The 1,044,471-nt window shown below is 43.1% G+C and overlaps 4 protein-coding genes and 1 long non-coding RNA gene across 29 annotated transcripts; 3 read left to right on the forward strand and 2 right to left on the reverse strand.

Moving 5' to 3' along the window:
• The first annotated feature begins 19,486 nt into the window (after positions 1 to 19,486).
• On the forward strand, positions 19,487 to 805,624 carry KALRN (kalirin RhoGEF kinase). Of its 6 annotated transcripts, XM_075933149.2 has the most exons (60): positions 19,487 to 20,037; positions 265,686 to 265,760; positions 279,096 to 279,210; positions 336,800 to 336,992; positions 344,321 to 344,833; positions 378,286 to 378,408; positions 393,018 to 393,209; positions 410,573 to 410,704; positions 418,586 to 418,816; positions 446,723 to 446,845; positions 485,132 to 485,323; positions 516,382 to 516,551; positions 519,484 to 519,658; positions 525,778 to 525,973; positions 532,505 to 532,671; positions 544,643 to 544,762; positions 548,367 to 548,585; positions 552,166 to 552,315; positions 553,523 to 553,637; positions 556,321 to 556,436; positions 558,877 to 558,999; positions 561,396 to 561,578; positions 562,673 to 562,791; positions 564,193 to 564,259; positions 565,955 to 566,064; positions 569,820 to 569,889; positions 570,914 to 571,003; positions 575,251 to 575,343; positions 577,731 to 577,842; positions 578,948 to 579,138; positions 579,517 to 579,618; positions 580,627 to 580,769; positions 582,947 to 583,049; positions 648,613 to 648,859; positions 708,199 to 708,482; positions 711,426 to 711,530; positions 722,025 to 722,117; positions 724,490 to 724,620; positions 736,103 to 736,169; positions 738,316 to 738,419; positions 740,994 to 741,063; positions 742,307 to 742,393; positions 743,305 to 743,397; positions 745,362 to 745,412; positions 746,944 to 747,021; positions 748,059 to 748,244; positions 751,107 to 751,278; positions 755,188 to 755,426; positions 756,098 to 756,345; positions 759,430 to 759,553; positions 760,758 to 760,817; positions 781,454 to 781,481; positions 782,259 to 782,430; positions 785,048 to 785,169; positions 789,023 to 789,154; positions 793,045 to 793,209; positions 794,833 to 794,911; positions 796,153 to 796,353; positions 797,710 to 797,848; positions 800,179 to 805,624. In XM_075933149.2, exons 1-60 carry the CDS (start codon positions 19,965 to 19,967, stop codon positions 800,722 to 800,724), a joined length of 8,919 nt encoding a protein of 2,972 aa, XP_075789264.2. In that variant the 5' UTR covers positions 19,487 to 19,964; the 3' UTR covers positions 800,725 to 805,624. The 6 variants fall into 6 exon arrangements, with proteins under 6 accessions (XP_075789264.2, XP_075789257.1, XP_075789258.1 ...); XM_075933142.2 differs by lacking the exons at positions 759,430 to 759,553; positions 760,758 to 760,817; positions 781,454 to 781,481; ... (6 more) ...; positions 797,710 to 797,848; positions 800,179 to 805,624 and having other exon boundaries at positions 19,490 to 20,037; positions 755,299 to 755,426; positions 756,098 to 757,223; XM_075933143.2 differs by lacking the exons at positions 759,430 to 759,553; positions 760,758 to 760,817; positions 781,454 to 781,481; ... (6 more) ...; positions 797,710 to 797,848; positions 800,179 to 805,624 and having other exon boundaries at positions 19,490 to 20,037; positions 755,302 to 755,426; positions 756,098 to 757,223.
• Positions 352,702 to 354,397, forward strand: LOC112543797 (uncharacterized). The gene is made up of 2 exons (XR_003087037.3): positions 352,702 to 353,274; positions 354,148 to 354,397. It is a non-coding gene; the product is annotated as an uncharacterized LOC112543797 (long non-coding RNA).
• Positions 805,625 to 806,693: 1,069 nt separating the features above from the next.
• UMPS (uridine monophosphate synthetase) lies at positions 806,694 to 813,882 on the forward strand. Of its 3 annotated transcripts, none has more exons than XM_075933154.2 (7): positions 806,822 to 806,961; positions 808,185 to 808,275; positions 809,907 to 810,060; positions 811,073 to 811,744; positions 812,224 to 812,399; positions 812,946 to 813,060; positions 813,236 to 813,882. In XM_075933154.2, exons 2-7 carry the CDS (start codon positions 808,261 to 808,263, stop codon positions 813,415 to 813,417), a joined length of 1,314 nt encoding a protein of 437 aa, XP_075789269.1. In that variant the 5' UTR covers positions 806,822 to 806,961; positions 808,185 to 808,260; the 3' UTR covers positions 813,418 to 813,882. The 3 variants fall into 3 exon arrangements, with proteins under 3 accessions (XP_075789268.1, XP_075789269.1, XP_089635792.1); XM_089779666.1 differs by having other exon boundaries at positions 806,823 to 806,961; positions 808,074 to 808,275; XM_075933153.2 differs by lacking the exon at positions 808,185 to 808,275 and having other exon boundaries at positions 806,694 to 806,961.
• An 11,385-nt stretch (positions 813,883 to 825,267) lies between these two features.
• ITGB5 (integrin subunit beta 5) lies at positions 825,268 to 949,552 on the reverse strand. 2 transcript variants are annotated; one of them, XM_075933150.2, is made up of 15 exons: positions 949,015 to 949,544; positions 942,178 to 942,263; positions 918,067 to 918,271; positions 905,471 to 905,720; positions 897,331 to 897,499; positions 887,025 to 887,186; positions 884,928 to 885,023; positions 883,247 to 883,336; positions 872,784 to 872,918; positions 862,855 to 863,284; positions 836,514 to 836,736; positions 835,398 to 835,501; positions 830,049 to 830,165; positions 827,966 to 828,132; positions 825,268 to 825,898 (listed from the first exon to the last, which is right to left on the reverse strand). In XM_075933150.2, exons 1-15 carry the CDS (start codon positions 949,091 to 949,093, stop codon positions 825,803 to 825,805), a joined length of 2,409 nt encoding a protein of 802 aa, XP_075789265.2. In that variant the 5' UTR covers positions 949,094 to 949,544; the 3' UTR covers positions 825,268 to 825,802. The 2 variants fall into 2 exon arrangements, with proteins under 2 accessions (XP_075789265.2, XP_075789266.2); XM_075933151.2 differs by lacking the exons at positions 825,268 to 825,898; positions 827,966 to 828,132; positions 830,049 to 830,165 and adding an exon at positions 834,156 to 834,525 and having other exon boundaries at positions 949,015 to 949,552.
• Positions 949,553 to 970,026: 20,474 nt separating this feature from the next.
• Positions 970,027 to 1,025,528, reverse strand: MUC13 (mucin 13, cell surface associated). Of its 17 annotated transcripts, none has more exons than XM_089779668.1 (25): positions 1,025,375 to 1,025,528; positions 1,016,966 to 1,016,983; positions 1,015,132 to 1,015,170; positions 1,014,346 to 1,014,363; positions 1,009,630 to 1,009,671; positions 1,009,094 to 1,009,135; positions 1,008,643 to 1,008,684; positions 1,008,190 to 1,008,231; positions 1,007,738 to 1,007,779; positions 1,007,297 to 1,007,338; positions 1,005,636 to 1,005,653; positions 1,003,097 to 1,003,144; positions 1,002,307 to 1,002,321; positions 1,000,128 to 1,000,184; positions 996,635 to 996,670; positions 995,804 to 995,929; positions 993,296 to 993,402; positions 990,824 to 990,882; positions 985,555 to 985,724; positions 981,521 to 981,649; positions 980,063 to 980,174; positions 978,220 to 978,257; positions 975,849 to 975,936; positions 973,973 to 974,366; positions 970,027 to 971,209 (listed from the first exon to the last, which is right to left on the reverse strand). In XM_089779668.1, exons 1-25 carry the CDS (start codon positions 1,025,430 to 1,025,432, stop codon positions 971,162 to 971,164), a joined length of 1,830 nt encoding a protein of 609 aa, XP_089635794.1. In that variant the 5' UTR covers positions 1,025,433 to 1,025,528; the 3' UTR covers positions 970,027 to 971,161. The 17 variants fall into 17 exon arrangements, with proteins under 17 accessions (XP_089635794.1, XP_089635793.1, XP_089635796.1 ...); XM_089779667.1 differs by having other exon boundaries at positions 1,000,128 to 1,000,187; XM_089779670.1 differs by lacking the exon at positions 1,008,190 to 1,008,231 and having other exon boundaries at positions 1,000,128 to 1,000,187; positions 1,025,375 to 1,025,527.
• Positions 1,025,529 to 1,044,471: the final 18,943 nt, after the last annotated feature.

Consider the following 1,044,471-nt stretch of genomic DNA (forward strand, 5'->3'; position numbering starts at 1 on the left):
CTCTGAAGGATGTTAAACAGAAATTACTAAAGTCAGACACTTTTAAATCAGCATGTCCAGATATTTTACATCTAATAAGAGCTTTAAAAGCATGGTCTGAGGAGTTTGCTGAACCATTAATGTTGATTTTTTTCAATAAGTCTTTGAGCACTGGGAAAGTTCTAAAACACTGGAAGAATGCTAATTTGCTGATTTAAAAAAAATACTAAACAGAATGGTAATTATAGGCCTGTCAGCCTGACATCAATCCTATGCAAAATAATGGAGAGGATGACATGGGGTTGACTAAAAGAACTAGGGTAATGCAAATCAATATGGTTTTTATGATCCCGTCTAACTTAATATTTTAACTAGTTTATGAGTTTGTCAGATAAAGGTAATTATGTTTCTGTATTATACTTAGACTTCTGACTTGACTTGGTACTGCACAATATTTTGATAAAAAACTAGAATGATGTAAAATTAATGTGATATCCTGATCTTCCTGTATGATATTTTAGTACTCCTCCCAAGTTTGTGTCACCTGCAAATTTTTTTAGCGCGCACACTTATTTTCATGAAAATGTTTAAATCAGATTCCAAGTTGATTCCTGAAAAATACTACTAGTAACCATCCTCCATCCTGAAAATTTACTCTCAGTATTACCCACTGTGGTCTCCTCTTCAACTAGTTCCTTATTCACCTTTTACTTCGCCTATTAATCTCCACCTTCTCCAATTTAATAGTTTCCTATGTGGAACTATATCAGATGCCTTAATGAAATGCAGGTAGATTAGATCTACTGTATTTCCTTTGTTTAAACAAAATCAGTAATCTTCACAAAGAAAGAGATTGGGTTTATCTGGCATGATCCATCTTTTGTAAAATCATTTTGTATTTTATCACAATTACCGGCAACCTCCATGTCTTTGAATATTTTCTCTTTCAAAATTTGTTGTAAGACCTTACATAAAATTGAGGTCAAACTAATGGGCCTTTAGTTTCTCAGATCACCTTTTCTTCCCTCTTCTTAAAAAAGTAGATATTATATAATCAATTCTCTAGTTATAAGGTATGACTCCCAAATTTATAAATTACCATGAATTAGCGAATATAACCCATGGGTTATACACATTTTTACACCCCCCCCCCCATCGGCTATACATGACCGCATCTTATACAAGTTGATTTTTACTCAGATTAAATGAAGACAAGACCAACATGATAAAATCAGCATCTTCGATTTAATAACAATTTAATTTAATAAGAGCAGTGTTGTTGTGAGTACTTAAAAATATTAAAATACATTAAAAGTTAAAATGTTACTTAATGGGAAGCTACTAAAATAATGAATAAATTCTAATACAGTTTTAAAAAATTGCAGTTTTAAAAAAATTCATCTACGCATTGCTGAATAAGTTTCTTCTGCATCACTTCAGTCAAAACTGGCATCCACCCCCTCAGCGTCTGAATTTTCAAAACCGTTAAAACTTTCATCATACTTGCTGTCTTGAAAAACAGCCATAACCTCAGCTAGGCGTGCTTCAGTGACAGTTGCGGTCTGTGGTGTTGCATCAGAACACTATAATAGTCGCATTAAGTGCTAGATGAGTCAACTTCTGGAAGAATTTAACATTTACAGAATCCATTGCAAATAGTAGCCAGTGTTATTCTTTCCCAAGCTGCCAATACCCATTTGCAAACTTCCACATAAGTTACACGGCGCTGTTAACCGTCCAGAGTGAAAGTGTGCTCCCCGTTTGTCATCCAATTGTCCCATTCCTCATGGATGAAGCACTTGAATGGGTGGTTGACAGCCACATCAAGTGGTTGTAACTTGCAAGTCAGTCCACCTGGAATTATAGCGATATGTGCTCCCACGGCGTTGATATGTTTCTGAATTATTGGCGGACCAGGCATCTAAAATTAGGAGAGATTTTGGAGTAAAAAAACTGCCTTTTTGTGCACGAAAGCAGCTGTCTGTCCACGTCTTCATCATCTCTGTATTCATCCAGCCCTTTTTGTTACAGACCATAGAAACTCCGGCTGGTAGTTTTTCTCGAGTCACCCTCTTAAAAATGACCATTGGTATTAATTTCTCACCACCTGCCATGCATGCCACGACAACCGTAAAACAGGTGCGTTCATGACCTGTGGTTGCTACACCGACTGTCTTCACTTCAGTTGCTGCAACAGACCGAGTTGTGGGTATATCGAAGGACATGGGCACCTCATCCATGTTAATGATATTATTTGGTTTCAAGTTCAGTTGGTTAATTTCTTTATGAATAAAATATTTAAAATCATCCAGCATCTTCTCCCATTCGTCAGGAAGCCATTGCCCAACAGATGTCTGTGTATGGACTAAAAGGTTATTTCTTTTCATAAGTTTGTAAACCCAGGTACCTCAGCCCCCTTTAAAATCATCGATTTTCATCTCCGCAGCAATAAGTCGGGCCTTGAGCTTTATGGCTACCATTGACAAGAACCCACTTCACCAGGTTTTATTCTAGTTTTGGCCACTTAGCTTTCTTTACTTGGCGCGCTCTTTTCCGAGGATGTAATTTATCTATCTCCGCTTCTTCTTTTCTCTACTCCCGAACAGACTTTTCTTTGACTGAAAATTTTCTCCCTGCTGCTCTATTGCCATTTTCTTTTGCATAGGTCAGAATAGATAATTTAAAATCTGATGTATCTGATTTGCACTTAGGCTTCCTTACAAATATTTTGTAATAAACTGAAGAGGTTTTAAAATGGTGTGGTTTGTAGGGCTTATATACCGGTAATAGGTTAACACTTATTGCTTAGTGGCCTCAGGTGTGGTTCATTACCTGTTCATTACCCGAGGTTCATTACCTGCGGGTTATACACGTCCATGGGTAATCTAATATCTTTTTAACACATGAAAGAAAAACCCCTGGTAATACACGGGTGCGGGTTATACATGGATACGGGTATATATGCTAATTTATGATAATTAAAAAATCTGTGTTTGCATTTTCATATGTCATTTCCTTTAATATTCCTAGATTCAAATGGGATGTGACTGGGTAACCAGTTATCTGGTTCCCTGGGAGCAGCCCTGTGCCCATGGCCTGCTTTGAGTGGAGGGCTACTCCAGGCCTGCCAGGCCCTCATGTGGGGCTGCCACTAGATAGCAATGGGGATGGGAACAGTTCCCGGCCCAGGATTCCGCTTAGTTGGTTAACCAGTTAATCATTAGGTTAACCTAAAGCAGGGCTACTCAACACACGGCCCGTGGACCACATGCAGCCCACAGTGCGGTTTGGGTTTACACGGTGCTCACCACGCAGCCTGTGGGTGCGATCCTTTGAACATGGCCTCCACTGGGAACACACTCCATAATCGCGAGTCAATATAATGGTCTTCTGTTGATATGCATTTTAGTAGTTTAATTTATGGACTGTCATTGCTAATTAAAAGTGCTGTCATGTGGGTTGAAAGCTGGTAAATATTGCATTTTATTAATATGAGCAGAATTGACTTAAATGGGGCCTGCGTGTTGTGTAATTTTGCCTTAATCTTTGTATTCATGCCCATCAATGTGAAATAATCTATTTGCATATATTTGCGTGCATATGCACTCACACTTAAGTTGTGGCCCTCGGCATGTGCTGTGAGTATTATTGTGGCCACTGGGGCTTTCAAAGTTGAGTAGCCCTGACCTAAAGTATAACCAGTTAACTGATTAACTAGGATTTTACATCCCTAAATTGGAAATTATCTGGACATCTTGGTTAGGTCTCATTAAGATATTTGGATTTGACTTCCACCTCAGATATGGCAATTTCTATTTCCATATCCTCATCTCCATTAGCCATGCTGCCACGAACCCTAAGCTCCTGATTAAAAATTGAAGCAAAGTATTTATTTAGGTATTAGGCCATCACTAGATTATTTTTAATCTCCATGCCATTCTCAGTGTTTAGGGGCCTCATTTCTTTTTTTTCCTTGTTTTTTTTTTTACTTATATGGCTATAAAACCTTTTACTATTGGTTTTAATTTCCTTTGCAAATTCTAACTCTGCTTGGTTTATTGGCAGTTCTATACTTTTCCCATGTACTTTCTGACCTTCGAGAGGTATCTTTCTTACTGATCTTTCCCAACTTCCATTCCTTGCAGGCTTTATGCTTTCTCTGTTTGAGATGTTTGGGCCACAACACTTCCCTATGAATGTTTCACTTGCTAAGGATGCAGGCTTCAAATAGCTTCTGCAACTTTTGATTTACAGTAATTCCAGGCCACTTCCACATTCAGGCTACATCTATACTGCAGGCTTTTTGTGCAAGAACTATTTTGCTCAAGAGTTCTTGTGCAAAAGGGTTTGCACAAGAGCGTGTCCACACTGCCATGTGCTTTTGCACAAGAGATGTACTTTTGTGCAAGAGCGTCCATTGCAGTGTGGATGCTCCCTTGGGCAAGAAAGCTCTGATAGCCATTTTAGCCATAGCGGTTTCTTGTGCAAAAAACCCCTGTTGCCCGTCCACTCTGCCTTCTTGTGCAAGAGCTCTTGCGCAAGAGGGCTTATTCCTCATGGGGAAAGGAATAACTCTTGTGCAAGAAGCCCACTGTTCTGACGCCATACTGTAAATTTACTTGCGCAAGAACGCATGTGCAGCGTAGACGCTCTGCAAGTTTTTGCATAAGAACAGCTGTTCTTGTGCAAAAAGCCTGCAGTGTAGACGTAGCCTCAGATTCTGGTTCATCAGTCCAGTCCACTTCTCTAATTTACTTAATTTTTTTAGAGTTTAACCTTTTGAAATCAAGAACCCTAAATGCAGATCTCCTTGGCTACGTCTACACTGGCCCTTTTTACGAAAGGGGCATGCTAATTTTAAACTTCGTAATAGGGAAATCCGCGGGGGATTTAAATATCCCCCGCGGGATTTAAATAAAGATCGGAATAAGAGTAGGAATAAGAGATCCTCCGGAAAAGGGCTTTATTCCGGAGGATCGGGCCAGTCTAGACGCTTTTTTCCGGCTTTTCTACAAGCCGGAAAAAAGCGGCGGACATCTTTATTTAAATCCCGCGGGGGATATTTAAATCCCCCGTGGATTTCCCTATTACAAAGTTTAAAATTAGCATGCCCCTTTCGTAAAAGGGGCCAGTGTAGACGTAGCCTTTTTGTATATCCTTCTATTTAGTTTAAACTGATTTAGCTCATGATCACCAAAACGAAGGTTGTCTTCTACAACCTGTTCTTCTCTGTGGTCTTTGTTACTTACTAAAACTAATTCTAAAGTAGAATCACCTTTTGTTGGTTTGATGACTCTTTTTTGAAGAAAACTGATCATCATATTCAGGAATATCTAGACAATACCATTTTTAGTAGCATCTGTCTTTCAAGCTATATCTACGAAATTAGAGTCTTCCATAATCACACAATTCCCAATGGTATTAATTTAATTTAATTTAATTTAATTTAATTTAATTTAATTTAATATATTTTAAAAAATCTCTAGCGATATTCAAATTGAATCTTGGGGAGTTCTTTCTTTCTTCCCCAAAGTGATTTTGACCAAATCAGACTCTGTTGTGTCCATTCCATTATTTCTAATTTGTTTACAATCTACCCCATCAATAACATACAATGCTACTCCACTACCTTTACTTCTGTCTTTTCTGTACAGTACATATCCTTCAATATCTATATTCCAGGGATTACTGATATTTCACTATGTTTGTCTTATCACCATGATATCTGGTTTCATTTCTTGCATCAGCAGTTGTAGTTCCTCCATTTTGTTGTCCAAGTTTTGATGTAAAACATCTTTATTGGTTTCTGCTTGGCTATACCCAGTTTTCTACCCAATTAGGTACAGCCATTTTACTGCCAGGGCCAATATCAATCACACTATCTTTCCTCTTGATGTCCAAAATCCTATTCTCTATTGTTACTTTCTCTCTTACTGTATCCTCTTTTACTTGATTTTTTTTCCTGCTCAGTATTAGACTCAGGAGTGGAGATTACACTATCATCTCCCAACTGTTTCTCCTTAATTAATGGTTTAAAACTCTTATAATCAGCTGTGCCAACTCCCATTGCAGAAAACTCTTTCCCTCATTACTCTGGGAGGAGTCTAACACATGAGAACAATTCTGTGTGTGATTGCCTCCCAATGGCTGAACATCCTAAATCTATCATTAGGTCTGAGCCATCATCATCATCTTGTCTCATATTTGCCTTCCTTCTCAAGTGACAGGTAGAATCCCACTGAAGATCACCCTATCCTACATTTTTAAGTATCTTCCCCAACCTGGCATAATTTCTTAATGTGTTCTAGTGAGAATTCAGTAGTATCATTTGTTTCTATGTGAAGGATAATCAGTAGATTCTTTTCTGCTCCCAGTAGGATCCTCTTTGGTTTTAGGCCCACATCCCACAACTTAGTTTCCAGACGGTGGATCAATTCTGGGGTGACTAGCATGTCCTTCAGAGTTGAGTTATGAAAGACCTATCTCATTCTGGTATTGCTGTTGTTTTCCGGTTTTCTTCCTTCTGATGGCAAGTCCTCTTGTTTTTTGTTCTCGCTTGCAACCATTTGCAAGCTTGCAACTTCTAGCCTCCTGGTGCTCTCAGCTCTGCCTATCTCCACTGATTCTTTTCCTCATCTTGTGGGACTAGTTATTCCTCTCCTTCCTTGCCCTCCCCCTTCTGTTGGTACCTGCTATACCTGTTCTTCCTTTTCCAACTCAGTAATCCTGTTCCTCGGCTCTTTTTTTCCCCCTCACTAGCCAGTTTTTTCCTTTCCCAACTTCTTGTAGTCACACGTGTTCACTGGTCACTTTCCTCATCCAGAGGTCCTTCCTCACAGTTCCCTAGTTCAGCTTGCATCTCTAAGTCTTGAGTTTTCCCTTCAGCCTCCTGTACTCTTCCCTCCATAATCTTCTTGACTCCCCTTCAAAACTCAGCCATAGTTTCTACTAGCATCTCCAAACCTCTGGTCTTCTCTTCCATCAGCTCTATCAGGCAGAAGCATTGCTAAGGTATCTGCTCCAGGATAATGTACATCTCTTAGCTTTCACATCTAGTCTTCTTAATTGTCTCTTCCATTTCTTGGATCACTATTACTGCTGACTTCATAACTTGCATACCCTTCTCTCCTAAGCTCCTATCAAGAAATAAAAGAGGAGAAACTACATACCTTTCCTCAAACTGTCTCTCAAAATTCAATTTTCATCTCTGTTTTCTGGCTCCTATGCTTCTGTCTGGCTGCTTGGCTGTCTTGACCCTGTCTTTAAGCCCTGCCTCCTAATCAGAACTCTTCTGTGATCAAAGGCTCTGCTTGTCTCTCACAGTACCCTGCCCTCTACTAGCCCTTGCAGACTAGAAAGCAAGCAAAAAGTAATCAAGCAAACAAACAAACATGCCTGAAAACTCAATTATCTCTTCTTCTGGACTTATATCACAAGACAACAGGAACATCTTGCATGTGAATCCATCCTCCCTCAACCTCAAAGACTGACTTGCTAGATTGAAGTCAAACATAGAAAGCTCATATTCCTCTGGTGACCAAAACAGTTTGAGAAGTAGAAAAGATTTCATCAAACAAACCTATTTTGCTAAGTGGGAGAGATATAGGATTTGGTGTGAAATGCATCAACTAGAACTGTTGACCCTGATTTCTACTACTGAAAAGCTCTGGGTCATTAATTAGCTCTGTTAGTGTGCACCTGCCATTTCTGCATACCAACCTCCTATTAAAAGCTACACAGTTATTTTTACCGCACCCCACTATCGTTAAAATGTTAAGAGTCTGATTCATGTTTTTTCTATCAATAAGGAAACCATCCTCCCCATGGGATCTCATTGTGGTTTTGGCAGACTAATTGAACCCTTCATTTGAAACCTTGGCAACCTACTTTTTATTGCATATATTTATGAAAACTTCCTTTTTGGTAGCAATTACTAAAAGGACTGGAGAAATAGCTTTATGGCAAAACCTCCTTATACTGTATTACATAGTTGTTGTCAGTCAGATCCCATCCCAAATGCTTACCAAAATAATTACAGACTTCTGTTTAAACCAAATCATCCATCTATCAATATTCTTCCCTAAATCACACTTCAATCAAAGGGAGTCTAGGCTGCACACTTTAGATGTTCACAGGCCCTGAACTTTTATTTGGAGAAGACCAAATCCTTTAGATCTTCTCCTAAATTATTTGCAGCATTTTCTGACAGAATGAGGTCTCTAGGCTGATATGATCAGATCATATCCATATGGATTTGGGGTTGTATTAAGAGTGTATCCAGGCTTCTCAGGGTAGGAAGCCTGAGACAGGGCTTGGACCGTCAGGAAGACAAGTAGGAGTACCGAGTGCAGCACATGCACCTGTTCGGGAAGCTCTGAGCTAGGGTCTACATGGAACAGAACAAGTCCTAGGGCTAAAGAAAGCTGCCATAATCCTTGGGGAAGGGAGACAATGAGGAGGAAGCCTGCTAAGCTGAAAAGGGAGCAGGAGCAGGCTCCTACGGGGAAGGCCTTGAGAAAAGGTCAGTAAAACTTGTGTGAAGCCCAAGAAGGGTGGAAGAGTTTTTAGTTGAGTACAGAAGGGACATACCAGAGGTTTGCTTGAGAACCAGAGGAAGATTTTGTTAAGCACAAGCTGTAGGAAAGTAGCACAAAGCAGCTTAGAGACAGGAATTGCCCAGAAAAACCGGAGCATGTATGAAGAAGCAGCCATAGTTGCTTAATACAGGGTCCCTGCGCTAAAAGTTTCCAGAATCCCAGAGTAGAGGGTTCCCCTACCAGCCCCTGAGAAAGGGGCATGGAAGACCAACTGTGGAAGGAGATTAGGCATCTGGGAAACAAAGTCTAAGGAGGTTGGGTAGTAATGATACTTCAGCAAGCAATGGAGGAAGAACTCTGTAGAAGAAGACAGGCCTTCTATGGAGGAAGTGCTAAGGGAGGAAAAATCAGAACACTTCAGTGGAACCTGAAAAGTGCTGGCAGTATTATTATTTGGATGTTTAGCCTGGACTTTCAGTTGAATCTTTTGTTCCCCTGAAAGGGGGATGAAATGTATGTGACTTATCTGGATGGCTAAGCCATGGAAGACCTAGGTAGACACAGACAGACAGACAGCAGGAGGAGCTGGAAATGTAGACTCTCTGCAACATCACTTCCTGATGCACGAGGTTGCTATGGGTGGTGAGTGCACTTCCTCACATAATGTAAAGGGATGTCTACACTACACAGCTTTTGGTGACACGGTGTGACAGAGTGTACCAGCCCTGCACTGGGAAAACTGGGCTTAACCAGGCTCACCTTGCTGAGGAAGCCCTGCCCCTGCAGCACTGCCAGGCATGCTCAGACTGCAGCCTAGGTATTAAAACCTGGAGAGAGGCTCAGTCTGGGCTGACTGCTGAGGAGGACGGAGGCATTGTCCGAGCTCTTACAGCAGAACTGCCAGAGGGACCAGTCTTGCAACCAGACAGCAAGACACCAATGCCACAACAGAAGGTATGGAGGAAGGACCCTGGAAGGATGCCAGTGGAGACTGGTAGGAAATAGCCCAGGGCGGGATATTGTTGCCCATGGCTCTCATCATGGTGCGGTTGGATTCCCTGCTGAGACAGCAGTGGACTGTGCCACTGCTAATAGGGCCCTGGGCTGAGACCCAGTAGAGTAAGGAGAGCCTGGGTCCCCCTACCACCTCCTCAATCCCTGAGCTGGGGGGAGGGAGGTAGCACCCTTTTATTACTGACTCTGGTTTCTAGGCCACACTGCCCTAGTGAAAGGGGCATTTTCTAGAGGCTCTGGCTATTAGGCCATGCTCCCCCAGTGAGAGGGAGGTTTACTAAAAACACCAGCTGTTAGGCAACCCTGCCCTAGTGACAGGGGCATTTACTAGAAACTCCGGCCATGGGGCTGCACTGCCCTGGGAAATGGACAAGTGTATCACCCCGTAACAGTTGGTGGAGAATGTGGGTAGTTTAACATGGTCCTACTCCTGACATATGGGGAAGAGGAGTCACAGAGAGAGATCACGAGAAGTAACCAAAAAAAAAAAAAATGGATCCCAGCAAGCTTTTTGAGCGGTTACAAGAGAATCAGCAGAAACAGGCTGCCCAACAGCAGCAGCAATGAACTCAGACACTCCAACAGCTGGTAGCCCAACAATAGCTACAGGCAACCCAACAGCAGGAACAATGGCAGTTTCTGCTATGGGAGTTAGACACCGAACAGCAGGCCCAGCAGGAACAACTGGTTCAGCAGATGGCTGCTCTGTGGCAGTCCGCACCATCCCTGTCCCCAACCCAGCAGAGGATGGAGCTGGGGGAGGTTTGTTGAGGGTGCCTATTGCCTGACTAACTTAGGCCCCAAGGATGATCCGGAGGCATACCTGGTTATCTTTGGGTATGTCTACACTACAGCACTAATTCGAACTAAGCTAATTCGAATTAGCGCATCTAGACTTAAAAACTAGTTCAAATTAGCGTTTTGCTAATTCAAACTAGCATGTCCACACTGAGTGGACCCTGAACCGGGGTTAAGGATGGCCGGAAGCATTGCCGGCAGGGCATCAGATTAGGACTTAGAGTGTGGAGCTGCTGTCTCAGGCTAGCCGAGGGCTGTGCTTAAAGGGTCCTGACCCCCACCCCAGACAGACAGTTCTCAGGGGTTCCCCGCTTGCAAAGCAGTCCTGGCTTGGAGTGCCCGGAGTGCCCACACTTGGCACATCACAGCACTCGGCCATCAGCCCGGCTGCACTTGCCGCAGGCTGCCATCCGGAGGGGGGGGGGAGGTCAATCAAGGGGTTTCAGGAAAGCTTCCACCCCGAGGAGCCCGCAGAGCCAGCCCAGTCCTCCCCATCGGGGGCTCGTACCCCATTCCTCCCTCACCTCCTTCCTCTTACCCCTCCCTAGCCCCCCTTCCTGATGTACAAAATAAAGGACAATTGTGTTCAAAAATAGAAACTCTCTTTATTGAACAAAACTCAGGGAGAGGGGAAGAGAGAGGGTGGGAGAGGGGAGGGCAACTAAAATGATCAGGGGTTTGGAACAGGTCCCATGTGAAGAGAGGCTAAAGAGACTGGGACTTTTCAGCTTAGAAAAGAGGAGACGGAGGGGGGATATGATAGAGGTCTATAAAAACATGAGTGTTGGGAAGAGGGTGCATAAAGAAAAGTTCTTCATTAGTTACCATAATAGAAGGACTAGAGGACACCAAATGAAATGAATGGGTGGCAGGCTTCAAACTAGTAACAGAAAGTTGTTCTTCACAAAGCAAAGAGTCAACCTGTGGAACTCCTTGCTGTAGGAGGCTGTGAAGGCTAGAACTAGAACAGAGTTTAAAGGGAAGTGAGATCAAGTCATGGAGGTTGGGTCCATGGAGTGGTATTGGCCAGGGGGTAGGAGTGGTGTCCCTGCCCAAGGTTTGTGGAAGGCTGGAGAGGGATGGCACGAGACAAATGGCTTGGTCACTGTCTTCGGTCCATCCCCTCCAGGGTCCCTAGGGTTGGCCACTGTCGGCAGACAGGCTACTGGGCTAGATGGACCTTTGGTCTGACCCAGGATGGCCATTGTAAGCTCAGGGTCAGGGGGGTCTCAGTGGACCACCTTGATTTTCATGCACACCTGCTCCTGGGTGGCCAGGCTGGCAGCTCTCCTGCCCTAGCCAGCCACTTTTCTGTGCCTAGTGCGGAGGTCGTAGACGAGGTCCCGGGAAGAGGGGGAGGGCTGGGAGGCATCGGGTGGGTGGCTTGATCCGTGCCAGGTGCAGGGTCTGCTGTCTGGGTGCTGGCAGGCTTGCACCTGCCATGGGCACCGTAGCCAGCCAGTGCCCCTTTAAGGGGTCCAGGGCCGAGAGGGGGGCAGAAGAGTTTCTCTGGTGGTGCCCATAGTGGCCACCAGGGAAATCTGGGGAGGGCTAGCCTCCCACTAGTTCGAATTAAGTGGCTACACAGCCCTTAATTCGAACTAGTTAATTCGAACTAGGCGTTAGTCCTCGTGGAATGAGGTTTACCTAGTTCGAATTAAGCGCTCTGCTAGTTCGAATTAAGTTCGAATTAGCGGATCGCTAGTGTAGCGCCTATCAAAGTTAATTCAAACTAACATCTGTTAGTTCGAATTAACTTTGTAGTGTAGACATACCCTTCAAGAGGGTCACCACAGCTACCCAGGAGCCAGCAGAGGGCCACCATCCTTGCCCTCTCTTTGACAGGAATTGCCCAGATGGCCTTCCAGAATTTAGAACCCAAGGAAGTGCTGGAATACCTGAAACTGAAGGCAGCCATACTAGACCAAGCTGGGGTCTGCCTGAAGACGTTCAGGAAAAGACCAGGAAAAGTTCTCACCAGGGGACAGGCCATGGGCCATAGCACGGTGGATCCAAGAATTGTGCTGATGTTGGTTGGATCCCAAGCAGTTGACCAGGGCTCTAGTGGCAGAGGTGTGGCCTTAGAGCAGTTCATGCAGGTCTTGCCGAAAGGTGGCAAAGAATGGGTGCAACGACACTGCCTGAAGATGCTTCCCACAGGTGTCTCCTTAATGGAAGACTATATGGTAGCAGAAGAGCTGGAAAACTTGGACCCGCAACCTAGTAAGCAGCAGGTCAGGGAACTCTCAGAGGTAAACAGAGGTGCATGGCTCTCCCATGCTGGGCTACCTCGATGACCCAGGGTAACCCGGATAAAATAACCCATTAGAGAGACCTGTCCGAGGACTAGATCCACTAATGGATTGGGAAGCTTCCCCAGAGGAGATGCCTCCTAGGAGACAAAGCACGGGTGGCTGTGACCAGTGCAGCCAAGAGGGACATTTCAGGAGGGAGTGTCCCCTCATGGATAGCACTTATGGGCAGGTGCTGGTAGTGGGACAGAGGGCCCACAAGGGGGACACAGCTAAGATAGTGGTGCCTGTCCAAGTGAATAGAACACCCATCACTGCCCTGGTAGATGCTGGTTGCAGCCAAACCATTGTACTGTTCCCTGATCAGTAGTGTGCTTCAGTACAGCTTCAGTGCATCCATGGTGATATGAGGTCCTACACAACGACCTGAGTGACACTAGAAGCCAGACAGTGGGAAGGATGGTGTTGAGTCGTGGTAGCTCCAAAATTGCCATGCCTAGTGGGCATAGGGTGAGATTGTCCAGGTTTCATGGAGCTCTTGCAAGAGGGAAGCACATGATCTGCGAGCCACCCAGGGCTCACACAGAGCATTGGTAGGGGGACTGCAGGCTGATAACCCTGGCAAAGAACCCTTGAGGGGCCCAGCATCTCCTAGATGTGCACCCAGCCCAACTATGGCCTCTGAAGAACCCAGACCAGTAGAGCTGGAGCAGGATGGGGATTTCCTCAAAGAGCAGCGTAATGATCCAACCCTCAGCTGAGCCTGGTAACAAGTGACACTCCCTTCCCCCCGAAGGGGATCAGCAGCTGCGTCAGCAACAAGGACCCCACTTCAAGATATGGCAGGATCTTCTTTACCAACTGGCCCCAGATCCTCAAACCCAAGCTGACATTTGCCAGCTGCTGGTCCCGTGAGGATTCTGACAGGAATTGCTACATTTGGCCCGTTCAGTACCCTGTGTGGGAAGAGAAAAGATACTACAAAGGGTAGCACAGCGATTCTTTTGGCCCGGAATCCACCAAGAAGTGCCAGAGGACCAGCACCCATGCCAGTAGTGGGGACCCCATTTGAATGGATAGGACTGGACCGGGTGAATCCAATAGAAAAGAGTGATACAGGATATACGTATTTCTTAGTAGTGGTGGACTATGCCATGTGGTATACCAAAGCACTCTCCCTGCAAACTGCCACGGCCCACAACATTGCTGAGGAGCTCCTAAAAATATTCTCAAGGGTGGGACTACCTAGAGAAATACTTACAGACTAAGGGATGAATGTGACCTCAAAACTCATGGCAAAGGTGTGCCATTTATTGAACATCAGCACTCTCAGAACCTTGGTCTACCACCCTCAAATGGATGGGTCAGTGGAGCGATTCAGTAAAACGCTGAAGTCCAAGCAACACAAGTTCATGCAAGACAACCCCTGGCATTGGAATAAGATGCTGCTTGCCCCGATGTTTGTGGTGAGGGAAGTCCCCCAGACTTCCACGGGGTTCTCACCTTTAAAACTCCTCTATGGACGACAGCCCTGGGAGATTCTGGACCGTGTGCAGGAGACCTGGGAGGAAAAAGAGACCAGCACTTAAGGGTCAGTGCAGTACACCCTTAGTCCACCACTACTAAGAAATACATGTGTCCTGTACCACTCCTTTCTAGTGGATCCACCAGGTCCAGTCCTATCCACTCAAATGGGGTCCCCACTGCTGGCAAGGGTAGTACATTTTACAACTTAGGGAATGGCTGCATGAATTATGCTGTTTAGCCTGGAAGAATCTGGAGCAAGCACAGAATGCCCAAGCCACCCAGTTCAACTACAGGGCAAAAACTTGGATCTTCCAGACGGGTGATCAAGTTTTGCTATTACTGCCCTCATTAGAGTTGAAACTGCTAGCAAAGTGGCAAGGACCATTTGAGGTAACTCGACAGGTGGGGCGCATTGACTGTGAGGTGCGGCTGCCAGGATGGAGGAGGGGACATGAATCTACCATGTGAACATCCTCGGGCCTGAAAAGAATGAGAGGCACTGATGATCATGCCATATTCCACCAAACCAGAATAGGGACTGTTAGGAGAGGGAAGCCCTACACCCAACCTATTGATGTCGGATGAGAATTCTACCCTGAACAGCAAGAACAGCTGAGTCAGATAATGAATGACTTTATGTGTCCTGTCAATGAAGCCAGGGAAGATGAGCCTGATGAGCCACCATATCACCACCCACTGCAGGCCAGCAGGTGAGAGACAACTACTGTCCACTCCCCAGAAAGATGTGGGGCACAATATGGGAGGAACTGAACCAGATGCTAGCCCTGGGTGTAGCAGAGGAGCCCAGGAGTAAATGGAGGACTGCAATGGTACTGGTGCCTAAACCAGGTGGAGTGGTCAGGTTCTGTGTGGACTTCAAGAAGGTGAATGCCGTCTCACAACTTGATGAACACCGCGTGCCTCATCTAGATGAGCTGCTGGAGTGGTTGGGCCACACAAAGTTCATGTCTACCTTTGATCTAGCCAAAGGCTACAGGCAGATCCCTTTAACGCCAGCATCAAAGGAGAAAATGGTGTTTCCAACATCCTTTGAGCTGTTTCAGTTTACCACAATGTCCTTTGGCTTGCATGGGGCAACAGCCACTTTCCAGCAGCTTATGAACAAAGTACTGGGTCCCCACAATACATGTGCAGCTGCCTACATTGATGTCATTGTGGTCTACAGTAACAGTTGGGCAGAACACATGCAACACCTAAGCCAAGTTCTGAAGCCTTGGCAGAGGCAGGCCTTACTGCAAATCTGGCCAAATACCACTGGGGCCAACACGAGGTAAAGTATCTGGGTGACACTGTCAGCAGAGGACAACTCCAGCCAGTGATAGATAATGTGCAAGTGCTGCGAGTCTACCCCACTCCAACCACAAAGAGGCAAGTGCGGCAGTTCTTAGGGATAATAGGATATTACCAGCGCTTTATACCAAATTTTGCCACCCTAGCTACCCTTCTTACGGACCTCAAGAAGAAGCCCCAGTCTCATCACATTGAGTGGTCAGAGGACTGTGAAGTCGTCTTCAAGACCTTGTCTGAGCAGATGATCTGGGAACTGGTGCTCATCCAGCCAGACTTCAACAGCCTGTTTAATCTACAGACAGACACCTCAGAGACAGGTCTAGGAACAGTATTATCACAAGAGGCAGGAGGGGAAGAACACCCCATTTTGTATCTGAGCCATAAACTGTTCCCATGAGAGGCACATTACTCCACAATAGAAAAGGAGGCTTTTGTGGTGAAATGGGCAGCAGAGGTCCTGAGGTATTATCTTTTAGGGAGCTGATTCATGTTGGTTATAGATGACACACTGTTAAAATGGTTCCACACCATGAAAGACACCAATGTCCGAATCTTGCGCTGGTACCTGTCACTCCTTTAGGCATTTCAGGTTGCTCACCAGACTGGAAAAGTCCATGCTAATGCCGACTTCTTTTCATGGGCCGGGGAGTTTGGGGAAGAGGTGCCCCCCCAAGAACACCACTTACGGGAGAGAGTATGTGATGGGGTGTACCAGCCCTGCACTGGGAAAGCTGGTCTTAACCAGTCTCACCTGGCTGAGGAAGCCCTGACCCTGTAGCCCTGCTGGGGATGCTTAGATTGCCACCTAGGTATTAAAAACCTGGAGAGATGCTCAGTCTGGGCTGGCTGCTGAGGAGGAAGGAGGCATTGTCTGAGCTCCTGCAGGAGAACTACCAGAGGGACCAGCTCTGGAAACCAGCCAGCAAAACACCAAAACCACAAACGAGGGTATGAAGGAAGGCCAGCAGAGACTGGTAGGAAGTAGCTCAGGGCGGGATATTGTTGCCTGTGGCTCTCTGTGTGTTGCGGTGGGATTCCCCACTGCGAGAACAGTGGACCATGCCACTGCTAACAGGGCCTTGGGCTGAGACCCAGTGGAGTAGGGGGGTCCTGGGTCCCCCTACCACTTCCTGAATCCCCGAGCTGGAGGGATCCAGCACCTATTTATTACTGACTCTGGATGCTAGGCTGCACTGTCTTAATGAGAGGGGAATTTACTAGAAACTCAGGCCATTAGGCCGTGCTGCCCTGGTGAAAGGGGTGTTTACTAGAGACTCCAACTGCCAGGCAGCACTGTCCTGGTTGGAGGATTGTTTACTGTAGACTCCAGCTGCTAAACCACACTCTCTGGGTGAGAGGGGGATTTACTACTGACTCTGACCACTAGGCTGCACTGCCCTAGTGAGAGGGATGTTTACTAGAGACTCCAGCCATTAAGTCGTGCTGCCCCAGTGAGAGGGGTATTTCCTAGAGACTCCAGCCATGGAGCCACACTGCTCTGGGAAAGGGTCGAGTGTATTACTGATATTTTTTGAAGAGCTGCATTGCAAATGTTATTTAAGCAGACTCTGAGTACCCACTGTCTTCACATCAAGTCACTGCTTGTGAGTCACCAAGAGATATGAATAAGCACTAGAGGATGAAAGAAAAAAAATATTTACCTTAAAACAATCAGAGTTCTTTGTGATGTGATGTCCATATGTATTCTACAGCCTGCTCTCCATCCTTGTTGCCATAGAATTCTTTCATATCTGGATTATGCAGTAGCACAGGAGGTGAATAGTGATTAAGCTTGCTCTAGTCTGTGTACACTTGGCATGGGAGCACAACCACCAAGTGGACACTGCTGGCCAAAAGATTCCAATCTCAAGTTCATGGGATACATGTGCACCAAGAATAGACTACATATGGACAACACTTGTTGAAGAATTTCAGGTACTAGAACAGGGGTGAGCAATAATATTTGCCTGGGGGCCACTTCAAAAATTTCTGAAGTAGTCCCAGGCCACCCAGGAAGGGGTAGGGCCTAAACAGAAAGGGGCAGGGCCTAAATGGGAAGGTGCAGAGCTACCCTACTCCCAGACCATGATTGATCTGCGGGTGGGGAGAGCCCCTTTGCCACCCTTCCCACTAGGCACCCATGCTCTGGAAGAGGCTTGGCATGCTCTCCCACCCCCAGGCCAATCAGGACCTGGGGGCAGGATAGCGCAGGAAGTCTCCTCCTGCCCTGCGAGGTGCCACAGGCTCCTCGCAGGGCCAGGGCAGAGTGAAGGAAGCTTCACGCAGCTCCCCTGCTCCCAGGCCCAGATTGGCTGGGGAGCGCACAAAGCCTCCTCCGCTCTTCCCGCCACTTGGCGGGCCAGATCCAGCCTGTGGAGGCCCTTTTGCCCACCCCTGTACTAGAAGGTACATTTTCTTAATCATGATGAAAGGTGCTGAAGGCATGAATAAGAGTTTCAGAAAGGTTTGTGGGCAATGTCTTAGGGATTAGAAGCAGAATTATAGCATTGAGCAATAAAGGAGGCACAAGAAAGTTAAGTCAATTTTGGGATAAAGTAAAAACATAAGGTTTGAATTGAACAAGAAGATAGACATGGTGAAGTTTCACTTAAAATTTATTTTTTTTAGGGCTAGGTCCCCCCTAAACAATAATAAAGAATAGTACCTTGTACCACAGATAAGCTCACTGATTTCAACTGTCACTGTGAGACAAAATGGCTAAATCTGGCCTTAATGAGTAAATTAACAGTTTTGGATATATTGTGTGGCTAAGGTGGAATGAGTAGCTGATGAGGTTGAGAATGACAGAGCGAGGAAAGCTTTTCAACAAGTGGCCCTATGTTTCACATTATTATCTGATTACCTGGACATATGCTTTTCATCTTCAAGGCATTTTACAAATAGTACATAGTTATTCCTCAGAATACCCCTTTCAGAGAATTGTGTAAATGTTATCTTCATATCACAGATAGTGAAACTGTGGTAGAGAAATCACCTGACAACTGAACCAATGTCAGACTGGGAACTAGAAATGAATATATCCCGGCTTCCTGTCCCATTCCCAAACTACAACTCCATGCATTCCATCAAGCCCAAAGGCTCCTCACAGCTGCAAAAAGCAGAATGTGAAAGCACCTGCAAGAACATACAGAGTTTCAAATATTTGTTTCAGAAACCTGACATTTCAACATCATGTTATATAGCAGTATACAGAAAACCCCAGTTTTGTTACTTGACTTTACACTTTTTATAGATACCTACCACTGCAATGTGCCTCATTGCTTTTAAATTTGATATGAGAACAATGCAGATTGATGACACAAATAGAGAGGATAGCAAAGCAAAGCACCCAGGGACAATCAGTGAAATCCACTTGGAGGCTTAAGTGCCCATATTCAGACATGCACACACATGCCTATTCAGGACCATGGTACACTCAGAAATGGAACTTGAAACAGCATTCTGTATACTCTTAAGCACTGTCAAATTGTAAGCAAAAATATTGTTTAAAAACCAATAGGTACTACAGTCACTGCATTAATTGTCAACCTTACATATTTCTTTGAACTGAAATTCAACAGGAGCCAACCATTCTGTGGTGGACTTCATTTGCCTGACTGTATGTTCATACACAACCAGTGGGTTTTTGTCTTGGTTTGAATCTGCCTGGAAGGAAAAAATGTTCATTGTGATCTGAATCTAGGAAGGAAAGCTGTGGTGAATGATCCATATAGTAAGGACAAGTACAAGCATTAGAGGTGTCTGTGTGTGTCTGTGTGTAAAAGCCAGTCACGTGAGATGCTAAGAACTCGGTAGGAGAATATACTATAGGGCACAATCCTGTATTGGCTGGGAGGAGTGGATTAGATGATTTAAGAGAGATGGAAAGAATGGGGAAGAAGAAAGTCCCCTGATCATGTAAAGATAAAGCTCCCACGAAATGCACAACACACACCCACACAGCAGCCTCCCTCCCCTTTCCTTTTCCCATTTAATATCCACATCCCAGTTTTCCTGCCTCCCTCAGGAAGTCCTGACTGCCAGAATAACCCAGTCTGGTTGGAAGGATCATTAGGAAAACAACAATAGCTGGTGTGATACTAGCTCGAGCGGCTGCCGCTGCTGTAAGGAATTGAACTGTCATCTATGTAAATACAGCTCTGTTGGAGTCACATGTGCAGCAAGGGGCATTGTTGGCAAAGAAGAGAGGAGGAGGAGGGGAGGGGGAAGAGAGCAGAGCAGGTCTGAACAATAGAGAGAGGAGGGGGGTTGGCAGAAAGCCTGCTTTTGCTGGAGGTGTTGGGGGGAGGACTCCAAACCCCACACGACTGGCAGGCAGTGGGAGCAGCTGCTGCTAAGCCCAGGGAACAGCAGCCGCAGCAGAGCTCATCAGACACCATGGAAGGGATGATCCCGGTGGTGCACGGCTGGGCTAGCTGCTGAAAGCGCCTCCAACCCTCCTCCCTCTCTCTCCCCCTTTGCTTCTCCTCCTCCCTAACTCACTGGATATTAGCAGCAGCTGGGCTCGCCTCTTCTTCCCCCAGCCATGAATCCCGCAGAAGGGGCAGCGGAGGAAGGTGCTGTTCCCGATTCCGAGGTGGATGCTTTTTTCCGAACAGGTAAGGCAGGAATGGGGAAGGGGAGATGGAGGAGGGAAGGGGCTGCCACCGCCTGTCTGGCCGAGAATGGGATGCGAGAAAGGGATTGTTTTGCGTTGGCACCATCCTGGAGTGGATGGCCGCAGGGAACTCGCTGTCTTGCTTTGTTTGGGGGCATGGACAGGGTTGGGGTCCGCTGGGTGAAGGATTCTGATTCTCCCCTCTTCTTGTTTATATTTTGTTCATTGTCTATTTCCCCTCTGCTCCCCCTCCCCCTTCTAAGCCTTGGTGCCAGAGTGACATACACTAAAAGGAGAAGCCCCTTCTCTGGGCAAAGGCGCTTTGTGTTAGGGTTGTTTTCAAAAGCACTTAGCGAATTGACTGGGGATTGGAAAGTGGTGGCTGTCAGTTTCAGAAGAGAACCAGATTTATTTCCCCCCTCTTCTTGTTTCGTTTCCATTTGTTCCCTGGCTTGCTAGAAAATGATGCTGCTCTTCGCTTGTTACACAGGAATGGGGCGATCTTAGATCACTTTTTAAATGCAAGAGGGAAGGGATTACACATCCTCCCAGTTCTTGCATGTTACAAGATCTTAACATTGCAGGAAATGTAACCTTACTCTCTCCCTTCCTCTTCGGAGATTGGAAACACACAAAAGCCTCTCTAAGACGTTTGTTGGTAGCTTGTGAGAACTCCTCACACAAAAAGACATGGCATTTGGTCTTAAACATGCTTTCAAATTGAGTTATAGGTAGGGATCTGTTGATGGAGCTAGAGCTCCAATTTTAACCATCCTTAGGCATAGTGCCATAGTGTATAACTGCTTCCTGGATCCTGCCACTGTCAGGTTGGAGAATAAGGGGGGAAAGGTCAGTAAATAATAATCACAATTAATTATTTTGAAGAGGAGTTACTTTCATCCCTCCCTCAGTCTAGTAAATTTGTACTTTCACTTGAAAACTATAAATATATTATATGTGCAAGTTCTGTCATACCCTTCCATCTCAAACCACCTTTGCAATCCTTTAAAAAGGCTTTGTTAATCCAGTGCCATCAGTCATAGATAATGTGGCAGGGTACTGGAGATTAGGGATGCTAGAAGTCAACACAGGTCATTACTGATGGGAAAACTGGTGAGCATATTTGCCTGGGTATCTCATTCCTACTGAAGTAGACTTTCGTTAGAAGGATTCAAGAACACATCCAATTGTGTATCAGTGAGTAGTGTGAGAAATAAATGTCCTCCAGTTTTAGGGGACAATACTATTACATAGTATAAGATGAAATGTGACTCTGCTTCAGGCCATATTCTTTAAGAAATGTGTCTACACTACAAACCCACATAGGGTATTATGAGTTCGGTGTGCCTTATCTTTGAAACATAATTTTATGTAGGATCAAAGCCCCAGGTGAAATAATTTATGGAATTCATTTTAATTCCCTAGGTGGAACTTTAAGAAAGTATTACATACTACTTGTTGGATTTTTAATTAAAATTGCAAAGGATTAAATGCTCACTCATAAGGGTATTGACCCTGGTAGTCTGGATTTGACACTTACTGCCACAGCTGTTTGTCAGGGCTTTGCTTTTCAGCTGCCTTCTTCCTTCTACCTGATCATTGGTTATACAGATGGTTTCAGGCTCCAGTTACAACAAAACAATCTTATAATCACCAAAACTTTAAAGGAGTTCATTCCTGCAGATCTGCTACAACTGTGTGGACTGAACCATGTTTATGTGAAAATGCTTTGATCTGGAGGATAACTATAATAAGGTCTGACTTTGCATATCTTGTGATCCATTAAGCCAATGAATATTTGCCTCCTGATACTCTGCACGGATACAAGTAAAGCATTATAGATTTCCCATACCCCAGTGGTGTAAATGTTCCTGGGCTATTGAAGTTTTGGAGAATGCACTTTAAAAATTAGCAATTTTTCTTTTTAAAAATGTATGTTGCTTCAGGACTCTCCCCCTTAAAAGCTTAAATCATTGCATAATGACACTCAATTTCCAGCATAAGAAAAGATGATAAAATTGAATTCAGAGGGACTGTTCACATTTGTGCACAGATTATAAAAGAAATCAGGCTAAATAAGAAAAGAACAAACACTCAGAGTCCCATGATCAAACATTTTCCTGTTCTGTGTCCTCCTCCTGAAATTTCATGCCTAAGGAATAATGAATATAACTTTGTTAGGTATCCTGTGCATTTAATTTAAAGGGTTTCTGGAGGTTTTTTGGCATTACATTTTATTCAAGGAAGTGAATAGTTTGCATCTGAATGATTCTATACCATCATGTGTCCTCTCATAACTATGATACTGGTTCATGTCTGTGAATTAGTAAACAATTTTTCTTTTAAACAGTATCAGTATTTTGTGCATATCAGGTATGTTTTAAAATGAATATAAATAACACAGATAAACTGAAATCCAGGCATCTGATGGTAGGCCTGACCTTAATGAAACTGACTATTTTTTATTGGAATAACTTATATTTCTATGAATGCTTGTCCTATTTGGTTCTCTACTTTCTGTGCTGATGTTGTGACTGCCTAGAGTTGCTGTTGGTGTCAGTCCTAATAGGTGGTAGAGAAAACAGCTCATGAGGTGTATTCAGGGAGAGAGTCTAGATAGAACACTTATGAACAAACTGAGAACCTGACCCTTCCAGTCCCTTCTCAGGCAGAATTCCTACAGAAGTCAATGGCAGTATTGCCCGAGACAAGACTGTGAGATCAGATCCTGTATTACCCTTTGTCTACTTTTTTTGTGGTTTGTTTTTTTGTTAAGTGTTAATGAGGTGTTTGTATATACAAAAATATATATGAATTACTAGTGTTTATGTAGATTATATAAAAGACAATTTCTTAGTCACTTGGTGCATTTGTGACAACTAAAACAATATTTTGTTAACATTAGGTATGTCAGTAATGCAGATCCTTGCCTTCCATGTACAGGATAACCATTTGAAGGAGCTGCCAAACAGTTGGCTATAAGAAGGGCACTCAACAAATTGCAGGAAAAGCAAAAACTCAGAAGGCAGCATCCTCAGTGAAAAATCAATGTCCTGATGCCTTCTTCCATCATTGTATCTCAGTCAAAAGCTTTAGTAAACAGATAAGTTTTATACTGAACATCAAAGATCAACAGATTCAGCTCTCTTGGACCAATAGAGTAAGCAGATGCCAGAGGTAAAGGCCCTTCACAGATGGTTAGCAAGATCACCCAGTAATTCAGATGTAGGCTGTTATCCAATGAAGATAACAGATACATTGATAATAAACAAATTGATAAATTAATCAATCCAAAGTAACAAATGATGGGCCTGATTTTGATCTCACACTGGTGTGAAACAGGGATAACTTCTATGAAGTCAATGGACATACAGTATTATAACCGAGATCAGTATCTTGTCAAATGTCTCTAAAGAAATATGTGGCAGAGACTTTTCTGATTTTAGTTACCATAATGTATAAAAAGAGTAATTTCATTTACTTGAGTGGGATTGTATTTCTGTAACTGAAATCAGAATTCATAATAATTCATGCACTCTCACTTCATGCAAGTCATAGAACTAAAAGCAGTAATTTCCACATCAAGTCCAGAACTACTGTTTGAGCTATAGCAATTCTTTGTGAAAGAATCTGATCCTTTACATACTTTATTAAGCTTTGATTTCTATTTGAAAAAGAATGAAATTGTGCATAAGTTCTTCAGAAAAAGTGGCTTATTTTGTATCAGCAATTTAAATGTGTATTGAGTTTTCTGCTTTTATGTTGTTGTGTGGGATGGAATCCAAATGACTTTGTTGCTTGGAGAATGAATGTAGTAAAGGAAGTCATGTTGTAAAGCCATGGATGGAGTGTCAGAATTTTCCCGGGATGTTTGAGGACCTATAAGAAAAGCTTTGTCTTTGTGCCTGTGTTCTAAGAGTTTCTGTTACACTTTGGAAGCTGCGGTGAAACAGACAAAATGTTGTCAAGCCTTAACTATCCATAGAGGTAAATGGAAGAATCCAGCGAACCAGGAGTTTTTGGAAAGAGCAATCATTAATCCATACAATACACAGTGGATAGATATCGAGATAACTATGTTAGTCTGTATCTGCTAAAACAACGAGGAGTCCTGTGGCACCTTTAGGATTAATAGATTTATTGGGCATAAGCATTCGTAGGCAAATAAATATGTTAGTCTTTAAGGTGCCACAGGACTCCTCATTGTTTTTACAGTGGATTGGGTTTTCTTCTCTAATTTTTTGTGGCATTTAATTTTAATATTGTTTCTGATGTGAAGACGAAGAATCTGTTATTGATTCCTGTGTGTGAATTGAAAATTGATCTTTTTTTGAATGTGATGAATTATTCTCTTTGCCTTTTGCCTTCTACCAGCATGTTAGGCTTTCACTATGGTTCATTTGTGTACAAGTGATTGGCAGTTCTGCTACTAAATAATTTTAAAATGATTGGCAGTGGACAGGCTGTTTGATCAATAGATGTTCTTGAAAAAAAGCCTGCAGAAGAGTGCTCCTTGAGACTGATGGAATCAAGTGTCTCCTACTAGGACAGATAAATTGAATCGATCTGCTTGTCTCTGGTGGTAAGGTGTACTCATTGTGTCTGACTTCCTCACCTTGAGACTTTATAATTTATAAGAGCTGTTCTGGTAATGTACACTAATAAAGGAGGCTGTGATGTGGAAAAAAAACCTGTCATGTTTTATGTTCCATTTGGAAAGGACCCCTGTTGTTTAAAGGGGCAGTGACAACATAGAGATTACCCTTCTCTTCAGAAATTTTACCCTATGGCAGGGATGGGGAATATTTTTTTAGGTCTGGGGTCACTGACCCGCAGAGAAATCAGCTGGGGACCACACAAATGAGAAACAAAAAGGAAAAAAAACCAACAACCCCTCAGTGACATAGCTTCTGACTGAGGAGAAAGACACTCCCCGCATTCCCCTTACACACCAGAGGCTACTGGGGCCCAGGCTAGTAGATTTTGTGTGCTCTAGTCCTCCAGTGGGTTGTAGGGTTGCCAGGTGTCCAGTTTTGAACCAGACAGTCCAGTATTTGAGCTCTCTCTTCGGGAAACTAATTGAGAAAATATAAATGTCCAGCATTTTCTAAATAAGATGTAATGTAGATTGTGATGTAATGTCAAGTGTGTCTGGTATTTTTGTTCAAACTATCTGGCAAGCCCCAGGTGACAGGAGGGCTGGAACACCAGCGTGGGTTTCCTAATGCTGATAGGGAGCCCTGGCCCTTGAGGGCTGGATTCAGGCAAGCCAGGGGCTGCACACAGCCCCTGGGTCTGAGGTTCCCAACCCCTGCCCTATGGTATTACCAGGAATGTGGATTTTCATTTTACACTTTGCTTAATCTATAATGTGAATTATTTTTTTTCCAATATAGTTCAGTGTGTTTAGTCACCACTCACCTAAGATCAGATCATCATGTGCTCCCCAACATATGAGGATGGAGCGGGGCTTCCATAAGCAGTTCCCTCCACATGGAAGGAAACTTTCTGTGGCACTGTCTCTTGTCTTCCTCCTGATCCTGTAGACAATGTGCTATCAGTCTGGGGTCTGAAGACAAAGAAGCTGGGTATATGCCAGTGGCTATTAGTGTAAAGGAAATATCAATACAATATGAACATTAGCTACATTAGAAGGCATTGCAATAGGGTGTAATCCAGAAATCCGTGGGAAACTGCCATTCCCTTCACTGAATTTTAAATTAAGCCCACAGAAGAACAGTATTATTGTGAAAGAAAAAAACAAGAGAAGAATACAATGGCTGTGGTGCTCATGAGAAACACTGCAAATAAGTTTCTAACAGAGGTGGCCAGATTTGTGTCTTGGTTGTCTGTCATCCATGGAAAGGATGAACAGGTGTACCTAACAGTCAGTTTTGGCCAGGAAAGTGTAAGTATCCCTGTTTTTTCATGGTTGTATTAAGGCCTTGACAGAGTGTTGGAAAGTGAAGACTTATAATTTTACTTTGGAGATGTAAAAGAACATGCATATCCTATGCTAAGGACCCTGTGGGGATTTCTCTTATTGTACAGGTGTGTTGGGCCTCTTTCAGACAGGCAGGACTGGTATGATGTATTTTGTTGTTTCAGCTGCTGTGGCCTTATGGTCCCAAGGAAATTTGATTATGGATGTATAGAAGCAGCTTTATTACTCCATCGTGACATGTACAACATGGTGCCTACAGGTATTTATAAATACCTCAAAGCTATATCAAAGAAAATACTTATGGAGCATTAGACCCTATAAACAAATAACAGTGCACTTTATGCCTTGAACTTAGTTAGTCATGAACAACCCCTTTTTATAGGCCTATATGGTGCCCATATTCTGTCTTAAAGCACAAGGATTCTACCACTTAGGAAATTTTGCCCAAAGAGTCTTGAAAGCACAGCTGGGAGATTTGTAAAATATGTTTCAAAAGAAACCTGAATACAGGAAAGAAAGAGGAAGCAAATGTAGAAGTAAAGTGATCATCTTACGGGAGAGCTCTGGAACACAGGTGGCTATAGAAGAAAAGATATGGAATGTTTGAATTAAAAAAAATAGGTAGGAATTCTAAAAAAAATTATGATCTCAGTTATCATGGTGTAAATCTGGAATAACTCAATTTACTTCATTGAACTTGTACTGGATTTTTCAATAACATAACTGAAATTAGATCTTGCCGCAGACATCATGATGAATGCATTCCTAGTCAAGTCACCTGTGGAATATATAGTTTACAGCATGAGGTTATGATCAGTTTTGCACAAAAAAGTCATTTGATGGAATTATTTGTAGTTAGCATGTCAATTCAGATATGGCTCGGACTGAAGTTGGTATTTGAACACAATGTACACCTCTCTTCCCCCATACAACATTACAAAGGATAGAATCTTATTTACATGACCTCCTCATGTGACTGCATACAATATTAGTCTCTTTTACAATATCATTTTGCTCCTTATTATAGTTAAATGTTACAGCAGATTAGTAGAGACCATAATAATTTAAAAGTGATATATATCCAGTGCTGGAGTGTGAATGAGCACTGAAAAAAATTGTTGCTGTTTAAATAATTCCTGTTTCCTGATCCAGCAGGCTGAAAAGAAGATCAGATATAGACATGAATGAACTTAAGATAGGGATCATGTTTATAGTTGCTGCTAAATTTCTTCTTCTTAAACTGTTGTACTCTGAATGGAGCATAGGTCATCTATAAGGGTACATCTAGACTACATGCCTCTGGCGACAGAGGCATGTAGATTAGGGTACCTGACATAGTAAAATGAAGCGGCGATTTAAATAATTGCCGCTTCATTTAAATTTACATGGCTGCCGCGCTGAGCTGACAAACAGCTGATCAGCTGTTTGTCGGCTCAGCGCGATAGTCTGGACGCTCCCCTGCCGACATCAAAGGTATTTGCCTCATCCCAGCTGATCAGCTGTTTGTCGGCTCAGCGCGGCAGCCATGTAAATTTAAATGAAGCGGCGATTATTTAAATCGCCGCTTCATTTTACTATGTCCGGTACCCTAATCTACATGCCTCTGTCGCCAGAGGCATGTAGTCTAGACGTACCCATAGTCTCCTCCACGTCACTCTGTCTTGAGACAAAACTTCTAGATGACTCCAGGAGTACCCCAGTTCTCCTACAGTCTCAGTAGATCTTCTCCACATTGTCTGAGGTCTTTCTCTTTTGCGTTTTCCTTGCGGGTTCCATGTGAGAGCTTGGTGGACTATGCTGGATAAGGGTTTTCTGAGAGTGTAGCCTAGCTATCCCCACTTTCTTCTCTTGATTTGAACACATTGCTAAATTTAGCATCATATAATTTAGGTTTCAAAGCATGAGCTGTGCCATTGTAATGAATAGGACTACTCTTATGCTTAAAATTAAGCAAGTACTCCAAAACCTTGTAGAATGAGGGCCCAAGAATGTAATTCCATTTTTACATTTTAAAACAATGTAGTTGCTCAGCTAATATGGTGAAAGAGGCCAAGTAGATACACAGTCTATTAGGCAATCCTCTCTTAAAGGCAACAAATTGCCTTTAAAGCTAAAAATGAAATTCCTTTCCTGCAGCCTTATTTATCTAAGGGTATGTCTACACGACAGCGCTAATTCTAACTAACTTAGTTCGAATTAGTTAATTCGAACTAAGCTAATTCGAATTAGCGCATCCAGACTTAAAAACTAGTTTGAATTAGCGTTTTGCTAATTCGAACTAGCATGTCCACATTGAGTGGACCCTGAACCGAGGTTAAGGATGGCCGGAAGCAGTGCTGGTAGGGCATCAGAGTAGGACTTAGAGCGTGGAGCCGCTGTCTCAGGCTAGCCAAGGGCTGTGCTTAAAGGGACCCGACCCCCACCCCGGACAGACAGTTCTCAGGGGTTCCCCGCTTGCAAAGCAGTTCTGTCTTGGAGTGCCCTGAGTGCCCGCACATCACAGCACTCGGCACATCACTGCACTTGCCGCAGGCTGCCATCCGGGAGGGGGGGGGGGGGGCTGCAGGAGAGCTTCCACCCCGAGGAGCCCGCAGAGCCACCCCAGTCCTCCCCATTGGGGGCTTGTACCCCATTCCTCCCTCACCTCCTTCCACTTGCCCCTCTCTAGCCCCCCTTCCTGATGTACAAAATAAAGGACACGTGTGTTCAAAAATAGAAACTCTCTTTATTGAACAAAACTCGGGGAGACTGGGAAAAGAAGGTGGGAGAGGGGAAGAGAGAGGTTGGGAGATGGGAGGGCAACTAAAATGATCAGGGGTTTGGAACAGGTCCCATATGAAGAGAGGCTAAAGAGACTGGCACTTTTCAGCTTAGAAAAGAGGAGATGGAGGGGGGATATGATAGAGGTCTATAAAAACATGAGTGGTGTGGAGAGGGTGCATAAAGAAAAGTTCTTCATTAGTTCCCATAATAGAAGGACTAGGGGACACCAAATGAAATGAATGGGTAGCAGGCTTCAAACTAATAACAGAAAGTTCTTCTTCACAAAGCAAATAGTCAACCTGTGGAACTCCTTGCTGCAGGAGGCTGTGAAGGCTACAACTAGAACAGAGTTCAAAGAGAAGTTAGATAAAGTCATGGAGGTTGGGTCCATGGAGTGCTATTAGTCAGGAGGTAGAAATGGTGTCCCTGGCCTCTGTTTGTGGAAGGCTGGAGATGGATGGCACAAGACAAATGGCTTGGCTATTGTCTTCGGTCCATCCCCTCTAGGGTACCTAGGGTTGGACGCTGTCGGCAGACAGGCTACTGGGATAGATGGACCTTTGGTCTGACCCAGGACGGCCATTTTAAGCTCAGGGCTCAGAGTTGGGGGTCTCGGTGGACCACCTTGATTTTCATGCAAACCTGCTCCTGGGTGGCCAGGCTGGCAGCTATCCTGCCCTAGACAGCCACTTTCCTGTGTCTAGTGCAGAGGTCGTGGATGAGGTCCACAATGTCTGCACTAGAACAGGCAGGCGCCTGCCTCTTGCGGATCTGGGCAGGGTCCCGGGAGCAGCCGGCCTGGTCCCGGGAAGAGGCGGAGGGCTGGGTGGCAGCGGGTGGCTGGCTCAAGCCATGCCAGGTGCAGGGTCTGCTGGCTGGGTGCTGGCAGGCTTGCACCTGGCACGGGCACCGTAGCCAGCCCATGCCCCTTTAAGGGCTCCGGGGCTGAGAGGGGGGCAGAAGAGTTTCCCTGGTGGTGCCCAGAGTGGCCACCAGGGTAAGCTGGGGAGGGCTAGCCTCCCACTGGTTCAAATTAAGTGGCTACACAGCCCTTAATTCAAACTAGTTAATTCGAACTAGGCGTTAGTCCTCGTAGAATGAGGTTTACCTAGTTCGAATGAAGTTTGAACTAGCGGATCGCTAGTGTAGCGCCTATCAAAGTTAATTCGAACTAACGTTTGTTAGTTCGAATTAACTTTGTAGTGTAGACATACCCTAAGGCACCATTTTTATTTCACCAATGGAACAAAGAACTGTAAGTAGGCTAACTATACTTTTTAGTATAAGGTCACATCATGCTTTTATGAGAATAATAAAAGGAAATTAGTTTAACATCAGTGACTGGTCATTTGTGTTATTAAAGTGGCCTTGGAGGAAAAAGTGAGTGGCATTTGCAGCAGAAATGCAATCAACTCATGTAATCTGTAATAGTAGCGCTATATGTTAACTCTGCTGTGTTTTTTCAGGATTTTGATCACTTCCTTGTAGTTATACACAAATGGCATTAGATGGCCTTCCATATTCTTTTAAGAAATCATCAAGGAGAATGTTTTTGAATCAAAGAACTTTGTCTCGCCTGAGATTTCAGGAGTTTCTTGTCAAAGTATACTCTGTGAATCCTTAGTAAAACAGTGAAAGCAATCGGCTAGACTTTCACGTCTATGTAAGCTCCATTATCTAACAGCAAAATTTGACCCAATGTGTTTATTCATTGAAATTAGTATATGCCCAGTAAAAGGAACTTAATAAAGGTTCTTTACTAATATTGTAGTTCCTGGCATAGTTCCTGATTCCTGGAGTGTTCTCTGGCACCCCTACTGTTTTAATCACAACTGGCAGCCTATATTCTGAGCAGCAGCATCAGTTGGAAACAATGGTGTCTGATTCTTGTTTGTCAGCTGGGACAATGGGCCTGTTGATGGGTTGTGGTAGATCGGAGTGTGTTCCTTTTGAATGGCAGTACAGGCATGGCAGATGGCTAATTGGACATGATAAACCACTGGGGCAATGGGGGGAAGCAAAAGGAGGTCTCAGGGATTATCAACTCATGATCATCTATGTCAAATATTAAAGAAAAGGAAGAAGCTCTCTCTATCAAAGCAGCTGAATTTTAGTTTTTTGCTGCCTAACCATATGTCAGCCAGAAAAGGAGTAGAGGGACATCCTAACGAAACTCCACACTCCAGCTAATGTAAAGCATATTTCATTAACTAGGAGTAAATCATATTACTGTATGGAAAGATAGGGAAACATAAGGCCCTAGAGATTCTGGCATGGCACTTAGTAAAATTAGCACAGTATTTTTCACTAGTCTTATAAGTGAACATCAAACTGTTGTATCAAACAGGATCCAGGCTGGAAACAAGAGCATTATTGCAGTGCTGTTTCAATAGGAAACAACCTGTGCCAAAGTTTGGCTTTATAACTCTAAGGACATCAGTGGTGCAGTCACTGAAAAGTTATAGAGTTGATTTGTAAGTACTGACTTCATTTCTTTAAAATGTGTTTTTGTTGGGTTTTAAGAGTCTGAAGAATAAATATTGTGGGACCAACTCCTGAGGCCACTGGTCTGTATTCAGGCACTGAATTAAAACAAAAAGTGGAATGACGTGCTCAATAACTGAATCATTGAATCATTTATTTGTTTTTATTTTCTATTTATTTTTAATAATAAGCATGCCTTAATTACTAGGAATTCTTGGCTCTGGGCAAGATGATCGTATGTTCAAGTCCTATGCCAGGAGATACATCTGATATTTATTGACATTATATGGTGGCAGTAGTCAGAAATGCCACCCTTGGGTAAAATATTAAACTGTTCCTTTATGCTCATTCATAGCAGCCATTCAGGTGAAAGAGAGAAATAGTTGATAGCATTTTTTTAAAAAGTAGGAGATAGCTGTAGTGTTCTGGCTCACCTTTCCTCTTTCCATAAAACATGTTTTAATACCTAATGCTGTTAGTGAGCAATTGCTGAGTATACAATGACTGATGTTACATTCATTTACATAGCTGTTAACCGGTCTCTGTTTTTTAAAATGGTATGTGGTACCTTGAGTGCTTGAATTATAAAAAAGAACTAAAATAACAGGTTTATGATACTTAATAAATGTATTTAGTAATAAATACATGATAGTAAAATGTGTCCATAATAAATGAAAAATAAGAAATATGTAATCCTCTACCAAACAATGGACATGATTTGCTTTCTGTGGAATTATCTAGTCTGCTTGAGAGTAGGATCCTCCTTCCACTGTTCACTGTTGAATTTCCCCACACCACTTTAATGAAAATTCTTGCTCGAAAATTTCAACTAGCTTCTGTTAGGTTTGGGGACTATTAGTCTATTGTTTTCTGGGACTACGGGTGCAGATGAAACCATCAGAGATCAGCAGAAAGATTTTATTGAAATTAGTGGAATTTTATGAGGGTACCCTTACTGCATTGTCATTGTAGCTCTATGATCTAACATGGATTGTGAACTGTCTCTTAATTTGCCTTTAAAGCATGCCTCCAAAAGAGATTTGAAGAACTTGGTGACCTTATGAACTAGTTTGGAGAAATTGTTCTAAGTGGAAGAAAGTACGAAGACAGCTAGGAGATAAATGGATGGTGGAGACTAACATTATTAGCCAACTGGAGGGAATGGGGGAGGGCAAATAAAATATGAGGTGCACAGACTTGCCTAGGACTGTGAAACATGAGAAGCAGGTCCTAAAGCATTCCTCCCCCCTCCAGACTCATAGTTTTTAAAGAAAAACCTCTCCACAGTCACATTTCTGAGCAGTGTGCAGGTGGGGTGAAGCAAGCAAAGAACCTGCCTGGGGCTCCCTGCAGCGACTGCAGGACGGATTCAGTAGCTTGGTGGGCCAAATCCAGCCTGCAGGTTGTATTTTGCCCAGGCCTTCTCTAAAATAAAGAAAACCCCTTAACTGCCATAGAAAGTAACTGGAGAGCCAGAGTTAAGTCTAAGGAATTTCAGCAAGGATTGCACCATGTTAGCCTCCCTACATTCAAGTAACAAAAGAAACTAAGAAATGAATTTAATTAAATAACTTTATAAAATCTTATGATGGAGAAACAAATAATCTAATTTTTACTATATAATATAACCATTTTATAACACAGAGATGAAAATCCTTCCCTCAAAATAACCCTTACTGTGGCTGCTGGCCCACCCTTGGGGACTATAGATTAGTCGACTACTGATAAAATTTCATGAGATTACTCGACTATTCAATTAACCGATATTTAACATCCCTTGTCTGAACCAAGCAACATATACAGAACCTTCTGAAGCAAACCCTAACTACCATATCCAATTCCAGAATCTTCTGGGTACGGAGTGCTAAATCAGCCTAGCAACAGTGACCAAGACACAACTCACTTCTATCTCACCCCAGATGTCTCTTAAAGAGAGAGCTCTCTATTAGGTGCATGGGTTACACTGTTGCTGTAGGGATCAGTCACTTGATGATCCACAGGCACTAGAAAAAGCCAAATCCTTGTTCATCCTCATTCACATTTACTAATTTCTGTTCACAAAAATATGTTATAAAAATCTAGTCTCTTTGGAACTGATTGTCATGATTATGAGGGTTAGCCAGCAGCCTGGGGATTAAGGAGTTAACTACTCCTAGCCAGGTGGAGTGACCAATAGGAATGTAGGTGGGACTTTTCAAACTGGGACAAAGGAATTTGGTTTTTTTTTTCTCCCTTTTGTCTCTGGGAGAGAGTTCTCTGCAGCTACAGAGAGGGACAAGCATGTCTCTCTGGGTATGTCTACACTACCCCCCTAGTTCGAACTAGGGGGGTAATGTATGCATACCGAACTTGCTAATGAAGCCCGGGATTTGAATTTCCTGGGCTTCATTAGCATAAAGCCGGCTCCGCCATTTTTAAAAGCCGGCTTGTTCGAACCCCGTGCCGCGCGGCTACACGCGGCACGGGCTAGATAGTTCGGACTATGTAGTTATTCCGAACTATCTGTACGCCTCGTGGAACGTGCCTTTTTAAAAATCCTGGGTTCTCAAAATAATCCCACCGCTATGCCACCATGTTATGGCTCCTTCCCCACTCTGGCATGATAAATGCAGAAGTGGGGGCCAGCAAGTGTACCCCAAAGCCTTATCTACCAGGCTTTGGTATCAAACTCCCCCCAAAATCTTAAAAACCTAGATATTGGGAATAAAACTTCCGCTGCCACCACCCAAATGTTGATAAAGAAATCAGGGGAAAGATCATTTGGGAAATCTTACCCCTAAAATAAAAATCAAGGCACACAATTAACCACTGCCAGGTTAATAAAAAGAAAAGAAAGAACTTTTATTATTACAACAATATTCCTGTTGCAAACATGATGACTAGATAGGGAGGTAACAAAATATACTCATGGAGAAACTCCATGGGCCTAGAACTTAGTTACAAAGAAAAGCCAAAACATCTTTTAAACAGTGCCAGATCTCAGATCCCATACCCAATACCCAATCCATAAAACAATAAAACCTAACGAAACTACCTAAACTTTACCCTACTTACAGAAAATGAAGAATGGTGTCTTGGAGAGAGAGAGACAGATGCTTGTCCCTCTCTGTAGCTGCAGAGAACTCTCTCCCAGAGACAAAAGGGAGAAAAAAAAAACCAAATTCCTTTGTCCCAGTTTGAAAAGTCCCACCTACATTCCTATTGGTCACTCCACTTGGCTAGGTGTAGTTAACTCCTTAATCCCCAGGCTGCTGGCTAATCCTCATAATCATGACACTGATGGCCACTGTCTTCACAGCAATTTAAATTGTCTACTTCAGCACAGAAGAGCAGACCAGAGCATTCAGGGGATGATGCTAATAGAATCAGTCTGAAGCATTCAGATAAATTCAGCCCGAAGGAGCAAGTCAAGCCTAACGGGTAAAAAGTAATGATCTTGTGTGCTTCAAGGACCTGGATCTATTGTGTGCAAATCTCCAGCTAACAGCTTGCTCCAGTTCAACTGAGTCCTATTCAAAAGTTAGCCAGGGCATTAAACAGCTCAGCCATCTATTTTAGGATCCTGTTGGTCTGTAATCTGTACACTTCTCCAGACGATTTATGAATTTTACACTGAAACAGTCCATTTAAGTGACGTGTATTTTTTTCTTTTGGTATGTGCTTTGGTTTGTGGGATGCTGATAAAAAGACTGACACAAAAACCAGATGAATCATTTTACATTAATTTAAAACCAATTTTTGCCTTTATAATGTTTTGTAAAAACAGTCCTTCTAACATCTAAACATTACTACAGAGAAGGGTCAAAACCCCATTTGTTATACAAGCGAATTATTCAGCAGGGCATAATCAGAAGCTCTGAACTCATTGCTGTGATTGGAATTGATTTCAAATTTTGGTACAGCTGCAGTTTCACCATAATGCTTTGCCTGGGAGACATTCAGTGGTGTTGGTCATGTGCAGTGATCCAAAGACAATAGATAAGTAGATCCTTACTCTGAGTAGCAGTCAAATGATAACTTTCTATAGTACCTTGAGATTTAGTGAAGTAGAAAGTGGATATGTGCAGAATAAGCAATAATTGTTTTGTCTTATTCAGCTCTCCTAGATATTGAGTGATAATAAAGATGATGATAATTAGTTGATAATGCTTTGTGTTTATATTGCATCCAAGGATCACAAAGCATTGGTGTCCCTAGATGTAAATAGGGATGATGATTCTGATATCATCCCTTTGTAAAGCATATTGAGATCTATGGATGAAAAGACTATATTAAAGTGAATTTATTATTATCTTATTTTTTAGAAATATTAAATAGAGAAGTATATATACCTATATAAGATGGGGATAAGTGAGGCACAGTTATGATCTGCTATGTGCCTAAGTTTACACATGTACATTACTAAAAAAAAACAACAACAACCCTGGTTAGCTAAATGTTTTTACAAATACTAACACAGTTTTAACATCCTTTGCCTGGGCAGCATGGACCAAGGAGAAACATGTCAATTCTGTTTTGCGAAACTATTGAGGCTCTGAAGTTTGAAAAATGCAGCATTAAATTCACATTCAGGCATCTAAAATAAAAGGAGCTGAGAGCACTTTTATGTAGGTGACCTACTTCCAGCACACAGGTTTGCAAATTTTGGCCTTAATCCTGGAAATGGGATTAACACACCTTTCCATTGTCCATACTAACAAGTCAAAGTATCTTAAAACTGTGTTAGGCCAATGAATCTGTTTTTAAAAACATATGGGTCAGGGGCACAATTGGTGTAAAAAGTGGTGTAATGCTAATGGAACTATGCCAATTTATACTTACTGGTGATCTGGTCCATGTTCAGCTAACATTTTTTGTGTGATATAGATGGGATCTAAATGAATCAATGGTAGAGCAGAAATATCGCTAATTTATATATCTAGACATTTATACTGTACTTATAATAGAAGCTCTGGGCCTCAGCTGAGTGCCTAAATCCCTTTTAAAATTATATTTAGGCTCCTCCTTCAGTTGGGTATTACAATGCGGAGGGCTGCAGTACAAAAATACTTAAAAAAAAATAATCTATCCCTGAGTGCTTAGAACAGGGGCTGACAAGAGACTTCACTAGGTTGTAGGGGGAGCTGTCACCCTCCCTCTCCCCCGAAGGACAGGGTCTCAGGTGGAAGGGACTGGGCTGAGGGCTAGCTTCCGTCAGCCATCCCATCAGTACCACTGGAGGCTTCACCAGCGATGTAAAGGGCCTGGGTCTCCAGTCACTGCTGCTGTGGTAGAGGCAGCAGTGACTGGGAGCCTCCGGCCTTTTAAAATTACTGGGCCCTGATGCAGCTGCCCCATTCACTCCTCTTCCCCTATTGGTTGCCTTGCCTTAAAACCTAGAAGTTTAGCTTCCAGATTTCTGCACTCATTACTAGATATAGTCCTATGTTACCTTTTTGGAGTGAGTATGCTGTAAAAGTTACACCTATTCTGAAGTACTAAATGTAGGAGAGATTTAATTACATGCTGTGAAAAAGTTCCACCTCCAGAAAAACGCTTTGCTTTCTAGTTAAGGTTTCGTAATTTATTCCATATTTTACATAGATCTCTTCCTGAAAGGAATGTTGTCAGAATCCATTTACAGCCCTGTTTTTGCTTTATGCCTTTTACATTTGCCAGATACCTTTTTGCCTAAGTTCCCTGCAATCATGCTTTACTATGGATGTCTCCTACAAATGTTGAGTCTGTTAGTAAGTAACAAGAGTGTTTCATTTCTGGTCAATTTCTTGCAATCAGCTTTAGCAGAACTTTAAATATAGTATACTGATTCCTTTCCTTACTCTAACCTTCTCTTGTCACTTATTCTCCTGGTATAATCTAATAAATATAATTGTAAAAGTGGGGCATCTCTGTTACTGATGGAATCACTTGGTTACTGTATTTCTTTCCTTTATTTACCAGCATCACTTCACAGGTAAAGTACAAATAAGAGATTTATTTATACCTCTATTTAAACACTATATCAGAAGAACAGAAAACCGTCATATAAGATTATATATATATATATATATATATATATATATATATAGGAAGGGACAGAGGTCAGAGGCGTAGCGCAGGGGGGGCAGGAGGGGCATTTTCCCCCAGGTGCCACGCCAGGGGGGCACCGGGCTGGGCTGGAAGCGAAGCGCACGCTGCTCTGGCCCACGTGATGCTTTTGAACAGAAACCGGGAGTTGTCTAAGTGCTCCCCGCTCTCTACACGCTGCGAGTTGAGGCAGCAGGGCTGGGTGGCAGCAGGGGCCACTTTAAAGGTTAGAATCCCTCACCTGGCTGTTCCGTTCCTCCCGTGCCTGGCTCTCGGGGGAGGGGAAGGATTTGATGGGGGGTGCTTCCGGGCCTGGGGTCGGGGGGGGGCTCGTTCAGGGGGAGGTGTGAGTGCATTCAGATGGGAGCTCTGGGGGGATCTGGCTCGGGGGAGGAGTGAGCACATTGGGATGGGGGGCTGGCTCTGTGGGAGGCATGAATGCATTGGGATGGGGGGATACTGGTGAGGGGCTGGCTCTGGGGGGAGAGACGGGTGCATTGGGGTTACTTATAATTTTTTTAAAATAAAAGATACTTTAGAACAAAAGGAAAAACTTTAAAATGTAACCAGATTATTATTTTTTTTAAGACTAATAAACATATAGATCAGGCATGTCAAACTTGAAGCCCACTGAAGGCCACAAAGGAAAACTGATAGCTTTCAGGGACACCAAAGAAAATGTACTTCCATTGGAAAGTTGTAATTATTTATTATTATAGATTATGTTTTAGGTATATTTTATAATATTTTTCAGGTCTTGTTTTAATATAATACAATAATTTAATGTGTAAAATTGTTATTTACTCATAAAATATTTTTAATTTAAATATAAATGTAAGGTACTTTTAAATTTTGTATAGGCTTCTGTGAAAATTTCAGATACTTATTTGAACATATACTTATTTGTACAATTGCAAAAAATGGACATATATTTTATATAAAATTAATATACGTTCTGTGATTTTATTTGGAAATAAATAAATAAAAACCAAAACATTAACAAAATATCCCCTTCCATTGCCCCAGAGCCAGGCACTCCCATATCCCCGTTCTAACCCAATTCCCCTCCGTTCCCCCAGAGAACCCTCCTCTAACACAATGCCTCCTCCATCCCCCAGACCCAGGCACTCAGCAGACCAGGGACACCGGGAGCAAAGCCGGGGAGACAGAGGGGCGCTGGGGCGCTGCCGGTTGGCCTCTTAAGGGGGGGTAGTCTTATAAGGCGAGTATAAGACGAAAACCTATCTTTTAACTAGAAAATTAGGGGGTCGTCTTATACGCCCAGTCGCCTTATACGCCGGAAAATACGGTACCTCCTCCCCGCCTTTCTGCCCCCAACCCGACTCCCTCCACCTCTGCCAAAGGGTTAGTGCATGCGGGACCCATCCGCAAACTGGAGGGGGTTGGGTAAGACGCGGTACAAGCTCCCCCCACTCCTCCCAGGATTGAGCTCAGCTATGTGCCAGGTTTGGGGCCCCACCATTTGGCGGGGGGGGGGAGGGGAAGGGAGCGGGGAAGGAGCACCAATTTTGCCTTCATCCCGGGCGTATAACACCCTCGCTACGCCTCTGACAGAGGTCCAAGCAAACTCACGTGGATTCACTCAGCAGAACTTCCACCTCATTCTTTTCTGTTAGAGGTAGGATGACCATATTTCCCTAAGCTGAATACGGGACACCTGGTAAAATTACTCATATTCAAGTGAGTTCATTAACAATCAGTCATACAAATGTTCAAATTAACATCAAGATGACTGAGCTTCTGTTAAAAAGAAATATTTTGTAGGTGGATTCTTTTTATTTACCTACTTATCTTTAAGGCTTTGGGGTTCACACAGGGAGGGGTGACACAGCCATACCCACCCTCCCACAGATACATCAGTAGAGGTCACACATACCCACAACCCATTTCACCTCTATCACACAGAGGCAATGACTGACCAATACAACCCTCCTTGCCTGGCTGGCCCCCTAGGATCGACCCGCCTCTCCCGGTATCTGATACTGCAACGGGGTGGGCAAAAGGGCCTCTGCGGGCCGGATCTGGACCACCAAGTGGGTGGATCCAGCCTGCGGAGGCCCTTTAGGTTCCCCGCCCCCAAGCCAATTAGGGCCTGGGGGAGGGGGAGTGCTGGAGTCTTCTCCACTCTGCCCCTACCCTGCGAGCAGTGTGCAGTGCTGTGCACTGCTCGCAGGGTGTGGGCAAAGTGGAGAAGGCTTCGGGCACTTCCCCACCCCCAGGCCTTAATTGGCTGTGGGGAGAAGCATGTGAAGCCTCCTCCCACCCTGCGAGCAGCATGCAGCGCTTGGAAGCTCCTGCGCTGCTCACGGAGTGGGGGAGGCTTTGTGCGCTCCCCCCGCCCGCAGGCCAATAAGGGCCTGGGGGCGGGGGGAGCTGCATGAAGCTTCTGTTGCCCTGCCCCGGCCCTGTGAGTAGCCCGCGGCACTTCAGAATGTCACGAGCTTCTCGCAGGGCAGGAGGCAGCTTTGGGCGCTCCCCTGCCTCCAAGTCCTGATTGGCCTGAGAGTAGAGGTCCTGTTAAAGCCTCTTCCAGGGCATGGGTGCCTATTCAGAAGGGGGGGGAAAGGAGCTCTCCCACCCCCAGACCAATCATGGTCTTGGTTGTGGTAGCCCCGCCCCTTCCTGTTTCGGCCCTGCGCCTTCCAGGGCATAAAAATGGCGGCTCCCCGCTTATGCAAATGAAGCCCGGGAAATTCAAATCCCGGGCTTCATTTGCAAGTGCGGTATGCCTACATTACCCCGCCAGTTCGAACTAGCGGGGTAGTGTAGACATACCCAGAGAGATTGGCAAGGATCATTTGGCCCTGCCCAATACTACTCATCTATGTGGGCACTAATGATACTGCAAGTTGAGACCTTGAGCAGATCAAAAGTTACTACAGGGCTCTGAGAGTATGGGTGAGGGAGTTCTTGTCTACAGTGTCCCTGTCCACAGTGCTTCCTGCACCTCCCATTGTCCGGGAATGGCAATCCGTGGCCAGTAGAAGCTGCGATCACCCATATCTGCCAAGGAACATGTAAACAAAGTGTCTTGTGGCCAGCTGGTGGCTTGCCCTTACAAGCCACAATCCAGGATTTGAAAACCTCTGATCTAGATGGTGGTTGATCTTGCAGTGAGTGCAGGGGAGTGGATTTGATGACCTCTTGAGGTCCCTTCCAGTTCTAGTATTCTACGATTCTATGACTCTCTAAAGCCTCCCAAGTAATTATTTTTCCTTTTAGTCAGAGAAATGTGTATGGGTGTATTCTGAATGTTGAACAGCATGAATCAGTTAAGTTTCAGAGGAGGCCAATTGTAGCAATTTATTTTTAAAAAATTATTTTCAGGAATTAAGGTTTTACGACCTGATTTGAACTGGAATTGGGCACATGCTGAACTTTGTGCTGCAGACTGAGTCCACAGGAATGTCATTTTTCATCATTGCAATTCCAGATGTTTTCTGGAAACATACAACTTCAAGATACAGTCTTCACCTGGAACTGCATGAAAAACATTCCAGCCACATATCAGACAGTGCCAAATTATTTTCCCCAGTGCCATCAAAGATCTTGCTCATCCTGTGCATTAGTTATTGTTAGCTACAGAAGTTTGGCTGAAGAAGTGAAAATGTGTTTGTAAGATCCCAAAAGGGCTTTTTGGCTGCCCCACTTTCCCCTAGGAAACAAAAATCTGGAATCTCTGTTAGTTTGTTTTTAAGAATTGTTCTTCAGTGCTTTATGCTGGTATTTTAACTCTTTTATTTTGGCTTTCTATAAAAATGGCTAAAAACACTACAAGAAAAAAGGAGCCCATCTTTCTCTAGGTTGAAAGAGCCACTCTCTTGGAAAATTCTAGTTCTGCAAGGTGCTGAGTTCACAGTGTCAGTACTGTAAGTCCATGGGAGATAAGAACATTAAAGTTTCTGATCCAGCTCCCATTGTAGTGACTTGGGAATCTTTCAGTTGACTTTGGTGTGCTTTGGATTAGGCTCTGAGCACCTTGCATGAGGTGTTCGGTATGTTCAGAGACTGGACCTTAAAACTTTATATTTACTTTCTCAAAATTGTCTCAGAAATGTTCCTATTCACTCAGTTACTCAAACTTAGGTTCAGCCAAAAGATGATTGGAAAATTGTAACAAAATTGGGTATGATACTTTGAGTTATGCAGCCATGAAATATTTGCCTGTACCAATGAAATTAATACACATTTTTTGCAGTTAGATAAGTAAAAGAACATGTTAATGCTGACGGTTAAGTCTTGACATGAACATAGTCATCAGTGCTGTGATCCTATCAGAACACTGAACCTAAACACGCTTGGTCTTGGTCTTTGTATGGGAGATCACCAAAGACACCTCCATTCTTTTGGAAATGATGCTGGTGATTCCATAGGTGTCAGTGTTTCCTTTGAGTCGGTAATGAACCAAACTGCCAGTTTAAGGTATACTACTGTAAGTGCAGTCTCTTAAAGAACAGCTAAAAGTGATAGCTTAACTCCTGGGTGTAACTAGGTCCCTTAGAATTTTTGGAGCCTCAGTGCCCTGGATAGAATCCAATTTAGGTAACTATATTTTGCAGCCTAAATTTCCTTTGTGGATATAATTCATTGTTTCTATCTTAGAATACTGTGTGATGTTGTTGTGCATGGTTAGGCAGCTGCTTAAATTCCCCTCTCCCCCAGAGGGGCTGACATTTTGATGGTGAATGAATTGATTCCTAGTCTATAGCTAACTGCTCCAGTGTCAAAAGCCCAGTCTTTCACTAGAAATATCCTGGAAATACATTGTCCCAACTTCTGGAGCTCAAGAAGGAGTGCAAGATGAGCACAGCTGCTATACCAATCTTTTATCGGATACAGGATCTGTTCCACTCTGTACCCACTACCCCAGGACCAAATTAGAGCAAAGTAAAATTTATTTTGTCTGAAACTTTTTTGGTGAAAAAGGCAGTCAGTGAGACGGAAACATTTATCAAATTTATGTTGATTCACTGAATTGTTTGTGAAGAAAACCCTCCAAAAAATCCAAACCAACTAACCTAAATGTTTCCTTTTGACATTTTCAGAATTTAGATGTTTTTAATTTGAAACTCTATTCCATTTTCTTTAACTGGATTAAAAACAATGACAAACATTTTAAAATGCTTGAAATTGATATGAAATATTGCAGTTCTGTTGGAAAAAAAACCTACCAGTCAATCCAAAAAGATTTTTTTTAAATGTCTTGGCTTGCTGAAAATTTAAATAAAAATATTATGGGAATGGACCTGACATAATCCCCTCCCCCCATATTTTGGAATTGCCAGAAAATAAAAAAATCTGTCATTGGCACAGTAGATCTGATCCCTTCCCAGCCACTCAGGAGAGGCTGGTGCCAATACTGCTGCTAGTTATTGAAGTCCTTGCAATCCCAGCATACAAGGACTCCCTTTGTGTTAGGCCCCTTATATCCTCTCTTCCTTTTGTGCAGCAGAGCAGAGGCCAGCATGCCATAGTCCATTGTTTAAAATAGCAAAGTGCTTGATGATTCAGCAGGATGAAAGATGCCTTATAAACCAGAGGTGGGCAATAATTTTTAATGGGGGTCCATGCCAAGATTTTGGTAAGGGGTCAAGGGCTGCACTTCTATGGAGGGGGCACAGGGTCTGGGACAGCAGGTAGGATATAGAAGGGAGCTTTGATAGAGGACTGAGGTGCATGAGGGGGTGCAGGCTCTGAGAGGAGCTTGAGTGAAGGAGAGGGTTATGATCTGGAGCAAGGCCTTGGGGCGCAGGGTCCAGGAGGGGTTTTGGGTGCAGGAGAGGATTCTAACCTGGGAGAGGAGAGTAGAAGGGGGTGCAGAGTCTGGAAGGGAGTTGTGACCTGAAAGAGGTGGGGAGAAGGGATACAGAGGGTTTGGGTGGTGACCTGGGACAGGAGGGGCTGGTGAACTGGGGCAGATAGTTGGGGGGAAGAGATGAGGTGGGGTGCCACAGGCAGGCTGTGGCTGGGAGATGCTTACCTTGGGTGGCTCTCAACTAGCATCTCTGCAGGAACCTGAGGAAGGCTCCATTACTGTCTGCTGGATGGGCTGCTCCATGTGGCTTTGCTCCAGCACTGGGAGGAAGTGGAGGAAGAGGCTTTGCTTTGCCCCTACCTCTAGCAAAATTTCTCATCTCCTATTGGCTGGAAACTGGCCAATGGGAGCTGAGGGATTTTCCTGATGGCAGGGTCAGTGTGGGAATTCTCCCATCCATCCCCAGCTTGCAGAACAATTAGCAGCCAGTTGTTTAAAACACCATGAGCGGCTCTATAGCAAGGGTGCCAGCAAGGTCGCTGCAGGCTGGATCCAGTGGCTTGGTGAGCTGGATGTGGCCCACTAGCCATCTCTTGCCTACCCCTGTTATAAACATAAGATAATGTTACTGTTATTAAAAAAGTTGTGTGTTGGCCTGGAAGAGTTTTCACTTTCTGATAATAGCTTTATACATAAATAACTGTTCTGTGCAGCAGAGCATGCTCAGTTATAGAAGTGAAAACAGACAAGGGCTCATGCCTATTGTAAATATCCCAGGGTTTTCAAAACAATGGATTCCTGAGTGGGACTTCAAAGCTAGTCTTCCTGCTGTGTCCTTTCTCTTCTATATTTTTGAGGATCTTACTGGGGAGTCAGTGTGAGATAGTGAATTAAGTATAAGACTAGACAGCAGGAACCAATACATTCAGGTTCCATTTTTGCCACTGGCCTAGTTTCTGACTTTGAGCAAGGAAGTCACTTAATGTCTCTGCCTCAGTCAGCTATAACACTGTTTGGTGTAACACTGTAATTCTGACCTACTTACAGAAGAATGATTAAATTGCCAATGCTTACTGTTGCTGCAACAAATGTACCCCTGTTTCTGCATGCTTTTCTATAGTCAACATTTTTAATTCCTAAAATACACTCACAAGAGCTTGTGTAACCGCCACCAGGCAGATTTGAACCTCGGACTTCTGGAGCGGAGTATAGGCACCTCTACCCTCTGAGCTAAAAGCCATCTGGCTTCTACCCCCTGCTGTAGAGGTTTCTTGGTCTTAACTGTTGCTGTGGTCTAGGTACCACTTGCATTGCTCAGTAACCACACTAGGGCTATGTCTACACTGGCGGGTTCTTACGCAACAATGGCCGTTCTTGTGCAAGAATCCGCGGAGCGTCCACACTGCCTGCCTGCTCTTGCGCAAGAAGATTTACAGTATGGCGTGGTAAAAGAGGGCTTCTTGTGCAAGAGCTACGCTGTTTTTTAACAGCTGTAAGTCCTCTTGCGCAGGAGCTCTCGCACAAGAGGGAGGTGTGAACGCTTGGCAGGGATTTCTTGCGCAAGAAAGCCCAATGGCTAAAATGGCCATCAGAGTGTTCTTGCGCAAGAGAGCGTCTACACTGCCATGGATGCTCTTGCGCAAAAGCGCAGCTTGCACATGGCAGTGTGGACGTACTCTTGCGCAAGACTTCCTGCACAAGAACCCTTGCGCAAGATGTTCTTGTGCAAGAAGCTGCCAGTGTAGACGTAGCCTAGGTGTGTGGTTTACACTTGCATCAGTAGCAATGTTGCTACAAAGGGGCTACCTCAGCAGCAACTGCAAAAGATCAAGAGATCTGTAAGAGAGGTTCCTATATTGCACACAACTGAGCAGAAACAAACACATCTTTTAGTATTGTAGAGGATAGGGAGACCACCTGGGCAACAGAAGCCCCTGCAAGAGAATAGCAGTCTGAGGGCGAATGATTGGTGGCTTACGTAGCTTTTGCCTTAAGCTTGCCCCAGTTTGCCTCTTAAGTACAGCATCAGTCTACACTGAGGCTACGTCTACACTGGCCCCTTTTCCGGAAGGGGCATGTAAATTTCACTAGTCGTCGTAGGGAAATCCGCGGGGGATTTAAATATCCCCCGCAGCATTTAAATAAAAATGTCTGCCACTTTTTTCCGGCTTTTAAAAAAGTAGGAATAAGACCCTCCGGAAAAGGGCACTTTTTCCGGAGGATCGGGGCCAGTGTAGACGCTCTTTTCCGGCTTTTTTAAAAGCCGGAAAAAAGCGGCGGACATTTTTATTTAAATGCCGCGGGGGATATTTAAATCCCCCGCGGATTTCCCTACGACGACTAGTGAAATTTACATGCCCCTCCGGAAAAGGGGCCAGTGTAGACGTAGCCTTAAAGTTTCCCAGGTTGTAATAAATGAACCATTGGGATGAGGGAGGATTTCTTCACTAAGAAATCTAAGAAAGGAAATCACTTAACTGAAAAGCAAAGCCCCAGCTGATGTTCTTTGTTTCCTTGTCATTGAACAGAGAGAGCCATGTTACACAAAGGCTACGTTTACACTGGCATGATTTTCCGAAAATGCTTTTAACGGAAAACTTTTCCGTTAAAAGCATTTTCGGAAAAGCACGTCTACATTGGCAGGATGCTTTTCCGCAAAAGCATTTTTGCGATCGGGGCTTTTTTGCGGAAAACACTACTGTGCTGTTTACACTGGCCCTTTTGCGCAAAAGTCTTTCGGAAAAAGACACTTGCCCAAACGGGAGCAGCATAGTATTTCCGGAAAATCACTGACAATCTTACATGAGATCGTCAGTGCTTTTCCGGAAATTCAAGCGGTCAGTGTAGACAGCTGGCAAGTTTTTCCGCAAAATCAGATGATTTTGCAGAAAACTTGCCAGTCTAGACACAGCCTAAGAGTACATCTACACTGCACCCTTAGCTTGAAATAAGCTATGTAATTTGAGCTACACAATTTGCGTAGCTTATTTCAAGTTAATTTTGAAATAGCTTATTTGTAATTTGGTGCTCTCTACACAGCTCCAAATTTCGAAATAAACCTCTATTCTGAAATGTCCCTTAATCCTCATGGAGTGAGGTTTACAGGTACATCAGAATAGCAAGCCCGTTATTTCAAAGTTATTTCAAAATAATGGGCATGCTGTCAAGACATGGAATAGCTATTTTGGGATACTGGAAGTACCCTGAAATAGCACTGCAATGTACATGTACCCTAAGAGTGCTATTCATCGTTACCCACCTTCTCCTGCTGTTGGTTCTTACAGTGTATCCATAATTCTGCATTTGCTAGCAGTTGCTTTTCCTAGAATAGATTGGTAAAATCACAATCTCACAATCTCTGCTGGAAAAAATAAGAAGATGGGCTCTGAATAATGATATTGTTGAGTACTTTGCTGCTTCAAAATGCTTTACAAGCACCAAACTAATCTGCAAACTGTAAAAGAGGCAGTGTGCTCCAGTGGGTAAGAATCCAGTAGTCTGGGTTCTATTTCCTGCTGGAGGACTTTGTAAGTAACTTCTTTTTCATGCTTCATTTCCAAGAATTTTAAGATGGCTAAGGAATTGACTAAAAGGTAGAAGGCAATAGCTTGTGCTGAAAGGTGAATTAACGGCCTGTACAGTTTCTTTAGGATCAGTCTTAGGATGAGTCATATTGAAAATTTTTCTTAATGACCTTGGCACAAAAACTAGAAGTGGACTAATGAAATTTGCTGATCATACAAAGGTCGGATGCAACATCAATAAAGAGGGGGATTGGAATATTATACAGGAAGATTTGGATGCCCTTGAGGACTGGAGTGAAAAAAATGGAATGAAATTTAGTAACGCAAAGTGCAAGGTCATGCACTTAGGGTCTAATAATAAATTCTTCTACATTCTGAGCACTTATTAGTTGGAAGGAACAGAGGAGGACAGAGACCTGCGTGTGTGGGTTGATCACATGACTATGTGCCACCAGTGATGTGGCTGTGAAAAAGGCAAATGCAATCCTAGGTGAGACATTTCCAATAGAGACAGAGAAGCATTAAAGCCATTGTGAAAGGCACATAAGACCACATTTGTAATTCTGTGTGTAATTCTGGACACATGCTTTCAAGTCAGATGAATTTTTAAACTGGAAGATGTGCAGAGAAGAGCATGATGATTGAGGTACAGGAGAGATCTTATGAGGGGAGCTTGCCTGTTTAGTCCAACAAAAAAGAATTGTAGAGAGAAGATATGATTGCTGTTGATCAGTACATTAGTGGGAATACCAGGGAGGGCGAAGAGCCATTGATGCTAAAGGACAGTATTAGCACATGAGCAAATGGATATAAATTGGTCATGAACAAATTCAGGCTGGCAACTAGAAGAGGGTTTCTAACCATTGGAGCGGTTACATTCTGGAACCACTTTCCACTTGGAGCTGTGGGAGAAAGTGACTTAATTAGCTTTGAGAGAGCTGGACAAATATGTGAATACACTTGTATGATGGGATACTTTGTGATGGTATGGGCAAGGCTCAAAAGCCTTGAGGCTAACTTCTGCCTTTTCTTTTTCTTAGCAAACAGGTCAATTGGCAACCTGCAGGGGACAAGAAGGGTATTCTGGGAGCGTTTTTAAATCTCTATTGTCTGAAGCACAGATGTCCACAGCTGCAGATGGGATTCTAGATATGGTGGGCCATGGCTATAAGGCAGCACCAAATATTCTCTCTAGAGCACTTGGCTGGTTGGTTCTTGCTCACATGCCTCTGTCTAAATGATCATCATCATGTGGAAGCATGAAAGAATTTTTCTGTAGGTCAGATTCACAGTGACCTTTGGGGTTTTTTTTTTGCCTTCCTCTGTGGACTATGGGCATGGTTGCTTGCCAGGATTGTCAAGATACACTTAATTATTTCCTTGCTATTGTAGCGGCCTTTGTACTGGTGCACCTGAACACTTCTGTTCACTGCATGTGATACATAATAGTCTGGCCTCCTGTGGATTGAAATACTTTGGTCTAATTTCAGTCATGTTTAGTGTGTAGGTGCAGGGTGATATTGATAATCTGTGATATACAGAAGGTAAGATTCATGGCCGCTGTTGGGGAGAAAAGGGGGCAATTGCCCCAGGACCCGGCAATTCCAAGGAAATTGGGGCACTCGGCCGCTTTTGAATTACTGCTGGAATGCCCTCTGTGTAGCTCTGAGGGCTGGGAGGAAGTACATCCCAGCCTGGGCAGTGCTGAGGGATGGCTGTCCCCAGCCCTGCTCATTCTGCCCAAGGCATAGCCCCTGCTGGGGGTGCACCTTGCTCCAGGGCCTGCAGTGGCTGTCACGCCTGCCGATTAGATTACGTGATCTAACTCTGATTCTATTTCCACATCTATGAAAGGAAGATACTACTTAGATCCTTTGTGAAGCACTTTGAGATCTGTGTATGAAAAGTCCTGTATTATAATATTACCTGGTAAGGTCTGTGCAAATAATTATTAATATTGAAGCGATTGTCTCCATTTTACAAAAGGAGGAAACTGAGGCAGATAATTTTAAGTGATTTGCCAAAGACTACAGAGGGAGTCAGAGAATCCTTGTTAGAACTCTGGAAATGCTGGCTGCTATTACAATATGCAGACTACTAACGGATTCCTGTGTTTACACTGCACTCTTTGAGCGACCAAAATTTTGTTTAAATGCAGCTAACTTTGGTGTTTAGTAAACACAATAGGCACAATCATGAAAAACCTCTGTACGATAAGTGACATTATCAGGTCAAATATGACGGGGTTTTTTTAAACAAACTTTTTAAAAATTCAACATAGTTTCTGTGGCTTTTTTTTTTTAAACACATATACATGCAATACAGCCTAATACCAGCATCTTGCTGGTTCAAGTCAGCCTGAAAATTAAATTGATCAGAGGCTAACCATACTCAAAAATGAAATTGGCTGGCATCTGAGCTCGTCTAGAGTGGTATAAGTCAGGAGCAATTCTACTCAAGTCAATGGAATTATGTGGCACATGGTAACAGAATTTGGTCCTTTTTTTCCACTTTTCAGGATGAAATAAGTATAAAAAGTACACAAACACATAACTAATGAAAAGATGTCAGTCTCCATTTTAAATAAATTAAGATATTGCAAATAGTATAGAAATATATAGGATTTTTGGAAGTGTTCAGTATTGGCCTAATTATATTTCCATTGAAGTTAATGGTAAGACTCCCACTGAGTTCAGTGGTGCCAGATTTAGGCAATCACCGAGATCCTGAAAATCCTTTCATGTCACTTTTTGCCCTTGAGTTTTAACTGAACCTTCACCTGCAGGGAAGCCTCTTTTCAAGCACAACTTCACTCTTGATTCTGATTTTTCCTTTTTTTGTGGGCTTAAGCCAGATTCCTAATGTAACGTGAATCCATTTTATTGTAGGATGTATATTTAGTATTCAGTTGACTTTTATTTCCTCTAGAGTTCTTGGATAGCAAGTCCATTAAGAAAACTTAGTGTTGCCAAACCAGTCTTAAGACATTTGGAACTTCAATTACCTGGTGAGCTCTTAAAGAGTAATTTAGTAATGAAAGCATTGAATGTATTGTGCAATGTGTAAGGATTGCTTACAGAGATAAAATGGTTTTGGCCGAGAGTCAGAGAAATATTTTTATGGTGAGGTATCTGTGCAGTTACTTTCCTCTGCTCAGACTTTTGAATGAAGCTGCATAGATTAGTACTGCAAAATGTCCCAGAACAAATTCTGTGCTGCTGAATCTAGTGCACTAACAGTAAAACAATTAGGGTACATCTACACTACAGGCTTATTTCAAAATAAGCAATTCCAGAATAGTTATTCCGAAATAGCTTATTTCAAAATAGAGCATCTACACTGCATGGATGCCTCGAAAGTAGTCCGAGGAAGGCTTCCCTAATGAAGACATGCTATTTCAATGTAGAGCCCCAGGAAGCACTGGGGAGGAATAACTTAAAATGACCCTGGTGCGGGGCTATTTCAAAATAGCTGCAGTGGAGCATCTATATACACCCTATTTCAAAATGGCTATTTTGAAATAGCTGTTATTCCTTGTGGAATGAGGTTTATAGAAGTTGGAATAAGCTATCCATTATTTCAAATTTATTTTGAAATAACTGAATGGCTGTGTAGCCGCTCACTTTGTTATTTCAGAATAATACTAGTTATTCCGAAATAACGGTGTAGTGTAGATATACCCTTAGTTGTCTTTTATCTGTGTTTTATAAAGATGAATTAATCCTAATCACATATCCTTGAGGAATAGGTAAATTGGCAGAAGCACATGCCCAAGATCACCGATCAAGATGGTAGTAAAAATATAGCCTTTGTTATACAGTAGATCACACTAGAGGATACCAATACTTTCTTTTGGCCTTGAAATCTATGTATGTTACCCAGCCTGATGAGGTATGTTAAAGGAGACTGGGAGTTGAAACACTGGGGTTCTTTTACCATCTCTACCACTGACTTCCAATGTGACCTTGGGCAAAATCATGATTGATTCTTGAAGGTAAACAAGAGGGCTGGGGTGCAAACAGATTTCCCTCCAGCCTTGTGAATTTAAGTACCAACAGGGTCTTAGCTATGCTTTCAAATGGAAATAAGGCTGCACCCAGTCTGAGAGGGTGAGCATAATTATTCTATAAACTTGGTCATTAGACACACTGCCTCCCAAGTTCCTGGGTTGGAGCGATTCTGAGGTTTTCCCTGATATGTGAAGCTTGTCTTTCTTTACCAAAACAATGTATGTCTTGATTTTTATTTATTTTACTTTACTCAGCTGTAAACTATGTTAATTGTGTTAAGAGCATGAATGAATGCTTGGATGTATTTGGATAAAATATTCACTTATTGTTCTATCACTAACATTGATCTAAATCATGAGTAATTCCATTAAAGTCGAGGGTATGGCTACACTACCCCGCTAGTTCGAACTAGCGGGGTAATGTATGCATACCGAACTTGCTAATGAAGCCCGGGATTTGAATTTCCCGGGCTTCATTAGCATAAAGCCGGCACCGCCATTTTTGAAAGCCGGCTAGTGCGAACCCCGTGCCGCGTGTAGCCGCGCGGCACGGGGTTCGCACTAGCCGGCTTTTAAAAATGGCGGCGCCAGCTTTATGCTAATGAAGCCCGGGAAATTCAAATCCCGGGCTTCATTAGCAAGTTCGGTATGCATACATTACCCCGCTAGTTCGAACTAGCGGGGTAGTGTAGACATACCCCAACAGTCTGGTGTGAAACCAACATAAGACAATTGGGTCCTATAAGTACTAAGTAATATCACCTCTTGCCTGCTCATTCCCATCCAGTTGGGTTAAAATGCATTTTGTAATGAGGTAGAGTATATTTCTTGATTAAATTTTAGGCTGTCAGTGTGTCCATGCTATTTGTATATCTGTTGTCATAGGTGACTTGCTGATAGCTTTCCTGAGGCACACCAACTAAAAAGTACTTAGCTCCCAGACACCATGAGCATGCATGAAATGTAAATGTTAGGTATATCAAGCTTTAGTCCCATGGCAATAGACCTAGAAAGAAAAGGTGCAAACAATTTAAAGAGACAGCAGCATAGAACACTTCAACTTCGGGAGTGAAAATGTAGAGGGAAATATAAAGGGCCAAATTGCTGTTTCTGCAGCACAAAGCAGCTGGAAAGCCAGGAGATTGGGCTGGCTTCAACCTGACGTCACCCACTCTAATTTGTCATCCTTCTGGCTATTGGAAGAAAGCTTGGGAGGGATGTGAGGGGTGCACTGCTGCACTTCCAAATGGAAGGCTTCCTGAGGGCTGTTGCAGCTGAACATAGTTTGGAAAAATTCTAAGACTGTAAGTTTCTCCAGGGCTGGAATGAGCTTCCATTGGACCTCATGATCTAGGGGCAGGGTGGTCAACAGAATTGCCAGGCAAGTTGGCACGGTGGAGGAAGGAATAGCTCCAAGATTCCAAAAGGGGTGAGGCCTTGGGTGGAAGGGAGAGGCCTGAGGAAAGCTGGCCCTCAGCATTGCCCAAACATTGCCAGGCCTCTCCCCTAGCCAGCCCTTAGAGCTACCGTCTCAGGGCTGTGGCAATTATTTAAAGGACTCATGGCCTTTGCTGCCACTACTGCCATAGTAGCAGCAGTGGTGGCCAGGAGCTCCAGGTCCTATTGAATCTCTAGGCCCCAGGGCAGTTGCCCCATTGCCTCTCCTGTTGGCTGGCCTTTCTAGGGCTGTTGGCAAAAAGGTATTATTAAATCTTTACCTCCTTTTCACCACCTAGGTTGTGTTGAGCATTGCCCTAGTGCAACTGATTAACTAATAACAAACATTACTATTTTTAAAAGTCTCAGAGGTATAGTCAACTCAATCTGTAACTTTAAAAACAATGAGCAGTCCTGTGGCATCTTAGAAACTAACAAATATGTTAGATCATGAGTAAAACCAACTTCATCAGAAGAGCTAGGATGGAAATTACAGAATCCAGGTTGTATAATAACATCAAAAGCATGCATCTGACGAAGTGGGTCTTTGCCCACGAAAGCTTATGCTCCTACACTTCAGTTAGTCTATAAGGTGCCACAGGACTCCTCGTCGCTTCAACATCAAAAGCAGTTATCTGTCAATTGTAGGATCAGTGTTAATGAAACTCTAGATGTGTCCTATTCATAACATTTGATGTGGAAAAGTGAATATCAAAGGTGGAGGAAATTGCCTTTGTAGTGCATTAACCAGCTAATATCTTTACTCAAGGCCAAGTTGATAGTGTAAAACTTGTAAATGAATTCCAGTTCAGCTGTCTCTCTCTGTAATTGGGTAATATTCCTTTGTACTTTAAATCCATTATAAAATGTCCAGGGAGGTTAAAATGTTCCCTTCAGGTTTATGTGTGTTAACATTCCTGATGTCTGATTTGTGTCCATTTATCTTTTGTCACAGAGACTGTCCGCTTTGACCAATATACATGACAGTGGCTGGCACTTGCTGGCTACTTTAAAAAGGCATTTTTTTATCTAGCTATCTTCATGACTATTTCAGTATGTTACCATTTTAAAATGTATTTGTCTGGCACTAAATTAATTGAAACAAACACACATTGCTTTTAGCTCAGGTCCCAAAGATAATCAAATCGGAGTGCCAGCCCCCTGGGCTATCTGCATTAATATATGTGACTCTGTATACATGAGAGAGTGGTACTAAAAGGGCTTTTTCATCTACCCCAAGCTGGAGAGTTTGATTTGAAAACAAAACATGTTAGTACAATCAGGAGACACTGTCATGAAAGGTTTATAAAGACTGAAGCTTGGTAGCATGGTGTTCTTTTTAAAAGATGCTCTGATATTTGATAAAACTATCAGTTTACAACATCTATGAATATGAATGTGAGTTGACACATTTTTAGCCTGTAATCTGTAACACACCTCTGTCTTGTTCAAGTGTAAAATGCTTGTGTTACTAACGATTCTTAAAAATCATTCATCATGGATGAGTTCAGAGAACCTACCTGACTGTTGGTTTAGACCAGGGGTCTCCAAACTTTTCAGCCCGAGGGCCGCATTAACTATCAAACAGCAGTTCGGGGGCCGACTACACACTTGAGGTCCAAATAAAAAACAATCAAAACATGGATGTTGTTTTTAATTATTTATTTAATATTATTTTATTCAGTTATTATTTAATAACACATTGATACACTACACATGAACACCTGTATTAGTGTGAATGGTGAAATTGTTTCCTGGATGCCAAAATAGCAGACACTTCTGGCTTTAGATTTGTTGTCCCTAACATCAACAGTAAAAAAGTAAGCAGCGAATAAGGTTTTGCAATGTAATGATCGGTTGGAAAACATAACGCACTACTGCGTGCCTCTATTTTAATTCGGTAAAAACATAACGTCCACGTAAGCGGCGGCTGATCTTGGCAGGATACACGTAAATTTCCGTAATTTTTTTTCCGTAGACAAAAAGGTCTCCACAGGCCAGATGAGAGGGCCTCGTGGGCCGCATCCGGCCCGCGGGCCGTAGTTTGGAGACCCCTGGTTTAGACATTCAGGTGTAGTTTTTGACCATCCAAGTTTAGATGATGCAATGTATGGGATGTTTTCTCACAGCCTGATCACTCCAATGTATTTGAATGTGCATTCCTGATGATGGATGGAGGCTGGTTTTGTTCCTACGACAATATAGAGGGCCTCACGGTTTCTCCAAACTGAACCCAGCTGCAGTGGTTATCAACAAGCAATTCCACAGTCAGGATTGCTGCGTTGCACTCCCAACGCACTCCCCATTGGATTAAGAAGAGGTTGTTTTAGGGCCAGATACACCAGCTCAAACCATCCAAAGATTCTTTCACAGTGGAAGACTTTCATTTGACCTGATTCAGTGCCTTTCCAGTTGCTTTACACTGCTGGAGCAGGGCACCACAACATGGCATTTCGCATTATTAAAGGACAAAACCTTGGAGACTTTTCCACATTCCAGGGCAGATCTTGCCTGCACTGGTATAAAGCTAGGGTTAGTAAACCTGCTTCACATATGTACGCTCCTGTGCGTGAATGTAGAATGTATTCTTCCTTGCTTAGACAAATCATTGAGTCTCATTTAATAGGACTTTGTTTAAGGAAGTTCTGGGTGAAACTTAAGTGCCAGTCACAAATAGCAATGGCCTGAGCAGGGGGCATTGTGGGCATTAATGCTTCACGGGGAGCTTGGAGAAGGACTACACGTAAGAGAACCTATGGGAGGGCAGCCCTTCCAAAGTTCACTAGTGCATATGGACAGTAATCAAGGTGCATCATATGTCAGGATGGTGTAGCTAGCTGTCCTGATTTTCCCAGCTCAGCCTGTGGCAAGGACCTGCCCACCTATTAATGTACTTGGGTTACACTGTGCCAAAGAAGGACACACAATCAGCAATCCCCGTGCTTCTCCAAACACAGGAATTGTATTTATGGCCATTTCTTAAAGGGCTATGGAAGGAGGGAAGGCTCCTCATCCTTTTTATCCTCGCAGGACAAATTCTGGCCTTAAGTATAAATTGAGTAAAGACTTTCAGAATTTATCTCAACAATAGAGTAAAACTCCCATAATCTTATTTTAGCAGTGTTTGCAGGTTACTGTGTTTGCCTAAACATCCACTATAAGCACACATCCTGCTACTAATCTCATGTTGATTTTACACTGCTCTAAATCTGCCTACTTCAGACATTTTCATTTACAGTGGATTAACAGCTGTGTGTGTGAGAGCAGAATCAGGCTCATTGCAAAGGACTATTAAAATTCATTTTCTCCTAAGGCAAAGGTTATGAAGGTGATTGTCTAGTTTGTCACAGCTAACATAGCACTGACTTAAAATGGGACCCATATGGCACCCACCATTAGGACAGTTCCAAATTCTTTCCTGTAGTTGCAGTGTCTTTCACCCTGTTTCCTTTCCAAGGGCAAAGGGTATCCTTGTTTCCGCTCCATCATCTGCATAGGACACCTCCATGATTTAACTCCACCCCAGAGCCTTTGTTATGGCTAACAAGACACTTCCTTTAAGTTACTGCTGGAGTTGGCATTAAGTGTTGCACATATGGGAGCAGAGGCTCTCACTGCAAATAACTGAGTATTAACAAAGATACCTGCTTTGAGGAAGAAATGGCTCCGAGAATTAGGTGGAATGCTAAACTGGGCGTAGCGGTAAAACGAAGAGGGAGCAGGAAACAACTGAATAGGGTGTAACAAGAAAGCTTGGGCCAATTTTTTTCACTCCAAGCAACCTGATCTGATGCCAGATGCAGGTATATTTATAACACTGTTTGACAGCTTCATGCTGCCTACCCCCACGTTGATGATATCAGACTAAGAATGACTTTTCTTTTTCAGTGTTTATTTCCAAATGCATTCAGAAGATGACTTTGTGCTTTCCTACTCTAGCTGAAGCAAAAGCTCAACCTCTCACTTTTTGTTTCAGTTCTCTTGACATATACTTGTAATAAACAGACTTGGGAGCTGCAGTATATTTTTCTGGGTCACCAAATACATTATACACTTGTCCTTCACACAGAAAAGGCAATATCTTTCATTTTTCAAACCATTGGCCTATTTTTTGTCCTTTAAAAATCATTTAAGCAGAATGATTTTGTCAATAAGCATTATTCATACAATGGGGAAATCAATCAACTAATACTTAAAATATACACATGAAATTCTATAATCATGTGGTGACAGCCTGCCTGATTCTCCATTACCTTGCAACTTGTGTGGTCATTTACATCTGTGTAATAAGGATGTGCAATGCTACCATTCTACTCAGATGTAATTGATGACTCAAGGGGCAGGGTAATGGAGAATCAGTCTTCACTATCAATCAGATCTGACAATAACATGGAAACAGGTTGAAATTAAAGGAAATAATAACAGGAAATACAATAACAGTAAATAATAACAGGAAACTTGGAAATGGCAGAGGTGCTTAATGGCTTATTTGTTTCAGTTTTCACCAAGAAGATTGATGGTTATTGGATGCCTAATATACTGAATGCTAATGGAAATGGGGTAAAGTTAGAAGTTAAAATAAAAGAGAACAAGTTAAAATTACTTAGAAAAGTTAGATGTCTTCAGGTCATAGGACCTGATGAAATACATCCTAGAATACTCAAGGCGCTGATAGAGGAGGTATCTGAGCCTTTAGCTATCTTATTTGAAAAGTCATGGAAATCAGGAGAGATTCCAGAAGACTGGAAAAGGGCAAATATAATGCCCATCTATAAAAAGGGAAATAAGAACAACCCGGGAAACTACAGACCAGTCATCTTAACTTCTTGCCTGAGCCACCGGAACGTGTGGCTCCTCAATGGTTTTCTGCACAAGAACTAGAGTGTTCCCAGCAGGTTCTTTGTGTCCTGCTCCACAGCAGAGCACAGAGCTCCTGTAAAACATATCTTCAAAAACAGAAACAATTCTCCATATAGTGTTCACAATGATTCGCTAACCCATCAACCTATTCACTGCCTTTAATCTTGGACTATTTGTTGCAGCTTAAACAGTTTGGTCTTACACTGAGCTCCATCCAGGTACACCTTTCACCTCAAAATAGATGATACCTCAATATTCGCATATCTTCTTACTAACAGATTTATCAAAGGCCTGCAAGCACTTTACTCAGATGTAACTCCCAACAGCACAACCAGGGCACCCTGGGAAGGGCTGGAGGCCTCCTATTTTGAAATAAGCGTCTACACAGTGCTTATTTTGAAATTGAAATTGGCGCCATTCCTTGTGGAATGAGGTTTTCCAATTTCAAAACAATCCCTCCACTATTTTGAATTAATTTCTAAATAGCGGTTTGGCTGTGTAGATGCTAGGAAAGTTATTTCGAAATAACGGCTGTTATTTCTAAATAACTTTGCTGCGTAGACATGCCAGTCTAGACACAGCCTGTGGGTAAGTTTTTCCGCAAAATCATCTGCTTTTGCGGAAAAACTTGCCAGCTGTCTACACTGGCCGCTTGAATTTCTGGAAAAGCACTGACGATCTCATGTAAGATCATCAGTGCTTTTCCAGAAATACTATGCTGCTCCTGTTCGGGCAAAAGTCTTTTTCCGAAAGACTTTTGCGCAAAAGGGCCAGTGTAGACAGCACAGTACTGTTTTCCGCAAAAAAGCCCCGATCGCGAAAATGGCGATTGGGGCTTTTTTTTTGCGGAAAACCGCGTCTAGATTGGCCACGGACGCTTTTCTGCAAAAAGTGCTTTTGCGGAAAAGCATCCTGCCAATCTAGACGTGCTTTTCCAAAAATGCTTTTAACGGAAAACTTTTCCGTTAAAAGCATTTTCGGAAAATCATGCCGGTGTAGACATAGCCTTAGAGTTTAGCACTATAAAGCAGAGATAGGGAAACTTTTTTTTTGACTGGGGGCCACCAACCCATAGAAAAATTCAATGAGGGCCACACACAAGTGGGTAGTAAAACCCCCAAAAACCAAACTAACCAAATAAAAAGACCTTACTGACCTGGCCCCAAAATGAGTAGCAAAAAAACTAAAACAAAAAGAAAAAAAAACCAAACCAAACCAAACCAAAATTTTTTTTTAAAATCCCTGAGCCTCACCATGGGCTAGATCAGGGCTACTCAACACGCGGCCCATGGTGCAGTTTGAGTTTACACAAGGCTCAACACGCAGTCCATGGGTGGGATCCTTTGACCCATGGTCTCCATTGGGAACACGCTCTATAATGGTGAGTCAATGTAATGGTCTTCTGTTGACATGCATTTTAGTAATTACATTCCTAGACTGTCATTGCTCATTAAAAGTGCTGTCATATGAGTAGAAATTGGGTAAATATTGTGTGTTATTAATATGAGCAGAACTGACTTAAATGGGGCCTGTGTGTTGTGTAGTCTTGCCTTAATCTTTTTACTCATGCCTGTCAGTGTGAAAGTGATTTGCATATTTTTGCATATACATGCAACCACACTTAAGTTGTGGCCCTCGGCATGTACTGTGAGTATCATTATGGCCTCTGGCGCTCCCAAAGTAAATCGGGGGCCAGATCTGACCTGGAGGCGGTAGGTTTCCCACTATGCGATAAGGCATGTTTTCTAATTCTTAAATCCAGGTGATCAACATCCTTCTTGAATTGCGTGCAGCTGAACTGTGCACAGTATTCCAAGATCACAGAGGTTATATAATCTATCTGCTCATGATTTTCCCTGTTTTTGAAGTTCAGGATTGCACTAGGGATGTTAAATATTGGCTAACTGAATAGTCGATTAACCTCATGAATTCTTATTATGTACTCGACTATTGTATCGTCCCCAGGGGTGGGGCCGGCAGCCAGTGCACTTGGCCCCACTCCCAAGGTGCTCCCTGCCATTCCGCGCTGCTGCCTCTCTATCAGAGGCAGCAGTATGGGGTGCCAGGCGAGAGCTGCTCCGTGAGGGAAACCAGTTTAAAAACCAGCTCCCCTCGCGGACCGGCGGCCTGTAGCCCCATGGTGCTGCCTCTGATACAGAGGCAGCAGCACGGGGTGGCAGCAGTCCCTATCTGAGGGGGTGGGGCTGAGCTCTCGGACCCGGCATGATCTTGAACTGAGCCAGGTTGCCTGCCTGCCTTTCTCCGAACACACTTTAAATGCAGAGCCACAGTGGGGGTAGGTCCCAGACCTGGCACGAGCCAAGACTGAGACAGGCTGCTGACCAGCCTGCTAAAACATTTACTGGCAAGGGAGCGGAGGGTTGTGGGGGGGAGGCATGGAATGCATGTAGTCTATAGCATTAAACTATAAGCTTTTGCTTATAAATCAGTTAATTGACTACATTATTACATCCCTAGATTGCATTAGCTCTTTTGGCCACACTATCACACTGGGAGCACATGTTTAGCTGAATCTCTACTATGACCACCAAATCTTTTTCACAGCACTTCTTCCCAGGGTAGAATTCCCCATCTTGTAATTATGACCTATATTCTTTGGTCTTAGCTTATATATTTGCCATATTAAAATACAAATTGTTTGCTTGCACCGAGTATACCCAATGATCCAGAATCAGTGACTAGTCCTCTTCATTATTTATCAGTCCCTCAATGTTCTATACACATTTTCAGTGATGATTTTGTGTTTTCTTCCAAGTCATTGATAAGACATTTAAATAGTGTAGGGCCAAGAACCAGTCCCTATGGGCCTCTATTGGAAACACTCTCAATGACAATTCCCAATTTACTATTACATTTTGAGGCCAGAAGTTAGTTTTTAATCCATTCAATGTGCACCATCTTAATTATCTCCATTTGTTACATGAAGTATTTGTTACAATATATTTGTCTGACTTTAGATTGCAAGCCTTTGCAGGCAAGGATCATGTCTTCCTTTGTTACCATGTAGCATCTGGCATGCTTTTGGGTACTGAAAATATTTAATAATGAAAATCAGGAAGAATTAAAAACCTCTGAAAACCCACACACCAATGGCAGAAGAGGAAATCAATGGACTTCTATTGTTTTACAGGTGTAGTGGGGATGCACTATTTCGATTTTGTTATTTCAGGAGTTATTATTTCAAAGGGTAGGTCTACATGGCGTGGCTATTTCACATATCCCAAAATAGCTACCTCTTAACAAGCCCCCCATTATTTCAAAATATTTTTTTAAATAATGGACAAGGTATTTCAGCATCCCTGTAAACCTCATTCCATGAGGGCTAAGGGATGTCTCTAAATAGGGTGTTATTTCAAAATTTGGCACTGTGTAGACATGCCAAATTTCAAAATAAGCTATTTTGAAATAAAATTGAAACAAGATACGCAATTTGTTTAGCGCAAATTGTGTATCTTATTTTGAGTTTAGGGTGCTGTGTAGGCACACCCACATTTAGTTATTTCAAAATAATTTCCTAGTGTAGCCATTAAGGATGTTAAATATCAATTAATTTACTGGTCGAGTAGTTGATGGAATTTACATTGACTACTCAACTAATCGATAGGCACGTCTGCATTCTGCTTTTGAAATATACAAGAGCCTCAGTAGGGGCACCTGTGCATTTCAAAGGTGTAACTGCATGCCGCCTGGGGCTAGTGGGAAGTCCATATGGGCACTTCCCCTTTGACTAGTGCCTATAGACTAGTGTGCAGAAGTGCCATGGTGTTTCAAAGCAGGAGTGCTGCACAGAGCCTGTACCCTGGGCTCCATGCGGTGCTGCCATTATGAAGTACACCCCTTCCTCCCCCTACTTTTGCTGCCTCTATCTGGAGTGAGAGGGGGAAGTGACTTGTCGACTCGACTATCCGATAAGCATTTGCTTATCGGATAGTCGACTAGTCCTTAACATACCCGACATAGTCAATGAAGCGAGGATTTAAATAATCCCCGCTTCATTAAAATAAAAATGGCCGCCATGCTGTGCTGACAATCAGCTGATGAGGCACAGCGTGGCAGTCTAGACGCGGATTGGTCGACAAGGGAAGCCTTTGTTGACCGCTCCCTTATGCCTCATGAAACGAGGTTTATAGGAGCAGTCGACAAAGGCTTCCCTTGTTGACCGCTCTGCGTCTAGACTGCCGTGCTGTGCCGGATCAGCTGATTGTCAGCACAGAGCAGCGGCCATTTTTATTTTAATGAAGCGGGGATTATTTAAATCCCCGCTTCATTGACTATGTTGGGTAAACTACTTTACATGGCTCCATCGACGGAGCCATGTAGTCTAGACATACACTAAATGTCCTCTAACAGCACATTAAACAGTGAAAATGTTGGTAATGCTGCTAGACAATACTGACCTCCCACTGTCGGGAACCAGTCAGACCCCGAGGGTGCTGGACTAGAGAAGTTCAGTCTGTACTGACTTTATTTTTTCTTTTTAGTCTTCTCTCATTCCCCAAAAATGTCTGGATATTGTTCAGTGTGAGTTTATATTCTGAAAACTGTATTGGGTACAACAAGTATATACTAGAAAAAGAGAAGCAAATTACCACAAAGCCAATCCTGTGGTCAACCTGTTAGATAGCCGTAAATCATAAAGTAGCAAAATACCAGAGGAGAAATGGATGATCAAATCTGCAAAGTATGTTCCTTTTTTATTTGTGTTTATCTTTACTCTTGTTGAACGTCAGTTCATTATTGAGAAAAGGCTTGTTTAGGATTTGCATCTAGTGGTTGCTCTTTTTTTATTTTTAACTTATGCCCTCTCTCCCCCCTCTGAGCACTTGGCCTAGCTCTTGTCTTCTAATCAAACCACTCTGGAGAGTTTTCAGTGTTGTGTATATGCCAGTGCATGGTACAGCTGTCATATTCCTGCTGCTTGAGCAGAAATTTATGGTGAAGAAAGACAGATACATGTGGTGTTGTGTTATGAGGCTGACAGATTTGCTGTCATGTTTCATAGCAGTTTGTGTAAGATAAAGTAGGTTTTTATTTTTCATTCAGTCATAGAGTGCGAAGGTCAAAGTTGAAACATATGCAGAATTAAATTACATCAACATATAGAGGGAGCCTGATTCTGCTCCTGATTAGGGTAACCAGATGTCCTGTTTTTAAAAGGACAGTCCTTCATTTAAGGACTCCCATAGGTGTCCTGTTTTTTCTTAAACATTAGCAAAATGTCCTATATTTTCTATTTCCCTCCCTCCCCTCCCCCCATAAGTACTGGCAGATCCTGCTTCTGACCGGATCCCTGCTCACCAGCTGTCTGCCCACCAGTGGTGAATGGGGAGAGGTCCAGTAGCCAATGATGGGAGTCTGTGTGCAAGAGTAGAGTAGAGAGTGTGGGTACAGAAAAGGATTCTGACCTGGGGGAGGGGCTCTAGGAGGAAGTGAAAAGTCTGGGTGGGAATTGTGACCTGGGAAAAGGGGGTGCAGACTGCAGAGGGTGTGGGTTGTAACATGGGGCAGAAGAGGATTCTGGCCTGGGGGAGGAGAGTAGGAAGGGGTACAGAGTCTGGGAGGGAGTTGTGACCTAGGGCAGAGGGGGTGCAGAGGAATGTGGGAGAGGCAGGGTGCCAAAGGCAGGCTTTGACTGGGAGGCGCTTACCTAAACCAGCAGCCCTGCAGCACCCCCAAGGCTGGCTGGTGCCTGCCTGCTGCAGCCCCAGATCACTTTAAACTGCTGCAGGCTTGTTCCTTCCATGTGGCTCTCAGTTCCGGGAAGGGGAAAAGGCTTGTGCTGCTCCCATCTCCTAGGCCAATCTCTCAGCTCCTATTTTCTGATTGTTTCCAGCCAATAGGAGCTGAGAGATTGGCTGGGGTCAATTCCTATTGGCTGGTTGTTTCCTGCCTGTAGGAGCTGAGGATTGGGCAAGCGGCTGGGAGATCCCAAGAAGCTCCCCCCTCCCTGCAGAGCACAGAGCAGCACTGACTGTGCATTAAACCGCGGCAGCTGCATGCCTGAGGGTCCCAGCGGGGTGGGTCAGATCCAGTGGTTTGGAGGGCTGGATCCGGCCCCTGGGTCCTATTTTGCCTAGCCCTGCTATAAACAGATCTTTTTGTATGAGCATATTGTAGAGTCTACATGTTGGGTCCAGGAGAGAGTCAAATGCCATCTAGCTAATTAGCAGAGCACCTACAGCTGGCAACATATGTTTTTACTGGTGGTGCACATAAGCACATACTCAGTGCACATAACAAAATGTATTCTGCACACATGGAAAAAGTGAAAAGGAACACTGGTGTGTGTGTGTGTGTGTGTGTGAGTGAGTGTGAGTACATAGGTAGCAGCTTACTTCTTTTCCCTTCTCATATGTATGTCTGTAGATCCACAATGGCTGATATGACAAACTGTTCTATCTGCATAGAAGACGGTATGGTATGATACTTCTTTCTGACATATGATCTGCACTTGATTAAAATCAAGTCCTTATATTGATGTCTCTACTGAGACATCAACTGAGGCATTGAAAACTACTAGACATTTTTCAAAATCTTGACCTCTATCTCCTTTTATTTTTGAAGGGAGACTCCGGAACAGAAACCCATATCTGTAACAGAGACAGGCACTCGCTGTTTACAGTTTAAACTTTTTATAATTGAGGAAAATTGTTAATGAACAATTCTGTTTTTGGGGGGAAACCCTAAGATCTGAAGGTGGGAGATTTTAATCCTAAAATCTGTAGGGAGGAGATTTTCTCTGTTTCTCTCTGAAGCTGTACTGCTTCATATATGGAGAATTTAAGAACTGATCCTTCAAGGTGTTGTATACCTTCTGTTACCATTGATTGTTCTGTATCTCAATGGATCAGCCCCTTGTACTGCCTAAGGTGTAAAGCATTTTGTTCTGATCTCTTTGGACGTTAATTTCCTCTTTACTTGGAGTATCCCCAGAGCTATCCCAAGTTTACTGCTATTTTCATTCTTTTTCCTTTAGACCAACAAGAATTGTTGACAGATTAATGTGTTTTATTAAAATATCAAAGCTTGTTTCCCTGAGTGTCTGTGCTGCTTAAATGTACACATACTGGAAACTTGTTTGTATGTTTAATATTTCCTACTGACATGAGTCCTTCAGTAGCTAACATATTAGTTTTCATCTGTTCATAAAACAACTGTTAGGTATTTACAGCAATACAGCTTTGAGAGCTATCCATAGTGATCTCTCAGCAAAACCAAGTACAAGGCAGTTGTTCTACTGCATGATGGTGAAATTAAGTTTGGATATCAATGGCTTTTGGATTTCTAATGTTAAACATGTAACATTAGACATTTAGACACCTGTATAAAAGCAGGTAGATATTGAGAGACACTGAACACTTACTTCCAGCTCTGATTGGTTTCTGAAAACCAAGCCACTCTTGGTAAGGTGTTTAAATTTTGGATTTAGGTGATTTAGGCACCCATGTTTGAACACTTTGGCCTTAACCTAGGGTGTACTGTGTACATGATAATCAATTCTAGTGAATAGGTGACGAGACTGAAACCACCTATTACAGCCATTTGAATTTCACTTGCACAAGGGAGCTGGAATAAAATAGCAGAATGTTGTATTTTGCAGAGTGTTCATGCAGAATAAGTGGTACACTAGTTTATCCCTTATTTTGAGACAGAAATGCTCATGGTCTGATTCAGTATAGATTGTATATTTGAGCTTTATACCAGACAAGGTTGTGGCACTCCAAAAGATCAATTTTTTTATGGCTTTTGCAATCTATGGTTCCTATTATTGCTTAATATGGTGTTCAGGTGCTGTTAGTGCAGGTCAGTTAATCATTCAGATGTCCAGCAAAATGGCATCATAATCTTTTTAGAAGTGGGAAAAAATAATTTTTAAAAAATCAGATCATTGGGAGCCTAGAAAGACAATGCAAGATGGGTAAATATAAAATGCTGTTGAGGCTCTTTTCTTTTCTGGGTTTACCTTAAGGGGTGAATTCATAACTGGCTTAGACTTCAAAAAATAGAGCAGGTTAGTACAGAAGGTGTCCTGTGGTTTTAAAGACACAAATCCTTTGTAGATTATAGAAATATTAATTAGGATTTAGAGGGGTTTTGACATCTCTAGTATGCAGGAAGTGCTGTTTTAAGTAAGGGCATGATCCTGCTCCAATTGAAGTCAGTAGAAGATTTGCCAGTGAGTACAGTGGGAGCATAATTAGGTCACTGTATAGCAGATAGAAACATATGAAAACAAGAACAATGATTGGAGGAATAAGAGACTGACAAGTCTGTCCCAGCTACGTACCAAGTTTTCTTTCCTGTAATTTGCTCTCTCTGGGGGAGGGGGTGTGTGTGTGTGTGTGTGTGTGTGTGTTTGCTTTTTTGAGTATTCCTATAGCAAAGCATGGCAGAGGAAGTATTGGAGGCTTGTTTACATGCACATTTGTTTGACTAAGCTTTTTTATGCTCCATAACCCGCATATCTGAAAGCCTATCAAGATTATAAAGTGTACCAGTACAGACCGATTACTCTTTTCTCCCCAATCCAGTCTGGATTTTGTTTGTTGTGGACAGTTTTATGTGGTGTTTGTTCTTGTGGGCAGGCTGGCGAAAGATGCATGTTTTGCGTGTTGGTCTGAAGGTACTGAGGTTCATGATCATCCTCATCTCTTGCAGGAGAGAGTTGCTATTTCATCTGAGGGAGCTGTGCCTTCCACACAAACAAGGCCCAGAAAAGCACAGTGTTTTATTTAAGGTCACACCATGAGTCAGTAGAAAAGTCTGAGATAAAAACCAGAACCTCTAGACTCCCTACCCTTTGCTACTAACACTACACATCTCTAACACATATGAACTCAGCTGACAAACATTTAAAACAAGGTAGGGTGAAGTGAGTTCCAAACATTAAACACTGTGGTCTGACCAAGGATCATAACAGGAATCAAATACAGCCTACATTATTCACCTTTGGCTATGCCAATTATGATCAGCATCAGCAATAGGGGAGTTATTTTGTAATAACAAGCGGAGCATCCACACTACCTCACCTGTTATTTTGAATTAACAGTCTCATTATTTCAAAATAATAACTCTGCTTTCCATGAGAAATAATGCTTATTTCAAAATAGCATGAGTGTGGATGGTTAGCTGTTGCTATTTCAAAATAATTACTCCCCAGAGTAATTCAAAGTAATTACGCCCTGGTGCTTCCTGGAGCTCTAAGTCGAGCTAGCACATCCACATTAAGGGAGCCTGCCTCAGACTAATTTCGAGGCTTTTCTGTAGTGTGGACATGCTATTTAAAATAGTTATTTTGGGAGTTACCGTAAAATCTCGAGTATAATGCGCATCTATGTATAGTGCGCACCCTGACTTTAGACTCTTAAATTAATGAAAAAATTGAACTCCTATGTATAATGCACACCCATTATACAGGAGAATGGGAGGGAAGGAACGGGAAGGAAACCTGCTCCCCGCCCAGCTGCCCGCACACCGAGCTCATGCCTGCTGAGGGTGAGTTTAAAACTTAAAAAAAAAACCTCCTATGGATAATGTGCACCCCAACTTTGATGCTAAAAAAACCGGGAAAAAAGTGCGCATTATACTTGCGATTTTACGGTATTTCAAAATAACTAGAATAGATTGGGCAGTGGTTTAGGATTGAGGACACTTCAGGCATGTCTACACTAGAAAATTATTTCACTTATTTTGAAATAATTTTCTAGTGTAGACATGCCCTAAGTGTCCTCAACTCTAAACCACTGCCCAATCTATTCTAGTTTATTTCCAAAATTCCCTTAAACATATGAATTGTCATAGCTCCATTAACATCAACAATGAAGCTATGATAATTCACATTGTCTGAGGAGTGCTCCTAACTATACATTTGTACACTGATGAAAACTCATATTTTATTTTTGAAAACAAAAAGCAAGAGACAGGACTGAATTTTAAGAGAGAAATCCTGTTCTTGGTGCACACATGAAAAATCTATCTATCCATCTGCCTTCCTGTGTATTGGCACATATCCAATGCACCTATCACCATAGTAATTAAGCTCTAGCTCCAAACAGTGAAGAAGTCTAAAACTATGCAGTGATGGACTCACTTTGATTCTTGCTCTTGTTCCCAGTATTTTTTTAGAATTCTTTTTGTTGAATCACATGAATTAATGTAGGAAATGTTTACTGCACATTGAAAAATCAGTTTCTACTGCAATATTTCTGGGTTGGGAGCTCTCAATATAAAGATTAGATTGAATTGGACTTTAAATACTATTATTGATAAGAAGTGACAAGGAAAGAATTCACTGCCCCAAATTAGATTACTTAAGTTGTTTTGATAAAAGTTGCATGGAAGCTTTTATTACCTGACGTTGTTATGAGCTTGGTTTGATGTGCCAACTAGAAATATGGCATTTCTGACAGAACTGTGCTCCATGACCTATGCCAAACTCTTGAGTTAGTTATTCTGATCAGAAAAAAAATCAGAATTTGCTAATTCTGCAAGATTGGAACATTTCATGGGGATGATTTTGCCAAAATTTTGCTGGTTAGTTGTTACCTGCCATGGCTTCTGCGGCTGGAGAATTCAACTCTGGAATTGCCTGTCAGGTGGAAAACACTGGGCTAGGACCTGAGAGCTTCTAGGGTCCATAGGTCTAAGTCAACCTGTGAGACTGTTTCAGGAAGAATATTTTGTTATTGTTTCTAATTTAAAGGAAGGCAAATTTTGAAATATCAAAATCCGCTGTGAAATGGATTTGCTTGTCTCTGCATAGTCATAATTAGTATGGGTTCAAAGAATAGGAAGACTACTCTTCTTCAAACACTAAGGTTTTCTTTGGAGGTCTCCCAGTCAAGTATGTATTTTGTATGTGTTCTTTAAATAACAATTTAGGGCAGTATGACTAGGGAAGAATATAAATATATTGTTTGAGTATGCAGGGGTATAATCACGAAGGCCAAAGTGCATTTGAAATTGGAGCTATCAAGGGATGTGAAGGGTAATAAGAAAGGTTTCTACAAGCATATTAGCAATAAGAGGGTGGTCAGCGAACGTGTGGGGCCCTTACTGGATGAAGGAGATAATTTAGTGACAAATGATATGGGAAAAGCTAAAGTACTCAATGTTGTTGGTTTTTTTGCCTCTGTCTTCACAGACAAGGTCAGCTCCCAGACTACTGCACCAGGCAACACAGTATGGGAAGAAGGTGAGCAGCCCTTGGTGGAGAAAGTACAGGTTAAGAACTATTTAGAAAAGTTGGACATACATAAATCCATGGGGCTGGATCTAATGCATCTGAGGGTGCTGAGGGAGTTGGCTGATATGATTGCAAAGCCATTGGCAATTATATTTGAAAGCTCGTGGTGATTAAGGGAGATCCTGGATGATTGGGAAAAGGCAAATGTAGTGCCCATCTTTTTAAAAAAGGGAAGAAGGTCAATCCAGGGAACTAGGGTATGTCTACACTACCACCCTAGTTTGAACTAGGGTGGTTAATGTAGTCATTCGAAGTTGCAAATGAAGCCCGGTATTTAAATATCCCGGGCTTCATTTGCATCTTGCCGGGCGCCGTCATTTTAAAATCCCTGTTAGTGCGGACTCCGTGCCGCGTGTAGCCGCAGGCACAGAGTAGGTAGTTCAAATTAGGCTTTCTAATTCGAACTACAATTCAAACTACCTACTCTGTGCCGCGTGTAGCCGCGGGCACGGAGTCCGCACTAACGGGGATTTAAAAATGGCGGCGCCCGGCAAGATGCAAATGAAGCCTGGGATATTTAAATCTCAGGCTTCATTTGCAACTTCAAATGACTACATTAACCACCCTAGTTCGAACTAGGGTGGTAGTATAGACATACCCCTACAGACTGATCACCCTTACCTTAGTCCCTAGAAAAAATCATGGAAGGGATCCTCAAGGAATCCATATTGAAGCACTTGGAAGAGAGAAAAGTGATGAGGAATAGTCAACATGGATTTACCAAGGGCAAGTCATGACTGACCAACCTGATCGTTTTCTGTGGCAAAGTAACTGGTTCTGTGAATATGGGGAAGGTGATGGATGTGATATATGTTGACTTTAGCAAGGCTTTTGTTACGGTCTTCCACAGTATTCTTGCCAACAAGTTGAGGAAGTATGAATTGGATAAATGGACTGTAAGGTGGATAGAAAGCTGGTTAGATTGTGAGGCTCACTGGGTAGTGATCGATGGCTTGATGTCTGGCTGGCAGTCGGTATCAAGTGGAGTGCCCCAAGGGTTGGCACTGGAGCTGGTTTTGTTTAACATCTTTGTTAATAACTTGGATGAAGGAATAGATTGCACCCTCAGCAAGTTCACAAATGATGCTAAACTAGGGGGAGAGGTAGCTATGTTAGAGGGTAGGGATAGGGTCTACAGTGACCTAGACAAATTGGAGGATTGGGCCAAAAGAAATCTGATGAGGTTCAACAAGGACAAGTGCAGAGTCCTGAACTTGGGCTGGAAGAATTCCAAGCATTGTTTCAGGCTGGGGACTGACTGGCTAAGCAGCAGTTTGTCAGAAAAAGACCTGGGGATTACAGTGATGAGAAGATAGATATGAGTCAACAGTGTGCCCTTGTAGCCAAGAAGGCTGATGGCATATTCAAGTGCATTAGGAGGAATATTGCCAGCAGATTTAGAAAGCTGATTATTCCCCTTTATTTGGCACTGGTGAGGCCACATCTGGAGTATTGTGTCCAGTTCTGGGTCCCCATTACAGAAAGTTTGTGGACTCATTGGAGAAAGTCCAGCTGAAGGCAACCAAAATGATTAGGGGGCTGGAGCACATAACTTTTGAGGAGAGGCTGAGAGATTTGGGCTTAGTCTGCAAAAGAGAATAGTGGGGGGGATTTGATAGTAGCCTTCAACTTCTTAAAAGGAGGTTCCAAAGAAGATGGAGAGAAGCTGTTCTCAGTAGTAAGGGATGTCAGAACAAGGAACAATGGTAGTTACAGGAGGACTTGGTTGGATATTAGGAAAAACTATTTCACTAGGAGGATGGTGAAGCACTGGAATGGGTTACCTAGGGAGATGGTAGGGTCTCCATCCCTAGAGGTTTTTAAATCTCGGCTTGACAAAGCCCTGGCTGGGATGATTTAGTTACATGTGGTCCTGCTTTGGGCAGGAAGTTGGACTCATTGACACTTGAGGTGTCTTCCAACCCTATGATTCTACAGAAAATGTGTAAGAGAATAATTTTATCAAAAAGATTTTGTATGAAAATTCATTTGTTGGTCCATTAAAAGTACCACAACACCCACTTTGGCTTCAAATATTTCTACTGTCCTGTTTAGATTAGGGATTTAAAGAGGCACCATAAATATGATGCTGTGCACATGCCTGGATGGTTAATAGAATTGAATGGTGAAACATCTGAGCTGCTGGCAGCCTTTACCAGTATGTTGTTTACTATCAATCTAATATGAGACATAAGCACACTACCAAGGGAAGATAGCATAGTTCAGCCTTAGTTAATACTATGTTCAATGCCCTTTTTAGCGTATATTTCTAATGTTGATTGGATTTTAAAATTTCATTTAATAATTTTGTGTATATCAGTCTCCATATAACAGGGAGAGACTATCCCCATACTGTTAGGTTACATCTATACTGTGCTTGCACAAGAAAATATGCAAATGTGGCAAAGCAGTGAATATCGCCGTACCTCATTTGCATACTTAATGAGCTGCCATTTTGTGCCAGGGGCTTTTGTGCAAAAAGGAGCGGTCTACATGGCTTCTTTTTATGCAAACGCCTCCTCTTGCACAAAAGCCGTTTTCCCTGAAAAAAAAGCGGAAGAACGGCTCTTGTGAAAGAGGGGGAGTTTTGCGCAAAAGCTCCTTGCATGAAATGGTGGCTCATTACGTATGCAAATGAGGTACGGCGATATTCACTGCTTTGCCTCATTTGCATATTTTCTTGTGCAAGAGAGTGCAGTATAGACGTAGCCTTAGGGGGATCTAAAGAAGTAGGCTTTTGGGATTCTCCCTTCTCTTTCTTGCCTTGTAAGAGAATTTTAACATTCTGGATGCATATGTCCTTTTCACTACTGAAGGCTTTAGAGGGTGAATTTTAAGAACATGTAGTGTCTAAAGAGTTGCTGGATGAAAGAATTTTGAAAATCTTTTACCAGGACTGGGATTCTTTGTATCACATTTCTCTCTCAGCTTGTTCTGAATAATATGAACTTGTTTCATGAGCTCAGCAGCCATGGATGTGATTTTCTTTCTCACCCATTCTCCAGTGCACAATTTCAAGAGCATGTCTAGAGAGGTGTGTGCCTCTCTTGCTCTTTTCAAATTCCCTCTTCTCTAGAATTTTCAAGACACACCCACCCTTCCATTTAGAAAACTAGTTTTGGTCAAAATACAGGTGTTCACCAGTGTTTCCTGTAAGCCGAGCGTTTGTGTAGCCACTCTGGAGAGATTTAAATGCTGGGCTGATTGATTAACAGAGCACCCATAGCTAGGTTTTATTTCTACTGCTTTGTTTCTACATGCCTCAGTACACATACAAATGTTATTGCGTGGACGAATGGAAAAGATTAGAAGGAACATTGGTGTTCAGCAATCCATTTGTATATTCATATGCATGTCTTAGGCTCAAAACAGAGTTTTTTATAACAAAGTGACCTCTGAAGCCTCTAAAGAATATTCATCAACAGTTTTGTGTCAATGGAAATCCCTAAATTGTATCCTCAATTCAGCAGAAGCCCAAGGCTGCTGGTTTCATAATAAAAATAAACTGCTATTTCTTTGGACACTTTTTGTCGCACTTCAAAAAGAATGAAATTGATTCCACAGCATATTTCTTACCTGCTCATTTACAAAATGTATGTGTAAAATGGACTGTAAATATAAAGTTTTATTCTAAAAATAAAAAAGCCTCGCTATACCAGCTTATGCATGTGATAGATAACAATACCATATGGTGCATAAGATTAAATGGTGGTGGTATCATACTTTTAAAATGGCATAGAAACAAAACTACTCCTCCTATTATAATTTTACAGCATGCAGGTTGCTGAGCTGCCTTGGGTGTTTCTTTTTATGGTGTTTCTTTAAACAGTTGCTTTTGTTTGTGATATACATTTGGGAGCGGGCCTCAGCTAGAAGTATAATTGAAACAAAGAATAAAAAGGCAAACTTAAACACCAACTTCTGGTCTAATTTTAGATGAAGGGACACATTTTATTGAAATGTAAAAGATGGAGTCTCTGCTGTGTATGCTTTGATTTCATAAATGGTGCTAATTTTTACTCTTTTTCAGTGTAAATCTAAATTGATTCCATTTTGTCATCAGTGAAGTTAAATAATATTTATTTTGGTCTAACACAGCAGATAGGCATAGTATAAATAGTTCTATCCTTTCATATCAGTCAGGGCATTATGCCATATTTTTTTTATATTGTATGGCATTACTATTTTTACCTGCACCTTCCAGGAACTGTCACAATAAGAAGTTCCTTCACACCTAAAGACTTTAATCTCCAGCCTTTGGATAAATGAATCTACCTTCAATCAGCATAATGCCCTGACTGATATGAAAGGATAGAACTATTTATAATATGCCTGCATCCTCCTCCTTTTCTTCAGAATTGGGATGAGGATATCTCTATACCAGCTGATAAATCTCAAGATGGAGGCATTAATGGAATAATTATTTAAAACAAGATAGTGTTATTGTGAGAGGATACTCTGGAATAGAATTTTTTTTCTGTGTGGATACTGTGAGCTTTTATCAAGTTATTGATGGCACTTAAGGCATAGCAACCAAAGTGATGTCTGCCCTGGGAAAAGAGCAATAAGAGGATCAGCAGACAAAATACATCATAAAGAAAACAGAAGAGCATCCACAGTACAATGCTTGAAGATGTCTTGGGTATACCATATGTTTGACATGTCCCTACAGGCATCTTCTGGAAATCAGTACTTTCAGTAGTTATTTTATATAAAGCTATAAAAAAAGCATGCATGATGGAGGATTTTACATATGTTTGTCATAAAAAATCCTTGTCCATGTATCAAAGGAATGGTTTACAACGTAACAATATAGGAGAATGGAAAATATTATTTTTGATGTAACCATTATTGGCCAGATTACTTGAGTTACTAATGCAACATGCAAAGTGTTTGAGGTGCCTTGTGTCCCTAAAGAGCAATTGCTCTATGAAATTGATGTAAATCATAGCATGAGATTGATTACATTACACATTTAATGAGAATTTGAAATTTCCATGGGAAATCAAATGCTGTGTATCATCCGAACTAGAAATTTTTGCCTTTAAAAAATGTCTAGAGTGCATAGGTCAGGTCCAGTCTGCTCCCATTGAGACTAATGGGAACTTTGCCATTGACTTTAATGGGAGCAGGAAAGAATCAGTAAAAAGCAATGCATGTCCAAGATCTGTAATATTGTAAATCATGATCTTCCTATTCGTTGCTATTTTTCTTCTTATTATATGTATTATAAAATAGTGCCTAGAGGCCTCAACCAAGATCTGAACCTCACTTTGGTAGGCAACGTACAGACATAAAGTAGGTGATAGTCTCTGCCTCATATCACTTACCAACCAAATAAAAAAATGGACCAAGGATGGACAAGGGAACAGAGACATGGCAAGGTGATATGACTGGATCTTCCCTCCAAGTTCAGTGCTCTGGATCACACTGTTCTTTTTCTGCACTTACTAATGGAAGGTCTGTTCCAGCTAAGTGAATGGGATTTTTGCAGTAGATGTCAATAGGAGCAAGATCTGCCCCTAACTTTCCCAGGGTGATGGCAGAAGGGCGATATTCCTGAATAATGAGAAAAAATGTCATGTTATTGCAGTGAATAGATATTGATTTAGGCCATCTGTCTTTGACTTATTTTTTTCCTGTTAGGAATGAGATGTTTTCTCAAAAGGGCTATTTTGACGCATACCAGGTCTGTATTGCATGGGGCACTGCCACTATGGTAAAGACAAATAACTGGAATTCTTTGTCTTGTCTTTGCAGAAAGGGCCTGACTATTCTTGTTCAGCTAAGAGTAAAGCAAAGGTCTTGAAAGCAAAATGTATCATTATGATTACATTCTTTGACCGTGTTCAAGGATGCTATCATTCGGCTTCCTTTATATATTATCTTGGATTGGGGAGGAGAATATATACATTTTGATGTGATTCATGGTTAATGAAAGTTCTCTAGTTGTAATAAGCTACTATTAAATGCAAAGTCTGTTACATGAGTTCCTATACTTACTTCTCTATCTGTCTACATTCTTGGAGTCTTAAATATCCCCCATTAGCCAATATCTTTTGTTGTTGTTTCACAGGAACTCACTGATCTCATCTGGAGCAGGAAATCACCTGCAGTAGAAGTGAACTTGCAGAACTCTGTCAGCGTTAGCTAATTTAATCTATTTTTGTGTAAATACCGCTATACTTATTCCAGTTCTGGGGTGAAACATGGAACTGTTTAACATAACAGAACAATACTGTGCAACAATTTAGAACAGAAAGCAAAGAATACATTGGAGACCCAAATATATTTTATTTATAGCAGATGCTGGTCTCACATATTGTAATTAAGGGTGAAAAACCATTTTCTGTTACAACCTCCTGTTTCCAAATGCTTATAACTTTCCTGGAAACTCATCTTTTGGGTTGAAGGTGATTTTTTTTTTTTGGTAATTTTTGAGCAAAACTCCATAAGCTATTTTTGACATATAAAAGATTAAAATCCCAAATACTTTTTCCATTGCAAAAATAAGTCTTTAGTAAATACAGCATGGTGAGCTAGTATGGCTCTTGGAAACTTATTTTTGTATATGATGTTATTTGAGAAATATTATGTGATCATGTAATTTGAAACTCTATTGTAGTGTATACACACAAAGAGCCATTTCTGGCCTCTGAATGCTTAATTGTGCAACCTTTCCATTGCTTCTCTGTAGTTTTTTGTACATTGCTTCACTATAGTTTTTTGTGTGTGTATATATGAGAGACTAAAATAGATGTTCTATAATAAATGTAGTGTAGATTTCAACTTATGATTTATCTTTATTTTCATGCTGGTGATCCCAGTATGCTCCGTGTATGTATGTGTTGTATATAGTATACACATTGTCAGGCAGATATTGCCTGACATACATGTTTGTGTCAACCCTGGGTGCTCGAGTGCTTTTTTTTTTTTTTTTTTACTTCCCTCAGTGTGTCTCCTCCAGTTTTGAAATAGTACTGAATATAGATTTTTTTTTCAATACTAAATTGTATATATTTCTACTACAGTTTCACTCTACTAGAGTGATCAGGGAGGAAAACATAACATGAAATCCAAGTGATGTAATTGCCAGGGGAAAAGTTGCTACAGCTTGCTTTAAGTAGAAATTATGTTTCTTTTTTAGTGAGTGTCTTGGATCAAGCTGTTTAGAGCTTCCAACGAAAGTGTGAGTGCATCCAAATAGATATTCTCCAGAGTAAAATGGTCTTTGGGGGGAGGGGCCTTGCTTTTTATAGCAAAAATTATGTTAACACTCAGCAATTTCTCGTAAGTTCAGAACAGCAAAGTCCATTGGATCATCTGAAAAAAAAAATCTAATAGGCTGTAGTAGAAAATCAATGTCAAGAAATGAGGAATATTGTGTGATCCATGACATATGAGGTGCTCAAAAAAAAGTATAAAATTAATTTTAGCAGAAAGGGGAAATGGAGAATGTGTGTACCCATTTAGTTCTAAATCAGACAATGGTGAATGCTTTTCAGAAATTTACAGTCTTATTTCAGTTCTTCTTCTGATGTGGGGCTAAATGATGGGACAAAACCATGCTTTGTGGAATCCTAGTGAAGTCAGACTTAGGCTACAATTGAGAGCTAAAGTTGGTTTATTAATTAATCCTTCTCAACTCCAAATAGAGATATGTTATTAGCCTCATTTTACTCATGGAGAACCAGAGACAGAGAGGGTAAGTGATTTTCCTAATGCCACATAGGCTACGTCTACACTGCAATGCTATTACAGGATTCAGGAATATCCCAAAATAGCTACCCCACATCTTAACAGGAAGCCTGTTATTTCAGGCTTGCTACTCCAACATCCCTGTAAACCTCAATCTATGAGGAATAAGGGACGTTTCAGAATAGTGGTTAATTTTCAAATTTGGTGCTATGTACACAGCGCCAAATTACGAAATAAACTGCACAATTTGCGTAGCTCAAATTGTGTATCTTATTTCGACGTATGGTGCAGTGTAGACTCAATAGTGAGGCAAGAGCAACATTAGAATGCATGAGTTCCTCAATCTCTGCTCTGTGTTCATACCACGAGACCACATCTCATTCTCAAAATATTTTTTTATAAAGTTTGTCTATATTATAATTCTCATCTATTCTTTTCGAGCAATACTTAGTGAGATTAAGGGTGCTAAAGCTACTCCCAAAATCAGTTGGTTTCGCCTCTGTATAATTAAGGATAAATTGAAAATTCTTCAGGCCTGTTTTCTAGATTGGAGCGTCTAATTTCTTTCTATTTTTCCATCCTTCTCACTAAATACTCTGGTCCAAATTCTCTGCATGTGTAAATGGCAAAACTCCACCAAAGCTTTATATTTGGAGACAAAAACCTGCATTAAAAAGGTGCTAAGGTTCATTGTATGTATCAGGAATAAAAGGGTAAAAAACGTTGTAGGGATATTGTAAATATCCCAAAAGCAAGCATCATAAACCCAGGAAATTCAGAGTTAAGGTTACATTTTAAAGAAAACCTAAATGTTAGAGTAAGAAATGCACAATTAAGAATACCAAACAGCCTGAATTAAAGTTGTAGCAATGTCCTGCAATTACCATGTCATTATGATTAAGGCATTTTAATCTTTGTGGTCCAAGATTAGATTACATTGATTCTAAAGACACATTAGAGTTTCCATATTTTTTCACCTGTAGCATTCTATAAGGCAGAGTTTATTTCCTGCAAATCTGCTTTAATTGTAAAACGATATTCAGCCTTTACTATTCACTTATGTCCAGTGCCTCCATAATCACATCAGGCAATACTACATCTTACTTAGTGCTTGATCCTGCTTTGACTGAAATAAGAGAGAGCAGTTTTAGGCCCTTAATCTGTACTGCTGGCACTATTACTTCTTTCATGCAGAGCCTGACAAGTGGAGCTGTTCCCAGAGGCGCCAGTTCATTGCTGAGTCAGACTCGTGGGACCATACCAGTATTTCTTAGAGGACTATTTTAAATATTTGTCATCACTGAGTTGCTATAAATTTAATATTTAGATTAGCTCTATAAAATGACCATGTAGAAGAGGATGACTGTAAAATAATGGATCCCGTTGTGTGATTTGTCCTTTGCCAGGTTTAAACCATGGCATAGTTATGTTGGTCAGGGACATAATGAAGTGTGATCTCTGACTCCCGTAGCTATCCTGGCTAAAGCTCTAAGTTGAAGATGCAGTTATGCTGCCAAAACTGTACTTTTGCCAGTATTACTCATTCCAGACTTCCCTCCCCCAAGGAAAATAAGTGAAATTTCTCCAGTATAATTTTGACTATCCTAAGTGGTTTTGTTGGCACAGGTGTGTCTATCAGAGATTATACCTCATAACACCTCTGACCAGCATAGCTAGTTTGGCAAAAATGCGTAGCGTACAACTAGACTTAGCCATATCCCTTGTGCTGCTTTTATCATTTAATCCCGCACTTCCTTTTCTACAATTGCAAACAAATGGATGCTTAATTTTAAATAGATCATGAAATTCACACTGAATATTGTGTACTTCTGCTGGAAAAAAAAACCTATGTAAAAATGTCATCTTCTTACTTAGCATATCTACTCCCTGAATGATAATGAAAGTCAGATCTTTTTACTTGGATGACAAACATAAGTATTTATTACTGTCAGCCCGGCAGAACCAATACAGATCTGACAATTATTTGGATTCTTTTCTAGCTTATGCATCATCAAGAGTATTGTGAACTAAATTCCATTTGTAGGGCCACCTGTCTTCAAATTATGCCATCAGTAACACCTACTCAACCCCAGAGAAGACAATAGAGTTCCTCAGCTAGAACTGGGAGCATGATGTGAAGGCAGAGGCTTTGTACTACACTTGGCATGCAGAATTTGCTTTCATGGTGAGAGCTAGAGAAAATCCAGCTTGACTTTCAGATCCTAGGCGAAGTTTGCAGCAGTTATACTACTGTTAAAAATATAGTTTTGCTTGTAACCTGAGCTTGTTCCCAGATGATGTTAGGGTTGCCATGTGTCCAGTTTTGAACTGGACAGTCCAGTATTTGAGCTTTCTGTTCGGGAAACAAATTGAAAAAATATAAATGTCCAGTATTTTCTAAATAAAATGTAATGCAGATTGTGATGTAATGTCAAGTGTGTCCGGTATTTTTGTTGAAACCATTTGGCAACCCTAGGTGATGCTCAAACCCACATTGCCTTTTATGCTGAGTCACATGTCAGGATAGAATCACATAAGTAGAAGCTACTAAATATTAAGAACTAAAATTCTCCAGCAGACATAACAGTAGTCTGAGGAAAGAAAACAATACTTTCTTCTTCGAGCAGTGTCCCGTGGGTGCTCCACTATAGGTGTCGGGCTTGTCCCGGCGCCGCAGATCGGAGAACTTTTGTAGCCGTAGTCTGCCAGACCGCGCATGTGCGAAGCGCGGCTCGTGCTCTTTCGCGCCGTTTGTATTCGCGCGGTCCAGCTCCCGCCAGTTCCTCCTGACCGTCCTCGGCCGCGGACGGAATATACGTTTCTCCTCAGCCCTGTCAGACTGAGAGAGAGGAAGAACTCGTTACATTTGGTTTATTTAATAGTTAGTTCTCCCCAGTTAATTAGTTAGTTATTAGTCGTAGTCATTCTAGTTTAAAAAAAAAATTTTCCTCAAGTTATCTGTAAATAGTTTCTCCCCCTGACTCAGTCAGAGGAAGACAGGGGCCATCATGCCGAGTTCGCCTGGATTTAAGAAGTGCGGTTCATGCCGGGAAGCAATGCCTGCCTCCAATGGTCACGCTCTCTGCATCAGGTGTCTGGGTGAGGGACACATACCCCAGAAGTGTCCTCACTGCTCTAAACTCACTGTAAGAGCGAGGAAGGACAGGGACATGAGGCTTAAAATGCTCCTGTTCGACAGGGAATTACAGCCACAAGATGGAGCAACTCCCGGATCCCTCCCTGCTCCTTCACCCAAGCCGTTCCCACAGAGAGCCAAGAAAAGACCTTCGCCTTCTTGCTCTCCTCCTCTGACGCGGGTTAGCGTGGGGGACAAACTGGGCACCTCGGGCGTGCATGCCCCTTCTAAGGCGAAGCATGGCCGCAGCACTTCGGCTCCACAGCCCGCAACTATTCCTGCGCCTAAGTTGCCGTCGGCACCGAAGCCTTCCCCGGTGCCGTCGGTACATGCGGCACCGAAAACACTGACCGCTCCGGCACCAGAAGTGACCTCAGCATGGGCTACTCTAACGGCACCGGCTCCCACCTCGATGCTGAGCGAGCCCGCGGCGCAGAGCGCGCTACCGGCACGGAGCGCGCCGCCGGCACCATGCCCTTCAGCAGCACCGAGCAACTCGCTGGCACCGAGTGACTCTTCGGTGCGGGAACTCACTCCAGCTCGGGAGTCTCCTCTCCCACAAGGCTCTCCGCTTCCCAGCGCGGCACCGCCGGCACCAACCCAATCTCATGCACAGCCCTCGCGACCCTCTGCAGGGCAAACTGCCACAACCAACCATCGAAGGTCCAGGAGAATCATTACACCGTCTCCCACACCTGAAAACATCCAGTTTTCACCAGAACCGCCTTCTCCTTTATCAGGGCTCTCAGCCCAATCCATTAGACACGCGCAGAGGGTCTACCGCTCTTCTCGTATTTCACCAAGACGCCATTATCGCAGGTCACCTTCACCAGCTCCGAGATCCAGGGAACGGTCCCGTCCCCTAGGTCTCCATCAGTCTCCGGTCGCTACGGGTACTATACCTCCCACAGGACCTGCTACTATAGCAGACTCATCGCTCACGATATTACCGTAGGTCTCTGGAACATCACCGGTATTACAGGCATTATTCTCACTCCTCCACACGTCGTTCCTCAATATCGTGCTCTCCACACCGGTCACACACACCACCCAGCAGGGAGTGCCAGCCTTTACCATCAACCAGACCACCAACTCCATTGGGTATTCTGCCTCCCCAGCCACCCGAGCCACAGGTCCCACAACAACATACCGTTCAGGACCAACCTCAGGATGAATCTCCCACAGATCAATCCTCTTCCTCGCCGGATGATGCAGTGTTCCAGGAAGATACATCACCATCGGATGATCTCCGGCAATTTCAGGATCTTTTCAGGAGAGTGGCGGCGTCACAGAATGTGCAAATTGCAGAAGTCCAACAGAAGTCCCATCACCTCCTCAGGAACCTTCACCCTTCACATTAGGCTAGGTGGCTCTTCCACTCTAACGCCATTCTTGAGATTGTCGACGACATATGGCAGTTACCGGCTTCTACACCGGCCACTAACAAAAAAGCAGACAAAAAATATTATGTCCCGGCTAAAGGGATGGAGTTTCTTTTCTCTCATCCCCAACCAAATTCTCTAGTTGCCGATGCAGCCCAGCAAAGAACGAAGGGCCCGCAACAAAGATCAAATATGCTGGACAGGGATATGAAACAGCTAGACCTCTTTGGTCGAAAGGTCTACTCGTCTGCTACCCTTATGCTCCGTATGGCAAATTATTCCGACTATTAGCTGATCATAACTTCGATAATTACGCTAAATTAGTGCCCCTTCTGGAACATCTACCCGAGAGCAAGAGGGAGGTCCTCAAATCAGTAGTCCAAGAAGGCTATGCGGCTTCCAGAACAGCTCTCCACATAACTTTGGACACGGCAGACACTGCAGCCCGTACCACAGCCACATCCATGGTCATGCGCAGGGCTTCTCTGCTGCACCAGGCAGCAGTCCCTAAAGACCTTCTCACCAAGGTCCAGGACTTACCCTTTGATAGACAGAATCTCTTCTCTGACAAAACCGACCAGGTTCTTCATTCAGGTAAAGATTCAAGAACCACACTCAAGACCCTAGGCATGTATACTCCTCCCTTTCGTCGGAAGAGGTACACTCCCTATCAGAGACAGAGACCGTTCACCTTCCAACCATCTCAATATAGACAGCAGGACCAGCAACGCAGCCGGCAGTGCCAGCAGAAAAGAAGACCTCGGCCAAAAACATCTGGCCGTCTAAATGCCAAGCAACAAATTTGACATCCCAGTCCAGGGACTGTGCACCATTCCGCTAAACACCTATCCCAACCCTCCACAGTCATTATTCCACCATCGCTTGAGACCCTTCGAATTCCGATGGTCTCACATCACCACCGACAGATAGGTATTGCAGACAATCACGCTAGGGCATACCATTCCATTCACCGCTCTACCCCCACCCAACCCCCCCACCCCGTACCTTTTCAGGGATCCATCTCACGAACCTCTCTTACAACAAGAGGTCGATCGCCTCCTCACCATCGGAGCAATAGAAATAGTACCAAAAGAGTTCCGGGGACGGGGGTTCTAGTCCTGATATTTCCTAACAGAGAAAAAATCAGGGGGATGGAGACTGATTCTCGACCTCCGGATTAAATCGGTACCTGCGGAGGCAGCGCTTCAGGATGGTTACCCTAGCCACTATCATTCCAGCCCTTCACAGCGGAGATTGGTTCACGTCCCTCGATTTACAGGACGCTTATTTCCATGTAACAATACACCCAGCTCACAGATGCTTTCTACGCTTTCAATTAGACGCAGGCCATTTCCAATACAGGGTCCTGCCCTTCGGTCTCTCGTCGGCTCCCAGGGTTTTCTCGAAAACGCTGGCAGTAGTAACGGCGTACCTACGACGTCTCGGCATAATAATATTCCCCTACCTAGACGACTGCCTAATCAGGGTGCCTTCAGTGGCAGAGGCTTTACGTGTGATACACCACACAAAAACAGTTTTCGAAACCTTGGGCCTGATCATCAACATCACAAAGTCGGCCATGACGCCGCACTAATCGATACAATTCATAGGAGCACAACTCGACTCAACCACTGCTCGTGTTCTCTTACCAATAACCAGATTTCACAGGCCATCATCACCAGTCCCAAGCTATCGGTCCTACAATGTCTCAGGCTTATGGGGCACATGGCAGCCACGACATACGTCGTCGAGCACGCAAGACTGCACTTCCGTTGTCTCCAGCACTGGATAGCTACTGTTTACACTCCAAATGTTCGAGACGTCCACAAATGAGTACCATTTCCCGCACACGTCAGAAATTCTTTAGCATGGTGGACAAGTTCCCAAAAATCTGATGTCGGGTGTTCCATTTCATCGCCAACAGCCGACAACACAACTGACCACTGATGCATCGTTACTAGGCTGGGGCGCACATCTGGAACACAATCAGGTACAAGGGCTTTGTTCCCCTATGGAGTCGATGATGCATATCAATCTCCTAGAGCTCCGAGCGGTGCGCAATACCTGTCATCACTTTCTCCCAAAGATTCGTACTCAGACTGTCCGAATCCTTTCCGACAACATGACCACAGTATATTATATAGACAGGCAGGGCGGGACCCGATCCCGGTCACTTTGCGCCGAGGCAATTGCCTTACGGGATTGGTGCATCCTCCACAAAATCTCCCTGATTGCAGAATACTTACCCGGTCAGCAGAATTCTGTGGCTGATGCACTGAGCAGACACTTTTCCCTGAAGCACGAATGGGAGCTCCAACCAGAAGTCCTCTCAACCATATTACGTTCCTGGGGATTTCCAACAGTGGACCTATTTGCGACCCGAATGAACGCCAAATGCCCCCAATACTGTTCAAGGGCAGGAATGGGTCGGAACTCCAAGGGGGACGCGTTCCTATACGATTGGAGCCATCAACTGCTGTATGCATTCCCGCCCACACCTCTAATCCCCAGAGTACTAGAGAAGGTACTAATGGACAAAGCCACGGTAATCCTGATAGCTCCCTTTTGGCCAAGACAAATGTGGTTTCCTTACCTCCATCAAATGTCAGCGCGTCCTCCATTCCCTCTGCCCAAGAGGCGCGACCTTCTTGTCCAGAACAATCAACGTCTGTTCCATCCCCAGATCGACCTACTGGCACTGACAGCGTGGTTCCTAGTTGGTTCCAACAAACAGAAATGATCTGTTCGCAGGAGGTCAAGCACATTCTCTTACATAGCAGAAAATTATCTACGAGAGCCACTTACTTTCACAAATGGGCACGGTTTTCAGCATGGTGCTCGTCGGCATCCCTGGACCCCTACTCCGTGCCCATTTACCGTATCCTAGACTACCTCGTGCAGCTCAAGAATTCTTCTCTCAGCTGCGCCTCTATTAAAGTGCACGTTGCCACAATCACTGCGTTACACCACGCTGTAGATGGTTATTCAGTTTTCTCCCACCCGATGATGCGGCGCTTCATGAAAGGCTTGACTAATCTCTTCCCACACTGAACACGGCCAGCACAGCCATGGGATCTAGAGCTAGTTCTTAACATGTTAACTCAAAAACGCTTTGAGCCCTTAGCCACATGCGACTTGCGCACTCTCACAATGAAAGTTACCTTTCTCATTGCAATAACTTCTGCAAGACGGGTTGGTGAGATAGCTGCCTTATCCGCTGTACCCCCATACGCAGTGTTTACCGATCAAGGAGTCATTTTACGTCCTCAACCCACTTTCCTTCCGAAAGTGAATTCACAATTTCACATCAGTGAACCAATAGTACTTCCCACTTTCTATCCAAAGCCCCATGTCTCGGCAGAGCAAACTCGGTTACACACTCTGGATGCCAGACGTGCCCTGGCTTTCTACATAGACAGGACTAGGTCCATCAGAAAGATAAACACGCTATTCGTGTCTACAGCCAACCGCTCTAAGGGTCACCCGTTGTCAGCTCAACACATTTCGTCAATCATTGTGAACTGCATAAAGGAATGCTATGCTCTAAATAGTAGACCGCTGTTGCAGAATCCGACAGCTCATTCAACACGTGCAGTTGCTACATCAACTGAGTTCTTAAAGGGTGTCCCTTTAAAAGACATTTGCAGGGCTGCCACATGGTCGTCAAACTTCACCTTTGCCAAGCACTATGCCATTCCCAACCTTCACCTTCCAGAGGGAGCAGTGGCAACAGCGGTGCTGTCCACAGCTGCAGCACGATAGCTCCGAACCCCCTTCCTTTCAGGGGCTACTGCTGCATATTCACCTATAGTGGAGCACCCACGGGACACTGCTCGAAGAAGAAAAAGAAGTTACTCACCCTGTGCAGTAATGATGATTCTTCGAGATGCGTGTCCCGTGGGTGCTCCACGACCCGCCCTCCTCCCCTCTTCGGAAGTATCATTTTGTCTTTCAGACCAAGAGGATCAGGAGGAACTGGCGGGAGCCGGACCACACGAATACAAACAGCGCGAAAGAGCACGAGCCGCGCTTCGCGCATGCGCGGTCCGGCAGACTACAGCTACAAAAGTTCTCCAATCTGCGGCACCGGGACAAGCCTGACACCTATAGTGAAGCACCCACGGGACACACATCTCGAAGAATCATCGTTACTGCACAGGGTGAGTAACTTCTTTTTTTTTTTTTGACCATCAAAAATACAATGAAAGCTATTTTGTATCAAAAATAGCTGATGTGAATTTGAAAGTCAGGAATTTTTTCCATCTAATTTTTTACCACTTTCAGATTTACATCAGGGATAAGTCAGTGTTTTGAAACATTAATGGGTTCAAGCTGCATTTCAGCACAGCCACAGGTTTCTCTTTATAGCCCCAAAGAAAAAGTGGTCAGTTCAGTTACTGTTGTAGTCATGTCCTCGGGTTTGTTTACTTCAGTGTTGTTTAGTTACCAAATGCAATTTGAGACTTGATTTTCCATTATGTTACACTTGTTTTATGCCAGTGCAATTCCATTGAAGTCAATGGCATTACATTGTCATAAAAGCAATATAAAGGAGTGCAGAATCAGATCCTTAATTCTAAAGGGTTATTCAATGTTAGTAATCCTAAGAAAGAAAGGTCCATCTTTCCGCTTTGGGAGCCTAAAAGTTAGACACTTAAATCTATTTTTAGGCATTCAATTAAAAGTCGCCTCTCAGAAATACTCAGTGTCAAGAGCTTCCATTGACTTCAGTGGGAATTGGAGGAACACATCACCTTATCCCCAAGTAGTGCTTTACATCCACTTCACACAAGTATAAATGACTATACATAGGTTAAAACAATGACAAGTCTATTGAATGGCTAACTTAATAACTAGAAAAATAATTTTCTTACTTTTCCTTTCTGTATTCTCACCTTCTTATCAACTCTTGGAAGTGGGCCAAAACCATCTTGATTGAATTACCCTCATTAGCAGTGATGTTACACTCCCATCTTTGTATAAATCCCTGCCAAACTGAAGATTCACCTTCATGAATATGATGAAATGAGCTGCAGTCCATGAAATCTAATGACTTAATTAATTTGTTAGTCTTTAGGTTGCCCAGGAATCCTCCTTGGTTTGCTGAAACAGACTAATATGGCTGCCTCTAAAAATAGGAGGTTAAGGAATGGACAGTCAGTCCTATGATTCAGATGTTCAACTGGAATAATCAAAGCCTACTGAAGACAATTGGGGCTGTGTTGATTTACTTCACCCGTGAAAGTTGATTTACTTCATCTCATTGTATGTAGATGCACATCTATTCTGTTTTTGTTACAAAATAGCTTTGCAGATATTTCCAGTGGGAAAATATAAATTTTTTCTTCCAGCAAAATAAGGCCAAATTGGGCCTTGCAAGCAGTGTTGGGGGGTGGGATGGTGTTGTGTGTTGTGTGAAGTCCTTCTGCCAATGAGGTGCACCAGAGGAGGGATTGAGATTTGCCTTTGAGGGTTCTGAACTCTCCTGTGTGCACAGAACTGTAGAGATTGTGCCATCCATTATATTGTAAGTAACCTCTCATCTGTGTTACAAGGTAATTGCTTGATTGTATTATGGAGCCTACCACATCTGAACCCAAAGAACACTGCACTCTCCTAGGGTTTTTTCTGGGGCTTTCAACTGATGTGTGTTAATGCTTGCGATTAACACAGAGCAGGATTAACGCTTCAAAGGGGCAGCGCATTAGGAGCCTCGGATCACCTGGAGTACCCAGCTGATACCCGGCTTTGCTTTGCACTGCCCCTTTGAAGTGCCGCTCCAGCACTTCAAAGGGGCAGTGCTGTATGGAGCCCGGGATCAACTGGAAACTCCAGCTGATCCCAAGCTCCTAATGCACTGGCCCATTGAGGTGCCAGGTCAGTGCTTCAAAGGGGCAGCGTAATGTGGAGCCCAGGATCAGCTGGTGTGCTGCTGTGGTGCTTCAAAGGAGCAGCACTAGCAGAGCCTAGGGTCATCTGGGAACTCCAGCTGATCCTGGGCTCCTGCGGTGCTGCCCCTTTGGAATGCCGCCTCTGCGTTTCAAAGGGGGCAGCGCACGTGATTAATCGCGATTAAATTTTTTAATCTCTTGACAGCCCTTGTTTTTTCCTTTTGATGTTCTTGCTATATTTGTTTTCAAAGACTGGCAGCACAATCCTTGAAAGCTAGGAAGAGCAAATGATACTTCCTTCAGAATCTCTCAAAGTCTCCCCCAATCTTGGGCCTGATCCAAAGCCTATTGGATTAAGCCTTTGATATTGAACAACATGAGACACTCCCTCCTTTGAAAGAAATCACTTGCATTGCCTTTTTTATAGTACTTCCAGCCTCCAGAGTTGGAGACAGGGACCATTATTCGAGCTTGGCTTGGCAGCTCAGAGCTCATTCACAAGGCTTCCAGTCTGGCTACAGCAAAGCTCAGCTGAACAGCTTTATACAAGGCCAGAATAATGATTTTTCTCCATTGTGTTAAGGGGAAGGAGAAGCTGTTTGCTTGATTGGAAAGAAAATGATCCTTTACTACTGGGTTTCCCAAACTGCCATGTAATCTGAATAAGTCTGGATTTTACTGAATTCCCATAAGAGGCTTAGTGATATTTGAGCCTTTAAAAAAAAAAACCCAGCATAATCAAGTGCATAACATTACATCTTAAATGCTTTTATCCAAATCATGGATAAAAAATATGAGGGATTAATACAAAGTTTTTATTTCTATTGGTGGTTCACAGGATTTTCTAGAGCTGCACTTCTTCTTCATTTACCCCTATCACAGGGAATTTCACATCTTAATTCCTGTTTTCACTATTGCAAAGTTATGATAAAGCTGTTGGGCTTTGCAAGTACTTTCTTCCCTAGCATAAGCCGTCAGAGCTGGTACTAGGGCCACAGTGAGGCTGCCCCAGTAGAGACAGCCTCACTGTGGTCCCAGCTCCAGTTGCAGCACACCTGGCTACCAGATGTCCCACGTACCCTGCTGCTGCGTAGAGAAGTGAGCGGGAAGGTAATTTCCTGGGAACCTCAGTGGGCAGAGCTAAATAAAAGTGGAGGGCATAGCCTGGCAATGTTCCGTGGCCCAGCAGACGGGGGTTTGCAGCCCACTGCCAGTCCGTGGACCAGCGGTGGGGAACAACTGCTATACGATGTCATTTTTATGGGTACATGCTAACAGCATTTTTCTTCTCCCATTGGAACCAATGCCAAACCTCAGTACAGAGGTATAGGATCAGCCCACATAAGCAAATCATAGGACCAAATGTTGCTCTGGTTTGTGTCAGTTTTCATCACAGATACAAATGAAGTTATTGCTGATTTATAAGTGTCCCTTAGAGCAGAATTTACCCTCATGTTATTGTGGTTTGATCAACAAATATGAAGGAGGTCAGATTGTGATCCAGCCTTGGTCTCATTAGGTTTTCTAGAAGCATGTAGATAATTTGAAGAAGAAGTTCTGAATGGTGATAAGTGATGGGCGTTCACTGTCACTTCAGTCGGTACTAGAGTGAAGGTTTCATTGCTATTTGACTTAGATAGGAGAGGGTTAAAAATCTGGCCAAGGTTTCTGATAAATGAGAATGAAAACCTACAAAGTACTATAAGAAAGAAGCTAATTTGATCCCACTTTTAGATATCCCTGTCTGATATTTTGGTGACATTTACAGTGATTAAATAGATAGAGAGGATCTGTAAACTGTTTTTTTTTAAAGGAAGAAGCAGCTACCATTGCCTCTGGAGATTTGTTAAAAAAAAAAAGTTTTTATGGTTTCTTTAGTTATAAGTAAGAGAAGCCTCCATAATGTGGCCAGAGCATCAGAGACTAGCCTGATGTATAAACTGTTCCTTTAAAATAACACTGTTAATTATCTTAGCTGTAGCTGAATCTGATCAAAATGTATTACACACGGGGGAACTGTTCATTCCAGCCCACCTCATTTGTCATGTGCATGATGAATGCAAAGTCTTCAACAAAAATGTGACATGTTAACAAAATTAACTTCCCATGTTTTTGCTGTATGTAGAAGGAATTAAATGTTTTTTTCCCCCTGTAGCTGGATCTGTTATTGATTCCTAGCATTTCAGATAAAACATACATGAGTAGGTGATAGAGAAGTTATGATTACTATTGTTTTATTTATTTGTAGTGTGATAACACAGAGAGGCCCCAATCAGAGATTATGGTCCCATTATTCTAGACACTGCATCCAAACATAAGAATTTAGTTTGGAAACCTAAGCCTAAACATGTTAAAAGTCAGTGAAAAGATTACCATTGACTTAAATCAGCTTTCTTCAAGATTTAAGGTTTACAGTATCAAGAGGAGAATATGAAGTCTGCTACTGCCTTCAAGCTAAGAACTTCATACTTCAGTTTAAGCAGTAGAGTGTCACAAATCTCTGTACATGGCATAGCCACTAAAGGGGGACAAAGCACAACACTGTTATTAGCATGGATTCCATGGACATGTAACCAGTGAAAGGTTTTTCCTTGCCAGATTTACAGCCATTACACCTGAACAGTGGTTCAGCTAATCCCAGTAACAGAAACATATGGAGCAGGTTTTATTGTTGGCAGCAACTGCTTATTTTTATTTGATGGCATTTAAACCCTGTGTAGGGAATATATTATTGTTAATGACTCTTACTGAAAATATTTTGTAGTGAATTTATCACTAATGCAAAATACACATTTTATTTTCTGAATGGCTTCTTTGATTGCATGTTGTAAATTTGTTAGCACAAAGACAGTAGAAGGAAAACCTTGGATTCACTCAGACAATTTCATTCCCAGTGCAACTCAATGTATTTTGATAGAATTACATTAGGGATTCATTTTGATTATTGTTATTATTTTAATGTGAATTGTAGCTTCAATTATTCCCTCAATATATTTAAGTGTTGTAATGAATGGCTAAATTTTGGCAGGCAAGGAAGGCCCACCAGAAAACAAATATCTACCACTGAGATAAAGGTTATTATTTATAGTACCTCATAACCTAGAAGTTGCAGGCAAAAGCAGATCCTATTCTGCTAGTTGCGTTACCAAGCTACCCTGTCCTGGGCAACTCTTACAACAATCTGCAGCCTACTGACTAGAAGGAGGGCCACTCATGCAGCCTAAGTGGCTCATCACTGATCTTGGTGTTTCTGATTCTGATTTTCTCTGACCAAAAATTCTAGAGAACACAAGATTTCATACTGTAACTAATGATGAAATACTGTGCTAACCTACTGACCCATGGCAGATCCTTTCAATAAAGGCACCATAATGTATATAATAGGAGACTCATAGAATCATAGAATACTAGAACTGGAACCTCAAGAGGTCATCGAGTCCAGTCCCCTGCCCCCACGGCAAGACCAAGCATTGTCTAGATTATTCTTGATGTATATGTATCCAACATGCTCTTAAATATCTCCAGTAATGGAGATTCCACAACCTCCCTAGGCAATTTATTCCAATGTTTAACCACCCTGACAGGAAGATTTTCCGAATGTCCAACCTAAACCTCCCTTGCTGCAATTTAAACCCATTGCTTCTTATCCTATCATCAGAGGACAAGGAGAACAATTTTTCTCTCTTCTCCTTGTAACACCCTTTTAGATACTTGAAAACCACTATCATGTCCCCTCTCAGTCTTTTCTTTTCTAAACTAAACAAGGCCTGTTCTTTCAGTCTTCCTTCATTGGTCATGTTTTCTAGACCTTCCATGATTTTTCAAAGATGATAGATAAAGGCTCACATACCTCCTCTATCAGCTCCTTGAATATTCTAGGATGCATTTCATCAGGTCCTGGTGACTTTAAGACATCTAACTTTTCTAAGAAATTTTTAACTTGTTCTTTTTTTATCTGAACCTCTAAACCTACCCCATTCCCACTAGCATTCACTATGTTAGGCATCCCGTCACAATCAAACTTCTTGGTGAAAACCAAAACAAAAGAAGTCATTAAACACCTCTGCCATTTCCAAGTTTCCTGTTATTGTTTCTCTCTCTTCACTTTCACCCAAGCTGCCTTCCACTTTCAAATCTATTGTCTCTATTTTGCTGTTCTCCCTTCTACAATTCCTTAGAATCATGAACTCTATGATTTCATGGTCACTTTCACCCAAACTGCCTTTCGCTTTCAAATTTTCAACCAGTTTGTTAAAATCAAATCAAGAACAGCTTTCCCCTTAGTAGCTTTCTCAATTTTCTGAAATAAAAAAAAGTCTCTAATGCAGTCCAAGAACTTATTGGATAATCTGTGCCCTGCTGTGTTAGTTTCCCAACATATGTCTGGACAGTTGAAATCTCCCATCATCACCAAATCCTGCACCTTGGATGATTTTGATAGTTTTCCCTTTTAGTTCTGTCTTGTCCCTCCTTTATCTCTTCTATTGTAGCCCATGTTCCCACCCATTTTTGAGCCATCTACCCAGGTCTCCATATTTTTCACTTACCTGTGGGCTTTGGTCACCTGCCTTTGTTGAATCTAGTTTAAAGCCCTTCTCATTAGGTTGGACAATCTGAGTGTTATCACTGTCTTCCCTAGCCTTACCTGAAAACCTGAGTACCCTTAATACGTCCAAGAATGGATGAACTATATTTACTCTCTGTCGTCTTCTTCGTGGAACTGATGTTTAGTATCAGAATGTGGGCTCGTGTCCAAACCAAGGCAATGAACCTCAGTGAGTTTCCTATTCTCTGTTAACATTTTCTCATATACCTGGTACTGATGAAAAAGTGCTCATCAATCTTGATAAGGAGTCAGTTTGGCCCAAAGCAATAGATCCTCCATAAAATACTCAATGGAAAGATGATTTTTCTAATGCTGTTAAGGCTTATAATCTAAAAAATATTTATCTTGATTTTATAGATGGAAAAGTTTGGGTTAAAAGAGAAACAGCAACATTCTTAGACATGAATATCAGTAGTAGTATTAAATAAGCAATTTTTTATCTTCAGATGAAATGATGCAAAGATAAAAGTATTGTGTCGAGAGGGGGTTACTTCATTGTAAACTTTCTCTTCACAACTGTTGGCTGAATGGTTTTATTACAAATATAAGATGGTTTAAGGTCCCTCTGTCAAAAAGTCAGCTGTTGCCTGGAGTTTGCATGCAAACATCAGTAACCTCTCTGGAACAAGCAGCCCAGAGTAATCTTTTTGCCTCTTCCTTTTAACTTTTAGTCTTCTCTTTACTGAACTACACTACTCAATTTAAAAGACAAAGCCACTTAAAATGGAAATAACCTCATGTGGGTTGTTACTTCAGTGGTGTTGCTGAATACATCATAGCATATGTGGCTTGTTTCCTAATAGTTTAAATTAATAGCAGGTACCAACATTTTTGTGGTGCCAGATCTTAGAAACCGCTTGACTGAAAATCATGAGAGTGCTAGTATAAATTCCAATTTTATATATGAGATTTTGCCTGGAAAAAATACAGAAGCTCCGGAAAAAGGTATTTATGTTGGCCAGATTGATGTTTCTTTTGTTTTGCACCATGTGTAATATAATGATGATCTGTGGTGCTGTGAACCTGGAAGTGTGCAGGGTTATTGCAGAACAAAAATACTTGGCTTAGTGTTACTCTTTACTGTAATAGAGCTTTTACTTGAAAGGGATGTGTGGTCTACTCTTGTTTCCTTAGGAGTGGTGCACATACACTGAGAAGAGACATCATTTTCTCCTGACTAGACTGAGGTGTAAAACAGAACAAAATGCAACCTTTATGATTGTATAAGGAATCACATGGCAAAATAACAGAACCTACCTAAAGCAAACATATGGGCAAGATGAACATTGCCCTGAAGCTTGCACAGTGGTTCGTGGCTTGAATCAAAGCCCATTAAACTCAATGGAAAGACTTTCATTAACCTCAGTGTACTTTGGATCAGGCCTTTAGCCCCAGGATGAGAAAAATTCTTAAGTATATGCCTAACTTTCAGTATGTGAGTAGTTCTACTGCAGTTCTGTTGTCTATCATTAGATATATACTTAAGTATCTTGCTGAATTAGGATCTTCCATCAGTGCATAATAGGTGTCAATGCTCCCATTCATATCTCTCATTGACTCCTTCAAATGAACAGAGATCTCCTTAGAGCAGCTTGCCATATTGGGAAGAGAGGGTAATTGCATATTTGATAAGAGTTTGATGTTTAGAAATATATTACCTTTGGTGCAATCTTTTCTGATTTGAAGTCAGGAAGCTTGACCTTTGTCTTAAAACACTGGCTTGGGTTTCAAGATGTCTGTACACAAATCCCAGCCTCACACACGATTTTCTTTGTGAACTCAGTCTGGTTCACAAAGAGCCAGACGAATACCCAGAAACCATCTACTTTAAAATAGCCCCAAGAAAACCAAAAATAGAACCCCACTTGTCATCACCTATAGCCCCCAACTTAAACCCCTCCAACGCATTATCAATAACGTACAACCTATACAGGAACAGAATACTACAACTCCGAGAGGCTCTGGGGGACAGACCCATAGTCTCCGATAGACAACCACCTAACCTCAGGAAGATTCTTACCAACAACCATGGGACATACCACATTAATACCAACCCTGGAACTTTCCCTTGCAACAAACCCTGTTGCCAACTTTGTCCACATATTTACTCTGGTGACACCATCACTGGACCTAACCATGTAGTTATATGATCAAGAACACATATTTCTGTTCATCCAGGAATATAATTTATGCCATCATGTGCCAACAGTGTCCTTCTGCTATGTATATTGGACAGACTTCTCAGACACTTCTCCAAAGAATTAATGCCCACAAATCAGACAACTTCACAAGGAAAAACCAGTTGCTTTTCATTTCAGCCTACCTGGACATAGTCTTAATGACCTTACTATATGCATCATACTTCAAAGAGACTTTAACACCAGATTACAGAGGGAGACTTCAGAACTTTCTTTCATCCTTAAATTTGACACTTTGCGAATGGGCCTTAACAAAGATGCTAATTACCTTAACCATTACAAAGATAGCTTCCCACTTATCACCCCTGATTAGCCATTCATTGACTCAAATAGCTATTCCCTCCCTCCCTTTCCCTAACCCCACCTTCTGTACTAAATCTGATTTGTCAGTTTAACGTGTTCACTTTTTTCATTGTATTCCTTTGGTATATATGGTCATGCCAATTCTCTTCCAGAATACGATCTGAGGAAGTGGGTCTGGCCCACAAAAGCTCATCACCTATTAAACCATCTTGTTAGTCTTTAAAGTGCTATGTAGTTTTCCTTTTGTTTTAGCAAGATCAGACTAACACGGCTACCTCTCTATTACTATTCAGTCTGATTGCTTTATTTCTCTGTGCTTGAGCCTACATCTGGGAATATAATGATTTATTTCTCCCACTCTTTGCCTGTTTTGTCTATTTAAGATTGTAGGCTCATTGGTATATGGTATAAGATTGTAAGCTCATGTATATGGGGATAGCATTTATCTCCATCTTGTTTGTGGACATTGGCTGCTATTGTGATACAAAGAAAAAAAGCAAGTGCTTGAAAGACCATGACTTCTGCAACTTAAAACATGTTTTGGCTGAAGTGTTTTTCCAGCAGCCAGAGAAGTGGTTGATCTCCTCTTCCATTAGTGAGTTAGTGGCGGTCCCTAACTATATATTATGTGGAGGAAGGCTCAGATTCTGAAAGTTATTTAGGATCCTAACTTCCACTTAAATCAATGAAAGTTAGGAGCCTAAATACCTTTCAGGATCTGGGCCAAAATGCTTTCATTACAGGGGAGAAGAGGATTCTTTTGGCGTCTGGAGGTCAGCTTTAAATAGTGAAGTTTACCCTATTATAGAAATCCCTTTGAGGTCCATGCTCTGTGTTTAGCACTTCCAGTTTGCATTGCCGAAAAACCAAAAAGGACACAATTGGAATATTCTCCTCCTGTCTAGTTTGGTAGTGGAGTGTACAGTCTAGAATCTGTGCAACTGAATAGACACAATACACACGTGCCTCTGAATGAATGATGAAAGCCCCTTCTTGGCTTTTTTTATTTGCCTTTGAATGACTCAGATAAAATGTAATATAATTTATTAATATATTTATTTTATTTCAATCCTGAGAGGCAGCTCCCAGAAGGAAGGCCTGAGCAATGGATGGGGAGGTGGGGATGATTGATCCTTGTATTACAGAGCTCTCTGCTCAGAGTTTTGGATTCCAGCTGCATTGCACTTCCTTCTTGCAAGAAGAGACCACCAGCCTGGTTTGCTCCGCACCTTTATTCTTTGCTTATATTTTCTTCAGAAATGAAGAGGTCTAGAAAAAAATAGTAGTAACTCTGGTGGTGAAGAAAGAGTGGGGGAGGGAAAAGCAAGAGAAGGAGGCAAAGGAGCTGACAAGGTTGTAGGAGGAGTTGGGCAGAAGCAGTGACCCAAATAGGTGCCTAGCACACAGAGGGAAAGAGGCTGCCTGCTGCCTTTCCAATAAGGTATTGAAGGAGCTGGTTGCTAGGCTGGAAACAGAAATAGGTGACTGGGTTGAATTCAAAGGTCAATGCAGTTAAAATTTTTTGAATTTTAATTTTGTAACAAAAATTTCAATAACAAAATAGGTGAAAAATGTATCTTTCCCCCTCTTTTGCCCAGCTGCAGGCAGTAATGAGGTCCAAATGCCTTCTCTTTGCCATAGATAAACCAGAGGAGAAGGAGCTGCTAAGGACTCCTGAGACATTTTCCAGGAATCCAGTCTGAAGGCTTCACATTCCCTGAAAGTAATAACTGTCTTTCTGCACTGTTATCAGTGCCCTGTATGGCTCTTAACACATTTTACAAGAATGATAGAGATTTGCTTGGGTTTGAAACGAGGGTAGCGGAATGAGCTTTAGGGGCTGTATATGCTGTCTCATTGCTTAGAGATTTGCTTGCTCTTCTGGATGAAGTAGAATGACCAAAGGAACATGAATAATGAGATAAGCATGTTTGCACATGTAATGCCAACAGGTGGAACCGAACTCGGGATCTCTGCAGCTTAGTGCATGAGCCTCTGCTTCAGATGTTAGAGTTTAAGTGACTACCCATTAAGCTGATGCTTATCCATTAAACTCAAACTCTGCTGGCTCCCGGGAAGGTAGCTTTGATGCCACAGAGCAGTGAAGCCTCCTCCCCATGAGCCCTGTGGGCAAGGGCTGCCCACTCCACTCAAAGGAGGAGGTTTCATTATGGCAACAAAACCACCTCCCAGGGAGTGAAGCCAGCAAGGGCTAGCAGCCCCTCTCATAGGGTACATCTAAACTACATCCCTCTTTCGAAAGAGGGATGTAAATTAGACATATCGAAATTGCAGATGAAGCTGGGATTTGAATTTCCTGCCTTTCATTTGCATAATCATGTCACAGCGTTTTTTTTGAAAAACGCTATTTCGAAAGTGAAACTGTGGTCTAGAAACGGTTCTTTTGAAAAGAAAAGCCTTTTTCAAATGATCCTATAAAGCTCACAGGATCTTTTGAAAAAGGCTTTTCTTTTCGAAAGAACCGTGTCTAGACCGCGGTTTCACTTTCAAAATAACATTTTTCAAAAAAAAAAAAAAAAAACCCACCGTGATGCGATTATGCAAATGAAAGGCATGAAATTCAAATCCCAGTTTCATCTGCAATTTTGATGTGTCTAATTTACATCCCTCTTTCGAAAGAGGGATGTAGTCTAGACATAGCCTCAGGGAGGATTCGTGTATACAGCTTCCTAGAGTTACTGGTAAGCCCTAGTCTACGCTAGGGAGTTATTTCAAAATAACTCCCGTATTCCGAACTAGCAAGTGGCGCGCCCACACTATCAAGTCTGTTATTTTGAAATAATGGGCTGGTTATTTTGAAACAACTCCTGCTTTCCAGGATTAATGCTTATTTTGAAATAGGTATTTCAAAATAGTGGTACTGTGGATGCTCCACTGTTGCTGTTTCAAAATAACTACTCCCCAGAGTCATTCGAAGTAATTACTCCCCAGTTCTTCTGGGGCTCTAAGTCGAGGTAGTGCATCCACATTAAGGGAGCCTGCCTTGGATTAATGTTGACACTTCCCTGTAGTGTAGACATGCTATTTTGAAATTATTATTTCGGGAGTTATTATTTTGAAATAAGTTATTTTGAAATTACTTCCTAGTGTAGACATGCCCTAAGATTTTAGCAGCTACATGATTACTGTGTGAAATGATTTTTAACATCCAAAGCCTCTACAGCTTGAGCTAAAAGCCAGCTGGCTTTCAGCTAAGGCTAGAGAGGAAAATCATTCTCTCTCTCTCTCTCTGTAAGTGGTCTATGTGCTACTACATGAGACAGTGAACCATGCCCAGTAGGTGCGTGAGTTATGCACATGAGTGATGCCTGTGCATCTATACACAGGGACACACATATACCCATTTTCTCTGGCATAGAGAAAATAGTAATGAGAGAAGGAGTATCTTGGAAAATTAAAGCAATTTTTGTAAGCACAATCTACACATGTTTTATGCTGTGCTGGATCTAGATGTTGTAGTACTTTTTGTGGAGCTCTAGGCACGTATTATAATAATAGTACTTTGAAATCCCTCCACTAAAGTTAGTGTTCACAATGAGCACTCAAAAACAATGTGCTGACCAAAAATCATTCCGTGATAGTATTCGGCAATTAACAGTGAGTAATAAAAAAGTTTAAGAAAACCCACAAGCTTTTTAGGGGAAATGCATGACAAAAAATGTCTAAATTTGTGGTTAGAATGAGCTGCTTAAATCATTTACTCATAGGGGTCTTTTTAATTAACATAGCTGATACAGCTTTTCTTATGCAAATATTTAAATGTAATCATGACTTATTAAGCTTCTAAATGTTTTACATGCAATAATTAGTACTGAGTTGTTATTGTTTTTCTCAAACATGGGAAATTGTTCATATATAAACATCTTGTAATCTTGATTTCCTTTCTGACAGCAAGACTCTAACTTCAAACACTTCCTGCTACTATTTAAAGGTTAATTTAAGTTAAGGTAATTCAAATGCTGGCATAGAGCTTTGCATCAGGCCTTTAAAATAAATCTCTGCAGAATGAAGGGATTCATATTTTGCTAATAAAAACAAACAGCTGTGTCTCCCATATGGTATTCTCTTGTAAAATATTTACATTTGAAAGGCGCCCAGACTCCTTGCAGTAGAACACAATTTAAACAATGACAGTAAGTGAACAAAACATCTATTGTTGTCAGCTTTGATCACAAAGGTTCTTAGTGTACACCTTTTCTCTCCCACTCTACATTAAGATATCATACCATTATTGGAGAAAATGCCTTTTCTAGTGACTTGCTACTTAAAAGATTTAATAAATCCCACAAAGGCAGAGTGTAATGCAAGGGGTTGTAACATTTCAGTGGAGTCTAAGGGTGTGTGTAGGAAGAGACATATTTTAGAAGAACCAGGAAAATAATGAAAGGAGAGAATGAGTTTTAAAAGGACATCAAGTTTTAAAATGGTTTGCTATTCTAAACTGCAGAAAAGTTGGCACTACATAGTTCTCCCTGGAAGCCCCACCACTCCTTAGTTAGTGGCAGCAGTTTCCTTTGCTGTGTGTCTGCCAGAGTCTGTCTTTTTTAGCCTACTGGAAGGATAAATGTTAACTTTCCAGCTGGAATTGCTCTGTTTGCTTTCACAGTAAAAGCAGAACTAACAATTCTGGTAATGTTATTAAAAAATATTTGTCATGTCAAAAAGTCTTGCTGCCTGTAATTACATTTAAACATCACAAACTGAATAGCAACATTCAAACTCAGCTAGAGTATTTCATTAAGCTCAGTTAATAGATACTAATGGGTTTACAGCTTTTTTGTATGGCTTGAGGGAAAGAATGGGAACATTAATGGCAGTCTTATTTGGAAAACTGAGTGACTGAAGAGGTCAGAGGTCTTGAATGTTATACTATCCTGTATAAATTTGTGCGTAGTGAGACTTGTGTCAGCATTGTTCTATAAAAAAGGGGGCTCTTACTTTTCAATTAAGACAAAATATTAAGAAAAAATGAATTGTATTGTCTATTGAGAAAGAGGGTGGTTTTGTTTTTTGTTTTTTAAAAGCCTCTGTTTTGACTCAAACAATCAAAAATTTCTGTGTAGCCCATGTTTACTGTTGATATTATGCTCTGTAGTGCAACATGGAGCTCCATCTATCAAATTCAAACTGAGCTACCTTTAAAACCTCAGCTTCGTGTAGCTGGGCACATGGTCTTCTGAGTTTACCAGATACCTATCCTAATTTACTAATGGTATGTCTACACAGCACAGTTATTTTGGAATAATGGCAGTTATTCCAAAATAACTATGTGAGCGTCTACACAGCAATTTTGTTATTTTGAAATAATTTCAGAATAATGGACAGCTTATTCTGACTTCTGTAAACCCCTTTCTATGAAGAATAACTCCTATTCCAAAATAGCTATTTCGAAATAAGGTGTGTGTAGACATTCCACTGCTGCTATTTCAAAATAGCCCCTCACCAGGGCCATTTTAAGTTATTCCTTCTGGGGCTCTAAATCGAGAGAGCACGATTAGCGAAACCTGCCTCGGACTAATTTTGAGGCTTCACTGAAGTATAGATGTGCTATTTTGAAATTAGCTATTTTGGAATAACTATTCTGGAATAGCTTATTCCGGAATGACTGTACAGTGTAGTCGCATCACAAGAAGTTGTCTACGTTAGAACATTGCACTGATTTAACTATATATCACCTATACAGTTATGAAAGTGAATTATTAGCCTTCCCAGTATACCCTGGTGGCCACTCCAGCCTCAACCAAGAACACTCCTCTCTCTGCCCCCCGTCCCAGAACCCTTAAAAGGGTTGACTCTGGCTACAATGCCTGTGCCATCTCCAAGCCTGCCAGCTCAGAGCCAACAGTCACTTCCCCTAACCCAGTGGCCCCAAAACATGAGCCAGCAAGCCACTGGCAGCCAGCCCTCCACCGCTCCCCTGGAGCAGTCTACCAGCTCCCAGGAGCCTGCCAGGGCCCGGAGAAGGCGGGCGCCTTCCTGGTCCAGGGTGGAGATCATGGACCTTATCAGGTTTCAGGGGGATGTCCTCAACATCCATGATCTCTGCACTAGACAGAGGAATGCGGCCGTTTATGGTAGGATAGCTGCCAACCTGGCCACCAAAGGCCACATGCGAACCCAGGAGCAGGTTTGCATGACAATCAAGTTGGTCCGGCGAGACCGCCAACCCTGAGCTTCCCCTCCCCCTTCTTCACCTTGCCTCCCCCTTCCAGCTCCCTCCTTCCAGGTTTCACCCTCCTCCCTCCCACCCTCTTTCCTCTCTTATCCCACCTCCTTTCCCCAGTCTCACCAGAGTTTCATTCCCCCTCCCCAGTTTTGTTAAATAAAGAGAGTTTGTGTTCATGAAAATACATGTATTTTATTTGACACCATGAAGGGAGTTAGGGAGGGGTAAGTGGAAGGACATAAGGGAGGAATGAGGCACAAGCCTCCAGTGGGGCAGACCAGAGAGGCTCTTAGTGCTCCTCAGGGTGGAAGCACGGATACTGACAGCCTCCCGGATGGACCTCCTGGATGGCAGCCTGCAGAAAGTGCAGCCAGGCTCACAGGAATGCATCCACGAGAAGCACCAGAGTGCCCAGTGGCAGCTCTGGCTCCATGTTGCAGAGTGCTGTGGTGTCCCAAGTGAGGGCAACCAGAGCACGCAGAGACAAAATGCATTGCTGTCCCTCATCAAGGTAGGCAAGGAAGCATGGAAAGCTGGGAACCAGCTGTCCAGGGGAAGGGGGGAGTCCCTTTAAGCACATGCCTCCGATAGCCTCAGGCAGCAGCCACACAAAGTAACTCCTGAACTGATGCCCTGCTAGACCTGGTTCCGGCTGGCCTTAAATGTGATTCAGCGTCCACTCAGTGTGGACATGGTATTTAAAAATAGCAAAACGCTATTTCAAAATGCATTTTGTGTGTAGACGTGTTATTTTGAAATTACTTATTTTGAATTAACTATTTTGAAATAAGATATTTCGAAATAACGCTATATTGTAGACATACCCTTAGAAAAAATGATTTTTTTATGCGAAAATGACTGGCTTTGATGTTTTTTCAAACTGAAGTATGTCTATACAGCAGGGCAAAGGGAAATTAATCTACGCAACTTCAGCTACATCAATTGCATAGCTTAAGTCAAAATAGTTTAATTCAGCTTTTGGTGCTGTCTACATAGCAGGAAGTTGAAAGAAGAACACGCTTCCTTCGACTTCCCTTACTCCTTGTGAAATGAGGGTTACCATTAGTCAGATTAAGAAGTCCTCCAGTTTGACATTATTTCGAAATAAAGGTTTATAGTGTAGACGTTCAGTTATTCCGAAACATTAGTTATTCCGAAATAATGCTGCTGTGTGGACATACCCCTAGATTTTTAATTTTTTTAATGAACAGTAATTTTGAAATGTACTTTATATATGAAATTTAAAAGGGTCGGAATAAAAAGAATGTTTTTGATTTATCAAAACAAAACATTTTTGATTGACTCAAAACAAGATTTTTTCATAATTTTGTTTTACAAAAAGCCTAAAAATGTTGGCTTTGTGCCCGATTCAGGATGGAAAATCTATTTTCCAATGAGCACCAACACAGAAATAAACATTTTGTGTAGACTTGGCTTTTAGTGGCTTGAGAAAGCTCGAGGTACACTATTACTACCAGTTTCATGGCCTTGATTCAGCAAAATGTGAGTCTTCCCATTCTTGTTCAGCAAGGCATATACATGCATTCCTAACATTTAGTTTATACATAAATTCATTTAATCCAATTATACCTAAGACATAAAGTAAATGTGATTAAATCCTTTCTGAATAGGGCTGGTATTATTCACATGCTTAAAGTTCAGCATGTGCTTAATTAAATGTCTGTAGAACCACCCACAGTGAATCAGATATCCAGTAAGAAGTGAACAACAAGATAGAGTAAGCCATTTTAGCCCACACAATGTCAACATTGGATACTTAAGAATTTATTTTCAACAACATATTTCCCTTTTGCTTTGTCTGTATGTTCTTGACGTTATTAAGTGGTTGGGCACTTTCCCATTCATACTAAAAGCTATTTCCTTTTCATTTATTTATCAACTCCATCTTGAAGCACATGTTCCTCTTTAAGTAGGAATAATTATGTATTCTTGGTGGGAGGCTATAACATTTTTATGTGCTTTTTGGCAATAAGCCAAAAAGAGGTCCAAAAAAGCTGCATCTTTTACTATATGGAATGTTTGGACTTCAGGAAACAATCTATATTTGGAAATAATAAATTACCAATACTTTGGAAAAGCCATAAGACCTACGAATTTTAATTTTATTGGTTAAAAAGAGCATGAAAATAATATTTATGATACTGATACCTCAGATGAACTTATTATCAGGCCAATAAATAACTTGGGAGAGTTCTTGTTTTTCAAACAAGAGGAGATTCAAAGCTCTGTGTTTTTAAAATGCATTTTAATTAATAAATAAAATCTTAACAGATCAGAAGAATCTGCAGGTGAAAGTCATATATATATCTGCTAGGTGGATGGTGGACCTACAATCCCAAGGGTGTGTCTAGACTACAGGGTTTTGTCGACAAAAGTCCACTTTTGTCGACAAAACTATACCTGCGTCTACACTACCGCTGAGTTCTGTCGACATAACGTCGACAGAACTCAGCAGTTTTGTCGACGCTGGTAAACCTCATTTTACGAGGCATAACGCCTTCTGTCGACAGAGTTCTGTCGACAGAAGGTGTTATTGCATGTAAACTGTCCTTTGCGTCTACACTACCATGTCGACAAAGCAGCTTGCTTTGTCGACAGAACTGAATGTAGTGTAGACGCTCTTTGTCGACAGTATGTGTCGACAAAACTTCTGTCGACAAAAGCCTGTAGTCTAGACGTACCCCAAGAGAAGTGGATGCTCTCTTTCCCGCAGATCATGCAGAAACCATTCAAAAAACAAACAAACAAACAAACAACCACACACACACAAAATAGTGTAATAATTTATATTGAACTAGAATCTATGTAAACAAATTTGCTTTGTTTTTACTGCTCTGCAGCTCTCCTTTGCTTTTTCAGAGGTTCAGAGGTGATAGCAGGAGGACAATAACACCTTCAGGAAGCAGTGCTTTTGTATAAAAAATTAGAATAATCTGTACCCCTTAACGTCCACGACTTTCACTTGTAATCCATGTGCTGCCTTGGAACAGCTGTTAGTAACTGTGAGACTGCCAGGCTGTAAGCGCACAAAAGATCAGCCATGTCAGAGTAGTAACCCAGTGTTAATAGTGGTGCCATTTATTGTTTGGTTACCATGTGACTTCCTTTCTTTATCTTTAATATGGGCTGGTGCAATATTCTCATCAAAATGCTTCCTTGCAAAAACAAGGATTGTGGAAATTTAACTTTCTCTTTTATTGAAACAGACTGTTTTGCTTTTAGTGTCCAAGTGCTTGGTTTAAAAATGGTCAATGATATGAAAAGAGTAAGTTTCTTTGTATACTAATGCCATGCAAAGTGAATTACAAGGAGTGGACATTTGTAAGATGTGCTTACCATATGATTTTCAGACAGACAGTGAAGGTTCTTTTTAAATTGATGAGGGCCATCTTTTCTGACATTGTTTTTTGTCTGGCTTGTCCAGCAACATCACAGAATCTTATCCCTTGCAGAATGAAACTACCTGCAAGTTAAGTGGTACATATGTTTAAATTTTTATTGCTTTAAACCTGAATGTGCCTTTTCTTCATCCCAGTGCAAACACTTACAACATAATTGGAAATTCTAGCTATTGTAATATATTTATTGTAATAAAAAATACGACTTCATCCTTGTAGCTAGACTGCATGCCATGCTCACCATGATGGCAGCAGGGATGAACAAGTATACTCTAGCTCCAAAAGTACAGACCCTATCCTGCCAAAACATACAGGAGCCTTCCCAATTGTGTTAGGAATGTAGGATTTATATCATACAATAATCTGTATTGTAAAAATTCAGTAAAATACTGCTTCATTCATTTACAGTGCCTCCTCTCTTTCCCTTACCAACTAGTTCCTCATTAGCTACCTCCTCTTTTCTGGCACCAGCTACCTCTAAGTATTATGAAGCATTCAGAGTCTGGTCTGAATGAAGTGCATCTAGTTTTTTCTCTCTCAAATGCTTGATCACACAGAGAGCATTGCCACCAAAATACATTTCCTGGCATGTTCTGCGGAAAACGCACATTAGAAGGGAAAGGTTAAAAACACAGGGCAGTTAGGTTCCCAGTTTCTACTGAGAATGATAGCCAGACCAAGATTTTCAGTTGACAAGTGATTTCTGATGCCCAACCTCAGACTCTTTTAAAAGGGCCTGATTTCTAAAATTGCAAAACATCCACCTCTGAAAATCAGGTCCACTTTAAAGGATACTCAAGATGGGCATCCAGAAGCCAAGATACCTAAAATCACTAGTCACTTTGAAAAGTCTGTGTCTTTAAGTTCCGACAGAACCCCAGAAGATAGTGAGGATATGGACAGAAACATATTATAAGCATGAAAATACTGTGTGATACTGAGAACATAAAATATCAACTCTCTCACCAAATAGCCTGGGCTGAAGCAGATGAATGAGACCACACCCACATATTTGTGACATCAGCACCTAGCCCTATGTTGAAATTCTAGCCAGCCAGCTCTGTTTCATTACTTAGTGAGTATGTTTTAAGTTATAAAAAAGAAACTATTAAAAATGGCTCATTACTAAATTCAAAGAATATCTGTAATGGATGTTTCTAAGTCATCCAGATAATGGAAGTTACTCTTTGGAGAAGTGACGAAGAGTCCTGTGGCACCTTATAGACTAACTGAAGTGTAGGAGCATAAGCTTTCGTGGGCAAAGACCCACTTCGTCAGATGCATCTGACGAAGTGGGTCTTTGCCCACGAAAGCTTATGCTCCTACACTTCAGTTAGTCTATAAGGTGCCACAGGACTCTTCGTCGCTTTTGCAGATTCAGACTAACACGGCTACCCCTCTGATACTTGACTCTTTGGAGAGTTTCCTAAAATGATTTCCCTTGATTCTAAATCATCTGTTAGTACCACTGCAAAAAGAATAAGGATGTGTTTAAACAAATGTATGCATTGATTAAACCTTTGGGATGGTTAAAATATGATTCAGACACCTTTACAACACTATTGGTGCCCTAAAAAGTCTGTCAGGTATTAGAATTACATGAATGTTCCATAATGTAGCACAAAGTGCTAGTCCTATCCTATGTCAGAGGTAAAAGGCACAAGATTTCAAATTAAATTTGGAAAAGAAATCTAATTCTAATCATGGAATACTAAAGTACCATGTTACCCACTGTACTGTCCAGCCAATTCAGTTGGAATATTAGTTACTTGTGACAAACAGCTTGTGAAGAAGCTACTTACCATAGAAGTTATTTGGCAGATTGTTCAGCTAATGAATACACTTGGGAAAATGATGATCATGATCAAAGAGGATAAAATATGTTGAATGAATTATTCGTTATTCAATCAGCTGGAAGGAAGTTTCAACCTTCTCTCCTTTATAATTGATTATAGGACTTTTGCGTCTACTCTAGTGTCTGTAATTCAGAGGACCAGATCCTCAGTTGGCGTAAATTTCATGTAGCCCCACTCATTTTGATGGTGCAGTGCTGATTTTTATCATGTGAGCATGGGCCAATATAATGAAGTTTATGTGATAAAAGCTTTGGGGATGATTTTATTTTCCTTGCATTGAACTGAGTGTTTTGCCTGAGGGCTCTGATTTCTCAGTATCTTCCTAGTGCTCTTTTCTTCTATTTATTCTTTTCTTCTCTAATCTGCAAGGCTCACATGTTGCTTGTTTTTCAAGTGGCATTGTTGAGTAGCCAAGAATGGAACAAAGAGAAATTATTCAGTTGTCAGAGGCTGGAAATTAAGTATTGGATGCTCTATTTTATGTAGCTAATGTAGACAGTGGCCTATCACCACTGTCTGCTACAATCTGCCATCATATTTAGTGTTGTACTTGTGTTGCTGTACATGGATGTTCATGCACAGATCTATTGAGTCAGAAATTTCCATCTGTTTCCTTCTTTCATTATCAGTCTGATACGTCTGCCCTGAAAGAACTGGAGAGAAGGCATAACTTAACTTTCAATAGGAAGATCAGATTACAAATCATGGGAAGGGCAAAGGCTGTACATCATGAAAGGAAATGTTTCCGTTTCCACCAGCTTCATGGCGAGCTGTTTCCTCAACTTATTCTGCATTTCTGACTCCATCAGATTTGCTAGTGATGCAGTAAACTGGGACAAAAAGTAACAGCCCTTGTGCTGCCGCAATATCTCGAGCTCCTGTGGGTACTTGATGGATCTGGCTCTGTGCCTAAGAGTAAAAGTTTCACCCACAGAAATGAGAGGGACTTCAGGGGCCAGATTCTGTTCTCACTTTCAATGGTATACAGATCAAGAGTATGTATATCCTGGAGATAGTGGTTACACTGAGAGCAGAATCTGGTCCTAACAATTTAAAAAACAATTTGAGGTTTTAGTGATATCTTTTCATTGTTGATTTGAACAATACTTCTTAAATTATGATTTTTAAAATATTACATTTAAAGCATCTGGTGAAATATATTTGCCCTCAGTAGTTTGCCAATGTTAGTCCAAATTTAACAGGCTTTATATTTGGGTTCATGAGCATTAATGCAATTTTCTACTAGTTGATCATTGTCTTTGCTGATTTGTGATTGAGATGTGGTTATGTGTAATAATACTTTCTTGGTCTTTTTTCCTACTAAATGAATGGGACAAATTTAGAAGCAGAGTTGCAGAAAGTCTGTAAATTAGGCCTTTATGTATTAATTAGTGAGTTCAAGAAAGACATGGCTCCTATTTGAGTTTCTTTTTGAAAGAAAATACAAAATAATGCTCTGATTCTGCCCCATTGAAATCCATGGGAGGAGGATCAAGCTATAAACTGGTTAGAAATCTAAGGTACAGTGACGGAGTGAGGGTAAAGTAATCTGAAAGGATGGTTGTTGCCCTGCTAGCCATACAGAGATCATTAAAAAAGCAGCTCACTGACAGCATTTTGTGATTGGTAGGCAGCCAAACCATGAAGAATCAAAGAAGAAAGCCTTGCCGTTACATAGGCAACTGTATACAGCAACTTCATTGAGGGTGACACAGCTAGTCTAGCAATAGGAATAGCATTATTAATAGTTTTTGCAAAATCTTATATCTATGAATCTTTTATCATAAATTGGATAATGTGTATGTGTGCACCACTGTCCATCATTGGATAGAATCAGAACTGCACATCTGTGAATTATAAACCCTATACTACTTATAGCTGATGACATTTCTTCTTTGGCTCAAGTTCCAAGTGGCCATGATGTGCAATGTAGTGATCATAGCAATGTCCTGGATGATCATGGGTTTCCTAAAGTAAGATCCTCCTATATTTTCCATATTTACTATTCCATGCATGTAATATAAAAAGGGGCCAATTCCAAAATAAAATATATAGTTCTGCCTTTTTTATGTTTGGTTTGATGCCAACTTTCTCACAGTATTGGGTGACACCTGTTTGTGGTTGCAGGAATGTTTGAGGTGTCTACACTGGTGAAGATGTAATTAAATTGGTGCTAGGAATATGGAGGATTGCTTTATCCTATCCTATTTCACATCCCTTTGTTCCAGAAATGCACCTACTTGCACCTCTTGTGAATTGCCGTAGTAAAACTTGCCACTTGACGTAGCTGAAAACCCTGTTTTTCACACACCCTTTTCCCAGTTACTCCCACCCTCTTCTAATCCATGAATGATTAATGCTATTGGAGTCTACTGAGCAGACTTTTCAGAAGTGCGCACAGCATCAACTGAAATCAGTGTGAGTTGCAGGCTATTTTCACTTCTCAGTGTCTGGGGCACTTGTGAATGCTGATGAATTTAAAACTAGTAGTCTAGTGCGCTTTAGCACTTATATCCCATTTTCTGACTGCCCAATTTGTCAATTACTGAACATCTCAATTTCTCTCATCAGTGATTATAACCCAGTGTGCTATTCTGAGATGAATACACTGTTGAAACTTAATCTTTCGTCAGATTTTCTTTTCTAGAGTTAATGCATTTATATCTGGGTTAATCTGTACCATTTTTCATTATGTTATAATCTGAAAACATCTCAAAAGAGGACTGTGTTTTATCTGCCAGGGAGCTAGAGGAAGAGAATGTACAGAGTTTCTTCCCATTGTATCCATTCCATTACCAGCCCTCTCAGAGGCCAACCAAAGCTGCGATCCATGTGCTTCCTCAGACACGGATTTGTCCTTCCAAGCATCCTCACGGGTACTACCAAATTTTAAAGGAGTGGGAAGGATATTGTATCTTGTCTCTACTCCTTTGTCTACAATGACCAATGGAGTCAGCTAGTCCAAACAGAAGTGCATGCTGTACCACCATAAGGAATGGTTCCTTGATGTGCTTTCTGTGTTTCTATGAGGTCTGGAGGGGTTGTGCTTTTTGAGACACAATTCCTCTGAAGGAGGCAGCTTTGCATCACCCTATATGTGAAACAGTGAAAAAAGTCACAGCTGAGCCATAATGTGCCAAAGAAAAACCTCCCAAACAGACCTTCCTTTGTCAAGGAACTGAGAATTTTGTATTTTCTCATTATCATCTAAATATACTGTATGTTCCTCCCCATCCACTAATGTGCTGTGTCCTTGTCAGAATAACGATTGATGCCTGATAGCAGCCATTCTTGGGAATATAACTCCCCATGCAGCCATGTTATGCATTCACTAGGTAATTACTAAAATGGTGGTGCCATCGATGATCATATAATTTTGATGCTGGGTAATCCCACTAAAATATGTGCCATTAGTATTGGATTAAAATGGAGCTTTTGCATACACAAATATCTTTATACAGAATACAACAAGCAAATCCAACACAGAAACAAAAATAGAAGGTATCAAAATAGCTAGATATCAGGTACTTTTAGGATAAACATGTGATCACTTATAGGAACCTTGTGTCAACTATGGCAATGGGCTGTAATGATTTTTCAGTAAACTATTTCCTGTACACTCTCATTCAAAGGCTGGACATATCAGCCTAATTGCCTCAACTCTTCTTCCTGAAATCTGTTTTTAAATTGCTTAACAATATATCTGATGCCATAAATTGACTACTGCATAAAAATTCCATCAGACATACCAGATGGTCTCTCTCCCTTTTCAGTTTAGACTTTGATATGGTTCTACCTCAGTTGCTTTCCACATGATTCTAACATTCAGAGAACTTTGACTCTAGTTTCTTTCCTTCCCTACCCTGCTCTCCACTTTCCCTTTGCTTTATTGATGTTTGCTGTGTCATCTTGTCTTCTGGGATACCTGCCTCAAGGGACCAGAGCTACAGCCCATACACATTTAATTCACTAGCTAAAAATACAGAGATGTCATTTCAGTCATTTCTACCCTGAGGGCAGGAAGGCCTGTGGGAATTTTACCATTTAATGAAATGATCCAGTGACATATTATAAATGAGGTATTAATATCTTCTGGAAATAAACCCAAAACCTAAAAAGGAGGACAAACTATGTTGAACTAAAGTGTAGAAAAGTTTATTTTAAAATTTCTGAAAAGATACTGTATTAAGTCCTGATCCTTTGCAGTGCTGTACACCCTCAGAGCAAGCTGTTTGTCTAAGAAATATTTGCTGCATCTCTTCTCTGGAAGTTGGGGTCTCTCAAAACCAGGCCGGTAATTCAGGGTGAGATCCTGGTGTCCTTACTGCGGAAAAATTCTCATTGAAGCCAAAGTAGTTTTGCCCAAGTAAAACTGAGGGCTCAGATATGGAGCTACCATTAGTCCTGAATAATGGATAGCATGTATTTGCACTGCTGTAGAAGCAGAGCATGTGTCACTGTATCCATGTTGCTCTAGAGCGAAATAAGATATATCTGGTGCAGATTATTTCCCCCTTCAAGCAGGTTCAGCTATGTGGAAGTAGGAGTAGTTGCTGTATGTCAACAACTTCCCCCTCTCTGTCATGCTGTAATCTGTGGTGTATGTAGCCTGCTCTGGGGAGTAAAGAGGATGAACCATACTCCCTTTCCCTCTGCTATATAGGACGAGCCACAACTTTAACCTTCATGAAAGTTTCAGGTTTTGTTTCCTTGAGTTTAGTTGCTTTATGATGCTGAAAATGGCATTATATTAGAAGGCAGGCTTCTTTGTGAATCAGGCTTGTTCATGAAACTTACAATAAGATTTGAAGTATCAGAGAGGGAGCCATGTTAATCTGGATCTGCAAAAGCGACAAGGAGTCCTGTGGCACCTTATAGACTAACAGATGTATTGGAGAATAAGCTTTCGTGGGCAAAGACCCACTTCGTCAGATGCATGTAGTGGAAATTTCCAGAGGCAGGTATAAATATGCAGGCCAGAATAAGGCTAGAGATAACGAGGTTAATTCAGTCAGGGAGAGTGAGGCCCACTTCTAGCAGCTGATGTGCAGGTGTGAACACCAAGAGAGGAGAAACTGTTTTTGTAGTTGGCTAGCCATTTACAGTCTTTGTTTAATCCTAAACTGATGGTGTCAAATTTGCAGATGAACTGTAGCTCAGCTCAGAGAAATTGCTGAGCTACAGTTCATCTGCAAATTTTTAAGGAAGAGTGAGTTTTTTTTTCAAAAAAGGTGTTTTTTCCAGAAAAAAATGCATCCAGACTACTTTAACTTTTGAAAGCTCTGCTTTCGAAAGTGAAATCAGAAGAAGATATGAAAATTCCATGGGATTTTTCCTCTTTAGAAAATAGAAAATAGTCTAGACATACCCAAAAAGTACTTTGGCAATGACAGTGAAATCAGTGGAAGAAAAATTGAGGCTGTTTGAAGAATTTCTCATTAAGGTGGTGGAGGTGGCAGAACGAGTGGAAAGATGTGAGTGCTTTCAGAGAACAAGCTGGTGATGGAAATCTAACGTACAAGAAAAGTTACAAAGAGAGACTTACTCAAAGAGTTTGAGGAAACAAGTCATGATAATGAGAGAGGAAAAAATGTATCAAAACAGACAAAAAGGAGGCTATAAACAGTTGTAAAAGGCAAGGATGGAGGCTGAGGAGAAATTATACAGGAAGCTGGAGGAAGATGATAGCAGGAAATTGGTTTATGAGTTGGGAAAAAAAAGCAATGACGCACAAGGCATGAAAAAACTGTTAGGTCTGAAGGATGAAATCTGTGTGTGACTAGCCATAAGAAGGTGATGGAGGAATGCAAGAAATGTGTTCCAATGCTGGTAAATGAGAAAAGAGAATTGTTAGTGCAAACACCACTGACAATTAAGGAGAAGCTTCAGAAATATATAGATCTCTGTAGAGGAGCAGAAGAAGCCCTGAATAAGATGAAAGAATGGTAAAGCAACTATTGAAGATGAGACAGCAATTTGCGGCTATAGATGCTCTGTATTTGCTGAGATTAAGCAAGGATATCAGATGACTGGTCAATGGGATTGAATGTGCCTCTTTAGAAGGGTAAGGATGATGTAAATGATCCTAACACCTAGTAGTGCACCACCTTGTTAAGTCAGCCTCTCAAAGTCCTTGAGGGAGTTTTGCAGGCAAGGTTGACATGCAAGATAAAGGAAAATATAGGAGAGGACCAGTGTGGCTTTAGGAAAGGAAGGTGTAATCTAGATGCAATATTGTCAATGAGAGAAGTTTGGAAGAACGATAAATAAAGGCTACGTCTACACTGGCATGATTTTACGCAAATACTTTTAACGCAAGAGTTTTTGCGTTAAAAGTATTTGTGCAAGAGAGCATCTATACTGGCATGTACCTTTGTGCAAAAGATTTGCTTTTCTGCAAAAGCATCCGTGCCAGTGTAGACGCTGTCTTGTGCAAGAAAGCTCCAATGGCCATTTTAGCCATTGGGCTTTCTGGCACAAGAAATTGATGTTACCTGTCTACACTGGCCCTCTTGCGCAAGAACACTTGTGCAAGAAGACTTATCCCTGAGTGGGAGCGTCAGAATATTTGTGCAAGAAGCACTGATTTCATACAGTAGAACATCAGTGTTCTTGCGCAAATACTTGCGGCCAGTGTAGACACAGCCAAAAGGTGTAACTGGTATGGATAAGAATGGGAGAATGACAACAAGTAAAGGGAGGATGAAGACAGCAAGAAAGATCAAGGATCTGATGGAAAGACCCTGTTAAGAGTAGTGTAAAGAGAAAAGGAATGGAACTCTAAGAAGTGTGAATCCATGGACCAGAAGGAGTGATGAATAATCATGGGCACTTCCAAACCTGTGATGGGAAGGTTCATCTAATACTTGACTTAAGGGACCTGAACATATACATTTGGCATTTATGATTCCTTATGTTGATGGCCTCCGTAATCTCTTCACTGTCAATCATGTATTGACTCACAACTCTCAATGTAAAGAACACCATCACTCCAGTGGGGGCCAACAGAGTTATGGGGGCTCTGGACAGAGTGGGAGGGGGGAGGCCTAGCTCTGTGCCACAGGAAGGGGTGGGGTGTCAAGCAGAAGAGGTAGGGCAGGTGCTAGCCTCCCCCAGGCAACCCTCAACAGTGCCTGGAGCACACTGTGCCTCCCCTAGGTAGCCCTCTGTGCTGCCCAAAGCATGCCGATTTAAAGGGCCTGGGGCTCTGGCCGTTGCTGCAATGGCAGGGGCCAGGAGCTCTTGGTCCTTTTGAATCATCGGATCCAAAGCAGATGCCCACTTTGTCTCTCATCCCCCTCCTTCCCCTGCGTAAGTGGGCCTGCATCGCTCATCGAAAGTACCTCTATTTCATGGTGGTCAGATGCCATTTCCATTTTAAGTTTCTTCACTTTAGTATCTCCATACTGCTCAGAGTTCTTACAAAGTGCTTCTGCGTAGCAACTCATTTGAAGAATTACTGTATTTTTATTTACACTTATTTGGATGATTGGCTACTAACGATACTGTGCAGGTGCCAGTTGCTAAAATTTGCAGAGGTGCAAATCAGTGCACACTTTCACTAGTGCTGTGGACTTGGCTTCCAAAGAAGATGCTGGATTTGGTGAAGCAATACTTCAGTTTTTATACAGTTAGGACTCTGTTCCTACCTCCAGGCTAGCATTGTTTATCAGTCTAACCTGTAAGTGGGAATATTCAGAGTCAATTGAAGAAGAAATGAAAATTACCTATTCATGACTAGAATTGTTTGATATGTAGGGTTGTCAGATGGTTTAACCAAAAATACCGACTCCCCCTCCCCCCCCCCCAAAAAAACACACCGGGGAAAAAATTCTGTTGAGGAAAAAAAAGGGGGGAGACCAAAGTTGTTGAGGAAATAAAAGGACCCCAAGAGTTATTAAGCAAAATAAATAAATAAAACCCAGAATGGCCCCTTTAAGAAATGCTTTTGAGGCTTTTTGGCCCTAACAAGCTGCTGGCAGCCATCCACCATCTTGTCTTCCTGCTCCAGGCCAGACAGCTCCCCTGCGGAACCAGGTGAGCACCCAGGATTTTCGCCTCCCGGCCGGGAAAAAATCAAAAGATATCAGACATTTTAGGTGTCCGGTATTTTCTGAAATTTTTTACCGGCCAGGAGGCGAAAATACCGGACCGTCCAGGTCAGTACCGGACACCTAGCAACCCTATTGATATGGCTCTTCACTTTCACAATTCCCACTAGTTTTTCTCTCTCTGTCAAAGTCATTGTTTTTTTCTTTGTCTCTGGCTTTGTGGTTGAAGCAACTCTCGTGGTGAGGTCACTCCACCCACTATATAGCCCCCCCCCTCAGGACATCAGTGTTTCTGACAAGAACAGTGGGAGAAGAAAAGGAAAATGTAGCATGGTAGGCAAATTGCATTGGGAGGAAGATGAGCTAGACTTCAGCAAGATGCCTACGTGTGTGATTCATGTCCAATACAGTTTTCAAGAGAGAGTATCCTAGAGCCAGTGGGTGTAGTTGGCTTAAAATAACTAACATAAATGTTGGATCTGGAAAGCTAGGCTAATCTAAATTGCATGTTAACTGAAAATACTGTTTGGATAAGCACTACTAAACAGGGTTAAAGAATTTAAACCAACCCTTGTGTACACTCTCAAAGATGACAGGGGTCAGGAGGAAGAGAGAATAAACAAGCAGAGCATTGACATTCATGTCAGACTGGTGACACACATACCTTGCAGTATCTTAGCTGGGGACTGACTGAATCAGTATGCATCAGTTTATGTTTTTTAAATGTGTCAGAACTTCTTGACAAATTTTAGTTCATTTGTGCTTTTCAATTAAGGTGAGAAGTTCCTCTTGTTATGAATTCACAAAAACTGGAAATGAAATTCCTGACAGCAACATGAAAGACCTCTGATAACGTCTATTCTTAAAAAGAGGAGGTTCTGAAGGAAGGATGACTTAAGAGGTTTGTCTGACACAGATTTACAGTTTGCCATGGAAAAAGAAACTTACTCTCTGTTTGCCTCAGTTCCCTGTTTTCTGCTTGTCTGCTGCATCCCTTTCTTCTACTCTTTGTCTGTCTTACTTATGTAACCCCTCCTGTTGGCTAGCCCAGTCTGAGGTTATTCAGCATAGGTGAAGCTTGTGACTTCTTACACCACTGTGGGGGGAGGCTAGGCCTGAGGCTGCTTGGTGTGCTCTGCGTTGTGTATGTGTGAGTGCACCTCAGACCAGACCCACTCCGACAAATCACCAGGATCAGGCTTTATTCTGCAAAAACATAGAACAGGAAAACAGTTCAGCAGCCCCTTCTCTCAGCATGCAGCCTGTGTGCTGCTTCTAGCACAGTCCTTGCTGAGACCCTGCTGGGGGCAGAGGGCACATCCTGGCAGGAACCAGGAAGTTCTCCCAACATGCCGCATGTTTGTAGTCCACAACTGGTAGTTCCCAGGGCTGCTGCTGAAACACACTGGACCTTGGGCTACACTTATTTAGACTCAAAGCTTTTCAGAGCAAGGGTGTCTCTTTTACCATGTATGTATCTAGTGCCTAATACAGAATGTGTCTGATCTTCATTGGTGCCTTAAAGTTAGCTCTGAAATACATATAATTTGCAATTCAAAATAATCAACTCATTAAATGGGATAAACCACAATCCTCTTGTTCTCTCTCAGCTGGTTCCTTCCCTTTGAGATTGACAAGGCCACTCTCCTCATGCCTGTGAGACTACCTCTCTTTTCTGTAAGTTCTAGTGTCTTTTTTAGTTCTATAAAGCTTCATCTCTACTTCTAAGAAAGTCCCACATATTCTATCAATCCTGGCATGCTATCACTAAGTTCACCCCCACAGACTCTGCTAATCTCCATGCAAAATTCTAAAATTAGGTTTAGGAGCTTCAGAAAACTGTGTGCTTGAATTTGAATCTAACCCATTAAAGTTTGTTTTGATGTATTGTATGTGGTATGATCAATATGCCTTTTTTGTTTTCTTTTGGATACTGGATGGAGATTTTCACAAAACATTAACTGCTGCTATTTTAATTATGTGTTTCAAGTTAAAAGAATACCAACCACATGAGAAAGTTGCTTTGAGGCTGTTTATTACGATGTGTGGAGTTGTGAACCTGAGATGCTTTGGACTTTTTATATACTACACTTTTAAATTTCTAAGACCTCTCCTTGTATAAATAATTGAGAAGCTATTTTGTTATCAGAATCACTGCAACCTGTAGCAGAGTGGACTCCAACAGTGTGCTCTTTCCCTCATGGAGGTTTAACATTGTCCCGTTCCTTTCCCTCCCCCACCATTTATTCTAAAATAAACTATTTTGGATGCTGTGTGCATTATTTAGGTCTTGGAGTATAGGAACACCTAGTTACAAGGAGTGAAATGATACTTAGTTAAACATATGTGACTACATTTGTCTTCCTGCGGTAAAGATTCAGGAGAGTTTTATATTGCTCATTAAAAAGTAGTTCAAGGTACACTGGATACCCATCTTTCCTACCAATCAATTTTGAAATAATTTGAATCATCTCTGTTTGTGACTGTCTTGATTGCAAAAGCTCTTCAATACAGGAAAAAGTAATGTCCACTTAAAATGATTTTTGGCTATCATACTGTCTACAAACTAAGATGACAGTTGTTTTATTGATAGAAGTTGCTTTTCTCTTCAGACATTAAATGAATCCATTACATTTAATCCCTTCAGATCCTCTTTACTAAACTCTGGTCATGTAATATGGCTGTGTCAAAATGCAAACAACTTTGACAGATCCTAAACCAGCGGACTAGGGACACCCGGAGCAAAGCCTTGGAGGCGCGGGACCCCTCCACGGCTTTGCTCCGGGTCTCCCTGGTCTTGCGGGGGGGGGGGGGGGGGGGAGGCGGGCAGAGCGCAGCTAGTGCGCCCCCCCCCCCCCAGCAGACCAGGCTTTTGTTGTGGACGCCTGGGGTAGAGCAGCTGGGGTGCTGCTGGGTTGGTCCTGGGGGGACCTACCCGGCAGCGCCCCAGCTGTTCTGTCCCAGGCTCCAGATTCAGCTGCTGTTGAAACTGATCAGTGGCTGATTCCAGGAAGCTGGGGGCAGAGGAACTCTGCCTCAGGCTTCCTGTAGTCAGCCCCTGGTCAGTTTCAGCAGCAGCGGCTGAATCTGGAGCCAGTTCCGACTTACGTACAAATTCAACTTAAGAACAAACCTATAGTCCCTATCTTGTATGTAACCCGGGGACTGCCTGTATTCCTTAAAAGTGGGGGAGGAAATCAATTTCCTACTTTCACAGAGGCTCTCTGAATAGCTCCAAGCAATTGATTTGATGGAAAAAACTTAGATGGGTTATTTGAAATATAATATACAAATCATGGAGGGCCAAGTTTTCCTTCCCAGTCCAGGACAGGACCAAATTAGAGCAGAATTCCGAGATTGTGAGGGAATATGTGGAATACTTTCTGAAGTGCTCAGTGTCGGCCTAACTCTGCTCCTATTCAAGTGAATAAGAGTTTTACCATTAACTTCATTAGGTTAGTTAAGCCAACACTGAGCATTAAAAATCTCCCATTGCACCTTGCATAATGTAACTAAAATCCACTGAGCTCAATAAAAAGATTTATACAGGATTTGGATTAGGTAAAAGTGTGCATCAGTACTTGGGAAAGCATATAAGGTAGAAAATATACAAGTGATAATAAGGAAACACAGCAAAATGATCCAGGATGTTGATGAACCAGTTAATTGGTAGAAAGAACGTATTTCTCTTCTCACATTTTATTAACAACAACATTGTACTGAGTGTTCAGAGTTGTGAGGAGATGTTTGAGTATTTCAGATGAATATACAGAAGTTTGAAGTCTGTATATTAGGAATCAGAATATCAGTCACTTCATCTGGATTTAATTATGTGCCCTGCTCTGAGTAGGTTTGAGGGATACATAATTTGAAAACTTAGGAGTTTAACAAGGCAATATCAATTCAAAGTATATACTATTTGATGTGATGATCGGGAGTAAGTCTATTCTCCGGTTTGTAATAAATTCATAGTATGTTCTGCCCATGATGCTTTTTTTTCTTTTTTTTTTAATCTACAAAATTTCATAGAGAGAACAAGAGCAAAATATACAGTGTTGTTCCAACATGTTCTTAGTGGGTTTTTGTAGAATAGATTTTTGTTTGTATTGACAGAGTGAAGTTATTAGTGGGAATAAATCTGCTCTCAATTCAACCTGTGCAAACTCACTGATGTTGCTGAGGTTAAGAAAAAGTAACAAAGGGCAGAATTTGGCAAAAATTGAATGAGTATGTGGAGTGTAATACACTTTGTGGTTAGGAATAACTGACTCTCTTCATGAGCATTAGTCAGTAATTTGCCACTCATCATGTCTTTTTTCCCTTCTATAGTTTATGATTTTTCTTTAAGGATGAGTATCCTAGTCTGTTACAATCTTTTTAAAGTTTTGAAAAAGTGTAAAATATGTAAAAGGTTCATTTCATAGAGGTGAGACTATTATCATAAAAATGCTCCATACAACACCGGTTGTTTGCCTGCTGCCGTGGCTGCTATATATGAAAGTAATTATGGAATTATATCTTACCAGGCACTGAAATCTAGAAGAATTTTTTTCGAAAGGCTACAGTTATCTGAGTATATGAATAAATGCACTTCTCAAACTTACTTTATCATGAATACTTTTCTCTACTGTATTTTATGAAATCACAGGATATCAAGAGACCAAGGGCCAAAATCTGTTCTCAGCTTGAGCGAGCTGACAGACTTGCCAGGCCCCTGAGCAAAATGAGGAGAAAACGCCATGCTTCTGGAAGGCGGAGCTCAGGCTGAAGGGGAGGAGGAGCCAGAGCCATCAGTCCTCAGTGCCACCCAAACTGCACTGCCCCTCAGTGTCATCTGGAGCGTGTCACCTGGGACTCTGCAGTGCACTGCAAGGGGTGCCAGTGACAATGTAAAGGGCCTAGAGCTCCAGGTGCCATTGCTGCCACAGTAGCAGTGGCAGCCATGAGCCCTGGACCCCTTTGAATTGCCAGGCCCTGGAGCAGTTGTCCCTTCCTACCTCTCATTGGCAGGCCTGTTTCAGTTATACCCATTGAGCTGAATGAGGTTGGATGGAAGTAATTGAGAGCAGAATTTAGCCCCTTGCATGTGATTTCTTTGGTTCACATGTCAGATAAGTTGATATTCAAAGTATTGAAAATATTTCTCAGTAGTAAGGGGCAAAAGGCACTTCCGATTGGTGTGGTATGAGACACACAGAGCTGTTCAGTGTGAATCTATGATGGCATGAGGGGCAGCTTGCAATATGATATATGTTGAGTGAACAAAGTAAAGTCACAAAATAAACAGTAATTTTTCTGGTTTCCCACAGTGTTGGTGCATTATTGACTTTGTTACTGCAACATAGTTTGTAACAGACATCTATTATTATACCCTGGGAGTCCTCCTTCAGCATCTTCATTAAGTATCAGTACCAGAAGTCAGTCTTATTGTGTTATATCTGTAGTTGTCACTGTACCAATACAATGGGATTTTTCTTCAGTTGCACTGATCATTGAGTGATATTAAAAACTGTAGCCTACAACAAATGAAGCAGCTTGCTTTCTTCTAGCATGTGTGTGAATGTTCCTCAAGTACAACAGGGCAGGTATCAAGTTTTGAAAGGCTCTGTGTTATCTAAGATGTTTGATTCAGGCAGATTGAACATTCAGTCAGAATGTTGGTTAACCATCTGACCATGGAGTAGGCCACTACACAGAGTAATGATGCATAGGGGAATGAAAGAGACCTTTAACAACTGGATGAGTTAAAAAGTTGTAATCAGTTAGAAATGTGGATAGAGTTGGCATCACCACTTATAACTGGGCCCTAAAAAACCTAATCCTACAGCTCTGATTCAGACAACATTTCCAGTGAATGCAACCAATTATGCTTAAATGGACCCCAAATGCCCAACCATTGGAAGGACTCAAATTCAACAGGTGCCTTTGCAAAGCTACTTTTAATTATAACTATACAAATACTTTTGGAATAAATGGCTGAAATGACTAGGTTCTAAGTTCTAAGCCACTTTCCCAGTTGCCAGCCGAACATTGTTATTAACTGATGGCTGGAAGGTTATACCTTGTGCTGTATGGTCATAGTACGTATTTAATGTATTTACATTTCAGCATATGGGTGGATGAAATAGGGATAAATATTGTACTAAAGTATGCATAGAGCTAGTGGTTCACATGCTATAAAGAACTGCATTAAGAAGCTGTTTCATGACATGGCCCACACAGTTATTTTTGATGAACTTGTAAGTATTCTATAACAGACTGTTTAACACTTTGTCTGAACTTCACACCATAATGGTAATGGTGCTATGGATTTGCTATTGTTAGCTGAAATACAGTAATGATAGTTAATAAGAAACCAATTCTCCTGAGAACTTTAAGAAAATAATGAGTATAATATATTTTAAACTATCTAGATGAGCATCTGATGTGATTTGGAGGAAGGCCTGTTTTAAAAAAATTAGATGTTAGGTGACTTTTCGTCTTTCTTTAATAATGGAACTTAATGGTTTACATGCTCAAAGCACTATATAGATATTAGCTAAATAATCTAAAGTTGCCTCTGTTAAGAAAGTCAATAAGTATTACTGTACTGTCCCTATTTTACAGAAGGTAAAACTGAGGCAAAGAGGTCATTTGATTTCCTCACTAACGCACAGTAAATCAACATTGGTGCTGAGATTAGAATTTAGGCCTTCCAGTTCTGCACTCAGTGCTCCAGATGCGCTGCCTCTTAACCACAAGAAGAGAGGAACAGTATTTCTGGATGGGTGCAGGAGTCAGCTGCTTGTGCATGAACACCCATGCTTTCCTGACTAACAAAAAGGGTGTACTGTTGTGTTTCAAGGGTTTAGGGTTCGTGAAAGCCCTGAAGTCTCAATTTACACAGCAAGTATTTCCAATATTACTACCAAGCCTAGCCCTTGAGGAATATCCACTAGGACAGATCAAGGAGAGTGCTTGTGTCGCTACATTCATTCAGCCATTGTTGCTATAGTCCATCGGGCCATTGAGTGTTAATTGTGTTGATAAATTTATGATATGGAAACCTGCCCTTTAGAAACTGGATGAGGCCTTGGATTGAGGCCCTAACATAGATCACCAATTCTCAAACTATGCTCTGTGGAACACTTGATAGTGGTCCCCAGAAAGCCAGCTGGTCATGCAGTGTCGGCTCATTGCTTTGTTTCCAGCTGCTAAATTACATTATAGTATAGCTAAAGATACTTAACTACTTTGTTTCCATATAAGAAATTGTACAGTTGCCACACAGATACAAGTGTGACTGGGAAAGGAGGCAGCTCTCCCAGTTGTGCATGAGAAGGAAGTTGGTTCACAAGAAAATCTCAAAGTCTGAGAAGCCCTGACAGACTACTGAATAACCTTTAAATAGTAAAGGACTTTTGCATCACAACAGACTTGAGTTGTATTTGAGCTGGTGATCTAGAAATGAAAGACTATGTACTGGTCCTAATCCTTTGAATAGTCCGCTCCTTTGGAGGCACTGTTTTGGGTAGACTTATATTTGCTATAATTACAGCTCTGCAATGCAGCTGACTAGAACAAGAATGGGTTGGGTGAATACAAATGAAAAGTTAGGTAATTTTCTTTTGTCATCTATTCTGTGCTCCATTTCTCATTTTCAGTGCTCATGACACCACAGAACCATTCAAAATAGAATTGTTTATGTTTGAGCGGGATTGTTAAATTACAGCTGACATTAACAGCATTGATGATTTAACATTTATTTATAACCAGCCTGCTATCTAATGCAGGACAATGGTTCTGCTGGCAATCCAGGCCCATTGTTATGTAGACGAGCCAGGCACAATTGCACGCAATCATGGCTTGTTGTTGTTGTCTCGGAAAGCAATTAAAAGTTTAATTAAAATCAGTGCTTTCTCTATTGGTTACAATTGTAAATATCCTAAAATGATCAGGCTTGTGTTTTCAGCCTTTGGAATAAAATGCTTGCAATGAACAGTGAACACTTGCCAGATACTGAAATGAAGGAAAGTGTTGGCATGTATTTAAAAACCATATAAATGCTAAATTAAATATTTTAGATCATATAATAATCTCCATATTTTAAAGCTATTTTAAGTAGATCGGTCTCAGAATATAACAAGAAGGAGAAAATAAAAGACACATACTTTAGACAGAAAAGCATTACTCATCAGACTTTTAACTTTAATGATCACAAGCTTTTAAAAAAAAAACCCACTGTAATGTAAACCATACTTCCTGCTGGATGTTTAGGACAAATAGTGCCAGTTGCTGCAAGATATAATTAAGCTTAAAAGTACAGTATAAACCAATAGGATATACTGAGATTTTAGACAATAGCTGTGCTGGAAAAGATATGTAGAAGCTGAGCACTGCACATGACACTGTCCTGCTCTCCATTATAGTTGGTTCAGCACTTAAAGCTCTGTCCAGTAAAGAATTAAATGGTAGTTGGCTTGTCCTTTTTTACTCTTCCAAGACATTTTGGATGTATGGCATGTGTAAAGATTTGAGTTCAAGGGAAACATTGGTTTGAACAGGGAACATACCAATGTGGGCCAGGTTTAAGTGAGTGCAGATGTATGGACTGAAATCTATGGGCGTGTGGGAGGAAATGCTCCCCCATTTTGCCCATACAAGGTTTGATCACATACTTAGCAGTTAAACTCTCCCCAGATCCATAACTTTATCACATCCACTATGTTGCTGGAGTGGGAGCAAAACGGAGCAAGGAATAAAGGAAATGTAACTGTTTCACATTTCTTCTAGTGTTAAACACCTAGGCTACGTCTAGACTGGCCCCAAATTCCGGAAAAGGGATGCAAATCAGGTAAGTCAGCATAGGGAAATCCGTGGGGGATTTAAATATCCCCCGCGGGATTTAAATAAACATGGCTGCCGCTTTTTTTCCGGCTTGGGGAAAAGCCGGAAAAAAGCATCTAGACAGGTAGGAATAAGAGATCCTCCGGAAAAGGGCTTTATTCCGGAGGATCGCGCCAGTCTAGACGCTTTTTTTCCGGCTTTTCCCCAAGCCAGAAAAAAGCGGCAGCCATGTTTATTTAAATCCCGCGGGGGATATTTAAATCCCCCGCAGATTTCCCTAGTCTGAAGTTTGAAATTAACATGCCTCTTCCGGAGAAGGGGCCAATGTAGATGTAGCCCTAGAGCCTTGGAGGCCCACCTAAGCTGCAGAAAAGGAATGTCTTTTTATTTTAAAGAATGATCTCAGTGATATCCAGTGACCTTCACCCTTGTAGGGCACAAAAATCTTAGCAGACAAGATGATGGGGTAAACCTGTAGGATTCTGTGGTTTTTTTCCAGGTGAGGAAACTATGGCAATGTTTGTAATATGAATATTAACAGACTGTGTATAGTTAATGACATCACAAGATGTTGGTGTAATTACAGCCTGAGGGCCATGTTCTATCCAGCTGTAGCCATACACCCAACCCCTCAGAAAGATCCCTTTTGCTACATGTTAGAATTATCTGTAGGGAATATGGGGGCTTTTGCCTGATCAGAGGCAAACTTGCAATATATGAGAACCATGCCTCCTGCCTCCCTGGTCCCACCCTTGAATTCTTCTTTTTGGCACCTGTTGTTGAGGTTTCATTTTGGGGGAAGCCAGAACCACAATGAGAAAATTCCCCCCCACCCTCTCTACATTTTTCTATTTGTTCATGGTTGTTCTGACTGATGCATACAGATATATGCATCGTTTGATAAGTATTCTATTTTCTCTGTATTAGTAGTACTTGGTTTATAGAACATAGGTCCCAATGTTATTGATTTCTTACAGTAATATAGAGATATAGAGACAGATGTTCTTAATCCTGAAGATCCCTCTTCTATTGTAGTTTTGCAACTCAGTCCGATTAAAATTTTATATTACATATCATACCTAAAAATGTCATTTCTCTACAGCAAGAGAAAGGAGTAAAATTTCTCTTGGTCCATTCTGAGGAAAGTAGAAGTGACCTGAACCAAAACCCTGGATCCAAACTTTGACACTTAACAGTGTTCAGATGTCAAAGCAAAATACTATTCTGCATTTTATTATTAGTAACTTGAAACAATATTCAAAACTTTCTCTGAAGCCTTGGGCAGGAATCTTCCATTTAGGTTGGGTAGCTGCAAAGCAGATCGTGTCAAGTATCAGAGGGGTAGCCGTGTTAGTCTGAATCTGCAAAAGCGGTGAGGAGTCCTGTGGCACCTTATAGACTAACTGAAGTGTTGGAGCATATGCATCTGACGAAGTGGGTCTTTGCCCACGAAAGCTTATGCTCCAACACTTCAGTTAGTCTATAAGGTGCCACAGGACTCCTCGCCGCTTTTGCCAACCTCAAATTTTGAAAACAATGTGCGAGGGTCTGAAAAATTAAAACTAAGAGATTGTTTTAAACATGAGATTTTATTTTTCTTATAATTTGCTGGGTTCTTCTTATATTCTACCTTGTTTTTGAATTTTGAAAGTTCAAGTTTTCAAGCACATCTGCAATGATGAGGATTAGAAAAAAACTAAAAAGTTGAGATTCTCATATAATCTCATGACTCCAAGAAGGTGAGGATTTAAGAAAGAAAACTCTTAATACGATGAGACTTGCAATAACACTGAGAGAGTTTGCATCACTGTATTTGAACTATAAGCTGCAAAATCAGGAGTTTGCAAATTCAGTCTTAAACTGAATTCCCTTCACACCCCGGAATTTCCTTCCCAGATAAGAAGCAGAAGAGCAACGTTCCTCAGTTTATCAGCAATATGATTGATACATAAGAATTTAATTACATTCAACAACATTTCTCACATTTCGAAGTGTTACAGTTTTGAAAATTGGAAATAAATAATCTGAAGCAAAAATGTGACATTTTGCTCAAGTTTAAGTAATGTATTTGAATACATTTAAATACTGTAGTACAATAACCTATGGGACCTTAAATGTTTTCCATGTCTTGCAAAATTTCCTATACCAATTCAGTCAGAGCAATGTCCATAATTACAAGACAACACAGCGGCCAAAATTGTATCTTTCCAACCCAAAGTCACAAAATTTCCCACCAGTTTGCCCCACTGAACATCAATGAAGGCACTTGGGTGTTTACTTGCATCATAAACTGTGCTCTAGATTAATAATTTGGTTTTTCAAACACCCTGCCCTCCCCCACTTACACTTTTGCTTTGTTTTTTTTTTCTGGAATGCTGATTTTGTGATATTCATCTAAATGTTGTAAAAACAGGGGAAATGAAAATTCAAAATTAAAGAGAAAACTCCTTGGCAGAAAAAGCCATTTGTGGCCACTGGAGAGTTTCTGCTGTCACTTGAAATGAGTGCTGTGTGGGAGGATAATTGAAAGGCCTGGGTTTTGAAATGTGATTAGGATAAACAAATGCTGGTTCTTATCCGTTAGTTAGTCACAATCTAATCCAAGCAGCTCAGTGTAAAAGTGCATTTTTGGCATTAATTGATATTTTACTAATCTTAGCGCACATGCTGGAATGATCACATTTTGTTTGACAGAATAAACTGTTGTGTAAAATTTAATCTGTACCATCAAAATATAAACATTCTCTTGGTCAGTCCCTAAGTTGTCATGATGGTTTATATGGAGCTGTTTTCATTGCTGAAAGCAGAATTGTCCATGGTGGCAGGAGTGGAAGGGCTGCTTTCCTGGTTACTGGAATCACATTTATTATGGATCTGATCTTGTAAGCCCTCTGTGCCCTGAGTGCCTGGGCAATCGGACGAATTTTATGCAGAAAGGCCTTGAAGGATTAGACCCAAAAGAAGTTTCAAGTAGGTGGCTGGATGCCAATACAATTAATGCATTAATTGAGAAGAATTAAAGTCTTTAAGCATTGATGAAGTGAAAGCTCCTGAGGAATATCTACTGAAATTTATCTTATTGATTATTTTCCTCTGGAGTGTTGAGTCCATCTCTGCTCTATTTGAGACTGGAGCTGCAAAATCTCACTTAGCCTATGGTGCTAGAGTTGTCTCTTAGTGCCCCTACATGTGGATTGCAATCTCAAACACAAGAGCTACGTCTACACTGCAGGCTTCTTGCGTAAGAAGCCTTTTGTGCAAGAGTTTTATGTGCAAAAACTTCTTGCGCAAGAGCATGTCCATACGTCAAAGCACATCGCAAAAACGATGTGCTTTTGCGCAAGAGAGCGTCCACACTGCATGGACGTTCTTGCGCAAGAAGATTGCCATTCACAGAATGGCCATCAGAACACCTGTGCTTTTTCACATAGGGGTTTCTTGTGCAAGAAACCCCTCTGGAGTGTCCACACCTGCCTTTTTGCACAATAGCTGTAGCGCTAAAAGGAGTTATGCCTCATAAAAGGAGGTTTACCTACACCAGCAAAAGCCCTCTCTTCTACCATTTTACTGTTGATTTACTTGTGCAAAAGCGCGTTTGATGTGTGGACGCTCCACGGGGTTTTGCGCAAAAACATTTTTGCACAAAAACCTTGCAGTGTAGACATAGCCAAGGGTTATTCCTCTTGTGTCCACACTGCATCCACCATTAGCACAGTTGCTGCTATGACTTTGCTTGTTGATCCTTCATGCAGCATTATACCATGACTGTACTCAAGAGAGACATGGAACGGGAGGGATAGCAAAGGTCCTGAAGTAAGAGCCTCAGTTTCCCATGGCTTCCTACACATGTGGGAAGCAGACACCAGCCAGAATGTAACAGGGACCCACTCCAAGCAACTCAAGCTTCTGATACAGATGGAACAATGGGGGATGGTAGGGGACTACTCAGGAGTGGTGCCAGGAATGCACTGGCTGCCAGCCCTTCCTCTTGGGCTATCAAATAGCTGTGTAACCAATAACATGACTATTCAATTGCACTACATCTAACATTCCTACTGCATACCAAATTTAGTGCTCCTAGCTCTTACCATTTAGGGGGAGTTCTGGGACAAATGGATGCACATTTCTAAAATATAGACACAGATAGTAATGTAGTATGCCTTTTAATGGGGCTCAATCAACTTAATTGCCCTGGCAATTTAAAAGCACCTGGGCCCTTTTAAATCAGCCGAGTGGGCTGCAGGGCTCCTAGGTGCGCATTGTCTGTGGTGAAGGCCTGGTCATGCCAGAAGATAGGGTTGCCAGGTGTCTGGTATTTTTGCCTCCTGTCTGGTTAAAAAAAAAAACCCACAGAAAATACCGGACACCTGGCAACCCTACTACACTCAGCAACCGGGCCCAGTCCCTGGCTTCCTCCCTAGCTCCAGCCCCCAAGCACCTCCCAGACTCCCCTACCCACCCTCCTTTCTCCTCCGCTTACCTGGTTCTGCAGGGAAGACATCTTCTGGCATGAAGGAAGAAAACAAGATGGCTGCCTGCAAAAAAAAGCCCCAAAGGTCTTAAAGAGGATATGTTGGTTTTTTTTTTTTTTTTTTTTTTTTTGTATTTTTTATTTTTTTTGCTTAATAATTGTCAGGGTCCTTTTCTTTTTTCTTTTGCTCAATAACTTTGGTCCCCCCCCCTTTGTTTCCTCAACAGTGTTTTTTTTGGGGGGGGGGGGAGGGATTTTTTTGGTATTTTGGGTTAAGCCATCTGGCAACCCTACCAGAAAAATGTGCTCAGGCTGCCAGCAGCACAGCCAGAAACATGGTGGGTACCAACAACACAGCCAGTAGCTTCTAGGCACCACTCAGTGTAGGTGCAGCACCACCCAAATGTCAGGCAGACTGCATCCACATGGGTGTGGCTTGTGTGTACATGGGAGCCCCCTACTATTCTGCTCTGGGGCCCAGAATTGCTGTTGGTGGGGCATTCTAAGCCTATTGAAACCAACGGGAGCATTTCCATTCACTCCACTGAACTTGGCTCAGGTCGTTGACCCCTACAGGGACTTCGCCATTGCTGATAAACTCAAACTGCCATGTGATTTAAAAAAAAAATTAAATCTATTCACAGACTGCATGTCTGCCTTTGTTTCTTTTAAAATAAACACCTCAAGGTTTTCTGTGTGTTTTAAGTGTGACATCACTCTTTGATACCCAACAATACTTAGACATTTAAAAAGAAATCAGTCTTTGAGGTGGTTGGATAAAGAAGCAATAAAATGCTACCCTCCCCCCCCCCCCATCCTTGCCGTGCCCTATCCTTTTGCCAAAGTCCCCTCTCCAGAGCAAAGTAAGATGGGAGATTACCAGGGAACATGGTGTGGAGCAGCAGCAGGGGTCAGCCCACCCTCTCACACTCACTGTGGCGGGAATTGGAGAGGCCCAGCCACCTGTACCATTCTGCCCTGCTGCCCTGTGCTCTGCTTCTCTGTAGCACCAGGAAATGGAATGCCCTGGGCCCAGGGTGCTCTGCTTCCTGCTATTGCTGTGAAGATGAGTGTAGCAGGCTTGGAGGGGGCAGTGGGGAAAGGCGGGGCAGACCAGGCTACCAGGTCACTCTGGCTCCGACTGCCACTGTGAGTGCAGAGGGGAATGCCTGTTGCCCTGGGACCCATGCATATGATTAAGGTGGCTCCTTTGGGGTCTCCAAAAGTGCAAGGCCTGAGGCAGCCTCCCCAAACCATCCTCTGGATGTGATGGCTCTGATCATTAGTAGGAGTGATTGGGATTAAGAAATAAAGGACCAGCTCCCCAGCTAATATAAATCAGTGAGGGTATAGTAAAAAATGCTGTGCTCATTTACACCACTCGAGGATCTGGCCTCAAATTTTGTTTTAATTTGCTGAGAAATATTGCCAGCCCTAATTAGAACCCATGTATTATAGTCTCAGCAGAAGTCTGCAGTGTCTCAAGCTGAAGGTGACTAGAAGCAGCCAGAAGGGACAACAAAGCAAGATGGAGTAGCTTGTCAGAGGAGCAAGATCTCTCAGGCCAGCTCTACACTAGACCCAGTCTACCCTAGAATATGTAGCTGGAGTCTGTTTACCTTAAGCTGAATTTGGCGGCATCCCCACAGTGGGAAGCTGATGGATGCAAATGTTCCTGTCGGCTTTCCTTACTCCTCACGAGAGCAGGAGTACCAGATACCAGCGGGGGGAGGGGACTCTGAATTTGATTTAGCGAGTCTTAACTAGACTTGTTAAATTGAACTCCAGATGATCTTACATGGAGTGAAGACATGGCCTCACTAAATTTGAGCTACAATACGTAATAAATGAAGAGCACAGCTGAGTCTATTGTTAGTCATCTCAATGAACCAGGATTTTATCATTTACAGTACATTTCAAAATTGGGTAGTATGGGTCTATAAACATCTTTAGAAAAATTGCCTTTTTAATGGAGTGCTAAGAGCTGTATTTATCATGGTAAATAATGTGAATAGCCCATTGGTCCAAACTTAAGTGACAGAAGCCAACAAGGAAAGTTGATTAGGAAATAAAAGGCCATATAGTTAAGGAAATCACTGAGCCAATATGGAGTCTTTGTTCATTGCCAGACAAATGGTATAATAATAACTTTTCCTGGTGTTTGAACAAGAAATAGGGTCCTTTAAATTGTGTAATCAGGGATTAGATAGCACTGTGTCAGTAGTTTTGAGCTAATAGATGTGAATGCATACCGTCATAACAAGTTATTTCTGATGGCTGTAAGTCTACAAGCTAGCAATAAAATACATTTGCCTTCCCAGCGATAACAGAAGAGGAGAGCATCTGCAGCAGTCATTTTTTAGATATTACAGTTACTTTGTCACCCAACCCCTTAAAATTCATTCAGTCAGTACTTGATAAGAGCATGTGTCTGCTTGTTCTCTTTAGTTTATTGGAGTACTTTAAACCATTCCAGTTATCCATAAGGAGTAGAGGGGGACTTACAATGAGCAGATATCACTGTCTCTCTCACCAGTGGAATATTTTGTTTTTGCTAAGGCTTGGGGGAGAAATGGATTCTGACAGTGACAGAAGGGGCCATTGATAGCCACCAGTTGCATTAGTGGCAGTTTGCTAAGGCGCTATCTGCAGATTCATCATAAATCTTCACAGGTTTTTTTTACTCTGGTATCAAGGAAGTGTCATTTCTCTAACTACAATCAACTTTAGAAGGGATAGAACATTAAAGGGGAGTTTCGAATGTAAAATGTACTTTCTGGTTGTTTCTCAAGTGTTATGGCTTAGATAATGTTGGGGGATATAGAAACCTAGGAACTCCTATACCATATGAAACCATTAACCATCTAGTTCAACATCCTGTCTTTGGAATGACTGATACTACATGCTTCAAAAGCAGCAGGAGACCCCTTTTCCAATAATGAAAACAACAGAACATCACTGGTCATCACCAACATTCCACAACTTAAACCACTCCAATGCATCATTAACAATCTACAACCTATCCTGGAAAATGATCCGCCACTCACAGGCCTTGGACCATGGGCCAATCCTCGCCTGCAGGCAACCCCCTACCCTACAACAAACTCTTTTCAGCAACCATACAGCACACTTCTGTTTTACTCACCCAGGAACCCACCGCTGCAATAAACTCTGGTGCCAACTCTGTCCACACATCTATACAAGCGATATCATCACAGGACCTAAACCCATAAGCCGCCACATCAGAGGCTCATGTAACAGCATGTCCTCTAATGTGATCAATGCCATCAAGTGCCAGCAATGTCCCTCTGCCATGTATATTGGCCAAATTGGACAGTCTCTGTGACAAAGGATTAATGGACACAGATCGAAGTGGTAACACACAGAAACCTGTTTGGGGAACATTTTAACTTGCCCGGGCACTCCTTAATGGATCTAAAGTGACTATACTATTACAAAGCAATTTAAAAAAAAGCAACTGGAGAGAGAAGCTGCAGAACTTGGTTTCATTTACAAGTTTGACAGCTGTAATCAAGGTCTGAACAAAGACCTGACCTGGATGGGCTGCTACATTCCACACCCTAACGACGTAAGTAGCTAAGCACCAGGTTCTTACAACCCACCCTATTAGCCTCATTTAGCATACAGTCCAGTGGTCCCCAACCTTTTGGAGCTGCCGGGCGCCTGGGGGCAAGGCCGCTCATGCGCCTCGTGTCTGGGGGCGGGGCTGCTCACGTGCCGCGTGCCCGGGGCTGGGGCTGCCCATGCGCCATGTGCCCGGGGGCACGGCTGCTCACGCGCCCCGGGGTGGGGCTGCCCATGCGCTCAGGGCCGGCACCACGCAAATGCTGCACGCCGGGGGCAGGGCTGGCCCAGATCATTCAGCGGATGCATATAAATGCCCCAGCGGGCGCAATGGTGCCCGCGGGCACCACGTTGGGAACCACTGGCATAGACACTCTAGTTGACTATTTTTTCCCTATTTTTCCTTCTTTCCCTCCTCACCTTCTCTCTTTCTCTGCTATTCATATAAATGTTTAATATTTTTTAAAATCCTATTAGTTTTTGCCTGCATAACATCCTGGGGCAGTGAGTTCCACAGATTAAATATGCATTGTATTAATTTTTTTTTCAGTTTTAATTTCAGTGAAGTTCCTTGTTTCTATATTATAAGAAAAAGAGCAATTTTAAATTTGTATACCTGTATCATATACACTCTTTTGTCTTTTCTCTAGGCTATCTTTTTCAGTTTTTTTAAATCTCTCCTTGTGGAAATTATCCCATGCTTCTGCTTTTCTATTGCCTTTCTCTGGATTTTGTTTGTTTGTTTTTTTGTATACTTTTTTGGATGTATTTGACCAAGAAATATTCATGTAAGGCAGAACTATCTACACTATTTATATAAATTAATTACATTTGCAGTATTCTCAATCTTTTTCTTAATAAAGCCTAACATCTTGTTTCTTTGAATCATATTCAATAAACAGACATTTTCATTAACTTGTTCACTAAGTACCTGTTTTCTTAGTTATTCTACCTTTATGGGTGGAATCCTAGCATCCTTTGAAGTCATATCTATTGGAGTACTTGAAAATAGGAAGTGAATGGAATCAAAGGAGAGGGAAGCACTCCCCAGGTAAAGGAGAACCTGTTGTAAGCTTTTAAGATGAAGAAATCCATGAACTGAAGAGAGACAGAAGAACTAAGGGTTAATTCCTAGGGCTTTATCTCCTTGATGAAGTAGTGGAGCATTCCTTATTCTCACAGCAATTAGCCAAAGGTGTTCATTGCTATGCTATTGGTGGCTGACAGTGTGCCCAATGCAGTTAGCATAGTCAACAGTTTGTGGTGTAGCATTGCACTGATAAATTCTACAAAGCATGGCAGAAATATTTTTATACCTACTTGAGAGAGGGAGATGTTTTTCCTTACGTAATAACTACAAAAAAAGCAGAGAGAAATCTTTATTTTCCCTTTTTCACAAATACCTTGTCTCTTTTGTGCAGAAAAAAAAATCTCAGATTGATACCACCTGAGAAAATGGAGCAGTAATTATTTAAGAATGATACTGTGAAGAAAGTATTGCTTTTGAGATTGTGGAAAATGTTTATGTTTGGATATTCAAAGGAGTCTAAGCGCATTAGACATTCATAGAATCATAGAATCATAGAATAATAGGACTGGAAGGGACCTCGAGAGGTCATCGAGTCCAGCCCCCCGCCCTCAAGGCAGGACCAAGCTCCACCTACACCATCCCTGACAGATGTCTATCTAACCTGTTCTTAAATATCTCCAGAGAGGGAGATTCCACCACCTCCCTTGGCAATTTATTCCAATATTTGACCACCCTGACAGTTAGGAATTTTTTCCTAATGTCCAATCTAAACCTCCCCTGCTGCACTTTAAGCCCATTACTCCTTGTCCTGTCCTCAGAAACCAAGAGGAACAAATTTTCGCCTTCCTCCTTGTGACACCCTTTTAGATATTTGAAAACCGCTATCATGTCCCCCCTTAATCTTCTTTTTTCCAAACTGTTCTGGGAACTAGGCACCTAACTCCCTGTGGCTTTGCTGACAATCCAGACTTCAGATTTCACTTGAAGTTAAATCAGACTTCATTACAACACAATGAAATATAGACCTGGATGAAGAATTTGGCTCCTGCTAATTGAAAGTATATTTGAATTCATTAATCAGGATTTTGTGGCAACCTCAAATTAAGGAAATTCAAACAAAAATTGCACCTATGACGTAAGTCAAACAGCATTAAGAGGCCCTTTTTTCCTCCTCTTATAGGGGATGCTGCAGTGAAGGCTTCTCTTTGGATTATGAAATTGCTATGCCTAGAGATCCAGTCATTTTGGTTAAATGTCATATTGTTAAAACCACAGCTTATTGATATTGAATTGGGTGGATGACGGTTCTTACTGGGGCTAGCACTAGAATGGAATTATTTCTCTAAGTATTGTTTTCAGGTTCAGACCCACCAGTGCGGTGCAGCAAATCTATTCTGAATGTGTTTAAGGAAACCTCTTGGATGTGTTGCTTCAACTAGAGTACTGTGATGCAGTTGGGGAGACCTCACCTAATGCAGGGCGAATGCACCCATCTCATTTGTGAGGCACATGTACAAATCCATCAGGGAGTTCAGGAAGGGGGAGAGGCGATTGTTTTTTATGGGTCAGTCTGGAGCCAGCCAGGGCAAGGGCAGGACTGGCTGTGTGGGAAGCTGGTAAGCCCCAGGCCTGCATGCAGGGTCCCCCCTGAGAACTGGCCTCTAGGGACCTGAAAGCAAGATCCCTCAGCTGGGTTTTCCTTCTCCACTGATGATTCCCAGTTCGTAGAGTTTGCTGGGAAACTTCCCCAGCCAGGCTGAGTTAGCCCTTCAGCTCCCTAGGTGAGACCAGTCACCACATGGTCAGCTCTGCTCTGTCTGCTAGTTCAGGGATGCTGCCTGCTGTGTGTGTGGCTGGATGCTGGGCTAGGAGACTACAGTTTGGATTTTAGTACAGTTGTGTAATCTGCACCTTGAGCCCTGCACCCCTTTGTGGTGAGGGGAAATCCTGGGACGGAAGCAACCTGATTCCTGCCTGATTAGGATCCCTGCTAGCAGAGATCAGCCCTTTGCAGTGACTGAAGAGTCCAGAGTCATCTCTGAGCTAGAGGATCATTCATTAAGTTTGTGAGTGCACCATCTTTTAGATAGTCACTCAGGGAATTTGTTTTGGGGACCCCCTACTCCCTGAACTGTGTCCTCAAGCCAAGGAGTAAGCCTGCTGCGTATTAAACCTGTGGAGGGATTTACCACCTTCTCCTGCTTGTGAGTTCTTTAGGCTGTACTGAACCCAGTTAGCCACACTGCTAAGCCACTGCAAAGAAGAATTTTGTGGTCATAGGTCATCAAGGGTCCCAACGAAGAGCGCGTACCAACGGTACACTTACATTTGCTACATCAAGTCACGTGACTGGGGAAAGTCACAGGTATTAGCAGCATGGGCACCTGGGAACCTAAAAATAGTGTTTTACCCTGTTATGTTATAATTGTTTCCTGTTTAATATAATTATTGTATTGAATATATTGTATGTGTTTGTGTTATTTTTTGAAGTCTCCAACTATCTGGCAAGTAAGTGGGAATTACCCTGTAGTTAGAATTTTCCTCCCAAACTGCCTTGGTGACCCTGCCAGGAAGGAGTGAGGGAGGTGGAGGCACCGCCAAATAAATTTAAAGGAAAAAATAAAGAAGATACACCCTGCTGAGTGGGTGGCAGGATCCAGAAGAACCCAGACCTGTCCACCAAAACCTGTAGGCAGATTGGCATTAAAGAAGGTAATCGGGTGGAGAGGTGTGCTACATTCACATAACAGTTAACTTGCTGCTCCTTATAGTGTTACTTCTAGTTTCCATCTTATGCTCGAGTCTTTGCTGGTTTGTAGTTCTAAAGAAAACATAATGATGGATAAGTGGAAACTTGATAGTAACAATAAATATGACTACCAAGCCTACCTTAATTGACCATGCAAGAAACTGATGATAAAAATCAATTGCATAATGCAGATGATCTTCTAGTAAGAGTAGAGCCAAAAATGACTCAGTAAATGTAGAGAGGTTTTGGATTGATGTCCTAAGATGGGAGATTGTCCAGTTACAAAGGGTTTATTTTATGGATTTCACTGTGCTTTAGATAATGTTATACTTTTCTTTATGATGTGACACTTGAGTAATTTGTTCCTTTTATTAATCTATAAAAATGCAATTGCCAGAAGTCTATCAAAATCAGTAAGCCCACACTGTCACAATTACAATCAGTTTCCAGTTTTAACTTATGAAAATAGCCATGGTAGAATTATGTGAAAGCCACTAAGCTTTTGTAATTAATTTTCTGTCTTCTCCCTAACAGTCTTTTTGCTTTGGTCATTTGCATTATAAATCTTTTCTACAATGCCATGGATTTAAGTTTTTAAAATTGAATTTTATTAAAGTAAAAGCAAATCCCTTTACAAAATTAACAGTCTTCAGAGTCCTGATTGAATATCTAAAAAGATTATTTAATTATTGTGTTGTTCCTAGATTACAAAATACTGTCAAGAATTTTAGTGTCATTGTTTATACTGGTGGATGTATATAAATAGCAAGGTAGATGACTACCTGAAGTGTAAATTTTCAGTAGCCTCTATACTTTGTCATTTGAACACAGATTCAGTTCATATAAATTATTAAAAGGCCTTAAAAGGGTTTGGGAGATGCACCGTGGGATATTTCTATAATCTATGGAACAGAGGACGTTTTGGGAGAACCTGCACAAATTATGTTGATTAGTAACTACAGGGAGCTAGTATGCTCGTATGATTACAGCACAGGACTGCGAGTCAGTTTCTTTATCAGTAAGAAAGGGGATAAAGTGTTGTTATCATATCTACTCACAGGCATGATGTGAGGCATAATCGAAAGGAATGGGCCTCAACCTTCCATACCAGAATCCCCTTCCTCTCTTTTAACTAGCAACAAACACCCTTCCACTTAGAAATATGATAGAAGGACATGGTGATTGGTAACCGCCTACACTTTGCCCAGGATAAACTCAATTAATCCTAGTCATTCTGCTTTTCCTTTGTGATTTCTGGCATATCTGAAGAAGTGGGTTTTGCCCACTACAGCTTCTGGTACCATACATGTTTTGTTAGTCTTTAAGATGCTACTAGATTGTTTGTTGTTTTTAAGTTTTTCCTGTTACAGACTAACTCGTCTACCTCTCTGAAGCTTTTGGCATATGATTAACATTTTTCCAGTCTCCTGGAATTTTCCTGGCATTCCAAGATTTATTAAAAGTTAACTTTGGGCCAGAAATTTTATCAGCCAACACATTTAGAACTCCTGGGTACAGGTTATACAGGCTTACTGATTTAAAAACACTTATGCCCCATAGATACTGTCTAACATCCTCCTAGGTTGTTAATGGAATGCAAAGTTCGTTGTCATCATTATCATCCTGTCATGAGCATGTCATTGTACTTTTCAAATAGAGAGCAGAAATATTTATTGAACATGTCTGCCTTTTTTGAGTCATTATTAGCAATGTTACCGTGTCCATCTAGTAATGAGCTTATACCATTGATCAGGTTTCTTTTATTCCTAACTGAAAGCTGCTTCTTGTTGTCTTCTGCCTTGTCACATGTAGATTTTCCCATAATTAATTTTCTGCACTTTATAACTCCTAATTTATATTAATTTTTATCTATTCCCCCTTTTCCCTATTGTTATATTTTGCTTTTTAAATTTCTAATTTTTGCTTTCCCTCTGTTATTGAACTAGGAGGGCTTTTTAGTCAAAGTTATCCCAATTGTAGAATCACATCATTTTGGCCCTCTAATAAATATTTCTTAAAAAAGTCCCAATTTCCATTCACATATTGGGTCAACATTTTTCTTCCCAATTAATTTCACTCAGACTTTTCCTTGGCTTCAGGATATCCCTTTTGAAGCACCTGGTATAAATATTATTAGTTTAGACTATTATTCCAAAATGCCATCATTTTGCTCTTTGATTGTATGTGGTGACCCATACTGCTGATAATGGGGGGAAGTGGAGTGAGAGCAGTCAGCTTGAGCAGTGTTAACTGAGCATGCTCAGTCCATGTGAGCATACTAAGTATAAGCCAAGCAACAAATATAAGGGGACCTGAGAGGAGGTTGACCCTGTTCTGCCTGCCCCTGCCTCCACATGTATCTACCCTTAGAGAAAGAAATGTGACTAGATTTTCAGTGATGCTAATCGGTGGAGCTTTACTGACTCCAGTTGAACTATACCTATTAAAACCAGGTCAGAATTTGGGCCTATGTTTTCAAGCCGTTAGCAAGCTACATTGAATCCAGATGTACAATAACGGTAGGTGAATTCCCTTCAACAAAGAATTAAGTTACTATAAAAGGTAAATGAACATTCTGCTCTTAAAAAGGTTTTTTTTAAAGAGAAAATTCAACTTGATTTCCTCTCCAAGCAGGTTGCTGGGTAACTATCCCTTTTGAAGTCCATTTCTTCCGTTATCAAGGAAATCTTTTCAGGAAGCACTTTGCTCCATCATGAAAGTCTTGTGCTGTTTAAGTTCTGTAAGCTACCCTCAGAGCAAGCAAGGAGGTGGATGTCAAGAGAGTGTGCTAGTCTTAGGATTGATGGGGCAAGACAGAAGTAAGAAGGGAGAAAGAAAAGCTGAACCTCTCCTGATAGAACAGTGGGTCACTACTCTGGGTTCTGACCCAGGGTAGCCAGCTGCCAACTACTTGCCCCTCCTATTTACTGGGCCATTTCATTTTTCAAGCACATTCTTTGCCCCTATAACAAGGCTTGAGTCTGGCAGTTAGTCGGGATGGAACTCCCTCTTCCTCCCCTAATGCTGCCCAACACTGCCCTATCTTGCAGCTCCTCCTGGCAGCCAGTTCTTCTCCCTTGCACTTAAGGAAGAGACTGCCTTGTGCTCTGTCGTATAGCCATTCTTATATAGAAAAGAGACAGCAGGCTGCTCCTTGGGGCCCACCCACAATCTGGTCCTTGATGTTTATAGAGGCTGTAAGGGGTAAATACAGCCTGGAAATCTACACAGGCAAAACTCATACTGATTGCAGGATTAGGCCCGCAACTTTTTTTAAGTCAGTTATTAATTTTATCATCTGCTCTGTTATAATTCACAGTGTGCCTCAGAATTACTTCTGGATTTTCCCAGGACCATCAATTCTATCATCTGCTTGGTACATTTGGGCTTCTTGTTTCCAAAGAGAGAGAATTTATTCCCCTCCTGCTGAATTCACTTGTCTTGTAACTTAGTTTTTATTCCCCATCTTGCTACTTAACTGACAAATACATTTATTTTAAAAATTGCTTCTTAAAATGGGATATCCCAATAAATCAGAAGAAAACCATTGAACCTCAGTATTTATTCTCGCATTACAAAAGTCAGATCCTATGAAAGTGGTCCTTGACCATCATTTTGGTTCAGATTATATTTGAGTTTCCTGGTAACATAATGAGTAAATATTTGGCCCCTGAAAAGGAAAACTATCTGAACCTGATCCAAAGACAGTATCAGCACATGTGTTGAGTGCCTGCCTCTCCTGGACACATGAGAAAGGATGATGCTGGGGTCGAGGGGGAGATTTCAAGCATCATCCAGCATTCCAAGGTTGGACATCAGATATCTAAATACTGAAGGCAAATATTGGATGACTTAATATTCATGCTATTTTGGAAATGCATCTTTCTTCTTGCCTATCTCTACTCCTATCTTTTCTTGAGCTTTGGTAGTGAGGTGGGGAGAAATTTGTCAAACGTACTAAATCAGCAGTAATTCTATCATTTGCAATAGCCATAAGTGGTTCTAAGAGAATAAGCCCCCTTTCACCTTATTACCTGAAAAAATTGGGTTAGTTTTTGTAATGCTCCCTTTGCTCAGGTATTTGGCTGGCATCTGTGGATACTGTTATTGTGCATGGGTGGACTAAATATTTCAGTGTTTGCAGGGTATTATGGTAAAATCAGGAAACTTCCACACTATGTGGACACATTTGCATAAGACACTGAAACATATGAAAGCCGGGCAATCAATGTGATACAATACAGTGATATAGTCCTGCATGTTATTACATTTTCTGTTGCAGGCTGTTGCCTCTACATATCTTGTTAAAAATAATGTACTGAGTACATGGGCCAGCATCAGGCGTGCATTTTTCCCAGGGCATCTGGTATGATGTTCTAGGCAGCATTTAACTAGTTAATCAAGCTGGAGAGAAAGGGAGATGACGTGATTGTAATTCTGAGATCCCACTACAGATCCCTCTACACAGTTTAAAGTTTTAGTATTGTAATGAGCTTCACTATGCAGTGAACTTGTGAATCTACACAGAGTTCATTCTGGGATCAGGCCCTAAGCCTAGAGACACTGGAAGACTCAGAAGAGGAATTAGAATAGAGCACTTATGTACAGTCAGTGCTAGACTATGTCTACCAACAGAATGTAGGCATTCCCCAAGTTACAAACATCTGACTTATGAACTTCCACACATACAAACAAAAGCTCACCTGCAGCCTTGGGAAGGGAGGTTTGAAGATTTATGGGTCTTATATGGTACTATTAAACTGGTGCCCCTATGCCCAATGGCAGCCTGGGGGGAGGGGGGAGGAAGGACAGGGAGGCAGAATGATGATTTTTTTAGAGATGTGGTTTTATAATCTTCAGCAACATGCTAATGAAATATTTTTAAAGCAAATTTTAAACTAAAGTACTACAGCTAACTTCAGTGAATTCAGAAACTGATCTGTCCAGTTAAATAGCTTCATTACCACTTGAATGGCTCTTTAACAGGTTGAATGTTTTGTTAATAGGTTTAGCTGGTTTTTTCACTTTTAAGTTAAATAGATCCTCTCATGAGAAAGCAGAGCCACAGAACAGGGATAGGAAGAGCTGGGTGGAGATTAAGACCCAGTGGTGCCACAAAGTTTTGGATGCCATACACAGCTGTATATTCTATGTATGGTTAGAATGGCCATGGCCTCAGGGACACAAGCAAGAGGTATAGGTTGTGGTAAGCAGCTCAAGTCCTGACTGGAGGGCTTTTGAGGAGCAGGGGGCTATTACAGAGCCAGTGGCTGGAGAGAAGTGGTGCTCTGAAGGGGAAACCACCACTTTTCGCACAGCTGCTCCCTGCTCCTCCGGAGTACTCCAGCTTGTGCTCACACTTTTTGCCCCCTCCTTGTGTTCAGGGGCTGGATGTAGCATATGGAGGGAGAGGCAGGCTGGGGTTGGGGCTGGCCTCATGAGCCTCCACAGAGCCTGTGTGGGGAGGGTGATAGCCAGGGAATGCCCAGAAGTCCCTTTTTGACTCTCCACCTCATCCGCCTGTAATTAAACCTGCCTTTCCTCAAGCACCAGCATTCAAGGTTAAATAAAACACTATTTCTACTATTTTTCATTGCACATGTACAATATTTCTGCTATACTGTGGGTTAAATAGGCTTTTGTGGGCTAGTCTGGGAATTTAACTACCATTCATAACATTGTTTCGATGGGAGAATATGTTTCAAGTTCCAAACAACTGACTTACAAATGCATCGTGTTCCAAAAGTTCATTTGTAAGTTGGGGGACTTCCTGAACAGGCCACGTTTACAGAATGGGAGACTGTATCATGTAAGTCAGTGACTATGAAAAGAGCTATAGTCTTTGATAATAACCAACTGAACATGAGCAAGGAGTGTGATGCTGTCCTAAAAAGAGCTAATAGAATCCTCTTATGTACAAACAAGAGTATAACAATTGGGAGCTGGCCGATGACCCCTCTTTGTATGGAGATGACTGTTCTGGGGCCCTTTTCAGAGAATGTTGAAAAATTGGAGAGGATTCAGAGAAGACCCACAAGGGTCATTAGAGCCACAAGGATGACTGGAAAACATGACTGGCAGTAAGAGACTTAAGGAGTACAATCTATTACATTTATCTAAGAGCAGACTGAAGGATCTCTTGATCAGATTCTTCAAGAAGTTATACAAGGAGAAGATATCTCATACTAAAAACTCTTTAATTTAACAGACACAAGGGATATATCTAGACTACATCCCTCTGTCACCAGAGGGATGTTAATTAGACATCGACATTGCAAATGAAGCAGGGATTTAAATCTCCCACGCTTCATTTGAATAAAAATGGCCACTGCGTTTTGCCGAGTCAGCAGTTTGTCGGCAAAAAGCGGCTGTCAAGATGGGGATCAGGCAACAAAGAAAGCCTTTGTTGGCCGATCTCTTATGCCTCGTAAAACGAGGATTACAGGACTGGCCAGGAAGATGCAAATCAAGCGTGGGATATTTAAATCCCGGGCTTGATTTGCAACTTCGAATGCCTACATTAGCCTACATTAGCCTCCCTAGTTCGAACTAGGGGGCTATTGTAGACATACCCATAGGAAATCTGTGGAATAACGAGGCATGGAACCTAGGAATCCCAGTGGAGAAAATATATGCAGTGTGTGTGTGAACATTTTGTCAGTTTTAAAGTCAGCTTGAAGTTGTCAACACAGTGCTATCTGATCTGGAGTATTGAGATGTACTGCTCATCTCCAAGAAATGACATAAAAATGTAAGAAAAGACTAGCTCAATTTGGTAGGCTTGAAAATAGCAGTCCTAATGTCCATCTTAATTTACAGTATACTGGAGAATAGCTATGAGATCCTAGCAAGATACTTATTCAGTCATAACTTAGGCCTGCATTTTCAGAATGTGACTAATGATTATGGAGTGCCCAACTTAATACCCATTGAAGGCTATGTCTAGACTGCAAGCCTCTTTCGAAAGAGAGCGTCTAGCCTGCACGCGGAACTTTCAAAAGAGCAAGCCGCTTTTTCGAAAGAAAGCACCCAGTGAGTCTGGATGCTCTCTTTCGAAGAAGCCCTATTTACATTCAAGAACGCCTTCTTTCGAAAGAAGCACTTTCAAAAGAAGGCGTTCTTCCTCGTGAAATGAGGTTTACCGCCGTCAAAAGAAAAGCCACGTTCTTTCGATTTAATTTCGAAAGAACGCGGCTGCAGTCTAGACACAGGTGAAGTTTTTTCGAAAAAAGGCTACTTTTTTCGAAAAAACCCCTGAGTCTGGACACAGCCGAAGGGGGCTGATTTTCAGAGGGTGGACAATCAGCACTTTTTAAAGAATGAGCCTTTTTAAGGTGTCTCTTGCTTTAGACACCCAAAATAATTAGTTATTTAGCAATATTCAGGTCTGTTTTTTTTAGATGATTTTGGATCTCCCCCTATTCCCTTTGAAGTTAATGTGAAGTGCTGTTATTGAAAGATGATTGTTAGAACTTTAAGGAATTCCTTGTAAGCATTAGTCTTCCTATTTTTATTACAGAGCATTTGATTGAGAGAGCATTTTGATTACTTATAACTGTTTGAAAATTGTCCTTTAGCATTACTTCTAGTGAAATTTAGCTTTTGAAGGTATATCAAGAGTTTAAGAAAACCATCAAAATCTCTGCTTATGGAAGTCTCTTCTGGTTCAGCTTATGAGCAATGCCTGCTAAAATCAATATCCCATTGATGATGCAGAATTAACAGTACTGGCAACTCTTAGCTGGAAAGTAGAATCTACAACTTTTAAATATGGCTAGAGGGTCAATAATTCATTTTTAGCATATTAATAAGTTTTTCCATGAAGCAATACATAGACATTGTTTGATGAACTGGTATAATTTTAACCCAATTATATATTAAAATAAATATTTAATCAGACACTTATGCTATGAATAAGAGACAAACATAAATCTTATGAATAAACTTTCTCTTGTTCAGAATATAAAGGCAATATTTATTGAGGAAAATGAAGTGAAATAATTTTGGTGTGCATGGCTAAATTTCTAAGCTAATTTGCAAAGTAATGTGCACTCTATTTCATTTATGCTGCAGTCTAAAGATAAGAATGCCTCCAAGTTAGCTGCCCTTTTACAATTTGTACTTTTGAAACAAAATGCAAACAAATGTCAGCCAATATGCTTGACTCCTGGGAGATAATATCAGAAGTCTTAAAGTGAGTTGGAGAGGCAGTTCTATTTCTAAATTTAAAAAGCAGAGAAAACCAGATCAATTAACATTCCATAAACTGCATAATGAAAATTGCTCTCTATTCTGAAAGCTGACAGTCTTTGTGTCATTTAAATGAATGGACTCAAATCAAAGTAGCCAGTTTCATTGTCAGTAGCCTTAGCTGTAAAATTGTCACATAAAAATATGGTTAATTAGATCAGGAAGATTTCCAAAATGAAAACGTCAGGAGATTGATCATTAGAAGACAATTTTTGAAATTAAAACGATTTCAACATCTGATGATATTACCCAGTGTAAATGTAAATGGTAAATGCTACAATTAAAGTACAAGGAATACATTCTGTTGTTACCCATCTCTGCGGATCAAAGTATCTTCTCTGACTTCATGTATTTAAGGGCATATAGCTCTTTCCCCTCACATATCTCTGACAATTCTAGATACGTTAACTGGCTGGTCCCTCAATCTTGTCTTCAGGCAGATGAACTTTATAAGAATGTACTAGCTTTATAGTGGAGTTTAGCGCAGCATACATCTTAATGGCCTATAACATCTCTGGTCTTCAGGCTGAAACTATTAATTCTAATCATTCTTAGGTACAGCAGTGGTGCTGAATGGTCAATGAGTGAGGTAGTCTTAGAAGTTTTGCACATGTAACTGGTTCTTATTTTGTAACAATATATAAGCCCTAAGTAATAGGGAAATTCTAATGTCGTACTACTGACAAAGAAACAGTAACTGTTGCTCCTGGTCTGACTTTTGGTGCACCATCATTCTACCTTTTCTGCCCTTCCCCCACACTGTCATAGGCAAAAGGATAAAACCTGCTTTTTGGTGTGAGAAACTGAACTGGTGTGGGGGTCTCCAAATGTTATGGTTCTCTATGCATGTTTGAATTCTGCAGTTAAGCTGTTTGGCTTCTTGTGACTTGTATCTAACCATGTTTAATATCTGAATCCAGGTATTCAGATATTAAACATGGAAAATTCACTGGAGCTGGGAGAAACATATTGAACATTATTGGGATTTGTTTTTCATCTGGGTTCCTCATCTGTAACCAAATTAGCTTAGACATCAATATTATTGAAGTGACAACATTTATAATACAGATGCTATTGACATTAAAGGGTCATAGGTGATGGTACTCGCTGCATTTTAGATTTGGCTGAAATGTTTTTTGTTTGATAGTGACTGTGTGACTTATTGAGCATTTTACTCTAGATACTATCCATAATGAGCAAAATACATTGCTGGTTCACAGAAATAATTCACAGTCTAATAAAATACGGGGATCCAATTAGCCAGTAATTGGGTTAATGATGGGGGCACACAAATCATTTTCAGCTTTTCTTGTTAGAGATGTAGTTGATAACACCTTTTCCTCTTGCTGACCAAACTGGACCAGATTCTGTCACCCTGAGTACACTGATTAGTACCTTTCTTCACAAGTAATCTCATTCAGTTCACTGAAACTACTTGTAGTAAGGCACAACTCAGTGTTAGGAAAGGTAGCATAATGTGGCCAATTCTCTTTTATAAATTAATGCACATGAAACCTACTAATGTTTGAAGCTGTACTTTTTGAAAATCAAGTATTTATTTAATTTTTTTGTAATGGTCTTATAAAGCAGACAAAAACTCCCTTAGATTTTGTAATGAGATAGCAGGCAGTTCTCCCCTGCAACTTAGTTATGGTTCTGTAGGGACTAATAAAAAATAAAATATTGTATCTTGTTTAAATCATTAAGTAACCTTATCCGGTATTATGGAAGAAAACATAGTCAGATTAGCTGCCTGCTTTGATGTAGAAATTTTTCCTTAGGTAAAACTTTTTCCGTTGAAAGCTCATTCATGTCACTTTTATTATCTTTATTGTTTTTACACGTGGAGCATATTATCAGCTTAGGGACAAAATGCTGCTTCCCTCTTCCTTTAAATAGAGAGCTTAATGAAAATATTATTAATCTTTCTGGGGTGTTTATCCAGCATTACTAGTAGCAGATCCATGGCATCAATGTTAATGCTTTTATGTAGGAAGGAATGAAATCTCTACACTGACCCTGAAGCACTGTGGGCTTTCCAAGTATTATTTTGCAGTGCAGACATTTACTGCTGATTACTTTGGTCCTATGAAAGGGTATATTAGCTGTAACATTGATTTTTCTTGTCCTATTACATGAACAGAATAAAATGTATCTACTACATTTTGGTTGAGAGGAAATAAAATAATGTTTTTTCCTTCAGACCTTAATTAAAAAGAGTTTGGGGGCTGAAACAGTTAAAAAAAACCTAAGGTACTTACACTTGTGATGAGGTAATGGATGAGTTTTTAAACAGTAGTAGTATAATCTTTGAACTAAATTCATCCCAGGCTCCAGGCTGATTTAAGATGATGGAAACTGTAGTGGGAAGTCCATCTTCCAGGGGAGGAAGCTGTGCTGGCAGAAATTCACCACTGAAAATGGAAGAGAACACCGCTTTGTTTAGCGGGTAATTGTGGGTGGAAGAAGTTATAAGCAAGTAAGTCAGCCTCTGCAAACTGTGCAAGCAAGGCTCCTATGTTATTTCTGTCATAATCTAAGACTGTGTATTGTTGAGGAGTTTAAGGGAAGATTTGCTAAAATAATACCTGCCCTCAGGGAATGAATTCCCTCACCCGCCTGTGGTGAAGGGGGCTTAGCTGGCACAAGAAGGTGCAATTTAACCCCTACCTGGCCAGAAAGCATGTTTTAATTGTGTAAGATTCACATCTGACTACTAGGGAAATATACAGACCTTTCCTTTCCAATTAGGTGTGGGCTCTTTTGTTTATCCCTTTAGCTGTGGGGCATTCTTGTTTAGCTGTGTCTAATCTAATCTACCATTCTAGGCATTTCTATATTGTGCTCCTCACTGTGGTATGTAGCCACCTCATGCAGTGGGGAGAGGAATGTGGTAAAAACCCCAAGGATTCACCATGTTGCAGTAATTTCTTGCTTGTATGGAAGATTGTGCTGAGTTTGCCTTCTGCTTTATTTATCTTGAATGGGAATGAAGCTAGCATGATTATGATTTATTAGTATTATTGTATGTGATTTTTCAAGTGCTCAAAATGTGTTTAGTGGATTTCCAATCACAGACCTTTTAAGCCAGAATCTCAGCAGTCATAGTTCCTATAACTTCAACAGTGCTAGTTTAGACAAGATGAATATCTAACATTTCAGTTGCAGAACAAGGTTATGTCTAACTAGTGGCGGTAAAATTTCCTCTCTTACAACTACCTTAGAAGGCAAGTATGTTTTTAGAATCTCCTTTATTTTACACACTTTTTACCTGCCAGTTAGTACTTCACACTAACAAGTGGATAGTGAAACCAAATTAGTCTGTTTCACTTTCCAATTCTCATGCACTAATGCAAGGGTGGCCAACCCATTTAACAAAGAGAGCCAAAACAGCAGCGGAAAAAATGCGAAGAGCAGCAAGAAAAGAAAAAGGAAAGCCCCCCAGAATTGTTAATCTCCGCCCCCCAAAAAAGGAAAGTCTCCCTCTCCCCCCCCGAATTGTCAAGCCAAGGAGGCTGCCCCTTTAAGGAGCAAGCAAGCTTAGGCTTTTTGGCCATATCAGGCTCATATTGATGGCCACCATCTTGGGCGCCATTTTGAATCGCCAACCTGGTAAGCACAAGAGAGCCTGGGGCCAGGAGAGAAGCCGGGCAGGGGCCATTGGGGGGGAGGCACAGGAGCGGCATTGCAAGGAAGAGCTGCATGCGGCTCACGAGCCACAGGTTGGCCACGGGTGCACTAATGTAACCTACACACCCACTGGGCGTGATTCACTGCCCCATGTAGTGGCACATAGACCACTTACACAGAGAAAGAGTCAGTTTTCTCTACAGCCTTAGCTGCGAGCCAGCTGGCTTTTAGCTCATGCAGGAGAGGCTCATGCACTAAGCTCCAGAGGTCTCAGATTCGATTCTGCCTGTCAGTGTTAAAAGTGGGAGTTTGTCTGAGATTTGAACTGGGTCTCTGAAGCTCAGGATGTGCTTCCTCAGCTAGAAAATGTATGTAACCCACACAGCTACTGAGTGTGGTTCACTGTCCGATGTAATGGCACTTAGACCTCTGAGCCCTGGTCTACACTAGGAAGTTGTTATGAAATAACTCCCCTGATTTCAAAATAACAAGCGGAGCATCCACACTACCAAGCCTGTTATTTCAAAATAATGGGCTGGTGGTTTCAAAATAATAACTCCTGCTTTCAACAAGGATTTACACTTATTTTGAAACTGTTATTTCGAAACAGTGTGTGTGTGGACATTCAGCTGCTGCTATTTTGAAATAATTGGCCTCCACAGGCCTCCCACACCTAAACTTGCAGCCTCTCTGGCCACATCTTACATCTCTACTGCTCCCCTTCTCCTCCGGAGCCTTTAAAGCAACAGGCTGCAGGAAAAGGGCTTGTGGCAGATGCAGAGCTCTGCCAGTCCCATGCCACACCACAGCAGCAGAAGAGCCTTCGCCAACCCCAGTGCTCCTGAGCCCCTCAGGCCTGCCAACACTCCTGAAGTGCCCTCAGCTGCCACTGGCCAGGGATGCAGAAGAGCACTGGCCTGGACTGGTATGGAGATCCTGAATCTCATCGAAGTCTGGGGCAAGGAGACCAACCTCCAGGATCTCTGCACCAGAAGGTGCAATGCTGAGTCTATGGCTAGATGGCCAACAGCCTAGCTGAGAAGGGACACACATGGACCCTTGGCCAGGTCCACGTGAAAATTAAAGAGCTCAGGCAGGCCGTAGCAAGGATTCTCTGGGGTTGCACCTCACACATGCTGCTACTATGAACAGCTCAACAAGAATAATTAAAGGTCTAGAGAACATGACCTATGAAGGAAGACTGAAAGAACTGGGCTTGTTTAGTTTGAAAAGAAGAAGACTGAGAGGGCACATGATAGCGTTATTCAGGTATCTAAAAAGGTTTCATAAGGAGGAGGGAGACAAATTGTTCTCCTTAGCCTCTGAGGATAGGACAAGAAGCAATGGGCTTAAACTGCAGCAAAGGAGGTTCAGATTGGACATTAGGAAAAACTTCCTAACTGGCAGGGGGGGTTAAACACAGGAATAAGTTGCCTGGGGAGGTTGTGGATTCTCCATCTCTGGAGATATTTAAGAGCAGGTTAGATAGACATCTACCATGGATGGTGTAGAGGGTACTGGGTCCTGCCGTGAGGGCAGGGGACTGGACTCGATGACCTTTTGAGGTCCCTTCCAGTTCTAGTGTTCTATGATTCTATGAATGCCATCCTGTGAGGGGGGCCAGTCACCTTCTCCCCCACCATCATTGTCAAGTCCTGCCAGGACACGCCTTGTGTCAGCCTCCATGAGGGTGGGGTTGTGGAGGATGAGGAGGAGGAGCAGCATAGCCAGTCAACCATGTCTGCAACCCAAGAGCTGCTCCTCAACCAGGAGCCAGTCCCACCCCCTCCCAGGATGTCTTCCAGGCATTGGATGAACCCACAGAAAGCTCTTCAGGTGAGTTCCATAACTTACCCTATACAAATTGAGGGGCAGGCAGTGGGATATGAGGGGCTGGGTGCCCCTTGCTCGGTCTACTCGGCCTGGGGATCGCACAACAGCCTGTGCATGTTGGTGCACATGAAGCAGCAGGCTGGAGCACTCAGCCCCATGACACTGTCACCCAGGAACCCCTTGGTCCTTCTCACAAGGTTCCTGGAGAGTCCTGCCTTCCTCTGAACTCCATGGTGGGACACCTTCCCATGACAAGCCACTGCTAAGGAGGCTGGGGTCATGGAACCACACAGCAGAGACGCACATGGCATAGGCTCATGCCTGTACTTATGCAGGCAGAAAAGAACCCGCAAGGACCCAATGTGGGACCACATGGCTTGCATCCATTCTCTCATCCGGAGCTTCAATGAGGAGCACCAGGAGTGGGCCGGTGACTGCAAGGAGCACTAGGCTGACTGGGAAAAGAAGAAGGCTGACTGGAACCAGCTGGCACACCAGCATGATACCATGTGCTCCTCCTTCACCTTGATGATGGAGCACATGGCCTCGTGCATGGAGCAAGCCACCAGCCACACATCCCTGCCCCCACCATGGCTTTCCCTCTTAGCTGCCCCTCCCAGGAACCATTGGGCCCCAGAACATGGGATGGTGGGACCTCTTGGGCAGCCAAAGCCTCTTGAGCTGACCAAGACAGGTGCCAGTACCAGCCCTATCCCTAAGACCCTCAACCTCCCCCACCCCATTCCAGGTTTTTTACCTAGTTCCTTCCGTTTAATATCTCCCAAATAAACAGACTTGTTTTTCCAAACAAAAAAGGCTTTTTTAATTTGCTGTGCAGGGAAGAGGGGAAGATGGTAGCACAGGCAGGGGAAGGGAGAGGTGGGGAAGGAAAGACACATGGGGGGAATGCAGGAACCCCTTGTAGAGGGCGCAGGGGAGAATCTCACAGGTGGCCCCAGCTAAAACTCTCCTTCAAGGCCTCCCGAATGAGTACAACCCCTCTCCTAGTGTCCAGCTGCTCATAAGCCCTGGCCAGTTGTTCAGCCTCTGACCCCCACCCTGGTAGGAAAGTCTTCCCATTGCTCTCTCAAAGATTGTGGAGCACACAGCAGGCTTCCACCATGTAAGGGATGTTTCACTTGCTGGGGTCCAGGCTGGTGAGGAGACGCCTGAATCTCCCTTTCAAGTGCCCGAATGCACACTCCATAACCATGTAGCACCTGCTCAGCCTGGCATTGAAGTTCTTCTTGGTGGGATCCACACTGCCCGTGGAGACTGCCTTCATCAGCCAGGAGAGCAAAGGGTAGGCTGCGTTGCTCAGGAGGTACACGGGCATGTCCACATCCCTGCAGTTGGGGAAAAAAGTGCCAGTGTGCATCTTCTGGAACAGGCTTGAGTTGCAGAATATGCAGGCATTGTGTGCCTTCCCTGACCACCTGATGTTGATATCTGTGAACCAGTCCTTGTGGTTCACCAGGGCCTGCAGCACCATCGAAAAGTACCCTTTCCTGATTATATAGTCCGAGGCATGTTGGTCGGGAGCTAGGATGGGGATGAGTGCTGTCTATGGCCACCTTGCAGTTGGGGAAGCCCGGGGTGGCAAAGCCATCAAAGTTGGTGTCGACATTGCCCAAAGTGATGACCCTGCACAACAGCACATTTTTAATGATCTTGGCTACCTGCAGGAGCACGGCGCTGATTGTGGATTTCCCCGTGCCAAATTGGTTCCCAATGAAGCGGTATCTGTCCAGTGTGGCATGCTTTCACAAGGTGATAGTGGCACACTTCTGGAGGGGGATGGTGGGTCACAGTTGGGTGTCCTATTGCCTGAGGGCAGGAGCAATCTACTTGCAGAGCTCTAGGAAGGTGGCCTTTCACATGCGGAAGTTCTGGAGCCACTGCTGGTGGGCCCATCACTGTAGGATGATGCAATCCCACCAGTCAGAACTGGTCTTTCTCCACCAGAAGTGGTGTTTGATGGGTTTAGGGGCCTTTGCAGCAGCAGTAGCACTAGGACTTGGGTGAAGAAGTCCTCTCGCTGGGGCTGGTTGTCATCATGCTCTAGCAGCATGTGGTCAGTATGAATGAACTGCGCCATGAGGTGCAGCACAAGGCCTGTGAGCATGGCACTGCTTTGCAGCACCTCTGGCTCTATATTGACAGTGCTATGGCATCTGGAAGGACGACCAGAGTGTACTGCATCGGTGTGGTGTCCCACAAGGGGTAGTCAGGGTGGGAGCGGTGTGTGAAATGCAGCTGTGGAGAGGAGTCCCTGAAAGCATGTGCCTCAGTTTACCTGACCAAGCAGGCATAGGAAGTGTCCATCATCCTGGTACCTTCCCCAGAGTGCTTCTGAGAGCTCTAAGTGCGAGGCAGGCTCCAATCAGTGTGCACATACTATTTTGAAATAATTCCGAGCTATTTGATGCTGCCTTGTAGTGTGGACGCACTATTTCGATTTTGTTATTTTGGGAGTCATTATTTCCGATTGTACTTATTTTGAAATTATTTCCTAGTTCAGATATGCCCTTACAGAGAGAGAGAATGAGTTTGCTGTACAACAGGGTGGGTAATAAAAAGGCTTAGTAGGCCTCTGCTGCTATATTTAGCTGCACCTCCACAGGTATTGGTTGATCGCAGCTCTCATTGGCCATGGATCACCATTCATGGCCAATAGGAGTGGTGGGAAGCAGCATGGACCAGGATAGCAGGAGACTGAAAGTTTATCATATACATCTATTTTGCTACACAGACAACATCTGTCTCTAGTAAGCCCATCTTCAAGATGACTGAACTCCAGCCATATTTCTTCAAAGAGGTTCCACTGCTTTAGTTAGCCTTTTACATTGTCCTCCAAAACCAGTTTGTATTAGCAGTAGGCAGCAAACCTGGAATTTTTATTTCTGTTTAATTATCCATGATGTTTGCTCTAGTGGGCTGATGTATCATTTTTAATCCTTGAAGAAACATGCACAAACAGGTTTCCTTCATAAGTGGCATGTGTACTCAGGAACAGGTGAGAAAATGAGAGTAAAAACATTAAAGCTGGTCAGAATATTTCCAACAAATGTATGTTTGTTAAAATACGTTGTTTCATCAAAGCCAAAATAATAGGAATGGTGGATTCTCTGGGTATGTCTACACAGCAGGTAGTTATTTCAAAATAATGTCAAAATACTGTCAAGCTGGAAGACATCTTACTCCAACTCCTGTAACCCTCATTGTACGAGGAGTAAGGGAAGTTGGTGGAAGAGTGCTCTATTTCAAAATAAGTGCTGTGTAGATGCTCACAATTTCGAAATAAGCCCTGCTGTGTAGATGCACTCTAAGGAGCGAGAGCAAGAGAGAAATCTGACTCAAAAACCTGACCTTTTTGATCCAAATTGGAAATTGCAACACAATTCCTTCTTTGAAAACCTTTGAAAGCTTTGGTTTTAGATCCAAAATGAAATAAAAACACATTTCCAAACCTTTAAAGTTGCATGAAATGGAATTATTGTTCTCTGGCCTGTCTTAAAATATACCCATAGCTATGAGCCTCATAGGCCTAGGAGTGTTTTGTGAATGGGAGCTGAATATTCTAGCTCTGTTTTCTTCAGTCCAAGGTGAATGCATGGTGACATACAGACTGAACAGGCTTCTGAAAGACCCATGATGATTTGCATCAAAGCAATTTTTCCTGTTTGATTATCAGTTGCTGTTTTCTTCTGAAGTGAGGAAAGCTGGGCCCTCAAAGCAATAATCCCAAGCTTGTGCCTGACAGCCAGAGATATGAGATTTACCAGCTAGTGCTGGAATGGTGTTCACACTCATATCATTAACATGGCTGTCATCTCAGGCTGGATATATATGAGGTAGATGACTTGCTAAGTACATTTGCCTAAAGGTACTGGGGACTGCAGCAGGACTGTTGCTCATAGTAGCAGCAGGTCTGAGAGAAGGATATTTGTATCTTCATGCAGTCCATGGGGGTAAGCATGATTTAGGTGGGGCCTAATAGGAAAACTAGACAACAGAATAAAGCCAATGTGCAAATATCATTCTCCATATTTCTGTGTTAAAAACCTAATTTGCATGTGTCAGAATGTAAAGGAAGTACCAAGGCAGGGTTATCCAGTCGATTAACCTGGGGTGGGCTGAGTTCCAACTTTGACTCTGCCACTGACTTAAGATCTAGCTTTGGTAAAGTGCCCATTTATTTTGAATATCCCAATTTGAGAATGCTTGAGCCTGACTTTCACAATGGCTGAGCCTCAAGGAAGCCTGGAGGAGTCTCTGGGAGCTGCTGGGCTCAGCATTGCTAAGAATTGAGTTTCAGGTTTCTTCACGTTAATAATGCCTGTCATATAATGCCTTTCTTTAGTACATCTCTAAGTACTTTACTGAAGAGGTCTGTATCATTATCTCCATTTTACAGATGGGGAAAATGAGACACAGAGAGCTAAAATGACATGCCCAAGGTCACCCAGCAGCAGAGCAGGGAATAGATCTCAAATCTCTACACAGCAGTGTTATTTTGGAACAGCTGACATTATTCCAAAATAACATAGCGCACATCTACACTACAAACCTTTATTTCAAAATAATGTTGAACTGGAGGACTTCTTACTCTGTCTCATGGTAACCCTCATTTCACAAGGAGTAAGGGACGTGGAAGGAAGAGTGTTCTTCCTTTGAATTCCTGTTTCATAGATAGTGTCAAAAGCCAAATTAAGCTATTTTAACTTAAGCCACACAATTGACGTAGCTGAAGTTGCCTATCTTAATTCAACTTTAACTCTGCTGTGTAGACGTACCCTGAATTATTCTTCAGTGTCTGCTGGCTTGTTATGTAAGTGCTAATTATTATGATGTAGAAGATGAATTATCTGTAGAGTATGGTATGTACAAAAGGAATTTAATGAAACTGGAAGTAAAGCTAAGATCCTGACCTGAGTGCCTTTACAGATCGATGGGAGATGCAGTTCCACATGAAATTTAGAATTTGGGCCCTTACTCAGGCAAATAGGATACAGAGGGCATTGCTTCCATCAGAAGGAGACATCGGGGGTGAGATCATTAATGCAGGAAGCCTTGTTGCAATAAATGTTATTTAAGGAAGAACTTTAAAATAGAGAAGGGGACAGCTTAGCGGATATTCAGGGGAAGGATTGGGCATAAGCAGGGCATGGCACAAGATGACACAACTCTGCCCCTTTCCTTGAATTTGATATTAATAACTGGAGAAATACATTAGCTGATGTTTCATATTACTAAGGATAGCAAAGGATGCCATAATTAAGAGAGGGCTGATGCATTATTTAAGGGCAATTTGCAATTAGTAGTTCTAAGTGCCACTCTATATTATTATTTTCTCTTTTCTGTCTCAGTTGAATGCAGTTTAATAATTTGCAAATTTACAATGAGGGAAAAATCACTTTGAACACAGCTATGCCTTTCCAAACTGAACGGAGGTGGAAGAGAAATGGGAGGTTTGCTACTATGGTTACAGGGAGAGAGAAAAGGGGGGGGGGGGAACCTTACCACAGTGGAACTCTGGTAGAGCATGAGTGTAATGGACTTATAAATATATCAGTTTGTAGGCACTGATCACCCAGAGAAAGGGTGCCAGGAAGGAGGAAATTTGCATGTTGATCCCCTTGAGAAAGTTTTCCCCAAATCCTTCTTGTAGAGGGCAAGATTTACCTCACGTAGAAGAGGCAGAGAAGATCCAAAATATCCACTGAAGGGCAAAGCTTGTTTTTTTGACTCTGGAACCATTTCTTAACAATCACCTCCAGTACTCTGGTAATGTATCAACAATCAAGCTTTGCTTCAAGGGAACTCACAGATCTTGAACTCCCCTGTAATACAGTGTAAACCTGGCAGACCCCGATCACCTGTGGGCAGAATCAAACGTGTAAACTCTGGAGCTTAGTGCATGAGCTTCTACCACATGAGCTAAAAACCAGCTGTCTCTCAGCTAAGGCTGTAGAGCATATTCATTATTCTTTCTGTAAGTGGTCTCAACGCCACTAGGTGGGACAGTATAGCATACCCAGAAGGTGCATGCATTACAAAAGCACCTGGTTGAATTAACTTTTCTTAGAGGTTGGTGTGGGAAAAATGCATGTTTCCTATTCCCAATTTCACAAGTGCCCCATGTGTGTGTTCTTGAGGGTCACAGAAAACCCCCACTCTGTACTCCAGGAGGAGGAAGTAAATAAAGGCAACTGTTCCTCCCTTCCCTAATAGCTGCACAATGTCACACAGCCCATTGTTCATTAACAAATACATTAGGGTCCCTGTTACTTTTTTGCATTGTTGGTTTATTTCTTTAACAGCATCACCCTTTCATTCAGTTCATTGTCAAGAATGATCAGAAAGTATTTGTTCCTTTCTTTCCATCCCCTGTTGCTTATGGTTTCATTTCTGCTGTCATGGCAGAAGTGTAAAAGTACTCAATTGCTATTCTTATTGCATAATATTAAATATTTATTATATATGTGATATTCCAGGCAGTGATTCAGAAGTGATTAAATCATAATAAACATCATGAAAGCTCACAAGCAATTTATTTTTCAAAATATTTTGGCTTTTTAATATGTGTGCAAATAACGATGCAGATATATTTGTTTAAATCCATTGTAGAATAATCTGCATGACATGCTCATATAATTCTATCAACTTCATAGCAGTCATTATTATACATACTGTAGGCACTTCATGGCAGTGGTAGGACTAGCACTGATTTTGCTTAGTTGTAAAGCCATGGGCACCTATCATTGTAAAGTAAAGAAGAAGCTCCTCTTCTTGGTAGCACAATAAAGTTGTGATTTGAAATACTGCTCTTGGTTTCAGTTTTTTTTAAGACCTTGAATTTGAGCCATAGGCCACATGTGATTTGATCATGATCTCCTTTGGGATTTCCCCCCCCCCCCCAAAAAAAAAATACTACAGAAGAATCATACCTTGTAGATGTTTCACTATAAGGGCCCATGACTTGGCTTCTCCCTGCATTCTACTCACTTTGAATTATCCACCAAAGAAACCATGATCTAGAATTACTCTTTGTCTACACTTGCAGATTTTTTGTGCTGTCAGTTTCACCAGTGATAGTGAACTGGTAAAAGAAAAGTTTCAGAGGGGTAGCTGAGTTAGTCTGTAACAGGAAGAACTTAAAAAACAACAAATAGTCTGGTAGCACTTTAAAGACTAACAAAACATGTAGATGGTATCATGAGCTTTCGTGGGCACAGCCCACTTCTTCAGATGATCTGAAGAAGTGGGCTGTTCCCATGAAAGCTCATGATACCATCTACATGTTTAGCTGGTAAAATAAAAGCACTGGTTTGTGTATTCACTTAGGGCACGTCTACACTACAGAGAAGATTGAAGCAGTCACTGTCGATCTTTCAGGGTTTGAATTAGTGGATCTACTTAAGACAAATCAAACTGAGAGGGGCACTCCAGTCGATGCCCGTAGTCCTGCTTCCACAAGGAGTAAGGGAAGTCGAAGGAAGAGTGTTCTCACCTTTCTTCAGTGTGGACAGCAGATGTGCTGGCTACTGTGGTCCCCTGTGCACTGTGGGATGTCCCGCAGAGGCTTAAAGCTCTAAAAAGCAAGACCATGTTTTCACTTGCACATCACCTCAAAAACATCACTGGTACCAGCTGTATGTCTCTCATAGGAGCAGTTTTCTTTTTGTGGTGAAACTTCCTAGTTTCACCGTAAAAAAATCATTGACAAGTATAGATGCTTCCGCAGTTTCTGCACAAAAAGGGGATTTTTCCCACTTTAAATGGCAAGTGTAGACATGCCATAAGTATCACAATACTGTAGGATTCAGAGGAATGTACTGAAAGTTTGTTGTCCTAATGTTTTGAAAAGAGGATGAAGATGGCGTGGTATGTAGGATGCAAAGAGATTATTGAGAAGGGATGCCAAACCTGTTTGATTTAAAGGGAAAATTCACCACTGAAGAGAAATGAATTGAGACCTGGATGTAAAGAAAAGCAGACTAGAGATTCATAATAGCTATGGATTTCAGGTGAATTGTTTTCTGTCTGATTCCCAGAGGTCTGTAAGAGCTTGGCAACGTTTTGGTTATTGCTGGTACTCCTTCCTTGAATTCCCAATTGTGGGACCATGGCTCTTTGAATTAAATCTTCTACATTTAAACTGTGAGTTCTGAGTCTGTATGTGAAATCTTAAATCTAATCTGAATTACTATGGTAGCAAAAATGTCAGTGGACCCCTGATGAGTCTTGATTTTTGGCTTAGCCAATGCCAGCTATTATTTTGAAGCTATTATTTTATGCTTTATTCTTATTGTGCCTCATCCTATGTAGCCACATTTGTACAACCATTATAGGAGTAGGACACATTTCTTCCAGTTCAAAGACAGGAATTTGTCGCCCCAAATGGAAAAAGCCATTGACTCTGCTTGATAAAGGAGGATTTTAAAGGGAAGTTCTCCCTTCCACTTCCATGCTTGGACTGGCTATGAAGGTGACACATATTCCAGAATCTGGAATAGGGACCAGGTGTCCCACAGGCAGTAGGTATTAATGCATTTCACACTGGTCTAGGCAGTCGGAACTGTGCTAAACCCAGCTATTTAACTGTAAATCTCTCTTGCATATGTCATGTGACATAGTCCAGTATGCAGGTATTGCAGATGGAAAGTGTTGCTATATGTTGTGACTTTTATTTCACCCTTCCTCCACAGAAAAGCACAGAGGGCTCACTCTGATAATTGGAACCCATTCACTCCCCGCAGCATTTAAGCAAATTATACATCAAAATTGGGCTAATCCATTGATGCTGTAATCTGCATCTGCCTACCTCTCATTGGTCTGTACCCACTTCTTAACTGTACTGAGGCCTCATGATATTAAAATGTCTTTATTTATGCAGAATATATACTGCAGTTCACTAGCATGTGATGACGTTTTAGCACAAAAAATTAGACTGAAGTTGAGAGGAATGAAAACGTTCCTATTGGGTTGCATTTCCCTTAACATTTTTTTTTTGTAATATTTGCACACTAATTATTAACTTCCAGTCATTTGCAGTGGGCCCCACAATCATTCATCCAAGTTAGTGAATTGCTACTGCAGTTGCCTTTCATAATTATAATAGTAATAATAAAAATACTCAGTATGTATATAACACTTTACATGTTTAGAGCACTTTACAAATATTAAATAATTAAATCTATAGATGGGTCTGTTTGGAAAAAACCCTCCTATTTCAGTTTTTTAGTTTCATGAATCACTTTTTGGTCTCTTGAGGGTGACAAGATACTCTAAGACAGGGGTGGGCAATAATTTTTGCGGGAGCCCACTTAATGAATTTTTGGTACATGGTCATGGGCTGGCTCCACCCCCAGAAGGGGTGGGGCCTGGGTTGGAAGGGGCAGGACTGGGGACTAGCTTCCCCCCAGGGTTGTGTGGGGCTGGAGGCTTTGAATTAAAAACACACCAAAAGGCTCATGGGCTCCTGACCCAGCTGCTCCTGCGTTGCCTGGCAGCTGCCCATGGATGCTGAAGCAATTTAAAGGGCTCATGGCTCTAGCCCCTGGCAGGGTAATGCCATGACTCGGAACAGGATCTTGCTGCCTGAGCCACTGCATGGATATTTGGTGGCATAAGCAGCAGAATATAAATAGAAAGCAGCCAGATGTAGTCTGCGGACCGGATGAAAGTGTTAGGTGGGCTGGATCCAGATCTTGGCCCACATGTTGCCGAGCCCTGCTCTAAGATGTCCTTTATATTACTTTGTTTCATGTCATGTGAACTATATTTCTTTTCAATACAAACTTTCTTTTAATAGGATTTGTCAAAATGTGCAGGATCTGTTAAGGTTGATCCAAAAGTATGTTTTCCTGCTTTCATCATATATCAGATATTAAGAGTGCTGTGGTATTATAGCAATGGGCAGATTGGAAATGCACATAATAATAATAGGTCAGATGGGAATTAAGATACCACTATGAGGATCGGAACAAAATCTGGATACTGAAGGAGTCAGCAAAGCCCATTAAAACAAATTTTGGTTTTTCCATGTTGTTCAAGATAACAAAGAACAAACCTGAAGGATATTTATTGTTTGCATCTATAGAACTGAGCATGGTGGGATAGCATGTTGAGTCAGCTGGTTTCAGCAAAAAGGAGCCAATTCCACAGTGTATAAGATATTATAATAAAAAAAGAAAAAGGAATACGCTAAAATATGAACTCGGAGTTGAAATATTTTATGAAACACATTCTAAATCTCCCAGCTTTAGGACAGACAGTCTACAAGCCAAAAAGAGTAAATCTTACTTTAAATGAGTGACACTTTGTAGATCTACAATCTTGCACACAGCATGAATTTAGCGAAGGAAGGAAATGGAGTGATTATGAGGCCAGGAGAAAACTGTTTTGAACTTAGGTTGAACAGCAAGAGGTGGAATATGCCCGGAGTACAATGCAGTAGAAAAAGAGAGGGAAAAAATCAATGTGATGTGAACTAAATTATCATTAACACACTTTAAAATTTTTTATAACACTGTATCTTCTCAAAGGGGTAGCCGTGTTAATCTGTAACTTTAAAAACAATGAGTGGTCCCATGGCACCTTAGGGTATGTCTACACAACAGCATTATTTCAAAATATTTTATTTTGAAATAGTTATTTCGAAATATCTTATTTCAAAATTACGCATCTACACGCAAAATGCATTTTGAAATCGCGTTTTGCTATTTCAAAATAGCGCGTCCACACTGATTGGATGGTGAATCGCACTTAAAGACATCTGGAACTGGTTCTGGTAGTTGAAATAGCAGTTCGGCTGTGTAGACGAGAGTAAAGCTATTTCGAAATAATGACTGTTATTTCAAAATAACTTTGCTGTGTAGACATACCCTTAGAGACTAACAAAAATATATAGTATCATGAGCTTTTGTGGGCAAAACCCATTTCTTTTCTGTCTCAATCTGCTTTATTATATCACTAGAAGATTTACCTAGTGTTGCTCATGTCCTTCAAGGCAGGCAGTGTGGGGAATGCAGGTGTAGGGGAGGAGACTGGAGATGTAGGGGTGAAAGAGTCAGGGTTAGTGAGTAAGGAGGGACTCAAGGCAGGGGGCTGGAGGTGTGTGGGATGCAGGAGTCAGCACTGGGGTTGAGGAGGGGCTCAGGGTTGGGGTTTGGGGTGCAGGAGTCAGGGCAAGGGAGGGTGGTTCAAGGTAAGAGGTGGGGGTGCAGGAGTCAGGGCATGGAGTTGGGAGGGGATGGAGGCTCAGTGGTAGGGGTTGTGGTGGCCACTGGCTGCTTCTCAAGGCTTGCCCAGGGTGTCAGGGACCATGCATTTTGCCCACCAGTTGCTCCCTGGAGCCAGCCCAGGGCAGTGGGTACCATGCTGTCTGGCCAGTGGCTGCTCCGTAGGGCCAGACTAGGATGGCTGGTCCCTGGGCTTGGGGCACTTGCAACCCCCCTGTGGATATTTTGGAGTATATCTGTCCCTGCGATCACAGCTCTGCCTTTCTGTCTGATGAAAAACAATCACATTGCATGCACATCCCATTGTCCGGGCACAATCAAACCCTTAGCTTGCTTTAAATTATGATAAGCTGTATATCAAATTTGGTATTTGGATGAATGATTGTGAGACCCATTACAATTTGATATACAGCTTATCATAATGAGGCTAATAGAGTATGCTGTAAGTACCTGATACTTAGCTTTTGGTGTTGTTTGGGTGTTGAATATAGTGGTCCATCCAGTTCATGTCTTTGTTCAAGCCATGTGAGGTAGTATCAAATTTGCATATGAAGGCTAGTTCCACAGAATCTCTCTTTAGTTGATTCCTGAAATTGTTTTGTAGGAGACTAGCCAACTTTAATCCATTAGTGAGTGCCTGGGCAAGTTAAAATGTTTTCCAACAGGTTTCTCTGTGTTACCATTTCAAATATGTGATTTGTGTCCATTAATTCTTTATTGCAGAGATTGTCCAGTTTAGCCAATATACATGGAAGAGGGGCATTGCTGGCTCTTGATGGCATATAAGCACATTAGTGGATCGCATACAGACAACTCTCTAACCTGAAACAAATTCTTTCCAGCAACCATGCATCACACCTCAAACATACTCACCCAGGAACCCACTCCTGCAATAAGTCCCGGTACCAACTCTGTCTGCATATCTACACAAGCAACATCATTACAAGACCTAACCACGTAAGCCACCACATCAGAAGCTCATACAACTGCACATCCACTAATGTGATATATGCTACATCTTCTTAGGAAACTTCACTTACACAAGCTATTATGGTTATAGTTCTTGGTCAAATGTTGCTTCACGTAACTGCAGGACAAACCTATAGTAACTCTGGGCCTGATTTTACACCATAGCAATTTCATTGATTTCAGTGGATGATTTACACCAATTTTTACTTTATATAAAATAATCACATCCTCTATTAGCAATATTTAGCATTTCTAGTCTGGGCTTTTATGCATGGATTTCAAAATGCTCTGCCAAGGTAGTTAATAGCACTTTCACCATATTGCAGGTGGTAAGACCAAAGCATAGATTGATTAAGTGAATTGACTATGATCCCATGAGTAACTACAAAGGTGGAAACAGAATCAGATCTCTAAGGCAATCACCTTCTCAGTTTATTTAGCAGCCTATGGCATTTCTCACTAGGCCTTTTCCTCCTAAACTGGCAGGTCCCCAGTATTATCTGGATTGCTTTATTCCCTCTACTGTGAAGTTTTGAAACTCAGATGTCATCACTGAGCAGCACATATTTCCTTTTCTCTTCCCCTCTCAGTACCTAATTCTCATTGGAAAATGTTTTCAATATTGTGAAACAGATAGTGTTTCTACACTACACGCTCCAAAGGAAATTCACTAATAAAAAAAATGACAGAGCTTTCACTTGGAAGTGAAGTCCAGAACATTGAAGCGGCCACTCTTGCATTCCCCTGTAGTGATATGAGGATGTATGAAGTAGATAGGGATGGCCATCCAGAAGAGTTTCAAGTGTATGGAAAATATGCTATAATAGGAAAAGATAAAAGCAATGTCAAGAGTGTGATGCAGGAAGGATGGCTGTTTGGTCCTCTTGTGTTAGCCAAGTTCACGTTTTGTCCCCTGGAAGAAAGATCTTAAACTGTCAAAACTTTTGAGGTATATTATTATTTTGTGGAGAAACAGAAGCACTGAGAAGAAAGGTCAAAGAACAGCTGAGAGGCAGAGCCAGGATTAGAAACAAAATCTCCTGACTTCCATTCCAGTGTGCTAGCCACCACACCACACTCCCTCTTATAATCCTTGTGCTGTGAAAAAGAAAATAACATCATAGGAAGATGTTTTTTGTTTCTAAATTGCTTTACCCATAAATAACAGACAATTCTCTGCCTCATGATACTGACCATGTAAGTCCCCAGTCCTGCAAATATTTAAAAAGATGTGTAGCTTTACTCACAGGAGTAGTCCCCTTAATAAAATCCATTAGACTAATCATATGAATAAAGACAAGAGCTGTAGTTTTCACAGGAGTGGAGCCCAATTGCCTTATCTCACTTCCAATGAAATCAATAAACAAACTGTCTAACATCAGTGGGAGCAGGTTTGGACCCTAAATTAAGATTCAATGCTAACAAATGTTACAAAACTAGAGAAGATGGTGTGTACACTAAGATGAATAGGCTGCATAGCTAGGGGAGGGATGCAATTATTTTCAATGGCCATGTCAGGGGGTACGCCCCCGTCAAGGGGCTCGGCCCCCCCCACCGGGCCTGTATAGCACCCCAAAGTCCCAACGCAAAAGTCCCGGCCCTTCTATCAGGGCATATACGGTAGGAGAGGCCTAGCCGCTCTGAGAAGCCTCTCCTGGCCCGGGGTTTGGTTGTCCAGTGAAGGGAAAAATGGGTGGTAGGGGGACCCGGGCCCTCCCTCTCCACCGGGTCCCAGCCCAGGGCCCTTTAGGCAGGGTCTATGGCTCCTGCCGGCTCGGCGGGGGATCCGGCCGATACAGGCCGAGCCAAACCTTGTTTCCCTTGCCCTGGGCTGCTTCCTACCACGCCCTGGTCCCCCCGGGCCCCTTCGCCTCTTAGGCAGGACCTGTCGGGGTTGTGGGCGCGCTCCTGCCGCCCTGGGTCGGCGGCTGCGTCCTCCATGTCAGGGCCCGGCGCAGCCGGCGACTCTGGTCCCAGCGGCTGCAAGAACACTGGCCCGGCCCGGCCTGGTCTCCTCCTTCGCCCTGGGGCCTCCCTGATTGCCGGGCTCCTCCTGCCTTTATACCCGGCCGCTGTTGGGAGCCTGCCCAGCAGGGTCGGCGGGGCGGGGCCTTCTCTGCCAGCTGGGCCTGGGCTATCCCCTGCTCATCAGTGCGGGGCCTATCCGCCCCGTCACAGGCCATTAAGTGGGTTACTCTGCTTTCAGAAGTTTGAGAAATACGGTTGTAGTTTATCTTTGGGGATGAGACTTTTTGACAGATGTTTAAAAATGTAACCATTGAGGCTCTTCAGATGTAAAAAATAACTTCTGCATCCTGTGAGCAATTCCCTGTCTTCATTTCTCCATGGGTGTGAGATAAGGCTATCTCTTCAGATGGTTATTCTTGAATTCTAGATATCAAACTACAGTAGTATCAATCTGTGTTTCTGCAGTTGGCTTATGGAACTTGCTAATGATCCACCATGAAGGTTATTTAGTTCTTAATCACATTGGATGTATTTTCCTGGTGGTGTGGAATTTTGATAAATTATTGTAAAACATCTTAATAAGAATGGAAGGTAACTTTGAAGTTGACTTGACATACTCACCCTGCTGTTCTCTCTGCATCTTCACTTTGTGTTTGTACAAAGTAGAAATACTGGGTTACTATGGCAACTCCTTTTTCACAAGTTCATTGTTTGCAATCCCCTATAAATCTTTCCTCTATGATAGACTGACAAACAGAGAAGATAAGAAGATAAAAAGGTGGACTTGGAGATCACTGTGTGTATGTAAAGAGAAATAAGCCTAAAAGATGGATATGTCATAATTCAAGCAAATGCAGAGCTCACAAACTATTCAGATTCTTTCTCTCTCCATATATTATGTGGTCAATATTTTCCTTTTGAGAATACCTGCCTCATTTTTTATGTAAGCTGTCCAGTGGAACTGAAATTGGAATGGTAGGGTTCTATAACATGTTTTATGCATCTGTCACTAAACATTGCAGCAGCCTATTTATTAATGGTATTCATTCATTGATAGATAGTGTATGTGATGACCTTTGTGGGAAGTCCTTACTGGTTTGCAAGGCAGATAGTGCCTAATAAATCAGTAAAAATATAACTCTCGTTCCCATTACATATAGTGTTTGTCTCTGACAGTATTCCTGCTGTGCACGTGTATTTGTGTTGGCAAGGAGCTAATCTGTTATTGCGCAAGAAGTTTTCCTGCCTATATCACAGATCTGATTTAAAAATAATTTGTAGCCTGTGTTATACTCTTGCAAGAAAGAAAGCTAAAAACTATGGCAGTATGTATAATAGCTGATAAATGTTTCTCCATCATTATTACATTATTTGTATTATTGTAGTGCTCAGTGACCCCATTTGAGATTGTGGATCCACTATACCAGGTGTTGAATGAATGCATGTTGAGAGAGACAGCCTTCATCTCCTTTTTAAGTAATACCCAAAGGGAATTCTGTTAGAACTCTTGCCACTAAATCTTAATTCAACCTTATGGCTGTGAATAAAGTTGCCAAAGAAATACAGATGTCAGCCCCTGTGCCAGTCATCTATCTGGCGGTCTACAACACCAAGACATCATACTTGTCATCACTAGAAAGATTTTGTGGCAGTAAATATACTGGGATTAACCAATTATCCTTATTTCATGAGCATGCGAGAAAGATTGTGTTGTGTAAGAAATATCCATGTTGCTCATTAGTTACACTGGATGTAGGGATCTTTCCACACACAAGTGAAAGATTCATTTCCCACTTAGTAAAGGAAAGAAGTTTGTATTGATTGGTTTACTCATCAGACTCTTGATTTAGGAAAGCTTTTGGACACCAGGGCTATGTCTACACAGCAGCGTTATTTATCATAATCCACGTCTACACCCAAATATTTATTTCGCCATAATGTTGAAATAATGTAACCCTCATTGTATGAGAAGTAAGGGAAGTTGGGGGAAAGTGCTCTATTTCAAAATAACTGCTATGTAGACAGTGCCAAAAGTCAAAATAAACTACTTTGATTTAAGCTACACAATTAGCATAGCTCAAGTTGTGTAGCTTATTTTGAGGTTAGTCCTGTGTAGATGTGTCCTAGGTATAGTCAGCAGAATTCTTTCATCTAACCAGTTTCCCCATGAATTTGAATATCAATATGGTTGCCAGATGGTTTCAACAAAAATATCGGACATACTTGACATTACATCACAATCTACATTACGTCTTATTTAGAAAATACCAGACATTTATATTTTATAAGGAGTAACAGTTATGTCGAGAGAAGGGTTTCCTCTCGAAATAACGCTGCTACATGGGGCATTTTATTTCGCAATAACGCGATTTCAAAATGGCGTCCAGACGCGATTATTCTAATTATGCGTGGGATATTTAAATCCCGCGCTTCATTAGCAATTTTGGTACACTACATTTGCATGCCTATCTCGAGATAGGGAGCAAGTGTAGACGTACCCAAAGTGTCAGACTTTGTTTATTTCCATGTCTCTCTTCTTGACTAAGGAAAAGGATAATGGGCAATGAAGCATTTCACGACTAGGCCAATGCTGACTCGTATTTCACTCTGATAGTGAAATATTTCTGACTGAAATGTTTTAGTTGTGAGCAACATCTATGCAAGGAGTTGTGAGTCTCTAGATCCACCACTGCACTTGATCTTAGTGGGCAATCTCAGCAGAGAGGTCAGAACTATGTTTCTAGGAATCAGAACTTTCTTCTGAAACCTAGAGAGCTAGTGTGTGGCTCACTTCCACATGCATACACTGCTCCATTGTTCCATAGACAATAGGCACTTCATACTTTAGTCATGTCAGTTCCACAGCTTCCTGGGAACTGAATTCACTTTAAAAATAAATCTGGTTCTTAATTCATTATTTGCATTAATGCAAATCTTATTTCCATTAGTAGTTTGGGAAATAAATAATGTGCACCCTACAACATAGGGCTTCACGCTGTTTTAAAGTTAAACAAAATCTCACTGAACAGTTTGAAACCAATAGCACAGATGTAGATGGATCACTTCTGCCATTCAGAGGGATTTTAGGAAAAACTTTGGTGTCTTCTGAGGATTTTTTGAAGCCCTTTTTAGTTTGATCAAGAACTGAGCCATTTTACTTGAAACAAGATGAATTGTTATATAGCCAGTTCCACATGAATGCAGTTTGAAGTTTTCTGGTCTATTTTTACCATGTTACTTGGGTAAAGATTCTACCTGAAATCAAAAGGTGTTAAGTGTCTAAAATCAAATGCTAAATATCTAAAATCAGACATTCAGAATGGGAAGACACTTTAAAAGATTGGGCCTTCTCTGTCTCAGTTTCCATATCTGGAATAAGGGAGTAACAATGTGTAACTGCTCCACCAGGGTGTTATGAATATTGATTTGTTAATGCATGGGAAATAGGAAGCTGTTGCAGGGATGTTTTTTGTACAGCACCTAATGCTATGGGGTCCTGCTCCAAGACTAGGGTTCCTAGCGGCTACTCCAGTACAAAAAAATAAGAGTAGTATGTATTATTGCTGAAACGTGTGTGTTTATTTTTGAATTAATTTTGGATAGAAGGCGTAATAGGGACTTAAGAGTATCCATAATTTAGGTGGTCGAAGAGCTATAAAATATATTAAACAAACAAAAAGCTTTTTTTTCCACACTGTTATGCCAAGCATTTAATGAATGCTCTGGCTTTAGTTCAGCCAGCAAAGTTGTTGATGGCTGCAGAGTGATCCTTTTTCAGCTCCATAGCAATGTAGAATAATAATGGTTTTACTAACTGAAAATATGCACTAATTTTCAGAGGAATGGAATGCATTTTATTTAATGCCTCATTAATGTTTGTGGAAGTCCCTTAAATTATTGAAATGGACAGAACTGTTTCACATTTGTGAGGTTTGTTCACAATATTTTTCACTGGGAAACATAAGCTGTTTGTGAACATGATCTAATTAACATAAAAAAGGATAAAACAGCACTAAAAATGTAATGAAGCAAAAAAAGAAAAACCATAATAATCTGAAAATTACAAAATTTCTACTTTGTTACTATTTTCGTGCTCCTTTATCATTTTCCTTTTCAAATTCTAATTTGTGAAGTTTCCAAGAATTTTAAAATATTTTTTCACTTTGAGCATATGTGATTTAAGGAAAATATACATATCCAAAAGGTAATACATTGGCCATTTAAAGTTGTATCATATTTTATTGAAAGAACACTGCAAAAGACATCCCAAAAATCTATGAATCTATGAAAAGTATGGATAAAAAAGTCTATTCTCTGCGTAAGACTCATATTTTCTGATATACAATGTACAAAACATATTCTTCCAATAAACTTTTGCAAGTATTACTTAAGCTTTATGTATGTTTTACAAAAAGTTAATAATTCATTGAAATTGAAGGAAGATGATAGCAATTTCTGCATGAAAACTCAATTTGTTCTGAGCTAATTCGATCTCTTCCAGGTGAGAAAAGTGGGTCAGAAATCTCAAATTAACCAGCCACAGAGAAAAATGTTTCTGGATTTTCTTAATGAAAAATCACTGTTTTATTTTTCATTATTTTGATTTAGAATTAAAGACACCTGTGAAGTGAGCTAGAGGTGGGAGAAAGTGAAGTGGTATTTTCATTCATATGAGTTCCATTCTTATCCTTGCCATTTTTTGTTATGCCGAAATTTGTTGTAATGCCACCCATTTGAAAGTGCAGTATCCCATTTGAATGTGATCCAGCTAGAAATAATAGCAAAAAAGTGATTGACTTATATTCAGTACAGCTCAGGAGTGACTTAATGTTGCAGTCATTCAAAAGCTGTCCAGTGCCGCATGCAAAATGAGTTGGTTGTTGCTAATAGGCAGGGATTCACAAATGAGAACTGCTGCCAAAATCAGCACTAGTCATTCTGATTTAGATAGTCCATTCTTGACTTTGTTGCTGAGACTGCCACAGGTAACAGCTTCCTCCTTTCCCCAGGGATGCTCAATCCCTGCTCAGTTCCAGACCCTACCCCCACTCCAGCAGGGACTGTGTCTTACTATATGCTCATGCAGCCTACCACTGATTTCACTAGGGACATCTATGTGCTACAACAATACAAATAATAATAGTGCTATATTCTTCTAATTGCTTCCACCAACTTCAAAGTGTTCAAGCTATATCATAATCTTTCTGAAAATAGAGTGGATTGAACACCTATCAATAAAAGGAAGGACCACAATCAGAAGATTCACCTGAAATTATCTGCGGAATGCTAATGTTCTGATTTTAAATTGAAAATTGATAGCTCTGCAGAAGTCACCCAAAAACAGGATGGACAAACAGCCTTCTTCAGGGCATCATGAGCTAAGGTTGCCAGGTGTCTGGTATAGACAGTGCGGTATTTTTGCCTCCTGTCCAGTAAAAAGATTCAGAAAATACCTAAAATTTCCGATATTTTCTGATTTTTTTTTCCTGCCAGGAGGCGAAAATACCAGATACCTGGCAACCCTACATACACTCAGCAACTGCCCCCCCCCCCCTCCTGGACTCTTCCCGACCCTCCTGCTTTCCTGGTTCTGCAGGGAAGCTGCCTTCTGGCTCTGATCAAGAGAACAAGATGGCTGCTGGCAAAAAGCCTAAAGACTTTTCTTAAAGGGGCCATGCTGTTTGTTTTTGTATGGTCTTTTTTTTTCTTAACAACTTTGGTCTTCCCCCTTTTTTTTCCTGAACAGAAATTTTTCCCCAGGGTTGGGTTTTTTTGGGGGGGGAGAGGAGGGAGGTTTGGTATTTTTGGTTAAACTATCTGGCAACCCTAGCATCATCAGCCAGAAAGGGTTTTTTTTTGCTTACGCTGGTTATTCTTTTTAAAAATAAGGGATAATGGCAGGGCTCTTCATTTCTTTGTGATGCTAATAGCTCTAAGAGAAAGATATTTAAGTTAAAATGGTTAACCCCCCCTCATTACTTAATCCCTCCCCCTAGCATTACTTAGAGACTGATCTAGTTTTTAATAGTTGTTTGTATGCAATCATGGATTTCCACACAGACAATATTGGAAATAAAAAAAAATCTTTATGGTTCTCTACATTCATGAAATTCCAGCAGCTGCCTTTTTCCGTCTCCTGTATTTCTCAGTGTAAGTTGGCCTACAGGCAAGCAATTTAATTAACTACATTGGGTCAGTATTAGTGCAGGAACACAACAAGACAACTCTTTTCAAATGCTGTGCCTCCTAGATGCCCAAGTTTAATCTATCTAGTCATTTACCGTTTTAACCTGGATGTCAAAAACATGTTAACCTGTCTGCAAGCATGACTAAGAAGGGGGGGATTTATGTTTACAGGCAGTCCCCGGGTTACATGGATCCGACTTACCTCGGATCCCTATTTACAAACGGGTGAGGCAACCCAGCACTAGCTGCTTCCCCCCAGCAGACCAGGGAGACGCGAAGCTAGCGCCCCTCCCCCCCAACAGACCAGCGAGACACGGAGCGGCTTTTCTCAGCAGACACCTCAACTTGAGAATAAAGGACTGAGGGAAGTGAGGTGTGGGAGAATAAAACTGAGCTCTGGAGAAATGTTTGGCTAGAGTTTCCCCTACAATATGTACCAGTTCCGACTTACATACAAATTCAGCTTAAGAACAAACTCACAGTCCCTATCTTGTACGTAACCCGGGGACTGCCTGTATTAGTTAAAGTGATTTAAAAGGGGTAATACATATTTTGAGACAGGGAAAATGGCTGATGTGTTCCTAACACAGAGAGGGAGATATCCACATGGCAGTGGTAGATCTTACTTAGCAAGGATGGCATAAGTATGATGATGTATTCATTGATCAACAAACAAGTATTAAGAGATCAATCATAAAAGGTGCAGAATAGTGCTGGGGATGTAGAGTACTCTTAACTCTTTTTGTTCTCCGTGGAAAGTGGGGGTGTTCAGCATATTCAGGAGTTGTTCAGTACCATGCAAATTCAGACCCTAAGGTCCCAGTTCATTATTCAGCCCTTATTCAGCAAAGCACTTAAGCACATGATTAATTTTAATCACGTGCTTAAGTCCTGTATGACTAATTAAAGTGAAGTATGTACTTAATTGCTTTCCTGAATAGGACTGTAAAAGCATATCATATAAATATAGGAATATAAAATGCTATGTGTTTGGGGAAACAATTGATGTCAGTTTAACATTTTATTTATTATGTGCCAGATGGGAAAGAACAATGTCTTTTTAAAAATTTTGCTATAACTTCCTGTACAGATAGAGTTGAAAGGATAACTATATCATCATTTAGAAGCCACACTACCTATTATATTTAATTACTTCTCCCTGTGGTTTTTAAATCAATGGTGACTTCAGAATGAGGTGGCTTAGAGTGAATCAGGTTGTTTATCCTCTCCTGCTTACATAGTAAATATATGGCTACTAAGGTAAGGATGTTAATGATGTTGTATCTTCATTTACAAGTGTGCTTCAAAGGCTCAATCATCCCAGTTGAAGCCCAGTGTCTGTTTCACAAAAAAGTGTCAGTTATGTCCAATCACCACAAAAAGAGAGTATGTTCTTCCAGAAAAGATGCTATGTTCTGATCACAGTTGAGCAAGGTGTGTGTGATGGCCATTAGGGGCATAATGCGGTGCACTGAATTTACTCATGTTTTACATGAGCTGCAGTATGTATACATGAGTGTGGCTCAACAGAAAAAAAAAGAAGTGAGGTCAAAGACAGATTGGTTGCTTATTCTGGACCAGTTCAGCAAAGCCATTAACCATCTGTTTAACTGTAATTTTGAAGTCAGTGGGAGCACTTTAGTGCATATATGTGGTCACAATCTTGGCTAACCTTCAGAGAGCTTCAAATGCATGTCAGCAAGTCCAGATCAAGGGGAGTAACAAGTAGAGTCCTTAAGAGTTCATTGCTTTGGTCAGTTCTACTTAATATCTATATTAGTAAAGAAGAGTCGGTGTAATTGTCAGATGAGAGGTAGGACTTGGCAGTATGTATATCATTTGGAGAGGACAAGCTAACGACATTTCTTTCTGTTCCTGGGATGACATTAATTGGAATCACATACTGTCACTCTAGCTGTCATGAAGATGGAAGGAAACTAATATGAAAACCCTTCATGCTATCTAACAAATATTAGAAATCCACACATGGAGATATGGGTAGACAGGGCCTGATTTTCTATTGCCATGCACCAGTGTAAATCAGAAGTAATTTCATGCCAAGTCGTTGGTTACACTGATATGAAGGATGTGTATGTGAGTAAGATCAGGCTCATAGCCTTGACTCTCAAAAGCCACTAAAAGTGGTGTTCAGGCCTTTGCTTACACCTATTGTATTGAGATATTGCAGGTCACAAGGCACAAAGGAGCACTCACTGTTTTGAGTTTCCTGTAAGGAGACTATCAGGTTTAATATCTATTTGAATTGCCTGGGGTTTGTGGGTCTAAGCCAGAGCTCAACTATTGTTTTACCATCAATTGTTGCATAATCATTTCTTCCTTTTTTTCCTTTTAAAATATAAAGACAAATGTGCCAAATTCTCTGTAGGTGCAACACCATTAAAATTAATAGAAGTGGACCAATTGGTCCATCATCTCCATGGAGACAACTAGAAGTGTTTAGATAGTTGTTAAAATGCATACTTGCTTAAACGAGGAGACCTTTACCTGTTTTGAATTACATCATCCAGGTCTGGAAATGGTAACATGCATCCAGAAATGTTTAAAGGGAATGAGCAAGGGATTTGATGAATCTTTGCAACTTTTCTAAAGCTCTTTCAGAAGAGATTTCTGAGGACTGTAAAGTGACAGACAAAACACCTTTTATTTTAAAAGGGTCAAGAGACAAATCAGGGAACATTAGGCTAATGTGTTTAACATCTATTGTTTGGGATGAGAAACACTTGCAAGTTATTTTAAAGGGTGTGGTGGGAGTACACCTGGAAAAATGCAGTTTCTCTAAGGACAGCTAATATGGATTCAGGAAGGGGAGGTCATGCTTAGCTAATCTGACGGGCTACATCTAGACAGCAGAGCTATTTTGGGATACTGGAAGTATCCCAAAATAGTAATTCTTGTCTTTAAACATGCCCATTATTTTGAAATATATTTCAAAATAACGGGCATGCTATTCCGGAGTCCCTGTAACCCTCATTCCACAAGGGTTAAGGGATTTGTTGGAACAGTGCTTTATTTTGAAATTAATAAGTACCTGGCATGGTTCACCATGCTCCCCAACATTTGCCCCTTCGGGGAATGAGAGACCCTGTTGCACATCTACCTCAAGTGCACCAGGTTGCAGGGCTTCCTCTAGCCCCTCTAGAACCTTCTCCTCAGTTTTGGCTTAACTTTCTCCCACCTCCTGATATTTGCACTCCCTATCTGTAGCCCCATGAAGCCATGAATCCTCCTCCACCTCCTTCTTATATGAACCAAGGTGGCCATCCATCATAACAGTATAGAGAGTGAAAGTAATTGGCAAAAGAAATTTCGGGTACTTTAGGGGACTGTGTTATCTTTGTACCATGATAGCTACAAAGCAGGTGGGAGGGAAATATGCGACTTACTCATTCCTCTCCTGGTTTTCCCCCTTTCCTACTCCCTCCTCCTGCTCAGAAACCAAAGCCGAGGAAAAGGGGGAGATATTGCCATTAACATAAGACAGTAACTCCCCTTTTTCATTCTGAATGGATGCAATCCAGCACGTAAAGTTTGAAACATAGAGAACCGTGGTCACCAACCAGTAGATCGCGATCTACTGGTAGCTCTCAGAGGTTCTAAGAGTAGCTCTTGAGCCCTCTCTGAACTGCGCACCTGCGCAGTACATTTACATTAGATTTCCTCATTTGAGGAGCAGCTACTCACCGAGCAACAGCACAGGTGAGTAGCTGCGAGGAATGGTGGGAATTTTTTTTTAAAGTAGCAGTATAAGGATTGGGGATAGCAAGTGATGGAGAGGAGGAGAATAGAGAGGGCGGGGCTTCAAGGAAGGGGCGGGGCAGTAGCTCTTGGCTTGGTCTGTCATTTAAAAAGTGATCTTGGGTATAAAAAGGTTGGAGACCACTGATATAGAACATGCGGACAGAGTCAGATCACAGTTTTGTCTGTTGGAAGTGAGTTGTATTTATGTGTATTTGGGGAGAGAGTAGATTTAATGGATTACTCCAGCCAGAAATTCCATTACAGGTCATGAAAGCTGTTGGTGTCTTGGAGAGGGTACTTCATGAGGCAATAAGACTGTGATCACCTGTTAGTTGAGAGGAAAGGTTAAAGGAATTGGACATACTCTCTTTCGGGGGAAAGCAACAAATGAGGGCAAGAGAGGCACTATGCAAAAGAATTTAGGATTGCACAAAGTCAATGAGAGATTAAAGAACACGGAGATGTGATCTAATAATTAAGAATTTAGAACTAAACCAGGAAAAATTCAGTCCAACTAGTACCACACAAAGATAATAAATTCATGGGATTAGTTAGTGCTGAAGATGAATGGAGAAAACATGGTGTGAATAAAAGAGAAAACTCATTTTTTTTCTTTGGATTTAGTGAAAAAGCAGGATATAGTGGGGTAGGGTTTAGATCTACCAAAAGTAGGCAAGTAAAATTTCTTGTTCCAAAAATATATTGGAGCCATGCCCTGCTTCCCCATCCCCCCGCCGCCCCAAGGAGCTGCTATAGACACTGGGCACCACAGTCTTGACCCTCCACACCCTGGGAGGAGTTGACCTCTGGGGATCTGGCCGCCTCCCCGCCGCAAGTAGCCAGTGACCCAGGGAGCCAGGCTGGCCACCACTGGGAGGAGCTGCCATAGGAGCAGTGCCACCCTTACCACAACAGGTGGCCCCAGGTTCCCCCCAACCTCTCAACCACCAGTAGGGTTGTGATATCAAGGCCCTAAGTGCTACTGTGAAAAAAGTATATATAGTCATTATTAACGAGCATCAATATTTACTCATCTGTGTTAGAGGGGAATTCCTCTTAGTATTTTAACTTTGGAACACAAGGTCAGCCCTTAATGTAAAATAGAACAGAATAACTAGGATAGCCAGTATATTCTCCTTCTGTATCTATAGTTCATTTCAAGCCCCTTTTGAAGCTCTTTGTATCCTTGAGGGTCTATGCCACAGTTTCAGCTGAATGTAGGAGATATATCTATACTGTCTCTTTATGGTAATAATTGTTTCATGTGTTGCAAATAAATGAGATCATCAAAATGCGCAAACAGCATCTGACATTAAGTGTGTGAAATAAAATTCTGTAGAGAATTACACATAAGAGAATCTCTCTGCTGGAAGCTCCTAATCTTTAAGATTGATGTTTGTGCAGCACAACAGTCTTGAAGTTCATTACACATTGGATCGTTATTCTGAGTAGCCTGCATGTCAGCCCAGGTGATCTTCAATGAAGTGCAGTTTTAACACGGGATTTCCAGTTTCCCATGTGGGTTTCAGGATTTACACTGGAACATGGTAGAAAATGTTAAATTTGTCGGGCTTTGTTAATGCTCTCTGTTTCCCCAGCAAATCACTACTGTTCCCTAAACCTGCCTGTTTTGTGGAGACAGGTGGTTACTAGATAGGGGGAAAAAAGGACAGCATTTCCATTCCTTCTTTGGAAGCAAAAGCCCTGTTTATTAGAGCTTAATTAACATAATATATTGTTATTACACTCAGAACGATTCAAGACAATGTCCTTGGAGGGGGTAAATTGAATCCTGATAATTGACATTTAAGCAAAACTGAAAAGCAACACTTAATAATGGGTGGTATAAATGCAGAACTCCATCACTTTGCCTACCCTCCTATGGATTCAGTTTGGTCTGGTATTTAAGTAACCTAACTCCCATTTTCATCCTATTCTTTTCCTCCCTACAATATTTTTAAAAATAAACCTTTAAGCTGAAATAATCATTAAATGTCTAGCATGGCTAGCTATCAGTATGCAGCTTAAAGAGAAGGAAGATTTTATAGTACTCGGCTTACAGCTGTGATGGACATTTATGGACTTTATCAGGTATTTCTTTCCAAGCCCCGTGCACATATTTTCTTTAAAGACATTCAGTCCACTACAGTATCCCAGACCTTTGAAAATGGTCTTCTGGTACTAAAAATCGAGAAGAACATGTATTCCAGTTACAGCTTTATGTAAAGTCCCCTTTGCCCTCTAGAGCATTCTACAGGGAAAAAACATTCCATCATTACTTTAATGCCTCATAAAAAGAATGAGTTCCAGAATATTTGTCAATAAATAAAAATCAATGTTGTTTTTAGGTTTCTAAAAAGCTTAGGCGATATAGGTCTTAGAATCATAAAAGATTAGGGTTGGAAGAGACCTTAGGAGGTTATCTAATCCTACCCCTTCTCAAAGAAGGATTAACTCCAACTAAATCATTTCAGCCAGAGCTTTGTCAAGCCTAGCCTGAAAAGCCTCTAAGGATAAAAATTCTACAACCTCTCTAGGCAACCCATTCTAGTGCTTCACCACCCTCCTTATGAAATGGCTTTTAACTTAGAAAGCAGTGTCCCCAACTGTAATTTAAGACCATTGCTCCTTGCTATATCATCTGCTACCACTAAGAATAGACTGGCTTGATCCTCTTTGGAACTCTCCTTCATGTAGTTGAAGGCTACTATCAAATCCCCACTCATTCTGCTCTTCTGCACACTAAATAAGCTGAGTCATCTCAGTCTCTCCTCATAAATCATGTTCTCCCCCCACCTCTTCATCATTTTCATTGCCCTCCACTGGACTCTCTCCAATATGTGCATATCCTTTCTGTAGTGGGGAGACCAAAACTGGATGGAGTACTCCAGTTGTGGCCTCACCAGTGCCGAATACAGGGAAATAATAATTTCCTTTGATCTGCTGGTAGTGCTCCTACTGATGCAGCCCAATATGCCATTACTCTTCTTGGTAACAATGGCATACTGTTGATTCATATCCAGCTTCTTGTCCACTGTAATCCCTGGGTCCTTTTCTGCACAAATGCCACTTAACCAGTCGATTGCTAGCCTGTCGCAGTGTTTGGAATTCTTCTGTCTCAAGTGCTGGACTTTGCACTTGTCCTTGTTGAAACTTTTTGGCCCAATCCTCCAATTTATCTAGGTCATTCTGGAACTTATCCCTACCCTCCACTGTATCTACCTCCCACCCTAGCTTAGTGTAATCCGCAAATTTGCTGAGAGTATAATCCAACCTGTTATCCAGGTCATTCATGAAGATATTGAACAAAACACACCCCAGAACTGAATCCTGGGGTATTCTGCTTGATACCAGCTGCCAACTAGACATCACTACTTATTGATCCTTACAATCTAGACAGCTTTCTATTCACCTTATAGTCCATTCATCCAGGCCATACTTCTTTAACTTACTGGCAAGAATGTGGTGCAAGATTGTATCAAAAGGTTTGCTAAAGTCAAGGTATATTACATTCGCCTCTTTCTCCATATCCACAGAGCCAATTATCTCATCAGAGGAGGCAATCAGATTGGTCAGGCATGCCTTACCCTTGGTGAATTCATGTTGACTGTTCCTCATTACCAGGGCTCGCCGAGCGGCAGTGAGCCCCATTCGCCAGCCGCGTGGTTCTGCACTCCGCGCATGCTCAGATCGTTCTGTGCATGCACAGATCGCTCCGCGCCGGATCTTCCGGGGTGTAATCTACTCGCCATGGGCGAGTAGATTACACTATTTGTCGAGCCCTGCTCATTACCTTCTTCTTCTCCAAGTGTTTCAAAATTTATTCCTGTTCCATTATTTTTCCAGGGACTGAGGTGAGGCTGACTGGTCTATAGTTCCCTGGATTTTCCTTCTTCCCTTTTTATGAAGATAGGTACCACATTTGCCTTTTTCCAGTTGTCCGGGACTTCCCCGATTGCCAAGAATCTTAGAAATCAATGGCCAGTGGCTCTGAAATCACTTCAGAAAACACTCTCAGCACCCTGAAATGCATTAGATCTGGCTCCATGGACTTTTGCATGTCCATTTTTTCTAAATAGTCAACTTGTTTTTTCACTAGTGAGGGCTGCTCACCTTCTTCTTATAATTTGGTGCTCTGTGCTGTAGTGTGAGAGTTGACTTTGTGAAGACCAAGGGGAAAAAAGCATTGAGTACATCAGCTTTTGACATGTCATCTATCTCTAGATTGTTTTCCTCATTCAGTAAGGGTCCCACACTTTCCCTGACTTTCTTGTTGCTTATATACCTGTAGAAACCTGTCTTGTTATCCTTCACATTCCTTACTAGCTGCAATTCCAGTTATGTTTTGGCCTTCCTAATTACTCCCTTGCATGCTTGAGCAGTGTTTTTGTAGTCATTTGTTCAAACTTCCACTTCTTGTAAGCTTCCTTTTTGTGTTTAAGCTCACCAACAATTTCTCTGGTTGCCTGCCATATTTATTTTACTTTCTGCACATTTGGAATGGTTTATACCTCACTCAATAAAGCTTTTTTTATAATAAAACCAACTCTCCTGGACTCCTTTCCCCCTTGTTTTATCCTCCCCAGGGAATCCTGCCATCAGTTTCCTGAGGGAGTCAAAGAATGCTTTTCTGAAGTCTCTAGGGGTCATATTCTATGCTCTTTTTTCTTCCTTTTGTCAGAATCCTGAACCTCATGATCACTGCTGCCCAGGTTGCCACCTACTTCTACTTTCCCTAGCAATTTTTTCCAGTTTGTGAGCAGCAGGTAAAGAGGAACATGACTTCTAGTTGCTTCCTCCAGCACTTGCATCAGGAAGTTGTCCTCAACACTCTCCTAAAACATCCCTGATTGTCTATGCCCAGCTGTAGTGCTCTTCCATCAGATGTCAGGATGACTGAAGTCCCATATGAGAACCAGGGCCTTTGATCTGGAACTTCTGTTAGTTGTCTGAAAAAAGCCCTGTCTACCTCATCCTCCTGGTCTGGTAGTCTATAGTAGACACCCACCATGACATCACACTTGCTGCTCTTGTCTCTCAAAGTCTCTCAACAAGCTTTTCTCCAGTTTCATACTGTAGCTTGGAGAAATTACACTGCTAACTGCTCAGAGCAACTTCTCCACCTTTTTACCTACCACCTTTCTTTCCTGAACAGTTTATACCCATCCATGACAATGCTCAAGTTATGCAAGTTACCCCACCAAGTCTCTGTTAGTCCCATCACATCTTAGTTCCTTGACTGTGCTAGGACTTCCAAAACTTCCTCTTTGTTTTCAATGCTTCTGTTTGTACACAGGCACCTAAGATAACTAGTTTGATTATCCTGCTTTCTCAGTATGAATCAGGAGACTTTCCCTGTTGCAACCTTCTCCTTGTGTTTCATCCCCATATCCCAGTTCCCCACTTACCTTAGTGTAACCTCCACCATGTGGATTTGAACCTGGGCCCTCTAAAATGGAGTACAGGCACCGCTACCTTTTGAGCTAAAAGCCAGCTGGCTCCCAGCCCACTCTGTAGATGTCTCTTGAGCTTAACTGTTGCTGTGGTCTAGGTACCACTTGCATTGCTCAGTAATCACACTAGGTGTGTTGATTATATTAGCACTTAAGTCACAATCCCCTGGAGAACCTCGTTTAAAGCTTTCCTCGCTAGGTTAGCAAATCTGCCGGCAAAGATGTTCTTCCCTTTCTGTGTTAGGTGGATCCCATCTCTTGCTAAAAATCCTTGTTCCTGGAACAGCAGCTCATGTTTTTTTTATAAGTTGTTCATTGTGTGTGTGTGTGTGTGTGTGTGTATGCGTGTGCGCGCGCGCGCGCATGTATGTGTCTGTGTGTTCTTGCATGATCACACAAAGCCGTGGTCTACACTAGGACTTTATTTCAAAATTAACCCGTCCCCCTGTGTTGTATTTATAAGTAGAGTATCCATATACCAAGCCTGTTGTTTTGAAATAATTGAAATAATGGGCCATGAAATTAGAAAGCTGTACTCCTGCTTTTCATAAGGAGTAATGCTAATTCCGAAATAGTTATTTTGAAATAACAGTAGTGTGGGCATTCTGGTGCCACCATTTCAAAATAATTACTCCCCAGAGTAACTCAAACTAACTACTTCCTAGTGCTTCCTGGGACTCTAAGTCCAAGGTAGCACGTCCACATTAACGGAACGTACCTCGGACTACTTTTGAGGCTTTCCCGTAGTATGGATGTACTAGTTTGAATTTGTTAAATCGGGAGTTATTAAATTGAATTTACTAATTTCAAAATCATTTCGTAGTGTAGTCATGGTCTGACATGTTTGTTTAAAACTCAGTTATTGTAATGCATGGGGGATATTTTTATACACTAAAAGTGCAGTGCCTTTAATAACTTTACTCTGGTTCCTAGCAAAGAGCAGCCCAGGTTCTAAACATGTGTCACTTAATCTCTGTACAGTATTTAGAATCTGGTTTAGCTCATTGTGGTAAAAACATGTTACGCTTATTAAAGAGTGTTACAGCTGGAGTAGGAGATTATTACGCTGTCTGTGCACTGAACAGCAGCTTTTTATATAGTATGCTAGTCAGTAGAGAGTGGTAAAATACAGTTTTTTTAAGATTCCTCTGCTTTAGAATATATTATAGACTGGAAGAGTGTAGCTGGGAAAATTGGAATTGGAGAAAATTTGCAGATTTTGAAGGCTTACTTGTAAAACATGAGATTTTGCAAGGATTGAGGAAATAGAATTATGGTTAAAGGATTAATAGTACTTGAGAATCTTAGTTATTTTTCATATTAATCATAATATAATATCCTTTCAAAGTTATTTATTAGATTATCTCAGATCTAATACGATAAGAAGGTTAAAGAGGTGATTAGAAGTTTTTATCTTTGCTGGAAAAAAACATACCCACATATACAGGCATTGTATGCCTTCACCAGTTGTGCAGTATATGCAGCTGTGGTGCAATTTCTGTTCATTCACAATTCAGTCAAATTATGCTAGTATAAAACATCTGCTTTCAAGTCACACATGTTGAAAAATATTTTTTCTTTCCAGGAGTTATACTTTATTTCATATGGTGGCTTCATTTAAGGTCAGAGACATTGTATATTAAATACATTACAGCAGAGAATGATGTGAAATTACTGAGATGCTGTGAACTTTCCCCCATTTTCTGGAAATAATGTATAGGAACTATATAGTATGGCTTGAACAGAAGTGTCTACATTTGACTAGTGTTTGAAGTGGGATGTGCATATGAGTATAGATAAGGAATGAAGAATGATCTTTTAGTGAAGCTACAAAACAGAGAGGCCACTTGCGTTCTCTTTCTGGCTCTGTCACACATAGGTCGAATCTGAGTCTCCACTGCCATGCATGAAGTTAGTTTTCATTTAGGTCTTAGTCTACTTAAATAATTTTCAATTCACCAGAATACTTAAGCACATACTTAAGTCCCATTAAAGTCAACTTAAGCACTTTGCTTAATTGATTTGCTGAACAGGGAAGATCTACTGAATCTGAGCCATCTGTACATAAGAACGACCATACTGGGTCAGATTCAAGGTCTTCCTACCCAGTATCCTGTCTTCTGACAGTGGCCAATGCCAGATGCCCCAGAGGGAGTGAATAGAAACAGGTAATCATCAGGTGATCCCTCTTCTGTTATCCTATTCCAGCACCTGACAAACATAGGCTAGGGATACCACTCCTACTCATTCTAGCTAATAAGTATTGATAAGTAACCTTCATGAATTTATATAGTTCTTTTTTGAAGTCCTGGTCTTCACAACATCCTCTGGGAAGGATTTCCACAGATTGACTATGTGCTGCATGAAGAAAAATGTCCTTTTGTTTGTTTTAAATCTGCTACCTATTAATTTCGTTTGGCGAATCCTGGTTGTTATGTTATGGGAACTTTTCCATATTCACTTTATTCATACCTGTCATGATTTTATAGACCTCTATCACACCCCCCTTAGTAATTTGCCATTTTGTTGCTCTTCACAGTCTGCTTTGTTCATAACTATCTTGAGCAGTTTAGTATCATCTGCAAATTTTGGCTCCTCGCTGTTTACCCCTTTCTCCAGATCATTTATAAATAGGTTAAATAGGATCGGTCCCAGTACAGACCCTTGCGGGAACACAATAGTGACTGCTCTCCATTCTGAAAACTGATGATTTATTCCTACCCTTTGTTTCCTGTGTTTTAACCAGTTATGAATCAATTAGAGGACCTTTCCTCTTATCCCATGACAACTAACTTTACATAAGAGCCTTTGGTGAGGAACCTCGTCAAAGGCTTTCTGGAAATCTAAGTACACTGGATCCCCCATGTCCACATGCTTGTTGATCTCCTCAAAGAACTCTAGTAAATTAGTAAGGCATGATTTTCCTTTACAGAAATCATGTTGACTTTTCCCTAACAAATTATGTTGTTCTGTGTGTCTGACAATTCTATTCTTAACTATAGTTTCAACTAACTTGCCTGGTACTGACGTTAGATTTATTGGACTGTAATTGCCAGGATCACCTCTGGAGCCCTTTTACAATATTGGCATCACATTAGCTATCTTCCAGTCATTAGGTACAGAAGCTGATTTAAAGGATGGGTTACGAACCACAGTTAATAGTTCCGCAGTTTCATATTTGAGTTCTTTCAGAACCCTTGGGTGAATGCCATTTGATCCCAGTGACTTGTTACTGTTAAGTTTATCAATTTGTTTTAAAACCACCTCTAATGACACCTCAATCTGGGACAATTTCTCAGATTTGTCACCAAAAAGAATGACTCAGGTTTTGGAATCTCATAATATCCTAAGCCATGAAGACCGAAGCAAAGAATTCATTTAATTTCTCTGCAGTGACCTTATTATCTTTGAGTGCTCCTTTAGCATCTCGATTGTTCATGGGCCCCACTGGTTTTTTAGCAGGCTTCCTGCTTCTGATGTACTTAAAAAACATTTTGCTATTACTTTTTGAGTTTGGGGCTAGCTGTTTTTCAAACTCCTTTTTGGCTTTCCTTATTATGTTTCTACCCTTAATTTGATAGAGTTTATACTCTTTTCTATTTTCCTCGCTAGGATTTAACTTCCACTTTTTAAATGATGCCTTTTTATCTCTTACTGCTTCTTTTACTTGCTTGTTAAGCTACGGTGACATTTTTTTTGGTACTCTTACTGTGTTTTTTTAATTTGGGGTATACATTTAAATTAGGCCTCTTTTATGGTGTCTTTGAAAAGTTTCCATGCAGCTTGCAGGGATTTTACTTTTTGGCATTGTACCTTTTAATTTCTGTTTAACTAACCTCCTCATTTTTGTGTAGTTCCCCTCTGAAATTAAATGCCACAGTGTTAGGCTGCTGAGGTTTTTTTTCTTACCATAGGGATGTTAAATTTTATTACATTATGGTCACTATTTCCAAGCAGTCCAGTTATATTTACCTCTTGGACCAGATCCTGCACCCCACTTAAGACTAAATCAAGAATTGCCTCTCCCCTTGTGGGTTCCAAAACCAGTTGCTCCAAGAAGCAGTCATTTAAGGTGTCAAGAATCTTTCTCTCTGCATCCGTCCTGAGGTGATATGTACCCAGTCAATATAAGGATAATTGAAATCCTCCACTACTATTGAGTTTTTTTAATTTTGATAGCCTCTCTAATCTCCTTTAACATTTCATAGTCACTATCACTGTCCTGGTCAGGTGGTCGGTAATATAACCCTACTGCTTTATTCTTATTATTGGAGCATGGAATTACTATTCATAGAGATTCTATGGAATGTTTTGGTTCGTTTAAGATTTTTACTTAATTTGATTCGATGTTTTCTTTCACATATAGTGCCCTACTCCCCCCACCAGCACAACCTGTTCTGTCCTTCTGATATATTTTGTACCTTGGTATAACAGTGTCCCTTTGATTGTCCTCATTCCACCAAGTTTCTGTGATGCCTATTATATCACTAGCCTCCTTAAATATGTGGTACTCTAGTTCACTCATCTTATTTTTTAGGCATCTAGCATTTGTGTACAAGCACTTTAAAAATTCCTCACTATTTAGCTGTCTGCCATTTCCTGATGTGTTTAAATGACACTCTTTTTCAATTGACTGTTTCTCATCTGATCTTACTCATATTTTATCATCTTCCAACCTCTCCTCCTTACTAGAACATAGAGAATTTCTATTAATAGACTCTCCCCTAAGAGAGTCCTCCCCAGCTCTACACATAAGTCTATCTAGATGTCTTGCAAGAGGCTCAACCTTTGCACCAGGCAGGCAAGTCACCACATGGTTCTCCTGGTCATTGTAAACCCAGCTGCCTATGTTTCTAATAATCAAATCCCCCATTACTAATACCTGTCTTTCCTAAAGACTGGAGTTCCTTCACCAGGAGAGATATTCTCAGGGTAAGAGGATACCACATCATCTGGAAGGAGGGTACCAACTAAGGGATCATTTCCCTTTGCTCCAGTTGAATATTCTCCTTCCCTGAGCCTTTCACCCTCCTCAACAGCACAGGGGCTGTCTGACTGGAGGGGGGACAGTTCTATGGTGTCCTGGAAAGCCTCATCTACATACCTCTCTGCCTCCTTTAGCTCCTTCAATTCAGTCACCATGGCCTCCAAAGTCCATATGCAGTCTCTGAGGGCCAGGAGTTCCTTGCACCAAATGCACACATACACCACCTGTCCATAGGAAAGGTATTTGTACATGCTACATTGAGTGCAATAAACACAATAACCCCTACTCTGCTGCTGGGCTTCTGCCTGCATTCTCTCCTACAGATAATTACATTCTTGAATAGGGTTTTAATTTAAATAAGGTCATTTGGATTTAGTTTCATTTAAAAGAAGTTTTAAAGAGTGCTAAGTGTATTTAGCCCCTTTTCAAGTCCCGCTCTAAACTCCCTCACAAAACTCCCTGTTAGCTGCTCCTGTTTGCTAAGCTCCCTGGTCATTTACTAGCTGGATTTATATATCCCTGGCCTTCCTGATATCTCTGTCCCTGGTTAAGACTTGACCAATGGACAGAGGGTTATACATTTCAAATCCTCGTTAAGATGCCCACAGCTTCCAATTGCCGGGTTCAGAACAGAGTCCTTCAAACAAACAGCTCAGCACATGGACCTCCAAACAAACAGACAAACACAAGATCAATACACAGTATCTTTCAGGCAACCAGCAAGTACCCCCAAACACAAACACCCACACTACAGACAAGCACTTATCCCAGCTGTCCTTAATCGCACCTCCTGCACTTGGAGAACATGCTCAGGAAACTCGTTAGCTGCTCCTGTTCACCAAACCCATACCTATAAGCAACGTTAATAATGTGCAAAGTGATTAGAGAATTCTTATTTGATAGCATTTTACTCTCTGTGTCAGATCCCTGTGTAACCTTGGCTAATTAATTTTACTTCTTTGTGCCTCTGTTTCATCATCTGTAAAATGGGAATATTAATGCTTAGAGTATCTCAAAAGAAATGTTGTGAAACATAATGTTCATTAAGTGGTTTGAAGTCCTCTAAAAGAGGAGATGTAGAAAAGCAAACTATATCCATTGATCTATAATTATTAATGGACTTTGGGATCCATTAAGATGAAAAATGTTATATAAATGTAAGATTTCTAATTACATTGTATAGCATTATTCATGCAAAAGTATCACAGAATTCTTTCCATTTGATTAGAGACTGTGCTGTTTAATTTCAAATATATTTAAACACCTTTACTGAATTAATTTAAATAACAGACAAAATATAATTCATATTTTATATCTATGGCAAAACTTCATTATTATTTTTGTGTAACTTAATAAAGATAATGTGCAAGAATTCATTAGAAATAAACCTGCAGAATTTGTATAATGAAATAGGCCTTGGAAGATCAGTGATTAAAATAACAAAGAAATATAGAAAGAAACAGAAATAAATTGGATCCCACTTTCAGTGATCAATCTTTCCTGAAACATGCCACATAGACCTGAATGCTTGCCATCCTTTTCAGTTTAAAACTCTGGAGGGTTTCCTCTGTATTAACCCAATTTACATAATATTTGCTTATAAAGAGATAGTTGTGTGTTTTACAGCTACTGTGCATGTAGCTAAAACAGTGGAAGCAGGATTGGTGTTGTGGACAAGGTACAAGGCATAGATTCAGGCATCTAGGACTTTATTCTTAATTCTGCCATGAGCTTTTTGTGTAATCTTGTGGACCATCCTTTAAGAGCCTCTAGCCTTTGGGATTTTTTTAATATTATAATTTCAACAAGTGTGACAGCAAGTAACTGCAATTTTTTAGGCATATTGAATAAGTAAGATATAGAATAAACTTCTTGGATGAGATTATCACCCCTGCTTCCAGCCCTTTTTAAGACAGGTAAAGAGATGGAGATGTGTCGAGGAGCTCCATTTCCAGGTTAGGGAGGAATTCTCCTCTTCAGGAAGTAAGAAAGCCTTCCCATTCTGCCTTGAAATACCCTGTAATTCAGGGGTGGGGAATTTTTGGGGGGCTGCACACAAGTGAGAAGCAAAAAAAGACCACCAACAACAAAAACTGCAAAAAACAAAACCCTTTCTGATGTGGCACCTGGCTGAGAAGCACACCAGAGCTTGGGGGGCCCCAGGCTTGTAGATTTTGTGTTCTCCAGCCCCATGGTGGGGCAATGAGGGGGAGAGGGGCTAGAATGCCAGTGTGGGCTCCCCAATACCTTGGGGGTTGCATCCAGGTAAAGGGCCACATCTGGCCCTCTGGCCTTAGGTTCCCCACCCTCTGCTGTAATTTATAGAGCTTTGAATTATGCTGATGGATTCCCCAGCCTGTGAATTTCACTTTTATTGTGCCAGCTGTTTTGTAACAATAATAGTGTTGAGAGTGAGACTTTGTTTGTTTTGAACATGGAGTTAAATATATGTCCATGTGACAGAGAATTCAGTGTCGGCTTTGTAAAATGATGTCCTCTCTGTGCATATCAGGTTGAACATAAATAGCGTCACTTTAATCTTGAACACTGCCCTGCCCTTGCACTTTCCCCTAAGCTGCAGAGATCTTTCTGGGTGCGTGAAGGCAAGAGGTGGAAAGATCAGTCTCAATACTTACTCCATCATCGGCATTTCTGCTGAGACAAGGCCAGAGGTGCTGAATAAGGGGTGCTGCTATGCCCCCTGGCATACAGTGGTTTCCAACGTATACATTACAGTTTGATTCAGTGGCTCTTAGTACCCCCACTAAACAAATTGTTCCAGCACTTCTGGACAATACTAGCAATTAGTGCCAATACTGTTGTGATCTGTGATAGGGAGCTATAGCTACTAGACTATTTGTTCTTTTTTTATGTTTTTCCTTTAAACTTTATCTGAAAAATAATTTTTAACTGAAAAATTGAGGACTGCATGGCAGGATCTCTGTAAAATATTTAGTGTGGAGACCAAATTCTAGTGCCATTTGAATCCTTCAGAGAGGCCTGCCCTGGGTGGTTTATGTTCTTTCTGTGAGATGCAGAGCGCCTGTAACTCTCATTCAGGTTTGTGGGTGTTTAGGATGCTGAGAACTTTGCAGAATAAGGCCCAGCTTTTGGTAGGATTCACATTAGCTCATTTTGCCGTTAGCAACCAGCTTTCCTTTGACGAGCAGCAAAATAAAAAATGAGTGATATGCTTTTTTTGGTTCAAGGAAGAGCTTTAAAATGTGATGGATGGCTGCCAGCACTGGAGCAGTACATTTTATTTACTTAACTTTTGATGTGCAAGGAAGATGAAGGCATTGCCCTGTAAACATTTTGTGCACTGGGAAGGTAGGGGCAGATGAAAACCAGAAAATAGTTTGGCTTTAAAACGTGGCAAAGCCACTGCACAAAACTGCCTGTGCTCTGTAAAAATGTGTCACCATAGGAAATCAATTGTGAATTTTACCATGTGATGCAGAAAACATTTTCCATCCTTCATTATAATGAGTAAACAGCCTTACATGATGATGACACTTTAAAAGAACGCCCTTGGCTTATTTTACTCCCTGGCACAAGTATTCTATGGTATTTTACTCTTATGCACATACGTGAAATATGTATGCTGGCTGTAAAGTTGGGTAGAGACTTATGGAAAACCATGCCAATAAAGTCCCATCATTCTTCCAATCATTGATCTCCTACAATTAGTGAAAAAGGACTCTAATCAAGGCCATTGATTCTATTCCACTTCCTTTTCACTGTAAAGCATCAGCAGAGATGGGCTTTATCATAAAAGGAAGAAGCCTTTTTGCTCTGCATTGGCAGCTTCAGGTGAAGTGGAACAAAGTGTGTCTATACATGTGGAAGAACGAGAGAAGCCAGCATTGGCAAACAGAAGAAAATATGAAAATGAATGGTGAATGATTCTTTCTAAAGAGACTTGAAAGAGAAGCATGCATTTATGGAAGTTTGGGTGAATTCAGTGAATGTCGGTAAAACAGGTTGACTTGACAGATCTGGAGATTTAAGTTCTTTTTGTAGCCAGAGGACAGACAGAGCAAAGGCAAGTTTCCTCACATCACTGCTCCTTTGTTCCTCAACTCTGGCCTAGAAAGAGCACCGTATTGTGCACTCCTGTCTGCTATGGACTACATTGATACATTGGCAATACAACTTTCAGAAGGTGCTGACGTGGCTGCATTGGAAACACCAACCAAAGTCTGAAGTGCTCTGTCTTTCACTGTCTATGTAATGGTCTAGTAAATAAATAATTACTACAACTGAAATCTCTTCCCGTTGGTCATTATTGTGGCTATTTGAAACATCATGTAGAAGGTGAACAACCTCTAAAAGTGCCACCTAATAGATGAGGGATGGCAGATCATCTCCCTGTTGAAAACAAATTCCTGACCTTCAGCGCACCCTCCAACCCACATCCCCAAGTATTCTCAGTCTTCCTCTTTAGCATGGAGACTTTGAGGTCTGGGACATTGAATGGTCAAGCTCATTTCCAGCTAGGCCCTCATCTGAGATGAATGTTCTTCTTGTAATTACCTCTTGCAGTGGATAGGGTACCCCAGGCCCAATCGCTCCACTGGGCTCCAATCTATAGAAACCAATATGGGGCATCTCACTTTGGTTCTATGCAACTGTCCCTGGACCACGTCATACCCAAGTCTCCTTTAGTTTCACAGAGTAAACCAAAGAAAATTCAATTTAGTCTCTCACCTGCACACTGAGGGTATGTCTAGACTACATGCCTCTGTAGCCAGAGGCATGTAAATTAGACTACCCGACATAGTCAATGAAGCCGGGATTTAAATATCCACGGCTTCATTAAAATAAAAATGGCCACCACTCTGTGCCGGCTCAGCTGTTCGTCGCCACAGCGCAGCAGTCAAGACGCCGATCGGTCTACAGGGAACGCCTTTGTTGATTGCTCCCTTATGCCTCATGAAACGAGGTTTACAGGAGCAGTTGACAAAGGTGTTCCCTGTTGACTGATCCACGTCTTGACTGCTGCGCTGTGCCGACGATTAGCTGAGCTGACACAGCGCGGCGACCATTTTTATTTTAATGAAGCTGGGGATATTTAAATCCCGGCTTCATTGACTGTCGGGTAGTCTAATTTACATGCCTCTGACAACAGAGGCATGTAGTCTAGACATCTCCTGAGTCGCCTACCTCTCCTTGGCAGATTTGTACAGGTCAGCATGGCTGGGTCTCATGCAATAAGCTCCTGGGCAGTGCTTTCCACTCAGCCATTTATTCTCTTCCACTGTCTTCCTGTGTCTGAGTTGCTCTGCTTTCCTTTTTAGACCCTGTATCAAAATGTGCAGGCTTTGCAGGTGTGACTGGCCAGGGATGCCTGGGACCAGAGCTTTTCCTCAACCCTTTCTTTGTTAGCCAGCATGGAGTTTGCACATTCCATCGCAATTCACAATTGAACTGACATGAGGTTTTCACAATTTGTTTTGACAAGTCCCAGTTTTGCAAAAATAAATAAAATATTAAATTAGGTTTCACAAGTTTTGTGCTCAGAAATTGTACCATTTTTAAATGTAAATGAACTCCCTTTCGGGTTGACAGTAACATTTTCCACAGCACTTAACTACTAAGTTGAATGTCAATGGGATTTGTGATTCTAAGCTTTTGAAATTTTCACCTGACATACTCACATTTTGAAATTTCAGTATGACAAAGGGCCCTTTTCTTACTGAAACATGTTACATTGCAAAATCACACCTTTTTGACACAAAACCATCATTTCACAAAAAAAGGGAAAATGTGTAGACTACAGAGTGTACTGAAATGAAAAATTTCTGAAACACATTACTGCTTATTGCTTCCAGGTTAGCTACTGTGAATTTAGTGACCCAAATTCAACAGAATCTCTGGCACCAGGTCTTCTACCCAGAAAGAAAGTGAACCTCTTCCTGAATGGGATACAGTAACCCTTTAACATAGACAGGCAGTCCCCGGGTTTCAACAGCGGTTTCAGTTTCAACAGCGGCTGAATCTGGATGCCAGTTCTGACTGACATACAGATTCAACTTAAGAACCCCAGGTGTCCCCAAGTCAGCTGCTGCTGAAACTGATCAGCGGCTGATTCCAGGAAGCCGGGGGCAGAGCAACTCTGCCTCGGGGTTACTGTAGTCAGCCGCTGGTCAGTTTCAGCAGCGGCTGACTTGGGGACGCCTGGGGCAGAGCAGCTGGGGTGCTGCTGGGTTGCTCTAGTAGCGCCGCTCCTCGGCGCTACTGGAGCAAACCGGCAGCACCCCAGCTGCTCTGCCCCAGGCGTCCTGATTCAGCCGCTGCTGGTCAGTTTCAGCAGTGGCTGAATCAGGATGCCTGAGGCAGAGCAGCTGGGGTGCTGCCGGGTTGGTCCAGTAGCACCGAGGAGCGGCACTGTGGGACCAACCCAGCAGCACCCCAGCTGCTCTACCCCAGGCGTCGTGGGCAGAAAAGCCTGGTCTGCTGGGGGGGAAGGGGCACTAGCTGCGTCCCCCCCCCCCCCCAGCAGACCAGGGAGACGCGGAGCAAAGCCGCGGAGGACGCCCGCAGCGGCACAGCCTGAAACTGACCAGCAGCGGCTGAATCAGGACGCCTGGGGCAGAGCAGCTGGGGTGCTGCCGGGTTGGTCCAGTAGCGCCGAAGAGCGGTGCTGTGGGACCAACCCAGCAGCACCTCAGCTGCTCTACCCCAGGCGTCGTGGGCAGAAAAGCCTGGTTTGCTGGGGGGGAGGAGGCACTAGCTGGCACCGCGGCTCATCTGGGCGTCCCGCCGCTCCCGTCCTCCGGGGCGAGAAAAGCCCTGTTTGTAACTGTGGATCCGACGTAAGTCGGATCCGCGTAACTCGGGGACTGCCTGTACATCCATGTCAGCCCCAGATATTGCACAAAATACCAGGAGGAAATCGGACATGTCCTCTAGATATTTGAGACCAAATTTTCCTTTCAAATGAAAGCCATAAAGTTTTAAATTAATATGAGTAAAAATCTAAACCTTTAGACAGTTAAGGATTCTAATTAAATCCTCTAGGTCAAACAGTCCTTGCTCACAGGGTTTGATATATTTGCTGCTTAAACTGGTGAGTTTTGAGGCGCTGTTCTGTTTGTTTTGGTTCCCAAAGCACAACTGTTATGAATCCCAAAGTAACAATAGCAGACTTAGAAGTGCTTTGCTGTAACGGATTGTTCATTTGTGCTTGACTATATACTATCCTCAGTCTGAGTCACTGTTTGCGTAGCACTTACTTACATATACACACATCACCACTTGAAAATGCAGATCGATGGAGTCCCCTGTGAGCAGAAACCTGAGAACATATAAATTCTGATTAGTTTTTGCCTTTAACCTCTTCTATTCTCACTCTCCCCCACTTGAGCCTCCACAAAAAATACACTGAGGGTGGCATTTTGTAGGTGTGACCACTATGATGTATATTTGGGTGAAGAGGCATGAGAGCTCTAGCTCTCACTCACATACCAGAAGGGAAGTCAATTGACTTTCGCAACTTAGCTCCAGCTCCTGATTTCCACAGATCAGGGGAGCATTTGGCTTGGTCAATCTCTAAACCTAATGTTATGGAGCAAGAAGGGAAAGTGAACGCCAGATGTACTACTAGTCAACTGTGCAATCATATGTGGGTTGAAAAGAGAGGGGGAGAAATTAATTCCTATTCCAAGGATTCCTCCCCTAAAATTAATGATGGTCTTGTGGTAAAGGTCACTGAACTGAGTTTCAGTAGATCTCAATTTAAACCAATCCCAGCTCCGCAACAGACCTATTACATGATCTATAGACAAATCACATTGCTTTTCTGTGCCTCTGTTTCCCCTCTTTTAAAATGGGATTTTAAAATACAAACAAACAGTGACAGGACTCTGTATGTCTACCAAGTTTACTGTACAGGGCTCTCCAGAGGTTTAAGGCCTGATTTTACTATGTTCCAAGCACATTCAGCTCTCACTGAGTCAATGTGAACTAGACTTGAAAGCTTACAGAATCTGGACAAAGTGAGGACTAATCACTTAAGAGAAGTAAACATTTAGTTTGAGTTTATACAGTGTTTTAAGGAACATTTTTAACCAACCTCATGTACAGCATAGCATTTCCCTTAGGCACTAACCATTAATTTATTTAAAATATGTATTTGATGCCTTTCTTTTGCACGTTGGTATGCAGTAGTTTGCTTTAACATGACTTCTGTCCCTAGCCCATTTATGGTAGGTCTACACTGCAATTAAACACCCAAGGCTGGTCATGGTCAGCTGACTTGGGTTCACAAGGGGGGAGGGATAGCTCAGTGGTTTGAGCATTGGCCTGCTAAACCCAGGGTTGTGAGTTCAATTCTTGCAGAGGCTATTTGGGGCAAAAATTCATCAAGGATGGTACTTGGTTCTGCTGTGAAGGCAGGGGATTAGACTTGATGAACTTTCAGGTCCCTTCCAGTTCTAGGAAATAGGCAATCTCCATTATTAAGTGTCTATCAAATTATTGTACAGCTATTTAAGGGAAGGGTCACAGAGCCTAAGCTCCAGTTTGAGCCTAAATATCAACATAACAATTTTTAGCTCTGCAATTTATAAGCCTGAATCAGCTGACATGGGCATTCTGTGGCTGTGCCACACATCTTTTAATCCAGTGTAGACATATTCTTAAGTACTTTTGAAAATCATCCCCAATGTGTACTCGCAGCATGTATACTCCCTGCACATTCAAAGAAAATAGTCTGCAGATTGACAGCCTTTGCCTTGTCCGGAGAGGATGTTGCCAGCTGGTATAACATGGTCTTGCATGCTCTTAGACTGCTGAAAGGTCAGTCATTCTGTTTCTGCCTTGGTGGAAGCATACAAAATGTCTTTGACACATGGTTTGATAAAAATCCAGTTTTGCATGCTCTAGGGATGCTCTGTCTTCACTTTAGAGAACAACAAAGATATTTATTGACAGTAGCAGCAAGAAAATGCATTACCACGCTACAGCTTATGGGAGAAAGCCGTTCAATCAGGATGTGGCTAAAAAATAAATATCAGAAATGGCATATAGTACACCAAGGGCCAGACTGTCTCCAGGCTTGTCTGAAAAATGATGGCCTCGAGTAGATAAGACATCAGTGGCGCTCAGAAAAACAACTGCTGAGTAGCCAGTGTGCATACATTCCAAAGAAACCTGGATCTGGGATTTGTGGTGCTGATGCTGTAAGCATCCCTGTGGGAGATCAGAGCATGGATGGTTGTTGGACTTTCCTGAGATTCAGCCTCATACATCCACATAATCCATCCTCCTAAGGGAACTCCAAGTATATTCTTCTCCATAACTTGTTGAGCGTCTGAAAGGATCTCCTTCCTGATCAGTGAAAGTATTAGCATCTTATTTATCTGTCTAATTATAACTGAGAAAGTTTTGACCCAGTAATCCTTTTCTTGTCTCATTACAGTTGTTATCATGGGAGTCTATTTAAAGCCCTGAACCTTTGACATAATCATTGCCTTAACCCTGCAAACACAGGAAAATTCTTCTGAGCTCATCTGTAAAAACGGGACTGCTGACATGTATACATGTTTGCAGGAAAGTTCAGCTCCATGCTATAAATGGATCTTCATGAAAATGAGAATTGGGCATGAGTACATAGTAGATAGAAAATTATAACAGTTTCATTTTTCAGTGTAACCATGACCTGAGATTGAACTGTATTAATCTTGGGAAAGTGTCATCCATTCACTACAGTGTAGTATGTATTTTACCATCTCTGTGTGCAGCACCTTGCATAATCTTTGCTTGGATCTTTAGACACTACTGAAATATGAGGAATTATGAACAAAGCCATACATTTTTCACCCAGCCATTTGTATGATGTATCATACTTATACACACATTGTAAGTTTTAACACTCACAAGCTGACCCGTGTGTCTTTGAAAATCTTCCCCCGCATTGTCAGTAAGCTCTTACATAGGAGTGCTCTGCTCTTTGGGGTTCTTTTCAGCAATCTCCACTCCCATGACACCAGTAAGTTTTCTGGGGTGTTCATAACCTCTGAGGATCAAGCCACTTTTATTTAGGTGTCTAACAATTTTTTTTTAACTTTTGGGACCTTGCTTAATATGGTTGCCCTAAGAACCCAATACTGCACTCATTAAAATCAATGGTAAAACTTGCATTGACTTCAATGGAAGAAGGAGAAAGCTCACAGGGTGTGTTAATTAATATTACCTGGCTCCGGTCAGATAACTCAGGCTTACAGGTCTCAGACTAAGGGGCTGTTTAATTGTTGTGTAGACATTTGGGCTTGGGCTGGAGCCCAAGATCTGGGACCCTACCACCTTTCAGCGTCCTAGTACCTGGGCTCTAGCCCAAACAGCTAGACTGTAATTAAACAGCCTGTTAGCTCTATCCCTCCCAGCCTGACTAGCTGGCATGGGCCAGCCACAGAAATCACTGCAGTGGCCCCTAACCTAGTTAATCTTTATGCCAGGTATTAGTATCTTCTGATTACCCCGTTTGCTTCCAGCAAAGGATATGCATTGATTGTATGCATTTATGGTTATTCTCTGTATCTCCTGACCATTCATTGCTGACATGAATAGGCTTGTGCTAGCCACTGACCTGTGCAAGGAAGAAGATTATGGTAAAGACAACTTTGAAGTTTTAGGGGTAATTAGAAATAATAGCAATTAAAAATACTATTGAACCAATTCTAACAGCCATAGAAAGATCTCTGGGGCTTTAATGCTTTCTGTACAATGTGTGTTATAAATCTAGTAGATTCTTTCTCATTTTGCCCCATTTATTTTTTTCTGGGGATGTATTTGATATGACAAGTCCCACATTTGGAAGGAAATATATTATAGAAAACAATGATACATATTCAGACACTGTATATTTTTAACATAGATTCTGTTTGTAATAGAAAAATACTATTTGTGGTAGAAACATATTCTTACAACATATATTCCACCACAATACTCAACCACATATTGCAATCAGTGAAACAGCTACTGCAACTTGGCAGCTGATTTATTTTATGCCAGGCACTTGTGAGGCAACTGTGGATTAAAGTAGAAGCACAAAGAGGCTGATGCCATTAGATCGCCTTAATAAATATTAATGAGAATGTGCTTTCCTGCAAGTAAAAAGTGAATGGCAAGAAAGCAGTATGCACTGACAGCTGTACAGAAATTGAACTTTTCCTGTTGTGATCTTCTGTATCCTTTGAATAGTGTTGTAAAAGTGGTGCCACCAAATGAAGGGATCTTATTTTATTTCCAGTAAGGACTGAACAAAGAAAAAAGTTTTGGGTAAAAAATTAATCCCTACTATAAGTCCATTGCAATCATGGATTTATACTAGAAATGCATTTGGCCCATTTTGATAGCTTTTGTGGGTTAGTTATTCATTTTCACCCCTGGTCTGTGAAGCCAGCTCATTTGGTTTTTGAAAGCATATGCATAATACACTTTGTAAAAGCCTTGAATGACAAAGGTCTATTGTGCCATCAGTTTTGCTACTGAAATGGGATCCTCATTTCTCATGAATTTCTTTATGCTTCCCTCCCCCCCCCCCCACTAAAAAAAGCAATGGGTGGATGCTGTAAATCTGAATCTAGTTGCAAACCCTCCCAAAATTGCAGTATGTCGCAACCTTGCTGTGTTCCAGGCCTAACTCCTCTTTAAAACTGAGTTTGTTTTCAACTTATTATCATTATTTAATTAGCATTTGTATTGTAGCACCTAGAAGTCTCATGCATGGACCAGGATACCTCATTGAAACTTAGTCCTCTCCAGTTCTGAGTACATAATAAACCCTCAAAAAGCTGATCTTAGTGTATGTCTCCTTTTCCCTAAATGTGTAACTGAGGCAAACCCCTGTATGGACACACACAGATCAGTTTCAAACTGGTTCTATAGGTTTAGTATGCATATGTTACTCTCACAAGCAAATTGACTACAAGCCAGATTTAAATTTCTTTGAAAGTATCCAGATGTGAGCTTGCCTTGGTTTCAACAAAACAATTTAAAAATCATACCTTGCGTTGAGCCAGTGTACCTTTGTTTAGATCCAGCATTAGAGAAGTCTTCAGGCCTTCTCTAGGACACACAGCCTTGTAACATCCCTCTGAAGTCTGTTATACTAGCAGTCTTCAAGGTAGAGGCAGGCGAGATAAAAGGGATCACACCCTTCCTCCAACTGGTTGCAGTCATGGAGGGAACGAGCAGGAGAGGTTGAAAGATTCCTACTTACCCTTTCATGAAATTAACTATAAACGCACAATAATCTGACAAAATGTCCCTAGAGGATTGAGAGACCTTGTCCTTTCAGCACTCTTGGGGTATGTCTAGACTGCAAAGCTATTTCGGGATACTGGAGGTATCCCAAAATAGCTACCCATGTCCAAGGAATGCATCTGCTATTTAAAAATAATTTTCAAAATAATGGACGCGCTATTTCAGCATCCCTGTAAACCTCATTCCATGAGGAATAAGGGATGTCTTGAAATAGTTCTTTATTTCTAAGTTTGGTGCCATATAGATGCACCAAATATCAATATAGCCTATTTTGAAATAAAATCGAATTGCGTATCTTATTATAATTTTAGAGTGCAGTGTAAACATACCCATGGTGACACAGAGAGTGTATCTACACAGCACCCTAAACTTGAAATAAAATACGCAATTTGCGCTACACAAATTGTGTACAGGCAGTCCCCGGGTTACATACAAGATAGGGACTGTAGGTTTTTTCTTAAGTTGAATCTGTATGTAAGTCGGAACTGGCGTCAGGGGCTGCTGAAACTGATCAGTTTCAACCGCGGCTGTATCTGGATGCCATTTCTGACTTACATACAGATTCAACTTAAGAAACCCAGGCGTCCCCAAGTCAGCCGCTGCTGAAACTGATCAGCGGCTGATTCCAGGAAGCCTAGGGCAGAGCAACTCTGCCTCGGGCTTCCTGTAGTCAGCGCTGGTCAGTTTCAGCAGCGGCTGACTTGGGGACGCCTGGGGCAGAGCAGCTGGGGTACTGCTGGGTTGCTCCAGTAGCGCGGCTCCTCGGCGCTACTGGAGCAACCCAGCAGCACCCCAGCTGCTCTGCCCCAGGCGTCCTGATTCAGCCACTGCTGAAACTGACCAGAAGCGGCTGAATCAGGATGCCTGGGGCAGAGCAGCTGGGGTGCTGCCGGGTTGGTCCGGAGCGGCGCTGCGGGACCAACCCAGCAGTCCCCAGCTGCTCTACCCCAGGGGTAGGCAAGCAAAGCCTGGTCTGCTGGGGGGGGGGGCACTAGCTACTCCCCCCCCAGCAGACCAGGGAGATGGGGGTGGTGGGACCGCCCAAGTCCTCCACGGCTTTGCTCCGTCTCCCTGGTCTGCTGACCTGGGAGACGCGGAGCAAAGCCGCAGAGCACGCGGGCAGCGGGACAGTCCAGGCGCGCCGCGGCTGTCCCACTGCTGGCATGCTCCGAGGCTTTGCTCCCCATCTCCCTGCGGACCAGGGAGCAGGTCGTTTGCCCAGGAGCAAAGCCGCCCAGGCGGCGGCTTTGCTCGAGTGTCCTTGGTCTGCTGGGGGGTCCAGCGGCTTTGCTGGACCCCCCCAGCAGACCAGGGAGACCGGGAGAAGCTTTTCTTGCCCCGGAGGACACGGGTGGCGACCCGCCGCCCGTGAGCTCCGAGGCGAGAAAAGCCCCGTTCGTAAGTGCTGATCCGACGTAAGTCGGATCCGCGTAAGTCGGGGACTGCCTGTATTTTATATTGAGTCTATTTTGAAATAGACTATTTCAAAACTAGCCAATTAGCCCGTCATAAGACGGGATTTTCGGGTCTCTTCTCCAAGTCCTATTCCCTTTCTATCTTGGTCTTCCCTCCTGAGCCTCCGGTCTCTCGCTCTGTCTGTCTCTCTCCTCCTCCTCCTACTGCCTTCCTTTCTCTCTCTCAGCTCTCCTCCACCTCCTGCCTCTCTTTCCGTCTCTCTCTTTCTCTTCTCCTCCTCCCACTCTCTGTTTCTCTTCTCCTCCTCCTCCTGCATCTCTTTCTCTCTCTCTCTCCGCTCTCCTCCGCCTCCTCTCTGTCTCTTCCACTTTCCTTTGCATCCTCTCTGTCTCTTCCGCTTTCTTCTTTTTGAATCCGGCGCCCTTTCCTGACGTCAGAGATGCACGCTCTTCCAGGCCCTGTCCCCTGGCTGTGTACGTCACTACCCTGCCCCCCTTCACCTCCCGTCGTGGCACTCTGCTGACTTCTGCGCTGCTCAGCTGGGCCGCCGTGGTGCTTGGGGACTCTGGAGCCCAAATGCCTTTTTGCGCCACTTGCTCCCGTAACAATATTCTTTCCATTGACTTCACTGACATTAGACTGGGTCGTAAATACAATGTATTATTCACAGTTTACTTCCCAATGGCTGATAGTGTAGCCCATCTAATGGGTGTGGTGTACTGTCTCATGTAGTGGTACTTACAGAGAGAAAACATTGAGTTTGTTCTACAGCTGTAGCTGAGAGACAGCTGGCTTTAAGTTAAAGCAATAGAGACTTGTGCACTAAGCTCCAGAAATCCCTGGTTTGGTTCCACCTGTTAGTGGAACAAGTGAGGGCACATCCTGGGTTTCAGCTGGGATGTCTCTGAAGCTCAGGATATGCTCCCTCAGCTGGGGGAAGTCTGTAATCCACACACCTACGGGGATGTGATGTACTCTCCCATGTAGTGGCACTTAGACCACTTACAGAACCTGTTGGCCTTTAGCTCATGTGGTAGTGCTCAAGCACTAAGCTCCAGAGGATCTAGGTTCAGCTCTGCCTCTCAGTGTTACAATAGCACTTTATTATTAGCAGTATCAATGAGCAATGGATTAATTAAAGATTAATGCTATATTGTGCCACTCATACTGAAGTTTAGCGGTACCTTATTGTTTGAGTTGGTCAATTCAGGCAAATGATATTCAGGCTATGAGTAAAGATAGCAGAATCAAATTATGTGCATGGCAATGTCAAACAAAGCCAACATAAATATATTTTATATAATAGGGACTCATATGCAATGTTTATTTGCTGAAAATTGCATGGGAGATATTTTCCGTACAGTTATATTTAAATGAGAATTTAAATTGTTCAAGCATCACTTGTCTCTTACCAATTGACCTGTGTACGAGACCCTATAATATAAATATAAATATAGTTAGGTTGGCTTGCTTGGCATTGCTATGTACATACTTTCATTCCTATTATGAAATTGACAAGAATTAGTTTTAAATGGATATGAAGCATTCTTTTGAGAAACAGAAGTTTATTTTTTTAAAAGACTTACTTGGCATCTCTAAATATTCACTAGATGAATCCAGTCCATAACCTTAGTAGGTCATAAGTGTTACATATACGTTTTTACATTTAAGTTATAGTTACCAAGGATAACAACAACTCCTAAATACAGTTTTAATTGTGTACCTTGCAGGGGTACAGGAATTGTTTATATAGTGAAGTTAAAGAGAAAATACAGATTTTTATATTCAACAGAAAAAAAAATCCAACATAATATTGCTTGGATTTAGCTGTGAGAAGTTACAAATTATTTAATTTGTGTGTTATTTAGATAAAATCTTATTTTCCAATAGGCAGCAGCTCTCATTAAGGCACAAAAGGTCTTATATTAAATAATGTTTAAACCATCCGCTAATTCTAAGCAAATCCCTAAAAATGTTGAGAAGAGAGAATTTTTAAATTGTTGAATTTATATCCTAATAAAATCTCTTTGACAGCTCTATACATTATAAACAGCAGTAGCTCCATACAGCATATAGTACTGGGGTTTACGAAAAGCTTTTCACAGCTTACTTTTTCACAAGATGAGGTCCAAATTCCCTTTTATGTATTATACAGGATGAAGTCCAATTTTCAGGTGATTGAAGCATTTTCACTTCCATAGAAAGTGTGCATATTATTTTTCTCTTCTTGAAGGGAAAAAAATGTCTGAAGGGTGAACACTGCCAGCATTGTAATCAAGTAGGAGGAGCTGGAGTCATTTCTGAAGTTGTGTTGAGAATAAAATATCGGATTTGACTGATAGATTTTTAACTATAAATGGATTAATTAGAGTGTGACTGAGGTCATGTATAAAAAAGGAGCAAGCTAATTAAGTCTAATCTGTACTGTGAATGTCTTTTGTACTAATGATTGGAGATCAAAAGCTAGAGTAAGTTTTTAAGATTATATTTTTTTAAAACAAATTAATGAGGGCAATTGGGGGCATTCTTTCCAGAAGAGAATTCAAAATCCTGGTTTTCCATGGGATTTTATGCAAAGAAGTGTCTGTTCTGCCATAGCTGTGCGGGTGTTAACACACATAGCTCTTCCTTGCATTTATAACCCCCAGACCCTGTACAATTCTGTATATGATTTAAATGTTGGGATTTTTCACTGCTACCTTACACACTGACATAGGCAGTTCCAGAAGTACACTCGCTGTGGAACAGGAAATGTGTGCACTGACTCAGGAGTAGCACAAAGACTGTATCATGCCTCAGGGAGGCACTGTTCCTTCTGTGCTTTCCCCTTACATCAGGAGCACTGTAGTTTATTACCCTGCTTCCTGTCCTTACCCCTGCACAGTGCATTGCTCTCCCCCTCTCTGCAAAGCCAATTGTGCAAAGTTAATGGGCACAAAACACTCACTTACCAATAGGGCTGGCGCACAGACTTTGTTGGATCCTGGGCAATGTAGGGGGAGCTCAGCTCCAGGACCCCCAGAAGGGCTGGAGTCTCAGGCAGAAGGACTGGGGCTCAGTGAAGCCAGCCTTCAGCTTTGTCCAGACAACAGCACACCTCCTTCAGCCAGCCCTCCATGTGCCCAGACCATGCTGTGTGGGCTCCAGTGACAGTTTAAAGAGTCTGGAGCCTTGAGCCTTTTTTAATTGCTGGGCCTGGGGGCAACTGTCCCCTTTGCCCCCCCACCACCCAACATCAGCCTGCTTACCAATATTCACCCAGAGTTATGGTCCAAGGAGGCAACCCATGAGCATGGTGATCTCTTCCTCCCTATGTCACTGTATAGCCATGTAGGATAAGCCATGATTTGGCCCTCTGGTTTTGCATTGGTCTTTTGGAGTTTTGGAGAAAGGACCAATCCTGCAAGATACATAGCATTACCTGTGAGATGCTGAGCATCCTCAGTGAAGCCAAGGGGAACAAAGAGCACTTAGCACTTCACAAGAGGCCCAGAGGCTTGCTTTGAAAATGTTCTTTACAATTTCTTGATTATAATTAGAAAGGAAACCATGATTTCTCTAAGCGGAACAAATCAATCTGAAACAGTGGCATCCTAAGATTTTTCTCTTAATGGAAAATCATAATGAACTGGTTTGATGTATTTTATATTGTTTTTGAAGGTGTGGCATCATAGTTACTTATCATGTGGCCAGACAATGTGTGGTAGTTACATGTGATATTGAGGGTCTACAGTAGACAAATGGAAAATAAAGGTTATGGTGTATATTCTGCTGGCATCTTAATGAGTAAATATTGATCTCCTGTGGAAACTCTTGTGAGGTGGAACTGTGCAGGATTTAGCATTCTACCACTCAACCCTGAGATGCGGTGTGGGACATGCTTGCAGCTGTTCTGCAGCTCTGTTATAGCCTGTAAGCAGTATGAAACATCCCTATCATGTCTCTTGTCATGCATGCATCACAGCACACAAAATTTCATTCTGTAAAACTCTCAGAGGAATACAACAATTCAGTGATAGTAAACATCACTTGATGGATGTGCCAGCAGAATTTTTACATGACATTTACCTTTTTTTTCTGGTTTGAAACTTTTTGGAGCCTCTTGTCTGGGACAATCTGTCATAGTTTCAGGTATGTGGCTAAACTACTGATGGAACGATGTCAGTTTGGGTGGGGAGTGTGTATTTGGAAACTCCTCCCACAGCTGAGTCTAGACAGCAAGAACTGTGTCGTAAGGAAGTGAGAATATAGAATATCCAGTTATTTGACATTTTTCCCATGTGCAGAGAAGTGTAATCAGTCCGTAGATCTATTCATAGATCCACAGAATTTCCAATAGTAAAATGAATCCCTTAATGTCTTGTGTGTTGCTATGAATTGTATTACTGTAGCATCTAAAAGCCTCAACAGACATCAGGATCCCATTGTGCTTGATGTTTATGGTAACACATTGTCACCTTATGGGAGCCCCCTAATCTCTGGCTGTAGCACAGGTTTTAGTAGGGCTGCAGAACAGCTCATCCCTGGTGCCTCTACTGGGCTCTCCCTCAGCCCTTTCCAGCCTTCATCTTCTCTCATCTCCCCCACCTGGTTATTCTCTGTCTTGACTCTGCAGGCAAGTAACATGATACTTTAACCTTTTCCGGGGAACATGAACAAGTCCCAGTGTAAGTTTAAACAAATTGACCTTTGACCTCTCTTAGACTGCACTATAGTTCCCTGGTTGCCCTTCTTCAGCTCTTCCCCATCTCATGTAAAGTTCTTCCTTCTTGCCTTCATTATTTTCTGTTTGTTAAACCCTATTCTGTGGATTCTCTCCACTATAGAGAGGTGTCTTCTCAAAAATATTCTCTTCAAGAGAACTCCCTTAGTCTACTCATAAGACCTAGCTCTGCCTCCTCTGGCCAGCAGGCAATTAGGTTGTCACCCTTCAGGTGTGGAGCATAACTAGTTGGAGTTCTTTGCCTTGCCTTGTGGTGATGAGGCTAAGCCCCATCACATTGATGTATAGAGAGTAACAAATTATGTCTTCTGTGATGAGTTTGTGTTCTAAATAGGTAAGGCAAGAAAAAGGCAGGGGAAGGGGATAGAATATACAAGCAGAATATAGAGAACTGAGGCAGAAAGATTAAATGAGTTACCCAAAGTCACTCAGGAGCCCTTGAGCAGAGTCACCAACTGAAACAGATCTCCTGAATTCCAGACCATTATCTTAACCACATGACCAAACTTCCTCCTTTATCCCATGGCTACCCCACTGATCCTTCTTCCCAGTTTATCAGTGGCATCTTTTAACTAAAAATATTTATTCTGATGTTGTTTAATGTTCAATTGAGTTTATTTTTTGTTGTTAACTGGGGACTTGTAGGGTTGTTGTAGTTTTTTTTAATGGCAATGCATGTATTTCATTTGATATTAGAAGCCGTTTGGAATAAGGCCAAAACATTTTAATATAAGGGCAGAGAGCATAAGCAACTTAAAACACCACCTAAAATTAGGGACTCATGATAACGTTGTGAGAAAGCGAAATCTCATGTGGGGAGAGCTATATACAAAAATTCACAGGAAACCTGATTGAGACTAGTCTGGTGTGAGGTTTTGCTCCAATTTCCACAGTTAGACCAGGACTGCAAGCCTCCTGGGTAAATTTCTGAGTATGTCCTTTGAAATTTCTCTGTCTTTTAAAAAATATTTATTTTATAGGGCACCAAGTTAGAGCACTTTAAAAAAAGCTTATTATTACTTGATATCTTTCACTCCTAAGATTGGCTTGATAGGAAGGATGGAACTTAATTTTGATTTGAGTAAAGATATGTGAATAACAGATGTTTCAAGTACCCAGAAATTCTGAAAAATTAAAAAGAAATTTTTTGGGTCAACATGAAAACAAAATTATTTAAATTATTATGTTTTGTTCAGCCTGAAGCAACCTGAAGCAAAATATTTTGGTTCAATGTTGAGCATTTTTAACTTTTGCATTTTTATAAATGAAATTGAAGACAATTGCAAAACAATCATAGTTTCAAAATGAAAATTTGAAACTTTTTGACTTTTCCATGATTTTATTTTTTCTACATGAAAAATTTGATGAAGCTGACACAAGTTTGCTAAATATTTAAGTGTTGCCAAATCTGCATTTTGGTCAGAAAAATATTTCAGTATAAACATTTTACCCACCTCTAGATTTCAGTGAATGGGCATTCAGATCAAAATGGAGCATTGCAGGTGCGGTATTATAAACTTTGGATACACTTAACACAGCATATCTAAGTGTGCATATTTTATCTGTGTGCATGGCATGCTCTTATGGTTCTTCCAGTGTGTGTCTGTGCATTTAAGATGATTATGTGTAATTCATTTCCTATAAAAAATGTTTTTGGGTGCACCTTTGGGGTGTTTGAACTGTCATCTCCTAAGTGGTGAGGAAGAATAGTAGGTAGCACAGTTGAGTTGCCCCACAATACTTGGTTCGTTATAGGTCTCTAAGCAAGCACTGTTCAATGAGTGAACCGTGCCAGACAAATAATGAGTTTCTGCCTCAAAGAACATAAAGTCTGTGGTCCCAGTCCACAAAGATTTATATATGTGCTGAGATGTAACAACATGAATAGTCCAGTTGACATCAATGAGGAGTACTCATATGCATGAAGCTAAGCAGAAATATAAATTATTTTAGGATCAGTGAATTTCAGCCCATATGGGACTGAATTGTTTCATAGACCTTGTGCCTCTAAACAGGGGAGACGTTAACTCTACAGATACAAGTGGGAATGATATAGTTCAAAATATTACTGAGTAATCATAGAGTGAGGTATGGACATTTTAACTCTTCTGTTTTATGGAAATGGTGGGTTTTGAAAATGGAGAGTGCTGAAATCTCATGTAAATTATTTGTTAGAGTATTCCGATCATGTATGTGGGGAGAGCATGAAAGGTGCTAGGAAGTCAGAGAATGATAATGAGAAGAAAAAGGGAGATCACAAGATAACAAATCAATGAACTCATGTGATCCCTCTCCAAATAGTCCTTTGTTTTTTCTTTATAGAATTTTGTTTTTTAAAGACCAACTGAAATTCAGAGAAAAACACTTGAGATTCCAAATCAATAGCAGAACACACATGCAGACTTCACAAAATCATCAGTACATTCCAAAACCAAATTGCATACAAAGAGGCATAAACATTGGCTTGTATGCCTCAGCAAAGCTGCTCAAATGTAATATATTTTCAAGCATTTTTATCTGGAAGACAGATCACTATCAGCCAGTGTTTCAGACATATCTGTTTTCCTTGTATGATTATGATTGAAATACACTTTTATTTTAAAATAAAAATTCCTAGAAAATATATTAAGGATATGTGAACAGTTCTGTGGATGTGGGCATTGGGAGTTTTTATGCCTGTTCATGGATGGGCCTGCCAAAGTTTATAAGCACATAAGAACAGCCATAATGGGTCACACCAAAGGTCTGTCTAGCCCAGTATCATGTCTTGTGACAGTGGCCAATGCCAGGTGCTTCCGAGGGAATGAACAGAACAGGCAATCATCAAGGCCGTGTCCAGACTCAGGGGTTTTTTCGGGAAAAGTAGCCTTTTCCCGAAAAAACTTCCCCTGCATCCAGACTCAAGCCGCGTTCTTTCGAAATTATTTCGAAAGAATGCGGCTTTTCTTTCGATGGCGGTAAACCTCATTTCACGAGGAAGAACGCCTTCTTTCGAAAGCTCCTCTTTCGAAAGAAGGCGTTCTTCAATGTAAAGAGGCCGTCTTCGAAAGAGAGCATCCAGACTCGCTGGGTGTTCTCTTTCGAAAAAGCGGATTTCTCTTTCGAAAGATCCGCCTGCAGTCTAGACGCGATCTTTTGAAAGAGGCTCTTTCGAAAGATGCTTTCGAAAGAGCCTCTTTCGAAAGAAGCCTGCAGTCTAGACATAGCCCAAGTGATCCATCCCCTGTTGCCCTTCCTGGCTTCTGGCAAGAACAAGGTTAGGAACGCCATCCCTGCTCATCTTGGCTGACAGCCAATCATCGGGCCCACTGATGGGACGACAGAGAAGGGAGCTCAGTGATTCAAAAGGGGCTGGCTGAGGTCTGCCTGGAGGCTGCCTGGGGGAGGCTAGCCCCTGCCCTATCCCTTCTGCCCCATGCTCCAGAAATCCTTAAATTTTAGGATCTGGCTCCGGCCACTAGTAGAGACAGGATATTGGGCTAGGTGGACCATTGGTCTGATCCAGAATGGCTGTTCTTATGTTCTTATGAATCTCACACACTGGGTATAGCTACGCTTTGAACTGGAGGTGTGGTTCCCAGCTCATACCAGCTCTCTTTTAGCTAGCACAGGGTGGATCTAGAAGCCATGAGTATATGCAAGGCTGGCCTTAGACTAAGCGGTCTGGGCCCTGGCCCAGACCACTGCAGCCTGGGGGGTGCCACAAAGGGCTTGGTTCCCACCCCTCCCCTTCAGCTTCCTTTTTTCTGCCATCCGGCAGGCTTTTTTTTTTCCTCCTCCCCTCTGACCAGATGAGGGCTCCAGTTCCACCCAGTCCCTCCCTCCTGGGGCTCCTAGAGCTGCCAGGAGCAAAAATTTGCAGCATATGAGTGAGCAGGTGGGGGCTGGGTAAAGCTGGGGAGATGGGGAGCTGAGTTCAGGGAGCAGAGCCAAGCACAACATTTCAGGGAAGAGTGTGTGTATGTGTGTGGTGAGGGGGAGGGACAGGGGAAAACCAGGCTGTGGATGGTTGCGACAGAAGTGGGGCTAGGAAGGGAAAGAAGGGGGGCGTTGTCTGGCTCAGTGAGGTAAAAGTGAATGTGCTAGGGCCGCCTGGGGAGCAGTCTGGTGCCCCTGGGGGACAGCAGCTGTTCCGACCTGCTTCATGCACTCCACCTACCCCTCTCCCCTCTTCTGCCTGCATGCCTTGTCCCTGCCCCGCCTGCAACTCCCTGCAGTCTCTCTAATCTCCATTTCACTCTGGCTACCTCTGCCATGAAATTTAAGCCCAGATGCCAAGGATCCACTCTCCTCCCTTCCCCAGCAGGAATCACCAGCAGATATGGGCTGAGGGAGGGAGATACACACTCAGACTGGCTATGGGGAAGGAAAGTTAAAAGATAGTAAAAGGTTACTGTTCCTGCCCATGATGAACAATATGCCTGTGTCAACAAGAAATTGGCACTAAAACAAAAGAGGGGTGGTGTACCTAGAGCAGAAAAGCAACAGTCTGGGCCGCAGAATGCAAGGGAGGTAGCAACTTGTTATTAGTTTGGCAAGAAGATGGACTTGCTTTTGAAAACCTTTATTTAGGGAAGAGAGACATTTCTTTTTCTTGTGAATGGTGCCTGACTATATTTCCTTTTCTTATTAAACTACACGTTCCAAGCACCTCTTTGCATTTCAGGCTCAGAGGGAAATGAAAAAGCCATTTGGGAGGTGATAGCCCTCAGACATGGCAAGCAAGAGCTTGGATGAGGGCTGAACTAAGGCATTAGTATCAGCTATTTCTTTTTTGTCATTTAGATGGATTTTATGTCATGGCCAATACCTCATCCACCATGTAAAATGCACATAAAGTAGACTCAGAACTGATTTTACTCTGATTGTATTTTCTCATTGTCTGAGCAGAGCAAAGGTCCTGAAGTTTCCCAGTATTGATGTCCACTCCTTCTTTTCCTTGGATGGGTCAGTATTCGTGGAGTTGGGGGTGGCTAGAGGCCTGAACTCAGGTCCTGACAAGCAATGCTTTATGAGATTAGTGAATGGAAGACACACTCACATTGCTGAGCATGATAGTTACATCTGAAATAAGAAAGCACAGCTGCCCTTGTACTTTTGCACTTCAAAATGAATTTGGCAGGAATTTAGACTTGCGGGTTCTAGCTCCCTCATATTCACCCACTATGAGGCAGTTTGGAGTCTCTGCTAAATTACTGTTGCAAGAATGTAAATGCCAGTTAGATTTGGGGAAATGCATCTGCAAAAGGGACGGCACCCTTAGTAAATTTAGACTTACACACTATGCAGGATACCAAAAGACACCTGGTTTCTAAAGGCCTTTTGATTAGCTGGGTAGATAAGGAACAATTCTTAAATCAAAGCAATTGTTCTTAGTTGCTGCTATTGTTTCCTTACAGTGCTAAAGTTTAATATAAATGTGTTTATTAGCTCATAAAGCCACCTAATTTTGCAGGGTAGAGTGAGTGCACATCTTTGATAGATTATTTCCCCCCTTAGGAATGAAAACAATAACATATTTAAGGAATTTTGTGAGAGAGAGAAGAGGAAGTGACTAGGATACCTTTTAGTGTTTCTTGTTGATCTGTAAATAAGGTCATATCTTTCTGCTGGCTGTTAGTGTACCCACCCATCTGTGAAGTATTCTTAGGAAACCTAGCTACCTATATTTATATTGTTGTTCTTGGATCTAAAATAAACATTTCACTTAAGACCTGTTTCTGAAACTGATGAATACAAATTAGAGTGTCCCTATCCATATTTAGAATTATGTAGGTGTGACAGTGCTAAGTACTCAGAGTTCACAGTGCTGACTGAATATAGCAAAGGACTATAGTCCTATCAAATAGGAGGAAGGATGTATCGATAAGGCAGAGGATCAGAAGGTGTGAAATCTGGATTGTATTCCTAACTCTACTGTAGACTTTCTGTGTGAGTTTGGACAAGTAGCAGGGATATATTTTAAGCCATATGGAGGTCTAGTCTCTCTTCAAGGGCACACAGAATTTGAAGCCATAAAATGAATTGCAGATACAAATTTGGGTGCTATCCATCTGCTTAATCTGCACCTACCATCAGTTGTGCATAAATTCCAAAGCCAGAAGGGTTCATTCTGATCATTTAGTCTTACCCCTGGTATAACACAGATCAGATAAAATTCCCCAAATAATTTCGTTGGAACTGAAACATCTTTTTTTTAAAAAAATCCAGTTTAGATTTTAAAGTTGCCAGAGGTGGATAATCCACCATGACCTTTGATAAATTGTTTCAATGGTTATTTACGCTTAATATTAAAAATATACATCTTATTTTCAGTCTGAATTTGGCAAATGTCAACTCCAGCCACTGGATTGTGTTATACCTTTGTTAGATCGAAGACCTAATTATCAAATATTTGTTCCCCATGTAGGTATAGGTACTGATAGACTGTGATCAAGATATGCCTTAGTTTTTGCTTTATTAAGATAAAGAAATTAAGCTCCGAGGTACTATGAGTCTGGCTGCGAACAAAGATTTTGCAGATGCAAATTGCACACAAAAAAGAAGAGGACCCCAATTTGAAAATTGATCGGTACTGTTTTTATGCCTTAACTTTCCCCACTAATAAAGAAAATGAGCGGGGAGGACCACAGAGCAGGGGCTGAAGCACCAGTGCACGTTCCTCACTGCTGGAGGAGGGGGAGCTCTGAGCCTTGAGGGCCATTTCCACGCAACTAGAGGCCACATCTGTCCTCCACTAGGTTCCCCACCCCTGTTCTATAGGGATCTGTCATGTTTTATTTATCTGTAAAGCACTGACCCCAATGGTAATGTGTAAATAATAAGAGAACAGCCCCTCACAGGAAGGGTAAGTGACCTTATTCTTTTACCTATCTCTCATCCTTGATACTTTGTGACTAGATGTACAAAGTCTGACTTCTCAGCTGTGCTGCACAGCAAAGTGCTTACAGCAGTAGTGAGATCTAGGCCACCCATCCCAGCAAACTCACCTTCAGCAGCACGTAGCAAAGAGGCACAGGCCCTGGGCGGTTTCTGTGCTCTGGGATTGGGCAGTTCTATCATTTTTCATTAAAAGTTTGAGTATAAACTAGTTTACCTAAAAGGTGACTTGCAAACAGTGCAGAGGAAAGAGTAGTAGTTTGATGTGTCAAATGCCCCAAATAGTAAGGGGATGAGAGAGATTCAGGACCTTAAGTGATTTCAAAATCTATTTTTGCTTTCTCCCTGGCCAAGTCTGTAGGCTCCCAAATGCATCCTGCTCCATGAGTTGCTCTACATGCTGGAGATGTAGTGCAAGAGTTTAACCCTGCAGTCAGTGAAGTCCATGGTGACTTTGCCATTAACTTCAATGGAAGCAGAACTATCCACACTTTTGTATTTTAAGGAATGCATGTCCAGCTTTTCTGTCCCCTACGTATGCTAATTCCAGTCTCCAGTGAAGTCTCATGTCACTGCTGGCAGCTTGAGCAATTCCCTGCTTGCCACAGGCAGGGTGCTGCTCTGGCACCCTGGGACCCACCACAGGCCGGGGGCATTCCAGCCCAGACACAGCAATCCCTCTTGGTGGCGTGCCCAGGCCAGGCATGCCGCAAGCAAGGGCACTCCAGCCTGGCTGGGTCAGTACTCATTGGCGGTGGCTTTGCCCTGATGCACTGAAGGCAAGGGCGCTCCAGCCCTGCCAGAGCAGCTCCTGTCAGCAGCAGGCCTGGCCTGGGTGCATTCTGGGCACAGGTGCTCCAGCCCAGCAAGAGCAGCTTCTGTCTGTGGTGTGGAAAGGGGTCTGCTACAGTCCAACCATAGTGGATGGAGCTGTACTGGAGCAGCCCCCCACCCAGCCTGCCTTTAATCAGTTAACTGTTTAAACATATTTAACTGGTTAAGCAATTAAACAGGATTTTACATCCCTACTTAGAGCCATGTGCTCATGACTGGGGACTAAGTGAACCATTCATCTATTCCACTATGGTTGTTCTGTGCTCTTATGTATGCTGAAGGGATGATGCCACCAGGAGGGAGACAGAAAGTCTTGCTGTCTAAACCTGGAATAGAGGAAATAAAGATAAAATCTGAAGTCTGTAGGGTTGCCAGGTGTCCGGTTTTGAACCAGACAGTCCAGTATTTGAGCTTTCTGTTCGGGAAACAAATTGAGAAAATATAAATGTCCGGTATTTTCCAAATAAGATGTAATGTAGACTGTGATGCAATGTCAAGTGTGTCCGGTATTTTTGTTGAAACCATGTGGCAACCTGGCTCTTGGTGATTCACTAAGCCATCTAGGACATGCTACTAATATGCTTTTCTTATTGTTATTCTATTTTATACTAATGATGTTCATAGGCATAATGCAGGAAACAAAATCCTGTAAAAATGGACATGTCTCAGCTCTCACTTTCTATTCAGTACTTATTTAATCCTTAGTGCAGGGGAAGGATTTTAATCTAAAATTCCCTGCACTTTAAGACAACAATATATTTTTGATTAAATACATAGTGTTAATAGAAATACAAATACATAATTTGTAATGGTTCTAAAACATCTTTAAATCAGCTTCTTTAAGCACACACAAATGCGCACCTGCTTGAGTGCGTGCACACAGACCAGCACAGAGACCCAGATCGTTGACTACAGCCAAGGAAGTATAAGACTTCAGGCAAGAGTTGCACTGAAAAAGGGGCCTCTGCAATTTTGTACTGGCTTGGTTCCCTGGTGTAGCTTGACAATCAGGCCTCATAGAGATGTTGAAAGCTAATTCAGCAGCTGTGGTCTGCAGGGAAGCCCCTTCTTTCCTAGCTATATCTCCTATATCAGCAATGAAGGGATGGTATAGGAACCTGTACACTAGGACAACACCACCAAAGGATCCTTCTACACTGCAGTGACCTTCCTGTGATTAGCTGCTGAGATCTACTGCTACTGAGATCACAGCAGATGCACCAGACTGGAAGATCCAGGCCATTCACTCCGAGGCTCTCAAATTCTCTCTTCCTCATGTGATGTGAACATAGGTGACTCACAGTAGCATTTGGGAGGTGCAGCCCCTCTCTGTGCCCCCACCAAAATTTACCTTGCATGTCCCCTCCCTGTTCCTATAGGTGGCTCTTTCTGAACTCCTTTTCTGTAGGCAGCAGTCACTCCAGGAATTGAACATCTGTGAACCTAATATACTTAGAAAGTCAAAATAGACATCAAGCCAAAGGTGGTGAAAGTGTGGCCACAAATAGAATGTAGAATTCTTCAGGGTAGCCAATACTACTCAAATCTTTGGATTGGGAATGTGACTATGCAAAGCAGTGGTTCTAGCAAGTGATGATCCTAGCAAATGGTCAGTACAGGCAGAATGTTATGTTCTGAGGGCCAGAGTATGACCTGATGTACTTTCAAATCCTGTGGGATTTTTCCCCCTACATATGTATAATATGCATTTGGGATGATTGTTTTAAGAAGGATTGTATCTCCCCCTACCCCAGTCACCATCACAGAATCCATGAAATGCAGATAAATGTCAAAATATCTTTACAATCTCCACTCCAAAAAACCCCTTTAAATGAGGTTCATTGTGAAGAGTGGGACATTGTTGAAGTTCACGTCAGGCTCTTTTTCAATCTGAGCTACATGCTGCTGAACGTGAGTTTGCTGGGATTGGTGGCCCAAATCTCACTACGGCTGTAAACACTTTGCTGTGCAGCACAGCTGAGGGTTCAGACTTTGTACATCTAGACACAAAGTATCAAAGGTGAGAGATGGGGAAAAGAAGTAGGTTACCTAACCCAGCCTATGAAGAGTTGTTCTCGACAGTATGTTATTATTTACACAGTACTATGGAGTCATTTTTGCTTTACAGATAAATAAAATATGACAGATCCCTCCTCTGGGGAGCCTTATAATTTACAAGCCAAATCCTACAGAAGCTAAGTGCATCCCTGAGGTGCTAAGTGCTCTCAACTCCCATTGACTTGACAAGATAAAAGGAACGCTTAGCACCTTGCATGCTATGGCCCAAATTTATCTCATCAGCAGTGAGATGTCTATTCATCTAGTTTTAACACCGTAAACTAGCTGAAAATAGATATACAGTGGGCACAGTCCTGCACAGGTTGGAGGATGGAATGGATTATGTAGGTTCTCATGTCTGGTCTCATGTTCTTAGTAGTGCGAATAAGAAAGATTGCCTTCGCATTGATGACACATCCTAGAATAGCATATTTGTACAATACCTAATATCAGAGTTATTGCATGATGTGAAGTCTTCTGCTTGGTCTGCAGAAAATTGGGCAGTTCATAGATCAGAAGGGTACATTGTGATCAAGATATAAAAAGGAGCATCTGCCCCCAAAATTAGCTGTAATAGTGTCCAACCAGTTAGCAGCATGATGCATTTTTCTCCTCCTCATCTTCTCCTAAGTTGTCAATCACTGGCTGCCTGGATAGATGATAAATGGATGACTTTATATACTGATATTCTGGTGAAACAATTTGCATTATGATGTGATCTCTCACAAACAATGGGCCAGATTGTCAGCTATATTACCATTGCTCCATTGATTTCCATGGAGCTGTGTTACTTCAGCTGGGAAAGTGACCTAATCATGCAAACAGGCCAATTTAAACCTTTGCTTGTGCAAATGACTACTGAAACATTCACTTAAGCTGCTGCAAATCCAAGGACAAATTTGCTGTTATTTTATTACCATTCATCGTACCACCACTTCTTTAAATATGATTTTGCTGTAGATGCAATAAATGTCCTAACTGTGCTTTCAGTGATATGCACTCTCTTATGAGTTGCTGGAGGTGTAATGGAAGCCAGAATTCGGTCCAAGCATTTTACTTTGCTCTTCTGTTACCTGCAGATCATCTAACGTTAAAGTGATTTGAACAGCTTTTACATCTGGCAATTCAACTACAACCAGGATATGTTGTAGAAGAAGAACCTATAGAAGAAGATTGAGGAGAACTGAAATATCTCTAGGGCTGCTCCTCAACTCCTGTGACTACAGGATATGGATCACATAGGATATACTTTCCTGAACTCTGCTCAGCATTCTGTATGTAGGCAAGAAGCTGACCAAAGTCTCTGTCAAAAATAACCAGGGGAAAGTAAATCTAGATATGGGCCTGGATTCCACCTGGCCTTTACGTGGGTGCACAAAGGTAGTGGAAAGATCAAGGGGCCTCCCCATTTCCTTGGCTATTATGTATAAAGACCAGGGGTATTTCAAGACTCAGAGCTTAAGGAGCATAACTCCCATACCCAGGGGCAAACGGCAACAGCACCCCAAAAGGAGTAGAAAAGAAGGGGAAATGTGCCCGAGTGTTTGACCTCATTGTTACAGACTACATGCAGTTTCTTCAATCTAGACCTTGATTAGCACTTCAGCCATGTTCCATAGACGGATGACCGGGTACAACACACTTATTTCGGTCTGATTTGTTAAATATCCAACCAGACATGTTATTGTTTCCTGTGCTGTGAGGTTTTTAGTAGCTGATTCCTTTTAGTGCTTGAATCTTCTGGGAGGTGCTTCATAGTGCAGTATATTTTAGTGCTAAGAAAATGCCTATTGAGTCAGAGAACAATTACTTCAATTGATTTAAGCCTGGCCGTACTCCCAAGGCATTCAGTATTTTTGGCAACAAGATTCTTTCAGGACTCTAGTTTTTTTTAATAAAAGATCTTACTAGGCTGTCTGTTTTTCTTTTTCAGAAAGAAGGAGATGCACAAAAAGGAAATGTAATGGCTGTGTTTAGGAAAGTTTACTTTCTTTGGCTTTGAAAGTTGAGATCATGCTAGCCTCAGGAACTTTCTGCTTCCCAATGGGAGTCTCAGGTTTTGTCTAGGTATCATGTCATCTGTCTAAATTTATTTTGGATCGAAGAAAAATGATTGAAAGTGACTGAAAATTAGAGTTTGAAACAACTGGAGACCTGATGGTGTACAAGTGTAAGGCCTGTCTGTCACCTTTCAGCTAGAACATTTTGGCTTCTCTTGTTCCTATCTGTCAATTCCCCATGTCCCCAGCTTCTTAAAGTGAAAATGCCAGTTTTTCTGATACGAGAATGCTACTTATTGGTGTTATAGACACATTGTACTAAGAACTCAAAACTAAAGTATTGATAAACTGTCTAGACAACACCATTATCTAAAAATTGAAGCTGGAAATGCCTTTTAAAAGGAAGATTGAAAGAGCCTGATGTGATCTCCATACTCTGGAGGATTATACTAGCCTCATTTATGTGCTCCATACATTGTATGTTTTCTAATTACTATAAAACCAGTTTCTATTATCTACAGACTTGTCGTTGGATCCTTTCTTTGTGAGTGCCATATAATAACTTGTTGCCATTTTGGGAGTAATTCTTTAGTAACTGTTTGGCCAGTCTCCCCATTTTTCCAGGTCTCTTTGGATCCAGTCTCCCCCTTTCTTACCTTCTGTAAATCCCTGATTTAGGAAAGCATCCTTATTCAGGAACTGTGACTAAGTGCTTTCTTGAATCTCAGCCTAAATTTGTAGATTTTGCTGGATCTTTCCCCAGAAGCTCATTGGTGCAGAGTACTGTTTCCAGTATATCTATCTTCCCATGCTAGGACCTGAGGCATAACCACCAACCTATTATTCAGCTAATTTCTCAAACAACTTCCTGTGCCACTTCCTAGCTGAGGCTATGTCTAGACTACAGTTTTTCCCTGATAGTATCCCGGAAAAACTACGCCGCATCCAGGGAACGTGTCTGCTCTTCCGACATTTTTTGTGGAAGAGCAGATGTGCTCTTTCAGAAGCTCTGTCTTCCTCGTTTCACGAGGAAGAAAGGCTCTTCCAAAAGAGGAGGCTTTTCTGAAATATAGCCCAGAAAAAAAAAGGGTACGCAAATTGGGCAGCACAATTTGTGTACCTTTTTCCAAGGAAAAGCGGCAGTTTAGACATAGCCTGAAATAGTAAGTCTGAGCAAATCAGACAGACTGGACATGTCCTCAAATCAGGAGCTTTGTAGCTAGTGCCTTTGGCAAGCTAGGGCCCATCAGTCCCCAATCCCTGCTGGTACCAGCAATCTTCCAAGTGATGGCTTGGGTCTGAAGGCTGCTTGAACCAATAGACCTGGGTTCAAGACATCTGATACTTCACACAATGGTGGTTTGGTTGCCCTGAGCCCCAGCAGTGTGATGAAGTTAGAGAGACTGGGATGTGGACTGTCTAAACTCAGTTGATGAACAGCACTTTGACAACTGAGTGGTTGGTTGGCAAGGGATGACACATGAAATATTTGCTAGAGCCTGTTGTATTCTGTAAAGAAAACTAGGTCTCACACTGATCTCTTGTCATTACCTGAATTGGTAACCACTTATTCCTGCTCTCTTTTGTGACTGATTCAGTATTCCACCATTGGTACATACTTGCCATTTCATCCATTAGTCTTTTAGTGGCACTGCTTGTAAAAGCCACCTTGAAGCTCAAGTAAATTCTTCACCTTTCCAACCTCTACTGTCACTCTCTAAAGGGAAATACTAAAGTCTATCCACCATAGCCTCAGTTTTGTAAAACTGTGTTCTCTAGCTCATCTCTACCTATTCAAGTTATTTCCCATTTGGCCCTGTTCCAACTCAAAAACCTTTCCCAGTACAAAAGTCAAACTTAGAATGTCTAAAGTTTCCTGTCCCCATTCAGTCCATCATCCCTGAAGTATTCTCCTACTGGTTTATGTATAAGCGGCGAGGAGTCCTGTGGCACCTTATAGACTAACCGAAGTGTTGGAGCATAAGCTTTCATGGGCAAAGGCCCATTTCGTCAGATGCATGGTTTATGTATGTTACCTTTCTTGATGTCTGCTTTGTGTCCATTTATTCTTTGGCACACAGACTGGCCAATATACATGGCAGAAGAGCATTGGCTTTAATATCCCTGGACACTCAGTAATTGATTTAAAATTAGCCATCCTTCTACAAAACAACTTCAATACCCGATTATGAAGAGAAATAGCAGAACTGCAATTGATTTGCAAATTTAATACACTCAAATTAGGACTGAATAAGGATTTAGATTTATCTCACTACACAGGCAGTTTCCCCTCTCTTGGTATTCACACTTCCCCATCAGCTGCTGCCAGTAAGACACATCCACTCTGTCTGAATTAGCCTCATTAACACTCGTCCAACACTTGCTAAGTAACTCCCTTCTTTTGTTATACTAGTATCTATATCTATATCTAATTCTATGTCTATATGTATATCTATCTATCCCTTCCTCTGTAATTTCCACTCTAATTCATCTGATGAAGAAGGTTTTACTCACGTAAGCTTATACCCTAGTAAACCTGTTAGGCTATGTCTATACTCCAGTGTTATTTCAGAATAACTGAGGTTCTTCTTCGAGCAGTGTCCCGTGGGTGCTCCACTGTAGGAGTTGGGCTTGTAATTAGTCGTAATCTTCATTTCCATAGTTGTAGTTACAGTATATTTAATATATATCTATATTTTTTTCCTGTAAATAGTTACCGTAGTTAGTATAGTCGCCACAGATGACAAGTACTACCATGCCCGGGTCACCCGGCTTCAAAAAGTGCAGCACTTGCCAAAAGGCAATGCCCACCTCCGATGGACACTCTCTCTGCATAATGTGCCTCGGAGAAGGACATATCCCGTAAAAATGTCCCCACTGCTCCAAACTTACAGCGCGAGCCAGGAGGGACAGGGAAATGTATCTAAAAATGCTCCTCTTTGATAGAGCATTGTAACCAAAAGGTACTGACTCTTCCCACTCTGTGGAGTCCTTGGGGCCCACAACTGAGCACCCAACGTCTCTTAAGAAGACAAAGAAAAGACCGTCCCCTTCCTGGTCTTTACCCACTTTGTGAGTCAGCATCAGGGACAAGCCAGCCACTTTGGGCACATCCGCTATAGGCGGCTCCGACAAACCTAAACAGGGACGAAGAACATAGGTACTAAACCTGTCAGTGTCGGGCTCCACCGTGCCGACTGCACCGCTGGTGCCGCGTTCAGCACCGACAGCATCACTGGCCCCGAGATGCTCACCAGCACCGAGATGTTCACCGGCATCACTGGCTGCATTGGCACCAACCACCGTCTCCACACCCACTGTACCACCGGCACCGCCTATCATTGTGGCACCGACACACCATCCCTCATTGGTACCGGCTACGTACACGATGCCCCAGGGCATGCTGGCAATGGAACTGACTGCACATGACAGATGGCAACCTGCCACTACGGGAATCTCCACTCCGGCCTCATCCTCACCGGAACAATTCCCGACTCTCACCATCAGCCATCCGAAGGCATGTAAACCTCTAACCTCTTCCCCCAGCCTGGACCACATGTGCTTCTCCCCGGAGCCGCGCTCACCTTTTCCACCCTATTCAAAGCATTCACTGAGGCACTCACGATGACCTTATCATTCCCCACAACTTTCACCTCACTACCACTACCAGTACCGACGCGCACCAGCTTCTTCTATACATTCCAGGGGAAGGTCAAGATCTCCCAGATCACCAACCCTCTCTACCCATTCGGGATATTATGCGATGATTGTGGTCTCCCACATCAATTTCCTATGGGCGGTACACAACACCTGCCAGTACAGGAATCTCCACTCCAGCCTCATCCTCACCGGAACAATTTCCGACTCACACCATCAGCCATCTGAAGGCACGTAAACCTCTAACCTCTTCCCCCAGCCCGGACCACATGTGCTTCTCCCTGGAGCCGCACTACACACTGGCTACATTGGCACCAACCACTTCCTTTCTGTTATCCAGGGCCAAGTCTACACTACACACTGTTATTTCGAGATAATGTTGAAATAATGTCGATCTGGAGGACTTCTTACTCCAACTTCTGTAACCCTCATTTTACGTGGAGTAAGGGAAGTTGAAGAAAGTGTGCCCTAACTCGAACTTCCTGCTGTGTAGATAGCGCCAAAGGCCAAATTAAGCTATTTTCACTTAAGCTACGTAATTGATGTAACTTAATTTGCATAGCTAATTTCGGCTTTAGCACTGCTGTGTAGATGTGCCCTTAGTCTCTAAGGGCATATCTAGACTACTTGGAATGGTCGAAAGACGATCGCACTTTTGAAAGTGGAGCTTTTAAAAGTAAAAGTAATTAAAATGCGGCTTTTTCAGTGAACCGCCCCCTTCGTCGAAAAGCCACTTTTCTTCAAAAAAGGAGGTTTATGTGGCTTTTCAACAAGGAGGGGGAATCTCTGAAAAAGCCGTGTCTTAATTACTTTCACTTTCAAAAGTTCCACTTTTGAAAGTGCAAATGGAAGAAGATATGCAAATTCCCGGGGAATTTGCATATCTTCTTTTGACCATTCCCTGTAGTCTAGATGAGCCCTAAAGTGCCACAGGACTCATTGTTTTTGCAGATACAGACTAACATGAATACTCCTCTGAGACTTTGGATACAGGTTCTGTGATGCTGAACTTTATTTTTAAGTGATGTTCATGAAATTGTTGATCTTAAATTGAACAGATCTTATAGAGTCAGATGATACCAGGCAGAAGATTATTTAAAAAAAAAAATCATTTCACATGAGCAGTGCATTACTTTTAAGAAATAAAAAAAACCATTTTTCTGTTGAATAAACACCTTCTTAATTGAATCTCAACTGAAGATCTTTCATCATTGAAAATTAACTTACAGTTGTTTGGCAGGTGTATAATATCTGTAATAGGTCAATAGACCTAAGTTATTCCAAATTCATATCAAGAGATTTAATTAAATAGAATGAAAATATCCTGCTCATAGAATCATAGAATACTAGGACTGGGAGGGACCTCGAGAGGTCATCGAGTCCAGTCCCCTGCCCCCATGGCAGGACCCCGTACTGTCTAGACCATCCCTGATAGACATTTATCTAACCCACTCTTAAATATCTCCAGAGATGGAGATTCCACAACCTCCCTGGGCAATTTATTCCAGTGTTTAACCACCCTGACAGCTAGGAACTTTTTCCTAATGTCCAACCTAAATCCCCCTTGCTCATCTCAAATAGCTGTTGGATTGAATCTTGATGAATGGTATTGTGGAAAATGCTGATGACTGTGCTGCCCCAGTGATGTTTAAAATTCTTTCTTGTTATAGTTATCGAAGTAAATACTCCCAGGGGCATGCAACTAGCATTAAAAAAAAGTTTGGCCTTTGCAAGGTGTCTGCTGCAGTTCTAAATTCAGAGGAGTACATTATACAAGACAATGGATAGTTTTTGCAGGGCATTTAGTGTATGTTGGATATGATGAGAAAAAGTAATTTCAACAAAACATTGGCTTGGAAATTATTTTGCTTCCTCTGTGATGGTTTTGAAAGTTCAGTCTTGGGCTTCTGGTAGCTTTTCCTTGCCCTCATCCCCATTTCAAGGAGGATTCAAAAAGTGTGTAATTGTTGCATGGTGTTTAATATATTTGAATGGTTTTTAGATAGGGCACAGGGTAAGAATTCAGGAGACCTGTGTTCTGATGCTGGCTTTGCCAATGATTTACTGCATGTTTTTCTGAATCTGTTTCCCCATCAGTAAAGTGGGGATAAAGGCTATGTCTACACTATGGGGTTTTTCCGGGATAGCAGAGGTATCCCGGAAAACTCTGACGCATCCAGGGAACGCGTCTGCTCATCTACTTTTTTTTTGCGGAAGAGCAGACACACTTTTGGGAGCTCTGTCTTCCTCCTCCTATGAGGAAGAAGGGCTCTTCTGAAAGAGGAAACTTTTCTGAAATTTGGCCCTGTGTAGACGGGCCAAATTTCAGAAAAACCTGTTCCGAAAAAACTATTGGAAAAAGGTACGCAAATTGTGGAGTGCAATTTGAATTCCTTTTTCCAATAGATCACTGTAGTATAGACGTAGTCAATGGCACTCATATTTATAATTTTAACTAAATTCCTCAGACAGTAGGAACAGAGAAAGGGTGACAATCCCTGCCCATCCTGGCTAATAGACATTGATAAACCTATCCTCCATGAACTTCTCCAGTTCTTTTTTGAAGCCTGTTTCAGTCTTGGTTTTCAAAACCTCCTCTGACAGCATTTCACAGGTTGTCTGTGTATTGCATGAACAAACATTTCCTTTTATGTGTTGCCTGTTGCTTGTTAATTTCATTTGGTGATTCCTAGTTCTTATGTTATGAGGCATAAATAGCACTTCCTTATTTACTTTCCCTACTTCAGTCATGATTTTATAGACTTTTATCATTGGCCCGCTTAGTCATCTCTTTTCCAATCTGAAAAGTGCTAGCCTTACACAGATACTATTCTAATACTCTAATAATTTTTGTTGCCCTTTTTGCTACTATTTCCAATTCCAATATATCTTTTTGGAGACAGGACAATCATAACTATATGCAATAGTCAAGATATGAGCATACCATGGATTTATATAGTGGCAATATGCTATTTTCTGTCTTATTATATATCCCTTTCCTAATGATTCTCCACATTCTGTTTGCTTTTATTACTACTGCTGCACATTGAATGGATGTTTTCATTCTTCAGTATTAAGCTATACAGGGTGAGGGGATGAATAGCAAAGGCAGGTGAAGAGAAGGAACTATCTCTTCTTCCCATCTATCAACATTGCCTTCCCTGCCACCCACATCTCCATACATTTAATAGAGTTGGAATCAGTCCCTGCTTTTGCTGCTGCCCTCTAAGAAATTCAAAGAAACTTGTGAGCACAGTTTGGTATTTGATCATTTTTTCTGCTGCTCCAGAGGTATCAGTGAAGATGAGCAGACACTGTACTTGTCAATTTTGTTCTGCTGCTGCTGGCACTTGCCAGACAAAGCATTCAATTCACTCCTAGAAAGCGGGTGAGTATATATTTCAGGCTTTGACAACAAATTCCTTTGTGCTCCCAGTTGTTTGAACTATGGCTCAGTGTATCGTACTTTTCCAAGTTACTCTTTTCCAAACTCCTCAGGGCTGAGAATATGTCGTCTTATGTAGGTTTTAAGTATGTACTTAAGTTCTGTTGGCTTCAGTGAGATTTAATTACATGCAGGATGTAAAGCACATACTTAAGCACCCTTGCTGAATAAACATACTTTTCCGAATAGCGGCCATGGTTTATAAAGAACTGCTCCTGTTGTCTATAAATAAGTAAATAGCAGTATTTGCAAGGTTTGTGACATGAAGTTAGGGGAAAGGCTATAACCAGTCACTGCAGTATAAGATGAAATGTTCTCCTAGGCTTTATATCTTGTTGGCATATATATTTGTGATTGTGCCAGAAAAATGACCCTATTTACAAAATAAAAACTTTTACATTGTATATAAACCTTCTGCTGTGAAAACAGTATAATATCAAGACCTATCTCTATTCCATAACTTTGTTATTAAAATATAATAAGTTGTCCTGTTTTATATGGGCTTGCTCGTAGCAGGATACGAAACAGAATGGCTTATCCTAGTTTGATTGCCGTGTGTATTTTAATTCTGCATCTAGAGAAAATTATTGCACTGCTTTAATCTTTCTTAATCAAATGCCTATTAAAGCATCAGGAGGACACTGTTTCAGTTGAAAAGTAAAGATTATATTTAGTAAGTGAAAATGAAGGCCAGTTATACTGACTTTCTAAGAATATAATAAAAATCAAGCTGCATTTACTTGATCCACTAGATATTTAACAAAATAGATACTATTACTATGCTTCAGCGGTGGATTTAGGGCAGGGCGAGCGGGGCGGCTGCTCCGGGCCCCGCGCTTCCCGAGGCCCCGCGCATGCGCCTTGGCACCACGGCGCATGCGCTGTGTCAAAGGGGGGTCCCCGCGAAATTTTGCTGCCCGGGGCCCCGCGGCGCTGCCCGGGGCCCCGCAGCACTCTCATCCGCCCCTGCTATGCTTCATATATCTAATAGTATAGTAACCTACAAACATGTGTCATAAGTAGGCAGGGAACTTGTTCTAGCCAATAACTGTGTGGTACATAACCACAGTCTCTTTTATTTGTGTTGACATGCTATAAAAAATCCATATGCTGCATATACAAATTGTATCCAGAACTAAAGAATGCCAGACCCACAGGCTTGGTCTTTTATTTGCTGAATCATAGGCAACTACCATTTGATTTAAAGGAGCGCCTCCTCTTTAAATTATGTATATGATTGCATTGGGTCAGTTCTCAAGTGGGAGATTTCCCCAGGATTAATGACGATGTTGCAGAAAATGATATTGACATTTAGCAGGCACCTCTGATCTCTCCATAGTTACTAAGGTGAGAATGGTATTAGGGAATGCTGTCTGTACTGATATTTCTAAGTAAACCTGAGCTTTTAGTCTCTCTTGGTCCTAAAGCTCTAAGGGTGATTTATTGCAAGAGTAGGGTGTCCTGGAGTGAAAAAAAGCTGTATATTGTAATTTGGGGGATACTTTTAGGTGCCTATGGTACATTTGTTTAAGGATTACCTGCAACATGCACCTGTTTTCAGGGACAGCATTTTTCTTGTAGTGGAAAGTTCTCGGCACATTTGGAACATTGTACTTCTGAAGAAGTACGATGTATATTCCAACAGCTTTATTCATGTTTAGGGGCACACAATTAAATTTGCTAGGCTCTTTTTTTTCCTGCTTCTCTGTGCAGTCAAGATTGCAGCTGCAGAGAGGTAACATTGAATAGCCATTAAAATGCAAAATCAGTTGGGTTCCCTAAGACTAGATTGGGCTGAAAGCTAGAAAATGTACATTCAAGAATGATGCTGCATTCGCCTACGGCATGGGCGAATTCATCAAGGTAAATAGGTCTTTTTCACTTTGCCTTCCTGCATTATTGGCAACTTGTAAGGTGAGGTGAGAGGAAATTTTATAATTCTGAGCATGTTATTATATGAAAGAAGCCCCATTCCATCCACCATATTTGAAAAGTGTCATGGTACTGAAATGGTCCCACATGTATCAATGGTTCACCTCCCATTATCTTCTAAGGGACAAAGATTTTAACCTACCCCAGAGGATTTGGGGACTGCATAGAAGAGAATAATTTAATTTACATAGGCCTCTTTGGTCTGTGACCATGTTTCATTATCATTTTGTCACATTCAGCTACAGTCCAGCAAGACCCACTCTCTTGTCCTGCAGTGTTGATTTCAGAAGAACCATTTCTTTTTAGAGATGTGGCAGATGGGGACAGTACAGAAATTTCAAAACAGCGTGAGTCCAAGTAGAGTACCAATTAACCAGCCGCTAAAAGCACCTTTATGGAGGACCTGTCCAGATAACAGAAGCCCCAAAGGAACAAGTCTTTCTCTCTCTGTCTCTCCTTTGTTGTTCTCAGTTTTTAGTTAATGCAAAAATTGTAGTATAACATTGCATCATTAGCTCATTGTCATACAATATATCATAACTTTCACAATTATTAGTATTAAGAAAATAAATTGGGATCCCAAGGATGCCCTTATAGTTTTGTGATGTGCTGATTTTAAGAACTCTACACATTTTGTGTGTGTGTGCGTGTGTGTATTTTATTTTTCATAAAAAGTCTTTACATCATGCAGAAAGTGCCACCTGGCCTCAGACTGTAAAATCCATTTAGTGCCTAGTATGTTAAAAGCACACATTTTTTTCAGTGGTTTGTCACGAATTGTTAAGTAAGTGCACAGGCGTTTACCTACAAAAGCTGAAGTAATTTCACATTTTTAGTGATTTGCTAACACCACTGGTCATTTGATGTTCTTTTCTGTGCAGTATGTACCTATGTACGTGTGTGCGCAAGCATGTGTAACCTTTGTTAATGGCATATAGATTATTAATTAAAACATGCAGAGATACTAAAACCTTCAATAACTGGCACTACAACATACAACAGTCATTGCTGGCTAGTTCTTGTGAGAAGATAGCTAGTTGATCAATTAGTTAAGATGCTATACTGTTACTATGCTCAGAAAACAACAAGATTTACAAGCACCTAGCTGAGTGTGTGAGCTCTTGTTTATCCTAAAATTACTTAGGATATTGCTTCTGAGACTCTGGAATCATGCACACGCACACGGGAAGTGGAGAGGTGTCAGCCGACGGTCAGGGCAGTGTGTGCGTGTGTGTTACACCCAAGTCTTCAACTGCTGAGACACAAAGTCTCGTTGCAGCGGGCAGCCTAGGAGGCTGGAGGGCGCCCCGAAAAATAGTTTAACGTCCGTGACTTTACTGCTAGGACCGAGGTCCCATCGCAGAGGGTAGCCAGCAGGCCAACAGACGCCCCGTTATATAGGAAGAGCTTATTACACCTTAGATTTTAGCTGCTAGAACACAGGGGTTCCTTCGCAGAGGGCAGCCTAGGAAAGGCTGAAAAGGTGCCCCAACGGATCTTGTCACCTGGGAGTGACACAGATCCAAACGCCCAAGCTCTCCCTATGTCTGTCCCTTTACGACCGGCTGAAGTTCTTTTAAATTGTGCTTGGTTCTATTACAGCAACTGAAGGAGTCAGGTTAAAACTTAAACAGTTACAGGTTTATTTGAGGAAGCTTATAAATCATATGGTTGCAATGGCTATTGTTCTGTTTCTTAACTACTAGCAAAATATAGATCTTAAAAATGGTTACAAAGAAGATAAAGATAGAAAAATAGAAATAATGGTACCAAGTAACAGCTTACTCTTTCTATGTGTACACTTAAGACAGAGGACCACATCCAGGTACAATTTTTACCCCCTTCTGTGCCTCTCGACTCCAGCATGTCAGGCCAGGGCCAGACCCTCAATTCCTAGGAAAGACGAAAATACGAGGTGGGCGTCCCCATAGAACCTCGGGAGGTCAAACACCTAACCCGACCAGCAGGTAGAGGGTAGAATGACACTCAAAGTGAGTGTGTGCTGGACCCATCTTTTATACTCATGGGGTCACGTATTTCTCTTTCTTGTCTGTCATGCCAAATGGGGCTGGTCTGTCTTTTGTGAGACCAGTTCTTACAAGGGAGTTGTGAACTTAATTTACACTTGTAAGAGAGATAACTAAATTGGAATTACTGGGGATTCTTTTCTCAGTGGGAAATTCCTCTCCCAGGGACTGTGTGTGTGTTCGAATCAACATAGGTGCCAGCCGGTGGCAGTTCTCGCAGCCTCAAGGCCAGCTTATTGCCTTAATCGCTCTCTCCTCATATCTATGTTTTCAGCTCCTCAGGATCAGATGAGCCAGTATAGACTATGCTGATTTTACTGCTCCTTCTCTGCCCTGTATGCTTCAGAGAGGCAAATAAGATGGATGAGATGGGGTGTTGGTCTGTCTGGCTACAAGAGGGAAAGATGAACCCACATTTCAACCCAAAAGTTGAAGAAGATAACTTTTTTTTGTCAGTTATTGATTAAGGAGATTTCATATATGGCTATCGAACTGTGCTGGAGCCTGGGTGCCATCCACAGAATCGTCCTTCTAAATTTGTTCTCTACACAGGGTATGTCTACACTTCAACATAAGCCCAGACTTATTGGGACTTAAGTCAGCTGCCCCATGCCTACATTGTATTTTAACCCTATGTTAAGACTTTTCTAACATATGCTTGAATGTCAGGAACTGGCATCCATACTGTAGTGTGCAGATCCAGGTCAAAATAACCAAATCCCGCTGTACCTGGCACTCACTCCCAAATGTGGCTTCTGTAGCCCTTGGACTGTGATGCACTGTGGGAAACTTTACTGCATGCCCTGGGGTACGTCTAGATTACAGGCTTTTGTCGACAGAAGTTTTGTCAACAGATACTGTCGACAAAGCTTCTGTTGACAAAGAGCATCTAGACTACATCCAGATCTGTCAACAAAGCAAGATGCGTTGTTGACATGGCAGTGTAGACACAAAGGACAGTGTAGATGCAATAATGCCTTCTGTCGACAGAACTCTGTCAACAAAAGGCGTTATTCCTCATAGAATGAGGTTTACAACCGTCGACAAAACTGCTGAGTTCTGTTGACGTTATGTCAACAGAACTCAGCGGCAGTATAGACGCAGGTATAGTTTTGTCGACAAAAGGCTTCAGCAGGTCTCTCGCCACTGCAAACCCAGGAGGCTCTTTGACAGTGTGCTTGCAGATCAGTGTTCAGAAGAAACTGGATTAATATTGGCCTCAGCTGTAATTGTTTGCAAAAGGGAAGCAAATGACTTCCATTTTCAATAGCATGGATTGCAGATTGTTGGGATAGAAAGAACTAAGGAAGTTGTCTCATGAAACTGTGGGATACTTCTGGCTGACTCACAAGTCAAATGGGGCTGTGTCTACATTGCAAAGCATAAGTGTTTGGACTCTGGGGTCTGGCTTTAACTTGACTCAAACCCTCCAGGCCTGCAGGCTCCTGAGAGCTGAGTCAGCATAATTGCTGTGTAGCCACAAGGGGATTAGTTTTGAACCTGAGCTCAAGCATGAGTTTACATTGCCGTGTAGATATATCCTTAGTGTTCCATAACTGGCAGTAACTCTACAAAGATAGAAAGGGAGTAAAGGGACACGTCACTAATTTCAATATTATCTGATCTCCCTGGTCTTTGGTCTCTCAATGACATCTAAATACACCATATCACTTAGTAATGCATTATTGTACTCAGCCACACTCTCTTTTGGTGACTTAATTAATATGCTGTAGTGTTTATGAGCTACTGTAAACACTTTGTTCTTACTTCAGCTATCTACAGGATTCAGACTATCACCATTAATCCTGAGACATGTTTGGCATAAGTAACCCCGTTCCAGTCATTTATCATCTTGGGACCTGTGTGTAATGTGCCGAGATTCTGTGCAGGATACTCACTGTTATCAAACAGTGCCTACTGGCTGTTGGTAATTCAACATGCTTTCTATGTTCACATTGCATCTTCTGACATGCTCTTGCAGATTTCATATAACATCTGAAGACTGATGGAAGGGCATATAAGGAACAGTGGATAAGAGCTGGCTTTTCTCTGGCGTGTACAGAGAACTCATGGAAAAGATGCATGAAGATGGAGCCAATAAATATGTGTCCTATTGAAGGTTTTGACCTGCACTCTCATTTTTTGGGTATCTTTGCTATGGAACATTATGTGACATAGCCTAAAATGCCTTGAAATTAGCCAGAACAGTCAACATATGGTCCCATGCAAGGATGTCTTTTCAGAAAAAATTCTGGGATGGGCAAAGTTGTGTCAGCATCCTTCTTCCATCACTCTCCTGAGACAACTGCTGCTTAGGGTGGACAGCAGGCTGGATCCATCCTGGAAGGGAATAAGGAAGTAGCATGCCAGTCCTATTCCAGGAAATAGGGGGAAGGAATCAGGCTAGGTCGGTATCTCACTGATGGCCAGCTCAGGTCAAGGACTGGGATATAGCTTCCCCCATACTCAGCTCCAGGCCTGGCTATTACTCCTGTTTCCTGACTGGCTGGCAGACCAAGCAGTACTATGTTGAAAACACAGTAATCAGCCCTGGACTGTTCCCACCCACTCCACAGTGGCCCCACAGGCCTAGGGGAGACAGTGCAGTACCCACTAGAGAGAAGATATGGAAAGTTGGCAGGGGTGGGCAAAACAAGATCTGAGGGAGGGAGAACTACCCCAACAATCCCATAGCAAATGATGCCCCTGCTCACAAACCAAGTGCTATTATACCGTACTGGCCAAAGGAAGTTTGGCTTAAAAGAATAGGGACAACATTTTATTGGATACTGAAATTTCCCTTACTAGGTTAGTGGGGCTTCTTCATTTTTTTTTACAAAGTTGTGCTTTATCTACAATGCTGAAAACAACCCAGCTGTTTGTACCCATCTTCTAAATGGTCATTTCTGTAAATAGATGGAGACTATGTTTCAGATACATGGGAAACTTGTTCAGCCTGAACATGGAGCCAGTGAACTGCAGAAGTCTATTCTGCAAAGCTGAGAAGGATGCAAATGCAATGTTTTCTGTTTTGCAGATTGTATCAGACATAATAGAGGAGCCATTATCCAGTGGCTACAAAAAAATCAACTCAGACTGTAAGATTCTACAGCCTGATAAATGTAGATTCTATAAGGGTATGTCTACACTAGCAGTAATAATGGAGATTGCCTATTTCCTAGAACTGGAAGGGACCTTAAAAGGTCAATCAAATCTAGTCCCCTGCCTTCACAGCAGGACCAAGTACCATCCCTGACAAATTTTTGCCCCAAATCCCCTCCACAAGAATTGAACTCACAACCATGGGTTTAGTAGGCCAATGCTCAAGCCACTGAGCTATCCCAGCTCCCTAGTTTAAACTAGGGAGGCTAATGTAGGCATTCAAAGTTGCAAATCAAGCCCAGGATTTAAATATCCTGCACTTGATTTGCATCTTCCCAGCCAGTCGCCATTTTTTGAAATTTACAAGTCCGGACTAACTGCCTGCATCTACACGTGGCAGGGACCCGGTATTTCGAATTAAAGCCCCTAAATCAAATTACCTCCTTGCAGCTGGTCCTGCTGTGGCTTCTCCTTCCTTCCAAAAGGTACCCCATGCAGGGAAGGGGCTCAGGGGCTTCCCTTCCCTTCCCTTCCACTCAGGGAATGGATTCCCTCCCTTCCTCTCCTCTCTTCCCACACACCTGCTTATGGCAAAAGGAGTTTTGCTGGCAGCCTCTGCAACCACCTTAGCCTGGGAAGGAGCTGCAGCCTCTTTTTCACTGCCGCCTCACTGAAATGCTGCAGAGCTCCAGCACAAGGAGCTTCTCCCTCCCGCCAGACCTCCTATGCATGCCTCTCCTACATGCAGAAAGGAACCAAAACTATCTGGCCATGCTGCAGGGGAGGCTGGGGGAAGTTTATGTGGCCCCAGGAATACCCCCTCCCCGCCACCAGATGCGGCAGAGGAAAAATGTCCCTGCCATCCTTCCCTCCAAGAAAAACAGAAAATACCGAATATTTTGCATGTCCAGTATTTTCTGGGGGTTTTTACCGAACAGAAGACACAATTACTGGACTGTCCGGGTGAAAACCGGACACTTGGCAATCCTATAATAAGTACTTGGGAATGTCTTGCAGTGAAACAATGAAGTGTGATATACCATATTTTAGAAGTTGATGTTCCATTTTAATAAAAATGAATATTACATTTAAGCATCACTTTCAGGATTGACACAAGGTCAGTAAAACATCTGTTTAGAAGAACTGCTAGGGTTCTTCTAAATGGAACTCCCATTTACTTCCATAGGAGTTCCTGGTACCATTGGGGTTGGGAATTTTTTTGACAAGAGCTTTTCACAGAAATGGGTTAGTTTAAATTAACTGTTGTCAGGAAGGTTCAGGATGGAGTTTCTGGAGAAAGAGATCCATGCCAGAAGACACTCAACTGAGATATAGAAGGTACAGGGTTAAATGACTTGAGTCAGCAATGTGATGCTGTGGCCAAAAAAAAAAAAAAAAGCAGCAAGTGCATTAAGTTCTATTAACAGAGCCATGGGAAGTGATAGTATACTCTAGGGCAGGGGTGGGAAACCTTTTCTGGGTCAAGAGCCGCTGAACCACACAAAAAGAGCCGGGGGCCACACACAAATGAGAAGCAAAAAACCAAAACAGATCCTCACTGACCAGGTCTCCAAATGAGGAGGCAAAAGACACTCCCCACATTCCCCCTGAACACCAAAGTGGGGCCTAGGCTAGTAGATTTTGTGTGTTCCAGCCTCATGGGGAAGTGACAGGAAGCTGGAGTGAAAGCATGGGTTCCCCAATGCTGGAGGGGCACCCTGAGCCTCGGGTGCCAGATCCAAGGAAGCTGGGGGGTCGCATCTGGCCTCTGAGCCTTAGATTCCCTACTCCTGCTCTAAGGGCACATCTACACAGCAGGGCTAAATCCGAAATAAGCTACGCAACTTGAGCTACATCAATTGCATAGCTTAAGTCGAAATAACTTATTTTGGCTTTTGGTGCTGTCTACATAGCAGGAAGTCCGAGTGAGAGCACTCTTCCTCCTACTTCCCTTACTCCTTGTACAATGAGGGTTACAGGAGTTGGAGTAAGAAGTCCTCCAGCTCGACATTATTTCAACATTATGTTGAAATAACTGCTTGCTGTGTAGATGACACAATGCAAGCCATATGAAAAAAGACTAAAGGAATTGGGTGTATTTAGTTTGGAAAGGAGGAGATTAAGGGAGGATATGATACCTGTCTTGAGCTACTTGAAAGGCTTCCATTACAAAGATGGAGAGCAGGACAAACTACAATATAAAGATTTTCCTTAGATATCATCTAATCCTCATTGTTAAAACAGCTGATAATTGAATGGACTGTCTAAGGACTAATGGGGGACCACTGCAAGATTTTGGCAAGTGGTCAAGGGCCACACTTCTATGGAGGGGGCCTGGGGTCTGGGACAGAGTTTGGGTCTAAGGAGGTTGTGGAAGCTTCTTTACTGTAGGTTTTCAAAAGGATGGAGGATAATCATCCATCATGAATAGTTTAGGCACAACAAATACTGCATCTTGGCTGGGGGTTAAACTCAGTGGCCCTTGTGGCCCCTTTTAGCACTATGATTCTATGATAAATGCTTGTTCAGCCAGATGCAAATCAGAAATGTTAACCTAGGCCTTCCACATCCTACATGAGTTTTCAAAGAACTAGAATCACGCTGTCTCATTTTTGGTGAAAAATTTTCAAAAGGTTTTAGTCTCATTCCAATGTGGGACAGAAACATTTTTGAAATGTTGAAAGTGTTTGGGATAGGAAAACTGGTTCTGTGTACAGAGTGCTTACAGACTTAATCCCTGTAATGATGTTTACTTGCAGTACATTATTTAGCCTTTAAATGTTTCTGTGTTCTATATAGCATTGCAGATGGGGTGTTCTTCTCTGGTATATAAGGGAGACAAAGCTAGAATTATAACCTGTTTGTTTATGTCTGTAGCTTGTTAATAAATGCGTCTTTATAGTGATTCCCTGTATTTTGTCTGGCTCTAATTTGGGGCAAAATGTGGGACTCAGAGTTTCAACTTTAGTTGCAAATGTATATTCCTTTTATTCCAGACCACAGTCTTAAGTATAATCTTGCCTGGGAAGGTTTGACAAGGCTGTTGACTACTTTGCCATAGTAATGTGTCTTCTCATCACCATGCGAGAATTACTCAATCGGAACAGTTTCATGTCAAAAAAGCAGCATGTCATCTTGTACAGATGAGTCTGGAAATAGAGAATTGTGGTTTGGAGTATGGCTTCCTGATCTGCATAATTTAACAATGTCCATCCTGGCACTGATTTATAGTCTTTAAAATAATATGGGGCATTTCATTGGGGAAAAAATGACAATATGCAGGAGATAATTGCTAGTTAATATACAACTATTGCTAGAGATTTATTTTAATTGTTTTTGAGACTTAGTAAAATTTTATCCTTTGTGTACATAAAATGAACAGCAATTATTGCTCTTGTTTGCTGTTCTAGGTTTCCAGGAATCCAGAGGCATTTTCATTATAGGTAAAATTCACCCCTGTGCAGAGAGTCAACACACCATTTACATCTCACCCAAGCCATTTACATCTCATCCAAGCCTCTGAGACTTAGATAATGAATAGGTCTTGCTTTCTTCTTTTTATTTGTGACAAATTCTTTCTATTAAGAAAACTAACATCCTTCTCTTAAAGGAATGCCCATTGGAAATCTCCAAAACAAATAACAATCTAGGTCCTTTTGAAGTAGCTAGAGAAAGGCTAACTACAGTGCTCTGAGCCTTGAACTATATCAGCTGAAATCATGTGCTATGAAGTTCCTGCTCCTCCTGACTTTGAGAGCATTTTGTAGCTATAAAGGCAGGACTGAGCAATAATTTTTAATGTGGGGCGACTCCAAGATTTTGGCAAGTGGTCAAGGGCCACACTTTTATGGAGGAGGTGTGGGGTATGGGATGGAGGTTGGGTGTAGAGGGGAGCTTGGGGTAGGAGACTGGGGTGCAGGCGGGGGTGTAGGGTCTCAGAGGATATGTCTACACTACAGTGTTATTTTGAAATAACGTGTCTACAAACAAAATGCGTTTCGAAATAGCGTTTTGCTATTTCAAAATAGCACGTCCACACTGAGTGGATGCTGATAGTCATATAAGAACAGCCGGAACCAGGTCCAGCATGGCATCAGGTCAGGAGTTCCTTTGTGTGGCTGCTGCCTGAGGCTATCTGAGGCCTGTGCTTAAAGGGACCCCGCCCGGACAGCCGGTTCTCAGGTTTCCCTGCTTGCTTGCCTACCTCAATGAGGGACAGCAAAGCATTTTGTCTCTGCGTGCTCTGGTTGCCCTCATTCGGGACACCATAGCACTCTGCAACATGGAGCCAGAGCTGCCCTTGGGCACTCTGGTGCTTCTCTTAGAGGTCCATCAGGGGCCTGTCAGTACCCAAGAGGCCCTGCAGGAGAGCTTCCATCCTGAGGAGCACTAAGAGCCTCCCTGGTCTTCCCCACTGGGGGCTTGTGCCTTTTTCCTCCCTCATGTACTTCCATTTACCCCTTCCTAACCCCTCTTCCTGAGGTCAAATAAAATACATGTATTTTCATGAACATAAACTCTCTTTATTTAACAAAACTGGGGGGGGGGGGAATGAAACTCTGGTGAGACTGGGGAAAGGAGGCAGGAGAGGGGAAGAGAGAGGTTGGGAGAGGGGAGGGGGAAACCTGGGAGGAGGGAGCTGGAAGGGGGAAGCAAGGGGAAGAAGGGGGAGGGGAAGGTCAGAGCTTAGGGTTGTGGGTCTCGTCAGACCAACTTGATTTTCATGCAAACCTGCTCCTGGGTTCGCATGTGGCCTTTGGTGGCCAGGCTGGCAGCTATCCTGCCATAAACAGCCATGTTCCTCTGTCTAGGGCATCCCCCCGAAACCTGAATAAGGTCCGTGATCTCCACCCTGGACCAGGAAGGAGCCCACCTTCTCCGGGCCCTGGCTGGCTCCTGGGAGCTGGCAGACAGTGGAGGGCTGGCTGGCAGTGGCTTGCTGTCTCATGTTTTGGGGCCACTGGGTTGGGGCAGTGACTGCTGGCTCTGGGCTGGCAGGCTTGGAGCTGGCACAGGCACTGTGGCCAGAGTCAGCCCCTTTAAGGGCTCTGGGGACGGGGGTGGGAGCGGAGTGTTCTTAGTTGAGGCTGGAGTGGCCATCAGGGCACCCTGGAAAGGCTGGAAGCCCCCTATTTCGATATAAGTGTCTACACAGCACTTATTTTGAAATAGCTATTTTGAATTTGGCATTATTACTCGTGGAATGAGGTTTACCAAATTTGAAATAAGTACTCCACTATTTCGAATTAATTTCAAAGTAGCGTTACTGTGTAGACGCTAGTAAAGTTATTTCAAAATAACAGATGTTCTTTCGAAGTAACTTTGCTGTGTAGACATACTCAGAGGGAGTTTGCGTGAAGGAAGGGTCTGTGATCTGGGGCAGGAGCTTGGGGTGCATGGCCCAGGAGGGGCTTAACCATGCAGGAAGGATTCTGACCTGGGAGAAGGGCTTGGGGGGGGGGGGAGGGAGGTGCAAAGACTAAGAGGGAGTTGTGACCTGGTGAAGGGGGTGCCAAGGGTTTGGGTGGTAACCTCAGGCAGGGGAATGGGGTGCAGCGTCAGGGAGAGGGTATGGATGCAGGAGAGGATTCTGACCTAGGGGAGGAGTATAGGAGACGTTGCAGAGTCTGGGAGGGAGTTGTGCCCTGGAAGAAGGAGAAAAAGGGGTACAGAGGATTCGGGTGGTGGCCTGGGGCAAGTAGTCGGGCAGAGAGGAGGGGTCAGTTGCCAGAGGCAGGCCCTGGATGGGAGGCACTTACTTAGGCAGCTAACAGTCAGCAGCCCTGCAGAAACCTGAGGCGGACTGTCTGTCACTGTCCAAGGCTGCTGGCTGTTCCATGTGACTCCTCTCTGGACATAAGAGGCAGGGAAGGAGGCTTCCCATGCTGCCCTGGCTCCCCAGCAAAATTTCTCAGCTCCAATTGGCTAGAAACTGGCCAATGGGAGCTGAGAGATTTTGCTGAAGGAGTGGGGGAAGTGTGTGAAGACTCCTTTCTCACTCCCCAGCCCTCCAGAATGGAGAGCAGCTGGCTGTTTAAAAGCATGAGCTGTTCTCTTCCTAAGAGTTCTGGTGAGGCTGCCATGGGCTGGATCCAGTGGCTTGGCGGGCTGGATCCAGTGGCTTGGCGGGCTGGATCCGGTCCCACTGGCAGCCTCTTGCCCACCCCTGCATAAGGGGATGACCAGATAAAATAAATAATTGATAGCTGGCAATCTGTTCATAAACAAGGGAAGGGGACAAGAAAGAAAGGTCACTAGGAGTTCATAGAAGACTTTGCAGCATTTTCATTGTGAGATTCCCCATATTTCTTTGTATAGGTAATTATCTAGGAAAAGGATCACAAACTGTATTGTAATTTGCCCCCGTTAATGTTGAATGGTCACTGCTGTAGTAGTTTCAGGGGACAAATTATTCACTCTAGCAGTGTGATTTTAGTGAAGATAGCTTTTTTTTGTCCGTTTTTATTTTATTCTATTGACTTCCTGTATCTCATCTGATCGGATACTATGAGGAGCCACATTTTCATTTGTTTGGAAGCTAGTATGTATTTTAGCCTTCCAAGAAAATCATGTGGATTTTTTCATTAACCAATGTTACCAGAGAACCTAGCAAAATCCAAACTCAGGAAGTGGATGGATTTCTTAGTCAAGTGTTAGCTTTAGTGTAAGAACTATTCAGAATAGAAGCGTTAGAGATCAGCATATTCAGCATGTGCTTCCCTAAGATCATGATCTTGTATATCAGTTTTCAGGGCTACTAGTTTCCCAAGTGTTTGGCTGAGATCTGCAAAAGCCATTGATAAGAGTTTATTTCCTGTCATGGGACCAGACCCTGTTTTCAATTACCATTCTGGAGTTTTATGGGCAACAGATTATTGAATTTTTAGAGGATGGGATGAATAAATACAGTATGAAAATATAGTTCTCTTGAACTGGGACCAAGTTTAAAATTGCTTCTTGTGACTTTCAGTCTTTTGATTTACTAGGGTAACATTTTTATTAAAAAGCATACATATGTTTCTTTTCTCATTTACACTTTCTTGAGTCATTGTCCTCATTTACATTGATGGTTCATTGGTCAAACCTTTGACTACACTCATTAAGTTTTGGAAGACTAAGTTAATGTGCAATTTTTTCTTCTGTCTGGAAACTCTAATATGTTCCAGTAAAAATAGATGCTTGATTAATGGAGGAACTTAGAATGATTAGATTGCTCTGTTTTTAAACAATCTTGTGTGTCTTCTGCTTGGGATACAAAATGTATGGGGTCTGAATGAATGACAGGCGCTAGCTTACCAATGACTCGAATATCTGTAAGAAGAGCCTCTTTCAAATTGAAACTTCTCCAGATTGGACAGTTCACAGAAAAGAATGTCTCTTTATGACTTAATGAGCAGCTTTCAGCATAAGCCCTCTCACAGTAAAATCTAGGTCTTGGCTTAAAACAGGGTTTGGAACATAATCATCTGTGCCAGAAGTGCATGTAGCCAAGACCCATTGTGGTGGAGATACTCTTGAAATCTTGGCTGATAGTTGTGTCTGGAGGAATATATTTGGCTGGCTGATAAAACAAGTCTTCTGTGAGGCCTGATTTCCCCTACAGCAAAAAGAAATGGAAGATGGAGATCATCTGACTGTTGGTATCTCAAGATGCAGTTTCTCTGGCTGTTATCTATTGTCATTTTACATTGAAAGGGGGAACTTCTCTTGGATTACCAAGGATTTAGAATTGTTACCCATGCTGACTTGCAAACATGGAAGCCCATCAAAGAAAGTATTTCCAGAATGGGAAATGATAATGAAAAAAATGTCTCCTCTCAGTAGAAATATGTTTTTCTTTTAGGTTGTAACCCTTTGATCCTGAAGGACTGGCAGTAGAGGGGAATGAAGTGCTCTTTGTTTTCTAGCTATAATCATATATATAGTAGCCCAATGTCTGTGACTCTGTAATGCTGAAACGCTGGCTGTTCCCTCTGGGCGGCGCTGTTGCCTCCTGCCGTGGCGCTTAGCTGACTTCTGCGCCACTCAGCCAGGCCACTGCGCAGGAGCAAGCAGCGCAAGTGGCTGAGCGTCATAGAAGTCAGCCGAGCACCACGGCGGGAGGCAACAGCGCTGCCCAAAGGGAACAGCCAGGGGCAGGGCCTGGATGAGCGTGTGTCTCTGACGTCAGGAAAGGGCACCGGATTCAAAAGGAGGAAAGTGGACCAGAGGACACGGAGGAAACAGAGAGGAGAATGGAGGAGGCAGAGGACAGCAAGAGAGAGAGAGAAGCGCAGCAGGAGGAGGAGAAGAGAAACACAGAGTGAGAGGCAGGAGGAGTAGAAGAGAAAGAGAGAGAGACAGAGAGAGAGGCAGGAGGCGGACGAGAGCTGAGAGAAAGAGAGAGAAAGAGAGAGTGAGGCAGTAGGCAGAGGAGAAGAGAGAGAGAGGCCATCTGTGCTGCTTGCTCCCGCACGGCGGCCTGGCTGAGCAGTGCAGAAGTCAGCCGAGTGCTACGGCGGGAAGTGAAGGGGGGCGGGGCAGTGACGTACATGCCCAGAGGGCAGGACCTGGATGAGTGTGCGTCTGCAACGGAGACAGAGGAGAGCAGAGAGAGAGAGGCAGGAGGGGGAGAAAAGAAAGAGAGAGACGGAGAGAGAGGCAGAAGGCGGAGGAGAGCTGAGAGAGAGAGGGCAAGGCAGTAGGAGGAGAAGAGAGAGAGAGAGCGACCAGAGGCTCAGGAGAGAAGACCGATGTGGAGGAGACACCTGAAAATCCCGTCTCATGACGGGCTAATTGGCTAGTTCAAATATAGTTGGCTGCCATCCTCCTCTCTTTGCTGTACTTATCATCTCAACCATGGCCTTGTGGGATCAGCATTTTAAAAGTGAGGGTAATTCAATTTTGGTACAGGTTGAACCTCTTAACTCTGGGACTATCTGATCTAGCAATATTTGTTGTCTGTCAGGATCCCAAATGTTGTTGGACTAGAGAACCCTGGTGCCTGGGAATCTGAGCCAGTTAAGGAGTCCAACGGAGTGGAGCCCCACCATCAGACGGGTGAGCCCCATCTCCAGAGAGCCACAGCCAGGCAGGGCAGCAGGAGGACTAGCAAGCCCTGTCCCTGTGGAGCCCTGTCTTAGCATGGCAGCAGCAGGGCAGCCGCGCAGCCCCATCCCCGGGGAGCTCTGGCCAGATGGGGCAGCAGTGGGACTGGCGAGCTCCATCTCTGTGGAGCCCCATCCCAGAGAAGCCCTGGTTGGGTGCAGCAAGAGAGGAGCACCCACAGAGCCTAGTCCCTGGGAAGCCCTGGGTGGGACAGAAGCGGGACAGCCACGCAGCCCTGTCCCCAAGAAGCCTTGCCTGGGCAGGGCAGAAGTGGGGCTTTGGTGGCTGGGGAGCTCTGTCCCCAGTGAGCCAAACCCTGTAGCAGCAGGGCTGGAGTCCAGTGGCAGTGGGGCTGGAGCAAAGTCAGCCAGAGGGAGGGGCAGTATCCTGGGAGGCCCCCTGATTTGGCAAATTCCCTCATTCAGGACCAGTCAGGTCCCAGACCAGGGAGGTCCAACCTGTACTCACTCAGGTCTGAGCCTCATCTGAGCAGAGATTGACAGCTGTGCAGTTGTACTAGCTTTTCTACGAAGGACAGTGCCACCAAACTCATTTCATTTATGATGTACAGTAGATTTGGGCTGATGCCATAGAAGTGAAAGGTGAGGGATTTTGTCAACCAAGCCACCTAGCTCCTCCTAAAGGAAGAAACCACATTTTACAAAAGACTGGTGCTTGCTCCTCCTACTTTAGATTTGTGCAACAACAGCTTTAGCAGCTCGTACAGCTTATAGCTGGAGAAATTACACCTTCCAATAACTGGATGATTTATTATATTGTATCACATTGTATTTTCAAATCTTCTAATTTTTAGAGCCATCTTCACTTTGAAATTTGGTGAAATTGCTGCCAAGAGTAAGCAGCTGGTTAGGGAGAAAGAAATCAGAATCATTGTAAAAACCCATTCTGCTTGCAATGCCACTGCTATTGTTCTTTACCAATGAAGGAGCATGATATTCTTTCTCACTTTCAGAAGGCCAGTGATCAGTATAGTGCAGTTTTGGAGCTTGTGTAATGTCTGCTTTGAACTATTTGACAATGTGTACATCGCTCTTGAGACAGAGGTATTTTTAAAGTGTTCAGTAAAAATGCAAGTAAATAGCATGAATGTGAAGGGTGAGGAAATATATGGTTAGGTTCTCCATTTGGTGAGGAGGCAGTGTGGTTTCCTGGATAGGGCACTGACCACAGGATCAACAGACCTGGTTTTAGGCCTGGATCTAACACAAACCCTTTGCGTGACATTGGAGAAGTTGCTTCACTTCTCTGCTTTCTTTATCCTATGAAGAGTGTATACCCTATGGGACAGAAACTGTCTTTCATTGCATATTTGTACAGTACCAACCATCAGGCCCATCAACGGGGGGAGGAGGAAGACGAGCACAAAGGGGGCAGTTGCCCTGAAGCCCAGCCATTCAAAAGTGCCCGAGACCTGGCCTGGACGCACCATCTGAGTGAGGCATGGGGACAAATAGACACGACCTTGATGCACTGCTCTAATACAAATAATATTCTGCCCTCAAAAGAGGATCATAAGAACATAAGAATGGCCGTACTGGGTCAGACCAAAGGTCCTTCTAGCCTAGTATCCTGTCTACCGACAGTGGCCAGCACCAGGTGCCCCAGAGAGGGTGGACCGAAGACAATGATCAAGCGATTTGTCTCCTGCCATCTCTCTCCAGCCTCTGACAAACAGAGGCCAAGGACACCATTTTATCCCCTGGCTAATAGCCTTTTATGGACCTAACCTCCATGAAATTATCTAGCTTCTCTTTAAACTCTATTAGGGTATGTCTACACTACCCCACTAGTTCGAACTAGGAAGCCTAGTTCGAACTACCTAGTTCGTGCCCCATGTAGCCACGCTGCACGGGGTTCGAACGAGTGGGATTTTAAAAATGGCGGCGCCCCGCTTATGCAAATGAAGCCCGGGAAATTCAAATCCCGGGCTTCATTTGCAAGTGCGGTATGCCTACATTACCCTCCTAGTTCGAACTAGGAGGGTAGTGTAGACATACCCTTATAGTCCTAGCCTTCACAGCCTCCTCTGGCAAGGAGTTCCACAGATTGACTACATGCTGTGTGAAGAAGCTCTTCTCTTTATTTGAAGGGAACTATTTTCTGACTCCACGGAGCAGCTTTTGTGTCAGGTCAGGAGAAGGCAAAGCAAGCTGTTTCCTATGGAACAAAGGAAGGAATGTTTTCAGAGCAATTAGCAAAAGATGTTCCTGCTGAAAGCTCAATGATGATTCAGACAAGCCAGTTTTCTGAAATAGGGATTCATTAACTCTGATATGTCAAATCAAACAAAACAGTTGGCTGAAGTGTGGTGGTGTGAAAGTGAAGGGAACCACAGAGTCAAAAAAAGGATAGACAATACATAAAAAGGACAGAGGATCTGCTCAGAAAAGCATTCTCTAAAAAAAAATATAGTAAATGTTCTGATACTTTGCATGCAGTGTGTAGATTACTGGAGGAAGTTCAAGCAATGAACATGCTGATGGCTCAAGAGTTTACGGATCTTGGCAGCACTGCTAGATGAAAAGATCTTGAATAACTCCTCTAGTTGCTAGGAATAGACATGTTTTCCTTTAAAAGTAATTTTAAATGTCCTCTCTTTCTATCTGTTTTTATTTTCTTTTGAACAAATATATTTATTGAGGTCAGCTTCAGGAAAAAAAAGACATTTATGATTGATTTTCATGAGTCGTCTTATCCAGATGTTAAACAAAGTATGCTGCTTCCATACATCTATTACATTTGATTTTTCCCCTACAAGGCCTTATTGTGACTGCATAAAAACTGCCTGTTTGAAAACAGAAATTGATTTAATTCATTTTAGTATGTAAAGATACAGAATACTATTTGCATTTCATGAGCCATGTCTTCTGGATACTACCTTAGGGTATGTCTACACTACCCTCCTAATTTGAAATAGGAGGGTAATGTAGTCATACCGCAATTGCAAATGAAGCCCAGGATTTGAATTTCCCGGGCTTCATTTGCATAAAGCCGGCCGGCGCCATTTTTAAATGCCGGCAGTTCGAACCCCGTGCCGCGCGGCTACACGCGGCATGGATTAGCTAGTTCGGATTAGGCTTCCTAATCCGAACTAGCTGTACTCCTCGTGGAATGAGGAGTACAGCTAGTTCGGATTAGGAAGCCTAATCCGAACTAGCTACTCCATGCCACGTGTAGCCGCGCGGCACGGGGTTCGAACTGCCGGCATTTAAAAATGGCGCCGGCCGGCTTTATGCAAATGAAGCCCGGGAAATTCAAATCCCGGGCTTCATTTGCAATTGCGGTATGACTACATCACCCTCCTTTTTCGAATTAGGAGGGTAGTGTAGACATACCCTTAGTTACTTATATGGTCCCCACTGCCATAATATCTGAGAACTTCATAGGTCAGGTCTACATTAGGCCTGGGAGGTTGGCTTAAAGTATGCAACTCCAGTTATGTAAAATATGTATCTGGAGTTGGCTTGCCTTAAGCTGAGCTTGGTGCCATTCCTCACAATGCTCCTGTCAGATTCCCTTACTCCTCACAATTGCGAGTACAGATGCCACCTGGAGCTGCCCTCAGTGTTCAATTTATGGGTCTATACAAGACCCGCTAAATCGAATGCCAGAACGTTGATCTCTGGCGCAGTGAGTGAATACGTGCCCATAGTTTTTAATGTATTTATCCTCACAATCACCCTGTGAAGTAGGGATGCACTATTATTCTCATTTTACGGATGGGGAACGGTGAAACAAAGCTATGAAATGACATGATCAGGGTCACACAGGAAGTCTCTAGCAGAATAGGGAATTGAATTTGGGTCTCCTTAGTTCCATGCTAGCACCATAACCATTAACCTACCTCTTGTTGGTACCCACTACAGTAAGGCATTCTATATTCTTTATGGGAATATGCTTATGAATGTGACATACCTGGACTATGTTACATGCAAGATACTTCATGTGAGATATCATCAGAAAGGTTAAAAAATGAGTGATCCTGAAGCACCTTAGGGTACGTCTAAACTACACGGCTCCGTCAATGGAGCCATGTAGATTTGTTGTTTTGGCAAAGTCAAATGAAGCCGCGATTTAAATGATCACGGCTTCATTTAAATTTACATGGCTGCCGCGCTGAGCCGACAAACAGCTGATCAGCTGTTTGTCCGCTCAGCGCGCTAGTCTGGACGCTCCCCTACCGACAACAAAGCCCTTTGTCGGCAGCCCCGGTAAACCTCATCCCACGAGGAATAACAGGGCTGCCAACAAAGGGCTTTGATGTTGGCAGGGGAGCGTCCAGACTAGCACGCTGAGCGGACAAACAGCTGATCAGCTGTTTGTCGGCTCAGCGCGGCAGCCATGTAAATTTAAATGAAGCCGCGATCATTTAAATTGTGGCTTCATTTGACTTTGCCTATGTGTCTAATCTACATGCCTCTGACGACAGAGGCATGTAGTCTAGACACAGCCTTAGAGTCTAAGAAAAATATAGATAGTCTCTACCACATAAGATGATTTATCTAGTGGTTAGCTCCCTGAGGGACTGAATGTCTAAGGGCAGGAGACGGGTATCTCACTGTGCTGTTTTCAGTTAAGGTCTGGAACTCTGGACCCTGTGGCTGTGTTGCAGCAGGCTAGAGTGTCTGATTCAACAAGACAGGATACTGGGGGCCCAAGCTGGAAGGAAAAATAGGCTGACAGGGGTCTCAACACATCATGTGACAGCACCAAAGAGGGTCCTGACCTGTCATACTCACAGAATATGTCAAAGCATTAGCTTCCTAGGCCTCAGAAATGGCTACATTAGTACCACTCAGCACAGTTGGGATACTTTAAAGGAGTCCTTAAATTATGGGCCATCAGCAACTGCTGTTGACTTTGATGCGATTTTAAGGCATCTGATACTTTATAGAAGGTGCTCAGCAACAAACAAGATTGGGCCAGAGAGAGGTTGATTCTTTGCTGATGAATAGAATGTAAAATGTGAAATCTGTATTAATGTAAATACTGAGTTAATGGTTGGGAGCCATTTGCATGACCCATTCTCACATTAGGACTATGCAAATAGCACAGAATAGGATTATTCTGGACCTGGAGGAAACAACTAAGAGTCATACTCCTCTTGACCTGCTGCCGCTGCTCATAAACAGGGAAGAATTGTTAGGAGAAGTAGATAACAACCTGGGCATCAGTGACTATGTGATGGCCGAGTTCAGGATCTTGACAAAAGGAAGAAAGGACAGCAGCAGAATATAGATCCTGGACTTCAGAAAAACAGACTTTGACTCCCTCAGGAAACTGATGGAGAGATCCCCAGGGAGACTAATATGAGAGGGAAAGGAGTCCAGGAGAGCTGGCTGTTTTTTAAAGAAGCCTTATTGAAGACACAGGAACAAATCATCCCAAAGTTCAGAAAGGGTACCAATTTGGCAGGCAACCAGCTTGGCTTAATAGAGAAATCTTCAGTGAGCTTAATCACAGAAAGGAAACTTACAAGAAGTAGAAACTTGGACAGATAACTAAGGAGAAATATAAAAAAATTGCTTGAGCATGCAAGGGTGTAATCAAGAAGACCAAAGTGCAACTAGAGTTGAAGCTAGCAAAGGATGTGAATAATAAAAGAAGGATTTTTACGAGTATATTAACAAGAATGTTGGGGGAAATGTGGAATCCTTTTTGAATGAAGAAGGCAACCTAGTGACAGCTGATGTGGAAAAAACTGAAACACTCAATGCTTTTTTTGCCTTGATCTTTACAGACAAGGTCAACTCGCAGACTGCTGCACTGGCCAGCACAATATAGGGAGAAGGTGAACATCTCTCAGCAGTGAAACAGGTTAAAGACTATTTAGAAAAGCTGGACATGCACCAGTCTGTGGGGCTGGATTAATGCAACTGAGGGTGCTGAGGGAGTTGGCTGGTATGATGGCAGAGCCATTGGCCATTATCTCTGAAAACTTGTAGTGATTGTGAGAGGTTCTGGATGACTGGAAAAAGACAAATGTAGTGCCCATCTTTAAAAAAGGGAAGAAGGAAGATCTGGGGAACTACAGACTAGTCAGCCCTTTAGTCCCTGGAAAAATTATGGAACAGGGCCTCAAGGAATCAATTTTTAAACACTTGGAGGAGAGGAAGGTGATCAGGAACAGTCAATATGGATTCACCAAGGGCAAGTCATGCCTGACAACCTAATTGCCCTTTATGATGAAATAACTGGCTCTCTGGATATGAGGAAAGCAGTGGATGTGCTACACTATGACTTTTGATACATCAAAACTTTTGATATGGTCTCCCACAGTATTCTTGCTAGGAAGTTCAAGCAATCTGGCCTGACTGAATGGGTTATAAGGTGGATAGAAACTAGCCGGTATCAAGCAGAGTGCCAAGGGGTTGGTCCTGGGATTGTTTTTTTTTTTTTTTTAACATTTTCATTAATGATCTAGATAATGGGATGGATTGCACCCTCAGCAATTTCACAGATGACACTAAGCTGGGGGAGAGGAAGGTACATTAGAGGGCAGGGATAAGGAACAGAGTGACCCGGACAAATTGGAGGTTTGGGCCAAAATAAAGCTGATGAGGTTCAACGAGGACAAGTGGGCTGCATCAGTAGGCTCATTGCCAGCAGGTCAAGGAAAGTGATTATTCTCCTGTATTAGGCACTGGTAAGGCCACATTTGGAAAATTAGGTTCAGTTTTGGTCCTCCCACTAGAAGAAAGGATGTGGACAAATTGGAGAGAGTCCACCATAGGGCAACAAAAACTATTAAAAGGCTGGGGACCCTGATTCATTAGGAGAGGCTCACTAGGAGGGTGGTGAAGCACTGGAAGGGGTTGCCTCGGGAGGTGGTGGAATCTCCATCCTTAGAAGTTTTTAAAACCAGGCTTGACAAAGCCCTGGCTGGAATGTTCAGTTGGGGGTGGTCCTGTCTGGAGCAGGGGGTTGGGTTAAATGACCTCTTATGATCTCTTCCAACCCTACTCTCTAATCTTCTATGATTTTATGATTCTATGAGCATATAAAATATCAGATGTAATACAGGCAGTCCCTGACTTACGCGGATCCAACTTATGTCGGATCTGCACTTATGAATGGGGCTTTTCTTGCCCCGGAGCTCACAGGCGGCGGGTTGCCACCCGTGTCCTCCGGGGTGAGAAAAGCTTCTCCTGGTCTCCCTAGTCTGCTGGGGGGAGGGGTCCAGCAAAGCCGCTGACCAGGAGAACAGGGAGATGGGGAGCAAAGCCTCAGAGCACGCCAGCAGTGGGACAGCTGCGGCGCGCCTGGACTGTCCCGCTGCCCGCGTGCTCTGCGGCTTTGCTCCGCGTCTCCCAGGTCAGCAGACCAGGGAGACGGAGCAAAGCCATGGAGGACTTGGGCGGTCCCGCCACCCCCGTCTCCCTGGTCTGCTGGGGGGGTGCAGCTAGTGCCCCCCCCAGCAGACCAGGCTTTTCTTGCCTACCCCTGGGGTAGAGCAGCTGGGGGCTGCCGGGTTGGTCCCGCAGCGCCACTCCGGACCAACCCGGCAGCACCCCAGCTGCTCTGCCCCAGGCGTCCTGATTCAGCTGCTGCTGGTTAGTTTCAGCAGCGGCTGAATCAGGACGCCTGGGGCAGAGCAGCTGGGGTGCTGCTGGGTTGCTCCAGTAGCACCAAGGAGCCGCACTACTGGAGCAACCCAGCAGCACCCCAGCTGCTCTGCCCCAGGCATCCCCAAGTCAGCCGCTGCTGAAACTGACCAGTGGCTGACTACAGGAAGCCCGAGGCAGAGTTGCTCTGCCCCAGGCTTCCTGGAATCAGCCGCTGATCAGTTTCAGCAGCAGCTGACTTGGGGACGCCTGGGTTTCTGAAGTTGAATCTGTATGTAAGTCAGAACTGGCATCTAGATTCAGCCGCGGTTGAAACTGATCAGTTTCAGCAGTGGCTGACGCCAGTTCCGACTTACATACAGATTCAACTTAAGAACAAACTTACAGTCCCTATCTTGTACGTAACCCGGGGACTGCCTGTACAACATAATCCACAAATCTTTACATCCTCCTTGCTGTTCAGTGCTATAGTGTTTCTAGGAAATGTACATGAAGACAAACCAGCAGCACTGCTTGATTTGATTGAGTGGTGATATTGTTTTTTCCATTTTCAAACTCATGAAATGTCTGTTGAGATCTCATCATCATTGGGATGATCTTGACTTGGGGTGGAGTTTAGAAGATTATAGACAGTTGTTTCACACTAAAGAACTCTGAGATTGTGGGTGATTTGAAAGATGTTGCTAGTCAGTGAATGTATCCATTGTTAGCTGTGTTGTTGGGGCACTTTCTTCTGCTTTACACCTCAACACATGAGCAGCCCTGGAGCACAACTACATTTTTCATCACCATAACTGCTGTAATTTGCCTGATGTTAAATTGTTCACAACTTTACTTAATGATGGAAACCAGAGGTGGGCTTTCCAAACCAACAACATCACACTCAACTAGATATTATGACATTTTCACTTAATTATACATCCTTATTTCCTCTTATGATTTGATGCTCTCTGTTCTCACTTGGCAGGGCTGCATGACCCTGTAGCATTCAGGCAGGAGTTTTTGCTTATAAAACCAGAATGGAAGAGAAAGTGCTGGGCATACAAAATCTTTTAAAGGATAACTCCAGATTTGTTGACTTGTTGCATCCTGAAATACCTTCAAAATTCCCAGCCTTCAACCTCTAATAGTCCACTCTTCCATTGTCTCCTATTTGCCTTTATACATGGCACAAACTCACTTTAAAAAATCTAAAAATCCCCAGTACATAATGCTCCTTCAAATTCTTCTATAAGACCATTGTCCCTATGATGGCATTGCCCACAACAGTGTTTCTTAATGACTGATCTATGGACCAGTGCTGGTCCCTGAGATTCCTCATACAGTTTAGGAAAGCAGCAAGCCAGGCATGGTATCTTTAAGAGTGAGAAACACTGGCATACAGAGCACTTAGCTTACACCTTAGACTTTAGTCCATCCTGTACTTTTCTGCACACTGCACTACCAGCATTCTCTATGCTTGCTTATCAGCTACCATGTGCCATTTCAAATTACATTTTTCTATGTCACTGATAATCGTATTCTTCCCAGTCATCCTAGGTCTACCCCTCTTTCTTGCTGGATTTTCTGGCTTCCAACTGAGAACCATAATTGGTAGTCGGTTATGATCCATTCATAACACATGCCCTAGCCACTGTTGTCTTCTCTTACAAACTACTAAGGGCTGTGCCCCCTGCTCGCTACCTGTAAGTGAGGGAATGGTCCCACTATTGTGGAGAACTTTCCTGGCTTCTATACTACCCCGATGAAATGGACCAGCAAAAGGATCTGAGTCCCCGCTCCCACTTCTTTTACCCAAAGGTCTCCCTGATCCTGGGGGCTCCCCATTCTCCTGAGTAGCAGAGTCCTCGAAATCCCAACAAGGCTGGGCCCAGGTTTTCTGGGACTTAATCCCCGACCTAGTCACTTAGGGCAGGGGCTAGGGTGTCCCCACTCCGGGGTGCTCTCTTCACACTGCATGCTTTCTTGACCCAGTGATCATTACATACAGTTCAAAGCAAATACAATTTATTAAACAGCAACTGATTAAAAAGAAAAGAATAAGGAAAAATGAAAAAGGTTAAAAGAGAACACATAGCCCCGCTCTTTAGCATGGGGACATCACAAACAGCAGTTTGCAGTCTGGCCTGCAGGGCCTCTTGGCTGGTGGCATCTCCCTGCCCAGAGCCTCTTTCCCTCCCTTTGCTGGTCCCAGCTGCTCACCACACCCAGGTGCAGACTATGTTGCTTTGCCAGGCTCCAGCTCCTAGCACTGCTCCTTTGACGCCTTTGGCTCTGGTCACTGTAGGTCTGCCTCTCAGCGCAGCTTGCACTCCTTGGGCTGTATGTGTCTGGCTCTGTTGCCACAGGTCTGTCTCTTAGTACAGCTTACACTCCTTGGGCTGTGCGTGTCTGACTCTGGTCACTGTAGGTCTGCTTCTTAGCACAGGGTCTGCGCTCTGTGGGCTGTATGGGCCTCTGGCTCTGTCATTTCAAGTCTGCTCCTCAGTACAGCCTGGACCCCTTGCTACTCTTTTTAGCTCTCTTCCCATTTGACTCAGACTCAAAAATACCAGCACACACAGAGGACAGGACCTGGCCTCCTAATTCCCCCATTGGTCTGTCCAACCTGTCAATCAGGCTGACCTGGAGTGTTGTTTCCTTTCCATTGTCCCTGGGGTCTGTCAGTCTCAGGGCCCTGATTTCTCATGGACACTTCCCCTTTTGGTACTGGGAGCTGGCGAACCAAAAACTCCCACTGAGTTTTAGTAAGGGGCTAACAGTCCTCTTACATTAGCCTTGCCAACTCCCCAGACTCTACAGGTAGGCAGGCCCAGCTCTCCCCTCGGCTGCCAGGGAGCGGAGGGCCGGGGCCGAAGCCAGCCCTGGCCTCTCGCACTCCCTGGCTGCAGCCAGTCCTGGCCTCTTGCCCTTCCCAGTCATAGCAGGCTCCATCCTCTTACCTCCCCCACCTAGGCCACAGCCAGCCTTCCTCTCCAGCCACAGTCAGCTTGGGCTTCTTGGCCCCTTCACCCCTCTTCCGCCACAGGCTACAGTCTCTCAACTCACCACCCCCCCCCCCAACCGTCTGGCTGCTGGAGGAGGGCTGGGGCTATGCAGGCCGCGTAGGCCATGGTCTCTTGGCTGCCAGAGGAGGACAAGGGTGAAGCCAGCTGCGGCAGCTAGGGCTCTCCCCCGGCTGCTGGGGAAGGAAGTGGAGAGCCAGCCAGGCTGGGACTGTAGCACCCAGGCTGGGAGTGGGTGAGGCTTATTCCTGTGGATACAGAGTGACGTGATGATGTCACTCTGTCATCCCGCAGGAAAAGGTTTTTGAGAAGGAGAGAGAGATTTGTGATAGAGCCTTCCTTTAGCCATTTTTCTGACCTCATCGTTCATTTTTCTTTCCTATTGCTTACTCCTAATGTTCCCTGCAAGCACTTATGATGCTACTACAGAACACTACAAGTAGATAATGAGTTGTGATTTACATTTTATGCACCGATTGTCTGCATGATAATTTGCTCATACTATTATTACATCCTCCCTTTCTTTCTTCCCAAACTATGTGTGTGTTTGTTTGTGTGTCTTGTCATTAACTTTTGGGCAATTTTCTCAGTGGCTATACATCAACATAGCTCCATTAACGTCAATGGAGCTGCATCAAGTTACACCAGCATTTGGCCCCGAGAGATTATCTTTTTGCTACATAATTATATAGTGCCTATTGCAATGGGGCTCTGATACCTTATATGGCTCTGTAGGCATCACTATAATATAAAAAATAATAATGTATATGATCTAACCCTTAGAAAATAGGAGTTTTCCAAACTGAGGCAAATGAACACGTCAGTTGTATGTGTGTATTTATCTATGCATATGCCTGTCTAATCAATGTGACCATAGGTCTAATGGAAAAACTTGTAGCTGCCGTATGGGGGTACCTAAAATTAGACCCTCTAAGTCTACATTTAAGCACCGAAATAAGCAGTCAGATTTTCAGAATTACTGAGGCCATGCCATTTCAACGCATGTTAATGGGAGCAGCTTCTGAAAATCAGGTCATCTATCTAGGTGTCCAAATATAAATGTAGCTAAGTTTTGAAAATATGAGCCTTAATTTTTATTCCTTTTGGGTCCATATACATAGCACCCTTAGCTCAAAATAGCTATCCAATTTGAGCTGTGCAAATTGCATTGCTTATTTTAAGTTAATTTAGCAATTAATCACTATTCTGAAAAATCCTTTAATACTCGTGGAATGAGGTTTACAGGGACATCGGAATAGCGAACCTGTTATTTCGAACGCTGTTTCAAAATAAAAGGCACACTGTCAAGATGTGGAATATGCTATTTTGGGACACCGGAAGGATCCCAAAATAGCGGCACAGTGTAGACATACCCTTCATTCCTGTTAGACTTGGAGAACCAGTGCAGCTCTGGGATACAGAGAGTAATTCTGTTCAGCCTCATGCCGGCCTTGTATAAGCCAGAAAGATGACAACTTAACTCTCAGATCCCAGTGTGGGTTTATAGGCCTGGCAGTTAGAAAAACAAACCAAACATCTTTTTACTTGTAAACTGAGTACATTTGATCTGGAAGTCATTGAGAGGCAATAAACATGGAACTCCACAATCCTGTTTTTATGGAGTCACTTTTCAGAGCCACACTTAACAAAACAATCATGATAATTGAATAGCAGGGTTTGTGAAAAGTGCTGGATTGAAAACATTGATGACAGAAGCCTTCTGTTTAATCAGGGAACACAAGTGACAGTGGTAGCATAAACTTACAACAGGCTGTTCCTCAAACAACCTACATACACCAAAGGCAATGCTTAATATGTAACAAAAGAGGTGCTGAGGCTCAAGCAATTAGGTGCCATGACTCAAGCAATTTTTTTTACTTTCATAAATGGAGCAGCAAGCGCAAACATGTCAGGGGCAATGAACTGCCAAGCCTAGAGATGATAGGGCTCAGCCCTGGCACAAATTAATCACTGACCAAAGATTGATTGCCATTAGGACCTTGTCTACATTAGTACATTTGGTACTTGTTTTCCATGAATGGTACAGGGTGCACTGGAGTCAGCAATGGTAGAAGATGCAGCATGGACACACTTTGGAGCATATTTCTGCAGCACAGTTCACCCTGTCTTAATAGCATGTTCGCAGCTGCATGGTTTCTAGAAAATAAAAAACCAGAGTTTTAGAAACACAGTGGTGAAAAGGTAGTTCAATTGTTATTGCCTACTTGGTCTCTGTGCAAATACTCAGCAGTTAATTCTGAGTATACTAGTGCTTTTTTATTAAGCGGTCACTTGACTATTGAGAACTGGACCTCAGATTTTCAAACTTCTATGGTTTATAGAAAGGTTAATTGAAAAAGTATTTTAAAAATCTCTTTATGCTAAATTCAGGAGAATGGATGCTTTAACAGTCCCAAAATACAGCCTTCTGACTATTTTGATAAAACCAGGACTTATTTAAATGTATTATATTTCAATGCAGGGCTTAGGTTCTTTACTTAGAAAGTTATTCTTAAGAGACAGTTTTAAACCGTATGTGAAAAGAAAATGATTTCCTTCCTGCGGTATTATTTGGGCTATTTATTGAATCATTTAGTTCACTAATTTGCCTCTTATCAATATTTATTCCTACAGTCTAGGCACTTTATGCATAGTTCTGTTGTGGTGACTGGGGACCACATTTGTAAATGTCAGTAGTTTTATAGGATTCTGCTCTGTACTATAGCTCTTTAATAGGATGAAGAAGAGACTGTTTCTTGGTCTCTCTCTTTACATATCAATTTGAAGCATTTTCTGGATATGGAATCGTTCCTTGTCCACTTCAGTATACGCTACTTAGAACACTGGATACTGTTATCTGGCCTCTTCCCCCATATAGTATAACAAAGGAAATTTCCTTCTATAATATTTTTAATATGTATTATTTCTTAAAATTCATATAATAATTACTCTACGTGTAGCTTTCATTAGTAGCAAGCTTTACATCTCTCTGACACTGTGCAGATAATTGGTGACTTAATGTAAATGAATATTACAGCATTTGATATGGCGGAGAGATCAGATAGTGTAGATATGTTTTCATTGCCTGAGATCTTACCAGATCACACAAACTAAGCAACCTTTGTCAGGGACTTTGCCAAGGAAAATATAGGTGATATAGGGAGTATAATTAGTGACACAGTAGCAGGTACTTTTCGAGTCAAATCAGTTCCAAACCAACACCACAGCATGGTGCTAGTGGGGATTAACAGGGGAGCTGACAGCCTCTGGAGGCCCAGGGCAGGCCCAGCTCCATGTGTAAGGGGACTGTTAGCCCCTTACTAAAACTCTGTGGGAGTTTTTTGATTTGCCAGCTCCCAGTATCAAAAGGGGAAGGGTCCATGAGACTGACAGACCCCAGAGACAATGGAAAGCAGCCAACACTCCAGCTCAGCCTGACTGAGAAGTTGGACAGGCCAGTGAGAAACACAAGAGGCCAGGACCCGTCCTCCGTGTGAGCTGGGATTGTTCTGGGTCTCTCTGAGCAAGGAGAGAGCTGAGAGACAGCTAAGAGCAGTGCAAGCTGTGCTGAGGGGCAGTTTTTGCAGCAGCAGAGCCAGACACACACAGCTCAAGGAACGCAGACCCTGTGTTGAGCAGCAGACTGGCAGTGCTCAGAGAGCCAAAAGGAACAGAGAAGCAACGCAAGGAGCTAGAGACTGGCTAAGCAGCACAGCCTGCAGCTGGATGTGGTGAGCAGCTGGGAACTGCAAAGTGTGGGGAGAGGCTCTGGACTGGGAGAGGGGTCTGGCCACTTAGAGCTTGAGGCTGTGTGGTCACTGCCAGTTCAAGTGTGTCCAGCCTGCAGCCCCCTGCAGCACATCCAGGGCCTCTAAGGAAGAGACTGTGAACTGTCCTTACACTCTGCAGACTGCTGTTTTGATGTCCCTGTGCTACAGAGCAGGGCTGTGTGTTCTCATTTAACCATTCTCATTTTTTTCTTATTCTTTTCTCTTTAATCTGTTGATGTTTAATAAATTGTATTTGCTTTGAACCTGATGAAATGATCACTGGGCCAAGAAAGCCTGCAGTGTAAAGAGAGCACCTCGGAGTGGGAACACCCTAACTCCTGCCCCTAGTGACTACAAGGTCGGGGATTAAGCCCCAGGAAACCTGGGCCCAGCCTTGTTGGGATTTCGAGGACTCTGCTACTCAGGAGAGTGGAGGGGGAGCCCTCAGGATCAGGGAAGCCGTGGGGTAAAGGAAGTGGGAGCGGGGACTCAGATCCTTTCGCTGGTCCATTTCACTGGGGTGTATAGAAGCCAGGAAAGTTCCCCACAATAGCGGGACCATTCCCCCACTTACACATGCTCCAGGAAGGGGCAGGGTCCTGGATGGAAGGGATCGGGACAGAGCAGCCAGTCCTTTGTACCACCCAGAGCATGGCATGGCTCAGAGCCATATGGAGTGTGAGGTGCAGCCTCTGAAGGTGATTTAAGCAGCCTGGGGGGGTCTAGTTGCTGCAGTAGCAGCAGCAGTGCTCACAAGCCCAGGAGCCCTTTGAATTGCTAGGCCCTGGAACAGCTGCCCTCTTTGGCCTCTCGCCTCACCCCAGCAGCAGAATTATGCAGATGCTGGAGGTGATGTCTTTTGGATGAGATGTTAACTTGATATGCCAGACTTTTCTGGTCATTACACATTCCATGGCCCTCTTTTCTAAGATTAAAAGTTTTGGTGTGAAGTCCTGGCTAACATGATACAGTAATTACAATCTTTCTGCCTAAAAATCCCCTTTGCAGTTGAATAAGTTAGTTTTATCTTGTTGGTGTGTGCTGTTAAATACCTGATGCCTTCTGCCCCAGAAGTAGCTGCATTACTTGCATAAGTGGGAATGATTCCTAAATACAGTACTACATGTAGATGATTTGGGGGTTCTTGGATGTAACTTGCTATGTAAACATAACATGATTACTATTCTAATCAATGTTTGATTCTTGCAACCTAAATGCTCTCTGCTGCCTGGGCTTAAACACCAAAAGGAAGCTTTCAAGAAGTGGAAACTTAGATAGATGACTACAGAGGAGTATAAATATATGGCTTGAGCATGCACAGGTGTAATCAGGAAGGCCAAAGCGCAATTGGAATTGCAGCTAGAAAGGAATGTCAGGGAGGGTGTGGGGCCCTTACTGGAAGAGGGAGTTAACCTAGTGACAGATGATGTGGGAAAAAATGAAGTACTCAATGCTTTTTTGCCTTTGTCTTCACAGACAAGGTTGGCTCCCAGATTCTTGTACTAGGCAACACAGTATAGGAAGGAGGTGGGTAGCCTTCGGTGGAGAAAGAACAGGTTAAGAACTCGTTAGAAAAGTTGGACATAGACAAATCCATGGGGCCAGATCTAATGCATCTGAAGATGCTGAGGGAGTTGGCAGATGTAATAGCCAATGGCTCTGCAATTACCTTTCAAAACTTGTGGATATCAGGGGAGGTCCAGGATGATTGGAAAAAGTCAAATGTAGTGCCCATCTTTAAAAAAGGGAAGAAGGACAATCCAGAGAACTACAGACTGGTCAGCCTCACTCAGTCCCTGGAAAAATCATGGAAGGAATTCTCAAGGGATCCATTCTGAAGCACTTGGAAAGTAATCAGGAATAGTCAACATGGATTCACCAAGGGCAAGTCATTCCTGACCAACCTGATTGCCTTCTGTGATGAGATAACTGGTTCTGTGGACATGGGGAAGTCAGTGACCTTGACTTTAGCAAAGCTTTTGTTATGGTCTCCCACAGTATTCTTGCCTGCAAGTGAAGGAAGTATGGATTGGATAAATGGACTGTAAGGTGGATATAAAGCTGGCTAGATAGTTGGGATCAATGCGTAGTGATCAACAGCTTGATGTCTGGTAGGCAGTCAGTATCAAGAGGAATGCCCCAAGGACCGGTTCTACGGTTGGTTTTATTCAACATCTTTATTAATGACCTGGATGAGGGGATGGATTGCACCCTCAGCAAGTTTGCAGAAGACACTAAGCTAGAGGGAGAGGTAGATTCATTGGAGAGTAGGGATAGGGTCCAGAGTGACCTAGACAAATTGGAGGATTGGGTCAAAAGAAATCTGATGAGGTTCAATAAGGACAAATGCAGAGCCCTGCACTTGGGACGGAAGAATCCCAAGCATTGTTACATGGTGGGGACCAAGTGGCTAGGCAGCAGTTCTGCAGAAAAGAATCTGGGGATTACAGTGGATGAGAAGCTGGATTTGAGTCAACAGAGTGCCCTTGTAGCCAAGAAGGCTAATGGCATCTTAGGGTGCATTAGGAGGAACATTGCCAGCAGATCTAGAGAAGTGATTATTCCCCTTTATTCAGCACTGATGAGGCCACATCTGGAATATTATGTCCAATTCTGGGGGCCCCGTTATAGAAAGGGTGTGGACTTTTTGGAGAGCGTCCAGAGGAGGGCAATAAAAATTATTCGGGGGCTGGAGCACATGACCTGTGAGGAGATGCTGTGGGATCTGGGCTTCTTTAGTCTGCAGAAGAGAAGAGTGAGGGGGATTTGATAGCAGCCTTTAACTACATGAAGGAAGGTTCCAAAGAGGATGAAGAGAGACTGTTCTCAGTAGTGATGTGGCAGAATGAGTAGCAATGGTCTCAAGCTGCAATGGGGATGGTCTAAGTTGGATATTAGGAAAAACTATTTCACTAGGAGAGTGGTGAAGCACTGGAATGGGTTCCCTAGGGAGGTGGTGGAATCTCCATCCCTCGAGGTTTTTAAGTCCCGGCTTGACAAAGCCCTGGCTGGGATGATTTAGTAGTTTTGGTCCTGCTCTGGGCAGGGAGGATGGACCTAATAACCTCCTGAGGTCTCTTCCAGCCCTATGATTCTATGACTGTGGGTATTGTGGACCCAGAATGGCTTTGGTGGAGCTGGAGAGAGGGGAAAGGTGTCACTGAAACTTACTTCACTTAACCTTATGCATTCAACATTGGTAGGATTTGGATTCCTCTTTGGCTAGGTTGGGCAGGGAATAGTGTGTAAAAGGGGGCATTGTTCTGATCTGGGAGCTGACAACCATATTGGAAGGAGCAGTAAAGCTCTGAATAAAGTGTGGGGCAGAGATGTACTGGGAGAGCTTTGGAGCGGGCTTGGGGGTGGAGAAGAGGGAGAGATCCTTCCCAGAGTTTGTCAGCATTCAGAGGAAATGATCAGGCTGCATGGTTTCCTTGGGTGGTTGAGCCAGTTGTCCTCTCTGTTACTAGCCAGCTCTGTCTGCTCTTGTAGGAGGGGAAGGGTCATGCTTTCACTACTTCCTTGCTATCCTTGGGATGGCTCTGTGAGAGCACTCTGGGGGCACCCTGGGAGACTGGAAGGACTGCAATTATGGCTGACCTTTTTGTGGGTGGCCAAGAATGAGAAAGAGAAAGTCTCCTTACACCATCAGAACCTTTGTCAATGAAAGTTAGTCCTTCTTTGTCATTGAGTTAGCCCACTGCCAATCAGAGTTAGCCCTTAATAATTTAAATCTAGAGAGGCAAGCATGGCCTAGTGAATAGGGCACTAGTCCGGGGTCAGAAGACCCCACCTAGCTGTGTGACTTGGATTAAATCGCTTTACCCTCTGCCTGCGTCTAGACTGGCATGATTTTGCGGAAATACTTTTAACGGAAAAGTTTTTCTGTTAAAAGTATTTCCACAAAAGAGCATCTAGATTGGCACGGATGCTTTTGTGCAAAAAGTGCTTTTGCGCAAAAGCATCCGTGCCCAGTATAGACACACTTTTGCGCAAGAAATCTCCGATGGCCATTTTAGCCATCGGGCTTTCTTGCGCAAAAAATTAAGGTGCCTGTCTACACTGGCCCTCTTGCGCAAGTATTCTTGTGCAAGAGAGCTTATCCCTGAGCGGGAGCATCAAAGTATTTGCTCAAGAAGCACTGAATTCTTACATTAGAACGTCAGTGCTCTTGCGCAAATTCAAGTGGCCAGTGTAGACAGCTGGCAAGTTTTTGCGCAAAAGCAAGTGCTTTTGCGCAAAATTTTGCCAGTCTAGACACATCCTCTCTGTCTTCCCTCCCCCTAGTTGAATATTGTAAGTGCTTTAGGGCAGTCTCCTCTTCTGTATTTGGACAGTGCCTTGCACAATGGATGGAGCTGGCAGCAGGATGACAGTTGTTTTTTGTAGCAATTTTTGAAGTTTTTCAATCTGGTCTTTATTTCAGAATGTTTCATGCTTTGTAAAATCAGAATTGTGCCAACGTGCCAATTTTCACAACAAAAACTAAGCTTGTCCATTCAGGCTGAGAGGTGTGAATGGCACCAGGGTTTCTGTGGGGGAAGTCACATTTAAACCCTGGCTCTGCCTCAGAAAAATCTGAAAATAATCATCCCAATCACTCTGAATCAGGGAGTGCAAGGATTTGAATGTCAGTCTTCCAAATCCTAGCTAGTGTCCAACCAGCAGGCTATAGAGAGTGAGCTGTTAGTACTATCTCTGCACTGTAGCCAAGGTGTAAATTCCAGCTTGGATAGTTGTATATGTACTAGCTCTGATGGAGTTAAGACCTCTAAAAACAGAAGTGTAACTATGGTGAAAGTACTAGGGAGCCTAGTTTGTGTTGCTGTTGCATATGCTTCAGTAGCCAATGCTATTATTTTTAGTGTGCTAGTTTCACATCAGAGCTAAAGCATATGGCTACGTCTACACTGCAGGCTTCTTGCACAAGAAGGCTGTGTCTAGACTGGCCACTTTTTCCGGAAAAGCAGGTGCTTTTCCGGAAAAACTTGCAAGCTGTCTACACTGGCCGCTTGAATTTCCGCAAAAGCACTGACAATCTCATGTAAGATTGTCAGTGCTTTTGCGGAAATACTATGCTGCTCCCATTCGGGAAAAAGTTTTTTTCCGAAACCTTTTGTGCAAAAGGGCCAGTGTAGACAGCAGAGATTTGTTTTCCGCAAAAAAGCCCCGATTGCAAAAATGGCGATTGGGGCTTTTTTGCGGAAAAGCGCGTCTAGATTTGCCGCAGACACTTTTCCGCAAAAGTGCTTTTGCGGAAAAGTGTCCTGCCAATCTAGACACGCTTTTCCAAAAATGCTTTTAACAAAAAACTTATCCGTTAAAAGCATTTCCGGAAAATCATGCCAGTGTAGATGTAGCCGAACTGTTTTGTGCAAGAGTTCTTGTGCAAAAGGTCTTCCACAAGAGTGCGTCCACACTGACGTGCTTTTGTGTAAGAGATGTGCTTTCGCGCAAGAGCATCCATGGCAGTGTGGACGCTCTCTTGCACAAGAAAACTCTGATAGCCATTTTAGCCATAGGGCTTTCTTGCACAAGAAACCCTGTTGCCTGTCTACACTGCCTTCTTGTGAAAGAGCTCTTGCACAAGAGGGCTTATTCCTTGTGGGGAAAGGAATAACTCTTGCGCAAGAAGCCCTGTTTTCCGACGCTTTACTGTAAATTTACTTGCGGAAGACCACTTGTGCAGTGTAGGTGCTCTGCAAGTTTTTGCACAAGAACAGTTGTTCTTGCGCAAAAAGCCTGCAGTGTAGACGTAGCCTATCTGTCTACCCATGCTGGAAATTACACCACTGATTACAGTGTAGATGTATCTTCTGTATGAACCTCTCAGAGTTCCAGAAAAAAGTATCCTCAAAATCAAATGCCTTAGTGAATTTCTGTTTAGATTAAATTTCATTTCATTGCAAATATTCTGACCATCTCCAGCAATGGGACACGACTCTCTGCTGAAGCCACTGTTAATATTAATTAAGCCAGAATACACACCATCAATTATCTGTATTTTGTCCTTAGTCTTTCCTTCACTTTAGAAGCAAGTAAAAAATATTAGTTTCTCTTTTACTACTTTGATTTAATTTGTTATTGTTTCTAATTAAACCTAACATTTTATTGACTCCTGACTGTAATTTAAGTCTTTACTTCAAGGTATATTAGCATGGCAACTCCTAAGTGTTATTGACCAACTGACATAACGGGCAAATCATTTCTACAGCAACACTAGAGTTTGCTGGAAAAGGACATGCAAACCTTCATATTGAGCCATAAAATAATAACATCCACAGACCCAACCAAATATCATTCCTTTATTAGCAGAAGAGTAGGCACAGTGATACCAAAAAAAAAAAAAAAAAGAAGAAGAAGAAGTATGTTCCATAGGGCGGGAGGGAAAGAACAAGGTAACACAGGACAGTGTATATTGTTTCAATTAAAAATTTCTAATGGAAAAAAATCAAAAGGGGCATTGAAAATAATTACCAGTGGAGAAATGAAATCTCACCTCTAATAGCAAAACTGGTAGAGGGGGATTTTGTCTGCCCTTTTCGCCAGTGGCCTGAAATCCATTGAAGTCAATAAAAGTCTTTCTATTTAATTCAGCTGGATTTGTATCAGGTCCCTAGTGTTTAGGATTCTGACAGGATTGCAGCAGCTGCCAAATCTTGTACAGGAAACCATGGACTAAAATAGGTCTGAGTTATCAGGACAACCTTAATTTCTTTTTCTTAATGGGAGATTTTTAACCCCACCTTGTGGATTAATAACAAGTCTGTTTTTAAGAAATATTGATGTTTCTTCTTGTCTGCCTTTGCTAATTTTTGCAGACTGTAGTGTTCAGTAAAACCTGAATCAAAAGAAAGAGCAAGCAGTAAAATCCCTTTAAAAGAGGGGAGGACGTGCATGGAAAAGGCTATTATAAAAGAGCCTGGGAAAAAAAGATAAAAAATTAAATTATACCAAACATGAAGCATTTTTCTCAGCCCTACTGCAGAAAACAGTGATGGTTTCTGTCTTTGCAACCTGACAATACTGATTAGAATACCAGGCTAAAAGGAGGAGGTCCAAATTAGTAGCCTGTGCTTTATAGACAAGTTAGATGGTCATTTGACTCCAGCTGTCAGGGATCTATGTGGTAACAGCTTGCACCCTCCAGAGATCAGTCAGATTTCATTAACCTGTAGCCAGTTCTTTGTGCAGCTCTGAGCTCCCGTTAGCAAAGGGAAGCTAATTTGCTGAGTTTAGACAGTAGCTGGATTAATCTTGTTAGATATATTTTTCTTCCTTCTCTAAAGTAAAGCATGTTTAAGTTAAAAGCAAGTTTCTGGTAACTGTGCCATTGGTTTACAGTGTAATAAGATATGGGAGATGGGATTAAATGTGTATCCTTCAGTCTCAGACATCAAGAAGGCTGCCTGATAGTTTATATAACTATACTTCAAGTTAAGTGGTGACTTGTCCAGGAAGGGATGCGAACAGTTAGTTGTTAGTTTTTATCAGTCTTTTTTTCATTCTGTTTTCCCCAAAAGACATATGGGAAGGTGCAATTTCAATTCACTGACAACCCATGTCTTTTCAACTTTACGATAATGCTTAATGTCCTTGACACAAGAACCTCAGGATTCCTAGAGCTATACATCCTAGGGCTATCAACATCAACAGTGGTCCATTTGAAATATTTGAATAGTAGGGGCTCTATTGGCTTTGGTCAGTAATTGAAATGAGGAGTGGGCTAGCTTTACATTAAACGCAGACAGGCAGTAATTAATTGCTTAGACATATATGCTGTGGAAGAAAAAAAATCCAAGCTTGATAAAAAGTGTGCTTAGGAAGTCTTTAGAAAACAAGGAGGTAATTTGCTTTCCAAAATGATTCACAGCATCTCAGCTTAACTAATTAAAAAAACAGCAGGTTTGTGAATTTAACAGCGGTGAGGTTAGGACTCAGTGGGTACAACTACAAATACCATCTAAGAATGCAATTCTGATCCTGTATTCAAATACCTTGAGACTTTGCTCCTTCACATACATGAACACCCAGCACCTTTCAGGATTAGATCTGTGGAACAGTCAGGGTTCCAAGTGGCTACTCTTAGTAACAGGAGCTAGATGAAGGTGAAAGAGGCAGGTGGAGAGGCAGATGATTATGCACTGACAGGCATGACTCAGTCGTCCATAAAATGATTTTTATTAATGTTTAATGCACGTCAAAAATGTTAGAATAAGTAGGAGACACATAAATTATTTAGTTTTGTGATTTTTTTTACCCTTTCCCCCCTGCTGATATATGGAAAGTGTTAGTTCCTGATTTGTTTAGATATCTGATGCTATCTGAGAAATTAAACTGATCATCTTTACATTTAGAATGGAACTGCAGCTCTCTTGAGAAGAAAGAATGCTACTTTGTAGTCCAGTTTTTCACTAGCGGGATCTGGAGGGAGTGGCAACCAAGTTATATATAATTCAATAAAATGGGTTGTGAGTATTTGGGGTTGATTTCTGCAGGAGGGGGCCACTGAATAACTGAAACACTGGTAATGAAATCTAGTACAACTCTGGGGTCCAATCTACTTGTACTTAACATAAGCAATTCTTAATGGCCCTTGAATAAGAGACCAGATTTGTGATCTGAGTAACAGTTTGGTTCCTAATTCTCCCTTGTTGCAGAATGGGAGTAAGCTGTGTCAGCTCTTTTACCTGGCACAGTTTTAGAGTTCTGTTCAGTCAGAGGCATGGATCGTGGTTCTGTGAATTACCCCACCCTGTCCTACACCTTCTTACTCATCAGTGCAGGAGAGTAGCAGCCCCTTGGAGGCTGTTCCTTCAGTACTGCTGATTCAGTGGCCTGCAGAGAGGATACCTGCCTTATGTGTCCTCTTGCTTTTGTTTGCTCTTATGCATAGTTTGGCCCTAACTGGCAAATCCTAACTCACTCAAGAAGTCACACTGAAGTTAGCCAGCCTTCTCACCAAATAGGGAACAGGCACTTCAGCAAGGATTAATGCAGGTCAGTTACAGAATCTAGCCCTCATTTCATTAGAGACTTTTGAACTAGCTAGATCTTAAAACACACTGCAGAATTCAAATATCATTATGGAGTTAACTCCTAAGCAATGGTAGAATGAGAATAGGACCAAAAGGCATAAGCAAGGTAGGAAAAGTTTCTCTTCAGATGAGGAGAACTGGTGAGACAGACCTAGGAATAAAAAGATTAAGTAGAACTAATTAACAATTAGATCTGCATTTCTGAGCATAACATGAACCAAAACCAAACATAGGCTATTACTTTTTGATAGAAAAACCATAGTGCCATTCACAGAAGACCCAATTCTATTCTTATACAGATTGTTTTTAATTTTGGGAAAAATGCAGTTGCTCTGTTTGTTTGGGATTTTGTTAAGTTTCTTAGGAAAGTCACAGGCCCTGACCAGGATCTGAATTGGCTTTTAATTAAAGTTGCTTTCTTACTGTCTGGCATTAAATCCCCTTGGGAAGCAGATGTTTGGAAAGCCCAGTTTAGGCACTGGCATATGCTTCTTTTGTAAGGCCAGGGCTTTAGTAAAACACCTCCTGAATGTTGTACATAAATAGATGTTTTATTTTTTCATCCTGGAGAGGTGACTGGGGACCTCTAGAATCAGAGAACTGGGTTTTCTAGTACACAGGTGGGTACCCTAATGATGTCACTTGAGTTACAGGTGCGCACTGATGTCCTGAGAGAGCACTTAGGGAAAAAGCCAATAGAATATACAAAGAAGGAAATCAGAATTGTTTATAGAAATTATTTTAAACTATAGAAATTAATACATAGTGAGATGCTTCTGTGCCAACCTGTAGAGTTTAATAGTGAATAATATCCTTCTTTTAGAAATCCATAGACAGATTTAAACTAGTTTATAGTGTTATTAAATTCTATAGAATGTTTCCATAATGGATTCAGTTGGAACTGAAAGGAGAGTGAAAGGAAAAAGGAAATATTCAAACACATTAGATTTGGTCAGAAAAAATGCCCTTGCTTATAACATCTGAAAAAGGAAAATTATGTGATCTACCTCAGAGGGGCTTTGTGAGACTTAATTAATTAATATTTGTAAAGTACTTTGAGATCAGTTGCATTTCCATAATGCCAAATGAGTCTGTGGAGGACCTTGGAGCTTAGACCATCAGAGTTATTTGCATTTGTAGTGCTGTAACTGAGAACAGGTTCTGATTCCTGGTCTATGATATATAACCAGTACAGTCTATGCAAACTACAGCATCATGGAAAATACCTGTAATGTTGGTGGGTTATGGGTTTTTATTATTATTATTATTTTAATTCTCCCAGATGAATGTTGCTCATTTGTAAAACTTTATATTTATAGTTCCCAAAATATTTCACAAAGGTGGGTAACCAATATTTCCCTTATATTAATGGGAAACTAAAACACAAAGAGGTTATAACAGCTTGTATAAGGTCATGGAACAATATAGCAGCAGAGCCAGGAATAGAATATATCTTCTGATTGTGAGACAGGTGTGCTAGCCACAGGGCTATGGTGGCTAAAGGCATTATAGCTGTGTGAAGAATTTTTACTTTTATGAAGGCAAGAAATGAAACTTCTTTGATCTCCAGACCAGATAAAAATAAAAAGGGAATGTCATTAAAGTGTGATTTGGATTAGTTATAGCCTCATCGTATTGTGTTTGTTTGAAATGAAATGAAATAAAAATAATTCCCTGCTGATGGAGATAAAATACAGCATTCACCACAGATTGTACATTAATTCAATGTTCTTCTAGTGCTTTCAATAGTCTTGTGCCCTTGTATGAAAAGACAAAGTCTGGCTGTTGGCTGAGGTGTGATATACAAACTGTCATGGTTTTGACTTCAGATTCTGAATACAGTTTTTAAGAGGCCACATGTGCCCTGAAGCTGATGAATTTGCATGCTTGATACAAGTGGGTGCATCTTTATCAAAGCCTTGCCTATTTCTTGATTTGCTCTCAAGCTGTGGGGCCACAATTTAGATGTTTGTATATTCAGAGGCTGTATTGGGAGGTTGGGTGCTGCCAAGTACCCCGTGGAGGGAATAACAGTCTTAGCAATTAGTAACCCTCCCCCTTCCCCCCCCAAAAAAAACACCATTGAAAAAACCTGCCAGATCTTGATGTCCCGGACAAGGCAATGGGGGAGGATTTTCGTTCCCAGTGTTTGCCCCTGTATGAGACTCTTAAGTGACAGGAAATTTGAGAGACAGACTTTCCACTACAGAATGGGCAAGAGCTGCTGGATCTCTGACAAGTATTGGCAGAGTTTTGAAGGGCTGAGTATTGTTATCAAACAGTTCCAAGTGAGGGGATGTTGCAGCAAGCAATCATGTTTTATAATTAACAGACGGAAGGACAGAATGGGGAAACAAGAAAAAATATTAGTTTTGGGTTGGGTCTAAGCAATACATGTAAAAGGACATTAAACTTTTAATTTTAGAATAAATTCAAGTGTAAAATGAATATAACCTTTGTGTTGGCTTGGATAAATTGTTTGGCATATGGACCAGTGGTATTAGTCTATTGTGCATACTGTCTGTTTGGTTTCCATGGTTCTTGTGTATTGAGTGTGTATGTGCACACTATACCAGATATCACACAAAGATTTACACAGTACAGTACTAGGGGAAACTGTTACAATTCAAATTAATAACACATTGAGAGCTAGAGTCCAGTCTCAGGTCCCAGTTCTATACAGCACTGAGACATATGTCTAACTCCAAATATGTACTAAACTTTTTATTCAGCAAAGCGCTTAAATACTTTGCAGAACTGGGTACTCAGTTGCACTTCTGTAATGCCAATGTAAGTTGAGGACCTTAGACCTTAGTTTATTGGAGTTATTTGCATTTGCACTGGTGTAACTGAGAACAGAGTCTAGTTCCTGGTCTATGAAGTATAAGTAGTACAGTCTATGCAATCTATAATTTCATGGATAATACCTGCAACGTCAGTTGGTTGGGGTTTTTTTTTTTTTTTTCGTTTTGTTTTGGAGCTTTTTTGTGCTCCCAGAAGAACATTGCTCACTTTGGTCACATCTCCTGTTCTGTGTGTATTGAATTAAAGCAGCCCATTCACTGAACACAAATGCATTTAGGAAAAATGCAACATATGGCAGGAACACTAAATTAGATCCTATTGATTGAGAAGGCAAACAATGGAAGGTAGAAGATGGCTACTTCTCTCTTCTTGTTGCTTTGGCATAATTCAATTTGCCTTTTGCCCTGACCCCACTGCCCTCTAACCTGAAAATCTGTGATAGTAGCTGATTTATTCTGAACTCCACAAATATTATTTCACTTTACATTGATTACTTAGTAGAATAATCATTTCTGCTGTTGCTGAAGTTTGTAAATCCTTGTGTTAAGCTTCAGTAATACTTAAAACTCAGTTGTGATTCTTTCTTTCTTTCTTTCTTTCTTTCTTTCTTTCTTTCTTTCTTTCTTTCTTTCTTTCTTTCTTTCTTTCTTTCTTTCTTTCTTTCTTTCTTTCTTTCTTTCTTTCTTTCTTTCTGTACGTCTAGACTACCGCGTTTTGTCGACAGAAGTTTTGTCGACAGATACTGTCGACAAAACTTCCGTCGACAAAGAGCGTCCAGACACATTGAGTTCTGTCGACAAAGCAAGCTGCTTTGTCGACAGAACTCCGTAGTCTGGACGCAGTGTTACAGGCAATAACACCTTCTGTCGACAGAGTTCTGTCGACAGAAGGTGTTATGCCTCGTAAAATGAGGTATACCAGCGTCGACAAAACTGCTGAGTTCTGTCGACGTTATGTCGACAGAACTCAGCGGTAGTGTAGACGCTGGTATAGTTTTGTCGACAAAAGTCCACTTTTGTCGACAAAACTAGGTAGTCTAGACACACCGTTTCTTTCTTTCTTTCTTTCTTTCTTTCTTTCTTTCTTTCTTTCTTTCTTTCTTTCTTTCTTTCTTGCATGCATGCATGCATGCATGCATGCATGCATGCATGCATGAGATCCTACCTAGGCCAGGAATAACCTTGGTTTGTGCAAAATCTTACCATTTGGGAGAAAGTGATGGGGAGACCCTTTTGCTTCTGAGTAAGTGGCAAGGGAGTAATGCACTCCTCCTTTGCAATATGTTCACAAAAGATGTGGTCAATAGAAGGGGTGTATTCACATACTCTTGTCTCAGCCAGATGGTGCCTGCAAACACTGGTCGAGGAAACATGTTGCATCTTTTCAGCAATATGTACTCTACCACACGGTCCCCTGTCTAATTCTGAACAAATCTGTCTAAACCCAGTATATTCCTCCTGGTAAAAACACCATCCAGAACTGTCTTGGCTCTGCCTTGCTGCTCCTGCTAGGGCAGGATTTGCTTTTACTCTGCAGGGTTTGAACAATAAATATAATTAATAATATGTGATATTGTTCTCTTCCCTTGCATCCAAGGATCTCAAAGTCCTGTCCAAACTTTAATATCTTAATTGCCACAGAAGGTTAAGAGAGGAGGGGATGTGTTTATATGAACTAAAGAAGGTAATGGGGTGCATTATGCAAAACGAGGACCTGGCCATTAAAAGTCAGGCTGCCAGTGCAATAGGGCTGGCAGATTCCCTGCCAGGTCTGCGCAGCTCCGGAGAAGAGAACACCCCCACCTGACTGCGTGTTGGCTCCTCAACTCCCATTAACTAGGAACCACATCCAATGGGAGTTGTGAGGGCAGTGCCTGCAGGTAGGGGCAGTGCATGGAGCCTCCAGCCACCTCTCCACCTAGGACCAACCAAGAAGTAGAATTAAAAAAAAAGGATGAAATAAAATAGACTTTCAAAAATTCAGAAGAAAACCATTATTTAAAACAGAAAAAGATCCAGGGGGAAGGAAGTTTAGTAAAGAGAAAAAGGAACAAAATCAGTACGATCTAGATTCATCCCAGCATAATTCATGGACCTCAGTGGTCTTACACAAGTGATGGGTTTGGCCCACTGAGTTCAGATTATTTTTTAAAGAAAATTGAATGTCAATTTTTCTTAAACGGTAAGATCTGTTCTGAGAACTGTTAAAAATGCAGGAAGGATTACTTTCCTAAAGAATTGCAAAAAGTTTTAGATAAGTGACTCCAAGCAAAGTCAGATCCCCTGCAGGGCTTTGACAATATGCCCTCTTTTTACAGACACATACTCAGTCTATATTTAGACTATTTCCATGGATTTTAGAATAGCTGATCTTTATTTGAAATTGAGAGAATACTGCATTTTCCAGATTAGAGTTAAATCATTTCTGGGACCAGCCAAAGTGGATCAGACCACTGGCCCATCAGTTTAGTAGCCTGTCTCCTAAGAGTGGCCAAAGCTGTGTGCTTCAGAGAAAGAAATCCTGAAGTAGGCAATTACAGGGTAACCTGTCTCCAGGGATAGCTTTCTGTACTAACTCTAGCTATTAGTTTGGCTTATACCCCAAACTTGAGGATTTATGTTCCTTCCAAGGCTCCTGACCATATTATTAATGTTTTCTACTATAACCCTAGATATCCATAGAAATGTCCTATTTTTTTAAATCCAGCTGAGCTTCTGACTTCACTATCATGTGGGAATGAGTTCCACAGGCTAATTTATGAATTGTGAGCAAAAATATTTAATGTAAGTTGTTTGAATTTGCTATGTTTCAGTGACTGTTCTTTGATGGGAATATTCCTCAAGCTCCCCTCTACAATCATGGAATTTCTGGGTTACAGTTTCTACCTAAAACTAGATCTCCCATTCAGAGAACTTGAGGTGGATAAATGACTATGTTTTGAAATGTGGTTCTGATGTGAGAAATGTTGGGTAAAAATAGCATTATGGGGTTAGTTCTGTGTTTGACATCTTTCAGTAATTCTGTATCAAATGGGCCTGGTTTACAACAAGAAATTTTCTAACTACAAACCCAGTTATCTAGTTATCTTGAAATAACGGTGCAGTGTAGATGCACCCAGAGTGTTGAACAACACAAGGCATTCGGCTATTATAACTAGAGTAAAATGCCTCATTTCAGGCCAGTCCACAGAGCTACTTCTAAGCAAGAGGTTATTCCATGCTCTGCCTTTCTGTCAGACAAATGGTGGATGTTGTCTGTCTGAGAGAGGTTAAAGGTAAAAATAGAGTGTTTTCATACACTCTGTAATTTTTTGTGTCCATGTAAGTGTGGTGGAGTTAAAGTTGTATTTCAGCTATCTTTTTTGGATGGGTGTTCACTGTCAGTGACAGTTGCTTTATAGTCCATGGCAAATACAAAGCTGACCTTCAAATGCTCGTTTTTCAACAGCAGCTAAAGGAGTAGCAGCATTTGGCCTGCAGTTGGATGGTCAGTTAATATTGGCCCATGAGATAGGAATGAGTTCTTGTCTTTTGAAAGAGGCGGAAACCCATATCTTCTTGTGCTTCTAAGGGACTGAAAAAAATCAATGATTTATTGGTGAAATTCCTTGAAGGGATGAAGCCACTGAAACTGCACATCATAGTGTATATAGCAAAAATTCATGCAAAGTCATACAAGACCCCCTAACCTTGGAAATGGTGCAACAGGCTCTTCCCTTGGATCAGTCTCACTAAACTGGCTAGAACTGAAGGAGGAAAGTCCTGCATAAACCCAACCCCTTTGGTGACTCTATCACCAGGGATGATGCTAGACTAGTGCAGGCATTGCAGTGCCCATTCCAGTCATACCTGGGCTTTGCTAAGGTGCATACTCTCTTCCATTCCTGTGCACCTGTAAAGGGCTAGCTACAATCTGATATATATAGGAATGATGGGGAGGGAGGATTTTTGTTCCCTGCCTGGAAAGCTTTTGATCCTTTGGAGCACTGAGGAATGAAATAGTATGGTTGGATTCTTTTTGACTTTCTCCCTATAAATCATTTACTGGTCAAGTTAATGCTATTTGTGTCTCAACTATTCTAATCTGTCCTATAATCTATACATTACAGAAAAATACTTTATATTATTTGATTTGAGCAAAGTGGTAGAGTGGTTAGGTAGCTGCATTCAGGACTCAATCTCTTCTGATTTGGTATTTTTATTTCCTCTGTTTTGCAGGGTCTTTTCGAAATGATGGCTTAAAAGCTGCTGATGTCCTTCCAATACTAAAGGAGAAAGTGGCCTTTGTGTCAGGTGGGTTCATCCTTCATTTGTTTTCTCTTCAGGCGATGCAGAGCATCATGCCACTGAAAAGATGCGGAGCTCAGTATTAATAATGACTGCAACTTTATACATCTTCAGAGCACTACACAGACATTTAAGGGCCGGATTCTGATACCCGTAGTAGGACTGAGTAATGATTTGATCCATGTGTAGTACCACTGATTTCAATAAGACTACTTGTGGAACAAGATCCTACTCAATATGTGTAAAGGGTATTGGAATCTGGCCCTCTCTGACTATTCCTCACATTCTGAGAGTTAGATAAGTAAGCAGTATAAATGGATTCCTGGCCTGAAGTCAGGATTGCCATTAAGATATGAACACAAAAGTTCCCAGATTTCAGGGACCTTTGAATTAGTGTTTCTCTAAAGATAATCTGGGCAAAGTTCCAGATTAAGTCTACATTGCCACAATGTTCTGGGAGGTTCAGATCTGGCATTCTGCTGTAGGTCTCTTGTTTTAAAACAGCATTATATCCATTTTGCAGAAAGCACCATAGTATATCCCATGCCATATATTCAGTTTCTAACTCTAGTCTGCAGCTTTTAGCAAACCCAGTGAAGCATGATGATATATTAATATAGCAGCTTTCATCCTTAAGGGTCCCAGAGTACTCTACACGCTGAAAGTATGTCTACACTACAGAGTTTTGTCAAAAAAATGGATGTTTCTCCAACAAAACTTGAGGAACGTCCACACTGCAACTGCATACTTTTGCAAGCAAATCGAAAGAACAGAGAGGTTTTTGCGGTATTGATAATACCCATTCTACAAGGAAGAAGCCTTTTTGAGAAAAAGCTCTTTCACAAATGGCATGTGTGGACGGGGAAGGGGGAGTTTTTTCAGAAGAAGAGGGAAGAGGAAAAAGCACAAGTGCCCTGGTGGCCATTCTGTCCATAGCAATCACTGCTTACATGTGAGAAAGTGTCCAGGTAGTCTGGACGCTATCTTTCGAAAAAAGCACATTGCTTTTTCAATGCACTTTTGCAGTGTGGACGCTCTCTTTCACAAGAAGTTTTTTTGGAAGATCTCTTCCGAAGAAAGCTTCTTGCGCAAGAAGCCTGCAGTCTAGACATAGCCTGTTTTTCTAAACTACATTCTGTGGAACAGCTGCAGCACACCAGTTGCGGCTAGAGGAGATTGGGCTAGGGTGCTTTCAGGGTGGATTGGGTTGAGGTTCTGTCAGAATATGTTAGGACTTGTTGGAGTAAGAAGGATGAGTGGAAATGTAGAATGATCATTATCTTACTCTAAGATTATCATATTTCCAAAATAACAGAGGGACATTTTAGGGGCAACAGTTTTACAGTTGTGAAGTAGTCTAGTGCTTTTCATTCTGTCTGCTTTTTTTTTTTTTTTACATTCTCTTCCTGGATGAGAAAAGCTCCACGTGCAACAACTGAATAGCTCTGTCTTTTCCCTTTGTACCCTTCTACTTCTTGCTTCCACCCTCTCTGTGGTTCAGTTGACAGAGGAATTGTCAGTTACATCTCTTTCAGCAGCCTTGGGTATCAATTGACTTATTAGAATCATAGTGCAGTGGTGTTGCTAGACAAGTCATGAGAAGCTTTGACCTTGAATAATAGTTAGTGTGAAACATACTCACTGTGTGATGACTGACATAGGTGTAAAAGTATTTGCTACTATGACTTGAATGAATATTTTGTCATTATGAGAACCTCAGTCAAACTGTGACATGTCATGTGTCTTGACAGAAGTTCTTAAGACACTAAATGAAAAACCAAGATGATCGTAGTAGAACTGGGACACACAGGCCCTTTATCTTCCACTGCTATCTCATTCTGAAAATCTCAAGGGGTATGTCTACACTACCCCCCTAGTTCGAACTAGGGGGGGTAATGTAGTCATACAGAGTTGCAAATGAAGCCCGGGATTTGAATTTCCCGAGCTTCATTTGCATAAAGCCGGCCAGCGCCATTTTTAAATGCCGGCTAGATCGGACCCCATGCCGCGCGGCTACACGCGGCACGGACTAGCTAGTTCGGGTTAGGCTTCCTAATCCGAACTAGCTGTATGCCTCGTTCCACGGGGTCTGACCTAGCCGGCATTTAAAAATGGCACCGGCCGGCTTTATGCAAATGAAGCCCGGGAAATTCAAATCCCGGGCTTCATTTGCAACTCTGTATGACTACATTACCCCCCTTAGTTCGAACTAGGCGGGTAGTGTAGACATACCCAAAGTGTTTTATTTACAGGTTGAACCTTTAGTCCGGACAGGAGTGTGGGCTCAGAAACCTAGGGATATAGTGTGCTGCAGAACCTGAGTTCCAGACTGAGCTGTAACATCTACACTGTTGCTTTTAGTGCCGTAGCATGAGATTCAGTCTGTAGATCTAGGTTTTGATACTCACTGCTACAAGATTTTAAAATGCAATGTAGACATGTACTCTGTCTTTTTTCAAGACTATACATATCCAGGTTTTAAAATTTCTTCATAGCTTATGTTTTCTAAACCTTATATCATTTTTGTTGCTCTCTTTTGGACTTTCTCCACTTTGCCAACATCACATAAAAAGTGGTGCCCAAAACTGTACACAATACTTCAGCTAGGGCTTTTCCAGTGCCAACTAGAGTAGAACAATTGTATTCATGTCTTACGTACAATATTGCTGTTAATACACCTCAGAATGATATTCACCATTATGAATTTCATCTTGTTGGTTTCAGATGTCTGAAGGATTACTCCATCACAATATCATTCATTCTTATTTAATGCCATTCCTAAGACATTTTTGCAGAATGCTTCACAGCAAATACCAATCTCTACAAGCAAATAATGTCCAAATAAATTTCAACATCTAGATTTTAACATTTCATACAGGATCTGTTTATGTTTTAAGGTGGGGGTTTTAGGCTTGACAAGGTTCTGTGAGAATAGCTGAGCATGGGCAAACCAATAGACATAGGAAGAAAGGTTGAATAGTTTTGAGAACACATATTTATAGCATGTATTATACAGAGTTCAAATTGAGCCTTTAGCAAAGTTTGTTTTTGTTTTGACTACTTGCACTCCACAAAGGACACTGACAGGAAGCAACTGGACAGTGAAACAGATCTGTCATCCCTCAGTAACTCATGAAACTTTGCTACCCCAAAAGCATAGAGTCATCTTAAGTCTTACACAGTAATTGAAGGAACAATGACTTCTAAGCCTGTGAGGCTGAAGACAGAGATCTTTATTGGAGGGTTTTTGAGGGGAAGTCATTCAATGTAAAAAGATAAGATGAAAAGCTACCCTTGCAATTAAATGTTACTAAATTTAGCCCTGACAGGATGGATCAAAGTTGTTGTCTTCAGTTGTTTAGTTTTTAAAAGCATGTTGGATCTGGGAAAATCAAGCTCAAAGGTAAAGCAGTATTATAGTGGAAGACATTGGTTTCCCTAAAAACTCCTTTGATAATGACACATTAATGCCTGGTCCCATCTCAGGGTATGTGGGCCCCATATCTGCAATGGTGGTTGCCTTTAGATGTATCCTATATAATATATTTATTGCATAGCTAATTCCCAAAGCTCAATTGGAGCCGACTGAGATACCCTTTTCAAAAATATTCTGGAGTATGTTGGATTGTGAACAGCTGGCTGAACTAAATTTTTAAGTAAAAAATATCTTTTAGAACAATACAAAATATTTGTATCAAAGATTTTTTTCATCAGAATTAATGTTTTGATTCAGATAAAATGTTTTTTCTCTTTTCCTTCTCAGGGTATGTCTACACTACTAGCGGGGTAGTGTAGACATACCCTGAGAAGGAAAAGAGAAAAAACATTTTATCTGAATCAAAACATTAATTCTGATGAAAAAAATCTTTGATACAAATATTTTGTATTGTTCTAAAAGATATTTTTTACTTAAAAATTTAGTTCAGCCAGCTGTTCACAATCCAACATACTCCAGAATATTTTTGAAAAGGGTATGTCTACACTACCCCGCTAGTTTGAACTAGCGGGGTAATGTAGGCATACCGCACTTGCAAATGAAGCCCGGGATTTGAATTTCCCGGGCTTCATTTGCATAAGCCGGGCGCCGCCATTTTTAAATCCCGGCTGGTTCGAACCCCGTGTGGAGGTTCGAACCCCGGCTGGTTCGAACCCCGTGAGGAGTAACGGTAGTTCGAACTAGGAAGCCTAGTCCGAACTACCTAGTTGGTGCCGCGTGTAGCCGCGTGGCACGTGGTTCGAACCAGCCGGGATTTAAAAATGGCGGTGCCCGGCTTATGCAAATGAAGCCTGGGAAATTCAAATCCCGGGCTTCTTTTGCAAGTGCAGTATGCCTACATTACCCCGCTCGTTCGAACTAGCGGGGCAGTGTAGACATACCCTCACTGGCAGATACTAACAAATCTCTGCTAAAATGCTGCAAAGCTGAACTTTTTTCTTTCAGTTTGATGTTTTTCATTTTTTAAAAAACTGAATAATTTCAAAGGCACCTTTTTCATTTCTTTCACATTTTGAGCAATCCTAAGTGTGATTCTAAGCCAATCATAATGATATAAAGGGAAACCAATTTGTTAGAATTAAAATAACATTGTTTGGGATGTTATTTTGATCCTTTAGAATTTGTTGATGCAGTGATGCAGGATGTAGGGAAAAGGAACATTTCTGATTATGAAACTGCCAAGACTTTTGGTTAGACCTAAGCCTGCCTATAAAGTGAGAAGTAAATTAACCTGTAGGGAGAGATGTAGAGGGGCTGTAGGTTTGCATAGCTGCATAGATGCTTTCACCAGGGCTGTGTCTAGACTGGCAAGTTTTTCTGGAAAATCAGCCGCTTTTCCGGAAAAACTTGCCAGCTGTCTACACTGGCCGCTTGAATTTCCGCAAGAACGCTGACTTCCTGCTGTCTGAAATCAGTGCTTTTTGCAGAAATACTATGCTGCTCCCGTTCAGGCAAAAGTCCCTTTTGCGCAAAGCTTTTGCGCAAAAGGGCCAATGTGGACAGCTCAGATTTGTTTTGAGCAAAAAAGCCCCAATCGCGAAAATGGCGATCAGGGCTTTTTTGCGCAGAAGCGCGTCTAGATTGGTACGTACGCTTTTCTGCAAAAAGTGCTTTTGCGGAAAAGCGTCCATGCCAGTCTAGACGCTCTTTTCCACAAATGCTTTTAACGGAAAACTTTTCCGTTAAAAGCATTTGCGGAAAATCATGCCAGTCTAGACGTAGCCCAGGAGTTTAAGTAAAAGAGGAATAAAAATCTGTCTCAGTTTCTGGCTTTGTTCACACCGTTGCTGTGACTCATAGGTAAAACATTAGCAGGATGCAGATTCAGTGGCCATATTTCTCTCCATATGTTTTAACAATAGCTGTGGTCTAAATCAAAGCATTTTAGCAGAGATTAGTTAGTATCTGCCAATGCTCACTGTCCTGGCTCCTAGACATTAATAGCCTGCCAAAAGCAGTCCACCTGTCTCCCTTCTGAGTAGGAAGAGACCTTAATTGGCTTGTTTAAGGTTAATGAGGCCACCTGTGCTGAATAGCTGAGTCACCACTGAGGCTCAAGTGCTTTCAGCCCTAGACAAACTAGAAAGGGTAAAAGTCTCACCCTACTAAATTTTGTTCCCAAGGGCTCATAAGACTATTTTAGATGCCAAATTAGAATCAGGACTTAATAAAAATCCACTGCTCTCAGCACTGGTTTCTAGGACAACCTACATAGGCTTTTAAGTGTAGTGTGTCCCCAAAATCCAGTCAGCCAAATAAGCCTTTTTAATTGACCACAGTGACTTTAATTGGATCAGAGTAACAACAAGAAGAAGACTAAAATTACAGGAAAAAAAACCCTAATTGTTTGCATACGTAGAGTACTTGTGTACAAGCTACATCTGGTGCCTCCAACCCTGCTTTTGTTGCAAAGTCACTACTGTACCAACTGTCTTTTTACTTTTGTCATATGTTTTTCTAGATCTTAAAGATACAGAAGCCCCAAAGACACTATGCAGAAAGCTCTATAGCTCACTAGACAGCCCTACTTTTTATTAAGACAATGGAGTTTGTCCTGGCGGAGGAATCAAGACAGGTTGTTTCTGACCCAAGAGGATTTCTTCATGAAGCTCTGCACAGTCACAGAGACATTTTGACAGGTTTTCCAGTTATGTGATCCAGTGTCTAGTGATGGCAGTGTCATCATAAATCCACTTGTTTCTGAAACATCTAGTAGATTTCAAGTCTCATACATCCACCCTAAGGGGAATGCACTTAGACACATCACTGGAGCAACTTTTCATTCATATTTAAACCAAGTCTTACTCATTATCAGAGCTGGGGAGTGGGTAGTCCCAAAGTGTGAGGCCCCAAAGAGAACTTGTTTGTAAACTGAAACCATCCTTTGAATTGCAGTTGTAGGTTAATTTTTCCAGGTGATTTTTATTTTCTTTGCTATTTCTTTGTGGGATTTGTGATCTCTGAAAAGGTTTCCTCCATGACATCCATGCAGGCAGAGCTATGGCATTTTCCCAAGGCTGGCTAACAAGTGCCAAAGTGCACAACTGAACATGTTGTCAGTACCACAGCTCTAGACTGGTGGGCTTCTGCAGTGTAAGACATGTTCCTCACACAGGGGGTTATGAAACTGGCCATGATTGCCGACTGGGAAGCAAAGCTTTGAGACTCCATCTTTTAAAAACATGTATCCTGAAATCTGTAAATTGTAATTAGACTCATTTTCATAACATTTGTAGAGTTGCTCCAGCCAAGGCCAGTTCAGTGCCAGTCTGTTTCCCCTCAGTACTGTGGTATGCAAGAAAGTAAAAAGTGTAGCAGTGAACATTCAGGTGTGCTAGCAGTGAAAGCATCTGAAACTAATACATAAGTCCAACATGTGCTTACTGGGCATTTTATTTATTTGCAAAATCCCCTACTTGGTTGTAATTGGGTGTATAAATCCATTCAGCCAGTCAGATTAAAATCAACTAAATACATTGTTAATCTTCACTGATTAGTATCAGTATCAAGGGTCCCATAATGATTATTTGTATTGATATCAAGGCAGAGAGGCAGCTTAAGCCAGAGCAGATAAAAAACTTGGAGTTGGTTACTATAGAGCTGTGACTTCCTGCCTTTTTTCACCTTTCCTGAGATGATGTGGGGGAGATTCTTCTGCAATAAATTAATTGACAGGAGTTTTAAAAACTGAGTTAGATTTAAATAAGCGCACACAAAAATCCAGTTATCTCAGGCACAGCCACCCACTACAATTACATTAAAACAATTTTAAAGGAAGAGCATATTGCCCCCACAATTCCTCTCTGCCCAAACACAGTCAACAAAAGCACATTACAAGGCAAATCAAAATCTCCCCATCTGTCAATTTCCCATTGGAAACCCTGTCCCCAACCACCATCCCAAATGTCTACTTAAACAGTTGGGTTTTGTAGCATGCCTGGACAGTCAACTCACACTGTTTCAAGTGATGAATGGAAGTTGAGGAGCTGTCATACACAATGTCCTGCTAGCAGCTGCCGTATTGATGTACTGTATCAGACAGTCGTGGATTCTAATGGCAGAAGTGACCATTGTGGTCACAGAGTGTGACCTCCTACACAGGCCATAAGACTTCCCCTAAATAATTCCTACAGCAGATTTTTTAGAAAAACATATACTCTTGACCTAATGATGGAGAATGTACCCTTGGTAATGTGTTCTAACTGGCATAGTTAAATATGTAAGCCTTATTTGCCATCTGAATTTGACTAGTTTCAAATTCCAGTCATTGGATAGTATCTTACCTTTGTCTGCTAGATTGAAGAGCCCATTATTAAATGTGTGTTCCTAATGTAGGTACTTACAGACTGCAATCAAGTTACCTCTTAGCAGGGGGCCAACAGACTTGCCAGGCCCCTGGACAAGTTGGGGGGGGAGAGGGAGGCTGGCTCTGTATTCTCAGAATGGGTGGGGTCTCGCATGCTAGGTAGCCCTTCAGCACTGCCTCAAGACCTAAGAGCTCCCCGGAGTAGACTACTTGGCACTCTGTGGGCAATTTAAAGGACCCAAGGCTCCAGATGCTCCCACTGCTGCAGTAGCAGTGGTGGCTGAGAGCCCCAGGTTCTTATGAATCATTGGGCCATGGGGCAGTTGCCCCCTTTGCCACCCCTTGTCAGTGGGCCTGCCCCTTAACCTGGTCTGTATTAAACTAAATAGATGGAGCTCCTTGAGTCTATCAGTATAGTACTTGTTTTCTATTTCTGTAATCACTCTTGCAGCTCTTCTCTGAACCCTTTCCAATTTATCAACATCTTTCTTGAATTCTGGACAGTATTCCAGCAATGGTTGTACCAGTGCCAAATACAGAAATAAAATAACTCCTCTATTCCTATTCAAGAGACTTCTGTTTATGCATCCCAAGATCACATTAGCTTTTTTGAGCTCCCCAAGTGTGAACCTCGGAATTCAGTCTTCACTGCCTCATACTTCTGAGGGTACATCTATACTGTGATTTAAAAAAACCAAACAAACCTGCAGAGTGCAGTCTCCATTCCTAGTTCAGCTGACATGGACTTGTGGGTCTCAAAATTGCAATGGAGACACTCAGGCTCAGCCAGGGAAAGGATTGGAATGGAACAGTACTTTCTTTGAAGTACTGGTCACTTAGTGCTGCTATGCAACCCTTACTTACACTGACAAGTGCATATTCATTCATGTACTCCCACTGGCAAAATTCAAAAGTACTAGAACATGAAAGCCCTGTCTCAAGCAGTTGCTTCACTGACCAAGAGGAGTGGCTGCATTAAAAAGCCTTTCTTGTGGGTGGGTGAACAACTGCAGGAAGAGCCTGCTGTGGAAGTCCTTGGGAATGGTACCAAGACTGCAGAGAAGAGTAACCAGGGTCTGCAGCCAGGAAGGCGCAGCTAATAAGGAAAAAAGGGAAGGGAAGAAGACAGGTCAGGAGCAACACCACCCTCAGAACTGACAAGCTGAGAAGAGTCCTCATGGACATAGGGAACCCAAGACCTGACACATTTCCCAGCAGGGAATGAGACTCCTAGCACATGAGACCTAAGAAAATTCACACATCCAGTAAGAAACCAGAAAGTTCCACTGCACTGAGTGACTTAATTGAAGACCCCTAACATGGGAGCTGAGACCCCAGAGGATGCATTTACTATTTGATGGAAGGCAGGCTGTATTCTACCATTGCCATCTACTGAAAGCCAGATGAAATATGGGGAAAGGCGAGAGAGAGGAGGTTGCTGTTACTGAGGCAGGTGATGACTAAATGATGAACAAAGGATTTTGCAGTAGGAATGAAGATGAAAGGACCAGTATATGATTACATGGCTAAATTTTTGTTTTAATTCATTTTGTGCCCACACACTTTCCTTTTTACACAGTACTAATAATCATGGAACGTATGTTTGCTTCTGTAAATCAGTACAAACCCTGTAAAAATTACCTTGGAAAATCATGTGAAAATATTAACCTTTTGTTTTAGTATTTAGTATTTAATAAATGTAGTTAACAAATGTAGTGACATATTTTTTACTGCAGCTCATACCTCTGGGCCCAGTGGGGGTATGTCTACACTACCCCGCTAGTTCGAACTAGCGGGGTAATGTATGCATACCGAACTTGCTAATGAAGCCCGGGATTTGAATTTCCCGGGCTTCATTAGCATAAAGCCGGCGCCGCCATTTTTAAAAGCTGGCTAGTGCGAACCCCGTGCCGCGCGGCTACACGCGGCACGGGCTAGATAGTTCGAACTACGTAGCCATTCCGAACTATCTGTACTCCTCGTTCCACGGAATGGCTACGTAGTTCGAACTATCTAGCCCGTGCCGCGTGTAGCCGCGCGGCACGGGGTTCGCACTAGCCGGCTTTTAAAAATGGCGTCGCCGGCTTTATGCTAATGAAGCCCGGGAAATTCAAATCCCGGGCTTCATTAGCAAGTTTGGTATGCATACATTACCCCGCTAGTTAGAACTAGCGGGGTAGTGTAGACATACCCTGGGAGACAAGAGATGGGGGCATTTCAACAAAAGCAATGAAGACACTCTACTCACCCATTGCATTTTTTACTTCAAACAGCATCCAATGTGGATCTGGGAAAAGCCACTGTGCACAGTCAACAGCACACTGTTCTGCTGTGCTGACGTGGGACAGGATTATTTCTATATGTGGATGATTTCTGTGCAGGGGCAGAGTTTCAGTAATATTCTCAACTGAGGCCAAGAAAGACTTTTAGCCACCCATAGAACCAATAATGAGCACATTCTATAGCACTGAATTGGTACTTGGGAATCTGTTTTCTCCTCCTGGCTATTCCATGAGGACCTTTGGCAACCCACTTAACATCCCTGTGCTGCATTTTCCTCGGTAGAATGGAGCTAACGATACTTAGCTTCTTTGTGAAGCACTCTGAAATCCATGGATTGAAAATGCTATAGAAGAGTATATTATTAGTAGTAGTAGATTCTCCAAATCCTAAAACAGAATAGGAATATTTAGAGATTAGTTTTGGAAGAAAATTAGTTCACCTAAACACTTTGCCAATTATCCATAAACAGGTTGTGATTTTTATGAATTTGTGCAGGGGTTCTCAAACTTTGTTATACCGTGACCCCCCTCTAAGTTGCTCGCAACCCTCCAGGGCATCAGGACCCACAGTTTGAGAAACGCAGAATTTTTTTATTGTTTACAGTTATTTGACAAACAGGCAGAATGGTTATATTTGTGAGGTGCATTTGTAATGAATTTTGTACCCTGTAACACAAATTGAGGTGTTATGCATAAGAAATATAAGAAACATTTGAGAAACAACAGTTGGGGGGAGGGCTGGCACAGCTTTATTAAGATTTGCTACCTATCTCCTTGCTCTTGCATGCTGGGCACTGCTGAAGTGAAAAGAATTGGTTCAGAGACATTTTATATATCCTTCCATCATCTGAAAAAACTTCAACTAGGTCACCAGAGAATTTTCACTTCTCCGAAGAGACTTAGCTCATTTTCTCCAACCTGTCCTTGTGACTTCAGATTGTGTGATCTAGTATTATCTGCTCAGTTCCCAGAAGGACAATTAGATGAACTGTTAAAAGAGGGCTTTTAAACTGACTCAGAGATAGGACAGAAATGTACTTAGTCTATTTCCATTGCTATAGCTGAAGATCCTTATGTTATTATGTTGACTTTCTTTCCTGCCAGCGTTTCTTCCTGCCTGACACTTCAGTGATGACGTAATTGTTTTGGTATTGTTATGGTATATGATTTAATCACAGTGAAGAGTGAATATACTCAAAATCTAGAGGTTTTAAAAAAAATGTATACAAAAACTGAATTGGGCCTATATCACTCTATAGTTCAGCCTGGGAAATACTCATTATGGCACATCTCTATGTTTGTGCTGAATGGTGCATAGCCAGCTCATCTCTAGGGTGGAGGGAGGAGCAGAATTCTGCCAAGAACATCCTATTTGTTCTTGGGAAGCATGCCCATTGCTTCTCCCTTTCAGAGGCTGCAGCATAATCCCTTTGACATGGCCAGACTGCTTAGGACCTACACTTGTTGTCCCCTGGTTGCTCCTGGGTGTCAAGAGAAGGGAGTTTCCCCTCTTACATGCCTTTAGGAAAGCCAGACACATTCTTCTTTGAGTGATGGCAAGTGTGCGTTCCACTATTGGTGTCAGTATACTCTGTGCATAATAGTTGGATCCCATGAGTTAAAAGGGACTTAGGCTCATTTTTATACATGTCTGAGATTCACGCAAATCTGAAAGCTCAACATGAATCTTGTTTTATTTTCACATATCCAGTTCTTCCCTCATTCTATCCCTCTCCCCACAACCAAATCCTCTAGAAATCTCTATCTCCTGCTCAGAGGACCTCAGGGCAGTGGTGGGCAACCTGCGAGCTACACATGGCTCATCAGAACAAGCTGCTGGTGGGTCACCAGACAGGTTATTTACCTTAAGTCACAGGTAAAGCCACCCATGATTCCCATTGGCCACGGTTCACTGTTCCCAGCCCAGGGGGAGCTCTGGGAAGCCGAAACTACAAGGTGAACAACCTGTCTGGTGGCCTGTCAGCAGCATACCCTGATGAGCCATGTGCAGCCTGCAAATTGCCCATCACTGCCTTAGGATGCTCCTTTTCAACCCATTTCCTCCTGTTGAAACATTGTGTATGTGACCTTTGAAGAACAAGCAACAAATGGGTATAATGAATCTATTGTGGTTTTCATTGAAATCCCCGTTCACGTTAGTGGAAACAAGGCCCAGCGTTTACAATACTAAGGCCTGATACTAACAAGGTTTGGAATGCTTTCAACACCTGTGGAAGCTGAAGGTACTCAGCCCTTTGCATGATCATGCCCTTAGAGAACAAGACTGTATTTATTCAGACAGGCTCGTGAACTGTTCTTGAATGTCTCTTTCTCTCACTCAAATGGTGCAATGATCTAGTTCATAGAAACACATGGACTCCCTTCTCAGAAGTGTTTTTTTCTGTTAAAGGAACACTGTTTCCTTTGGGAGAACTCAGCATTTAAGTGATACATATAATTTCCTGAGTAACCCTACAATAACAAATGAAGAGGGAGCAAAATATTGTATGAGAAAACACATTTCAGTTTCAAGATTTCCAGACTTTATTAACAGAGAATAAAAGAAGATGTTCCAACAGTTTGTATTCATCACTAATGTGCATGATTCTGTAATTCAGGCTAAAGGCATTCAGTAGCATTTTAATGGCTATGTATTTTAAGAATTTCTGTAAGATATTCAGTACCAGACATTGGCAATTCTCCAGGATTTTTTTCCAAGGGACAATGAAACTACATAGCCCCCCCCCCCCTCAAAATGTTCATGTCAATTGTTAAATGCATCCTACAAATAAGAAGCCTGAAGAACTAGACACTAGATTTTTAATTAAACATTGAGTTTGCAAGCAATTGCTGGATATGTAAAAAAGGTCCTACTGCATACATAAGGACCAAAGAAGCAATATAGATTGAATAACACTAAAAAAGATTTCAGCTCTTCTGGTTTGTCGCATATAAAACTCTCACTGATGATAGGATTTTGTTACCATCGGCTGGTTGTATTGACTGTTATATTAGAAGCTTTGATGGGATTAAGTTAAAGTAAAAAGAAATGCCAGTAACAAATTCTCTTGCATTTTTTCTTTTCGTTGGCGGTCCAGCGAATGTGAGACTGTCTTGCTGAATAAAGCGAGTCTGAAATCTATAAATGAACAAGGGGTCTTGAACATGCAGTAATTTAAGGTTATCAATTCACTGCACATACTTTTTTTGACATGTGCTTCCTGCCTGATTTTCTAACAATTCTTTATTTTCTGCAGGTGGCCGTGATAAACGAGGTGGTCCTATCCTGACCTTTCCAGCACGCAGCAATCATGATAGAATAAGGCAGGAAGACCTTCGGAAACTTGTGACTTATTTGGCCAGTGTGCCAAGGTAAAGCTAAAAAGAAAACACTTCAAAGCTGGGGGTGGATGAGTGGGTGGGGGAATTTGTTCTTGGCGGTTGATGATTTCCACATATTAACCTTTTAGTTCCATTTTAGTACTTGGAATGGGGAAAAATTTGTGCTCTAGTTGTTTTCCTCCAGTGAGATATGATGCAAAAGAATGAGAGATTAAAGATGGCCCTAATAAAGCTGGGCTTTTGCAGTATTGCTTGCACTGTTTCCAGAATTTCTTTTAGGCTGTTATAGAGGGATTAAAGGGGGGTGAAGCCTTGATTCAGTTTCTTGGAAGTTTATGTGTGGAGTTCTTTATTAGTCTTGAGGGAGCCTTTGTCTGGCATTGCCTTTTAATACTTTCATTGCCAGCTTCAGAGAAACTGGTGCAGGGAGGAATAATTCTGTGTGTAGGAGAGAAGGGGCTCACTCAGTTCAGGGTAGGCAGTATTTCTGCTGCAACACCATCTTGCCGCTTCTGCTGGGAAGCTTGCATGCCCAAGCCCCACCTAATTTCTCCCTGCTATTGAGGGAAGGTACTGAACCTCTGTGAGTTCTTGAATATTGACTATACCCCTCTTTAGCAAACTCCCCCATTCTTCTGGATTTGGTGACTAGATTCCCTCTACTCCACCCAGACTAGAGGAGGCTGATGCTGCTTCATGTCTTTGCAGCCTTGTCCCTGATGAAGTTTCCAGCATAGGCAGGCATAAACTCTGCATTCAATCCAGTCTTGTTTTGGTTTCTTGGCAGGTTAGAAATCCTGACATGCATATCTGCAGGAGGATTTAGTTTACTTTCTCAGGTTGTTGATTGAACTAAGAGCCCCAAGTTCTTCTCATCTCCAAAGATATAAGTACTTCTTAGGATGGAGGCACATCTACTTGGAGTGATAGGGCTTTTATCCTCTCCCTATTCTGAAATCAATACAGTCCCTCCTCAAGGGTCCTGATCCTCTGTCCTTTCTTAAAACATGACTTCTTGTAGCCTAAACACTCTGCTTCACTATCTTTTTTTTTTCTAAAGTAAAAAATCCAGAATATGGATTATCTTGCCTTCCTTCTAGGAGAGACGACCAAAGTTTCTTTCTCATCTAGGAGAAAGAAGCTACTTCTCTCCCACTGTGATGTATCCCAGTTCCAATCTCCCACTTACTAGTCTTAGAGGAGTAGACATATTAGTTAATATCTGCAAAAAAACCCAAGGATTCCTGTGGCACCTAAGAGACTTAACAGATTTAATAGGGCATAAGCTTTTGTGGGTAAAGCCTACTTCATCAGTTCGCAAAGGTCTCACAAAGATTTTTCCCTCACAGGCAATTTCCCCTCTCTTGGTATTCATGCCTCCTTATCAGGTGCTACATCTATCCTGACTTAACTGGCCTCGTTAACACTGGTTCTGTACTTCATAAGTAACTTCCCCATATATCAGTGGTGTGCAAAAGGGCCTCCACGGGATGGATCCGGCCTGCCAAGTGGGTTGATCTGGCCCGCAGAGGTCCTGCCGCTCCTGCACCCTCAGACCAATTAGGATCTGGGGGTGGGGGAGAGTGTGAAGCTTTCTCCTGACCTGCCAGGAGCACACGGCACTTTGAAGTGCCATGTGCTGCTCACGGGGCGGGAGGAGACGTCACACGCTCCCTTGCTCCCAAGCCCTGATTGGTCTGGGGGCTGGGAAGCTGCACAAAGTTTCCTCCACCCTCCCCCCGCCTTGCAAGGAGCACGCAGCACTTCAAAGTGCCACATGCTCATGCAGGGCAAAGGACACTTCGCACAGCTCCCCTAGCCCCAGGCCCTGATTGGCCTGAGGGCGGGGGAAGCGTGTGACACCTCCTCCCACCCTGCAAGGAGCGCATGGCACTTTGAAGTGCAGCGTGCTCCTGGCAGGAGGGGAGGGTAGGTTTGGAGGAGGCTTCACGCACTTCCCACCCCAAAGCCGTGATTGGCCTGGGGGTGGGGGAGCATGCGAAGCCTCTTCCCGCCCTGCCAGGGAATGGGTACCTAATGGGAAGGGGGGCAAAAGGACATTCTGTCCCCTCCCCTTCCAGTTTAAGTGTTTAGGCCCCGCCCCTTCCAGGGCAGCCCGGGACTACTTCAAAAAATTTTGAAGTGGCCCCCAGCTAAAAATTATTGCCCACCCCTGACATATATATATATATATATATATTACACACCTGCCTCTGTAACTTCTACTCCAATTCATCTGATAAAGTGGGTTTTACCCATAAAGCTTATACCCTAAGTGCCACATTCTTCATTATTTTTCTCCCACTGACTGTGAGGGAGCTATATTTAACAGTAATCTATCTCCCTCTGGTGGTGTTCCAGCCCACCTTGCTCTTGGAGCTCTGCCTTGGGGTTATAAACAGAGTTAGCATTTTAGGTTTCTCTCACAGGCCCCAAATTGCCTCCCCTAGTACACATCAATGACTGTGTCATCTGTCCCACAGATTATGCCTATAAAGGAACAGTTTGGAACAAGTAACTGCTGGCCTTCGATGCTTCCCTGAGCAACCTTAAAGAGATGGTACCATCCATTTATAGGACTCCTTAGGAGTGCTAAAGGCATGTCCGCATCCATGAGAATGGGTGCAAAACTTTGCCATCTCCTGCTCTCTTCACCCCATTCATCACAGCTCCTCTAAAGTATGCCATCTGATAACAGCCTCATATGAGTCATTACATCAGCCAGAAATTACTGGAGTGCAAAGTGCCCTTTCCACTGACCTTGCCCTGCAACATCTTGACAAACCTCTGGTCCAAGGAAGGTTTGACCTAGACAGCCATCATACCCACTCTCTGCTGGCTAGGAATGCCCCCTTTCCCAAAGCCAGGTTTTTGCTAATGGAATATAATTTGTATTACAGGCAGTCCCCGAGTTACGCGGATCCGACTTATGTCGGATCCACAGTTACGAACGGGGCCCTCTCCCTGGTCTCCAGCAGACCAGGGAGAGGAAGCAAAGCGGCGGAGCACGCGGACAGCGGACAGCCCAGACGCGTCTGGGCTGTCCGCTGCCCGCGTGCTCCGCCGCTTTGCTCTGCTTTGCTCCCCGTCCCCCTGGTCTGCAGACCAGAAGGACGGGGAGCAAAGCGGCGGAACACGCGGGCAGCAGACAGCCCAGATGCGCATCTGGGCTGTCCGTTGCCCGCGTGTTCAGCCGTTTTGCTCTGCTTTGCTCCCTGTCCCCCTGGTCCCCCCAGGGGGACGGGGAGCAAAGCAGAGCAAAGCGGCTGAACACGCGGGCAGCGGACAGCCCAGACGCACGGGCTGTCTGCTGCCCGCGTGTTCCGCCGCTTTGCTCCCTGTCCCCCTGGCCTGCAGACCAGGGGGATGGGGAGCAAAGCAGGGCAAAGCCGCGGAGCCCGAGGGCAGCAGGACAGCTACGGCGCGTCTGGGCTGTCCCGCTGCCCCAGTGCTCCGCGGCTTTGCTCCAGACGCCTGTGGTACAGCAGCTGGGGCGCTGCCGGTTGGTCCTGTAGCGCCGCTCTGGGCGCTACTGGACCAACCCGGCAGCACCCTAGCTGCTCTGCCCCAGGCGTCCTGATTCAGCCACTGCTGGTCAGTTTCAGCAGCGGCTGAATCAGGACGCCTGGGGCAGAGCAGCTTGGGTGCTGCTGGGTTGGTCCAGTAGCACCGAGGAGCGGCAGCGCTACTGGACCAACCCAGCAGCACCCCAGCTGCTCTGCCCCAGGCATCCCCAAGTCAGCCTCTGCTGAAACTGACCAGTGGGTGACTACAGGAAGCCCCCGCCCCGGGCTTCCTGGAATCAGCCGCTGATCAGTTTCAGCAGCGGCTGAATCTGGACGCCAGTTCCGACTTACATACAGATTCAACTTAAGAACAAACCTACAGTCCCTATCTTGTACGTAACCCGGGGACTGCCTGTACTACAAACCCTGCAAAATAATACAAGGAGGGAAAAAATATAATTTCCATGACCATCAAGAGTTTTTGAAAAATGCATAAAGATTTATACATTGTTCCAATGATTATGAGTCCTCATCTTTGCTCCTAGTACTTGAGTGTTTAGGTATCTTTCTGAGACCACCCCAATTAGGGGGCAGATATGCCTCCAGAGCAGCATGCAACTTTAATTTCCTGCCTGGGGACATAATTTCATATGGCATCTGCCTGGGTTTCTTTTGTTGTTGGTGGTGGTTTTTTCTTTTTTTTCTTTTACTCATCAAGCCTTTTATTTACACTCTGCTTGATCCCTCTCTAGCCAGCTTAATTTGTGACCATTTTGTATGGAAGATTATGGATATGCTAGGGGTTGAGAGGGCAGTAGGTCATCCAGTGTGAATGAGTGTCTAATTGCTTTGCAGTTGCCCTCCCAATACTGTCATAATAAAGCTGCTGCCTTATATGTTATCATTTCTTGCATGAGTCATAGCTATCAAGATATGGCATTGCCTCCTTTCCTTGAGATCAATGCTGCCAATAATTGCACTGTTAAAATTGCGTTTTAGCTCACCTGGTCTTTATCTGTAGTTTTTCCCTTGTACTTGTAGCACAAGCACCCAGGATATATGCTCTGGGTTTGCCCTCTTATACAAGTAAGTCAATAAAGCAGTATCTGGCTGCTCGTTTAGGTTGCCTCTCTCTTGGATGTTTCAGCTACGTGCAGTTTTTGAGGTTTGGTATTGCCTAGCATGTTAACTAGGAATGAAGAAGCTGAAAAAGCTCTAGCTACCACAAAACACAGCAGTCTGGCTGCTAAGCAACATGAATTATTGTGAACACATTACCTACTCCAGCTCTCCTCTGTACTGGCTCCCTATTAAACAGAGTCCAATTCAAGGTTTCTATCCTGATCTTTAAAGCCTTTCCTGGGGTTGGTCACAGTTATAGAAGAGAGCCTCTGCAAGTGCAATATGAAACTGGTAACCAGCAGGAGTAGGTCTCTGAAAGGAGTATACAGAAGGAGCTGTGCCTAGATTATGAAACTGATTCCTGCAAGAGTTAGAAATGACCTTGGGCATTGTCAGATTCAAAGCTAAGGATGTTAACTATCCGGGTAATTGAATAGTCGAGTAACCTCATGAATTCTTATCAGTTAGTTGACTACTCTAAAGTCCCTGAGGGCAGGGCCAGCAGCCACACTCCCAAGGAGCCCTCTGCCATTCTGTGCAGCTACCTCTGTATCAGAGGCAGCAGCACAGGGTGCAGATGGGAGCTAGTCTGCAAAGGTAGCCAATTTAAAAACTAGCTCCCCTTGAGGACCGACTGCCAGTCATCCTGTGTTGCTGCCTTTGATAAAGAGACAGCAGCGCAGGGTGGCAGCAGCCCCTGTCCAGAAGGGTCTGACTCCCAGACCCTGAGTGAGCTGGAACTGAGCTGGGCTGTCCAGCTCCTAATACACTTTAAATGCAGAGTCACAGCGGGGGTAGGTCCCTGGACTGACGACTGAGTCAGGCTACTGGCCAGCCTGCTAAAAAATTTACTGGCAGGGGTGGGGGAAATGTGTGTAGTCTATAGCATTAACCTATAAGCTTAGGTATGTCTACACTACGAACTAGCGGGGTAATGTAGGCATACCGCACTTGCAAATGAAGCCCGGGATTTGAATTCCCCGGGCTTCATTTGCATAAACTGGGCGCCGCCATTTTTAAATCCCTGCTCGTTCGAACCCCGTGCCGCGCGGCTACACGCAGCACGAACTAGGTAGTTCGGACTAGGCTTCCTCATTCCACGAGGAGTAACGGTAGTTCGGACTAGGAAGCCTAGTCCGAACTACCTAGTTTGTGCCGCGTGTAGCCGCGCGGCACGGGGTTCGAACGAGCAGGGATTTAAAAATGGCGGCGCCCAGTTTATGCAAATTAAGCCCGGGAAATTCAAATCCCGGGCTTCATTTGCAAGTGCGGTATGCCTACATTACCCTCCTAGTTTGAACTAGGAGGGTAGTGTAGACATACCCCTTTTGATTATCAGTTAATCGACTATACTATTACATCCCTATTCGAAGCTAAATGCAGATCTCATCTCTTCCTTTATCTTTTCCCCAATAAAGCATGTAAATAGACATACACGTGTTTCACTTCCCCCCTTCCTATGTTATTTTTCTTATAGATTGCGAAGGGGGAAGGGAGAAGGAAGCAATCATTATTGTTTGTTTTTAAAATGCTTGAGCAGGTGCTTATGTAATGTGGTGATGGGAGCTATGTGCAGTCATGTCCATCTGGATGCTTTTAATCTATTGTAGTTTCAAATTGTATTACAGTCAAATTCTTTCCTCATCTTTTATTAATAATAATTTTCACTAGTGATAGTCAGGAACCACTCAAAGGTGTTTGTTTTCTTGATAACTGTGTCAAAGTAAGGTTGATTCCATGCCATCATTTCTCAGTCCAGACTATTATTTAACTTAACCCTGCTATAATTGACCAATGTATCAATGACCTACCAAAACAAATCAAATTACATTAGTATGGATTTTGGATAGCACGTAAGTAAAAGGAATTCAAATATTTCTATTGCTGAGGAGTTAGGGCATGTCAACTTCAGTGGAAGAGCTAGAAATTCTTCCTCAGCAAAAGGGACTATAATTTATCACATTGACATCAATATAAGCATGCCTACTCCTTTATCTGTAGCTTTTCCATTGTAGTTGTAGCAGGGAATTGACATCTTTAGTCCCTGCTTCCTACAGCTCTTGAAAGTGATTACCATTCATACTGATGCTATCTGTCACTTAACCCTGGTTTCATATCTTAATGATAAGGGCTGCCATGGTATGTCACCACGAGCTGTGTGCAGGGGTAAAATCAGGGATGAAATATAAATTGGGGCAAAGGAGGTCTCTGCCCTAAGATGGCATTCCAAGTTTTTGATTCAAGTCTCTGTTATTCCAATTCTTTTTACTAGAATGACAGCTCATTAGCTGTTTAACTGATGGCAGTATCTCTTGGTGATGTAGCAGAAAAGGAAATACTATTAAACAGCTATGGACTAGTAGTGATTCCCTACGTCATTGGCCACGAATCGCAGTTCACAGCCAATGTGAGCGGCTGTAAGTGGTGTCCTAGTCTTCACTGCTTCCTGCTGCTTGCATTGGCCACAAAAGGCAATTTGCAGCCAATCAGAGCTGCAATCATCTGATACCTGTGGAGGTGCAGGTAAACATAGTAGTGCTAGCCCACCAGGGACTAACTCTGGTGAACTGCCACCATTTTATTGCCTGCCCCTGGTCTGATGTCTTTTGGTGATCTCTCTGAAGTTAACTGTTTGGCTCATTTCAGTTCCTAAGGCTCATCTGCTAGGACACTAACATGTCATTTTGTATTAAGTGGCACCTTTGCTAGTGGTCTCAATTTAGAGGCCATTGACTCAAATGACTGTGGAGATTGAGCTTTCCACTTTCCCTCTTACTAGATGTGAGCCCTCCTTCCAACTATGAAGATGACCTTTTCAGAACATGATTGTGGCCTGTTGGTGAGATTATATAGGGGACAACTTATGTTGCCTCAATCCATACTGATACTGTGCCTAAAGAGCATACAGTAAATTTCTGTGGCTGGGAATTTGGCACTTTTCATCAGCACTAAGAGATGCTACATTTTAAGAATTATAAAAATCTTCATCAGGATTTTGAGTCATTTTCTGTACACAGACGCTTTTGAGAATCAGTTGAAACCTAATTGTGATGCAGGACACTTTACATAAATTTCAAGGTTGCATCCAATTTTGACTTTTGTTGATACCCTGAACTATTTTAGTGGCTCAAGGCCTTCAGCAGAGTCCTGAATATCCTTTTCTTCCATTGACTTCTGTGGGATTTGAGGGTGCAAAAAGCTTTGTAGGATTGGGTCCTGGATCTGTTTGTTTCTGAAGGGTCGGTTCTGTTTCAGCTTCCAGGTGGATTACAATGCAAGTGTTTTCAGATTGGTTTTGTAGTGAATAACACAAATAGAATAATACAGTGCTTCACGGGTAATGTACTGTGAATTGCACAGTTTAGCTAGCTTTTTCCTTCTAAGAACTGATAAATGGCATGATAACTTGGGCCTTTGTGCAGCAGCACTCTTCCATAAGTGGTTAGAAAATGCATTATGCTTGGTCTAGCAGGAATTTCCATATCCATTTGGTGGATGCGTTGTGTGGAAGATGCAAATAAGGCTGAAATAATATTAATATCAGACAAAGAGATGGAAATTTTCTGTTTTATTTCATAATCTGTTAATCATCAGAGTACATTTTTGTAAATGTCAGCAATGTGTGATCAAGGAGTCAGGAAAAAAACCTTTTGTTTATTTCATGAATTCATACTTGATTAAAATCAGCTTCCTAAGAGTAGTAAGAAAATATTTTACCCATTCAGCCACTGTAAAAGGTTTCTATTTATGTCCAAAAATATTGTTTACAACATTTTAAGTTCTGCTGTTAATTTAACATATCTGATTTTTCCAGCATTTCCATTTTGCTAACATAATTCATTTTTATGCCGTTTGAGAATTGAAATGTTTGGGTCTTTCACCATACTACTTCATACTATCCATATATGACTCCATGTTTCCTGCATGCTTTTCAACATCCTATGCATAAGTCTACATCTGGACATATCTGTATCTGTATGAAGCCCCATTTATTTCAAATCCACATCTTAAGTGTGGTTGTAGTATCAAAAAACAACTTTGTCAAAAATGTCATGGAGTCCCATGTCCATAGCAGTTTTTCTCATTTTATAAAGTGGCCATTTTTCTGGCTGCCATGCAGATGTGCATTTCAAAGTCACACTGGGTTCTTTCTTGCTTGTAGAACATCTCCAGCGATAAAGATTCTGAAGACTAAATTTTCCCCTCCGTGAAACCTATCAAACCCCTTACCTTCCAAATGGTTGTTCACCTTGGGGGGCTAATTTGAAGGCTGCTGTTACCACTGCAAGTGGAATTTCCTTAACAATAAGGATTCACAAGCCAGAAGGGAATTCAATTCACCTTCTTAGAGTTGTGGCTCTTTTTCTAGGGCTGTAAAGGAGTTGAATCTTGCTTTATCCACTCTCTGGATGTGACTATATACATCCAGGGAAAAATTCTGCTCAATAAGACTATAGCCTTTTTATGTAGTCACTTTTTGGAGCAGAAAAGTGGGCACCTTAATCTGGTCCTGATATCTTTTGGTTTGATTGTTTTACTTTCTTTTTAGTCTCACTTCTACCCTGTAGTGGCTGGATCATTACTCTTTACATTCTTAAAACTTAAATACCCACCTGGGGAAGTGAGGAAACAGACTGACAAACTCAGACGAGTATCCAGAAGCCACTAGACAGGTCCAACAAAGAAAATGATAGAACACAACTGGTCATCACCTTTATCCCCAGCTTAAACCCCTCCAGCACATCACTGATAATGTACAACCTACCCTGGAAAATGATCCCTCACTCTTCACAGACCTTGGGAAATAGTCCAGTCCTTGCCTACAGACAGTCTTCCAACCTGAAGCAAATACTTACCAGCAGCCACACACCACACTACAGAAACACTCAACCAGGAACCTATCCCTGCAACAAACCCCATTGCCTACTCTGTTCACGTATCTATACAAACGACACCATCACAGGACCTAGCCACATAAGTCATAACATCAGGGGCTCATATATCTGCATGTCCTCTAATGTGAGAGATTCTGTCAAGTGCCAGCAATGCCCCTGCGCTAATGGATAAATGGACACAAATCAGGCATCCGGAATGGTAACACAAATAAACTTACAGTGTAGGGGAACATTTTAACCTCCTTGCACATTCAATAATGGATTTAAAAGTAGCCATCCTTCATCAAAAGAATTTTATCACCCGATTACAGAGGGAGATAGCTGAACTGAAGTTCATTTACAAGTTCAATACTATCAACTTGAATAAAGATCTTAACCGATTAATGCTCTACAAAGGCAATTTCCCAGCCTTTGATATTTTCAACTCCACACCAAGTACTGTGAATGAGACACATCTAGCCTGACTTAATTAGCTTCATTAACACTGATCCTACAATTGACAGATAACTTCTTTTGCTGTTATATATATACCCTGAATTCTGTAATTCCACTTCAATTCATCTGATGAAGTGAGGATTAACCATGAAAGTTCATGACCTAATAAATTTGGGTATGTCTACACAGCAAAGTTATTTAGAAAGAAGAGCCATTATTTTGAAATAACTTTACTAGCGCCTACACAGCCAAACCGCTATTTCGAAATTAATTCGAAATAGCAGAGCACTTATTTCGAATTTGGTAAACCTCGTTCCAGGAGGAATAACACCAAATTCAAAATAGCTATTTTGAAATAAGTGCTCTGTAGATACTTATATCCAAATAGGGGGTTTCCAGACTTCCCAGGTGCCCTAGTGGCCACTCCAGCCTCAACCAAGAACACTCCTCTCCCTCCCCCTTCCCTGGAGCCCTTAAAGGGGTTCACTCTGGCCACAGTGCCTGTGCCAGCTCCAAGCCTGCCAGCCCAGAGCCAACAGTCACTGCCCCTGACCTAGTGGCCCCAAAACATGAGCCAGCGAGCCACTGGCAGCCAACCCTCCACCGCTCCCCAGGAACAGTCTGCCAGCTCCCAGGAGCCTGCCTAGGCCCAGAGAAGGCGGCGCCTTCCTGGTCCAGAGTGGAGATTATGGACCTTATTCAGGTTTGGGGGGGATGCCCGCAACATCCATGATCTCCGCACTAGACATAGGAACACGGCTGTCTATGGCAGGATAGCTTCCAGCCTTGCCACCAAAGGCCACATGCGAACCCAGGAGCAGGTTTGCAGGAAAATCAAGTTGGTCTGAGAAGATGTATTTACCATGATTGGATTCCACTCTAGAGACTCTCATCTAATATGTCCCTGTGTATAGTATTTTGCTTTATAGCCACTTTCTTAAAATTAGAGTGCATGAATTGTGAGTTCACTTGGCAGTGAACCATCTTGTGGGGTTTTTTTGAAAAAATGGGTATTTTCTGATTGTTCAATAGTCTGTTGCTTTCTTAGTTTCTATGAAAGTTCATTACATGGTTTTCTATAAGGATCCTCGCCAATTCTTATTTTATTTTCACATTTTATGCCAGATCCTCCACTCATACAGTTCCTTTTGAAATAAATGGGGCTAATCTAATTGCTTCCTTCTGTGTAGGGTTGCCAGATGGTTTCAACAAAAATACCGGACACACTTGACATTACATCACAATCTACATTGCATCTTATTTAGAATATACCAGACATTTATATTTTCTCATATTTTTTCTCAATTTGTTTCCCAAACAGAAAGCTCAAATTCTGGACTCTCCGGTTCAAAACCGGACACCTGGCAACCCTACTTCTGTGAGTCTGTCCCTTTGTGTATATGTAGTCTTGATCAGTGATGATGGACTGAGAGTCTGGCATCTGTTCATCCCATGGGGGCGGAACAGCCTGGGCACTGTCAGTACAAGCTTCTTTACCACTTCCAAGAAAAGAGAAACAAAGAAAAGTAGCCTGCCACAGAAAGGGAAGAGCAAAGGCCATTAAAAAAACCCAAACGTTCTTATTCTCAGACCCTTCATACTGCTGTGACTGGTGAAATATCAATGTACACTGTAGCTAGACATACACGTTTTGGCATGAGAGGGTAACTTCTAATCCTTGGAGTCTATCTTAAACCGAACAAAAGATGCCAGTTAGCATTAATTGTACCAAAGAAGAATGGCCTTGTTGTTAAGGCACTGAACAGGCATTCAAGAAATCTGGGTTTACTTATGGTTCTAAAACTTCTAATTCCTTTATGATTGTGGGCAAGTCACTTAATCTCTTTGTACCACAGTTCCCCATCTATAAAAGAGAGATAACTTCTTCTTGTCCTCTATATTTTATCTATCATATCTGTGTAGGTCAATAAATTCTTCAGAACAGGAATTCTCTCTCCCCCTTTGTTTGCACAGTCCCTTGCAGGATTGAATCTCTAGGCAAAACCGTCATACATACAAACGATACCAGTAGTGATCTGGGAATGAGACCACCAATTAATTTCATTTAGCGCTATATAATCTCTTTTGGAGGGTGATAATGAATAGCCACTACTGGTCTTATCTAACTAGTGACATAGAGTCACCATGGATGTTTAAAAATATGAAGGAATCAATAAAATAACAATGTGAACTGTATTTTCAACCACAGAGATGAGTGAATTGAAAAGTTGTTGAAAGTAGCAAATTTGTAGGTTTTATTTTAATTTTCTGAATGCAAAACATTTACTGAGTTTTTCACATACCTTACCTTTAGTGGGTATTGTCTTCTCTTTGTAGGAGGCATTGAGACTTTCAGCTGTTATAAGCACTTGTAAGACCATTTATGTAGCTTCGATGATTGAAAAAGACAGACACTGACAGTAAGTAACTGTCAGGTACTGGAAGAGGAAAGGATCAGTTATAGCTTGACACATCTGGGAGGTCCAGTGAAGGAAGCCAAATATGATCATGACTTCTGAGCTGTTTAACTGAGGGCTGCATAGCCTTGTTCTTAAGAATATAAGAATGGCCATACTGGGTCAGACCAAAGGTCCATCTAGCCTCGTATCCTGTCTGCTAACAGTGGCCAGTCCCAGATGCCCCAGAGGGAGGGAACACAACAGGTAATTATCATGTGATCCCTCTCTTGACATCCATTTTCAGGCAAACAAAGGCTAGGGACACCATTCCTACCCATCCTGGCTAATAGCCATTGATGTACCTAACCTCCATGAATTTATCCAACTCTTTTTTGAACCCTGTTAAAGTCTTCACAACATCCTCTGTTAAGGAGTTCCACAGGTTGATTGTGTGCTGCATGAAAAAAACTTGTTTTGTTTGTTTTAAACTTGCTACCTATTAATTTTATTTGGTAACACCTAGTTCTTATATTATGGGAACAAGTAAATACTTTTTCCTTATTCACTTTTTCCACACCAGTCATGATTTTATAGACCTGTATCATATCTTCTCTCTTTAATAAGATGAAAAGTCCAAGTCTTTTTAATCTCTCTTCATATGGGACCTGTTTCAAATTCTTAATAATTTTTGTTGTCTTTTTCTGAATCTTTTCCAATGCCAATATTTCTTTTTTTCTAGAAAAACTGCGTTTATGTCCACACTGCAATTGCGTTCTTTTGACAGAAAGTTGAAAGAACGCAGGGGTTTTTCCAACAGTGGTAAACCTCTTTCTACGAGGAAGAAGCCTTTTTCAGAGAAAACATTTTTGGAAAAAGGTGTGTGTGGATGGGGAAGAGGGTTTTCTTTTTCGAAAGAAGAGGCTTCCAGGAAAAAGCACAGGTGTCCTGGTGGCCACTCTGTCCACAGCCTTCAGAACTTAAATGCAAGATAGTGTCCAATGAATGTGGTCGCTATCTTTGGAAAAAGCACATCACTTTTTTGTTGTGCTTTTGCTGTGTAGATGCTCTCTTTCAAAAGAAGTTTTTCCAGAAGATCTGTTCCAGAAAATCTTCTTCCGAAAGAAGCCTGCAGTCTAGACATAGCCTGAGTGGATGTTTTCAGAGAACTATCCACAATGACTACAATATCTCTCTCTTGAGTAGTTGTAGTTAAATTGGTCCCCATAATATTGTATGTATAGCTGTGATTATTTTTTCCGATGTGCATTACTTTACATTAATCAACATTAAATTTCATTTGCCATTTTGTTGCCCAATCGCTTAGTTTGGTGAGATCTTTTTGAAGGTTTTCACAGTCTGCTTTGGTCTTAACTATCTTGAGCAGGTTAGTATAATCTCCAAATTTTACCACCTCACTGTTTACTCCTTTCTCCAAAACATTTACAATTAAGTTTCTTTTTTCTTTTCTCTTTTTTCTTCCCTCTCTTTCTCCATCCATTCAAGTACGTGATACTTTGATTGGATCAGCATTTTCTCCTTTATGCTAAATGCTTCTTCTTGTCAGTTGCACCCACAGTAGCTTTTTGGAAGAAGGAAGTGTAGTGGGAGAGTGAGAAAACAATAAATCAGATGCTAGCAACATAGAAAAGAATCATTTTATATTTCCTGCTATTTTTGACCAATTTTAGCAGCAGCCTGATCAGTTGTCAATACAATACCATACCAGTACAAGTTGCAAAAATTATACAAAATGTTAATTTCCCTCTTCTTAGTGGATCTTGAACAAGTGGTGTGTGCCTGCAATTTAATTTTCAGCATGGTCCTCTATGTGCTTTTCCCTAACCGTTTTAATTTAAGGATGTTTCTTGTATGCTTTGTGTATTTTTTACATTCAAATGTGTGGCTCCATAATATACGAGACACCAGCAATATGCAGGTTTCAGTAAAGGAGGCAGGTTAATTGCCTGACACAGCGTGAACCGCATTTTAAATGAGCTAAAATTAGCAGGCATTAGCCTTTGTGAGAATGGCACACTGGCAACAGACAGTGTAAATGTGCAGTTCACTTTTTAAGATGTGTCAATAGCCATCAGTTGAATTTACAGACAGATCAGGAAGTCTAATGTTATTCTAGCTAAAATGTAGAAGTGATTTTACTCTGAGAATTTTACAGCAGCAGCAAAATGGTCTTGTAAATTTTGATACCAATGCTGGTTTTACATCCTCTAATCCACTGTACGCAATGTTATCATCATTAATCCAAATTATCATCATTTGATGTAAATTTGGCCTCCCTTTGCATGAACATGGATGACATCAAGGCAAGTGGAACCAGTGCGGTGTCATTGAAGTTAGTCCAAACTTTAGTTTCCTTCTGCACCAGCACACAGACTGACCACTGAAGCTGTACTATAAGGGAGTGTATTTTTCCTTCACTGTATTGTAATCAGATCATATTAGAATATAAAAGCAATCCATTTCACATTAATATAGCACAATAAGCACAATTATAATTGTATTATTAAAAATATAGGGCAGGATTTTCAAAAGTACCTAGGGTTTTGGATGCCAGTTCCCATCAATTTCCAATGGAATTGGTGTTCAGATGTTTTGCAAATCCTACCTATGTTGTTTCCCCCCAATTTCCAGATGGTGCTCTCAGTGAAAACAATGTGCAACATTTTCCTTTTTGATGCTGTCATGAACATGGAACTCCTGGTGACCTCTAACTTTATACTCTTTAATAGCAAATGTAGCTGCATGGTATGTGGTGAAATGGCTAAGTGGATGAAATTACCTCCACTAACATAAAAAGTTAATGACCAAAATAACTGCAGAACTCTTTGTTTTTATGAAAGAGTGAAAACAGGAGCAACTTTAAAGTGTTCTTTGCTCACCAGGGGTACGTCTACACTACAGCACTAATTCGAACTAAGCTAATTCGAACTAACGGATCCAGACTAAAAAACTAGTTCGAATTAGCGTTTTGCTAATTCGAACTAGCATGTCCACATTAAGTGGACCCTGAACCGAGGTTAAGGATGGCCGGAAGCAGTGCTGGTAGGGCATCAGATGAGGACTTAGAGCGTGGAGCTGCTGCCTTAGGCTAGCCGAGGGCTGTGCTTAAAGGGACCAGACCCCAGGACAGACAGTTCTCAGGGGTGCCCCTCTTGCAAAGCAGTCCTAGCTTGGAGTGCCCTGAGTGCCCACACTGGGCACATCACAGCACTCGGCCATCAGCCTGGCTGCACTTGCCGCAGGCTGCCATCTGAGGAGAGGGGGCAATTGGGGGGCTGCAGGAGAGCTTCCACCCCCAGAAGCCCACAGAGCCAGCCCAGTCCTCCCCATCAGGGGCTTGTACCCAATTCCTCCCTCACCACCTTCCACTTAACCTTCCCTAGCCCCCCTTCCTGATGTACAAAATAAAGAAAACGTGTGGTCAAAAATAGAATCTCTCTTTATTGAACAAAACTCGGGGAGGTGGAAGGGGGGAAGAGAGAGGGTGGGAGAGGGGAGGGCAACTACAATGATCAGAGGTTTGGAAGAGGTCCCATATGAAGAGAGGCTAAAGAGACTGGGACTTTTCAGTTTAGAAAAGAGGAGACTGAGGGGGGATAGGATAGAGGTATATAAAAGCATGAGTGGGGTGGAGAGGGTGCATGAAGAAAAGTTCTTCATTAGTTCCCATAATAGAAGGACTAGAGGACACCAAAGAAAAGGAATGGGTAGCAGGCTTCAAACTAGTAACAGAAAGTTGTTTTTCACAAAGCAAATAGTCAACCTGTGGAACTCCTTCCTGCAGGAGGCTGTGAAGGCTACAACTAGAACAGAGTTTAAAGAGAAGTGAGATAAAGTGATGGAGGTTGGGTCCATGGAGTGGTATTAGCCAGGGGGTAGGAGTGGTATCTCTGCCCAAAGTTTGTGGAAGGCTGGAGAGGGATGGCACGAGACAAATGGCTTGGTCACTGTCTTCGGTCCATCCCCTCCAGGGTCCCTAGGGTTGGCCACTGTCGGCAGACAAGCTACTGGGCTAGATGGACCTTTGGTCTGACCCAGTATGTCCATTGTAAGCTCAGGGCTTAGGGTCGGGGGTCTCAGTGGTCCACCTTGATTTTCATGCACACCTGCTCCTGGCCAGGCTGGCAGCTCTCCCGCCCTAGACGGCCACTTTCCAGTGCCTAGTGCAGAGGGCGTGGACGAGGTCCACGATGTCCACACTAGACCAGGCGGGTGCCCGCCTCTTGCGGTCCCGGGCAAGCTCCCGGGAGCCGCCAGCCTGGTCCCTGGAAGAGGGGGAGGGCTGGGGGGCATCGGGTGGCTGGCTCGAGCCGTGCCAGGTGCAGTGTCTGCTAGCTGGGTGCTGGCAGGCTTGCACTTGGCACGGGCATCGTAGCCACCCTGTGCCCCTTTAAGGGGTCCAGGGCCGGGAGGGGGGGCATATGAGTTTCCCTGGTGTTGGCCAGAGTGGCCACCAGGGAAAGCTGGGGAGGGCTAGCCTCCAACTAGTTCGAATTAAGGGGCTACACACCCCTTAATTTGAACTAGTAAGTTCAAACTAGGCTTAGTCCTCGTAAAATGAGGTTTACCTAGTTCGAACTAAGCGCTCCGCTAGTTCGAATTAAGTTCGAACTAGCGGAGCGCTAGTGTAGCGCCTATGAAAGTTAATTCGAACTAACATCTGTTAGTTCGAATTAACTTTGTAGTGTAGACATACCCCTAGTATGGTCTGGCTTTCAAATATTTCCTACAGTATGGTTTTAAACTGTAAGGCTTTATCTCCTGTATAATAGTGAGAAAATCTTGTAATATTTTAGATTCTGGTGTGATACTTAATTGGAAAACCAAAGCTCCAGCAGGTCAGACAAAGAAGTTTCTTTTCCTTGGTGGAATTGCTCTCATCCTAATACCTACAATGTTTTTTTTTTTAAATCTTTCTTTTTTATTTTAATCTGTTTTGCAGGGTCAGTGCAAAGGCTACTTTAGCTTCACTGTTCTGTCTAGTTAACATTTCTGAGTTAACAACACCTTCATCTGTGTTGGGTCTATCAGGTGTCCACTGGACACAGAACTGTGGGCTTCTCCGAGTCATTCTGGCAGTACTGGTTGGCTACTCCTGACCAATCTCAGGATGCTTCTTTGTTTCTTTTCTACACAAAAGTGAAGTGACGTATTTGTGTTGCTCATCTGCAGTGGAAGTTTTTTTCTATCACCCACTCCTTGGGAATACAGAAGAGGAAGCTGACACTCTCAAACATTTATATGATGGCATTGGCACTTAGTCTTTTAATAGAAGAAAGAGTTAGGTTTGATTTTTTAAATGTATTTATGTGAGCATCAGGTCTGCCTGATGCTTCTGCAGTTGATGTTGTCATTGAAGAGCAAATGTATGTTACATTTTGAAATCTAATTTAAAAAATCATGTGTTTGCAAAACCCTGTACCTGGTGAAATTTAACCTGCCTTCATTCCCCTTCTTCTAAGCCAATGTTAACTCTGAAAGCAGTCAAAGAATGTGTCCATGTAAGTAATACAAAATAATACCAAATCTGCAGCTTTTTTACCTTTACAGACATATTCATTGTTCATTCATGTTGATCCTGAATAGAAAATCAACACTAATATTAATGTGGCACAAGCATCTGAGGATGGTCCTTCACAGCATATTAAAATATATTTGGCCAAATTACCCACAGAGCAATTCAGTAGACTTAAACCAGGGTTGCATTCAGCCCATAGTTCCATATCCAACAGAGATGTATACCAACTCATAGCCAAATGTTCAGTAGATATTGTGTCAAGGTCGATAATTGAAATGTCTATTATTGGGACAGAATGCAGCACTTCTTTTTGCAGTGCTTTGGGACTTTCTGTTGTAAATTTAAGTATCCCACCAGGAATTGAAACTCTTCAAAGCAAGGCTGTGACTTTTGTTGCCTGGAAGGATGTTCAACACATTAGTTTGAGCTGCTCTCGGGTAGATATTTTATTGAATTTGTATTTCACGATAAGATGAAGCTCTACATGCAGCTTTCACATCCTACTGTACAATACTCAGATACAATTCTCATACTATAAATATGAAATATAGATGACACAGGCAAAATGCATCCAGTTGCACATCAGCAATAGCTGATTGAATACTCTACATTGTATATGCTGAAATACTCTTTAAATTATATATGTATAAAATATCTATTCAAATTAATTCCGTACTATCAAATCAGGAAATTCCCTTTTACTTGTGTGTGAATTTAATGCTTGTGAATGTATAGGGCTCTAGAATAGCTGGAAGATTCATTGGATGATGACTTGACTGGTATTCCTTGTTGGTAAGTACTAACAACATACTAGGCTAGGTTGAACTTAATATGTCTTTTCCAACTCAGCCTTTTAAGATTCAGCACTTGACAAGCAGAGAAAGTGAAATCCTCTGTTAATGCACAAAACACAGACAATAGCAATCCAAGTTCCCACCCATTGTTTTGCTTCCTTGCTTCAGTCTTGAACAAGTGTTGAAATAATAGGTCAGTGTCAATGGCCTGTTTAGCCCTTGGCCTCTCTGCTCATACGACAGCAAGAATTCCATTTACTGTCAGCTCTGATGGTGACTTACGTTTTAATGATGTGAATATATCTTCTTCTTCGAGGATGTCCCCCCGGGTGCTCCACTGTTGGTGCTGGGCTTGCCCTGGTGCCACAGATGGAGAATTTTCCAGAAGTAGTAGTCGGCCGGACTGTGCATGCGTCGCTACTCGCAGCATTCGCGCTCTTTCCCTGTGCGCGATCCGGCCCCCACCAGTTCCTCATGACCGCCTCAGGCTGCAGACGTGAGGAACTGCGCTCTCCCTTCTCCAACTGCTCTGTGTTGTGAGACGTTCTTAATCCCTTCTCCTTCTTATCGTTCTCTTCCTTGTTATCGTTTTGCCCTGTTGATCTTTATTAAAAAAAACAACAAAAAACCCCAAGTTTACCTTAGCGGCCTTCTTTCCCGTTCTAAGTTTCTGTTTCTCCCCCCCACCCCTGGTTGAATTTCTGTATATAGTTAACTATCCTCCTGTTAGCTCAGTTTAAAAACAAACAAACAAACAAACAAACAAGAATAATAACAATAAAAGGAGGAAATAAGGATGACGAAAACTGTCCTCTTCACCAGGCTTCAAAAAATGCCAGGAGTGCTGTGAGGCGATGCCGGCCTCCGACAGCTATGCCCTCTATGTGAAATGTTTAGGGGAGTCTCATGTGCCCCAAAAGTGTGCTCACTGTGCTAAGCTGACTTCTCGGGCATGAAAGGACAGGGAACGGCGGCTAAAGATGCTCCTTTTCGATCAGGCACTCCAGCCGCAAACTCCCTCTTTTGCCCCACAATGCCAGCCGGCAAAGCGTAGACCCTCCTTCCCAACAACCTCTTCGGCAAAAAAGACAAGGCTCTCCCCAACGCAGTCTCTACCAGCGGTTTCTCACGGCCGAGTTAGCCATGGAGATAAACAAGGCACGTCCGGCACTTCAGTGCCACGACCAAAGTCTAATGTGCCTCAGAATTTGAAAGCGGGCCGTGATCCAACCTCAGCATCGCGATCTATGCCAGCTGCGCAGATTTTGAAACATCCGGTGCCGAAACCACATACGGCACCAAGAGCACCCTCGGCACCGCCTACTCTGGGGACCGAGAATGGGACACCGACGACTATGGCACTGGAGCCCGCGCCGTTATGTCCGGCACCGATAACACTCCTGGCGTGGACATCATCTTGAAGAACAATAGTTATCTCACCAAGGTGAGTAATTTCGCTTTCAATAGTAACTGAGATGAGACCCCCCCCCTCAAAATTTAACTTCAGCCACTTTTGTAGGTCACATGCTCATAGATCCATGCAATGTATCTGATCCACACAGATATGAAATGGGCATGGGAGGAGGGTTAAGATCCTTTTGCATTTTAATTCTGGCTTTAATACTGTAATCAAGTCACTTAACTATTGTGCACTTCATTTTCTCCAAGTATAAAATAGAAATAACAACACTGTACTATTATGTTGTGAAGACACACTAGTGTTATCAATTGCTGGTTATTTGTGTGTTCTCTCTGCTGCACCAGCTCTGCACCAATAGCTGACAGGACAGATCTCCATCAAACTGCCCCAGAAGATCACAGACTCAGCTCAGCAGCAAAGGCGCTCCACCAGGTTTATTGCCAACAAGGCACCTGACAAAGTCAATAATACAAATATGTCTGTGACAATGGACTCAGTTCAGAGAGTGCAGGACTCTCTGCTCCCCTCTTGGCTGGACAGAGACATCCCCTCTGTGACTCTTCTTTTATACAAACAAGTTATGTATTGCCCTTCTGATGTGGCTAGTTATCGCCCTTTATCTTGTATGTGTTGGTTTAATCAAAACATCTCTATCCATTACCCTGTCCTCCTGACTGTATTCTTAGAAGTTGTCATTCTGTCCCTGTAATCTCTCTAGGGAACGTGTTTACACAATAGCCTTATGTTGGAGTGTTCTGGCATGATCCTTCTGGGATGTATTTATGTAACTTCTGAGCACCCAGAACTGTAAATGTTTTTGCAATGCCAGCTTTGTTTTTACTAAGTTCATGTATTGGCCAGTAAACCTATAAGTGGGTATCTGCTTTGTAACGGGATCTGACTTTTGCTCATAGCCTTACTCTTGCTAATATTGTTTTATATCAGCAGGACCTGACTGAAGTTTGGGCCTTAGGCCTTACATTAGGCTCCTCATACCAGGCCTCGTGTCTCAGGCTCCTTCTTTCTACTGCAGTTTGTAAAACACTCTGAAGATGGAAAGAACTATGTATATTTGTTGTAGACCTGTTCTGAGAGTTAGGATATGGGACAAATAATTTGCATGCCCTAATTGGGCTTCTCATTGCTGGGAAACAAGCATCTTTATTGTGGCAATTTCCATTATGTTTAGGAATGTTGCTTCAGAGACTGGCTATGTAAGTAGTCCCTATACTGCATCATCCTCTGACACTAGGAAATGAATTAGATATAAGAGCTGCATTAGCGAGTTCTCATTACAGACATGTTGATTTGGTTTTGTCGTGTTGATGAGTAGGGAGATGGGATGCCAATCTCTAATCCAATTTTTAAAAATGCATATGGGAAACTAGTTAGCACTCTTACTTATATGAAAGTAGAGGCACTTAAGTTGCTGTTTTGTGCTGAACTATTATTCTAGAAATTAAATGCATACACAATATGGGCTTTTTATATAGCATTTCTTATTACTTCATCTAGAACCTAGAATTTAACTTGTTGAACACCATAGAGATCAAAAATTAATTTAGATTTTGCTTCTAACCAAAGATCTATATCAGTTATTTCTATTCCATTCCTTACAGACTTAGTGGAAAGCTCGCTTTCACGATATATGTTCTACAACTGATTCTCTGATGATTTATTGGTGCATTTATAGTATTATATGATTCAAAAGCAGGATCAGCTTAAAGGGATATCCTTGGAATTTCATTGAGAAATGGATTCTGTTGGACAGTTGAATAATGTAGTTTTATAAGCTTCTAAATTTCAGGTGTAGAGTATTAACCCTTTCACTGCTCATTTGGTCATTAATTGGATACTATCAAGCATATGCATCTGACTAACATTTTCATTTAATTTAATAGGAATTCAACACCATTGACAATCAGGTCATTTTTAAGGTGCCTGACTAGAGATTTAGGCACTTAACTGTAATGAACCAAAGTTTGAAAATGCTGGCCTTAATGAATAGTTCCAAGTTGCAATTAGACTCCAAATAAAAATAAGGTGGCATTTTACACATCTCTGTTTAGTCAGGCTCCGATATTGGCACCCAGCTGGTAGTACGTGAGCTTTGTGTAGCCACGTCCCATTTGAATTCCAAAAGGACTTTTAAGGGGCAAATCCTGCCCATTCTTCCACAGCAGCAAAGAGCCGCGAATATGGCTGAGGTGGGGCAAGATTCCTGAACCCCGCAAGGGCATGCATATCCTTGCTGCTGTAGATGTAGCTCAGCAGGGATTTGTTCCATAAATGGGTCTTTGGAAAGTAGCAAGGGAAGTTTAATGGCACTGAAGCAGGTATGGGAGGTTCCTCCCAGCCATGCCTTTTTACAGTAATTAGGGTTAGTGCAAGGGATAGGAGCTGTTCTTAAAGAGACATCTATACTATGAAATTACCAGTGCCAAACCACACTTGCTTCTGCATGTCAGGTATAACATAGTTTGATGTCACGCACCATGGCTAGAACAAATTAAGTGTAACATCTTATTTTTTGTCCATATTAAACAACCTTGTTTAAAAACAACCAGTTTCAACCAGTACAGATGGGGCCTAAGTGAACAGTGGTTTTGGGAAATAGTGCTGTTTTTTAAAACGTGGTACTCAGTATTATCATGAAGGACATGTGCCATGGTGATCTTAGGTAAACCAAATTGTTTTATTTACTGATTCATTATCTGACATTGTTTCAGTTGGAAGCCCTCGTGCCCTCCATACTTCATGTGGCTGAACTTAAAAAATCAGTGACAAATCAATGTTTCCAAAACCCAGAGTCCTTCTTGCTCACTTGCTCAATCTGCCATAGAATGAACAATTTTTGTAAGAAAAGTAGGTTTTCCCTCCTGTTAGGAAAGATGCAAATGCACAAAACATACTTTCACTATGTTCATGGTGTTTTGAAAATACGCCAAAAATCAGACTTATAATTAGGGATGTTCTTAAATATATAATCTTTACACCTGCAAAATTTTCCTTGTTGAAAACATCTAAACTCTTCAGCATGTGCATTTCTTTGAGTTTTCCTCATTGTCTTGGCAAAGATTTTGGTTTCCTTTAAGTTCTGAACGTCAAATCATCTGTTTCTTGTCTAAAACTAAAGAAGTAGGTCCCCTTCTCTTTGTTTCCAACTTCATGTTGCATAGGTTGATGTTTGGTCCTCCTTAATTTGACATCTATATTGTAGGTAGTAAAGCCCTTAGAGATGCTTCAAGATAAGAGGCTGTAAGATATTATTGCTATTAGATATTATTGTTATTAGATATTAGTAATGTTGTTAAATCTGGAGTTGCTCTGTTTCAATTCTAGCACAAAGAGGAGTGTGACATTTTCTGTTTGGATTGATAGTGGCATTTGTCAGCTAGATATAGGATGATCATATTTTCCTATGCTGAATATAGTACACCTGGTAAAATTACAGGCAGTCCCCGGGTTACGTGGATCCATCCCTACTTAAGAACGTGGTGAGGGAACCCCGAACTAGCTGCGCTCCCCCCCCCAGCAGACCGCCGAGATGCGCCGCGGCGGTTCCGCCGCCCGTGTCCTCCACGGTGAGAAAAGCTGCTCCGTGTCTCCCTGGTCTGCTGGGGGGAGCCCCCCAGCAGACCAGGGAGACGCGGAGCAAAGCCGTGGAGGACGCGTCCTCCATGGCGAGAAAAGCCGCTCTGTGTCTCCCTGGTCTGCTGGGGGGGTCTGCAGCTAGTGCGCCCCCCCCCCCCCCCAGCAGACCAGGCTTTTCTCGCCGCTGGTCAGTTTCAGCAGCGGTTGAATCAGGACGCCTGGGGTAGAGCAGCTGGGGGACTGTCAGGTTGGTCCCACAGCACCGAGATGCGGCGCTGCCGGGACCTACCGGGCAGCACCCCAGCTGCTCTGTCCCAGGCGTCCAGATGCAGTCGCTGTTGAAACTGACCAGCGGCTGATTCCAGGAAGCCCGGGGCAGAGCAGCTCTGCCTCGGGCTTCCTGTAGTCAGACACTGGTCAGTTTCAGCAGCGGCTGACTTGGGGACACCTGGGGCAGAGCAGCTGGGGTGATTCCGGGTTGGTCCAGTAGTGCCGAGGAGTGGCGCTGCGGGACCAACCCAGCAGCACCCCAGCTGCTCTGCCCCAGGCGTCCCCAAGAGCAGCTGGGGTGCTGCCGGGTTGGTCCCGCCACGCCAAGGGTCTGCGCTACCAGACCAACCCAGCAGCACTCCAGCTGGTCTGCCCCAGGCGTGTCCGATTCAGCCGCTGCTGGTCAGTTTCAACAGCGGCTGAATCTGGACGCCTGGGACAGAGTAGCTGGGGTGCTGCCGGGTTGGTCCCCACAGCGCCGCACCTCGGCACTGCGGGGACCAACCTGGCAGCACCCCAGCTGCTCACTAGCCCCTGCAGCAAGTAGGTCAGTGCTAGCTGGAAATGGGGCCAGCAGGGGGAGTGGGCAGCCTTGCACATTTCAGCTTTGCCAGCTTCTAGCAAAGGGGTGTGCACCACCCCTATCATCAGCCTCTGGACAGCCAACCAACATTCACTGCTGGTGGGAGGGAAGCTGGTGGGCAAGGATAATGCTAGCATTAGAATCCACCAGTAGTGATGGGAGTAGAGCGAAAAAAATATGGGACAATTTGCCATTTTATAAATAGCATGAAGGTTTAAATACAGGACCATCTCTTTGAAAAATGGACGTCTTGTCACTCGAACTAGACACAGGCAGAGAAAAATGGAGACAGAATCATCTGATGATCAAAGGACTTTCAACTGGACTTCAAATTTGTGTGCCATATTGTAAACAAACCAATGTTTTCTGTTGGTAGATCAGTATTCCTTAGTCAGTGAGCAGATTCAATCCACCGCAGCTTAAAATACAGTCACAAAATTGCAGGTACCGATTGGAATCTACTTTTTGTACTAACTTTGAGAATTGTCTTTTGAGACGAGAAGTACTCTTAGGGTGTGTCTACACTGCACTGTTATTTCAAAATAACTATGCGAGTGTCTACACAGCCGTTCCATTATTTTGAAATAAATTCAAAATAACGGACAGCTTATTCCAACTTCTTCAAATCTCATTTTACCAGGAATAATGCCTATTCTGAAATAGCTATTTCAAAATAAGGTATGTGTAGACGCTCCTTTGCTGCTATTTCGAAATGGCCCCTCATCGGGGCCATTCTAAGTTATTCCTCCCCAGAGTCTCTTGGGGCTTTAAATCAAGATAACACATCTACATTAGGGAAGCCTGCCCCGGACTAATTTTGAGGCTGCCCTGCAGCGTAGACAAGCTATTTCGATATAAGTTATTTCGGAATTAACTATTCCGGAATAGCATATTTCAAAATAAGCATGCAGTGTAGACGTACCTTTAGCTGATTGTATGGATGTACTCCAGATCATGTCTGACCTCTCAGTTAGGCCCTATGTCTTTACAACTAAGCATGGAGAGCCATTTTGGATAACTCAAGGCTGAAGAATGACCTGAATCTTTGTCCCAGACTTGAACTAAATCCAAACACAAAATCAATTAACTAAAATTTCTAAGTTGCTTGTTCTGGTAGGAACTTGATATGGAAGTTACAAAAACCTTAGTAAGAGCTTTTCTGGTAGTAATTATTACCTATCAAAATGGGATGTACCAGAAAAATTATTATTCTAGAGTTTTATAGTGCTTCCTATAACTAATTTTGGAACCTGTGCTTGTTTGACTTGCACTGCAATTCTTTGGGTTCTAAAAGAATTAGATAAGCATTTGAACACGGTGGGACCTATTCCAGGTAAAACCTAAGCACTGGAATTTTTGGATTTGCTGGCCATTTAAATATTGCTTGAAACATTTAATTGGGCAAATTTCAGTGACTTTGCCATGTAGAAAGACTCAGTCCAGAAATCTGTGATTAGTTATAAAAATCACCCAAAATTTAGCTACCTCTGTCTGACAAAACAAACCTGCTACTGGCTTTAAAATTCAATGGCAATGAAATTGTCTCTCTCTATATATAAAAAAGTTTTTTCCTGCCAGATGACAGAATGTTTGTGCTGGGCATCAGAATAACGTCATCACGTCATCAGTGTCTACAGGCTCTCCCAGCGACACAAAAGCGGACAGAGAGAGGGGGTAGACAAGTGTAGCAAGCAGAGGGTGCAGCCCCCTAATACCATGTTTCAGATATGAACATTCACTAGAAATTTTAGGACAACTGTAGTTTCCCAACAGCACAAAAATGGGCCACCATGTGAGGATAAAAAGTAGGAGTGTTCCTGGAGTATTCTGGATGAAATGTAAGGATTTTATGATTACATTTGAGCTACAGTTGAGCTCACTGCTGGCTTGATAAAGCATCACTGAGCAGTTTAAAAATGCTATTAATTTCATCATTAGAGGAACATTTTCCTGGAACAAGTGTGCTAGCTAATAACATGTTACTTACAGACTTTGGATGCAAGAATGATTAATTAGGCAGAATAATCCAGCAAATGCTTAATTTTCAGCTGTAGTTATTTATTATTATTTATTTCTATTACCATATTACCTAAGAGATCCACTCTTGGACCAAATCTCCATTATTAAAGAGGCTATAAAAACACAGAACAAAAAGACAGTCCCTATCCTCAAAAACTAGCAATCTAAGTTTAAGACAAGAAACAACAGATGGTTACAGATGAATAGGCTATAGACACAACAGCAGGCCACAGTGGTCCCAGCCTTGGAGAGCACATTCTTCATTATTCCAAACATCATAGAAATGCTTTAGCATTTAGCATATTATGATACGGTTTATTAGTGTGACTGAAATCAGGGGCTTCATTTTTTCCCAGATCAGAACATTCAGGCCTAGTTTTGAACAGGCACCAAAGTGGTGTTTCTTGCCTGAGAACTAAATGCTACCTTAATCTGTGAAAATTTACACATGCTAGAAAATTATTATGTAGGCTAGCTCCATCTGAGAAAAATGATCCAAGGCGTGTGTACTCAACCATTGACCACCTCTGGCACTTTCCCATGACACTAAACTTCAAAGAGTGTTTCATTATAGAACAAAGGCTTGTAAAGTAACATGTAAAGCGCTGGGATCATGAGAAGGAAATCACCATGCTGGAAACGTGTGTTTTCCTCATATGCTGTTAATTACAAAAAGGCAAGTGGAAACATTTATATCTTGTTAGACTAACCTATTAATTATTTGAAATGAACCTGAAAAATGATATAAGAGATCGTTGGGGCACAGCAAAGGAACTAACTATTTTACTGGGAGTTTTCTATTATGGTTTATGTGGCATATTACTTCCAATAATCTTTCCTAGGTTTTGTGTCCCCGATTCAACATAGAAATTAAGTACAAGCTTACATTCATCCTTCTTCAGCAAGGCACATAAGCATTTGTTTTAAACACCTGCTTAACTGCTCTGCTGAATGGGGGCCTATATATTTTAAGTAGATCCAAGTGGAGGATTTTGAGATTTTTACATATGGTTTGTTCTGGAATCAGATCAAAACCTGCACATTTTGAAATTCTCCACAAAGGAAAATTCTGGGAAAAAAGCTTTTAATTTTAATTTTTTTATTTTGTATTGTATTGTAATATAGAGGCAAAGTCCCCTCCTCTCCACACAAGTGTCATTGGGGGTACACTGGACCTTTTACAATCATGTTCTCCTGGTATTCTAGTCTATGTCAGCTGCTTTTTAATACCATGTTGTAATATTCTGTTCTCCAAACTAATGGTCTGGAACAGTAGAAACCCACTGAACTGTTTCTAAAAATTTCATTGCTCCCTGATAAGCTACCGAGTCTCTGCCTTTAGTGGCTCCTTGCCCACTTCTGCTGATAAGCTGTTAGTCCCCAGCTTCTCTGACATCTGCTACCTTCTGCCGGAGCTACAGCCTTTTATCCCAGCTGTTGCTAGTCAGGTACTTAGTCACAAGATTAGGATAGACCTGCCTTGTCCATTCAGTACGCTCTATCACAATAATATAAAATAAAATTAAAACAAAAGCCATTTCAAAATGATAATTTGTTCAAAAAATGTTGAAACAAATACATTTAAATTGCCTGAATTTTTCCACCTTTCCTCCAAAACTAAATTCCAGCAAAATTAACATGAATTCACAAAGCATTTTGATTTCATTGGAACCATATATTCTGATGGAATACGGTTCCACTGAAATGTCTCCAACCAGCTCCAATTTTAAGGCTATGCAAACAGGAACCAGATGGAGAAGCTGTTTTTTATCAGACAGCCAGTTGGATGGAAAATGCAGTACTGTGGAATGCTGCTATCCTTTATTTATAGATTTGTGTGTGAGTACATATCTGGTACTAAAGAATCTATCCAGGAGGAATTGCACGATGCTAGAGGTATCAGTCAGTATTAGGTCCTCAGCCTGAGAACTGCCTAAGGTATCTCTGAATATCCAGCTGTGTGAATGGAACGGAGATGTGTATGGGATGCTCCTGTGGAAGATGACTTGGCCTAACCTGTCAGGGTATGTCTACACTACCCCGCTAGTTCGAACTAGCTGGGTAATGTATGCATACCGCACTTGCTAATGAAGCCCGGGATTTGAATTTCCCGGGCTTCATTAGCATAAGCGGGGAGCCGCCATTTTTAAATCCCCGCTGCTTCGAACCCCGTGTAGCGCGGCTACACGGGGCTCGAACTAGGTAGTTCGGACTAGGGTGCCTATTCCGAACTACCGGTACACCTCGTTTCACGAGGAGTAACGGTAGTTCGGAATAGGACCCTAGTCCGAACTACCTAGTTCGAGCCCCGTGTAGCCGCGCTACACGGGGTTCGAAGCAGCGGGGATTTAAAAATGGCGGCTCCCCGCTTATGCTAATGAAGCCCGGGAAATTCAAATCCCGGGCTTCATTAGCAAGTGCGGTATGCATACATTACCCTCCTAGTTCGAACTAGGAGGGTAGTGTAGACATACCCTCAGGAAACTAAGCTTGGCCAGAAGGAGATCTTCAGCCATCCAAAGATGATTGGTGATTCTTCCTGATGATTCTGTACTAAGAAGAATGGAAAGATGGGGCAAGTGGACAAAAGGATGTTGTGCTGTACGTAAGGCAGGACAGGCTTCTCAAGTTGATGGGCAAGGAGCCACTGGTGATCCTTCAAGTGCTATTTCTCTGTACCACTGATCGTAGACTTTTGGTAGCAGTGCCTGGTTGGGACATGTGCACAGTAGCCACAATGTGGCAGTGCTAGCACTTGCACACCCTGCTCTCCCTTAGTTCCTTCTCAACTATCCTCGACTGCAGATGAAGCTCCATGAGCAGTGTCTGAAATAGAGAAAAATGAAATACATTAGATAACAGAAGGTAGAGAGGTAGCCATGTTAGTCTGTAACTGTAAAAGCAATTAGCAGTCCTTTGGCACCTTAGAGACCAACAAATACAGTTTGTATCATGAGCTTTCATGGATAAAACCCACTTCATCAGATGAGTTGGAGTAGAAATTACGGAATCCAGAATATATATAACAGCAAAATCAGTTATTTGTTAATTGTAGGTTCAGTGTTAATGATGCTAATTGACTCAGGCTGGATGTGTCCAATTCATAGTTTTTGCTGGGTAAATGTGAAGATAGTAGAGTTAGTTAATAGGCAGCTAGAGACAGTAGATAACATTGATTTAGTCTGAAGTTAGTTTGAAGCGACTTAGACATACAGTTTAGTAAAATAACACCGAGCTTGCCACGCTTGAAAAGATGCACTTTGCACAAGGAAGCTATGCTCGTCTCTGGTGGACACTTGGGGTGATTCCATTGCATAGGAGAGATGCACATCCCTCAGAAATGTACACATTGCAGCAATCTCAAAGCCAGAGTGAGAAGAGACAGGGATCTGGGACTAAAAATGATTTTGATGGAAAAACCCGTTACTCCTCAATTGGACAGCAAAGAGAGAGACTCTCCAAGAACTTCCTCCCTGGACAGAGAAAACACCCTAATATCCAGAACATCAAGGAAAAGAGATGCCTCACCTTTGCAGAAAGAGTTGTTAAAGAGAAATCAGTTATTTATTAATTGTAGGTTCAGTGTTAATGATGCTAATTGACTCAGGCTGGATGTGTCCAATTCATAGTTTTTGCTGGGTAAATGTGAAGATAGTATCTGGTGCGATTATTACCTTTGGTGCCAATGGCCAGCAGGCTTAGCATATTCGACGTTCCAGGCACATCCAGCACCAGCCGCACCACGAGCATGAACGGTATAGAGGAGTTGAGTGAAAGGCATAAGACTGCCTTCTCCTCCACTTCACCGTCAACCCCAAAGTAGGACCCAGTGCTCATGATAACTAAATTGGTGATGCTACCCCGGTACAGACTCCATTGGACCAGTTACCAATAAAAATGAAACCAGACACTTTAGCACTGACTAAAGTGACAAGCAAGAGGTTGGGAACGAATGAAGCATCCAATCAGACCAATAACATGAATGCCCTGTCTCCTACACTTGGCAGTGTCCACTCCCCAGTACCAACGATACCAGGAAACTAAGACCTGACATCTCTGCCACATTTCTCTAACAAGGAGGAAGATGATATGGAGGAAAGTGTATTCTGCTTTGGTGGCTTCTCCTCTGGTGCTGAATTTCAACTACTACCAGAGGTGAAAGTAAGCCTGTGCGCCCTGGTGCGCCACTCCAGCAAGAAGGAGCTGGTGGGTTGGGGCACAGTGCTGCAGGAAGAGGTGGGGTATGCTTCCCGCTGGGCTCTCCTGCAGGATGCTGTGCTAAGCAGCAGGCAGCCAGGCAGGTGAAAGGCACTGGTTGGAGATGCACCCTCTCCCCACCAGTAAGGGACTGCCCAGGCCCCAGACCCTCTAAGTGCCACTTAGGGAGGGTAAGAGAGCTGAAACGCTCTGCTCTGTGATTTATACCAGGAGCCTTGTCTTTCCCTTCCCATCACTGTCTGGGAGCATGGGGAATTTGCAGTTTACTGCATTTCTCTCACTCTAGCTGGGTAGGTCTGTGCACTTTCCTCTTGCTCCCTGATGGGGACAGGAAGTGGGAAGAGCAAGCAGCCTTCTGGTACAAATCTCGGGTAGGGGGAGCTTCAGCCTGCTCTGCCCTCCCTCCATGTGCATGTGTGTGTGTGTACACACACACACACCCCTCCCTGTGCCCTGAGCCCCTCCTCACCCTTAACCCTGACTCCTGCTCCCCCACATACATCACACTTCTCTTCCCTGAGCTCCTCCTCACGCCCCATCCTCCCACATGCAACCCAACCCTTTGCCGTGAGCCCCTCCCCACATATCCAACTTACTCCTGTACCCCCCGCACCTGAACCCTGACTCCCAGTCCCCTGTCCTGAGCCCCCTGTGTTCACAGGCCTCTTCCCTGACTCCTGCACCCCCACATTTACACCCCCTGCCCTGATTCTTACCACAGGCTGACACTCCACGATCACCTGCCTTGAGCCCCTTGCACTCTACCCCACACTTAAATTTCTTACAAGTACTGTTGTATCACTGCCCCCCACTTCCTTCCCAGAGGGCCCCCACGGGGGGGCATTGCAATACAACAGCTCCTGTAAGAAATTTAAGTTACTTTCACCCGATACCATTTGCAAATACTAAAACATGCCCACATAGACTCATACCGCCATGGTTGGCATGGTTGCAATGGGTTCACTGGGACCCATGAACAACATACAGAGTCCTAATAGGAAGCAGCTATGACCAATTACAGAAACAGTCACAAAACCATCAGAGACACCTGAGAAACTATAGAGGAGCTAGTCGAAATACAAGAACTGCCACTGAAATAATTCTTATTTATCACCAGATGAGGCAGTCATATCTCCTTCAAACATTGTGATGGATGATCCAAAACAATTCCAAGAATTGTTTAAAGGTACGTCTACACAGCACCCTAAACTCGAAACAAGATACACACTTTGCTGTCTGCAAATTGCATATTTTATTTCAAAACTTTTTCAAAATAGCTTATTTTGAAATTTGGCATGTCTGCACAGCACCAAATTTCAAAATAACGTGCTATTTTGAGGCATCCCTTATCCCTCGTGCAACAATGATTCCTATACCCCCTGCACCTGAACCCTGACTCCCAGTCTCCTGTCCTGAGCCCCCTGTGCCCACAGGCCCCTTCCCTGTTTACCAGAATGGCAAAATAGTACACTCGTTATTTTGAAAAATATTTTGAAATAATGGGCAGCTTGTGTAGATGCAGGGTAGCTATTTCGGGATACCGGATGTATCTTGAAATAGCTGTGCAGCGTAGACATACCCTAAGAGAGTGTCCCAAAGCCAAAACATCACACTGGAACAGGTGATTGAGAAACCACATCAGCTACTAAACATACTCTACCCAAAATCCTGAACTAAAATAGCACTCTTCATGAGTGATACATGGCTGGAACCCACAGACCCAGTCTGGCCAATTCCAGCCACCATACTACCAACCAGTAAGAGGGCTGAGAGAAAATACTATGTCCCTAATTAAGCCATGGCTTTCTTATTCTCCCACTCTCAACCAAATTCTTTGGTGTTGGATGCAATAAGCCAGAGGGGTAAATAACTCCAATTTAAGAATACATCCTATGACAAAGATGCCAAGAGATTAAATCTCTTTGGCTGAAAGATGTATTCATCTGTGACACACTAATTCCAATTTGGAATGGTTAATTATACTGCCCTGCTGGCAATGTACAATCATGCCTCTCAATCCTGGCTGGTGAAGGGAAGGGGCAGAGGAATAATTCACAGAAGCCAAGTACTTTCCCTTTGCTCCTTTATTGTCAGGGAAGAAAAGCAAGCCGTGTCCCAGTACGCATGGCTGCTGCCCCCTCCCCCACTCTCTCAAAATGTCACACTTGGTGCTAATCTGCGCTCACTAAAGGCCTCATGGACAACTCTATGCATATTAGGAACATTCACATCCCCAAACAGATGCAAAAGATTCCAATCATATAACCAGAACCGGGACAACACAAAGCAATGACAGTAATGTTTGTTTGACAGCCACTGAGCACAAATCACCTCAAAATCAGACCTCATCAGCACAAAAACTGTCAAACCAGCTGCAATTTTGAGAACTTGGTTGGGACACGACCTACCTCCCATAACTTTCAGTGCAAAATATATCTCTATACCCAAATCTCTGGCCAACATTCTACTTAGTATGGGCATCCATTAGATCAGACAGTTGGGTACTGGAAATAATAATAAGATCTGGATATACCACCCCCTTTACCTCCATCCCCCCATTCACTCCTGCCCATGTCCCTCTTCAGGGACTCTTCTTATGACCACCTCCGGATATAAGAAGTAAAACAACTTGTCTAAATAGATGCTGTAGAACAAGTTCCAACAGAACACAGACAGAAGGGGTTCTAGTCCCGTCCCACTACTTGCTAAAACAAAAGAAAAACAGGGGATGGAGACCCATGTAAGATCTCAGGAAACTCAACAAATTCATTCATATTCTCAAATTCAAAATGGTCACACTGACATCAATAATCAACGCACTGGAGTAGGGAGACTGGCTTTTAATCCTCGAGCTACAACATGTGTATTTTCACATAACTATACATCCAGCCCACAGATCATTCCTATGCTTTTCAAGGTAGGCAAAAAACAGACTGCTAATACTAAGGATCTTGGTAACTCCAATACAGAGTCTACCATTTGAACTATCTACAGCCCTGAGAGTTCATCAATATGCTTTTAGTAGTGATGGTAAACCAATGCAGACAGGAAATCTTGATATTCTCATGCTTTGACGACCGTGTACTGAAAAGCTGCACTCGATGAGAAGTGGCAAACTTTGCACAAAGAACCATAATATTCTTCCAGGTCCTGGGCCTAAAGATAAACAATAAGAAATCCACATTAGCTCCAACACAACAGCTAGAATTCATAGGAGCTCACATGGGGTGTGTCTAGACTACATGGGTATGTCTACACTACAGCACTAATTCGAACTAAATTCGAATTAGTTAATTCGAACTAAGCTAATTCAAACTAGTGCATCTAGAACTAAAAACTAGTTCGAATTAGCGTTTTGCTAATTCGAACTAGCATGTCCACATTGAGTGGACCCTGAACGGAGGTTAAGGATGGCCGGAAGCAGTGCCGGCAGGGCATCAGATTAGGACTTAGAGTGTGGAGCTGCTGTCTCAGGCTAGCCGAGGGCTGTGCTTAAAGGGACCCGACCCCCACCCCGGACAGACAGTTCTCAGGGGTGCCCCGCTTGCAAAGCAGTCCTGGCTTGGAGTGCCCTGAGTGCCCAAACTGGGCACATCACAGCACTCGTCCATCAGCCCGGCTGCACTTGCCGCAGGCTGCCATCCGGGGGGGGGGTCAATCGGGGGGCTGCAGAAGAGCTTCCACCCCGAGGAGCCCGCAGACCCACCCCAGTCCTCCCCATTGGGGGCTTGTACCCCATTCCTCCCTCATCTCCTTCCACTTACCCCTCCCTAGCCCCCCTTCCTGATGTACAAAATAAAGGACACGTGTGTTCAAAAATAGAAACTCTCTTTATTGAACAAAACTCGGGGAGACTGGGAAAAGGAGGTGGGAGAGGGGAAGAGAGAGGATGGGAGAGGGGAGGACAACTAAAATGATCAGGGGTTTGGAACAGGTCCCATATGAAGAGAGGCTAAGGAGACTGGGACTTTTCAGTTTAGAAAAGAGGAGACTGAGGGGGGGTATGATAGTGGTCTATAAAAGCATGAGTGGTATGGAGAGGGTGCATAAAGAAAAGTTCTTCATTAGTTCCCATAATAGAAGGACTAGAGGACACCAAATGAAATGAATGGGTAGCAGGCTTCAAACTAATAACAGAAAATTCTTCTTCACAAAGCAAATAGTCAACCTGTGGAACTCCTTGCTGCAGGGGGCTGTGAAGGCTAGAACTAGAACAGAGTTTAAAGAGAAGTTAGATAAAGTCATGGAGGTTGGGTCCGTGGAGTGCTATAAGCCAGGGGGTAGAAATGGTGTCCCTGGCCTCTGTTTGTGGAAGGCTGGAGATGGATGGCACCAGACAAATGGCTTGGTCATTGTCTTCAGTTCATCCCCTCCAGGGTACCTAGTGTTGGCAGCTGTCTGCAGACAGGCTACTGGGCTAGATGGACCTTTGGTCTGACCCAGTACGGCCATTCTTATGTTCTTATGTTCTAAGCTCAGGGCTCAGGGTCAGGGGTCTCACTGGACCACCCTGATTTTTATGCAAACCTGCTCCTGGGTGGCCAGGCTGGCAGCTATCCTGCCCTAGATGGCCACTTTCCTGTGCCTAGTGCGGACGTCATGGATGAGGTCCACGATCTCCGCACTAGACCAGGCGGGTGCCCGACTCTTGCGGCCCCGGGCAGGCTCCTGGGATCTGCCAGCCTGGTCCTGGGAAGAGGCGGAAGGCTGGGTGGCAGCGGGTGGCTGGTTCGTGCCATGCCAGGTGCAGGGTCTGCTGGCTGGGTGCTGGCAGGCTTGCACCTGGCACGGGCACCGTAGCCAGACTGTGCCCCTTTAAGAACTCCGGGACCGGGAGGAGGGCAGAAGAGTTTCCCTGGTGGTGCCCATAGTGGCCACCAGGGAAAGCTGGGGAGTGCTAGCCTCCCACTAGTTCGAATTAAGTGGCTAGACACCCCTTAATTCGAACTACTTAATTCAAACTAGGCGTTAGTCCTCGTAGAAGGAGGTTTACCTAGTTCGAATTAAGTGCTCCGCTAGTTCGAATTAAGTTCGAACTAGCGGTTTGCCTGTGTAGCACCTATCAAAGTTAATTCGAACTAACGTCTGTTAGTTCGAATTAACTTTGTAGTGTAGACATACGTCATGGCTCCGTCGACGGAGCCATGTAGATGAGTGTATTTGGCAAAGGGAAATGAAGCAGCGATTTAAATAATCGCCGCTTCATTTACATCAAAATGGCCGCCGTGCTGTGCCAATCAGCTGATTGTCAGCACAGCGCGGTAGTCTAGATGGGGATCAGCCGATCCCTTTGTCGTCAGATGATTTCTGCCTTGTGAAATGAGGCTTACCCGAGGATAGATTAAACTGGGGAAACTGAAATAGTAGGAGTAGTGAGGTTATAATAACTCTGTTTGCCAATGGCGTGACCACTACTGGGATATTGTGTCCAGTTCCAGGGTCTGCTATTCAAAAAGTATCTTGATGAATTGGAAAGCGTTGAGAGCAAAACCATGAATCTACGGAGTTAACAGAGACATAACGCAGGCAGTGGCTAGGCACCTAATTTCCATTGAAAACAGACACACAAAAGTAACAGCAGTAAATGTACCAGACTGTACCAAATGCACCAGCTGCACCAAACTGCTGTGTGTCAGATTATAAAAATGAGCTATCAATCTATTTGTATTAGTGGCAGATTTTAGTCCTCAGATTTAGTTACTTGTTGTAAATTGGTACTAAGTGTCATTTTCACCTCCCCGCTTTCTGTTGCTAGCAGACTCCACTGATTGGTTTGATGATCAGAAATGCAGTCAGAATGGAGTTCATGTCATAAAGGTGCAGTAGTTATTTAATTTTATATTATGGTAGGTTTGGGAAAGTGAACACAATCCATGTGATTACATTTTTCCTTAGGCCAGTTGTTTTTCAGGCACTGGCTTTTTTTTTTAAATAAAGGAATATATTGAAAGATGACAAACTGCCAGGTATCAAACTGTATACAGTGTAGCTGGAGCCAAGTCGGTTCCAGGGGACGGTGTAGGTGAGATAATATATTTTATTAGACCAATTTTTGTGGACCAGAGCCCTGTATGGCTTGAAAGCTTGTTTTGTTAGACCAGCTTCTGTTGATAAGAAAAAAGTATTACTTCTATTACTTCTCCGACCTAGTCTCAACAATATGAGTCTTTTACCTGATCAGTATAGTACACTTATTATTTTTAATTGTTAGAGATAAACTTGTATATTAGGTTTGTACTTTGATTTGTATGCTGTTAATAAAATATGCCATCCCTGGAGCAACAGAGGCCCTAGCCTGATGGGCTGTATGTATTCTTCTATTTGAACACCAGACATCAGTGTATGAATGGCAGTTCAATTATTATTTATTAGGGCCCAGATCTTCAGAGATATTTAAGTGCCAGCCTCCCATTGTTTGCTACACTCAAATGTTTTTGTTCAACTCTGTTGCCAGGTTTTATAGCAAATCCCAATTAATCATTGTGTTACATCTACTACTGCAATAGTTGATTCCGATACTTTTAGCTGATTGTGCTGAGATCATTACTTTTACACTGCATTTGAAGGGAAGCAGGACGCAGCTTGCTTATCAAAGGAACATTCGGTTTATCTACATGCTTAGCCCAAGTCTTCAGCCTCAATTGTACAAAATGGCCATCCACATGGATCCAGTGCTATGGTGTGTTGGGGGTGCTGCTGTGCTCAGAACAAAAGGAGCATCTGTGAAAGGGTTAAGAATGTTACCATTTAGGCATCATCATTGGGCTTTCAAGTTAACACCTCACTAAAATGAGGGGTGTAAGTTCCTCCTCCTTTCATTGTTTCTCTCCCCTAGCTGCAGACTCAGCAAGACAATAGTGATTAGTTTACATAGTCAAGGCTATCTTTGCAAGCAGATGGGCTGGGCATCTAATTAAAACACTCCCAAGCTTTGATTCTGGCAAAAAAAAAAAAAAAAAGCAAAATCTGTGGGATGACCCCAAATCCTTATAATTAAATGGATGTTCTGTCTATGCAGCTCTATTGTCTCAGTTTATAAATAAAATATGAACTGTTCAATTTTTCACATAGGTCCATAAAGGTGCTCATTTATGAGTTCAATAAACCGTGTGTATTCAGCACAATTAGATATGCATTTGTATATAGCAATAAATGTTCTTGGTATAAAATCAACACATATGATGGATGCACTGTATTACCAAAATATGGATAAATTGGCACGTCTTTAGATTTTAAAATTGTCTTTCTTATATTTCAGTGAAATGAGGGTTGTATGCAAATAATAATTCTGTTTGTCAGAAAATGTGATAACATAATACCTAGCTCTTAAGTAGCAATCTTTATTTGTAGGTCTCAGAGTGCTTTTCCAAAAGATAAGTAGCATGATCTTCATTTTATACATGGGGAAACTGAGGCACTGACATGAAATAACTCCATTAGCCTACTCACATAATAGGGCAGCAGCAGAGTCAAAAATTAACCACTAAGGCTATGTCTACACTACACCCTCTGTCGGCAGAGGGATGTAAATAAAACACATCGAAAGTACAAATGAAGCAGAGATTGAAATATCCCGCACATCATTTGCATAATCACGTTCTGGTGCTGTTTCGAACAAACGCCATTTCGTTCAAAAAATGGGGAGTACGGATCTGTCGAAAAATCACCCCGCTGTTGGCAAAACTGCGTTTAAACCGCGGTTTCAGTTTCGAAATGGCGCTTGTTCGAAACAGTGCCAGAACGCAAGCGCCATTTCGAAACTGAAACTGTGGTTTAAACGCAGTTTTGCCGACAGCGGGGTGATTTTTCGATAGATCCGTACTCCCCATTTTTTGAACAAAATGGCACTTGTTCGAAACAGCACCAGAACGTGATTATGCAAATGAAGCGCGGGATATTTATATCCCTTCGCTTCATTTGCACTTTCAATGAGCTTTATTTACATCCCTCTGCCTATGGAGGGGTGTAGTGTAGACACAGCCTAAGTCTCCTGATTACTAGTCCAGTCAGGGCTGGCCTTACCATGAGGCGAACTGAGGCAACAGTCTCAGGTGCCAGACTGGGGGGGGGGGGGGGGGGGGGGGCGCCACTAGGACCCAGAGTGTAGAAAATTGTGTCTGCTGCTGGTGCATATGTATTCTCTCTGCTCTAGATGCACAAAGATGGTGGTAGAGTAGAACAGGAAGAAGGAAGAATTGAGACCTTTCAAAGTTTTGGCCCAAGCGAGAGGGTATGGGGGCGTCGTTTGAGCTCTCCGCCTCAGGGCCGACCCACAACATTTTGGCACCTAAGTCCTCATTCACTGGACCACACTGTCTAAGTAAATGACTACTGAAATCTGGAAGGAGAAACAAAATATACTGGACCCTATCTAACCTGCACTAAATTGAAGCACACACCAGTTTAGTACCCGGTGGTAAATAATCCTAACATATTATAGTTCACATTAAGAGCGGAGTTCTTTATTCTGCTAACTACTGTCATTTCACTGGGATTTGGGCACCTAACCCATTTCAGCAAGTTTGAAAAACCCAGAAAATACCTGCAGGTGCTATAGGAATAAGGCTAAAATTTTGTCAGTTATTTTTAGTAAAAGTCACAGGCAATAAACATTTACAGAGCCTGTGACCTCTCTGTCACTGCTAAAAATAACCAGGGATAGGTCTAAGTAATGGAATCCCATGAGTGTGTGGGAAAGCAATGACTGACAGGCTGTGACCCCTGCCACTACTGGGGCACAGGAATGGGAGTGCCCAGCCTCTGGTCTGGAGCTGGCCACAGCTGCGGGACGGGGCACATAGCCTGCCTGCAGCTGCCGTCCCACCCCCATAAGCCCCGGAGCAGGGGCTGCAGGTGCCTGGTTCCAGTCTTCCAGCCCTAGTTTCAGTCGGGCAGGGGTGCACAGTCCTGCCTCCAGCCTCAGCTTCAGCTATTGAAGCTGAAGTGGAAAAAGGCATGGAGTTCCAATAAAGTCATGACATTTGTAACTACCATGACCTCCATGACTAAACTGTAACCTTAATCTATGCAAACAATGTCTTTTGCTTTGGAGCCCTCTGCTGGATTGATGCAAACAAGCACTATCCAGTTTGGGGTATTGGATCATCAGTTGTTCTTATAGGGGTCTTTCATGAAAGGTAGACCTGATCCATTAAAGTAACAGCTGCTCATGGTGCATCGCAGGAGTTGGAAGGTATATTTATTTTACTTCGGTTTATTTTCTCATTTCTTTCTCTGTGTGTCTCCGGGCCTTAGGTAACTTCTGACAGTTTCAATATAATATTTTCTATTGGCATAGGTGACATATTTTGAGTGGGTGTGGAATTTTTTTGTCTGATTTAAACAGTAGCTTCTTATTGCCAGGAAGAGAGTGAACTTTTTCTGCTTAACCGGTATAGCCAAATATATCTACAAAATATCTGCTATCTTTAGTGCTAGACTGAACCTCCAGCATTCTTCCCATCATCCACTTCCTTCCTACACTAGTAAACTGTCAATCAAACAGATAGAAGCAATGTGTCTCCAGGTAGCTTGAAGGGACTTTAATTGATGGCTCACTTGATCTGTATAATCTTTTCTCCTTGACTACTGCTGCTGGCTCCTAACTGCCCTCATCCTTGAGTTCATTCTTAAGCTGCCAGAGAAAATGGAGTCATTATAGAAATAATTTTTATGCCAAAAGCAGCAACTATAGTAGAGTTTTAAAAATATTTTTTTATTTCAGCCATAACATCTTCCGCCTCCTAAATGTTGAACTGTTTCATGTAGTAAAAACAACGAGGAGTGTTGTAGCACCTTAGAGCAGGGCTGGCCAAGATGTGGCCCAGAGGCCATATCCAGCTCACCTAACACTTTGATGAGGCCTGTGGACTGCATCTGACCACTTTCTATTTATATCATGCTGCCCATGCCACAAATTTCCAGGTGGTGGCTCAGGCAGTAGGATCCTATTTAAATGGCTCCTGGTTGCAGTGCTAGTCTGGCAAGGGCCAGAACCGCAAGCTCTTTAAATAGGCTCAGCAACCCAGGGTGGCTGCCAGGCAGCACAGTTAAGGCAGGGCAGGGAGCCCTTTGTTTTGTTTTTAATTCAAAGCCTCTAGCCCAGACAACTCGAGCGGGGCGGGGGTGGGGGATGGACTAGTCCCCAGCCCCGCCCCTTCAACCCCAAACCCTGCCCTTTCTGGGGGGAGAGGTGGAGCTGGCCCATGACCACGTACCAAATTTCATTGTGCTCCCCTGCAAAAATTATTGCCCACCCCTGCCTTAGGGTATGTCTACACTACAGCGTTATTTCAAAATATCTTATTTCAAAATAGTTATTTCGAAATAGCTTATTTCGAATTAATGCGTCTACACACAAAATGCATTTCAAAATAGCTTTTTGCTATTTCGAAATAGCATGTCCACACTGAGTGGACGCTGAATCACATTTAAGGCCGGCTGGAACCAGGTCCGGCAGGGCATCAGGTCAGGAGTTACTTTGCGTGGCTGCTGCCTGAGGCAATCAGAGGCCTGTGCTTAAAGGGATCCCCCCTGGACAGCCAGTTCTCAGCTTTCCCTGCTTGCCTGACTACCTCATGAGGGACAGCAAAGCATTTTGTCTCTGCTTTCTGTGGTTGCCCTCACTCAGGACACCTCAGCACTCTGCAACATGGAGCCAGAGCTGCCGCTGGGCACTCTGGTGTTCTTATGGATACGTTGCTGCAAGCCTGGCTGAACTTTCTGCAGGCTGCCATCTGGGAGGCCCACCGTGGGGCTGTCAGTATCCAGGAGGCCCTGCAGGAGAGCTTCCACCCTAAGGAGCACTAAGAGCCTCCCTTCTCTGCCCCACTGGGAGCTTGTGCCTCATTCCTCCCTCACATCCTTCCACTAAACCCTCCCTAACCCCCCTTCCTGATGTCAAATAAAATACATGTATTTTCATGAACACAAACTCTCTTTATTTAACAAAACTGGGGGAGGGGGAATGAAACTCTGGTGAGACTGGGGAAGAAGGCAGGAGAGGGGAAGAGAGAGGTTGGGAGAGGGAAACCTGGGAGGAGGGAGCTGGAAGGGGGAAGCATGGGGAAGAAGCGGGAGGGGAAACTCAGGGCTCAGGGTTGGGGGTCTCACTGGACCAACTTGATTTTCATGCAATCCTGCTCCTGGGTTCTCATGTGGCCTTTGGTGGCCAGGCTGGCAGCTATCCTGCCATAGACAGCCTCATTCCTACGTCTAGTGCAGAGATCATGGATCTTGGGGGCATCCCCCCCAAACCTGAATAAGGTCTATAATCTCCACTCTGGACCAGGAAGGCGCTACCTTCTCCAGGCCTTGGCAGGCTCCTGGGAGCTGGCAGACTGCTCCTGAGGAGCGGTGGAGGGTTGGCTGCCAGTGGCTCGCTGGCTCATATTTTGGGGCCACTAGGTCAGGGGCAGTGACTGCTGGCTCTGGGCTGGCAGGCTTGGAGCTGGCACAGGCACTGTGGCCAGAGTCTACCCCTTTAAGGGCTCCAGGGAAGGGGAAGGGAGAGGAGTGTTCTTGGTTGAGGCTGGAGTGGCCAGTAGGGCACCCTGGGAAGTCTGGAGGCCCCCTATTTCGATATGTGTCTACACAGCACTTATTTCAAAATAGCAATTTCAAAATTGGCGCTATTCCTCGTGGAATGAGGTTTACCAAATTCAAAATAAGCGCTCCGCTATTTTGAATTAATTTCAAAGTAGCGATTTGGCTATGTAGACACTAGTAAAGTTATTTCGAAATAACTTTGCTGTGTAGACATACCCTTAGAAACTAACAGATTTATTAGGACATTAGCTTTTGTGAGTAACACCCACTTCATCAAATGAAGTGGGTGTTACTCACAAAAGCTAATGTGCTTATAAATCTGTTGGACTCTAAGGTGCCCCACAACTCCTTGTTGTTTTTGCAGATACAGACTTAACACTGCTACCCCTCTGAGATGTTTCATGTAGTGAAAAGATTGTTTCATCCATTACATCTCCACCCATACACATAATCAAGTTTTTTTTGTTTGGAAGATCTTTTGTATTAGTAAGTTTGCCTGGATACAGATTGAGCTCTCTACCTCAATGGTAGCCTAACAGACTGGAGAGGACGAACGTCATGTCTTTTGTGCTGTTATGAAATGACCTACAGTTCTGTTTTGCAGCCCTTCTTTGGCATGCATGTGTGAGCTGTTTGGAAGCTCTGGGCAGAGATATGGACTTTGGTTCTTTCAGTCTACAGTCTCTATTTCAAGTGACCTAGCTAGTGACAGGCCTGGGACCTCTGGCACTTAGTGCATAAGCCTTTACTGCAGAGGTGGGCAGTAAAAAAACAGAGGCCCACCAGGGTTAGACCTTGGCAGGCTGTCACTGCTATGTTTACCTGTACCTCTGCAGGTATTAGGCAGTTGCAGCTCTTGTTGGCCGCAGATTGTGTTTCTGGCCAGTGGGAGTGATGGGAAGTGGCACAGATCAGGACACTGCTTCCTGTTACTCCCACTGGCCATGAATGGCAATCCACATGGGGGCCCGCCAGGGACTAACTCTAGTGGATTGGGTCCAGCCCATGGGTCGGTATTTGCCCACCGCTGCTCTACCAAAAACCAGGGAGGATTTAGATCTTCTTACTAAGAAGAGTAACACATCCTCATCTTTTCTGGAGAAAAGTATCACCTCATTGTGAGAAGACTATTTTGAACTGCACTGTGAAATGTACATCAGCATCGAATGTCTCTTAAGTTTAGGAAAACACAATAAATAAACACAACATTTGCCCTCTCAGTGCCTTCCTGATGGTTGTGTTTGTACATTTGCTATTTTAAACATGTGTTAGATTCCACCTGAAATGTATGTTTTAACAAATAGATTGATTTTGCAGCCAAAGAGGAAGTGCTTCTGGATGTAACACTGTAGACAGACTGCCCAAGGATCTCCTCTTTAGTTGGGTATAAGCAGGAAATGTACATCTGATAAGCAAGCTATTTTAGGTAAATGAGTGTGACTGCAAAGACTTACCTTGTTCATACTGAGGTGGGCTCAGAAGAATGAGAAATGTTGGTTAAATTGATACTGGTCATTTATACTGAGGGGGTAGAGAAAATGGAAGATTTGGCTTTACAATTATGAGCCTCCATCTGGGTTGCCAGATGGTTGAAACAAAAATACTGAACACCCCCCCCCCCCCAAAAAAAAACCACTTGGAAAAAATTCTGTTGAAGAGAAAAAAAAGGGGGGCGGGACCAAAGTTGTTGAGCAAAAAGCATTGCTTCTCCTAGGTCTTTTGGCTGACAGCCATTTTGTGCTGGCAGCCTTGGGGAACCAGGTAAGCATGGGGGCTGGGATTGGGGGGCTGGGGATGTTGGGAGCCAGGGGAAAGCTCAGGGGGGTAGAGGGAGGTCGGGCGCTGAATGTTTGTAGGGTTGCCAGGTGCCCGGCATTTTCGCCTCCTGGCCAGGGAAAAATTCAGAAAATATTGGACATCTCTGATTTTTTTTACTGAACAGGAGGCGAAAATACCAGACTGTCCGGGTGAATACCGGACACCTGGCAACCCTATTTATTACGAGTAGCAACAATGTGTGGATTTTCATTCAACTTTTTATTTGTTCATTTGTTTCTGCCAAATGACCCAAAATCTAGGACAGTCCACTGTATGGAGATAGATTTTGCTCAAATATATTCTGTTGTACTAACAAATCTCTCAAACAGCCTTGGATAAATAAAACAAACAATCCTGTGATTAATTTCTTATTTATCCCAGCAGCTGTTTCAAGAGAACCTGCCAGACATTGATATGAATATAGTGAATCTAAGATAACATCAGCAGAGTAGGGCAAATGGAGTTACAGCAAGACCTCTTCTGGCAGCATAGTTTTATCGAGAACCTGGAAAATTATAGTACTCACCCTGTGGTTTTGGCTTTAACAGCTGTCATCATCTATTCTTGGAACCAGCTGTGTTTTATATTTTTGTCATTTGAATAAAGATATTAAGCTTCTCAAATATTGTTTATGGGCCCAATCCAATAAAGTGTTGAGTGACTTCAGAGATGTGGGCCTGATTCTCTTTTCCAGTACAGTGATGTAAATTGGAATAATAGTGTCAACTTGGATTTATTCAGGGGAAATCAAGAGCAGAATATGGCTCTTATGTTGAGTCCTCTCAAATTCTGTTGACTTCATCTGGATCAGAGAGCACTTTGCTCCTTTCAGGAAGCACTCAGTATTTTGCAGGATCAGAGTCTATGTTGGCGGATGATTTTCTTGTAAGCATGATTGATTGGAGCACTGGGCCTCATTCTAGTCTGACTTAGAGCAGATTTTGTTAAAACTCCATTGACTTCTGGCTCATTATTTGAAAAGAAAAAAAAGTATAGCTAAGTGACTTACTCAGTGCCTTGCTTGGAAACAGCAGGGATACGCACTCCACTATCCCACTTCAGCTTCCAAAGGTTTTTTTTAATGTCTTTGTATTCTGATCTGTTGATATTTGCCCACAATCTCTGGGTGAATGTGGGTATTGTGTAGTCACACATCTGCAGTCTTGTGCCATTCACAGTCATACTTTGTGTCCCCCTAAATGCAGTGGCTCTGCTTACCCTGGTAACCAGAGACTGAGAGCTTTGCTCTGACTGCATTCCTCAAGCTGCAACTCTTTTTACAGCATGTCAGTGGAAATTAAGAATATAAGAACATAACAATGCCTATGGTAGGTCAGACTAAAGGTCCATCTAGCTCAGTATCCTGCCTTCTGACAGTGGTCAATACCAGATGCCCCAGAGGGAAGAAACAGAACAGATAATTCTCATGTGATCCCTCTCCTGTCACCCATTTCCAGACAAACAGAGGCTGGGGACACCATTCCTATCCTTCCTGGCTAATAGCCATTGATGGACCTAACCTCCATGAATCTATCTAGCTCTTTTTTGAACACTGTTAAAGTCCTAGCCTTCACCACATCCTCTGGCAAGGAGTTCCTCAGGTTGACTGTGTGCTGAGTGAAGAAAAACTTCCTTTTGTTTGTTTTAAACCTCAGACCTATTAATTTCATTTGCTGACCCCCTAGTTCTTATATTGTGGGAATAAGTTCTCTGCAATTCTGCTTTATGTGTGATCCTAAACAATGTGAAACTGGTTTTGGTTTCTTTTCTAAAAGAACAATTGGTTATCAGAGAAAAATAAATTATTTTAGCTCACTATGAGGATATAGGAGTAATTGGAAATGCAAGAGATTCTATAACTGTTTCCCTAAATTTCCTCTCTAGTCACAAAAATGTTTTGTGCAACAGAAAAAGTACAAGAGGGGGGAAATAAGATGAAATTTATCAGTGCAAAGGTTTTCATATAGTGTGGAGACTTGAGCGTGCCTGTGGACTCTCCCACACATTGGGTGTGCATCAGTAAATGTTCTTTGGTACTGCTGGTGCCTTTTCTGGCATGAACACATCCATGTTTGAGATGGACACTGTGGCGGCGTGTTGGGGTTTCCCCATCTCCTGCACCCCCATAGTGGCACGAGCAGACTCCACCAGCCAGTAGAATAGAGGGAGTTTATTGCTTCTCCGGGATACAGCACAGCACAGATGTAATCTGGTTACAGGGCAGGCCTACGATGCCTCAGCCCCCCTTGAGATGGGGGAGACTGGGCCCCTAAATCCCAGCCCGTTGCTTAGGCTGCTTCCTCCATGATACCAGACAGAAACTAAAAGCTCTCTTCCAGCCCTGCCCCCCAGCCAGGGGGGGTCACCCACAGCCCCAGCATAGCAACCAGCAAGGTACCAACACTACGTCACAGACACTGACACCATTAGTGTTGTCTCTATAAAGTTTAGAAAACTATAAATTTTAGATTGATAGTTTAATTAACTGCAATTAATTTTATATTAACAAAACAGTACTATTGTAGTGTTAGTTTAAAAAAATTCTTTATTTTTGTCCCCAAATCCCAAAGAAGATGCTTTAAGAATGCCTAGATCCCCATATTTTAAAAGATGTGTGTCTTGTAATAACATCATATGCGCGTCGGATGCACACTCACTTTCTGTCCACTGCCTCAGGGAATTGCACATTTTCTCACTTCAATAGCCTAAAGGCAAGCACTAGGAGAGATAGGGATCTCCACACTAATCTTGATGGAGAAAACCCTGTCCTCTGAAGCAGAGATAATAAATGGCTCCTCTAGCACTCCCTCCATTGACTGAGTGAGTGCCTCCTCTTCAAATAAATCAAGAAATAGAGCTTCAGCTTCACCAAACCATGGACCATTAAAGAATAAATCATCTCAGCAAGATCCTGGCCATTAGTGCTGAGCTCACCAAGAGAGAGCACCTTCAATACACAGGCACCTCCAGCACCATTCACCCAGTGACCTCTGCCAGTAAGGGAAAGGAGTCAAGTGGGAGGCACCATACCACCTCCTCCTCCACAATATCAACCACCCATGCAAAGGATTCATTATGGCCACCTACACTGCAGGTCATGACTCCCCCACTGGCACCAAGTGCAATGGCACTGAGCGTGCAACAGTGAAAACCAATGATGGTACAAACAAAAGCCATTCATAAATGATTGGCACTGAAGAAAGAGCACTCTCATGTAATAACACTGATGTCTTCACTTAGCTCTCTGAGAAACTAACTACATCAGCACCTGACTCTCCACTACTGAGCACTGTGGACTCACCAGTGTCATATAGTTGATGTCTGGGGCACTGCTGAGAGGGTCAAATCAGGGTGAATTGCTTAGACAAGGCTACTTAAAGCCCAAGACTGGGGGTCCTCCACTATCAGGCACACCAAACCCGTCACAAAGAACACTTCTGTTCTCCACACCAGCTAGCAAGAAGTCACACAAGCAGTCCCCTTAGACACTCCAGCTTCTCCTGTGCCACAACCAGTACCATTCCTTGCACAGATAAAAGGTTATGAAAACCAATCTCACCAAATCTGAACAGGTCTGTCCAATCCCAAAGGACCAGCCCCGGGTCAATTTATCCCTCAGATCTTACCCGAAAGAGCACGCTATGTCAATCCTTTCGAATCTAAAATCTGAAGATTTATTAATAAAAGGAAAGGAATATATGGTTGAGAGTAAAATTGCTGAAGGAATCAAATTACATACACTAATTGCAAGTCCTTGGTGCAGGCTTGTAGCATAGGTGGGTTAATTTGCTGTCCTATAGGTCTCATGAATACATCCTCTATTAGGATGGGTTATCGGTCCTTTCAGGCTCAATTTATAGCAAAGATGCTTGAGAAGTGATGAGCTGGAATGAAGACAAAGATGGAAGAACCCTCAGGGCCCTCTTCATACCCTTGCCCATGTGGAGGATATTCCATTGTTCTTGCTGTGTGAACGTAAGCCCCAGATGGAGTTTGTCACATGAGCAAGTTAGCTGCCCATACATGACTCCACAGCAGCCATTGCGTACATGCTGGTCTGCACATTCAGGAAAGTTTCTCAGATATGGATTGGCACCTAAAAAGGCCCATTGTCAGTCAAGTACTGCTATTCACTTGACTAGCAACCCTTTCGCAATAAGTTGGCCAAGCCTTCTGTTGAGGTTTTCCAGAAGCAAACTTTTGAACTATAAGTACATAGCCATTTCTCATAACTTCAAATTAAAAAATGATACATGCATATGAATCCCTGAAGATCCATACTTGATCTAAGGAGACGCAACAAATTTACTCATGCTCAGACATTCAGAATGGTCACTTTCAGCTCAGTCATCCCTATGCTAGAAGAAAGGGACTGGTTCACAGCCCTCAACCTTCAAGACAATTATCTGCCCTATATCAGTGGATTCACACAGTCCGTTTGTACATGTGCAAAGATGCCTACAGCTACTGGGACATATGGCTGCTACCATTGTAAAACATGCCAGGCTATATGTACAGTGCCTTCAAGTATAGCTGAATGCATTATACAGCACATGAAGACACAGTCTAAACAAGAGAATCAAGCCCACCACATAAGTGATACAATCACTATCCAAGTGGACAAATCCAATATACATGTACTCTGGTGTTTTGTTCCAAGAAGAACCTCCATGTATCCAGATGCCTCCCTGATCAAATGGCAGGGGGAGGGTCTCATCTGAACCAACATACCACCCAAGGCAAATGGTGCCCTTAAGAAACATATTTATACATAAACCTGCTAGAACTATGCTAGGACTGCAATGCATGCTACCACTTCCTCTCATAAGAGATAGAACAATACGGATCCTAACAAACAGCATCATATATATGTTCTATATCCATGACCAACCCTCCTCCACTCTACTTCAAAGTAAGAACTTAATGCTCTAGGATAGAGAAGAAACCAAGGGGGTTGAGGCATGCACATGACAAAAGAGGCACCAGTGGTACCAGGAGGCAACTATTGTACACATGCGCAACAGAAACTGTTACAAAAATCTTCAACTGACAGCACCAGGATGCATTAACACCTGAAGTGGAGCACCCACAGGGACACACCTCTTGAAGAATCTCAGGTACTGCACAGGGTGAGGAATCTCCCCTTTTAAAACTTTCATGTGTAAAAATATTAAATGTAATTAGTAACTCTGGTATAGAAAACAGATATGATTTTTATACTGACTCTGTCTCTTTTAAGATAGGGCTAGCTTTAACCATAGCAGGTTATTTTTTGAAACATTTGATAAGCATCAGCTTAATCTTTTACTTTTTGTGCACCAGGGAGCAGACAAACAGAAAGTACTTCAAACAGTGCTTCTTTGTCATAATTCAAGATTGTGAGATGGGAATGAAACATTCTGTTATTTCAGCTAATCAGTACTAAAAATGCTAAATAACAGAAGCTTTGGCCAACCCATAATGGAGAAAAGCACATGTAATCATTGTCAGGTATCTGAAAAGTTAATCAAAATGCATAGAATATTGAAACTCATTTGATAGCAAGAAAGCCAGTTCCTGTCAGAGAAAATAAATGTATAACATACCCAAATTAAAGTGGATATTTCAGAAAATAGTGCTGTAAAAGGGCTTCAGAAAATAGCATTTGTTTTTTAAAAAATGATCACATTAGCATTTGGGTTTCACTTTAACCTTGCGTTGATCAGGCCTGAAACATTATTTTCTTAAAGATGTTTACATTTTTTTAAAGTAAGATATGTCCTCTATATATGTTTGAAAGACATTATAGAGACTGGATGATTCAAGTGATTGCTAACACAGATTATTGGGAGCTTTTAGTTCCCTGGTGCAAATCTAGCCCTTGTCAGTAGTGGCTTATCAATGTGGTGGTTGTTTGGTGTCCCATGTGACATAAACTGATTATTTGTTTCCAGTTCCTAGTAGCCAGATATCAATAACAGAAAAATCACCACCGACAATTGACATTATTTGCCAGTTTAAAGTGGGCACAAGGACTGAAATGGGCATATGGACTAAACACCCTCCAGATAGTTTTCTAGACAGGTTGTTGGGACATTGTGAAGGAATCTTTGATTGCTGCTGCCATGATTTTCCTTGTCTATGGATAAATTGAGAACATAAGAATGTAATAAGTAGGGTCAAATATCAAAAACTTGATGGCCTAAAGTTGGCATCTTCAATCCATATTTAGGCACCTAAAGAACATTTTTCAAATATGGTGAATATTTACAGCTCCCATTGACTTCAGTGGAAGTTGTAGATGCAAATTGTGTCTGCAAATCTCAGCAAGTTTCCTTTAGTGTCTAAATATGGATTTAGGGGCTTATCTTTTAGGCATCGAAAACTGCATTTTTTACTTATATCTTTAAAATCGAAGTAAATGTAAAATCTTCAAACACACAGATCTCATTGAGATGCTGTCTAAGCCTATCTTACTTTCTCAAATTTGCTATCTAATTTTGTTTTTGAGAATCCTTTTAATTCATTAACAGTTATTCCGATTTGCATGTGTAGTTGAATGAAGAGTCATTTTCAGTATGAATTTGCTGGCAGTTGAAGACAGAATTCCTCTGATTAGTACCTGTATGTCTGCACATGCTGTGAGCATGTGTGCCATTCTTAACAACACACTGTCATCTAAAAGTAGAAGTAATTAACTGAAGACTATGTGGTGAGTAGTAGTTTAAATACTTTTAACTAATAGCTTCTGACAAGTAGGTTTAGAAGTCAGGTGCTAAATTTGTCCATAAATCACAAAAGGGTGGTGGGGAATTCACTGTGGCAGAAAGTTCAAATTCCATGATGAGACAAAGGGCCAGAGGCATTATTGGGTAAACGCCATTAATCTAATTAAAGTAATAATTGTAAGGCTAGCCAGATCTCAGAAACTGCAAACAAGATTTTTGAAACTCTTTGTCTTTATTCAAAGTGAGCAACTCCATCCTTCAGTACATCAGCCTTTAAATGTGAAAGGCATGTTCATCTCCTCAGCATCAATACACTTCTCTTTCAGGTGGTGTCAGTCCACTTCTTTGTAACTAGAAAACTCTTATTTAACACGGATATTGAGATGCTGCTACTTGTTAAGATGAAATATTCTGGTCCAAAAATACCTCTCTAAAAATACAACCACCATAGTTTTCCCACTTGAACATGTTGGAACTGTGGACTAATTCAGGCATGACAGGGCAGAAATCAAAAAAGGCCCTTGTCCAAAAGCGGACAGAGAGACTGATATCCCATAAAATGCATTTATTTTCTTACCAACGGTCTGTCTGTTCTACCTATTGATCTATCAATCGATCATCTTTGGAGATTTTTCAATGGCACAAATGGCAGGGAGGTACCTTTGTATTAATGACTGCAAGACTGGGAGTGGAGGAAACGCTGCCATTTGGCAATGTCTTAGGGTCCCTGGTCTGGAAACTGGAGTATGGATGGGCCTGGATTCCCTCCAACCTTCCCCACGCCACTACAGAGTCTGCCCCAGAAGTGGGGAGGCCAGAACTATGGAGGGGTTTCGCTCCAGTCTTTGGATTTGCATATGATGAGGGTGGCTCAGTAAGCTGTGAACCTGGCACCTGGTAAAGGACAAGATGCTGTGTGAATGGTCACAGCGAGCATCAGAGGCATCCATCTAGAAGCACAGGACCTTCGTGGCATGGTCAGTGCTTTGCCAACACTGTCTTTGTATCTTTGAAAACTACCGTTCTGTCTATCTGGTGTTTTTGGGCCTGACCCAAAGACTGCTGAAGTCAATGGAGAGATTCTTGTTGGCTTCAGTAGGCTTACGACCCAGCCCATAGTTGTCTATGTTATTTGTCTGTCTCATTTCTAAACTTTCCTGTCTTGATCTGTAAGTGTATCTATCATTGTGATATCTAACAGCCTGAGCTTCAAAGTTTAGAGCAGAATCTGAACGTCTCCATAGTCCATAGGAGTTTGGATTTAATGCTTTACTCCAGGCTTATAAACACCAGATGACAACAAGTTTTTTGTTATTCAGCAGTTGGCAGGGGAGTTGACAGTCTGTGTGGACCCTGAGAAAGGGCAGAGGGTGGCTCCATGCTTCTGGAATGGGCAGGGCCTCAAGTGGAAGGAGCTAAGGTTGCTAGGTGTCTGGTATTCATCTGGACAGTCCTGTATTTGCGGGCTCCGTCCGCTAAAAAAACCAGGAAATACCAGATATGTGAAATGTCCGGTATTTCCTGTTTCCATTGGATGGAAGCCCGGCGGGGACAATTTTCCCCTTCCGCGTCTGGCGGGGGCATGGGTGTGAGGAGCGTGGCAGAGTCGCAGTGAAGAGGGGCAGGAGGGGCACTTGCCGGGCACCACGCTAGGGGGGTGCTGGCCTGGGGTGAGAGCAGAGTGCACGCTGCTCAGGCCCACGTGACCAACAGAGACCTGGGAGCTGACCACGTGATGCCTTCCTCGGCACCAGCCGTGGCCAACCCCATGGCTCGCATGCCTCATGTGGCTCTTGCCCCCCAAAAGTGTGGCTCACGAAGCTGCTCCTGCATCCCCCCCCAAATGTCCCCTGCCACCTCCCCCCCCCCAGCTTCCCTGTGCTTACCAACCCGGAGCTGCGGGGTTTTAAAAATGGCGCCCAAGATGGTGGCCGTCTTAAAGGGGCAGCCTCCTTTTTAAAAACATTTTTTTTTTTTGTTTTTGTTTTTTGCTGGACAATTTTGTTCTTTTTTTTTTTTTTTTGATTGACAACTTTGGTCTCCTCCCCCTTTTTTTCTTTGACACAATTTTTTCCCGGTGTTTCTTTGGGGGTGTGTGTGTTCGATATTTTTGGTTAAACCATCTGGCAACCCTAGAAGGAGCAGGGCATCTAGCCCTCCACGCTTCCTGGAGCATGCCATGCCAGCCCTCTCCTAGCCCTTAAAGCTGCATGCAGTAGGAGTGGGGCCGGAAGTTCTGGGCCCCCTTAAATCGCTGGGCCTTGGGGCAAGTGCCTTTTTTGTCCCCCCTATCAGCGGGCCTGGCAGTTGGCATTACATTAATATGTGATATGTTCACTAGTGCAGGTCAGCAGCACATATAGAGATTTGGCATGTATTAGAGATTGGCTGTTTGCTTCAGTATTATTATACTGGTTAATCTTTCAAGAAAAGACATGTTAAATGTAGTTTTTACTACATCAGTTAGAGGGGCACTCAGTGTACCAATACAGACAAGGCATTTCCTGAATCTCTTTGTTAATTGGTTGAAGAAAAAACTGCTCCTGGAAAGTCAACTCATGAGAAAGTGACCTCACAGAAGCTGTTGAAGACTCCATGAAAATGTTTCTGGGGAGGGGAAAGTGAAACTCCACCACACCTTAATTCAGTTCAATCCAGTTTGATTCAACTCTGTTTCTCAGCTCTGATACCAAAAGGAAAGAGGCAGTAGTACCAGTGATAGCTGTTTTGGCACACAAGTTATGGAAGAATTCAAACATCTGACCTCCCAGCAGTAGATAAAAGAAGAATAAAAAGTTCTGCACTCCTGGAGATATTTGGAACCTGATCTCTGTGGTTTTTCTTTTGAACTGACTGTTTTATGAAGTGTGTTCTCAATGCATCAGAAGTGTTCAGGCATTTCATGTGCTGGTTGGCTTTGAATGAACTAAATCCTCGGTGGCATAAGATTTTGTCTTTGTTCATCTTTGGGAACTACAGATTGCAGACTCGGTTATTTTTCTTTCTCTTCTTTATTTCCCATTGTAACTGTAGGTTTAAGATCTGTTTAATGAGCATTATTGAGAAATATATGAATACATCTCTCTTGTGGCCAGACCCCTTTAGACCTGGTTGTGGTCACCAATGACTTTTATTCTTAATGGCAGGCTTAAACAAACTGAAATACTTTAGCTTCTCAGTGCTTCCCCTTTCTTACATTTTATCCTGAGTAGCATCGTAATACCTGTATGAACAATAAGTAGAACAACTAGAAAAGCTGGAAACTTAATCATAGAATCGTAGAACATTAGAACTGGAAGGGAACTCGAGATGTCATCGAGTCCAGTCCCCTGCCCTCACGGCAGAACAAAGCACCATTACATGGGTATGTTGTCTTAACCCATTTTAGTTCAAATTCAAACAAAAAATGTTTCTGTTTTGGTTCCAGCCACAAAACCTGAATATCATCTATCATCACTGAGATACATAAGGCCTAATTCTCATTTATGTTAACTGTAGCTTTTATTTTATTTAAAAGAAATATTTCTAAAGTGGAGTGACTCCACCATTGATTTGACTCTGGAGGCTACAGTTTTGAATTTAAAAGACTGAAAGTCAGCTCAGTTACTTGCTTCAAATCTAGAGTCACTAGGAACACACAAAGACCAAAGGTAGTGACCATACATACATTCACCAGCACAAGGTCTAGTCTCTTTTATACATTGTATTAAAGTTACAATTAAAGTTATGGTTACCCAAGTGCATAGACATTCTATACAGACTTATGCGCAACTTACAAATACAGTTATGCTCACATCTTTGACAATAATGTCGTAATCTGATGGGTCTCTCATGGCTTGTTCATCAGTAGAGGGATGGTTCTTGCTGGAGTCTCCCATAGGAAACTCAGTTTTCCCATTTTGGGCAACCCTTTTTTATACTGTGATTCTGTCGACAGTACTACATTCTGCCCTTGTACATAAGAGTGTCCACCCTCTTATTGGTTTTTGTCTCCTGGAAACTTGAGGTACCCCAGTTTTGTATAGGCTGGGTAAATTCCCTTTAATCTCATTAGCATTGATGCACAACCTGTGTTTCATGATTGACACATGTCTGAGACGGATGTGCCTTTACCATATTTTAATGATCTAATATTAATTTCTGGGTAATTTTGCACAATACCGTCATTTGGTACCTTTTCCCCCCATAATCTTAGGGCAGTGGATTATTTTCCAGACACTTATTTAATCATTTCTTGTCTCCAATGCCTAAAATATCTAATCTATAGTCTTACAGGCTTTAACTTACAGGCTATTGCATTTCACCATGTCTTACTCATGTCTAATGCATAGGTCAGTATTTAGAACAGGGGAGGGCAGTAAAATGGTGATGTTTCACGAGGGTTAGCCCCTGGTGGACTATATTTACTCTATATTTACTCACACCTCTCAAGTAAAGGTGATCACAGATCTCATTGGCAAAAGAATAATGATCCGTGCCCAGTGGGAGCTGTGATTCCCCCGTACCTGCCGAGACTTAGGTAAATATGGTGATGCGGAGGCCCACCAAGGGCTAACTCTGGCAGATTTAATCCAGCAGGCTGGTATTTGCCTACCTCTGATTTAGAAGAATTATCCTACATTTCTATAATCCTACAAATTAACTCCAATTTACATACAATGAATGTATATGCTATAATATATCATAACATCACACAATAAGAGAATAATAACTAAAATCATTGGCTACATAGAGTCCCTTTGAACTGTTCTTGAAGGCCCTTTTAAACTGTCAGAGTGGTGAGAAGAGCTCCAGTATCAATGAGAATCAGGTTTTTAGTGTTCAGTGCTTGGGGGTGGGGTCTGAGCATTAGATGTGATGACACTGATTTGTTCTAATTCTACATTGTAACTAAGACATGCACAAATGCTATATAAAATAACTGTTTTCTGACTAATCTGGGATGGCAAACTCATTCTGTGGAGAAGGATAAATTCTATTTTAACTTATGGTCTGTGGGTTGGAGTATTCATTTAAGACTTCTGTTCTCATTGAGTCTACATTTTTCTTACATAGGTCAATTGTAGGTTTACCCCAAAATCAAAGGTGATTATATAGTAACTGAGCTCTTTGTTACTCTTATTACTTGCTCAGAACCTCCTTGCATTCATCATCATTCAATGGTAAAAATATGTTCTACTTTAATACCAGCAAAATTTCTGACATTTATTTCTCTTCTATCTAAATCCTCCTTTCTGTTTCTTTCCCCCTTCCTGTCTGTCTTTTTCTTCTCCTTTCTTCATTTCCTTCCCTGTAGAAACCACCATAGTCTCATGAGCTTGATTTCCATCATTTTCCCCATTCCATCAACAAAAATGAACAACAAGGAATATGTAAAATTGACATTTTAAAGTGTTATCAACAAGCATTTTGAAATTAACATCCAATGAGATTGCTCAGGGATGGGGGAGTTAATGTCTCAGAGGTTTTGTTTCAAGCTTTCTGCAGACTCAGATAAACAATGCTATGCAAGTTTGAATATGATTCACATCTGGACTGTTATATTCATAGCCAGGACAGATAGAAACTTCTTTTTTAAAACACAGGATGCCATGTGTGGTCCATAAATACTTTGTGTTCCTCTCCCTAAGCAGCTACACAAGGTGAAGGCAAAAGCAGAGCTGAGTTTATACTCTTCTTCACCCAAGAGCAGATCATGCCCCAATACACTTTCTCAACTATCCACCTGGAGAACAGGGAAAAGAAAATTTGGAAGCTAATATCATGCCACTTTTGAACTCTGTTTATTGCTCATCATCTGTTCCCATTGCTGCCCTAGTTTTACAGCACTTCCAGAATGACTAAGGAGGCACAAGGCCTAGAAGTTGTGTGAATACAGTTTAAAAAGGACTCAGAGATATTTGGGACAAGGTTTTCAATAATGACTATAAATTGCAGGAGCTTCCATTTTGGGAGACCAAACCAAGGCCAGATCTACACTAGACCTGGCAGCTTGGCTTAAAGTATGCAACTCCAGATACATAGAATACATAGACTACATACATACCTTAAGTCGAGCTTGGTGGCATTCCCACAGCGGGAGATCAATGGGAGCAAATGCTCCCGTCAGCTTTTCTTATTCCTTGCAAAAAGAAGAGTACCAGATGCCGATGGGGGTGCCCTCTGAGTTCAATTTAGCGAATCTTAACTAGACTCACTAAATCAAACTCCAGAAGATGGATCATGGCAGTGGCGATCTTCCTCTTAGTGTAGACAAGGCCTGAGAAACAATATATGGACCTGGTTTTCAGTGGGCAGTTGCTCATTACTGTCTGAAAGTCAGGCCTCTTTAAGGGCTCTCAAGTTGGGACAACACAAATGGAGGTATGCAAGATCAGTCATCACTTTTGAAAACCTTGGTCCTGCTTTTTTTTAGTATCCAATATAGGTGCTGAAGACAATCTATAATATATATTCCACTTTGTAGAATCCAGAAACCTAAGTCTATATTTTTCCAGTGCAAAATTGAACTCTATTTATTTAGGAAACAGGAGATAAAGATAATGTGTATGTTAACTGAAATAAATTAGAATTAGATCATAATAAAACTGTTAAGATACTGTATAGCAATTATACAATATTACCTCTGCTTCATATTTCCAAGTGTATTCCATGCTTTGCATTAAAAATTTGAAAGATAATAAAAGGAGCTGAGGCTGAATATTTCCTGTATCTGTAGATGATATTAATAATCCTGCCATACTTTTATCCCTACAGTGAAGATGTCTGTAAACGAGGATTCACTGTTATTATTGATATGCGGGGATCGAAGTGGGACTTGATCAAGCCTCTTCTGAAGACCCTTCAGGAAGCATTCCCTGCTGAGATCCACGTTGCCCTGATTATCAAACCTGACAATTTCTGGCAGAAGCAGAAAACTAATTTTGGCAGTTCCAAATTCATCTTTGAGGTGAGAGCCTGACTCAGAAGTTTAACGCCATTTTCAGTACTTTAAGTTGTGCTTTGGCTCTTTTTTGCCCCTCTCCACAGGACTGAATTTCACCAGCATATTTATGTGTGTGTGGGGGGGGGGGGCAGGTTGTGTTACTTTCATTCTTTCTTTTAACTAATGGACAGTTGGTTAGTAGATTTTTGTTTGCATGTTTTTGTTGTTTTTGTGGTTATGATATATTCTAAAATACAAAAAAACCCTAACAACCCAAATTTCTGTAGACACTTCCTTTAACCAGACCTTTTCTAGAGAATGTCATGAATAGCCCTATTAAAAAGCATTTAGATCCAGATTGTGAAAGGTATTTAGGCATTGCTGTGCTCAAGTCTGCATTGTGTAACTGATTTTGGAAATAAAATATCATTTTCACAAGGGATTTAGGCTCCTAAGTGCCTAACTCATTTTTGAAAATGAGATTTTGTGTCCTAAATAAGGTAGACATTTCAATGCTAAGATCAGCAATGTCTAAATACTTTTAACAATCTGGGCCTTAGACTTGATGTGTATCTATATATTTTCATTACGTTAGGTTACTTGTAATTTACAACTGAGTCTTTTGCCTGGCATGTTAACTTTAACAAGCTCTTTTTTCAGGTTTTCCAAGTGGAAGCAATCAAGGGTGTGCTATGTAATTATTGAGGATTTTATTAAGTTTCCTTTTGCTGAAAGTAAATCTGCTATATTCAGTTAAGGATTTTTGGTCTTTCTAGAAACTTGAGCTTCTTACTTAAATTGAAGCAAAATTCTGGTATGCAAATGGTTGATAGATCAATTGCTCTACACTATGCAATTAGTTGTTCTTTTCTGCTCCATTTCTAAAATAAGTGCCCACATGCTTGGTTGATTTACTCCAATGTAAATCCATTAATTTCAGGGAGTTTCTGTAAATTTACAGAACTGTAACTCAGAGCAGAATTTGGCTCATAGTCTATAATACTGGATGTTGAATTGCCTTTTCAACTAACTATTACTCTAGTTTAACTTTTTTTAAATCCTGTTGAAGTTAGTGGGACATCAGCATGTGCTCAGAATTGAGATTATGCTTAAACTGAATACAAATGGACTACTGCATTGTTCTAATAGTCAGTCATGACTCCAGATAGTAGGGGCACTCCTATATGTTCTCTTATGGCATCTGCTGTCTGTCACAAATTAAGAGCACTTTTGTTTTGAAAGTGCCCCTCGGGCCTTTACTCTGACTGCCATGCTGTTCACTGACATGTGGATGCCCTGTCTGAATTCCTGATGCTGCTATTGGAAAATATTATATAGGCTTAGGAATTGGAGCAGCTACCTCTTCACATAGATCCCTCACTCAAAATAATTGTACTATTAAAGCTAAAGCAGAGCATGTAGTATACAGCAGGTGCTAAGATATATTTACTGAACTTTGATTTTATTGTTTTTCTCCCCACCTTTGTTTTTGGTGTAGGTGTGGGGCAGGGCTTGTATGCCTTAAGGACAGAACTGCCAATGCTGATTTTACACAGCCATGGCAAAACACAATGGGATAGCTCCTCAGCTGAAGTAAATTGGCATAGTGCTTACCAGTGGAGGTAAATGATTGATCTGAGCAGAGGATATGGCCTGATAAGTACTGATATCAATTTTAAGGCCAAATTCTGCCTTTGAGGCTTGGTAAAGTAATGCATGCAATCCAAGGCAGAATCTGTCCCTTTTTGAGGGCTGATTGCTAATGTTGTCACCCTTCCGGTTTCACCAGGAGTCTCCTGGAATTGGGCTTTATCTCCTGGAGGCTGCTGAAGTAAAACTGGGAGATTTTAAAGTGCCAAAAGTCCAGTGGTATAGTGGGACTAAAGCAGGTTCCCTACCTGCCCTGGCTCCACACGGCTCCCAGAAGCAGCTGGCATATCCCTGTGGCTCCTGTTGGGAAGTATGAGGGTTCATTCACTGCCCACACCCTGAGCACTCTCGTTGGCTAGGACCAAAGGCCAATGGGAGCTGTGGAGTTGGTTGACATATGCAGGCAGATGCAGCATGTAGAGCTACCTGGCCCCTGCTCTTTGGGACTACAGGGACATGCCAGCCACTTCTGGGAACAGCATGGGATGAGGACAAGCAAAGAGCCTGCCTTAGCTACTGTGCCACCCAACTGGGAACTGCCCGAGGTAAGTGCCACCTCGCTGGAGCCCACCTCCTGACTCCCTCCTGCACCCTAAACCACTTGCCCGAGCTCCTCCTGCACCCACACTCTCCCCCACAGCCTGTACCCCGCATCCATTTCTGCACCCTAGTCCTTTGCCTCTGACCCAGCCCAGGCCCCCTCCCATGCTTTGAACCCCATGGGCCCAGTATGAATCCTGCACCCTCACCCCTCCCCTAGCCTGGTGAAAAGGGAGTGAGAGTGTGGGAGAGCAAATGAAGGAGGGGGGTTGGAGTGAGAGTGGACGAGGCCTTGGAGAAGAGAATAGTTAGAGGGCGGTAGCAAGGGTGTTTGGGTTTGTTTGATTAGACTGTTGGCAACCCTACTGATTGCTTTCATTTGAAGTCGTAGAAATCTCTGCTATAGCCAATTCTGCTTCACAGATGTCATTTTCCCATAAAGGTAAGATAAGCAATAAACTGTTGCCAAGGCAGAAAGAGCAGGACAGAACTTGATTAACTAATGCAGACTCCAGGAACTTCCTGTCACTGTGAGGAATGGCCGAAGAAGCCTCATTATCATTAATACAGAAGGGTTTTCAATTATTATTTTCTTTTCCTCCTGAAAAAGTAGCATAAGTGGGCAATGATTTTTATTGATTGCATTTTACACGAAAGAGAAATGACAGTAGATAGGTTCCCTTGGCTTAACCCATCCATACCTGCTGAACTTAGGTAATGTATTCCTCTCAAACAATTCTCAAAGGAAACAAATCTGAATAACAAATTTGCCTGCAGAACTCTTTAAATAAAAAGTCCTCCTGCCATATCATCATGTCAAAATGCTGATAAGAGAGAGAATGTATTGAAGCGTCTTGGCAAACAGTGTTTTAGCAGTAAGAAGAGCGCTTTTTTTGACAAGTAATCATACTCCAAATTGAATTATCATATTACTCCTGTAAAGGGTCATTGTACAGGTTGACAGGTCCTGTCATTCTAATTGCCTTTTAAAAATTGCATATTTACCTTTACACAGTCATCCTGAACGCACTGAAATGATCCTGTCCGCGAAGGAACCCTTACAACAGAATTTTAAAATAGACCCTCGAGTGACCGGTTTGCTTGTATAATAATCTGACCATATCATCAGTAAAAAGGCTATTTTAGTATATAACAGAGTTCTCTGAAATACTTTTTATCTGCAAAGGAAACTGGAATAACAATCTGGATTTACCCTCACACAACCTGTGTTGTTGGACAAATTCAGACGAATAGCTTTCAATGGAAGTTTTTCCACTGACTTCAGTAGGAACTGGACCAGGCTAGAGATTTAAAGAAGTGACTTGATATGATTTTGGGTGCCTCAGTTTTTTGGGTGTACAAATCAAGACATCACTCGGCCTGGTTTTCAGGGGTAGGGTATTCAGCACTTTCTGAAAACCAGGCCCCATTAAGGACTCCCAAGTTGAGCACCTAAAAATGGAGGCACCCAAAATCACTAGAGCACTTTTGATAAAATTTTCCTGTATTTTGATAAAAAGAATATACATAAAATGAATGTGAACAGCTATCCCCCAGTAGGCCATTACTAAATCCAAATTCTGAGTTGCCTTCTGCACATCAAAGTCCACTGGAATAATTTGAAAGAAAATGTAAGTGGCTGTACAGTCTCTGAGCTGCATATAATGCAGATAAGATGAGTCAGTGCAGGGTGGATTGATTTAAACCAAGATTTAAATCACCAAGAAAAACTCATTGATTTAAATCGAATTTCCAACTGATACTTTTTCACATATTTCTTAAACAGTGGTGCAGTTCTGATCACTAAAACATGTTAATTTAGAACTCAGTACAGCATTTTACAATATCTGTGAAGGCTATACTTTGTGTCATTTTTTTAGATAACTGGATTTTTATTAATTTGGGGCAGTACATAATACTCATTACCTGTGTCAAGCAGCAGATGCAGCAGAAGTACACTAGGAATGGTAAGAACCGAATCACATACACAAACACAACAGTGCTTACATTTTATTAAACTAAATTTTAAATGTAGCATAACTCTTTCACATTTGCAATTGCAGCAGTCTTCTGAGTTGCCGGCTGACAGCGGTCCTCAAACTTTTTTTTAATGTTCGTATTTTATTAACTCTAACAGACAAGTACTGAGAGCAGTACATTTACATTACCCTTAAAACTTCTACAACTAGTTACCACTGTCATTTTGATTAATAGACTGAAACAAAAACAGGAGTTTTCCAGGTTTTTCAATTCCTTTTTCAATCAATTTCTTAGATTTGTGTGAATGATACTCAATTATGAAAATATTCTCTATTCGAGGTGCCTGGCTAATGATTCCCACCAATTCAGGGGAGTGATGTTGTTCAAAACATCATCAGTAAACATGTACTGATTATATGGTTTAGCCCTGAACTTTATTATAACTGGAATAACTGAGAAGTGATCTTGAGATGCCCATGCCATGGCAGGATCCTCATCTTCAGAAGTTAGGCCTCTCCCTTTCTATGTGGAGTTAGGAATGTTTGCAAGAAAACGAGGTGGAGTTAGTGTTTGATCCATTCTCTTCTTTATTGCCTGTAGTTTAACTTTCTGGTGAGGTACTTTTGTCAATGTCTCTCGAAGTTCCTTCCCAAATTTCAACAGCATCAACAATGCAGCAGCAGTTTCTCTGAAGTTTGTTTATAGCTATGGCTAATGTGTCTTAGTATACTGAGGATATCCTCTATATTTCTCTTTAGTCCAGTTTTAGATACTTTGGACAAGATACTTCCATCTATTTAATCAGGATTTTCTTCTTCTGTTATGAGAATGGGCCAATTCTTAATACATTGTTCAAAACAATCACCCTCAGAATTCCACTGAACATTCTGAGGGAGAATTAATTTGGATCCTCCCACCCTCTTCATTGAAGCTGAAGCAAAATGGTTGTTATGGAAGTATTTTGTGACTTCAGCAAACTTTTCTTTTATTCCTGAAGAAGGCATATTTGAGTCTTTGGCTAACAAATTCATTAAATGGGCACCGTGGCCATATGCTATTAAGGGAGCATACTTTCTATTCTTATCGTCTCATCTTTGCCCTGTTTGAAGCCACTGTCTATGACAAAACTGTACATGTGACAGCTGAATTTTTATTCACCGTTTATTACAACTTTTACTGTCACTCATTTTAACTATTCTGTTGTGTGCACATTTCCGGATATACCTGTTGTTTCGGAAAGATATGCAAGTCCATCTTCTGTTGTCACACATGCACATATTAGTGGATTACTGTGTACATTGCTCCATGCATCAAAGCTTAAACTGGAAAATTTCCCCCTCAATATTTCTTGCATACTGTTCAAATTACACTGTATGTAGGAAACTTCCACCAATGCCTGCTCTACTAGGTGAAGTGTAGACTCATTGTAAGGACTCAACCATTACAATGAAGGTGGAATAAGCACCTTTGAACTAACTGGCACTTCTGTTTTGTGAGAAAACAAGTAAAGGATAGGGTTCCCTTAGGAAAGCTGAGGTATTCTGAAATAAAATAGGTAATAGACTTATGGCATACCATTATGGTCTGTGGCCACAATGTTCCAATAGAAGGGGCATGCATTATCTAATATAAAATAAGAAAACACTCGCTGGCAACTGGCAACTCTACATTTCTCTTACTGCAATTTTCTGTATTGTACACTTGGGTGATGGATTCTAAAGCTAGTTAACTAATTAAACAAGCAATAAGGATTAGCTAAGTTAATTTTTTTTTCTAGAAACATCCAATATAGCAAAAAGCTTGGGAATTTATTTGTGAAATCACATTTATACCAAAAGGCATAGAGAGAACCATGAAGAATGATGTATTGCAAAGAGAATTTAAATTACTAACCAGTTGATTCATATTGTTCTGCAGACTTATTCAAATCTTCATCCACATCATTTTCTCCCAGTAAGCAGTTTTCCTTATGATGTTTCATTCTTGCAACTAGATCCTGCATCGTCTTTCACTGCTTACATTTGACATGTTTTCCTTTTTACCCAGGGAATGAATTTCTTCAAAATATTCCCCAGCAGAGTCTCTATTATGCCCAAAAGCCATGACAGTTTTTCTGTGGCAAATGTGTGGGGGAATATTGTAACCTGTGTCTGTGCTGAATGTCTTCCCTTTTTCTTTCCAGTACTCTCGACTGTCCTTTTTATGTTGCCTCCCTCTTTTCCCATATATTGTCTCTGTCTTAAGACAATGTCTACCATGACATAAGCACAAAACAAAAACAGTCTTACCCAGTCTGTGTCTTTTTTTGCATATTACATTAGTCTGCTGAGAAACAGAAATTGAAAGACCAGAACTTTCAAGATCCAAAATCTGGTAGTTAGGCTGGGCAGACTAGAGCCATCAATTCATTTTTCTGAGACTGTTAATATAGGTGTAGCATGTTTGTGATGAAATTTAATTTTAACTTATTTTTAAATTAGAATTTTAGTATTTTACTGATGATTTAAAAAAAAGAAAATCAGAATTTGTTCATCTAAATCTGTTTTTTGTAAATCATTGATTTCTATCCACCCTGAATCTATGTAATATCATGTATGCACTTAGGAAGTTAGCATAGCCAGTCTTCAGAAAGCATACTTTGATGTTCAGTTAGAAGATGAACTTTAGGTTAAAGTAATCTCTGCAGAAGCATTTTCAGATGGTGAGTGTAGCTAAAAATAAAATGAAACAAAATTTGATTTTAGTAACGCTCTCCAATAAGACAGCATCTCCACTTACTGGAGGATTGACAGTCTGGCGATCAATTTTCTGGGGTTCAATTTAGCGGGTCTAGTAAAGACCCACTAAATTGATCTCTGATACCGATACTCCTCACTGTCGCAAAGAGTAAGGGAAGTTAATGAGAGCATTTCTCCTGTTGAACTCATGCTGTGGGTTCACCCCAGAAAATCAATGCAAAGTGCATCAATTTTTGCTGCCAGTGTAGACCTGGTCTAAATAAAAATAAGCGGTTTAAACCTGGTTGAGTTAATTGGAATTAGATATAGTCTCTTGTCTTCTCTAAAAATTTTCGGTGATGTATTCATGAGGGAAATAATCCATTCATGCCATTTACAGATTCCAGGATTATTTGTGGTTGGTCAATGAAAGCTGATTCAGATTGTATAATTTCCCCCCCTTAGACAAGTATGGTCTCCGTTGAAGGCCTAGCAAAACTTGTGGATCCTTCCCAGCTGACTGATGAGTTTGAAGGCTCCTTGGATTATAACCATGATGAATGGATAGAGCTGCGGGTTTCCTTGGAAGAGTTTTTCAACAGTGCCATCCATTTATTATCAAGGCTAGAGGACCTCCAGGAAATGTTGGCTAGGAAAGAATTTCCGGTTGATGTAGAAGGGTCAAGAAGGCTGATTGATGAGCACACACAGCTTAAGAAGAAAGTGATCAAAGCTCCTGTGGAGGAACTGGACCGTGAGGGCCAAAGGTTGTTACAGTGTATAAGGTGCAGCGATGGTTTTTCTGGTAGGAATTGCATTCCCGGGAGTGCAGACTTCCAAAGTCTTGTGCCAAAGATCACCAGTCTCTTGGACAAGCTGCATTCAACCCGACAGCATTTGCATCAGATGTGGCATGTTCGCAAACTGAAATTGGACCAGTGCTTTCAACTCCGACTCTTTGAGCAAGACGCTGAGAAGGTAAGAAAATAACTTCAATAGTTTTATTGAGCTAGAAACATACAGGAATATGACCATGTTTTTCTATATTTAGCCATATGAGGAATTACTGAGGGAATAAACCTCAAGTTACCAGCAGATATGCTTTACGTGACTCGTCAGACAAAATCATTGAACTAATTGTTGGAAGTTGCAGGCATAATGAGATCCAAGAATAGCCTGCCAGTGTCAGTTAATCTGCTTTTTCTACTCACTGTAGGTATAGTTGTTAGGCATTAGCATAAAAAATTGGGCTTATATTCAGTTACTTTTAATTTTTATGGATTAATCTGTGTAACCCTGTGTCTAAAGAAGAACAACAGAGTTTGATTCACTCTGATTGTTGTTTTATTTCTAGCCACATGAGGAAACATATGTAACTACAGATAAGTTTTTCTTGATTGTTATTCTGATCCATCTTTTCAGTCTCCCTGTCCTAGAGAAGAGTGGTAGGATGTATAACTGGTAGGCTTTTTTAATTAATGGAACTGAGTACCTGAGATGGAAATTGAGTTTCACTATGGGGATTGTGGGTTAGACTTAACTAAACACATGATTAGACCAAAAAAGTGGTCCAAACTACCATAACGTATTTGGTTTCATTAAATAGCACATAAGGATGGTATTTGAATTTGTACCTGATGAGCCAATGCCCAAGACGCATCCTATTCTTCAGCATGAGATCATGTTTGAAGTTTTATATAAACAGTACGTTGTACAGTGCAGTCTTTTTGGAAACTTAAAATTTCATTTGACATCTTAATATTGCACAACAATCCAAAGTACACACACAGGTCTTATACAGTATATAAAGAAATCTACATATGTAAGTAATGTGGCTATACCAAGAGAGTTGCATAACATATCAAAATTGATACAATTCAACTAGAGTTATATCCCCATTTCTTCCTTGTACAATAAAATAATAATTTAAAAAGCTGAGGGAAGGGACAGAGAGAATACAGTGAGGCAGGGTAATTCATCCATGGTAGCTGAAAATATAATGGCTAAAGCATCACTGTGCAACAGACATAAAATACTCTGATGGGAAACTGTCTTCCTAGAAAAATCTCTTATTGGTCAGAGCCCTGGTTAGCTATATTGTCGACTTCTTAAGTCTGGTGTTCATGGTAATGTGTAGTAGTTAAAGTCAGGTTGGCGGTAGGGGAACTAGGCCCTCCTATTTTTCTGGGTTCCAATCCAGGGCCCTCAGACAGGCAGGTCAAGTAGAGTTGCCAGGTGTCCGGTATTCCACTGGACAGTCCGGTTTTTGGGCCCTCCATCCGGTAAAAAAAATCCAGAAAATACCGGACATGTGCAATGTCTGGTATTTCCTGGATTTCTGGCTGGGCGCCAGACGGAAGTCTGACGGGGGCTGGGGGAATGGCTGGGAAGTGGGGCACAATCAGTGCTGGGAGCCCTGGCTGTGTCTGACGCCTTGTGGAGGAGGAGAAGCCTTGTCCCTGCTCCTCCCCCAGCCGGACTTACTCGCGCTTCTCTGGACCGTGCATGGGACTGACAGTGCCCCGGGATCTACATGTGCCCGGGTCAGTCCTGTCTTCCCCCGCTTCCCCTGACCCTTCCCGACCAGGTCTACTGCCCCCGAACCTCTCCCGGCCACCCCTGCTTCCTGACGGCCGGTTCTTCTCCTCCCGACCTCCCCTGGCCAGCCGTGCTGTCCCCGACCCCTCCCCCATCTCCTCCGGCCTGCTGTGCTGCTCCCAACCCCCCCGCCTCCCGCCAGCCCCACCCCCTGACCTCCTCCCCATCTCCTGTGGCCGGCCACACTTCCCCCGCCCCCGCTAGCCCCCCCCCCCCATCAAGTGTGTCCGGTATTTTTTCTAAACCTACCTGGTAACCCTGCTGGTCGAGTATATGACCAGGACTATGATATCACCCAGCCTAATCACTAGGTTCCTTCCTACTGTGTTCCTAACTCTCCAAATACATGATGAAGGATTGGCTGCAGTGCATCTTATCAGAAAAGGATCAGGATGCTCATGGGCAGATGCTCCTCTCTTCTGGTGTGGCTTGGGGTCTGAATTGAGATCTGCTTTGGATGGTGTAGGGTTTCTCTAGATTCTTGCAGGAGTTACCAGGTCAGGTCTGCTTCCTCACACTGACCATCTTGACTAAAATGTGCTGTGACATTTGAAGCTCTTCTTGCACTCAGAGCATTCTCAGCAGCCATGGCTGGATAGAGCCTCCCATGCAGTGGTGAAAAGAACTTTTAAAATTTCTTACTGGTACTGTCCTATTGTAACCCAGGCCCCTTACAGGCACTGTCCTATTGTAACTCAGGCCTCTTACAGGCACTGTCCTATTTTAACCTGATCCCTGCCACCTCTTTAAATTGTTCCCTGCTGGCTTTTGCTGTATCTCAGCCAGCTCTTGCCAGAACTGCACACCAGGGCACACTCACTTTTAACTCTGCTCCTGTGACCAGAGCTACTCCTTAACCTGCTGTTTCCCAGAGTGAGATTTGTACTCTTCATCACACATTCATATTAAATTACAGTATCATCTGATTTAACAGGCTTCTTATTGCACATTGTACTGACGTGAACCTGTATCTGTGTGGAGTGCACTATACTGATTCTGATCTATAATGGTGTGTCAGGTATGGCTTTTGGCAAATAAAGAGCAGTTGAAACTGGCTTTGCCCTTTCATGAATAGTCGCTGCCGTAGATTTAAAAGTCTGGGCAACAGAGGCAAGATATTTTCAGTGAAGAAACTTTAACTCTGAAATTCTGTTGTTCAGTGTTTGTCCATCAGAGCCCAAATCTGTGGAGGACTGAGCACAGTGTATGACTCATGTTTCATTTGCATTTGCTAGGAGCTGAGGTTTATACTGGAAAGGCTTCTAAGCTAGTCTGGACAGAAAGTTCACTTACTATGATATTTTTAATAAATGGCAAATTAATACCTGCACTTAGAGCTTTTCGAAGAAACACTGTAAAGACTAATGAAATAAAATCTCAAGTCATGCAAAGCCAGACACAGGGCGGAATCCTGTTCTTACCCCACATACAAAATGCATCTTACAAGAACACCTACAAAAGAGGGAGGCCTTTCTGATATAAGAATCAAATAGGGAAGACCATGGCTTACTGAGCTACAGGTTCAACTTCTGACAAATTGTGTACCATACAGTTTACTAAAATTAAACTGCAGCAAGGGAGGTTTAGGTTGGACATTAGGAAAAAGTTCCAAACTGTCAGGGTAGTCAAACACTGGAATAAATTGCCCAGGGAGGTTGTGGAATCTCCATCTCTGGAGATATTTAAGAGTAGGTTAGATAAATGTCTATCAGGGATGGTCTAGACAGTATTTGGTCCTGCCACGAGGGCAGGGGACTGGACTCGATGACCTCTCGATGTCCCTTCCAGTCCTAGTATTCTATGATTCTATGTAGTATTTTACATGAGGCTCTAAAAAAGGGATCCTGTCTAGTCTGCATAGCCATTTAAGAACCCATGACTTTGCTTCAGAACCATTAGCCAAAATTTTGCCTCTCCCCCCTTCACTTTTAGGTGGCATGCTGTATGCTGGTTGGTTGCTCTTGTTCACTGCTCAGATGGCTGCATTTCAAGACAGCTGTATGGATATGGATTTTGAAGCACTTGTGGATCATTCAGATGAAAGGTGCTGTCAGGGTTGTTCCCCACTCTGACACTTGGAGTGCAGAAGGTGGGGGCCTGTAAGAGACCTTAAAACACCATGGGTATGTCTACACTGCCACCCTAGTTCGAACTTGCAGGAGGAATAACGGTAGTTCAAATTAGGAGCTTTAATTCGAACTACCTAGTCCGTGCTGCGTGTAGCCGCAGGCAGGTAGTTCAAACTACGGGCATTTAAAAATGGCGCCCACCCGGGAACATGCAAATGGAGCCTGGGATATATAAATCCCAGGCTTCATTTGCAAGTTCGAATGCCTACATTAACCACCCTACTTTGAACTAGGGTGGCAGTGTAGACATACCCCATGACACTAAAGGCTTCTGCTTAGAAAACTCTCCAAAGTCACAGATTCCCTGACCTTGGGTGGTACACTGCTACTACACAAATGCAAAATCCCTTAACAGACCAGGAGGATGCACTGGGAATTTCTTCTAACCCCAAGGTCTTTAACCTTCATCAGGAGAGAGCTTGAAAACAAACTGTAATTTCTTAATAGCTGGCCTTCAGTCTTAGGCATAGGAATTGGATCATAATCTTAAAAAAATGTGATTTTATTAACAAAACAAAGAAGATATATTTGCTAAGCATACTTTTTGCTGGATGTTACAGACTACTCAAAAAAGCAGATTAAAAGCATAGAAAATTGCTTCCCTGGGATTCAGTTTAAAAATTACAATATATGAGGAGGGAGTTTCCTGGGTTCAGCACAGAGGAGTATACAAACCAGAAAATAAAGAAAATAACCTGATTGCATCTAACTAAACATTCCCTGTTCAATTACATATCAGTTGTTCCAAAGTTCAATCCTTTCTAAGAATGGATATTGGTGAAAATTCTATGCTTTATTTCTGACTCAGTCCATCTCTGCCCCAGTTTGTGCTCTGAACTCACAAAAAGCCCTGGAGCAGGCAGAACCTGCTTTTCAATTCAAATCTCACACTTTCTTCCCATTGGCTCTCCTGCCAACACTTCCTGGATACCCTCTGTCCCTGGGTTTAACCCTTTACAGTCAATTAACTGAATGGCTGGGATGTCTAGAAAAGGGCACCTATCTATCACAGGCGCTTTGTAATGTAAATGATTATTTTAATCATTATTAATATCAGTAATATAATAATAGTGGATAACAGCTAACGTATTATATAATTGAATTAATGACAGTAAAAATGTGGTAGGATCAGAGGCTAAAACAAGGAAAGAACAAGTTAACAATTATTTAGACAAGATAGATGTCTTCAGGTCACCAGATCCTGATGAAATACACCCTAGAATACTCAAGGAACTGACTGAGGAGCTATCTGAGTCATTAGCAATTATCTTCAAAAAGTCATAGAAGTTGGAAGAGATTCCAGAGGACGGGAAAAAAATGAATATAGTGCCCATTTATAAAAAGAGGTAAAAGGATACATAGGGAATTTCAGACCAGTCAGCTTAACTTCAGTTCCTGGAAAGATGATGGAGCAAATAATTAAGCAATCAGTTTGGAGGCATATGGAAGATGATGTGATAGGTAACAGCATGGATTTCCCAAGAATAAATTGTGTCAAACAACCTGTAAGGGAGTGGAAAATAGTGTGCTTGGCACCCCAGAGTTCAAAGAAAGTCTCTGGACCCAGCTAGCTCTGCCCACTGTACCTGCAACCAATGCCAGGCCTGGAGAGGGGAGTAAAGGAAGAAGCCTGGTTCAGTTTGGGGCTGACTAACAAGGAGGCAAGAGCTTGGTTTGGTGATCTGAGGAAACAAAGTAGAGCTTGCAACCCAGCAGCCACAAGAGCAAGTAAGCACCTCCCCCCAGCCATTAAGAAGCAATGAGCTTAAATTGCTGCAAGGACAGTTTAGATTGGCCATTAGGAAAAAAAAAGCCTTCCTAACTGTCTGGGCAGTTAAGTACAGGAATAAATTGCCTACGGAGGTTGTGGAATCTCCATCACTGAGATTTTTAAGAGCAAGTTAGACAAATGTCTGTCAGGGATGGTCTAAATAATGCTTGAGTGCAGGGGACTGGATTAGAAAGTCTCTTCTGATTGCCTCCAGTCCTACAATTTTTTTATTCTATTACTTTCAAATAGAGCTTCCTCCTATAGCTTCTTATTGCCCAGTGCCATTTTTAAGCAAGAACAGAAAATTTGTAGGAATCCAAAATTTCCATTTCTTCCCAGTTCATGAAGAGGGAACAGTTTGGAAGAGTGGAGAGACAACACAATACAATAGGGTAGTCAGCAATGTCCCCTGTAATTGTTTCCATCCGTGTGCAGAAAAATTTTTTGATGTGCATTGAGACATGTATGACTGAGCACCACCAGTGGAAACAAAAAACCTAACTGCAGACACTCTATTAATCAGATGAGCAGCATTGGAATTTCTCCTGAGTGGCTGCACAAACGCACAGCTTACAGGGAACAATGATGTCCAGACATCAGGTTTTTGACTGGAATGCCTAGTTGAAAAGGGACTGTGCTGCTAAAAGTGTGATTGGCAGTGCAGTGGGGTAAGGTAGGCTCCCTTCCTGCCCTGGCTTCATGTGGCTCACAGAAGCAGCTGGCACGTCTAGCTCCTAAGCACAGGGGTCAGGGATCTCCATGCACTGTCCCTGCATTAAGTGCCAGCTCCACAGCTCCCATTGTGCAACTGCCAGGCTGTCTGCTTCTGGGAGTCACCTGACGGTAAGTGCTGCCTACCTGCAGCCCCCTCCTTTACCTCAAGCCCCTGAGACCCCTTCCACCCTTTGAACCCTTTGAGCCCAGCTTGGAGCCCATTATTGCACCCAAACTCCCTCCCAGATCCCACACCCCACCCTGAGTGCCAGCTTTGAGGCCCCTTCTGCACCCCAAACTCCTCATCCCAGAGCCCACATCCCCAGCTGGAGCCTGCTCCTTCTCCCATATCCCCAACCCTCTTCTCCAACCCTAAGGCCCTTCCTGCACTCCAGTCTCCTCAGCCCCAGCGCAGCCACTCTTCCTGCATCACAAGCTGCTTATCCCTGGCTCCACCCCTGAGCCCACAACCCCAGCCAGAACCCACAACACAACCCACTCCCTCAACATAGAGTCCTTCCCACACTCTGAACTACTTATTTCTGGCCCCACCCCAGAACCCACAATCCTCTGCCCCAGTCTGGTGAAAGTGAGGGAGAGTGTTGAAGAGCAAGCGAGGGAGGGAGGATGTGGGTATGAGCAGGGGCAGAGCCTTGGGGCAAGGTGAGGGTTTTCATTTTGTGTGAATAGAAAATTGGCAGCCTTACAATACATACCTATTTGCCTGTGACAAATTAGGTTCTTTCCATGTATTACTGGCAGATGCCCATCTGAGAGCCTGCACTGGTTATCTGGGGCCCTCTCAACTAGTCAACCAACTCAATGCTACCCATCCCGAATATGCACATCATGGTTATTGTGTTTTGAATATTGGCATTATGATGCTTTAACATGTCACAAACATCCTCATGTTAGAATACGGGCTTAGAAGAGTCCTGTGAGCAGATACTAGAGTACACTTCAGGTTTGTGTTTGTCAGATATTCTCTGAGCTTACCGAGGCGCGATTATTGCTAATTGATCTTTGGGCATGGTGGTGGGAGGCCCTCACAGAGATTCTGAGAGGGAGCAGGCAAGAACCTCTCCTTAAACAGCCACTGGTGACTTGTATTTTAACATGGGTGGACATCTGCAAACGTTTATAGTGATGTTAAGTCTTGCTGGCAGCTGATTCCTTTAGAGAGTCTGTATTAGTGTACATTAAATAGGCACTCAAGAGACTGACTCAGATTTTCTAGGCCCTGTACTAGGCTGTGCTGTTCTAGCACCCCCTTCAGAAGAGGTTGGACACTGTTTCTGGCTCAGAGTGCAGAGCACAGCTTTCTGACTGTTCTACTCAGGACAGCTGCCTGCTTCTAAGGGGAATTAAGGTAGTCCAAAAAAAAAAGTCAGTGTGTTTCCATAACCCACAAAAAGCAGAGGTCTAGGCCTTTGGGAAGACCAAAAGAAAAGAGAGAAAGAGAAAAATACCAGCCTTACTCCTTATTGAGAGGGCTTTCACTCAAGGCGCAGTCCACTTCCCCAGGCAGCAACCCCTGCTTCCAGGGGCCAAGGAGCTCTGATTTATAGTCCTGCTTCTTCCAAATGCTGTGCTGCATTAGGGATCCTCCTTTCTACAGGGATCCTCCTTTCTACAGACCTGCCCCCATTCAGGGTTAGTAGGCCACACAAATTGCATTGGTTTGAAGCTTTATACCCAGAGGAACTTTTTAACTCCTTTCTGATGGGGGAGCAGTGGAGAGGAGGGACAAAGCAGGAAGAGAACAGCAAGAGGGGGGAGCATATAAAAGACCAGTCGGTAGGCAGCATAGGGAGATATGGTCATCCTAGTCATTTTAGTAACTAAGCACCAAACCTTGATTCAAGTACTGTGTGACCTGGCTGAAAAGCTACCCTTGCCTTCTTATTGGATTGCAACAGAGGAAAGCCTTGTACTTTCTTAAAGCGGGAGGGTCAGTTTGCTGTGACTTGTTTTCTAATATTAACCATATACCATACTTCACAGATTCTTAAACTCCATCATAGATGTGCAGAGTCCATCATATAAACAGCCACTGCTCCTAATGTACTGTGTGAGTGTGTGTTTAAGGTTAAAGGGTCCTGATCTCTCAATTAGCCTATTAAACACTGCCCTCTCCTGATAGGTGCAGAAGCAGTAGGCAAGAAAGTTCTGCAGAAGGGACTGGGTTTTCCATACCCCTGGGGGAGGTATGTTACTGTTTTTTTGTAACCTGGATCTGTCCTTCATTTGGTCACCACTGAATAATGACTCTGATAACACTGCAAGTTCAGCGTGCTGTGTGAGAAGTTGAATATAAACTAAGACCTTAATATCTCTCTTTGGTACTTGAGTGGCATTTTAGAAACCCAGTTATAAGAACAAAGGGATGGAGAACAACTTTCCATTCTTCACATACACCTCTGTCTAAGTGGGCTAAGAAAGTGCCTTCATTTGCCTGACAAGCATTTCTATTAAGATTGGATGGAGAGAGTGAAACAAGGGAACAGGTCAGGGAGGAGGACAGGTACTTCGTTTTCAGGGTAGATTATTTTTTGAGTCTCTCCGTATTTTTATACCATTAGTATTGCCCTCAAAGCAAGGAGATTCCCTCTTGTCACCACGTGTGAGGATATGTTTAAGTTACTGGGTAGTCACTTAAATTATTCAAAGCAAAGGGCTTCTGAGCATCTCTACCTCCCATGACAGTCCACCTTTCAGTATTAGTATTTTTTATGAAGAAAATCAACTGCATTTTCTCAGGATAGGGTTAGTAATCCTATGATGTCTGGGTCAGCCCAGTTGAACCTCTTTCAGTGTCCACAAAAGTTTTAGATACCACCAAGAATGTAACAGTGTTTTTTCTACTGAGTGATTAGCAGCTTCAGGCTGGAACCAGACGGTCTGTAAAGTCGTCATCTGCTATGTAGCTCACACATTTACTGGAAGAAAGGGAGGGGGTGGCAGTCCCACTCAGTGCTTCTGTCACTGGAATAGCTTGGAAAAGGAGCGCAGCTGTCTGTGGAGAAACTTATTTCTCAAGTCAATTATTGTTTGTTTTTTTTTCCCCCATGGTGGGGCAGAAGGAGGACAACAAATATATCACATGGAGCAAAAGCACTGCACCAAGATTGAATCTACAGATGGCGACTAAAATCTTCTTGCGGCTCAAGTCACCAGACAGTGATTCAGTCAGGTCAACCATGTGGGGAACATTGGCAGAGTAATTCACATACTATGCAATCCTGACTGAAACGAGCTGCTGATAAATAACATACTGCAGCCTCCAGTCTCTGACGCTCATTGACCAATAAATTAATTCTTTTCCAAGTATATATATTCACATCTTTGAACCAAAACTAGCTAACTGTATTTGTACTGGATACATGTTTTTAATCATCAGTAACATATGAAAAATGCAGTTTGGGTCTAAGCGGAATATTGTTTAAAAGAAAACCACAGTCAACATAGATGCTAGAAATATCTAAGAAATGTTAATTGGCTGGTTGATTTTTGGAAAAGGAGGATAAAAAAATCAGGAAGCATACACATGCCTTATACTTGAATAAATACCAGACAAGACAAAAAAAAACCTGTGTCTTTATCAGGTTGTGTACTTGCCAATCCTTCTGGAAATATTTTAGGATTGGCTTCCACCCCGAATTTTTTAGGCATTTCCTGATTATTATGGGGTGGTCCAAATCCTCTTTAATATCTCTATATATCTGAATGGGAAATCATCATTATGGTGCAATAAATATTGACCACAAATATACAGACAACATGGTTATCTGCTGGGATTGAACCCAGTAACACAAGCCTGTATTATTTGAGGTAAGAAAGAATTCCCTTTGCTGTAACCGGCATGCTGTGATAACCATAGGGGCCAGTCATCAGTGGGAGACAAGACATGACATATGTCTGAGCACATATCTGTCCAGACACCTCAGTGTATTTCAAAGTCCATTGGAAAAGATAAATTCCAAAAAAAATGGCAACCCTAGGAACATGAGATTGTGATGGGGTGTATAAAATCCATAACGGAAATGAAGGGGTTAGGAGCAACTTTGGACTGAAATACCTGTACCCACCTGTAGAGCATGCTCCAGCTAGAGATGGAGCTTAAAAGGAGCCAAACAGCTCAGAAGGGGCCTAACATGACAGGGAGTGAGACCTAGCTTGACAGCTCATGAAGAATACTACGTAAACCTTTCTGTGAGAGAAAGACCCTGCATGCTGAGCCCAAAGAGGATTACAATTCACTTGCTTTCCTTTTCTTTCCTATTGTGTTAAAATGTCTGACCTTAGTGAGATGGTGTGTGTAGGAAGCAGCCAAGAGGTGCTGCACATTGCTTCCTTGGGCCAGAACATGGTGGAGTGGGAAGCCAGGTCTCCCCTACCAACTGTCTTGTTACTTAAGACACAAAACTCGGTTCTGTTCAATATCTTCATCAACGATTTAGATGATGGCATAGAGAGTACATTTATTAACTGTTCAAATAATACCAAGCTGGGAGGGGTTGCAAGTGATTTGGAGGATTGGGTCATAGTTCAAAATGATCTGGACAAACTGGAGAAATGGCGTGATGTAAATAGGATGAAACTTAATAAGGACAAATACAAAGTACTCCACTTAGGAAGGAACAATCTGTTTAACATGTACAGAATAGGAAGTAATTGTCTAGGAAGGAATACTGCTGAAAGAGATTTGGGGGTCATAGTGGATGACAAGTTAAACATGAGTCAGCAGTTTGACACTGTTGCAAAAAAAAGCAAACATGATTCTGGGATGCATTAACAGGAGTGTTGTGACAAAGACACAAGAAGTCATTCTTCTACTCTACTCTGTGCTGATTAGGCCTCAAAAACATGTGGAAAAATTGGAGAAGGTCCAGAGAAGAGCAACAAAAATGATTAAAGTTCTAGAAAACATGAGCTATTAGGGAAGACTGAAAGAACTGGGTGCTGTTTAGTTTAGAAAAGAGAAGAGTGAGGGGACATGATAGTGGTTTTCAAGTATCTAAAAGGGTGTTTTAAGGAGGAGGGAGAAAAATTGTTCTCTTAGGCCTCTAAGGATAGGACAAGAAGCAAAGGGTTTAAATTGTAGCAGGGAAGGTTTAGGTTGGACATGAGGAAAAACTTCCTGCCTGGCAGGGTGGTTAAACTGCCTACGGGGGTTGTGGAATCATCATCTGGAGATATTTAAGAGCAGGTTAGACAGACACCTATCAGGGATGATCTGGATAGTACGTGGTCCTGCTGTGAGGGCAGGGGACTGGACTTGATGGTCTCTTGAGGTCTCCTCCAGTTCTAGTGTTCTATGATTCTATGAAAAAAAAACCCTCTTAAAGCTTTCTCTTTTGGAAACTCAGAGAGAATAAAGACTTGGCCAACTCAACGACTGAGGCTGTACACCTGAAATGGTTGGTAAGCAGACTGAAGGTGTTGCCCTCCTTTTTGAAGATGAGGAGCTTGATGCCCTCCTTCAGATTCTGTTTCCCCAGAGATGGATATGGCTAATGTGAGATTGGACCAGAGGGTTGGGCTAACACCCACCGAAGGCAGATCACTGCAGACCAGTGAAAGACATTGGAGGTGGGGGAAGTAGAGACAATATTCTAATCGCTGGGTGACACTACCAATGAACACTGCCCATAGAAAGACCTACTGGGTAAATTTCATTTGTGGTTGGGTTGTAAGCATCAGCTTTCTGTTTGTAGAATTATAGTGGGTGGGATATGTTAAAGACTATATACAGGGCTGGCCCAACCATATAGGAGAACTAGACAGTTGCCTAGGGCTTTAGGCATTAATGGGTACCAAATTAGACAGAAGTGAATTTGTTTCCTATTTAAAAATATATTCATATGTTATCTCTTAAAAAAGGAAGTAGACAATACAGTACTTGTAAAACAGTGCTGCATTGCTATGTCAAAAGTTGAGTTACATTATTTATTTCACATTGTGGAGCATGGCTGTATATGTAAATATAGTTAAAATGTGTCACAGCATAGCTTCAAAAGAGTGCCGTCTGGGTTTTCTGCCTGAAGGCGGGGTGTGGCAATTCAGTCATTCTCAATATCACAGTTTTGGCTAGTCATACAGTTCAGACAGTGTTACTCACTGCTTAGTGAAGGCCGGTTAGCAACCCACAACATCTGTTCTATCATGTGACAAGCCATAATCCCAAAGATACTGTGCTCACAAAGAACAACTTATTGTCTTATTCATGAAAGCAAAAGCAGGAAAAGCAAAGTTCTAAATGTTTTAACAAATAGTTTGCCCAGTGCAAAAGGGTTATAACTCAAAAACAGACTTCATTCTATATCAAGGAATACAGATTTTCATAGCTTTCCAAAAATCGGTTCCTTTGGGAGGAAGAGAGTTGCAACTTGAAATGCACCTGTTTATAGCAATGACCACAAACACTGTGTACAACTCAAAACCATCAGAACTGTAAAATGTCAGCTACTGGGTGGTTTACCTTCCTTATATGATGTAGTTGTGTTAGGGTCAATGAAAAGTAGAAAAAATCAATAAAAATATTTTTTTATTTTTACATTATTCATTTCAAATGTCAAGTAAATAATGGTAAAACTTCATTCTAGACTTCTAATTTTTCTCTGTATTGAATGTGGGGGAGGGCACTAAAATCATAGTTTGCTTAGGGCACCAAAAAAACAGTCGGGTCAGACCTGGCTATATATTAAAATGGTATTTAGTGTGGCTTGAACTGGCATTTCTCCACTCAAAGGCTGGCAGGCAGAAAAATGCTGCTCACTAGTATTGTTATGCCTAGTTGCCCCCAAGATCTAATATCTAGGATGCCAGTAAGATAGAGACATGTAGGATAGTTCTTTAAATCAGTGCAAGACCGGATTATTGGGATTATACTTTCAAAAGAACTCGGTCTCCATTTAGTCACCCAAATAAAGAACAGATTGTGAAAAGAGCAAGATGAACTCATTTGAAAAGCTGGCTACTTATTTGGTGCTTAATATTCATCCAATAAAGAAGGAAATTTGGGGTTAAAGATCAATCATGGATGGCCCTGCACCTGCTCCCATTGAAGCCAGTGGAAAAAACTATTGATTTTCCGAAGAATAGAAAAAGCCCTATTTGTGTAATATTCTGAAGTTGCAAGGGAAGCTCCATATTTCCCGTTATATGGTCTGACCTACTGAGTTGCTGAGTGATTCTTCAAAGATTCTAAGAATCTTCAATTCCCATGGAAGTCAATGGCTGTTGTGGTTGTTTAGTAGCTATCAAAGTACAGCAGCAGCATGTGAAAGGATTATTCCCCTCTGGAGAGAAGAACATTTATGGGCTCCACTCTGTCTCTCCAATTTTGAACATTTGGTGAATAGCAGTAAGCATGCCTGCAATGTACCCTGTATGTTAAGAAAAAGGACACTAACTCTATTGCAGTGCAAAAGTAAGTAGTACAACTGTGCTGCCTTTTCTTTGGAGAGAGGGGATCCTAATTGTGCATTCTTAACCAGGAGTATCAAACATTTCTACATTAACTGTTTCAACTATTACTTCTTTTTTGCTACACTCAAAAATTCTGATGCAGTATGTGCTGTAATAAAGTGACATTACAGAGCTGATGACATGATCCTTCTTGCAATTAGGAAGCAGTTTATTTTATTACAGTCCATTAAGAAGAGCAATAGTAAATGTCTCCTTAAAAACTGCTGTCAGTGCTTTTGTGCAGAGAGGCATTTCCTGGAAATGGATCCTCAATGGCTTTCTGGAATAACAGCATGAAAAAGATTAAAAAGATCAGCAAGAGGCAGTGGTGCTGGCACAATTTTTATAGTGGGGGTGCTGAAAGCCATTGAACCAAACTGTAAACCTTGTATATAATGTAATCCTCTTCAAGCCAGGGGGTGCAGGAGCACCCGTATAATCCCTAGTTCCAGCACTTATGGCAAAAGTAAGATCACTTGTGGCATCTTCCTTTTCCAAACTCATACTTATTTTTCCTTCTCTCAGCAGCATATTTTGAAATGAAATAGCAGAGTACAGGCAGTCCCCGAGTTACGCGGATCCGACTTATGTCGGATCCGCAGTTACGAACGGGGTTCCTCTCCCTGGTCTCCAGCAGACCAGGGAGAGGAAGCAAAGCGGCGGAACACGTGGGCAGCGGACAGGGCTGTCCGCTGCCCACGCGCTCCGAGGCTTGGCTCTGCTTTGCCCCCCCCCCCCCCATTCCCCTGGTCTGCAGACCAGGAGGACAGGGGAGGGGGGCAAAGCAGAGCAAAGCCGCGGAGCACGCGGGCAGCGGACAGCCACGGCGCGTCTGGGCTGTCCCGCTGCCCCTGTGCTCCGTGGCTTTGCTCCAGACACCTGTGGTACAGCAGCTGGGGCGCTGCCAGTTGGTCCCGTAGCGCCGCTCTGGGCGCTACTGGACCAACCGGGCAGCACCCCAGCTGTTCTGCCCCAGGCGTCCTGATTCAGCCACTGCTGGTCAGATTCAGCAGCGGCTGAATCAGGACGCCTGGGGCAGAGCAGCTTGGGTGCTGCTGGGTTGGTCCAGTAGCGCCGAGAAGCGGCGGCGCTACTGGACCAACCCAGCAGCACCCCAGCTGCTCTGCCCCAGGCGTCCCCAAGTCAGCCGCTGCTGAAACTGACCAGTGGCTGACTACAGGAAGCCCCTGCCCCGGGCTTCCTGGAATCAGCCGCTGATCAGTTTCAGCAGCAGCTGACTTGGGGATGCCTGGGATTCTTAAGTTGAATCTGTATGTAAGTCAGAACTGGCGTCCAGATTCAGCCGCTGTTGAAACTGATCAGTTTCAGCAGCGGCTGAATCTGGACGCCAGTTCCGACTTACATACAGATTCAACTTAAGAACAAACCTACAGTCCCTATCTTGTACGTAACCCGGGGACTGCCTGTACTTTGATTTCTAGGTATTTTGACTCTACTGAGATTGCTGACAAGATTGGAATTGGTATTAATTTTTATTGTATGGACAATTGCCCACTAAGAAGGCCAAACACCCATGAAGGTTTGACCACTGTTGATCCAGATTTGATTTGGACCAGCAACACAGCAGCAGAATGCACAAGAGATGGAACATAGGAGCAGAACATATGAGGACTGCAACAGACAAGTAGAAGATTGTGAATTGAGGCTGTTTAGGAATTGAATTCCTGAGGAATTGAATTCTCCTAAGTCCTAGTTTGTTACCTTTAACAGAAGACTGTCCTTGTTTCAGTGCCTTGTAGCATTCTGAGTCAGTGAACCAGGCCAGTGAGAGGGGGATGCCAAGCATGCTTTCTAAGATAGGGCTGAGAATGTGATTTCTACGGCATTTAAAAGTGAATCAGATCTTGTGTGTGGGAATACAAAGTACTTATCATAGGCGTTGCTGGTTCTTTTATTAGCGTTAGAGATGAGACTTGTTTGCTCTAGATTTCTTTCCTGGATTAATATAACAAGTCCTAAAATGGTAAAATTTGGCTCCTTCCTATTATATTTGAAAGGGAGCATTCAGCATACTTATTATCTTTCAGTGCATGAGGGCAGGTCATTAGCCAAATGACTGTGTACGTCTTGCTGTGTAAAAACTATTCCCCAAATCAGCAGTTATCGCTTCAAAGTCTGTTCACTTCTAACTGTGAGGAAACAGTTCCACAGTCCGCTTCTGCTGAAATATGAACACATTGTACTGTCCTATTTCCAGTTTCCTGCTGCCAGGATTGGATACTTAGTTACCAATTCTTACACTTCCTCCATGAATATCAGAACTGAACAGATCTGAAAATAATTGCGGTCAGAATGTTCTGGTGAAGATTTTTGCATTTGCACAAGTTTGCTTTTTATTTTTATTGCCAATTTTGACACAGAACATTTCAAGAATGCTTCAACTTCCTTGTCTTGGCACCACATGAGAATGCTCCCTGACCACTATTACAAGAGCAACTGTTTTGGCTATCTAAAATAAGGAGTATTTCAACCATTATTTAACAGAGATTATAGCAGGGAATAACCAACGTGTTCAGTTGTAAGTACTGAGGATGGCAAGGGTTAAATTATCTAAAATAGCAGGAATCCACCAGAGAGAGATGATGATGAGGTTTAAAATTTTTATTTACTTATGTATTGCTTCAACCCTTAAGTCTTGAATGACAAAAACCTGGTTGTCAGAAATTCATACAATGCACAAAGTCTAATAGTCAAATTAATTGTGCAGCAAATTTCAGCCGTTACTGTGTGAATGCCAACTATTCCCCTGGGTTGAAACCTTCTGAGGTGGTGTTTGCACAGCCTTTGGGACATGTACCCAGCTTGGGTAGACATACCTGCAGTGACTCAGCTCAAGCTAGCACTTAAAAATAGCAATTTGGCTGTGGCAGCACAGGTACCAGCTCAGACTAGTCAACCAAGTACAATCACCCTGCATATATGCTCTACTTGAGCCTTAGTGGCCACAGTACTATTTTAGGGGCTAACTCAAGAAGAGCTTATGTGTGTATTTCTATCTGAACTGGGAATCTCATTTCCTAGCTATGTGTAGATGTACGATAAGAGGCTCATACCTGGCAGGAGTTGGGTCCTTATGAGCATATTATAAAATGAACAATCTCAACTATCTATAGGAATATACTATGGTATGGAATGGTCTAAATCTAAAGGTTTCATCAGCATGGGCTTGGGTTGGCTTTGGTAATCAAGAGGCAAAGCCAGGAGAGAGTTATGCAAGTCATCCCAAATAAACACCATTAACTCACACCACAATGTCTTTTGTCTTAGAGACACCACACGTTCTAGCAAAAAATACTCTAGCACTGTTTTAAATAATTTTTAGCTCTCTATCACTCTTCCTATCAAACCAGGTTTGTCTTACCCTGCAAGATAGAGAGTATAATGGTAATAGAGAAAAAATTGTAACTTTTTGAAACCACTAAAAGTGGCCTGACATAGCTTCTTCATACATTATACTATCATTATGTTAAAATGCCATTACCTCTGAAGAACTGGAATGACTGATAAAACATTTTATGTCTTCATTGACAGAACTGTTTACTGAGGTGTAATCAGTTATACCTGTGCAAGCCCACTGACCTCATGGGGATTACACAGGTGTGTATAAGGGCTTAATTTGCCCTGCAGAATATTTATCATTGGTAATGATGCATGACTGGGAAAATTTGTTCTTGACATTCAGAGCTCAGGCTGCATTTGCTAGCCTGGCAGCTAGAGAACATATTTTTACTTACAGACTGAGCTCATTTGGTGTGAAAATCATCAAGGCATAATGAACTTGGGAACACACATTCTGATCTTTAAGGAATCATTTTTCAAAGTAGACCTTCAACTGAAGATTTGTCCACTGTCCATGAGAGCTAGAAATAAATTCAGCAGAAAGTTAGTATTTCTGATTTAAAGTTATTCAGTATAAAGTGTCATGAGATGTCAGAGTTTAAACCTGTGACTATTCTACCACTCTGGTTCTCTGATCAGCATAATATGGGTGAGGAAATTCCACATTTTAGATATAAAAGAGCAAACATTTGTCTGGCTGTTTTATTTTTATTGGCAGCTGTTTAAAATGACTTGACTCTCACACATTGAGCTGAAAGCTGAAACAGTGACTATCATAACCAAAATCGTAAAAGTTCTTAAACTTAATTTTTGTCTTTTTCAATTTATGAAAGTTGAGGGGGGAAATCCCTTATATGGAGGTTGCAATTGCAGTTTGACCCCTGAATTATTTATGCTTTTATTTATAACAGAAATGTTCTATTGAGACATTTGCTCATCTTTTTGAATATTATACTCCCTGCCTAGCCAATAAATTAGTTTTCACTTCAGTAGCAAGTAGTTTCTCTTCAGTTGATCATATGTGCACAGGTGAGGCCAGTTTCTGCAGGAAGGGATTGAAAATCCTTTCCAAGTATGCAGGAGTAGTTGATGTCAGGAACCATATAAACATAGTAGGATGCATAATGCTTCATCAAAGTTAAACTAAAAGGCAGAGGCACACAATATATTTGAATATCATTAAGGCAAATTTAAATGTTCACTACCAATATTGTGAAAAGATATTTAGTCCCACCTTCAATAATGAAATTATTGCTGCTTTACTTTGTATTACTGGTATCAGAGGGGTAGCCGTGTTAGTCTGAATCTGCAAAAGCGACGAGGAGTCCTGTGGCACCTTATAGACTAACTGAAGTGTAGGAGCATAAGCTTTCGTGGGCAAAGACCCACTTCGTCAGATGCATGTGGTGGAAATTTCCAGAGGCAGGTATAAATATGCAGGCCAGGATCAGGCTGGAGATGACGAGGTGGATCCAATCAAGGAGGATGAGGCCCACTTCTAGCAGCTGATCTGGAGGTGTGAATTCCAAGAGAGCAGAAGCTGCTTTTGTAGTTAGCAAGCCATTCACAGTCTTTGTTTAATCCAGAGTTGATTGTGTCAAACTTAAAGATGAACTGTAGCTCAGCAGTTTCTCTTTGAAGTCTGGTCCTGAAGTTTTTTTGCTGCAGGATGGCTACTTTTAGATCTGCAATTGTGTGTCCAGGAAGATTGAAGTGTTCCCCTACACAGGTTTTTGTATGTTGCCATTCCTAATATCAGATTTGTGTCCATTGATTCTTTTACATAGGGACTGTCCAGTCTGGCCGATGTATATAGCAGTGGGGCATTGTTGGCACATGATGGCATATATTACGTTGGTAGATGTGCAGGAGAATGTACCAGTGACAGTATGGCTGATCTGGTTAGGTCCTGTGATGGTGCTGCTGGTGTATATATGTGGGCTGTATGAATCATATACATAGACGTATGTAATGGAAAAATTGTGGTAATACAATACTGAGATGATATAAATAGAGTCAAATGACCAAATCCTGAGTTGATATGAACTAGCTTCAGTGGAGCCACTCTGTAACAGGATGGTCTGCTCCTTTAAGGGCCAAGAGCCTTGTTTCTTTAGTCCTGCACTTCAACAACTGTGTTGGGTATGGGGCGTAAAGCAGGAAGCCAGCAGGTTGGGGGCTGGCTGTGGCAGAGAGTGGTTGAGCTGAGTTGGATTGGGGAGCTAAACCACAGAAGTGGAGCTATCTCCAGTGATAGGCTTCTAAAATAATGGGCCAGGTTTCACACAGGCAGTCCTAGGGATCATGTTTCACAAGAGGAATGGGGAATAGTAATAAAGAGGTAGCTGTGTAGTCTGATCTTGCTAAAACAAAAGGAAAAACTATGTAGCACTTTAAAGACTAACAGGGTTTAGTAGGTGATGAGCTTTTGTGGGCCAGACCCACTTCCTCAGAACATATTCTGGAAGAAAATTGGTATGACCATATATACCAAAGAAATACAATGAAAAAAGTGAACACATTATTAAACTAACTAATCAGATTTAGTACAGAAGGTGGGGTGAGGGAGAGGGAGGGAGGGAATAGTCAATGAATTATGAGTCAATGAATGAATGGCTCCCGCTCCCTCACCCCACCTTCTGTACTAATTCTGATTTGTCAGTTTAATAATGTATTCACTTTTTTCATTGTAGACGGGGCTTAAACATTTGTAATGACTTGACTGGAGGGCTGTGCTAAGGGTGGTCAGGATGGAGATGACCAAGGAAAAGGTGGTGACCAAGGAGAAAGCCCAGCAACTCTGCAGCAAGCCACGAAGGGCTGCAGATCAGTGAGTTGCTTTGGTGCATGTGAAAAAGACCCTGTACCATGCAACACAACTTATACCAGCTGAGGACTTGGCCCAAAAACATAAAAGTGAAAGGTTCTGCAGAAATCTTGACTTGTGCATAATGCACATCTTGTATGCTTTATGAATACATTTTTAAAGCCTTAAAAATGAAGCTACTTATTTAGGTCCTGATTCAGCAAAGCACTTGAGCATGTGGTGAAGTTCTCATGACTTAAAAGTAAAGTTAAGCATTTGTTTGAGAGTTGTGTTTAATAGGGAACAAATTAGAATATGTCTACACAGCAACAAGACCCTGCTATTAGCCTGTGCCAGTCAAATTGGGCTCAGGGGGCTTGGGCTGTAGGCAATGTTCACTCTAATCGTTTCCATCCACATGTGTGTTTTTTCCATCCATGTGTGGAATAAACTTGCATGTGCACTGAGACACGTGCAAATGTGCACCACTAGTAGAAACAAAACCTCGTGGGTGCTCTACTAGGTGATATCTGGGCAACATTCAAATCTCTCCTGAGTGGCTGCACAAGCTCCCAGTTTACAGGGAACACTAGATGTGGGACTGTTTCATTGCTGTGTAGATGGGCTCTGGCTGGAACTGGAGCTCTGTGACCCTCACATTTTGAAGGGAACTAGAGCCCAGGCTCCAGAATTCTACATAGCAATGAAACAGCACCACAGCCCAAGCTTTGTGATCCCAAGTGGGCTGGCACAGGCCAGCCACGGGTTTCTAGTTGCTAGGTAGGCATACCCTTAAGCACATGCATAAAGCATCTTAACCAGGGTCTTAATCTGTAAAACAATGATCAAAAGAACAGCTAAATCTGGCTGTGGGGTCAAGATTTTAGTTCATAATCTTGTAAACATTTACATACGTATCCAAATTAATAGATATTTAGAAGTCCAGGTGATAAAGTTATGCCTGGATGTAAGTCTCTGCAGGATCAAGCCCTTTAAATTCATTTAGAACTTATGCAGTAACTTTTCGTGGAAATACTGGGAAATTCATATTAGATGCATGGCAAAGACCGTGGGTCTGATCAAACTGTCATTAAATTCAGTGGGCATCTTTCCACTGACTTTAATGGGTGATGATCAAGATCTTATACTTGAAAGCTTTATTATTCTTAAGGAAGTGACTTTGACTGTTTCTCCAATACAAACATTATTATTTTGGGAAAAGGAAATTTCAAAAGTTTGCTTAGCTTCAAATGTCCTTCATGTGGAACTTCTCACACTTTACTGTATTTGAGTCCATTTAAAACTGGACAGGTGGCACTGGCACCCCAACATGTATGTCACATTTCATGTAAGTGATGGATTGCTTTGCTTTAATAAGTAGGTAACTTCTGTGGGCCTCATACCCATACAATTAGCCTTGTCATTCCTTTAGATGCCTGGATTTCTTTGCATTTTGTTACACACATAATTGGTTACCTTCCCTTCATTCAAATAAAGACCCAAAAGATTCTGTTAGAAAAATATTTCTTAAGTGTGTATCAGCTCATAGGGAGACTATTTGTAAAGAGAATTGCGTACTATGTTGAGCAAAGCTCATTATGAAACCTTATCTCATATTTTTATTGGGCCTTTTCCAATCACTCTTGAGGTTGATTTTAGTATATCTCTAGTTGTAATCTTGTCGATTCTGCTAAGCAGAATCAGACATGATCAATGCTTGGAGGCGAGAGTGTCAAGGAAAAATAAGGAGATGGAGGAAGCAGAGATGTTGATTCAATAGGTGGTTCCTTTCTGTCTGAGTCCAGAAGACCAAGACACATGTATATAATTAGTGTCTCTTTCAAGCTAATTATTTTCTTTGTTTTCATTATGGTACAGGTTGTATCTCCCTTAACTGGGACTCTCTGGTCCAGCAGCATCTATGGTCCATTGCTGGACCACAAAGCTGAGGAAGAGGGACATCTGGCAGTGGGAGAGGGGACCGGTGACTCAGCTGTAAGCCCGGTGTCGAGGAGTTTTAGGCGCAGTGGTGGGGAGCTCCAGCCACGGTCAGGGAGCTGTAACCCGAGCAGAGGCCATGGAGGTCTGGCCCCAGCCGAGGCTGGGGCTGCTGAGTACCGACTGCAGAGCCAAGTAGATGCAGAGTTCCAGCCCTGGCTACGGAGCCAAGTGGCTGCAAAGCTCCAGCCCTGGCAACAGCAGGGCCAGTGGCTGCTAGAAAGTCCCAAGGGGCTGAGGCAGCAGTGGGGCCATGCTGGGGCCCTAGTCCAGTGGCAGCAGGGCAGCATGGGCCATGAGGAAAGAGACCTCCCCTGGTCTAGCAAATCCCCTTGCTTGGGACCAGTCAGGTCCCAAGGGTGCCAGACAAGGGAGGTCCAACCTGTAATATTTGCCAGGATAATATTCTGCACTACTTACCAGCCCTATCCTATTTCTTATGGCTTGGTCTAAGGATTCCTGAAAAAAGGAATTGTTCAGATATACCTTTTGGGAGGTGGAGGGTTTTTTTGTTTATTTGTTTCTGTAATTGCTAATGAACCATTTTATTAGCAAACATGTTCTGTTTTTTTGAAGCAGAATTGCTACCACTCTTATTTGCATGCCATGGGGAAGGTTTGTTGATCTGATGTTCAGGCTGAAAAAATAATGTGGATCTGAACCCAAACATCCACAGAATTTGAGAGTGTGTTTGTAACATAGTGGCTAAGTGCCTGTGATGGTGACATTGTAACAATCCACCACTAATCCATGAGCATGGAAGTCGAGACCTTCAGCATGATAATACAAGCCACTATCACTGAAGATAAAGCTAGCAGTAGGTTCTGATAGTAGTAGTACTAGCTGGTGTTTGTACAGATCGGACCTCGTACCCTCAGGACCTGATCAGTCCCAAACCAGGGCATTTTCCAGACCATGGAAGGTTCCCTGCCACCGTCCCCAGCTGCCAACTCTTAGTGCTGTCAGTTTGGGGGAGGCATTACTTCCTGGGCTGTCTGCTGGGTTGTTGGTCCCACTGCTGCGGCCCTAGCCAGACTGCCTAGTAGGCTGTCTGCAGGCTACAGTAGTTCACACTGTTGCAGGCTGCCTCAGGCTCTGACTCTGGCCCTACGCTGTCACGGGTCTGATCCTGGCCCCATTGCCGTGTGCTGCCAGGGGCTGTTTTTGGTTCTATATGGGCTACCAGGGGCTGCGAGGGCTTGGGCTCGGGTCCCACTTCTGCAGGCTGCCCAGGGCCCTAACGCCACACTACCATGAACTACTGGGAGCTTCTTCCAGCCCTGGCCCCAGTCCCTCTGCCATGGGCTGCCAAGGGCACAGGCTCTTGCCCTGCACCAGCCTATAGGCTCTGGCACTGCTTATGCACTGCCATGAGCTATTGCTGTCCTGGTCCTGTACTGCTGGGGGCTGCCCTGGACCCAGTCTTAGTACCGCAGGCTGCCAGCGGCTGCTGCCAGCTCCAGCCCCACTTCTGCAGGCTGCTGGGGGCTGCCGCCAGCTCCGATCTCTGCCCTGTTCTGCTGCTTCAGCCTGGCCCCACTCCTGGAGTGCCCTCCTACTGCTAGGCTACCGGGCTCTCTCATCCAGGAACATCACGGATGTTGCCAGACCAGAGAGTTCTGGTTTTAGGAAGTGGAACCGGTAGCAGACTTATCACTGTGTTGACCATGCACTGAAAGAGAGGGCTCATCACAGGCAATTAGCTAGTCTTCTTACTATATATTTTACAAATATAGAGTAATTTTGAGACCAACTTCCCCATTTTCAAAATACATGGGAACTGATTTCTCCAAGAATAATTTGTCTTCCTGTTCAGCATCCATGAGACTGTTTGTTCAAGAATTCCTCCTAAACAATAAGACCTAGGATCACCAAATTTGGTAGGCAGCTTCCTCTTATCATGATTTAAAGCAATGTCAGGATTTGGTTGTGCCAGGACAATGGATGTGCCTGGAATGCAATTGTTTCTCATCAAATGGAAAGGGAGGGGACTGGCATAAAGGACAGTTATTCTGCAAAATTACCACTGGGGGGGCAGCATGGTGCCAGAGATAGGGACCGGGACAGCTTAAACCCCATTGGGCCTGCAGGAGGCAAGGGTGGAGAAAGGGACTGCTATCTACTATATATTGCAGCCAGGAGACATGCACCCCTTCCCTGGCAGTGCCTGCTGCAGCAGCCATGGACAGAGCACTTTGTACCTGCCCCCACCCTGCTACAGTGAAAGAGGCCTGGGGTAGTCCTCTCTTACAGCGGCAGCCTGCATACGGAGCCCCTCAGGCTCCACCCACCCCAGATCAAAGATTTAAATGAAGAAAAATAAAACTTATTTGAGTTTAAGGGCCAGAGTGATAACAGGGCAATCTTCTAGTCTATTAAATTTAGATCCCTTTTTGCTATATAGAGAGGGGACAACGGAAATGTTTGGATCGCAGTTTCCCCAGAGTTTGAGGGTACTGGGAACCAGAATTCGGTTTCAAGCCCATCTCTCATATTAGTGGGTGTTAAAAGAAATTTTTTTAAAAAGGGAGTTTTGTTAAGGTCAGACTTATGAGTCAAAGTAGTGAGCACTACATAAAAGCAAATGTTAGATAATGTACATTCTTCTTTGAGTGGCGTCTCTATGGATGTTCCACTTCTGGTGCACATGTGCCTCACATGTCTTCAATCAGAGATTTTAATGAATAGTGTGCAGGTAGGGTCTGGGCCAGGGAAGAAGGTGTCAAGCGCCCCATGCCTAGAGGAGGAACTATGGCAACAGTTCACCTACCAGGTGTCCGGTATTGAACTGGACAGTCTGGTGTTTTCACCTCTTGTCCGGTTTTTACAGGAGCCACGGTGGGTTGTTGGGTTTTTTTTTTTTCCTCAACAAACTTTTTCCTGGCATGCTTTTTTTTGTTGTTGTTGGTGTTCGGTATTTTTTCTGAAAGCATCTGGCAGCCCTATTCCCTGTGCAACACAAAGGAATGGTTTTGAAATCCTGAAAGGAAAGAGATACTTTCTCATATCAAACAAAACCAGAGCGTGGAGACTAATTTGAGATTTAGGGCTACTAATATACAGGCTTTCCATTGGAGGGGGAGGGGAAGCAAGGGGATGATTGCCTCTGGGCCCAGCAATTCACAAGAGCCTAGAACTTCAGCCACTGCTATTGCAGTGAACTCTAGGTAGTACTCGGTGAACTCTAGGCAGCACTGAGGGTTGAGGAGGGGATGTGCTGTGCTCCAGGCTGCACTGAGGGATGACTGCCCTCAGCTCTGCCCATTCCACCCAAGGCTTCAATCTTTCCAGGAACACAGATCTGCCCCCAGCCTTGCCCAGAGGCCCAACAAGATTGTCGATTCCCCTGAATGCATGTGCACCAGAAGTGGAGCAACCATAAGGAACACATCTCAAAGAACCACGATTACTGCGCAGGGTTCATAACCTTCTCTTATCATTTGGAATGAAGCTGTAAATCCTATTGATCTGAATTATGTTTGGATTATGTAAAATCCTTTTATGTCTTCTCCATTCTTAAGCAAACAGTCATTATTGTAAAATGCTCATTGACATGGCAGATTTTATTATTAGAGCTGGTCAAACGTTAGAATTTCCTGAGGAGCAGAAATGATGAAATTCTTAAACAAAACAAACAAACAAACAAACAAAGCAGCACCACTTCAGAGTGCAAAGCTGAATTCCAAAATTTCCTGCAAAAGAGAAATCTACAAAAAATGTTTTGAAATAATGGAAACATTTTGCTTCACAAATTTCTAAATGACTTTGACCCTGGGAGAGCAAGCTCATGGGTCTCACAGCATCTAGGCTCCTGGTTCCTCATAAGCCCTAGCCAACTATCGAGAGTCAGGAGGAACCTAGATGTTCTGGGAGACATGGTTGAGCAAGTAGCGCCAGAGGTTGAGAGCCACAGTTCCCAGTCTGTGACAGGAAGGTCTCAGAGCTCTGTGGCTCCCTGCTGGCTCTAGCTGGGACTCAGCTCCTGGCTCAGCAGCTGGGAGACTTCAAATCTTGAGGCAGTCCACATAGAGGGCCCTACCAGAGATGCAGACCATTGAAGCCCTCGGGTCTTCAGGACAGTCCATATGTGAGGCTTCTTTAGAGCTATTAGTCATCAGAACCAGAATGTTTCTACAAATCATTTGTTTGTTGGAGAATTCCCAATGAGTTGTAGTGAGAGGGTCAGACAGTAGGATCTGAAGCCAGGAGACAGGACCCTCCCTTGCTCTCAGTAATGGTCTGCTGCTTAACTTGGGCTATGTCTGCCCTACAATGATCTATCAGTAAAAGGTACACAAATTCCTTGAGGGAGGAGAAAGGCAGGGCTTCCGAAAGAGTGCATCTGCTCGTCTGCAAAAAAAAGCAGAAGAGTAGATGAGTTCTCTGGACACAGCAGTGTTTTTCCAGGCGGTATCCCGGAAAAAACCCATAGGCTGTGTCTAGACTGGCCAGTTTTTCCGGAAAATCAGCCGCTTTTCCAGAAAAACTTGCCAGCTGTCTACACTGGCCGCTTGAATTTCCGCAAAAGCACTGACTTCCTACTGTAAGAAATCAGTGCTTTTTGCGGAAATACTATGCTGCTCCCATTCGGGCAAAAGTCCCATTTGCGCAAAAGGGCCAGTGTAGACAGTTGAGATTTGTTTTGCGCAAAAAAGCCCTGATCGTGAAAATGGCGAATGGGGCTTTTTTGTGCAAAAGTGCGTCTAGATTGGCCACGGATGCTTTTCTGCAAAAAGTGCTTTTGCAGAAAAGCGTCCGTGCCAATCTAGATGCTCTTTTCCGAAAATGCTTTTAACGGAAAACTTTTCCGTTAAAAGCATTTCCGGACAATCATGCCAGTCTAGACATAGCCATAGTGTAGACATAGCCTTGGATCTCCCAGTCAACAGTGGACTTTCCTGGCAAAATACCACTGCTTTTGGAGCTTGCTTAGAATGCTATGTACATCTTGAACTGAGGTAATTGGAACTAATTATTGCCAAGGTATGGATAGGGCAGTGTAAATGCAGTTTTATGTCCTTACTCACAAATGGAAATTAACTTAGTGGCTTCATTTTGGATCTTAGTGGGGTGCTGAACTTAGAATAAATGCTTTAACAAAGTTTTGTGAGAATGCTCTTTGCACTATGCTTGGCACTCTTGAGTCTTTCATGATGAAGAACTAATTTCCTCCTTTAAAAGCAATTTTTGTAGCACTTAGCACTGTCCAGTGTGTATTTTCATTTTCCATTCATGTAGCACAAGAGGCACAGACTACAAAGAAAATCACCTTGGAATTTATCTGCAAGTTAATTGTGTTTAAAAAAAATAAGAAAATAATCAGTCACTTAGAAATTCTTAATGCTTAATTGGTCTCCAGATTGTACGGAGCTGTGTGGGGAATTATCAATGTGGGAGACATTGAGAATTGTGGGTTCATGTAGTTTAACCCGCTAGAGTTATTTCAAAGTTTCATTAAATTATGGTGAGTTCCATGACTATTAACCTGATTATCATATTAAAAGTCATTGGTAGTCAGAGACACTCCAATTAAAGAAAATAAGATGGAATGCTAACTTTAGCGATAATTAAAGAGCCATTAATATAATGGCGATCACTGGACTATCAGGGTGATATTTTTCACAAATGGGTAGAAAATCATTGATTCAGTGTTAAGTAACACCATTTTAATTATAGGAAAACTGTCAGCTAGCTAGCCGAATCCTAATATCTGGTCTAATTTAAAATTATTTGTGATAGCAAAATTAACTAAACCAAACAATACTTAACATTTCCACAGGACTCACAAGACAGCCCTTTGTGTGAGCTCCCCCTGCAGGTTCTATGAAATAACAATCTCTCTCTCATTGCCTGGCTGATATCTTCAGTGGGGCCTATGAAGCAAACCAAGAAACATGCTCATTTCATCTTCATTAGCAACACTGGAAACCCCAGTATTTTCAAGTGGGAGAGAAATTTGACTTGAAAACTTCTCAGGAAATCTTACACCAATAACCAGCCCCAGGACAGACAATGCTGTGACACCAACAAATTCACTCACCTCCCTTTTCCAGTGTTGCCAACTCTCATGATTTTATCATGAGTCTTGCAACATTTTGTATTTTTTCTTAAAGCCCTAACTCCTGGGGTCATGTTATTACATGATAAGCTCATCTTCCATTTTTTAAAAATAGTAAATTTCTAGCCTTTATGTTTGCAGAGAAAAGCTTGGAAACATGAACCAATAAGAGCTAAAATCCAGAAGGCAAAAACCAATTTGTTATTTTTAAAATCTAATGTGAGCTATCTTGTGTTTTTTGGGGGGGGTATGGCTCATAAATTTTGAAAACTTGCCTTCATATCACCACATCATTAGGGTTTCACCTGTACTTCTGCGTTGTTTACTACTCATGTTTCAGTGCTACATGCTGAGGAATGTGAATGCATAAGCTCAGGAATGAAAGGGTGCAGAGGTTGCCACAGTACCCCAGGGCTCCCGGCGGCTGTCCTGCGCACCAGGGACTACGCTGCCAGCCCCAATCACTGGGGTCCAGACTGCTTTGTTTGCATCTGCACCTGGGTTCACCCTCTTTGTGAACTACTCAATATTGGAAGAGTTCTATGGTGATAACAACATGAATCCCCCACCCACGCACCCCTCAGGAAATCCACATCCACCTATAACACCGCTCTAGCTCAGTCTAAATGTAGGTTCCCAGTTTTCCTGAGTCATAGGAACCTTCTTGCCAGTATCTGCTAAAGCTCTGGTTCTTCCTTTGCCATCTTCTGGCTTAAGTAGCATGGCTGGACCAGTCAGGGGCACCCAGTGATCCCCCATTGAGAGGTCCCAAGGATGGTGCCTTGGCTGTGGCTGTAGTCCTGCTAGCTTCTTAGCCAACCAAATTTCAGAAGACATCAGATGGTGGGTGTTTGGGAACTCACAGGCCTGGATTGGAGAGCCAAAACATCACATACCTTTTCCCTCCCTGACTTTGCATGTTATGGGAATTTATAATAGGTGGCAGGAGAAGGTCACACAGTGAATTTTGGATCTTATCACTATGAGGTAATTTGCCAGCACCCCAGCTTAGCTTGAACTGGCCCCAGAAGTAATTTGGAGCAGCATCGATAAATATATTCAAAATCTGAAACATAGTTGAGAATGCTTTCCTAAATTCTGCCACTGTCCATGAATATGAATGAAGAGCAATTTTTGGAAGGCAATACAGAAAATGATTCTGTGTAATTCAAAGTTCCTGAGGTACCTTTTTCAATTACTATAGTTTGTTATGATTTATTAAATGAGAGAAAATAATACATCTTTTATTCATTTGAAATTGTAATTTTTATCCTTCTAGTCAGTTATGAATTCTACCTCAAAGTTCATAACTTAATTTAACCCAGATCTTTGTTTTATAATACAGTTGTGGCTACGATGAAGAAAGTATTCTTTCACCCTCAGAAATCATCTGTTACTTCTTGTTTTGTTTTATTAATCATTTAAATTCAAATTGATTCCATTTAGTATTGCTGTGCAAAAAATACTAGATTGACTATTTATTTTCAGTGGCTTTCAGCCACATTTTTTTTTTCTTAAATGGTTTTAGCTTGGTTAAAAAATGTTCACATTTAACATGTATCTACTTGAGATAAATCTGTTTTGGTTTCTAAACACAGAGATAAAAACTCTGTTGTTTGGACATGAACTTTACTCTTGAAATATATATATTGTCTTATGGCATTACTTTTCTTGAGTCCACAGCTGCATTAAATTCTTTCCCACTCAAATTGTATTAACTCTTGATGAGGTACTGAGATAGCTTTAGGTTGAATTACACTAGGTTTCTTTCTTCAGTTTAATCACAAAAAGTGTTTTGAAAACAGTGGCTTTATCCCAAAATGAACCTGGTCAATTTCACAGTCAGAAATAATGAGTGAGGGGCCAGATTCTGATCTGTTGCAATGGTGTATATCTGGTATGATCATACCGAGGTCAACAATGTTATTCTGGATTTACGCTGCTGTGACTGAGATCTGAATCTGTTCCTAAATAACTTCCACTGGCAAATGTAAAATACAAGATAAAGTATAAAATCTCTTAATTAAAATGAATTAATATTAAATTACACATTAACAGGTTGGTTCAAACAAGCTGATAACTTTAATCTAAAAGGGTACATCTACACTTGCACCCTAGTTTGAACTAGGGATGCAAATGTAGGCGACCAAAATTGCTAATGAAGCGGAGATTTAAATATCCCATGCTTCATTAGCATGATCTCGCTGGCGTGTTACCCCACATAACAGCTGTTTCAAAAGTGAAAGTGTGCGCCAGGATGCATTAGTTCGAACCAAACCCTTTGGTTCAAACTAATGTTACTCCTCAAAATGACATTAGTTCAAAATGAGGAGTAATGTTAGTTCGAACCAAAGAGTTTGGTTTGAACTAACGTGTCCCGGCGCACACTTTCACTTTCGAAACAGCTGTTGAGCGGAGTAACGCGCCAGCGAGATCATGCTAATGAAGCACGGGATATTTAAATCCCTACTTCATTAGCAATTTCGGTCACCTACATTTGCGTCCCTAGTTCGAACTAGGGAGCAAGTGTAGACGTACCCTAAGGGACTCATCTTTGGAGCAGGGTATAGTATAACAAACTCTAAAGTTAATGTTACTGGAGCTTTCATAAGATTCATCCTTCTCTCTGATGTAAAGGGTATTAAATATTACTTGTGTAAATATTCTACACAGTGGTGTAAATATTCTACACAGTGAGACTAGAACAGATTCTAATGTTGCAATGAGCACTCAGAGCAAAATCTAACTTCACTGGAGAGTATTTTGAGGTATATGTATAGAAACTATTTTCAACCAAAATGCTCGTGTAACTCTTCATGTCAGTAGGACTCATATGTTCACAGGCAAAGGAGAACTGACCTTGGGAAATAATAGTAAAGTATAATGCACAGATGCTAGAATCTGTTCTTAAGGTGTCACCAGTGAAACTTCTTGTTATTCCATTAGTTTGATGCTTGTATTTATCTGAGGTCACATCAATGTCATAACAAATGTTTATATCAATTGAAACCTAGTGTGGTTCACTGTCCCATGTAGTGACACTTACACCACTTACACCAAGAGATAAGAACAAGGGAGCTCTACAGCTTAAGCTGATAGCAGTTGGATTTATAATTCAAGGGCTCCGTATACACTGCAGGCTTCTTGCGCAAGAACTGTTTTGCGCAAGAGTTCTTGTGCAAAAGGTCTTCCACAAGAGCATGTCCACACTGCCATGTGTTTTGGCACAAGAGATATGCTTTTGCGCAATAGTGTCCATGGCAGTGTGGACGCTCCCTTGTGCAAGAAAGCTCTGAATGCCATTTTAGCCATAGGGGTTTCTTGCGCAAGAAAATCATGTTGCCTGTCTACACTGCCTTCTTGTGGAAGAGCTTTTGCGCAAGAGGGCTTATTCCTCGTGGGGAGAGGAATAACTCTTCCGGAAGAAGCCCTGTTTTCTGACGCTATACTGTAAATTTACTTGTGCAAGAATGCGCGTGCAATGTAGACACCTGACAAGTTTTTGTGCAAGAACAGCTGTTCTTGCACAAGAAGCCTGCAGTGTAGATGTTGTAGAGGTGCCTGTAGATGTTGTAGAGGTGCCTGTACTAAGTTGTAGAGGTGCCTGTACTAAGCTCCAGAAGTCCCTGGTTCAAATCCACCTGGTGGCAGTTACACACTCGTTTGAGCATATGGTTGTTGTAGTTAAGTTGTTCATTTGCCTCTGTCCCAAAATCTCATGTCTCGTCAGCATCACTAAACATCTGAACAGACACTGTACTACAGCAAAGCAGATCATATGATATTATTCATTTTTTATTATTTGTATTATGGTAGAACCTGGGAAGCCTGATCAGGGATTAGGAACCCATTGTGCTAGACACTGTACAAACATTTAATAAATAAGACAATCCTTGACCTAAAGAATTCACACTCCGCAGAATGGACTTAAAAAGGGGGATAAAAGAAACCATGGCTGTGTCTACACTGCACCCCTTTTCCGGTAGGAATAAGAAATCCTCCGGAAAAGGGCTTATTTTCCGGAGAATCGCATCTAGACTGGCGCTTTTCTCCGGCTTATCCCCAAGCCGGAAAAAAGCGGCAGCCATGTAAATGCAAATGCCGCGGGGGATATTTAAATCCCCCGCGGATTTGCAATTCTGAAGTGTCTCATTAGCATCCCTTTTCCAGAAAGGGATGCCAATGTAGACACAGCCAAAGTGTTCTGGAATGGGTTTGGAGGAGAATGTAACACTAAAATAGGGTTAGTGGAAAAAACAGTTTAAGAATTTCAATTTGTTTATAATTTATTCTACTGGGAAACAACAACAAAAAAATCAGGGTGCTGTTTTTCAGATTGTAAAATTAAAGTCAGAACCATTGAGTTTGCTAGGACTTGTTTGGCATGATAAGAATTGTTCTCTAATGGTCAGGGCTCACAACAAGGAACTGTAATCTAGCACAGGATGTCCTCGGGGTTCTTATTTTTACTAAATTATAAATCACAACCAACGCTTTTCCACTAACATGATTACACCTTAACCAAATAACCTAACCTTTACATACTCAGTTCCTCTGTGTGTAAAAACTGAGATAATATATATAGTGAAATGCTGTAGTGTAAATATGTACGTGTGCATGAAGGCTTAGGACATTGGGTTGGGACACTTAGATTTGGTTCAGTCACGTCCACAAAAATATTGTGTAATATTGGTCAAGTCAGATAAACTTCTCTATTCCTAAATTTACTCATTTGAATAATGGATATTATAGTCCTAACCTACCTAATATCTATCTTGTAATATTTAATTCATAAATGAGCTCCTTAGATGTCAGGTGTCATAGAATAATAAACCTGATGCATAGAATTTTGTTAGTCTGATTCAACATACCAAACTACTTAGACATCCATTTTGCTTTGAAATGGGGCTAAGAGCTGTGGGAATCTGACAGGAGCATGAACCACAGAATTAAATAAAATGTGTGCATGAGTTTTACTGAAAACTAATGTTTTGAAGCAGAATTGCTTTTTGCCTTTGAAGGGAGCAAGTATTAATAACAATCAGTGGAAAACCTGAATTTGATTTTTAGCTGAAATATTTGGGGAGCTTACCCATAAACTACAAAGAAAAAAAAGGAAACCAAATCAGTATATTGTGAAAAATAGTGGTCTATTCATGGCTTGGTAACATTACGAACCAGAAAACTAAAGCTTTGGCCAATCGAATAACTTCTACTATAGTCCCCGTCACTGTAGTCTTACTACTTCTGGAAGTCCTAACAAAGTAGAGGAAAGGACTATGGGATCAGCTTGCAGAGAGACAGGCTTATCATGTGTGTTTCCGTTGATATAGAAGGCGGTAATAATTTAAACTTTGTCCTTGTTTGACTACACTCTATTCAGATAAGAGACTTTTTTGTGGCAGTTCTAAATCATTTCTGGTCATTAGTGTAAATCTATCAGAAATGTTGATCTTTGCATTTTTTTGACTTGATCTTTCCCTTTTCTCCCCGACTCTTTCTTTGTCTTGTGTGAACTTTCTATAGATGTTCGACTGGATCAGCCACAACAAAGAGTTGTTCCTGCAGAGTCATACAGAGATTGGAGTGAGCTACCAACATGCCCTCGACTTACAGACACAGCATAATCACTTTGCCATGAATTCCATGGTGAGTTCAGCAATGCACTGTAAATATAGATTCTGTGTGAGTGTGTGTGGGAGGGGAAAGGACAACAGTGCACTTCCACTTAAAAGAGAACTGTAAACCCATGAGGGCAGGCTGGGTGTCGGGCAGCTGCACTTTGTTCTGAGAACTTACTTTGTCCACTGTTGATGCTGATATGTGATTATTTCCTTGATTTAAGACCAGTCCAGTCCAGTGGAGCTGTTTACATTTTGGAAAAAAATAGAGTATTTTTAAAGGTTTGGCATTTTCTTGACACACAATTAATGAGACTCAATAGAACTCTAGCTAAGTGCTGTAATAATTTACATTTTACTTCCCTCACATAGCTGTTCCTCAGATATCCAAATGGGGGAAGCTAAATCAAACTGTCACTTGTGTCCAAAATCAGATTATTATTTTTTTTTAGCTGATTGGTCAATCCCCTTGGCTGCAACTCATGATTAACTGACATAAAAAAGTTAACCATCATCCATTTGGAAGTGCCTTGCTTTTTTACTTGGTCTTTGCTGTTATACAGCGTTTGTGTATGGAAGCTGCCCAATGCTTTCAGTGCAGAAATTTCAGCAGAATGTACTGTCATTTTGATCATTGTGCTCAATTAGAGTAATGCATACACACATCCCATAGCAAAAGCATAAGAAAGAAATCCTCCTGTTCTCTCTCTGAATGTTAACTGTCAGCTACAGAAAAATGCCCTGAGTCAACCAACCACTTCATGCTGGGTTTCTGTCAGCTCTCTGTAAAGGGGAAACAGAATCAAGCGAGGTTGGTGCTGGGATGGGAGACTCCCAGCAATTTGTACTTTTTCAGCTTGTGTCATAAGTCACTAGTGAGTCATGGCCCTCACACTGCTAGAAGGCTCTGTGCTGCTGCAGGGGCTGTCTTTCTGATGAAATGTAAAACAGAGATCCTGACCACTTATGGTCATTAAAGACCACATGGTACTTTTTATACGATTAGGAGTGTAACTCTGGTGTCCTGGCCAAATTCCAGTTCAGGTAATTATATTCTACTGACCTAAATTATTCCCCCTGCCTTATTCAAAGTTCTTTCTTTCTTTCTTTCTTTCTTTCTTTCTTTCTTTCTTTCTTTCTTTCTTTCTTTCTTTCTTTCTTTCTTTCTTTCTTTCTTTCTTTCTTTCTTTCTTTCTTTCTTTCTTTCTTTTGCAATGAAGTTTACAGAGATGTTGGAATAGCAAGTGCGTTATATTTCAGTGTAATAGGCTTGCTCTTAAGTCGTGGAATAGCTATTTCGGGATCCCAGAGGTATACCAAAATAGTTCTGCAGAATAGATGTAGCCTAGGAGTTCTGACTGTTGCTAAATTTATGATACCAAAATATTACCTAGAAGAATACAATTGAAAAATTAACCTGTTTCCCCTTTGCTGCACTGGGACCTGTCCTCAAGGAGAGTTTCCAGAGCATGGAAGAGTGTCTGATGAAAATTAATACAGCTTCATGTATGATAATAATTCTCAAGTTGTGCTCCCTTTACTGTTACAAAACTAAAACACAATTAAAGGGGGTAATACAGTGTGTAATACTCCAAAATCTTTTATACTATACTACCTACTCAGGTCCTTAATTCAAATAGGTTTTATTTTTCTTCACTTACATCACTGTTCTGGGGAGGAGCTAGAGATGAAGGGTTCAGTAGGCAGGCTGCCCCAGGGAGAGAGGACTACTCTAGGTCTCTCTAACCACAGCAGCTTGGGAGCAGGTGACAAGTGTCTGTTCGTGGCTGCTTCAGCTGCAGTAGGCACTGCTGGGGAAGGGGTGCATGTCCCCCAACTGGGAGACAGACAGACACACAGACAAGCAGATATACAAACAGAGAAACTCCCTGAAATATATAGTAGATAGCTGTCCCTTTTTCCACCCCTGCCTTATGCTGGCTCAATGGGCTTATAGCTGTCATGGTCCCCATGCCTACCCCCTTGCCCTTTGTGGTCATTTTGCAGTATAACTATCTGTCCTGACAAATCCCTCCCTTTCCATTTAATGTAAAACAATTGAATTCCAGGCACATCCCACTGTCCTCATTTAAGTTATGATAAGAAGAAGCTGCATACCAAATTTGGGGGTCCTAGCTCTTACCATTTAGGAGACGTCTTTACAGATGAACAGACAGACAGATGCACATTTCTAAAATACATTGTAAGATTCTATATACTCCTGTTCCATCAGCCTCGTCATATGCTAAATAAACAAGATTCCAGTTGTTGGACGTGTTTTAATTTTATATACTATAATGCACCCAAATTGATTTGGGTTTTTTTTCTTTAATTCCCTTAGAAATGATCTCCCAGTTGCTTTTCATTTAATCTTTTTTACAGTGCTTTAAGCATATTGACATTCAAACAGATGAACTATAAACTGTGATAGTTGAAGATAGGTATATCACAACATCAGTGTATCACGTGGTAATAAAAACATCATGATGGGAGAATAAAGAGAGGTTGTGCCCAAATCACAAAGAAACTGTAGAATGGTTTCAGGTGATAATATATGTCAGGGCTGCCCACACTGAAAGTCTCATGGGCACTTCCAAGAAGCATTAGAGTTTCATCCACTGATTGAAACTCACAAGGGAATAGATAATACATATTTGTGACTCCAAATAATTGTGGTAAGTGTTTCAAAAAACGGATCCAAAACAGATTCTTTTAACTGAACTTGCCAAAATGTAGGGAAATTAGGTTCAGAATGTTAGGGCAGAACATTATTCTACAATGGAACAGACAAAAATCCCAGGTTCAGAAATGTAAGGAGAGGCTCTGAAACTGAACTTTGCATTATCAGCCTAGCTCTAATTTTAAATCAGATTTACATCTCTACTAATTTTATGTTTTTAACAAAGAAAACATGAATAATGATATTTTGTCAGTGATGGGGACTTGGTGAAAAATTGCGCATAGTAGAACTAATTAGCTTATTATGACAAGATTTGTCTGCTTGTGTACATGTTTCCAAAGGGACCCTGATTTACAGTCTAATTAAATTAATTTTACCTGTTTATAGACAGCCTTTTTTAAAAAGTGTCTGGCAATGAAACTGGCAAACACAGAGCCACACCAGAATGATATTGTAAAACTTATAGACTCATAGACTTTAAAACCAGAAAGGACCATTCTGATCATATGATCTGACTTCCTATACATAGCAGGCCATAGAACTACGCTCACCCACTCTCTACAAGAACTGTAACCTCTGAGGGTATGTCTACACTACCACCCTAGTTCGAACTAGGGTGGTAATGTAGGCATACCGCACTTGCAAATGAAGCCCGGGATTTGAATTTCCCGGGCTTCATTTGCATAAGCTGGCCGGCGCCATTTTAAAATGCCGGCTTGTTCGAACCCTGTGCCGCGCGGCTACACGCGGCACGGGCTAGATAGTTCGAACTAGCAAGCCATTCCGCACTATCTGTACGCCTCGTGGAACAAGGTGTACAGATAGTGTGGAATGGCTTGCTAGTTCGAACTATCTAGCCCGTGCCGCGTGTAGCCGCGCGGCACAGGGTTCGAACAAGCCGGCATTTAAAAATGGCGCCGGCCAGCTTATGCAAATGAAGCCCGGGAAATTCAAATCCCGGGCTTCATTTGCAAGTGCGGTATGCCTACATTACCCCGCTAGTTCGAACTAGCGGGGTAGTGTAGACATACCCTGACTGAGTTTCTGAAATCTTCATATCATGTCTTCTTTTTGTTTATGGTAATGTCTCACTTCAGTTGCAGGTGATACTGTTTGATTTCTGGCGGATACAGCCTGAAAATAATTGTTGCATTTATATGTGGATTTTTAATTAATTTTTTCATCTAATCTAATATTTATATTGCACTAATGCCCAGAGTCTGCAATTAGAATTAAAGCTCTGTTTTGCTAGGTGCTGTGTAAACACACAGGAAGACATGGTCCTTGCCTTGCAGAGTTTACAGTGTAAGCCCTGATTCTGACAAAACTTGTGTTTGTGAATGACATTTTACATGTCAGTAGTCCCTCTGAGCTCCAGTGCATAAAGTTACTCATATATGTTGTTAGGGATGTTAGATATCGTGTAATTGAATACTCGTGTAACCATATGAAATCTTAGCGATTACATGACTATTCAATAGCCCCAGGGGGCGGGGCTGGCAGCCAGTGTGCTCCCCGCCCCATTGCTGGGGATCCTACTGATGGGGAGCCCCCATGCTGTATCAGAGGCAGCAGCACAGGGTGGCAGGCAGAGCTGGTCTGCAAGGGGAGCCAGTTTAAAAACCAGCTCCCTGCGCAGATGGGGGATACAGAGGCAGCAGCCTCTGTCTGCAGGGAGTCAGAGCTCCCCATGTGTATTGGCTCCAGCCTGCCATCTACACTGCTGCTTCTCTTCTACAGTATGCTGCAGTATTTTATCTTTAAAAATCAACTGTAAACGTAGATATTTTTACAGTGAATCATGCTACATTTGTTTCTTTTTCCTCAGTTCTGAAATATGAATTATGTTAGTTTTTATTACAGTTGCATAATATTTATACCAATGTAATAACATGGTTCACTAAAACAAAACATTGAGCTCTGCCATATATTTAGTAATCCCATTAACCTAGTTAATTTACTAGCCTAAGCCACAATGTCCTAGTCAAATGGGTACAAATCTGATTGATTATAATTTTGCACGTGCATTACCTAATATGTATGCTTTTGATTCTGATTGACATTATTCATATCTGCTCTACCAAGATTGCTTTATGCCTATATTCATTACCTCATGAAGTGGTGAGTCATCGCTTTCTGATAAACACATGCTAACAGTGCTCTGTTCAGTAGTGGAATCATAAGCCCTTCTGTTGCCAAGGAGTTAATTATCTGAAACTAGACTGAGATGCATGTTGTCTTTAGAGAGTCACAATACATCTTAAATGCATTACAATTATCTGGTAAAGGCTAATGGCGTCTTTTGGAAATTCCTACCATTTGTCATTTACATGAATATAGCCTTCTGTATCAGGCTGCAATAAAATGCCATCCAATATAAATCTTCATCAAGCCACTGGTTTTGTTACAGAGGCTACACAGGGAATCAAGATCTTAAAGATGTCCTATGAGAAACATTCTTTACTGGAATTTATACAGCTGGTTTCTGAAATCTCTGAGGAACATAGTATGAGTTGAGTTTTTTAAAAAAGTTCTTAACTGTCAGTTTCATTCATGTTTAGATCTGTTGAATAAAATCTTTTTACCTGTCTGTCGCATGTATCTCCATAGTGTCTAAACTGCTTTCCAAGTAAATTAAACTGGCATGATCAGGTTTCTAGTCAATTGAATACCAGGGTGAAGAGTTTTAAATCAGGCAGCCAGGCAGGTTAGAGGAGCTGGCTGGGGGCACCCCTCGCATCTCAGAGTGCCCCAGCTCCAAGCCCCCGAGACGCTCAATGCTATTTTGGGGGATGGAGGAGCTGCAGGCCCTGTATGTTGCTTTTCTTTTACTTTCTGCTTCCCCTGAATTTCAGCTAGCGAAGGGAACATGCTCTAATCATCTGCCCTGAGCCCCACCCCCCTCCACTTCAACCCATACTTAAATTTCGTACAGGTCCTGTTGTATCCTCCCAACCATCCTCTGCCCTGAGTGCGATGACAGTACCTGTAAGAAACGTAATTTAGTTTCACCCCCCTGGAAATAGTACATATACTCATTACTTATGCCAAGCTACAGATGCAGCAGCAGTACATTAGAAATGGTAAGAATTAAATCACATACACAAACACACTAGCACTTACATTTTATTAAAGTAAATGTTAACTGATACATAACTGTTTCACATTTGCAATTGTAGCAGTCTTCTGAGTTGCTGGCTGACAGCTGTCAAACTCTTTTTTTCCAAATGTTATTAACTCCGACAAGTCCTCAGAACAATAAATGTATGGTGTCCTTAAAACTTCTACCAAACTGGCAATTCTAGCTTTCTCTTCCTGCAGCTTTCTATACACTATACTTTGGTAATAGATTCTAAACCTAATTAACTAATTAAATAAGCCATAAGGATTAGCTGAGCTAAACATTTTTTCTAGTAACACCAGCATAGCAAACAGCTTGGGAATTTACTTGTCAAATCACACTTGTACTAAAAGGAATAGAGAGAGTCTTGAAGAATGATGCATTGCTAAATTCTTCACACATACCTACCTCTTCATCCACATAATTTTCTCCTACTAAGCAGTTTTCCCTATGATGTTTCATTCTTGCAGCTAGGCCCTGCATCATCATCTTGCACTGCTTATACTTGATACATTTTCCTTTTTTTACCTAGGGAATGAATTTCTTCAAAATATTCCCAGATAGGAACTGTTTTACACCTAGAAGCTATGACAGTTTTTCTGAGGCAAAAATGTAGGGGAATATAGGGAGGGATGTGTGTGCTGAATAATGTCTTGTCTTTTTCCAGTCCACTCCACTGTTCCTTTCTATAATGCAGTGGTCATTAACCAGTAGATCGGGGTCTACTGGTAGATCTTGGAGCTCTGACAGGTGATCCTGACTGGTTTGGCCAGGAGGCTATCAAGTGCCAGCACTTAAGCTGCCCCTCCCCCCACTGCTGCTCATCTCTTGCCCTCTGCCTTGGAGCTGCCCTTTCCCCTGGGGAACCTCCTGCTTTCTGTGCAGGGCAGGGAAGGGAAAGGAGGGTGCTAATGTCAAGGTGCCCCCTCCCACTCTGTATCCTTTCTCCACAGAGCAGAGAGGGGAAACAATGGGATTTGGGATGAAGTTTGGAGGCTGCTTTAGGGAGTGGGCCTGGACCAGGGCAGGGGTGAGCCTGCCTTAGCTTCACTGCACCACCACCCACGAGCCACCTGAGGTAAGCAGGGCCCAGCTGGAGCCAGAATCCTGAACCCCTGCCCTAGTCATAAACCCCGTATTGCACCCCACGCTCCTGCCCTTGCCCTGAGCACCCCTGCATCCAAACACTGTCCCAGAGCCTGCACCTAGAACCCCTCCTACATCCCAACTGCCTGTCCCAGAGCCGCTCTCACACTCCAGATCCCTTAATCCAAGACCAGAGCCTGCACCCCAACTCTCTGCCCCAGCCTGATGAAAGTGAATGAGGATGGGCAAGAAAGAGAGGATGGAGTGAGCAGAGGTTACGCCTCGGAAAAGGAGTTTGAGGAGGTAGGCCAAGGGTATTTATATTTGATTTAGATCTTGTATTGCACTTAAATTCAAAAAATGATCTTGTGCTTAAAAAGGTTGGAGACCACTGCACTAGTGGCTCTGTCCTTTCCTTTATATTGTGTCTCTGTTTTTAGACAATGCTATCTTCTGCTTGTCTGATTTTCCTGGTTGTAGACAACTGTATTTATTAACCGCATGAACTCCCTTATGTGAGTATTTTTGTTAAATAGTATCTTTCCATTTTTGGTGGGAAAGGTCTATCAAAGAGGAAGATTTTTCATCACATTCTAAAGATGATCAAACTGGATTAGTTATTATACCCCATGGAAACTCATTCCACATCTGAGTCCACTTTCTATTTAGAAAAAAACTAAACACCATTGCCCCACCTCCTATCCTGTCCCTTCCCTGAGGCTCTGCTCCCACTTATCCCGTCCCCATTCCCTCCTTTACGTGCTCTCCCTTACCCTCGCTCACTTGTTCATTGTTACCAGGATGGGACACATCTTTGGGGTGTGAGAGGTGGTCAGGGTTCCAGCTGAGAATGTTGGGGGAAAGTGCGGGGGGGGGGGCCGGGGAGTGGTGCAGGAGAGGGCTTTGGGTTAGAGTTTAGAAGTTCTTAGGGTGGGACAGGCTTCAGGATAAGGCATGAGGTTGGGATGAGGGAGGGGTATGGTCTCTGAACTAGGGTTGTGGACTCTGGCATGGGGCTGGGAAGTAGAGGTTTGAGGTGTGGAAGGGACCTCTGGGCTGGGATTGAGGAATTCGGAGTCTGGGAGAGGGCTTGGGGATGAGGCAGAAGGTTGAGGTGTTGGAGTATGTCTGGTGCAGGCTCCAGGTGGTGCTTAACTTGATTGGCTCCCAGAAGCAGTAACATGTCCCTCTGGTTTGTAAGTGGGGGAGCAGACAGGTGGCTCAGATGACACAGTGCCTAGTAACCATGTTTCCCAGCCAATAGGAGCTGTGGAGCTGATGCTCAGAGCAGGGACCACCCGTGGCCACCCCTACACCTAGAAGCCAAAGGGACATGCTGGCAGCTTCCATGGAGCCATGTAGAGCCAGGCAGTGGTTAGCGCCTTAGTCAGTGGTATTGATTGGAACTGCCAGGATCCCTTTTTGACTGGGCATTTTGGTCAAAAACCAGATGCCTGGCAACCCTACAGTTTCCTCAAGTGAGACTACATTATTGCAGGCTCGTCTTAGTTTGTGTTGGAAATCACAGATATGATCATGTATATAGATAGAACTTGGTCTATTGCTGGCATTGAAGATCAAGGCCAAATATTTGTGCAAGTAGCAGAAACAGAAGAAACTAAAACTGGGAGCCAGCAGGGTATACACAGGAATCTTTGGCATTGAGGTGGTATATTCTGCTCTTCAAGTCACACGTTCTTGGCTGCCAGCAAAATATAACCCCGAGTTCTCAAGGAGAACTCTTGCATGTCATTATACAGATGGTGACCTCATTAGGTCAGTTCCTTTACAATTATGGGGAACTTTTTGCCACTGGTGTGAGCTCTTAAAAAAAACACCTGGTTTGCCTGGAAGTTTCCAAAGTTTAGGGAAAAACCTACTATAGAGAAGTCATTTCCTTTCATTCTTATAAAGGCTTCAGGAAAGTCTGCAGATATCCATAAACTGTAAGGTTTCAAGTGATGCAGGAAATACTTTAACCAAAGCTTGGTTATAGCCTAATGTCTCCCCAAAAAAACTGTCAATTGTGACATTTCCCCCTCACTTCTAGACAATAATATATTGTTTTCACATTGTGTGACCTACGTATTACCATGTATGGCCATAAATCAAGGGCATCGTGTAATTCCATGTGGGGAAACCTCTGCTGGGTGAGAGGAATGGGGGCCTGAAGTATTTTTAAAATGAGGGCCTCCATGAGCTTGTTTGTAGCAGTGAATTTGCAAACTCAAAGGAAAAGTAGTCTCAGACATTGTATTTGTCAATCTATTTACTTCCTGCTAGGATCAAAAGGTTCCTATAAGAATAGTATTGAACATCTCAATTTATACTTTTTTGAACAGGAATAATTCCAAAAGGGATAGCTCTGTAATATTTTGGCAGTTGGGTTCTGGTAGTTGAAATCTGTGTCTCATTTTATTCCAGTACTGAAAATGCCCAGCCAGGATTGTTGACAGGGATGTGCTGGGGGGTCAGAATATTCTATAGTTACTTTAAACACAGAGAAGTAACATCCTGCAACTACAGAATTCCCCCTCCCAACACCACCCGATCATGGGTCCTGGTTGAGCAGTATTCAGTACTGCACCAGTGACAGGCTTATCATCTGACATGGTGAAGAATGGGCCAGTGCTTAGGGTGTGAGCCTGGGACTCAGATGACAGGTATTTAATTTCCTGCTCTGCCAAAGACTTCCTGTGCTGCCTTGGCCATGGTGCTTACTCTCTGTGCTTCTGGCCATATAAATATCATTCATGGACGTGTCCCTGCTGTGCTAGAAATTGAAGCTTTATAACATTGAAAAAGGACACACATACAAATGTGATATTCAGCGCTTGATATATAGGACTTTAACAATATGACATTGCTATATAGAGAAATGCCATTGAAGTCCTTTTAAAAAGTATTTTGAACATCTTAGTTTCAATTTCTCTCTCTAACTTTCTCCCTCTCTCTGCCTGTTCAGTTGGGCTTATGGGGCCTGCCTAAGAAACTCTTACAGAATATCCTGGATCTCTGCCAACCTTGTTTACTATGTAGAGCAGGCCTGCATGACATATGGCTCACGGCCTGCATGCGGCCTGCAGGGGCTCACTGTGCAGCCCATGACAACTACGGGTGGCGTGGCCCCATCCGATCCGCCGGCTGGAGAGGGGGAAGCATGACGATTTTCACCGCCAGGCTGCCTGCGTGCAGCTCTGGCGCAAGGAGGCGGGGCAGGAGGCGGAGCATGAGCCAGAGGGCAGGACGCAGGCAGATGCCAGGATGACATCGTGACATCACAGCCAGCGACCACCAGATTCAAAAAGGCAGAAGCCAGGTGGGGGAGGGGAGCAGGTCAGGAGAAAGTGGAAGACAGCAAAGGGCAGGGTGGTGGATTTTTGGGGTTTTTTTTGTTTTGTTTTGTTTTCTCAACAAAAATTTTTAGCCGTGTAAAATAACTGGTATTTTTTGGGAGAGCATCCCTGCTTGAGGCCCGCAGCTGTTTTCTTTGGAGTAATATGACCCTTGATGCAGTCCTGATGTAGAGAATGACAGGGCAAGCTACTGAGACCCACTGTCGCTTGGCAGCACTTTGGGTACATCTACACAGCAACATTATTTCGAAATAACTAGCGTTATTTCAAAATAACTTAATCCGTGTCTACACGGCTGTCAGTTATTTCAAAATATTGTCAAGCTGGAGGACTTCTTACTCTGACTTCTGTAACCCTCATTGTAGGAGAAGTAAGGAAAGTTGGAGGAAGGGTGCTCTATTTTGAAATTAGTGCTGTGTAGATGCTCCATATTTCTAAAGAAACTATTTTGAAATAACCTATGCAATTGATGTAGCTCAGTTTGCATAGTTTATTTCGAGTTAAGCCCTGCTGTGTAGATGCACCCTTAGAATCCACTGGGCAGTAAAGGACTGATAAGTCCAAGAGTCAATCTCTTCTCCCTGGTGGAGCGAGGCGAGTTGTGGAAGATATCTGGCGAGTTGTGGAACATGTTGGTACTCTTCCAGTTTTGTTAATAAAAATCCTCATCTAAAGAGATAGACAGATATAAAAATACATAAATCTCCCCTAACTGGAAAACCAGATATTAGGAACATCTGCTTTGTCTCAATCAATCTTACCTTTTCCCCTCTCTGCTATTTAATATATTTATATACTGTAGTTAGCGGAAACCAAAGAATTCACAGTTGTTTTCCTTCCATTGAGTCATGATCATTACGTTACAAGAACTGATATAATTCTACAGGGAAATAAAACCAACTTTGGTAGGAAAGGTTTATTCTTTCACATGAAATCCAACCTGCTGCACTGCCTTTCCAGTCTTTAAAAAAAAAAATCAAAGTTTCAGATCTTTAGCTGTTGCAAATGGCATAGACCTATTCATTACAATGGTCCTGTGCTGATTTACATCTGCTGAAAGTATGATTTAACTAATCTGAAAGCTGATCTTGACTGGCGCATAGCCATGACGATTTTCCAGAAGAAAATCTTGCATATTTAGAAGTCCTTTTGCCATAAGCCTCACTGTTCTGGCAAATTACGCCATGTGAGGTAAAGGGACCCAAATACATATTCCACAGGGGACGAAAGTCAGAATTCCCAATCATGGCAATTTTACCAATTTTCTTCCAATTGCACCACTAAATGATTCAATCTCCTTAGCCTTTAGAATTAACCTGATATTTTCTAGCCAAACAAAATGTACAATCCAAAACTAAAAGAGCAGCAAAAAGAGAGAGAAAAAATAAGGCTTATAATGGAAACTGTATGCCATTCTGGTTCCATATTACTATATGCTGCACAGCTTGGCTGTATATAACTGGCCACAAATGATATTATTAGCTGATTTGGATTGTCAAATGCCTATGCATGCTGTGTATTCATATTAAAGTTATATGTATGTACCACACCAAGGCCCTGATCCTGTAAACACTTACGTGTGTGCTTAATTTTAGGCATGCGAATAGTTCCATTGAGGTCAATGGGGCTGCTCAGATAGGCTACATCTACGCTGCAGGCTTTTTGCGCAAGAAGCTTTTTATGGAAGAGATCTTCCGCTAAAACTTGTTGCACAAAATCATGTCCACACTACAAAAGCACATCGCAAAAGTGATGCACTTTTCCGCGAGAGAGTGTCCATACTGCATGGATGCTCTTGCGCAAGAAAGCTCTGATTGCTATTAACAGAATGGACAGCAGAGCACCTGTGCTCCTGTGCAAAAAGGAATTATTCCTCGTAAAAAGAGGTATATCTGTACCACAAAAAGCCCTCTGTTCTGCCGTTCTACTGTAAATTTTCTTGCGCAAAAACGCGCTTGAGGTGTGGACACTCCACGGGTTTTTGCGCAAAAACAGCTGGTTTTGCGCAAAAACCCTGTAGTGTAGACGTAGCCATACATAGAGTCATGCATGACCTCAAGTGATTGCAGGGTCAGGATCTAAAGCTATTTTGTTAATATTAAGCCCTTGTATCAGTCAGTCATGATTTTGTGACCCAGAAATTAAATTTACATTCCTGCCAGATGGTCATCCTGGGGCTTTCATAGATTTTTCAGATCTGACTGGAGTTCCCAAAACAACTTCCAGTCTGCGGGCTAAATTAGTCACATATGCCCACCTCTGTTAAGAAAGCTGGAGAATACTGAGTACTGGTAGAGTTGTAAGTTGCTGGGACTCCCAGGAGGAATAGAAGGAACCAGAGGTGATTGCATGGGGTGAAGTTCCAGAAAGCCATAATGCTATTGCTATCCAGTATCCTGACACTTGTATTTTGATGGTGAGTCAGTATATTACTGTGATTCCCAAAGTTAGGGTCATGGCCCAGGACTGGGTTACAGGACATGGGGCACTGGGTTGGCAGCACCGATATATTATATTGTTGCTGTGATTCTGTTATGAGGCCTGTTTTGCAATGAAACATTGGGGTACCATGCTGCAGTGCAACATCTTTTTGCAATTCCATTTGTTAACAAAGTGTATCTCCAGAGCTTGAAGTCTGAGTACAGCCCCGATGGAAAATTCCCATCAAACAAAAAGAAAATGCAAAGCTTTTAATAAATCTTTTGAACTCTTCTACATTTAGAATGGAATTAAAAATGTTATTCCTGCTATGGGATGGTTTAAAAATCTATAGAAAATATAGTTTTCTGTAAACTATGTCATTTTTATTGCAATTTCCACATATTTTCTTAAATTTCTGTAAAATATTTTATAATCCATACAGAATTATATAGGACTGCTCCATAAATAATTGTACAGGCAGTCCCCGAGTTACGCGGATCCGACTTATGTCGGATCTGCAGTTACGAACGGGGATTTTCTCACCCCGGAGGACTGGAGCGGCGGGACGCCTGGTCCCGCCACCCGCCTCCTCCGGGGCGAGAAAAACTGCTCCCCGTCTCCCTGGTCTGCTGGGGGAGCCAGCAGACCAGGGAGACGGGGAGCAAAGCGGCGGAGGACCCGGGCCGGACCCGCGGCGCTGATCTGGAAGTGCCGCGGGTCCGGCCCGTGTCTTCCGCCGCTTTGCTCAGCGTCGCCCTGGTCTGCAGACGACGGAGACGCTGAGCAAAGCGGCGGAGGACCCGGGGCCGGACCCGCGGCGCTTCCAGCTGATCTGGAAGCACCACGGGTCCGGCCCGGATCCTCCGCGGCTTTGCTCAGCGTCTCCCTGGTCTGCTGGGGGGGGGGGGAGACGCAGCTAGTGCCCCCCCCAGCAGACCAGGGAGACGTGGAGCAAAGCCCGGGGCCTGTGGTAGAGCAGGTGGGGGGCTGCCGGTTGGTCCCGCAGCACCGCTCCTTGGCGCTACTGGACCAACCTGGCAGCACCCCAGCTGCTCTGCCCCAGGCGTCCTGATTCAGCCGCTGCTGACCAGTTTCAGCAGCGGCTGAATCAGGACGCCTGGGGCAGAGCAGTTGGGGTGCTGCTGGGTTGGTCCAGTAGCGCCGAGGAGTGGTCGCGCTACTGGACCAACCCAGCAGCACCCGAGCTGCTCTGCCCCAGGCATCCCCAAGTTAGCCGCTGCTGAAACTGACCAGCGGCTGACTACAGGAAGCCCCAGGCAGAGTTGCTCTGCCCGGGGCTTCCTGGAATCAGCTGCTGATCAGTTTCAGCAGCAGCTGACTTGGGGACGCCTGGGGTTCTTAAGTTGAATCTGTATGTAAGTCGGAACTGGTGTCCAGATTCAGCCGCTGTTGAAACTGATCAGTTTCAGCAGCGGCTGAATCTGGATGCCAGTTCCGACTTACATACAGATTCAACTTAAGAACAAACCTACAGTCCCTATCTTGTACGTAACCCGGGGACTGCCTGTATTAGGCCATCCCTTAACAATGCACCCCTCTTTTAAGGTGCCCTCTTTTAAAGTAATCATTTCTGCAATTATAATTGACACCAAGAATTGTGAATGAATATATCTGAAATACCAAGAACAAGGGAAATAAGAAGAAGCTAATTGGGTAACAGTTCTCAGGCATGGCAGAGGATTTTCCCTAAATAAATAAAATGTGTGTGAAAGAGGGAATGGATGTGGAGTTTTTGGAGTAGATGTGCTAAAATATTCCTGGAGGATTTATTTTTAGAATGAAACGTAGTATGTCTACAAACTACAACTCATGCATATTAAAAGGCTGCTTGATTGTTCTCACCCCAGCTCCTCTGCATCCTTCCAGCTGATGATGTTTTGAATTTGTAATGAAGGAGCAGGATGGCTGTTTCTCCCTTCTGTTTATTCATGGATGTTTTCTCTAATTTTCAGAATGCCTATGTCAACATCAATCGGATCATGTCAGTTGCATCCAGGCTTTCCGAGGCAGGCCATTATGCTTCCCAGCAAATTAAACAAATCTCTACCCAGCTGGATCAAGAATGGAAGAGCTTTGCTGCAGCTCTGGATGAGCGTAGTACCATCCTAGCCATGTCAGCTGTATTTCACCAGAAGGCTGAGCAGGTGAGTTACATTGACATAGCAAATGGTCTACAACCAGGTGGTAACTACTAAAATAAAGTGTTGTCTGATGGCTGCTCAGTCTCTTTTCTAGTGTACAAGTATCTAAATGACTAGTACCACCACTAGTACTGTAATTGTCACAAATCAATTTCTTTGTTGTATTGTATGAAGAAAAGCTTAGGACCTAATGAAGACTCTTTTTTCTCCTGCATATGATCCTTTCCAGTCATAGGTAAGGTGCATTGGTACAGAAATGCACTGCCTTACTGCCTTGTTATCTGCACTGAAGTGCAGCTGCTAGGACTATTTCTGTTCTATGGATACATTTAGCATTATTGTGGGAAGGAGACTAGTGATGATAATGAAATATTTATGTATGTATGCAGCCCTAAGTCACTCAGAGCAGGTGGCTGCTTCATGTGCCTTCCTGCACCATATACCGACAAATGGGGAGATTTTGCAAGGTGTCCCCACCCCTGCCCAATCATCTCAACTTCCATTGGCTGGAGCCTTCCTGAGAGTCCTGCTGGGCCTAAGTAAGCACCTCCCAGCCAGGGCCTGCATCTGGCACCTTACCCCCTCTCCTACCCCTTAACTCCCTGCCCCAGGTCATCACCCAAACCCTCTGCACACATTCCTCAGGTCACAACTCCCTTCCAGATCTTGCACTTCCTCCTACACTCCTTCCCCAGGCCAGAATCCTCTCCTGCACCCATATTCCTTCCTGGACCCTGCACCCCAATCCCGTACCCAAGGTCACAACACCTTCCTTCACCCACACTTCCTCTCAGATCCCACCCCCTCTCTTGCACCCCAATACTCCACCTCGAGTTCCCTTCTGCACCTAAACTCCATCCCCACGCCATACCTTCTCCACAGAAAAGCACAACAATGACCACTTACCAAAATCTTGGAGTGGCCCCCCCATCAAAAATTATTACCTACTAGGAATGTAAAATCCCATTTCATTAGTTAACTGGCTAAATATTAAGTTTAACTGTTTAACATCAAAACATTAAGATCTGCTCCAGCTCAGCCCCCCACCCACCTACCACAGCCAGGGTGGTGTGGCCCCCCACTTCCGGCACCCACACAGGACTGCTGGCTGGCTTCTGAGGTACTGGTTAACCATTACCCATTAAGAATCACCCATTAACTGATTATCTGTTAACATCCCTATTGCCCACCCTGATATACAGGCAGTCCCCCGGGTTACGTACAAGATAGGGACTGTAGGTTTGCTGTTAAGTTGAATCTGTATGTAAGTTGGAACTGGCGTCCAGATTCAGCCGCTGCTGAAACTGACCAGCGGCTGACTACAGGAAGCCTGAGGCAAAGTTGCTCTGCCCTGGTCTTCCTGGAATCAGCCTCTGATCAGTTTCAACAGGCTGAATCTGGACGCCAGTTCCAACTTACATACAGATTCAACTTAAGAACCCCAGGCGTCCCCAAGTCAGCTGCTGCTGAAACTGATCAGCGGCTGATTCCAGGAAGCCCGGGGCAGAGCAACTCTGCCCCGGGCTTCCTGAGGTCAGCGCTGGTCAGTTTCAGCAGCGGCTGAATCAGGACGTCTGGGGCAGAGCAGCAGGGGTAATGCCGGGTTGGTCCAGTGGCGCCCAGAGCGGCGCTGCGGGACCAACCGGCAGCGCCCCAGCTGCTCTACCACAGGCGTCCGGAGAAAAGCCTGGTCTGCTGGGGGGGGGCAGTGTACTAGCTGCGCCTCCCCCCCAGCAGACCAGGGAGACGTGGGTGGCGGACTGAGACGCACCGCGGTCCCGCCGCCCGGGTCCTCCGCGGCTTTGCTCCATGTCTCCCTGGTCTGCTGGAGACCAGCAGACCAGTAAGACGGGGAGCAAAGCCTCTGAGGACGCCGGCAGCGAAGCAAACCCCATTCGTAACTGCGGATCCAACATAAGTCGGATCCACGTAACTCGGGGACTGCCTGTACATAATATAGCTCTATGCCAGACTATAATATGTAAGAACAAAGGACTCTTTTCAGCTTAGAAAAGAGACTAAGGGGGGTTATGATAGAGGTCTATAAAATCATGACTGGTATGGAAAAAGTGAATAAGGAAAAGTTATTTACTTGTTCCCACAATATAAGAACTAGGGGTCACCAAATGAAATTAATAGGCAGCAGATTTAAAACAAACAAAAGGAAGTTTTTCTTCACTCAACACACAGTCAACTTGTGGAACTCCTTGCCAGAGTATGCAGTGAAGGCTAGAACTTTAACAAGGTTCAAAAAAGAGCTAGATAGATTCTTGGAGGTTAGGTCCATCAAAGGCTATTAGCCAGGATGGGTAGGAATGGTGTCCCTAGCCTCTGTTTCTCTGGAAGTGGGTGACAGGGGAGGGATCACGTGAGGATTTCCTGTTGAGATCCCTCCGTCTGGGACATCTGGTATTGGCCACTGTCAGCAGACAAGATAGTGGGCTAAATGGATCTTTGGTCTGACCCAGTATGGCCGTTCTTATGACTAATCAAACTCAATAAAATAATTATTTTCCTTACTATTATTTAATACTGTGGTAAAATCATAGAAGGTTAGAGTTGGAAGAGACCTCAGAATATCCTCTAGTCCAACCTCCTGCTCAAAGCAGGAACAACCTCAACTAAATCATTGCAGCCAGAGCTTTGTCAAGCCTGGCCTTAAAAACTTCTAGAGATGGAGATTCCACGACCTCCTAAGGCAACCCATTGCAGTGTTTTACCACCCTCCTAGTGAAATAATTGTTCCTGTTATCTTTAGACATTCCCCACTGAAACTTGAGGCCATTGCTTCTTGTTCTGTCATCTGCCACTACTGAGAATAACCTAGTTTCATTCTCTTTGGAACCCCACTTCAGATAATTGAAGGCTGCTATCAAATCTCTCATCTTCTCTTCTGCAGACTAACACATTTATTTGGGCATAAGCTTTCGTAGGCAAAGACCACTTCATCAAATGCTTTTGCATCTTTGTTTTTGCAGATACAGACTATAACACAGCTACCCCTCTGATACTAATAATTTTCATTGGCCTGCACTGTACTCTCTCCACTTTCTCCACTCCCGTGTGTGTGTGTGTGTGTGTGTGTGTGTGTGTGTGTGTGTTAGTTAAAACTGGATGCAATGCTCCATATGTGACCTCAGACGTACCAAACAGAGGTGAATAATAATGCTCTTACTATGCAGCTTACTAATATGCTGTTAGCCTTGCTGGCAACAAGGATACACTGTTGACTCATATCCAGCTTCTCATCCACTATCATCCTTAAATCCTTTTCTGCAGTACTGCTTCTTACCCAGTTGGTCCCCACCCTGTGGCAATTCATGGGATTCTTCCATCCTAAGTGCAGGAGTCTACTCTATAGTAATAACCATAGATTTTAATTCCATTCTGTCTTGCTATCAGAATTCATAAAGGTAGGGCATCTCCAAAAGATTTCTTTTTTCCTTTAAGCTGAGTTCTGGAGTATATCTTCTGAGAAATAACACATTTTGATAATTTCTTAACAAGGAAACACTTGAAGTCTGCCTTTAGCTGATGCCTCCTTTCCTTTTTAGGCTCAAATCTACTCTGCTTACAAGTGATGGTCTGCCTTTAGTTGCTGGTTGTGACTTTCTTCCTTCAGCTGACAAATACTGCTTTGAGGTTCTCTTCTCTGTCTTTTTGTGCTCCTTCCTTTCACGTGGTAGTTAATATCAAGCCCAATGAGTGAATGTGCTTGACATTTACATAATAACCCATGTTTTAAATGGCTGGAGATTTTCTTGTTAGATGTCATATGCAAGCCTGGAGCATGAACAGCTATGTTACATGATTTTCTGTTATACTCCAGGCCATGGGATTCATTTACACAATAAAATAGATAGTTTTTAGACAGAAGTTTCTGCAGATGGATTTACTAGTCTCATTTTCAGATGTTCATATTTATCTGAATGTGCAAAGAATTTTCTTTCTGCAGAAGTAATGTGTACTAGCTGTTTTTGCTAGTCTTTTGGGGTTCCGGAAGTTTTTTTGCTGTGAAAGTTTTCATGTTTGCAGCTAATCTGAGTTTGTTTGGTTTTGGTTTTGGTTTTGGTTTTTTTGTTTTTGTTTTTCTCAACCAGGATTCTGTTGTGGAGATAGCTCAGACATGGTAATCATTGTTGGTACAATATTTTATAATCTCCTCAAAAATTCCAGATAGAGTCTCAGTTGAAGTTTTCATAATAGAAACACCTTCACAGATTAATAAATTCCAGATAAACCTCATATTATAGTGTTAAATTTTCTAACTTTCAGAAATTAACAAAATGAAGGAAGACATATGGGCTGTGTCTACATTGGCACCCTTTTCCAGAAAAGGGTTGCTAATGAGACAAGTTGGAATTGCAAATGCCACGGGGGATTTAAATATCCCCCGCGGCATTTGCATGAACATGGCTGCCGCTTTTTTCCGGCTCGGGGCTTTGCCGGAGAAAAGCGCCAGTCTAGACGGGATCTTTCGGAAAATAAAGCCTTTTCCGGAAGATCCCTTATTCCTCTTAAAATCAGGAATAAGGGATCTTCCGGAAAAGGCTTTATTTTCCGAAGATCCCGTCTAGACTGGCGCTTTTCTCCTGCAAAGCCCCGAGCCAGAAAAAGGTGGCAGCCATGTTCATGCAAATGCCGCGGGGGATATTTAAATCCCCACGGCATTTGCAATTCCGACTTGTCTCATTAGCATCCCTGTTCCGGAAAAGGGTGCCAATATAGACACATCCATGCAGAACCCAGAAAGCAGTATAGCATGTGTGATACATATTATGACAGAGGTTGGTGGTTCCAAACCATTCCTAAGATATTTCTGCCTTTGGGGCAATGGGGCCGGATAGGAGAGAAGAGGAGGGAGAGAGTGCACTGCAGGTCTCAGAGGGGCAGCCATGTTAGTTAGTAACTGAAAAAAATTAAAAAAAACTAATGGTCCTGCAGCACCGCCATTGCACACCTGGTTACTGAGCTCTGTGACTTTGTCATCACCCACAACTATTTCCAGTTTGGGGACAATTTATATCTTCAAGTCAGTGGCATAGCTATGGGTACCCACATGGCCCCACAATATGCCATCATCTTTATGGCTTACGTCAAACAACATTTCCTCAGCACTCATCACCTAGCATCCTTACTCTACTTACACTACATTGACGACATTTTCATCATATGGACCTATAGCAAGGAGACCTTTGAAAAATTCCACAGGGATTTCTACAACTTTCACCCCACCATCAACCTTAGCCTGGACCAGTCCACACAAGAGATCTACTTCCTTAACGCTACAATATAATTAAACAACGGCTAAATTTCCATCACCTAATATCAGAAACCTACCAACCGTTACACTTACCTACATGCCTCTAGCTTCCATCCAAGACAAATTTCCCAATCATGTGTTTACAGCCAGGCCCTAAGATACAACCAGATTTACTCCAATCCCACAGAGACAAACATCTACAGGATCTCTATCAGGCATTCTTAAAACTTAAATACCCAAGCAGGTGAAGTGATTGACAGAGCCAGATGAGTACCCAGGTATCAGCTTCTTCAAGATAGGTCCAACAAACAAAACAACAGAACACCACTGGTCATCACCTACAGCCCACAACTTAAACCTCTCCAGCACATCATTAACAATCTACAACCTATCCTGGAAAATAATCCTTTACTCACAGGTCTTGAGGGACAGGCCAGTCCTCGCCTGTAGACAACCCCCTAACCTGAAACAAATTCTTTCCAGGAACCACGCAGCACACCTTCATCATACTCACCCAAGAATCCACCCCTGCAATCAACTCCTGTGCCAACTCTGTCTTCACATCTACACAAGTGACATCATTTCAGGACCTAACCACATAAGCCACCACATCAGAGGCTCATACAACTGCACATCAACTAATGTGATCTATGCCATTAAGTGCTAGCAATGCCCCTCTGCCATGTATATTGGTTAAACTGGACAATCTCTATGACAAAGGATTAATGGATAGAGATATTCGAAGTGGTAACACACAGAAACCTGTTGGAGAACATTTTAACTTGCCCGGGTACTCCGGATCTAAAAGTGACTTTACTATTACAAAGCAATTTCAAAAACCAGCTGGAGACACAAGCCGTGGAACTTGGCTTCGTTTACAAGTTTGACACCTGTAGTCAGTGTTTGAACATAGACCTGACCTGGATGGGCTGCTACATTCCACACCCTCATGACATAAAAAGCTAAGTACCACATACTTACAGCCCACTCTATTAGCCTCATTTAAGCACAGACATTCTAATTGACAAGATTTTTTTCCTATTTTTTTCCTTCTCCCCCTCCTCTCTCTTTTTCTGCTATTTATTTATACCCTGGACTCCTTATTCCATTCATCCAAAGAAGCGAGTTCTGCCTATGAAAGCTCATGATCCCATCTACATTTTTATTAGTCTCTAAGTTGATGCAGAACCATTTATTTTCTTTTAAGTTTTTCTAATGTAGAGGAATCTTGCTTCTCATTGTTTCAGTAGATTCTGTAATGAGCTACATGAAAGAGATGCTTCTGTTGGTGTGTTGGCAAAGGCTACAACTGAATCCTGTTTTCCTTAGGCACTATGTTTTAGCCTGGAAGGGGAACATATCCAGCAGATAGATCCATATCAATGGACCCTTGTATGCATATGCCTCCCCAATCAATCGGGTATGCAATAATCTATCCATACCAGGGGTGGGCAATAATTTTTGATGGGAGGGCCATTCCAAGATTTTGGAAAGTGGTCGCAGGCAGCACTCTTCCATAATATTAATGGAGATGTGGGGTCTGAGATGGAGGTTGGGTGCAGAAGGGAGCTTGGGGTAAGGGACTGGGATGCAAGAGGGAGACTGGAGTCTGGGAGGGAGTTGGGATGAAGCAGACAGTTGTGACATAGAGCAGGGGACTGGAGTGCAGGGGTTTGAGATGTGACCTAGGGTAGGAAGGGATTGTGATCTGGGGCAGGAGATTGGGTGCTAGACCAGGGAGAAGGTATGGGTGTAAGAGGGGGACAGAGGGTTTGGGTATGTTGAGTGGGGGGTGCAAAGAGTTGGGGCAGAAAAGGGCTGGGGTGCCAGAAGCAGGCTGTGACCAAGAGACTTACTTGCCAGCTGCCAAACTAGCCTGCCTGCCTGCAGAGCTTAAAATGTTTCCCAGCCTGCCTGTCTGGCCATGTGCTTCATGATAACTGAGCCCAGGAGAGGGTATGTGATTCTTCTTAGCTGCCTGTTATTCCAGCAAGCAGCTCCCATTGGCCGGTTTCTGGCAAAACTGAACAATGGGAATGTGCTGGGGACAGGGCAGCTCCTAAAACTTCCCCCCTCCCCTCCAGTTTTAAAACAGAAACAGAGCCCTGCAACCACGTTTCTGCATGGCGCGCGGGGCTGTGGAGCAAGCTGGGGAGTGTGTCTGGGGCTCCCGCTGCTTCCGCAGGCTGGATCTAGTGGCTTGGTGGGCTGGATCTGGCCCGCGGGCTGTATTTTGCCCGGGCCTGATACATACATATCCATTTGCAACATCAGAGCCATGGTTTGGTCTTTTGAGATAAGTATAATTAGCTTTGTTTACAGATACGTTTATTTAAATTACAGGATTTCTTCCAGATAAAGATGCTTACTTGAGATTTTATTTGCTAATAATGTCAGTGTCAGAGAAGAAAAGAACTAGAAACTAGTATTTGCCTCAGAAGGCAGCTAGTGGTGTCAAGAGAAAGTCCAGCACAAATATAAAATGAGGTATTTATTACTTCTGCCATAGAATTGATAGATTTCTCTTGATTTTGTATTTTCCTTTTATACTGGGCCAGAATGTAGAGACATTACTCATCCTACTGGGCACTTACTCATGTGAAAATAAATCCTTGGCTTCAATCAGGCTATTATTCTGAGGAAGCGCTCATCTGTGTGAGTAAGGGTTGCACACACTAACCCCCTTCCATCGTGCTGTCATGTTTCAGAAACACCAAGTAGCACCAGAGTGTTTAGACATCAGTCTCTCTGCAGGGCTGTTAATCTTCTACTAGGTATACTTCCACATGGAAAAATAGAAAAGGGATGCATTTACAGTTTAAGAATTATTTAAAGATATAATTAAAAACAATTCCGTGGTTTTCTTATGAGTAATCTCCAATTTTTCTGAACTTTTAGGCTTGTTTCCAGTGGATGTAGTGTTGCTAAGAAATTTTATAAAATGAAAATTAATGTTACAGAAAGCTGGATTGAACTGCTTCTTAGCTGGGAGTGAATTTGTTGTCTTTTTGCTCTCTGAACATCTCCAGAATAGATACTTTGCCCTAGTCTTAGCTTAAAAACAGCTGCATAATAACATTGCTTTCAACAACTCTTCTTTTTTCTTTAAAACTAAAAGAAAAGGTCTAAAAATACAGTCTTCTCTTGGCAGCTCTTTAAAGGAACAAAAAGTTTGTGCTGCCTGACAGTGACCAGTCTCTCCCAGCCTTGAAAAAACAAGAAATTTTGTTAACACTGCGTGGCAGTTGCTCCTTAGTTGGAATAAGAAACAGTTCAGTGGGAGGGGATCATTGATGCGAAGCCAATAAACTCAGAATGCTGGAAGAAAATGATGTGGGAATCAGCATGTCCTACTCACAGCTCCATCAGCTGGAACTGAAATATTTGGCTTGCTTCATCAGGTCTAGTAGGATAAACTATGACTTATACACTAAAGGATTTAGTAATTCAACCTCTCTGGTACCATACGAAATATTAGATACCAGGAATTTTGTCTGAGACTGCACTTAATGCTCATCAGACATTTCTATTGAAATGGATTATTTTTAACAACCTGTATATAATAAAGAAGGTTTAGATTTCTGTTCCACACCATCATGGACCTAAATAATTCTGCCCTGGCTTGCATCTCATATCATGTTTCTTATTCCACCCTTCCCTCTTCAAATGATGTCACCCTTGATGCCATGTCTACCCATTTAACAGTGTTACTCTGTCTTCTTCATGCCACCCCAATGCATGGATTGTCTATTGGTAATGGGGTATACAAACCCTTCACTGGTCAGGAAAAGGCAAATGAGCTGCTATGGGCTCTTTCATCCCTGCCCACTATACTTGCAATTGGAGTCAGCCTTGGAGGGAACTATTAGAGTGGGAAAGCACAGCTCAGCTGGGGAGAACAAGAAGAACAGACATTCTGCTGTGTCTGTGAGGGCTGAGGTCAGGAACTGTTTGAGAGAGTGCCCACCTTGAAGCACACGAAGTTGATGTGCCACTTGTGATGTTCCTGACAGACTTCTGCCTATTAGCACCTCCTTGAGAGAAGGTGCCCTGCCTGAAGCTGGAGAAAGCTAAACAAACCCCTTTTGTTTTAGCAATGAGGAATTCTTTGGCACCTTAAAAACTAAGGGTATGTCTATAGTACAGCACTATTTCGAATTAACTTAATTCAAAATAGTTATTTCAGGTTAAGCTAATTCAAAATAATGCATCTATACACAAAAACTATTTCAAAATAGTGTTTTGCTATTTCGAATTAGCACGTCCACAGTGAGTGGACCCTGAACCAAAGTTAAGGCTGGCTGGAACCAGTGCCAGCAGGGCATCAGGTTAGGACTTAGTGTGTGGGGCTGCTTCCTGAGGCTAATTGAACTCCATGCTTAAAGGGACCCTACTTCCACCCCAGACAGACAGTTCTCAGGGTTCCCCGCTTGCTTTTCTACCTCGATGAGGGACAGCAAAGCATTCCTGTCTTGGAGTGTCCTGAGTGCCCACACTTGGGACACCACAGCACTCGGCTACATGGAGCCAGAGCTGTCCCTGGGCACGCCAGTGCATCTCGTGGGGTTGTTGCCATCAGCCCGGCTGCATTTGCTGCAGGCTGCCATCTGGAGGGTCCATTGAGGGGCTGTTAGGATCCAGGAGGCCCCACGGGAGAGAGTCTACCCCAAGGAGCCCTCAGAGCTTCCCCAGTCCTCCCCATTGGGGGCTCGTGCCCCATTCCTCCCTCACGTCCTTCCACTTACCTCTCCCTATCCCCCCTTCCTGATGTCAAATAAAAGACACGTATGTTCAAAAATAGAAACTGGGTTTATTGAACAAAACTGGGGGGGGGGGAGAACCTCTGGGAAGACTGGGAAAAGGAGGTGGGAGAGGGGAAGAGAGAGGGTGGGAGAGGGGAGGAGGAAACCTGGGAGGAGGGAGCTGGAAGGGGGAAGCAAGCAGAAGAAGGGGGAGGGGAAGCTCAGGGCTCAGGGTTGGGGGTCTTGCCGGACCAACTTGACTTTCATGCAAACCTGCTCTTGGGATCGCATATGGCCTTTTGTGGCCAGGCTGGCAGCTATCCTGCCATAGATGGCTGCGTTCGTCCGTCTAGTGTGGAGATCATGGACATTGGCGGCATCTCCCCCAAACCTGCATAAGGTCCATGATCTCCACCCTGGACCAGGAAGGCGCCCGCCTTCTCCAGCCCCTGTCAGGCTCCTGGGAGCTGGCAGACTGCTTCTGGGGAGTGGTGGAGGGCTGGCTGCCAGTGGCTTGCTGGCTCATGATTTGGGGCCACTGGATCAGGGGCCCTGGTGGCCATTACTGGCTCTGGGCTGGCAGGCTTGGAGCTGGCACAGACACTGTGGTCAGGGTCTATCCCTTTAATGGCTCCGGGACTGGGGGAGATCCCAGTAAGTTTTCCTGGTTGTGCCCAGAGTGGCCACCAGGGCTCCCTTGGAAGGGCTGGAGGCCCCCTATTTCGAATTAAGTATCTACACAGCACTTAATTCGAAGTAGCTATTTCGAATTTGGCGTTACTCCTCGTAGAATGAGGTTTAGCAAATTTGAATTAAGGGCTCCACTATTTCGAATTAAATTCGAAATAGTAGTTTGCATGTATAGACTCTATTAAAGTTAATTCAAAATAACTGCTGTTATTTCGAATTAACTTTGCAGTTTAGACATACCCTAACAGATTTATTTGGGCATAAGCTTTCGTAACTAAAAACCACTTCATCAGATGCAGAATTTTTTTTAACTATGAAAGCTTATTCTCAAATAAATCTGTTCATTTTTAAGGTGCCACAGGACTCTACATTGATTTTGCAGATACAGACTAACATGGCTACCCCTCTCAATACTTGTTTTGTTACATTCAGTCTCAATAGTGGCTTGCCCCAAGCGCCAGAGTAACGCTGATCAAACTACCCTAATCCAATCTGACAGACCATTGCCTTCTTTTTTGTTCACCTCTCCTATGATACCAACCAGAAGTGAGTCTAAAAGAATCTTAACCATCAAACTTCCGGCATGCAGTATGCTGCTCCTCAGTCATAGCAAACAGAGGCAAACACTTCAATAGCATCTGTGAGCAGAACTTGGATGTTTATGTTGATCCTCTGAAAAGTGAATGGACCATTCATTTTGCATCACCATGCTCCAATCCAGACAGACTTTGTGCTCTCAGGAGCTCTTGGCCAGGATTTACACTACTCAGGGCTACTTTACGCTACCATTGCAGGGGCCTTAGGCCCTAGTGCATTTTGTTCCTCCTTATTCTCAGACTGTGGAAAAGAATGGTCTAGTCTGCTGTGGGATGTAATACTTCCATCTAATTTTGGTTGCTGGGTTTAGTAGGTAGATGTGTGGAGTGGTGTGTCCTTTCCCATGTAAATAATCTTCAATTAACTCTACTTCTACATTAAAACATGAGATGGGGTGCACAGGCAGGGAAAACAAGTAGTGTTTGGAATGTGAAAGGAAAGAAGGGATCAAAAGACAGATACATTCATGACATTTTAGCCGAATCCCCGGAACAGGAGAATAAGCCAGCAAGTAAAGGAGCTAGAGAAAAGAAGAACCTGTCCTCAAGTGACTTCTTGTTTGGGAACTCAATAAGGAATTTCAACTAATAGGGAACTCCACAATGCCTGAGCTTGGCCTAAGAGACAACCAGGGCTCACAAATCTTGAAGCACAATAGTCACGAGGCTCAGCCTGCTCACTCACATATTGGCTACGTCTACACGACAGGCTTCTTGCGCAAGAACTGTTTTGCGCAAGAGTTCTTGCACAAAGGGTCTTGAACAAGAGCATGTCCACACTGCCACGTGCTTTTGCGCAAGAGCGCCCATGGCAGTGTGGATGCTCTCTTGCACAAGAAAGCTCTGATGGCCATTTTAGCCATAGGGGTTTCTTGCGCAAGAAACCCCTGTTGCTCATCCACACTGTCTTCTTGCACAAGAGGGTTTATTTTTCATGGGGAGAGGAATAACTCTTGCGAAGAAGCCCTCTCTTCTGATGCTTTACTGTAAATTGACTTGCGCAAGAAATCGCATGCAGTGTAGATGCTCCGCAAGTTTTTGCGCAAGAACATGTCGTTCTTGCGCAAAAAGACTGCAGTGTAGACGTAGGCATTGTGTTCTGGAGAACGGGTGATTGGGAGTGTGTGATGTAATGTTGCCTTCTTGTGGGAGTCCTTCTCCATATGGCTATTGCAGGGTATGCGGCTTGTGTGAGAGTGCCCTGGAGTCAATGATGGAACTAGCTTATTATAACTGTGAAGGGGCTATTTGGGTCAAGTCAGAAACACACAGACTTTTTGAATCAAGGCTTTGTGTTTGTTTTCTTAAATGTCTTGGGGAAGAGTTTGGGTTTTGTTTCGTTTCCCGTCTTTTATGGAAGCTTGTAAAATATGTACAATTATCTAAGAGAGCCATTTTGGCCTATCATTTCAAATCACATTTAAGCAGCTTTTTATGTTCCCGATAGAAGCTGTAGGTATTTAAGCAATTAATTTAAATGGTACTGCACACCCCGTAGACAGTAACCACCTACAGAACTGCCATTCCAACTTAACAGTTAATTAGTTATTTACATTTTAGCACAACAGACCACAATCTTATTGTGTAAAAATATATTTAGCATGAAAATACATATTCATGTAATAAAGACACTTGCATCCTCATAGTTTATCACACTGTGGTAAACTTTACTATCTGCTTTTTTCCACAGTACCTAAGTTAATTGCTCTATATTATGACAAATACTTTGCCAAAGTTCATTTTTAAAAACATTGAGCCTTTTCACTCCTTCCTGTTCATGCTGTTAAAGTGTGAATCACACTCCGCCTACTAGTTGGTCCTCTAGAGTAGGGGTGGGTAATAAAAAATGGTAGCCCACAAGCTTAGTCCCTGGTGGCCCACCACCACGATGTTTACCTGCTCCTCCACAGGTATCAGAGGATCACAAGGTTGGCCACAAATCACCATTCACGGCCAATGCGAGCGATGGGAAGCGTCATGGACTGGGACGCCGCTTCCCAACACTTGTATTGGCTGCAAATGGTGATTCACTGCTGACCAGAGCTGCAATGCTCTGATACCTGCGGAAGCGTAGGTAAACATGGAGGTGGGGGCCTGCCAGGGACTAACCCTGTGGACAGGATACTACCCATGGGCTAGCATTCCCCATCCCTGCTCTAGAAGATAACAGCACACATAAAGTTACTCCTTTAGCTCAAGTGGAAGAGTTCTGTTCCTTGGTGCCACCGTGCAATTCCTCTATGCATGGGTGGGAATTCTAACAGGCATTCTGAATCTGAGAGCTGCTGTGTTTTTTGGCATAGTGGTTGTGATTATATAATAACTAGCCAATTAGCCTGTCATAGTATGGAATTTTCAGGTCTCTCCTCCATGTCGGTCTTCTCTCCTGAGCCTCCGGTCTCTCGCTCCATGTCTCTTTCTTACTTTCCTCCTCCTCTTGCCTCCCACCCTCTCTCAGCTCTCCTCCTCCTTCTGCCTCTCTCTTTCTCTTCTCCCCCTCCTACCTCTTACTCTCTCTCCATTCTCCTCTGTCTCCATCGGGGATGCACGCTTGTCCAGGCCCTGCCCCCTAGGCATGTATGTCACTTCCCTGCCCCCCTTCACCTCCCGCTGTGGCGCTCAGCTGACTTCTGCACCGCTCAGCCAGGCTGCCGCGTGGGAGCAAGTGGCACAAACGGCCTCTCTCTCTCTTCTCCTCCTACTGCCTTGCCCTCTCTCTCTCTCAGCTCTCATCCGCTTCCTGCCTCGCTCTCCATCTCTCTCTCTTTCTCTTCTCCCCCTCCCGCCTCACACTCTGTGTTTCTCTTCTCCTCTTCCTGCTGCGTCTCTCTCTCTCTCTCTCTCTCTCTCTCTCTCTCTCTCGCTGTCCTCCGCCTCCTCCGTTCTCCTTTCTGTCTCCTCTGCATCCTCTGTGTCTGTTCCACTTTCCACCTTTTGAATCCGGTGCCCTTTTCTGACATCACAGACGCATGCTCATCCAGGTCCCGCCCCCTGGCTGTTCCCTCTGGGTGATGCTGTTGCCTCCCGCCGTGGCACTCTCCTGACTTCTGCGCCGCTCAGCTGGGCCACCGCATGGGAGCGAGCGGTGCAAGTGGCTGTTTGGGCCCTGAGCTCCCCATGCAGCACCCACATGCTTGCTCCTGCGCGGCGGCCCAGCTGAGTGGTGCAGAAGTCAGCCGAGCGCCACGGCGGGAGGCAAGAGCGCCACCCAGAGGGAACAGCCAGCATTACAGAGTCACAGACGTTGGGCTACTATATATATGACTTGGCACTTCTATAGCATCTTTTATCAAAGAGTTAGGATCCATGGTATCAGACATACTAATGGTCTGTAGTTGACATCATACTCAGGACTTTTCAACAACATAAAACTCAGGCCTCCATCACAAGAGTTAAAGGGCATGTTGTTGTAATCACTGGGACCAACACTATACATGTGATTTGATGCACTAAGCCAATTTATTACACAGAGACTTCAAAGCCATTAACAGATATTAGGAATCCTCACCATGTCCCTTCAAGACAAGTAAGGATTATTATTTCCTGTTTAAAAGGGGATAAACTGAGACACACACCTGGTAGACATTTACCCAGGTACCTAAGTCCCTTCTCATTATGTAGCCCCACTGTGGGAACTGAGTAGAATAGTTTGTATCAGGGGATTTCTGCACAGGTCTGAGAGGGAAAATGTGACTAGAAGTCAGGAGAGAAGCCATTGGATCCATGATTATGTAGTTCCAGTGGCAGAAATCCCAGCCTATGCTAGTTTCTCTTAGAGGGAGTTCAGTTCAGCCCCATGAGATGGGAATTGAAGGATTTCATCCCTGCAAAATGCCTGATTATTTAGGTCCTAAAAAACCTTGGAGAGTCAAACCATGTTTCCTATAGTGCATGTTTTTTATCAAAGGCCCATGTACTGGGCATTAGTCCCTCTGGTTACATAGGCTTTGTGCAGCAGTGTGCGTGGCTGTCCCCTGGATAAGTGCTGCAGATCTGCAGCCAAGGTCTGCACAGCAGCAACCGCAAATCCTGACCCTCAATCCCTTCATCTAAAAAACATTCCTGTTGGTTCATAAAGTGTGGGTGTAGATCAGTAATGGGCAGCCAGGGCTAGTGAGTGGGCTCTATGAGTGACCATTCTTCATCTCAGTGAGCAGCAAGATTGAAATTGGGCATGCGCATTACCCATGACACCAAGAATAAGATTAAATACATTGCACTTGATTCTCCTTCTTTATCGTGCCTTTTCCGCACAAAGTGATCCGCTATTAGGGCAAATTAAATGGCTGGCAAAAGTAACATAAAGAAGTGGCAGGAATGCATGGCTCCCCCAACAGTGCTTGCAATCAACATGAACCTCTCTTGTGCCCTTTCTTTAAATCTGTGTGTCTTCTCATTTTGCCAGAGGCTGCTCAACCCTCCCCTCTTTTCCAGCCCACCCCCACTCGACCCCTTCCCTCAAACCCCCATCTGGCCTTTTCCCCAAGTGCGCCCTCTCCCTCCCTCTCAGCACTTCCAAAGTGCTGTGAATCAGCTGATTCATGCACAGTCTCTGCTCCTCCCCCTCAGCTGATTCACAGTATTCAAGCTCTGGGGAAAAGGGGGAAGAGTGGGGATGGGGCACGGAGCAGCTGATGGAGGGAGGAGTAGGACCCCCTATCTGAGAGAGGTGTGGGGAGAAGGAGACAGAGTGGGGTTGCGCAGACAGCACATAGAAACCTGATGGGTCGCATGCAGCCCACAGGCAGCAGGTTGCCCACCTCTGGTGTAGATCAAGGTTTTAGCCCAGAATTAATTTTGTCACTGAATCATCATGTCTTGAAAATAGGGATTTATAACGCAGGCATTTTCAGACCTTGACTATAAGCAGAACTGTGAATATAATTATCCTGATAATAAAAATAACATACTGATTCCAGTCAAAATTGGGATAGAAACTCTTTGCTTTGAAGTCCCATATTCTATGTTTTAAGTGAGTGCTTTGCTAACAAGCCACAGGTGAGCACTTCATGAACAGCTACAGCTGTGACCATATGCTTTGTTCTGTGGCCATTGTACAGTCAGCCTCTGGTGCACTGCACCTGTTAGATTATTAGCTGTTTTTTATTGATGGGTTTAAAGATCCTTAAATGTAGGAGATAGTTAAACCAGAAGCTGGATGAAGAGGAAATATTACCAACGAGTAATGATTCCTTACTGGTGTCATTAGATGCTTTGATGTATGCCACAGGTGAACATATTAGATGATATGTCAGTAGATCAGGTTCCATTTTAAAAAGTGATGTGAGGGTTTTTGCTTCAAATATCTGCCCACTAGCAACTGGAATGACACTAGCAGTTCATTTCTAACCGAGCACCATCCGGTACTACTGATGAAACACTAGTGACCTGGGCAAGATTCAAATTAGTGACCCAGAAGTGAAAGTCTTGGTATCCTATTACCAATTCCCCTGATCCAGCCTTGGATTGAGAACTGCTTTAATCCTCAGAGAATCTGCCTTTCACTGAAAGGAATGTCAACAGTGATTTTAATGGGAATTTTCTGTTATTCAAGTGTGTGCTGTTAGGGCCAGGTGAATAGCTGAGTTGAGCTGTTGGTGAGAAAATCGCCCCTGTGTGGACCTCACGCATAAATATTTGGGGAGTTCTGACCTTGCAATTAGAGCTGACTGTTTCCTCTCACTCTATATTTTTGAGTTAATTTTAGAAGCAGGATTGGATTTCTCATGTTTTTACTCAGCAGCTCTTCATATACGTGTTCCTGAAGTTGTTTTGAAAGTGCCCATGCACTTTACTTGTAAAGCAGAAGAAACAAAATCCTTCTAAAGCCTCCCTTAGGCCCAGCTGGTCTACAAAGTGATGTGTATAAGGATCTCAATCACCTGTGTGGTCTGTGCCATTTTGTTCCCTCTTGTAAACACTTGACATTGTGGTGTTTGTTTGGCACAGTTCACATGCTGCTCAGCGCTGCATGCATGTATGGCACTCTGTAAATGGTTCGTTGCAATAGTATAAGAAGTTATCTCTAGCCAGTGAGTTTGAAACACCCTGTTGATTCCTTTGGAATTGCTTCAGTTTCTTTCAGGTGTGGATGCCTGGTGTAAAATGTGCAGTGAAGGGGGCCTCCCATCAGAAATGCAGGACTTGGAGCTGGCCATCCATCATCATCAGTCTTTGTATGAACAGGTGACCCAGGCCTACACAGAGGTAAGTGTTTCCAGGAGGAGAATTTTAACAGCTGCTAACAGATTGCTTTGCAGTAATATATATATATATGATTATGCATTTTGGGGCTATTTTCATTAAATAAATCACAGTTTTCCTTTCCATTGCCTCCTTGATATGACTGCTTAGTAGGGGTAAAGCTAATAAAGCTTTAAAATGGTTCTGGAGAGAGATGTGATCTCTTTACTCATGACTTCAGACAGGAGGTCATATTTACTCCCAAGCACTGGGCCCCATAGTGCAGTAACTCAAAATGGAGCAACAGCACAAATTGCAGCCAACCCCCAAACCTCTGGGATACCTACAGCCATCTAGCAGGGCAAATCACATGCTGGCCAGGAAATAGGCTGTCTTGTGTTGCTTTTCCTAGGCATCCTACAGTAGTAGAGTTGCTGACCAAATCGGCTCCCCTTGGGAGTAAGTCCTGTCTCCAGTGCAGTTATTTTAATGGAGCTAGAGGCTGTGATTTGATTTACTTTGCACCTCATCATCTCTTTTCAGTAACATCAAAGTTCCAAGACAGGAAGCCAGAGATGCTAGGTCCTTATCACAGCAGAGGATGCAAAAGACTGTGCCTTAAAGTTATATCCATTTGCATAAGCTGGTTTCTGTAGGGAAAAAGTCTGTCTCAGATCTAAAGAGCTTTTGTAAAAAGGATGATGTCAAGGTTGCTAAAACTAAAAACTGCCTTATGGCACTTTGGCAAAAATCCTGTAAAGATTTTCATTATGCTTTTCCCTCTGAATTGATCCAGGCTGCACTGGGAAATAACCCTCCACAAACAGCTGACATTCAGTGCAATTCACTACAAATAGACCAGTATCTATATTCTGTCTGCTTAGCATTGAAGCTGAGCTACAGGCTGTTCCCAAGCTCTGTGAGCTCTTGCCTAGGAATGAGTCTGTGAGATCTGACTTAGGCCTAGGAATACTGTCCCCTGGTCTAGATGGTATAGTGTGAGGCCAGTCTGCTTCTGTCATTCCCTTTCTTGAGGCAGCTGCCTGTTTATCATGTAGTCAGGTATCAAGCATGTTGAGCAATAATCTACAGATGTCACAATCTGTTTAATGCTTCCTTTTTCTTATGAGAGGTTCTTTATTTCCCCACACTCAGATACTATAGATTTGGTATTGCCCTTGACTATTCTTTTGAGCAAAAAGGGATGGACCTTGTTCCTTTCAAGTTTGCAAAAGCCTCTCCCAAACTGACTATTGAAATATTACAGTAACGGTAATAATATTTATTGGACCATCAAGAAAATCTGTTTGGAGGTCAAATACTTCTCCATTGAACAATGTAGGTTAAAATGTGACCTGTGAAGACCAGAAAGGTGGTGTAGCCAAGACAGCTGAATGATGCACTGATTCAACTCCCCCCTAGCCTCTGCCAGCTCTACAATCCCCAGAGCTTCCAGGAGGGGATGATAGTGGATAGTGGCCCTGCAGCCTGAGTGCCCTTTACTGGAACAGGCAGGTGGAATCTGCCTGTACATCAGCAGGGAGTGGATCTAGCTCACCCTCCTTACTTTTTCCATCATGTACATTATGAAGGACTAAGCGCTTCTGGATATTTAGAAAGAGTTTCTTTCCTTTTATGTACCAGTCAAAAAACATTCAATTAAATATCAACAAAATAAGAAAGTGTGTATATTAGTCTCTTTGTATAATGTATACTTAAAAGGTTCCTTTAAAAAAAAAACCCTCCTGCTACATCTTACATGATATGCCCCTGTTATTTTCTTCTTTGATATTCAGCCCCACAAATCTGTGTTAACATAAATAACTTTCAAGTAAAGACTTCAGAATAAAGGCTAAAGCTCACTTCCAAATTCATCCTGCTGTGCCTTGGTATTTACAATGTAGTACCAGGGAACAGGATTTGATACTACAGATTTGTTGTTAATCACTTGCCTCCCATGATTCGCAGCATATCGCCTCCACTTCCTTCCCAAAGACTACAGAATCAAGTCAAAAGTCTCAGTGCTTATCTTTAAAGTGCTGCATGATCTAGAGTCAGGATATCTTAAAGACCACCTAAAACTCTGGAATGAAGATGTCATTGACATCTTCACTTCTCTGGCAAAGTGAAACTCTCAGCAATAAGAATAATGCTTTTTTGAGCAGAAGACAGAAAATTCTCTGGGGGCTGTCCAAGACTGTGGCATGAATGTCCCTAGGAAATGAGGACTGTCGCAACACAAACCCCACTGCTTCCCCCTTCAAGTGCAAGGCATATTTCTTTGACCTCCCTTTTCTAATGCTCTCCACAGATCAATAAGAGTGTGCATGCGTGTGTGCATGCCTTCTTGCAACTATTATGATTATTGTGGGCTTTGTCTATTCAGTGGTACCTTAATATTGTTTTTAAACTAAATTTTGAGTAGGTTTCCTTTTTAAAAATAAAATCTTAAGTCAAATGAATTTTAAAAACATTTTCCCCATCAGCCTGCAGACCTTAACCCTTCCAATATGTATGCTTATTAAATACAGCTTTTCAAAATGAGTATCATTTTTGCTGTAGCTTCTTCCAGGGTCGTTGTGACTTTTTAAACATACAAGATGATTTACCCTGTATTGCTCAGGTCTTGAACTCAAATAAGGGTATTTGTTGTTCATTTAAATCATTGTGCTGGGGTGAGGCTAAGAATGAGGGGTCAGCCTGCAGGCTGCCTCAGGAAGAGAGGACTGCCCCAGGCTTTACTCACTGGAGCTGCTTGGAACTAGTTGAGAAGTGCCTGTCCATGGCCACTGCAGCTACAGCTGGCACAGCCAGGGGAGGGGTGCATGTCCCACAGCTGGGGAACAGACAGACACACAAACTTTCTGAAACATAGAAGGTAGCTGTCCCTTTCTCCACCCATGCCTCCTGCTGGGCCAATGAGGTTATAGCTGTCCCAGTCCCCATCTCTGGCCCCTTGGGGCACATCTCCACAGCAGGGCTAAAGTGGAATTAAGCTCTGCAACTTGAGCTACGTTAATTGTGTAGCTTAAGTCAAAATAGCTTATTTCGTCTTTTGGCGCTGTCTACACAGCAGGAAGTGTTAAATAAAACTTAAAATAAAAGAACAAGTTAAAAATTACTTAGAAAAGTTAGAAGTCTGCAAGTCACCAGGGCCTGATGAAATGCATCCTAGACTACTCAGGGAGCTGATAGCTAAAGACTTAGATACCTCCTTTATCATCTTTGAAAAAACATGGAAGTCAGGAGAGATTCGGGAAGATTGGAAAAGGGGAAATATAGTGCCCATCTATAAAAAGGGAAATAAGAACAACCCAGGAAACTACAGACCAATCAGTTTAACCTCTGTGCCAGGGAAGATAATGGAGCAAGTAATTAAGGAATTCATCTGCAAACATCTGGAAGAAAATAAGGTGATAGGTAACAGCATGGATGTGTAAAGAACAAATCATGTCAATCCAATCTGATAGCTTTCTTTAATGGGATATCAACTCTTGTGGAAAAAGGAGAAGCCGTTGTTGTGTTATACTAAGACTTTCACATGTTCTTCTTATCCATAAACTAGGGAAATACAACCTAGTTGGGGCTACTATAAGGTGGGTGCATAACTGGCTGGATAACCGTTCTCAGAGAGTAGTTATTAACAGTTCACAGTCGTGCTGGAAGGGCATAACAAGTGGGGTTCTGCAGGGGTCTGTTTTGGGGCTGGCTCTGTTCAATATCTTCATCAATGATTTAGATGATGGCATAGAGAGTACGATTATTAAGTTTGCAGATGATACCAAGCTGGGAAGTGTTACAAGTGCTTTGGAGGATAGGGTCAAAATTCAAAATGATCTGGACAAACTAGAGAAATGGTCTGAGGTACATAAGATGAAGTTTAATAAGGACAAATGCAAAGTACTCCACTTAGGAAAAAACAATCAGTTTCATACATACAGAATGGGAAGTGATTGTCTAGGAAGGAGTACTGCTGAAAGGGATATGGGGTCATAATGGATGACAAGTTAAACATGAGTCAACAGTGTGACATTGTTGCAAAAAAAGAAAACATGATTCTGGGATGCATTAACAGGAATGTTGAGAGCAACACATGAGAAGTCATTCTTCCGCTCTCTGTGTTGATTAGGCCTCAGTTGGAGTATTGTGTCCAGTTCTGGACACCACATTTCAAGAAAGATGTGGAGAAATTGGAGAAGGTCCAGAGAAAAGCAACACAAATGATTAAAAGTCTAGAAAACAGGAGCTATGAGAGAAGACTGAAAGAACTGAGCTTGTTTAGTTTAGAAAAGAGAAGACTGAGAGGGGACATGATAGTGGGTTTTTCTGTCTTCACAGCAGGACCAAATACCATCCCTGAAAATTTTTTGCCCCAAATCCCCTCTGCAAGGATTGAACTCACAACCCTGGGTTTAGCAAGCCAATGCACAAATCACTGAGCTATCCCTCCTGACTTTGACTTCCCTTACTCCTCATAAAATGAGGGTTACAGGAGTTAGAGTAAGAAGTTCTCCAGCTCACCTTTATTTCGAAATAATGGCTTGCAGCGTAGACACACTCTTTGTTATGTTAGAATAATTTCACTTATTCCGAAGTAATGCTGCTATGTAGCTGTACCCTTGCTGCCCTCTGTGGTTATTCTGTGATATAACTGTCCCTTCTACCAGATTATTACCTTTTCATTTTATGAGAAACAATCGATTTCCAGGCATAACCAAACCATAACCTTGCTTTAAATTATAAAGAGGAAGCTGCATACCAAATTTGGTGGTCCTAGCTCTTACCATTGAGGAGGAGTTCTTGAACAAACACATTCACAGATGGACAGACAGACACGCACATTTCTAAAATATATAGTAAGATAGTTCTTTAGATCATTTAAATTTTACATTCCCAATAGATTTATTAGAATGATTTAAAGAGAGAATTGAAGTTGAGTATGTTACCTCTGAATATGTTCATCAATTTCTCAAGGCCTACTGGCAAGTTGAAAAGCTTGTTTTATAGTTCAGGTGTCCAGCCTTCCATCCATGGGCTTATTCCTCTAGGTCTAGGTAGTCAAGATATTATAGTGTTGTCCCTTCTTCCTCCTTGACTGGAAAGTCAGAGTGCTGAACTGTCAGCAGTGGTATGAGAATTGTGGCATGAGTTATCCTTTCCCTTTCTTCAGAATGGGTGCAAATCTCTACTCATGTAAACTGCAATTAGAGAGACGTATCATGCAATGGAGAGTGCTTGGGAGTCAGAACTCCTTTGACTTCTGCTTTGACTCCTTCCTTCATCAATGCAGATTATATTATGTTGCTGAAAGTTACTGCTAAAAATTTGATGAAGCTTTTTGGAGATGCTCACCAAAAGCATCATACAGTGCTCATTAGAGATAATGGGAAGCCTCACTTTGACTTCACTTTACACCCAGCTAGTAGGGTATTTGGAAATTAAAATTCATTTCTAGCCGTATAAAAAGTTCACTGTAACATCTAGCTGGAGAGTCTTGCTGCCAGGCTGTAATTTTCAATGCAAACAAGAAGGAAGCATGAATCAAACTAACTTCTTCATATATTCATATATATAGTTCTCATATATAAGTCACAGGGGATGAGATTCTTCCCTGGCATAGGCACATCATGAGGCCTGTGCATTTAATTCTTCAAAATAGGGTATAAGTGGAATGCAAATAGTGCATAGGCACCTTGTTGTTTTTCTGCACTAGGTGAGTTGCTCAACTTTATTTCTCATAGATTGGCTTTTTAAAATTGTGATGTGACCTGCTAAGCAGGAATATTAATGCTTCCGTCCTTGAACAATCTGTGAAAAATGCAAAGCATTCACATGAAAGGAAATTCAATGACTTATTTTTCAATTCTGAGGAGAACACTGAAAGTGATTGAAAAAGCAGTGTAACTAGCTCCCCAGTCTGGTGAAACTATTCATTTATCTTTTCAAATCCATTCATTAGCAAACTTTTCAGTACACAGATCTTTCATGTCCATTGGTTGGGGGATGGTATAACATTCATAAAAGAAACACTTTTGGAAAGGAACTTTTGAACCGAATAAAGGTCATGGAGTCATAGAAAGTGTGAAGGACTTGGAAGGACTCCAGATAACATTTTATGAATATTATGTGTACCTCTGTTTGACTATTATTGTTTATTTATAAGTACCAAGTTAACTCCGGTAGCAGTAGACAGGTAGGTAGGCAGGAAAGCAGGAAAAAGCTGATAATGGGAAAATGCAGGCATCATTCCCTTTGAAGTTTAGCTCTGGCCTTACGGGAATGAAATATCTGTCTGGTCCAACTGGGCAAAGGGCCAGATTGTAACCTCAAGGGATCTTCAGGTGGGTAGCTGAAACAAAGGCCTTTGAAGTGGATACAAATCTGAAGATCTGGGGGAGACTACAGCAGAGCAGACTCTTTTCAGACTCAGAGGGTTGAATACTGGGGTAAGCTAGATTAACCTAAACTTTAGATAACACCGATGCAATAGACAGTTGTGTACGTTGTGTTCCTACTGTCATAGGTGCTAGAACTAGAGGTGCAGGAAGTGCTGCAGCATTCACTGGCTTGAAGTGATTTCCATCATATACAGGGTTTACAATTTGGTTTCATGGCTCTTAGCATTCCACACGACAGAGATTGTTCCAGTACCCCTGCCAGCAGTTGAGATTAATCTTATTTGACTTACTGAATGTCCACATTGATCATAGCTCCTGGAGAGAACTCTTGTAGGGCAGTTGAATCAAGCAGGGCCTTCTTCAGCACTCATGGCTAGTACATAGGGCACTGTCCCCTGAGATCTAGTTTGAAGAGAGTGAGAATCATTGGCAAAGTGAAGCTAAGTGGCCTGGCATCTTAGGGGACTGCATGTGCAAAGACAGAGTTTTGAAATAGCCAGGCTTTGTTCCTTTGGGAATGAAAGTGCATTTCAAAATCACAAAATCCTTTATAAAACTGAATTTGTATTCGTGCACATCTTTATTTAGTACTTGTATAGTTTTTTATTATTATTAACTGATACCATATTATTATTAACTGATACATAGACAATCCATGTACTTCTCAAATCCCTTTACTCTCATTTGTTAAAGGAAGATAGTAATAGTTCATTTACATTTTGCATTTTATTGTTGAAAATTTCACCGAGTCCCATGAAATGCACAAGAAATATAATTTGGATGCATTCTTTGCCTGTGTAAATGCAGGGTTTCATATGTACATTATTTCATTTGCAACATTGATAGGCATGTTTCTCAGGCCCATTGAAAAAGTAGGTCTGTATTTTTCTCTGAAATATTGCTGAGGAATAAGACACCTTGGAGAAGATTTGTACTATCATTTACTAATTTATTTTCTCTTACTGAATGAAGCAGAGCATGAATTTCACCTTTTGGAATTTGCATTCATACATCATAAGCTTACAAAGAAATGACTCTTATCATACCAACTGAATGTTTTAGTCATCTGTGTATTTCTGAAAATGCCACCTCCTCACCAAAATGAGTCTATATGTCTTCTGCCTCCAAACATCACTCATAACACACCATTATTTGTCAATTAATTTTCAGTGTTCAAATATCAGTAAAACATGCAGAGTTCAATATCTATGGCTAGGTATCTGTGGAATTATATGGCCCTTTCACCTCAGTATTTGCAGTCCCACTGAGAAGCAAAGTAGGTCCAAGTGAAACTGAAGCAGGTGATAAATATGCAAGTAAAAAGCAAAAGCAAATTGCTCAAGATTTCCTGTTTTTCCCTTTAACAGAAACACGAGCCCTTTATTGGGGTGGCGCGGGGAAGAACTGCGAGGATGAGTCTATTCTTATTGCCGGCTGTCAGATGTTAAAGAAAATATTATCAGCACAATGAAGTTGTCCCCCTCAAGATTCAATCTTTTTCTTTCAGGTGAGCCAGGATGGGAAGGCTTTGCTGGATGTTCTGCAGCGGCCCTTGAGCCCTGGAAACTCTGAATCCCTCACTGCTACTGCTAATTATTCCAAGGCTGTCCACCAGGTCTTGGATGTTGTACATGAAGTCTTGCATCATCAGCGGCGCCTAGAGAGCATCTGGCAACACAGAAAAGTCCGATTACATCAAAGGCTGCAACTCTGTGTTTTCCAGCAGGATGTTCAGCAGGTAATGTCATCTGTTAGAGCTGTGAAAAGAAAGTCAGAAGGACTACTACATGTTATGGCTTGATCTTTTTGTAACTATTACATTTGTATGGTGGCTTATCTGGAGGCTATTCATAGCAAAAGGTAGATAACAAGGTGAAAAAAAAAAGTCTTGAATGGACCCATTTTCTAGGTTCCCCAATGGAAACAGCACTGTAATGTTTGACAGATTTTGGGTTCTTTACACTGGAGAACAGTCTTCTTTGAGTGATCTGTGTATTTCCACTGGTGGGATCCAGGTGCCTGCAAAGACAGCCAGTTGATCCAAACTGCACCAGCAGCACATGCCATAAGTGTAAGGTGCAGAACTCATGTAGAACTTCAATTACAGGTCAGTAACCTTCATATATGCCGAGGTTCATTTTGATGAACTCTGGTTACAGTAAGTAACTTGCATTTTCTTAAAGAAGTAACTATAAGAATATAGCTAACAGTGATCACAAGATAATAATAATAGCTGCCCTCCTGTACACAAGCATAAAGAACAAACACTGCAGGAGTTTGGTTGCTTCCAGCAAAGTGGCATCTTATGGGGAAGACTACTGGGCAGCATTGTTGTGTGCTGCTAATATGGTGCCTGCTGTGAGTGAAGAGGCTGAGGGTTCTAAGCCTGGTAAGACATATATTAAAGTCAATTTATGTTTTGAAGTTACCCTTTTATTACAGTGAAACACTATGAGGTGGTTGAGGGAAGCAGTTCTTAAAAGCATGTGAGAGAACTATAGGGACATGCTGGCAGTCGCTGTGCTGTTCTCTTGTACGCACAGTTCTACACTAACAGCAGAGAGAATTGCTAGCATAGCACTCCCTTGAAAATAAATGCATCCATTTCTTACTGGGTTTGAGCATTTTGTGGGCAGCATTTTTACCTACTAAGGAGAAAAAAATACATTTGTTTAGCTTTTATTTAAAACCAAAATTATTCACACAAGTGTTAGGGCCATAATTAGATATAACAGATGTTTAATTTAAGGAATTTCTCTTGCATTATATGTCATAATACGTATGCTGCATGATAATGAATCTGTAAATTGCTTATTAAAACATCCTTATGTGATCAAGTGTGTACTGACTTTCAGTTCTAGCATATGCTGGAAAATATCAGAAATCTAAAAATGTAGTCTGATGTGACATCAAAGTTAAACATGCAAAAATCAAGTAAAGAATATAGTTTGTATAGTAACCTTCATTCACACGTATTTCAGATTAGTAATGGAGATGTAGCCACATTCCACAGTGGATTTGTGAGTAGCCTAAGACTATTCTGAATTAGTGTAAGCGACTCCTTCTTTCACTATTTTGGGTCAATCCTGACTGTCTTTCTCTGGTGAGCAATGCTTTCGAATTCCATAGCATGATTGTGGGGTAAAGCAAGCAGGCTTACTAAGCTTATTAATGAAGCTATTCAGTCCTCTAATCTCCTTCTCCTCCAGGCAATGGGGAATTTTGTCATTGTTTTCATTGAGAGCAGGTCTAGGTCTTTGGTGTGCATTAAAACGGCTACATTAGTGAAAAATAAATTTCACATGAGCAGAATCATTTTAGAAGGCATCACTGCAAAGCTTTGTAGTGTTCCATTGGCAGCAATCTTTCCAAATTTTCATTATAATGAGTAGTTATTATCTAGGAAGCAGCAACTTAATGACAGATGAGTTTCTGTCTTGGCACACATTTACTCCAAGAGTCATCTTTTTACTCTGATTATAAAACGGGGAGGAAGAAATGAATCATTTTGTGCTTTAAACATCTGTAGTGTTCAAGATAAATGCATCATAACTCAGTAAATGAAATTACCATCTAAACAGACTCAGAGATGTGAGATAAAAATGTACACAGGGGAAAAAGATTTTGGTATATGTTTTGCAAAATAGATCAGTATTTTTCGGGATCCTTCTTACAAATCTTGGTTGGCCCAGGCATACCCTGCTATGATTATTATTTTAAATTCACAACTGTAGGCCTATAAAGCTGTCCCGGTCCACTTTTCTTGTATTGGCATGAATAGTTTAGACCTGAATTTTGTCAATAACAGAATTCATCTACAGATTAATTAAAATACAGGCAGTCCCCGGGTTACATACAAGATAGGGACTGTAGGTTTGTTCTTAAGTTGAATTTATATGTATGTCGGAACTGGTGTCCAGATTCAGCCGCTGCTGAAACTGACCAGTGGCTGACTACAGGAAGCCCGAGGCAGAGTTGCTCTGCCTCGGGCTTCCTGGAATCAGCCGCTGATCAGTTTCAACAGTGGCTGAATCTGGACGCCTGGGACAGAGCAGCTGGGGCGCTGCCAGGTAGGTCCCCGCAGCGCTGCACCTCGGTGCTGCGGGGACCAACCCGGCAGCACCCCAGCTGCTCTACCCCAGGTGTCCCCAAGTCAGCTGCTGCTGAAACTGATCAGCGGCTGATTCCAGGAAGCCCGGGGCAGAGCAACTCTGCCTCCGGCTTCCTGTAGTCAGCCGCTGGTCAGTTTCAGAAGCGGCTGACTTGGGGACGCCTGGGGCAGAGCAGCTGGGGTGCTGCCGGGTTGGTCCAGTAGCACCGAGGAGCGGCGCTGCGGGACCAACCCGGCAGTGCCCCAGCTGCTCTACCTCAGGCGTCGGCGGCGAGAAAAGCCTGGTCTGCTGGGGGGGGTGGGGAGCACACTAGCTGCGCCCGCCCCCCCCCCCCCCAGCAGACGAGGGAGATGCGGGCTGCAGGACTGCCGAGACGCGCCGCGGTCCCGCCCGCATCCTCCGTGGCTTTGCTCCGCGTGATAGTTTCAATGAGAGAGTTTCCTTTCATGTTCCAGAAGTCCTGAGTCAGCTGGGGCAGCTACAGCCAAGAGGGAACCATGCCCTCTGTGGCTGCTGAACAGAAACAACTTTAGTTTCCATGGTTGACTCTGCTTCTGGACAAAGGCCAGGTTCCCATGTTGATTTCATTACTTTTATTAGCTACTACTGGTATGGAATGCTCAAGGTATAGCTGACATGACATATCTATAAGATCGCTCCTCAGTGGGTTGTTGGGGGTAGCTATCCATCCCCTCTGATGTTGTTCCATTCTCTTGCATCTCTTGTTCGGAGAAATTGTTATACATTTGGGGACACAGTATCATCAGTTTGCCGATAAACTTCCTGCTCATAAAGTAGATACTGGGCTTTCACCAATTACTTGGATGTGACTGAACCAACTGATGTTCTGTCCAGAAAAAAATGTATGGTGATGCTGATTAGCAGAGGGAACAACTTGAGTAATTGGGAGTGTATGTGTGTGGAGTGGCCGGGGGGGGGGGGGGGGGGGGGGGAGACCAGTGGCTGCTGATCCATTGGTGGACAGTGTTTACCCATTTTCTAACTGGCTTTCACTATTGCAGTATTTTTTGATCCCTGATTGTTATTGGATCTGAGGTGGCTCATGCAGAATGTACTTACCGACCTACCGGCCTTTTTGGTGGGGGTTGAGGCAGAGGACCTCATTGAGACATCAGATCCCAAGATGGATCAGTTCCCAGCTTCACAGGTGATTGTTCAGCCCCACCCAGTCAGAGCTTCAGGGCTCCATGCATGGAGCTCACTGACGGGGCAGGCCTGATTAATCACCTGTGAAGTCTGTTGCAGCTTAGAGGGAACACTGGTGGATAACCTCACCCACTCTAGTCCTTCCTATATTGCTCTGCCAGTTTTCTAGACTATTAACGATACCATCAAAACACCTGCAACCCCACCTCCTTACCACCACCAACAAAGAGGAATGAATGAAAGTACTGCATTCCCTCTAACAGGTTCCCCAGTAGTAGTCATGGCAATGAGCAGGAGTGCCAAAGCTTATCTGGGCCTCTTCCCTCCTCCCCCTGCCAAAAATGGAAAGCTAAAAGCTGAACATTTTTCAAGAAAAATCAACTCCACTGGAGGGCTCCAGCTCCAAATATCTAACCATCAGGCCATCCTCATCAGGTACATTTACAGCCCCTGCAGAGCAATGGCAACATTTACAGAGTTGTTGCCAGCAGACTCCAGGGCAGAGTTTTCCTACTTAAAAGAGGGTGTCAATCTCATTTCCCAAGCTTCACTGCAGGCAGCTCTTAAAGTGGCAGATGTGGCCACCTGCATCATGGCCTTGGAGATAGCCATGAGAAGGAGCTCCTGATTATAGGTTTCAGGGCTCTCACAGGAGATCCAACAAACCATTGAAGCCCCCTCCTTTGATGGCTCAGCCTGTTTTCAGAAAAAAACTGATTCATGGCTTCATAGGCTTAAGGACTTGAGAGCCACCTTCAAGTCCCTTGGTCCCCTGTCCAGCTACACAGAAGATAATTTAAGCCACAACTACTGCCTCATTTTTACCATCCACAAGACAGACGGAGGAATAGAAATAATAGAACCAGGCCTCCCCTACGACTCTGGGGAAGTCAAACAGTCTGCTGGCCAGAAGCAAAACTTTTGAAGGTATGCCCAAGGTTGATGCACCAGTCCAAAGTCTGGATACATCCCACCTCACCTTCTTGTACCAACTATCGACTTTCTACCCTGCATGGGCCCAAATTACATCCAATACTCCACACCACAGAAAGCAGTAGAAAAGGGATACTCTCTCCAGATCTCCCTTCCTCCCACTCCCTTTCTCCATCCCCCTTCAGGAACTCTTCTCACGAGCCTCTTCTCACACAGGCGGTGCACTCACTGCTAATGTTGGTGATAGTGGAAGTGGTTCCTCATGAGCTGAAAGCAAGGGGTTGTATTCACAGAATTTCCTAATACCAAAAGCAAAGGCAGCCCCAGGTCCTTTTTAGGTAAGATCTCAATAAGTTCATGAAGAAAGTCAAAGCCTCTAATTATCCTTTCCTTGGTTCCAGGGAGCTGATATCCACCTTAGATTTGAAGGACAGGTGAAATAGGCTTGCTTTCATATTTCAGTAATGCCGTCCCACAGATGGTACCTCAGGTTCATGGTGAACCACAGTCATTATCAGTTCATAGTCCTTCTTTTAGACCAATCAGTGGTTCCTTGAGTGTTTGCTAAATGCATGGCACTTCCAGCTGTGTTCCTATGCAAATGTCAGGTGCAGGTCTTTCTGTACATTGATGACTGGTTAATCAAGGGCTGCTCCAAGGCAAAAATATAGGTTCAAGTGAGCTTCATAAGGGCTGCTTTTGATGACCTGGGCCTTCTACTGAATATACTGAAGTCAACCCTATCTGCCATTTAGCTGGCAGAGATTATAGGAAAAACTTAAAAAACAACAAATAGTCTAGTAGCACCTTCAAGACTAACAAAACATACAGATGGTATCATGAGCTTTCGTGGGCACAACTTACTTCTTTAATGACAGGAATGTTAGAAGTACAAATCCAAGGGAAGGAGAGGTGGATGGAGGAGGAAAAAAGGAGGAGAGGAAGAAAAAAAGAGAGACAGTGAGTAGATAAGTTTCAGAGAAGTAGACGTCAGTAACAGGAAAAACTTAAAAAACAACAAATAGTCTAGTAGCACCTTAAAGACTAAATAGTTACAAGAGGCTGATAAGAGCCATTAGCACCTCCACTGTTTGGTTGGTTGGTTGGTTAAGTCGTTAAGATGTGGAAGATAATGTGCAAGCCAGCTGATATCCCTGTTCATACTATTTATAGGGGCAGTATTGGACTCTGTACAGTAGAGGGTGTACCTCCCAGAGTTGCATTTCCAATCCCTATGTGACAGCATATGAAGTTTCAGGTAGTTTCCTTCTACACAATAAGGAATTGCCTAAAGCTTCTGGGACACATGGCTGCTTGCACCTTTGTGGTACAGCATGCTAGACTGAGACTCCAGCCTCTTCAAGTATGGCTAGCTTCAGCTTATTGGCCAATTTGGGATGGTCTAGACAAGATCATTGATATTCCTTGTTGGTCCTCAACTCCCTCCTATGACGGTTCAACCCAGAGGAGGTGTGTACGGTGTAATGGGTTTAGACCCAGAGATCCCCTTGAGACTGACATCTGTTGGACTGATCACATACCACTGAGCCCACCCACCTGCCCTCTGAGGTTCCCCAGTACCTTGTCCACTGAGCTAGCTGGGACAAAAAACAAAAAAAAGACCGGCTTTGTTGCCTCAAAAAGGTCCATCTGCCCCAAGACAATCTCCGAGTTGATTAATGCTGTCTGTTTGACCATACCACATCTCAGCACTTATGACACTTCAGGCATCATCTCTGGCATCACCAGTGTGCACTGCTCTGTTACTAAGGCAAATAGCTTAAAGTTGCCAGCATCTCTTACCACAGTGACGCCTGGCTCCAACAATGCTGCAGCCTCTGCTCTGTTGCCCACTTTTTTGCCAACTGCCACCTCGGCTGGCACTGCCTAGTGACCCTTAACAGTGCGCCCATTATTTCGAAATGTAACGGGCTCGCTATTCCAACGCCCCTGTAAACCATCCACAAGGAGTAAGGGATGATTTGGAATAGCAGTTTATTTCGAAATTGAATTACGAAATAATCTATTTCAAGACTGATTTGAAATAAGCTACACAATTTGCATAGTTCATATTGTATAGCTTATTTCGAGCTAGGGGTGCAGTGTAGATGATCCTATACTGTGCTCAGTGCTGAAGAGACCACAGCAGAGCTGTGTCACTGACTCTAGAAACACAATTTAAGGAAGAAAAATATGTATTTTATGGTATATATGATTGAAAGTTGAAAAATTATGAGCTGCCTTGATAGACTGCAGTGCCCTTATCCAACTGAAAAAATTAAATTTTTGGCATGCTGGTATTTGATCACACTGATGAAAGGCTGTTTTGATATGACTGGCTTTAAATTTCCACACTAATGCTTAGACTCACCCTGTAAGCTTCTGATGAACATATGGTATAAAAATACCTTAGAGGTGTGTAGAGCTGTCAGCCTGAGCAATTAATTGCTTAAAATACTTTACAATCCAAAGAAAAACAAAAGGGCCTGTTCTGAATTTCTAACAATTCTCCTTAAATACAGCTCAAAGTTACCTGGCATTTTCTGTGCCAAAAGTATTCACAAAAACTGTTTTTAAATGATGATATTTTCATTTAATGATATTTGCTCAGGAGATTTTTTATGGCACATTGATTAACAATGCTCTATCCTGTGTACAATTTAATTTAAAATCTAATTTGAAATTAGTTAGGCCCAACCATTCTTTCTTCCACTCTATAGTTATTCATCAAAGAAAACCGTTCTTTGTGCTGTAAAAAGCTTTGCTTAAAAATAATAATGATGATAACTTTCTGATTTCCATCTGGAGCAATAGTGTTAAGGAATATCATGCTTCAGGGCTAGGCTTTGGTTTCAAACTAAAGTTTACTTAGCCTTGATGTAAGACTAGAGCATCACTTTGATGGTCTCCACACCTGTCTCAGTGAATAGGATCTAAAGAAATCTGAACCAGCTAGCTTGATCTCTGAAACTAATGAAGCCAGGAGAGGAACTAAAAAGTAATTCCTTTGAGGCCAGTAAAATGTCTTGCTTGTTTTGGACCCTCTCTGTCCTTAGAGATTTAGCTGTGTCAGTCCAGTGACCTGTTTGCAGAACAAAGTGCATTTGGATCGTATTTCAAGGTTTTTCTTAGAGGACCTGGTCCAAAGCCCACAGAAAGTAGAAATCCAAATGACATAATTGGATCAGGCCCATAATGGAGCTTGGAAAGTCTTTTGTTTATGAAGGATCCGAAGAGGTAATTTAAATAAACAATTTCTCTGTATGGTAAGCATGAGCTATATTCTGATCCTGCAAAGTGCTGAAAACTCTCCACCCTCGGATGGAAGTTGTGATCACTTGGGACCTGATGGGCTCAGTACCTCAGGATTTGTAGATGCTTTGTGGGAAACTCTGAAAGACATTTTGAGGCACACTGAGCAAGTGTTACTATTATTATGTTTAAGCAGAACTGTCCTTACAGAGCATATGCTATACTTCTCTTCAGTGTTGCTGTACTGATTTCCCTGAAATATGATATATCAAAATAATGGTTTCTTTGTAGTCAAGGCACCATTGGACCTATAACTGAGATGGCAAAAAGTGAAGGGAAAAAACTGGGTCATTCATAAGTGATAAGGCCTTCAAAAATAGTGAAGCAAGAGAAATTAAGGGAAAGAGTTTTCTTCAAACACATTTTTTTCAAAGCAGTTACTGGAGCAGTTTCCCTAAAAAGTAGAGCATTCTGTATAGAATTTGTTTTCTACTACATTGTTTTCTTGATTTTTCCTCTCCTTTCCTCCTGTTTTGTCTTTGCTGCCATCTTCATGGTCTTCCCTGTAACTCAAGCACATAAACTAAGGATCATCTTTGACTCCTCCCTGTCTCATGTTCAGAACATTCAGATGATCTTTTTCCAAAATCTGCCATTCTGTTTCGATCCACACAGCTAAAACTCTTGTTTAGGGCTTGACTATCTCCAATTTTACCTGCTTCCTCCTCTTCCTCTTGCTCTGTTTCATCCTTGACAGCAACATTGCCCCCTCTGGTTGATTTAAAATGCAGCTGCTAACATTATCTTCATGCTTGTCACTAGAGTTGGCCAAAAATAGAATTTCCCCTCTGGAACAAATTTCAAATCTTGGGAAAAAATTCTTCACAGATTAAAAATAATGATGTTTTCTGCAGGAGATGTCTCAAAGAATTCCATTTTGGAAGAACTGAAATGGATATATTTCTCTTGATTGCTTCCTTGGCTACCCAGCTGCCCTTGGAAGCCAGCTTCTTAGAGTATCAGGCAGCCTGGGGAGCTGGCCACCTGGGGACTTGGTAAGGCAGCCTGAGAAACTGGCAGCACATGAAGTCGTTAATCAGGCCACTCAGTAAAGTGTGCTACCTAGATAGTCTGGTGCTGGCTGCCCAGAGAATCTTGGTAGCCCACCATGTGAGTTGAAGTAGAGTCATTTTTTCTTCTAGCAAAATCTGACATTTTCCTACAGAAAAAATTGCAGAGACTGCACTTTCTTTTGGAAAATCTTTCTTATGGAAAGTTCTCAACTGTCTGCACTCATTACCCTGACAACATCACACCCTCTTGAACCCTCTAGTGGCTCTTCCATTCCTGTCTCACCATTTTTGTCTCACTGAGAGCAAGGTCTTTGTCTTCACTACAGGCAGTCCCCGGGTTACGTACAAGATAGGGACTGTAGGTTTGTTCTTAAGTTGAATTTGTATGTAAGTCGGAACTGGTACATATTGTAGGGGAATTCTAGCCAAATATTTCTCCAGAGCTCAGTTTCATTCTCCCACACCTCACTTCCCTCAGTCCTTTATTCTCAAGCTGAGGTGTCTGCTGAGAAAAGCCGCTCTGCGTCTCCCTGGTCTGCTAGGGGGAGGGGGACGCTAGCTTCGCGTCTCCCTGGTCTACTGGGGGAAGCAGCTAGTGCGGGGTTGCCTCACCCCGTTTGTAAGTAGGGATCCGATGTAAGTCGGATCCATGTAACCCGGGGACTGCCTGTACTCTTTCGCTCCCTACACTTATGGGATCTTGTCTACTATGGTGTCATCTCCCTCCATCTCTGGTCTGATGCCAGTCTTGAATGCCCATTTATCTGCTTCTCCCATAAAACTCTCTAGGTTTTCTGTGCTGCCTCTTATGCATGTAACACCATTCTTAAAGCAATCTGTAAGGCCACTAGCTACTCCTTTTTCACATCCCTCCTGAAAACTCGTTTCTGCTCTGATGCCTACAAGGAATCAAGCAGTCATGACTGGTTTGTAAGAGAGCTGTAGTGATTGATTGATTGATTGATTGATTGATTTAGAAATAAAACTTCTTTTAGATTATTTGAACCTGGAAGCTGCACAATATCTCTCTGTAACTCTGAACTTATGACTGTGTATTGCTGTCCTGGTCCTCTCTTTTTGCCTTGTTGCATCTTGTTCCAGATAGGGTTGTAAATCCTTGGGGAAGGGATTGTATCTGTCTGTGTGTTTGCACAACAGCTAGTAGAATGGAGTCCTGACCCTGATTGGGATCTTTGGGTGCTCCTCCAATACAAATAATTTTCTAAGACTTATCCATAACTCTCATGAGATGGCTGTGGAAGCTCATTGCTCTGAGTCAGGATTCATTCCATAAATCACTAACCCATTTTAGCAACTGTGTTGTCACTTTGAGTCTTAATTGTTGCACTTGTCTTACAAAATTCTCTAATCCCAAAACATCATTAATAAACAGACATATTTTGTTTAAGGTTATATGTAGTCAACCAGTCTTCCCCCATGTAAATCCGGACAACTCCAGACAATAGGAAGAGGGATACAGTTTGTCAGGGTTAGCTACTGGCGGGCTGCCACATGGTTTGTTCAAATGAGCATCTACAGGCACAATGCTTTTCCTACAGCTCTCACTGGCTGGGAATGGTGAGCTGAGGCCGCTGGGATCTGCAAGTGGCCATGCCCGCAGATGCTCAAGTTAGGGATGTGAACGAGTTGACGATTAACCAACAAGCCTAGGCTTATCTGTTAATCTTCTCGATTGATGGCTTTCCCCTTGCTGCCTCTGATACAGAGGCAGTGGGTGGGTCCTCTGTGTCAGAGGCAGTAAGGGGAGAGGGGAACCAGGAGCTGGTGCCACCTGCTCCCCACCTCTGCACTGCTGCTTTATCAGAGGCAGCAGCACGGGCGGCAGGGGGTCCAGGGAAGACTGCTTCAAAACAGCCTCTGCCCATGGCAGGCCCTGGCTTGCCACAGACAGAGGGCACTTTGCGGCTGTAGCCCCTATGTGCAGGGGGTCCAAGCTCACTGTGGACAGGGGCTGCTGCCAGAGCGACCTCTGTCCACAGCCAGCCCGGGACAGAGGCTGCTTTGCGGTCACCTCCTCCCCCCAACTGTATCAGAGGAAGCAGTGTGTAGTGGCAGGAGGCTCCCCAGGAGTAGGGTCAATTTGCACTGGCCATGAGGGACTATCGAATAGTCAACTAACAGTGAAGAATTCATGCAGTTAGTTGACTATTACCTGCTAGCTAACATCCCTAGTTCAAGTAAACAAAGCATTTGGTGGTCTACCAGCGGCTAACCCCGATGAACCATATTCAGCTCGTGGGATAAAGGTTCCCCACCCCGATTAAATCTTACAGTGCAATAACACCAAGAGGTAAATGAGTTCGTGGACTCTCTGTACTAGGTGCTGTGCAAATATACCGTAAATAGGTTTTAATATTTTGGTTGACAGTTTAAATAATAATATGTAGCATTTATATAGAGAGATCTCAAAGCACTTTACAAAGGAAGTCAGCCTCATTCTATAGATGGGGACTTTGATGCACAGGAAGTTGAGTGACTTGCCCCAAGACCACCAAGTAGACCAGTGCCAGGAATAGTACTTGGGTATCTTGAGTCCCAGTACAGTGCTCTATACATTAGGCTACAGATGCCCTCCTAAATCCAGGGTACATCCTTCACTGAGAGTTGTTGAAACTACTTCAGAGCTATATTTTTAAATGCACTTTTCAATGTGTTTATTTGAATAGCAGATATTTAAAAATCTGCTTTGTTCCCTCCCTTGCAATTGCTGCATTTCTCCGGCCTCAGGTGTGCTTTTGAGGTGCCAGCTAGGAAGGACTTAGCCTACCAAAAACAAGATGTGAAGAACCTTCTTTGCAAGCTAGAAAGGGCCAAATGTTCAAACAATGTACACAGATTTCTCTAGGGCAACAGATGCCATCCCTCACTGAAGAGATAAACAGCTCTGCACAATTATTGGCAATGATAAATGATGCTGTAAAGCCTTTCAAACATCTTCTGGCTTTAAATTAGGATTTTCAATGAATTCCAATCAGCCTAGTACTACCAGTGTCTGCATTTAGTATCAAAGCTGCAATTCTATATTCCTGTTGGACTGGTGTCGGATCAGTGGGATATGAGGTTACTAATGCTGAAATTGAATGTATGGCACCAGCTAATTAATAATGGTATCTAAAAGGCGTCATTACAAGTAGATCACAGCACCCTCTGTGTGACATTAGCTGTAATGATCAATAGGCTTCTAATGCTGATTAGTTATTCACCAAAAGCCTTACCAAAAGCCTGAGTGAGTGATAATGTATAAAGCTCCATTCAACATCAGTGAGAACTGGAGAGAACTTTAGGCAGTCAGACTACATGACTTAATGGGGATCCTGGCCCCATTTCAAAAAACAGTCCTGCCCTTCTAATTGTGAGCCATCCCCAATGAGCGACAGGCAAATATAATTGGCTATAGTATCTGGCCTGCAGGAATGCAGAGAGGCGCCAGATAGTGGTAAATCTCCAGAGCAAAGAGTTCTGAAAGTTGGTTGGAAGCCTTTGATTCCCAACATCAGCACTATAAATCCATTACAAAAATTCAACAGCAGATGATTTGAAGCCCCATGCAATGTGCAACAGTATCATTATATGCTGTACAGAACACATTTTCTCTGCCTTGCACAGAAGGAACACGTACAAATTCAGCTATTTATAGCTTCTCCACCCACACACAGCTTTGAAAATGTTACCCTACAAGATGTATGTTCAGTTTAAAAAGCTAGGATGGTGTTGGAGTCTGAGAATCATTTTTTTGTTTCTTTACAAAGCGATTCTGGGAATATTGGTACTGATTGGAGGCAGTAAGGAAGAAACATTCATCTTTCATTCACCTGCCTGCTTATTCTCTTGGAATGTTTTAATGGGGCAGTTGCTAATTTATCAGATAAATGGGATGCATTTGATAAATGGGGATTTAACCAAGGTGACAAGTAGTAGGCAGCATTAAGGAAAGGAGTATGCATAATCCAGTCTCTTTATCAACCAGATTGTAGCAGTGAGCAGTGGGAGAACAGTTGAGCGTTGCAGGAGTTGAGCCAATCTATGCAGACAGGAAGTTGTAGGATGCCGCAATCTGCATCCTGCCTTCCAACTGAACCAGGGACCTATTTGCTTTGGTTGATTGTGCCCCTGAAAGGTTCACATGGAATGCACAGCTCTGCAGTACCGTAAGCTCTGGGACTCATACAGGTAACAGTAATAGTAGTACACATTTGTGGAGAGTTGTTGGAAGGCTTCCTTCGACATATTGGCCTGACAAGAGTCTTAGGAGTTACAAAGGAAGCATCTGTAAATGGAATCCTCTGCAGCTACTGCATATCATGGACTGGGAAGCCATGCTGTCTTGAGGAGGATGGAACATAGAAGAGCTTTGGGAGCAGGAAAGGGATCTCTGACTATTTTGTATGGATACAGTAGCTGGAAACCAATATGAGATTGATCAGATATCAAGATTAGTGAAAGATTAGTAGCAGCAACCTGGTTTGGCCTGGTGTTCAGAAATGCGGAGGCCAATGCATAGGTCTGGAGTCAGGAGCCTGGTATTAGAGCCGACAGTAAGAGCCAAATCAGACAGGACACAAAGCTGAGAGTCAGTGTTGAGTCAGAAGCCATTAAGATGTAACCTAGGATTGGTGCTGGGATGAGACAAGAAACAGGAACCAAATACAGGAGTCAGTCAAGAAACCAGGGCGTAGGGTTTAGGAACTGGAATGAGGCTGAGGGCAGGAGCTGGAATTAATACAGGCTCAAAGTCAGGAACTGGGGACAAATTTGGGAGTCAGATAGGAGACAGCAGGATCTGCAGAAGCAGCAGGCCAGATCTATTTTGTTACACAGACAACTTCCTCTGTCTCTTTCTGATTTGATTATTTACCTGGCCCAATAAAGGATTCTGGAGCTTCTTCAGTTGGGTTCCTGTGGACTATACCTTTCCTGGCATGGCCCTTAGAGCCATTGGGTGGTGTGGATGCAACCTGAGAACATGCGGGCCTGTGTTCAGGATTTGCAAGCCCTCACAACAGAAGTACTACTATTTCATCCTAAGGCTTTAAGTAACGGCAGTCACAGAGCTCTTAGGCTCCAGGGGCAAAGCAGAGAACAACCTTGTGCGTTCCAGGTCATTGTTACAAAAGGTTATCCCCAGGGGCAGATGACCGTTTTGCGGGGCCCCGGGCAGCATAATTCCACGGGGCCCCCCCTTTGCCACAGCGCATGCGAGGGGCTTTCTGAAGCGCGGGGCCCGGGGCGGCCGCCCCATTCGCCTTGCCCTATATCCGCCCCTGGTTATCCCTTCAGGATGGTTGTCTTGGAACTTTTTCTTTCAGTATCACAATTCCCTTTTCATCTATCTTGCAAACAACTAAGTCCCTGCACCTGCATGCTACCATGGAGCTATAAGCTGTTGAGAGGGAGTTACAGCTGGTATAAGCTGCAGTCAGTTCTGAGAGGATTTCCACTTGGGAAACTGTTGATTACCTGGGGAGCATGCTATAAAGAGCATGTGTATCTCCTCATGACCTCCGAGTGTCCTCAGTGGGACATCTGTGGTCTCCGTATGCAAGGGGGAGAATGTAGAAGAGTTTGCGACAGTGCAGATGGTGGATTTTCCTGCCTCCTTTTCCTTTCCTCTGCAATGGGCCACACATCTCATAAACCCACACAGTCAAATCAGCAGTGCTATAGAATAATGTCAGCCATTTCTTGAACTGAATGTAGTCATTGTACTCGTCACAAACTAGTGTTTTTGTTAATAACAGGGATCGTGTTTTATTGTGAAAAGGGAATTTATACAAAGGTGAAACCTTTACATACTGTCCAGAAAGCTCATAAAATACACCTAGAACCTGATTTTAAGTGGGCTTTGGGGCTTACTGTAGGCAAGAGAATAAAGGAAGTTTTAAGAGTCGTAATTGGCTCTGTATTTAATTCTTCCCGTTAATTTAGTTGTACTGAGTAAAATAATACTAGTACAGCTATGAGGTTGCTTTTCATTTTGAGGGCAGAATATATTGTGTGTCTTTTTTCTTTTTCAAAGGCCTCTATGATTATATATGGTGCTAGATGGACTAAACACAGTTTAAGGGGAGAAAATGGGGAGTGACTAGCAGATCATACATAATAGCATCTGGATTAACTCCCAGGATTTTAAGATATGCATATGTGTGGTTTAATGCATGAATACCTCATGAAGAATATACTGTGAAAGGGTAAAAGTAACATGAAGATGCAGAGTCCATAAAGAGCTTTCAAGTGCATCTGTAAGGTGATGAGCCATCCCTGAATGCCTGATTAAGCTACATGTGTTGATGAGTCATCCCTGTGCTAGGCTCCAGACAGTCCATAAACAAAGAGCTGGCTTGGTGATTCTCAAGGCAGATATATAAGCCTCATAGGAGAAACAGCAGCTCAGTCTGCTCAGTGTCACTTAATGGCTTGGAACACTCCTGTGCTTGATAGAGATCCTGCTGCAACCTTTCTTTTGCTCCAGCTCTATGCCTTGCTATTGTTCTGCTTGTTCTAATTCCATTCTGAACTCCTAACTCCAGTTCAAGACCCTTTGTTTCATGCACTAGGCTTGACTGCCATAGCTCCAACCACTAGGTATGACCATCCCCTCCTTATAGTTTGAGCAGCCTGAGTCTGGTCAGCCTCAGTGGCCTAGATCAGGGGTCCATGTAAAGCAGTCACCTCTGGGTTTCTCCTGCTCCAGTCAGCCACTGCTGTTCTGAACACAAAGACTTCCATTCATGTGGAGAGTCACCATCTCAAGAGAAAGAGGTTGGTCCCTCACAGGTCTGCTTTCCCATCTTCAGTCTCACTAGCCACTTCATTATGTCTGGTATTTTCTTTCCTTTCCTCCGTAATGTACCTCTCAACAAAGGAGATGCTCATAGTCCCTGTAAAACATGTATGAGTATTACATCACAGGAACTTATCTCTGTGTCCTAGGGATGACAGATGAGGGCAGCCCACAGTTTTATTTTTAGGAGAGATAATGGTGGTATAATTTATTTTGAATGAATAAGCAGAAGAAGTTAAAATGTAGAAGAGGCTGGGAAAATATCAAAGATCATAATCATGGGCCTAATCTTTAGCTGGTTAGTATAGAACCACTGACTAAGTTCCACTTCCAAAAACTGTCAGTTGTCCTACTTTGTTATACTGAAGTACATGAGACCAGCTCTCCAGATGGTGGTATAAATCAAGTACTTCCACTGACTTCAGTGATTTGGCCCTGTGAATTTAAATATAGAAAAGGGTGGTTGGCTGACATTTTCTTTGACATTGAACTAAGAACTGAAGTTTAACAATACTGGATCCAGTATTGGCAAGCTATTATTTTCTAATTAAATAGGAAGGAGTCATGTGGTATCCTTGGTAATTGTTTGTTACTGCCTCCAAGTGGCTATATATTGTACTTTTTAATACAGAGATTGAGTGTTTACTTTTTCTAGGTTTCAGTATTTATTTTTAAGCAGAATATGGATCTTTTTAAGGGAAGAAATTGATATTTTACCAGCATTTCAATAAAATTGTTTTCTTTGAATTATAGCACCTCCTTCCAAAAATCCAAACTGCTAAAGTCACAAATGGGTGGACAGAGCAGAGTGCTGATTAAAGAACAGTCATAGTGCATAGATGGCTAATATAAATGTAGGTGGCTAATTAAAATTATGTATAGAATATTAAGGAATATGTCAGTTAATTTTGTGACGTGTTCCAATACTTTATTAAGGTGAGTACCATGGAAGTGCCCACACATAAATAGGGCAGGAGTAGGGAAGATGTCCGTATAGAACATTAACCTTTTTCTTGTGGCTCAAGGATAGTATTTAGGAACCTAAATACTGTTGATTTCTGGTCACTAGAGAAACTGGGATAAAATCCCTACTGAAACCCAATAGTCTGTGCATTAACAATCCACTTGTACACAGCTTGTGCTGTGTGTAACTCACTTTCATGAGCACTAAATTTGTTCGCAGGTTGGCAACTGAAAAAAATAGTGTGTTAGAGCCTGTATTGTCCCTGGTGTGTTAGACAAGGGTCTTCAGTCTCTAAGGCTGCCATTTGGATACTTTTGATGAACACAAGGGGCTCGGTCCTGCCTCATTTGAGTTTTGCTATTGATTTTAATGGGAAATGGTTCAGGATCTGTATTCAGTGGGCCAGGTTTTCAGTGAATCCATTTTTCCTGGTGTAAACCTGAAATAAGTAAGTGCAGTTTCTTCTGGTTCACACCATTGTACATTAGATCAGAATTTAGTTTATGTCTCTTTAAAATAAAACAAAAGGTTTGAAACCAAATAAAAATGCTTTTAGTTATTATCCTTTCATAAAGACTGTCAGTGAGATTTGCTTAGTTTTGTTTTTGATTCTATTCTAAGTTGTTAATAATGGCAGGAAAAGCCGGAGGATTAATTCCTTTGTATTTAGATGTATTTTCTCAGCTAGCCCTTTATTTGACGTTACCCTGCTGTGACAAAGCCAAGGATAGGTGGGAAAAGAAATCTATTTCCAGAAAAGGTTTTTTAATACAACAAAAGGAACTTTATTTTAATTAAATTGGGCTTTGGTTGCATTATTAGTCATTAAGCAGGATTGGAATTTATTAAACTTCCTTGATTTTTTTCCTGTATTTTTTCTTAATATTTGTTTTGTCTTCATTGGTACCATCAATGACTTTATATGCTCCTCAGGGCCTAATGTTTGGCCATAGACCTAGCTGCCAGTGCCAACTTACACAGGCTCAGGCTGCCAGTTAAAGACCCTCCTCTTTTTCTTTCTCCCTCCCCAGGAAGACAGTAGATTCTATGAGTATCTCCCACCATACACACCAACTTTAGATCTTATGCTACATACAAACACATATTTTTTTGGACTTCTCTATCCCTTGTACTTTAAAATGAGGATGTATTTATCTTCTGGCAAAGTATTTCTCAGGGTGTGTATTGCATCTATTAAGTTCAACCCAAAGGTAAGTATTGTTATCCTGGATTGTGCACATTTTGAAAGGCTTTAACAGAACAGTAAAGTTTTGCCACTGTTATGCAGAATAAAACATTTATAATAAACACTGAATGCATAATACCCAGGAAAATATATTCTGGAACAAGAACCATGAAACTAGTATATTAAGCGTCAAAGTTTCAAAAAGTGCAGTTAGCAAAGGATGGATTTTTGAAGTAAGTATTTAAATAGACAAAACCTTGGAATTACTCAAATATTAGGAAAAAACATTTACAGACAGGGATTTTGTTTAGAATTTAATTCCTGTTAACGAGGACGGTGAAGAGCTTAAAAAAATGGAAAATGAAAGATCCAAATTGAGCCCTGAAACTTTTGGAGCTATACTGGAGCTGTAGTTGGCTTAAAATATTTGTAGAGTAAGCAGTCAAGTCCACATTATGGGCCAAATTATGCTTTCTGAACTGAAATCAGGGGGTATTTAATCACATACTTAACTTAAGCATTGGGTTGTCTCTTTGAAGTTAATGAGCCTAGTGATAAACTTACAGCAATGGTCTTCAGCCTTTTTAAACACAAGATCACTTCTTCAATTTAAGTAAAATGTAAGAGCTACCTCAGACCCAAATACCCTTTGTCCTGGTACCTTCCTGCTCCTTCTCTGAGGCCCTGCCCCTGCTCCACCCCTTCTCTGAGGCCAAACCCTGCTCACTAACTCCCCCTTCCTCCCCCATCCTCACTTGCTTTTACCAAACTGGGGTAGCGGGTTGGGGTGTAGGCCAAGGTGTTTGGGTGCAAGGAATTTGGCATGTGGGAAGACCTCTGGGCTTAGCCTAGGGTGGAGGATTGGGGTCCAGGAGGGGTTTCAGGGTGTAAACTCTGGGAAGGAGTTTGGGTGCAGGGGGACTCATATCTGGGGCAGGAGGTTGGGGTAGGAGAAGGTTCAGGATGGGGACAGTCAAAAACCAAAAACAACCCACTTTGCAAGCATTAAAAGAAGTAACAACAACCCCCCATGTGTGTGTTGGGTCGGGAGATGAGAGGGAAGGACTGTGTGTGTGTGTGTGTGTGTGTGTGTGTGTGTGTGTGTGTGTGTGTGTGTGTGTGTGTGTGTGTGTGTGTGTGTGTGTGTGTGACATAGATTTGCATTGTCAAACTCCCTCCATCCCCTTCTCTCTGTGTGGAGATGGGGTACAGAGGTGGGGGAGGAGGGACACCTTGACATCAGCACCCCACTCTTCTCCCTCCCCCACCCTGCCCAGCAAGCAGGAGACTCTCAGAGGGGCAGCTCCAAGACAGAGAGCAGGAGCAGCATGACAGTGGGGGGAGGGATAACTGAAGTGTCAGCGCTTGAAAGCTTCCCAGCCAAACCAGTCAGGATCCTCTGTCAGAGACTCCAAGATCTATTGGTAGATCCTGATCTACTGGTTGGTGATACAGTAAAGCATATGTTTAAATACCTTGTTGAATTGGGACCTCACTCAAAACATTTAGAATTTTATCTACACCACTGAAGTTGTTCTGGGATGATCGCACCCCCAGTGAAGTTACTATTGAATCAATTCAGCCACAATGGAATTACTCCAGATTTGCACCATTGTAACTGAGGTCCAAGATCTGGATTTTTTTAATGTAAAATGGTGTCATTTATTTTCATTGTGAAGGTAGCTTGATTTGTAAATCACTGTGGCAACAGTAGTATCTCTCATAGCTGACAAAGATTACTGGTTAAGTCCCAAACCAGATGATTGCCACAGTCAAGTCATTTCCTCAGTGGGTCATTCCATTTAGGAGCAACTAAACAGTCTTAAACACAGGTCATTGTCAAATGCAGAAGCCAGATTGCCCCATCTTTATTGACAAAACACTGTGCATCTAATTCCTGCTTTTAAAAATCAACAGATTACCTATCTTTTCTGCTTTCTCTAAGGTGATAGAGGAGCTTGGTGATGCTGATTCTGTAGAAATGGCTTCGTTGCCCTTCTCTGCTCTGTTTCCTTTTCACTTCTTATATTTGTGTCTGAAATGCAGAGGGTGATTCAGAGATGTGCTCGCTTACTACAGGACTCAGTTTGGCCCAAATATCAAGGATAAATGCAATAGGTCTCTTTCTCCTTCCTTTGTTTTACTGGGTAAAAGGAATGATTAGTTGCTTGACTACATTTGTGGTTTGTTCCTAAAAATGCTCAAGAGACAAAATAATAGAAAAAAGGCAAATGTATTGGCTAAAGACAAAGCAGTACACTAAAAAAAGGAGATGCACATGCCTTCATTCCAGGAAATGAATTGTCACAGCATATTCACCTGACATAGAAGGTGTGCATTTCAACCAGTAGTATGTTTATATAGAATGATTTTACAAGTTACTAAACTCTTTACATGTCACTAATATCCAGCCCACCCATTCATAACTGTTCTTTAAACTGTTGTTTTGTTCTTTATTTTTCTTATCTCTGTTTTGGATGCAACACTCCAAACCAGCTGGGCGTAGCGGTAAATCCTATCCTTTACAAGGACTCCTCATTCCTGTATCTTATCTTTGATAGAATTCCTATTTTCTAATGCCAAAGCTCATTTAAGCTTTGTAAAATATTATGGAATATTTGACATGAGAGAACAGAATTGTGGGAAAAGCATAATGTATTCCATTAACATAACTTCCCAAAACCATGGATATAATTTAAATTATATTGAAACCATGTACCAATACATTTATGTTAGTCATAGTATATACAGTACCACATTAATAGATATTTAATGTGGAGAATACTATGGCTAACATAAATATGTTGGCTAACATAATGTGCTGTGGTGTAAATAAAGAAACGGTCCACTAATCACAGTATATTTGCACTGTGGTCTGTGAGAGGAGAATCAGGCCCAAATAATGTTTTCATTCATTCACTGAGTGCTGTTTAATTTTCTTTCATTGGTGACCTGGGTTGCTAAAGCATTTTTATTCTATTTGGTGCATAATCAGGGCTTGCAAGGAGAAGAAAAGAATGTGATTATTGTAGAAAACAAATGAAAATTCGACACCTTTTTTTCTCCTTTAAAATAAGGGAAATGTAAAAAAAAAAATCTTTTGAGAGTAGTGTCTTCTAGTGTGTCTGTGGATGTGTGTGTTGGCCCCTGCAGCATTTCTGCCAAAGGGTATAGCTGTCCTCTGAGGTGATGCTTTTATATGGTTCATCGTCTCCTGCTGTTAACATCCTAACACTGATTCCTAACAAACAGTGCTTCTGTGCCCTTTTTAATATGAATATTAAATATATACAGATTAGATTGTGACTCAGAGGATGCACCCATATAAAAATGCTAAGCACCTGTCGCAACTCTTGCATGCCCTTTTGCAGGCCACCTGGACTCTGATTTGGGGCATGTAGGAGTAAACAAGGAGAGCCTTTTATTCCCTCCAATTTTGTAGGTGCTTAGGAAAGAAGAGGGAGGAAGGAACTTTGGCTCTACCACTCTACTTGCTAACCAGAGTATCCATACCACAATGGGAAAAGTGAGGGAAGTATTGCTATTTGCTGCTGGAAAAGGTTACGGGGAAATTAGTACCCTAATGTATTACCCAGCGAGCAAGGAGGAAACCAGAGAAGCAGCTTTCTGATTCTTAGAATCATAGAGCCATAGAACACTAGAACTGGAAGGGACCTCGAGAGGTTATCGAGTCCAGTCCCCTGCCCTCATGGCAGGACCCAGTACTGTCTAGACCAATGTTTCTCAACCAGTGGTACGAGTACTATTAGGGGTACTCAAGAGAAGTCTGGGGGGGGGGGTACATGAACACAACTGACATTTGGAGAAAACTGAATTTTTGTGTTAAGTTTTATAGCACTTTATTATTAATGTACTTTTTATGCTGAAAAATTTAATCGCCCTCCTGCCTACAATTAATTTGTTTAAACACATGTGTTGGAATGGTAGAAAAAAATTTTGTGTGTCTGAAAACTGTAGGTACTGGGGGTACTTATAATTTTTTTTAAAGTGGGTACTTTATTAAAAAAAAGTTTGAGACACACTGCTCTAGGCCATCCCTGATAGATGTCTATCTAACGTGCTTTTAATTATCTCCAGAGATGGAGATTCCATAACCTCCTTAGGCAATTTATTCCGGTATTTAGGTATGTGTATGAGTCACAATGCTTCCTAGGCTACTCCAAGGCAAGTATTCTTACATTTTACCCCAGTGGAGGGCTACTTGCGGCCCATTGGAGTTCCATTGGCCCCTGGGAGATTTTGTTTACTGGTGCCACGCACATTGTTTCCAGATTTTGCTGGTTTCCATTGACATAATTTTTTTCCTTCTTGGTATTACTAAAGTTACACACACACACAAAGAAAGAGCACGTGACGTGAGGTGCATGCTGACTGCACACAACATTAACTGTAAGAACTGTGTGCTCCTGCACGCAATCAAACACTGTTATGATTCAATCAACATACGCTGCAAATTCTAGGTATACAAGTGCACTTAGCAAAACTACCCTATCCCAGGAGACAATTTTTGATCTGACAATCTTGTGGCCCGCTGAGATGGAGGGCCACTCATAAGGCCCACTCACTAACCTAGGTTGCCCATTGCTTCTCTACCCTCTGCTCGGGCCTGTGAATAAAGTGAGAATCCAACTAGATTTTCACTAATGCAGTATAGGTTGACCCTCTAAAACTCAGGACCCTCTGGTCCGACAAATTCCCATGTTCTTGGGCTAGAGAGTCCCAGTGGCTGGGAGTCAGGCAGCAGAAGGACCTGTGACCAGGAATCCTGCTGGGGCCAGTGACGCTGGGACCTGGAGCCCAGCCCACGATTGCATCCACAACGGGTTGTGATTACAGTCATGGGTTGGCAACTTGGGGGGGTGTAGGAGGGAACCGAGGGGGGGGAGTAGAACTGACTTCCTCTGGTCCAACAAATTCCTTCATTCAGGGCCATTCAGGTCCCTAGGGTGCCGGTTCAAAGAGGTCCAACCTGTACAATATTTTCTACCTGGTATTATGAAGTCTGAGTTGAGCCTGCAGGATAACTCAGCAGTCTGTATTGGAGTTTTCTGTGACTTCATAAAATGTATATCAGCACTGTGATTCTTTAGTATTAGTCTTGCAGGAGTATCCACATCTGGATCAGGCTCCATTGTGCTAGGTACTGCACAAACACCTAGTCAGTGACAGCTCCTGTCCTGAGGAGCTTGCATTTTAGATCGAATATATCATAGTGTTCCTTGCTGGAAAGATATAATTAAAGAAACATTTTGGCTGCGTCTAGACTGGCATGATTTTGCGGAAATACTTTTAACAGAAATGTTTTTCCGTTAAAATTATTTCTGCAAAAGAGCGTCTAGATTTGCATGGATGCCTTTGCGCAAAAAGTGCTTTTGCGCAAAAGCATCTGTGCCCAGAATAGATGCGCTTTTGCGCAAGAAAGCTCCGCTGGCCATTTTAGCCATCTGGCTTTCTTGCACAAAAAATTAAGGTGCCTGTCTACACTGGCCCTTTTGCGGAAGTATTCTTGCGCAAGAGGGCTTATCCCTGAGCGGGACCGTCAAAGTATTTGCACAAGAAGCACTGAATTCTTACATTAGAACGTCAGTGCTCTTGCGCAAATTCAAGCGCCCAGTGTAGAGAGCTGGCAAGTTTTTGCGCAAAAGCACTCACTTTTGCGCAAAATCTTGCCAGTCTAGACACACCCTTTGAGATTAAATAATTACTTCATGTTTCAAATAGTAACCCTGACAATCTCAGTGAGATGGTCCAGTACTTAGGATGGTAGCCTAGAACTCAGCAGACCTACCTCAATTTCCTTCTCTGCCATAGTTTTCTTTTGTAACTTTGAGGCCCAGACATTCAAACATATTTCGGTGCCCAATTCCCATCCCTTCATATTGCTATTTACAAATAATACTTTGCCCTTATATAAACTTTGATTGTGATTCAGACTCCACACCCTGCAAGGAAGTGAGACATGCCCTCCTTTTGTCTCCTCTCTCATGTTCTTATGTAGGCCTAACTGATTTCAGATAGAAATGTAGCCGTGTTAGTCTGGTGTAGCTAAAACAAAATACAGGACTATGTAGCACTTTAAAGACTAAAAAGATGGTTTATTAAATAAACCATCTTGTTAGTCTTTAAAGTGCTACATAGTCCTGTATTTTTTTTAACTGATTTCACTGAGAGTTAGGGGCCTAAATACTTTAGGGGCCTTAGCCTCTCTGTACATCTGTTCTTCCTCTGCAAAATGGGGAATAATAGCATTTATCTACTTCGCAGAGTGATTGTGAGGATAAATCTATTAAAGACTGTGAGGCATTTAATTAAGATGGTAATGGGCCCCAATAACTTCCTTAAATAGATGGATTTCAGTTGGATTACAAAAATGTTTGCATAGCATGACTGAGTAAATGACTATGTTTTAAATAGAAATTATTTGAATTAGTTCCTGTGGACATTATGGTAGAAATAGATCTAAAGGAAGAAATTGTATCTGATAATTTATTAAAGGAGAGTGGACCAGTGAATCTGTTTAGGAAGGGCATTCAAGGCACAGAGGCAGCATAGAAAAAAGTGAGTAAACAATTGTAAAGGAAGCAGACAAATAGGGCACTTAGACGTATATTGTTAGTGTATGATTAATAGATTTTAGCTGCACTGTTCACCTTGTTTTGATTTATGAAGCAGATGTACAACCTCATTATCCGTAGGTGTGATTTTATCTGATCAGATGAGCTAAGCAGTGTTTGGGCTAAGTCAACATTTAAAGAGGGAACCTCAAAGGAAACCTTCCAATGCTTCAGGAAGTGGTGTGGTGATTCAACAAATGGCACCCTCTTCTGTATGTCAGTATTGAACCAGTACCACAGCCTGGCATTAGGGAACTCTGTGCTGTGTGGATGAGATGCAAAACCAAAGCTTTACTGCTTATGGATTAAACCTCCTATGTTCCTTTTTGCAGCAATATCATAATTTGTATCAGTGCACTGGGCAGATTAGTTAAACATATATTGACTACAGGCAGTCCCTGACTTACGTCGGATCCGCACTTACGAACGGAGCTTTTCTCGCCCCGGAGCTCACGGGCGGCGGGTCGTCACCCATGTCCTCCGGGGCAAGAAAAGCTTCTCCCGGTCTCCCTGGTCTGCTGGGGGGGTCCAGCAAAGCCACTGGACCCCCCCAGCAGACCAGGGAGACAGGAGCAAAGCCACACGGGCGGCGGGGTCCCTCCACCTGTGCGGCTTTGCTCGGGGCTCCCTGGTGTGCCGGGGGGGACTCCCCCCAGCACCCCAGGGAGACAGGAGCAAATCCACACAGGCAGCGGGGTCCCTCCGCCTGTGCGGCTTTGCTCGGGTCTCCCTGGTCTGCTGGGGGGGAGGGGGAGCAGCTAGTGCGCCCCCCCTTCCCCAGCAGACCAGGCTTTTGTTGCGGGACGCCTTGGGTAGAGCAGGTGGGGTGCTGCCGGGTTGGTCCTGTGGGAACCTACCAGGCAGCGCCCCAGCTGTTCTGTCCCAGGCTCCAGATTCAGCAGCTGTTGAAACTGATCAGGCTGATTTCAGGAAGCTGGGGGCAGAGCAACTCTGCCTCTGGCTTCCTGTAGTCAGCCCCTGGTCAGTTTCAGTGGCAGCAGCTGAATCTGGAGCCAGTTCCGACTTACATACAAATTCAACTTAAGAACAAACCTATAGTCCCTATCTTGTACGTAACCCGGGGACTGCCTGTACTTGTATTCCCCCATACTTTGAAGTGGGTATGGTGGTTTTCATTTCCTCTTTTAAATTGATATAAACTGTTGATGTTAGCTGAATTAAAAAAAAGTGTCCCATACTAGAAATGGAATCATTTCAATAGTGATTAATTCAGAGGGTCTATTTTAAACATGTAAATTCTTCAGGGTGAAAAATGCTTTATTTATTATTTTGAATATTACTTTTAATGCTGTAAATATGAAAAATTACCAGAAGAAAATAAAGCCATTTATGAGTTTATTGGAATCACATTTTTACAGTTTACAATTTTCTATTTAAAAAAAAAAGGACAATGTGGCTTCATGGGTTGAAATTTTTTAAGGCATGTGTTAGCTGGAATCCAATTTTAATAATAAGATGCAAACCCCTGACAAAAGGGAAGACAATGTTTATGGAAATATTAATAGAGTCATAATGACAGCCTTGCTAGCAGGCTACCCTCCAATAATTACTGTTATTACAAATTATTACAAGTTTTACACAAACAAGGCATATCATACAAAAGCTCTTAGCAAGTCAAGTGTTATGTTGCTGTCATATCATTAAAAGAATGTGTTAGGTTCTATAATATAGGCACATGGGAACAGAGCAGATCACAGAAGAGAAACCAGGGATATGAATTTTGTTTCCAGAATGCCATGCCCTACTAGCTAATCCACAAAATGGAATTTGTGACAACTACACATTGTCTCAGCAGGAGATAGGGTGCTTCCATGCCCACTGTTTTGAAGTGCTTTGAACTCTAGATGGAAAACTATTATGTGAATGCTAAATATTATTATTATAAAGTTCTTGCCATCAGTGGAAGAAGAGAGGAAAGATGACAATGCATATTAAACTTCATCTGTCTCATTATAAAGAGGCATTTAGAATATATAATAGAAGGAAAAACTGAAAGTCCAAGAGATTTAGATTCTGTACAACTACATTGTGAAATGGATCTATTTGCTTGAATAAAAGTCACACTACCTTCCATTTTTTCATTCTTTCACTTTTCTCCATTTAATCAATAACATCTGCTTTCACCAGAGTCGTACTTACCAAATGGCTCCTCCACTAAGCCAGCATCTTCTGTCTCGGGTTCGAGGTATCCCCACTAATGTGTGGAGTGGTCTTACAAAGCCAGAGTGGTCTAGACAATGCCGATAAGCCTTCAGTTACAAGCCTTCAGCCTTAAGCTCCTCGCTCCCTGCCACACCTACGTGACCGGATCATGAGTTCTCTGCTTATGCTACAATGTCACATTATGTGAAGTATCATAATGCAGGCTCCAATCTTTCTTGTGTAGCAGGAAACCTCTGACTACTATTCAGTTCTCCATTGATGTCAATGGGAGCTGAAAGAAAACTCCACCTCAAACCAGCACTAATCGCTTTGCAGGATGAGATCCTAAGGACACAGTGACTACATTTCTTATTTATTCCCTCCATTTCTTACCTTCCAGTGGATCTGAACAACCCCTACCTCACATGGCTTGCATTGACATAGGAGCTTGAGGGTGACTTGAAGTGAGAACACCACACAATATATCTCAGACATATGCTACAATCAGCATGAGCCAGCTCTATGGGGTCCCAAATTAGCATGAACTGACCCTATGCATGGGACATTTACACAAGGCATCCAAAATCTTGGGTGTAGGAATGACGGTGGCTTAATAGATTGAGAAATAAAACTGACACTATTGCGAGAGATAGACAGCTCTAGACTGACATCAGTGATCCAGCTGAACTGTTTTGGAAAGAAAAAGCCCCTGAACCCTCAGACTCTCAGGCTTATAACTTTGCTTTCAAGAGGCTTCAGTTACAGTGGGTAGCTTGGAATCTGAAGTTACTTGAAAAGTTGATACTCATCAGTGTTTTCCAGCTTTTGCCTAAGGACCCCTAGCCTTTCCTTTTTAGATGCACTGATAACCCTCTCTCCCCTCCTCAGCAATTTCAATTGATCCCTCCATGTGTTTGGACATGTTTTAGATTTTGCATGTCGAAGTCTGCTGTCTGTATGAAGTCAATCATTGCACTACTAGCACTAGGTTTCAGTTTACACTGGGAGAGTATAACTAGTGGAAAGCAACAGATTTAAGAGATTTCCCATTTCCCTTTACCCTTGTAATATAGACAGTATCAAATTAAACTAAAAGCAAACATTTATGCTCTCTCAGATGATCATGTTATATGTAAACCATATAAACAGGTAATGGCATTCCAATAATGGTAATTTATTAATAACATTTAAAAACACTTTATCTTCCGTGTAGTTGGCTTAGGCTCTGCCATATGCCAGTGTTATTTTGTTACAGCAAACACACAAATAATTTTTTCAGCTATTTTATTCATTTGCTGATCAATTCGTATAATAAAGAGACACAGTGAATAACTGGATGCTCTTCTTTTGTGCCCAGGTATTGGATTGGATTGAAAACCATGGGGAAGCCTTTCTTAGTAAACACACTGGAGTGGGAAAGTCTCTGCACAGAGCACGAGCTCTTCAGAAAAGACATGATGATTTTGAAGAAGTAGCACAGGTAAGAGGCTAAAAATCTGCAAGTTGTATGTATAGTTTGTTACTTCATGCTGCTTTTGTTTTCCTTTCATAGACTCCTAAGAACAAATGTTTTTATTTATAGAGCTCTGTAACTCTTCTCAAACACATGAAATGGACTAGGATCCAAAGTTAAAAATATATTACCCAGAGATTAGCCCTTCGGAGTGAAAAGTTGTCTCGAGAGCAAAACTGGAAGATTTCTTCACAGCAATAGATTTGATGGAGGATTCCTGACACACATGAAATAGGAGGCAGCGTAAAAGGATACATGAAAATGGCGCAATTCTGAGTGAGAAATAAGGTGAAATCAGGAGAGTAGAACGGGGAAACAGGAGAGGTGCAAGAGATGAGAACTGTAGATGGGGAAAAGAGTAATGCAGGCTTTGAAGTTAATTATAAGGCGCTTGAACGTGAAGTATAGTTGGAGAGGTAGCCAATGAAGGAACAGAGGAGAAGCTGATGTGGTTGCAATGATAAGAAATATCCACTTATAATGGGCAGATTAATAGACTTTAAGGCCAGAAGGGACCAGTGTGTTCATCTAGTCTGGCCTTTTGAATAACACGGACCATAAAACCTCACCAGTCATTTCTGCATCAAGCCTATAGCTTCTGTTTGAAGCATGTGTTTTGAAAAGGTATCAAGTCTTTTTTCAAAGATTTCAAGTGATAGAGAATTTACCATATTTCTAGGCAAATTCTTCCAATGGTTTAATGCCATCACTTTAAATCATTTTACTCTGTGCCCCATTCTGTATTTATGTAGCTTTACCATCTAACAATTATGTGTGGTATGTCTTTTTTCTGCTAGGCAAAAGCAGAGGTGGGGAACTTTTTTGGGGATGGGGCAATACACAAGCGAGAAGCAAAAAAAACCCTCAAAACCCAAAATTCCTCACTGAGGTGGCCACAACAGGAAAGGAGACATTCTCCAGATTCCTCTCACACACCAGAGCTTGGGGAGCCCATGCTAGTAGATTTTGTGTGCTCCAGCCCCGTCAGGGGATGGCAGAGAGGCTGAGCACCAGTGCGGGTTCCCCAGTGCTGGGAGGGGTGCCCTAAGCCTCAGGGGCCAGATCCAAGCAAGCCCCATTTGGCCCCAGAGCCTTAGGTTCCCCACCCCAGGCATAAAGAGCTGTCTTTCAGAAATCTCTTCTGCACGGGGTGGCCCGTGAGCCTAGGCGAGCTAGGCAGCTGCCTAGGGCGCTGCTGGCCCGGGTGCCCGATGATGATGTCACGGCCATTGATGGCCTTGCAGGGAGGGCTGTTGATTGAGCCACGCCGCCTAGGGCGCCAGCTGCTGCAACCGGCCTTGGGCCGCTCCTGCTTCTGCGTATAGGTATTTGTAGATTATGATCCAGTCAGTTCTTAGCCTTTTCTTAGATACATTTCCCAGATCTATTGGGATGATGTTGTATGGCTTCCCTTTATTAAAACTTTTTAAATGGTTTGCATTCTGGTATATATGTTATCACTAATCACATTTTGCTCTAAGTTCCTTATAAAAAGAGTAATGCAGACTTTTGTAAATAAAACTTATCTCAGCCTTTGTTGCTGGTGGTCTCTGAGTCTCCAGTCTCAGGACATTATAAATGGAAAGGTGCTGAATAACTTAGCTTTTATATAAATCAGATACTTTACTTACACGATGGCCTCATGGCTTATTGACCCTCAGATGATCCCTGATCTACCATAGAAGTATGAGATGGGAATGACTTATTAGATGAGCTCATGCATGCCCTGCCAGCTTTGTCAGGTGTTTTCCTGGTTCCGTTTTAGCTATCCCAAGCATTAAGGCTAAAAACACGTATCCATATGGAGACTGTCAGCCTGGTGGAGGTCATGCTCTGGAAGTTCTGCTTGACATTCAGTTTATAATTTCCCTGTCTTAAGGTCTTTCCATTACTTTTGTTTATGCCCCTTTTACAGTCATAATTAATTCACCTCCCTCCTTGGTATTTATTGACTACATATATTTGTAGACTGTTATCATATCCTCTCTTACTTGTATCTTAGCCATGTTATACACATTTAACTCTGCTAGGCTTTCCTTAGTACTCAGTCCCTTCAGCTCCCTAATCTTTTATTATCGTCTTTCTTTGAACATTCTCCAGTTTGTCAACATCTTTCTGGTAATCAGATGCTCAGATATGAATGCAGTATTCCAGAAGAGGTCACACCAGAACTATACAGTGAAGAATTACAATGGCACCTCCTTTTCTCATGAAATGAAGCCTTTGCTATTGTAGCCTACAGTTACATTGCCTTAGGAGGCATGATCAAAATTCTACTTAGTTGGTAGCTCATATCAGTGGCTGCAGGTTGCTCAGCTTGGTGAACTCTGAATACTAATGACTTTCAGGCTTATGGTTTAGATACTAAGCTGTGTCGCCTCCCAGTTAGAAATGTTTGGCCTGGCAAAATTCCCATTAACTTCAATGGGAATAGGATCTGGGTCCTCCCTACGGTAGATTTACATGAGAATATTGTTACTAATTTATGAGATCTGTCTGAACTATGACATTGGAATGCAGTGTTGGCAAATGGGGCATGGGATGTATGTTGAGGTGGGGGAGGAAATTAAAGGAATCCCATGCTTTATCCAAGGTCAAAGACTTGCAAACATAATACTCTCTGCTTTGGAAAGAGTAATAGCAGGAATAAAGGGGAAAAGCCATAAATTTACCACACCTGGGATTTTTCTGAAGAAATGCTCTTGAGGTAGATTATGCAGTTTAGGAATAACTCTTCCTTCTTTTCACTGTATTCATGATTTATTCCCCACACCTCTTTCCTTCTGGATTTTGGCTTCACTCTTTAGAGCTTGTCTTCATTAGAGGGATTTCTTTTTATTTCAAGTTAATTAATTACCAGTTAACTCAAGGTAGTTAGTTAACGTCTTTGTAAAGATTGATGGATGATCTCCTATGATTTTTTCTAGGCTGAGCTGTAAGATAAAGCAAAAATGTTTGTATCCTGCATTGAAGACTTGAGAAATGTCCATACTGGCCCTTTTGTAAAGATTGGGTTAATTGTCAATTGAGTAACTCACGGTAAAAAAAAATTCAGTGTATGCATACCCTGAAAGACTGAAGACGTGCAGTGAGTGGTATTTGGTGTTAGTGATTCCCAGGCATTCATTCTGCCTTATGGATAAACATTTACTCTCCAAAATCTGCTTTTTGTTGGTGCTGATGTACTTACCTCTGGCTCATACTGATATTAATCATTTGATTGTAACAATCAGACTGGAGTTTCTCTGAATTTCTTTGGTGTTTTCAGTAGCAGTTAATTAATTCACAGTTTGAATGCTGCTAAACTGTGTGTGAAGAATATTAGTGTTTATGGGATTGCAATGTAGATTATATCTATACTCCACAGTTTACCAGTGTGACTGACATCAGAGTCTGATCATTCTGGGTAGTCTACCTCAGGTGTGAGCATCCCTTTTGCTAAATTCTACCGGAGTTCCTGTGTCCTAACTCACATTCTGTATCTGAGAGCATTTCACAGAAGAGACCTCAGGAGGTCAGTCCAACTCCCAAAATAGCACTCCTCATGTTGCAGTGGTTGGGAATCAAACCCAGATCAACTGCTTAGAAGGTAGCTGTGCTCACCACCAGACCATGAATACACGAGTATAAGCTCTTGTTATTTGTCTTGTGATACTCTAGGAATCCTTCTCTATCAGTTGTCAATTATAGGAGAACTTGTCTGCTTTTTTGGGGGAGGAGGAGGAGAGGAATTGTGAAAGCATTGGAGAACTATCAGAATTTGAATGATTTAGCCTTCATCTTCACTGCAAAGTAGGCAGGTTCTGGTGTAAGTTAAAGAGCAGCCTGGGTTCTAACCCCAAGCTAGTTAAACTAGCCAAGTCTTTAAATGCTTCCAAACCTAGGTAAAAGATTTTTCTGTGTGGACAGTGAAGCTACGTCTAGACTGCAAGCCTCTTTCGAAAGAGGCTTTTTCGAAAGATACTTTCAAAAAAGCTTCTTTAGAAAAAGAGCATCTAGACTGCAAGTGGTACTTTCGAAAAAGCAAGCCGCTTTTTCGAAAGAGAGTACCCAGGCAGTCTGGATGCTCTCTTTCGAAAAAGCCCTGTTTGCATTCAAGAACGCCTTTTTTTGAAAGAACACTTTCGAAAAAAGGCATTCTTCCTCGTGAAATGAGGTTTTCCACCTTCGAAAGAAAAGCCATGTTTTTTTCGATTTAATTTCGAAAGAACGCAGCTGTAGTCTAGACGCAGGTGAAGTTTTTTCGAAAAAAGGCTATTTTTTTCGAAAAAACCCTGCAGTCTAGACACAGCCTAAGGGGGGTATTATGGTTAAAACCTGCGTAAAAACAATGGGTGAATTGTGCAGTCTAAACATACTTTTAGAGCATGACTCTATAACCCAATTGATCTTCCAGAGCATTACAATAAAACATGAGACATACTCTCCTGTCAATGTGGAGATTCTTCTTATGTGCAGACATCTGATTAAGAAGTTTGCTGTTTATAGGTATACTTGGAAAACATCAGTGATTTAAAGAATAATCCATTATGGGTGTGGCTGAGCTCATTGTGGACCCCTTCTCATGTATATACTGTTTGGACAATGTTTTTCATAGACACCTAAGAACATAAGAACAGCCATAATGGGTCACATCAATGGCCCATTTAACCCTATATCCTATCTTAACACAATGGCTAGTTCCACATGTTTCAGGGAAAATGAACAGAACAAGGATATTTCAAGTGACCCATTCGCTGTTATCCAGTCCCAGCTTCTGACAGTTGAAAGGTTAGGGACACTCAGAGCACAGAGTTGTGTCTCTGACCATCTTGGTTAATAGCCTTTGTTGGATCTATCCTTCATTCATTATCTAATTCTTTTTTAACTCAGTTACAGTTTTGGCCTTTATGACATCCCATAACAATGAGTTCCACAGGGTGACTGTGTGTTGTGTGATGATACCTGTTTCTTGTAATATTTAGAGAATTTCATTATTATAATTATTCTGCATGAAATGTAAGGATAGCCTATAAAATGAAGTTGAACAAAATAACTAGAGTACTGAGTGGGCTCTCCGAACAATCCAGAAATAAGGCTTTTCTTGTGCGTTTAAAAGGCTTTTTTGTTTTGGTTTGGTTTTTTGGTTTTTTTAAACCTCACACAAATCCAAGATCTTTGACTATTTCTCAGCCAGCTAACCTGTGGCTTGTCACTCATGGAAAAACTGCTCTTAGAGCACCAGCCAACAAGAAAATGAAAGGATAAGACACTCATGAATAGTTGATATCAAGCTATCATCTGAGGAAATACAGGGGATTCAGTACTTCCTGGAATGACAAATTAAGCACAGCCTCTTTGCAGTCCTAGAGAGTCTTTTTTGTGGGTTCATGTGCTAACCATAGTTCAGTCAATTCCTCAAATATATGTAAATACAAATAAGCTTTGGTTTTAGAATCTAAAAGCCTATCTTTCCCTAACAGGCACTTCAATATAGAAAAATAGCATAGAATATTTTTGTTCCAGAACTGAAGAAGAAAATACTAGGGACTGGATCATGCTCCCTAGCTCTGTATATGTCTGTGTGGAAAGACAAGGTCAGTCACTACTGCAACTCTGAAAGAGCAGCGAGGAGTCCTGTGGCACCTTGTAGACTAACTGAAGTGTTGGAGCGTAAGCTATCGTGGGCAAAGACCCACTTCGTCAGATGCATCTCTGCATCTGACAATGGATACGTCTAGACTACATGCCTCTGTTGCCAGAGGCATGTAGATTAGGCTACCCGACACAGTAAAATGAAGTGGCGATTTAAATAATCGCCGCTTCATTTAAACTTACATGGCTGCCGCGCTGAGCCGACAAACAGCTGATCAGCTGTTTGTCGGCTCAGCGCGATAGTCTGGACGCTCCCCTGCCGACATCAAAGGTATTTGTCGACCACCCAGGTAAACCTCAGCGCGGCAGCCATGTAAATTTAAATGAAGCGGCGATTATTTAAATCGCCGCTTCATTTTACTGTATCGGGTAGCCTAATCTACATGCCTCTGGCAACAGTTCTGTCTGCATTTAACTGTCCTCTACAAAAAGCACTCTACACTCCAAAGGTGAGAAGGAAGAGGGTATTGCACTGCCCCTCCAGCTAACACTTCAAGAAATCTGCTTAGATATTAATAACAGCTTGACACTTATTAATTTCTGTGCAGAGTCCTCTTCATGCTATGAAATCCTCCTTCTCATAGGGTACTATGGGCAGCGCCTAGCAAGAGAAGCCCTGTTCAAAAATCTTGCTTGGTTTCATGCTGATTGTTAATTAGGGGAACGGGCTGGCAGACTGTAAGGAGGCAAATGACTTCTGTTTAAGATCTGACCCTCCCAAAAATCTGCAGTCTCAGGGGATTTACAGTTTTGTGATCCCAGAATGATCTGAAGCTAATTTTTCAAGAGAAACTTTTCTAAGTAGGCTTTTGCATGTGTGGGCAATCTGATCCCATATTGTTTAGATTTACCCATCACTTTGCTGGAATAAGAGAATTTGTCTCTCTGTGTTTTGCCCTCTAGATGGCACTCTTTGTACGTTTTTACAAGACCTTCAAGGCTAGAAAGGGATGAGCCAATGTTTTGGGTTTGACTGTTGACAGAAAAACCTTTTACCCAGGTTTGGGAGTACTTGAAGATCTGGAAAACTTACCTTGCTGGGAGGTTAGAACCCAGGCTGCTCTTTAGTTTACACTGGAACCTGCACAGTTTGCAGTGAAGATACAAGTGAAATCATTCAAGTTCTGATAACTCTCCAAGTTAACAGGAAGTTTTGAACTGAATTGCCAGGTGGATCCTGGATCATTGCAGTATCCCTTCTCCCTCCTCCATTTCACCTCCGGAGGGTGTTTTGGCTTTTCTCTGTAGTGTGTCATGCTGTTCACTTATTAGGATTACTGGGTGTATCTCAAACAGTCCCCTGCCATTCCAGGAGCCTTGGGTATTGGTACATCTCAGTCCCTTCTGTTCTCTTCCAGTGGCACACAGTAGTTTAGTCTCCTGAAAGGCTGTAATATGTGGGTCCAAGTGCAGTTGTTGAGCTTAGGATGTGGGTGGCTAGGAGCGGGTGGCTAGCCAATACAGGAGATTAGACTATATGATCTGGAGGCCCCCACTGGCTTTATGCCCTATGATTTTGTGACATCTGGTGATTGTAAATGCATAGTTGGGCATTCAGTACCTAAATATAATACTGTGCTCACTTATCCTTTTGTTGAGAAATTGTTCAAACTTTCTTGAGCTGCTTTATTGCCCTTTGACTCACATTGGTTTCTCAGCTATTATTGACTTTTATGCTCTAAGATTACAGTGCAAAATACCTAAAGCACAATGTATAACAAGTGCATGCATTGTGAAAGCCATTGCTTCAGAACTTGCAGAATCATTATTTCATCCTCATCAAATGTACCCTATGAATTAGAGGTGGGCCAGAGATGTTTGGCCCCGTGAGTTTGTGGAGCTTGCATCTGCATCAAAATGTGGCAAGTCATGTTCTTATTTGGGACTAAAACATTTTCTATATGGATACATAGATGGCCCATATTATTGTAGACTCTGAACATTTTGGGATTCTTTAAAACCTATAACTGGACCCTATTTTAACTGCAACTATTATGGAGGAACACATCCCAGGTACCACACAGGGAAAGTTGCTGTGCTTCACAAGAAGTGACTATAAATGGAGGGTAAAAAGTTACTCAGTTTCTCTCACATACAGGTATCAATTGTTCTATTTACTTCTTTGAGATCATTTGGGAAGGGATGAGAGAACCTCTGTCTAAACATCAGTTTTCAAATGTCTAGGCCCGAGGTTCTCAAACTTTATTGCACTGTAACCTTCTGATAACAAAATTATTACATGACCCCTGCTAGGAGGGAACCAAAACCCAAGCCTGCCCAAACCCTGCTGTCCCAGGCAGGGGACCAAAGCTCAAGGGCTTCAGGCCCAGGAAGGGGACCCCACCATCCAAGGCTAAAGCACTGGTCCTTCTGCTTTGGTTCTAGGAAATGGGGCTTAGGCTTTGGCCCTGGGCCAACAAAAATACCGGAAACACTTGACATTACATCACAATCTACATTACATATTTTTTAGAAAATACTGGACATTTATATTTTCTCAATTTGTTTCCTGAGCAGAAAGCTCAAATACTGGACTGTCTGGTTCAAAACTGGACACCTGACAACCCTACCCATTACAATGGGGTCATGATCCACTGTGGGCCGCTGACCCACAGTTTGAGAACCCCTGGTGTATGCTTTCTTGTGAATACAAATTAAAATCCCACAGATTCAACTCTGTCCTTCATTCGTCTTGGGCAGATCATTTTAATTCCATAGCTTGCTGTTGCTGTTGGGGGAATTCAAATGAGACCTTGAAAACCCAGGGTGCATATGTTCTGTTTTGAATCAAAGATCATGTGGTGTTCTTCATGTGAGTAGAAGTTCACTTTGGATTTCCTAACTAAAAATTTCTCTCCCTCCATTGTAGTCTGCAGTACATTAATTATCCGCCCGCCTCTCTTCCTGGTCTGGAGCAGACTGGAGTGATTATGTATACATTTTCCAAAATATTTGGGATTTTAAAAGGTCTGTAAGTGTTAATATATTTTAAAATATGGCTCAATTCTTTTTGTCATTGGAACTACCAAATGTGATGAGCACTAGAACAACTGCAGGTAAAAGTGCACCCTGTGATCTTAGTGTTGAAATATTTTTGAACTAGTTCAACCAAATTAAATGAGGTAATAGGATAGTCAAGCTAAAGCTGAATTGCAAACAGCTACTTGTTTGGCCTTGGAAATAAAAATCCAGTGTTTTGTCTTACAAATTCCATCTCTGTTGGATGTCAGAATTGTTAAGTTTGGCATGCAATCCAGTGCTGATTTAAAACAGGCATAATTTAGGAATCCATGCTGATAATTAGTCTTTAGTGACTGTTGTCCCAGGATAATTTTTGAAAGCTTTTAATTTGGCTTTCGACCTACCTGCATGTCTAGACTTGATAGGAATAACTTACCAGACCTGGTGGATATATCCTCTTTTAGTTGGACTATGACCGCATATTGTGGGGTGAAAGACTGAACTTGGACATGGAAAGTACAGAATTAAAGCAACAGCAGGTAAAAATTTAGTTTGGAGTTAGTAGAAAACTAACTGAACTTTTAGTACTGCCAACCCCAGAAATTCAAAAATCAGGAATTAGTCCCCAAAATAGGAAATTATTCCAGGATTCTTATACAAAGTTGCATATATCTGTATATTTTATTTAGTTAGTCTGTCACCCTGTGTGGTTAATCAGCAAGGTCTTGATATACAAGCTTCATATCCATGGCACAGACTTGTTTCACTTCAGATATACTGTATAGACAACTGGTAAAGGGAAGAAGCCTGCTATTATTTTTTATCTGGAAAAACCCTTATAGGAAAAACAAAAACCACATTACCTGAGGGCTACATAAATGTTTGTGAGACAGCACTGGAATTCTAGCATCAGGATTCTTGGGTTTTTTTTCCCTGCATAGGAGTAACTTATGGTCTGTTACTTACAGCAGCATAAACAAATGAATTGTCTGGGCCTCTGGACCTGGGATTCCTGGATGTGAACACGTGACTGTACCACTTTATCTAGAGAACCAGCTCTTGTAGCATGAAAGTTGTTGCAGAGCAGAAATCTCTATATAAGGTCCAGCTACTAAAAGGGGTGACACATTGCTGCACTATGCTAAGGCTTTTCTACACTTGAAATGCAGTTGTGCCACTGCTGCTGTGTTCCTGCACCATTTCAGGGTAGACACTACCTGTGCTGATGGAAGGGGTTCTCCTGTTAGCACAGTTAATCTACCTCCCTGCGAGGTGGTGGCTAGGCCAAAAGAAGAATTCTTTTGTTGGCCTTGCAATGTTATCTTGCAGTTTTGGGTTGGCTAAATTACGTCACTCAGGGTGTCAATTTTTTCACCCTTCAGTGATATAGGTAAGTAGACATCTTACAAGTGACATCACAGGACCTAACCACATAATCCACCACATCAGAGACTCATACAAACTGCAGATCCTCTAAAGTGATATATGCTATCACGTGTCTGCAATACTTACCATATTTACTTTTTGAAGGTTTCACTGAAACCTTTTCACAGTCGACTGTTGGAATATATACAAAATAGGAAATAATCATTAAAAAGTTAACAACAACATAACTTTTGGCAGCTAAATTGGCACACCACCCCCAAGTGTCCGCTTCTCCCCTCCCCCGACCTCCTTTGCTAAGCCGCTGCACGGGGCCAACCAAACAAGTTTACTTACAAACAACAACAAACGGTCTGGTAGCACTTTATAGACTAACAAAACATGTAGATGATCTATAAAGTGCTACCAGACCATTTGTTTTTGTTTTTCTGTAACAGACTAACTCGGCTACCTCCCTGACATTTAAAATAAGTCTTTCTGTGATAGATTGGTATGAACCTATAGCTATACAAGAGATACATGTTCTTAGTCAATTCTAGAGCTGGTCAGAAAAATAAATTGTAGTTCCACAGGAAACTGCCAGTTTGAAGTCTATTTCATTCTGAATCAGAATGAAAAGCCAAAATTTCCTTGAGCGAAAATAAGGACACTGAAAAGTGCTGCTTTGGAATCATTGAAACATTTCAATTTGATAATGTTGAAACATTATAATTTAAACACATCACATAAATATTTAAATTAATATTTGAATTTAGTCACCTAACCCAAATGAATTAAAATGATAAAGTTAAAACTATATTTATTTTATGGAAACAAATCATTTTGACAATATAGAAATGAGAGAGGCTAAATGATTGCTTTAGATTTTTCCTGTTGAAAATTGTGTCAAAAACTGCGCATTCCCCTGAGAGATTTCTGTTTCAACAAAACTACAATTTACAGCTAAAAATGGATGTGTCCAAAAACATTGCAGCTGGCTGTAATCAATTCTCCTTTTGCCATCCTTGCAGGCAGAACAGCTGATTATCAAACTGTAACTATTGAATCAAGATTAGTCCCCTGGATTCCAGAGTTTAATTTGTTATGGTGATGGATTGGTACTGTCTGGTTGATCTTGTTTCTTGTGGCCATAGACAGTGAAGATGTTTAGTATGGGAAAAGAAACAAAACAAAGAACATCAGACAGACTGAACTTGATTTGTAGTGTTGTAGCTGTGTTGGTCCCAGGATATTAGAGAGACAAGGTGCATAGGTTACAGATATCATAGGCAGAGCAAGGCTCTGCCTCCTCAAACAATCTACTGTGGCCCCACCCCCAGGACAGCAGGCCTCCCCATAAGGATTTGGGGACACCAGGGGGCTGGCATTGGGACATGCTGCCTGCCCAATGCTCTGGGGCTGGCCATATGACCACTGGAACTGTGGACCACCTGGAGCTCCAGATGTGAGGGTGTGGTAACAATGCTGACCAGCTGCCCAGGCACCGAGGTTGGGGGTGTGAAAACCACTCTGCCCAGTCACCCACAGCACCATAGCTGGGAGGCATTGTGGCCATGCCACCTTAGGGGTAATGGGCTAAGTTCCATGTAAGCCGTGTGGCTGCCTAGTTAGCACTATGCACATGCTCAAGGCACCCATGCAAGACAGGGAGAAGGGGCCACCCCAGGCCCAACCTAGCCTCCAGGCTTGTGGCTGGAGGAAGGATGGACTGAACAAGGCCCTTCTTCTGCAGTCTGAAGGCAACCATGGCCATCCTAGCCTCTTCCAGACCTTCACCCTGCTGTGGCCTGAGTGACCCATCCCCAGATCCTCCTGTCATGGCTAGAGTAGTTCCACCCCACTCCAGAATGGCCCAAAGCCCCCATGCCCTGGCCCAGCCCCAGTGCACCCCTCACACTCCAGCACTTCACTCTCTACCGAGCCCCACTCCAGAGACTACACCCCCCAGTGAGATTCCTCACACTCCTTCACTGCAACCCTCTGCCCCAGGTCTGAGCCTCCTCCCACAATCAGAACTCCTTGGCACCACTCCCGCCACATGAATTTTGTTATGTGTACCTACCTGAAGGTGATGTATTGCTCAGGAGTGAAAAAGATTAGAGAGAACACTGGCGTTGGATGCTGACTCTGTGGCACACCAAGGCTGCAGCCTTGTCCCCAACAATCCAGTGCTGGGGCCAGAAGTTGCATGGGGATGCTTTGGGTTCCTGTGGGAAGGAGGGGTAGAAAGGGAGAGAGAGAGGTCTTAGACACTAGGGAAGGAGCAGGGGCTAGTCTTTCTGGGTGCTTGGGTCACTGGCCACCCAAGACCAGGTGAGTGAAGCAATATTTTTATTGTTAAAAAAGATACACTTTTGAGCTACTCAGAGCTCTTCTGGAAAGGTACCCTAACCTGAAGAAGAGCTCTCTCTAACTCAACAGCTCATCTTTCTTTAGCAGAAGTTGATTCAATAAAAGATATTACCTCACCTACCTTGAACTTGATTTGAGTTTTCATCTTTTGCTTTTGTCATGCTGATGACAAATACAGTCAATACCCCAAGATTTTATTCCTTTTTGGAGAACTGATGGTGTTTCTGTCAGAACAACTAAAATAGTTTGCCAGGAATAGTTCATAAAGCAGTATTATGAATAGTCTAAATGTTAAATGTATTATCCCATTGGTGTTTTACACCAGTATCAAAGAGCTTATGTCCAATATAGTTGTCAAATATCTGGAATATATATTTTAAAAGACAATTTATTATTATTGAATGTTTGGTACATGTTGGGGAAAGACCACGGGCCTAATTTTCTGTTACACTAGTTTTACAGCATCACTGATCCCAAAGGAGTTACAAGACTACAAACCGGTTGACTTAAGAATCCTTTATTCTGAGTCCTTAAGAGACATAGTAGTGAAGTGCCAGCATTAAGGCCCGGCCCAGCAACTGCAGCTGCTGAGTCCTAACATGTCAGGAGGCCAGTTCTTAAGCCCAGAAAAAGCAGTAGCTCAGTAAGGCTACGTCTACACTGCAGAGCTATTTTGGCATACCAGAGGTATTCCAAAATAGCTATCCCACATCTTAACAGCACGCCCATTATTTCAAAATATAATGGACTCGCTGTTCCAACATTCCTGCAAACCTCATTCCACGAGGAGTAAGGAACATTTCGGAATAGCGGATTACTTCAAAATTTGGTGCTGTGTAGACAGCACCAAATTACAAAATAAGATATTTCACAATTTACTCAAAATAAGCTACGCAATTTGCATAGCTCAAATTACATAGCTTATTTTGAGCTTCAGGTGCAGTGTAGATGGATCCTAACAGAGCCAGGAATCAAAGCCAAGAGTCAGAACCAGATTATCTGGAGTCTGGGAAGGCAAGAGCAGGGATGGTTCCAATAAAAGACCAAAGTTAGGACTTGACTGAAAAATGGTTGGGTAAAGGGCAGGGTCTGGAGAGAGGCAAACATATGCCCACAGAATCTTTCCCTCCTTGTGTTTTCCTCTCTCCAAATCCTGCTTCTGCTTTGCTCCTCCACTGCTCCAGCCTAGTCCCTTCCCTGTACCCAGTTGTTTTTCAGTCCAGTCTCAGTCTCACTCTTACATTGAAACCAACCCAGCTCCTTCCTTCCCAGACTTCAGGTAATTTGATTTTGACCCTTGGCTCTGATTCCTGGCTCTGTTAGTCTGAACTCTTTGCTTTAGCATCTGGACTCTGGCTCTGATGGTCTTGGGCTTTGCCATTCAGTCTTTGACCAGTAGGCCTGGATACTTATAACCAGTTCCCCTGATATGCAGTTTTCTGGTTCAAGTGTCATTTTCATTGTACATTTCATGAAAACTTCCATTTGAATGACCTAATGTGCATGCCTTTTGCATGACTATTACATACTTTTCACTTCAATATTTGTAATAAATTCTAGGAACAGATTTTAAAAGTATTTGTCATGGGTCAGATTCAGATCTTAGGGTATGTCTACACTACAAAGTTAATTCGAACTAACGGATGTTAGTTCGAATTAACTTTGATAGGCGCTACACTAGCGCTCCGCTAGTTCAAATATCTATGACAATAATTCCCATTCTTTGCTGAGGCAATGTGATTTAATGCATATGAACCTATTGGCTGCATTCATGTGCCACTTCTGCTATTATAGGTTCATGATTCAATGGGACAGAAAGTGTTATCACAATACAGGGAGCTCTGCAAAGCGGTGATCCAGTAGCTGAAATGCAGCATAGTCACTAAAACATGTGCTTTGCAGAGATTGGTAATTAGGGCACTAGGTCATTTTAACAAGAGTAAATTGAAAGTCCTTGCTGTGATGCATACATATGGGGCAAAATGAAACTTTGAGGACATTGGATGTGTTGTGCATATATACAATACAAGGGCAGAGTCTGTTCTATAAACTGGAATAAAGACTCAGTATAAAGAGTTTATCTGTTTTGAGGAGATGTTTACATCTAAACATACAGCACGCAGCTCTGAGTAAAACAGTGCAGAAGAACTGAACAGCTATTATAGGGGGGACATCTTCCAACACATGGACAGGATCTGGGCCCTCAGAAGAGGCAGGGTGTCAGGCAGAAGGGATGGGGTAGGGGGCTAACCTCCCCCATTTAGCCCTTCAGTGCTCCGATGAAGATTGAAAAGGACTGGGCTCCAGCCCATGCCATTGCTGCTGCCATAGCAGTAGTGGCTGGGAGCCCCCAGCCTTTTTAAATCTCCGGGCCCTGAGGCAGCTGCCCTCTTTTCCCACCTCTATCAACAGGCCTGCCAAAAATCAATACATTTTTAACTTCAGGGCTTCTGGTGGGAATACAGTTCAGTACTAAATTTCTGAGCATAATTCGTTGCTAACGTATATTTAGCTCAAGTCATAGGTGGCCTTCTAATGTGAGCCAAAAATCAATAAATGTTATATTCCTAAATCTTTGGTTGCAGTTATGTATAATCTCAACTGAATTTCACTCTATGGATTATTTTAAAAATGGATTCCATCTAAATCCTATCTGACCAGCATAAAAGATGTTAATCGCAAAGAGTCTGAGTGAAAACAAGAACTGAATGTGAAATATGGTTTGTGTTTATGGAGGAGTAAAGATACAAATGTATTTCTTTGTTTCTTCCTTATGAATATGTCTTATTAACTTCTGTGGAAGATTTTAATTTTGCTGTATTCAAGTTAAAAACAGAATGCTTTATCCTTTTTTTTAAAGGGCACCTACGTTGAAACTGATTTGATGAATGAGCCATCAGGACAATTCACATGTAATGAAAATAACAATAGTGAAAAATTGGTTTATAAAGCTAATAAGATTCAGAGAATGGTTCCTACTAATTTGAAACAAATTCCAATATGTAAACCATGACAGAAAACTGAATTAATGTTGACAAATAGAAGCCTCTGAATACAAAGGCACTCTTCTCACTGACCTGCTCCTAGGGACACTGAACTGGAATGAGGGAGAAAACGTAGAAGCTTTTTTATCTTTAATTGAAATTGTGGGGTGAAAAAAACAGTAAGCAGCTCTTGACGATGGGTTTTATTGTCACCTTGTGATCCAGCATACGTAAATGGCACACTCAGAGAGTTATAGTTCAGTTTCTGCTTTCCCCTTACTCCATTTTTATCCTGACACAACTTGTTCTTCTTCAAGAGCTGGTACATGAGGAGAACCCTGAAAATCCACAGATATCCACTTTATATCCATGGGTATCCACATTCAGTGATGGTGCAGATATCCTCCGCTGATTTTTGCAGATACAGATGTGGATGTAGATAAAAATGTTGTACCTGCTCAGGGCTATATTGAGTATTCCAAGTATTGAATATTCCACATGTGGTGTGCATGTGTTTCCACGTGCACAGTTGCTAGAAAAATGTCCTTCAGTAATAAACAACAGGGTGGCTTGAGCACATTCTGCTACCACATGCCACTACATGCCCGTATAAAGGCTGACCCCAACTCGCCTGAGTAATTGCTCTCAGTGTAATCATATTTTATTGTCAATAGTTGTTATAAGGTTATTAATAGGCATTAGTGAAGATAACCACCTGAGGGGTAAAATTTAACTATCTACACTAATACCTATTAATAACCTTATAAACTATTGACAATAAAATATGATTACACTGAGAGCACTTACTGAGGGTTTTGTCTATTACCCAGCACCAAGAAATATCAAAATATCTCAGGGTATGTCTACACTACCCTCCTAGTTCGAACTAGGAGGGTAATGTAGGCATACCGCACTTGCAAATGAAGCCCGGGATTTGAATTTCCCGGGCTTCATTTGCATAAGCCGGGAGCCGCCATTTTTAAATCCTGGCTCGTTTGAACCCCGTGCCGCACGGCTACACGCGGCACGAGGAGTAACGGTAGTTCGGACTAGGAAGCCTAGTCCGAACTACCTAGTACGTGCCGCGTGTAGCCGCGCGGCACGGGGTTTGAACGAGCCGGGATTTAAAAATGGTGGCGCCCGGCTTATGCAAATGAAGCCCGGGAAATTCAAATCCCGGGCTTCGTTTGCAAGTGCGGTATGCCTACATTACCCTCCTAGTTCGAACTAGGAGGGTAGTGTCGACATACCCTCAGTAACTGCTCTTCGAATCCCGTGTTTCTTGCAGTAAGCCAGTGCCTGTAAATGACTCTCACTCCTGCTGCTTGAAGTGTTTGGAGATTCATATTTGGGTTTGTTGCCAGATTTGCAGAGACTTTAAGCCTCACACCAAGAAAGACACAGAGAAAGGCTAATGTTCTTACTTATGGGGGCATCCTTAAGATCAGCAGGAAAGCCAAGTGAGTCACACTCAGCACAAAGTTCCTCAGGGTCAGTTAAGAGTCCACCTCCTCTGTTGGCTAAGTTTTGACACTGCTCATCCTCCCCCATGCCTGGGAAGAGGCATAAGAACTCTCAGCAGAAAGAGGAAGAGCTCTGGCACTGAAGTCTGGTAGGCATGGGGTAAAGGGCACCTAAAGTCTAAACACCCTTCTCTGGCACTGCCAAAGCTGGCATTGATGACTATGGCATTGACTGGGAGCAGGGCTGTGGTTCTGAAAGTGGGGACAGACAGGGGTAGGGCAAAGGAGGCTGGTGCCACAGTTAGGGCTGGGTTTGGAGACCTGGACATTAGGCTGGCAGGCCCCTGTATCAGGGGCTGGCAGTTAGGGCCCTGGGGCTGGCAGCTGGGTGGGACCCCAAGCCTGTGTGTGGGACTTCAGGGCTGATGGCTAGGCCCCTGGACACAAGGATAGCAGCTCAGTAGAAGCAGTGGAGCCACTGGGCAGCAGTGGAGCTGACAGTTGGGACCCCAGGTGGTAGGGCCACTGGCCTAGTGTCTGGGCACAAAACCTGGGGGTGCTGCTGCAATACTCCCTGCATCCCGACTTCTTGGGCCTATGTCTGCTGAAAAGACATTCAGCAAGTCCTGTGCTTCATTATGTCCACTCTTTCTGTGGCCATTTAAGCCAATTGTAAAACTCTTAGGCTACGTCTAGACTGGCCCCTATTATGAAATAGCCATGCTAATTTCCAACTTTGGAATAGGGAAATCCGCGGGGGATTTAAATATCCCCCGTGGGATTTAAATAAACGTCTGCCGCTTTTTTTCTGGCTTGGGGAAAAGCCGGAAAAAAGCGTCTAGACTGGCGCGATCCTCCGGAATAAAGCCCTTTTCCTACTTAATAGGGGCCAGTCTAGACGTAGCCTCTGGGTATGTCTGCCCCGCAAAGTTATTTTGAAATAACAGCCATTATTTTGAAATAACTTTATTAGCGTCTACACAGCCAAACCGCTATTTCAAAATTAATTCGAAATAGCGGAGCGCTTATTTCGAATTTGGTAAACCTTATTCCATGAGGAGTAACGCCAAATTCGAAATAACTATTTCGAAATAAGTGCTGTGTAAACACTTGTTTCGAAATAAGGGGCTTCCAGCCTTCCCAAGGTGCCCTGGTGGCCACTCCAGCCTCAACCAAGAACACTCCTCTCCCTTTCACCTCCCCGGAGCTCTTAAAGGGGCTGACTCTGGCCACAGTGCCTGTGCCAGCTCCAAGCCTGCCAGCCCAGAGCCAGCAGTCACTGCCCCTGACCCAGTGGCCCCAAAACATGAGCCAGCAAGCCACTGGCAGCCAGTCCTCCACTGCTCCCCAGAAGCAGTCTGCCAGCTCCCAGGAGCCTGACAGGGCCCGGAGAAGGCGGGCGCCTTCCTGGTCCAGGGTGGAGATCATGGACCTTATTCAGGTTTCGGGGGGATGCCCCTAATGTCCATAATCTCTGACCTAGATGGAGGAATGCATCCATCTATGGCAGGATAGCTGCCAGCCTGGCCACCAAAGGCCACATGTGAACCCAGGAGCAGGTTTTCATGACAATCAAGTTGGTCCAGCAAGACCCCCAGCCCTGAGCGTCACCTCCCACTTTTCCTCCTTGCTTCCCCCTTCCAGCTCCCTCCTCCCAGATTTCCCCCTCTTCTCTCCCATCCTCTCTTCTCCCCTCTCTCGCCTCCTTTCCCCAGTCTCACCAGTTTCAGTCCCCCCCCCCGCCCCGAGTTTTGTTAAATAAAGAGAGTTTGTGTTCATGAAAGTACGTGTATTTTATTTGACATCAGGAAGGGGGCTTAGAGAGGTAAGTGGAAGGACGTGAGGGAGGAATGAAGCACAAGCCCCCAGTGGGGCAGACCAGGGAGGCTCTTGGTGCTCTTCAGGGTGGAAGCTCTCCCGCAGGGCCTCCTGGATACTGACAGCCCTCCAATGGACTTCCCGGATGGCAGCCTGCAGAAAGTGCAGCCAGGCTCGCAGCAACGTGTCCAAGAGAAGCACCAGAGTGCCCAAGGACAGCTCTGGCTCCATGTTGCAGAGTGCTGTAGTGTCCCGAGTGAGGGCAACCAGAGCACGCAGAGACAAAATGCTTTGCTGTCCCTCATGAGGTAGCCAAGCAAGCGGAGAAAGCTGGGAACCAGCTGTCCGGGGGGGTCCCTTTAAGCACAGGCCTCAGATAGCCTCAGGCAGCAACCACACAAAGTAACTTCTTACCTGATGCCCTGTCAGACCTGGTTCTGGCCGGCCTTAAATGTGATTCAGCGTTCACTCAGTGGCTGTGTCTAGACTGGCAAGTTTTTCCGCAAAATCATCTGTGTTTGCAGAAAAACTTGCCACCTGTCTACACTGGCCGCTTGAATTTCCGCAAAAGCACTGACGATCTCATGTAAGATTGTCAGTGCTTTTGAGGAAATACTATGCTGCTTCCGTTCTGGCAAAAGTCTTTTTCTGAAAAACTTTTGCGCAAAAGGGCCAGCGCAGACAGCAGAGATTTGTTTTCCGCAAAAAAACCCCGATTGCAAAAATGGCAATCGGGGCTTTTTTGCGGAAAAGTGCGTCTAGTTTGGCCACGGATGCTTTTCCGCAAAAAGTGCTTTTGCGGAAAAGCATCCTGCCAATCTAGACGCGCTTTTCCAAAAATGCTTTTAACGGAAAACATTTCCGTTAAAAGCATTTCAGGAAAATCATGCCAGTGTAGACGTAGCCAGTGTATACGTGCTATTTTGAAATAGCAAAAGGCAATTTCTAAATGCATTTTGTGTGTAGACGCATTATTTTGAAATAGCTTATTTCAAATTAACTATTTCGAAATAAGATATTTCAAAATAACGCTGTAGTGTAGACATACCCTTATTCATTTCACTGGTGCAGGAGTGAGGCCTGGGGTGCAGTTGTAGCAAGACCTGCCTGTATCCTTTTTAATTTCTTGTGAGGAGTTGTTGCAACAAGAACAGGTACCAGGGATTCTTTTTTCTGCTCCCCCCTATAGAGTATATGGAAGTAGCACTGGTTTCACTTCCTCTGTTTAGCTAGTCCCCTTGAAATGCATTGCTATACCACCTTCCCACTACATGATCTTTGATTCTGGTGAGCTCAGCTCCACTGGAAGCTGAGTTGGAGCATCACTATAAGAGGAGAGAAGGCCATTGAAATGAAATGAAACATTTTGAGATTTTAATTCAGAATGAGCATGATCCTATCCCACTGAAATAAGTGGAAAAAAACTCAGACCCTGAACATGCAGTTTCACTGCTGTCAAGGCCAGATCAGGAGAGGTTATGGGTGGCTATGGAGTGTCATGCAAGAAACTTCCTGTCATCTGATAATGCTATTCAGTGATCTCTCACAATAGCAGAGCCCATGCTGCCTGTTCTTTGGAGAATGCACTGGCGTATGCAGGAGGCAGGTTCATGGTTCCATCTCATCCAAACCTTCCAGTCCAATCTGTGGATTGGAGTTTACAGGGAGTTTACATGTGCCGAGGGGAGTGATCTGCACTGAGGAACAGCCCTGGGAGGGATTGTGCTTGCCAAAAGTATAATCTCCAAGCGCTCCTCTTGAGGCAATGAACCTCTGAACTGCCCTCCATGCAGGGCTTCCAGTTTTGAACCAGTGCCCAAGGGGCCCTCAAACATCAGTGGCCTTTAACTTAAGGTAGAATCGTAGAACACTAGAACTGGAAGGAACCTCAAGGGGTCATCGAGTGCAGTCCCTTGCTCTCGTGGTAAAATGAAATGAAATGTACTGAAATCTTGAGGTTCCTTTAAAGCGATCACTTCAGAGAGAGACGTATCTATTAGAGATGTTTGCAGATGTCATTATGTTTGTCATCGTTCAGCATATGAATGCAGGGGAGCCGACAGCTGGGCAGGCTCCTTGGCAAGGTGTGTGTGGGGCGGGGGGGAAGCAGTTCCATGCTCCTGGCAGGGGTGGGGTTTGGATGGAAGGGGTGGAGCAGGGTAACGAGTATGCCATGCTGCTCCTCCTCCAGCCCTTAGAGCTTCCCGGGGGGTTATGAGGTGCTCCAGCAACAATTTAAAGGGCTCAGGGCTCCAGGCACCACTGCTGCCACAGTAGCAGTGGAGGCTGGAGCCCCAGACCTTTTAGAATTGCTGGGCCATGGGCCAATTGCCTCTTCTTCCCCCCTCCCCCCATCCCTATCCCCACCCCAGCCCATTTGGCAGGCCTGTATAAATGGACGACATGACCGTGGTGTTGTGTAGGAATAAAGAGGTGTATGTGAGAGACAAAAACGGGCAAGAGGGGTTGTGTACAAGTGTCTTTGTGTCCTGTTTTCCCATATTAAATAGTACTCTGCAGAATGGACAGGTTAGTGACAAAACCAGCCATTTTACAAAATCCACCTTCTTTTTATTTTTCTTTAATGGCTGCACAGCTGCCTGTTGTATTTGGTGCTCACTTTTTCTAGCATTGCTGTCTGCCCAAAACCTCTCAATACTGTTATCACTGTCTTTGAAATCTCCAAATGCTTAGCACAATATTAGACACAGAATGCCTGAAGTTATTCCAATTCAGGAGGCTGGCAGTACTTGATAAAGCTGTAATGATTCCTCTCATGTCTGCATGCTCAGAAAAGACATGAGCCAAGGCTTTGGGATAGAAAATAATACCTTGCCCTCCCAGATTGCAGCTCCCTTCTTGATCTGTCAGGCTTTTCCTGCCTCCACAAAGAAACACCGGGGCCTTGCTATGAACTAGCTCTGCATGCTGGTGGTATTTATTATTTGAGTTGCTGTCATACTGCCGTGCTTCCCTCCTGTCAGTTTGGCTCATCACATTCTCATCATCCGCACAAAATTAAAGGCTTTTTTCAGCTCTGATTAATCTTTTCTAGTTGCTCTGTTATCTAGCAGTCACTTGAGTAAGTCCTATTTATTCAGTTCACTGATCACCCAATTATCAGTCAGTTCCAGTGATATTTCAAATTTAGGGTACATTTGCTGCACCGCAGCACCAAACAATACCATATATTGTGGGATCTTTCTGCCTTAAGTAAAAACAATTCAGTTTCAAGTTCAACTCCAATACTAATTTATAGTGGCATTATAACTGATGAGTTGTGATGTTGTTTTCGCTGTTTTGTTACCATTGTTGTTGTTACTCAATTCAATTTGGCTTTATCTGGCAAGGCTATTTTCAAGGGAACAAGAGAACAAACAGGTTTTATGCATATTATCAATGATGAACTGATGGGAGTAAACTTTGCAAATGATCGTCAACTTTAGAGATCTTTACTTCTTCCGGCACAGGTCCAATTCTTTAAAATACTAGGACAAAAAATGTTGTGCTAGAATAATCTCATTACTTCATTTTATCATGTTTCTTTTCCTCTTCCTACAACTTTTTTTTTTTTTTTTTTTTGGTATATTCTTAACAGTGTGCTCCGGTCTTTACCACACAGCTCCTGGGTACTCTATTACCTATTCCCACTCACTAAGCCTATCCATTAAATAGAAAATCTCTCCTGGAGGTTCCAGAGTGGGATGAAATTGAGATTTTCTTTATTGAAACTGTCAGATCCTTTAATCTGAACACTGGTTCCTCCGATATGTGAAATGAGCTGGTGTTGACATACCAGGCCTAGTGGACATGTGTTTATATGGCAAAACTGTAGGTTCAACCTCTCTAGTCTGACAATCTGTAGTCCAACAATATCTATGGTCCGGTATGATTTTATTTAGCCAGATGTCCACTTATCATGGGTGTGGCCAAGTTGCCCACAGTTCCATAAAGTTTGTTTACAGCCACCAGTCCTGGCTCTCAGTGTTCGGTGCTGTTATTTAGCTCTAATTTACCCCTAAATGTCTTCTAAGAGCCCAGGAAGCAATGGAAATGTTGGTAATGCTGCAGACAATATTGACTCCAGTAGTTTGTCAAATTCCGTGGTTTGGCACCAGTCAGGTTCCAAGGATGCCAGACTAGAGAAATTCAACCTATACTCTCTCAATTGCGAATCTTCACTGTTTCAGGAGAGAGATCCAAGAGTGAATAGGCCATGGAAACAGAACTTATCATTTTCCTCCATGAAGAAGTCATTCTGTATCACATTGCAGATCACAGCAGGTCCTTGCAGATCACAGTTCCTCAACGGACCTTAGGAATAAGTGGAGAGAAGCAAACTCCTAACTTGTGTGTTATATAGGGTGCCAGTATTGCAAATGCTTGAACGTGCTTAACTTTTAAGCACGTGTAGTCTTAATGAGTTCAATGGGACTAATCATATGCTTAAAGTTAAGCACATGTTTATATCTTTGTCAAGCAGAGTCTCTGTCTGACATAAAATCCACTAAAACATATTTTAGTAGAAAGGGAGAAAATTTAGTGGTGAAGATTTTGAGCAGCCACAGCTCTGCCATATCTTGTTTAGTAGGAATAAAGATTAAAAATGTAAGTCCCCTACTTCAAAAAATTATTGCAGCTTTTAAAAAATTCAGCAAGGGATGGTCCTTTGCTAAAGTAAGTGTATTTGAGTGTTTTGGTAAAAATTACTTTTACTTTAACGTAACAGGTTTGAAAATAGTACCTCATGAACGTTTTTAACAATATTAGACCATTTAAAAAATGCTTGGTAGACCCTGTGGACATGCATGCAGAGCTGACTTAGCTGTGTAATGGACATGCATTTCACTTAAGGTGTGTATTCATGAGAAATTCATTGTGTAAGCGGGGGAATGGTCCCGCTATTGTGGGGAACTTTCCTGGCTTCTATACACCCCGGTGAAATGGACCAGCGAAAGGATCTGAGTCCCCGCTCCCACTTCCTTTACCTCATGGCTTCCCTGATCCTGAGGGCTCCCCCTCCACTCTCCTGAGTAGCAGAGTCCTTGAAACCCCAACAAGGCTGGGCCCAGGTTTCCTGGGGCTTAATCCCTGATCTTGCAGTCACTAGGGGCAGGAGTTAGGGTGTCCCCACTCCGAGGTGCTCTCTTTACACTGCAGGCTTTCTTGGCCCAGTGATCATTTCATCAGGTTCAAAGCAAATACAATTTATTAAACATCAACTGGTTAAAGAGAAAAGAATAAGAAAAAAATGAGAATGGTTAAATGAGAACACACAGCCCTGCTCTGTAGCACGGGGACATCAAAACAGCAGTCTGCAGAGTGTAAGGACAGTTCATAGTCTCTTCCTTAGAGGCCCCTTAGAGGCCCTGGATGTGCTGCAGGGGGGCTGCAGGCTGGACACACGTGCTCTGGCAGTGACCACACAGCCTCAAGCTCTAAGTGGCCAGACCCATCTCCCAGTCTGGCCTGCTGGGCCTTTTGGCTGGTGATATCTCCCTGCCCAGAGCCTCTCCCCACACTTTGCTGGTCCCAGCTGCTCACCATACCCAGCTGTAGGCTGTGCTGCCTTAGTCTCCAGCGCCTTGCGTTGCTTCTCTGTCCCTTTTGGCTTCTCTGAGCACTGCTAGTCTGCTGCTCAACACAGGGTCTGTGCTCCTTGAGCTGTGTGTGTCTGGCTCTGTTGCTGCAGGACTTCTTCTGCACACAGCTTGCACTGTTCTTAGCTGTCTCTCAGCTCTCTGTTGCTGCAGGACTTCTTCTGCACACAGCTTGCACTGCTCTTAGCTGTCTCTCAGCTCTCTCCTTGCTCAGAGAGACCCAGAACAATCCCAGCTCACAGGGAGCACGGGGCCTGGCCTCTCACTCTCCTCACTGGCCTGTCCAACCTGTCAATCAGGCTGAGCTGGCGTGTTGGCTGCTTTCCATTGTCTCTGGGGTCTGTCAGTCTCATGGACCCTTCCCCTTTTGATACTGAGAGCTGGCAAACCAAAAACTCCCACAGAGTTTTAGTAAGGGGCTAACAGTCCCCTTACAATTGTATACTGAGGTCCAGCACCACCTACGTGCCAGTTAAATCTCCAAAATCGGGCTTCAGCAGTACAAGGTTTTTATAGCAGTATTCAGCCCTGAGGTCAATTTCATCCTGATGAGGTAGTGCCTGTAGAAATGTTGATTTTTTTTTCCTGTGTATTTTCATGCTACCTGTGTTACTTCTAACTCCTTGAGCACATTGAATGCTCAAGGCTGCCAGGCAATGCGTTAGCTGCTACAGGGAAGGCATGAGCCCTTCAAATAGCAGGAGATGAAAGGGCTCATGCCTTCCTGGTGGCTCCTAGGCAACATGTTATCAGTGGGCCAGGAGCTGCGAGCCCTTTCTGATGGCTTCTATTTAAAGGGCTCACGCTTTCCCTGAAGCTGCTAAGGTGTGAGCCCTTTAAATAGAAGCAGTTGAAAGAGCATGAAGCTCCTGGCCCCACTGCTAATGTGTTGCTAGGGAGTCAGAGAGGCGCAAGCCATTTCAACCCCTGCTATTTAAAGGCCCATCTCTTCTGTCCAAGACCCTGCCCCTTCCAGGGTGGCCTGCAACCACTTCTGAAACTTATGAAGTGGCTCCCCTTCAAAAATTATTGCCCACCCCTGTAATATGGTGTGACTGCACTCTTCATTGAGATTGGTGGCTGATATAATCAAAGATATATTGCAACATTTCTTCTTTAAAGTGAGTACTTAGCTAAAAGGAGTAACTACAGTATTATTTCTATGACTATGCCAAAATACAAAAAAATCTAATTATGGAAAATTAATCTAATAGCCCACACTTCCTGTTAAGTCTTATGTATCCAGATGTTAATGCATAATCTTGATTACTTTTTAGGAATGAAGGGTTTAGATAAATATAATATTTGGATTTTCATAGAGCATTTTATATAATGGCTCACAGCGTCTTACTTTAAAAATGCATAAGATAAATTCAGATTATCATGTTGGTAAGATGCTAAAGATACAGACAAAGTATCAAGCTCTAGGAAGTGTTTAGTGAAGTGCCACGGGGATCAGAGTTTAGTTCATTGTATTTCATAGCTTCATTGTGAATGATTCTGTCACCTTTGCTCACATTGAGAAGTTCCGTAAGTTTTGAGTATTCCTATTGAATTCTTACACCTACGCAAAGAGCAAGCCACTAAGCAAGGTGAGCATGGTGGCAAGATTGGGACCTTAATAATTTAGGACAGAGATGGGCAATAATTTTTGATGGGGGGTGGCATTCTAAGAATTTGGAAAGTGGTGCCGGACCATACTCTTCCATAATATTAATGGAGGAGGTGTTGGGGTCTGGGATGGAGGTTGGATGTAGAAGGAAGGTTGGGTTAAAGGATTGGGGTGCAGAAGGGGGTATGGGATCTGCAAGGGAAGTTGGGTGAAAGAGAGGGTTGTGACCTGGGGTAGGAGACTGGGGTGCAGGGATTTGGGTTCTAACCTTGGACAGGTGGGGGTTGTGACATTGGGCAGGAGGAGGTGCAGGATCTGGGATGCGGTATAGGTGCAGGGGAGGGGCAAAGGGTTTATATTATGTGGGGTAGGGAACAGGTGTGGGATGACACAGGGATGGGGGGAGGGAAGGGCTGGGGTGCCGGCCAGGAGACTTACCTGGGCAATTCCCTGCCAACAACCCATCAGATTTCTCAGGCAGCTGTGGGGCCATGTGTTTCTGTGAACAGCTGCGAGCCCAAGGGACATGCTGCCAGTACTTCAAACATACAAGACTATGCTGGTACGGGGACAGAATGCAAAGCCTCTCCCCCTTCCTCTGGGCTCACAGCTGTTCAAAAACAACCAGGACTCTGCATCTGGCTTTTCTGAGCAGTGTGTGAGGATGGGGCAGGCAGTAAGTCTGCCTGAGTCTCCTGCTGCGCCAGCGAACCAGATCCAGCGGTTTGGAGGCTTGGATCTGGCCTGCGGGCCATATTTTGCCCAGACCTGATCTAGGAGATGGAGTAAACATCATGTTCCTGAAATTCACAGATGTTACTAACTTGAGATGGATTGCAAATATCTGTGAGGAAAGAGAAAAGACACATATTGATTAAGACAGAGACATCAATATATTAGTAATGTGGGCAGAAAGTAATAGAACAGGACTCTACTTGAATAATGCAGCTTAATATATCTGTAGAAAAATAATCCAAATGAGAAAGGAGAAACCTGAGGAATAGTGATTGTAACTGAAATTTGTAATGATATGAAACAGCAAATTAGACATGAATTTGCAATTGGATGTGATGGTAGAAAAGGCCAGTGCAGACTTGGGTAGCATAGGCAGAGGCAATCTTGTCATAGACTTATAAGATAATAGTCCCTATCAATAAAGCTCTGGAATAACTACATCTGGAATATGGCATGTAATTTCCTGAAACATATTGACAAATTGAAAGGTGTTCAGAGAACACCAACAAATGTGTGAAAAAGTTTCATTGTCCTGTCTATGGCCTTGATTCAGTAAGTTACTTAAGTACTGCATATGTTTAAAAATAAACATAAGCAAGTTCTTTAATAGCTTGCTAAATCAGGACCCAAGTGGGTGGGAGAAATAGACGTCACAGATTCCAGATATTTAATGGGTATAAACATCAAGAATGCTAGTACAAGGAAGTATAAATTGGACTAATGGGGCAGAATTTTAAAAAGGAAGATTTAGAGTGCATATAAGTAAAAATATCTTCACCAAAATTTTTGTTTATAAAATAGTCACCTGAGGGTGATGATGGAAGCCCTATTGCTTTGGACATTTAAAATTTGTCTGAAGAAGACTCTAATCCAAGGTACAGTAAAAAATAATCCTGCCCTGGAAGGAAGATTGACTGCACAGTCTAGGAGATCTTCTCTATCACTAACTTCTGCAACTATAATTCTTTCTAGGTCTGGTTTGAATTAGAGTAATAAAACACAAGTAAGAATACACCTTGATTTGATTATGTGAAACTCAAACCAAATAAAATCATAGATTGTATCCTCATCATACACTTATCCTATGACCTTCAGGAGGTAGGGATTTAGCCATATGCAGTGTTAAATGCCTAATTTATTAATCACAGAAACACTTCATTGAATTACAATATAGTTCTCCAACAAAAGACTGAGTATGAGATGCAAGTTCCTTTCAGCATTTAATCTAAGAAAAACACAGGAGTTATTTTTAAGAAAAAGACTTAACAGAAAGAGTCAGATAATGCAATTGGACTGAATATATGAGAGATAAGGATTAGAGTAATTTATAACAATATATGGGAAATACAAAATCATCTTAAATTGGATGCTGACCTCAAAGGGTTACAAAGTGACTTCACAAACATGGGAAACTGAACAACAAAATTGTGGATGAAATTCAACATTGATAAGGGCTAAGTAATTCACATTGGAAAAAATAATCCCAACTAGGGATATAATAGTATAATTGATTAACCAATTAACCGATGAGCGAAAGCTTATAGGTTAACGCTATAGACTACATGCATTTCCCTCCCCCCATCTTTGCCAGTAAATTTTTTAGCAGGCTGGCCAGCAGCCCAATTCAGTTCTGGCTCACGCCAGGTCCAGAATCTACTCCTGCTGTGGCTCTGTATTTAGAGTGTATTAGGAGCCTGGCAGGCAGGCAATCAGTCTCAGTTCCGGCTCGTGCTGGGTCTGGGAGCTCAGATCCACCTTAGATAGGGGCTGCTGCCACCCCACGCTGCTGCCTTTTTATCAGAGGCAGTAGCACTGGTCAACAGGCAGCCAGTCCACAAGGGGAGCTAGTTTTTAACTTGGCTCCCCTCATGGACCAGCTCCTGCCTGACACGTTGCACTGCTGCCTCTGATATAGCAGCTGCCGGCCCCGCCCCCAGGGACTATAGACTAGTCAACTAACCGATAAGAATTCATGAGGTTACTCGACTATTCAATTAACCGATATTTAACATTCCTAATCCCAACTACATATATCTAATGATGAGTTCTTATGTAGCGTTGCTACTCAAAAAAAGATCTTGGAGTCAACGTGGTTAGTTCAGTAAACTTCCGATAATCCAGCACCTTTAGGACCCAGGGGGTGCCGGATTATCAGATATGCCAGACTATTGGAAGGGGGGGCTATGAGGGGTCTGGGATGGGGTAGGGGGGGATGCCACCCCAGACCTCTCATAGCCCCCCCTTCCGATAGTCTGGATCTGCCCCAGGCATCCCCGATTCAGCTGCTGCTGGTCAGTTTCAGCGGCGGCTGAATCTGGGACCCCTTGGGCAGAGCAGTTGGGGTGCTGCCAGGTTGGTCCTGACTAGTATGGCAGTTCTTATGGCCTTACTATTACACTTAGCATTTTGTCAGTTATGTTTATTCTCTAGGCTCTTAAGGGAGGAATATTACCTAATAGCATATGCTCAGGGTGAGGCGCCAGGAACTTCTACGTTCTAGTTCTGGCTCTTACCCAAGGCCTGACTCTGTCTGTATTCTTAAGCAAGTAACTAGGGACCTTATCCAATTCCTAGTAGTCAGTCAACTGAAAGGAGCCTACTTAAACAAAAACTGGTTCACACTCAAACCTTACTGCCTGAGTTTCCCATCTTTAAAGTAGGAATAATAATATTGGAATGTCCTGTGTGATAAAAAAAAGTTAGGACACAGTTGAAATGAAGGTAAAGGAAGATATTTGATAGAGCTGCTGAAGGACCCTTTATAGTCCTCTATGGCCCTACATTTCAGATTTACAGTTTAATCCAAAACTCACTGAAGCTGCTGGAGTCTTTGCCATTTACTTTAGTTCACTGCCCTCAAAATTTAGCTGACACAGAGTTAAGGTTGCTTCAGGTTAAATGCCTCATATCCTTTCAGAATGGTAAGTGCACCTGTACTTAAACTTTTGAAAACCTAGAAGTATAGAGTACACAGCTTTGGTTCAATGGCCAAGCACTTACTCTGACATCAGGCTGCCTGCAAACACTTAGGTCTGCAAGAGCCCCCGTCCTGCTGCACACCAGTAAATGAGTTTCTGTAGCTCAGCATCTTGGCTTCAGTAACTATTTTTAATATTGCTTCTTCATAGGGATTGTGGATATCAGCCACTTGTTACACTTAGAGGAACAGAACTAGCAGAATCTTGTTCAGGGTATAAGGCCACCTTTATTGTGAATTCAGAATTAATTTACTGTCACTTGTTTCTAAAATTATCCACCACACATACACACACTCATACACACAGTTCCATGGATGGGATCTAATTACCAGCCTCGGTTGCTCTTGCTAGTCCACTGGCCAGGTGGTCTAGACACAAGGAGGGGAATCGGGTCAAGTCAGAATGTTCTGATGCTCCTGGAGGATGATTGTAAAACCAAAAGACCTAACCCTATAGTTTTGGACCCATTTTTAATATTGTTTAGTCCAGTAGAGATTTTCCTGTCCCGCTGCTTCATGAGTCATCAGTTAATGGCAGATGCGACTTAGATCTTCTTTTCTTGATGGAGGTTTTGTCTTTCTTTCTTGGATGAGTTCTTTTGAAAGGCTTACCTGCATTGTTCTTTGGCCACCAAGGTGTTTCTGGCAGCTGATCATTGAGATGGGCTGGCTTTGGGAGCTGGTCTCTTTACACACACCCATATTCACACTTTTAAATGAGATTACCGACACACACACTTTAAAAAGAGTTATGGCAGTGCAAAGTTTAAAATGGGGTTTCAGTTACAATATGGAGTCACTTTAGTTGCAATGTATTAACACTTTAAAATGGGATTTTAGTTACAATATAAAAAAGTTACAATAACAAATTCTTCAAAGGCCATTCTTAGTAGGCTACTAACAAATCCGTCCAAAAGTGGTTAACACCGTTTCAGTTATAAAATCCCGTGTCTAAAAAATTGGTCCACAATTATTAAGGAGACATGTCTTTTTGGTAGCTATACTTCATTAAAAGGGCAATTTTACCCTTCAGCCCTACACACTAGCTTAGCTCAGACGTGCACAAATGGATGCCTGTTTGGGAAGGATCAGGACTATAGTTTGAGCCCCAACTGTGTGCAAACACATTTAAAATGTAGATGTCACATGGCTAATGGGGGGGGGGGGAGCTGTATTTCAGCTCCCATGCTCAATTGATTGAGTTTGGACCAATAACTCTACTTTAGACTCCTATGAGTCATAGCAATTTTCAATATAATCACAGAATGTGTGTGGCTTTTAGAGCATTTCAAAAAATTAGCTGTTAAATAATAAGGTAGACTCAACCTTAACTATTAGAGTTAGTCAGAAAAACTTAGAAATATTTCCTATCCATTTGATCAAAAGCAAAATATTTTGCAAAGTTGTGTTCATTTGGCTGGGGGGGAAAAAAACAAAAAAGTTCAGGCAATGCTGAAACATCCCATTTTGATATTTTCAGAATTTTTAATTTTTTGTTTATAAATTTTGTATATTATAAAATTGAAAAGTTGAAATGAAAATGACACGCTTTGATCTGAAAGGAAAAAAAATTCAATTTTCTTTTATGGATAATTTTGAAATGTTCAGGTGGTGTTGTGATTTAAAACAAAAAAAAACAAATTTAAAAATCTTTCACAAAATAGAAACATTGGGCCCTCAAACAGGTATATTAACAGTAGCACCAGTGCTGCCATCCCACTATAATGGGGTTTGGGTTCATGTGGCAACAGTACTGTTGTGATGCTGTCTAATTTCACTACCTGATTCCTAGGCTGATTCCTAGACAGATGTGGTGCTAATGTCACCATCTGATTCCTATGCCTGATTCCTAGGCTGAATGAAACAGAACTGGACAGGAGTGATCACTGTTCTACAAATACTTAACTATCTCAACATTGGTATTGGGCATAGGGTATCATAGGGTATCAGTTAATGTTTCTTTCATTGTTTCAGTGACAGCAGAATCACAGAGCTGAGCTTCACCATGCAAAACACCATGAGATTTTGACTTTTATTTATGTTAAATACATGCACAAGGAGGTGTGCAATGTACTGACACTATGAAAATGTCAGTAATTTTTTTCTTAAGAAGCCTTTATTTGTCTCCTATAGTTTATCAAATCCTTAATAATGATGAAACAACACTTCCTTTTTTCCCCCCAACATTACATAAGAACATAAGAACAGCCATACTGCATCAGACCAAAGGTCCATCTAGCTCAGTATCCTGTCTGCCAACAGTGGCCAATAGCAGATGCCTCAGAGGGAGTGAACAGAACAGGCAATCATCGCATGATCCCTCTCCTGTCAACCATATTCAGCCCCCTGACAAACAGAGGCTTGGGGCAGCATTCCCATTTTCTCCACACAAGCTCATCTGAAGAAGTGGGATTTGCCCATGAAAGCTCATGATTCTCTCTCTCTCTCGTTAGTTTCTAAGGCTACATCTACACTGCAGGCTTCTTGTGCAAGAACTGTTTTATGCAAGGGTTCTTGTACAAAAGGTCTTGCACAAGAGCGCGTCCACACTGTCATGTAGTTTTGCGCAAGAGATGTGCTTGCTCCCCTGTGGCAGCTTGGCTGAGCGGCGCAGAAGTCAGCTGAGAACCACGGCAGGAGGCGAAAGGGTGCGGGGACGTGCGGCGTGACAGCGGCTCCAGGCCCCGCCCCCTGGCCATGAACGTCACCGCCCTGCCCCCCTTCGCCTCTCGCTGTGGTGCTCAGCTGACTTCTGCGCTGCTCAGCCAAGCCGTCATGTGGGAGAAGTGGCGCAAGCGACCGTTTTGGCTCTGCACTCCCCATGCAGCACGGGGAGTGCGGAGCCCAAACGGCCATTTGGGCTCCGCGGTCCCCTGAGTGAGAGGCAGGAGGGGGAGGGGAAGAGAGAGAGAGAGAGACAGAAAGAGAGGCAGGAGGCGGAGGAGAGCTGAGGGGGGGGGGGAGGCAGGAGGAGGAGGAGAGAGAGATGGAGCGAGATACCGGAGGCTCAGGAGAGAAGACTGACGTGGAGGAGAGACATGAAAATCCCGCCCTATGACGGGCTAATTGGCTAGTTTCAAAATAATGGACTTGCATGTAGATTATTTCAAAATAATGTTATTTCGAAATAATGTTATTTTGAAATAATGTTGCTGTTTAGGCATGCCCTAAGGTGCCATGCAACTACTCATTGTTTTTAAAGTTACAGACTAACACCACTACCCCTCTGAGACAAATAGAGTGAATGTTGGTATCTGACCCCATAGTAATATTTGATAACTAACATTACTGATTATACATGGAGAGATGGATTTTAGCTGCAATCATTTCCATAATCATATTTACTATTTCTTATACATTGAAAATAAAAACAAAACTTTGATAGTTCTTTTTAAATGAATTCCAAAAGCACAAATTAGAGAGATTTCCATTCTGAGGCCTCAGGCCTGAAGTGTTTTTCATTTTCTTGTGATTGCAGATTTCATGAGTTTCGGATTAGTACAGAAAGGTTATTAAGAGATTTGAGATGAAAATTGGTTTTGTGCTTGAAATGGCACCTAAGTGTTACAAACTGCCATTGAGTAGATCAGTGGGATAGCATTTCAAGGATTTCCTCATTACAGTCTGTTCTTTTGGAGGCTAATGCATTGTTGGGGGGAGGAGGGAGAAATCTTACATCAATAAGAAAAACCTTCAACTGTCAAATAAAAAATAATCCAGCAGAAGGTTATTAACCAATGAAACTGTTACTGTTACTATTTAACCGTCAACTGTCTCTACCAAATCTGCATATTCAAGAGACTTACTGCAAATGAATCAGCCCTGTAGAAAAGTGACTAGCTGCCTCAGTAGCATTGTTTTCCAGAGGTTTGGGGAGCCATACGGCGCAGCTGCAGGGAAGAGGTTGTACATTGTCTCCACTTTGCCAGCAAAAGTAATTTTACTCACAGGCTACATTAACTCGTCTAGTTTCCCATCTCTGCTCTTTCATACTGGTTGACAAGGCAAGCTCTGATAACTCAGCTTCAATGGAGTCACTCTATCTGGAAGGAAAGTGGGGGAATATAGAATCTCAGCAGTTCTGCAGTGACACAGATACTATATTTCTGATAAATCCTTCAAGATATACATAATAATGGGTCAACCAAGTGGGGTTTGGACCTTCTTTTGGTGAGAGGACAGATAAGGGTGTTCAAGAAGAGCTCCTCAATGGGCATTTCAAATATTTCATCCTCCAAAAATCCCTGCTTTTGGTTTTTCATATGTGTTGAAGGGCAATCTGGTTCAAAATATTATTAATATAGAATCAAAAGAGCAAGAGGAGCTACAAACACATAAGACAAGATCTTTGCCCTGAAGAACTTACAGCAGGGATAATCAATAGGCAGACTGTAGGCCAAACGTGGACCTCAGTCACTTTTGATTGGACTCTGAAATCTTTTTATCTTTTTTTAATTACTATTATTTGCTCTAGCATCTGGATCTTGACAATAGCATGACTAAATATTTAGACCATGGCAAAAAATAATTGACTACCCTTGTCTTACAGTGTAACTAGAGAAGGAATTGATGAGGTATATGGAATGACATATGAAAGCAAGTGAAACAGCAATGAAATACCAATTTAGGACACAGCTTGTTAGCTTCCCCTTAGATGGATTTTTTATTAGCACTCCTTTGCTGGTGGGCTGGGGAGAGTTAATTTTCTGGAAAATGTGTGTTTAAAATAAGAATGTGCAGGTAAAGCTTGATCTACAATGAAACACTTGAGTACACTTCACAGACTGCAGGTGTGTTTTATTAGTTTATTTGGGGGGAAAAGACTCTGTGCTTCCTTAATAAATAGTTGCTGTTTTTATATTCCTTTATGTCAAAGGATGACAGTTCCTTTGTGTGTACACCAAGGTCTGAACTTCAAATTTAGTTCAGATAACTCTGAAAGGTTACTTGCCTTTCTAGAGTTTACCTGAACCACTTGTCTGCAAAGCTCAGTTGGAAATCTCTAAAGAACAGGCTTTGTGATTTCACTGAGGCAGGAAATGCCCAAGAACAGATTCTCCTGTAATATTTTCCATCTATTCCATGTCCTGCCTGGGATCTGGAAGGGCAGAGATTCATGAAAACATAAAAATATCCTCTAGAACTCAAGAAATATTTCATCCATGTTTGTTCATTTATATATAATTGGTACACAACTGCACCTCCTGAATGAGAGCACCAACATATACTATGCTTCAGAGAGAGACAGGGCCTTCTCAAGTTCCCTTTCCACATCACACAGCAGGAGTGAACTCATTGCCTCTCCTTTTAGGATAGAATGGGCAATACAAAAACAGCCGCCCACAGGCATAATCCCTGGCAGGTGGCCATCACTATATTTACTTTCACCTCCATAGGTATTTGAGGATCACAGCTCTGGTTGATCGTGAATCTGTCCGTGGCCAATTCGAGCAGTGGGAAGCGTCACAGACCAGGACGCTGCTTCTCGACACTCACATGGGCCATGAATGGTGATTCGTGGCCAACCAGAGCTGCGATTTTCCAATACTTGCAGAGGCATAAGTAAAAATGGAGGTATGAGCTACTAGGAACTGACCCTGTGGACTGGATCCAGCCCACATACCAGAACTTGCCCACCCCTGCTTTAGGAGGATGCATGTTCAGATAGCTCCATTGTTATAGATCAGAGGTGGGGAAAAGGGCCTCCGTGGGCCGGATCCGGCCTGCCAAGCAGGTTGAACCAGCCCGTGGAGGCCCTGCCACTCCCCTGCCCAATTCAGGCCTGAGGGCGGGAGAGTGCACGAAACTTGCTCCCGCCCTGGCAGGACCACGCAGCGCTTTGAAGCACAATGCGCTCCTCCCAGAGCGGAAGGAGACGTCACGCACTACCCCGCCCCCAACCCCTGATTGACCTGGGGGTGGGAGACACATGCAAGTTTCCTCTGCCCTCCCCCCTGCCCTGTGAGGAGCACACTTCAAAGTGCCATATGCTCACGTAGGGTGGGGGCAGGGCACTCCCCCTGCCCCCGAGCCAATCAGGGCCTAGGGGCAGGGGAGCTGCGTGAAGCTTCCTTCATTCTGCCCCAGCCCTGCGAGGAGCGGGTGGCACTTCTAAATGCCATGTGCTCCTCGCAGGGCGGGAGAAGGCTTCGCGTGCTCCCCTACCCACAGGCCTTGATTGGCCTGGGTGTGGGGGAGTGTGCAAAGTCTCTTCCCACCCTGTCAGGGGCTTGGATGCCTAGTGGGAAGGAGGGGCAAAGGGCTTCCCCACCCCCAGACCAATCATGGTTTGTGGGTGGGGTAGCCCAGAAGCATCCTGTCCACGCCCCTTCGGGGCTACCCAAAAATTTTTGAAGTGGCCCCCAGCCAAAAATTATTGCCCACCCCAATATAGACTATGGCCACACCATTCCTTGGCCAGGAATCCCTTCCAGGGATTCCAGCTGAGGCCTACCTAAATCTCCTTTGTTGCAATTTAAGCCCATTGCTTCTTGTCCCATTATCAGAAGCTAAGGAGAATGATCTAGCTCCATCCTTTTAGGTATTTGAAAGCTGCTATCATGTCCCTTCTCAGTCTTTTCTTTTCCATAGTAAACATACCCAATTCTTTCAATCTTCCGTCATGGGTCATGTTTTCTAGACCTTTACTCTTTTGTATTGCTCTTCTTTGGACCTTTTCCAATTTCTACACATCTTTTCTGAAGTGTGCTGCCTAGAACTGGACACAGTATTCCAGTTGTGGCCTAGTTAGTGCAAAGGAGAGCAGAATAATTACTTTTTGTGTGTTGCTTACAACACACTTGTATGCATCCCAGAATGACGTTTGCTTTCTTTTTGGCAACAGTTGACTCATATTCAGTTTGTGGTCCACTATGACCCCTAGATTCCTTTCTGTAGTACTCCTTCCTAGATAATCACTTCCCATTTTGTATGTGTGAAACTGATTGTTCCTCCCTACATGGACTACTTCACATTTGTCTTTACTGAGCTTCATCCTATTTATTTCAGACCATTTCTCCAGTTTGTCCAGATCATTTTGGATTATGACCCTGTCCTCCAAAGCACTTGCAGCTCCTTTGAGCTTGGTATCATCTGCAAACTTTATGTCGTTACTTAAATCGTTGATGAAGAACAGAACCAGTTCCTAAACTGATCCCTGCAGAACCCTACTTGTTATGCCCTTCCAGCAAGACTGAACCGTTAATAACTACTCTCTGAGAATGGCTATGCAGCCAGTTACACACCCACCTTAGTCACCCCATGAACATTGTATTTCTTTAATTTATTGATAAGAAGGCCATGTGAGACTGTATAAATACTTTACTAAAGTCTAGGTATATCACATCTGCTACTTCCCCCTTATCCACAAGGCTTGTTATCCTATCAAAGAAAGGTATCAGGTTATTTGATATGATTTGTTCTTTACAAACCCATGTTAACTGTTATTTATCATCTTCTTATCCTCCAGATGTTTTCAGATGGATTCCTTCATTATTTTTGCTCCATTATCTTTCCTGACACAGAATTTTAGCTGACTGGTGTGTAGATTGCAGGGTTGTCCTTATTTCCCTTTTTATAAATGGGCACCACATTTGCCTTTTTCCAGTCTTCTGGATTCTCTCCTGTCTTCATGACATTTCAAAGATGATAACTAATGGCTCAAATACTTCTTCAAAGAGCTCCTTGAGTTGCATTGATAACAAACATATTATTGTTAGACTTCACCTCAGAGTACAGAATGTGCTGTCACCTGAGAAAACTGGTGGAGAGTGTTATTAAAACCATAAATAAAGGCAAGGAAATTAAACACACACACACACAAAAAGTCTTACTGTCATTTATTCCTCTCCAGGTAAAGTGATGGTGATAAAAGTATCTGTGAGTGAAATAGGCTCTTTGGGGTACTGTCATTTTCGAGCTTGGTTTCCCTGTTATAGGGATATTTTTCAGACAAATTTGACCCCAAAATTTAAATTTTATTAAATTGAGCTTTGCAGATTCTGAGAGAGATGGAACTGTATTTCTTAGTTTCCCATCTGTAAAAAAGAGATAATAGGACTTCCTTGTCTCCCAGGCGAGTTATGAGGATAAATACATTAAAGAACTGTGAAATGCTCAGCTACTTGAGTGATAAGAGCCAGGTAAGTATCTAAGACATATACTGGCGATTTTGTGATTCATAAGTAATCTCATCATACCAGTCCATGGTAGGAGTGATTGGCTCTTTCTTATTAATCAAGTGTACAGTAGATAAGAGCAAACAAAGAAACAATTTGAACACAAAATTTCACACTGAAAGGCAATCATTTCTTGCAGATGAGATGTTTCAGCATAAAATTATTACATGTAATATGATAGCCATTAGGAATCCATCGTAACCAATGTACTGCCAAGTGTTGTGTAAAACAACTTCTGCCTCTGAAGTGGTTAACTCCAGTTGCTTCATTACTGTATCTTTGAGAAATTTCAGAATTCTGGTAAAAATCAAGTACAGAATCATATTTATCTGTCAGGCAGGCTAGCACTATAATGGTGTGCATTTCAAACAAGAAACTATTTAATGCATATTCAGGGATTAGTCTGTGTGGGTTAATACTTGCTCCTCTCACAGATGGCAGCACCAGAGGGAATTATTACCATTATTTTACACTCGCTTTCTTGCTTTTAAAAGTGCAAGCAGCAGTTTACTTGCCACATATTACTCATACTCTGTTCCTTGCTTTTTTGCTGGTAGAATACATACACAAATGCAGACAAGCTTTTAGAGGCTGCAGAGCAGTTGGCTCAGACTGGGGAATGTGACCCTGAAGAGATCTACAAAGCAGCCCGGCATCTGGAAGTGCGGATTCAGGACTTTGTGCGGAGAGTGGAACAGAGGAAACTTCTCTTGGATATGTCTGTCTCCTTCCACACTCATACCAAAGAGGTAAGATGCACGTGATGGAATTTCTCTATATTACACAATAATGCAACAGACTTATAATTTACAAGGTAAAAGCTAAAAGAACGCGAACAGGATGCATTTATTGCACAGGGCAAATGCCAAATTCCTGCATTGTTTGATTTGGATCTTTGGGCCCTGACTTCAGTAAAGTGGAGAAAATGCGCTTAAACCATTTGTATGCATGCTGTGGAACAGTAAACTAGTGCAACACTATGCCCTCTTTCCCCCCGCTCCCCCCCCCAAAAAAAAGCCAAACAGTGGTTAATTCACAATTAAAAGGTGGCACTGTAAAATAAGTGGCCATTTATACTATGGGTACACTTAGACTGCAGGGTTTTTCCAGGATCCTGGAGGTATCCTGGAAAAACTCCACCACGTTCAGGGAACGCATTTGCTCTTCCGCTTTTTTTTGCGGAAGAGCAAATGTACTCTTTCGGGGAGCTCTGTATACCTCTTCTGGAAAAGCAATCGGAAAAAGCCTATAGTGTAGACATAGCCTATGTTTGAGATCTTTTGTAACAACATCAATTAGATTAAACCCATTAGACATAAATGTGCCTGCAGTGTGATATGTACTCCTTAAGGAATTCTGTTTTAATGTAGCATCAATTAATATAGCCATTATTACTGTTCCTAGAAAAATTAACATAGCCATTATTACTTAGAGTCACTAGAAAAATTAAACTGGTTAATGAAGCTGATTTTTGTTTTCAAAATTAACCATAAGGGGTTATAAGTACACATACACATGAGGTTTTGATGACTCAGTGAGAACCTGAGTGCATGCTGTTTAGTGTAAAAAGTGAAAAACATTCAAAGATAAGGCTGTCTCAACACAAATACCATGGACAAGACATCAAGTAGGAGGTCACTGAGGATGTAATTAAAGCATACCTCACATTTTTCTGTAGACCATTGAACAATGAGGCTGTGTCTACATTGGCATCCCTTTCTGGAAAAGGGATGCTAATGAGACACTTTGGAATTGCAAATCCGCGGGGGATTTAAATATCCCCCGCGGCATTTGCATTTACATGGCTGCCGCTTTTTTCTGGCTCGGGGTTTTTGCCGGAGAAAAGCGCCAGTCTAGACGCGATTTTCCGGAAAATAAGCCCTTGAAAGTAGGAATAAGGGATCTTCCGGAAAAGGGCAATTCCGAAGTGTCTCATTAGCATCCCTTTTCCGGAAAGGGATGCCAATGTAGACACAGCCTGAGTGACTATTAAAGATGGGCTTTTTCTGAGATGGAATTAGTCAGAATCACTATTTTCATGCTTTGTAGCATCTATTTGCAAGATCACACTTGATCCATAAAGATGCTCTTATTAGCTGAAAGTTTTGTCTATATTAGTTGAATTCCAAATTACGAAAAAAAGTCATTTATAATGGGCTTGAACAAAGTGGGGGAACGTTCATAAACAAAAATCAAAGGTAGCCTCCTAGAAAGTATTAATGATTTGCAGTATATGCCTCACTTTTAGTAAATCTTAGAGATAAAGTAATGAAATATTGGAAGAGCAGGGTGCACACAGTTTCAATAAAGGTCCTGATTCTGTAATGCACATTAAAAAAAATGAGGAGTAACGTTAGTTTGAACCAAGGGGTTTGGTTTGAACTAACGTATCCCGGCGCACACTTTCACTTTCGAAACAGCTGTTGAGTGGAGTAATGCACCGGCGAGGTCATGCTAATGAAGCGCAGGATATTTAAATTCCCGCTTCGTTAGCAATTTTGGTCGCCTACATTTGCATCCCTAGTTCGAACTAGGGAGCAAGTGTAGAAGTACTCCATGATACTATATTCAGTATATTATACTAAATTTGTTAGTCTCTAAGGTGCGACAGGACCACTCGTTGTTTACTACCCTTCTGAGACTTTTTGTGGTGAATCAGCCCAGAATCTCTGTCAGGATAAAATTCTCCTTGCTGCAGAAAGGATAATACTAGAACCTTTGTACTGTATAAACTCTACCTGGTTTTGATGCAGGAGATATGAGAGAAGACCACAATGTGCACTATTTACATCAGACGTGGATTTTGCAAACCCACCTGGAGCCGATTCAAAGGCTTCAGTGACAGCAGACCAGGGAAGGAGCCATAGATCCTTGCTTATGGGAAGTCAATGGTTTTGATAGCCTTTGGAATGAGTACAGAAATGCTGCAGGTGGAACTGTAGTCCATAGCTGTCACAAGGATCTGGGAGATGCATAGTAGCTCTGCTATATAGGGGAAGCTTTCACTTCTCTAGACTTTTGGCACTTATTTCACTATGTGTGGTAGGACTGAATTTCATCCCCTGGTTACTGTCTTCATTCCACTAGCATGTTTCAATATCGTAGATTAGAAGCACTGGTATTAATCACATGGCCCTAACAGCATGTTTTTTGCCAAAATGGTTTAGTGAAGAAATTGCAGTGGTTTTAGTATTCATCTGCCAGATGTAGCAAACACTGAAGAGACAATGAAGTAAATTAAGAGTGCCAGAAGTGAGCTGGTGCAAAGGACAAAATGTTATAACAATAGAGTCTAGGCACATGCTTGGATCTAGGTTTGTCTTTTCATAATATAAATAGGCTGTCCTAAGTGAAAATGACTCATTGCTTGGCTTTGTTTGGACCTTGAATTTTAACAAACATAAATTAACCAACATAAATGTTGTTTTTCAGTATGGCTGTAAAATAGATGATTGAACTCTTTAAAGGTGAAGAAATTATTCTCCTTTTCCATCTTTCCCTATGGTAGTGTTTAAACCAGTGGTCCCCAACCTTTTGAGGTTGTCCGGCGCCAGGGGGCGTGGCCGTTCTCCTCCCCCTCCCCCCGCAAGTGCCGCGCGCCCGGGGCCGGCGCTTCCGCCCCTCCCCCCCGCACTCCCCCCCTTTTCCCTCCCTCCCCCCCGCAAGCACCACGTGCCCGGGGCCGGCGCTCCCCCCCCCCGCTATGGTGCCCGCGGGCACCGTGTTGGGGACCACGGGTTTAAACTCTTTGCCCATTTCTATGTTAGCTAACTTTCTTCATAGGAATATACAGATTTCTTGATCTCTAACTGAAACCCAGTCCACGACCACTTTGAGAATACCAAGGGTCACACAAATCAGTCTTGAACAAACTCCTGCTTGTGAGATGAATAAGTTTATTTTAAAATAGTTATTTTAAGAGTTGTTATTTTGAAATAATTTATTTCAAAATAATCTGGTATTATCGATAGACCTGTTGTTTACATCGCAGTGCCTTTTTTTGTTCTGTGCCCAGTCACACTTTTGGCTTGTAGACTCCTCAGGGCAGGTATTGTGCTGTTGTCTGACATATTAAACAAGCTTCAGAGGGGTATCCAAGTTAGTCTGTAACTGGAAAAACTTAAAAAACAACAAATAGTCTGGTAGCACTTTAAAGACTAACAAAACATGTAGATGGTATCATGAGCTTTCGTGGGCACAGCCATGGGCACCCACATGGCACCACATTATGCCAACATCTTTATGCCTGACCTTGAACAATGTTTCCCCAGCTCTCGCCACCTAACACCTTTACTCTATTTACGTTACATCGATGACATCTTCATCATATGGACCCACGGGAAAGAGACCACTGAAGAATTTCACAAAGATTTCAACAACTTCCACCCCACATCAACCTCAGCCTGGATGAGTCCACACGAAAAATCCACGTTCTTGACACTACAGTACAATTAAATGATGGACAAATGTCCACCACTATATACCGGAAACCCACCAACCCCTATACTTACCTTCATGCCTCTAGCTTCTATCCTAGACACATTTCTCAATCTATTCTATAGAGCCAAGCCCTAAGATACAACCAGATTTGCTCCAATCCCACAGAGTCAAAAACATACAGGGTCTATATAGAGCATTCCTAAAACTGAAATACACACCTGGAGAAGTGAAAAAACAGATTGACAGAGCCAAAAAAGTACCCAGACATGAACTCCCTCAAGATAGGCCCAAAAGAGAAAACAACAGAATTCCACTTGTCATCACCTACAGTCCACAACTTAAACCCCTTCGATGCATTATCAAAAATCTACAACCTATCCTGGAAAATGACCCCTCACTCTCAGAGGCCTTGGGGGAAAGGCCAATTCTCACTTACAGACAACCCCCTAAACTGAAACAAATTATTTCTGGTAATCACACAGTACAGCTACACCATAAGCATCCAGGAACCCACCCCTGCAATCAGCCCCAGTGCCAACTCATCTACACAAGCGTTTTCATCACTGGACCCAACCACATCAGCAGCTCATTTAACTGTACATACACTAATGAGATCCATGCCATCAATGTATATCAGCCAAACTGTACAGTTTCTATGGGAAAGAACTGATGGACACAAATCAGATATACCTATCTCATAGAGCTGGAAGGGACCTTGAGAGGTCACTGAGTTTAGTCCCTTGCCCTCATGGCAGGACCAAGTACCATCCCTGACAGATTTGCCTTAGATCTGTAAATGGCCCTCTCAAGGATTGAGCTCACAAGCCTGGGTTTAGTAGGCTAATGCTCAAACCACTGAGCTATCCCTCCTGCCCTAGATTTGAGAAGGCAACACACAAAAACCTGTTGGAGAACACTTTCCTCTTCCTGGACACTCATTAATGGATCTCCAAGTTGCTGTTTTGTTTCAGACCAATTCCACAAGCCAAATACACAGAGAAGGATTGGAGCTTAACTTCATTCACAAGTTTAATTTGTATACTAATGGTTTGAATTGTGATATCGGATGGCTCGCACATTATCAACTGACCAAACAATGAAGGTGCTAATGGTTCTTGATGTCTGTGTAGAATCTGATGTTGGTCATCTTCCTTTCCAAGTACTAACTAATGGTTCTTATCAGCCTCTTTTAACTATTTAGTCTTTGAGATGCTACTAAACTAATTGTTTTTTTTTAAGTTTTTCCTATTACAGACTCACTCAGCTATCCCTCTGAAGCTTATCTACTCACTGTCTTTTTTTCTTCCTCCCCTTCATTTTTTCCCCCTTCTCTCCCCCTTCCCTCCTTCCCTTATTTATTCTTGGATCTGGACTTCCAACACTCCGCTCATCTGAAGAAGTGGGTTGTGCCCACAAGAGCTTATGAAACCATCAACATGTTTTGTTAGTCTTTAACGTGCTACTAGACTATTTGTTGTTTAAGTTTTTCCAGTTACAGACTAACTCGGCTACCCCCTGAAGCTTTTTAGTATTAGTAATTAGCAAGTGTACTAAGGGATCATTTAAGGTGTTGTAGTACATCAGCAGTCATAGGTATAAAAGAGGTAGCTAATAGGTTACTGATTGTTGTAATAAGCCATAAATCCAGTGTCTCTGTTCAGTCCTTCGGTATCTAGCTGCATTATGAATTTAAGCTCTCAGGTTTCCTTTGAGGATGAGGACTGATAGGTGACACATGGAGTGATCACTTTGTGTAATGCAGTTCCCCATATGTGACTGGGTGTTTTTGTCTTTTATCATTTTCCTGTGTGAGTTCATTTCAGAATGTAGTGATTATCTGGTTTCACCCATCCCAAATAGTTACTGTCAGTCCCCGTAATACACGAGGTTCGAAGGGATGCCGGAAAGGATGAGACCACAACTGGGGGTTTTAAAAAGCACAAACTGATTTTATTTTGATGGAGCCAGACAATCATCAGAACAAAAATTAAACAGATTGCCAGACAACACAAAACAATTCCCTGAGGCATTTCTAAATCACAATAATTCCCAATAACTGCCCAGGGGTTAGGAACAGTTGAATTAACACTGGTATTGTTCATAGGGCTGATTATTTACACAACTTTATACAAGGAAACAGTAAAAAACCTAAACCACAACTATTTATAAACTAACTTAGTAACTTTTTAGCCACTGTCACTTGACAAGCAATAAGGACAACTAAAAAATCAATTAGGATAGGGATGATGGCGGGGGGGGGGGGGGAGGGAGGAGGTTATACCAGTTCTGGAGACAGCAGGAACACAAGTACCGGTCACATGCTCATAAACTATCTCCACTCGGGTCGACCAACTCGGAGTACGCTCAGTAAGACTCGAGAGCGGGGGGTGCAAGGCGTCTGGGTGATCAGGCCAGGCGTTCACTCGATGCGAATCCCCGTGAGAGAGGGGCTGCCTGCCTGTTTTATTGCCTGTGAACTTATCACCCCATAGGTTGGTTTTTGCTGCAGTGGGTGGAGTAGCAGGCCTGAGCACAAGTCAGCCCATTGGCTGATCTTTCACTGCAATGGGTGGAGCGAGCAGGGGAATATTATTAATTTACATGCCCTTATATGGAAAACACTCCACCTCACAGACAGAGCCCCCTATACCAGCCTTAGAGGTATTACAGGATATGGCTCCCTGCGATGGGCAGCCATTTCTGATGTTCTGTCTCGGACAGTTACTACTGAGGTATTTAGAGCACTGGGTAAGGTATGCCACATGTTGTGATAAGCATATGTAGGATCCACAACTCTTGAAAGGTATATTCCGGAGTGTGTTGATCATTGTAGAAGTGGAAATATGTCTGTAGGTTTTTCATCTATTGTTCTGTTAGAGTTTGGTGCTGCTTTGAGTTGGTGCATTCTGGTTTTGGGAAGCTTGCTTCTGATGATGAGTTTGGAGAGGTTGGGGGATTGTTTGAAGGCCAGAAGTGGGAGTGAAGGAAAGATTTCCTTCAGGATGGGGCCCCATCAAGTATGTCTTCATCCAGTGCGCTTAGTGCCCCAGTAACAAGTATGTGGGTGAATCCAGACAATCACTACACTCTTAAATGAACTTCCACAGGAAAATGATAGCAGGCAAAAACACCATATTGCCTGTGGGTAAATTCTTTTTACAAAGACTCAAAGTCTCAGAGGCGTAGCCATGCTAGTCTGTATTTGCAAAACCACACCTTACAAAAGAATTTCAAAAACAGGTTGCAAAGGGAGACAGATGAACAGGAATTAATTTGCAAATTCCACACTATGAATTTAAGATTGAATAAGGATTTAAATTGGTTAACGCTTTACAAAGACAAGTATCAGAGGGGGAGCCGTGCTAGTCTGAATCTGCAGAAGCAACGAGGAATCCTGTGGCACCTTATAGACTAACAGATTTATTGAAGCATAAGATTTCGTGGGCAAAGACCCACTTTGCCACATGAATCTGATGGAGTGGGTCTTTGCCCATGAAAGCTTATGCTCCAATAAATCTGTTAGCCTATAAGGTGCCACAGGACTCCTCATTACAAAGACAATTTCCCTTCTCTGGATATTCACATTTCCAAATCAAATGCTGTGAATGATCCATTTCCACCCTGACTTGATTAGTTTCATTAACATAAGCAACTTCTTCCTTATATATACTCCTGTTTCTGTAACTTCCACTCCAATTCATCTGATGAAGTGGGTTTTACCCATGAAAGCTTATGGCCCTAATAAATCTCTAAGGCTGTGTCCAGACTCAAGGGTTTTTTCGAAAAAAGTAGCCTTTTTTCGAAAAAACTTCACCTGCGTCTAGACTACAGCCGTGTTCTTTCGAAATTAAATCGAAAGCACACGGCTTTTCTTTCAACGGTGGTAAACCTCATTTCACGAGGAAGAACACCTTTTTTTGAAAGTGCTCTTTCGAAAAAAGGCGTTCTTGAATGCAAACAGGGCTTCTTCGAAAGAGAGCATCCAGACTGCCTGGGTGCTTTCTTTCGAAAAAGCGGCTTGCTTTTTTGAAAGTACTACTTGCAGTCTAGACGCTCTTTTTCGAAAGAAGTTTGCAGTCTAGACGTAGCCTATGTCTCTCAGGTCTCACAGGATTCCTCATTACCTCTTCACAAAGCGAATGCTATATGTCTGACCTATGAGCCAGACACAGGGATTCCACAGAATATGCTCTGAGGAGAAAGTCCATGATACACACCTTAGCACACTTAAACTGCCTTCACCAAACAAGGACATGCTACCAGAGAAGTAGATCACGTCTGGTAATGGGCCACCTGCATGCCCTGAGAAAGCCTGCTTCAGTACAGAAATATAACTGCCTCTGACTATACTTCCTATGTTGTCTCTTACTATTCCGCACTGGTAGTGTTTTCTTAGCAATAATGTAGGAAGGTTTAGACCTGGTTTTAGGTTTAGATCTAGTTTTCATCTTAGTTTCTCAAATTCTCATGTTTTGATAAGGATCTACTGAGACAGCTAGCTGTTTAAAGAGAATTCGATAGCGAGAAGTCTGTCTTGCTGATGCAGTCTTTTGATAGCCTCTTTACCACATATGTGATAAATTCTAGAACCATGTGACTGATTGCATGTATCATGCATCTTTGACTACTTAATCTTCTCCCTGCCTATTAATCCTCAGCCTGGGACTACTTCTAAGATTCCCAATATCTGAGCAGCTTCAAAAACTCCCATTTCAAAAATCAATCCATCAATCAACTTGTCAGAGAAATCCTTCCGTCCCTGTTCTTCCCCCAGATCCCTGCCTGATAAGGTTGCCAGGCACTGGTTTTCTACTGGAAAGTCTGGTTAAAAAGGGGGCCTGGCAGTGTCCAGTTAAATGTACTGAGCAGACACCAACAGTCTTGTTATTCCTGTGTGGGGTGAGGTGCTGGGTAATTAACTCACATCAGCCCATGCTCATCTGGGCCTGCCTCTTACCTGCAGGCAGGCTCTTTGTCTGACTACAGCTTCTCCTGTCACAGCCCCCAAGCAGAGGAAGCCCAGTTTGGGAGGAGGAGGGAAATGGCAACAATGAGATGGAGTGATGAGTGATGGAGAAGGAAGTGGAGTGAGCAATGGAAAAGGTTCTCAGGGGAAGAGGTGGCTCAGGAAAGGGGCCTCAATGGAAGCAGTGGGGCAGGGCCTCCTAGGCAGTGAGAAAGGGGTGGCAATGACCCATCAAGCTAGAAGTGGCTTCTTTACATCGTTGGAAAGGTGAAACTCCACGCATTGCTTCTTGCACATGGTCCCCTTAATCCTCAGGCCTGGACTCATTGTACTAAGGGTGTTTTCTTTACTGATGAAAGACAATGAAAAATAGTACCAAGAAAACATTTAAAAACTCTCAAAGTCATTGCTACTCCCCCATAAGACTACATGGCATAGAGTCACTTGATCATTCATGAGTGCTGTAGCTATCGATCTTAACCTATTCTCAAACACATAAAAACTTAATACTCTGTTCTTTGCTATTGTAATGCATTAAATATCATCTAAAGATCATAATGCATACCTTTCAAAGCCTACTAGGCCAAAGACTATTAGCCTAGCCATTCTCTATCCCAGGACCTGAAAATGCTCCCTTGGGAATAAAATCCAATTACCCATATGCCAGGACAGAATTAGAAATTATTGCCAATGAGCTTTCAGGATAGAAGAATTCTGTGAACCAGTATGACAGTCATTTTCCCAAGCTTTGAGGGTGTAATCGAAAAGGCTTTTGCTTCAAGTCTGTCTGGAAGTTTTACCGTCATTTGTGATTCTATTGAAAGTCTGTGATATTTGTTATTTTTCATAAAGTTCCAGCTCCTGGTCTCTAGTGGTTTCAGTAGAATCTCAGATGATTTTAAGGCCACACTCGAGCTTTTGAAATCCTGGGGGTTGGAAATGGCTTGAATCTGAAATGTAATGATCAAGGGGTACTATCAAAAGTGCCCTGTAATTACAAGTTGTATCTCCCTGATCTGGCACCCTTGGGACTTGACCGGTCCCAAACAAAGGAATTTTCTGTACCAGGGAAAGTCAGTACCAGTCCCTTTGCTGCTGCCAGCTGGGGGGCTCTGCTCAGGCAGCAGCAGAAGGGCCAGCATTGACCAAGGTGGCACTTGGGGGAATGCTTGGGAGAAGAGCCAGGGTGGCAGCAGAGCTCTGTGACTGGGGGCCACTGAGCTTTGTGGCTATGAGGCTGCATTCCTGGCCCCTGCTGCTGGTCATGGGGCTATCCTTGTGGCCCCCAGCCACAGGGCTCTGCAATTACCCGAGCTCTTCCACAAATCTCCCCTCCTCCCATCCTGATTCCTCCCTCTCTAAGCTTGAACGCTGCAAATGAGCTATTTGTGGCTCTCTGGGAAGGTGGAGGAGGAGTTGCTGAGTGCTGGGACCCCAGCTTTTCCCTATCAGTACTCCAGCTTGGAGGCATCCATGGGGATGCCAGACCCCAGATGTTTCCAGACAAGGGAAGTCCACATTACAGCGGTCCAACCTGTCATACGTTTTTTAATTGTATAGTTGTACCAATTTGGATGCTTATAAATGTTATATCTTTCTCTACCAATGTTGTTTTCTGTTTAGCACACACAGCGTTTTCTCTCCTTGTTTGGAGCTGCAGGCAGTAACATGACTATGTGTCAGCAGCATTGGTGTCTTCAGCTGGACAAGCCTAGGGATTGCTTTTGTTCATTAATGGAAGTTAATCCGTAGGGGGTGGATACAGGCACACACTTGGCTACGTTCTTGGCTTCCAAGACAGAGCTTAAGGGCATATCTGAAATGCACCTGAGGGAAAGCCACCCAGCCTGGTGCCACAGACTTCAGTAGTGGGGCTTGTACTAGTGCTCCAAAAATATCTGTGTAGATGTTGCAGTTTGGTTTGGAACTTGGGCTCAAAGTCTGGGAGGCAAGGGGATGGTCTTTAAAAGCTCAAGTTCCAGTCTGGACTGCAATGTTGCCGCACCAGCTGTTTTAAGAGCACTGGCACAAGTCTTACCAGAACATGTGTGGGTCCAGTCTGAGAGACTTACTCCCAGATGCAATGTAAATATGCCTTAAGGTGTTAATGTTAACCTGAGTGTCTAAAAATATGTATAAGTAGGCGAGCGTTCACTCCACAGTGTATTCAGCAAAACATAAGGTTGGGCTCTGCCTTGGTCTTCTTTACTGGCAATGGAATAATGGATATAAAATCCCAAAGGAATCCTGTCCTGATGTAGGCACATTTAAGCTATCTGGGTTCTGCATTAAATGTAATAGTTCTGTAAGGTAGAAGGCCACCTATGCAGATTCCCAGTTCTGTGAGGATTAGACACATGCTTCCCAAATTCAGTTCAGCAACTAACTCCATGCTGCCACCGATGACTGTGGCTTCAATCCTGTCTTTTGATTGTTTAAGCCATTCCGTTATTTGTTTGTTTGTTATGCAATGGGTTTCACTGTCTGCGTTTCATTATATTTCTTAGAAAACTGTCATTTTAAACCATAGAAGGTCCAACCATAGTCTTTTCTCCGCACATCCTTCCCTTGTCCCTTTCTGTCCTATACCCTCCATTCTCCAACTCATGGTTCCCGTACTCATCTCCTGACCCTTCCCAAGTTATGCCTGTGTCCCCACCTTTCTACTATTCATGCTAGATCTGGCCTGTCCCCTCCTCACTTGACTCCTGCCTCCTGTCTCCTTTCCTGGTCATATCTTCCCCCCTTCTTTCTGTTTCTGCCCATCCCCAGTTCTTGCCCTATATCCTTCCCTGTTTCCACAGCTCCTACCTCTGTTTCCTATTCCTTCTCATCTTCTGCCCATCTTTGTTCCTACCTTGGTCCTTCCTCCTAAGCTTCTTCCTCAACTCCTCATCCCAGTCTGCATCTATTTTCACCTACCCCCAACTTTCTCACCCCTCTGTGTATTCCAGTCAAGAAGCTGCCTCTTTTTATTCACTGCCTTGGAGCCAGCAGGGAAAACTTGAGAGCATAGGAGAGGCTGTCCTGAAGTTTTCAGGTCCTGTGCCCAGAACTGCTATGGCATCTGGCATGTGGGAGGTAGGAATGATGTAGGGACAGTTTTGCTCAGCCCTGCCTTCCCCAGAACGGAGCATGCTCAGTTGATTTGCATGAATGGTGTATGCACATTCTGATCAGCACATAGAGACTGGTTGTGAGGGGATGGAGCATGCTCAGTATAGATGGAATCTTAAGAAAATATAGCTTGCAAACTCTAATAAGTCTCTGCTGAGAATATGCCTGACCAAACTGGGATAAATTCTCTGGTGCAGGGGAGCAGCCTTCCAAATATAGTCCCTGCTCCGAAGAATTGAGATGCTAGGGATTGTCAGCAAAACGTTGTAAACATATTTTTAATATATACTAAACAACTTCCCTTCACCCCCACCAGCACCTTTCCCACAAGGCAAGCCTGTCTAGACCCCAATCCTCAACCACATGGCAATTCCACAAACCCCACTTCCGCCTCATTCAACAGCCACCCAGAGGCTACAGCTAGACTGCATCCCTCTGTTGACAGAAGGATGCAAATCAAGCACATTGAAATTGCTAATGAAGCAGGGATTTAAATATCCTACACCTCATTAGCATAAACATGGCCACCGCTTTTTTCAAAACGGAGTTTTTTCGGAAAAAAATGGCAGTCTAGACACGGATCTGTCAAAAATAAAGCCTTTTTTGAAAGATCCTGTATTCCTCAAAAAATGAGGTTTACAGGATTTGTCGAAAAAGGCTTTATTTTCAAGAGATCCATGTCTAGACTGCCGGTTTTTTTTAGAAAAAAGCAGCGGCCATGTTTATGTTAATGAGGCGCAGGATATTTAAATCCCTGCTTCATTAGCAATTTTGATGTGCCTAATCTACATCTCTCTGTTGACAGAGAGGTGTAGTCTAGACACACCCAGAGTGTCTTGGGCAGTGACACATTTAGACAACATTGATAACAAACAGACATTTGCTTTTTTCAGCACATTTTACCAAACAGGCTTTGTAGTCTGTTTCCTTTAGGCAGTTGTTGTTGCTTTTTTTTTTTTTTTTTTTTTTTTTTTTTGGTCTTTCAGAAGTATGGTAGGTTCCCCTCACACCATCTCCCTGGTCTTCCATTATTTAATATGCCTTGCACAGCTCCTAAGGGTTTTTCTACACTGGCAACTTTTGTTACCAAAAATCCCTTTTGGTGACAAAATCTGGTGAGTGTTCACATTGCAATGCGACAAAAATTGCAAAAAACACCCAGTTACAGCAATGAAAAACTTCCACCTCCATGAGGGACTTTTGTCTCTCCCACTCCCTTTATTGTTGATAATCATGCAATGTGTACCACAACAGACTTGTTTTTTTAGTTTATTGAACTCTGGGATGTTTCCCACAGTGCCGATTAGCCACCCTGGCCAGCACTTTGAACTCCGTGGCTTTGCAGCCACATAAACAGTAAAGTGAAATGTGCCCCTCTCACCTGCAAACCCAAGGGACCAGAAGGGACCATTATGATCATCTAGTCTGACCCCCTGCACAATGCAGGCCACAAAATCTCACCCGCCTTCTCCTAGAATAATCCTCTCACCTATATCTCAGATATTGAAGTCCTCAAATGGTTTAAGGGCCCCAAGATGCAGAGAATCCTCCAGCAAGTGATCCGTGCCCCATGCTACAGAGGAAGGCAAAAAACCTCCAGGGCCTCTGCCAATCTACTCTGGAGGAAAATTCCTTCCTGACCCCAAATATGGCAATCAGCTGAAGCCTGAGCATGTGGGCAAGACTCACCAGCCAGACACACAAGAAAAAGTTCTCTATAGTAACTCCTATCATCCCACCATTGGCCTATTTACCACTGATAGTGAAAGGTCAGTTAGTTGCCAAGATCAAGTTATCCCATCAAACCATCCCACATTGCTTTGTTCTTTCTGTCAACGGGAGCTAACGATGTGGCTGTGATAAGTCGATAGAGGGTGGCAGTGTAAACATAATTTGGCAACTTTCTGGTGACTTAAGAATGTCAACAGTACTTTTGTTGCCAAATTTTCCATTGTAGACATGTCCTCTCTCTATATGACTCCAGCTTTCTCTCACACACACACACTTGGTGAACTTGTGTGTTGGTGGGCAGACAGCTGCCATATTTTCAACAGTTTTGATCTGTTGTTACTTAAACTGTACAACTGGGAACACTGCAGCCTCTGTAGCTGTACATAGAAACTTTTTAACTTTGGATATCCTTGTGAATTATGATAGTAATACAAACCATTGGACCCACGTAAAAAATGGCAGATTAATTTATTTTTCTATCAACTGGCAAATCCTTAGAAAACCCAACCCAACCAGTCAATTACCAGTTAGGTGGTAACCCTCTTTTCTTCCTAACCTTATTCTTAGAAATTGCAGATCTGTTTTAACTGAAACTTCCTCAAAAATTTCAGCTTAAGCAGACACTCGATATGAAGACTGTGTCAGCCTGAATCGTTTAAGTTTATCAAAGATATAAGCAACTGAAAACAGGGTCTTTTGCTGGAAAGTGTCTCGCAATCATAACCATGGGTGTTGCTATCTGTACCATTTCAAATACTTCCCCCTTCACACACACAATTTTGAGTATGACATTAAATTCACTGTTTCAGGTAATGCCTGAATTAGTGGATCTAGTTCTTTTAGATCTTTAATATAAAAATGGTTGGCTTTCATATTGTGGTAGAGACATGGGGAATCTTTAATTTAAATGCTGGCTTGTTTATGGACTGTTGCTGTGGATTCTAACACAAAAGATTATGACAATGAATCAAAGTTAATCAGAGCAAACAGGACTGTTTCTGGGACACCATTAAATTCTATCATTCATCTTAAATTGATCCAGTTCACAATTTATCTTTCTATGCTTTTTTAATATATTGCTTAAATGTAGCTATTACTATTGTCATCTTGGAGAATATGCCCATTAAATGACAGAATGCTGTGATGTTCAGGATAATCAACCAAATTAGCTAACAACTTTTAAGATCTCTAGGACTGTCCCACCTTTGAATACACATAGCTGCTCACTCATACACCCAAGAAGCCTCATCTAATTTTTGATCCAGTGGCCTATTAGGCATTTTAGTGCTCTTCCGCACCCCCCATTCCCTATATAGATACATTTAAAAGATAATTGAAACACAAATAATGCATTCTAAGAATGACCAAAATTAGCTTTTTATATATAAACATTTCGCTGTTTCAGTATCTTTATGTCTTGGAGCCTTTCAAGGACAGAATCAAGCGCTGCATGTCTTGTTGGAAAGTGATGACTTCCTTTTCAAATAGAATAAAACTCCAAGTTCAGATATTCAAGGCTGCCTCGGAGATTTGACTTTAAAATATTAGCCTTTTCTGCAGGGTTGTGAAATATCAGACCGTACCCAACTCCCCCTCTCCCCTGCCCCCCCCCCCTCTCCCCGGTACTGAATATTAAGTGGCTTAGAACAGTTAAATTTATTTGGAGGAATTTTGTGTGATGAAGACTCTCCACTTGAGGGGGGAAAGGAAACACCTACATGAGAGGTTGAGATTTTTTTAAATGGCTGTTGTGAAAAGGGCTCAGATGTTTGGACTGTTAGAAGTAGTCCTTGTAAGATGGATTAGTGGGCAGAGAGCAGGCGAAGCTGTCAAAGCTGCAGAGTAAATACATTTATCACATGGATCTCACCACCAGAGATACACAGATATAAAATAAAACACACATGCACACACTGCCATTGTTAGAACATGAGCAATGTCTCCAAGTACATTTCTACAAAGTCTAGCATTCCTGATTGGGCAGATAGGGCCTGTGTGGATTAAGGGTGCCAGTCCTCTTACTTTTGCTGGGAGTCTCTCAGAATTGGGCTCTATCTAGGCTACTGAAGCCAAACTGCGAGATTTAGGCCACTAAATATTCAGTGATGTAGCAGGGCTAAGGCAGGCTCCCTGGCCCTACTCTGCTCCCAGATGCAGCCAGCATATACCTGCGGCCTCTGGGAAAGGGAGGTAGCCAGAAGTCTCTGCATCTTGCCCTGCTCCAAGCACTGACTCTGCAGATCCCATTGACCAGGGACTGCGACTAATGGGCACTGCCTGTGGGCACGAGCAGCCCACAGAGCCTCCTTGTCTCCCTCCGGGATTTGCTGGCTCCTTCCAGGAGTTGCACAGGGCCAGAGCAGGCAGGGAGCCTGCTTTAGCTCCTCTGCGCCACTGATTGGGAACCCCCCAAGGTGAGCACTGCCTGGCTGGAGCCCACACCTTTCAGCCTTCCTGCATTCTAGCACCCAACCCTGAGCTCCCTCATGCACCCAAACTCCCCACCCAGAGCCCTCAGCCCTCACTCTTTACCTCTCCCCACACCCCAATTATCTGCACCATCCCCAAGCCCCTTCCCAGAGCTTGCACCCATCCCTGCTTCAGCCCTGAGCCCCCTCCAGCACCCATTCTCTCTCCCAGAGCTTACACCTCACATCTCCTCCTGCACCCCAACCCCCTTCCCCTACCCAGACCCCCTTCCTTCACCCAAAAGTCCTTCCCAGAGCCCGCACCTCCTCCTACACCCAAACTTCCTATTCTAGCGCAGTGAAAGTGAGTGAGGGTGGGGAAGATCGAGTAAGGGGGAGGGGATGGAATGAGCAGAACCTCAGGAAGGAACAGGGCAGGGGCCAGGCCTTGAGGAAGGATTGGGGAAGGGGCAGGGCAAGGGTGTTTTGTTGTGTGATTAGACAGCTGTAGGGTTGCCAGGTGTCTGGTTTTGAACTGGACAGTCCGGTATTTGAGGGTTCTGTCCGGGAAACAAATTGAGAAAATACCAGACATAAAATGTCCGGTATTTTCTATTAGGTAAGTTTATTATTATTAGGAGTATCAGTACGTAGTTGCAAACTGCCTGGCTGGTAGACACGCTCATGTGGCGTGAGTGTGTCTACCAGCCAAGCAGTATGTAACTATGCGAGGGGGGGTGGCTGGGGTGGGATGGAATCCCCGGGGCCGGACGTGCTTGTGCTTTACTGGGACTGTGTGCGGGACGGGCAGCGCCCCGGGATCTGTGTGCGCCCGGGTCAGTCCCACTCTCCATTGGCCAATTCTATCCCTCCACTCCGCCCCGCCTGGCCAGTCCCACTCCCCAAGACCAGCCCTGCTCCCTGCCAGCTGGTTCTCACCTGGCCAGCCCCCCTCCCCCTGACACCCTTCCAACCAGCCCTGCTTCCTGATGGCCGGTTCTCTCCCCACACTCCATTCCCCTGGCCACCCCGCTCCCTCTGACCCCTCTCCCGGCCAACCCTGCTTCCCGCAGGCTGGTCCCTCCCCCCCCCCCCCCGATATCCCCCAGCCAACCCCGCTCCCCTTGACCAGCCCTGCTTCCCGCCAGCCGGTTCTTCCCTCCTCCTCCTCCCGATCTCCCTGGGCCAGCTCCACACCTCCCGACCCCCTGCCGGCCAGCCCTGCTTCCTGCTGGTCGGTCATCCCCGCTTGCCCCTCCAATCTCCCCTGGCCATCCCCGCTGTCACTGACTCTTCCCCACCCCCGATTTCCCCCAGCCAGCCCTGCTCCCCCGGACCAGCCCTGTTTCCTGCTGGCCTGTTCTCCCCTCCTCCTCCTCCTCCTCTTCCTGATCTCCCCTAGTCGGCCCACCTCCTCCTCCTGGCCAGCCCCGCTCCCCTCCCAGCCGGTCCCCATCGCCCTTCATCTGAGATCAAGTGTGTCTGGTATTTTTTTTAAGCCACCTGCTAACCCTAGACAGCTGACAACCCTAATGTGGGTACTACTAACACAATCCAAACAATAAGTAATTACATGCATACAGTTTCATGTAAGCTAAATGCATAAGAGATCAGCCTCTGACATCATCAGCTAATTATCATAAACTATCATTCATGGGGACAACTCCTGCTTTGCTCTTAGACATGCACTTGCTTTGACAGAAGCATAAATACTAGTTACTAGTCCTTGGTGCTGGTAAGTCCTTTACAGGCTTAACCCTGTCACATACTCTAGCGGTGTTAGCAAAGCACTGAAGCTGTGGAAGCAGGAGAACAGAGTCAACAAGGATTTTGCTGAGGTGCAAATCACTTATGGTCTAGCACATCCTATCCCCAATCAGAAGAAGCTGAGTCTGAAACACAGCCAGATCCCTATGGAATAAGAATGCTGCCATCTGTGATCTGTTAGCTTGTCAGCTAGAGCCAAATGATTGTAAACACAAACATATAGGCCAAATTTCAATAAATTTAGCATGTAGAAAGCCACGTAAATGAAAAATAACTTTCCTTTTTGTCTGTCATGAACTTGCCCAGGGATTCCTATGAAATATGACATATTCTCAGTGCATACTGCATAGTCCTCTTTTTCCTTTCAATCATCTATGTTGTTTTGTTTTCTTTGCTTTCCCCATATTCACTGTTAACTTTAGGGACTCAGTACAACTACACTCCCAGCTGTGATTTGGCATGTCTGTTCTGTATTAACCCTTCATATGCCACGCTCGTCACGTGTCAGAGAGGTTCACCATGCAGGCAAAAATTGTTTTTAGGCTATTGTTGATGAGTCAGCAGATTCCACAGAAACTCCTCTTCTTAGTGAGTATAAATGAGTGCATTCTGTTGGCACTCTCAACATAAGGAGCACAAAACTTTTCCCAGTTCCCCTGAACTAACAATGTAGTACATATTTGCTAGGAACAAAAAATGTGGGCAATACTAACAGAATGGGGACTTTATCCTGGAAAGAAGTGACTCCGAGGACAATTTGGGGGTCATAGTAGATGTGAACATGAACGTAAACTGCCCATGTGATGCTATGGCCAAAAGAGCTAGTGCAGTTCTGGGATACATAAACAGGAGAATCCTATCAAGGAGCAGAGAGATTGTTTTACTGTAGGCTGTTAATACATTAGGGTATGTCTACACTACAGCACTAATTCGAACTAACTTAATTAGTAAATTCGAACTAAGCTAATTCGAACTAGTGTATCTACACCTAATAACTAGTTCGAATTAGCATTTTGCTAATTCGAACTAGCATGTCCACATTGAGTGGACCCTGAACCGAGGTTAAGGATGGCCGGAAGCAGTGCCAGCAGGGCATCAGATTAGGACTTAGAGCATGGAGCTGCTGTCTCAGGCTAGCCGACGGCTTTGCTTAAAGGGACCCGACCCCCAGCCCAGACAGATAGTTCTCAGGGGTTCCCCGCCCGCTTGTCTAACTCGATGAGGGACAGCAAAGCAGTCCTGTCTTGGAGTGCCCTGAATGCCCACACTCGGCACATTACAGCACTCAGCCATCAGCCCGGCTGCACTTGCCGCAGGCTGCCATCCGGGGGGGGTCAATCGAGGGGCTGCAGGAGAGCTTCCACCCCGAGGAGCCTGCAGAGCCACCCCAGTCCTCCCCATCGGGGGCTCGTACCCCATTCCTCCCTCACCTCCTTCCACTTACCCCTCCCTAGCTCCTCTTCCTGATATACAAAATAAAGGACACGTGTGTTCAAAAATAGAAACTCTATTTATTGAACAAAACTCGGGGAGACTGGGAAAAGAAGGTGGGAGAGGGGAAGAGAGAGGGTGGGAGAGGGGAGGGCAACTAAATTGATCAGGAGTTTGGAACAGGTCCCATATGAAGAGAGACTAAAGAGACTGGGACTTTTCAGCTTAGAAAAGAGGAGACTGAGGGGGGATAGGACAGAGGTCTATAAAAGCATGAGTGGTGTGGAGAGGGTGCATAAAGAAAAGTTCTTCATTAGTTCCTATAATAGAAGGACTAGAGGACACCAAATGAAATGAATGGGTAACAGGCTTCAAACTAATAAAAGAAAGTTCTTCTTCACAAAGCAAATAGTCAACCTGTGGAACTCCTTGCTGCAGGAGGCTGTGAAGGCTAGAACTAGAACAGAGTTTAAAGAGAAGTTAGATAAATTCATGGAGGCTGGGTCAATGGAGTGGTATCAGCTGGGGGTAGAAATGGTGTCCCTGGCCTCTGTTTGTGGAAGGCTGGAGATGGATGGCACGAGACAAATGGCTTGGTCATTGTCTTTAGTCCATCCCCTCCAGGGTACCTAGTGTTGGCTGCTGTCAGCAGACAGTCTACTGGGCTAGATGGACCTTTGGTCTGACCCAGTACGGCCGTTCTAACCTCAGGGCTCAGGGTCGGGGGTCTCACTGGACCACCTTGATTTTCAGGCAAACCTGCTCCTGGGTGGCCAGGCTGGCAGCTCTCCTGCCCTAGACGGCCACTTTCCTGTGCCTAGTGCGGAGGGCGTAGATGAGGTCCACGATGTCTGCACTAGACCAGTCAGGCGCCCGCCTCTTGCAGCCCCGGGCAGGCTCCTGGGAGGCGCCAGCCTGGTCCCAGGAAGAGGCGGAGGGCTAGGTAGCAGCGGGTGGCTGGTTCGTGCCGTGCCAGGTGTAGGGTCTGCTGGCTGGGTGCTGGCAGGCTTGCACCTGGCACGGGCACCATAGCCAGACCGTGCCCCTTTAAGGGCTCCGAGGCCGGGAGGGGGGGCTGAAGAGTTTCCCTGGTGGTGCCCAGAGTGGCCACCAGGGAAAGCTGGGGAGGGCTAGCCTCCCACTAGTTCGAATTAAGTGGCTACACAGCCCTTAATTCGAACTACTTAATTCGAACTAGGCGTTAGTCCTCGTACAGTGAGGTTTACCTAGTTCGAATTAAGCTGTATGTGTAGCGCCTATCAAAGTTAATTCGAACTAATGTCAGTTAATTCGAATTAACTTTGTAGTGTTAGAGAGGATTCCGAGAAGAACTACAAGAATGATAAAAGGATTAGAAAGGGATGCCGCATTGGGATACACTCAGAGCTCAATCTAAAGAAAAGGTTATTCAGTCTGTAAGGAGCTACATGGGGAACAAGTATTTAATTATGTAGTCCTATGTCTTGTAGAGAAAGGTATAACATGATCCAGTGGTTGGAAGTTGATGCTATTTAGACTAGAATATAGCAAACATTTTGAAAGTGTGTGTAATTAGCTACTGAAACTATTTATCTAGAGATGGGGTAGATTTTCAATCACTGACCTTTTTTTGAATCAATACCAGATCAAGACTTGAATGAAGAAACTGTCACAGATGTTGACAATGCATGCTATTGGCCGTGCATACTGTTTATAGAGATGTTTGTTCAGTCATAGATTCGAAGGCCAGAAGGGACCATTGTGATCATCTAGTGTGATCTGTATAACACAGTATAGAGAACTTCTCCCAAAATAATTCCTAGAGCAGAATGATGCTGCTGTTGTGATGCTGGCAATCTCCTTTAATTCAACAAACAAAGCGACGTGGGCCTGCTAGTGGCTTTCCCAAAGTGGGCCTACTCTGTAAAACACAAGGCAGAAAGGATCTGCCAACAAAGGGTTCTGGGGTCGGCAGATCCACGTCTAGACTACCGCGCTGAGCCAACAATCAGCTGATCGGCACAGTGTGGTGGCCATTTTGATTTAAATGAAGCCGCGATTATTTAAATCATGGCTTTGTTTCCCTTTGCCGTCCTGACTAATCTACATGGCTCCATCAACGGAGTCATGTAGTTTAGACACACCCTATAACAGCAAAAGAAGTTACCTATCAATTGAAGGAATGTTTTTAATGAAGCTAATTAAGTCAGGGCAAATGTGTCTGTCTCATTCACAGTATTTGATGTGGAGATGTGAATATCAAAGGCAGGAAAATTGCCTTTGTAGGGTGTTCACCAATTAAGATCTTTATCAATTTAGGCTTGAATAGTGTTGAACTTGTAAATGAACTGCAGTTCAGCTGTATCCCTTTATAACTGGGTGATAACGTTTTTTGTTGAAGGATGGCTACTTTTAAATCCATTTTTGAATGTCCAGGGAGGTTTAAATGTTTCCCCACAGATTAATGTCTGTTATCATAAATGTCTCATTTGTGTCCATTTATCTTTTGGCAAAGAGACTGTCCAATTTGACCAATATAAATGGCCGAGGGGCATTGCTGGCACTTCATGGCAAATATCACATTAGTGAATGTATAGGTGTATGAGCCCCTGATATTGTGGCTTATGTGTTTAGGTCCTATGATGCTTGTATAGATATTTGGACAGAGTTGGCAATGGAGCTTGTTGCAAGGATAGATTCCTGGTTGTGTGTTTCTGTGGTGTGATTTGTGGCTGCTGGTAAATATTTCCTTCAGGTTGTGGAACTATCTGTAGGTGAGGTTTGGCCTGTCTCCTAAGGTCTGCGAGAGTGAGGGATCATTTTCCAGGATAGATTGTAGATTGTCAATGATGTACTCGAGAAGTTTAAACTGGGAGCTGTATGTGATGACCAGTAGTGTTCTGATACTTTCCTTGTTGGGCTTGTCTTGAAGTAGGTGACTCTTCTGACTCTGTCATTCTGTTTCCTCACTTCCCCAGGGGAGTATTTAAGTTTTTTAAATGTCTCATAAAGATCTTATAAGTGTTATTGGGATTGGAGCAGATCCGGTTGTATCTTAGGGTATGTCTACAGTACAGCACTAATTCGAACTAACTTAATTCGAATTAGTTAATTCAAACTAAGCTAATTCGAACTAGTGCATCTAGACCTAAAAACTAGTTCGAATTAGCATTTTGCTAATTTGAACTAGCATGTCCACATTGAGTGGACCCTGAACCGAGGTTAAGGGTGGCCGGAAGCAGTGCTGGCAGGGCATCAGATTAGGACTTAGAGCATGGAGCTGCTGTCTCAGGCTAGCCGAGGGCTGTGCTTAAAGGGACCCGACCCCCACCCCGGACAGACAGTTCTCAGGGGTTCCCCGCTTGCAAAGCAGTCCTGGCTTGGAGTGCCCTGAGTGCCCGCACTCGGCACATCACAGCACTCGGCCATCAGCCCGGCTGCACTTGCCGCAGGCTGCCATCCGGGGGGGGGGGTCAGTCGGGGAGCTGCAGGAAAGCTTCCACCCCAAGGAGCCCGCAGAGTCACCCCAGTCCTCCCCATTAGGGGCTCGTACCCCATTCCTCCCTCACCTCCTTCCACTTACCCCTCTCTAGCCCCCCCTTCCTGATGTACAAAATAAAGGACACGTGTATTCAAAAATAGAATCTCTCTTTATAGAACTAAACTCAGGGAGACTAGGAAAAGGAGGTGGGAGAGGGGAAGAGAGAGAGTGGGAGAGGGGAGGGCAACTAAAATGATCAGGGGTTTGGAACAGGTCCCAAATGAAGAGAGGCTAAAGAGACTGGGACTTTTCAGCTTAGAAAAGAGGAGACTGAGGGGGGATATGATAGAGGTCTATAAAAGCACGAGTGGTGTGGGAGGGTGCATAAAGAAAAGTTCTTCATTAGTTCCCATATTAGAAGGACTAGAGGACACCAAAGAAATGAATGGGTAGCAGGCTTCAAACTAATAATAGAAAGTTCTTCTTCACAAAGCAAATAGTCAGCCTGTGGAACTCCTTGTTGCAGGAGGCTGTGAAGGCTAGAACTATAACAGAGTTTAAAGAGAAGTTTGATAAAGTCATGGAGGTTGGGTCCATGGAGTGGTATTAGCCAGGTGGTAGAAACGGTGTCTCTGGCCTCTGTTTGTGGAAGGCTGGAGATGGATGACACGAGACAAATGGCTTGGTCATTTTCTTCGGTTCATCCCTCCAGGGTCTCTAGTATTGGCCGCTGTCGGCAGACAGGCTACTAGGCTAGATGGACTTTGGTCTGACCCAATATGGCCATTCTAAGCTCAGGGTCGGGGGTCTCACTGGACCATGCAAACCTGCTCCTGGGTGGCTAGGCTGGCAGCTATCCTGCCCTAGACAGCCACTTTCCTGTGCCTAGTGCGGAGGTCGTGGATGAGGTCCACGATCTCCGCACTAGACCAAGTGGGCACCCGCCTCTTGCGGACCCGGGCAGGCTTCCGGGAGCCGCCATCCTGGTCCCGGGAAGAGGCGGAGGGCTGGGTGGCAGCGGGTGGCTGGTTCGTGCTGTGCCAGGTGCAGGGTCTGCTGGCTGGGTGCTGGCAGGCTTGCACCTGGCACGGGCACCATAGCCAGACCGTGCCCCTTTAAGGGCTCCGGAGCTGGGAGAGGGGCAGATGAGTTTCCCTGGTTTGGCCCAGAGTGGCCACCAGGGCAAGCTGGGGAGGGCTAGCCTCCCACTAGTTCGAATTAAGTCGCTACACAACCCTTAATTCAAACTACTTAATTCGAACTAGGCTTTAGTCCTCGTAGAATGAGGTTTACCTAGTTCGAATTAAGCACTCCGCTAGTTCGAATTAAGTTCAAACTAGCGGTTTGCCTGTGTAGCGCCTATCAGTTAGTCTGTTAGTTCAAATTAACTTTGTAGTGTAGACATACCCTTAGGGCTGTAAACAATGGAACCTGGGATGTCTTTTTACCTGTTGGAGAAGTATGGAATGTGATGAGCCAGAGAACTGTTTTGAATAGGAATTTCATGGCTTCCCCCTGCCATCAGTATAAATCACCAAATGTTTAGTGCATGGTCTTGCAGCTGTTAAGTGCATCTCCTGTGCCAGATTCTACTTTGTTACATTGGTATAAATCTAGTGTAACTCCACTGACTTCAGTTGAATTTCTCCTCAATTACACTAGTGTAACTGAGTTCTGATTTTTTTTGCAGTGTCCCGGTTAATTGTCTTCCGATTCATATTTGCAGACAACTTAATTTAAAAATAATAGCTGCTAAAAGGAGACCACATTTTTGCAATTTATGCTGATAGGAGAACTAGAGAGCATGAACACTGGACTCCTTGGTAAAGCCTTCTTTGTCTCATATTTATGCCTGAATTTCCTTTATATGTTCTGGGGAGGTAACTACATGCTCCTTGAAGAAAGTGTAGCTGCCATTAGCATGTTTCCTTTAAGAGAAAATTATTCTGTGCTGTATCAGTGTGGTCCATGCAGAACTTGGAAAAAACATCAGCTGTTTATGCTTTGAAAATCCTTTTGCCATGGGCGAGGATGCTAATTTAAAAAGCTTCACATGCAGAAGCACCAGATGCAGCCTAACCAAGGATGAATGTCAAGAAACTGGCATGGGAATGAAAAAGCAAGAAAGTGGCTAAGAAGGGATCAGATCATTTCTACATAAATTGTTCCCTTCTTTTCTTGTGTTCTTTTGCCATGAACACTTTGTTGATGACATCTGGTAATATTACATCTTGTTGCAGGATGTCTTAGCAGTAGCATATCACTATGGAAATTTTACACCTTGTGGTTTCATGAGCAGCATTGGCTTGCATCACTCTTGTCACCTGTTTCACTGGTGTCATCTGAGTATGGATATTTCATCGTGTGACATTTCATTTGTAATATCCAGTCATGTCACATCTTACCAATCAACATACTGCAGAAATTCTCAAATTTCATTGCATTGTAACACACGTCTGACAAAGAAAATGTCACTTGACTCCAGGCACTGGGACCAAACCTGAGCCTTCCCAAACCCCTCCAGCCTGGGTGGAGGGGCAAAACCAAATACTATGCACCACTCCCTAAGGTGTAGGGGAACAAAGCTAGAAGCCCTATAACCCGAACCCCACGACCCAGGGCAAGGACTTTGGCCCTGGGCAGTAGGGCTCAGGGTCTGGCTTCAACCCCAGGTCCCAGCAAGTCTGATGCCAGCCCAGATAATCTGATTAAAATGAGGTTGGGAACCACTTTTGGGTTCTGACCACAGTTTGAGAACCACTGATATATTGTTTGGTATGTTTCCACTGGTAGTTCTGCCTTCCATTATTTCATATATGGCATAGGACCTTTGTGATGTTTGAAAATGGTGTTGAAATACCTCAAAGAAACAATAACTTACATTTAGATAGCATTGGATTCAAAGTGCTTTATAAACATGAACTAATTAATCCTCACAAATATCCTGTGAAGTATTATCTCCATTTTTTCATGGAATCATAGAATCATAGAGCTGGAAGAGACCTCAACAGGTCACCAAGTCCAGCCCCCTGCTCTAGGCAGGACCAATCCCAACTAAATCAACCAGGCCAGGGCTTTTTCTATATATGCAAGAGAACCTGTGTGATTATCTTATTTCATTTTTCGTTTGTGATAATGTTGTAGCTCTAGTTGTTCTCATGGCTGTTAACCTACTGAATCACCCTGAACATACTTTTGGGGTATACTGATTAAAAAAATGTCTCATACCTTATATTGTGGATTACAGTTTGGGTACTCCCTGATATTGCACAAGTTGCCTGTTTTCTTTATTTGTCCTATTTTTAATGAATAGTCCAAGTGTAAGAATCTCAATAGTTACTTACCCACTCCTTATTTTGCCTTCTTCTAGGATCATTGTACTTTTAAATCCTAGTGGGGGTGGGAGGTGAAACTCAATGATAGCATTTAGAAATAACAGCATTGAAAGCTGGTGTAACATAGGTTGCTTAATAGTTCATGTTCAAGACTTTTTTAATAATCTTTTCAGGCAATAATTTCTAAGTAAGGGTATGTCTACACAGCAGCATTATTTCAGACTAACTGACATTATTCCAAAATAACAAAGAGCATGTTTACAGTGCAAGCCATTATTTCAAAATAATGGCGAACTGCGGAACTTCTTACTCCGACTCTTGTAACCCTCATTTTATGAGGCATAAGGGAAGTTGAAGGAAGAGTGTTCTTCCTTCAACTTCCTGCTGTGTAGACAACGCCAAAAGCTGAGTTAAGCTATTCAAATTAAGCTGTGCAATTGACATAGCTCAAGTTGCGTAGCTTAATTCAACTTTTGTCCTGCTGTGTAGACGTGGCCTAACAGACACATGTTGTTCAAACCTCCAGTAAATGCTCCCATTAACTACTTAAGAAAACTGACGAGTGCTGCATCAGATGAAAAAGCTACAAGTAAAATGGTGTCTTATTCTCTCGTGGAGGGAAGTACCTATATATTGTAGCTAAGAAAAACAGAGAGAAAGTTGTTACAGTGCATAAGAAAAGTGGCAGATGGTCCAAAATAGAGCCTTGGGTTTTTTCCTCATAGAGCAGCGGTAGGCAATAATTTTTGATGGGGAGGCCACTGCAAGAATTTGGTAAGAGGTCAAGGGCTGCGCTCTTTCATGATCTCAGTGGAGAAGGTGCAAGGTCTGGGATGGAGGTTGGATGCAAAAGGAGTCTTGAGGGTAGGGGATTGGCATGCAGGAGAGGTGTGGGATCTGGGAAGGTGTTTGGCTGAAGGAGGGAGTTGTGACCTGAAGGAGGGGTTTAGGAGGGGGCGCGGGGTCTGGGAGGGGTTATGGGTGCAGGAGTAGGAGTGAAGAAGGTTTGGGTTACATGGACGAGGAGTGGAGGAGGGGTAGAAGGTTGGGGGGGAGGGAAGGGTTAGGGTGCCAGAAGCAGGCTCTGGCTAGGAGACACTTACCTGGGTGGCTCCCAACCAGAAGTGTAGCTGGTTTGTTGTCAGGTTCTCTGCTTCCATGCCCCTGTGCTGGCCATGTGTAGCTAAGATTGAATGTTGTAAGCCTGGAGGGGGAAAGGGTACTTTGTGCGCTGTCTATCCTGCAGACAGACAGCTCCCATTGGAAACCGGCCAGTGGGAGCTGCAAGATTTTGCTGGGGGTGGAGGCACTGTGTAAAACTTCTTCCCCACCTCCCCCAGGCTTGCAGCATTCAGAGAGCTGCTCTGAGCAGGGGTGGAGCGGGCAGGGAGCCTGGCAGTGGTTCCCGCAGGCCGTATTTGGCAGCTTGGTGGGCTGGATTTGGCCTGTGGACTGGATTTTGTCTGCCCCAGCCATGGAGTAAAAATCTAGTGATCAAGGATTCAATCTTTTTTTCTTAAACTGTTTTAATTTTTAAAAAAATGACAACACCCTACCTATATACAGCTTGTTCATGGACAATAAGGGCTAAATATTCATCCCAATCTTTCTTGTAAGTGCAATTTGCAGCCACAGAATTCACCTGAATGTATTTTGCACCTGTAAAATTTGTGGGTGGGTATTTTTGCAGGTGCATATCAGGTTGTTAACCATTAAATATTATTTTTGCACCCTGGTTTATAGCAACTGACCATAATTCAGTAAATGTGAATAAGCAAGTGAACAAAAATACCTCTATATTACTACTTCATTTCTGTTTTCCAGTTTTTCAGTCCTCTTTATTTTTATGAGCTGCTAAATGAGATGGAGTAGAGACTGCTTTCTTTTCTGAGTTATGTACATTGTTGTCACTTATAATAAAAATGGTAATTACACATGGAAATATGTGACTGCACATTTTACTAATGCTAAAAATGAAGGAGGAAAACTTGCTTCTTTCAAATGTATGCCAAAAGCTTTATTACAAAACATAAAGGAAAAATTAAATGAAAAACTGGAAAAACTGGAAAAATGAAAAAAATGGAAAACTGAATCTGTACTCAGCTTAAAGTGCACCCTTTAAGGAGTAAGCTGCAGCATATATTAATTACACTGACTAGAGAAGTCCATGTGAGGTATGTCTGATGAGTTGGGATCTTCATAGTCATACTCTTTTCTCTCTGGGTAGCCATTGAAAAGCTGAATGAAAAGCTAATCATTTACAGATACCAAAAGCTGCTTGATTTTTAAAATCAGTTGTTGGAATGGGCTGATTTTCAAGAGAAGCTGAGCACTCTTTGATGTCTGTGGATGTGGAAAATTCTCAGCACCTCTGAAAATCAGTTAGTGACCCACTGGTATGAACAATGGGTTGTGCAGTTTTTTTACATTGATGACAGTTTAATTTGTTCAGCTAATTTGATTTTGAAATTCTTTCGTCGAAGCTTCTGTAGTACAAATGGTGTTTACCAAGTGACATTTTTTGTTGAGTGCCTCAATCAAATTCCATTTTTTAGTGGAATCAGGTGGAATTTGAGCCTCACAATTACTATGAGGTGAGAAGAACAACTCATTGATGAGAAATATCAGTGCTTAGTACCACTCTCCACAGTGCAACATGTAGACTGGAGTTAGGAATATCGTTTGGGCTCCAGACTCACCAATTATCTCACCAGAAAGTTTCTAAGTTTGTCCTGCACCCCAGTCACAGAAATTAAGGGCTAAACTCTATGTCTGGATGCAGGTCTTGGGAACCGCAGCAATCACACTTATGCTGTGGGTGATACCAAATCAAAGCAATTTTTATTACGGTGTGGATTAAGATTTCACACCATAAAATGCCCAAGGCAGTGGCTGCATAAATTGATTTGTTCGCCCTGGATGGTAGCATAAATGCAACCAGAGTATATAGTTGCAATAATAACCTAGTATAACACCAAACTCTCACACCTTCCTGGAGATCCTGAGGAGTCAGCCTCATTCTGTTGGTGAAGCAAGGGTCTCAGTGAGAGATAAGAGAGTATTGTAGCAAAGAAAACTTGTAAGAGTAGACTTACAAGAGTACTAATACTGTAAAGGAAAACAAAGGAGAGAGTTTGAGGAAGAAAATCCTGCTCCATGCTAATTGCCGTGGGGTGTCATAGGCCTTCTTGTGTCACCTTCTTGTGTCACCTTGTGTCACCCCTCAAGGCCAGAAACAAATTTCCACACCCTACGAATATGAGGGTGCACTCATTAGATTGGAGAATTAAACTATATCAGCACACTGGCCTTTTGTGCTTTGACCTGACCTAGCTGGAAATTTCCACACACTATTATCTAGCTATAATTCCTTTAAAAAATCCTAAATATATTAACTGTTACTTATAACCAATTTATACTACTGCTAAAGCCAACTTCTTCCAGGAAAGGAAAGTATATAGGTTTCCAGGCTACAAACATAAAAATTAGACTTCTTGTGCAGAATAGCAAACTCTGACATGAGTTAGTGATCATTCCCCTTCACACCAGGGACCCGGAACTTGCTAGAACAGTCAGTGTGGGAAAGCATTACTGAATCCATGGAAACTTAACCTCCAAGTGATGCTGTAGTGGATTTCTTTTTGTTACTTTTGCTGCTCTCATAAATGAAAGACCTTGTAGTGAATTATATTAATTGGAATTACTAGTAGTACTACACCTGGGAGCTGTGAAATGATGATAAAATTGAGTCAGATTCCTTTTGCAAATTGTTTGTGAGATAGCTTCATAATCTTATTAATACTGACTGATCCTTTGTATTAGGCTTTCCCAGGGATTGGTGGCATCTAAAGATTTAAAACCGTCTTGGTCAAGGATGACCTAAATTCTGATAGCTTTTGTTATGCAAATCCTCACAATCAAAGGTCATCCTCTGGAAAGTTAATGAGCTCAGATATTCTGGCTCTATCTCAAGCAAATGCATATGTTTTTGAAAATACTTTCTAAGTGGTTGCCCATGGTTATACAAATAGTAACAGAGTTAGGAATAGAACATAGGAAGTCTGATTCCCACAACAAATCAATAGGATTATATTCATTGGGCTACATTCTGAAGAATAACATGGTTTGTCACTTTTTAACTGCCTGGATCAGGAGACAAAACACAGTTCCACTGTTGCCCAATGTACTAGCTCTGGCCTTTCTAAAATTCTCATAATTGGGATGGTGACACTTCTCAGTACATTGACTTGTCCCATCACCTTGCGCAAGATGCAGCAGAAAACAATAGAGAATAGACTCATCAAGTGAAAAATAATCTCTCATAGAGCCATAAGGATTTGCTGCTCTTCAAGGTAAGCTTAATGGGGAAACCTTAGTACTTATCAGGAAGCTTTGTAACTTAGTAGAGAGGTTGGCCTTCTCTGCTGTTCAGATCTTAATGAGTGAACAGCTGGCTAGAAATTCTAATCTAAACACTTAGTAAAATGATGTTTTTAAGAGCCAGGACCATTTAGAATGAATGGATCAGCATAGAATTGATTGGGGTCACTACTGTCTGTAAAACATTGATTGGGGTCACGACTGTCTTATGTCTGGATTTCATCTAGATCCTAAAGTCACAGCCTCCGGTGCAGGGAGGCTTTTTGCAAAAACACTGTGTGGAAAGCAGTTGCCTGGTTATCAATCAGTGCCATACACTTGATATATTTTCTTAGGGCCTTATCCTGCAAAATGCTGAACACCTTCAGCTCCAAGTGAAGTAAGTGGGAGTTGAGGACACTCAGTTCCCATCAGGACCTGGGTCATTGCAAATTTAAGGGGTTATAATTTATTTGTTGTATGTAGAGTTTGTTGTAGCAGCACATTAGTTTAAGGTTTTAGTGATATTTAATAGACTGAGATGCTAATTCAACTGGGGAATACAGTGCACTATATTTTAATATGTGTATTATTTTACTTTGTTTACTATTAATTTCCACCTATCAGAATCCAGAAATCAATACAACCTTTTGGTTTTGGTATCATTTAATATCTGAAACTATTTGTGTGCAGAACTGTGATTAATGCTTTCTAAAATGGGATTAGAGGATAAAAGGGTTAAATCTCAGCCTCTGTCTCTTTCTGATTTGTGTTGCCTTCCCCTCCTTCACAGCTGTGGACATGGATGGAAGATCTGCAGAAGGAGCTCTTAGAGGATGTCTGTGCTGACTCGGTGGATGCCGTTCAGGAGCTTATCAAGCAGTTTCAGCAGCAGCAAACAGCCACCCTGGATGCTACCCTCAATGTAATTAAAGAAGGCGAAGATCTAATCCAACAGCTCAGGTATGTTTTCTGCCATGGGAGAGATGTCAAGAAATTTGGTGAAGCATTGTGCATTAGATGCAATTTAATGTGTGAAATGTAACTTAGAATTTAACAGGAGGATTCATTCACTGCCTTTTATATTTATGATGATTCAGGCTCCTATAGTATTTTGTTGGAATTGCAAAGAGTGTTTTGTGGAGACTAAGAAGAATAATCGATGGATCCCAATGGGTTGCTATATCTAATGGATTGGTACCTATATAGATTAAATGTTTTTCAGGTGAATATTTATGAGAGAATATTTACAGAAGATTGTTAAATGATTGAGAGTGGTTGATTGTTAAATGGTTGGCCTAGTAAATTATATGACTATTCTTGCTGTATGAAAGCTGTATGCCTGTAAATAAAACCTACATAGCTATTTATTAGGTCACAGTATTTCATTGTGCATAGAAGTACATGGTTCCATGGAAGGTTTATTCATGCTGTCAGATTGTTCTTGTATTAGCAGTTGTTTTATAAATTAAAGCTGCTCTTTATACCCATTTTAGAATGTGCAAGTTGACTGACTTGAAGAAATGTTTCTGTTCTGTCAGTAAACACGAGTTTCTTAAACACTGTTTCTATCCCATGTGAACATATCAAGAAATTCCATTCCAAGAGCCTCATTGTGCTCTCATTGACACTAGTTTTACACTGGTTTAACTTTGACCTCAGTGGTTTTTTATTGATTTTTCCAAATGTGACTGAGAATCAAACCCTCTGTTTTTGTATTTTGAATGTTATTCTGGTGTGGAGAATCTTCCAGTATTTGCCAGGAATGTAACCACGTGATCATCACTAAAATTGAAGATACGTTGTAACTTGTTTAATAGGATCTGACTAAATAAGATTTTTGGCATTCACGGTGGTACACGTCTCGAGTCTTCTATACGGGATCTATTGATATAAACTACATCCCTCGCTTCCTCCATGTGCAGCTATGTATATTCCATGAAAAGACCTTTTGTTATATATGGTGTAGCTATACAAAGCTTGAATATAATTCAGCCTTATGCAGCTATAGGAATGGGGGTGGGCAGAAAGAACATTGTAAATGACTCTTCCTTAGGAGGGATAAGGGGCCCCTCCATAGTAAGCTGGCAGCTGCAGAAACCCATGTGGCCTAGGGGAGTGGGCACTTGCCTGGGGAGGGCAGGGTCATGGGTTCATGTCCTGCCTTTCCAGGGTCTGGTCCAGTCAGGATAAGACAAACATTGTAAATGATTCTTCCTTAGTGTACAGTTACACAAGATTTACCTGGATCACAGGTAAGCCTTTTGAGTGCAGGAAGGAAGAACAGGAATTCTTTGCTCGATATTTCTTGCTGTGAGCCAATGAATAAGGAAGGATAGAAGTAGGAATGGTCTTAGTTCCACAGACTACAAGCTAGGGGAATGTACTGTGTTTGGTAATAAGGTATCTCAATGTGCTTCCCCATGGAACTGTGCAAAACAGGAGTTTCAAAGTAACTGTGTTAGGTTGCAATGCTTGTACAGGAGTGCCAGTCTGCTGCTGATGCAATCCCATCAACTGATGTTTTAACATTTGTTTGTTTGTTTGTTTGTTTGTTACCAAGACAGAATCACCGATTAATAGGGACTAGAAATGGCAAATGTCTGCTGGTTCATCTGCTTCATCCTACTAATTACACTGCCAATTCAGGGTTTTTCCTTACCGTATAATTTAAACTGCTTCAAGCTATCTGATTTTAAATGTCTCAAGCAACACAGCTACTACTGCGTACTGTAGGGGGAAAAGAAAACAACTTCATTCTGAATTTTACTTATTTTAGCTTAAGCACCAAAACTTTGGCACACAATTCTGTCTTCTACATGTCTCTTGCTGAAGATAGGTAATGCTACAGTGGCAAATCTAATGGGAGAATTTAGCTCTTAATGCCCTCAAAAGCTCATTTATCCATAAAACCCCACAGAACAAAAATATATTAAAGAACCCAAGTTCTTTACGTTTCTGATTCCAAATCTCTAGAGTTAAATGTGAGAGAGCTGATAAAGAGGAAACTGACAATAATGAAAATAGTTTCTACCCTGTGTTTATAAGACACAGCTGTCTCAGGATCAGATTGTTGCATTTAGGTAGAGCCCTGCCATTAAGATTGTACAACCTGCTGCTCCTGATTGGTTGGACTGCAGAGTAGGGAGGGGCATGGCCTTTTCTCCTCTCTGCCCCCTTTGGGATGATGTGTGCTATGGGTGCATAGCAGGAGCAGTTCCTGATTTCTCCTGGGAACATGGAGTGTACAGTGAGGGGAAGATTCCTTGAAGCTTACCCATCACCCTGGGCACCTACACAAGGGCAAGTCACAATCTGTCTTTTAGTATTTTAAAATACTTACACTGTTTTAAAAAAGCAGTGTTGGAATTTTGTCCTGGTTATGTTCTATTCTGAGTAAGTAATCAAGGGGAATCAGAAGAATCTTGTTAGGCTAAAATACTTCTGACTCTTTTAAATTCACTAGAAACAACACAAATAGTGGCATAATTTAACTAGGCAGCTTTAAGGATGATGCCTCTGAGACAGGCTGATTGCAGAAAGAAATGGGTCATTTGGACGAGAATTAAATGGGATTGCCAGTCAGACTCCTCAAGAGATCAGTTCAGATTTATGTGCCATTCTGCCTTCTTCCTCTCCCCTCCAACTCCTTTTTAGTGTACCAGGGTCAAAGTGTCATAACATATGACAAGATGTACTCATTGTTCTGATTTTGTGTTGCGTTCAGGAAACACAGGATTTCAACAAGCAGAAAAAATGAGCATTGCATACACCTTCCTCCAGCCCTTTGTGCTTAGGCTGGCTTCTCAGCTGTGCACAGAACTGAGAGTGTTTAATTCTTGCTCTTTGCTTGCATTAATGCTGAGCTTTAACCATTCTCCCTGCCTTGCCACAGGGACTCAGCGGTATCCAACAATAAGACTCCACACAATAGCTCCATCAGCCACATTGAATCTGTCCTTCAGCAACTTGACGAGGCCCAGGTACAGATGGAAGAGCTCTTCCATGAGCGGAAAATTAAGCTAGACATCTTCCTTCAGCTCCGGATTTTTGAACAGTACACCATTGAGGTAAGAGCTGTCTGGGTAATCTATAAAGGTAGATCTGTGGTGGTTGGTGGTGACTACGTCTCTGACTAATATTCTACCACGTTACACAGAGCTCCAGGGAATCACAGAAGATTTTGATTATACATAGATGTCTGGCAGAATTAGGAGATGAATAGAAATCAATTGTTAAATTGGAAATTTAGAAACCAGTAATATGCTTTTGTGATATACTAATAGAGTCTGAAGCAGGTTCATGTCCGCCAAGCTGACTGTATTCAGCATATCTGAACACTTTGGTGATCAATTTTATGGCATGGATTGTACAGTGGTTTACATATGCCTGTCATACACACCTGTCTTTTGCCAATCTGAAAGTTCATGATCTTTTGCAGGTGAGATTTTTCTCTTTAAAGGCATTTTATGGCTTTGAACACCTCGTGCAACAAATTATTAAACAAATGAAGGGTTCTCTTAGAAAACATTGCAGGAACAATAGTTGTTTTTCATAAAGGGGAAAAAGAGAAATAATGTGCCAGAAGCCTTGTAGTTCTTATCAGGTCATTATATGTTCCTGTAAGAAGATTAAAAAAGAGGTCTTATATTTCTATCTTGTACTCCTTTTTTAAATCAAATGCTGTTGGAGGGAAAACCGTTATTAGTACATTACATAAATGTGGTTTGCTTAGACTGTGTAATTTTAAACAGATTTTTAATTAATCTGAATAAATATTTACCTGTACATCTGATTGAATGTGATACTAGAGGCTTGAGAAGTTAGTTAATTTGTATCTCGTATATTCTGGAACAGAGTGTTTTGTACTTGACCTATATGAGGTATCAGCTTGCTACTATATCTTACTTGTGGTTGTTCAACGATACCTTGGAGAGTGAATACATCTGTTAATGTGGCACCTTTTTAAAGTGTTTTATGATGATAAATTCCCAAAGATATTGCATTTAATTCAATAGATGTTCTGATGGACTATATTGATAGTTAATAGAAACTTTAGAATGCTATATAACACTTCGTAGGTGACATTTTATTTTAAGTTATGACAAGAAATTGTGTTAAATTATAATAGATGGAAAAGCTGTGAATGCAGATTCTTAGATGCACTGATCTATAGCAATGTGCAACAGATACAGTACAGACTAAGTGAAAAAAGATGCATGGCACAGGTCCTTATGTGAGCAGATCCTGAAGTCTGTGTTGTGTTTCTAAACCAAGGCATTTGATGGACCTGCATACGATTCCAATGACTTTCCTGGAAACTGTCCTATAGCTTTTAGTCTGATATATGCATTTGGCTCTGTGATAGTCCCCTTTTGCCCTGTCTTGTCAAACTCCATGTTGTCTACTCTCCCTGCCACTCTACCAATGTTCACAGCCTTGTCCATGTGTTTCTCAGCTTCTCACAGTTTCATACCTTATTTCCCTTGGTCCCCTATTATAATACAAGCACCTAGATAATTCTCATGCTAATTCACAAGATAATTCTTTTCTGGGGTGGAAGGCTGGGTACCTCGGGATGTCCCTTCCTATGGATGCCTGTGTAAGTACAGGACCTGTCAGAGGTTTGTGGCTTGGCAACAGCATCACAGAGTGTGAGGTATACCCCAGATTAGTGGGACAGAAGGCTCAGCAGCCCTACAGTCCAGGTTGCACTCCAAGAACTTCAGAAAGATATTACCTCTCACACTGTATCCCCCAGTGTGATACAGGTGTCTGGATAGTTGAAGTCCCCTCCACGCACACACCGATGATGAGGGACTTCAATTATCTAGACCAGTGGTTCCCAAACTTTTCGGCATCATGCCCCCTTTTTGATTTTTGAGAAACCCTCGCACCCCCCTCCCAAAAATTAGCAGCAAAAATTGGGGTGTGATTGACGGGGGGTGCTGGCTGGGTCACCTTGCATTCCACTCCCCCCCCCCCCGGAATTTCTTCATGCCCCCCCCCCAGAGGGCACATCCCCCAGTTTGGGAACCCATGATCTAGATATATAGAGAGTAACACAGCAGAGCACATGTTATCCAACAAGTTCTTGGAATGTATTAGAGACCATTTTTTATTTCAGAAGGCAGGGAAAGCTACTAGAGGGGAGGCTGTTCTAGATTTGATTTTAACAAACGTGGGGAACTGGTTGAGAATTTAGAAGTGGAAGGAAGTTTGGGTGAAAGTGATCATGAAATGATGGAGTTCATGAGTCTAAGGAATGGTAGAAGGGAGAACAGCAAAATAAATACAATGGATTTCAAGAAAGCAGACTTTAGCAAATGTAGAGAATTGGTAGGTAAGGTCCCATGGGAAGCAAGACTAAGAAAAAACAATTGAAGACAGTTGGCAGCTTTTCAAAGAGACATTATTAGGGGAGCAAGAGCAAACTATTCCACTGTGTAAAAGATAGGAAATATAGCAAGAGACAACCCTGGCTTCACCAGATCTTGAATGATCTAAAAATAAAAAAGGGATCTTACAAAAATTGGAAATTAGGTCAAATTACAAAGTATGAACATAAACAACACAAGTACATAGGGGCAAAATTACAAAGGCCGAGGCACTGTCCCAGGAGGCATACCTGGGTGGTAAACAAATACCTTTGATGTCAACACCCGCGCGTCCAGACTATCGCGCTGAGCCGACAAACAGCTGATCAGCTGTTTGTCGGCTCAGCGCGGCAGCCATGTAAATTTAAATGAAGCGGCGATTATTTAAATCGCCGCTTCATTTTACTATGTCTGGTAGCCTAATCTACATGTCTCTCGCGACAGAGGCATGTAGTCTAGACGTACCCTAACTTAGGTGCCAGGAAAGATAACGGAGCAAATAATTAGAGAATTCATTTGCAAGCATCTGGAAGATAATGAGATGAAAAAACAGTCAGCATGAATTTGTAAAGAGCAAATGAACCTGTCACCTTACTTTGATAGGATAACAAACCTTATGTATAAGGAAGAAGTGGTAGATGTGGTATACTTAGACTTCAGAAAAAGATTTGTTACAGTCTTGCATGATCCTCTTATCAATAAACTAGGGAAATACAATCCAGACAGGGCTACTATAAGGTAGGCACATAACTGTTTGGATAACCATTCCCAGAGAGTACTTATCAATTGTTCACAGTCAAGCTGGAAGGGCATAACAAGTGGGGTTCCACAGGGATGGAATTTTGGGACTGTCTCTGTTCAATATCTTCATCAGTAGTTAAGATAATGGTATAGAGAGTATGCTTATAAAGTCTGGAGATGATGCTAAGATGGGAGAGGCTGCAAGTGCTTTGGAGGATAGGATTGTAATTCAAAATATTCCAGACAAACTGGAGAAATGGTCTGAAGTAAACAGGATGAAATTCAATAAGAACAAATGCAAAGTACTCAGAGCCGGTTAGACAAATGCCCGTTCTACCAGCACATTCAACCAACACTGGCTTTGTATGGAACCTCAAGTACCAAAGCCATGAATATTGGAAATCTATTCTCACTTTAAACTGTAGATGTTCATTATGTTGTCCATAGCTTAAAACAGGGGTGGGCAAAAGCCTCTCACCGGGCCAGATCTGGCCCACATAGGGCTTTGATCTGGCCTGCAAGGCAGTTCCAAGCCCCTTCCCTAGTGTGTTGCCTCAGAGTAGGAGGGGGATGCGAGCCCTTTTAAGAGCTTCTATTTAAAGGGCTGGTGCCTTCCCAGTGCCTGTCAGGCAACGTGTTGCCTAGCAGTCATGGGGAACACGAGAGCCCTTTGAATAGAAACAGCTGAAAGGACTTGCAGCTCCTGGTGCCTCAGCGCGTTGCCGGAGATGCGCAATTCCTTTCAGCTGTTTCTATATAAAGGCTCTCGTGTTCCCTACAGATGCTAGGCAACGCATCGCCTGACAGGCACAGGGAAGGCACCCTGCCTCCCCTTCCCCTCCGCTTTAAATAGAGGCACGTAAAAGGACTCGCAGCTCCCCGCACCTCTGGCGCATTGCTAGGGAGAAAGAGATGTGAGCCCTTTTAACCGCTTCTATTTAAAAGGCTCACCTGCTGGGTGGCTGCATTTCCTGGCAGTCACCCGGAAGGCGCAAGCCCTTTAAACAGAAGCAATTGAAAAGTGCTCATAGCTCTGCCCCATTGGCCCATTGACTGGGAGCTGCCCGGAGGCATGAGCCCTTTCAACTGGTTCTATTCAAAGGGCTTGTGCCTACTGGGCAGCTGACAGACAACAGGTTAGCAGTGGGGGCCAGGAGCCACGAGCCCTGTTATATGAAATCTAAGCCTCCACCCCAGACAACTCTGGGAGGAGGCTAGCCCCGGCATCCTCCCCTCTGCTCCAGGTCCCTTCCATTAGCCAAAAGTCATGGGGCAGGGACCCCAGGCCAAGCAAAGCTCACGGTAGGGTAGCTCTCAACCCCGCCCCTTCCACTCAAGGTCCCACCCCTTCTGCCAGCGGCCCCGCCCCTTCCGGGTTGGTCCACGGCCACTTCTGAATTTGTGAAGTGGCCCCCCCCCTTCAAAAATTATTGCCCACTTAAAATGAGGCTTACAATGAGGTCAAGCCTTTCTAATTTTCTACTGAGCTCCTTCTGTGATTTCTACCATGACCATTTCTCTAGGACTTAGCAATTGTTAGAACAGAAAATCTGCTAATAAACCACCACATTCCAGAGGCTCCAATTAACTGAGAAGCGTGAGTGAATCATAGGCCACTGGAACCAAGAAGGGCACCAAAGAGACTGTAAACAGAGATAGTTATTATTTAAAGTTAATTGAGTGGAAAGGATAAAGGAATAATCTGAATATAAATAGAAAGCCCTCAGGATCTCCTACGCTCTGTCTTGCACCCTGGGACTTCAGTCCCAGGTATTGTAAAATAGTCACAGACTGCCTGGTGTGAACACATCTGTGTTTCCTCTTATTTCAAAGAAGAGTTGAAAAAGGGTCCTGAGTTTATGTTCTCATTTTGAATTTAAAACTGTGTCTTTTAAATCCCCATCCAAAACAACTTGCAAAGGACATGGAAATCCTTGGTTCTGTGCTTTTGGTTTGATTTGTGACCCTAGGATAAAATGCCAAAATTTTAAAAAATGAGTTTCTGAAGTTAAGCTCCTAAGTATATATTTTGGCAACCACAAATTCCAATGACTTCAGTGAGAACTTGGTCTCAGCACCTCTGAAAATTGGAAATCTTTCATGTATGTGCCGAAATATGGATTAAATATTTACTGAACAGCAAGATTTGATTACCATTACTTTTGTCCCTGTTCTTCATTTTCTCCTATTGCTCTTTATCCTCATTTATTTGTATCTGTTTTCAAATGTGATTCTATAGAAGCTAATGCAATTGGACCCATTTACTGCCTAGGTACTATGGGGATAACACAATATAAATAATAATAATGGGACTGTTAGATTAAATAGGCCAATTATTACAATGAGTAAACAGTATCAGAGGGGTAGCCGTGTTAGTCTGAATCTGCAAAAGCGACGAGGAGTCCTGTGGCACCTTATAGACTAACTGAAGTGTAGGAGCATAAGCTTTCGTGGGCAAAGACCCACTTCGTCAGATGCATGTAGTGGAAATTTCCAGAGGCAGGAATAAATATGCAGGCCAGGATCAGGCTGGAGATGACGAGGTGGATCCAATCAAGGAGGATGAGACCCACTTCTAGCAGCTGATCTGGAGGTATGAATTCCAAGAGAGCAGAAGCTGCTTTTGTAGTTAGCAAGCCATTCACAGTCTTTGTTTAATCAATGAGTAAACAGAAATCACAGAACAAAGGAAGCAAAGTTAAGCAAACTCTGCAAATTACTGCTAGATATTGGTGTAGAGGTCAGAGCTGGGAACTATAGTTCTGTGCTTAATTTTGCTAATGACTTGCTGTGTCACTGAACAAGTCATTTCTGTACTATATTTTCCTGGCCTGTGAATAACTTAACATTACTCAAACACCTTTATCAGACTTGAGATCCACAGAAAAAAAGTGCTATTTAAGGGCCTTCTCCAAAGCCCATAGAAGTCCACAGAAATACTCCCCTTGATTTTAAGTGGCTCAGAATCAGACTTTATTTGTGGAGGAGTATTATGATGATCTAAATACTGTTTTGAAATAAACTTTGGTTGGCTTCCCATACATACAATATGTGACTTTTTTCCTTTGAAGGTAACAGCAGAATTAGATGCCTGGAATGAAGATTTGCTGAGACAGATGAATGATTTCAATACTGAGGACCTCACTCTGGCTGAGCAGCGCTTGCAGCGCCACACCGAACGGAAACTGGCTATGAACAACATGACCTTTGAGGTTATTCAGCAAGGACAAGATTTACACCAGTACATCATGGAAGTCCAGGCTTCAGGTGAGCAAGATGGTTTGCTTAATGGTTGTCCATTTACTAAAATACAAAAGGAAACAATCTGTTATAAGGTATTGGAATTTTACTTGCAATGTCCAGTTGCATGTGCTCCTAAATGGCAGACTTGAATGGCATTCTGCAGAATGGCATATTCGCGGAGAAGTTGCTTTGTGTCTTGTACCCTGCTTCTCAGCAAAAGTTTCAAGTTTCCAGTGAGTACTGTAAAATCCTGATTTTTTGTTTTCTTACCTGGGGAAAGTAATCATTCAGCTTAATCTCTGCATATGGTCCCAGAGGCTAAAATTATTTGTGAGATGCTTAAATCTTACCACATGCCTTGAAAGGTGCATAGAACAATTCTTTCACCATCTTTGAGTAAAATAAGAAGAGACTTTTCAGGATACAAATAAAACTGATTTTCTTGGTCTCATCCTAATCTGTTGTAGACATTTAACCCCAAGATACATTTTGATAATATTTAGCATAATTTGGCAAACTGGTTAACAGGAGCTCAGAAGCAACTAAGAGGGGATGTTGCAAGATAGGAAATCAGGGACATTGGGCAAACCATACGTGGAAGTTTGCACAGCATCTACTCACAGCTCTGTGCTTTTCCTATTGGTCTCTGGCTTTGTGGTTTGGTAAAACTGCCCACAGTAAATCAGCAAGATGCCACTTTTTTTTTCTTCCTGGAAATATTCCCAGAACAACATGGCATGGGTGGTACAGAATATGATCCAGAGCAGATACACACTGGAGCAGAAGACATGGGAGGTACAGGATGTGATTCAGAGCAGAGCACAGACAAGAGCCCAGTTGATTGGTATAAGGAAAAGCTCACTGTGTTTGTTTGGAACTCTTAAGCTGCAGGAGAGTAGAAACATCTGGATTCCAAACAATAGAACAGAGATTAAATTGATGAGATCTTAAAAATATTATAAATGATTACCTCAATCTCCCTGTGTGAAGTCCATGTGTATCTAAGAAAAACTAGTTGCTTCCCAAGCCAAAAAGGTAACTACTTCTTGAGGATCAAGTATAATAGGGATTAGTTGAAGGTTTTTCCTACCTGTTTTACAGGGAAAGCAGAATATTTGGAGAATGGCAAAGTATGGGACAGTACAGGCAGTCCCCGGGTTACATGGATCCAACTTACATCAGATCCCTACTTACAAACGGGGTGAGGCAACCCCGCACTAGCTGCTTCTCCCCAGCAGACCAGGGAGTCGCGAAGCTAGCGCCCCCCCCCCCCCCAGCAGACCAGGGAGACGCGGAGCGGCTTTTCTCAGCAGACACCTCAGCTTGAGAATAAAGGACTGAGGGAAATGAGGTGTGGGAGAATAAAACTGAGCTCTGGAGAAATGTTTGGCTAGAGTTTCCCCTACAATATGTACCAGTTCTGACTTACATACAAATTCAACTTAAGAACAAACCTACAGTCCCTATCTTGTACGTAACCCGGGGACTGCCTGTAATTGCTTTTTGGAGCCTACCGTTCCTTATTTCAATTAAGGATAATTAACTAGTAGGACAGAGACTAGGCTGGGTGCAAGGCAGGAGCAAATACAATGGTGGGTTAAGAGCTGACCTGCTTGCCCTTCTAGCCAGTCAAGGCCAGATGTACTGATGAGGCTGCCGGCTTGAGATTAGCTCTCCTGTAAGCTCTGATTCCTGTCTCCAATGCCAAGAATTGGCCCGAAGTATTACAGCTCTTAGACAACCTATATCAGCCCTGGTGTAACTCCTTTTACCACATCTTCATGTACTTCGTTTGTGTATCTTCTAGTCTCTTCAGTTCTAACTTAAGTCATTCATGACCAAAAGCTGTTACCATCTGATAGCTGAGTAATGACCTATATACTCTTATTTGGGAGTCCCAGTTGTGTTCCCAACAGACAGGTGTCAGTATTGTATATGGGTGGTGCATACACCCCTGTTCAAAGAAGCTAGTCTCTTGCCCCTTCTCTTCTGCCTGAGGTCCTTCTGTGCCCCCATTCTTGCCAGCCTGCAGGCTGGAGCAGCCTTGAATCCTGGTCAGTCCACTGACACCCAGAGCAGCCCCAAACCAACCAGCTCACTGGTGCTCAGAGCATTTCAGAGGGGCCCTGTCTGGGTTGGAGCCCTGAGCCCAGGCCACCAAGAGAAGCACTGAGTCCTGCTCCAGCTCAGTCCTGGAGCTGGACCAGAGAGTTAGTGGGCATCTGGGGAGGCTTAGCTTCCCTTACCCACAGCCCATGATAGTGTACAACCACTGTCACAGCTGGCAGTAATTAGCACCATTGTTGGCAATCAGTCAAGGAGTGACTGAGCCATCCTGGAGTCTGAACTACTTTCTTATTTCTGAGGCCTTGTCTACACTTACCTGGAGATCAATGTTCCAGAAATCACTCTTCCAGAGTTTGATTTGTGAGTCTAATAAGGACCTGCTAAATCAAACACTGATGGAGTCCTTGTTGACCCTGATACTTCATGGGATCAAGAGGAGTAAGGGAAGTCAACGGGAAAGTTACTCCCAGGCTGTGTCTAGACTGGCCAGTTTTTCCAGAAAATCAGCCGCTTTTCTGGAAAAACTTGCCAGCTGTCTACACTGGCGGCTTGAATTTCCGCAAAAGCACTGACTTCCTACTGTAAGAAATCAGTGCTTCTTGCGGACATACTATTCTGCTCCCGTTCAGGCAAAAGTCCCTTTTGAGCAAAGCTTTTACGCAAAAGGGCCAGTGTAGACAGCTCAGATTTGTTTTGCGCAAAAAAGCCCCAATCGCGAAAATGGCGATCGGGGCTTTTTTGCGGAAAAGCGCGTCTAGATTGGCACGGACGCTTTTCCGCAAAAAGTGGTTTTGCGGAAAAGCGTCCATGCCAATCTAGACACTCTGTTCTGAAAATGCTTTTAATGGAAAAATTTTCCGTTAAAAGCATTTCCGGAAAATCATGCCAATCTAGACACAGCCCCATTTACCTCCCACAGTGGGGCCACCTGAGAAATTTAATGTAAAGCTATGTTGACTCCAGCTATGCAATTAGTCCTACTGAAGACAATGGGAATAACTGTAGTTTAAGATGCTGTCCCCAATACTGACCATACAGCAATCTGTCTTTAAAATCTCATTCTTTTTTTCTGTATGGGACAGTGTCAGTTTATCCTTGATGTTAGTCCAAGTGAAATGTGCAGTTCAACCAAGATTTAAGTTAGCCCATAAATTCCTGTTCTGTGTTGATTTACACCCTGAGCAATCCTACTAAATTCATAAATTCAGTGGGCTGATCCTTAGCTGATCTCACCAATTGAGCAGGGGTGGGGAACCTATAGCCTATGGGCTAGATACAGTCATTGCTTAATTTCATCAAGCCCATGGTAAGTATTTCTATAAAATATTGTGGCCATGTACACCTGTCTTCCATGACACCAGCTAATGATCAATCCCAGTGGAAGTGCTGAGGCTATGAAAGCCTTGGTTTAACTCTAGTTAAGCACATGCTTAGGTCCATTCCTAAAGCATTTAAACAAGAATTTAACTTGAATTAAAGTTAAGTATGTGTTTAAGTTAGTTTCCTGAGCTAGGCTGTGTTCCAGAACTGGGTTCTAAATCAGGACAGGAATAAGTCTCTCTGAGACTGGAAGAGATTTGGAAAATTAGGCTTTTTATGAAATCTTAATATAGACATGATCCAAATCCTGTTGAAGTCCATGGTAATCTTTTCATTGACTTTCTCTGTACTTTGGATCAGGCCTTATTTGAATGTGTATAATTTTAAACATTTGTAGTTATCCAAAAAGTAGAAGAAAAGATATGTAAGTAGGTACAGTGCACTAAATTATGCTCTCAATTACACCAGCATAAATCCAGAGTAAATGTAGTCACTTCTGTGATGTGTCTAAATTTATGCTGGTATACGTGAGAGCTGTGGTGTGTTTATGTTGTTTTACTTGTGACTGTTTTGAATAAATCTGCTCCACTGAATACCAGTCTGTTGAAATCCCCTTCAGTAATGAGATGATTGAAGAAAACTGAAATTACATTCCATGTATTGAATAAATGGTTGTGCTTACATATCACAAACCTCCGGGTGAGAGCGTTTGTGTGTAAAATTATTCCAAAAATACAATTTGAAAATGCATTCTATTTTATAAATCCACCTTTGAAAAGAATGAGCTTTCTCATTGCATATGCTGGCAGTGTGGCATAAATCTGTGCGACATGTGGCAAGCAAGAAAGGGCAAATCATCTATCACAGTGAGCGCGGGCTTCCATTGGATAACATCCTAGGCAGTCTACTGGTTACTGTTGATGAGTTAGCACAGTCAAAATGCCATCAGTTGAGCGTGCATGATGGAAAACTGTGAGTTTAATATCAAATAGGCATGGTGAAGTCAAGTATACAAAACACCAGCATTGTCCTAAGACATGGTATCAGGTTAATTTTAACAAATACTCATGGTGTCTGGCAGTTAGAAGGAACTTCATTCCCTAGAATGGGAGCATAAATTACATTTCCAGATCCTAAATGTGAAGCCTGGGGCCATTCCTCCGTATCTAATATATAAAGGAGAATGTTTGTATGTTTGTACTCTAATAACTTGGATACTATAAGACCTACCACAACCAAATTTTCCATGGGGTAACCTTTCCTCCAGGAGACGATTTTAAGGTACTTTTGGACCCAATCCGGCCCAATCTCAACCTGTACATATCAAAAATAACCCGCCCCACTGCGCTGCAGGGGCAACACTGCCCACCCTAGGTCATGTGCCCACCGCCTGCGGCCCCAAAGTCCGGGACTCACCCCACTCCCACACGCACAATGGCTTGGGCATCCACCCTACCCCCCTGCGGCTATGGTTACCAGGTAGTCTTAAAAAAAAAACCAGCCACACTTCATGGTGGCGAGGGGGGGGAGGAACCGGCTGGAAGGGGAGCAGGGCTGGCCAGGAGGAAGGGGGGGATGGGAAGCAGGGCTGGTTGGGGGGGGGGAAACGGGGCAGCGAGGCTGGCTGGGGGTGATTGGGGGAGGGGTGACTGGTGGGAAGCAGAGCTTATTGTGGGGGGGAGGCTGGTGCAGCGGGGCTGGCCGGGGGAGATCGGGAGAGGGGCAGCCGGTGGGAAGCAGAGCTTGTCAGGGAGGAGGGGGCGGGAGGCAGCATGGCTGGACAGGGGAAATTGGGGGAGGGGCGGCTGGCAGGAAGAAGAGCTGCTGGGTGTGGCCGGGGGCAGCGGGGCTGGCCAGGGGAGATTGGGAGGAGGAGAACCGGCCGGCAGGAAGCAGGGCTAGTGGCGGGGGCAAGGAGCGAATCAGCTGGCGGGGAGTGAGACCGAGCAATGCTGGGTAACTCCAGCTAGTATGGTAATGAAAAAAAATTGTTTTGGCTGGGAAAGAGAATCAGCCAATGAGTTTCACTCCCAGGTGCCTTTCTTAATAAATCCAGAAACTGGAAGAGACAAGGTAGGATTGACATAGGGTTGATTTGGTTTCTAATTCTGCCCTCTGCAGATGTCACTGTGACAAAGGATGAAAGTCATGGAACTCTGGGACACAGACAAGATACTTCAGAATAAATCTTCTAATCATAATTTCTCTTCTTCCTTCACACTTGTGGGGTGGGGGTGGGTCTTTTTCTTAATCTTGTTTTATTTTATATAATCAATGGCTTTGCAGGACAGCACAGTGTTTTCTCACACTTATTTGAATCTGCTTACAGTATTATAATTAGTATCCTGCTTCTATTAAAGCCAATAACAAAATTCTAAATAACTTCAATGGGACAAAGACCCTTGCTGATTTTTCATTGCATGGATTGCCATAGAGTAGAATGTCAAATAAGGGCCAGGTCAAATCTGTAAGCTACACTGGTGAAATCACATATCAAAGAATGCAATATTTTTCTCTACATTGTTTTTCTTGGGACTGTAACACAGTGGACCAGATCTGCTGATCCAGTTGTGCATATTCAGTGCTGGACTTTGAGGGACTGGGGAAGGGAACACTAAGCCACCTTTTCATGCCTCCTCTTCTAGGGCTGGTTTGGGAATGATTTGAAACATGACATAACTGAGAACAACCTAAAAGGACAGTATAAATTATAACCATACCTCCTAAGGACCCTGGCAGACTTTAGGGACACTCCACATTATGGGCCCCCAGCTTACCATCCTAAATTGAGGACAAAATGAAAGTTGATAGTCTTTCTTTCTTTCTTTCTTTCTTTCTTTCTTTCTTTCTTTCTTTCTTTCTTTCTTTCTTTCTTTCTTTCTTTCTTTCTTTCTTTCTTTCTTTCTTTCTTTCTTTTTGCAGATGAGCAAAATAAGGAGCAATCAACAAGGAAACTTCATTTTCTCACTACACACAGTGATAGACAGAACAATACTGTCATAGCATTCAACAAACATGTGCACCAGGGTAAACCATATGTTGTTTGTGAAAGGGTTTACCAAGAATCAAGAAAGATTCAAATCAATGTGTCAGGTGTCAGAGTTGTGCTGCAAAAGGACTTTCAAATAAATGAAACTGTCTTTCTCTGTGTGTATCATTTTGTTGCAGGCATTGAACTAATCTGCGAAAAAGACATTGATCTTGCGACACAAGTGCAAGAGCTGCTGGAGTTCCTTCATGAGAAACAGCATGAGCTAGAGCTTAACGCCGATCAGACTCACAAACGGCTAGAGCAGTGCCTACAGCTCCGGCACCTACAGGCTGAGGTCAAGCAGGTCAGGCTTTCTACTACAGCCATTAAACCATTTTGTGGTAGCTTAAATGTGTCTTGAAAGCAATTACAGTATGTGCAGGCTGTTAAAACTGTTTCTGCCAAATTGCCTCCCTTTAGGTGTATGGAGTGTTAATCCTTTTCTGTAGCAGTATTTGGTCTGTTCACATCTTTCAAAATGAGCCTTTGCAAATAACAGGAGTCTGTTCCATATTCTGTGCATGTGCAAGATCCCATGCATATTAATGGGAGTTATGTTCGCCATGCATGAAAAACTAACCCTAAACTGGAGTATGCCTCAGAACAGAATGTGCTCTGGAAATATGAGGATTTGGGGTACAAACTAAGAGCATTGTGGAGCATTGGTCTCATTAGTGGAGATCTCAGTGCCCAACTTTAAAGCTGATGCCACTCTCTTTTGGCTTCCTTACTCTTTTTTTTCCCATTATCACTGACTTGTGGGGAGCTCAACCAAGTTTATCATCTGTGGTTGAGAGGTAGAACCCTGACTATATGTAGATTGTAACCACGTATCTTGCAATTTTAGCATGTCTTCTAGTTCCAGTTACATTAAAGATCAGTCAGTTGTATTTTGCCTGCCTAAATTTTTCAGTAGCTTTAGATTGGATGTTATATTTCTTCACTTGCTGTCTTATACAGTTGCATGCTGCCACGGAGCTGCAATTTTCCACTCCAAAGATGGCTGCATTTCAGTGAAATGATTATATGTCTTGGTTTAATGGGGCATTCTTGATTTTTTTTCATGGGATGCTCTGAGAATGTCTTTCCGATCACTTGAAATATCCCAGTTTTTTATTTCATCTGTGAAAATATTGAGATTTTTACATAAATAATTTTATTTGGGGAAGTAAAAGATGCTCTGTGTTTACCAAAGAACACAGACACTATCAACGCTGTTCTTTTGCACAAAGTGAATAGTTAATTATACTTGTTCAATATTTCATGGGAAACTGATTCAGAACGTTTCATTACATCTGCTTTTGATACTGTCCCGCATGACCTTCTCGTAAACAAAATGCAACCTAGATGGAGCTACTATAAGAGGGGTGCAAAAGTGATTGGAAAACCATTCCCAGAGAGTGATCGATGGATCTCAGTCATGCTGGAAAAGCTGAACAAGTGGGGTCAGAGAGGGATCAGTTCTGTTTTGGTTTTGTTCAATATCTTCATCAATGATTTAGACAATGGCATAGAGAGTACTCTTATAAAGTTTGTGCATAATACCAAGCTGGAAGGGGTTGCAAGTGCTTTGGAGGATAGGGTTAAAATTCAAAATGATCTGTACAAACTAGAGAAATGGTCTGAGATAAACAGAATGAAGTTAAATAAAGACAAATGCAAAGTACGCCGCATAGAAAGGAACAATCGGTTTCATGCACACAAAATGGGAAAGGACTGCCAAGGAAGGAGTATTGTACAGAGGGATCTGGAAGTCATAGCGTATCACAAGCTAAATGTGAGTCAACAGTATAACACTGTTAGAAAAAATTGAATATCGTTCTGGGATGTTTTGGCTGGAGTGTTAAAAGGAAGACACAAGAAGCAATTGTTCCACTTTACTCCGCGCTGACTAGGCATCAACTTGAGTATTGTGTCCAGTTCTGGGTGCCACTTTCAGGAAAGATGTGGGTGAATTAAACAAGTCCAGAGGAAATAACAAAAATTATTAAAGGTCTGAAAAACATGACTTATGAGGGAAGATTGAAAGACTTGGGTATGTTTAATCTGGAAAAGAGAAGACTGAGAGGAGATACCATAACAGGTTGTAAAAAATGAAGGAGAGCAAAAAAATGTTCTTAACATCTGAGGAAAGGACAACAAGCTATGAGCTTACATTGCAGCAAAAACAGTTTTAATTGGGTATTAGATAAAACGTCCTCTCAGCGATTAAACTCTGGCATAACTTGCCTAGGGATGTTGTGGAATCTCCATCATTTGAGATTTTTAGGAGCAGTTTAGACAAACACCTGTCAGGAATAGTCTAGATCAGGGCTACTCAACACGAGGCCTGTGGGTGGGATCCTTTGGACATGGCCTCCACAACAGCAAGGTGTCTCCCAGGCGGGGCAAGCATTTGAAAGATTCAAGCGGACAGGCTGGCTGGAACAGACTGGTACTGGGTGTCAGTGTTTCTAGCCCCCAGGGAGCAGGTGCCAGGTGTGCGGGTGCATTTTGTGAGAAGCTATTTGCATATATTTGCAAATATATTTGCATATACATTCAACCACACTTAAGTTGCGGCCCTCGGCATGTGCTGTGAGTATCATTGTAACTCCTGGGGCTTCCAAAGTTGAGTCTAGATAATACTTAGTCCTGCCATAAGAACAGAGGACTGGACTAGATGACCCCCTTAAGGTCCCTTCTAGGCCTATGATTGTGTGATTTCTGGCAAAAATTCTCTAGGCTGAGAAATATGTTCTTGGGGCTGCTGAGCCAGAAACTAGCAGTTGCAAAATGCACTTTTGCCTGAGTAGTTTGCAACTTTAAAAATTGTCCACGCAAATGTATCCTAGTTTTTAATCTTGAGAATACGGTCATCCAGCATTTCAGTGGCAGGTCTGAAGAGTGTGGAATTTATAAAGTGCTTTAGAATCTTTCTGAATGGAAGGCTATGTATTATTATTATTATTATCTTTGTTTATAAAGTGTCTGACTTTCTCTAGACACACAATATATTTCACACACGATATTTACAACAAGCACTTTACTCACTGCAACGTAGCCAGTTCTGAAATGAAACATGGTGGCAATTTAATAGTGCACTGCAGCACTAGTTTAGAACATAGTGTACCGGATGGAACAGGAATTCTATAAATTCAAATTGTTGTTATTGAGCCTGATCTAAGTCCTAATAAAGTAAATGTGAATCTTGAAAGGAGGTTGGATTGGGCCCTTTATGACATAATTGTATTTAGAAAAATACAAGTGATAACTGCTCTCTGGATAACTAAAGCTGTGGATCTTAGAAGCATAGATGGGTTAATTTAATTCACAGGCTTGTGCCTGGGAATATTCTACAAACTAAACATCTGAAAATTTAAGTTATGGAACTAAACTATCTAACTCCTAAAAAAAGGCACACAAACAGCTATCTTGAATTAGTGTTTCCTTAACAGTATTTGACCATCAAAGCCTTCATTATCCTGTGACCTTTCAGTAAGCCGATAGCTAAGAATCATTTTATTTGTTCAACGGAATATAAAAAAATCTATTCCCAATTAACGTATGAATTACTGAAGCTGGTTTCTCCTGAAAAGAGTCAAATTAAAATATATCTGTTCCCTATCCTAAAGTGGCTGTATTTGGTTTCCCAGGAGGATGAGTCATATTCACAACCACTTAGTGAAATTAGAAAATATATTGATTTTGGCTTGTTGTTCATCTCTGGTTTGGTCCAGATTTCCTTCATGTTTTAGAATGAATGGTCTCTACTTTATTATCAAATTGCACTTGCTCTTGAGAGTCAATTGAGATTTGGTTGCCACAGACACCTATTATAGCTCTGGTAAAATTTTGCTGACACAGAAAACTAGGCAGAGTTCTGGAACGTGTACATATGTTTGCATTTTAACATAATGGCTCATGTAAATCAAAAGTCTTTTTCTTGTCTGTATCTATTTAAGTCTCATTTAGGAAAGGTTTCTGCTTTAAATCATATGTTTCACAGGTCTGAATGCCAACAGGATAGATGTTTGGGGCCATTTAAGTGGAAAATGTCAAAGTGTGTTGTTCTGTGACCTGAGAGAGTAGAAATAGGATAGATCAGTGGTTCATAAAATCTTTCATATTGAGGAAGAGAGCCTCTCAAGGACATGTCCTCACCCCTCACCCCTTCTTCTCTGTGGTAACTGTAGAACTTGGAAAGGTTATGCAGAAATAATAGCAGGACAATATTAAGGAAATGAGATTAAAAGAAATTCCCTTTAATGCAATGCTGTCAGCTGTTTGGCTTTCCATTCATATTTCCGTTTTATATTTGTGCTTTAATTTCCTTTCCCTAGCTATAATATTTTAGTTTTCTCAGTACCCAAAGTACCTGATCTCCCCTCACTGTCCCACTGTTCATGTCTCTTCATCTCATTTTGCAGTTTAGTTCTTCCGTCTTCTGTGCTTTGTAACCCACCAACTTTGGTGTCCACTTCAGATTTGATCACAACTGAATATAGCCCAAAGGACTACATGAAACAACCATTCTTGACTTTCAGTTTGATAAAAGAAAAAGGCCTCCGGAAGCCTGAAAAGAGTCTTGAGTGAGTCTGTAACTATGAGGAGGTGTCCTCGTTAGATGACTACCCGATGCTTTCCTGCTATACTAGAAGAAATTCCTCCGATCACCTGCAAGGAAATCACCAGCAAAATAAAGATTCTTATACATTAATTTCTGTACTCATTGAAATCAGTGGCGTTTCAAGTTTGAAGTCTGAGGAGAATTTGGCCTTTTTTGTTCGATTATCGGGGGACAAAGATACAATGAAACTCTGCTTATAGCAAATTGGAACAGAAATCTATAATTGTTTCAGTGCATTGTAATTTCGACTCTAGCAAACAAATTATGGGCCATTCTGCAGGCTTTGCTTTAAGTAGGTTCCACTGTTACTGCTTTTCTGTCATAAGCAAAATGATTGGGCCTCTTTGTAGAGCTTTGGGGGATTATTTAACTTCATAATTATTTAATTTCCACTTCAACAAAATTGATAAAATCTGTAATTTGTAGGAAATGTCTGTTTAAAGACTATCATTTAGTGTTAGCCTGTCTGCACATTCTCAGATAATAGCAAGTCTATAGGAGAGTGATCAGAGAATTGTCTTGGGGTTATATTAGAAACATCAATACAAAAATGTAATTAAAAAGTACTATTGAGTCCATTTGTGAGCAGGTCTTGTAAACCAGATAAAAAATATGTAAATCTTTACCTCCAAACATGCCCCAGTTCTCATTTCAGAGAAAAGCTAAGCCCTGCCCTTTTCCCCAGCAAATGGTAGGTAACTGATCATGCAGCACTATACATAGGGCTAAAAATGTCCTTCCAATTCTCTATTCACTTTGAACCCTGAGTCACTAGCTGAAACAAAAAACAGGACTATGTAGCACTTTTAAAGACTAACAAGATGGTTTATTAGGTGATGAGCTTTCGTGGGCCAGAACCATTTCCTCAGATCAAATTGTGGAAGAAAATTGGCATGACCATATATACCAAAGGGATACAATAAAAAAAAGTGAACACACAGAAAAAGGACAAATCAAATTTCAGAACAGAGGAGGGATGAGGGGGAGAGGTTAATGTCTGTGAGCTAATAATATTAGAGGTGATAATTGGGGAAGTTATCTTTGTAATGGGTAAGGTAATTAGCATCTTTGTTGAGACCCAGGCGTAAAGTGTCAAATTTAAGCATGAATGACAGTTCAGAGGTTTCTCTTTCAAGTCTGGTGTTAAAATGTCTTTGAAGCAAGATGCAGGTAATCAAGTCATTGAGACAATGCCCTTTCTGGTTGAAATGGCAATGAACTGTTTTTTCTTTGTGATACTGTCTGATGTCTGTTTTGTGTACATTGATTCTTTGGCAAAGTGTCTGAGACGTTTGTCCAATGTACATAGCAGATGGACACTGTTGGCACATGATGGTATAAATTATATTTCTGGATGAGCAGGAATGTGTGTTCTTGATCTTATAACTGAATTGGTTAGGTCCAATAATGGTGTCAGCAGAGTAAATACGTGGACAAAGCTGGCAACAGGGTTTGTTGCAAGGGAAAGTTCCAGGGTTGGTATTAGTGTGGTATGTCCTGTGGTTGTTGGTAAGAATCATCTTGAGGTTAGGTGGTTGTCTATAGGAGTCTATGGGTCTGTCTCCCATAGCCTCTCGGAGTGTAATATCCTGTTCCAGTATAGGTTGTAGTTTATTGATAATGTGTTGGACGGGTTTAAGTTGGGGGCTATAGGTGATGACAAGTGGTGTTCTATTGTTGGTTTTCTTGAGTCTCTCTTGAAGTAGATGGTTTCTGGGTATTCGTCTGGCTCTTTCAATTTGTTTTTTTATTTCTCTGGGTGGGTAATCTTATAAATACTTGGTAGAGATCCTGAAGTTTCTGGTCTCTGTCAGTGGGATTAGAGCAGATGCAGTTGTATCGAAAGGCTTGGCTATGGACGATGGATCGTATCGTGTGTTCTGGATGGGAGCTGGAGGCATGTAGGTAACTGTATGAGTCAGTGGGTTTTCTGTAGAGAGTGGTGTCTAATTTACCATTGGTGATTTGTACTGTGGTATCCAGGAAATGAATCTCTCATGTAGAATGGTCCAAGCTGAGATTGATGGTGGGGTGTAGGTTGTTAAAATCTCTGTGGAATGACTCCAGTGTTTCTTGGCCACGGGTCTAGATCATAAAGATGTCATCGATGTAGCATAAGTAGAGAAGGGGTAAAAGGGGACGAGATCTGAAGAAACGTTGTTCTAAGTCAGCCATAAAGATGTTAGCATACTGTAAGGCCATGCGGGTACCCATGGCTGTGCCGCTGATCTGGAGGTATAAGTTGTCCTTAAATTGGAAATAATTGTAGGTGAGAACAAAGTTACATAGGTCTGCTGCCAGATTGGCAGTGGTGTCCTCTGAGATAGTGTTTCTACTTGCTTGTAATCCGTCTTCATGTGGGATGTTGGAGTATAGAGCTTCTACATCCATGGCAGCAAGGATGGTGTTATCGGGGAGGTTATCGATGTTTTGTAGTTTTCTCAGGAAGTCAATAGTATCTCAGATATAGCTGGTAGTGTTGGTTGCGTAGGGTTTGAGAAGAGTGTCTACATAGCTAGATAATCCAGTAGTGAGTGTTCCGAAACCTGAGATGATGGGACATCCGGGGTGTCCAGGTTTATGGATTTTGGGAAGCAGATAGAACAATCCTGGTCGGGGTTCCCTTTTTAGCTTTAATGTTTAATGTTTAACGTCAAAAATTATTCATCGCCACAATTAGTAGTGATGATGATGAGGCTATTCTTTACATTACTTAAAAACTCATAAATTGTTGCTGAACTGAAAAATGAAGGCATTAGGTACAAGATGGAAGATTTTACTTTGCTGGTAAGCTTCTAGCAAGCCCTGAGTCTGATTTTGACTATGTTAGAATAATTTCTTGTAATCATTAGTACTGAATTGTTTATTTTAGTTGTTTGGTTAAGGTGAAAACATAAGAGACTACTGTAGTTGTAAGGAGTTGTGAGAAGCAGAAAAATATATTGATTTCAAAGTAGCTGGCATAGATGTAAACAATTAATTTAGGTGATATTGATTAGTTGTGCTAAATGGAGACACTGAAGACTGTGAGAGTGGTGACTGTTATTCTTTTTAAAATAGCAAAACAGCAAAAAGGTATGTTAATGTACTATCAACAGAAAGGAAGCCTAGAGGACCAGCAAGGAACTGAATTAAAGCACCAGTGCCTTGATTCTGCAAACCTTTACATATATGCTTATACTTAAAATTAAAGCTTGTATTAACATTTGCAGGATCAAGGTCTAGCTTTCTATCTCTAAAACTAGATATTACATTTTCAGAGGTATGTGAAGGTTTAGTTTCCACTGAGGGAGTGTCTAGACTACATTCCTCTTTCAAACGAGGAATGTAAATGAAAGAAATCGAAAATGCAAATGAAGCGCAGATTTACAAATCTCACACTTCATTTGCATAATCGTGTCCAATTATTTAAAAAAAAGCAGTCTAGACATGGTTCTTTGGGGGGGAAAAAACCCTTTTTCAAAAGAACCCTTATTCCTGAAAAAATTAGGTTTTCGGGGTTCTTCCGAAAAAGGTTTTTTTTCGAAAGAACCTCGTCTAGATGGCTTTTTTTTAAAAAAAATAACCTTTTTCGAAAAGCGATCAGACATGATTATGCAAATGAAGCGCAAGATTTGTAAATCTGCACTTCATTTGCATTTTCAATTTCCTTCATTTACATTTCTCTTTTGAAAGAGGAATGTAGTCTAGAGGCACCCTAAAATTAAGGAGCTACATCCATATTAGACTGTAACAGGAAAAAACAACAAATGGTCTGGTAGCACTTTATGGACTAAGAAAACATATAGATGAAAGTGGGCTGTGCCCACAAAAGCTCATGATACCATCTACATGTTTTGTTAACCTGAAATTAAGGAATGTCATAGCATTAACAGATCTAAGGTCGATTAGAATGTGCAGTATCCTGCTGACCTTTCTGTGTCCTACTGCTACTTCCCAAATCTTCCTTATCCAGATATCTGTGGAAAGTAAAGTGCAGAGTAGATGGGAGAGTAGCACTAGTGTGTTACTACTAGATACCAGTGAAACTGCAAAAGATCTCTGAATAGTCATTTGCAATTTTTGATAAATCAATTTCACTTATGCAATTGGTTTTTCACAAGTTTTACTGATCTGCATGTAAAGAACTTTTGCATTTTTTCTAATTAGGGAGCAGAAATGATGCCTTTTGTCTTACCTGACCAATAAAAACAGACACAGTTTCACAGAACAAATGAGCGGAGCAGCCTGCCCTAAATCATGTGGGATCCATCCCTGGCTTTCATCAATACTGGCAGTACCTCAGTTTCATGAGAAGAAAATTTAACCAAAAATTCAGTTGACAGTATCACATAAAAGAGCTCTGAATGAAGCGAACAGATTCCAGGAAATGAAAAATTGAGGCTAAAATGCCAGCCTCAGCCCCACTAAGCATTTTTAGTTGCACACATGCTTTCAGACAATGAATGAAGATGGGCAGAATGTCAGCTGTGACACATTTCCAGTTTATATTGAGCTAGATCAGGCATTTGTCATTTTTGTAAAGCAGGTGTTTTTCACAGTCACTGTGTAAACATAAACATGACTGACGAGATGGAAGACCAGAACTCTGCTTTAAGATATATATTGATTTCATTGGGTCTAGGTGGCTGTTGCATTGAGAGATCAAGTACACAGAGGATAGCTCATTACTACTGATGTTAGGAAATCAGTCCTGTTATGTTACCTAGTCCACTGTCCATAGTTTAAAGCCATGCTGACTTTTAAGGCATAGGCAATTTAGAAAGACAAATTCCAAAAATAATCCAGCATTTAAATCAATGTTTTTGAAAAATTCAGTTTATAGGTTTTAAAAATGAAGGCTGCTTCCTAAACTCTCCTGTGACATTTTGATCTCTTTTAAAAAAGAATGATTATGCTTAGCTACTGCTTTTCTAAAATAAATGCTCCCTTTCTCTCTCTCTCTCTCTCTCTCTCGCTTTTAATTCACACAGGCCCAGGTCAGCTTGGAGTTCAATAAAATGTGAAAGTGTTTGCTGGCTGTCACTTCATATCTTGTTCAGCTATGGTGATACTTGGGTTAATTCCTTCCTAAAAGAGATAGAATTTCAATTCTTGGTGCACTGTAGTTTGTAATATATGGGTTTACAGGTCGAGGGGATTATACAAATCATAGACAAAAAGAATGTTGTGTGATAATCCTATTCCTTTTTCTCAGTAACTTCATTGTGTTTCCCACAGCAACAGTAGCACCTGCTGATGAAAGAGAGAGAGCTGATAGCAGAAAACCATCCTACTGCTGACTTGAGCAGAATGCTATTTTCTACAAATTAGGGTCAGCTACATGTGGAGACTGGTTCCCTTTTTTCCAACTAATTTCCTGATCCCAGAGGGAGGCAAATGGCTGTGAGGAGGGTGATATATGATGTAGGGAGAAAAAATGGTTTCTTTAAGGCACCCTAATGAATCACTTGGAGGGAAAGGGGGGGATAAAAGATAAATTGCTATCTAGAATGGTAAACCAAAGTTATTGACTTTCAAAGCAATATAGATTATGAACTACAGTTGTGAAGGTGATGGGGCAGTAAGGATTTCCTGTGCATTTGTAAACTGAATGTTACAATTTTTTTAAGCTGTATTTCTTGAAATAATTTAATTACTGCATTGACAGAAAATAGGACTAAAAGCAGTCGGCAAATTTATCCAAGAATTTACTTGTGCTATTTGAGTGATTGTTTTTGGATAGAGAATTTAAAATAGAAGAATGTGTTCCCACTGTTTAAAAAAATATATACAGCCCAATTCTGCCACCCTGACATTGTGCCTTACTCCCAAAGCAGTTCAAGAGCCTGATCCAAAGCCATTGAAGCCAATGGAAAGATGCTTCCTGATGTCAGTGGGCATTGAATCAAACCCTTATTGAAACTCGTGAGACTAGTTGCAGAATAGAATACTATTCAAACTCAGTAAATGTGGCAGGATTGGGCTCCATAATGATCGGGGGGAGGGAGGATTGCTCATTTACATTTTTGAGAACATTGATATCCAAGAAAATATCAAGTATGCCAGCATTATTCTTAACTAGAGAGCAAAACTACTTATGGAGCATGGATGACAGTTTTGGAGGGGGGCACTAAACTTTACAAGTACAGAATGAGAATCACACAGTAAGAATAGAGAATGAAGGTGGAAATTGCTCTCGATACAAACATGTAAGAGGAAACTATGCATGTTGAAATGAAGCAGAACTGGAGCAATTGTTAAGTGCAAATTGGAAGGAATACCTCATTGTGGCCCACCTGGTCCATGCTAGTCCATACAAGAAAGATAAAGTGAACAGGACAAGAAAGGAAAATCTGAGAATTTTTGTAAGACAATACTATGAACTCTTTTCAAAAGAGTTCTCCATCACAAGTGTTATTGTGGCTACAGGATGGACTCCTGTTGAAACAATGTAATCAAGAAACATCCTTTACATGTCCAGTGTAAACAGGGATAAATTGTTACAAACCCATAGGGTATGTCTACACTTGCATCCTAGTTCGAGCTAAGGATGCAAATGTAGGCATTTGAAATAGTCAGTGAAGCGGGGTTTTAAATATCCCATGCTTCATTAGCATGATCTCGCTGGTGTGTTACTCCGATCAACAGTTGTTTCGAAAGTGCAAGTGTGCGCTGGGATGTTAGTTCAAACCAAACCCCTTGGTTTATTTATAAAACCAATGAGCCCTTATTTATAGAAGAATTTGTCCACGTTGGTCAAAGAATTGTTGGCATACTGCTATCAAGAATGTGGTCAGAGATGGCTCTCGTTAACAGTAGAGGTGAGCCTGAGTTCTAGAGCTTGGACTGTTCCAGATCAGATCTTCCCTCAAATTCCTGGATGTTCACATTGAGGGGATAGGGTTGTTTTGATTAAAACTATTCAAATTCCAATATAGAAATGGGCCCTTTTTTTGTTTCAGCAAATACGTAGACAATTCCTATGAAGCTTCCAAACCATGAGTCTCATGAGACCTGACAAAGCATCCCTTCCACCTAATCCTCCTAATCCTGTTCCAAAGGCTTGTTGGATGAAAAATACCATTCAGAGGCGGAGAGCTCACATTGCTAGCTACAGTGAGCTCCTAAACTCAATGGGTCTGACCCAGATTTGATTTAAAAGTGAGATCACAACCATGCCCCAGGTTTCTATGACATTTTGCTAAGAACTGTTTTATTTGCTAAAAGATGTAAGTACAAGAAAGCAGTTTTTAAGATGAAAATGTAACTTTTCAAACATAAATGTAGACAGAAAAAAGCAGCAGAAAATCTCATCTAATTTGAACTCTGAATTGTTGCCCTTTGCATGCCTGCCCTGTGGCATTTACACAGAGCAATATTCACTTTTGTAATCAAAGCTTCGGATGATATTGAGCACTTCTTTGCCATCTAAATACTCGTGCACTGTCTTATATTCTTTTCAAGCAATAACTTCTATAGTGTGACCTGCTGTCTTTTTGACAATTAATGTTATTTATGTAAAAAAGTCAGTCCTTATCCAAGGATTTCTCTTCTGTCATTTGACTCACACTTACACTGTGTTATGCAGAGTACAGATCTTCAGGTGGGCTGAATTATTAGGAGATTATGTGACTGCATGGGCAATCATGCCGAGATAACCTTTCAGCATATCCTTTTTATACAGGTGCTCGGCTGGATTCGGAATGGGGAGTCAATGCTCAATGCCAGTCTAGTCAACGCAAGCTCTCTTTCAGAAGCTGAGCAACTCCAGCGAGAGCATGAGCAATTCCAGCTGGCCATAGAGGTAACAGTGGGGACATTTTGCTTCTCTTTCCCAGATAAACAGTATATATGTGGCTGACATAGATCAAACCATTGTTTTCTTGAAAAAAAAAAAAGAGGGAAAATATTCTTTGAACAGTTAATTTATCACTAACCTCATGTAGCAGAGGGTTAATAGTGACATAAATGATTTATCATTGATCGCTAGTCCTTCTGCTGTCAGTTGCAAACAGTGGCATTCAGGATAACTCCAGACATGTACATCCTGGTAATTCCTTTGGTAACATCTGACAAAATTAAAATTCATGGAAGTGAACTTGAAATGGGGCAAGTTCACAAAGTCAATTCCTTTCTGAGAACAAGATATGTAGATTATTTCCAGGATCCACCATTATGAATTTATTCATCACTGAATATTAAAGCACCCTCTCAGATGAAATCTCTATCTGACTTAATTCTGCTACTTTGGAATGAAGAAGGGACTTTCAGAAAAGAAAAGCTCTCCTAAAATATTGTTTCTTCAGACTAGAGAAGTAGAGTTTGTACTAACTGTTATCTAAATTGTGGTTTTGCCATAAGCCTTGTCCATGGGATAGCATATAGTTATACTGCTCTCATATTGAGATTTATATGTTTTTATATTGCATTCAACACGATAATATCTCAGCATCTTCTAGTACTGCAATAAGTAATGTGATTGCCATCTGTCACTGTATAAGATATTATATTGGTGACATACTAGGGGTTGTATTGCCTCTCCCATTCATGCCAATTAAGAAGTGTCTAGTTCCCTAGATTATTACTGTAATGAGTGAAGGAACATGATGTTTTTCTTAGGTCTCCTCCTATAATCAAAATGTGTTCAAAACAAAACTAGCTAGCTTCAAACTTGCAATTGCCATTAAAATAACATCTCCATAGAGGGAGATTTGGGAGAATTCTGCTTAGTAGAAACTGTTGCTTTAATTTTTAAGGAAACGTATGTTATCAATGTCGTCAGTTAGTTTAGGTCTTATAAACTCTGAAAATAATCAATTTTGATCCAGTTCTACTAGGATTGAGGACAGAGTTTAGTATCTAGGGTAGAAGGAAGGTGACAATTCTGTATCAGCTGGTTGGCACTGAAATGTGCTGACTGGATCTAAGCAGCATTGGGCAGACAGCACTGTGGGGAAGAATACAGAGTATCTGTGTAGCACAGCTTGCTACCACTTAGGAGAGACTTGTAGTCAGTGGTAAATGCAAGCCACACAGGGAGAAAAGGATTACAACATTGTAGGGCAAGAAAGTTTGCAAAGGGAGAAAACAGGAGATTAAATATTAATAGTGTTTAAAGCTCAACATGTGAGAGAGATGTGCAAAGCCCACAGGGCAGAGACAGGTCTCTAAAGGCTTTCTATATGTTGAATTCATTTTCATTTACAATGCTTTAAACTCTGTTTAAAATAAGCATTAGCATCCTAAAAGCAGTAAATCAGTGTTCTTGAACATCTTCCTAAATGTTTCTGACAACTATTAATCCTTTTTGCTAATAGCTTTCTGTACATTGTATTATTCAGCTGTGTATTACCAGACATTTTCAAGCTCTTTTCCTAGTTCAGGGATTAGGTCATTAATGTATAAATTTGGCATTAACAGTTAAAACCTAAACAGACTAGATGTGTCTTTAGGAGACTTTTGGGTTTCCTTACAGAAGATTAAAATTAAATCCAAAATATTGAGCTAAACATTGCCCCCCTCCATGCAGCCACACAAGAGGAGAAGGGAAGGACTCAGGGGTCTTCTTCAATTTGGGAGCTTTCATAATGGCTGCCTTTACATTCAGCGGTGTGCAGTCTGCTACTCCAGTGCTCCCACTGGGAGTAATAACTATGAAAAAAGATGAGGCGTGTGTGGATTCATTGTTCTGTCCCTCCTGCACCCTGCTGGCCTTCATAGCTGAACAGCTGTGTTACACCCTTAAAAGCCTAAATTACTGTAGTAAATTATTTTCCAGTTAGCACAACTAAGGACTCCAGGAGGTACTCTTGTCTCTTGACACATTGTGGGGGTGGTGTGACTGCAACTCCCCTACAGTAACATTTCTTACATTAAATATTATTAATGGCATATTACATGGTACAAGGCATGGGGAGTCAAGATCATTGAGATCTTCAAAGGTTAATATATTTTTTTCATCCAGATGGTTCAAAGTCTATTATGAATTATGACTAGGACTTCTGATTTTAGGGTTTAACTGATAAACAGCAATAAAAATTGAACTGTGTTTATCCAATAAAAACTGGAAATGGGTTCTTGTATCTATGGGCTTGTCCACATGGAGCAGTAATGCTGATTATGGAAATGTGATCTCTAAAGCGCACTAATACATTGTCCATTAATTGGTCTGGTGTGCCCTAAAGATTTACTAGTGCTCTTTCTCACAGTGCTGTTTGAAATGTATTAAATGAAAGTACACTAGGAAACAGTACAAAGGGATTATTCATTACAGTGTATGCTATCTTAATGAGTCATGTATATAACATGCATTACTTATTACAGTACAGGCAGTCCCCGGGTTACATGGATCCGACTTACATCGGATCCCTACTTACAAACGGGGTGAGGCAACCCCACACTAGCTGCGCCCCCCCCCCCCAGCAGACCGCCGAGACGCGCCGCGGTCCTGCCGCTCGCGTCCTCCGCAGCGAGAAAAGCTGCTCCGCGTCTCCCTGGTCTGCAGGACTGAGGGAAGTGAGGTGTGGGAGAATAAAATTGAGCTCTGGAGTTTCCCCTACAATATGTACCAGTTCCGACTTACATACAAATTCAACTTAAGAACAAACCTACAGTCCCTATCTTGTACGTAACCCGGGGCCTGCCTGTATATACAAAGAGCCACTCAAAACCCTAATTGTTGGACATCTACATAAAACTCAAATATTGCTAAAATAAACCATGATAAATGAAATTTAAAACTCTCAAAAGAAGGCCTAATTATCAAATAAAACTATTTTTAATAATAAATTATTTAACTTTTCATGGACATTTACAGAGATTAAAAGAGATAATGGTCCCTTTAAGTCATCTTCATATTTTCAGCAACTGATGGGTTGAAATATTTGGGCCCAATTTCACAGACACCTGGTCAAGTGAATATCTTTACTCACAAGAATAGTTCCACTTAACGTTAATCTAAATACTCATGTGAGTAAAATTATGTTGAAATGTTTCATGATTATACCCTTAGTTTGCTCACTGTTACAGATTTGCTGATTGTTTTCATCCAGAGTTGGGAGCATTAAGCAGTGTGTGAAGGCAAAGTATGGCTCCTGGTTGCCATTAGCTGAATTTTGGGTACCAAAAAGGGTGTAATTTCATCAGGATTGTTCAGTTATTGCCATAGTGGCTAATCCATAGAGTTTACCCATGTCCACCAGTGCTTGCTGCTCTTCAGCTCTTATAACGTGCTGTGTGCTTGTGTTAATAAGGGGCATGAAAATGCTTTACAAAAATAACTGTTAATTGTAGAAAATTATCTGAAAATGTTTCACTCTCTCACATCTCCATGCTCACACCTCACTTCACCTCTTTACCATATGCCTGGCACATCTGTACAAACCTCTTTTTCCTCCCCTCATACACAGTCCCTCTTTCATGCCACTTCCTTACAGAAGACACACCAGAGTGCTCTTCAGGTACAGCAGAAGGCTGAAGTGTTGCTACAGGCTGGGCACTATGATGCGGACGCAATTAGGGAGTGTGCTGAAAAGGTGGCATTGCACTGGCAACAGCTGATGTTGAAGATGGAGGACAGGCTCAAGCTGGTTAATGCATCAGTTGCTTTCTATAAAACTTCTGAGCAGGTGAGCTGAACAATGTTATCCTCGCATATACTCTAAAGGCTATGTCTACACTGCGTTTTTGCGGGGGGGGGGGTTGCGGAAGAGAATATGCTCATTTGCATATCTTCTTCCGATTCTTTTTGAGGAAGAGGTTTTGCCGATAAAAAGCCCCGTGTAGATGGGGCCATTTGTTGAGGAAAAACCCTTTTTCGCAAGAGCCTGTAAACCTCAATTTTTGAGGAATAATGGATACACCATTTTCATATCCTGTTCCACAAAAAAATGGCAGTGTAGTTTAGGTTCCCAACCTAAACAGGAAATATATTGATTGTACCAACCTGTGCTCACAGCCTCCTATTCTAGTCCTGAGGGAATTCTGCAGTGGTTGCATTTGGACTCATAGTAATACTGTAGGACTGTTTTACGGTAGACTCCCTCTCCCCCCAGGACTACTGTTCACTTGTTTACTCTCTAATCTGCAGTTTGGTCCAAATCCCCTTTCATGATTGCAGGCCAAGGTAGATTTATGGGGCATACCACAGAGCTTCAGCTTTAAGGTTCTTCTACCTTATCTTGAGAAGTCCCAACGTACAGATGGAAAGCCTGAAATATTGGGCCCAAAACTTGAAATAGAACTGATCAAAACTGGTTTTTTGACAAGTGGCACTTGGGGCAATATGAAAACTTGTCTTCCCTCCTCCCAAAAAATCTTTTCTTTTTTTTTTTTGCTAAAATGATATGAAAAATATTGAGTTTGGGTTTTTTCTGTCCCCTTCTCCTGGCGGGGAGGGGAGGAAAGGGAAAGAGAAGGGTCAAGGAAGGGAGAAAGAGCCTGAAATTACAACATTTTTGTTTAGAATTTAGATTTTTTTGTTTCATTTTAAACATTCTAAAAGGTGGTGGTGTTTGTTTGTTTCCTTTGAAATTCTCCCACTTGATATTTACCATTTTTGACCAGCCGCAGCCAGAAATGTCCCCACTAATTAGGCATCTCAATTTAAAAAAATAAAATATATTATTCAGTGACTACTCCTAAACCAATAGTACCTCCTAAACCAATAGTACAGGGCAAGGCAGTGTTATCTGGGCTAAAAATCCAATATCAGCTTTACCTTGCCTTGTCTCAGATGCCTATGTATTGCAAAATACATTTAAACTGACTTCTGGTATGGTTGGATTAATTCATCCCTTGCATAAACAAGTGCAACTCCAGCTGAAGTCAATGGGAATTATGTCTATTTACCCTCAGGATTCTCATGTGGAAGCTCAGATGGAATTGCATGGTTTAACTTGAAGTTTGTGCTGGCGTGAACATTGCAAGTCTTTGGTTTGGATATGTAGAAGGAAATAGTGATTTATATCGAAGCCTGCCATATTATTCACATGCAGGTAGTTCGTGCAGTTGAGAGTGCCAGACAGGCCCTGTTAGGACCTGCCACAGTAGAATCCCTGCAATGGTTGTAGTTGGTTTGACAGTATCACATTGTATCCATTGTAGCTGGAGATTTTTCTAACCTTCCACCTTACAAACTACCTTTTGGATGGTCCCCAGTATGGTTTAATGCATCTGTAGCCCTGTTCAATGTAAATGCAAACCTCGTTACATATGTGTCTAGCTGGCAAGAGTTTTGAACACAGTTACAAACCTGAATGCAGATAGGGTTGAAAAGTAAAGGCTGCTAAAGGAATCTGAGAGAGAAAAGCCCCCACTGAAGAATGCATTGCTGCCTTATGCAGTGAGGAGTGCTGGACAAAATATGTGTAGTTAATTTGTCAAATCTAGACCTTTTTCCACTTGCAGGTTGCTGATGAGCAAATTGCCATGTCCAGCAATTTGTTCATTAGTTGCTGCTATTCAGTGAACATTTGGTGTAAAGATAATTCACCTCACAAACTGTTTTCTGTAAGTAATTGTTCATCAATAGGCTGTTTGATTGGCTGCCTAGGTCACATTGTTTTTCTGTCCCCTGATTAGATTATAGTAATTTTTATACACAGGAGGATAGCCTGAATTAGTAACTGGGGCTTTGATACTCTCAGAAAGGGAGTGCAGGGTGCAGCAAGGCAAGAGAAATTAGGGTTTTGTGAGAAATGTTTGAACTTTTCCATAACTGTTCCACAGCAGCTGTTATTTCTGCCACATGATGCCAGTCCTAACTGTGTTTACAACCGATTAATACTAAATTTTCCTCATCATGGTAACTAAGAGTATTGATACATGAACATAGGAGGCAGTCCTATTTTGGAAAGACATGTACACAATGCTTTTCATTTTGTTTGATTAATTGCTAGTACTATTTTGATGTCCTCAAGAACTTCAAAATAAAAAACAAGTAAGCCAAATATTTATGTACAGCACTTATCACACTTCTTATGCAAATAAATGTTCTTGTGTCAACATCCACAAATACAAATTTGTTCTGAACATTAGCCTTGCTCATATGAATATTTGTGGGAAGTGTGTAAGAAAGTTTGAATATAGTCAAATCCAACTCCATTGAAAATGTGGGAGAATGTTTGAAGGACATATTTTAGAAGTCAATGAGACGTAGCACCTGGGCAGTAGGACACTTACAATCCCAATCACTCACTATCAGCATGCAGTATTTTCATAGTAGTCAACGTTCCATTGCTATTAAGGGCTGTTCTGCACACCATTTTCATACCAGTTAACTATAGGAGTTGAGATAGCTCCCTCCTGTAAATTTACCAGAGCTGTCTAAGCACCTTTATATCAGTATAATCACATCAACCCCAGGGGATTACACCAGTTTAAACTATAACCTTTTCTATACAGCAGTTACAGACCCTGGGCACAGACAAGACCTAACAATTAATTCCAGCTTTAGGTTCTGTTTCAGGAAAGGATTTAACCATGTGTTTAATTTCAAGCATGTGCTAAATCTTGTTTACTTCGGTGGGATAGAGCACATGTCAAAGTACCTTTCCTGAATAGGAATCCTTTCCTGAATGATCTTTTGTGGGTGGGTGGAGCCCTCCCCCCTAGGCTAAATCTCAGGGCCTTTCATCTGTTGGAGGTTTCTCACCTTCCTTGGATGGAAAGTGGGGGTTTTCCCCTTTAACCAGGATGAGGTACAGACCACAGTCCCAAACTCGAAGGATCCCTATTGTGCAGAATGGGTGACAGAGCCATCCATGATGAGGCCCTTTGTACTCACATATCCAACATTCCCTAATGGTACTGCAACTGTGGATTGAGATCCCAAATACTTATCTGAGAAACATTTTTGACTGGTCTAATAGGGCACATCTACACAGCAGGGCTAAAGCTGAAATAAGATATGCAATTTGAGCTACATCAGTTGTGTGGCTTAAGTCAAAATAGCTTATTTCAGCTTTTGGCGCTGCCTACACAGCAGGAAGTTCGAGAAAGAGCACTCTTCTTCTGACTTCCCTTACTCCTCATAAAATGAGGGTTACAAGAGTCGGAGTAAGAACTCCTCCAGTCCTCCAGCTCAACGTTGTTTCAAAATAACTGCTTGCAGTGTAGACGTAGCCATAGTGAGCTAACCAGTTTTTAATGGATCTTTATGTTGCTGATTGTGGCTCTGGGTAACTGAGTTTTGGGGCCATTCTTCAGGTGTGCAGTGTGCTGGAGAGTCTGGAACAGGAGTACAGAAGGGACGAAGATTGGTGCGGAGGTCGGGATAAGCTTGGACCAGCAGCTGAGATAGACCACGTCATCCCCCTTATAAGCAAACATCTGGAACAAAAGGAGGCTTTTCTCAAGGTCTGACCTTACTTTTCTAATTGCTCAGAAACCCCTTCAGGCTTGGAAGAACAGGGTTATTATGTATTATTATACTAATTTACTTTCGAGGAGGCAGAGTAGTTTAGAGCAGTGTTTTTGTGCTGGCAGGGTGGGAGGCTCCAAGTTCTAATGCCAGCTCTCCTGACTTCATGTGTAACTTCTGAGCAAGTTTCCCACCTGTATAAAGAGTCTAGAAATACTTATCTCATAGAGGAATTAAAAGAATGAATTAGGAAATATTTGAGTTACAGTTGGAGCATGTTAATTGCCACAAGTGGAAAGTATTATTTGTTCTCACAATAATTTATTAGGAAAATGTAAAATACAGGATAGCACAGGCATTTCATTTTGCTTATTTCAAATTTACAATTTTTAGAATTCCATGTAACTAATTAATTGGAGGTGAATGAAGAATATTTCACCTCCACAGGCAGCACCGCAGTGAATTCTGGGCTTTCTGTCTGACATCCAGGTGTTATGCCATGTGAGTTGCTGAGCTGGCCGACTTGAATGTCAACTAACCAGCAGCACCCATTATAAATGATTCTGTGTATGTAAAATTACTCACATAGGCCAATATTAAAAGTGAAAGCTATAGATCATTCATTGCATTGTGCAGTGAGCAAATTTCATGAGGCATTAATTGGCACATAGCACCGGAACAGGTCTCCTGTGTCATCAAGTTCAGTCCTTGCTATCACAGGCAACTCTGTCATCTAATCACATTCATAAATTCACCAGACAATTTCTGCTAGATTGAAAATATATGTAATGTACCAGATCTCTGCACAATTACTTTATTAATATCATTAATTTGCTTCAGAAAATCATCAGCCCCTGTTTCTATATAGTCGGATATTTTAATAGTGTGCAATGCACCATCCATGAGATTGTTAGTTTTAATGATGAGGAATCCTGTGACACCTCGTTGTTTTTTCAGATACAGACTAATATGGCTACTCCTCTAAGAACTGTTAGTTTAGTGGGTGATGTGTGGTATGTCTGATTGTCCACGTTTCGTGTCTGTTGCTCTCCAGAATTCTTTTGTGCATGAGACCCTTTTCCTGGAGGTGAATAGAAAATATTCACCATTCAATAAATTTCTTTTTGGTTGTTTTTTTTTGGGGGAGGGAGGGCAGATGGACTTTTGCAATGGTAACTCTTCTCTGGGGGCGGGTTTCCATAGGCCTGCACATTAGCACGAAGGAACGCTGAAGTTTTCCTCAAGTACATTCACAGGAACAATGTCAGCATGCCTGGAGTAGCAAGCCATACCAGGGGGCCTGAGCAGCAAGTGAAAGGTTGGTGCATTGAGGCAATGACAACATTACAGGTTTTTCTTTTACCAACCTAGACGTCTCATCAGCCTAAGGCTTCTACAGACATATCATAAAGGAGCCCAGAAATTTACTACCTACTATAACTGAAACAACATCCATTATCATTAACTTTAACGACAACATTATGGGGCCTTTATGAAGGAGTTCCTTTCTTCATTAGACTGAGTTTCTCATACAAAACACTAATTCTGATCAATGTTAAATGGACCTCAGAAAGAGCCTTCAAACACCGGCTCTATGGCTCCTCTCATTTGGATGGGAAAGGCAGAGAATCACAAGGTGCAGTTCCATGGACCTTGTGATACAGAGGTCAGACAGGATGATCATAAATACATTTTGGCATTTATATATGTCAAAATAGGAATAGACACACATCAGGTATAAGATCTCAATACACATCTCTCCTGCCAAGACAAGCAAAAAATCAAAATCAAAATATTCTTGTCATTGAAATGCAACTCAATTCATTTTTATGCCATTTTTGTATGATCATACTGCCATGTCAAGTTCTAACCCCACTATTCTTCACTAGTCTCTTTCACTTGGTCAAAAGAACATTGTTGCAACATGATGCTATATTTGAAGTTTTAGCCTCCACTCTTCATTGAACAGTTGCTAGTCTGCCCCCAGCAATCGTGTGAAATGCTGCTAAATAGGAGCCAAAGTGAATCTGCAGAACTAAGCCATTTTTTAAATATTGAATTTACTTGTGAAAGCTGTAGAAAGGAGCAGATGAATGGCAATACAGATTTTATATATAAACTCTGCAAATGAGCGGATATCCGCTTTATTTCTATTTGTATATAAGTGTCTTGTAGACTCTGGGCCTTAGACCTCAAGCTGGGCATGGCTGGGCTGGCTATTGCCAAATAGGCTAGTCCACACTAGCTCCCCATGTGGACACACTACTGTGGACTAAAAATCAATTTATTCCAGAATAATTAGTGAGCTTCCAAAGCACTGTTATTATTCTGGAATAAAATCACTTTTAATTTGGAATAGAGAATGTCCACCTGGGGAACTATATTACTTTATACTTGATTCCAGTCAATATTTTTGTGTTAACAGGCCCAGTGACCAAAACTTCCTTTGTCTTATAAAAACAGCTGTAGGATTTTGCTTGCTGAGAGTCTGGCCAGCAAATCTTCATTTTTAAATTAATGTGTGTCATGCACTGGCTAAGTGTGTCACATCCCTCTCAATGGTTCCCATAAAGGTGACACCTATTCTTAATCATTCTGTAGCTCAAGAAATAGAGGCCTGTGTTTTGGTTGTGAAGGGCCTGTCCCCATTGTCAAGTCTACATAGCTTGGGTTGACACAGGTTAGAAGATAACATATGCCTCTTTATGGCATTAAGTAACAGCAAAGCTACGTCAGCTGCTCCAAGGCCTTTGGACTCAAGATTGCAGTCATCTGCATAAAGCCCTATACCACCTCACTTTGTGGAGAGGAAAGGGGAGTTAATCAATGTGTAGTAGTGGATCCTCAAGTCCTGTCCTTACCCTCCCAAACCAGAATTCACTGTAAAGGGCTGCAAATTGGTCTCCAGAGTTTCCAGCCCCTTCACCGGCTCCACAAACCTTATGTTCCCCATCTAGTGGAAATTTGCCGGTTTGTTTCCCCTGCAGAGGAGAGGCACCATTTTTTCCATGAGGACTGAACCTGATTCCTCCCTAAATTGTGCACAAGTATTTGATACTTCTAAAAGGTCATTTCTTCTGCTTGGACTAAGATGCTATCCAGTATCAAGCTCTCCACCGGGTAGAATAGAGTAAAAGTGCAACTTTTCTTTTCCTGTTGCTATTATTCTGGACCTCTGAGTGAAGCAGCAGGCTAGAACATGCAGTGAAGTTGCAAAAATAATGTGCGTCAAGTTATGTTGGCTCTAAATTTAACTAAACTCTATTTTGGCATTTTCTACATCCCCCACACTAGGGTATGTCTAGACTGCATCTCTCTGTTGCCAGAGGGATGCAGATTAGACAGGTCGACATTGCAAATGAGGCAGGGATTTAAATATCCCGTGCCTAATTTGCATAAAAATGGCCATCGCGTTTTGCCGACTCGGCACTTTGTCAGCAAAAAACAGCAGTCTAGAGGGGGATGTGTCGAGAAAGAAAGCCTTTTTTGACAGATCCTGTAAATCTCCTTGCAGGAGGCATAAGGGATCTGTCGAAAAAGGCTTTCTTTCTCAACAGATCCCCCTCTAGACTGCCACTTTTTGCCGGAAAAGTTCTGAGTCAGCAAAACGTGGTGGCCATTTTTATGCAAATTAGGAATGGGATATTTAAATCCCTGCTTATTTGCAATGTCAACCTGCTTAATCTGCATTCCTCTGCCAACAGAGGGATGCAGTCTAGACATACCCTAAGTCACTAATGCCTGGTAATGCTGAAACTGGTTTAATTGTTACTAATATTGATTTTTTTTCAATTGAAAAGAAAATTCCCCAAGTTCCCCAGAATTCCGCCAATTTGTTTTGCATTTTTTAAACCACCTTTCTTTAACTCAATGTTTTGTTAAGAAGGATGGTCTGAAGGTCTCTACTCCAGCAAGGTTACGCTTGTGACTGGGAAATGAGCTCAGGCTTATGTTGGTTTATATCTGAGTCCAGTATAGCCCCATTCTGTTTGACTCCACAGCCATTCTGAGTGAGCTGCTGCAGAGAGAGAACCGGGTTCTTCACTTCTGGACTTTAAAGAAACGGAGATTAGATCAGTGCCAACAATACGTGGTCTTTGAGCGCAGTGCCAAACAGGTACAGTAAAGACCCAGTCCAGTCTGGGGTTTTTAATCGGTCACTGTTATATCTATATCACCCTTTTGTGCTGGGCTTTTATTGCCTCTCAGGATCATATCTCCACTCTCTGATTTGTAACTGATAAATAGAAATGGCAGGGAAAACCCTACATCTTGGAGGTATTTAAAAAAAAAAACAAGAATAAACATTTTATTAATTCAAATGCTCAGCCAGCTTTGTTCGGCCATTTGAAAGCAAGTAGAATGAAACATTAAAATACATGCTTAAGCCCCTCAATGAAAAGAGCTTCAAATATAACTTTCTCTGTCTTACAGAGTACACTGACAGAGCCAACAAAACTGTGGACTAGTTACAAAAAGAATTTGTAAAGTTGTATGAATTTCTCCTTGTTAGTGGTAATTAAGGGAGTCTGACATAACCCAGGAAAGTCTTATGTGAATGTTACTTGAAGTAAGGGGGATTTTCCTGAATTACAGATTTTGACTGCAAGGGTCTGGAACAGTGAGGTATAGCCAGAAAAGTATCTAAAATTGAGACATGTGTTCCCACTGTTAGTATAGCCTTTTGTGCCTTCTTCCAGTTCCAGGGCCAAATCTAACAAAGAGGTGTAAGGTGGTAAATTATGTGTTGGCAAGTGGGTCTAAGTCAGTCTAAGGGTACGTCTACACTGCATGCTTATTTCAAAATAAGCTAATCCAGAAGAAATATTCCGAAATATCTTATTTCATAATAGCACATCTACACTTCAGGGAAGCCTTGAAATTAGTTCGAGGCAGGCTCCCCTAATGTGGACATGCTACCTCGATTTAGAGCCCCAGGAAGCACCAGGGAGTAATTATTTTGAGTGGCCCTAGGGAAGAGCTATTTCAAAATAGCAGCAGTGGAGTATCCACACTACTGCTTTTTCAAAATAGGCGCTATTCCTCGTGGAATGAGGTTAACAGAAATCAGAATAAGCCGTCTATTATTTAGAATTTATTTTGAAATAACAGAATTGCTGTGTAGACTCTTGCATTGTTATTTCGGAATATTGGCCATTATTCCAAAATTACGCTGCTGTGTAGACGCACCTCAACTGAATATAAGGAAATATAAAGGTGAAAGTCTCTACAGCCTTTCCCTTGTGTAGTCATTTTATAATAGTGCAAAGTGCTTATTGTTGAGTGACAGGAGAATTTTGACCAGCTAGCGCTTTACACTGTTTATCTTCTGCATATGGTCCTGCCATGGGGGCAGGAGACTGGACTTGATGACCACTCAAGCGCCCTTCAAGTTCTAGTATTCTATGATCCTATGATTTTTTTTTTTTTTTTGGCATCTATCTTCTTAATATCTGGGTCACGGGTGCCACACAAATATGTGGTTTTGAATTTTGTTATTCTTACAACCCCCTGTGAGATAAGGAAATAATTGATTTACAGATGGAGAACTGAGGCACAGAGAGACTTAGGGTATGTCTACACTGCAGGTAGACACCTGTGGCTGGCCTGTGCCAGTTGACTCAGGTTTGCAAGGCAGAGGCTAAGGGGCTCTTTAATTGCAGTGTCAATGTTCTGGCTCAGGGACCATCTTACCAAGCAGGGTCCTAGAGCCTGGGGTCCAGTCTGATCCCAAACATCTACACCACAATGAGACATCCAATTGGCCAGAGCCCCACATGCCAGACTCAGCTGGCACATGCCAGATGGGAGTGCCTAATTACAGGGTGATCATACCCAGTTGGCTTGGCCAAGGCCACACTGGAATTCTGTGGCAAAATAGAGAATTAAACCTGCGTCTCCTAAATCTCAGATTAAAGCCCTCACTGCTGGACTTCCACTCATCCTTCCTCCCTTCTCTCCTTTTCACAGGCATAAATCACTAAACAGGCAAGGCAATAAAGAGTCAGGCCTGATATTTGTGCAGCTTGCATGTGAGGAGGCTGGACAATTTAAGAAAATGCTGGTTAATAGGTATAAGAGTTGGAGTGGGGAGGACTCTCACTCATTCTCCTGGCAGTTGTTTTTCCCAGTACAAGCCTTCTTTCTGGTCCCACTCCAGTTGCACGGTGCCCTCCTCCCAGTATAAAGTATATGGAAATGCAGTTGTTTTGCCCCCATTAAAATTCTCCCTGTGTAAGGGGGATGCCTGGATTGTGTTTAGCCACTGACTGTAGTGCAACTGAACCAGAGAATTACTCTCACTTAAAATCCCATAATTCACTCATTCACTGTCAAGTAATTTATGCCACTTTACATATCACCTCTGAATCTGGCCATCTGCTTCAACTGATGGGTTCTCTTAATGTGTCCCTTGACTGAGTATGTTTTCATTCACAAAACATGAGGTCTCACAGGAACTAAGATCCTTCATTTGTAAGAGTTTTCATAAGAGGAATAATTTTTTAAATACACAAAACTATTTTTTAATTTTCTTTGATTGCTTCTGCTATTCCCAGGCCTTAGACTGGATCCAAGAAACAGGTGAATATTACCTCTCTACTCACACCTCCACAGGGGAATCAGCAGAAGAAACTCAGGAACTCCTGAAAGAATATGGAGAATTCAGAGTACCCGCCAAGGTAAACAGTTACAACATTCTAAGTATGGCATCTGCTTTTTGTGAGCCTGTGTTTGTGGTTTCTGTATCACACTTCCTTTGTCAAGGGCTTAGAACTGTGCAATAAATATTCTCTGGATTCTGGAATCTGCTGTTGACATTCTTGGCCCAGGAGGGAACTTTTTCTTTTGAGAACTGTGAGACACCATTTTTTTACCAGTCATGTGCACAAAATGGGATTTTTATATCATCTGTTTTGATGATGGCATAGTTTTGCTCTGTTCTAAAGCAGGAAGAGCTGATTGGTACAAGGTATAATTCACAGGTGTTAAATTTCTAACTTAGACATTGTAAAACTCCAGTCCCAAAGAATTTTGTAAAAAAAAAATGATAATTTAGCATAACATAACTGAGGTCACCTTGTCCTCCCTGAATGTTCCTTCTGTAATTACTGTTGCAATTTGTGTAATTGATTCTCTGTGGACTGACTACTTATGGCCATACTCTTCATTAGAAGTGCTCCATTGATCCCAATGAAGTATTTCTAATGAATGGGTGTGTAAATTCCTAGGATTAGTTCTGTTGTATCCTGTGCTTCATGAGCAAGAATCTATTAATTTCTATGGCAGATTTCTGTGGAATTTGGGATTGTCATAGATTGATGATGGGGTTGGAACTGCTTCAGGCAAACAAATCCAAACTAAAGTTAATTTACAGACAAAATACACTGAATCCACCAGGGTATTAGCAATTTAGATCCTTATCTGTGACTGTTAAGTCTAAATGCAGCACCGCACTAGCCTCGGTGTTATGTGGACTCAATCCATTGTGTATAGAAATTCATATTCCTTATTTCTTCATGTGACTGTTCATGTGTGTGTGGGTTTGAATCTCAGACTCCCCTTCCCTTTTTTTAAAATAAAAGTTAGTGAGTGACTAAGTTTGTGCAAATGGAGATTAATAATGACAAATAATTCAAGTGGATACAATGCACTTTTCATACAACAACTCTAGTTGGTTTTCAGTGCCTTAAACAAGTGCCTCTTGCAGACCACTGTTACCTTCACAATAAGATGTCAATGAACCATTTTCCAATTACAATATTTTCTTATCCAAGGTGAAGATGCAAGATCAACAGAACTGATAATTTTGTGAATCACTTGCCTTCTCACAGGGTGAAATTGAATTTAATGAAACAAGTTTAATTTTCTAGTGCTGTTGAGGTGGCCACAGATTATCCCATTCATGTGTCTTTCTAGTGGAACATCTAGAATTGCCTTTAAGTTTTGAAATCTCTTTAAAATGTTGTGGAGCAAAACACATTTGTGTATTCCTAGGTAGATTTTCCAAAGTGCCAAGCTTCTGAAAAACAGGCCATGTAGTATTCATCAGGAAGTACTTTGAGTCTCATTCTGCTTTTGAAGATTAATGTTTGAGTCACGGATGGAACTCACTCTATTTTTTGTACTTTAGACATTTACTTTTATAAGCACTTTTCACCACAGACAGTCTGGGTCCAAATCCAGACACCTTCAATTTCTGGGGGAGGAGTTGGGAATCCATACTTAAAATCCAGCTCTGAATGTTAATATTGTCCCATTTTTCTATAATGGACTGAGCCAATTTCTGATCTAAAACATCCATAAACATCAAATCCCACGGAGCTTATGGCAGTGTAAGAACCTGATTAGAATAAAACTTTTGCAGGAGGTAAGAAGTCTGGGTATGAATTTTATATCTTAGTCACTTTTATTTTTTAATACTGTGATGAGAACTATAGCATTGTTTTACATCTGTATCCAATACTTGTATAGGACTCTGTGACCTCAATAATCAATATAATTATATTCAAACATCCCAGAAATTTCATTCATATTTTAATCTAAAGCAGAAATCAGATACTCAAGCCCACCTCACCAGCTGATGTTTTGAAGTACTGATGACAAAATGTTTAAAAGAGTTACCTAAACATGGATTCAGAATGATTGTGTACAGTATATATTGTGATGGGAAACTTGTATCCACTGTCCAAGATCATAGCTGTTACAAACCAGGCTTTGATATTTCGCTAGGGTTCATGGCATCAAAACAAGAAGTAATAGGTTAAGAAAGAAAAGGTCTGCCAACTTTTCCTCATAGTTTTCCTTTATGCAGTTCTGGTGACTTAACTTTCCATATTTCATGCAAGGGTTTCTCCCCTTGCAAAATGAATTCTATTGATTAACACTGAGTCTTCCTTGAAAAATGGCATTGCCTTTCTACAGGATATGTAGAAGTTTAAAGCTTCTGAACTTTATGTATTATTAAATAAAGTCTTTATTTTAGTATGTGAAAGATTGTGAACTGCATCTGGCTGCTGTGTGAATTAAAAAGAAATCACAATAAACCTGTCATAACTACGGGCCATGTTTTGGGCAGCAAACCAAGGAGAAGGTGAAACTGCTCATACAGCTGGCTGACAGCTTTGTAGAAAAAGGACATATACATGCCACTGAAATCAGGAAATGGGTCACCACTGTTGACAAACGCTATCGAGACTTCTCTCTGAGGATGGGGAAATACCGCTACTCACTGGAAAAAGCCCTTGGAATCAATACAGAGGTACTGTAAGTCAATGTCCTGCTGTGATATTATACCAAGCAGTCCAGAAATAGCTCTGCCTACAGAGAGAAAGCTACTCATTGGAGGTCAGTAGGCTAACAGGCTCATAGTTGAGGAGGAGGAAAGAAGAGACTTCTACACAAATGTTTGTACCCATTAAAAGGAGATCTATGGATACAGTGGGGCAGTGGGCAACAGATTAATCAGGTTAACAATCCATGTTAATTGTATCATAAATCACAACTCTTCTTCCCAGGCATTGGTCTAGATTTCCACATCCCAACCCTTACAGCTAAGGTCTGAGAGTTCCCCATCACATATCTGGATTCTCCAAGGGAGCTATCCAGTGAAGCACAGGAAACAAAAACTCATACTTTGGGTATTTTGTACTGTGGGTAAAAACCTTTAAAACCCTTTCAGGCATTCATGCTACAAACTCATAAAGAACACACACAGTCATCCTCACCAAACCCATAATTTAAAGACCCCTGTCTAGCAGAGGCTTCTATCTTATGCAAACTCCTAATCACTGTCTGGATTGGAATTCCAGGGGCAGAAGATAATTGGAAACAGTTATTGAACCTAGTATAGTGGGAATCGGTATGCTGTGTTTCTTTCTGAACACATTGTAGGATAAATACCTACTAACTTGCCTTGAAAATCAAATTCTTCTGTCCTAGTGCAGGTGAAAAGTCCCTTTAAAACAAATTGGTCTACTCTGAGACTAGATTGAAATACCTTTACACTGGGTAAAGCCTCATTTTCAATTATTGCACTGTTTTTTTTAGTACGGTGCTACTCAACTAATTTAGCCCCAAAGTATAAGGTCTGAAAGTAATGGTAGAGACCTTTGTTAATACATAGTCTTTCCATTTCAAAAAAATTCTTTCCAGGTGAAGCACAATGAAATGGTGCTGTTGATGTCTCTATCTCTGTGTCTTTAATACTTTATCTCTGAATTAGATTCATTTTATGTTTAGCAGTTTTGTCCTATTTTTTTTTTCCTTTTTGTCTGTTTAGTCTTTGAATGTATTATCTATTACATAGCACTGGGATTAAACCCAAATGACAATCTGTGTTGTTGCTGTTTATAGGATAACAAGGATCTGGAACTGGACATCATTCCAGCGAGTCTTTCAGACCGGGAGGTGAAGCTGCGAGATGCAAATCATGAGGTTAATGAAGAAAAAAGGAAATCAGCCAGAAAGAAAGAGTATGTCCCAAAACACACACTGCAACAACACCGAACACGAACTGACCCATTCCCATGGACACAACTCCATAATTCCAGCCAGTTGTGGGGCCACTGATAAATGTCTGTATGGGCTAGAATAGAAATTGTGATTATAGGTTGGAGCGATTTCAAAAGAAGTAGTTTGAATTTCTTTGTGATTAATTATTTCCCAAAAGGTTAATGAGTGAATCAAAGAAGTGGATTAGTACATGCTGGTTGTAATAATTGAGAGATTTGTTATCACTATGGGGTCTTTCTGTCTGCATGACAAGGGGAAGAGAAAGTTAAAATAATATGTATATGAGCAATCAAACCTTATGTCTCAATTAACCTTTTATGATCAAATGGGATGAAATCCTAAATCCACTGAAATCCAGGGGAGTTGTGACATTGATTTCAGTAAGGCCAGCATTTCACTCATGGCGTTTAAAATTCTCAGGGCTTAGATTTAAAAATCTCAGAACTAAAAGTTTTATCAGCCAGGCTAAAATATGGAAAAACTGTAATTTGCAGCCCACACTTTGTCTTAATCTGTGTGTAATTTACACAGATACCCTTTGTCAAGCCTGTGAAATATTTAGAGTGATGGAGGGACTGAATAAGAAGTTGTTTGGGTTTGAGGGGATGTTATATATGTGGTTTCATAAAATATAGGTCTATTTTCAAAATGTGTGGACGTTCAGCATAAGAAACCTAGAACCTACTTTCTTTCAGATGTATTGAACTTCCTAAGCTTTTATTGATTTCAGTTGGAGCAGTGGTTGCTCAGAAACTCAGAATATCAACATCTATTTGTATAAAGTTGGCACCTAATAACTTAGCCACCTAAAGGTTTAGACTGTGCCAATCTGATACAGAGAGTAGTTTACTCCTCAAATAGTTCCAACAAAATCAAAGTACTACTCAACATAAGTATGGGTGACACTAGGTAGCCCATAAATAGTGCATACTTCTACAAATGTAGGTTGTCTAGGCCAACTTCAGAAACCTTATTTATGCAAATCTTCAGTAGACTAGGAGGGAGCCACATGACTAAGGACTTCAGGACTGGCTCAAAGAAAAGACACACCAAATCATTGGAGAAACATATTGTAATTGGATTTTATTCCGAAAGGCTGTATTTGTTTAAAATGTAAAACATTTTATGTGTAAGATTGGTCCCATGTGACTTGAAAATGAGTGATATTTTATTCATAGATTTGGAAGGTTTTATTTATTTTATTTATTTATATTCCACTAGAGCCTAAGTAATACCAGTTAGATGAAAATTAGAGTGGAAGTGCACTGATTTATGACAAAAGTAGAAGAGAACATTTCTTTTTATTAATGCTTTAAGTGTGTATTTTGTCCAAGCTGACTGAAAGATCTTCCTCCTTCCAGATTCATTATGGCTGAACTGCTTCAGACTGAAAAAGCTTATGTCAGGGACTTGCATGAATGTTTAGAGGTAAGTTCTTTGCCCTTTAAAGTCAGAGTACTCTCATTCGCACATATATTTGTGCTTTACAAAGCTGTACAGTAAAGCCTGAGTTTCAATCACTGACTGGCACCTGGAAGGGGCAGTGATAGGGTGCTAAGGCAGATAGGCTGTTCCCTCAATTCAGTTTCTCTGGCCCCCTGCAGTAGTGTACAGGAGAAGACGAAGCATGGCTGGAGACTACAGATAGTTACATTTGCACTGGTGGGAGTATAGGTGCCAACTTCCTCAATTCCCAAGTGGTGCCCAGCCACTACTCCAGGCCCTGGCCCCGTCCCCATCCCCACTCCACACGTTTTCCTAAGGCCTCACCCCACCTCTTACTGCCCCTGCTCCACCCCAAGTCCTGCCCCCACCCTCCTCCTTCTCCCAAGCTCCCACCATGCTTCTACCCACCTCATTCCATTTCCTCCTCTGCTTCCTCCCATCCCCACTCCTCCCCCTCTTCCCTAGCACCTCCTGCATACAGCTGATGAGTGGTGGGCAGGAGGCATGGGAAGGAGTGGGAGGAGCTGATCAGCAAGGCCCACCAGCAGGTGGAAGCCACTAAAGAGGATGACTGATCAGGGGAGGGGCTGTTGATGAGTGTTAAGCACCCACTATTTTTCTCTCTGTCGGCACCAGCCCCAGAGTACGCAGAGTTAGCACCTATGGATGGGAGTTGGGGAAGCAGTAGAATGATCTTTTTTTTTACATTGCCAGAAAGTATTGCAGATACTCTTATGAATATGTCACTGTGTAAATATTTGCACCCCAAGTGACAGTCTGAGCTCTCCTCTGTTTCTAAAAGCTTCATCCATTCAGAGCATAGATTTTCTGTAATTTAAAGTCTTTAAATCATAGTTTAAGGATTTCAGTAGCTTACACAGAGATTAGAGGTCTATTCCAGGAATGGGAAGGTTAGGTTCTGTGGCTTGCATTGTGCAAGAGATCATACTAAGATGATCATAATATTCCCTATTGACCTTAAAGTCTATGAGTCTATGGTTGCCAATACCATAGCATAACTAAGTAACTATGAATAGCAAATACTTTATAACTTAACCCAAAAACTGAAATTTGTTTGTTTTAAACATCCATTAAATAATTTGTATGTAAGATTTCATTAACATTTGAAATCTGTGCCAGGATAATTTGGGAACAGAAAAAGGGGCTGTATCACAATCATAAATACTTGGTGGAAGACAGTTTGCCAAACTCTATTAAGGGTTCAATCTGAGCAAGTCTATGATGCTGACAACAGTAAACAAGGTAAATTTTACAGAAGGAGGTTAGCATTCAAGATCCTACATCTAGAATGTGGCTTTATGCAGAGAATGATAAATGCTTCACTCTTGAGGTTGTGAACTCATCTTACCTTTGAACTGTTTTCTGTCTGTAGTTCTATTTGGGCATCGGCAGTGAGTATTAAGAGAAACAGGGAGCTCTGGTTTTGTCAGCATGATTTCACTTCCTCCTCAGACATCCTTCTCTGTGACAGCACTTTGAATTTCCTGAGACATTTTTCACATCACTGAAGCACTTCCTTTTTATTTCTTTTCAGTTTATTCATTTAATCTCCAAGTGCACATTTCCCTTGTCAGTCTGTGCCTTTGACAGGAAAACAGGAAGCTCTGTTCATTTGCTCTGCACTTCTTGGTACTAAGAATTTCTTGTGTCTTCCAGACCTACCTTTGGGAAATGACAAGTGGAGTGGAGGAGATACCCCCGGGGATTCTTAATAAAGAACATATCATCTTTGGCAACATTCAGGAGATTTATGACTTTCATAACAAGTAGGTTTTCCTAACGTGTTCAGGAAGGTTCATTGATCAAAAAACAAAATAAAAAACTCCAAACCATTCTATATGCGTGTATAACATGTGCTGAGAACAGATATAGTAGTATTTATAGAAAGGCCTGTAGTTATGGATCCAGACCTGGGGAATACTAACTCTTTCCTTGTTTACTTCTTTTTTTAAAAACCATTAAAACTTTATTCTAAATATGATTATAGCTGATTAAAAACATGCAAGCCAGTCTAGTAATAATAAGATAATAATAATGCTTTGCAGTCCTATTAGCTCTATCCATCTAAGTATCTGTGACCATTCTACAAACAGTAATGAATTAAGCTTTGCTCCACTGTGAAGCAGGTGGCATTAGACTTCTTTTGGGAAAGTTCAGACACCAAGAGGTTATATAGGGTTCCCTCAATTTTGGAGATGGGAAAAATGAGACCTACTTGCATAGTACAGTATATGTACCAGTACATATATGTATCATTGTAACATTTTTCCTATTTAGAAGTTAAAGGTCCAGGTCACTGTTTCCATACAAACCCCACAAAAAAAATCTCGGGTTATAAACTGATTGATGAGATCCTTGTTACCAAATGAAGTTAATCAAAATTAGAGGGATAGATTCTCTAGCCAGCAAGTCTCAGGAAGCAAAACAGTAATTATTATTATTTCTGAATAATTAGATTTATTTATTGTTAAAAGTCTGAGAGTCTCTCGCATTCTTAGCTCATCTGAAACCCACTGCAAGATTTTATCACTCATGACAAATTTTTCCAGCCTGATAAAGATCTTCTTGTGTTACATGAGTCAAACAGAGCATCAACAATCTGGTCCTAAATCAGTGAACTCAAGGGGGGTATGTCTACACTACCCCGCTAGTTCGAACTAGCGGGGTAATGTAGGCATACCGCACTTACAAATGAAACCCGGGATTTGAATTTCCCGGGCTTCATTTGCATAAGCGGGGAGCCACCATTTTTAAAACCCCGCTGGTTCGAACCCCGTGCAGCGCGGCTACACGGGGCTCGAACTAGGTAGTTCGGACTAGGCTTCCTATTCCGAACTACCGGTACACCTCGTGGAATAGGAAGGTGCACGGGGTTTGAACCAGCGGGGTTTTAAAAATGGCGGCTCCCCGCTTATGCAAATGAAGCCCGGGAAATTCAAATCCCGGGCTTCATTTGCAAGTGCGGTATGCCTACATTACCCCGCTAGTTCGAACTAGCGGGGTAGTGTAGACATACCCTGGGCTCTTTGCACTAATGTCATGGGCACAGAATCAAATCGTGTCTCACTGAAGGACTTGATCAGCCAAATTGGATGGAAACAGACTGCTTGATCTGTAAATCCTATCAGTTTACTGTATTGAGATGAATTCAGTAATGTGAGCCATTTAAATAGACATCTGGAAGCTTGCCCATCAAACATATCATCTCTTGAACAAAGGCTAGAAACAAAAGGAATGGTCAAGGGGAGAAAGTCCTAGAGCCACCTATACTTACAGCTAACCTGTAGTTCCCTACATCAGTTTGGGACTATAACCTCATATTAATCAGATTTCCATTCAGACTTATTCTTCCCTTAGCATATATGAGCACACAATGGGAGTTATATACACAACATCCAAAGGACACTGGACCCCATAATTGCAATTCAAATGAAGACTCTTCAATTTGTACATCATAAAGTAAGGCAATTTTCGAAGCAAACACATCAAAACAACACTTTGCAGTTCTAAGGAACTGCAGTTCTAATGAATTGTCTGCACTTCCATCAGATAAAGGCTACATCTACACTATGGGTTTTGCCAGAAGAGGCAATGCAAATGAAGTGCTGATTAGCATTTTCTCGTACTACATTTGCATAATCTCTTCCGATCCGTTTTTGTGCAAAAACAAGCAGTTTTCACATGATCCTTATGCCTCTCGTTTTTGCGCAAAAAGGAAACAGCCACACTGCATGTTTTTCGCAAAAGTCCCTTGAGCAAAAACGGATCAGAAGAGATTATGCAAATGAAGCACGAGAAAATGCTAATTAGTGCTTCATTTGCATTGCCTCTTCCGGCAAAACCCGTTGTGTATATATAGCCTTTAAGTGAAACTTCTGCTCTCTTAATATATAAATAGATATATTGCAACAGAAACCATATCATTCTCAGACTGTACAGGTTCAAACTATTTCAGTTACATAAAGAATGATCTATACCTGGTGGATATATAAACTACTAGACCACTTAAAATGCCCAAATTTCTTATTGGTAGAGTCCGTTTCCCCCTCCACTGCCCCCATTTGCTACTTAACTGAGCAATGAGATTGTCCAGTTTTCATCCCAATTCCTCCTTTTCCCATTGTGGTATGCCTCCCATTTGTTGTGTTCGTTTTGAAGCATCTGAGGTTTGTATTCTGGAGATCCAATAGGACTTGCTATCTTAGAACACAGTAGTATATAGCACATACAACTGTTTTCACACCCTGTTATTCGTTCTGTTTGGTGATCCTCATTGCAGCCAAGCATTGGACATAGTGCTTTCCAAAGCCAGAGGAGTAACTTGAGTGACATAAAATTTTCCACATTTCAGCAGAAGATGAACATCCCATGCATTGTTGACCGGTGATAACCTGAGACTAACTCTCAATTCATTAAATTGCTGTCATTGCCTAATTTAGCCTAAAATACTATAGTGGAATGGTGTAGTGGTCAGAAACCATAAACTCCTGTCCTTGCTCTATTGTTGACACACTGCATAGTGTTGGGTAAATCAGCAAGCTTCTCTGATTCATTTCTCACGTGTAAAATAGGGATAATGCTATTAGAAGAGGTTGGGAAGTTTTTAACAAAAGGGTTTTTGACAGAGAATGCCTATTTGTTAAAAATGAATTTTTTTTCATGAAAAATAGTTTTGACAAAACTTTCTTTAGGAAGGTTTCCCAGGTTTGAGAAATGATCCCTGATAGCCTAGTGGTTAACAACCCACCCACCCCCACTTTGACTTCGGAGACCCAGATTCACGACCCTACTCTGCTTGAATTAGAGCAGTGGTTCCCAACCTGTGGTCTGCGAGCCCCTGGGGATCCACAGAGGTACTATAGAGGGTCCACATGGAGCCTCTCGCAACCAGCATGTCCTTCAACCCGTGTTGCTTCCTGTGGCTCAGGAAGCAGCGCGAGCTGAGGGACTTGCTGGCTGCCAGCACATCCTTCAACCCGCTCTGCTTCCCCAGCAGGCTGAGGGATGCTGCTCGGGAAGCAGCGTGGGCCGAGGGACGTGCAGACTGCAGGCACAGCTATATTTGGGGGGCGGTCCATAAAATGTTAATAGATTGAAAAGGGTCCGTATCCTCAAAAGGGTTGGGAGCCACTGAATTAGAGCAAATACTAGAATTTGGCAAGTGCTCTGACCCACTGGGCTTTTGGCTATAATGGGGTAGGTCTTTCTTTCTCTTTTTTTCTTTCTTTCAAAAATTGCAAGAGGTCACTGTTTTGTGCTGATTCAGAATGGGAAGATTTTTGAAATTTCAGAAATGTTCATAGATGGGCAAACTATTTCCCAACCTTCTCTAAATATCCCCCTGACAAGGTTGCTGTGAAGATGGGTTAGTTCATACCTTCATATCATGTTGTTGACCCTACAGCATTATTCCATTGCTAATGATTATTTGTAATGAAGATACTTTTAATAGTTATCTTAGCATGAGTTAGATATTTAGCCATACATAGTAACTAACTCTAGCTCTCTCTCACGTTTTCAGCATTTTCCTGAAAGAACTAGAGAAGTACGAACAACTGCCTGAAGATGTGGGTCACTGCTTTGTCACTTGGGTAATCAGGCTTCCTGCTTCACCCTTTATTATCTCTCCAAAACAGGAGCAAGCTAGACACTGGTGCAAATAATACTTTCCTAGTGATGAGTGCTGGGTATTTAGGGCTATGTTGTGACATGGAGTGCACATCCACACAGAGAAGCAAACGGAACATTTGCCTCCCTGTTTGTTCCTTCCCGGCAGCTGCGGGAACTAAATCCCTCCATATCACACTACCCCAGCCAGGAGCGGCCCTAGACGAGCTGCTGGCAACTGGCACCCTAGGCAAAACAGGCGATCGTCACCCCCACCTCCAAACCACTCAATGGCCATTTAATTTGGCGCTCTAGACAACCGCCTAGTTCGCACCTATGGACAGGCTGCCACTGCCACCAGTTTTCCTGTATTCTTTGGCTAACCCAGATAAACCAGTCTGGGTGACAAGTGATATAGGCCAACCATAAATTACTACGGCCCATGAGAGCAAAAGGGAAGTAGAAAGGCATTGTGGCCCTATTTGGCACTCAGGTGACCAGAGTAGGTGTTTGTGTAACTCACCCATGAGCCAAAATTCTTTCCCTGGGATGTTTCTGAGGCACCACAATGGTGGGCAGTGCATTTAACTTTGTAATAATCGCTTCAAGGCAGAAGTAAACTTTTTCAGACACTGTTCGTGTTTTACCAACAAGTTGTTATTAAATGGCCCATCTCCTTTAAGGGATTGGTCTCTGTAGAGTCTAACGCTTACTCAGTATCCCAGAATACATGTGACAATGTTTGCACGAACCTTCGCTCTGATGTTACCTGAAGATTTGTTATAGAAAACGATACTGGTTTAATATTTGGTGCACCTCATAGGCCTCCCAGCTGTTCAGCTAGAAGAACACAGTTTGACTTTAATTGTTCTATTTAACCTACAACACTCTCATTAAAGTCACAGGAACAAGTTTACTGCATGTATTTATTCTGCTGAGCCTTAGTGGATGATTGTGGGAGCAGAGCAATAGTTTACCTTACTTTTCCCTTTATGTTTGTTTTCATAGGCAGATAAATTTCAGATATATGTCACCTACTGCAAAAACAAGCCTGATTCCAGCCAGCTCATCCTGGAGCATGCAGGGACTTTTTTTGATGTAAGCAGTTCTTGGTGTTCTCCACCAGACCACACACTATTGCTGAAAAAGAAAATTTTAACATTTGTCCTTTTTCCTCCTTTGGTATTTGATTCTTTCCTTCCATTGCAAAGATCAAATCTGGTTTTCCACTGGATGATGCATATGTGAATTGTGTGATGTATAGTCTTCATCACTGGGGAAACTTGGTCCTAGTAGGGTTGGGCGATCCTTATGGGAACAATCATCTGGTTTTACAGTCATTTTAAGTTTTCACATGGTTCAGAGTTCCTCTGGGTCTTCTGGTTCCTGTGATAAAATCAAACAAGAGAGTCTGAGTTCATTTTATTTATACTTTGAGATGTCAAAATCTAGTAAGGGGATCTCGTTTCACTACAATTCCAAGATAAGAAGCCAACCCTGAAAACACTTACTGAACACTTGCTTAAGCATGACAATTGGTTAACCCATTGAGTTTAACTGAACTATGCCCAGTAATAAAGTGCTAACCTGATGATAAGTGTTTGCAAGATCCAGCCCCAGTTTAACAGACAGAGGTGGATCAGATAAAACATTCATGCTTTTGGATTCTTTGAACTAAATGTGTACACTGAACCTCTGCAGTCTGGTCCATCTTTCATCCACATTAACACTCTGTTATTCCAGTCCTTTAGGGAACACTGTGGTTTGTCCTTACAATTTTAAATACATCTCCTTTCCTAAACACTAAACATAGTCAGTTGCAAACATAATCAGTCAGCAGGGTTCCCACTCGTGCAGCTGATACCATGGTAATAACTGTATGAATCAACTCATGTGAACTCGTTATCAGCCATTGATTAAATTGTTTCAGTTAAACTCAGCAGTTAGAGCTCTTAAGTGAACCAGAAAAATGAAGAGTATAATAATCCTTTTTAAAAGTAATTTGCTTTGGACCACATAGTGCTCTTTGTGAATTAGCCAGATCCTCTTGCTAAAAGTGTATTTGATAGTTAAATAGTTTTACCAGCAGGTGGCACTTGAGCCTATTTAATAGTTTAGAAGTGGCTTCCTTGGGACTGGAACATTTGAGAAGATTTATCTTTATCAGTGTGTTCACACAGATTAAAATGTATTTGCTCAGCTAAGATCTTCCATTACTGCTGTGTACGTTCTCTGGAAATCTTTTTGATAGTGCTTAATGCTGCAAGTTAAAATTTCAACGTATTGATGTTTTGCAGTGGCAGTTATGCTTTTATGCTGTAAATGTAGGGGTTCTCCTATGCTGAAAAACAGCTTAGTATGCAAAGGGAGAAAAAGGACATGCCAGAAACACAGAAGGATAAAAGGTCTCCATAGTTCCATACCTTATGAAGTCGTTTACCCCAGGGCAAAGTGCTTGTGAAACTTTCTCATTTTGTGGTGGTTTGTATTTATTTTGCTGTAGTGTAAATGAGTGCACAAGTTGCAGGGCGGTGGAGAATCAGGTTCTTAGTGTGATATAAAGGGAATTAAATTCATTGTTCAAATTCCTAATGAAATTTGGAAACTATCTACCACATTTTGCTAAAAAGATCCTCTCTGCAATAATAATCTCCCATGTACATAAAAATGCTGAGGATCCCAAAGCACTGCACAAAGTTTGCAAACAATGGAATTACTCCACCCACCACAGAAATGAAACCACCAATGGAAAGAAATTAGCAGTCTTGTAATGGACTTCATTGAACACCCATTCAGGTCAATGGGAATCTCCATTTAATTGATCTTTCCCTAAATGCACATGACATTGCTAATCACCAGTTTAGGACAGGAAGTAAGGGAGACTGCCATATTTATCAACTCTGAAACAACAGGAAGAATTTAAGAGGTAAGAATATAGTTGAAATTGAAATTGAAATTTGCTTGGTATATTGAAACTAGCATTCTTATTCTTTTCAAAATAGCTATGAATTCTAACTGCTCCCACTTCACCAAACTCTTATACCTGTTACATTTGTTCTTCTGTAATACCTAATTGGGTATACCATAGCATTACAAATGTGAATATTTTCTTCATCCAGTACCTTCAGAGATCACTGATGTCTAGTGGCATTGGGAATTTCTATGACAGTTCTTGAATGAAATATATTCTCCAGAGTCACCAGATATAATTGTGATTAGTCAAAGAAGCCAGCTCCCCAGCTAGTGCAAATCAGCATGGCTTTGAAGTCAGTGGAGTTATGCCAGTTCACACCAGCTAAGGATCTGGGATATAGATAAGAAACAGTTGATCCCTGTTTCTCTCTTCCCTCTGCCTTGTGGACTGTTTCTCTGTATCTGACTCAGTTTAAACAATAACAGATCTGAGTACTGCTTTCTTATTTAAACTATCATGAGCAAGCTCTCCTTCTGGGAGTGTTCGAGCATGTCAAGGAAAATTTGGCCAGAGCATAGACAGGCGTGTATGTCCAAAAGGATGCAGAGAAAGTACAAAACAGGGAGGCTCTGGTTCAAAGAGTTGCCCATATTCTTCCCCTTGCTTGAAATTTTTTCCTTTCAATCTTAGAAAAAGCTCAGTGTGTTAATTTAGACCTGCCCCAGGCACCTTTGACTTGCATGACCAGCATGTACACAGCATAGATGGTAAGATTCACTGACCTTGGCAGTGTTACAGGGACTCATATTTCCACATGGATGGAGTGTTCTTGAGCAATTTCTCTAATGAACTAGAGGCAAGATTTTCTTCCTCGGGAGGCAGGCAGGATCCTTGTCTCGCCATAGTTAATTCTTCAAGAGATTATAGTCTTTCCAGCAGCCACATGCTTTACAAAAGATCCCACTTCACAGATGAAGCTGAACTCCTTTATGCCCCATAGGCAGTATCACACAGCAGAAACGGCTCGGGATGCAGCTCCACACATTTGTCATTGTGTGGATGGCCTTTTCCTGGTTAAATCTCCTGACTCACCATATCCACCACTCAGCTTGTATCCACTCAGCAATTTTGCTGCCCTCCTCACTATGTTTGCACATCTACACCTGCCTTGCTTTCTGTGTGTTTTGGCATCAGTGCATCAGATACAGGGTGAGAGTCTGTTTTCATTTATTAGACATGTAGCAAGAACTTGCAGCTCAGTGGAAGAGGGGAAAGGTAACTTTAAACCTGGTCCTGGGTATCTCCTTAACCCCATGTGTAACTGTCTTAAGTAGCCTGTGTGGCAGCACTGCCCAGAATCTCTACAGTGCCATGCTCTGTGATCCCACTCCCAATATGATCTTCCTTCCCTCATCCCCATGCTCTGTATGGCTCCTATGACAAGCTGTGTGTAGGGGTCCTCCCAAGGCTGCCTTGCAGCTGTCTGCCTCCATGCGGTGCTGGGGAAATCCTCTCTGCACAGAGACTAAGACTTTTAGGTCCCCTCTGGTTCATTCTGGCCTTAATCATTGTAAAAGGGCTGGGCAGATGTGACCATTTCCAGAGTGAATCTGCAGGGGCTGGCGTATCCTTGAGTGTCCTACTGCACCCAGAGCTGGGACACAGAAGGGATAAAGATTAGTTAAGCAATGCAAATTAAATGTGCTGAGCTGTTTCCAGGAAAAGAATCATGTGACAGCCAGTACACAGTTTGTGTTGTAGGCGTATGCCATGGGTGGGGATGTTGACGGGTCAGTGTATTTTGCTCTAGCTATATCCTCAGCTGGCAGAATGTTCCTTGAGGCTATACCAACTGGAGCAAGCTGGTGCAGCGTCCTAGCAGGCTCTCACTTAACCCATGGCTAGGCTCCAGGAAGAGAATAAGGGAGCTGTAACTGGATGTGCAATGGCCTCTCCCATTCCTCTGTTATGCCAAAGTATAGAATCAGGGCATCCTGGAGTAATTAAGTGACTGAACAATCCAGAATGTAAAAAATTGTGGTAAAGGTCCACCCCCAACATGACATTAATACAGGGTTTAATGTTAAGGGTCTGGTTTAAACCCTCGTGACTAAGGAAAAAGCAGTTTACACGGTGACAAATACATCCTAAGGCAAAACCTGTGTTGTTTACTTGACAGAATCCTAGCTGGAATGATTGCACAGAGCTCTCCCTCTTTACAGACCAGAGGAGAACACTAAATAGCTCTGTGGTATATTGCTGTACTTTATGAAACCACATTCATCTTTGTAAGTGAACTAAAAATGAGATAAAATAAGAGCTCCCAGGTTAAAATTAGTTATGGGTGGTTCCATCTGGTACTGGGTAGAAGGGTTTTGTTTGTTTGTTTGTTTGTTTGTATTTAACAGCATCTTGTTTTCACCTCCTATAGGAAATTCAACAAAGGCATGGCCTGGCCAACTCTATCTCCTCCTATTTAATCAAGCCTGTCCAGAGGATCACCAAATACCAGCTTTTACTGAAGGTAACTAATGATCTAGTCTAATGATCTAGTTTGATTAGCCACATTGTTCAAATGGGGGACAGTCTCCGAGAGAGTAACTTAACTAGCAGGGAATAGTGGCCTGGAGCCACAAGATCTGGGGGACTATGATAGGATGTATTAGGTTCAATTAGAAGCCTAGATGTAAGCCTGTGTAAGGGGAGTTAGTGGATATAACACTTCCTCTTACTCCGCTTAGGAAGCTAACTGCATTGTCAAATCCTACAGACAAATCATACAGACAGGGATTTGAACAGCTGCTGTAGGTGGGCCTCCCTTCTACAAAGATGGCAGAGGATGGAGTAGAGGGGCCAGGAGTGGATGGAGCTTTGGCTCACTCCTCACTTGCTAACACAACAACTAGTACAACTGATCTGATGCTGAGGTGGAATTAAGTTGGACCAGGAAAAAAGCTGTAAATAAGAATCTGACTCAAGAAGAAGGGTTATCTAGTGGTTAGGGAGACCTAAGTTCAAGTCCTTACTCCAACGGTCTTCTTGTGTAGTGTTGGACAGTGGGAGTTAGGCATCAAAAACACCTTTAAAAACCTGTTACGTAATTAGTCTGCATCATAGGGCTCCACTTCCCACCTCACAGGAGTGTTCTGAAAACAGATCTAGTACAAAATGTGTGCCAACATTGCCATGCCTATCTGCTGGTGGCTTTCAGACCTTTTGTAAGTGACTGCACAGCGAATGCTGGCAGAGGAGAAATTGGTCCACCCAGACCATTTGTCTCGTGAAATGGTGTGAAAATTATAAATTGATATGATATTGCCTCTAGCAAATTCAAGCCAATTTTTCAACCAAAAAAGCCCAACAAGTTCTTTTACCAATTCAGTGAAATTACCAAGTTTTTGTAAATGCACACCATAGGGTTAAGTATCATGTGTTAAAGAATATATTTACTTGTGCATTAATAACATTGGCAATTAAACTAGAAAAATTGCAAAGCTACAATTTACTTTTCACCATTAATGCTGTTTATTTACCGTTTGCATTTCAGCCATCTTGGCCAATAGAAATAAGCTAGTCAGTTTCTCTTGTGTTTATTGCCACTTTCTTTTACTATGTATTATATCAGTGATCCCTAACGCGGTGCCCGCAGGTGCCATGAAGTCTGCCAGAGCATTTATGTGTGCCCACCGAAACATCTGGGCTGGCCCCGCCTCCAGCGTGCAGCACATGCGTGGTGCTGGCCCCGGGCGCGTGGCGCATGGGCAGTGCCAGCCCTGGGCTCAGGGCGTGTGGGCAGCCCCTACCCCCAGCGCACAGCACATGCGTGGCCTTGCCCCCGGAAGTGCAGCGCGTGAGCGGCCCCGCCCCTGGGCGCCTGGCAGCCATGAAAGGTTGGGGACCACTGTATTATATACTATGCAGTGCTACAGTATTCAGCATTCCTACACGGCAGGGCAGAGCTCTCAATTCACTTTCAATATGGAGAGTGATATCTAAAAATTAAGTCTGTTGCCAGCTCATTTTCTGAAACGTTTATACCATCAACTTGCATTTGAGGGTAATCCCCATCCCAAGAGGACACAAGGGGGGTGACAAAAGGGGACTGGTCTAACTCTTATTGAAATCAGTGGAAAGAGTCCTATTGACTTTGATGACAGTTTAATCATCCATAAAACCTTGAATTGTAAAACAGAGAGAGGGAAAGAAAGACTAAATTGGAAAAGAGAAATATTTTGGAGAAAAAATGTTTTGGAGGGGAAAAAAAGAACTTCTGAGGGGAAACATTGTGGTGCTTTACAAATGACAGAAGAAAAGATGCATGAAGAGGATTAGTAGACACAAACAGATTGATTCTTCCTAGGAACTGAGCTCTGAACATTCAATCTAGCCCTAAGAGAAAAAAGGAAAGACAGGGAAAATCCAAGGGAGATAGAAGTGTGGTGTTTTTGTTTTGTTTTGTTTTGTTTTGTTGTGGTTTGTACAGTAAGTTTGAGGAGTGAAATGAGGAGAAACGGTAGTTCGAACTAGGAAGCCTAGTTCGAACAACCTAGTTCGTGCCCCATGTAGCCGCGCTGCACGGGGTTCGAACCAGCGGGGTTTTAAAAATGGCGGCTCCCCGCTTATGCAAATGAAGCCCTGGAAATTCAAATCCCGGGCTTCATTTGCAAGTGCGGTATGCCTACATTACCCTCCTAGTTCGAACTAGGAGGATAGTGTAGACATACTCTATGAGTGTCCACATGGCCTTTCATGCAATTAACTTTCATCCATTTAAAATCTCACTTTTAATTAACCTGATGCAGCATTGCATGGAGACCACATTAGGCTGGGAGATGGAATCTGAATTTAAGTGAGTGCACATTATTCAGCCTGTAAAGAAGTTAACAATATATGGCCTGTGTTTCTTCTTAGGAACTGTTAACCTGTTGTGAAGAAGGCAAAGGAGAACTCAAAGATGGCCTAGAAGTGATGCTTAGTGTTCCCAAGAAAGCCAATGATGCCATGCATGTCAGCATGTTGGAAGGTAGCAGATTCTCAAAATCATGAGGGGCAAAGCTATGCAGGGATGAATCCTGGGGTGTCTTGTTGCCTAGAGTTTGTAGTGACAGGTTTGTGATTGCTGACTGTCCATTGCTCTCCGATACTTCCTAGCTCCTCACACCTGGAAAAGGAGAGGAGTGTTCAAGCAAGCAATAAAAGCAGTGTATTGTATCTATCTGTGCAGCACCTCATGAGATAGTGATTAAAATTGCTGATGGCCAAATCAGTAAGGAAAATTAAAAATCCATCCCTCCTAAACTCTGCTGGCATTTACATCAAAATGAGCCAAACCATTTCTGGAAATCTAATATTTGAGTGTTTTTCACTTTGGTGTCATATGAAAGACAGAAATGCAATATTCTTACACAAGAAACAGTACCTCTCAAAATCAAAAGCTACGGATAGCATGTCTGAGGCTTGCATAAATATCTGGAAGGTTTTTTTTAATTAATTGAACTTAAACTCTAAACTTATAGAGCCTAATTCTAATGTCATACCAGTTTTATACTAATATAACTCCATTATCTCCAGTGGAATTTATCTTGCATCACACTGGTGCGAGACTAGAAAGACCCCGTAAGATTTACCTACATCTGGTTACAATGACCATATTATAAATTAAGCTAAAATGAACATGGCACAGTGTTCATTATTAAAGGCTTTATTATGTCATTTACAAGTAATTAAGCTTGTGGTGGCATGCACAGTATTCGATACATTTGTGCCCTATATACACTTGTCACCATTAAAATCTTTACAGTGTTTCCCCTTGCCTAATTAATGTTGTTATGCACAATTACTGCTGAAAGCACTAAAGGTACACATTCAACAGCAATAGGTATAGTTAGGCTATGACATACTAGATACCAAAGAAACAATTAATCCAGAGCAGCAGAGAATAAAGTGAACAATATTCTGACTGTGACATGCCTTTCCTCAATATCCATTCAAGAATGAGTTGCATAATAAAGCATGTGACTCTTTCCTAACACTGTAATCCTCTGAACAGTGAAAACCTCCTTTGTTGTACATTTGGGGTGTTGGTTCCAGGAACAAAACTGCATAAAATGTTCTGTTGTTTCATTTAGGCTTTGATGAAAACCTGGATGTTCAGGGAGAACTCATCCTTCAGGATTCCTTCCAAGTGTGGGATCCCAAGTCTCTCATTCGGAAAGGCCGCGAGAGACACTTGTTTCTCTTTGAAATCTCTTTGGTTTTTAGCAAAGAGATTAAAGATTCTTCAGGACACACTAAATATGTTTACAAGAACAAACTACTGGTAGGTCTACCAGCATGAAATATACTGGGTTTCTGTTTTCTGTAGGTAGAGGTAGAAGGGAAGGCTTATTTGTCTTTGCATTGAGTTTGGAATATTTAGGCTCACTAAGCCTGCTGTATCTGAAAAGCAAACCACAGAGAGCATCTGGAAAGGTTAAAGATGATGGGATACATAGTGGTTGGGGTGGTGGCAATGGGGTTCACCTGACCTGATCAAACACCTCTCCATTGCCATCTCTTGTTTATGGTTTTGTTTTTATTTTATTTAATTAGTGTAAATACCAAAGGAGCTGAGCTCCCACCCCCAGTGTAAAAATTTTTGAAACCAGGAGGTTCCATTCATAATGTATGGTTTCCAGTCATCTCTCCTTCTCACTAGACCTCAGAACTGGGAGTAACAGAGCACGTTGAAGGAGATCCCTGTAAGTTCGCCTTGTGGTCTGGACGGACACCATCCTCAGACAACAAAACAGTGCTGAAAGTGAGTCTTTTGAGCTTGTTTTCTTTGCCTGCAAAGCATTAAATTTCCAACTGAGGACTGGCAGTGCTAAATGAAAGGCCAGAATTTGGCTCTTAATATATAAGCCAGATCAAGAAGGTTTAATTATGCAGTTCGTCAGCCCACTGCAGTCCTCTTCCTATTACAGCATATGTGTTGAGCTCCTGCAGAATCTAACTCAGCATGCTTCTGAGTTGGGATTTCTGTTTACATTCAAGACTATAATTGCTTCAGATGATTGGCCCTGGATTCATTGGCAGTAGTGCTTTTCTTCAAAGCCACAAAGCTGACAATCATTTCGCTGATTGAATTCTTAAAGAACTCACAGTAGATATTTTGTTTGAGAAATACTAGCTGTGCACTGATCACCTCTTGTCTCAGCATAAAGCATTTTGTATTTCTTTTATTAAATATACATCCAGAGATTAACTGCTCTCATGCTGCTTGTTGAACTTGCCAGGTAGGTATGGCACAAACACACTTCCAGTTCTGCAAGGTTTACCAGGTATTCCAGCAGCTGTGTCAGTGGAGTGGAGAATAGTGATGAAAAAAAATGTATTTAATAATCTAACCATGTAAGAGCTGAAAATCCTAGTGTTTACACAGGTTACACACTGCAGGCTCCGCAGTATAAGCTTATTTAAGAGCCCACAGCAAAGCCTCCCCGGGAGTGAGACCTGCAGGGGCTGCTGTCACCACTCCCAGCAAAGCTGCTTCCCTGAGAGCAGAGCTGGCAAGAGGGCTGCCGGCCCCGCTCCCAGGGAGCCAGCGTGTAGCCTGAGACAGATTGCCCAGGCTGGGCCCATCACTGAGAGACACAGACATCACTGTTTAGGATAGTTGGTTAACCTTTCACATCCATCCCTAGGGGAGAACCAACAGTGAAACAGCCCATCACGTGTTAACATCAACAAATTATGACTCTTCTTACACCGGAGATATGACAAGAATATTATAATGTGCCTATCGTTTTGTCTTTTGGAACTTCAGGCCTCCAGTATTGAAACGAAACAGGAATGGATCAAAAATATCCGGGAAGTCATTCAGGAGAGGATTATCCATTTGAAAGGAGCTTTGAAGGAGCCAATCCAGCTCCCCAAGACACCAGCAAAACAGAGAAATAACAGTAAAAGGTAACCTCAATGATTCCATAAACAATGCTCTCCTTGGGAACTTGATTTTCTATTGGGGCTGCTTTCTTTAGCAGTGCAGGTTTGCTCAGCTTAGTTAATTGAATAGAAATTTTAAAAAATCATTTCAACCGTTTGAGCAAAAAAAATCAGTCAAGTTACATTTAAAAAAAATCACAGACCCGATCACATTATTAATTACATACAATTAAGCTCCTTTGATTTTATCATAGAAGGAGAGTGTCTTTAAAAACAACGAGTAGTCCTGTGACACCGTAGGGCATGTCTACACTAGGAAATCATTTTGAAATAACTAAATTTGAAATAATTACTCCCAAAATAACTATTTCCAAATAAGCTTGTTCCCCCAGGAAAGCAGGAATACAGATTTCAAAATAACCAGCTCCTTAGTTTGAAATAACGGGTTTGGTATTGTGAATGCTCCACTTGCTATTTCAAAATAAGGGGAATTATTCTGAAATAACTCTCTAGTGTAAACCAGGGCTCACAGACTAACAAATATATATAGTATCATGGAGCTTTTGTGGGCAAAGCCCACTTCCTCAAATGAGCAGGACCGTATCTGTTAGCTTTTTACTAGATTCACATAGAATTTTTTACTATAACTTTGATTTTTTACAAACTTTGATTTTTGACCATGAAATGGAATTAAAAATGTAATGAAAGCCTTTTCTGTAGAAACCAAACAGACTTTTTCAAATAAAAATATTCACCCTCCCCACAAAACTACTAGAGAGATGTAAACTTACAGTGAATTAACTGCTGGAACAAAATTATCCATTGAATCCAAGGATGTTTCTCTTGCCAGTCTAATCTGAAGACGAGTCTACTTCTCACAAGCAAGCATCTGCATAATCTTTTTTCTTGATCAATTTTATGTACCATGTGACAATAAAAATAATAGGTGGTCCTGATAGTATATGAATGACAAGTAATAAGAAATAAGAAGACGACTTTTATGGACAATAATGTGGAATACTTGGTTAAAAAATGATACAAAACGTTGTTCCTTTCACTGTGTTAAATAAGGTTCCAATCCTGCATTGGGATCCATTAGAATAGACCCCGATGAGCCCATGTAGAATCAGTCTGTCAGTCTGTCTGAAGTATTATAGAGCCTCCATTGAGCTCCTCTCAATCTTCAATATGTTCATTTTTATAACATCTCTGAGAAATAAGTCAATGCTTTGATCCCCGTTTCCCCATTTTACTGACAGGGAACTAAGGCACAAAGTGGCTAAGATCCAGATTTTTAAAGGTGATTAAGTGTTGTGTCACTTAATATTGCAACATCTAACTGATTTAGGAGCTTAAGCCTCATTTTCAAAAGTGAGCTAGGCACTTAGGAGCGTAAGTCATTGAAAGTCAGTGGGACTTCCGAATGTCTAAGTCACTTCTGCCAGGCTGAGTGGAGCAACACCCACATAACCTTTAACCATCCAGACCCAAGTGATGTGCCTGCAGTTTCACAGGAAATCTGTGGCAGAGTAGGAAACTAAACCACAGACTGTCCCCCTAACATTTCCAGCATCCTTACCCTCATACTGTTGTGTACTAATCTCAGTAACAACATTTTAAACAGAGGGGGAGAAAGATTCAAAAGAAAGGCATTTCTAGAAGGAAGAAATATCCTATGCCAGCAGACTGATCTGGTTATTTATTTTCTTATTTATTTATTTATTTTTACAAGTCTTAGTTTTACAAGCCTATCATTTTTATCCTAATTTTAAACCCTCAAAAATGTGGATTACAGTGAGACTCCTTCACTTTTGTGTCGTGAACAGCAATACTGTAATTTGGATAGCCGGTTTTGGTTAAGTGAGAAATCTAACATAAGTGGAATATCTGCCTACCACCCTTATTAGGGAGCTATTTCCAGGAGCAAGGCTTTTGTTGCTGTAAATATGGACACAACAGCCATTCCTATTCCAGCAATAAACATGGTGATAACATGAAAAATTCTAACCCTACAGCAGAGGTGACATAATTTTAAATTACACAGCATGGAATAATATGAGCTTCATCAGTGGAGTAATCTTAGCACAAAGCTTGCCCTGATGTGCTGAATTGGCAGTTCTCAAATCCACCTATGAATTTTTGCACTTCCCAAGGCTGGCGCTTTAAGTTAACAGGGCTGTTTTCTTTTTCTCTCCTTGCAGAGATGGAGTAGATGATGCAGACAGCCAAGGAGATGGGAGCAGTCAGCCTGATACCATTTCCATTGCATCCAGGACTTCACAGAACACAGTGGACAGTGACAAGGTAGGATCTACCGCTGAATATGCACTGCATATAACTCCTCCCAGGAGAATTTGGGGTAGAAGCAGAATAGAAAGAGAGACCAAAAAACTAACTCTTTATGGAGGTTCTTTAGCTATATTACACTTGGGAATCCCTTTGCTGAGGTATTAAAAATCTGGCTATTCTTATGCTACTCCTCAGTATTACTGTGGTACACGGTTAGCCCCTCTTGTTACTGGCTCTGAGGTGCAGCATGTATCCTGTGTGTTAAAACTGAGAGGTTGAGTAGGCCATGAAATAACACAGCCCAGAGCAACTTTTTTTCTTATTAACTCTGTCCCAGAGTGAGCCAGATTGTGAATTGCCAGACAGTTGGTTATCTTCTATAATTGCCATATTAGTGCCAAAAAGTAGTCTATTGGATGGTCCATAGATGCACACACAGCAATTAACAGAACAAGACTGAAATGCAAGCTGCTCCCTATTGTGTAATCATGAGAGGCTGGGAGGCCTTCTTCTCTTCCAGATTCTGTAATTCTGGAATCCATTCCTTCTTGACATATGGTGGAACACATCTGTGGCACCCTTGAGGCTCGTTAGATTCCGTTTTAATCTTGTATGTTGTTCTGTGCATGTGATTGTGTTATTTATTGAACAATCAGAGGGTTTGGTTGTTTGGGTGTGCCATTACTGGTATGAGGATTGACTTGTGTATATTGTCCTAATTCCTCCAACTGTGATCTTTGGCCATATTTCCAGTTTCCAGGAGCACTGATTCAACAGTGATGTTGACTAATAATAATTTATTCCATTTAACATAGTTGGATTTTTTAGATCCTGCAAAAGACCATTTATGCTTTTTCACCTGTTTGGTTTCGAAACTGATGAAAACTTGCAAAATAATGAACTTTCCAGGATCACCTAGCTAGGGGATGTGTGCTTGTCAGTGTTTTTATCGTGCTGCTAGTGGCACTGAATAGAAAATGCCTTTGCAATTACAAGATTGTATCTGTAGTTATCAAGCTCACCAGTGAGCTCCAATATTTCAGAAAAAGAAATACATTGTAAATGAATGATAAAAGGCCCCAAGGTAATATGTTATTGGAACATGCCTTTATTGCTCTCCTGTTTCACCAGTAACTAATCAAGATGTCTGTATTATACAATCTGTATAAGTTCCAAAAGCTACTGAAACTAGGTGAATAACTTGCTAGGTGCTGGAAAATAAATTTTTTCATGTCTTTGATTTACACTGATTTTTTCTGCATTTTGGTATTGTTCGCCTCTTATTCCTGATATAAATGTTTCATCTGAAGAAGTCGGTTGTACCCACAAAAGCTCATGATACCATCTACATGTTTTGTTAGTCTTTAAGGTGCTGCTAGAGTATTCGTTGGCTTTTACGTTTTTCCAGTTACAGACTAACTCAACTACCCCTCTGCAGCTTATAAATATTCCAATTCAGCAACGCTCTTGAGAGCATGGTTCACTTTAACCATTTGCCTATGTCCTGTCTATAGTTAAGGGCATGGATAAGTGTTTTGCTGAACAGAAATAGATGGAAGCATGTCCTTAAAGCTAACTGTGTACTCAAGTGTTTTGATGAATCAGAGCTATAGACCCAAAGCCAAATCCTGCTAAAATAGGCCCTTGACATCAATGACTCTAATTGTGGGAATAGGGTGAGGAGAGTTTAGCATTCACAGTGCTGCCTTGGAGCACCTTTATACTGAGGAATGGTGTATATTTAATTATCTCATGTCAGTATCTGCTCTTCATATTTCCATACACTCATACTTTAAACACTGAGGTCCTGATCCTGCAGACCCCAAAAGAATACTGAGACCTAACAGAGTACTGTGCTCCTTACATTAGCCTTTCTAAAAGTGGAACAATTTTCTGGGTCTTTGGGGGATTTTAGAATGGGTCTTGAAGAAATATCGGCCCTCATGTGTGGTGCTTTTCTTACATGAGAACTGGAGTGAGGTCTCTTTCGGATGGGGAGGTGTCAGTGGTTTATCTTCTAAGATTGACCAACAGTAAATGATCAGAGAGCTTTGGGGCAGATCTCAGAAAAGCTGCAGCTGCTCTCCAGTGTGCCCCCGGCTCAGCTTTCTTGACACAGCTGCTGACGCTTGAGTAAATTCTGTAACATATGCAGCATAATGTATTCATGTGTTGCAGATAACAGCACTGCTCTGGCACAGATATGTAACAAACCTGTGAGATGTAAATAACACTCCGTCACCATACAACTCCACTGAAGTTAGTAGAGTTACTCTGGCGTTAGTGAAATCAGATTTAGACTCTGAGATTTGTTCCAAATGAAGCCCTTCATTCTGTGACCTCAGTGAAGCCTCTCTTCATGTTTCCTGAATGGATTAAATCCTGAAGAAATCATGGAGAGGCTCCCCCTTTAAAAGCAACACATTATCTCTTCATAAAAACCTCCTTTACAAATAAGAACATAACATAAGAACATAAGAACGGCCGTACTGGGTCAGACCAAAGGTCCATCTAGCCCAGTATCCTGTCTGCCGACAGTAGCCAACACCAGGTGCCCCAGAGAGGGTGGACCGAAGACAATGATCAAGCGATTTCTCTCCTGCCATCCCTCTCCAGCCTCTGACAAACAGAGGCCAAGGACACCATTTTATCCTCTGGCTAATAGCCTTTTATGGACCTAACCTCCATGAAATTATCTAGCTTCTCTTTAAACTCTATTATAATCCTAACCTTCACAGCCTCCTCTGGCAAGGAGTTCCACAGGTTAACTACATGCTGTGTGAAGAAGAACTTTCTTTTATTAGTTTTAAACCTGCTACCCATTAATTTCATTTGGTGTTCTCTAGTTCTTCTATTTAGGGAACTAATAAATAACTTTTCTTTATTGGCCCTCTCCACACCACTCATGATTTTATAGACCTCTATCATATCCCCCCTCAGTCTCCTCTTTTCTAAACTGAAAAGTCCCAGTCGCTTTAACCTCTCCTCATATGGGATCCGTTCCAAACCCCTAATCATTTTAGTTGCCTTTTTCTGAACCCTTTCCAAGGCCAAAATATCTTTTTTGAGGTAAGGAGACCACATCTGTACACAGTATTCAAGATGTGGGCGTACCATAGTTTTTATACAGGGGCAGTAAGATATTCTGGGTCTTATTTTATATCCCTTTCCTAATAATTCCTAGCATCCTATTTGCCTTTTTGACCGCCGCTACACACTGCGTGGAAGTTTTCAGAGAACTGTCCACGATAACTCCAAGATCTCTTTCCTAATTTGTCGTAGTCAAATTAGCCCCCATCATACTGTACGTATAGTTGGGGTTATTTTTCCCGATGTGCATTACTTTACACTTACCCACATTAAATTTCATTTGCCATTTTGTTGCCCAATCACTCAGTTTGGTGAGATCTTCTTGGAGTCCCTCACAGTCTGTTTCTGTCTTGCAAAGCTACTTCATGTGTTAGCATTAGCAACATGTGTTGAGGGACAGATCAATATGCATTGGAACATTTATATATTAACTCTTCACTAGAAATGATAAGGTTGACACAGTCTTCTAAGATCAAGAAAATTCAAAGCTAAACCCAACGCACGTTGTCCTTTTCTTAACACCAGCCATTATGCCTGGGGATTACCCAGTGCATAATTGAATGTTAGGGGAAATGAATGACATGCGTCATTTTGGGCTAAAACAGCCACAGAAATTTTTGAGTTTTTGCAGTGCCAACAATATTCTAACACTTGTATTTGTTCACGCCCTTCATCTGATAGCCACACACATTTATTTCAGATTTTATTTTTAAAAAACCAAATCTCTCCTGGTTGAGAATAAGTTTAATTCCTCTCATATGTCAAGCTTCAGCCTTAGAGCAAATTTTGTACAACTATGCTTTTAATTCCTGAGAGAAGGGGGCAGAATTTAATGGAAACACTGACACAGCTGTTACTCCAGTAACCTGAACAGGAATGTTCATTGTCTCTCAGTATAGATTAATTAAACAGTAAGACTTAGCAAAGGAGGTAGTATAGTGTAATGTAGTGCCAAGGTACTGAATTAAGGCGGGGGGGGGGGGGGAAATAACCTGGGGTATGTCTACACTACCCTCCTAGTTCGAACTAGGAGGGTAATGTATGCATACCGCACTTGCTAATGAAGCCCGGGATTTGAATTTCCCGGGCTTCATTAGCATAAGCGGGGAGCCGCCATTTTTAAATCCCCGCTGCTTCGAACCCCGTGTAGCGCGGCTACACGGGGCTCGAACTAGGTAGTTCGGACTAGGGGCCTATTCCGAACTACCGGTACACCTCGTTTCACGAGGAGTACCGGTAGTTCGGAATAGGACCCTAGTCCGAACTACCTAGTTCGAGCCCCGTGTAGCCGCGCTACACGGGGTTCGAAGCAGCGGGGATTTAAAAATGGCGGCTCCCCGCTTATGCTAATGAAGCCCGGGAAATTCAAATCCCGGGCTTCATTAGCAAGTGCGGTATGCATACATTACCCCGCTAGTTCGAACTAGCGGGGTAGTGTAGACATACCCCCGGACTTTAATTCTGGCTCTGGCTCTGACCTGCTTTTTGTCCTTAGAAAAGTCACTTCACTTCTTTATGCCTCTGTCTCCTCATATCCTTCATTTTATTGTTTAAATTGTAAGCTTTTTAGGGCAGATACAGTCTCTCACTGCATGTTTGCCAACACTTTGGGCCTGGATCTCAGCTGAAGACTTTAGGCAGCACTATAATATACACCAGTGCTTCTCAAAGTCATCTGTGAAACTACTATGAGAAAGCTGCTAACTGGCTGTGCTGGTGTGTTTACCAGTGCCATGGCCACAGAGCCTCACAGCTCCCATTTGATCCAGTTTGCCATTTGCAGCCAAGGGGAGCTGCAGGAAGTGGTGTCCCAACCCACACTGCTTCCTGCGGCTCCCTTTGGCTGCAAATGGCGAACCAGAACTAATGGGAACCACAAGATTCCATGGCCATGGTGCCAGTAAATAAGCACACCAGTGCAGCCAATTAGCAGCTTTGCCAAAGTTGTTTCACAGACCACTTTGAGAAACACTGATATAAAATAATAGTAATGAATGACATTCGCATCTCTTAGACTTAGTGGCTATGTCTACACTGGCGAGTTCTTGCGCAAGAACAACTGTTCTTCCGCAGAGCATCCACACTGCCCGCCCACTCTTGCACAAGAAGATTTACAGTAAAGCGGGGAAAGAGAGGGCTTCTTGCACAAGATCTATGCTCTTTTCTAACAAGTGTAAGTGCGCAATAGGGCAGTGTAGACGTGTGACAGAGGCTTCTTGCACAAGAAAGTCCTATGGCTAAAATGGCCATCAGAGTTTTCTTTCACAAGAGAGCGTGCACACTTCCATGGATGCTCTTGCGCAAAAGCACATGGCAGTGTGGGCGTGTTCAAGAGTTCTTGCACAAGAACCCTTGCGCAAGATGTTCTTGCACAAGAACCCGCTAGTGTAGACGTAGCCAGAGTGTTATTCAGAAAATAAGTGCCTGACTTTAGATGTGTTACTGAGTCTAATAATGTACAATGTTATTCTTAAAGCCCCAACTCTTGGAGTCATGTGACAATCTCAATGTCCATTTTTGTAAACAAAAAAATAATTACTAGCAGTTGGAGCTGTGGAGTAAAGTTGGAAAACATGAATCCTAAGGGTTTAAAAAACGAAAGGCAAATGAAAAGGAATCTTATTTTTTCCCTATTAAATTCTCATGACTCTTATGATGATCTTGTGCTTATGAAGGGCCTGACTCGTGATTCTTTCAGTGAGAGGGATTGGCAGTACTGTTTTAAATATGCGAATGAATAGTCTCACTGATAGCAATGGGGTTACTCATGCTTAAAGTTAGGCAAGTGCTTAAGTAACTTCCTGGACCTGGGCACTGATTCTTAATATTTTAATGTTTTTAATAATATTTCTTGGATTTTATTCTAGAAAGAAAGAAAGAAAGAAAGAAAGAAAGAAAGAAAGAAAGAAAGAAAGAAAGAAAGAAAATGTTAAACTACATAGAGGGATACAGGCAGTCCCCGGGTTACGTACAAGATAGGGGCTATAGGTTTGTTCTTAAGTTGAATTTGTATGTAAGTCAGAACTGGCTCCAGATTCAGCTGCTGCCACTGAAACTGACCAGGGGCTGACTACAGGAAGCCGGAGGCAGAGTTGCTCTGCCCCCAGCTTCCTGGAATCAGCCTGATCAGTTTCAACAGCTGCTGAATCTGGAGCCTGGGACAGAACAGCTGGGGCACTGCCCGGTAGGTTCCCACAGGACCAACCCGGCAGCACCCCAGCTGCTCTACCCGAGGCGTCCCGCGACAAAAGCCTGGTCTGCTGGGGGGGGGGGGGGGCGCACTAGCTGCACCTCCTCCCCCTCCAGCAGACCAGGGGGACAGGAGCAAAGCCGCCCAGGTGGGGGTCCCGCTGCCTGGGCGGCTTTGCTCCCGGGCAAACGAGCAAAGCCGCCCAGGCGGCGGCTTTGCTCATGTGTCCCTGGTCTGCTGGGGGGGTCCAGCGGCTTTGCTGGACCCCCCCCCCCCCCACCAAGCAGACCAGGGAGACCGGGAGAAGCTTTTCTCGCCCCGGAGGACACGGGTGGCGACCCGCCACCCGTGAGCTCCGGGGCGAGAAAAGCCCCGTTCGTAAGTGCGGATCCGACATAAGTCGGATCTGCGTAAGTCGGGGACTGCCTGTATGTAAAACCTGTGTTCTGACGGATATTTAAAAAAAACACTCTTTTCTCCATTTGAGAAAATGTTTTGTATGAGAAAAGTAGGCACTCTGTGCTGTACATAGAATTGGAAAACAGAAACAACAGAAATGAGCAATATTATAGCAAACAGAACCTTCTGTAAATGCTTGAGTCGGGGCCAGTGTGATATACTATACCGAAGTTAGTTCGTCACCCTCTACAACAGTTGTCTCCAACCTTTTAAAAACATGGTCACTTTTTGAGTTTAAGTGCAATCCAGGCTCTACCTCAAACCCAAATACCCTTGCCCCTCCTTCTTCTCTGAGGCCCTGCCTTTGCCCCACCCCTTCTCTGAGGCCTCGTCCTACTCACTCCATTCTCCCCACCATCCCTAATCATTCACGTTCACCAGTTTGGGGTAAAAGGTTGAGGTGCAGGGTCTGGTCTTGGGCTGAGGAGTGCAGAGTATGGGAGGGGCTGAGCCTGGGACAGGAGAATGGGGTGCAGGAAGGGTTCAAGGTGCACGCTGTGGGAGGCAGTTTGGATATGGGAGTGGCTCAGGGCCGGTGCAGGGGTTGAGGATGGGGCTCCAGCAGGTGGCTCCTGGGTGGTAGTGCAGTGAGACTAAGGCAAGCTCACCCCCACCCTGGCCCTGCTCCACTCCTGAAATTGGCTGGCATGTCCAGCCAGTGGCTCCTTATGGGGAAGGTGCAGATGGGTCTGTGCACTGCCCCCCATCTGGAGACACCACCCCCATACCTCTCATTGGCTGTGGTTCCTCATTCCCAGCCACTGGAGCTGCAAGGACAATTCCTGCAGGCCAGGGTAACTGTGGAAACCCCTTGTCCTGCCTCCCCCAGGGAATGCAGGGTTGTGCCAGCTGCATCCAGGAATAGTCCAGGGCCAGGGCAAGGGGGAGTTTGCCTTAACCCTGCTGTACTGCCCAACTGTCAGTGGTAGCTCTTCCGATTTGGCTGCAGGAGTCTCCCGGAGATTGAGCCAGGTGTGCATGTTCTGCACATGGATGGAAAAAACTAGAGGGGATGAGTTTTGTTATGTGCACCAATATCGAGATAATGTGCACCGCCAATAGAAACTGAAAACCTAGATATAATTTTTTTTAATTGCCAGAGGGATAATTACTCCAGCCATGACAGGTTAGGCATTTTAGAACTCATTACTCAAATAATTAAATTTAAGTATGAGAGAGAAATAAAAACTATGAAATGTCCAGACCCGTCAAAAACCTAAAATAACACACCTTGAAAGAAGTAACAGAAATAAAACCACAAGTATGTGTTGGGTTGGGAAGGGAGTGTGAATGACACAATGTATATTTGACAGAGACACATATTGTGTGAGAGAGATTCAAATTGCCCCTTTATGTATGCTGAGCATGTTTGGACATAGGACAACTCGGTCCATTCTGAGTCCCATTGTGTCCCCTTTCTCTGTGGAGATGGGATACAGGGTGCGGGGTGGGGGAGAGACCCTTAGATCAGTGTCCCTCTTTTCTACCTCCTCCACCCTGCATGCTAAGCAGGAGATAGCTCCAAGGCAAAGGAGAGGAGATGTGCAGCAGTGAGAGGAGGGGCAGCTGAAGTGCTGGGACTTGATAACCTCCAGGCCAAACCAGTCAGGATCACCTGTCAGAGGCTCTAAAATGCGTATACCAGTAGATCCCAATCTACTTGTTGGTGACCACTGATCTATAAAGTAAACCCATTCTATGCTCTTGTCGTGTACAGTAAATCCTCGTAAACAAACTATACAAAAGCTTCAGTTGGGATTAAGTCCCTGGAAGATAGATGCATGGCTTGAGGAACCCGCACAAAGAAGATGCTAATGTGAAAGACATTCCAACCTGCTTTAAATCTACTGGTTTTGAGACATGGCTATTTTTAAGGAAGTTGGATTGATTCCTGCTGATTGATCTTCTGTTTGGAGATGCTGGGTAGAACAGTCCTCCTCCCATACATATTGTCTTTAGTTCTGAAAAAAAGCACTGGAATGTTTAAATACTATAAAATATACAACAAAGACTATATCTCTTCATTTAGAAATGGCCTTAATCCTTATTCCAGAAGATTCATAATACTGTGGTCCTGACATCTGCGATCCACATCTGTGGTACAGGGTGAACCGCTAAAATCTGAGACTCTCTGGTCTGGAAACATCTGTGGTGCAGATATTGCTGGACCAGAGAGCCCGGGATGGCCAGGTTCAGGGTCTGGGCTGGTGGTGGGAAGCACAGCCCTGGCGGGCTGGCAGTGGGGAGCGCAGCCCCAGCTGAGCCAGAGGTAGCAGGGTCAGTGGCCAGGAGCACAGCCTGGACTGGTGCCCAGGATTGCAACCTGGGCCGGGGGCGGAAGCACAGCCTCTGGCTGGTGCCAGTGCAGTGAGGAGCATAGCCCAAAAGGTCTGGAGGCAGCGGGGCCAACACCGGAGAGCACAGCTCTGATCGGGGTCAGGTGCAGAGCCAGTGGCCAGGGCTGGCACCCAGGAGCAGAGCGGACAGCTGGGAGGGGCAGCATCTGGTGCAGAGAGGAAGTAAAGCATCCTTTGGCAACTCAAAGAAGTGGCATCTCTGAAGCCACAGGCAATTCTCTTGCAGTAGTTGAAATCTGAAATAATGTCACCCACTCGGGAGCAGAATTTGAGCACTTTTCCCATGACGGGAAATGTACATTGATGATATTGTCCTTTCTCTGGCCCACACAAGTCCTGTGAGTTTCCAACTCTAAACTTTAAAGCAGTGCCTCGGTGGAAATGTACATCTACAAATTAGCTGAGAGAACAAGGCTTTGTGTGTGTTTCTTACACAGAACACTTTGACATTTTTTTTCTCATTGGTGATTAGCTACTCTATTTTGAATGGCCGGTGGGAGTTTCTAGTGCTTGTGAAGTTCCACCATCAAATAAAAATAATTAGCACTTACCTGGTCCTTTTAATCTTCAAACTGTGTTGTGTGGCACATGTTTAATCCTTACAGTATATCTGTGGTGATTTAATTAGCTTCTGAGCTGCGCTCAGTACCAGCTAGCTGCTTCTAGGGAGGAAAAGCTCCAAAAAAGCCAGTTGAGACTTCTAGATACTGGAGCTCATTCTGCTGTGGTCTTAGCACAAATGTAGCTTAAAACAGCCTCAAGGCAGCTCTAAACTACCACAGCTATCTATTACCCCTTGAAGTCATACTCTCAGCCAAGAATAAATGGCGCATGATAGCCGTCAAGCCACAAGAGCCTTTCACGGGCAGCCATGGTGTTGTCATTGGAAAAATTCAAAATATATTCAGCAAAATTAAAAATTTTCTGTGGAAAATTTCTGTTCTGTGAAATAGACATTTTCTGTCACAAAATCATCCCATCTAGCTCTAGTAAATTCTGTGCACATTTATAAAGGAAGAAATTAAGGCACAGAGAAAAGAAGCTACTTGCTCAAAATCATAAAGCAGGTTAGAAATTAGAAATCCAAGCTTCCTGGCTCCCAGATATGTACTCTGTGCACAAGACTGCGCTAACTAGAATTTAACAGATAGTATAACCTGAAGCTGAAGAAAATAACACCACACTGGGGCTATGTCTACACTCGCGGCTTCTTGCACAAGTAATATGCAAATGAGGCTAAGCATGGAATATTGCGGAGCCTCATTTGCATACCTAATGAGCCACCATTTTTTTCAGAAGAGGCTCTTGCGCAAGAAGGAGCATCTACACTACCCCTTCTTGCGCAAGAAAAACCCTCTTGTGCAATGCCGTTACACCTATTACTTTTCAGGAAGAACGGCATTGCGCAAGAGGATTTTTCTCGCGCAAGAAGGGGTAGTGTAGACACTCCTTCTTGCGCAAGAGCCTCTTCTGAAAAAAATGGTGGCTCATTAGGTATGCAAATGAGGCTCAGCGATATTCCATGCTTAGCCTCATTTGCATATTACTCTTGCCGTGAGTGTAGACATAGTCTTGGTGTCTCTTTGACAGAGTGACTTTTCTTTGCAAAGAAGTTCAGCTGCAGGCAAGGAGAAATTTAAAAGGCCACAGCAACAGCTACAGGATAGGTAACTGTATCCAGATGATACTGATGGGATGGGGGAATTGGCCTGTGGCTAAATTAATCCTTTCAGAGAGCATTCTGCAGGTTTGGAGACAGAAATATATGGCACAAGATGATCCAATGAAAAATACTGATTTCTGGAAAGGGAAGTACTTAATGTGAAAGGTACAGAACATCTGTGTCCTGCACACTTCCAGGAGCCACGTGCTTGTTTTATGCACAGGATGCTTTTTCCACATCATGTAACATACTTCTCAGGTTGCACAATGGCTGGTGTAGCAGAGGTGAAATGATGCTTCTGAGAAACCCTAAAGCAGTGAGTGCCTTCTATCCAGGCCAAGCTCCCTAACGCAGTTCCCAAGAAAGGCAGGAGGGAGAGTTTAAAGCTGCACATCCCATGACACAGTGAGAGAAATCTGCATCATAACCTCAGCACTGCTTTTCAGAGCTATTCCCCCATGATGGAAAAATTTATTTCATGGTGGATTTTTCCAGAACCTGTTTTCCTCGGAGTAGCCCATGAAGAGGATGGCTGATCTCATGGTTTGAACAAAGGGTTGTTGAATGTAAAATGTTTAGGTGTGAGAATGAAATGGAACCATTTGGCAATGCGTTTGTGGTGGTGATCAGATTATATGAGATTATGAAACTAAATATCTAGTGTAGCAAATTGAAAGCATGCCTTCTGTACTTTTGCCACGTTTCTTTGTGAAAATCTCTTTACCTATAGTCTCATTAATAGTAACCTCTCGACTTGAGGCTCTACTTCATGTGAACCATTGGGAGATTCTCACCTGGTAAAAAGTTTCACATTGTTACAAGGCACACACACATTGTTTGAGGTTGTCAGATGTTTTAAAGTGATTTGTGCTGCTGCTACTGAACCAGTTGCATAGCCAGAGGAAATGCAAGAGAGCTCCAAAATTAAAAAGAGATTTAATTCTGTTTTTCCCGCTGGTTAAGCATCCTTCTGGCTGAGGACTTTGTAGACCTTTTGTAATATATTGAAATTCTGCCAAGGTTTTCTAAAACCTGGCTACTGGGAGATGTGGGAAGACTAAGCCTGTTTTTCCCTCCCGGCATCTAAGATACCAGTCAGCCCACAAACACTGTGAATTCATAATTATTCAAAAGATTTTTTTCTCTGCAAAAAAAATGTATAGAGAAAATTATCAGTATGTTTATGTGGGCATGTAACAGTCCATGACTGGAGATTTCTGGTGTACAAGTAACTTTTGCATCTCTTTTGTCTGTTTTCTTGCTCATGAAAAGCTCAAATTGAAGAATGTTTTTGAGAAAAATTCTAAAACCTTGACTTCTAGTTCAAGGGGACTCCTTACCATAATCTGCAGTTGCTACGATGTTGGGACTAGAACTGCAAGAACAAATTGACCTTTAGATTCTGACATCCCAGGCATTTCCCTCACTCTTTTGTAAACTTAAAAAATGATAATCAAGAAAAGGATTATTAACTGTTTTCTCATCACCAGAGATGGTGCACAGTGGCCTGTGGCTAAGGTGTTATATTAGCAAATGACCTTTCCCACAAGTAGGGAGAATGGGACATTTTTTTCTTTTTCTTTCTCATGTGTATGGATAGTGCCATCTTCAAGTCCTAGATGGCATCAACAGCAATGACAATCAAATGTGTATCAAATAGCTGCTGCTTGACATATTTATATTTTGTCCCTGAAAAATCCAATGATTATAAATGATGATAAAGCCTGGGGTTTACCGTGCATATGTGTACATATTGTAAGGGTTGCTTGGGGAATCCTTCTCCAGGAAATTTTTGGAAAAGACCAGCCTTCTAATGCAGTCTGATCCCTGTAAAGGCAAAAGGAAATGCTCTGCAGTGTATTGTTTTGAATAGCAGGATCATTCCCCTCTCTCAAGGATGTTGAGGGTGGATGAACCTTAGCAGAGACAGGGAGATTTCTCCACTCCCCTTTTTTAAGCTGGCAGTTGAATTTTAACAAGCGGCCCTTAGGAGCTCTGAGAGTTTTCGCCACACATCTTTGACTGTAGTGGTCCTTGCAACCATAGTATGATATATTATAAAGCCAAAATACTGAAAAGTACAGAAGAAAGCTTCATTAGTTGTTCTCTCTCCACCCCCTCAACTAGCTTGTGATGTGAGATTCACTGTATAGTGCATAAAAGACTTTGATGTTGTGACTCCTACCGCAATTATTCCTAACGAGTACCTAATTCATTCAGAGTGAAAAAAATGTTGAACTTATTTCTAGCTGCAGACAGCTTGTTCATTTACACTGGCAGGCCTTGCATACTGTGGAGCAATCTGAGGTTGCATTTCAGTGTCAAAAGAGAACAAAACATCTGGAAGCTTGGAACATCTGCCATGTCAGTGCTAATGGAAATCAGATTTAAAACTGGGTATTATTCCCCTTAGAGATAGATCTTCATAAACAGCAGCAGTCAGATTTACCATCACTGTATCTTAAACATTTCGGCTGTGTCTACACTGGCATGATTTCCGGAAATGCTTAAAACAGAATAGTTTTCGTTATAAGTATTTCCGGAAAAAGAGCGTCTACATTGGCAGGCTGCTTTTCCGGAAAAGCCCTTTTTTCGGAAAAGCATCTGTGGCCAATGTAGACGCGCTTTTCCGGAAAAGAGCCCCGATCATCATTTTCGTGATTGGGGCTTTTTTCCGGAAAAGACTACTGGGCTGTCTACACTGGCCCTTTTCCGGAACAGTGTTCCGGAATAAGGACTTATGCCCGAGCGGGAGCAGCGTAGCTTTTCCAGAATAGCGGCTGATTTTGTACAGTAGAGCGTCGTTGCTTTTCCGGAAATTCAAGGGCCAGTGTAGACGGCTCGCAGCTTATTCCGGAAAAGCGGCTGATTTTCCGGAATAAGTGGCCCAGTGTAGACACAGCCTTCAGGTGAGGTTTTAGAAGTGTTATTGAATTTCACTGGAGCTTGTGCTCCTAAATAACTTAGACACTTAAAAATCCAATCCCTCGGTGACATGATGTTACAGTGATGCCTTAAAAAAAGGTGAAGAATACATTCAAACAAGCTTGTTACCATTAAAATGTACAACACTAATGGCAATAGAAACTTTATGGATAAAGTATCTTAACACAGCTCCCAGCTTTATGGGTGCTATTTTGCACCCACAAGAAATCTAGCCCCTATCAGGGAATTAGGTGCTAACAGGAGATCAGGTTGAAGCCCCTTTTAAAAATATAGTCCTGTTGGCACATGTTCTTAGAAGACACTTTTCAATACTTAAAAAGGTCTCAGAGAGGTAGCTGCGTTAGTCTGTAACTTTAAAAACTACTAGTCCTGTGGCACTGTAGAGACTAACAAAAATATATGTAGTATAATGAGCTTTCATGGGCAAAACCCACTTGAACAGATGATGAGCTGATGATTCTCTGTTTTTGTTAGTCTCTAAGGGTATGTCTACACTACCCCGCTAGTTCGAACTAGCGGGGGTAATGTAGTCATCCGCAATTGCAAATGAAGCCCGGGATTTGAATTTCCCAGGCTTCATTTGCATGAAGCCGGCCGGCGCCATTTTTAAATGCCGGCTAGTTCGAACCCCGTGCCGCGCGGCTACACGCGGCACGGAGTAGCTAGTTCGGATTAGGCTTCCTAATCCGAACTAGCTGTACTCCTCATTCCACGAGTACACGCGGCACGGGCTAGATAGTTCAGACTAGCAAGCTATTCCGAACTATCTGTACACCTCATGGCTTGCTAGTCCGAACTATCTAGCCCGTGCCGCGTGTAGCTGCGCAGCACGGGGTTCGAACAAGCCGGCATTTAAAAATGGCGCCGGCCGGCTTATGCAAATAAAGCCCGGGAAATTCAAATCCCGGGCTTCATTTGCACGTTCGGTATGCATACATTACCCCGCTAGTTCGCACTAGCGGGGTAGTGTAGACATACCCCCAGAGAGTAAGGTGGCTGCTGAATTCTTTGCACAGGAAGACTTAAATGTCAGAACACAAAAAGAAGGGTAATGCAGCATTAGGGGTTTTGCAGTATCGTAAGTACATACACCTCAATTTCCATGGCAGCCCGTTTGATATGTCCTGTCTGATAGCACAGGCAGTGTGAAAATCTAATTACAAATCAATACACTGAAACATGTACTCTTTATATAGGCACATGGCCATACAGCTAAAGGTCAAGTTAACTTGAATAATAAAAATTACAGCCTAATTGCAAACAGAATATCTGTAAATCACAAGATGCTCCTGATGTACATGTGATCTTGCTCTAGGCAGAATGGCTGTATATTATAAGCCATAAAGCTAACTTGATTACTAGGGTAGAATTTAACTGCACCTACAAGTTGCAAAGACGGGTCAAAGTCTCTGCTCTGGATGACAGCATGCTGCTGAATAACAGGAAATAAATTATATTGCAAACCAGTAAAGCTTCTTAAGCAAATCAAACACGGAAAAACTCTTTCAGATTTGCTTTCTACTGGAAAGAAATACTTCAGCAAGCGAGCAGTCAGGATGTTAAAGTGGTTCAGTTTGAAGCAACAGAACAGGAAGGGAGTGAGTATGCTCAGACCCCTAATTCCCTTTGAGAGACAGAGTGGATGCAAGAGAATAATAATATGTTGTACACTCGATTGATTAAAATCAGTCACTGATTTATGGAAAGGAATAAGGTTGCTCAGTTTTTCAGCTATGGATACTGTAGTTGCAGTTTCACCTGCATAAAATGTGCCATGATTTTCAGAAAATGAAGGAGTCAATCATTTTTTGCTGTTTCACCTAGTAATTCAGAAAGTGAGTGTGACTCTGCACAGGAGAGGAGATTTTAGACTGGAGAGCTGCTCTCACCTTGAACTTGGAAGAGCTAAAAAACTGATATGTTAGGTCAGAAACACAGAGTGCTGTCTCCAGCAAGATTCTTTCTGGAATGAGAAGGCAAATAGAGTATATATATTCAGGGCTTTTTTACACTCCATAGGTTGATCATCTAGTGTTCAATTTAGCAAGGTCTAATGTAGACCCCCAAATTGAACGCTGGGGGCAGTCCCTGCTGGCGTTGTGTACTCCTCATTCTGTCCGGAGTAAGGAAGGAAAACGGTAGCATGTGCTCCTTTCGGCCCCCTGCAGCACAGATACTGTGGTGGGTCGGCTTAAGGTAAGCCAATCAATGGCGTACCCAGTTGAGTAACTGCTATCTACTCCTAGCCCTTCACTGTCTACAGTGAGAATTTTAGGATTTTGGAATGGATCAATTCGGTTTTGCTAAATCCATCCAAAGACGTAACTGCATAATTGCATCACAAAAGAGGGCAGTGGGAAAGTTATTGCCGTCCCTTAGCATCTACTGCGGGACAAGTCCAGATAATTATGTCTAATTATCTACATTCAGTAATGATTTATTTATTTATTTATTTATTTATTTTGCTATATAATGTAATGCCATTACTGTGTATTATTTGGAAATAGTATATGACTCTGTTGTTAAAGACTGTAGTGTAATATACACATTCAAAAAGGTCAGTGCAACCGGATCTTTTAAATACTTAATTCTGTGATCTTAATGACAAGGCTCTGTCACCAGTGGAGCTGCTTTGCCAGCAGTTGTGGAAATTTTTATAAACTTAGTGTAGTGCTGGCCTGAGAGTAGGTCTAGACTACATGCCTCACCGCGCCAGTCAAGACATGAATCGGTCAACAGGGGAAGCCTTTGTCGACTTCTCCCTTATGCCTCGTGAAACAAGGTTTACAGGAACGGTCAACAAAGGCTTCCCCTGTCTACCGATCCACATCTTGACTCATGCGCTGTGCCGACGATCAGCTGAGCCGGCACAGCGTGGCGGCCATGTTTATATTAATGAAGCCGGGGATATTTAAATCCCGGCTTCTTTGACTATCTCGGGTAGCCTAGTTTACATGCCTCTGTCGGCAGAGGCATGTAGTCTAGACATACCCTGAGGCTACGTCTACATTGGCCCGTATTCCGTAATAGGGATGCAAATATAGAACTTTGGAATAGGCAAATCCGCGGGGGATTCTTATTCAAGTAGGAATAAGAGATCCTCCGGAAAAGAGCTTATTTTCCGGAGGATTGCATCCAGACTGGCGCTTTTCTCCAGCTTATCTACACGCCGGAAAAAAGCGGCAGCCATGAAAATGCAAATGCCGCGGGGGATATTTAAATCCCCTGCGGATTTGCCTATTCCAAAGTTCTACATTTGCATCCCTATTACGGAATAGGGGCCAATGTAGACACAGCCTGAGTGTGTAGCAGAAACAATCTCAGCTTTGCATCAAAAAACACATCCGTTGGGTAGTCAGACTTCCTAGCTCATTAAAGATTATCCTTGAGCCTATGAGAAAACTTGGCACTATTTAAAAAGTATAAAAGTAACAGTCCATGAAGCCTATCATCTCTTCTTCCTGGCATGATACGAGTATCTCCAGCCTGAAATGAAGATTTAATACTTCAGTGCTCTTCTGTGCAACCCTTGTTTATTCAGCATGTTCTTATTGTAGAATATTTAGACAGTCTCAGATTTCATGTTTATGACATGCAGAAAAATTACAAGTCATGATGTTTCCAGGACTCCCTATTAATATATAATACATATGTACATAGAAAAATGGGAAGAAACAAGTTTCTTGGAACTGTTTAGTTACTACAAATGGCAAACAATAAAAAACTAAAAAAACAAGACATATGGGGCCTTTAGCAAATTACTGAAGTGTCACAGATACAGCACTACTTACATGATGTTCTCATGCTCATTGGTATGCATTTCATCATTGCTAAGCGCTAGTTCCACAGCATCTGTCACTGGAATATGCAAAATTATCTACTAAATCAGTATGAAAAATTCAGTAAATAAAACTGGATGTGCAGTGAGTGGTGCTGCACAGAGCCTATTTCTGGTATATGTGTGCCTATACCATCTTTGTAGCTGGGATGGGCTGCAGAGCCAGTGGAAACAGTGAAAATCTGGGGATGCAGAAATACCATTTTCGATATCTTAGCTATGGCTTTTGAAACATGCTTATTATGGTAGTGTCTAAGTGCCATTTTGGGAGCAGGCACAAGAAACAATGAACTAGATACGCCCCTCTCGATAACCATGCTGGTTTTGCAGCAATTCCCATTGGTTTGACTGGTTCACAGAAAGAACAAACAGTGTAAACTGAAAATTGAAGTAACTTTAGCAATGTTCTGCTCAGAAGGTGTATTTTCTGGAATGATTTGTGAGGCTCAGAATGGCTCAGGTGACTGTTTAATGTTTGCACAGAGCTTGGGAGATGTTGAATGATATCTTGGTGTGACTGTGCGGAGTTGCACCATGGCAGCAGCACTGTCCCGCCCTGCACAGGGAGGGTGGAAGTGAAATGGCCATTTGAGCCGCCTACTCCCGGGCCATGGCTCAGCTGAGTGGCGCAGGACGCCGACCAGCAACGAGCACCACAACTATGAAGACATCTGGGGCATAACGCATGGGGCGAGGGGTGGAGCCCCAGGGAGCGTGCATCAACGGACGTTGGGCAGTGGGGTGTAGGCGTGGGCAGGCGCCATATACAAAGGGGCCACGGAGGGTAGAGAAGGACACTCCTGCCCTGAACTAAAGGCAAGGGGGTAGGAAGTAGCCCAGGGCGGGCCTTCCCTGAAGGTGGCCTGCAGGCTGGTGAGTTACGGCCGGAAGCCCCACCAGTTGGACAGGACCATAACAGAACCTGTCCTTAGGGCCCTGGGCTGGGGTCCATGAGAAAGGGCAGGTCCGGGCCCCCCCTACCACCCTACCGTTTATTTTGTGGACACGTAAACCATGCGTTGCGGCAACGGAATAGGGTTGCTAGATTAGTGGTGGGGGCCGTTGAGACCTCATACCGGTGGACGGTGAATAGTCTGACAGCCACCCAGATGGAGAGGAGGAGGAGGAATAGCCCCCCTCCTTCACACTTGGTATGAATGTTAATTCAGATCATTCATAGGTAATTTAAACCAGATAGTTCAGGCAATGGGATAAATGCTGTTGTATCTCTAGATCCCCAGTTTAAGGCCTGGTATGACTGGTAATGGCAAGGAGTCAATGATGGATAATCTATAAATCAAATAATTGTTACTTATTTTCTTGTTTCTAATTTCTTTGTGAATTGCTAATCTGTTTCTTAAATCTTTCAAAAACATTCTTAGAAACTGGTCTATATTCAGTCTGTTTGCTGAGCTCTGAGACCTGGCTATAGGACATGTTTATGATGGTGTTCATGAGTGGTATTTGTGAAAAATGACACAGACAATTAGGTATAGTCAATATATTACTAATAATAGAATCTGCAGCATCTCCTCTTCTCCAGGCATAGATTTTGAAGACGAGATTGGGGAGGATAGATCATCTGTATCTCCAGAGGTGAGGATTTAAAGGGAAAAGGGGCTAGTTGCCTGCCTCCACTCTTTGAGTTCTGCTGAAGAGAAGTGTTTGGAACCATTGTAGAACTGCCTCATATAGTCTATAAAATTCTAAGCTGTTTAAAAGAATAAGCAAACTGGAATCAGAATTCATATATAATAAAGTTAATATCTGTTGGGTTTTGACTTAAATTTCACCTCCAGTATTCTTACTAAACAAGCTGTTTTTCATCCACATTTGATGGTTATCTCATTGTTCTTCCCAGAACTGGAGTTCACTTTTTTTTTTATCACAGTAGCAGTCAGGATGAGTCTCTTTTAAGTTTCATTCTGTTGATTAGGGATGTTTGTTGTAGCTGATCATCTCTACTTCCAAGTGAAACACAGAATGCTCATCTCTTGAGCAATAGCTCAAATAATTTATTTGCTAAAGGGAATATTTTTCTTTTTAGTTTGTTATCATACATTTTTCAGTGTTTGTTACTTGTTATTTATAAAGCATCAGAGCCGAGATATGGGTAGCTGTGTCTAGTGGTTGAAGCAGGAGTTAGCTTTGGGAATGAAGCCAAAGATCAATGCCAGATTCGAAGACCAGAGTAGGCAGGAACAGGTCACAAAAGTAGGAATGAAGAGCAAGGCAGGGAAGCAGAGTTCAAGAGACAGGCACAAAGGTAAGGTCCAGTGTAGTAGCCAGGTAGTAAACAGTTGTGAGATAACTTCCTGTGACTCTCTTTGGTTAGGGCTTCCTATTTAAATCCAATCAGAGTTCACAGCGTTCTTCTAGTCACTGTCAGAGAAAGCCTCCCTAATATAACTTTGGCTATGTCTATACTGCATGCTTTTTGCACAAGAACAGCCATTCTTGCGCAAAAACTTGTGAAGCGTCTACACTGCATGCGCATTCTTGGGCAAGTAAATTTACAGTAAGGCTTCAGAACAGGGGGCTTCTTGTGCATGAGTTATTCCTCTCCCCACAAGGAATAAGCCCTCTTGCACAAGAGCTCTTGCGCAAGAAGTCAGTGTGGACAGGCAACAGGGATTTCTTCCATGAGAAACCCCTATGGCTAAAATGGCCGTCAGAGCTTTCTTGCGCAAGAGAGTGTCCACAGTGCAATGGATGCTCTTGTGCAAAAGCACGTCTCCTGCGTAAGAGCACATGGCAGCGTGGACGCGCTCTTGCACAAGACCTTTTACGCAAGAACTCTTCCGCAAAACAGTTCTTGCACAGAAAGCCTGCAGTGTAGACCTAGCCTTCCGGTTCTGTGGTCTCTCCAGGTCAGGTGGCTAACTGCTGGGGGCAGCAAATCAGAAACAGTCAATTGGAAGCTTTGCAAACTCTGTTCAAGACCGACAGTGTCAGTGCATTGAGTGCTAGAGTTGTACAAGGAGCTCTGCAAAGTTTTATAGGACATGGTCCCTACCATGAAGAGCTTGTAATATAAATCGGACAAAAAAATTATGAAGAAAAGAAATCAGGGTCATGTATAATCAGAAAATATCGGAGATCAGTGGTCAGAAGAGACTGAACTTGGAACACCTGTGGATAAGAGTGGAGTGACCAGAGAAATCGGAAGAGACCAATGATCAGCAGAGTTCAAAGATCAGTGTTACCAAAAAAATCAATATGGGAAGGCAAACCAGGTGGGCATGATGGAGGACCAGAGGAGGTCAGTGCCAGACCCTCTGCTGTTGCTGGTGGCAGGGCTCTACTCCAGTGGCAGGAGAGGAGCCAGCACTGACTCAGCAGGGACTGGGGTGGAGCCTTTGCAGAGAAGAAGCAGGGTGGCTGCAGAACCCCGTGGCTGGGAGCCAGGAGCGCAGGCCCATTGGAGTGCATCCAGCCCTGCAGCTGCGGGGCTGTGTTCTTGGTCCTAACCTCTTCCCCTGAGTCATCTTGAGCTGCAGCAGTGCTTTAAACTGAAAGTTTGGCCTCAGCACGAGAGAGATCTAAGTAAACCACCTCCAACCCTCTGTATATACCACCTACACGAGGGGAGTAGCTAGCAGTGCTGGGAGTGGAGCTGGCTCACACTGGCATATCACAGCACTGTAACTTGCTGTGCGGTGGGGGGTGAGGGGGTGTTTTCTCACACCCCTGAGCCAGAAAATTAGAGCAATCTAAAGTTAGAGCAATCTAAAGTCTTTCTTGTTCAACTATAGACCCAAACAAGAGTTACTAGAACAGTGGCATCGACAGAGTTTGGAGTAAAATGAAATACACAAACACAGAGGCTTTTGTTTGTTTGTATAACAGATACCAGTTGCATCTGTCTAGGACTCTCCCTAGGTGACCATCTATCATGTATTTTATAGAACATCCTCCTTTTAAAAGCTAATATCCCAGGACCTCTATGTAGTAAGGACCTCCTAAGAAGGCTTTCATCAAATAAGCAGTATGCAAGCTTCCATCTTTATTTTCAAGGCCTTATGCCTCTCATTCCCTATCCTGATTGTTATTTCCAAGCTTGTTTTTCTCGCATTCCTCCTGTTCTCTGGCATTTTTCCAGTGGCACTTACTTTGGCACCACTTTAATTCCCATCTGCCAAACAAAAGTCCAGGCATGTGCCCCAGCCCTTGATTCCCACCACTAAATCTGTCACCTGTGAATCTCACTGAGAATGAAACATCATTCACAAGAAGGGAGCTTTTTAAAACAAAACAAAAAAATCTATCGTTTAACCATCAAGATGTTTTTGTACTTCACAGAGCTTACGTCTACACTGCAGAGACTATACTGGCATAACTCTGTTGGCTTAGCTAAATCAGCATAATCCTTTAGTGCAGGAATATTGCTTTCCGGAATGAATTTAGCCACATTCATGGAAGTATTTCTTCCTCAACATACCTGCCTGTACACTGTGGATTACATCAGTATAGTTATGTCAGCAAAAGTAGGGGTGTGAGTTTTTTAGCGTAACTTTTAATGGAAAACCAAGCCATAGTGACCATGCAATATTGTTGTCATGCTCCTTCTCTTCCCTCATCCCTTCGTTGTTTGTGGCTACGTCTACACTGGCATGATTTTCCAGAAATGATTTTAACGGAAAAGTTTTCCGTTAAAAGCATTTTCAGAAAAGCGCATCTAGATTGGCAGGACGCTTTTCCGCAAAAGCACTTTTTGCAGAAAAGCTTCCATGGCCAATCTAGACGCGTTCCGCAAAAAAGCCCCGATCGCTATTTTCGCGATCGGGGCTTTTTTGCGGAAAACAAATCTCTGCTGTCTACACTGGCCCTTTTGCACAAAAGTTTTTCGGAAAAAGACTTTTGCCCGAACGGGAGCAGCATAGTATTTCCGCAAAAGCACTGACAATCTTACATGAGATCGTCAGTACTTTTGCGGAAATTCAAGCGGCCAGTATAGACAGCTGGCAAAGTGGCCAGTCTAGACACAGCCTGTGTGTTTGTTTATGACACCCTCTTTGTTGTGTTATCTCTGAGTGTCACTGCTTTGAGGCAAAGGCCATGTGTCTGTGAGGAGCTTGGCCACACTCTTGTGCACTCACAAAATCACAATATTTTAAAACTGAAAAGCAAAGCTCTGTGCCATATTAAAGAGCCAGGCTGTTGGCAGATGAGAGGCATCCAACAAGGTTATACAACTGTTAGTGCGAGATACATAAGACATTATGTGTCTTTCATTGTGACTGAGCTCATATTAAATGCTTCTACATTCAGCAATTTCCTGTTTGAACACACAGAAGCCCACTAGCAGAGTGGTAAACAGTGTTCCCTGTAAGCTGTGTGCTTGTGTGGCTGCTCAGGAGGGATTCAAATGTTGCTCTGCTGATTAGCAGAGCGCCCACAGCTAGGGGTTTGTTGTTGTTGTTTCTACTAGTGGTGCACATTCACACATGCCTCAGTGGACATACTTTTTTTTTGTACATGGATGGAAAAGATTAGAGGGAACATTGGTGGTAAGTTCCATCTTTTACTAGATCCACAAACTGATGGAAAAAAGGTAGCCTATATGGACAAATGGGGTGGGTGTCAGGAAATAATGGGCCAGCTTCCCAGCTAATATAAATTAGCATTCATCTACTGACCTCAATGGAACTACTTTACTTTATATTGGCTGAGAATCTGACTCAGTGCACCTAAAAATCTGGGAACAGAACCCACTTTCATAGAATTCAGGGGCAGTTTTGCCATTCATTTCAGTGGTAGCAGAATTTGGTTCCAGCCTTTGAACAAAGCATTCCTCCGTTTTTCATATTCAAACAAACAAAAAATATTTCAAAGCATGGGTAGGCTACGAGGCAAAACTGATTGCACTTTCAAACATGGGCTTTCGTCTGTAATTCATTGCACCTTTAAATGGTGTGTGTGAGAAAGTCAGCCCTGACATCTCCTGTGTCCATGCAGAGAGAGATGTATTTATTCCGTGCAGTAGCTACTGTGTATGAGATGGTGCAATTCAACACATTAATTGTCTAAATCATTCCCCCTTTTCTCATGTTTTCTCCTGGTCGAAATGTCCAAATATAATGTATTTAGTTGAAATTAGATATAGGCCCCAGGCTGCATAGTTGAGATCCAAATTTCCTTTGCATTCTGGGAGGTTTTCAGTCCATTACAGAAAGGGTTAGATGCAAAGATCATGTCTGGAGAATGACCCATATTATCTCTAAATTGGCGATTGTTAGGACACAGTGTTTTGGATCAACCCATTATAAATCTCAGGGTCAGTAGCTGAGTTTTACCAAAGGTCTTCATTCTGCCAGGCTGAGGTTTTGATTTGGGAATTGTTTATCAGGCTTATGACAGAGAAACACACTGTGAATTTAGCTGAAGCCCTGATTTTACTAGAAAGTGATTCTGTGTTCTCTATCTGGGCCTGGGGGTTTGAGGAAAGAGATAGCAAGGAGGAGGCAAGTGAGAACAAGCAAATATAATTATAGGAGAACTCTTCATCTAAATGTAGAGTAAATCATTCAAGAGCTGCCACTCTAGGGCAAATGCATTCACTGATTTGTTTGTTGCACAGACACCTTGACCCTAAAGTGTTTGCATATAAGAGAGGTCTCTTTGGAGCTGCTTGAGAATTCAAGTGCAGTAGCATATCTGAAGGAGCTTATTGCAAGAATAGAGAGAAACATTCTTGACATGCATGTAAGGGCCATGACAGGCATCCTCACCTCCTGGGCTTTCCCTCCTCTTTTTGTGGGATGCTCTCATTTAAAGAAGGGCATTAATTAAGTTTTCATCTGAATCATTATAATGACATTTGGCCTTATCCTCCTGTTACTTGCTCCTTTGTAAATCAGGAATATTTCCTTGACTCTCAGTATAAAACTGGAGTTGGGTTCTATATCTCAAATCAACTGTCTCATCAGGACAGAGTATCCTTTATTCCATGTCCTGATCTTTGTATAGTCTTGCCGTGAGCTGCATAATGCCTGCCATCTTCCGTCCCACAGTAGCCTGGCTGTATTTCAGGCTATGTCTAGACTGCAGGCTTCTTTCAGAAGAAGCTTTTCTGGAAGAGATCTTCCAAAAAAAGTCTTCCAAAAAATAGCATCCACACTGCCAAAGTTCATCAAAAAAGATAAGCTTTTTTCAAAAGATAGAATCCACACTGGGTGGACGCTCTCTCACATTTAAGCTGTGATTACTATGGATGGAGTGGCCACCAGAGCACCTGTGCTTTTTTCCTCTTTCCTCTTCTTTCAAAAGAACTCCCTCTTCCCCATCCACACACACCTTTTTCCAAAAGAGCTCTTTTGGTAAAAGGCTTCTTCCTCATAGAAAGAGGTTTACCAATGTCGGAAAAACCCATCTGCTCTTTTGATTTTCTTTCAAAAAAACACTATTACACGGATGTAATTAAAGTTTTTTCAGAAAAATGGCTGTTCTTCCAAAAAACCTCTATAGCGTGTAGACATAGCCTCAGTGTTCACTAACATCTCTGCTTAGAGGTGCAGAACTCCAGATAGTAGACAAAAATCAGTGGCCCAGCGTAGAGAAACAATTAGAAGATTTATAATTCTGTTTTATTAAAGGTGAGGTTATTGTTAATCGGAGGACCGAGTCTAATATAGTAATTGAAAGCACTTCTTAATCAGTGTAGAAGTTGTTTATAAAATTATTAGTTTGATTAAAGAACCCTTCATTGTTGCCTGTAAATTGTAACTGCTTGCCATTACATATCCTTGCCTCTATTTTCAAGAATATTCAGAAATTCACTTACTTTTCCTTTGGGTCACTGAACAGTTCTGATGCTCGCACAATAATGTGTCATGAGAAAATCACTTAGTAATGCCTTGGTACATTCCTTCGTCTCCTCCCCCCTCAGTTAAATAGTCGATAAGGGAGTGTGATGTGGTCTTGCCTTGCAGTTTCAGCCCAGGAGCTATTTGTTTTGTGTGACGAGCCTCTTACTGTGTTCTTGGGAAAGATTCTGAACGTAAACATGTAAATAATTATAATAAAAGAATGACAGGGTCTGACTGGGAGTTTCAAATGAAATATACTTTTAGGTTTAGAAAATGCAAAGGTCTAACCAGTCCACAGAAAAAGCCTGCAGAATGCCCACTTTTTCTTTTCTTTTTTCAAAATGTAAAGGCCGCAAAACCTTTTGGACCCTCAGAAACTTTTAGAAGCAGTGTGTCACATAGCAAAGGTAAATAGCAATGGAGAACAGGGGAGCCAACAAGATTCCTGGGGAATGTGGGGAAGCTGGCTCCATGCTCCTGGAAGAGGCAGGGCCATGGTCAGAAGGGGCAGGGTTGGGGCAGTCAGCCCCCAGTGTCACCCGGAGCGTGCGGTGCCCCCTCCTGCCGGCCCTCAGAACTTGTCAGAGTGTGTGGAGCTCTGGAGCACACCCCGGCACTCCAGTGGTGATTCCAAAGAGCGATGGTGGTAACCCTGAGCCCCTATGAATCACCGGGCCCTGGGGCGAGTGCCCCTTATATCCCACCACCACCCCAGTTGAAAGGCCTGATGGAAATTTACAGTACTTCAAAAACAAACAAAAAAGACTAAAACTCCTTGACGTTGGAATTGAGAATTTATTGCAGTCTGTTCCACTTAACCACAGTGTCACTTCCTTTAGCTGTGTACTCCTACAGGAGGATTGGTTTGCTGGGTGCATAAAAATAGAATGCGTGTCACTTTTAATAGTTGGATTTGAAAGGTTTAGGACTGTTAGATTATCCAGCTGGAACCATTCCCATTGCATTGCTTTACTGACAGCTACAGGAACTGCTTCGAATGTCAGGCAGCAGGAGGAAAGGGGAAGCAGAAAGTATCAGTGGAATATGCATTATGATGAGTTTTCCTATGTGGCGTCTGAAGCTGCACACCCTGTGCATCTCATTTAGCTTAAGAGGCTGGTTTATTCAGTACTCGACTCGACTCAGGACTGGCAGGTAGGAATAGTAACTGTGGCTCCAGTTCAGCAAAGCATGTGCTTAATGTTAAATACATGCTTACTTCCTCTGAAGTCATGGGGACTTAAATATGTGCTTCAGTTTGTCACTGAATGGGTATGGACTGAGGATGTGCTTTGTTGAATCAGGGCCTGAATGCAGATTTATTTGTTAGTTATAAGCAAAGGTTAACTGTCTGGTAGTGTGGGTGATGCAACATATATGCTCACAGTTAAGAGTGAGTGTGTACGTGCCTTCTCCAGAAGTTGTTGAGATAGATTCACAGTTTCAAGCTGAAATTGGTTGTGTCTGCCTCCTGGAATAGGAAATTGATTTTTTTCTCTTTTAACCGCTTGCAAGGGCAATATAACAATCACAAAGGGTTCAAAACTGTGGCTAAGAAGAGCCCTTGAGTGAAATATTTGAAAAAAGTCACACAAAAGACTTCTTATTTCATGTCTTCATTTGCTAGATAAAAACAGAACATGGGAAGGATCAAGTTCTGTCTGTGTCCCACAAGCTCCTCAATCATAGGAAATTGATCATATATGGGATATGCCTGTTTGAGCCTAACAGGTGATGCCTGCTCAGTGCTTCAGAGGAAGGCAAAGCATTCCTGTCTAAGCTAGGAGTCAATAAGCCCTACAATAAAACTTCTCACCTACATTTGGCAACTAGTTCAACTATGTGTGTGAGCTAAATCCAGCCACCATCAAAGCCCATGGCAGTTTTGACTTCGTGGGGTCAAGATTTGCCCTTATGTTAGTGTAATGCACACTTACTCAGCGTGATGTTCTGAACTCCCTCCATTGTGGACCACTCAAGGCTTTATGAGTTTGCGACTGGTTTTAAACTAACAGTGCTGGCTGGGTCTTTCATATCTCAGGCAGTAGAGGCTCATGCTTTTCGATGGTTTGGGGTTCAATAGCCACTGCTGACAACCTACCTAAAGGTGTCACGTTACATAAAGAATTACCATAATCATTTATATTTGAAGATATGATTCGTATCGAAGTAATTACCTGTATGCTGCTGTTGAAACAAAATGAAAACGTGTTCTCTGTACCTGATTAATGGATCATTTGTCTGATCTAGTAAATAAAGTACTCCACTTAGGAAGAAACAATCAGTGGCACACATATAAAATGGGAAGACACTGTCTAGGAAAGAGAACTGCAAAAAGGTATCAAGGGGTCATAGTGGACCACAAGCTAAATATGAGTCAACAGTGTGACATGGCTGCAAAAAAAAGCAAACATCACTCTGGGATAACAATGAGTCGTCCGGTGGCACTTTAAAATCTAACAAAAATACAGGTTGGCCCTGGCTGGTCTGGCACTATTGGGACCTGACTGGTCCCGGACAAGAGAATTTGACGGACCAAGGGAGGTCTGCCACCAGCCCTCAAGCCCATGTTGCCAGCAGGCTCCCCAGACGGCACCCTGCCTCGCCCTCCCCCCAAAACTGGCTGAGTGGAACAGGCTCTGGCTCTTGCCACTCCCAGGGACTGCCAAACGGCTCTGGTCCCAGCCCCCTGCTCCATGGGGCTGCTGTGGGGGCTCTGGCATTGCATTCCTGGAGGCTGCTAGCAGAGTCTGGCCCCAGTCCTGGGGATTGTCAGGAGACTCTAGCCCCGAGCTGCTGTGGGGCTGCCAAGGGACTCCAGCCCCAGCCCCAAGCTACTGCAGGCTATGGGGATTCCAGCCCCGGTCTTGCACTGCCTGCAGCTGAGTATCGACCCTGTTTCCCCCGCCCCGGCTGTCCTTCCTGCTGAACCAGTGGTGTTACCGAACCAGAGAATGCCGTTTTTTAGGGGTACAACCTGTATATATATATAGTCTCATGAGCTTTCGTGGACAAAGCCCACTTCCACAGATGAGATGAGCTAGAGTGGAGAAAAAAAAGGACCTTCAGAATAAGAAAAGAGAGGGAGAAAAAAGTCCATGTCAGTTGAAGTCGTGGTGCTAATGAGGCTAATTGAGTGGGCTGGAAGTGTCCCATACATGGCATTTGATGTCAATGGGGTGTTAAATATAAGGGAATGCTGGTTTTATAATATGTCGTCCAGTTCAAGTCTTTGTTCAGGCCAACGGAAACTGTCAAATTTGCATATGAAGGTCAAGTCCACATAGTCTCTCTCTCTGTTCTTGGCTTCTGAAATTCCTTTGTAGATGAATGCCTACTTTTAAATCCATTAATGAGTGTCCAGGCAGGTCCTGGGATGTATTAGCAAGAGTGTTTAAGCAAGAAACGAGAAATAATTCTTCCACTCTCTGCTATGTTGATTTAGCCTCAATTTGAGTTCTGTATCCAGGTCTGGGCACCACATTTCAGGAAAGATGTGGACAAATTAGAGAAGGTACAGAGAAGAGCAACAAAATTATTAGAAGTCTAGAAAACATGACCGCTAAGGAAGGATTGAAAGGCTTGGATTTGTTTCAGACAGAAGGAAGAGGGGGACATGATAGCGCCTTTCAAGTACCTAAAAGGGTGTTACAAGGAGGAGGAAGAAAAATTATTCACCTTAGGCTCTGATGATAGGACAAGAAGCAATGGGCTTAAATGATGGCAAAGGGGGTTTAGGTTGGACATTAGGAAAAACTTTCTGTCAGGATGATTAAGCGCTGGAATAAATTGACTGGGCAGGTTGTGGAATCTTCATCATTGGAGATTTTTAAGAGCAGGTTCGACAAATACCTTTCAGGGATGGTCTAGATAGTGCTGCAATGAGTGTAGGGGAGTGGACTTGACCTCTTCAAGTTCCTTCCGGTTCTATGATTCTATCTCATTTTTCTTCTCCACATCTTATATTCTATAGATTGAGCATTTGGTCACTGTATTTTTTATTTTATTGCATTCTCCTTCCTGTCCCTCTTTTCCTTGCACGTTTAGGACAATCACACACATCCTCCTTCCTCTCCCAGTGGCCAATTAGTTATATGCAGTGTTGGAAATTTAGTGGTTTTCCAACCCTTCACCCCTCTAAATCTGAACACACCCTCCAATTTCAATTCCTGGGAAAACATTGTTAGGGTACATCTAAACTGCACCTTTAACTCGGAATAAGATACGCAATTTGAGCTACATAAATTGCGTATCTTATTTCAATCTAATTTTGAAATAGTTTTTTCAAAATGTGGTGCTGTCTACACAAAGCCAAGTTTTGAAATAAACCAATGTTCTGAAATGTCCCTTAACCCTCGTGGAACAAGGGTGACAAGGGATGTCGGACTAGCAAGCCCATTATTTCAAAATTGTTGATTCTCTTGACAGATTCTTGCTCGTTGTTACTCATTATATTGACTGGCATGATTTGTGTGTGCAGCAGTCTAGAAAATACTTTATGAATATGATATCTTGAATAGCACCAATAGAAGAACGATTTCCAAAAGTGAATTCTGGAGCTGTTCTGGGTGTATAATGAAAATAATTTCAAATCCTTTGAAGATAGTACAGAGCTGCAGGTATCACCCCATCAACTATGCTAGTTTTATCAAATGAGTTCTCATAATTGTAAATATTTACAGATGAGCCTGATTCTGCTTCCTTCCAGAACAGTTTTACATGGTGGTAATTTGTATGACTTCATTACATTGTTGTGACTCAACAGTAATTCCACTGGAGAGCAGCCCTTTGGGACACATTCAGAGGTGTGTAATGCAGAGATAAACCACTGAGGTCAGTAGAAACCCCCTACCTCTCCAGTTACACTAATAGGCTGTGTCTACACTGGCATGAATTTCCGGAAATGCTTAAAACGGAATACTATTCCGTTTTCAGTTTTTCCAGAAAAGGAGCGTCTACATTGGCAGGCTGCTTTTCCAGAAAAGCGTCTGTGGCCAATGTAGACGCGCTTTTCCGGAAAAGAGCCCCAATCGCCATTTTCGCAATCGGAGCTTTTTTCCGGAAAAGACTACTGGGCTGTCTACACTGGCCCTTTTCCGGAACAGTGTTCCGGAATAAGGACTTATGCCCGAGCAGGAGCAGAATAGTTTTTCCGGAATAGCGGCTGATTTTGTACAGTAGAGCGTCGTTGCTTTTCCAGAAATTCAAGGGCCAGTGTAGACAGCTCGCAGCTTATTCTGGAAAAGCGGCTGATTTTCTGGAATAAGTGGCCCAGTGTAGACACAGCCATAGTGAATTGGGCCTAATTATCTACCAGAAAAATAAGGGCTACACGAAATTGAATCATCCACACACGCATACTGCTCAGAGTATCCTTCCCAGCATGCATTGCTGCATCTTGTTCTTATATAACTTTTTTAATAGTTTTTTTCTCCACACTTCCAAATATTTCAATTCTGGCTGATTAAATGAGTGTTTTTAGTGTGCCCGTAGTTCCAGAAATTGGTACCACAAGCATCAAGTTATATCATGTTGATATGATTTTAGTTGTCCTTATATGTATGTTGCAGTGGATTACATGATACACAGACTCAGGCTGAGATGTATTGTCCCCACTTTATTTTATTTTGTAGACTTCAGATACTGTAGGAATTTTGTTAATGTCAGCCTGGATGCTCAGCAAGCCTTTCAGATCGTGGGGTAGATCAACAATTAATGAGATACCAACCTTGGGGAAACTGGGAGCATATTTGTGAATGGCAGCAAGAGATAACTATTCAGGGAAGAGAAACTATCAAGTGACCCGATTATCTAAGAATCTCTCTTGTGTAATTGGAGAGACAGGTGTGATCTGAGTAAAGATTGAGAGCAATGGGGCCTTTGAGAAATAATTGTGTCTTTAACACCAGTTCTCTCTTCGATCTTACACGAGTCACTTGAACTGTTTGTGTGAGATTCTCTATCTAAGCAATGGGGAACAAAAGATGTTGTGTTGATTCTTTGGTTCATGTTGTAAAGCACATAAGAGATGGGCCTAATTCTAATCTAGACTTTCCTCGGTATGTGTAACATGGCAGGCCTCACCACCACAGTGCCTCCTTCTGGACTCTCGCTCTGAGAATTAGCTCTTCAACACTGGAGCATCCCTTTCTGGCTGGTCACATTCTGTAACCTTTTATTCTCCACCACTTTGTTAAGACCCACATCCCTCCCAGATCATGGCATCCTTCTACCTGGCATCCTCCCTCCCAGGGAACCCCCAGTCCCCTTTGCCTCAGTGACCTGCTGCCAGTCTTCATCTAGTCCCTGCCACAGAAACAAACTGCAGTCTGAAATGGCCACTCATCATTGGCTAGGGGGTGTGGACCTTCTGCCTTTACATACCCTGGCTGCCCCCCTGCAGCCCTAGTACTCTGAGGCATTGCTTCAGGTCCTGCAGCCTGTGGCCAGAGCTTCCCCAGCTCTGCCTGCCTTTCCTCAGCCCTGCTCTGGAACAAGAATCCTCTAGCTTCTCTGGCAACTAGATCCCTCCAACTCCACCCCGGAGCAAGAGTGAGTCTGTCTCCACCCTTCCAGGAGCCCTTATTTATATTGCCCTCAGCTGGGCCCTAATTGGATGTATCTGCCACAGCTGCTGGCTCCAGAGCCCCGCTGCTCCAGCCCTCTCCAGAGCTGTGTTTTAATCTTTAAAGGGCGAGTGTGGGGCAGACACCCCATCATAAGAACATAAGAATGGACTTATTGGGTCAGACTAAAGGTCCATCCAGCCCAGTGTCCTGTCTTCCAACAGTGGCCAATGCCAGATGCCCCAGAAAAAGTGAACCAAACAGGTAATCATCACATGATCCCTCTCCTGTCATCCATTTCCAGCCTCTGATGAACAGAGGCTAGGGAAAACATTTCTATCCATCCTGGCTAATAGGCACTGATGGACCTAAAATTCCATTAATTTATCTCGTTCTTTTTTGAACTCTGTTAAAGTCCTGGTCTTCACAACATCCTCTGGCAAGGAGTTCCACAGATTGATGAAGAAGTGGGTTGTGCCCCCAAAGGCTCATGAAATCTCTGTTCTAACGTGAATTGCAGGAGAAATAGACTGGAGTTACAGTATCAGACCTAACTACACCTAACTTTATATGCATCGGACATCTCACTTATAGCATTACCTGAGAACCAGGAGTCCTGCAGACTTTTAAAAATAGATTGTGTAATAAACAATAATTATCATGATAATAATAATTAATATTCCCTGAGATTTAATCCTTTTTCTTTTATTAGAAATTGTATGTAGTGAACAATCACATACAAATTTAACTTATGTGCACGCACATACACTGGCATGTCATTAAATTAAAGCAAAGCTATTAAATATTTATACCAGAGAGGAAATTATTTTTGCACTAAATCCTGGTTGTGCTAAGGCTTTATGCAACACGCTAAAGCAGATTATTGAGGCATTAATACATTTGGGGTAACAGTATTATGCAAAAAATGAATAATATAGCACTGCAGTAGAGAACTGAACCATATGGTGAGATTGTTGAAGCATTAGTTCATTGGAGAGTTAAGGCTTCATGCAATATAATGGTCCCAGAGTATGAAAGAGACAAGATGAGTGAGATAATGGATATGTTTCCATTTTGCGTCATTTAGGCCTGAGGTGGTGTTGACCCGTGTGTGTGTGTGTGTGTGTGTGTGTATGACAGAATTTTCATTAATAAAATACTTCCACACATACCCCTCCTCCCATCCCCCCCGCCCCCACAAGAGGGGTTTGTTTTGTCAACAGAGCACTCCTGCCAACAAAGCAGCACTTACAATTTCACTTGCCATGACAAAAATGGTTAATTGAGATGGTTGAGGTGTAAGCACCCTGTGAACAACAAAAGTTTTTTCCATCAAGTGAAAGTGAAGACATAGTCAATATCTGTTATTGGAGCAAATTGTTGCTGATGAAAGAGACAAAATTGAGCTCCATGAAGCTTCAGAAAAGAGCTCTGTCAGGCTCAAAAGCTTGTCCTTCTCACCAACAGAAGTTGGTCCAGTAAAAGATATTACCATACCCATCTTGTCTCTCTCAACACTCATATTTTTGTTAATTCAGAGGAAGCTCACGCTGGGACGAAGGATCGGTTACTTTGCCCTGTAAATAGATTCTTTTCTCATGCTCTTGGAGATTCTTCCTTGCATTGTTGGTTAAAATCTCACCATTTAAAATCAACCTTAAACTGCAGATTTACTTTTTTTATCATATTCCAACATGTCAGATTAGCGCATAACACATGTGAAGTAGGCTAGGTAAAGCAAAAGTAGCATGCTGGACTTAAAAACAAAAAACAAAAATAAAAAAAATAAAGTAAAGTGTCTTAATGTAAGACACTGAGCAACGGTGAGAACAGTAAAATGCAAATGAAAGTGACTCAGGAGATATTTAAAAAACTAACAGCAGCCTATTAAGAGAGAATGGAACATGCAGTATGGCTAGTACCACCACACACCTAAGACTATGTAATTGATTCATATGCTGTCTCTCATTAATAATGCTGGTGAAAGATGCCAGAAAGACAATGCTGGAAAGCAAAATCCTAATTTGAATACCCAGAACAATATTGAGCAATTTCCCCATACTGTTTCTCGATAATGTGTCAGTCTGACTTGGAGGTTCAGGCCTAAACTTAAAGTATAGCTCTGTTATCAAGCCCATTCAGTCCTTCTGTTCACAAGAAAGTGGACAGCTATCGCCTTTCACAAATATGTTGCATTCTCTTGTCCTTTATGGAAACGTTTTGTCATATCTTTGTGCAAGCCTCTCAGCAGTGTCTGAAACTAATGCATACTAGTGAGGACTCACTGCATTTGAATAGTCAAAATTCCTACCTCACGTTTCTTTGGTAATTTAGCTCTGGAGTGATGAACAATTCAAAAGATTGTGAAGAAGCCATAGGTCTGACTTCAATTGGAGTCATTAAAACAAAAAAGTCAGTAGGTGCTTTAAAGCTTCAGAGCATTCTGTTGCTGCTATGGCCAGATGAAGAGAGAGTGATCCTCAAAGTCTTGCTACATTTCATTGTATTTAATAAAATAAAAATACCTAGCTCTTACATGACGTTTCTTGTCTGTCACTATCACGGGGCTTTGCTTAGGAGGTGAATACTAATATCCCCATAGCAGACCAGAGCTGGGAATAGAACCCACATCACCTGAATCCCAGCTGAAACTCAGATGCTAAGGCTCCCTGTTTTATATGCCCGCAGGTACAAGTAACGTTCTCATCTTTAAGCAGCAAATTCTTCCATATACATTTTTTAAAATATTCTCTTAGGTTATGGCTACACAGCAGTGCTATTTTGGAATAACGTAAGTTATTCCAAAATAATGTTGTGTGAGTCTACACAGCAAGCCCGTTATTTTGAAATAAATTCAAAATAACAGGCTTCTTCCTCCAACTCCTCTAACCCTCAGGCTACGTCTACACTGGTGTGATTTTCCGGAAATGCTTTTACCGGAAAATTTTTCCATTAAAAGCATTTTCGGAAAATCGCGTCTAGATTGGCAGGACGCTTTTCCGCAAAAGCACTTTTTGCGGAAAAGCATCTGTGGCCAATCTAGACGCGCTTTTCCGCAAAAAAGCCCCGATCGCCATTTTCGCCATCGGGGCTTTTTTGCGGAAAAGAAATCTCTGCTGTCTACACTGGCCCTTTTGCGCAAAAGTCTTTCGGAAAAAGACTTTTGCCCGAATGGGAGCAACATAGTTTTTCCGCAAAAGCACTGACACTCTTACATGAGATCGTCAGTGCTTTTGCGGAAATTAAGCGGCCAGTGTAGACAGCTGGCAAGTTTTTCCGCAAAAGCAGATGATTTTGCGGAAAAACTTGCCAGTCGAGACACAGCCTCACTGTATGAGGAGTAAGGGAAGTTGAGGGAAGAATGCTTTATTTCAAAATAAGTGCTGTGTAGACAGCGCCAAGAGTCGAAATAAGAATATTTCTGCTGATGCTATTCAATAAGCATAGCTCAAGTTGCATAGCTTATTTCGAGTTTAGCCTTGCTGTGTAGATGTGCTCTTATTGAAGTCAGTGGAAGTTTCAAGGGCACAACCTATCACAAGATCTGCCAAGACCTCTTCCTCTGGCCCTTCTGTTATTCTTACAAATGTAATTATTTTGAAAACACATCTGGACAGACATGTACAACAGCAAAAATAAGAGGACAATAATAATAAAGTTGTGTTGTGTCCATTGCAGCAATAATCTAGCTCTCTCCTTGGGATAAATTCTTTGTCTTCTGGGTCTATGGTTTATCCATTCTGAATCTGGACTATTAACTTGTAGAACAATGCAGCAGGCATCTTTGCTTTAGTTAGCCATCTATTTTATTAGGGTGCTCCATACTGCACCTGAATTAATATTATAAATATACAGAGCGTACATTATTTCAGAATAAACAGCTAGCTAATACTATTATTATTTTTACAATGGACAGGTGGACTATTGAAATATAGTTGTGGTTATATCCTTTCTGCCTTCTATCTTTTTTTTTTTCCTGGAGAGCATAGATATGCAATTGGTCTTTTTCACTATCCCACAAACATGTCATATTCACTGAAATGGACAAATTGTAATGGAAATAGATCAGTGATAATATGTTACTGAAACATAGCTTTCCTCAGGGCAGCATATAATAATATTTATTCCTGCTGAGCCTTAACATCTTGTATGGTCAACAGTCAATGGTCCTTGTATGGAATTAATCTGCAAATTTTATGTACACTTTGTAAGTATTTATCCCCGCAAGTTACCATAACAAATGTGTCACATAAACTGCAATTCTCAGATAATATGGCCACTGCTTAAAAAAGCATTTCTAGCCTGTAAAATTTGAAACCATTGAAGCGTTGAATTTCTGCATTGCTGTTCAAGGGGATTACTGCAGATTAATAAATTTCCAAATTATGAAATAGAACCAATGTCCTAGTGAGCACCATGGAACAAATTTCTCAGAAATTGTGGTAATTAAATAAAAGCAATTGCCGTCAATGTGTTTGCAGTTCTAAGGATGTTGTCATTTCCAGAGAGTGGGAAACATGCTGTGTTGGTCACAGTAAAAGCATCTATGAATTTTAATTCTACATTTACTCTATAACATACAGTGAGGGCACTTCAATAACTATGGTAAAATTTATTCATCTATTCTGGATTAAAGAGATATTTGTGACTGGGATGAGATTGTCTTCCTGGATGTATTGTTTTTTGTTCTTGATGCTTACTGCCTTCTTACAGTGCATTGATGAAAGATCAGTTGTTTGAATCAGCTGGATATATCCTAAATCCTCCATTTCTTGAGACATTTAGGGCACATATACACAGCAGGGCTAAACTCAAAATCAGCTACACGACCTGAGCTACGCTAATTGTGTAGCTTAAGTTGAAATAGCTTATTTTGACTTTTGGCACTGTCTGCACAGCACTTATTTTTAAATAGGGCACTCTTCCGCTTACTTTCCTTACTCCTCATATAATGAAGGTTACAGGAGTCAGAGTAAGAAGCCGGTTATTTTGAATTTATTTTGAAATCATGGGCTTGCTGTGTAGACACACACTAGGTTAGTTTGGAATAACTGATGTCATTCTGAAATAATGCTGCTGTGTAAACATAGCCTCACAGTTGACTTCCATTCCCTTCGCTATTTTGTACTAGTCATGAGAATGTTGCTAATTCTGAAAAAGAGGGATTCATATATGCAGACTGGATTGAATCACAATTTAGGACTCAATGGGATTTTAGCATGTACCTTGTATTAATAGGAATGGATATAAGCACATGCTTAAAATTCAGCACGTTTAAATTCTGTGCTGTGTTATGGCCTTAGAGTCATGCATCTTTTGGGGATAATGAATACAAAGCTGTGACTATATTTTCAAAACTTCTGTGTGTTATATGCCCACTATTAAAATCTGTAATCATATGTACTAAGATAGGTGTAACCAGCAGTCATGCTTCAAGATTTAAACTCATATTGCAGTGGTCAGGAAGGGCTATTTGTTCTGTCCCGAGAAAAGAATGTATAATTGGCTAGACTGTGTTGTGTTCTCTAAAGGTACTCAATACCTCTCAGTATCAGGCCCAAACTCACATGTGTTCCAAAGCAGAGTATGGTAACCTCATATTACCAAAAGCAAAAGAAACACGTGTACTAAGAAAGACCTGGCTTATGAAAAGTGTTCTGTGTTCAAAGAGGATAAAAATATAAATTTAAACCAGATACATAAAGATTACAACACTCCTCAGTACCAAAATAGTCTTGACACCTGTTTCCAATTAGCCTGATCTGCCACATAAAAAAAGATTTCTTTTTGTGCCTACCAAGAGAGGCACAATCAAAAGGAATTCATTAAGAAAATCAGAAAGTTGCATTCCACAAAGGAGGCAGTCAGAAAAATGCATTGAGATATAAACTGTTTTAGTTTGTTAACTTCCAAATCCCAAGCAAAAAGCTCACCCATCTGTATTTTAGTTTTTCTTTTGAATGGAATATCTTGTCATGGGAGCATAGAGCTTTAAGAATGAGTAGATTTAGAATTTTCCAATTTGTGACAGTTTAAGATCTGGCACTGATGTTCAAATACAAGGGAGACTGTGCATTACTTTGACTAGTAAAATCCATACTGTGGGCCAAACGATACTCTCAGTTATAACAGTAATGCCAAGGCAGATGTGTTGGTGTAACTAAGCCTCTTAAACAGTAAACTCTTGAGATAGCAGTTTTGTCTCTGTCTTTTTGTCCCTGGTCTAGCATCCTGGGAGTTCTGGATGCTACCTTACTGTAATTAATAAATATAATAGAATTTTGTCTTATTTGTAAAGCAGTGCATTTCTAATCTACTGTCCATGACCACCTGATTAGTATTATAACCATCCCTTACTTGGCAAAATCTGTAGTCCTGGATTTAATATAAAAACTCTCATGGTGAAACATTCAGGCAATTATCCAATCTCTCCCCACCCCCCAGTTGTTTTCTGTCAATTGTTGCAAATGAAAAAAAAAGATACATACATAACATGTATGTAGCTGCTTAGTTTTATTTGTGTCTACAGAGCATAAATTATCTTCCCTTGAAAAGCGTAGGATGTATGTTTCTGTCACATTAGGAGGGCAACATTGTTTCACTCTGCTGCTGCTATTTAAACAGTGTGAAATCTCTTTTTAATCATGGGTAAAGTTTAAAATGAGATGCTTCAGACATCTGCTAGCTATTATGGGCTCTGCCTGCTGGAGGTAATAAATTATAGCCAAGGAGAGAGTCAAATTACTTAATAGTATTTGTATTCATTGCTTTCAAAGTTTGTTCTCAAGTTTGTGTTTTCTGTTCTCTGTGTTAGCCTGGAAGTACTCAACAGGTCTTGAAAGAACATTGTGTTGTGGGTCATGTAGGTATAATCACAGTGGGATGAGGATAACAGCCTGTATTTTAAGTTAGGGAAAAAAACAACAAACAAATTGAGTTTTTCCACAGTGCAAGGGTTTGAAAATGAATCACATTAATGCACCCTCTGTCCTGCCAAAAGAAAGAAAGAAAGATTCCTGTAAAGTATGTTAAAAGAGGGACATTTCAGTTTCCTCAGAATGGGTGATAATGGCTCAGCTTTCTAATTTGTCATGGAAACCTCCTGTCATCCCAGTAACAATGACGTCAAGGTGATAGTGCCAAATAGACTTAGTCTGTTTGATACACACCTGTTCAACAGCAGGAGTTCAAGGTACGTAGGCTTTTATATTTTCCGTCCATGATAAGAAACAACTTGGATTCTGGTGAGTGTTTTGGAAGTGTTGTTCAATTTTAGGGCAACTTTTCTGAGGCTTGGAAAAACATTTACACAGTAAAACTTGGGATCAGGGGATTTTGAAGCCCTAAATTACATATAAATGTAATTAATAGGAGTTTGACCTGCAAAGTGTCTTCCTTTCTGGGTCTGTCACTGGGTATTAATGCTATCCACTTTGTGTCATGAAAGAAGAGCAATTAATTTACTCTGTTTTCATGGGAATTAATACTTTCGATATTCCTTGCCAAAGTAACGTTATGTAAAGCATATGTAAAGGGAAAGAAGATACTATCCCGGTTTATAAAAGCTGCAGTTCATGGAGAATAATATTTTTCCTGTATGTTTCTGTGTGATTATGTTAATGTTGATTATCAGTTAGTTTTTCTTTAATAACAACAGACTAGAGCTGTGTTTCCCATTTTCATGGTTGTAATCCACATGCATGACTGCCCTACTGCTTTTGTTATTTAAAAAATAACAGAAAGTATTGAAAATAAGGTTTTTCTTTTGTATACTAAAAATACATTAGTGGAGAAAGCAGACTGTTTCTGCTGGGCTGTGTCTATGAGGTATCAAAATCAGGTGTGTATATATAAGGTGATGTGTTTAATAGATTTGAAATCAGTGGAGGAACTGTACCTTCTTGGAGGAGTGTCTTTGTGGGTCCTCCACCTTAGGCGTTTTGGTGCCGCTATGTGCCTAGTTGGAGATTTTTGGTAGCATTGCTCTCCATTGGGCTGTGCACGCGGAGCAGAAGGCACACGCAGTGCTGCAAAAAAACATGCGCAGCAACTGTCCCCTCATTTCCTTCTCTGCTGCCAATGGCGTCGGTTGGAACCGCTTTGCTCTCCAACGTAGAATTGTGTTTTATAGTAGTATAGTGTAGCATAGTTACCTTTTAGTCTCAGTTATTATAAATAATAGTTAAACATTTAGTTAAACAAATAGTTAAAAAAAAAAAACATTTTTCTCCTATTTTTGCTGGTTATGGCCACATTCTTCTGCCTTAATAATCCTCCTCCCTGGGATGCCGAGTTCCCCAGGCTTTAAACACAGCCTCTCCTGCAGGCTCTCTATTCCTGTTTCAGACAGGCACTCAAGGTGTGTCCAGTGCCTGGGTCAAGCACATGCTACAACTCAGTGTCAGCATTGTAAGCAGCGGATGGCCAGGGAACTACAACTGAAGTTGATCTCCCTGGAAAGTACAGTAAGGCCGGCCTCCAACCCAGAACATGCCAGGCTTCATATGAGACCAATGCAGCAGTGGATCAGGACTGCATACAGGCCACAACACAACTGCATTACCAAACTGGTGTCAATACCAGCCAGAATCAAACTTTCCCTAGATTGGTGGACAGACCCAAGAAACGTGTGTGCTGGCAATGCCTTTTCACAGACATTCACCGTCCACAACTTTCATGACAGATACCTCCCTTCTCGGTTGGGGAGCTCACTTGGGCCCTCTCACAACTCTGGGTCTATGGTCCTATCAGGAATCCAACTTGCATATAAACGTTCTGAAACTCAGGGCAGTATTCTACGCATGCGAACACTTCCTACACCAAATACACAGCAGCACGATTCAGATTTTTATGGACAACCAGGCCGCAACATTTTACATCAACAGGCGAGGGGGGTGTCAGTTCCTACCATCTATTCAGGGAGGTGGTCTGCCTCTGGACTTTGTGCATGGTGCACAACATATACCTGCAGGCCTCATATCTACTAGGCAGGGACTGTCAACAAACTCAGCAGGAATTTCAAGTCCAATCATGAATGGGAAATGGACATGATGATCCTACACCAGCTGTTCATTCGATGTGGGTTCCCCATGGTGGACTTGTTTGCAACCAATGCCAATAAGAAATGTCCACTGTACTGTTCATGTGTGGGCATTGGCAGGTATTCCCTGGGAGTTGCATTTACAATACAGTGGAACGCAACGCTTTCCTATGCCTGTCCTCCCATCCTGTTCATCTACTGAGTGGTCAACAAAATTGGAGACAGCCACAGTAATCCTTATCGCCCCAGAGGCAGACTTGATATGCTCCAAATGTCCACGAGATGACCATGGAGTCTCCCACTTCTTCCTCATATTCTGCCCCAGAAGCGCGGGCATCTTCACCGCAGTCTACAGGCATTCCACCTCCAAGCGTGGTTCCTCAATGGCTTAGCTCAGTAGAAGCAACATGCTCTGAACAAGTCAAACAGATCTTACTGAACAGTCATAGAATATCAATAAGAACATCTTACCTTTACAAATGGCACGATGGACAGAGCAAAGAAAGTTGGAACCAACCACAGTTCCACTGACGGCCATTCTACAATATATCCTAGAGTTGAAGGACTTGGGCCTGCCGCTCTGCTCTCTGAAGGTCCATCTGGCAGCTATAACAGCTCTTCATCAACTTATTGGCTATGTCTACACTACAAGATTTTTGTGTGTAGAGTAAGAGCCCGGGAAATTCAAATCCCGGGCTTCATTTGCAAGTGCGGTATGCCTACATTACCCCGCTAGTTCGAACTAGCGGGGTAGTGTAGACATACCCCCCCAGCTGTGCGCCTGCTCAACTAGGGCCATTTCAGCCTCTATGACCTATATATATGGTATCCCAGGCACGAAAATTTGCAGATCGGCAATGTGGTTTTCCACTCACACTTTGTAAGGCACTATGCTCTGGACAGTTACCCCTCCCGGGGTACCCTCTTTGGGGACACAGTACTCAATACCGTGCACAATAACACCTAACTGAAGCACTCCCCTACTTCATGGGTACTGCTTGTAAGCTGCGTAGGCCTCCTGGAGGGGTTCCTCCGCCTCCGGGTCAGTGGGCAGCCACTCTGCCCCACTGCACAGACACTTAAAATAATCCACAAATCAGTAGTTCCACAACCCGGCCTTGCTTCAGGTCAGGGCGAGAGGCAACTGTTCAGGTGCCCTAACCCTGGTGTAGGGCGGGTAGTAAACAATCCCAATCAGTATAAAGGCCTAGCCCTGGTTTGGGGCTGGCAACAAGCACAGTAAGTCTATAGCTTCAGCCCTGGTTCAGGGCGGAGCAACAACCCCATACAGTCTGTAAAGGGACCCGGCCCTTGCTCAGGGTGGGCCGCAATCACGCAGTCTCAAATAGTTCAGAGTACCCAGGCCCTAGTTCAGGGCAGGCCACAGCCAGAAGGTCACAGACCCAGGCTTTGGTTCAGGCAGGGTAGCGACAAACAATCAGTTCAGGCTCCCGACCCTGGTCCAGGGCAGGCTGCAGACAAACCCACAGTTTAAGACAGTAGCCCATAAGGCCCAGCCTTGGTTCAGGCAGGGCAACAAAGCAAACAGACAGAAGTCTATAAGTCCAGTGAGCCCTGGCCCTAGAGCAGGGTGGAGTTACAAACACACCCAGTAAGTTCAGTCAAAGGGAGGCCAGGCCCTGATTCAGGGCATGGCAGCACACACAGGTCTGGGGTCTCCTTGTTCAGGAGGGTTGCAGGCAGTTCACCTGCAGCAGTGGTGAGGGGGAGACTGCCACCCGGTAGATGGGTGGCAGGGTGGACGCAGGCCCGCCCACTCCATTGTGCCCAGGCCCAGGGCCCTAGATGCAGCAGAGGAGCTGCTGCTGGCTTAGCAGGGGCTCCAGCCCAAAACGCGCCTGCCTAGGGCCTTTACCAGCCCTTGCTATCCCCTTGGCCACTTCCCTTCTCCCCCTCAGCAGGTACCTGGATCTCCAGCAGGTCACTTGGTTAGTCAAGGGTGGTCTCCTCCGGCAGGGGTCCTGGTGATCCCACCCAGTCCTCAGCCACTTTCAGGTCCAGAGGCTCCAGCTGGTACTCTGACAACAGCTGGTGGCAGTGTTCTGGCTGACCCTCGGGGTCATGCTGGTCCTCAGGGTTCGGCTGGTCCTCGGGGTCCAATGGGCTCCCATTGTCCCAGGGTACAGGCTGGGATCGGGGTTCAGGCAGGTCCTCCGGGGCAGCCACACTCAGAGGCCTGGGCCAACAGGGAGCACTGAACAGGCCTCTTGTTCCTCTGCGTCAGAGACAGCTGGAAGCCCAGGTCTCAGCCTCCCAGGCAGGGAGCTCTATGCAGGCTTCTGGCCCCTCCAGAGACTGAGCTCTCAGCCTGGCTACTTATAGTCTTGGCCCCACTCCCTGACTTCCGGTCAGGTGATGGGGAGGGGGACTATGCTGTGCCCAAAATGGCTCCCCGAGGGGTTCCTCCACTTCTGGGTCAGTGGGCAGTTACTCCACCCCATTACACTGCTTCTTAGTCACCTAAGGTGGAGCACCCACAGGGACACTCCTTGAAGAAAAAGAGAGGGCTACTCACCTTGCGCAGTAATGGAGGTTCTTTGAGATGGTTGTACCTGTGGGTGCACCACCACCCTCCCTTCCTCCTCTGTGCTTCAGACTGCTACATACTCCTTCCAGGGCAGAGAAGGAATTGAGGGGATGGTTGCTGTGCATGCATAGTAGCGGCACCACGCATGCCGTCTGCTCCATGTGTACAGCCCACTGGAGAGCACTACTACCAAAAATCTCTGACTAGGCATACAGTAGCGCCTAAATACCTATGGTGGGAGCACCCACAGTCCTAAGGTGGAGCACCCACTGGGACAACCATCTCGAAGAACCTCTGTTACTGCACAAGGTGAGTAACCCTCTATTGCCAGTTCTTAATGCATTTTGTCTTATCAAAGCTAAAGGAATATGCCACCCCCATGCTTAATGAAAAATGGCTTATTATGAATAGATACAATTCAAAGATGCAAAAAAGATCATGTAACATTTTTAAAGTTACAACCTGCTGAATCTGAATATCCTATTTTTGTGCATGTATCATTCTTGAATGTGAAGTTAGGAATATGAAGCGTGAATCTATTTTTAATTCTAAATGTGGTAATGAGGGCCTTTAGTGATACTTTAGGAACTTAATGGCTCAGTACTCAACTAACGACCCATGAATGGTTTTATTTTTCCTGTAAGACCAAACTGTAGTTGGTCCTAAAAAGACACATGACCATGCCATCTGACAGTGAAATCCATCTTCAATCTGGTATTTTTCCATGGGAATGGGGAGACCACAAATGGTTTCCACCATTGGGAAAAGTCTATTTAAGGAATGGAAAGCATTCAGGTCTTTATCTTCAGCTGGCTTTTGAAACTGCCTCCCCACCCTATGAGGGTACACACAAAGAGACCTGGAAGCAAAGAACTGTAGTGAAAGGGTGAAGGCAAAGCTACTGAGCCAAGTCAGAAAAAGATCAACTCTGGCCTGCAGTAAGAACAACTGTTTAGGATAAGAATTTGCATGCTACAAATTTCGTAGTGTGTTAGAATTAGCCGGCATCTTTTGTTTATTTTAACTTAGTAACTTACTTTGATCTGTCTGTTTTCACTTGCAATCACTTAACTCCTATTTTTTTATACTGAATAAAACACTTTTATTATCAGGGCCAGTGTAAATTACTGTTACCAGGGGAGGGGAGCAACCAACTGTGCATATCTCTCTTTCACTGATAAAGGGAGTGGACATCTTTATGATTTTTCTCTGTGTAAAACTTTTACACGGGATAAGACAGATTTATGTGGGGTTCTGGTCCCTTTTTGGGATTGGTTTCCTGGATAATGATAACAACTTCATAGCTAAACACTCCCAGAGCTGAGCTGGTTCAGGGTCTATGTTGTTCTTCAGGGGGGCAGTAATCCCAACTCTGCACCTTGGCTGGAGGAGACCAGAGCTTCTGGCCCAGCAGGACAGGGTGGTGGGGAGCCTCAGAAGACAGGAAATCAGGTATCAGTGGCTTGATCAGCATTCCTGATAACAATCCCAAGGGAACTCCTGCGATCTAACCAATCCCAAAGGTATTTACAGCAGTTACATATCTTGACTATGGCAGTACACAATAACTTTAATAAATTAAGCTGCACAATTATCATTGCTAAACTGTATGCGCGAAATTGACAAATTCCTAGAATGCAAAGGGGAAAGGCACGTGGTCTGATCATAAGAATGAAGACAAGGAAAATTATGCTGGGTTGATGAATGGATGTAAAACTGAGAAAAGGAGCAATATGAAATAATGCTGGGTAAACGAGAGGAAAATGGAGTCAATCAATTCTGGATGATATTTACCATACGAATGTAAGTCAACAAAAGAGAAGTGTGATAAACAATAACAGGGTAGCTCTTGTGACTCTGAGACAAAGAACTATGTCAGATTATGGTTCGCAAATAACAGATGAAAGAAGATGAATATTGACAAGCATCGGCTGTTAAAATAACATAATCCTAATGGAAATGGATGATGATAGATGATTGCCAAGTTCCAAAGAGCTGAAAGAATAAGTCCCAATGCAAGTGTGTTGGTTTTATATGTAAGAGAGAAAACTGCCATAAGGGCTAAATTAATCTGCTCAGTTACACAGGTGCAGCTGCCATTGAGGTCAGTGTGTAATGTGCAATTGAGGTTAGAAATAAATCCATAATGGATGCATGTGTAAGGAATGGATGGCAGAGTGAAAATTTCATCCTGCATTCACAGTGATAAAGAAATATTTTCCCTCATTTGTCTTTGCTCCTTTAATTAACTCCTGAAGGAGAGGCTCACATATTTTATCCAGACAGAATTAAAAAATACCTAGAAATACTGTACAAGACACAAAGTGATAAACGGATCAGTTTCTTTCCTTTGAATTTTGGTGAACTTTTGGTGCAAAAGTTGTCTCTCTGGTTGTCTTACTTTATTTTATTCACTGAGTATGCTTAATAGTAAGTTAACAGGAGTCCTGGGAATGGAACTGAAATCTCTGGAATTCCAGTCCACTGCATTGAAACACAATCCATCTTCAGTATATGTATCATATGTAAATTGTAAAATTGTGTGTTCAGATGCCCTGGTAAAGGATTACAGTGCTCATTAATTTCTTCATAACTATTTGATTTTTGACCTGGGTGCAAGTCACTGTTTTTTTAACTTCTCTGATATAAATTGGAAGACGACTGCCGCAAAACATATTATGTCCTGCAGATTCTTAGCATGTGTAGAGGACAGCTGGAGTTTCAGCAGGTTGAGAAAACAAATAGGGAGTCATCCATTTTGGACCTGGTTTTGACTAACAGGGATGAATGGTTTCAAATGTGAAGGTTTTCAAAAACTTGGAAGGAAGTGATCATGGTCTGATTGAATTCAGTATCCTATGGAAAGAAGAACAGGAGATCAGCAAACAAGGGACACTGAACTTCAGTAAGGAGGATTTCAGCTGACTCAGAGAAATAGTAGGCAAGGTCCCATGAAAAGACCAATTAGGAAGAAAAGGAAGAAAAGTGGTTGACAATTCTTAAGACATAATACTAGAGATTCAACATCAAGCTATTCTGACACAGGTGAAAGATATGAAGAGCCACAAGAGGCCAATGTGGCTTCACAAGAAGCTTTCTAACTGGTTAACACCTAAAAGGAAATTGGAAGGAGAATGTAGGCATGCGAATTGTGTATGTCTGGGTGTGTCTACACAGCAGGGCTTACCTAGAAATAAGCTATGCAAATTGATCTACGTCAATTGTGTAGCTTATTTTGAAATTGAAATTGGGAGCATCTTCACAGCATTTATTCTGAAATAGAGCGCTCTTCCTCCGACTTCCCTTACTCCTAGTACAGTGAGGGTTACAGGAGTTGGATTAAGAAATCCTCCAGCTTGATAACATTTCAACATTATTTTGAAATAATTCCCTGTTGTGTAGATACAGACTAAGTTATTTCAAAATAATGTTGCTGTGTACCTGTGTGTGTACAGACAAAATAAGGAAAGAATTAATTGTCATCAAGAATGTATACATTCAAATTCTGTGTGGCTGTGTTTGTGTATGGACAAAATAAGGAAAGCCATGGCAAAGAATGAGTTACAGCTAGCAAGAAATGTTAGAGACAACAAGAAGGGGTTCTACAAATATATCAGACAAAAAAGAGAGATCAAGGGTGATGTGGGTCAGCTGATAGATGGAGAAAAAGATGATAGGAAGCCAGAGCTTCTCAATGCCTGCTTTGCTTCAGTCTTCTCACAAAATAATATGCAACTCAATGATTAACAAAGTTATCAGATATCAGAGGGGTAGCCGTGTTAGTCTGAATCTGCAAAAGCGACGAGGAGTCCTGTGGCACCTTATAGACTAACTGAAGTGTAGGAGCATAAGCTTTCGTGGGCAAAGTGGGTCTTTGCCCACGAAAGCTTATGATCCTACACTTCAGTTAGTCTATAAGGTGCCACAGGACTCCTCGTCGCTTTTGCAAAGTTATCAGAGACAATAAAAGGGAAGAGAAGTAGATCAGGATAAGCAAAGAACACATCAGAGATCTTCTGACCAATGTAAATGAATTCAGACCAGTGGGGCCAGATTCTGTCCACCTGAGTGTACAGAAGGAATTAGCTGAAAAAATCTTGGAGCCACTGGCAATAATATTTACAAAATCATGGATGCCAGGAGAGGTTCCAGAAGACTGGAGAAGGGCTAACTTAGTGCCCATCTTTAAAAAGGGGGGGAAAGGAGAAGCCAGGGAACTATAGACTAGTCAGCCTGATTTTAATACCTGGGAAGCTACTAGAACAAGGTATCAAACATTCAGTTTGCAAATGCCTGGAAGATGAAGGGGTAATCACTTGCAGCCAGCATGGATGTACCAAGAACAAAGCATGCCTATCCAGCTTCTTTTTCTTCTTTGGACAGATAATTGATTTTGTGGATAGGGCGAATGTGGTGAACATAATATACCTTAACTTCAGCAGTGTTTTTGACACAGTCCCAAATGACAGTTTGATAAGTAAGCTAGAGACATATGGGTGCAAGAGAACTATCATTAAGTAGAAATATTAATTGGTTGAATAACCACAAACAAATTGAAACTATTAACGAAACTATTGGTTTGGACTGAGACCTCAAGTGGGGTTCCACAGGGATCTGTTGTGTGTCTGGTGGTGGATGTAGTTGTAGAGAGCATACTGATCAAGTTTTCAGATAACACAGAGTTGGGGGGTGGGTGTTCCAACACTTTGTAGGATAGAGCTAAAATTCAGAAGGATCTTGATAAATAGGAGCACTAGGCTATAAACACAAATGGAAATTCAACCAAGTCAAATATAAGGTGCAATACTAGAGAATGAAGAATGCACAAGCAGAGATCTGGTAGTTATAGTGGATTACAACCTCAACATGAGTCAGCAATGCGATACTGTTGCAAAAAAGAGCAAATGCATTTTTAGGTTGCATGAAAAGAGGCATAGCGTGCAAGTCCCAGAAGGTGATAGTACATCTCTGCTCAACAGTGGTGAGGCTTTAACTGGAATATTGTGTATAGTTTTGGTCATTAATGTATGGAAAAGATGTAAAGAAACTCGAAAGGATCCAGAGGCTATCAACAAAGATGACCAAAGGAATGGATTGCTAGCCATATGAACAAAAGCTGAAAGAACTGGGTATGTTTAGTTTGGAAAAGAGCATGTAAGGGGGATACAATAGTGGTCTTCAGACACTTAAAAGACTGCCATAAATTGAGAAAAGTTCTCTTTTGAGGGCAGGACAAGCGACAATGGTTTCAAATTTAGCATAGCAAATTCAGATTAAATCTCAGGGAAAACTTTCTAACTGTAAGAACAGTAGGCAATGGATCAGATTGCCTAGGGAGGTTCTGAAAACTTCTTCGCAGGAAGTTTTATAAAGGAGGCTGGAGAACCATCTGTTTTGGATGGCTTAGACACAACAAATTCTGCATCCTGGCAGTGTGTTACATTAAGTGGTCCTTGTGGTCCCTTCAAACCCTCTGGCTCTATGATTCTATCACACAAGCACTGAGTCAGAAAAGCACTTATAAGCATATGCTTAAATCCTTTTGTCTCTAAAAGGACTTTAGCAAGTGTTTGATGCTTTCCTGAATTGGGCCCATGATTTGGATAGCTGCCATACCATATTCAGTGAATTCAAAATAGATCATGAAAAAGAACTGACAGAAATTGGGTTTTGTGTATAAAGCTAGATCTACACTGCAAAGATAAATTGGAAAAAGAAACGCAATTTGTGACATGCAAATTGAGTATCTTTTTCCGCTTTACTGTTAAAAGAGGTTTTTCTGAAATTGGATGCATCTACATGGTGCCAAATTTCAGAAAATTTCAACACATCCCTTCTTCCTCGTAAAATGAGGTTTGTAGGGATGGAGAATGAGTGCATTCGCTTTTTCAAAAAATAAATTCCAAAAGAGTGGATGTGCTTTTGTATAACTGGTTAACATTTTAACCAGGATTTTATATCACTACCTAGGACAGATTTTTAAAGGTATATATCAGGGGCAGGGAACACCTGGCCAACAAGCCGCACACTGTTCATTGGAGTTAGCCACTGGTAGGCAGCCAGATGCTTTTTTTACCTGAATGTCTGCAGGCACGGAGCCCCACAGCTCCCAGTGGCCACCGTTTGCTGTTTCCAGGTATTGGGAAATGCAGGAAGTGGTGTCCTGCACTGCTTCTCACAGCTCTTATTTCCCAGGAACAGTGAACCCGACCACTGGGAGCAGCGGGGCTCCATGCCTGCAGATGCTCAGATAAACAAAGCATCTGGCAGCCTGCCAGTGGCAAACCCTGATAAATTATGTGCAGCCTGTCAGCCAGAGGTTCCCCACCCCTGGTGTATAGACACCTAAATATCTTTAAAAATCTAGCCTCTCTGTGCCTCAGTTCCCCATTTATAAAATAAGAATAGTAGCACATTCCCTACATCAGAAAGGTACTGTGAGAACAAATACATGAAAGATTGTGAGGTACTCACATTCTACATTGAAGGGCCTAGATAAGTACCTTTGACAGATTCATATATATGTTAAAGGCATGTTGAAATGATAATGTAAACCATTAAATGTACTTAGTTGTAACACTGCAAACTTTCCACTTACATACCAGAACCTTTTGTTTATGCTGGTCATTGTTACATTTAATATTTCTAGAAAGCCTAAGGTCTATTTTAAGCTAAGGGTATATCTCCCATTCCACATTGTGTTGTGCAGAAAGTAAAAATATAGAATTTGTGAGCAAAGCAGATGTGTGCAAAAAAATTAAGTGGACGTAACTTAGGCAAACTCTGAAAATGAGCCTTCCCATATTGATTAAGTCAAAATGAAAAAAGAAGGGAGACGATCTATTGTTTATAGCACAAATTGCATAGGTCACATTATTTAATTTGAAAGGTTTTCAGTGAAAGAACTGAAGCAGAAGCATTGGCTTTACTTATCAATAGACAATATTTTTCAAAACACCCTCTGGTCAAATGAACATAGCCAGATCTTTTAGGGCAATTTTGTTCTTTCCTTTTCGCACGAGACTTCAACTGATCCATTTTTATCTCTTTGATAATGTGACATGATGGGAAATGTAACTGGAAATGTCAATGAGCATTTCTTTTCAGTTAAAATAATCTCATAAAGCAAGTCAGATCTACAGTCAAAGCCTGGAATTGCATTCTTGTTTTCAATAGAATTTACTGCCCACATAAAAACTGCAATAATTCTTTCTGAGACTTTAGTAACAGAAGAATAGATTTTATGGTAACACACTTCTCTGGGCATGCTCAGATCAATTCTATCTAAAGAACAGACCAAGAATTATAAAATGCAAAAAACTTGCACCTGTTGGTTAATATGAAACCCACTGTATAGTAGCACAGGCAACATTTTAAAAAGAGGAACATGTTACCACAGCTAGAATCTTTTTATCGCTATTTTAAAGAAAACTATCTGAATAAAGAGCATTGTAATCACTCATGTTTATGTGGTTGAAGCAGCGTGGTTATTTTAATAATGCTTCATATATAATTAGACCTTTGCTATTGACATACCAGGCCTGACTGTCCATTCTGTTGCTCTAGTTGGTACATAGCATCACACCAGGGAAATACTGGTGCAATGCAGTAGAGAAACAGATACCAACAGATCAGCCGGTGGAACCTAACCTGTAGCCACGAGTGGTGAAAAGTGCACTCAACACAGGGCAGCAGTGGTGCAAACAGCTGGAAGGATTTGATATGGCCAACATCCCTTGCCAAGTGCAAGAGGAAAGCCTGGGGATCTGTCATGTCCCTATCAGAGCATATGTCTAAAATCTTCTATCTGCTATATACGCAGACCTAAATGCAGACTGGTTGTTTGTTTAGTTGTTGCTAATTGTGGATAGGAGAATACAGTAATCCTGCAAAAGCCAGGGCTTGTCTTATGGCTTGCTCGGGAATGGCCACACTATTTCTATACAGCTATCTACACCGATTAGTCATGCCAGGAGCATTATTAATCTCCATGGAGGAAAGTGCACAGGAAACATTGACACAACCTTCATGGACAATGCACAGTAGAGCTGCAGCCCAGAATGCCCCTGCTGTAGCTCCGACTGTGCAAGATGTGTGAAAGTGTGAATGCTGCAGGTGCCTAGGGAGAACTCAATGGTGTCTCCTTTCATTTCTGCTCCCCTGCACATAGGTATGTGCAGCCTGAGGCCTGCATCTGACACCCCGTATTTTCTGAACAGTCACTGTTAATAATCTGATTTTAATGATCAACCATACAGTAAGATACCTTTGAAAATATTCATTTAATAGTGCAAGAACTGTGAGGATAATGGGGACTGTGCCAATCCCTAATAGCCCTTTGTAAATACTAACCATTACAGCTTTCTTAGCTATGAGGAAAATGTATTCACTTTGCAGAAGGATGTCTTTCAAGGAATTAGTAACCTCAAGTATGAATCTGACATTGTATTTTATTAGGCAACCTACTGAATATCATTAAGGACAATTTATCTAAATCCACCCTTGAGTTAATGCTGGGCCTTAAGCCCTGATTTACAGTAGCTGAGCCTAGGGACCCTCTATAAAAATGAAAAATCGCAGCTATTAAATTTATAAAAGGAAAACAACTTAGAAAAGCAGAAAGTATGTCAAGATAGCCTCTGCAGAAATGGCAAAAAGGAGTCTGATTTACAGGACCATATGGTTTAGACATAGTATGCATAATCTCCTCCAATTAAAAATAAAACCCATTGTATAAAAAACATCTGTTCTCCAATTTCAACATTTGGGGCAAAAACAACCCATCAGGGAATAATTTCAATCCTTCATCGTGTTTTACCTATTTTGAGGAGCTGTCATGCCCAGTGCCAAACTACACACTCATGGAGTATTATTTGACCCATTGTGAGATACTAGCACTGTTGCAGAGGGATCATTTGCTTATTTGACATAATGCCACCAGTACGATTGCAGACTATTGTGTATACTTTTACAAGACATTTTTTAAATTAAACAGGCTAGGTATCTAACCTTTGTTTTAACTGGATCAGTTCATTTTATGAATTCTCTTGAAGCTGGAATATCTGACCTTATTCAGGTTAATATGGGCAGAGATTTTTGCAATGAAGGAACAATGTACAGATAGCAACATAATTATCTAGACTAAATACTGGATTGTATTAAAGTAAACTTAATCCCGGTGATATTAATTTCTTATGGCTTCATCTTTGTTTGACAGTGATAAGTAAAAACACATTTAAAGTGTCTACCACCATATTTCAGCTCCATGCACAAGTTGAGATTACCTCAGCTCTAACAAAATATTCCTTGGCCCACTAAATCCTGTTCACCGCTTAAGCGTCACTGGCTACTTCCAATCATAGAATCATAGAACACTAGAACAGGAAGGGACCTTAAGAGAGCATCAAGTCCAGTACCTTGCCCTCATGGCAGAACCAAGCATGGTCTCTACCAGAGGCGTAGTGAGGGGGGGCAGTTGCCCCAGGCACCACGCTAGGGGTCACCGGCCTGAGGTGGGACCAGAGCGCACGCTGCTCTGGCCCTCGTGACGCTTTGAGCAGAGACCCAGGACTCAGAGCTGGCTACATGCTGCCTCCCTTCCTCATACTGTGAGCAGAGGCAGCCAAGCTGGGTGGGAGGAGTAGCAGCGACTTTAAAGATAAGATTTCCTATCCTTACCTTGTCCCGTTCCTCTGGTGCCTGGCTCTGTGGGGCGGGGTGTGTGTGTGGATTTAATGGGGAGGGCACTCCCAGCACCAATAAATGGGTACCTGGGTCTGGGGAGAGGTGAGCGCATTGGGATAGGGGGCTCTCAGGGGGAGGCTGGCTCTGAGGCAGGGGTGAGGTGAATGCATTGGAATGGGGGGATACTTGGGGGGTGCTGGCTCTGGGGCAGGGGTGAGTGCATTGGGATGGGTTGTGCTGGGGGGGGCTGGCTCTGGGGTAGGGGTGGTTGTGTTGTACATAGAGTACTTCATGGGATCTTTTCAGGGGGAAAAGGCAAAATGCCACATTTATTGGTAATACACACATATAGCAGTCAGCACTTATCATATGCATATAATACTGCACACACACACCATGTCTTGTTTTTACCAATAGTTGTTCCACCTAACTTCACTGGTCAGGTGAGTTAGGTGGGGAAGGGTTGGAGCCCGATCAATGTTCCCATGTTGACTGCAAGATGCCTTAGATGTATAGTGTCTTCCTTCTCATGCAGAGAGTCATCATATGCATATGCAGTTATTCATCTATGGCACCTTCTTCTAGGTGTTGTCATAATGCTGCCCCATTCACCTTCAAAGAGGGAGCTTCCAAAAGCAGGTTCTTGCTGCTTACTCCCAAGGCATCCATAGGTCCAGTCTTCTTGCAATGAGCCCACTTCACAGGTCCCATTGTTCTTATTGTTCTTGAATCTGGCTTCTACCTTTCTCCAACCATTGCAAATGCCCACAAGTCTTTCATGCCTTATCCATTCACACCTCAGTCACTCAACAGGAAAATAAATTTAGCAAAGGGGGGTACGAAGTCTACAAGATACAAGGTTTCTATGTAAAAAGGCTTAATACAAAGTTTTTATGTTCTATAAAAGTATACAAAGTTTCTATAAAAGGACTTAATACAACAAACTAAAGACTTATTACAACGCTAAAAGGACTTGATACAAAGTTAAAATAAAAAAATGTCAATGAGAAAATGATTAATACAGAGATTAATGAGCTTTACCTATAGTTGCATTGGTATGGAGGGGGTTGGGGTGCCTGCTCTGGGAAAGGGGTGGTTGCATTGGAATGAGGGGTGCCTGGCTCTGGGCCAGGGTGAGTGCATTGGGATTGGGGGTACTGTGGGACCTGGCTGAAGGGAAGGGGTTAGTGCATTGGGTTTACTTATATATTTTTTTAAATAAAATGTACTTTATAACAAAGGGAAAAACTTAAAAACCAATAATCTGGTAGCACTTTAAAGACTAACAAACATATAGATCAGGCATGTCAAACTTGAAGCCCTCTGAGGGCCACGCAAATGAAAACTGATAGCTTTCAGGGACACCAAAGAAAATGTACTTCTGCCAGAAAGTCATAATTATTTATTATTATAGATTATGTTTTAGGTATATTTTATAATTTTTCAGGTCTTGTTTTAATATAATACAATAATTTAATCTTTAAAATTGTTATTTGCTCATATAAAATATTTTTTAATTTAAATATAAATTTAAGGTACTTTTCATTTTTTTTAATACATAACTTATTTTGTTGATATAAAAACAAGTATAGACCATGGTCAATCAACATCTTTCTGTGAAAATGCTTCTGTGAAAATTTCAGATACTTTGTAAGTTTGAGATTTTGCATAAACATATAGTTATTCATGCAATTGCAAAAAAATTTGACATATTTATTGATATAAAATTAATATACATTTTCTGACTTTATTTGGGAATAAATACATAAAAAACAAAATATCCTCCTCTTCTCCCCCACAGCCAGGCACTCCTATACCCCTATTCCAATCCCATCCCTCTTTGCTCCCCCATAGTGCACTCCCGCCCCTTGCTCTAACTTATTACTTCAAGGGCTTTCAAGAAAGTGAGGGTGATTCTCATGTTATGTGTTACTTTTATTTTAAAGTATTTCTGATTGTTATTTTAACAGGTAAATTAATCTCTTACATTCATAATTAGGATGTAGTTTATTGCTGTGCGATAGTATGAAAAACAACTAGGTTAACTAGTAAGTAACTCAGCAGTTAGAAAGCATTACAGATTGCTTAAAATAAATTTGATATGCTCAATCTTTTTTACCTTTTATTCACTACAGCAATGAGTTTGCTATAACAGTGGTTTTAAATGCTTGATTGAAATATAGTGATGAAATTCATATTTAGGTTGTATAACATTTATTTCTCTTGTGTTTTGTAAAACTTACATATGTTAAGAATTTGGCATTTTTTATATAATAGACATGATCCTAATGAGAACAGGATATGAACAAATTAAAAAGAAAAAAATATTTAACAGAATGTAAACCCCCAAAACTTTATAATTTAGATTTGTCTGTACAGTAGTTAGTAAAATAAGTAATTCAATAAATCTCTTAAGAGGTGGATTATTTACAGTGGTGTAGTGAGGAGGGCACGGGGGAAGGGGTTGCCCCCAGGTGCCACGCTAGTGGGGCGCTAATTTAGTGCTTCTCCACTCCTCGTCATCCCTCTGCTTGCCTGCTCTTCCTCTGCCCAACGCTGGCAGCTGGAGCCGCCTCCTTCCCGCCTCTCTACCCCCAGCCTGACCCTCCTCCACCTCTGCTGAAGGGTTAGTGGGTGCAGGGCCAGGCCCCAAACTGGAGGGAGTGGGGTAAGATGAGGTACAAGCTTCCCCCCTCCCCCAGGGTCCGGCTCAGCCATGTGCCAGATTCGGGGCCCCGCCACACAGCAGCAGCGCGTGGAGTGGGGCACAAATTTTGCCTTCGCTCCCGGGCGCATAACACACTCACTACGCCTCTGGTCTGTACCATCCCTGATAGATGTCTGTCTAACCTGCTCTTAAATATCTCCAGTGATTGGGATTCCACAACCTCCCAAGGCAATTTATTCCAGTGTTTAACCATCCTGACAGTTAGGAAGTTTTTCCTAAGGTCCAACCTAAACATCCCTTGCTGGAGTTTAAATCCATTGCTTCTTTGTCCTATCCATCAAAGGCCAAGGAGAACAATTTTCCCTCCTCCTTCCTGAAACACTTTTTTAGCTATCTGAAAACAACTACCATGACCCCTCTCAGTTTTCTCTTTTCCTAACTAAACAAGACCAATTCCTTCAGCCATGCCTCATAGCTCATGTTCCCTAGACCTTTAATCATTTTTGTTGCTCTTCTCTGGACCTTCTCCAATTTCTCCACGTCTTTCTTGAAATGTGATGCCCAGAACTAGACACAATACTGCAACTGAGGTCTAATCAGCGTAGAGTAGAGTGGAAGAATGACATTGAGAAACTTGATGTGATGTGCTATAGACATCCAGAAACAAACTCCAGTTCAATGTAATTTAAAAGCAGAGGAAATTAGTTTACTGTTAGTGAATCTGTAGCATTCTGCTCAGTATCAAACACCTTGCACCCAATATTGCTGTGGCTAGTGCTTTCTGAGAGGAGCAGGGAACGGGAGAATACTTTCCCTCATCTCCAAATACTCTGGCAAGGGCAGGATTCCATGGTTAGTGAAAGGAAGAGGTACACTATGCTGCTCCTTAGAACAGGAATTCTTGCTGTGTATTTCATTATATATACAAGCGAATAAGCAGACATTGTACCCAGTAGACCTCAGGCCACCACTCACTATGGTCTGAGTTTTCTGGGCTAGGAGCCAATGTTGTTCCTAGCACTATCTTGCAAGCTGTGGAGGATTCTTCCCTGCTGCATGCCTCAGGGAAGAGGCTCCCCTCATGGCACACCAGAAGGCAGGGGTGTCCTGTGTCTGGTGAACTATAAAGAAGCAGGTTATAGGAAAGAGAACGTGTCTGTTAGTTTTGTAGGAGACTAGCAGCCAGGGCTTGGGAGCATTATGTAAATTTGCCTCTGTCTTACTGGGTGACATTAGAGAATATCTCTTAACCTCTCTGTACCTTGATAAAATGGGGCTCGTAATACTCTCTGAAATCACAGAGGTATTGTGAAGCTGGTATATTAAAGTTCTGAAAGTGCTTTAAGAGCTGAGAACCTTAGACAACAGGCAGTTATATAAGCTAGAAATGTTAAGTAGCGGTTAATTGGCTAATCAAGTATTCGATGGAATTTCCATCGAATTAGTCAGTAAAGAAGGGAAGTTTCAGTACTCATTCCTGGCTCATGCCAGGTCTCAGCATGACCCCCTGCTGCCGTTCTGCACTATTAAAGGGACGGGGAAGCTAGTGCAAGAGGACAATTTGTTGTTGGAAGGAACATTTTTATCCCTACTGCTGAGTCCAGATCTGCTGTTTTGCCCAATCTCTGGGAGAAATTAGAACAATCTAGGGCAAGGCTACTTAGCTTTGAAGCCCTGGGGGCCAAATGATATTCACAGCACATGCTGATAGCCACAACTTAAATGTGATTGAATATACATGCAAATATATGCAAATAGTTTATTTCATACTGACAGGCATGAATAGAAAGATTAAGGCAAGACTACACAACACACAGGCCCCAATTAAGTCAGTTCTGCTGATATTAATAAAATGCAATATTTACCCGATTTCCACCTATATCACAGCACTTTTAATGAGCAATGACAGTCCAGGAATTTAACTACTAAAACACACATCAACAGAAGACCCATTATATAGACTCACTGTTGTGGAGCGCATTCCCAGCAGGGGCCATGTTCAATGGTTCCCACCTGCAGGCCGCGTGTTGAGCCCGTGTAAACCCAAACCACACTACAGGCCACAAACAAACAGGCCACGTGCTGAGTAGCCCTAGCCTAGGGGCTGCCAGGTGTACCAGCTTAGTGGCTAAATTTGTTCCAGCCATGTTCTTTTCTAATCTCCTACACCATAGGCTGCTATGTTGGCTCCATGCCCACTAAAGAGGTGCAATTGGTTTCTGCTCCTTTTGTGCTATTACAGGTTGCCAAATGTGAGCCTTGGAGCCACTGAGCACCCTCTGAAAGGTTTTCAGTGCCATAAAAGGTACTGAGAATTTTCCAGAATCAAGCCAATTCTGATGTGCTGACTGGATTCTAAAGCAAGTTGCTGAACAAACATAATAAGCTTGACATCTGGTCACTGTTGCCCTTGAAAACATTCCAGACAACAGTGAATGTGCTCTTTGGAGTATAGTGAAACCATTTTTTCCCTGGAAATGCCTCTGAAATTCTTCAGAGAATACCATTCAAGCTGTACTGCAGATGTGTGAGCTTGTGCATCAGTCCAAAACAGCACAGCCAGGATGTGGTTGCCCAGTAGGGACTCCAGTATGGGTGCAGCCTGATGTTTAACATGAAAGGTATACGTTATTTGAGCTCATAAAAACAGATTTCCTTTCTGTTAATATATTTGTATCTTTTTCCTTTCTATCAGTGCTTTTTTTCTCTTGCCATAGAATCACATAGTATATCTTGATTCATAAATTGCGGCATCTCTTAATGTCTCTAGTATTATCACCTTCCTAACAGCAGTATAAGCTGTGAATTTGGGCTGCACAGCCATTGCAGCGATCTTAACCAGATGTGCATCAATAAAAGAATCCACTTCTGGCCCATCTCACATAGAAAGAGATCTTCCCAGGGAACTGGGGTTCATTGACTGATTGTGTTAATTTCATAAAAGAGAAGAAAAAAGTGGGAGGAAAATGTTATCCCCTTCTTCATGAAAATTCAAATTGGTCCAAATCCTGAAGCCAAAGAAATTTTGCCTGAAAAAGGACTTCAACAGTGAACTAAAGACTAGCCAGAGAAAGGGTCTAATTCTGATCTAAATCTGAAATAAATCCATTCACCATCATGACTCCCGATTTAGCCTATTTGTGCCTGAAATCACAGTCTGGCCCCCATGGAAACATATTCACAGAGATGCAGCAAATGTTAACTAGAATGTCCCATGCTGTCAGCCAGGCATTTCAAAGTTGTGCAGTCTTTTGATAGAGGAAACTGAGTACTTGCGTGCCTATAGTCTTTGGCAAAACCAGTCATACCAGGATAAACTTCAAGCAATTCTCTGATGCTTGAACACTGTCTAAGATTTCTGCAGTGTTCGATCTTTTTTAACCTCCCCTTTTTCAAATTTCCTATGAGTTTACACATATTTACACCAAGAGCATTTATTATCTCCTTGCCTTTCCGCCAGGCTCCACAGTGAAAATTGTCGGGTGAAATCCAGCGGTGGAAAGCCTAATTTTGTAGTCCCCATCTGGGCTGTGGTGACAGCTCTTGAGATTTTTCAGTACAGACCAAATCAACCTTTAAGAATCTAATCCATTTTTCTGTTTATCTCCTGATAAGAATGCAAATACCTTTTTTACTCTCTGCCTCTTTCACCTTTTCAGAATACAGGCAGTCCCCGGGTTACGTACAAGATTGGGACTGTAGGTTTGTTCTTAAGTTGAATTTATATGTAAGTCGGAACTGGTACATATTGTAGGGGAAACTCTAGCCAAACATTTCTCCAGAGCTCAGTTTTATTCTCCCGCACCTCACTTCCCTCAGTCCTTTATTCTCAAGCTGAGGTGTCTGCTGAAAAAAGCCGCTCCACGTCTCCCTGGTCTGCTGGGAGGGGCGCTAGCTTCGCGTCTCCCTGGTCTACTGGGGGGAAGCAGCTAGTGTGGGGTTGCCTCACCCTGTTTGTAAGTAGGGATCCGATGTAAGTCGGATCCATGTAACCCAGGAACTGCCTGGATTCTGTTTAGGGTGATTAAATGGTTCTGTCTAAAACTGGCTGTCATCCAAAACCAGATGGGCAGAAATCCTAATAGCAACAGAAAACGAGCAATTTATGTAAGTGTGTAATACAGCAGCACACAGAAACAGTTTGTTTAAACCAGCACAGGGCTGTATCTTATTGAATATTTGTAAATGGCAAGCTACTGTGGGTTTGTGTAATGATGTTTGCATATTTTAGAACACTGACGCTAACCAATTCCTCTTCCACTGCTTGCTGTTTATGTGAAAATCAGATGCTTGTTTCAGATTTGTACTGAAGTGGTAAATAGTTCTTCATTTAATTGAAATGTATTATGCATATTACCTCAATTCTTGGGTGGGGTGTGTGTGTGGTTGGTTTTTGGTTTTTTTAACTTCTAGACATCTTTGCTTTTGCAATATTAACACTAAAATCCAAATAGACATGGAGAAAGGGAAATAAGTTAAATGTGAAAAAGATGTAATATATGCAAAGGCGTTTCCATGCAAATATACATACAGAATTAATTAGAGATGGGCCAGAAGTGGAACCTTTTATCCAGGCCCAATCCCCAAATAGATTAATATCACACAAGAAGATGTCTTGTGTATTGCCTGCCAATGAAGCTTCTGACATTGGCTAATTATATACACAGCATTAGCCAAATAGACAGCAGCCTAAATGGGCAATTGGCATAGCAGTTCAGTTTTAGACCTTGGCAAAAGTACGTCAGGCAAGCAATGGCAGTTCACAGTATTTATAGAGTGTAGTGTGAAATTCATAAGGAATGATTTGGAAAATATAGCGAGAGTCAGGTATACTGCAAAGAATATCCTCACATCTGTCCTCCCAGCTCCCAGTCTTCCAAGGGTCCATCCACTGTTAAAGTTTAGCGATGGACCGCAGATGCAAAACTTGGATGAACATTTGAACATTCCCAGTCATCTGTACCACTGGTCATGTATGTACTCCAAAGTATTACAGGTTTGTCAGGACAATACTTATTCATTTAACTAGCAACCACCGACAAGAGCTTGGTTTGATCTTTCAGAAGCAAAGTGAATAAGATCCATGGCAGCATGTGAGATGAACAGTTGAGGCTTTAGCGATTTCCCCTAAATTTGTAAAAAGGTGGCAGTTATGCAATGTATGTAACCTTATTTTACCTGTGCCTAACTTGTCCCCATTTTAGAAATGCTTAGGGTTCCTTCCCAGGGGACACATCTGGCCCAGGCCCCTATGCTGTCTGCCAGAGGACTATTCCTATCTCCCTTTAATATTTGAATGATAAAATATGAGCAAATGTGCTACAATGAGCAGTTCTTTACTGGCAGGGGGATGGACTGGATGTGACCGGGTTAGTCTTTACAATCTTACTATTTATGAGAAATAGACTTTGGAGCTCAGTTTCTGCTCCACTTCATTTTCTCTCATGACTACTCTGTTTCTTGAGTCACACAGATATTCTGATGCCCATGTGCATGTATTACACTATGATTCAGAAAAGATCATAACACATTAATCCTACACTAAGCGTTACCATATGGCTCAAAAAGCTTTTCTGGCTCCCATGTTTGAAGCATCTTGGAATGATGGGGTCATTTTTAAAGCTTGTGTTTCATCATCCCAAGACTGGCAGAGCTATCCCATTCATAGAATGGTACAGGGCAGTCTCCCTAGGCCCTGTGCTTTGGAGAGAGGACGCACATCAGGGGGATGTGGAATCGGATTACCATAGGACCTGACACAAACAGTAGGGGTTGGGCCCACCACGGCACTCACTAGTGGCAGTGGGGAGCAGAGCGGAACAATCTGACTCTAGCCCACTCAACTCTGCTGGCTCCCAGTGTTGCTCAGGAGATAGGCTTGGGGAAAATGGTGAAATGGGGGCAGAACATGGATAGGAAGAGGCAGGGAAGGGACTTGGTGGATTGTGGGGCAGGGCCTGGGGTGGGATGAGGTTGTCCCAGGCCTCAACCCCCCCTTGCACCCAGGAATGGCCTTTGCTGATGGGCAGTTGACAGAGTTTTTCTACTGGAATGATCCTGTAGGACCCCAAAGTTGTTGTGTAGTTGGATGAGTAAAGTCAACACAAAGTAAACTGCTCACATCGCTGCTCATAGTTTTGTGAACTTTCCCCCATGTGTGAATCCTAGAGTAGCACTCAGTCACTGCAGATTGTGCTTGCAGAGGACGGGATTCTCTTTTAGCCCAGCATTCCTCTGAAATTTACTTCCATTTTATAACTGGAATGAGTGGAAGCTCTAGCTTTGTGTTCTGCTGATGCACTTGGCAGAGTGAAGTGTATAAAATAACTAGTCACCCTGAACTAGCTAGAGATGACTAGGAATCCAAACACAGACCTGGACCTGAACCCTGCAGTTGTGCCACTCTCTAATTAGTTGTCGTACATAGCTAGCAAGGTGTTCAGTGTTTATGGGCCAGATTGTAACTTTTAAGCTGTAGTCCACGATTTATGGGGTGTGGAGGGACCCAGCCAAAAGTCCTGCCATGGCAGTTTTGTCAACTTTTCACACAGGTGTGGTGTATACATTTCTCTGTGCTTGCTCAGCTCTGCCATCTCTCTGCCACTCCTCTTTGGCTGGTTTGCTGCACTGGGGCACTAGCAGGAGTAGTGGCTGACCTATATAGTGTGTACCTGGCTCTCTGCAGGCAACACAGGCTGTCCATATGTTTCTCCTCGCTGCCTCCTGAATGGAAGTTGGTCGCTGTAAGGTTCTATGCCTGAGAGCCAATCACATGGACCATGTGACTTTTTGCAGACATATCTCAGCCTATATTAACATACTAAACTCATTAGTTATGTTCCATAGCTCAGGCACACACAAAAACAAAGCACAGAAGATGGCTTCATGACTACTGGCAGCAGCAGTTGCCATGGCAACTACTTTTGCTACACAGGAGACCAAGGCGCAACCAGCCTAGGGCAGATTTTTTTTCCGTCCAGATTTCCTGGTTGTGGAGGTTCCACCTTGAGCAGACTTGCCAGAGTTCCTCTCTAGCTTCTTTTAGTCTTAATACCTTGAACTGGGTTTGGGACCCTTTATTAAGTGCTAACATTTTATTATCTGTATTTGCTATCACCTTTTCTTTCTGATTTTAATATTAATTGGGTATGCCTGTGGATTTCTCTGTACCCAGGAATTATTAGGTTTGTCCTTGTTTCCAATCTTCTTGTTTTGTGTTATTGTATATTCAGGTTGTATATTTATTTTTATATTAATATTTTGTACTCGTCCCATTGTGTAGTATTTAGATGCTAACACGTGGGCTGACAATTTATTAAATGAATTAAGTGTAATGGGGGTTATTTCTAAAACAGTAAGGGATTATGTCAGAGAACAGTAGTAAACCATTTTCATATGAAATACAGCCTGTAAGGCATTGTGTATTTTTTCTATTTCATATCAGCTGTAATTGTGGTATGCATATATTTTATTTTGCATGACTGGCTATAGATAGGATAACATCATTTTATGGCTGAAAAAAGTGTTCTCTTTTTAAAAAATGTATTAAAGAAGTATTAGACGAAGGGGGAGCACTTCATAGGTGAAAGGATGTTGAACATCACCATACGGTTCACAGATATTTTTCCAAAGCTTGCAATTACTACCAGGTAGTCAAAACTTACATAACCATGAGGTGAAACTACTTGCTAACTCCCTTTGTGGATGTAGGTAAGAGAAACCTGAAATGGTCTCCTATAACAACTAGAGTTCATTTCCCCTCTCCACAACTCTAGCTGAATGTTAGACGTTAGCTCTCAGTCAGGCCTTGTCATTCCCCACCTACATAGCAACGAACGAAGTGGAAGGAAGCTCCATCGTTTCTCTGGAACGTTCTGGATAAGTTAGAGGTGCCTCTAGCCTTTTAATGAAACTGAACTTTCCTATCACCTTTCTGCTGGTACAGTTTCAGACCTTTCTACCTTTTGCTATACCACAATGAATACAGCTTTATTAGCTGGATAACTTTATTAACTACAGTAGAATTGTTCCAAATTCCAGTGTAACTGGGCAGAATTTGGCCCATTGCCTCAAGTGACTATTTTTAACAAGTGAGAGGAAAATAATAAGGAAGTAGAAGACATTAATGACAATATCTGATTTTCGCCAACTGCAGGTGCTTCCTATGTGGCGGTGTTTAAAAGTGCTGTCCAGCTGAAAGTCCCTTTATCCCAGAGCATTAGAAATTTAACAAGATAATGACAAAGCCATGTCATAATTTCATTTTTATGGGAGCCAGTCCTAGGTCTGTTTCATGAAGTGCAGCATCACAAATAACTGATATGGATATATCAGATATTCAGTGCAGGGCTTCATCGACTGGAACAGGCTTTACTGTGTTCTGACTTTCTGAAGCAATGGCATCCCAAGGCAACTTACTCTTTTCCTAGGAGTTTTCTGGGCTATTTCTCCTCTTCTGTTTAAACAATAAAAATGGATACACTTTCTACAAATCAAATCAGGCACCTGAGGAAGCCTTTGCCTGGTTTGTAACACCTGCCACCCTCTTTACTAGAAATGATCAGTCCCTGACTGTCGTTTAAGGAGTATCCAGGGGAACATGCAGCCATTTATTTTCTTGGATTTAAGCCCAGCTCATTTGAAATGGTTGTTTGTTAATATGCTGTTTAGTACGTCCCTCCCAACCTCATCCATAGATAAAACTATCATTCAGTCCCTTACTATTAGTTCGCTGAGTGATGGCAAACATAGACATCTAGTGGCACTTCAGTGCAGTGCATGTAGCTTTTAAACTGAGTATCTTTTAGGAATGGCACAGGCTGCTCCTTCAGATGTTTATTTTTTCCTCAAAAAGGAGAGAAGAGGTGTGATTGTGTCCCAAGAGAAGCAGTGGAGGTCTCATCACATCAAAATAGAAAACATACTGTAAGGAATGACCCTTCTTTGGTGAAATGGGAATAGGATTCTTTTCTTGTCTGTTCTGTATTCATTCTCTCATTGAAACCTCTCTGTTGATGCTGTGTGGAGAGGGTGCTAAATATGAATATAACCCAGTCTGTGGACAGGAGTGTGGGAGTTTACTCTGAGGCTATGTCTAGACAACAAAGAAAAGTCGGAAAAAGATACACACATTGCAAACTGTAATTTCTGTATCTTTTTCCGCTTTTCTTTCGAGCAAGGCTTTTCCAAAATTTGGTGCGTCTATATGGCGCCACATTTTGGAAAAACTTGCTCTTTCAAGCCATCCCTTCTTCCTCGTAAAATGAGGTTTACATGGATAGCGAAAGAACGCGTCCACTTTTTCAGAAATTTTTTCAGAAAAACTGGGCACTGCAGTCTAGACGTAGCCTGAGACTGAGCAGAGTGCCAGTGGATCCTGAACCTCAATCATTACCCTCCTACAAAGATACAAGAGAAAGAAAAGCAAGCATTGAAATGAAAATCTTTCAGAGCTGGAAAATATCAGTAAATATAAGGGTTAACAGATGGGTGGTTTTTAATTTGTTACCTAAAGTTGGCAACATCAATAGAAATCAAGGAAATCAGAGGCACAGCTATTTGAACTTTGACAAAGGAAATGACTAAACACAGCTGCTAAGGAATTGTAATAGAAATTTTATCAACCAATGATCTAGTTGGATTGCCAATACAAATACACTGTACAAGAAAATTGCATTCAGGGTGCTTTAACTTGTTGATATTTTTCTTTCTATCTTGGCAGTTGTCTGGAGGGTGTGAACTCACTGTGGTGCTACAAGACTTCACAGCCAGCCATAGCAGCGAGCTAAGCATCCAGGTGGGACAGACAGTGGAGTTACTGGAGAGGCCCAGTGAAAGGCCTGGCTGGTGTTTGGTACGGACGACTGAGCGGAGCCCCCCTCAGGAAGGCCTTGTCCCCAGCAGTACTCTCTGCATCTCCCATTCCCGGAGCAGTGTGGAGATGGACTGCTTCTTCCCTTCAGGAAAAGGTAGGCAGAAGTTTAGCAAGGTTCCCACAACAGTAACATTAGGAAGGACTATTTCATGTTTCCTTAAGAAAAGCTCAACTAACACTGTCCCTTTCCAAGGAATAGTTGTAAATAAGTAACATTTTTAGTCATTAGTACATTCTGAAAATACCTCCTTGAAAATCAATACAGTTCTAGGAAATCTCCATTAAGAGTGTCTCTCTGTTGCCAGCATGCAAAATGGTTGTTATCCAGAGACACTGGAATCGTAGATCATAGTATTATCATAGACTTTAATATACATCTAGGAGAAAATGTCTTTTTAATGTCTTATAGTCCTATCTTCAACTCCTAATGGTATAGGAGAAGTAAAAGTTCAACTGTTGTTTTTTTTCAGAATGCCCAAATTATATATCTGATGTTTTATGGATGCTGCAATGCACATTAATGCCAGTTCTTTTGTTAACTTCCTATATGCTTGTCTCTTTGATCCCACAAACTTCCTTTTCAATGGTACAAGAGTCAATAATTGCAGGTGATCTCTGGCGATACCAATACTTTCCTCTAGCAATATCTGATTGTATCCATTTTAACTTATTCAACAGCTAAGGAGATTTATAACTTGACAGTGATAAAGGCCTAATGTTGAATAAAATACAGTTTCTTGAGTAGAGATACAGCAACTGCCATGTTAGAATAGACCTCTAAAGATCAACTAATGTTGCCTCTGAAAGTGACATATAATTGTATCTTAAGAGGAAAATGGAATGACGTGTACAGTGCTGCATCATGGTGAGAAAGATTCATCCACAGCCACTTATGCAGGGAAACAAGAAGACTGATGCTATCCTTCCAAATTTTATACTTAGCTAACGTTACTACAAAATGAAAATCCTTTTCATATAAATGCCTACAGTTAAAAGGGGAAATAGTCAAAAGTATGATTAATTTAGCAAACCTGATCGAAAAACATTTCTAACCTAGACAAAGAACATATACGGTTCTAAAAAAAAATGGATTGGGAGATAGAGGAAGCAGTGCTTTCTGTATATTGCTTACTAAAGCCATCCTCCAAGCTGTCAATGGTCAATCCATAAAGCACCTACAAAAGGAACTAATATGTTACTCTGACTAGCTGCACACAAAAACATACATGTTGGAAACTTGATCACACCCGCAAACTAGCAGATCACACAATCTGTTGGTTCTATAGTGCATGATATCCATATTGTCCAAGTCCCCATTCAGTGAACTCTTGAGCACTGGGTGAGAATTCTGCCAAGCAAGTGCTCTAAGGGGGCAGGGAAAAGAGGCTCTTTACATAGTATTCCTGAACTCCCAAGAAAGTCCTGGTCTTTCTGGTTGCAAATTTTCCCACTACAGCACAGGAAACAGAATTAAATTCTCTCTCATTAAACAAAATAAGCTTGGGGGTTTTACAAAAAGTAGGAAAAAAGGCTATATTTGGTCCTTGTTCCAGTCATCAAACCTCCATCGCCACAGAAAGGGGCTTTGCACAAAGATGAAAGAAAATAGAAAAATGGTTAGGGCAGACTCCTGGGTTTGTCTAGTACCAAAGATTTTGAGTCATGGTTTTAGAAGTAGAGATGGGACTGATCCAGAACACCAGATCAGATAATCACAGAACAGATTTGCTATTCCCCAGTGGCCTCTCTCAATTATGGTCCTTCCCCCTGCCCTATATTCCATCAGGAGAGAAGAAAAATATACTACTGCCACTGCTTGTAAGTGAGTCTCGAGCCCAAGAATCCCCAAACCTAAACTGAGTTTCACCTGTGTTTTGTACAGTACTACTGCTGCTTTTCTTTTCTATCACATCACTGGATTTGTGAAGCACTGACAACTTTTGGTTAAGCTGCAGCAGGTGTTTGTCCTACATTCATTCACTAGAGGGTGCTGCTGAGTTGTCTTGTTAAAGTGTACTGTGATTACTAGTGTGTATTTGAAAACTTTAATAAAGGTAAATAGGGAGAGGGCAGAAGCATATAATTAAATATCAAGTCAAACTTCTGTACTAATAGCTGCACCCTGCAGTTATTTATATGATGCAGTAGTGTTGTATTGGGTAGGACTATTGTGACAAGTAACTCATGCTCTTGTATTTCACTGAGGTGATCTGAAACTGGAAACGCCACTCATAACTCATTCAGATTCCTGGCACACTAGGCTTTAAAATCCTGGATCAGAATCTGCCCCTATAGCTTTTTTCCTGAGTTTTATTGGAGACCAGAAAACAACTGTTTTGCATTATTGGTTGAGATACCACCAAAATGACATGAGATAAGTCGATCTCATAGAATCATAGAATACTAGGACTGGAAGGGACCTCGAGAGTTCACTGAGTCCAGTCCCCTGCCCTCATGGCAGGACCCAGTACTGTCTAGACCATCCCTGATAAACATTTATCTAACCTACTCTTAAATATCTTCAGAGATGGAGATTCCACAATCTCCCTAGGCAATTTATTCCAGTATTTAACCACCCTGACAGGAACTTTTTCCTAATGTCCAACCTAAACCTCCCTTGCTGCAGTTTACGCCTATTGCTTCTTGTTCTATTCTCAGAGGCCAGGAAGAACAATTTTTCTCCCTCCTCCTTGTGACACCCTTTTAGATACCTGAAAGCCGCTATCATGTCCCCTCAATCTTCTCTTTTCCATGCTAAACAAGTCAGTCTTCCTTCATAGGTCATGTTCTCTAGACCTTGAATCATTCTTATTGCTCTTCTCTGGACCTTCTCTAATTTCTCCACATCTTTCTTGAAATGTGGTGCCCAGAACTGGACACAATACTCCAATTAGTAAATTGATGCCTAATCAGTGCAGAGCGGAAGAATGATTTCTTGGGTCTTGCTCACAATGCCCCTGCTAATGCATCTCATGAGATGTTTCTTGAGATTTTGATCCAAAATTGCAGACAATGTCCCAAGATTTCAGTGGTGTTGAATCTGAACTCAAGAATAGTTCTAGTTTTGTCTCTCTGAGCTGGTCAAAGAAAGAGGTCACCTTTTCATTAAAAATATGTCCTCTTTTTCATTAAAAATTTCTAAATTTGAATTTTTTAGACATTTGGATTTTTCTGTGGTACCTGTGACTGCAACTGCTGTGTTCAAACTGAAACCCAACCCTCTGCTTAAACTTAATTATAAACTAAGAGAAATTTGTTGCTGTACCTCTAATTTCTCAATATTACTTCATAAGCTCAGAGGTTCTCCGACACTTTTATTTCATGGGACATTTCATACTAGCAGAACATCCGTGTGGCTATTGCAGCTGTTTATATGGAAAAATATAACAAGCAGATTTCACCCATCTGTTTCAAATCTGGAAGCCTTCACAACTGTATAAAAGTAGCAGTGGGGTAGCTGCTGAAGCTATGGAGATAACATTATTTATAATTGTCTTTACAGGCAGTATAATTTCAAGTCTTTTCACTTAAAACCTAGTGTCTCTATCAGTAAATTGGCCATCTAACATAGCTTAGCTGATTTATGTCAAAATATTAAAAGGTAACTTAATCTGCTTAGTGAGAAATGGAAAATAATTTCAGAATGATCTTTAAATCTTGCACAGTTTATATAAAAATGCAGGGTCTTAAAATGTAGTTTATATTGTCCATCAACTTAAAACTTAACTTACATTATTTTATGGGTTTGTTCCAACATTTTATCTAACATCAGTGAAAGCTGTCCCCTAAAAATATCAAGCAATCTATGGTTTAACTAATTTACCTGTTCAACAGCTAGTGAAGATGTGAAGGAAAAACTGACAAGTAAAGATGCATTGAGACACTTTCTGCTTCTATGCATGGACTGATTCCCAATGTGCTATGAAGGGGTTTTACTTTTTTTTAACAACAGTAATGTAAAAAATTGCAAAGTTATGAAGAGCCCCAAAAAGAATAGAATAAAAAGCAATAAGAATCCCCATGAGTTTTGCCTGATTTTCATTGTTGATGGACAATAAAACTAGGACTTTAAAATGCCCATCTCACAGCCTTCCCTTGCTTTTGCTGCTGTTCACTGCTATGCTTTGAGAATTCACCGAGGATTTCTTCGTGACTAGACTATAATTCAGGGCAGGCCTGAATGTTCTATATTTCTAACAATCCAGCAGCATTTGAAATTATACCTTTGTAAACAGGCACAGGGCTTTCTGAACTTTACCATCCCCATGTAATTTATGGCTAGTTGAGTAAAAGAAACTGTCCTGCAGCTTCTGGCATTGTACTTAGGAATTCATGATTTTTTTCCCCCCAATTGTCATTCTCAGGGAGAAATGAAGAAAGAATTATGACTCACTAAGACTGAAATTCTTTATGAACTGTCCCACATGGCACATCACAGAAAACAGTGACTTCTATTCTTGTCTATTTTTCTGTACAATTACGCTCTGAGTATTACACAGTAAATTTGAAATACGGGAGTGAAATCTATATGAAGGGAAAGAAAACTAATAACCTAGCAAATGTACATTCAGTACATGGAAGTAAGCTTACCCTTGGTGTCACACAGTTAATTTCATATTAAGTTGTGAATAGACTAACCTACTCATGCTAGCTTGACCCTGACTAGAGCAAGCAATTATACTATGAATGTAGCAGTGTGGGTTTCCACTATCAAAATGATAGATTCTTAAAATTTTGGTCTATCAAATTAAGGTTCTCACAGTAAATTTTAAACACCCACGTAACATAAAAAGGAACCTATTAAAAATTACCCTAAACTATTTTGCAGCAGTTGTTTTGTATAGAGAAAGCATGCAAGCCATAAAACTTTGATAAACGATAATGGAACATGCACTTGCGTATCTAAAGGGCCCTATTGCAAGTTACCTGGAACAGCACAGCTGGTAACAACCAATGCCATGAACTTAACATGTGTAAATTAATTTGAATGAGATTATTTTGCATTTCCTGACTCTTGGCCTTATTCTCATTTAAGAGATAACAGGACAAGGTATTGCCAGTCTGTCTGTTTTGGGTCTCAGCCCCTTTAAGGGGCATGGACTCTGGGAATTATAGTCCCTGGTGGAATATGTGACCAGAAGAAGCAATGTCATAAGGCTGCCTGGTGGGCTATAAAAGAATATTGCCTTCTCTTAGTAAATAGATGTGAGGCAAGAGGAAGGAAATATATAAGATTTATTGAATGGAGGGGGAGGATGAGACGGATGATCTAACGGAACAAAGAGGTCAGCAGGAGACTCCCTCCTTCCCCCACCCCGTATATACATTTTTTTATTCTGTACTCACTATGTTGTAGAGATGAAAGATCTTTCAGCATATTGTTTGGAACAAATTGATAAATTAAACAATAACATGTCACCAGACTTGGGAACTCAGAAATGAAATTACATTACCTCTACTGTGGTATATAACCTATTGCTTAAATCAACCTTTGTACCAGATGGATGGAGGATAGCTAATGTAACAACACTTTTTAAAAAATATTCCAGAGGTGATCCTTTCAAATTCAGGCTGGTAAGTTTCAGTACCAGGCTAATTGGCCAAAACTCTTAAAGAACAGACTTATAAGGCACATAAATGAACACAACATTGTTCTAAGGGGCAGTCGTGCCTTGCCAACTTAAAATATTTTTAAATAATGGGCACATTTAAAAGATGTGGGGTAAATATTTCAGGATACCTCCAGTATACTGAAATAGCCTCGTTGTCTAGACATACCCCCAGAGAGGAGGGCTGGACCAAAACACACTTAAGCCTTAGAACAGTTCAAATCTGAACTTCATAGTAGTAGACCATCTTTAACATAACTTGATTTTTATATCTACTGAATGTTTGCCTTCTGCTTACAGCCTAATCCTGCGTCCGTACTCCTATGATGAGTGCAAGTGAAGCAAAGAGAAATATAAATAAATGAGAAACCAAAATTGAAAGTACTCTGAAGAGAAAATGAAGCTATTCCAGCTTCATCGTTCTCAACTAGTGTTTCCTCAACTCTGAGTGTCTTCTCAGGTGGGACATACAGGTCTAGCTCAGGGGCTTGGACAGGCCTTTTGGTCTCACTTTACATACAAATAAAGGGTGAAATTCAGACCCTTTTGAAATAAGTGACAAAACTCTCAGGCTGAGATCCTCAAATGATCCTCATTTATTTCATTTACTTCAAAAAGCTCTGAATTTCACTCTTACTTGATTTGAAATCAGTGGAAATTAGGAGCCTAAATACTTTTGAGGATCAGAGCCTCACTGATTATAGTGGGGCTGGCATTTCACCCTACATCTTTAGCTATTATACTTCTGAAAATCTTGAAAACAAGGCCCAAGCATAAGAAATGTCTGCCTGAGTTTACAGATATTATATAACCATGTATAGTAATTTGGGAAGTAACAGTGGCAATAAAGTCAATTGTGCTTGCTGCTTCAGCTGGAATATATCAAAAGTAAAGGACCCTGAAGCACTCTATCTGAATTCTTATTTTTACTGAGCATGACTGACTTTTCTGATGAATACGGTGATAAAACAGGAAAAGCTATTTTGGGTGCACAATTTTGCTATTGTTTCACTGACTTTTATTATTTCAAACAAGAGGACTTTGTTTAAAGAGAAAACGCCTGTGAATTTCCTTTTTTGCTTTGTCTTCACTTCCTTTTTATTGGTAGGTAAAACTTCACTCATCTAATCCAATCACTCTAATCTAAAATTCAAGAATAACATAGATTATGCTCTTATTTCATTATAATAGACAAAAGACTGGCTTTCAATATGTGGTGGACAATTGAGATTATCAAGAACAATAGAGGGATTCTGTACTTTATCCTAGTACAAAAAGTGGGCTAAATTAGGCAGTTACATACATGTTGCTGTAAATTACATATTAGTGTCATGAAAAAAATAGCACATGACCATATATCTTACACTGATTTGACATTCATTGGGGTTCATTCACCTCACTTAAAACAATGTAATTAAGGAAGAACTCCACCGTAGTGGTTGGAGTTACACAACAGTATATAGGCTACGTCTACACTGGCATGATTTTCCGGAAATGCTTTTAATGGAAAAGTTTTCCGTTAAAAGCATTTTCGGAAAAGTGCATCTAGATTGGCAGGATGCTTTTCCGCAAAAGCACTTTTTGCGGAAAAGCATCCGTGGCCAATCTAGACGCGCTTTTCCGCAAAAAAGCCCCGATCACCATTTTCACGATCGGGCTTTTTTGCGGAAAACAAATCTCTGCTTTCTACATTGGCCATTTTGCGCAAAAGTTTTTCGGAAAAAGACTTTTGCCTGAACGGGAGCAGCATAGTATTTCCGCAAAAGCACTGACAATCTTACATGAGATCGTCAGTGCTTTTGTGGAAATTCAAGCAGCCAGTGGCCAGTCTAGACACAGCCTGTGTGAGAAGAGAATAAGGTCCCCTAGATGTAATTTACACAAAGGCCCAGAAAGGAGTGGGTGGCAGGAAAAGAAATTAACTGAAGGATGAAAGATAAAATAAGCCTCCTCATGGTTGCTTTTCTGGCTACATTCCCCCTCCATCTTTTTAGCATATAAATTACACTCACTTAGCATAATTATTGAATGAGATGGTATTTGTTTGGTGGTGGTGTGTATTTGTCTCTGATCGAGAATTAGGGTCCTCTGTGCCAGGCACTGTGCACACACAATGAAATGTTCCCGTCCCAAAGAGTGTGAAGTCTAAGTACAAAACAAGAGAAGACAGATGGATACAATAAATATGGGGAGTGTAAAGTGAAACTAACTGAATTAAACTCTATGGTCAGTATTTACACAGGAGATTAGATGGTTTGATGGTCCCTTCTGTCCTCCTACAAAAGTTTTACTGTTTGACCACTAGCACTCACTTTCTATTGTCTAACATACAGACCATTTAGTTCACAGATAATTTGGCCTGACATTTCTCATGCAGTCTCATTTCCTGACAATTGGGCTGCATGCATTTCTTTGTTGAACTACTGGCACTATTTTCTCCAGTTTGGACTGAATATGGAATATAATTGCTGCCTGTGGAGATCAGCAAATCACTTGTCAGTGTGTTTTCTGGATGAATGCTCAAATAAAGCTTCGGTGGCATAGAAAATGGAGCATAAATTGCAGATACTTCAAAATGGAAAAATGGGAAAGAGTAAAACATGAAACAAGTGTCAGGAAAAAAAAAGTGTAATTGCCCAGGAAGATGCAAAACCAGCTTCCAGTGATCCCTAAGAACAGGGAATTAATTCTTCAAAAGTGTTAAAAACTAAAGTCTCTGGGAAGGAAATAGAATGCATCACTAATATGTAGACTGCTGTCAACACTGCTCTTAGTGGTGCTGATGAAATGCCTATCTCTACGGAAAAATCGACCAGCTCGTGGTAAGTGGTTATTTGTTTTCTTCCGATATGCTTGTGGGTTTGCTGAGGCGGCATTTTTTTTTTGGAACAGAGTTTATCTTCTCTAGTTGCAGCTATTCTATTTTATGATGAGATGATCCTTTGCAACTGGACTAGTCAGGCTACAGAACAGACCTCTCCCCCCGGGATTGTAGGGGAGAGCAGGAAGGCTTTTCTGACCTCCCCAAACCTGTTCATCCAGACATTCATCTCATTCAACTGGATTCTGGGGTAGTACCCACAAAAGTTGAAGTGGGACATGTGATTTAACAAGGAGATCCAAGGCAGAGAAGAAAATAAGCGGTGGAACGATTAAGAGGCACATGTGCTTTCCCAAGTTATTGTGTGACCTTACTATAAATTTCCTTCTTTTGCTTCTCAATATTTGTTGTCTGAAGAGCTAACTTGTGTCCTTTTGCAGTTTGATCATAAAGCCTTTGATGCCAGGACATTTTGGAGCCCTCTAAAGGCAAAAACATAATGCAGATTGAAATTGCAGTCTGAGTTGTAGTAGCTTCCAGGTCAGTTTGCTCCCCCCTGAGTTGGGGAAACTGATGGGCATATCTACAAAGTTCTGGATCAACCATGCACTTTTTCTCTTTGGCTTCATTCAGTCCCTTTCTGAAAGGGCCAGTTCAAGGCAAATTGGGATCCTAACCACTGCATGCAATTTGTTCTCCATCTCTCCATATTGAGCGATGGCACGGGTGCTCTTTCTTCCCTCCCCCCAACACATAATAGCACTGTGCCCCATTCTACCTTTATAGGATGGTAAAAGAAGCCTCACCCCTTGGAAACAAGAAGGGTGACAGCAGAAGTCTCTTGTACCATTCATAGATGAGAAGTGGAAGAAAGAGCCCATACTTGCCCCCACACCTGGTTCATGTTGAGTTGTTGGATTGGGACCACTGCCTCCTCTTGCCACTCTCTCTCTCTTTCTCTCTCTCTCACACACACACACACACACACACACGCACACACACACGCACACACTCTGCCTCCTCCTGCCTCTCTCTCTCTCTCTCTCTCTCTCTCTCACACACACACACACACCCTCTCTCTGTGATGGGGGACTACGCAGAGCAAGCAGTCTTGGAGTTAATACTTCACTGAGACATATGAGGCAGTTCCCCCTCTTGGAGCAGTTGAATCAGAATCAGGCTCTATGCACACTCAGGCAATACTGCTGCCCTGGTTACACAGGTCATGTTTTCAAGCTGTTCTTCACAACCACAAACTAGAATTTGTTTTTATTTTTAAATAAAAACTGAGGCTCTTATGCATTGACTTGACTTCTGGGGCCCTACACTTGAGCCTTATGGCAATGAATGTTCCATTAGCTAAAAAAAATCTACTTTTTAACTCTTTAAGCATAAGTGCCTTGTGGGACAGTTTTAGTTTGGGATTATCTCCTAGCACCCAAGAAAAAGAAAAGAAAATACAACTTGTAATGGATGCATGTCTCTGAAGGGATTCCATATGAAGTACTGATTACAATTATCAAGTCATAGAACAAGGTTTTTATTAGCACTGATGCTATCAATACCCCTTTTCCTTCCCCTACAAACAAAAGCATGCCACAGGACAAAGGGTGTAAAAGCAACTCATCTTGATGTGACTAGAATGTATATACTACTTTCTCTGCATCTACCCCTGCTTCTTGAAATGTTTGTCATGGGTGAGAAAGTTGTGTAGAAGAACTTTGCCCAGCCAGCTAGCAGACAGGTCACCAATGCTCATTCCAAAATAAAAAGAGAGCAACTAGAGCTTGTGAATGGTTCAGGTCTTGCTTTTCATCAGCAGCCGTGGATGAACTAAATTTAGCAGAGTAACATGTTAATGTCTCACCATAATCCACCCTGAGATTAGGGTGAGAAAATTGGGATCTGACCCATTGGCTTAGAACTTTTGCTGTGTAACCAAGATCAGTGGGCCACCATTCATTATTATATTCCTGGCCTGTTGAACATGGGTTTGCTTGCCAGGCTTTGTTTTTGCCCTGAATTCCACAAGAGTTGAGAGTGAAGGAGCAACAAAACAGATTTTCTAATCTAATGTCGATGCATGGATTATGGGGACACATCTGATTTTTTTAAAATGGTACTAGAGAGAGAGGTGAAAAGGCAACAGTCAGAAAGCAAGGGGAAATTAACCTAAGAAAAGAATTCACATCCTTAGTTGGCTGCAGGGCAAACCCCTCCTTTATTAATTTTAAACAAATAGTTTATTAATCTGTTTTAAAGTGACCTAGCTGTGATGAAAGTCTAATTTCACTGAGCAGACAGAGCCAAAGATCAGCAGTCTGGAGTGCCTAGCACAGTGTTTCTTAAACTGTGTTCCACGGCATACCTGTGTGCCGCAAGGCAGTCAGAGGTGTGCCGTGGAGAACAACAGAATCCTTAAAGAGGCAGGCAACCTTTTTTTTCCCCCTCAATAACTTTTCCCTGACCCTACCCCCGCTTTTTTTGGCTCAACAAAAAATCCTCATAAAAAAAATACTGTTTGATGTTTCTCAGTCTTAAAAAGTTTAAGAAACACTGGCCTAGTACATAAGTATTAAAGAACTGGTTGAAGTTTATTGAGTATGTTTCTATATATTGGCAGCAGCAGTTGTGTCACATATTTGATATACTAACACAACAAGCCTGATTCTTTTCTCGTATATATTAGTCCGTCAACTTCAATGGAGTTATTCCTGATTTACATCTTTCAGAATGATAAGAGTCAAACCTAATGATAATTTCATTAAGGGCAGATTAGTCCCAGACTCCAAACATCCGTACATCTATATATGTTTTCTTTAACAACATACAGGCAGTCCCCGGGTTACATGGATCCAACTTACATCGGATCCCTACTTACAAATGGGGTGAGGCAACCCCGCACTAGCTGCTTCCCCCCAGCAGACCAGGAAGACGCGAAGCTAGCGCCCCTCCCAGCAGACCAGGGAGACGCAGAGCGGCTTTTCTCAGAACACACCTCAGCTTGAGAATAAAGGACTGAGGGAAGTGAGGGGTGGGAGAATAAAACTGAGCTCTAGAGAAATGTTTGGCTAGAGTTTCCCCTACAATATCTACCAGTTCCGACTTACATACAAATTCAACTTAAGAACAAACCTACAGTCCCTATCTTGTACGTAACCCGGGGACTGCCTGTATTGTGAAAGGCAATTCTTGTCCATATTAGGACAGGTTAAAGCATCCTTGGCTGTGCTCTGCTGTACAGAATATTCAAAGGTACATTTACACATATATTTCTTCCGGGGCATTCACAAGGGGGAGGCAAGCAAAGACAAAGCCCTCCCTTCACAATGATCAGTAAAGGCACAGAGCAAGCTCCAGCCCCAGGGCTTACAGAGCACAGAACAAACTCCTCCAAAAATGGTCAAATTTAAATACATGCATATGCCCCTGTATTTCCTTATGAATCTTTCATATCCTTTGGAAGTTCTGAGAATAGAATCATGTAGTGATTCTACAGAACCATTACCCAGTTAAATAATCTATTTTCCTGTATTATCCATAGTATGTACAATATTTCTTAAATATCATAATGTTGAAAGACATCATGGAACAACTGCATAAGTCCCACAGTGAAAGTTGGCTTGGTTCAAATGTGCTAAAAATTTAAAAGAGCCATTGCACGTGGGTGAAATAGGTTTGTTTCCTATAAAAAAGAGTAATTTCTCATAATTTCTCTCCACATGCAAATACTCTATCAGAGGTGTCAAAACCTGTTGTGTGCCTGCCTTTTGTCCTCTCTTATTTGATAACTGGCTAGGCATTAATACAACCCAAAGGGATTGTGACATCATCATGGATCACAAAGGGAATATATGAGCCGACAATGTGATGTAATTGAAAAAAAAAGAGAGAGAGAGAGACTAATCTTACTCTGGGGTGTATTAACAGGAGTGTCATATGTAAAAGACACTCTCTACTCCACATTGGTAAGGCCTCCACTTGAGTGCTGTGCACCACACTTCAGGAACAATGTAAACAAACTGGAGCAAATTCAGACAAGAGCAATGGAAGTTATGGAAGGTTTAGAAAACAATCTATGAGGAAAAGATTTTTAAAAGACATGTTTAGTCATGAGAAAAGAAGTTGGGACTGCATCATCAAATATAAAGAACTGATAAATTGGACAGTGATCAATTGTTCACTACTTTCTTTGATGGTAGGAAGGAAATATTGGGCTTAAACTGCAGCAAGGCAGATTTTGGTTAGAGATTAGGAAAATCTTTCTAACAATAAGGATAGTCAAGCTGTGGAACAGGTTTCCAAGGGCTCTTGTGGAATCCCCACTAATGAAGGTTTTTAAAGAACTGTTAGACAAACATCTGTCAGGGACAGTGTAGGTGTTCTTGATCCTGTCTTGGTGCAAGGGGATGGACTACACAACCTTATGAGGTCCCTTCCAGCCCTACGTTTTTGTGATTTTGTGTTGCAAAACAGTCATTCCTGAAGGTTTGACTTTGATCTAATTGAGATAAAATTAAAGTTTCTGGAAATAAATACAAAATCTGCTTTTTATTTTTTAAAACTAATGACACTAATCTTTTATTATAACAGCTCATTTCAATTAGTATCCATCGCCTTGGCATGGCTCTCTTGCAACCAGTTCATGCAGGCCACAAGATAATTTTACCTATTATCTACAAAATACTGGAGTATTGCATACTGGTTTGTGTGTATGGGGATACCAGAAGGGAATCATTTCTGCAGCCACATTCAATCCTAGTGTAGTTGCTGGCTAAGAAGAGACATTCCTTCTTTTTATCCAAGGGCAGTCAGACATTTTTGTTGGTGAATAAGCAGAAACCATCTGAATGAAATGTTAGGAGAGTTTGCATAGTGGTCAGTAAAGATCTTCTAGTATATGTGTAAAAGAGAGAGGGGCATCATTGCATGTAGCTCTGTTACCTGAAGTGCATTTTACTTCCATGCTGCACCTATAGAACAGGAATAGGGCTTCTAATGACCATTGCAAATACTTAACATGCAACAGAGCTATACAGCATGCTGCTATATTTCTGGCTTTTTGCTCTTCTGCTTAAGCCAGTTACATGAAGAAACTTACCAACATGATTATGTAGCCACTGTTATGTACAGGTTAGCAACCGTTGTGATCAAGAAATCAGATAAACTGATCTAAGGTGGCAAATTCTTCATGGTTGGAGTTTCATTCTGAAAGTGTCAGAGAGCCAAAACCATCAGAAAATAAAAAAGTGCACATATTTACCATAAATCTGATCAGACCCCATAGAAGTCAGTGGAAAGACTCTCAACTCCAATGGGTTTGAGATTAGGAGCCCCCTGAACAGGATTACAATTCAAACATTGAAGACTCGCATGTTAAGTGCTCTCAAGGAAATAATAGTTACAGCAAGGGGCGGGCACAGGCCTGAATGAAAGCCTAAGCACTATAAACCCATGCCTACACGTTAGCTTCTAGAGTCTACCACTGCATCAGATTTTAAGATTTAATTTTTAAAAAGTTTCTAGCCATCATGGTTGAAACGAAATGCAGGACAATGTAGCACTTTAAAGACTAACAAGATGGTTTATTAGATGATGAGCTTTCGTGGGCCAGACCCAAAATGTGACTCAAATGTGACTAGTGCAGTGATGTCTTCCTGAGCATGTAAGAAGTGTGAAACAGTAGCTCTGAGGGGTGTGAACTGGCCTTTGTATCTCAGAGAAGTGTTATCAAGATTCAATACTCTGGGGTCCAGCATTCCCCAGCTCCATCCCCCTCCAGCACAGGACACTTTGTGCCAGAAAAAATGCAATGCAATGGGCCCAATCAACAAATCCATATAGAAGACTGAGGAAATGTAGAAGGCCCATTTGTTGCTACTGATGCCTCTCCAGCAGAAGAAAGGACCCCTGCTGCTCTCTGGGCCTGACAGATGCCCTCCTGTTAATCCTGTCTGGGGGCAGAGAAGGCAGATGGAGTCCCATTACTTTCCCACTTCTTCTCTGGAAGTGAGGGGAATACAATGCAATGGGCCCAGTCTACACAGGACTTTTTATCTCACAAACCTCTTGTGCAAAAAGGATTGGAAGACAATATGCAAATGAGTACAAGATATGCAAATGAGCACTCCATTTGCAATTCCTTTTCTGCAAAAAAAACTGCAGTGTAGACATAGCCTAAGTGGGAGATGCAAGAGGGGGCCGGAGAATTCAGGTGGAGCAGCAGGCAGCTGTGCTGCTGGCAAGAGAGAAGTGGCATTTGAAAGGTCAGACCATTGCTCCACACTAGCTGCCGGTTGTGCAGCTAATTCCTGCTCCTCCAGCCTACGCTTGTACCACTTGTCACCACCTGATGGGAGGAGGCTGGATGAAGCCCACAGGGAAGCTGGTGGATTCTGCTGAAGCCCCTGAACTGAGCCTGTTGGAAGGGCACCAGGGAATGGGGTTGGGGGCCACCAGAGCCCATAGGCAGCTGCAAGAGCACCATGAAATTTGATGCCCCAAATTTTGTGGTTCCCCACATGGCTGCATATTATATGTATTGAAATTCCTCTTTGAAGTTGTAGGACCAAATTCAATCAATAATACAAGTTCTAATTACAGCTAATGGCCATTGTGTCCACTTAGTCACGGGATGAACTGATTCCAAAAGACTGTTCTCTTCTTTAACCTGAAAGGGGCAAATGACATAGATTTTTATTTAATCATGCATATTTCTTATGTAGTAAATATTTTGCTAAATCTACATATTTCTTATGTAGTAAATATTTTGCTAAGTGTGACAGAACATTATTACTTACCCCTGAAGATTTTTTAAAAGCATTTGTCTAGCTTTAATCTTAACAGTATTGGTAACCCCAAATATTCAGAAGTCAAGAGGCAGTGGCCATCCCTTCCCCCAATTACAAGATTTAAAATACCTACAACATTTGGTTTATTTTAATTTTCCTTATGGTTTTTGAGTGGTTAGGTTACACATGGATCAGGATTTCAAGCTTTCTTCTACAACCATGAGAGCTGGAAACATACTGTTTTTTTTTTTAAATGGAAGCTGAGATTCCCAGGTATCCAAAGTCCCAGTTCCTGGAATTACATAAAAGCCCACAGATATTGCCAGATTTGCAGCAATAAGGCTGCAAGAGCTGACAATACACTCATCAATACCAATTTGTCTTCAATACACATTTCTAAGGGGCTGTTTGTCAAGTTAATAGATCAAATCCTGCCCCAATTTCAATCAATGACAAAACTGAAATTCATTTCAATAAATACAGGATGGGGGCCCCAAGAAGGCAGCAAGTCATTAATATAACAGGTTGGATTTATTCCATGTGATATAAGAACTAGACACTAGGTTTGATCTGAGGAAGTGGGTCTGGCCCACGAAAGCTCATCATCTAATAAACCATCTTGTTAGTCTTTAAAGTGCTACATTGTCCTGCATTTTGCTAGACACTAGGTGTCTCTGTGCACTCACCAAAACAGAGACTTTCAGTTTGGTCATGGTATAGTCTAACACTAACAGATATAGTCTCAGAGGGGTAGCCGTGTTAGTCTGTAACTTAAAAAACAATGAATGGCCCTGTAGCATGTTGGGGTGCGTCTACACAGCACAGTTATTTCAAAATAATGGCCGTTATTTAGAAATAACAATGCGAGCATCTACACAGCAATTCTGTTATTTTGTAATAATGTTGAAATAACAGACGGCTTATTTAGAAATCTGTAAACCTCATTCCACGAGAAATAATGCTTATTCCGAAATAGCTATTTTGGAATAGCAGCATTGTGGACACTCCACTGCTGCTATTTCAAAATAGCTCCTCCCCAGGATCATTCAAAGTAATTACTCCCCAGTGCCTCCTAGGGCTCTAAATCGAGGTAGCACGTCCACATTAGGGAAGTCTGCCTTGGGCTAATTTTGAGGCTTCCCTGTACTGTAGACGTGCTATTTCGAAATAAGCTATTTCAGAAAAAATAATTCTGAAACAGCTTCTTTCAAAATAAGCATGCTATGGGTTGTGCCTGAAATGGGTTGTGCCCACGAAAGCGGATGATACTATCTATTTTTTTGGTTAGTCTCTGAAGGTATGTCTAGACAGTGGGGCTATTTTGGGATACCTATTTTGGGATACCTTTTAAACACACCCTTTATTTCAAAATATTTTTTGAAATAACAGGCATGCTATTTCAGCACCCCTCTAACCCTCATTCCATGAGGGTTAAGGGATGTGTCAAAATAGCACATTATGTAAAAATACAATAGAAATAAGATACGCAATTTGCGTAGCGCAAATACCATATCTTATTTTGAGTTTAGGATGCTTTGTAGACGTACCCTAAGGTGCTACAAGACCATTTGTTGTTTACGTTTTTTTTTTTTTTAACTAATAGAAATAGAACAAGGAGTTCAGAAGCACTAGGAATACTGTAGCATTACTGTTTGATGCCTAACAGAATTTGCTCCTCTGTGTACCTACAGCAGTGTCCCTCACAGCAGTTAACTACACCAATGGTTTACAGCAGTTTAAATATAGAATGTTAGTTCCAACATATTTACTAGCTTCCTCTTAAACCAATGGTTCTTAACACTAAGACAGACTCTCCTGAGACATGTCCATAGGGCATTTGCATGGGAGTACTGCATGCTTCAGGAAGAAGTTATTCCTATGTTTATCATCTAGGTAGATGGTGCATTTCTTCAACCTAAAATACAGACAATTGCATGGGGAAGTGAAAGCAGGGAGTTAAAACACACTTTTGTTTTTGCATATCAAAGAGCACTGAGGCACATTGCAGGACATTTTACACTGTGAATCAGTTAATAAATTGCTTGAGTTCCAAGTGAGGCTGTAGCATAGGCCTGCTCTTTTTAAAGACAAAGAGGTAAAGGTGGATATTGATTTCAGAGGGTGCAGGCAGGATAGGAATCATACTGTGGGCCAAATTGAGCCCTCCTTACTGCACTATTGGGCTCAGTTCACTCCATCAGGCACCATATTAATGCAAATTCCACCCCAAGTACCGCCTGGGCATAGGGTTGGCAGGTGTCTGGTATTCTACTGGACAGTCCATTTTTTGCGCCCACTGTCTGGTAAAAAAAAAATCAGAAAATACCAGACATGTGCAATGTCCAGTATTTTCTGTTTTTCTGACTAGGCACTGGACAGAAGCCTGGCACGGGCGGGGAGAGTGGCTGGGAGGCGGACCGCGATTGGCACTAGGGGAGCCTGTGGTAGCGTGCAAAAGCCCGGCAAAGCAGGGGGAGTGGCTAGGACTCCCAGCCACTCCCCCGCCCGGCTTCTGCATGCAACCACAGGCTCCCAGCCTGTGGTTGCGTGCAGAAATCAGGTGCGGGGAGTGGCTGGGAGTCCCAGCCACGCCCCCTACCCCCACCAGGCTTCTACACACAACCAGAGGGAGTCCACGATCAGCATTGGGAGCCTCTAGTTGCATGCAGAAGCCGGGCGGGGGCAGTGGCTGGGAGGCGGGACACAATCGGCACTGGGAGCCCTCAGCTGATTGCATCTGAGGAGGAGGAGAAGAAGCCCTGTCCCTGAGCGCTGTTCAAGTGCGTTGAGGTGCCGTAGTCCAGGAGAGAAGCCGCAGGTGCTTTGTAGTTGTGTTTAGATGCCTTCCATGGGTTCTCAGCCAAACTGACTGGAGTAGAATTTCTGCTTCTTCCCACTGGGACATCCAAAGATCTGGCTATAGGGGAGTCACCTTCCTACCCATGGTCACCCCCTTCCGCCCTGCTATTCTGTTGCCCCCGGGTCTGCCTCTCTCTGATTTCGGTAGCAGACAAATTTTTAGCCCATGTGTTTGGTATTTTTGGGGAGACCATCTGACAACCCTACATATCACCCTGAGGGTTATTTGGTAGGGGAGATCAAACCTCATAGTATTCAATCCAACAGATATACTAAATCAGCCCTGGTATGCACTGTCCTTGCTCACTCTTGGTATTGTACTCGTTAACTTTGGATTCTCTATTTCATCAGGGTTTGTGAACTCTTTGCTGTTCAAATAACCCTGACCCAAGGTGTAAGGGGGGGCCCTTCAGACATTCATAAAACATGAATTATTGACATCCCCTATATAATGAAACAAGCCTCTGTCCCTTAGTCTAAATCACTGAAGTAACAGCAGGCCTCTGCTATGGTCCAAAATATACTACCATAGGCTAACAAAAGAAAACAAAATGCAGCACCTATTTATTCTCCATTAGTAGATTACCTCTTTAAAATGTTAACAGGTTCTGCCTCTTCCACCCCAACAACACAGAAAGCAATTGCAAGAACCACTAACCCTAAGTTCAAATCATTCACAAAACATTTTGCCTTTGAATACTGGGAAAGAATAACTGAGACAAGCATTGTGTCAACTAAAACCTAATCAATCCTCATTCCTTTTTTGCCATTGGGTTTGTTTTTTTAACTCGGTATATTTTCTTTCTGTTAAGCTTCTTTAATTCAGCAGCAGATATATCCAGTGAGTGGAGTTAAGCTTTTTCTCAGTGGGTTTTTTGTTGGTTTCTTGACATGCTACTTCACATTGTCCACTGAATGTCTTATTCACTACTCCCTGTTAATAGATCACAGCAGTCCTAACAGCTTTGATATTAGAAACACATTTTAATCAACTGCCTGCTGGATCCACCATTGTGAGAGCTAGTCTCAGAAAGAATGGGTTTAGCACTAGTTATCAAGTATTACAAAAGCAATATGAAATTCCCTATCTGAATTCTAATTGCAATCTACTCTTTTACAACGTTGTCTCCTATGTGGCACATCCTTACTGTTTTACAATCACAAAAGCAAAACCCCTACTAACCTATGAGAGTAACATCTGTCTTCAGCTTGCCCTAAAAAATAAAGTATAACAGCAACCTCAGAGAATGAGCAAAGAATTCCAGATTCAGGAAGTGTCACACAGTTAAAGTCTAGAGAACTGACAGACTAAGAAGCAGCATTACCAGCAGCCTTTGCATCAGAAAACTAACTCCTAAGAGAGATAATGTGCCAGAAAGACTGATTGTATAATTAACACAATTATGGGTCTTCTCCCATAGACTCACACTGTTTGGGTGGACTGCTCAGAGCAATGTTGATAATTCATGGTTTGCCTCTGTAGCCATAACCACCTCCTTGAAAACTACAGTGAGATAGAAGGATGGGATGTAGTTTTCTTGGTATATCCAGCTGTAGAAGAAATCTACCCAAAGCCTCTCCAGAAGTGAACTCTGTTCTGTTCTTACTTTATTTTTATTGGTGTGGATGTAACTTGCTTTCTTGGTAGAAGAAAGAGTCTTTGCAGAATATTTTGGTTACAAAGTAGCATTTTGGATAATAGGTGTGTCCAAGGAGGAGTTTCACCCCCACAGTTCCTTATTATTGCATTATGTGGTGAGACTAAGCTTCTGCGATGGGAATTCAGCCAACAGCTGGGGTTGTGGGTGTAACTCCACCCATTCGCCCGCCCCTTAAGTGGCAGAGCTCCTCCTGTTTCTAAGGTAGTTTGTTTGTGAGAATAGAGACAGCACTCGTGGTGATTATTGCTGGGTTTAGATAGACTTGCACTTTCCTAGTGGATTTTTTTTTCCATGGGGGCTAGTGAGCACTTGCTATGAGCAGCACGGAGGCATAATGAATGGTGGGAGACACAGTTATTCCAGCAGCTCGTGTTTGGGATGGTTCTTTTCAAAGTGTTGCTGCTGGTTCCCGTGCAAAGGTCAGTAGCTGCTGAACTGTATTTTCTTCTGAAACAGACATGAGAGTGATAGCTGAGCTGTGAAAGGGGCACTGGGGAGGACAGATCTTGGAACTAGTCATTTCAAACTGACTAGGCTAATAAATACTTAAGTAGCTTTCACGCTGACTGGAATGGGTAGTAATGTAGTAACATTATTTTTGTGTAAGAATGGATTGTAGTTACTAAAGCTTGAGGAAAGGAATTGTCATGGATACCAAAAAAGTCAGTGTAGTAGTGTGTTTTTTTTCAGTTTGTGTATGGATCTGATCTGCCTGACTATTCTTGTGTCACAATGTTGTACAATTTCTTGTCAGCCCATAAAATGGGGATGATCTTTACAGCCTGACAGCTGCCTCTTTAATGTAATGCTCCTGCTTTGTGCCTTTAGGAGTGTAGCTGCTCTTAATCCAGGGAGTTTATTAAACTCATTTTGCATAAAAAGTTCAAACTTCTTAGCAGGGTGCGGTTCTTGTGCAACTTGGTTTTTGCTGTACATTGGCCTCTGACTATAAAACAGAAATTACACTTCTGTAAGGTATAAATAAATCACAGTGCATTTGAATACTTGCTACTCTTCTGAGGAGGAGGGATGTGACTTAGGAACACACAAATTGTTATTTCAGTGTAGTGAAAAACTTAAGTTGTCCTTGTTGTTATCTCTGTCTTAGGGATGGGGGGAGGGGGAGGGAATACCATTGTGGCTTTATGGGAAAAGTCCTATAAAAACTAATTTATTTTTCCAGTACTCGAAACCATTTAATACGCAAGCTTATTCCTGCTAGAGGCTTAATCAATCTACAGAAAAGATTTTTTCATGCTGTATTGGGGTGGTTATTAGACAGTTAATACATTAACCCAAATTATGTAGTTCTTGAGTGACTTTAGTGGAAGCCTATTGAAATTGTATAGGATTGTGGAAGGAAGGACGTGGCATTTACCTTAAAATGCTGTAATCTTAAAATGGTATTTTTATCCTTTTTCTGTTTTTGCAGTACCACGCTTCTAGATTTGTACACTTTCTATTTTAAAATAGGCATGAATATGAGGAACAACTCTGCACCCCAGGCAGTTTTGGTGAAAACAAAACCTCATTCATTCAAGCTTCCCTGTTCCTGGTGTCAGTCACCTTCTGGCTTATGGTCTATACATCCTTGTTACAAGCTGTTCTGATTCAGAGCTGAAACTGAAGAAGTTGCTGTTTCATATGGTGGTGTATAAACACACAGAAATTTTTAGGAAAGCTGCCGGTTTGGGGATGCCTTCTGCACTGCAGGGGAGAAGGCTCTGAATAAATTGCTGGTTAAGCATGTATGACCATGGGCTCTAAATGGCACAGTCTGCTGTGGCTTTTTAAAACCCATCTAAAGATCTGGGTTACTTGTGTTATACAGATTTGACAGTTTAATATTTGGGAAGAGACCTTAATAGTCATGTTAGTCAAATACCCCTTGTTTGTTCATGTCTGTAAGGGAAACTTTCCCTTAGCTTGTCTTTGTGGAAAAAATACACTGTTTCCAGAAGAGCCTCTTACTGAAAGTTATTTTTATAGCTTGCTTTTTGCTTTCTCCCTCCTCCCCCCTCTTTTTTTTTTTTTAATAGAGGAGCCATTCACATGTGTGGCTCTCTAGGAGTGCAGAGGGAGGGGATACCCTAGGAAAGCACTCCATGCTGAAGCCCAGTGTGAACACTCATTGTTACTCAGGCTCAGAATACTGATCTCCCTGCTTTAGAACTCAGTTGTCTTCATCAATGTGTTTGAAAGGGTTCAAATGGGCAGAGTTCAGTTCCATGACATAGCAGCTTGTACAATGGGCCCTTCAGTCAGAGCAATGATGATTGATTGCGTTTATTAGTGAGAAGCAATGAGAGCCTTCGCTGTTCCCTAGGTTAGTTTACCAGTGTGGGTCATCCTTCTTTGTCCCAAAGGTTCAGGGGAGGTTGATTGCCACAGTTACTTTCTGCAAAGGAAAATAAGGCTAGTGTTTGTCAGCCTCGGAAAACAAATAACACAGCAGGCAGGTCAAGAAGGAAAGAATGAGCCAAATTTGAAAGGATTTATCATAACCGTCAGGAAACATTCTGGACTATAAAGTCAATGAGACAGGAGCTCTTTGCCTAATGAAATACTAAGGCATTCTTGTGCGATTTTTAACATTCCCTGGGATTGACAACAGCTGCTCCTTACAGGAGGGGAGTCCATCCCTTTGTCAGCGATCAGCAGCCTAGGCTAGTAAGTGGGATGGCTCTGAGTGGCCCTCCTTCTCAATGAGCAGCAAGACTGGTGTAACCAAAATGATCTCCCAGGATAGGGTAGCTTTGCTAATTGTACTTGTGTACTTAGAATTTGCGGGGTGTGCCATTTGACCCATACCAATGCTTTCATTGGCTGCAGAGGGAGCGCAGGACTCTGCACGCAACATTGACAGTCAATCAGCACACATCTCATTGAATTCATGATTTGCACTGTCAGCGCTTTGCCTTGATGGAATTGAGCTAGGTTCACAATTCTGCAAAGGCAACAAACCTGAACAAGTAGCCCATTCAGTTTGCCTTGTTTTTTGGTATGATTTAACACAACACAGCAACACAGGAAGACTACCTTTTGGCACCAAATAAATAACTCTCTGAAGCTTGGTCTGTTGAGTTCTTGGGACTTGCAGCATTTGTAAGTTCTCTACTGAACAAGGATGGTGGCAGGACTATTCAGTCAGTTTTGGGTTTCCTAACAAGCTATAGGACACAATTGTGGAGTCAACTCACAAAGCACTCTTGGCACTCCCATAGCACACACGGCAGGTCAGAACAGGTTAGCATTAGCTGACATGGCTTTGGACTTCAAAGTGCTGATTCTAGGAGAGATTGGTATCGCCCTGCTGCTGCTTGTTATCCTGGGCATGCCATTGGGAGGAGGAAACAGCTGATATTCTCATCTCTGGAATGTTAGCTGAAAGTTGGTAATTCTCATTTGCCTATAATAATGAAAGGTGCTGTGTATTTTTGATAGCTTACTTATTTTCATCTTGCTTTATTCCTAGTAGTGAAGGGAGCATAGGGAGAGATTAATAATAGCCATGGTGCCTTTTCAGGAAAAAGCAAACTGGTCAGATGGTAGAAATGTTCCCATGAATGTATTCTGCTTGCACTTGTTGCTGCTCTGTGCAATCCAGACTACATCACTCTGTTAATGTTAGTAGCACATGCTATTAAGCTTGGAGACTATTCCTTAATGCTGTCAATTAACCTTTGAACATGTAACTTCATTTGTTCATCATTGCCAAAGACCGGCTTTATATTTTAAGGCAATTTCTCTGCCTTTCTCCATCTTGCATTTTCTTCAAATCTGAGATTGGAGCATAACTACATAGAGCTCATCTATAGCATGGCTACACGGCAGCCTGGTGTGAAATTTGTACTCGCTGCTGCCCTGTAAACGACCTCCCCTGCTTCAGAGTGGATTTCTTTACTGGTGACAAATGCCTGATACCTTGTGCTTTGGCAACACTTAGTTTGTCATGCTAGTAAAGTCATTTCTCCTGTCCCCCCCCTCCCCCCCAAATCCAGATTCAGTTCAGGAAACACAAGATAAGTTTGCAGCCCATTGTCAGAGAGAGGTCACTCATCCCAGTTAAGCAAAACTTCCCCGCAGTCAATCTGACTGTAAAAGCAATGAGACACAGGCTTGAACTTTGAATGTGATCTTATAAGCAGGAGAGAGTCACTTAATTCTCAGTAAGAATCAGTACTGTGGGAAAGGAATCTCCTTTCATTTAATAAATAATACTCAGCACTTGCGTTTTCCAGCTTGGGTTAGAAGCAGTTATTTCCTAACTATGGGAAGTACATGCACCCCCAGAGCCTGTTTAAAGGGCCTAGAAAATAGAAAAATGCCAGACATTTTTTTTTGCTTCTTAGTTTGACTCTAAGAGGGAGTCTTCTGGTATGTTCTAGATGTCAGGTCAGAGTCTAGATTAGGGATGTGACCAACTAGTCGACTATCCCTTAAGCAAATGCACCATCTCCACAGGGGGCAGAGGGAAAACAGTGTGAGTGGGGATTGGAAACAGTCCTGCTCATGCCTGTCCCACTGCTGCACCTCTCCCTTTAGAATGTACAAGGGCTGCCTGAGGCTCTTCCACATTTCAAAGGAAGAGGCACAGAGGGGACTGTTTTTCTCCCAACTGTGGGTTCAGCTGCCTCTCTCCCTTTGAAATGTACATTCTAAAGGGAGAGGAGCAGCAGTGGAATAAAGAGCGCCTGCTTATCAACTCAATTATCTGATTGATTGAAATTTAACATCCCTAGTTTAGATGCTGTCCTGCAGAAGCAAATTTCAGAGGTGAAGTCCCACCATTAAAAATGTGCAGGTTCTGATGCCTTTGAGATTACTTCAGCAATCTGTGCCAGAGTCTTGACAACAAGCTTGTGATGTGGAGTGTCTGAGGAAGAGGCTGTATCTCAGGGCTTAAGTCATTCAGGGTTTTATATAGAGTACCTTGAATTTCACCTGGACATGTATTTGTCAGTAATGCATAGTATGGGAAAAAATGTGATATAGGCCTCACTCAGAAATCCATGAAGCTTGCACCACTCTGCCTCACTCACAACCAGCAATGTCCTGTGGCTGTATTTGATATAGAATCTGCAACTTCATTAGCCTCAGGTAGTGTATTGGGCTTTAATTCTCCTAGCTAAGAGATCAGAAAGAAATGGGTTTCTGTAGCAATGTCTGTTGATTGCCCAGAGGGAGAGCTTTGTGGAGGAGAGGTATTTATGGCCACTGATTTAAACTTGAAAATCAGGTAACTACTGTGTGTGTGTGAAATGTATACTGCCCCAACTCTGTTAACTAGTCTGTGGTAGAAAGAAACACCTCACTGTAAACTGTTGCTCTGAACATCTTTTAAAAAATTGACCCTTTGCTGTAATGCAGAACTAGAAGAAGCAGTTGTGTGATATGGCTCTTACAGATTACTTAAATAGTTTCCACTCCTACCTGGACTGGAAGGTGAGCTAATGCAAGAAACTGATCTGTATTTCAAATGTTTTGCATCAGACATTCAAGAACCTGCTCCTTTCTCTTCTAAGCAGTTATCCTGTGAATAATTAGTCTATGTACTTGTGTGTGGCTGTTCTAGACTTTATTTCCTAAAATAAGCTTAGGCAAAATTTTAGACCCTTCCACTTATGTTTGTTATAATAAAAACTGAGTGTGCCTGTCTACCCCAAACTTCTAGGGGAGACTCTTTATTTTAAAAAAATCACATCCCTTCCCCTCCCCCATGCCTTTTTGCTTGTTTCTCTTCTCTTGCTTCTAATCTGGCTCATTTTTTTCCTCCTCTTTTGTTAATCTCAAACTAATGGATTCAGACTAATGTGTAGTATAAGATTAGACTTTTTCTTGGCTTCAGTTATAGTGACTCTGATGTATGATGAAGACTGTTCAGCCAGCCACCTCTTAGATATTGACTGAGCTGTCAAACATTGTGCTTTACTGAAAGTTGGCGCAATTGGCATAACTACAAGTGCTGTCAGAGCATTACTACAAGTTATCCCTTTATTAGGACAAAAAGCAAGGTGTTTTTTGGGAAAGCATTTTTTAGAAGGTGTGAGGGTTAAAGGCATTTAAATCAACTATAGAGGAGAGTAGCGTTAAGGAAATGGTACCTTTCTGCTGCATGATAGCAAGGGTATGATCTGCCACACAACATTAATATTAGGAAATGTTATGGACTCGAGCTCTTGACTTTCAGTTTAAAACTGAGCCATGGCTATGCTATGTAAAGCATACTGGAATGTGTAGCCAAAACAGTTCTGAAAATCAACAAGCAGCAAAAACAATTGTGAAGACTAAACATCTGACCCGTTTGAGTTCCTTGCTTCCTGAGTGGCAAATATGAGGAAACTATTAAGTTCAATAGGCTTTCTGGGAGAGTCCCTTGACTTGCTTACCAGTTGTAACTTTAAAATGCCTATAGATGCTGCAGTACTAGCCTTCTGTCTGGTGTTTCTTTCACTTTACGCTGTCCTTTGAGTTGAAGGGTTCTTGCTGCTTTCATGCCAAAGCAACTTTTTGAACTTCTAGAATCAACTGGGCCAAAGTTGTTTTCAGCATTTAATATATGGCCCCCTGAAATACTGTATTTCAAATGGCAATTTAGACCTCTTTAGAAGTCTTAGATATTGTCTGAAGACCACCAGGTGTCCAGAGACCATAGGTTAAAAGCCACTGGTCTATGGTAATGACAACCTTTCACAGACCCGTTACACATAATCTGTGGATCCCTAGGTTGAAATCTGTTGCAGTAAGGAAACATCTACACCCCTAAAGGAACTTCCTCTCAGCCCTTCGAATTGTATCTGGAGTCAAGGAAGGTCATGCCAGGCTACTGGAAAGAGACAAGATGTTACAAAAATGAAGCTAACCTGAGCACTCAGGATTTTTAGTTCACAGTGAAGTGAATTTTGTGGATTGGTTAAACTTCCTTCTAATAAACTTCTTAACCTACATCTCCTTAATGTGATACTTCATTAAGCAGAATATAGCCTCTTGAATATAGGTTTTTGAAATGCTTTTATGGATTGTCAGATGAGAAGGAAATTATGATCCTGCCTTTCTGTTATAAGTATGGAATGTTCTCTTCTCTTAATTAGAAGTGCCTGGTATGTGGACAGTCTTAGAGCATGCATATTTAAATCAGATGCATGACTTCTTGGATTTAGTTGGCAGCAAAGTTGGTCTACTCAGTATCAGTAAACTCTCGAGATTATTTGGTCTTAAGCAGTATTAAAATGTATACTTTTTTAAATAAGATTTTTGAATTACAATATTAAAAACTTGGCCAAGGTCTCTGGGGCAGGAATCATGTCAATTAACAAGCTGAATTAAAATCTCAGTGGATCAGCATTGCTCAAATACTCAGACTGAGAATCTTTGCCAGTCTGTCCTGTTCACTGAAAAAGGCTCTTTCTGTGCCCTTTCCCTCTGAAATCCTTTTCCCAGAGACTTCCAGTTGTGACAAATAAGACACTACTTTGCTCTTAGACTGTATGGGTCCTGAGAACTCTGATGGGTAGCTTTATACAATAAAACTCTGATGGTCTGGCATCTGGTGGTCCAGCACTCCTGATGGTCTGGCACCATCAGGAACCCGGAAGTGCTCCGGGCAACCGGACCATTGGAGCTGCTCTGCCCCCAGCTTCCCCGATTCAGCTGCTGCTGAAACTGACCAGCAGCTGACTCCAGGAAGCCCGGCAGCTCTGCCTTGGGCTTCCTGGAGTCAGCCGCTGATCAGTATCAGCAGTGGCTGACTTGGGGACACCTGGGGCAGAGCAACTGGGGTGCTACCGGGTTTGTTGGTCTGGTAGCGCCTAGGAGTGGCGCTGTGGGACCAACCCGGCAGCACCCCACCTGTTCTGTCCCAGGCATCCCCAAGAGCAGCTGGGGTGCTGCCAGGTTGGTCTCGCCGCGCTAAGGGTCGGCGCTACCGGACCAACCCAGCAGCACTCCAGCTGCTCTGCTGCAGGTGTCCCCGATTCAGCCACTGCTGAAACTGACCAGCAGCGGCTGAATCAGGGACGCCTGGGGCACAGCCGGACTAGCAGAAGGGGGAGATGAGGGGTCTGAGGTGGCATTCCCCCCCACCCCAGATCCCTCATAGCACCCCCTTCCGATAGTCTGGTAAATCAGATAATCCGGCACCCCCTGGGTGCTAAAGGTGCCGGATTATCGGAAGTTTACTGTATTAGTAATAAGGCCATGCTTGGTATTCCTTTGATTACTGGAAACTGTTGCACATACTGATGCACCACCAGTCTATCTCTTGGAATAACCTTCTAGCCGTATCGTTTTTGAGATGGCTGCATCTCAAATGCAACCAGACTCTCAGATCTCACATTGTATATGTAAGAGATGAGACTTGTATAAAATCAGCCTCATGCTATGAAATCTGAAACTAGTGGTGCTGATCTTAATTCTCTAGGTTACTGAATTGTTTTCAGCTCTCATATATCCATCTGATTTTAAAAGGAAAGTACATGAATTTTGCTTTCATGCCTTCAGAGCTCCCAATCTATCACATCAAGTGCATGAGAGATCACAAGACTTTATCTTGCCACAGGACTCAAGGTGAAAGGCTTGACTCATCACACATTTTATTTCTTTATAAGTACTAGTTGGCTGAGCAGTGAAGTAACATGTGGTAAAAAGGATATTGCTAACAGAAGAGTATTTGAAAACTAGAGAGGAATTGTCATGAATGTTCCAGGTAGGGGGGAGGGTTTCCCCAGGTCAGCTTCCTGAATTTCAGAAAAGTCTAGAACTGAACTTCTGGCTTGGGCATGAAGTGCTGGCAGTTCCAGTGAGACACTTGTAGACTAGACAGAGCACTAAAACTATATACTGCAAGGAATTTTTGTAGGAGTGGAGTATAGGGCTAACTGGACCACCTAATGCAATAGGTAAGTATCATTCTCGCTTTCTGTTGGGGGGGGGGGGGGGTAAGGACGGGGTTGGGAGATCAGAAGGGTGGCTTGTTATACACAAACATCCCACATGCAGATGGAGTACAACCTGTCAGGAACAGTATTCCTGATGATGCCACAGCACAACTGGTGGCTGAACTCTGAATTTATCCTCACACACAACTATTTCAGATTTGACAACATATACCTCCAGACCAGTGGCACTACTATGGGCACCCGCATGGCCCCACAATACGCCAACATTTTTATGGCTGACCTGAAACAACGCTTCCTGAGCTCTCGTCCACTTACACCCCTTCTGTACCTACGCTATATCAATGACATCTTCATCATCTGGACCCATGGGAAGGAGACTCTGGAAGAATTTCACCATGATTTCAACAGCTTCCACCCCACCATCAACCTCAGCATTGACCAATCTACACGGGAGGTCCATTTCCTGGACACCACGATACAAGTGACGGTCATATGAATACCACCCTATACCGAAAACCTACCAACCGCTATACTTACCTGCATGCCTCCAGTTTCCGTCCTGGACACACCACACGATCCATTGTTTACAGCCAAGCACTGAGGTACAACCGCATATGCTCCAACCCCTCAGACAGACCTACACCTACAAGATCTTCAATAAGCATTCTGTAAACTGCGATACCCACACGAGGAAGTGAGGAGACAGATCGACAGAGCCAGACATGTACCCAGAAGCCTCCTGCTACGGGACAAGCCCAAGAAAGAAACCAACAGAACACCACTGGCCATCACCTACAGTCCCCAGCTAAAACCTCTCCAACGCATCATTAGTGATCTACAACCCATCCTGGACAATGATCCCTCACTTTCACAGGCCTTGGGAGGTAGGCCGGTCCTTGCCCACACACAACCCGCCAACCTGAAGCATATTCTCACCAGCAACTACACACTGCACCATAATAACTCGAACTCAGGAACGAATCCTTGCAACAAACCTCGGTGCCAACTCTGCCCACATATATACACCAGCAACACCATCACAGGACCTAACCAGATCAGCCATACTGTCACTGGTACATTCTCCTGCACATCCACCAATGTAATATATGCCATCATGTGCCAACAATGCCCTACTGCTATATACATCGGCCAAACTGGACAGTCCTTACATAAAAGAATCAATGGACACAAATCTGATATTAGGAATGGCAACATACAAAAACCTGTAGGGGAACACTTCAATCTTCCTGGACACACAATTGCAGATCTAAAAGTAGCCATCCTGCAGCAAAAAAACTTCAGGACCAGACTTCAAAGAGAAACTGCTGAGCTATAGTTCATCTTCAAGTTTGACACAATCAACTCTGGATTAAACAAAGACTGTGAATGGCTCGCTAACTACCAAAGCAGCTTCTATTCTCTTGGAATTCACACCTCCAGATCAGCTGCTAGAAGTGGACCTCATCCTCCTTGATTGGATCCACCTCGTCATCTCCAGCCTGATCCTGGCCTGCATATTTATACCTGCCTCTGGAAATTTCCACTACATGCATCTGACGAAGTGGGTCTCTGCCCACGAAAGCTTATGCTCCTACACTTCAGTTAGTCTATAAGGTGCCACAGGACTCCTCGTTGCTTTTGTTATAGATTGGGGCTGGCCACATCTGGCCTGCCTGTCCCAATGGTGTGCATCCACTCGCATTCGCTGTCTCCCCTTCCAGACACTGCACCCTCTCCTATATCCCTCCCGCCAGGCCCTGCACCTCACAACTACCTTCTTCCCCCCCCCCCCCGCCCCTGCAGACTCCCTCTGATTCCACACCTTCTCCTGCACCCCAGTTCCTTACCCCAAGCTCCCTTCTGTACCTAACCTCCATCCCATACCCTGCACTCCCTCTATAGAGAAGTGACCCTTGACCACTTTCCAAAACCTTAGTGTCCCCCATCAAAAATGATTGTCTGCTCCACTGATATAGTGAAGTGAAGTTAAAACTTTCTCAACATGCTTCAACTCAAGTGGTACAAGCACTGTGTGAACAGTTAGGACTACATGGATTTCCTAAACTCCTATCAATGCCTTCAAGCTCAGAAGCTGAAAGCATTTGGAAGAGAATAGACAAACACATTCCTGTGAATTTCCTTTACATATTTAGATCCATCATGGCAAGCAAACTCTTGCAGAAGAATACAGCGCACAAATGAAACCAACCCACCTGAGTCATAGGGAGCTAGTGAGAAGTCTGTCTGAGATAGTCAAATCTCAAAGAATGGGTTCTTGATGGCCAATAGGCATCATCTGCAGACTTTTGGTGTATTAATGGATTTTACATCACAAAATAAGTAGCTCTTAAAGAATCCAATTGGTTTTCAAATGGTTACTACCACACAAATAGCATTGCTACCATTTAAACACTTATTGTGTCAAGCACAGAAATAACACAAGTGGGTTAGATCTCTTGTAAAGAACATTAATGTTCTCCCCTTAAAAAGGAGCAGCTTGTTGGATAATGAGACTGTGTCAGAATGACTGGCAGTATCGTCTCTAATTTCTTTCTAACTGGGAAATTAACTCTTATTTGCACTTGAAACTAACTCCTCATTTAGGACGAATGTTTGTCTCACTGTAGACAAGGGTTTCCCAACCTATGGGCTGGGACCCAAATATGCAGATGCAGGAGTCCCTGTCTGCGGGGAGCGGGGCGCTAAGCACTCTCTGGACAGAGGTTGCTCCACAACAGCCTCCCCTCTCCTCCCAGTGGTGCCTCTGATAGATGCAGCAGCACAAGAGGTGAGGGGGAGATGCAGCTCTTGAGCCATACATTCAGGGAGCAGGCATGAAAGCCTGCTGCCAACATGTGCCAGCTTCCGCCTACCTGCCTTACCCATTGTGGTGCTGCCTCTGAGACAGCAGCGTGAGGGCAGGAAAGGGGAGGCGCCTCCATGGATCTGGTGCTTGCCTGACACCAACTCCCACTCTCCCTTTCCCTCTTGCTGCTTCTGTATTAGCAAGGGGGGGCGGGGGAAGTGCGTGTAGTAGATAAGATTAATTGATAAGCCTAAGCTTATTGGTTAATCATGTAGTTGACTACACATTGACATCTCTGATTGTGGGAGCATGCCCCTAGTCCTGTCTCTTTCATCTGCTCCCTGCAGCAGAGCACCCCAGCTAGCTGGCTCCTTCTTGCTGAAGTGGGGCACTGGGCACCCCACCTTACTTTCACTTCTGCTCCTGCCATCCCAAAACTCACCATAATTCACCTTAAAGATTGGGAACCTAGTAGGGAAAGTTCCATTTAATGAAAAGTGATAGAAATGTAGCCGTGTTAGTCTGGGGTAGCTGAAGCAAAATGCAGGACAATGTAGCACTTTAAAGACTAACAAGATGGTTTATTAGATGATGAGCTTTCGTGGGCCAGACCCACTTCCTCAGATCAAATACTCAGCACTCAGTATTTGATCTGAGGAAGTGGGTCTGGCCCACGAAAGCTCATCATCTAATAAACCATCTTGTTAGTCTTTAAAGTGCTACATTGTCCTGCATTTTGCTTCATTTAATGAAAATCATTATTCCTGACTGCTGCATGTGTAACTAGAAAAATTCCCCTGGAAAATCCTCATGAGGTGAGCATAAGAGCCTGCATACTTAAATTCAGACACTTTATTAGATTATTTCAAGGGCTTGACAGACTGCTGTTTCTATTCACCTGTGGTGAGAAGATTTCAGCCAGTTGCCCTGTTCACTGGCGGTGTGCACATGCGCAATGCGGGTCTTGTGCATGCGCAGTGCGGGGCTGGCGAGTAGATTTTGCCGCTGTTTGTCAAGCCCTTATTTCCTTATGCAATAATCACTAAATATTCTTCGAGTGCTTGCTCATGTCCATTCTGATTAGGTGTACGCGCACCGCGTGCACGGATTCCGGAGCTTTTTTCCCTTAGCAGTATCCATAGGGCCAGCAGGGAGCCCCTGGAGTGGCGCCGGTATACCAGTGCATATATACCCCGCTGGCCCCTCCACCCCCTGCATGCTTCAGGCTGATAGCCTATCTCTTTGCAGCTGTATTCCTTATCTGTTGTATCATAGTTCTAGTTGAAGTTTTAACTACTTAAGTAGTTAAGTGCTGTAAATACTTAGTTAGATAGGGGAGCACAGCGGAACCCTCCCCGTGAGGGGAGGGCATGCCAGGGCCCCAGGGCTTTAAACCCTGTGCTTCCTGCTCCAAACCTATTCCCTGCAGAAAAACCCACTCTGACTGCCTAAAGTGTCTGGGTGAGGCCCATTGAGCTGAAAGTTGCTCTATCTGTAAGAACTTTAAGCCTCGGACCAAAAAGGAGAGGGACTCCTGGCTAAAACTCCTACTAATGGAGTCGGCACTGCAGCCTCAGAGCGAGGAGCGGCCTCACTCTGCCCGCAGTGCACCGTCGGCGGCACCAGTGTTAGCCAAGCATCGCCCTGAGACCGACAAGGCACCGAGACACAGATCGCAGTCCCCGGTGCCGAGGGCTTCCAAGAGCTCGAGGGGACGCTTGGTAGAGAGGAGTGCCCAGAAGGTGCGCCCTAAGGAGGGGCACCTTTCTTTTAAGGCCCCCAAAAAGAGGCACAGCCCAGACAAGGGCAAGAGCCCGGGGCAGTCCATGGGGATAGGAGAGGCCCGTCGGCCCTCCACCCCAGAAACCTTTGAGGCGGCCCGGGACCTCGTTCAGATGGCCGCGGACGAAGGAGAGGGCCCGGTGCCGCAGGAGCGGACCGCGGCGGTGTCGGCCTCAAGTGCCCCCCAGCAGGCTATGGTCGGGTCGTGGGACCCTCTGGGCAAAGGGCAGGCTTTGACCCAGCAGCAGCTTTTCCCGGTGCCGGGACGAACGCCGGCACCGACCCCGGGCCCCTTCCTGGCAGCACTGGGAGCACCGCAGACGGGCCCTTGGGCGGTGCAGGGCCCTGCACCGTACTATACGCCGACCGCAGTGCCACAGCCGGCGCCTCGCACGGCACTGACGCTGATGCCTCTCCTGGCACCGATCCCTGCTCACACCATGGGAGCACCAACCCAGCAGCAGGCCGCGGTGCCGCAGCAGATGGCGGCACCGGCGGGTTACTTACCGGCCTATCAGATGCAGCTGGGCACGGTACCGATACAGCAAGGACCTCCACTTATGCCCCCACCGGCACTGCGTGCGATGCACAGGGGCAAGCCATCGGCCATGGCAGCACAGCGAAAGGTGCAGGCTTCATCGGCCCCTCCCTGGTCGGCATCGGAGTACTCTTCGGAGTCTGAGGCCGAATCGGTGGCATCAGCCAGGTCATCATACAGGTCACAACCCCGTCATAGGTCTCGCTCATCAGTCAGATCATCTCACCGGGAACCATTGGACCAGCAGCAGTGGCAGGGGCAACCTCAGTGGTCATTTTGGACGCCCTGGGCATACCACCAAGCCCAGGGGCCTCCCCCTATGGTGCCAGTGGCGGGGTCGTCCCATAGGAGCAGCACCCCATCTGCCACCCCTTTGACAGCCCCTCCGCCTGGAGACAGCTTGTCCATGGTGGCGATGCCAAGACCTCTGGTAATCGGTCAAGGGCAGGAGGCTATGTCCCAGCCGGGCTCAGTCTATATGGACATCTTTGCCCAGGGGGAACCAAGGGCACAGCTCGGCGAGGAGGAGGCAGTCCCCTCAAGGGAGTTCTCCTCATCTTCGCCGGACGAGGCCCTGGCCAACCCCGCGCCCCAGCCCCCGTCAATGGACTCCAGGGCGCACCAGGAGCTGCTCCGAAGGCTGGCGGTCAACCTTGCGGTCCGGCACGAGGAGGTTCACGAGGACCAAGACCCTATGGTGGACATCATAGCGGCAGTGGGCCCTGGCCGAGTGGTGCTCCCACTGAATAAAACGGTGGACAAACTGTCAAACTCTGTGGCAGACGCCAGCTTCTATTGCGCCAACCCAAAAGGGGGTTGAGAGAAGGTACTACGTTCCCCAAGCAGGGCACGAGCATCTTTTTAACCACCCGGCACCGGGATCCATAGTGGTACAGGCCGCAGGGCAAAAGGAGCGCCAAGGGCCTCCAGGTCCTACACCAAAGATGATGGAGCCCAAGAGATTGGACCTGCTTGGCCGGAAGGCCTACGCCACGGGGGGCCTTCAGCTACGTATAGCTAACCAGCAACTAATGCTGGGGCGTTATGCTTTTAACACATGGACATCAATGCAGAAATTTGCCAGCCAACTTCCCCCTGAATCCCGCCAGGAGTTCCTTCCCTCTGTCAGGGCCCCGGCAGTGGTGCGTACCTTTCTCCAGGCGGCCTTGGACGCGGCCGATTCGGCAGCCCACACTATGGCCACAGGGGTGGCGTATGCGTGGTTGCAGGTGTCTGGCATCCCGCCCGAGGTGCAGACCACTATTCAGGACTTGCCTTTTGAGGGGCCAGGCTTGTTTTCAGAGCAGACTGATTCCAAGCTACATAGCTTGAAGGACTCGAGCGATGTTGAAGTTACTAGGCATACATACCCCGGCACCTCAGAGGCGCTCCTTCCAGGCTAGACCCTACCCCAGACGGGGGCAAAACAATGATAGGGGACGCAGGAGGGGCCATAATAGCTGCCCTGACCTCTTTAGAGGCAGGCGTAGGGGCCCTCGGTCAGACTCCGAGAGAGGCTCAGGACCGTCACCCGGTCACCAAACTAAGCCCTCATTTTGAAGGTACGCCAGAGAGCAGAGTACCAGTCGCACCTACCTGCCCACTCTTTGGGGACTGTTCTTTCGATTTACTTTTGAAAGAATGCGGTAGCAGTCTAGGGAGTTTCTTCAAAAAAAGGCCCCTCCTCTTTTTTTCCCAAAAAACCTGTAGTCTAGATACACCCTAAGTGGAGTACTTTGCATTTGTCCGTATTAAATTTTATCCTATTTACCTCAGACCGTTTTTCCAGTTTGTCCAAATCTTTTTTGAATTATGATCCTATCCTCCAAAGCATTTTCAACCCCTCCCAGCTTGGTATAATCTGCACACTTAATAAGCATGCTCTCTATACCAATATCAAAATCGTTGATGAAGATATTGAACAGAACTGGTCCCAAAACAGACCTCCTGCGTAATCCCACTTGTTATGCCCTTTCAGCAGGATTGTGAATAGTTAATAACTGAGAACAGTTATCCAGCCAGTTATCTTCCCCCTCTTCTCTTTTCTCCCCCACATCCCCCGCCATAGTAGCCCCATCTCAGTTGTATTTGCCTAGTTTATTGATAAGGTCATGTGAGATTGTATCAAATGCCTTACTAAAGTCTAGGTATATCCTGTTCACCATTTCTCCCTTATCCATGAGACTAGTTATCCTATTAAAGAAAGCTGTCCTATTGGTTTGACATGATTTATTATTTACAAATCCATTCTAGCCCATACCTATCACCTTATCTTCCACGTGATTGCAGATTTCCTTAATTACTTGCTCCATTATCTTCCCTGGCATAGAAGTTAAACAGACTGGTCTGTAGTTTCCTGGGTTCTTATTTCCCTTTTTATAGATGGGCACTCTATTTGCCTTTTTTCCAGTCTTCTGGAATCTCTCCTGTCTTCCATGATTTTCCAAAGATGATAGCTAAAAGCTCAGAAATCTCCTCTATCCGCTTCTTCAGTGTTCTAGGATGCATTTCATCAAGCTCTGGTGACTTGCAGACATTGAACTTTCCTAAGTGATTTTTAACTCCTAAACCTACTCTCTTCCCACTAACATTTACTATGTTAGGCGTTCCTTCATCAGACTTCAGTGAAGATGGAAACACAAGTCATTAAGCACCTCTGCCACTTCCAAGTTTCCTGTTGTTTATCCCTCCTCACTGAGCAGTGGGCCTACCCTGTCCTTGGTCTTTCTCTTGCACTAATATATTTATAGAAAGTCATCTTGTTACCTTTTATGTCTGTAGCTAATTTGAGCTCATTTTGTGCCTTTGACTTTCTAATCTTGCCCCTGCATACCTATATTGTTTGCTTATATTTATCCTTTGTAACTTGTCCTAGTTTCCACTTTTTGCCTCCTTTTTGGCTTTTAGGGAATGCAGGATCTCCTGGGTAAGCCAAAGTGGTCTTTTGCATCAAAAGCATCTTTGAAAGAAGAGATGCTTTTCCCCCAGAGCAGGTAAAGCTGCAGTGACCACAGCCCAGGAGCCCTTGGGCAATTGCTCTCTGTACGTACTTATCCACAGGCCTGTCTGGTGGGGGAAGTGGGGGCCCTTTCCACAGAGCTCGATGTTGCTGGGGGGAGGGGGATGAGTCCTTTGGGGGCTTCAGGGCAGCCTGCCTGCACCCTAAACTCCATCTTCTCTGCCCCCCCTTTCCTCCACACCCCCCTAACACTCTACTCCAGCCACCTTCACTCCTGCATCAGTTTACAAGGCAGGTGGGGAGAAGAATTGGGCCCATTCTGGGGCCCACAAAAAAATTATACAAACCTACTTCCTCTTCCAGCAAGTGGTGGGACAGGCAGCGTGGGGGTGGGCCTGGGCTGAAGAGGTAGAGTGAGGGATCCAATTGTTAGAAACCTGACAACCATAACAGCAAGTAGGGGACAATAGGAGTTAGAACAATTCTAGGAGTCAGAAATCCTAACTTCTAGGCATGTTCTCTAGCCATACAGGTTTGCATGACTAGCTTAGTACACCTGTCCAAAGCTTCAACACTAAAACCCAGCACAAAGGTCTAACAGTGGCTAAAATGCCTGTAAAATAGTCTTCAATAAGATTGCTCATGAATAAGTGGCAGAATTGGGCCCTGTTGAAAATGTCTTAGATGTACTCCTGTGGAATAGTACACAAATGGCATGTGTGTTCACCCTGACTTCTCGCCCCATGGAGCATCCACATTCTTCAATAAGATCTGTATATGCTCAGAACTGCTGACAATCAGGCCACAAGTGTACAATGTCACAGCAGTTCTGCAAGATGCTGAGTTGTGCAATACTTTGCACAGCATCTAATTTAACCACAATGAATAAATACATTTGTGACTTGTTTGGAAGATCTACCCCCTCCAGGACTAATTAGTCTACATAATTTGTATAAAACTGAGTTCCAGTTTAGTATAATGCAATTAGCTTTTTCTTGCCTAACAAGTTTGCTTTAAGACTACCATTGGCAACTAATGGATATATTATTTTTTACTTAATGCAAATGTATTCAATGAGTGGAATATAAAAATGGTATCAAGTTGACTAGATTAGATGCACTTCAGTTTTGTTTATAGTTCAGATCCTCCATGTCTTTATCCTTGGGAACTAACCATCTGAAATGATGTTCAAACATTAATTCAAATTACATTAAATTATTACCAGTTTCACCCAGCAAAAATAGTTACTCATTTCGAGAAAGTCAAGTGGTGGTGATTTTTTTTTTTTTTTAAACCTTCTAATTTTTGTCTTGAGTTTTGTTACTGCAGTAGTCCCTCAAGTGACTTGACATGCTTAAGTATATCTGGCAAATGGTTCTCTCTGCCTTAGCACAGTAGAAGCATATACCAGTTCATAGTGAAACCTAAGCAGAAATGGTCACCTATTGAGCCAGCTGTGACAGGTTGGCCCCCCGTCTGGGAGGCTACCTGATGTACTGGGTTTTCACTGAGCTTCTCCTGCTCCACCAGCACCTCTGTTCTGTTTAACTATGTTCTCTGGCCTCTTGCAGCACACACAGCCACAGACACCACTGAGGTCAGCCCTGTTGGAGAGGACTCAGCCAGCACTCACGTGCATGCTTCTTGTATGGGAGCAAACCCATAATAATGCTGTCTTGCACAGTACAAGGAGTTTCACAGCACAAGCTCATAGGTCAGTGTTTCTCAAACTGGGGGTTGCGACCAACTTACAGGGGGGGTCACAGCTGGATCCGTGGTATGTGTGTGTTTTGCATTTGCCTCTTCCCCAGCATCTCCGGACAGTCCGGGCTCCATCAGGTCAATTTTCCCCTGCTGCATCTGGCGGAGGAGTGAAGAGCGCTGCGAGGGGAGCGGGAGGAGGCAGTTGCAGGGCACCACGCTAGGGGGTTGCTGGGCTGGGTAGGAGCGGAGCACGCACTGCTCTGGCCCACCTGCCCAGCAGAGACTGGCAGCTGGCTTTGTGATGCTTCCCCTGCAAGCTGCCAGCTGAGGCAGCGGGGCAGGTGGCAGAAGCAGACACTTTAAAAGTAAGATTCTTCTTCCCTGCCTGGCTCTGCTGGGGAGTGGAGGGGGGGAGATTTTGATTGGAGCAGGGCTCCAGATACTGAGGATGCTTGCCTGCGGGTGAGAGAGGAGAGTGCACTGGGATGGGGAGGTGCTACGGTGGCCTGGGTCTGACATGGGGAGTGCACTGGGATGGGGGGGGGAGTGCTGGGAGGCCTGGCTCAGGGGGAGAGGTGGGTGCAGTCTCAAACTGGACAAAGTGGTGCAACTTTTGCTTAACTTTGGCTCCCACCCCCCCTACCTTTTCTTAACTTTGGGGGGTCACAAATTCAATTAGCATTTTAGGGGGTTGTGGTATCACAAAGTTTGAGAATCCCTGTCACAGGTATTCACTTGCTCCTTCAGTGTGGTGCAAGGTGTGTCACTTTTGATCCTTCTCCCATATGAATTGCACAAACTGGGTTTTGACATACATTTGACTACAAAAGGGAAATTTTAAGTGATTAGTAAACTGATCAAAGCAGATTACTTTAGTAAACAAAAACCAGAAACTGAGCTTGGCACACTAGGGTGAGAATTTGCTAATGGATAGCTTGAGTGATTAAACAGGCTGGCAATTCTTAAGGCATAAACTGCCTTGGCTTTCCCTGGTTTTCATACACAAGCTAAATCCTCTCCAGCCTGGGACCACCACTTCCCACAGTTCTGTCTCTGTTCCTCAGGTGGTATTGGAGTAGGAGTGAGGTTCCACATGACATTGCCCCCTCTTGATATCTTCCCACTTGCTGGAAAGCTCTTTGGCTGTGACCTGGGTCTCTTAGTTTCCAATTGTGTGGTGCTATTGGAGAGGTTTCTATTGTGCATTTCCTCAATAAGCCATTAACCTTGTTTGGACTTTTTACTGTTGTATCTGAAAGGCAGCATGTGAGTGGTGAACATCACATGTTTCATTAACACATCATACTTCCTGCACAACAACATACCATCCAACAAGATATTAATGTTGAGCAGATCAAGACTAGAGATCTAAAGGTTTAACTGGTAAGACTCACCTATTAACCAGTGGGGGCTGGAGCAGCTCCCAGCCTGCCATGAGCAGGGGCTGCTTTGGCTAGGATGCTGGAGCAGCCCCTGCCTGTAGGATGACCTTGCCCACCGCAGGCAGGACCGGCTCTGGTGTCCCAGCTCTTGCCTGCAGCGGGGAGCACAGGCAGGAACTTCTCTGGCTGGGCTGAAGGAGCTCTTATCTGTGGCAGGAGTGCTCTAGCTGGGCTGGAGCACTGCCCCCCTGTTCCAACACACATGCGGCCACCCTTCCTTTACTAGGTCAGCTGGTTAAACAATATGTTTAACTGGCCAACAAATTAAATGGGATTTTGTCCCTAATAAAGACTCTTAGAATACCTCAAGATACAATTTGTACTAAAAATCCTAATTACCCTGGTACCCCAATATGCACCACTGTCATGTATATCACAAACAACCCATTACTTACTGTACTTCATGTAGTTTTGATTAGAACCATTTTTGTAGCAACTTTTGAGGTATCTACGTTCTTGTTTGGTGGCAATGGATTTGTTGAAATATCCAGTTGTTAGACTGAAACCTCAGGTGATACTGGAGTAAATAGCCTGGTGGTTGGGGCACAGACCTGATATAATGCTCTACCTGAAGGCCCATGTAGAGTTGCCAGGGGTCCAGTTTTCTACTGTACAGTCTGGTATTTGCACCATCTGTCTGCTAGAAAAATTCAGAAAATACTGGACATGTGCAATGTCCGTTATTTTGTGAATTCCTGGCTGGGTGCAAGAGGAAAGCTGGGTGGGGGAGCAACTGCAAGGCAGGCTGCAATTGGCTTTGGGAGCCCTGTGGTCACATGCAAAAGCCAGGTGGGGCAGGGGGAGGGCTTGGCTTTTGCCTCCCAGCTGGGAGACTCTGGTTGCGTGCAGAAGCTGGGTGCGGGGGAGTGGCTCCCAGCCCTGTCCCCGCTCCTGACTGGCTTCTGCTGGCAAGTAAAGGGAGCGCCTGCTGGGGGTGCAGCCGGAAGGAATCGGGCTGCGGCCAGTGGCTGCAACCCCCCCCTCCCCAGCCAGGTCTGCTTCCCGTCCCCCCCCTTGCCTGCCAGCCAGCCCCTGGAGGCCCCCTGCCAGTTCTGCTTCCCGCTCCCCTCCCAGCCAGTCCTCTTCTTCCCCCCCCCCCCCCCCCCCCGACCAAAAAAGCATGCTTAAGTGGGGAGTGAGATGAAGGGTGCAAAACACCCTTTACTTTCTTCCCTCCTCCCCCCCATGGTCTTTCATGGTCTGCCATGAGACTGATTCTGGATGGCCTAGGGAAAGCAGGGGTGACGCACTGCCTCAGCCTCCTTTCATGTGCCCACTGGGGAAGGCTGTAGCTGATTTTTTCCCCCCTCTTCTCCCCCTCCCCCCCAATTCAGGAGTGAGGCTGGGGGGAGAGGGAGCAGCCACCAGCCCTTCCCACAGCTCACCCCCCACACACACAACAATTCCTGCATATGGGCCTTGCCTGATTCCAAGTAATCTGGGTGATAAAACTCTGTTCTGAATTGGGCACGCCAGGGACTTGAACCTGGCTTACTATATACTTGGTCCATCAGAAGTCTGCACTCTTGCAAGCTCAGTGATATTTCAGTACATTCACACAGCTTCAGAATGTTGAGCTCCGCATGTTCTGAGTCTTTTTTTTTTTTTTTTTTTTTTTTTTCTCCTTCCCCCCCCCCCCCCCTAGTCCAGGGAAACCCTTGGACTGGGCAGAAAGATCAGGAAGAAGGAAAATTTCTTCAACAAATAACATTAATAGTTCACATGAAAACCTCTCCTGTGGGCTTGTCTTGCTCATGCCAGTTTCAGGTTTTGACAATGCTGCTTCCTTCTTAGGAGCTGTTAAATAGACCAAGGGACAGACTAAACATGCTGTATTCCCCGGTCTCCTGTTTGGGATATCAGGTGTTATGGAGTTTCTAATGTGTATTGAAACTTCTTGCCAATATAACCACTTTAAGGGGGTGACTTGCCTGTTCTCCCTATGTAATTTTCAAACAGTAAAATGTAAAACACCAGCAATTTAGATCTTCCTGTTGCTTAGTGACCACCATTTACACTTACCCCTCTCTTTAGGCCATCTTCATTGTCTTAGCTACAATCCAATATTTTTCTTTCTAAAGTTACTTTAGAAATCAAGGAGGAAGTAGCTCTTGGGAACTGACCCTGGGAGCTCAGGCACAGAAGCACACAAATGTGGCTGTAGGCATGTTTATCACTGAACAGCTCTATGCTCATTAGCATGGGCACCATATGACAGTCACAGGACCAGCCCCAATTTTATTCCAGTCTTCTGCCAAGTGACAAAAGTCCAGTAGGAACATCTACTTGTGACTACAAATAGGCGTGTGTCGATAATACTGCATTTCTAGCCTGGCTGGACCCAGGCTTTTTCTTTGGCTATGTCAACACTGCAGAGTTTGTGTGGGGGGGGGGGGGGGGGGCACTTCTGGGTGTCTCCCCATGCTGCAGGCACTGTCTGGGACTGTGCAACAGACTGAGGTTCTGCAGTGGAGTGTGGGGCTAGGGGTGCAGTGCTTTCTGTGCAGGGAACGAGCAAGTCATGTCCTGACCTACTTGGCAGGGACTAGCAGCAAGGAGCTCCTAGCTTGACTGCTCCCAGAAGCACAGGGGAGATCAGACCTGCTTCTACATCTTGGAATCTCCAGCTCTGAAGGCAGCGGAGAAGTGAGGATGGCAATACCATGAGCTCCCTACAATAGGCCTGTGATGACCATTTTCCCCCCTCCCCCCTCCAATCTCCTTTTTTGGATTGGACTCAATTCTAATACCATGACATTTCAGGTGTAAACATCTGAAAATGTGAAGTTTACCAGTTGGCCATGAATTTGGTAGGGCCCTACCAATACACAACTTGCTTGATGGAGGTGTCTCACCCTATGGGCTCGTCTACATTGGCCCCTTTTCCAGAAGGGGCATGGTAATTTTTGAAATCGCAATAGGGAAATGCACGGGGGATTTAAATATCCCCCGCGGCATTTAAATAAAAATGTCCGCCGCTTTTTTCCGGCTTTTAGAAAAGCCGGAAAAGAGCGTCTACACTGGCCCCGATCCTCCGGGGGGGAAAAAGCCCTTTTCCGGAGGATCTTATTCCTACTTTGAAGTAGGAATAAGATCCTCTGGAAAAGGTCTTTTTTTCAGGAGGATCGGGGCCAGTGTAGACGCTCTTTTCCGGCTTTTCTAAAAGCCGGAAAAAAGCGGCAGACATTTTTATTTAAATGCCACGGGGGATATTTAAATCCCCCACGCATTTCCCTATTGCGATTTCAAAAATAACTTTCCCCCTTCCGGAAAAGGGGCCAATGTAGACATAGCCTATCTGTATAGCGTTACTTAAGCATCAGTTAATTCTTCCTCTACAAACAAACCCGAGTGCAGAATGTCTTTGCTATGAGGTTTTTTCAGTTTGTGTCAAAGGAGAACTCCACCTCTCTGAATGGGCTTCACATGTGCTTGGTTAGTCACTCCATTCCAACCACAGACCTGCCCACGAAGCCAATGCAAAAAAGTTTGCAATTCTTTTTGGTTCTTGGTAGCGATCTGATTATAGCCTCAACTTCCATTAGAGACTTGGCAGGGTGCATGTTTGCAGCTTCTTTCACGATAAAAAGTTAGGCACTCCTGAGCTGTAAAACAAGCTAATCAGATTTGTCTCTGAACTTGCTGGGGCAGGAGGGTACGGCATAGCAAGTGTAATTCGTTCTGCCATTGAAATTGCCTACTCTGAGCCTAAGGCAAGATTGGCCTTAGCGGTGATGTCATGTCACTGAGGAATCACTGTATTAAGTCAAATTCTTACTGTACCTCAATTTTGGAGCTGCTGAATGAAGTTGACCCTCGGCATCCTGCGAAAGAATAGGCCTTGTGTTTTATTAACATCTGCTTGGAAAGTGTGTGCAATAAAGTGTGTGGTGGTGGTTTGTGGGTTTTTTTTTTTTTTTTTTTTTTGTGCCTCCCACTAGGATAAGAGATGGTATTATGCAGACTGCTTCTTGACCATGCATAGCAGAAAGATAAACTAGCTAGATCCAAATTAAAGCTGATCAGTCTGATTCCACATGGATGTTTGAAGCATTTTATGGTAACTTATGCTAAAAGAACTAGAAGTTAAGTAGGCAACAGTTTTATTGGTGCTAGGCAAAAATGCTAGATTGATTATGCATGAGCAACTTCTCACCTACTGAGTAGTTGGGACAAGGTGGGTGCTTAAACTCCATATTGCAATTTCAGATTTCCACAAAGGGTTCCTAACATAGCCAACTTTGACCATGCAGAAACCTCTTGCAAACAGTGTTTCAGACATAAAAATTCCAAGAATTTGCATGCAATGAATGGCTCTCCCTCCCACTGTGGAATTACCAGAATTATTCATGTTTGTCACAAAATGGAAACACTTTGCATCTAAAATCAAAAGTGAAACGAGTTTAGTGCTTGTACACTTCTCTGGAGGGCTTCTTAAATTGTTGACCTAAACACTGGTTTGTACAAAAAACAGAACCTCTTCCTGGACAAACTCCTGGTGTCCAAAGCAGCATTCAAAGAAACCTGTTACCTAACTACCTGTATTGTGGGGAGAATACTCAATTATTTCTCACAACTGAATCCCATCACCTCTAAAGTTTAGAAGGACCAAGCCAATACCTCTGGGCTTGGCATGTCAGTTTTAAATGTGTGGAGGTTTTTTGTTTGCTTATAAAGAAAGTTGTTTGTTCTCAGGCACCTCCTCCATTACGAATTAAGCACTTAGGACATGCCTGTCCTTGTCTTTGCCAGTCAACCTGTATTGTTGCAGCTATGCTCTGAGCTGGTTCACAATGTCCTTTCTGCCTTGTGTGTGGGGTCATGGGGGGGAGGGGAGCGGAGAAGAGGAGGGAGATTCCGAAGACATATGCACAAGTGCCTGAGACTTTCTTTTTCTTTTTTTTTCAGAAAGTCTGCAATAAATGTTAGCTTCTCTTTATACAGGGAGTGGAGCAACAAATGGTTTCCCCTTCACAAATAGCATAAGTAAAGGGTCTATTTAAGGCTTCTCTTCTTAGGTATTGCACCTCGCTCACTTTGCAGTCAGTCCTCCGTTTACCTCACACTTTGAACTGCCTAATAAATTCTCTCGACTTCTTGTGTCCCTGTGGATTTTTGTCAAACTCCAGAGTGGAATAAGACACAAGCAGTGTGGGTAGGGTGTGAAGTAGAAGAGAGACTAGCTTGTCAAGTAAAGCAAAAACCCCTCACTAAGGAAAGTGGTTGTGTTGGTCTGTGCTGTTCTTTGTGAGCACTTCTGAGACTGGGGCAATAACTGACAGGCTGACCTGACAGCAGGTGTCTGTGTTGCTGCTTGTAACTCTGCAGGTGTTAGATCAGGTCGTAGCCTGTCGGGCTGTCTGCTTTCATAGCTTGTAAGTAATTACTACTTGTGCTACTGCTCTTGGCTCTCACTATCCAGAGGATGAGATCTCATCCTCCACTATGGCATAAGAATCCTTTTTTCCCCCAAAGGTCACCTACAACAAGTGTGTGGTTTTTTTTTTTATTAAATTCTGCATGCTATATACCAAGGCTAATTGTTCTAAGCTATTTCTCTTGCCAAATGGACTTCAACAGTTACTTCTGTTGGAACACTAACAAAGCTACAGTGTCTGAGTTCTTACTGATTTCTTGCTTTTTGCTGCCTCTCTTCTCTCTTCTGTTCTCTGGTTTTCAGTACATTTAAAAAAAAACTTTTTGGGGCCTTTGGTATTTATCTTAATCTCTGAAACTGTCTCTGAAATTTTTCCCAGTTCACAACTTGTCCCTAACCTCCAGTTTGATAAATGGAGCTTAATGAATCTAACACGTTGTTGCCTGACGCAACATAAACCTGAAAGCTAGTTTGAGTTGTCAGCTTTCCCAGATTGTCCTGTAGAAATGAGCTCTGAAGAACTGATCTAAAAATCTATTCAGTTGCAGTGTAATGGCAGATTGCCTTCTGGAGACTTATTGCTTGTTAGAACAAACTGTCATATGCTTAACCTCAACTAATTTGCTGCTGGGAGATGCAACTGATAGGAAGTATACCAAAAGCCTAAAATGTTCTCTTCTCTTCTCTCCTCCCCTCCCCCTCCAGACTGCTTATCCTGCCTGGAAAGCATACCCAGGGAGATACACATTCCTCAACCACAGGGAGAACAGTGACCATTACCTTGAGACTCTAAGCTCCTGGTAGCATTCATTATGCTTTCTAGCAGTGCCTGGATAGTAACAGTAATAGAGATGTAGCTGTGTTAGACGCTGTAGGTGACATGTCCTCTGCTCTGAGTCAGATGGTACTTAAAAATCGGGGAAGGGGGTTTGTGCATTCTAAGTAATACCAGGCTTTTAATAAACTGTTTAAATACTAAATGTGTAGTATAACTTTTTTAAACTTTTGAGATCAGCCTAGTTGCATGCTCATCATTGAAATCCAACTTCAGAATTACACTAGATTAAAAACTTCAGAGGGGTAGCCAAGTTAGTCTGTAACAGGAAAAACTTAAACAACAAATAGCTCATGATACCATCTACATGTTTTGTTGGTCTATGAAGTGCTACCAGACCATTTGCTTGCTGTGTGTGGTGTGTTTTTGTTTGTCTGCTACAGAAGAAGGAAAAAAAACAAACAGGGCTACCCCCTGAAGCTCCTGAACAAATAGTCTGGTAGCACTTTAAAGACTAACAAACATGTAGATGGTATCATGAGCTTTCATGGACACCGTCCACTTCTTCAGATGACCAGTGTGTTGGATGTCCAGAACCAAGAATAAATGGGGGGGAGGGGGCAGGAGAAGAGAGCGGGGAGGCAGGAGGGAAAAGGCAGTGGGTAGATAAGTTACAAACTGGCTCCGCTTTTCCTTTGAAACAGGAAAAACTGAAAAACAGTCTATTAGCACCTCAAAGACTAGATAGTTAAGAGGATGATAAAAACCATTAGTTTGTGCTTGGAGAGGAGTACTAACAGATTCTATACAGACATCCTGCATTTTGCTTCAGATTCTATACAGACATCAAGAACCATTGGCACCTTCATTGTTTGCTTTAAAAAAAAGAGCGCCAATGTATGTTGCTTTCTACATCTCAAGTGCTAGAATTAAAACTTTTGATCTAGAAATCCGTATCACTTTGCCAGTTAGATACTGATGACATTACTACCCTAAAACTGAGCTATGATTATTCTGGCAGTTTCATTTTATGCTTTGTTACTTTGTTGGGGCCTGAAATGAGCCCCCTAAACTGACACACACAACTGCCAATTGATCTCCAGTAAAACCATGGACTCAAACAACCCCCATATCTGGGAAGGTAGGTGTAAATTTTGCAAATGGATCTCCATTTTTCAGTTTTGAGTCCCTTTTTAAAATTTGTTTTAATTTCAGATATTAAACCAGGTAGTATGCTCTCCTACCTGGGCTTACTTGTATTCAACCCCATTTTGTTGGAAAATATTAATGCTAATTTAAACTGACAAGTATTCTGAACCTCAAGGAAACCTAAAATGTGGAGTTTTTCATATACAGGCAGTCCCCGAGTTACGCAGATCCGACTTATGTCGGATCCGCAGTTACGAACGGGGCCCTCCCTCGTCTCCAGCAGACCAGGGAGAGGAAGCAAAGCGGCAGAACACACGGGCAGCAGACAGCCCAGACCATCTGCAGACCAGGGGGACGGGGAGCAAAGCAGAGCGGAGCCTGGGGTTCTTAAGTTGAATCTGTATGTAAGTCAGAACTGGCGTCCAGATTCAGCCACTGTTGAAACTGATCAGTTTCAGCAGCGGCTGAATCTGGACGCCAGTTCCGACTTACATATATAATTCAACTTAAGAACAAACCTACAGTCCCTATCTTGTACGTAACCCGGGGACTGCCTGTACCTAGACTTGAGTTTTATTTTGCACCGCTCTAATAGGAGGAGACAGACAACTGTGAATGGTTCAGATTCCATCTCTGATGTGGAAGGTTAGAATTATTTGCATATTTTTGTGTTTGATTTGAAAAGGTAGTATTATATATAATTGTGTTTAGTAGTGTGAGAAACTGGCTGCTAGCTTTAATTGGTTGGTTTTTGGTGGTGGTGGTTATATAAGTCAGCGGTTCTCAAACTTTTTGGGCTCCGGAGCCCTTTACATGCGTAAAAATTTATGCGGAGCCCCAGCAGTCCACTGATTGTGTTGTACCTATCCATGTTTCCAGTTTGTCAACCTCGTGGAGCCCCTGGAGACGTCTCGTGGAGGAGCACAGTTTGAGAGACACTGATATAAGCAATAGAAGGATGTATTCTTACTTCCAGAACAGCTGCAGATTTATAGTACAGTAAAACTCCGGTGGTCCGGCATCTAGTGGTCCGGTCCGTCTGGTGGTCCGGCACCAACTGCAACCCGGAAGTGCTCCGGCAGCTGCTTCAAGTTGTTAGTCAATTACACTAACTGCAGCTGGATCTGCAGGCGACAGGCTTGCAATTTCTTTGCTCTATCTATTGCCTCTGGGGGATGGGAGGGGAAGGGGAGAGGGAGGAGAAGTGGACCAAGGTCGGTGGCGGGGGCAGGGGCGCCAAACTCTCCATGTTGCAGGATGGTGGAGAGGTGGCAAGGGGCAGGCAGCTGCATTCAGGAAGTTCTAATCAGTTACACTTACTCCGGCTGGATCCACAGCGGACAGGCTCTGTCTACCTTTCCTCTCTACTGCCCGGAGGGGGGCCAGGAGAGGGTAGGGTCGGCAGGGGTGTGCTGAACCCTCCCTCCTCTTGCAGGGAGGCAAAGCCTGTAAGCGGCAGAACCAGAGAGGGAGGGAGAGAGAGGCAGGCAGCTGTTTCAAGAAGTTCTAATCAATTACACTGCCCCGGCAACAGGCTCGCAATCTGCCTTTCCTCTTTCCTGCCTAAGGGGGAGGGGGCCGGTGAGAACGGGTAGATCTGCAGGTGACAGGCTGTTGCTGAAACTCACAAGGGAGGGGAGATTAGGTTTTTTTAAATCTGATTTGGGGCCCCCATGTGTGTTAGTATACACTAGCATGGTTAAATACTTCATACAAAAACACCTGAAAGACTAAATTTCAGGGGCCTTTATCCAGCCATCCTTAAATGCATTCTGTAGGATTTCACTTGAACTCATCCTGCTGACTACAAATGGCATGGCATGTCTTCAACCTTCCTTCTTCAACCTTCCTTCTAATCTTTTTCCATTCATGTGCACATTCCTCTGCGCCACCAATAAAATGCAGCCCTGCTGTGGGCACTCTGCTAATCAGCTGGGTGGCATTTGAATTTCTCCTAAGAAGCACAGAGTGTACAGGGAACACTTGTCTTCCATGTGATCTACAGAGAATTGCTTGACCAGTGAGGTAATCCCAGTTAAACTTCACATAAGGTATTGTGACTTTATTCTTCTGACTTGAAACAGTTGTATTAATCACTGAAGTTTTACAGCTGGAAGATATGCTAATGCCTACCTATAAAGAGTAAAAGCCATTTGGGACATGCAAACCAGTTTTTCTTGTTATAGGTAGCTTGAATACTATGACTGAAAGATTTGTCTTCTTGCAACAATCCAGTTACAAAAGAGAAGTATTTTGTTCAGCCTCTCATTGGAGACTCTAATATGTGTAATGCTGAATTGGATATTTCGAAGATAATGCCAAAACCTATTCTTCCAGTTCATGCAGTGTAAGGGATGGGGATGTAAAACTGAAATGGCTTATACCAGCTATCTAGCACCACATTCTCATATTTTGAAATGTTACAAGGCCTATGCATTCAAAACTCTGAATATCAGAAATAGAGTATTGTATTTAAATTGCCTCTTTCCAAGCAAGAGACTTAAATCTAGGAGAGGGTCCATTTTAGTAGTAACAAGAATAAACAAGTTGGTGGTTCAAAAACTTTAAAAAAAGCTTCAACTTTTGATCTGTTACCTCTGTCATGCTGCCAACCAATAGGTTTTTTGCAGATTATTTTAGAGCTGCCTTAGGGCTTATTTACATGAACACTTTCCTCCTTGCAAGCTGGGTTGTGAATCTATCTCATACTAGCCTGCCATACATGCTCTAACTGACTCTATGTACCGTGCTGATACATATTAAAAATCTGGTTCAGTCCTGTTGCAAAGTGTAGAACAAAGAGCATTATAAAAAACCTGTTTAAGTGAGTCAGCATAGCCCATGTTCATGTAGAAAAGCCCTCAGGGTATGTCTACACTACCACCCTAGTTCGATCTAGGGTGGTAATGTAGGCAACCGGAGTTGCAAATGAAGCCCGGGATTTGAAATTCCTGGGCTTCATTTGCATAAAGCCGGGCACCGCCATTTTAAAATGTCCACTAGTGCGGACTCCGTGCCGTGCGACTACACGCGGCACGGATTAGGTAGTTCGGACTAGGCTTCCTAGTCCGAACTACCGTTACTCCTCGGCTACACGCGGCACGGAGTCCGCACTAGCGGACATTTTAAAATGGCGGTCCCCAGCTTTATGCAAATGAAGCCCAGGAAATTCAAATCCCGGGCTTCATTTGCAACTCCGGTTGCCTACATTACCACCCTCGTTTGAACGAGGGTGGTAGTGTAGACATACCCTCAGATATTAATCTCTCCTGAGTGATTTGGACAGGAAACTTTTTTCCATTCATATTGGTCCACTGAATCCGATCTAGACACTTTGGTTTTGATTCACACAAGATCGTGTGGGGTGTGTACACGCGTGCGCACCCTGAAAAGATTTGGTAAGAGGATCCATGTTGTAACATGGATCAGAAAGTCACATTTCCTGTTACAATTGTCCGTCTATGTGGGTATTTGCAGAACTTTTTGCCTTCACTTCAAGGACAGACTGCAGGAACAGCAGGTTCTTCTGGAACAGTGGCAGAGTACAGAAATGAGCATATCCATGTATATCATGATGTCACCACTATGCCAGGGCAGAGTTTTAGATGAATGGTAAACCAATCTGATGAGCTTCTATGATGAGGTAACGGGCTCTGTGAACATGGGTAAGTGGGTGGATGTGAGATATCGAAAGCTTTGCTAAAGTCAAGGTATGGTCTTCCACAATATTCTTGCCAGCAAGTTCAAGTAGTATGGATTGGATAAATGGACTGTAAGGTGGATATAAAGCTGGCCATACTGTTGAGCCCAATGGGCTGTGATCAATGGCTCGATGTCAGGTTGGTGGTCGGTTTCAAGTGGTGTGCCCCAAGGATCGGTTCTAGGGCTGGTATTGTTCAACATCTTTATTAATGACCTGGATGAGGGGATGGATTGCATCCTCAGCAAGTTTGTGGTTGACATTAAGCTATGGGGGGAGACAGACCAGAGTGACCTAGAAAAATTGGAGAATTGGGCCAAAAGAAATCTGAGGTTCAACATTGACAAGTGCAGAGTCCTGCACTTGGGACAGAAGAATCCCAAGCATTGTTACAGACTGGGGACTGACTGGCTAAGTAGCAGTTCGGCAGAGATGGACCAGGGGATTAGTGGATGAGAAGCTGCATGAGAGTCAATGTGCCCTTGTAGACAAGAAGGTGAAGGGAATATTAGGTTGCATTAGGAGTATTGCCTGCAGATCTAGAGAAGTGATTATTCCCCTTTATTTGGCACTAGTAAGGCCACATCTGGAGTATTGTGTGCAGTTCTGGGGCCCCCACTACAGAAAGGATGTGGACACATTGGAGAGGGTCCAGCAGAGGGCAACTGACATGATTAGGGGGCTGGAGCACACGATCTATGAGGAGAAGCTGAGGGATTTGAGCTTTAGTCTGCAGAAGAGAAGAGTGAGGGGGAGGATTTGATAGCAGCCTTCAACTTCCTGAAGGGAGGTTCCAAAGAGGATGGACAGGCTGTTCACAGTAGTGAGGGATGGCAGAACAAGGAGCAATAGTACCGGTTACAGTGGGGGAAGTCTAGATTGGTTATGGGGGGGGGGGGAACATTTCAGTAGGCGGGTGGTGAAGCACTGGAATGGGTTACTTAGAGGTGGTGGAATCTCCATCCCTAGAAGTTTTAAGTCTCAGCTTGACAAAGCCAAATGGGATGGTTTAGTTGGGATTGGTCCTGCGTTGGGCAGAAGGCTAGACTCAATGACCTCCTGAAGTCTCTTCCAGCCCTATGATTATATGATCTTTGATTAAGAGTGTCATGCAAAAGCTCACTGTAGCTTGTTGCTCATGATCGAACTCGTGCTTTCTAAATTTCAGTCTCGTAATAGACTGAAGGAATCGACTGATAATTTAAATCAATTTTTGAGACCATCCTCCATGGCAGATATCTGGCCTCATCTGAACCCCTGGAATTTCTGAAGACTGAGTGACTTGATGCTCAATTTGACACCCTTTAAAAGAGCTTAATTTTCAGAGCAGATTTCATGACTGTCAAGTCCTTGTGAATTGGGGCTTTAGTTTTAGGAGTGTAGACAGCAGCAGCACCTTTAATTAAATGTGGCCACTTCTTTCAGTGTTTCCTTTATAAGGCTGCCAACTTTAGTTTAAATGTGTTTCTGAAGATTTCATCACATAAGCAATTTTAAATGCGCAATTAATCTTGAATTCCTGGGAACTCCAGGACAATTCTGAAGGACTGGCCAAACCTACTTCCCTAGATAGGGTTGCCAGATGGTCTCCCAAAAAATACCGGACACGTGGTATTTTTTTGGTTGAGCAAAAAAAGAACGTGGGATAATAAGGCTGGGAGGCAGGGCCACTATTGGTGCTGTGAGCCTGTGATTGTGCAGAAGCCTTGTGGGGGTGGCTTCTGAAGTGCCCAGAGCAGCAATCGCAGCCCCACCTACCAGCTGGGACTCCCCACCTGGGAGGCGGGGCTGCAATCGCTGCTCTGGGTGCTTCAGAAGCCTTGCAGGGGCGGGTGGAGTGGCTGGGAGTCCCACGTACCCCCACGTACCCACGCAAGGCTTCTGTGCAATCACAGGCTCCTAGCGCCAATTGTGGCCCCGCCTTCCACCTGCTCCCCTGCTCACACCAGGCTTTTGTCCAGTGCGCAGCCAGAAAAATCCGAATACCGGACATTGCCCATGTCCAGTGTTCCTTACTGGACAAAACGCAAATACTGGACTGTCCAGTAAAATACCAGACACCTGGCAACCCTAAGCCTAGATGGAGCAGCTCACTGCACTGCCCTAATCTCAGTAGTTAAATTGGTTAACTGATTAAAGAGAATTTTATATCCCTCTTTGGGATTGTCCCCGATGTATTGACCAAGCCACGGGTCCCTGCCTTCCTATCAGCTGCTGTGCTGGGTCAGAAGCATCCTCTTATCTCTCCTTCCTGCTCTCTTGAAGAGCGAAACACACCCTGCTCAGCTATAAGGGTTCAGCACCCAAGAAAACACCCTTTTTCTCCCCCCCACCCCATCAGGGACCACAAGCCCAAACAAATTCATTTTACCATGTGTAAGTTTTTACACAGGAAAAAGTTCATATGATCCACCCTCTTGATCAATGAGAGATGTAAAGTGGCTGCTAACGGGGAGGGGGGGGAGGGGGGAATTTACACTGGGTTTGATTTACAGGCAGTCCCCAGGTTACGTACAAGATAGGGACTGTAGGTTTGTTCTTAAGTAGAATCTGTATGTAAGTCGGAACTGGCATCCAGGTTCAGCTGCTGCTGAAACTGACCAGCGGCTGACTACAGGAAGCCCGAGGCAGAGTTGCTCTGCGCCAGGCTTCCTGGAATCAGCCGCTGATCAGCTTCAACAGGCTGAATCTGGACGCCAGTTCTTACATACAGATTCAAGTTAAGAACCCCAGGCGTCCCCAAGTCAGCTGCTGCTGAAACTGATCAGCGGCTGATTCTAGGAAGCCCGGGGCCGAGCAACAGTCAGCGCTGGTCAGTTTCAGCAGTGGCTGACCTGGGGACGCCTGGGGCAGAGCAGCTTGGGTGCTCTGCCCCAGGCGTCCTGATTCAGCCGCTGCTGAAACTGACCAGCAGTGGCTGAATCAGGATGCCTGGGCAGAGCAGCTGGGGTGCTGCCGGGTTGGTCCAGTAGCACCCAGAGCGGCGCTACGGGACCAACCGGCAGCGCCCCAGCTGCTGGACCACAGGCGTCCGGAGCAAAGCCGCAGAGAACGGGGGCAGCAGGACAGCCCAGACGCACCGTGGCTGTCCTGCTGCCCGCGTGCTCCACGGCTTTGCTCCCCGTCTGCTCCCTGGTCTGCTGGAGACCAGCAGACCAGGGAGCAAAGTGGAGCAAAGCCGCAGAGCATGCCGGCAGCGGGACAGCCGCGGTGCGTCTGGGCTGTCCGCTGCCTGTGTGCTCCACAGCTTTGCTCCGCTTTGCTTCCCGTTTCCCTGGTCTCCAGCAGACCAGGGAGACGGGCAGCAAACCCCGTTCGTAACTGCGGATCCGACATAAGTTGGATCCGCATAACTTGGGGACTGCCTGTATAAACAAAAGGGTTTCATTAAGTACCGAAAATAGGCTTTAAGTGGTTGCAAGTGAAAACTGATGAAAGTAAATTGCTAAATTAAAATGAACAAAAACAGCTAATTCTAATCCACTAAAACTTGTTCATGCAAATTCTTACCCTAAACAGTTCCAAAAATCTTGCACAAGCTAAGCAGCCTCATAGGTTGGGCCCGATCCTTGCCTCTGTTCAGTCTTAGCTGTTTCCAGCAGGTGTTTTAGATGGAAAGAGCGGAGTTTCTTAATAGGGGCAGATGCCAGACAATCTTTTACCCCCTTACCAAGGCAGGAATTGTTTCAAGGGAAGACTGTAAGACAACATTGTAGGCTGGGCTCTGACATCTGAGAGGCTCCATGTGGGGGTACTCCCAGGTTCACCTGAGAGTTAACTCACTGAATAATTGGAAGGCATGTATTTAGACAAGGGAGTAAGTGGGCATGATAGAAGGCTAAGGCGCTTGGCCAGAGCTCCTGAGGAGAAAGGAAGCCTGAACAAAGCAAAAGCTCTGAGGCCAGAGAGGCTTGGGGGAGACCTTGAAATAGGCTTTTCCAATGCCTAGAGTGTTCTACAGACTGACACCTTAAAGCAGAAGCTGTGCTTTGAACTAAGACTTTATTTGGGCTCTGAGAAAAGAGCCTTTAAACAATTGTACCAGAGTTCCTTTTAGAAGGCTTTGTTAAAGGGCGGTTGTACTGCCTTAAAGTAGAGTATTTGGTTTCTCCTTGATTAGGTAAAGAGACTTCACTGTTACATCTTTGGAGGGAAGAAGTGAGAACTGGAGCAGACCGCAACAGACTGTACTTGGGAAAGCAACAGTGAACATTTTTACCTTCACTACTTCTATGTATTGTAAATCTGATATCTATTGACTTTTATGGCATCTAGTTTTACTGTCCAATGGTAAATTGGATGCCATTAAAAGGGTAGGTAATAGGCTAATACATGTGACTCCTCATCCAAAGAATGATGATTTAGTTTTGGAACCAAAGTTGTGTCCCATTCTTTAGCCATCACCAGGGGTAGAGTCTTCATTGACCAGTGGATATTTGCCCTAAGATACACAAATTATAAACCAGGAAAGAGCAGAATTAGGCTAAACTTGAACCAAATTGGATAGAATCATAGGATTTTTGTTAGCGAAGAGAGCTTCTTTGGAAGGGGGAGTTGTCACAAACTTGTCACAAACAAACATTTTACTGCATGTTTAGAGTTAATTGTAAGAAGAACGTAGTTTGCAGTAGAAGCAAAATGCAGGACAATGTAGCACTTTAAAGACTAACAAGATGGTTTATTAGATGATGAGCTTTCGTGGGCCGGACCCACTTCCTCAGATCAAATAGTGGAAGAAAATAGTCTCAACCATATATACCAAAGGATACAATTAAAAAAATGAACACATATGAAAAGGACAAATCACATTTCAGAACAGGAGGGGAGTGCGGGGGGGGAAGGAAGGTAAGTGTCTGTGAATTGATGATATTAGAGGTGGGGAGAGTGGGATGTCTGTGAGCTAATGGTATTAGAGGTGATAATTGGGGAAGCTATCTTGGTAATGGGTAAGATAGTTTGAGTATTTGCTCATTCCTTCTCGGAGAGTGTCGAATTTTAACATGAATGACAGTTCAGAGGATTCCCTTTCAAGTGCAGATGTAAAAGGTCTTTGTAGCAGAATGCAGGTGGTTAAGTCATTGAGAGAGTGTCCTTTCTGGTTAAAATGGCAAGAAACTGTTTTTTCTTTGTGATCTTGTCTGATATCTGTTTTGTGGGCATTAATCCTTTGGCGAAGTGTCTGCGATGTTTGTCCAATGTACATAGCAGACGGATACTTTCGGCACATGATAGCATAAATTATATTTCTGGATGCGCAGGAATATATGTTCTTGATCTTAGAACTCACTCGGTTAGGTCCAATAATGGTATCAGCAGAATGAATACGTGGACAAAGCTGGCAACGGGGTTTGTTGCAAGGGAAGGTACCAGGGTTGGTATTAGTGTGGTATGTCCTGTGGTTGTTGGTAAGAATCATCTTGAGGTTAGGTGGTTGTCTATAGGAGACTATGGGTCTGTCTCCCAGAGCCTCTTTGAGTATGGTATCCTGTTCCAATATAGGCTGTAGTTTCTTGATAATGTGTTGGACAGGTTTAAGTTGGGGGTTGTAGGTGATAAGTGGTGTTCTATTGTTGGTTTTCTTGGGTCTGTCTTGAAGTAGATGGTTTCTAGGTATTCGTCTGGCTCTTTCAATTTGCTTTTTTATTTCTCCGGGTGGGTAGTTGAGGTTTATAAATGCTTGGTAGAGATCCTGAAGCTTCTGGTCTCTGTCAGTGGGATTAGAGCCGATGCGGTTGTATCGAAGGGCTTGGCTATAGACGATGGATCGTGTGGTGTGTTCTGGATGGGAGCTGGAAGCATGTAGGTAACTGTATGAATCGGTGGGTTTTCTGTAGAGTGGTGTCTAATTTTCCATTGTTGATTTGTACTGTGGTGTCCAGGAAGTGGATCTCTCGTGTAGAATGGTCCAGGCTGAGGTTGATGGTGGGGTGTAGGTTGTTGAAATCTCTGTGGAATATCTCCAGTGTTTCTTGGCCATGCGTCCAGATCATAAAGATGTCATCGATGTACCGTAGGTAAAGAAGGGGTGAAAGGGGACGGGAGTTGAGGAAACGTTGTTCTAGGTCAGCCATAAAGATGTTAGCATACTGTGGGGCCATGCGTGTACCCATGGCTGTGCCGCTGATCTGGAGGTATAAGTTCTCAAACTGGAAATAATTGTGGGTGAGAACAAAGTTACATAGGTCTGCTATCAGGCTGGCAGTGGCGTCCTCTGGGATAGTGTTTCTAATTACTTGTAATCCGTCTTCATGTGGGATGTTGGTATATAGAGCTTCTACATCCATGGTGGCAAGGATGGTGTTATTGGGGAGGTTATCGATGTTTTGTAGTTTCCTTAGGAAGTCAGTAGTGTCTCGGAGCTAGCTGGGGGTGTTGGTTGCGAAGGGTTTGAGAAGAGAGTCTATCCAGCTATGTAGACCAGTAGTGAGCATGCCAATACCAGAGATGATGGGACATCCGGGGTGCCCAGGCTTATGGATCTTGGGAAGCAGATAGAACATCCTGGTCGGGGGTCAGAAGGTGTTTCTGTGTGGATTTGTTCCCGAGTAGCTGTGGGGAGGCTTTTAAGGAGACAGTGTAGTTTCTTTTGGTATTCCAAGGTGGGATCAGAGGGGAGAAGTTTGTAAAATGTGGTATTTGAGAGTTGTGTGGTTGCCTCCTGGTTATAGTCGGCCTTATTCATAATGACCACAGCACCCCCTTTGTCAGCTGGTTTGATTATAATGTCCAGGTTGTTTTTGAGACTGTGGATGGCATGATGTTCAGCACGGCTAAGATTGTGTGTCGCTTGTTGTCGTTTGCGAATAATGTCAGTCTGTGCGTTGTTGAGGAAGCTTTGTGTATATAGAAATCCAGATTGTAATTCCAACCGGGGGAGTCCATATAGAATTATTTTTCCTTTGGTGTTGATAGGGGGGATCTGGTAGGTCAGATTGATGTTCATTGGTGGTTTGGAAATATTCTCGGAGGCAGAGGCGGCGAAAAAAAAGCCTCAAGGTCGCCACAAAATTGTATCCAATTTGTGGGGGATGTGGGGCAGAAAGAGAGACCCCGGGACAAGACAGAAGTTTGCAGTAGGCTAAGATGCTTTAGTTTGGCTCCTCTGACATTAAGAATGCCCAGATTGATCATTTCTCTTCTGGCAAAAGGAGGAACTAATTTGAAAACATCCAGCTAATAGGCAGACCTTCTGGAATATTCTGTGCCACAGGCAGATGTGGGGAGAGGAGAAGAGCTGGGGTTTTTGGGGTCCATCAATTTTGACTCCCTTAAGTTTTTTTTTTTTAATAACCCAGCCTTATCTGAGACTGACCAGCTTAAGTCAGTTACTATTGGTCTTATTTTTTCAATATTTTTATCAACTAATATTAAAAGGGTATATGAGAGGCTTACAGAGCCATTTTCAGTGGCAAGCTTATCTGCTGCCTAATAGGCTTCAGACACTTTCCATATTCAGGACTCACGAGTTGCTTTGACAGCCATACTTTATCAGCATGCCCTGTTGTGTCAGCAGAATTCAAGGTTTCAGAATGGTAACTTTGCACTTTTGAGCAACATGCTAGATATGAGTTCCCTTCCTGCTCCAGTTTAAACTCCCTGCATGTTGGCTATGGAATGCAAACTTTCCACAACTCTTCACTCAATGTCTCTTCACTGATTATATGTTCCCCTCTGAAACGGAATGTCCATCTGTTTCCAGGAAACAATCTTTCCCCAGGCTAATTACTATAGCAGTTAAAAACCTTTAACAGTTACTGACATGTACAAAATTCATTCATGGAAGGTGCCACTTCGGCAGCCAGAGAGTGGATTCTTTTCCAATTGACTTTAAACATGTACCTCACTCAAGTCCTATCATGTGCTAGCCCCATTAGTAGGGTGTTCAAGGCCATGGGGGTACTATACTCATTGACAGGCCAGGAGGGGATGAGGGGATTCTAACAGCAGATGTCTGCTACTTAGTATGCATAGCCATACATGAAAATAAGCCCCATGGAAAAAATTAGCCTCCCTATCAAGAGGAGGGAACCTGCAAAAGGAGGAGCCTGTCAGGAATGACTTAGAAGCGGGAAAGTAAGAGAGGACTGCTTTAATAAGCTAGCACAAGGTTGGGGTGCTGCCTAAAAACACAATGGTGTGTAGCTATCCGAAGACAGTGCTTAAATATGATCACTAAGCTTCCAGGCTGTAGTTAAGGAAAATGGAACATACTGACTCTGTATTGGTATTGGGCAGACCTTTGTATTCCGTATTGCTGTAGCTGTCTTATGCCTGCTCTCCTTTCACAGGGGAATCTGGGATAGAAACTGAGAAATTCTAGTGACCCTTTTAGGTCTCATGTTTCACAAGTATATGATATGGGAGGAATGGAATCTGGAGAATAACTGCTAAATGAGGTATACAGTAAAGAGTTCTGCTGTAGAATTTATTGAAAATAGATCGACTTGTTCAGCGTCTTGTTTTGCACCAATCCCTATGAACTGTAACATGGTACATCCTAATCTAGGGTAGCCCTGGAAAGCCAGACAGCATTATCATCAATCATTTGTTTTGTTTCCTTCAGATGCATATTCCGTCTCCTCCAATGAAAATGGAGGCAAGTCAGAATCAGTGGCCAACTTGCAGCCTCAGTCGTCCCTCAACTCAATCCAGAGCTCTCCTGGCCCAAAGCGTTCAACCAACACCCTGAAAAAATGGCTAACAAGCCCTGTGCGTCGGCTGAATAGTGGGAAAACAGAGAGTAACATCAAAAAACAGAAGAAAGTGCGAGATGGCAGGAAGAGCTTTGACTTGGGCTCACCGAAACCTGGAGATGAGACCACTCCCCAGGGGGACAGTGCAGATGAGGTTTGTATTAGTCTCCTCTCCATTACTGTTTTCCAGGCAGAGCATTCAGTGATGTCATCTGAATCCAGATTAAGGGCTTGTCTACACTTAGTTGGTCAGGAATAGCTGTTCCTGAGTAACTGTGTGTAAACTCATTCTGCAATAATGTTGCCTCATTCTCATTTGCTTTCATGGTGGAAGTGTGTTGAGCAGGGGCTGGGGGCTGACTGAGTTGTGGAGAACCTCCTTTTGCATTTACTGGAAAAAAGACAATGATATGAAACCTCTAAAGTAACTTCACAATAGCCAAAATAAAAGATCCTGACATCTTAAATATCAAACATTAGTTAAGGCTGAGACCTCCAAAATTATTGTACACCAGTATGTTTAGTATGTGTTTAAATTTAAATTACTGAAATATTCCAAAAGCAACAAGGAGTCCTGTGGCACCTTATAGATTAACAGATGTATTGGAGCATAAGCTTCCGTGAGCAAAGACCCACTTTGTCAGATGTATGTAATGGAAATTTCCAGAGGCAGGTATAAATATGCAGGCCAGAATAAGGCTAGAGATAATGAGGTTAACTTAGTGAGAAGGATGAAGCCCACTCCTAGCAGCTGATGTGGAGGTGTGAACACCAAGAGGAGAAACTGCTTTTGTAGCTGGCTAGCTGTTCACAATCTTGTTTGATCCTAAACTGATGGTGTCCTACTATAAGACAAGCCCAAGAAAGAAACCAACAGAACACCACTGGCCATCACCTACAGTCTTCAGCTAAAACCTCTCCAACACATCATCAGTGATATACAACTCATCCTGGACAATGATCCCTCACTTTCACAGGCCTTGGGAGGCAGGCCAGTCCTCTCCTATAGACAACCCACCAACCTGAAGCAATTTCTCACCAGCAACTATACACTGCACCACAGTACCTCTTAACTCAGGAAGCAATCCAAACCTCAGTGCTAACTCTACCCACATCTACACCAGCGACACCATCACAGGACCTAACCAGATCAGCTACACCAACACCATCATGTGCCAGCAATGCCCCTCTGCTATATACATCAGCCAAACTGGACAGTCCTCTATGTAAAAGAATAAATGGACACAAATCAGATATTAAGAATGGCTAATACAAAAACCTGTAGGAGAACACTTCAATCTCCCTGGACACACAGTAGCAGATGTAAAGGTAGCCATCCTGCAGCTAAAAAACTTCAAGACCAGACTTCAAAGAGAAACTTCTGAGCTACAGTTCATCTGCGAATTTGACACTATCAGTTTAGGATTAAACAAAGACTGTGAATGGCTAGCAAAGTACAAAAGCAGTTTCTCCTGTTGGTGTTCACACCTCCACATCAGCTACTAGAAGTGGGCCCCCCCCCCCCCCCCGACTGAATTAACCTCGTTATCTCTAGCCTTATTCTGGCCTGAATATTTGTACATGCAGTGGAAATTTCCAGCGCAGGTATCTGATGAAGTGGGTCTTTGCCCACAAAAGCTTATGCTCCAATATATGTTAGTCTAGAAGGTGCGACAGGACTCCTTGTTTTTGTAGATCCAGACTAACACGGCTCCCCCTCTGATACTTGAGAGATTCCAGATTAAGATGTACATTATTGAACCGTGATTAACCATTTGATACCTAAATGGAGATGTTGTCTATTGAAGGCAGAGGTGAAAGTAACTTAAATATTAATACAAGTATTGTCGTATTGCACCCCCTCTGGGGCAGGAGAGGGACTCAGGACAGGGGGGTGGAAGTTGCAAACAGTACTGTAAAACTGAAGTATGGGGTAGAGTGTGAGGGGCTCTGAGACAGAGGGTTGGGAGGAGGGACAGCTCAGGGCAGGATATGGGGGCTCAGGGCAGGGGATGGTGTGTGGGGGGGGGGAGGGAGGGAGAAGAGGAATGCAAGAGTCACTGTTGGAGTGTGGGGTTCAGGGCGCGGGGGTTGGGGAGATTGTATAAGGTGTTTGGGGAGTGAAGGTGGCAAGGAGCTGAATGCCCCCCCCCAATCCACACCAGGATGCTTCCCACTGTTCCCCTTCATTACTGCCCGGGAGTGAGGGGCGCACACAGCATGGGTCACTCACTCCTCTGCAGTCCCCAGTGCATGCTGGTTGCATACTTGCCTCTCCCGGTGAGTGATGGGGAAAGAGGAGCAGTGTCCTGGTACAAATCGCAGGGGGAGGGCTTCAGCCCCCTTGTCCTCCCTAAATGCTTCTGGAGGGGGTTGAGGCAGTCCCTGAAGGTGGGGGTGAGCTCCGGACGGTCCCCTTAAACCTGCCTGGCTGTCGGCTTCTTAGCACTGCAGCTTTCAGGAGAGTTCTTGGAGCACACCAGATGTTGGCTTTTCTTCCTGGAGCGGCACACGGGGGTGCACCAGCTTATTTCCACCTCCTGAGTTAAAGGAAACACTGACTTTTGTAAGCCATGCCAATTCTTTTGTTAAATGTTATCTGTAGCAATAACAGTTTCCCTGTGTCAAACTTGGTCTAGAACATACTGCATTATCAACACTGTCAGCAGCGCTAGCTGGAAAGTTGAACAGAAAATGAAGGTCACAGTATTTGAATGCATGGGGGGAGAAACTCCAAGTTTATCATTTTATTAATATACATTTTATTAACATAAACTAGAAATGGCCTCTGGGTAATAGAATAAATAGGAAGTTTGTTAAAATGTCCCATGAGCTGCTTAATGGCTTTCAACACCTTCCTTTGGAAAAGTGTTTTCACTTCATTCTTCTCCTCATTGTTCCTGACTGGCCTCTCTATTAAATATTTACTACTTCCCTTTGTGTTATGGCAGCCAGACTTATCATCCTCCCTTCCCCATATCTATGTTGATATAGCTATTGTATTAGAAATAAGCATAAAAGTTGCTAGCTAGGCTCTGGAGTGGTGTTTTTCATATAACTGCCCTTTCTTTGAGTCTAATGGCGATCTTGCTTTCAGAAGAGCAAGAAGGGTTGGGGAGAAGATGAGCCAGATGAAGAATCCCACACACCACTTCCTCCTCCTATGAAGATTTTTGACAACGACCCTGCACAAGATGAAATGGTAGGGCTTTGCTGCTGACCAGTTTGCTGGCTAGCTGTATTTCCCAAATGATTATTTTATTCATGTGACTGAATTGTTAACCGGGAATAATTTTTCCAGTACACATGAGCTGGTAAGGTTACAATGGTTGGTCATTTTCCTTGTGGTGTCATTGCTCAGAACCCTTCACTTAAAGCTATTCAGAAAATAGTGCCTGTTGAGCAACCCAATCTTGTAGCCTTTGCTTTTGGTGCAGAAGGACACGTCTTCCTTGTTCTGTGTTGAGAATTTCTAAAACTTGACTATGTATTACATGCACAACTCCACTCAGCAAGGTAGCCTTTCTATCCCTCCTAAAATGTTCATGCTTCAAGTGCCTTTACTATCTGCCAAGAGCAGTGCATGTTCTGGTTGGTGTTCTGGGCACTGGGAATAGGACAGACACTATAGTGTCATGCAAATGCATTTGATTCAGAAGGAAAACTGACTAGTAGTCGGACATAGGCGTTAATCCCAGTGCTGCCAGTATCTTACTGTGTAACTTCAGGTAAGTCACTTTGACTTATGTGGTGCTGTTTTCCCATCTGTGAAATTGGAAGAAAGTCCTTACGCACCAGTCTAACCTGCTTGGGAACCTAGATATGAAAAGTGCTATGTAAGTTCAAAGTATTAGCTGGGTGTCTCTAGTGGCAACTGGGAGGGTAGTCTTGCTCCTGACAAAATGCCAACTCTTCTTGTGAACTGTAGCAACAATTCAGGTACTGAAGGTCCTATCGGACTCTTCAGTTCTTCCCTGTTCCCGTGCTGGTAGTGCTGGTAAGCTATTTGTCAATAGGCTTTTCTCTTTTATGATGCTGTCTGGACTTAGCTACTAGAGGCCTAGCTACTAGAGGTCTGGATTTCAAACTTGGACCTCTTAGACTGGCCAGCTGGACTCTTAGGCCCCCAGACTAATTTTTAGGTGCCTAAACGTCCACTTAATCACCCAATGCGGATAGTAAGGTACCTGTGTTTGGAAAGTGAGCTTTCACTGCTGGCTTTCAGTTACTGTTAGTAACATTTAGCTGCATGTGATAGAGCTCTGCAGTGGTGAATCGCATAGTGGTGTATAAAGTGAATCCTTGGATTATTTCTGTTTGCTTTGGAAGTAAGGGGAGACTTGAGAATTGATCTGCTTTGTGTTCAGCTAATGGGCTGGGTTGTCTGTCTTGTTGACACTTGTTTTTCTTCTTTGTTCTGTCAACTTATACAAATCTGTTCTCCTGTTAGCTGCTTCCTTTCCTCATGGCATCTGGTTTAACACTCCACTCTCCTCCCCTCTCTTCTTTCTCCCCTTCTTCTTCCCCTCCCCCAAGCTCCAGTTAGTTACCGTGTGCAAAAAGACAACCCTGGGACAGATCTTTAAGTCTTCCTCCCATGAGCTAGCAGCTTTAGGTGGTTGACTAGTGACCAGCTTCAAAATGTGAAACTCAGAAATGGGAGTGAGCGAGTCTCTGCCCACTAGCCAGTGCAAGGACCCGTGGATCAGAGTAATAGAGGGTGCTTTCTGGGGGCACTCTTCTCATCTGTCAGCTCCTGTTACAGCATCATGCAATGGCAGCAAGATAGGCAGGCAGCAGCTGGCAGTGATGGACTCTTGACCTTGTGTGTTGCATATACTGCTGACCATCTGGAGAGGGGAAGAGGAGAGCAAAGATTTGGATCCATGCCTGGTAGGATGTTGGTCTGTTCCTGGTTAGTTGCCTGCAGAATTTAGAATTTCTTTAATCTGTCGTGTGACTCTGGTGACCATGTCTGATCAACGTTCCAGGAGGCTTTAGTATCATGGGTACGTGCACAATCTTCTAACATGTCATGTTGATGAACTACTTGGTTTTCTTCTCTAGGTAGATGAATTTTACAGAGCCTCTTGGCCCCATTCCAAGAGAGGCCAGTGAGAACAGGAGACTAACTGGCAGCCTGGGCTTGTATTTTGACTTGGATCCAGAATTAGGGGTGAGAGTTGCTGCACGTTGAAATCCAAGCCCTGTTTCAAACATTCACCAACACAGAAGGCCTTGATGAAGAATTACTCTGCACTGAGGTCCTGTCTTCTATGAAAGGAAGGATGGAACACTAGCCTGGGTTGAATTCCTTACTCCCTCACAGACTTCTTGAGCAAATGGTTCAGTCTCTGACCAATAACCTGTCCCTAAAAGGAAATATCTGTACTTCCCCATTAGAGCTGGCCAAACTTCTTAACTAAGAGTTAACTTGCTCTGAAGTCTAGTTTTTGGCAAGTTGTGAATTCAGTGAATAGTTTCAGCCAAAAAAAGGTAGGTGGCTAGAAGGGGGGAAACTTCACATCTCAAAACAGTGTTAATTTGAATACCATTTCAGAAACATTTTCAAACTGGCATGCAAATGTTTTATTCAGTGAAACAATTGCTTTGCCTTCTGGGGTTTTTAAGAAATTGACTTTTTGATTTGGCTGGAGAAACCAAGTCCACTACTAGCTATGGTCTGGTCCCTATGGGTATGTCTACATTGCATTCCTCCTGAGAGAGAGCAATGCAAATGCAGACAAATGAAACTGCAAATGAAGTGTAGATTTGAATTTCCCACACTTCATTTGCATAATCGCAGCCCGCTGCTTTTCTGAAATACCATATTTTGGGGAGGGGGGGGGAACGCAGTCCACACAAGGCTATTTCAGAAAGAAACCCTTCCTTCAAAATAACCCTTAAACCTCATTTTTTAAAGAGTAAGTGATATTTCAAAAGGAGGGTTTCTTTTAGAAATAACCCTGTTTTTCCTCAAAATATGGTAATTTTGAAGAGACCCTTCTTTTGAAATAACCCTTACCCTTCAAAATAACCCTTAAACCTCATTTAAGGAGTTTCTTTTTGAAATAACGCCATGTGGACCGCATTTTTTTCTTGAAATACAGTATTTTGGAAAAGCAGCAAGCTGCAATTATGCAAATGAAGCATGGGAAATTCAAATCCGCACTTCAGTTGCAATTCGTTTGTTTGCATTTGCTTCTATTAAATTACTACCCTAGCTTTAATGAGTGCACATGTGACATTAAGATGTGCTGATAAAGGAGACCCTGGAAGAGTGGAATGCAACGTAGACATACACTATTCCACTGCCATAGGGTACGTCTAGACTACATGCCTCTGTTGCCAGAGGCATGTAGATTAGGCTACCAGACATAGTAAAATGAAGCGGCGATTTAAATAATTGCCACTTCATTTTACTATGTCTGGTAGCCTAATCTACATGCCTCTGTCGCCAGAGGCATGTAGTCTAGACGTACCCATAGAGTGAGTTGGCACATTTGATTCTAAAGTCCTTGGCTACAGTAATGGGGAAACACAGCTTTATAGATTTGCCCCCATAAATACCCACTGTGGACAAGTCTTCCAACTCCAAATTGAAACTAGATTTTTTTTTTTCCTTTTGGCGGGGTTGCGGGGAGGAGACAGGTTGTGAAGCCACTTAAAAGTTCTTTTACTGGCGCATATGCATCCACTGTAGTATCCTAGAACTGGAAGGAACCAAAAGGTCATCAAGTCCAGTCCCATGCACTCAAAGCAAGAACAAGCACCATCTAGACCAGTGTTTCTGAAAGTGTACTGCAGAAACACTGATCTAGACCACCCTTGACAAGTTTTTCTCTAACCTACTCTTAAATCTCCAATGGAAATTCCATACCCTCCCTAGGCAATCTATTCCAGTACTAACCACCCTGACCGTTTCCAAGTTTTTCCTAATTGCCAATCTAAAACTCCCTTGCTGCAATTTAAGTCCATTGCTCCTTGTTGTGACCTCAAGGGTTAAGGAGAATAATTTTCTCCCTCCTCCTTGTAACAGCCTTTTAGATAATGGTAGGTTTTGTTTAGCCTGGAAAAAGAAGATTGAATTGAGGGGGGGACACAACTTATATTCCCTCTTACGCACGTTTTCTAGACCTTTAATCATTTTTGTTCTTCTCTGGACCTTCTCTAATTTCTCCCCATCCTTCCCAAAATGTAGCTCCCCGAACTGTACACAGTACTACAGTTGAAGCATAATCAGCGTGGAATAAACAAAATTACTACTTCTGTCCTGCTTACAACATTCCATTAATGCAAAAAAATGCAAACCTTCTGGGTTGTTACTGTTGACTCAGCTTCTCTTTCTGCAGTACTTTTCCCTAGGCAATCATTTCCCATGTATGTGAAACTGATTGTTCTGCCCTAAGTGGAGTACTTTGCACTTATCCTTACCGAATTTCATCCTGTTGACTTGAGACCATTCCTCCAGTTTGTCCAGATCACTTTGACTTGTAATCTGGAAAAGAACTTGTAGCCCCTGCATGGTGGTATCCTGGAAATTTTAGAAGTGTACTCTCTTAACCAATGATTGAGATAATGGCAAATAGAGCTGATTCCTGTGGAACCCCTTCATGATGCCCTCTAGCATTATGCTCTCTGGGAATGGTTATCTATACAAGGTGTGTGCATAACTATCTGGAGGCTCTATCTAGGTTGTATTGCCCTAACTTGCTAATGAGACAGTCACGTGAGATTGAATCAAAAGCCTTAAAGTCCGCATATACCACATCTACTGGATTTTTTTCCCCCATCCACAAAACCTTGTTATCTTGCCAAAGCTATTGGATTGGTTTGATGTAATTTGTTCTTGAAAATCTGTGTTAATTATCCCCCTTATCTTGTAGATGTTTGCAAATGGAGTCCTTAATTATTCCGTTATCTTTCTGGGCACAGAAGTTAAGCTGACATGTCTAGAATTCCCTGGGTCATCCTTATTTCCCTTTTCAAAGATGAGCTCTATATTTGCTCTTTTCCAGACTTATAGGATCTCTCCTGTCTTACATGATTTTTCAAAGATAATTGCTAATGGCTCAGATACCTTCAGTCAGCTCCTTGAGTATTCTAGGATACATTTCTTCAGGTCCTGGTGACTTGTAGACATCTAACTCAGTGGTCCCCAACGCAGTGCCCGCAGGCGCCATGGCGCCCGCCGGGGGATTTCTGTGCACTCGCTGAAACATCTGGGCTGTGTCCCCCTCCCCCCCCGCCCCCCCGGCACGCAGCACATGCATGGTGCCGGCTTCAGGTGTGGGACACATGGGCAGCCCCTCCCCTGGGCGCACGGCACATGCGCAGGGCTGGCCTGGGGCGCATGGGCGGCCCCGGCCCCGGGGCGCATGGGCGGCCCCGGCCCCGGGGCGCATGGCGCATGGGCGGCCCCGGGCATGCGGCCCGTGCGTGGTGCCGGCCCCTACCCCCCGGGCGCGCGGCCCGTGCGCGGTGCCGCCCCCGGGCGCGCGGCAGCCACTCAACGTTGGGGACCACTGATCTAACTAGTCTAATTTTTAACTTTTTTTTTTTTCTTATATATAGCCTCTGTTCCTAACACCTTTTTTCATTGACATTCACTGTTAGGTGTCCAGTCAACCTCAACCTTGGTGAAAACCAAAACTGAGTTAAGCACCCCTGCCTTGACACTTTTTTGTGTCCCCTCTTCATTTAGTAATGGGTCTATCCTGTCCTTGGTCTTCCTCTTGTTTCTAGAATATATGTTGAATGTTGTCTTGTTACCTTTTTGTCTATAGTTAATATGAGCTTGTTTTTATGCCTTGGCCTTTCTAATTTTGCCCCTACATACTTATGGTATGTTTGTTCGTCTTTTGTGGTTTGACCTAAATTCTACTTTTTTCTAGGACCTTTTCTAAGATCATTGAAGATCTTCTGCTTCAGTCAGGGTGGTTTCCTGCCGTACTGCCACTTTCCTATCCAGTGGAATAGTTTGCTCTTGTACCCGTAATAATGTCTCTTGGAAAAACTGCCAACTGTCTTCCGTTTTCCCCCCATCTCCCCTCTTAGACTTGCTTCTCACAGAATCTTGCCCACCAACTCCATGACTTTGCTGAAGTCTGCCTTCTTGAAAGCCACTCTTTATTTTGCTGTTCTCCCTCCTACCCTTCCTTAGCTGTGAACTCTGTCCTTTCAAGATCATGATCACTATCACCCAAGCAGCCTTCAGCTTTCAAATTCTCAACCAGTTCCTCCCTTGTGGAGAAAGCTACCATCTGAAATAAAAACTTGCCCCCAATACATGCTAAGAACTTGTTGGATAATTGTGCCCTGCTGCCCTATTTTCCCTCCAGATGTCTGGATAGATGAAGTCCCCCATCACCAAGTACTGTGCTTTGGATGAATTTGATTTTGTATAAGCCTCATCCACCACTTCCTGGTTAGGTGGTCTATACTAGACCCCTATTATACCACCCTTGTTTCTTACTCTACTCCAACTCTCAACAAGTCTGTCCTAGTTCAGTCTCCACCTCAGGCCAAATGTATACACTTTAAATATAGAAGGTAACACTTCCTCTTTTTTTTTTTCTTGCCTGTCCATTCTGAGCAAACTGCACCCTTCTATGCTAATATTCTAGTCATGTATTATCCCACCAAGTCTCGAACACCACAACTATGACATAGTTGGCATTAATGTATTACCATTGAGTTCTTCCTGCTTCTTCCTCATACTTTTCACATGAATATACAGAACTAAAATACTGGTTTGATTCCTCTCCCCCTCCCCCGCCCATCTGGTTTCTCCTTTATTCCTGCTGCTACAGCTTGTCTTCTCTTCTCCCCCCCCCCCCCCCCCCGCCATTTCTGTTCCCCCGCCATTTCTGTTCCCTCACATCCCAGGTCTTCATATTTTTTTTACTTATCTGTGGTCTTTAGTCACCTGCCCCACCAGTTTTAAAGCCTTCCTCACTAGGTTAGCCCATCTGTATCCAAATATACTCTTCACCTTCCTCGGAACATGGACCCTATCTCTGCTTTGCAGTCCTTCCTGAAACAGCATCTCATGGTTAAGGAAGCTGAAGTCCTCCCTGGTGACACCGTTTTTGCAGCCAGGCATTCACCTCCATGATGGATCTATCTCTGCTTGAGTACCTATCTTTGACCAGAAGAATCTAAGAGGACACCATCCATACTCCCAGAGTCGTATAGTCACTTTTGAGCTGCTCAGTGTCATACCTCACAGTGTCATTAGTGCTCACATGGATGAGTAGCATGGGATAGTGGTCAGAGCCTGATGTTCCTCGACAGTGCCTCTAACATCTCAGATACAGGTCCCTATCAGGGAGCATAGAACACGGTATGCCATGTCAGGGCAATACAAAGGTACTCTTCTCCCCCTCAGTCTCCAAACGTTACTATCCTGCATTTGCTCCTGCAAGTGGTGGCTGCAGGGAGATGGTACATGGCTGCTTCTCCTCCACCTTAGGGGATGATTCCTCCTCTCCTTGCCAGGGCAGTGTAACATTTATCCATCAACATAATGGATGGGTTGGGAACAAGGGCGGATCACTGGCTGCTGCCAGAAGTAATCCAGCTGCCAGTGTCCTCCCTGTGCCATTGCCCTTCGAAATGCAGAAGAATGCAAGTGTAATGAAGTCACTGGCAAGGTTACTCTTGCCCCCTACCCCTCACCTCCAGTTGCCCATCTTTGGCTTCAAGTCTATACTGTGGACTGAAGATGCAAAAAGTAGGAATGCTCAATTGTAACCACTGAGGTACCTACGTTGGTGACTTTTTCACAAATATTAAGCAAGCTCTATGCTAATTGAAGTAGTGGGAGCTACAGGCATTGAATACCTCTGAAAATGAGACCAAATTACTTAGGCACCCACATTGGCAAATGGCATAAACATCCAGCCATTTTCTCTACAGAACCCTGCCCAGCCCACGTTTTTGCTAGTTGCCCCTCCTGTTTCAACAGCGGAATGCAGTCTTGAATAGCAATTTAGATTTCATTCTAGCTTTGAAGCTAATTGGGGAAATTAACCACCTGGTTCTCTAACTTTTTAATTAGCGCTGTTGACTAGATGCATCACTTGGGTTTATGCTAACTTACAAAGGAGAACGGAAGCAGTTCAGAAAACATGAACATACTGCCATAGTGGACAGGATGTGTCTCCTCTGCCCCCTCTTTCCTGCTGCTTTATTCAAAGGTAGCAAGCTCACTGTTTCACAATAGTGAGATGACCACATGCCTAGACAGAGTAATCTCCACTGCCACTCTTCCAGGGTCTCCTTTATCAGCTCATCTTAATGTCACATGTGCACTCATTAAAGCTAGGGTAGTGATTTTAATAGAAGCAATATCCTCCTCTCTATTTGTTGGCACCTGCCCAAGCGGCAAACCTGCGTTAAGTGACGGAGGAGATAAAAATATCTTTTTAATTCCAATTGGGCTCGACAGTAAAGGCAGTCGAATCTGGCTGCCATTGAATCATGCATAGTCCGTTGGGGGCACAAATACAGCCAGCAGTTACCTTCAGGGGGTCCAGATGACTCTGCACATTGTTCCCACCCCCGCCCACAGGCACCACCCCCTACAGCTCCTATTGACCATAGTTTCCAGAAAATAGGAACTGTCGGAGCAGTACCTGCAGTCGGGGTGTGGTGTTTGCATATAGCGGCAGGGTACAGAGCCACTCCTGTCTAGGGGCTACAGGGAGGGTGTGCCAGCCTCTTCCGACAGCAATGCCGGGCCAGGGCAGGCAGGGAGCCTGTATGAGCATCACTGTGCTGCCAGACTTCTAGAGTAACTCACCTAGTTTAGCTTTCAGGAGTCTCCAAGAGAGAGAGCCCAATTCTGAGTGACTCCTGGTGAAACTGGAAGGGTGGCAACTCTACTCCCATACATGCGTTTGTCTTCGGCATGCTAAAGGTTCATAGCACCTATTAATTGTTCTCTCCACTATTGACAACTGGAGCCCTCTGTTAAAATATAGATGCTAAACATGGATTTGGGGGCTAAATCTGGGCATCAAGTTTTAAACTAAAATTTGTGTCTGTAAAATTCAGCACCTAGAGAGACATTTCTTTTGAATGTAGGGGATGTCAGAAAACCTTTCTTGTCGTTAGGCTTGGTCCAGATTAGTAGTATCTTACAAGTAGAACCCAGCAAATTTGTGGATATCTGTGTTATACATGCAGGTATCCACGTCCATGGCTGTGTATATCCACAGCTTGTTTTATTGCAGATGCAGATACAGCTTACTAATGTAGGAATAACTGAAAGTAGAACAATTGTGTATTAACAAAGGACTCCTAGTATGGACTGACTCCTAGTATGGGCCCACCCAGCTCCCAACTTTCCTGAGCAGAAGAAGCTATGTTCTTTTTCAGTTTTGCCAGTATAATTAAATCTATACTGGGGGCTTTGCCGGCAGAGGCAATGCATAATTGGGGGAGGGCGTAGCTTAAACGTTTAAGAGGGCACATCACTGCCTCACTGTTGCTTATGGTCTATACCAAAGGCTTTCACACTGGGGCATTTGGCAATCCTGGGGGATAAGGAGGCTGGAGCAGGCAACCCAGCAGAAATCTGAGGGGAGTAATACATTCTCCACACCAGCCCCCTCAATTTGCTCACATAGCTGTTTGGCCAGGAATCACGTTTGTTCAATCTCCGAGCGCTGTGCCTGCAGAATCTGTGGTGTAGGCCTGGCCATAATTAAAAAAAAAAAAAAAAAAAGCAACCCGAATGGTGCTAATATGAGAACCAGGAAACAAAACAGACTCAATCTTTGTCCAAGTTGTTGACTTTGCCTTAGGTTTTGAGTGCACAATACAGGATACTTGATGCCCAGCTTGTTTTCCCAAGGAATACTGACCACCCACTGTTCTTATTCAGTTTTTGAAAAAGTTTGTGTTAATCCTGTGTGCCTTCAGTTCCCCACTTGTAAAATGAAGATCATAGTATGTCTGCGGCTGGGTAAGCAAGATCAATTTTGTAGTGATTGTAAAGCTACTGAGGTCCTTGAAAGGAAGATTTTTGGATTTCAAAGGGATCGTTATACCAGTGACTTGCAACATGAGTAAGGAAACTTGCTTTTCTTAATTACAGGGTGACCATATGTCCTGTTTTGGCTGGAACTGTCCCTTTTAGGCCCTGCCATGACAAATGCCCACTTTAGCGTGTGTGGGTCTTAACAGGGAGGGTGTGTCCATGCACACATGTGCATCCAGAGAAACATGCAGGGGCGAGGGCAAGCAGCTATGCCATCCCCATGCAGAGGGAAGCAATGCTTCTGTATGGGGTTACGTAGGACTCAGTGAGCAGCAACACCACTGCCAGTCCAATTTTGCACAGGGAGGGGGCTGGGCAAATGAGCTTGCCTGACCCACCCCGTTCTCCCCTGGGACTGGCATGAGTCAACACAGTGTCCTCTTCCTTTTGGTAAATATGGTCACCCTTTTAGCAACTGGCTTTTGAGTGGCATCTCTGTGCAGGATTCAGAATTCCAGTACTAATCTGTGTGTTGCTAATCTGACAGCCAGGCACCTGACACTTGCATGTAATCCTCAACCCTTTTCATGCGTCCATGTTTTTCCTGCTTGAGTCCCAAACATTACCTCTTATTGCTGGTTTGCTCGCTTTCCTAACCCCTTCTCATCCTGCTAACCTGCTTTTCCTTTGCAAACTGGTGTCTTGCAGTCCTCTTTGCTAGCTGCTCGTCAAAGCTCCGCTGATGTCCCGACTGCTGCAGATCTTGTCAGTGCAATAGAAAAGTTGGTCAAAAGTAAGCTGGTAAGTGTAGTGTCGTCTTCAAAATTATGTACGGAATAGGCATTACTTGTCCTTTATAATGTGGGTTTGACAGTTTGCCTTATTTCCTTGCTCCTTTGCACCTGCTGCATTTTTATTAACTCAGAGGTGCACAGTTGTCAGTTGAAAAGTTCTAATATTGGCTGTTCCATGACTAAAAGTAAACACTTTTGCAAACTGATGCAGATGTTGCACCAAAGCATCATGTAGACTTCAAACAGTGACACCAGTGAATTTCACATATTAGTCTGAGCCATTCCTCAGAACAGACCTAAACATTTGGGTTATATTAAAGACAGGGCCTCTTTTTTCCACAATGAGAGTTTAGCTATGAAGTAGCTGTCATATATTAACATTTTTAGAGAGACTTGGGTAAAGAAAATAACTATGTAGTCCTGCTAAATAGCACAATTGTTTGATATTTTAATGCTTGATAGTTGTGATGAGCCTTCACTGAAATGGATACACCACCTGCGTCATTTCTGCTATTAAAAAAATGATCAGTTTTATTTTGATCTCGGATAGGATGAAAGCATCAAATCCTCTGGCTTTAGTTTATTCTCTTCTAGATTTTACTGTAACATTTGCAATTTATAATCTGAGTGTGAAAGTGGGATTTTTTTATTAGCGGTTGGCTTCCTGAACTGTTCCTTGAAACAACTCTTTAGTGTTAGTCTGTAGAGTAAAACACCTTAGGGTCCATACACGTGGGGAAATGCTACAGCACAAGTAAGTGATGTTCACGGTGCTAAAGAGTTGAGATAAACCTATGCTGAGCCTCTGAAAGTTCATTTTCTTGCACTCTTTTGAAGGACGAGGAGAATAATAAAATAATGCTGGAATTCCTTTGAATGTGTGGTACCAGTTTTGTCTGGCAAAGTGATTCTACAATAAAAGTAGTAATTTGGTTTTAGTGCTTTCAGTCTTGAGTGTTCAGTACAGTAATAGGCCTTTGTCTACACTAGCAAGTATCATCTTTTGGTGATTAAATGCTCACTTGTTTTTACATTGCAGTGTAACTCTTTTTTTGTCCGGTGACATGCCCAGTTTTGGCAACAAAAAAACTTCCAACCCTTTGAAAGACTTTTGTCTTCTCCCTTTATTGTTGACAAAGAGCCTGTGTGCACTCTGCTGTTTGTTCAAGAGAACTGGCTTCTACCAATATCCCACAATGTCTGTCCTGCTGGCTCTGCTTAGTGTTTTGTGATCTCTGCTGCCCTACTGATATGCACCTTTCCTCCTCTCACCCCCCCTCCCCCAAAGCTCCAGGGAAGTCTGACAGCTGGGGAACAAAGAACCAATCCATTGAAATGCTCCTGGTCCGTCCTGCTGCTGGGGAAGGGCTGGAGAGCCTGCTATAATGTTTTGACATTCCTTAGCACAGAGAGCTCACAGATTGCCTATCAAGTGCAAGGATTTTCTCTGCCTTCCCGTAACACTGCACTGTGGGATGCTTACCCACATTGCTTTGCTCTGCTAGCACCCTGTCAACAGATAATGTGGCCATGAAATGTCAACAATGGGAGGCAGGAAAAACTGGTTTGACCAGTTTATACTTTTTGGCAACTTTTGCATATCAATAGCACTTTGGTCTCCAAGCCTTCCCAGTATTGACTTAGCCATTGGATCTGGTTGGAAAAGTGTTTTGCCGTCAGGGTTGTAGTCTCTTGGATGATTAAGTTGAGCATTTGAAGAAAATACGAATTTCAGAATGAACTGCACTTCTTGTGACTAATGTGCTGCTTCTCTAGAAAAGAAGGTGGAGTTCTAGAAACTCCAGACACGAAAAAGATTAAATTGCATTGAGACTGATAGTGTCGAAGGCTTTCATTGCAAGGTATTTATTTCTTCCTTTGTGCCCCACCCACATAGAGGTAGCAAACTCAGACTAACGTAAAATTCACCTAGAAGTGGAGATATGACTAGTCATATCTATGTGGGGGGTTTTGTAGTCTTTTTGTTTATTACTTTACTGAAAGGTATCTTCATTAATCTTCCACATAACCTATTAAATTCTTGTAGCTTTAATCCTATCTTGAACAGTGGGATTTTTTTTTCTCTTTTTGCAGATAGATACTTTGGCATAACCAGCATTTTCATCCTGTGTTTAATGGTGGATGCTTTCTGCTCCACTGCAGTGAATCAGCCTCAAGATTTCAGATTGGTTATAGTTCATGTTGATATGGAAAAACAAACTAGTTTTAACTAAATCACTGAGGTGGGGCAGCAAGGGACATAATTGAACATATAATTTTTCATTACTCAAGATTGCCAAGTGACCATTGCAACAGAAGGTAACGCTCTAGCTTTGTAGCTCAAGGATAATGTTTTGTTCTGTAATGATTGGTTTTTAGACCCTAGAAGGAGGAACTTATCGAGGAAGCTTAAAAGATGGCACTGGGTGTCTAAATGAAGGGATGACACCTTCAACTCCACCAAGAAACCTTGAAGAGGAACAAAAAGCCAAAGCAATGAGAGGGAGAATGTAAGTTATCTAGCTGCTTTTATTTCTCTCACACACACACACAACAGAAATATCTACACTTGTAAAGTAAGACACTGTGCTCTAGTGAAGGATGCTCGGGACTGCTACTCTGAAAGCTTGAATTTATCCTACTCTCTGTGCTCATCCAGTTTTTAAGTTTATTGGAGATCAATGGATTTTTATGGTCCGTGGAGGAAGAGGGGAAAATAGTGCATCTTTATGATAGGATAACTAAAGTTACCGGTAAGTACCATTATCAATCCTGCTGTAAAAGCCTAGCACAGATGAGGGTGAAATCCTAGGGAGGATGGTAAAGCATTAACCTCAGTCAGCCACTTCAGGGACCTTATCTCAGTTAGCGTTTTACAGTAAGAACTACTGCACAGTAATTTAGTCTTGTGGGCCCCGGGAAGGGGAATTGCCTTTTTTAGCAGTGGCTTAATGAAAGGCTCATTCTATAAAGCTCCATGTACATGCTGAGGAAATAGTAGCTGGTTTAAAAATAATTTGATGTATCTATTTATACAGTACCAGAAACGTGTATGTTGACTTGCAGACAAAAGAGAACATACCTACCCTGACCGTGCGTGCCTAATTTAAGGCATGCCTTGCCATGTGACTTATCACAGGCAAGGATGAGAGACAGTGAGGCTGGGAAGGGAAGTCAGGGTTATAACCATAAGATGTTGTGGCTCACTGGATTATGAAATCTTGTACATGAGCACTATTAACATAACTTCAGACTCTGTTTGAAGGTCAAAGTTAGGATGTGTAGCTCTCGTGGAAGTTAGCAGGGAAACAGACTGGTTTGGGGAAGGTTCTAGGCATGGGAAGGGAGTTGGAGCAGGGGAAAGATCTGCCACTTGGCTCCTGCTGGCTGAGGGCTTTGAAAGCCTGTGAGTTCCTTGAATTTAATTATTTCTCTGCCTTCTGTGTCAGTGTGGAGCTTGATGTAGTCACCACCATAGACAAAGTGAAACTTCCTTTGCAACTACATTTTTGAATGAATTGGAGCAGCAGGTTGAAGATTAGCACTCAACTTAACCTGTCAAACTCCTTTGATCTGTGAACTCTTAATCTTTCTCCTAAAATTGCCCCAACATTGCAAATATTTGGTTTTGGTATCTGTCTGAATGAATTACCAGCTTATTGCGAGTTAGCTTTTCCCTGTAGAGAAATCTGCCATTGATGCATGTGGCTTTTTGAAATGAAGGAAGTTCTGGCAGTTGTGCACTGCATATGTTTTGTTTCTGTTCCAATAGGCAGCTGAGAAGCAGCTGCAAGTAGCTTTCAGGATAAACCTGCTCCTTTCTCCTTCAGCTACAGGTAAACCACTCTAGTCTGGCACCCTCAGGACCTGTCTAGTATGGAATCAGAGAATTTGCTGAACCACTGGAGGTCAATATTGTTCAGCAGTGTTGCTAATACTTCCACTGCTTACTAGGCTCTTGGCTTTAGTTTACCCCTAAACAGGGCCAGCTTTAAGAAGTGCGGGGTCCAATTCAAACAATTTCAACAAGGCCCTGCAGCACCACACACGCGTTTCAACAGGGGCCCCAGAAATTTTTTTGGCAGAGCCCAAAGCACGCACAAAATCCCCAGCTACCTCCCCCACAAAGTCCCAGAGGCAGTGTGTGTGCACGCGCACACCTCTCCCCCTGCAGTGTAGGGAAACCCTATGCTCAACTCACCTCCTGTGGCGCAGGCAGCCGCCGCACTCCGCCTCCGGGGTTGACGCCCCCTCCCGCAGCGTGCCCGGCACACTTCCGGTCAGGGGCGGCAGGCTTGTATAATTTTTGGTGTTGTCCCATTAGCCACATCCCCAACCCCCATTAGCCAGGCCTCTGGAAGTAACCCGCTCAGGGGAAGATGGACACATGACCATAAGTAAAAGGTGTCATGTCACCCCTCTTGAAGGACTTTTCCCACCATCCTCCTACCAACAGGGATTAGTTTGGCCCCCACCAAACGCTGCTCATGCAACTATCCTGCAATTGCATTAACCCAGTGTGTGTGACATTAACCCTGGGGGCAGAGAGGCTGGGGGAAGTGTTCCCTCTAAGGCTATGTCTACACTTGTGGCTTCTTGTGCAAGTACAGCTGTTCTTGTGCAAGAACCCAGTAAGGGTGGTGCTTACCAGTTAACAGCCTTTAACCATTCACACCCCTACACATCTCAGGTTGCTACAATTCATCCTGAAGGATGCTGAAGATCTTGCCCTCAGATCTATGCACACTGCATTGCTGGCACTGTTGATGTTTGTAACTTTGATCTCATGGACACTTGAGGACAAATTCTGCTTCATGTTAACTAATGAATCTTCTGGGGGATAGACGTGTTCCTTCTAGGGATGTTAGCGTCTAGTCGACTCTTCAGTAAGCAGGAGCTTATCAATTAGCACTATCGACTAGTTGCTTTCCCCTTCCTCCAGCGGCAGCTTTGCACTCAGGCTTTCCTGGGCTTCACAATGTAAAGTTGCTAGGTTGGCCCCTGCTCCGGGGATGTCCTTTCATTCATTACACAGTGAGGCTGATTTGTGTGTGTGTGTGTGTGTGTGTGTCCATCTCATTCCAGGCACATCCTGTTTTTCCTGACACAACCAGACTCCTATGTTCTATGTTGCTGTAAGTTATGATCAGAGGAAGCTGTAAACCGAATTTGATGGTCCTAGCTCTTACTGTTTTAGAGAGTTTGTCTGTTTGATCAGCTCCTCAACGTATGGTAGATAATGCAAGTATGGCAGTCCAAGGCTTTATGATTATTTCTATTTCAAGAGAGTTAAGTTCCCTCTTCATTACAGAGAAACTTATTAGCACTATGTGAACTAAATTCCATCTAGTTCAAACTCAATGCAGTGATAAGACTATCAAGATAGAGGACTGCTCATGCCTGGTGTCACATTGTCTACATCAATCAACAATGAGCCACCTCAAGTGACAGCACAGTGATCTATAGGGCTGATACCTTGAGCCAGTCTTCACAGCAGGGCAAAGGCATTCCAAGCTGATCTCTCATAACAGAATGTTGTTAATGTACTTACTGTATGATCAGCCATACTGTATGAACTATGCAATAGGCGCCTCCACCTTCAAGCCCCTCAATGATATTGCACCACTATTTGGCGCCCCATTTAACTTGGTGCCCTAGGCGACTGCCTAGTTTGCTTATGTGGGCAGGCTGCCCCTGATATATAGTATGACGACAGTGTTGGTAGCACCCCTTCATGCTGTTTGGGCAAAGCACAGGAAGCTTTTCTGTAAATCCTCTGCATGGAGAGATCACGTTGCTTCTTGTTGAACAGCAAAATCCAGCTCCTTTGGGTAAAAGCCTTAGTGTAGCAGCAGAAATGCCAGCTGGCCACATGTTCCAAGAACTACTCTGCCAAGTTCCATACATGGGTAAATACATGTTGGGCAAACTGCTGCTCTTCTAAAAAGCAGCAGCACCTATCCCTGGGCAAGCATATGCCCCATGCTGCTTTTTCCAGGCTGACCTACTATGCCCTGTTAAGGAATATGCTGCATCTTCTTTGACACGGATATACAAGCAGATCTGATATACAAGCAGATTTGCTAACAGAGGGTAACCCTGAATGGAGTACTAGGAAAGACACTTGTGCTGCTGCTGCTCTCCAGGAACGCTGGGTGTTGAAAGAACTAGAGATGTTAAAGTGCAATTACTTCCCTAACCGAATAGTTGATTGTCGACTATTTGATTAGAGACAATGGTAAGCAGTTGCAGCATTCAGTTTGGCTCATGCTGATTCACAGCAAAATCTCCCCAGCTGCAGCTCTGCAGTGTGAAGCCCAGGGAAGCCGGTAGCTTGGCCCCTTTTCCACGCACGCACATGGGGAATCTGAAAAGACACGTTGTGGCCTCTGTCATGTCTATGCAGTTTGTCTGTGGAATGGCTGATCATACAGTAAGTACATTAACAAACATTCTGTTATGAGGTATCAGCTTGGAATGCCTTTGCCCTGCTGTGAAGACTGGCTCAAGGTATCAGCCCTATAGATCACTGTGCTGTCACTTGAGGTGGCTCATTGTTGATTGATGTAGACAATGTGACACCAGGCATGAGTAGTCCTTTATCTTGATAGTTTTATCACTGCATTGAGTTTGAACTAGATGGAATTTAGTTCACATAGTGCTAATAAGTTCCCTCTTCATTACAGAGAAACTTAACTCTCTTGAAATAGAAATAATCATAAAGCCTTGGACTGCCATACTTGCATTATCTACCATACGTTGAGGAGCTGATCAAACAGACAAACTCTCTAAAACAGTAAGAGCTAGGACCATCAAATTCGGTTTACAGCTTCCTCTGATCATAACTTACAGCAACATAGGAGGCTGGTTGTGTCAGGAAAAACAGGATGTGCCTGGAATGAGATGGTCTCTGTTTTTTTTCCCCCGGGATTGTTCTATGAGAAGCAATCACCAAAGCAAGTACAGACCTCAACATTTTGAAACACTGAACTAGGAAGGTACAGAAAAACAGAATCCATTTGAATCATGATTGTCTCAAACCTTACAGAAAATGGGGAAATTTGGGGTTGTGCTCTGTTTTGGCACAGCTAAATCAATGCTTAAGAGTTGAAAACTAGAAGAAATGTTGAACTAAATTGGCTATCCCTTTTTTGTTAAAACATTAGTGAATAACTTTTATAGGGATTAAGAAATACACTTGATGAAATTCCCATTTTAAAAAAATGACTTAAATGGAAAAATTTTAATAATCCCTTTTAAGAAATCAAATTTAAAATAAAGCATGTACCTCTTTTCTTCCAAAAAAAAGGGGGGGAGGAGTGGGGAGGGACTTCTAGCTTACCATAATAGCTCAGTCTGTTGGAAAGGAAATGGGGTTCATTCTTCTAGCATTAAATCAAAAGTGAAACCGAAGGAATTGTTTTCAAAGTTATGCAAGGACATAGTAAAGGAACTCTGCTTATGTGGATGGGGTCTCTCTAGAAGCTAGGAGAACAAATGCAAATAGCTGCCATACATGGAACTGGGGTGGTTGGGCGTGGGTATAGTTAGAGTGGTTACATGTATCTTAAATGAGTGCAGTCATCATACTAGAGCTAGAAAAGTGTTTTAGTTTTGTTATGCTTTTTCCTGCTGTCCTGTCCACTAGGGTGGTACATCTATATTCTTCCTGAGACTATACAAGAGCAGTTCGACCTTGTTCCCTTAAGTTTGTTCTTGCCACTCATGGCCAGACTGGAACTACCTGTGAAGTTTTGTCTCGTGTTTTTCTGAAGTTCGCTCCTTACCTTCCTTGTAAATAGTTGGTTAGCACTTAACACCCATTAGACACAATTTTCATTTTTATTTCCATTTAAAGTTAGTTCATACTAAGTACTGTTGATGTGCAGATCTTTCTGGGCTTTTAAGTACTGCCCATCCTTGGCTCCAGCATAGGGCACATTAGCAGCATCAGTGTTTGTCCCAGTTAAGAAATTGAGCAAAACCTTGGACCTAGTACCATTCTTGGCACTGGGACCACTGTGCAGATTTCAGTTCAGCCCTCAGCTGTGTTACATGTTGAGGATCCTACAGCCCCGCTACTGGAACAAGCATTAGCATAGGCACCAACTACAACTCCTTTATCTGCCCTGACTGCAATGTCTGTCACGGTACAATCATTTTGACACATTCAGTGCTGAAAAGGAGGTCTGCTCCACTGGTCCAATCAGGTTGACACCTCCAGTACCTCTAGACTATCCAGGTGACTTCTTGCAATCTGGCTGGGAGTCACCTGGCACTTCACTGTCCCCTCCTAGGGGCAGGAAGTCTTCTAGACCACCTTTTAAGTAGAGCATTGGCAGCAAGAACTGGGCTGGTTAAACCAGGGGTTGTCAAAATGTGGCCTGTGTATGGGATCCACCCTGCTGAGCCTCAGCCAGGCTCTCTGCTTGCCCTCCCCTTCCCCATGGTGCTCAGAGCAGCTCTGAATGCTGCAAGCCTGGGGAGAGGCTTTGTGCATGGCCTTTGCTCTCAGTACAATCTCACAGCTTCCATTGGCCAGTTTCCAGCCAATGGGAGCTTCTTGTTTATAAGTCAGGGTGCAAAGTACCCCTTCCTCCCAGGCTTGTGCGTTCAGAGTTGCACATGGGCCCTGCGGTCGCTGCAGATCATAGAATCATAGGACTGGAAGGGACCTAGAGAGGTCATCGAGTCCAGCCCCCCACCCTCAAGGCAGGACCAAGCTCCGTCTACACCATCCCTGACAGATGTCTATCTAACCTGTTCTTAAATATCTCCAGAGAGGGAGATTCCACCACCTCCCTTGGCAATTTATTCCAATATTTGACCACCCTAACAGTTAGGAATTTTTTCCTAATGTCCAATCTAAACCTCCCCTGCTGCACTTTAAGCCCATTACTCCTTGTCCTGTCCTCAGAAACCAAGAGGAACAAATTTTCTCCTTCCTCCTTGTGACACCCTTTTAGATATTTGAAAACCCCTATCATGTCCCCCCCTTAATCTTCTTTTTTCCAAACTAAACAAGCCCAGTTCATGAAGCCTGGCTTCATAGGTCATGTTCTCTAAACCTTTAATCATTCTTGTCGCTCTTCTCTGTACTCTTTCCAATTTCTCCACATCTTTCTTGAAATGTGGCGCCCAGAACTGGACACAGTACTCCTTCTGAGGCCTAACTAGTGCAGAGTAGAGCGGCAGAATGACTTCACGAGTTTTGCTTACAACACACCTGATGATACAACCTAGAATCCTATTTGCTTTTTTTGCAACAGCATCACACTGTTGACTCATATTCAACTTGTGGTCCACTATGACCCCTAGATCCCTTTCCGCCATGCTCCTTCCTAGACAGTCGCTTCCCATCTTGTATGTATGGAACTGATTGTTCCTTCCTAAGTGGAGCACTTTGCATTTCTCTTTATTAAACTTCATCCTGTTTACCTCTGACCATTTCTCTAACTTGCTAAGGTCATTTTGAATTATGTCCCTATCCTCCAAAGAAGTTGCAACCCCACCCAGTTTGGTATCATCTGCAAACTTAATAAGCGTACTCTCTATTCCAATATCTACATCATTGATGAAGATATTGAACAGTACGGGTCCCAAAACAGACCCTTGCGGAACTCCACTTGTTATCCCTTTCCAGCAGGATTTAGCACCGTTAACAACTCTCTGACTACGGTTATCCAGCCAATTATGCACCCACCTTATCGTGGCCCTATCTAAGTTATATTTGCCTAGTTTATCAATAAGAATATCATGCGAGACCGTATCAAATGCCTTACTAAAGTCTAGGTATATGACATCCACCGCTTCTCCCTTATCCACAAGGCTCGTTATCCTATCAAAGAAAGCTATCAGATTAGTTTGGCATGACTTGTTCTTCACAAACTCATGCTGGCTATTCCCTATCACTTTATTACCTTCCAAGTGTTCGCATATGATTTCCTTAATTACCTGCTCCATTATCTTCCCTGGGACAGACGTTAAACTGACCGGTCTGTAGTTTCCTGGGTTGTTCTTATTCCCCTTTTTATAGATGGGCACAATATTTGCCCTTTTCCAGTCTTCTGGAATCTCCCCTGTCTGCCATGATTTTTCAAAGATCATAGCTAACGGCTCAGATACTTCAGATAATGTTAGCCAAATATAGCTTGTAAACTGGGATGTCATGTCCAAGTTTATTGATGAGCTTCTGGAGGAGATGCACAGGAGGAGTTCGAGCCTTTCTTTGAAGGTTGCATTATAGGCAAAACTTACCTTCAATCTGTACGTGATGCACTGGACACTTCGGATACTGATGGGCTCTGTACTATCACTGAGGAAAGCCTTAATGTTACAAAACTCACCCATAGCCCCAGGCACTCAGCAAACTACAGAGGACTTCCCATTTGATGGATTTTTTTTTTTTCTTTCCAGATAACACAATAATACTTTACATACATCTAAGGCCCTTGGGGTACCAGCTGCTCCTTAGGGGCTTATGCTCCAACACTCAGGAGGGGATTGTATTGACAACACTAGTTGATACTGCTGTTGGCGTTATGCACATCAACTTAGCGTGAGGTTTTTCAAGAAGGAAGCACAACTAACCTTCTCAAATAGCCTGCTCCTCCTCAGTCATTTGTGGGGGTAGCATCCATTTGACTCTTTTCCTTGAGGACAGGAAGACTGTCAATTACAGTATTGCTATGATTCCCCATACTGGACCCTTTAAACTTCCATAAGTTCATCAAATACATAGACCATGCAAAAATCCTAGCACCAGTCACTGACCTACATGGCAATGACTGGTTTGATTTGCTGCTCTGGAGATTAGTAGTAACAGGTCAACACTGCCACGTGCCTGGTAGTGGTGATCCTTTAGAGGAAGAAAGGAATTCACGTACAACTTGATAGTACTGGGCAAATCTGAATAAAGGTAGAAAGTCTGTTAAAGAAATGGACTGTGAACTGAGAGTCTTGGCCTCATGCTGCATACAGGCAAAAATCCATATTAGTTTCCCTGCTGAAAATGTGGCCTTAATTGTACAGACTTGTTGGCATTCCTTCCTCTCAGATTTCAGGCCACTTGCCACCTGTCTGTCCATCAGGTCACACCCTACTACGCAGTCCAGGTATGTCTGAGACTGAGTCTCACTTTGTGACCCCAGTCTGCCAACTGTGCATTTGCTTGCTTCAAAGTTTGGCTAAAGCACGGTCTTGGGTGTTAAGGATCTGTCCTTTACCCCTAATTCACAGATCAGCCATCCAAGTATCATGGACAGATATTGCACCCCAAACTTAAAGCTGCATTTAACAATATGAATGTTGAGTGATTAGATGAAGTGCAAAAGAACTGCTAAGTGGCAGGTCAATAAATATTTGAAGCAATCTACTAGATCCACTGCTAGGGCTAAATAGAATTCCTCTTCTCCCCTTCTCTCCCCCCCCCTCTTTTTGGGTTATAATCAAATCTTCATAGAATGCAACCACAAAGTGTAAAATTCAAGACCATCTAGAGTATCTCATGCACCTCAGATCCTTGGTTATTTCATTAAGCAACCTGAGGCTTCATTTAGCAGTGATCTTAGCTATCTATCCCTCTATCCAGGGGACATGATCTCCTTTCCACCTCAGACTCCCCCATACTCCTGTGATTTCTGGTTGTTGTGGGTTTGGGGTTTTTTCCCCTTTTGGAAAGGGATTTTAGCTTTTTCCTCCCTGTTAGGTACAGTGTCATTTTGGGATCTCAATGTGGTGGTGACAACTTTGACTGACAGGTTCTCAATCTGAGTTTTGGCCACTTTTTAGTTCCATCTGTCAGACATCCTTCCCAATGGCCATTATGTTGCCCAGGAAGTGACAGGGCCTCCTTGAAGAATAGTGTGTAAGGAGAAATTGTCTTTGAGGCCATATCTAAAACTTGCCTGTAGTGTTGGCTTTTCCATTTAAACCATACAAGATACTTACCAACAGGAGCGGCCCAAGGCAAGCTGTGGCAGCTGGCGCCCCAGGCAGGCGGTGCCGCCTGCACAGCTGTCACTGGCTGTGATATCATCACGGGGCACCCCATGATGTCATCGGGTGCTCTAGGCAACTGCCTAGTTTACCTAGGCTCACGGGCCGCCCCTGCTTATCAATATGTTTCATTAAGCTGTATTGAGTGAAGAACATCTGCATATTCTGGGTATAAGGTGCGTATTTGGCGTTCTATCTAGACCGGTTTAAACACCTCAAACTACTGTATTGTCCTTTTTATCTCTTATGCTGACAGGATGAGAAGTCAAGCAGTTGCAATGCATTTAAACCCCAGATGGCTCACTGTTTCCTTATTACAACTGTAGAAGGGGCTGTAAACCCTGTTCCACAGTAACTGTCTGAGACAAAAGACAGGACTATGCAGCACTTTAAAGACTAACAAGATGGTTTATTACGTGATGAGCTTTCGTGGGCCAGACCCACTTCCTCAGATCAAATAGTGGAAGAAAATTGTCACAACCATATATACCAAAGGGATACCATCAAAAAAAGTGAACACACATACAATAGAAAAATCAGATTTTAGAACGGGGGGGGGGGGGAGGTTAATGTCTGAGAGAATATTAGAGGTGATAATTGGGGAAGCTATCTTTTGTAATGGATAAGATAATTAGCATCTTTAAGGCCCATTCGTAAAGTGTCAAATTTAAGCATGAATGGGTCTGGCCCACGAAAGCTCATCATGTAATAAACCATCTTGTCTTTAAAGTGCTGCATAGTCCTGTATTTTAGTTCAGAGGCTTCTCTTTGAAGTCTGGCGTTAAGGTCTCTTTGAAGCAGGATGCAGGTAGTCAGGTAGTTGAGACAATGCCCCGTCTGGTTGAAATGGCAAGAAACTTGTTTGTTTGTTTTTTCTTTGTGAAACTGTCTGTTTTGTGTGCATTGATTCTTTGGCGAAGTGCCTGAGAAGTTTGTCCAATATACATAGCAGATGGACACTGGCACATGATGGCATAAATTATATTTCTGGATGAGCAGGAATATGTGTTTTTGATCTTGTAATGGACATCCTTTACACTCATAGGATTAGTGTCTGGTCCTTTGTTCAGTCAGCACCAGGGGCGGTCCTAGACCAGCTGCCAGCAACTGGTGCCCTTGGCAAACCATGCAATCGGCACCCCCCACCTCCAAACCCCTCAGTGACATTGCGCCACCATTTGGCGCCCCATTTAACTTGGCACTCTAGGTGACTGCCTAGTTCCCCTGTAAGGACAGGCCACCCCTGGTCAGCACTATGCAGTTACAACTGCTTCAAGATCTGATGCTAACTTTAGGAAAGACTGTGTTTCTCTTCCTACTCCCTCTTCCCCCATGAGTATTGTGTTTTTAGTCACCTAAGTAGAACGAGGGTACGTCTAAACTACGTGCTATTTTCAAAAGAGGATATGCAAATTCCATGGGAATTTGCATATTTTCTTCTGATCTCACTTTTGAAATCCAAGTTTTTGAAAGTAGTCTGGACACGGTTTTTCTGCAGAGGAGAGAAATTTTTTTGGGGGGAAACCATGTAAATATCTTTTCCTTTATATATACACATACACATAGTGTTGTTTTTTTAAAGGGCATCCAGACTACTTTCACTTTCTAAAGATCCGCTTTCGAAAGCGAGACTGGAAGAAGTTATGCACATTCCATGGGAATTTGCATATCCTCTTTCAGAAATAGAACGTAGTCTAGACAGCCCCAGTGTGCAGCTTCCTCAAACAATTTTTTCTATGTAATTGGATCAACTGACTCTACCCCGGGATAAACCCTGGTGAGCACTTAACCCTGACAGTTCTGAAACATTCCTCATCTGTGCCAGAGGTAGCTTAAGTCTTCATCAGACAATAACCATTGAGCCATGAAACTGAGTAGTGAAGAAATAGATCATGTGATCTGGAATAAGGATTTTTTCTTAGTTGAAAACCTACTGTGGTGGAGAGGCAAGAATTCATATTGAGAAATGATGCAGTTACTTTTTTTATAATCTAGGTTTGTCTTAAATGAGCTGGTACAGACTGAAAAGGACTATGTCAAAGACTTGGGAATCGTGGTAGAGGTGAGTTTAAAGATATTAAACATGGACTTTTAAACTCAAGTTGTAATTGCTCAGATTGGCCAAAAGAGGTTCCACTGATTGGATACTGTGCAAAAGTGCCTAAAGAAAGTAAAGTTTCCAAATACTGACTTTAAAACCAACAGCGAATTATGCAAAGGTTTATCTGGGCTGACTTTTTTTTCCTCTCTCTTGGGTTGTGATATATGTGTAACCCTTCTGTCTGGTAGTGCTGGCAGCAGCCAGGGATGGGTTAAATATATAGGGGTTCCTTTTCCTCCATCTCACACAGAATTGGCTCAAGCTCCTACACAGTAGCCTGGGAAATTCACACACCCCTGGGTGAGTGAGACAGACAGACCGACCGACCGCAAGCAGAGTTCAAAACCAGCCGAGCTCAGACTCACTAGTCACCTTCTCCATGCCCCACTTACAGATCTTTCCAGTCAGTGCAGATGCAGACACATCACCCTCAGGACTCCACTCGTTGAGCCTCAGGCCATGCCGCCTTTGCGCTGTTCCTGTGGTCTGCTGGTCGTTCCTGCCAGCCACTCCCACTGGCCCACCAGTCATTCCTGCCAACCACTCCGCTGATTGCAATGAATCTGGTGCCAGGCCAAACCAGTGATTTCAACTCTTAGTGAGTTCAACTTTAGTTACCACCTAGGTTGGTAAAAGATTCCAGCTTCCACTGGAATAGCAACAAGACTCCTGATGGAGTCTGCTTTAGGACTATCCTCTGAACAAGGCAGGGGGGAGGGCAGGTTGAACCAGAATTACGGCTCACACCTGGCAGACATGAAGCAGGCTGGCTCAAGCCCTCTTCGCTCTTCCTTCCCCCCTCCAACTCAGTTCACTCAATTCTGGAAGTGGGAAGCTTGTTCATCTGAGACCTTTTACAATGATGGTGTCTCTCCTGCAAGCACTGGTGTCATATATTTTACTCTTCCCACATTTAAGAGTAACATGATTTGTGACCCCTTCTTCCCCCTCCCCCCCCCCTGCCCCCAACAGCCCAAATTGGTTACAATACATCACATTCCATTCTAACAACCAATCCTCCATCAGCCCTGGCTGAATTGGTTTTACATAACCACACCCCGGATTCCTTCCCCCAAACCAGTATGAGCTGTATTTTCATATCAACAGTTAATTATCTTGCAGAGCTAAACAACTTCAGCTAGCTCCATTGTAAGCAGTCCTTCAGACCCCTGGCTTACAGCTGAAAGGGTCTCATAGATGTAATATAATCTGGGTGATGGAGAATAGCTCTTTCTTCTTGCATTCTCCTGTTGCTATTACAGAGGTCTTACCTGAAACTGGAATTGATTAATAACGGAACTAAATTCAGGGAGGATCCCAAACCAAAATTCCATTTGAATACCTCTAAAAGCTGATACCTAGATCCAAATTTCATGGCTCAAACCCATATGAAGCTGCTGAGTTATTTATAAGTTGTTTTTTTCCCATATTTTCAAAAATGTCCATTAATTTTGGATGCTTCAATTTGAGTACCCTAGGTATCTGATACCTAGATACTGACTGCCAGAGGTATTCAGCATCACACTGGTTGTTCCAAGGTGTGGACCAAAACACCAAGATGCTGAGAACTAGCGACTACTTGGGAAATTAAAGACTTCCAAGCGTCTTACTCATAGTGAAATGAGACAAATGTAAACTAACATTTGTAATGCTACAAAGATACAAATGGAGTGCTCAAAGGTATGGGAAATCCTATTTGTGGCCATAAATTCACAGTGGTCTTGTGCACCAGAGAAGTTCATACTCTTCTTTTTGATAAAACTTACCTATGTAGCATTTGGTTTCTTGCACTTATCAGGGATTCCAAGAAATGTTGACAAACTACTCTTATGTAACTTTAATTGCACCTGTGTTTTTAGTAGCATCCTATAAAGGTTTGTACAAATGTATTAAGTTGAAAAATAAATCCATTCACAACCTTGTAAGCAGAGTATAACTTAATGTAAGATGGGTGTTTAAATTGCATCACATGTATTTTTTAAGTACTTGGTTTTCTTTTAAGGAAAGAGATGCTACCTATTATGGCGCATAACTTGTGCTTGTCCTGAAAAAAGAATATATAGCTTTTTCAGCTAAACCATTGATTTATCACTGATTCATACCACAGGGCTTCATGAAGAGAATAGAAGAAAAGGGGGTTCCTGAAGATCTGAAAGGGAAAGACAAGATTGTATTTGGCAATATCCACCAGATTTATGACTGGCACAAGGAGTAAGTTTTTTTTAAGCATCTCTAACAATTCTACTTCAGTAAAAGAAAGCATTGGAAATCGGGGTGCCTGGGTTCAGTACCTAACACCAAATTTACCTTGAATAGACCTTGCATAAAGTCTTGCAAACTTTGGGCCCCAAATACAAACTGCATGACTTTCAGAGGTGCTGCTGAGTACTCTCTACTCAGCTGGACTTCCGTGGGCACTAGTGCCTCAAAATAAAGGCAGCTTTTTGGTTGGGTTCTAAAATATGGCCTTAATCCTGGAGCTGGAAATTCCCTAAGTTGACAATTTGCCACTTAGATGGTAGGCCTAGAAAGTGAGTTCAAGGTCACTTTCTCTGTCTGGCGGAGCTTAACTTATTTAGAGCTTTTGATGCTGGGATTTGTGGGTGCTCAGTACCTCCTGAAAATCAGCCCATGCACTGTCCAGCAATAAAACAAGACTCTCCCGGCAATCATGGCAATAGGCTAATTTGGATATGGACATGGACAGAATGGAGCTAGTACATGAAAAGGGAAATGGTATATAAAAAGCAGTGTCTGTCTATGGTTTATAATTGAACTTAGAAGCTTGAACAAGCACAAGGAAACTTTGGAATTCCTCAGGGTGATGGTATGTTGCTGGATGCTAGCCCCCATTAATCTGTCCAAGATAAATACTTAAGTCCCAGAAGTAGGTTATTTACAATGTAACAATGAACATCTTGCTTTTAATCTTGAATGTGACAGCCCTTGCCGAAAAGAAACATACGAGAACAATAGTAGTCATTGACTCTCCAGTACATTTCAGCTCTGGCATTTGTAAATTTGCAGCAGCTACAGCTCACTACTGCAGAGCTTGCATTAATTGAATTAATTTTCAACAAACTATTTTAATTGTTGCAAGGTGCTGGATTAGAATACTGACTTCAGACATTTATTCCTCAAGTATTATCAAGACTATCTAGCTTTCTGAATAAGGCCAGATTTCCTCTAGATCTTCTGTTTTGTTAATGAAACTCCATTTAGAAGCAGATGGAGTAGGATTTCTGTTAATTATTTCTAGTGTATTCTATTTATTTCTTGTTGTAATGGAATTCTTGAAATACATATTCCCGACCTGTTAGCATGAGCTACATGTACCAGTCTATCTGCATCTTTTAACAGCTGTACTCTTCCTGTAGAAAAACTTAAACCATTGGAGAAAGTATGCATGACCTCAAGTAAAACCAAAATATAAATGGCTATAGGTTTCCTCAGCTACAGACACTCATCTGGCTGAGTGTGCAGTGTCCTTGCACCTCACCTGTTCTGTTGCTGCAATTGTTCAATATTTGTATTACCGGAGATCAGGGGTGGGGAACCTAGGGACCGGATGCAGGCCCCTGGCTTACCTGGATCATGAGCGGGGCTGGAACACAATCTACTAGCCTGAGCCTCCTAGGCTCTGTTGTATGAGGGGAATGTGGAGAGTGTTGTCTTCAGTCAGGGGACACATCAGTGAGAGTTTGGGATAGGAAGGGTTGTTTTTTGTCATCACTTGTGTGATTTGATTTGTGGGGGGGGGGGGCCAGACCCAAAAAAGTTTCCCTGCCATACATTGGGGACCCTAGTCAGACCAGGACTCCAATATCTTAGGCCTTCTCCATGCTGCTGCTTTTGCTGTTTAACCACTTACACAATTTCTAGTAGCTAGTGGTTCTCCTCTAGCTGAGGTCAGTGCAAGGAATGGTTGATGATCAATCTTCTGACCTCCCGCTTCTTAAAATCCCTATTAGTTGACACTTGAACCTCCAAGATTTACCTCACTAAAGTGTCTCACTTCAGAGAGCTGTGCATGAAGCTAATTTCCTTTGCGGGTCCTGGACCTTGCCAAGACCTGCTTACTCCAGACCTGGCCTCTGAAGTAAAGATGCATTTAAACTGGAAATTGGTCGGCTATCCACTCTGGGAAAGGAGGTTCTACTTCCTTGGGTGGCTATTAAACAGTCAAGGTGTGTAGAAACATAAAGCACCTTAAACAAGGGTCATGTTTAGTGATCTAAATAAAATCCCTTCTTAAAAGGGAGTCAAGCTGGAGGTGTCTCAGCAGTGCAGATCAGTGTAAATATTGGCTTGTCCTATAATTACACAAAGATAACAAAGTAGAGTCGGTGAAAAGTTTGTAATCAAAATGTTTAATGACTAAATAACCCTTAGACAAAATGAAGGATTTCTACAGAAGGTAAAATTCTGCATGGGCTTTGTCCACCTGAACCCATTTTTTTTAAACTTATTTCAGTTTTTAGAAGCTGTTGTTAGTACATAAATTCATTTTATGCTGGAGGGTTTTTAAACAGCTCTAAATTTTTCAACATGCTCCAATGAAAACCACAAAGTGAACTGTTAAAATCCAAGAACTGACTTTTTTCTTCTTCCACTCCCCTGGTCCCAATAGCGTGTTAATAGGTGCAGTGTATACCTAAAGGAAAGCAAAGTTTCCCTTTTGTTCAGTTAAGAAATTCTCTGGGATTGGATAATGGGGAAGAAAAGAGGGGATGGTAGAAAGGAGGGAACAACTCAAAAATTGCTGATTTTTCTCTTTACTTTCAGTTTTTTCCTGGCTGAACTAGAAAAATGTCTCCAGGAGCATGACCGTTTAGCACAGCTTTTTATCAAACATGTAAGTGTATTTGTGTTCTGACTTTCACTGTGACATGTTTCAGCCTTTTCCTTCTAAATTCAGTTTGGCCATGTTAATTTGCTATCTTTGTGTATTAACACTTTTAATCCAGATATAAAATAAGGCTTATACTTTTTTGTTTTCTTCAGCTACTGAATGGCTGGTTTCCCTAAGTCTTAAAAGAAGGGGCAGTGTGAACCCATTCTTCCCCTCTGCCGCCAATTTGCTTAGTCCAATCCAAGTAGCATGTGCTCTCAGACTAAGCATATATATCTGATACTTCAGTTATTTCCCCCAAACCAGAGAACAGAGCTTTGTGAAACTTGATTGTCCCTTCCACAATCAGACGCCAGCTAATAAAAGATGCATCACCTTCCTTGTCTCTTGTATCTTGGAACCAACAAGCTGGAATATGTACATTATGAAATTTAAGATTTGAAAGCAGTTAGCTTATTTCCTAGATACAAGTCTTCAGCTTTTTAAAAACACAAAATGGGAGTGACTAAAACTTGAGCACATCTTGAGGTACTTGTATTTGACTAAAGTTTGGAGGGCATTAACATTTTCCAGTAACATTTCTCATTTGGTTGAGTTTGCATTTTTTTGCTAGGAATCCTTTGCATAATACAAGACTGCATGCCACATGCCAGTGTTTCGGCGTTCTCTGAAAATGCATTTAAAAATAGTTTTTTTAAATTGTTTTTAATGGCAGATCATAAATTTGTGACTTACTTATTTTTAAACATCATTGTTAAAAATAACACCCGAAGGATGAAGTCCAACTTCCTGGTATTCATTTGCTTTTAAAAATAGTAAAGACACTGGACCATACCCTTGGCTAACGTAAATCTGCTAGGGAACTATGTGGAATTACATGCAGTGAGGCTCTGGCCCCTTGTTTAAAACTTCCATCTGGCAAACATATGTGCACTTGACTAACACTGTTCAACTTCATGAGACCATTTGCCAAAGTAAAACTACTCACATGCCTGAGTGTTTAGAGGATCAGGGTCGGATTGTTTTAAATAGTCTGTAATTGAGGAAGCATCATTGCCTTGATTGCATTTCATCGAGGGAAGATTTAGGGTCAGCTAGAAGAGACCTGTTTCTATTGCTTTGCACCTTTGCTCGGCTTCATGATGCTCATTTACTTATTCTCAGCAACTTTGTCAGTCCAATCATTTAATAATGTAAATATAGTAGCTAATATCTTACTAGATTCCTGTGCATCTTGCCCTCACAGGAGAGGAGGTTACACATGTATGTGGTGTACTGCCAAAACAAACCACGATCTGAATATGTAGTAGCTGAATACGATGCATACTTTGAGGTAAGGTAGGCCATATACACTGGATATTATTGCTGACATTAAGTTAAAGGAGAATTACCCAAAAACCTATGGGTTTGGGCTCTGTTTGGCTAAAAAAAAGATACTGTGATGGGATTTATTCTTGCATAGAATTATTCTATTTACACTGCTTTCTTAGCAATTCCTAATACTTATCAAATTCCAGTTCTTCTGTCAATTTCTAGCTAATGGCTAGGCCAAAAGTGAATTCCCAAAGTGAAATTCACTTCCCTTCACCTTCTTGGTCTGAAATTGCAAAGAACACAGGTGGCAAATGCCAAGAATAGTAAGGGATTATGGTGCGGTGTAGTGTTTTTTTTTTTGTTTGTTTTGTTTTGTTTTTTGTTTTTTGCTTTTTTAAACTAATTAGCTGATTACTGTTCTGGCACTTAAGAGTTTTATTCTGCTGGGTGATTTACAATTATTAATTCCCCCCAAGACTTTGGCATTTACTCCTGGGAGTGCTTTGGGGACCTGGACAATTCCTACAATGCAAAAAAAAAAAAAAATCTTGAGTGACAAGGGGAAAGTCCTCCCTTTCACTAAAGGGAATGTCACTACAACCTTTCATGCTCTTCAGGATTTCTTTATGGCCATCACCCAACTGTAATAGGAAGAGCAGTCTCTAGATTTGTAATTTCCTGCTCAAACTGGAAAAAATCCCAGGTCTTTAGATTAGCTTCCAAGTATTTTGCCCAGTACTTGCCAAAAAGTGACACTTACCGGATTTTGAAATCCTTCAGTTCTCTAAAATATCCTCTTGCTCTGGCAGAAAATTACTCAATTTTTTATTGTATGTCCCCCTCAATATGTCACGTTTCCTGTCTTTGCTAATAGAATGCATGTCTTCTGTGGTTTGTAACAATTGCTTAATGTTGTGATAATACTTTTAGGAAGTACAACAAGAAATAAACCAACGGTTAACCCTCAGTGACTTTTTAATCAAACCTATTCAAAGAATAACCAAGTACCAGCTTCTGCTTAAGGTGAGTGGAAAGATGCAATTTGGGTGAAGATCAGGATCACTTTAGACTTTGACTTAAGTCTCTCTGAATTTCATTGTAACTGAGGAGGTTTTTCTAAAATTTGACACCAGTTTAAAATTACCTTAATGGGGTAGGTTGTAACTAACCTCTTTAATTTTTTTAAGCGAAGAGTTAATGGAAGAGAAGCTTGGCTTTTGTTTAAGCTAGTGAGCATATCAAAATGACAGCCATCAACCCACCCTTTGATAACTGGACTATTTGGAAAAGAAATAATTGCATTTGTTATGTTAGTCCCTCTAACTTTTACCTGAAGATAGACATCTAGCCAGTAAGGAGGTGGGGGGAAGGGAGGAAGGTCACCATTGTGCACATTTCTAAGAACAGTTCGGTACCTGATGACTAAATACCCTATGTCAGTCATCTGTCTTTCAAAAGCTTCAGGGGGTAGCCGAGTTAGTCTGTAACAGGAAAAACTTCAACAAATAGTCTAGTTGCACCTTAAAGACTAACATGTAGATGGTGGTATGAGCTTTCATGGATACAACCCACTTTTTTTCTTTCAGACACTTCAGTTGCTTTATCAAATCTTGCCAGAATAATCAAAGGTTTAGGGATTTCCCTTTTAGGGCAAATACAAATTAGAGTTGATCAAAACACATGAGTTTCACATTTTTAAAAGCAGCCTTCATTGAAAATGAGGGTTTTTCAAATCTCTCATTTTGATGGATTTTGATTAGCTTTTCCTCTAAGTTTAACTCTTGACTCTTTTTCATATTATGATTGTGGGGGAAATGTCAATTCTTTTCACCCCTAGAAAATCAAACCAGCAAAAGGTAGAAAACAATCATTTAAGAAAATAGCTCATTTTGCTGTAGCAAATTTTTGTGGGTTTTTGTTTTCAAATTTTCCTATAGGGTATAAGTCACTTTCTGACCAGAGAATTTCACATGATTTTTTTTTTTTTCCCCCGTGAAAATGCCCACCACATTCCTATTTTATGGCCAGTTCTAAATGGAATAAACAGATTTAGAAATATCACTAGCACAGACTGGCAATGAGTGAAGATAAATGCTTCTACCAGATGTTACTGTGTACTGAGCTTCTATGTTAGTATCCTGTGCCCCAGAATGAGACAGATCCAAATTTTCAATGTTGTCTTTGGGAATCCAACTTAGACACACAGCATGACTTTTATTTTTATTTTTTTCAAGGATTCTGAGCACCCACAGCTCTTAGGGTATACCTACACAACAGTGTTAATTCAGAATAACTGACATTACAAAATAATATAATGTGCATCCATGCAGCAAGCCATTATTTTGAAATGTCAAGATGAAGAATCACCTCTGAAATTTTGCCCATAATCTATAAAGATACTGGTGGAGAGGGGTTTAAGCTGCTTAGTGTGTCAAACTGACTACCATCAGCCTATGCTTTGGTAACTGTACTAGTTTCAAAAGAAGTAATTGCATTTTGTGTCCCCACTTTTTTTGAAATTTTATAGAAGAGTCTTCATCTTAAGAGGGAACGGAGTTAGGGGCGGCCTGTGAGCCTAGGCAGCTGCCTAGGGCGCCGCTAGCCCGGGTGTCTGATGATGATGTCACGGCCGTGCAGGCAGGGATGCTGATTGTGCCGCCTTGCCTAGGGCGCCAGCTGCTGCAGCCGGCCTCGGGCTGCTCCTGAACGGAGTCAGCATTTCCAAAGTCTAATTTTAGTTCTATCCTGCTTCATAAAACAATTCAACCAGTTGTGCTTGTTTCCCCACCTCTAGAATGGGTAGACTATTTCCCTACTTTACACACACCTTTTGAAAACTGATACATCAAAGTGTCTCTTTCAGTGTTAAGTACATATTTCGTTTTCTGTCAAGTTGTATCATGTCACTCACTGGTGGTTTTCTTTTTTAAATTGGATAATAGGTTTCCTAAAAAAAATCTTCATTAGAACTATCTTGCTTTCTTTAGGACTTCCTGAGATACAGTGAGAAAGCTGGGCTGGAATGTTCTGATACAGAGGTATACTTTCATCTCCTGGCCTCTATTGCTTTATCTCAGTGTGGCCCATGACCATTTTGCACGTAGTCCATGGTCAGCTTCTCCTGTAGTGGGAAGCCTGTGCTGGCACTCCAGTCCTGTGCACTTCTTCCGCCCCTCCGCGAGGTTAAGCGGCAGCATTAGCCACCCATTTTTTTTTTGGGGGGGGGGGGGAGGCGGCGGATCCAGCTGAATGAGAAAGAAGCAGCTCTGCATACTGCTGCCACCTTCCTGCCCCCAGCTTGTGCGATGGCAATGCAGGAAACTTTCCCCACTGCTCCCACTGACTGTAATTCTGACCAGTGGGGTTGGTGCCTGGGAAGAGCATGGTGTGCAAAGCAAGGTAAGGGCCCCCCTGTCTCCCTCATGCCCAGACCCTGTACCCCATCGCCCTCACTCACACCCTCCCACAGAGATCCTACACCCCACCTTATTCCTGCACCCTCCCTTCTGCCCAGTCCTCACACTCACATCCAAACTCTTGATCCCCTGCCTGCTCCTGCATCCTAACTTCCTTGCAGACCCTGTACTCCCCAGCCATTCCTGCACCCTGCCTCCTGCCCAGACCCTGCACTCCCACCCCTTTCCCACTCCCAGTAGCCCCCTCTTGTACACTGACTCCTTCACTTTGGCCCCACACCAGAGCTGGGGAAAGGGAGGGGAGGGGGGCACCAAATCTACTAGCCCTGGGACTCCAGAAGACTTAATCTGGCCTGTGGGAAGCCTTGAACCTCTGTCCTCCCTTCTCTCCCTCCCCCACTGAGGCTGCGGGAAGTGAGGTGGGGGCCACATCAGTGAGGGTTGGGGGTTAGGCATCTTTTTATTTTTCCCTGTAGGTCAAAGGCCCGCAACCCAAAAATGATTCCACACCCCTGCCATAAATAAAAGCAATGTTGAAATCTTATTTCAAAAACAAAAATAAAATAATTTATTTTTGTTTTTGAAATAAGTTTGGTAAATTAACATGATAAAGTTAAAGCCCTTAATCTATTTAACAATTTTGATTAATATTTCCTTTCTTATGGGTTACACATCCCTCCTTTATGTTGTTGCTGTGTATTTGTTTTTATAAAATTGTAGTAGTTGAGGTATTTAGAGATAAGCAAAGGCCTTTTGTCACCATGGGTGGCTGGTTGGTTGGTCGTCTGAAAGATTTGCATTGAGCAGGGTGGGCCGTGGACCAAAAAGTTTGAGAACCACTGCTTTATCTGGATACTGCTAAATGAGTGGAATTTTGTAGAGAAAGCAAATTGCCCTGAATATTGAGATGAGCAAAAACCGAACATTCAACACGTAATTAAATTTAAACTAGAAGAAAAAATAAATGAAGCTATGTGCAGTGGAGGGCTTGTCCGTGCATACCAGACCTCCCGTTGACATTAGTGAAAGAATCATGCCTTTAACTTCTAAAAATGTGTGCGCCTCCTTATTAGTGGCAGTCTGTGTTCTTTAATCTTTCCTTAAGGAGCACTCTGGCCTTTTTCATAATTAATATACTGTTTTTATTCAACAGAAAGCAGTTGAATTAATGTGCCTTGTACCAAAACGTTGCAATGATATGATGAACCTGGGGCGTCTTCAGGGCTTTGAGGTATGTATCTCTCAGCGTAGCTAGATCAGTGCTCAAGGACTGAGAAGCTATTGTCTCTTCAATAATTATCTCCACAGATTGTTCTGTCCTGTTCTTTTAACTGAGCCACATTTCTCGGAGGTTCTGGGGGTTGGGATGGAGAGGATGAATGTATACTTGTATTTCTAAAAATGGAACATTCCTGAACAAGCATCAGAATTTGAGGCCTGTAACTGCTTCTCAAAGCTTAAATTCATCATTCTCAACAACAACCATGGGTCAATGCCCATTGATGTCCAATGCCTCCTTTGCTATTTCCTTCCTTCTTTCCTTGTCCGATGTGGAGTGGCTTAGTTTCTGTAGACTAGCTCCACACCAGTCTACTATATCATCTACCCATTCTCTGTGGGGTCTGCCTCTCCTATTCGAAACATTCATTATGCCAAATACCAAGGTCTTAACTTTTCACTCGTTCGTTTACATTTTAGTCGTTCAGGTGTATGCACCCATGTCAGACAGCACGGAGGAAGAGCTTGAGCTATTCTACAAAGACTTGACACAGCTTAAATTGCAGACTACTTATTTCTTCCTCTGCCAAAATAAGCAGCCTCCCATCCAGACTTTTTCCCACTTATATGGCAACCCAGTATCTTGAGTGAGGTAGCTCAACATGATGCTGAGCATCTGTGCTCAAAGGGGGCTCTTAAATGATGTACCAAGTTGACTAATTCAAAATAAGAGCTGGCTGTCCTGGTAAAATGCCTAATCTCTAACAATAGGCCTGATGTGTCTTAAATGGTGCAAATTATAATGGGAAGGTAGTTAGAAACCAGGGATAAAACCATTCCATTGGGGACTTGACATTTCTGTCTTGGAAACACCAGTGATGAGAAGGCTTAAGAGCAGCTGTGTTAGCACTCTGAACTCTTGTTAGGGAAGGCAAAGACTTTGCAAACTTCAGAATGTGAGCTCTAGCAGATCAGCTGTTGAGCCATGTGACTTTTAAAAAAAAATTATCTTCCCCATGTGTGTTCAAGTTAGCAACTTCTTTTTCTCAGGGCAAGCTGACTGCTCAAGGAAAGCTGTTACAACAGGATACATTCTATGTAACTGAACAGGATTCTGGAGGACTGTCTCGGCCAAAGGAGCGCAGGGTCTTCCTCTTTGAGCAAATTGTAATCTTCAGTGAACTTCTTAGGAAAGGCTCCTTAACACCAGGCTACATGTTTAAGAGAAGCATAAAGGTAAGAAATGGGGAATGGGAAAGTTGTATTTGATAAGTGTGCTACTTAACCATAACCTTCCTATGCTCTGGACTGTTAGGCATACAAGTTTTCAAGTGCCACTTGTAGACCTAAATCTTCCTGTACACAATTCAGTTGCTGACTTTACAGGATACACCGCAAAAGGCAAGGCTGAAAAGTTAACATAGTCTTGCCTGAATAAGAGTTGGGCCTAATGAAGGGCTTCTAATTATAGCAGGAGAAGGGGCTTACTAATTTTCTCTCCACTAGGAGTGGAGGAAGGTAATTGAACTAAAATGATCTTGGATCCCAATTCAGAACTTAGGCATGATCTTAACTCTTAACAGTAATGCTTTCTGAATCAGGAGGCCTTAATCTTTAGCCTTTGCTATTGTCATTGTCCTACTTCAATTGTTTCAAGAAAGATTATTCAAGAGGGTGGTAATTGAAAGAATTCAACTAATATTAAACTGAATCTCAAGAAAAATTGTAAATCCTGATTTCTGCAAAGCTCTTAAATTTTGAAATCATTTCCTACCTTCTCCCTTCCTGTGGGGGGTAGAAAGAAACAACATATCATCAATATTGAATCTAGAGGGGAGGAAAAGTTGACTTCTCCATAGGTGGTTATTCTAGAAAGTGTACCAACATAGGTTGTCTGCACAAAGCAATTCTTGCATTGCATGTTGAAAAGAGCGATTATGATTTCTATGTACAAATGCCAAAAGAAGCAAACTTTGGCTAGAGCAACCTGATGGCTTCCAGTTAAATTACACATTAGGGCATGCTTTTGCTACATTGTTAGCTTGAACTATCACTCCAGTTTTGCCCCAATCCAGCTCTGATTTGCACACAGGTCTCTAATTTGACTTAAGTTGTGCTTCAAGCTTAAACTAGCCAGCTCATCAGGGAGTAAACTGAAACTTGAGTCCTACTCAAGTCAGGATGTAGCTATTTGTTTTTGTTTTTTTATTAGATGCTGGTGTGTTCTAACACTCTGCTAATCCAATCACTCTGGGTTGCTTGAGGTGGTTTGATCACTACTCTTGTGGATTGTCTAGGCTTGGAATGCTGCAGCTGGCAACACTGTTGAGACTACCTGGGGTGGTTCTAGCTACATAGGTAATCCACTTCTCTGAGAGGCAGTAGCTGGGTCAACAGAAGAAATACAAATAGAATCTATACTGAGCATTAAATGGACCTAGCTCAGAGGTGGGCAATAATTTTTGACACCAGGGGCCACTTCAGAAACTTTTGAAGTGGCCTAGGCTGACCCAGAAGAGATGGGACCTCAAGCGGAAGGGGCAGGACACTTCCGTGCTTCACCATCCATGGACCGTGATTGTGCATTGCCCCTCTCATACAGAACTGCTGGCTGTTCTGAACAGCTGGTGACTCCCTCTAGGTACCCATGCCCCTGGCAGTGGGAAGAGCCTTCGCATGCTCCCCCCTGTTGTCCCCAGTCAATCCGGGCCTGGGGAGGGGGGCACCCTGCAAGGGACCATTGCACTTAGTCACCCACCAGCTGAGCTGCAGCTTGTGGTTGACTTGAAGTGCTGAGCTCCTAGCAGGGCAGGAGGAGACTTCACACACTCTTCTGCCCCAAGCCCTGGGAGTGTGCAGAGTCTCCTCCCACCCTGCCAGGAGCACATGGCACTTCTAAGCACCTCACACTCCTTGCAGGGCCTGAAGGTGAAGGAGCAGCAGGGCCTTCTGGGCCAGATCCAGCCTACAGAGGCCCTTTTGCCCACCCCTGGGGCAGCTCCATTTCTCAGAGGTGTGAAAAATCCATACCTCTGATAATGTAGCTATTTAATGTAAGTTCCTAGTGTAGAGCAGCCCTCACTTAAGCAGAGTAAACACAAGATAATTGTAGTGGTGAAAACATGCCCTTAGAATTCTGCAGAATGTGATGTTTTGCTTTCGGTGGGGTTTTTTTTTCCAATTAAGTTGATTTGCAGAATTTCCCCATTCACTTGATAGGCAGGTCTGTAGTTGAGGAACTGAAAATGAGATGACATCACTTTGAGCTGGTTCATGGGTGTTGACAAACGGTCAATACCTCACTGTGCACAATGGAAATACCTTAGCTCGATGTCCCCTCTCTTTCGTTTTGTGGGGTATAGAGTAAAACAGCAGTGTGCCTGTTTGCAAGAATGGCTAAAGCTAACAGATTATAGAAGGGGTAAGAGTGGTTTGACTTTTAATCATGTTTCAGATCCTTCAAACGTTTAACAGACCCAGCAGCATCTTGGATGCACTTGCGTGTTTATCTTTAGACATTTGAGTCGTTACAATGAAGTCCAAGATAGGCACATGAAGTGTTTACAGGCTCACAGCCTAATGGAGTCATTTTACAGCAAGTGACCTGAGCAGTAGAGTACTCGGAGGAAAAATATCCTGTATCATCAGTGGAGAACTATTCTTTAGTGTATCTGTCCACAGTCCAAACTTAAATGACTAATGGCTGCATTCCAGTACTCCTTAAGGGGAGAAGCAGTGTTTACATCGATGTAATTAACTCTTGTTTTAGAGGGATGGAAGGTTTTTTTGCTTTTGTTCTTCAGCTCTTGGGAGGCATTTTGTCACACTTAGGTTATGCTTATTTTTGATCAGTCCGCCATGATGATATTAAACTTCCTTTTTAAAATAACCACTCAAGATTATGCAGATGGATGTTGAGACTTAACCCTGAAGTCTGCCTGTAGGATGCTAGAGCTTCATTAGACATGGTCAGGAACTTCAAGCACAATGGCATTTTGTTCTGATTGTTATGTTCAGGAAATTAGTGCCATATTTTCTTTTCTTTGAGTGCTGTGAGCCTTCTCCAATTTAACCCAAGGTTCATTGGACTTATTGCAGATGAACTACCTAATAATTGAAGAAATAGTGGATGATGATCCCTGTAAATTTGCTCTGATGAACCGGGAAACTTCGGAACGAGTCATTTTACAGGCTGCTAATCCTGAAATTCAGCAAGCTTGGGTACAGGACATCAATCAGGTCCTGGACACACAGAGAGACTTCCTAAATGGTACGTAGTCTCCCTGTGCCATGTCTTCTGCATTAACAGGAATCTGCAATGTTCAAATGTTCTCTTCTGCTGAAAAACTCATCGCCTTCAGGTTCATAAAGAAATATCTCAAGCGGAACGCTTGATCCAGGTTGCCCATCTTTAAGTACCTGGCGCAGGGCCAGACCATGTCCCCTGAGTCTTAGGTGTCCTCTATTATATTGATAATCCCTTTTTCTTGTAGAAAAAAGGCTCATGCACTTGCACGGTCCTATCTCTTGCAGCAATCTCACTGCCTAGTTCAGGGACTGCATTGTAGTGGGGAGCATCTAGGTGGCCAATGAGTCAGGGTGGGAGAAGACATAATGCCGCCATAATCCTCAGATCTTTGAAGTGTCCCAAAATGTTTATAAGGCTCTCTGATGTGTTAATGGCTCCATAGAATTTTTGGCCGGCCCAAGAACAAGTGGGGTCTCGTTCAGCACTCGTGACTCTCTGCTAATGTATATGGTTGGCTTCGTCTGCTGTTGAGGTTCAGAGGCTGATCCCACCAGTTTTATTCTGGGGAGCCAGAAGTTATCTGTGGTGAAAGCCTTCTACAACTTACCTCACTTTTTCAAAGTCAGGTCTGCTGATGTCTGTTAACTGCTTTCAACATTGTAAATATAATCGCAATCAGAGGCCATTATCAGAATCCATTCATTCCAGAATGGCCTTCTGTTTGCGTCCCTAATACTGAGGGGCAGTCGGGCTCTGAAACAAGAGCCGAAATTAGCCTCAACTCAAAGGGGTTTGAAAAATTGGCCCAGAAGTCTGAATTTCTAAAACATATGCTGATGTACTTCTGGGAGAGCACAGGGCATCGCATATGTCTGACGTTCAGAATGCCTGGAGGGTTTGGTTGGATGAATTGCCTAATTTCTGCTTTCATAGGGGTCTGATTGCCCTTTTGGGTGCAGCCCCTTCAAAGGTCAGTGCCGCATAAGTCCAGTCAAACTAATGCAGAGAGCAACTATGAGACCGAGCTTTCTACCTACTTCATGTTGGAGAGAGGAAAAGAGAATATCACTTATTTTGGCATTAAATTATTCCTTCCCTCCACTGTTGAGTAAGCATCGGGATGGATTGATTTTTAAATCATTGACTTAAATCACTAACAAATTATTTAAATCAAGTTACCAAGAAAGTAAGACTGATTGTGCTTATGGTGCACATCATTTGGAAGCAAGTCCCATTGAATTCACTGGCACTTCTGTTTTTTGAGACCAAGGATAGGCTAGGGTTCCCTTGAAAAAGCTGAGTTATGCTGAAGTAAAATAGGGAATCAACTTATGGTCATAGATCAATATGGTCCATGACCATGGTCTTCCAAAATAAGAGCCATGTATTATGAAACATAAAAGAAAATGGCCACTGGCAACTCAATTTCTGTTGCTGCAGATTTCTGTATTGTATACTTGAGTGATAGATTTGGAACCTAGTTTAGTAGTTAAACAAGCCATGAAGATTATTTGAGCTAAACTTTTTTTTTTAAAGCAACATCCAGCACAGCAAACTGCTTGGGAATTTACTTGTCAAATCATACTTGTACTAAGATCATCTTAAAAATCAATGCATAATTTTTCTCCCACAAAAGCTAATGGCCAAATAAATCCCTTAGCCTTTAAGCTACCATAGGGGCAACTCGTTGATTTTTTTTTTTTTAATTAAGTTACTAACCAGTTGGTCCAGTCCAGCCATATCCACATCTTCATCCCTGTCATTTTCTCCCAATAAGCAGTTTTGCTTATGATTCATTCTTGTAACTAGACTCTGCATCTTCTTGTGCTGCCTCTGCTTTATACACTTTCCTTTTTTACTCAGGGAATGAATTTCTTCAGAGTATTCCCAGATAGGGGTGCATCTATGCCCAGAAGCCATGACAATTTTTCTTTGGCAAAAAAGTGGAGGGGGGATACAGAAAGCTATGTGCTGAAGGTCTTCCCTTTTTTCTTTCCCGTCTACTCCACCCTTCCTTTCTGTGCTGCCTCTGTCTTTCCTATATTGTCTCTCTTTAAGGCAATGACTTAACTAACTCTTCTTTGCTTATGATGTGGTAGACGTCAGCCAAGCATAGCAGAACACACAACAATTCTATCCCGCTCGTCTGTTTCTGCACGTTACTTTTTAGTTTGCCCAGAACTTTCCAGAAGCAAGAGCTGGTAGTTAGGCTGGACAGAGTAAAGCCATACATTAATTTTTGAGACTGTAAGTGTAGGTATCACATGTTTATGATGAGATTTAATTGCTACTACATTTCTCATTTAAAATGAGGGGTGTGTGTGTGTGTGTGTGTGTGTGTGTGTGTGTGTGTGTGTGTGTGTGTGTGTGTGTGTGTTGATTTAAAGTCTCATTTTTATTTTAAAAACTGTTCTTATCCACTTTGGTTGAAATCCTGGAGTCTGTTTATCTCTTGTGAAGTTTTTTCATCTCTTCGATATTGAGAGGGATGCTTGTTTTGTGAGTGGATTAATTTTATCTGTGACACTGTCCTGCATTTTCCCATTGCTGAATTAGGTAGCCTGGCCAGAGATAACTAAATGGAATGCAATGTACAGAGTATGATTCTCTGAATGTAGGTCATATAGCTTCAATGGCTTTGGACAGATCAAACACCAAATCCATATGCTTAGGTGCTTATAGTCTTTGATCTGTGTGTGGGTTTTTTGTCTGTCTGTCTCTCTCGCTCTCCTGAACAATGGCAGTATGTGTGGAAAGACTTGAGCTTAAAGCTGCTCCTAAACTTTTGTCTGAGAGCAGCTCACAGTGATAGTTGGTGCTTAAATATGCCAATGAACTTGATAGAAGCTGTCACAAGACCTCTTATCACTTCCTGTAGTTGATCAACTCTTCAAGTAGAAAAGGGGACGCTATAGGGTGACAGTCAGAAGAAAAAAGTGTTTTTTTTTTTTTCATTTCCCTTCCCCTTCAGAGTGGAGAACTGGGATACTTTACAATAAAAAGAGGCTGAGAAAATGGCAACCTCTACCTTTCTTTCTAGTTCCACACTTCTCCCCCCTCCAAATTATCTCCAACACGAGAGTACCCCACCTACACCTTAATTTATCATTGGATTTGCAGACTCAAAGATAGTCATCTTTCTCCTTCTCAGCTCCCCACCTGCTCAAACATAGACACCTATTTCCTAGCCTTCGTTTTCCTTACCAATCTCTTCATACCTAAGCACCTTTTCCTGATCCCAGGCTCATTAACTTGGGTTTGCAAAAGCCTCTGATTTGGCTTATGGTATGTCCCCAAGGTTTCTTATAATCATGGTACAGGCATCTTCTGGAATGACCAGCTGAGGTTAATGTTCTGATGCCATCCATACCAGTTGTCTAGTGGGTAGCTTCCAGGCACTGCTCTGGATCAAGCTAGCTATTAGGGATTTTAAAATGATTGCGTACTTTAAACACATGTAACTGCTGAAAATTTCAGCAGTTGCACGCACAAACTCCCTCTCCACCACCTGTGTGAATAGCAGGGTCAGTCGCTATTAGCAACCTGGCTGTCTAGGACTTGGATAAATTCACACTAGTTAAGTACTAACGACAAAAACCTATAAAGGACTGCTGAGTCATCCTGATGTATGCTGTTTGGAATAAATTGTGAACTTGTTTATTTCTGTTTGAAGGGCTAAGTATTTTAGTACCCTGTAGCATTAGACCAGCTACACTAGACACAGATTCCTCTTACTGCTGTGATGAAAACATCATGTACAGCACTGCAAGGTGGCCTCAAGATATCGAAATGTAAATGTACTCTTCCATGTGTGATGCAGTTGAGTATCCCTTGGATTTACTTTGAAACAGCATTATGCAAGTCATATGGTACACATCAGGTTATGGTGTCCCGAGCAGCAGTTCATCTAATTTTCTTCCTCTCCTGCAGCACTACAGTCGCCCATAGAGTATCAGCGCAAAGAAAGTACCTCAGCAGTAATGAGGCCACAAGCTAGTAGGGTGTCTCAGCCCAACAGCAGACCCTATTCTTCTGTTCCAGTAGGGTCTGAGAAGCCTTCAAAGGCTACAAGCCGTAACCCATCTCTGCCACCCCTGAAGATATCTACCTCCAATGGCAGTGCAGGGTATGAACACCACCAGCCTGGGGACACATATGAACAAAGCCAGGTATTGTATCTCTGCCCACTCTCCTTTCAGACTAGTTAAGAAAAGTGCCCTGGTCAGTGTTGCTCTAATGTTCCCTGTGCCGGAGCAGAATGAATTTTATGGGCACAAATATGAAGGTGATGTCACACCATAAAACTTGTGGTGGCCATGGGGACATAGGGTTGGGTTGCAGAGTGTGAGGCTCTGATTGGGGGTGTGGGCTCTGGGGTGAGGACAGGTTGAGGCATTTGGGCTTTAGGAGGGTACTCTGGGGCTGCCATAAGGAGAGAGGATGCTGCCGTCTTTGCAGCATCTAGATTTGGGGTGGGAGGGTGAAGGCACTTCTCCCTGGCATGGCAGCTACGGGGTTGGCAGGATAGGCGCCCCTACCATGGCACTGCAGGTTGCAGACGGGGCTGGGTTGGAGCTGAGGGTGCAGATCCTGATGTAGGGGCTGGGCCATCATGGCCATGGCAAGGGGAGAGCTCTGGGACCAGCCTGGGTTGTGGGTAGGGTGGCTCCAGCTGGCAAGACTGCCTTGGATGGGTACCTTGAGCACCTGCGTGTCACTAACTAGTCAGCTGTGTGGCCATAGAGGTGCACAGCTTCCAGGGTCTTGAAAGAGGCAACTCTCTCCTATTCCCCCCCCAGGAGCAGGCACTTACTAAAAATTTGTGGTGTCCCCTTCACAGAGTGACTTGGCAGGGTGCAATGGGACCTCTTCCATGGTGGTAATCAAAGATTACTATGCACTGAAAGAGAATGAGATCTGTGTGAATCAGGGCGAGGTGGTTCAGATCCTTGCCATCAACCAGCAAAACATGTTCCTGGTATACCAGCCTGCAAACGACCACTCCCCAGCTGCTGAAGGATGGATTCCAGGCAATATCTTGGCTCCCCTCACTAAATCCACTTCAGATAATAGCGACGGAAGCATCAAGTAAGTGCCATGTTGGCTTCCCTAGGAGCAGTATGTGGATTTTTGAGGAGAAAAAAAACAAAAGTGGTAGGGAGTTCCTGCTGATTTTTTTTTATCTACAGTGCCATTGGAACAAACTTTGAATACTCAATCCGCAACATGGGGCATCCATGTTGGATAGTTCGGGGTTTGATTATTTTTGTTTGCTTTTTTTGTTTGTTTATACTTTGTAAAGAATTTAAAATCCTAGACAATTTAACGGCATGTTTTATGTTGATCCATTTTACATCAACATGGACCTGATTGGACTGGACTTATATTTATGTTGTATTAAGTTACTTATATATATATATATATATTGGTTCTAACAGCATTTAGCAAAAAATCAGGCCTTGTGTTGGACAGAGGCCTGCTTCTCAAGGAGGAGAGATTTTGTTGTCTATGGCAATTTCTTTGTACAGCTTGTATCTTTTTATTTTGACTTTTTTTCTGTTCACAGTAACTTTTTTGTAAAATATTTTTTGTTGGCAAGACTCCCTTCTAAATACATTCCTGTATAAAATATTTTGCACTATTTAAAGAAACCCATATTGATGAAGTCAGGTTGTGCAATATAATGGATAGTCGCAATGTTCATCATTGTACCTGTAATGTAACTAATTTTAAATGTACTATTTTAAATATGTAAAATAAATTTTCACAATGAGCATGTTTTAATGAGGTTTAAAAGGACTAGTTTGACCCTCTTTTGTTTTCTTTTTGTTACAATGTTTTGCTGCTGCTTTAACAAATGTGTGGATTTTTTTTTTTTCTTTTCTGATTTTTAGAAATTTGTCAATCTGAAATGGCTAAATGCAAGAAAGTGTCTTTTGGTATTAAATACAGAAGGTACAACTCTTTTCAGTAATACCTGTTTTCTTTAATACCTAACATTAGTACAATGGATGCTAAAGAATCTTATGTTACATAAGTGCCTCAAGGTGTAGATTCGAAGGACCGATTTTTAAGAAAATTGATTTCTGCTGAAGTGACACACATTGGGTTTACCTGTATTCTTATACAAGATTGATTGCTCCTGGTCAAAACCTGTATAAAATGTAGACTAAACCTAAGGTCCTCCAGTATAAAATGTAGACTAAACCTAAGGTCCTCCAGTTAGCTAGAGACTCAGTGGCATTCTTTTCTAGCATTGGTGTGAAATTGTGTGCCTTTGTTTGTGAACAGCATTAGATTCCCCAATGAGTAATGGTAAATTGAAGCTTCTGCAAAGAGAACTAAACAAAAACCGCTGTAGTGAATGAAGCACATTGCACTTCTCTTCTCCCCTTTTTTGAGATTTAAATCTCTCAAATACTCTAATCATACTCTGGGAATAAATGGTTGCTTAACTGAACTCTGTGTATTGTAAAAAAACAAATGGCCAACTTTGGATGTGATGTACAGCTTTGTCTATACTACCATAAATGGTTTAAAAATGGGGTAAATCATGTTAAAGCAGCTACAGTATGCGCTTATCATATTCTGTTTGATCTTGCTGGTTATAGGCCAGCCAGCTGGGGATAAGAGAAAAGAATCCCGTCAGTCCATCATTGACTTGATCCATATTAAATAGGAAGTTTAAATTTTTGAAATCTAGTGAGTTTTGCAGTGTTGAGAGAACTCCCCACTGCATTACATATCTAATTTGAATATCCCCTAGAAGTGCCAAAATGAGAGTATTGTCCTGAGTTTTCCTGTCAAACTGCAGAGATGTGAGACATTTATATAATGTTCCTTCCTGGTGCTCCTCTTCACTGAATGCAAATGCCCATAACTAGTTCTCTCACATGACTTTGTGTTGCTGTAGTGTGGACACTCTCAAATTGGCTGGGACAGTTTCAGCTAACATAAACCAGTGTAGTCTAACAGCTGTACACACCAACACAAGAAGAGGTCTGTAGTTTTAATCTTAACATGACATACCATATTAATCTGATGCCAACGCATAATGAACGCAAGCACTTCAGAATTGGAATACAAAATATCTACCGTTCTGGAATGTAAGATAATGTCCAATTTTATTGGCATCAGGTTATTGTTGGATTATATGCAACTTTCTTTGTAAAATGTATCCAGGTATTATAGATGCGACCGTGAGCCAAACATTGGGCTTCAGATGTGATTTGCATGCCTTAAAGGTGGACAGAATAGTGCAATGCTTGTAACCTGGGTTCCAGTTCATTCCACTGCCATTTTTGAGAACTTTGTGCTTTGAGTGAATATGAAGAAAAAAAAAAGCCTCAAATGGTAAACATTCTGCTGTGAAAGCAAACTACATATTAGATGTCTTTCTTAATTTGATGTCTATTCTGATCTATGATTTCTCCGGTCTCCACGACATTTTTCTTAAAGGGTGACATGAACTTTTTCCAAGGACAAGGTCATGGAGACAGTAAATATGGGCTGGAAATGGAAATCACTAATTCGGTGTTCTGTTTAGTCAACAAATACAGATTTGAAAACATCAGACAATTGGATTAACCAAATGCAACTGTGTTTAACAGGAAATTCTTGACCCCAAGAAGTATAGCAAAGCTTATTTCCCAGAACTACTACTCTTGGAAATCCTAATGACCTAGTTTCTATGTGTTGGGTTTTTTGCATTTCATGTGCTTAGCAGCTCCAGGAATCCACCTAGAACTTCTGAACACTTGGGCTTGTTGTATCAGTTCAGCCCATTAAGACCCCATTCCCATCATATCTGCATCCTTTCCACTGCTTGAATAGACGAGATTTTTTTAATTGGATTGATGTTTTAGCACTTGCACTTGTCACAAACCTTCATTGCTGAAGTCCCTCAAGACAGATTATCTGAAGTTGAGACAGCCCAGTTGATTTAGGGAACTGGCTTTTTTACTTAATGTATTAAAACAGCAAGTAGAACATTTGCTAGTAGAACTGCTGAAATGGTTTTCTAATATTGCTGAAACTGAAATAGCTGCATTGCTGGTGACTCTTACTTTCTAGGAAATTGCAGTACTCAAATGTGGCTGCTGGTCCCCTTTCCACATCCTTTCTTCCCTGCCATGATCTGCCATTTGATTGGTGCATTTTTTGGTACAACAGGAAGTCATGTTCATGGCATACCCTGCGCATGAGAAAGCGGGCGGAAAAGGAGAGCAGTGGCAAAAATGAAGCCAATGGGCCACGTAAATCCAAGGATATTCTGGGCACCAAAGTCTCTGTTAAAGTGAGTAAGGCCATCCAAAGCTGTGGGCCACTCTCCTGCTTCCCATCTTCCTCACCCCCTCTGGTATCCTCTTTCTCTGGAGAGATGGGGGTGACACTTTGATTTTTGTTTATATCATTTTTGGGGGTAGTTCCCATGTTACAGGATTTTGCATGCAAAATAAAATGCAGCCTTTGTGTTTGGGTTTTTTCCTGGCATCCAAACTGCAAGTAAGTATTTCTCATTTACATAGACTACTCATGTGTGCAGTCGAAATGCAAATTGTGGGCAGGAGCAAACTTTACTAAACTTGGCACTCAGTCACCAGCTATACCGAGGCAAAGGGCCTGTGAAAGCACAGAGTGAAACCTGGTACCACTGAAGTCACTGGAAGTTTTGCCACTTACTTCAACAGGGCCAGAATTTCACCTTCTATCTTAAGGCTAATGATGGTTTTCAACTTTTGGGTCCAAGCCAAGTGTTGGGAGGTTTGTCAACTGCTTCTTTCCTCCATATTAGAAAAGGGGGGACTGGCCTAGATCCTGGTGTGTGGTGGGGGGGGGGGGTGCTAAAAGGATGCATTTTAGTTCCTAAGCTTTCCCATACTATCATTTTAAGATCCATCTTCTGCTATAGCTATATAACTAATATGTTCTAATACATAGCACAAATGTCCATAAAAGCTAAAGAAGCTTCCCTAGCACCTATGGAGGGCTCATTCTCCAACAAGGTGAAGCAAATTCTTATAGCAAAATTTTATGCAACAAACAAAACCCAGGTCCCAGTTCAGGACGGCACTTTATGCATGTTTAGTTCCATTCCTAGTCAGTAAAGTGTGTGATCTAAGTGAATGTATCAAACTGTGTGTTTGAAACATATGGAGTGTGAAGAGGACCTTTTGTTGGTTGCATTTTACACCCACTTTGCCGACATTAAAAACTATCGAAGAATTAGATGCGAAGAAGTAGCTGTTCCAGCTTGGCAGATGTACGTGGTTCTTTCTATTGCTTCCTTCCATAATTTCTTATTACTTAAACAACTGTTGCAAAATTATTACCTGGCCTTTCATAACAGCATGTTGCTGCCTTTGTTGGTTTCCTGGTTTTGAAGCATTTCCTTTACCAGTACACATTTCCATGCTGCTCGCAAGTTTTCAATTGCTCTCAGCCTAACAAATGTGTTCTAACCTTGTACTTCTTTCTTCCTCTTCATGCTGCCAAACAAGGAGACAAACAGCTCCGAGGAATCGGAATGTGATGACCTTGACCCCAATACAAGCATGGAGGTAGACAACCATGTGCTATCTTCTCCCCCCCCCCCCCCGATAATATGTTCCTTACTTTTAAAATGTCTTTCAAAAAAAAACTTTGTATCCATATAGTACATGGATCTATTCAGAATAACCTGTACAAACTGCTAGCAGTGCTCCCTGCAAGCTGAATATTTGGGCAGTCGCCCAGGAAAGAGTCACATGCTGCACGGCTACTTAGCAGAGCACCCACAGCTCGCAGCATGTGTTTCTACTAGTAGTGCACACCTGCATATCCCTGAGAGCACACAATTTATTCCCCACAGGGATGGAAAAAACTAGAGGGAACATCGACTGCTAGCTGTATTGTGCTGACAGCAATGCTCTTAAAAACAAAACCTTAAATCCTAGAGCAACAATAAAAACAGATTACATTTTGATCTTTCTCACAGCAAGCAGGCTTTTTAAGCTGTAGTTGTATGAATGTTTAAATGTGCTTCCGTCCAACAGCAGTGCTAAGACAACTACACTAAACTGGCCTTTATTTCAGAGAAGGCTTATGTGGTTAAGTGGACCTGACTTCTTGTCTTTGCACTAGCTTTATTCCAATGTAACTTAACTACAGTGGAGCCATCCCTAATTCACACTCGTGTCAGAAGAATCAAACCAGTGTTTAAGAGCTGTAGATGTTAATAGGACTGTTGGCTATGATAGTTTAACTTATCAAGCACTATATAAAGCTTCTAAGAGACAGTCCCTGCTCCAAAGTGTTTCCAGGGAAAACAAACAAAGATGAATCGCATGTCTGTCTCTTTGGCAGCATGTTGTTGGGAAAGCCACAATTAGAACTCCAATATCAAGTAGGTTGTCCTTTTGCACGAAAAATACTTAAACCAACCTGATCAAATGAGGGATGTTAAGGACTAGTTGACTATCCCATAAGCATTTGCTTATGAGATAATCAACATGATAGTCAACTAGTCAATTCCTCTCCTCCTCTTCCCGCCTCCCCCCGAGATGCCTTTCAGAGGCAGCACTGAGGGAGGAGGGGGGGGAGTACCTTGAAGAGGCAGCGCTGCTTGGAGCCTGGGGTCAGCTGGGGACTCTCCAGCTGACACTAGGCTTTGTGCAGCACAGCTGCTTTGAAACACCACAGCGGTGTTTAAAAGGGCAGTGCCGCCCTATCGACTAATCGAATAGGTGATACAAAAATGCATTGATTATTTGATTGTCAATTACATGATACTTAGATCAAATGTCATGGCACTTGACCAGGAACACAGATATTTTACTCAGTGGCTTCAATAAGTATCAGTTTGGAGAAATGTAGCCTAAAGGAAATCTTGAGTCATAAAGTTTCAAAAGTAGCCTAAGGCTATACAGTCGTTATCGTTTAGGTTAAATTGCACTTTATTAGTGTGTGTTTGGCATTTTAAAAAAGCCAGTAAGTAATGTTTGTACGTATGTTGTGAGGATTCGTTTGGGGGCAAAAACCCCACCTTTTAAATGTCACTACAGTGTGCAATGAGTATGAAGAGAGGAGTCAGATGGGGCTGACAAAGTGGCTTTTACCCAGAAAAGCTTATGTCCAAATAAACCTAAGTTAAGTCTTTAAGGTACCTCAGCACTTCACTGTTTTTTGCATACACAGGCTAACATGGCTACCCCTCTGAAATCCATACGTCTACTCTGACAAGTCTCAGAATAGTATGTGCTCATTGCATTCAAACTAGGGATGTGATAGTCATGAAGATTAATGGATAGATATGTTTACACTAAGTGTGCCTTCTTCCCTCCTATCCCCTCCCCCCCATGTTGCTGCCATTCAGAGGCACAAGTGTAAGGGATGGTGGGGAGGCAGGAGCCTGTGCTTGCAGAGAGCTTGATTAGTTTAACAAAATAAACACATGTTAACATCCCTAATTCAAATGTGTAAACCTTTTAGCTGGGAACTAGACCTATGGCGCACGGGCTGACATGAGGGATGCACGTGATACATAGATCAGGACAAGGAAAGGTAGTTCCTTTTTATTTCAAAATTTGTTTTTCTTAGAATGCACATTAACAATCACTCAAACCTGTGCGCATAGCCATCAAAGATTTTCCCTACCGGTACCCATCATGTCAGCTACTGTCGGGGGAGCCATGCAGAGCTTCTCGCAGCCAGTACATCCTTCAGCCCATGTTGCATCCCGCAGCTCAGGAAGCAGCTGAGCATCTCCCTGCTGGCAGCAAGCAAGTCCCTCAGCCCGCAGGTCCCCAGTGGGCTGAGGGGCAGCGTGGGCTAAGGGACATGTAGGCTGTGGGCACAGCTATATTGTCTGGGTGGGGTGGGAGCCCATAACTGTAATAGATTGAAAAGGGGTTTGTATCCTCCAAGGTGGGGTGCCACTGCCATCTCTCACCAAGGGCAAGTCTCAGGAGCAAGTGGTCTAGAACATGGAGCTGGTCGGGCATGTTTTCCTGACTGGGTCTTGTCCTCAATGTGCAGAAGTTCACTCTTCTTCTCATTCGAAGAACTGAGTTCATTGAGGCCCTGCTTGATTCCAGGTCATTGCTGGCATCGCTGGGCTTCAACAAAGTGCACAACTGCACGAAGCTCCTCGGACACATGGCCTAGACCCGTATCTTCCATCGTGCTCGTCTATGCCTCCTCCCACTTCAGGCATGGCTGGTAGTGGTGTTCGAGTCCTCCTGAGCCTGTCTCAACGGGCTGGTCACTCGGCTGCTGGCAGCCCTGCACTCCCTCAACTTATGGTACAACCTCATGCAGTGTGTGCAGAGGTCCCCTTCACCAAGCCACAACTGGAGACTTCTCTTGCAACAGCTGCCTTTGAACACGAGGCCTGTGGTTGTCACGCATAGAACTGGTCTTGCTTCACAGGTGTGTTTCTACCTCAACTGAGGGGAATGTGGTGTTCTTCGATAAGTGTCGCCATGGGTGCTTCACTGCTGGAATTGGACTTGTCCCGGTACTACAGATCGCAGATCTTTTAGCAGTTGTCTGCCGGACTACGCATGCACGTCGGTCATCTCGCAGCTTTTTGTGCCGTTTCTGGTCACACGGTCCAGCTCCCGCCAGTTCCTCCTAACCAGCTCTTCTCGTGTTAATCCTGTCAGGAATGGAGACAAAAACATCATAAATACTTAGTAGTTGTCACCTAGTTATTAGTTAGTAATTGTAGATAGTTCAGCACGTTCACTTTGAAAACAAACAAAAAAAGGAAAAACAAAAACAAGGACGTTTTTCAGGAAGACATGCTGGGATCACCAGGCTTCAAAAAGTGCAGCACATGATGCAATCCAATGCCCGCGTCTGATGGGCACGCACCGTGCCAGATAGACCCCTTGGTTGCGCCCCGGGCAGCGGGCGTGTGACGCATGTGCGGCCCCATCTCCGGGCATGCGGCACCCCTTACCATTTCAATCAGGCATCCCCCCCCCCATAAGTTGGTGCCCCGGGCAGCTGCCTGGCTAGCCCCCCCCCCCCTCCCAAATCCAGCCCTGGACATGCATCATGCATAAGGTGTTTGGGTGAGGGACATAGTCCCCAGACATGTCCCCGCTGCTTGAAGCTTACCACTCAAGTGTGATGGGACCAGGAGATGTTGCTGAAAATGCTGCTTTTTGATAAGGCGCTCCAGCCACAAATGGACTCCCCCAGCCCTTCTCAATCACTACCAGCAGCCAAGCATCGTCCTTCTCTGAAGGCGATGCATTCTAAGAGAAGGCCTTCTCCCTCTGGCTCCCTGCCAGCAATCCGTGTGAGCATGGGAGGCAAACCGGCCACTTCGGGCACAACTCCAGCCTGCTGACCAGACAAACATAAGCAAGACCGCAGTGCGTCAGCACCAAGACTGGCACTGACAGTACAACTGGTAATGGCCACGCAGACCAGACTGGCACCAAGCCTGGCACCAGAACCGGATCCCACACTGACGGCACTGCACACATCGGCACTGACTCATGCGGCACCGGCTACCCCGGCACCAGTGAACCAGCTGACAATGGCGCGCCACCGGACCACGGCACGATCATCGCATGCAACTACCCGGATGGCACTGGCTCCCACGTCGACACCGCTGTCATCACCAACACAACACTCTCTGGCACTGACCAAAGCACATCGGGAAATGCAGAAGTTACCAAACCCATCGCCAACTCCGGAACAGGCTGTGTTCTCTTCGGAACCACCTTTCATCTTCTCCAGTTCCGTCAATCCGTTCAGGCCACTTTCCATCCAGAACTCACCAATACTCACCAAGTACCTCTCCTTCTCCCAGATACTACCATCGGCACAGTTATCCATCACCCTTTCTGGTGCACTCACAGGGTAGATCCAGATCACTGAGGTCCCCCACACTTTCCACCAGCTCCAGGTACTGAGAGATTTACAGACACAGCCATCACCACAGATACTCCCCGCACTACTACGACCGTCAGCATAGACACAGTTGTCATGACAGCCGTTTCTCTCACTCACCAGACCTTACTTCACTCAAGTCGCTGTCCTATCATCGGACACATGCAACCCGTGACAAAACTCTCCCTTTCCCTCCACAGTGAGACCGCCCACAGGGAACCAGCCAACCATAACACATCAGTCTGAGCCAGAAGAGGGACAGCTGTTGGACAGAGATGAACCACAAGACCGTTCTGCTGCAGACATCTTTTCCTCTTCACCCGATGATGCTGTCTTCCCTGAAGACTCCCCACCCACAGACGACTTACGCCAATTTCTGGAGCTGTTTAGAAGGATTGCTGACAGCCAAAAGGTGCCGCGATCAGAGGTCCAGCAGAAGCAGCACCATCTCCTAAGAAATCTACAGCCTTCACAAACATCAAAGGTGGCTCTACCATGCGACGAGGCAATCCTAGAAGTGGCCAACGATATATGGCAAACACCCGTCTCCACTCTAGCGACAAATAAAAAGGCTGACAACGTATATTTATACTGGCAAAAGGCATGGAGTTTTTATTTAACCATCCAAAGCCTAACACCCTCGTTGTCGACACGGCGCAACAAAGAGCCAAAGCGCCGCAATATAAAAACACCTTTGGAGACGGGGATAGTAAGCGTCTGGACCTTTTGGGGAGGAAGGTCTAGTCATCATCCATTTTAACATTGAGACTGGTAAAGAGTGTCTCCAACCTCCCCCGAGAACATGGGGGTGTCAAAGGGATCTGCCACTGCCCTTTTCTAAGAGCCAAGGTGGTAATATATGTGCTGCACCGGGGCATTCCAGCAACTTGTCCCTCCTAGCGCAAGGTAGCATCAAATTAATATCTCATTAGAAAGCTTAAAATTAACAAACGTGTGATGCTGTCTGGTTTTGGTATTAGCACAATGGCACTCCTCCAGTCACATCTAGTATTGGAAAATGAGAAATTGTCTGGAAGGGGCTGAGGAGTCTCCAGTGCCACCTGTTCTGTGGCTGTTTTGGGGACAGGTCAGTTAGATTTCTCCAAATAGAGCTGAAAATAGCCAGGATAAAGATAAAAGCCTTGATATAACATCTGCTTTATACTCAGATTGGAGATTTACCCATCTGTATGACCTCTGAATTCTGGGTCATAGGTGTGTGGGAACCTGGCTCACCAGGATAAGCCGGGGGAGGGGGTGTCCCTCTGTCCTTCCAGTCTTTAAAAGGTTTACATGGGAAAAAGAGACCCAACTATAGCCCATTCTTGGATGTCCGATCTGAGTCCATTGGTTCAACTTGTCTTACGACCTCAAATGGTCCTTAACATCTTAGAGTCTGGAGTTGATACTGGTAAGAGCACTTGGACACCAGGCCTAAAAGACACACAAATGATTAGTTTGGACTCATAGCAAGTTCCCTTGTAAGAGACCACATGAAGACTTAACCCTTTCACGCACTTGAAGGACATACTGGATTACAATAGTTTCCTTCAGAATCCCAGGGGAAGCTCAGGATGCTAAGACAGTCTTTCATATAGCAGTTCAAAATGAGAATTCAGTGAAAGCTTGTAGGATATCTCAGATGGCATGTAATAATGGGGGAAGTTGTTGGTCTCAATGGCAAGGGTCTGACATAGCAAACTTCTGTAATGTCTTTCAGCATTTTGTCAAACAGTTTTACTAAGCTACATGTGTGGGGCTGTTAATCAATGTGTGTGTTGTTTTTGACCATAGCATGTCACAGGTGAGTATCTGGGTGAATTGTTCTACTGAGACAAGCTCCGCCAGCTGTGTCAGGCTGCATCCAGCACCACCAGTGGACCCATAGCTTTTGAGAGCGAGCCTGGGGCTATTTGGAGACTACAAAATGGAGGCTTTGACTCTCACACGCAGTCCTGTCTCCACAGTATTTTCGCAAGAAGCATTGATTTCAGACAGTAGGAAGTCAGTGTTCTTGCGGAAATTCAAGTGGCCAGTGTAGACAGCTGGCAAGTTTTTCCGCAAAAGCAGCTGATTTTGCAGAAAAACTTGCCAGTCTATGCTCCAATAAATCTGTTAGGCTGTGTCTAATCTTTCATGGGCAAAGATCCACTTTGTCAGATGCAGCTGTTGCATCAGCAAAAGCTTATGCTTCGTTATACAGTAAGATGATGTGTCTGACATGAGACTTGTATGCCCTGTTTCCCATGCTACCATACGCTATATGTATTCCAAAAGTGTTCTCCCTTTAGCTCAAATAGATGTCTGGGTGCCAGGAGGAGGGAGCTTAAGGCTCTATTTCCAACTCTCGGGTGTGATGGCTTATACCATGACATTTGCAATATGTGACTTGGTTCCACCCAGGGCCTAATCCCCTGGACCTCCCAGGTCATTAATGGTATTTTTAGCAACAGAAAATTAATACTTTAATTGACACAGGTCTTGGTAGCCTGTAATAATGTCAGATTAATAAAAGAGCAAAAATTGTTTGATGCCGAGTCTAGCCCTTAAAGTATCGGTTTGTACTGCACTGAAAACAAAATGCAAAGCTAGGTAAAGCAGAGCAAGTGCAACCTGTTCTGCGGTGCCAATAGGGCTGCCAACCTTCTAGAATTAAAGATGAATCTTTCATTAAAAATTGCTGTGAACTCCAGGAATCTGCCCATCCAAAACTGGCAGTCCTAGCTGACAGTAAACTTCCATATTTCAGCATTTAATGTAATCTGAATAGTGGATTTAAGAGAACCTATATAATTTCCCTCTACTGTTGTTTGCTAGATCATGGGTATGTGGGAGTAGGGGACAAGAAAGGGTGCACTTGCATACTCTGTGGAGAATTGCTCCAAGTCTCTTGTCCCCAGAGTAGCGACACAAGAGGCAAGGTAAATTCCTCCACCATCCTGGCAGCTCAACCCTAATGTGGAGGGGCTACTTCTGAGAGGGATTCCTCCTCCATACTCATTGACTACTTAGGGTCTCAACTGTTACTGAGTTGAGAGATCTGGGAGTTATTGTGGATAGTTCTCAGAAAACATCCACGCCATGTGCAACAGTCAAAATGTCAAACAATGTTAGGAATCCTTAAAGGTATAGAGAATATCTTACTGCTGCTCTATAAATCCATGGTACACCCACATTTTGAATACTGCGTACAGATGTGATCGCCTCATCTCAAAAATTATCTTCGCATTAGAAATAGTTCAGAAACAGGAAACAAAAATGATTAGGGGCTTGGAACAGTTGCCCCATGACAAGTGATTAGATAGACCTGTACTTTTCATTTTAGAAAAGAGGAAACTATGGGAGGATATAATAGAGGTCTATAAAATCATGACAGGTATGGAGAAAATGAATAAGAAAAAGTTGTTGTTCCTATAACATCAGAACTAGGGGTCACCAAATGAAATTAATAGCAGTTCTAAAACAAACAAAAGGAAGATTTATTTTTTTTCCTCATACAGCGCACAGTCAACCTGTGGAACTCCTTGCCAGGGGAGTTTGAGAAGAACAGGACTTTAACAGGGTTCAAGAAAGAACTAGATAGAAAAATTCATGGAGGTTAGGTCCATCGATGGCTCTTAGCCAGGATGGCTAGGGGTGATGTCTCTGGCCTCCATTTGCCAGAGGCTGGAAATGGATGACAGGAGAGGGATCATTTGATGGTTGCCTGTTCTGGCATCCAGCACTGGCCGCTGTTGTCAGACAAGATACTGGACTAGATGGACCTTTGTTCTGGCCCCGTATGGTTGTTAGGTTTAAGTGTTAAAGCCATGGGGCGATTCAGGGTGGAACGGGAGGCTCTGTGGTGGCTGCCTCAATTGTCTCAAGGCAGCCTGGGAGATTACTTGGGGGGAACTGGTGTGGGGTGGCAGCAAAGGTCACGGTCCCCCACTCCCACTGCTGTCCGGTGCTGGAGTGACTGGGCAGCCTGCTCAGCTTTGCCATACCACCCTCTCCCGTCCACTGTGCTTGCCTTCACTGTGGTAGCAGGTAGAGCACCCTGGCCCCAGGTCATTCTGCTTTGCTGATGCCACAGTAAAGCAGAGCTCAATGGGCTGAAAGAGGGCATAGGGGCTCTCTAGGTGGTACTAAGTATTGACTGCCATTGGCTTCACTCCTTCCGCCTGAGGCTCCACCCCTTTCAGGAGCATGGAGCCAGGTGCACCCCTTTTCCCCCCACACAGATCCCTCGAGAGCCCATGCATGCAAGCCCTGCTCTACAAAGAGACTAATGTCTGGGAACTCTTAAGAGGCCCAATCAATTCACAGGCCAGCCTTTTCCTTTTTATATCACTTTCAGTGGGATAACCCAAGTTTCGCTCTGACAGTGCCTTCAACCTATTAACTCCAGCCAGCACTTGTTTGTAAAAAAAAAAAAAAGTGTTTGTGCTTTTTGGAATGTGAGATTATTGAAAGTATCATAATGAAACGTGATCTTTGCTTTGATCCGGAGAGTTGTATGTTTGCTGAGGATTGAGGTGGCTTTTTTTTTCCCTGAAATCGCATCATAATGACGGAATCCTATTAAGGTGCGTGGGTGTCTTTTTTTTTTTTATTATTTATTTCCAATGGTCACGATACAGTTTTCTTTATTTTAAAAATTAGAGGAACAAGAAACATGTTAACACTGAATTCTGCAGCCCTTAATTGCAACTATGGGAGAGGGGTTTCCTGATAGGCAAGGAAAAGAACGGTGTTTGCAAACATTGAACTGTCTGTCATAGAGTAAACCTGCCCTCTGCTGTTAAAATGAAAAATGAATCCTATCATGAAAGTTTTTTACATTCTGATTTTGTAGTCCGTTTGTAAAAGATGCCTGGAGAAGTTCATTACTATAGTACGGAAAGGTTACACTGTTCGGAGTGGAGCTTCTGACTGACTCTTCTGCACAGTAGTTCTGCAAGAGTTCCTCCCAGTCATCCTCCTAGGAGAGCTGTATAGCTCGCAAGTCATAACAAAGGGATGAGTTACCTGAAAGCTGTTGAGCTGGGAGTAGAAATTACACCTTCTGACCTTTTGTTCACAGCAACAAACTACAGAGCACAGGGCTCGTACAAACAAAAATATAAGCACTTTCTAGGCTCTTGGGTTATTCAAAGGCACTTTGCAGGGACCAGACTACCTTATTGCTGCAGATATGCTGTCTGCCGTGCAAAGCATTCATAATAGTAGCAGCCTAGTATCTTAACCTGATTTTAGTTGTAAAAAGGTAAATAACTGTTCAATATCTTAATGCTATGTGCTGTCCATAGGTGTCTGTGATGGTTGTCTGAAGATTAATATTAAACTGTAAATTATTTTGCTTTCTCTACAGTTACAGCATTTGTTGCACAGAGGAAGTTGCTGGGTGTACACTTAACTTTCCAAAGAATTTCATCCTGTTTGGTGTGGAGAGTGAATCTTCTCCCACACCTCAGTCCCATTGTCCAAAGAAGCTTGTTTGAGTTAACACTGACATGTTTGGCCCTATGATAATTATCAGAACTCCTGGGGAAAAAAGAAGAGTTGCCAGCCTATTCATCTCATTCATTTTGTTCCGTTTGGAAATTCCAGTGAGGGTTCAGTGTGTGCACAAGTTTAAGGGTATGGAATGGTTCACTAAGGGGAGCAGGTGCCGCTTCTGTCACTCTTCAGTGTCATTAGGCTTCTCAGTACCCTTCTCGGTCATACTGATTGAATCAATTTCAGTCTGGTGTTATGGAAGGTTATTGTGGCTTTTTTTTTTAAATGGTGATTAGCAAGCCATTCTCTGACCATCCCATGAACCTATTACACACTTGTCAGATTGTTTTCCTTACTGTGTCCCTTACGGCACTTTTCTCTGCTGTTTATAGATATGTGAATAGTTTAAAGGAAAAGCAATCTGCCTTTCTATCCATTTTTATACTTTACTGTTCCAGCTGAATCCTGCTGTGGTTTCTACTCTGCCCACTTGTTCATTGGGCATCTGGCAATGGATACATTACCACTTTATACAGCTGAATTTGAAACAGAACAGAACCCTAGTTTATCAGCCAGAAGTAGATGGTTCTAACCTAATAGTTCTGTTCAATATCATTCTAGTCTGTCACTTATCAGTTGACCTAATATACAGGAGCGGTAGGAGGGCTGTTTGAAACTAGCTCTGGGTAAAGTGTACTTACAAACAAACGCTCTAATAAACTGTGCCAAGCTGAGCAAAATGGACTAGTAGATAACCAGAGCACTTACCTCAGTATCATGTTGGCTTTATTTTAGGAACTCCTGCTGACGCTATATTTAGGATGAGTCTTAAAGATGCAAGCTGCTTTCATTTTACAGACATTCGTTTGACCACATTACTCCTGTTTTCATGTCTTGCTTAGTTTCCTGCTTCAGTTATGTAGGTTTCAGTTTGTTCTAGGTCTCCTAGGTGAGATGACTTCAAAACATCCCTTTTTGGAGGGGGGGGGGGGGGGGGGTGGGACAGTATAAAGTGGAAATTAGTACTGGCAGTAGTTTTTGGCCTTGTCTATGCTGGCATGTTTGGTCACCAAAAGGCAAGTTTTGGTGACAAAACAGCAAGAGCATTTATATTACAGTACAATTTTTTTAAGGTTTTGGGGGAGTGGGGAACACCTACTTTCAGCAACAAAAAAAGTCCAACCTTGCAAGACACTTATCTTTTCCCCTCCCTTTATTGTCAACAGAGCCAGTATGGACTCTGCTGGCTGTTTTGAGAGAACTGGCTTCTGCCAATGTCCCACAATGCTTTGCCCTGCTGGCTGTGTTCAGTGTTTTGTGATCTCTGCTGTCCTGCAGCCATGCAGTCCTCCCCTTTCAAAGCTCCTGCATGTATGATAGCTGAGTGAGCTTCTTCCTTTAGGGAACACTGAGCAAACCATTGGACTGCTCCTATTCTGACATACTAGGAACAGAGCGGCAGGCAGGGCACAGAGACTGTCAACGCAGCCCAGCATTCCTCAGCAGAGAGAGCTTGCCAAGCAGCTCTGCCTACCCACATTGCTGGGTTAGTACCCTATCGACAGATCGAGCAACATGGCCATGAAATGTTGACAACGGAAGGCAGAAACATTGGTTTGACTAGTTTTCACTTTTGGTGACTTTGATGTGTCAGCAGCACTTTTGTTGCCAAACCTTCACAGCATCGACAGAGCCTACCTTTAAACTCCTGCAAGTATGGTCCTGAAGCTGGATAGAGGGAAGGGTTCCTGCTGTACCTCTATAAATGATCAAAGCTCCAACTCCTTAGTGTTCACTTGCAGAATCTTGCCCCTGGGAGAATCCTGTGCTGCTGATAGACAGAACAGACTGTGAGTGTATGTGGCTTGCATCTGCCTTGCACAGCCTTCTCTTGCCTTGTTGGCTTAAAGTAAAGGGCTAGCATCGTACTTCTAGAGCCGCACGTAGCAGTGACCTGTCTGCTAGTCTCCCAATGTTCCTGCAGCAGGGGAATGTGGTCCGTTGTCTCTGGCTACTCCGCTTTGGGAACCTGGGTAGGGAGGGGTGCTGGATGGAAAGGGGCAGTGACCAAGCTGGAGACGGGCATGCAGCACACGAGTAGGGTGTTGTAGAGACTGTGCATCATCTTACCCCTCAGTTTACATGCAGATAAACTATGAAAACTAATAATCTGTTATCTCTTGACACGCACACCTCCATACATACAGCTTTTGGTTCCAGGTATGGTCCTGGCTGGGGCAGTGGTGGAGCTATGTTGCCAGGTATAGCCACTGATGTTTTTTTCTGATGGGTATTTTATCCCAGCTCTACCCCTCACGTGCATACACACGCACCCCCTCTCTTCCAGTCCTGTTCCTTCTCCTCCTCAGGCCCCCCCCACTCTTTTTGCTCTCTCCTTCAGCCCTTTCCCCTAAGACCTGCCCACCTACCACTGGTTCCTCTCGGGTGGTTGACAGGAAAGATGGGTGGGAGGGAGGACAAACAGCTGATCAGCAGCTAGCACCAGGGCCTCACCAAGCACCTGTGGCTGGTGTGGGCTGAGCACCCATGGAGTTGACAGTTATGCTGCCAGGGACAGGAACTTGCTACAAAGGCACAGATCTGAGTGTAGTTGGCCTTGTTTCTCCAACAGAACCTCAAACATTGAAATGACAACGGGTAAGGCAGAATCCTCGTCCTGCAGATGCCATTCTAACAGGCATCAGAGGGGTAGCCATGTTAGTCTGAATCTGCAAAAGCAGCGAGGAGTCCTGTGGCACCTTAGACTAACTGAAGTGTTGGAGCATTAGCTTTCGTGGGCAAAGACCCACTTTGTCAGATGCATGTAGTGGAAATTTCCAGAGACAGGTATAAATATGCAGGCCAGAATCAGGCTGGAGATGACAAGGTGGATCCAATCAAGGAGGATGAGGCCCACTTCTAGTAGCGGATCTGATTTCACAGGCCTTGGGAGGTAGGCCGGTCCTTGCCCATAGACAACCCGCCAACCTGAAGCATATTCTCACCAGCAACTACACACCGCACCATAATAACTCAAACTCAGGAACGAATCCTTGCAACAAACCTCGGTGCCAACTCTGCCCACGTATATACACCAGCAACACCATCACAGGACCTAACCAGATCAGCCATACTGTCACTGGTACATTCTCCTGCACATCTACCAATGCATATATGCCATCATGTGCCAACAATGCCCCACTGCTATATACATCGGCCACACTGGACAGTCCCTACGTAAAAGAATCAATGGACACAAATCTGATATTAGGAATGGCAACATACAAAAACCTGTAGGGGAACACTTCAATCTTCCTGGACACACAATTGCAGATCTAAAGGTAGCCATCCTGCAGCAAAAAAACTTCAGGACCAGACTTCAAAGAGAAACTGCTGAGCTACAGTTCATCTTCAAGTTTGACACAATCAACTCTGGATTAAACAAAGACTGTGAATGGCTTGCTAACTACCAAAGCAGATTCTGCTCTCTTGGAATTCACGCCTCCAGATCAGCTGCTAGAAGTGGGCCTCATCCTCCTTGATTGGATCCACCTCATCATCTCCAGCCTGATCCTGGCCTGTATATTTATACCTGCCTCTGGAAATTTCCACTACATGCATCTGATGAAGTGGGTCTCTGCCCACGAAAGCTTATGCTCCTACACTTCAGTTAGTCTATAAGGTGCCGCAGGACTCCTCACCACTCATTCTAACAGGGACTCTTTAAAAGAAGTTTCTTCCCTGTGTCTGTTGGCCATTCCATGTCTATTCATTTGTTACATGGATGAATTTGCACTCCACGAACATGGCAACTCAGAGGAGGTTTTGACCCAGAATTCAGCTTTTGGGCACATTTCAAATTTCTTGGTGCCATTTTGCTAGCCCGTGTGTCACTGTCTCGACTACCGATTTTACTCTTCTCAGGGTGCAGAAATCATGGAAAATGCTGCTCAGGAGGAGTTTCTGTACACTCCAGTTTGTGTTTTACTATCATCTTTCTGTTACTAGCTGAGGAAAGGACAGCTGCCCTCCTTTCTTGATTCTCTCAGTATGTGCTGGAAACAAATGGATTAACTGATATGCTGATTAAAAGAAGCCAGGAGGGATTAACTGAGTCCTAAACTATAACATTTCCTTTAGGTTTGTCACCGACTTCAAATCTAAAGTAACTTCCCAAGGAAATGATGGCCCTGTTAAGACTGTAAACAGAAAACTTGGAGTAGAATGGAATTGATTTAAGGGGGTGTGGGTGAATATGAATCTGAGAGTTTATACAGGCTGTGGACAGGCAGGGAATTTTAAATCTTCAAAATAGAGCAGACGGTATTTCTTCTTCAAGATGTATGTCCCTGTGAGTGCTCCACTGTAGGTGTCAGGCTTGTCCCAGCACCACAGATCAGAGATTTTTCAGTAGTGGTGCACCGGACCATGCATGCACGCTGGGCATCTTGTGCCATTCGAACCATTTCTGAGTGTGCGGTCTGGCTGCCACCAGTTCCTCCTAACCGTCCTCGGTTGCAGACGGAGTGAGTTCCCTCGCTTCACGTTCTGGGGAATTAAAAACAAGATTGTTCATACTTAGTAGTTAATTAGATAGTTTTCAGTAGTTATAGTTCAGTTTATTAGTGGTTGGGTTAGCTTCATTTTAAAAAAAGAAGAAAAGGGGAGAGAAATGACAGCTGTAGCTCTAACAAAGCTATGCCAGGATCACCCGGTTTCAAAAGCTGTGGCGCATGCCGCGAGCCCATGCCAGCTTCTGATGGGCATTCTTCTTGTATTCATTGCCTGGGTGAGGGAGATATCCCCCAGAAATGCCCTCACTGTTCCAAGCTTACGGCATGAGAGAGAAGGGAAGGGAGATGAGGCTGAAAATGCTTCTCTTTGACAAGGCATTACAGCCGGTTCAGACTGATTCCTCCCAGACCGTGGAACCCCTTGGAGCTGACAAAAGCAGGGACACTTCATCAAAGCCCTCACATACAAGAAAGAGGCTCTATCCTGCTCCTTGCCTCTGACGTGGGTTAGTACTGGCGATAAACTGGGCACAGCTCTTACTGCATAAGGCAACTTTCTCTTTCCCTACTAGGGAATTTTGTAAAGATTGTAGAAGTGAATTTAAGTGTGTGTGTGTGTGTGTGTGTGTGTGTGTTTTCTAAGAGCTCTCCTGATTTTGCACAAGTCACTATTTCAGAGAAACCTGATTAGTGTCCTGTGACCTGGCTGAATACCCAACATCCACTGCTAAATCAGTTGGGGACAAACTCACGTGAAGCTTTTCAACTCGAGTTGAGTCACAGAAGAAATAGTTCTACTAGCTGAGGCTCAGGCCCAGGTTGTCTTGCATACCTCAGCTCTAATGAGACAAAGTTACAAGCCTGTTTGATGGCTGGAACACATTTGATTCTACTGAAGAAACATTGGTTTAACTGAGGCTACATCTACACTGCAGCCTGACTGTACTGAAACAGCCATTCCTTGGTAGCCCGGGCTTCAGTGTGAGCTAGGTGCCCAAGTCATTACTGGGGGTTTCAGGCAGGCATGCGCAGGCCATTCTTAAGCCTGTGCTGCCACAAGCTTTTCTAGCTCTCCTCTGTCTACGCATGTTGCAATTACACACCTCAGTTTCAATGTAGACGTACTCTCCGGCTAAGTGTAACCGGTTAACTGATGAGCCTGCGTTCTTTGGTAACACTCTCGGCTACACGCAGGCTCCTGGCATGCACGGCTCCTGGGGAACCGCCTGCTGCCCTGCTCTGCTGTCTCTGATACAGAGGTGGTAGGTGGCAGGGGGTTTTGGAAGGGAGCTGACTTAAAATCTGGCTGCCTGCCCGCACCAGCTTCCTGGGGGTTCACCTGCCACTCCACACTGCTGCCTCTGATAGAGGCTTAAAAGCTGGCTCCTCAAACACAGCAGCTCCTAGGGAGCCAACTGCCATGCCGCATGTAATCACTGGTTACATAGTTAATTACACTCATTTTAATAGCCCTAGTCTACACTGCAATGTTTGGACTCTGGGTGTAAAAACAAACAAAAAACATCTCCCAAGTGCAGCAAGTTACAGCACTGCAAAACACTGTGTAAACTGGGCAAAGTGCTTGGAGACTCCCTCCCACCACAGTTAGCTACTCCCCTTGTGCAGGTAGCTCTGTCCCAGCACTCTTGCCATTGCCATACTTTCACTTGAACATGCTCCTGTGGCTGCGCTTTCATTGGAGCATCTTGGTCATGCCCAGATTGCGGCTGATTAAATTCTAATCCCCACCTGCTGCCTGCACACAAGCTGGGGCCATAGATCTTTTTTACAAACCGAGACCGTGAAAAACTTAAACAACAAATAGTATCTTAAAGACTAACCAAACGTGTAGATGGTATCATGAGCTTTTGTGGGCACAGCCCATTTCTTCAGATAACAGCAAAGTCCAGGAGATGGTGATCTTCACTATCAAGTGGCAGATGCAGCTTTTTTATCAGGTTTTGTCACTGACTCATTCTTTGCTTCTAAGCAACTAGTTTAACCTTCCTGTGCCTCCATTTCCCTGTCTTGTACTTAAGGACTGATATTCCCTCTCCTTTCTGTAAAACAGTAGAGGGCTACATAGATTATGACTTGCTGACCTACTGGAACCACTAACTGAATCACATGGGCAACAATTCTTTCATTTAGGATTTGTTTGCAAAAACGTTCATTTGGTTGTCCAATAAAATTACATTTTTCTGAATTTAATCATGTAAAAACTTGCACAGAGAATACAAGTTCAAAAGGCCCATTTTTTAAAGGAGATTTTCAGCTGTCTTAGTCTTACTGAAAGACAATGGAAATTTTAAACCTTAGATTCATTCGACACTATCTAGCTGTAGTAATTTTCTTCTAGGGCACTAAAATATTAAATACCTTGTAAACTCATTATTGCAAATGTGTCATCTCTCTCAGGTTATTAAAGGAAGCCTTATTCATGGATGTTTTTATTGCACTCGTTGCTGTAATATCTGAGACATCACAGCTGTCTCTGTCAATGAAACGTTGTCTAAGAAGCCAAGGTGATGCGTTAACAGCATTTCGTTCTCTTGCTGCCTGGTCCCACAAGGACAGTAATGAGTTTAATATCGAAGGCCCTTTAATGGGTCAGTGCAAGGAAGATGTGCAGATTTAATGAGCTGGAGCTATTGGAATTCACTTTTCTAACTTTAGTTCAGAGGTCTTTTGTATTGGTTAAGCTAAAAAGTCCAGAATGTTAGAACCTTACTTCAAATGAGCTAATGTCCTGACTAGGGATATTAAATAACATCTGTTATAATAATCGGGTAGCCACACATTTCTGATGGGTTGTACAGTTACTAAAATACTCGGTGGGGGTGGCAGTCACTGTGCTCCTAATTCCCTGCCCCACTCCCAGGGAGCCCCCTGCCACCCTATGCTACTGCCTCTGATACAGGGACAGCACTGGGTGGGGACAGGGGCAGGCGTGTATCCAAGGCAGCAGCACAGGAGTGGGGAGACAAGCAGCCCTGTGGGATCCAGTGCTTGTGGGAAGCCAGGTGTTAAGCCAGTCACCCCTCTTCCCAAGCACTGGCTTCTGCCTGCCTGCCCCCCCTTGCTGCCCCTTGCAGCAAGCGGTGGGGGGTGGAGGTGCATGTAGTCATTTGGGTTAACCAATAAGCCCAGGTATATCAGTTAATCATTTAAACAGTCATGAACTAACATTCCTAGCCCTGAATGCTGCATAGTTGATAGATATGAATTTCTCATTTACATAACCAGCAGCAAGTGTCCTGAAGGTCCTGCTCCAAGTGCCTTAATGTGAAACTTGCTTGAATTCCTTTTCAATTTCCTATTAGTGATGGAAGAGCTTAATCTTAACGGTGGGTCTTGCCTCCCACTGTCCCTGTGTCATGGAGGGGCCGGGAGGGGGGTGGGGTGTGTGTGTGTGTGAGAGACAGAGAGAGAATGATGATCCAGTATTAATCCATAGTGTGTGACAGGAAACCCCTGATGATTGGATGCATCCTAACTGCCCCCCCCTTCTTGCGCAGAAACTAAAATGCAGACCTCAGCCCAAAACTGAATATCATGGTTCCGCTGCCCTTTGGATTAGGCCCTTTGGGGATCGGATATAGTTCTGCTCTGAACAGTTGCTTTTAAAATGGCCCTAATATCTTAGTGATTTCCAGAGCAAATCTTCTTTATTCACAGGGAAAGAGATCAGGGCCTCAGATGCAAGACTGGCAGGGGAGGGGTGCCTCTAGGACCCAGAGTGTAGAAAATTGTGTCTGCTGCTAGTGCAGCTAGGGGGCCTGGGCATGTCATTTGAGCTCCCCACCTCAGGTGCCAAAATGATGTGGGCTGGCCCTGAAAGAGATGCTCAAAGTTGGGGTGGGGGTTCCCTTCCCTTTAGCTGAATACCCTCCACCTATGATGAAACAATCTAGCCTGATTCTATACTTTCTCATGCATTGCTTTAAGTGCTAAAGATTCCCTTGACAAAGTCGTGTCTATGGGTTTGTACCGATGTAACTCAGGCATAATTATTTACACAGATTTTCTCATTTAAAGCATCTGTTTCCCTCTTGTCACTTGCAGTGACACCTTGCCGTGATGTAAATTGAAGGGGGCCTCGTGAGTGCTGTCTTGGAAATCAGCTGATGGAGGCACACGCAAACAACCAGCTTCCCTTGTGTGTTTGCTGCACACTGAAGCTTTGCTGGGGCCTGTGTGTAAACAGCAGCAGCAGAATTTAGCCCAAAGGTTAAAGCCTTCCTGTGCTATGTGCATGTTCTAGCACGTCTCTCTCTATTTGCTGCAGAAAGTTATTTGTGACCCCCAAAATATTGAATTAAGCATTGCTGCTTGTACTCTTGAAGCCTGAATGGTCCTGGGATGGTGGTAGACTGACGCCATCAGCATCAATAGGTTTTGAATTAGACTTAAGTGTTCAGCACTGATGCTGGCAGATGTTTAAGCAGAGAAAATGAATATTGGTATGTACATAGTCCTGGTGGTGGTGTGTTACCAGCCTAAATTTGGTTCAGGAAGAAACAGTGGCAAAGCGTGGCCAAAAAGATCTTCATACCATTCTTGACCATTATGTATTTTGTTTCTGCCAAGCTGGAATTCATGTGCAAACAACACTATTGCCCTGGGAGTGGTTAACTCACTACACAAAACTAATTTTCTCCTGCCTTTTCATCTACTGTTGTGAATGGGCCACATTCACCCTGACTGAATTGACCTCATTGGTCAACAATAATGTAACATACCCGTGTGTGTGTACCTGCCAAAATGAACTTTCCATTTCATGCCTCTGATGAAGCGGGTTCCAGCCCATGAAAACTTATGCCCAAATAAATGTGCTAGTCTTTACGGTGCCACAGAACTCCTCACCATTTTTGCTGAAATAGACTAATATGGCTACCCCTCTGGAACTTAGAAAAGTTGTTTATAGGTGGAGCCATTGCAAAAGTTATTGGTATTGGTTTTGAATCTCTCCACCTTCTAAAATGTAAGGTCAAGTTGCCTAACTACTGTGTGTAAGCCACTGAATGACGAATCATTTTTAATTTTGATTGCATTACATAAGAACGGCCATTCTGGATCAAACCAAAGGTCCCTCTAGCTCAGTATCCTGTCTGCAGACAGTGCCCAATGCCAGATGCCCCAGAGGGAATGAAAAGAGCAGGGAATCACCAAGTGATCCCTCTCCTGTCATCCATTTCTAGCATCTGACAAACAGAGGCTAGTGACACCATTCCTACCTGTCTTGGCTAATAAGTATTGATGGACCTAACTTCCATGAACATATCTAGTTCTTTCTTGAACCCTGTTAAAGTCCTGGTCTTCCCAACATCCTCTGACAAGGAGTTCCATAGGTTGACTGTGTGCTGTGTGAAGAAAAACTTCCTTTTGTTTGTTTTAAACCTGCTACCTATTAATTTAATTTGGTGACCCCCTAGTTCTTGCCTTAGGGGAAAAAGTAAATAATTTTTCTGTATTCACTTTCTCCACACCAGTCATAATTTTTATAGACCTCTATCGTATCCGCCCCCCCCCCCCAGTCTCTTTTTTTTAAAGCTGAAACGTCCCAGTCTTTTTAATCTCACTTCGTATAGCATCTGTTCTAAACCTCTAATCAAGGTACAAATCATTTGGATGTCTGGACACTGCTACTTTCTAAGGAGACGAGGCAAGATTTCATAGCCATGACAGGTCATGAGATTAGACCTTAACTCTGTCATGGGACTGGAACATGTCAGCCCTGGTGCTTGAACTGTTGTAATAGAGAGGGAGGGCAAAGAAGTATTTCTTGTGATTTGTTTCCCCTCTTCTTTTTACTGAAGTATTTTGGGAGTTAATACTTCAGTCGGAGGAGATGAGTTAGTGGGCACAGTGCAGGCGAGGTCAACGTTACATGATCAATGCATTTGATCATGTAGTTATGCATCTGATCACATGATGGGACTATTTATCACGTGGGTGCAGAAAGAAAGGAATTAAAAGCATGAGCATCACCACATATATGATAAAAATAAACTATAGTCTACAGCCCTCATAGTGTTATATTGTTGCCTGTGCTGCAATTAACACTGAAAAAGGCCATGCTTTATCAACATTTTAAGTGCTGATTCCTTCATTTGCCTTCTAAACAGTGCACTAGCCATTTTCGGCTCACTCACAGAAACTTGCTGTGTATGTTAGTTGATAGAGAATCCTCTTATGCTCCCTATCAGCCTCTGAATTTCATGTCCCTTTCTTCACTTTACCTTGCAGAAGAAGATGCCTCCTCTTTACTGTCCAGAAAAAATAAAATGTTTGTATTTCTTCTGCTTTTTCAGATAATGAACCCAAATTTTATCCAAGAAGGTGAGTGAAAAAGCTGTTGCGCACTGCAATGTTTTCCTTCCATGCCAGCTACCCAGGTGTTACAGAGAATTTCATAGGGCTTCATCACAGTGACACATACTAGGGCAGGCCCCGCATTGACAGCTTCCTAAGTAATATTGGCTGGGTTCCAGGGTACTCGGTGTGAGGAGGGTTCCTCCTGGCCCCAGAGCCTCCTCCCAACACCCCAAAGAGGCAGTGTGGAGATGCATTGACCCAGGAAGAGCACAAAGAGATGGTGCCTCAGGCTAGTGTGATCTCCCCAGGGCTTCTTACAGTGAACGGGAAGCTCCATCTGTTATTACGATGGGTAGCGCCGTCTCCCCCAGGGCACCAGCACTATTCAGCAGGCAGCGGGGATCACAACCTGCTTCCTCCCATCCATTTTCCAGTGAATTGCTGCCCAGACGCAGAGAAAAAATGCCTGGTCTTGGTGCTTTCCAAAGCAAAGAAACTGCTACTGTGGGAGGCCCTGGCACGTTGGGCTTCTTGCAGGTCTTCCACCTCTGCATGGCAGTGCAAGAGCCACCACAGTCTGGCTCTTAGTGAAGTCACAGTTTCAGCCATTTTCCTTCCAGCCTCTCCTGTCCTCCACGTTGGGTACAAAAGTTGTGGAGGCATCATTCAGGCACATGATCCTGTTTTAAAAACCCACGATGACTTGTATGATGCTATGCTTCTGTTCAAATATGGGGACTAGATGGAGGAACTTTTCTTCTGCTTGGCTAAAAGGTTGTGTATGTTTGTGTTTTGCTCCAGTTGCTCCAGAGTTTCTTGTGCCATTGGTGGATATCACCTGTTTGCTTGGGGACACAGTGATGCTGCAGTGCAAAGTCTGTGGCCGGCCAAAGCCCAGCATAACCTGGAAGGGGCCGGATCAAAATATTCTCGACAATGACAACAGCACAGCCACTTACACAGTTTCATCCTGGTAAGTTCATGCATTGGAATCCCAAAGTGTTCAGGCGTGTATTGGTTGTTTCCTTCCCTTCAAATGAGGTGACTGCACCAACCAGACCACAAGACATGTTAAAGATGTGAGTATGTAGGCCAGCTTGGCGTGCTGCACTAGCAGCACGTTATCTATGCTGGCTATAGGGGATCCAAGTTTGGAACTCAGGTGCAGTCTGCAGTTCCTCAACCTGACACAGGCTACTCTGGTAGAAAGCAGTGGCTGCTGTGGCTCTCTAAGGACTTCCTCCACCACTTCCAAGCAGAGTGTCGAGGCTGTTCCCCACTCTGGTATGACAAATGCAGAAGTGGGGACCTACAAGAGCACCCCAAGCCTGGTCTCTACAGTCTTTGGTACAAAAAGTTCCTAATACCTGGATTTTGGGGAAATCCGCTGCCACCACCAAAGTAATTCCAAGAAAACCAGGGAAGAGATCACTTGGGGAAACCTCTTCCCTAAGGTAACACTCTCCCCTGCCCCAACCTCTGTTTTTCCCAACTCCAAGCAAAACAGAAGGGACCCACCGACAGACCTTCCAGCACACAAAAATCAGCCAGTACCAGTTAATTTAAAAAAGAAACATAACGTTTACTATCAAAACAAAACTACAGTTGCAAGCATAGTAAAGTGGGTAGATGGAAAGAGCCACCAATTGATCGAGATACTCAGGGGGACCTCCCTGGGCCAAAACTTTAGTTACAAAACAGGAAAAAAAAACGCTGGAAAAAAAACAATTACTAGCTCAGACATTAGTTCCAAATCCCCAAACCAGGAAAACAACAAAACCTGACGGACTAGCTATTCCCTACTTACACGTTGTAGAAGTCCGTTCTTGGAGAGAGAAGTGTCTTCCATCTAACTTAATACCTGGAAGAAACTGCTCTGCTTTTCAGACAAAGGAGGGAAAGATAAAGATTCCTTTGTCCCAGCTGGAAACTCCTACCAGCATGGTTATTGGCTGACAAGATACCTGGCTAGGGACAGAGTGAACCCTTTAGTCACAAGGTGCTAGTCAGCACTCCTGGTTATGACACAGAGCATTGATGGTCTCCAGGGGAAGTCATTGCTAACTATTCTTGGACAGACAGGGTCAGCCGCAAAAGTTCCATGTGGGAAAGGAAAAAATATAGACCAGAGAGCTTTATAATCAACTTTGGGCAAACCTCACAGGCTCTGGAGTTGGAATGCAGTTCATATAAGCAGGCTAAGTTCAGATGTTCATCTACAGCTTATCTGAATTCCTCGGGATCACAACATTGAAGTTTTCTTTAAAAAAAAAAATCAGCACATCTGGTTCTGGTGCAGCTGTACCCTGGGAATGCACAGTCAGGGAAAATAAGAAATCAGAAGTCATTGTGCTCATTCATCAAAACACCCTGCCTGGTCAAGAGATTCCCCTGGAGACCATCAGTTTGTCAAGATTGCCCTTCCAATTCTCTAACTTGCCCTGCTTGCACATGCTTGGCAGATTCATTCCCGGTGGTACTTTGTGTGATAGTCGCATACAGGTGATGTGTTCACATCGGTGTTTTCCCTATATATTATTATTTTCTTTAGAATTTGGATGTGTCTTGTCTTGTTGCCTTGATTCTTTTTTGAACACCCTCCCATCGTGCTGTCAAACTCATGACTTCAGACCTAGTGTAACCTGGTGCCCATTTATTGGACCCAATGAAACAAGGTCACAAGTCTGAATTTGACCCAGTACAATGAAAAATATCCTTAGTCTGTATTTTTCTCCCTTTATCTCCCTTGACATCTTTTATCTGTGCTCATCGTACCCTCTAAGACAAGGCAGACAAAAGCCGGATGCCAAACAGCCAGATTCAGCCCTCCTCTGTCCCCAGCCCAGCAGGAGCCTCAGGCGGGCTCCTTGCCTCCCATGCCCCCACCCACATCTCAAAGCAGCAAGCTGCGGGGGCCATGTGCATCTCTGTGCATCACATGCTCGGGGGGTGGGAGGGAGGCCCTTCATGCGCTATCCCCACCCTCAGCCCAGTCTCGCAGCTCCCATTGGCTGGAAAATGGCCAATGGATGCTGGCTGGGCCTTGCTTGTGGCCCAATGGGTGCATGGTGCACAGAGACATTCATGGCCCTTGCAGCTGCATGTGGGGCGGTGGTATACAGGGAGAGTGCCCCACGGTCCCACTGGGCTGGTGGCCAGGAACTGCCTAAGGTAAGCGCCTTCCAGCCAGAGCCTGCACCTTGCACCTCACCCCCTCTTGCATCCCATCTGCCTGCCCCAGGTGACAAACCACCCCAAGTCATCATCCTCTGCCAGACCCTTCACCCCCTTCTGTGCCCCTCCCTCCTCCTGCAGCCATACTTGGACTCTGCACCCCCTTCTGCATCCCAGTTTCCTACACCAAGCTCCCTTCTGCATTCAGCCTCCATCCCAGAGCTCACATCTCCTCCATTATTATCATAGAGTGCAGCCCTTGACCACTTACAAATTCTTGGCATGCCCCCCCCATCAAAAATTATTGTTCACCCCATTCTAATACATCACCCTTGTTCCCGTAAGCTAAGAGAGAAGCCAGTGTAAGTATTAGCTAGGAAAGCAGCATTTTAACGTGGCATTTTTGACACCCATAGCGATTCTGGGGAAATCACCCTGAAGATCTGCAACCTGATGCCTCAGGATAGTGGTATTTACACTTGCGTGGCAACGAACGAACATGGAACAGCTTCAACTTCAGCTACAGTCAAAGTGCAAGGTACTGGATTTCGCTTTAGCTTTGTGTGCTTCAAAGGCTAAGTCTATACCAGGGCTGCTCAATTTTGGAAGCGCCCGGGGTCACAATGATACAGCACATGCTGAGGGCCACAAGTTAAATGTGGTTGTATATACATGCAAATATATGCAAATAGCTACTTTCAAACTCACAGGAATGAATGCAAAGATTAATGCAAGGCTACATAACACGCAGGCCCCATTTAAGTCAGTTCTGCTGATGTTAATAAAATAAAATATTTACCCAATTTCCACCCATACGACAGCACTTTTAATGAGCAATCACAGTCCAGGAATTTAACTACTAAAACGCATATCAACAGAAGACCAATATATTAACTACTTTTTTGTTTTGGCTCCTAACCACAGTCCGTGTATTGTGGCCAGCACCCCGGGCCACAATCAAATGTGTTGAGTAGCCCTGGTATACACTGTCAAGTTACAGCGCGGTATATCAGCCTCCAGCGCTGTAACTCCCGAGATACCACCACTGGCAAGGTACTTAGTGTGCACTAACTCTGCAGTTGCTGTGCTCCAGGCAAACCCTCTCGACAAGAAGTGTAGAGCTTGCTGCATAGTGGCTGCAGTGCTGAGGGGCGACATTGTGGACACATCCGTTGTTTGCTGTGTTGTGACTGGCCTCCAGAAATGGCCCATAATCCCTGCAGTGGCCTCTCTGCTCTTTGTGTTGAACTCAGCGGGCTGCCTTGCAGGCATGTACATACCCCCCTTTCAGAGCTCTGTTTTGCACAGCCTGTGTGCTGTGCTGATCTGATCCGGGACACTGAGCAAACCATTCAAATGGAATGCTTGTGTCTGTGTGTGAGGGAGAGAAAGAGAGAAGCAAATCTTAGCTCTAGATTTAGACGCCTTAACTTGAAGCACCAGCTTTTAAAATCTTGGCCTAACATACCTCATAATCCCGTAAACTTTACCCAATCTAACTGAGGCTTTGTCTACGCTACCAAGTTTTGTCGACAACTTATGCCAACACCCAAAAGTTGACAAAACACAAATCGCCAGATGGCAGTCATGCTTGCTCCATCTGTCAATAGATTATGTCCACACTGGGGGCACCATTATTGGCCATATGAGCAGTACACTGCGGATATGTATCCCACAGTGCAGTGTTGTAGGAAGGTAGTACTGATCACATCTTGGGATTCCCTAAGAGTTTTGCCATGGTCTCCGCAGCTGCTGGGAGCAGCATCATGAGTAGCTCTGTGAGCTCTCGGTGCTGAGGAATGTCAAAGCAGCACTGCAGCCTGTCCCCTTGTCCCTAGCAGGGCAGAACAGGAGCATTCCAATGATTTGCTCTTTGTCCGCCAAATGAAGCCACTCCACTCAGCTGTCAGATACTTGCTGGAGCTTTGAAAGGAGAGGGACGCATGCCTGCAGGACAGCAGAGATCAAAATACTGAGCACAGCCATCAGGACAGGCATTGTGGGATACTGGAGGAATCCAGTTCTGTTCAAAACAAACAGCCGTGTCTACACTGGCTCTCTGTTGACAATGGAGGGGAAAAGAAGATTCTCTAGCAAGGGTTGACGTTTGTCCCAAAACTGGACGTTTTTCCAAACAAAAGTCCCATTGCAGTGTGTCCGCTCACTGTTTTGTCGCCAAAAGGCACTTTTTGGTGACACAACTTGGTAGTGTCGACACAGCCTGAGAATGCTACATGCTAAAACCACAGCGTGCCGTGGGCCATTCTGTTGTCTTTTGAAATGTCCACCATTTCAAGGCCACCGATGCAAAGCCCAAGTGTGATTTACCTAAAAGGAGCTCTGAGGGTCACCCAGAAATTGAGTCCCCTCCAGGTTGCAAATTGTTAGCACAGATGCTCTATAGAGGCTCTATAAAGCAAGGGGGTATGAAGTTTGCAGGTTGTAAGTTTAGAGCTTTTCATCCCTTTGAAGGGAGAGGACAAGAATTTGGCAATTAGCCACCAGGTGGGAGCTCTCCACTTCGAGTAGTGGAGACTGATGTGTATCAGAGCAGCACTGAAAGATCTATGGAATTGTAGAGAGTCCCAGTGGGGAGCAGATTGCTAGTGACCTTCAGCTCCAACAAAGCGTATTTTAGAAATTAAAATGAGCTCTGCCTGCAGCAGTAACGGCTGCGGAGGTGAGATTTATCACCAACATTTAGGAAGTTGATTTGTTTGTTCTCACAATGGACCCTGTGGGTTTAATTTGTAAGACTTAAAAAAAATTAGTTAAACGAGCTGCTATTGTATTCTGGTCAGAGGTTAGCTACATGCATGGCAATCGCTGATCATCTCGTAATTCAGCAATTCGAATAAGTATTGAGAAGGAGGAGAATATTGACTCTCATTCTAGCTGAATGTCAGCTGTTCAAAGGTCACTATTCTGTGTGCTTGCCACACCAATGGCCCAATCCAAAATTCAGTTGAAACCACTGGAAGACTTTTAACTTGTGTGGGCTTTGGACCAGGCCTTGGGTTGCAGCTGAAACTAGCAGCAAGGGGCTAAATAGGCCAATGCATCCGCATTCTCCTCTTGCTGTTCTCCAGGGTAGCAGGGTGGGAGGGAGACTGTTGTGATGCATTCAGGCTTCAGATCAAAGCTGAGCACCAGCTGAGAGCAAGAAGAAACTCCCACCCATGCTGTAGTGCTGCACAACTGACTAAGCACATCATGGGCTATTCTCAAACTGTGGTCAGGACCGTAAAGTGGGCTCCAACCCCATTTTAACGGGGTTGCTGGGCTGATGTTGGACTGGTTAGGGCCCGGGGCCAAAGCCTGAGCCCCACCCCAGCCTACGATGAGTTCCCCCCTCCCTCCTGGGGTTGTGTTGTAATTTCTGTTGTCAGAAGGAGGTTGCAGTGGAATGAAGTTTGAGAAGCCTCTGGGCTAGAGGACACTGACCTTCCTCGAAAAACTTTTGTATAGGTCTGTGTTGGAAATGGGATCACTGACTGGATGGACCACTTCTGATACAGGTTCCTGGGCTTCCTCCAGTTACTGCCCAGACAACGCATGTTTCATGTATCTGCTCTAAGCAGTAACGTACCATGCAGAGCCATCCCATTCATAAGACACTTTGGGGCAACAGCCCTGGGGCTCAGGGCGGCCCATAGAACTAGCGGGGGACCTGGTGCCAGCAGGAGGGGCAGGCCCCCCTCTGCATTCACTAGCAGAGGTGGGAAGCAAAGCAACTAGGCACCACTCCACTCCCCTGGCTCCCAGTTGCCTTACTTGGGGGCAGGAGCTTGGGGAAGGGACAGAAATGCCACCACACAGAAACTATTAGTGGAAAGCAGCTGGGAGCCAGAAGGGTGGAGCAATTTGAAGCCCTGCCCGTTCCCCCAAGCCGCCTCCCCCTAGCAGTGCAACCTGGAGGATCAGCGGGAGATCTGGTACCAGCAGCAGAGATCAGGCGTACCCTGGCACTCACCAGCAGTGACAGCAGAAAGTAGAGCAACCCAGCTCCAACCCGCCACGTTGTTCCACTTCCTGCCACTGAGTGCAGGGCGTGGTTCCATCCTTCCCCCCAGGTCCCTCCTTCGAGCAATGTGGCTGGAAGCTACGTCGCTCTGCTGCCCACCACCGCTGCTGGAGAGTGGAGGAGTGGGCCCGATTCCTGCTGCTGGGTTCAGGCACCTGCTAATCCCTCAGCCCACATCGCTTGGGGGATGGCCTTGAGGGAAGGGGTGCAAAGGGAGGGGGGGCAGAGTGGAGGCAGAAGTGGGGGAAGTGATGGGAGCAGGGGTGGGGTCTGGTGTGAGGAAGGGCTTCAGGCCCCCCTACCTCCACCCCCAGGATTGGCCCTGGTACTAACAATAGCTGATATGCTCCTGGTTTTTCTTTTCAAGGTGTTCCAGCAGCCCCAAATCGTCCCATCGCTCAGGAAAGAAGCAGCACCTCAGTGATCCTTCGCTGGCTGCCCCCATCCAGTACAGGCAATTGCACCATTTCGGGCTACACCGTAGAGTACAGAGAAGAAGGTAGGGAAACACTAGCCTTTACGGCAGGGCATGAGGGAATGGGTGGAGGGGACCAACGGGAAGGGCAGAGCCTAGGGTTGTCCTGGGCCCTGCACCCCTCTAGGAATGGCCCTTGTTGTATAGATAGGACCTTGAGGCTCAGAGAGACCGACGGCCAGATTTTCAAAGGTATGTAGGCCTAGAAGGTTAGGTGTTTTGTAAACCCACTAAATGCCAAGCAGCATCTCTGGCTGCCTAAAAAATGTTTAACTCTGTCCCTAAGACACCAACCTAAGATCACACGGGAATTCCATGGGAGGGGAGTAGAACCCAGACCAGCCTCTCTCTCACTGCTGCATGCTTGGATGGGGGGGACTCTGACAGATGGGAGCAAAACCAAGAAGGTTAGTTCCCTGAGACTTCAGCAAATGGTCCCAGGCAGTTGGGAAGGATGTCATGGATGAAAGCATGAAAAGCACCAAAGAGATCAAGAAAGAAGAAAGAGAATGAGAGATCACTTAACTCTGAGGGGTGGCAAGATCTGCCCCATGCTGAATTGTAGAACAATGGCTGCTGTACAATTTTATATTTTAACTGAAAACCATTTTGTTTGGTTGGTTTTTTGGTTCTGAGTTTGAGGGACAGGAAGAAATGAGAGAGTGCCAGATGAGTATCAGGTGTTTATGCCTCAGATTCTTAGGGTATCCAGGCAAATTCCAGAGATGTTCAGAATATGCCAGAAAATGTAGTCCCTGAGGCATGCATGTAGCTCTAGATAAAATGGCTCAGATATTTAAGTATGAAGTGTATAGTTATTGAGCACTTGTAGTATCTGGAAGTGGAGGTACTGATGGCAATAGAAGTTGTTCTTGATGAAAGAACAGAACATTTGGCCCTCCAACTTTCTTTCAAAACAAAGAGGTACCCAGAGCTCCTATGCCTGTGGTTTTTTTCTTTCCTGCCCTGCAGAGGTCCTGAGAGACCCCAGAATTCTCAATTTTTTCCTCAGTTTTAAAATCTATATATTTTTTGGTATTATATACTCTCCTATGAGAACTGCAACTCAGTTACTGCAGTGTTGTGGTAACAGCCTTCTGGAAACGAATAAGCCTTAAAACAGAAGTGAAGGCTCTGTTTAATTTTTTTGTCATGAGTCTCAGGCTGATTATTGTTTTCCTTATATTCACTTGATGCTGAGGTTGGAGCTTTGTGATGATTTCAGCTATCATTTTAGAAGACAAAATGAAGTTTTTAGCCATTGTGGCTCTGGAAAAAGCTTCAAAATAAGACCTCAATGCACCATAAAGGCTCAAAAAACAGAAGGCAAATAAAAAGAATACCAAATCTATTATTTTTACATAATCTCGTGATTTTAAAGATAATCTCAAGAATTTCAGTGAGCCTGATTCATGATTTAACATTTCGGGGTGGCAGTACTGTGAAAATGACTTGAAAGTGTCAGTTTTACACCTTCAGTGAGGTAGCCAAGTTAGTCTATAACTGGAAAAACTTAAAAAACAATGAATAGTCTAGTAGCGTATCAAAGATTAGCAAAACATGTAGATGGTATCATGAGCTTTCGTGGGCAAAACCCACTTCTTCCTATGTCTGGAGAATTAAAAGTCCAGATCCAAGAATAAATAAGGGAAGGAGGGGGAAAAAGGGAGAAAAAAAGACAGTGAATAGATTGCTCAAGTTACAAAAGGCTGATAAGAACAATTAGCACCTCCATTGTTTGGTTGGTGGGTTAAGTTATTAGGATTTTCATTCTATTCTGATAACTTCATTTACAAGTTTAATTCTTAAGTTCCAACCCTTTCCTGTGTATTAGGCTTATGGAATTGGTCTGAAACAACAGGGTAACGTGGATATCCATTAATGAATGCCCGGGCAGATTACAGTGCCCTCCGACAGGTTTCTGTGTGTTGCCTTTTCGGATAGCTGATTTGCGTCCATTAATTCTTTCCCGTAGAGACTGTCCAGTTTGGCCAATATACATGGCAGTGGGGCACTGCTGGCATTTGATGCTGTAGATCTCATTAGTGGATGTGCAGTTAAATGAGCCCCTGTTGTAGTGGCTGATGTTGTTGGGTCCAGTGATGAAATTGCTTGTGTAGATGTCTGGGCAGAGTTGGCACCAGGGCTGATTGCAGGGATGGGTTCCTGGATGATTATGATGGAGATGTGTTACATGGTTACTGGAAAAATTTGTTTGAGGTTAGGGGACTGTCTGTAGGCGAGGACTGGCCTTTCCCCCAAGGCTTGAGAGTGAGGGGTCAGGATAAGTTGTAGATTGTTGATGATGTGTTGGAGGGGTTTAAGTTGTGGGCTGTAGGTGATGGCAGGAACACAGTACAATTAAATGATGGACAAATTTCTACCACCCTATACCAGAAACCTACCGACCACTATACTTACCCTCAATCCTCTAGCTTCCATCCCAGACACATTTCTCAATCTATTGTATACAGCCAAGCCCTAAAATACAACCAGATTTGCTCCAATCCCACAGAGACAAACACCTACAGGAGCTATACAGAGCATTATTAAAACTGAAATACCCACCCGGAGAAGTGAAAAAACAGATTGACAGAGCCGAAAGACTACCCAGACATGAACTACTTCAAGACAGGCTAAAAAAAGAAAACACCAGAATTCCACTTGTCATCACCTAGATGACAAGAAGGGCCCATGAGATCATCTAATCTGACTTCCTATGTATGACCAGGGTGGCCAAACATACTGAGCCTTGAGCCAGGTACTATAATCTTTAGAAGTTTGAGAGCTGCAAGACATAAACAACCTTTGACATGCATTTTTTTAATATTAACATTCTACTTACTCTATCATGGCTAATTATTGCTAGAGCTAGAGGCTTTGTGGGTCTCCATCCTGGTCGTAAGTCTTTGGAAATGTGGTTGTTGTCAAAGCAGTGCAGAGGGACTTGGTCAGATGTTGATTTGTAAGGACAGCATAATGTTTCTGTTTTTACAAATGTCATCATGGAGTTTCACAGCACTATGTTGTACCAAACATTGAAATGAGGTACACACTAGTCTTCTTGAGTTGAGGCTACTTCATTCCTGGCACTTCCTCCAAGAGCTCAAATTGCAGAATGATTTATGCATGAGCTTTAGAGTCTGGTCTTTCTAGAGTACTTGTAGTTCCATTTCTCCACTAGATATTTCTGTAACCATGGTTTTTGGGAATCAGACAGACGTCATTGATCACATCAGCCATGAACAGATTTACAACTGTGGTGTCCAACACACTAGCCACTAGCTACATGTGGCTATTTGGCCAGTTGAGTGTGGCTAATTGGTCTGAAAAATGTGGCTATTTGTCTGGTTGTGTGTGGCTAGTTCGCTATAACAGTAGCCACTCTAGTGGCTACAGCTTCAGAATTGGTTGGACACCACAGGTTTACAAGAGCGCAGGGTCCCAGCTTCTACAAGTCTTCACACCGGTCTGAAAGTCATCAGTCCTAGTAATTCACCTCTGTATGTTATGTTTATAAGATGCACATTGGATCTTTTACAGGTAGAAAAGGCAATATGCCATGCTTATTGCAAATACAGTATTGAAATCAACATATGCATTCATTGTCTCACATACACATGTCCTGGAGCTGGTGTTATAGTTATTATCATATAATTTGGGGGGGGGGGGGTGCGCGCTGAAGCATCCCCAGTAAGAGAATTCTCTGTACAAACATGCACACAATTCTCTTGCTAAGTATGCTTCATTAACACATTGATTTCTTTATGAATTGGTCTTATCATTCTGCTCTATAATCTATAAAAGGTGACTAATAGAGCTAGGTAGCTTTAAGAACTGGTATTCTACTTATGAACTAAATCAAACTATTTTCTTCAGCTAGCTAGCTCTCTCTCTCTCTCTCTCAAATTCAGGATCCCAGGTTTGGCAGCAGTCAGTGGCCTCCACTTTGGATACCTATCTCGTCATTGAAGATCTCGTTCCAGGCTGTCGGTATCAGTTCAGAGTCAGCGCCAGCAATCCCTGGGGAATTAGCTTACCTAGTGAGGCCTCAGAGTTTGTGAGCCTCCCTGAGTCTGGTGAGTACTTTGTGCCAAGGAAAAGGCCAGCTGATGAGCAAGAGACTGTAGTGAGTGTAACGAGAGTTCTTTGATTTCCATTCCAGAGCTGAGATTCAGGTGACAAATATCACAGAAAGCTAGATACTCCTCAGAGCAATCCTTCACCAAGTCCTAGCATCAACACAACCCCTTTCTCCCTAATAGGAAAAGGCATTTAGGTGGAGCCCATTCTTCCACCCCCATAACAGGATTCCCCTCCTATTTGCCTTGCCATCTTTCTTCTCTTGCACCATCTCCCTTCCCCATTCCACTTGCTATGTCTTGAAAAGTATCAGTCAACTGTAGGGCTTTGCAGTCCCAGCCAATAATCCTTTACACTTCTGTAAGGCATTTCATCTGAGGCTTTCACATCAGTTTACAAATAGCAATCCTCCCCGCACCTCTGACATGTGGCTAAGGCAGGATTATTAACATCATTTTACAGATAAGGAAACTAAGGTTATCTTGGTTTAAACAGTATTGAATGTATCTTTTCAAGTGATAAAACACTTTTTTAAATGGAGAGGCAGGATGGACTTGTCCAAGGTTACACAGAACCTTGACCACAAGTCATCTGATCCTTGGTGACTCAGTTTTCATCTGCGAGATGGGGATAATAAAACTTTTCATCTTCCATGTGCTGCTTTGTCTATTTAGATTGTAAGTTCTTCAGAGCTCTTACTATGTGCAGTGTGCACCATGGAGCTCTGGTTTTGTTGGTGGTTCTAGGCACTAACCATAAAATAAATAAAAAATGTTATCACTTCTTGCAATATAAAACAAGTTATCTTACTATGGCATTAGAAGTCTCTGGTTTTCACGCACTTAAATACGAGCTGTGGTATTTTGCTCCTACTCTACCCCCTGAGCCTGTCAATATGACAGCTCAGGATTTGAGGCAGATCCTGCACTCCCTGTCTTGCATCACTGTTCCCCAATGGCTCTTACCCAGACTGGGTAAGAATTTCGTCCCTAGCCTGTGTTTGGCAGAAGCTGAGAATGGGCAATAGGGGAGGGGTCACTTGATTTCCTAACCTGTTCATTCCCTCTGAGACCTGGCATTGGCCTCTTTTGGAAGACAGGATCCTGGGCTAGATGGATCTTTTAGTCTGACTCAATATGGCCCTTCTAGTCTCCAAGCTTTGAGAGCATATGCTCCAGCCAACCTGTCACATACATACCGCTGTTTTTAATGCACTGGTTCAAACTCCAGTCATGTGAATGTCTCCCTGGGCTGGTTGGCTCACTCCTAGCTGCAGTGTACGTGTACTGAGAGAGTTAGGTTCCCCAGGGTGTCTTTGTTACAGTGCAGACCCCTGCAGCCAGTGGAGCAGCCCAGAACTGGGAAGGCACCAATGTAACTTCAGGTCACCTTAGCTTTTCCTTCTCCTGGTCTGCTCCTTTTAAAGGCACAGCACAGAATGTCCCCCTGGAAGTTTTTTGCCTGGGGAAGAGAAATGAAAACGGGCTCTTCGTTGTTAATTTTTCCTTTAAGTTACTTGGGTTTTTTTAATGTGATATGATCATTAGAACATATTTTGTGTTACCTGGGAAATGTTCCATAACCTTGATCTTTCTTGAATATATTTTTTTTCTCCAAAGATACTGCTGCTGATGGTGCCACTGTTTCATGGAAAGAAAACTTTGACTTTGTTTATATGGAATTTCATGAGATTGGGAGGTAATATTAGCAGTGTAATAAAAAAAGAATGACCATGTGAAGCTTTCTAACCAGGATTTAGGTTGGGGGGAGGGTTTATATCTGTCAACTAAATGCAGTGTTTTTCTTATCTTTTCTAAAATGCCTTTTCTTTTAGGGTATTGTGCATGTAATGTCAGTATTAAATGTGTCTTTTTCAAGACCAATATAAGAATGTAATCTGAGTATAATTCAGAAATGAATGGCTGAATGTGAGCTATCCTGTTAGGTATGAAAAACTGTATCTGTCATTTGAAGTTTTAGCTAGGATCTACTCACTTCTCTAGTTTGGCTGGATTATTATGACATCAAAAATGCAGGACAATCTTGATGTACTTAATTCTCAGCACTCTACTAGAGTATTTTAAGTTTATGATTAAAGTTCATCATGCACTTAAGTGCATTATTGAATAGAGATGATTTGTTGAACTAGAGTCTAAATGGGTAAGGTAGAGTACTTTGTGTGAAGTCACCGTCTGGAGTTTGGCCAATATAGAAAGATAAGGGATCTACGACTAGACTATACACAATCTAAGAGATCTTATTTAGGTCAAGTGGTGGAGATCCGTGTTTCTGGGGTTAATAGGTTAGGGTTTTATCTTGCTCTGTAGGCCAATGTGCAATTCATCTAGTACCAGTCTGTGTTCAGTAATTCAGTGGATTCTCTAATTACTTTACTAATTACAAGATAAGAATATTTCACATTCTTTCACTGTGGAACACTTGTGATGGCTTTAGTGAAATCTCACCTGCTCTGTATAAGTGACTCACTATTCTTTGTCCTTCATAATCACTTAATCTTATATCTGAAACGAATAGGTGAAATTATTAAATATTGTTAATTAGTGGGGGGGATTATTTTTAGTTTCTTAAGAATGGACATTGCTTTTATTAAAATATTTGTGTGCTTATTTATTTAAAAGAAAAAATAGCAGCTTCAAATTGAACCATTGGGAGATCATTAGAAAACTGCACAATGACTTTACAAAGAGAAATGACACCATTTGTTATCTCTTTTAGCTCATCCCCAGTGCATCTAAACACCCAGGGTAAAGAACATAGTAGGTTCTTTGTAGGGAAAGGTTCTGAATAACGAGACAAATCTGGTTCCTTGTAAAATATTAATGTGCTGAATCAAATAACACTTTGAAAATCACTCTGTTATTGCACTGAAAAACAGACATGATTTATTCATGGATCGTCTTCATTATCATGTCTTCCAGGGGGCGATTCTCCATAGTAAAGAAATGTATTCACAAAGCCACCAGGAAGGACGTCGCTGTGAAATTCATTAGTAAAAAAATGAAAAAGAGAGAGCAGGCAGCACATGAAGCAGCTTTGTTACAGCACTTGCAACATCCTCAGTATATAACTATCCATGATACCTATGAGTCGCCCACATCTTATATCTTAGTTTTAGAGCTGTAAGTACCTCGTGGGTTCAGGATTTAAGGGAGGTTCTGGTTGAAATCCTGGCCTCTTGAAATCAGTGACAAAACTCCCATTGACTTAAGAAGTCTAGGATTATACTGGCTGCCCTACTTTTAGATTATAGTGCCATGTAGCGCATCCATTATGTACTCAATTTCTGTCTCTTTTGTATGGATTGAAGGAAACTAAGAATGACTGGGACAAATTCATATTTGATGTCATGCCACTGAAGATAGTGGGATTACACTATCCATGGCCTGTCCAAATATGTGTTCAAATATGTATCTGTCAAAGCTCACCCAATGCCTATATATTTATAAGAGACAAATGTAGTGCAGCAAGTACCCTGGCCCTGCAAAGGAAAGGTGACCCCTGGAGACAATATTGCTTAGTGGACAGAGCAATGATCTAAGACGCCAGAGACCTGAGTTTTAGTCCTGGCTCTGCCACTAGCTTGCTGGGTGACCTTAAGCAAGTCACTGCCTCCCTATGCCTCAGTTTCCCCACTGTCAGACAGAGGTAATGATACTGGTCTGCTTTGAAATGTAATAATTAAAAGAATGTGATATTATTATTAAAGCAAAATGCTACTTAGATAGAAGATGTCCCATGAAGTACACATGGGCTATTTGTGTATTTATCTACACAAATAAATATGCCTGAGTGGATATTTTAAAGAGTGTACATTTTCAAAAGGAAACCATTTTCATTTGAAATTTTCAGAAGTTTTACTCCGTTATCCATGAGATCTTCAAACAAAGGGTATGTCTACACTACCCCCCTAGTTCGAACGTGGACCGAGGCGTACAGATAGTTCGGATTAGGAAGCCTAATCCGAACTATCTAGTCCGTGCCGCGTGTAGCCGCGCAGCACGGGGTTCGCACTAGCCGGCTTTTAAAAATGGCGGCGCCGGCTTTATGCTAATGAAGCCCGGGAAATTCAAATCCCGGGCTTCATTAGCAAGTTCGGTATGCATACATTACCCCCCTAGTTCGAACTAGGGGGGTAGTGTAGACATACCCAAATAGACCATTCCAAATAAATAAGTGTATCTGTTTTCAGAGAAAACTGGCACCATATGTTGGATCAGTCTTTGAGCAAATTACAGTATTTGGAGGCTGCTTTAGATTTTTCAAAGACTGTTGATAAATTAATGGTTGAGGAAAAAAATCATGATGCCGTTTTCATGGCTTGCCATTATCTTTAGATATAATTAGCTACATACTGGAGCTTACATTTTAGTTTCCTTTGTTTTTAGGTCATTGCAGTTAGATTTTCAAATATCAGCTGTGCCTGGATGTTTCATGTGACTTTTTTTTTTCAAGCTGGGATTTTTATTTGTTTTTAGTATGGATGACGGCCAGCTCTTCGATTATCTTATGAATCATGATGAACTGATGGAGGAAAAAGTAGCTTTCTACATAAGAGACACAATGGAAGCCTTACAATATCTTCATAATTGCAGAGTGGCACATTTAGATATAAAGGTATGTGGAAAAGAGGGTGAAGCTCTTCATTGGTCAAACACAGAACATTTAGCAGACACAGTCTATGCCCTAACGAGTTTACAATCTAAACAGATGGGTACTACAGTTTAGATCTTAGAAGGTGGCCAGAAAGAAGTCTGATCACACTGTGGTGCAGGGTTTTTCTTCCTTGTAATACATAAGACATCACTTTTGTGTGTGATGGGTTTATACTGCAGGGCTTTGTAGCAGTGCCATGTTTAAAGGAGGGATTTGATGAGGAGAGCGGATGCCCGGCATGTGGAAAGAGTAAAACTGCTGTTGCAAAAAAGACAATAGTAGGAGAAGGATGCAAAGGGAGCAGTTGGAGGAGCAAAGTAGGAACTATGAAAATAAAAAAGCAAGAGGTACAGACAAGAGCTTTGAAAGTGTGGGAATGGAGCTTAAACTTGAAAGGGATAAGAGAGGAGCCAGAGAAGAGATTCAAGAAGGGGAATGACTTGGAAAGAGTGAAACAAGATTTTCCCAACTGCATTTTGGAGAATTAGGGAGACTCAGAAGTCTGTAGTGTCATTAACATGATCAAACCTTGTGTTAACACACATGGCAGGAGGTGGTATGCTGTCAGACTCTGACAGCATAATGTCCTGCATTCATTATTGTAATGTTTTACTTATTGGAATGCCAATAACTTTGATTGTAACTAGAATTTCACTGGGGATTGCCCTGCACCTGGGCTCTAGTTGTCCTACGTACCAGTTAAGGTTGTACTGGTTGGTTGTTTTTTTTGGGGGGGAGGGTTAGAGCAGATTTAAATGGAAATCAAAAATACTTACAAAGTAAGGGGCTAACCTGTCCTCTTACATGATTTGCTTTTCACATAGGGTGTGTCTAGATTACATGGCTCTGTCGACGGAGCCATGTAGATTAGGTTTCTAGACATAGAAAAATGAAGCAGCGATTTAAATAATCGCCACTTCATTTACATCAAAAACCTTATTCCATGAGGCATAACGGTGCGGTCAACAAGGGCTTCCCTTGTCGACCGTGGAGCGTCCAGACTACCGTGCTGTGCCACCAAACAGCTGATCGGCACAACGCGGCAGCCATTTTGATGTAAATGAAACGGTGATTATTTAAATTGCCGCTTCATTTTCCTGTCTAGTAAACTAATCTACATGGCTCTGTCGATGGAGCCATGTAATCTAGACATACCTTTAGTGACTCCATCCCTAGTAATAGTCTTAACTCAGTAGAGGACTCTCCTGGAATCTTCAGACCAAAAATGTCATTTCAGGTGGTATTTTGGTTCTTCCATTTCCCATGACCAAATCTTTTTTCCAAAATAACATAAATAGAAAGGTTAAGCCTCAATTGGCTAAGCTACTAGAAGTGCTTTTCAATATGTATTTGTATAGTCTTTGTTGGACTTCTGGGAGCTTTCAGGAAGTATGTAGATGTTCTTGCAAATTCCTTAGAAATTACACTGAATCCTAAAGTAGCAACTGTATTACACCATGAGACAGTTTCCCAAAGCAAGTGGTAGAAGTCCCCATCACTTGAGCCATTCAGAGATGCACTGAAGGGAACAAAACTGTGCTGCTAAGTCAAAAGCAAGAGAAGCAGAGCTCACAGTAGTGAGTAATCTAAGTCATGCACTTATAACACTGAGTGAGGGAAAGGATGGTGGTATTGTCAATAATGATTTAAGAACAGAAAAGAGAGTTTGGAAAGCTCTTTGATTAGTTTAATTTTGGACATATTGAGCTTGAGGTGCAAGAACTGCCTGAGGATGGAGACAAAGGAGAGACAAGTAGAAAGGTATGAGTAGGTGATGGTGTAGAAATAGTCACACTGTAGATGAGAGCTGAATCCATGGTGCATATGAGCACACCAGGGAGAAGGTGCACAGGGAGGGAGACAATCAGAAATGCTGAAATAGCTGCAAGTAGGTGGAAACCAGGAAAGCCTAGGACCAAATATACCTGCACTCTGGTTTGGAAGACAAATATATCCATATATAATTGCTCTAGGAAGATGAATTTGGGAAAATGAACTTATTTCATCTCCATAGAAACACAGAGTCAAGTCCTGCTCCTTTACACTGGCGTGAAACAAGAATAACTCCATTGACTCTAAGGTATTGGTCTGCTTTTGCAGCTGTGTAAATGGGAGCTGAATTTGTTCTCAGGCATTCAGTGTTCTGATGGGCATTTCACATCTCTGATTCGGTGTAAGTGTTGATGAGCTAGTGCACATGAACTATGGGTATAGACATCTCTTTAAATAAAAGCTACAAATGTAATTTATATAACAACTGTACAATTTAATCTGTTTTAAAATCTCAACAGCCAGAAAATCTGCTAATTGATTTAAGGATCCCAGTGCCTCGTGTCAAGCTTATAGACTTAGAAGATGCAGTCCAGATCACGGGACATTATTATGTTCATCAGCTGCTTGGAAACCCTGAATTTGCAGCTCCTGAAGTTATCCAAGGTGCCCCTGTCTCACTGGGCACAGACATCTGGAGCATTGGGGTCCTTACCTATGTCATGTTAAGTGGTGTCTCTCCGTTCCTCGATGAAAGCAAAGAGGAGACCTGTATAAATGTGTGCCGAGTGGATTTCAGCTTCCCTCATGAGTATTTCTGTGATGTGAGTCATGCAGCCAGAGACTTCATCAATGTTATACTTCAAGAAGACTTCAGGAGGAGGCCGACAGCAGCCACTTGTTTACAGCATCCTTGGCTGCAGCCTCACAATGGCAGCTATTCCAAAATCCCGCTGGATACCTCCCGTCTGGCTTGCTTCATTGAGCGCCGCAGACACCAGTATGATGTGCACCCAGTTCCCAACGTCAAGAGCTTCATAATGAACAGGATGAACCCGGGAACATGATGCCACATAACCATGTGACATGATACTGCTGGGCCGGAGGCCAGGCAAACAGTATGAACAGACACAAGGTGGAATCTGACTGTATATAATTCAGTATTAAGTATTACATCCATTTCATATGGTTTCCCAAACTGAGGGATGTAACTCATGCTAGTGGTTGTGGCATCTGTCCAGTTACTCAGAACCAAAGTTATGTAAGTGCTGATCAGTGGGTGTGCATACCCTCTTGACAAGGCTGTTCTTGGAAAGCAAGGAATCTCCTGGTTAGAGTGATGTTCGTATTACAAAGATGGTGTTCAACATGGGAACCAAAATACTGATGCCTTAGTTTTTTGAAAGGCAGCCTTATAAGAGAGCCTCACGGTCGAACCAGCCTCATCTGGAAGAGAATAGCGATTTGGAAGAGGAAATTTAGGTTGACCCAAGGCTGTCAGCATTTACTGCCAAACTGTGTTGGATTCAGGTTTTGCTGAAATCATTGCTAGCCAAGTGCCAGATATAGGCAGGACTTTGCAAGCCCGTAAGACACATGATTCCTGTTGACATCAGTGGGGACTATGGAGGGCATGCAGGATCAAGTCCTATTCACAGTAATACTAGCTTTTGTGGTTAACGGACTGAAATAGAATGTGCTTTCAGAAATGCTCTCATTACATGGTATTGCTCAAGCATACCTCTTCAGATAAGAATACCAGTGGGATTCCAGAGCCTTTTTTACTGTATCAAATCAACATACAGTAACTTTCAGAGCTATGGTTAAGGGGGTAAAATCACTGTGGCAGAAAGCTGTTTTGACTAAGCACAATGAAACCTTGATGGCTTTTTAAAATGTTTTATAAACATTGTACAGAAATCTTTTCCAAAACCTGTGCACTGAGAAAAGACTGTCTGATTTTTTCAGTACCTGTAAATTAGATGATTTTTTTCTATCAGGTTGTTCAATTTACATATGTGGGTGTATATAGAAAAAGGATCCTGTTCCATTTCAAGCTCTGAAGTTGCTCGGTCCAAAGTTCATCAAAAGCTGGTCAAAGTGCAGTGAGAGTAGTGGGTTTATCTTTGTGCTTATAGCTTCAGATGGTTTTCAGTATTTAAAATTGGATGCTCCACTTCTCAATTCTTAAACTTTTCTCCAGGCACTTTAAGGCCTCCATTACCAAGGCATCCAAGAGGCTATTTTTATGTCTTAGGCCAAGTTTGAAATAACAAAATATTCACAATTAAAATATTTCTCTTATAAACCAAGATGTAACATTGCCATATGGCTGTTATGGTAGCAGGCCTAGCCTTAAATATAAGGACTATAGGAAGTCTCATGAAGGCCTAGCAATTCATGGGCTGGCCAGATCTTCTCCTATTTAGCCACAGGGCCAAAAGATGAGGCAACTCTCTGCCTGGTTTTTACCTCCCTTCCCGCCCCCCCCCCCAACTTAAGTAGCTCAGAGACCCTGCAAATGGTAGCCCTGCATAGGGGTGGATCTGACAATCAGCAATGGAGTATATTCTTTCCAGACACATGGGTAAGTTCTGAAGTGCTAAGAGCTATCTAGGTACCTGGTATAGATCTACTACCAAATCTGGAGTTGGGATTTCTGAATGCAAAAAGTTTGATCCAATAACCTGTGCTATCTACGCTATCTTGAGTAATTACTCAAGGGCAGCAGTAGTAAAATCAAACACCCAATCCTAGTGGCTGGATTGTATCCTGGGAAAGGTAGAGGGTAGAGAGGAATTCTCTCCATTGCCAGCTGATGCAGTCTCACACACACAACTGTAGCCTCAGGGCTTCCTTCTTTGATCTTCAAAGCCCAAATTCATAGCATGCAGGTTCCCTGGAGCTTTCTGTGGGGTCCCAGCAATATGCTTGCCCTGCACAATGAAATCACACTGGCTGAAGTGACGGTGGGACATTCTTTGCTTGTCGGGCAGGCTTGCTAGTGGACACAGAAGTCAGCAAGAGCACACTAAGAAACTGAAGACTACGTAATTAGAGATAGGAATGGGTTCTGGGGATCTGGGACTCCTGGTCAGAGAACAGAGAGAGTGCAAGTGGGGAGGGCAGAGAGAACATAACAGATTATATCAGAGAGCAGAGGTGAGGCAGGAGTCCACCCAGAAGGCTTAGAAGGGAGAAGGCTTGTCAGCGACACTGGATACTATGGATGACCTAGAACCCATTTCATTTCAGTTTCTCTCTTCAATGCTGCAGCTACTTCCTAAGCAAATCAGTGGTACCTCTCACAAATCAGCAAATAGAAAAAAATATCACCTCAGTAAGACTGCAATGTGGATTTAGCCACAAAAGTTCTTTCAGACTACAGCCACTGAAGGGTTTCCTACATTAGCGCAGTACTCAGGTACTTTCTCTGCAAGACTGTTTACTTCCCTTCTTCCTACTTTTAAAAGTTGGCTCTTGGGCACATTTCACTTACCTGATTTGACTGTGCTGCCCTCTATTATTTATTATTAATTATTATTATTATTATTATTATGGAAGTGTGGTTAAAAATTCTGATACCTTTTCTAAAATGTGTGTAATTTTTAAGCCACAAACTTTTTCCTTGTCATTGGTACAAAAATGCATTTCTCAAGGTTCCTCACCAAAGGCTCTTATGCTAAGAAAGCAGTCTTAGGACAAGAGAGAAGGTCCTCTCATGGATCAGTAACTAGTTAAAGTATAGGAAAAATGGGCAGTTTTCACAGTGGAGAGAGGTAAGTAGCAGGATCCCCTAAAGATCTACACTGGAACAATTGCTGTTCAAAATATTCTTAAATAATCTGGAAATGGAGTAAACAATGTGGTGGCATTATACAAAATTATGGATTATACAAAAATTACTCAAGATAGTATATGATAGAGGTCTATTAAAATAATGGATTATGTGCGAGAATAAGGAAGTTATTTATCCCTTCACATAATGCATGAACCAGGTATCAGCAAATGAAATTCATAGGCAACAAGTTTAAAATGAACAAAAAGGAAGAACTTCTTAGCACAATGCACAGTCAATCTGGGGAACTGGTTGCCACGGGATGTTGTGAAGGCCAAAAATCTAACTGGAATAAAAAAAACTTTATAAATTCATAATGACCATCTTGGCAAATGAGACACAACCCCCTGGTCTAGGTGTCCCTAAACTTCTTGATAGAAGCTAGGAGGGAATGGTAGGGGGGTGGATCTCTTGATACAACTGCCCTGTTCTTGTTCACTGCCTAAAGCATCCAGTATCTGCCACGGTCAGAAGTCTGGACATTGGGCCAGGTAAATCCATTAGTCTGATCCAACGTGGGCATTCTTATGTAAAATAACAATTTTCACATCCCAATCCCACTCTGTCCCCTCTATCTTGTTCCCTCTCTTTTTTCTCAAATAACTGATCCTTTCGGCTGGAATGTTATTCTGAAGTGCTAAGCAACAAGGTGAGAGAGCTCTTTTATTGGATCAACTTCTATTGATGAAAGAGACAAGTTTACAAAGAGCTCTTTTCAGTCTGGGAAAGGTCTGTTTTGATGTGCTGGCAGTTAAAACAAACTTCACTTCCCAAGTAAGTAAATTTTGGGACCAAATTCTGACCTTAGTTTCCTGTGGCATCAAAAGGTTTAACTGGTAACTGAGAGCAGAATTTAGGCTTTGATATGCAAACTACAAAAGAGGCTAAATATAGAACCTCATAATGCTATCTATATGGATGCTTTGGGACTATAACCGTACTTTAATGCCTTTCAAAATAGAAAGCAAGCTATCTAAGAGCTAATGAAATCTTCGGAGACCAGTTTTGTGACTGATGCATACCACAGAGGTCTGACAATCACAAGGTTGGTTCTGGATCCAGTCCATTCCCTATAGAGACAGATTCTTCTTTTGCACAGGACTCAGATTTATTATCCAGGATTTTTTTTTTTGTTCCATCAGAAGATGGGGCTTTCCTGAGGGGAACAAAATACAATCCTATTTTATAAGGCTGATTGCACACTGCCATCGAGTGATGAATTCCTATTCTGGAAGCTGTATATTGGTGAATGTTACCATAATGTCAGGATTCTGACTTTGCTGTAATTGTGGTCTTTTAATATGAAGCTAGTGAAAACAAACATCTGTAGTCACTTAAGCCATATTTCACCTCCATGTCCAATTTTCGATGCTGGTGCTTTTACTTCTCTTTCTACCAAACTGTTCAAAACTGTTCTGCCAGTGAAATCAATCAAACCAGTTATGCCTTTTACTGGTACCATAAGGAAGGCAAATGCACAGGCTGTTTAAAAGTAAAAATCCACCACCAAAAGAAGGAAATTTCACAGCATGCTTAGAATGTACTGTTTTAATGTTTTTTAACAGAAAGAGGAGCAAAAAGAGATTGCTAGGAGCTCAGCATTTTCAAGGTGCAAACTTATTCCACAGCCTTAATTTCAGTGTCCTGCTGGTCTGCCTTAAGTGTATCTTCTGTTTTATTGCAAATGTGCATATACAAAATGAAAATGTGGTTTTGTAAAGGCAAGTTTGTAAATATTTTATTTGAACATCCAATCACTTGTATGACATTGTAAAGTGATGAGCTGCTGTCACTTGTTAATATTACTATGCTACAATATGTTATCTACAGAAGCTTCAAAATGTACATCTTATTTCATTGTGTTCCTATAAATACAGTATATTAAAGATGCCATTTCTGGGTTTTTTGATTAAAGACAGTTGTTCAGAGAAAGAGTCAGTCTTCTTTCACAAACTCTGGATTTTCTAAGACTTTTAAGACACTAAAGCAGACCAGCTACTTGATTGACTCAATACTTACTGTTTTGACTGGAGGTTCAGACGGAATTCAAATATTGAAGACAGCACTCTTAACATATGCTAGATCAAACCTAAAGCTGGTGGTCACTCTGGAAAAAATCTCCTAAAAAGCTCAGCTTCGATTAACCTACCATGGAACTACTCCCTAGTCATATTTCATAAAAATTAAAAAAAATCAAAACGTGTCTGATTGAAATGACATGCTGTGATGTCACTGCAGCTGCATCCGTTAGATGCTACCGTGTGATCTCATTAGACTACAAAACTGCCTTTTTTCAGCAAATAAACTGTTCTAACAGGCTGTGTCTAGACTGGTATGATTTTGCAGAAATACTTTTAACTGAAGTTTTCTAGATTGACACAGATGCGCAAACGCATCCGTGGCCAGTCTAGATGCCATTTTGCGCAAGAAAGCCCCGATCACCATTTTACCCATCAGGGCTTTTTTGAGCAAAACAGTTCTTCCCTGTCTATACTGGCCCTCTTGTGGAAGTATTCTTGCACAAAAGGGCTTTTTCCTGAGCAGGCATGTGAAAGTATTTGCGCAAGAAACACTGATTTTGTACATTACAAAGCCAGTGCTCTTGTGCAAATTCAAGCGGCCAGTGTAGACAGCTGGCAAGTTTTTGCGCAAAAACTTGCCAGTCTCGATGCACCCACAGCGTTTTACCCAGCTCCTGCCCCAGTGCCTGCAAAATAGGGGCTGCCGGTTGGTTGGTGGGTTACATGCAGTGAGTGGATCACGGAGCAGCGCTGCTCTCCCCTTCCAGCAGGGCTCAGCGCCGCTGGGAAAGCCCCAGGCGCTCCCTGCAGCCACAGGAGCGATCACTGCCCAGCCACAGTGCTCCTGCCAGCCGGGGGGGGATCTTAAAGCCCCAGCTCCTCAGCCGGCGGGGAAGGCGGGTTGGTTCGCAGCAGCCAGGGGCCGCTAGAAGCTGGAGGCGGTGGCCCCGCCCCCCAAGCCGCAGGGTTCCACGCCCGGGGTGCCGCGAGGCACGATCCAGCAAGACGACAGTGGTGACAGCGCGCGCTGCCCTGCTGATCTAGGCGCGTGCGGCCCGGGCACGCCCCTTGCGAGAGGCTGGCTACGGAGGCCGGGAGGGAGCCCTTTCTTGACGCTCCACGCCCACCGAACTGGATGAGCGGCAGCCGGCAGGACTCCCGCCAGCGGACAGTGGCGCATGCGCACACGGCAGCGGCGCAGTCCCCTTCTTTTGTCGTAGATGGCCCGGCTGCGTCACTCTTGGGCGCCGGGGTGCTGAGGCGCGCGGGTGGCGGGCTTTGCCTGAGGGGGCATGGGGGAGGCGGGCTCCGTGGAGCGGCTGGTGTCCGGGCTGCACCGGGCCCAGGCTCTGCGCTTCGGGGACTTCGTGCTCAAGAGCGGCCTCGTCTCCCCCGTCTACATCGACCTGCGGGTCATCGTCTCCCACCCGCCGCTGCTCAACCAGGTGCCGGCCGGGGGAAGGGGCAGGGCAGCGGGATGTGGCCAGCGGCCTCCCTGCCGCGCTCACGCTCCAGCCCTGGCGCCTGGGGGGGGGGGGGGGGGCGCTGCTCAGGGCCGGAGGTAGAGCTGAGGGTTTGGGAGCGCGGGAAGGACCCAGGGGGCTCGAGTGCGGGAGGCCGGGATGTTTGGGTGCGGCTGGAGGAAGCGGTCGGAGAGGAGGCCACAGCCGAGCGCCGCTTCCCTCGGGCGGCTCTTGGGAAGCGCTCAGCGTGTCCGGCTCCTAGGCCAGGCATGGCCAGTTGAGCTGTGCTGCTTGCAGGCCCTGGCCCTGTAGTTCCCATTGGTCACGGTTCCCTGTCAAAGGGAGCTGCGGAGCCAGCGCTTGGGGCTGGAGGGCGAAGGAAGCAGCGTGCGGAGACCCCTTGGCTTGGCACTTAGGAGCCAGCCATGGCAGTCATTCCCAAGAGACGCAGGGAGCCTGAGTTAGCCCTGCTGCGTTGCCAGATTTTTAGTGGCCTGCCTGTATGAAGGACAGTAGAGCGGGGTGGCGGGAAAGAGGCAAGAACCAGCTTAGAAGTATGAGCCGATGCCACAGGGAGCCACTTTAAAAGCAGAGCCACCTCCATAGAGGCAGCAGGAGGTGAGGGCGGGCAGGAGTAGGCACGTTGGGGGAGCCAGTTTTTAAGCCAGCTCCCTGCATGGTGGCCCCACAGAACTGCCTCGCGCAGTGACAACAGTGTGGCAGGGGACAGGACGGAGCTGATGTTGGGGCGGGGGAGAAGGGAGCAACTTAAAAGCCAACTCCCTATGAGCACCAGCTCCTGAGGAGCCACCCCCACACTGCCCCTACTGATAGACTGCAGGAGTAGAAGGGGGAGAGGAGAGCTACTGAGTGCAGGGAGCACTTGCTCCTGCCTCCCCCACCACCCACGTGTTTAAACATATAGCCACTGGAAATTTTAACAAGTTACATGCTTCCCCAATACCTGATAGTGTTAAATTAATGATGTTAACTCTGCACCGGTATGTGCTTTTGAGAAATTTTACAGACAAAAAGTCAAAACAAATTTGTTAGTATTGAGGTATGAAATAATCTAGTCTCTGTTTTTTATGCAGAGGGGATCTTTTATAGAGGGGAGGAATCTTAATCCTGCAATGAAGCAGGAACAAAACGTGCTGGTCTGTGTACATAAGTATGTATGTGAACATTATAGCTCTCCTCTTCAGCCTGCTGACCTTGGGATAGCCAGTGGCTCAGTTAATCCCTCCTTTAATCCTCTGGCTGTTCGGTAAATGTTGGTGAATGTCTGACCTTCAGGTAACTAGAATTTCAGTTAGTTACCTGTTTTCAATAACCAAAACTTTCCTTCATTAAAAAAAGTTATACTCATTATGGCAAGAGGAAGATTAGAAATATGCTTACTTTCTTTTACTATCTGTGTACAGGCAGTCCCCGGGTTACATACAAGATAGGGACTGTAGGTTCTTAAGTTGAATTTGTATGCAAGTCGGAACTGGTACATATTGTAGGGCAGGCATGTCCAAAGTCCGGCCCGCGGGCCAATTGCGGCCCGTGTTCCAGTTTAATATGGCCCCACAGGTAATTTGGCAATATCTATCTTTTATGGCCCCCGACGAATCCATATGTATTGAGATGAATACATTGTAAAATCTCAGTTAATGTCAGTTGGTCTAAATCAGTTATAAATATATTTGGACACAACATGTATACTTGGTGTTATGTTCCTGTTCATATTTTTTGAACTTAAAAGTTGACAGACAACCTTTATTACCAATAATATGTAATGTTCCTGACATATATTTCAGCTTCCTGGATTTTTTTTTCATCTGGCCTTCAGATATGAAAGGCAGAGTGATTTAACACCTGTTTAGATTTGTCATCCATGTGACGAAATGAAAAGTATGCCGTTTGCAATAAACTTTGCATAAAATAGTTAATTTGCGTTTAATTTTAACGGTTCAAAGAATGTCAGGCAAAATGGTCGGCCCTCACGCATGTTCACTTCATAAAATCTGGCCCTCTTTGAAAAAAGTTTGGACACCCCTGTTGTAGGGGAAATTCTAGCCAAACATTTCTCCAGAGCTCAGTTTTATTCTCCCACACCTCACTTCCCTCAGTCCTTTATTCTCAAGTTGAGGTGTCTGCTGAGAAAAGCCGCTCTGCGTCTCCTTGGTCTGCTGGGGGGGGGGGGGGCGCTAGCTTCGCGTCTCCCTGGTCTGCTGGGGGGAAGCAGCTAGTGCGGGGTTGCCTCACCCCATTTGTAAGTAGGGATCTGATGTAAGTCGGATCCATGTAACCCGGGGACTGCTTGTATATACTAAAATAGGACTATGAGCATAGATCTGTAATATAGGCTAAACAATATCTTTCACTTTTTTCTTTTTTTTTTCTTTTCTCTTTGGCCACTTTGCTAGCCTTTTTAACACTACTGTTTTGGAACTATTGTAATATATTGAAAAGTTCTATTACATAGAACCCATAGTCCACTTTTTATTTTTAGGGAGTGCCTTTAATGGTGATTGACATACTTTACAGTAAGAAAGGATAAGAGTAAATTTAAAAGAAGAAATGACTTGCTGGCTAAAGGAATGGGTAACAGTGCAAAAAAACAGTGGAGAACTTATTTTGTATGTCGTCTTAAATGTCACTGCCCACTAATTCCATGAATGAAGTTACTAGAATAATAGAAGTTACTTAAATAATCCTTGCCCCAATAAGTTTAGTTTTAATTTATTGTAATAGCAACTGACATATTTTGGATGCTATCTGGGTACAAATAATACTGACAGAATACTGCTTACAGATATCTGAGAAAGTAGCTTCTCTGACCATACATCAATCAATCAACGATATATGAAATGTCTTACATGGGTAATATAGGCTTATAGTTAAATTTACCACTGCTTAAAAATATGATGTACCTTTAGATTGCAGATCTCCTGTTTCAAACGGCAAAAAACGCAGGGATCAAGTATGACTCGGTTTGTGGTGTGCCATACACAGCATTGCCTTTGGCTACAATTATCTGCTCAACCAATCAGATCCCAATGCTTATACGGAGGAAGGAAGCAAAAGACTATGGTAAAATTATTCAAGTTATTATTAAGGTTAAATTGTCTTTTTCTGTTTGAAAGATTTGCTTGTGGAAGTGCTTTAAATAGTTTGACCTCCAGCTCATTTAGTGTTTGAGGAAAAGTTCTAGGGACTCAGTAACCTAGATAATCTCTGTAGTGGAGGTGTTAAGCTGCTGCTTGTTAGGTACAAAGTAGGAATGTTAAAATTTGGTTAAATAAGTAACTGTGTAACTGCTGAAAATCTCAAGGGGTTACACACTACAGGCTCTGTAGTATGAAGTTTAAATAAGTTTTATATTGCAGAGCCTGCAGTGAAGCCTTCCCAGGAGCCCCTGCCAGCCTGGCTCCCAGGGAAGCCGTTTCCTGCCATTCCCTGCTGAGTGTAACCAATAAGCATCAGTTTATCAGTTATTCAGCTACACTGTAACATTCCTACTGTAAAGCTAGGATTTTTTAGTATATTAAACTGAATGTCTCAATGGTGCAAATAATTTTTCTTAACTTTCATGCTGTGGCAAATTTCTACAGGAGAGTAATGTTGTGCTTCTAGCAATGGTTTCATTAACCAAAAAAAGTGGTCTTCTATATTGTGTGTCTCAAGGATTACTAGAGTGTGTGTGTTGGTGCCTGTAAGAGCAAATAAATGATAAATATCTCAAGCTGTTTTGCAAATACTTATAAATCACAACTTCGTGGGATCTAGAGGAGCACATTTTATCTGCTCATGAGGGTCAAGTGACTTGCATGAAGTTACAAAACAAGTCAGAAACAGACCTGAAAACAGAACTTTGATGCCTCAACATAGTGGTAATCACTGTGTGCCTTACTTCCCTATAATGCCAGTGGGAAAAAAAAAGTTCCTTACTATTTTCAGGACTAATGTAGTCACTTAATAGCAATGGCCTCCTATGATGCACATAGTACATTTAGTTTTAACAACAGTAAGTCTTAAGGTAGCAATTTCAGGTTAGTTTTTTTTAACTAGTGATTCAATGGGTTGTGTCTTTATTGATTTAAAGGTACCAAGCGCTTGGTGGAAGGCACCATTAATCCAGGAGAAACTTGTTTGATCATTGAGGACGTGGTAACGAGTGGATCTAGTATCTTGGAAACAGTAGAGGTACTTCAGAAAGAAGGATTAAAAATCACTGATGCCATAGTGCTGCTGGATAGAGAGCAGGGAGGAAAGTGCAAGTTAGAAGAACGAGGGATTCGCCTACACTCTGTGTGCACCCTGTCCATGATGCTAGAGATTCTGCAGCAGCAGCAAAAAGTTGACTCCAAGATAGTTGAAAAGGTAAAAAAATTCATTCTGCAGAATGACTTCAAACCAGCAGATCAAAATGGTGCTGCTATTCCCATCAAACAAATATGCAAAGAGATGAGCTTTAGTGCTCGTGCTCAGCTACCTGGAATCCATCCCATTGCAGCACAACTTCTCAAGCTCATGGAAAAGAAACAAACAAACTTATGCCTTTCTGCTGATGTCACAGACTCCAAAGAACTTTTACAGCTGGCTGACACTCTGGGCCCCAGCATTTGTATCTTAAAAACTCACATAGATATCCTTAATGATTTCACCCAAGAGGTAATAAAGGAGTTGAGAGCACTTGCAGACCAGCATGAGTATCTGATATTTGAAGACCGCAAGTTTGCAGACATAGGGAACACTGTGAAACATCAATATGAAGGTGATTATTGCAACCTTAGTTTCTTGTGAGTTTTTTGCCAATGCTTTTGCCTGTTGAATAAAATGTGATTACCTTTAGTGCAACTAAGGTGATGACCGCTATATTTGTAAAACAGATTTTACTTGTGCATGCTTCATTTTGCTTACTGAACCTCTTCACTTAAGTTGTGACAGGTGCTGAATTTGCTTTTTTCCCCTTTCTCGTCACTTAGTAGGCTCTATATCCCGATCAAAACCTCTCCAGACAATGAAGACAAAAGTGTGCAGCTGTTCGTGAAAAGTATAATTTAGAGACAGTTTCCTGTTGTGTTTAGACAGCTAACTGGTTGAATAGGCAGCTGCCAGATACTGCAGTAGTTAGAATGTCTTAATAATGTGCACAACTTAGTATGCTCTGTCTTTGTTTTAACTCCTGCTTGAGGATAAATTCATAGCAGTGCTTAGCTGAAAATATATCCCTCTCTGTTTATTTCTTTTCAGGGGGTATATTCAAAATAGCTTCCTGGTCAGATATAGTTAATGCCCATGTGGTTCCAGGCTCTGGAGTCGTGAAAGGACTGAAAGAAGTAGGGCTTCCTTCACAGCGAGGCTGTCTATTGATTGCTGAGATGAGTTCCCACGGGTCACTTGCCACTGGTGATTACACAAAATCTGCAGTAAGAGCTTCTGTTTTGCTTGGGAAAACTTAAACTGATCTGGCAAAGGAGAGTGGTTGCATGCACTATATAATTTCATAGCCTGCGTATATAAATAGCTTTTCATACAAACTGCTACTTACCAAATTTCTCTCAGTGCTTTAAAGATAATAAATGTTAGACTTTCAGATCTTAAGAGGTTGCCCACAGCTTCAACATTGTCACTAGTCTATTGCTGATTTGTTTTGCATTATCATGGTGACCACTGCAAAAGTGTGTGTGCTCTTTACTACTTTTCTTAGCCATCACATCCAGTTAACTTTTGTTCTACATTCCCAGTCCAATGTCCAGCCTTCCAGTTACCTTTTGGTTCTAATAAGGAGCTGTCAGTTCTGTGTGCTTTGTGATTATTTCTTTAGTGAAACTAGGATATAGCTTAAACTGATTTCTCTCTGGGGCCTTACGCTAACAGACAGACTGGCAGGGCTTGAGACAGCTCATTGGTCAGGTTTAGTTTTAAGCCTGGAAATTCTAACTTAGCTCTTTGATTGTTTTTGTTATATTTAGGTAGAAATGGCTGAAGAAAACTCAGATTTTGTTTTTGGATTCATTTCTGGCTGCAGAGTTAGTAACAAACCAGAGTTTCTTCACTTGACTCCAGGGGTCCAGATGCAAGCTGGAGGTAAACATTCCTGGGGAGGTAGAATGTGCAATGAAATTTCTCATGTGTCAAGTTTACAGTGCTGAGAATTCAGATATTAAACTTGCGCCTCTGCTTAAGTCCTATTTCAGAACTTCTAGGAGATGGCATTATTTACTCCAAATAAAAAAGTGATGTATTATTTGTTACGTTTCAGGTGATAACCTTGGACAGAAATACTTAAGCCCACAGGAAGTTATTAACAAAAGAGGTTCAGATATCATTATTGTGGGACGTGGTATCTTGTCTGCATCAAATCGTCTAGAGGAAGCAGAGATGTACAGGAAGGCAGCATGGGAGAGCTATTTAAGCAGACTTGGTGTTTGTACACAAGACTAATTCCAACCAAACATTCTGGTGAACAGACTAACCCCCTGTGCATTCTAGAAGACATAAAGTTGACATCTACTCTGAACTCAACTTAATATTTTGCTTAAGATACAATCTGCTGATGACTAAATGTATAAGCATAATCACATTCATTGTGACCATTGTTACTTTGCATTTGGGACTGTGAAACCAAAAATCACCACCCATCTTAACTCTTCTAACTCATCCTTTCTTCAGAAAATAAGAAATGAAAGCCCTCCAAGAGGTTCTTGCTGGGTTATTAGTGCAACTTGGTATTTCATTTACTTATGGAAACAGAGAAAATGGAGTCTTTTTTCAATATTGTACAACAAAGCGGCATAGATGCACAGCACAAATTGTTTCCGTTTTTAGGGAGCATAAGCATGTCTGAATCCCACTGTAATGTAGTAATCTGCTACTTAATAAACATTGTAATTGACTCTTTTTCAGCAATGAGTTTGTATATTAGTAGTACTTTTTCCTTAATCTTGTAAATGTCTTGGACTAAAAACTGAGGGAATGATAAACCTAGGCCTCACTTTTAATTACTGCCCCTTCCTGATATGCTTGCTGCTGCTGCTGTGATTGGTATGAATTATTGATCCCATGGTTCTTCTCCAAATTAGCTATGACAATTACAGCTGTAGCAATTAGTTAACCCAGTGTGGAACTGATTTGGAATGGGGTTTGGTGGATCTATTAATGAGTGGCAAAAATACAAAGTTCCCAACATTATGCCACTGTTGAATTTCTAGTGAGCTGACTGCTCTATGAAAAATCTTTAGTACTTGTCCATGATATTTTTTCACCACTGAGATTTGTAATGAAAGAAAGGATGTAAAAAACATCTCATGGGTATTGGTTGAAGAAATTGTCACCTTAAATTTGCCCCTAAATGCACTTCAAAGTGACAATGGGTTTTCATTGTTCAGATCATGAAAAGGAAGAGCACAAATAAATGTGGAATTCTAAGTTACTTTAGCTTATTAAAAGCAGTATAAGAATTTAAGCATGTATATAACATAAATGCCTTAAGCCAGGAGTTCTCAAACTGTGATACCGCGACCCTCCGGAGGTTCGGGACCCACAGTTTGAGAAATGCAGCCTTAAGCTGAGAATCCCTTTTAAATACAGTTCTGTCTTAATATGGAAGAATAATTTCAAAATGGCATTAAGAAGCATCATTCTCCTGTTTATACCAAAATTTCTACTTGTGATTGGCCTTTGAAGTGGAGCCTTTGCTAGTAGTAAATTTAAAGGAATCTAAGTAGAATTTTTATGAACAAGAAAAGCAGGTTTAAATGGGATTATGGTATTTAGATTAGAACAAGGAAGATTAGAGAGCCTCCAGTGTGTTCTTCAGACTTAAAGTAAATTTTGCTCTCTATTTAGTAGAATGATGCAAAATTACTTTGCCTACTCTGATGAAGGTATTTCATGGGGCTGAGGAGTTCATGACTGGTACGAATGAGAATATGGGAAATGGTGTTCTGAACCTACTGATGTTACATTATTTTAAGCAGAGCATCACTTGGTCACTTCCCATAAATTATCTTCATCTGAGGTTCACTAATAGGAAATTTGTTAATTCTCTACTTGGTCATTGAGCAGGACTTTTCCTACTGTAGCTAAAGAACTTCTATGGCCTCTCACCAGCCAGACTTGATCAATTTTTCATTGCTTGTGTGTGTGAAGTTAGATATTAGAGCTTAGCTGCACAGCAATTAATAGCTGTTGCAAGACCCCAGCATTTCACCATGGGTTCTTAATCTGCAATGTATCACTAAAGAGGTTAAATAAAACCTTACTATTATGTTTTTAAATAAATCACAAGGCACTAGATTTCTGCTGCCTATCCTGTTGTAAGTGGTAGCTAAGTATAAAGAAACTTGTCTGATGCATGGTCTCTTAAGGCATGTCTACACAGTGTGTTATTTTGAAATAACAGAGTGCGTATCTCACAGCAAGCCCATCATTTCAAAATAATGGGCTTCTTACTCTGACTTGTAACCCTCATTTCGTAAGGAGTAAGGGAAGTTGAAGGAAAAGTGTTGTTCTTTTGACTTCTGGCAGCATAGACAGCACCAAAAGCCAAGTTAAGATACTTTGACTTCAGCTACGTAGTTAACATAGCTGAAGTTGCCTAGCTTAATTTGATTTTGTCCTGTAGTGTGGACATACCCTTATGCTTTCCTTTCTCTCCTGGAAACTATTCCCTTCTTCCACCAGAGGGAGCTGTGCCCATTTTGAAGCCACCCTATCACTTTAGCTAGTAGATTTCATCATATGTATGTAGTGTAGGCATGTACAAATTTTAAAAACGCCTCCTAACCATGTAACCAATTCAAATTCAATTGGTTAAACGCCCTGTGGGCTGCTGGTCCAGCAGTGGCCAAGAGTTTAAACAGTAAGGCTGTGTCTAGACTGGCAAGTTTTTCCGCAAAATCAGCTGCTTTTGCGGAAAAACTTGCCAGCTGTCTACACTGGCCGCTTGAATTTCCGCAAGAACACTGACGATCTCATGTAAGAAATCAGTGCTTCTTGCAGAAATACTATGGTGCTCCCGTTTGGGCAGAAGCTTTTGCGCAAAAGGGCCAGTGTAGACAGATCAGATTTGTTTTGCGCAAAAAAGCCCCGATTGCGAAAAAGGTGATCGGGGCTTTCTTGCGCAAAACTTCGTCTTGATTGGCATTGACGCTTTTCCGCAAAAAGTGCTTTTGCGGAAAAGCATCCGTGCCAATCTAGACGCTCTTTTCCGCGAAAGCTTTTCCATTAAAAGCATTTGCGGAAAATCATGCCAGTCTAGACTTAGCCTAAGGCTAACAGATTAGCAATAATACATTAGGGATGTTACTTTTCTCACCAGAAGCAGTTTGGTTTTCAATCAAAGTGTAATACCTGCATTGCACTGAAGAGTTCCCATAACTGACAGTTGCAGGGATTCATATAAATTATCTTGAGCACAATATTGGTCTTACTGGTGATTTGTCCTGCCTGATAAACAGGCCCTGTCTCTGCTCATGAAGTGCAGGGAGGTTAATGAATTTTCTGAATGCCTTTGTTTCCTAAACCACACTTTTTACTGGATGAGTTATAATGAACCTGCAACTAAAGCTCTGGCTTAAGTCCTATGTTAACTAATTAATCAGGTCTATCAAAAGGCGATACATCTCTAGAATCAAATAGTGGTGACCATTGCATAGTGCAACCCTAGGATCCAGTCGGTTTTTTAGTAGGTCCATGTATCTCTGAGCATGGCATTATTTCTTGTTGACATAAAGTTAATTTTTTTTTTGTTCAGAATTGTTCATAGCCCTTCATTAATGAGTAGCAATCATCTCTACAGTACAATTTAAACTTTGGTGCTTATGATGTCCACAATGTTTCACTTACTTAGTCCTGATTACATAGAACTTATGTGCAGCAGTGCTAATGGGAGGGATAATTTGGCCTTTATTTACTGTTTCAGCATTATGCACTGCTTTCATATGAGAGAATAATACTTTTTTCAGGTGCCTGCAAATTCATTTCAAATTAGGCATAACATTAATTTCTTTCGCATGCCCCTGCTGTTTACATTCCAAGAAGTGTAGTTCCTGCAGTTGATCACAACTGCATTTGTAACATGGGAACTAGGTCACAATGTACACAACTCATTTGGATTATAAAGCACGAAGCTGATCAGGCCAGAGAAAGAATTTCAAAAGCATCAGAGGTGGAGATAAATGACTAGTTTCTATTTAGTACCTCAGTTGACAATAGATAATTACATCTCTGTATAATTTATTAAACTTTCTTTAAAACTCCATTATAGTGAAAAGAATTGTTCCATATTATTCATTATGAAGTATAAGTGAATATTTATAGCCCAGCATCATATGTCCATATACAAGCAGTGATGATGATAATTAATAGTTGGCTACTTGTACATCATTCAGCAATGGAACTTGCCTTGTAATTGTAGCGTATGATACATATTAAGTGATTTGCCCCCCCAAACTAACAGAGGCTATGTCTACACTGCAGGCTTTTTGTGCAAGAACAGCCATTCTTGTGCAAGAACTTGCAGAGCATCTACATTGCATGCATGTTCTTGTGCAAGTAAATTTACAATAAAGCATCAGAACAAGCGGTCTTGTATAAGATGGCAATGTAGACAGTCAAGGGGGGGGGGGTCCTGCACAAGACGCCCCTATGGCTAAAATGGCCATCAGAGCGGTCTTGCACACGAGCGCGCCCACGCTGCCATGGACGTGTGTGCGCAAAAGCACATGGTAGTGTGGATGCGCTTTTGCGCAAGAATTCTTGCACAAAACAGTTTGTGTGCAAGAAACCTGCAGTGTAACCATAGCCCAAGTATCTGTATAAGCAGCATGAAAAACATTAAGCCGCTGCACTTCAAGTGGTGTAGTTGTTGGTGAGTGCTCAGCTACACATGGGGGAATCAGGCGTATTGCAATCTCAGCTGTTTAATCAGAGTAGTGCATTATGAACATGACCCTGGATAATTCATGGCTTCACCGCTAGAATACCATCTTCCCTAAAGCAAAATGCAGGACTATTTTGCTTCAGCTACACCAGACTAACATGGCTACATTTCTATTACTATCTTCCCTAACAAACAGTCAGTGCTGGCTGATTTACACTGCTTAGCAAATAGCTGACATATTTAGCGTGCACTCTGGACATAGTCCCAGGAAATGAGCCAAATGTGGTAAATAATGTTGTGGATCATTCAGTATAATTACATTGGAAATGCTCATTATCAAGAAATGTCACAAACACTGGTGCCTTCAGACAAATGTTTGCACCAACAGGCTATGCTGGATGGAGGTTTGGCTGGAATTCTGTTTCAGGCTCGTGACCCCTGGGACGGGGATTCCATTTTTGGAAGGCCTATACCTGAAACGTTTGGGGCAGGACAGTCCTAGGCGAGAGGGCATCTGCCATGAGACCTCAGGGTGGTGGGCTTGTGTCGTCTGCCTCAACACTAGGCGCAAAAACAGAGGATAAGGGAGGTAGGCTGGGTTTGGGGGGAAGGGGAATGAGTCCCACCCATCCCAGCAGCTTGTAGCCAATTTTAGAGAGTATGTGCTTGCTATGGTTTGCATGGCACCTGTTGATGATAATGCTTGCTTAGTATTGGTGTTAGCTAATAGTGTTTTATCCTTGAAAGCTGCCTAGAGTTTCTGTAGTCTAATGGGGTTGGTTCACACTATTTGCGGCATGGCAGAATCCCCTCACACGTCAAGGGGGTTGGCATCATTCCAGCTTAGCTTGTGCGCTGACCAATGTTCACTCTGTTCCACCATCTAGTCATGTGCCACCTGATGCACTTTGGGCATACTCCCCAGCCAGTCAGACTAGTGGGAAACCAGCGTGCCCTACACATTGGTTTATGGAGCAACGCTGCTGTAATGCTTTACAGCACACGCAGCAGAGGCAAGGATGAAATGTTAAGGGGAACGTGAGCCAGTGTGAGTACAAATGTGTACGCACTCTGGGGAGTGAAGCGCAGAGCAAGCAGTGGCCAGTGCCAGGCAACGCTACAGTGTCCACAGCCCAGAGCAGCATTCTGCGTAGGCTCACACAGCACGTGTACAAGTCGAGCATGCCGCCTGGGTCGCAGGTGCCCCCTCCCAAAAAGCAATCCCCTGGCTACAAATACACACGATGGCTGTTATAATGTCATGGTAGCTCCACTTTGACCTGACCTGTACTGCTGCTTTTCCATCACAAGCCCCTCCGCTATTTATGTCCTGCTTTCATTTGAATTCAGGCACTTGAGCTGTGGTCAGGCTGTGGTAGCCATTTAGGGCCACAAAACAGGTTTTACTAATGTAGCATCCCACAGCTGGGCCCTGCACTCGCAAAGGGGCCGTCAGCTTAGTGTAATGGTTACAGAGCTGCTGGTCAGTACTGTGGTGCTACTCCCTTCTGGCTTGGAAGGCCTGGACTGGACTCATTGTGATGAAGCCAACCATGCTATTTCGGTGTGATGAGTTAAGCAAAAGATTGCAAAACAAACTCTAGATGAATTGGGAAAAGTTCAGCGACCACCACCAACAATGACAGAAAAACATGACCAAAGCGCGACAACTGGATGACTTAGGTTTGTTTAGTCTGGAACAGAGAAGGCTGCAAGGGGCCATAACAGTTTTCACGTATCTAAAAAGTTGTTACCAGTGCTTGCTTTGTTTTGGGGGGGAGGGGGGAGTGTGGGTTCTCCAGGGGACAAGTTGAGCCAAAAAGGGGGGGGGGGCACATTGCCCTTTTAAGAGCTGTGTACTGCACAGTACTGCCACAAAAAAAGGTCTGGTTGTTACAAAGAGGACGAGGGAGAAAAACGTGTTCCCCTTAACGTCTGATGATGGGACAAGAAGCAATGGGCTTACATTGCAGCAACGGAAGGTTACGTTGGCCATTAGGAAAGGCATTCTGTTAGGGCAGGTAAGCCCTGGCATAAACTACCTAGGGGTTGTGGCAGCTCCATGTTGCAGTGTTTTAACTGGTGGATAAGCGAGGCCCAAGCACCACTGAGCCTGAGTGCAGGGGCCTGGGCTTGATGACCGCTCACGGTGCCTAGATACACCTTCTAGTGTGTGCATTGGAAGCAGCATATGACCAGTAAATGGTGTGCACAGTCTCTCTTGCAAGCAGCTCTGGGAGGTGCCCCAGCTCAGCTGTTTAATTGTCTTAAGCCCCTCTCGCGCATTTTGCACCTCAGCAGCAGACCAGGGAGCTGTCTCAGCATGTTGGCTTCTGTGGAATGCGTTCTTAGGCACCTGACTCCTTCACATATTGTGTGGTTGCAGTGCTAAGTGCTGAAAGGCCTGAAGATGTGTCCTTTGAGGCTCTGTGCCAGAGTGACTGACGGGTTTCTGGGCCCAGGGGAAAGCTGTGGCAGAACCAAATGAGAGCCCCACTCCTCCTTAGTGCCAGCTGTATGGATCAATCACACATTGATTCGCCCAGCCCCCTGGGAATGGATGGTTCATACCAGTCACTGAGCCACTCAACCAAAGTTCCTCTTTGACCATGTTAGCCACTGAACTAAGTAGCACAGAGATGAGGTGTCAAGTATTGTCACTTCAGGGAACCTTAGCCAAAGCTGCTGAAAGACTGAGGCTAAGCAGCTGCTGTGGTAAGCCCATGGGGTTTAAGAATATTCACCCCCTCTTCCCCCTGGGCCTAATCTCTTCCTGCAAATACATTAACAAAAATATTAGCAGCAAGTAATGTGTGGGGGTGGGTGAGTGGCTTGGTACGGGAGTAGCTACAGAGTGTGATGGGCTCCGTGTAGGGTGCCTTGTTGGGAGACCAATAAACCCGCTCACCAACCAGAGCTCCTCACACTGTGCTGCTGTGACAAACCCTCTGCATCTGCTTGCGCCAGCAGTCAGCCACACCGTCCCGACACACGCAGCTGCACAGGCACCATCACCTTGCCTAGCATCCGAGAGCAGTACTGGCCTGCCCGGTCAATCTGGCCAGTATATGGGTGTAACACCTAGTCCATCTCTCCCTCAGTGTGAAGAGAACCAGGCACATGAGTGGTACATAGGCAGAGATTTTTCCCCAGACACCTTGGCTGTGTCTACGTTGGCAAGATTTTGCGCAACAGCAATCGCTTTTGCGCAAAATCTTGCCACCTGTCTACACTGGCCACGAGTATTTGCGCAAGAACACTGACGTTCTACTGTATGAAATCAGTGCTGCTTGCGCAAATACTTTGACGCTCCCGCTCAGGGATAAGTCCACTTGCGCAAGAGGCCAGTGTAGACAGGTAACATCACTTTCTTGCACAAGAAAGCCCGATGGCTAAAATGGCCATTGGAGCTTTCTTGCACAAGAGATCATCTATACTGGCATGGATGCTTTTGTGCAAAAGCAAATCTTTTGCACAAAGGTACATACCAGTGTAGACGCTCTCTTGCGCAAATACTTTTAAGGGGAAAACTTTTCCATTAAAAGTATTTGCGCAAAATCATGCCAGTGTAGACGTAGCCCTTTAGTCAAAGCTCACTAGTTTGGATTAACCCATGAAAAGGCAGCGCTTCAAGCAGCCCAAAGCAGATTATCTAGTAACTAAACTAAATCACACTAGGTAGGCAGGATAGAAATGGGGGAGAGACTTTACTTAACCAGGCTGGCAGAGTTTTAAGGCACAAGCTGCCTTTGCTTTTCAGCTTGTGGTTCCCTGGTTTTCATACACAGGCTAGAGATCTCTTCAGCCTGGCACCGTCCCTTCCCCCTCAGGCATTGGTCCTCAGGGCTGCCCAAGTGTGGTGTGGGGATGTAAGAGTTGAACTGGTTAACTGATAAACATCAGCTTATTGGTTTCTGTTACCCATTAAATGCTGCCCTGAAGGCATGTGCCAGCTCCCAGCTGAAGGCCCCACTTCCAGAGTAGCCGACTGGCACCCCACGCTGTAGGCTCTGCAGGATAAGCCGTATGCTTGCTGGGAGACGCTGCCATGGGTAGTGACGCTTGAGTGGGGCTGGAGTTCATCTTGTGTACAGCCCAAGGAGCACATGAATTGCTACAAGGGCGCACCAGAAGGGAATGAGAAAGAGCTTCTGACTCCAGCCAGGCCCAACCAAGCTCAGAGAGATAATATCTTACAGCCTCTATATAAAACCATGGCACACCCACATCTTGAATACTGTGTACAGATGTGGTCACCACAGCTCAAAAAAAAAAATGTTGGCATTGGAAAAGTTTCAGAAAAAGGCAACAAAAATGATTAGGGGTTTGGAACAGGTCCCATATAAAGAGAGATTAAAAAAAGGGGGACTTTTCAGCTTAGACACAAGGAGACTGGGGGGGGGGGGAGATATGATAGCGGTCTAGGAAATCATGACTGGTGTGGAAAAAGTGAATAAGGAAAAGTTATTTACTTGTTCCCATAACACAAGAACTAGGGGGCCACCAACTGAAATTAATAAGTAGCAGATTTAAAACAAACAAAAGGAAGCTTTTTTCCCCACACAGCCAGCTTATGGAACTCCTTGCCAGGGGAGGCTGCGAAGACCAAGACTTTAACAAAGTTCACGAAAGAACTAGATAAATTCATGGAGATTAGGTCCACCAATGGCTGTTAGCCAGGATGGGTAGGAATAGTGTCTCTAGCCTCTGTCAGAGGCTAGGAATGGGTGACAGGAGAGGGCTTGCTTGAAGATTTCCTGTTCAGTTCACTCCCTTTGGAACATCTGGTATTGGCCACTGTCAGCAGGCAGGATACTGGGCTAGGTGGACCTTTGATCTGACCCAGCCAGTATGACTGTTCTTATGTTGCCTGCCACAGGGAACACTGTCAGCCACAAAGGCAACGCTTCTACACGGTTCACAAATGCACCAGTGACTAGCAAGTATCTGCTGCAGACACTGAACTCCCACAAGCAGCTCAACAGGAAATGGATGCTTGTGAATGGGGACGGGTGTATCCTTCCTACTGTACTTTATACCCCAGGTTATGGCTGCCCTGGGCCGAGGCCCAACACTAGCACTTCTAGAGCCTAACTCCTCCTGGTGCCTTCACTGAACACTGCAGTGCTGGCACGTTGGCAGAATCCAGCTTTTGTCTGGGGCAAGGCATGTACCGGTGGGAGGACATAAAAGGCGGCTGGTCTCCACCCAGCAGAGCGACCCTCTGGAAGTTCAGCCGATTGTTACACACTGGCGTGTTAGTCTTTAAAGTGCTACCAGACTATTTGTTGTTGAAGTTTTTCCTATTACAGACTAACTCGGCTACTCCTCTGAAGCACGACGTCACTGTTACTCACCAAACAGCAGCTGGTCCCCTCAGAACTGCTGCAGCACATGGAGTTGTGCCAGCCCTGCCCCATCTTGTGCAGAAAAGCTGCCCCTTATCTATAGCTGCTTGGCCGATCACGAGCAACGCCACTGCTGGGAGGTGGAGTTCCCAGCTTGCGTAGACGTACGCATGGGAATGCTGCTGGAGCTAGTGCCTAAAGACAGCAGGGTGGCATGGGTGGGCGCTGGGGCTAGCTGCCCAGGTATGTACCCCGGGGTGGCGGTCAGACTGTTATTCCTGCAGTAGCTCTCACTGCCACGGCCTTAGTGCTCAATTTTGGGTGCCAGCTCAGAGTACATAGCTCTCCAGCCTGGGAATTGTGCTGTCTGGCTCCTGGGTAGACATGCACTGCACCCCAGAAGGCTCCCAGCACTGTGCTCTCAAACCACGAGAGCCCCCAGCTTAGCTGGAAGCACGCCCCTCCACCCTTCCCCCTCCCGCATTTCCCTGCCTCTGGGTCCTCCCCACTCCCAGGCATTCTGGGGCGGGGGTTAGGACTATCTGCAGTTGCCCAAGTACCTTGTGGTCTAGTGCATACTGAAACGTAGCCGTGTCTTCCCATAACTCCTGTGACCATCCATCCTCTTCCGGCCCATAACATCCTCGCCGGTCATTTGCTCAGTCTGCCCTCAGTGATGCCTTATTTAACCCGGTTTGGTCACCAAGCTTCTTTTCTGTTTGGCTAATTCTCCACTGCACCAAAGCCTGCACCAGCCACTCCCTCTCCTCCCCCTGGGCCCTCTTGCGGAGAGGTTGTAGACACTGGTATCCCTGTGACTCTGGCATAACTAGAGTGGTTAAAGCCCAGTTCCTTCCCACTACCCTCTGCCTGGTGGGCCTGCTTGTAGGCTGGTGTGACACGGTGGCATTTCTGATACAGTGGTTTTTTCATAAGAGCAATGCTGTAACATTGCCCCCATTCATACAGCCACCGCCCCAAAATCAGAGAGCTGTTCCCTCCTCCACAACCAGCCACAAGCTTAGACCCACCGCCTCTCCTGCCTCCCTGTGGATTGGTTCTCAGAAATGATTCATTCAGGAAGGACTCTGCAACCAGTGTCACTTATGCAGACAGGCTGTTTGCAAAGCTGCAGCAATCCCTGCTCCTTTGCTCACTTGTTTTTAATCGCGTCTCTTGGGAGTCTGTCAGCTTTTCCATGAGAACATGGGGCGCAGGGGGCAGGGGCTGTAAACATCCTGAAGGCGGGTTGTTTATGGTGAGCAAAGAAGTGCTGCTGTTCACATAGGCAGGAAAAAAAATCAAAACGGAATGCCTGGGACCATGAGCCATTTCCAGCAGGAAAAGCAAATAAAAACAATGAAAATCAGTTAGTTTTGGTTTCTCCTGGCAAATTTCCTGCCATTGACAGGCTTGCAACTATCTGCTCAGGGCAAAGTGACAAAATCAGTAACCGACCAGAACCGTGGCAGTTGGACTGTCTTGGATGTCTTTGCCTCTGCTAAAGGCTTGCTGCAACACTCAGACGGGGCCAATGGTGCAGCCAGTAATCATCTCGAAGAGCCGTGACAGGGACACCAACAGGAAGAGTCGGCCTCTAAAAACCATCAGCCATTTGATACCAAAAGTATAGGCTATGACCCCCCTGCTCATGGAAGAAGAATGCGCTTGTAACTACCAGGCTGTGCTAGTCACAGGGGGCAGCCACTACAGGAATAAGTTTCAAGGCCAGAAGAGCCCACCATGACCCCTGACTAACATAACACAGGGCAAAGTAATGCTTAGACTCCCATTTTCGATAGGATCTCCAGGATGCCTCTTCAGTTAGCAATATTGAATGCCAGGCTGGCTGTACCAACTGACAATTGTTCGCATCCCACCCACTCAGCTAAGCACCCTGCAATAAGCACACCTGAGACATTTTCAGCCGTCAGCATGGCAGCAACTGTGTTTTGCATTCACTTAAATGTATAGCTCTGCTCAGGCGGGTCTTCTATGTGTTAGAAACTGCAGCCACCCAAAAATGCATTTGGTATAGGAAATGCCACTGGACGCATTGGATAAAATCATATATGCACAGCAGTTTTATTTTTTTCATATAAAAAAGATTCTAAAGACTGCAGAACATCTGGATCCTAGTTTTTTTTAAAAAAAAAACACAACTGCTTCCAACGCCCCCCTTTTAAGCTAATTTCCCCCTAAAGACTTGCGATGGTGCGGTCTCCCCTGAATTTGGCCCAATCACCACCCCTTACACTGGTATATGTCTGAAGCTGCAATATGGCACTTGTTTTGCGGAGCTGGCAGGTTGAAGTTATCCAAAAAGCTGGGGGGTATGAGGAGTTCCACACACCTCAGTCAATGAGCACAAAAATGTGTCCAGGAGCATGTCTTTGCATTCAGGAATCATACAGTACCGTGCCCTGCTGTGCCATGTCTTTCCTGTGCAAACATCAGCCTTCTGTCAACAGTCGGTCTTGCACTCTGAGTGTTCTCCTCTGAAAAGGATTCCAGCTTCAAGTCAGGAAGCAGACACAAAGTCAAGCAATTGTCCACAGCATTTCAGTTCTGCTTGCAACAGATTGCTAATATGCAGTCAATCAACCGTACCATTATAAGATTTGCTCAGCTTGTTGAATGTGAAATCTAAGCTATGCGTAGAAATAGGCTTTCGGTAAAGAGGATTGGATGCCTAAAAAAAAAATCAAATGGAAAAGATGAATGACAGCAATGCTGATATGACAACACGTTTGCTCATAACTGTATCCCCATTTGTATTCCTCTGAAATGTTGTTATTGAAATGCAAACAGAAATTGGGTTGCCGTGGCATCTTCGTAGGAAATGGACCGCGGATGTTGCTGGTCCAGAGAGTCCTGGTTTACAGAGGTTCAACCTGTATTTCCAGTTACCATCAAGATCGGGGTTGGCAACCTATGGCTCGCCAGCCAAATATGGCTCTTTTGGCCATTGCCACTGCCCTGTGTGCCGGAGCTGGATCAGGGCCAAGGTGCATCTGTCCCTGCTGGGACAGGCCACGTGGTAGCTGCCTGGTGAAGCTATGTGGCAGGCCGCTGTTCCTTGTGCCGGAGCTGGAGCCAGAACTGTGGTGTGCAGCCCCAGAAGCAGAACTGTGGTGTGCCTGCCACACCGCCCGCCCCAGGAGCAGCCGGACAGTCACCACGTGGCCCCAGCCAGGTAAGGTAATCCAGAGGGATGTTCGCGTATAATCGAGGGTGGGCTTATTGGTTTATCCTATCGACTACCTCCTCCCCCCCCCCCCGCTCCCTCTGTTTCACACGAAGCAGGGAGGGACAGGGGGACAGGAGTCGGTGCCCATGAGGAGCTGGCTTCCTCCAATAAGAGAGGCTGGAGGGTGAGGGGGGCAGGCTGGAGCTGATATGCGCCGGTAGCTGGCTTTCAACCTAGCTCCCCACATGTATTGGCTCCTGCAGACCTGCCTGCCTTCCTTCCTCCCCCCTCCCCCGAGGTAGGCACGAGCCAGTGCTGGGGGCAGCTGGCTTAAAAACCGGTTCCTCCCAGCACCAGCTCCTCAGTGCCGCCTGCTCCCCTCCCACTCCCCTGTGCTGCTGCCTCTATTAGAGGGAGACTGTGTCTCTGGGGAGACTGTGGCGAAGCAGCCCTTGTCTGTGGGGAGGCCGAGCTCCCCAAGGACAGAGCTGCTCCACATTCCACAGAGCAGCCTCTGCCCGTGGGGAGCTCAGAGGCAGCAGCGTGGGACGGCAGGTGAGCCGGTCTGCGCGGGGAGCTGGTTTTTAAACTGGCTCCCCTCGTGGACCAGCTCCCACCTGCTACCTCAGATAGAGAGGCAGCCGCACAGGGTGCCTGGGGGTACCCAGGAGTGGGGCTGTAGTGCACTGGCTGCCGGCTCCGCTCCTGGGGATTGTCGAATAGTCATGTAGCTGATAACATTTTATGTGGTTACATGACTGTTTAGTTACACAATATCTAACATCCCTAGTAATCTGGACCCAGGATCCCCCCCTCCCCATACTTTGCTTCCCATGCTCCAGCACCCTGCCCTGCCTCCTGCACCTCCCACACAGTCCAACCCCCTACGCTGAGCCCCTCATACACCGCAAGCCTGACTCCTGCACCCCCACAGTCCCAAACCCCTGCCGGAAGATTGACAGAAAACAGCCTGAATGCCTGTGTGAAGCTGGATTTGACCAGGTAGGATGTAAACGTCAAAGAAATGTGTGAGAAGAGGGAGCAGCCCAAGTCTGGGAACACAATCTTTCCTTTATGCTACTATTAATCATCATGTCGATTATCAATAATATTTAAGTTGTAGATGTGCAGTCGTGCAAATGAGCACTCTTATACTGGCTCTTTGTGGACCACTTGTTCTGAATTGTGATGTAGTTTGGCTCTCTGGTTTGAAAAGGTTGCCGATCCCGGATGTAGATAATAAATTCTGTCTCCTAAAGTGAGAGTGTACAAAATCTAGCACAGTCGAGCCCTGATCTCAGTAATATCAATATTAAAACTGAAGACTGAACAAAATATTGCTAAGTATTTGGATTATTCCTTTCTAAGGAATTAACCAGAGTAAGAGCACACGCAGCTCCATGGGGCCAGACTGCCCCAACCCCCACCCCTCAGCACACATGCACTGGCGCTATTTTGCCAATAACATCTTCATCTCAAGCCAGACAAGTCTTCCTTGAAGTCTGACATCCTCATCATGAGTCTCCATGTGCCCTGTGGTCCCCCATTCCCAGCCTCCTACCCCCTCACCATTTCGTATCTCGCCCGGGAACGTTCGCTTTGGAATCTGGCAAACTCCCGCCGGTCGTGAATGGTGACAAGCAGCTTCCAGACAGCCAGGAGGACAATTCCTATCAGCAAGATACTGCCCACTACGGCTAGCAAGATGGTCAGGGCGTTAGGTGCAGAGCCGCACTCTAGTGAGGAGAAAAAGAAAATGAGCTGCGATGAGGGTCAATGCCCTGCACCAGGTAACATCAGAGCATTAGATGCAGGCAGTGTGGAGACAGCACAGTGTCAATCGCTGGAGACTGCGTAACTCCACCAACTCTAATGGAATCGCTCCTCATTTACCCTGCTGTCAGAAAAGGGTCGTCCTGATGTCCTTTCTAACCGAAGGTTTAAAGAGATTTTCTGTAACACAAGTAGGAGAAATCCTGCCCGATTGATGCACATTGCAATATTCCCATTGACGTCAATGAGGCGAGAATTTCACCCAACCTTTGTTTAGGATGTACGCTTAATCGACTGCAATGCTCCCAGCAACATCAGCCGGGTTTGTGTAAGGCAGGATGACAGAAGGTTAAGAGCTTAATACAAGTTGCTAGTTCAGCTCCTCACATCCCTAAGCATAAAAACAGGAGATCATTAGGATCATTAAGGTCTATTAATGAATGGCTCTGCTATTTCAATTAGGGATAAGATGTAGCACGTGCAAAATCTGCAGTCTCCTGAGGCCAGATCTATAATGGCTTTGCCTCAGGAGACAGGTGCAGACTGCTAGCAGCAACTGTGCCATGCTGACTGGTTCATTTCACAACACTGAAGGGGAAAACGAGTTGCAGATTATTAGAGTAACACACGTGTCGCTTGCCAGAAACACAGCTGTCTGCAGCCAGGGTTTGGAGAGACCAGGTCACATGTTAGTGGACACACTTACATTCTAAGCCGCGTGGGCCAGGATCAGTGTTTGGAAATAGAAAAAAAAATCTATAGTAGCTGTGGCTTATGAAGAGGAGCACTGAGAGCTTCACCATTAACTCAGCTATCGGGTGGTTCCACAGGGGTTATATTTGGAAACTCAACACCTTGGATGCCTTTAGACAGGATGACAATACAGTTCTGATTTCTTCAGCCGCGTCTGTGATACGAGTTTTGCAGTTATCTGGTGCCAGTATCAGAGAGCAGCATGAAGTTCAGCATTTGGCTGAGGGGTGTTGGTTCTCCAGCCAATGCATTCAGATCCCTTTGCTCTCATCAGGGATGGCTTTCAGCCCAGACACTTCAAGCAACAGTGAGGGGGGCTTTGCACCAGCTCAGCTGACACACTGCACCAATCCCACCTCCGCCCCAGTGGCAGGTCCCGAGGATGACGTCAACTCGGCTCGCCTCTACTCTGGGACCACGATGGAGTCACTCTCCCGAAACGGCTGTGACCCTTCCTTGTGCCAAACTGCCCCCCACTGCCATGGCTCCCCCCTTCCCTCCACTGCCCCACACTCTGTTGCACTTTTGTGAGGGAAATCTGTTGCAGGGGCTCTCTCAGACTCCTCCCTCTCCTAGGTGGTGTCTCTCCTAGGCCCCACCTGAGTCCTCCAGATCTTCAGAGTGCTCCTGCTATCTCAGTTCAGAAACCACACCCCATCATTTCACAAGGAGGCAAACACTGTATCTAGGGACAGGCAGAAATAAGGCAGTATGCATGCACACGCACGCTATACCATCACAAAGTCTCTTTCTACCCCATCTTGGAGGCTTCCCTATTGTGGGAGAATGTAATGAAAATGGACTCATTTGGAACAGTAGAGATACAGGGACGTAGGACCAGAGATAGCTGCACAGCCTGATTTTCCCCTCCCTATCTAACCCTGCTTAGCGTTCCATGTATTGTAAGGTCAGCCCTGACTCAGTTTCCCCAAGCATCTATCTTAATTTCTTTAAAAGCCTGTTTTGGAGGAGGACTCCAAGCTTTCTCCTTACCCAGAGTCTGCTAGGGCCACAATTACTGGGAAGCACTTAGCCTTTATGACAGCTGGGCACATTCAGCAGTCGCCTAGCATCTCTCAGAAGCTGGCATTTTTATATCAAAATGAAAAACAGATGTGGAAACAACCTGGCTCTTTGAGGACGGTGAGATTGGACTTTCCGCTGGGAAGTTCCGAGTAGGTGAACTTCATCACACAGTCATTCACGGGGTAGACACATAGGACCGAATGCTGGTCATCCGTTTCTGGAATGAAATGAAGAACCCTCCTCAGGCTCTATTAGCAGTGTCAGGGCTGGCAGCTCCTGATGCAGGAGCTCAGTGCATTTAAAACACACGTTACAACTGTGAAGACATGCTGCAGCATTTGGTGGGACCGTGTCTGTACACGGTGACATAATTAGACATTTGTTGTTCAGCTGTCTGCAGGAAGAAAAGCCTCTACCATCCAAAGATCTGCCTCAGAATGGGATGAATTCTCTGGAACACTATAACTCTGGGGACTTTGAATTCCTTCAAACACAAGGAGCTTCCTGTGGGTACATATGGTGCACATTACGGAACAATTCAAACAACTGAAATAGAAGAAACCATTAACACTACAGGGAAGAAAAACACCCACAACCCAGCCACGGTACCGTAGCTTTGTGTCTTATCATCTGGACACTCTTCTGTGAATACAAGGAAATGGCTGTGAAGGAAATAGCTCAGTGGGTTTAGCCTATTTCACTCATACAGAAAAATTCAGAGGGGTCTCTAAAGAAGGACAAGCAAGTCAGAACCTTTACAAAATCCCTTTGCGTCCCTGCAGATATCTGAGGAATGTGTGTGTGTAGGGGGGAGCCAAACAAAAAGAGAGCCTGGAAATTAGCCTAGTGCGATTCTGATTTGTGGGGAAGGTTGAGGTTTAAACAGAACAACAGACATTTGGAAACATGAAGATCTGGACAGAAGAAAATCCTCAGTACAGACACCCTTCAGCGAGGGGCACTCTGCAGATATCCAGATAACCACAGCAGAGAGCCAGCATGGTCTGGTGAAGGGCACCAGTGTCAAGAATTTTCTAACTCCCTGCCTACTGCATAACTTTGGGCAAATCACTGCCCCCCTCGGCTTTTGCTCTACTAAGGCTATAAGAGCTCAGGGCAAGGACCATCTCTCATGATGGGTATGCTGACCCTACAAAGCAGAGGGGTGACTGCAGCTCAGGTAGGCATGCCCATGGTAGCTCCCATCTAGCTAATGTGGCTAAAAAAACAGCAGTGAAGACACAGTGGCACAGACCCCAGCATTTGCAATCACACCTCTACCTGCAAGGTAGACATACCCTGTGTGTTTCTACAGTGCTTTCTTTGCATACACGGGGCACCAGCCTTGGCTGGGATTTCTAAGCACCAGCATAATACAAGTAATAACAAATGGTCATGCACACAAACGTTTTGAAGAGGTTAAACTCACATTCAGTGCTGCACAGGACAGTAAGATACTCAGGACAAATAAAAGCTGAGATGATCTTTTGTTTTGACAGTGCCACCCTATGCAAAAGGCAGCCATTTTCATGTTTCCTTCTTGCTCTTAAATTCGAAAAGCTGCAGATAAAATGATGGATATTGGCCCATTTTATGAGGAAAACAGTGAACTGCTGGCATAAATGAGGATGTTATCAAAGCCACAATCCATCGCTCAACTTGCATTCCAAATGTGCTGAATTCTTTTCACTCCGGAAATAATCAGGAGGTTTATTTTTTCAAGACCAAGACAGAAGGGGGGGAGAGGAATAAGTGGAAGAAGAAAAGGTGAAAGTGGGGGAGTGGCAGGAAATTACAAGACTTGTTTAAGCAGGAATAGAAGAGCAGGCTGTTTGTGCTACTGCTGCCACTAGAACTAAAATGCCCATCAGTGGCTTCTTTGGAAATCTTGTTATTTCAGGGAAATTACAAGGTGAGTGGAAAACAATTAGTCTGATTTCAACTCTTTTGCCCTGGATTGTCTCAGTTCCAGATCTTTTTAGTGCTTAAAGCAGAGGTGTCATCTTCCAAGGGCTGAATTTCATATTTATTTAAAATCTGTGAGATGGAGTACAAATGTCAGATTACTCTTGATTTCTTCCCACTGGGCTTGGTGTAAGGTTTGCATCGTGATCAAGGGCAAAATATGACTTTTGTGTACGAACTAAGCTTGCAGGCTGCGATTTGCAAATGGGCCTCAGGGAGTTGAACACCCACATCACATTAATTTGAAATCAGAGTTGGGCAGCAAACTTGAACTTTCAAGCTCCGGTTGGCAGTGTTAGTAGTACCTGCTGAGAGCCTTATGCTCAGATTCAGTATCAGTAGGGAAATGAGCACATAGATGAGCCTGCTACTTCACCTTATTATTTCTCTTCCTTCTGCATTTCCTCTGTGTCTCTTTCCTTTCGGTCTTTGCCCTGGCCTCACTAAAGGAACAATTACCCCTCTGCTACAGTAACTGCCACCAATGGTGCTGCCTCCATGTTAACTCTAATGTAAGTAAATATCTACATTCCAGGCTTTAACTGTGCACAACAGAGCGTGAATGTACCGTCAGCCGAACCTGGGTTGTTAGGTGCCCTACCCCATCTTCCAAACCACGAGGGGAACTTGCAAACAGCAGGCATGAGTCTGTGCTTTCATCCAGCACAATCTCACAAGGTGCAAGTCAGCACAAAAATCTGGCCATGGGTGTTTCAGGACTTAGGCATGAGACATGGGGATGCGTCATTTGATAATTCCCTGTTCTGTTCATTCCCTTTGGGGCACCTGGCATTGGCCACTGTCAGAAGACAGGATACTGGGATAGATGTACACGCCAACTTCGCCTCTAGCCGGAGAATGCTTTGACCCCCCCCCCCTCCCCCACGGGCACCTCAGGCCCTGCCCCCACTCGACCCCTACTCCAAGCCCCTACTCCATCCTGCCTCTTCCTGCCCCAGCTCCATCCCCACCCCCAGCTCTTCCCTCAAACCCATACCCCCAATTCTATCCCTTTCCTCAAACCTCTGCCCTGCCTCTTTCTCGCCCCCACGTGCACCCCATCCCTGCTGCTCCCCAGGGAGTGTGCCAGAAAAAAAAATGTTGCTCTAGCAAGATACCTACTTGCTAACTCTTCCTGTTCAAACACTTTCCATTGGGTTGCATTCTGTTCCCCTTAATTCATGCATTAGTTGTAGCCAAAAAGCACATCACACAACTCAGGTGGCCTTCCTATTCTTAACTCCTAGGCCATTACACTAGGGTGGCCCCAGACAGTGTAACTTCATGGCTGTGGCAAACTACGCCGGCTGCTCAGAGTTGGAGATTGCTAGGGCAGTAGGAAGTCCTGGCCAGATTCCCTATCTTGGCAGCAAGAACAGGCATCACATCAGCTCTACGCTGCTGGAGGCTGTCCCTGTATGGGGGTGATGCTGGGTTTAGGATCTCAGTGTCAGCGGTGTAAGGCACAGTGGCAACACTGCACAAGATCTGGGCCACTGTACGGCCCCAAATAACTATCTTTAAACACAGCTGTGGCCTAATCATCTCTCATGTTTTCTCTTGCCTGGATGGACAGTGAGGGATGCTATAGCCACAGAGCACTTGGTTTTTACTCTGATGACCCTGGTCTACACTAGAGAGCTTTTTCAAAATGACTCCCCTTATTTTGAAACAACAAGCAATGCGACCACACTACCAAGTCTGTTATTTTGAAATAAGGGGCTGGTTATTTCAAAATAACAACTCCTGCTTTCCACGAGGAATAACGCGTATTTTGAAATAGCGGTAGTATGGACACTCCACTGCTGCTATTTCAAAATAACTACGCCCCAGAGTCATTCAGAGTAATTACTCCTCAGTGCCTCCTGGGGCTCTAAGTAAAGGTAGGGCATCCACATGAAGGGAGCCTGCCTTGGACTAATTTTGAGGCTTCCCTGTGGAGTGGAAATGCTATTTCGAAATAGTTATTTGCTATTTTGGACATTATTTCAAAATAAGTTATTTTTTGAATATATATTCAAATATATTGAATATATATTCAATATAAGTTATTTTGAAATAATTTCCTAGTGTAGACATGCCCTTGGATACATAGCCCAAACTAATGGGGGAAGATCCTTAGCTGGTGTAAATGTATGTAGCTTTGATGGAGGATCTGGCCCATTCTGACCTAAAATGGTTATGGAATGCTAGCCAATCAGGCAAATAATAATAATCATAATAATAAAAATAACCATGTGATAGCACAGCTAGGCCCAAACCATCTTTACGGGTGGTTATTTTTGCAGTATTTATGGGGTCATAGATTTTAAGCTCCTGTCTTCTTAAGCATCTACAAAGGGCCTACACATCCTTGGTATTTTGTATATAAAAAGACTGCTCTGAGTCATTTTTGCTTCACTACACAGCCAAAGCTTCTGCGTCTGATTAATACTCTCCTGCTGAAGGCTTTATTTGACTAGGATCTTGGCGAGTTTCAGCAGTGTAGACTGGTATGGATGTCACTTAACCAAGACAGATTCCTATTAATCACAATGGCATTAGGGTGTAACCAGGCATGCTCATTTTGCATTGTTCCTGTCTTCATAAACTCCCCCAGTTTATTCCTGCCTCTGGAATAAAGCAGAGAAAAATCTAGGTATATCCCTAAGACTTTCTAGAAAGAAGAAACAGTGTAAAGTCCCAGCAGGCAATTAATTATGACATTTTAATTAATAAAATGTTGATTCAGAAGATATAGCCAACATAGCAGCAACCCTCAAAAAGAAAGCTGAAAGCAAGTGTAACTGGTATTACTTATGTAAACATCTGGAATAGATACATATTAAACCAAACAGAGAAACCTATTTGATTAACAAAAATGGTTTTTCACCATAAGAGATTAGGTAGGAAACTGGCTGATTTTATTTTTAAAAACAAATCATTTGCACGCTCATAATGTACCAGGTGAATTGAAATGTAGCGTTTAGCTTCTGAAATCCAGATCTAATCTGAATCTAGTAACTTTACTTAGGGTATGTCTACATTGCAATGCTATTTTGGGATGCCGAATGTATCCCAAAATAGCTACCCCGTGTCTTTTGAACGTATCCACTATTTCGAAATAGCAGACGCACTATTTTACCATCCCTGCAAACCTCATTCTACAAGGAGTAAGGGATGGCTCAAAATAGCCTATTACAAAATAGCCTAGGAATAAGCTACGCAATTTACATAGCACAAATTGCGTATCTTATTTCAAGTTTCAGGTGCTGTGTAAACACACCCTCAATGTCAAGATTTCAAGTGTTATGTGTATCTGAAATGGATAAGAGAACTAACTCAGTACAAGTTAAATACTTGGATCTGGATGTGTGTTGTAACATGGATGAAGGTAGGATAATCAGGGTAATACAGTTCTTTGAAAAGACCGGTTACATCTAGCAGCCAGTTGCAATGATCCCATGAATCAAGTTCCCATAGGATTCTGCTGTACATTACTTACTGAGGACATCCACGCGTGAAATAATCTCATCCTTGCAGTGTTTCTGGCAGGTTTGGTTGTCAGCCAGTCTTCCTGAGCTATATAACATACACTCAATGCAGTCCCTTCAGGAGGGAGACACAAAGAGACAGACTAAACAGCTTTGAAACCACAGGAATATTCAAACATGCCACCCAAACGGTTTGTCAAAGGGAATCTCGCCCTATTACGCCACAGAGTCACACATCTGCGTCACAAAAGAAAGAGAAACCTTTTGTCCAAGGATCTCTAAATTAAGGACAGAAAAACCTGCAGGTGGGACTAAACTGCAAACTTCCTGACTGCCTGAGTGTTTGTATTTGGACATTTCGTTTAACCCATTATAGAAATGGGTGGCAGCTGTTAAATTTGGATCCAGCCCTGAATGTTCTCTAATTTCAGGTGTTGGGGGACCTGAAATGGCTGAAGACAGAAAAGGCAGACACCATAAAGATTTATTGGAGGGGGGGGTAATAACCACTTAAATGATCAAAGTGCTGTTTTCCAGTGTATTTTCAATCAGAACCATCCCTTTGCATCCCAGGGCTCTCTCCAAGCCACATAGCAAGATCCATTCAGATGAAACTCTTACTCCAGGCAGGAAAACGGATCTGGCGGCCAGTAATTACACAGTATAACCTGCAGCAGAACAGGGCATGAAATGACCTGTATTGGTCACTTTCACCAGGCTCAGACTGGTTTACAAGAAAATTTCCCAGAGAGGTATCTGGCCATCTCCAGCCACATGCTAACAAACCTCTAGTGCTCTCCTGCAATTCTGAGTGTGACCAAAAGGATAGACAAATTCTCCCACAATTCCCTGGAACAGAATCAGGGTGAGGCTGCATACTGCTGCACAGAGAACCATGGGCTATGCCCCCAGATGTCCTACTGACCCATGCATAGGGGAACGCAAGGCAGACCCTACACACAACCCAGGTGCCAGTCCCCACGGCTATCTATGCATTGAATGGCACACCCTTAGGCAGCCGGTCCAACTTGAAGCATTGCTAGAGGCCCCTTACTTGAAGGACTTCTGAAATCAAACACAATCTCCCTTCATTACACAGGTGAGCCATTAATGAGCTGGTGAGGTACCTTTTAGTGCTGCAGACACCTGGGCAGGTAGGACATTTCTCGCACGTCTCTCCAAAGGCTCCGGGCTCCGTGCATTGGCATTTCCCACAGACACAGTTGCCTCTGCCACTGCACATCTGACTGTCATTCGAAAGGCAGCGGTTAGTCTCTGTCGAGCAGTTGCAGTTGTCTCCAATGTAACCAGCGTGACACTTGCACTCCCCACAGTGACACTCTCCATGGCCTGAAGGTAACAAGCACAAGCATCAGGCTATAGTACATGTGCTAGCTGGGAAAAGCCTGGGGACTAGGTTGGCCAGCAGTGACACTGGGCAGGAGGTGGGAGGTACAAAGGAACAAAGAAGCATCCGGGAGGCAGGTTATTGGGCAGAGGGTCGGGGAGATAAAAAGATGAATGCACATGCTTACGTATCAAGCTACGAGGAGCCTTAGCACGTTCTTAGTGTCTAGTGATTGTTATTACTATTGTGAGATACAGAGCGGCCTGCAGTAGGGAAATGTGTCTGAACTTTTACAGCCCTGGGGACAATTGTTTTCTGTCGTAATCTTCCTCTCCAGCCTCTTGTAAACCTGTAAAAATGAGGTTTGCAGGATCTTTCAAAAAAGGCTTCTATTTTTGAAAGAACCACGGCTAGACTGTGGTTTCACTTTCAAAATAGCGCTTTTTTTAAGGGGCGCCATGATGCACATATGCAAATGAAGCACGGGAAATTCAAATCCCAGCTTCATTTGCCATTTCGAAGTGTCTAATTTACATCCCTCTGTCGAAAGAGGGATATAATCTAGACACTCCCCTATAGAGTCTCCTTTTTTGAAATGTGACTCCTCCTATCTTATTACCCACTAATACAGATATCGACACTAAGTGCAAACATTTACCTTGAAGCCCAGATAGCACTTTTCAGCAAAAACTCATTGCAGGAATAAAATATTCTCAGCTGATATAGTAGGGTCAATATATACTTTGCTATGCCCATTATCAGGGCTTGACAAGCAGCGGTGAGCCCTGCTCGCTAGCCGCGCGGTTTGGCATGCTGCGCATGCGCAGACCGCGCGCTGTGGCACCGTGCCAGCTTAAAATCTACTCGCCCCGGGAGAGTAGATTGACTAATTTGTCAAGCCCTGCCCATTATTATACATTTCAGACATTCAGGATTCTTGGCTGTAGATGCTGTGCAGAATGTGCCTAGCAGATTTCCTCTTTCTTATTTTTTATAAGAAAAATATCAGTAGTAGCCTAAAATTTGTTGCTGTGTCAACACAAAGACACCAGCTTTTGGTTAGGATTTCTGCTGTTATTGGATCAGTTTTTAAAAAGGGGGCAAAAAACCCTCAGAGAATTTAAAGCAGAGGACAGTTTAAAAGGTGAAGTTCTTCAGCATGTATAGTTGTTCGTTGTTCCAGTCTGGTAAAGGAAACATCTTAATAAAGGACATGTTTGTTTATAGATCTGCAGAGGGCTTTCTAAATGACCTGAGAATTTCTATGTGCAGCCAGCTTTATCACAGAGGGAAGCAAAGAAAACTCTGCCCTGACAGTGATTTAAAGCAGAAGGGCAAGAAAAGTAGCAATAGAGCAGCCGAGCCTTTGATTCCTCACACCAATCCTCCTTGCTAAAGGTTGCAAAGGTTCTGAAACACCTTCAGGAACATCGTTTTTTAGCCACAATGTGGCTCACACACTGCTGGGTGCTGGAGAGCTACGGTACAATCAACAGAATTTCGATAGTCACTGTAGTTAGCCAAAGCAGACACATAAAACACAGAGTTTGTGGACAGTTTTCCACTGTTGTCTTAGTATAGCATCAGCTTTTCCCAACGTACCCCGAGTGGCAATCAACAGAACCGCCCTTGTTGGGTTTTATGCCTGGTCTCCTCTAGCCTACATGTCTCAGTAAGAAGAGCTTTCTCTTTTTTCCTTCTTTTGTCATAGGACTCAGCTTTATTGTGGCACAATCAAAGGCTGTTAAGAGTGTTCTTTACAGCACTTTCCTGTTTAATGAGCAAGGTATGTGTCAATAATCAGGCTCTCGGATGAACTACTGGAAACTCACTTCTTATGCTACCTTTTCTAGGGAGATCCCTAGATGGGTTCCCTGCCTCAGAAGGCAAATGCTGTAGATAGATAGGCCTTGGATACTCAAGTGATAGGTACCAGATCAACACAGCCCTGCAAATCCGTAGATACCTACTTTATATCTGTGGGTATCTGCATCAGTGGATGTGGATGCGGATTTCCACAGTTCACTTTTGTGGCTATGGATGCAGATGCAAATATACATTTTGTATTCGTGCAGGGTTCTAGAGATCGATACCCACAGATTGGTTCATGGCGTATTTTTAAAAACAAATAATTGATTTATCTGAAAGTTGGGGTAAATTTAGGGTTGCTGAAAACAAGTGAGTATCAGCACTGGTCCAAGCCAAGCACAGAGTGGGCAGTTGCTGTACAGTGCTTCCTCCACACTCTACCCCACCAGTGTCTGCAGTGGTTTTGTGAAAACATCCAAATGCCTAGGCTTCACTTTTCCATGTGACTGGTTCTGGTTTCCAACCTAAGTCATAGCAGTGGGAGGCTGCTGGATTAAGCACTTCACAAGCCAGATCATTTTCTTTCCCTCCTGCTCATCTTTAACAAATGGAAATATCTAAGGCCTTCTTTGGGAAGAGTTTCCCCCCTTCCTCCAAAACAAATCCAGTACCTCAGATTTATTTGCCAAAACCGCCTAGGTACAAGTGACATTCCTGTTTCTCAGACACTGTCATTAACAGCTCTTTGTCAACTCAAAGGAGAAGAAAATATTTCTCAGACTCAAAGTACCTTGCTCAACACGCAATGCGGGAGGTCTGGCTGCAGTCCCTTTGAGTTTGTAGGCAACAGATCCAATAGTTATGGAATAGATAAATGGAGACTCCAATCCAATGGTGCTCCTCCACCAAAGCCTCCCACTGCAGCTGTGGGGTTAGGAGACAGCATAGAGGGTCCAGCATCTCAAAGGCTTTCAGTTACTGTAAATGGAGCATCAAGCTAGCCAATGTGTGGTTTCTGAAAGTCATGATTCAGCTCCCTGTAAATAACGCTGGGATTCTTAACTGCTTACCCCCAGGAGGAAGTTGCTTTTAAAGGCATATTTTATAAAGCCAGACAGTTTTCACAAATGTGCATCAGCAAATTAATTACAGCTTCAGTTTCCCCACTGGAAACAGGCTCATGTTTCTCAGACAAGATTACTAAATAAATGGATTCTTCTCTTCACCACAAACACTCTGCTTTCTCTGGCGTGCCACAGAAACTCCTGCGTTAGCAGACGTGCCAGCGTATCTCTCAAAGACCGACGCTGCAAAACAGGAACTTCTTTTATTTTACTAGCCACCTCATTTGACCTGAAGACTCCTAAGGAACATTCACACAATCCATTATTGTGCTTGGAACCAAACTCATGACTTCAAAATATTACAAGCCATAGGGCAGAAATCACCAACCAGTAGATCGAGATCTACAAGCCTTTGACAGGTGATCCTGATTGGTCTGGCTGGGAAGCTGTCAAGCACCAGCACTTTATCTGTCCCTCTCAGCACTGCCATGCTGCTCCTGCCCTCTGCCTTGGAGGTGCCCCTCAGCCCTGGGAGCCTCCTGCTTGCTATGCAGAGCATGGGAAGAAGAGGAAGGGGGTGCTGATGTCAGAGTGCCCTTCCACAGAGCACAGAAGATCAGGGATGGAGAATTTGCTGGCTGCTTTTGGGAGTGGTGCAGGGCCACGATAGGGGTGAGCCTGCCGTAGCCTCTGGCACCACCACCCAGAAGCCACCTGTAGTTAGCGATGTCCAGCTGGAGTCCACATTCCCAGTTCTGAACCCCTCCTGCCCCCAAACCTCTGCCCCCAGCCTGATAAAAGTGAGTGAGGATGGAGGAGGGAGGAAGGAGTAGGCAGGGCGGGGCCTTGGGAAAGGGGCAGGAAGGAGGCGGAGCAAGGGTATTTGGTTCTGAGGTCGATGTTGGATTGAATTTACATTTAAAAGTGATCTTGCGCTTAAAAATGCTGGAGACCACTGCCATAGGGTATCTGCATGTCAAATGCAACTCTCCTCTCCTGTACCCGATATTGGTAAGTATAGTTGTCAAGGAGGGACAGACAGAATGCAGTGTCTATTTTAGGCATGTGTGTGCAATTTGTGTGTGCAAGTTGGTTGTTTGCACATGATTGAGTTTCAGACCTGGCTATGCCCATGCACAAATTAGCAAATATATATATTGCCATAAACCGGAGCCCAATTTCAGGTTCGCAGCAAAACATCTGAAACCTAGGAATACAGCATGGTATTTGCATTACATAGCAAAAAGGTCCGTACTCTTCCAGCCCCATCTGCTTCACACACATGTAAAATAGCCAAGAAGTCATTATTGTACAGAAGAAAATGTCCATGGGGAAGTATTGCAGGACCCTGGGCTCTAAAAATAAACCAAGGAATGGTACTGCTCATTAGGAAAGTGTGTCCCTTCCAAACTGGGAATGTAATCTCAGACTGAGAGAAGGTGTATTTTAATGCACCTCCTAGCTAATAAAGTATCATGGTGCAGAGTATTAATGTTTTGAGGGTTTTTTTTTTAAACTTTGTTTGGTTTGGAATCGAGTCTATTAGTGCTGGTTTGAATAATCAAAAAGATTAATGGGTTTCCAACCATTAAAAAAGAGACACTTTCTTCTGTTCCATCCCTGAAATTAAATGATCTCAGACCCTTTAAGTCTGCATAAGACTAGGAAATGAAATGTTCTCCCTGAATTTGCCCTTAAACGCCCCAGATTACTGACTGGAAACTTCCATTAAATTCCCTTGAATAAAGCTATCCAGATGACCTGTGTGCTTGACAAACCCCACTGTAGGCAATAGAGTAATCCAGACATATAAAAGCCCCAATTATGCATCTCTGTGGGATTCAGCACCAACTTCTGTATCTGAGACTGGAGAGACGCAGAGGCAGTTTGCTAAATAGGAGTTGGGGTGCACAGGGCTGCTTAGGGACCCCAACATGCTATACCTAACACAGTTGTAGGGCCTGATCTGTGCACCCACAGCTCCAGGAAAGTCAAAGAGGCAAGTGCTTTGCACTTCGGGAAGTCCTGCTTTGCGTGTGCTGCACGAACTTCAGCCGTGCACGGATCTGAGTTGCAGTCATGTCCTGCTGTTACTTTAAACATTTGGCAGAACACCTTCTTGTCCTCATTTCACCCCCTCCCCCCACTTGCCTGAATTCTTTATGAGCAAAGAAGGGGCAGCCAGAAGGCTCCCCACCCCCAGCTTTTCCTTTTCACACTGGTGGCAAGAGCACAGAACAAATTAGAAGAATTGGCAAGGGGAGACGCAGCTCTCAGTGCTGCTGCTGCTTTGGAGTGCAAAGTAACTTGTTCACAGGAACACATGCCGCTTTGCTTTGGAGAGGATCTGGGTACCTAAGGGGCTGTCACAATCAGATTAACAGACATTAGAAATCAAAAAGACCCCCCTGGGCCATCAGGATATGCACACGACACACATGGCTATGGAGGCTGGTGCAGGATTGTTCCCTGCATCTGTACTTTGTTCAGTTTAACAAGAGCAGCACTCTCTGCAGGAACTTTTGCCCCAAATCTATCCTGTGTTTTCCTTTGATTAATTTCAGCCCATGGTTCTACAGGCGCCACTTCCATTATGCCCAAGGAGCGTTCAACTGCACACTCTGCCCCCGGATCTTTTCCCCAGTCTCACCACCACCACCACCACTCTGCCTCTTCCCAGGCCACTCCCTACCCCTTTTCTCCCTACCTCACCTCTTCCCTCCTGCCCCCTCCACCTCTTCCCTCCCTGTTCCTCCTGCACACTGCAGAACAGCTGATCAGAGCAGGTGGGAGGCACTGGGAGGGAGGGGAAGGAGTTGATCGATGGGACCACCAGTAGATTGAAGGCACTGGGGGAAGGAAGAGAGCTGGTTCCCAGTGGGTGCTGATGAGCACCCACAGAGCCAACACTGAGGCATAATTCTTTGTAATATTCCCCGCTCATAATCTAGTTGCTATCATTTACATTTCTCCAAAAGGAAATGAGGACTCATGGTCCCTTGTAGCCTTAATCATGATAATCTATAGAGCTCTGCAAATCTGCTTTATATCCACGGGTATTTGCAACTGTGGATGTGGATATTCATGGCATTTTTGCATATACAGATGTAGATACAAAATTTTGTACCTAGAGCCCTGCATAACCGTGGATATCTGCTTTATATCTGCAGTCATGACTCATGTTTGCGGATACAGATGTGAATGTGAATACAAAATTTTGTATCTGCGCAGGGCTCTACTCATCTAGTCTGACCTGTACAGGCCACGGTACCTCCCGAGTCCATTCCTGTAAGGGGCTCATAACCTCTGAGTTACTGGTATCTTCAGATCATGTCTTCAAGTTACACAGACTCTGCCATTTACACTAGTTTAAACCTGCACATGATCCCTGCCCCACACTGCAGAGGAAAGCAAATAAACTGGTTTCTGCCAATCTGACCTGGGGGAGGGAATTTTTCCCCCACCCCAAACATGGCCATCTGTTTGACTCTGAGCATTTTAGCAAGACTAAACAGACTTAAAGTGTGGTGCCCAAAAAAAGGACAAAATACTCCAGCTGATGCCTCAACCAGTGCCAAGTGCAGCAGAATTACCTCCCATTTCTTACATATGATGCTCCTGTTAATACATCCTTGAGTGGCAATTGTCTTTTTTCTCAGCAGCACCACACGGTGGACTCAGATTTAAATGAGTAGTTCACTGTAATCCTTACATCATTTTTGGCAGTATTTCTGCCTACCACATTACTTCCCATATTCTTTATGGGCATTTGATGTTTTCCTTCTAAGTGTAGTACTTTGCACTTGTCTTTATTGACTTTCCATCTACCTTCATACCTCACTGGTCTAATACTCCACCAGAAGATGTTTTAGTCACAAGCAGCTGATGACCAGGCTGGAAATTAGATCTGTAAGAGTATGAGGTGTAAATAAATATATCATGGAGGAGCCAGGAAACGAATATTTGGGAAGAGAGGAAGGCGACGGAGAAACTTTGAGGCTTTGAACACTGGGAAAATAGAGACCTTGATGTTTGGAAAATAGTTTTGGTTAGAAACAGCATCTGCTTAGGCAAACAAATGAAACCATTTCCCACTGAACAATTTCCATGACTCAGATGAGCCACAAGCTTTAACCTTTGTCTATGTTCCAAGGGTGCCAAAAACTGGGTCTTATGCAACTCACGTCAATTAGCATGCACTGTACTTTGGGTAGCAACAGTTACTCTGCTAGAAGTCTCAGAATGGGCAGAGAGACAGACCGTTCAGAAGCAGAGGGAGTTTTCAAAAGGAGGAGGGTATTAGTGTTCATGGTTGCTGCTCCACCATGGTCCAGCAAAGGGAACATGGAAGGAAGGCTGGTATGGACATCTCAGCTGGTTTTAGGAGGCGAATGGGAACAGTGGTTTCCATGTTTAATGAAGGTTACTATGTAACCAGCAACTTAAGAATCCTGAGGTAAAAATTTTCTGATGGACTAACTGGGTACAGATCCCTGACTTCAGTGGACTTCTCCCATTTACCCTTGCAGAGAATTGACTCATCTTTGCTCGCCCACCAGACTGTATTGAAAAAAACCAAGGCACTAAAAGGCAAATTTGTAGAGCATGCCTTTTGGTAAAATTAGTCTTCAGGTACATTATAACTTTCAGCAGAGACACCCGTTCCAGGAATCCTGCTTTTGCATTGATTTCAATGGCTTATTATATCTAAAGAGGGAGCACAGATTTATATCTAAAGAGGGAGATGAGTCCCTCAGTGATTGTCATTCAAAAGAAAAAGTCACTCATTTCATTTCCAAATATTTCTCATTTTTTACGGCTGAAAAATATTTACATCAGAAATGCAGAACCGTGAAACTGACATTAGTGAAAGAGTCATCTATGCTAAAGGAATGAATCCCACCTTTTATCCCACACTTTATCCCAGTCTTTATCCCACAGTGTCCTACATTTGGGAATTGAGAGAGATGCACCTGCCTGCACATTGTTTTCAAGATGCCAGCTATCAGAAGTCTGTGGCTGTGAAAGTGACACAGTTTGCTCACTTGTTTGGATATTTTCAGGGGAAATGAGGACTTCACCTAAAACATGTGGCTTCAGAAACTGCTGTCCCATAAAGCCCACTGAGACTTATCTCAGGGTAGAGTAGATTTCTGCAACAGCTACAACCAATAGATGTGGAGGTTACATGTGCATGAAGAGGGGTAATTCTCCATCCCGTCCTTGGATCAAAACAAGATGCAACTCCAAACCCAGATCCCAACTGCAAGACTCCAGATCCCAACGTTCCTGAATTTGGGGGTCCAAACTTCATGACTCAAGTCCATTTAAGAAAAAAAAAGTCAGCAGGAACCTTGCTCTCCCAAAGCATAGGCACTTACTGCCCCTTAGCTGGACATCATTACGAGGGATCATCCCTAGAGCAAAGTGATTCTTTCTGGGTGAAATCCCAAACCATGGAAAACTCAACAGGTTCCACATTGATAGAAACCTAAGAGTGTGGGCCAAATTTGCAAAAGGTGCACAAGGTTTTGATTTGGTCTTGGAAGGAGTTAGGTTTTCATTCAAAAAACAAGACAAACTTTGTAGCGTAGGCTGCAACACATTGAAAACCAGCGACCAATTGACAGAATGTTTCCATTCCTACTGTAGCCAAGAATTTCAGTCCTTTTCGCTTTAATTCTGTAAGTGTTTAATGCCTCATTAGCATGCGTTAGCAACAGCAAAAGGTCTGATGAAGGACAAGTGGGGGACACCTATGAAAAAGAAGCAGCTGTGGCAGCGTTTTCTACAGTTGGGTTTCCTAGGAAAGGCTGCCAGATTTCAGAAGGATTACAAAAGTGGCATCTATAGAGATATGGGTTTTCTGTGTGAGGTAAAACAAAGGATAAACAGGGAATAGTTTCCCTTCTATGCAGAGAGTGGAAACCCTGCCAAGTAAGTTTTGGTCCATTTGGGAAGAACAAGCAGTCGATTACTGTTTTACTTTAAGCTGCACACAACAAGATCATGCCATTTCAGAGAGTAATGCTGAGGTGTTACTCTTCCAGACACACAGAGGAGCAGGTTAAAATAAATTATGAACTGAAACAAGAGCAGAAATATGATTAGCTTTCCTAATGCAAAAATAATTACACTAGTGATGGCATAGTGCTTCTAATCTGAAAGGAGAACTAAGCACTTTATAACCTAACATACAAAACCACATCCAAAGTTAATTTTTCCTACAAATGGAATGCAGCCACTTCTGGGATGAAACATGGCAACCACTTAACAGAATGCAGCTACATGGCATATTGGTTTTGTCCATAAAGTGAATACTCCTGGCCCCATTTGAAGCTTCAGGGAGTTTACATAGGCAAAAGGTAATCACCAGAAGAGATGAAATACCCTATTTCTTATAAAAGGTAACATAGGCTGCCGGCTGCCCAGGACTACAAGATTTACATTTCATCAGAAAGAAGATACCTCTAGCAAACCCAGTGACAACATGAAATGTGCAAGGAGACTTAAATCTACATAGGCAAAAAACATATTGTGAGAATTTTGTGTTCATTAGTCCCATCCAATTCTCCACACATAGCACAGAAAAATAAACACATGTGCTAGTAGTACAGCAGCATGTGAGTAATTGCACTGCCTGTTTTCAAGGCTAGCCCTCAGCCAATTTACTGACTGGGCGGTCAAATGTTATTGTTAGAAGTCCGATAAAGCTGACCTCAACCCACTCTTCTGCTGGACTGAGTGCCAAGTTACTGTTGTTCTCTGCTGGGGAAGGCAGCTGGAGTTGCTAGCTGGCATTCCAGATAAGGATGTGAAATTGCGGTTAATTGACTAGTCGAGTAGTCAATGGAATTTCCATCGACTAATCGATAGGCACTTCCGCATTCCTCCTTTGAAATGTACAAGAGCCCCGAGGGCTCTTGTACATTTCAAAGGAGGAATGCGGAACTCCATGTGCAGCCTGGGGCCAGTGGAAAGTCCCACTGACTTTGGGCTGCACATGGGTGCCTGCTTAGAAATGTACAAGAATCCCTAGCAGGGGCTCTTGTGAATTTCAAAGCCATCGAGCTTGGGTAGATGGGGGACTTAAAAGTCCCCCGCTGATCCTGGGCTCCATGCTGTGTTGCATGCCACACCGAGCCTGTGGGCAGCTGGGGACTCACCAGCTGACATTAGGTTCCACACCACTGCCCCTTTAAAACGCTGCATTTCCCCAGAACCTGGGGTCAGCTGGGGAGTCTGCAGCTGACCCCAGGCTCCACAGAGCTCTGGCATTTTACAGTGGCACAGTTGTGCGGCACTGCCACTTTGAAGTACCCTTTATTTCCCCACCTTTGCTGCCTCTAATAGAGGGTGTAGGAGTTAGTGGAGAAAAATCTCTAGAACTGTCATCGAGTGTATCACTCTCCTCGATTTAAGCATATTTAATATTTAGTGCTTCCTCATTCATTAAATCCAATCCCCATTAATCTCTGGAGAGCAGGCCTTTGAGAATCCCAGGGCTGTGCATGGCCATCCGGCAGAAGCTGGCACTCACCCAGGCTACGTCTACACTGGCCCCTTTTCCGAAAGGGGCATGCTAATTTTACAGGTCGTAATAGGGAAATCCGCGGGGGATTTAAATATCCCCCGCGGCATTTAAAAAAAAATGTCCGCCGCTTTTTTCCAGCTTTTAGAAAAGCCGGAAAAGAGCGTCTACACTGGCCCCGATCCTCCGGAAAAAAGCCTTTTTCCGGAGGATCTCTTATTCCTACTTTGAAGTAAGAGATCCTCCGGAAAAGGGCTTTTTTCCGGAGGATCGGGGCCAGTGTAGACGCTCTTTAAAGCGGCGGACATTTTTATTTAAATGCCGCGGGGGATATTTAAATCCCCCGCAGATTTCCCTATTACGACCTGTAAAATTAGCATGCCCCTTTCGGAAAAGGGGCCAGTGTAGACGTAGCCCCAGTGCCTAGAGAGCTTCCGTTTCCAGCTGGAAATCCTGTGCGAAAGGCCTCTAGTGGAACTTCCAGGTCCAGCCCAGGCCAAACGCACTGGAACATTTTAGTCGTAGAGATTTGTGGCTATGGGGCTGCAGGTCAAAAGTCTGAACCTTTGTGATGCCTGGATGCAGTTGAGCTGATGACCAGCAATCCTGGCCAATGTGGGAGATGAGTATGGGGCCTTGGCTCTGCCACCTGCCTGGTCCCCTTTCCAAGTCCTGTTATTTATGGGCAAGCAAGAGCAAGGAGTCCATGCTCTGCTTAGGGTGCTGGTTGCTGTGGTGAATGTACCCTGCATAGCTGCACATGGGGAGACTTTTTCTCCAACCCTTAATAACTGCACCAGGGCTTCTTCTAGTTGCATAACCAAAGGAAGCTTCTCCAGCTAGCAAAGCCATCTAGGGAACCTGATGCTAGCCTAGAGCTATGTGTGAATCATTTTCTTCCTGCATGCAAACTCCAGTATGAGACTCGGTCAACAACCGAAGCAAAATCCACAGTCATCTTGATTTCTGGAGCCACTTTGCTGGGAACCGGAGAGGCGGAGCCTCTAGCAGCACGCAGCTGCCAAACCCAGAGGTTCATCTTTGTTCTATTTAACACAAAAGCTAGGGCTAGACACAGGGTGGTGTCTGATTTGTGCAGCACTGCACTGCACACCCCGGGCAGCTAAATTAATTCCAGTTGTCCCTTCGCACTTACATACAATAGACAGAGAAAGCAAAACTGAGAGGGGAAGAGAGAGAAAACCTACGTTGTTATTCTACCAAGCCAGAGTACGTGCATCCCACAGGAACACAGAGTGCTGTCAAGCACAAGAGGAGACGGAACAAGTTTACAGAGACAGAGGCAGAGAAGGAAAGGTTAAGGGGTCAAAAGGAAAAATAAAGACAAAAATAGAGAGGAGATATGGTGAGCCAAGAAAATGCTGCTGGGATTTTACTGCACCTTGTTCAAATTGGTCTCTGTCACCCCTATGGTGCAAGATCTACATAAATTAAAATAAATTAATGGAGATTGCCTATGTCCTAGAACTGGAAGGGAGCTTGAAAGGTCATAGAGTCCAGTCCCCTGCCTTCACAGCAGGACCAAGTGCCATCCCTGACAAATTTTTGCCCCAAATCCCTAAATGGCCTCCGCAAGGATTGAACTCACAACCCTGAGTTTAGCAGGCCACTGAGCTATCCCTCCCCCAATGGAGATTACCATTCCCCAAAGTGGAAATTCTGGCATGAAATATTCCTTTATTTTCTTTACTGTCTGAAACTGCAACCTCTATGAAATTTCATAGGCCACACAGAGCACATGCTACACTAGCATGATCAGGCAGGACGTCCTATGCTACTAACACTCCGCATACAGGATCTCAGCTCAGATACAAGAATCCCTTTGGCCTATGTGACTTTCAGTACGACAGGCTGCAAAAGGACATAAAGCAGAGTTGTGCAGATGCTGATTTTCGGTTCACTAGCAGTTCCAAAACATTCACTTTGGATCAACCAAAATATTGTGTTTAATCCAAAATGAAATGTTTCCGTTTTGAGGTTTTTAATTTTCTTGTAAAATTGAAAACACTAAAAAAAGAAAAGTCACTTTGAATCAAAACGTTCTGATTTTTTTTTTCCAAGTTTCTCCACCCCATCCAAACCAATTTGGAAAAATCAGCATGAAATCACAAAACATTTCTAGTAACCCGACTCTGCATTTTGTGGCAAAAAGAGTACCAGCCGAAAAGTTCTGCCCCGCACTAGTAAAGCAAAAGGTGGAAGAAAAAGAAAAGGTGCACTCAGTTACTATAGTGACAAGTGCAGAAAAAATACCTGAATCAGATACGTACAGATTAGATGGATGACATTTTTCTAAAGGCTGGTTTTGTTCCCCCAGCAATAACAACCTTTACTTCCCTATTTAGATTTAAAAAAAATACATTAATTGGGAAGTACTCCAAACCCATTCTCCTGCAGTCTTTTCTTCAACCCAAGAAACAGAAGCAAATGACAGCAGCCTCCCAAGACACCATTTCCTGATTACGTCAAGAATAAATGCTACCCTACAGCTGAAGGGCCACTTTATCACATTAGACTGATGCTGCAACACACATTATACACACCCTTGAGAGGTCTACACTGTATATACAACAGAAGGCAGTGTGATCAGTGCTACTTGAAAGGCTCTCCATTGAAGAGTACAGTAATTACTCATTTAACATGTGCCCGCTTAACACGTTTTTGCAATAGCATGATTTTTTTTTTAGGGAACTTTTTCGACTAACATGACCATCCCCGAAATAACATGAAAATAATCAAGTGGCGGACTACTTCGTGTGGTGGTATAAGTTGATGTAAACAGTGGTAATACACATGAGCAGATGAATACACGTGGTCACAGCGCTCCTCCACTCACTCATGTGTTTATCTTCATGTTTTAACAAACCACGGCGACTTGTGTTGCTAGATAGCTAATGTTGATGTTGACGACCAAGCACCAACAAAAAATTGACTTTGCCAGCACCACCTGAAACACAACCCCCACATTTTCCATTATTTTTAATGGGAAAATTGACCCCGCATAGCACGTTTTTGCTTAGCATGAACATCGTCAGAAATGCATCTATATTGTTAAATGAGGAATTACTGTAATAGCAACAGCTCTAAAATAGGTGGAGGTCTTACCTAGACTGCAACCACCATCGCATTTTTGTAACATACTCATGTGACTGAGGCTAGGTTTATACTGGACCCAGAAAGGTCGTCTTAAGGTACGCAGCTCCAGCTACATAAATAATCTAGCTGGTGTCGGTGCAAATGGAATAAGATGCTTAGTTATCACCATTCCAGTTTACACGACCCATCAATTGCTAAACTGGGAACTGAAGATGGGATCCCTCCGCTTTGCCTGGACACATCATGTAGGGATCGCGCTTTGCAATCAGATGAGTGTCTCCATGGGCTCAATTATGTGCAGCTGTTTGAAACTGGGCACTAATGAGTTGGTCCTTTTCACTTTGTAGCTCTGTGTTTCTAATGATTTACCAGAGAAGAGTTCCAAAAAGTATGCCCTCTTTTGGGGGCAAGAGGAAACCAGACACACTAGAAGTAAACCAGAAACAGGACAGAACAGAAACTAGATGGAAGAAAAATAAAAACAGAAGAAAAACAAGCTGTAACTGAGAAAAAATGACAAATGGTCTGGTTGCACTTTATAGACTAACAAAACATGTAGATAGTATCATGAGCTTTCATGGGCACAACCCACTTCTTCAGATGACCGGAGTTATGAGTTTGGGATGTGTACACTCAAAATAAATAGAAGAAGAGGGGAAGGAGAGGGAAGAAAGAGAGAGGAGGGTGGGAGACAGGGCATCAGTAAGTATCTGGAGAATGGGTACTTAAACTGAAGCAGATAAAAATCAAAGTCAATAGATAGATTCCCATGTCAGGAAGGATACACAGAGACCTGTTAGCACCTTCAATGGTTGTTAAATTGGTAGTGTCCCAACCAACTTTCATCACCATTGAGTCCATTAGCATGTGAATTGAATTTGCAAATGAACTGTAATTCCAATGCTGCCCTGTGGATCTAGCTTGTAGAGCTGCTTTGTGACAAGACAGCTACTTGGAGATCTGTCAGAGTGTGATTTGGAAGGTTGAAATATTCCCCAACAGATTTCTGTACATTTCCTACATCGACTGATTCCGCAAATGCGCTCGAGCTGACATTAGCTGGCGCACAGCCCGGGGTCCGCCCCAGCCCGGCCCGGCTAGGTGCTGCTGGTGCACGCGCCAGGCCGTACAGGGCCCCACGGCCGTGGTGGGAAGGGCGCTGCGGGAGCTGGGCGCGTGGCGCCTGATGGCAGCTGTAACGGATGCCGCACACCCTTTACAGCTGCTATCAGGCACCCCCCATCGGTTGGTGCCCTGGGCAGCTGCCTGGCTCACCCATGCCTCAGTCCGGCCCTGCTCCCAGCACCACGGGTGTGAGGGCCTCGGTGTCCCTGGGGTTGTGGGGAGGGTAGGGAGGAAGAAGCAGGAGGGGGAGAAGGAGTGGGAGGATGAGCGGTAGCTGGGGTGGCAGCAGGGGCTGCAGTAGCAGAAGGCAGCAAGTTCTGCCCCAGGGTCAATGACCACCTGAGGGGCACGGAATATCCTGCCCCCGAAGATGCAGTCCACAGCATCAAAATAGGGGCAGGGGGCTCTGTCTGCCCCTGGTTTGGAGCTGCCCCCTGTGGCCCTGGCATATGCCTGCCACAGCTCCTTGATTTTCATGCGCACCTGCTCCTGGGTTCGCATGTGGCCTTTGGAGGCCAGGCTGCAGCCATTCGCCTGTAGATGGTTGCGTTCCTCAGTTTAGTGTGGAGATCATGGACATTGGAGGCATCCCCCAAAACTTGAATTATGCCCCTGATCTCTGCACTGGACCAGGCAGGTGCCCGCTTTTTCCGGCCCCTGGCAGACTCCTGGGAGCTGGCAGACTGGGCCTGGGGAGCGGTGGAGGGCTGGCTGGCACTGGCTGCCTGGCTCATGCTGAGGCCATTGGGTCAGGTCCAGCAACTGTTGGCTCTGGGCTGGCAGGCTTGGAGCTGGCACAGGCACTGTGGCCAGAGTCTACCCCTTTAAGTACTTCGGGGTAGGAGAGGAGTATTCTTGGTTTTGCCCAGAGTGGCCACCAGGCACCTTGGGAAGCGCTGGAGGCCCCCTATTTCGATATAAGCATCTACACAGTGCTTTTTTTGAAATAACAATTTCGAAATTGGTGCTATTCCTCATGGAATGAGGTTTACCAATTTCGAAACAAGCCCTCTGCTATTTTGATTTAATTTTGAAATAGCGTTTTGACTGTGTAGACGCTGGTAAAGTTATTTCCAAATAAGGGCTATTATTTCGAAATAACTTCGCTGTGTAGACATACCCTAACAGACTAACTCGGCTATCCCCTGAAGCTTGAGAAAAAAATGGACAGTCCAAGAAAAAGGAAGTGAACCTTTAAGTGGGCTCTTGTACTTGGAAAAGACTAATGTAAGCAAAATGCACAGTACTTCTAAACACTTTCTTTAAAAGTCTTAACACAGAAAGAGCACACAGTCTGAGAGTCCTTGGACACTTAACATATAGAGTACCTCATACACAGTATGTATACTGACAGATATACACTGGCCTGTAATTACTGAAAGTTTGTATAAAAGGAAAACAACAATGCAAAAGAAGTGGTTAGAGACCAAGAGGCATCTTTTAAAAATGGGAAGTCAAATCCTCTTCAGGAATATAGAGAAGAACATACACCAGCTTAAAATCATAACTAGGTACCCCGCTCCCCCCTCCCCCCCAAAAAAAGAATTTGAAGAGCAACTAGCCTAGATGCATGGTGAAACAGGATCAACAATTAAATGTGCTACAAAGAGCAAGAGCAACCTGACTCTGAGTGAAACTAACAACTGGCTGCTGCTTATCACTGTCCAAATCAAACCAGTCCACTGAAGTGCAACTCAAGCCTATATTTCCTTACACTAATCCATTTGACAACAGGAAATGGACCATGTTCAGCCTAATGGTTCTAGCTCAGTTAGAAAGGGAATAAGACAGGGTTAGTAAGCCCCCAGTTAGGCTCACTTTCTCACCAAATACGTATGTAGAGTCCACACAAATCCTTATCGAAGCCAAAACACTTCACGTGACAGGGGAGGAAAAATAAGGCTTAAGCATACAAAGAAGTAATATGTATACAAAGCTGATGCTTTGGGTTAGCTTTTAAAATGGTCACATTAAACAAGACAGAACCCCTCATTCCTTAATTCAGAAGTCACATGTGAAGAGCTTATGAATCCAAGATTAGCATAGAACAAGTCTTATTGGGGTTTTGTTGAAACAAAAGACAGGACTATGCAGCACTTTAAAGACTAACAGGATGGTTTATTAGGTGATGAGCTTTCGTGGGTTATCACCCATAAGTCATCTCATCACCTAATAAACCATCCTGTTAGTCTTTAAAGTGCTGCATAGTCCTGTCTTGTTTCAGCAAGACCAGACTAACACGGCTACATCTCTATTATTATTGGGGTTTTCTTTCACTTAATTTGTTTCCTAATCTAGATCTTGTCCTTATTCAGCTGAATTTTTCATTTACCATATGAAATGCTTTGAATGGGTGTTTTGGTTACGGATATCGATCAGACATGAAAATATAGTTAAGATGGAATAGCATAGCTGAATTAAGGTTACTATAGGGTCATCGACTTAGGGATCATCGCAATGATCTCGTCTCACCTACTGTCCATTCTAGAACATAGAATAGGCGTGGGGATCTCCGGTCCCCTGCTTAATTTCATCCAGCCTGCAGTAAGACTCCATCCCGCAGGCCAGAAGCCCTGAGCCTTTTTTCCTGCCCACTGGGCTGGAGCTGAGAGTGCTGGCATGTGGTGATCAGGAAAACTGCATGCTGCCTTCCCCTGCTGGTGCTGCTTCTGCCGCTCCCATTGGCCAGGAACTGGGACACACCGTCTGCTTCTGGAAGCCCCGCTATGAGACGGAGAATTGCCTGAGGTAAGCGACTGACACCCCCACCAAGACTCCAAACTCCTGCCCTGAGTAAGAAGAGCCCTTGCCTGAACCCCTACCCTCTCATCCCCTGCCCCACCCCAGAGCCCAAACTGCCTCCCAAACCCCAACCCTCTGCCCCAGCCCATAACCCACCCCCCACCTTAATTCCCTCCCAGATGCCAAACCTCAACCCTCTGCCCTGAGCCCCCTCCCACATGCTACACCCAAACTCCTGCCCAGACCCTACCCCCCATTCCAACCCCTGGCCCTGAATCCTTCTGAGCTACTGCTTCAAAACTGGTTGGACACCATGGATCTAGAGTGATGATGATAATAAGCATTAAAAACCACAAACGTTCTGAAATGGATATAAAGCTGTATGTTTTGAATAGCATAAGCTAACATCTCAGTATTGGGGGTAAGGCAGAAACTGTTCCTCAATACAGGTTATCCCATAACTACTACTGTAGGATTCCTTGCACCTTCTTCCCCTGAGGCCTCTGGAGCTGGTCAGAGATAAGACAATGGACTGGATGGACCTTTAGTGTGATTCCCAATGTCAATTCCTACTACTGCTGGTACCAAGATTGCTCAATAATATTCTGACAAAGTAGGAAGCATAGTAAGTAACTCCCAGCTTTAATCACCAAACTGAGCCTCAAAATATTTCATGCCATTTGGGCGCTTCTACCCAAAACTCTAACTTCAACCCCCTGTAATCACTGCAGAATTACATTTACTGAGAGAATCGAGACTGCATATGAACTTCAGTAGCATCAATGAAAGAGGCTGCATTTTTTTATCCCACAGCTGCATGATTCATCTTTTTAGCATGACATCTGTAGCCACCACACAATCATAACATTGCACAACACTTGAAACAATATTTTGTCCAAATCAAAAGACTATTTTTATCTTCTATATACATGTCGCTAGAAAAAAAACAAAACGGCTACCAGTTATCTCCAAGTTTTAAAATTAATGCCCTGCATTAACTTTAGGATTCTGCTTATCCTCTTTTGCAAGAACTAAAAAGGGGGGGAAAATGTTGACATGACAAAAACATCGGGAGTGTGGTTTCGGCTTCATTCCTATATGAATGCCTTTTTAACTAGGCACAGTGTCCTGTTCTGACATGCACTACATTTGCTTTGGACAGATCCCAGACGACAAAGTCATCAGACTGAAAGTATAAACATGCTCTCCCCTCCTTTCCCCTCAAAAATCCCAAACTAATAAACCACACCCTAAAAGTTATTACATAAAATGTTTACAGTAGCTATGATTCTTTTTTAAGCTTACCAGAATTCTAGGCTGAAATTTCCAAACATAATTTTCAAACTAAAATTAGCTCACTCTGCAAAAGTGGCCTAATTTTCAGAGATATTAGACACTCAAATCTGTCTGGAATTAACTTATTTAGGTAACTCACTTTCAGTGCATGTGAGGAGGGGTGACTGATGAGAGGAGACACAAAGTCCACCAACCACAGTGACACCCCTCCCCCCAGCCCTGGGAAGGTCCAAGACAACCCCCCCCATCTCCCCCCCACCCCCGAACAAAGGATTAAAAACTGGACCCCTCCCTCACCACAGTTACTACCTCTCCCTGCCCTTGCTCCACCCTTGCCCCTTTTCCCTCCCACATACAAATGTTGGGGGGGGGGGGGAGACTTTTCTTTCCATTTACCTTTTTAACTTCATTTTTCTAGAGGACAGTGCCAAGGACTAATAAAAACACAGGAAAATCTAATAAAAACATATGAATAGACTCTAAGGCCAGAAGGAATCAATGTGATCATCGAGTAAGACCTTCTGTACAACACAGGGCAGAGAACTTTTCTGAAATAATTCCTATTTAAACTGGAGCAAGCCTTTTAGCCAAAGCAGCCAATCTTACTTTAAGAATTGACAGTAATGGAAAATTCACCACAACTCTTGGTAAATTTTTCCCTCGGTTAATTTCCCTTTACAGTTAAAAATGTACGCCTTGTTTCCAGTCTGAATTTGTCTGGCCTCACCTTCCTGCCACTGGATCTTGTTATGTGTGTGTCCAGTAGACTACAGAGCCCATTATTAAATATTTGTTCCTCGGGGAGGTATTTACAGACTGTAACTGACTCACCACTTAACTCGATGTTTCCCAAACAGTACATCTTAACCCACCAGTGGATCACGGCAAATGTCTAGGCAAGTCTCCTGTCCCCCCCCCCCCTCCCATATCTCTCCCCACACTGTGCAGCCCACCCACGGGGTGTTAATGATGGAGAAGTGGTGAAGCTAAATATAGGGGAGTGGTGTTGCAGCCTGGCCCAGCCAGCCCTCCATCCTGACAAGAGACCCTGCGGGCCAGCTCCCAGTGCCTGCAGGGTTTTAGTTAGGTGTTTTTTTTAGTCATGTAATGATCTTCAAAAAGCGAATTCTCTCCAGGACAAAGAGCGCCTAGAGGACTGTTCTCTACTGGCTGGGGTTTTGTTGTAGTCTGCCTTTCACTCTTACTTAGAGGGTGACCTTACACTACAGGGTATAAAAGGAGCCCTATCAGAGCTCGTTATCTACAGAGGATGGGAACCTGTGAACAAGGCACTGGAGGGAGAGCAGAGGACTTGGGACAGAGTGCTAGGAACGTGAACAGGACATAATTCTGTGGGGGTGGGGGGTTAGTATGGTGTTTGAATGAGAAAATTAAAAATAGCAGCTACACATGCATGCATAATATACAGACAATGGGAGGTTCTCCCAAAAAGAAAAAAGCTGTTGGTGGGTCACCTTAGTAAAAGTTTGAACCATTGTTTTGATCTTTTCCTTCCTAAGATAAACAGACAGCTCTTTGGGTCTCACACTAAATCATGTGTTTTACAATCCAGCACATTGAAATAACAGGGATAGTCTGAACAGAGTAAAGTGCTGAGTAGTCCCAGGAATTCAGTGGGTTAGATATACAAAGATGTTGGTATGTGAGTTAAAAAACCCAAATAAATCCAAGATCCCCAAAGGTGACTCAGAGCAGACGACAGGGATGGATCCATTTTAGAGGCACCAAACTTATTTGTGAGCGACAACATAAGCTTTGCATATTCTTAGCCTGCCAATAGTACTGGATCCTGCCACAGGAATAAGTCAGACACCACATGGAAGAACTCAAAGCCAGCTTTCACACTTCGATCTGAGAAAGCTGCCCAAGAGACCATAGCCATCCCTCTCGGCCTTTAAATAGAAAACTTAGAAAAGCAACAGTGTAAAGACATTATTGCTAACTACTTTAGCAAGGGAGTCCTGGCTCTACAACTGAGCAAGATCAGGGAATCTCTGTGCACTGGAGAAGACCCAAAATAGCATTAGCAGAGCCTAAATATAAAGAAAATGTAAGAACATAAGAATGGTCCTACTAGGTCAAACCAAAGGTCCATCTAGCCCAGTATCCTGTCTGCTGACAGTGGCAAATACCAGATACCCCAGAGGGAGTGAACAGAACAAGTAATCATCAAGTGATCCCTCTCCTGTCATAAGAACATAAGAACGGCCGTACTGAGTCAGACCAAAGGTTCTTCTAGCCCAGTATCCTGTCTATCGACAGTGGCCAGCATCAGGTGCCCCAGAGAGGCTGGACCGAAGACAATGATCAAGCGATTTGTCTCCTGCCATCTCTCTCCAGCCTCTGAAAAACAGAGGCCAAGGACACCATTTTATCCTCTGGCTAATAGCCTTTTATGGACCTAGCCTCCATGAAATTATCTAGCTTCTCTTTAAACTCTATTATAGTCCTAGCCTTCACAGCCTCCTCTGGCAAGGAGTTCCACAGGTTGACTACACGCTGTGTGAAGAAGAACTTTCTTTTATTCGTTTTAAACCTGCTACCCATTAATGTCATCCATTTCCAGCCCCTGACAAACAGAGGCAAGAGGCACCATTCCTAACCATCCTGGCTAATTGCCATTGATGGACCTAACCTCCATAAATTTATCTAGTTCTTTTTTGAACTCTATTAAAATCGTGATCTTCACAACATCCTCTCGCAAAGAGTTACACAGGTTGATTGTGTGTTGCATGAAGTAAAACTTCCTTTTTTTGTTTTAAACTTGTTACCTATTAATTTCATTTCTCAACTCCTAGCTCTTATGTTATGGGAACAAGTAAATAACTTTCTCTTATTCACTTATTCCACACCAGTCATGATTTTATAGACCTCTATCATCAGGGCTCGCCAGCCGCATTGTCCGGCGATCTGCACATGAACAGATCGCCCGAACCCGGCTCTTCTGGGTTACGATCTACTTGCCACAGGTGAGTAGATTGTATTATTTGTTGAGCCCTGTCTATCATATCTCCCCTTAGTCTCCTCTTTTCTAATCTCTCATCATATGGCAACCGTTCCAAAACCCTAATCATTTTTGTTTCCATTTTCTGAACTAAGATACCTTTTCTGAGATGAGGCGACTGCATTTGTACGTAGCATTCAAGATGTGGACGAACCATGGATTTATACAGAGGCAATAAGATATTCTCTGTCTTATTCTCTATCCCTTTTTTAATGATTCCTAACATTCGGTTTGCTTTTTTGACTCCTACTGCACATTGAGTGGATGTTTTCGGAGAACTATCCATAGTAACTCCAACATCTCTCTTAAGTGATTATAGCTAAATTAATCCCCATCATATTGTATATATAGTTGAGATTATTTTTTCCAATGTGTATTACTTTGCACTTATCAATATTACATTTCATTTGCCATTTTGTTGACCAATCACCTAGTTTTGTGAGATCCTTTTGCAGTTCTTCACAATCTGCTTTGATCTTAACTATCTTGAGCAGTTTAGTGTCATCTGAAAATTTTGCCACCTCGCTGTTTACCTTTTTCTCCAGATCATTTATAAATAAGTTGAATAGGCTCGCTATGCTCATCCGCTACACTCTCTGGTAGCTTTCTCTGGGAAGGGGGGCAGGAGCAGGCTGGAGGTAGGTGTGTGGCCGGGGGGAATGTACATGAAGAGGCTGGGAGTGTGGGGTCATGGTGGAAGGGATGAGTGAGGGGGCTGGGGATGTGAGGTCTTGGCAGGGTGCGAACGGCCTGCAGGTGCGGGGTCCTAAGAGGGTGGTGACTGAAGTGGCTGCGGGTGTGGGGTTTCGGCGGGACGGTAAGTGAGGGGTCTGGGGGTGCCCAGAAGCAGAAGCAGGGCCAGAAGTGTCTGGATGAGAGGCAGCAGGGGATGGGGGAGTAGGAGAGCATGCTGAGTGATCTGCAGCTGTCCCCCACCAAGGCTCTGCTGGCTCCCGGTGGAGATGGCCTGGTTGCAGGAGCCAGAGCCCAGCAGCAGGTGGTGAAACAGGAAGCTGGAGCTGCTTCCACCAGAGCCCTGAAGTGCAGTGAGGAGCTGCTGCCACCCCCTGGCCCTCCTGCAGGGAAGCCAGGAACCTAGCGTGCCCCCCAGGAGGGGCCAAGAGACCTTTGCCTGCCAGAGCCAGAGCCCCAGCCCCGCCCATCCCAGCCTCACTCCTGGAGAGGGCAGGAGATTCACCCCAGCCCCAGTAGTGAAAAGTTCCCATTCTGCTGTGAGCCACGAATGCTGCTTCCCCTTCTGACTCTGCCGAAGCTGTGGGGGGTGAGGAACGCAGAGGATGTAATGATGTCATTCTGTCGTCCCGCGGGAAAATGTTTTTGTAGAGAGAGAGGGGGACTAAATCCACAGGATCCCCCTAGTCCACACGCTTGTTGACTCCCTCAGAGAACTCTCGCATATTAGTAAGGCATGATTTCCCTTTACAGAAACCATGCTGACTTTTCCCCAACAAATAATGTTCATCTATGTGTCTGACAATTCTATTCTTAACTATAGTTTCAATTAATTTGCTTGGTACTGACCTTAGACTTACCAATCTGTAATTGCCATGATCATCTCTAGAGCCCTTTGTAAATATTGTCATCACATTAGCTACCTTCCAGCCATCAGGTACAGAAGTTGATTTAAAGGATAGATTACAACCCACAGTTAATAGTTGCACAATTTTATGTATGTGTTGACTCTTGGGTGAATGCCATCTAGTCCTGGTGACTTGTTACTGTTAATTTTATCAATTTGTTCCAAAACCTCCTCTAATGATACCTCAATCTGGGACAATTACTCAATTTATCACCTAAAAAGAATGGCTCAGGTATGGGAATGTCCCTAACATCCTCAGCAGTGAAGACCAAAGCAAATAATTCATTTAGTTTCTCCACAATTATCTTATTGTCTTTGAGTACTCCTTTAGCATCTCGATCATCCAGTGGCCCCACTGGTGGTTTAGCAGTCTTCTTACTTCTGATGCACTTAAAAAAATGTTTTGCTTTACTATGTTTTTACACTTAATTTGACAGAGTTTATGCTCCTTTCCATTTTCCTCACTAGGATTTAACTTCCAATTTTTAAATGATGCCCTTTTTATCTCTGACTGCTTCTTTTACTTAGCTGTTAAGCCACAGTAGCACATCTTCGGTTGTTTTACTGTGTTTTTTTCACTTAGGGTATACATTGAAGTTGGGCCTCTATTATGGTGTCTTTGAAAAGTCTTCATGCAGCTTGCAGGGAGTTTACTTTTGACACTGTACTTTTTAATTTCTGTTTAACCAACCTCCTCATTTTTGTGTAGTTTTCCTTTCTGAAATGAAATGCCATAGTGCTGAAGTGTTTTCCCCACCTTTATAATCCTGACCAGACTCTCCGCAGTATTGCCATTCCCAAACGTTCAAAAATCTTGCATCTAAGTGGTTTTTACCAATGAAAGCTTATGCCCAAACATATCTGATAGCAGGCCTGCCTGTGGGGGAGGGGGAAGGGCAAAGGGGTAATTGCCCCAGGGCCTGGAGATTGAAAGGGCCCAGAGCCATTTCCCAAGAAAGTGAGTCAAAATGGCATCTGCTAACCCTGCAGACTAATAAGTGGAAGCCAATCAAAGATGCAGAACCAACAACAGATGGCCAGTCAAAACCAACCCAGCTCAAAAGATGAAATAATGGGGGGGGGGGGGGGGGAGAAAAAGAGGGGGTACTTTTTTACATTAGTCCAGCAGCAAAAGTCTTCACGTGAAATGTTCACAATTCTTCAGCATGGTCACAGTACACCAAGTTCATAAACATTTTGCAACTAGAAAACAGGTAACTTTCAATGAATATTTTGCCCAGCTCCAACTGTCAAGAGGAGGATCACACAATAATGTCACAGCCAGGAGTTAATCCAGTCACCAGCCATACCCAAGACAGTAGAATACCTTTCGACATACCAATTCAAAATCAGTAGGTAGTCATATACACAGTGGCTAATTACGTGACCTCAAAACCACAAAGAACCTATTTTATCAAATTAGATTAAACATTTGTCCCACAATAGATGCTTCCTTGCCTTACAAAGGTACTATTAGCAACATTCCTGCAAAACTGTGTTTTTCCAAAGAGTAGGACAAAAAGGACACACATTAAATTATAAGTACATCTCAGCACATGTTCTTTTGAATAAATGAGAGACAAGAATATAATCAAGTTTATTTCCACTGTCCTTTACTAATGGGTCTAAATTATTAGTCTTCAGTGGGGAATGCTTCTGCCTGCTCTGAGCTGGATGGTTTACCTAGCACAAATGAATGTCAAGAAATCATCAAAAGGCTTCCCAAAGAATACATAGTTTGCACTAATTGATGGACTCTCAAAGCTGAAATAATCTGTAGCAGCTTCAGCATCATGCCAGAGATAAGACCTTTCAGACTTCTGATTCCCCAGGGAGTTTGGAGAAAGTCCCAATTTGGGGAGTACAGTTCATTCTACCCTCTTTGTGCCAATGAAAGCCCAGTTCCCATGGAAAACAAGCATTCTACTCATTATCAGTGAGGGTTTCTTTCTAGATCTCATTTTTTAAACAAACCTGAAAGCAGAGATGACATGGTATTTACCAGAGGTGGTTTTTACTGCCTCCAGAAAAATCAGTCTCACTTTAAGGCAGTTTCTATTTTAAAAACTATTTTGTTAATATATACCACATTACACTTTGTTTTAGTTACATAGTGAACTTGTGGTTACACAAGACAGTAGATTCAGAGATTTAGAGAGGTCAAAATAAAAAGTAAAATGGCAGTAGGTATAATACTATATATGTAATTATAATACGGAACATCTGAATGTCTATATATGTTTTGGTTTGGCATTTTCTTCAAGGAAGTTGTACATGTCACAACTTGTATCTTGGTTTTCAAAAATTTTTAAGTGAAAGTTGAAAACATTTGATTATATGACATGGACAATAATGTGGGGTTGTAGGCTGAAAGAGATAACCAATAAGAGGCATGCGGCGTTTCATACTACCAGACCAGGTCTATTTAGCCATACAGCATTCGATAGCAAGTGACCAATTTTGAGGCAGTAGTCAGACCAAGCTAATTCTTCAGTTCTGAACAGACGTACCCAAAGTTTCAAAAGATTCATTCTGTGCTTGCTGGACACTGGTGCAATTATTGTTCCCAGTTTAAACTAGATTTAAGCCCATATTTACCAGCACGCTGTCCTACACTAGTATTTCCTTGGAAATTGCTCACCCTGTGTAAAAGAAAGAGCACAAATCTCTACACTGAAAGAACACACGTCAGTTTGCAAATACCAGCCTATGAAAGCTCTCTGAAGTGGTCTCAAATCATGCCTCAGCCAAGGAGACCCAGTAGACGGTGACAGCTTTAAATGAGAAGGGCAGAGAGGGAGGCACACCCACCTGAACAGAGGACACCCTTGTATCGGGCACAGGAGAAGTCATCGCACTCGCAGAACAACCCGTAGATCTTTCCAAACTCACTCTTGTAGCAGACACAGTGGTTGCAGCTGCATTCCCCCCTGCCACTGCAGACAGGTTTGCCTTCAGCCTCCCGGCACAGGTTCTGGTACATGTTCCCGCTCTCTCCCTCTTCACATTCACACTTGGCTCCCAAATAGCCTGAGTCACATTCACATAGTCCACAGGTGTAAGTCCCATTCCCACTGCACTTGCTGCTGTTCCGTTCTAGCCACGTCGTACATCCGCAAGTGCAGTTGTACGTGACCTCCACTTCCAAGGTGTCCCGGAACCCTGCTGGCTTGATGGTAAAAGTGTGCGAGGTTGTCTCGGCAGGGCAGCTCCGAGCTTCTACAGAAACCTCAAAGGAAACCTAACGAGGAACATTGAGTCAGAATAAATGGGGAGCTTACATTGTAGTTTCTGAAACATCAAACGACAACATGGTCTAATGGGAGGGGTAGTGGCCTGAGATACAGGAGACCCAGCTTTGCCATGAGACCTTGGGCAAATCAACTCTCCACTGTTTGTTTCCCTTTCCAAATTGTTGGTACTCTTGTCTATTTACACTGAACCTTTTCAGGGCAGGTACCATCGTTCCCATGCCTCTTAGTGCAGGGGGAGGTCCTAATGTTAGTTGAGGCCTCTAGACATTATTGTAATGCAAATAATTAACAAATAACAAGACTTTAAGAACTCTGCAGGGTCTAGAATTCAAGAACAAATTTTCAAAACTTAAGAAGCTAGATTCTACTTAGAATAAGGACAACCCAGGATATTACAGACCAATCATCTTAACTTCTGTACCATGAAATATAATAGTGCAAATAATTAAACAATCAATTTGCAAACCCCTAGAACAGTGTTTCTTAAACATCTCCAGGGAATCCGTGAGGCTGACAAACTGGAAACATCAATATGTACAACACATACAATCAGTGGACTGCTGGGGCTCCGCATAAATTTTTATGTATGTAAAGGGCTCCAGAGCCCAAAAATTTGAGAACCGCTGCCCTGGAAGATAATAAGGTGATAAGTAACAGTCAGCATGGATATCTCAAAAACAAATTGTGTCAAACCAACCTAAGAGCTTTCTCTGATAGGGTAACAATCCTTGTGGATGGGAGACGGCAATAGATGTTGTAAATCTTGATTTCGTAAGGCTTTTAATACTGTCTCACGTGACCTACTCAAACAAATTTGGAATATACAACCTAGATGGAGTTACTCCAAGGCGTGTGCATAATCTGTTGGAAAACCATATGCAGAGAGGAGTTTGTGATGATTGAAAAGATTCCCGCCCAATAAAAAGTCTATTTAAACAATAAGGGTGCATCTATACTGCACCGGTAGCTCGAAATAAGCTAATTGCGTAGCTTATTTCGAGTGTATTTCAAAATCTTATTTCGAAATTTGGCACTGTCATTTGGCGTCTACACAGTGCCAAATTTTGAAATAGCGCGCTATTCCGAAACGTCCGTTAATCTTCACAGAACGAGGTTTACAGGGACATCGGAATAGCGAGCCCATTATTTCAAAAGCTATTTCAAAATAACGGGTTTGTTTAAAAGATGAGGAAAAGCTATTTCGGGATCCACATCATAGGAAACTATCAATCTCTTTGTCTTCAGCTGCCTGGGGAAGAAGGTCAACTGGAGACCCAAGTCAGGTTAAAAAATTACCTATGACTTGAAGGCTTGCCAGACATACGAACAGCTGTTATAGACTAACTCGGCTACCCCTCTGAAGCTTTAGGGTAAGAGTTTGTTTGCAATAAGCTCTATTGCATTAGAACTAGCTGTGCCTTTCTTTTGATTTTAATTCTGCAACATACTTTGATCTGTCTGTTTTTACTTGAAATGACTTAAATCCTACTGTTTGTACTTAATAAAAGCACTTTTGTCTACTGTCAAGCCTAGTGTAAATAACTGTTACCTGGGGGAGGCATGGCAATGAGTGTGCATATTCCTCTTGCCTGAATGAGCTTTCACTGTGTAAAACTCTTACACGGAGAAAGACGGATTGATTTGGGGGTGTGATCCCTTTTGGGGGCGGTTTCCTGGGCGCTGTGCCCTAGAACTGCATTATCCCAGAGCTGAAATGGTTCAGTGTCTATATTGCTCTTTGCGGGGGAGTTAACCCAGCTCTGTGCCTTGTCTGGGGGAGATCAGGAAATCTGACCCAGCAGGACAGAGTGCTAAGGAGCCTCAGAGAGCAAGTCGGTGAGTGTCAGAGGTATAATCACACATGGGGAACAGCCAGAAGGGGTCTTCTATGACTACACCCTATCACAGAGTTATCAGTGGTTCACAATCAAGCTGTCAGGGCATGCTGAGTGGGGTCCTGCAGGGACCAGTTCTGGGTCTGGTTCTGTTCAATACTGTCATCAGTGATTTAGATAATGGTACAGGCAAAAGAGAAGTCTGGGGACGATACCAAGCTGGACGGGGTTCCAAGTAGTTTGGAGGACAGAATTAAAATCTGAAATGATCTGGACAAACTGGAGAAATGGTCTGAAGTAATAAAATGACATTCAGGGACAAATGCGAAGTGCTCCACTTAGGAAGGAGCAATCCGGTTCACACATACAGAATGGGAAATGACTGCCTAGGAAGGAGTACTGTGGAAAGAGATCTGGGAGTCAGAAGATCACAAGTAACACTGTTGGGAAAAAACAAAAACAAAAGGACCATTGGTTTGGGCCATATTAGCAATGTTGTAAGCCGAACACGAGAAGTTATTCTTCTGCTCTACTCTGCGCTGATTAGGCCACAGCTAGAGTATCCTGTCCAATTCTAGGTGCCACGTTTCAGGAAAGATGTGGAGAATTGGAGAAAGGACAGAGGAGAGCAACAAAAGAAGATCAAAGGTCAAACACGAGCAAGGGCAATGTGGGGGGACATACGGGATCACGTAAGACCCCAATGCTATGGGCACAAGGAGCAAGAGGCTGGCCAGCAACTGGGAGAGGGACAAACGGAGGGGTGGGCTGTCATCCCTCCCGGCCTTGCTGGCAGTGGTGAGGAAAAGCGGAGCCCACTGAAGGGCTCCCCCATCCTTCCTGGCAGGAAGCGGAGCGACATGGCTGTTGGAGAAGCTAAGCAGCGGGTCCGTCTTACTCTGCTTACCTTGCTTGCTGCTGGTAAGTACACTAATTCCCCAGACCATCTGGGTTAGGGGAAGAGGTAGGGCGGGGCAGGTCCTGGATGGAGTGGGGTTGTGTTGGCCCTTCACCAGGTTTGGGTGGGGGGATTATCGTGGCTGGTGGGCCCCTGGTTTCCCCCAACCAGTTGCTCCTGAACATGACCTATGAGGGAAGACTGAAAAAATTGGGATTGCTTAGTCTGGAACAGAGATGACTGAGAGAGGATAAAAATTGTTTAGAATAAGGACAAGAAGCAATGGGCTTAAATTGCAGCAAAGGCAGTTTAGGTTGGATTTTAGGGGAAAAAGTCCTGTCAGGGTGGATTAAATTGCCCAGGGACATAACTGAAACCTCCATCACTGGCGATTTTTAAAAGCAGCGTAGACAAATCAGAGGTAGTCTAGGTGCTCTTAGTCCTGCCATGAGTGCAGGGGACTGGACAAGATGACCTCTCAGGGTGCCTTCCAGTCCCATAATTCTACTCTAAATACAGAGGGTAAAAACTGGCTTTGAGTTGTCCTGTTTATTGTCTGAGTGATTCTGTAACAAACAGGCTCAAAGAGGGTTTGTTTTGTTTTTCTAACTTCCAGCCCGGAAACGTAATCTAGGATCTAAGAGTCAAGCTGGGAAGCCTGCTGCCTTCCCTGCGGCCATGTGTCTGTCACACAGGGCAGAATCTGGTCCCACAATGGGATCCTAGTTAATTCTTTTGCTGGAGCATGAGCCAGAACTGATTTCACTTCCTCATAGCTCTATTCACCCTACAGTGCCTATAGGAGCACAAACCGATTTCTGTCCCAAAGTAAGAGGTTCTGCATTCAGACAGGAGCAAAAAGGTGCAGTTTGTACATAGTTCCTTTGTCAGGCAGATCTGCACTTTGCATTTCATTCCAGTGGAGGTGGAAAAGATGTCTGTTATTATGCCTTTGAAACAGTGTTTCAGGTTTCAGTTTTAAACGTTTTGTGAGAACACCTGGAGCTGAAAATTCTCATCTTGCCATAGTCCTCTGGGTTCTCTCATCTTGAAATACCATAAGTATCATTCTAGCTTGGTGAGGGAGGTTAAACACATCATATGATCCAGGTGAAAGGAGTAGAGGCATAAAACAGAAATTGAATCTTAGCACGCTGCACAACATAGATCCCCCACAGTAATGTCTATTTCTATGTAAAAAATTCTCCACGTGGTTTCTAGGGGGAGGACAAATGTCAAACTGCGGAGTGTTTCAGTCTCCTGAACTCTGGTTCTGCAATTTAAAATGTAGTAGAAGCTGGGGGGCAGGCTGTCCGGCTCCTACTGCCTTTTAAATTGCAGAACTGCAGTGGGGTTTGGTCCTGGCGCAAGCTGGGACTAAGTGGGGCTGCCCACCCAGCTGGTGGTAGCCCCTGTCCGCAGGGGGTCCAAACTTCCTGCTGGGAACCCCCACAGCCAGGGGCTTCCCTGCCCCTATCCCACTGCCTCTGATAGACTAAAAGACTAACAGACTACTTTCTTACATCCCTAGCCTGTATAAAGGCTGGAGGGAGCTGCTTCAAAGAGTGCTTTGCTGTTACTAACAAACACAGGGTGCTGTTTCACATCTTGCAGTCCGGTCAGAAGCAAGCGAATGAGGAGAAAAGTACTGAGAGATCTTTGCATGGAAGGCATTATGTTAGTGCAAAGTCTTTTCATGCCAGGCCTCCAAATAAACCCTTCTGTTATCTACAAAATAAATCCAAGTGACTGTAGAAGACACAAAACAAAAATAGAGGGGCAGAAAATTCCTTCTCCTCCTCTAAAGAATCACCTTGAGTTCTCCCTGCTACTAGAATCCATCTGCTCTGTTCTTGTTTGCCAAATGGCAGCATGTGGATGGGACTCCAGCACCCCATTCCACCTAGTGGAAACTAGCAATACTGCCCCTCCTTCGGAAAAGGGGGCTGGGGGTGGAAGACTGATTTCCTAAACCTATAATGAGCAGAGAGAATGAGCAAAAATGCTAAATTACAGAGGAAATCAGATCAGAACAGAGAAACTGAGCTAAGGGGATCAGTGAAAAGCCAGTAGGATTACATGGACTGACACCAGTGCTTCTAGGATTAAACCACAGTAGATTTCGACCCCAATACCAATATTATCCTCTTTAGAGAAACTCTCTTAACAGCTTTAAGAGCCAGATTCTGCTGCCACTGAAGTCAATGGGAATTTTACAATTGACTTCAAGTGGAGCAGGACGGAGCCCCAAACATGAAGTGAGGGAAATTCTCTTGGTACAAAAACTATTGTTCACTTTCAAGTTTTCTACAGCGAGGCAAACATCACAGCACTAATGGGCCATTGAGAGAAAGCAGAGAAGCATGAAAATTAAAGGTGGCAGAGACCTACCAGCTCATATCCAGTATTCCCTTTGCCAGAACCAAATGCCCTATTAGTGCTCTATTCACATCAGGGGGGCTTCTCATTAGTAAGCTGCCTGACTCTCTGTCCTAGGTAGGAAATGCCCTTGCTGTGCTGCCTGCAGATTGTAGCCTTCCCTGCTCTTATCCCCAACATTATGATACTTTCTCCTCCTTTGTTTCAAAGAGCAAAAACAAGGCTAGGATTTCTACAGAGAGACCGTACATGCAGCCCACAGAGAAGACTGATCATGTCTATAACCTATGGCTGATACATGGAGCAGCCCTGACTTTCTCCCCAGAGATTCACACTTGGCTGGAAAGGGACAGATATTCATTATTTACATACCATTAAGACTGCTTACAGGAATTAGCCAGTGTCTTGCATTAGGGTTGCCAACCACTGTGCCATGGCAGAGCATCCTTAGTAGTGGAACTATAAATCAGACTGCACACTGCAAACACACACAAATATATGCCTCAGAGAGGTCTCTCTCCTCTAAGGGCAGGTCTTCACTTCCATGGAGATCAATGCTGTGGAAGTTGATCTTTCGGTGTTCCATTTAGCAACTCTAGTAAAGACCTGCTAAATCCAATGCTGACACCACTGTTGAGCACGCAGTCATGAGGAGTAAGGGAAGTCGATGGGAGCACTTCTCCTGTTGAGCTCCCCCTGCGGGGATGGTGCCCAAACTTGGCATGAGGTACATTGATTCCAGCTAAGTAATTTACGTATCTGGAATTGCGTACTGTCAAGCAACTTTCATCCCTCACAGTTTACTAGACAAATCCAAACCAAGACCCGAGCAGCAGTTAAAAAAAAAGGGAAGCTACAAAGTTTACTGAGGAGACGAAAGAGGAGGGAGGATTGCTGGAAGAAGTGGGCTTTATGGAGGGTTTCAAGGAGATGACAGACAGCAGCTGGCAGATGAAGACAAGGCGGGAGCTCTGTGGCCAGGAGCAACAGGAGATTAAAAAAAGCAGTAAAACAAGACCTCTGGGAAGACAGGAGGCCACAGCGTGGAGCTGAAGAGTATCAGGAAGTCAAAGTGTAAACACAAGAAAACCTGATGATTCGACAAAACCCCTTCCTGCCTCCCAGCTGTATTTAGCTGGGAAGTGTGTTGCTTTCAGACCCAAAAGTACCTTCGTGCAAGGAAGCTGGATGTTGCCATTCTAACGTGCGGCTCTAAAAGCAGGTGCCAGACGATCCTATAAATGGCAAAGAAAGGAATCCTACACGTCACTTCAAGCTTCCTCCCCTATTGTTTGGGCTTCTATCCAGCGGGGTAGCCACAGATGGGCCTGAGTGGGCCACGGCCCACTCACTTAGTATCCAGCCACACACAGCCTGAATCCTGGCTCTGCTCTCGCCTGGTCACGGGGGCATGCCCCTCTCCGCCCAGTGCTCCAGCAGACCTGGAGAACGGAGTCAGGGCTGGCCCTGCTCTGCTCACCCAGAGTTTCCGCCAGGGAGTGGCGTTAGGGTTTTGTAAGCTCCTGATTCTGCCAGGTAGCTGGAGCACTGGAGCCAGGCCAAGTCCTGGCACCCTGTTCCCACTGGGAGCAGCGGGAGGCTGCACTCATACCCTGACCTGGCTCCCCACGAGAGCAGTCGGTGGCTGGAGTGGAGTAGGACCCCTGGCCAGGGTAACTTCCCTCCCTTCCCCATGGCAAGAGGGGGGCAGGGAGGAGAGGTGGCCCCATCACTGCCCGCCCACCTGAAGTCAAGGCCCACCCACTTGTCCCATCCTGGCTACATCTCTGCTTCTGTCACTCAATAAGACTCAGCATGTTGAATGTTATTACCTTCCTTTGCCTTCCTGCACTGACCCCATGAAGGCTTAACTCATAATGCAAAATGCTTTCTGCAGACTATGCTGGGGATCAGAAGGCACCTGGATGAACCTTTATGCATGTGCCAAACCATAGTGAGCATGATCAAGCACAGTAGCAGATAATGCACAGGGAGCTCTAGCCTTAGGACCTCTATCTTTGCCAGAGGATGGATTAGATTATCTAATCATCACATCTTTAACTACCATAGTCCAAATAGTTTATGAGATTTTTGATCCCTACCCAGGAAGACAAGACTATTATCCAGTTTTTTATTTCCCCAGAAAGGCACGAAGTTTGAAAAGGCCCATTTCTCAAGATGCTTAAAAGAGTCTGAAGAAGACTTTCCCGCAGTCCTCTTTTGCCTTTTCCAGATTCAATAGGCTACGTCTACACTGCAAGGTTTTTGCGCAAAAACACCTGTTTTTGCGCAAAAACCCGTGGAGCATCCAAACCTCAAATGCACTTTTGTGCAAGCAAATCAACAGTTAAACACCAGAAGAGAGGGCTTTTGCCGGTGTAGGTAAACCTCCTTTTATGAGGCATAACTCCTTTTTGCACAGCTATTGCAGAAAAAGGCAAGTGTAGACGCTCATACGGGAAAAAGCACAGATGCTCTGATGGCCATTCTGTGAACGGCCATCAGAGCTTTCTTGCGCAAGAGCCTCCATGCAGTGTGGACGCTCTCTTGCGCAAAAGCACATCTTTTGCGATGCGCATTGAGGTGTGGATGTGCTCTTGCACAAACTCTTGTGCAAAAGGCTTCTTGTGCACAAAGCATATAGTGTAGATGTAGCCAGCTTGTTTAGCAGGCTAACACAAAAAGGAATGGCTCAAGACTGGTGCTAAAATGGTATGTGACCTTTTCACAAAAATAACTATTCCTCCCCTCCCCCTGCCTTAGGACCCCAGAAATGCCAGCCACAGGAAGAGTTGGACTACACGCACATTTTAGTCCTAATGTGTTAAATCTGTAACTCATCTGATACCAGTGTTGTTGCATCAGAGGTGAACTTGGCCCACTGATTAAAAACCAGGTAAAGTCAGCCAGAAATGATGAAACCAGCTTTTTCAATAACAATCCAAGTACCCAGGAGTCTTATTTTTTTGTAATTGTTTAAACACCATTCCTGTTTCAAAGCCTTGTAACACCCCAGCACCCTGACCTGGCTCCCCACTCTTAGCCCCCAGTAGAAAACTGTAAATCTTCTAACAGAAGGAAACCAGAATAATGGCATTCAGCTACTCCAGACATCAGTGTGGCAAGCATACCACAGATGGCAAGATGGTGCAAACTGGCCTGTCTCCTTTGACTTCAATGGATCCATGATGACGTATAAAATCTGGCCATTTGAATTTTTGATCAGCCTGAATTTTTGCATGCAAGGCAGAAATAGACTAGTATAGAGCAGCTAGTCCGAGACAACGCATGCTGAAGGACTTTATCCCTTGAAATGTGTGCAGCATGGTATTGAGTCAATCGACCAAACAGTAACAAATCAGTCTTGAAAAACATCGAAGAAAAATCTTTGACTACCAAAGCACAATCATTTAATCAGGAGATGCCTGTGCGGCAGGCCTTAGTTTCCACCCACAGGTGGAATGACAATAGGAAAGAAAAAGACCTAAGAGACAATCACTAAATCCTCCCAGGAGAACTGAAAGCTAAAAATAAAAATATCTTTCCACTCTTATTCTGATTTTGGCCCAAAAGTTCCATCCTTTGTCCTTTCTGGTAATTTAGTATATTGCAACATTTCCCTACATGTCCTGAAAACAGACTTAACATAGCAGATCAATTCATTTATCTTACAAACATGCAACTTTACAAAATTCAGAGCTCAACTTTTCTGTTTATGAATTATAGCAGAAGAGATTCCAATATGGGATAGTATTAACATTAGGGGCAAGCTGTGTTTTTACCCTATGCTATAGTCTTGAGTTGTATCTCAGATTCACCAAATGACAGATAGTGCTACTATGCAAGCGTGATTTGCTTTTTGTACATTTCTCACTTTTGTAAATACCATAGAGAAGGTTACTGAAATGGAATACTGGTAGGCGAATGTGTTTTGGGAGATACAGGAAATCTCAGACATGATTATAAGAACATGTATAATATTTAAAGGACTGATTAGAGAATTTTGAGAAAATAAAAGGAGATAGGAAAGAAGCTGACACAGATGACTGGGATCAGAGTCTATTCCTGCCTTTCATAGTCCACAGATTGATCAAGAAAACTCCACGCATGTGACTGAAAACAGGACACCTGTTTTCCCTCATTCCAAGATCAGCGCTGATCTTAAACAGATTTACTTCTCACAAGACCACCAGCTCTTAGCACTTTAAGATCATCAACATTAACTAGGCCTGCAAATGTTGGCCACAGGAGGAAGCTAAATGAGTATTATACCCTCAACACAGGTAACTATTAGGCAAAGAAGAGTGAAATGACTCCCCCAAGATCACAGGATATCAACAACCCATCGAATGGAGATGCAAAAATCAAGCTTACTGTGTCTCCTATTTGGAGATCTGCACACTTCCTGACCCCAGGATACAACAAGCCATCTTGGCACGTAGCTGTGAAGGTTAGGCTGACATCCTCAGGATTGTCCCATACAGTTAGTTCCACTTTAGACCGAATACTCTAGAAAGCAAACAGAAAAGAAACCCATCAGTTACTAAAATCCATAGGTATCTTTCTTGTGCATATTCTTCTTCTTAGTCTATTGAGGTCCTTATGCTGTGCTCAGTGTGGCTGGGCATCTATATACATTTAAAAAAAAAATCACATGTAAATATCACATCATCAACTTTTTGGCAACCAAAGCTAGAATTCACACACATGCACCCACTCCTTCATAGAAAGGCTAGTCATCTTCAAACAGACACAAAAAGTATTTTCTCCACTTAGAAAGTAAAGGACTTATAAAACATTTCTCATATCCCAAAAACATCAGGAGGAGATTTTATGGTAGATCAAGGACAGTATTGTACATGTGTCCATAATGCTGTATATTCAAATCACATCAGACTAATATATCTGAGGACTGTTTGTGCACAATTTGACTGGAAAGCAGAGATGTATAAACGGATCTTAAAACAAATCTTTCTGTGCCAAGAAGGAAAACTGCTCTAGAGTATGAATGGGCTCTGTTTTCTACCTCTGAAGTGAAGGCCAGCCTTTAGCCTGGACATCCATAACTCTCCTGAATAAAATTACTTATTATGAAAATACAGGGCCTGATTCTCCACTTGCTCCCTGGGATGTCATTTACATCTGTGGAAAGAGGGTAGAAAACCTTACAAAAAGGCAGAATTACCACACCAGTAATTGTACTGTATTAGTTTGTTGGATAATAGTGCTGGTCACAAAATCAACAGTTTTCCAGAGAAAATATTTCTCACTGGGTATATCTACACAGCAAAGTTATTTTGAAATAACTTTACCAGCGTCTACACATCCAAACCTCTATTTCAAAATTAAATCGAAACAGCGGAGGGCTTATTTTGAAATCGGTAAACTTCATTCCACGAGGAATAGCGCCCATTTTGAAAATGCTATTTCGAAAAAAAGCACTGTGTAAATGCTTATTTCAAAATAGGGGGCCTCCAGCCGTTCCCAGGGTGCCTGGTGGTCACTCTGGGAACAACCAAGAAAACTCTTCTCCCTTCCCTTCTTCCTGGAGCCCTTAAAGGGGCAGACTCTGGCCACAGTGCCTGTGCCAGTTCCAAGCCTGCCAACCCAGAGCCAGGAGTCACTGCATCTGACCCAGTGGCCTCAGCATGAGCCAGGCAGCCAGTGCCAGCCAGCCCTCCACTGCTCCCCAGGACCAGTCTGCCAGCTCTGAGGAGCCTGCCAGAGGCCAGAAAAGGTGGGTGCCTGCCTGGTCCAGTGCGGAGATCAGGGACCTAATTCAGGTTTGGGGGGATGCCTCCAATGTTCATGATCTCTTCACTAAACAGAGGAACGCAACCATCTACAGGCGGATGGCTGCAGCCTGGCCACCAAAGGCCACCTGCGAACCCATGAGCAGATTCGCATGAAAATAAAAGCGCTACGGTAGGCGTATGCCAGGGCCACAGGGGGCAGCTCCCAACCAAGGGCAGCCCCAGCCCCCAACCCCTATTTTGATGCTGTGGATCACATTCTGGGGGGGCAGGACGGTCCGTGCCCCCCAGGTGGTCATCGACCCTGGGGCAGAGCTTGCTGCCTCCTGCTGCTCCAGCCCCTGCTGCTCCCCAGCTACCGCTCCTCCTCCCACTCCTTCTCTCCATCTCGCTTCTTCCTCCTTACCCTCTCCACACTTCCAGGGATGCTTAGACCCCCCCGCACCCACGGTGCTGGGAGACAGTTGGGCCGGCAAGACCCCCCCAATCCTGAGCTTCTCCTCCCCCTTCCTTCCCTTGCCTCCCCCTGCCAGCTCCCTCCTCCCACGTTTCCCCCCTCCCCTCTCCCACCTTCTTTCCCCAGTCTCACCTCAGTTTCATCCCCCCTCCCATCCCAGTTTTGTTCAATAAAGAGGCTTTGTTGTAATGAACATGTGTCTTTTATTGTACAGCAGGAAGGTGGGTTAGGGAGGGGTAAGTGGAAGGATGTGAGGGAGGAATGAGGCACAAGACCTCAGTGAGGAACACCAGGGAGACTGTTACTGCCTGCAGAATGTGCTGCCAGGCTCACAGAAACACGTCCAGGAGAAGCACCAGAGTGCCCAGGGGCGGCTGTGGCTCCATTTTGCAGAGTGCTGTGGTGTCCTGAGTGAGGGCAACAAGAGCACGCAGAGAAAAAATGCTTTGCTGTCCCTCAGTGAGGTATGCAAGCAAGCAGGGAAACCTTAGAACCAGCTGTCCGGGGGGAAAAGGGGGGGGGGGAAGTCCCTTTAAGCACAGGTCTCAGCCTCAGGCAGCAGCCATACAAGGTAACTCCTGACCTAATACCCTGCCAGAACTGGTTCTGGCTGGCCTTAAATGCGATTCAGTGTCCTATCAGCTATTTTGAAATGCGTTTTGTGTCTAGATGCATTATTTCAAAATAAGCAATTCCAAAATAATTATTTCGAAATAAGATATTTTGAAATAACGCTGTAGTGTAGACATACCCATAGGGAAGGGGAAAACCAGACCAGCTTTGAATTGTTTTTGTTGAAAGACAGCAGGTTTTGTATGGGAATTTTTGTTGAGAACTGAAAAGAAAAGTTTCATTTTATTTCTTTTCAAAAATTTCTGATGGAAGAATTGTGCTCCTCTTCCATTTTCAGATTTGAGAGTTTGGAGGAAAGGGTGTCTCATCCCATCTCGGTAGCCCGTTTTATGCTCTTCTTCCTGATTTTTCGCTTCCCTCTCCACCACTGAGACATTTTAGGTCAAACAAACAAAAATATTCATTTCATTTTGAAATACTAATTTGAAACCAAGTTTCTTGTGTGTTTCTGCTTAGAAAAAAATTCAAAATAAAAAAATGCTTGTCAAGACAAAATATTTTGGTGTATAACTTTTTTTTTTTTTTAATCAAATCTAATAATGCTCTGGTAGGTTTTTTGCCCCAGTCTGATTTACACCCTTCTCCTGCCATTCCCCTCCCACACGTGCACACTCATTCAAGTGAGCATATTAGGAAACAGAACAAATTCAGAACTGCTATCAGTCAGACAGCTAATGTTGCCTGTGTTCATGCTGGAAGGCAATACTAATGCCTTTGGAAAGCAGCAGGGAATAAACTGGTGTAAACCATGTACATTTAAACAACCCAAGAGAAAAAAAATTCCTAATTTCCCATATCTATGTTGTAATATAGGAAACTATTTCCTGTCTGGAATCTGGATTGTGCTCTAGGGTTAAATGGGTTCACATTACAGTCCCTGCAGGGGTTCTGTTCCTTGGAGTTTGTATACAGTATGTTCCTATAAAGTTCCACACATGTCAGCCAAACCACTTCCTCAAAAACTTCTCTCACAGAAATTAACATTGACCTGTCATGATAACGTGCAATCTCTTCTTCCTGGTTTGGGCAAATTTCAGCGGCCCGCTGTATGTTGACAGGGAGATTAAATATCAGTAATGTAAATATATTGAGTTATCACTTGATCAAGACGGAGTCCATTTAAAGAGCTGGAGAAAAGCATTTTTCTATCAGCACTTGGAATACTCAGGCCTGTATCCTTTACTAACTGTCATTTAACCACTTGGTGCTACCACACATACTCAATAAACCAGAAGCATACTTTCTATGTTGTCCCCATGGACACTGATATGGATATGTCTATACTGAATGGGGAAAAAACAGTCTGTTCTTAGATTAGCTAGCTTGGGTTAAAAGAGCAGTGACGATATGTTTTTAACTTGGGATAGCAGCTCCAGTTAAAGCTATGAAAGGAGTATGGAACTGCTATCAAGCTACTAATCCCAGTAAAAAATTAAGTTGCCTTGTCCACGTTGCTATTTTAATCTGAGTTAGCTAATGTGGGTTAGTCAAGGAGAAAGACCCTTAAGAGGATTGGTTGAAGGTCTCAGGGTAAGTCTAGACTGCAACGTTTTTGCAGAAAAAGCTACGCAAAATGCGCTCCACATTTTGCATAGCTTTTCCTGCCTTTTTTTTTTTTTCTTTCTGGAAGAGGCTTTTCTGCCATTTGGCCTCATCTAGTCTGGGCCTCCTAGAAAATGGCGGAAAAGCCTCCTCTTTCAGAGGAGCCCTATGCCTCATAAAATGAGGTATATAGGGCTCCCCGAAAGAGCACGTTTTCTCTTCCGCAAAAAAAAGCGGACAAGCAAATGCGTTCCTCGGACGCGGTGGTACCTCTGGTATCCCGCAAAAACCCCGTAGTTTAGCCATAGCTCAGTAGCATACTCGTTTAAAACTAGACTGAACAGAACACTGAAGTTTAACATCCCTGTGGTGGGAAAAACACCTCAGCAGCCCAACATTGTGGCATTTAATAGCAGAAGGGGGAACTACACAAAAATGAGGTTAGTTAAACAGAAATTAAAAGGTACAGTGACAAAAGTAAAATATCTGCAAGCTGCATGGAAACTTTCCAAAGACACCCTAATAGACACCCTAATAGAGACCCAACTTCAATGTATACCCCAAATTAAAAAACACAATAAGAGAACCAAAAAAGGGCCACGGTGGCTTAACAACCAAGTAAAAGAAGCAGTGACAGATAAAAAAAAGACATCTTTTAAAAAATGGAAGTCACATCTTAGTGAGGAAAATAGAAAGGAGCATATACTTTGTTAAATTAAGTGTAAAAATATAATAAGCCAAAAAGGAGTATGAAGACCAGCTAGCCAAAAACTCAAAAAGCAATAGCAAAATGTTTAAGTATATCAGAAGCAGGAAGCCTGACAAACAACCAGTGGGGCCCTTGGACAATCAAGATGCTAAAGGAGCACTCAAAGATGATAAAGTAATTGCAGAGAAGCTAAATGCTTCAGTCTTAACGGCTGAAGATAATAGGGAGATCCCTAAACCTAAGCTATTATTTTTAGGTGTCCAATCTGAGGAATTGTCCCAGATTGAAGTGTCATTAGAGGAGGTTTTGGAACAAATTGATAAATTTAACAGTAACACGTAACTGGGACCAGATGTAATTCACCCAAGAATTCTGAAAGAACTCAAATGTGAAATTGAGGAACTATTAACTGTGGTTTGTAACCTATCCTTTAAATCAACTTCCATACCTAATGACTGGAAGAGAGCTAATATGATGACAATATTAAAAATGCGCTCTAGAGGTGATCATGGTAATTATAGATCGGTAAATCTAATATCAGTACCAGGCAAATTAGTTCAAACTATAATAAAGAATAAAATTGTCAGACACAGAGATGAACATAATTTGTTGAGGGAAAGTCAACATGGTTTCTGCAAAGGGAAATCATGCCTTACTTATCTACTAGAATTCTTTGAGGGGGTCAACAAACATGTGGACAAGGGGGATTCAGTGGATATACTATACTTAGATTTCCTTAAAGCCTTTGATAAGGTCCCTCACCAAAGGCTCTTAAGTAAAGTAAGTTGTCATGGGATAAGACAGAAGATCCTTTCATGGATTAATAACCGGTTAAAAGACAGGAAACAAAGGGTAGGAAGAAACGGTAAGTCCCCCAAGGCTCTGTCCTGGGACCAATCCTATTCAACTTATTTATAAATGATCTAGAGAAAGGGGTAAAAAATGAGATAGCAAAATTCGCAGATGACACTAAACTGCTCAAGATAGTTAAGAACAAAGCAGACTGTGAAGAGCTGCAAAAGAATCTCACAAAACTAAGTGATTTGGCAACAAAATGGCAAATGAAATTTAATATTGGTGAATGTAAAGTAATGCACATTGGAAAAAATAATCACAATTATACATACAATATGATGGGGACTAATTTAGCTACAACTACTCAATAGAGACATCTTGGCGTCATTGTGGATAGTTCTCTGAAAACATCCACTCAGTGTGCAGTGGTAGTCAAAAAAGGAAATAGAATTTTAGGAATCATTTAAAAAGGGATAGAGATTAAGACAGAGAATATCTTATTGCCTCTATATAAAACCATGGTACACCCACATGTTGAATACTGTGTAGAGATGTGGTTGCCTCATCTCAAAAGAGATATATTGGCATGGGAAAAGGTTGAGAAAAGGGCAACAAAAATGATTAGGGGTTTGGAATGGGCCCCATATGAACAGTGATTAAAAGACTGGGAATTTTCATTTTGGAAAAGAGGAGAAACAGGCTGGTTCCTGTTCTAGTAGGTGGTGATATGGTCGGGCACACAAGGAAAATGACTTCTGTTCTACTTTATGCAATGCCACCAACCTTCTGTGTACACTTTGGAAAATCACTTCATCACTCTGTGCTTCAATACTTGCCCCAAATGTATATGAGAGATAATCATCTTTGAATAAGCATTTCTAATTATGCTTATCCACATTGACATTGACAAAGTACTTACTAAACAGGTTTATTACAAGCACAGGTTACAACTGTTATGTTGCTGCTCAGGAACAACAAAGAACCTTGAAGTAACCTAAAGGAAGCATTAAGAAATCTGATGGGCTGATCGGTCACGTCAAGATAGCAAATGGGCAACCAAAGCACAAGACATTTATCAAAAAATGAGGACAGCATATGCAAAAAGAGGATTCAAGGTCAGCTCTGGTATTCAAAGCTTTCTAGTGGAACACAGTAGCATTATTTCAGAAGAACTGGTATTATTCCAAAATAACATAGCGTGCGTCTATGCTACAAGCCTTTATTTCGAAATAATGTCAAGCTAGAGGACTTCTTATTCTGACTCCTGTAACCCTCATTTCACAAGGAGTAAGAGAAGATGAAGGAAAAGTTTTCTTCCTTTGACTTTCTGCAGTGTAGACAGTGACAAAAGCCGCATTAAGCTATTTCGACTTCAGCTACGCAATTGACGTAGCTGAAGTTGTATAGCTTAATTCGAGTTTTGCCCTGCTGTGTAGACGTGCCCCATGAGATTACCAAGTGAAAACCAGCAGAGCTAGCAGTAGAAGCATGTCTGAGACACAGCTAGATTTTTTACCATTAAGTGACTCTAAAAAAGTGACGCTAAAAATAGTCCCTTGTTATTTCTCCCTTTGGGTCACATTCTATCATGTGTATAATTCCTATTGATGTTGATGGTGACACAAACAAAGCTAGACACTAGCACTGTGGATTTTCCCAGGGATATATCTGTTCAGCTTACTGACAACGGCATGTTTTGTTTTGTTATTTTAAATCAGCAGCACTACATTGCTGCTGTGGAAGAGTCAGACAATTTGTATTTCACCTCAGGCTTCGTCAAGGTAACTGACTGATGTGATGGCTAGCGGTGGCATGCCAGGAAGAAAGAAAACAGTTGAATTATCAGGCTCCTGGCTGAGAGGAGGAAGAGTGGAGAAAGAGATGGAGGAAATCCACTTGTGGCTTATACAGAGAAAGTTATATACAGCAAAACCTGTGTTATCTGGCACGCTCGGGGATTAGAGCTTTCTGGTTATCTAAATATTCCGGTTATCTGAGGGTCCCATCAACCTAGGAAAAACCAATGGACAATAGTAGTAAAACTCAAGTGTTTAATATTAGTAGTTTTGTAGTTTGAGGCAGTTGGTGTCACATTTCTATTTTGAGTTAAAGATGATTAGTACTTCTTAAATAAAATATTGTTAAGCCAATCATGGTAAACCAAGCCAGGCCTGTGCGCCTGAAGATGTGACAGTATTATGGCTGGGGGCAATGCCGGATAACAAAGTTTTCTGGTTAACAGAGTGCCGGATAACAAAGCTTTCACTATATAGAAAAACAGGGAAGCGCCCAAGATGGAGAAAGGATTGAGGAAAATCTCACTAATATTCCTTCTTCCTAGCCCATTGCTTCTTGCCCTATCATCAAAGGTTAAGGAGAATAATTTTTCTCCCTCCTCCTTGTAAAACCCTTTTAGTATTTGAAAACTGCTACCATGTCCCCTCTCTTTTACAAGCTAAATAAACACAGTCATTTTAGTCTTCCCTCATCAGTCACATTTTCTAGACCGTTAATCATTTTTGCTGCTCTTCTCTGGACCTTCTCCAATTTCTCCACATCTTTTCTAAAAATGTGGTGCCCAGAACTGGACACAATACTTTAGTTGAAGCCTAATCAGAGCAGAGTAGAGCAGAAGAATGACTTCTCGTGTCTTGCTCTCAACACTCCTGTTAATGCATCCCAGAATCATGTTTGGTTTTTTTGCAACAGTCTCACACTGTTGACTCATATTTAGTTTGTGGCCCACAATGGCCCCCCGATCCCTTTCTGCAGTACTCCTTCCTAGGACAGTCACTTTCTATTCTGTATATGTGAACCTGATTGTTCCTTCCTAAGTGAAGAACTTTGCATTAGTCCTCATTGAACTTCATCCTATTCACCTCAGACTATTTCTCCAGTTTGTCCAGATCATTTTGAAGTATGACCCTATCCTCCAAAGCACTTGCAACCCCTTCCAGTTTGGTATCATCTGCAAACTTTATAAATCTACTCTCTATGCCATTATCTAAATCGCTGATGAAGATATTAAACAAAACCGGTCCCAAAACTGATCCTTGCAGAACTCCACTTGTTACGCCCTTCCAGCATGACAGTGAACCATTAATAACTGCTATGTGAGAATGGCTATCCAACTAGTTATGCATCCAAATTATAGTAGTCCCATCTATGTTGTATTTCCTTCATTTATTGATAAGAAAGTCATGCAAGACTTATCAAATGCTTTACTAGAGTCTAGGTATACCACATCTACTGCTTCCCCCTTATCCACAAGGTTTGTTATCCTATCCAAGAAAGGTATTAGGTTGTTTTGACATGATTTGTTCTTGACAAATCCATGCTGACTGTTACTTATCAGTTTATCTTCTACAGGTTTGCAGATAGATTCCTTAATTATTTGCTCCATTATCTTTCCTGGCAGAGATGTTACGCTGACTGGTCTATAGTTTCCTGGGTTGTCCTTACTTTCTTATTTATAGATGGGCACTATATTTCCCCTTTTCCATTCTTCTGGAACCTCTTCAGTCTTTCATGACTTTTCGAAGAGGATGGCTAAGGGCTCAGATACCTCCTCTATCAATCCCTTGAATATTCTAGAATGCATTTCATCAGGCCCTGGTGACTTGCAGACATCTAACTTCTCTAAGTAATTTTTTATTTGTTCTTTTCCTATTTTTACTTCTGAACCTACCTGATTTTCACTGGCATTCACTATGTTAGGCATCCAAACACGATCAACCTTCTTGGTGAAAACCGACACAAAGAAGTTAAGCACCTCTGCCACATCCACATTTTCTGTTATTGTTTCTCCCTCTTCATTGAACAATGGGCCCACCTTGTCCTTGGTCTTCCTCTTGCTTCTGATATATTTGTAAAATGTTTTCTTGTTGCTCTTTATGACTCTAGCCAGATTGAGCTTGCCTTGTGCCTTTGTCTTTCTAATTCTGCCCTGACATATTTTTGTTAAAAATTAAAGCCCTGCACGCCACATGCATCATGCAGGACTACTAGTGATCAAGGAGTTACTCATATTCCAGTGACATATTACGTGAAACCTTTTAGATACACAGTATAGCCACAGGGAGTTGGGGTGCCCCAAACTGGTCAGGCCAGCTGCAATCCATTATCTTATACCAGTGAGACCCTTGCCCTCTGGCACTGGGAAGCTCCGAGTGTCACAGAGCTGGCTCAGGCCCAGAGTGAGCCGTCTGACACACACACACAGATTACCTAAGATGTCATTTGCTTCACCTCATCTGGGCGCTCCGATTCAGAGATAATATTCCAGAAGAGAGAAAGGATGGCTCAGTAGTTAGTACTACTTGTGAAGCCCACATTCAGTTTCTTGCTCTGGTACAGGCTTCCTGTGTGACATAAGGCACTTAAAGCTTATCTACATGACTATTTCACAACAAGCTGGGCTGACACTCTACCCTGCACTGGCTGTCCATGTGCACCCTGCTCACATGTTGGCAGTTTGTCAATATGCTTTGATTAGTCCTGTTTCAAAGGGTGCTAGAATTAATCAAAGTACATTAGCAAAGTGTTAATGAATGTCATGTTTGTGAAGACAAGCCCTTAGTCAGACTGTGCCTCAGTTATCCATCTGTAAAATGGGGGCAATAGCATTTCCCTGTCTCAGCAGGGTATTAAATAGGATAAATACATTCAAAAATGTATTCAAGACTATACAGCCCCTTTTAGCGTAGTATCTTAAAATAGACAGACAGGGCATGAAAACAGCACAAACAACCCTATTCCTGAGTCTGACCCAAATATCATCATCCCTGCAGGGTGGGAGGCAGGAGCTCCGGTTACATTACTGGCTCTCTGAACATCGGGTTCAAAAGAAACCAATTATGGGTGGAGACCACAAGGGAGGAATAAGCAAGTTGAACTGAATTCCTTGTATTACACATCAGCTAAGATTATAGAGTTAAAAAACACTTACATTATATGCCTTGACTATCAACTGAATAATATTGTTGGAGTCTTGAAGTAAAATCTCCACCGTCGTTCCGGGAATTAGTGCTGTAAAATTCTTAAAAACACACACAGAGAAAGATTCACACATTGAAATACAGAGTATGAGTTAAATTTTGTCCTCATTTCCACCCATGCACACAGTGACCTCACTTGTTGCTTACATGGGATGGAGGACAGTTTTACCCATAATTTATTAATTAGGAGAGATGATACAGTGCCATTTTAATCTGGAGCTTTTGATAAACAAAATAGGAGCCTTACTGGTCCATAAAATTCTAATCACAATCCATGGTCAAGGGAACTACCCAAACTATGATCAGTAACCCTTTCTCAACAAACCAAGACCCATACCCATTGGCTGGAGCAAGATCTAGTGGATTTGCATGTGTGTCAATGAGAGAAGAATTTGGCACAAATTCCTACCATAAAGGGAAAAAAGTCTTGGCTTCCATCAGATAGCACTCTGGTGGAAATGCTAGCTTGCACTGAAAAGGGTGTGGCGAATGAGATAAGCAGCCAGTTAGCTCTCCACGGGTTACTAGCATGATTTTGAAATTATCAACATTTACAGTTAGTGCAAAGGATGAGTTTCTGGGGAAAGGGGTGGGGTTTTTTTGTAATCCTGGATGCAAACATTTAGGAGAATGCTTTTCATGCAACCACCCCACTTTATTGTTTTTACATGATAAACAGCATGGCTTTCTTCTTTTAAATAAAATAAACAAACAAATAAAATAAACAATCAAATAAAACAAATAAAATAAGGTAGCAGTGATGGCAGGGACTCAAATTCAGTTTGTATGTGTTTCTAAAAAGATTTAAGACTGAGAACAGAAACTCTACAGGTGTTTTAACCCAGATACTTTTTTTTTTTCCTGAGGGATTTCAAAAAGTATTTTTTGCTTCAAAGCTCTGGATTTAGCAACAGAAAACCACAGCTGGGCAGAAACACAGTGTGCTCTTAGGTAATGGGATTAAGTAATAGCAGTGGGGTTGAACAGGTGTCCGCTCTCGTAGATGCTGAATGGTTGGCAACTTTCCTAAAGACAAGATTAGGCCAGAGTCTATTTTAAGTGTTCACATGATTGTAAACGTTTATCTGTTTACTTAAGACGCTTGCATGCTTTTCACTGAAAGGACAATGCTTCTAGAAAACTTCAGATACACAACTGGGTGAGTTCAGTTTGTGCTAGAATGTACATATGCTTCCAACACTTCAGAGGCTCTCTCTCAGGATTTGTCTACACTGACATGTTACAGCACAGCCATGGCAGCGCTGCAGAGTGGACAGCGCAGTCATGCTTTATCGCAAGGGGAGAGCTCTCCTGGTGATAAAAAAAAAACAACCCAAACAAGGACTGGTGAGTGCAGCGATAAAGTGCTGTCTAGACTGGCGCTTTTCAGCGCTGAAACTTTTATCACTCAGAGGGGTATTTTTTCACACCCCTGAATGAGTCAAGTTTTAGTACTGAAAGTGTCAGTGTAAATGCGACCTAATTTGATTCAGAGTTGTTCCTCCTGTCCTTTCTCACCTCACCCATTCTATTCACGTTGGGAGGAAGGCTCTTCCAACTGACACGCCTCTTCCCTCCCCCTAGCCCCCCCACAAAAACCATCTCCCTGCTGGGTGGTTCAACAGCACTCACCTTGTAAAGAAAATAATGAGCTTTTGTCACAGCAAAAATGAGGTGGATGTTGTTTTCAGCCAGCTTCTCTCCAAGAAGTGCCAGGGAAGGATAATCCTAGTACAACAGATCAGAAAGACTCATTTGTGACACAAAAACAGAGCAATTTAATTTCTATTCTCACCGTAGCAGCGAAATTCCTGACGGAAACACAGCATATTTCATTGTTATGCCAGAGTCCTTATTGTGCCAGAAAAGTGTCATCTTCTCTCTGCATATGTATTTCTTACACACCCATCACATTCATGTGCCAACAAAATCAGCTACAGCAAACACCACCTCCGGAACAGTGAACGTTCCCCAGTCTTTCCTTTGCTATCAGTGAGTGTATGGATTTAAATAAGTTGCTGTCTTCAAGGAAGTGAGATGAGGCCATTAGTTAGGGTTGTTGTCCCAGGAAAATTTACTGCATACTGACATTATTTTGTGTTGAAAGTGGTAAGATCTATGGTCTGCTCCTTGCGTCTTATAGCAGTGGTTCTCAAACTTTTGTAGGGGTGACCCCTTTCACACAGCAGCCTGTGAGTGAGACCCTTCCCTTATAAATTAAAAACACTTTTAAAGATAATTAATACCATTATAAATGCTGGGTGCAAAGTGGGGTTTGGTGTGGAGGCTGACAGCTCACTACCTCACATATAAAAACGTCATGACCCCCTGAGAGGTCATGAGCCCTAGTTTGAGAACCCTTATCTTGGGCTAAGTCTACACTGGCACTTTACAGCGCTATAACTATCTGGCCTAGGGGTATGAAAAAACACCCCCCCCTTCTCAGGAACAGCATGTTACATGGATGTAAAGTGCCAGTGAGAGCCATGCTCCCAGCACTGTTAGCTACTCCCCTCCTGCTGTGTCCATGCTTTCAGTTTAGGGCCTCTGAAGTGTAGACAAAGCCTTTGAGTAATGGCAACAAAATAAACAGATTAACATAGGAGTGGGGGAGTGAGATGGATTCTATCCCATCATGCACAGCATCAGCAGGCCAACTGCAGGATTTTCATTTTGTTGAAAAAACAAGGAAGATAGAAAGCGATTGGTTGGAATGTTAAGGCTAAGTTTGCAGTGCAGGCAGTTAGACACGACACGACACGACACACACACCTTTTTACTTGCAAATTGATCGAATTTGAAGCCACTGGGACGAAAACCATGGAAGCCCATGAGTCCTTCTTTGCAAGTGTCACAGTGTAACTCCACATCAATACACAAGAAGCAGGAATGACCAGTGGAAGTGTACTTTTGCTTGTTACAATTCAAACAGGCAAAACAAACATTACCCTGCTTTAGGGGCTCCAGCCTATTGTCATGAGGCAGGCAGCTTGGCATAATGAGTGTGGGGAATCTTCTATGTCCATTCAGGAACACAACAATTATTAGTGTTTAAGTGACAAAACAGTGCAGCGCTGCAGAACATGTGATAATTAAACAGCAGACAAGGACTCATTCACCCAGGAAGTCACCTGAGGTTTCTTCTGCTGACTCACTTGTAATTTCCAAAAAAAGAAAGGTTAGCTTGTCTGTTATCATTTAATATTTATATAACTCTCAGACCTAGAGGCCTAGTGAGGAACAGGGACCCATTGTGCTACATACTGCAGAGACAGTCCCTGACTAAAGAAATGACAGACATATCTACTGCACATACATTAGAAGAGAAGAACAACATTTTACATTTTCTTCACACTCTGTAGACGAATCTTGCCATGATTCGGGGTGTCAAATGAACCTTTCCCATGTGCAGCTAACCCCGCTGAGGGGTTTGCAAGCTTGAAAGTCTGTTGAGCCATTTTGGGATGGCTACAAGAAACTAAGAGGGCTTTGGATGGCTCAGGGACTTGACAGCGGTAGAGGATGGTCTTTCACCTGCAGACTGCCAGCTCAAAGGAAGCCCCCAGGGAGTGAAAGCGGCTGACATCTGTCAAAGGGTCCTACAACCCTGCGAGTACACGTCTTTAAACCAAATAAATAAATGCAAGGAAGTCACTGACACTCAAAAGTTTCCAAGTGCCCAAGGAAAGGGGATCCCAGTGCACAGCAGACACTGAGGTTTATTCTCACCAGTTGGTTGGATGCACTGTATTCGTTCACCTCATTCAGGTGACACTGGCCATCATGTGGCTGGACCAGTCCACCGAGCTTCCCGTCCAGTGCTATGTGCGGCACGTCGTCCGTCGTGAAGACCAGCAAGTGAGAGGCCTCTTTCCTCCAGCCAATCTTTTCCTGGGTGGAAACAAATCCAGGAGAGAGAGTCATCAGTCCCCCGTGCTGAGCTCAGCGCTTCTCACGTTGTGCTGGGTATTGTCCCAGCCATACTTCCATACAACAGAGGATCACTAATTAAAAAGACACCGCAAGCCGGTCCGCCTACTCCTGAACAGGGCTAAAACTCAGGAACCCCTTTTGGGTGCCATTTGCCAACATTTCTTTCAAGTAAAGTTATTTTAAAAGACATTGGGGGGTATATACATAAGTGAACTGCCCACCAGACTCTCTCTTCATTGCTCCAAGTATAAGCATTTCAGCTGCTTTTAGAGCCAGAAAGGCCTGCCAAATTCGTCCAAACACATTCAAACTGACCTTGTTTCCTCAACAATATGGAATTGCCAGGCTAGATTTTCACTTCAGAGTTAATATGAGCTCTTCTATGGTGTTATCTTACGGCTCCAATTTTGTCACAGAGGTCACAGTGGTCAGACGAATCATGAATTTGAGCAACACCCATGAAATCTTGGCAGTGGCTGTCAGAACGTCATTTGATTAGGCCCACAAACCAAGTGTCGTTAGGGTTGACAGGTGTGCGGTATTGTACCGGACAGTCCGGTATTTGCGCGCTCTGTCTGGTAAAAAAAAAATCAGGAAATACCGGACATATGCAACGTCCGGTATTTTCTGATTTTTCCGGCTGTGCACCAGAAGGAAGCCTGGCAGGGTGAGGGGAGTGGCTGGGAGTCCCAGCTGGGAGGCGAGGCCGTGATTGCCGCCGGGAGCCCTCAGTCAGTTGAGCGTGAGGAGGAGGAGGAGCCTGTCCTCACTCGTGCATTGCCGGGAGCCTGCGTGGGACAGGCAGCAAGTGCCCAGGTCAGTCCCGCTCCCTGCTGGCCAATGTGCTCACCCCCGTTCCCAGCCGGCCGGTTCTCCCCCACTTCCCCTCCTGATCTTCCCCGGCCAGCCCCCCTGCACTGCCTCCCAGCTCTGCTTCCCGCCGACCCGTTCCTCTTCTTGATCTCCCCCAGCCAGCGGCGCTACACCTCTCCCCGCCCCCGCCAGCTGTGCTTCCCACTCTCCATTCCTCCTGGACCCCCCTACCTCCTGGCCAGCACCACGGCACCCAAATCCCCTCCCACCAGCTGTGCTTCCTGGCCCCCCCGTCTCCCAGCCAGACCTGTGGCCCCCGACCCCACCTCTGCTTCCCGCTTGCCTGTTCCTCTTCCTGATCTCCCCCAGCCAGCGCCACTGCACCCCCCCCCCCCGCAGCTCTGCTTCCCACCCCCCCTTCCTCCCGGCCACCCTCACAGCCCCCGATCCTTCCCAGCTGTGCTTCCCATCCCCCCTTACTCCCGGCCAGCCCTGCTCCCTCCCGGCCGGTGCCCCCTCCCCCGATATCCTGCGGCCAACCCCATTCCGCCCGACCCCACCCCACACCACGACCAGCCCTGCTTCCCGTTGGCCCCCCCCATCTTCCTCAGAGAGCCCCGTTGCCCCCCCCTTAGCTGTTTCCGGGCCCCCCCTTCCCGGCCAGCACCGCTCCCTTCCTGGCCCGTCCTCCCCCCTCCCCCCCCATGAAGAGTGTCTGTTTTTTTTATTATTATTATTACTACCTGGTAACCCCTAGCAGTGATTCAGGTTCTTTGGTGTGTTTTTTTCCCTCAACAACTTTGGTCCCTCCCACACCCTTTTTTTTTTTTTGCCCCCCCCCTTCAGCAAAATTTTTTCCTGGTGGGTTTTTTTTTGGGGGGGGGGGGGGGAAGATGCTTGGTATTTTTGTTTCAGCCATCTGGCAACCCTAAGTGTCGTCATGATCCTGAACGCCAAGTTACAGTGCCTGGAGTGGGAAGCCAGGTCCAGCCCCATGCAACAGGGAGCCACCACTGCAGACTGAGTGTAGCTCGGTTTGCTCTTGAGACCCTGGTAACCCATCCCAGACCTCATCTGGTGTGTATGTTGTTGTAGTGGACATTACATTATGTGGTGACCTTTCCATGAAAGTTCTTCTTCCGGCAACCTCTGCTATGAAATTTTCTAAAAATGTCCCTGCTCAAGTCATAGCCTTACTTATCCCTGTTATGGACCACCATAAAGGCAGTCTTGCCTAGCAGTTAGAGCAGGAGTCTGGATCAGTGGACAGTGGAGGCAGATAGATTGGGTAATGAAGCCAAGTATCAGCACCAGAGCCAGAGGTCGAGCCAGAGTCAGGGTCAGAGCCAGGACTGGTCACTGAAGATTGAAGGCAAAGCAAAAGAGAAGGAGGAGAGGCAAGGATCAAACACAGTGCCAGAGAGGGCACAAGAGGGACTATTCGATTAGTCGATAATGGTGCACCCCAAGGCTGTTGCTTCACTTCAAAGGCGAAAGTGCTGCGGGAAACATGGGGCCAGCAGGGAACTCAAGCAGTCCCCCACTGGCCCTGTGCTCCTTGCGGCGTTTCAAAGCAGCAGCGCCACATGGAGCTTGCCTGGGCTCCACACGGAGCTGCCACTTTGAAGCACTCCCTCTTCTACCCCTCCCTCGCTGCCTTTTTCTGATAGAGGCAGCAACAGGGGGTGGAGGGAGGAGAGAAAAGCGGCTAGTCAACTAATGGATTGACTATCCGATAAGCATTTGCTTGGGAGCTCCAGGAGGCACCCGTCCTTCATGACATGTTTCCCAATCCTTTCCTGAAGCACTCCAGTTCTACACCCACCCACAAATGCACCGCTGTGCGTTTTAAAGTAAAATCAAGGCCTTAACACACAGGTTTAGACCCCCTTTGTGGGGCACCCATTTATATTTCTCCTTTTGACATGGCTGCTAACTCAAGATTTGCATCAGGGCATTTCCAAAGAGCCACACAATGGAAATAAAATTGTAGGAACAAATCCTTGCCATTCGCATCACCCTCACTCATTCTCACTCCTCCCCTCAGGGTCCCACCCAGTACAGGCACACCACATTCCAGCTCATTTTGCAATATGCGCTTTGTGATCTGGCACGCTTAGGACATTTGACAGACCTGATCTCTTGGACCAATGGCAAAAAAATCCTCAGCAACATGCAACTCCTCACGTACGGGAATAAAAAAAGCCCCACGCTTTAAGCTTAAACCATTATCAAACACTGGAAGTGCAGGCACATTATGCTACTCCCTTCTCTTTGCCTTTGGGAGGTCAAAAGCTGACATAGTTTGAGGACTGAGTCCAAAACAACCCCAATGAGGTTAGAAAGATTAAGCTAGAGTTTCATTAGCTGTGAAATGTGCACATGTAGACAGAACTAGCTGCATTTTAAAAGTGGTTATTGGGCCATTCAAAAGGATGCTGCTTCTATTCATCCGAGTATTGAAACCACCTTTAAATCAAGAACTGACTATCTTTTTAATGTGTTTCCCCTTATTCTTGTGTTTAAGCCAAATACATGGAAACTTTAAAAAACAACTTCTCCTTAAATAGGAAAAGAGATTTTGTACTAAGCCTACAAATCAGACTGGAGATTTCTAGTCCAATTAATAATAAGCAGAGTCCCCTGGAAGAAGAAAACTGGCTCAAGCTTTTGTTTGGAAAAAAAATGTTGATATTTAACTATTTACCTGTTGCCTTGTTAGCTTATTATCCAAAAGGGTAGGAGCCTGGGTTAGGGTAGGAACGCTTAGTAAGACGCTCACTCATTTTAGTATGTGCAAAAAGTAGGGTTCTGACCAAGTGTATTGGCGTCCTAGACAACACCAACATTTGGCATTTCATTCCGGGTATGTCTACACTACAAAGTTAATTCGAACTAACAGACGTTAGTTCAAATTAACTTTAATAGGCGCTACACTAGCGCTCCGCTAGTTCGAATTTAAATCGAACTAGCGGAGTGCTTAGTTCGAACTAAGGGGTGTGTAGCCAGCTTTCCCTGGTGGCCACTCTGGCCAACACCAGGGAAACTTGTCTGCCCCCCTCCCGGCCCCGGATCCCTTAAAGGGGCACGGGCTGGCTACGGTGCCTGTGCCAGGTGCAAGCCTACCAGCACCCAGCCAGCAGACCCTGCACCTGGCACGGATCGAGCCACCCACCCGATGCCCCCCAGCCCTCCCCCTCTTCCCGGGACCAGGCTGGCGGCTCCCAGGAGCTTGCCCGGGACCGCAAGAGGAGGGCACCCACCTGGGCTAGAGCAGACATCGTGGACCTCGTCCACGACCTCCGCACTAGACACAGGAAAGTGGCCAGCTAGGGCAGGAGAGCTGCCAGCCTGGCCACCCAGGAGCAGGTGTGCAAGAGAATCAAGGGGGTCCACTGAGACCCCCGACCCTGAGCCCTGAGCTTACAATGGCCGTCCTGGGTCAGACCAAAGGTCCATCTAGCCCAGTAGCCTGTCTGCCGACAGTGGCCAACCCTAGGGACCCTGGAGGGGATGGACCGAAGACAGTGACCAAGCCATTTGTCTTGTGCCATCCCTCTCCAGCCTTCCACAAACCTTGGACAGGGACACCACTCCTACCCCCTGGCTAATACCACTCCATGTACCCAACCTCCATGACTTGATCTCACTTCTCTTTAAACTCTGTTCTAGTTCTAGCCTTCACAGCCTCCTGCAGCAAGGAGTTCCACAGGCTGACTCTTTGCTTTGTGAAGAACAACTTTCTGTTACTAGTTTGAAGCCTGCTACCCATTCCTTTCCTTTGGTGTCCTCTAGTCCTTCTTTATGGGAACTAATGAAGAACTTTTCTTGATGCACCCTCTCCACCCAACTCCTGCTTTTAGAGGCCTCTATCCTGGCCCCCCTCCATCTCCTCTTTTCTAAGCTGAAAAGTCCCAGTCTCTTTAGCCTGTCTTCATATGGGACCTGTTCCCAACCCCTGATCATTTTAGTTGCCCTCCCCTCTCCCACCCTCTCTCTTCCCCTCTCCCACCTCCTTTTCCCAGTCTCCCCCAGTTTTGTTCAATAAAGACAGATTCCATTTTGGAAGACACGTTATCTTTATTTTGTACATCAAGAAGAGGGGCTAGGGAAGGGTAAGTGGAAGGAGGTGAGGGAGGAATGGGGTACAAGCCCCCAATGGGGAGGACTGGGCTGGCTCTGCGGGCTTCTGGGGGTGGAAGCTCTCCTGCAGCCCCCCAATTGCCCCATCTCCCCAGATGGCAGCCTGCGGCAAGTGCAGCCGGGCTGATGGCCGAGTGCTGTGATGTGCCCAGTGTGGGTACTCTGGGCAATCCAAGCCAGGACTGCTTTGCAAGCGGGGAACCCCTGAGAACTGTCTGTCCGAGGTGGGGGTCGGGACCCTTTAAGCACAGCCCTCGGCTAGCCTGAGACAGCATCTCCACGCTCTAAGTCCTGCTTTGATGCCCTGCCGGCACTGCTTCCGGCCATCCTTAAGCCCTGTTCAGGGTCCACTTAATGTGGACATGCTAGTTCGAATTAGCAAAAAGCTAATTCGAACTAATTTTTTAGTCTGGATGCGTTAGTTCGAATTAGCTTAGTTCGAATTAACTAATTCGAACTAAGTTAGTTCCAATTAACGTTGTACTGTAGACATACCCTCCCTTTCCTTGCTGCTATCACTTAGCTCACCAACTCACCTATCTTTCTCCAGTCAGCTCTTCCTCCAAATGGGAACCAGTTTCTGCCTGGTGACTGGCACCCATGAAGGGCCAAATCCTGAGAGGTATTAAGCACCTTCTGGGCCCCACCCAGTTTAAGGAGCCCAGAACCACTGAAGAGCTGAACCTCAATTTTCAAGAGCATCCACCAGTTTTTAACCTTCTGGGCCCAGTATTCAGAGGCTGGCACCCACCCACACAGCAAATCAATGGGGAGCAGCAGGCATTTAGCACCTCTGAGGAGTAGGTTCCAGATGTCTCAAATTGTGTACGCAAAATTAAAAAGCACTTCCCAAAATGTGGGACTCCACCCTCCCCACCTGAGTGTCCACATCTACAAGATGGGGCTAGTAACACTGCCCTGCCTCACAGGAGTGTTGAGATGTATAACACACTCTCATCAAGCACTTGGAGATCCCCCAAAGGAAAGCTCTATAGACAGGCACATTATTTGTAACAAAAAAAATGGATGGTAATTGGAAAGGGAAAGGTGCATGCTATGCATTGTAAAGTTTGCATGAAAATTCCTCTTAACTCGAATCTTTGCTTGTGGTTTAGCTCATCGTTCACTCAATAGAGAACGCATCTGGGAAAGGTTCAGTTCTTATAGCTACCACACTAGTCCTGTCATTAATAGTCCTGGGCTTCCCAATTATTCCTGGAATGAAACTCGTTTCTCTTTCCAACATATGGCGTGTGCTATGCAGAGGCAGGGCTAGAACCAAGGTTTAAGGAAGGAAGCCATCAAAAATTCCCCAATATACAGAAAGGTCAGGGAAAGTTTAAGCAGCGCATATATATTTAATAGGTTTATTTTGGCACTAACCTTTGATTAAGTTAAAGGTAGCAAGGGTGTGCGAGGAGCAGGAGAGTGGACTTCCAGGTTGGGGAAGGCATAGAAGGGGGATGGAGTGGAAAAACAAATTGTGGTCGGGCTGCCAATGCATTGGGTGGAATTACTAGAGATCAGGGAGGACATGTGAGACCTGCACAGGGCCAGCCAACCATGCGTAACCAACTCCACGGAGACCAGCATTTCACAAAGCCTTCGGCAACTACATCATAAAAGTGTTGAAATATGCAGCCGGTCATTCTTCTACAGTTATTTTCCATCATGAAATGCAGAACACACAGCTCCATTTATGATCATAAACATAGCCAACCAGGATTTAGTTCACTTCTACCCAGCTAAATCTTGGAGATATATGTGTGGTGTGTGCGTGTGTGTTTTACCACCATCATCCACAGCCACTCAGCTAGCAGGTAGAACAGAAGGTTTCTTAGTTCACAGGGATACAGCGTAGAACAGACTTGTTAGCCCAGGAATCAGAAGCAACCAGTACAATCCACCTTGGGGAGCGGAGTCCCAGAGCCAGGGTCCTGGATCCCCTCTCTCTGTTAAGCCAGTGGAGACTAACTCATACACTCACAGCAACCGATCCCAGCCCCCCAGACAGGCCCACCTCCTCCTTGGTCCAGTTTCCCAGGGGAAAAGTTGTCACCTATTTGCACCCCCTCCCAGGATTAGGTTACAGTGAGCCTAGGCCATTCTGTACATGCTGGCCTGAGCAACCTGGGGCAATCTCCCCACAGTGAGAATCACACCCAAAATTCCCATCCCTATCCATACACCAGTACAGTGCCCAGGGAAACTGAGGCACACACACACAGAGTTACTACAGGACAGTAGAAATCACATGCAACATAACAAACAGAGCGAATACAATCCCCACTTCATTACATCCTGCCCCCCCCCCCCCCGCACCTTTTTTATATCCATGGAAACAGAAGGTGCCCTTTTGAAAGGATGGGATACAGGGCGGGATCCTAAGCCAAGTGGTGTCAATAGGAGACTTTCCATTGGTTTCCATGGGGTTTGTAGCAGGCCTGTAATGCATGAGTAAATAGCATTGCTTCCTCTAGAGAGTGAGCAACAACTGAAAGAATGAAGCAGCAATGAGATTCAAGCCTTCTGTACTAAAACCTGCATTTCCAATGGTAAAAATAAATCATGTTTTCAGTGAAATTTCAGCAGATCCCAAGATCTCTGAACTCTGTGAGAATGAAAAAACAACAAATCTGATCTCAAAATTTTCAAACGCCGATGCCTAAAATATTTAAATCCCTATTTTGAAACCTATAGAAGACCTGATTTTTGGATGCCCTGATCACTCTGAGTCCCCAGTGAACACATCTAGAAAAACAGACCACTTTATTATTGTCGTTTGACATCTTCAGAAACACCTACATGATTAGGAGCACAAATCCCAGTGGCTTTCAATGGGACGTGGGCTCCCAAATCATTTAGGCACTGATGAAAATATTGCCCTAAAAGTTAGATACCTACAGCAAGAATCTTCAGATGTATGAGCCAAATATTTAGGAATGAATTGGAAGAGGAATGGAAAGCAACAGGTGGAGGGCTTGTTTTTAAGTTAGGTGTATTTTCTACTGCTCAAGTCAATTTTCCAAAGGATATTTTCTAAGTCAAAAGGGACTAATCACTCTTATTTTCTTCTTGTACTTCACTTTGTGTAGGATACACAAACTTCTTAGACATCGACAATATTTGTACTTAAAATTAAACACAGCAGGGAGCCAAAAAGCTGCAAGTGGAAAATGTAATTACAGAAGACTCGTTAATATTCCTGGCTAGCAAGTTGAGTCTCAACATAAAGGCTCATTGTGCCTGCTTTTTTCATTGCTTAATGTATGACATTTAGCCCATCACTGTTGATTTTTACCATAATGTCTTTGAAAAAGGAGCCAAATGTTGGTACAGTTGTTTTTATTAACTGTACAAATCTCTCCCACTCTATGAGTATAAAAAAAGAAACGAGACAGACCCAAATAATGACTCAGAGATACAGCACTTCTCAGACAGCTCACTCAGAGAAGCAGCTCTGTACTAAGCACTGAATGCGCTGAAATATTTAGATAATTTAGGTATTCAACGTGACTAACTGTTGCCCAAGATTTGGGGGTCCAACTTAAGACACCTTAGAAAGGGGTTTCGTTTTCAGAAATGCCCTCTCAGGAAAAATCAGACCCTTTTAAGGTGTTTCAAGTTGGGCACCCAAAAGTGAAGGTATGTAAAATCTCTAGTCACTTTTGAAAATCTTGGCCTGTGTAACCGGGGCAACGTTAAGGGAAACATAGGAAGTTCAGAAACCAGATGCCAAGCAAAACATATGCATAAGACATGAAGATACCCATCTGTACCTCTGAAGCGACTGCTGATTTTGCCTGCAGTGTGTCCTTTCATTGTGGGCAATGGATGCGTCTTGGAGATCCCAGCCACACAACAGTGGGAGTTTGGGCCACTACGCCACAAAGGAAGATGGTTCAGTGTGCATTGACTTCTATGGCTGACCTGGTCCTGGCTGGCATGAAAGGGCATAGCCAGAACCATGCCCCCTTTTGTCCCTCTCCCAGAAGAATCCAGTGGTTTCTCTTCCTTTGCTCAGGAGGCTGTGCAAAGAACTATTCTTTTCATATTGTGGAGATAAATAATCATAACAAAACACACCCGGGATCACCAGCAGGAAGTGAAACTGAGGCCATAAATACCAAAACCATAGGCCTCCACCACTGGAACTAAAGGACAAAATTCCTTTAGCTGTCAGCGATAGCGTGTTCTTATCATCTATGAAAACAAATGCCAAGAAGAACATAGTGCAATTACCTAATGTGCTACATACATACTCTCCCCCATCAGAAGTTCATTCCGAACTTCAGAGGCTCCCTAGCAAGTGTTGTCACCACAAACCTGACACTGAAATACTGCAAAAGCGGCGAGAAGTCCTGTGGCACCTTACAAACTAACTGAAGTGTAGGAGCATAAGCTTTCGTGGGCAAAGACCCACTTCGTCAGATGCATGTGTACTGAAATACTGAAAAATCAAAGATTTAAGTAATCGCAAATAGTAAAGAGGGTCTGGTCAGCCATAAATACTCTTCTAAGACTAAAACCTGCTTTAACAAATTAAAGTCCCTTGTTTAAAGAATTGTTTCTCGCCTGTCTCTTTTCCAGTATGGCTGACCAGACCCTCTGGCCAAGCTCAACACGTGGAACTCAAAGTGCTGGGCTTCAGGAGTGATGCAAGGAGATTGTCATTATAGGCATAGAAAGCTTTCAAACTTACTGTGCCAGGACCATGCAACGAATTGTAGCAAATGAAGTGCATGCCTGGGATTTACTGCAAACACAAGAATTCGACTCACGTGGTCACTGAAAGAGATGCCATTGGTGGACCAGCAAGTGGGCCAGAGAAATTAAGTTACAAAGAGCCCTACCTAAATTCACATCTGCAGGGACTCACATTCTTTATCCCTTTGAACTATGCAATGTACCAATGGTTGTGCTACATACGCCGAGATCTTTAAAATAATAACAAAAGAACTATCTTCCCTTTCCCCGGTATCTTTGCTATGTGCTCTCTGCAAAAGTGAATGGTGATGTCTGAGAAATCACAAAATGCTGGAGGGTTTTTTTTCTATTGCCAGGACAGAGTTGAGGACAGCTCCCAGACTTCCGTTTTCTTGTGCTTTAAAACCCAAGCCGCACTCACAACCAGCGACTCACTCACCTTACACACAGCAGCCTGCAGGATTGCATCAAAACCACCTTCGGGAGCATCTCTGTTCCGAGAGACCCTCTGTTTCTGAACTTCTTCATTGAAACTGTCGACTTTATCCGTGAGGGACAAGAGATGGCGGAATCCAAAGGATGGGACACAGTTTGGAAATAACTTGTAACTGGAGAAATAGAAACGAAAGGGATGTGCTTTAGTGGTTTGAGGACAGAATGGAGAATGAGGAATTGCAGAGTTCTGTTCCCAGCTCTAACAGCGGTAAGTCCCTCTGGACTAGGGATGTTAGCACGATGAGCCTGGGCTCGTGGTGGACGGAGGCTGGCCTACGGCAGCAGCTCCTGTCCGTGGAGGTACAAGCTCCCCATGGATAGAGGCTGATCCACAGCAGCAGCTCCTGTCCTCAGGGGGTCAGAGCTCGCATCCCCCACAGATGGGGCTGCTGCCACAGACCAGCCTCTGTCCGCAGGGAGCTCAGACCCTGCAGACAGGGGCTGCTGCCACCCACAGGCAGCCAGTCTGTGCAGGGAGCTATTTTTAAACTGGGTCCCCTCACAGACCAGCTCCCACCTGCCACCCCACCCTGCTGCCTCTACACAGACAACAGGGCAGGGTGGCAAGGGGCTCCCCAGGAGTGGGGCTGGAGCAAACTGGCTGCCACTAAGGTTTCATGTAGTTACACAACTATTCAGTTACATGATAGCTAACATCCCTACTCTGGACAGGTCACCCAAAGGCAAGGGTTCAAATGCAGCTTGTTGATTTAATAGCCTCCAATTCTAGGCACTCAACTAGAAACAGCTCCCAAAGAGCCTGATGTAAATTGAGGGACCCAAAGTCAGAGGGCATTTTTAAAAACATGGGTTTAGCAGTTACGTTTTGGCTACTGTACAATAGGACTATGAGTGCTTTATCACTTAGGACTGCTTAACTCTAAAGAACACTAGCTGCTGCACCACATGAGGATACTAGAAAGACAAAACAAAGCCTTAAATGACTGGATTGCAAGCAACAAACAAGAGCTCTGAGCATGACAACCAGCAGGCTCAACGCTCCGGATCCACCTGATGTAATAGGTTACCATGATGTCTAGGAAACATTGTAGATTCTTGGTTGACCACTTCCACCCTAGTTTCTAACACGCTTACAGTACATTACATTTATGACACCTAAGCAGTTTTCCAAATGGATAAACATCCTTACTATAAATTTAGGGATGTTAAAAAGCAGGTAACTGGGTAACTATGTAACCACTGAAAAATGTCATGCACCCACAGTGCGGGATGGCAGTTGACTCCTCGGGAATAGGTTCCCGGCACACATCAGCTCCCGCCTGCTGCCCCACACCGCTGCTTCTGATATGGAGGTAGCAGCATGGGATGGCATCTGGCTCCCCAGGAGCCGGTGCACACCGAAAGCCAGCTTTTAAGCTGGCTTCCAGCCCACTCCGGCCTGCCTGCAGCCCCGCTCCCAGGGAACTGGCTACTGCCCCAGCACTGCAGACTCTGATACAAAGTCAGTGGCACAGGGTGGCAGCCGGCTCCCCAGGAGGGGGCAGGAGCCTCTGTCTCATCATGAACAAGAACTGATAAACCCAGGCTTATCAGTTTAAACAGTTATACTTTTTCATCCCTAACATATATGACCGAATTCATCATTACAGAACCAACGTTGAGGCAGGAGAGTGACTATTATCTCAGTTTTCCGGTCACAGGGGAAACCAATGCCACTGTTGAGATTAGAATGCCTTTCCTGGCATCACCTCTGTGCCAATTCCACCATGCCATACTGCTTTTGGCTCAAGCACTAGCCTCTGATTCGAGTTAATGTCTTCAGACCAATGTGTTTTCACACACACAGACACACACACACACACACACACACACACACACACACACACACACACACACACACACACACACACACACACGTGAGAGTGGGTGGGTGGGCACTGCAGCTTTAGTTCTCAACCGGTTTTGTTGGGGTAGGAGATTTTCACAGCTTAACAACGTCAAACCCAATTAGCTAACATCTGAGGCTAAACAGAGATTTTAATTTTAGTGCTAGGTTAATTAAGTGGAAAAACCATTGAATGCATGGGGGTTTGGGAGGGTAGGGAAAAAACAATGAGTTTAAAGCAAGTGAGGCTAGAGAGTAGGATTTTTACTGATTCATTAGTAACTTGTAAAATAACTCAAGAGAACAATTAAAGGCCTTTGGTGTCAGCTTTATACTCAGAGCGCCATTAGGCTTAACATAGCTTAAAAGACCCTTTTAATAGGCAGAAGATTCTTAAAAAAAAAAAAAAAAAAAACACAGCCCGCTGAGAATTCAGATTCCTTACTCGCCAGTCACATATGCAGGTGTATAATGTTCAGTCACCACAGACCAAGGACAAGCACTTTTAATTGAACTTCGGGTATTTGTCACCCTGCTATGTACATATTCAGATGTAACTGCACTTTTGTTTTTGATTGTATTGTGCACAACATCATCTACCTTGGGTACGCTACATGCAGAAGGGAGCAAACAATTCAGTGAGGATTTTAGCTACACTAGAGCAGTGTTTCTCAACCAGTGGTACTTGAGAGAAGTCTAGGGGTTACATCAACACAACTGAAATGTGGAGAAAACTGAATTTTTGTTTTAAGTTTTACAGCATTTTATTATTTTTGTCCTTTTTGCACGCAAAAATTTCATCGCCTGCCCAGTTCCAATTAAGTTGTTTAAACAAACATGTTGCAAAGGTAGAAAAAAATTGTGTGTGTCAGAAAACTGTAGGTACTGGGGGTATATACATTTTTATTTTATTTTTGTATAAAGGGGTACTTTATAAAAAAGATGGAGAAACACTGCATTAGAGATTAAAAAAAGAACTAGATAAATACATGGAAGATCGGTCCATCCATGGCTATTAGCCAGGATGGGCAGGGATGGTGTTCCTAGCTTCTGTTCGTCAGAAACTGGGAATGGGCAACAGGAAATGGATCATTTATTGACTACCTGTTCTCTTCATTCCCTCTGGATACTAAGGATGTAAGAGTAGTTGGATAGTATTTTGACTAGTCTATTAGCCGATATCCGCCCCCTTTGCTGCCTTTATGGGAGGGAAGGGGTACTTCAAAGTAGCAGTGCCGCACAAGGCTGCTTTTCAAAGGGGCAGCAGCTGCACAGCTGATCCACGTGGTTTTTAAAGGGGTCACGGTGATGCTTGGTTTTTTTTGCTTAAACTTTTTCCTGGCATGGGCTTTTTTTTTTTTTTTTTTTTTTTTCTGAAATCATCTGGCAACCCTAAGTGCCACCCAAAGCGTTGTGCTAGAACTACCCCCTCCAGCCCTAAGACCCGCACGGTGTGGCAATTCAAAGGGGCCCAGGCTCCAGATGCCACTGCTTCCACAGCAGCAGCAATGGACAGGAGCTCCAGGCCCCTTTGAAACACTGGGCCCCAAGGCAATTACCCCCCTTTCCCATCGGCGGGCCTGCTCAGGAGCTAGCTAGCTTGCTTTTTACACACACACACACACACACACACACACACACACACACACACACACACACACACCGCAATCTCTAGAATGGGGCCTCACGGTTGGGCTCCCAAGGTTCCACCCCTGGCTGCAGACAGGCAGAGCGCCCAGAGTTTTTACATTTGTCTAAAACCAAGCACGTGAAAAGACCTAACTGCCTAACAAGCAAACGAGCTGCACTTTGCAAAGCAAAGACAGCATTACAATCCACTTCTACGGCAGCAATCCGCGTACAATGAAAATCCAGAGGAAAACCAATGAATACAGAAGAAAGAACAACCGTGAAGCCGCATTCCAGCCAAACAACTCAGACTTCTTAATGCCTCTTAAATCTCTTCCCAACCCCACAGCAGCTTAGGACACCTCACATGGCTAAATCCAGAAGGCATCTCTGTGTGGAGAACGTTATGATATAAAGTTGATCTAACAGGAATGTGTGCATGATGGGAAAGAAGAGGGCAACAGCTTTACGGATTTTGTTAACTGACACCGTTTCCAACCACACTCTCAATTCCCCTTCCTCTTCTTCCCCCTCCCAATGTATCTTTCATTTTCACTCCATTTCACTATATATAAAACGTGCAAATAATGTATTCATAGCATGTCTATATATCTACAAGGTTTTGTAGATCTGATTTAAATCCCTTCCCCTGCCTGCCAGAAATGTGAAACAATGGCAGTGAAGACGACTGGGCACGTACACTCCAGGCAGTGCTCAATTTGTATGTGGAAAATGGAAAGCATTGGGTATCCCATATCATCGTGGCAATGAGCCATCCCTATGCCCTGGTGCCTTGTCAACTGCAGCAGGTGAGCACAGAATTCAAAAGGACAGGCTTTGACTGAGTGACACAGCACGGCCTTCAGAGTGGAAATATTCATCCCCAGAGCCAAGCATTCATCATCTGCCAGTTTTACTCAGCCAGGGTGGTTTTTGCTGCATCAGCGTCCCAAAGATGGCAACACAGAGGATATAGAATGGAAAATACTGTGTAACCCTCTGTTTACTTTAAGAGGGAGGAGCACAAATGGGGGTGATGTTTTTAGGCATTTCTTGCTGAGTCACAACTGCCTCTGTTCTCCCCTCTAATCTGTGCTTCTGAAAAGTCTCTATGGTCCATGCTCCGAAACCATTAACAAACTGCCTCCATTTTTAGCATAATAATCTGATTCTTTTCTCACTCATGCCTGTACAAATCCTTGTCTACATAGGAACACTCAGGAAAATTAATCCAAATTAACTTTTAAAGCAGATTACTTAAACCACATTAAAATTCTGTGCAGAGGTTCTTATTCAGAATTAAAGTGTCTTTAACTTAATTTTGCTTATAATAAATTAAGCTAAATTGAATGAAGGCCATTTTAATTCTGAATAAGTGCCTCCACACATGGATGTAATGAAGTTTAAATAACCCACTTGAAATTCACACTTTCAGTTAATTTGGATTAATTTTCCAAAGCATCTCCCTACAGATAAACCTTATATCTGGTCTAAGGATATTGACATCAATGGAGTTATACCAACCTGAAATGGGTGTAAGACCTAAGAAGACATGGGGTATTTAGACCTTATTCTGGCCTGGCAACTAAGAGTTAATGCAGGAACTGCCAGCCAACCCTGACTGGCAGCCTTACAGCAGCTGGGAGAATAAAAGATCTGTTTAGCAGAAGGGTGGGCGGCTGCCAGAGCAAGCAGGCTGGAGAAGAAAATTCCAATCGGCAAGCTACTGAAAAGCTACCCAGAGAAGGGACAATCACATCTACAGGCCAGAGAAGTCAAAGGAGGGAGCTAAGGGCACAGTGGGAGGAGTTGCTTAGTCCAGATTCTACTTACCTAATCAGTTCCCTATGCAGGAATTTCTGGGTGTGTGCGCGCACTTTTTTGTAAATGTGGATCTCAAGGGTGTGAATTCACCCCATGGCCTCCCAAGTAAGTGGGGAAATCAGCCCCAGCCGGCCAGAGCATGGGGGAAGAGAGGCTCAGACAGCACGCTGCTCCTGCCACCCCTTGGCTGGCCAGAGCATGCTTACTTGGAGGACCATGGGTGCGCTTTAGCACCCCCTCTGCATACAGGCCTGCTAATTTACGGTCCCTGAGCTAGAACCCAGTGGAACTGGCAGGCCTGGTTTCCCCTACTAACCCTTGGAAGATGTAAGAACTGAAGGAGTTTCCAGACCCCTTGAGCACAAGGACCTGCTGACCCCACAAATTATAAAGAGGAAAGCCACACACCCCAGGCCTGGCCTGGGCTACCACCCTCCGTAGTCCAAATGTATGAGTGGGAGAGAAGAGAGATCCCTCCTCAGAACAAACTTAGGGTGAGTTTGCTTGGCTGTTGGAATTTTCTTCTGTTTCAGGTGGTTTCAGTTATTTCAGTTATTGTGTCGATTGGGATTGTAAGTCTGGGACTGAGTGAGCCTTTGTTCCCTGGTTCACCCTTGATCAGCCTCAGGCACTAACAAGGGGGTAGGGTTGACCTAGGAGAGAAGGCCTTAAATCCTTCACCCCGCTGCCGCTTTGATCTGGCCCATGAGGTTCGGCCACTCCCCCTGCAGGGGCCGAGCCGGCACTGGCGCTCCAACCACAAAGGGGGCACCATGGATGGAGCCCCAGCACTGCCTCCTTGCTGCAGGCAGGGAGGGGTCAAGCTTCACGGGCCCGATCCAGGCAGCTGCGTCCATTTTCAGCCCATGGGCTCTGCCTAGCAGGGAAGAAGCAGCTCTTTACATTTCTGGGAAGCGCTCTGTACAGGCACTGCCCCCCATCACTCCTATTGGCTGAATCCCAGCCAATGGGAGTGGCAGCAGGGAGCTTCCTTGTAGTACACAGGGCCACATGCGATCCCCCTCCCCGAGCTATGCCAGGTAGGTGCCCACACCCCCATCTCTTGCCTCTCCCACACCCATCTCTGGCTCCTGTCCTCCAACAGCATCTATATCTGCTTCTTCATCTGAGTATCCAACTGCATAAAGATTCTGTTATGAAGTGTGGTCTTGATATACTGTTGCTCCCAAGCTGTAAAAACAAAAACAAAAAACTATCCTGCTTTGTACAGGCAGTCCCCAGGTTACGTACAAGATAGGGACTGTACGTTTGTTCTTAAGTTGAATTTGTATGCAAGTCGGAACTGGTACATACTGTAGGGGAAACTCTAGCCAAACATTTCTCCAGAGCTCAGTTTTATTCTCCCACACCTCACTTCCCTCAGTCCTTTATTCTCAAGCTGAGGTGTCTGCTGAGAAAAGCCGCTCCGCGTCTCCCTGGTCTGCGGGGGGGGGGGGGGGGGGGAACACGGCGCTAGTTTCACGTCTCCCTGGTCTGCTGGGGGGAAGCAGCTAGTGCGGGGTTGCCTCGCCCCGTTTGTAAGTAGGGATCCGATGTAAGTCGGATCCATGTAACCCGGGGACTGCCTGTATAGCACTTGGGCATTACAACAGTGCAGCTGTTGGAGCTCAGCACCTCTGAAAATCGGGATGGCAATGTGTGTAATACTAACACAGCAACAACAAATCAAAGCTTTCAGTAATGGCCCAAAAGAACGCCACTGAAAATGACAGAGGCGGGCAATACATGGGATGTTTTTTGTGGAATTAAGTAGGACCCAAGACAACAGGAAGACTCCTTACATTGCATTGTATTTTTCCAGTTTGAGCTGTGCCTGAAAGAATTACAGAACTGAACTCTTGTGAACTTAGAGAGGAAGAGGGCATGTAAAAATCCTTAACCGAATTTTGCTGATTGGGCCAAGAGCTATCCCAGAATATAAATGCATTGTAAAAAACTAAGGCCGTGTTTGCTTGCTCAGCTGTACACAATGCTCCGTATTGTAACTCAAATGGAAAGACAGTCTTGCTGAACCATTCTCAAAGAAAAGACAGAAAGAAACTGCAGTTAGCAGCTGATGCATACTAGCTGAGCAGTTGCCTGCAGCGGCGAGGAGTCCTGTGGCACCTTATAGACTAACAGAAGTGTTGGAGCATAAGCTTCCATGGGCAAAGACCCACTTCGTCAGATGAATGTAGTGTGAACACCTCCAGATCAGCTACTAGAAGTGGGCCTCATCCTCCCTGATTGGATTCACTTCGTTATCTGTAGCCTGATTCTGGCCTGCATATTTATACCTGCCTCTGGAAATTTCCACTACATGCATCTGACGAAGTGGGTCTTTACCCATGAAAGCTTATGATCCAACACTTCTGTTTGTCTATAAGGTGCCACAGGACTCCTCGCCGCTTTTGCGGATTCAGACTAACATGGCTACCCTCTGTTAGTTGCCTGCAGCAATCCCATAACCACCTGTATAAGACCCATTGTTTCATCCAGTATGCTCATTAACACAGTGCATGCAATAATATCATCATCTAGTTCTTATATAGCACTCTTTATCAGTAGCGTCCAAAGTGAGATATATATCATTATCTTTGTTTTACAGATGGGGAAACTAAGGCATGCAGCAGGGAAGTGGCTTGCCCTAGGCACCCAGCAGAACCAGCTCACCCAAGATGTAGTCCAGTGCTCTATCCACTAGGAAACATTACCTCCCTCAGCCTGCATTCCTCCACTGAAGCCTACATCACAACTGGTCAGCGGGGCTCCAGAGAACACTTACCCAATGCAGGGATTGTTTTGATATCGCGGAGCTGTGTAGGAGAAAGGAGAAATATTTTTGTCCACAAACGATCCAAACCCCAGCCGGAAATTGCTAGTGAGCTTTCTCATCTCCTCAGCCAGCTTGGTTCCCAGATTCCGAATGTTATCCAGGTCATCTTTCATGGATAGGGAGAGATCCATCAAGTAATACAAATCCACAGGATAGTCTTCTACTTGACGAACCTGCACTCGGAAGGAAGTCTTGTCACCTGCAGGAACAGAAGATTAGGAGGCAGTGAAAAGAACTGCTTTCTAGACAGTCCCCTCCACCACATAAAAAGCCCTTTTCAATAAGGGTGTGTATTTTTCTGCTTCTAATAGATCAGTGTAACCATCAATGACAATAGACAAAGATTAATGGTGTAAATGTGAACTGTTCTGTAAAATTCTTGTTGAAACGTGAAGCTGATATGCGCAAAATTCAAACAACACACTTTTCCTACATATACACCATTCCTTCGCTAAACTGATCACAGAAATGGCTGGAGATATGCAAGAAGAGGGAGAGGGAAAGAAGGTTAAACACGTCCTTTTGTAAATTCATCCCTCATGTAGATGAAGTGAGAAATGTTGCTCTATTCTGTATCTACATTTAGTTTTGGAGAGGGAGGTGAGGAATACGTTAGATAGCACTAGGAAATGTAAAATCCCAGTTAATCAATTAACCAGTTAAGCATTGTGTTTAACCAGTTAACCAATTAAACAGGGGCAGGCCGGTGGACTGTGGGGGGCACCTGTATTCTCCCGTGGGGTGGGGCTGCACCAGCTGGACTAGAGTGCTCCTGCCAGCAGCAGGCCCCACAGACTGAGGGAAGCAGGGTGCTCCAGCCCCCCAGTTAACCATAAGAGTAAGTATCACCCACTAAGAGTGATGCTTACCGGTTAACCATGCACACCCCTAAGAAGCACCTCAATATATGTAGCATAGTATACACTGTATCAAATAAACAACAAAATGCTTCTAATCTAGATACAAACATGAGTCCAAAAGAAATCAAAGAAAACTAAGAAGCTTGGATCACAGCTGAGATACTTCATGAACAGAGCAGATTTTTAGAAGGCTATCCAAAGAGGGAACTTAAGAACATAAGAACGGCCGTACTGGGTCAGACCCAAGGTCCATCTAGCCCAGTATCCTGTCTACCGACAGTGACCAGCACCAGGTGCCCCAGAGAGGGTGGACCGAAGACACTGATCAAGCGATTTGTCTCCTGCCATCCCTCTCCAGCCTCTGAAAAACAGAGGCCAAGGACACCATTTTATCCCCTGGCTAATAGCCTTTTATGGACCTAACCTCCATGAATTTATCCAGCTTCAATTTAAACTCTATTATAGTCCTAGCCTTCACAGCCTCCTCTGGCAAGGAGTTCCACAGGTTGACTACACGCTGTATGAAGAAGCACTTTCTTTTATTAGTTTTAAACCTGCTACCCATTAATTTCATTTGGTGTCCTCTAGTTCTTCTATTATGGGAACTAATAAATAACTTTTCTTTATCAGCCCTCTCTACACCACTCATGATTTTATAGACCTCTATCATATCCCCCCCCTCAGTCTCCAATTTTCTAAACTGAAAAGTCCCAGTCGCTTTAACCTCTCCTCATATGGGACCCGTTCCAAACCCCTAATCATTTTAGTTGCCCTTTTCTGAACCCTTTCCAAGGCCAAAATATCTTTTTTGAGGTGAGGAGACCACATCTGTACACAGTATTCAAGATGTGGGCGTACCATAGTTTTATACAGGGGCAGTAAGATATTCTGGCTCTTGTTTTCTATCCCTTTCTTAATAATTCCTAGCATCCTATTTGCCTTTTTGACCGCCGCTGCACTCTGTGTGGAAGTTTTCAGAGAACTGTCCACGATAACTCCAAGATCTCTTTCCTGATTTGTCATAGCCAAATTAGCCCCCATCATTCTGTATGTATAGTTGGGGTTATTTTTCCCGATGTGCATTACTTTACACTTATCCACATTAAATTTCATTTGCCATTTTGTTGCCCAGTCACTCAGTTTGGTGAGATCTTCTTGGAGTCCCTCACAGTCTGCTTCTGTCTTGACTATCCTAAACAGTTTGATATCATCTGCAAACTTTACTACCTCACTGCTTACCCCTTTCTCCAGATCATTTATGAATAAGTTGAAAAGGACTGGTCCCAGGACTGACCCTTGGGGTACACCACTAGTTAACTTGGCAAACTTTGCTTGGCAGGCAGTTCAATGTAAAATGGGCCTGGTCAAAGACGATACAAGCTGATATGGGGAAAGAGAAATGGAATGGTTCAGAAAGAATCTTTGGTAGAGGAGACAGAGTGAGAAGAATGTGTAAGGAAATGAGAACAAGAGATATAGACGAGGAGAACACAAGAAGTCAAGTCAATAAGGAGATTATGAGAGGATCTTGTCAACAAAATTTGGAGAGACCAGGAGTGGAGCAGAGATGAATTAGAGAGAAGGTTGCTGTAGTCATAAGAGAAACTTAGTTACCTTATGGTAACTGGAAGTTCTTCAAGATGTGTGGTCCCTATGTGTATCCACTGAAGGTGTGTGCACGTGCACCACTCACCTTAAATTGTAGAAATCCTTACAAGTAGTGTCCGTTGTACTTGTACTTTTGCCCTCCTCAACGAAGAGTATAAAGAATAGAACATATCAACTGTCTCTCCAGTTCCTTTTCTAGCACAAATCCAATAAAGGCTGAAAGCAGATGTCAAGGAGGGCAAGAAGTAGAATACAGGGAGTCCCCGGGTTACGTGGAGCCGACTTATGTTGAATCCGTACTTACGAACGGGGCTTTTCTCGCCCCGGAGGACGCGGGCGGCGGGACTGCCCAGACGCGCCGCGGTCCCACCGCCCGCATCCTCCAGGGCGAGAAAAGCTGCTCCGCATCTCCCTGGTCTGCTGGGGGGAGGGCGGGGGTGGCGTAGCCTCGGGCTTCCTGTAGTCAGTCGCTGGTCAGTTTCAGCAGCAGCTGAATCTGGACGCCAGTTCCGACTTACGTACAAATTCAACTTAAGAACAAACCTACAGTCCCTATCTTGTACGTAACCCAGGGGACTGCCTGTACACACAGGAACCACACATCTCAAAGGACCTCCAGTTACCACAAGGTAAGTAATTTCCTCTTCTTTGAGTGCTGGTCCCTATGTATATTCCACTGTGGATGACTGACAGGCAGTACTCAAGTAAGAGGAGGATGCGAGGATGCAGACAGCAAAGTCATTAGGAGGACCTCAGTCCCAAAGGATGCATCAATGGAAGAGTTAGGCTTTAGTGTAGAACATTTTGCAAGCGTATGGATGGAACTCCACTTAGCTGCCCTGCAAATGTCAAGTTAAGATACTCCCTGAAGTGATGCTACTAAAGTTGTTGGAGCTCTTGTAGAATAAGCCCTACCCCATAATGGGGAGGAAGATGCAAAAATTGGTAAAAGAGCAGGATACAACCCAAGATTGGTTTAGAGACTGCCTGGAGAATACAGCTTGACCTCAGACTCATCCTGCCATAATGAGAAACAGCCGAGGTGATTTTCTGATTGCTTTTGCTCTTTGCAGGCAAGAGCACAGTGTACTTTAAGGGAATGAAGTCTCCTCTCCTTGTCAGATGAACCTGGGTTTGGAAAAAACACAGATAAGTGGATCGAACCAGGACTCCAAAATTATTTTTGGTGTAAATTTCGGATGTAGCCATAAAGAGATTTTTGCTTTGTGTACATGTTCAAGTTTAAAGCACTGATGTATGTGTTTTTTCTTTCTTTCTTTTTTTCTCTCTCCCTCTCCCTCTCCCCCTGATGATTTCTGTGAGGATGCAGTGAGATGGACTGGAAACTGCAGGAGGATGGTTTTGGAGAGACCCAGCACAGGTGCCACCCTGCATGGAGTAACTAGGTTGGTGGAAGCCAAGATGTAGCCATTGTGCTGTGAGCAAGATGCTGATGTCAGGGCCCTGAACCAAAGCTGTACAAAGCAGGCAGTAACACAGCCCCTTACTGGCCTGGGTGAACCCCCAAAGCATCATTTACTCTTGAAGAAATTGTTACCACAGTATTCATGGTTGGTGAATACTCTGTTTGGAGCCATGTCTGAAGGCAACATATGTGGAGTTTGGCAAATGAGGTAAAATGAGTGCATGAAGCATTGTTCCTGAGAAGGGAAAGACAAGTTCTGACTGGAGCTCAAGGGTAGCATTTAAGTTGGTCTATCGGCTTGCTCATGGTGTGGAACCCATCACTCCATAAATAAGCTCTCATCATGACTGAATCTGCGACAGCCCCTATGAGGTCTACAGTCAACAATGGAGTTAGGATAGATTTTTCCAAGTTCAAAATGATTCCTAGGGAAGAAAGAAGTTGAAGCATTCATGAAGTTGACTTGTAGGCTTCTTGACATATCCTGGCAACAAGAAGCCAATCGTTAAGACAGGTGAAGATGTTCTGTTTGGAATGAGCTGCTATTACTGGTAAAGACCCTAATGGGACCGAATGGGAGTACCCTGTCTTGGAACAGGGCCCTCCATGAATCTGAGAAAACACATGTGGTCAGGCTGAATACCCACAGGAAAGAAAGGGTCCTTCACAGCTAGAGCTGTAAACCAGACATACTTTTCCAGAGCTGGGACTATTGAAGCCAGTGAATCAGTTTGAAAATAGACTGAGCTGGCAGAGATGGAGGGTAGATCTCCAACCTCCCTTCTTTGTAGAAAGAGAAAAAAACCTTTTCCTTGATGTTGAAGAGCTGCCTCCTGTATTGCTTCTCAACAGAGGAGATATTCCACTTCCTGCCTCAAAATCCTTTCATGAGAATGGTCCCTGATGAGGGAGAGATGGAGGAGGGGGGGTTGGGAGAGGAACAGAAGGAAACTCCATTGCATAACCAGACTGGATGATCTCTAACACACCCATTTGTCCATTACGGAACTGCAATTGTGGAAACAGTGCAATAAACAACCCCGGAAGGCTACATGAGGATCAGGTAGTGGTGACATCACGAATGGTTTGCAGCTCTCAAACTCCTGTCCAAAAAAATTCTTTTCAGCAGGAGTTGGGGGTTCAGATGGAGACATGGGAGGTGCAGGAAAATGAGACTTCAATACTTGTCTCTTAGGAGGATAAAACTGATCTAGCTTTGCAAGTAAACACGACAGCTCAGCTTGATATTTTTATTTTTACCACAGTAATGCAAGTCTGAGCCTGACAACCTGCTGGAGACTGTACAGACTTACTCTTAGTGTCTTATCACTGGTGGGCAACCACATGTGCTGCTGTGCAAACCCTGGCAGCTATGCTTGTTCTGTAGCATCACTGTCAAACAGTGGTTCTCCTCTTTTCCACTGGACTAACTCCATTTAATTCAATGGCTAAAACCAGGAGACTTGGACTTAGCATCTTGGTTTAGAAGCCACAGCTATTTAAATTATTTCCCTGCAGCTTTTGTTCAAGTGATACTTGCAAAGCAGGGCCCCTTTTATTACATGTAACTGCTTTGCCCTGGGGCTCGCACAGGAAGAGTTTCTGATAAAGGGATGGCTATTAAAGGAAAGCAATTTCTATAGAAACAATTGCACAATAGGCTACTAGACATCAGCTTCTAGAACAGAGGATCAGAGAAGCTGCATGCTACACTGTATTACACCCCATTGAATTACATTTCCGTTTAAATACAATTTTCTCTCCGTATTGCTGGAGAGCCATTACACCACAGGGCATAAATTTGCATAGGGCCTACAAGTAGACAAAGTTATCAGGGTGGCTAAGTTTGATCAGCTAATCATAACATGTTACCCAAAATAAACATTGGTGGGGAGAAGAGATAAAGAGATAACTTGATTTATCCATATGTAAGGCCTGTTAACACTGAAGGGGTGAGTGGGAGAACAGGCACCTCCCAACAGCAGACTAGACTGTTCGAATATAGTTCTGGATCAGTTTAAATGGGGAAAAAATAGGAACATAGAAGTAAGAATCAGAACAAAATTCCTGCTGAAATGTTCCACCTTTTCAGAAACAAAGTTTTGGATCTAAACAAACTGAATGAAACCTTTTAAACTCAGTAACAAAAGTGATGCCACCATTCTAACATGCCCCACTGTTACAGGAAGAAGAGGTTCTGTACATGGAAGGGACAGGGAAAACAGCAAACTAGGGGGCATGGCATTTGACCAGTTGATCCCAGGGAATCTCAACTCTCTTTGTTGGAAGTGATGTATACAAAATGAAGGCACTTTAACCGTGTGCATTTAATTTTACATCATTGCTGATTATTTAAGATCTGTCACAGCTGTTGTACATTAAACACCCAGTACAATTCAGTTCAAGTCTGTTAATCTTCGGAAGCATTAATTGCTTCTATCACCTCCCAAGAGGGCAAGAGATAGTTTTATCACTAACATTTATTTAAAGCTACAATCCTTTCATTATTCTTTGCAGTGAGCAAGATTCTTCTGAGTAACAATTTCACCTGCAGCACTAAATGTTCATTCAGAGGAAGTGATTGATGTGACATGAAGCTTAACTGCAGAAAACCTTTCCCCCACTACTCCCTAAAACTGTTAGCAGTTTTTTTTTCTTTCCAGTTAGCAAAAGGATTTTCCTTTGTGCATGAAGAGGAGTTTTCACATAAGTGTTCTCTCTTCTCAGGAGCATATGAACTTTACAGTTCTAGGTTGAAATTCTATCTTCATAGAAATCAGTGGGAGTTTCGGGATTGACTTCAATGGGGCCAAAATTTCACCCAGGGTGTTTATAACCCAAATAAGAATAAGACCCACAATTGTAGATCTTAAGTCAGGGGAATAAGTCTTTTCTATGGCTAACATTTACCCATCTGCTTAAACTGTGCACAAGCAGTTCCACTGAAGTCCTGTCACGGCCGGGGTGAGGCCAAATCCCGTCTGCATTATAGTCTCCAAACTAAGCATATAAATGTTTGCAAGCTCAGGGGCTGCATTTCTAAAGCATCACATGTATAACAACAGCTGTGTGGAAATGACCTACACATGGCAAGTGCTTTCATCCATTCAGCTGGGACTAACAGTGCTGGTTGCTTCCACTCTCCACCCATATCACCCCACCACTAACAATGCACTTTACAAACTCTACTTAAAGTTCATAGGAAGGGACCACCATGACAAGGTGACACTCATTGCTCAGATTCTGCATAGCATCCATACAAGGAGGGGAGAATCTGGCCCAGGGAAACCAACTGTATGTGACAAGTTCAACAATCCACAGCAAGTCAGGAAAAGCATCTTTAAGTTTAAGCACTTTTTAAAGTCTTGACTCCCAGTCACCAGCTCTTTCCAACAGACCACATTGCCACTGTTACGTTTTAAAGAACCTATTCAAATCCCCAATCAGAATTTGAGGAAGACAGAAATTGCAGTATAGAAATCATATAATTAATTAATCTGTTATGTCAGGGATCTGTCCCCACTGAAGAAAGAAAATACCCCTTTAAATATACCTCGCAGTGCAGTAGCCACCTGAAGAATGCTGTCTGTGTGGGAGCAAACAACATTTCTTCTTTGACCCTGGCAACCTGCACCTTCAAACATGGAGATGCAATTACTCTTCAGATCACTTTGCAAACTGCACTTCCTCTCAAGAAGGGGATCAATACAGCAGTCATTAGTTGAAATTCTACTAACTGGGTTATGCAGGAGGTCAGGCTACACGATTTAATGGTCTCTTCTGGCTGTAAAAAAATCTATGAATCAATTAATCTATGAAAGACTTGCATTGAGAAGGATACTGGGTCCAAATCTCCTCTCACTTAAATCCATTGGTTTCAATGGAGTTACCACTGCTGCACACTGGTGAGAGTGAAGAAGAATCAAGTTCATCATGTCCAATAAATTCCTCTTAGACACTTGCACTTCCAGGAATAACCCACCACCTCCAGAGGTTTCATTTTAAACCTTCCCCTAAAAGTGAATTAAGGAACACAGCTGACACTGTCTCAAACAGTTCATCTGAAAACTAGAAAGACTGCTTTTACCTGATTTAAGAATGCAACCTCAGCAATTACTTTCTGAGTCACTGCTATAAATGAGTAAAGGAAGATTTATATACGCTGGACTTTGAATATGGAAAAACATCTGACTTGCTTACTTAGCACATGACAATCTTTATAGGTAGCCTGAAATGCAGCTTATTCACCCAAAAGCACTCTCGTTCCTATTTTGTAATGCTTAGGGCTAAATGGCTAATGAAACATGCATTCTGTTTTTTAATTCCATCTCTATGTCCCGACCATTTACATTTTCTGATAGCCAACCGGGATGCTGTACGCTAAGGCTAGAGACAAACTTTAAACCTTGGTGTTAAAAACTGCATGCCTGACTTTGATGCCCTTTATACATCTGTAAATCCTGTCAGCGGAGTTACACCACTTTGAACTGGGAGCCTGCCTTGAGATTTAGGAATCTAACTTTACAAACTGAGGTCTGAAAATTTAATATTAGGGACATTATACCTAGATGAGACAGTGATGAGAGAGTCGGGAGGATGGATTAGATTGGAGATTGATACCTTCCCCGCTATCTGCTCTGTTCTGCCTCTAGTTACTAATCAAAGATCGAGGATAACTGCTCCCAGTCACAGAAAGGTTGACTCCTCTTCAAAGTATTAAAGCATTTATGCAAAGTTTTCTGATGTAACATGAAAGTGGGAGCATGTGCAAAGTCCAGACAATGTTGTTTCTATCTGTTTCATATTTATTGTTCTGCCATTAAGTGAAACCATCAGAACACAAATTCTTACATAAGGATTAATACATAATTTCAGCAGGAGATGCTAACCTACAGAATTAGGCAATCATTAGTCCTAAATAAGATGGGATTCTGTTCAACATGAATGGAAGAGAATAGAAGTAGAAGATTCCATTACAGACTGTGACAGGGCGCTTGCCTTGCACTGGCCCTTTAAGGGCAAACCCCAGCCTTGAGCAAGGGTTGGGAGTAAAGCCCCAGCTGAGGCAGGCCTCACTGATTAGGGCCCAGCTGGGGGCCATATAATGAAGGACTCCTGGAGGGAGGAAAAAGGTTGGACTGCTGCTCTGGACTTAGGGCAGTAAGGACCTGGCTGCCAGGGAAGCAGGAGGCTCCCTGGAACTAAAGCAGGTCTGGGAAAGCAAGGCAGGGCTAGGGGAGTTCTGGCCGAGTAAGCTCCCAGGCTGCAGGGCTCGAGACACGGCATGCTGAGTAAACGACCCCCAGAAGGGGGGCTCAGAGACTGATGTGGGCATGGCCGGAGGGCAGTGTCCTGAAGAGGACGCCGTGACCAGGAGAAAGAAGGGAGATGCCACCAGAAGGAAGGCACCCAGCTGGCAAGAAAGAGCTAATTCCCAGGACAGAGGGCTGGTGGCGCTGCAGTCCCCTCACACAGACTTGTTCCTCCCTGCATTAGGGATGTAAATGGGCAACTGCTTAATAGGTTACCCAGTAAGCCTCAGCTTTATTGTGTGATGCTTACTGGTAACCGATTCACTAGCATCCGGCCCAACTAGAGTCACCCAGCCGGGCCCACTGTTCCGCACTGCAGGCATGGGGGTGGGGTGCTAGCTTACTGGTTCCAGTTAATGAGTAACCAGTGGGTACTGAAGCAGACTCCCCCCCAACAAACAGTGGGCAGGGGGCTGCTCCAGTCCGCCATGGACAGGTGTTGCTCTTGTCCAGAGCAGACCCTGTCCTCAGCAGGCCTGGGCACCCTGGGTAGACTGGAGCCGCTCCAGCATCAAGCAACTTCTGTCTGCTGGGAGCCAGCATCTAGCCTCAGCAAGGGACTGAGGCTGGATGCCCCACAGGCTGGGGCCTGCTTCAGCTGGGCTGGAGGGGTCCCCCTACCAGATCCTGCTTTATTCGGTTAACCAGTTAAACATTAGGTCACCCAAACATTTAACAGGTTACCTGATTAACTGGGATTTTACATCTCTAGGCACCAGATGTTCTGATTTTATAGCAACAGACTTCTACAGGTACCTATTACCCCCATCCCAATTTTTCACATATACTATCTGGTCACCTTATCCAGAGAGTTTGTATCAAACAGGAGGACTGCTCTTGTTTGTGAACATTACTGACCAACAGCGAAAAAGGTCAGCTAGGAGTTCCATCAACTTCTCTCTTGCCTACAGTATAAAAAAAACAATTTAAATGTTGTGAACTGTGCAGAACTGTCCTGGGAAGCCCTGGAATTTGCTGGCTCGAGGAAGTTTCACGGTAGGGAGGTCTCAGGGAGTCAGGGTTTGATAGCAATACTTTGTTGATATAGTGTTTTCTACCAGCTACTGCCTCAGGAAGCTCTTTAGAATATAAGATTGAGCTATTCTTTTGTGGAAGTAAATCTATTACAGTCACAGATACATCTATATGGCGATTCTTTGCCAGCTACAATTCTGTGCATACCTATGATTTGTCTACAGCAGGCATGTCCAAAGTCCGGCCCGCGGGCCAATTGCGGCCCGTGTTCCGGTTTAATACGGCCCCACAGGTAATTTGGCAATATCTATCTTTTATGGCCCCCAACGAACCCATATGTATTGAGATGAATACATTGTAAAATCTCAGTTAATGTCAGTTGGTCTAAATCAGTTATAAATATATTTGGACACAACATGTATACTTGGTGTTATGTTCCTGTTCATATTTTTTGAACTTAAAAGTTGACAGACAACCTTTATTACCAATAATATGTAATGTACTTTACAATGTTCCTGACATATATTTCAGCTTCCTGGATTTTTTTTTCATCTGGCCTTCAGATATGAAAGGCAGAGTGATTTAACACCTGTTTAGATTTGTCATCCATGTGATGAAATGAAAAGTATGCTGTTTGCAATAAACTTTGCATAAAATAGTTAATTTGCGTTTAATTTTAATGGTTCAAAGAATGTCAGGCAAAATGGACGGCCCTCACGCATGTTCACTTCATAAAATCTGGCCCTCTGAAAAAAGTTTGGACACCCCTGGTCTACAGGTTGAACCTCCCTGGTCTGGCACCGTCAGGACCTGATCAGTCCTGGACAAGGGAGTTTGCCAGACCAGGGAAGGTCAGGCCTCCAGGCTCTCAGGGGGCACTGAGGCTCTCCACTGGGCTCTGCTCCCCTGCCAGCTCTGCAGGCTCTGCTGCCCCACTGCCCTGCCGCACCCCCGGCCCCATGAGCTCTACTGCCCCGCTGATCCCATGAGCTCTGCTGCCCTGTGGGTTCCACCAGCTGGTTCTGCTTCCAGCCTCCAGCAACATTTGCTGCTGGGGCTTTCAGGTCCAGCAACAGCCGAGGTCTGACAGTAGACCAGAGAGTCCCAGACCAGAATGGTTCAACCTGTACTATAGTTGCAGCACACTGTCTCTCAAGAGTAGACCCTGTTTTCTTCCCTCCCAGCATCTGGGGATGCTTATCACTGCAGCCAAAAAACTGAGTGGAGAGGCTTTGTCCTGGGAGAGGGGTTTAGGCTGCGCTTTCAGAAGAACCCACTAATTTAGGTTGCCCAATTTAAAACAGTGCTGGCCTTGGAACATTAAGGGCCCGCTGCTTTGCAGAGTAAGGTACTGTTCAACATAAGGAAGTGGCTCTACAAGAGCACCACGCTCATTCATATTAGGTTAGATTTTATTTAAAACTGTAGGGACTAGAGTATTTATATTTCTGAACTGTGCAGAAACTGATGGGGCAGGAAGCCACTGCGGACCAGCTCAGTCTTCCCCCTCTTCATAGGAAAATACAACATATTTCATCTCTCTTCGCATGCTTGAAAAATCTGGTGCAAACACACCAATCCCAGAATCACATACACACTTTCCTTTTTATGAATAGAGCTTTTATATCTGTTGTTAGTTTTGCTATAAAGGGCCTTTTTTGTCTTAAATATCAAACGTCAAATATTTTTGCAAGAATGCTGCACCCATATTAAAGCTGTTTTCCTTTGCAAGAAATGTTAGATAACAAACATGCTCCTGGGCTCAGTCCCTGCTCTTTCAATTATAAATGCTTTGCTTTTTAATTGGAAGTTTCAAGGGGGAACTGATGGCTTAGGGTCACAAGTTCAAACCTCCCTCAACAATAACCAAGGCTCTGATCTTGCAATTTATTTCTCTGTGGGCCTTTCACACAGCAAGAGGGGACAGATAAGCATTTTTAAATGGTTTAATCAGAACAGTATGATTATGCACCACAAAAATCATCAGAATGGGGATTATAGGTAGGACCTGAAACCGTTTTTAATTCTTTAAAATTGACTAATTCTGAAGTTGAGACTGTCCCTTTAAAGGATTAAGACTAGTGCTTATAATGGTTTTATAAAGAATTAACTGTTCTGGAGGCCTCCATAATAGAAGTGCTCTTTAGAATGAGCAGAATTACTGAGGTCCTGCCATGATTCACAAAGCATGGGTGGGACTGAAGTTCTTAGGACTGCATGGGTACTTTTGTGTTGGAACTTAGAGGATCAGGACATGATATCTCAGAACAAACCTAATCACAATTTTACACACACACTCTCTCATTCTCACACTCTCTAATATCTAATAATCCATAACAAGGGTCAGGGCTGTTTTTAACTCACCAGGCCGCAGATTCAATGAGATCTTCTGAGGCATTATTTGTGTCACGTCGGAAAGGGTGGAGCTGGAGCCCTTGCTGCTTAGAGGCAGATTCTCCACTATGTGAATGCTGCTTTTTTTAGTCTCAATTTCTCCTGCACAGCCATTCGTATTCAGGTTTTCTACGAAGTCACACCTCGAGGTGATGAACTTTGTGCTGCCAAATTCCTAAAAGTTGGAGAAGGAACAAAAGAAAAAAAAATCAATTCCACAAGGGGAGCCTTGGTTTGACATGCAATAACCTGCAGTAAGGTGAGAGGGGGGAAAAAGGACAATGTCAGGTAGATTGGCTGCACCTCCAAGGCATCCAGCATGCAGAGGAATTGAACCTTTCAGATAAAACTAATGCAAAAATGAAAATTCAAGGGAGGATAGGGGAGAGGGTAACCCTTCGGAAATATTGTGAGATCTGACCAGTATAGTGTAAACACAGAGGCCCATTGGTGGTTCACTGCTCTGTGACAGCAGCACCTGACAAACTCATTACACTTAGCATATCTCTGTCCTAGTATTTATCCACAGAGTATCTTGTGAGGTGTGGAATGAAAGCTGATAACACATGGTCTTTAATATCACTGTGGAAACATATGTGTAATTGTTATATGAGAAGTTATGGGTACTGACTAATATTATGCTTCAAAGTCTGCAACACAAAAAGGAGAAACAGGTTTTCTTCCAGACAGAAGGGAAGGTAGTTAGTTATCTAACTCTAATGTAAATTGAGCAAAGTGAAGCCAAAGACAAGAGGGACTCTATTTGCATGTAAGCCAATAAGAAAAGACTATCTGACAAGCAGATGCAAAATCAGCATCAAAAGACACCAGAGTTTGAACACCATGGCTGTGTCTAGACTGGCAAGTTTTTCCCCAAAAGCAGGCACTTTTGCGGAAAAACTTGCCAGCTGTCTACACTGGCTGCTTGAATTTCCACAAGAACACTGACGATCTCATGTAAGATTGTCAGTGTTCTTGCAGAAATACTATGCTGCTCCCATTCAGGCAAAAGCCCTCTTGCGCAAATGCTTTTGCGCAAGAGGGCCAGTGTAGACAACGCGGTATTGTTTTGCGCAAAAAAGCCCCGACCGCGAAAATGGCGATCGGGGCTCTCTTGCGCAAAACCGCGTCTAGATTGGCATGGACGCTTTTCCGCAAAAAGTGAAAAGCATTTGCGGAAAATCATGCCAGTATAGACGTAGCCCATGGGTTTATATTAACTCTGGAAATACAGACAATTAGGCTGTGTCTAGACTGCAGGGTTTTTTCAAAAAAAGTAGTCTTTTTTCGAAAAAACGTCACCTGCGTCTAGACTACAGCCGTGTTCTTTCAAAATTAAATCTAAAGAATGTGGCTTTTCTTTCGACGGCGGTACTCCCCATTTCACAAGGAATAACGCCTTTTTTCGAAAGTGTTCTTTCGAAAAAAGGCGCTATGTAATGCAAACTGTGCTTTTTCGAAAGAGAGCATCCAGACTGCCTGGGTGCTCTCTTTAGAAAAACTTTTTTGAAAGTACTGATTGTAGTCTAGATGCTCTCTTTCGAAAGATACTTTCTTTCGAAAGAGGCTTGCAGTCTAAATGTAGCCCTAGTTCTGGAGAGCTAGAAGATGAATCTAAAAGACATTTGGTTACTGGGTAAGCTAGATTCAGACTCAGGGTGGCAGGGCTTCTGATGCTGAGATTAGTCTTTCAATGACAAATTGCCTTTGAAAAGGATTAAAGCCTCTTATGTTAAATTTTAGTCACTAGAAAGCATGGCATTTGTTTTGTTTTGTTTGTAACCACTTCTATTATCTTGCCTATTATCACTTAAAACTCTGTGCTTAATTAGTAAACTTATTGATTTGACTATAAATTTATCTCAGGACTATAATATGAAAGTGCACATCCTCAGCCAAGCAAACGGGTTGGTGTATATACTATCTCCCTGGAGACAGCAGGCTCGGGAATTTCTGTGAGTGTTTAGTGGCAGGGGCTGGGAACCACAGAGGAACACTCATGAAGGAGGCTCAAAGGTTAGGCTGCCTCTAATGGTAGCTTGCAAGGCAAAGAGAGAACTGGCATTGCCGTAAGGGACTTATTTGGCTGGCTAACAGAGTGGAGTAGGCAGGGACTGTCACCCAGCTTAGCAACAACCAATCACTTTCATGGAGTCAGTAGGTGACAAAGCATCAAAGTCCAATATGCTATCTAATGCTTAGGCTATATACTAATGTTTACACACAGCCATCATTCTCTAAAGTGCTTTGCATACAAAAGGCAGGGGACTCTTACAGTCTATATTACACACAGCAAGGGATGATAAGCTAGTGAGAGAGAAAAGGGGATTCTGAAACAAAAGAAAAAACTATGTAGCACTTTAAAGACTAACAAGATGGTTTAACAGGTGATGAGCTTTCATGGGCCAGACCCACTTCCTCAGATCATATTCTGGAAGAGAACTGGCATGACCATATATACTAAAGGAATACAGTGAAAAAAGTGAACACACTATTCCTTTGGTATATATTTTCACTTTTTTCATTATATTCCTTTGGTGTATATGGTCATGCCAATTCTCTTCCAGAATATGATCTGAGGAAGTGGGTCTGGCCCACGAAAGTTCATCACCTAATAAACGATCTTGTTAGTCTTTAAAGCGCTAGATAGTCTGATCTTGCTAAAAACAAAAGGAAAATCTAACACGGCTACCTCTCTATTACTATTCAACATGCAAGGGGATTCTGAGTGAGCCAGTCCTAGATCAGGAGCAGTATTTCAAGCACAGGTAGGAAACATGAATTACTCTGCACGTGTGGGGGTGAGAGCGCGAAATATCCTGCAGTGTGAACAGAAGCAAATAAGAGGCCAGACCAGGCTAGTGATGGAAGGAGGAGAGGGGGCGGGGACGGGACGGGACAAGAAAAGATTTGAAATGGGAGAGGCAGGGTGAGTCAGAGGATCAATGTGTCCACAGCTCTGTACAGTAAGTAGAACATCCTAAACCAAGGGTGAGCAATAATTTTTGACCAGGGGCCACTTCAGAAATTTTCGCACTGCAGAACGGGGACAACGCGGGAGGAGACTTCATGCGATTCCTCCCCCCAAGCCCTGCTTGGCCTAGGGGCGGAGGGAGCACACAAAGTCTCTTGCTTCATACCCTCTCTGGTGCATGACTCAGTCAACCCTGGTGGTTGACTAAGTGCTGCGTGCTCCCCCGTCCTTAGCCCTGATTGGCCTGGGGGCAGGGGAGCAGAAGGGCCTCCACGGGCCAGATCAACCTACTTGGTGGGCCAGATCCGACCCGCGGAGGCCCTTTTGGCCACCCCTGACCTAAACCAAGAAGATCCTCCTACTCCAAGTATCTTACAGCATCGGCAGATCTGACAGGACAGCGTAATCCCAGCAGCGTGTAGTACACATCTCCCTCTGTGCCGACCAAGAGGATATGAGTTATTACAGCCACCAGCTGTAGAGTTTGGCTTTTGAGCTCATGCTTTTAGGTCTGGAGGACTCCACTTCAGTCCCTAGGGTGTGGGCCAAGACGGCAGCCACACTTAAGTGGGGAGGTTCATGTGGAATTTGAACGGCTATGGATGCTTGGAGGGAGCTTCCTTTGCACAGAGGAATGTGTAAATGTATACATGTCACAGGTCTGCCAAACTGTAGACAGCTGCTTCAGAGACTTGGCTTTTCAGCTCAAGCTGTAACAGCTTCTTAGATCTGGATGATCACTGTTCAGTGCTGGTGTGTCAGCCTGGAAGGCAGCCATCACAGTACCACACACAAATGCAGTACAGACTTAATGCATGTGGTCACTGCAGATGGAGAGGTTCAGGAAAAAGTGTTAATTACGAGACACGGGACACTTGGAGCACATCAACATCCATTTGGTATGAATGAAAGGACCAAGCAGTCAACGGATGCAAATTATGAAAAAGGCAATATTTTCCACTGTTGTACGCAGTGTAGCTGAAGCCATGTTGGTTTCAGGATATTAGAGAGACAAGGTGGGTGAGATCTTTTATTGGACCAACTTCTGTGGGGGAGAGACACCTGCTTACAAGCCACACAGAGTTCTTCTTCAAGTCTGGGAAATGTGCCAGGATCACAGCAAAAAGCAAGGTGGAACAGATTGTTTAGCATCAATAGTTAGCACATGTTGCAAGGGACCATTCAAAGCAGAGTTGCCTGTTAACAACTCTGCAGTCTTAGGACAAAAAAGAGGAGGTTCTTGAGTTACACGGATTGTTGTAATAAACCATAAACTTTGTCTCTCTAATATCCAGGGACCCACATGGCTACAACACTGCATACAACGGTAAGATATCAAATTTAGCCATCTGAAATGGAAACTCCATAACATGAAGAAAAAGAAACAAAAAACTTAACAGCGACATCTGTTTCCCGAGCAATTGCAAGAAACTAAACATCACCCCTGAGGCCTCACCATCTCTAACTTGCTGTCTACTCCACACAACTCCAAATATGCTGAACAGCTTTGCACAGGTACTTATTACAACCATCAGTAACTCTCTTTTTTGTACTACAACTGCAAAAGTGTTATCTGGCCACTCTACCTGGAATGGTCTCTCACAAAACTGTTGTGATATGGCAAGTACCCTTCCAAGATCTAAAGAAGAGCTCTGTATTAGGGATCCGCTAGGGTACATGGTTAAATGGTTAACTGATGAGTCTTGATTCGTCAGTGAACCTTCTCAGTTACACAGAAGCCACTCTGCCTCTGTATACATGGGGGTGAGGGGGCAGGCAATGCCATGGTTACAAAGTTAACATTTCAGCCAGTACCCATGTAACAAAAAATAGCTTTTTAACATCCCTCCTCAGTTTGGGAGAAAGCTTGTTGTACGCTGGTCCAATAAAGGATATAACCTTACCCACCTTGTCTCCCTAATAAAAAGGAAAAGTGAGGAGAGATTCTGGGATCACTGGGAAGGAGTGAGAGCAGAAGTAGGTAAGAATGGAATGATTTAATGGAGGAGGGGGAAAATTGGAGAAATAAATTGTGTATGTCGAGGAAGATGTTAAAACCTAATATGGGCTTATAGATAAATGCATCTTCCCTTAGTGAGTGTCTGGCAATTAATATTGAAGCAAACTATAGGAAATTTGTATCCTGTTTATGTAGAAGGAAGAGTGCTGAGGTGTAGTCCACAGCTGATTAGAGCCATTTGTTGCCCCGCCCAGACCAAGATACAGTAAAAGGGTGTCTCCCATTTAATCACAGCATTGACAGATCCCTCAGCCCTAGCAACAAACAAACTTAATCCAAACACACAGCATTCTCTGGGGCATTGGCTCTGTAGCAGTCAGCCACCCAGGCCAAGCATTTTTCCATCGAATTTTTAGAGACTATGGAGTAGGATTTTCAAAGTTGGGTGCCCAAAGCTCAATGAATTTTGATGCCTTCCTCCAATTTCTGGAAGATAGATGCATAGACACACGCATCCTATGCACTGGGTGCCAACCTCTTTGGTTAAAACTACACAAAATAATACAAATATAAAAGGACTGCCCATAAATACAACCACACCATCTATCCCTTCCATTCACTCAAAACCCTTGGGAAAATAAAGTTGAGCAGTTTATTGTACATCTTTTTATACAGTTCCTTTCCTCAGAAGATCTCAAAGCCTTTCACAAAAAAGCTCATCCACACAGCTGCCTCGGGTGGTAGAGAAGTGTTCCTTGCGGTATGGAGATGTCTAATGAGTTACTCAAAATTGCGCAGCAAGTCAGTGGCAAAACCAATCACAGAATCTACATCCTATGGCCTCATCTTTAATCAGTAGGCCTGCTTCTTAATAATGAGCTGAAGAGCTTCTTGCAACCTCCTAAAACAGGAGGGAAGAACTTGAATATTGTGCCATAAACACACACACACACACACACACACACATAGGGTGCATCTAGACTGGCAAGATTTTGCGCAAAAGGTGAGGGGCGGCGCTGCAGGACCAACCCGGCAGCACCCCAGCTGCTCTGCTCCACACCGCTTCCCCAGGTCCGCAGCTGGTCAGTTTCAGCAGTGGCAGCAGCGGATTTGGGGAAGCTGCACGAGCAGCTCCAATTGTCTGGCTGGCCAGAGCACTTCCGGGTTCCAGTTGGTGCTGGACCACTGGATGCCGGACAATTGGAGTTTTACTGTAATAGGGTTACAAGGGAGTAGAGTTGCCAGATGTCCGGTTTTGAACTGGACAGTCCAGTATTTGAGCTTTCTGTTTGGGAAACAAATTGAGAAAATAGAAATGTCCGGTATTTTCTAAATAAGATGTAATGTAGATTGTGAAGTAATGTCAAGTGTGTCCGGTATTTTTGTTGAAACCATCTGGCAACCCTACTAAGGAGCTATACTCACCAACCTCCCTCTCTCTGGGGGTAGGAAGCCCCAGTTCGGCGGCTGAGCCGGGCTGCAGCCACGGCAGCCCCAACTCTGCCCCTGGCTGCTGAGGGAGAGGGGGGTAGGCTGAGGCAGCCCTGGCTTTCCTCCCAGCCTCCGGGCTAGAACACAGAAGCCCCAGCTCCCCCAGCAACAGATAGGGGGTAAGGGGAGGGAAGGAGGCGGCTGTGGGATGAGGGCGGAGGGATGCAGAGTGACATGATGACATCACTGTCATTCCGCAGGGGGAAAAAATTATACATAGAGAGAGATTAAGCATACTTCCTACATTAGCACCTAGGGACCACGCAAGATCAGGGTCCCGCTATGCTAAGCGCTGTACAAACTCAGAAGAACATACAGTCCCTGCCTCTAAGCCCTTATACAGTGTCAACTGTCAGGTTAGGCAGCCCTTACTCTCACTGGTGAGCATGGACATAAGAGAGCAGTCTTCCTGGAATCCATGGAGCTAGCTGACTGAGTAAGTTCACCCTGCCAAACCAGGTGACATTTGGGGTTCTCCGCTAGCCTGAAACACAGGCCGAGTTGGTGTGATGTGAAACATCCATCAAATCTCTCCAGGTCTCCCAGGGCTTCATCTAAAGCTCTCCGGTCACCTGAAGAAGTGGGCTGTGCCCACGAAAGCTCCTTATACCAGCTCCATGTTTTGCTAGTCTTTAAAGTGCTACCAGACTATTTGCTGGCTTTTAAGTTTACCCTGTACAGACTAACTCAGCTACCCCTGAAGCTTCTGAATATAAAACAGTATGGCAATGGCTACTCAAGGAAGCTTAGAGTGGCAAAGCTGCACCATTGTAGCAGGGGCCACTGTAAGCTCTCTAATGTAGCCGTTGTGCTTCCATCAGCTTAATTACTCCAGCCTACACAAGCAGCAGTAGCTTTGTTGGCTGGAGAAGCTCTCCCACCCCCATAGCACTGCCCAAACCAGCACTTAAATCAGCGTAATGTATGTGGACTTAAGCTGTAGCCAAGCCATAGCCAAACATTCCCACTGACTTCAATGAGGAAAGTGTCTGGCCTTTGTTTGGAAGGGGAAAAGTAAACAGATCCACTCAGGGGGACAGGGCAGGTAGGAGGAGCAAGGTCAGCTGCAATCTTTTCCTCATCAGTGTTTGAGGACATTGTGAAAAACATAGATAGGGCGGAGGAAGTCAAGAAAGAAGAAGCCTAGCTACTGTGGTCTGTGTATGCACAGAAGTGAATTTGAGTGAGGGGAAAGACACAGCAGAACATACATAGCAATGAAACTCCCATGGCCTCTTTTCCTCCTTTCTGGAAAGCTATAGGATATGGAGTCACCAAAGCCACCCACAAGGGAAAGAATATTTTAGACTTAGGCTGTGTCTACACTGCAGGCTTTTGCCCGCAGAGAGCATGCTAATGAAGTGCTCGTTAGCATTTGTCATGCTGTCATTTGCATATTCTCTGCCGATTGTTTTTTGCACAAATACCTCTTGCGCAAAAAACATCGGCAGAGAATATGCAAATGACAGCACGACAAATGCTAACGAGCACTTCATTAGCATTCACTCTGCCGGCAAAAGCCTGCAGTGTAGACACAGCCTTATGGAGGGTAAGATCCACTAAAGAACCATCACTGTTATTGACTGGATGGGCCCCAGTTACTGCAAGCGGCACAGACAGCACCTCCCTCCTTTCCGAAGGTGGAAAGTCATCCAGGAATGCTAGGTGTTGTAGCACTACATAGGGACTATAACATGTAAAATTGAAGGGGAAAAGAAAAAGGGAGCAGTACAACCCAAAAAGTGGGCCTGTTTAGGTGAGTGGTAGGGCAAAGAGGTCTGGATGTACTGATTCAGCACATCTCTTCACTAGCTTCCACTATTGTGCCTGCCACAGAAGCACCTTTCCTCCTTCATCACCACCGGAGTCTAAATCTACACTCCCTCAGCAGATACCTTGATGGAGGAACAGGAAGTTTTCACTACAAACACTGACACAAAGCTATTTAGGTACTATCCAAGGTAATCAGCAAATATAAGGACAATAACTGTTAATGGCTCTCATCTCATTGTCACCAGTGGACTCACTAAAATTAATCCACCCATTTTTGACATTTGTCATTGTATTTTGTCCCTAAAATAACCAAAAGTAGGACCACAGGAACTGCCACACTGGATCAACTTGTGGTCCATCTAGCTCAAAACCCTGCCTTTGACAGCATGAGTTCTTCTTTTGCACTCAGAGAATTGTCTTGCTCTGCTATTAAAAAAAACAACCATTGTCAGCAGGGGCTCTAGTGAGGCCACATCTGGAGTATTGTGTCCAGTTCTGGGCCTCCCACTATAGAAAGGATGTGGACACATTGGAGAGGGTCCAGCGGAGGGCGACCAAAATGATTAGGGGGGTGGAGCGAATGACCTTTGAGGAGAGACTGAGGGATTTGGGTTTGTTTAGTCTGCAGAAGAGAAGAGTGAGGGGGGATTTGACAGCAGCCTTCAACTTCCTGAAGGGAGGATCCAAAGGGGATACAGAGAGGCTGTTCATAGTAGTGACGGTTGGCGGAACAAGGAGCCATGGTTTCAAATTACAGTGGGAGAGGTCTAGGTTGGCTATTAGGAAAAACTATTTCACTAGGAGGGTGGTGAAGCACTGGAATGGGTTACCTAGGGATGTGGTGGAATCTCCATCCCTAGATGTTTTTAAATCTTGGCTTAACAAAGCCCTGGCTGGGTTGATTTAGTTGGGATTGGTCCTGCCTTGGGCAGGGGGCTGGACTTGATGACCTCCTGAGGTCTCTGCCAGCTTAGGATTCTATGATTCTAGGGGAAGAACGGGCAGCCTGCCTCCAATGTGCTGGCTCCCACAGAGCTGAAAAACATGGGTGATCTTGATAGCAATTCTCTGCAGAGAACCTTTTCCATCTCCTTATGATGTGAATCAGATCATATTAATAAGCGGATTAACTAAAGGCAATGCTTCTAGCAAAATCCCCAACCCCACTGAGCTAAACATAGCATGAAGTGGTGCAGGTTTCTCATATCATTGCTTCAGAAAGACGCCAGCATTGCCTACTTGCCATACCTGTATTTACATTGTCAAGCTGTCCGGAGTGGCTAGGGTTGCCAGGTGTCCGGTAGAATACCAGACAGTCTGGTGTTTGCTCCCTCTGTCTGGTAAAAAATTTTAGAAAATACCGGAGATGTGCAATGTCTGGTATTTTCTGTTTTGCCAGCTGGGCGCTAGACAGAAGCCTAGCGGGGGCGGGGAGAGTGGCTGGGAGGCGGGGCCACGATCAGCACTGGGAGCCTCTGGTTGCGTGCAAAAGCCTGGTGGGGGCGAGGGGAGTGGCTGAGAGGCGGGGCCACGATTGGCGCTGGGAGCCTCTGGTTGCATGCAGAAGCTGAGTGGAGGCGGAGGGAGTGGCTGGGAGGCAGGGCACAATCGGCACTGGGAGCCCTCAGCTGATTGCGTCTGAGGAGGAGTAGCTCCCTGCTCCTAAGCTCTGTTCAAGCGCTTTGTGGCGCCGTAGTCCAGGAGAGAAGCCCACAGGTGCTTTGTAGTTGCGTTTAGGTGCCTTCCATGGGCTCTCAGCCAAAACTGACTTTCTGTTTCTTCCCACTGGGACACCCAAAGACCTGGCTATGGGGGAGTCACTTTCCTACCCATTGTCCTCCTCCCCCTCCGCCCTGCCACTGTGTTGCCCCAGCGTCTGCCTCTCTCTGCTTTGGGTAGCAGGCTCTGCTGCCTTCCCCTTTGTTCCCAGCTTGGTGGCTCTTGGTAGCAGGATGTGTGTTCGGTGTGGGTGGGTTTTTTTTTTTTGCTCGACAAATTTTGAGCCCTTGTGTTTGGTATTTTTGGGGAGACCATCTGGCAACCCTAAGAGCTTAGGAGTTCAAGTACACACTCAGGGGAGAATGTTGGTAACCAGGGCACAGACCTCAAACTGAGTTATCTACTTAGATTTCACCAACCGAGTACCCAGCGTGAACTCCACAAGCAGCCTCAACATGGACTGTCTAGGACTCCCCTTGGGTACTCTGGACCAGTCACCCAAGCAAGCCTGCTTTTGTGAGAGATGGCCCCTTACATAAAAAACAACATTCAGATTTCTCTCAGTTGCAAAAGATTAGTCACTTAACCAGTCAATTGCACCTTAGATACTATGGCAAAGACAACACTTGTAGCCAATCCTAAAATACACTAACTAAAGATTTATTGACCAAGAAAAAGAAATAAGGGAGTTATGTAGAAGAATAAAATAGGCAAACATTTGCCTACAAATGAGTTAGGATCCAAAAGATAACAGAGGCTATTGTAATATGCAAGTTCTATATGTCCTCTAGGGCTAAGCAGCTGGGGATCCCTGGCTTATGCTTAGAAATCTTGTCATCCCAAAGTCCAAACAGCACAGAGATCCAGTTTCTTCCTGTTCTGGATTTTTATTCTCTTATCCCATCAGCCTGAACTGTGGAGTGAGTCCACATGCAAGTCTCCTCTGGTGTGGGGGCAGCAATTAACAAAGACATCGTTTTCTGATGTTTCACAATGGTTCATTTGGCTTCAATGAGCCTTCTTGGTAGGCAAGACCTAACACCTTCTGTAGGAAGTCAGATTTTACTTGAATTAAAGCTCCTTTTCCTGTTTGACGATTTACACATTTGCAGGGTTTTACAATGTAGCATCCTACAAGCATTTCATAAAGTCTAAACACATTCTTATAAATTTTAAAAATGCTAACACATTCCAGCTATGCACTAGTGAGTGTTCAGTGGAGAACTAGGAGCCTTGGCATGAGCTGGTACCTGATCTGCTAGTGCCACTTAAATGAATTTTTTACTATACCTCACGCAAGCCCCATAAGGAAACTTCAGAGCCATATGACTGCACCATGGGGAGTACAGAAAATCATGGTAATTTTCCATGGAACTCTCTCATAAGATCAAGCAGCAACTAAGATCTCATGCTTGGTCACTGACATGGGCTAATACCAAACCACAGGTTGTAACACTCCTACACTTTTGGACTGCCTGGATCAAAATGTGGTGGTTTAGACGCTTTGCATTTGGTTGGTTGCTGCACTACAAGGTGGGGAAGAAAAGATGCCTGCCAGAGATTTAAATAGAGGTGGGTATAACTCAGACACTGAGGGGCTAGCATAGCAAGAAAAGCTAAGAGGAGGATATAAGTAGGGACATTGCAGGATTCCTCTATATAAACACATACAAACTTACACTGTCTTCTGATCCTCTGTGTAGGTTACACGACTTTAGACCCAGTTACTGATATGTAACATACACACTGCTCCAGGATTTGGCATAGGAAAGCCTCAAAAAGCCACAGTTAACACGATCTGCAGTCACACATAACTAATTACAGAAGCAACACTATAAAAGTTACCCCTATGGTGGCATCAGTGACTTACTATCAGCAAACATCCATTCACAACTCCCTGTGGTATAACAGAAACACTTGGGAGAGTTTCCAGTGTATAAGGACCGTCTGTGAAAGAAAAGGAATGTGTAGACTTCACCTGGGACAGCTAAGGGGTCTGGAATGATTGATGCTTATATAAGTCTCTGGCCTGCTATCCATTGGAAGACACATGCAAAGAAGCACAATAATACACTCCAACCTCTATACAAGATTAGCAGGTTTAAGCTCCTTCATGCAGTGTTTTTTGAAGCTTTATCAATTTGCTGCATCTGGATTTCTCTGCAGAACCCACAGAATGTCAAGTAGCAACTTCCTATGCTTCTTTTTCCACACATCTGTCCCTTCCACACTAACCCCACTCCATGGGATGTTTTGGTGCTAAATCAAAGGATAAAAAAAAAAACTCATGTGCAGATGTTTTATTTATGCTATGAAATTATAAAATTTACAGTATCTCACTGATCTACTTCATGCCTGGCAGAAACAGTGAACAACCAACTATTAGGAATTAAAAAAAAAAAAAAAAAAAAAAAAGCAGTCACTAAATTATCTCACTGCTACACCATCAGTAAAGCGTCAAGCACGCTTTTGGCACCAGATCCATAATAAATGCCAAAGCCAAGTCTTCAATGACAGACAAGAGAGATGCTACAAAGATTACATAGAAAGAAGCAGGGGGAGGTGAGGGAAGAGGAGAGGATACTATACAGGCCAGAAGCGTTTATGAGCAATAAAGGAAAAATAGAATCTATAGAGATGGACTCAAACCAAACTCCCTGACCCAAACTTCAGGAGAGCTGAGATTCAGACCCAGACTTTGCAGCTTGCAAATTAACATCAAAACATGCATTGACATGCCAGTACAAAGGTAATATTTCCATTAAGTGGCCTGTCTGCATATCTTACTAAGAAATCTATTAAATATCCACCAGATTAGCTGAACATGTTTGTTCTAGAGCAGCAGTTCCCAAGCGCACCACGAACCCCTGCCCGCCGAGCCACGGCACACTGCCAGGCCACACCCCCAGATGCTAATGAGCCCTCCCACTGGGGTTCCCCACACAGCAGCAGGACGAGTGGTCCTGCGGACAACTGAGTGTGCTGCGACTGGAGCCGGGGCCGCAGTGAAGCTGTCCTTACTAAGGCAGCCTCACCGTGGCCCGGTTCCAGCTCCAGCGGCCACTGCGCGGCCCAGGTGGCAGGCCTCCATGATGGGCATCGGCTGTGCTTGGCTGGGGCCAAGCGCCGTGTGGAGCCAGCTGCCACAGTGCTCAGCAGGGAGCCGGCTGTGTGGCAGCCAGGCTCTATGTAGTGGTTGGCTCAAGCCGAGCGCTGCAGCAACACTCAGCAGGAGCACGGCTGCTGTGGCAGTCAGCTGCGGCCAAACGCGACGTGGAGTATAGCTGCTGTGGTGCTCATCAAGGTTCCTGGCTGCCACAGCACACAGCTGGAGTGAAGTGCCACCTGGAGCCCAGCTGCCACGGAGCTCAGCTGGGGCCAAGCGCCACGTGGAGCCCGGCTGCCACAGCATTCAGTTGGGGCCAAGCGCCACGTGGAGCCCGGCTGCCACAGCATTCAGTTGGGGCCAAGCGCCACGTGGAGCCCGGCTGCCACAGCATTCAGTTGGGGCCAAGCGCCACGTGGAGCCCGGCTGCCACAGCATTCAGTTGGGGCCAAGCGCCATCCTGGAGCCCGGCTGCCGTGGCTCTCATCAAGAGTCGGGCACGCTGCAGGCTCTGCACAGCCCTCCCACCACATAGGGAAGTACTCTGTGCTCAGCTGGGAGACAGTGGCCAGGCTAGGTGAGGGCTCTGTGGGTGAGGGGCCAGGCTAGGTGAGGGCAAGCACGGGAGCTCTGGGGGTGAGGGGCCAACACTGAAGGGCACTGTGACATCCGGGAAGGGGAAAAAGGGGAGGATGGAGAGAGGGTGTTCACAGTAGTGACAGATGGCAGAACAAGGAGCCATGGTCTCAAGTTACAGTGGGAGAGGTCTAGGTTGGATATTAGGAAAAACTATTTCCCTAGGAGGGTGGTGAAGCACTGGAATGGGTTACCTAGGGAGGTGGTGGAGTCTCCATCCCTAGAGCTTTTTAAGTCTCGGCTTGATAAAGCTCTTGCTGGGTTGATTTAGTTGGGATTGGTCCTGCCTTGGGCAGGGGGCTGGACTTGATGACCTCCTGAGATCTCTGCCAGTCCTAAAATTTGCATAACGAATATGAAAATATGCAAATAAAATGTTACCAGTCAGCCAAGAGTTTATGAATAGGTTTGTCACTTCCTAGTATATAAAAAAAAAAGATTGGGAACCACTGTTCTAAATCAAAGCTAACGTGTGCTTGAATGTGGCATGTTTGTTTACAGTAGCACTGATTATGCATTAGGTGCTTACCAAATACTGTCACTTCTCCAAGGGTTTCCCAAACTAATGACAGCCAACAACAATGGGCAAATTATACACAAGTCAACTTGATTCACCATACATAACATTTAGTTCACACATTAAACAGAAGCCTGAGATGGAGAACACTTATGGGACCCCATTAAATTCATAAGAACATAAGAAGGGTCATACTGAGTCAGACCAAATATGCATCTAGCTCAGTGTCCCGTCTTCTGACAGTGGCCAGGTTCCCCAGAGGGAATAAACAGAATAGTAATCAAGTGATCCATTCCCTGTCACCCATTCCCAGCTCCTGGCAAACAAAAGCTAGGGACACCATCCCTGCCCATCCTGGCTAACAGCCATTGATGGACTTATCCTTCATGAATTTATGTTTTTTGAACCCTGCTATATATTGTCCTTCACAATATTCTCTCGCAGAAAGTTCCACAGGATGACAGCCTGTAATGTAAAGCATTACTACTTTTGTTTGTTTTAAACCTGCTGCCTATTACTTTCACTTGGTGACCCCTAGTTCTTGTGTTATGAGGAGTAAACAGCACTTCCTTATCCACTTTCTCTACACCAGTCGTTATTTTTTAGATCTGAATTATGTCCCCCGTTTAGTAATCTCTCCTCCAAATTGAAAACTCCCAATTTTATTAATCTCTTCACATAGGGAACCTGTTCCACGAAAGGTTTGTGAACATGTAACTGTGTAAACAGTTAACCGATGAGCCTGAGTTCCTGGTTACACGCAAGCTCCCAATATGTGCAGGGAGCCAGTTCAAAATCCAGCTCCCAGGGAGCCACCTGATATCTGATACAGAGGCACCACTGCAGGGCAGCAACAAGAGCTTAAAAGCCAGCTCCCCACATGCACCAGCTCCCAGAGAGTTGACAGCTGCCCCACGTGTAACCTTGTAACTGCTGAAACTTTACACGGTTACTTAACTACATGTATTTTAACATCCCTGTTCCATACCCCATTCATTTTTATTACCTTTTTCTGAACCATTCATTTTTAGTGCCCCTTTCCAATTCCAACGTATCTGTTTTGAGATGGGGCAACCACATCTGCTCATGGTATTCCAGATGTGGGAGAACTGTGGATTTATATAGGCTATGTCTAGACTGCATTCCTCTCTCCAAAGAGGAATGCAAATGAAGCAGATCGAAAATTCAAATGAAGCGAGGATTTGCAAATCGTGCGCTTCATTTGCATAATCGCGTGAGAGCACTTTTTCGAAAAAGGGTTTTTCGAAAAAACAAACAAACCCGCAGTCTAGATGGGATTCTTTCAGAAAAAAACCCTCTTTTTTTGAAAGAATCCCTACTCCTGAAAAAACCCTTTTTCAAAAAAAGCACTCACGCAATTATGCAAATGAAGCGCAAGATTTGCAAATCTGCGCTTCATTTGAATTTTCGATCTGCTTCATTTGCATTCCTCTTTCAAGAGAGGAATGCAGTCTAGACGAGCCCATAGGAGCAATATTCTGTATCTTATTATCTGTCCCTTTGTTAATGAATCCCAACATTCCGTTCACTTTTTTTTGATTGCTGCTGCACTTTGAGTGGACATTATCAGAGGACTATCCACAAAGGCTCCAAGATTTCTCTCGAGTGGAAACAGCTAATTTAGACCCCATCTTTTTATATGTACAGTTGGGATGTTTTCCAATGTGCATTTCTTTGTATTTATCAACATTGAAGTCCATCTGCTCTTTTGTTGCCCAGTTTTGAGAGATCCTTTTGCAGGTCTTCACAGTCTGCCTGGGACTTCTATCTTGAGTAGTTTTGTATCATCTGCATATTTTGCCATCTCATTCTTTACCCTTTTTCCAGATCATTTATGAGTATGTTGAACAGGACTGGATCCCCTGAGAGAAACCGCTAATTACCTCTCTCCAGTCAGAAAACTGATCATTTATACATACCTTTTGTTTTCTGACCTTTAACCAGTTACAAATCTATGAAAGGACCTTCCTCTTATCCCAAGTCACGTTACTTTGCTTAACAGCCTTTGATGAAAAATCTTGTCAAAAGCTTTCTGAAAATCTAAGTACATTATATACAGTGGATCATCCTTGTCCACATGCTTGTTGACCCTCCTCAAAGAATTCTAGTAAATTGGGGTGCACAGTTTTTTTACAAAAACCATGTTGAGTTTTCCCTAACAAATTATGTTAATCTAGATGGCTGACAATATTGTTCTTTTCTATGGTGTGACAGGATATGCATACTCCACACTGGGCCAGGAGGACTTAATACCCTGTGGGTTTAGAAAGTCCCGTCCCCACCCCTCCCCAGCCACACTGGGCATGCTCCAAGGGCTAGAGCAATATAAAAGGGAGCAGCTCAGCACAGTCAGGGCTGGTGGCTGGAGAGGAAGGACTTTCTAGAGGTAGACCAGAGGCAGAAACCCAGACAATGGAAGCTGGAGACCCAGTAGACTGCACTGAGCCTCCAGACCTGGCAGAGCTGCAGGAGGAAACTGATGCTGAGGAACCTGAAAACCTGGAGACTATGTGAAGTATCCCAACTCTGGATCTGGTAGGAAGTGACCCAAGAAGGGTATGTGAGTGGTATCCCCCACCCGACTGAGCTTGGTGTGTTGCAGTTGGATTCCTTGCTGAGCACTCTGCCACTAACAGGGGCCCGGGTCAGGGCCCAGTGGAGTAGGGTATGCCTGGAGCCCCCTTGCCAGGGCTACTGCCCCAAACCTGTGACTCTAGCCATTCAGTTGTGCTGCCCTGAACTGAGGGCTGTGATTACTGACTAACAATTAGGATGTGCTTCCCTGAACCCTAGTGCTGTGTTACAGGACTGTGGCTATGCTTGTGACTTGACATATGGTTTCAAAAGTTTGCTTGATACTGAAGTCAGGCTTACTAGCCTGTAATTGCCAGGATCACCTCTGCAGCCTTTTTAAAAAATTGTTATCACTTTAGCTATCTTCCTGTCATTTGTTACAGAAGGTGATTTAAATGACAGTTTACAAACTACAGCTAGTAGTTTTTCAACTTTACCCAAGAGCTCTGAAGGAGCTCAAATATGAGTTGCCATCTGGCCCTGGTGACTTAACAACTTATCAGTTTGTTCCAAAACCTCCTTTAATGATACCTCAATCTGGGACAGTTCCACAGATGTGTCACCTAAAAATTCCTGCCATGACCTGTGCTGAATTTTCCCCTGGCATTTATTTCTTTATTTACTCCAATCTTACATTAATTCAACCTAAATTTCCCATTCCTTAAGGTCATCATTTGATTTATTTCTCAGTAATACCTCTAGTCCAGTCCCCACTTTTGCTCATTCTATATGAAGCTAAGTTCAGCAGACAATAAAAGTGCAATGGCAGCTCCCAGTAGGGAGGAAGAACAGTCCCTTCCCTTCCTTAAACACACCTAAGCAGCTCCAGCAATATTGGCGACCGTGCCTCCAATAGGAGGTCAAGTAGATTCCTTGATTGACACCTAGAAAAAGTTACGCAGCTGAAAAGATCCCAAAGACTGTACAAGTTAGTACAGTTCAAAGCCTTTCAACAGTTTAAGTGCCAACAAGTTTCTAAGGAACATGTAAGGCCTTAGGAGTCCAAAGAAAGGTTTCTGGGATTTTTTTATCTGGATTCCAGCAGAGATGGGTAGGCTGTAGCTGCAAAACCAAATTCCATTTCTCTGATATATTTCCATTCATATACCTTTGAAACTGCATTATCTTTAAATAAAAAGCTACAGATTAGCCTTTATCACTATCCACTTCAGACTGGATATCCTACAGTTTCTTCCTTAAAAGAGATTATTATTAATAATAGTGTTTATTAGGGTAGTGCCTAAGGGCCAACCAAGAATGTTATTGCTAGGCACTGTACAGAGTAGCAGATAACCCTTGCCTAGAGGAGCTTATAAATTTAAGGAGAACAGGCAGACATGTTGTGGGAGAAATGTCAGAACACACATCTAGCGTGAACAATGTAAAGGCAGCAAATGTCAATTTCACTCTTTGTAGGGGAGATCAATTAGTGGGGGGAAGAAGAGAATGGAAAGAACAGAGAAAAAAGATGGTGGCACTGAAAAGAACATGAGTGAGGGGGAAGGGAGAAAGATCGGGGGGAGGGAAGTGTGAAGTGAAGCTGAAGTGAACAGACTGAGGGATGGGGAGGGAAAGAATTAGAGCAAATGGCCAATCAGCACAGGGAAGAGAAGTCCAGTCAAATCTGCAGAAAGTTCTCTGAATGGTTTACATTCTGCAGCTGGCTCCTCTTCACAGTTCTCCCCCTCCCCACAAGGTCACTTAGGGGATTTAAATTGACACCTTTCAGTCCTAGCCTTTAAGGTGTCTTGCCAACCACCAGCCAAAGCTGTGTTTATTTCCAGTTTCTAAGAGCCTCACGGATTGTGCTGATCCACTCAGTTCACAGGAAACTCAAAGGCTTCATGGATACTTGCCCCAATCTCTCATCAGAGTCAAAACTCTTAACGTGCTGTTCTGTTCTTAAACATGACTGTTAAAATGGCATCAATAGCTTCCACATTTATTGGGTCTTAGTGATTTCTGAATGGACGTGTCCACACAATCCCATTGAGTAATTAAAACCCCCAAAGCTATCCATTTCTGAGAGATTTTTCAGTATAGGAGTTTATTAACTCCGTGCTAGACACAAAAATATTTCATGGTGTTTAGGAGCTTACCACCAGTGAACTATAAAGATCGCTGGTCAGAAAATTATTCTGATGAGTACAAGCTGAGCATATAGTACTTGCCATTATACTGATGCCATTTTAATTCCCAAATTATTTACCTTTTATTAAAAAACCCCACCATCTATACAAATTTGGACATGGGAAATACCTCCATGAGTTTAAGCTCATGGAGCCATATTTGGTTTAAAACCTGTATTCCTTGGTAGTATGAATCTAATTAATGAAAATACAAAAGTAAAACTGACTAGACAACCATATCATCATTGTTTAAGTAGAAAAAAGGAGATAATCTAAACATTTTTTAGATTTTTTTAAGAATTAATAATTCAAGGTGACATTTATAATGCAGTTAAAAAAACAACAACTATGTTTTAGAAACACGTGGTTCTTAACTGGCCAGTTTATTATTCCATTATTCTGATTGGTAGCTGCAAAGAAAAAGTTTGAAATGGTCAGTGCTCGCCGAACTGCAGCGAGCCCCACTCGCCAGCCGTGTTGTCCGGCGATCCGTGCATGCGCAGATTGCAACCCGGAAGAGTCAGGTTTGGGCGAGTAGATTTGTATTATTTGTCGAGCCCTGGAAATGGTTATTTAAATGGCTGCTCCAATCTAGACCTCAGAATGTATTTCTCTCTTGCAAACAGATTTTTCTCCTCCCCACCCCACATTCTATTTGGAAATCATTTAAAAATAAAAATAAAAAAATCTATGACTTGCTATGCAATATCACAACACTAGTGCCAAAAACTGACCTACAATTAACAGTCACACCGACTACCAAACAAACATTTATATTGGCAGAGTTGTTCAAAAATTGCCTTTCTATGCCAAGAAAAAAAAAAAGCCTATTGGATACCCACAGTTTAATAGACAACATTCCTGTATTCTAAAATCATCACCACGGATTACTTGGCTGAAATAGTTTCTTGCAGCTGTATACAAGATGTCTCAAATGCAGAGGTTTTTGCACTTTCCTTCTCCCTACATATATTTTTCACTCTTTTGGAGAGGCATGAAAACTATAACAATTTTTAAAAGTCTCAGAGGGGTAGCTGTGTTAGTGCGTAACTTAAAAACAATGAGCAGTTCTGGGGCATCTTAGAGATTAACAAATTTATTAGGTCATAGGTTTTTGTGGGTAAAACCCACTTCATCAGAAGAAATGGAACATAAGTTACAGAATTCTGTGTGTGGGTGTGTATATATATACACACACACACACACACACACACACACACACCCACCCCTCGACGATCGCGGCAAAAACCACTTGCCAGCCCCACACTGCGCATGCGCAAACCGCCGGTGAACGGGGCGACCGGCTGAAATCTACTCACCACAGGCGAGTAGATAAGTGGATTTGTCGAGCCCCGTATGTGTATATAAACAGCAAAAGAAGTTACCTGTTAACTGTAGTACCAGTGTAAATGAAGCTAATTAAGTCATGTCCAGGGAATTTAAAATGTTCCCCCACAGATTTACATGTTACCATTCCTGATGTCTGATTTGTGTCCATTTATCATTTTGCATAGAGATTGTCCAGTTTGGCCAATATGGCAGAGGGGCATTGCTGGCACTTGGCGGCATATACCTCATTATGGGATGCGAAGGTGTATGAGCCCGATGTGATGGCTTCTGGGGTTAGGTCCCGTGATGGTGTTGCTTATACAGATATGTGGACATGTAACCCACATGCCTAATGTGGTTCGCTGTCCCATGTAGTGGCACTTAGACCACTTACAGCAAGAGATAAAAAAAGAAAGGAGCTCTACAGCCTAAGCTGAGAGCCAGCTGGCTTTCTAGCTCATGCTGTAGAGGCTCCTGTACTAAGCTCCAGAAGTCCCAGGTTCAACTCTCCCTGGTGGTGGTTACAGACAGAGTTGGCAATAGGGCTTGTTGCAGGGGTAGGTTCCTGGGTAAGTAGCTGTAGTGTGGTGTGTGGCTGTGGGTAAGTATTTGCTTCAGGTTAGGAGGCTGTCTGTAGGTGAGCACTGGCTTGTCTCCCAGGGTCTGTGAATGAAGGATCATTTTCCAGATTTGGTTATAGATTACAGACTAACCCCTCTGAAGCTGGCTATAGATTGTCAGTGACGTGCTGGAGGGGTTTAAGCTGAGGGCTGTAAGTGATAATCAGTGGTGTTCTGTAATTTTCCTTGTTAGACCTGTCCTGAAAAGGTGATTTCTGGGTACTTCTCTGGCTCTCTCAATCTTTCCTCACTTCCCCAGGTGGGTATTTTAAGTTTTAAGAATGCTTAATAAAGACCATTTAGGTATCTCTGTCTATGGGATTGGAGCAAATCTGATTATATTTTAGGACTTGGCTGTAGACAATGAAACATGTGATGTGTCCTGGATGGAAGCTGGAGGCATGTAGGTAAGAATAGCAGTCAGTAAGTTTCCCGTGTAGGGTGGTATTTATGTGACCATCATTTATTTGTACTGTAGTGTCCAGGAAGTGGATCTCTTGTGTGTCCACTTGGTCCAGGCTCAAGTTGATGGTGGGGTGGAAACTGTTGAAATCCTGTCGAATGCTTCAAGGGTTTCCTTCTCTCGTCCATATGATGTCATTAATGCAGCATAAGCAGAGGAGGGGTGCTAGGGGACAGGAGGTGAGGAAACACTATTCGTTGCCAACTCTGTCCACACTTCTATACAAGCAACGCCATCACAGGAACTAACTACATAAGCCACAACATCAGAGGCTCATATACCTGCACATCCCACTAATGTGAAACATGCCATCAGGTACACAAGGCACATGTAATGATGAGCTCACTTACATTGGTTCAAAGCGAGTAAAGAGTGGGTATAACACACATGCAATTGTGCTGAGCTATTTATATTTTAACCCACTTTGCAGTGGTATAAATGACTGCATAAGATGCACGAAAATGATGAAGAGGGCCTATAGGGGAATGGAAACAAAAGGTTCCTCCTGCAAAACTTGATTTCTTTCCCTCGAGTGGCAGGTTTGCACCTCTGCTTCCCCAACTGCAACCCAGTAAATGGAAAGTGGCATAAAACCCAGAGTTATGGGATTCTTTAGCCTCCTCTCCCCTGTTTCAGGGATGTCTTACCCCTCCCGCAGAAAGCCTGTTGGGAATGACACACACTGCTAAAAGTACTCCTGAGCAAAAAAATAATAATAATTCTGCACCAAAAAAAACCTCTGCATAATATTTAAAAATTCTGCAAATATTATTTGTCATTAGTTAACCATTTAACCATATATCCTAGCACATCCCTAGTATAAACCCTGTAGAGCAGGGATCTCACTTCTTGTTTTAGTCTTAAGCACAATTTAGGACACTACATAATAAAATGATATCCTTAAATTATTGCTTAAGTACAGGCAGTCCCCAGGTTACGTACAAGATAGGGACTGTAGGTTTGTTCTTAAGTTGAATTTGTATGTAAGTCGGAACTGGTACATATTGTAGGGGAAACTCTAGCCAAACATTTCTCCAGAGCTCAGTTTTATTCTCCCACACCTCACTTCCCTCAGTCCTTTATTTTCAAGCTGAGGTGTCTGCTGAGAAAAGCCGCTCCACGTCTCCCTGGTCTGCTGGGGGGGAGGGGGAGCGCTAGCTTCGCGTCTCCCTGGTCTGCTGGGGGGAAGCAGCTAGTGCGGGGTTGCCTCATCTCGTTTGTAAGTAGGGATCCAACGTAAGTCGGATCCATGTAACCCGGGGACTGCCTGTAGTTTATAAGTAGGCACTGCAAATGCAACAAACATCAGAGGAGTAGCCATGTTAGTCCACTGTAAATGTGGACACAAGACAGTGTACCACTAGGTTTTATGGTCTTTACAATCTGTCCTGTACAAAGGGCAGCACATACCTGCAGTGCCCCAGGAACAGATGATGTGGAGAATCGCAATAATTCTCTCCCTGACTCCACCCTTGCTCCAGGAGGAGAATTGAGCTTTATCTGATGTAGACTACTTCCTCCTCCATGCTGGCTCAGCTATACAGAACAGAACATGGCAAGGGCTGGTCAAAGACTCCCAGTTCTGACCTGCCACCTGCATGGCAGAGGGAAGCAGCAGCCCAGCCAAAACGACTCTTCTCCCTTCTCTGTAACCTCTCCAAGCATTTAGCCTAAACATAGGTCTAAGAGGGTATATTGAGCAAGACATAATCTTGCTCTAGATTTCCCTAACACAGCACCTAACCTTTGAGCACTCTGCAACCCTTCTTTATGCTCTCTCTCTATTTTAAGGAAGAGATCCAATGCTTTCTGTCCATACAGGAAGTCTGGAAGCTGACTAATCACAGATCTGACCACCCGGCCTTGGCACCGTGTAATCATTATGAAAACTATGGCCAAGTGCACAATCAGCTTCTTTCCAGGCTTTGCAGAAGTGTAGCTAGTTTCTAAAACATCAAGTCAAATGCCAGTTACTATGGTCATTATAACTCCAGTAAAAGAGACTGATTATGTGAACTTCATATTACATTGTGTTAAAAAAAAAAAATACAAATACAGGATGAACCTCTCTAAACCGGGACTCTCTGGTCTGGCACCAACCATGCTCCTGCTGGATCACGGATGTTGCCAGACCAAAGTGCCCTGATGGAGGGCTGGCAGCTGGGAGCCCTGGGAGCTATTAGGGCAATGGGCTACTGGAAGCGAGCTATCAGTGTGGCCAGGAGCCTGGCACGCCGCAGCTGGGCTGCCCAGAAGAACCAGGAAGCCCACTGGGGACCACAGGGCAGTGGGGCCAGCAGCAGTCTCCAGTCTACAGGACTGGAGGAGGATGAAAATGACTTCCCCTGGTCTGACAAAATCCCTCATCCAGGACTGGTCAGGTCCCAAGGGTGCCAGACCAGGGAGGTCCAACCTGTAGTGCCACATTCGGGAACACACAGTCTGGAAATGAGGTACTGGATAAATTCAACGAAGCAGTAACTGACCCTGATAGGCTACTGCACTAAGCCAATGCTAGAGTGCAAGTATATTAAGATGCATGGAGAAGTTGATTTACTTTTCAGTTTGCCAAAGAACTTATAGATGATGTGTGTGCGGCACTCTAAAAAGGAGGAACTCGCCTCCTCTTTACCAATCTTTTTTTGGGTAGAAGTTGATTCTGGGAAGAGGCTAGAGCCAAGCCAGGCAAGTCTGTCTTTCTGCTTTGCAGTTAGCAGTTTATTATAACAAACAAAAGACACAGAAAAGACAGACCAGGTAGGTACATACCTCTTTGGAACACCAAGCACATTTTGGATGAATGAGCAGGCACTCTTCACAGGAGGCAGCACTTCCCCTTGTGCAAATGTTGAGACCTGCAGCGATAAACAACAGAGAATAGGGGTTATTTTACTGGTGAAATACCTTGAAATGGGTAGATTACATACATTATGTAACAATTAATGTGAGATTAAACATTTTACAGGCCTTTGGGCCTTGAACCTGTGAAAATTAGGACTGTCGTGATTTCCTGTCCTCCCTGCTCAATTGATTTTGGAAGAATTAGTTAACTGAGCAAGCTAAGTAAATATTTCCAAGACTTCTGCTAGAGCATTCCTTTGATATTAGTGTTGCTCCTTGCAAATCCTAGATAATACTGACTTTTAAAACTAACCTCTGCAGTTGATCTAATGTACATGACTTCAGGTATGCAAATAGCATAAATGAAGTAGACATATTTATCAGAGTCCTGTGTGTGGTAAGATTGGCAGGGGCTGCTCTCCCGTCGACACTGCTACTTTTCTCACCCTGGTGGAGTATTGGTATCAGCGAGAGAGTGCTCGGAGATCAATTTATCGTATCTAAGTAGATGTGATAAGATGACGGCCAGTGGATCGATCGCTGCAGTTTGATCTCCAGCATAGGGAAGACAAGCCCTTAGAATGGAACCTGTTGTTCCACACTGCATGGTGGTATGTTTTTGACTTGCAATGCTAATGCAAAGACCACATTGACCCAGACACACAACTTGCAATTAGGAATGTAAAGGAATAACTGGTTAACCAGCAGCCCAGCCAGGCTGGAGCAGCCCCCCTCTCCCAAATCAGGCAGGGGCCTGCTCCAGCCCAGCTGAGTCCATTATGTTGAGGACAGGAGGCACTAGCAGCCCCCCGCCTCCACAGTGCAATGGGCCCTGCCTGGCCCAAGCAGGCCCCCCACAGTGCAGTGCAACAGGCCCAACCCAAGCAGCCTCCCTGACCCCTGCAGTGCAATGAGCCCAGCCCGAGGATCTCCTCCCCACCCGCAGTACAGGCTCAGACCAACCTAACTGGAGCAGCCTGGATGGCCTGGAGCTACTCCCCTTCGTGTTACAGTACGGTCGGCTACTCCAGCCAGCCACAGCTGCCACACCGTGGGTGGAGGGCTGCTCCCTGGTTAACTAGTTAAACACAGCGTTTAACCAGTTAACTTTTTAAACAACCGTTTAGATCCCTACTTGCAATGTTATCTACACCCTCAATTATTAGCATCATACAGAGTACAGACAACTAACAGGGGTTATATGCAAAATCTAGTATGCAGGTTCTGATCAGATTCAATTAGTGCAGACTTGCCATCCCTAGGGTTAAACTGTACTCAACACCAAAGGCATTAGATTTGAATGCAACCGCTTACGTCTAATGGTATCTGTAGCTATGATGAAAAGAACATTGGATACTATTCATGTCTCTATGCTCCTCCATGCAGCTATTAACGTCAATGATCAATAACTAATTAAACAAAATTCTAACAGAGGTGTCTATGTGCATGCTGCATAGTCTAAAAGGAAATGCCTCGGGCTTGAATTCTGAGCCCACTTATTTTTTCAATAGAAGCATTTCAGGCCTCATGCTACAGTTCATCTATTTGCAGACAATTCTGTCCACAGACTCTATTGAACTACGCATGAAGCTCAAGCAGACTTGGTGATGTCGGGAAATGGCCTCATTAAAGTTTTGCTCTTTAGCAAGAACTTTGTGGCAATGTTTGCTTAGGAGTCCCAACTGCCTTCTTCTCGGAGAGTATTTATATTTAAAAATGTTAAATGCTGGATTTGGCTATATGAGTCACTGAAGTCTGAGGGCTAGATCAAAGAGGAAGGAAGAAGTGAATCAAGCTGGACAGCTGTATAAGGCCAAACCAGGCTCTAGGTCAGGGGTGGGGAACCTTTTTTTGGGTCAGGGGCCACTGATCCACAGACAAATCAATCAGGTACTGCACAGACATGAGAAGCAAAATGAGAAGCCCCTGACCTGAGAAGCAGAAAGACACTCCCCACGTTCCCCTTGCACACCAGAGCCTGGGGAGGGGGGGGAGGCTAGTAGATTTTGTGTGCTCCAGCCCTGCGGTTGGGTAGCAGGGGGCTGGAGTGCCAGTGTGGTCTCCCCAATGCTGAGCCTCAGGAGCCAAATCTAGGCAAGCCATGGGGGCTGAGATTCCCCACCCCTGGTCCTTAAAATAAGCCCAGCTTCTGGACTTTTCAAGAATTTAAAAAAAAAATGAAACAAAATATTGATTATACAACTGAGCTACTCTCTGTAATTAACAGGTTGGACTCTATTTCCCAACCAGGCACTAGATGTAGTTTCCAGAAAAGCCGTAAACCTTTCCCCATTCAGAAGAAGTCTTGCAATAATGGGTTTCATAATACAGCAAAACTCTTGTGTTTTACTTTGTGTACATATGAATTCAGGAGGTAAAGGAGAGGACTATCTGGAGAGAAAACAAACTCTTATGGAAATCAGCCTTCCTGCTGCAGATACAGCCAGAACGACTACACAGCAGGGCTTAGCTCAATTTTTGTTGCTTATTTCAAGTTGTGTCAATCGAGTAGCTTATTTCGAAGTTGGGAGCGTCTACACAGCACTTATTTCAAAATAGAGCATTCTTCCTCTGACTTCCCTTACTCCTTGTACAATGAGGGTTACAGGAGTCGGGAGTAAGTCATCCTCCAGTCTGACATTATTTTGAAATGTCAAAATAACTGCCTGCAGTGTAGACACGGACTAAGTTATTTTGAAATAATGTTGCTGTGCATACCCTAAATGTCCAAGAGGGACTAGATGGTATGCAGGAGCCTTAAAAGCCTTAGATATACCCTAAATGTCCAAGATAGGTCTTTGATGCTGATTTTGTAAAACCAATGCCTCACTAAAGAGATTGAAACAACAAATGGTCTGGTAGCACTTTATTGACTAACGAAACATGTAGATGGTGGTATGAGCTTTCATGGGCACAACCCACTTCTTCAGAGGACCGGAGTTATGAGTTGGGGATATGAAAACTCAAAATAAATAGGAGGGGGGAAGGGGAAGGGGGGAGAGAAAGAAAAAGGGAAGGGGGTGAGAGACAGAGCATCATTAAGTATCTGGAGAATGGGTACTTAAACCTAAGCAGATAAATTCAAAGTCAATAGATAGATTCTTAAAACAGGAAGGATACCACACAGGGAGCTGTTAGCACCTTCAGTGTTTATTAAGTAGGTAAAGTCCCCACCAGCCCATTTATCAAGTAGTATGGTTAAGAGGACATCTTTAGAAGCCAACAGCAGCTGAGTTCTAATCCTGACACTTTGACATCATTTAACTTTGTCGGGAAAGTGGGGATAATTTTTATGTATCTTCTTTACAGGTGTGATTGTGAGCATTTATGTCCATGATATCCAAAACACTAGCCACATGTGGCTATTTGGCCAATTGAGTGTGGCTAGTTTGCTATAGCAGCAGACACTATAGCAGCTACTGCTTCAGAGCTGGTTGGACACCCCTGGTGGCAGAGGTGCATGCGAAGTCTCCTCCCTCTGCCAAGGGTACATGGCACCAGAGGGAATAGCCAGCTGTTCAAAACGGCTGGCAGTTCCCTCTGGGCGCCGGGCGCCTCTGGCACGGCAGGGACCAAGATCTCACGTGCTCGCTTACCCCTCAGGGAGAGCAGGCAAAGTCTCCTCTTCCCCCCAACCCTACCAGGGGCACATCCCTTCTGCCCTAGGCCCAACCCTTCCACCTGAGGACCACTACCAAAATTGGTGAAGCGGCCCCCTCTACAAAAATTATTGCCCACCACCCATTCTCCAGATTGCTCTGCCCTGTATCTAGTTCCACCTGCTCCAGCACCCAGAAGGCTCTGAGTGGCTTCTTCAAATCCCATTTCCTTGGCATAGGAGAACTTGCACTGGTTCCACCAGGAGAGGGACCTCTGACTGCACCAATGAGGGGGAAGGACAAGATTTGCACCCATGAGGATAATTCCTCTACAATACCAGAATTCTGATGATGCAGAGTGAGCTACACCAGCCAGCAACTTTGATGGGCTCCCCAAGCACCTCTCAAAAACAGATGCTCCAGGAAAATAGCTGTGACCTTATTTGAAACCAGTTTTGTCATAAATCCCAATATAGCAGGCTCTTTAATACGTAGAGCACTTTAATGTACCCACCTGCCTGAAACAGTGAAATATAGTTAGCTCTATATCCACGTAGTTAGGCACAGGATTTCATGCTAGGTAGGGGCTGAGACATCTATATGACCCACTCAAGTCACTAAGAGTTGTAAATGCTCAGCATCCCATAGAATAGAAGAAAATTGATAGTGAAAATCCAAGTTTTACTGTTCCAGGCTATAGCACTATTCACAGGATGAATAGCTTGTAAATGAAGCTAGTTAAAAATGTAAACACAAAGGATACATAAATGAATAGTGAACTCAAAGCAGTTTATTGGGCTTTCTTTATAAAAGACCAGTACTACACTAACAGAGAATGCCATTTCCAGTATTATCAGAGCTGTTTTAATAGGTGTCCAGGAGCCATAAAAGCATCCCTGCTGAGGAGAACAATGACAGCTCTCTAGAATAAGTGCAATCTTCACATTAGGCCTGAACCTGAGCCAGGAGCAATATAAGGAAAGGCAGCCTAGATATCAACATATAATAAAACAAGTTTATGGTTTTTATTAATACTGTTATTCTCCATCTAGATCACTGAAGGCCTGTAACCCAAACACTCAGAGAAGCCTAACCAAAATTCCAGGAAGGAATATTTCTTCAGTTGAAGTTGATTATAATCAACATTATTCCTTTTCATGCCAAGTAGAGAATGGTTTGAGTTGTAAAATACTGATCCACAAAGTTTAAGGTGGTCCACATCCAGGGATGTGGTCTCTAGACCACATTCAATAATAGCAAATCTCTACCAATTCTGAATGTAAGGCATTAAAATGAAAAAACCCCATGAGGACCTAGATATTTGCCAATGAGCAACAACATGCAAGTTCTTTGCACTATGGAGCAAAACACAAAAATTGTTTAGAAACTATTGGAAATTAAAGCCCTTCATAAAAATTGCTCTCTAGTCAATATGACTCTTGGCATGCTCTCTATTAGTCTCTCAGGGCACTTAGAGAAAAATAACAGGCCTGTTCAGATAACTACTTCTTGTGCTATTGTGACAATTTTTGCTGCACCTGGATACAGAGCCCTGGTCAACACTGTTATTTCAGAGTAACACATGAAACACTACACTACAAAGCCACACTACACTACACAAAACCGTCCACTCTACAAAGCCTGTTATTTTGAAATAAGGGGCTGGTTACTTCGAAATAACAACTCCTGCTTTCCTCGGGGTATAACGTGTATTTCAAAATAGCAATAATGTGGACACTCCACTGCTGCTATTTCAAAATAACTACTCCCCAGAGTCATTCAAAGTAATTACTCCCCAGTGCTTCCTTAGGCTCTAAGTCAAGGTAGCACATCTCCATTAGGGGAGCTGGCTTCGGACTAATTTCAAGGCTGCCCTGTAATGCAGACACACTATTTCAAAATAGTTATTTTGGGAGTTATTACTTAAAAATTAGTTATGTAGTGTAGACACGTCCAGAGATCTAGTAACAGAAGGGTAAGCTGATCACATGAGGTTTCCAGGGCTTAGCTGAAGACAACACACTTCAAGTGTGATTTCTTAAAGCTACAGAGGTTTTGAACAACAAGGCACAGGTGGTTGTTATTTACCACTGTGATTTTTGGAAACTGAAAAAATATATGATAAACAGTAAACATTTTGGAATATAAAACACAAACAAAACACAGAAGAAAAATCAAGAGAATCTTTGCACTGGTTAACTGCTCTATTTAATTGGGACTAACTTAAAAGTACAGAGCATGAAAGTTATTTTTGGTTATGTGGTCTCTGGGATTTTTCCCCCCCCATTCGGATTGATAGTAAAAAGGGACACACCTATCCAAAAACCCTTGAGCACCCTGACACCATTTACAAAAATAAAATGTAACAACCTGCCCCCAAATTTGATGGAGTTGGCTGTTTTCTGAAGCACAGGTAAAACAAACTCATGCTTTCATTGTTTGGCTTAACTAGGGGAACTATGGACTGTAAAAGGATGATGCACGTGCATGCACTTGGTGAGATCTCTCCCTTTCCCGGTGCATTTCTGAAGGTGTTTCAGAGTAACTCTGCACTGCATCATCAGCCTTACACCAGATACAATTCTCCATGAAACTAATTCAACTCCTTTATCAAAAGCCACTTATGACAGAGCCAACCCAGGCATTCAAAACACCTCTCCCCGACATGAACAGTCCTTGGCTCGCAAGGCGGGGAGGGGGGGGACCTACTACAGAGATCTCTTCTGGATAAATGCCCCCAATCTGCGGTGGCTGCCCCCTCAGTGGTGGGCGAAGGGAGCTCTGAGAGAGACAGCGCTTGGACAGAGCTTTTGAGTCGAAAGGCTCTGGACTGGAGAAAGCCCCAGGACCAAGGCAATGGAATTCAAAACAACAGGTTATTTACAACCTTCAAACCACAAAGTGTTTTCAAGGAGCCTTTTGTCCTGCAAGAGGCAGCCCCAGGAAGGGGGGGGTTCCCCTCTAAGAAAGGCGGAGAGGGGACCAAATCCAGAACTGTGGCCCCCCCGAATTTGGTGCTTGCCAGGACCCCCACAATTAGTCACTTCCCTCGCCCCACCCCACGCCGCACGCCCCACAGCGCTGCCTGTTCCCATTCGCAACCCCGCAACGAAAACTCCTCAGTTTGCAACTCGAAACAACCCGCCGGGCCCGGGAGCCAACTTACCCCTGAGGCTGGGGAGCAGGGAGGAGAGGAGCAGCAGGCAGGCGGCGCTGGGGGGAGCCAGCCCCCGTCTCCGGGGCATGCCTGCAGAGGAGCCCGCCGCGCTCTGCTTCCCTCCCGCCCGGCGGCGGCTTTAGCGGCGGCAACAGCTGGAGCCGCAGCTGCCTGCCCGGCAGGGGGCAGCGCGCTGCTCGGCCGCGGCGGCAGGAGCGATGCCGGGCTGGCGGGCAGGCATTACTGCCCCGGCGGCCAGGTCACAGCGGCCGCCGCCCCGGGGGGACCATGCAGCGAGCCCCGCCGCGCCTCCCGCCCTCAGGGGATCCCCACCCCGGCCATCAGCAGCCGGCGCCGGCCTGGGCTGCAGCGCCGCGGGCTCACAAGCTGCGTGGTGGGACCGCCCCGTTCCCCAGCCCTCGGAGGAATCCCTTCATCGCGCCCTGCCCGGCTCTGGCTCACGCTGCTGCTGTCCCCTCCCTCCCCGCCTGCTCCGCTCCCTCCTCCGGTCTCCTCCCCCTGGGTCTGCCCCACGCTTCCAAGGCTCAGCAACTTTCTGCCTGCAAGACGGAGCGATTGAGAAATCTCCCCCAGCTGACCCGTGAGCACGCAGGGCTGCTGAACACTTAGCTGCCCGCTGGGAGTCCTCGCCCGGCACACACACGCCAATAGACACACAATCGCTCCCAGGCTCCACCCAGACACACAACCCCTGACCTACACACCCTCACAGCACTCTGCCCCCGGATACACAGCACGCACAAGACTTTCAATTAAACCCACACAATCGCACACGCCCCAGACAGTTCAAACACATACGCTGAGGTATGCAAACAGCTACAAAGACGTACCTCACAAAAATTCTCAACCCACACACCTCCTGTCCAAATGGGTATGGTTTTATAACTTGCCATGGCTTGGCCGAATTCACTTTTTATTTTTTTGTAAATTCAGTGGCTAATGTCAATGTTTATTCCTAAACATTTTATATTTTTATCAACTTTAATTTTTAGAGTTGTGAGAAATTGTCAGCTAAGAAGGAGCCTAGTCATTAGTTAGTGATGGCATATGCTGAGATTCAACAAGTAAAAGTTTCATAACCATTTAAACACAAATTGTCAATATTAAATGTAAAAATATACAGTTACAATACAAATACACAGTATCCTTAAATCAAACTAATACATTTTCAAAACAAGTTTTTCTTATTTGGTCTGTCTATAAATGTTTATTTTCAATAGAAGTATTTTTCATCAGTTGTGTACACACTGTGAAATCAACATTTTACTAATACAAATTCAATTCTTTAATGCCTGCCCTCCATTTGCTTACATTAATGTCTTGTAGTGCATTTCTGGAAATATAAAGAACAATTCAGATCTATAGAATTGCCTGTCTACTGTTAACTCCAAGTCGAAGGATTATTTAAATATAATTCCCTGAATTTCCTAGCTACCTTCTACAGTTTCAGAAGCAGGTTCAAAAAAACATATTTTCTATCCATTTGTAGCAGTTAGAAAACATTTCAGATCTAGAGGCCGACTGTGGATTTATTAGGGCGTTTCAGTTGCTGTTTTGGTTTACTACTTTCGTTTTCATGGATTATAACTCAGTTCTGTAATATTAAAGGAAAATTCCAGTAATTAGTTATACTAGTTTAGGCTTGAATTCTAAAAGCTTTTCCACTACCTGTCTGGCTGGATTGAGACATTAGAGTTTGAGCCTAAGAGACACGAAGTGCACACATCTCCATTCCTAAATCTAATATTTACATATGTAAACATTTACATATGTAAATATTATAGTGTTCAGAGTTATTTTTGAAAAAATGGTCAATTGTGTTGTCATAACTAGGAAAGATTATGAAACTGGATTTATTCTAACTATTTGTTATCTATGTTCAAACCTTCTGTTAGGAATTGTTGACACACAAAAGTGCCACTTTCACTATACCAATATATATACAGCAGTACAAACCCCTTAAGGTGGACACAGTTGTACCAGGATAAATGTACAGCTTCTTCTCACATGGGAAGGGGAATAAGCAGTCTTATCAACCCTGAAGTTACAAAACCATAAGTCAGACCCCACAACAATCATGCTGGGTTGGGTTTGCTTATTGTTTTAAAGATTATAATCTGTATTTGGCCTGCCTTGATTTTTGTACTTCTTCCACCAGTGCCCAGTCTGTGTGTGTGGGAGACACAATTAGACTGCCAACACGCCTAAATTTATGTGATACACTAAAAAAACAACAAATAGTCTGGTAGCACTTTAAAGACTAACAAAACATGTAGATGGTATCATGAGCTTTCATGGGCACAGCCCACTTCCTCAGATGACCAGTGTTAGATGTCCAGAACTAAAATAAATAGGGGAGAAGGAAAAAAACGGGAGGGGGGGGGAACAAGAAGAGGTAGTGAGTATAAATATCCCCCTGATATTTTTATAACCACTACCTCTTCTTGTTCCCCCCTCTCTAATTTTTTTCCTCCTTCCCCCTTCTTTTCCCCCATTTATTTTAGTTCTAGTCATCCAACACTTTGGTCATCTGAAGAAGTCGGCTGTGCCCATGAAAGCTCATGATACCATCTCATGTTTTGTTAGTCTTTAAAATGCTACCAGACTATTCGTTATTTTTAAAGTTCATCCTGTACAGACTAACTCTGCTACCCCCTAAAACTTTTAAATTTATGCAGTAATTTTGGCCCCCACTACAGGAACTTTTGCCCTCACATCCACCTTAACCCTCTGCTAAACAAACAATCAGGAGCGGCCCTAGACAAGCTGCCGGCAACTGGCGCCCTGGGCGAAACATGCGATCGGCGCGCCTGCCTCCAAAGCCCTCAACGGCCGTTTAACTTGGCGCCCTCGGTGACCACCTAGTTTGCCTGTATTGATGGGCCGCCACTGCAAACAATCAGTGCTATCTCACAACACCCTACCCCCTTCCTGATCATTTCTGCCCATTCCCTCACCCCTGCTCCTCTTGGACCTTCACTTTTGCAACCCTTCCCTAACAGAGATCCCCTTCAAACCATCACTTGATATACAGGCATATACAGGGATATACTTACGTCGGATCCACACTTATGAACGGGGCTTTTCTCGCCCCGGAACTCGCGGGTGGCGGGACCACTCAGACGCGCAGTAGTCCTGCCACCACATCCTCCGGGGTGAGAAAAGCTGCTCCGGGTGTCCCTGGTCTGCTGGGGGGGGGGTTCCCCAGCAGACCAGGGACACCCGGAGCAAAGCCTCCGCGGCTTTGCTCCGGGTCTCCCTGGTCTGCGGGGGGGGGGGCGCAGCTAGTGCACCTCTCCCCCCCGCCCAGCAGACCAGGCTTTTGTTGTGGATGCCTGGGGTAGAGCAGCTGGGGTGCTGCCGGGTTGGTCCTGGGGGGACCTACCCGGCAGCGCCCCAGCTGTTCTGTCCCAGGCTCCAGATTCAGCCGCTGTTGAAACTGATCAGTGGCTGATTCCAGGAAGCTGGGGGCAGAGCAACTCTGCCTTCGGCTTCCTGTAGTCAGCCCCTGGTCAGTTTCAGCGGCAGTGGCTGAATCTGGAGCCAGTTCCGAGTTACGTACAAATTCAACTTAAGAACAAACCTATAGTCCCTATCTTGTACGTAACCCGGGGACTGCCTGTACTGAGATACCACTGAACCTGCCTACCTGCTCTTTGTGGCACCCCACCAGCCTGGCCTGCTGAGCCAGATCCTCTAGTCTCCTCCAGCGATGGTACAGAGTTGGGGTCACAGCCCCCAGTAAATCAACACAGACAGTGACATTAGCTCTGGGAAGGGTTAGTAAAAGGGAGTAGGCACAGCATTCAGGTGCATAGCCTCAATGGGACCAGAAAAATCTATCTTCCTCTGTATAAACTTTATACAGTGTAATCTCATAAATTGTTCACCCAGTTTATCAATTAAAAAGTTATGCACAGCTGTTGTTCTGTGCCAGGATAATATTTACACTGGGTTTATTAATAAAATGTGATTTTATTAAGTATAAAAAGTAGGATTTAAGTAGTTGTAAGTAATAGGAACTTACTTTTACTTCAGGGGGGAGGGATAGCTCAGTGGTTTGAACATGGGCCTACTAAACCCAGAGTTGTGAGTTTAATCTTGTAGAGGCAATTTGGGGCAAAAATTTGCCAAGGATGGTACTTGGTCAGGCTGTGAAAGCAGGGGACTGGACTGGATGACCTTTCAAGGTCCCTTTCAGTTCTAGGCGATAAAAAATTAATTAATGGAGATTGCCTAATTATTTTTACTTTGATCTATCTGCTGAGCAAAACAAAATGTGCCAGCTAAACTGAAGACACTAAGGACCTGTCTACACTAGGAAATTATTTCAAAATAACTTATTTCAAAATAATAATTCCCAAAATAATAATTTTGAAACAGCGTCCCCCCACTACGGGGAAGTCTCAAAATTAGTCTGAGGCAGGCTTCATTAATGTGGACATGCTCCTTCAACTTCGAGCCCCAGGAAGCGCTGGGAGTAATTAGTTTGAATTACTCTGGGGAGTAGTTATTTCAAAATAGCTACACCGGATCGTCCACGCTACCATTATTTCAAAATAACTATTCAACATTAGCATTATTCCTCGTAAAAAGCAGGAGTTATTTTGAAATAATGGGCTTGGTAGTGTGAACATTCTGCTTGTTATTTCAAAATAAGGGAAATTATTACAAAATAACTCCCTAGAGTAGACCAGAACTAAGAAACTTGCTACATATAAAATTTCACCCTGAAGTTTTTAACCAGCATCTGTCACAGACTGGGCAGCCTTCCCCATCTGGGCCTAGTCTTAATATTCAGTTCCACATGTTTGCAGCAGACATCTTAGATGGCAAACAGGGGTGTCCTGGCATCTGGCTATCATCCCAATTGGTTTCCTGCTTATATACAGATTTTACCCAAATCTGGAATCCTTTGTGTTCAGTTCAAACTTTTCTCACCTTCAGTGAGAAAGTATGATATCCAAGATGGGTTCCAACATCAGGTGCCCTGGCCACATGTCTTGTAGGACCTGCCATAGTCCAGGCTTATAGGAAGAATAAGACTATTCACAGATCATTGTCCCAAGTACAAGGCTTTTAAGCTCCTTGAGTACTACTAATGGCCCTCACTTAGCACATCTACATGAGTAGTCAGGTTTATACTTTAAATACAGGAATGACACATGCACACAAATATACACATTCAGCAGTTTATAATTTCTTAAATGACATGTTACTTGAAGTATTTTATAGAAAGCGTTTTTAGTTACGTCATTGCTATTTATAAGCATTTTTTCCATGAGGAATATGGAAACCCCTTTTCTCAGGCCAGAATTGTGTAAGACTGCAACAGGGTTCTTTTCTCCCCCTTCCAGGCTGGGGGGTGGCTGTGTGTCTCCCCTTTTTTGCTCCTCCCACCTCTTCCTTCCCCTCTTCCCAGGCCTGAAATTACAGCTGCCCTAAGATGCTTGGCACTTTCGGCTATCAATCCCTACTCCCTCCATCCCCATCTGTGAGAGTGGAGCCTCTGTTCCTGAGAGCATGGGGAGAGAGCTGTGCCCCTTCCTACAGCAGCTCTAATTGACTGCTTTTCCCCAGGAGGCAGAACTGGAAAAGCAGCTGATCACAAGAGGGCTCACTCTTCACCACTCCCAGCTGAAATTCTGGAGTGACTGGTTCTGACTCATTTCATTGCCAGACTTAGCTCCGTTCTGCCAAAATGCAGTTGTAAGCCACACACCTAGGCTATGTCTATACTACAAGCCTCTTGCAGAAGAACAAAATGCATTTGCATAAGTCATTTTTTGAGGAAGAATGGCTCTTGCACAAAAGGGGGTATTTTTCTGCAAAAAGGCGCAGTCTACACAACTTTTTTTGCGCAAAAACCTCTAGCTAGGGTTGACACGTGTCCAGTTTTTCTCGGATAGAAGGCTGTTGGGGACATTCTTCCCCTGCTGCATCTGGCGGGGTAAAAGGGAGCGGGGAGCGTGGGGGATTTAAAGGTGCAGTGACCTTTTTTTTTTTCTGAACCAATTTTTTTCCCTGCCATGTTCAGGATTTTTTGTGACAATATCTGGCAACCCTACCTCTTGTGCAAAAGGGAAAGGAAAAGGAAATGCAAATGAGAGTGCAACCTATGCAAATGAGTGCTCAAGCGGCTTGTAGTATAGATGTAGCCCCCAGAGTGGGTTATTGTCACATGTAGTGGCGCTTAGACCACTTACAGCCAGAGCTATGAACAAGGGAGTTCTACAGCCTAAACTGAGAAGCAACTGGCTTTATAGCTCAAGCTGTAGAGGCTAATTACCTCTAGAACAGTGGTTCTCAACCTTTTTCAGATGGAGACCCACTTTGACAATTCAGGAAGACTTGGTGCCCCAAGCCAATTCAAAAACGGGGGGGAGGAACCAGGGCAGAACCACCTGGAGAGACACTTGGTGACCCTTTTGAAATTTAGTGGCAGACCCATATTTGGGGACCGACCTATAGGTTGGGAAACCCTGCTCTAAAAGTCCCAGGTTCAAATCTGCCCACTGGCAGTTACACAATGACTCATGAAATTGTGAGAATTGGCTACACAGAAATGCCAGTAGAAAGCAGCTTAAAGGTGCTTAATTTGTGCTGAGACTTGTCAGGGTGGAGCCCCAGCACCACTGGGTTTGGTGCCTTAGTTATGAAAGTAAATTGCTCACACCCAAGCACCTCTTTCATTAAAATTAAACACTGCCTTTGTCCCAACACAATTGGATCCATACTAAGACATACTAGTATAACTATTTTGGGGAATCAAAAATAAAGAGTCACACTCCAGAATGACATTGGTATGCTGAAACAAAGCCGTGCATAGACCAAGCTTAACTGCCATACCGAAAGGAGTCATCATTAGACAGCCGTTTTGTTGCAGGTTTCACAGCTGATGTGGGAGTAGTGTAGTAGAGGAAAGACATGAAGAAAGAGAATGATTGTTCAGGTTGAACCTCTCTAATCCAGGACTTTCTGGTCCATCGATGTTGCTGGACCAGAGAGCCCCAGTGGCAGATGTTGCCAGCAGCTAGGAACAGGGGCGGCCTTTGGGGCCAGCCGGGCCAGGGAGGGGAGCCCAGCGAGGAGACATCACTTCCCCTTCCCCCCGCCGTAAGAACAATAGAATAGTCATAGTGAGTTTGTAACATGGAGTAAGGGGAAAATAATAATCACTGAGAGATGGAAGACTCAGGGGCTTGGTTACAGGAGCTGCAGCCTTTTACCACTACCTCACTGGTTGTATTTAGCCCGGCTTGGTAGCCTCCAAAGGTCATATATTTGGTGACTATTTGGTGGCCTATGTGAGACAAACTGTTGATGTCATCGCAGGTCCAAACACACAAGGGTTTCGCTGTGAAGGTGGATTGTCTGTGTATGGTGGATACCAAACGGCTCTAGGGGCTGCCCTGTGGGGGTTTTGCCATTGACTTACATGGGAAAATGAAGGCCTGAGGATTTCAATTTCCATCATTCCCTCCCTCAGTGAATCCTGCAGGAGTGAGACAACCGATCCGGGAGCTGTGTGGTTCATTTTACAGACTTTGCTTTGGGAGTTCTACTTAAGCCACAGAGAGGAATCGGCAGCTCGTTACCCTGCTATAATCAGCATCAACACAGCATCACAGTTCCAATGGGAAGTCTCTGGGGTCTTGAGGGGCACGTTGTATAGTGTGTGATTGCTCTGTGGTTCCATTACACTACCTTGCTCTCCAGTTCCTGTGAGGAATAGCCCTGCAGAGATTTAGTGGAGGCAGGTGCAAAGTCAGTGGGCTCCCATCTGGTCATATGCAGATGCATCATGGAGAATTTTGCCTTAAACATCTTTGAAGCAGCAGTAAAGTCTAGAGGAACTTTTTTTTTGTAATTCTCATTACATTTGATAAATCCACCCTGCAAGAATGAGGACAGATGCTGAATCCCTGGGGTTGGCTACACAGCCGGGAAATAATCCATTAAGGAAAGTTATGTATGTATGGCCTGACCTGGAGTGAAGCTCCTAGACTAGTCTTCAACTAATCCTTTCTAATTGCTTATTATTATGGACTCTGAGCCACATGCCTTATTGCTGACATTCTGGAAGATTCAGGGACAAACTGAGAGCAACTGCCAATACAGGACAAAATCACCGAATGATGTTTATCTCCTGCATGGCAGTGTTTAAAATGCACGGCTCATTTCCCTAGAATTCCCTTAAACAAAAGGAGAGACCATGTTCAGAAAGATGCAAGCGTAATCTGTTGAAACAGTTATCAAGTATATATTCTGGAGAGTTTGTCTGTTTGATCAAGAACTCCTCCTAAATGGTCAGAGTGAGCACCACCAAATTCAGTGTACAGTTTCCTAGGATCATAACTTAAAGCAACGTAAAGGTTTGGTTGTATCAAGAAAAAAGAATGTGCATGGAATGGGATTGTTTCTCAAAAAACCAAACAGAAAAAAAGATGAAGTCACCAAGCTAAGTACAGTCCTCAAAATTGACATAACTGAACGAATGTTAAAAGAGACTGAACCAAGATGATCAGAAAAATAAGATAAACCTGAAAGAGGATTGCTTTGCAATAAACCTTACAGCAAAGAGATATAATGGAGAAATTTGAAGTAGTACTCAAATCAATGCTTAAGGTTTGAAAACTAGAAGATAATGTTATTGGAAACCATATTGACTATTGCCCATTTTGGTTGAAACAAAGTGAACGATACAAGTTTATAGGGATAAAGAAAAAAACACACTTGATGGAATTCCCATTAAAAAATATTTTAAAAAAATTAAAATAGAAAAATTGTAACAATCCCTTTAAGAAATCCAAAATAAAAATTAATTTAACAAAAATAACACTGGATTTTTGAAAAATACAAGCATTTAAATAAATTACGTACATTTTGCCTTTTACAGGTTGAACCTCTCTAGTTCGGCACTCTCTTGTCCAGCAACTTCTGTGGTCCGGCATGATTTTAGTTAGCTGGAAGGGTCTAGCCAAGCTTTCTGTGGTCCCATAGAGTTTGTTTACAACCACTAGCCCTGACTCTCTGTGTTCTGTGCTGTTATTTAGCTCTAATTTACCCCTAATGTCTTCTAAGAGCCCAGGAAGCAGTGGAAGTGTTGGTAGGTTTGCCAGGTGTCCGGTTTTCTACCAGACAGTCCGGTATTTGCGCCCTGTGTCTGGTAGAAAAATTCAGAAAATATCAGACATGTGCAATGTGCCATGTCCGGTATTTTCTGAATTTCTGGCTGGGAGTCAGACGGCAGCCTGGCGGGGGCGGGGGAGCGACTGGGAGGCAGGGCAGCGATTGGCGCTGGGAGCCCTGTGGTCGCATGCAAAAGCGGGGTGGGGCGGGGCAGGGACAGTGACTGGGACTCCCAGCCCCTCCTCCCACCAGGCTTCTGCACGCAACCGGAGGCTCCCAGAGCCAATCGTGGCCCCCCCTCCCAGCTAAGAACCTCTGGTTGCGTACAGAAGCCGGGCAGGGGAGTGGCTCCCGGTCAGCCCTGACTTCAGACTCGACTCAGGTTCATTGTTTGTGACTTGAGACTCGACTTGAGACTTGCTAATTTTGTTAAATCGACTTGGTGAAAAAATTGTCCAAAAATGCCGATATTGATGGCTTGTACAAAAGTGACTTGACATTTTTAAAATTAAGACTCGAGACTCAACTTGAGACTTGAACTGTAGTGACTTGAGACTTGATTTGGACTTGACAATGACAACTTGAAGACAACACTGTCTCCAGTATATTTGACCTTAAGATCCAATTAAATGGAACATGATTTTGAACTCAGTTATCTTACGCCCCAATTATCAGTAGAGAGGAACAAAAACAATGGGACTGATTTGGGTTTTGCAAAACCTTAACAAGTATCAAAGCTAAAGCCTGGATGATTTGGATTTGGGTTTCAAATATCTGAACCGCCCTGTATCTTGCAGGGGGCAAGGAAGGTAACTAAGTGCCTGCTCATCCCAAGATATCAAGTGTGTCATTTTATAGGCCTCAATCCAGATTGTTAATACTACTACAATCTTTATAAAGACAACAGCCCAACTCTGGTCTCAAACGTGCTATAACCTGGTCCATAATTCTGTGATGTGTGTCCGTCTGTAATTTAAAACAGAAGTTGCCTCTCGCGCAATCCTTTGCTTGCCTCTCCTTGACACTGCAATGAAACCCTAGTCCTGAAATGGTGACATCTCAGTCCTTCCCATGATAACAGGCTGTAAACTTATAAATGTAGGGTTGTAATTTATTAGGAAATCCAAACGAAGGAGAAGCCAAATGATGAGTGCATGAATTTTAGCCAAATCCCAGGAAAGGAAGTAATAGGAAAAGCAGTAAGACACTGGAACTAGAGAATGGTAGTGTTTTGAGGACACTCCTCCAGAGTCCCAGAAAAGACTTTGGAGCAGATAAATAATCCACTTCCGGATGCCACTCAAAGCCTGTGATGGGGCTGAAGAATTTAGGTTGCACTAAAGGGATACCACTACAATAGTGCAGATATGACCATTACAGCTCATAGGTGCTGAATGTATCAATTTTTTGCATTCATGCAGATAGCATCAAGAAGCCCTAGTCATGGCTCAGGCCTCAATTTACTAAGCACTGTACCAACAGAGAAAAAGACAGTTCTTGCCCCAAGGAGCTTACACTTCCCTTGTAAGACAAGGAGACTACAGATGGCTGCAGATACATAAGAATTACAAACCCCTCCCCTAACAAAACCCAGTAAGACAAATATGGGCAACATGAGCCCAGCACATCAGCAGCCTAAACACTGACAACTCTTTATGGCCATCAATGCAAAGAAAGTTTTTCAGAGGGATTTGATGGTGGCTTTATGGCTGTTTATGCAGAGTGTCTTGAATGTGTGAGGCATATTTGAAAATTTACCAAGTGAGTGATAGAAGCTGGTATCATGGGCCCATCAGAGGGATGCCCGGACAGCAGGATCATGACTGAGGAGTGACCATAAAAACAAGTGCAATAGGTTTGATGTGATAAAGAAGGGGAGCCAGCAAAGGGATACAAAAGAAAGGAGCGACGCGGTCAAATGGACAAGAGAGGGGAATGATCTCTGCAGTAGCTCTCTGAATGGTTATGGCCTGCGTCATGCCACGTTGCATTTGTGAAGGTCAGACAGAAGGACATTGCGGAGCCTGATTGTGATAGGATGAGACAAGAGTTATAGCTGCATGGATGGACAAGAAAGGCCGTGTCTTAGAGAGATGAGGCATAAAGAATTGCCAAGATTTAGACAAAGCCTGGCTCTGAGGACCTAGAAAGCTTTCAGCTGAATATGATGACAGTGTTACTCGGTTTTTGGAAAAGGAGCTAGAAGCAGCTTCTGGAGGGAAATTAATGGCTTCATTAAAGACACATTTACCGTTAGCTGGTATCTGGACATCCACAAGGTGATGGCAAAGAGACAGAGTAGCCAGGCAAATCTGTGACTCCTCAGCATAGAGATGGTAGTTGAAGGGTGTTTACAGACGAGATCACCCAGAGATCCAGGGTAGAGGGGAAGAAAAGGACAGCCTGAGGAACCCCACAGAGTGCTGGAAGAAGTCTTTGAAGGACATGCTGAAGGAACAACTAGAGAGATAGGGGGAAAACCAGGAGAGGACACAGTCATGGAAGCCAAGGAGATTTCAAGAAGAGGAACATGGTACATTATGTCAGAGGCAGCTGACCGCTCAAGGAAAATGAGCATGTACCTCAGTATCCAGTCAGGGGACAGATCAGTATTCATGTCATACTCCCCATCAGGGCAGCCAACAGACTTGCCAGGCATCTGGGCAAGATGGGGGTGGCCAGCTCTGTGCCCCAGGAGGGATAGGGCTTCAGTCAGAAGGGGCAGGCTGAGGGGGCTAGCCTCCCCCAGCCACCCCATCAGAGCTGCCCAAAGTGCACTGCTTGGAGTTCCCTCATCAGCAAACCTGTTCCCCATTAGTACCCAGCCTGGGCCAGGGGAGCCAAAGATCTAACCAGCAGCAGGTGATGAATCCTGGTCACAGGTCACCTGAGATGTGCCACAACATACATTAAGATGAAGAATCTGTTTCATTCCGACAGCTCCTAGTTAAATGGAAGACAGCGGAAACACGCTCCCATATCATCTCCCATAACACCTAAAAGATTTGTTTGGTTGTCAAGTTACTCCAGATTTAATATTTTAGAATCTAAACAAATTACTGATTGGGCAGTGTGGTATATTAACCCATGTGTTAAAACTGTAGGCTGTCCCTTTAAAATTCAGGACATTTTCCTGGTCCTACTTTTAGGCTTGGGGATTTGCTAGGCAAGAGGGCTTTGCAAGGAAGTATGTAGCTGGACTGCTGTTAAGCCAACCAATAGTAAGAGTGGATGAGTTGTGCCGCTCTGTTAGGGGGGAGCCTGTTGCAGAGTCTTGTACAATATTCTGAATTCTAAGAAATAAAAGTAAGTACAGCCTCTTCCCGACTTACGAACTGGTTACGGAACAAGCAATTGGTCGTAACTCAGTTCATTTGTAAGTCAGACCCCATAGAGTTATATGCGACCATGCTGTTCGTAAGTGCAGATCACGTTCATAACTCAGGGTCCGCCATTTACGGCAGCTTTGGTCGTAACTGCGAACAGTCGTAAGTCGACCGTTCGCAACTCGGAGACCAGCTGTGTTAAGTTGCAATCTTCCAGCAAGGGTATGTATATATATTTTATATAACTTCTCTGTGTGCAGCCGGGCTGACAGCTACCATGGGCCAGGGGGCAAGGTGTGTGTGTGTGTGGGGGGTCTAGCTTTGTGCCCCTGGAAAGGGAGGAGCCTCGGTAGAAGGGGCATGGCCAAGGGCTGACAACCCTTAGCACCACCTGGAGTGTGGTGCTGTACCCTCCATCCCAGCCCTCAGAGCCCCACGGAGTAGGACTCCCACAGTGTTTCAAAGGGTCCTGGAGCTTCCAGCAGCTGCAGTGGCAGCATCTGGGAGCTCTGGGCCCCTTTGAAATGCCAGGCCACTGTGCAACTGTCCCATTTGCCTTCCCCTCCCTCCAACTCCCTGTCGGCAGGCCTGTCTGTGTGAATGCCATGAACATAACAGCTGGAAAGCTAAACTTGGAGGGCTACATCATTAATTTCAGCAGTGCGGCTAATTAAAATGCTGATATACGAGAGTAATCTATTTAATGCACGAGGACAGATAATGTATGTCTCAAAGGAAGGGTCACTCCTACAACCCTGATATACATGCCCCATTATCCTGATCCGTGAAATTAATAAGAATACCATCAAAAGGATAGGCCCATGGTTGCATGAGGTTATGACACAGAAGAGGGTTAAAAATTAACTCCAAGTCAATGGGAAATTCTTTACCATCTGAGTTATTGGTTAATGGAGAACAAGAATGATTACATTAGGGATTCTTTGGTTTCTAAAGGATATTCCTGCTATTAAGAAGTGACAGTGCCACCTTATGGCTGAAGAAAGATTTTACCACGTTGACTAAAGGAAAGCCACTCTGCACAACACTGTAAAGGTGCAACATACAACAACAACAACAATATATTAAAAAGATTTAACAGAACCCTTCAAAAAAGAGTAAACAGAATGAAAACAGTGAAAAGATTTTCTTGATGAAAATTAATGTTGGGTTGTACTTTACTATGCTTTCGGATGACAGAATTAGTGAAATTCTGTTTACCTTGAACAAAAAACAGGACTATGTAGCACTTTAAAGACTAACAAGATGGTTTATTAGGTGATGAGCTTTCGTGGGCCAGACCCACTTCCTCAGATCAAATAGTGGAAGAAAATTGTCACAACCATATATACCAAAGGATACAGTTAAAAAAAATGAACACATATGAAAAGGACAAATCAAATTTCAGAACAGAAGGGGGATGGGGGGGAAGTAAATGTCTGTGAGCTAATGATATTAGAGGTGATAATTGGGGAAGCTATCTTTGTAATGGGTAAGATAATTAATGTCTTAGGTTTAAACAAAGTGTAAAGTGTCGAATTTAAGCATGAATGACAGTTCAGAGGATTCTCTTTCAAGTGTGGTCTGAAAAGGTCTTTGAGCAGGATGCAGGTAATCAAGTTGTTGAGACAATGCCCTTTCTGGTTGAAATGGAAAGAAACTGTTTTTTCTTTGTGATCCTGTCTAATATGTTTTGTGGACATTGATCCTTTGGCAAAGTGTCTGAGATGTCTGTCCAATGTACAAGAACACATATTCCTGCGCATCCAGAAATATAATTTATGCTATCATGTGCCGAAAGCGTCGGAACACATGTATTGTTTGATGTATAGTTAGTCTAGTTACACTTTTTTTTTCATATTTATTATTTGACAAAACAACATGAATGGTTAAAAATAACTGCTATTGTGAGAGCCTGAAAAGTAAGGAATTCCTGCAAGGGCCTCAGAGCTCTGATTTAGTTACCTTGTAAAATTAAGCAGTTATATACATTTTTTCTCAAGGCAGTGTCAGATATTTTCCAGAGATTCATCCATGCAACTCACTTCCTCTTCCTAGCTACACATCAGATTTATTTACGAAATAACTGCAGGAATGATTGTATTTTTTAATCAGTCTCGCTTCAGAGGCACAATGACATCCAGTAAAACAATTGTTCTTTGAGACAGGTGGCAATTAGAGGGAAGGTTCTAAAAATGGGTTTGAATATCTTCCTCCTCCCACTCTCAAAAAAAATTAACAAACGCTATATTGAGAAACAATGTCCCATTAGAAAATTTTATTCCAGCACTCATTCCTTACTGCAGTGCAGTTTTGACAGCAAATGGCAAAGGGATTACAAAGTCAGGAAACAGCTGGAATAAACGTCTCAAGAAACTATAAGAGACACCAATGAATGTTTCGGACAAGACAAAAACTAGAAAAAAGCTCTATCCCCTGCCAATTGAAATGGTGGGACTTTCCATTTCAGGCTTTGGGTCAGGCCCATTGTTTCTTATACAAGTGAATTAATTTACTTCAGAATAAAGCACTCTTATTCCAAAATATTCACACACAGGCTGTGTCTACACTGGGCCACTTATTCCGGAAAATCAGCCGCTTTTCTGGAATAAGCTGCAAGCTGTCTACACTGGCCCTTGAATTTCCAGAAAAGCAACGATGCTCTACTGTACAAAATCAGCCGCTATTCCGGAAGAACTATTCTGCTCCCGCTCAGGCATAAGTCCTTATTCCGGAACACTGTTCCGGAAAAGGGCCAGTGTAGACAGCCCGGTAGTCTTTTCCGGAAAAAAGCCCCGATCGCGAAAATGGCGATCGGGGCTCTTTTCTGGAAAAGCGCGTCTACATTGGCCACAGACGCTTTTCCGGAAAAAAGGCTTTTCCGGAAAAACAGCCTGCCAATGTAGATGCTCCTTTTCCGGAAAAACTGAAAACAGAATACTATTCCGTTTTAAGCAGTTCCGGAAATTCATGCCAGTGTAGACACAGCCACAGAGTTAATCAGGACTAGATATTCCAGAGTAACTTCCTTTTGTAGGCAAGCTCTTCAATATCCAAGTACTGGGCACAGAATAAGAACCTGTATAGAAGAGGTTGGACAGAATTTACAAAATCAAATCAATTTGGTGTTAAAGTGTTCACAAGAGCAGGGCTGTTTCTAATCTCCATGTCATGATTACTTTCCAGCTCAGACATTTATATTCTGGCTATTGAAAATTCACCTTGTACTTCCAAGTGGATGCAATGGCTCTCCATCGATTGACAAGATTTACAGGCACCAAAGATACTTCACATCTTATTCTAAACTTTTTCACCCTACAAATGGCTGAACTATAGTGGCAAACTAAGTGATTCATACAGGAATATATGTATAGTGATACCTGTGTGCACATTTGGTTACCAAAGTAGTTTGCAAAGGACTTTGAGATGTAAGAAACTATAGAAATGAAATATCAGATCATTATAATTGATTTTTAAAATCCATTCTCTCTATTTTAAGTAGCATTAGATTTTTTTAAAAGTATCCCAATGTAAGGAAAGTATGAGAGAGGACAACATTACTGTGTATGTAATGGGCTCAATTCAAATTGTAAGACCCCAGGTCTGCAGCTTAACTTCCTAAGAACTCCAGTCTGAATGCTGAATGAAATGAAAGTTCCCTAATTCAAATATTGCATCCCTCTACTAAGGTGTGGTTAGGTGCAACATAGGTGTGTTTTGATGCCCTCATTTGGGCTTGTGGGCTTGTGCAGGTCCATTACTATAAGGTGAACCAGTGTTTTTAAATAAGAGCTGCTGCTTTTTTTTTTTTAAACTTACCTGACCACAATGACTCCATGTAAATATACATGTGCATAACGGGGCAGATTCAAGGTCAGGCATAAGATCAGTTAGCTCTCATTATACCTGTTCTACCGAATGTGGAAGGAAGTTGACCTTAATATAATGTGCTGAGGAGCCAGAAGAAGGTGCCAGTTAAAGGAGTGTCTATCCTTTCAATGCCTCAGAAGATGACTCACACCAGTCTCCCTTCCACTTTGGTAGAGTGGATGAAGGAAGCTGGTGTCACCAAAGGCATAGTCCTGCTGCAGTGGGGTTCCACAGGTGTCACTAGTAGGGACGATCTATACTTTTGCCTGCCAAATTTCAATTCCTGCCAATAATAGAAGAGGATTGCATCCAGTTTCATTCTCAGATCCCAGGATGATTTGGCAGGCTGGGCAGCCAGAATAATCTATTGAACTAAAACACAAGTAATCACAAAATCCCATGATGCTGTTTTCCCCAATCACATTACAGAGTAAAATCACACTTGAATATAGCCAAACAGAAAGCACATGCTTCCCAACTTGCCCCTTAGGGTATGTCTACACTACAGAGTTTTTTTTCAGAAAAACTGCCATTTTTCAAAAAAAAAAAACTTCACTTATGTCCACACTGCGATTGTGTTCTTTCGAAAGGAAATCAAAAGAATAGAGGGGTTTTTCCGAAATTGGTAAACCTCTTTCTATAGGAAGAAGCCTTTTTGCGAAAGAGCTCTTTTGGAAAAAGGCGTGTGTGGACAGGGAAGAGGAAAGAGAAAAAAGCACAGGTGCACTGATGGCCATTCCGCCCATAGTAATCACAGTTTAAATGCAAGATAGCGTCTGTTCCATGTGGACGCTATCTTTTGAAAAAGCAGATCGCTTTTTCAAGGCACGTTGCCAATGTGGACGCTCTCTTTCGGAAGGAGTTTTTTCGGAAGATCTCTTCTGGAAAAGCTTCTTCTGAAAGAAGCCTGCAGTCTAGACATAGCCTTAGAACTACACAGAGTTGCAGCTTCAATCAAATGTTTATGACTGAGTCTGAAATCCTGAAGAATCGTGGTTTTAAAATCAACTCTGACAGACCCTTCTAGCACAAGCAGTGGATGCTGTTGCTGCTACTATAAAAGTTAACTTTGAACTGCAATTAAAATTCCTCAGTGTTCAAATGACATGAACATCTGACATCTCTTGCAGTCTGTCTCGTTATTGACTTTCAGTTATCTGCTGCATTATGCTCAGTAAGTTTTCATTAAAAAGAGTAACTCGTGAATGAGGCTTCAATTATAGTTCAAATTCCTATTATTTGCTTCAGAAGAAAAAGAGGATTTTCACAACCAACACCTGTATGTATTTTTAAATAATTCATTGATATTAGGAGGTAGAACTGGAGAACTCACTTAATTAGAAACATCAATAGACACCCTCTTGCTTAACTTACAAGAAGACAGTTTTTTAAAAATCACACACTCTGTAAAGACGTTAAAACAAATTAAAGTAATACAGCCATCCACTGAGACTTTAGCTGCAAATATCCATAGATGTTGAGTGCATAGATCAATAAGCTCATATATAGGTCCTCAAGATTCAGACTGACAGATCTGAAGGCATAATCCCCACCACTCCTGAAGTTATTAATCAGAATAGTCTAGAGTATTATTTATCTCCTAAGTTCTATTTCTACTGTACGTGTTCATTACCATTATTCTTCGATAAAGCCCAGCATTTCCATACAGCCATAATATCAACTAAAATATGGAATACTCATGGAAAATTCTAAAAACCTATTATGAGGTCTGGATCTCAAAAAAGTTGAGCAGTTCAATATAGGTCCATTGTATTTTAAGTGTCTCTGAACCTCTTTGGTCTAGACATCAGACTCGAAAGCTTGCAAGATCAGTCTGCCTTGGCAAGGTTTCCAGCACATCTTGGATTCGACTGGGTCAGAACAGTATGGTCAAGATATTCTGGACCATCTATATATGTTCCTATAAAAGAACAGCAGATGAAGCAGACCCAAAATATGAAAAGTGCCACTGCAGGCTGGGATCACAGCTGGGGGCGACTGGACACTAGGCCCTGTAGTGGTGGAAGACCCCAGCAGCTGGGACCCACAGATGGAAGAGGGCTGGCAGCAAGGAGGGCATAAAATCTGGGGTATACTTCCTATGCCTATGTTGGCATCTGTCCACAGATCTTTACCAAAGCCCAGCCTGAGGCTTACAAGCCCAAGTTGACTGGCCTATCCCAGCCTGAGGCTTACAAGCCCAAGTTGACTGGCCTACGCCAGCCACAGGCATGGGTGCTGGAATAATTTGTGTTGTGGAGATGCTGAGAGCCATTGAACCAAACTATAAACCCAGTATATAATGAAAACCACTTCAAGCCAGGCAGTGCTGTAGCACCCCCCTTCCACCACCCCGCACCCTAGTTCCAGTACCTGTGGCCACAGGTGTCTGCTTGCTGTGTGGACAGACCTTCTGTGATCTGTTCCTTCTTATGACTCATCCAGAGAGCTGAAAGGCTCAGAACCTCACCCCTCCTAGGGGAACAAGAAGCCCAAACAAAACCCTACAGCTGTAGTGACCACGTAACAGGTCTTCACCCTCCATGTGAGCTCAGTAGTCCTGGCTCCTTTACGCTTAAGGCCTACACTACCTCTCATGTAGGGAGAGGCTTAAGGGAATCTGGGCCCACCCTCTCTTCTGGGTGATAAGAAGGTAGAGTCTGTTTTGTATGATCCTTGCCTGGCTCCCTTGGCTGCTTCCGACCTTAGCATGTTTTCAGGCATCTTTCCTGGAGCTGTGCTCTCCACTTCTCTCTGCTTGCAGCTTTTCCCTGTTTTGTGCTGAGGAGTTTTCTCAGGATGGCTCCTCTCTAGCAGATGCCGGACTAGAACCCCAGCTGCCTTCGTCCGTTAGGTCCAGTCATTTGGTAAAAGCTCCCTGCTGTAGGTCCCACAGTCCTTCCTTGATAGGAACTGCCAGTCTGGTTATCCCTGGCTTGGTCTAACCCTTCATTACCAGTCTCCCCTTCAGGCATTGCAAAATGGACTAATAAGGACCTGTGGCTGCCTTTAATATTGTCACCGTCAGTGTAGGGTCAACCCCAAATGGCCAGTTATGACTTTATCAGAGGACTTGAAGTGAGATAAAAGAATAAGCATTCGAATATTGAAGGTGATCAGAGAGGCCCTGTGAAAAATCTCTGAGCTACTTTGCTCATCTTCAATTCTCACAATTGGCTGGTATCCTTCCAGTCACATACTGATTGCCTTAGAATGGTGGTTCTCAAACTACAGCTCATGCTAAGGCACGGATGGGGAACCTAAGGCTCCCAGCTTGCCTGGATCCAGCCCTAGAGGCTCAGGGTTCCTCCACCCCAGTATTTGGAAGCCCATACTGGTGCTCCAAGCCCCACCCCACTGGATCACACAAAATCTAATAGCCTTGCCCCGCCCCCCCACAGGCTCTGGTGTGGGAGGGAAATATAGGGAATGTCATTTCTTCTCAGTCAGGGGCCACATCCGTGAGGGTTTTTTGGCTTCATATTTGTGTACGGCCCCTGACTGATTTTTCTGTGGGTCAGTGGCCCCCACCCTAAAAAAGGTCCCCCACCCTTGTGATAAGGCATCGGGAACATGTCAAGGGAGGTGTGAGTGGTGTGTGCTTTTATTTTAAGCTCTCCAGTTGTCAGCTTCCAGTGGCTGTAGCTCATGCAGAAGGGCCGTGCGCACTGGGAGAAGGGATAAAGGGAACGACGGGAGCCCCTCTGCTTGGGCTCAGGCTGTTCTCCCCTCACTCAGTCCCTCACTGGAAGGGTGCAGCGAGGCTCCAGCAGGCAGCATTGAGCTGGCAGCAGCTGTGTGTAAGGATGAGAGCGGGGCCCTTAGACTGCTGTGATACTACTTTTCACACTGCTGCCCTTACTTCTGTGCTGCAGCTGACATGGCACTGCCTTCAGATCTGGGTGCCAGGCTGCTACCTATTTACATGAGAGAGAGCAAGGCACAAGAAATGTGCCTTTCAAATAAAGTGGAAGGTGGCAGGGATGGTCATGTTCTGTAGTTCTTGTGGCAGCTCACCCTGGCTCCTGACAAAGGTCTGTCTCCTGTACAGACAAGCTTTACCCTCACTCCAAAGAGTCCCATCCTGGCAGAAGAGCTAAGTATTTCCCATGGTCTTCATCCTGTGGCTTTCATCAGTCTTTTAGGTCCCTCACTCCAGACCATAGAAAGCCTGGAAGAGAAGAACTAAGACCTTGAACTTGATTTGATATTCTGTGGGAGCCAGCACAGGGTGCAGAGGACAGAGCTGGTGTGGATAAGGGAACCCCACATCTCAGGGTACGTCTACATAGCAACATTATTCCGAAATAACTTAGCCTGCATCTACACTGCAGGAAGTTATTTCGAAATAATGTCGAAATACTGTCAACCTGGAGGATTTCTTACTCCGACTCCTGGAGCCCTCATTGTACGAGGAGTAAGGGAAGTCAGAGGAAGAGTGTTCTATTTCGAAACAAGTGCTGTGTAGATGCTCCCAATTTCGAAATAAGCTATTTCGAAATACGCTACACAATTGACGTAGCTCAATTTGCATAGCTTATTTCAAGTTAAGCCCTGCTCTGTAGACTCAGCCTCAGTAGCTGAACATCAGTTTATTGACCAGGTGCTGTGTTTCATAGAACACAAGTTAGTTCGTATATCCCAAGAATGCAAATCAGACACCATGACATGGTAATTCAATTATACTTTATAGGAGATTAATTTATTTAAATATATGTACAGAGCTTGATATGCTAGAACTAATCAATAGAGCCATTAATTATATGATAAATTACCCAGTAAATATGAATTAGGGATCGTTTTAAAAAAGATTTACTGAGCGTAAAAACACATTTAAATTGCATGATAAACTAAAAATAATAAGGAAAAAAAAGCCAAGTAACAATTCTTTTCAGGAAGCTTAGTAGAAATAGGACAGCCTGAGGTCCACAGACACTGTAAGTGATCACAAATCACACATGATGGCTTTTGTAAAAGACACAGTTGGGAAATATGCAGAGGGAAGTGTAAATGGGTTCAAATGGAAGCCCTGACTCTGGACACCAGATTCTGGCCTACATCTGGGTCTCTCAGAACTGAAGATATTCCAACACGAAGGGGCGATGGCAAGCAATAGTTGGAATGTGAAACTTTTATTTTTTGTACTATAGCAACACTTAGGGCTCCAGCTGAGATTTGGGGACACACGCAGGAGCTCCAGAGAGTGCTATAGGTCTGGAACCTAAAGCAGTATGCAATTGATCCGATTGTTCTTTGTAGCCTGGACTTGTGCTACTTCTTTTGGGGCAGTTTTCCACGATGTTAACACCCCTGCAGCTTTGCCAGTGGTAGCAATAGTGAGAGTGCTAGTGCAGAGTGGGCTCATGTGGCTGTCATCACCGTATCATCTGGACCTTCTCTGAACAGGGTGAGACCGGCAATATAGTAGTTAAAATGCTGGTGCCCGATATATGCTAGCTCTCCCACCGCTGCTGTGTCACTGGTAGACCTGCACTGTTGGGAGGCTTCCTGAAAAAGTCTTGTGTAGACACAATCTGGGATGGATGAGTCCATTATGTATGTAAGAGCACGATGTCCCCATTTCTATTTTCACTTAATTAAGCAAATTAGTTATAAAGAGGTCTATTTCAGATTGTCGTCTTCATTGTAAAAAGTTGTCTGCAAAATTTGTCATCATTGAAAGCATTCTAATAGCCACCCATCTGAAATCCAGTCCTAGGTGATGATGAAGCTGCAGAACTCATCTACTGTAGTCTGGTGTCATGGCTCTCATATATCTTGAAGCTGACAGTCTCTTGTTCTGCTTAATTTCAGTATCTATAGTGAGGCCTGCGGTCACCTCTTAATGACATTTCATACTAGAAAAAGCAATAGGAACAAGTTGATGAGACAGAAAATACAATTCATGTATTTTACAGCAGTAGCCCTTCCTCTGCCTAATTTTAGCTTTAAGGGAAAACAGAGAGTTTTGGGCAATTGTTTTTCGATTGTTCTCATCGGTGAAAAGTTACTATTCTTGATAAACTAGTAAAGTTTGACAAAAGTCACTATTTGGATGAATCACATCAAGTGATTGTTACCTAAAGTAATTAGATCCTTTTTATCAACAATTTTTGTGCTTTACACAATATAAAACTTACCGGGTTTCTCAAATTCAGGGAGTAGGCCCCCATTCACCACAAGCTGATGCTTAAAATTAAAGCCCTTGTGCAAATTCTTTACTAACTAGGGACAGTTTGCTGCATCAGGCCTTATCGAGGTGGATCTAAAATAGATTTTTAAAAGGTGTGGAATATTCGAGATTAGATTCCGTACTCTATATCCAGATAAAACTCCCAGTTGTTTCACATGAGTGTTTTTCCTAGGCCAGGATTGCAAAATTAGGACTAAAACATTTTTAAAAGAGAGGGCTTTTTTCCCTAAAAGGTAGGTTTGTGTGTGTGAAAGACAGAGAGAAAGAGAATGGAAATGCTGAAAGATTTCAAAGTTCCAACTGAAATGAAAACAGATTAAAAAAATCTAAAATCTGGGAAAATTAACATTCAATAAAAGTAATTTTGAGGGGCAGTGGAAATGACACACAAAGGACAGAGACTGAAATTATACATCAGTCTATACTATCAGATTTATTTGGGCATAAACTTTTGAGAGTAAAACCCAAATAAGCTGTTAGGGTATGTCTACATTAGGGAGTTATTTTGCAATAACAAGGTGATTGTCCACACTACCAACCTCATTATTTCAAAATAAAGGGCTTGTTATTTCAAAATAACAACTCCTGCTTGTGAAGAGGAATAGTGCTATTTCGAAATTGTTATGTTGGGAGTTATCATTTCAAAATAACTTCTTTCGAAATAACTCCCTACGGTAGACATGCCCTTTGTTTTTAAGATGCCACAGGTCTCCCTGTTGTTTATGCAGATACAGACTAACATGGTGTCACATAAAAGTCATTTGTGGGTCCTACAGGTTAGCAGGCCTAAGCAGGCCTAAGATGAAAGTTTCCATCCCTGCTGTACTTAGTTTAGCATAGCCTGGGACTCTGCAAGCCCACACAGCAGCTGGGCTTTCTCAGCTTTAAGCCATGCTTTGATCTAGGATACTACTGAGCAGTGAACAAGTTTGACCTTGGTCTCCGCTCATGAAAGTGATAAGAATGGCATTGAGCCAGGTACATGCACATCCAGTAAACTACTGTAGTATAAGATTTTTGGGAGTCCCGCCCCTCTGAGTGTCTCACTGGGGACTTCTAGCCTCAGAGGCGCCCCAGATTCCCCTAGCTGGAGCCACGTCTGCCACGGCCCTGGTGTGAGGCCTTCTGGGATCAGGACTCCCGTGGCAGAAGAGGCGTAAGCATTTCCAAGTGCCTGTTACTCTTTTACGCATTGCTCTGCCTATGCTTATTGGTGTGTTACTTTGCAGTAGCTGTGTAACTATCTGGAAGTATTAAGCCTGTAATGGTGTGATGCAGTGAGATTAATAAAAGCAACTATCCCTAATTGACTCTGGCTTGAAGCGAATCTACAACCCTGTTGGGCCCTGCCCCTGTGAGTTGACACATGGCTACCTCTCTAAGATTATGTTTTAATAGGCATGTAAAATCCGATGTAAACATTAGGCTTAACCAGTTAACCGGTTAACATACTGTGGTGTGGTGTGACGGGCCTGGCCAGGTTGGAGCACTCCAGCCCATGGTGCATCGGCTACACTGGGTTGGAGCATCCCCTAGCTCACAGGGCGTAAGCGGGGAGGGGGCTGCTCTAGCCTGGTTGGACCTACTGCTCTGCGGGCTGCTCCGACCAGGCTGAGCCTGTTGCAGGCCAGGGCTGCTTGAGCCAGGCTGGGCCTGCTGCATTGTGCTGCAGTCAGGAGGTGGCTCGAGTTGGGCCAAGCCACCAGTTAACTGGTAACTCATAAGCATCACCCGGTAAGGGTGATGCTTACTGGTTATCCAGTTAACCACTGACATCCCTAATTTTTAATGTATTTTATTGTATTAAAACTGCAGCACCAAGTGCCACGCTCCACAGCAGTTCTACTGCTGAGTACAAAGAGCCAAAATGCTTCTGAATAAAATCCAAGCAATACAGATTCCCAGTGTGTCAGAAAACACCTTCTCTAGCATGACGCATCTGCGCCTGTTGGGTTCCACCTGTGTAGTGTGTTAAAACAATGAGAGAGATTCTCTGCTATGCCCCTTACACTCCCTTTATACTCTCCCAATCTGGGCTGCTTTGGGGCTGGAGAAGTGACACCCCCCCCCCGGTGTAAATTAGACAGTTCTGAGAACTTGTCCAAGTTTCAGCAGCCTCCCTGGGCAGCCACACTGCATGCTGTGGCCTCATGCCGGACACCCCTTCTCAACACCACAGCCCTGCCCACAGTACAAAGTCACGAGGGCTTTTGAGAGGGTCCTCAGAAGTCAGCCCACGATGGCCTTCTTTAGCTCCTGGAACAGGGGTATGTATGTTCCCAGGGCTTGATCAAGGACTTTCAGATCCACCACTGCACCCCTTTTACCCAGTATAAAAGGGGCTGGAATGGAGGTGAGGATCTCACTCTTTCCCTACATTAGTAGGGTTAAGATACACCATTCTCTTACTCATGTATGAAACACCTACCTCCTCGTCGTCATCATCATAATCCCTCTCAGGAAGCATCCTCATTGGTGGTGCAATTTCATAAGGATTGCTTATCTGAAATCCTCGGTTCACTTGACCAGCATTGTTAGTCTGGACTGTAGGAAAAATTCTGTCTTTTGCAGCAGGGCTGGAGGCAGACGTAGGGACGGTGGGGAAAATTCGGTCTTTTGTAGCAGGCTTGGAGACAGACGTAGGGACTGTGGGGAAAATTCGGTCTTTTGCAGCAGGGTTGGAGACAGACGTAGGGATTGTGGGGAAAATTCGGTCTTTTGCAGCAGGGTTGGAGACAGACATAGGGTCAAGTTTTCCCTTTCCACCTGAATAGTCTTCTTTTATCAAATGCCTCTTCTCTGGATTTTTTAGCTTTTTTGACCTTTAATGAAAAAGAAGAAGCTTTGAGAAGACTTAAGTTTATAGGTGTATCTTGGTCCATCTAACCACCCACTTCCTTATTTTTCACACTTTCTTGTTCCTCTTTTGAAACATGCCATGAGAGTTATTATTGGGCATATGATATGTGCTCTGACACCACTTGTTACGAAGGACAGATAACACAGTTTGCAAGGCAAGCTCCAAAAATTCTTCTTGCAAATATGGTTTAAGGTACCAGGAGGGTAGAGATCAGAGAAACACTTTTCTATTTTTTCCTGGGAAGAGGGAATTCTCTCTGACACAACGTGATCTGCACTTCCTGGGAATGCAACCAGAGACTGGTATGTTCATTTATACCCCTTACCAAAGCAGCTTTCATACATGCAATCAAGTTGCTGTATGTGCAATCTATGCATGTAGAATTGCTGATTGCTTGCGTAATACTCACCCAATCGCTTCAACTCAAGTTGGTGAAATCCACCCACTCCTGGAGGGAAGGCAAGGTTCTCCCCCAGCAATTCCCCCATTATATCCCTCCGGGAGCGGGGAGAGGGCAAGGGTAGAGTGACTGTGCTTGAGTGGCTTCCATACCTCCTGCCACCCATGCCAGGGTGAGGGATCTCTAGCTCCAGGCCAAGCCCAGCCCACCTCCTCTCATTCCTACAGCCCCAAGCACCTAGGCCTTGCCCCCACCTTGTGCTGCTTTGAGTTCAGGCCCTAGCATCTGCTGCTGGACACCCTGGGTTGGTCCCCTATTGACTATTTGGTGGGTTGGCTTTGGGGCAGGCAGGACTTGCAGCATCCCTGCCTTCTTGTTATTGCCACCCTCTTTCCCTCAACCACTCGAGGGCCTCTTCAGCCAGCCCCAACCCATCTTTTGGAGCTCACTCTCATTGGCTTCCCTAGCTGCCCATTCGTAAAGATGCAGCCCCCCATCCCTGAGAAAATTTGGGACAAAACTTGGAACTTTTCATGGCCCGAGAAGACTTACAGATTTCCCATGACAACTGCCTCAAAAAGGGATGATCCCGGGAAAACTCAGCTGGGGGGCAACCTTTGTGGCCAAAAAGGCCAAAGAGGTGATGAATTTGAGCTCCTATCTCTGTCTCTGGGCTCACAGGATGGAGTCTGACCTCCCTTGCTTAGTTCCTTCAGGCTGTAAGCTGGAGCAGAGAAATCAATGAAGAGGCTTTAAGAGTGGGAGAGGTGAAATTTTGGCCATAAGTGTGATTTTTTTGGAATCAGAAACCCAGGGCCAGAGTCTCAACCATGGGAGCACACATTCCTCATGATAGCACAGGGCCTGTTAGAAGAATACATTCACAGAGGCAAAGACCTAACTGTCATGACAACTTCAGGTAATAATGTGTCCCAAACAGACACACAATTGCATTGTCAGCTTTAAAAATCTGGCTCCTCTTTTTGGTAGAAGAGGTTAGCAATCCCTATTGTGTTCAAGCGCCTGGCAAGCAACTATATGTACCTCATTGAAGTGCAAATGAGTCCTGCCACTAAGCCCAGGATAAGAATCCCACACAGGACAGCCACAATGATAAGGATCAACAAGGTATCTGGAAAGAGAGAGATTAAAAATTCATAGCAAACACGGCACACAAGGGAAGCTCGCCTTTACTATAACAAGAATATATTTGGGCGCCAAATAAATGTTGTCTCATCAAAACGTATCTGTCCCTCAGACTATGACTCTGGAGCAGTTCTCATGAGATGGCCACCATTCTGCTCCAGAATTAAAAGCATCAGCTGCTATAGCTTGAGCTAAAGCCCAGGGAGAACTGGAGCACCTCAGATCTGCTGTGAATCTCCAGAGGGGGACCCATAATCAGTGGCATTGGAACTATTTTTGGGGTGGGGGTGCTGAGCGGCACCCTCCTTCCTTTAGACCTGTTGAGATCAGATTTCGAACTGTCTCGAATTGGACTCCATTGCTGCAAATGGCATGTGGTCTGTTCAGTCTGGGAGAATTGGCAGCCCCTCAGCATCCCAGGTTGGGGCCACAGCTGGGGGCAGCTGCAGAGACCTGGGACAGCAATGGGACCCTGGGACTGGTGGCTAGCAGAGCCCAGAACAGGGCCACCAAGACAATGTGGGGGGGGGGAGGGGAAGATGGCCATTGGAATGCACAGCAGGGGAGACCAGAATTTGTCTTTAAATTCATAACCTTCCTATGATATTTGAGCCTCTTTTAAGCAATTGGGTTTCTTACTAGTTTTAGAAAAGGCACTAGAAGTAAGAACCCCAAAACCTTCTTAGCAAAGTACACACAGAGCATTCCACAGGGCCACAAATTTCTTCCTTGTATAACGCTGTGCTTATTTCTGACCTGCTTCTCTGTGCTGCGTTAAAACTATTCGCTATTTCCCTAAATGGTCAGGAAAGTCTAAGAGCTGCATAAATACTCAGGTTAAACATATACCAATTTAAGACTACAGTGTGAGTAAAAGGAGTTGAAACATGCTCCCTGCACTGAATTAGACTTCAGTGAGTCGCAGTGAGTAAACCAGTTATAAGGCCACTGCTACGTCTAAAATTGCAGGAAATCGATGCTACAGTGTCGATCTGCCGGTGTTCAGTTTAGCAGGTCTAGTAAAGATCCACTAAATAAACTGCGGATAGTGTCCCTATCAGTGCCTATACTCTTCACTGTCTCACGGGGTAAGAGAAGTCCAGGAGAGAGTTTCTCCCATTGACCTCCCACTGTGGGAACAGCGCCAAAGTTCAGCTTAAGGTACGTCAACTCCAACTACGTTATTTAGGTAGCTGAATTGAGTACCTTAAGCTGACCTTCCCCTCTAGTATAGACCTGGCGTTAGTGTGAAGTTCTTCAGCAAATTCTATCCACACAGAATGAGACTCTAAGTACAGTCTCTGATAAGGAAGACGGGGACATTTCCCTCACAACATCTTCCTATCCTGCAAGGTGTTGAAAAATGGGAAACCCTACAAATACAACCTACAAGAATGAAGGAATGCAATCTGTTTAGCTATCAAAAAGAAGATCAAAATATATTTTAAATATAATGTATTGTATAAATACCTTCCTGAGGACAAAATACAGGGCACTAAATGACACTTTGTCTTCTACATTAAAGATGTAAGGAAAACCAGTGGATGAAGCTGAAGCTAGACAAATTCAAACTAGAAATAAATGCACAAACGATGATTAACTATTGGAACAAATTTACTACCAAGGGAAGTGATGGATTCTTCATCTCTTAGGGTATGTCTAGACTACATGCCTCTGCCGACAGGAATAAGATTTACCAGAGCAGTCGACAAAGGCTTCCCCTGGCAACCGATCCACACTGCGCTGACAATCAGCTGATCCGGCACAGAGCGGTGACCATTTTTATTTTAATGAAGCCCGGGATATTTAAATACCCGCTTCATTGACTACGTCGGGTAGCCTATTTTACATGCCTCTGTTGGCAGAGGCATGTAGTCTAGACATACTCTTAATGCCTTCCAATCAAAACTAGAAGGTTTTTTGAAAGATGTGCTTTAGCCATACAGAAGTTATTGGGCTCAATGGTGGCAGAATTGGATGAAATTTGATAGCCTGTTTTCTATTTCCAGGAAGAAGTCAAACTAGCTGACCTAATGTTTTCTCTTGGCTTTAAAAATCTATGATGCTTTCCTCCACTTGGCTTCAAGACTCTCACTTTTTACACTCACCCTTTCCTAACTTTTTATTGTGGTTAACACATGTAAACATGTGTTTACATACCCATATGCTACTAATGTTTATTCTGTTATTGCAGTGTCTGTTCTGCAGGTAAAGTGTTGCTGGAAATCTTTCCATGTAATAAGTAAACATCAGAAACTCTTGTACTCACTGTTGTTACAGTCTACTCCAGAGAAGCCCACATTACACCTAAACAATAGTTTTAAAAAAATGGAAAATTAGTTCATGCTATTCAGTAGAAGTTGTTCGTGAAAAAATGGAACATTCCCACCTGCCACAATCTTCCCTCATTGATGGGTTTCATCTTTGTCTTCCTCATGGTTTCTCCTCATCCAAATCCCATGAGAAACTAAATCTCTGTAGCTTCTGTGGGGCAATGTAAGTGAGGAGAAACCATTGAGGAACGCCAGTTTCCTAAATAGGAAAATGTCTTTGATCAAGATTTTTAGCAAAAGCTTATCAGGTAGTCAAGTGGAGTATCGACTACTAGCTTTCTTCCCCGCCCCACACTGACTCTATGGGTATGTCTAGACTACAGAGTTTTTCCGGGATACCGGAACGCATCTGCTTTTCCAAAAAAAACCTCAAAAAAGTAAATGCGGTTTTTTGGCATACCTGTAAAACTCATTTCACTAGGAAGAAGGGATGTTCCAAAAGAGGTTTTTTTTTTCCCAACATTTGGCCCCGTGTAGATGGGCCAAATTTTGTAAAAGCCTCTTTCAAAAGAAAAGTGGGAAAAGATACGTAAATTGCAATTTGCGTATCTTTTTCCAACTTTTCTTTGTTGTGTAGACAGCCTATGAGAGGCAGCGGGGGGCAGGGGAAGGAGAACAAGGGCAGATTCTGGGGGGAGCCAGCTTAAAAGCTGGTTCCCCCAGCACTGTCTCCACAGTTCCATCGCCGCCCCTACCCCCACTGCCTTTATCAGAGGCAATGGAGGTGAGAGATGAAGGGGAGGCTGCTCCAGCAGCAGCCCCTGTCTGCAGGGGTCCCAGCGGGGAGCTGGGCCCCCCCCCATAGACAGGGGCTGTTTGGCAGCAGCAGCCCCTGTTCATGGTGGCCTGGGCTGGCTGCGGGCAGGGGCTGTTCCAGCTCTTACTATATTTAAAATACAGAGGTGCAGTGCCCTGGACCAGAGCAAGACGGGACTGCTTGGTCCCGGTTCAAGCGGGCTCCTGGAGCCACCCCCACTGTGGCTCTGCAGAGCAGTCCTATCGACAATCATGTAGTCGATACAAATTGTATCAACTACAGGATTAGCTAGGGAACTGCAAATTAACATCCTTAGCCCAACTTGCTACATCAGAATGCGCTGAGCACTCATCTATGAAAATCAAGCCCCTATAGGCATCTCTAGGTGAGTACCCAAAAATGGAAGCACACAGGTCTGCCATGAATTTGAAGCAGTGTGGATCAGTCTTTGTTGGTTACTTAACGACATTTAATTTATGCACCTTAGGGTTGATTCTAAAGCAGTGGTGAGCAACATGAGCCCACTGCAGCTCCTGTGCCTCTGGCCCGCAGACTCCCCTATCTGCCTGCGCCTCTTGTGCACTCAGGCAGTGAAGCTCCACACTTCTTATGCCTCCCCCCTTGCTCCCAGCACTTTTAGAGCACACAAATCACCTGATTCATGCTCCATCTGCCCTCCTTCCCGTCCTCTCAGAGCTGGAATGCTGCAAATCAGCTGTTTACAGCATTCCAGCTTTGGGAGAGAACGGGAAGAGGATGGACCAAGCACGAATCAGGTGATTCGTGTGTACCAAAAGTGCTGGGGGGCAGACAAGCAGGTAAGCATGGGGCTCCAGTGGCTCAGTGAGTGAGAGCCACATGGGGGAGAGGAAGCAAATAAGGGGACTGTGGGGCCACTGAGGTGAAGGAGGGCCACTCATGCGGCCCACCCAATGTTTCAGGTTTCCCATCCCTGTTCCATTCAGTTTTAACTATGCTGTTGCCTTATCTTGACAGAGCAAAGGAAGGAGCTGACTACTCACTTCACACATTTTCCATCTTTTTTGTAGAAATCAGGAAGGCATTGGCAAACTGGAATGCTGTTATTCGCAATACAATGCATGTGGTTGTCTTTAGAACATGTGCTCTCACAATCTACATTTTCAATGGAAAAACAGAGAGTGGTTTTAAAGAAAGTCTGAAGATGGATATTCTGCTATAGAGGCTTAATAAGTCAATGTGATAATAATGCAAATGTTTATATTTTTTAGTTAATACAGAAGAGTGGGACAAAAGTGCATAATTGTTTTTACAGTCCCTTTATAAACTCTCAGAATTCTGATTTGCCCCTATGCTGCATTATGTGTTTAAGAGCATACAGCATGATCTTTTAATAAAGACACAGAGAGAGAGAGAGAGAGAGAGAAAAGAAAGGTAAATACAGGCAAAATAGCAGAAGAACAAGAATCACCGCTTGGATCCGAACAGTCTGCAGCCTTGTCAACTCTTGCAATTTTACCATGAGTTTTTGCAGTATTTGGTGTTTTCCTTAAATTCTCAGCTCTTGGCAGCAATTAATTATGTGAGAATCTCAGCTAATAAAGCATGTTTCTAGTGCTTGTGCTTATGAAAAAAGGCTTGAAAACATGAACTGAATGTTGGTTAAAGATTCCTAAATAAGATGGCAAATAGGAACCCGCAATTTGTTAGCTTCTGAAATCCACTGTTGATTTTTGAATGCTTAGTGTTGGCAACGCTGTCTTGTGTAGCAGAGCCAAAAACAACATATGTCAGCACAAAGCATATGTATCTAAAGGCAGTAAATACCACCCTTAAAAACCCAGGGGCAGCAGGACAGCCAAACCCTATAGGGAGGATTAGGGGGAGCTGGGCCATCAGTTAACTCTGGTGAGAAAATGGGCCAATCTGAGTCTGAGGAGGGCTTTAGGCCCCAAGAAAACCTGCAACCTGTCAGTGAAAGTAATAATAGGGAGCCACAGAGGCATGCCAGAAGGAGACAATATTTTATTTAATAGGTCTTGTCAAATAACAAAGACCTGCTGTTTGTAAACCACTGGTATGGATGATCAGGCTCCCCATTCTTTCAAGCCCAACAGTCAAGGTAGATTAACTCCTGAACTGTTTGCCAAGAGAGTAGATTGTCTACCCAATACTCAGCTGGCCACGTGCTGCCAATATTTTAACAAAGGGCTCTCATGAAAATCCCTTAAATATGTGAATCTTCCCCCCACTGATTTCAGTCACAATACCCATATGTTTTAAATCACACATGTGCTAAAGCACTTTGCTAAATTGGGATGCAATTACTCATGTGGTTCAAGTTAAACACGTGCTTAAGAGTGCAGTTTAATCTGGGCCCTAGTGTCTGATTTTTAGCACTGCAGATGGTGCGGGCACAGAGAGCAAGCAAGTCAGAGTGGAGATGGGGAGGGGAAAGCACAACTCATTAGGAGGGCTTACGATGGCCCCAAAGCTCTCACTTGAACAGGTTTTGTCTGCTGCATTCTTCTTAGACAATCCTGGTTTGCATTCACACACTGGCACCCCGCTAGTGTCGTTGCAAGTAGTAGTTGTCTCATCACAGTCATAAACGACACAGGGTGTAAGTGCTGAAAAGAAAATTCAATTTGTCAAGGACTGATCACAAAGGACAATCCGCAGTTAGCAGCAGCCCTTAATACAAAGCAGTGTGCAGGTTTAGTGACCCATGTACTCTATAATCAGTGTTTCTCAACCTTTTTTTTACAAAGTACCCCTTTAAAAATGATAAGTACCCCCAGTACCTACAGTTTTCAGACACACAAAAAAATTTTCTACCATTGCAACACATTTGTTTAAACAACTTAATCATAGCCAGGTGGGCGATGAAATTTTTGGGTGTAAAAAGTACAAAAATAATAAAGTGCTATAAAACTTAAAACAAAAATTCTATTTTCTCCAAATTTCAGTTGTGTTGACGTACCCCCCAGACTTCTCTCAAGTACCCCTAAGGGTACTCGTACCACTGGTTGAGAAACACTGCTCTGTAGTCAGTGTTTCTCAACTCTGTTTTCAGCTGTATTTAGGATACATATACTCCTGCCACCTTGCATTAGCCCTTACAGCATTGATGACCTTCCCATTACAGGGGTTGGTCTCTCATCTCTTCCTACCTACAAAGGCCCAATCTGTCTCCCGGCAGCCTTGCCTTTCTGAGTGCCAGCCAGGGAGGGTGATGGTCTGCCAACACTTTAACAAAGAGCTCTTGTGAAAATTTCTTCCTTCAACCCCATTCAAAACATGGCATTCTCCCTACTGCCCTCCCATATGGGGAATTGCACTTAGTGGAGACTACTGAGCATACATGTAAGTACTTGCAGGCAGAGGGGGCTGTGCTCTGAGTCATGGGGGCAGGAGCGGTGTGAGAGGGGAAGTGTAGGAGCAAGACAGGGGGACAGCAGGGGTTGGGTCTGCCCCTGCACTCACCAGCAATAGTGGGAAGCGAAGCAACCCAGACCCAGACCCAGCCCACTCTGCTTTGCTCTCCCCAGTTCCCAGAGTTACCTGGAGGAGGGAGCTCGGAGGAAAGGGTGGGAATGTCTCCCCGCTCACCGGCTGTGGGAAGCAGAGCAACACAGTTGGGAGCTATCAGGGTGGGGTGGGCGGGGCCCAGGTTGCTCTGCTTCCTGCCACCAGTGGTGAGTCCAGGAGTGGACTGACACTTGCTGCCAGCACGAGTCCCCTGCTGGTCCTATGGGCCATGTTGTTTGGGAAAAGGGGGACGGAACAGAGTGGTGGGCATCTTGGGTCCCTCCCCAGGACTGCCCTACGTGGCTGCATACTTTGCCTATTGGTAGGGATGGCCCTGTTTGCAGGATCAGGGCTAATATTTAATATGGCATGCTGTGTTTGACTTATCTAGAATATGACAGTGGGATAGGAGCTCAGATTAGAGGAGGAGCGTTATGATTTATTGGAGTTAGAAGAAATATCCCCTTTGGATGTGTTATCCTGTAATTGTCCACTACGGAATTCCTTCTGTCTTCTTCTGAGGTGTTTGGTACGGATCACTCAGATAGGATGCTGCATTAGATTCACTTGATTGTCTGAACTAGCGTAGCAATTTCGATATTCCTATATTACTTACCCATGATTCAGGAAGAAAACAACCCTCAAAATGATACTTTGAAAATAAATCTATCAGGAATTTTTTTAAAGTCAGTTTCAAAAGCTAGGGCTTTGCAAAGCTATAAGTGATAAAAAAATAAGTAAATGGTATTAACAATGCACTACTGAGATCTTAGTTTGATTTTTCCATTTAGATATATCCTCAAAAAACAAGGACTACCAGAAATAGTTTGTTAGTAGAGGCACTGACAGCCTCCACAGGCCCCTGAGCAAGGTGTGTGTGGGAGCCCAGCTCTGTGCTCCCAGAAGGGATGGGGACGGGCTGGGGACAGCCCACCCTCCACTCCACTCAGAGTGTGTCGCATTCCACCCCGTCCCTTCCCCAGGGTAGCTTCCAGCCAGCAGCCCAGCAGGACTCTCGGGAAGGCTCACTGATTGCCATGCTCTGCACGCCGCTTAAAGTAGCTGGGGCTGGCCTGTGCCTCTCTGCGCACCGTGCGTCACTGGGAGAGAGGCGCTCTGCATCCTGCGAGGATTATGCTGGGGGAAGGGGCAGTGTGCGAAGACCCTTCCATGTGCCGCTCAGAGACGCATACACTGGACTCTGCAGCCTGCCTCTTTGAGCACTGTGCAGGGGGCACAGCAGGCAGGGAACCTGCATGAGGGTCACCTGTATGGTGACCCAGAGGATCACGGCGGATCTAAATGCTTGGCAGGTCAAATCCAGCACATCAGCCATATTTTCTCTACCCTTGTTTTAAAGATTCAGTGTTAGGGTATGTCTAGATTACAAGCCTCTTTCAAACATCCACAAGACTTTCGAAAAAGCGATACGCTTTTTTGAAAGAGAGCATCCAGTCAATCTGGACACTCTCTTTCAAGAAAGCCCTGTTTGCATTCAAGAATGCCTTTTTTGGAAAGAGCTCTTTCAAAAAAAGGCATTCTTCCTCGTAAAATGAGGTTTACCGCTGTCGAAAAAACTGACGTGTTCTTTCAATTTAATTTCAAAAGAACGCGACGGCTACATTTTTCAAAAAAACTGTGTAGTTTAGGCATATCCTTACAGAGCAACCTTAATCCATCATGACTCACAAGGAGTGCAAAGGTATTGTACTTCAGACACAATTGAGCCACATATTAGGTCACCCGGTGACCCTTCCCTGAAATTTTCAACAAAAGATTCATCTCCTTTTAACCCTACAAGGTGCTCAGTGATCTGACCTTGATCTAGCAAAGCCCTTAAGCACTTGCTTAACTCTAAGCATGTGAACAGTAAATATGCTGGCTTTTGATGGCCTTGTTTTAGCAAGGCAATAAAGTGCAATTGTAGTTCCACTGAACTCAATGGAATTATTCCTGTGTAAGTGTTTTACTGGCTAAGTATTTGGAGTACGTAGAAATAAGCTCTAAGGCCCTGCTCCCATCATGAGTTCTCCATGGGTACAGGTGTCCATTTGTGTGGAGCTCAGTGCAGGATCAGGGCACTGATTATAAATGACTGAGTTATCAGAAATGCAGAAGGTTTTTTTGCTGGTTAAAAATGTGAACATTTTTCACGAACATTGTAAAAAAAATAACTTGTCCCTTTTTTTCCTTAAAAAATGTCAACATTTTTTGACTGGTCCCAGCTTCTGTGTGTGTGTTTATTTTACTTTTGCAGGAAATAATAGGGAAAGCGCAAAACATAATAGGAGATGTTCAGCTCTAAGCAGTAATGCCATTTTCCTGCAGGTGCTGGTGATTTTAATAACATAAGGATTTCCATACTTGATTAAACGAGGTGACTGTCTAGTCCAGTACCTGCTCACTATGGCTCCAGCTTAGGAAAGTGTTCAAGTATGTGCTTATTACATCCCTGTTCAAGAAAAGACTTAAGCACATGCATGTACTGAAATATTTTCTTATGTAGGAATGCTGCTCTAAATGTTGCCAGATTCATTAAAGATGAGTTAAGAAACCCCCTACTGGAGAATAATGAATAATCAGACAATTAAGGAAGTTTCTTCCTCACTCTCAGTAAGAGATTGTCTTTGCTCAGAAACGCAGGAGTCACATTTCTTTTATTTTTTCCAATCTAAAGGCAAGATCTATACTTTTTTGGTGTTTGTCCAGTACACGGCACAATAGGGTTAAGATCCAGACTGGGTGCTGTGATAAACCCTAAATAAAAATACTTAACAATACTCCCATTAGGTATCTGGAAAAATTCAGGAAAGCATTCATTTTGAAAATGAGTATTTCTCTTCTATTCCTAAATACAAATATAACATTTCCTGGGTCTCAAAAAGACAAAAGTTACAATGAACACTTGAGTTTTCAAAGGAGCATAGGGGATTTAAACACATAACTCATTCAATTTAATGAAGAGTATGAAAATCTCAACCAGTGTCCTTAGTGCGGTACTTACCATAATAGCTATAGAGATTGAAATTGGAACTGCCATTTATTGCTGCCTGTATGAGTTTAGTAACTTCACTAGCGTTTAAAGTTGTGGTCAGTTCAAACACATTCTTCACTGTCACATTGATTCCACTGGCCACAGCTCTACTCTGTATTCTAGAATTTGCTAAAAATTGTCTGAAAAATAAATATATAGAGTCAATGAAGAAAGTACCATAAAATCCCATGTACTTTAATAACAGATTTTTGTAACCTATCAAACAGGCATGTCACAGCCAGCGAGAGCAGATTTACACACCAACATATTATACCATTGTGTGGTACCTCTTGGTTCTCACTCAAAGATACCATCATGAGGGCTGAAGATAATTCTGTCTCTGCATCTCATTCTTTAGTCTCTGCTCTGCCAACAAGTGAGGCAACAAATGCCAAACGAGTCACAACGGGACTGTATGAAATAATCACTCTCTCAATAAAAATTAGACTGAGATCACAAATTCACTGACTCCTGGTTATTAGCACCAAGCTGGATCTCATGTCAATTGTTAACCAAGAGGTTTAATCTTCTCTGTTCTACTTAATAACTTGAGGCATTCAGCCCCTGTTCTGATGGGCTGCGTCTAGACTGGCAAGTTTTTCCACAAAAGGGGCCGCTTTTGCGCAAAAACTTGCCAGCTGTCTACACTGGCCACTTGATTTTGAGCAAAAGCACTGACATTCTATTGTCCGAAATCAGTACTTCTTGCGCAAATGCTTTGACGTTCCCGTTTGGACAAAAGCCCTTTTCTGGAAATGTTTTTGCGCAAGAGGGCAAGTGTAGACAGCTAAAAACTGTTTTGCGCAAAAAAGCCCTGATGGCAAAAATGGCGATCGGGGCTTTCTTGCGCAAAACCGCGTCTAGATTGGCACAGACGCTTTTCTGCAAAAAGTGCTTTTGCAGAAAAGCGTCCGTGCCAATTTAGACACTCTTTTCCGCAAATGCTTTTAATGGAAAAACTTTTCCGTTGAAAGCATTTGCGGAAGATCATGCCAGTCTAGACGTAGCCATGGGGTTTTCACTCTTAACCCTACTTATCACACTTTTAAGAGCCTGATTTTCAACTAACCTGGGTCTACAATTGCCTAAGTAATTTTTGCATTGTGTTAGGTGCAATTGTACTAAGGCTGTTAAAATGCAGCAACCAGGCTAATGATATAGTCAAACAATTTGTATTAACTATATGATTAGTAAATAGGACCACTCTGCAGAGCCACAGCGAGGATAGCTCCAGGAGCCAGCTCGAGGTGGGATGGGTAGGAATGGTGTCCCTAGCCTCTGTTTCTCTGGAGGTGGGTGACAGGGGAGGGGTCACATGAGGATTACCTGTTGTGTTCCCTCCCTCTGGAGCACCTGGCATTGGCCACTGTCACCAGACAGGATACTGGGCTGGATGGACCTTTGGTCTGACCCAGTATGGCCATTCTTATGTGCCAGCTCCAGAAGCCACCCACGTTGTAGCTCTGCATTTTAAATGTAGTAAGAGCCAGTGATCAGCGTGAGCCGGGACTGCTGGTGCCAGAGCAGCCTCTGTTCGCAGCAGCCAGGGCTGGCTGCGAACAGGGGCTGCTGATAGAGGCAGCAGGTGGGAAGCAGGTGGCACCCCAGAGATATTGCTGGGGGAAACTGGCTTTTAAGCTGGCTCCCCCCAGCACCAGCTCCTGTTCCCCCGCTTGCTGCCTGTCAAAGAGCATGGGGCCAGCAGGGGATTCAAGTAGTCCCCTGCTCGCACTGGTTCCTGGGAGGCTCTTGTACATTTCAAAGGCTGAAGCGGCCGCAGTGGCAACACAGGAGAGCAGGTGATAGCTTGAGTCCCCTGCTCGCCCCGTGCTCCCTGCAGCGCTTCTGTTTTTGAAATGTACACATGCCCTGCAGGACTCTTGTACATTTCAAAGGCTGAAGTGGCCTCATTGGGAACGAGCACGAGCAGGGGACTGCTTCAGTCCCCACTTGCATCATTTTCCCCCTGCGCCTCCTGGCCCCGGAGATTGTGCTGGTGGGGAGCCAATTTTTAAGCTGGCTCCCAGCAGCACCAGCTCCTGCTCCCCACCCTTCCTGTCTCTCTCTGATAGATGCAGCGAGTGGGGCGGGGAGAGGGGGGGAGCAACTAGTCAAGTCATTCCTCAACTATCCAATAAGCTTATGCTTAAAACAGGTGAGGAGAGTTGGCAGTTTTTCAAAGGGACATTGTTAAGGGCCCAAAAACAAGCTATTCCGCTGTGTTGGAAAGATAGAATATATGGCAAAAGACCGCCTTGGCTTAACCACGAGATCTTGCATGATCTAAAAATAAAAAAGGAGCCCTATAAAAAAATGGAAAGTAGGACAAATTACAAAGGATGAATATAGGCAAACAACACAGGAATGCAGGGGCAAGATTAGAAAGGCAAAGGCACAAAATGAGCTCAAACTAGCTATGGGAATAAAGGGAAACAAGAAGACTTTTTATAAATACATTAGAAGCAAGAGGAAGACCAAGGACAGAGTAGGCCCACTGGTCAGTGAGGAGGGAGAAACAGTAACAGGAAACTTGGAAATGGCAGCGATGCTTAATGACTTCTTTGTTTCGATCTTCACCGAGAAGTCTGAAGGAATACCTAACATAGTGAATGCTAGTGGGAAGGGGATAGATTTAGAAGATAAAATAAAAAAAGAACAAGTTAAAAATCACCTAGAAAAGTTAGATGCCTGCAAGTCACCAGGGCCTGACGAAATGCATCCTAGAATACTCAAGGAGCTGATTGGGGAAGTATCTGAGCCTCTAGCTATCGTCTTTGGAAAATCATGGGAGATAGGAGAGATTCCAAAAGACTGAAAAAGGGCAAATATAGTGCCTGTCTATAAAAAGGGAAATAACAACAACCCAGGAAACTACAGACCAGTTAGTTTAACTTCTGTGCCAGGGAAGATAATGGAGCAGGTAATTAAGGAAATCATCTGTAAACACTGGGAAGGTGGCAAGGCGATAGGGAACAGCCAGCATGGATTTGTAAAGAACAAATCATGTCAAACCAATCTGATAGCTTTCTTTTATAGGATAACAAGTCTTGTGGATAAGGGAGAAGCGGTGGATGTGGTATACCTAGACTTTAGTAAGGCGTTTGATACAGTCTCGCATGATAATCTTATTAATAAAGTAGGCAAATACAACTTAGATGGGGCTACTATAAGGTGGGTGCATAACTGGCTGGATAATTGTACTCAGAGAGTAGTTATTAATTGTTCACAATCCTGCTGGAAAGGTATAACAAGTAGGATTCCGCAGGGGTCTGTTTTGGGACCAGGTCTCTTCAGTATCTTCATCAACAATTTAGATATTGGCATAGAAAGTACGCTTATTAAGTTTGCAGATGATACCAAGCTGAGAGGGGTTGTGACTAATCTGGAGCATAGGGTCATAATTCAAAATGATCTGGACAAATTGGAGAAATGGTCTGAGGTAAACAGGATGAAGTTTAATAAAGACAAATGCAAAGTGTTCCACTTAAGAAGGAACAATCAGTTTCACACATACAGAATGGGAAGCGACTGCCTAGGAAGGAGTACAACAGAAAGAGATCTAGGGGTTATAGTGGATCACTAGCTGAATATGAGTCAGCAGTGTGATGCTGTTGCAAAAAAAGGAAACATGATTCTGGGATGCATTAACAGGTATGTTGTGAGCATGACACGAGAAGTCATTTTTCCGCTCTACTCTGCGCTAGTTAGGCCTCAGTTGGAGTCTTGTGTCCAGTTCTGGGCACCACATTTAAAAAAGGATGTGGAGAAATTGGAGAAGGTCCAGAGAAGAGCAACAAGACTGATTACAGGTCTAGAGAACATGACCTATGAAGGAAGGCTGAAAGAATTGGGTTTGTTTAGTTTAGAAAAGAGAAGATTGAGGGGGGACATGATAGCAGTTATCAGATATCTAAAAGGGTGTTATAAGGAGAAGGGAGAAAACTTGTTCATCTTGGCCTCTGAGGATAGAACAAGAAGCAATGGGCTTAAACTGCAACAAGGGAGGTTTAGGTCGAACATTAGGAAAAAGTTCCTAACTTTCAGGGTAGTCAAACACTGGAATAAATTGCCCAGGGAGGTTGTGGAATCTCCATCTCTGGAGATATTTAAGCGTAGGTTAGATAAATGTCTATCAGGGATGGTCTAGACAGTATTTGGTCCTGCCATGAGGGCAGGGGACTGGACTTGATGACCTCTCAAGGTCCCTTCCAGTCCTAGTATTCTATGATTCTATGATTATCAGCTAATCAACTGGTAGACTAATCGCTTACGTCCCTAATTTGTACAGGAAAAAATAAGTAAAAGGTAATAGTGGTCCTAAATATGCCCCCAGACATTTCCCCCTCTTAATGATGCTTAATACAATAGAAACTTTACTAAGGGCCAGATTCTGGTACTCATATTCATGATAAATAGGGTCTTATGCCGTTTATATCTTACTCCAATGGCTATTAGCAACGGGAATGCTCATGGAATAAAGAGTTACTGAGCATAAGTCAGGCTCTTAGAATCTGGCCGTTTCCATAGCATGTCACTGCCATATTCTGCTCTCAGTATTTTTGCAAAACTCCCATTATTACTAGTGGAAGTTCTGCTGTGTATATGGAGGGTGTTGTATCAGCTCACCCTACACACACAATGAGCCTGAAACTTCTGATTTTGAAAATGTGTATTTTCCAAAGTGGGCCCAAAGTCCCCACTAATCTGAAATCTTGTTTAACTGAGTTTATTTTCTATTCCTCATCTGATTTGATGAAATTAGGATTGACAGTATATAAAATGGGACAAAACAAGAAGGCAATGTGAGCTATGCATTCTTGGTCAATGCTTTGTAAACCAAGGGTGCGTCTAGACTACACACCTCTGCCAATAGAGTCATGTAAACTAGGCTACCCAACATAGTCAGTGAAGCGGGGATTTAAATAATCCCTGCTTCATTAAAATAAAGATGGCCACCGCTCTGTGCCGGATCAGCTGATTGTTTCACGAGGCATAAGGGATCGGTTGGCAAAGGCTTCCCTTGTCGACCGATCTGCATCTTGACTGCTGTGCCAACAATCAGATGATCCGGCACAGTGTGGCGGCCATCTTTATTTTAATGAAGCGGGGATTATTTAAATCCCCGCTTCATTGCCTATGTCAGGTAGCCTAGTTTACATGCCTCTGTCGGCAGAGGCATGTAGTCTAGATGCAACCCAAGAGAAAGATCACACACAGACACACACGCTGCTGAACTTACATTACATTCACAATTTTCGTCTCGCCATAGCTTGTCTCATTCTGGAAAGTTGTGTTGAACTGTGAAAGATAAAATGAGTTTGATTCATAGCTTTGCAAGGCCACAGATCAAAATATCCAAGAGAAATTGGGGTGGAAGGGTTCATCTCTCTCCGAGCCACTGAGGGAAATTAAGGACCCAGAGTTTGTCACTCCATGTCCAGGCAAACTCCTCAAAGCACTTTGTCTAAGCAAGTGCTGTCTGAGTGGGTCATAAAATTATAAATATAATAACAAGTTATCACTATATACAGATGCTTTAGGGTGGCAGCATCCTCCCAGGTTCCACACTTAAAGGGATGCTGCTGTGCCCAGATCTTCCCCATCTGGATTGGACAAGGGGAAGGGGGACCCATGGAACCAAAGCTCTGTTCCCCGTTCCCCATGATACTATGAAGGAGCATATTTGGGACTCTGATATCCATGGTGAGGAAGCAGATGAGGGATGGAAGCAGAGACCTGGGTTCAGGATGATCATCATTTCCCTCCCTGCCCCCTTGGAAAAATGTGAATAGTTAGTGGCACCTCAGGCAGTGGTGACTTCTCTGTGCCTCCACCTCTGTCCCATCCATGTGCACAGGAGCTCCCCACACCACATAAGGTAGTGGGAGGTTTCCCATAAGCACTGGATAGTGGAGGAATCCTTGTTAAGCACATGTCTAATGGAGGCTCACATCTAGAGCGCAAGCTCAGGAAGTGGTGAGGAGGCACATCTACCCACAGATGTCCCTGTTCCTCCATCAGCTCCTAGACATTCATATGGCCCTGCAAGGGTTAGTGGGGAGCCTCTTATTACACAAGGCTGTATGCACACCCATACACAGATTCCAGGTCCCTGGCTGGAGTACCCAGGGGTAATCCCACAATGGGAAACACAGCCTTCTGTTCCTAGACCTCCACACACACATTTCTTAGCAGGAGGGGAAGATCTCCCTGCCCTTCACCAATCAGTGCCACACATAGCACCAAGAAGTAACACTTATCATGAGTAAATCTATCATCATAGTCCATTAAAGAGCAGAATATCCTGCTTTCCCAGGAAATACATTCCAAGACTTCATTCAATGTTTATACAACTGCACATGGTATTTAACACCCCCCCTCATTCATACTATTCCTCTACTTATGGATCAGAAATTAGGACTCTTATTTAGGTGCCTAAATCCATGTTTACACATCTAAACTTTAAGCACCAATTTCTTAAAAATATGCCTTCTACTTAAAGTCAGGCCTGGCCAGAGAGTTTGCAGGGCCCAAGGCAGATGGCTGTGCTGCATGGCCGGGCAGCGAGTGAGTGGCTGGTCAAGCTCCAGACACTGTGGAACCCTGAAGATGCGGGGCCCATGGCAACCACCTTGCCCTAATGCCGGACCTAACCTACTTTTATCCTTATGAACGAGAATTACTCTCTCAAACGTACTAATAGCAATTGTTGATTAGGGCAGGGCCATAACAAGGGCGAGGCGAGTGAGGCACTTGCCTCGGGTGCATAGCTGAGGGGGCGCAGAAAAGACAGCTATTACGCGGTCTTCGCTCGTGCCTCACGCCACGTCAGCAAACCCGCCCGCACCAAGGATGGCCTGGCCTCAGGTGCCAAATTAGCTAGTTATGACTCTGGATTAGGGCCATGTTAACTATGTTAGTCCAACCGAGGCATGAGGCTTAAAAAAAAAAAACGTGCAGAGTGTGTAATAAGAAAATAAGTGTTTGTCTCTTTTCTTGTCACTACATGTTCATCCACCCTTACTGTAGAAAGATCTGATCTCAAAAAATGTGCAGTCTGAGGATATAGTATCCCAGAGCTAAGATCTTAAAAATAACAAAGATTCATGGTCAGAAAATTACCAGTGCGGCCATTTCCCAGCAGAAAATGCTGGTTTATCAAAATTAAATGTTTTGCAGGAACATGTTGATTTCTACAAAAGCTACAATGGAGAGAATGGAGGAGGCGGCGGCAGAGTTTGCCTTCCTTCCTCCTGTCATCAGACTGAGGGTTTCTCCCCCTTCCTGCCATCTTAAGTCATTCAGGAGGGAAGGAGCAGTGCAGGGGGACAAGGAGACCTGGGACAGGTGCCAGCAGCACTGTTAGATCCCCAAATGGAAGTTTTCCCTTTCACAGAAACTTGTGAAGTTTGATTATTTTGATTCGATTTGGAACAAAACAAAATCTTGAACCGTTGGAATTTCCTGTGGGATGGAAATCCCATTTTTGGAATGGCTCTAGTATACAAGGTCAAATCTTGGTTTCTTATCTATGGAAGAAAGAGAACAATAAATCCAGCACTAGACTGACTGTAGCATACCCCTTGACAGTGGTAAAGGAAGGTGTAAGTTACTCTGACCTAGATTTGCATATTTTCCTCCACCTATCTCAGTCCAGAAAGCAGATCTCAAGATTAAATATATATGGAAAGAGTTTTTTAAAATGACTCACAAAATCTGTGACATTCATGTATAATTCCTTGAAATCTGAAGAGTTTACAATGATCATGTCCTCAGTATACATTGCATTCAGTGTTAACAGTCCAGGGAACACTTTTCCTAAAAATAAAGCAGAGACATTAATTCATTACACAGTATATGTGTAGTAAGCAGGGTTACAGCATTGGGCTATTAATTTTTAAAGATAATAAGCAGCTCTACACAGGATCTATACTTGCCAATTTTCTTCTATTGGGAAGATGGCTCAGATAAATATTCACTTAACCAGCCCTTTTCAACAAAGTACACTGCTATCAGCGAGCATGAAGGACAGAGAAACTGGTGTGGTTCTGCTACTAAAATAATGTTTGTTTGCTCATTGAAAACAAACACAGGACATATCTAAGTATTACAGCATTTAATAGAATAAGCCAAAATTTTCATAAATGTGTGCCTAGGAGTGGACATAAGGTCTTCCAGGAATCAGTTCTGCATCTGGTTCTGTTCAGTATCGTTATTAGTGATCTAGATAATGGCATAGAGAGCAAGTTACGATGTCTCAATTTTCAGGAATCAATTGTGTTGTAAGTCTGAGGACAGCCTGTATGTGTGAACAAAAAAGCAAACATCCTTCTGGGTTGCATTAGCAGAAGTGTTATAAGAGAGACACAAAAAGTAATTCTTCTGCATTATTCCACTTTGATTAGGCCCCAACTGGAATATTGTGTCTAGTTCTGGGCACCACATTTTAGGCAAGATCTGGACAAATTGGAGAAGGTCCAGAAAAGAGCAACAAAAGCGATTAAACATCTAAAAAGCATGTCCTGAGAGGGAAGATTGAAAAATCTGGGTTTGTTTGAGATGGAGAAGAGAAGACTGGGAGGGGATTTTTTCAAGTACAGTAATTCCTCATTTAATATGTGCCCATTTAACACGTTTTCACGATAGCACAATTTTTTTTTTAGGAAACGTTTTTTGAGTTACATAACCATCCCCGGATAACACGATTTCCCCAGCCGGCCCATTGCAAGCGGCTGCGCGGGGCTTCCCCCACCTCCCTGCAAAGCGGCGGAGGGTTCGCCGCTCGCCGCACCGTTCCCCGCTGACTCCTCCTCACAGGATACCTTGCCCCCTCTCCTGTGCCCCTGGTTGCAGGCCAGTGGCTGGGTTTCCCCAGCCAGCCTGTCGCCAGCAGCTGCGCAGGGCTTGCCCTGCCTCCCTGCAAAGCAGCGGAGGGTTCGCTGCTTACCACGCCGTTCCCCAGCGACCCCCCCCCCTCGCCGGACGCAGTGTGGGTTCCGGAAGACCCATCACAGGGGCATACTCCCAACCCAATCCTCCTCACCTCTCCTCCCCTCCCCTCCCCTTCCCTTCCCCAGAACCAAACACCTCCCCTCCCTGCTGTAACCCTTTCTCCCCCAACCTTATGTCCCAGTCCCAAGAAACACCACCACTTGAAACGCAACCCCACTTTTTCCATTATTTTCAAGGGGAAAACTGACCCCACATAACACGTTTTCACTTAACACGATCATTTTCTGTAATATAGCTAGAGTGTTAAATGAGGAATTACTGTACACAAAAGGTTGTTACAAGTAGCAAGGAGAAAAAATAATCTTAACTTCTGAGAACAGGCAAGAAACAGTGGTGTTAACGGGCAATAAAAGTAGTTTGGGTGCGATATTCGAAAAAACTTCCCAACTGTCAGGGTGGCTAAACTCTGGAATAAATTGCCTAGGGAGTCTGTGGAATCTCTATCACTGAAGATTTTTAAGAGCAAGTTAGACAAATACCTCTCAGGGATGGTCTAATATTTAGTCCTACCATGAGTGCAGGCGACTGGACAACCTCTTGAGGTCCCTCCAGTCCTATGATTCTATGACATATTTATTTGGGGGAAGATTTCTAAAGGTATGGAGATGCCCAAAGTGTCTGATGATTGAAATCATGGGGTTAGCTGCTTAACCTGCTTAGGTACTTCTGAAAAAAGATCCTATCTGGTTCCAATCTGTATCGCTAGGTGCCTAAATAGCTTTGAAAAGCTGGCCTTTACGCACCTAAGTATGAGTCCCAATTTCCCCAAAGGCTGAGCATCCAGCACCTCCAATGCAGGCCCACTACAACAGGACATGGTGGGTGCTCAGCATCTTGTAAAATCAGGCCATTTTTAGAAGCCTGTTTTGGGTACCACTATTTCACAACCTTGGCCAGAAACATTAGTTTCCACTTTAACCCTGGAATTCTGTCTGCTTTCTATGCAGTTTAATCTACACTGTTAGCACTGTGGAGTGCAATTTTCTCTACTGTGTTCAACCTTTTTGTTTCAGCAATGTTTAAGAAGCTATAACAGGTTAATGGAACGGGAGCTATTAGCAGAGTAAAGCACAACCAGCATGGGTCATAGTGGCTGAAACTCGCCCGGACCATTTACATTTTCACTGAGAAAATTAAAATGAAAACAGAAAAAGCACCATTGTATGTGTAGTAGATAAAGAAAACTGATCACCAGCCCCCAGCTTACCTTCTTGGCATCCTGATTGTGTATAGTAGTATGAATATGGGCACTGGCATATATAACCGTCATATAGGTTAATACATTCAGCAGTGCTGCTAACACATGGTTTATTTGCACAGGGTGGAGGTGATTCTATGAGAAAAGACATTGACACAGCTAAACAAAAGACTGTAGCAGGAAGATGGAAGCTTTTAGTTTTCCTCCGATTATTTGTACCTCAACAAGATAAAAACAGTTAATATTCCCCTATGACAACACGCTGATGTGAATTGGTGTAACTCCACCGACTTCCATGGAGCAATGCCTGTTTACACCATCTCAGGATCTGGCCCAACAAGCAACAGTAAGACCACAGAGGAATCAATGCTAAACTGGAAAGCTTTCCTCTATGCAAACCTGGCCAGAAAGGACTCATGATTTGCCCTCAGAAAAATTATTTATTCTCATTGGCTCTACCTAGAGCAGGGTTTTTTACACTGTGCATCCAGCATTGGGCACGGGCATTTCTCCACAGAAAAAAGGAAGAGGAACTGTGTGAATAGTCAGTTTCAGTGCTTCCTCTCCTGTTTACCTGGGTCTCACATGACAATGGAGGGGAGGAAAATGTAACTGTAAAACCCCAGAATTTGGCTGAGGAGCTTATGGTCTGCTGTTGGGCTAAAACTTCTTTGAATTCCTTTTCGTAAATTACTAACTTTCTAGTCAGTAGTGTCACCAGCTAATGAACCAGCTGTTCAGAATTATATTATTTATTAATTATAATTATTTTTTCCATAGCACCCTATCTGTGCTTTTAATCCTCTAATTGATCAATCCCTTCCATTTTTCCATGCTTACGTGTTATAGGCGTGGGAGTGGTGGAAGACACAGTTCCTGGGAAGGAGGAAACAAAATTTCAGAATACAAAGGAAATAGTAAATGTACAATACCATGAAGTCTGCCTCTTGCAAATGCAAATAGATGACAGGCCCATTTTAACTTCGCAGAAACTGGGAGATGTGCTGACCTTGTCCACTGGTGACATCACTGTTTCAAATGCTAACATAGAAAATAAGTGTAATTTCATACAGGCTTTCCGTTAATTGGTGGGAACAAAACCCAGACTGTCAGGGTATGTCTAGACTGCATCTCTCTGTTGGCAAAGGGATGCAGATTAGGCAGGTCGACATTGCAAATGAGGCAGGGATTTAAATATCCCGTGCCTAATTTGCATAAAAATGGCTGCCGCGTTTTGCCAACTCAGCACTTTGTCGGCAAACAGTGGCAGTCTAAAGGGGGCTCTGTTGAGAAAGAAAGCCTTTTTCGACAGATCCCTTATGCCTCCTGCAAGGAGATTTGACACAGGCTAAACAACATTTTTGGCCCTAAAATGTGACAGGTGTTACTTACCTTGCTTAATGAACTAAGATAAGTACAGCCATTAATGTCGGATAAGAATCTCTCTAAGAACATAAGAACGGCCATACTGGGTCAGACCAAAGGTCCATTTAGGCCAGTATCCTGTCTGCCCACAGTGGCCAATGCCAGGTGCTCCAAGAGGGAATGAACAGAACAGGGAATCATCAAGTGATTCCATCCTGTCACTCATTCCCAGCCTCTGACAAACAGAGGCTAGGGACACCATTCCTACCCATCCTGGCAAATAAGCACTGATGAACTTAACCTCCATGGATCTGAAACAGCAGAACCATTTTGGCTAAAACTTTCAAAATAAATTCAAATTGAGGCAGAAGCCTGACCTGCAAAATTTCAGCCCTAACTGTTAAAGTCCGGCAGAGTTACAAGCACTGAAAACAGTGAAAAGTTCTAGGCCGCATTAACTACCAGAGTCATTACCTGTGCCACCTTTACTAAGTAATATTTCTTATTCTACAGAACCATATTTTTGGATAATGCTTTCTATCCCCAGAATGAACGGTCCCCTCCTTCTTTATGACTCTCACATATAAATCACTTCCATTTCTCCCCTTGCCTGCACAAGGTAAAAAGATATTTCCTATATAAGAATGAATTTACCTTTTAATGCAACCCTGACTACAAAAGCCTAGTAAATAATTGCTGGTCTAGCCCCCTCCCGCACACCCAACCCTGCAATATCCATATACACAAATAAACTATTGGATTTTTAAAAATAATCTCCATCAATTCAAAAGAAGAAAATCACACTTCCACGTTAAGTACTATTGTTATGGGAGGAGTATAATGCAAAAATATTAGAGGAACAATTATTACAGTTTTCAATCAACGTGCTTACTCCATGCATTTGGCATATAATCTGTGTCAATCTCTCCTGGATAATCAAACACTTTCCCTCGTATTATGTTGAATGCATCTCATGCTGTAATAGGGTGAAGGAAACATTTGTAGGAACAGAAAAAGGTGATTGAAACATCCCAAATTTTGGCAGGTACAGGACTTGACTGTTAATAGCGAGATTATTGTAATTATTGTATTAATGCCTACAGGTTGTGAGACTAGGGCTAGACATTGTAATTGATATGTAACTAGCTATTTGTATGATATATTTCTCTGAATTCTCAGGGGACAACAATGGGAATATAACCTGGGACCATCAGTACCACAGGTGAAATTCACCAGGAACATCACTTTTATTTTAATGACTATATGTATTATAACAACTACTACTAATTATTATTCTACAGAGCTATGTTTGTGTTTGGTACAGTTAAGCCCAAAGTCACCTGAGCATGCATAGTTTTGTGAAAAAAGTTTCAGCCACAAAAGTTTGCCCAGGTCTAGCGATCATCACACTTCTTTATAAGTAATACAGATTCTCCCAGATCATGTCTGGCCTGTGTGCTTTTCTGCCACAGATTGAGCCATACCACCCAGAGCCTTGCTGCCCTGTAGTATCTGTGGAAGGTAAATCTGGTAAGTAGACACTGACACAAGTTCTTTCTGTTACCCACCAGACTCCATCAAAAGCCACATCATCAAAGAGACATTTAGATTTTTAAAGGAACCTCCTTCAACTTAATAGTCACACATCATGAAACCTTAGTGCCTGCTAAGATTACAATGTGGCTATAACTTTCCCCCCTATATTTAAGGTTAAATCTCATTACATGCTGAGCACTCTTGGCCACACTTGGCAGGGAAGGCAGCACCCCCTCTGATTAAAGTTTCCCAGTATTTTCATTATAAGATCCTAGTTTCAGTTGCTTGTAACTTGTAAGAATCTGGGTTTTAAAAAGAACTTCCATTTTAAAAATCTACTTAAAAAAACATGCTTTGCCCTGAAAATCTTTTAATTTGCCTTTTTTCCCCCAAAAAAATGGTTTTAAAAGAGATTAGAAGAAAAAAACAAGTGTTGTTTGCTCACTCAAATTCTTTCCTTTTGATAACACTTTGTGCTATTGTGTGTCAGTGGTTTCTCCACAGAGTCAGACAATTACTTCCACCGCCTTCTTTTTTTTGTATGGATGTCTGTGACCGGGGTGTGTCTCATTACCATGGGCACCTCCTGCTGGTGGCTCAGGAATTAGCCCATTCAGCCCTGGAGCGCCCCCTTTTGGCCGGTGTCTCAACCACTGTTACTGATTTTTTTTCTCCACACCTGGGTACTTCCCTGCCGCAGTGCCCCCCCACTCCGGGATCCTGCCCTTCTGGGAACCCTCAACCCCCTATGCCCACCTTGCATCAGTGACCCACTCCGAGTCAGCATCTAGCGCCTTTCCTCAAGGGCAAACTGCAGTCTGGAATGGCCACTCATCGTTGCCCAGGGGGTGTGGACCTGCTGCCTTTGCCTACCCTGGCTGCCCCCCTGCAGCCCTAGTAGCTTCAAGCCTTCCTTCAGGCCCTGCAACCTGGGAGCTTGCCTGGCCAGAGCTTCCCCAGCTCTTCCTGACTTTCCCCAGCCCTTCTCTAAGTCAGGAAGTCTCTAGCTTCCCTGGCAGCCAGGTCCCTCCTGCTCCCCAGCTAAAAAGTCTGCCTCTCCTTGTCTCCAGGAGCCTTTATTTATACTCCCCTCACCTAGGCCCTGATTAGCTAGTACCTGCCTTAGCTGTGGGGCTTTTCTCTCTCCCATCTCCCGGGGCTGAGTTTTACCCTTAAAGGGCCAGTCTAGGGCAGACACCCAGTCACAACGTCCCATTAAGCTAGAGCTTAATGAAAACAGAGGTCTTGATGCTTTTTCTAAACTGCTTTTATGAACTGACTCTTTCAAATTCACATCAGCTATTCTGTGGGGGCTTCACAATTAAATCATTGTCTGTATCATTTCCAATTTCCAATTATTTTCTATAGTAAAATATTTTGATGATGATTTTAAGTTCCATGCTTATCTGTCAGTTCTATTCTTTCTGCTTACCTGTCGTAGTTGAGAAAGGGGATACCTGGGTAGTTGAGTCAAGGAGGGCAGTGGTAGCTGCTGGGAAAGAAGAAACAAATCTGTAAATGCAAGTCACCTTATGAAGCATAGGCTGGCATCAGCTTTTTGAAGCTAATTCAAAAAAGGCAGATGTGCTGTTCTCGTCCATTGGCTATGATAATGTCCCAGATATTAACAGGTACATGGAATGTTACCATGTCAGGAGAAGGGATATTTCTTGAAACCACTAGGGGGCATCAGAGGGAACAAGACATGGGATTGTCAGGGCCACCAGTTCCGCACAATCAGCAGCTTGGTAGACATGGAAGGGCAGCAGGCCCCTTGCACGCTGCGTTAGTGCCCCACAATTAGCATGAATTTTTCAATAATCATGGTTTAGTACCCGGATAAATCACTCATTGGAGTCTTAAACTTCTGAACCCCTGGGCAATACGATATCCTTCCCCAACCCTCTGCTTTGTTGATTATCCACAGTTACATGACGATCACTATCAGTTCTGAGGGGGATGTCATCACGATTAATTGCATGGTTATGCAATAGAATACCATTTATTTAAATGTTAGTGGAGGTGTCTGACCATTTCAAATATATTGATTTCAGTTGTAACAAAGAATGTGAAGTGTACAGTGCTCCTGTACATTTATTTTTATTACTAATATCTGCATTGTAAAAATATGAAGAAATAGGATTTTTCAATTCACTGCATGTAAGAACTGTAGTACACTTTGTTTTCCAGGAAAATTGATTTTACAGAGTTAGAATGATGTACAAAAACCGCCCCCTGCATTCAAAAATAAGACAATGTAAAACTTTTGAGCCTACCTCTCCACACAGTCCTACTTCATGTTCAGCCAGTCACTCAGACAAACAAGTGTGGGTACAATTTGCAGGTAATAGTGCTGCCTACTTCCTGTTTACAATGTCATTTGAAAATGTGAATAGGTCTTCCCATAGCATCACAAGATATTTACATGCCAGATGTGCTTAAGATTCATATGTCCCTTCATATTTCAACCACCTGCCTCTGGGTTCTGCTCAATAACGATCCAAAGCAGAGTGGACCGATGCATGTTCTGTTTCATTATTTGAGTCAGATGCCACTATCAGAAGGTTGATTTTCTATCCTGGGGGGTTGGGTTCTGTAGTTTCTGCATCGGGGTGATTTTCTTTGAAGACTTCTGAAATCAAGCTCCACAACTCTCCAATAGTGGAAGGCATTTCAGATTCTTAATTCTTGGGTAGAGTGCTGTAGCTATTTTTAGAAATGTCATATTCTTACCTTCTTTCAATTTTTTCAAATCTGCTGTAAAAGTGTTGTTAAAATGAACATCTTCTGGGTCATCATCTGAGATTGCTATAACATAAAATACATGGCAAAATGCATGTAAAACAGAACAGGAGACATGCAATACACCCCAAGGAGTTCAGTCACAAAATTTAATTCACATATTATTTTCTTAATGACCATTATCAGCATGGAAGCACGTCCTCTTGAATGATGGTTGAAACTTAAAGGGGCAGATGAATGTTTAGCATATCTGTGATGTAAATACATGGCAAAGCCAGCTACAAAAGTGACAGATGAAACTTTGTTCTCACTTTCAGTTGACATTGTAAATTAGAAACAGGAAGCAATATCATATGTAAATACAAACAAACTTATTTATTTAGCAAGGGCTGAATAAGAAGTAGGACAGCGTGTCTTGTGATTGACTGCAATTATATAACAAAAAATATCTATATTTGTAAGTTACACTTTCACAATAAAGTAATTGCAGTTCAATACTTGCATAAGGTAAACTGAAAAATGCAATTTATTTTGTTTATCATTTTTACATTTTTTGTAATAAAAATAATAATATATATAATAATATAAAGCGAGCACTATATATGTTGTATTCTGTGTTGTACTAGGAATCAATGTATTTGAAAATGTAGAAAAATGTCCAAAATATTGCACACATTTCAATTGGTTTTTCTCTTGTTTAATAGTGCTATTTATTGAAATTTTACATTGGATCTTTAGAATTAATGGCATGAGTTAATTGCGATAAATCAACAGCCCTAGTAATAATTATTTTTCTATAGAAGTTATTTGTGGCTGGCATATTTTAAGCTTTTGATTTATCACTTCCCGGTCACATTCTTTCTACTTACTTGTAGTTGTAAGAGCTGTAGGAGAAAAACAAAAGAAAACAATTATCCACATCACTAGAATATTCTGGTAAATGTAGAATATCTATGGACATCCGCTCTGATCATTACTCAGGCAAATAGCTCATGGGAGTTTTAACATTCTAGCAATTGGGAGAGATGCAATATCCTTGCCCGCCTGTTATACTTAGGCTCCAAAAGGTAACATGCAAATTAACTGCAATTAGATAATGGTAGGACATATTAAACTAAATCCTCTGGAGGCATCTGTGGGAAATCCACCAGGGACTTCAAAGCCAAGAGTGAAATTCACCAGCTGCTCCAGAGATGGGCAATAACCAGCCTGTGGGCTGGATGCCGTTTGCCGAAGTTAGCTGTTGGCAGGCCACCAAACCCATTGTTTACCTGGAAGTCTGTATGTACAATTGCTCGCAGCTCCCAGAGGCCACGGTTCATAATTCATGGCCAATAGGAACTGTGGGAAGCAGTACTGGCAACACATTTGACAACAGTTTGTATTTAGCCTGTTTCCCATGGATCCAGGTCATTCTTTGTAGTGATGTCTCATTGCAAAAGGATGACAAAGTGGAAGGACCCCACACTTCTTTTAAACTTCTTTTATAAATTGACAACATTTCAAATTGAGAGTTTTCCTTTACTATCCCCAGCTACTCTGTTGGGTGTTCACAAATAAATCCTCAGAATTATTTATTATTTACAACTATTTTCTAGAGCCAAATATTTTTGATGGTGATTTTAAGCTTCATACTTATTGTGCATTCCTCATGAATACCTGTCATGATTGACTCAGAGGTTACATGAGTAGTGGTAGCTATTGCCGCTGTAAAAGAAGCGACAGATCTTTAAATGCAACTCAGACTGAAAACCAAGCGTATACAGGCTGTCCCCGGGTTACGTACAAGATAGGGACTGTAGGTTTGTTCTTAAATTGAATCTGTATGTAAGTCGGAACTGGCGTCCAGATTCAGCCGCTGCTGAAACTGACCGCCAGTTCTGACTTACATACAGAATCAACTTAAGAACCCCAAGCGTCCCCAAGTCAGCTGCTGCTGAAACTGATCAGCAGCTGATTCCAGGAAGCCCGGGGCAGAGCAACTCTGCCTCGGGCTTCCTGTAGTCAGCGCTGGTCAGTTTCAGCAGCGGCTAAATCAGGACGCCTGGGGCAGAGCAGCTGGGGTGCTGCTGGGTTGCTCCAGTAGCGCCGCTCCTCGGCACCACTGGACCAACCCAGCAGCACCCCATCTGCTCTGCCCCAGGCGTCCTGATTCAGCCGCTGCTGAACTGACCAGCAGCGGCTGAATCAGGACCAGAGCAGCTGGGGTGCTGCTGGGTTGGACCAGTAGCGCCCAGAGCGGCGCTGCGGGACCAACTGGCAGCGCCCCAGCTGCTCTGCCACAGGCGTCCGGAGAAAAGCCTAGTCTGCTGGGGGGGGGGGGAGCGTACTAGCTGCCCCCACCCCAGCAGACCAGGAAGACACGGGCGGCAGACCGAGACGCACCGTGGTCCCGCCGCCTGGGTCCTCCGCGGCTTTGCTCCCAGTCTCCCTGATCTGCTGGAGACCAGCAGACCAGGGAGACAGGGAGCAAAGCCTCTGAGGACGCCGGCAGCGGGACAGCTGCGGGGCGTCTGGGCTGTCCCGCTGCCGGCTTCCCCCGCGGCTTTGCAAAGCCACAGGGGGGGAGGGCGGGGGGGGGCTCGGGCAGCGGGGCAGCCCAGGCGCCCCTGGGCTGCCCGAGCCCCTCCGCGGCTTTGCTCTGCGTTTTCCTGGTCTGCAGACCAGGGAGACGCAGAGAAAGCCCCAGAGTACACGGGCGGCAGGACCGCGAGGTCCCGCAGTCCGTGTACTCTGGGGCAGCCCCGTTCGTAAGTGCGGATCCGACATAGGTCGGATCCGCGTAAGTCGGGGACTACCTGTATATATTTATATTAGGCCTGACAGTAAATCAGAGAACTGCCATGAACATTTTAATTTCATGGGAAATGGAAGATGTTGTGTTCTTGTCCATTTGTTGCAGCAAGGAACCAAATATTTAACATGAACATTCAATGTTAACATGTTAGAAGAGCTATTTATTACAACCACTAGGGGGCACTAGAGGGAACAAAACCTTAGATTGTCAGCACCATGTGTTCAAGCAACAGCAGCATCAGCTTGGCAGACCTCAAAGATCAAGACGGTAGCCTCCCTGTAGATCATGGGCACACTGCACAATTAACTGCTCAGTGATAATGATTTTTCTTTAGCACCACAGTTGTGCTTGATGGTTGAAAATATCAGGTATTTCACTCCCCACTCTTATTCCTTCTGCTTCCCTGATGCAGCTGTGGAAGCTGCAGTAGAACTTCCTTCCAAAGAGCTAAACATATGACAGCTGTGGAGATCTGCTCTGATTAGTGTACAGGTGAATCACTCATGAGAGTTTAAGCTGCCATTCAAGCGGACATGCTTCCATGCTGATGATGGTCATTAAGAAAAAAATGTGTGACTTAAATTTTGTGACTGTATTGGTGTATTGCATGTCTTTGGGGGTGTATTGCATGTCTCCTATTTAATTTTACCCGCATTTTCCATGTGCTTCATATTATAGCTATCTGAGAGTATGACCCAGCAGATGTTGCTCATCTTAAGACCACTTTCACTGCAGATCTGAGAAGATGCAAAGAGGGTACAAATCTGGCATTTCTAAAAATAGCTATAACACTCAGCCCAAGATTTAAGGATCAGAAATGCCTTCCAAAATCTGAGAGGTTTGGAGATTGATTTCAACCGTCTTAAAAGAGCAACACCATAAACAGAAACTACAGAACCAGGATAGAAAATCAGCCTTCTGACTCAGATGATGAAAATGAACATGCATCTGTCCATTCTGCTTTGGATCATTACTGAGCATAACCCGTGAGCAGCATGGAAGCATGTCCTCTGGAATGGTGGTTGAAATATGAAGGGACACAAGAATGTTTAGCACATTTGACACACAAATAACTACTGATACTGGCTGCAACAGTGCCATGGGAAGACCTATTCTCACTTTCAGGTGACACTGTAAACAGGAAGTAGGCAGCATTATCACTTGCAAATTGTAACCAAACTTGTTTGTCTGAGTGATTGGCTCAGTTGGTTTTATGTTGTTTAACAGAACTATTTCTTGCCCTGTTTAAAATCACAATTTTTTTTTAATGAACGGCATGAGTTTACTGCAATAAATCAGCAGCCCTTCACAGTAAGAATTATTTTTTTGACAGCAGGTGTTTGTGCCTGGTTAATTTTAAGCCCCATATTTATCATTCCTGGTCGCATTCTTTCTACTTACTTGTTGTAATTGCGGAAGCTGCAGGAGAAAAAAAAAGAAGAAAGAAAACGAATATATCCACATCACTAGGATAGTCTGGTAAAGATAGAACATCTATGGACATGGGCTCTGATCATTACTCAGACAAATAGCTCATGGGAGTTTTAACATCCTAGCAATTGTAAGAGATGCAGGATCCTTGCCCACTTGTTATGTGTAGGCTCCAAAAGGTAACATGCACATTAACTGTAATTAGATAATGGTGGGACATATATTTCTAAAACCCCCAAAGGCACTCCTGGAAAAATAACTAGGAACCTTCAAAGCCAAGAGTAAAATTTACCAGCTGCTCCAGGGATGGGCTATAACCAGCCTGCAGGCTGGACATGGTTTGCTGATGTAGCTATTGGCAGGCCACCAGACATGTTCTTTACCTGGAAGTATGTATGTATGTATGGCTACTCACAGCTCCCAGTGGCTGCGGTTCACTGTTCCCAGACAATGGGAGCTGTGGGAAGTGGTGCAGGCAGCACATTTGACAACAGTTTGTATTTAGCCAGTTTCAGTGATTTCTCAATAGAGCCGGGTCATTCTTTCTATTGATGTCTGTGGCAGGGTCAGGCCAGGGAGCTGCTGCAGGGAGGGAAAAAGGCAACTCAAAAGGGGAAAAAACCTGCAAGTAGAAGCAGAGAACTACAGGCCAATTAGATGCAGCTGGGAGGGAGCTGGCGCAGGCAGATTGGGGCCAGCTGACTTCTCTGCTGGCTGCCCGAGGGCCTTTAAAAGCCTCAGCAGTTGGAAGCTGGAGGAGAGGGTGAGAGGACAGAAGGGAGGTGGTGGAGAGACAGAGAGGAAGAAGTTTGAGAAAACAATCTGCAACAGTGTTAAGTGGAGGCAGCTAGGGAGGGAGTCTGAGGAGGCGTGGCCAGGCTCCCTACCCCAGAGACCAGCTGCAAAAACCTAAACTCTGGGGCTGTGTCTACACTAGCGCGATCTTGCGCTAAAGCGGCAGCTCTTGTGCAAAAACTTGCTGCCTTTCTACACTGGCTGCATGTTCTTGCACAAGTAAATTGACATTCTAATGTATGAAATCAGGGCTTCTTGCGCCAGAACTCTGATGCTCCCTCTCAGGAATAAGCCCTTTTGTGCAACTGTTCTTGCGCAAGAGGCCAGTATAGACAGGCAACACAAATTTCTTACGCAAGAAAGCCCAATAGTTAAAATGGCCATCAGAGCTTTCTTGCACAAGAAAGTGTCTACACTGGCATGGATGCTCTTGCGCAAAAGCACATGCCAGTGTAGTTGCTCTCTTCTGGAAGAGCTTTTGCACAAGAACTCTTCCGCAAAAGAGTTCTTGCGCAAGAAGTTGCCAGCATAGAAGTAGCCTGGGGTTGGGAGTATGAGTCCTGCCCGGTGGTGGCTTGGATAAGAGGGGCCCTTGCCACAATGTCCCACTGCTAGAGGGTGATAAAAGGAGGGGACCCGACACTTCTTTTAAACAACTTTTATAAACTGACAACCTTTCAAATTGAGAGTGTTTCTTTACTACCATCAACTACTGTTGGGTCTTCACAAATAAACCTTCAGAATTACTTCTTATTTACAACTATTTTTACAGCAAAATATGTTTGATGGTGATTTTTAGCCCATACTTATCAATCAGGAGCATTCCTCATGATTACCTGTCGTGGATGGCGTGGTGGTTTCTTGGGTTGTGGTAGTTACTGTAAAAAGAAGAAATAGATCTTTAAATGCAAGCCTACTAAATGTATATGGACCTGAGGCCAGACCCTAACTGAGAGAACTGCTGTGAACTTTTTAACTTCCTGGCAAATGGAAGATGTTGTGTTCTTGTCCATTTGTTGTGGTCATGTCCCAAGTATTAACATGCGCATTGAATGTTTCTATGGTAAGGATAAGATCTATTTGTTGAAAGAGGTAGAGGCACTAGAGCAGTCGTTCCCAAACTTTTTGGCATCACAAACCCCTTTTTTGATTTTTGAAAACCCTCATGCCCCCTTTCCCTGGAATTTCCTCATGCTCCCGAAGGGGGGCACACCCCCAAGTTTGGGAACCCATGCACTAGAGGGAAGAAACGCTTGGACTGCATTCCTCATGATTACCTGGCGTGGATGGTGTGGTGGTTTCTTGGGTTGTGGTACTAACTGTAAAAAGAAGAAATAGATCTTTAAATGCAAGTCAGACTGACACCCGCTAAATATATATGGACACGAGGCCCAACCCTAACTCAGAGAACTGCCATGGACATTTTAACTTCCTGGCAAATGGAAGATGTTGTGTTCTTGTCCATTTGTTGTGGTCATGTCCCAAGTATTAACATGCGCATTGAATGTTACCATGGTAAGGATAAGATCTATTTGTTGAAAGAGGTAGAGGCACTAGAGCAGTAGTTCCCAAACTTTTTGGCATCACAAACCCCTTTTTCGATTTTTGAAAACCCTCAGGCCCCCTTCCCCTGGAATTTCCTCATGCCCCCGAAGGGGGGCACGCCCCCAAGTTTGGGAACCCATGCACTAGAGGGAAGAAACCCTTGGACTGCTTTCCTCATGATTACCTGGCGTGGATGGTGTGGTGGTTTCTTGGGTTGTGGTAGTTACTGTAAAAAGAAGAAATAGATCTTTAAATGCAAGCCAGACTGACAGCCTACTAAATGTATATGGACATGAGGCCAGACCCTAACTGAGAGAACTGCTGTGAACTTTTTAACTTCCCGGCAAATGGAAGATGTTGTGTTCTTGTCCATTTGTTGTGGTCATGTCCCAAGTATTAACATGCGCATTGAATGTTACCATGTTAAGGATAAGATCTATTTGTTGAAAGAGGTAGAGGCACTAGAGCAGTCGTTCCCAAACTTTTTGGCATCACAAACCCCTTTTTTGATTTTTGAAAACCCTCAGGCCCCCTTCCCCTGGAATTTCCTCATGCTCCCGAAGGGGGGCACACCCCCAAGTTTGGGAACCCATGCACTAGAGGGAAGAAACCCTTGGACTGCTTTCCTCATGATTACCTGGCGTGGATGATGTGGTGATTTCTTTGGTTGTGGTAATTACTGTAAAAAGAAGAAATAGATCTTTAAATGCAAGCCAGACTGACACCCGCTAAATATATATGGACACGAGGCCCAACCCTAACTCAGAGAACTGCCATGGACATTTTAACTTCCTGGCAAATGGAAGATGTTGTGTTCTTGTCCATTTGTTGTGGTCATGTCCCAAGTATTAACATGCGCATTGAATGTTACCATGTTAAGGATAAGATCTATTTGTTGAAAGAGGTAGAGGCACTAGAGCAGTAGTTCCCAAACTTTTTGGCATCACAAACCCCTTTTTGATTTTTGAAAACCCTCAGGCCCACTTCCCCTGGAATTTCCTCATGCCCCCGAAGGGGGGCACACCCCCAAGTTTGGGAACCCATGCACTAGAGGGAAGAAACCCTTGGACTGCTTTCCTCATGATTACCTGGCGTGGATGATGTGGTGATTTCTTTGGTTGTGGTAATTACTGTAAAAAGAAGAAATAGATCTTTAAATGCAAGCCAGACTGACACCCGCTAAATATATATGGACACGAGGTCCAACCCTAACTCAGAGAACTGCCATGGACATTTTAACTTCCTGGCAAATGGAAGATGTTGTGTTCTTGTCCATGTGTTGTGGTCATGTCCCAAGTATTAACATGCGCATTGAATGTTACCGTGTTAAGGATAAGATCTATTTGTTGAAAAAGGTAGAGGCACTAGAGCAGTGGTTCCCAAACTTTTTGGCATCACACACCCCTTTTTGATTTTTGAAAACCCTCATGCTCCCTTCTCCCCCCCCAAAAATAGCAGCAAAACTTGTTGAGCAAAAAAAAAAAAAAAAGGAACTGAACAGGGCAGCAAAACTTGATGGGGTGGGGAGGCTGGATCACCTCCCCTGGAATTTCCTCACGCCCCCCTGTTTGGGAACCCATGCACTAGAGGGAAGAAACCCTTGGATTGCATTCCTCATGATTACCTAACGTGGATGACGTGGTGGTTTCTTGGATTGTGGCAGTTACTGTAAAACGAAATCAGGAAAGAGATCTTGGAGTTATCGTGGACAGTTCTCTGAAAACTTCCACACAGAGTGCAGCGGCGGTCAAAAAGGCAAATAGGATGCTAGGAATTATTAGGAAAGGGATAGAAAATAAGACCCAGAAATATCTTACTGCCCCTGTATAAAACTATGGTATGCCCACATCTTGAATACTGTGTACAGATGTGGTCTCCTCACCTCAAAAAAAAATTTTGGCCTTGGAAAGGGTTCAGAAAAGGGCAACTAAAATGATTAGGGGTTTGAAACGGGTCCCATATGAGGAGAGGTTAAAGCGACTGGGACTTTTCAGTTTAGAAAAGAGGAGACTGAGGGGGGATATGATAGAGGTATATAAAATCATGAGTGGTGTGGAGAGGGCCAATAAAGAAAAGTTATTTATTAGTTCCCTAAATAGAAGAACTAGAGGACACCAAATGAAATTAATGGGGAGCAGGTTTAAAACTAATAAAAGAAAGTTCTTCTTCACACAGTGTGTAGTCAACCTGTGGAACTCCTTGCCAGAGGAGGCTGTGAAGGCTAGGACTATAATAGAGTTTAAAGAGAAGCTAGATAATTTAATGGAGGTTAGGTCCATAAAAGGCTATTAGCCAGGGGATAACATGGTGTCCTTGGCCTCTGTTTGTCAGAGGCTGGAGAGGGATGGCAGGAGACAAATCGCTTGATTATTGTCTTCGGTCCACCCTCTCTGGGGCACCTGGTGGTGGCCACTGTCGGTAGACAGGATACTGGGCTAGATGCACCTTTGGTCTGACCCAGTACGGCTGTTCTTTATGTTATGTTATGTTATGTTATGTTTTATGTTATGTTTTATGTTAAGAAGAAATAGATCTTTAAATGCAAGCTAGACTGACAGCCTGCTAAATGTATATGGACATGAGGCCCGACCCTAACTCAGAGAACTGCCATGAACATTTTAACTTCCTGGCAAATGGAAGATGTGTTCTTGTCCATTTGTTGTGGTCATGTCCCAAGTATTAACATGCGCATTGAATGTTTCCATGTTAGGATAAGATCTATTCATTGAAAGAGGTAGAGGCACTAGAGGGAAGAAACCCTTGGATTGTCAGCACCATTTGTTCAAGCAACAGCAGCAGCAACTTGGTAGATCTCAAAGGGCCATAGCCTCCTTGCGTAACTTTGTCATCCCCAATGACAAGTTGCTCAGTAATAGTCTTTTTCCTTTGGCATTTCAGCTGTGCCTCATGGATGGAAACATCAGGTATTTTACTCCCCACACCTGTTCCTTCTTCTTCCTTGATGCAGATGTGGAAGCTAAAGACATGACAGCTGTGGAGATCTGCTCTGATTAGTGCATAGGTGAATTACTCATGGGAGCTTTAAAGATCCCAACCCCCTCGGGAGTGTGATGTCCTTGCTCATTTAGTGCATGTTGAAATGATATTTACTCTAAGTTACCACAGATGATGTGGAGATGAAATAAGGGATCACCCAGTGTTGTGCTGAATCTCTACAGTTACATCACAGTCGGTATCATTTATCAGGAATTACTAAGACTTTCAAGCACTTTTTAAAACCATCACATTTAACCACACTATGAAACAAGAATAGAATACCAACGATTTAAATATTTTGGAGGTTTTCTGCTTTTTACAATGTGCAGGAATTAATTCTGCCCATTTCCTGATTACAAAGTCACCTATACGTGAGAACAGAGATTTGCACGGCACTGTTGCATGATGAGTACGTGCCAGATGTGCTAGATAATCATGCTTCAACCACCATTCCTGAAAACGTGCTTCCATGCTGCTGACAGGTTCTGCTCAATAATGATGCCAAGCAGAGTGGACCAACGCGGGTTCATTTTCATCATCTGAGCTAGATGCCACCAGCAGAAGGTTGACTTCATATTTGGTGGGTTGGGTTCTGGAATTTCTGCCGTGGGGTGTTGCTCTTTGAAGACTTCTGAAAGCATGCTCCACACTTCTTAGATTTTGGGGAGCACTTCAGATTCTCAAACTTTGGGTCAACCACTGTAGCTTTAAGAAATTTCATATTGGACCTTCTTTGCATTTTCTCAGATCTGCAGTGAAATTGTTCTTAAATTGAATAGCATTGGAGACCACAGTAATATAAAATATTTGGTCAAATGTGGGGGAAACAGAACAGGAGACATGCACTTCACCCCCAAGGAGTTCAGTCACAAATTTAATGTACCCTTTTTTTCTATCTTCAGCACAGAAACATGTCCTCTGGAATGGTGGTCGATGCATGAAGGGACATATGAATGCACATCTGGCATGTAAATACATTGCAACCTCAGCTACAAAAGTGACATGAAGCTTGCTCTCACTTTCAGGTGACATTGTAAATAAGAACTACACAGCATTCTCTCCCTTAACGGGAAATAAACTTGCTTCTCGTAGTGACTATGATTCCTAGCAGTGTTATGTTCCTGGGAAATTAGGGCATGGTGTCCAACCTGCCTGACTCATGAAAGATCTCCTCCCAGTTTCTAGTTGAACCAAAAGCTGATCAGCAGAAAGATTTACAAAAAGCAATGAAAAGGTAGGGGAAGACACACGTAACACCTGCCCCCCGGAAACACCCCTCGCCTCATCTACATCAAAGGTGGGACAGCAAGGCACCTCCATTGGTGTACGGAATGGAGAACAGCAATTCCAAGGAAAGAACCACACTGAACTCTGGGACACAGAGAACAGGAAAACGTGGCCTGATGGGAAATCTTTGCTTCAGATGCTAATGAACTCGCACCGGGACCCATCTCAAGCAGTAATTATCAGGTCAATTCTAGTAATAAATCCTCTATAGGTATGCAAAATATTGGAACTGCCTAATTGCATAAGGAGTGTCTCCAGACTAAGCTAAATAACTTTGAAATATTCCCTCAAATCATCAGTTTACCAATAAACGAATCTAGAGTTCCTTCTCAAACCATTGTTATTTCCTTACTCACACTCAGCAACAGTATTCTGATGCCTAGATCAAGTTCTGGATCATTTCCATTGGGACTTCATCATCTCTTCACTGACCATGCTGGAAGCTCTGCTCTACTGTTTCCAACAGTTTGTATCCCCAGTTACCATCACCACCCAGGAACCCCAATCCGTTCAAGTTTCATGGAGTGGTGAGATCTCCATCTCTCTTTCTCTTCCCCTGCCTTCTGTCTTTGGGGGCATTGTTTTTGGCTTCCCCATTCGTTTTGCAGCAATACTTTCTGTACCTAAGCTAAAGAACCCTGCAGAGTCAAAAAATCCTGTGAGATTTGCTTTAAGAGGCAGGTACCTAGCTAAGTGTGTAGTCAATACAATTTGTATCTGGGTAGTGATGGTAGTTGGGAGTACAAATTAGTTAATAAGAGAAGCTACTCAGTCCTGGCTCACACTGGATCCAGGAGCTACCCCTGCTGTGGCTCTCCAGTTTAATTGTAGTAAGGGCAGCGGGGGAGTGGGCGGAGGGAAATGCAAGTAGCCGACTACTTGCTTACATCCCTAATTTGTTCATCAAGTGAGTTTCTAGCACAATGGTTGTGGTGTGAAAGTGGGGCTAGGGGCGTGCTGAACCTGGGGACATATGACAGTGGCAGTTTAAAGTGCTATTTAACTGAGTTCAAGGGCACCTGAGGGTCATAGCGTGGCATTGTTGTGCAATCAGCCTACTGAGTCCAGGGACATATAAGGGGTCAGCTTGTGAGTGCAGATTAATAGTTCCCTCTGATGTGCTCCTCATGCAATAAGGAGTACCAGTTAATTCAAGGGAAGGGATTTAAATCGGACTACCATGTATACATGCAGCAAGTTACATCGGGCGACCGGCATTTTAAAATGGCGACCAACCGCAAATATGCTAATCAAGCACGGGATATTTAAATCCTGTGCTTGATTTGCAACTTCGGTATGCTTCATTTGCCTCTCTACTTCGAAGTATGGGGCAAGTGTAGACATACCCTAAGTGTGTTCATCTGATTCTAGGGTAGAAAGATCCTAGCCCTGGAGAACCTAGCCTTAGGAGAGAAATGGCAGAAGGGAGAAGTAGCGGTCCATAGAAGTGACACTAACAGCACATTGATAGAATTATAGAACCCCACTCCTCAGAATAGTAACCCTAATAAATGAATAAACCCCAAAGTAAAGGGCAAATCTGGTAACAATTGGTGGAACAAGAAGTAGGACTGAGTGGACTTAAAGGCTCTATGGTTTTACATTGTTTTGTCATTGAATTCAGTTATGTAACAAAAAAAGATCTACATTTGAAAGTTACACATTCGTGATGAAGTGATTGCACCCCTGTACTTGCATAAGATAAACTGAAAGATATTATTTCTATTGATTATCATTTTTAAAGTGCAAATATTTATAATAAAAATAATAATATAAAATGAGCATTCTACATTTCATATACTCTGTTGTAATATAAATCAATATATTAAAATTGTATAAAAATACTGAACAAATATCAATTGGTTTTCTATTATTTAACAGTGCTATTAATTGTAATTATTTGTAAATCACAATTAACTTTTTTGATTTAATGTACAAGTTAACTATGATTAATCAACATCAACAGCCCTAGTAATAATTATTTTTATAGCAGTTATTTGTGCCTGGTGTTCTTAAGCCTGATTTATCACTTCCCAGTCCCAGTCTTTCTACTTACGTGGTGTAGTTGTAGAAGCTGCATGAAAAAAACAAAACATAAATAACCCCCAAATATTCATATCAGTGGAACAGTAGAACATCTATGGACATCAGTTCTGATCATTACTTGGACAAATAGCTCATGGGAGTTTTAACTTTCTAGCAACTGGGAGATGTGTAATGTCCTTGCCCCTTTGTAATGCTTAGACTCCAAAAGATAACAAGTAAATAAACTGTAATTAGGTGTTACATATTTAGCTAAAACCTCAGGAGGCAGCCGCAGGAAAACCACCAGGGACTTTCAAACCAAGAGTGAAATTCACCAGATTACAGAGGGGTGGACAATACTCAGCCGGAGGGCTGAAAATGGTTCATCAGGTTTAGCCATTGCCAGGTCTCCGGACACTTTGTTCACCTGAATGTCTGAAAGTACAGCCATTCACAGGTCCCAGTGGCCATGGATCACCATTCTTGGCTAATGAGAGCTGTGAAAAGCAGTACAAGCAATACATTTGACTACATTTTGTGTCTAATCTTGCCAGTGATTTCCCCAATAGAGTCAGGCAATTCTTTGCATGTGTATCCCCCTGCAATGAGAGGACTCAATGCTTCTTTTAAACAATTTTTGTAAACTGATAAAATTTCAGATTGATAGCTTCCTTTTGATATCATCAGCTGCTCTGCTGGGTCTTCACAATTGAATCTTCAGTATAATTTATTATTTACAACTATTTTCTAGAGCAAAATATTTTTATGATGATTTTAAGCTTCATATTTATCATTCAGCTCCAATTCTCCTGCTTACCTGTCGTAGTTATGCTGGAGGATACCTGAGTAGAGGTAGCTGATGTAAAAAAAGAAACAAATCTTTGAAATGCAAGCCAGATTATGCCAGCCTAGTAAATATAAATTGACATTAGGCCTCACCCTAACTCAGAGAACACCCATGATTGGCAAATAGCTCAGGTTGTGTTCTTGCCCATTTTTATACGGTAGTATGGTCCCAAATATTAACATGAACATTAAATGTTGCCACACTAGGATAAGATCGGTTTATTGAACCACTGGGGGTTATGAGAAGAAACAACCGCCCTGGGATTGTCAGTGTCATGTGCTCATGGCAGACCCTGAAGGCCCATAACCTCTTTGTAGATCATTGTCACACCTCACTGATCAGCTGATCAGTAATAATTGTTCTTCAGCACTGCAGCTGTGCCTGATGCTTTGAAGCATCAGGTATTTCACTCCCCACTCCTATTCCTTCTGCTTCCCTGATGCAGCTGTGGAAGTTGAAGCAGAACCTCCTGCCAAAGACTAAATACATGAGTGGTGGAGATCAGCTGTCACTAATGCATAGGTGAATCACTCATAGGAGCTTTAAATTTCCCAAACTCTGGGCAGCGTGAGTTGTCCTTGCCTATTTAGTGTATATATGGAACAGTTGTGAACAACTAAAATCAATGTAACCCCCAGCTTGAAATTATATTTATTCTAAAGTACCAGAGATGCTGTGAGAATGAAATACGGGATCATTCCCATCATGGGTGAAATTCACCGCCCACTGTGTTGACGCTCCATAGTTACATTGGGTTCGGCTCCAAAATGATCTAAACCAGAGTGGACCAAACTTCTCATCTGAGTTAGAGGACACCAGCAGAAGGTTGATTTTGGAGGTTTGGGTTCTGCAGTTTCTGCATTGGAATGTTGCTTTTTTTAAGACTTCTGAAAGCATTCTCCACACCTCGTCCCTATCTGATTTTGGATAGCATTTCAAATTCTTAACTTTTTGGTTAGGAATTGTAACTATTGGTTAGAAATTTCACATTAGTACCTTCTTTGCATTTTCTCAAACCTACAGTACAAGTGGTCTTACAAAGAACAAATGCTAAATCATCTTATGAGACTGCAAGAACATGAAATATTTGGCAAAATGCTGTAAAATAGAACAGAAGACGTGCAGTTCACCATAAAAAAAGTTCAGTCAAATTTAATACATGCTTTTTTTCTTAACGATCATCATCCGCATAGAAGCGCATCTTCTTGAATAGTGGCCAAAGTATGAAGGGACATATGAAAGTTTAGCACATCTGGTATGTAAATATGTTGCAACCTCAGCTACAAATTGAAATGCGAATGTCTGTTCTCACTTTTAGGTGACATTATAAATAAGAAGCAGGCAGCATTATCTCCCACAAATGGAAACAAACTTCTCAGACTAGTGATTCATTGATCAAGAAATAGGACTGAGTGGATTTGTAGGCTTGAATGTTTTCTATTGTCTTCTCATTGAATACAATTATGTAACAAAGAAAATCTACATTTGTAAGTTACACTTTCATGGTAAAGTGATTGCATTACAGTGTTTGCAAATGGTAAAGTGAAAAAGACTATTTCTTTTGTTTTTCCAGTGCCAATATTTGTAAGAAAAATAAAATAAAGTGAGCAGTGTATACTTTGTATTCTGTGTTGTAATACAAATCAATATATTTGAAAATGTAGAAAAACATGCAAAAATTTGAACACGTTTCAGTTGGTTTTCTGTTGCTTAACAGTGATATATATTGCAATTCATTTCTTTGATCACAAATAATTTTTAAGCCTTTGATTTATCACTTTGCTGTTGCATTCCTTCTACTTACCTGTACTTGTGGAAACAGCTAGAGAAAAACAAAAGAAAACAAATATCCACATCACTAGAACAGCCTTGTAAATGTAGAACATCTATGGACATCAGCTCTGATCATTACTTGGGCAAATAGCTCATGGAAATTCTAACTTCGTAGCAAACTGGGAAAGACATGATGTCCTTGACACTTTTCCTTTAATATTATCAGCTACTCTCTTGGGGCTTATCTATTATTTATAACTATTTTCTACAGAAAATATTTTTGATGGTAATTTTAAGCTTCACTTATATCAACCAGTTCCATTCTTCCCACTTACCAGTCATATTAGATTAAGCCAATATAAAAGAAGAAACAAATCTTTAAGTGCCTCACTATGGCCGCCTAGTAAATATCTATTTACATTAGGCCTGACTCTAACTCAGAGAACCACTGTGAATGTTTTATGTTCTTTGCAAATAGAAGATGTGTTCTTGTCCATTTGTTACGGTAATGTCCCAAATATTAACATGCACATGGAATATTACTACATTAGGATAAGATCAATTTATTACAAACACTAGGGGGAAACAAAACCTTGGATTGTCAGCACCATGTGTTCAAGCAACAGAAGCAGTGACTTGGCAGAACTCAAAGGGCCGTAGCCTCCTGGTAGAGCATGGTCACGTTCCACAATTAGCTGCTTAGTAATAATGATTTTTCTTCAGCACCGCAACTGTGTCTGATGGATGGAAGCATCAGGTATTTCACTCCCCACTCTTATTCCTTCTGCTTCCCTGATTCAGCTGTGGAAGCTGCAGCAGAACCTCCTACCAAAAAGCTAAATACATGGCAGTAGAGGAGATCTCTGCATAGGTGAATCACTCATGGGAGTTTACATTTCCCAACCCCTGTGTAGTTTGATGTCCTTGCCCATTTAGGGTAGGTCTACACAGCAGTGGTATTTCAGAATAACTGACGTTATTCTGAAATAACATAGTGCACGTCTACACTACAAGCAGTTATTTCAATATAATGTCAAAATAATGTTGAGATGGAAGACTTCTTACTCTGACTCCTGTAACCCTCTTTTTACGAGGAGTAGGGGAAGTTGGAAGAAGAGTGCTCTTTCTTCCTTGGACTTCCTGCTGTGTAGACAGTGCCAAAACCTGAAATAAGCTATTTTGACTTAAGCTACGCAATTGACATAGTTCAAGTTGCATGGCTTATTTTGGCTTTAGCCCTGCTGTGTAGATGTGCCCTTAGTGTGTGTATGGAACAGATGTGAACATCTAAGGGTACATCTGCAGTGCAATGCTATTGCGGAATACCGGAGTATCCCAAAATAGCTATCCTGTGTCTTCATAGTAAGCCTATTATTTTGGGCTCATGGTTCCAATGTCCCTATAAACCTCATTCTACGAGGAGTAAGGAATGTTTTAAAATAGAGCTTTATTTCGAAGTTTGGTGCTGTGGAGACGGCACCAAATGATGAAATAAGCTATTTTGAAATAGCATCGAAATAAGATATGCATTTTGTGTAGCTCAAACTGTGTATCTTATTTTGAGTTAAGGTGCAGTGTAGACACACCCTAAAATAAATAGTGGTACAGATGTAGCCGTGTTAGTCTGGGGTAGCTGAAGCAAAATGCAGGACAATGTAGCACTTTAAAGACTAACAAGATGGTTTATTAGATGATGAGCTTTCGTGGGCCAGACCCACTTCCTCAGATCAAATAATGGAAGAAAACAGTCACAACCATATATACCAAAGGATACAATTTAAAAAAATGAACACACATGAAAAGGACAAATCACATTACAGAACAGAAGGGGGATGTGGGGGGGGGAGGAAGGAAGGTGAATGCCAGTGAGTTAATGATATTAGAGGTGGGGAAGGGGAAATGTCTGTGAGTTAATAGTATTAGAGGTGATAATTGGGGAAGCTATCTTTGTAATGTGTAAGATAGTTGGGGTCTTTGTTAAGTCCGGTGCGGAGGGTGTCGAATTTCATTCATGCTAAAATTCAACACCCTCCACACCGGACTTAACAAAGACCCCAACTATCTTACACATTACAAAGATAGCTTCCCCAATTATCACCTCTAATACTATTAACTCACAGACATTTCCCCTTCCCCACCTCTAATATCATTAACTCACTGGCATTCACCTTCCTTCCCCCCCCCCCACACATCCCCCTTCTGTTCTGTAATGTGATTTGTCCTTTTCATGTGTGTTCATTTTTTTAAATTGTATCCTTTGGTATATATGGTTGTGACTGTTTTCTTCCATTATTTGATCTGAGGAAGTGGGTCTGGCCCACGAAAGCTCATCATCTAATAAACCATCTTGTTAGTCTTTAACGTGCTACATTGTCCTGCATTTTGCTCCTAAAATAAATGTAACTCCAGGTTGAAATGATATTTACTCTAAAATACCAGAGATGACATGGGAATGAAATAAAGGATCATTCACATCAGGTGTGAAATTCACCCCGCCCTGAGCTGACTCACCACCATTACATCACGGTCACTATCAGTTATTAGGCATTAGTAGGGCTTTCAAGCCATTTAAAAAAGTCACATTATGCCTTTTTTGCATTTTACCAGATCTGCAGTGAAATTGTTCTTAAATTAAACAACATCTATTAAAGAAATCTATGGCAAAATGTGGGTAAAACTGAACAGGAGACATGCATTTCACCCCCAAGGAGTTCTGTCACAAATTTAATTTTCATATATTTTCTTTAATGACAATCATCAACATGGAAGTATGCCCTCTGGAATGGTGGCCAAACTATGAAGGGGCATATGAATGTTTAGCACATCTGGAATGCAAATACATTGCAACTCCAGTTACAAAGGGACATGCAAATGCCTGTTCTGAATTTCAGATGACATTGTAAATAAGAAGCAGGCAGCATTATTTCCCATAAATGGAAACAAACTTGTTTGTCATAGTGATTGAGTTACTTAGAAGCATTATGTTCTTGGGGAACCAGGGCATAATATCCACCCTATTTGATTCATGAAAGACCTCATTTTTCGACAGCAGTTATTTTTGCCTGCTGTTTTTAAGCCTTGATGTATTACTTCGCTGTTCCATTCCTTCTGCTTACTTATTGCAGTTGTGGAAACTGCAGGAGAAAAACAAATAAAACAAATATCCACATTAGGCCTGATTTTAACTCAGAGAACTATCATGAATGTTTTAAGTTCCTTGCAAATAGAAGATGTTGTGTTCTTGTCAATTTGTTACAGTAATGTCCCAAATATTAACATACAAATGGAATGTTCTCGTATTAGGATAAGATCTATTTATTGAAACCACTAGGTGGCACTGGGGCTGGAGGGGGAACAAACCTCGGATTATCCATTCCAGGAGGCAAGTTTTTTTAAAAAAAAAAGAGTAAACAAATCTTAAAATGCAACCCTTACTCCAGCAATCTGATAAATGTATATTGAGAGAGGAACAGATTCTGCCCAGATTGAAGCTCAAGACAAAACTTGTATAAGAACCAGCCTTTCTTTTGCAATTATAAAAGTCAATGTGTTTCCTTAACATTACCTGTAAATTACATATTAACATACATTATAAAAAACATATTCTGTTTTCCACTGAAATTGAGGGGGTATGTCTACACTACCCTCCTAGTTCGAACTAGGAGGGTAATGTATGCATACCGCACTTGCTAATGAAGCCCGGGATTTGAATTTCCCGGGCTTCATTAGCATAAGCGGGGAGCCGCCATTTTTAAATCCCCGCTGCTTCGAACCCCGTGTAGCGCGGCTACACGGGGCTCGAACTAGGTAGTTCGGACTAGGGTGCCTATTCCGAACTACCGGTACACCTCGTTTCACGAGGAGTAACGGTAGTTCGGAATAGGACCCTAGTCCGAACTACCTAGTTCGAGCCCCGTGTAGCCGCGCTACACGGGGTTCGAAGCAGCGGGGATTTAAAATGGCGGCTCCCCGCTTATGCTAATGAAGCCCGGGAAATTCAAATCCCGGGCTTCATTAGCAAGTGCGGTATGCATACATTACCCCGCTAGTTCGAACTAGCGGGGTAGTGTAGACATACCCAGGATGATAACATAAACTCCAACATAAACTCTAACAATGTAATCTCTATTGCAACGGACTGGTAAAAATATACTGACTTGAGTCTCCCAGACAGCAAAATTCTCCTGGACTGCAGTAGGATCAGGCCTATTGTAAATTTCATTTAAAGAATGCTCCTACTCTGAAAAGTGACTAATGAGCAAGAGTGGATCCTGTTTTTTGATTGGACAGTGAAACATGAAACACCTAAAGTGGTAGTTCCTGTTGGAAGTCTGCAGTATGCTCCTATTGCATGGAACAAAACCTGACTAGTTTTATCTATGCAGCTCCACCTTGTGTGTGCCAATAAGCCTTAAACAAGATCAACCTTATTGTTTTTCAGACCCACAGGTGAGTTTTCAGCACTGAGTTGGGAATGGGAGTTTTCCATTGTAAAGAGAACACATTTGGTAAGGAGCCACTCAATTACAGTAAACATGGTACGCTGTTAATGTGATTAGTACAGTCATGTACTAATTTTACTACAGTACTTCAGCCTTTTTAAGTATCCTCCTTCACTGCTGAATATGAAAAATGAGGTATTTTGTGGTCTAAAAAAGGAAAATAAGCATTAATGAACATGTTGGTAAATATATTATATTGACATGGGTCCAGATTCGGATTTAAGTTAAACAGATTCTGGTAAAAACTGTATTCCATTAGTCACAGTAGCATCCACGGAATGAAGTTACACACTTTCACTCGGATGTTCTAATTTCAAACCCACGCCCATAAGTCACCAATGAAAGAGTAATAGCTCTGGAAGGGACCTCGAGAGGTCATCAAGTTCAGTCCCCTGTACTCATGGCAGGACCAAGCACCATCTAGATCAGTGGTCCCCAACCTTTTCGGGTTGTCGGGCGCCAGGGGGCGTGGCCGTTCGCCCGCCGGGCACCAGGGGGCGGGGACACTTGCCCGCCCGGGGGCGGCTCCCCCCAGCCGCATGCCCGGGGGCGGGACCCCCCCCATAGCCACGCGCCCGGGGCCAGCGCCCCCCGGGCCGCGCTCCCCCCGTAAGCGCCGCACGCCCGGGGGCGGGGCCAAGGCCGGGGCCGGCGCCGGGGCCAGGGCACGTGCGGCGCACCCGGGTTGGGGACCACGGCTCCGCGGGCGCATGTAAAGAGCCCGGCAGACACCATGGCACCCGCGGGCACCGGGTTGGGGACCACGGATCTAGATCATCCCGACAAGCGCGTGCCTAATTTGCTCCTAAAAATCCCCAATGACGGAGATTCCACAACCTCCCTAGGCAATTTATTCCGGTGCATAACCACCCTGACAGTTAGGAAGAAAGCAAGTGTGGGGTCCCATCTGGGGCAGGGCAGACTACGATGCATTTCAGTATCCCTGCTTCAACAAATCGCAGGACTTGCATTCTTTTAGAAGCTGAGCACTTCCTAGCAGGGGTTGCAGACTAGAAATGAAACCAGTTTGCAGCTTCTGGGGACAAGCCACCCAGTGGTGAGGGGTCTGGGCCATAGGCAAGACCCCCTGGGAGGGGAGGAGAGGGCCTGTTCCTTCCCCGTCCCCAATCTTTGCCTGAACACTGGGAAGTAGTGGGGATATGCTCTGTTGAGAGACCAAGCTTCTGGGAGCAGCTGGGAACTCCCATTGGAAAGAAAGGAGGCTGAGACACCACACCATGAACTGAAGAGAGAGCATGGAGGTCAGAAGTGGTTTGGCAGGGGCGGGGGGAGAACTGGTCAGGTGCACCAGGAAGATGTGACCGAGACATTCCATGTCTCTCCCTCTTGGGCCTGGGTCTCCCTGCTTTCCCCTCCCCTGAGAGAGCATCAGGGAATTGTTGAGCCATGATTGGCCCATTAGGTCTGTTGGCCTCTGAGTGAAACCTGCTTAACATAGGTTTTGTTCACTAGCCAGGAACAGATTTGATTTGAGATTTGCTGGCTTCATTCCCGAAGAACACATGTTTTGCATTGTCTACAGGATTCGTTTGGCTATTTGTGACCCTCGGCCGGAAGGATGGCCATCCCCCCGTCTTAGATCAGCACCAGCTACGGCAGACAAAGAGCAGGGCAGTATTTCCATTATAACCCTTCTTGACACTCCGCAAAGGTGGATGAGGCTTGACTTATTTAAAGGTAAATTTAAGGCTCAAGGACAGTGCCAAAGGTGGCACTCCCCGGAGGCTGGGAATCACATATTTATCCACAGAACTGGATTAAAACAAACTGCTTCCCACTGCCTGGCCTGCATGCTTTCTTGTGGAAAAGGGGGAGAATTATTCAGGTTTGCTACAAACTCTGTGAAGAGAGTGAAGCCTAGAACAAGAAGGCCAGACATATCGGCCCTGCCGAGGCTCCTTTAGCCACTTTGCTGGTTGCTACGGATACCTAGGTAGGTGTGAGTGCTCTGTGGTCTCTGGAATATTGCAGTCAGGTGACCCCAGCTGTGGCTGGACCTCGTTGGGGAGTTGATTGCAGGTGACCTGAGCAAAGGTGGCAGCAGGATATATTAGTGCTCCAGTCTCCCTGGACTGAGCCTGCCCATTAAGGAAAACAAGCGAGCCAAGTGGAAGGGACAGGTGTTCCAAGCTGGGGAGCTTCCAGTACAGGGACAAAGGACAGGGCAAGTAGGACCCAAGGCATAGAACAAAGAAGGCTTCTGCCTCCTGTGTCTTCACTAGGGCTCTGTGTGGTGCATGACCCGTGAAAAGTTTGACTGTGTGTGTTGTGAGTGAGCAGGACTTAACAGACATATTAGCCCGGACCCAACACCTACTTATGCCCTGAAAGATCCCATGGGGAGACAGAATGAAGCAGGGCTTGGTATGTCCACATGTCCTCAGTACTGGGGTGAATTTCACTCACAAGGGCATAGGCTCTGACACTGGGAATACCATGGGGCTGGAACACCCACAGGTGGCCCCATTGATAAGCGCCAGCCCCTCCCTGTCAGCACATATGCCCACCACGGATCAGCTGTTCAGCGGCATGCAGGAGATGCAGGGAGAAGGGGGCAGGAGAGGGAGGAGCAAGGGTGGGGTGTGCTTAGGGGAGGAGGTGGGATGGGACAGGTGTGGAGCAATGATGAGGAAAGGCAGGACAGAGCAAGTGCAGGAAAATCACAGTGGGGTGAGGGCAGGGCTGGAGGCAGAGCAGCCCTGGCAACTTTGCCTGGGGTATTGCAGCCCTCAAACCAACCCCAAAGGATTTTCTTTGAAAAGTGAAAGGTTTGGGAAGAAGCCCAGCAGTTCCTTTGTCTCCAAGTTTAATCTAGACCCAGGTCATTCGACTATGAGGTATTCATGTTCGTTCAGGGCTTACTGGAAATAATTAGAGCTAGGTGGTATTATTATGCAACACTTTACATCAGCAGATCCCCAAGCATTTACACTGGCTTTGGGAGACATACTGTGCCCCAGTGACTGGTTTAACTAATGTATTGGGGGAGGGCAAAACCATAAATACCGAGTTTACCTTTCCCCCTTACCTCATATGGCTCAATAGCATTAAGGACCTCCCCCCCCCCACACACATACAGGTGGCTTCCCTCCAAGTCCCTGCTAATTCCCACCCACCACCCTTTTCTGAATGTACTCTTGCATTAAAAAAATAATCAGGAAGCAAGGAGTTAAGGCTGATCTTCTGTCTCATTATTGTCCCATGAGTACCTCATGATTATCATTATCTCTTATCAATGCTCATTTGAAATAAAGTGAGTTAAACATTGACTCACATTTCTTTTTGAATATTCCTGGCTTTTGTTGGTTTGATACTTGATTATAGTTAATCCTGGGTACCTTGGATACCAGATACATATTGCTGGCCCTTTTAATTGTGTATCCAATTCCATGCCTTCAAACTCCATGGCAAAACTCCCATTGCTTTCAATGAGACAGGATCAAATCATAGTGAGAGTCAACTGGTGTCAAACTCTTTTTTCTTTCAAGGACTAAGTCCTTTGTTTTAGCAAAACATGCCTACAGCTTTCCATTCTCTGGGAGCTGAAGTAGAATAGTTACTCATTTACTGATGAAAATAACCTTGCTTTTTATGTTTTTTAATAAAGGCTTAGTCACCATGCTCCAATACATAGGTCAAGCAAACAGATTTCAGTTTTATGCACTAAATTAATTTAATCACAGCCATGTTTTTGTTTGGGTCTGTGAATGGGTAAAACTCGCTATCAGTTAAATTTTTCCACCCTTTCATTAATCAGAAACTAAAAGCGCTGAAATGTAACCATTCTTCTGCAGAATATTTCATTCTTTTAGGAAGCACCTTAGTAACTGTGCACTGAGAATATGTTATCTATTCCCTCGGATAGATCACTTGGGTTGTTGTTTAAAAGTCCCAGAACAGAAGATAGAGTTTCTTACCTGTCTTGGCACAGAAACCAATGCTGAGCAGAAGGACGAGAGATACGTAGCCTTTCATTTTTGAGGTAGCTCTCAGCTAATCCTGTGCGGCAGTGGTGTCTTTCCTAATGACTGCTCATTTAACATTGAGCTAACAGGTACAGAGTTCAACCTCTAATTGACGTCAGAATTGCAAATGGCAGCAAATGGATTATGTTAATTTGTTTTAGTTTCCGCCTCAGACTTTGATACAGAATGATGCTAGCTTGCTTAATACCAACAATAAACTTGCTGGAAAATGATGGCACTTTAAGCCTCAGCGCAAAATTGCATTAGTCGTATAAGCAAACGATTCTTTCCATATGCTTAGTGGGATTCAAATTCTAGGCCAAGACTTTCACTTCAGTACAGAAAAGTAAAAGGTAACAGGAAACAGCTGGAAACCACAGAAACGGGAGTTGGATTAAGCCCAAACAACGCAGATTTGTGAAATAAACACGATCTCCTCAACTCCTGGCAAGACAAGTGTCAACACAACCAACTGTCAACATAATCAACTGTGAGGTCAATTATAAGCTCTTCTCTACTGTTTAAAGTTTGGAAGTTGCTCTGCTTGGCCTGTAACCCTTCTGTCAGGGCTGGGTTTGATCTGTCTAGAAGGCCTTTCCTAAAAATAAACAAAGCTAAGGCTTGAGGGATGAATCAGAGCCATAGCTGTAGTACTTGCTCTGGGGAATGAAAATCTGGTGTCCATGGTCTCCATTGCAAATGCCTCTTCTCTATCCACAAACACTTGTGGGTTTGTCTCCATTTACTGGGAGATCGACGCTGTGAAGATCCATCTCCAGGGGTTCGATTTAGCGGGTCTAGTAAGGACCTGTTAAATTGATTGCTGATTGCGCTCTGTTGACTCTGGCACTCTATTGGGTTGCAAGGAGTAAGAAAGAGAGTTTCTCCCATCAACTTCCCACAGTGGGGACACCACAGAAATTTGACCTAAGTTTTGTGGACTCCAGCTACACTACTGACGTAACTGAAGTTGCATATTTTAAGTCAACTTCCTCCCCTAGTGTAGACCTGGCCTCAGGTTTCTTTGGGAACATGGAACCACAAGGGTCTTTTTATTTGGGAAAAAGGGCACAAGCAGTCACTATATTCGTGACAACTTGCTTTATATTTACATAAAAGAAACAGAGCCATCCAAATCAGTGCACTAGGAGTTTGGTCACCCCACAGTTCTACAAATTGTCCAGAACTCTCAGCCCCACCCCAGCCACCTAAACCCCATTCCTGAATCTGTTTTGTGACAATCAAAGGGCACCAAGGAGAGACTCACCTTCCCCTCTGCTCCAGTCCAGAGAACCACTCTGCCAGGTCCTGTTCCAGTGGGCATCTACCTGGTCCATCTGTGTGATATCAGCCCTGCTTCCACCAGACTAGTGGCCTGAGGCACTGTGAAATCAACTCATCATTGCCACTGTCTGTCTGGATGCTGCGAGTACATCTCTGTGCCATGGTTTTTACTGCAAAGTCAGCTCTGCACCAGCACCATCTGACTGGCTGAGCCTCACTGCTGCTGCCACCACAGTCCAGTTTTGCCTGGGTCCATGAATGGCTAAATCCCACAGCTTCACTGTGGAGAGGCTGATGAATCTCCCAGTAGGCAAACAAGGACCATGGCTCCCAAACTTTAGGACAAAAGGCCTCCCCCTTGATAAGCTTGAGTTTCATTATCAAGCCTTAGTCCACTTTCTATGACAGGGGTCTCAAACTCACGGCCCACGGACCATGTATGGCCTAAGCATTTCCACAATCCAGCCTGCGCGTAGCTGTTGGCACATAAGTCCCTGAGGCCCAGGGTGTGCATGTATATGCTTCCTCCAAGTCCAGCACCTGCCCCACTTTTGCCCTGCCTCTTCCCACCCCTGCTCTGCCCTCTCCCCATCCATTGCACCGCTTCCCTCAAATCCTCTCCCCTGAGGGATGTGGCCTGGGAGATGGCAATGGATGGAACACAGCAGGCTACACCATTCTGCTTCCCTGCAGGCCTATCCAGGAGCCCAGGAGCTAACTTGAGTATGGGAGGCTGTCCCATCCGTAGGCCGGTTGGGGTAGCTGCTACAGGGTGCCCCAAAGCACAAGGCCCGGGGTGGCTGCCCCAAACCATCCTGTGGATGGGACAACTCTGCACACAACTCTCAGGCCGCAGGGAAGTGCCAGGAATTAGCCCACACACCCATTTTCATAGCATGGTTATCTTGCTAATCCAAGAGGCCGATGCTGGGAAGGAGCAGACAAACACAGCTTGATTCGCTGTTTATCTTGGGTTGTACCTATGTTTTACTTTCCACCAAACCAAGAGATGCCTGTATTCCTGGATCAAACATGATGAGTGGAAGGGAAGGAGCATGTGAATCTTTTCAAAGTTTTGAATGTTAGATGGACAGTTCCTCCTCACACAGACTTCTTGTTTTTAGCCTGATCCAGAAATGCAGAAACACAAGTGTTCATACTGTTTATGGCAGCGTGCAAAATCCATTCCCCTTTCCAGATGAATTAGTGGAGTGGGAATCTACCTGCCAGCTCTCTCCTGATCGATTTTTCTTACACCTTTTCATAAAGCTCTCTTTTAGACAGCACCATTTATATGCCTCAGTGCTGGCATCATCACTCAGTGCTGGGAATCATTCTTCCTGTTGTGTCCTCAGATCCTGAGCCATATGGAGGCTCCAGGCTTCCAAGTCCGGCTCCCTGAGTACTAAGCAAAGCTGGAATTCTAGGGAGACCTTCTCTCTGCTGTAGAGTGATTGGAGAGGTCAAGGAGGCTCTGAGTAAGCAGAGCACCTGAATCAGCAGAGCTTGGAGCAGGTCTCTGTGGCTTACTGATAGTCAACCACGGAGATTAACTCTAAAATAGAGCTGTCAGCAGAGTGAAAGTCTGGTACTCCTCCTCCAGACAATAGGGCTGTGTCTAAATTAGCAAGATTTTGCGCAAAAACTTGCCGCCTGTCTACACTGGCCGCGAGTTCTTGCGCAAGAACACTGACGTTCTAACTTAAGAAATCAGTGCTGCTTGTGCAAGAACTATGACGCTCCTGCTCAGGGATAAGCCCTTTTGCGCAAGTGTTCTTGCGCAAGAGGCCAGCGTAGACAGGCAACATGAATTTCTTGTGCAAGAAAGCCTGATGGCTAAAATGGCCATCGGCGCTTTCTTGCACAAGAGAGTGTCTACACTGGCACGGATGCTTTTGCGCAAAAGCACATGCCAGTGTAGACGCTCTCTTGTGCAAATTCTTTAACGCAAAAACTCTTGCGTTAAAAGTATTTGCACAAAATCTTGCCAATGTAGATGTAGCTTAGGTGTCCAGATATCTGATAAAAAGGCCACTCCAACCATCCTGGTAACAAAGTAATCCCCTTCAGATGTATCTTCATCCTAATCACTCCCCTTTTCCCCCCGGAAACATCTCTACTGGAGATGACTGATGCAGTGGACTCCTCTAGAGTAGGTGTGTGGGAAGAGCTGGTTCTTTGGAGGCCCAGTTCAAAGGATGAAGTTCAACTGCATGTTCCCCCCACCAACCTACACACACCTTCACAGCATATGTGTCCCCCGGCCATAGTCCAATGCTGCACAACACCTTGGAAAATCAAGCCATTTGCCTCTTTAACTAGATCACTTCTGACCACTCGGTGTGCATTTGTTCCTAGCAATGTGTATGAAAAACCTTTACTCACCAGGCTCTGGAGGGCACTCAGAAGAGGGGTTAATCTTAAGGGATTATTTTTATCACTGTTTCCCCACCCCAGTGTAGAATGCTTCTGGCATTTCCTAGTTCACCAAAGAGATCTCAGACTGCATTTCACAAATACCATCCAATGCAATGAGACGTCTGGTATTTGACACAATACAACCTTTGAAACAGGACGCAGGGCACCCAAGAGGACTGCACAGTAGGACCGTGTCCAGACTCAGGGGTTTTTTCGGGAAAAGTAGCCTTTTCCCGAAAAAACTTCCCCTGCGTCCAGACTCAAGCCGCGTTCTTTCGAAATTATTTCGAAAGAAAGCGGCTTTTCTGTCGATGGCGGTAAACCTCGTTTCACGAGGAAGAACGCCTTCCTTCGAAAGTTCCTCTTTCGAAGGAAGGCGTTCTTCAATGTAAAGAGGCCGTCTTCGAAAGAGAGCATCCAGACTCGCTGGGTGCTCTCTTTCGAAAAAGCGGATTTTTATTTCGAAAGATCCGCCTGCAGTCTAGACGCGATCTTTCGAAAGATGCTCTTTCGAAAGATGCTTTCGAAAGAGCATCTTTTGAAAGAAGCCTGCAGTCTAGACATAGCCTAGGAAGATTATGAACAACTGAGCGCAGATCCTTAGTGGCATAAATTGGTGTAACTTTGCTGGCTGTACAAACGCATAGCAGCTGAATATCTGGCCTTGAATACTTTTATAAGGTAAATTACAGTTTATTTCAGTGGTAAATGAATATCAAAGCCTGGAGGGGAGAAGGACATTTAGCACATTATTTTAGACATAAAAGTTAACGTTCATTTAATGCAATCACATCTTGAGGAAGTCTGTTTGTGTATGAATCACTGACTTTTGCTCTATAGAGGTGTCACAGAGCACGTCACTCATCACCCGACTGACACTTTGTCTCTACTATCTACGTATTTCCCTGAGGCCACATCCCCACAGTCATAGCACCCTCCTCAGTCTCAGTAGCCCATCCAGGGCTCCTACTCTTCTCCCCAAGTTCCTGCCTGCATGGCTGTCCAAGGTGTAACAGCCTATTCTAGACACAGTGTTCCTTCCTCAAGTTCTAGGAAGCTACTGACCCTGCTCTGTTCTGAGGTGTCTTTTATATGGGCCTTCTGGATCCTGATGAGTTATGAGGAGCTGAGATTCTCCCATTGGCTGGTTTTCTTGTCACCTCTCTCTGACTCTGGTAATCCCTTACTGGACAGTGTCATATATCTCCCCCTTAAGACAAGTCACTCACCCTACGAGTGTGGGGGTATTAGACTAATAGACTCATAAGACTCAAAAGGAATTTGACAGATCATCTAGTCCAGGCCTCCGCACTCATGGCAGGGACAAGAACCATCTAGTCCATTCTTGAGAGCTGTTGATCTAACCTGCTCTTAAAAATCGCCAATGAAGGCAATTCCACAACTTCCATAGGCAATTTATTCCAGTGTTTAACCACCCTGACAGTTAGGAAGTTTTTCCTTATTCTCCCTTGCTGCAATTGGAGCCCACTGCTTCTTGGCCTATCCTCAGAGGTTAAGAAGAACAAATTGTCTCCTTCCTCCTTGTAACAACCCTTTATGTACTTGAAAATTGTCATGTTTTCACTCAGTCTTCTTTGCTTCAGATTAAACAAACCCAGTTTTTTCAATTTTCTCTAATAGGCCATGTTTTCTAGACTTTTAATCATGTTTGTTGCTTTTCTCTGGACTTTCTCTAATTTGTCCACATCTTTCCTGAAATGTAGCACCCAAACCTGGACACAATACTCCAGCTGAGCCCCAACGTCTCATGTCTTTTTTATCACACTCCTGCTAATACATGATGTTGGTTTTTTTTTTTTTTTTTTTTTGCAATGGCACTATACTGTTTACTCATTTAGCTTGTGGTCCCTTATAACTCCCAGACCCCTTCCCATAGTACTTCTCCCTAGGCAGTCATTTCCCATTTTGTATGTGTGCAACTGATTGTTCCTTTTTAAATGGAGTACTTGCATTTGTCCTAATTGAATTTCATCCTATTCACTTCACACTTTTTCTCCAGTTTGCCCAGATAATTTTGAATTTTAATCCTATCTTGTAAAGCACTTGCAACCCCTCCTCGCTTGGTATCATCCACAAACTTTATAAGCACCAGAGAGGTGCAATAAGCCAGCGGCAGTTTGCCAGGGTTAGATCCTAGTGGGCCACTCCCACTATATTTACCTGCATCTCCACAGGTATGGATGCTCAAAGCACCCATTGACCATGGATTACTGATCTCAGCCAATGGGAGATGTGGGAAGCAGCATGACTGGGGCATTCTGCAGCTCCCATTGGCTGGGAATGGCAATCCACAGCCAATGGGAACTGGAATCATTCATATCTGTGGCAGCACAGGTGAACACAGTGGTATTGACCTGCACGGGGCTAACCCTGGCAAACCAGATCAAACCCATGGGCCAGTATTTGCCCACCACTGCCCTATGTCTTTATCTAAATAATAGATGAAGATATTGAACAGAACTGGACCCAGAATTGATTCCTACAAGACCCCACTCAATATGTCCTTCCAGTATATGATTGTGAACCATTGATAACTATTCTTTGGGAACAATTTTCCTATCAGTTTTGGGCCCAACATGCAGTAATTCCATCGAGGTTGCATGTTCTCGTTTGTTTATGAGATGGTCATGGGGGACACTATCACAAAAGCTTTACTAAAGTCATGATACGCCACATCTACCACTTCCTCCATTTCCGCAAGGCTTGTTACCTTGTTCAAGCAAGCGATCAGGTTGGTTTGACACAATTCCATGCTGTCTACTCCTAATCACCTGATTATCTTCTAGATGTTTACAAATGGATTGCTTAATCATTTGCTCCACTAACTTTCCAGTTAAGAACATAAGCACATAAGAACGGCCATACTGGGTCAGACAGTGGCCAATGCCGGATGCATGAGAGGGAGTGAACTCGACAGGTAATCCTCACGTGATCCCGCTCTTGTCACCCATTTCCAGACAAACAGTGGCTAGGGACACCATTTCTACCCATCCTGACTAATAGCTACGAATCCCTCCATGAACGTATCTAGCTATTTTTTAAATTCTGTTAAAGTCCTAGCCTTCACCACATCCTTTGGCAGTTATGGAAGTTAAGCTGAATAGCCTACAATTCCATCGGTTGTCCATAGTTCCTTTTTTTTATCAACAGACACTATATTTACCCTTTTCTAGTCTTCTGGAATCTTTCTCATCTTCTATGACTTTTCAAATATAATAACTAAGGGCTCAGAGATCTTCTCAGTCAGCTCCTTGAGTATTCTAGAATGCATTTCATCTAGCCCATATGACTTGAAGACAACTCATTTTTAAATTAAGTTTTAACTTGTTCCTTTCCTATTTTAGCCTCTGATGCTATATCATTTTTACTGGCACTCACTATGTTAGACGACAAATCACCACCAATCTTCCTGGTGAAAACTGAAACAAAGAAGTCATTAAGCCTTTCCGCCATTTCCATATTTTCGGTTAATATTCCCCCTCTTCCCATTGAGCTACGGTCCTACCCTGGGCCTTGCACTTTGTTCTAATGCATTTGTAGAATGTTTTCTTGTTATCCACTCTCGTCTGATCTCATTTTGTGCCTTGGCTTTCTAATTTTGTTCGTACATTCCTGTATTTGGTTCCATTCATCCTTTGTTATTTGACCTATTTTCTACTTTGTGTAGGACTCTTTTTTTGTTTGAGATCATTGAAGATCTCCTTATTAAGCTGGGGGGGGGGGGGGTCTCTTGCCATAATTCCTATGCAATGGGATAGTTTCTCTTGTGCCCTTAATAATGTCTCTTTGAAAAACTGCCAACTCTCTTGAACTGTTTTTCCCCAGGGACTTGCTTTCCATGGGACCTTACCACCAACTCCCTGAATTTGCTAAAGTCTGCCTTTTTGAAATTCACTGTCTGTATTTTGCTGTTCTCCCTCCTACCATTCCTTAGAAACACGAACTCTATCATTTCATGATCACTTTCTCCCAAGCTGCCTTCCACCTCCAAATTCTCAATGAGTTACTCCCTATTTGCCAAAACTCACATCCAGAGTAGCTTCCTGACAAGATGCTTTTTTCACTTTCTAAAATAAAAAATTGTCTCATGTGCATTCAAGAACTTGCTTGATAAACTGTGCCCTCCTGTGTTATTTTCCCCAACAGATGTTGTCTGGGCACTTGAAGTCTTCTAGCACCACTAAGTCCTGTGCTTTGAATGAAGTTGTTAGTGGTTTAAAAAAGCCTCCTCCAACTCTTCTTCCTGGTTAGGTTTGCAGTAGACTTCTGCCATAACATCACCCTCATTTTTTTGCCCCTTTTAGTTCTTGCTCAAACACTTTCAACAAGTTTATCTCCTACTTCCATCTCAACCTCAGTCCAAGAGTATATATTCTTAATGTAAGGAAACACCTCCTTCCTTTTTTCTCTGGGGTTATATCTACACTGCGGTGCTATTTCGGGATACTTCTGGTATCCTGAAATAGCATTTTCCACATCTTGACAGTCCCCTGTTATTTCAAAATATCTTTTGAAATAACAGGCGTGCTATTCCGATGTCCCAGTAAACCTCATTCCACAAGGATTAAGGGACTTGTCAGAATAATGCTCTATTTTGAAATAAGAACAAAATAAGGCAAGCAATTTGTGTAGCTCAAATTGAATAGCTTATTTTGAGCTAAGGGTGCCGTGTAGACATCCTGCCTGGCCTTGCTCAGCAAGCTGTATCCTTCTATGCCAAAATTCATGTCATGCTCATTATACCACTGACTCTCTGTTTAGATATGGAGATATACCTATCTCCAGGTATCTAAAAAGACTGACCCCTCTGCTCCTCCTACTGGATGACCTGAAACAGGACAATCAGCCTCTCTCCTCCAGGGCTGGTCTGAATCCCAACTGCAGCCTGTTCTGTTTCAGAGTGGGTAACTCTGTCTGCCTGTCTCTTCTCTGGCCCAGACACCTTATCTACCACCTCCTTACCAGCATTGCTAGGTATGGGAGATAGTTCCCTGCCAGGCACATGGTTCTCACTGCTACATTGCTCCTGGCAGTCTCCGGGGTTACATCTACACAATCAGGTTATTTCGAAATAACTCCCGCAATAACTATTTTGAAATAAGCTTTTTCCTCTTTGCAAGCAGTTGTTGTTATTTCAAAATAACAGGCTTGGTAGTGTGGACACTCATCTTATTTCAAAATAACTCCCTGGTGTAGACATGCCATGATATAGCCTGGTTCCTGGGCATCCCTTTCCTACCCCCCATCTTCTCCCAAGGGGGCAATGACTTTTTATATGGTCCTCCTCATGGCACTGAAAGCAGGACCTTTCCCTTCCCTTAGCTATGAGCCTACCACTGTCTTTTCCTTATCAGCCCCTGTCCCTGGACTAGCCTTCACCCAGGAGCTCATGTATGGGCATTCCACCTGCAGGTGCCCCTATTGTCCAAAGACCCAACATGCCCATATCCTTCCTGTTCTCTTCACAGGTGGGACTCTCCTGCGGGTCTGTCTTCTCCCAGTTCTCCGGGTGAGGTTTCTGTATCCCATCCCAGTAGAGGCATTCTCCCTCCCAATATACTTGTTGCCCACAGGTAAAACACAGTCCCACCCCAGCCACCAGGCTCCTAGCCCTGCTTCCCCTCTCACTCTCTGCAGCCTCTAGTAACCACTTCCCACAGAAGCCTGAATATACTCAGCTATTACTCAGCTACTAGGTCATATAGGCCTGCAAACTCCTCGGCCTCCCATAGTCTCAGTTGGGTTTAAGTACCTGCTGCAGCAGGGCCTGAAGTCACCATTGCTGCTTGTTAGCATCTTTCTGAAAGGGCAGCAACCCTGGAATCTGGCCTAGGCGGATGCATGAGCCCTCGGCAACGCATATTTCCAGGTATTGCGGTTGTATTGTCTCTCCACCTTCACTGTCTTTCAAATCCATGTGACAGGCAATGGTCCCCACCGTCCTCTCTCTATCCTCCCCTTGGATCAGGGGTGACTGTGTGCCCACATGCTCTATCACATTGTTACAAAGCATGTCACTCACTGACAGGCCAGTGCCTCCTCCCGCTCAGTGTGGGATTAGTCCAAAGCTAATGCCTCCATCCATGATCTGCACCACACTCCTCCTCCTCCTCTGCAGTCTGCCTGCAGATCCTCCCGCAGCATCAGGGACAGCAGTGTCCTCTTTGCAGCTCTGCACTCCAGCTATGTCACTGATCTTGTTCCCTTTCCTTGCAGGGGAGTTTAGCTCCTAGTCCAGCCACTTCCCCAGAAGCAGCTGCAGTGAATTATCCTGCCATTTCCCCAAAGGTGAGCCTGGCCCTTACTCAACATTCCAGCCCAGAGACCCTGTGGATTGCATCGTCCTGCTGTGCCCCTTTGTCCCTAATATCAGTGTATTTCCTTAAGGCCATGTCTCTGCAGCCACAGCACCCTCCTCAGTCTCAGTAGCCCATCCTGAACTCCTGCTCTTCTCCCTGAGTTCCTGCCTGCACTGCTCTGTCAAAGGTGCTGCATGGTTGCTGCCTACTCCAAACATAGTCTTACCTCCTCAGACTCCAGGCAGCTACAGAGCCTGCTCTGCCCAGAAGCTCTGACTGGCTGCTCCTCACAGCCTCTTTCCTATTGGCTGCTTTTCAAGACAACTCTTTAAAACTCCGCTGGGAAGTGTGACCCCAGTACATGAAGGTAGTGGTCACACTAGCCCTACATCGGTACAGACTGACAGGCTGCGTCTAGACTGGCATGATTTTGCGGAAATACTTTTAACGGAAACGTTTTTCTGTTAAAAGTATTTCTGCAAAAGTGTGTCTAGATTGGCACGGATGCTTTTGCGCAAAAAGTACTTTTGTGCAAAAGCATCCGTGGCCAGTTAAGACGCGATTTTTCGCAAGAAAGCCCCAATCGCTATTTTAGCCATCAGGGCTTTTTTTGCGCAAAACAGTTCTTCCCTGTCTACACTGACCCTCTTGCGCAAGTATTCTTGTGCAAGAGGGCTTTTTCCTGAGAGGGAGTGTGAAAGTATTTGCACAAGAAGCACTGATTTTGTACATTACAAAGTCAGTGCTCTTGCGCAAATTCAAGCGGCCAGTGTAGACAGCTGACAAATTTTTGCGCAAAATCTTGCCAGTCTAGATGCACCCACAAAGTAATGGTGAGACTTCCTCAGGGAAAGTACAAGTGGTGTGCTTGTTTGTACATTAGTAACCAATATATGTGCATGCACGGTGCATTGCAAGCATAGTACTGGTTGGTAGCTGTCGGCCTGATGTTTAGAAGTCCTATGAATCCGCAATAGCTGTAAAACAGTTAAGTACATTTGATGCAGCAGGACCTTGACGTGTAGGAAAGAAATTCCCATGATTAGGCAAACCAATGCACAATGCTCGTGCATGTGTCAAGCTGCTGTACTGAATTGCAGCGGGAAGTGGTAAATGTTGGAAACTACCACTCCCTTGAGCAGTAGAAAAGTCATGCTCCTTATTAAATTTACATTACTTCCTGAAAGTGAAATCCAATTTATGTGGGTCAAAGGCCAGCTAGGGTGGGTGAACAAAAATGATATTTTATTATGAAACATACTATTTTTAGCACCAGCCACAGGAGTTATTAAGTTGTACTCATCACAGTTTACAACAGCTCCCAAGTAGATTGCTCTTTCAGGTCACTTTTATTCCATAGCAGCATGGGTGTTCACTTTGGCTGAACAAATGTAAAGGTGCATGTGATGCCACCTGGATTCAAGTAGTGATTTTCTGTAGGCTTTGATACAGCTGGATTTCTATCATTTTTAGTAGCCAAACCTCTCTTGAACGTGAATAGTCAATGAAGATTTTCATAGTTCATCTGTATTCCAAGATTTCAGTTCTGCTCTTGTAGGCCATATAATAATTATAGCACTGATTGTAAGATTATGGGATAAGGAATTGATAGCAGGAATGCAAGACACCCATAGGCCTAAATCTGTAAGAACAGCTTAAGCAGTTAGCATAGGGTCTAATAGTCTGAGCAGGAGGAGTTGCTCAATAAATTAGAATATGTAAGCAACTGTCAGTGACTTTACATTTCCAGGTGGCACAAGGTTTTGTTTATTGATTTGTAATAATCACAAGTGTGGCAAACTGCTGGTAAGTAGTTGTATGAAGGCAGTCTGTACCAGTGGGTATGTCTACACTACAAAGTTAGTTCGAACTAACGGATGTTAGTTCGAACTAACTTTCATAGGCGCTACACTAGCGCTCCGTTAGTTTGAATTTAATTCGAACTAACGGAGCGCTTAGTTCGAACTAGGTAATCCTCATTCCATGAGGATTAAGCCTGGTTCGAACTTACTAGTTCGAATTAAGGGCCGTGTAGACCCTTAATTCGAACTAGTGGGAGGCTAGCCCTCCCCAGGTTTCCCTGGTGGCCACTCTGGCCAACACCAGGGAAACTCGTCTGCCCCCCTCCCGGCCCCGGACCCCTTAAAGGGGCACGGGCTGGCTATGGTGCCCGTGCCAGGTGCAAGCCTGCCAGCACCCAGCCAGCAGACCCTGCACCTGGCACGGCTCGAGCCACCCACCCGATGCCCCCAGCCCTCCCCCTCTTCCCGGAACCAGGCTGGCGGCTCCCGGGAGCTTGCCCGGGACCGCAAGAGGCAGGCACCCTCCTGGCCTAGTGCAGACATCGTGGACCTCGTCCACGATCTCCGCACTAGGCACAGGAAAGTGGTCGGCTTGGGCAGGAGAGCTGCCAGCCTGGCCACCCAGGAGCAGGTGTGCATGAAAATCAAGGGGGTCCACTGAGACCCCCGACCCTGAGCTTACAATGGCCGTCCTGGGTCAGACCAAAGGTCCATCTAGCCCAGTAGACTGTCTGCCGACAGCGGCCAACCCTAGGGACCCTGGAAGGGATGGACCGAAGACAGTGACCAAGCCATTTGTCTCGTGCCATCCCTCTCCAGCCTTCCACAAACCTTGGGTAGGGACACCACTCCTACCCCCTGGCTAATACCACTCCATGGACCCAACCTCCATGAATTGATCTCACTTCCCTTTAAACTCTGTTCTAGTTCTAGCCTTCACAGCCTCCTGCAGCAAGGAGTTCCACAGGTTGACTCTTTGCTTTGTGAAGAACAACTTTCTGTTACTAGTTTGAAGCCTGCTACCCATTCCTTTCCTTTGGTGTCCTCTAGTCCTTCTTTATGGGAACTAATGAAGAACTTTTCTGTATGTACCCTCTCCACCCAACTCCTACTTTTAGAGACCTCTATCCTGTCCCCCCTCCGTCTCTTCTTTTCTAAGCTGAAAAGTCCCAGTCTCTTTAGCCTCTCTTCATATGGGACCTGTTCCCAACCCCTGATCATTTTAGTTGCCCTCCCCTCTCCCAGCCTCTCTCTTCCCCTCTCCCACCTCCTTTTCCCAGTCTCCCTCAGTTTTGTTCAATAAAGACAGATTCCATTTTTGAACACAATTGTCCTTTATTTTGTACATCAAGAAAAGGGGTTAGGGAAGGGTAAGTGGAAGGAGGTGAGGGAGGAATGGGATACGAGTCCCCGATGGGGAGGACTGGGCTGGCTCTGTGGACTTTTGGGGTGGAACCTCTCCTGCAGCCCCCCGATTGCCTCCTCTCCCAAGATGGCAGCCTGCGGCAAGTGCAGCCGGGCTGATGGCCGAGTGCTGTGATGTGCCCAGTGTGGGCACTCAGGGCACTCCAAGCCAGGACTGGTTTTCAAGCGGGGCACCCCTGAGAACTGTCTGTCTGGGGTGGGGGTCAGGACCCTTTAAGCGCAGCCCTCGGCTAGCCTGAGACAGCATCTCCACGCTCTAAGTCCTCCTCTGATGCCCTGCTGGCACTGTTTCCGGCCATCCTTAAGCCTGGTTCAGGGTCCACTTAATGTGGACATGCTAGTTCGAATTAGCAAAACGCTAATTCGAACTAGTTTTTTAGTCTAGATCCGTTAGTTCGAATTAGCTTAGTTCGAATTAACTAATTCAAACTAAGTTAGTTCGAATTAACGTTGTAGTGTAGACGTAGACGTACCCAGTCATAGTATTTTTGGAGGGAAATGTTAGCAGATGCTCAACCACAGCTAACCATAGGAATCCAATTGATGTATATATTACTGGACTTTGTCTAATTAATATACTAACCTAGGCGATTCAGGCAGCCCAATATTATTAGGATGAGGAAGTGAAGAAATAGGAAAGGCAGGAAGAGCTATGCAGACATATGCATGAAGGAAATTGAGGCCTATGCAACATATGATCCTAGCTACAGCCATTGGAGTTCTTCATCAGCATGCCGGAGTTGTACCAGGCTCTAGATCAACCCTTTATAGCTCTCCCCATGGACACAGTGAGTCTAGATCTGGTATGGTGTTGACAGCGTTACATTACATCACCTTACTTGTTTGGGTTGCGTTCCTTATTGCACTAATCATTGGAATCTGAAAACTTTCACCATTCCAGAGGGTCTTCCCTGGGTCTGATAGTCCCATAGTGTGTGGCAATGACAATCAAAGCAGTAATTCTGAACATACTGGGCCTGATCTTGGGACAAGAAGCTGCGAAATTACAGAGTGCTCATTAGGCAAACTAAATCAATACCTTAATCACAACAATCAATAAGCAACAGACCTCTCTGGGTGAGACCTGAGAGGCACATAGCAACCCCTCCTACAGCAGGTCAGGACATCTCCTCTCTAGAAGACACAAAGGGAAAAATCATATTCAGTCTGCGGTTAATGTTTAAAGGCCTGCTTGCCGCAGTAGCATGCTACTTCCCTCTTTGGTTGCTTCTTGGCTTTGTTAGGCTGCTCCTGATGTTCCTCATGTGGTAGTTCTTCATTTTTCTTGCTAAGCCTATATAATTATAGGGAGAATTGCAGCACATTCTCGGCAGGGACTGCAGGAAAGGAGACTGAGTGATCACTGTTTTGAGTAATAATTGGTAAGGACGTTGAACTGTGTTGCTTGCTAGTTAAATGAGTTACATCAGGGTCTTCTTGTTAGAGTAGGCATTAGAAACACCATCCAACGGAACAGGAGCAGAATAAAGACAAGGTTCCCGAATAAGAAATAAGTGGTTGCACAGACACCTCTGCAATCCATACTTAGTGATGGCAGGGGAAGACAATTTTCTTTTGTAAGTGTAGTCCCCTTACTAAAGGGGCCTCTGTTTTATTCTGAAAAGACCCTGTGTGCTACAGTCCAGACTACAATTCCCATGAGCCCTTGGAAAAAAACAGGAAGGGAGGTCTCTGGGGGGAGAGAGGACTGCTCTCTCCATGTGCTTGAGGAATGAGGCCTAGCAGTCTGGGACTCTGCCTTGGAGTTTGGAACCGGAGGGAGAGCCAGGCTGCTGCCAAGGACATTGACCCAGTGCAGGGGCTCTTGGATGCAGCTACTAGATGCCTGTTGGAACTGGGAGTTAGCAAGCTGCTTCCGATAGGCACCGCATGAGGCAGTAATTTTGGGCCTTGGTGGAAGAGTGCTGCCTGGGACAGAGCTGCTGTTTAGCCGGGACCAAATCCTCACTACAGCTGCAACATCAGCGCGCCAATGCAAGCAAGTGTCTGGGACTGAGTCTAGGGGTGTGCACACTCTGGGGTGGGGTCACTGTTGTCTAGCTATATAAGCTTCAGTTATTGTTATGTGTTTTGTTAATGCTATTCCTTGCTAATCTGTTCATCCCTGTTTATTTAAGTAAAGATTATTTATTTTAAAGTATTCTATTAGATCCAGCTTTATGTTGGAATGAGTATGTTCCTGGAGGCTCTCAAGGCACCAGTGTGTGTACAAGGCCAGCCAGGTGGAGGCACCGCCAGTTTACATTCATTGCCAGCAAGGGACTGCAGCAAGGGGGGTGGATAGGGCTTTCCCCAACTAACCACCATCACCACTGGGGTGCTCAGGATCTCTTTTAGGTTAAAACATCTGGCGCCCAGGCACACCTGTGAGTGTGACCTGCTCCCCAGTAACCCGGGGAGGAAAAAGGGGGTTACATAAGGAACAATATAATACCGAGCATAACTGTGGTGGTGACTGTAATAGTTGAAAGGTCCAACAGATCCTCCAGACTGTGCCCCTTAATGGCTGTCAGGTAAGACTATCAGGATTTACTCTGTGTCCACTTACTCTGTGAACCAAGCTTGAGGTAATAAGTGAAGAGGGACATACCCCAACTCTCTACTAACTTAATACTTTTGGGGATTATAAGGGACAAGAGAGGAATACATGCATAGCAATCAATAAAGGGAAAGAGAAAATCTAGGTGGTGGGGGAGAGGGGATTGACTCCACTACTTAGAAGTGGAGTCCTTAGCTTAGAAGTGTTTTCATTGTTGAGGAGATTGTAGTATTTTTGGGGGGAAAATGATTGCATCGGGAATTCAGAGCATTCAGCAGTGGCTACCATCCCTTTGGCCTTGCCGCTGTAGTTATTGGTTGAAATACATTGAGGCAGCTCTGTTTATAAACGGGGACATTTTTTGAGTAACTCAACTGGCTCTCTGTGCAAAAGCCAGGAAAAGCGTAAGGAGATAAAAGGCGCACCTGTGGTAGTTGGTTTGTGGCAATGTATTAGAGCAGAGATTACAGAGAAAGGTGAAGCAGCTTGGCCAGAGAGGGTCATGGAGAGGGACATACCTCACTCTTATTCACAGGAGGCAACACCCACCAAGCTTGAAGGCAGGAACTGTGGGATCAGAGAAACCTGGGAAGGTGCCTATGTGTTGTGTGGCACCTGAAGGTGACTGAGAGCTCGAGGTCTTTTGCAGAGCTCAGTGTAGAAAGGGTACAGTTGCTAGGGCGCATTAATGGGCTGGAAAGCTGGACAGGGTGATCAGCAAATGGCGACACAGCAGGAGTCTCTGCCGGGAGCTCGCAGGCAGTAGGAAAGCTGGGTGTTCCAGCACAAAGTGCAGGGCAGTTTTGGTACACTGGGCGGTATGCAGGCTGACGGGGGAGAAGAGGGAAGCGATAGGCAGCTCAGAGAAAGAGCAAGAGAAAGGAAATTTGGGCAAGACTAGAGGCAGCAGCGAAAGAAGGTCTAGTGCTTCAGAAGGATCAGATCAGGAAGACCTCAGTGTGATGACTGCCTGAGAAGCAGCGGTTCCTGTGAACAGGGGGTGTAGCCCCCTACTCTCCCAGGGAAGTCGTGGCAGGGCTGGAAAGAGTTACAGCAGTAGGGATGTGAATGGTTAACCATTAAACCTCACCCTTAATGGATGAGGCTTATCAGATAAGGTTAATGGTGAAGGCTGGAGCAGCCCCTGCCTTCTGTGAGGAGGAACCTCCTTCCATGAGTTAAACAACATGTTTAAATGATTAACCAATTAAATGGGATTTTATATCCCTGTACAGCAGATGTGAAATGAGCATTGGCTGTGTGGAGCCATTTGCGTGCTAACAAACAGCCGACCCTTGCCCAGCTCGAGCAGACAATGCTGGCTTGCTGTCCGTTCTGCCTATGTCGCTACCCCCATCTAGGGAAAGAAGCCGAACAGTCAGGCAGTTTGACTGTTTCCATTTGCTCACTCCCCTCCATCCTGGCTCTCATGTGGGTGAGGAAGACACACAGAAGAAACAAGCTGGTAGGGACTTAACTCTGGGCTACAGCTCAAGACCAAATCTGCTAGGTTTTTTAACCCCTGTATGACTAGGCTGTATGGAAGCCAGCTCTCCAGGTGAAGTCTGATCCTTATTGCTCATTGGGAGACATCCATCTGCTTTATTGGGAGGAGTGAGCATTAGACATTTGATGTGTGTATTCTATTCATTGACTGTTCATTACTAATAAATATACAATTCAAGACCAGAGTTATAACATTAATAGTTTTATTGTATTCTTTTATGATGCTGACTAGAACGCCAGACTTAATTATACTGGATGCAAGTATAAAAATAATCCAATCCTTGAAAATTATACTTTGCTACTACAGTGCTGTATAATTAGTGAGGTTGCAAATACGATAACTTTAAATAACACTGGTTTGGAAAATTAATTAAAAAACTACTCGGAAGCTAACATTGGGAGATATGAGAAGGGAAATCCAGAACAATGTAAAAGACAGAAAAGCAGGTCTGACTGTACATTCATTTTAATAACAGAAACAAACAAATGTCCCATCTTTGCCTTTTGAAACAGACTTTGCTGCAGGTGAACTTCACTGATGCAATTCGGAAGACTGCTTCAGCAGTAGTAATGATTTGTGTATCTTGTTGGCTTTGTCTTTAAGAAAAAGTCCGATAGAATGTAACAGGGATGAAACCAATAGGGTTTCATAGAATTTCCCTCTAAAAACCTAAACCATTTAATAATGGAGGATATCCTTCCTGTAAAGTTCTTTAATTGTCTGACATGATTTTAGAGCAGGGATGCAATTCTCTATCACATGGCCATAGGATTGTTAAGAAAAAGAATCCTTTCCTGTTACTTCCATAGGACTTTCTCCCAGTTCATTGTGGTAGTCTGCAGATCTGTGGGCGGCACCCTTCACTTATTACTTTGGCAAAGCTCCCATTGATTTCAATTAGAGTTTTGCCAGAACAGGTACCTCACCAGTTAATTACTGCTTCCAAAGAATATAAAGGCCAATACTGGTCGGGTCTCCATCATTATTCGGGATCTCTCTCAGGTTGAACCCAAATTCCACACATGAAATAATTATTACTCCACTCAGAGCAAGGTTTTTACAATGAAAAGGCCAAATAATTAAACTGGCAGAGCCTTTTATTTCTGCTTTTTGGCTTATTTTACTCTCACACCTTCTTATGGGTCTGTGTCCTGGATGTAAGCCTTTGTGGAATCAAGGCAATGAAAAAATAAATAAGTCATATTTGGCTCTGTGAAACTTGCAAGACATGTGCAATATACGAGATACTCATAAAAAATAGCACGCTCTCTTCTTGTTTCCAACTGAGCATCTGAGTGTAAATTGGCCAGAGGCTTCTCAGGAAACACCAACTTTAGCCCAGAAGACCCTTGTATAGGAGAAATGTAGCTCCATTATTAAAGGTTTCCCCACCTCAAACAATATATGAAATTCACATTCTCTCTTTAAGAAGGTGCACCAGATCTGGAAAAACAGCCTATATACAAACTCACATACGATAGGGTTTGCTACAATATTAAGTACACGGTTTAAAATTAAAACTACAACATTAAAGGTGGCAAATGGCCAGAGCCGAAGTAATGCACACAGTGAAGCACAACTCATCCTGAACTTGGCATGAGTTGAGGCCTGATTAAAACACACGTTAAAATCAGTGGGAGTGTCTTCGCATTGTCTTTCATAAAAGTTGGAAGAGGCCTCAGGACTACGAAGAAGCATAAATAATAGCCCAGAAAGAGGAACATCTGAGAAAA

This window comes from Pelodiscus sinensis, chromosome 7 (assembly GCF_052426305.1).
Source record: "Pelodiscus sinensis isolate ZL-2025 chromosome 7, ASM5242630v1, whole genome shotgun sequence".
Taxonomy (NCBI): domain Eukaryota; kingdom Metazoa; phylum Chordata; order Testudines; family Trionychidae; genus Pelodiscus; species Pelodiscus sinensis.

Excerpts from the sequence above, each read along its gene's own strand:
- KALRN (XM_075933149.2), top strand. The coding sequence starts at position 19,965 with ATGAATCCCGCAGAAGGGGCAGCGGAGGAAGGTGCTGTTCCCGATTCC. Across the intron at positions 559,000-561,395 it reads AATTCAGAGTACCCGCCAAG|CAAACCAAGGAGAAGGTGAA; the intron begins GTAAACAGTTAC and ends TGTTTTGGGCAG. Across the intron at positions 562,792-564,192 it reads AAATCAGCCAGAAAGAAAGA|ATTCATTATGGCTGAACTGC; the intron begins GTATGTCCCAAA and ends TCCTCCTTCCAG.
- UMPS (XM_075933153.2), top strand. The coding sequence starts at position 806,809 with ATGGGGGAGGCGGGCTCCGTGGAGCGGCTGGTGTCCGGGCTGCACCGG. Across the intron at positions 806,962-809,906 it reads ACCCGCCGCTGCTCAACCAG|ATTGCAGATCTCCTGTTTCA; the intron begins GTGCCGGCCGGG and ends ATGTACCTTTAG. Across the intron at positions 810,061-811,072 it reads GAAGGAAGCAAAAGACTATG|GTACCAAGCGCTTGGTGGAA; the intron begins GTAAAATTATTC and ends ATTGATTTAAAG.
- ITGB5 (XM_075933150.2), bottom strand. The coding sequence starts at position 949,093 with ATGCCCCGGAGACGGGGGCTGGCTCCCCCCAGCGCCGCCTGCCTGCTG. Across the intron at positions 835,502-836,513 it reads GGTGTCTGCAGCACTAAAAG|GGACTGCATTGAGTGTATGT; the intron begins GTACCTCACCAG and ends TCCCTCCTGAAG. Across the intron at positions 828,133-830,048 it reads CACCGTCCTCAAAGAGCCAG|AGTGCGGCTCTGCACCTAAC; the intron begins GTTGTTTCCACA and ends TCTCCTCACTAG.
- MUC13 (XM_089779667.1), bottom strand. The coding sequence starts at position 1,025,432 with ATGAAAGGCTACGTATCTCTCGTCCTTCTGCTCAGCATTGGTTTCTGT. Across the intron at positions 1,007,780-1,008,189 it reads CACCACACCATCCACGCCAG|TTAGTACCACAACCCAAGAA; the intron begins GTAATCATGAGG and ends TTCTTTTTACAG. Across the intron at positions 985,725-990,823 it reads ACGAAAATTGTGAATGTAAT|ACAATTTTTAGCAAATTCTA; the intron begins GTAAGTTCAGCA and ends TTTATTTTTCAG.